This window comes from Triturus cristatus, chromosome 8, assembly GCF_964204655.1.
Source record: "Triturus cristatus chromosome 8, aTriCri1.1, whole genome shotgun sequence".
NCBI classification, from domain to species: domain Eukaryota; kingdom Metazoa; phylum Chordata; class Amphibia; order Caudata; family Salamandridae; genus Triturus; species Triturus cristatus.
In genome coordinates this window covers 742302766-743232542 of record NC_140591.1, presented here as the reverse complement: position 1 = coordinate 743232542, position 929777 = coordinate 742302766, and the positions used below count along the sequence as shown (strand labels likewise).

Sequence of the window (929777 nt, the reverse complement as noted above, 5' to 3'; positions counted from 1 at the left end):
AAAGCAGTTATATCAGGGACAACTGGAAACTGTGGCACAACAATCTTATTAACTTCTCTAAGATCAATCACGAATCTGTAAACAGGTGGCTGTGAAGGGTCCGTTCGTTTTAAGACAGGTAAAACAGGACTATTGCAAACGTTGCCTCTTGTCTCATCAATTACACCCTTTTTAATTAAATCACTGACAATTGCTAGCAACGCTTTCTGACCTTCATTGGAGATCTTGTACTGGGGAATATGTGGCAATCTGACATTGGCTTTTAAAGTGACCACATATGGCGGTATTTCCTGGAGACCCACATCATTGGGACCAGTAGCCCAAAGGGCATCCGGAAGGGATGACAATTCAGGTGGCATTGCATTTTTAGACAAATACATCGGGGAAATCACTTTCTTGCCTAATGTAAGTTGTACTCCTGAAGGAGAACAATATAGCGTGGCATGCAATCTTTTTAGCAAATCTAAGCCTAGCAAATTTTCACCACAACCTGTTGTTAGAATGAGGGGTGCTTTTAGCTCACAAGGTCCAACAGAAAGCGACATAGGACTAGAAATTGGGTTCCTAACTGGGGCGCCAGAAAAACCTACTGAAACATTCATTTCGCCAGACAAAGGCGCGCCAGGGAGTTTTGAATGCATAATTGAACTCTTCGCAGCACCAGTATCCAGCAGAAAAGGCTCCGTTACATTTGCTGTAGTTACTTTAACATAGGGTCCGCTCTGATCCACTGGCACTGAAACAACTCCCTCTCTCTGTCTACGGCGATCCTAGTAATCATCATCTTCTACATTGTCATCTTCTGCATAATAATCATTATTGTAGTACTGAGCTGTATTACCAGTCGCGGTGGCTTGCTGATCAAAGCTATTTATGGTATTTTGAGGCGGAAGAGGACGCGCGTTCCGGAGAACATTTCCACGCCCTCTGCCTCTAGGAGCTTGCTGACCACCTCTACCTCTTGCGCCATACGCATTACTGTTATGCTGCATTCATTTAGGGCAACTATATTTGAAATGACCTTCCTCTTTGCAATATGAACATTGGTTGGGACCTACAGGGATTCGTGGTTGATAATACCCGTTCATTTGCTGATTATTCTGAAACTGTTGGGGCTGCTGATAAATACCTTGTGTTTGCCTATAATTACTCTGACCTCCCCGTGGCGGATAGGCTTGCTGCAAGAGGACCTTTGTCTTTAGTTCTTTCGTTTTCTTATCTGTTCTATCCTTCTCATCTTTGTCTCTATTCTCATAATACTGTGCAGTAGCCAGTATTTGCGCTGAAGAGGAAACAGCCCAAGAGTCTTTTAATTTCTTACACAACTCGGGGAGTAGATTCTGCACAAATTTATCAACAAATAGCCGTTGGCCACCTTCAGTGCTCATGTCTTGACCACTGTGGTCGATAAACGTTTCTTCAAACCTGGTAAAGAAATCGGACACTGTCTCATCTTTCTTCTGCTTACATGCAGATAGTTTATCCCAATTTACGAGCATCGCAGGCATTATAGTTTTCATGTAGGTAATAATTCTACCAGGGAGCGCTGCTATGAGGGGCTCAGGTTTTGCACCACCAACTTGTCTAGTGTCTGCGGCAATGATATTAGCCCATGTGCCCCCTAGTTCTGCAGCGTGATCTACATTACGAATGGATCCCCATAAAGGCTGTGGAACCACATTCCCAAACAGCATATCTATGTCAGACAGATTCATTACACAAGATTCTGCAGTTTGTGACAACTCCTTATAATATCCTGCAGGGTTTTTACGGGGATCAGGCAATGTCTGTTTAAGTGCTAACACCTCAGATCTCTTCCATGGGACATGCACCCAAACACGCTGAAAATATGGCTGAACAGGTGGGTTAGCAGCTAGATCACCAGGTTTCCAAACTGGAGGAACCTCACGCATCGGATATTGGCGCGCTTTTACCTCCTTCCCCATAGGGAAATCCTGGTTAAACAATGATTGCTGGCAATCGCCATTTCTGAGGGACAGTAAAGTCGCAACTGCTTTATCTACCTTGGGGCCCACAACTACACCTGTTTCGAAATCAAATCGCACTCGACACAATTCCTGTGGGTTTGGGTTTGCACCCTTATCCTCCAATTCCTCACAGAGGAATTCACACATTTTATCAAAAACATACCTCTGTTTTGGGGCATCCCATTGATGAAAAACGTTAACAACCGATTCCACATCATAGAGTGAAGGGAAACCAATCCACCTACGCGCCAAATGATCTAACACCTCTTTCTCTTCGGGACCAGGTAGCTGACTGCGCAATTGCTTACGCTGTAATCCAGGAGTCGCACTAGATGACCCAAAGAGAGGCGACATTAGACTAGTAACTACATTAGCTAGTCGTTGTCGTGCTGAAGGAGAAGTTGAGGCGAAAACGGGGGGATAGACAGAGGGAAGAAAAACAGATTCAGATACAGGTACCGGGGTAGTGCAAGAAGGAGCGCCAGAGGAAGCCGCTGGCGTGCTAGGCAAAGTCGCAGAAAGCGCGGGGGTAACAGGTAGCAAAACTGGCAGCCCTTAAGAGGGCTGCACTGCAGGGATAGGAGCCAGCTGAAGAGGAGCTGGCAGCTGCGGGAAGGCTTGCGGCATATTTACTGGAGGCTGCGCATTTACAAGCTGTGGAGGTGCGGTGGCATTTTGCGCATACGGGGGTGGCGAACTTAACAAATGGGACATTAGGGAATCTTTCTCTTTCTCTTTTGTCTCATCTTGCACAAAGGGTGACAAAACAGGGTAACATTTATCAATCCCTAGTTTGCGCTGTCTGTGCAATTGCTCATTCATTTGTTCCTCCTCATTATCTTTAAATTGCACAGCTGCTTGCATCACTGACATACCTCTTTCTCTCGTATTCCTTTTCGCTAGCTTAATTTCCTTCTGTTTGGCTTCCTTTCGCCGTAGGCGGAAAGAATCAAACATCGCCGGCCGGGCTTTCTTTTTAAACAATTTAACTTCCAAATTATCTAAGATATCTGTATCGAAACTACCATTTTGGGGCCATTTTAAAACACCGTCCTTTCTGGTGTATCGGATCCATATTTCATTATATGCAATGGGGCCCACGCCCTGTTTTACATAAAGCTCATAAGTTGGAGTTCCAATTGGAGGAACCGGACACGAATCCTCCAACTGGAAATCCCTTCTACAACTCAAACAAAACCAATTACCAAATACACTAGCACCAGGCATCTTCGCTCACTAGTCTAGTTCCAAACTTCAAAGGATTATCGATTACGATAGTCTCGTGAATACACGAGTCCTCTGGCTTTGGGGTTTGCAAACTCCAAATAAACCAAAGTTATCCCGAAGGATACCAAACAAATTGGGAGACGCTCCACTTATACTTAACTGAATCTCGATGATCAATGGCGTCACCAGAAGACTCTCTATTGTTTTGCTCTACCAAAATCGTCAAGGGTCCAAAACAGGGCGATTAATCAGGGCAGCAGTCCTTCGTAGCCGTCGGGACGCGGAGAACCTCGCAGAAAAGTCCTTCGGACCACGTCGACATGCAGGGGTCGATGAAGTGGCAGCCTTCCTCCAGAATTTCCACACGAAGCTCCTCACGAACCTCTGGCTTGGACCGGTACCGCTGAAATCGCCCCACATTGGGCACCAACTGAAGTACTGGGTATTTTAAGCCCAGCGGTGCAGGGGAACACACCCTATGACTTCGGGGTTCTTCCTGTTTCAGACCCACAGAAACACAGAGTCTTCTGGGTGAAGTCAAAGATCAGTTTATTGGCTGCAGACCAATTACAGGCGTCCTAGAAGTACAACAGCGTGTATGTTCTCAGGAGACTGCTGAAAATCACAGAAACGGGCTTCTTCTTAAATACAGAATATCCTGCCTCAGGCATACATTCCTTAGTTTATGATATGGCTATTACATGTATACATTTCAAACGAAAAGGCAGAGTCATGATGACCATCCCACATTCCAGTTAAGCCAGCCCGTAATTATTTACCCAGCAAGGCTCAGATCCCACATCAGATATCGATAGGCCCCAATAAACATGAGCATCTCCTGTTTTGGGAAACAAGCCATAAAGCAGGAACAGTCAGGTGTGAAAGAGATTAGCTGGAGGCTTGTGTAGGATGAAAAGACTTTATGGTGTGTCAAGCCCTGATGCTAATCGCAGGTGGCCAGAGGACGGGGAACTCGTGAGACCAGTTTGACCTGGCGGTACAAAAGGGGGTGGTGATGGACGGAGCATCAGAACCAATCAAACACTCACACCCAGTCAAAAGATCTGGGTTTGATCCATCACCGTTCTTTAGCCCACTCTGCCACCCCAGTTCAGACATGGCCATATGCAAATCAGTCTGACCCTGTGCCTCATGGGAACAGTCCAGCCCGAACTGCCAAGCCATGCCTTCCCTGGACCGGAAACAAGCTTCCTAGGACCGGTTTCTGGCATTTCAGCCGTCTTCAGCCAGGCTTGCTTGAATCCAGTGGCAAAGTGAGCAAGGGACTCACGTCTGAGCATACCCTGCCAACTTATGGCGGACAAAGCGGTACAAAATGGGGTGGTGATGGACGGAGCATCAGAACCAATCAAACACTCACACCCAGTCAAAAGATCTGGGTTTGATCCATCACCGTTCTTTAGCCCACTCTGCCACCCCAGTTCAGACATGGCCATATGCAAATCAGTCTGACCCTGTGCCTCATGGGAACAGTCCAGCCCGAACTGCCAAGCCATGCCTTCCCTGGACCGGAAACAAGCTTCCTAGGACCGGTTTCTGGCATTTCAGCCGTCTTCAGCCAGGCTTGCTTGAATCCAGTGGCAAAGTGAGCAAGGGACTCACGTCTGAGCATACCCTGCCAACTTATGGCGGACAAAGCTGTACAAAAGGAGGTGGTGATGGACGGAGCATCAGAACCAATCAAACACTCACACCCAGTCAAAAGATCTGGGTTTGATCCATCACCGTTCTTTAGCCCACTCTGCCACCCCAGTTCAGACATGGCCATATGCAAATCAGTCTGACCCTGTGCCTCATGGGAACAGTCCAGCCCGAACTGCCAAGCCATGCCTTCCCTGGACCGGAAACAAGCTTCCTAGGACCGGTTTCTGGCATTTCAGCCGTCTTCAGCCAGGCTTGCTTGAATCCAGTGGCAAAGTGAACAAGGGACTCACGTCTGAGCATACCCTGCCAACTTATGGGGTACAAAAGGGGGTGGTGATGGACGGAGCATCAGAACCAATCAAACACTCACACCCAGTCAAAAGATCTGGGTTTGATCCATCACCGTTCTTTAGCCCACTCTGCCACCCCAGTTCAGACATGGCCATATGCAAATCAGTCTGACCCTGTGCCTCATGGGAACAGTCCAGCCCGAACTGCCAAGCCATGCCTTCCCTGGACCGGAAACAAGCTTCCTAGGACCAGTTTCTGGCATTTCAGCCGTCTTCAGCCAGGCTTGCTTGAATCCAGTGGCAAAGTGAGCAAGGGACTCACGTCTGAGCATACCCTGCCAACTTCTGGCGGACAAAGCGGTACAAAAGGGGGTGGTGATGGACGGAGCATCAGAACCAATCAAGCACTCACACCCAGTCAAAAGATCTGGGTTTGATCCATCACCGTTCTTTAGCCCACTCTGCCACCCCAGTTCAGACATGGCCATATGCAAATCAGTCTGACCCTGTGCCTCATGGGAACAGTCCAGCCCGAACTGCCAAGCCATGCCTTCCCTGGACCGGAAACAAGCTTCCTAGGACCGGTTTCTGGCATTTCAGCCGTCTTCAGCCAGGCTTGCTTGAATCCAGTGGCAAAGTGAGCAAGGGACTCACGTCTGAGCATACCCTGCCAACTTATGGCGGACAAAGCGGTACAAAAGGGGGTGGTGATGGACGGAGCATCAGAACCAATCAAACACTCACACCCAGTCAAAAGATCTGGGTTTGATCCATCACCGTTCTTTAGCCCACTCTGCCACCCCAGTTCAGACATGGCCATATGCAAATCAGTCTGACCCTGTGCCTCATGGGAACAGTCCAGCCCGAACTGCCAAGCCATGCCTTCCCTGGACCGGAAACAAGCTTCCTAGGACCGGTTTCTGGCATTTCAGCCGTCTTCAGCCAGGCTTGCTTGAATCCAGTGGCAAAGTGAGCAAGGGACTCACGTCTGAGCATACCCTGCCAACTTATGGCGGACAAAGCGGTACAAAAGGGGGTGGTGATGGACGGAGCATCAGAACCAATCAAACACTCACACCCAGTCAAAAGATCTGGGTTTGATCCATCACCGTTCTTTAGCCCACTCTGCCACCCCAGTTCAGACATGGCCATATGCAAATCAGTCTGACCCTGTGCCTCAGGGGAACAGTCCAGCCCGAACTGCCAAGCCATGCCTTCCCTGGACCGGAAACAAGCTTCCTAGGACCGGTTTCTGGCATTTCAGCCGTCTTCAGCCAGGCTTGCTTGAATCCAGTGGCAAAGTGAGCAAGGGACTCACGTCTGAGCATACCCTGCCAACTTATGGCGGACAAAGCGGTACAAAAGGGGGTGGTGATGGACGGAGCATCAGAACCAATCAAACACTCACACCCAGTCAAAAGATCTGGGTTTGATCCATCACCGTTCTTTAGCCCACTCTGCCACCCCAGTTCAGACATGGCCATATGCAAATCAGTCTGACCCTGTGCCTCATGGGAACAGTCCAGCCCGAACTGCCAAGCCATGCCTTCCCTGGACCGGAAACAAGCTTCCTAGGACCGGTTTCTGGCATTTCAGCCGTCTTCAGCCAGGCTTGCTTGAATCCAGTGGCAAAGTGAGCAAGGGACTCACGTCTGAGCATACCCTGCCAACTTATGGCGGACAAAGCGGTACAAAAGGGGGTGGTGATGGACGGAGCATCAGAACCAATCAAACACTCTCACCCAGTCAAAAGATCTGGGTTTGATCCATCACCGTTCTTTAGCCCACTCTGCCACCCCAGTTCAGACATGGCCATATGCAAATCAGTCTGACCCTGTGCCTCATGGGAACAGTCCAGCCCGAACTGCCAAGCCATGCCTTCCCTGGACCGGAAACAAGCTTCCTAGGACCGGTTTCTGGCATTTCAGCCGTCTTCAGCCAGGCTTGCTTGAATCCAGTGGCAAAGTGAGCAAGGGACTTACGTCTGAGCATACCCTGCCAACTTATGGCGGACAAAGCGGTACAAAAGGGGGTGGTGATGGACGGATCATCAGAACCAATCAAACACTCACACCCAGTCAAAAGATCTGGGTTTGATCCATCACCGTTCTTTAGCCCACTCTGCCACCCCAGTTCAGACATGGCCATATGAAAATCAGTCTGACCCTGTGCCTCATGGGAACAGTCCAGCCCGAACTGCCAAGCCATGCCTTCCCTGGACCGGAAACAAGCTTCCTAGGACCAGTTTCTGGCATTTCAGCCGTCTTCAGCCAGGCTTGCTTGAATCCAGTGGCAAAGTGAGCAAGGGACTCACGTCTGAGCATACCCTGCCAACTTATGGCGGACAAAGCGGTACAAAAGGGGGTGGTGATGGACGGAGCATCAGAACCAATCAAACACTCACACCCAGTCAAAAGATCTGGGTTTGATCCATCACCGTTCTTTAGCCCACTCTGCCACCCCAGTTCAAACATGGCCATATGCAAATCAGTCTGACCCTGTGCCTCATGGGAACAGTCCAGCCCGAACTGCCAAGCCATGCCTTCCCTGGACCGGAAACAAGCTTCCTAGGACCGGTTTCTGGCATTTCAGCCGTCTTCAGCCAGGCTTGCTTGAATCCAGTGGCAAAGTGAGCAAGGGACTCACGTCTGAGCATACCCTGCCAACTTATGGCGGACAAAGCGGTACAAAAGGGGGTGGTGATGGACGGAGCATCAGAACCAATCAAACACTCACACCCAGTCAAAAGATCTGGGTTTGATCCATCACCGTTCTTTAGCCCACTCTGCCACCCCAGTTCAGACATGGCCATATGCAAATCAGTCTGACCCTGTGCCTCATGGGAACAGTCCAGCCCGAACTGCCAAGCCATGCCTTCCCTGGACCGGAAACAAGCTTCCTAGGACCGGTTTCTGGCATTTCAGCCGTCTTCAGCCAGGCTTGCTTGAATCCAGTGGCAAAGTGAGCAAGGGACTCACGTCTGAGCATACCCTGCCAACTTATGGCGGACAAAGCGGTACAAAAGGGGGTGGTGATGGACGGAGCATCAGAACCAATCAAACACTCTCACCCAGTCAAAAGATCTGGGTTTGATCCATCACCGTTCTTTAGCCCACTCTGCCACCCCAGTTCAGACATGGCCATATGCAAATCAGTCTGACCCTGTGCCTCATGGGAACAGTCCAGCCCGAACTGCCAAGCCATGCCTTCCCTGGACCGGAAACAAGCTTCCTAGGACCGGTTTCTGGCATTTCAGCCGTCTTCAGCCAGGCTTGCTTGAATCCAGTGGCAAAGTGAGCAAGGGACTTACGTCTGAGCATACCCTGCCAACTTATGGCGGACAAAGCGGTACAAAAGGGGGTGGTGATGGACGGATCATCAGAACCAATCAAACACTCACACCCAGTCAAAAGATCTGGGTTTGATCCATCACCGTTCTTTAGCCCACTCTGCCACCCCAGTTCAGACATGGCCATATGAAAATCAGTCTGACCCTGTGCCTCATGGGAACAGTCCAGCCCGAACTGCCAAGCCATGCCTTCCCTGGACCGGAAACAAGCTTCCTAGGACCAGTTTCTGGCATTTCAGCCGTCTTCAGCCAGGCTTGCTTGAATCCAGTGGCAAAGTGAGCAAGGGACTCACGTCTGAGCATACCCTGCCAACTTATGGCGGACAAAGCGGTACAAAAGGGGGTGGTGATGGACGGAGCATCAGAACCAATCAAACACTCACACCCAGTCAAAAGATCTGGGTTTGATCCATCACCGTTCTTTAGCCCACTCTGCCACCCCAGTTCAAACATGGCCATATGCAAATCAGTCTGACCCTGTGCCTCATGGGAACAGTCCAGCCCGAACTGCCAAGCCATGCCTTCCCTGGACCGGAAACAAGCTTCCTAGGACCGGTTTCTGGCATTTCAGCCGTCTTCAGCCAGGCTTGCTTGAATCCAGTGGCAAAGTGAGCAAGGGACTCACGTCTGAGCATACCCTGCCAACTTATGGCGGACAAAGCGGTACAAAAGGGGGTGGTGATGGACGGAGCATCAGAACCAATCAAACACTCACACCCAGTCAAAAGATCTGGGTTTGATCCATCACCGTTCTTTAGCCCACTCTGCCACCCCAGTTCAGACATGGCCATATGCAAATCAGTCTGACCCTGTACCTCATGGGAACAGTCCAGCCCGAACTGCCAAGCCATGCCTTCCCTGGACCGGAAACAAGCTTCCTAGGACCGGTTTCTGGCATTTCAGCCGTCTTCAGCCAGGCTTGCTTGAATCCAGTGGCAAAGTGAGCAAGGGACTCACGTCTGAGCATACCCTGCCAACTTATGGCGGACAAAGCGGTACAAAAGGGGGTGGTGATGGACGGAGCATCAGAACCAATCAAACACTCACACCCAGTCAAAAGATCTGGGTTTGATCCATCACCGTTCTTTAGCCCACTCTGCCACCCCAGTTCAGACATGGCCATATGCAAATCAGTCTGACCCTGTGCCTCATGGGAACAGTCCAGCCCGAACTGCCAAGCCATGCCTTCCCTGGACCGGAAACAAGCTTCTTAGGACCGGTTTCTGGCATTTCAGCCGTCTTCAGCCAGGCTTGCTTGAATCCAGTGGCAAAGTGAGCAAGGGACTCACGTCTGAGCATACCCTGCCAACTTATGGCGGACAAAGCGGTACAAAAGGGGGTGGTGATGGACGGAGCATCAGAACCAATCAAACACTCTCACCCAGTCAAAAGATCTGGGTTTGATCCATCACCGTTCTTTAGCCCACTCTGCCACCCCAGTTCAGACATGGCCATATGCAAATCAGTCTGACCCTGTGCCTCATGGGAACAGTCCAGCCCGAACTGCCAAGCCATGCCTTCCCTGGACCGGAAACAAGCTTCCTAGGACCGGTTTCTGGCATTTCAGCCGTCTTCAGCCAGGCTTGCTTGAATCCAGTGGCAAAGTGAGCAAGGGACTCACGTCTGAGCATACCCTGCCAACTTATGGCGGACAAAGCGGTACAAAAGGGGGTGGTGATGGACGGAGCATCAGAACCAATCAAACACTCACACCCAGTCAAAAGATCTGGGTTTGATCCATCACCGTTCTTTAGCCCACTCTGCCACCCTAGTTCAGACATGGCCATATGCAAATCAGTCTGACCCTGTGCCTCATGGGAACAGTCCAGCCCGAACTGCCAAGCCATGCCTTCCCTGGACCGGAAACAAGCTTCCTAGGACCGGTTTCTGGCATTTCAGCCGTCTTCAGCCAGGCTTGCTTGAATCCAGTGGCAAAGTGAGCAAGGGACTCACGTCTGAGCATACCCTGCCAACTTATGGCGGACAAAGCGGTACAAAAGGGGGTGGTGATGGACGGAGCATCAGAACCAATCAAACACTCACACCCAGTCAAAAGATCTGGGTTTGATCCATCACCGTTCTTTCGCCCACTCTGCCACCCCAGTTCAGACATGGCCATATGCAAATCAGTCTGACCCTGTGCCTCATGGGAACAGTCCAGCCCGAACTGCCAAGCCATGCCTTCCCTGGACCGGAAACAAGCTTCCTAGGACCGGTTTCTGGCATTTCAGCCGTCTTCAGCCAGGCTTGCTTGAATCCAGTGGCAAAGTGAGCAAGGGACTCACGTCTGAGCATACCCTGCCAACTTATGGCGGACAAAGCTGTACAAAAGGGGGTGGTGATGGACGGAGCATCAGAACCAATCAAACACTCACACCCAGTCAAAAGATCTGGGTTTGATCCATCACCGTTCTTTAGCCCACTCTGCCACCCCAGTTCAGACATGGCCATATGCAAATCAGTCTGACCCTGTGCCTCATGGGAACAGTCCAGCCCGAACTGCCAAGCCATGCCTTCCCTGGACCGGAAACAAGCTTCCTAGGACCGGTTTCTGGCATTTCAGCCGTCTTCAGCCAGGCTTGCTTGAATCCAGTGGCAAAGTGAGCAAGGGACTCACGTCTGAGCATACCCTGCCAACTTATGGCGGACAAAGCGGTACAAAAGGGGGTGGTGATGGACGGAGCATCAGAACCAATCAAACATTCACACCCAGTCAAAAGATCTGGGTTTGATCCATCACCGTTCTTTAGCCCACTCTGCCACCCCAGTTCAGACATGGCCATATGCAAATCAGTCTGACCCTGTGCCTCATGGGAACAGTCCAGCCCGAACTGCCAAGCCATGCCTTCCCTGGACCGGAAACAAGCTTCCTAGGATCGGTTTCTGGCATTTCAGCCGTCTTCAGCCAGGCTTGCTTGAATCCAGTGGCAAAGTGAGCAAGGGACTCACGTCTGAGCATACCCTGCCAACTTATGGCGGACAAAGCGGTACAAAAGGGGGTGGTGATGGACGGAGCATCAGAACCAATCAAACACTCACACCCAGTCAAAAGATCTGGGTTTGATCCATCACCGTTCTTTAGCTCACTCTGCCACCCCAGTTCAGACATGGCCATATGCAAATCAGTCTGACCCTGTGCCTCATGGGAACAGTCCAGCCCGAACTGCCAAGCCATGCCTTCCCTGGACCGGAAACAAGCTTCCTAGGACCGGTTTCTGGCATTTCAGCCGTCTTTAGCCAGGCTTGCTTGAATCCAGTGGCAAAGTGAGCAAGGGACTCACGTCTGAGCATACCCTACCAACTTATGGCGGACAAAGCGGTACAAAAGGGGGTGGTGATGGACGGAGCATCAGAACCAATCAAACACTCACACCCAGTCAAAAGATCTGTGTTTGATCCATCACCGTTCTTTAGCCCACTCTGCCACCCCAGTTCAGACATGGCCATATGCAAATCAGTCTGACCCTGTGCCTCATGGGAACAGTCCAGCCCGAACTGCCAAGCCATGCCTTCCCTGGACCGGAAACAAGCTTCCTAGGACCGGTTTCTGGCATTTCAGCCGTCTTCAGCCAGGCTTGCTTAAATCCAGTGGCAAAGTGAGCAAGGGACTCACGTCTGAGCATACCCTGCCAACTTATGGCGGACAAAGCGGTACAAAAGGGGGTGGTGATGGACGGAGCATCAGAACCAATCAAACACTCACACCCAGTCAAAAGATCTGGGTTTGATCCATCCCCGTTCTTTAGCCCACTCTGCCACCCCAGTTCAGACATGGCCATATGCAAATCAGTCTGACCCTGTGCCTCATGGGAACAGTCCAGCCCGAACTGCCAAGCCATGCCTTCCCTGGACCGGAAACAAGCTTCCTAGGACCGGTTTCTGGCATTTCAGCCGTCTTCAGCCAGGCTTGCTTGAATCCAGTAGCAAAGTGAGCAAGAGACTCACGTCTGAGCATACCCTGCCAACTTATGGCGGACAAAGCGGTACAAAAGTGGGTGGTGATGAACGGAGCATCAGAACCAATCAAACACTCACACCCAGTCAAAAGATCTGAGTTTGATCCATCACCGTTCTTTAGCCCACTCTGCCACCCCAGTTCAGACATGGCCATATGCAAATCAGTCTGACCCTGTGCCTCATGGGAACAGTCCAGCCCGAACTGCCAAGCCATGCCTTCCCTGGACCGGAAACAAGCTTCCTAGGACCGGTTTCTGGCATTTCAGCCGTCTTCAGCCAGGCTTGCTTGAATCCAGTGGCAAAGTGAGCAAGGGACTTTGCATTTGTCACCCCGAGTGGGAAGGGTATGCCCAGACGTGGGTCCCTTGCTCTCCATGCTACTGGAATCAAGCTATCCTGGCTGAAGAGGGGTGAAACCCCGAAACCGGTCCTAGGATGCTTGTTTCCAGTCCAGGGAGGGCCTGGCTTGGCAGTTCGGGCTGGACTGTTCCCATGAGGCACAGGGTCAAGACTGATTTGCATATGGCTGGGTTCAAACTGGAATGGCATGGTGAGCAAAAAAACGATGGATTTAGGCCCAGATCTCTGTACTGGGGTGAATGTATGACATTGTTCTGCATTCTGTCCATCAATTGTTGTTTTTGCATTTGTCACCCCGAGTGGGAAGGGTATGCCCAGACGTGGGTCCCTTGCTCTCCATGCTACTGGAATCAAGCTATCCTGGCTGAAGAGGGGTGAAACCCCGAAACCGGTCCTAGGATGCTTGTTTCCAGTCCAGGGAGGGCCTGGCTTGGCAGTTCGGGCTGGACTGTTCCCATGAGGCACAGGGTCAAGACTGATTTGCATATGGCTGGGTTCAAACTGGAATGGCATGGTGAGCAAAAAAACGATGGATTTAGGCCCAGATCTCTGTACTGGGGTGAATGTATGACATTGTTCTGCATTCTGTCCATCAATTGTTGTTTTTGCATTTGTCACCCCGAGTGGTAAGGGTATGCCCAGACGTGGGTCCCTTGCTCTCCATGCTACTGGAATCAAGCTATCCTGGCTGAAGAGGGGTGAAACCCCGAAACCGGTCCTAGGATGCTTGTTTCCAGTCCAGGGAGGGCCTGGCTTGGCAGTTCGGGCTGGACTGTTCCCATGAGGCACAGGGTCAAGACTGATTTGCATATGGCTGGGTTCAAACTGGAATGGCATGGTGAGCAAAAAAACGATGGATTTAGGCCCAGATCTCTGTACTGGGGTGAATGTATGACATTGTTCCGCATTCTGTCCATCAATTGTTGTTTTTGCACCAGTTTGACCTGGGGCAGCGGAGCCAAGCTGCCCAGGTCACAGAAAAGTCAAAGAAAGGCACATGTGCTCTAAAAGGCCCGTTTTCGCTTCATGCTATATAGCCTTTGTGAGGGCAACCATAAGATGGCCACCGCTACAAAATGGAACCCACGTAGTGATGTGAAATAGCGTATACACAGTGCATTCATAGCTAAAACGTTACAGAAAGCACTCGTACATACCGCATTAACCATTCGCGGTTCACTATTACCGGGATAGACAGGGGTAGGGCCCTGCCTCCTACGCGGTCCCAAATTCAAAAGTACGACAAGGCCCACCCTAGTTGGTTGCATTTCAGATAAGGTGGGTGTGGATAAGATACCAGACCCCTCTCCCCCCAAATTCGCATTGGGAACAGGAATTAAGACCCAATTAGAGATTCAGGGGTCTTCAAATCATTGCTGGGGGTATTGATATTTAGCAGCAAAGGACCAGATAAATCTGTTAGTTTCCTACTCCTGATGTTATCTGTTTCTAGGTTTCTCCCTGTAACAAGACGCCATGGCAGTGATCTTTTCCGATCTACTAGCCTGCCTGATTGAACAGGCAGTCAATCAATATCTGTCAGACCCAAGAGAACATCAAAGCAGTTGGGGTGAGTAAATGAAAGGTGATGGAAAGGAAGGTGTCTTTTTGGCCCGTACCCCAGGAAATGTTGCCACCTACTTGACTCCTGTTAGGGGGGTTGAAAAAACCCAGAGGGCAGACCTTTATTGAATCATTTAATGAGTCTCTGGTGTGCTTCAAAGCGAAGGACGCACACCTTGCGTTGTTGAAATTAAGTACAACGCAGTCCCCTTCTAAGCATTTGCTTGTAAGGCCTAACCACCCTACCCTCCTAGCCATAATAATGACATTGAGCCAATTAAAGGGCAAACTTCGTATATGAAGCTGCAGTTCCACTAGTCATTACTAGGTGTCCCTATCGAGTCAGATGCAAAAGCATTGAAATTGTTAAATGAAGCTGCAGTTCCAGTGGTGGTTACTATGTGTCCCTCAAAAATCAAAACGAAAAAAAAAGCATTGGAATTATTTCACAAAGCTGCAGTTCCACTAGTCATTACCTAGGTGCCCTCCAAAAGTCAAAATTAAAAGCATTGACATTCTTACACAAAGCTTCATTTCCATTAGTCATTACTAGGTGTCCCTCACAAGTTAAATGCACAAGCATTGAAATTCTTTAGTTAAGCTGCAGTTCCACAAGTCTTTATTAGGTGCCCCAGTAAAAGTCAAATGCAAAAGCTTAGGCATTCTCACTTGAAGCTGCAGTTCCACTAGTGATTACTAGGAGTCCCTCGAAAGTAAAATGAAAAAGCATTGAAATTCTTACATCAATCCGCAGTTCCACTAGTCGTCACTAGATATCCTAAAGCGAAAGAAGAATATACATTTGCATATACACTTTTGCAATTTTGACCATTTGACCTTGTTTTCTATAGGACTAATTATTTGAGCTGGTTTATAGTCAGGAATGGTCATTGTTTAATTTACAATAAATATCTTGAGAGTTATGGAAATAGTTGAAGTTATCCAACTATATATAGAGACTAGAAGTCATTGGGAGATTCAAGTCTCTAACAACCCATGACATTGCAGTTCAATTAGTTGTTGTTAGAAATGGGATTTCTGGTTGGCTAAGGCTTGCGCCAAAGCCAGGCAGAAACCACCACTCTAGTCAGGACAAGGGAGTTACACGCCAAAGATAACCCCTGCTCACCCCATTGGTAGCTTGGCATGAGCAGTCAGGCTTATCTAGGAGGCAATGTGTAAAGCGTTTGCGCAACACACACCCAGCAACAACATACTAGGTACACCACAAAAGGAACTCCACACAAGGTTATATAAAAAAAAACTTTGTATTATCATAAAACACATTAGAATAGTAATCACACATGATACACTGTGCCAACTGGCACTAGGCAATATTTACAGGGGATTATATACAACTGACAGGGCGAATTGGGCCACTGTCAGAACCATCACAGAGTGAACATAGTAAATGCAGAACATATAAAAACGTAGAACACAAGCAGTAATTACTGGCAAACACTGTACTCAGCATTCTCCTGCAACATAAACCATATTATGCACAGTATCACATCAGGCACAAAATACATTATACGCCAAACTCACAAGCCTAAATATATTAGACCATAACCTCCTAATCATAAATCACATTAGCCATAAATCACAGTGGAGAATAACCTCCCAAGCATAAACCATAAGATGCATACCTCATAACATAAACCACAGTAGAGGCGTAAATAACGGTGTATAAAACACAGTACATGAATCACATTTCCTGCGCACCACATAAATCACATTAGAATCTGGCGCCCTATTAACCTAACAGTCCCCCTGGCCAACTGGCCTCCTCAGAGAGCTCAAATGCCCTATGTCCCAAATGACAGGGCGGCTGCAAATGCAGCAGAATCCACAAGTGCGCAATTGCGCTGGGGCAGAGGAGTGTATCTCACTGCTACCTCTTACAATAAGCCCCCAAAGAACTGATGGCCTAAATGTTGCAGCTGACGCTAATTGCCATGCAGCTGTGATGCAAAGAAGGCCTGGCACTCACTGTGCCCTCTGACTAAATATGTAAAAACGTTGCAGCTCCCTGCGCTGGTGTGGCGCAGCTGAGAACAAGGTAAAGGGTCTGGCAACATTGTGCCTTTCTAGCCCCCACTGGGACTCTATCAAAAAGGCCCCCATCGTTGCAGCTGCCCACTACAGCGGTGCAGCTGTGCAGAAACAAAGAGCACAGGGCTGTGGGGCCCCGCCCTGGGGCTCTCTTAAGGAAATGGACCCCAACGTTGAAGCAACCCCCTATCAGGTGGGGGCCGCTCAGGAAATCCAGCATTGCTGCCCGGGAACCTCGTGAGCACCAATACCAAAAGCAAGAATGGCCCCCATCGTTGGAGCGACCCTCCGTCATGTGGGGCCACTCAGAAAATGGGCATCGACACTGGGCCTTGAACCAGCACCTCTGTGCCTCGGGGGAGCAACTACGGGGGCAGGCACCGATAGCGTGCCTCAACACACACACCCCTCCCCACCAGGCTCCACTCACCGGACTTTCTGCGCTGCTCCCTCACTGGGGAGGCTTCAGCTCTTCACCAGTGTGGCGGGAGCAGGCTAGGCGGTGTCTCGGGAGCCCCCCGCTCCTCAAGAACTCTGCGTCAAGCAGGGCTCCCTCCTGTCATGGGAGCCTTGATCACCACACCACCTTCCTCGCTTTTCACCCGAGTCTCCCACCAGCTCAAGGGAGCCCTGCGAGGCGACTTCCTGTATACACGGCAGGACCCGCCCACGTCCAGGCAAGGTTGCCTGACTTCCTCCTTTGGCGCTCCTCTTCCCTGGGCCGCGGCAGTGATTTTCAGCAGCAGGACGCGGGGTGGGCACCAGCCTAAAAATAAACAATGCGGGGTGGGCACCTACCATGAAACGCACCCTAATGCGGGATGGGCACCCGCCAACATAAAATAAGCAGAAAGCGGGGCTGCAATCGCAGGGTAGGCTCCCGCTGATTAAATTAGCATCAATGCGGCTGCAATTGCGGGGTAGGCTCCCGCTCGATACGGCATCACAGGGGAATCCCTACGATGGGGATTCCCTCTCAAAGGGGCTACAGCTCAGCGCTGCACAGCCCACGCTATCCTCCTTCCTAGGGCAACAAAAAGAAAGCGCTCACGAGGCGCTAGATGCAGCCAAAAGTCCTTTAAGGTCCTGGAGATCAAGGGGGCAATGCAGGGTTCAGGGAGGCAAGCCCTCGTGGTGATTCCTCCTGGGCCCCAGCAGCAGCACGCACCAGCAAGGTCAGGAACAGCACATCAGCACAGAACAGAACAAGAAGACTTCATGGGGACACAGCCCCTATATTTATACCACACAATCTCTTTGTCTGGAGAGCAGGGCATGGGGAACCATATGCAACTGGTTCAGTGGGGAATTGGAGCACTTTGTTTTCCAAGCTCCTCTTCCCATTTGTCAAGTGGGGGCTAGGTGATCAGACACACCACAGGGGGCGGAGACAGCATTGTACAGACTGGGCACAGTCCTATTCAGAGTCAGGGGATTACTCCTCCCACTACTCCCAACGCAGATGTCCCTTTCAGCCTAGTGCTGACTCGCCCTGCCCCTCCTGGGGCCACGCACACCTCCCAGCCCCTGTCACTCACAAGCCAGACATGCAATTCACATCAGGCAGGCAGACATATAGCACACCGAAATACCAACTTCTAAAAGTGGCATTTCCCAAATAGTCACAATAAATCTGCGCACACCATTGCGCAGCATTTATTATTACAATTCCAAATATACTAAACTTGACCATGCTGCTCCTTCCATATCAGGAATTACCACTGACACACTTATCAGGGAATCCCCAATGCATTCCTATGGGAGGGCAGGCCAATCTCACCAATGTACACAGAGAGCGCACGCACTTTACACTGGACCACAGTGCTAAAGTGCCCAGAGGCCTAAAACCACCAATACTATGTCAGAGAAAAAGGCAAAAAGTTTATGGATGAACCTGCGAAAAAAGGGCCAAGTCCAACAGTTTTTAATAGGTATTCCTCACATATTAAGTGCAAAAGCAGTGATAGTCTTTAGGGAAGATACGCTGCAGTTATATTTTTGTTACTAATAGGTGTTTGTCATACTGTAACTCCATTAGCTGTTACTTCAGCTTTGTGAATACTGATTTGTACTAGACTGAAGAGGTGAGGCTTAAAAAATTAATTATTTGAGCTGGTTTATAGTGAGGAATGAGCATTGTAATTTACAATGAACACTTTAAGAGTGACGAAAAAAGTTGATGTAACCTTACTAGACATGGGGACTAAAAGTCAATGGGAAGTGAAAGTGTCTAACAATCCCACAAAGCTGTACTTCCTTTAGTTGTAACTAAGGGGCATATTTATGAGAGGCTTCATTTGACACATTCCTGCCCTTTTCCCCCTGTGCTGGTGCAGTTTCAGCAGCCTAGCACCAATGCAGACACCCAAGGGTGCCTGTGTTGTAGGCAGGATAGTTTTTGTGTAGGAATGGGCGCCTTCCTGCAGAATGCGGCACACATAGAAAGAGGAAAAAACAATGAGAAATAAAGATATTTCTGCTCATCAGGCCTCACCAGAGAGGCGCATTTTTTTGGTGCATTCCAAGTTTTACAATGTTTGGTAAATCTGGAAATGTGTAAAAAACATGGGATTTGCTTAGGAACACCGTAATGCCCATGGAACACCTCCCTTGTGCAGAGTAATGCAACACAGCAATTCGCGCTGTGGTGCATTACTCCAGATTTATGAAGCCGTTCAAAGCCATGCAATGTGGCTTTGCATGGCTTCATAAATATCAGTTAGAGGCTTGTACCGCTTTGCATGGTGCAAACATGATGCAAGACTCTCAGGGTTCGGGCCTAGTTATCTGGGCAACCAGGGTAAGTTCATGTTGCAGAATATCATCACTTGTATCTTGTGAGGTTGAGTATGAGCTACTTATCTACCATAGAGTTAGCCATGTTGCTCAAGAGCATAATGTATCAACTTTTCGTGGTGTTGGTGTCTCCTGAGAATTACTGTAAGATCTGGGTGTTAACAGTTTAAGAGATGATGAAGAGTTCCTGGGTCTTACTGATGCTTGATAGAGGAGTCATGTATCAGTTTAAGAGAGTGGGGCTGAGTGATGAGATTTGTGGGACTCTGCAGATCAGCTCCTTGCATTCTGAGGGAAGGGAGTGACCTTGAGCTGTTGCATAATTCCAATTTATTAAGGAGGCTACCCACTTTAGAGATGGTCCTTAGTTTTTTGTATTGTGGAGTCTGGAATTCACCTGAAAAAATTGAAACATGGCATATACATGCCCTTTTCAATGTGGTTTGCTGTGCAGTGTTGTGTGCATGTTTGTGAAATATGACACAAATTGTATGCAAGACAGTACAGTAAGGCAGCTTAGTGTGTTGTGCTGCATGAAAGGTAGGTCAATCCTTTCATATACACTTTATTTTGCTCACAATTACAGACCAATCAACTCCTTATTCTGGGTCTGGCTTACCCACATTTCTCACTCCTCCACTTGCATGCGGTTCATCACATCGCTTGCAATAAGCTTGCGCCAAGGGTTGTACTACTATTCTCCTGCAGTACCCTACGGGTGCTCATGTATAGATCATTCTTGTCATAGGTACTTTATTCTGATCCCATGGACAGACCAATCACTTCTTTATTCTTGGTCTGGCTTACCCAGTTTTTCTCACCCCTCCATTTGCATGCATTTCATCACGTCCATTGCAATACTTCTATTACAGTGTGATGCACGTTCGGTGGACACTTGACAATGTACAGGCATGTTTTGAGTGTTCATCGCCTTCCACCATAGTTCATATCATCGCTAATCGATTCTTAACTCTTTTTCTTCCCCCCAATTTTTTTCTCTTTCTCTCTCTCTCTCTCTCTCTCTCTCTCTCTCTCTCTATCTCTCTTCCCTTTCCGTTTCTTTCTCCCTCTTTTATATTCTTAATCTTCCTAGAGGCATTTTTTTGTCTCAACCATATTCATTTAAGTCCTGATTTTAATCCTCATATTGTAAAGTGGGATCAATATGTCATCAACAAATAGTACCATGACTACTGCAATGTTTCTTTCAAATTACAATAGCATTGGTACTTTAAATTGACATGTGACATAAACTGTTTATTATTTCTGGCGCGATACACCTTGACTCGTTATTGCTGGTTATCATGCCATACGAGTTACTTCTCCTCATCGCTTAAGTCTTGATTGTCTGAAGTACGGTGGATTGAAGAAGCATGACTTACAGTTGATGCTATTTATCCTATGGACATCACTTGCGCTTCTCTTGGTAAATTTGAATGGAGAGATATTCTTTTTCACTAAATATAAGTGAGTTGTTAAAGCTATACAAAGCATTCGATCGAGACTTTTGATCCTGAGAGAGCTCAGCACATGCTCTACATTTTTTAGGTCCAATTTGTGATTTACTACATAGGAGCCCTGACGAAGTTCCCTCTGGCAAAGAATCGGGAACGAAACGCATTGGCTGCGTGCCAGTTCTGAGTAATCTATTGAATAAAAGGACTTTTTGTATGGAATAACTGAATCACGTTGCTTCACTGACTTTGGAACGAGTGCACCTTCCAAATCTTTTGTTTTGTCTTCCACATAACACCCTTGGACGGCGGGTGTGGGAAGAGCTTGCACCACCATACGAATTGGTAGTATATATGGACTGGAAGTGCTTGGCCTTGGTCTGACGTTTCTTCTTTTCTCTTAGCATTTTTATTATTTCTACAGTCACTAGGAAATGTCTGAGCTTTGAAAGTTTAAAATCTTGTTTTTCCTTTGCTTCCCACATTGATATTTTATTTTTGCTGTGTGTGTTTTCCGACATAGAATTCATTTTTCTTCTATGGCTTCTGCTTTGTGATATTCCACTGTAAGGAACCTCCTTTTCCTTTATAAATGCTTGAAAGATAGAGTGCAGAAATGTGTGAAGCATAATAACATATTACATGTCTTGGCTAGTGGTGTGCAACAAACTGATTGCTAGAGCAAATAAAGGCACCATTGCTACATGGTGCAGTTGTCCCTGCAGTAGTGCTAGGCAGCACTTTTTACATCAGTGCAGGCTGTCAGCAAAAATGCCCCGTAATATGTTAAATGTTGTCCAATCCTGTACTCACTTTTTCAAGAAGGGCAGCAAGCATCCTAGTTGCGTTGTGTGAAATTTACACAAAAAGGCCCACTAGTGAATATTGAGGTTGTGTGATCATACTACATGGATTGCCACGTGAAAAGCAATTTTAGTACATTTATTTGTAGAACCATATGTTTCACTTATCCCTGTGTACTTAAAAGTGAAGAAAAATACTATCTGAATGTAAGAAAAATCACTTATATCATGAAGTTTTCAGGCAGCTGGGAGCCATCAATAAATCCATCCTGTCCCCAAGATTGCCTCCTTCCTAGCATCAACAAGTGCCCTTAAAAAAAGACATTGTTGCTTTGTTGGATAACCAGCAAACCCTTGCCAGGAACTATTAAGCTGCCTTACTGGAACACACAAATGTTATTGGGAACGTGAGATCTACATCTTCTGCTTCTGCCTGAGGCTAGTAACATCACTCAGCTGCCTCCCATTCCAACACTACAACCTCCAAGGAAGGCAGAACACCCAACAGAGGAGGAAGATGTAGAGTTCCCCAGTTTTCAAAGAAGAACTTCCCAATATACATTTGTGACTGCTCCCTGGCCAGTTGTTCTATTTGTTCTGTGTAGGATATCATGCCACCTTCTTTGGAACCCAGTACAGCACTTTTTGTTTGGGCAGTATTTCACCTCATCCACTTGTGCTCCACACTTAAATCAATAAACAGATGTAAATGTGAAGTATCCAAATGTATTTGGAAGCACAATACATTATAATTTGGTATATGTGTTCATTTAAAAAAAAATATATAGCACTGTTGAAAATTGACTTTTCTAGATTGCTTTCCATCAACATTTTGCTTTTCTCCTTCCCAGTTTTACGCTGATCTGGATGCTAGGTTTAGGACTTTGAGTGCGTTTGACACCGCCAGTAGGTGCCAAAGTGCTGTACTCCTCATATACATACTGGTGATTGGTGTATGCATGATTGTCTGATTCAAATTAGCTGCAAATCCCATGTAAAGGATTAAGACATATACCCAGGAATGTATCTTGAATGCTCCTTCGTGTGCCAGCAGCACTGACAGTGCCATTCCCCGGAGGTAGCTCATCCATTGTGCCACAGGTTTGCCCCGGTGGAGCCTGGGAGTGCAGGTTATTGTTACTCAACTTCGCATTTAAAAAGTTAAGTGCCAAGGTTCTCAATGTGTCTTGCTATATCGGTGGACTACCTGATGGCAGGGTTGCGTCTTTGGGAAGATGTAGGGCATGTGCACGTATGCATTGCATGCAAGGCTCATGAATGGCACTGGTTGGTGTGTTCAGTATGACAGGGTCTGCTTCTTGCATTGGATTAGCATGGGGGAATGTAGGCAAAGGTTATTGATCAGTACTTCCAATGGGCAGAATAGTAGCAGTATAGTGTTTGATATCGATGAGTTTGTAATGGCGAAACCACTCCGGAAGTGCAACTGGATCCGACATTACTTGTGTGGAAATGCCACTTTTGGAAAAGTGGACATTTCGATGGTCATGGCTCTGTGTGCATGTCGGCCTGTCTCCAATTAACATGTGGGTTAAGGGGGACAGCTACGTCTGTGCATTTTGATAGAAGGCCATAAACTATGGGCTCAAGGAAAACGGTGTACCTCTGACTCTGAGGTGCCTTTCTAGAATGGTTATGTGGGGTTGGAATTGGCACCAGCATTCCAAGGGGCAGGGTCTTGGCCCCACTAAAGATGGTGAACACATCTCTTGGGGTAGGATGGCAGATAGGACAAAATCTAGAGATGGCCTATCCATTTCAAAGGTGGCTTTTTGGACTGATCGTATCTTCAAAGGCCAATGTGGGTATAACTACTGGGCTTCTGGCCTCCAAAAGTATAGATGCTTTTGGATTTGAAACCATGCTACTCTGATTTAATGCTGAGACATCTACACAAGAAATCATTAGGACAGGAGGGGCTGCAACTTGACTATCCGCAGACTTGTACTGGCCTGGAGCGTGTCATGCTCCAGGAAGGGAACTATCACTTGGTGGATTTTGCCTGGACGTTGCTGGTCTGCAGCTAAGTGCCAACTGTTGTGGCCTGGTCCCTATGTACTCTCCAAGGGCCGGTTGGCTGGCCTCCTGTCCTCAAGATACCAGAGACACAAAGCATCTACCCATTTCCACAAAATCATAAGGACCACACAGGGTGTGGCGGAAATGGGTGCTAGTGATTGTCGGTTGGGACACAAGTAAAGTCTTGACATACACCATCACCATACTGTGCAGAGGAGTGGGCTCATAAAGATCAGCAGCCACCTGAGGTGCCAGGATGTGAGGATTTTGAGAAGTGCAGAGTCCAAAAGACCTGTGTTTGCAACTAAGGGGACCTGTGCTAACTTGCACTCCTGAGCATGTGGTATCCGAGGAGTGTTGTGGCACCTGAACTGGGAGCTGGGACTGTCTTCGACCTCCAGATTGGAAGGATGACAGTGCATGACATTGCGGCCTCCATCTGTGGTTGCTGCTTCCCTCACCCCGGACCCACCCCACAAAGTACTTTGCTGTGGAGAACATTGTAACCTGGTCTGAAGGGTTTCGTCATGCCTTGTGGGCACCTACGGCTGGCTGTTGGCATTTACAGCACCTCACAGCTCCACCTGAGGGAAAACATGTCTCCAGACTTGGAAGCGCACTAGCTTTCTGGGTCATAGCCTTTTAACTGCAGGTACCGCACTCGTGCGGGTGCCGCTGGGTGCCTGGAGGTCTAATCCGGATGCACATAACTAAGTAACTGTTTCTTCCCATTTTAGGTGGTTCTCACTGTCTAGTCAACGGGACGCAAGAAGGGGCAAAGTGCATCATTGGCTGGTGTAGTTCAGTGACTGAGGTGCTGGGTCACATGGATTAGTCAAAGTATAAAGAGCAATGTGCAGTTTCCCTATGCAACATCAGAGTGAATCAACAAGCCGCCTTTTCTTGATGGACAAATAAATGGGATGTGGAAGTTATATCAACCCAAAACACTGTTCCACTGATCTACATAAATGTCTCAAAGTAAATATGACAACATTATTACCTAATGTGAATACCTCGCTTCTCACACAAAGTCAGCAATTCATGACTCTGGATGGTTGTATCAATACTAGTCCGATACTCATGCCCAAATTACTCATGGATTTGCATTGTTCTTGTGCCACACAAGGATGCACAAGGCCATCCCAATACCTTGAATGACAGTAACCAAGACACCTTCCCTGGCCTTGTGTATTCTGATAAATGTGGAGTAATGCAACGTAGGCCAAAATAGCTGACCTATAGTTCTCCGGCCATAGAGGTATCACAGGTGTTGCATCTAAGTACATCCACACATCGAAACATTAAATCATTTGTACATACAATTTGGCATAAGTGGCAGACCAGGGACCCTGTAGCTATGGGACATCTCCCCAGGGGCGCTAAAATTGGGCAATATACGGACAAAAAAACTTGTGATGTACTCTTTCTAAATGAGATGCATGATGTGGCACACTGAGCAAGTAAATGCCAATGACGATTGATATTGTCGGGGCAAGTGTGACTTCCTCCACAAAAATTAACCAGCCAACAAAATAGATCCCCTTGTACTATGGTGCAAGGGTGTCTGCGCCAGTGCTAGGCAGAAGTTTGTGTCCCAGCACAGGCAGGCAGCTGAAATCTGTAGCATCATGTCAAATCCAACACCTGCAATCTCCCTTTCACACAGGGCACTACAGTAAGGAGATGTTGGACTTGGTGTGTTGGACTTGGCCCTTTTTGCAGGGTCATCCCTGAACTTTTTGCCTTCCTCCTATATTTTTTTTTACCTGTTTTTGGCTGTTTTATGACTCTGGGCACTTTACCACTGCTGATCAGTGCTAAAGTGCATATGATCTCCCTATTGTAAATTAATTTTATGATTTGTGATTCCATGATTGGTTGATAAGGTTTACCTGTCAGACCCTAGTACAGTGCACCAGGAGTGCCCAGGGCTTGTAATTCCAAATACTGCTGGTGGGCTTGCAGCACTGGTTGTGCCACCCACAGAAGCAGCTTGTAAAAATGTGTCTAAGGTCTGCCATTGCAGAGCCTGCGTGTGGTCTGGTACTGTCATGCTGACTGGGCAAGTGCACCCACTTGCCAGTCCCTAAACCTTCCCTTTTCTTCATATCAGACACCTCTATGGTAGGCCCAAGGGCAGGGTGCATTGTAAGGATAAGGTAGGACACGCCCTGGTGTGTGTGGCATGTTCTAATAGTGAATTACAGCCATTTTCGTTTTTCACTATTGCAAGGCTACCTGTTCTCCATAAGCCAGAATGGCCAGTTTGGTTATTACATTTTATAATCCTAACTGACTCAGAGAATATGGTAGAAATTCGAATTTAGTATGCCTGAACTCAGGATGATAAAATACATCTTTTAGTGAAGTTGGTTTTAACATTCTGTGTTCGAAAATGCCACTTTTAGAAAGTAGGCATTTTCTTGTCTAACCATTCAAACCTGCCTCTGCTAGGCTGTGGATTCCTTTGTCTGGTTTCTTGAGTGACAGGGCTGGGGAATTCCAGGAGACAGGGTGAGGTGTCCCAGTAATGAATAGAGAGATCTGCATCTAGATGGATAGGAGGAGTTGCACTTGGGACCTGAATAGGGCTGTGCCTGCCTTCCACAATGCTGGCTCTACCTCCTGGGGAGCGGTGATGTCTCTGCCCTGCACAGTGAATGAAGAGAAGGAATCCTGTCAACAAAGTGCTCCAGGGATGTACTTGCCTTCCACAATGCTGGCTCCACCTCCTGTGGGGCGTCTAATGTCTCTGCCCTGCACTGTGAAAGGAAAGGAGAAGTCTGGTAAACAGAGTGCTCAGGAACTGGTTTGGACTGGGCAAAGGCCCCTCTGCCTTCAGAGGACAAAGGATTTCTGGGTATACATATTGGGACCCTGATCCCAAGAATTTAGATCACTTTGGGAAAACAAGAAGAACCTCTGCTGAGGGAGGAACCAGAAGAAGCTGAGGAGGAAACTATCCCTGAACCTGGGGGATTGGCCTGCAGTGGTTGCCTTACTGCCAAAGAGAGAAGAAAGGAACTTTGTGTGTACTTTTGCTCAACTTGTGAAGGATCTCCAAGGGCTTGGAAAAGAGCTTGCCTCCTGCTGAACATGGCGCTGAGGTTTTGTTGTGCCACGCGCGAACTCCTTTCTTTACTTCCTTAAGATGTTCTAAAAGACACGACGCCGGTGAAACGGTGCAATGAAGTCGCTACTCGGCAATTAACTTGCTGCGCGGTACGCTCATCCTGCCTGGTAACAACATGGGCATAATTTGAAGAGGATTTATTCGTTCTTGGCCCCATGAGACTGTTATTATCTTAATCTGCCTTGGTGGCCAGTTGCTGAATTGAATTTAGAGCAACACAGAATCCATTTGATATATATACTGTTCATTTGGGATGCTCAGTTAAATTTTATGTCCTGAAGATGACCGTGGACTAATGCCAAAGGTCGGAACGCCGTCGATGCAATTGTGGCCGCAACTATTGGAGGACACATTGTTTTGTTTGTCGGAGTTTTATGTAAAGCTTTGAAACTCTGCCTTTTATGTCTTTTTTCTCCCTGTCTGCCACCTGTCTGGTTATGTATATGGTTGTAATATGTTATATGTACCAGCTTGCAATACTGAGCCCTGGTGATATTTTTCATTGAATTAATTTTGTACTATTTTTTCATTAGGGTCTTTTACTTCACTTTTTTGTATTTCAATGTGTGCATTGCTATACATATAAGTTTAGCTCATTAATTGCTCTTTCTTATTTACTGTGAATCGTATACTCTGAACCTTTGTTTGGAATAATTACTGAATGCCCCTGGTTCAGGTGGTTTGGGCTGCCCTTGTGGTGGTTAATGAAGTCTCAGGAACAACAGACTTCACCCCCCAGCTCCCCAGAGTTCTTTGGAAGTGCCTGCTGCTGTTGTTGGGCCTACTGAGGGACAGCGTGTCGCAAGGAGCTGGAAGCGCGACTCAAGAAGGAGAAGTGTGCCGCCGTTGGAGCTGTTGTCGTCGCATCTCGTAAAGTGTGTCGCCGCTGCAGCATCGCATCGAGCGGAAGCGTCTCGCAACGTCAGAGAAGAGTGCCGCTGCCAAGGCCGCTGTCGTCGCATCGCGTAAAGGGTGTCGCCGCTGCAGCTGAAGCATCAACTCGAGTCTTCTCGCAACATTGGAGAAGCGTACCACATCTGGAAGATCTTCACGTCTTTATTTCTTTGCACCAAAATCTTCATCGTCGCAACACTTTCGTTGCCCTGCGTGTCGCATCTAAAAGGTACATTGACTTAAAGTGTCGCATTTAAGAACTAAAGAGAACTAAGCAAAATTCTACCATCTAAAGTAACAGTATTGTGTATTTTTGTCGTTTAATGGTCTTGTGGTAAATCTATATAAAGCATACTTATTTTTTATATAAAACCTGTGTGGTGTCCATCTGTAGTGTTGTCACTTGATTACTGTATGTGTTCACAAATGCTTTACACACTGCCTCTGAGATAAGCCTGTCTGCTCGTGCCAAGCTACCAAGGGGGTGAGCAGGGGTTATTTTAGGAGTGTACCCCCTTACCCTGACTAGAGGCGAGGGTCCCTATTTGTCACAAGTGCATACCTGTGCCAACTAGAGACCCCCAAGTCTAACAGGAGATTACCTGTGTTGTGTTGTGTGTAAAATCAAATACTTAGCCCCACTTCCAGTGTCTAAAGTTTGGAAATGGGTCCACACATTACTCTAATATGAGGAAGACCTGCATTGGTCCAGAGGACTTAGACAAATGCAACATATTCCAACAATGGACTTAAGACAAATTGAATATCATGTACTCACCTAACCAAATATTACCAACTCATGACAAATAAATAATATCCAACTAGAGAACAATAATGAATTTATTGAAATCTGAAACTTAATTTCTAAAACACTACCTAACCCCTAGCTAACATACACTAACCAGCATTAACACTAGCCTATACTACCTTATCTAAAACTGAACCCATCTTAGCCACACAAGTTAAACATTAAACCCCCCACCCCACTTAATACATTTTGGTCAGTACAATACAAACATCAACTACATACTAAACATATACTAACTATATATACTAGCCAACACAAAGATATATTTTTGGGGTATTTTTTTCATTATTCTGGTATTTTTTTTTTTAAACACATACCATCCCCCAACTTAAAAACCTGCCATAATAAACACTTACTATGAAACTACTACATAAAAACGCATCACTCATCTAAAACAAACATAAACTATTCTTAAACCTACATTTTACACTGACGATAACTGGTCATTAAAAATAATATAAAATGCACAATAAATGGGGAAGTCGATGTCAAGAGGGAGAGTCTGGGTGGCAATTCTCTCAAGTGCCTCCTAGCACTTCAACAACATATCTTCCTGCTGCTTTTGCTCCTTTTCTGTTCGGGCAATCCTCCGGTCTATCCAATGCATCCTCCTAACAAGCAACACATGGAAATTTTCATGTGCTGCAGCTAAAATTTGTTAGTTGTCCAGTGGTTTACAGCAGCTGTCCTCCTGAAGGTCTAAGGATGGGGTGTGTTGTGCTTGGCTCCTGAGTGGCGCATTGAGATGCTGCAGCTGCGGGGGTCTTCCTTGCAAGTGGCAATATATGTTGTCCCCAAATGCCAGCAGACTTGGCCTTATAATATGTGCGCCCATTCTCCTAAAGCCATGGGCTAACTTTTGGGTATGGCCATACCGTGACCGTGTCAAGGCAAAACGTACTGCCATGTCTGGTGTCATGTGAGCTAAGGAGAAAATTGTACCTCATATTAAGGCAAGTATAATATGTACACCACATATCTAAAAATATTACTCACATTGTTATGCAATCATAAGTGCCTGTCCATACCTACACATATTGTTGGTATATAGAAATGTACAAAATACCTGCATTACAATGACTTCTCCAATTACAATATGTCAAACTAACACAAGTAAGGTCAAAGTATATGTACAAAACATCTATTTAGGCACAATATAGCATGATGCATTTCACTCATACAAGTGATCACCACTCATACTGATGTGTCAAAGTAATTATTACCCATGGACTGGATATGTAGACTTTTGCTGTTGGTCCTGCATCATGCAAGGGTGGGCAAGGTCAAGACAAATCCTAAGTGAGATGTGTAAAGGTATGCAATGACAGATTGTGTGGCTCTGCAAGTCTTAAGTAATCTTGAGTAATGCAAGGCAGCAAGACGGCCTCAACAATTTAGCACCAGTGCTAGATCTGGAAACATGTCATAATGCATTAAGTCCACAGGTGACCCTAAACCAGGAGAAATAATCTAATTTCACATTTCTGTTACCTCATTCTCCTTGTGCTGCATTCTGCACCACACAAAGAAAGAGCAAAAAGCCTCTCACAAGTGTGTTTATGCAGGCAGCTCTCCATATCTGCCCAATAACTATTTTGCCTTCAATGCTGGCCCCTTGCACCATGATGCAAGGGTGCCTGCATTGGTACTATGCAGGCAAATGTACGCCCCAGTAGGAAAGGACAGGAATGTTTTGTAACATGGAATCGCTGTGTATACCAGCCCTTTCTCCTTCATACAGTGCAGCAAGGTGGATTGCTAAGTTGCACAGGATTTTAGCTTGACAGAAACGCCAGATAGGTTAGATACTGCCTATGAGTCTGGAAATGATATTCCAATATATGGTAACTCTAGTGCGTATGTCCTGCTGGCCTAACTTAAGCCAATTACTTTGAATCCATGCAGTGAGTCCTACTGGGACTGCATAGGTTTCACAACAGTGATATTGCCACTGTGTTAAACAGACTCATATAGAACTGAGATACACAGAGTGCAATCCATGGTACAACTGCTAAGCCACGGCACTACTTCACTGACATATGGACATCTACCCCCACAATGTAAAACACAAATATGTGTCTGGCTGTGTGTTTGCGTAGTTCTTGTGCGTGCCCAATATACGTTTTGGCACTTATACATTTGGTGCTATAAAGGAAAATAGTGTAGCTACCACACCCTAATTTCATCAGGAAGTCCTAAGATCAAAATATACACAGATTGTTTGAGTACCCTGAATTCAAATAATGTCATCATACATGGAAAGGTTCATAGAAGTGACCAACACATGTTTCGCCGTTGTGGCAATTAGCCACCAGCTTCCTTAGAGCTACCATATAAAGACAAACACCAATATGTCACACGCCTATAAAGAGTCATGTAACCCCATTATTCCAAACATCATCATCACCCTATTTTAAGTGCCTAAAACTCAAGTCAATTTTAAATTTAGTAATACATACGAGAGCTACGCTCCACATTATAATTTTAACAATATCATTGAATTTCTCATACTGCTCAAAAAGGCCCACAAGAGTGTGGGAGTGACATTTAAATCAATCCAAAACGCAGACTCCAATTCCAAAAGGATATGCATGTGCATTCTCAACCACATGCATCCTGTAGATCCAATGAATCATTCAATCCTAATCAAAATTGATGTACACCCATGGTTCCTGCGTAGTGTTTCCAAGCATATCATCACTCAATAAAAATAAAAGGGATTTAATTTCACTTGTAATGCCCTCACTCAGCGTATTAATGATTATAGTATTCCTCTCAAAATTTATGATGGAAGTTTCTGTAATGTAAAAAAATAATATCTCACATACTATTATAGCACATATACCTCATCCTCCAATTAATGTCCAGTGACTTGTATACCTACCAGAAATATCTATCTGCAAGTGTTCTCAAATATCCAAAGGTAAGTAAATTAAAGGAAGTAAACATGAGGAAAACAAAGACCCCCATATCAGCACATCTCCTACTTAGTAGTGGAACAGTCCTGTGTCAATTACAGTTTAAATATTGCTAATTGTGTTGAGCTCAATCCTTCGTTACTATGAACCACCAGCGTCAAGCTTTTCCATTAACCCCATCACTTCTCACCGATCCCCACGTGGGTTTAACTACAAAACAAAAACCAGAGAAGGGCCTCATGCACAATAGTTCTCCAAGTGCGCATGTATTCCTACCATGATATCCGACCATGCAATGCTCTTTCCATAAGGCGGAATGGAGAGTACACCCACGCCTTTAACCATTGACAGCTACCACGGTTGTGTTCCTGCACAGCGCTATACTGTCTTTGCCAATATCAAAGTATTCCGTCAATCACAGCACAACTACCTGCAGTTGGCTAAAAATCATGTGACCCTCATTTGTCCTATTATAACATGACCCAAATAGAAATCCATGGCGGCCATTACTGCATGTGGGTTTTAATAATAGAAGTAGCATGATAGTCTGTTCCGGATCATCCTATTGACACTCATACTCCTCTCTGTATCTTTGATCAACCATATTTTTAAGGTGTATCTATTGTTGCATGGCCACCTTCTGTCTTTTGAATTAAGCCAACCTCAATTTATCTAAATGTATGATCACATCTTTAAAATCCCATCACATTGCGAACATTATCGATAATCTCTTCGCCGACATCCAAATGTACGTCACCAGTGAAGCATATCCAATATTATTTCAGTCAAAATTGTTATCCCTATGTGTTAAGCAATGACGTGATCCCGACCACACTATTGACGCATGTACTTCTATCAATGTTATGATTATGAGTCAGCTACATGTAACGTTTATCTGAGGAAGTCCAATTAATAACTATTGGCCCAGAATCTAACTTAAAACCGTCCAAATATTAAACCAACGTGCAACAACTCCTCTCTAAGTGATATAAACACCAGTTTCAGGATGAATAATAAAAATCAAACTGCAATAGTCTAATATACAAGTCAGTGGATATCCCCTTCACATGACATATGTCCAAAGTGAAATTATCATCCATCAAGAAGCTCACACATCGCTGCTAATAATCATTCAGTCCAATCTCCCAAGTTCTTATATATTTACTGTTAATGAAATGAATATATGTCTTAAATTAGTCTCCTGTATCCAATAGGTGGCCCCTCTATGGATCCAAAGTTCCCAATCTGGATTCAAATGCATGGCTATCTGGCAACTTCACCCTCATTCCTACATGGATTTAAAATCCTCGTTCTCCGCAATTCCTCTCCACAGGAACAAAAACGAGAGTGGACCCAGATTCAGTGCAATTTTGAGCTTAATCACACCAAAGCATCTTCGCCATGACCCGTTTCGGCAGTTGCCTGCCTTGATCACATGATAGCATTACATGCTGTGGATACCTTTTTAAAGTGACAGTGCCCAATGACCAATGCATAGACATAGTAAAAATCCTTGTATGTCAACTTTCAACGTACAAACCATACTTACATAAATGCACAGTATAAATGGTCCTAATACTTGTCCATACATTAACCATTAGAATGTATATTCAATTTTATGTACAAAATTATAAGTACACAGCGTATCATACTGGATAATCATGGATCCAATGATCATAAAATTCCTTGCAAAAATGCATGATAAGTTAATCCCAAACATGTATAAACTATATTTCCAGGGACATCTATTTATGATTCAATATCTTATTCAAGGATATCCTTGCAACATAAATTAAAGTGCAAGAGAGCATGTGCAAAAGAGGCAAATATATATACTATAAATACACAGTTTAGTGATTCCAATCCGTAAGTAGTTGATTCCCACAATTGCAATAAATATATATAAATATGCATATAAATAAATGAATAGATACATATAAATATTATTCAATACAATTCAATTAACTCAAACTGGGTAAAAACTGTTTAAAATACAAAAAATGTATTATAGAATACTCAATATTTGCTCTAAAACAATGTATATTATTAAAGTGCATTTCAGGTTTAAAAACAGAATATATATGCCTAAAACCTATTATGCACTAAAATTGGTTTGATTGCGTTCAGATTAGCAGATTTAGATCAAGATTTGTCATCAAGGGGGAACGTGGCCAGGCGCCGACGAAGATGGCCGCCTAGGTATCGAGCTCCGCTGAGCTAACTGTGCTGCCCGCGAAGATCCGTTCATTTATCCGGGCTGCGCGCATCAGAGTCACGGCGCTACCTTCCTGAAGGGTGGCGCGGCTGATTGAGGCCGGGGGCGGCGTCCAGAGGCGACGGGGAGATCGGCGGCGACGGCTGTTTGTGTCGCGGTGGAATCGGTGATCGGCTGGAGCCTGAAACGCGGGATGGCCGCCACTTGAGGTCCCGGCGCGCGGCCTCTACTACCTGTGGGGCTGGTGCAGGACAGACTGTTGTGGGCGGAGGCCGAGCTGCTGCCGGTCGGCGGAGGCCCTGAGAAGCACGCCGGAGCGGAGGCTGACGCCGCTGAGGGCCGGTGGGGGCGGCTGACATCTGCGGCGCTGGGCTCCGGGCGTGGAGCTCAGCGCATGGACAAGTCCGGCCTGTGAGGAGAGGCTTATATCCGCTGAGGCACCACTTCGGGCTGGCGGTGGGAGTGAGGAGTGCGACGGCCCTGGGCAGTCAGGTCCAGCGAGTAACCACGGCCCGCGTGGTAGGACTGCAGGAGGGGCTGCGATCGGCGGCGGCAATGCAGATGAGCCGGTGGGGCCTGCCCTGAGGGTGTGGCGTGAACGGACCCACGACCCATCGCCCAGCCTTTGAGGGACCCCGATTGTGGCTACCGCCCGGTGGGCGGCGGAGACAGAGGTGACAAGCGGTCAACGGGAGGAGCAGTGTGACAGCCGGTGATCATATCACGAAGAGGTCGCCGGCCGGAGGGGCGGCGGCAGGACGCTGCCCGGGCAGAGCGGAGGTGAAAACGAGGAGCCGGGGGTGCTTTCCGGCATCCGGGCTGGGACACGGTCCTTGGCAGAGCGGCAGACTACGGTCACCATGCGCCCGAAGATCGGGAGGCCCACGCAAACCAACAAGCTCGATAAATACGCGGTGCCCACCGGCCCAGCGCTTTCTGGGGCAACGGTGGACGCCAATATGGAGAAGGCGGAGCCCTCCCTGACTTGGATCATGGCCGCGATACAGACGCTGGGCACTAACCTCGAGACCAAAATGGACAAGATCTCGATCGAGGTCAATCTGCTGTGCACGGACCTCGGCAAGACCACGGAGAGGTCAAAAGCCAATGAGACGGACATTAAGGTCCTGCAGGCCTCAGAGAAACGGCTTGAGGGGCGCATCAATGAGCTCGTCCTCCAGCACCGCCAAATGGCCCTGCGGCTCGAGGACCAGGAGGGGAGGGCGCGACGGAGCAACATCCGCATCGTAGGTGTGCCGGAGGGGATGGAGGGGTGCAGCGTGGAGCTCTTTCTTGAGGACCTCATTCTCCACCACTTGAAGCCCGGAAGGCTCTCGAAGCTCTTCACCGTCGAGCGCGCTCATCGGGCCCCGATCCCCAAGCCCAGACTGGGGGCCCCGCCTAGGACAATTATCGCCAAGATACTGAACTACCGGGACCGGGACGCCATCCTTCAGGTGGCCAGGCAGCAGGGGGATCTTCAGTACGAAGGGGCCACCATCAGATTCTTCCCTGATTTCATGCTTCGGGTTCAGCAGGAGCGCCGCTCGTTCCTGGGTGTCAAGGCGGCGCTCAGGGACCGCGGTATTAAATACATGATGTTCTTCCCCGCCAAACTGAAAATCATCGCGGAGGGCAAGTCGTACTTCTTCACCTCGCCGGCGGCGGTCCAGGAGTGGCTCGATACGGCGACGACGGAGGCGCGCAGGAGGCGCGATCGTGAACACCCGCTGCAGGTGGGGGCGGCGTCCCCCGGCTCGGGGGACGGTGGAGAGGGGAGAGCAGAGCAGAGCCGGGGGTCGTGGCGGTCCAGATCGAACAGCCCCCGATGGGACTCTCCCCCGGACACGGCGACGCGCTGCACCTTCCGCCCACGGCATCAGGCCGCACCGAACAGTAATGTATATGGCCTGAACTGGGGTCCCGTTAGCCGTGGCTGAGATATGGGGCGGGCGTGGGTGCTCCCTCCCTTAATGACATCGAGATGGTCCCCTGATTGCCTCACACACTTGAGGGAACAATAGTTTGGGGTAGCACAGTGGTGGTGGCGGCTGGAGTTGGAGCCGGCCTCAGTTCTCCCTAACAGAGTTTTTCCGGGGGAGGGTGGTTACTCTCTCCGGGATGGGTTGGGCGACAGGCGCTCTGCTAATTGGGGCAGTGGGTAGTTTAATACCTGCGGAGCAGGGGGCAGGGTGGGGGGTGGGGGGGTTTGTTTGGGGGGATGTTACAGTGGATGTCGTAGGGTTGGTACGAACGACGGGTACGGGTCCACTTGAACTGGTCCTAATTGTGGTGTGCATTGCTGTGGGTTGTTGGGGGGGTGGGTGGGAGGGGGGGACGTTGGACGGTTGGTATGGTCACACACTGATGGTCGGCAAGGGGTGGCGGGCTAGTTGTGGGGAGGACAGCCTTAGGGTCCTCAGCTGGAATGTCAACGGGCTGGGGGATGGGCTCAAACGTACCATTGTCCTGCAGTTTATCAAACACCACCTCCCGGATGTAGTGTTCTTGCAGGAAACGCGCTTGATGGGGAATACATGTCAGGCCCTCAATAGATGGGGATATACTCTAGCAGTGCACTCCGGCTTCACCTCTGGTTCTAGGGGAGTGGGGATCCTGCTTCGCCATTCCCTGCCACTCCACATTGACCACACGGAGACAGACCCACTGGGCCGATTTGCAGGCCTGTCGGGGAGATGGGCGGGTCGCCGGGTTAACTTCATTTCTACATATATCCCCCCCGGCCTTCAGACTCAGGCGTATGTAGACTTGGGTAGACTCTTGCTCTCCCTCCCTGACGGAAAGTTGTTCATCGGGGGTGACTTTAATGCTGTGGTCTCCGGAACCCTTGACAGACATCCACCCAGGGAAACGCCTTTGGGGCAAAGGTGGTTGGCGGATTTCCTCGAAGCTTTCGGGCTCACGGACATCTGGCAGCTGGTGCACCCCACGAGTAGGCACTTCACCTTCCACTCTGGTCCACATTGCTCTTTTTCCCGTCTGGATTACGTCTTAACTTCCATACAGCCGGACATGACCATACGGGAGGCCTCCCTCCTTGCGCGCGGCATTTCTGATAACTCGCCAGTATACATACAGGTCGCGCTGGGGGGTGGCCGGGAGGGATGCGTCTTCCCCATACCCGCTTGGCGTCTCAGGAGTGAGGACATGTGGAAAAAGCTGTCTAGCTCCATTGAGCGCTACTTCAAGCTCAACGTCGGATCGACGAGCTCCTCGGTCGCCCTGTGGGAGGCTTTCAAGGCGGTGCTACGGGGAGAGGCCCTTTCGGACATCTCCGGCAGCCGTAAGGAAAGAGTGGCGCAGGTCGCCTCGGTTGAGGCGGACCTAAGAGCACTTGAAGAGGCCGCTTGTGCGGATACGGAGCCGGGAGTGCAACATCGGCAGCGCCTTAAAACCGCGGAGTATAGAGAGCTGGTCACGCACGCTGCTCAGACTGCCATTCAGCACAAGGTGGGCAGGATATATGACCAGGGAGACAAGGCAGGCAAACTTATCGCCTGGCTGGGGAAAAAACAGAGGGCCACGACAGTGGTGCCGGAGGTCAGGACGGCGTCGGGAGACACGGTAACGGAGCCCAGAGAGATTGTTGTGGAATTCGCAAGGCACTTCCTGCGGGTATACAGCAGGGGGTCGGACCGCCCGGAGGAGGACTCTGACGACTCGGTGGCAGATATTCGCATGCCCTGCTTGTCGGAGGCCGACCGTGACACCCTGGAGGCCCCCCTCGCCGCGACCGAGTTGGAGCGTGCGATCGTGGACCTTCGCCCGGGTAAAGCTCTAGGCCCCAATGGTCTGCCTATCGAGCTCTACAAGTTGAAGCCTGACGTCCTTGGTGTGCATCTCCTCCGTATGTTCGAGGAAAGTGCAGCGGTGGGGAGACTGCCGCGCGATCAGCGCCTGGCCACTATAGTGGCCATACCAAAAGAAGGGAAACCAAGAGATGCCTCCTCCTCGTATAGGCCGATCTCTCTGCTGAACGCAGAGCCGAAAATACTTGCCAAGACTCTTGCTAACAGGCTCCACTCAGTCCTCCCCACGCTGGTCCATCCGGACCAATCCGGCTTCATGCCCCATCGTAACACGGCGCTAACCATCCGCCGCCTGCATGGTGTATTGGGGAGGTGCCACACAATCCAGGAAGACACGGTGGTGGTGTCGCTTGCGCCACCATGGCATTCGACACCCTCGAATGGCCCTACATGATGGCAGTACTCCGCAAAATGGGCTTTGGCCCGTGCTTCATGGCTTGGGTCCGCCTCCTGTATTCGGAGCCCTTGGCCCAGGTGGTGGTCAACGGCAAGGTGTCTGAGGTGTTTGGTCTGGAGAGGGGCACCAGACAGGGATGCCCGCTCTCCCCTCTCCTGTTTGCGCTCTCCCTTGAGCCGCTGGCGTCGTGGATCCGGCAGGACAGCTGCCTCACAGGGCTGTGGTGGACAGACGGTTGGGAGGACAAAATCTCGCTTTATGCCGACGATATCCTCCTTTACCTCTCCCAACCACGGAGATCTATAATGGCGGCGATGGATATTTTTGTAAGTTTTGGGAAGAACTCGGGGTTCTGCATCAACTGGGCTAAATCCGTCCTCTATGTCCTCCATGGCGGCCCTCCCAGGCTTCCCGACAGCTGTCCGCTTGCTGTGGCGGAGGAAGGCTTCAGATACCTCGGAGTGTTTGTCACACTGGATAAGAATCTCCGGTTTGAAAAGAATCTCTTGCCGCCGCTGCAACGGCTCCAGCGTGACTCAACCTCGTGGCAGCGGCTGCCGTTGTCACTGCTGGGCTGTGCGGCCCTCTTTAAAATGATGGCACTCCCTAGATTTCTATATGCTCTCCAAAACTATCCAGATTTGGTGCCTACCTCCTACTTTGCGGCTGTGGAGGCGGCGCAGCGGACCCTCCTGTGGCCGGGCGCACCTAGAACAGCGCTGCGAAAACTCACGCTGGGGTGGTACGACGGGGGGATAGCCCTCCCGGATATCCGCAAGTACTATTGGGCCGCTCACCTCTCGGCGATCAATCAGGGGACGTACTGTGACGGGAATGACCCGGGTTACGGGATGGATAGATGGTTGCTCCCGGGGGGAATTATGAGGTTGCGCTGTACTCCAGACCGGGCAGGCTTCACCTCACAGGGCCGACGAAGCACTCGGTGCAAATATGGCACGCCGCGCACCGTAAATTGGGCTGGTCCAACACATTGACCCTGGTCACACCCCTGTGGGCATCGGAGAGATTGGGTAGCCTGCGACACACAAAAGGGTTCCGTAGCTGGGAACTTATCGGGATCTCCCGGGTGGGGGACCTTTGGGGGCTGGAGGGGGTCAGATCCTTTGCTTACCTCCAGGGAACTTATGACATGGCACTTACGGAATATTTTAGATACCTACAGGTCCGACACTCCCTCCAAGCTAACATACCCCCGGGGACTCGACCCCCGCGGGCCTCCCCGCTTGAGGACAGGTTGCTGGATGGGCACATGCCGGAGCATGCCATTTCGCTCACATACAAAAAACTGATCAACAACCCCCCTGATCCCCTCGACTCCCTGAAAGAGAAGTGGGTGGCAGATGGACTTGAGATTGACGACGAGGAGTGGGTCACCGCTCTGGCGTCTCCAAGGGAGGTGGCGATATCGGCTAGACTCCGACTGGTGCAGCTTAAAATATTGCACAGAGTATATGTTTCTTGCACCAGGCTACAGGCGATGGGGGGGGGAGGGACTGTGCCGGCGGGGGTGTGGGGAGATTGGCTCCTTCTTCCATATCTTGTGGGAATGCCCAGGGGTGCAGCAGTACTGGAGACGAGTTGTGTCCTGCATGAGTGAGGTGTGGGAGACTGACCTTCGCACAGAGGCTAAGAGGTGTCTACTTAACATTTGGGAACCCACGGACTTGTCCCCACGAGGGAGACTTTGGGTCACGCTTGGGCAAATGGTCGCAAAAAGAAATATAGCCCATCTGTGGGGTGCATCGACTCTGCCGAAACTGGTGGACTGGCAAAAATATATGGACTGGTGTATGCTGCAGGAGAAGTCAGTATATACGGCACGAGGGTGCCCCAGAAAGTGGGGGGAGGTGTGGTCGCTCTGGAACACCTACAGAGGTGACATAGTTGAGCCTCAGCAGGCTCGCCTGTCCGGCCTGGAGATCGCGGACGGAACCTAGGCTGCTGTCCGAACTCAAGTATATAAGTCTAGTCTTTCTGCTGTCTCTGTATGTTGCCGGTGCTGTGGCGCCCCTGATGTTTGGGTGAAACGATCTGTCTTGTGTGACCTTGTTATGTTTTCAATAAACAATAAAAAGATTTTAAAAAAAAGATTTGTCATCAATACTCACACAATGGCTTAAACGGAGGTACTGGAATCATAAGGATTTAACTTAAATATTATCTAGTATACCACTATTAATAGTAGAGATTAATTTGTCAAATGAATTACAGATAAGTATACAAATCCTCACTCGTATTGAGGCCTCCTGGATACTTAGTGTCGGGTTCCAGAATATAATGAGTCTCCAGGCGCCTCAATTTTGATTCCCAGTCACCCCCTTTCCTTTGGGGGGGGGCACATCAATGACATAGTATTTTAGATGTTTAAGGCTACTGTCATGTTGCACCTTAAAATGCCTTGCCACAGGTAACTCGGATCATTGTTATTAATTGCCCTTATATGCTGTAAAATTCTTTTGTGGACAGCTAGCTACCTATGTATATTAAAGTACAGCTACATTCTAAAACATAGATAGCATGATCCATTCGGCATGTTAAATGTTGGTTTATTACTTGTACCCTCTCACTATAAGCAGTATAATATGTAGTTCTATTAGAGCCATATTGGCATGCCTTGCAGCTGGAACATTTAAAGAAACCTTTCCTAGCTGCAAGCCAACCTTTTTGATCTTGGACCTCCGGGCTACTCTTCACTAATGCATGGGCCATCGATGCTGTTTTTCTAAATGTTATGGCCGGATGTTTCGGGAGTAAACCCCCATAATCGGGTCATCCAAGACAATGGGCCAATTGCGTCTTATGATGCCAAGCAATTGTTGTTCCTGTCCGGAGTGTGTTATAATGAGTCTAGTTGGTTCTCTGGATGTGTCCACATTATCACTAACTCCACCTTGAAATTTTGTATTATACTGCAAAAGGTCTTCCCTCGCTCGACTTCTAGATTTCATTATGGCGGCATCTATAATTTGTGTTTTGTAGCCCCTCTTCAAGAATCGCTTTTTACTTTCCATATGTTTAGTTTTCAAATGTTTTTCTTCATTGCATATTCTGCGTATACGCAGCATCTCCCCATAGGGAATGCTGTGTATCAGGTGCGGAGGACGCGCACTAGACGCATGTAACATTGTATTACCTGCCGTGTCCTTACGATACAATGATGTGGTCAAAATATAATTTACTACATTGATTTGCACATCTAAGAATGTAATGTTTCTGTCACTAGTACTAGATGTAAAATTCAAGTTAACATTATTGACATTGATTAGTGCAACAAATTCTCTGGCTTCTGCCTCTGTGCACAATAAACGAATTCTCAATAAATCTTAGCCATGAAATAATGTTTTCTTCGAAGATGATGATGCCCCGGCAGATGGCCCCGTGGCAGCCATAGCTTGACAAACAGTCAGGTTTGAGCACACCTTATCATGTCAGTCCACAACTGCAATCGGCCCTTGCGAGGGATGCTTGACCCCATAGCGATTTCACCTGTTTCGATGCACTAAACACTTCTGGCTTTAGCTCTCCGGAGCTGTAGTGGTTGGCCCCTTTTGTGACACGCCTGGGAGGGTGGTGAGGGAGGGGGGTTGATGGGGATAGTTGGATTTGGGGGTAGGGTTAGTTGAGTATAATCAGTGGTGCAGTACCCAAATATGAACCGCGCCATGTCCAAAAGGTCAAGAAGACTGCAGAGCAGTGGGAAGGACTTCATTGCATAGGCGCTCCTGAATAATTGCTAGAGTAAATGGGGAATGTTTCTGAGTCTGATGATGTTGGCTCTTAACTGTGCTGCTCATATGAGTTGGATATAAAACAATAATGAAATAATGTTTTCTTTGTAAATGTGCTTGAACTGTCTCTTGAGGACCAGCTCCTCCCACCAGCCCATGAACAAACAGGCATAGCTGGGGGAGAAGCTGGCCCCCATTGCCACACCCTGTATCTGCTGGTACATTTGATTTTTAAACAGGAAAAGGTTGTTTTCAAGACAGAAGGTCAGCATATCGATCAACATTTTATGTTGTGCAAATTTAAGTAACTTGGGAGTTATATTTAATGAAAAGCTGTGCTTGGAGTCACATGTTAACAAGACTCTGGGGACCTGTTTCTCTCTGGTAAGAATCTTGAGGAAGATTCTCCCCCTGCTACCAGTTCATGTGCGTCCCTTGGTAGTTAGGAGTGTGATCCTGAGCAGATTGGATTACTGTAACTCACTACTGCTGGAATCCCCTCGATTTCTGATCGGGAAATTGCAGCGAGTTGAGAATATGGCAGCTAAGTTGGCACAGATGCGCCCCCGTCACTCTTCCTCCACTCAGGCCCTTGCGGAGCTGCACTGGCTCCCCATAGCACAGAGGATTTATTTTAAGTCCCTCTGTGTTGTGTTTAAGGCACTGCATGGTATGGGTCCCCTTCCATTGCAGACTAAATTTCGCTGGTATATACCCTCTCGTTGCCTTCGATCCTCCACAGCCTGCCGGGTGGGAATACCTCGAATTAGAAGAACTAGGTCGGGGGGACAAGCTTTTAGTGTCGCAGCTGAAAGACTATGGAATGCTTTGCCCCTGGAGTTGCGCCAGGTGAAAGACCCTATGGTCTTTCGTAAACAACTTAAATCCTGGCTTTTTCCAAAAATTTAATAATCCTCTATCTGAGTTCTAAATCCTTTCCCCTGGGGTTGCGTCAGTTGAATGACCTCATGGTCTTTCGTTTACTATTTAAAACTTGGCTTTTTCCAAAAAAACGTAATACTCCTCTACCTGTTTCTAATTCCTTGCTTTTCCCTCTTCAGCGCCAGGATGCTCGTCGAGTTGCAGTGCGCTCTATAAGATACTATTACATTACATTACATTAAGTGGCCTATTAGCCAAGAAATACTCAACAGCTCTTAACCCATCATCGTTTTCTTATGCAAGTATACAATGAGGATACATCAAGAGATATTAAATAATAACGCTTGTGCCAGTGTATATCCTTGATTTTTTGAATAAAATCACTTGCATCCTGCACATAAGATTTAAGATTGTGGGCATGTTCTTGTAAAAAGAAGTCAATATACCTGAACATGTTCTCAAATGGTCCATCACATACAGCAATGAGGGGCCTTCCTGGTGGTCTTTTGATGTCTTTATGTACTTTGGGAATGAAATATATTGAAGGTATTGTAGGGTGCTCCTTCTTCAAATATGCATATTCCTCAAGACTCAAAAGACCTCTGCTTTTCCATGCCAACAGTTTTGTACAAAAGAGATCCGGAGTGGCTTTGAATTTGTGAAAGGAGCTCTTGCTGTAGCAATCAGTATTATTCAGTTGAGAATAAGCTTAATTCAAATATTTCTGTAAGGGCCACAATACAATGTTCCCTCCCTTATCCGAATTTCTCCTTCCTTAAGTTTTGCTATCGGGGGCGCTAGAGGGCGCCTGGCAAGATGGCCGCACTTTAGTGAGGCTCTGCCCGGCTGAGCGCCAATCCGCCTACTATCTGCCTGAAAATACCTGCATCTGAGCCCCTAAAGTAGCCTTCCGGCCTGTGAAGTCACCTGGAATTCCCTGCGCTGCTTTTAGGCTGCTGAAGGAGCTGTTCACCCACCGAACACGGCGCTGATCTTCCCTGGTGGCGCCTCCGCAAAATGGCGGCCGCCGCTTTTCCCTGAGCGCGGAACATCTCAACTGGCATAAGTGTACTAGTGCCTTGGGGGGGGGGCCGCACTGTGAAGGTCGGGAGGAGTGCGACGTCGTTAAGTGCCTGGTGTCCCCTGCCGCAGAACGTGGAGCGGAAAGCTGTGGAGCGCTGCGCTGCCATCTGCGAGGTGTGGTGAGAGCTCCGGTCTGGCTGAGGAGTGCGGATATTGGTGGAGCCTGCGGTGCGGAGGTGAACTGCGGGACGGCCCTGGTGTGTGGAGTGCTGCCTGCTCTGGCTGCGGTGAGTGGGGTGCGGTTCGTCCCCTGCCAGTGACTGTAGAGGCGGGTGCGGGCCCGGGAGTAGGCCGCGGCCCGCGAGCTGTGGCTGGGGCGGGCAGGCGTGCGGTGCTACGGGGGTCCGCCTCGGGTCAGCCGGCTGGCTGGTGAGTGCCGCACCGCTGAGGCTGTCAAATTGCTGCTGGAGGAGGCTGCGTGGTGAGTGCTGACTTGCGGCTGCCCTACTCTACCTACCTCTCTGAGCCCGGGTGCTGTACCCGGCCGGAGTGCTCTGGATCTCCAGGGGGTCCGCCATCTTGACATCGCGGTCCTGTGTAGCGTTAGCGTCGCACTGCGTCCCTTGGTCTGGTAATTGGGGCAAGGGTGTCTATCTTCAGCTGGTGCCTGCCTGACGTGTGCGGCTGGGCTGCCTCAAACAAACTGTGGCTGGATTGCTAGGCTGCTGGCGCCCATCCTGTGCATGCCATCTTTGTTCTGCACCCTGCAGGGCCTGGGGTGTCTGTGGCCTAGCCTCCTCGAGTCCGAGTGGATTCCTCCTGCGTAGTGACCCATTTCAACCTGCTGGGGTACCTTGGCAGCTACTCTTGGAAGAGCTACCCTGCGATACACTTTTATACTGGGTTCCTGACACCTTGCTTCACTGCTTCAATGTGGAGAATATCCTGTAGGGTCTGTTGAGTAGCTTGGAAGCATGCGCCGCTAGGTATCTGTCTGTGTGGTACGCTTCGGAACTCCCCGGAGTAATTGCTGTGCTGTTAGCTCCCTCCACCATTTTACAGCACCTCTGCGGAAGAGGGACTCGGTTGCTGTCAAGATGGGCAGAACTGATAAGACTCAACCCCACCTCACGTTTGAGGAGCGAAAGTCCTCTAAGACCCCACACAAAGCGGCCTCAGACTCTGAAGGGGATGCCCAGGATGCAGGTCCATCCACACTAGAGACAAAGTTATTGGCCATGCAGCGCAGTCTCAGTCTACAGAGGGCACCATGGCTGCTGTAAACCAACGCCTTAATTATATGTGGTCGCAACTCGAAAAACAGGGTGCCCGCGTTGGCGAAGTGGAGCAACGGGTTTTTGCAGCAGAGGAGGGGCTGAGTGAGGTAGCAGGGAAAGCGCTCCAAATGGAAAAAGTCCTCTCCCTCATTCAGGCCAAGAATGAGGATTTGGAGGCCCGCTCTCGCCGTAATAATATTCGAATTACAGGGCTTCCAGAATCAACCATCGTGGGTAGAATGGACACCTTCGTTGAAAACTTGATCAAAGATATCTTTGGTACTGAACTGCTCTCCCCCATGTTCATAATTGAGCGTGCCCACCTCTCCCTTGTGGCTCGGCCGGTCCCAGGGGCTCCCCCGCGCCCTGTTATAGCACGAGTCCTGACTACAGGGACGAGACACTATGCTGCGCATGGCCAGAGATAAAGGCACCATCAGCATCAAGGCAATACTCTCTCCTTCTTTCCTGATTTCACTGTGACTGTACAAGCCGCACGTCGGGAATTTGGAGTGGTAAAAAAGTTCTTGCAATCTGAAGGTGTTCCATACCCCGCTCGTCTAAAGATAGGTCCGGACGGAGACTCCAAGATTTTCACCAACCCCAAGGCCGCAATGGAACATGCAAAACATCTCAAGAGAAGGCGGCGCGAATCCCAGACTCATTCTGATCCTGAAGAACAGTAGAGATGCTGGAATCATACTGTCATTTTGACTCACTGATTGGCTTCTCAGGCAGCGTTGTATTTACATTGTTATATGCTTTGCCTTCATGCATTTCATGTTTCTTATTTTCGTGCAGGTGGACACTATCAGGTTTATTCTTTGTCTTTATGCTACGGTGCTTTCTTGACACTGGACTCTAAGTTATGACTCTACCAGGCACATATGGTGTGTTGCTCAGCCACCCCCTACTAGTTAGGCGGTTAGTGGCACTCTGACGCCCCCATGGGAATACCCCTTCTACAGCCTTCATTGACTTTCTCTGGTTTGAGTTGGGGTGGGGATAGTTGGGATGGCTTTAGTGAGTTGGGGACGCTGAAGTGGGTAGGGGGCTGGAGGTGGGGGGAGCTGGGGGGATTTGGGGCGAGGGGGTGTGGGGTTGGAGGGGGGTCCGGCACTTACAGTTTGTGGTCTGGTGTATTCATCTTTATCCTTGCAGGAGCGGGCATGACACGTTTCATTCATCTACTTGGCAGGCTTCAAAAGGTTCTCCTGATATCACGAGTGGTAAGGTGTGGCTGTTAACCTGGAATATCCTTGGTCTCAACACCCCTAGAAAGATTTGCGCTGTGTTTACTGCTCTGGACAGAATGGATGTCCAGGTAGCCCTGTTACAGGAAACCCATCTCACAAAACTGTCTGAAAGAAATGTTGGGGCCCGGTGGGCGGGGGTGTGCGTAATGTCCTCCTATTCCAGCTATGCAAGGGGGGTAATGATATTGATTAAGCGCGGTGTCCCCTTTTCGGTCATTCGTACAGACACGGATGACTCAGGCCGAGTTGCGCTTGTACATGGGCGACTGGGTGGAGCAAGTGTGTTGTTGGTGAACGTGTACGGCCCGAATATTGATGATCACGCCTTCTTCTCAGATGTGTGGCGCCGCATTGCTAGTTTCCCGGATGCAGAGATACTTTGGGGTTGCAATTTCAATGTGTGCTTGGATATGACTGTGGACCGCAAGGTTAATGAGAATACATGGCCTAAGCAGGCATCTGAGGCAGTGTTAGGACTGATGGATGCTGGCCGGTTGTGGGATGTGTGGCGGCTGAGAGTACTTTTGTTTCCTCCGTACATGGGACCTGGTCCCGCCTGGATTTCTGATTGGTTACTGAAGCTGCGTGTACCTGGGTGGTGGATGTCTGTCACATGGCTTGGACGCTCTCGGACCACTCTCCTGTGCTCCTTGAGCTGCAGGATCCTGCATGCCAGCGTCCTCCATTCACCTGGCGACTGCAGCCATCCTCGCAATCAGACCCTGTTTTTAAGCATGACATTGGGGAGGCTATTCATAATTGTTTTAAGGAGAATGAGGGCACGGTTGACAGTGCAGGCGTCCTCTGGGAAGCATTTAAAGTGACCATTAGGGGGGTGTGCATGGGGGCACAGGCAGGCGTCTTGAGGGATGTGAGGCATAGGATTCATAAATTGGCTGCTGACATTTCCGCTCTAGAATGGTCCTACGATCTGGACCCTTCTCCATCGACACTCGCGGAGATTCGGGACTTGGTTACCGAACATAATGAGACGGTCGATCAAGAGATGGCCCATAGGTCTCAACGTAGCAAGGCTCACTATTATGGCGAGGGGGCAGACCTAGTCGCTCCCTGGCTCAGAAGCTGCCTGATCCTCGGGAGCCAGACTATATCAGAGATGAATCGGGGCAGACACATTACACCACAGCGGATATTAGCGGGACTATAGTGGATTTCTATACCACCTTGTATGCAACTAGAACTGAAGTGCCGCAGGCCGAGATACATGAATATCTCGATGATGTTGCTCTTGGGTTGCTGTCCTCCGGTCATAGGGAATATCTTACCCAGCCCTTTGACGAAGAGGATGTCAAACTTGCTATCATATCCCTTCCCACCTGCAAAGCTGCGGGATTAGATGGGCTTCCTAGCGAATTTTATAAATCGTATGCGGACGAACTGGCCCCTAGACTGCTTGAGGTGTTCGCGAAAGCATATGACACGGGTCGCCTCTCACCCTCTCTGAGGGAGGCTCTCCTGGTTATGCTGCTGAAGCCTGACAAAGCACCTAACCATTGCAATTCCTACAGGCCCCTCTCCATTATTAATATTGACTGAAACATTTTGGCTAAAAGGATTGCTACGCGTGAACAGCCTCTTATTCCCCTATTGGTGCTTCCCGACCAATCGAGGTTTGTGCTCGCCAGGTCTACCATGCACAATTTACGCACACTATTCGCCACACTACACTATTTTGACTCCGATTTTCAGGCTGTGGCTGTGCTGCTTGATGCAGCAAAAGCGTTTGACTCCCTTAAATGGGACTACATGTTTACCGTCCTGCTGAGAATGGGTTTTCCTCCATTCTTCCTTCAGTGGATTAGCGTTTTGTACTCCGAACCTGCTGCCAGGGTTCGCGTCAATGGCTGGGTGCCCCCTATCGCCGATGCTCTTTGCTTTGGCTTTGGAGCCTCTTGCTTGTAAGCTTCGCCAACTGCATGCATCAGCGGCACTGCTGTTTCGGCAGCGCCCGCTTATAGTTTCACTTTACGCGGACGATATGCTTTTATACGTCCGTAAACCCACAACCTTACTATCTGAACTGCTTTGGGAATATGTGAAATTTTAACGCTCCTCCGGATTGGGGATCAACTGGGATAAATCAACTGTTTTCCCTCTCACGGCCGGTACCTGCGAGATCCCATTGGATTTCCCGCTTTCCTGGACCCAGGACCCGATAAAATACTTGGGTATCTGGCTACATAGGGACCCTGAGCAGGTACTATCCCTGAATTATGGTCGCACCATCTCTTCCCTTACGGACAGGGCTGCGGGCTGGGCCCGACTGCCTCTCTCCCTGGCAGACCGTATTGCAGTACTCAAAATGTCTATTTTGCGTAAATTGCTGTACTTGTCCATAAACATTCCTATTTGCTTGAATCTCTCCCTCTTCAAAGCACTGCAGGAAGCCCTGTTGTCGTTCGCCTAGGGGGGGAGCCTCGCTGTAGCTGGAACACCCTCATGCAACCTTTAGACCGTGGTGGCTTTGAAGCACCCAACATGCGTTTGTATTATTTGTGCGCCCAAGCGCAATTCGCACATTACTGGTTCTTTCCACAGTGGTTCCTTCCACACACAGTAATAGAGGCTGATGCTATCCTCCCCCTCCCGCTTGTTGCGGCTGCCCTTTCAGTTGGGACGGGGAACCTCGGACGGAGATTAATCGGGTGCTGTGTACCGCCTGGGCCTGGTGTGCCCTTGCCCAAAGGGCTCAGCTTAGTTACCTTTATGCTCCAAAACTGCCTATTGCGGCTCACCCGGATATCTCTGTGGCACAGGACCGTCTGGCCCTGCGTACACTGCAAGCGGTTGGGGTCGTACAAATGGGTGACCTATACAAGCAGGGCCAATTCCGATCCCTGCAGGATATTCAGGCGGGTCAGACCTCCAGCCCGATGCTGTGTTTCACATATGTCAGGGTGCGGCAGGCGGTCAGGGCAGTCTATACCGCTTACCCAGCTGACCCCTGGCCATTGCGCGCACTGCAGGTCCTGCTAACTGGGGAGGAGCGCAAGGGGTTGATCACCAGATTGTATGCAGCGTCCCAACAGGAGGTTGATTTAGAAGAGCACCCTTCATATCTTAAATGGAACGCAACACTGGGGCATACCTTGCCGCTCGATCATTGGCAATTCTGTTGTAAACTGACGGGGCGCCTCACCGCCAATTGCAATTTGCGTATCATACATTTCAAGTTTCTCCATCAGTGGTATTACACGCCACTGCATTTGCGGAAATATGGACTGCGGGACAATGTGTGTTGCATTAGATGTGGTAATGCTGATGCTGATTTTGTGCATCTATCGTGGCAGTGTGCGGAGGTGGCGGCCTTCTGGGCTGGGGTGGTGGCTGTACTGACTGAGGTGGTGATGGAGCAAGTGCGCTGTGTGCCTGAGGTGTGCCTGCTGGGAGATGTGAAGTCCCTGAAACCATGTAACAGACGGTTGGTTGCCGTGGCGACCTTGCTGGCTAAGCAAGCGGTGGCACAGTGTTGGGGTGGTAGGAATCTCCCTACGATCTGAAAATGGGTTCGGGATCTGACCTACTGCCGGGAACAACTAGAGACCTATGCGGAGGAACTTCCCGAGTCTTCTCGTCCTAAAGACTTCTGGGCCCCACTTACCATGTATAGTATGAATCCCGATTTGTAATATGTCCTATGCCTGGCATCTTTGTTTCCTCGCCATTCCCTTGAATCTGTACAGTACAGTGGAGTATTGTCGTCTTTTCAGGAAACGTGTCATCATGCTTGCCTGTCACTGACATACATGTGCTTTTGTGTATATGATATTGCTTGTCATCAAGTGTCGGGGGAGGGGGTTGGGGGGATGGGGGTAGTTGGCTCTCGGAGCAGCTGTTTTGTTGTATAAGTTTCTCTGCTTCACCTACATCTTAAAATGCTTGCGATATTTTATGCTCTGTGGATATTGGTGGCTCGGAATTGGAGCATGTGTATTCTGCTTGCAAGCTTTAATAAACAAATTTTTTTAAAAAGTTTTGCTATAATTTGGCCATATTTTCTTTCATGAATTGATACTCTTCTTTTATTTTTATTAATGGTAATATTCAACTTCTTCACCTGTGCTACCACTTGTTCATTAAAAACATCCAAAGCTTCTCTTGGCATGATGGGAATACATTTTGATTTTACTTTAAAAGGGGTATCCAGCCTACCACAGACCTCCCATCCCAATAGGCTGCAACTTGAAGTGCTACTTTCGCTTGCTTCCTGAGTTGGAGCTTCATCTGGGGCCCTACCATCCTCATCCAGCTCGAGCAAGTCCTTCAATAGATCATAATCTGCCACTGTAAGATTTGAAGTGCCTAAGGTGTCCTTTGTGGATATACTGTTCCCCACGTGCCTTAGCTGGGTTTGGAGTTGATGGAACTTCTTTAATTTTAGCTTTCTTATAAATTTATAGATATCAGCCCAAGTTTAACTCTGGGCAATATGAAAGTACCAATGAGAGTAATTGTTGTTCTGCCGCAGTTAAATCAACATTTGCCAGATTGATAATAGTATTTTTATTTTTGTCGTTATGTGCCATTGGGATCTGTGTTTGTGATATTCCCTTTACTTGATCTTCCAGGTTTTCCGCCACCCGTCCACGAGCAGGTCGTCTGTTGCTGTTGCTGGTGCTTTCTGGCTGCTTTTCTCCTTTGCCGTCTAGTCTGGGTTCGTCGTTTTTTGCCGGTCGATTCCTAGGTCATTATGTCTCCCTTCTACTGCGTAAATAGTGCAACTCCTCACCCAAAGTGAGTTTAATAGTACTCTGTTTGGCCTGGTATCTTTGCCCCTCTGTTTCGGACTCGCTTTCGGCTGCAGAGCTGAGATCAGATATTGACGGGACCTCTTCATGTGAAGGATTTCTCTCCAATTGATTTTGACCCTGCATTCATTTATTAGCTGTTGCATATCTGTATGTATCATATTTGCGAGCAAAGGTAAAGATTTGCCCATTGGCGTAATCCTCCTTGTCCCTTCTGAATTTGTAAGTCTTCCTATGTTTAATCTTATCTTCCTCCTTTTTCAATTGTGTCATCATCTCCTCATGGAGTATCATTTTTTTGTTGGGAATCGCCTAATATTTAACTTTCTTCATTAAGAGCATCTATCTTAATCTGCAAATCACCCCGATCACTTTCTGCATTCTTGACTAGTATCTGGACTAGCCGCCTTGAGGAATCCAAGTTTACTTCAGCCCACTCAGCCATCATCTGGGGGTTTGGTGTGTCGTAGCTGGGGGCGATCATCATTCTTAAGCCCCTGGGTATTCTACCCACATCAAGGTACCTCTGTAAAGATTTGGATTCCCACCATTTAGATTGCTCTTGGTGCATAAGTTTTTCTAGGATACAGAATTTTTCTTTCAAACTTTGTGCCCCTCCACTTGCTTCTTCGCTGGCGCCTTTACTGTTGTCACGCTGCACCGAAGGAGAGTCAGAAAGCATCTCCTCTGCCGCTGACTCGCGATCCCGCAACGCTGCGGCAGACATTTTGGCGTGAGGAATTCAAACTTATTTTTCGCTGTAAGCCCCTCAAGTTCAATTGATACTTTTAGGTGGACTTCTCGGATGCACACCTCTCGAACAATACTTGCAATATCTCGTACCTTGTTGTTCAGGGGTCTTTGCGATGCAGCCACCTCACGCAGATCCACTCCTCCGAGTTTTCACCACTCTATGAGTTCAGCACCACGCCGTCCGGTTTTCCTCAGGTACGCGTTTTGTTGCAGCATGGGGCCCCGTGTTTCCATTGCCAGAGCATATCCAATCGCTTCAGGGTTCCCAGCTGCCTCGAAGCCTCCAGGACTTGCCAGATCCGCCGGACGCAGTGACTTTACCAACTACGGAGCCAACTTGTATGTATGTGTATATATATATATATATATATATATATATATATATATATATATATATATATACATATATATATATATATATATATATTCACTGAAAAAAACATAGATTTCAGGCACGTTATAGTTAGGAATTAGCATTTGAAAAACCTTAGAAATTCACTGAAAAAAACATGGGTTTCAGCGGCGTTATAGTTAGGTGGACTTTTCACTCATAGAAAACCATTGAAATTCCCCCGTTATAGTTAGTTCAGCTAACTGTAACTCGCGTGCCCGCAATGCACTGCTGATGACGTCACATATTACATCACTCATGACATGGTCAGTGACATCACTCATGACATCACTGATGACATCACTGATGACATCATCCAGTGAATGTGTGTTTTTCTGAAAATTAAATATGTTTTATATATGTATATCTCAAGGTCGATGGAAGAATAAATGGGCATATAAGTGTCTAAATGGATGATTTTTAAAAAAAAATAGAGTGTATAACTGACTGATTAAGTGTACCTTAGTGAATACATGGCTTAGTGAGTAATGTTTAAATATGTCAATATCTGTATCAGTCTCTCACTTTGTGTATAAGTGGCTGCATGGGTTGGTGAGTAGCTACATGAGTGTCTATATAGGTTGTTAGTTGGTTTTTTGAGTATCAGTATGAGTGTCTGAGTGTCTGTATGGTTTGGTGGGGGGTATTACGTAGTGCATAGATGCATGAATGAGTGACTCACTGTTTGTATGTGTTGAAGACAGCATGTGTGCAGGACTGTATGGGTGGATGAGTGTGTGTATGGGTGTGTTAGTGAGTGAATGACTGTCTCAATAGTGTCTTTAAACTAGTATATGTGACTATTGGGGTATATAAGTGAGTATATGTGAGAATGAGAGATTGGAAGAGTTCCTATATGAATAAGTATGTGTTTCTATAAGTGATTATTTAAAAGACTAAGTATGTGTAAGTTTCTGTAGAAGTAAGTGTGGTGGTGTGTGTATAACTGTATATGCAAGTAAATGGATGTTTGATTCTTTATTAGCATAAGTGACTATGTGTGTGTGTGTGTTGTGTAACAGGATGTATAGGTGTATGAGTACATATGATGAGTGGCTACATGTATGAGTGACTGTATAGGACTGTTGGTGAATGAGTGGATGTGTATGTGGATCTTAGAATTACTGAATAGGTTGTTGTAACTGGTATTGGTATGTCCATTGTTTTGAAAATGTTAGTTTCTATTTTTGAATGTGTGTATCAAAGGTTATATTAGGGTGAGAGGAGGTCTGCCACTCTCTCACAAGGATGATGTCATCAGTGATGTCATCAGTGATGTCATTTGAGATGTCATGAGTGATGTCATGAGTGATGTCACTGACCATGTCATGAGTGATGTAATATGTGACGTCATCAGCACTGCATTGCGGGCGTGTGAGTTATAGTTAGCTGAACTAACTATAACGGGGGAAATTCAATGGTTTTGTACGAGTGAAAAGTCCAGCTAACTATAACGCCCCGAAACCTATGGTTTTTTCAATGCTAATTCCTAACTATAACGTGCCTCAAACCTATGATTTTTTCAGTGAATTTCAAAGGTTTTTTAAATGCTAATTTCTAACTATGCCTACACAGATAGGACATGTGAAGAAAGAAGAAAAAACGCACAGATAGAAAAAAAAAAATGCAGAAAGAAGCAACAGAAGTCCTCAAAGATGAAGAAAAGTGCAGGAAGAAGGATAACGTGCAGAAAGAACAAACAGAAAAGCAGAAAGAAGCCTTGTATCAAAATCATCCTGTACCCTCAACTTTTTCAGATGGATACTGGTGGTAACTGAGTCTGACTAACCAGTCCTAGAGCCAGTGCTATGTTAAAAGACACTTAGAATACAGTGAAAACACCTACATACACTAGGGAACACTATGTGTTGGGGTCCCCCTGTTATTAGCATGACCCCCTCTGTAAGCCCCTAGTACATAATAGGGCAGGGGGATTAAACCTACCTCTTAAAACGCGCCACAGGGCGTGTTTGCACAAGTCACCTCAGGCCCCGTCCCTTCCCTTCCCCAATGTGTAAACACACCCTGTGGCCGTTTTAATTTGGGAGATTAAGTCCCCTTGAATCCTGAGGGTCCCTAGGGTCAAAATAGCCCACTAGGTTCGTCCAGTAAGCACCATTGCAGAGAGGTGTAAAAAGGGGCACGGCCTGCACCACCTCTCTGCAACGCAGCGCAGTGGCGCTTACTGGAAGCACCTGGTGGGCTAGTTGGCTCCCACGGTCCCTTAGGATTGAAAGGGAATTATTTCCCCAACTTAAAACGCGCCACAGGGCGTGTTTGCACACGTCACCTCAGGCCCCGTCCCCTCCCTTCACCACTGGGTAAACGCGCCCTGTGGCCATTCTAAGTTGAGAGATTAAGTCCCCTTGAATCCTAAGGGTCCCTAGGGTCAAACTAGCCCACTAGGTACCTCCAGTAAGCGCCACAGAGCTGCGTTGCAGAGAGGTGTCAAAATGGGCGTGGCTTCAGAACACCTGTCTGCAACGCAGCTCCCTGGCGCATACTGGAGATACCTGTTGGGTTAGTTGGCCCTCAGGGACCCTCAGTATTGAAGGGGAATTTATTCCCTGACTTACAACTCGCCAGGGGGCACGTTTGCAGAGTGCTGCAAGGAGGGGGCGTGGCCTCCGGCACGATGCCGGTCTTTTATTTATTTGGGCCCCTTCTTTTTCTAATGTATTGGCCCTTGGGAACCCATCCCCCAGGGCCTGCCCCCTAATTTTTTTTTTAGAAAAAAAAAATTAAGAAGGGGGCCGCGTGGCCCCCCTCCCGAGGCCTTAATCGGCCCCGGGGACTCCAACCCCTGGGGCATGGCCTTTATTTTTTTTAAATTCTTTAGGAGGGGGGCTGCGTTGCCCCCCTCCTCAGGCCACTTATGGCCCGGGGACCCCATCCCCCAGGGCCGGCCTTTGTTTTTTAAATATTTTTTTTTAAATATATATTATAGAAACACCTAGGACATGCTGGACAAACCATACGTAACTATCACCATGACAATTTCCGTGATATTCATTAAAAGGCGACTATGCATACAATGAATCCACGTGGAATGTATTTACACCGCTAGTGAAGCTCTGGCGTGTCTGACGCCCTACCGTGCCTAATTCCGGCACCCCCGCCGGTGGGCACTCTCAAAGTAGACACCCTTGTTGTTTATTTATACAAACATGGGTAGCTATTGACGGGCACATTTAATACACACGCACACCAAGCCATTCAAAGGGGATTTGACAAAAATTTGACCAAAACTATGCAAGAAACCCCCCTCACGGTTAATAAAACACACATCCACCGCCGGATGTGTAATACTTTTTATTTTACTCTCTGGAAAGGAGACAAACCTCACTTGAAAGTCACAGCGCGCTCCTGGCTGAGCTCAATGCTGTGTTACACCCACCAGTGCCCACCGAGTACCACACACCTCTGTGTTGTATTCTACCAGCTAGTGCGTATGCTATGACACTCTCTTGCCCATGTGCACTGTAACACCACCCCGTGAATATGTCATGCCACACTTGCCTTCGCACGGGTTATATTGCCCCATCTAACGTGCCTCCTCGATGCCTATGTTATAACGCACTGCGCTATGCCATACATATTACAATCTTGGATCCATATCTTTCTCACAGTGCATATGCAACTTTACACTCCCCAGCACAAATTTTATATTACAACTTTAGAGACTAGTTAGGTTACACAACACTGCCGTATGCATATTACACTCCAAGGTGCATATCGCATAGCACGCGCTAGTGCCTGTGCTATATCGCGCTCTCCAATGAATCTGTCATTGCGCACAATGCATTACATATTACATTTCACGCCCCGGTTCATCTTATATCACACTTTTTGGTGCATAGTTTATACCAAACACTATATCTAGTTTTCATTTTCAATCGTGCTCTCAGGACTATATTCTATATAACACTGCGTTCACCTACACTTTTCACGGACATTACATTTTCCGATGAGGGGTGGAGGGTCAGGGGGTGTTTCTGCCAAGTGAGCCTGGAGTCACAGTCACAAACGTCCTCTTTTTCCTGAATAAAAGTGAGATTATGCTGCGTACTTGTTCATATTTTAAGTAGTTCGCACAGACACACATTTTAAAAAGAATAAAGTTCCTAATACCCGCCTTCTCTGAACAGTTAGCTTGCTGCCCCATCCACCTCCTCCCTATCCTCTATTGTCTGAATCCATGGACTAGCCTCCTCCCTCCTGCCATGCATGGTCTGATGTGCTGCCACTGCCCTCCATTTAGCATGATGTACCAGTCCACTCCTCCTGCCCTCCATTGCCCAATTCTATGCCCCATCATTGACCTCCTGCTTAGCCTCTGTGCTTAGCTTGCTGACCCTATTCTCCTTCCCCCTGCCCTCCGATGTCTTTGTGCATGCCCCTGCTCCATCCTTTTAGCCCACCATGTTCCATGGACCTGCCACTCCTATCTACTCTGAGTGTTCTGTTGAGCTGCCACTCCCCTCCCACCTGCCTAGCATTGTCAGATGACTGTAAACTGTCCCTGCCACCTCCACCCTGCCTGTCCACATTCCGTGCCCCTATCCCCTTCCTCCTGTCCTCCATGGTCCATTTTACTGCCACACCCTTCTGCCCTCCCTGGCCTGTTGTTCTGCAACTGCTCTTCCTGCCTGCCCCGCGTGGTCTGTTGTGAGGCTCCTTTTCCTGAACTCTGTTGTCTGTGCCCAGTTCCTGATCCTCCCTTCTGTCCTCCATGGTCCTTTGTGCATGCCCCTGCACCCTCCTTCTTGCCCATCATAGCCATTGTGCTGCCACTAACCCTCCCGCTTGCCATGCATGATCTTCTGTGCTGCCACGTCCCCTCCCACCTTCCCTGTGTGGTCAGCTAGCTGCCCCAGACCCCCTCCCACCTTCCCTCCATGGTCTGTGTGTATGCCATCATAGTCTCACTGTTGCTCTTCATGATGTGTCTTGCTTCTAGTGCCCATCCTGCCTGACCTCCATGGTCATCGTGCTGCTCCTGCCCTGCCCACTTGCCCCCAGCCCTCTGTTTCCATGTGCAGACCCCTATTCCCTCCCTCCTGGCTTGTCTGTTCCATTTTAATGCCCCTGATCCGTCCCTCCTGCCCTTTATGGTCTGTTATTCTGCAGCTTTCTCTCCTGTCTATCCATTATGGTCAGCTAGCTACCATTGCCTCTTTCCCCTCTGTTCTCTGATGTCCATGTGCATGGTCCTGTCCCCTCCCTATTGCTTTCTATGGATTGTTGTGCTGCACTCCCGTCCCGCATGCCCTGTGTGGTGTATTGTGCTGCTGCAAACCCTGATGCCTGCCCTGTAGGGTCAGTTTGGTGCACCTCTTCATGTCCCTCCTGTCCTCTGTTATCAGTGTCCATGTCCCTACCCCAATTCCTCCTGCCTTCCACGATCCAATGTACCATACCTGCGAACATTTTGAACTTGGTAAGAGGGAGATTTTGAAAAAAAACGGGGGTATTGAATTTCCCCTTTGAGTTACATTGAAAAAGAGGAGATTGTAGACAGAAGAAAGATCAAATAAAGCCCATTTGAGCTTAAAAACATTGGACGTTTCCTGGCTGAATCTGGTCTGTTTGCATGTATGGTTGTACTACCACTGCCTCTTTCATCTGCCTACAATGGTCTATTATATTGCCACAACCTCTCTTGCCAGTCCTGTATTGTTGGTGTGTTGCCCTTGCCCCCCTTTCCACTGTCCTCCATAGTCTGTTGTGCTGCCACTGCCCTTCCTGCCTGCCCAGTGTGCTCAAATTGTTGCCTCTGCACCCTCCTACCTGCCTTCAATTTTCAGAGTCCGCGATTTAAAAAAAAAATGTTTGGGGGCCGAGAAAAAAGGGGGGTCCCAAAACATGTTTTCCCCATGCAATTTTCCATAGGAACCTTCAATCGCAGCTACAGCCCGAACTTCGCGCACCGAGCACCCACGGTTCGCAGTTAGTGCCGTGCGCGCAGGGTGCGCGCACCTCGCGATTTTAAAAAAATAAAAAATATTGGTTTTTCCTCCCTTGGGGGTCCTTCTGTGACCCCCTGACCAAGGCTAGGGGGTCAGGAACTGTCCACTCTTCCCCCTTTTCACGTTCTCCACCTTTTTTTTTTACCCCCTCATACTGCGAGAGACAAAATGGCGGCCGACACTTCCTGGTTTCGACCGATTCGAATGTTTACCGACATCTAACAACCAATCAGAATTGCGCTCGAGCACGGCAGGGTGCGCGCACAGTGCGCGCACGGTGCGCGCGTATAGATATTGATATGCTTTTAAATGCTATTTTCTCAGGAAATACTGAACAGATATACACCAGACCTGCAAAAGGCACTTCCTTGACCTTATGGCTACCTCTCTGCCAAATTGCACGTAATTCTGTTCAGCCGTTCGGGCTGTAGCTGTGTCTAAAGGTCCTATGGAAAATAACATGGGGAAAACGCGTTTTGGGACCCCCCTTTTTTCTCGGCCCCCGCTTGACGAATCACCCCGAGACTTTCAGGGTAGGAGCTGAGCGGAGCGCCCCATCAGTTTTGAAAATTTCGCGAGGATTCGTCAACCGGCGCCAAAGTTATTCAAAATAGAATTTTGAGATTTCCTATGGAAACTAGGTTGTAACTATAACTATCTACTGGCGACCGCCAGTAGATAATATATATGTATATATATATATATATATACAAATCATCAGACCAAATCTTAATACTGTAATATAAACCGGAAAATGTTCCCTACTCCAATTAGTATGATACATATTATACCTTCACATTTCAACAATTGTAATTTGTCGGAGAAACATGATACCATACTCATCTCCTCCATATTCTTATACAAAAGAGAGTAGTATCTTCACATACATAACTAATATACATATAAATAATAATACATGCAGTAAAAAGCACATCAGGTATATACAAGAATGTTTTTCTCTGAAATTAGTACATGCACTCTTTGGTCTCACCCAGTACCTAAGAAATACTGCAGCTCATGGTCAATATTCAGGCCCTCATTGACAAAATGTAACCACATGATCGATCTCGCTTCACACTGTCGGAGTCTCAGTTCACAATTACCCCCGCCTCCCTTTTGACCAACTCAATTCCATGAAATCTAAAACTAAGGTGTGCATCTTGGGCTTCACAATTTTTTCCATTGTAGAGCTAGCAGATACCTCACATCCAATGTTTGTAACGCTTTAAAATTCTCACTAATCCTTTCCCGTAGTGACCTAATGGTACTCCCCACATATACCTTATTAGATTTGCACATGAGTATATACACAACATACCGTGTGCTGCAATCAATGTGCATACGTATGGTATTGGTGCCTGGATTGCTGTAATTAAAACCTGTAATTCTGTCCATGGCCAATCTACACACATTGCATGCTCACATTTAAAAGAACCAATTGACAATCGTGGTAACCAAGTGCCCTTGTACTCCTCATAGGACAGTTAAGAGAGATGATATTGTGCAAGGTCTTAGCCCTTCGGTATGTAACATTTGGGCGAGACCCAAGAAAGGGCCTGAGATCTTTATCAGATAATAAGAAAGACCAATGTGTGTCCAGAGTGTTTTGAATCTTATTACTCAACTGATGGTAATGTGTCACCACCCTCGCTTCGGTAGTCTCCCTTTTACCCTTTTGTGCCTTTTCTACCAAAGTTTTATGATGGTTCAATTTGCACAATCTTTTCCTTGCTCAAGAGATTACTCGTTCCTCATAACCTCATGCTCTGAATCTGTTCTCAATATCCTGCCATGATTCTTTGTACTCTATTTCCTGACTACAATTTAGCCTTGCTTAAGCTTTTACCCATATGGAACTGAGTTCATCTGACATTTAGGATGCGCACTACACGCGTGAAACAGGGAATTACATGGTGCTTTCTTTCTATGCATTTTTCTTTGTAGTCCATCTCCACATGTGTATAATTCTACATCCAAGAATACAATATATGTTCTACTGATTTCATTATTTTTTTTTTTAAATATATTTTTTATTATACTTTCCGTAGCGCACATTTTTATAACAATCAGTTAATTGATGACTCCACAATACATTTTTTCCAACAAAAATACCATACACATAATTGAGACTTATTCAACCAGTCAAATCATAATTAGCGATCTATAATCCCATCTCCAAGACACAAAATCCCTCTACCCTCTACTCTATCCCGTCCCTCCACCGTGCTAATGGTTTCCAAATTCTTGAACCTCGAACTCTCCCTGCTCTTCCCTTTCTAGCGTATATGGGTTTCTCCAAATTAAATGTGGCAATTAGATTCGCCAACCATGTTTGCATGGACAGGGGGGTCTTATCGAGCCATGCCCTGGCTAAAGTTAATCTGTACACCGCCATAGTCATGAACAAAAACTCTTTATCTAAATTACTGTCATTCTTATCATGTCCAATTCCCAGCAATATCCACAAAGGGGTTAGTGATATCTGTAACCCCAGTGCCCTAGCCAGGAAACTCTCAATGTCCTTAATTAGCGTGTATAATTGACGACAGGTAGCAAACATATGGATTAAATCTGCATCAGTTGAGCTACAGCGAGGGCAGCTAATCCCATTCGTGCCCCCCCATTTAGCAATTCTGGCTGGCGTATGGTACAGTGAGAATAGTGTTTTATAATGCTGGGATTGCAGAGGAGCCGAACATAGTATAGTACAGCCCAAATCCAACGAGTCCTGAAAATCATCAAGTTCTCCTTGAAGTTTCTCAGCCCACTTATGCCTATGCTTGTCCAAGTCATCCACTTTAATTTTAACTAATAACGCATACGCTGATCTAATCGTGTGTGCACCACCAGTAACTAAAGTCTCCAGAAAATCATTAATTTTATAACCTGTTGAACCGCCTTGTTTGTTGCCCAAAAAACTCCTAACCTGTAGGTACTTAAAAAAGTCCCTATTGCTTAGATCAAATGTATTTACAAGTGCACTAAACTGTACTATACCCCTAGAGTCTCTTAAGTCCCCAATTTGCTTAATTCCCTTTTGGTCCCATGCGGCCATAACTGAATCTGAAAAGATTTCAGAAGGGAAAGACTTGTTATTATATAATTTGATGTATCTGTTGAATCTGCCCAACCCCATCTTTTTCAGAAAAGCATTCCATATTTTAATAGCCGCGGCTAAAGTCCTAAACTGTTTCCTTCTGAGGCACCCAAGATCAGTGTAGTATAACAAACAGTTTTCTGTCTCCTGTCCTAACAAAATTGCATAAACATCTGTAGTTGAGGCGGTAATTTTCTGCAGGAACCCTCCTCCTCCAATTAAGCCCTGCATGTATTGAAGGGCGGTTGCCAAATAATATAATCTAAAATCGGGGGCTCCCCATCCTCCTCTTTCTCTAGGTAGAGACATAAATCTATAAGCTCTGCGCGCTTTCCCATGCGCCCATATGAACCTATTTAAAATACCTTCCAATATGTTAAACCATTTATTTTCAAAAAATAATGGTATTGCTCTAAATAGGTAGAGAAACTTTGGCAAGATCGTCATTTTCACCACATTGGTAACGCCTACTAAAGAAAGATGTAAATTGTTAACTCTATATAAATCTATTTTTATTTTGGCTAAAATAGGGGTCATGTTAACCTCAACAATAGCATCAAGGTTAGCTACTATTACTATACCTAAGTACATAGCTGACGTAACCACCCTGGGGTCGGCACAAACGGCATATTTATTCTTAAATATCAGGGTCTTCAATTTATTCAAACTATAACCCGAAAATTGCCCAAATATAGTAGCTTCCCGTTCGACCTCTATTACGGCCAAATCCGGGTCGGGGGTTAATATAGCCACATCGTCGGCATATGCCAGAATTTTTACTGCACGACCATTCAAAACCATTGGAGAAATCCCACAATTTCTCTCCAGTCGTCGTAGTAGGGGCTCAAGAAATAGCGCAAATAGTAGAGGGGATGAAGGACAACCCTGTCTCGTTCCCCTAAGAATTTTTACTGCATCTGAGTGCCCTCTGTTCACTCTAATTTTAGCTGTTGGTCCTTTATATAAGGCTTGAATAGCTGTTATGTAGCCTTCCCCTATACCACTCCATCTCAAGACTGCCCAAAGGTATTCCCAGGCGACCCTATCGAAAGCCTTTTCGGCGTCTAAGAACAGTGCTGCAATAGGGTCACCCAGAGTTCCTGCAGCGTCAAACATTGTAATAACTGTCCTTACATGCTGGGTAGTTCCCTTGCCTGGAATAAAGCCATGTTACAAGCTGCTCTATATACCCTGCAAGCCTAGTCGCAAGGATTTTCGAATAGATTTTAACGTCAGAGTTCATAAGGGTAATAGGTCTGTATGAGCCGGGGAGTGTCGGGGGTTTCCCTTTTTTTGGAATAACAATAATATCTGCCCCCCCCCCAAGACTCCGGGGGAGAACCACCCCGTTGCGTATGTAGCATTATGTCAAACATCTCGACGAGCAAAATATTCTGGAACAGTTTATAAAATTCCACCGGGATTTGGTCTGGCCCAGCAGCTTTCCCCGAGGGGAGACTCTCCAAAGCGTCTCTAAGTTCATCCAACTGAAAGGGGGCATCTAACAACTCTCTATCATCTGGTGATAAGACAGGAGCCACAATATCACTAAGGTACCTACCTACCTCAATTGGGCCCCTCATATCCTCCGAAGAATAAAGCTTAGTATAAAACTTGTGGAAAACTTCCCTAATGAGATCAGAATCAGTGACCAGGTTTCCCTGGGAATCTTGGATCTCCTTGATATCAGCCATGGCTGTACGCTGCCTAGTTCTAACGGCGAGAATATGTCCGACTCTCTCACTTAGCTCGTAGGTGTCCTGTTTATGTGCAAGATACTTCTCAGCGGCCTTCGAGATAATACCCTCCGTAGCATCTCCTTTAAGGGTAACTATCCTAAGTAAAAAAGGGTCGAGTGGGATTCCTTGCGTTATAGCTATGGCGAGATTTTCTTCTGCTGTAAGTAGCTTAAGCCTTATCTCTTCCAGTTCCCTTCTTTCCCTTTTCCGTCTTGACAATACATAGCTCATCGTTTCCCCCCGAACCCCAGCTTTAAAACAATCCCAAACCGCGCCAGGGGACGCCGTACCTCTATTAACTTCCCGAATTTTTTTTAACCAACCTTCCATATGTTTCCGATAGGCGTCATCTTTAAGTAGGATACGCTCAAAGGTCCACTGGGTTTTCCTAACATTTACCTGAGAGGTATTTAGCGTTAAAACAAGAGGACTATGATCAGAGATAATTCTGGGTTGTTTTCCTATTTTTGAGTGCGGTATTAAAGAATTGGAGATTAAAAAATAATCCAACCTGACCAGTACTTTATGTGGGGCGGAAAAAAAGGTACTACCGTCTATAAGAGGATGAGACTTCATCCACGGATCCGCAAGGGAATTGTGTTGGACCATAGCAGCAAGGGCTCTATGTGACTTTTTCTTTCTTCCTAAGTACCTCCCCCCTGGTTCTGCAAAGGCACTTCTTGGGTCATGAATATTAAAATCCCCGCAACAGATAACAGGTTCCGGCCACTGCGGCAATTCCATATCCATAAACTGCCAGACATCAGGATCATCTTCCGTGGATCCATATATAGTAACTAGTGTAAACCGCGTCCCTCTGAAACATAATTCCACAATGACCCACCTACCCCAGTGATCCTCCTTTTTCCTATATACCACTGAATCACTATTTCTCCCTAATATTGCTACACCCCTGGTTCTAGTGCTTTGCATACTTGCTGCTAATACATCAAATCCCAGTTGTTTCAAGAGGTATAACTGTGATACTTCAATATGAGTCTCCTGGAGACATACCAGATCCAACTGTAAAGATCTCAACAATCCTGTTACCTTCGCTCTCTTCCTAGAATCATTAAGGCCACACACATTAATTGAAGCGATCTTGCAAGGCATTAAGGGATATCCAAGACATTCCTACTCATAGTCAACCAGATAGTAGTTAGCATAAAATTACAACAACCTACACTCCCTTGATACTGTCTATACCAATTGAAGTGAATATACCATATCCCACACCGGAGAAAAAATAGACAAAAAATGTGCTTTATCCAACCAAAAAAGTCAAAGAATTTTAACCCAACATGTGGAACCCCCCCCCTAAACCCTCCCAGCACCCCTCCCCGCCCTCCCCCTCCCTCTCTCCCCCCTGTACAGGCAAATAGGTCCACAGGACCTATATGTGACCGGTCTTAGGCTGCGACAGTCGCACCCCTCTCCCATCCCCCATTTAAGACAGGCTGTAGATAGCTTTCCCCTTACGGGCCCTGTTTTTTCAGGTCATCCATAAATTGCTGGGCTTTAATCTCTGAAAAAAACATCATAGCTCTTCCTTTAGTGACCACTTTTAGTTTAGCAGGAAACAATAAATAGGCCTCTGAACCTAGCTCCTGAAATTTTGATATCAGCTGCCTCAGTCTCCACCTTCGTTCGACTGTCACATAGCAGAAATCCGGCCTGGCAAAGAAGGAGGTACCATCGAATGATCTCTTGCTATCAGGTCTAGCTTTCTCGATTATTTCTTGCCTTAAGAGAAAGTTTCCTAAATATACTAAAATAGCTCGTGGAAAAACCGTGTTGCCTCCACGGTCAGCCCCACGCACTCTTTTGAGTGTAAAAGGAAATCTATGCGCTCTCTGGACTTCCCTGTCCCACTGCCACTGAGACTCCGGGAATGCCCCTTTGAGTAAATTGATCACATAGCACCTTATGTCCTGCCCTTCCACTCCCTCAGCCACACCCAGGATTCTGATGTTGTTACGCCTTTGGCGATTTTCAAAATCCTCCATTTTCCATTGGAGGTCCTCTGTCATCTTTTCTTGAGCCGATTTAAAGTTTTGCCAATTGCCAAGATCATCTTCAAGCTTGCTTGTACGTTCTTCCACCTCGGTGACTCTTCCCACTAAATCATCGTACAGTTTATTAGTCTTCCTTAATGAAGATTGTATTTTTTTAGCGTCCAGCCTTGCTTTCCGACTCACGACTCTAGCCTCTGCTTGCATCTGCTTCAACATATTAAACAAGATGTCAAAGGGAGCACACTGTTTCGGCGACCCATTGGTATCCTCAACCTGATATATCTGGGAAGTGCCTGCATAGTCCCAGAGCAGCCCCTTTTCAGTGCCTCCCAATGATCCCGTCTGTCGGACGCTTAGCTTTGACTTTAGCTGCCTCTTCCTCAGGGTCGAGTCTTTACCTGTGCCTGTATCCCCCCCAGAGGAACTGGAACCTGAAATCGAGACCTCCTCTGCTTCGTCATCATCATCTTCATCCTCTGAGAGCTCGTCGCTTGGGTGTACTGAATCCGAGTCTTCATTGAGAGAGAAAAATCTCTCTCCTTCACCTGAACCCACCTCACCCCTTCCAATTACCTCCTCCTCCTCTCTGGAATCAGGTAGTTTCTCTTTATTCGTCTCTTTTACTGTCAGGCTAACAGAGCTTCCCCAAGTAGTCAGGTTTTTTTTTTAGGGGGGTTTTGGAGGCTTTGGAGGCTAGCATCTCTGCTTCCAGCACAATGATGGCGCCCAACATGTCTGTATCCACATTCCCCACATTTCCCCTCTCACCTGGTCTTGCAAACCCTGACTGAGCCTGATCTTGCTCAATGCATACCAGAGGGGAGCCTGTTGTAGAAGCCAAGCCCAACTCATTCTGCAGCGTCTCCCGTTCGTGTTCTCCTGCGGGCCGCTGAACCTGCTGCTGCTGTTGTTGCCTAGCGACAGGAGCGTCCGCAATTGACGTGCCTACAGCGTCCTCGAGGACGCCTCCAAGATCGCTGGATCTAGCTCTGCGGCTGCTTCTGCTTCCTTCGTTTGGCGATCGATCGCCTGGTACTCTAGGGTGAGTGGAAAATGCTTCTGCCAAGGTAGGCTGCCTGAGGGGGGTCTCTCTGATTTTTGTTTTACCTCCGTCGATTCTTTCAACCTTCTCGGCGTATTTCACAAGCGGCTTGCTCCTTGCTTCACCGAAGCTGCCTGACTGGCTACCCGTCTCGGTAGCTCCGACTGTAGCATCTCTTTCCCCCCCTCGCGTCTCCGTTGTCTTCTTGTTTAACTGCGATGCCACTTTCCGTCTCGCCCCTGGATCCCTGGCGTTTAGCGCTACTTCTTCATTTGGACCCTTTGAAGGGTATTTACTGATTTCTGCTTGCTCCTTCGCCTTTTCTCTCCCTTTTGGCTTGTCATTTTTAGCGATGCGAGGTGGCAGGCTGCGCGACTGTAAATAACGAGCCTTTAGACAGTCGATTGTCCTGCTAAATCTTCCCCAGCTTTCCTTAAGCCGGACCAGCTCTGCCAGTATATTGTGTTTAATCTCCGTTATGGATGGATACATCAGTGGATGAATATGCGAATCTGGATACCATATCCGTATTCATATCAAAATCCACAGGGGAACAGAAACCAGCAAACTATCGACTTCATTTCAGATGGGAGAGAGTTCAGTAGCGACCGCTCAGCACAGCCCGTCCGCGGCCATCTTGCCTTCGCTTCAGGCTCTGTCCTGTGGCAGGATGAGGGTAAGCATGCTCAGTTTGAGCTGTTCTACTGATTTCATGGGTAAATTTCATATTTTACAGACATATTATTGAGATATTGAGATATTGAAAAAAAAATTGCAAACGTCCACACTTCCTGTCCAAATCATCACACAGTTGTCTATGTAAAGTCCCCAATAATAAACACTGTTGATTTACTTGGTATCCTTATGGCACCAGATCTGTGCCTGCTCGACTCAGCCCATAAACAAACAGGCAAAAGACGGCGCTAATCTAGAACCCATCACAGTCCCACATAGTTGTTTGTACCATTCAGTGCTGAAAAGGAAACCTTTGTTATCTAAAACTAAGCACAATGTGCATTATACAGGCTGAGCAGACCTTGGTTTGATACATTAGCTATCCTATATCCACGCAGCCTCCATGGCATCAGTATAATGGGACCATTGTCGCTCCATTCTACATAATTCTAACATGGGGGGTCAGTCACCCCGAGACAGAATTACAACAGCTATCCCTCAGGTACGTGGTAATACTGCGGATATATTTAGATGTCATATAAATGACTTAAACCCCAGTGGCAACACCTGTTGAGATGACATTGTACCCTTATATGGGTTGTTTTCAGAATACACCTAAAGTTGGGATGTAACTGGCACTTTCCTGCATCTATCTGTTGTGCAATGATTCCAATGTGATATCTAATCTGGTGACACTGTCAGAATGTTCATGAAAAGTGTCATTCTGGATGAAACACAGGTACTGTCAGAGGTATATCATGCCCATATTTCAAGTGGGGTACAACAGAAACACTTACCCACACCTATATTTACACTACATTCACATTAACATGCCTCCTTGTTTATTGTACAATCTGTTGACACATGTAATGCTGTGTTTGCTCAATGAATCTAAGTGAATTGTTGGCAGGTGATGAATACCTCCCCACATATCACACTGCTACAACTATCATGGGTCACACACACATGTCGTAGAGCTACAACCATGTAGCCATGACACTTACTTTACGCATCACTATCCCTGAAGCAGTCAACTTCGGCTTTTGTGAATGGGCAATGTCCAACTACAAAACAAAAATGGAGAAATTGCAAAACAATAGAGCAACTACACACTCTTCCAAATCTAAACTAAGTTCTATGACATGCCAGTGTCATTTCATATTTAGACACCCTTACACATATATGCATATATTTTCAGACCATGGAACGCAGCTAGTCATCTTGCAGGGTTGATCTGCCTAGAGGGGCAAGGTCAGAAACGTCTTACAGCTTATGCCAACATCAGGCCCTATGATTGATGTCATTAGGCCTGCTGGACAGCTTCATCACATGTCCCTTTTGACGCAAGGGTGCAATCATTGGCACTAGGCAGCCAAAAGTGTGCCAGCACTAGTAAAGGACAGGAATGTACCATAAAAATGTTAAATACAATGCATTCCTGCCCTTTCACTTTCATGCAATGCTGCTGACTTGCTTTGCTGTGCTGCGTGAAGAATTGATAAATGTGTCCCTTGGTAAATACATACTAGTCTTGACACTCAGACATACCTGATACCTTGTGCAGTGTGATCATGATCTGTTTTGTGAATCTAGCCATAGAAGATGATATAGACATATATTGTGCAGTGTTTGCGTCACATTAGTGAGGGAAAACAGAAACAAATGATTCATCCAATTACGTTTACAAGCCCAAACTTTCTTCAGTGCTGGATATTGCTAAATAGTAACCCATATTTGGACAAAGGGCTGCTTTGCATTACTTAGCATCATGAGTGCTAGCTCCCTGTAATGCAAAACAGCATTTATGCCAGGTGTGCAGCTTTGTGTGCCAGTTTGATACATCTGCTACTAAGTGTCACTCTGTTTTGCCATCTGTGTCACAAGGCATCCATACATTAGAAACACCTTTTGATATTGATATGTACTTTAACTAAGTTATCTACGTTACTGCATGCCGATGGTACAATAATAAATACCTACGGTGCCTTTAATCTCCAAACCCAGCAGATCCAGCACATCAGCATCATTGGCAATTATGTCCGCCCAATGATATTTTCAGTTGAGAGATGAAGTGCTCATCATTGGCCACCTTGCCCCTGTACAACCACACCCACTCCTATTGATCCTTACGATCTTTGGGTCGGTAGCCTTTGCTGCCCTTGCTGGCTGCAGGAGAAAGGATCTCCATTCCAACTTCCAACTTCTCTCTCGTTTAAATTCTTCCCTCTCCCCTTCCCAGACATGACCACAGTGGCACAAGCCCTATCTATCCTTAACCCACTAACAAAAAAACACTGCTTATACTGTTAACTATACCTAATTAACTATTACTCCAAATTAGACAAACACCTAAAAATGCAAATACAATTACAAATAAAAAAAACAATACTTAGGCACAAAAACTACACAAAATACTTATTCACAGGGACAGAACAGTCACAGGCTCCAAAGAAAACAGCCAACACGCCACCAATCTCATGCAGCACTCCTCAAACCACCAGCACCAACCAACAGACACTAACAGAAAGTAAAAGTAGCCTTTACATTTCCTGGTATTCAGCCACACCCATTGCATAATTTCCTGGGTGTGACAGGCAGGTTCACAACATTTATGTTGATTTTTCTGATGCATTGCCACACAAATGTACATTGCGTGATGCACTACTCAGTTGCATTTATACATCAATATTAAGGGCCATGCAATGGCGGTGAAGTGTCGGTGCTGATCCATGCAACAAAGGGGACGCTCCAGTTCCAATACTCGTAACAGAGATGATGCATCAGTTCTGACAGAAGATGCATGGCTTCTGCGAGAGCAAACACTTTAGGCCCACTTCCAAGGGTCCAGGACTGGGGTGGCACCACTTGGCAGGGCAGACTGACAGATGGCAGAGTACAGGTGCAGAAACAGGATGGTTAGATGTCTTTAATGTCCCTAAGACTTCAGATCAGAAGGCCAGTCAGCTAGCCCTTGGAGTCACTCTGGGTTCAAGTGATGAAGGTCTAGTCCTTCTCACGAAGGCAGGGGAAAAGCAAGTAGCAGGGCAGCACAGCAAGGCATGACTTCAAAACGGATTATTCTCAGAGCAATATTCATATGAGTTACCAAGGTACACACCTGAATATCAGCCACAGTCATATGTGCATTAAAAGGTTGATCCTGGGACCTCTGCCCCTCTCTTTTTGATTCTCTTTTCAGACCAATCTCACTCTTCCTTAGATGTGTTCAGATCCCTTCCTTGTGATCTATCACTGAATCAAAAACAATTAAGAAAGCACTCAGATAGCCTTGCTCTCCCATTCTCCAGTGTATGTCCCACCCAGCTTGCAGCTTTGCTGGACTATAGAACTCACTCTGGTGGGATTTCTTTACTCCTCATCTTTTCCCCAGGCAGGCATAGCCTTACCCAAACAGGAACCCAAGATCCTCAATGTTATGTAGCAGTCCAGGCACTTCTGCACTCGGTGTACATTCACAGCACATTCAGTGCCCAGTTTTGTAATCCACATGTATTACGCTGCCACCAGCATACTCACTGGCAGCACACACACTCAGGCTGCCAAACTGTTCATTACTAAAGTCCCTTTGTACTGTACTAGAGTGTGTAATGTTGAACATATTTTATTTTTTTATTTATTTACGGGATTTATATAGCGTGCACGGCTACTCAATCGAGTGTCCCGGCGCGAGCCTGAGCATCAAAGGGAATCAAAGCAGAGGAAGCCGTGAACAAGAACATTTTTAGCTTTTTTTTTAACTGAGAGAGATTCTTAAGGTTACGTAGATCCAGGGGGAGGGAATTCCAGTAAGTTACAGCGAGATAGGACAGGGAGCTGCCACCCTTACGTTTCAGACGAAACCTGGGGACAGATGCTAGAAGCATATTTGAGGAGTGCAGACACCTGCCAGGGGTGTAAAACTGAAAGTGTTTCCTGAGATAGGCGGGACCATACTCATAAAGTGCAGCATGAGCAATGGTTACAGCCTTAAAAATTATCCTAGCTTGCAGCCAGTGTAAATTGCGCAAGTGATGCCTGACACTAGAGTGCTTAGGAGGATCCAATAGAAGACGGGCGGCGGCATTCTGAACCACCTGTAGTTTGTCCAGAAGATAACAAGGCAAACCGGCATAGAGTGCATTCGCATATTCTATGTGAGAGGTGACCAGAGCGTGGACAACCGTCTCTTTTGCAGAGAGCGGAAACAGTGGTAAAAATCTATGGAGAAGTTTTAAAATACCAAAGCAAATGCCAGTAAGTTTGCCAATCTGGTTACCAAAACTAAGCTTCTCATCAAACCAAATGCCAAGATTTTTCACAGGATGGCCAGAAGTGGAAGGGCAGGGTGACTCATGAGGCAAGAAGTGATGCCCAAACAGAGGGGGAAAATCCCCAAAGAAAAAAATCTCAGTTTTGTCTGTGTTACATCTTAACTGAGCTGATACAAGCCAGCTAAATACCGCAGACAGGCAAGCCTTGACATGAGATGTACCAGCCTCGTGTTTCTTCCAGGTAAACAAAAGTTGCGTATCATCTGCATAGGCAACCACTTTGGCACCCAGATCCTCAGCCAGCTGAATAAGAGGGGTCATATAAAGATTGAATAACCGGGGACTAAGAATAGACCCCTGAGGAACCCCTGTCAGCAAATCTTGAGATGTTGACACAAAAGGGGGGATCCAAACTTGTTGAGTTCTATTTTCCAGGAAGGATTTTAACCACTCCCAAGCAGTGCCAATGATGCCAAGCTTATGCAGACGGGCAAGGAGAAGTGAATGGGGGACAGTATCAAAAGCGGCCGAGAGGTCCAACAGGACCAAAACGGCCCTGCCCCCAGCATCCAAAGTCTCACAGATAGCCTTTGCCACTTCCACAAGGGCCGACTGTACGTGGCCCTAAAGCCTGATTGTGCAGGGTGGAGAAGGCCATGCTGTTCAACGAAGGAAGTAAGCTGCTTATTAGCCATTTTTTCACAGACCTTAGCAATTGCAGGGAGTAGGGAAATGGGGCAGTAGCTGGAAGGGAGATGGGGATCAAGAGAGGGTTTTTTTATGAGAGGAACAAGTAGCGCCTGTTTCCAGACAATAGGCACGCATGCAAGAGAAAGTGAGGTATTAATCAACTGATTGACAAAGGGATTAATAACAGCCGCAGCAGTAGCCATAAGTTTCGCAGGGCAATGATCATGCGGGGAGCCAGATTTAAGGCAGGATAAGGCAGCTAGGAAATCTGGCAGAGATACAGGTTAAAATGCAGAAAATGTAGCGCAGGGAATAGAGCCAGACAGATAGTCAGGGGACAGCTGAGAGAGCTGGTACACTACAGTTAAGAAAATGCGATTGCAGTGCCCTGACCTTATTAATGAAAAAAGTGGAAAGTTCCTCACACCATTCGAGAGAGGGGGTGTGGGCCACGTTCATTGCATTAGGAGAGGTGAAACTCTTTAACATTATTGCTAGTGAGGGCAATACGGTCAGTCTTATAGGTTCGCTTGGCCAATCTAATGGCCGCATAATAAGCCTTTTGGGCCAGCTTCAATGTGATCTTGGCCCCTGAGTCATAATCTTGTCTCCATTTTCTTTCTAGCCTTTTGCAATGTTGGTTCAAAATTTTAAGCTGGGGTGAGAACCAAGGTTTAGGCAGTGGGGCATTAAGGTGTCTAAGTTTGACTTGTGGAGAGAGATTGCTCACCACCTTCTCAATCCAACTATTAAAATGGGCAAGAGCAAGGCCAAGATCATCAGAAAGTGACAGCTGACATTCTGCTAAAGCTAGACAGAAAGCAGCAGGCTCTATTTTAGGAGGTACCATGCCCCGGCCATTGAAGCGAGGCCTCCGAGAGGGATGGCCTTTAGAAATCTGCCAGGAAAAAGGAATCAGATAATGGTCAGACCAGGTGACAGGTAGAGGGGGAGACAGAACCAGAGGCAAACTAGAGTAAATTACATCAAGTGTGTGACCCCCACGATGAGTTGGGGCAGTCACATATTGTTGGAGTGAAGACGATTGTATCACAGCTAAAAAATTGTGAGTGTCACTCCCGTTGCTGTTATCAATGTGGATGTTACAGTCACCAAGGAGAAGAAAATGCTAATACCAGAAGGCCCTAGGCATAGTCCAGTCAGCAAGCAGTTTGGGGAAAGGACCGACAGGTCCAGGGGGACGATATAACAATATCCAACCCACGCAGTAGTGAGGGGAAATTTTGATGCAAAAGTTGAGTGCCTCAATGTCAGGGGAAACAGTTAGTTCACTGCATTGACAGTCCCACTCTTCCCTCACAATCAATGCTATACTACCAGCACCCACACATTTACCATGTGCACACTGTTCACCCTATGTGTAGTTTATGTCTTGCATAGGCACATGCATTCAGATAAACTGCCATGTGTGACACATATGCTTAGGATCACAAGATTTGTTCAGTTACTGTTATTTTAGTGGGACAACTAATACAAACTTGCTACGCCATTGAACATTTACACATCTCAAACATTTCTATTTAACCTTTCTTCTTATATTGATAATATTGACAGTTAATGTGTTCAACATTGTAGAATTTGTGGTTCTGTCCACTCATACAGTAAGAGATTACACAATACTTCTCAGTATGGTATGTTTCCTACTTCCTTTGCAGAATCAATGAGGGTGTCACACACTGGGACATCATTAGCTACATGTTAGAGTAGGATACTACCAATATGTGTCCATGACACAAGATCCAGACACAAACGCAGAGATGGGTATTATGTCATATCTTACAACTGATTTGTTAGTATACTTGAATAGCTCTGCGTTCCTTACGAATGAGTAGGCCATTCTTATATCTGCCATTCTGAAACCGCTCATTGATGACAGAAGATGTATTCATCAAGTGCATTTCATGGAAATTTTGCAAAGACATTGATGAACATTCCATGATGGTCCACTATTGCCTGGACATTTATGAAGCAATTGTGCTAATGGTTTCTGCACAGTTGCAATGTGGCTGCAGAGGGCACATATTGCACATGTGTGCAATCAACAGCATCAAGCACATGAGAGAATCCAACAATGTTGTTGAAACCGTGCTTGGGGTCCAATTGGTGTTGGGCAGTTTTGGGGAAAAGAAGGAACTGGGGTATGAGTTTTATGATGGCATTCATCACAAATGGGAGAATGGCAGAAAATGCTTCCTGTGAAATGCCTGCCAGGTTGGCCGCTGGGATTTGGAAGGATCCTGAGACCAACATGTGGAGCTCAGACATCTAATTTACATGTGGTGGGATGGCATTAATCCTTGCAGTTGCTGGCTGGAGACTTGGCGCTATATACTCCAGCAATTCCATGATGGGCTCCCTCTTCAGTCTGTAAAACTGTATGACCTCATCCTCGCTGAGGTGAATGAAGAATATGCACAGATGGAAAACATGCTCCTTTCTCCTTCACCATCTACGTGCTTGTCTCCTTGCTACTCCCAGTTTCAGTATTATGACATCCATGGCGTAGTTGATCTTGCTAGAGTGTACTGTGATGGTGAGGAATTTCTACTACAGCCACTGCGTCACTTTTTTCGACTGGGTTGCTGATGCGGAGCAATTCTGAAGCATGTCTATCATTGCGTTACACTACTCTATGATACGGAATGCAGTGATATACTGTTAAATGCCACTGCTTTACTTTTTCGTTGGATTTTCGACTGTAACGCCTACATTGCATATATTAATTCCTGCATGACACAGATGGATTCAGCACAGCTTTTGCAGCATGTAATTTTAAGGAAAAAATGCATTTGGGCAGTTGCGTTGCCTTAAATATGACTTACTGCTTGCGACGGCCTTGCGTCACACTAAATAAAACATGGCTGACACAAGCCCTTGATAAATATGCCCCTTAAATTTCCTGTGCTTGCATTGCTCTAGGGGAGAAAGTACTGCAGAGCCATATTTACTAAAAATGGCCTCCTGCTGCTCTCTTCCGCTGTTCTGGCACACAAACTGGCTGCCTAGGGTCAAGCACACACCTTTACACCATAATGCAATGCAGAGCTTCCTTTTCTGGCTCAGTGATGCTTTAAATTAGCATGCTATCAAACACTTATGTTCATGTTGCTTGTTGACCAACAATGATGATAAGAGCAGGACCATCTGAATATCCACATTAATCTTGAATTGTGAATGTTGCCTTATTTGTCCCACGCCAGTGTATGAGTCACTGAGTTAAAAGAACAGTCCAATGTTGTAGCATATGTGTCCACCTCTTGATGGCTCCTCTTTGGGCTGATATCTTTTCAGTTTTTAAACATCTGAAGCGCTTGATGGTTTTTATTAATCTCTGCGACCTATGTTCTTGGTGGCATACTCCCTTCTAGGGCATCTATCCAAGCCATCTTTTGAAACTGTGATAACATCAGTGATTCATTCAGTACCTCACCTTTCTTCAATCAGTAATGTATGGTCTCATCATTGTTAAAATCATGCAAGTCACAGTTGGTTACTAGTTGATGAAATATGGTTGTGCAGCCATCCATGGAATTGCCTTGGGATTTGCTTGGTGTTGTGTAAAGTATACCTTACATAACTGATGTTGCTTTGTAGATCCCGCAGTGCCTTATGACACGCTGCACCTCTTGCAAGTGTTGATGTCATCCTGTGGAAATGTAAGAAATAGGTCCTCTGTCATTCTCCACAAGATTAACACATACATCTCTAGCATACCGTAACATTGAAAGTGCATGATGCAGTAGCACATATATGGCCCTGATCCTAGTGATTTTAAAATTTCTGGTGGAGCTGGTTTATTGTCCTCTTCTAGACACTCATATCCTGAGTTCCTTGGCAGGTGTTCTACATGATCTTTGTTAGACTGCTCACTAAAAGATTACTTGAGCGGGTAGGAGGTATTGTTTGCATAATAGTTACACTCGTTTAATAGGAGTGACTGCTATTCCCATGTCCACGGGAAATCGAAGAGAGAGATAGTGAACCACTCTCATATCTAAAAACACCAGAATGGGATTAAATACTTGCAGCATACACGCAAGCTACAAACAAATAACTTCATATCAAAGGGCGAACGTACTCAGAACACAGTGCCGAACACTGCAAGCGTGAGGTAAGTCCATAACAACTACCTCCCACAAATGCTGCATGGGCAACTCTTTTAAATATGGTCCAGCTTTCAACAAAAGCCCTACAGTTCCAGTCAAATAAGATGGACATCCAACTCTCAATACATAATACGGTGGCAGTTTTTGTGGCAGGGAATGATGACAAACTAGGTGAGTTAAATTCCCTTATAAGTAGGATATAGGACGGCACCTCCTTTACTCAAACTGATTGTCCTTGTACAAACATTGTTGAAAAGCTGTCAACCCTCCTCAAAATGTTAAAAGACCTATGGGTATATTCGCAAGAACGTGTGATAACTACCGCAAGAGTAGCGTAACGCAACTTTCAATATAGCAGGCTATCGCGGGAAAATAACCCAGTGACAACGTGGGATTCACAACAAGGCGGTAGCATGCGATAGTCACCAGATAACGTGCAAAATAACCGCGTCAAAATCAATGCCACACCGCAGAAATGCGATACGGGATTGCAAAAAAACATGCGATGAGGCCAACCGTGGTACAAAAAGTAGCGAAAACCAGCCACAGGCCTGCAAATCCCATACTTATAGCGGAACAATGCACTAAAAAAACACACAGAAAAATACACCAAAAACAATCCAAAGTACGTAGCAACGTGGATGTACACTGAGATAGCGCAGGGGCCAACTCGAACCCCACAACCCCCACAGATCACCAGCAAGGAACAACGGGGTCGGGGAAGGCCAAAGAGTAGAGGGAGAGGAAGACGGGGTGCAGACCGCAGGAAAACAAGACCTGCGTCACGGAGGCGACAGAACACTACCAGCAACTGACCCACTAGCAGACCACCTGGAATGCAGTCAGAGTGCCGAGGAGGCCAATCCAGGAAGCCAATAGGCGCCGGCATGATGCGACTACCTAAACCAGGCACAAACCCGCTGCCAACAGGAAGGCAGCAACAGCGACAGGAGGTGGCAGTCCAGTGCCACCGGAGGAGCTGAAGGAAACCCAGGCCACAGTCATCAGTGTGGAGACACTGCAAGGAGTAGGGAGTACGAACACAGCTCGAGAGGACCTGACACAACATCGACTGGGGAGACGGGGTGAGTGGGCACAATGGCATACATGCACAACGAGGTGTAGCACACTGCACACCTACAATCACCCAGGTCCATGGGCCCGATCCCCTGGCACACTGCAGCACACACACATAGCAGGAGCAGCACATCCACATTGACGACAACGAGGAACAACGGGCATAGCCGACACTGCAGAACAGAGGTCACAACTGGCTCCGCACATGCACAGAAACATGCCTACTACATCTGATGGACCTGGAAACTGTGAAATGGAAATGTACGCATATGACATCACATCCGTCATGTAGACCAAATGTACACTGTCCTGCAGAAGAATCCAACACCCCCCAAACAGTCACAATGTACATTGCCATACAGTCTGCATGCAAACCTGCACAATGCACCAACATACATGTCAACGTAAAGTCAATACACACCTCCCCTTCACATCGCAGAGGGGCACACCACACCTTCAGCAGAGCACAGACTACAACACATCAGTGATGCCGGAGAGGACCACCACACCGTCTGCACCGATGCCCTACAACAGCACATGGATATCTCATGCAACCCCCCACCAGGACCCGGAAAACCAAGCTACTCAGAGGAGAACACCGAGCCTGCAACAGACCACGCAGCAGGAAGCACCCACAAGCACTGCTGGCTCACGACACTTCACCCACCCACCCACACATCACACCCCAATGCCATGTTCATGCACGCCAAAAGGAGGTGGCCCAACAGGTGTGGGTGGGGGCCAAACCCATGGAATGCAAACCAGGACACATACGTATGTGTCTATCACCCTTCAGGGGCCACCAACACCCCACTAAGGAGACCCACACTGCCATTGAAACACATGCAGTTGCACATTCACAGTTCAGAACCACGGTCAGGGGTGCTCAAATATCAGTCACACACCCATGTTGGCTCTGCGTACGACAGCCCTGGCCACTCCCCTTACGAATTGAGTGGGTGACGACAAAACTACATGTCCAAGCTCCAAACCCGCTGCCTGCGGTGACATGTCTGCGTCTGATGTACACAGCACAATGTAATGGCGTAGGGCCCAGGGCCCTCATGCATACAACAAGACCACAGGGACACATGCAGATATCATGTTGAACTGGCAACTGGCATGTGCGCCCAGCCCCTTTATTGGCAGGGCCACATGTACAGTGACGCCAATGCTTGATGTGTGTGGGGTGAGTGTAAGCCAGCATGCATGGAATGTCTGGTGCTGGCAACCACTTGAACATTAGACACCAGTGGAACGTAAACAGAAAACACATGCAGAAAAGAGTCAACTGCTGAGCAACATGGAGCGAGCCCGAGAAAGTTCAGAGGACAGCCAACATGCAAACAGAAGTGTCCGTGAGTTGCAGTGCACTGGGGATGGGACACCAGAGATGAGCGTGCCCATGTGAAGAAAAAGTCTTGGATTGTGTCCCTCCGAAAGATACCTGATGCAGATGCAGTGGGATGTGTCATACCTGCATCATCTTCCACATCAACATCTCAGGGCCCCCACACTGTTTGAGGTGACATAGCAGCGCAACCACTCCACAGCTCAAAACTCAATCAGTAACGGACAATGGCTTGCAGTGCACTGAGTCACTGGCACCTGGAGTGCTAAGCAGGGCATCAGGCCGGTGATGGCATCCAGGACAGGTCTGAGCAACTCCGTAAGTCTGTCAGGACCACCTTGTCGACTGTGGCAGATGGCTGTTGGAGGTGGTCCTTGCGGTGGTGGTGCGTGCCTCCTGCGGTGATGCCACGTCTGGACCGGTCAGGACTCGATTTGGTGTGTGAGCCCTGGTGGGACGCTGTTGGGCCCGGAGGATGCGTACAGCGCAGGGTCATAAAGAAATGGCATTGATGACCCCAAGGCCAATGCTTCAGGGGCCATCCAATATCTCAGAAGAAGGGGTCCTGGACCGGACCAGCACAGAGTTAGTGGCCCTGGATGCACTGCGGCCTGCACAGGCACCTAGCCACGGGACGGTGACTTGCTGTGCAGTCAGATGGGCTATGCGACCTGAGCGGGTCACCATCAATGTCCGAGGTGTATGTTGCAGAGGGTTTCGGGGGACAGTGGAAGGTGTCCTCCAGGGCATGACGCCGAAAGGTTTGATTTTATCAGAAACCAGCAAATGGAGGAGTGGAATGCGACAGCCTTGTTGCCACCACCAATTCGGTATCAGCTACATGAGGATGAAAATTGCCCCCCAGTCCATAGACTCAGATGCCACCAAACTCCGACCAGAGAGTGTTCATGATTGTCGGGGAACAGACTTAGTGGCACAGGTGCTGAGAGGGGATGCAGTCTGCGATGATACCGGTACACTGATATGAACTCCACCGTTGCTAAATCAAGACTCTGTGACCTACTGGACCGCAGTGTAGGCCGGAGGCAGCGGTTAGCAGTGGGCCACAGCCACGTGTCGTTGGCTCGCAAGCCACAGAGTTAGTGACATAAGACAAGTTGTGGATAGTGTTTGCTCACCTCCGTAATGATGATCCTGTTCCCTCCGGACTGCAACGCGTCATCCTCTTACGCCTCTCCGTGCGTGCGATGAAATGTATTCTGCCTTTGAATAATCGATGTTCAGTTCCAAATCTGTGACCTACTTGACCGTGGAGTAGGCCTGAGGCAGCAGTCAGCACAGGCCCTTCACCTAGTGTCGACGGCATAGGTTGGATGGCCCCACCGGCCTATGTAGTTCAGGTTCAGTGGCGCTACGTTTCGCCAGCTGGCGTTAAACAGGGTTAGTGGCACCATGTGTCACCGGCTGGCATTGAACAGGGTTAGTGGCACCACGTGTCGCCAGCTGGCGTTGAACAGGGTTAGTGGCACCACGTGTCACTGGCTGGCATTGGATGGCCCCACCGGCCTGCGTAGTTCAGGGTCAGTGGCGCCACGTGTCGCAAGATGCCCATATGGAACTATGCCTCACTGATCGGGGGGTCTGGTGCTGTGGCCACTGGCCCTCGGGCTTGGAGCTTGTGCAGGCACGTGGTGGCCCTCCTTGACACATGCCAGTGTCAGAAGGTGATCAGTGTGGCCTGGCTGAGCAGGGGTGGGCCTGACGGGTTTGTGATCCAGCATGCCGTGGCCTGGCAGGTGCACCGCATCGCAGGCAACTCCGCTCACGAGGACGGCATCGGCCTCGTGGCAGGGTGAGAGGCACCGCCCTGGCAGAGACGTTGTGCTTTCCGGAAGAGAACCATACCCAGGGCTACGTGCTTTTTATTCACACCCCTACGCCGGCATGGCGTACGCTGGGCCATCCTACTCCGGTCACGCTTAGGGGGCGTAACAGGCAACATTTTTGCGAGGTCCCCCACTGGCTGGGGTTACATGGTTGCGTCCACTGTCCACTACACTCCATACCCCATAGGTGTATGTCGCCATGGATATGTGTGTGTTCTGCATAGTGCGGTCTGTCCAGCACATCTCCGCCACTCTTGGCATTGTGTACTTTCCCAATCATGGTTCTACTGTATCCTTCACACATGCCTGGTTGCCTCCTCTCCCCACATTCGGCTATTGTGTGGCTGAGGTGCCATGCCGTTGATGGCTCATGTTCAGGGCTTGCCCAGGTTACAATTGTAAGTTGTTCGGTCTTGTCTGGTGGGTGGGCATTTTGTTGTGCATGTTGGTTGTGATTTTGTGACGTGTGCATTGCCAGAGTTGTGAGTTGCATGGTTGTGGATTTGAGGTGAGTGGGGTGTTCATTTGGAACTTGCCAAGGGGCTATGCATTTCCCTTGTTGCCATCCTGGGAACGCTGGTTGATGAGGGACTGTCGGTGTGTGAAGGACTCATGCACACTGGCTGTGTATTTGGATGCGGCATTGTTGGAGGTTCCTCGGTGCCTGCACATTGATGTCATACGTGTGCTTCCTGTTGCGGTGATTGTGTGCTGTGTCACCAGGGGGCACAGGTGGGACATGTGTGCTGTGGATTGCCCCAACAAGTGCGTGCATCCTGCTATGGCGTATGGTCCTTGCTTGGTCTCCAGCGGATCCAGCGCATTGTGTTGGACGTATGGGGACTGGGGTACCAGGGTGATGGTGATGTCCAGGACAGGTGTGGGAGACTTGGATGTGGCTGGCTGTGAGACTCCTCTGAATCTGGCAGGTGTTGTTTGGGGTGTGCCAGGGGCCAACAGGTGCAGCCAAGCCAGCAGCTTTGTGTGGGGTGGGATGTTGGTTGTCTGCTGTGTTGGTACCGTAGGCAAGTTAGGCGATGATGGTCAGGATGCATAGGATGGTTATCCCTTTCAGCTTGTGGTGTACAGTGACATTGTCAGATGTTGGGTCTGTGCGGCTGGCATGCTTCCTGGGGTCCGCTGTCTTTGTCTGCGCTGCGTCTGTGGTGGTCTGGGGGGTGGTTTCAGGTGTGGGTTGGGGTTCTGGGGTGGTGTAGGTGGGTGTTGTGGCTCTCTTGGGTGTCCGGGCCTCATGATGAGTGGCTCCATGGTGTCTGTTGCACTTCCGATGTGGGCCTGGGCTGGTCTCCCTTTTGTGGTGCTGGCTACCATCCGACTTTACACCAGGTCAGAGCAGGTGTAGATTTCCTGGTGCTAACGCGCCTTATCGCCGGTTTTGTGTTTTTATCGCCGATGTGGCTGTTCTTGAGAATGTTGGGGTGTGATGTTGTCGTGGCTTTTGGAACAACCTTGGGTTTTGACTTCAAGGGCAGCAAGGCCAAGTCAATATATGATTACAAAAACAAAACAGTTGCCAATGCTGCACAAAGTATCAACACAATACTTCAATTAATGGACTGAACAAAACAGTACCACTGAAAACCACTTTTTCCGTTTGGTTTTAATCAACAATTTTAGAGGATCAGTGCTTCATTAACTCATTTTTAAGCACGGTTCTATTTACACAGAAAATAGCAAAAAACACTACAATATTAATATATACATTTCCTACATAAATATACACGACACTACTACTGGCATACAAGTGTCACTCATACCATACATTCATACTACTCAATCATACTGTGAGACATTTAAGACAAATAATCAATGACAGTTTTATGACTTTACAAAGAAAAAGGGGGCCACCGTGAGCTTGTTTACAGCCTAATAATGGTAGTTTGAAAATAATTAGGTTGAAATTTGTGCGGGTAGCCCACAGCGAAGAGGTCTACGCGTTTCGAATCCCTCAAGTTGTGGGGATTCTCATCAGGACCAGATGCTCACTATAAAGAGAATGCAGAAAAGCTAAATTAGACCAATGTACCCTTATGCACTAAACTTTCCTCAACGCAAACCTTGTGCCAGTATCTTACCTTGCAGCCAATGCCACCCAGAGGGAGACTAGCGAGTGCGGAGTATAGACCTTTTCAAGAAAGACCTTTAGAAAGACAGAAAAAGGTGGGTTTGAATTAATTAAATAAAATGTCGCATAAAGCGCTGGTGTGTGTAATGGCGATATTAGTCCCAAAATCACGTCTTACTTGTCAGCCTGTCGATGTCGTGTATCTTACTGCTGGCGTGCCTTCGGACTGAATGCCGTCAATTGCCAATGATGATTCAAATATCGGAGAAGCTTCTATTGTCGTCTGCAATAGATGAATCAAAAGCAGAGTGTAGTGGTTGCGATATAGTGGTCCACAAAAGCTCGTAAGTGCCTCGTACAATTATTCTCTTACCTTCCGAGGTAGTTCGAAGCAAGTTTTAACAAAGAACCCGTCGTCCGTGTTTGTAACGCCAATGCAGGTATGGTTCACAGTGCAGCCGGAAGGAATCCTCTTTTAAACTTCCTGTCTTTGGTCGCGGGAGGAATCTGGGAAATGTAGTTTAGTCGCAGCACAGCTAATTAGAGGAGTGGCGGACTGCTTAATCGAGCAGTAATAAGCAGACATTGGATAAGGTACATCGACGATGTGTTTTTAACTTGGACTGGAGAAGAAGACCAACTGCGAGATTTCGTCAATTGGCTGAACAATAGGACACCGGACATCAAGTTCAGCCTGAACTTTTCCAAAGTTAAAATACCGTTTTTGGACGTTGAAGTCTACCCAAGTGAGGGACACCTCGTATCTACATTATATAAGAAAAAAACCGACAGAAATAAAGCGCTACTCTATTCCAGCAATCACCCACGCAGCCTGAGGGACAATTTGCCCTACGGACAATTTTTAAGAATCCGTAGGAATTGCACTTTCAAGGATGAATTTTTCTTTCATGCAGAAAAATTAAAAACTAACCTCTTAGAAAGAGGATATCCCAAAAAACTTCTGAAGAGATCTATGAAACGTGCATGGTGGACCCCACGGGAGGTTCTTTTTGAAAGAAGAGACAAATCGAAAATGGACAGGATTGTCTGTGTCTCCACCTTCACCCCAACGTCTAATTGGCTCAAAAAGATCATTTCCCAAAACTGGCACCTTGTAAAAAATTTGGACCCTTCCCTCAAAGAACCCCCACTGTTTGCCTTTAGAAAAGACAGAAGCATTGCTAATCAGATCGTGAGAGCTGCGCTCCCCAAAACAAAGGTCCCGGACTTGAGAAGCTTTTTCAATCTTCCTCCGATTCAAGGCCACCACAAATGTGGCACATGTGTGTGCTGCGAGTCCACTTTGGAAGGTAATCATTTCATCCATCAGAACATTCATTGGAAACATGATTCCTTCTCAAATTGTAAAACCAAATTTGTAGTATATGGGATACTATGCCCATGTGCTAAACTCTATATTGGTAAAACAAACCAGGAAATAAGGTTTAGAATCCAACAGCACAAATCAAGAATACGAAAAAATGTACAAAACGCTCCTTTGGTTAACCATTGGCGTCTTAACAACCATGTAGAAGCTGATGTCAAATGGACTGTAATTTCGAAAGTTACACCAGATAGCAGAGGAGGTGATTTAGATGCCAAACTGTTGAAAAGGGAAGCGATGTTGATAATTAAATTCAATACATCTGTTGAAGGATTGAATGAAATGTCTGAGATTTTCAACCTTTAAATCTACGCCTGTGATAACATCTCCAGTGTCCTGTTGTCCTGCAAAATAAGGTCAATCATGATTTTCCCTTCTCAGCCTTACCATATCACACTCATGCATCATTCAGCATTGTACTTGTATATTCATTGGCATGATGAGTGGTTGTTGTCAATAAAGCTGTACACAACGCATTGGCAAACTACAAATCCCATGAGCCTTAGTAGCGCAATCACCGCTCGAGCAAATAGTCCTCCACCACTTGAATTAGCTTTGCTGCAAATAAACTACATATCCCAGACTCCGCCTGTGACCAAAGACAGAGCCCTCATATCGTAGCTTTATTACTGCTCGATTAAGCAGTCCGCCACTCCTCTAATTAGCTGTGCTGCGACTAAACTACATTTCCCAGATTCCTCCCGCGACCAAAGACAGGAAGTTTAAAAGAGGATTCCTTCCGGCTGCACTGTGAACCATACCTGCATTGGCGTTACAAACACGGACGACGGGTTCTTTGTTAAAACTTGCTTCGAACTACCTCGGAAGGTAAGAGAATAATTGTACGAGGCACTTACGAGCTTTTGTGGACCACTATATCGCAACCACTACACTCTGCTTTTGATTCATCTATTGCAGACGACAATAGAAGCTTCTCCGATATTTGAATCATCATTGGCAATTGACGGCATTCAGTCCGAAGGCACGCCAGCAGTAAGATACACGACATCGACAGGCTGACAAGTAAGACGTGATTTTGGGACTAATATCGCCATTACACACACCAGCGCTTTATGCGACATTTTATTTAATTAATTCAAACCCACCTTTTTCTGTCTTTCTAAAGGTCTTTCTTGAAAAGGTCTATACTCCACACTCGCTAGTCTCCCTCTGGGTGGCATTGGCTGCAAGGTAAGATACTGGCACAAGGTTTGCGTTGAGGAAAGTTTAGTGCATAAGGGTACATTGGTCTAATTTAGCTTTTCTGCATTCTCTTTATAGTGAGCATCTGGTCCTGATGAGAATCCCCACAACTTGAGGGATTCGAAACGCGTAGACCTCTTCGCTGTGGGCTACCCGCACAAATTTCAACCTAATTATTTTCAAACTACCATTATTAGGCTGTAAACAAGCTCACGGTGGCCCCCTTTTTCTTTGTAAAGTCATAAAACTGTCATTGATTATTTGTCTTAAATGTCTCACAGTATGATTGAGTAGTATGAATGTATGGTATGAGTGACACTTGTATGCCAGTAGTAGTGTTGTGTATATTTATGTAGGAAATGTATATATTAATATTGTAGTGTTTTTTGCTATTTTCTGTGTAAATAGAACCGTGCTTAAAAATGAGTTAATGAAGCACTGATCCTCTAAAATTGTTGATTAAAACCAAACGGAAAAAGTGGTTTTCAGTGGTACTGTTTTGTTCAGTCCATTAATTGAAGTATTGTGTTGATACTTTGTGCAGCATTGGCAACTGTTTTGTTTTTGTAGTCGTGGCTTTTGGCACAGGAACGCCCACTCTGCATCTCCTTAGAGATAGTTGCGGTGATCCTCTGTGGAGATGTTTTTTGTGTCTGCTATTGCGGGTAAACTGGTGCTGTGGGATGTTAGCACCAGCTTGTGAATGGAGAGGTAAATTTATCACGACTTTGGCTGCGATAAAGTGCTGTTAATTCGGGGTTAGCTCCTTTTGAATATGGCCCTCACTATTCGATCTTAAACAAAACACAAGAACACGGGGAGAAAACCAATCTGGGAATAAACCACAACTTCAAAGCCCATCAAAAAGTAATGCTCGCTCATACACTCCCCCAGCCGCTGACGGCACCACGGATGGATCAGAAGACATAAAGAGCAAAAAGTACGCAGGATGTAACATCAAAACCCAACCCAAGAACGTTATGGGAAACTCAATCTTCATCCCAACAGCAAAACACTCAAATTAACGCTAGTTTAAGTGGTCTGAAAAATATAAAGGAAAATGCCAAATATAGACAGGCTCAAAGGAGGAAGGGGAGGAATAAAAAAATCTGTTGCCCAAGCAAAATTTTACACCCTCATCAATATAAAAAAAAGGTCTACCATAAAGACGGCCCCAATTACTCATCTGGTCACACAGGGGGATGAACAAATGGCTGAACTACTCCAGCAGGACCTGTCCCACATCAGGATCGGAAATCTGGGAGATGAACAACTTACTGGATGGCCCCTTCCGGACCTGCCCCACATTGGGTTCAGAAAACAGCAGGCCGAGCCTAGCCAAATTCCCCCACTAGCGAGCTCATTGGGAGGACACCTTTCTCAAACATACCTGTTAAATATTAACAGTAAAAAGTCTGTCTCAACACAAACAGTGGTGGCAGCGGACGCTATTACCCCGGTTACAACTGATTGTCTCATAGACTCTAAGCAATAAACCGATTCATCCCTGAAGAACCCTTGTCACCATTGAGACTCTGAAAGAATGCCATTTCACAGAAAAATTGCACAAGTCAAACTGGCAAAATCTCCAATTTCCTCATTAACTTCAGACTTAGTTCATATAATCCATCAAAGCATTCAGCACAAGACAGCACCCAAAGGCCCAAATAAAACCATCATGCCTGGTGCTATACCATAAGAATGTGCCTTTAACCCTTTAATACAGGACAAAGGGAGCACCGATCCCAGAATCTTTCAGACTACCACTGAAGGCCAGGAGGATAGCACTAACATACTAATCTTCATACCGGAATATGTCTCCAGAGGAAGTCATGATGTTTTAAAAAAGGGTAACATTCTCATATTACTGGTCGCTATCCCACGACTAAGTGATCTATCATGAAAAGACCATGCGGTAATACAGTTTGAAAGCTCAGATGAAGCACCCGGCGGGGAAGCAACCAAGATCACATGGATCACAACTAAGCCCGGGCGGAGCTGGCGTGGTGCCTCTACCAGAGTTCAACAGAGTATGAAAAAAACTCTGTGGGACTCTGCCTCCCCCCCTCCCGAATTAATTACAATTCTTAAAAAAAGGCACTTACCTGCTGTGGCTGCCTCCTCCTCACCATGGCCGCTCACCTTCCTCGTCCTAGCCATCCTTGTCTAATGGAAACCCCAATATTGTACGTCTTGCGCACGCACAAGATGTACAACGTGGGGGCTTCCATGGAAACGGACGGCCAGGACGAGGAAGGAGAGCGGCCATGGCGAGGAGGAGGCAGCCACAGCAGGTAAGTGCCTTTTTTTCTATTTATAAATAATTAGGGAGGGTGGAGGGGCTGGTTAACTCCGCTCAGCCAGGGAGTCTGAGTTTGCCTACACTCTGCATTCGCAACGGAGCGCGGAGAGGCAAAACTCAGCAAAACCCGCTGGTGGAGGGGAGTTACCCGCCCGGGGTTAATCACAACTGACATTACAAAACAAATCCTCTCAGAAGGACCTGCTCTTTAAAAATGGGGTATCATGGTCATCCCTCGTCAAACAATCGTATATCCTATGCCCCTTCTTCCCCAAAGCTACAAAAGGAAGCCAGACAAGCAGCAAAAAGTTACTACATTGGTGCTCAAGGGAGCAAAGGGTCCCGTGGAAAAACACCATCCAAAATATAATAGTCACAAGGGGAGGAAGCAAACTGTCCATGTCAGACCCCAAGGAAATATAGGTGACATAGTCAGAACAATTAGATGTTTCGCCAACGCCTACATGACCAAACATAGTTGAGGAACCTCAAGTCTGACTTAATTCCCGACTACTTTGCATGTGCTCTTAGAACGTTAATGGGCTAAATACAAAATTGAGTGACCCGGATCTATATGACTACCTGAGGTCCTTTGATATCAACCTTCTTTAAGAGACCTCGTCGGCTGATCCCATTTACATCCAAGGCTACATGAGTTACAATACTCCAGATGTGAAACAGGCACAACACGGTCACCTTTCAGGAGGGCTGGCTACCTACATCTTGATAGCCAGCGTGGCCTCGGCAACAACACTGGATATCAATTAGACAGGAATGAATGCAACTAAATGTTCCATCACAATCAAAGTAGTCGCCGTTGAAGTAATCCTCATTAATATCTACATTCATCCCTAAAGCAAACACAAAGACTGCAGAAAGGTAGTGCAAGAACTAACTAGGATAGTGGATGAGGAGGATTCAACTCATTTAGTCATAACCAGGGATTTCAATCTATATCTACTGGGCACATCCATTGGCGACCTAATAGCCTAAACTACACTATAGAAAATACCAGAACAAGGCAGAAATACAACCGTCCGGCAAACAAAACCCGGGAGCCAATTACTGAAAGACCTAGAACATCTAAGCCTCGGGGCTCTGAATGGCAGGTTCCAAAAAGTTAATCTTCTGGCCTTCACATTCGATTCCAACAGATCCAGCTCCTGTCTGGATTACACCTTTGTATCACTATCTGAATTTAAATATGTTCATTCCTTTGAAATTTCAGATAGAACAGGGAGTGACCATCTCCGGCAAGAGGTCACATTTTCCTCAATCTTCAGTACCCCAAAATACATCAGTGAGATAATAGATGAAACTTATACTTCAAATTACAGACTACACCAGTTGCTCTTGCACAACTGCACGTGATCATATGGGATATAATTCAAAACAACACTGGCAAAGTAAATGGTGTTGTAAACAAATGGGAAATCCTCATAGAAGTAGTTCAGGAAATATATGCCAAAAGCAACAAACCTAACCAAGGCAGTAAAGCTCAGAAAGAGACCTTTAGCACAATACAAGAGCTAAGATTCCAGAAGTACGAAGCTGGAATAAATAAAGCGCTTCAAACTCTAAGGAAAAGACCAGGTGACTCGGCAGCCGTCGCGGCCTTAAGATTTCATAAACAACAGACCAAGAAGCTAAGATGGTCAGTAAAAAGAGATCAGGATAATGAACTTTGAGCTAAGTTACACACCGATTTCAAACAAAATAATAGTACTAGATTCTGGGCCACGATGAACCAAGTTCTCAAACCTACCAATAGAGTCATTAACTGGTACATAACAGAAGCCTCATGGGCCCAATACTTAAAAAAACACTATAATCACGAACAAATAGATAACCCGCAGTCAGCCATTTGGGAAGCTACAATTACAGCACAAGATGAAGGTCAGACTGAGGTTGAGGCAGACAGCATAAAAAAAACAAATAAAGAAAGGGCAAAAAGAAGGAGCTGCGGGCCCCAACAACATCCCCCCCCCCCCCACCGGCAGTATTCAAACATGACTCAGATGAGATCTCTGGGCAGAAATGCTGGCGCCGGTATTTACACAGGTCAGGAGTACACATAATATGCCAGCATCATGGAAAGGCTCGATCATTTCACACGCAATTTAAAACAAGGATGTGTCCTGGCCCCAACTTTATTTTACCTCTTTCTGGCTGACCTGACCGAACAACTACAAACGTAACTCCCACGCTCCTAAACTAGGCAGTAAAGCATTCTCTAGTATTTTATATGCTGATGACATGATGCTGGTCAGCAGTAATCGGATGGGGCTTCAACGGCTTTTAAATGTCATGAAGACCTAGTCACTTGCCAATGGTTTGACGATCAACATTTGCAAAACAAAAACCATGGACAGCACAAAGGGAAAACCAAATGTAGGCTTGTTTCTGGGGCAACACTCAGCCGGAAAGTGCAGAGGAGTATAAATATCTTGGAGTCATCATCAACAAGAAAGGCACTTTTATAGCCCAGAAGGAGGCAATATGAAGGAAAGGTGTGGCTCTGGCCATAGCACTCAAAAACCTGAAGAAAAAACTCACCAGCCCTTCATTAAAGCCTCTGCTTGAAGTTGTGAGAGCAAACCTTCTGCTAACAATCTCATATGGAAGTGAATCACTAGGAGGACGAGACACCAGCATCCTAGACACCACAATCACCTGGGTTTACAGAACCAATTTGTTTTTCCCTAACTATACCTCACCAGCGCAGATAAGATTGGAATTTGGTCTGTTAAAACAGTCGTTAGCCAGGCACAGAGCTTACATAACATGTTGGAACAAAGTTCGGAAAGCTGAACCAAACACACTGAACCACATGTTATGGGAAGAACTACAGTATTGTATCACGTCACTAGCAAGCATGAATTTACAAGAGTCTCTCTGCCTCACAGGCTTGACAGAACTTTGGGATTCACCTATCAGCTCCCAGATCTTCACTCGCATAGTTACAAAATCCCTTCAACTACAGTGTGCTATGGAAGACAAGGCTACACTATCCAAATGAGCACATGGATAGATGACGCTTAATATTTTGCTACAGGCTACCCAGCATTGATCAAGCTGCAGTTTTAAAAATACAGGCTGGGGCTACTACCAGATAAAGATCATTTGGCACCCTGGCTGCGCGGAAAACTTCCCGACACTTGCCGCCTTTGTGGGACTGGAAAGAAAGACCTGATGCATTTCATCTGCTCCTGCAACACCTTACACAAAGAAAGGTGCTCCCTACTAACAAGGGTTTCAATCAATGGGGAATTCATACAAGACGGCAGGCAATCCTGGCCTACTTCGACCCTGGGGATCCCCAATTGAACTGTTGCTTTGTTAAATTTTTGGTAAAAGTAGAGCAAAGACTGCAGTGTAAAGGATACGTATTACTTAAGAACAGTTGGATCCTCTATCTGATAACATTGTGGCAGTCACCGGTCATTACAAAACTCTATGTTTTTGCCTCATCAAATTGAAAACTGTAAATCGGCATGTGTGTAAAGACTCACATTTCAAAACTGTTATTCATTCTACATGTACCTTGAATGACATACTAAATTCAACAGGCTAGAGATTGGCAGACCCAGGACATTAACGTATCTTATTTTACATTCCTTTTTTTATAATCTGATAATTTAATATGAATGTTAAGACCTAATATTTATTTTGTTCATTTGTATGTACAATATGGAATTATGTTACCAAATTTAGTTACATTTTATTACAATGGTTTTAAGTAACTTAGCAATCAATTAATAAAATTAAAGAAAGGTATCAGAGTCCCTGCCGAGAATCGAACCTGGTTCCCCAACTTCGAGGTTGACAGCTCTAGCCGTTAGGCCACATCCATGTATATCTAATAATCAGATACGTTAAATAACTCAACCTTCATTAAATGTTGGCAGATCAAACCTTCCAATATTTAACGGGGCAAAAAGCATACTGTGTTTTCCGTATCACGTGTATTTTTGTGTTAAACACCAAAATACGCCTGTTATTTCCCACAAACTCTTAATAGGTGCTATTTATTTCACCCACTAAATAACTTACCTTGTGGTATCGTTATTTATCAGGTGGATAAATAGCACCTATACTTATACTCAGGCCCTGAAAGGAGTGTTCTTTTACATCAGATTCAACAGAGAAACAGCCAGCACATGTTCATACCATTTTTAGAGGGAGCATTAACTTGACTTTTGCTGTGAGGCAGCAAATTCGTTTGCATATACTCCTGAACCATTTGCAACTGGGAGGTCAAAAAGGGATGGGAAGAGTGATGATTAGGCAGTTCAAGGATGCAGTCCATGAATGCTGCTGCTAATAACATTCTTAAAGGAGGAGGGAAGATTAAGGTGGGACGTGTGAAGATAATATCTGGAGACTTTTAACATAGAAAAGGTTCTTCCTTCAGGGACAGTCTACGAAAACAATTTCTAAAGCTGATGGAAGGGAGAACAATTGAGTTGTGCCTTCATTCTGCAGCAGTGTGAGACCTTACAAAAGATAAAGTTGAAGAGTGCTTTAGATTATAATGCACATTATAGAACTCTGTTGGAAATCGTGTTACTGGTTGAGGGTGGGGTGAAACCTGTTGCAGTTAGCGCTCTAGCATCCGACGCTAGAGCGCGCAAGTTAGAGACGTTACGCGTACGCCACGACGGTGGCGTACGTTATGGTATAAATAAAGGGGGCGCGCTTTGCCGGGCATTCATGCCAACACAGCACCAGAGTGTGGTCTCATTTCTTACCGCGCCACCATTGCGCCTGATCAGCTAGGCCTGCGTGCATGTAACACTGGCGACGAGGGCGGCCAGAACCGCCGCGTGCACGATCACCCGTGCTGCTTCCTGCCAGCCACTCGCGGCAGTCCCGCGACCACGCACCTGACGCCTCTCCGGACCTCCTCCGGCCCGCTCCGTTGCTGCCGGCAGCCGGAGACATCACAGGCCTCTGCCACACGGTGAGCACATGTGTGCACCCAACTCACTGCCTACGCTCAGCGGATGAACATCCCCGCTTGCATTGTCCTGCACCTGCCTCACGTCAGCCTCCTCAGACCAGGCCTTCTGTGCTCTCTCTTGCTGAGATCTTTGCCTCCACCCGCGTGTGCCACCACGTGCCCTTCAGAGCCATCTCCCTCACTGGTACCACGCAGCTAGCCGTCCCAGCCGCCCAGCACCACTGCACCCTCACGACGCCATGAGAGACGACGCCTGTCCGGCGCCAGCCACCCCTTTTCACCCGCCGACCGGCATCCTGCCGCCTTTCAGCGAGACAGCTGACCCCGCCACAGCCGCCCCACACTGGCAGACGTGGATTGGCCGGCTCAACAACTACTTTATTGGCTCCAGGGAGACTGATGGTGCGGTGAAGCGGTCTCTACTGCTTCACTACGCGGGAGAGGAGGTCTACCTGCTCTTCAAGCACCTCCCTAATACAGGGAACGCGGACGACTACGACGCGGCCGTAACGGCCCTCAACACGCACTTTGACCCCCAGATGAATCCTGATTTTGAACACTTTAAACTGGGACAAGCGAAGCAGAAGGAGGGGGAGTCAGTGGATGCCTTTCATGCACGACTGAGAGTACTAGCAGACACACATCTTGTCGGAGACAGGGCGAAAGAGGAGATCAGAGCGCAGCTAATCTACGGCATCCGGAGCAAGAAACTGCGGAGCCTCATCCTTCGCCAACCAAACATTCCGATGGCTGACATCCTGGTGCTCGCACGGTCCCATGATCTGTCCGACGCACGTGCAGAAGAGATGGAGCAAGCACTAACACGGAGCACAGGGTCAGGAGTGACAGTCAAGACAGAACGGGCGGACTCAGTGCGGGCGCACGAGAAGGTACACCGACCGGCAGCCAGGAGATCGCCGCAGGCCCAGTGTGGATACTGTGGGTACGACGAGCACCCAGGCAAGACCTGCCCGGCGAAAGGGAAGACGTGCACCAACTACGGCACCCCGAACCATTTTGCCTCCATCTGCCGGAAGCGCACCACACGGAAAGACCAAAGGGGGAAGAGGCCCACAAGAAACATGGTGAGACAGTTGTCCCAGCTGTCCCTGTCCTCCCACACCGACACTGGGCACAGAAAAACGCAAGCCCTGCAAGAAGACGACTCCGAATCCGATGATGAAGGGGAGACATATCTCGTCTCGTTCACCAGAGCCCTCAAAAGCACAAGAAGACCACAACCTCGGTGTGACGTCATGGTCGCAGGGTCAAGAGTGAACGCCGTGATTGATACCGGCGCATCGGTCACCGTCATGGGAGTGCACCAGTACATCCGCCTCCGGCCGAAGCCAGAGCTCAAGGCATCGAAGGCCCGAATCTACGCCTATGGGAGTGATGTGCCCCTACCCCTCCTAGGGAAAATGAAAGTACCAGTTGGAACAGAAGACGCGGAAATAACAATTGACATACACATCATCAATCAAGAAGTGGACACGCTCCTGAGCGGACACGCCGCCGAGGACCTAGGGCTACTAGCATTCCTCCGGAAAGTGCAAGACACCCAAACAGCCAACTTGCTGGACCAATTCCCAGAGCTGTTCACCGGCCTAGGGAACATCAAACGCCCGCCAGTCAAGCTCCACATTGATCACTCCGTCGCACCCACGGCACTGAAGCACAGACGGATTCCGTTCCATTTACGCCCACTGGTGGAAGAGGAGCTTAAGAAGCTTGAAGAACAAGGTGTCATAGAAACCGTCACCGGACCCACCCCCTGGGTGTCCCCAATGATGATCGCGGAAAAGCCCCGTCAACCAGGCAAAATCCGGGTGTGCATTGACATGAGGCTGCCCAACAAAGCCATCAAGAGAGAGAGGCACATCACGCCCACCATGGACGATATCATTGCCGACCTCAACGGGGCTCGCTGGTTCTCCAAGCTGGACTTAAACGCTGGCTACCACCAGCTGACACTAGCCAAGGAAAGTAGATATATCACCACCTTCAGTACACACCTCGGGTTGCGAAGATAGCGACGACTCAATTTTGGAATATCATCTGCGGCGGAGATCTTCCAGAACACTATCCGGGACATCTTACAAGGCCTGCCCGGAGTCATGAATGTAAGTGACGATATACTCATCCACTCCACAACAGTAGACGAGCACTATCGGCGAGTCCGAGCCACGCTGACACGACTCAAGGAGTATGGTGTCACACTCCACGGGGACAAGTGTCAGCTGTTCCAGCAGCGAATCGAATTCTTCGGCTACACGTTCACCAACCACGGCATCCAGGTAGACCCAAGAAAATCCCAGTCTATCAAGGACGCCCCCGGACCGGCCTCCGCCTCCGAGGTACGCAGTTTCCTGGGAATGGCTACATACTGCGGGCGTTTCATCCCGAACCTGGCAACGATTGCCGAACCACTCAGACACCTCACGAAGAGTGACATCCCGTGGCAGTGGGGACCTCGTGAAGACAATGCCTTTCAAGCCATCAAAGCCGCGCTCCTCGACCAGGCCACCCTGGTCTACTTCGACCCAGCAAGAAAGACCGAGCTGCTAGTCGACGCCAGCCCGGTGGGGCTCGGAGCGGTTCTCACCCAGGAACAAGAGCCGGGGCGATGGGCAACACTGGCATACGCGAGCAAGGCGCTCACAGCAACCGAACAAAGGTACTCCCAAATTGAGCGGGAGGCACTGGCCATAAAGTGGAGCTGTCGACACTTCCACCTGTACGTCTGTGGACACCCGTTCACGGTCGTGACGGACCACCAGCCGCTAGTGCCTCTTTTCAAAGGGACGGCACCACACCCCCTGCCGCATGGACATAACCTATCAGCCAGGCGCCAAGAATCCGGCCGACTTCCTGTCTAGACACCCAGACAGATGTGAGCCTACCCCGACGGGGAGAGAAGATGAAGACGACGCCGAAGCACACCTCGACCTCCTAGCTGCCCTGACCTGCCCCCAAGTGTTGACACTCCAGGAGATCCTACGGGCAGCAGAGCGGGACACCGTAATGACCAAGACCCGAGAGGCCCTCCAAAAGGGGTCGTGGACCAACTTCATACAGGCTGCCAACACATGGACGGATGACGAGAGAAAAGACCTACAACTGATCTCGCGGATACGGAACGAGCTCAGTGCAACCAGGGAAGGAATCATCTTGAGAGGGGCCAGGATTGTCATACCAACAGCGCTACGCCGCCAAGCCACCCTCCTCGCCCACAAGGGGCATCAGGGAACGGAGAAGATGAAGGCCCGGATGAGGGAAAAAGTATGGTTCCCGGGAATGGACACTTTAGTGGAAGACGTCGTGAAGAGCTGCCCAGCGTGTCAGATGACTAGCGGACCCGAACCTCCAGCCCCCATCGTAACTGACGAACAAGGGAAACACCCCTGGGACAAAATCAGCGTAGACTTCGGGAGTCTCCCGGATGGGAGAGTGACACTAGTAGTCCTTGACAGCTTCTCCAAGTATCCCCTGGTGGAGGCGCTACCATCCACAGCATTCACGTTTGTAGGACCAGCTTTAGAAAAGATGTTCAATATGTTTGGGCGCCCCTCGGAACTGAAGAGTGACAATGGGCCACCTTTCCAAGGCCATGAATTCCGAGAATTCCTTGAACTCCAAGGCATACGACACAGGCGGATCACCCCTCAATGGCCCCAAGCCAACGGCGAGGTCGAACGCTTTATGCGAACACTAAATAAAGTCTTACGGATAGCGGGCACTGAACATCAAGACCCTGAGCGAGAGATTCAACGGTTCCTAGGGGAATATCGGAGCACACCCCACTGCTCCACTAAACAAGCCCCCTGGGCCCTCATGCTAAAAGGGACTCGCCGTGATGGTCTACCCACAGCCCCAGGGTGGGCCCCTCAACCATTTGAGGAAGAACAAGCACGGCAACGAAGGACGCGCCGAAACCAGCAAGTGAGCCAGTCAAGGGGCAGTCGGGAGCGCGCCCTCGGACCAGGAGACAATGTCCTCATAAGAAACCGAAGACCCGGAGGAAAATTCAAGCCACGGTATGAGCCCGGGAGCTGGACAGTGGAGCGAAGACATGGGACAATGGTAACAGCAAGGAGAGGGACTGAATCGGCCACACGCAACATCTCGTGGTTTAAACGGATCCCTGAGGCCACAGAACATCGACACGGTACCGCAGGAGACGAGGAAGAAGACACCCAGATCCCCGAAATGGAACTCCAGTCACCCCCAGTCAGGCACGAGTCGACACCAGAGCCGGAACACCCTGACCCCGCGGCCGGCGGGGCTGAAGGTGATTGTCCGTCATGCCCCAACACCCGAGCAACTGCCAGGTATGGACTGAGGGGGAATCCCCCGCCGAGCAGCCGCCTCAAAGACTTCGCATGCCAAGTAAGTGAGTGACTGTTGGTATCCAAATCTGGGTTCATCATCCAAGTTGGAGAGGGATGTTGCAGTTAGCGCTCTAGCGTCCGACGCTAGAGCGCGCAAGTTAGAGATGTTACGCGTACGCCACAACGGTGGCGTACGTTATGGTATAAATAAAGGGGGCGCGCCTTGCCGGGCATTCACGCCAACACAGCACCAGAGTGTGGTCTCATTTCTTACCGCACCACCATTGCGCCTGATCAGCTAGGCCTGCGCGCATGTAACAAAACCCGCCTCAAGCAGCAATCACATTCTCTGGCATGGTGAAACACAAGAAAACCCCAAATTAACTTGTTTTTAACCCTCTGATAGCTTGGCACAAAAGCTGTCAGGCTTAACTTAAAGGCAATGTGTAAAGCATTTATGCAGCACATCAAACAGTAATAAAGTGAAAACATAGCACAAGAAAACACACCCACATCAATTTTAGAGAAATAGAGTAAATTTCAATAAAAAATAATTTGACACCATGACAACATAAATCCAATCAGTAGAACCGGAGATATGCAATTTTAAATATTTCAGGTAAGTAAAGTGTCTAAAAGCACAAAGCGCCACTCGCAGCTATCTGGTCATGCAGACCAGGTGAAAGTCACAAGTTCAGGCCAACCGCGATGGAGCGTGGGTCAGATACAGGAATCAGGTTAGTCCTTCTGAAAGCGTTACCTTCAAAAGGCCAGCATGAAGAATCTCTGTTCGGAGTCGAATGGTCTGCAAGGAGTAGGGAAAGCGGCGCAGATGGTTGTCAATGTAGCATGAAGAGCAAGTGGGCGTTTCAGACGGTCGCAGCTTTAGCGCAAACATCCAGTCAGGATCACAAATGCTCATTACTGGAACTTCGTGTTAACGTCTCTGCAGACTGCTGATGTTGTAACATGAAGTGCAGATTGCGTGTGTCGGGCACCGCCGGCGGTCACTGTGGCATGAAGAGTCAGGTTCACCGGAGCTTCGCGTTGGCGGGTATTATAAATTGGGTTTCTGTTTGGCAAAGGTATGCACCCTGTCCAAACAGAAGCTGCAATCCTAGTCAGGTTAGTAAAGTATTTGTGCAACACACACACACACACAGAGTAACACAATGAATACAAAACAAAAAGACTCCACACAGGTTTATTAAAATAGATTATTATATTGTCCAACAGTAAACTTGCGGAACTCTATGAGATCATTATACCATTTATCGAAGAGATGGGGAGAGTTGGCCCTTTGGGCAGCCCAATTGATATTCATGGCCGGTTGGTTGCTGCTCTAAAGGACATCTTGTACCCAGTAAAGAGGGTAGTTCAGCTCCGGAATGTAACAGCTGGGTGGTTTAACACGACTTGTCGTACGGCCAAAAAGGCTCTGTTGCTTGTTTTAAAAACCAACGACAGAGAAGCCATTAGGGTAAATCGCTCTCTGTACAAAGAGGCAATCAGCGATGCGAAGAAGGAAAGCGAGGCCGCAGTGTGGGAGGAGTTGGGTTTTGCCCTTAGTTGCAACGATGCTAAATCATTTTGGTCTATCGTAGCAGCTGGAGTCAGTGGGCAATCCCACGCTCCTGCCCCCAATATTGCCTCCTCAATTTGGGAAAATCACTTTGGTGATTTATACGGCATGTGCGATTATGATGGCCCGTCTGTTGGTACTCCTGAACTTCTGACACTTCCTGCACGCTGTGCTCCATCTGAAATTTTTACCCTGGTTGAGGTACAAACAGTGATAGGAAAAATGCTCCCTAATAAGGCTCCCGGCCTTGATAAATTGCCTGGGGACCTGTTTAGGGCACATCCAAAGATATGGGCTCCCTATCTGGTTGTTCTATTTAATCATATCTTGCAGGGGGATGATGTACCCCCCACCTGGTTAGGAGCAGAAATTGTGCCCATTCTAAAAAAGGGCTGTCCGTTAACTCCCTCTAACTATAGGCCCATTAGTCTTATTGATACCTCGCAAAAACTAATGGGGAGGGTTCTTTTAGATAGGGTCCTGGGGTGGATTGAGGAGAATGGGATTCTGTCTACATTCCAGGCAGGTTTCAGAGCTGGTACCTCCACTCTAGATCAGATTTTTCGCCTGCAGGTCTTGCACTGGAAAACAGCTATGGTGGAGGGTAGCAGCCTCTACCTTGTGTTTGTGGACCTGCGGGCAGCTTTTGATCTAGTTCCACGAGTTAAACTGTGGCAGGTCCTAGCAGATTTGGGTCTTCCGCCCTATTTACTGGCCGTCTTATCTAGGCTCCATGAAAATAACTTTGCCCAGGTAAGGTGTGGCAAATATGGTGACCTTACTGACCGATTTCCTGTCCAAAAAGGTGTCCGCCAAGGGTGTGTGTTGGCTCCCACACTATTCAGCCTTTATATTAATGGTCTTGTGGACCATCTGAATTGTGTGGTAAACAATGATGCTCCGAAACTGGTTACAGGTCGAGTGCCCGCTCTGATGTTTGCAGACGACACTTTGTTGCTGTCTAGAACATCATCGGGCATTCAAAATACACTCAATGGTTTTGTGAAGTTCTGCGAGTTAAGGGGATTGGAAATCGATTTGGGGAAAACAAAATTTATGATTTTCAACCCCCCGAAGCGGGTGCGCCCAAATCCAGTTTTATTTGGTATTCCTCTTGAAAGGGTTAAAACCTTTGTTTATTTGGGCGCTACCTTAACTGAGAATTTTAACTGGAATGCGCAGATCGCTAAGTCGACACTCAAGCTCGCACAGCTGGTGGGGGGTTTAAACAAAGTCTTTAGAAAATCAACCTACAAACCAGTGTCCCCTGCTTTGGAGATTTACTGTCGGCAGGCTAGAGTGGCTGCAACTTATGGGGCTGAACTTTGGGGACATAAGCAGATAGTGACTCTCATAAAGGCTGAGCAGTCCTTTTTAAGAACTCTTGTAGGGCTCCCTTCTAGCACACCTTTGATCCCCCTCAGATTTGATTATGGTTTAGTCCCAATAGAGGAGATCATAAGTGCCAGACCAATCTTGTATTGGAAGAGGTTATGGTCAGTCCCTGAACTGGCCTCATATAGAGCAGAATTTGCTGACATTTGGCCTGCTCTTAAATTTAAAAAGATCCCTTGGCTCCAGCACATCAATGCAGCTAGTATCCGTCTAGGACTGCCGGAATTGTGGGCAACCCAGGAAACTTATTGCCCCAGGCTCTCAAAGAAAGAACTTCTTTTCCTGATATGTACACAGAATTCTTTATTATTTTCGAGTTCTACAGCGGTGGGTAGGTTAACTTCAGAGTTCCTCATAGTTAAACCAGACCCAAAATTTGAGGAATTTATGGACCAAATTGAACCTCCACTTGCTCGAAAACTATACATTCAGTTAAGATATGGCACCCTACCGGTTAGGTCCTTCACAAGTAAGAGGCAGACGCAGAACCAGGAAATCTGTCCTGCATGCAATTATAAAACGGAGACTGTTGTCCATGTGTTGTTCTTCTGTCCTGCCTACTATGTAATCAGAAAACGTTGGTTGATTCCCATTTGCAGGAACTTGGGATTTCGTTATTTTATGCAGGCTTGTAGGTCTCTAATTTATGATACCCATCCCCCTCTTGTCTTCGCAGTATCTCGTTATCTACACAGTATGTGGCACAGGAGACGAACTTTTTTAAACTAACCTTTGTACCTATTTCTCTCTTTCACTGATAACTCGTAGTTTAATTCTTTTTTATTTTTTTTAATCTTTTATGCTTATTTATTGTCTTATTGTAATTGATGATGTACTTTTGTGTACTTTTATGGTCTTATGACCGAAATAAAGTTATCACTAAAAACAAAACAAGACAAATATGACAAAAATCCAATGTACAGATGTTGAGATGTTGAATTTTAAAAGAATACATGAATTAAAGCGCTTAGAAAAAAGTAGTGCTAAAAGGTTACTTCAGGTTGCACTGGACTGGGGCAAAGTCAGAGTGATGGAGCTCTGGCCGCCTACAGGACCCACACACACCCCGGTGAACAAAGTACCTTTCCTGGCCACAAACAACAAGATGCGTTGATCTTCTCCACGCAGTGAAGGCAATATGTCAATTCTGAAGATGGGTGCCGGGATCAGGAGGCGTCGGGCGATGTGCCGGTTTCTGCCACACAGTCAAGGGTATGCATTAATCTCACCAAGAGACACTGTCCGATTCACCCATCTCTGGAGGCAAAGCACTGGTTCCGAGGCGGTACATCGCTTTTACTTCCGCAACCACGCCAATGTGTCAGTTATGCTGCACGCAGACAGGAGATGCATTAAAACCTGTGTTGCACATATTTGGGTCACTTCCAGTGAGCCAGGCGCAGGAGAAGGGATAGAGACTTTGATATCCCCGCGTCTACAGCAACAGGAGGCAAGCCAACAAGCCCTTGGAGATCACTTTGAGGGAAGGCAGAGTCCAGCTCTCCTTCAGCAGAGTCAGAGAGCAACAGGTAGCAGGGCAACAAACTGAAAAGCAGGCCTTCCAGATCAGCAGTTCAGTCCTTAAAGCAGCACGGCAGTCCCTCTGACAGAGGTTCAGTTCAAGATCCAGATGTGCCTGAATTTCGGGGATGAGAGACCCAATACTTATACCCAAAAGTGCCTTTGATGTGGGCGTGACTTTAAAGCAACTCTCTGAAGTGTACAGGTTCCTTTTCAGCTCATTCCTGTCTGCCAGATTATAACTGGGGGGGGGGGTAAATCAGCCCTTTGTGTGGTGACAGGGCACTACCTATTCAAGTGAAGGGTTAGCCACTCCCTTCCATCCTGACTAGGCAAGGCCATCAGAATGCAGATGTATGTAGATTGTCTACCTATCCTTCCTGTGTTGTGGCTGTCTAGAGGGAATGCACAAATTGTAGCTGTCACCCACCCCAGACGTGTATTGGAGACAGGCTGTTAGGCACACACAGCAGTAAGTGCAGAGAAATGTCCACTTTCTAAAAGTGGCAATTCTAAAATAGTAATGTTAAATCTAACTTCACCAGTAAGGAGGATTTATCATTACCACTCCAAAGGCATGAAACACGAAAAATCTACTCCTCAGGAATTACAACTCAAAAGAGTATTAAGTAATTCCCAATGCTAACCTCTGGGTGGAGTAGGCCTCACAGAAGTGAAAAACAAAATAGGCTGTTTGACACTACCGGGAAATACAGTACATGTCCTACCTTTTAGTTAAATAGCACCCTGCCCTTAGGGCTACCTAGGTCCTACCTTAGAGATGACTCATATATAATAAAAGGAGAATGTAAGGATTGGCAAGTAGTTTTAAATGCCAAGTCGAAGTGGCAGTAAACTGCACACACAGGCACTGCAGTAGCAGGCCTGAGACAGGTTTGAAAGACTACTTCTGTTGGTGGCACAATCAGTGCTGCAGCCCACTAGTAGTATTTAACTTACAGGCCCTGCATATATGGCATACCACTGTACAAGGGATTTTTTTTTTATTAATTGTATTTATTCATATTTTAAATATTGTTTTTTAATTGGCATTTTAAAACAATGCCACAAACATTACAAACAACAAGCCAGTTGCTGATCAATACATAGTTGTCTATACATCCACATAGCATGTCAATTACAAATGTTATTCCAAGCGTGTACGTTCCTCTGCTTAGTACATGAAAGGATTGAGATTCATCATACTTCAAAAAACATCTGCTAAAACCCAAATGACAGTTTAAAAAAAAAATTCAAACCATCCCCCTCCCAGCTGTGCATAAAGGGTTAATCTCGGCAGCATAGAAACAATGACCGTTTTACAACAATCAGCCGCCCCCGTTTACAAAGCCACATACACCACCGGCGTATCTCCGTCAGCCTCCTGACACTCCCGGGCCCACGTAGCAAAAGGTTCCCATATGTCCCTGGGCCTGGACGCTGAAGGCATCAGTTCCTAAAAGGTGGTTAATTGTGAATGCCCAAATGTGACATCTCGGATCCAATCATTCTTAGAAGGAGCCCCCTTTTGCCCCCAGTGCATGGTTACCCGGCGTTTAGCAACTAGGAGTACCAATGCGTGGAGTTTTTGGACTTTAACTGGCATATTATTTGATGGATCGTAGTGAATATGTTGGACCAAAATAATGTGAGCCGTGGACAGCTCCAGGCCATATGTAAAAAAGTAGCAGGAGCGAAACCACATCTCTAAAAGCTGTTCTCATCTTTTAGTCCCATGCGATGTAAACTGGAAGGTGTCCTATAAAATCTATGCAGGAACTTAAAGTGTATTAGGTGACAGAGCCGTGAGTTGGTTACAACAGTAATCCCATTGTTCCTCCATGAATGGAATTTGTAGTTCTTCAGTCCATGCCTGGAATGCCTGTGGCTGTGTATGGGGGGCCGAGTTTTGCATGTGATTGTAGATCCGTGTAATGAGTCTGCATGGTGAGTCCGATTTGAGCACGTTCTCCAATGCAAGCAGGGTTGGCGGGGAGTTCGGGAAAGTGTCATGTAAAGACCGACACGCAGCCCGAAGTTTGTAATATAGGAAAAGTTGGGAAAAAGGCACAGTCTGTCCTTCCACTGGGGTGCACCCAGCCCCACCTACACTCTATTTTCACCCACTTTATAGAGACCATTTCCCTCTGTCACCACCTGTGCTTTGACCCAGCGCACACCCGGGTGACACCACCTGTGCCATGGCCCGCACCCTCCGATGCACCCCATCCTGCTGTATACTTCGTCCCCCGCTATCCAGCAGCTCCTGGGACCCTTGACATCCCCAGCTACTCCGACCCCACCCGGGATCCAGCATTCTCCATACCGCTTTCATTACTGTCCTTTTTCTCCCCCCTGCCACACAGTACTTGCGCTTATTCGCATTCTTCTTTCCCACAGATTTAGCACACACAGGCCCTTATCAAGGCGGTCCATGCAGCCCGGACTACCACCCTACACTATCGCTTTCCTCAACCAGGAACGTATACGCATGGTACGTACGTGTACTAGATACCTATGTTACTATCTAGTCTCCATCTAGTACAGCATTTGTGGGAGGGCCAGCTTAGATTACAGAATGGGGTTGTATATTGTAATTACAAGGCATCTCACCTCCTAGACAGATTTACTCCATGCCAACACCATTGGTGGTCTCGGCACAGTGACGCACCCTGCAGCTCCACAATTAATTTTCTTGTGTCGTCTCGGTTTTATTCGCCTGCATTACCACAGGGACTCCATCATTCCCAGCTCCTCACACTTGACACCCTCTCCTCATCAGGCACTGGAGGTCTATAACAACATTTAAAAACGGTATTTATGTTTTTTAAATTGCATAATTTTGATGTTGGGAGTTCAATTGATGTTATTACACTTACTTATATTTTGAGTACTATGGTGCATTTTGTGATTATGTGGCATCATAATGTTTTAATAGCACACTGATTCTACTACCTCTACTCCCCAGTCCCTCCCCCCCTCGCTCTCGCTCACTGACACCTCTACAAGGTATCATTGCTTTTTTATCACGATTCCCCCCTTCCCTCATCCAGCACATCCTCCCCTCCACATCACTGTTCCGTTTCCGTACTCACCTCTGTGTCACGATAACCATGTAGTATACACGTGCACATGCTTATTGGTGCACATTCTCATGTGGTTTTGTTATAACTTACAGCCCTGAAGAAGTTCATTCTCATGAACGAAATGCGTTGGCTGGCAATTTTTTGAAAATAAAGAATTATTCAAGACTTTTAACATCACAAGTCTCATTGACTAATTGACTACCACTTGTCTCAATAACAAGCGGTGCACCACTCCACAAATCTGACTTTCTCATTTATCTGCATAGCAGTTGGCACTCGACGACGGCGAGTGCTGGAGTAGTTTTTGTGCACACTCAACCAGATTGACTACTTTTTCCATACACAACAAGGGAACATCACAGGGAAGTGAGGTCACTGTGCCTGCCGTTGTTTGGAACTACAATTTGCATATAGGTAAAGAATGTAAAACAAGAGAAAAATTTGCACAAGTGAATTAGTACAAACTCTGAGTCATATTCATTATGGCTTTTGCCATCATTGTCAGCATCTGTGAAAAGAACCAAGAGACCATTAAAAACCATTAGCATACTCTCATGAAAGACCACAAGCATAATCAAGCACAGCTGTGTCTCTCAGTATTCCATCGTACCACTGCATATTAAATGTGTAGGTGCCACCACTGATCCTACAAAGGTGAACTATGAATGTCCTGATTGTTATAAAGACACCCAAAAGTGGTGCAGCATACATTAATACTGCTTAACAGCACTCCCCTGGCCTACTGGTATCGTAATTTGAAAGGCAATCAAAATAATGTAAAACATCCACTGCCTTAGAAATGCAAAGAGCTATTAATAATCAGACAAACACACCCAGATGTAGACAACCTCAAAGCAAGGCAATCACTCTATACATAGTGACAAATAAATTAAGACATCAAAAATGCTTAGCAGGCAAAAAAGTGGGCTCACAGAGAGAAACAATTAAACATTGAAAGCCATACCATCAATAACTCATCAAGCCTGCTTCAAATAAGATACACCATACAAGGTAGCAACCAGGTTGAAGTGTTGAGAGTTTTAAAACACAGACAAGGGATAGGTAAACCAACAGCCCTCATCAAATGTTCTAACTTCGTGAGAAACCAGGAAAACGTCCCCACACGTACCTTAACAAAGTCCACTGTCAATAAAGGTGTCCTGTCTGCTTAACTCATGTCCACGTCTACAATGATGGGAATTGCATTCCCAAGTTATAGGTTATCCAATAGAGTATTTCTGACATGCCCCCCCGTCCAGATCACCTGTCTGGGCTGCTACTTCGAAGTCAGCTTGTCAAGAGAGTAACAATAGTGCCATAACCCTTGACAAATCTCCTGTAGTACGTGGTGATGTTCCGAAAGGCCCTCGCTTCTGTCTGGATCTCCGGGTGCTCCCAAGCCAGAATGTTCTGGATTTTGTCCTGGAAGGGCTGCACCTTGCCTCCTCCAACTTGGTGACCCAGGTAGACCACTGATCCCTGCCCAATCTGGCACCTACTGGCCTTATAGTCAAGTCTGCCTTCTGCAGAGCCTGAGGCACTTCTAGGAGGTGGGTCAGGTGGTCCACCCAGCTGGAACAGACGATAGCAATATCATCTAGGTAGGAGGTGCTGACATTCTCCAAGACGGCCAGGACCTGGTTGACCAATATCTAAAAGGTGGCAGGGGAGGGCTTCAATCCGAAGTCATCACCTGAAACTGGAAGTGACCTTCTGGGGTACAGAATGAAACTTGTCTTTGGCCCCCTCAGGTAAGGCGACCTGACACTACCCATACCTATGATCAAAGGTGCTTAGGTACCTGATAGCTTCTAACTGATCAATGAGATCATCAGCTTGGGAGATGGGGTGAGCATCACCCCTGGTAGTCCACTCAGAACCTGAGTTTGTAAGTGGTACAAAGAAGGGCAGCCTTAAGGACCTGCACCACTGAGCTGGACCAAGGGTTGTTAGAGGGCTCAATTACTCTTAGCTCTAGTATTTTATAGGCTTCCTCCTTTATGCTGCCTCTCACCTTGTCAGATAGTCTGTAGATCTAATTCTTCACAGGTATCTCCTTCCCAGTATCAATATCATGGGTAGGCCATGTAGTGAGCCCTGAGATTAGGGAGAAGAGCGAGGCGAGCCACCCACACTTGGAGACAGTGCCTCTGTTATTCTAGGGTCAGGGTAGGGGGGACGTTGACACCTTCCACTGACCCATCCTGTCCCTTGTTGGAAAGGAGTTCGAAGAGAGGTTCACTCTCTTCCTCCACTCCATCAGTCATGACCAGGACCATGGTAACCTCAGACCCCTCAAACTGGGGCTTGATGCCATTGACATACAAGACCCGTAAAAGGTCCAGAGGTTTTGACATCTCCTTTGTGCACTTTTACCTCATAGGGCCCAACCATCGGTCATGCAGGGCCCTGGGCTCCATATGCTTAATCTCCCACACTTCGTGGCCTGCCTGAAAATTAACCAGAATGTCTTTCTGGTAATACCACTGTTTCAAAAACCTCCTGTTTGACTTCCAGATTCTCCTGCGCTGCATCTGGGTATGGATGCTGGCATATAGCTTACCACATACTGATAGGCTTTCTTGGGAGCTTGCTCCCAACACTCCTTCACCAGTCTGAGAGGCCCACTCACAGGGTGCACATGAAGAAGTTCAAAGGGGCTGAATCCAACCTCCTTCTGCAATGGCTCCCTATAAGCAAACAAGAGCCATGGCAAGAGGACTCCCCATTTCCGCTTCAAGGGCTCTGACAGGCCCATGATTATGCTTTTAAGGGTCTTGTTGAATTTCTCAACAAACCTATTATTTTGGGGATGGTATGGTGTTGAGAACCTGTTATGCAACCCCACACTTATCCCCCATGGACTTCATGTACCCCAACATGAAGTTGGTACCACGGTCAGATACTACCTCCTTGAGCAGCCCCAAATAGGTAAATATCTCCATCAGTGCCCTAGCCACTGAGGGTGCAGTCACTTTCCTTAGGGATTTAGCCTTCGGGTATAGGTTGGCATGGTCAACCAAGACCAGGATGAACCTTTTGCAACGGGTTGTCTTGGGTTCAAAGGTCCAACAATATCAATCCTCATCCTTTCAAGAGGGTGCCAACGACTGGAAGGGAAACCAGGGAAGCCTTCTGCTTCCCTCCTTACTTTCAACGAGTCTAGCAAGTGCGACATGGCCTGCAGAAGCTCATCTTCATTCTGGGCCAATAAAAGTGCGTGACAAATCTGCCAAATGCCTTGGATTGCCCCAGATGACTTGCAGGGGAACATCATGAGACATGAGCTAGCTCATCAAGCAATGTACAAAAAATTTCTGAAGCTAACCCTTCTTCTTGGAGAGGTATGGCTCACTAGTTAGAGGTGGCAGACCCGTAAGCAGAGAATCGGCCAGGGACCAGGGTTCAATTCCCGACGCGGCAGGGTCGTGGACCAGGGTCAAAACGGACTCGATAATTCTCGCCTCGGTACCTACTCTAACCAGGAACAGTCTCTGCAACTCTGGGCATTAAGCTTGCCTCATCTCTACAACCGCCCCCCACAGACGCCGGGGATGCCTGGTTTCACCTTGGAGATACCCAGAAAGGGACCATCTCACAGGGATAGCCAGGACGGGTTCCCCAGCGGTCTACAGCGCCGGGACGCCCCGTTGCTGGGGCAGCTGTGCGCTTTACAAGTCTACAACATTAACATTCTTGCACCCTATAATACTTCAAGAATGCTATGCTCCACCAACCAGTAGCTGTTTGCAGCACAGCGTATAAAGAGCTCTAGGATTGGAGGAAGTTAATTTGCCTTGCTGGGTCCCAAGGTCTGGAACGCACTCCCACAGCACTTAAGGAAAACGGAATCCGAACCAAAATTCAGGCAACTGTTAAAAACAGTCCTGTTTGATTGAACTAAATCCTTTGAGAAGTCCCTGAACCTGGTTAGCCTTGGGAGGCCCTTCTAAGTAGCCATGGGCTCTATAAATTCACTTGAATAGAATAGAAATGTTCCTCTAGGAAGGACCTGTAGCACTGGGGGACCACTAACACAAGGGTTGCACCAGGCTCAGGAACCTTAGGCTCACTATATAGGAGACCATTTGCCGAGTAAATCAGGTGATCACTAGAGGTGTCGCCTGCTGCCTGGCTTTGGCCTGCCACCATAGGCCTTCCAGATTAGGACACTCCTTCTGCGCTCTGCACAACTCCTCCCTGGTGGCACCTGCTTCCTTCTGCCAATTTGTCATTTCAGGTAGGTCTCCCAGGGTAGCAATGTTCTCCCCTGTAGGTTATCGGGCATCACCCTCAGGCTCAGCCTCCTCCCGGATAAAGGGAGTTTCGGGAGCAAGCTTCCCATGTCCCTTGCCCTTTCTCTTTTTGGCAGGCACCTCCGCCATCTTTTCTGGCACCAGGTCCTTGTTGACTTCCCTCTCAGGATGCCATGGACCATGTGATTAGGCACACTCACTCAGGCAACCCCAACATCTCCAGGTGGGACCGGAGCTCCACCTCTTTTCAAATGGTGTGCTACAGGTCATTAATGAGCAGACAATCCACAGGCAAGGTTGGACCCACAGCTACCCGAAAAGAACCTGAGACCCCTTTCCCCATTCACAGGGAACCAGTGCCACTGGATAGTGACTCTCATGGTTGTCAGCTACCACAACCTAGTGGACTACATTACGTACTACCTGCTCTGAGGATACCAGATGAACCAGACATTTGTGATACTGGCTCTTATGTCCCTCAGAGCCTCCACCCTTTGCCCATTGCTGGTGATTCACTGCTGGTACTTCTGGTATTAGTAGGCATATGGGCTTTTGGCACCATCTCTCTGACATAAATGGAAACTGGGTTAACCTCTGCACTACCCTATACTAACTGAGCCAACATCCTCCCGAAGCGCTACACTAGCCAGCCCGGTGTCTGCCCACCAGAGGGGGTCTTTGCCTGCTTAGGACACTTGGCATCACCTTTGAAGCGCCCAACCTGATGATACTCATAGCACTTAGGGGTGAACATCTCTGGGGACTTGTGGCCAGGGAATCCAGTCTTCTTCTCACATGGGGATTGGGAATGCTGCCTTGTTGAACTATTTCGGGGACCTTTAGCATACTCCTTGTTTTCATTTTTATCTCCCCCCACTCTTTCCTCTGGTAGGCACCCTGCCCACCCCTGTGGTGATAACCCACAGATACCTTCTTGTGGACACTAGTGTGAAGCCAGAGATCCGCATCCTTGGCAAGCTCTCTGGGGTCATTGTGCTTGCTATCAATCACATATTGGTGCAGGTCTGCAAAACAAAGACTGAACATGTGTTCTCTTGCCACCAAATTGTACTGCCCCAGTAATCTTTTACTTCACGGCCCTTTACCCAACCATCCAGTGCCTTGCAAAAGGAAGCTACACATCCACCCAGGACTGATGGGGCAGCTTTGACTCTCCCTAAAGTTCTGCCTGTGCTTTTCTGGGGTGAGGCCATGTTTTCTGACAAGGATATCTTTCATGGGATGATGCCTCATCCTGTCCCCCCTGCTTTAGGGTCAGTAGGGTATCCCTCCCTTCACTAGATAGGTGCTTCCAGAGACTAGCCCCCAAATCCTCCTTAGGGACCCTGTTCATTCCCAGAGTAACCTCATAGGCTTCAAACCAATTGTTAATGTCATCTCCCACAACAAGGTTAGGCACCAGATCCTTTAGAAAGTGAACTATATTGTCTTCGGAGGGCACTGTGGGTATCCTGCCACTGATATTGCTGGGATCTGCCTGTCTGACTATGATGTTAAGTTCACTGAGGTTCCTTTCATGAGCCAGCCGCTCTAAGGCAAGTTTTTCCTCCATAGCCAGTTTCCTTTTCTCCATTTTGAGTTTGGCCATCTCCAGCCTAAACTCCCTGTCAGCCTTCCTGTCCACCAGCTCCCCTGGGGACAGAGTTTGGGAAGATAGACTGCTCTCTGCTCTGACTGGGAGCTCCATCTCAGGAGATAAGTCTTTTGCATGAGCTGAATGATGCATCTCAGGACTGGTATAAAGATCCCCTTCTTGCCTTTCCACATCATGATCCCCTTCTGTTGCTGTAACCAGTGACTGGTGGACTTCCGCCAAGGCTCTCAGCGCCTTTTGAAGCTCCAGCTTTCTGGTGCTGCTCTTGGCTGGAAGTCCACTCTCCTCGCAGAACTCATTGAGCTCAGCCACAGTGTAAGCATTCATGTTGATAGCTTAAATTTCACCCTTGCAGGTGTGGTTTCAGGCACAACAGTCAAGTAAAATGAGATGGAATTTGGAAAAATCGATAAGGTGAATCAAGGAAAATGTAAAGAAACTTGAGTTGGAATAAAATTATTTATCAATGTATGGCGCTGCACAAACACAAGTTTGTATAACACGGCTGAATACCAATGTTGGTACTTTGGAAACTGGCTTAGGGGGAAGAATCCTACCCAAGCTGCAACCTCAATCTCTGTCAGGGTGAAACACAAGCAAACCCCAATTTAACCTGTACTTAACCCTCTGGTAGGTTGGCACAAAAGCAGACAGGCTTAACTTAGAAGCAATGTGTTGAGAATGTATGTAGCACTCCAAACAGTAATAAAGTGAAAACACAACACAAGAAAAATCTCATACCGTTTAACAAAATAGAGTAAACATTTTATAAATTGACAACAAAATAACAAAAATCCAATCAGTAGAACCAAAGATAAATTGCAATTTTAAAGATTTCAGGTAAGTGAATTGCCTAAAAGCACAAAGCACCACTCTTGAATATAATCGTGCAAGACTGGGTGAAAGTCACAAGTTTAGGCCGACCACGATGGAGGTCGGGCCAGATACAGGGCCCAGGTTAGTCCTACTGAAAGAGATACCTTCAAAAGTCCAGTGTGAAGAGTTCCTTTCGTAGTGGAAGGGGCTTTGAGGAGTGTTGGAAATGGCCCTTTTTACAGGGTTATCCCCAAACTTTTTGCTCTTTCCTCCTTTATTTTTCCTGACCTGTGGTTGTTAGCTATAGGACTCTGGGCACTTTACCACTGCTGATCAGTGCTAAAGTGCATATGCTCTCTCCGTAAATTGTTATTATGATTGGTTATCCATGATTGGCTTATTTGATTTACCAGTAGGTCCCTAGTAAAGTGCACTGAGTGTGCCAGGGCTGGTGATTCAAATGCTACTAGTGGGCCTGAAGCACTGATTGTACCACCCACATGAGTAGCCCTAAAATGGTGCCTCAAGCCTGCCACGGCAGCACCTGAGCGCAGTCTGTGAACTGCCATGTTCTCCTGGCCAATGTTCACACTTGCCAGGCCTGACCCTTCCCTTTTCTTACACATTGGACACCCCTATGGTAGGCCCAAGGTACCCCCCTGGGCAGGGTGCAGTGTTTGTGAAAGGTAGGACATGTACTGGTGTGGGTAACATGTCCTGATAGTGAAATACTGCCAATTTCGTTTTTCACTATTGAAAGGCTATCTTGCCCATAGGGTAACAAGGGGAATGCTGTGTAAAATGTTTACCTGCATATCTTGCCATAGTGGCAAGATAGACAAATGGAATCTGGTATTCCTGAACTCAGAATTTAATAACACATCTTTTAGTGAAGATGGTTTTAAAATTCTGAGTTTGGAAATATCACTTTTAGAAAGTGGCTATTTTCTTGTTCAGCCTTTCTGTGTGCCTCTGCTTGTTTGTGGATTGACTGTCTGGTTTGTGAGTGACAGGGGCTGGGGGTGGCTCCAGGAGACTGGGTGAGTCAGCACTAGGCTGAATAGCCCCATCTGCATGTAGAGTGGTGGGGAGGAGTAGCACCTGGGTCTGAATAGGGCTGTGCTTGCATGCGACAATGCTGGTTCCGCCTCCTGCGGTGCGTCTGATGGCCCTGGCCCACACTCACAAAGGAAGAAGATGTGCCCTGGCAGAGTGCACCCAAAACTGGTTTTGGATTGGGTCCAGGACCCCTCACATAGAAAGAACAAAGACTTTTGGGGTTTAAAAGTAGAACTGAGACCCATGTAAAATCAGATTAGGAAACTTTGTGATCAAGAAGGAATCCCTGCCAAAGAAGAATAGCCAGGAAGACTGAGGAAAAGTGCTGCCCATCTCTTCACAGCTGGAAGGAGAGAGAGAGACGAAACAACCATGCAAGGTAGATCCCACTGTTGGAGGCCAAAAGATATACAGCCCTACACACAGAATCATCTGGATACAAACAGGACCTATCGTGCATGTACCCAGGTGCAACTCTAAAAAGAGCGCAGAACCAAGGCCTTAAACTTTCATCAATATGTACTCATCTTTGCAACCTTTTTCAGGTGAGGCAAATCATCCCTGCCGATTAACTAGAGAGATGGATGCCGTCGCACGTTGTTTGACTTTACGTGTTGTCATGTGGAGGCTGCGTGGTGTGTGCTCAGACCAAACACACCACTGAGATTGACATTGGACTTCCGAAACCGTGGAGACAGCTCCGTCACACTAATTGCAACAGCTGTGAAGAGATGGACATACCATCCACGAAATCCCTCTTCAGCATTAACTATCATTGGCCTAACGGTTTGGCGCATGTTTGTTGGTCTTTGTTCACGACACTATACGCTGCTTTTATCTTCCTCTTTTCACAGTGCGTTGTCTCACGCCCTGAGTTGTTACCAGGAGCGGCAGGCGCAGTCCCGATTTAATTACGGGTAAGACTGATACGTAACACCACGGCTGTTTTAGCTCATGTGGGCCTGTGCCTTGTTTGCATTACACTGCTTAGCCATTAATTGTTTTATATGTCTTTTTGTTTTATTTACACAGGTACTTACCATTTTTGACTGGCAGGATACTTTAAACTATTGAATTTGATCCTGCGGTACAAGGTTGGTGTATCGGCCTGTTTCCACATAGACACTAGTTCACGTCATAGCTTTTTGCACTTCGTTGTAGGTGCAGTAGTTTTTGGTATAATGGTCCTGATGAAAGCCTAGATCCCAAAATTTTTTGATCGGTATAGGCTGAAACATGTAGACCGCCTTTTGGATTTTGTTAGTGCGTTCGGCTATTAGGCCAGTCCGCGCTACTACCTTGTTTTTAACGTTGGCACAGGGATATCCTTTATTAAAGTTTTTTTGTGTTCCTGTAGTCAATTTTAAATCACTTGTTTTACACTGCACTTCTAATTTTCACCTTACTTAGGTCAGCTTCATCGATCTTTAGGAGATCACATTCCATTAGCGTAGAATAAAACATCCGCGAGCTCCTCCCGTAGCTGTACACTGGGAGTAGTAGCTCCTCAGCCAAACTAGGTTTGGTTGAGAGGAGATCCCATATGATGAAGCATGCAACCACGGTGGGTGATGGGATTATGTTCTCTTATTGAGGACTCTGTTAGCTTGGCTTTAGTTTAATCGCATTCAGGCACTTTGAGCTCACTTGTTCTTTGTTTTGTGTTTTTGTAGTTTTCTACCTCTGGACTTCTGTGTTGAGACATTATTAGTAGGGGGACTTGTCCAGGTTGGCTGTGTGATCCCTCAGACCCTTTCTTAAACTGGTTTTTTTGATACAAATACTTTACACCTTGCCTTGGGAATAAGCTTGTTTGCTCGTGCCAAGCTACCAAGGGGGTGAGCAGGGGTTATCAACAGTGCATATCCCCCTTGCCTTGACTAGAGTAGTGGTTTCTGCCTGACTTTGGTGCAGGCCTTAGCCAACCAGAAATCCCATTTCTAACAAGGGGCAAGGAGAGGATCATGGATAGTTGTCGATATAGAGCAGGCGGGGTATTGCAGAAGGTCATTGCTGTAGTGAGAAGATCCTGTTGGGCAATGTGAACAGCCATTGCTAGAGCTTTGCATTGTATATGAAGTGTATATCTTGCGCTTCAGAGAGGTTGCTGTGGCGTGAAGAGTCAGGTTTTCCTGAGCTTTGCATTGGCAGGCAGCGTGGGCGGCAAGATCCTGGCATGAACAGGCCCGTTCACTGTTGTGAAGAGCCCTAAACCTCAGGATTTCTACTTTCTTTGAGTGGGGAGCTCAACTGAGGCCACACCAAGCATTTATATACTGAGATACATTTCTGTAGAGGTAACAGTTCTCGAAGCTAGGGCTCTGGATGTTTGCAGGTGTTGGGGTGTTCCTTCTGAGATTAGTTGGCATCAACTCTGAATGCAGTGCTTAATCAAGGTTAGGTGGTTTAATAGTGGTTTGGCATCAAAAGCAGTGGGTCTTATTTTGGTATCATGTTATTCCTACTGCCATAAATTGGGTGCCATTGAGTAAAATTGTTTTTCCTTGTCAATCTTATGATCATGTACGAAAGAGCCAGCTCATAGCCAGTCTAAGGAACGTCATACGGTTATCAGTAGCATGGAAACAGAGTTTAGAATTCTCTGTGATCGCCTCATGATTGTTATAGGAGAGCCCTGGCATAGCCCGTCAGCGTGAGTGAGTTTTGATAGGACAAGGGATATTGAAGCTTGAACCTAATGCCTGAGACCAAGATGTGGGCAAATGTGTTGCAGTGTTTTTCGGAAGAAGCTGTGTCCTTCCAGATGGATGACACCATCTTGGTTAAAAGTGGATCTGCTTGAATGTGGGCTTAGTTGCAAATTAGAAAGAGAAGACAAAAGAAACCACAGCTCTATTATCCATCTGCGGCCCATACGCAGCCCAAGTGCCAGGATCAAACTAAAGAAGCTTCAACGCTCAAAACGATAGCAAAATCACTGGTGGAGTTTCACCCAAATCAACAACATGGACATTGACTGAGGTGCTGCCAAGCTGTTGAACGCTTGACATATGATGCATTATGAAGTTGGCCTTGTGAAGAGTTCACACACTTCAGAGGGCAATTTCAAGGAGCTACTTAACAATGTCAAAAGCCCGAGTCATTGGGGCATGCATGTGTGAAATGTTATCAGCCCTGCACACATCCATGAATATATACGCATTGATACATGTTTCAGCTTGTCGACCTGAGTAAATATCCCATGATGCAGCCGCAGAGGGCCAAAGCTTGATGACTTCTCGCCACAGCTTGGAACATATTTCCTCACAGAGGTGAATTAGATTTCTTTTCATCTACATACAGTAAAACAACATGATCTTTTCGTAGAGCACTCGGTATATCTTTATTTGATAATTATAATGTATTATTATTTAGGAACGTAACAGAGCTAGTATTTAGTATTGTAATATGACCTCGTGAGTTACAGGTATGAGTCAGAACAATAATCTTGTAGGATACTAAACTCAAAAACAGACAGGGAGAAGAGAGGAGGAAGAGAACAAATAAACTAAATGAAACAATTTCAAACCGGAATCACTGCATAATCCCTGCAATTCCTGATGCAGCTCGTGCTCATTGTTACGAGAGAACATGGCTTTACATCTGGATACGTTTGTCGTGTGTATAATCCGTTCTTTAATCCTGGCAACAGTTGTGCTTTTGCGTCAAATGAAAATATTGTTTTCCCTCCTAGCAAGCCCACAGAGAGCCAGTCTCTGTTTTAAATTTCAAAATCTAAATTGCTTTGAAAAAATGGAACTCAGTCATATGTGTGTAAGGTGAGAAAGTTTACAATTCTATCATAAACATTAGACAACAAAGTAAAATGCGTACACACTGGTATATAATGTGACCCAGATAACCAGTCACAGCTCCATGTGACCTGCAGCTAACTTGATTATCAATGAACAGCACAAAGAAGAGGATTACTGTGTTCGTTTAGATGCGCCCGTAGGCTCGCTCATTTTGTGAGCCATAATCTTTCTTTAATCTAATTAGTGCTAGCAGGACAGCTGCCAAACCAATGTGCCTAATGTTCATCTGATACCAAAATACAGAAGCCAGGTTGTGATCGGACCCTGTGAACAGGGAAAGGGTTTTCAAATTACAAATATTTACAATATATGAATCAATCAACGATTTGTAAAGAACCACCCACTTCTAATTAAACGACTCCAAGACATTGGGATAAGAGGAACGGTAGTGAAATGGCTCAGTTCTTTTTTGGAAGACAGAGTCTTCTCCGTATTCTTGGATGACTGCGTCTCTGATCCAGTACCGCTCTCATGCGGAGTACCTCAAGGCTCTGCATTAAGCCCTACATTGTTCAACGTCTATCTGAGTTCACTGGCAAGTATTGTCACCCCGTTTGGGGTGCATATTGTCACCTATGCTGATGACACTCAGCTAGTCGTTTCTTTGAACAATGATAACAACTCAGGAGGGGCACTTACGGCTTGCTTGGAGAGAGTGACTAACTGGATGGAGGCATCCTACCTCAAGCTCAATGGGGCTAAAACAGAGGTTATGCTTCTTGGAAATGCTACATCCTTATCCGTTGAACCCTGGTGGCCAATCAGCCTTGGACCCTCGCCTATTCCCAAAAAAACCATAAAAAGCTTAGGTATCGTGCTTGACACCAAGCTTGACTTTAAGGAACAAGCTCGTAAGGTTGCAGGTACCTGTTATGGCCTTCTGCAAATGATCAAGAGGATTCTCCCTTTGCTCCCATTTATGGCTAGTAGAATATTGGTGCAGGCACTTATTTTGTCCAGGCTGGACTACTCAAATGCCATCTACTTGGGGGCCCCGTTATCCACCACTAAAGTTCTACAGATCGTGCAAAACTGTGCAGCTCGACTTCTGTTAAACATCCCTAAACGTCTATCTGCTAGGCCGGCACTCTCCTCATTACACTGGCTCCCCATTCATAAGAGGATTCAATTCAAAGTTATGTGTATCATTCAAAAATCTTTGACTGGAAAAGGTCCTACTCTGATAGAGGACATGATACACCTTCATCTCCCTCAAAGAACATTGAGATCGGAGGGTAAACATTTGTTGACAGTTCCTAGAATAAAACGCACCAGATGTGGAGGTCGTAGGTTTTCCTACTGTGGTGCGAAGCTTTGGAACTCTGTCCCCAAACATATCCGTTCACAAAACAATCACTCCATTTTTCGCAAGCAACAAAAAACATTACTTTTTCCCTGAAGATCTTTGAGGAATTGAATGTCCATTAGCGCGGGGATGCCCACGGGTAACCAGGTGCTCTATAAATGTTTTTCAATTCAATTTCAATTTTTCAATTCAAGGTATGTCACCCTTGAGGGTCTCAAGGCACTGGAGATGGTCACTGCCTCGTGATTCGTATATACACATACATACACAAACATACACACACACACATATATATACATATATATATATATATAGAGAGAGAGATAGAGAGATAGAGAGAGATAGATAGATTTATATAGCTACATCATACATCTACAGGCTACACATACAGATCTATTCTAGGTACATTTAGGCAAATTACTTAGGGCACGCATTTTAGGAATATGCAAGTGCTACTGTTATAAGAGACACTGGTCCCTGGAGAGGAGAATAATAAGTAACCAATGAATATAGCCTCAGTCGGTGCTATATTTACTCCAATATCCAGCTGGATAGAGGCACTTTTTTATATATACAATAGTTAACAATGAAGCACAGAATGCAAGTCAAATAACAGTGGGATACAAGCCTGTATCCGAAGACCTACATATCAGAGTGAAAAATGTAAAGATCATAAAACGACATGCTAAGTGCAATAGGAACACAGACTGAAGTGAATTACGCGTGATGTCAAAAGGAGCGATTAGTCCGGATAAGAGGTGGATGCGCTAACGGAAAAGTCAAGACGCAAATTGCCCATACGTTGAAAATAAGAAAATTGCGCAATTTTATGAATAAAGACAAAAGCGGGTGGATCCTAGGAAATTGTGCAACGGCCTTAGCGGTAATTGGTGAGTGAACGCATCTGTCATGCACAGCTGAGTCAAGGGCATATGTGAGGCGATCCTATGGGCAAGTGGTGAAGGTGGAAGGGCGATAGGAAAAATACCTGAGAAGGGGCCCGATGGGCGAGGGCCTGCGAGATAACCGGAAAGGACCAGGGCTTGAATACCTGGGGGTGAAAGAGGAGGGATTCTCAACAAGTGAAGGGGCGTGGGGGTGGATTGAGGTGGATGGACTCTTAGTGCGGCTTACCTTGGAAGGTAGGATACGGTCATGGATACGAGGATGTTTGGGGACGCGAGTTACGAAGAACAGATGTTCGGATTGTGAACCCTGCGGAGAAGAAGCTACAAATTACTCGGGGAGGTGGGCGTGAGTTGGAAATGGTCGTAATCAGTGAGGTTTAAGATCTTACCTCAATTGGGGGGGCACTAGCAGTGTAGTGGTAGTCCAAGGGTCGGGGTGAATAGGGTAAGCCTGTGGAAATAAATAAGGTCTTAGGGACCGTAAAGAATTAGGAAGAGTGACGGAGTCTGCCCTGACACTACGGGGAGTGCTTACCTCAGGTCAATGGTGGATGCGGCGTCCGATGGTCACCGTGTTCCGGGAGAGGGAAGTGGGGATACCACGGGATATTTAAAGGGAGGTCATGTGACCGCGAGTGGGTCACAAGACTGCGGGTATGTTACAGGAGAGGTCACGGGAGAACGTGAGGTTAATAACCGCGGCAGCCATCTTAGAGTGGAGGTGAGCGTGCAGAGGCGGATATATAGACAGGAAAGTAGTCTCTAACAGGCAAATGGCAAACATGTGTATGTACCTTTAAATTGAAGAGGTGATTTTGGAGGGAGTTTTCCCTTTAAAGATGTTGTCTACACACAAAAACTCTATGACCCTGTTGAAGGCTTCGGCCGAAACGCGTTGGTCTCTGTCACGCACTACTGGTTGATGAATTTATGATTAAATAAAAAATCACCAATCTGCTGATAGCTGGCTGTGCTGCTTTTCCCCTTGTTCCTCCGATTGTGGGTAATTCGCTGTGGAAATGTGCTTACATATACCTATATATATATATATATATATATATACATATATATATATATATATATTCACTAACAAAAACTACGTTTCAGGGACGTTATAGTTAGTTGAACATTTGACTCATATAAAACCAGAGAAATTTGCCTGTTATAGTTAGTTGAGCTAACTATAACTCACGCGCCCGCAATGCACTGTTGATGATGTCACATATTACATCACTCATGACATGGTCAGTGACATCACTGATGACATCACTCATGACATCTCAAATGACATCACTCATGACATCACTCATGACATCATCCAGTGAATGTGTGTTTCTATAAAATGTAAATATGTTTTATATATATATGCCATGGTGTATTGAAGAATGAATGCATTTACAAGTGCCTAAAGGAATTATTTTGTATGTGTGTGACTGACACTGTATAAGTGAGTGATTGAACGTGTCTTACTGAATGTGTGGGTTAGTGACTAAACTGTATAAAATCTGTATTAGTCTCTCCATTGGTGTGTAAGCAACTGCATGGGTTGCTGAATACCTACATGAGTGTCTATATAGGTTATTGATTTGTTGTCTGAGTATCTGTGTGGGTCCCTGAGTGTCTGTGTGGGTGGGTGTTTGAGTCTGTGCATAGGTGTCTGAGTGGGTGATTCAGTGGTTGTATGGATTAAAAGGTGCATCTGCAAAGGGCTGTATGGCTGAGTTAGTGTGTCTATGGGTGTTTTGGTGAGTGAATAAATGTCTCAGTGGTATATCTGTGACTAACTACATATGTTTTAAGCCACTATATGTGAGCTTTGGAGTATATAAATGAGTATACGTGAGACTAAGTTATTTTAAGAGTGGGTGTATAAATAAGTGTCTGCTTCTATCAGCGATTGTATAAGACAGTAAATATGTGGTATGTCTAAAAATAATGAAGTTGGTGTGTATAACTGTATACATGATTAAATGGGTATGTGTTTCATTCTTTGCATTACTGACTAGGCGTGTGAGTAACTCTATGGATGAGTGGCAGCATGTGACTGCATGTATAGATGTTTGACTGCATGTTATAGTCCTCTATTGATGAGTAACTACATGTATAAGTGACTGGATGTGTGTGTAGACCTAGGAAATAGTGAGTGCTATATAGTATACGGCATTCTTCTATGTATGGTTTCAAAAATAGTAGTCAGCATTTTAGAATGGGTGTATCAAAGTTTATATGAGAGCATCAGTATGTGCATCAGATTGTCACGTGGATGACGTCATGAATGATGTCATCAGTGATGTCATTTGAGATGTCATCGGTGATGTCATCAGTGATGTCACTGACCATGTCATGAGTGATGTAATATGTGAAATCATCAGCAGTGCATTGCGGGCGCGCGAGTTATAGTTAGCTCAACTAACTATAACAGGCAAATTTCTCTGGTTTTATATGAGTCAAATGTTCAACTAACTATAACGTCCCTGAAACCTATGATTTTTTAGAGAATTTCTGGGTTTTTTTAAATGCTAATTCCTAACTATAACGTCTGTAAAACCTATGTTTTTTTCAGTGAATTTCGAAGATTTATTTTTTTATTTTTATTTTTTAAAATTTTTATTGAAGAGTATCATGACACAGATATCCTTCATCACAATGAAAAAAAATCACAGCAAGAAAAAGAGAAATACAGGCGCTTAACCATAATTTTCATCAAATACATTATCTGTATCATGACTCTTATTTTAGCAATATTAACCCCCACCCCCACCCTGGACCCACCCAACTCACCCTTGAGGGCTGAGGACTAGAGATAAAAGAAAGAAAAAGAAAAGTTGAACGATGGCTGGAAATATTGTTTCACCGTACAGTTTTACTTTCATCTCAGGCAGTGATATTAGGGGTAACTGAAGTGGACATGACGCTCCCTGAGCAAAAGTTATTCTTTGTTTCAATGGCTATACTTAGATTATGTTTAGCATCTGTTTGGTTAGATCCATCCCCTCCATCAGAACATGAGTGGTTTAGTAAATTTATAAATGTTGGGAAGTGGGAGCTTTTGGTTTTTAGAAAGAGAGGCCCAAGGGCCCGTAGAAATGGGGAATTGATTTGGGCACCTTTGATTAACTGGTTGGATTGTGTAAACCATTGATTCTTGAAATTAGTGTAGTATGATATTAATGTATACTTATTATGTTTGTATCGTGTACATTGTCTAAGTAGCTATGAATTTATCGAAGATTTTTTAAATGTTAATTTCATATTTTAATGCTTATAAAACATATATTTTTTCTATTATATTTTAAAATATTTTGGAACTCTATTATACTTCTTCTTTTTACCTTTAAAAATCATGTAATGTTTTATATCTTCCCCCAAAAATATGGTTATATATTTTTTGGGGGGAGAAAACTGCACTCCCATACCGGTAGCGTACCAAGCTCCATCACCACACGAATCCTATCCGCCATATTGCTAAACTCGTAAATGAGGCACATTTTGTATCCGACAAGTTCGTGGCACCGTGTCCCGCATAACATCATATACGCATTAAGTCACCCCAGGTACTACTTTGGTATCCGACGGGTATGCAGTACCAAGCCACGCGTTATGTCATGTACGTATGGGGTCGTGCCTGCTGCGCGTTGCGTATTCGATGAGTACACGCTGCCAGGCCCTGTGTTACGGCCCAGACGTACAGTATCGTGGCGGGTACGCCATTCCTTTTTTCTTTGTCTCAAAAGTATATCTAAATAACTTTAAACAGTATATGAGAGCACACAAAAGTGTGAATTAGTTTAAACATTTATATATTTCTAACTGTAATAAACTTATATAATGATAAATATATTTTCTCAAAATCGCGTCGGGTGCGGCCTCCTTGCGCGCTCGGTGCGCGATTGCCATGTAACCTTAAAAAAAAGCATTTGATTGGTTCATAACATTTCCCATTGTAACAGTTGTACGAGCCCGCCCATTTTACTCATTCTCTCTACAGAGTTTGATGAGAGACACCTCTTCTGCTTAGAAAGCTTTTTTGAAAGTGTTTTCCTGTATACACATATCTTATACTACACACAACATGCAATGATCATCTTGATTAATATTCATCCTCTGTACATTAGCCTTCCACGTGTGATTGCCATGCATCTCAAACGTTCCATCAAAAAACAAATATGTGTTACATGATGCCCCTGGTGTGTGTGTCTCCACATTATTGTGCTGCTTTTCGGCCTGGGTATTGCTGGCTCTAAGGAGCATCATCAGCCATGGGCAGACTGCACATCCTAGATCACATGCCATCACATTAACGATAGTTTCCGTCCTCCCGACATATGCTACACTAATCTAAATTGCACACTCTGCGAGGTCAAAACTACAATAAAAGACACACAAGTACACTTCCTGGCCAGGCAGGAACTGAACAACGCCCAAGTCCCCGGAATAATTATTCACACCCGTACGCTGGCCTGGCGTACGCAAGCCCAGCTCACTTTGCGTACGTATAAATAGGATAACCACGACGCCACACGTCCCTCTTCTTCCACACTACCTCAAATGATTTGCCGCATCCACCACGCATATCACAATGCGCAATAAAAAAAAGAAATGGCTCCATGAGATGTACTCCATCCTGGCAATCAACACAGGCTCTAAATTGTGAGCCCTACTGCCCGTCATCTACGAAAGGGATCCATGAGGTGTACACTCTCCTGCAATCAACACTCCATCTGAATTGTGAGCACTGCTGCCCGTAGTGTTTGCTCACACAACAATGACAGCAGGTAAGCAGAGCGGCCTGGGTGCACAGGGCCTCCAATTGAGCGCGCTGCGTCGAGAAGGGTGGGGTGCTTTAGCCTAGCTACTCAGGTCCGAACAAACAATATTGCCATGTGTTATGAGGTGATCTTTGACCTCATTCAGTCACATCTCTGTCTCATTTTAAAGACCTGCTGGACTGTACTGCAGGCCTGAGCCAGCGGGCAGCGCTGCCCTACAGACACCTCTTCAGCGTGGTGCTGCAGGAGGGATGGGATGCATCAGCCAGACTGCGCACATGCGAATAAGCGATATTGCCATGTGTTATGATGTGATCTTTGACCTCATTCAGTAACATCTCTATCTCATTTTAAAGACCTGCCATACCATAAGGTAGGCCTGAACCTACGGGCAGTGCTGCCCTACAGACACCTGTTGAGGGCGGTTCTGCGGGAGGGGTGGGGTGCATCACCCTGAGTGCGCATGTGCGAAAAAGCAATGTTACCGTGGGTAATGAAGTGATCTCTGACCTCATTCAGTCACATCGATCTAATTTTAAGGACATGCTGGACCGTACTGTAGGCCTGAGCCAGCGGGCAGCGCTGCACTACAGACACGTGGCGTTGTCTTTTAGGACACTGTAGTGAGCTCCTTACTAAGTGTACATGCACACAGGCTCCCACCACTGCATTACACGCGCACATGATGCTTCTAGCATGCGCTCTGTTCCTTTGTATATGAACGTTGGCATAACATATTATTATTTAACCTTGTGTATCCTCGTGCACTCCAACTCCTCTTTGAACCACGATTACCACTAACAGTTGGTAGATCGTACTTCAAAAACGAAGGATGCACTCAACTCCTATTTTCTATCAAGCTTGAAATTAACCTTCATTTACCAGACGTTTCCACCATTAAATTATTTCTCCCTTTTCAGACATTCCATTGATTGCCACAAGAAGGGCGGAGCGGGAGCTGACCCCGCAATGATGCCCTGGCATTCTGACACCTTCCATCGTGGTATCAAGACAAAGTCCCCGACCGGAGAGCTGGTCTATCAGACAAACATACCCCGGACTAGGAGCTTGCACCAACACGTCGTGGGACACACCAGTGGTGGCAGGTGAGCAGTGAAGCCTCGGTGGGCAAGACCTACAATTGAGCACAGTGCGGGGGAAGGGGTTGGGGTGCAGCACCCTGGGTGCACAGGTGCATGCAAGCGATTTTCCCGTAGCTAATAGTGTAGGACTATATTATCAAACAACGGCGATAACATTATCACCACTTTAGCGACAGGAAACTGCCGCTAAAGCGACGATAAGGGGTTGATAATATACCCATAGAAGCCCAGGTTCACACCAGAACCTGGGCTTCTAAGGGAATTCACAAGGGCATATTATCAACCCCTTATCGCCGCTTTAGCGGCAGGAAACTGCCACTAAAGCGGCGATAATGTTATCGCCCTTCCTTCATAATATGGCTCATAATCTCTGGCCTCATGTATTTAATTTTAAGGACTTGCTGAACCGCACTCTTTCTCACAGACCCCAGCGTCCTACACAAACGGGTGACAGAGGGTAAACACTAAGGGCTGGGTGCAATAGGCCGACGCTCTGTCTCCTCCTCCCTCTCTTCTTTCGACTCTCCCTCCCCTTCTCCCTTCCACCCACTCCCCCTCCCTTCCATTCTCACTATGGTCCTTTCATTCGGACTACCTTTCTTTACCTCTTCCACATAGCACACATACTTATGTTTCATTTTTGTCTTGCAGGTTTCCGACGCTGCTTCCACTGGAGTCCAACCCATGTTTTTTTTTATTATACTGTTCTATTAAAGTTACATTTCTATATATTTCTATTTCAATAAAGGTTACTTATTTTTTCAAATAAATAACTGAGTGTATAGGAGTTCTTTTTCTGACGACACTTGTCTATTGTTTATTGTGAAAATCATCTGTTTATAGGAGATTTTAAGTACAACATTATTTAATATTAGAGTGCACCTACCAAACATAATCTCACTGACTATTAGACAAATGAAGCCTAGGTAATTGTACAACTGCAAGAGTTCTATGAGTGCATCATTTTATAACACCATAAGTACTGCCTGTGTGATTACAGAACAAATAAGGCACTGCCTAGGACCACCGGGCTTGACGGACTGCCGAGTCCCACCCTGCATATTTAAATAAAGACCCGGAGTGTTGCGATCCCCGGACTTCAGTTGGCCTCGATCCCCCCGAACAATTAGTAAACAATACCCAGGAAGGTGGTGCTCCCCTAGGCTTCAAAACGTCTCTTTGCCCTTCCGCGCCTAATTTACATGTGACATTAAGATCCCCAGTCCTACAGAGACCCCACAATATAATAATTGGATTGGCCACGGAACATTACCCACCCACCAGGGGCCTCATTTAAAAGAACGGGTGAGACCCCGCTTTTTTTTTTTTGTTCTTTTCTCTCAATTTTTACCATCCGCATCCCCTCTATTACAGCGATATGAGGTTTTCCTCCTCTCGCTTCAAGTAGTCGATCAAGTATTTGCTATCACAGGGTGGAAGCCATGCACCACCCTCAAATAGCAAACACAAATGTCCAGCGAATGCACACCTCGGGACATTGTATGAGCTGCGCCTGAGAGGTCGCCCTCCCTACTACCATGATGCATATGTTAGTATAAACACATACTAACACTACTTACACACGTGTAGAACAGCGACCAGAATGTAGTGAAGAAACAGAGGAAGTGCAAAATATAAAAATATAAATCCTACCTAAAGTCGGATGACAGTTCAATGAGCCGACGACCCTGGCATGAGTAGAAACAGCTACACGAACAAAACGGGTATTCAGCACAACGCAAGCAATTTTGATATATTGCTGAGTGGTGCCTTCTTTTTGCCTTCTCCCTCTCATCGCCAAATTTATGTAGTGAAGAAGCAGACAGCAGTGAATCCAATAAGTAGATTTATTATGAGAAAACAAGACACCTGAAACAACCACCAACAGGAGCAGACAGCAAAGCAACCGTCTAATCCAACACCGTGTACAAACTCCGCAAGGTTCCCCTCATGACAGCCCTACATTCTAACATTACATACCGAGGGCCATATTATCAATGAATGGCGTTAAAATTATCACTGCTTTGGCGGCAGGAAACTGCTGCTAAAACGTCGATAATGGGAATGATAATATGCCGTAGAGAATTCCAATAGAAGCCCATGTTCTGGTGTTAACATGGGCTTCTATTGGAATTCTCTACAGCATATTATCAGGCCCATTATCGCCGTTTTAGCGGCAGTTTCCTGCCGCTAAAGCGGCGATAATTTTAACGCCGTTCCTTGATAATATACCCCTTAGATTCTAGTAGAATTACATACTAACATTCTACTATGACTTACAATGGAATACTACACAGAGCACATGACTTTACAGCAATGAGCTCATAGTTTCATCCACAAGTCTTGACACCAGTAGGGGTAAGGCTTTCGCTTCCCACTCCCTATATTGTATAAACGTAAACTAACACTTCTTCCACAAGTATGCTACAGCGCCCAGAGCACATCACTTTACAGCAATGAGCTCACAATTTAGGCTCACGGTTTAATCCCCGAGTCTTCACACCAGTAGGGGTGAGTAGTTCGCTTTCCACTCCCTATATACTATAAACGCATACTAAAACTACTTACACACTTATACTACAGTGGCTAGTATACTACACTGCCCAGAGCCCATCACTTTACAGCAATCAGCTCGGTTTCATCCCCAAGTCTTCACACCGGTATGCGTAACTACTTCGCTTCCCGCTTCCGGTATACTATCAACACACAGTAGCGGTCAGTAGTTCGCTTCCCACTCCCTGTATGGTATAAACGCCTACTAACACTACTTTCACAAGTATGCTACAAACACCAGACCACATCACTTTACAGCAATGACCTCACGGTTTAGACTTTCGGTTTCATACCCGAGTGTAGCACCATATCATATCACCACCATGGCACTCTGAGCAACACCGCACTTTCAGACCGTTAACAGGGATAACTACCTACTGGCGACTGCCAGTAGGTAATCAAGAACAAATTACAATAGTTCCTTGATTCTTTTAGCTTTCAAAAATTCTCTCTATTACTGTCTTTCTACTTTTCCATATAAATAGTTTTTTTGATAATCAAGTACACATCGAAGTCATAAATGCAACGTATTTTATCAACACACTTTCTAGAACATTCTACAACACGTGGAGGTTAAAAGTTCACATTTTTTTTTAAACCTAACGATATCTTTTTGGCAACATTTTCTCGAACATTTAACGGCACGTGCAGGTTAAAATTTCACGATTGTTTTAAGTTCCAACAGTGCCTTCCAAATGCAGGTAGCAGGTGTGGTTGAGTTGAGCAAATGTTATCCTATAATATGTACTATAATATGTACATGCAAACTGCTTTTTCTTAACCAATCACAAACATACTTTTCCACAAAACGAATGTGCACCCTACTTTTAAAAAACAATGCTTTTCATCTCCCAATCAGGTACCGTTTTGTATGCGAAAAGAAACTTGTTCCCCAACTTTAAACATATCTTTTATTCTACGAAGCAACTGCATGAGCTACAGACATCTTTCCATACCTTACAGTCATACCTTCAAAATGCTAGTGTGGATCTTAGGACATAGATATGTTTTCTGGTGCAAGAGGTATGCAGAACAGAGACGTATTGACTTAGACCTAGGTTTACAAAATGTGGACATTAAATGGTTTGGACAGAGAGGATTGAAGTGGCACCAATTGTTGTCTTTGGTTAAAACCTGTTTGCATCTCCAACACCCTGTGCACTGTGGTGGAAACGACCTAGGCACATTGGCTGGGGTAGATTTGGAAATGCTTATGAAGGACACCTTTGGATAATTGATGTTACTTTTGCCTCAAACTGTCTTTGTATATTCCAATATATGCCAAAGACAGAAGTGGAAATGGTCCAAACAATTTTGTCCTCAGATTGAAAAATCTCGGAAAAAAGTCAACAAAGCTGTCTCTGCATACCTCAGAGACCACAAAATGGGGTCCATATACAACAACAAGATACGTTTTGATATGGCGGATATATACAGAAGTGATGGAGTACACTTCACAGATCAGGGAAACCGAGCTCTCCTGAATAACTGGAAGCTGTGCATCCGCACTTATATGTACCTCCAACTAATGAACACAAGGGCTCTTTTTAGAGCCACCCTATAACTTACAACTTAGGCCCCCTATTTTAGGGCCATATAACGCCAACTCCCGCACCCTCGCCAAAATGTATTCTCCACACAGCTGTGGCGCAGCGGCCAGACCATCTCACTTTGCAGCACAGACCTCTCGCTTTGATCCCCAGCTCTACTCACCCATAGGGGTGAGTAGTTTGCGCTCTACAAATACAATATTGATTTACCTTCACACTCCGTATACAACACCACCTAAGCACCATACACAAGCTACAATTTTCTAAACAAAAGTTCATCCAAGTACCTGTAACTACATGATGACACAACTTGCACAGATGTGGCACAGTGGCCAGAGAACATGACTTCACAGCATATGACACACAGTTTGGGCTCACGCTTTAATCCCCGACTCCGGCAACATATCAGCTTAGCAACATGAGACTCTAGACAATACCTCACATATATTCCGTATCCCAGGACTTTCGTACCAGTGCGGGTCAGTAGTTTGTCCTAGTAGTTATAAACACATCCGGACACTACTTCCACAACTGTAGTGCAGCGGCCACGGCACATGACTTCACAGCATAAGACACACAATTTGGGCTCACGCTTTAATCCCCGAGTCCCGCACCAGCTCGCCTTACCCGCATCAGACTCTACCCAATACCTCACCTAATTTCCGTAGCCAACCACTTACACAGTGGTAGGGGTAAATACTTCGCTTCGCACCCACTCTATAGCACACCCTAAACACCCCACAGAGGTTACAGTGCTCCTACCCTCCTATTTCTCACTGTGTCCCCCATTTACCCCCTTTTTTCACCTTACTCGCTTCAACTGAATCACAAAATGGTGGCCAACACTTCCTAGTTGCATCCGCTCGCACCGCTCGCAGACAATCAGCAGCAAGCTTGTGTTTGTAATGCCTCAGCCAATCAGATGGCAGAATTCCCAGATATCGATATCTGTAAATTTTTATATTTCTCAAAAACTACTGAACGGATTTACACCAAATAAACAAAAGCGTGCTTTCTAGACCAAGACCCTTCTCCCTGCCAAATTTGATGTCATTTGAGATGTCATCAGTGATGTCATGAGTGATGTCACTGACCATGTCATGAGTGATGTAATATGTGACGTCATCAGCATTGCATTGCGGGCGCTCGAGTTATAGTTAGCTGAACTAACTATAACGGGGGAATTTCAATGGTTTTGTATGAGTGAAAAGTCCAGCTAACTATAACGCCCCTGAAACCTATGGTTTTTCCAGTGAATTTCAAAGGTTTTTTAAATGCTAAATTTCTAACTATGCCTACAGAGATAGGACATGTGAAGAAAGAAGAAAAAATGCACAGAAAGAAAAAAAAGAAATGCAGAAAGAAGCAACAGAAGTCCTCAAAGACGAAGAAAAGTGCAGGAAGAAGGATAACGTGCAGAAAGAACAAACAGAAGAGCAGAAAGAAACCTTGTTGCGAAATCGTCCTGCACCCTCAACTTTTTCAGACAGATACTGGTGGTAACTGAGTCTGACTAACCAGTCATAGAGCCAGTACTGTGTTAAAAGACACTCAGAATACTGTGAAAACACCTACATACACTAGGGAACACTATGCGTTGGGGTCCCCCTGTGATTAGCATGACCTCCTCTGTAAGCCCCTAGTATATAATAGGGCAGGGGATTAAAACTACCTCTCAAAACGCGCCACAGGGCGTGTTTTTACACGTCACCTCAGGCCCCGTCCCCTCCCTTCCCCACTGTGTAAACACGCCCTGTGGACGTTTTAAGTTGGGAGATTAGGTCCCCTTGAATCCTGAGGGTCCCTAGGGTCCAACTAGACCACACGATACCTCCAGTAAGCGCCACAGACCTGCGTTGCAGAGAGATGTAAAAAGGTGCCCGGCCTTGACCACCTCTCTGCAACGCAGAGCAGTGGCGCTTACGGGAAGCACCAGGTGGGCTAGTTGGCCCCTAGGGTCCCTCAGGATTGAAGGGGAATTACTTCCCCAACTTAAAATACGCCACAGGGCGTGTTTGCACACGTTAACTCAGGCCCCATCCCCTCCCTTCCCCACTGTGTAAACACGCCCTGTGGCTGTTTTTTAAATTGGGAGATTAAGTCCCCTTGAATCCTGAGGGTCCCTAGGGGCAAAATAGCCCACTAGGTTCGTCCAGTAAGCGCCATTGCAGAGAGGTGTAAAAAGGGGCACGGCCTGCACCACCTTTCTGCAACGCAGAGCAGTGGCGCTTACTGGAAGCACCTGGTGGGCTAGTTGGCCCCCAGGGTGCCTCAGGATTGAAAGGGAATTATTTCCCCAACTTAAAACGCACCACAGGGCGTATTTGCACACGTCACCTCAGGCCCCGTCCCCTTCCTTCACCACTGTGTAAACGCGTCCTGTGGCCGGTCTGAGTTGAGAGATTAAGTCCCCTTGAATCCTAAGGGTCCCTAGGGTCAAACTAGCCCACTAGGGCCACAGAGCTGCGTTGCATAGAGGTGTAAAAAGGGGCGTGGCCTCAGAACACCTGTCTTCAACGCAGCTCCCTGGTGCATACTGGAGATACCTGTTGGGCTAGTTGGCCCTCAGGAACCCTCAGTATTGAAGGGGAATTAATTCCCCAACTTACAACTGGCCAAGTGGGCGCATTTGCAGAGTGCTGGAAGGAGGGGGCGTAGCCTCCGGCGCGATGCCGGTCTTTTATTTGTTTTTATGTTTTTTAAGAAGGAGGGCTGGTGGCCCCCCTTCTTTTTCTAATTTATTGGCCCTGGGGACCCCATTCCACAGGGCCTGCACCCCAATTTTTTTTGTTGAAAAAAATTAATTTGGCCCTCCCAAGGCCTTAATCGGCCCCGGGGACCCCAACCCCCGGGTCATGGCCTTTTTAAAAAAAATCTTTAGGAGGGGGCTGCGTTGCCCCCCTCCTCAGGCCACTTATGGCCCCGGGGACCTTATCCCCCGGGGCCGGCCTTTGTTTTTTTTTTTCTTTAAATATATTTATAGAAACACCTAGGACATGCTGGACAAACCGTATGTACCTATCACCATGACTATTTGCGTGATATTCATTAAAAGGCGACTATGCATACAATGAATCCACGTGGAATGTATTTACACCGCTAGTGAAGCTCTGACGTGTCTGACGCCCTACCGTGCCTAATCCCGGCGCCCCCGCCAGTGGGTACTCTCCAAGTAGACACCCTTGTCGTTTATTTATACAAACATGGGTAGCTATTGACGGGCACATTTAATACACACGCACACCAAGCCATTCAAAGGGGATTCGACAAAAATTCGACCAAACTATGCAAGAAACCCCCCTCACAGTTAATAAAACACACATCCACCGCCGGATGTGTAATACTTTTTATTTTACTCTCTGGAAAGGAGACAAACCTCACTTGAGAGTCACAGCGTGCTCCTGGCTGAGCCCAATGCTTTGTTGCACCCACCAGTGCCCGCCGAGTGCCACACACCTCTGTGTTGTATTCCACCAGCTAGTGCGTATGCTATGACACTCTCTAGCCCATGTGCACTGTAACACCACCCCGTGAATATGTCATGTCACACTTGCCTTCTCACGGGTTATATTGCCCCATCTAACATGCCTTCCCCGATGCCTATGTTATAACGCACAGCGCTATGCCATACATATTACAATCTGGGATCCATATCTTTGTCACAGTGCATATGCAACGTTACACTCCCCAGCACATATTTTATATTGCAACTTTAGAGACTAGTTAGGTTACACAACACTGCCCTGTACATATTACACTCCAAGGCGCATATCGCATAGCACGCGCTAGTGCCTGTGCTATCTCGCGCTCTCCAATGAATCTGTCATTGCGCACAATGTATTGCATATTATATTTCACGCCCCGGTACATTTTATATCACAGTTTTTGGTGCATAGTTTATACCATATACTATATCTATTTTTATTTTCAATCGTGCTCTCAGGACTTTGGTGCCGATTACGATCCTGGAAAAAACGGGTACGAACCGTCGGTCGGAGCGTTTTCTCCGTCCGACTCGTACCCGGTTGTAAAACTTTACAAACATGGAAGTACGATTCGCACGGAAACACCATTTCCGTACGAATCGTAAAAATCACCGACCGACGAAAATATACATACGAATGTGATACGGGAATGCTGCGACGTGACGTCGGGACGCTTTCAGGCAGCGTTTCACGACCCAGGAAGTACGATTCGAACCGACAGCAGTCCGGACGGCAATATTTTCACGGCACCCAAAAAGTGCCGGAAAAGTGAAGTACGGCGCGAAACTACCAGATTAGGGGGCCCGGTACGCGCCGTACCCACCCCCCCAGCCCCCGTATGTACGCGCCGACCCCCCCCAGCCCCCGTATGTACGCGGCGACCCCCCCAGCCCCCGTATGTACGCGGCGAACCCCCCCCGTGTATGTACACCCGTGTACGTGTCGTACCCCCACCCGTGTATGTACACCCTGGGGGTGTCTACTCTGAGTGTTCTGTTGAGCTGCCACTCTCCTCCCACCTGCCTAGCATTGTCAGATGACTTTAACCTGTCCCTGCCACCTCCACCTTACCTGTCCACATGCCATGCCCCTATCCCCTTCCTCCTGTCCTCCATGGTCCATTTTACTGCCACACCCTTCTGCCCTCCCTGGTCTGTTGTGAGGCCCCTTCCCCTGAACTCTATTGTCTGTGCCCAGGTACTGAACCTCCCTTCTATCCTCCATGGTCCTTTGTGCATGCCCCTGCACCCTCCCCATCATAGCCATTGGGCTGCCACTAACCATCCCGCTTGCCATGCATGGTCTTCTGTGCTGCCATGGCCCCTCCCACCTTCCCTGTGTGGTCAGCTAGCTGCCCCTCCCACCTTCCTTCAATGGTCTGTGTGTATGCCATCATAGTCTCACTGTTGCTCTCCATGATGTGTCTTGTTTCCAGTGCCCATCCTGCCTGACCTCCATGGTCATCTTGCTGCTCCTGCCCTGCCCCCTTGCTCCCAGCCCTCTGTTTCCATGTGCAGACCCCTATTCCCTCCCTCCTGGCTTGTCTGTTTCATTGTAATGCCCCTGATCTGTCCCTCCTGCCTTTATGGTCTGTTATGCTGCAGCTTTCTCTCCTGTCTGTCCATTATGGTCAGCTAGCTACCATTGCCTCTTTCCCCTCTGTTCTCTGTTGTCCATGTGCATGGTCCTGTCCCATCCCTCTTGCTTTCTATGGATTGTTGTGCTGCACTCCCGTCCCTCATGCCCTGTGTGGTGTATTGTGCTGCTGCAACCCTGATGCCTGCCCTGTAGGGTCAGTTTGGTGCACCTCTCCATGTCCCTCCTGTCCTCTGTTATCCGAGTCCATGTCCCTACCTCAATTCCTCCTGCCTACCATGATCTAATGTACCATACTTGCGAACATTTTGAACTTGGTAAGAGGGAGATTTTGAAAAAAAACTGGGGTATTGATTTTCCCCTTTGAGTTACATTGAAAAAGAGGAGATTGTAGACAGGAGACGGATCAAATAAAGCCCATAATGGTCTATTATATTGCCACAGCCTCTCTTGCCAGTCCTGTATTGTTGGTTTGTTGCCCCTGCCCCCCTTTCCACTGCCCTCCATAGTCTGTTGTGCTGCCACTGCCCTTCCTGCCTGCCCAGTGTGGTCAAATTGTTGCCTCTGCACTCTCCTATCTGCTTTTAATTTTCAGAGTCCGTGTCCCTGGCCTCTGCCTCTCAACAGTATCCCAATGAAGAACTAGATTGCTAACATTCTATATTTATTACAAAAGTGTGGAACGCCTGACGTCACCTTGATGTAATCAAAACTGTAATACTAGAGCATTTCCTTTAGAAATTACATATATGAGAGGGTCTTATTGCATCAAAATTATGGTTAGTGCTCTAAAAAACTAAAATGAGGACATATTTTCTGAGTTTTCAAATAGCAACAAAGAACTTTTAAATTATTTGTAATCTTTATGTTTTTTTATCCAGTTGACCACTTGATTAAATGTTGCACCTAGGCGAGAGAATGTGGTGTTACTTCCAGAGCTGCAGACTTTGCAACTGGGGAACCAGGTTGGAGTTTCTGCTTCAGCTCAACATTCTGTGATTCTGGTCAAATCACTTGATCTCCCCATGTCTACAACCAAAATGAATTTGATCTTGTGTGATGTAACCAATGCTCATGTAAAGCACTCCAATACCTGACAAGTCTGCACTATATAAAACTGCAAACCCTCAAAAAATAAGTGTTTTGCACACTTCTGTTATTGGGCTACATGTGGGCTACATCTGGGTGATATTTGTGCTGCATTTGGGCTCTTTTGTCTCTGGTGGCCATCTTGGGAGATTTATTTGTTATGAAGTTTCCTAATTTTCTCATGTACTGCAGTCTCCTCAGAAGGAAATACTTTCAGTTTTTTACTTTGGTTTCATCAAGAAGGCATTCAGATGTGTCACACATTTGCCATGAGATTTATCGAGACATAACGACTACTTTAGCAATTGCACCACAAAACTTTTAACGTCAGAACCCTCGGAACCATCTGGTACATTAAGTATACGTATATTGGATCTACTGGCATTATTTTCCAGCAATTCCATCCTATCAAGTAGGGCCTGATCCTCCTTTCGCAGATTAACAATGTCTTCCTTGGCTTTGTCCAAATGGATAGACATCACAGCAACCGTCTCTTCTAGCTCCCCCGTCCTAGAGGTTAACCCATCAATCTTTTTATCTAAAGACTCGCAATAGCTGCGAATGTCCGCCTGATTAGCAGAAGACTCTTCAAACCCATTTTAAATGTCCCGGGATAGGGTTGAGAACATTGCCAGTATAGAAGCCGCAGAGATTTCGCCCCCCGTATCTGGATCCACTGGGGTTACCAGATCAAGAGTAACAGAATCCCCTGCCCCCCGTACTTCTCTTGCATTACCATGACTTCACTCCCCCGGAAGCTGAGGCTCCAGGGTCCTGACCGAATCACTGGTCTCTAAATCTGGCTGAACCGAATCCACCTCAGACAAAACACACTCAGAAGTGAGCTTAGGACCAGAGTCTCCACCAGAAGGGGCACAAGAGGCAGGAACAGAGTCCGCGGCTGGAACTTCCATGACACCTAGGGCACTCGAGACGGGCAAACCATTAACGCCAGTGTCCATTACTGTCAAGGGAGAAGACATGCCCTGAGCCTCCGTCAAACGAAGCACCTGTGGTACAACTTTAAAGTTTGAGCGCAGGGATCTTAGAACTCAAATCAGATGCCACGCTTGAGTCCCTTTTATATTTAGCTTTACCCCTGACCCCGTTTGATCTTGTACACTTCGATTTTACTTCCACAGACAGATAGGATGAGGCTTTCTTACCTTCAGGGGGTGAGGGTCCGCTGTGTACCAAATCGGCCAGATTTACCTGTGGGGTAGGAGCAGGCTTCTTCCACTGTGCCTTTATGGACACCTTGCCTCTTCTACGTAAGCTTCTACTTTTGGATGACTGCTGATGTAGCTGCTGTTGTAACTGTGGACACTTCTTAGCTAACTCCTCCAGGATCCCCTCCTCACCGCTTTCCACGCTCTTCGCGCCCTCAGGGCACTCAACACCTGCTTCACCCTCCACCGCACCTCGAGAATTATACTCGAGCTTCTGAGCCTGGGTGGAAATACTACATGCAGCGAGAGTCAGACAGCGCGCCTTCCTCCCCCGACGCAGCTCCAGGGTGGCTACGGACCACAATCCTAACCTTAGAACAGCCGGTATTACGAGTTGATTAGGGCGAGTGACACCTGCTGCACCCGCTGCACCGCCGCTACCTCCACCGCTAAACTCGCTACCTCCGGTCATAGAGAGGGAAAGCAGCCCGCATACACCGAGCCGAGCCGGAGACCAGGTACAATTGAAGATCGTTAGGGAAACAAACGCTCCGTATTCCTACACGGGTCTTTTCTTAGCAAAGTTTAGCTTAGACAAGAAATCTGTCACTCCGGGTTACGGGAAAACATTTTAAACGCGTATTCAGATAACACAGACGTCTAGGCAGAGTGCATCGGGAGCCTGATCACGGAGCGCTGCAGCGGATCAGCCGACCGCCGCCATGTTCACAGAGGGTCCATAGAGATCCGTTCAGGAGAAATCAACAAAGATCTAAACCTCGCAAAATCTTGGTTAACTTCCATACCTATGCACTCAAAGAACAGATCCTCAACTTAGCCCTGAAACAAAAATCCCTCCTTGGAAAGGGATTTACTTTCCTCATTAGATCTGACCTTTCTAGGGTTACGTTAGAGAAGCAGTGGGAGTTTGGTAGGCGGCTTGAGGCATTTAGAAAATTGGGGGCAACGGCCCAGCTGGTGTTCCCTGCTGCCCTGAAGGTGATGTTCAACAATAAGATGTTTAACATCATGTCAGTGCAAGCCGCTGACGAGCTCCCTTTGGAGTTGGGCAATAAGGCAGCTGGCTGATATGTACCCTTTGTAAATTTTCAGACCAAAAAAAAATGGGCTCCTGAGTGTTAAAATATATCAGTAGATTTGTAGGTATTGAATTTAGTTTTTTGGTATTAGTAGAAGTAGTTTTGGCTACAACACAACTATCATGGGGGAGGAGAGGGATGGGGGAGACAGGGAATAAAAAAAGGAATGAAGATGAGAAAAAAAAAAAATTGGGAAAGGGAAAAAAATATATATATACTTTCGGTGAAGGGTAGAATTTCTAGTCTGTTTTCTCCTTTCCTCTCCTTTTCCCTTTCCTTGTTCTATCCTTGTTGTTGATCCTTGTTGTATCCATAAATTCCCATTCTCATATACCAGCATTTATAGATTTTGTTAGAATATGTGTGCAATTAGATCACTTTTTGAGGGGAACTTGGTTCAGCGTCGGGGAGGGTCACGGGAGCTTGAGATGGGGTGCTATCTACTGGATTTGTTCCGGTTAGATACACCAAGGGTTCTCCATTGGTGGGAGGGGGGTGTGGGGGGATATAGGGGTCACGGGGTAAAATGTTTTATAAAATTCCTCATGTGCCAACCTTGTGCGCTATTGTATTCTGCTGGGTGTAGGATAATTTCAGATATACAACTATCAGACAATAGGTTAGGTCATACGGGTGATGTCCCAAGTCTAAGGTGGGGTTGAGAGGCGTTAATGTCAGATGGCTAATTTAAAGATAATATCTTGGAACGTAAATGGCCTGCGTACTAAACCTAGGGCCAGGAAAATACTTCAATATCTTCGGGATTCAGACGCACAGGTCATTATCCTGCAAGAGACGCATCTGGTTCAAGATGAAATGGATACGTTAGTTAAGGAGAATAAGTGGATCGACTTTTCAATTTCTACTTCTCAGTCTTTGACTTGTAGAGGGGTTTCACTTATCTTTAAAAAACAACTTAGGGCTAAAGTATTAGATTTTAAGGTTGACCCAGCGGGTAGATGGGTTATTGCCTCCCTGTCTATTTTGGGCAGTCAGTTTACTATTGTGGGGTATTATGGTCCTAATCAGGACGATCCGTCATCTTTGGAGGTAATTTTTTCTCACCTTTTGTCCTTCCCAGAGCCTGTAATTTTTGCAGGTGATTTTTTAATATCATCCTAGACCCCACTCTTGATAAATCGCATAATAGTCGATCTCGAATTCCATCAAAATCTAGATCCTTTTGCTTAATGAAATGAAGCAATATGGTTATGTGGATATTTGGAGGTTGAGGGCAGGTGAACAGCTGGGTATCTCTTATAGGAATCAAAAATATCGCCACCAATCCAGAATAGACTTTGTATTAGTCAGCCATACATTAGTAGATTCTGTTAAAGATGTTAAATACCTCCCATTACATCTATCGGACCACTCTGCAGTAACCATGGAGCTTATTTCGATGCTAAGTTTGTCGGCTAGAAGTTGGTCCTTTGATCGCTCCTTACTGTCTCACCCAGACAATGTTCTTTTTTTTAAGTCTGAGGTGAGTCACTTTTTAACAACAAATGTAGGATCGGCAAGCATCGGAGTGGTGTGGGACTCTCTTAAAGCCTTTGTGAGAGGCCTTATTACAAACAAAATGGCTTACAGGAGGAGGCAATACAAGGAGGCAGTGACATCATTGGAAGCAAACATCGCTAAGACTCAGTTAGATCTAGACGCTGATTGCATTACATCAGAGGATCGCTCTCTTTTGTCTGGAAGATTAATTTCTTTAAAAGGCCACCTTGCTTCTATCTTAAATCAGCGGATACAAGAAAGATGGGAGGCCAGTAAGCTCGCACATTTCCAGTATGGAGAAGGAGCAGGGAAGCTATTGGCATGGAAAACCAAAACAGACCAAGTTCGTAATAATATCGAGGTGATTAATGTCAATGGCTCCCCACTCTCCCGGGATGAAGATATTAGATCCGCCTTCAAAGAATTTTTTCAAAATATCTACTGTGAGGATAAGAACATCAGTCCAGTTAGTATTAAAGATTGGCTCAGTAAGATCACACTTCCAGCACTTTCTGATGAGCAAAGTGAGAGGTTGGATAGTGTAATCTCGGAGGAGGAAGTTATCAAGGCTATACATAATGCCAAAAAGGGGAAGGCGTCCGGTACAGACGGCCTACCGGCTGAAATTTATAAAGTCCTGGAGCAGGAACTTGTCTCCTCCTTGGTACTACTGTTTAACGATATTTTACTGGATGGTGGTCGGCCCCCGACATCATGGGACAGTGCGTCTATTACGGTAATCTTAAAACCAGGGAAACCGTCTACTACATGTGGTTCCTATAGGCCAATCTCCATACTAAATGTCGATTATAAAATATTTGCCTCAATTCTGGCCAATAGATTAGCTCTTGTTGCCCCCAATATCTTACACCCGGATCAGAAAGGGTTTGTCAGGGGGCGACAGCTATATGAATTAACTTTTGATTTAATAGGGGCTATCGACTTGGCAGTTCTGGAGTCTCTCCCCCTGACGGTTCTTACCTTGGATGCCACCAAGGCCTTCGACAGAGTTAATTGGTTGTATCTGTCGGAGGCCTTGGCAAAGTTCAATGTGGGAGCAGGGTTTCGCCGGACAATCAGTCTACTATATCAGAACCCAAGTGCCTGTGTACTGATTAATGGCATCTTGTCTGACCCCTTTAAAATCTCGAGGGGTACGCGACAGGGCTGCCCCCTCTCCCCACTTCTTTTCGATCTATACGTTGAACCATTCGCTCAAAATTTAAGGGACAATGTCGACATCAAGGCGTTCGTGTACAGGGGTTGGGAAAGGAAAGTGGCCCTGTACGCTGATGATATCCTCATTTTCACCTCTGATGCCCGTACGGCTCTCCTGGAAATAGTTAAGCTAGCCTCGGAATTTGGGGTAGTGTCCGGGTACGAGATCAACGCTTCAAAAACCGAGATGCTGACCTGGGGTATGGATAAGAGCTTTTGTATCTCGGGTATTCAGCCAGGAAATAAATTGAGATACCTGGGCCTAGATATTGTGGAAAATATAGATCAGATTGTAAATATCAATTTTCCAAGGTAGCCAAGGACTGCCGTAAGTTGCTTCAGTCTTGGTCCCATCTTCCATTGTCTTTATTAGGAAGGGCTAACTTGGTTAAGATGGCTGTCTTGCCAAAGATTTCCTTTCTTTTCAACACTATCCCTCTGCACTTTGATCCAAACCCTATTAAAACTTTTCAGGCCGAGATTAACACTTTTATCTGGAATAAACATCTTCCAAGAATTTCGTGGAAAAGGTTAAGGAGGCGCAGGGAAAAGGGAGGGGCTGGCCGCCCCGGACATCCAGGTCTATGCCTGGGCGTTCCAGTTATCTCATGCTAGGGTGTTGTTAAAAAAACCATTAGAGTATGGGGTGGGAACTCTATACACCACTCTGCTTAGGGGAGAGGGGGTTAGCCAGTCTGGGTTCCTACTGAAATTCGGAGATCCCAAGTTCTTTAAAAAAATTAAATTGAAAATTCTTTTGGGAATGGCAAGGACTTGGGCCCAGGTTTCAAAATCCATTAAAATAGGGTACTATAGCAGTAGAACTCCCTTATGGGATCTCCCCGATAATCCACCCTGGTTGGGAGACTCACTTGCAGTACCTATTAGAGAGGCAGGGGTGGAGGTCTGGGGTGATCTATTTGTTGAGGGGGAACTGCTCTCCTGGGAGTGTTTGAGTAGAAAGATTGGCCCTGGCCTAGCTAGGCTAAAATATCTGCAGATGTCCAGCTGGTCTCGCTCCTATTCTGCACAGCCCTCTCGAAAAAATAAATTCCCAGTAGGTGGTTATAGTACCCTTATTACTTTGTTAATTGATAGACCCCCTGCTAAGAAGGAGATCTCGTCCTGGTACAATCTGATTTTGGATGAGATGGACGGAGTATTTATGCTTCCACATGAACTCTGGGGGGCTGATATAAGTAACACTGAATTGCAAGAGTTATGGAGAACATCTTGCAGTCTGCTGTGGGATGTGGTGAAACCGGCGTGGTTGCGTAGGAACCACATCTTTACTATCCACAGAGCATATTATTCCCCCCTTCGACTTTCTAAATTTACTGAGGGGAATATGGTGGTGTGTGCTAGATGTGGACTCCTAGCAACCTCTGACATTCACATGTTTTATGAATGCCCCCTTCTGTCTCAGTTTTGGGAAGCCATTTGTAAGATCCTGTCGTCTTCAATAGACTCCAAAATAACTGTACATCCCCAGTTGGTGATTTTCGGAATCTTAGAGGGGGTCTCCAGCTCGGCAAAGAAGCTAGTATTTTACGCTATACTGACCCTTTACCTCCTTCTATCAATGATTGGTACGCCTCTGCCCTGCATGTTTCTAAGTTTGATTTGGCTAGAGCTGGGAATCCAGACAAAAGATCATTTTGGCACCTTCTTAAATGGGATCAGTGAGACTCTGTTTTTTTTTTTTTTTTTTTCCCCAGGTCCAATGATTAAGCCATCTATCCCACTGCTTGGTATAAGCGGTGCTCTGATTCCTTTTTCAGCACTTAGGTAGCACCCTGGCTGAACTCCTGAGGTTATGGTATGGCGATCGCTGGTATGTCAAGCCCTATTGCTGTGGGACGAGGCCCCGGTTCCATGACTATCCCTCCCAGTTGGTATGAACTGTGACAGCATATTACTTGTAAGCCGATTGATTGCGCATATAGAACCTTGGTGGCATATGAGGACAAAAAAAAGAAAAAAAAAAAAAGTATATCACACCTGAAGCCATCTTGATTGGAATAAAGTGGTAACACTTAAAACATTTAATTTGCAAAGGAACAAAACGAGGGGGTTCATTTTGCCATAGAAGTTATGATTAGTGCTGCAGAAAGAAAAATTAGGGCACATTTTTACTTCTCAAATCCTGCAGACTGAAACATGCACTTTGAATACCAGCAGCAGACTTCCCTGTTGAGCAGTAGCTTTACTACAGTGATCTAATGAGAAACTAGAGTGCTAACATTCAGAATTTATGGGAAATGTGTGACACATTTGAATGCCTTCTTAATGGAATCAAAGTAAACAAGCATTGAAAATGCAATAGGTCTCGCCCTCGCTTAAGTTAAAGCAATTCTGTTTGTAATTAGGTGGCTTTTTAGCTTTGCTTGTATTAGTGTTTTTCAAACTTTCATGTACATAACATGCATATGTATTAAGCCTGGGTGTAGTTCGCATAGTCGCGCTTCGCGAAGCTACGCGAAGATGTTCTTGCACTACGCGAGCTACGCGTAGTTTCGCGAGTGTGCCTAGTTGTTGCTTGGGGCGCCTGTTCGCGATGCCTTTTTCTTGTTCGGGAGCATGGTGAGCGTGTTCGGGGAGCTGTTTGCATGCTCGGGGGATAATATCTTGTGATCTTACCCATGCGGTCGCCAATGGGCGCGGCCATCTTGTTTTTCAATTGTCCCACCCACTTGCGATGCCTTATTTCCTGTTCCGGGTCGCGGATAGCGTGTTCACGATGTGCATGTCGTGTTCGGGAGCGCATTTTACTTGTTCGTGACTATTATTGCATGTTCGCGAGAAATATCGCACAAACTTACCAACGCGGTCGCGAATGGGTGCGGCCATCTTGTTTTTCTCTATGCTATGGTTCTGGGCCTACTTTTCTATCCTCCCTTAATCTTTGTAATCCTTTGTATTTAAAACATCTTTTCTGACTTTTTTTAGTTATCATCTATCTCTCTCTTTCCCTAAGTTTAAATTTTGCATTTTATTTCTACTTTTACTGTGTTTTTTTTTACTTTTATTACTTCTTTCTTACTTCTTCCCCTAATTTTTTTTCCCCTTCTAACTTTTCTTTTCCGCCTCCCACCCACCCCAGAACCATGGCCAAGGGCACATCTAGCGCAAAGGGCAAGGGACCTGCGGACAAGAGCCCTTGTTTTTTTCATTCAGCGCCACCTCCCCTTGACCTTGGCAGCAGGCGGCAGGCCCGGCTCCGGGTACGCTACCCAGGAGCATCACCGTCGGTGGGCAAAGGTGTGCCGGGCAGTGTTCGGGTGCTCAGGGGTCCGGCGCACCCATAATCAGCTGGCCCACCGGTGGTCTGAGATCCTGGACCGGGAGCAGGACCTGTTGGACCTGCTAGGTGTCGGGGTCATTGGGCTTGGTGAGTAACTTATTGTGTATAAATTACATTTTTGACGAATAACAAGATTACTGCTGCGTGCTACGTGTTGCTGGTAAATTACGTTCCAAAAATCAAAATCTTCTGTGATTGTAGGACCCAGGTGCTCGGTGCTACTCTTACTTGTTTGCAACTTTGCGCTAGCTTGTGCTGATTAATGTAAGAGTTTATTTTAGAGAACTGAAGTTAGGTAATGCGATTTGCTAGAGAGACTCTAGTCCTTCCATTGTCCTACTGTGAAATAGTGGTGGATGGATATTGGATATTAGGTTTCGTTAGTATTAGTTAATAATTGTTTTACGCGGTCTGCGTGATGCCTCCTCTGTCACTGAGTGCTCCGTAGAACCTTTTGAACTTTGTTTAGTGAGTGGTAGACTTAGCATGGTCAGTCAGTAGCAGAACTAGATCAGAATCATGCAACCAACCCACAATTTGTTGTATGTATGCACAAATTTATGCATGTTTCCTCCATCTCATCTATGCATTTGATGGCTAAAAAAAATGGAAATGCAGACTTAGTGAACAATTGGCCCGTCTGGAATAGGTGGTGTAGGTCAGGTGGTACTTACTAGGCTTCGTTAGTATTTGTAATCAGAATTATTATGGAACACTGGAGTGTTCATAAAAAAGTAGACGATCCGTGAATCCAGCAAGCTGCCAGTAGTCGATCCATCTGATTAGATAGGTCAATTTTATTGCAATTGTTGTTTCCAAAAATGTTTTTTGACTTATTTTTCCAAATGATTTATTATTATTTGTTTCACAGCACTCCTTAATGATTGTCTCTTTCTTTATTATATTTTACATGATCATCAGCACCACCCAGGGGCAAGAAGACGGGGTCCGAGTCGGCGGGAGAACCACAGGACCGCTCCTCTACCGAGGCTCCTGCTGCTGGCCCCAGAAAGTCCTCCAGTGGTTATATTAACAGTTATATTTCCCCAACTTTTACTGCATCTTTTTTTTTCCGAACTATAAATTATGGTTCCACTTTCTAATTCTATTTTTTACAAAAGCTTCTTTGACCTTGACAATCTGTTTCCAAATTCTGTTTATCCCTGCCTCTAACTAAGTTCCTTCTAACTGCCTCTGCTATGACTCTCTGTACTACTACTACTACTATTATTCTGTCTGTAGCGAAGCTTGCACAGTTGCCCACTCTTTATTGAAGGTTTTCTTTGGAATAATAAAACTCTGATTGACCAATAGCTCTATCCACTGTGTCCTGTCCTTTGGGTTGTCCTCTTCTAGTCTTCTCAATGTTGAGGCTTTGACAATTCCCACAAACAAAATGCCCAACCAGATATTTGACTAGTATTTTGGATCGGATAGTATGTGATACTACTACTGTTGTAGTGATTCTGCAGAGCCACATACAGAACTATGCACAACAAAATAGGATGTTGGTGATGGGAGGTTGGACCTTACTGATCACAACTCAGTCCGAAGAAACCACGATCCCCTGACCGACTAGCTATAGTGTCTCACATTAGGGTCCCCCTCCCGACCACCCCCACGAAGAAGATACACAATGATGATGACTGAGACAGACAACCCAGAACATAACACCATTTTGCTCACTCACTTGTGTAAGTCCACCCCACCACACCAAATACCACAGAGTCTATGTGTAAGTTCAAAAGGTTTATTTGAAACAAGTAACAAGCTCTGTACTTCGTTATATGAAATGTAATTTACTACAGCCATCGTCAATAAGCCAGCAAAAAGCATAAGATTAAAACAGTAAACATTTACAAGTGCATGACAACAAGAACAAGACAAAAGATCTGTTGAATTCTGGAAGACCCCTCACCGTAGAACCTAGAAATACTGGTTACATCATGCATCATAAGCTCTGTAAATCTCTGGTGTGTAGAAGGGAATCTTCCACCTATTATATGAGAAAAATGCTGTGCGTTACACTTTAGATAGTATACTGCTGAATGCAAGCATTTCGCAGTCATGGCAAAAAGTGTAACATGTATGTGATGGCATAGCAATACGGACTAACCAAACTCAATAACAAAGTGGCTTGTTTTTCGACCTCTTCACTTGTACGCAACCGTCATGTGGCCTCAAAGGCGTCTACTGCACATGTCAATAAGCTGCCAGGTATAATTAAATATGCGCAAAAAGAGTAGTAGTCGACATGATGAATCTAAAAGGGTTACCCATGGCTCAGGCTAACTTTCAAAAGAGTAGAGTAGGACTAGATGACCCTAGGGACCATATCACTACTAATGTCTGTCTGCTGACTGTACTACTCTAGTGCTGATGTATGTTGTATTAACTTTTTTTTCAATGTTCCAAGTGAACACTAATAAAATAGGGGGAGGTTTCCAGGCATCTAAAAATGTGTAATGTTTTTTCTAGGCATACTACCAACCACCAGTGCTGGCGGGGCCAGCGGCGATGGCGATGCGGCCATTCCGGAGGGGGCGGGAGAACTGGCGGCACCTGCAGGAGCGACAGGGGGGTGCCAGCAGCAGTGGCCGGTGGTGGTAAGTTATATTCATTACTTCTTGACATTACTACTAGATGGAAGTGTGTTCACTACTTCACTGTACTGTGCGACTTATTAAGTTGTAGTGAACATTATACAACGGTTGAAGAAGACACCCTTTACTTAGCATTAGCAGCGTGAGTTGAGTAACCAATGGCCTCTTTTATCTGACTCCAAATCAGCTGTGAAGGTTTTATGGAGAAGACAAACTCAGATCAGATGACCTTGATGGATGTGTTGAACAAAGAGGGAAAGAAGGGTGGAAGGACGGGCGAGATAAATAATATGACTGACTAGCAGAGAAGGATATGTTGGAAGAATGCATATAGGTGGCTGATAGTAATCAGATCAGATGCATGGGTTGTTGAAGGATGGGTGGAAGGTGAAAGAGGATGCCTTCCTGGGTGGGCGACACAGTATAGGTGGATAGTACTAGATAGCAAGAATCAGCGGTGTTTGGTTCAATCTCAAAGCCAAGGCAAGCAAGGAAGGAGCGGACGCATGGGTGGTTTTTGGTGAAACCAACTAAGGTTTGTTAAGAGATATATAAAAAAGAAGGATAGACGTTTACTTTAATGGATGTATGCCTGGATGTACTATCATCAATAGACAGCATAGGTGGAGACTGTCACTGGAGAGTCTTACTTTGAAGAAAATGTAAAAGAAACTGCGCCAGAGTAGCAAAGCGGAGGGGAATATAAGTGGTATTTTCAGAATACAGTTGGCTCGCAGTAGTTTGCAAGCACGTCTTATATATATATAGATCTGTGACCAAGGGCGGACGCCCGAAACGCGTCAGATTTGGTGAACTTGCCTTTTTAAATAAACTTGCCGAAAGAAGACTGGGACTTGCGTGGTTTTTCCTCGTTGCTGCCTGCCTGGTGGTTCTGTGGTGAAAGACTTCTGTTTGCGCATATATATATATATATATATATATATATATATATACATATATATATATTATCAAGCCGAAGCGCCTTCCTCCGACTCCGAGGACCACTCCCTACCTATGTTAATGTATTTTCGATTGGGTCAGCCAGCCTGCAAAGGGTGGCCTATCTGATGGTTACACAATCAATGAAAGCAAAGTACCCTATGCAGTAGCGGTCGGTGGTCGGAGTGCTGGCGGGCGGTGACATGGGGAGGGGCAGGGTGGGTGGCAAGTAAACTATGTATTACGGCCAAAACCAGGTAAGTAAACATAAAAATAAATAAAATGATTTTCATTGTGTGCACTGCACCGCCAAATGCAATGCAGTGCGTGCAACGAAATTTATTTTATTTATTTATATGTATTGTTTAATTACCTGTGATTGTCCGTAATCCATAGTTTACTACCCCCACCGTGCACCTTCCCACGTCACCGCCCGGCAGCACTCCCACCACCAACCGCTACTGACCTGATGTCGTATTACCATCTAAAATATAAGCAATGATCATTGGATTCAATAAATAATCAGCCTTTTTGTAGTACCCAGGGCAGGGTGAAAGTGAAATTGATCATTTGCCCTCATGTAACAGACAGAGTATGGCCAGTGCCACCGGCCGTAAAACAAAAATATGAGCTTCCCCACCTGCAGACAGTAGTAGTAAATAAAACTAACGTGAGTCTGCATCATGTGACTCATATCTGTTTCTCTTGGGTGCAAGCTTAGCTGACTGAGCTGGCATGCCGGCTACAACAAGGTTATGTAATTGCGCTAAACTAGAGATAAGAACAACACGACTGGTGTGTACCGGAGTACATAGTACGAGTATGTTGGAAACTCCCACAAATGTTAGAGTCCGAGGAAGTAGGAGTATAAATACTTACCACCAACTCACAAATGTTATGTACTGTGCTTGCTAGTGATACTGTGCCACTATGTGTTGAATGAATTTAGTGTTTCTGTTTCGCTAAGAGTATTGGTTACAACATGTTCTTTTTCTTTCTTGATATAGATACTCCTTCCACACCAAAACCAACGAGGAAGGAGTTGGCAGCCAGGGCCCGGCGCCGTAAACTGGAGGCCATTTGCGATTAATATCGCCTACTGGTGGCTCAGGCGGAGGAGGAGGAGGAGGAGGAGGCGGCTGCAGCTGCAGCCTCCTCCAATGCCCCGGGCCCCAGTCAGGCCCTGCATCCAGTTTTACGGCGCCGTGGTCTGGCAGCCACCCGCCGCCGTGCCTCGATCTCTACCACTGCTGCCCCCCACCCTGCATGTAACTGCAGGGCATTTTGCCGCCAGCTGCTCTGCCGGATGGCCCGCTTGGAGGAGCACCTAGAGGAGCGTGTAAAAATCCTGGTGGATAAACACCTGAAGGCCCGCCGACTATAGGACCTTGTCATTTGCCCCTTTTTTAATTCCTTTTGTTGGTGGGTGGGTTTTGGGCATTGGGGTTTCACTTACGGACATTTGGGACTTTGACTTTCGTTTTGGACATTGGTTGGGGTTAGGGAGGGGGGTGGGTTAGGTCAGAGTGGGATAGTTTATTTTTGTTAGGGTATATTAAATGTTATATTATTTACTTAAACATACGATGTTAACCCCTTCGGTGCCACGCCCTTTCCCCCTCCTGTGCCGGGCGTTTCACACGCGGGTGGGGTTCATGACGAGATAGTCTCGTCATGGGCACAGCGCGACCGTGCCCGTGCTCTTCTGTGCCCATGACGAGATAGTCTCGTCATGGGCACAGAAGAGGTTAATGTTTTGTGGTGGGTTACTGTTTTCCAAATTCAATTTACGTCACATGGTTTGTTACTTTGTTTCCTTGCTGCTGCATGCCCGCAGCCAGTGTTTGATTTAAAAGATCTGCCGATTTTGTAACACACAAACAGATAGATGCGGTACCCCTCACTGAGTTATTTTTAATTATCATACTAGTACTGTCATTCTCTCCTCCTAGTCCATTATACCTCCCACCAAATGTATCTTACCTGTGATTGATGATGATGAAGTTCAGCACACTGATGGCTGCATGGTTGGTCTCCCAAATGAATGGAGAAGATGCCATTATTGTGGTGGTAGTAGTAGACACTGGCAATAGCATTTGAAAAAAGAAAGAGAAAGTCACTTGACTGAGACAGACTGTGAGAGGAGTAGTAGAACAAAGTAAAGTACAGCATGGGTGGGCAAGCAGAAGAAGATCCTTGTCCTGCCTTAGTTGAAATTCAATTAGTGTTGCTTTCACCACATCTGCCCCAGCAAGCATGTGATCAATTGTTGGTGTACATTTAATGTAGTCACATCACACCTCAATATAAATCACACAGCCCGGGGAAGAGGGTTAGGGATTGATAAATGGATGTGAAGGGGGGTTTTGGGAAAGGTTTGACAAAGAAAAACAGACAGTATGCATGGACACAACAAAAGTAAAACACAATCTTGGAAGACGACCATGATCCACTATCAAAGAAATCTATAAAGTGAGAAAAAGGAAATGCATGCATGCTGATGAAGAGAACTTGATGGTTAATGATAATGAGTTGTACTTACTAACTACTACTACACAATTAGACAGTACAGGGCAGAAATTATTAATATGAAATTTGCCTTGCCTGTCTGCCCTCAGACCGATCCAAAGTACATGCTGTACCGGGCTTACTTTTATTTTTCAAGCTAGCAAAAAAAATAGTTGTAGGGATCAATTACCAAACAAACCACAACACACAGTCGTAATGATTGAAGAGAAAAAAGGAATCAAATACATTTAAAGACGAATGATGAATGATACTAAAGTTACTGTATTATCCTGGTCCAAATGTGGAGTTGCATAATTCTCATCATTCCTCTTGGTCCTACCTTCCATGGACACTCCGCACATCAATCTTGGGTACCACTGCCTGCCTGATGCGGATTGGTAAGGTAAGTGTGAGTTGTTTCTCCCACTATAGCACAGGTTAAAGTAAGCCTGTAAGTGTAGATGGAAAAACAAAAGGGGTATTAAAAAATAACTGAATTAAAAAAAAAAACTCAATTACAGTGGAGTGCAAGAAGAGAAGACAAGACTCTTGAGAGAACACTTTCAGACTGAGACGGCTTGGATAGGATACATAGTGTCTACTCTACAGCATTAAGCTACAACAACAACGGAACAGGAGCTAGCACAGCCACAGAACAGGCTAACCACGGCACAGGCAAGGCACCCTACCCCCATTTAGCTTAAATTTTGACAGAGCCAGACAAAAGGCATATGCACTGCATCAACCTAGCATTTTCCAAATGAAGTGACTAAATCAATGTGCCACTGTCCCTCATACCACTACACTCTAGTCCAGTCCACACCACTACACGGACATGTAGCCTAGGTCTGCTGTGGTACTTGTTGAAACTGTTTACCTTTTAAGACAGTCCATGAAACGCAGTTATTCCATCAATTATCTCCGATCCAACTGACTGACAGTGTGCCAAGATAGTATGCTCAGCATCATGACCGTGTGGTATGTGTTCTCCAACACCAACTCAGTCTGTAGTGACTGATTAAGTTTATAATATATTCCAAATTACAAAATTGCAACAGATATTGGCCGGCACCTGCAGTGGTAGGAGTACAATGTGGTTATTAAACAACAAGGAAACATTGACTGTCACCTGAGTCACTTTTACTTTGTAGATAAACTAGTATAGTTCGACTTCATGCACATTCAATCGTAGTCAGCAAGCATCCAATGCAATGCATGCCATCATTCAAAATAATCATTCATTACCTGTCTTGCTGTTCTCTTTGGCTGTCAGATCAGATGCCTGCCTAGCCTTCTGACAGTCAGTGATGAATTTCTTTCGGCTTGGAAACAAAACGGAATAAAGCTGTAGCCACGTTTCACTTCTTATGGAGGGACTGTTAGAGGCAACATGTATTGTACTATTCTCCATCTCCATCCAATGTCTGGCTTGCTTGAAATGTATTTAGGGAGAGTAAGGAAGATGGAGCAGGACTCTGAGGAGTGAAGTGGACAGTTATGCACAGACGTGCAACTCCAATAGGGAAATAAAAAGAGGAGACTGTTGATGGATTTGTTGTGATTAGATTTGAACCAGAAAAACAGATACACACACAAATAAAGGAAGGAAGAACAATTTGAACGCCTAGTTGTCAGGGAAGAGAAGCTCGTCCTCAAACTCTGGTGGTTCGGACAGAAGTACGTCATGTAATAACCCACTACTTACGTCATCGAAGTCGCTCTCCTCTTCCTGCTGTGATTCACATATTTTGTACTCTGGTGGTATAAAGTGCTGATTCATTTTTATCATGGTTAACCTCTCCACACTTTTGGGCGAGAGACTGGTCCTTTTCACAGTAACAAGGCACCAACAGCACTGAAAACACGCTCTGAAGAGACACTTGCAACAGGGCAAGCCACATACTTTATCGCCAGCCTGCTGAGCACTGGCCATTGGCTTCTTTTCCCATACAATACACCAATGGGCTTTGCTCCATGAAGACCTCTGTTGTGTCATCTAGATAGGCCTGAACCATCTGCTCAATGCTCCGATTTGCTTGGCTCTTTTGCATTTGCATCAGTAATGGACGTACAAAACCCTTTCCGTAGAAACCAATCACCTGCCGTTTTTTTAAATGTGGCTGATGATCCTGTTGCTGCTGTTGTTGATGTTATTGCTGGCAGTGTTGTTGACTGCTGGGTGGCAAACGCACTGCTCTCGGCCTCTGAAGTAGAACTTGACTCTGGGTGCCCTGTAGTACTTTTTCTGCCCTGGGGTGGCGGGCCTCTAATTAAGATCCGTTCATTTTCAAAGTCAGTGGCTTCCTCAGCTGTCAAAGTTTTGTACTTGGCAACATCCACTTCTGAAAAAGGAATTACTTCATTACTGCTCAGCAATAATTTGTAACGTGGATCCAAAATTGAGGCAGTAATGTAATGTCGATGTGACACAATGTTATTTTTTTTTTTTTTTTTCTTTTTTGAAACCGTTTATTGCAGTTTATAGAAGTTACAGGTATGGGCCTACAACCACACGGCCGGCCGCTAGAGCATCAAAAGCATATTACATACATACAGCAAAAAACTTTCTCAGCGGTGCACAGTAGGAAGACAGGAGCGATCAATGGTGCAGGCCTCACAGCTCCATGCCCACAGTACGGTTCCATTTTCTTAATGCAAAACAACGTAAACAAACCACAACCGCAAGGCAACCCTCAATCCAAAGTGACAACACGTGCTCCATAAGTGGGGGATCCAAACCAGCAGCAAAATTCTGAAGAGGGGGACGGGAGTAGATCAGGGACTGGGGGACCGCGCGCCCGCGGCCAAGGGAGGGGCGCCATCTAGGGAGACGGAGCCGGCGAGGCCGCCGGTAGCAGCGGCGGCTCACAAATACCCCCGCGGTAGGCGTTCCAGGGGCCCCAGAGTTTCATCCACGCCCCAGGCTTACCCCTCGCCACATACACCACCTTTTCACGAAACATACACCAATCCATATGCTCTTTCCAGGCCGACACCGCAGGGGGCCTCTGGGATCCCCACAATTGGGCAATATCACGCTTGGCTATCATGTATCCCAGAGTCACCCACCGCGCCTGCGGGACCGAGTAGTCATTTGGTTCCCAGACGTTCAGCAAGCATCTCCTCGCTTCAGGCAGCAGCGCGACACGCATAACCATTCGTAGAACCTCATGCACACCACGCCAGAATCGCTCCACCCTCGGGCACTCCCACAGTATATGCATGAAAGTCGCCAACGCACCACAGCCACGCTTACACATTCCATCACCAGCAAAACCCATACGTAAAAGCCTTGGCCCCGTCACGTAGACCCGGTGAAGGATCTTGAGCTGGACGAAACGAAGGCGAGCCGGGATGGCCACCTCTTTCGGAGAGGCCACCGCGGAGATCCAATCCTCGTCGTCCAGCTCCAGCCCGTCGGCAACCCAAGCCTCGCGGAGACTAGTCAGCAGACACGATCTATCGTTAATCAATTTTTTGTATATGAGGGAGATCGTGCTGTCCGGGACATGGCCATCTAGCACTCTGTCCTCCAGGGGGGAAGACTCCGGAATGGATGCAACATCCGGGAAGACGGAGCCCAGCGCATGGCGGACCTGTAGGTACCGAAAGTACTCACTGCCCTGCAGCTGAAACTCCGCCTGCAGCGTCTCAAAAGTTTTGAATCCCCCCCTCGTCCAGAGATCTCCCACCGTGCTGATTCCGATCGTGTCCCACTTCTCGAAGCCCTTCGACGTCCACAGGGAGCCCAACCTCTCAGATGCATACAGCGGAGACGCTCGGGTCAAACGGTCCTTCCACCCCATAGCTGCATTAGCCGCGTGCCAGACACGCACCATGACACGCGTCGGTCCCGTCAAACGGGAGTCGGGCGCGCCAGAGTATAGCGCTCGATTATAATCGCCACCGGGCAGAAGCGTCCTGTCCATCTCAAATGCCGGGTTCAAGGCGGGCCCGTAAAGGCCATGATTAATTGCAGCTAGTTGGGAGGCCCAGTAATACCGTTTGATGTCCGGGAGGGCGACCCCTCCATCGTACCACGGGAGCGTCAATTTAGCCAGAGCAATACGCGGCCTCCCGTCCCAGAACAGACGCCGCTGGAGGCCCTCCACCTCGCGAAAATAGCGTGCCGGGACCAGGTCCATGGTATTCTGGAGGGCGTAGAGGAAGCGCGGCAGGGACATCATTTTAAATAAGGCCGCTCGGCCGAGCGGCGAGAGCGGCAGACGCCGCCAGCGCACCACGTCCTCCCTCAGACGCTGGAGGGGGGGCAACAAGTTCTGCTCATAGCGGGCCTCCGGGTCAAGAGTGATATATATACCCAGGTACCGGAAACCCTGGGAGGCAATCTGGATCGGACAATCCCGTGGCAAGACCGGGACCTCCCCGGAAAGCACATAGACACAGGATTTCGCCCAGTTGATGACCAGGCCTGAGTTGCGACCGAAGGAGCGCAAAACATCAACCAGGACGATCAGTGACTTGCGCGGGGAGGCGAGATACAGAAGGATATCGTCAGCATAGAGGGACACGCGGTCCTCATGCTCGGGGGTCCAGCGGAGACCACGGATAGAAGGGTGCCACCGCAACCACTCCGCCAGGGGCTCCATGGCCAGGGCGAACAGGAGAGGCGACAGGGGACAACCCTGTCGCGTGCCCCGCCCCAGCGCGAATGGGGCAGATACTCGCCCATTCACCACCACCTGCGCCAACGGGCCCGAATATAGCAATTTGACCCAGCTGACGAAACCCGGGCCGAACCCAAACTTCGCCAGCATCGCCCAGATATATGGCCATTCGAGCGTATCAAACGCCATGGTGGCGTCCAAGGACGCCAGGATGGCCGGCTCCCGCACAAATGGGACACGCGCGAGCACCCCGTGTAAGCGCCGCAGATTAAGCGCCGTGTTGCGGTGTGGTATAAAGCCCGATTGGTCTTGGTGGACCAAATCGCCCACCACGCCAACCAACCGGTTGGCCAACACCTTGGCGAGGATTTTGGGCTCCGCGTTCAGAAGCGAAATCGGCCTATAGGATGTGACCCGCTCACGGGGCTTCCCCTCCTTATGGATCACCACAATTGTAGCCAGACGCTGGTCCGGCGGGAGGGAGCCCTGCGAGTGGGCCGCAAGGAACATCGCGCGCAGGTGGGGCGCCAACACATCCGGGCGTAGCTTGTATAGCTCAATGGGAATACCATTGGGGCCCATGGCCTTGCCGGATGCAACCGAGCGAATAGCCGAGGCAATTTCGTCCGAGGTGGGCGGGGCATCCAGCGAATCCCTGTCCTCCACCGTAAGGGAGGGCAGTGCGATGTCCCGAAGCAAGGCATGGGAATCTTCCTCCGAGCAGGGAGAAACCGGGGAGTAGACTTCGCGGAAATAATCCGCGAAGCAGGAGACAATGGCTTCCGGCTCAGTGACGCACACACCATCCACGCTCTCAATCAGAGGCACCACGCGGCTCGCTCTTTCCCTCTTGTCCAACCACGCAATCAATTTGCCAGCCTTGTCACCCACATCATACAATCGCCCCTGCTGCTCTCTACTGAGGCCCCTGGCCGCCTCCGCGACGAGGGCCCGATAGGCCGCCTGCTTTAAGTGCAAAGCATGCAACTTGGCGTCTGTTACCCCGCTCCCCAGGTCACCCTCCAGTTCTGCAATCTCGGCCTCAACCCGGGTCACCTCCTCCCGCTCGCGCCGCCGGGCATTGGAAATAAAGGAGAGGGCCTCCCCTCTAAGAACCACCTTGAAAGCCTCCCACAGGGAGATGGCAGACGGGACCGACCCCACATTCTCATCGAAATAGCGCTGTAAGGATTTGATCAAGTCGGCACGAATGGTGGGGTCGCGCAAATACCATGCATTGATCGGGGCCACCCTGCCACCCCCCCTCGGGAAGACATCGAAATGCAACAACAATGGGGAGTGGTCTGAGATACCCCGTGCCAAATGGCGCACCTCCCCCACCCTCCCTGCCTGGGCCGCCGGGACAAGGATGTAATCAAGCCGCGAGAGGCTACCATGGGCCCCCGAGTGGAAGGTGTACTGTTGCAATACGGGATGCTTTAAGCGCCAGCAATCCACCAGGCCCAGCGTGTCTAAAAGGCCGGGCAGCCACGCCTGTGCCCGGGGGAGGTCCCTAGGGGGATGGCGATCCATAGACCCAGAGGCAACCGCGTTAAAGTCCCCTCCAACCACCAATAGGCCACCCGGAAGGTCCAGAAGGAGGCGCCCCAGGTCCGCAAATGTAGTGGCTTGTAACCCAGGCGGGACGTACACTGATATAAAGATAAACACTCTACCCTCCATTCGCCCCACCAGAACTGTGTAGCGTCCCCTCTCATCATGGCGCACCTCGTCAATCTCCAACGGGAGCGAGTTCTTGACCATAATACCCACCCCCCGCGAGCCCGAAGTGAAGCCGGAGTGGGCCGCCAAACGATATCCCCGCCGATTCATTGCATGAAAGGTGTTACCTATAAGGTGTGTCTCCTGCAGGAAGACAACATCTGGAGAAATACGTTTTAAATACTGCAGGACCACACCACGCTTAATCCTATCCCCCAGGCCGTTAACATTCCATGACAACACAATCAAATCCCTACCCCCCATCATACGTAAAAACAATCGGTCGCCCCCCACCGAGCATCTTAAAAACAACAAAACAGTTGCGGGTTTGCCTTGCGGTGCTAACAAACAACACACCCCCCCCACCCCCCGATCCCAACAGAACTCCCCCCTCCCTGCACCCCTGCATGAGCCCAGATAGCCCCCCCAAAGTGCAGTGTGCCTGTCGCCCCATAGCTAAGTACTAACTAGTCCCCCCGAGGAGGAGGGAAGCCCCCAGCAGACCCCACCCGACCTCCATGGGAGGGGAGCATACGAAAGCAATATATGGTAAAGGAACAATATCCAGAGCAAGGCCTATACAGTCACCCCTCAATTCTGATCCGGCGGGCCCTCCCCGCCAGCCGCGCCCCCCCCACCCCGATCTCCAGGCAAAGTATCTAACCAGTCCCCAGCCACCTCGGGCCGGTCGAAGAAGTGCGTACGGCCATCCACCTCCACCCTCAGCTTAGCCGGAAAGAGCATTGAGTACTTGAGGTTTAGGTCCCTTAGGCGACGTTTAATACCAAGAAAGCTCTGTCGCTGCTTCTGGACCGCCGGAGTAAAGTCTGGGTAGAAGTGTACATCCATGTTATCCAGCCTGACCGGTCCCTGTTGCCTGGAGGTCTGGAGGATGGCGTCTCTGTCCCGGAAATTAAAAATCCGGGCAATAATAGGCCGCGGCGGTGCACCGGTCTTAGGGCGGCCCCCAGGGACCCGGTGGGCACGCTCCACCGCAAAAAGCTTACTCAGCCCCCGGGGCTGGAGATGGGTCAGGATCAGTTCTTCCACAAAGAGATCTGCCACCTCCGCCTCTCGGCCCTCCGGCACACCAATAATGCGAACATTGTTCCTCCGGGCCCGACCCTCGGAATCCTCCAGTCGCCGGTCCATCAGGGCGCTCGCCTGGCCAAGCCGGCGCACCTCCTTCTGGAGGGCCACCACGTCCGTAGTGAGGCTCGTTGTGGTGTGGGCCAGGGAGTCAACTCGGTCGTTCGTTTTTGACAAGTCTGCCCTCACAAGGCCCACATCCACCAGGACCGAGTCAATTTTTTGCGCCAAGGTATCGAAACGCTGGTCCACTGAGGCCTTCATCTCTGCGATGGCGCCCATGACGTCCCGGAGGGTCAGATCCACCGGTTGGGCAGGCGCCTCCGTCGGGCCCACCAGGGATGACCGCGATGTCTCCGGAGAACCCTTCTGGAGCGTGTAGCGATCCATACTATTGGCCTGGTGCGCCGTGCCACGGCGGGTTGTCTTCATCTTCGCCCGGTCGCCATCTTGTTTGGTGGACATGCTGGCCCTTCCACCGTCGTGCCAAGATCTCCGAACGGGCCGCCACACCAAATCACGGGTGTCAGGGGGGGGGGCGGGGGCGACCACCGGGCCGCGGGTCAACCCACCGCCGGCGGGTCAGCCGGGCACCTGGACGAGGCAACACCACCGCACCCCGCTCCGCAGCCCGACCCCGCCTGAGGCAAGGAGGGCGCAAAAGCGAAAGTGAAAGTGCGGGGTACGCGAGTCGCCCAGCCCCGCTCGCCGCTGTTATTCACTTCGTCCCCGGATCGCCCCACTACTCCAATCCGGGGGGCCGGCGAGGAGAAGGCCGCAACCTTCAATCGATGCTCCCACCGGTGTTCGGGGTCCGATTCGAGCCCAGAAAACGGGTGGCGCCTCAGCTCGGGTTCACCGACACAGTCCCCTCAACAAGGACAGGATATCGCCAGGATTAATTCAGGAGGTCGCGGAGGTCCTCGGGAGCCTCGCACCTACGCGGCCATCTTGGTTGCGCGCTAGGCTCCTCCTCCGACACAATGTTATTTTGAATCCTTGTATTGTCAGATAAGTGAACGGCTAAGGTGTCTGCCAAATAATATGCGTCTACTTTGTCATCCACACCTGCGTACATTTCTGACACCTCCTTCAGCTCTTGCTCTAGCATGTACAACAATGTAATAGCTTGGCCCATAGTACAGTCCTCCCTGCTGACTTCATGTGTGAAGACCTCAAAAGGAAGTAGCATCTCTGTCAGGCATTTAACGAGGTCCCATTGGGCCATCTCAACGGTCATGCCTTTCACAGTAGGATGTCCTGACCTTTTCATGACAGAAGCATTGAGTGATATGTACTGCTCAAACAGACTCTCAAGCATGTAATAAGTTCAGTTCCAACGTGTTGGCACCTTCTGGATGAGTGCTTTGACTGGCATTTTATGCTCACGTTGAATGACCCACAGCTGCTTCCGGGCTTTAAAAGAATGGTTGAAATGTGTGCATATTCTTCTGCAGGTGGTCAGTAAGTTGCTGACTTTGCTTTCATTTTTTAGAAAGTCTTGAACAACAATGTTAATGCAGTGTGCCAAACACAGGACCCTGAAATAGCCACCATCTTTCATGGCCCTAACTACATTACTGCCATTGTCCGTGGGAACAAAACCAATGTTAAGCCCTCTTGGTCACAGCCACTCAAACACCTTGCTGTTAAACTCATCCAAAATGTTTGCAGCAGTATGAGATTTCTCCATAGCAAACATGGCTACAGTTGCATGTTTGCGAGTGTCTTTAAAAATCTCAGCGGTGTCAACAACACCTTCAGATATCTTATCTTTAACACCCGAAAAAGAGACCCAGTGTGCAGTGATGCACATGTAATCAGTGGCTTGGCAACTGGGTCACATGTCTGTTGACAGGTGGATACTCTGAACAGCACTCTGTTTTATGGCTTTTCCAAACAATTCCAGCACGTCGTGATGTAGTGCTGGAACAGCAACTCTTGCGAAATAGTAGTGGCTGGGAACCTTCCATTTTGGGCAGATGGTGGTCACAAATTCAAAAAAACCTACCCCTTCAACAAAAGAAAAAGGGAGAAGGTCCAGTGCTAACATTTTAGCCAGCTTCGCATTGTACAAACGTGCTATTGGGTGGTTGCGTTCGTACTGCCCCTCCGGCCTAGTAAACATGCTAAGAATGGTAGGCTGCGTGGTATTCCTTCCTGTGCTCAACGTCGCACTTTTTTTGAAAGCAGTACTCCTTGGTGTCTCAGGCTGACTCTTACTCTTGTGCCACTGAGATGTTGCTGAGGATGTGGGCATTACCACTGCAGTGCTGGGGACAGGGCTACTTTGTGTACCACTACCACAGACAATGTCTCCCTCTTCTTCTTCTTCCTGTTCCACCGTGAGCGGACTTTCTACTCGTTAATCCCCAACAGCAATGGTTCCAGTTTTTATGCGACGAAGGTGCTCCTCCCACTGGATTGTGTGGTGTTTTTTCAGATGGGTCATTTGGCCTCCGGTACCATAGTTTGACCCAAGCTTACCACAACTAACAGAGGTATGACACACGGAGCATATAGCAATGTTCTCCTCCTTTCCGCTAACCGTAAAGAAGTCCCACACTGGGGAGCTTAACTTTTGTCTCCTGCTGGAGGTGCCACTTCCAATGCCCGATGAACTGGAGGGTGTGTGTTGAATTTGACTCTGTGCAGTACCACTACCTACTTCTGCTGAGGTGGTGCTTGTGCTGGATCTGGACGCTGCCGGCCCTTTGCTAATGTAAATATGGAAGCTGGAGGTCGTGTTGGTGTTACCTGTGTTGGAGGTATACGTGCTACATCCCTCCCATCAATTTTGGATAGTGTAAAAATGTTGGTCTCCATCTCCTCAGGCCCGGGAGTGATGTTCGTGATGACTGGCTCATCATCATCATCATCATCCTGCTCTTTTACATCAACCTCCATAAGTGTAAGGCTTTCTGGAACCTTCCTTTTCCCATGCCTGCTCTTGTGATGTGTCTCCCGCTCAGACTCTGTTTGTGGCTTCCAAGTGGCATCTAGATCATCAGAAGGGGGGCTTGGCGAAGAACTTGATGTACTAACCCTCCTTTTCCTTGCTGGGGATTTGGAAGACAATGGAACTTCTGAAGGAGTGGCTTCCTCTTCTTCCTCTGCATGAGGCTCAATTTCCTGAACTGCCCCTACTTCGGGAGGAACTACAGATACTATTGTGGGCGGTGGTTGCGGCTGTTGTTGTTGACCACTTATCTGCTGCATTCCCTCCTGCGTTGATTGTGTACTACTTTGAGATAGCGATAAGTTTAGTTCAGGCTCAGCATCACTGCTTTCCACCATTAGGCTGGCTACCTCTTCCACACTCATCTGCTTGGGCCTGGGTTGGTGAGTTGGGTCCACTGAGGCGGAGGTGCTGCCCCCAGCTTGGCCCCCAGACACCGTTGCTGCAGGCGTCATTTTTAGTGTCGCAAAAAAGGTTTTGGGAGGCACACCAGACTTAAGTGAAAATTCCTTCTTCTTCTGTTCCTTCTTCTCCATGGCAACTTTCTTTGTACCGGAGGACCTGCTACCTGCTTTCTTTGGGGACATCTTCTTCAGATGTCAAAACAGCACTCAGTTGCACAAGTTGCAGAGATGGCTGGTCAGGTCACTCACACGTCACGTCACGTCGTGTACAGCAGCAGGACGTCGGTCTGATACCACAACGGTCAACAATGATGACACACCTACTCCGTATTTTGTGCACCTAAAATCAAAAAAGCTAGAAGAACATCAGTCAAAAGATCAATAATATAATACATAACTTCTTAGTGTGTGGTCACAATTATTAAACTTTATTAAGTCAGTGAACAACAACAGTATAGCCATTTATGGGACTGACAAGGCCAGGGCTCCCGGTGTACTTGTACTGTACTGTACTGTGTACACTCAGGAAGAATAAGAATAGCAAAGAACAAAAACATAAATGTAGTGTAGACTGTTTGCTCTAAATAAAAATGTGTGCATCTTATGGGATGGATGCAGCATCAGGGAGCAACAACAACAAACATATACACATAAAAACTAAAGGCATTCCTTTACAACGCCCAAAAAGTGAAATATACCCCAGAAAAAAAGTGAAGCCCATATTTTACAATTCAATCCAAAGCCATACATGATGTTGAAATTTAACGCGCAACACAAAAACAGTTGTTTAACTTCCATGCACCCGTGATGATTGATGAGTGGTACCCCTGGGCCTACTTTCCGACTAGGCCACAAGCTTGGAGGCCTATGGAAAAAGCACAGTGGCTGGTCCCACAAAATGGCCACCACCACATGGCCAGGCCACTCACATAAACAAGAAAAGGTCAGGAATACAAGACAGACAATGCAGGCCTATTGCAAAAGCACAATGCCTGCCTTCACAAAATGGCCACCACCCACATGCTCAGGCCACCCACCACAATAATGACAAAAAGTGATTACAAAGGAAGTTGTAGTCTCTGTGGAACTTACTTCCTCTCCTAAAAATATTTTAAAAAAAATAAAAGTGACTCCGTGCTCCAAAACTATAGCAGAATGACAACCTGAGGAGTTTTTTTAGAAAAATGCGCAATATCAGCGTTTTCGAGAAGGTTTTATGTTGCTTGTGAGATATTGTTTGCCAGATTGCAAATTCTGCGTGTTCGGCATTGCGAACTGTACAAAAAGTCGTTATCGCATGCACAAACACGCATATTGAGAGTGTGAAAATGACAAAAACTGTAAGTCCGCGTTGTCGCGCTGTGCAGTTACCAAAAGTATGCAATCTGAATCCCTAGGGTTACCTACTGGCTGAAAAGCCCTATTTATTTAACACGCACCCAAAAACTGCAATTCCACCCCAAAAAACACCTTTTGCAATTCAATCCAAAGCCATCCATGGTGTACAAATTCAACAGACAACACAAACTGTTTTTATGCACCCATGATTTGAGGATGACTACCTCTGGGCCTACTGGCAGACTAGGCCACAAGCTTGGAACAGAATGGCAAAAGCAAGCACACTGCTTGGATGAATCCACAAAATGGCCGCTACCCACCCACAACAACAAGAAATGGAAGACAGACAATGTAAGCCTATGGCAAAAGCACAATGCCTGCCTTTACAAAATGGCCGCCACACACATGCTCAGGCCACCCACCACAATAATAACAAAAAGTAATTACAAAGGACAGGAACAGGAAGTTGTAGTCTCTGTGGAACTTACTTCCTCTCCTAAAAATATTTCAAAAAAATAAAAGTGACTCCATGCTCCAAAACTACAGCAGAATGACAACCTGAGGAGTTTTTTTAGCAAAATGCACAAAATCAGCGTTTTCGTGAAGGTTTTATGTTGCTCGCGAGATATTGTTCACCAGATTGCAAATTCTGCGTGTTCGGCATTGCGAACTGTGCAAAAAGTCGTTATCGCGTGCGAGAACACGCATATTGAGAGCGCAAAAATGACTAAAACTGTAAGTTCGCGTTGTCACGCTGTGCAGAGTTACCGAAAGTACGCAAGCTGAATCCATAGTGTTACCTACTGGCTGAAAAGCCCTATTTATTTAACACACACCCAAAAACTGCAATTCCACCCCAAAAAACACCTTTTGCAATTCAATCCAAAGCCATCCATGGTGGTAAAAATTCAACAGACAACACAAACTGTTTTTATGCACCCATGATTTGAGAATGACTACCTCTGGGCCTACTGGCAGACTAGGCCACAAGCTTGGAACAGAATGGCAAAAGCAAGCACACTGCTTGGATGAAACCACAAAATGGCTGCTACCCACCCACAACAACAAGAAATGGAAGACAGACAATGTAAGCCTATGGCAAAAGCACAATGCCTGCCTTTACAAAATGGCCGCAACACACATGCTCAGGCCACCCACCACAATAATAACAAAAAGTGATTACAAAGGACAGGAACAGGAAGTTGTAGTCTCTGTGGAACTTACTTCCTCTCCTAAAAATATTTCAAAAAAATAAAAGTGACTCCATGCTCCAAAACTACGGCAGAATGACAACCTGAGGAGTTTTTTTAGCAAAATGCACAAAATCAGCGTTTTCGTGAAGGTTTTATGTTGCTCGCGAGATATTGTTCGCCAGATTGCAAATTCTGCGTGTTCGGCATTGCGAACTGTGCAAAAAGTCGTTATCGCGTGCGAGAACACGCATATTGAGAGCGCGAAAATGACAAAAACTGTAAGTTCGCGTTGTCACACTGTGCAGAGTTACCGAAAGTACGCAAGCTGAATCCATAGTGTTACCTACTGGCTGAAAAGCCCTATTTATTTAACACACACCCAAAAACTGCAATTCCACCCCAAAAAACACCTTATGCAATTCAATCCAAAGCCATCCATGGTGGTAAAAATTCAACAGACAACACAAACTGTTTTTATGCACCCATGATTTGAGAATGACTACCTCTGGGCCTACTGGCAGACTAGGCCACAAACTTGGAACAGAATGGCAAAAGCAAGCACACTGCTTGGATGAAACCACAAAATGGCTGCTACCCACCCACAACAACAAGAAATGGAAGACAGACAATGTAAGCCTATGGCAAAAGCACAATGCCTGCCTTTACAAAATGGCCGCCACACACATGCTCAGGCCACCCACCACAATAATAACGAAAAGTGATTACAAAGGACAGGAACAGGAAGTTGTAGTCTCTGTGGAACTTACTTCCTCTCCTAAAAATATTTTAAAAAAATAAAAGTGACTCCATGCTCCAAAACTACAGCAGAATGACAACCTGAGGAGTTTTTTTAGCAAAATGCACAAAATCAGCGTTTTCGTGAAGGTTTTATGTTGCTCGCGAGATATTGTTCGCCAGATTGCAAATTCTGCGTGTTCGGCATCGCGAACTGTACAAAAAGTCGTTATCGCGTGCGCGAACACGCATATTGAGAGCACGAAAATGACAAAAACTGTAAGTTCGCGTTGTCACGCTGTGCAGAGTTACCAAAAGTGCGCGAGCTGAATCCCTAGTGTTACCTACTGGCTGAAAAGCCCTATTTATTTAACACACACCCAAAAACTGCAATTCCACCCCAAAAAACACTTTTTGCAATTCAATCCAAAGCCATCCATGGTGGTAAAAATTCCACAGACAACACAAACTGTTTTTATGCACCCATGATTTGAGGATGACTACCTCTGGGCCTACTGGCAGACTAGGCCACAAGCTTGGAACAGAATGGCAAAAGCAAGTACACTGCTTGGATAGCTCCACAAAATGGCCGCTACCCAATCACAACAACAAGAAATGGAAGACAGACAATGTAAGCCTATGACAAAAGCACAATGCCTGCCTTCACAAAATGGCCGCCACACACATGGCCAGGACACAACAACAACAAGCATAAGCCAAGGGGAACAAAGAAAAGAAATGCAGGCCTTTATGGAAAAAGAAGCACACACTACTAAACTACCACCACAAAATCGCCACAAGCCACATGGGCACTCACAGTCAAAACAGGCCATGGAAAACAATGAACTGAAGCAGGCCTATATATGACCGGACAAAGGAGGCCTGCTAAACAACACAGCTTTATTACAAAAATGAAAATCAACACGGCCACGAAAGGATTTGAAAGAAGTTACACATCAAGGACACACATCCAACGAAGGTATTTCACACACATACACACAAAAACAGTGAAATACACCACAGCCACCTTTAGCATTTCAATCCTATGCCATCCATGCCCTACATGATGTTTAAATCCAACAGACACCACAGAAACATGGACCCATGAGTACCCTACTGGCTGAAATTGCAAAGAAAAACAACTAGGCCCCTATTGAAAGTACAGGCCACCCACAACAATAATTTTTAAAAACAATGAAAATCCCAGAAAAATGTAGGTACAAACAAGCCCCAATGAAACAAACACACTAATTCTCCAACTTACTTGTAAATTAAATCTCAAATCAAAAAGTCCTCAAATAAATCCAATCCAATGGTATGATGCAGAAGACAGACACAAAAAGTGATCCTTCCAGCTCCAAATCCAAATGAAAGAGAACAGCACATGGACAAAGCACTGGGAGGAGCCTGCTGGACAGGAACAGGAAGTTGGAGACTCAGGGGTACTTCCTTCCTCTTGAAAAAAAGAGTTAAAAAAATTAAAGGACTCCTTACACAAAAGACTACAGCAAAATCACAATCTGAGGAGTTTTTTTGAGAAAAATGATCATTTTAGAGAAGGTTTTATGAAGCTAGAGAGATATTCTTCGCCAGATTGTAGTTTTTGCATGTTTGGGATCGCGATCTTACCAAGACAGCCGCCGGAAGTCAGCTCGCGCGCCCGAATCACGTGTTCGCGTTCGCACACTCTCGCGGGCTCGGGCGGCCATATTACAAATCTCGTGGCGCAGGCGAACGGACAGAAAAGCGAGTTGGCGAATGCAGAATCACGGTAAGACGTTACCGCGCACGCGAGAATGAATATTGAGCACGCGAGGAAGAAAAACTACTACGCTACGTGGTAGATTGCGTAGCAATCTGCAACTTCGCGCTCTACGCTATTTGCGAAGTTACCTAAACTTCGCAAGCTCCGCGAGCGGAGCGTACTTCAACGCCCAGGCTTAATATGTATGCATATATGTATATGTATATGTATGCACAAGAAATATTTCCCAACCAAATCAGATTAAGGCAAGAGCACTCGTCAGCATGGGGGTTCTCTTGTTTATTGCGTAGGTTACATCAGGCTATGGATAAGTATAGGTATGCATGCATTTATATGGATATGCAGATTATATATGTGTTTATATATGTATGTATATATTACCTACTGGCGGTCGCCAGTAGGTAGTTATAGTTAGGACCGTGTTTCCATAGGAAATCCGCAACATTCTATTTTGAATAACTTTGGCGCCGATTGACGAATCCTGTTGAAATTTTCAAAATAGGTGGGGCGCTCCGCTCCGCTCCTACCCTGAAAGTCTCGGGGGGATTCGTCCAGTGGGAGCTGAGAAAAAGGGGGGGTCCCAAAACGTGTTTTCCCCATGCATTTTTCCATAGGACCTTTAGTCCAAGCTACAGCCCGAACGGCTGAACAGAATTACTTGAAATTTGGCAGAGAGGTAGTCCTCAGGTCAGGGATGTGCCTTTTGTGGGTCTGGTGTAAATGTGTTCAGTATTTGCTGAGAAAATAGCATTTAAATCAATATATATATCTATAGGCGCGCTCCGAGCGCGTACGGTAAGCTTACCGTACGCGCACGCTGCCGTGCGCGAGCTTAATTCTGATTGGTGGTTACATGACTGTAAAAATTCGAATCGGTCGAAATCAGGAAGTGTCGGCGTCCATTTTGTGTGTCTCACACTGATAAACAAAGGAGGAGCACGTGGAAAGGGGGCAACGAAGAGAGTTGCGGACCCCCTAGCGTTTGTCAGGGGGTCCAAGAAGGTCATAAAAGTATGAAAAATAAATTTAAATTTTCTTTTAAAAAATCGTGTGGTGCGCGTACGGTAAGCTTACCGTACGCGTACGGTAGAAAAAAAACACAATAAAAAAAATAGAAGTAAAAACCAAATTTAAGTGTTAAGATATTAGGGGGCTCTAAAAAGAGCCGTTGTGTTTATGAAGTGTTTTTTGGTACCTATAAGTAAGTACCGATGCAGAGTCTAAAGTTCAAGAGGAAGACTCTGTTGCCTTCATCAGTGAAATGTACACCGTCTCCTCTATAAATGCCTTGCATGTTGTAACGCAAATTGTTGTGGTATATAGAACCCATACCATAGTCTCTGAGGAAAGCAGAAATAGATTTGTTGACGTGCTTTCTTGCTTTGTCAATCTGCGGACAAAACTGGTTGGACCAGTTCCACTTTTGCCTTTGGCATATGTTAGAATATACAAAGGCAGATTGAGGAAAAAGGGACATCAATTGTACAAAGGTGTCCTTAATAAGCATTTCCAGACCTACACCAGTTAAAGTGCCTAGGTCATTTCCACCACAGTGCACAATAATAAGGTTAGGCTGTGGGAGATGTTGAAAGGTTTTCACCAAAGGCAATAATTGGTGCCACTTTAACCCTCTCTGACCAATCCATTTAATGTCTACATTTGGCAAAGCAGGGTCTCTCACCATACCTCTGTTTTCTGCATACTTTTCACTCCAGAAGACATAGCTGTGACCTACAATCCACACTGTGAACATCTTTCAAGGAGATCTGGATGCACTCAGAAGGTGTCTTTCAGTAGAATGGCAATATGAAATGAAAGACAGTTGTAAAATGGAGGCATACATATTTTTTTTAAATAAAAAGAACTCATTGGCTGATTCAAATCTTTTTACAGTAAAAAAGTAGGCTGTATGTGTACATTTTTAGAAGCATGTTTTGTATTGGTTCAGAAAATTGTGTTCCCACAGAAGATTAGTTTGGATTTGCTGTTAGGTTGGACAGGTAAAGCACTCTTGGATTTGAAACATTGTGTGCTGAACTTCTGACAGCAGTGTTCCATGAGCTGTTGCTATGGTAGCAGGCAGAAGTCAAGTTGGGGGAAGGGTACATTTGGAAAAGGGTTGAAGTTTTCAACCAATAGAAATGTGTGATTTCATTTGAAAAAAGTGGGAAGCACTGAGATTTGTAATTAACATGTATATGTGTGAAAAAAGAGAGGGAAACATTGCCATTTACTGGTTCTGGAGAGAGGAGAGAGGTGTAGAGCTCTGATATTCTGACTCTGATAGTCTGCTGTTTGAGTGCCACATTTCTTTCTCAACTAACTAATTTTAAAGGTGAGTTATGAGTTTGAGAGGGGATGTATGTGGTGATTTTTGATATAAATATTAGAATTGTGATTCTTCTTTAAAAGTTATGTTTTACATTTTGTTGTTTGGGAGATATTTAACTGTCTTTAACTAGTTAAATATTATGGAGTGTGTTTTTACCATAAGTTAAGGTGTACTGGTATCACTGAGGAATACTGTTTTGTGCCTAGAATCAATCCATGAGTCTGTGTGCACACAGGAAATGTTGTTAGAGATTTTGATAGTGATGGTCCGGTTCTGTAAGAATGGCATTTGTAGGAAAGGGGCAGCTTTCTTTTCGTAAATATGATGGTTTCCATTCAGCATAAATCAGTAAGACACAAATGGGAGGCAAATGCTAACACATTTGAAATTGATATCGCAGATTTTGCTTCTAATCATGCAATTGCTGAGCTTGGTCCTACATATACAATCTGCAATTAAACCTTGCCACACATGTACTTTTACATACATTACTACAATGTTTAAGCTGTTATGGATGCATGCATGAATATGTCTCTTGCAACTGAAAATACACAGTCTGCATAAGCAGACTGTTAGCACACACCCAGCAGTTTATCCTGTAGAATCATGCTGAGTATTCACAAGTGAGTGGTGTTTCAGGTAGCAGTGAGTAACGCTAATACATTCAACATCGCTAAGGCTGATTTCTTTTGCTGGAGTGTAGTTAGTCACCAAGGTCACACATGTTCATGGTCTCAAAAAGCTGTTTGCACATGTGCTCTTTTCTGTTTCTGAAAACTGTAATGAAAATGTATCAGATTGTTAGAGTACTTAACACTTGCAGAAAAAAACAGTAGTAAGTGTGCTTTGAAATTGGCAAGCAAATTTCATTTTCTGCCTAGAATCACAGCATGAGTCTGTGAGCACACAGAAATTGTTGTCAGAGATGTATTTCGTGTCACTCTGGGTCTTTTTGGATGTATCCATGCATATGTCTCTTGTAACTGAAAATACACAGTCTGCATAAGCAGACTCTTAGCACACACCCAGCAGTTTATCCTGTAGAATCATGCTTAGTATTCACAAGTGAATGGTGTTTCAGGCAGTGAGTAACGCTAATACATTCAACATCACTAAGGCTGATTTCTTTTGCTGGAGTGTAGTCAGTCACCAAGGTCACACATGTTAATGGTCTCAAAAAGCTGTTTGCACATGTGCTGTTTTCTGTATCTGAAAACTGTAATGAAAATGTATGCGACTGTTACAGTACTTAACACTTGCAGAAAAAAACAGTAGTAAGTGTGCTTTGAAATTGGCAAGCAAATTTCATTTTCTGCCTAAAATCACAGAAAACAGTAGTAAGTGTGCTTTGAAATTGGCAAGCAAATTTCATTTTCTGCCTAGAATCACAGCATGAGTCTGTGAGCACACAGGAATTGTTGTCAGAGATGTATTTCGTGTCACTCTGTTTTTTTTTTGATGTATCCATGCATATGTCTCTTGTAACTGAAAATACACAGTCTCCATAAGCAGACTCTTAGCACACACCCAGTAGTTTATCCTGTAGAATCATGCTTAGTATTCACAAGTGAGTGGTGTTTCAGGTAGCAGTGAGTAACGCTAATACATTCAACATCACTAAGGCTGATGTCTTTTGCTGGAGTGTAGTCAGTCACCAAGGTCACACATGTTCATGGTCTCAAAAAGCTGTTTGCACATGTGCTGTTATCTGTATCTGAAAACTGTAATGAAAATGTATCAGACTGTTAGAGTACTTAACACTTGCAGAAAAAAACAGTAGTAAGTGTGCTTTGAAATTGGCAAGCAAATTTCATTTTCTGCCTAAAATCACAGCATGAGTCTGTGAGCACAGAGGAATTGTTCTCAGAGATCTATTTCGTGATACTCTGCTTCATTTAGAATTGCATTCGTATGAAAGGGGAAGCTTGTTTTCTGGAAATGTGATGGTTAGCATTCAGCCCAAAACAGTTTCTCAAATAAGAGGCAAATGCTATCATATTTGAAATCAACATGGCAGATTTTTCTTCCACTCTTGCAATGGGTCATGTAGTTGCTACATACAAAAAACTCATATTAACCCTTACCACACATGTAGTCTTACATACATGTTTACAGTGTTTAAGCAGTTATGTAAGGGTCCATTCAAGTCTCTCTTGCACCTGACAGTAGACAGTCTCCAGAACCACACTCTTAGCAGAGAGCTAGCTGTTTTTCCTGTACACTCATGCTTACTAATCAGCACTGTGTGGTGTTTTAGGTAGGAGTGAGGAACGCTAATGCATTGAACATCACCAAGGCTCATTATCTTTGCTGGAGCGTAGTCAGTCAGGTTACACGTGTACATGCTCTGAAAAAGCTGATTGGACATGTGCTCTTTTCTGCCTCTCTAAACTATAAAGAAAATGTGTCAGACTGTTAGAGTAATTAACAGTTGCAAAAAAAAAAAAGTAAGTGTGCTTTTGAATTGCAAATGAAATATCGTGTTCTGCCTAGAATCACACCAAGAGTCTGTGTGCACACAGGAATTGTTCTTAGAGATTAAATTCGTGTTGGTTTTGTTGTGTTTTTCACTTGTAGGAAAGGGGTAGATAGTGTTATAAGATTAGAAAAGATCATAACAAATATAGTAATATATTTAAATTACAAAAAGGTATTTTTTTTTGTTTCTTTCAGGTATTGCTGCAGAGCAGTGAAGGAAATATAAGATGCCTATAAAATCAAGAAAGCGAAAACAACAGAAAAAACATGTATATTTGAAGACAACTGGAGGACCCAAGTTAGTTGAAGATGCTCATGTTGGGAAAAAGAAAAAGTCTTCTGGTAAGCAGACAAAGGAATTCTTTAAAAATATATTCAAAAAAAGGAAAAATTTAAAAAATGTCCCCATTGGAAAAACTGTTTCAAGTAGAAAACAACAGGACAATAGTGAGAATTTACTAAATGCTAATGTAGAAGCACAAGCAATAAAAATTGACTTGAAAAGAAAATCAGCATTTAAAGAGATCCGTAGGAAAATGTTTCAGAGAAGAGTGATGTCCAATTTGCTAAAGGATGTGAAAAAATATAAGAAAAGAGCTAAATTTTACAAGAGAAAAAAAGATATTGAAGCCATTGTAGCTAAGGCTTTAGAATTAAAAAGAAAACTATTCATTTTAATTTTGAACAGGATGCGTACATTAGATAAAATGGTCAATGTAATGAAGTCACAAAGCAAAACGAAAAGAGTAGTGAAAAGAAATAACTTTTGTAAAGTGTTATTAGGAAAATGGATGCATAGTTCAAGTTCTGAACCATTTTTTAATGAAGAGAGTTATTTTCAAAGTAATAGTTTGTTGCATGCAGTTGACACCAGTGGCCCAGCTTATGAAGTGAAAGATGGTTGTATAATGGAAAAGGAGAAAATGGTTCCAAGAAATGAGGAAGAAGTGATGGCGGCTGAGGTTATGGGGAGACGTCCTAAAGCCCCAGTGTACACTTGGAATTGTAGTAGTATTTGTACTGTGCGACAGGAATCTAATGATAAATTACGTGAGTTTCTAAGAGAATATAGTAAAAAAAGTGTTAAACAGAAGATTAAGGTGCTTCAAAGACTAGATCCATGCAGAGTGAGAGAGAATACTGGTTTGCAAGGACATTCTCTGACTTGTCTTTCTAGGAAAGTTTGTCAAAGTGTTTTTCACCATTTTAGGATGCTGGCAGTACATCATACTGAAATAAGAACATTTGTGAGAAGATTGTATTCTGCTAAAAGTCCAGCACTAAAATTAAATGAGTTGAATAGGGCTCTGTTCCGTGGAACTGTATCAGATGTTCAGAAGGTTACTGATGAAATTCAGTTTAGTTACTTTGGTCCGGAACAAGAAAGTGCAGAAAATGACACAGTTATTGAGGAAAATGTGGAAGAGAATGTAGAACCCTCTGTAAGTAAGAAATTTGAAGATCATATGACAAAATTTGCTATCACCTCTAATGAAAGACCAAATATTACTTGTATATGTTGCCGGAGAAGCCATTACAAAAATCAAACAAGGAATGTTGATCTGTATGAAAAAAGTGAAGAAGAAGATAATTATAAGTGGAAGGATTTTGCAACATATATATTTCTTGAAAAATGTTTTGATTTGGGTGAAGATCAGCGTATTTGCAAATATTGTTATAACAAGTTAGAAGAAAATAAAATGCCTGCTAGAGCTGTACATAATAATTTAGAACTGGTTGATATTGCAGTTGAACTTTCTGATTTAAATATGTATGAGTCTATACTCATTCAATGTGTTCATCCGTTCCAGACCATAGTACGTATGGAGCCAAAAACCAGTAAATTACCTCCTTCAGATTTACAGAGAGATTTAAAAGGAAGAGGGGTCTATTTGCCGTTGGATTTGAAAAAAAATACGGAAACTATTGATGCAGATACTTTGGAAACTGAACCATTAGTTATTCTGGTTAATGGTGTACCTACGAAGAATAAGAAAATTTGGCAGGAGCTGGTAGATGTACGGAAAGTACAAAGAGCAAATTTATATTTGAAAAGGAATAATAAATGGTATGAATCAATTTATATAGATGAAGATGAAGAAGATGTACTAGGAGACACAGAAACACCAACTGGGCAAATTGAAAAAGTTGACAAGTCAAAAGAAGAAGAAATTTATGAACATTTCAGCATACATCCTCTTCATTCAAAAGAAGTAATGGCAAACACCATTGATCTGTTTCAAATGAAAAAAGCCAAAGGAACTCCCGTGAGTGTATGGGAGGAGAGCTTGGAAGCTCGTTGTTTTCCCCAGCTGTTTCCTACAGGAGAAGGTGGACGATACGATGAACGCCCAGTACAGATTCCTGCTTCTGAGTATCGGACTACAAGATTATATGCAGAAGATCCAAGATTTCGTCAAAGTATTCCATATTTGTTCCATCTGTTATTTGAAGGTGACTTGTCTGCACTATCTTATGCAGTAAACCACATTTTAAAAAGTGGAACACATCTACATAATGTGTCTGCTAAGGATTTTATGAACAAAGTGCAGCAGCGAGATGATCATTTGGAATCACAATTGATCAATCTGATGGCTTGTCAGCGTGGGTCAAATGAATATTGGTACCGACGCCATGGAGAATTGAAATGTATGTTACGGAATTTAGGAACTCCTACATGGTTCCTAACCCTAAGCTGTGCCGAGTACGCTTGGGATGATTTACTGGATTTTCTACGAGAGGCAAATTCAAACATTAAAAACATCGAATACAAGACAGCAGGAGAACTGTGCTCATTGGATCCGGTTAATGTTTGCAGATATTTCAATCATAGATTTGAGACTATGATGTCCTTCATCTGCAATAAAAAAAATCGACCTCTTGGAGAAGTTGTGGATTTCTTTTGGAGAAAAGAGTACCAAGCAAGAGGTGCTCCTCATATTCATATGCTGTTGTGGATCAAGGATGCTCCAAAATTTGGAACAGATGCTGATGAAGCAGTGTTATCTTTCATTGAAGAATATGCAACATGTGCTATACCTAAAAGCACAGAAGAGAAAAAGTTAAAAGAGCAAGTTTTACGTTTCCAAAGTCATCGGTGTGGAAAATACTGTCGACGGAAGTACAAGACCAAAGATAAATTCTACACAAAATGTCGATTTGGATTTCCTAGACCTGTTCTTTCAAAAGGAAGAGTCAACAGTTTTATGTCAGCTGTGCGACATACTATTACAAGAAAATCTCCCAAAAATACGTACAACCTAAGAAGAAAAGAAGAATCAAAATATATAAATGACTACAACCCAGTCATTTTATCCATGTGGAATGCTAACATGGATATTCAGTATGTGGCAGACAATTCTATTGCTGTTGCTCGGTATGTCACATCTTACATCACTAAATCTGAGAAAACGGAATTGAAGGAAATGTGGGAAGAGATTTCTCACGAGAAGACTGTCAGTAAGAAGCTGTACAGTTTCAGTTTAAAGATGTTATCACATCGAGAAATTGGATCCTATGAATGTTCAGATAGGTTATCATCTGCAAGTCTGTACTCGAAATCAAGAAGAAGAATTTGGGTCAGTTTAGGCCTTGCAGGAATGCGAAATCGGGTACTGAAATCTGTTGGAGAAATTGAATATTTGGCCAAGAACGACCCAGAAAGTACAGATATTTTGAAAACAAACATGTTGGACACATATTACCCAAAAAGAAGTCATCATCTTGAGAACATGTGTCTCTATGAAGTGCTGCAGAATTACATTTTTTCACGGAAAGCCACAGAAGACATCAACAATGGAAAATATAAAGTCATTGGTGAGGAAGGATGTTTGGTGAAGCAAACAAAAGGAAGTTTGATTAATCACAGGAAGCTGAGTTGTGACACTACTGACAAAAAGGAATTTTACTACTTGGCACTTTTACAGCTGTTTAAACCATGGCGTTCAGAGGACGAACTACTTGGAGAATTTCAAAGCTATGAGGATTCATTTAATGCATGTAAAGATACCATTGAATGCAGTATTTTCAGGAATTATGTCCAAATGTTAAACGAAGAAATTGAACAGGAAGCTACAATTGCAGCTGAAGTAGCTAGAGACAGTTCACAAGACAGCCAAAGTTCTGGAACGCTCAGTCAAGATCCACTAGGACAGCCAATCTTAGAAAATGAAGCTGCAATAGCCATGACTGAAGTGGAAACGGCTATGAATCAAGCTCAGGAAGATTTAATAGACTTACCAAATTTGGAACAACAACTGAATGAAGAACAACAACAAATTTATGAAGAAGTCAGAAAAAAAATTGATCACGGATTACTACATGAAAATAAAGAGTGCACATGCACATTATTTGAACCAATTAGGTTGTATGTGAGTGGACAAGCTGGAACTGGGAAAAGTTTCTTAATTAAAGTAATCAGAAGCTACCTACAGAAAAAACTGATTCAACTTTATCTTGTGTTGTTACTGCTCCAACTGGGTTAGCAGCATATAACATTAAAGGAATTACTCTCCATCGCTTGCTAATGTTACCATTGGAGCATGAGAACAAAATAGAATATCACAAGCTAACTGGCGAAGCATGCTTCGAAGTTTCAAGAGTGTTGAAGAAGATGCAAGTTCTCATTATTGATGAGGTAAGCATGGTATCAAACTTCATGCTTGCCTTTGTGCATTTAAGAATGCAGCAAATTCTAAAGAGAGACTATGACGTGTTATTTGGTGGAAAACATGTTATAGTTTTTGGGGATCTTCTACAGCGTACTCCAGTTAAAGGACAACCAGTGTTTAATACTGTGACACATGAGGACACGAAGAAGTCATTAGGAAGCATTGGTAATGCGAATATTTGGTCATTCTTTGAGTACAAAGAACTCACTACCAATATGAGGCAAGCAAACGATGAAGAATATGGAAGTATTCTGAAAGATATCAGAATTGGACTACTCACAGAAGTTGGCAGAAAAGCATTACAGAGTCGGTTGCTACATAATTTATTTCCAAGTGAAGAAATAGTTGCAGAGAAAATATACAAGAACATTGCAGAAAAAAATACTGTAATCTGCTTAATGCCAACACTACGTGAATGCTCAATATTCAATGAGGAACTTTTGAAATTGGAAAAGGAAGAGATTAAGAAAATGGAAGCAGTGGACAAAATCCAACATGAAAGAATTACTATTACATTAACAGGCGAACTGAAAAATAAATTGAATTCTCTAGAGAAGAACATTTTGAAAACAGCTGGATTAGAAAAAAATCTATATCTTTGCATGAACTGTCGAGTATTTTTAAGGAGAAATTTGGATGTTGAAAAAGGTTTAGTAAATGGAGCTATGGGTAAAGTTGTGGGTTTTGTTAACTACCAGAAAAAAGAAGGAATTGAGTTTTTAAAAATAAAATTTGATCAGATTGAAGAGGTAAGAGACATTAGTCGTTGTTCAGTTCGTTTTTTGCTTGTGAAAGACTTATATGTACGTAGGAAGCAGTTTCCATTTTCTCTAGCATATGCTGTAACTATTCACAAGTGTCAAGGATTAACTGTTGATAGTGCATTTGTAAACATTGAATCTACTGTGTTCAAAGAAGGTATGGCATATGTTGCTCTGTCACGAGTAAAAACATTATTTGGTTTATTCATGATAGACTTTGATGACACAAAAGTTAGTGCAGATGCAAATTGTGTAAAGGAGTACAATAGATTAAGGAGAACCTATGCTCCTCATTTAGGTCAGTATCCTGTGTTGGAAAAACGTGTTGTTTGTCGGAAAAGGAGATTTGAGAATATCTGTAATGAGGATGTAGAGAACAGAAAACAAAAAAAGAGTGATGTGACTGCAAGCAAAAAGAAAAAGAACAGTATTGAAGAGGTTGTTGGTTGTCATTTTGAAAATAGCTCTTGTGTCAACTGCTACGCTAATGTAGTGCTGAATGTTGTATTTTATCTTGAAAGTTTGCAAGAGCAGATAATAGAAAATCATGAAAAAAGATTCTGTTCTGTGCTAAGTCTTCTTTATGAGAAGCTGAGTGTTGATAAAGCTAAAATAGAAAGTGTGACTGAAATTAGAAATCTATTAGATGTATGTTCAGGACGAACACAGTTTTCTCAAAATGTCCAGCAAGATGCACAGGAATTCTTGATGTACATCCTTTTGGTACTTGAAGATGAAGGGATAGAAATTGAAAATTTGTTTGGTCTCTGTTATAAATGGGAACATAGTTGTGAAAACTGTTTCTACACATGCAGCTCTAATGTTGATTCAGAAAGGTTTATCTATTTAACATTGCCAGAGACTAAATCAGTGACTTTTAGTAAATTAGTTAAAGATGCCAATCATAGCATGGAATGTTGTGAATGTAAATCTGACATGTTTTCAACCTTACTTTTAAAGAAATATGGACAGTATGTAATTTTAATGATGCAACGTTGTAGAGCTGATGGAACAAAATTGGACACTTTAATAAAGACATTTACAGGACAGCAATTATCAATTTCTGGAAAAACTTTTGTCACAGTTGCAATAATTTTCCATGATGGGCCTATTGTAACTTCTGGTCATTACACAGTTTTTCTTAATTGTGAAAAAGGCTGGACACTGTGTAATGATTCTCAATTGGTTTTCAAGCAACGTTTGCCTTTTGATTTAGCAAATTCCTATTTAATTTTTCTGAAACCAAAATTTTAGACAGAAATTGCAACATCTGTACAAAACATTATTGCAATTTAATTAGATTACCATTGGAAATGTCATAAAAAATATTTTCAAAATTACCATTTGGCCTAAAGGAAAGGTAATAATTTGCATTGTGGACTTCTTTTACACAAATTATTTTGGTGATTATGCTTATGCAACAGAATTTTCAGACGATATTTATTGGAATTAGTTATTGTTCTTAGGAGAGATTTTTATTGCAAATGTTACATTTCTATTACGGTATGTTTTAGTGAGAAGAGATTCTGGGCTTTTTTTAAACAATCTTTCAGATTGTTTTTTTTTTTTTTGCCCACTGTTAAGGGATGAATGCAATTGCTTTTACGATTTACAGTGAAATGCAATATATTCTGAAAACAGCAAAAAAAGGGCAAAAAAATGTTTGTTGAAATATGAAAATATGTGCACTGTATTCTAAAATGTATTGTTAAATATTAATACTTTTTTCTTTTTTTACAGATTGAGAAAGGAAAAATATGAAAAATAAACTTCTTTATGGAAAGTTAAATAAATCACTTATTTTTAATTAAGTTATTTTGATTGGCAGGTAAGTGTGAAATTTCTGGAATTATCACACATTTACTTTAATGCTCACTTTTTTTCACTACTCTTCTCTATGCTTTTCTCATTTCTGTAGTAGTCCCTCAAGGACCTTGTAGGGTGATTAAAAAATTTTTGTTTAAAAAAAAAATGCGCGTACCGTTCACGTACGGTAAAAAAATAAATAAAGTGATTACATTTTTTTTAAAGAGTTAAGAGGTAAGGCTGGCTCTTAAAAGAACCGTTGTGTTCATAAAGGGAAAGAGGAAAGAAAGAATGGGAATACTAACAAGAACCACAGATGTGCTGGTCTATCCTATTGTTTATTAGGGAAACACTGGTCTCCGCATGAACAATTAGGCCATGACATCTTGTGCACCTCACTGAAACCCTCCCAAAACGAGGGTTTATATCCAGAGGAGCAGAAGAGGGTGATGCTCCCACCGCAGAGGAAGGGCTCAGCTGAGCTGCCGAAGATGTACTCGGCTGAGCTTCTGCGGGTGTGCTCGGGTGACTTACTGGAGATGTTTCTCCAGTATGTCGAGCATAAGTCCTGGGATGTTTATCCTTAATGTGTCTAACCATAGAGTGATTACCAAAGGAATACTTCTTCCTTGGATTCCCTCTAGATAAGACACGCTCACAAAGTGAGCAGGTGACTAAAGGAGCATTTACCTTTTTCTGCCCCTCTGGATAGGTAAAATATTCCCATACAAAAGAAGTCTTTTGTTTCCTCCTTCTCTCTCTGATGATGCTGCTACCAGGCTCACTCTCAGAAGAGGACTGCTGTTCTGCCATCGTATCTCAAAGACAATTCAGCTCCTTCTCCTAAGGGGTCACAAGCAGTAATGAGGGGAATGGGTGTGGTGTAGGAAGGTTCTAGAACTGAAAGTAGTTTAAACCAATCAAAAGTGTTGTTTCTTGATCACATGATCAACCGTACGCGCACGTTAAGCTTACCGAGCGCGTACGGTAAAAGTACGCATGCGCGTACGAAAGACATGCGCACACGCGCATGCGCATTACAGGCACACTCAAACACTTCCGCGTAACGTGCGCGCGCGCGTGCGCGTGTAAAGCATGCGCTTACGCATCGCGTAGGAAGTACGGACGCCTACGCAAATTGCGTAACCATACGCAAACAGAGTAGAAATATTACGTACATAAAGCGAACCGTGCGCTTACGGTAAGCTTACTGTACGCGCACGGTAAAAAAAACAATTTTTTTAAAAAAAAAGTTTGTTAAAGAGTTTCACTATGTTATACAACTATATCTTACCTTTTTTTTTAAAAAAGGTGAAACTTTATATATTGCAGAATGCATTAAATTTTAGCATAGTGTTTAAAGGGAAAAAAAGTTTTAAAAAAAGATGTAAAAAACCTTGCAAAGTAAAAAAAAAAGGAAATGTTTCACACACGTTAAATTTAAGAATTACCATTTAAAAAACCATACAAATTCACTGAAAAAACCATGGGTTTCACACACGTTATAGTTAGGAATTAGCATTTAAAAAACCTTGCAAATTCACTGAAAAAAACATAGGTTTAACATACGTTATAGTTAGCTGGACATTTCACTCGTAAAAAACCATTGAAATTCCCCCGTTATAGTTAGTTCAGCTAACTATAACTCGCGCACCCGCAATCCACTGCTGATGACGTCACATATTACATCACTCATGACATGGTCAGTGACATCACTCATGACATATATACATGATAGAGTGGCAGACCTCCTCTCACCCTAATATAACAATTGATACACACATTCAAAAATAGAGACTAACATTTTCAAAATAATGGACATACCAATACCAGTTACAACAATCTCTTCAGTAATTCTAAGATCCACATACACATCCACTCATTCACCAACAGTCCTATACAGTCACTCATACATGTACTCACTCATATGTACTCATACACCTATACATCCTGTTACACAATGCCACTCATCCATAGAGTTACTCACACACATAGTCACTCATGCTAATAAAGAATCAAACATACATTTACTTGCATATACACTACTACACACACCACCACACTTACTTCTACGGAAACTTACACATACTTAGTCTTTTAAACAATCACTTATAGAAACACATACTTATTCATACAGGAACTCTTTCAATCTCTCACTCTCACATATACTCACTTATATACACCAATAGTCAAATATACTAGTTTAAAACATATGAAGTTACTCATAAAGACACTATTGAGAGAGTCATTCACTCACTAACACACCCTTATGCACACTCATCCACCCATACAGTCCTGCACACATGCTGTCTTCAACACATACAAAGAGTGAGTCACACATTCATGCACCTATGCACTACGCAATACCCCCCACCGAACCATACAGACATCAGACACTTATACTGATACTCAAAAAACCAACTAATAACCTATATAGACACTCATGTAGCTACTCACCAACCCATGCAGCCACTTATACACAAAGTGAGAGACTGATACAGATATTTACATATTTAAACATTACTCACTAAGCCATGTATTCACTATGATACACTTAATCAGTCAGTTACACAATACATTTTTCAAAAATAAATCTTCCATTGAGACACTTATATACCCATTTATTCTTCCATCGACCTTGAGATATACATATATAAAACATATTTAATTTTCAGAAAAACACACATTCATTGGATGATGTCATCAGTGATGTCATTTGAGATGTCATCAGTGATGTCATGAGTGATGTCACTGACCATGTCATGAGTGATGTAATATGTGACGTCATCAGCAGTGGATTGCGGGTGCGCGAATTATAGTTAGCTGAACTAACTATAACGGGGGAATTACAATGTTTTTTTTTTTATGAGTGAAATGTCCAGCTAACTATAACGTATGTTAAACCTATGGTTTTTTCAGCGAATATATATATATATATATATATACACATACATATATATAAATGCACATGCATATATATGCATATATATATGTGCATATGTGTGCGTGTAGAGAGAGGTAGAGAGAGGTAGAGAGGTAGAGGTGTAGAGGTAGAGGTAGAGAGGTAGAGGTGTAGAGAGGTAGAGGTGTAGAGAGGTAGAGAGTAGTAGAGAGAGAGGTAGAGAGAGGTAGAGGTGTAGAGAGGTAGGGCCCGATTCACAGAACTAACTTAAGACAAAATCCTAAACTTACTACCATTTTGGTATTCACAGAAGGCACTTACTCATTTTGGTATTCACAGAAGGCACTTACTCATTTCGGTATTCACAGAAGTTAGGAGTCCTAACTTTAGGACTCCTAAATGCCTTCTGTGAATACCGAAAGTCTTAAAATTAGGATTTTTCTCAGTTTAGTAGTAGTATAGTTAGGACTCCTAACTTTAGGACTTGTAAATGCCTTCTGTGAATACCGAAAGTCTTAAAATTAGGATTTTTCTCAATTTAGTAGTCCTAAGTTTAGGACTCCTAACTTTAGGACTCCTAAATGCCTTCTGTGAATACTGAAAGTCTTAAAATTAGGATTTCTCTCAGTATAGTAGTAGTATAGTTAGGACTCCTAACTTTAGGACTCCTAAATGCCTTCTGTGAATACCGAAAGTCTTAAAATTAGGATTTTTCTCAATTTAGTAGTCCTAAATTTAGGACTCCTAACTTTAGGACTCCTAAATGCCTTCTGTGAATACCGAAAGTCTTAAAATTAGGATTTTTCTCAGTTTAGTAGTAGTATAGTTAGGACTCCTAACTTTAGGACTCCTAAATGCCTTCTGTGAATACCGAAAGTCTTAAAATTAGGATTTTTCTCAATTTAGTAGTCCTAAGTTTAGGACTCCTAACTTTAGGACTCCTAAATGCCTTCTGTGAATACCGAAAGCCTTAAAATTAGGATTTTTCTCAGTTTAGTAGTTGTAAAGTTAGGAGTCCTAACCTTAGGACTCCTAAACTGAGAAAAATCCTAATTTTAAGGCTTTCGGTATTCACAGAAGGCATTTAGGAGTCCTAAAGTTAGGAGTCCTAAATTTAGGACTACTGAATTGAGAAAAATCCTAATTATAAGACTTTCGGTATTCACAGAAGGCATTTAGGAGCCCTAAAGTTAGGAGTCCTAACTATACTACTACTAAACTGAGAAAAATCCTAATTTTAAGACTTTCGGTATTCACAGAAGGCATTTAGGAGTCCTAAAGTTAGGACTCCTAACTTCTGTGAATACCGAAATGAGTAAGTGCCTTCTGTGAATACCAAAATGAGTAAGTGCCTTCTGTGAATACCAAAATGGTAGTAAGTTTAGGATTTTGTCTTAAGTTAGTTCTGTGAATCGGGCCCGTAGAGAGTAGTAGAGAGAGAGGTGGAGAGGTAGTGAGTAGACAGTGAGTAGTAGAGAGTAGTAGAGAGAGTAGCAGAGAGTGAGTAGTAGAGAGTAGTAGAGTGAGTAGTAGAGAGTGAGTAGTATAGAGTAGTAGAGAGTGAGTAGTAGAGAGACGCAGAGAGTGAGTGCTAGAGAGTGAGCAGTAGAGAGTGAGTAGTAGAGAGTAGTAGAGAGTGAGTAGTAGAGAGTGAGTAGTAGAGAGATGCAGAGAGTGAGTACTAGAGAGTACTAGAGAGTGAGTAGTAGAGAGTGAGTAGTAGAGAGTTCGTAGCAGAGAGAGAGCAGTAGAGAGTGAGTAGTAGAGTGAGTAGTAGAGACTAGTAGAGAGAGAGTAGTAGAGAGTAGTGGAGAGAGAGTAGTAGAGAGTGAGTAGTAGAGAGAGAGTAGTAGATAGTTGTAGAGGGTGAGTTGTAGAGAGTGAGTAGTAGAGAGTTAATAGCAGAGAGAGAGCAGTAGAGAGTGAGTAGTAGAGTGAGTAGTAGAGACTAGTAGAGAGAGAGTAGTAGAGAGTAGTAGAGAGAGAGTAGTAGAGAGTGAGTAATAGCGAGTGAGTAGTAGAGAGTAGTAGAGAGTGAGTTGTAGAGGGTGAGTAGTAGAGAGTGAGTAGAAGAGAGTAGTAGAGAGTGAGTAGTAGAGAGTAGTAGAGTGAGTAGTAGAGAGTGAGTAGTAGAGAGTAATAGAGTGAGTAGTAGAGAGTGAGTAGTAGAGAGTGAGTAGTAGAGTAGTAGAGAGTGAGTGGTAGAGATAAGTAGAGAGTAGTAGAGTGAGTAGTAGAGAGTGAGTACTAGAGAGAGTAGTAGAAAGTATTAGAATAGTACAGAATGAGAAGTAGAGAGTGAGTAGTAGAGAGTGAATAGTAGAGAGTAGTAGAGTAGAAGAGAGTGAGTAGCAGAAAGTGAGTAGTAGAGTGTAGTAGAGAGCGAGTAGTAGAGAGTGAGTAATAGAGAGTGAGTAGTAGAGAGTGAATAGTAGAGAGTGAGAAGTAGAGGGAGAATAGTAGAGAGCGAGTAGTAGAGAGCAGTAGAGTAATAGAGAGTGAGTAGTAGATAGTGAGTAGTAAAGAGTAGTGGAGTAGTACAGAGAGAGTAGTAGAGAGTAGTAGAGAGTGAGTAGTAGAGAGTAGTAGAGAGCGAGTAGTAGAGAGCAAGTAGTAGAGAGTGTGTAGTACAGAATGAGTAGTAGAGAGTGAGTAGTAGAGAGAGTAGTAGAGAGAGTAGTAGAGAGTGGGAAGTAGAGAGAGTAGTAGAGAGTAGTAGAGTAGTAGAGAGTAGTAGAGTAGTAGAGAGTGAGTGGTAGAGAGTAGTAGAGAGCGAGTAGTAGAGAGTGAGTAGTATAGAGTGAGCAGTAGAGAGTAGTAGAGAGAGAGAGTAGTAGAAAGTAGTAGAGTGAGTAGTAGAGTGTGAGTAGTAGAGAGAAGTAGAGTGAGTAGTAGAGAGTGAGTAGTAGAGAGAGAGTAGTAGAGAGAGAGTAGTAGAGTAGTAGAGAGCGAGTGGTAGAGATAAGTAGAGAGAAGTAGAGTGAGTAGCAGAGAGTGAGTAGTAGAGAGAGTAGTAGAGAGTAGTAGAGTAGTAGAGAGTGAGTAGTAGAGAGTGAGTAGTAGAGAGTGAGTAGTAGAGAGTAGTAGAGTAGTAGAGAGTGAGTAGTAGAGAGTAGTAGAGAGCGAGTAGTAGAGAGTGAGTAGTAGAGAGTGAGTAGTAGAGAGTGAATAGTAGAGAGTGAGAAGTAGAGAGAGAATAGTAGAGAGTGAGTAGTAGAGAGTAGTAGAGTGAGTAGTAGAGAGTAGTAGAGAGTGAGTAGTAGAGTAGTAGAGAGTGAGTGGTAGAGAGTAGTAGAGAGTAGTAGAGTGAGTAGTAGAGAGTAGTAGAGAGCAAGTAGTAGAGAGTGAGTAGTGGAGAGTGAGTGGTAGAGAGCAGTAGAGAGCGAGTAGTAGAGAGTGAGTAGTAGAGAGTGAGTAGTAGAGAGTAATAGAGAGAGAGTAGTAGAGAGTAGTAGAGTGAGTAGTAGAGAGTGAGTAGTAGAGAGTAATAGAGTGAGTAGTAGAGAGTGAGTAGTAGAGAGTGAGTAGTAGAGTAGTAGAGAGTGAGTGGTAGAGATAAGTAGAGAGTAGTAGAGTGAGTAGTAGAGAGTGAGTACTAGAGAGAGTAGTAGAAAGTATTAGAATAGTACAGAATGAGAAGTAGAGAGTGAGTAGTAGAGAGTGAATAGTAGAGAGTAGTAGAGTAGAAGAGAGTGAGTAGCAGAAAGTGAGTAGTAGAGTGTAGTAGAGAGCGAGTAGTAGAGAGTGAGTAATAGAGAGTGAGTAGTAGAGAGTGAATAGTAGAGAGTGAGAAGTAGAGGGAGAATAGTAGAGAGCGAGTAGTAGAGAGCAGTAGAGTGAGTAGTAGAGAGTGAGTAGTAGAGAGAGAGTAGTAGAGAGTAGTAGAGAGTGAGTAGTAGAGTAGTAGAGAGTGAGTGGTAGAGAGTAGTAGAGAGTAGTAGAGTGAGTAGTAGAGAGTAGTAGAGAGTGAGTAGTGATAGTGAGTAGTAGAGAATAGTAGAGAGTAGTAGAGAGTAGTAGTAGAGAGTAATAGAGAGTGAGTAGTAGAGAGTGAGTAGTAGAGAGTAGTAGAGCGTGAATAGTAGAGAGTGAGTAGTAGAGAGTGAGTAGTAGAGAGTGAGTAGTAGAGAGTAGTAGAGAGTAGTAGAGAGTAGTAGAGAGTGAGTAGTAGAGAGTAGTAGAGAGTGAGTAGTAGAGAGTGAGTGGTAGAGAGAGAGTAGTAGAGAGTGAGTAGTAGAGTAGTAGAGAGTAGTCAGTCAGTGTCAGTCAGTGTCAGTCAATCAGTGTCAGTCAGTCAGTGTGAGTCAATCAGTGTCAGTCAGTCAGTGTCAGTCAATCAGTGTCAGTCAATCAGTGTCAGTTAGTGTCAGTGTCAGTCAATCAGTGTCAGTCAGTGTCAGTCAGTCAGTATCAGTCAGTCAGTTTCAGCTAGAGCAGCTCTGCTGACCTGGTTCTCTGGCTTTAAAGCAGCTCTGCTGACCTGGTTCACTCCCTCTAAAGCTGCTCTGCTGACCTGGTTTCTTTGGCTCTACAGCAGGTCTGCTGACCTGGTTCTCTGGCTCTAGAGCTGCTCTGCTGACCTAGTTCTTAGGCTACAGAGCAGCTCTGCTGATGTGGTTCTCTGGCTTACAACAGCTCTGCTGACCTGGTTTTCTGGCTCTAAAGCAGCTTTGCCGACCTGGTTCTATGGCTCTAAAGCAGTTCTGCTGAAATGGTTCTCTGTCTCTAAAGCAGCTCTGCTGACCTGGTTCTCTCCCTCTAGAGCATCTCTGCTGACCTGGTTCTCTCCCTCTAAAGCAGCTCTACTGACCTGGTTTCTCTGGCTCTACAGCAGCTCTGTTGACCTGGTTATCTGGCTCTAGAGCAGCTCTGATGACCTGGTTCTATGGCTCTAGAGCAGCTCTGCTGACCTGGTTTTCTGGCTCTAAAGCAGCTTTGCTGACATGGTTCTATGGCTCTAAAGCAGTTCTGCTGACATGGTTCTCTGTCTCTAGAGCAGCTCTGCTGACCTGGTTCTCTCCCTCTAGAGCATCTCTGCTGACCTGGTTTCTCTGGCTCTAGAGCAGCTCTGCTGACCTGGTTCTCTGGCTCTAAAGCAGAACTGCTGACCTGGTTCTATGGCTCTAGAGTAGCTCTGCTGACCTGGCTCTCTGGCTTTAAAGCCACTCTGCTGACCTGGTTTCTCTGGCTCTACAGCAGGTCTGCTGACCTGGTTCTCTGGCTCTAGAGCTGCTCTGCTGACCTAGTTTTTCAGCTACAGAGCGGCTCTGCTGATCTGGTACTCTGGCTCTACAACAGCTCTGCTGACCTGGTTTTCTGGTTTTAAAGCAGCTCTGCTGACCTGGTTCTATGGCTCTAAAGCAGTTCTGCTGACATGGTTCTCTGTCTCTAGAGCAGCTCTGCTGACCTGGTCACCAGAGATAAAAGAGCAACTAGAGTGCTAACATTCAGAATTTCTGGCAAATGTGTGACACATTTGAATGCCTTCTTGATGAAACCAAAGAAAACAAGCATTGAAAATGCAATAGGTCTCGCCCTCGTTTAAGTTAAAGCAATTCTGTTTGTAATTAGGTGGCTTTTTATCTTTGCTTGTATTAGTGTTTTTCAAACTTTCATGTACATAACATGCATATGTATGCATATATGTATATGTATATGTATGCATGCATTTATATTTATATTTACATAGCTATGCAGAATATCTATATATGTTTATATAGGTATGTATATATATACACATACATACATATAAATGCATATGAATATATATGCATACGTATATGTGCATATGTGTGCATGTAGAGAGAGGTAGAGAGAGGTAGAGAGGTAGAGGTGTAGAGGTAGAGGTAGAGAGGTAGAGGTGTAGAGAGGTAGAGGTGTAGAGAGGTAGAGAGTTGTAGAGAGAGGTAGAGGTGTAGAGAGGTAGAGAGTAGTAGAGAGAGAGGTAGAGTGAGGTGGATAGGTAGTGAGTAGACAGTGGAAGTACAGAGTAGTAGAGAGTAGTTGAGAGTAGTAGAGAGAGTAGCAGAGAGTGAGTAGTAGAAAGTAGTAGAGTGAGTAGTAGAGAGTAAGTAGTAGAGAGTGAGTAGTATAGAGTACTAGAGAGTGAGTAGTAGAGAGTGAGTATTAGAGAGTAGTAGAGAGTGAGTAGTAGAGAGAAGTAGAGAGTGAGTAGTAGACAGTAGTAGAGAGTGAGTAGTAGAGAGTGAGTAGTAGAGAGTGAGTAGCAGAGAGAGAGCAGTAGAGAGTGAGTAGCAGAGAGAGAGCAGTAGAGAGTGAGTAGTATAGACTAGTAGAGAGAGAGTAGTAGAGAGTAGTAGAGAGTGAGTAGTAGAGAGTGAGTAGTAGAGAGTAGTAGAGAGAGAGTAGTGGAGAGAGAGTAGTAGAGAGTGAGTAGAAGAGAGTAGTAGAGAGTGAGTAGTATAGATTAGTAGAGAGTGAGTAGTAGAGAGAGAGTAGTAGAGAGTAGTAGAGTAGTAGTGAGTAGTAGAGAGTGAGTAGTAGAGAGTAGTAGAGAGTGAGTAGTAGAGAGTAGAAGAGAGTGACTAGTAGAGTGAGTAGTAGAGAGCAGTAGAGAGTGAGTAGTAGAGAGCAAGTAGTAGAGAGTGTGCAGTAGAGAGTGAGTAGTATAGAGCAGTAGAGAGAGTAGTAGAGAGTGAGAAGTAGAGAGAGTAGTAGAATAGTAGAGAGTGAGTGGTAGAGTGACTAGTAGAGTGAGTAGTAGAGAGCAGTAGAGAGTGAGTAGTAGAGAGCAAGTAGTAGAGAGTGTGCAGTAGAGAGTGAGTAGTATAGAGCAGTAGAGAGTGAGTAGTAGAGAGAGTAGTAGAGAGTGAGAAGTAGAGATAGTAGTAGAATAGTAGAGAGTGAGTGGTAGAGTGAGTGGTAGAGAGTAGTAGAGAGCAAGTAGTGGAGAGTGAGTGGTAGAGAGTAGTAGAGAGCGAGTAGTAGAGAGTGAGTAGTTGAGAGTGAGTAGTAGAGAGTAGTAGAGAGAGTAGTAGAGAGTAGTAGAGTGAGTAGTAGAGAGTGAATAGTAGAGTGTAGTAGAGTGAGTAGTAGAGAGAGAGTAGTAGAGAGTGAGTAGTAGAGTAGTAGAGAGTGAGTGGTAGAGATAAGTAGAGAGTAGTAGAGTGAGTAGTAGAGAGTGAGTACTAGAGAGAGTATTAGAGAGTATTAGAGTAGTAGAGAGTGAGAATTAAAGAGTGAGTAGTAGAGAGTAATAGAGTAGTAGAGAGTGAGTAGCAGAGAGTGAGTAGTAGAGAGTAGTAGAGAGCGAGTAGTAGAGAGTGAGTAGTAGAGAGTGAGTAGTAGAGAGTGAATAGTAGAGAGTGAGAAGTAGAGAGAGAATAGTAGAGAGTGAGTAGTAGAGAGTAGTAGAGTGAGTAGTAGAGAGTGAGTAGTAGAGAGAGAGAAGTAGAGAGTAGTAGAGAGTGAGTAGTAGAGTAGTAGAGAGTGAGTGGTAGAGAGTAGTAGAGAGTAGTAGAGTGAGTAGTAGAGAGTAGTAGAGAGCAAGTAGTAGAGAGTGAGTAGTGGAGAGTGAGTGGTAGAGAGCAGGAGAGATCGAGTAGTAGAGAGTGAGTAGTAGAGAGTGAGTAGTAGAGAGTAGTAGAGAGAGAAATAGAGAGTAGTAGAGTGAGTAGTAGAGAGTGAGTAGTAGAGTGTAGTAGAGTGAGTAGTAGAGAGTGAGTAGTGGAGAGTGAGTAGTAGAGTAGTAGAGAGTGAGTGGTAGAGATAAGTAGAGAGTAGTAGAGTGAGTAGTAGAGAGTGAGTACTAGAGAGAGTAGTAGAGAGTATTAGAGTAGTACAGAGTGAGAAGTAGAGAGTGAGTAGTAGAGAGTGAATAGTAGAGAGTAGTAGAGTAGTAGAGAGTGAGTAGCAGAGAGTGAGTAGTAGAGAGTAGTAGAGAGCGAGTAGTAGAGAGTGAGTAGTGGAGAGTGAGTAGTAGAGAGTGAATAGTAGAGAGTGAGAAGTAGAGAGAGAATAGTAGAGAGTGAGCAGTAGAGTGAGTAGTAGAGAGTGAGTAGTAGAGAGAGAGTAGTAGAGAGTAGTAGAGAGTGAGTAGTAGAGTAGTAGAGAGTGAGTGGTAGAGAGTAGTAGAGCGTAGTAGAGTGAGTAGTAGAGAGTAGTAGAGAGTGAGTAGTGAGAGTGAGTAGTAGAGAGTGAGTAGTAGAGAGTAGTAGCGAGTGAGTAGTAGAAAGTGAGTTGTAGAGAGTAGTAGAGAGTAGTAGAGAGTGAGTAGTAGAGAGTAGTAGAGCGTGAGTAGTAGAGAGAGAGTAGTAGAGAGTGAGTAGTAGAGTAGTAGAGAGTAGTCAGTCAGTGTCAGTCAGTGTCAGTCAGTCAGTGTCAGTGTCAGTGAGTCAGTGTCAGTCAGTCAATCGGTGTCAGACAGTGTCAGTCAATCAGTGTCAGTCAGTGCAGTCAATCAGTGTCAGTCAGTGTCAGTCAGTCAGTGTCAGGCAATCAGTGTCAGTCAGTCAGTGTCAGTCAGTCAGTGTCAGTTAGTCAGTGTCAGTCAATCAGTGTCAGTCAGTGTCAGTGTCAGTCAATCAGTGTCAGTCAGTGTTAGTCAGTCAGTGTCAGTCAGTCAGTGTCAGCTAGAGCAGCTCTGCTGACCTGGTTCTCTGGCTTTAAAGCAGCTCTGCTGACCTGGTTCTCTCCCTCTAAAGCTGCTCTGCTGACCTGGTTTCTTTGGCTCTACAGCAGGTCTGCTGGCCTGGTTCTCTGGCTCTAGAGCTTCTCTGCTGACCTAGTTCTTAGGCTACAGAGCAGCTCTGCTGATCTGGTTCTCTGGCTCTACAACAGCTCTGCTGACCTGGTTTTCTGGCTCTAAAGCAGCTTTGCTGACCTGGTTCTATGGCTCTAAAGCAGTTCTGCTGACATGGTTCTCTGTCTCTAGAGCAGCTCTGCTGACCTGGTTCTCTCCCTCTAGAGCATCTCTGCTGACCTGGTTCTCTCCCTCTAAAGCAGCTCTACTGACCTGGTTTCTCTGGCTCTACAGCAGCTCTGTTGACCTGGTTCTCTGGCTCTAGAGCAGCTCTGATGACCTGGTTCTATGGCTCTAGAGCAGCTCTGCTGACCTGGTTTTCTGGCTCTAAAGCAGCTTTGCTGACCTGGTTCTATGGCTCTAAAGCAGTTCTGTTGACATGGTTCTCTGTCTCTAGAGCAGCTCTGCTGACCTGGTTCTCTCCCTCTAGAGCAGGGGTACTCACAAACTTTCTGTCGGGGCCAAAATTACAGTGTGGTTAGTGGCCGAGGGCCGCTCTGGTAGGGGTGGAGTCAGTGGGGGCGGGATCAGTGGGGGGCGGAGCTAGAGTAAAAAAAAAAACCTTTCGAAACATCTGTCTCCCTCCCTCTATGTCCCCCTCCCCCTCTCTCCCCCTCTGTCCCTCCCTCTCTCCCTCTCCTTCCCTCTCCGTCTCTCTCCGTCTCCCTCCTTCCTCCGTCTCCCTCCTTCTCCCTCTGTCCTCCTTCTCCCTCTGTCCTCCGTCTCCCTCCCTCCTTCGTCTCCCTCCCTCCTCCGTCTCCCTCCCTCCCTCCTCTGTCTCCCTCCCTTCCTCCCTCTCTCTCTCCCTCTCTCCCTCTCCTTCCCTCTCAGTCTCTCTCCATCTCCCTCCGTCCTCCATCTCCCTCCGTCCTCCGTCTCCCTCCCTCTCCCTCTGTCCTCCGTCTCCCTCCCTCCTCCGTCTCCCTCCCTCCCTCTGTCTCCCTCCCTCCCTGTCTCCCTCCCTCTCTCTCCCCCTCCCTCCCTCCTCCGTCTCCCTCCCTCCTCCGTCTCCCTCCCTCCCTCTCTCCTTCCCTCTCCAAATTAACAATTTTTAAAAATCTGTTAATTCCTCTCTGCATAACTCGTAATGGGGCCCTTTACGTTCCAGAGTTGTGAGGCAGCCCCTTTACAGTTTTATCTTCATCAACATTAGCAATATCGGCAAGGCAGAAGATTCAGGAGGCAGGCTTCGGTCACATTTGGTTTGGGGCAGACTTGTCAAGAGGGGTGATGGTTTTTAAGGTTTTCTCTTTATAGCCTAGGTCGCTGGATCTCTTAAGGACGGTATAATGATCTTCTGATTACATTTTCAATTAGTTTTATTTCGAGGCAGTCTTTGAAGTAGCTTGATCCTCACCTCCAGTCCTGCCATACAATACCATATTTCTTAGCTATTATGAAGGTGACATTCGATTCTTCTAGGACACAGAGTGCAAGCTCCGTCTCCCTCCCTCCCTCTCTCTCTCCCTCCCTCTCTCTCCCTCCCTCTCTGAAAAAAAAATCGGGAGAATGGGACCTTGAATCGGGCGCAGTGGCAGGCAGAGAGAGGGTGATGCAAGTGTTGTGCACTGGCCTGGCAGGTTGCTGGCAGTGCAGACAACCCCCCCCCCGTGGCAGCCCGGCTGGCTGAAACAGATTCCAGGTACACACACAGCCGCCCCGAGTACTTCACAGGCCTTTAAAAGACCATCCGCTTGTTGATGAGGCTTTGTTTTGCTTTCTCACCCTTTCTAGAGCTCCTGCATCGCCTCTCTGATTATTGCTGGAAGAATTAGCGCTCTACACAGTCAGCTGAAACCCCCCGAGGAATCGGGTTTTGGGATGCTTGAATCGGGAGGCGGGAGACTAGCCTTGAAATCGGTAGTCTCCCGCCTGAATGGGGAGGGTTGGCATGTCTGGGCACGATATCTGCAAGGTCCGCGGGCCGCCAAGAAAGGCTTGCCGGGCCGCTGGCGGCCCGCGGGCCATACTATGAGTACCACTGCTCTTGAGCATCTCTGCTGACCTGGTTCTCTCCCTCTAAAGCAGCTCCACTGACCTGGTTTCTCTGGCTCTAGAGCAGCTCTGCTGACCTGGTTCTCTGGTTCTAAAGCAGCACTGCTGACCTGGTTCTATGGCTCTAGAGCAGCTCTGCTGACCTGGCTCTCTGGCTTTAAAGCCACTCTGCTGACCTGGTTCTCTGGCTCTAAAGCAGCTCTGCTGACCTGGTTTCTCTGGCTCTACAGCAGCTCTGCTGACCTGATTCTCTGGCTCTAGAGCAGCTCTGCTGACCTAGTTCTTAGGCTCTACAACAGCTCTGCTGACCGGGTTCTCTGGCTCTAAAGCAGCTCTGCTGACCTGGTCCCTTGGCTCTAAAGCAGCTCTGCTGACCTGGTTCTCTACCTCTAAATCAGCTCTGCTGACCTAGTTCTCTCGCTCTAAAGCAGCTCTAATGACCTGGTTTCTCTGGCTCTACAGCAGCTCTGCTGACCTGGTTCTCTGGCTCTAGAGCAGCTCTGCTGACCTGGGTCTTAGGCTCTAGAGCAGCTCTGCTGACCTGGTTCTCTGGCTCTAAAGCAGCTCTGCGACCTGGTTCTATGGCTCTAAAGCAGCTCTGCTGACCTGGTTCTCTGGCTCTAGTGCAGTTCTGCTGACCTGGTTCTCTGGCTCTAAAGCAGCTCTGCTGACCTGGTTCTCTCCCTCTAAATTAGCTCTGCTGACCTGGTTCTCTGCCTCTGGAGCAGCTCTGCTGACCTGGTTCTATGGCTCTAAAGCAGCTCTGCTGAACTGGTTCTCTACCTCTAAAGCAGCTCTGCTGACCTGGTTTCTCTGGCTCTAGAGCAGCTCTGCTGACCTGGTTCTCTGGATCTAAAGCAGCTCTGCTGACCCGGTTCTCTCCCTCTAAATCACCTCTGCTGGCCTGGTTCTCTGCCTCTAGAGCTGTTCTGCTGACCTGGTTCTCTGGCTCTAAAGCAGCTCTGCTGACATGGTTCTATGGCTCTAAAGCAGCTCTGCTGACCTTATTCTCTGACTCTAGAGCAGCTCTGCTGACCTGGTTCTCTGGCTCTAAAGCAGCTCTACTGACCTGGTTTCTCTGTCTCTACAGCAGCTCTGCTGACCTGGTTCTCTGGCTCTAGAGCAGCTCTGCTGACCTGGTTCTCTGGCTCTAGAGCAGCTCTGCTGACCTGGTTCTTTGGCTCTAAAGCAGCTCTGCTGACCTGGTTCTACGGCTCTACAGCAGCTCTGCTGACCTAGTTCTTAGGCTCTAGAGTAGCTCTGCTGACCTGGTTCTCTGGCACTACAACAGCTCTGCTGACCTGGTTCTCTGGCTCTAAAGCAGCTCTGCTGAACCCGGTTCTATGGCTCTAAAACGGTTCTGCTGACCTGGTTCTCTGGCTCTAAAGTAGCTCTGCTGACCTGGACCCTTGGCTCTAAAGCAGCTCTGCTGACCTGGTTCTCTCACTCTAAAGCAGCTCTAATGACCTGGTTTCTCTGGCTCTACAGCAGCTCTGCTGACCTGGTTCTCTAGCTCTAGAGCAGCTCTGCTGACCTGGTTCTCTGGCTCTAGAGCAGCTCTGCTGACCTAGTTCTTAGGCTCTAGAGCAGCTCTGCTGACCTGGTTCTCTGGCTCTAAAGCAGCTCTGCTGACCCGGTTCTATGGCTCTAAAGCAGTTCTGCTGACCTGGTTCTCTGGCTCTAAAGCAGCTCTGCTGACCTGGTCCCTTGGCTCTAAAGCAGCTCTGGTGACCTGGTTCTCTACCTCTAAAGCAGCTCTGCTGACCTGGTTCTCTCGCTCTAAAGCAGCTCTAATGACCTGGTTTCTCTGGCTCTACAGCAGCTCTGCTGACCTGGTTCTCTGGCTCTAGAGCAGCTCTGCTGACCTGGTTCTCTGGCTCTAAAGCAGCTCTGCTGACCTGGTTCTCTTCCACTAAAGCAGCTCTGCTGACCTGGTTCTCTGCCTCTAGAGCTGCTCTGCTGACCTGGTTCTCTGGCTCTAAAGCAGCTCTGCTGACCTGGTTCTATGGCTCTAAAGCAGCTCTGCTGACCTTGTTCTCTGGCTCTAGAGCAGCTCTTCTGACCTGGTTCTCTGGCTCTAAAGCAGCTATGCTGACCTGGTTCTCTACTTCTAAGGAGCTCTGCTGACATGGTTCTCTGGCTCTAAAGCAGTTCTGCTGACCTGGTTCTCTGCCTTTAGAGCAGCTCTGCTGACCTGGTTCTATTGCTCTAAAGCATATCTGCTGGCCTGGTTCTCTGGTTCTAGAGCAGCTCCGCTGACCTGGTTCTCTGGCTCTAAAGCTGTTCTGCTGACCTGGTTCTCTCCCTCTAAAGCAGCTCTGCTGACCTGGTTTCTCTGGCTCTACAGCAGCTCTGCTGACCTGTTTCTCAGCCTCTAGAGCAGCTCTGCTGACCTGGTTCTTAGGCTCTAGAGCAGCTCTGCTGACCTGCTTCTCTGGCTCTAAAGCAGCTCTGCTGACCTGGTTCTATGGCTCTAGGCCACCTCTGCTGACCTGGTTCCCTGGCTCTAAAGCATCTCTGCTGACCTGGTTCTCTCCCTCTAAAGTAGCTCTACTGACCTGGTTTCTCTGGCTCTACAGCAGCTCTGCTGACCTGGTTCTCTGGCTCTAGAGCAGCTCTGCTGACCTGGTTCTTAGGCTCTAGAGCAGCTCTGCTGACCTGGTTCTCTGGCTCTAAAGCCGCTCTGGTGACCTGGTTCTATGGCTCTAGAGCAGCTCTGCTGACCTGCCTCTCGGGCTCTAAAGCAGCTCTGCTGACCTGGTTCTCTGGCTCTAAAGCAGCTCTGCTGGCCTGGTTCTCTGACTCTAAAGCAGCTCTGCCGACCTGGTTCTCTCCCTCTAAAGAGGCTCTGCTGACCTGGTTTCTCTGGCTCTACAGCAGCTCTGCTGACCTAGTTCTTAGGCTCTAGAGCAGCTCTGCTGACCTGGTTCTCTGGCTCTACAACATTTCTGCTAACCGGATTCGCTGGCTCTAAAGCAGCTCTGCTGACCCGGTTCTATGGCTCTAAAGCAGTTCTGCTGACCCGGTTCTCTGGCTCTAAAGCAGCTCTGCTGACCTGGTCCCTTGGCTCTAAAGCAGCTCTGCTGACCTGGTTCTCTACCTCTAAAGCAGCTCTGCTGACCTGGTTCTCTCGCTCTAAAGCAGCTCTAATGACCTGGTTTCTCAGGCTCTACAGCAGCTCTGCTGACCTGGTTCGCTGGCTCTAGAGCAGCTCTGCTGACCTGGTTCTTAGGCTCTATAGCAGCTCTGCTGACCTGGTTCTCTGGCTCTAAAGCTGCTCTGCTGACCTGGTTCTCTGGCTCTAAAGCAGCTCTGCTGACCAGGTTCTCTCCCTCTAAATCAGCTCTGCTGACCTGGTTCTCTGCCTCTAGAGCAGCTCTGCTGACCTGGTTCTATGGCTCTAGAGCAGCTCTGCTGACCTGGTTCTCTGGCTCAAAAGCAGCTCTGCTGACCTGGTTCTCTCCCTCTAAAGCAGCTCTGCTGACCTGGTTTCTCTGGCTCTAGAGCAGCTCTGCTGACCTGGTTCTCTGGCTCTAAAGCAGCTCTGCTGACCTGGTTCTCTCCCTCTAAAGCAGCTCTGCTGACCTGGTTCTCTGCCTCTAGAGCTGCTCTGCTGACCTGGTTCTCTGGTTCTAGAACAGCTCTGCTGACCTGCTTCTTAGGCTCTAGAGAAGCTCTGCTGACCTGGTTCCCTGGCTCTAAAGCATCTCTGCTGACCTGGTTCTCTCCCTCTAAAACAGCTCTACTGACCTGGTTTCTCTGGCTCTACAGCAGCTCTGCTGACCTGATTCTCTGGCTCTAGAGCAGCTCTGCTGACCTGGTTCTTAGGGTCTAGAGCAGCTCTGCTGACCTGGTTCTCTGGCTCTAAAACAGCTCTGCTGACCTGGTTCTATGGCTCTAGAGCAGCTCTGCTGACCTGCCTCTCGGGCTCTAAGCAGCTCTGCTGACCTGGTTCTCTGGCTCTAAAGCAGCTCTGCTGGCCTGGTTCTCTGGCTCTAAAGCAGCTCTGCCGACCTGGTTCTCTCCCTCTAAAGAGGCTCTGCTGACCTGGTTTCTCTGGCTCTACAGCAGCTCTGCTGACCTGGTTCTCTGGCTCTAGAGCAGCTCTGCTGACCTAGTTCTTAGGCTCTAGAGCAGCCCTGCTGACCTGGTTCTCTGGCTCTACAACATTTCTGCTAACCGGATTCGTTGGCTCTAAAGCAGCTCTGCTGACCCGGTTCTATGGCTCTAAAGCAGTTCTGCTGACCCGGTTCTCTGGCTCTAAAGCAGCTCTGCTGACCTGGTCCCTTGGCTCTAAAGCAGCTCTGCTGACCTGGTTCTCTACCTCTAAAGCAGCTCTGCTGACCTGGTTCTCTCGCTCTAAAGCAGCTCTAATGACCTGGTTTCTCTGGCTCTACAGCAGCTCTGCTGACCTGGTTCTCTCCCTCTAAATCAGCTCTGCTGACCTGGTTCTCTGCCTCTAGAGCAGCTCTGCTGACCTGGTTCTATGGCTCTAAAGCAGCTCTGCTGACCTGATTCTCTGGCTCTAGAGCAGCTCTGCTGACCTGGTTCTCTGGCTCTAAAGCAGCTCTGCTGACCTGGTTCTCTCCCTCTAAAGCAGCTCTGCTGACCTGGTTTCTCTGGCTCTAGAGCAGCTCTCTACTGACCTGGTTCTCTGGCTCTAAAGCAGATCTGCTGACCTGGTTCTCTCCCTCTAAAGCAGCTCTGCTGACCTGGTTCTCTGCCTCTAGAGCTGCTCTGCTGACCTGGTTCTCTGGCTCTAGAGCAGCTCTGCTGACCTGGTTCTATTGCTCTAAAGCAGCTCTGCTGACCTGGTTCTCTGGCTCTAGAGCAGCTCTGCTGACCTGGTTCTCTGGCTCTAAAGCAGATCTGCTGACCTGGTTCTCTCCCTCTAAAGCAGCTCTGCTGACCTGGTTTCTCTGGCTCTACAGCAGCTCTGCTGACCTGGTTCTAGGCCTCTAGAGCAGCTCTGCTGACCTGGGTCTCTGGCTCTAGAGCAGCTCTGCTGACCTGGGTCTCTGGTTCTAGAGCAGCTCTGCTGACCTGCTTCTTAGGTTCTAGAGCAGCTCTGCTGACCTGGTTCTCTGGCTCTACAACGGCTCTGCTGACCTGGTTTCTCTGGCTCTACAGCAGCTCTGCTGACCTGGTTCTCTGCGCTCACGATGCACGCACCTGACTTCGGGAAAATATATTTAAAAATAATATAAGTTTATTATAAGTACAAATATATTATTTTTATGAATATCTTAGATAATCTCTTGCCCTAAAATGTATATTAAAGACACATACATACCATTTTGGAACATAAAATCTTGCATGTATATGATGTCACACGGGACCCGCCACCGCGCAAGTATCTCGTTTAACGTAATGCGCATGTGTCACGAATGCGCGGGAGAAGGAGTCGCAGACTGGTCGCATACCAATCGCGCACATCACGTAATATTAAATGTATATGATGTAACTGAAAAACACGCAGCCATCGCACACCGTACGCGGATCCTTCACAACTTTCCGAAATTGGTGGCTAGAATCCATGCACCCACTGTGATGTGTACGCTTAGAGTGCGCGACTCAAAAAAAAGAAATTGAAAAAACATTTTTTTAAAGAAAATATTATAAGTATACTAAAATAAAAAATGAAAACAAAAAAATTAATCTATATTTCAGTTTGAATGTTTTTTACAAAAAATTGTTTGCAATTTTCAGAAAAATATATAATGTTATTTAATGAATAAAATATTTATACATAAACAGCTAAAAAACTGTAGAAAATCAGTACAAAAAAATAGGTATAACTACTATCACACTTAAAAATTTGCATTTAAAAAAACTTTGAAATTCACTGAAAAAAACCATAGGTTTGAGAGACGTTATAGTTAGAAATTAGCATTTAAAAAAGCTTTGAAATTCACTGAAAAAACCATAGGTTTCAGAGACGTTATAGTTAGAAATTAGCATTTAAAAAACCTTAGAAATTCACAGAAAAAAAACTAGTTTTCAGGGGTGTTATAGTTAGCTGGCCATTTCACTCGTACAAAACCATAGAAATTTCTCTGTTATAGTTAGTTCTGCTAACTATAACTTGCGCGCCCGCAATGCACTGCTGATGATGTCACATATTGCATCAATCATGACATGGTCAGTGACATCACTGATGACATCACTGATGACATCTCAAATTACATCACTGATGACATCATCCATGTGACAATCTGATACACCTCATCTTACACTAGTATAACCTTTCGTCACTCACTGTAAAATACAGAGTACCATATTTGAAACCATTGACACACCAATACCAGTTACTACATACCCACTCACCGATTCCTAAGTCTACACACACAACTACATACCCATTCACTGATTCCTAAGTCCACACACACAACTCCCCATTCAACAACAGAATCAATTATACATGCAGTCACTAATTAATAGAACACTATAAAATGCACTTAGACACATATATAGACATTGACCCATCAGCAGTCATCTTAGTCAGTTATGCAGTCATCCTACTCACTCATGAAAAAAATTAATCACACTTACATTTACTCACTTACACAATTATCCAACAACACCTCATTTATTCAAACACATAGTAACTCATAGTTAATATGTTAAGAAATCACCATTACAATTATACAATCATTCATATAGTTACTCTCCCAATCACTGACTCTTACACATACTTATTTATATACAAAAACTCTCACATACAATGCCTTTTAATTTTTTTACTTTGTTGAAGATGTACAACTAAAACATATATTCGCTCACCAACACACTAATAAATACACTCAGTCACCCAAACAATTGTTTCCACATGCACGCTTAAACCTATACACCAAGTCAATCAACCATTCACACATCTATGCATAGAGTTACACACACCCCATCCAACCACACACAAAATCAGTGTCCCATACAAATACTCACCCAACTAATCAATAACTAATATACATACTCATGTAGTTAGTGACCAACTGATGCAGCATGTTATACAACAACAGAGAAAGTGATGCACACATTCACATAGTTTAGTTACTAATCCATGTATTAAGTGAGACACTTTCAATTACTCACTTAAACAGACAGTCAGACAGCTACTAAATCCTCCATCCAGACAGTTATATATCCACTCAATCTTCAATAAAGATTGGTATATATATAATACATATTTAAATTTCAAACTAAACCACATTCACTGGATGATGTCATCAGTGATGTCATTTGTGATGTCATCAGTGATGTCACTGACCATGTCATGAATGATGCAATATGTGACATCATCAGCAGTGCATTGCGGGCGCGCAAGTTATAGTTAGCAGAACTAACTATAACGGAGGAATTTCTATGGTTTTGTACGAGTGAAATGGCCAGATAACTATAACACCCCTGAAACCTATGTTTTTTTCTGTCAATATATATATATATATTTATATATATATATATACATATATATATATATATATATCTATAGGTATATATACATATATACATATACATTACCTACTGGCGGTCTCCAGTAGGTAGTTATAGTTAGGACCTATTTTCCATAGGGAATCCGCAACATTCTATTTGGAATAACTTTGGCGCCCGTTGACGAATCCTCGTGAAATTTTCAAAACTTTTGGCCATCTTCGGTCTGCTCCTATCCTAAAAGTCTCGGAATGATTGGTGTAGTGGGGGCTGAGAAAAAAGGGGGGTCCCAAAACGTGTTTTCCCAATGCAATTTCCCGTAGGACCTTTAGCCGCAGCTACACCCTGAACTGCTGAACGGAATTACACCAAATTTGGCAGAAAGGTAGACCTTGGTTCAGAGTCGTGCCTTTTGCTTGAACAGTGTAAATCCGTTCAGTAGTTCCTGAGAAAATCAAAATCACACATATATCTGGGCGGAGCCTAACCACATATCTCATCGTGAGATCTGATTGGCTGTCAGTACTTTATCCAAGAAGTGTTGGCAGCCATCCTGGAACCAATATACATGATAGCACCTCATTAAAAAGCATTCTAGTTAAGAGAAGGTTTTAAGACTTTAGTTACATTATAAACCATTTGTTGATGGTACCATACTCATTTTAGGAATTGTGGTGTGTTCTAAGGTGATTTTACCATGTGAAAAAGCCTTCTAATGTGATATCATGAACCATGTTTGAGAGAAAACTATTTTCTCATGCTTTTCCCACAGAGGTTTGGAAGGTGATCTATAAGCTAAACTGAGAGCATATTTTCTGTAAATTCACATTATCTTTCTCAGTCATGTGAGAATAAAGTCTGACATTCTCAGTAAAACATGTACATCCAACAAGGGCAGAGACTGTCAGTTGATTCATTTGTGTTCTACTGCAGCTTCCTAGAGTGTTCTAAAGAACAACTAGAGTGCCAACAGTCCTACTTATGACAAACGTATTGCACAGCTGAAGCCATCTTGTTTAGTATAACGTGGTAACTCTTAAAACATTTAATCTAAAAAGGAACAAAATGAGGGGGTTCATTTTGCCATAGAAAGTATGATTAGTGCTGCAGAAAGAAAAATTAGGGCACATTTTGAGTGACTTCTCAAATCCTCTTCTATTTCATTAAAACATTCTGACATGCAGACTGAAACATGCACTTTCAATACCAGCAGCAGACTTCCCTGGTGAGCAGTAGCTTTACTACAGTGATCTAATGAGCAACTAGAGTGCTAACATTCTGAATTTAGGGCAAATGTGTGACACATCTGAATGCCTTCTTGATGGAATCAAAGTAAAAAACTGAAAGTATTTCCTACTGAGGAGACTGTAGTAAATGAGGAAATTAGGAAACTTCATAACAAATAAGTCTACCGAGATGGCCACCAGAGACAAAAGAGCCCAAATGTAGCACAAATATCACCCAGATGTAGCCCAAAGGCTTAAAAAGTACAAAAACTAAAGTGCAAAGTGCATAGCAGCATAACACAATATTAGTAACGATGTAACATTTCACATGCTAAATGCTAAAATGCAAAGTGCAGGAGCAAAAGGACTGTCCCTAACTTAATGAGGGATAAAGGTTTGTGTTAGAACAGCATACTCTTTCTTTTCTTGATTGCACTTAAAATAAATGTAGCAGTATAAAAACATACATCAGGGTCGTTGAGTGCAAAAAGTAGGGTCATAGCAGCATTGATGGTATTGGTTTCATACTTTTTAAACAAGGGCTTGAGATAGACAATCCTTAAAGGCAGGAAAAGATCACATAAAAACAGAAAGTGCAAAGTGCTTTGTTTTGTGGTCCCGTCACAAGGACAAGGGGTAAATAGGTGCTGGTTCATCACAGGAAACGCAACTAGATGGTGCACGAGGCCGAATCTCAGTCTGATTAATACATAACGATGGGAAGATCTAGTGACTATAGAGAGATAGGATTGGAAACCCAGCGTATCCATATATTGGTGGTAATACTGATACGTGGTTTGTTTCTTAATTAATTGCCTCCTACATGCGTTCTTATGTGACAAAAAGATGTTCTTTAACTCCTGTTTAGATGTAACTGGTGTCTCATTATGCTTTCCCAGAACAGATAGATTAAAAATGTCCCCATAAGTTTGAGTTAAATATTTCAACCATGGTATCTTTAGATAATTATCCAGGCATAGACAGTCGTTTATAATAGACTTAGTAAAAGTTGTCTCGTCTTTAGACCATATCGAACGCCACAGCTGAAGCGGTCTCAATGCTATTAAATCACTCAAAAAGTTAAGACCAACCTCACAATGAATAGGTTCAGAGGGGGCAGAGACGGGGAGACATAAAAGCTTTTTTAATAAAGAGTTATCTTCCACCAGTAAATCATGACAAGGTGCTGATCCCCAAATCCCAGCCCCGAAAAGGGCGACTGATGTACATCTAGCTTTAAAGATCTCAATCATGTCTTTAATGCAACGATCCCCCAGATTAATGGCAAATTTAAAAACACCATATATACTTTTCCTCAATTTGGCCCGAACCTGGGATATTTCATAATTCCATTTCCCATCCGATGAGAAAGAGATACCCAAATAACAGAAATTATCCACATTTTCTATTTTATTACCCTCGATAAAAAACGGTTTCAAGCTTTTATATTTTGGGCCGCATACCATTGTGAAGGTTTTGGTTTTGTTTATTACCAGCTACCTCTGGTTAGTAAAAGCTGCAAACCCATCTATTAACCTCTGGGGGCCAACCGGTGGTCTTGATAAAAGCACGGCATCGTCCGCGTAAAGCAGGACTGGAACTTCTTTGCCTTCCACTAGTGGTGAATCCGCCTGTATCCTCTTAAGTATAGCATCGACTTTGTTAATAAACAGAGTAAAGAGTAGTGGGGCTAGTACACAGCCTTTAGCGAATGCCGCGTTTTACATTAAAATTAGGGGTGCTTTCACCCTTCTGGCCATATCTAACTTTGGTTGAAAGGTTTTCGTACAACCTGGCCAAGAAATAAATAATCGATTTCGGGGCCCCTAGATTGAGTAAAACAGACCATAAAATTCCATGATCAACCAAATCAAAAGCACTACTTAAAACAATAAAACATAGAAAAAGCCGATCCTGCTTGGCTTTAGTATATTTGCCGATTAAAAGCTCCAAATTAATACACTGTTCTAACGTGCCTAACCCTTTTCTAAAACCATATTGTGCCTGTGACATAATTTCGTTATCCATAACCCACTCCTCCAATCTTAACAATAAAACCCTACTCATTATATTTACTGAGGAGTCAAGTAGGGAGATTGGACGGTAGTTCTTCACTTCTGATTTGTTACCTTTTCTATAAATAGGCATAATAACGGATTCCCCCCAAGAGGAAGGGCAACCCTCAGTTAAAAACTCTGGTAAGTATGGGTCCGCACAGTTCTGGTATTGATTTGTACACATCAATGGGGACACCGTCAACACCCGGTGCTTTGTCTCCTTTACTATTTCCTATTCCTATCAGGACTTCGTCCACAGTTATATCAAGCGGGATAATTGGCCAAAGGCATTGGGTATTTAAATTTACTGAGGGGATATCGCTAGGGCTAAAAATACTAGAAAAATGGGCCACCCATTCTTCACAGCTTAGATGATTTAAAAGCTCTGGGACTGATTCGATTTTAAGTAATTTTGAATTCACTGTTTCCCAGAACAGCTTATTATTTGAGGTTTCTGCTGCGAATGCAAGGTTGTCCCATGCCTCTTGTTGGAGCTCTTTCTTCCTTCGTTTTATATTAAGATTATATTCTTCTCTTAGCAAATGGATAACTGAACTATCCCTTGGTTTGTTTGAGAGGGCTATTTTCAAACGGTTCAGGGAAACAGTACAAAAGTGATCAAACCAGCCCCTAGCCTGTGTTGGTTTCCTGGGGAGTAACACAGTCAGTAATTTAGTGATATGAGCGGAGATTTTAAGGAAATTAGACATGATCTGTGGTGGTTCCGTCCCAAAAGATAAACAATCATCTATGTCATTACTACATGTCTGTACAATCTTTTTTTGCATCACACAGGAGCTGGAATCTCTCCATTTCAGTCTTGTACCATTAGGGCGTGTAGGTATGATGTTATTCACAATTGTACATGGTTCAGCTGTCTTACGCCCCCATATATTCAGGTACATAGTAATTGAATTATGGTCACTTATAGACAATTCGACAACCTGCGGGTAGAGCATAAATTTACAATATAGGCTGAAACTATGACATGGTCAATACAACTGTGCGCAGACCTTTCAATAAAGGTTTCGATCTCTTGTCCGCTCCCATCCTTTGCACACTGCAGAATATCCAGGTCAAATTCTGTCATTACTGCATTTAGAGTGTTACCATAGGTAGTATGTGGGGAGTGCAGATAATCATTACTCTCTTCATTTTGACATCCGCATACTTTGGTCATCGACAAAGGACAGGTAACAACATTAAAATCACCTAGCCAAACAATATTCAAATAAAATTCTTCCCTATTGGCCATTTTGTCTAATTCTAGTTTTAATTCTAAAACTACATTATAGCGGGTGGAATTGAAAATATTATTATAGAAGTTAATCAAAAGCACATCCTGGGCCTCCCTATGCTGCAGCCATAATAATTGTGAATGATGCCCTATATTGGTGCCTCTTTTGACTTTCATCGGTAAGTTATTTTTTAATAAAATTAATAAACCTCCCTTTGCTCTTCCACGGGGGAAGGGGTTGCGGGCAGATTATATGCTACATAACCATCAAAATAGACATCTACGGTACTCCAGGTTTCCTGAAAACAAACTATTTCAAATGAACTAACAAATTCCTTGCTATCGGCCCTCCGGCCGCACGGGGAATCACCAGCGCCGAGCCCGCTAACAGACAACAGGCCGCGCTGCAGCTCCCGGGGCCCCGTCCGGCCCTACAACACCGTTCGCAGAGACGGAGACTGGCTGTCTCGCCGAGATCACAGCGGGCCTCTAGGACTTTCTTCCGGCTGGTTCCCCTTCCGTTCCCGACAGCAAAACCTGCCATAGAAATTATGATTAGTGCTGAAGAAAGAAAAATTAGGGCACATTTTGAGTGACTTCTCAAATCCTCTTCTATTTCATTAAAAAATTCTGACATGCAGACTGAAACATGTAATTTTAATACCAGCAGCAGACTTCCGTGGTGAGCAGTAGCTTTACTACAGTGATCTAATGAGCAACTAGAGTGCTAACATTCAGAATTTATGGCAAATGTGTGACATATCGGAATACCTTCTTGATGGAATCAAAGTAAAAAACTGAAAGCATTTCCTACTGAGGAGACTACAGTAAATGAGGAAATTAGGAAACTTCATAACAAATAAATCTCCCAAGATGGCCACCAGAGACAAAAGAGCCCAAATGCAGCAGAAATATCACCCAGATGTAGCCCAATGACGGAAGTGTGCAAAACACTTATTTTTTGTGTTTTTGCAGTTTTATATAGTGCAGATTTGCCAGGTATTGGAGTGCTTTACATGAGCATTGGTTACATCACACAAGATCAAATTCATTTTGGTTGTAGACATGGAGAGATTGAGTGATTTGACCAGAATCACAGAATGTTGAGCTGAAGCAGAAACTCCAATCTGGTTCCCCAGTTGCAAAGTCTGCAGCTCTGGAAGTAACACCACATCCTCTCCCCTAAGTGCAACATTTAATCAAGTGGGCAACTGGATAAAAAATCACAAAGATAACAAATCATTTAAAAGTGCTTTGTCACTATTAGAAAACTCAGAAAATATGTCCTCATTTTAGTTTTTTAGAGCACTAACCATAATTTTGATGCAAATAAGATCCTCTCATATATGTAATTTCTAAAGGAAATGCTCTAGGTATTACAGTTTTGATTACATCAAGATGACGTCAGGCGTTCCACACTTTTGTAATAAATATAGAATGTTAGCAATCTAGTTGTTCATTAGGATGCTGTTGAGAGGCAGAGGCCAGGGGCCCGGACTCTGAAAATTGAAGGCAGGTAGGAGGGTGCAAAGGCAACAATTTAACCACACTGAGCAGGCAGGAAGGGCAGTGGAAGCACAACAGACTATGGAGGGCAGTGGAAAGGGGGGCAGGGGCAACAAACCAACAATACAGGACTGGCAAGAGAGGCTGTGGCAATATAATAGACAATTGTGGGCAGAAGGAAGAGGCAGTGGTAGTACAACCATACATGCCAACAGACCCGATTCAGCCAGGAAACGACCAATGTTTTAAGCTCAAATGGGCTTTATTTGATCTGTCTCCTGTCTATCTCCTCTTTTTCAATGTAACTCAAAGGGAAAAATCAATACCCCATTTTTTTTAAAAATCTCCCTCTTTACCAAGTTCAAAATGTTCGCAAGTATGGTACATTGGATCATGGAAGGCAGGAGGAAATTGGGTAGGGTCATGGACTCGGATAACAGAGGACAGAAGGGACATGGAGAGGTGCACCAAACTGACCCTACAGGGCAGGCATCAGTGTTTGCAGCAGCACAATACACCACACAGGGCATGCGGGACGGGAGTGCAGCACAACAATCCATAGATAGCTGACCATAATGGACAGACAGGAGAGAAAGCTGCAGCATAACAGACCATAAAGGGCAGGAGGGACGGATCAGGGGCATCACAATGGAACAGAAAAGCCAGGAGGGAGGGAATAGGGGTCTGCACATGGAAACAGAGGGCTGGAGGCAAGGGGGCAGGGCAGGAGCAGCAAGATAACCATGCAGGTCAGGCAGGATGGGCACTAGAAACAAGACACACCATGGAGAGCAACAGTGAGACTATGATGGCATACACACAGACCATGGAGGGAAGGTGGAAGGGGGTCAGGGGCAGCTAGCTGACCACACAGGGAAGGTGGGAGGGGCCGTGGCAGCACAGAAGACCATGCATGGTAAGCGGGAGGGGTAGTGGCAGCACAATGGCTATGATGGGCAAGAAGGAGGGTGCAGGAGCATGCACAAAGGACCATGGAGGATAGAAGGATGGGTCAGGACCTGGGCACAGACTAGAGAGTTCAGGGGAAGGGGCCTCACAACAGACCGTGCGGGGCAGGCAGGAGGAGCAGTTGCAGCACGACAGACCTGGGAGGGCAGAAGGGTGTGGCAGTAAAATTGACCATGGAGGACAGGAGGGAGGCGATAGGGGCATGGCATGTGGACAGGCAGGGTGGAGGTGGCAGGGACAGGTTACAGTCATCTGACAATGCTAGGCAGGTGGGAGGCGAGTGGCAGCTCAACAGAACACTCAGAGTAGATAGGAGTGGCAGGTCCATGGAACATGGTGCGCAAAAAGGATGGAGCAGGGGCATGCACAAAGACATCGGAGGACTGGAGGAAGGAGAATAGGGGCAGCAAGCTAAGCACAGAGGCTAAGCAGTAGGTCAATGATGGGGCATAGAATTGGGCAATGGAGGGCAGGAGGAGTGGACTGGTACATCATGCTAAATGGAGGGCAGTGGCAGCACATCAGACCATGAATGGCAGGAGGGAGGAGGCTAGTCCATGGATTCAGACAACAGAGGATAGGGAGGAGGTGGATGGGGCAGCAAGCTAACTGTTCAGAGAAGGTGGGTATTAGGAACCTTATTGTTTTTAAAATGTGTCTGTGCGAACTACTTAAAATATGAACAAGTATGCAGCATAATCTCACTTTTATTCAGGAAGAAGAGGACGTTTGTGACTGTGACTCCAGGCTCACTTAGCAGAAACACCCCCTGACCCTCCAACCCCCATCGCAAAATGTGATGCCCGTGAAAAGGGTAGGTGAACGCAGTGTTATATAGAACATAGTCCTGAGAGCACGATTGAAAATGAAAACTAGATATAGTGTATGGTATAAACTATGCACCAAAAAGTGTGATCTAAGATGAAACGGGTGTGAAATATAATATGCAATACATTGTGCGCAATGACAGATTCAATGGAGAGCGCGAGATAGCACAGGCACTAGCGCATGCTATGCGATATGCGCCTTGGAGTGTAATATGCACAGGGCAGTGTTGTGTAGCCTAACTAGTCTCTAAAGTTGTAATATAAAATATGTGCTGGGGAGTGGAACGTTGCATATGTACTATGACAAAGATATGGATCCCAGATTGTAATATGTATGGCATAGCGCTGTGCGTTACAACATAGGCATCGAGGAAGGCACGTTAGATGGGGCAATATAACCCGTGCAAAGGCAAGTGTGGCATGACATATTCACGGGGTGGTGTTACAGTGCACATGGGCTAGAGAGTGTCATAGCATATGCACTAACTGGTGGAATACAACACAGCGGTGTGTGGCACTCGGTGGGCACTGGTGGTTGTAACACAGCATTGGGCTCAGCCAGGAGCGTGCTGTGACATTCAAGTGAGGTTCGTCTCCTTTCCAGAGAATAAAATAAAAAGTATTACATATCCGGCGGTGGATGTGTGTTTTATTAACCGTGAGGGGGGTTTCTTGCATAGTTTTGGTCTAATTTTTGTCGAATCCCCTTTGAATGGCTTGGTGTACGTGTGTATTAAATATGCCCGTCAATAGCTACCCATGTTTGTATAAATAAACGACAAGGGTGTCTACTTGGAGAGTACCCACCGGCGGGGGCACCGGGATTAGGCACGGTAGGGCGTCAGACACGTCAGAGCTTCACTAGCGGTGTAAATACATTCCATGTGGATTTATTGTATGTATAGTCGCCTTTTAATGAATATCACGCAAATTGTCATGGTGATAGGTACATACGGTTTGTCCAGCATGTCCTAGGTGTTTCTATAAATATATGTTTTTTAAAAATATTAAAAAACAAAGACCGGCTCCGGGGGATGGGGTCCCCGGGGCCATAAGTGGCCTGAGAAGGGGGGCAACGCAGCCCCCCTCCTAAAGATTGTAAAAAAAAAAAGGCCATGCCCCGGGGGTTGGGGTCCCTGGGGCCGATTAAGGCCTTAGGAGAGGGGCCACGTGGCCCCCTTCCAAAAAAATTTTTCCTAAAAATAATTAGGGGGCAGGCCCTGGGGGATGGGGTCCACAGGGCCAATAAATTAGAAAAAGAAGGGGGGCCACACAGCCCTCCTTCTTAAAAAATTAAATAAATAAAAGACAGGCATCGCGCCGGAGGCCACGCCCCCTCCTTGCAGCACTCTGCAGACGCCCCCCTTGCCAATTGTAAGTTGGGGAATTAATTCCCCTTCAATACTGAGGGTCCCTGAAGGCCAACTAGCCCAAGAGGTGTCTCCAGTATGCGCCAGGGAGCTGCGTTGCAGACAGGTGTTCTGAGGCCACGCCCCTTTTTGCACCTCTCTGCAACGCAGCTCTGTGGCGCTCACTGGAGGTACCTAGTGGGCTAGTTTGACCCTAGTGACCCTTAGGATTCAAGGGGACTTAATCTCTCAACCTAGAACGGACACAGGGCGCGTTTACACAGTTGTGATGGGAGGGGACGGGGCCTGAGGTGACGTGTGCAAACACACCCCGTGGCACGTTTTAAGAGGTAGTTTTAATCCCCCTGCCCTATTATATACTAGGGGCTTACAGAGGAGGTCATGCTAATCACAGGGGGACCCCAACGCATAGTGTTCCCTAGTGTATGTAGGTGTTTTCACTGTAGGACATATGAGAAGTAAGCAGCTGGGTATCCGCACATTCGCACTGCCTGAACAAGTCACATATGAGTAATACGTGCGTTGCCCACCTCAAATGGCCAGCCGCTCAGAAGACCATAAGCAATAATAATGAACACAGAATATGAGAGGCAACGCGAGAGTGAAGTGGCTAATACAGTGTAATATTACAGAGTTGTCATAGTATACACAAAACTGAATAGTTTTTCAAATTTCTTCTTTATTGCAATGATGTTGTCATATCCACAGCCAACGCGTTTCGCCCAAACATGGGCTTCTTCAGGGCTGTTAAAATCATACAAAAACTCATATCAGATTTAATCATATATTAAAAACATGTTAGATAAACAGACAAGTGTGTACCTGAATTCAGCGAAGGATAGAAACCTTAAGCCAAGGTACCAGCTTTTGCATCAGGTCCGAAAGCCTACCCGAAGTGAAAAACCAAAGGAAAAGGTCAAAGAAATTAGAGATGTTTGTGAAAATGTGAAGCAAGAAACTAATATCACCGAAAAGAGAGTGTAGGAAACAACAGAAATAGTCCAAAGTGAAATAAGATTGATGAAGAGGTGATGAGTAAGTAACACCTTAGGACCAAGAATATGTATCCTGATGCACAAGTCGCTTACCAACGAAACTAGCCGTTGAACTTAGTGGCGCAGAAATGTTCAAATACAGCAATGCAGAAAGTTCACGATATGCAAGAATCTAGAGAGCGTAAAGAAGAAATAGGGTTTGTATGTCCATATTGATCCAATGCCGAAACTTGCAAAGAAAAAAGGTGGTTTTAACTAGTCAGTCCACAATTACTGACCTTTAGAAAAAAAGAGACTCAAAGTATTGGTGTCAGAGTTTACCGAACTGCGATGGAAATGTATAAAAACTCAAAGCATGACAGAATGTGCACATACAGTCACACAGTCGTTTAGGCAGTCACACAATACCTTTAAAGGCGTACATACAGCCTCAATACTTGATTTCCTTACCAAATTTTAATGATACGGCCAGTTGAAAAACGTAGACGATGGAAATTGATTCAAAACAACAGTATTTCAAAGACGTCCAAGCTGTGTTGTTCCAACAGTAAACAGACCCGAATAAGCACCAAAGTGGAATACCGAAAACAAAGAAAACAAATATGTGATTTGGACGTTGGCATCCAATAATGCACATGTTAGCCATGACAATTACAAAACTCAGCCTCCCAACCCTAATGATAAAGAAGCCGGAAGCGCCCTCAAGCAGAGTACAAGAAACAACCAAAATTTGGTGTGTTAAACAATATTTTCGAACCGTATGTTCATATTGATGGTCACAACGGCTAACCACCCAATCCTGCAAGTTGTGATACTAAACCCGTATGCAGGTGTACGTCCATGCGCCAGCAAATCAACGCTGTAAAATGCAGCGGCGTATTATATTTACAGATCGTAAAGTAGCGATATTACCACACACCGCGGACCTCTCGAACGAGAATCCCTATGTTAAAAGGGCGTTACTCATACATAGCTATTGCGTTAGTGCACATCTAGTGTATAATAATTTCCTAAGTGCCATAATACACATTAATAAAATTTAAAACCACTTTGCACAACAAGTGTGCTCAGGGCACGTAAGCCCTCATGATCTAACGTTAAAACATTGGCGTGAAACTGCCCACTACCAAAACCAAAATGCCCCAAATGACGACCAAAAGTACCTTAGTGCGTAGAGAGCGTGATATCAAATCAGTTAACTGGAGTCGTCAGTGTAGTCGCGAGGCACCGTCGTGTAGGATCGGTAATCAATCAATTGAAAAAAGCCACTCGTATTTATGTGTGTGTAGGAAGGCGTTCTCAGCAGATCCCCGGGAAACGGAAGTGACGTAAAAGCGTCCGAACCTATTCTGGCCCAATCTCCGCCATCTTTGACTAGTTCCGGTTATTACGAGAATGCGGCGCCATTCATGTGACAGCGCTAGCCCATAAATTGCGGACATTACGAACAAACCTTCTGTTATTTAAGTTATGTGTGCAAAAAGATCATCTTAGCTATGAAGATCAACGATAAAAGTGTGTATATAAAATGAGGCTTAACGTCAGTGCAAAATGTACCCCAAACGCCTCCATTTTAGATTGGTTTGAAATCCAGAGACTGTTAACACTTGTAACGACGGCACAGAACGTCCGGAAGAATAATGGTTCGTATAACATGAGCAAAATAAAATTAGCATCCTAATTGATATTTCCCTGTCACTGTTAATAATGATGCCGCATGAGTAAAATAAAATCTATATGCTTGTCCCAGTAATACATTCAATTACAGGTAAGTAATAATACAGAAACGGAAATGGGCACATTAAGCCTAAAGTGGCCACTCACACATATACGACGTCGCAACGGAGCAAATAGTAGTGTGGGCAATGTAAGTGGATAGATTAGAAAAATTTCTTTATTATTTTAAAAAGAGAAGAAAGAACATTTTTTCGGCTAAAAGTTAGCCATAATAGAATGGTTTCAATTAACCAAGCGAGTGTAAGACTTGGTTATTACTACAAGTAAAAATGAGTATTAGAAATACTAACCACCTGTAAGTGTTAACAAGTAAGGTAAGTCAAGTGATCATAGACACATGGAAAAAATCCAGTATCCATGACAACGAGTCGTATATCTTCCAAATAAGGGAAAGGTCCGCATAATTCCTATGGCAAAAAAAAAGGATCATATTAGATCCAGAATTACCAAGATCAAGATAAGCGACTAACAATGATTTTAGGTTTAAGTATACAGAGCTACAAGAGTAGCGTCTCCAAGAGACATTCCCACACACTGTGATAGAATATTAACAAACAGTGCTTGAGCGTTGACAACCTCCGCAAAGATTGATTTACGATGCAGTTAGGAAGCATGTAGGATCAGAAGGAAGTGAGAACATAGTATACAGATTATATTAGTACTATACAGTCAAAAAATTCAGTGCTGAAGAAGCGTAATGCAGTTAGAGGTCAAGTTACAGCCAAAGAGTTTTACATGCAATGCAGCAATAATATGTGTAATCAACCAGTTAGATGAAATAGGTCAGTACAACACTTGACAAACCAAAATGTAAGAACGTAATGTAAGAGCGAGCAGAGGGACCAACATACAGACAATGTACAGTAAGTGTGCCATTACCATTTCATATGATACTAGCACTACCAAATGAACAGTAAGTACAACATTGGGATATGAAATATATTATCTAACCGTACACACTCAGAGTTGATGCAATGACACATATATGTGATTGAGGTGTTGCGCAAAGCAGATTAGAATGATACTCAGGGCAAGTGTCTATCGCTACCTGCTAGGTCTAAATTAAAGAAAATAATGCATCTCGTTGTCACTGTTAAACCCCTGTGTTACCGAACGTAGCGTACAGATCCATCTAGCCTCCAGTTGTCTCAGTATGAGTTCTCTATCCCCACCTCTTGTTGTAGGCAGGGCTACATCTATACCATGGAAGCGGAATTTGGATCTGTCTACCCCAACAGTGCAATTGTGTGTCACCAATGCATATGTGGTATCCCCATGTAGGGCAGCTCTCCGATGTTCTTGTATACGGATTTTTAGGGGTCTGACTGTACTACCAACATATATTTTCCCACATCCACAGATCAATACATATATTACATAACAGGTAAGACAATTGATAAAATGATTGATTTTATGTTCCTTTTTTGAGTTATAGCTAAAAGTTGTGGTTTTGTTACATCCCAAACAACAAATGTTACAGGAACTACAGGTATAGAATCCCAAAGGTTTCTGTAGCCAGCTAGACTTGGATGACTGAGACAACGTATAGCTGGGACAGAGATCATCTCTGATGGTTCTGCTTTTTCTGAATGTCATAGATGGTTTGTCTGTAATGATGTTGTTGACACCTGGTGCTCCCTTAAGAATAGACCAATGCCTATTGAGGATCTTGAATACTTCATGATTCAATGTAGATTGGTTGGTAATGAAAGCAAGTCTCTTTTTTTTCTAAAGGTCAGTAATTGTGGACTGACTAGTTAAAACCACCTTTTTTCTTTGCAAGTTTCGGCATTGGATCAATATGGACATACAAACCCTATTTCTTCTTTACGCTCTCTAGATTCTTGCATATCGTGAACTTTCTGCATTGCTGTATTTGAACATTTCTGCGCCACTAAGTTCAACGGCTAGTTTCGTTGGTAAGCGACTTGTGCATCAGGATACATATTCTTGGTCCTAAGGTGTTACTTACTCATCACCTCTTCATCAATCTTATTTCACTTTGGACTATTTCTGTTGTTTCCTACACTCTCTTTTCGGTGATATTAGTTTCTTGCTTCACATTTTCACAAACATCTCTAATTTCTTTGACCTTTTCCTTTGGTTTTTCACTTCGGGTAGGCTTTCGGACCTGATGCAAAAGCTGGTACCTTGGCTTAAGGTTTCTATCCTTCGCTGAATTCAGGTACACACTTGTCTGTTTATCTAACATGTTTTTAATATATGATTAAATCTGATATGAGTTTTTGTATGATTTTAACAGCCCTGAAGAAGCCCATGTTTGGGCGAAACGCGTTGGCTGTGGATATGACAACATCATTGCAATAAAGAAGAAATTTGAAAAACTATTCAGTTTTGTGTATACTATGACAACTCTGTAATATTACACTGTATTAGCCACTTCACTCTCGCGTTGGCGCTCATATTCTGTGTTCAGTGTTTTCACTGTATTCTGAGTGTCTTTTAACATAGCACTGGCTATAGGACTGGTTAGTCAGACTCAGTTACCACCAGTATCCATCTGAAAAAGTTGAGGGTACAGGATGATTTTGCAACAAGGCTTCTTTCTGCTCTTCTGTTTGTTCTTTCTGCACGTTTTCTTTCTTCCTGCCCTTTTCTTTGTCTTTGAGGACTTCTGTTGCTTCTTTCTGCATTTCTTTTTTTTCTTTCTGTGCGTTTTTCTTCACGTGTCCTATCTCTGTAGGCATAGTTAGAAATTAGCATTTAAAAAACCTTTGAAATTCACTGAAAAAAACAGGTTTCAGGCACATTATTTTTAGGAATTAGCATTTAAAAAACCTTAGAAATTCACTGAAAAAACCATAGGTTTCAGGGGCGTTATAGTTAGCTGGACTTTTCACTCGTACAAAACCATTGAAATTCCCCCATTATAGTTAGTTCAGCTAACTATAACTCGCGTGCCCGCAATGCACTGCTGATGACGTCACATTTTACATCACTCATGACATGGTCAGTGACATCACTCATGACATCACTGATGACATCTCAAATGACATCACTGATGGTTTCCATTAGTAATAAAAGAACTTAAAGTCGGGACAATTGGTGCCAAAAAATTATCAACATAGTAAGCTATGTTTTCGTAAAGGGAGCCACAATTGGAAATTATAGGAGATGTCATCAGTGATGTCATCAGTGATGTCACTGACCATGTCATGAGTGATGTAATATGTGACGTCATCAGCAGTGCATTGCGGGGGCGCAAGTTATAGTTAGCTGAACTAACTATAACAGGAACATTTCTAGGGTTTTGTATGAGGGAAATGTCCAGCTAACTATAACACCCCTGAAACCTATGGTTTTTTCAGTGAATTTCTAAGGTTTTGTAAATGCCAATTCCTAACTATAACGCCCCTGAAACCTTTGGTTTTTTCAGTGAATTTCAAAGGTTTTTTAAATGCCAATTCCTAACTATAACGTGCATGAAACCTATGTTTTTTTCAGTGAATTTCAAAGGTTTTTTAAATGCTAATTCCTATCTTTAACTTATCTCTGAAGATATCATGTTTAATGATTTTGATTGGATTTCTTTATTTTTCAAATTCAGTGTGTCAATTTCATCAATTTTTTTATCACCATTTTTTAAACTTACTTTTTCAATTCTTTTAAAAATTAAAAAATATTATTTGAACTTAATAGGTTTTTCAAACATATTTTTAAAAATATTTTTTAAACTATATGCTCAAAACTTTATTTTATATATTTTTTCCCATGTTTTTGGATCCGCGCACCCTATGCGCACCGTTCTCGATCCCTACGCGTTAGCATCCGCGCACGGTATGCATCGGGTACGTGTTTAGTGCGCGATTGCAATGCGACCGGTGCGCGACTCCCAGCCTATGCGCGACACGTTCGATGTACGTAACGCAACGTTTACGCGCTTCCACGATGCGTCATCTGCGTCTATGACGCGGTAGGTGCTCGAATCCCACCAAATATTTAACATTTAAAAAAACATATATATGTATTTCATGTGAATATTAATTGAAGACAAACTCTAAACTTGTCTTAAAACTGATATATTTTTACATCTAATCCTATAATTTTTTCGAATTCAATTTCGCGGATGCGTGCTGGGTGCGTGCTGCGTATGCGCAGGGTGCGCGGATCCCATGTGATCTGCAAAAAAAGAGATTTGATTGGATCATTACACTTCCTGTTCTAACTATTGAAAAACCCCACCCAATTCAATCCTTCTTCCTTCACCTTCTTTGGAGGAGCATCTCTTTGCAGAGAAGAAGATTTTTTAGACTAAGTGTACACTTAGCTCTAACTTTTTTCAACTAAAAATGGCTTCAGGGCAGCAGGCATCACCTGCATCTCCTCACTCATGTGAGTATGAATTTTTGGTGGAGGCACCACCCAAAGAACGTTTTTCTTCAGTGGTGTGGACATTTTTTACTTTTCCCGAGGGGCAGAATAAGACCAATGCCACCTTTGTCACATGCAAGATTTGAAAAAGAGTGCTGTCGCGAGGGGATCCTAACAAGAAATACTTGTGCAGCACGGCAAGTATGATGAAGCACCTGAGGACCCTTCAGCCAAGCAATCTTGCACGACAAGAGTGCAAACGGATGAGAAACACTCCTGCTCCTGCGCCTTCCACCTCATCGCAGCCGAGCACCTCAAGAGTGCATCCATCAGCCCAAAATTTGGACATCCGTCCTCAATTTCAATATTTAAAAGTGCTCTGCACTAAGTGCAATGCGACTTTGTGCTACGGTGAGCAGTCGATCGATCTGATCTGCCGCCGGCAAGAAAGTCACATTTGCTAGGTTTTTTTTTTTATTATTTTTTGTTCCCTGAAGTTCATTGTTTGGTTCCTCCTGGGTTTTTTTTTTCCCAGAAAAACCCAAAAAATCATAAAATTGTTAGAAAAACCAAAAAAAAAATATAAAAGAAGAAAGAAGAAAAAAAAAAGTTCTTGTGAGAACTAACTTTCCTGGTTTAAAAAAAGAGCTAAATTTCTTTGTTAGTGTGTGAAAGTTTAGATGAATGTATGTGTAGTACATAATTGAGTGAATGAATGCATTAGTAGCATATGGTGAATGTATAAGAGCAGAACTATGAGGATGTGCTGCAGCATCACACAGTAACCTCTTTAACTGCAGTGTGCTGTAGTACTTCCGAAGCACAGGGATGCAACATATGTACATAAATATGTTGCAAATCTATGCTTCTCTCTGCACGGCTGCTTAAACTGCAGCCATGTGGTGACACAGGCGCCCTAGCACCATAGTGCAAGGATATCTCTGTCATGTGCTCTTTGTTTTTCTACAGGAAGACACACCTTCCTGCACAAAAACAATGAGAAAATGCATTTTTCTCCTTCAATGTATGCTGAACATTTCATATAAAAATGTGGAGAAATTAAAACAATTCTCCTTGTTGTGCTTTCCTACCCCAATTTTAGAATGGTGCAGCATTCACACACATATCGAGATTTATGATTTCCATACTCGTACGGCACGGCAAGTATGATGAAACACCGAAGGACCCTTCATCCAAACAATCTTGCACGAGAAGAGTGCAAACAGATGAGAAACACTCCTGTTCTGTATCTGTAAAAAAGAATCACAAATAAATGTATATTAATAACTTTCAAATGTATACTATTCCATTACTGTACAAACACATTTTATATAAAAACTGACTAAGAAACTATAGCCCTGAACCACAAGTGTGACGATCGTTAAAACACTACATGCATAGTGCATACTACTTTGAAGCAGTTCATGCCCTAAAGCCTACCTCACTAAAAGACTACATGCTAACTGGCTAAATGATTACAGTACTATAAGGAGACACACTGGGTGAGTGACAGGGTGTTTGCTAGAAGTGTATGAATACTAACTGGGGAATTGAAGGTGTGAAAGACAACTGTGTAGGTGATTAGAGGACTGCATGCATACTGCATAGGCATTTAAAGCAGTCCATGTGCTAAGGCCTGGCTCACTGCATGAGTACTTGGGTACTGACTGAATGATTAGAGTACAGCAAGGAGAGTGCCTGGGTGAATTTATAAGTGGTAAGCTTTTGGCGCAGGGAATGGATTAGTACTTGGTACTGAATGGGTCACGAGAGGAGTGCAAAGGGAGTGACAGGATGTTTGCTGGACTGTATGGATACTTACTAGGGAATTGAAAATGTGAAAGACAAGTGTACAGTATGTTAGAAGACTGCATGCATACTGCATAGACATTTGAAGCAGTCTATGTGGTAATTTATGGTTTACAACATGAGTACTTGGAAACTGACTAAATCATCAGACTACTGCTAGGTTAGTGCCTGGGTAAAACTTTTAAGTTTTCAGTTCTGGCATAGTGAAGAGAATAGTACATGGTACTGCACTTTAGTGTAAAACCCTGACTCATTTTATCAATGCATAAGCAAAGAATAGCTTCTAAAGCTACTAAAACTTGACAACATGACCGATTTTAAAACAGTTATCTGTCAGCAAATACACCATGTTACCAAATGCTTCTCTCACAATGGTTCCCAAATGCACACAGACTAACAGTGTGATTCTAGACAAGCAACACTATCCCTAGCAGCTTACCAAAACTCATCCACTACTGTGGAAGGGGTAAGGGGACTGCACACAATCTACATATTCCAGTACTGCACTTTAGTGTCAAAGCCTGACTCATTTTATCAATGCATAACCAAAGATTGGCTTCTAATGCTACTAAAACTTGACAACATGACAGGTTTTAAAAGAGTTATCTGTCACTAAATACACAATGTTACCAAATGCTTCTCTGACAGTGGTTCCCAAATGCACACATACTCACTGTGTGATTCTAGACAAACAACACTATCCCTTGCACTATACCAAAACACATTTCTTCATCTAGAAGGACTACTACATTTTAATATAGAAACATAACTCATTTCACAAATTCATAAACAATGACTGGTTTCTAATGTTACCAAAATATAAAAACAGCACAGTTATCTGTCTGCAAACACATGAAAAACACAAATGCTTATCACAGAATGGTTTCTACATGCACACACACTATCAATAAGATTGTAGAGAAAAAAAGTACTCCCTACACTTTAGCAGGAGAAATACATAAGTCTGATTAAAATTAAAATAGTCTACATACATTCCCTCACAATTAAATAACTCACCTTTCAAGTTATTTTGTAGATTAAGAAGTATATCAGTCATACACCAGATTTCCTTTTACAGAATCTCTGCACTGTGCACCTCTCAGCAAAAACAAAGAATGTAAAAGTTTCCCTTTCATTTTCCACACATATACATGTAAACATCAAATCACAATCCTTCACACATAAACTCAAAAGCAAACACACATTTCTATTGGTTAAACATTTCAACCCTTTCCAACTGAAATACATTTCAACCCTTCCCCCAATCTGCCTTCTGCCTGTTACCATAGAAACAGGTCATGGAACACTGCACTGAGCACACAGGTCACAAGTTCAGCACACAATGTTACTAAACAAGACAGCAAGTGTGCTTGACTTTTCAACATATCAGCTTATCACATATAATGTTCCTTACAATCTGTTTTTGTTAACCAATAAGAATCATACCTTTAAAAAACCGAAATATACACCCTATCTTTCAGTGTAGAAGGTAGTCATACAACCAATGATTTCTTCTCTTTTTTCAAGTTTTTTTTTCCGTGGATCCGTGCACCCAACGCAAGAGAATCCGAGCACCCAACGCGATAGGATGCGCGCACCGTGAGCGCATTTCGACGATTTTTTTTTATTTAAAAGGGGGCCCCAGGGGGTCCTTGTGGGACCCCCTAAGCACCTCTAAAGGGTCAGAGTATTTCCACTCTGCCCCCTTTATATATTTAACATACTTATTCCCCTTGCTTCTTCAGCCTCGCTTCTACCGAGGCAGAAAATGGCCGCCAACAGTTCCTGGTTTCGAATGTAGAGAGACACTCGACAGCCAATTAGCATTCAGCGCGCGATCGGGAGGGTGCGCGCTTGGTTCGGGAAGGGTGCGCATACGGTGCGGGTAGGGTCCGCGGATCCTCCCCGGCCATAGATATTTATGTACTTTTAACTCTAATTTTCTCAGGGACTACTGAACAGATTCAGACCATTTATGCAAAAGGCACGAGTCTGAACTGAGGACTACCTCTTTGCCAAATTTGGTGTCATTCCATTCAGCAGTTCGGGCTGTAGCTGCGACAACAGATCCTATGGGAAATTGCATGGAGAAAACACATTTTGGGAACCCCCTTTTTTCTCAGCCCCCGCTTGACGAATCACCACAACACTTTCAGGGTAGGAGCAGAGCAGAGCTGGCCAAAAGTTTGGAAAATTTCGCGAGGATTCATCAACCGGCGCCAGACTTATTGGGAATAGAATGTTGCGGATTTCCTATGGAAAATAGGTCCTAACTATAACTATCTACTGGCGACCGCCAGTAGATAATATATATTAACTGAAAAAACCATAGGTTTCAGGAACGTTATAGTTAGTTGGACATTCATGACATGGTCAGTGACATCACTGATGACATCACTGATGACATCTCAAATGACATCACTGATGACATCACTGATGACATCATCCAGTGACTGTGTGTTTCTGTAAAGTTTAAATTTGTTTTATATATATGCCAAGCTGTATTGAGGAATGAGTGGGTGTATAAGTGTCTGTATGGAGGATTTAGTAGGTACGTGACTGACTGTATAAGTGAGTGATTAAATGTGTCTTACTAAATGCATGAGTTAGTGACTAAACTGTGTGAATGTCTGTAGCAGTCTGTCTATTGCTGTGTAAGGTGCTGCATTGGTTGGTGAGTAGCTACATGAGAGTCTATATGGGTCATTGAATGCTTGCCTGAGTATTTGTATGGCTGCCTGAGTATGTGTGTGGGTGGGAGGTGTGTGACTCTGAGCATAGATGTGTGAGTGGTTGATTCACTGGGTGTATGGGTTCAAGAGTGCATGTGGAAACAGCTGTATGGGTGGGTGGGTGAATGTGTGTATGGGTGTGTTGGTGAGTGAATGGATGTCTCAGTGGTACATGTGCAAGTAACTACATTTGTAAAAGGCAGTATATGTGAGTGTTGGTGTATATAAATAACTATATGTGAGAGTCAATAATTGTGAGAGTGGCTGCATGGATGAGTGTGTATTTGTATCAGTGATTCTATAAGAGAGTAATTATGTGTTAGTATCTGTATGAATAAGTGAGGTGGTGTCTGTATAACTGTATACGTGAGTAAATGGAAGTATGATTGATTCTTTGCATGACTGACTAAGTGTGTGAGTAACTCTAGATATGTGGCAGTGTGTGAGTGTCTGCATAGGTGTATGAGTACTTATGATAGTGTTGTATTGATGAGTGACTGCATGTATGAGTGACTGTATGGGTGAATGAGTGGATGTGTGTGTAGACCTAGGAATCACAGTGTGTATTTAGTAACTGGTATTGATGTGTCTATTTCTTCGAAAATGGTAGTCTGTATTTTAGAGTGGGTGTATCAAAGGTCATATTCAGGTGTGAGGAGGTGCATCAAATTTTCACGTGGATGATTTCATCAGTGATGCCATCAGTGATGTCATTTGAGATGTCATCAGTGATGTCATCAGTGATGTCACTGACAATGTCATAAATGATGTAATATGTGACGTCATCAGCAATGCATTGCGGGGGCGCGAGTTATAGTTAGCTGAACTAACTATAACGCTGGAATTTCTATGGTTTTGTACGAGTGAAATGTCCAACTAACTATACCGTTCCTGAAACCTATGGTTTTTTCAGTTAATTTCTATGTTTTTTTAAATGCTAATTTCTAACTATGACGTGTCTGAAACCTATGGTTTTTTCAGTGAATTTCTATGTTTTTTTAAATGCTAATTTCTAACTATAACATGCCTGAAACCTATGGTTTTTACAGTGAATACATATATATACACACACACACACATATATATATAGTTCCAAAAAGAACATGATGGGCACTCTCAGGGTGAGAATTTGTTGCTTTATTTTATCATTAAGGAACACAAAGGCGTTTCAACTATCTGCCTTTTTCACTGTGTAACACCAGTGATTAAGTTCAGTCCCACTTAAATAAAAAATATTCATGGATATAAAAAGCATAATTGAACAAAATAGATGAAGGGCATATTCTTGTCCAATAAGAACAAACAGCTACAAATGGCAGCCATCTTAGTAGTATATATAAACTCTTGAGACATAACACACACTTAATTAAATAAAGAGTATGGCCACCAAATATTTTCCGTTTGTCACAGCAAATATTTATGTTGCACCATTTTTGTTGAAAATGGTACGCTGTTCCCTCTTTTTTAATTTACAATCATGCCCTGAATGGTCATAGTCTCCAATTAGTTAAGGTTATGGGTGTAGCTGCTGTTCATTGCTTTACAATGCTGCTCATATCCAACAATTATTACTCACCATTTCAAATAAAAAATGGGATGTGCTATTCCTATGTTCATCTAGACTGATTTACAATCATGCCCTGGATGGGCTATTAAATGTGATGTAATATAAAACTTTGTGTGGCTGTGATTTATTCCTGGACCATGCTATGTATTTTATTCACCTAGGTAGCTCACTAATTCTTCATCACTATTTAAGCCTCAAGGCACTTTGGTTTGAAATTTGATCAGATATCTAGATTTCAATCTCCTCAAGGATAAAATTCTATTGCTCCCCCCCCCCCCCACCCCAAAAAAAAGGGTACTCAGTCAAGGCAAAACTATTTCAGAAGCTCTTTTTCACTGTTGTGCTTGATATCAAAATGTCTAGTGACTGAGTAGGTAGGATCCCTATTGGTAATAGCTCACGTATGCTCAGGTATGTGTTATTTAGCTGGATCTGTTGTGCTGCCAATGTGCTTTTTGTAGCACAGGCAGAGCAAATAATAGACAATATACAGTCTGAATTGCAGGTCAACAGGTGTCTTATTTGAACTGGTTTTGTCTGTCCGGGTACTTTAAACTCTTTTACTTTATTGCTAAATTTGCTTGCCTTGCATCTCATGCATGGAAAAAAAAGGTTCCACTTTTTCACAACTTTGTTTGTTACTATGTGTGTGGAACTGACTATGCACTAGGAAGTCCTTTAGTGAACTGCTTCTTCTATATGTTATTAACCGAAGGCCAGATATATCTGATGCTAGAAAGCTGTCCGCTTTAAGGTTATGCCAATTTCTCTTACAGATAGAGAACAATTCAGACACATTCTTTGAAACATCTGTGACCATGATGTAGAGGTAAAAGTAATAAGATAAATTATGGCTTTTAATGTTTCAAATCATAAGATTAAAAATCTTTTAAAGCACAATTGAAAAAATATTAAAATGAAATCTGAACATTACATACAAAAAAACTGTATCACTAGGTGACCTCCTAACAAGGAGTCATATGACCAGAAGGAAACCAAGTATATTGAATTGGCTAACAGTAAAGAAGAAAGTATTCTTGAAATGCATAACATGAAAGGAGTGCTCATATGGTCAAAATAAAACCTGATTTGAACTTCTACATGGGCAAAGAAGAGAAATTAAGGAATGGATAAACTGTGACACCACACATGTTGTGTATTTGTTGGAGTGTGGATGCAGGAAAAGAATATGTAGGTGGTACGGTGAACAAATTAAACTATGTATCCTACAGCATCTATGTCCCATCACAAATAAGGACTATACATATGCGATGGCAAAACACATATGAGAAATTTGCAATGGTAATAAAAAAACTTACAATTTTATGACATACAATATGTGATAAAGAAACCTAGAGGTGGTGATGCTTAACTGTTCCTAAGAAGATCTGGAACATATTGGATTATTTTAATGGGAAGAGAAGCACTGTAGGGACTTAACACAGATGCTGAGTTTCATGTCCATTTGTGAGACAATTTTTTTGGTATGTCCATAATGTTTCTCTTTTTTCTCCCTTTTAACTACAAGAGAGCTTTTCTATTTTTTATTTTTTATTTGTTTAAAAGACCTTATATTGAGGAGTTGTATTATTCCACTTCACTTGGCAGCTATGTGTAGTAAGAATTCTGGGAAGGTCCTAGCATAAGTCTTCCACTGTATTGCCTAACACGATTAGAAAGGAGGAATGTATTACACTAAGCAATAATATTTATTGGTACCATGATCAGATAGGTTTACACCTTTTTAAGACCTGAGAATTTACACTTTCTCCATATATCCTGTATTTAAAACTAATTGTGGAAATGAATGAACTTTATGGATATACGATAGTCTGGTTAGAAGTAAGGAGATTTTCTTTTGCAATTCATGCAACTTGTACACCGTGCACATTGCACTTATATGATTGATGGTACCTGTAAAAAATGAGATGGATGAAATGGTTATATGTACAAATTAGAATGATAAATGTATAGGAATTACTGCATAGGACCGCAGGAAAAGATCGGTCTCGGCCTCAACACATTGCACTTTATAGATGCACCTTGGGGAGGAGTTATTCTCTCTGACTATTGTGTACTTTACATATACTTTTTGAGATATAGTCACTTTATGAGGATTTCACTTTATAGTGGCAAATGAAAGGACCTGAAGGAGGTGATCTACGTATATTAGGTCAGATGAGCATGTTGCACTTTATTGATGTACTTTATGTAGGAGATATTCCTGTGGGTATCATGAAATTGATATGCAGATATGGAAATGAATGCAACTTTATGAAGCTTGCACTTTAATGTGGGTAATTCAATGTGCTTTAAGGAGATAAAATATACGAATATATTCATATTGAAATCCAAGCACTTCATGATTTAAGCACTTTGCTTGTAATATTGTAAATATGCACTGTGTGATCGTATTATATTGTGCAGATAACATGTAAATAATAGATTGAGAACACCGCTGATGGTAAATCCTAGAATATCCAACAGAATTGCCATGTAGGGAATCAAGTGAAGTTAATTTTAAAATATAGAATGGAGACTTACAGATACCATGTTATTTTGTCAAATGAAAATCTCTCTAAATGAAAAAGTGAAGAAATGAAAGTACAGCTGCTAGTGCTAAATTATTTCAAGATATGCAATGTGTTAGTTTGTATAAAAGTGTCACAGATCTATCCTTGATGGTGTCATTACAATGCTCATGCTGATCATTCAGGTTCTTTACCAGATAAAATGTCAAAATGAAATGGAATAAGTACGGAGGGGACATTTGTATCTCCCCGACGGTGGAGCTGCAGAAGGAAAGGCGGGGACAGATCGCCCAGTTGACAGCAGAAGTGATGGCTTCTCCTCCTCAGGATTAGTAACTATGCGACCTCCAGGCCTCCGTCCTCTGTTGTACCATGATCTGTAGCGCTTCAGATAGCAATCTATCTTATGATTGATTGGACATTGTATGTATGCAGTGGTCTGTGACGATCCTCGCTAAATGTATAGGTGGATGTAAAAGTGAAGATATATGTATTGGAGAAAAAACACTTTTATGCTGAAGTTGTATGGTATGTGCCGGTACCCGGTTGTTGTTGACAATAAAATAAAAAGTTTAAAAAAAAAATAATAATCTTGCAACCGTCTTCCTTGGTCTCCCCCTCCTCCCTCGTTGTATTAATTGGAATTAGAGGGTTAAAATGGGGATGTTGGGAGAGACAGAATGAATCCATCAGGCAGCAGTATGGCGTTTTTTTAAGAGGTGATGGGATGAGGGCTTGTCCCTTTTAAACGACACTCTACACTTGTAACTCTATGGCCCAGAGGAAGGCTCCATCCGTAACTTGTCGCCATGACCTCACTATTGCACTTTTTTGATGGATACAAATAAAAGGAGTGTGAAAAACTCACTGTGTTGTGCCCCTACTTCTTTGGCAGAATTTTGGAACAAGGGCAGCTGCCCGTGCAACGTTGGCATTTGAAGAAGTGCTCGATGGAAATATATATATTACCTAATGGCGGTCGCCAGTAGGTAGTTATAGTTAGGACCTATTTTCCATAGGAAATCCACAACATTCTATTTGGAATAACTTTGGCGCGCGTTGACGAATCTTCGCGAAATTTTCAAAACTTTTGGCCAGCTCCGGTCCGTTCCTATCCTGAAAGTCTCGGGATGATTCGTGTAGCGGGGCCTGAACTGCTGAACGGAATTACAACAAATTTGGCATTAAGGTAGACCTTGGTTCAGAGTCGTGCCTTTTGCTTAAAAGGTGTAAATCCGTTCAGTAGTTCCTGAGAAAATCAAAAGTAAAATCACATGCATATCTGGGCGGAGTCTAACCACACATCTCATCGTGAGATCTGATTGGCTGTCAGCACTTCATCCAGGAAGTGTTGGCAGGCATACATGATAGCACCTCATTAAAAAGCATTGCAGTTAATAGAAGGTTTTAAGACCTTAGTTACATTATAAATCATTTGTTGATGGTACCATACTCATTTTAGGAATTGTGGTATGTTCTAAGGTGATTTTACCATGTGAAAAAGCCTTCTGCTGGGATATCATGAATCATGTTTGAGAGAAAACTATTTTCTCATGCTTTTCCCACAGAGGTTTGGAAGATGCTCTATAAGCTAAACTGAGAGCATATTTTCTGTAAATTCACATTATCTTTCTCAGTCATGTGAGAATGAAGTCTGACATTCTCAGTAAAACATGAACATCCAACAAGGGCAGAGACTGTCAGTTGATTCCTTTGTGTTCTACTGCAGCTTCCCAGAGTGTTCCAAAGAACAACAAGAGCGCTAACAGTCCTACTTATGATAAACGTATGGCACACCTGAAGCCATCTTGATTGGAATAAAGTGGTAACTCTTAAAAAAACATTTAATTTAAAAAGGAACAAAATGAGGGGGTTCATTTTGCCATAGAAAGTATGATTAGTGCTGCAGAAAGAAAAATGGGGGCACATTTTGAGTGACTTCTCAAATCCTCTTCTATTTCATTAAAGAATTCTGACATGCAGACTGAAACATGCACTTTCAATACCAGCAGCAGACTTCCCTGGTGAGCAGTAGCTTTTCTACAGTGATCTAATGAGCAACTAGAGTACTAACATTCTGAATTTATGGCAAATGTGTGACACATCTGAATGCCTTGTTGATGGAATCAAAGTAAAAAACTGAAAGTATTCCTACTGAGGAGACTGTAGTAAATGAGGAAATTAGGAAACTTCATAACAAATAGGTCTCCCAAGATGGCTACCAGAGACAAAAGAGCCCAAATGTAGCACAAATATCACCCAGATGTAGCCCAAGTATAGCCCAATGACAGAATGTCCCAGAGTGTTTTAAAGAACAACTAGGGCGCTAACAGTCTTACTTATGACAAACGTATAGCACACCTGAAGCCATCTTGATTGGAATAAAGTGGTAACACTTAAAACATCTAATTTGCAAAGGAACAAAATGAGGGGGTTCATTTTGCCATAGAAATTATGATTAGTGCTGCAGAAAGAAAAATTAGAGCACATTTTGACTTCTCAAATCCTCTTCTATTCCATAAAAAAATTCTGACATGCAGACTGAAACATGCACTTTGAATACCAGCAGCAGACTTCCCTGGTGAGCAGTAGCTTTACTACAGTGATCTAATGAGGAACTAGAGTGCTACCATTCAGAATTTATGGCAAATGTATGACACATCTGAATGCCTTCTTGATGGAACCAAAGTAAATAAGCATTGAAAATGCAATAGGTCTAGCCCTCGTTTAAGTTAAAGCAATTCTGTTTGTAATTAGGTGGCTTTTTAGCTTTGCTTTTATTAGTGTTTTTCAAACTTTCATGTACATAACATGCATATATGTATATGTATATGTATGCATGCATTTATATTTGTATTTATATAGATATGCAGATTATATATATGTTTATATATGTATGTATATATACACAAGCATATATATAAATGCATATGCATATATATATATGTGCATATGTGTGCGTGTAGAGAGAGGTAGAGAGAAGTAGAGAGGTAGAGGTAGAGAGGTAGAGGTAGAGAGGCAGAGGTAAAGAGGTAGAGAGTAGTAGAGAGAGAGGTAGAGAGTAGAGGATGAGTAATAAAGAGTAGAAAGTGAGTAGTAGAGAGTAGAAGAGAGTAGCAGAGAGTGAGTAGTAGAGAGTAGTAGAGTGAGTAGTAGAGAGTGAGTAGTAGAGAGTAGTAGAGAGTGAGAAGTAGAGAGTAGTAGAGAGTGGGTAATAGAGAGTGAGTAGTAGAGAGTAGTAGAGAGTAGTAGAGAGTGAGTAGTAGAGTGAGTAGTAGAGCGTAGTAGAGAGTGAGTAGTAGAGAGTGAGTGTTAGAGAGGGATGTATGACGTTACAACGCACACTTTTACAACGCATGCACTTACAACGCATTTTTTACAACGCATAATCCATTACAACGCACTACACTTACAACGCATGACACTACAACGCATTTTAAAAAACTACCATTACAACGCATACCATTACAACGCATAATATTTAATTGCATTTAAGGTAAGTATTAGATAGTATAGGGGTAAAAATTACTTTTCTAACTCCAGGGGGTGCAACAGTAGGGTAAGTGTTGGATAGTATAGGGGTAAAAATTACTATTCTAACTCCAGGGGGTGCAACAGTAGGGTAAGTGTTGGATAGTATAGGGGTAAAAATTACTATTCTAACTCCAGGGGGTGCAACAGTAGGGTAAGTGTTGGATAGTATAGGGGTAAAAATTGCTATTCTAACTCCAGGGGGTGCAACAGTAGGGTAAGTGTTGGATAGTATAGGGGTAAAAATTACTATTCTAACTCCAGGGGGTGCAACAGTAGGATAAGTGTTGGATAGTATAGGGGTAAAAATTACTATTCTAACTCCAGGGGGTGCAACAGTAGGGTAAGTGTTGGATAGTATAGGGGTAAAAATTACTATTCTAACTCCAGGGGGTGCAACAGTAGGGTAAGTGTTGGATAGTATAGGGGTAAAAATTACTATTCTAACTCCAGGGGGTGCAACAGTAGGGTAAGTGTTGGATAGTATAGGGGTAAAAAATACTATTCTAACTCCAGGGGGTGCAACAGTAGGGTAAGTGTTGGATAGTATAGGGGTAAAAATTACTATTCTAACTCCAGGGGGTGCAACAGTAGGGTAAGTGTTGAATAGTATAGGGGTAAAAATTACTATTCTAACTCCAGGGGGTGCAACAGTAGGGTAAGTGTTGGATAGTATAGGGGTAAAAATTACTATTCTAACTCCAGGGGGTGCAACAGTAGGGTAAGTGTTGGATAGTGTAGTGTAATATTATGCGTTGTAATGGTAGGCGTTGTAATGGTATGCGTTGTAAAGGTAGTTTTTTTAAAATGCGTTGTAGTGTCATACGTTGTAAGTGTAGTGCGTTGTAATGGATTATGCGTTGTAAAAAATGCGTTGTAAGTGTAGTGCGTTGTAACAGTTGCGTTGTAAAGGTTGTTCCCCGTTAGAGAGTAGTAGAGAGTGGGTAGTGGAGAGTGAGCAGCAGAGAGAGAGTAGTAGAGAGCAGTAGAGAATGAGTAGTAGAGTGAGTAGTAGAGAGTAGTAGAGAGAGAGTAGTAGAGAGTGAGTAGTAGACAGTGAGTAGTAGAGTGAGTAGTATAGAGTAGTAGAGAGAGAGTAGTAGAGAGTGAGTAGTAGAGAGTGAGTAGTAGAGAGTGAGTAGTAGAGTGAGTAGTATAGAGTAGTAGAGAGAGAGTAGTAGAGAGTAGTAGAGAGCAAGTAGTAGAGAGTGGTAGAGAGTGACTAGTAGAGAGTGAGTAGTAGAGAGAGAGTAGTAGAGAGTGAGTAGTAGAGAGTAGTAGAGAGTGAGTAGTAGAGAATGAGTAGTAGAGAGAGTAGTAGGGAGTAGTAGAGAGTGAGTAGTAGAGAGTGAGTAGTAGAGAGTGAGTAGTAGAGAGCAATGGAGTAGTATAGTGTGAGTAGTAGAGTGAGTAGTAGAGTGAGTAGTAGAGAGCAAGTAGTAGAGAGTGTGTAGTAGAGAGTGAGTAGTAGAGAGTAGTAGAGAGTGAGTAGTAGAGAGAGTAGTAGAGAGTGAGTAGTAGAGAGAGCAGTAGAGAGGAGTAGAATAGTAGAGTGTAAGTAGTAGAGAGTGTGTAGTAGAGAGTGAATAGTAGAGAGTAGTGGAGAGTGAGTAGTAGAGAGAGTAGTAGAGAGTGAGTAGTAGAGAGTGAGTAGTAAAGTGAGTAGTAGAGAGTGATAGAGAGTGAGTAATAGAGAGTGAGTAGTGGAGAGTGAGTAGTAGAGAGTGAGAAGTAGAGAGAGAGTAGTAGAGAGTTAGTAGAGAGTAGTAGAGTGAGTAGTAGAGAGTGAGTAGTAGAGAGAGAGTAGTAGAGAGTAGTAGAGAGTAGTAGAGAGTGAGTGGTAGAGAGTAGTAGAGTGAGTAGTAGAGAGTAGTTGAGAGAGAGTAGTAGAGAGTAGTAGAGTAGTAGAGAGTGAGTAGTAGAGACTGAGTAGTAGAGAGTGAGTAGTAGAGAGTGAGTAGTAGAGAGAGAGTAGCAGAGAGTGAGTAGTAGAGAGTACTAGAGTGAGTAGTAGAGAGGGAGTAGTAGAAAGAGTAGTAGAGAGTAGTAGAGAGTGAGTAGTAGAGTAGTAGAGAGTGAGTGGTAGAGAGTAGTAGAGAGTAGTAGAGTGAGTAGTAGAGAGTAGTAGAGAGTGAGTAGTAGAGAGTGAGTAGTAGAGAGTGAGTGGTAGAGAGTAGTAGATAGTAGTAGAGAGTGAGTAGTAGAGAGTAGGAGCGAGTGAGTAGTAGAGAGTGAGTAGTTTAATTTAAAAGGAACACAATGAGGGGGTTCATTTTGCCGTAGAAATTATGATTAGTGCGGAAAAAAGAAAAGTTAGGGCACATTTTGAGTGACTTCTCAAATCCTCTTCTATTTCATTAAAAAATTCTGACATGCAGACTGAAACATGCACTTTCAATACCAGCAGCAGACTTCCCTGGTGAGCAGTAGCTTTTCTACAGTGATCTAATAAGCAACTAGAGTGCTAACACTCCGAATTTATGGCAAATGTGTGACATATCTGAATGCCTTCTTGATGGAATCAAAGTAAAACACCTGAAAGTATTTCCTACTGTGGAGACTGTAGTAAATGAGGAAATTAGGAAACTTCATAACAAATAAGTATCCCAAGATGACCACCAGAGACAAAAGAGCCCAAATGTAGCACAAATATCACCCAGATGTAGCCCAAGTATAGCCCAATGACAGAATGTCCCAGAGTGTTCTAAAGAACAACTAGAGCGCTAACAGTCTTACTTATGACAAAAGTATTGCACACGTGAAGCCATCTTGATTGGAATAAAGTGGTAACACTTAAAACATTTAATTTGCAAAGGAACAAAATGAGGTGGTTCATTTTGCCATAGAAATTATGATTAGTGCTGCAGAAAGAAAAATTAGGGCACATTTTGACTTCTCAAATCCTCTTCTATTTCATTAAAAAATTCTGACATGCAGACTGAAACATGCACTTTGAATACCAGCAGCAGACTTCCCTGGTGAGCAGTAGCTTTACTACAGTGATCTAATGAGCAACAAGAGTGCTACCATTCAGAATTTATGGCACATATGTGACACATCTGAATGCCTTCTTGATGGAACCAAAGTAAACAAGTATTGAAAATGCAATAGGCCTCGCCCTCTTTTAAGTTAAAGCAATTCTGTTTGTAATTAGGTGGCTTTTTAGCTTTGCTTGTATTAGTGTTTTTCAAACTTTCATGTACATAACATGCATATGTATGCATATATGTATATGTATATGTATGCATGCATTTATATTTATATAGCTATGCAGATTATATATATATGTTTATTACCTACTGGCGGTCGCCAGTAGGTAGTTATAGTTAGGACCACGTTTCCATAGGAAAACCTCAACATTCTATTTTGAATAACTTTGGCGCCGGTCGACGAATCCTCGCGAATTTCTCAAAATAGGTGGGGCGCTACGCTCCGCTCCTACCCTGAAAGTCTCGGGGGGATCCGTCAAGCGGGGGCTGAGATAAAAGGGGGGTCCCAAAACGCGTTTTTCCCATGCATTTTTCCATAGGACCTTTAGAACGAGCTACAGCCCGAACGGCTGAACAGAATTACTAGAAATTTGGCAGAGAGGTAGTCCCTAGGTCAAGGAAGTGCCTTTTGTAGGTTTGGTGTAAATCTGTTCAGTAGATTCTGAGAAAATAGCCTTTAAATCAATATATATATCTGAGCCAGCTTACGGTACGCTTACCGTACGCTTACGGTAAGCGTACGGTGGCGTGCGCGAGCGCGATTCTGATTGGCTCTTAGATCTTAGTAAACATTCGAATCGGCCGAAACCAGGAAGCGGCGGCCGCCATTTTGTGTATTTCACTCTGAAAAAAAAGAGTGAAAACAAAGAAAGGGGGCAATGAGGAGAGTTACAGACCCCCTAACAATTGTAAGGGGGTCAAAGAAGGACAGAAAAGTACAAAAAAAACATTTATTGATTTTAAAAAAAATCACGGGGTACGCGTACGGTAAGCTCACGGTAAGCGTACGGTAAAAAAAATAAAAATAAATAAATGAAAATCAGATTTAAGAGTTTAGAAATTAGGGAGCTCTAAAAAGAGCTGTTGTGTTTATGGAGTCATTTTTTTAGTGGTACTTACAAGTAAGTACCGATGCAGAGTCTAAGGTTCAAGAGGAAGACTCTGTTCCCTTCATCATTGAAGTGCACACCATCTCCTCTATAAATGTCTTGCATGTCGTAACGCAAGTTGTTGTGGTAAATGGCACCCATACCATAGTCACGGAGGAAAGCAGAAACAGATTTGTTGACGTGCTTTCTTGCTTTGTCAATCTGTGGACAGAAATGATTGGACCAGTTCCATTTTTGCCTTTGGCATATGTTGGAAAACACAAAGGCAGTTTTAGGGAAAAGTGTAAACAGTTGTGCAAAGGTGTCCTTCATAAGCATTTCCAGACCTACCCCAGTCAAAGTGCCTAGGTCATTGCCACCACAGTGCACTATTATGAGGTCAGGGTGTTGGATTTGCATGAAGGATTTCACCAATGGCATCAATTGGTGCCACTTTAACCCTCTCTGACCAATCCATTTAATGTCTACATTTGGCAAAGCAAGGTCTCTCACCATATCTGTTTTCTCTGCAAACTTTTCACTCCAGAAGACATAGCTGTGCCCTACAATCCACACTGTGAACATCTTCAAAGGAGAACTGGATGCACTCAGGAGGTGTCTTTCAGTAGAATGGCAATATGAAAATAAAGACAGTTTGGAAATGGAGGCATACATATTTTTTACAAAACAAAAAGAACTGATTGGCTGTTTCATACCATTCTAGAAAAAAAACTAGGCTGTATGTGAAAATTAATAGAAGCATGTTTTGTATTGGTACAAAAAAATGTGTAACCAAAGAACAGTACCATGGATTTGCAGTTAGGATTGAAAAGTCAAGCACTCTTGCTCTGTGGAATTGAAACATTGTGTGTCGAACTTCTGACCTAACTGCACACAGCAGTGTTCCATGAGCTGTTGCTATGGTAGCAGGCAGAAGTCAAGTTGGGGGAAGGGTACTAGGCAGAAGTCAAGTTGGGGGCAGGGTACTTTTGGAAAAGGGTTGGTTTTCAACCAATAGAAATGTGTCATTACATTTGAAAAAAAGGGGGAAGCACTGAGATTTGAAACTTACATGTATATGTGTGGAAAAATAGAGGGAAAGTTTGCCATTATCTGGTTCTGCTGAGAGGAGAGAGGTGTACAGAACAGAGATCCTGGCTCTGATAATCTGCTGTTTGAGTGACACATTTCTTTCACAACTAACTAAATTTAAAGGTGAGTTTACAGTTTGAGAGGGGATGTATGTGGTAACTTAAGAAATGAATAATAGAAATGGGAATTGTTTTTGTTGTAGTTACACATGGTGGATTCATAATGTGTCAGTCTGTAAAAGAGATTTTCACTTGGCCCGAAAAAAAAAGAGCAGTAAGTGTGCTTTCAAATTGGCAAAGAAATTTCGTTTTGGGACTAATGTGAAAACATGACTCTGTGTCCATAGAAGAATTATAGGCAGAAATGTATTGCGTCTTGCTCTGGTGATTTCACAGTTGCAGTAGATGGAAAAGAGGAGCGAATTTTTGGGGGAAGAAGCAGAGGGTTAGCACACACCCATGTGCTTGCCATGTATAGTCATGCACAGTAATTAGAAGCGAGTGGGGTTTTCAGGTTTAAGTCTGTAATGCAAATACATTCAGCATCACTAAGGCTGGTTGCCCCTGCTGGAGTGTAGGCAGTCACAGAGAATACACACGGTGGTGGTCTGAAAAAAAAACAGCTTGGACATGTGCATTTAAATAAATTTAAAAAAAAGGTTTCAGAATGTGTCAGTCTGTAAAAGTGATTTCAAAGTGTAAAAAGAGATTTTCACTTGGCCCAAAAAAAAAGAGCAGTAAGTGTGCTTTCAAATTGGCAAAGAAATTTCGTTTTGGCACTAATGTGAAAACATGACTCTGTGTGCATAGAAGAATTATAGGCAGAAATTTATTGCGTCTTGCTCTGGTGATTTCACAGTTGCAGTAGATGGAAAAGAGGAGCGAATTTTTGGGGGAAGAAGCAGAGGCTTAGCACACACCCATGTGCTTGCCATGTATAGTCATGCACAGTAATTAGAAGCGAGTGGGGTTTTCAGGTTTAAGTCTGTAATGCAAATATATTCAGCATCACTAAGGCTGGTGGCCCCTGCTGGAGTGTAGGCAGTCACAGAGAATACACACGGTGGTGATCTGAAAAAAAAAAAAAGCTTGGACATGTGCATTTAAATAAATTTTAAAAAAAGAGCAGTTTGTGTGCATTGAAAATGGCAAAGAAATTTCGTTTTGTGACTATTGTGAAAAGAAATGTAGTAATATATTTAAATACAATAAAGGATTTTTTTTTTAGTTTTTTTCAGGTATTGCTGAAGAACAGTGAACAAAATTTAAGATGCCTACAAAATCTCGAGTTCAAAAAACGCTAAAAAAAAAACTATATTTGAGGACAACTGGAGGACCAAAGTTAGTAGAAGATGCTGATGTTGGGAAAAAGAAAAAATCTTCTGGTAAGCAAAAAAGACAATTCCTAAACAAAATATTGAAAACAAACAAAAATGTACAAAATGTCTGTTCTCGGAAAAATGTAACAAAACCTACAGAACAGCAAAAAATTGAGGATTTAGTTAATGCAAATATACCTTCTGCAATTGAAAAGTTTAACATAAACAGAAAAACAGCATTTAAAGAGATACGTAGAAAAATGTTTCAGAGAAGAGTTATGTCCAATTTGATAAAGGATATAAAGAAATATAAGCAAAAGGCTAAATATTATAAGAGAAAAAAAGAAATTGAAGCCATTGCAGCAAAAGCATTAGAATTAAAAAGGAAACTATTCATATTAATTTTGAATAGGATGCGTACATTAGATAAAATGGTTAATGTACTGAAATCACAAAGCAAAAGCAAAAGAGTAGTGAACAGAACAAACTTTTGTAAAGTGTTTTTAGGAAAGTGGATGCATAGTTCAAGTAGTGAACCTTTTTTTAATGAAGAAAGCTATTTTCAAAGTAATAGTTTGCTGCATGCAGTTGACACCAGAGGTCGTTCATACGAAGTAAAAAATGGTTGCATAATGGAGAAGGAGATAATGGTTCCAAGAGATGAGGTACAAGTGATGGCAGATGAGGCAATGGGGAGACGTCCTAAAGCCCCAGTGTACACTTGGAATTGTAGTAGTATTTGCACTGTGCGTCAGGAATCTATTGACAGATTTTGAGAGTTTCTAAGAGAATATAGTAAAAAAAGTGTAAAACAAAAGATTAAGGTGCTTCAAAGTCTGGATCCATGCAGAGTGAGAGAGAATACTGGTTTGCAGGGTCATTCTCTTGCTTGTCTATCTAGAAAAGTGTGCAATAGTGTTTTCCATCATTTTAGGATGCTGGCTGTTCATCATACTGAAATGAGAAAGTTTGTGAGACGGTTGTATTTTGCCAAAAGTCCAGCAATAAAGTTAAATGAATTGAATAGGGCTCTGTTCCGAGGAACGGTATCAGATGTAGAGAAGGTTGTTGATGAAATTCAGTTTTGTTACTTTGGTCCTGAACAAAACAGTGCAGAGAAGGACACAATAAATGAGGCAGAAGTGGAAGAGAATGTAGAACCCTCTGTAAGTAACACATTTAATGATCACATAACAAAATTTGCAATAGTCTCTAATGAAAGACCAAATGTTACTTGTATTTGTTGCCGCAGAACTCATTATAGAAAACAAACTAGGAATGTTGATCTCTACAGAAAGAGTGAAAATGAAGATAATTATAAGTGGATGGATTTTGCCACATATATATTTCTTGAAAATTGTTTTGAATTGGGTGAAGATCAGCGTATTTGCAAATACTGCTACAACAAGTTAGAGGAAAATAGAATGCCGACCAGAGCTGTACATAATAATTTAGAATTGGATGCTATTCCTGCTGAACTTTCTGAATTAAATACATATGAGTCTATACTCATTCAATGTGTTCATCCGTTCCAGACCATAGTACGTATGGAGCCCAAAACTGGTAAATTACCTCCTTCAGATTTACTGAGAGGTTTAAAAGGTAGAGTGGTGTATTTGCCCTTGGATTTGAAAAAAAATATGGAAACTATTGATGCGGATACTTTGGAAACTGAACCATTAATTATTCTGGTTAATGGTGTCCCTACAAAGAATAAGAAGATTTGGCAGGAGCTGGTAGATGTGCGGAAAGTACAAAGAGCAAATTTGTATTTGAAAAAAAATAACAAATGGTATGAATCAATTTATATAGAAGAAGAAGAAGAAGAAGAAGATTTACAAGGAGACACAGAAACACCAACTGGACAAATTGAAAAAGTGGACAAGTCAAAGGAAGAAGAAATTTATGAACATTTTAGCATACATCCTCTCCATTCGAAAGAAGTTATGGGAGACAATATTGATCTCTTTCAGATGAAGAAAGCAAAAGGAAATCCCGTGAGTGTATGGGAGGAGAGCTTGGAAGCTCGATGTTTTCCCCAGCTGTTTCCTAAAGGAAAAGGAGGACGATACGATGAACGTCCGGAACAGATTCCAGCTTCTGAGTATCGGACTACAAGACTATATGCTGAAGATCCCAGATTTCGACAAAGTATCCCTTATTTGTTCCATCTTTTATTTGAAAGCGACTTGTCTGCACTGTCTTATGCAGTAAATCACATTTTAAAAAGTGGAGTACATTTACAAAATGTGTCTGCTAAGGATTTTATGGAGAAAGTGCAGCACCGAGATGATCATTTGGAAACACAACTGATCAATCTGATGGCTTGTCAGCGTGGGACAAATGAATATTGGTACCGACGCCATGGTGAACTAAAATGCATGTTACGCAACTTAGGAACACCAACATGGTTCCTTACCCTAAGCTGCGCCGAGTACGCTTGGGATGATTTACTGGATTTTCTACGAGAGGCCAATTCAAACATTGAAAACATCGAATACAAGACAGCAGGAGAACTGTGCTCATTGGATCCGGTTAATGTTTGCAGATATTTCAATCATAGATTTGAGGCTATGATGTCCTTCATCTGCAATAAAAAAAATCCACCCCTTGGAGAAGTAGTGGATTTCTTTTGGAGAAAAGAGTACCAGGCAAGAGGTGCTCCTCATATTCATATGCTGCTGTGGATCAAGGATGCCCCAAAGTTTGGAACAGATACTGATGAAGCAGTGTTATCTTACATTGAAGAATATGCAACATGTGCTATACCTAAAAACACAGAAGAGAACAAGTTAAAGGAGCAAGTTCTACGTTTCCAAAGTCATCGGTGTGGAAAATACTGTCGACGGAAATACAAGAGCAAAGAAAAATACTACACTAAATGTCGATTTGGATTTCCTAGACCTGTTCTTACAAATGGAAGAGTCAACAGTTTTATGTCAGCTGTGAGACATACTATCACAAGAAAATCACCTAAGAATACCTACAACCTTAAAAGAAAAGAAGAATCAAAAAATATAAATGACTACAACCCAGTCATTTTATCCATGTGGAACGCTAACATGGATATACAGTATGTTGCTGACAATTCCATTGCTGTTGCTCGATATGTAACGTCTTACATTACGAAATCAGAAAAAACAGAATTGAAGGAAATGTGGGAAGAGATTTCTCACGAGAAGACTGTCAGTAAGAAGCTGTACAGTTTTAGTTTGAAGATGTTATCGCATCGAGAAATTGGATCCTACGAATGTTCAGATAGGTTATCTTCTGCAAGTCTCTACTCGAAGTCAAGAAGAATAATTTGGGCAAGTTTAGGCCTTGCAGCAATGAGAAATCGGGTACTGAAATCTGTTGGAGAAATTGAATATTTGGCTGAGAATGACCCAGAAAGTACAGACATATTGAAAACAAACATGTTGGACACATATTATCCCAAGAGAAGTCATCATCTGGAGAACATGTGTCTCTATGAAGTGCTGCAGAACTACATTTATTCACGGAAAGCTGCAGAAGACATCAACAGTGGAAAATATAAAGTTGTTGGTGAAGAAGGATGTTTGGTGAAGCAAACCAAAGGAAGTTTGATAAATCACCGGAAGCTGAGTTGCGACACTACCGACAAGAAAGAATTTTACTACTTGGCTCTTTTACAGTTGTTTAAACCATGGCGTACAGAGGATGAACTACTGGGAGAATTCCAGAGCTATGAAGATTCTTTTAATGCTTGCAAAGACAGCATACAATGCAGTACATTCTCAACTTATCTGCAAATGTTAAATGAAGAAATTGAACAGGAAACTACAATTGCAGCAGAAATAGCTAGAGACAGTTCTCAGGACAGCCAAAGTTCAGGAACATACAGTCAAGATCCCCTAGGACAACCAATCGTTGAAAATGAAGCATCAATAGCCATGAATGAAGTGGAAACGGCTATGAATCAAGCTCAAGAAGAATTTATAGACTTAGAAAATTTGGAAAGACAACTGAATCAAGAGCAGCAACAAATTTATGAAGAGATCAAAAACAAAATTGATCACGGATTTCTACATATCAAAAAAGAGTGCTCATGCACATCATTTCATCCAATCAGGATGTATGTAAGCGGACAAGCTGGCACTGGAAAAAGTTTCCTAATTAAAGTCATCAGAAGCTACCTAAAGCAAAAAACGGATTCTACTTTGTCTTGTGTGGTTACTGCTCCAACTGGGTTAGCAGCATATAACATAAAAGGAATCACCTTACATCGTTTGCTAATGTTACCAGTGGAGCATGAGAACAAAATACAATTCAACAAGCTAACTGGAGAAGCATCCTTAGAAGTGTCAAGAGTATTGAAGAAGATGCAAGTTCTCATTATTGATGAGGTGAGCATGGTATCAAACTTAATGCTTGCCTTTGTGCATTTAAGAATGCAGCAAATTTTGAAGACAGACTATGACGTGTTATTTGGTGGAAAACACGTCATAGTTTTTGGGGATCTTTTGCAACTTACTCCAGTTAAAGGACAACCAGTGTTTAATACTGTGACACATGAAGACACGAAGAAGTCATTGGGAAGCATTGGAAATACAAATATTTGGTCCTTCTTTGAGTACAAGGAACTTACAACTAATATGAGGCAAGCAAACGATGAAGAATATGGAAGTATTCTGAAAGATATCAGAATTGGACTACTCACAGAAGTTGGCAAAAAAGCATTACAGAGTCGGCTGCTACATAACTTATTTCCAAAGGAAGAAATAGTTGCAGAGAAAATATACAAGAATATTGCAGAAAACAAAAGTGTCATCTGCTTAATGCCAACTCTACGTGAATGCTCAATATTTAATGAGGAGCTTTTGAAATTGGAAAATGAAGACATCATGAAATTGGAAGCAGTGGACAAAATTGAGGATGGAAGAATTACTGTCACAGTAACAGGCAAACTGAAAAATAAATTGGACTCACTAGAGAAGAATATCTCCAAAACAGCAGGATTAGAAAAAAATCTATATGTTTGCATGAACTGTAGAGTGTTTTTAAGGAGAAATTTGGATGTTGAAAAAGGCTTAGTGAATGGAGCGATGGGAAGAGTTGTGGGTTTTATTAATTATCAGAAAAAAGATGGAATTGAATGTTTAAAAATAAAATTTGATCAGATAGAGGAAGTTAAAGACATTTGTCGTTGTTCAGTTCGTTTCATGCTTGTGAAAGACTTATATGTACGTAGGAAGCAGTTTCCGTTTTCACTAGCATATGCTGTAACTATCCACAAGTCTCAAGGATTGACTGTAGATTGTGCATTTGTGAACATTGGTTCAACTGTGTTCAAAGAAGGTATGGCATATGTAGCTTTGTCACGAGTCAAAACATTATCAGGTTTATTCATGATTGACTTTGATGATTCAAAAGTTAGTGCTGATACAAACTGTGTAAAGGAGTATAATAGATTAAGAAGAACCTATGCTCCTCATTTAGGTCAGTATCCTGTGTTGGAGAAACGTGTAGTTTCTCGTAAAAGGAGAAATGAGAATATCTGTAATGAAGATGTAGAGAAGAGGAAAAAAAGAGGAGTGATGTAATTGCAAGCAAAAAGAATAAGGAAAATGAAGAACAGGTTGTAGGATGTCATTTTGAAAATAGCTCTGGTGTCAACTGCTACGCTAATGTAGTGCTGAATGTTGCATTTTATCTGAAAAGTTTGCAAGAGCAGATAATAGTAAATCAGGGAAAAAGATTCTGTTCAGAGCTCAGTCTCCTTTTTCAAAAGCTGAGTAAAGATAAAACTCAAATAGAAAGTGCTACTGACATTAGAAAACTTTTAGATGTATGTTCAGGACGAACACAGTTTTCTCAAAATGTACAGCAAGACGCACAGGAATTCTTGTTGTTTTTTCTTCAGGTAGTGGAAGAAGAAGGAGTTCCCATTGACATTTTTTTTGGTCTCTCTTATAAATGGGAACATAGTTGTGAAAATTGTTATAATATATGTGGCTCTATTGTTGATAATGAAAGGTTTATTTATTTGACATTGCCAGAGAGTAAAACAGTCACTTTTGCAAAATTAGTTAAAGATGCTAATCATAGCATGAAATGTGGTGAGTGTAATTCTGACATGTTTTCAACATTAATTTTAAGGGAATACGGACAGTATGTAATTTTAATGATGCAACGATGTAGAGCTGATGGTTCAAAATTGGATACTTTAATAAAGAAGTTTACAGGACAGCAATTATCAATTTCAGGAAAAACTTTTGTAACTGTTGCAATAATTTTCCATGATGGACCTACTGTTACTTCTGGACATTACACAGTTTATCTTAAATGTGAAAAAGGCTGGACACTGTGTAATGATTCCCAATTGATTTTCAAACAACGTTTGCCTTTTGATTTAGCAAATTCCTATCTAATCTTTCTGAAACCTAAATTTTAGAGAGACTTGGCAAGATGTGGACAAAATAATTTTACCATTTTACTGGATTACCATTGCAATTTTGTAGAAAAAATATTTTTTAAAATTATCATTTGGCCTAAAGGAAAGATAACCAATTGTAATGTGGACTTTTTAAATTTTTAATGCAATTTTGAAAAACCAATAATTTAGAGATAATCGGTAACTTCTGCACATTTTAAATTTTGGAATGCTATTGGACTGCCATTGGAAATTTTTACAAAAATGATTTAAAAAATTACTATTTGGCCATGTGGAAAAGTAAGCAATTCTATTGTGGACTAAATAAATTATTCAAAAAATTTTTGTGAACCAAAATGTTACAGAGAATCGGTGAGATCTGGACAGATTAAACTTTAGAATTTTAATGGTTTTCCCTTGGAAATTTATTCCAGGGAAAAAAAAAAATACAATTTGGCCTAAAGGAAATAAAATCAGATGTATTTTGGAGTTATTTGAGATATAATATTGTGATTATACTCCTGAAACAAAAATATCAGACGGTATTTTAAAGAAAAAAGTATTGTTTTTAGATGATATTTTTTTAGAATAATATGCATTTCTGTAATGATAAGTTTAAGTGAGAAGAGATTCTGGGCTTTTTTAATACAATCTTTGAGATTGTTATTTTTTTTTGCCCGCTGTAAAATGATGAATGCAATTGCTTTCACAATTTATAGTGAAATGCAATATATTCTGAAAACAGCAAAAATAAGGCAAAAATATTTTTGGGTAAAAAATGTAAATATGTGTACTGTATTATAAAATGGTTTAAAGATATTAATACTTTTTTCTTTTTTTTCAGATCGATATAGAAAATTTTCGTAAACTACAACCATTTTAAAAACTATTTTTTAAAAAAACAAATGAATAAATATTTTTTTCAGTGAGTATGGTAAGTCAATAGTAATAATTGTAGTCTTTCAAGGACCTTGTAATGTGAAAAATGATTTTTAGTGTTTTTTTTAAAAAATAAAAAAAAAGGTACGCTTACCGTACGCGTACGGTAAAAAAAAAAAAAAAAGTTTTTTAAAAAAAATGTAAAAAAAAGATGAAAGATAAGGTTGGCTCTTAAAAGAACCGTTGTGTTCATGCAGGGACAGAGGAAAGGAACCATGGGAAAATCATTCAAAGCTACAAATGTGCTAATCTATTTTGTTATTCACTAGGGAAACACTGGTCTCCCTATAACAAATTAGAGCTTTACAAAATGTGCAATGAATATCAACCTTCCGAAATCGAGGGTTCATTTCCAGAGGGCCAGCAAAAGGAGATTCTCCCCCCACAGATGAAGGGCTCACCTGAGCTGCAGAAGAAGGAGTAAGCTCTGCAGGTGATGGTCCAGGCTGAGCTGCTGTGGATGTACTGGCTCGTCTTTCTGAAGAGTTACCTCCAAAAAGTTGAGCATGTGTCCTTTTGTGTACATCCTTGAGGTGCCTCATCATGGTGTGATTCCCAAAGGAATACTTCCTGTCAGGATTACCTCTAGAAAGTACACGCTGACACAGCTTGCAAGTAACTAAGGGTGCATTCACCTTTTGCTGGCCTTCTGGAAAAGTAAAATAATCCCAAACATAAGAAGGTTTTACTTTCCTCGCTCTCTGCCTCAAGACAGTGCTGCTGGTGCTAGCCTCACTCTCAGAAGAGCTCTGCTGTTCTGCCATCGTATCCCAAAGACAAACCAGCTCCTTCTCCCAAGGGATCACAAGCAGAAATGAGGGGAATGGGTGTGGTGTAGGAGAGTTCTAGAACTGAAAGTAGTTTCAACCAATCAAAAGTTGTGTTTCAAGATCACATGACCTACCGTACGCTTACGGTACGCTTACGGTACGCTTACGGCAAAAAGTACGCGTGCGCGTAAAAAAGACACGCGCTTGCGCGCATGCGCATAACAGTCATTTCCCGGCACTTCCGCGTAACGTGCGCGTGTTGCGTAAGCGCGCACGCGTCCCACGCGCAGTACGCGCGCTACGCAAAGTACGTAACTATACGCAAGCAGCGTAGATAGATTACGGACGGTGCGTAAACCGTACGCTTACCGTGAGCTTACGGTACGCGTACTATAAAAAAAAAAAAAATCTGGAAATAAATGTCACTTGTTTATTTTAAAAAATTTATATAAAATAAATATTTAATGATTTTAAAAAATTAAGCATAGTCTTTATAAAAGGTAAAAAATTAAATTAAAAATATGTTTGAAAAAAATGAAGAAAAAAAACAAAAAATAGCATTTAAAAAACCTTGCAAATTCACTGAAAAAAACATGGGTTTCACACACGTTATAGTTAGGAATTAGCATTTAAAAAACCTTAGAAATTCACTGAAAAAACCATAGGTTTCACACACGTTATAGTTAGGAATTAGCATTTAAAAAACCTTAGAAATTCAGTGAAAAAACCATAGGTTTCACACACGTTATAGTTAGGAATTAGCATTTAAAAAACCTTAGAAATTCAGTGAAAAAACCATAGGTTTCACACATGTTATAGTTAGCTGGACATTTTACTCGTAAAAAACCAATGAAATTGCCCCGTTATAGTTAGTTCAGCTAACTATAACTCGCGCGCCCGCAATGCACTGCTGATGACGTCACATATTACATCACTCATGACATGGTCAGTGACATCACTCATGACATCACTGATGACATCTCAAATGACATCACTGATGACATCACTGATGACATCATCCTTGTGATAGAGTGGCAGACCTCCTCTCACCTTAATATAAGCTTTGATACACACATTCAAAAATAGAGACTAAAAATTTCAAAACAATGGACATACCAATACCAGTTACAACAACCTCTTCAGTAATTCTAAGATCCACATACTCATCCACTCATTCACCAACAGTCCTATACAGTCACTCATACATGTACTCACTCATCATATGTACTCATACATCTATACATCCTGTTACACAATGCCACTCATCCATAGAGTTACTCACACACATAGTCACTCATGCTAATAAAGAATAAAACATACATTTACTTGCATATACAGTAATACACACACCACCATACTTACTTCTACGGAAACTAACACATACTTAGTCTTTTAAACAATCACTTATAGAAACACATACTTATTCATACAGGAACTCTTTCAATCTCTCCCTCTCATATATACTCACATATATACACCAATACTCACATATACTAGTTTAAAATATATGTAGTTACTCCTGAAGACACTATTGAGACAGTCATTCACTCACTAACACACCCATACACACACTCATCCACCCATACAGTCCTGCACACATGCTGTCTTCAACACATACAAACAGTGAGTCACTCATTCATGCATCTATGCACTACGTAATACCCCCCACCGTACCATACAGACACTCAGACTGATACTCAAAAAAACAACTAATAACCTATATAGACACCCATGTAGCTACTCACCAACCCATGCAGCCACTTATACACAAAGTGAGAGATACACTTAATCAGTCAGTTACACAATCAATTTTTCAAAAACAAATCATCCATTTAGATACTTATATACCCATTTATTCTTCCATCGACCTTGAGATATACATATATAAAACATATGTAATTTTCAGAATAACACACATTCACTGGATGATGTCATCAGTGATGTCATCAGTGATGTCATTTGAGATGTCATCAGTGATGTCATGAGTGATGTCACTGACCATGTCATGAGTGATGTAATATGTGACGTCATCAGCAGTGCATTGCGGGCGCGCGAGTTATAGTTAGCTGAACTAACTATAACGGGGCAATTTCATTGGTTTTTTACGAGTAAAATGTCCAGCTAACTATAACATGTGTGAAACCTATGGTTTTTTCACTGAATTTCTAAGGTTTTTTAAATGCTAATTCCTAACTATAACGTGTGTGAAACCTATGGTTTTTTCACTGAATTTCTAAGGTTTTTTAAATGCTAATTCCTAACTATAACGTGTGTGAAACCCATGTTTTTTTCAGTGATATATGTATATATATATTTATATATGTATATATATATATACATACATATATATAAATGCATACGCATATATATGCATATATATATATGTGCATATGTGTGCGTGTAGAGAGAGGTAGAGAGCTAGAGGTGTAGAGGTAGAGGTGTAGAGGTAGAGCTGTAGAGGTAGAGAGGTAGAGGTAGAGAGTAGTAGAGAGAGAGGTAGAGAGAGGTAGAGAGGTAGAGAGTAGAGAGCGAGTAATAGAAAGTAGAGAGTGAGTAGTAGAGAGTAGCAGAGAGTAGTATAGAGTAGTAGAGATAGTACCAGAGAGTGAGTAGTAGAGAGTAGTAGAGTGAGTAGTAGAGAGTGAGTAGTAGAGAGTGAGTTGTAAAGAGTGAGTAGTAGAGAGTAGGAGTGAGTAGTAGAGAGTAGTAGAGAGTGAGTAGTAGAGAGTGAGTAGTAGAGAGTGAGTAGCAGAGAGAGAGTAGTAGAGAGTGAGTAGTAGAGTGGGTAATAGAGAGTAGTAGAGATAGAGTAGTATAGAGTAGTAGAGAGTGAGTAGTAGAGAGTGAGTAGTAGAGAGTGAGTAGTAGAGTGAGTAGTAGAGTAGTGGAGAGTTAGTAGTAGAGAGTAGTAGAGAGAGAGTAGTAGAGATTAGTAGAGAGTGAGTAGTAGAGAGTGAGTAGTAGAGAGAGAGTAGTAGAGAGTAGTAGAGTAGCAGAGAGTGAGTAGTAGAGAGTGAGTAGTAGAGAGTGAGTAGTAGAGTGAGTAGTAGAGAGTAGTTGAGAGTGAGTAGTAGAGTGAGTACTAGAGAGCGAGTAGTAGAGAGCAAGTAGTAGAGAGTGTGTAGTAGAGTGAGTAGTAGAGAGTAGTAGAGAGTGAGTAGTTGAGAGAGTAGTAGAGAGTGAGAAGTAGAGAGAGTAGTAGAGTAGTAGAGAGTGAGTAGTAGAGAGTAGTTGAGAGCGAGAAGGCAAGAGTGAGTAGTGGAGAGTACGCAGTAGAGAGTAGTACAGAGTGAGTAGTACAGAGTGAGTAGTAGAGAGTGAGTAGTAGAGAGTAGTAAAGTGAGTAATAGAGAGTGAGTAGTAGAGAGAGAGTAGTAGAGAATGAGAAGTAGAGTAGTAGAGAGTGAGTGGTAGAGAGTAGGAGACAGTAGTAGAGTGAGTAGTAGAGAGTGAGTAATAGAGAGAGTAAAGTAGTAAAGTGAGTTGTAGAGTGAGTAGTAGAGAGAGAAGTAGAGAGTGAGTAGTAGAGTAGTAGAGAGTGAGTGGTAGAGAGTAGTACAGAGTAGTAGAGTGAGTAGTAGAGAGTAGTAGAGAGTGAGTAGTAGAGAGTGAATAGTAGAAAATAGTAGATAGAGAGTTGTAGAGAGTGAGTAGTAGAGAGTGAGTAGTAGAGAGTGAGTAGTAGCGAGTAGTAGCTAGTGAGTAGTAGAGAGTGAGTAGTAGAGAGTAGTAGAGAGTGAGTAGTAGAGAGAGAGTAGAAAAGAGTGAGTAGTAGGGTAGTAGAGAGTGAGTGGTAGAGAGTAGTAGAGAGTATTAGAGTGTGTAGTAGAGAGTAGTAGAGAGTGAGTAGTAGAGAGTGAATAGTAGAGAGTGAGTAGAGCGAGAGTAGTAGTAGAGAGTGAGTAGTAGAGAGTAGTAGAGAGTGAGTAGTAGGGAGTGAGTAGTCAGCCAGTGTCAGTCAGTCAGTCAGTGTCAGTCAATCAGTGTCAGACAGTGTCAGTCAATCAGTGTCATTAGTCAGTGTCAGTCAATCAGTGTCAGTCAGTGTCAGTCAGTCAGTCAGTGTCAGTCAGTCAGTGTCAGTCAATCAGTGTCATTCAGTCAGTTTCAGTCAATCAGTGTCAGTTAGTGTCAGTGTCAGTCAATCAGTGCCAGTCAGTGTCAATCAGTCGGTGTCAGTCAGTCAGTCAGTGTCAGCTAGAGCAGCTCTGCTGACCTGGTTCTCTGGCTCTAAAGCAGCTCTGCTGACCTGGTTCTCTCTCTCTAAAGCAGCTCTAATGACCTGGTTTCTCTGGCTCTACAGCAGGTCTGCTGACCTGGTTCTCTGGCTCTAGAGCAGCTCTGCTGACCTAGTTCTTAGGCTACAGAGCAGCTCTGCTGAGCTGGTTCTCTGGCTCTACAACAGCTCTGCTGACCTGGTTCTCTGGCTCTAAAGCAGCTCTGCTGACCCGGTTCTATGGCTCTGAAGCAGTTCTGCTGACATGGTTCTCTGGCTCTAGAGCAGCTCTGCTGACCTGGTTCTCTCCCTCTAGAGCAGCTCTGCTGACCTGGTTCTCTCCCTCTAAAGCAGCTCTACTGACCTGGATTCTCTGGCTGTACAGCAGCTCTGCTGACCTGGTTCTCTGGCTCTAGAGCTGCTCTGCTGACCTGGTTCTTAGGCTCTAAAGCAGCTCTGCTGACCTGGTTCTATGGCTCTAAAGCAGCTCTGCTGACGTGGTTCTCTGGCTCTAGAGCAGCTCTGCTGGCCTGGTTCTCTGTCTCTAAAGCTGCTCTGCTGACCTGGTTCTCTGGCTCTAAAGCAGCTCTGCTGGCCTGGTTCTCTGGCTCTAAAGCAGCTCTGCTGACCTGGTTCTCTCCCTCTAAAGCAGCTCTGCTGACCTGGTTTCTCTGGCTCTACAGCAGCTCTGCTGACCTGGTTCTCTGCCTCTAGAGCAGCTCTGCTGACTTAGTTCTTAGGCTCTAGAGCAGCTCTGCTGACCTGGCTCTCTGGCTCTGCAGCAGCTCTGCTGACCTGGTTTTCTGCACTCACGATGCACGCACCCGACTTCGCGAAAATATATTTATAAATAATATAAGTTTATTATCAGTACAAATATATTATTTTTATGAATATCTTACATAATCTCTTGCCCTAGTATGCATATTAAAGACACATACATATAATTTTGGAACCCCAAATTTTTTTGGTGGGAGTCACGCACCCAGCACGCCCCAGCACGTATATGATGTCACGCGGGACCCGCAACCGCGCAAACATCTTGTACCGTAATGCGCATGTGTCGCGAATGCGCGGGAGCAGGAGTCGCGGACTGGTCCCGTACCAATCGCGCACATCACGTGATATTAAATGTATATGATGTAACTGAAAAACACGCAGCCGTCGCACACCATACGCAGATCCTGCATGACTTTTCTAAAATGGCGGCTAGAATGCGCGCACCCACCGTGATGTGTACGCTTTGAGAAAGTAATATAAATATATTAAAATAAAAAATGAAACCAAGAAAATTAATCAATATTTCAGTTTTAAGTTTTTTTAAAAAATGTTTTTTGCAATTTTCAGAAAAATATATAATATTATTTAATTAATAAAATATTTATAAATAAACAGTTAAAAAACTGTACAAAATCAGTACAAAAAAATAGGTATAACTATTATCACACTTAAAAATTAGCATTTAAAAAAGCTTTGAAATTCACTGAAAAAAACATAGGTTTCAGAGACGTTATAGTTAGAAATTAGCATTTAAAAAAGCTTTGATAAGGCTGGTAAACTGCTCGCATGGTTGGATAAAAAGGAGAGAGCGAGTCGTGTGCTCCCGCTGATTGAGAGGATGGATGGTGTGCGTGTCACCGAGCCAGAAGACATTGTCTCTTGTTTCGCGGATTATTTCCGCGAGGTGTATTCCCCGGTTTCTCCCTGCTCGGAGGAGGATTCCCATGCCCTGCTTAGGGATATCGCGCTGCCTTCCCTTTCGGTGGAAGACAGGGTGTCGTTAGATGCCGCTCCTACCTCCGACGAAATTGCCCTCGCCATACGCTCGGTCGCATCCGGCAAGGCCATGGGCCCGAACGGCATCCCTATCGAGTTGTATAAGCTGCGACCGGATGTACTGGCACCCCACCTCCGTGCGATGTTCCTGGCGGCCCACTCGCTGGGCTCCCTCCCGCCGGACCAACGTCTGGCTACAATCGTGGTGATCCACAAGGAAGGGAGACCTCGAGACCGGGTTACATCCTACCGGCCTATCTCGCTCTTGAATGCGGAGCCCAAAATCCTCGCCAAGGTGCTAGCCAACCGGCTGGTCGGCGTGGTGGGCGATTTGGTCCACCAAGACCAGTCCGGCTTTATTCCCCATCGCAACACGGCCCTTAATCTGCGGCGTTTGCACGGGGTGCTCGCGCGTGTCCCGTTTGTGCGGGAGCCGGCCATATTGGCGTCCTTAGACGCCACCATGGCGTTTGACACGCTCGAGTGGCCATACATCTGGGCTATGCTGGCGAAGTTTGGATTTGGCCCGGGGTTCATTAGCTGGGTCAAATTGTTGTATTCGGGCCCATTGGCGCAGGTGGTGGTGAATGGAAGAGTATCGGTCCCATTCGAGCTGGGACGGGGCACGCGACAGGGCTGTCCCTTGTCGCCGCTCCTGTTCGCGCTGGCCTTGGAACCCCTGGCGGAGTGGCTGCGGTGGCACCCTTCCATCCGTGGTCTCCGTTGGACCCCCGAGTATGAGGACCGCGTGTCCCTATACGCTGACGATATCCTTTTGTACCTAGCCTCCCCGCGTAAATCACTGATTGTCCTGGTTGATGTTTTGCGCTCATTCGGCCGCAACTCAGGCCTTGTCATCAACTGGGCTAAATCATGTGTGTATGTGCTTTCCGGGGAGGCTCCCGTCCTCCCGCGGGGCTGTCCGATCCAGATTGCCTCACAGGGGTTTCGGTACCTGGGGGTTTACATTACTCTGGACCCGGAGGCCCGCTACGAGCGGAATTTGCTTCCCCCCCTCCAGCGCTTGAAGGAGGACGTCGCGCGCTGGCGGCGCCTGCCGCTTTCGCCGCTCGGCCGGGCGGCATTGTTTAAGATGATGTCGTTGCCACGCTTCCTGTACGCTCTCCAGAATACTATGGATTTAGTCCCGGCGCGTTACTTCCGTGAGGTGGAGAGTCTACAGCGCCGCCTGTTCTGGGACGGGAGGCCGCGTATTGCTCTGGCGAAGTTGACGCTCCCATGGTACGACGGGGGGATTGCCCTCCCGGATATTAAACGGTATTACTGGGCCTCCCAGCTAGCTGCAATTAATCATGGCCTTTACGGGCCCGCCTTAAACCCGGCTTTTGAAATGGACAAGATGCTCCTGCCTGGTGGCGACTATAATCGAGCGCTCTACTCTGGCGCGCCCGGACCCCGCCTGACGGGACCTACGCGTGTCATGGTACGAGTATGGCACGCGGCTAACACAGCTATGGGGTGGAAGGACCGTTTGACCCGGGCATCACCGTTGTACGCGTCTGAGAGATTGGGCTCCCTGTGGACCTCGAAGGGGTTCGAGAAGTGGGACACGATCGGCATCAGTAAAGTGGGGGACCTCTGGACGAGGGGGGGATTTAAAACATTCGAGACGCTGCAGACGGAGTTTCAGCTGCAGGGCAGTGAATACTTTCGGTACTTGCAGGTCCGTCACGCGCTGGGCTCAGTCTTCCCAGACGTCGCCTCCATCCCGGAGTCTTCCCCCCTGGAGGATAGAGTGCTGGATGGCCACGTTCCGGACAGCACGATCTCCCTTATTTACAAAAAATTGATTAATGATCGCTCGGGCTTGCTGACTGGCCTCCGCGAGGCTTGGGTTGCCGACGGGCTGGAGTTGGACGACGAAGACTGGATTTCCGCGGTGGCCTCTCCGAAGGAGGTGGCCATACCGGCTCGCCTTCGCTTCGTCCAGCTTAAGATACTCCATCGGGTTTACATGACGGGGCCAAGGCTTCTGCGTATGGGCTATAGTGAGGATGGGTTGTGTAAGCGTGGGTGTGGTGCTTTGGCGACTTTTTTGCATATTTTGTGGGAATGCCCGAAGGTGGAGCGATTCTGGCGTGGTGTGCATGAGGTCCTGCGAGTGGTTACGCATGTCGCGCTGCTGCCTGAAGCGAGGAGATGCCTGCTGAATGTGTGGGAACCAACTGACTACTCGGTTCCGCAGACGCGATGGGTGACTCTGGGATATATGATAGCTAAGCGTGACATTGCTCAACTGTGGGGATCCCAGAGGCCCCCGGCGGTGTCGGCCTGGAAAGAACACATGGATTGGTGCATGTTCCGAGAAAAGGTGGTGTATGTGGCGAGGGGTAAGCCTGGGGCATGGGTGAAAGTATGGGGCCCCTGGAACGCCTACCGCGGGGGTATCTGCGCGCCACCACTGCTGCCTGCGGCCTCGCCAGCCCCGTCCCCTTAGTTGACTCCTTTCCATAGCCCCGAGCACGGAGTTCCCCCAGTCCTCGATCTGTTCCCCTTCCCCTCTTTAGACTCCTGTGGATGGCTGGGGTCCCCCATTCGGGGAGCACGTGCTGTTGCTTTCGATTGCGGGTTGCCTTGCGGGTGTGGTTTTTGTGTTGTTTGTATAAAATGAAACAGTATTGTGGGGTCAGAGTGATGTGGCCCACGACGCTGATACCTCCTGATTTTGCTTCTTTGCAACGCCAAGTGTTTTTGTACGTATGTCATATGCTCCTGTAATTCTAGCGGCCGGCCGGAAGGTTGTAGGCCCATACTTGTATATTCTTGAGATTGCAATACACGGTTTCGGAAAAAAAAAAAAAAAAAAAAAAAAAGCTTTGAAATTCACTGAAAAAACCATAGGTTTCAGAGACATTATAGTTAGAAATTAGCATTTAAAAAACCTTAGAAATTCACAGAAAAGACCATAGGTTTCAGGGGTGTTATACTTAGCTGGCCATTTCACTCGTACAAAACCATAGAAATTCCTCCGTTGTAGTCAGTTCTGCTAACAAGAACTCGCGCGCCCGCAATGCACTGCTGATGATGTCACATATTGCATCATTCATGACATGGTCAGTGACATCACTGATGACATCACTGATTACATCTCAAATGACATCACTGATGACATCATCGATGTGACAATCTGATCCACCTCATCATACACTAGTATAACCTTTCATCACTCACTGTAAAATACAGAGTACCATATTTGAAGCCATTGACACACCAATACCAGTTACTACATACCCACTCACTGATTCCTAAGTCTACACACACAACTACCCATTCAACAACAGAATGATTTATACATGCAGTCACTAATTAATAGAACACTATCAAATGCACTTATACACATATATAGACATTGACACATCAGCAGTCATCTTAGTCAGTTATGCAGTCATCCTACTCACTCATGAAAAAAATTAATCGCACTTACATTTACTCACTTAAACAATTATCCAACAGCACCTCATTTATTCAAACACATAGTAACTCATAGTTAATATGTTAAAAAAGCACCATTACAATTATACATTCATTCATATAGTTACTCTCACAACTCTGTTATATAAACCAACTCTCACATACAATGCCTTTTATTTTTTTACTTTGTTGAAGATGTACAACTAAAACATATATTCGCTCACCAACACACAAATAAATACACTCAGTCACCCAACCAACTGTTTCCACATGCACTCTTAAACCTATACACCTAGTCAATCAACCATTCACTCATCTATGCATAGAGTTACACACACCCCATTCAACCACACACAAAATCAGTGTCCCATACAAATACTCACCCAACTAATCAATAACTAATATACATACTCATGCAGTTAGTGACCAACTGATGCAGCATGTTATACAACAACAGAGACAGTGCTGCACCCATTCACATTGTTTAGTTACTAATCCATGTATTAAGTGAGACACTTTTAATTACTCACTTAAACAGACAGTCAGACAGCTACTAAATCCTCCATCCAGACAGTTATATATCCACTCAATCTTCAATACAGATTGGCATATATATAATACATATTTAAATTTCAAACTAAACCACATTCACTGGATGATGTCATCAGTGATGTTATCAGTGATGTCATTTGAGATGTCATCAGTGATGTCACTGACCATGTCATGAATGATGCAATATGTGACATCATCAGCAGTGCATTGCGGGCGCGCGAGTTATAGTTAGCAGAACTAACTATAACAGAGGAATTTCTATGGTTTTGTACGAGTGAAATGGCCAGCTAACTATAACACCCCTGAAACCTATGTTTTTTTCTGTCAATATATATATATATATATATATATGTTCATTTTTTATGAGCACTGCGCCGACTGCACTCCCTTTCCATGATTACATATTCCACCTTTTTGTATCAGATTAATTACAAATTCTGTACAACAGAGCAAAGTGGCTGTAATTTGATTAATTTCCATTGGCTTGAGTTATTGAATGTATGTCAAGGATTTTGTGTGGTAGTATATGCACAGGATTTGTTGAATTACCTTCGAGTTGCACATTCTGTAATACTCCAACTGAGTCTCACTGGACAAGGGTTTTGTTTAGTATAATTACCCTAGTCCCCGTGGGCATATAGGGTTTGTTTTTGATTAATTTACACCTATTAAAATATATATAGCAGCAATATAAACACAAGTCGTTGAGCGCTAAGAACTGCGACGCAAGGCAAACCAAGATATTGGTACCTATTTTAAGTAACTCATATGGTCTTGCCATAAATCATGGATGCTAGTAGTATTAACTATTACGTTAAACAAGGGAATAAGTATTTGGGTCCAAACACTTAGGGAGTGTTTTAGTACCATTGCTACTGGGGGTGAAGGGTTTGAATTTTTAAATAAAGACCCTAAACGCGGCAATGTGAGAGGAAAATCCATGTCGTGAATTAGTTTAGCAAAACTAGAGATAACTTCAGAATGACTCAAATTAGAGTAAAATTGAACAACATGAGTGTTTTTCATTCCGATTCGAGAATAAATGTATTGGAAGTGCTCTTAGGGTTCTGTTTTGCAATCATACTACCAATATTCCTGCTGTTCCTGGCTTTCACAATTCAGACTGATAATGTTTCTGCTTTGTTTCTTTTATTAAGGAGTCTTATGTTTTGTGAGCAACTCTCAGAGTGTTCTGACGACAGCAGGTATCGGTGGCAATGACAGCCCTCCTCAAGGCCTAAAGTCCCAAAACTCAGCATTTTTTTTGTAGTTTTATAGAGAGCAAACTTGCCAAGAGAGAATTAGAGAGCATTACATGAGCACCAGAATACATTACACGAGTTTGGATTTTTTTTTCTTTTCGCACAGGGAGATTGAGGGGCATATGGTGCAAGAGCGACGCTAATGAAAAATTAGATTTATGAAGCCACGCAAGACCACCTTGCGTGGCCCTGCGTGGCTTCATAAATCTCAAGTAATTAACGCAGCTCAAATCGCTGCGTCACTTTACTCTGCACCAGGTAAGCGTTCCCTTTGGGTTTCTCGTGCAACATCCATGGATTTTGATACATTCCCAGATTTGCAAGAACAAGTAAACTGGGGCCAGTAGTTCTTCGGTTTTGTGGATGGTTTCTTCAGGAGAAGCCTCACTTCAGTATGCTTCCAGTCTTCATGGAGGGAGGCTGAGGTGATGGAGGTGTTCAGGACTTTCTTGAGCTTGTCACCAATCCTCTTGCTCCCAAGGTTGAAGAAGTGGTGGAGGCAGAGGTGCTCCTGAGTGCGTGGTTCATGATGGAGATTGTGGCTTGAGTTGAGAGGGTTCCAATGGGTGAGCAGGTGTTCGAAGATTGTGTTCGTGGGTGTGAGCATGCTAGTGCTGTTGGTGACGGGGGTTGGGTTTTGAAGTATTTGTAGACGACTGAAAGCTTGTCATGGAAGAATTCCGCCGGAGTGTCACACAGTTCTTGGGAAGCAGTGATTTTGTTCTCGGTGGCTGCGAGGCTGAAGAATTCCTTCACGATGCCAAAGAGCTCCTCGCTGTTGCTTGTGCTGGCTTCTAGACAATCTGTGAGGGTTCTTCTTTGATTCTTTCAGAAGACGGTGGTCCTGTTTGACTGCTGTCTTCAGGTGGGATGGTCTCCTGTTCCTTTGCTAGTGCATCACTTCATTTCTAGTTGCCGGCAGCTGCATTTGGCAGATTTCAGCTCCGCCGTGAACCAGCTGGCTCTTTTGGCATGTCCTTTGGATTTAGCTAGTGTTAGGAAATGGGGGTCTCTAGTTGGCAGATGTAGGTACCTTTGTCAAAGTAGAGACCCTTCTTCTTAGTCAAGGTAAGGGAGTTACACTCCTAAATTAACCCCTCCTCACCCCCTTTGGTAGCTTGGCACGAGCAGTCAGGCTTATCTCAGAGGCAGTGTGTAAAGAATTTGCACATAACCAACGGTAATACAGTGAAAACACTACAAATGGACACCACACCAGTTTTTAAAAAATCCAATATTTTTATATATCCAAAACAAGACCACAACAATAAGAATCCAACACACAGTACTTAAAAAATATATACTTTGCAAGATATCCTTAAAATTGCAGAAATATCTAAAAAATACAGTTCTTTCGATAGCTCCGTCTGGGGCTACCACAATACTGAAGACAACAGAATCCAACAGTTCCGTCTGACCGCGTCGGTCGGGGATGTCAGCACACTAAAAAACAGCACCTTTTGTGTTGCGGCCAACACGTTGGTTGCACTGTGAAGTGAAGCAGAGCAGAGGGCGGTGCCCTCAAGGTGTGGTGCAGGCAGCAGCTCGATGATGGTCATCAAGCGGCGTCAGTAAGTCCAGGGCTGCGGTATGGAGTGAAGGCAGTGCTCGATGCAGTGTGGACAGATCGTGGTGCAGGCGACAGGGCCGGTTGCAGGAAAGTGGCGTCAGTCAGTCCAGACTGCGGTGTGGGACGAGGCGGTGCATCATGAAACTTACGAGCGGTGCCCCAGCCACGATGCGGACACTGGTGTCGAAGTCAGCAGGCAGCGACAGTGTCGGTGAGACTAGGGTGGCGAAGTGAGGCAGTGTGGTGTGCAGTACCCACAGGTCATGGTGCACGCACTGGCTCGGTGGCGGTGGTCATCATCGTCGGTGAGACAAGGGTTGCGGTGCAACATGCGGCAGTGCCTTCTGTGGTGCTTCAGGACACGGAACCAGCGGCGAAGTCGGTTGCTTTTCCCTTCTCTGTGGCAGCTGAAACAACGGCAGAAGTAAAGAAAGTTCAGTCCAGTCCTTTCACTGCCCAAGGCAGCAGCATTAACTGCAGGCCACCCCAACAAAACAATAAAAAAACGGGGGGAAGTTGAGGTTAAGGCTAGGTTCACCCTCCTTACTGAATGCAGTTCCACAACATCCGGAATACTGCAATTAGAAACCTAACCATAGGAAGAACAGGTATTCCACTGAACATATGTGAAAAAACCTCTTTCCAGAAGGAAAAATTATTTTCTAGAGTCGCCTCACACACCAGGGTTACCCCTAGATGGCATGCTTCATCATAGGGGTCCTCTCAATCAGCTTCAGATTGAGGTGTGCTGCGACTTGCAAACTACGTAGAAGCACTTCGTTTTGGGAAAATATGTGTGGTGCAGTGATGTGGAGTGGGAAAAAAAGAATAAAAATACCTAGCTAGTGAGCTAATATTTTATTCCTGTTCCTAGTCGGTATGTTTGAAAATCAGTTGTTTATACTAGGGAAAGACCTAACTGTAATGAGTATGAAGTCCCTAGTACTGGGTCGACATGTTTCGAGCTTTCCCCTAAAGCTCTTCTTCAGTACCACATGAGGGCCAGCCCCATGCGTACCACTCCTTAAGAATCCTGTGAATAGGAAACAATGGGGTGAGCACCTAATGTGTGTTCACCTGATACTTAATACATACATTGTACACTGACAAGCTGTATCTGTAGGAAATAAAGCAAAAGAAAAATAAAAAGCCTGCCTGCCAGCTAAGCTGGCAGGCCCTATATATATGCGGCGTCGTATCTCGATCAATGTACTCCTCTCTAGTGGGTGTACTTAACAGCTATTTTGTGCGATCATCTGTGGTGGAAGAAATCAATCACACACAATGTCTTTGTGAAAAAAGTGGTTATGTATAAATTGCAGTTTAAAAGTACTTCTGAGAAAAGACACCTTGTGACAAGCAACATATAACAAAAAAATAGTATTACATATCAATGACACATACATTTGTTTAGGCAGAAATATGCCTCATGATCTGCAGGGGTAGAGGGGCTTATGGGCACATAGAGATTGTCATTAGAGTTTCCTAAAGGTAAATACGATAGGAACCGCGGAGAAAATTCCCAGTGCTTTGCTTATCCTGGAAGGAAAATAGAAACCTTATTATTTCCTTGGAAAATTGAGAAATAAGGTCAAAACGGGCCTGGCTGGACTTACATTGTCAAAGCACTCCTCTCAGAAAATGACCTGATGGCTCCCCTGGAGACCACATCTTACCGCGTCTGTCTCCCAGTGGCCATTAAATAGACCCGGAACAGCTTAGTCATGCTTACTTCAAAAACTAGACCATGTCTCTCACAAAATGGCCGCTGTGACTGGCAATGGAGCAGGGCCATCTTAGGTGAATGACTGAATTGTCGGGTATTCTGGACAAAAAGCTGGAAATGAAACCAAAACTAACATGGGGATAAATTTATAAAGGGTATAAATTTAGACACTCAAGAACGATGTAGAGTAGTGATTATGTTGCAAGCGCATTGGTACAACTGATTGATGTGCAAGACCCTTAGATATAACTGTTCATCTGCTTTTAGAATAGCTTGTATGTACATCATTAAATGACTAAACCTCACGTCGTGTTAGGGGAAGTCATAAAAAATGCCAGATTCATGGATAACGCAGTACATCAGAATGATGCGCAAGACCCTTAGATTTAACAGGTGGACTGCGCTCTTCTCAGAATAGCTTGCATGTACATCATGTAATGACGAAACCTCGTGTCTTGTTAGGTGGAAGTCATAAATAATGCCCGATTACTGGATAGCGTAAGATATCATGAATGGAATAGGAGACTTGTAGTTGTCAATTGGTGTCTGAATGCCACCGTTAGGCAGTCTGTTGTTCACAAAAGAGCCGCAGCTAGTGGAATGGGGCCTTCCTGAGTAATTGGGCATTCTAGGTGAAGTGGTACCCATGTGTTATTAGCGTTATGATTTACGTTAGTGTGAGTATCACGTGCGGTATGACCTTCACTTCTGTTACATTGAGAGTAGAGTGGTATACTCAAAAATTCTACTGGTAGAAGGCGTATTCCAGGTTCATTTAGCAAACTGCCCCCACGGGATATCACCATTCAATCCTTCAGTGTCCGTGTGCAATTTATACACCCACCGCTGCTCTTTCTCTAGCAATCATTTTTCTGGATTGTCAATGTTTTTGAGATGTTCTAACACTACCCAGTGTAGATCGTCAGGGGTGTGTTTCACTTCGTTGTAATGTGACGCCATTTTTGTGGTGACCCGGTGGCACCTGATGTTGCTTCGGTGTCCTCCTATCCTGGTGCTGACCTTTCTGGTGGTCATACCTACATAATGTAGTTTACATGTGCATGTGATCAAGTACACTACCCCTGTGGTATTGCAGTTAGTAAATTTGCGTAACTCCCAACTCATCTTGTTGTTGTTAAAAGTTACTTTTTTTTGTAGTGGAGGTCAAGTGACACACACTGCAGTTCCCGCAAGGATGGTGGCCCATCAGTAGGGTATTCAGTACTTGTTGGGTCTTATTGTTTCTGGTTTGGGGTTTGGGGTGGGTGTGTACCAAGATGTCTCTTAGGTTTTTTCCTTTTCTGTGTGAGAACATGGGTGTGGGGCTGTTCAGTTTCCCACTGTTAAGGGTGCACCAGTGTTTTTTGACTATTTTTGTAACACGGCCGGACGCTATGTTGAAGGTTGTGATGCATATATGTTTTTTTTCTTTCTCAGTGATTTGTTTTTGGTATGACTCCAGAAGCGCTTCTCTGTTGTTTTCAGCTCTCTTTTTGGCTTTGGATAATAGGTTTTTAGGGTATTTCCTTGTCAGAAGTTTCTCAGATAGCCCTTTGGCTTGTGCTTTGAAGTCCTTAGTCTCAGACTAGTTTCTCCTAAGTCTGAGAAACTGTCCGAATGGGAGGGTCTCCTTCAGATGTCTCGGATGGAAGCTGTCATATAGGAGTAAACAGTTTTTACGTGTGGTTGTCCTTAGTAAGCCATCAACACCATAGATGTTAAGGTCCAGAAATACCAGATCTAGTCATGGTATGTGTGAACTTTCGGAAAGGGTCCTGTTGGTTTAGCCACTCGATGAACTCATTGATGTTGAACTCGTCCCCCTCCCAAATCAGTAGAATATCGTCGTTGTATCTCTTCCAAAGTTGAATATGTTGGCGGTGCGGGTTTGTACCGGACAGGATTTTGTGCTTTTCGAGGTGGTGCACGTCTAATCCCTCCACACTCGGGGCAAAAGTACTGCCCATACTGGTCCGTGCTGTCGTTGGTACAGGATATCTTCAAAACTGAAGAAGTTTTCCATCAGGGCCCACTTACAGCACTCTAATACCAGATGTCTTGGTGTATGAGAGGTCAATTCTTCTTCATAGAAGACCTCTCCAATGATGTCCAGGGTCTCCTTGTGGGGTAGGCTGGTATAAAGGCTCTCCACATCCAACCCAATGAGGATGTTGGTGGTTGAGTCAAATTGTAGGTCTTGAAGGAGACAGAGTACTGGCTTGGTGTCTTGTAGGTACGTGCTTGTTCCTTGTATCAAGGGGCCTAAAAAGGCGTACGCGAATTTTGAGAGTGGTTCCAGAATGGCCCCTATGCCATAAACGATGGGTTGTCCAGGCGGGTCATCTAATGACTCGTGTATCTTGGGTATAGTGTAAAAATAGGGGGTAACCGGGTGGGTATTAGCCAAGAAATCCCCCATGTTGGTTTTTATTTCATTTTCAGCTTTTTGCCAACAATACCCGACAATTTGGTCATTCACCTAAAATGGCCCCGCTCTATTTCCAGTCACAGCGGCCATTTTGTGAGAGACATGGTCTAGTTTTCGAAGTAAGCATACCTAGGCTGATCCGGGTCGATTTAATTGGTCCATTATGGCCACGCTCCATTGCCAGTCACAGTGGCCATTTTGTGAGAGACATGGTCTAGTTTTTGTAAGTAAACATGACTAAGCTGTTCTGGGTCTATTTAATGGCCACCGGGAGACAGACGCGGTAAGATGCGGTCTCCAGTGGTGCCATCAGGTAATTTTCCACGGGGAGTGCTTTGACGAAGTAAGTCCAGCCAGACCCGTTTTGACCTTATTTCTCAATTTTCCAAGGAAATAATAAGGTTTCTATTTTCCTTCCAGGATAAGCTAAGGCACCGGGAATGTTCTCCCCAGTTCCTATCTCATTTACCTTTAGGAAACTCTAATGACAATCTCTATGTCCCCATTACCATTTTAGGGTGTGACTACAAGCCCCTCTACACCTTCAGATCATGAGGCATATTTCTGCCTAAACAAAAGTATGTCTCATTGATATGTAATACTATTTTTTTGTTATATGTTGTATGTCACATGGTGTATTTTCTCCCGAGTGCTTTTAAACTGCAATTTGTACATAACCACTTTTCTTCACAAAGACATTGTGTGTGATTGATTTCTTCAACCACAGATGATCGCACAAAATAGCTGCTAAGCACACCCACTATAGAGGAGTACATTGATCGAGATACGACACCGCATATATATAGGGCCTGCCAGCTCTGCTGGTAGGCAGACTTTTTATTTTCCTTTTGCTTTATTTCCTACAGGTACAGCGTGACAGCGTACAACAGTATGTATTAAGTATCAGGTGAACACACAGATGTGCACCCCATTGTTTCCTATTCACAGGATTCTTAAGGAGTGGTACACATGGGGCTGGCCCTCGTGTGGTCCTGAAGAAGAGCTTTAGGGGAAAGCTCGAAACATGTCAACCCAGTACTAGGGACTCCATACTCATTACAGTTAGGTCTTTCCCTAGTATAAACCCCTGATTTTAAAACATACCGACTAGGAGCAGGAATAAAATATTAGCTCGCTAGCTAGGTATTTTTAATCTATTTTTCCCACTCCAAATCACTGCACCACACATATTTTCCCAAAACTAAGTGCTCCTACATAGTTTACAAGTCGCAGCATGCCTCAATCCGTAGCGGATTGAGAGGACCCCAGAGATGAAGCATGCCACCTAGAGGTAACCCTGGTGGGTGAGGCGACTCTAGAATATAATTTTTCTTTCAGGAAAGAGGTTTTTTCACACATGTTCAGTGGAATCCCTGTTCTTCCTATGGTTAGGTTTCTAATTCCGGATGTTGTGGAACCACCCCAACAAAGCAACAAGGCAGCAAAGGGCAGTACTCCTCCTGGCAATTCTTCTAGCTCTTCTTCTTGGCAGGTTCCTTGATTCCATGAATTCTCTGAAGTCTTTTATCCTCCTGAGACTTCCAGAAGGAGGCAAGCTCTACTTCAAGCCCTTGCAGGAAACTCTAACAGCATGATGATGAAAGTACTCTCCAGTCCTTTCCCTGTCCAAGACAGAAGCAGCAAGCAGCAGGCCAACACAGCAGAGCACACAGCAAAGTGGCAGTTCCTCCTGAGAGCTTTTACAGCTCTTCTTCCTAGCAGGTTCCTTAGTTCAGCAGTAATCTAACCTTCTGGGGTCTGGGCCCCAATATTTATACTCGGTTTCTCTTTGTTCATTTGGGCAGAGAGTGTCTGTGCTCAGCCCAAGCCAGTTGTCTCCTCTTTGGTCCAGCTTCCCAGCAGGAGGTGGAGACAGCATTGTCCAAGGCAGACAGGGCCTATTCAGGTGCAAGGGAATTCTCCTCCCACCACACTAAATGCAGACCAGGCCTATTGAGGTGCTAGTGAAAACTCCTCCCCATACTCTGAATGCAGCCCAGGTCTATTCAGCCCAGTCCTGACTCATTCAGGAAAGGCAGGACACACATCAACCGATCCTCAGGGGCCGTCTGAGAGAATGTACATCCCCAGCCCCTGTAACTCCAAAGCCAGACAGTCAATCCACAAACCAGCAGAGAGACACAGGATGGCTAGGCAAGAAAATGCCCACTTTCTAAAAGTGGTATTTTCAAACACACAATATAAAAATCATCTTTACTAAAAGATACATTTTTATTTTCTGAGTTAAGGCTTACTAAACTCCATCTTTTTATCTTGGTCCAATGGGAAGTTATACTTATAAGATGTTATAAATAAACTGCCATTCTATTCTATGGGACAGATAGCCTTTCAATAGTGAAAAACAAAATACACTGTAGTTCACTATCAGGACAGGTCATACACACCAGGACATGTCCTACCTTTCACATACACTGCACCCTGCCCATGGGGCTACCTTGGGCCTACCTTAGGGGTATCTTTCATGTAAGAAAAGGGAAAGTTAGGGCCTGGCAAGTGGGTGCACTTGCCAGTTCAACATGGCAGTACAGAAACTGCACACAGACACTACAGTGGCAGCTCTGAGTTGCATTTACATGCTGCTCATATGGGTGGCACAATCAGTGCTGCAGGCCCACTAGCAGCATTTGATTTACAGGCCCTGGGCATACACAGTGCTCTGTACTAGGGACTTACCAGTAAATCAAATATGCCAATCATGGAATAACCAATTCATAAACACAATTTATATGGAGAGCATGTGCACTTTAGCACTGAATAGCAGTGGTAAAGTGCCCAGAGTCCTAAAAGCAACAGAAACATGGTCAAAAACAGAAGGCCAAAAAGCAAAAAATCTGGGGTTAAACGGGCTGAAAAAGCCAAGTCTAACAGCTGGCTTGAAGGGGTAATTGTGATCGACTGAGAGAAGTTCTTTGCAGACTGTACTGGGGTAGATGTTGTGTCTGGGAGGTGGGAGTTGAGAGCTTTGTACTGCTGGTCTTCTGATATTTTTTTCCAGTTTCTGCACATGGAGCTGGGGGCATGGTGCCAGTGTTGGTAGGTCCTGAGATGTGAATGTGGACACTGCAGTGGTCGGTCCAGGTGAGCTGTGAAACGTGGTTGTACTTAACTCTGTGGCTGGACATGAAATTGGGTCAAGCGTGTGCCCTACGATGTGGGTAGGTTCGGTGACAAATTGCTTGAAGCTGATGTTGTTCATGCTTTCCAGGAGGTCGATTATGTTGGTGTCCTTGGAGTTGCAAGTTGAAAGTTAAGATCCCCTAGAAAGATGTAATGCTCGAAATCGACGGTGATTAGGGTGATGAAGTGTGGGGTGGCATTGCAGAAGCAGGGGCGAGGTCCTGGTGATCTGAAGGCAAGGTGAAGTAAGTACAACCTTCGTCTTTAAGTTTAGTAATATTTATTCAAGTCAAGAAGTTAAATGCATCCTCAGCTTACTGGCATGAACATCAAGTGAAGGCAACCTCGTCAACATTCTAAGGCTGCCTTCATGTCAACATTCTGAATGTTACATTACAACTGTAGGGGATGGGGGTGGCCGGAATGTACCATGAGGTAAATTACAACACATCTCCCTTTTTATGGAAGATCTGAGCTCCCCCTAAACATCCCAGATGAATACAAACCCAAAAACCAAGGCAAAGAGAAGTTTTCTTAACTCATATGAAATTCCTTGTGCCAACTTGGGGGTTTACGATCCCTAAGTTCCCTGCCTCCTTGCACCCTTTCTGCTGGGGAACTCTGGGCCAGAGACCTACCCTCTCCTGCTTGGTCTCTTTCCCTGGGACCCTTGGCCACCCTGTCCATGCTCCATTTTTTCCCATCCTCCATGATGACCACATTTCTTTTGACCTCTCTTATTTTCCCAGGTTCATAGTACTTCTCCTCCTTGCCCCCAATGTTCGTTGGTCTCCTTATCACCACCCTTTGTCCCTCTCTGAAAGATCTTTCCTGCACCCCCACTTTCTGTCGTACCACCCTTTATACTTCTCTTGTCTGGCATCAATTCTCTTGCTTATTTCCTCTCGATCCACCACCACCGGATCCTTGGGGATCATCCAGTTGGGGGATAGTTTAGAACCCGCCTTTCTCCCCCTCAATAGTTCAAAAGGCGTATGACCTGTGGAGAGGCTAGGCGTGGTGTGGTAGGCCCAAAGCATGTCTCTCAAAGCCCCCTCTATGGGATTCCCCACTTTCACAGCTAGTTGTATACACTCTTTCAACATACGGTTAGCCCTCTCCACTTTTCCGTTTGCTTTTGGGCAGTACAAAGGGGTGCGTATGTGTGTTATTGACATGTCCTTCAGGTATTCCTTCATCTCTTCCGATACCAATTGGACCCCATTGTCCGTGACTAAGGTGGAGGGGATGCCCTCCTTTGAAAACACATCGTTCAAGAATTCAATCAACGATCTTGTGTTGATGTTGGTCACGAACTTGTGTGTGACCCAGTTCGAGTAGTAGTCTATAAGTACTAAGATGTACCATTGCTGTGGTCCCTTAGCCCTTATGGGGCCTGTGATGTCAAATCCCAACTTGTCCCATGGAGCGCATGGCACTTCCACGGGACTAAGCGGAGATTTCCGGATACATCTTGTTTTATCGCTTATGCCACATGCATGGCACTCCTTCACCTTGTCTTCCATTTGCGTATCCATTCCAGGGAACCAATATTCCGCTCTCAGTCTTGCCTTGCATAGGCTTCTTCCCAGGTGCCCCTCATGTGCAAGGTCCATGATCTGTCCTCTTAATCCAGTTGGTGGCACTATCCTACCTGACTTGAGGAGGTATCCATCTACAATGGACAGATCATTTCTTACGTTCCAGTATGGTTGCATGTCCTCTGGTAGAGTCTTGCATTTCATGGGCCATCCTTTGATTGTCCAGGCTTTCACCCTATTGATAATGCTATCCTGTTCCAGGTGATAGTCCCACTGACTCCTTGTCATAGCTGGGAGTTTGACCTCTAACACTCCCTCATTGCTCTTGACCTCCTCCTCATGACTTCCTACCGGTGCTCTAGATAGAAAATCCGCCACCTTGTTCTGTTGGCCCGGGACATACATTGTCTTGAAGTTGTAGCCCTGTAAGCCTAGCACCCATTTTGCAATTCGCGGAGTCATGTTTTCCAAGACTTTGTTGCCAAACAAGAATATTAAAGGCTTATGGTCAGTGCATACTTCAAAGGGCAATCCCCACACGTAGAAGCTGAAATGTTTAATTGCCCAATATACCGCCAATGCCTCCTTCTCTATTGTAGAGTAGTTAGCCTCTGCCGCTGACAGTACCCTTGATGCAAATGCTACCACTTTGACTTCACCATCTCCTCTTTGTGTAAGAATAGCACCTATGCCTTTGCCACTAGCATCCGTGGTTATTATGGTGTCTTTTGTAACATCAAAGTTGCCAATATATGGTGCCGCCACTATTGCTTCCTTTATGTCCTCAAAAGCCTGTTCTTGAGTCTTCTCCCACACGAACGGCATGTCCTTCCTTAAGATCTCTCTAAGGGGATTGGCTAGCATTGCAAAGTTCTTAATGAATTTGGCCATGTATTCCGCTAGGCCTAAGAACGATAGTACCTCTTCTTTACTTGATGGTGTAGGTGCTTTACGAACTGCTTCAACGAGATCTATCTTTGGTTTTATCCCTTCTTCTGAGATGGTATGCCCCAGATAGTCTACCGCCGTTACACCTACTTTGCATTTGCTCTCCTTTGTGGTAAACCCTACCTCTTTTAATTTGTTTAGTACTCTTTCCGCATTCATATTGTGTTCCTTCTCATTTGCTCCATAGATTAGAATGTCGTCCTGGAAGCACAATGATTTGGGACAATCCTTCAACACGTGTTGCATCACCCTTTGGAATGCCGATGCTGCTGATGCCAGCCCAAAGGGCATTCTTAAGAATTTGTAGTTGCCAAATGGGGTGGTGAAGGCCGTTAACGGTTGTGATTCCGGATGAAGTTTGATTTGGTGGTAGGCCGATGAGAGGTCGAGAACACTGAAAAACTTAGCCCCTTGCAGTGTGCTCAACATCTCGTGTATCCTTGGTAAGGGGTGTCTGTCCACCACAATGTTGGCATTCAGTGTCCTGAGATCCACACATAGACGGATACTCTTTCCGCCCTCCTTACTTGTAATGACGATGGGCGCCAACCATGCCGCACATTCTACTTCCTGTATGACCCCTTGCTCCACCAATTTTTTCAATTCCTGTCTCAGGGGTTCCCTCATAAGTAAAGGGATCGACCTAGTCTTATGCACCACCGGAATAGCTCCTTCCTTCAACTCAATTTTATGCATGTAATTTTTCAGTACCCCTAGCTTGTCACTGAATACTTCAGGGAATTCTTTCACTAAATTTGACCCCACCTCTGGAGGGTCTATCAACAACACCTGCTCCTGGTTGTTAGGGTCAAGCTTTATTCCCAATTCCTTTTGGTGTTTCCACCCCAATAGACTGGACCCTTCCTTGGTAACATACACTTTTCCTACTGTGTGTCTGTCCTTAAACGAAATCCTCATTCTTATCATCCCCTCCAATGGTATAGGTACCCTATTGTAACCCATGGGGGCAATGTCCGCTGTTTCTAGTAGGAGCTTGTGTTTAGCAAATTTCTCCTCAAACCTGTTTTTGTCCACAAGGTTGAATGGGGAGCATGAGTCAGCATACACTTTAAACTTTTCCCCATTAAGTTCTATCTCGCATGTGGGATACTGTGTCTGCTCTCCCTTATTTTCATCTTCCAGCTGAAAAATGTAACTTTTTTCTTCTTCCTCCTCTCTCTCTCTGTTTTCCACTACATGGACTTTATTTGTACCCACGTTACATACTTTAGAAAAGTGTCCTTTCCTATTACACTTCCTGCAAACTACATTACGGGCAGGGCAGCGCCAATTGTTAGCCAGGTGATTGTGGTTACCACACCTAAAACACTTCAGGACTTCCCCTTTATTTCCTGTGTAATCCCTGTTCTTGTTCTCTACTTTACATACAGCCTCCTCGTTGACATTCTCCTTCCCTGTACTTTTCTCTTTTGCTCCTTCTGAAACTTTCATTTCTCTCATACACAGTGCTGTATGCTCCAACCCCTTAGCAATACTAATGGCTTCCTCCAAGTCTGGGTTTCTAGTCAGTAGTTCTTCTTGAACCTTCTCCTCATTGGTGCATCTCACCAATTGGTCTCTGATAAGAGAGTCCGTAAGTTGCCCAAACTCACACGTGGCTGCCATGCCTCTCAATACTGCTATATATGACGACACCTTTTCTTCCTTCCTTTGAGCCCTCTTAAAGAATTTGTGTCTTTCCAACACCACATTTATCTTAACTTTAAAGTGAGCTTCTAATTTCCTTAATGTGTATTCATACACGTCCACCCCTTCATCTTCTCCACTACCTTCATCCTCCACCTGTCTGCCTGTAATGTCCTCAAAAACCTTCCTTCCATGTACTCCCAGATTGTGCAGAAGAATGTGTTGCTTTCTTAGATTAGAAAAATTCCCGCCTCCTATAGCTATTAAATATGACTTAAAAATTCCTTCCCATCTTTTCCAAGGTATTTCAGGCTCTCCCAGCTCATTAAGGAATGGAGGCGGCTGACTCATCCCTGCCCCTGCCATTTGAAGAAGTGGGGTGACTGAAAAGTTGAAAACCAGGGCAGGCAAAGCGCTAAGCTACTGGGCAGCAGGAATGTACCCTATTTGTTTTAAAATTATATCCACTCCTGATGTCTTTACGCTGCCAGTAAATTCCAAACACTACCCTTCTTTAATCTGCACATAGACCTCGCATATACCGGAAAAACTCCTTTCAGTTTCACTCACTTTCTTCTCTGAAACCCAGTCCTCTTTCTTTGTCTGCTGAATTTCCCAGCGTCCCGCTGTGGAGCAATGACGAATCCCTACTTCGCCAGCCTGACGATGTCGATCTTGTGAGGAGAACTCCGCTTCTGAGGTGAATATGCACTCCTTACGTTTCGTTATTGGGTAGTTTCCTTACATCTCTGTTCACTCATTCTTCACTCCGCGCTCTATATACGGGGATAGTACAGCTTGCTCACAACCGCTTACTTATAAATCTAGATTCCAGCAATATCGAGTCCAGCGCGTGACCGCTACGGTCGGCTGCCTTAGAGCGTCAAAGCTGCTTCGGTGCTCGAAATGAAATGAGGAGGGATGATGAGGGGGAAAGGGGGGGGCCGGGAGGTTTGTTTTTCTCTGAGCCCCAGATGCCACCAGGATATACAGTACACTTGGTGCGGCGTACGCTCAGACTGCAGCGATGTCCGTAAACTTCCTCAGCCGCTCCTGACGTTATCACTACCTCAGGACACACGGCACCAGCGTTCCCGATGCTCCTCTTCAGTACAACACCCCTTGTTTCATCACTGTCATCCTTTTCTCCTAGTTTTTTACTTAATGTCCTCTCACACCGATCCCATGAATCGTGTGTTCGTGAATCACACAGCTTTCCTTATTCATTTTCCATTATCCCTTTCAGTGCTGTTCAGTCGCGGTCATGCCAATTTATATTACTCCGCTCCCCGTGACAGGGGTGTGATGATGGAGGGTAAATCAACCAGTCTCTCCCCCCTCACTTATCTCCTCACCGCTGTAGCAATCCAGTGTACGAGCGCTGTCAATTCGCCTCCTCTCTGCGATGAATTAAGTGCTTTCCGAAAGACCAGTAAGTCGAAGTAATTACAGGGGAAGATGCAACGCTGTCCCTGTCACAGCTCCCGTCATCCTCGTCGCCATCTGAAGTAAGTACAACCTTCGTCTTTAAGTTTAGTAATATTTATTCAAGTCAAGAAGTTAAATGCATCCTCAGCTTACTGGCATGAACATCAAGTGAAGGCAACCTCGTCAACATTCTAAGGCTGCCTTCATGTCAACATTCTGAATGTTACATTACAACTGTAGGGGATGGGGGGGGCCGGAATGTACCATGAGGTAAATTACAACACAAGGGTTTATCTGATGGTGTATTTTCCGTGAAGTTGGAAGTTGAGATGCTCCATTACCAGGGTGTGGTTCATGCAGTGGATGGTGACCTTGTAGATGATGGTAATTCCTCCTCTGTGTTTGTTGGTTCGGTACCGGTGTGTTAGCTTGTAGCCTTTGGGGGTGGCGATGATGATGACAATGTCCTGTGTGGAGGCGGTGTTCAGCCTGGTGTCTGTGAGGAAGATGACATCCGGGGTAAGAGATGAGATCGTGTTCCACATCTCGGTGGCATTTGCTGAGCGATCATGCGTTGAGTAAAATGCACTGGAGTTTTGTCATGGCATTCTCCATCAGCGTCTGTCTGTGGCGTTTTTGATTGCTTCGGTGTTGCAGGTTAAGTGGCAGTGCTGGCAGGACAACGGTCCTCTGGGGGTGCGTGGAGATGTGCGGCAGCAGTTGCTTTTGTCGATGTGCCTGGGATCCTGGACTCGGAGGTCTGTGGCAGTGTGGCTGCGCTGGGTGCAACAACCAGGTTTCCTGGTACAGACCGGCGCAGGAGGGGTTGCCTTTGGTGCGCCTTTGGCGCAGCTGCACTTCAGGCTCCATTAAGTAGGTCCTGGGTGGGGTTTGCAAAGGGGGGAAGCGGGCGGGAGAAGCGGCAGCAGGGCAGGAAAGAATAAGCGGGTAAAGAAATGCCCAGATTATGATAGTACAACAACAAGGATAACAGCAACATTTGGTAAAACGATGGTTAGAGCAAGATTAATGGGGGGAGAAAAACAATGTTTAAGGGAAAAAGGAGGGAGAGAACACATCGATTAATGGTGGGAGAAAAACAATGGTCAAAGGAAAAAGGAGAGCGAGAACACAGACAGATTAATGGTGGGAGAATACATTGGTTAAGGGAAAAATGGAGGGAGCGAACACAGCAAAGTTAATGGTGGTAGAAAACAATGGTTAAGGGAAGAAGGAGGGAGAAAACACAGAGGATGACAAGTGTAGTGCAGCAAAGCTCAAGCTTTGAGCACAAGCTAGGCAGCTGCAGTGGGGAAGTTGGCCAGGGTTATAGTACATTTGAATAATGGGCAGCTTACAGTTGGGAGTGTCTGTGTACAACAAATGCCCAGCCTGCCTGTTCTAGTGTCAAATCAAGTATTGCATTCCGTTTCTCCAGCGCCAGGTCAGGGGCCACAGGTCTGTCTTTTTGTGTTTAAATATATAATTTGGTTATAAGGCCCCTATGAGTGGCGAGTAAACAGCTAGGTTTTCAATGCATGGAGTGCTGTGTGTTCCCCAGGGAATTGAGGATATAACTCTTGCATGGCAGCCCAGAGACAATAGTATGTGAAAGTAAATACCAGGGTATGTTGTTGTGTATGTGAGATGTTTGCGTTTGCGTATGTGAGTGGGGGATGCTTACCCACTAGGGTAAGCCTCCCCCATTGTTTTTAACCCTGCCTTTTCAAGCATGTCTAGAGCTCTTGGCTCCTGTGTTATTGATTTGGCCGGGTGGAACAACAAGGGAAAGGATGGAGCATATAGAGGTTTCTTGATAGCCTGTGTCTCCTGAGAGCACAATAGGCCTTTGTGGTGCAGTGAACATTGTTGAACTTGTGCGTAGCACATCAGTGCACCTGTGTGGCAGGATAGCTTTGAGCAAGATATGGTTGGCATCATCATGCTAACCTGCCAGATTTGGCCAGTATTCGTATGGGAGGTACCAATAATGAGCGAAGTGGGCTTCTGCACATAGGTAATATAGTTTTAAGTTTGGAGCACTGAAGCCACCTTGCATATATGGGAGAGTGTGGGTGTCCCAACGGATCCTGGGTTGTTTTCCCACCGATGCCAATGCTGTCATGTGTGCCTGAAGTATTCTGAAAAAACGCTGCTGCAGGACAATGAGGATGTTAATAAATAGGTAAAGAAATTTGGGTTAACACTACCATCTTCATGACATGTCTTCCCTGGTCCGGAAACAAACATCCTGGGACCCCCAGTCAACTGATCTGTGAGTGCTTGCAATGTTCAACACTCCGTCCATCATCCCCTTTGGTTTTGCTTTGTTCGCCCTAAGTTGGCAGGGTATGCCCAGACGTGGGTCCCTTGCTCATTTTGACACTGGATTCAAGCTAGCCTGGCTGATGACCCCATATTAGCCAGAAACAGGTACCAGGATGCTTGTTTCCGTACCAGGGAAGACATGGCTTGGCAGTTTGAGCTGGACTGTTCCCATGAGGCACAGGGTCAGACTGATTTGCATATGGCCATGTCTGAACCGGGGTGGTGGAGTGAGCTAAAGAATAATGATGGATTAAACCCAGATCAGTTGACTGGGGGTGAGTGCTTTCAATGTTCAACACTCCGTCCATCATCCCCTTTGGGTTTAAATTTGTTAGTATAGCAGGTGTGTCATAATGATCTGTACCCTCAGGGGAGGTGTTTTTCAAAATGTGAGCTTGGTGACCAAACTGCATTCCAGGTGTCCTACCTCTCCATAGCTTCTTGCTACATGGTTTCTGGACCAGTAACGTAATTCTTGTGATGCTGGATCATTAAAATTTGTGATTTGCTTTAGAAATGCAGCAAGTATTCTGGGGCGGGGATGAGTTCATAGTCACTTTCAAGAGTCTGCAGTGTGAATTCTACAGTCTGCAACTGTGTGCGTAGTGCTTTCAAAACACCTGCCTGTGTGCTGATATAGACGCTCAGATAATCACCTTGAATGCTTCACATAATGTATCTACCCCTTCCACAGAATCAACATTATCATTAAAGTATTCATTAATTGCTAAACACAGCCCTTCTCGGAACACATGGTCCAAGAGGGCCACCGCTTGGAATCTTCACATGGACTGTGTGGGAGCGTGATTGGGAATTGATAGCACAAGTTTTACCAGCGCATGGTCAGAGTTGTGGGCAGATGTGACACATCAGCCACCCAAGCACAGATGTCCCAGGTCACCAAACAATAATTCAGACCAGACCATGACCCATGCACAGAGGAGGTGAACGTGCCCTTCTGCCAGTTGGGATTCGGAGTCTCCAAAGGTCAACGATCTAATATTCCCCCATGACATCATTCATGATTTTGGTGGAGCATTTGCCCTGCCAATCAGTCGATGCCGACTGGTCAAGCTCGAGGTCCAGATATGAGGTTTCCTCCCCAAATAAAGGTGGTTAATTTGGGAGTTTGAAGTTGGCACCTGAATGTCATCAGAGGGTCATCTACATTTGGCACATATGTGTTTATCAAGGTAACTGGTGTGCTGCATAGACTTTATTGTGTTATAACATACCTGCCCTGACCATCTGTTGCAGAATGGGTGCTAGAGAAAGGTATTACTTTTTTAACTAGAATCATGACACTGCTTGAATAGGAGGAGTAGGAAGAAGCCATCTTATGTGCCACTCATCGGGTTCTTATGGCGAGCTCAAGCTGCTGTGATAAGTGAGTCTACTGCAAAACCACAACCTGGATATTGTGGAGTTCTAAGTATGAAAGTACCTGCTGAATTCTACTTGAATTATTAAGCCCTGCACATTCCAAGTCAGGAGAGATATACGTCCTCGGGTCGGGACCATCTTGTTGTCATGTTAGAGGTACTTAAGTTGTGGAATGTTGCAAATGTTGTACTATACCCAAATTCAGGACAGCATTTAGCAGCACATTAATGGCAACATAAACAATAAACAACTGACCCCTCCTCCACCCACTATAGCTCCAGGATGAAGCCAAAGGCAGTCCCACAACCTAAAAAAACAGGCATAACTGAATATGTGAAATATACATCCACATTGTATGCAATTTGGCACACATTAAGAAATATGGAGCAGGATAGAGTGTAGGATATTCCAGCCGTTTGAAATCTCTTCTGGAAGGGTAGAAATTATTTGCAGGACATCTGCACCACCGCTATGAGATCCAGGAAGAAAGCTATGCTGTTGCCCTGATAGGTGATATATTTCTTCTCCTGCACCAGCTGGATGACCACATCCCGGTCTCTGTATTTAGTAGTTTTGCTATATTAGGGTGCGGTGCGGTGGCACTTCCATGAGCGATCAGTGTCCTCTCTCCACCACCAGTAAGTGTGAAAGATTTTTAGAGCCGAAGAGAGAGGCTAGCGTTGTCTCTACATATTGCTCCACCCTGCTTCTATTGGTTGATTCAGGGATGCCAGTGATGAGTAGCTTATTGCGGCGCTAGCACTTTTCTAAGTCTTCATTTTTGGCCTTTATAACTGCAAGAACCTTTTCCATATTCAAGCATTTAGTACTCACTGATTGCAAGTCATCTTCTGTGGCGGTGATGTGCTGTTACACTGTGGTGATGCACGCTGTTTGCTTATACAGCTTCATTGACATGTGATCAATGCGCAAATTTAGCGAGTCGATTTTCCCATCAATGAATTGCTGGCTCTGCTGCATGGCCAGCAGCGTTGCCTCAAGTGGGGTCTCACCTTGGGGTATTGGTACCTGCTCTTTGTCCGATAGAGCATCTTGCAGGGGCTTAGCAGCACGTTTGGCTTCAAAGGTGGGACGAGTTTGGTTTTGGTCTGTCTTCCCCATATCTGCTCATAATTCCAAGCCCAGTGCAAGAAAAAACAGGGGCTCCTTGCCTCTTATCACATGCAATGGATTGTAGGGCTCCCACCAGTCCAGAGTACAGGGGTATGGCGGTATGGGCAACCACAGGGACTGAGGCCACATGACACCAGGGGCTGTATTATGTATGTGGTGCATTTTCCTAGTTAGCACTGGGTGCACCTTTCATATTGCATTCACCATATGGTGATTGCGCTGCGCCCCAGGCCAGCGGCAAACTCGTGCTGCCCTCAGGGCAGCGCATTAAGGTGAAAAACGAAGTGACTGCTTTAAAGCCGCTCCGTGTTTTCATGGTGCAGGCAGGAACCCATCTGCACTTTTGATTGGGATTAGAGATCCCCTTGCAGGTAGGCGCCGTAAGTGACTGCACCCACCAGCAAGGGGATGTCTGGGTGGGTCACCGTTTGGCTGCAAAACAGGGGGCGCATTAACAGTGCGCCACCTTTTAGGTGGCGCACTGTCAGTGCGTGGCCTGAGAGCTGCTTTGCAGACGGAAAAGGGATTCCCTCATTTGCGTGTGGCACTCCCCCATGAAAACGAGGGAATGCCCTCTGAAGATAGCGCTGGCGCTTTAAATGCACCAGCGCTATAAGTATTACAGAAGGGGACGCACACGCATCTGTGGCCCCCTTCTGTAATACCAAAGTGCCCCAGGGGCATGGAAAGCGGGCACAAACCCCAGAGCACTTTCACAATATGGGCCCAGGTATTCAAAGCCAGGCCCCCAATTATGGCAGTGGCATTAAAGCATTCTCTGGGGCTAGCGCAGGGCCAATAATCACTCGATGTCCAGCAGCACCCCTCCACCATATTATCTCCAGTGCGCAGGATCGAGCCGCTCTCTTCACCTGCTCGCGCACCTCCAATCTGACCTGAACTTAAGGTTTTATACTTTTAAAATCTGCCTTTTTTTTTTTTTTTTTTTTTTTTTGGTTTTAAAAGTTTTTATTGAACAATAATTCGATTACAAGCACGGGCCTACAACCACCAGGGCCGGCCGCTAAGTACAGAATGAAATATACATTTATCAAAGCTGCAGTCGGTTCCCGGGGCTCGGCCCCGTAGTGACTCCGGATAGTTCTAAAGGAACAGGAGACTTAAATCCAACAAACACAAAAAACTAAAAGAAAAACAAAAGGCGAGGCATAAAGACAAACAGCGCAGGTCAGGCTTCCTCCGGGGAGCTCCAGTTCAGACCATTAAGCAGCACACGAAAGGAAGGAGTACCGGGAGGCTGGGGACGGGGGGGGGGCCAAGGGAAACGAACGTCCATATGTAGTCATTCCAAAAGGTGCCCGGAACCGTCAAGGGTCAGGGGGACATGGCGATATCGGTGTCCACCAGGGGGGGCGTACAGATACACCCGCGATATGCATTCCATTGCCCCCAGATTCTACCCCATGCCCCCGGCTTACCACGGGCAACATACACAGTCTTCTCCCTGAACATACACCAGTCCATATTCTCCTTCCATACTGACACGGTGGGCGGCCGCTGGGCACCCCAAAGCTGCGCTATATCTCTCTTGGCAATCATGTTCCCCAGGGCCGCCCACCGAGTCTGAGCCGCGCTATAATCATTTGGCTCCCACACATTCAGGACACAGCGACGCACCTCCGGCATCAGCACAACCCCAGTGACCTGTCCCATAACCGTATGTACCCGGCGCCAGTAGTCCGCCACATCGCGGCACTCCCACAGGATATGGAGAAAGGTGGCGCTGAGCCCACAACCCCGCCTACAGAGCCCATCGTCGGAATATCCCATCGAGACCAAGCGAGGACCCGTCACATACACCCGGTGAAGAATCTTAAGCTGTACCAACCGGAGACGGGCCGGAATGGCGACCTCCTTGGGGGACGACAGTGCAGACTGCCAGTCCTCGTCGTCCAATTCCACCCCATCCCCCGTCCAAGCCTCCCGAAGGCGCACCAAGAGGTCAGCCCGATGATTAATCAGTTTCTTATAAATTAAAGAGATAGTACTGTCAGGGACATGTCCGTCAAGTATGCGGTCCTCGAGGGGCGAGGAAACCGGGATCTTGGTCCCCTCTCCAAAGACCGAGAGCAGGGCGTGTCGAACCTGGGCATAGCGGAAGAACTCCCTGTCCGTAAGCTCATATTCGGCCTGAAGAGCCGCGAAAGTCTTAACCGCGCCCTTATGCCACAGGTCTCCCACTTTGCTGATACCAATCGTGTCCCACTGGTCAAACCCCTTCGTAGTCCAGAGGCTCCCCAGGCGATCGGAGGCAAACAAAGGAGTAGCACATGTCAGTCGCTCACTCCAGCCCGTGGCCGCAGTGGCAGCCCTCCAGGTCCGCACCGCAATCTTAGTAGGACCCGTAAGGGTCCGGCCAGCCGAGCGTGAGTAAAGCGCCCTGTTATAGTCCCCGCCGGGAAGCAGGAACTTGTCCATCTCATACGCCGGATTCAGGCCAGGCGCATAAGTGGCATGGTTGATGGCCGAAAGCTGCGCGGCCCAATAATACCTGCGAATGTCGGGGAGCGCGATGCCCCCGTCGTACCAGGGGAGAGTAAGCTTAGCAAGAGCAATACGCGCCCGCCCGTCCCACACCAGTCTCCTCTGCAGGCTCTCTACCTCCCGAAAGTAGGCCACTGGGATGACGTCGAAGGAATTCTGGAGTGCATAGAGGAACCTGGGAAGGGACATCATTTTGAACAGCGCGGCCCGACCCAGCGGGGACAGGGGCAGCCTGCACCACCGGGCCGTGTCCTCTCGCAATCGCCGAAGCGGACGCAGGAGATTCTGCTCATAGCGAGCCACCGGGTCCAGCGAAACGTATATCCCCAGGTACTTAAAGCCGCTCAGAGATACCTGGATCGGAAGCCGAGGCGGCAGGAGAGGAGGACCACCGGAGATCGGATAGACGCAGGATTTAGACCAATTGATCGTGAGACCTGAATTATTCCCAAAGGAAGTCAGAACGTCAAAGAGGACGTTGAGCGACTGCCGCGGTGAGGTGAGATATAGGAGAATATCGTCCGCATACAGCGAAACCCGATCTTCAAAGCCCGGGGCCCACCGGATCCCTCTAAGCGAGGGCTCCCAGCGGAGCCAAGCCGCGAGTGGCTCCAGGGCGAGAGCAAAGAGCAAAGGGGACAACGGGCATCCCTGCCTCGTGCCCCTGCCGAGGGCAAAGGGCCGAGAGACCCGCCCATTCACCACCACCTGGGCCATGGGTCCCGTGTAAAGAAGCTTCACCCAGCCAATAAATCCTTCCCCAAAGCCAAATTTAGCCAAGACAGCCCAGAGGAATGGCCACTCGATGGTGTCAAAAGCCATCGTGGCATCCAAAGAAACCAGCACGGCCGGTTCGGAGAGGAGCTCCGCCCTGGCAAGGGCGCCGTGAAGACGCCGCAAGTTAAGAGCGGTGTTACGATGCGGGATGAATCCGCATTGGTCCGGATGAATAAGATCGCACACGACGCTCAACAGACGATTGGCAAGGACTTTCGCCAGGATCTTAGGCTCCGCATTTAGCAGTGAAATAGGCCGGTAAGAAGTACAGCGGTCTCGCGGCTTGTCCTCCTTGGGGATAACGACTATCGTGGCCAAACGCTGGTCGGCCGGGAGGGAACCCGCCGCCAGAGACTCACGGAACATGCGACTGAGGAAGGGCGCAAGCTTGTCAGGGCGCAATTTATATAACTCAATGGGCAGACCGTTGGGACCCATAGCCTTGCCCGAGCGAAGGGAGCGGATCGCGGTCGCTATTTCATCCGCCGACAAGGGGGCGTCCAGCCGCTCACGGTCCTCAACGGACAGGCCGGGCAAGGCGATATCCCTCAGTAGAAGGCGAGAGTCGTCCTCATCCCTGTCAGTCACTGGGGAGTACACAGCCCGGAGGTGGTCGGCAAAACATTCCACAATCTCGTCAGGCTCCGTCACACACACACCATCCGCAGCACGCAACTCCGGGACCACACGATTCACTCTCTCCTTCCTGTCAAGCCACGCGATCAACTTTCCCGCCTTGTCCCCGGCATCGTACAGTCGACCCTGCTGCTCCCTATACATAGTTTTGGCCGCGTCAGTGACCAGGGACCTATATTCAAACTGTTTCAGGCTGAGGGCATGGAGCCCGTCCGGAGTGACATTCGCCTCCAAGGCCGACTCCAGCCCCAAGATGTCAGTCTCCAGCCTCACCACTGCCTCACTCTTGACCCTCTTAGCCACCACTATCTGGGAAAGGGCGTGTCCGCGGATCACGGTTTTAAAGGCTTCCCACAGGGACATTGCAGACGACACCGACCCCTCGTTATCCAGGAAGTATTGGTCCATAGCCTTAACCAGGCTGTCACGAGTCGTAGGGTCTCGCAGGTACCATGGATTAATGGGAGCGATCCGCCCCGCAGACCGAGGCCCGGTGTCAAAAAGAAGCCACAGCGGAGAATGGTCGGAGATACCCCGCGCCAGGTGCCTGACCTCTCGAATCCGGCCAGTCTGCGCCGCGGGCATAAGGAAGTAGTCTAACCTAGAGAGACTCCCATGCGCCCCCGAGTGAAAGGTGAATTGACATTGGGTCGGATGCATTAATCTCCAACTATCCACCAGGCCGAAGGTCTCCAGCATCCCACCCAGCCATGCCTGGGCAGCGGGGAGGGTCCTTGGTGGGTGACGATCCAGTTCACCCGAAACCACAGAATTAAAGTCCCCGCCCATGAGCAGGAGGCTGTCCGGAAGGTCAAGCAACACTCGACCCAAGTCAGTGAAGGTGGAGTTCTGGAGGCCCGGGGGGACGTAAACTGAAACCAGGGCAAGGGGCTGCCCCTCCCATCTCCCAATCAAACACACATAGCGCCCTCTGTCATCCGAGACTATCTTAGTGATCTCCACCGGAAGTGAGGTTCGCAGGAGAATGCCCACCCCCCTGGAACCAGTTGTGAAACCAGAATGGGCCACGAGGCGGTATCCCCCCCTGTTCATTGCATGACAAACATTGCCAACCAGATGAGTCTCCTGGAGAAACACCACATCAGGAGTCAAACGACGCAAATATTGCAGTACTACACGCCGCTTGATACGGTCCCCCAACCCATTGACGTTCCATGACATAAGCCTCAACCCGTCCCCCCCCATCCCCCCAATAGATCAAGGGTCCCCCAGCCTGCAGCACAGTTCCCAAATGTGGACAAAAATCAGTACCTCGCCCTGTAAACAAAAAACACACAGCAAAACAACCCCTCCTCCCCCCCAACCCCACCCCAGGACCAACTCCCCCCACCCTGCACCCCTGCGGGCCAAAAAACCCCCCCAACTTGCAGTGTGCCTGTCGCCCCTCTAACCCCATTCTACGAAAAGACCCCGGAGGAGGTAAGGGACCCGTCCCCGCCCGCCCCCCTCACTGGTCCTGGTAAAACACAATATGCAAATGAAATAAGACCCGACTGTACAGTGCAAAACGGCAAAATCAAGGACCAAAAGTCATTCTAAAGGCGACCCGTCACCCGCGGTGCCCGCAGAGGGTCCGGGACGGCCACCTCCGTCAGGCAGAGAGTCCAGCCAGTCACTTGCAGCCACAGGAGAGTCAAAAAAGGCTGTCCGATCCCCATGTTCCACTCGGAGTTTTGCAGGGTAGAGCATCGAATACTTTAGGCCCAGCTCGCGGAGACGACGCTTCACCCCTTGGAATCCCATCCGTTGTTTCTGGACCAGTTGCGTGAAGTCCGGATAAAAATTGATGGTCGAGTTCTCATGACGAACCGGGCCGTGGGTCCGTGAGGCCTGCAGAATAGCGTCGCGGTCCCTGTAGTAGAACAGTTTAGCCACGATAGGCCTCGGGGGGGCCCCCGGCCGTGGCCGACCGCCCGGAACTCGATGGGCCCGCTCCACGGCAAAGAACTTACTTAGGCCAGCCGGGGACAACTGTTTCAGGATAAGTTCCTCGACCACGAGGTCAACCGGGCGGCCGTCGGAGGACTCCGGTACACCTATGACGCGGATGTTGTTGCGTCGGGCCCGTCCCTCGAAGTCCTCAAGCCGCCGGGCCATATGATCGCTGACCACCCTGATGTCTCCAAGCGCGGCCCGCAGATCCGACACCTCCGCACCGAGGGTGGAGGTCCGTGTGTCGAGAGCCTGGACCCTCTCGTTAGTTTTGGAGAGGTCGGCCCGGATCAGGGTGACATCAATCGCGACAGTGTCAATCTTACGGGCCAGGGCCTCATATTGCGTCGCGATGGTTTCCCTAATGCCATCAATGGCGCCCATAATGTCCTGCAGGGATAGTTCCGTAGAGACGGTCGCGCCTCCCTCCGCAGTATCCGAGGGGAGGCCAGCAGCGCCAGAGGGCCCCCTGCCCTGGGTGTAGCGGTCCATGTTATTGCTCTGGACTGCTCCCCCGCGGAGGGAAGCCTTGGTCTTGCGGCCCTCGGGACCCCCTTTGCCCCCCATGTGAACACGGTCACTCAAGAGGACCTCCAATCAAGAGGTGTAAGGGCACCAGCAAGAAGACCACAAAATGTCGATATAGGGGGTCCGAGGCGATAGGCACTCTAGTGGCAGGTGAAAGAAAACCTCATGCAGAGGCCCAGGAAGCACCTCGCCACCCCGAGCGCACCCCCCTGCCGGTCTCCTGAAGTGCAAAACCGAAACCGAAAGTGGTGGATCGGCAGCTGTCACCGCGCTGGAGCCGCTGTTGTTCAATTGCAGCCCGGCCCCTCGGGTCCCCTTCACCCCGGTCACCTCCGTCGGGTGGGTCCCAAAAGTTCCGACGACGACAACTCAGGATTCCCAGGTCCGATTTGAGTTTTGAAAAGAGATATATGCTCAGCTGGTCGTTATCTCCCAGATTCCATAAGCCACATCAGGATATTCTCAGGATAGATTCCGAGGAGCAGAGAGGGTCCGGGGAGCCCTGCGCTCACGCGACCATCTTGGATGCGCGCTAGGCTCCTCTAAAATCTGCCTTTTTAATTGCGACTTTGCACTCTGGGGGGAATCGCTTAGCAGGGAATTTGTTTCTCGCTTTGGGCTTATCAGGAATTGCCTCTTTTAGAAAACAAATCTTCCTGCTGCTAATCTCTTTTAATGAATGTTGTGTCTGCCTTTTTTGTAAATCGAACCCACCTGGGTGCTAATCATTTTTTGAATGCTGTGTTTGCCTTCTCTAAAAACGAATTACATGGATGCTAATCTTTTTGATGAATGTTGTGTCTGGTCTGCATTAATTTTAATTTAGTGGGAACACTTACGGGGAGTGGGAGTGTTGCCTGCTAGTTCCGGGAGGACTTATGGTTACTGCCGCATTTGGCACCCTGAGTGACGTCACTTCTCTTTTGACGCGCTCTAGGGACCGGGAGCCACATGAATATAAACCTGGGCGCTGCGCAGTTGCGCGCCAAGGGCGCACCTAATGCAAGCCCGTCTGCGCCCGTCTGCGCCCGACCGGGTCCAGGGGCCAGGAATCCTGGTTCGCTGCGGACTTACTCCATGGAAGCCCTCCACAACTTTAAAAATGCATTGCACAAGATGGTTCTCCCAGATTCCTTAAATGAGAAACTCATGCTGGACAACCTGCTGGTAGTTAATGGGGAACCTCAGACGGGTGACACACAGGTGCAAAGGAGCAGAGCGGTTGGCCCGAATGAGCCACCTGGTCTAAAGGTCATTCTATTAAACACTTGGTCCCTCCAAAAACATAATTTAGAAATTTTTACGCTACTCCAAGAGGAAAAACCTGGTATCCTCGCTTTAACGGAAACCTGGTTAGATGATACCTCCGGCCCTGACATAGTGGCTGCTCTCCCCCAGGAGTACGACGTTCTGACTTACAACCGACAGGGGAATATGAGAGGGGGTGGGGTGGCAGTGTTTTTTGGAAGGACAATGACCACTGAGAAGGTGGTGGAAGAGAGCCTTGATGGGGCAGAGGCCCTGGGGATCAAGCTCGGGCTGAATTCATTGTTCCTGATAATAGTGGTGGTATACCGTCCTCCGCAGTCTACCACGCTGTTTAATGACTTGCTCCATGAAGTAGTCAGTGATCTGTGTACAAAATATCAACAGATCCTTGTTTTAGGAGATTTCAATTATCATTGGGACTCTATACCAAGAGACCGCGTGGCTAGTGGGTTTGGGGACAATATGACCATGTTAGGGGTGAAACAAATCATGGACACCCCTACTCACGAGAAAGGCCACACTTTGGACCTCATTTGGACTACCTCCTCGTCTACAATACCAACAGAGTGCAGACCTTGTAGCTGGTCAGATCACCAACTGATCAGCTTTGAACTGCTGCCATGCTGTCGATCAAATCACCCCTCTCCAGTGTGGCAGCTGGTACGGATCTGGCGTAAGATGGAGGATGATAGTCTGAGGCTAGCATTAAATGAGACTTAGTGCACAAAGAATTTACTCATAGGTTGAGGACAGCCATTAATGTGGTGGCCCCCGTTCGACGGGAAAGGATAATGGACAGAACAAAGGGTGCCCCTTGGTATACTGCAGCACTTAGAAGGGAAAAACAGGACCTTCGCCAGTGCGAAAGGCATTAGCGGAAATCATATGCGCCATCAGCTCAGGAAAACTATAAAACAAAATTAGCTTTCTACAAAGCCTCATTGATAGCCACAAAATCTGCTTACTATGATTCTAAGATCAGGGAAGCCACTGACACACAAAAGGAGACATTTAAAGTACTCAGGGAGCTGAGCAAAAAGAAGGAATTGAGGTTGGTTGTTAATCAGGAGGACTGTCACAAGATACAGGACTTCTTTCTTACCAAGGTCAGAGATAGCATTGGAGAAATAGGCACTACTTGTATAAGTCAGTGTCCCTTCCCAGTGCTTGATCCACCAGATTATCAGGGAGGCATACTCTCTGTGTTCCCTGCACTTGATATTAAAGGTCTGGCTTATATCATGGCCAAAGTAAAGTCTGGGTTACCGGAAGACCCCTGCCTTTCAAGAGTGTTTCTAATGGGTCTCCCAGTGGTAGGGCCAGAGATACTATCCCTTCTGAACCTGTCCCTAGCAATAGGGAAAGTTCCACACAAATTAAGGAAGCCATGGTAATCCCACTGCTAAAAAAAAGCAGGGGCGGACCCTAAGAATCTGAAAACCTTTCGACCGATCTCCAGACTTGCATACCAGGCTAAGGTGCTTGAGCAACATGTGCTTAGAGTGCTTTCAACCTTCCTGGAAGAGCATCAGCTGCTACATGCTAAGCAAGCAGGATTTAGAGCCCACAACAGCACTGAGTTGGTGACGCTCTCAGTACTGGATGAGCTAAGGCTAACAGCTGATAAGAAGCACCCCTCAGTGCTGATCCTATTGGACCTCCCTGCCGCATTTGACACGGTGAACCATGCACAATTGGTGGCCCGTGTCTGTCGGTTGGGAGTCACTGGGACAGTCCTCCAATGGATTGTCTCCTTCCTGGAAGATCGGTCCCAAAAAGTCCAAATAGGGGAATGTACATCTAGGTGCGGCGCCCTGCCTTCTAGGGTACCGCAGGGCTCTGCGTTGCCCCCCCTGCTTTTTAATATCTATCTCCAGCCTCTGATAGGAGCATTGGCTAAACTGGACTGTCAGGTTTACAACTATGCCGATGACACCCAGCTAATCATTCGCATTGATAATTCCTCCCAGGCACAGCTTAAGGTACAGAACATCCTTCGGTTTACCATAAACTGGATGACCTTGAATTCACTCAAAGTAAACCCGGACAAGGGTCCTTGCTGTTGCCACAGGGGTTAACCTCTGGTCTAGCCTCTTCTGGCCACAAGAGCTCGGAACCCCTCCGATACCGGTGCCAGCTGTGAAGAGCCTGGGTGTTAGATTCCATCCTAATGATGGATAAGCAGGTAGCTGTAGTGGTGGGAAGTTGCGGGGGATTGATGAGGCAACTATGGAAACAAGGACCCGTGCTGTCTTTAGCGAATATGCGTACTGAGGTGACGGCCTTAATCCTGTCATGCTTGGATTACGGCAATGCAGTATACATAGGACTCCCCGATAAACTTCTGGGGAAACACCAGGTGGTTCTAAATGATGCAGCACGACTGATTCTCAAATTGCCAAGAAGATCTCACGCCACTCCCTTGCTACAGCAGCTACACTGTCTCCCTATTAAGCAGAGGATCAGAATCAAGGGCCTGTGCATTGCACATAAAGCTAAGTATGGAGCGGCGCCCAGCTACATTAAAGACCGTCTGATTTATGTGCATGGTCGCTGTCTCTGCTCTTCAGAAGCACATCTGTTAGCTTGCCCACGCTTTAATAGAACAACCCTAGAGGGACGTGCCTTCTTGGTCGTGATTCCCCAGCTTTGGATAAGCTTCCAGAGAGTCTGCGTGATGAGGTGACTCTCCTTCCATTCAGGAAGAAACTTAAGACTATCTTGTTCACTGAGGCATTTGGATAAGCTTACCCCAAGCTCTGTTCTGTTTGCAAGCATTATGGCTTTCCTGGGTTCATGGTCTGTAGCGCTTAAAGACCGTTGGTGATTTGGCGCTTTACAAATATAAACTAACATTAACATTAACAATCCGGAGCCGAGCAAATCAGAGCATCCAGCCATGGGAGCTCCTTCCTAGACCCCCTGCTGTCATAGGCCCACCTCAGGCAGTCCTCAAATTCTCTCAGTCGGAGCAGGATACAAGCAGCTCCGGGTGATGCATGAACCCCGGCCTGTGGCCGAGGACTCCTGGCCTGGCTCATAGGGTCTGTGCGACAAGGCGCGCTTCTCAGGCCAGGGCTCAGCGATTCAGCAGCCCATCATACAGCACCGATCAGGCCACCCTGACAGGTACCCGTGCCTCCAGCGGGCCGCAGTATCAGGCGCCAGCAGAGAGGCTCGATCGCAGCTCACGGGCACCTGTGAGGCATGCCACATTCTCTGGCCCAGGCTGTGCCTCTAGGGATGGACACACATTGTGGCCCAATGGTGGGCTGCTGACCGCTCCACATCCAGCCCGAGGGTGCACATTTCGGGGCAATATAGTCCACACTACTCCCCTTGTGCAGTGACCCCAACAATTAGAGTCTAGTCAAGCCAGATGAAAGGATTTTAGATGGATTGTGGCTCCTGGCTGGCAGAGCAGCACTAATGTGTGGCCTTTTTGCCGTGGGCTCTCTAGCGCCCCCCAGTCACATAATTAAAGCAGCTGTTTAAAGAACAAAAAGTAAACGTCGCTGTACAGTGCAACGAGAAAGGAAATATTTATGGACACCTGTTTATTTTTTGTAGCCCATAGGGAATTATAGAAAAGTTAGAATCTTTCTACATGTTTCCACACATTCCAAACTACTGTCCCCTTTAAAACATATATATATAATTACTGACTTGTATTAAACTGATTCTAATATCTTCTTGCAAACAATATCTCACAGATCTTTCGATTTTACACAAGAGATTTTGTATTCTTTATATTTGTAAACATTCTTTCTCTTTTATGACAAAGAGCTTCAAACCAAGCATTTAAAAGTTGGTGAGAAAGGTGATGGTGTGACCATGCATTGTAAGGGATTAAGTAAATGCTGCCATAGATGACACGGATATTGCAAGTCCCCTCGGAGTTCCATAAACTTGTAAAATAGTCATGGAACTCCTCTGCAACTTGCAATATCCTTATAACCAGGGCCACTGGAATTATGCGATTGTGTAGCCACAGCCAGGGCCGTACTGGCCATAGCGGGCACCAGGCATTTCCCCAGTAGACTGCTATGGTGTGGGCTGGTTTTGGGCCCCTGGGGGTCTGTTTTTGTTACCGGGGGTCGGCAATATCGGCCCCCTGTAACAAAATCGGACTAAAACGGCCCTCGCAAACTGCTCGGCTGCACTTCCCCTCAACCCAGGGGGAGCAGCTGAGCAGTTTGCCAGGGCCAGTTTCTGTTCCCTGTCCGGCACTGGTCACAGAAATTTTCGTATAGTAACAATTTAGCCACATTTGCCATGTAATCCATCATCTGCTTTATAATATGCATATTTTAACAAAAAAAATGGTTCAAAGTCAAACAGTTCGACAGTCACTTATAATGTAGCAAAGCGTGTTGCAGCACAAAACAAGGCCATTTGAAAAGGTTCGCTGATTGGTTATTGCTATATTTTGGTTTTTAAAAGAGGTGGAACCAATACCCAGACACTGTTAACAAGTGTAAAAGTGACAAAATAATGGATTAATACTATCACAAAATGCCCCCTATTATGCTGCATAATTTGCCTTTTCTTGCCACATCATTTGCTCCACACTGCCACATAATTTGGCCGTTCCCTACTGCATAATTCCAGTGGTCATACTTATAATGTACAGCAGGGGGTACTTTATCCCATATATGATGAGAGGTATATGACAAAGGTAAAACAATTTGAATAACTGAGGAGAGAATTGATTAAAGCAAAAGGATATAGAAATAATTCATCTGTTACATCAGTCAGGATCGTGCCCGTAAGAGCATTTTACAACTAAACAGCATTTAGAAGGGCTTTATTCAGTTCATGAGCTAAACAGTCCCCCTACACCTCTTCCATCCCTACCATTAATCCTTTTAATATCTAGCAACAGTAGTCCACTAAAGTTCAACTCTCCATATGCCAAGGTTCCTAGAGACAGATTAGATCATGACTTAGCACGAATGGCAACAATTGTCCTTGTCCACTCTCCTGCTATACCCAGCAATTTTCCATAAGCCAAGACTAGGGGAATGGCTCCACCCATGTGCTGGGTTCATACTTATGAAGACAGGCTACCAGAGAAGGACCTCTGAGAGACAGAGGGCAAATTTAGTAACTCTCTTACCCATCTCCAGTCAGATAGCTTGTCTACCTCGTGGTCATACACCTCAAACATATTAATAAAGTGATAGTCTTATAACCATTCATGTTGACCTGACCATAAGCATGAGCAGAAGAACGATGGATTTGACCCAGTTCTTTTGACTGGGGGTAAATGTTTGATTAATTCACCATTCCGTCCATCATTTGTTGCCGCAGCACTTTTCGCTCTAAGTAGGATGGGTATGCCTAGACGTGGGTCCCTTGCTCGCTGTGCTTAATGGATTCAAGCTAGCCTGGCTGATGAGGGGTGTTATCCCCTTAAATGTACCCAGGATGCTTGTTTCCGGTCCAGGGAGGACCCGGTTTAGCAGTTCATGCTGGACTCTTCCCATGAGGAGTAGGGTCAAGACTGATTTGCAGATGTCTGGTTCCAATCTGGGATGACATAGTGAGTAAAGAATGATGGATTTAACCCAGATCTCTTGACTGGGGGTGAATATTTGAATTATTCAGCATTCCGTCCATCATTTATTGCCACAGCACTCATTCCAAACAACAGCTTCTTTACTTTTGGACAACCTATGAGTGGGCATGTGTGGTGCTGGACATTATTTGTTGTTTTGGGTCCTTGTTGATGTTATTAACTTTTGAAGTGCTGTTTGTGAATAGCAGTTAGCTTACTCTTTTGTTGGAGGGTATTTCCTCCTCCCTAAACCCCTTCCATTTAGTAGTAAATATTCCCCTTTTTATAGACACTCCCCCGTCCCTCCCAGATTTACCACAAAAATGTACGCATATATGTGCAGAGATCTCTGCTGATAAAAGATAGGAGGAACGGGTCAAGACTGATTTGCATATGGCTGGGTCCAAACTGCGGTGGCATAGTAAGCAAAAGAACGATGGATTAAACCCAGATCTCTGAGTGGTTGTAACGTTTCAGCACTCCGTCCATCATCTTCTTCTGTTTGCTATGTTCACCCTAAGTGGCCAAAGGAATGCCCAGACGTCGGTCCCTTGCTTACTGTGCCACTGGATTCAATTTAGTCTAGCTAATGAGGGTTGAAATCCCAAAACCGGTCCCATGGAGGACCTGGTCTGGCTTGACATATTTTTATCGATTAAATTAATTTTATATTATTTTTGACCTTCATATATTGTTTTGCTTAATCACCATCTTGGTGTAGAAAATATATTTTTTTAAAGTTATAAACATCTATTTAATTTAAAACATTAAATGAATGTATGGGACTTTGAAAAATATGAAAAAACTCTGAGTGAAGTCATGCATGGTAAATATTGTTTACATAGAGATAAATAAGGGGCAAAGGGATGCGTTGGGAAAACCGTGGAGAAAAGACATGCAGTATAAAGGCATGCGGGGTTACGTCTGATATTTATGTAAGCATGATATATTATGTTTAGAAAATAGTTATCATTAAAAAAAAACATAACTTTGTTGCAGGTGATGATGGGTATGCTGACTCCACAAATCCTCAAACTCTACAATGTGCAATCGTACTAGCTCAATAGATGTACAGTAGAGCACACATACATACACAAGCCATTATTAAAAGCATTTTTGAGATCCTTAAGTTGTGATTCAGATGTCTTGACCATACAGGTTGGGGTGCTCCCCAGAAGGTGTGGTGTGCAAGATTGTTGTAGCTTGTTGCACAACATCCTTATGCGGCAGAGCTTACATATAGATCTTGACTCTGATCTAAGTTGATATCCAGGGACCTGGAATGGATAAGAATAGAGGTCGGGGTATTCATGTGCGGGAATGGCTAGTTAACTATAGTTTTTCTTGAGCTGATAGTTTGCTTTTTGCATTTATGTGGTTGGACAGTCTCTTGTCATTCGTGAACTACCTCACTGTACTTATGTAATATCCTGAGACAAATGTTCAAGTTAAATAATGTTACATGCTAAGCTCTAATTAAAATGATTGCCTCTTCATTTGCTGTTGCATTCAAGCACTTTTCAATAACACTCAAGCACAAACTTTCACATAGTACTCTTGTGTTTTAGTTCTAACATAGTAAAAACCTTACTTTCAACACAAAGTACACACACAATCTGCTACTAGTTTTGTGATTCAATAAATTGTTTATTTTCTACATGCAGGGGTATACCTCCTGCATGCAGAGGTATCTCCATGCATGTAGCCGCTTCCCTCCTGTATTCGAAGTCTCTGCCCACTGTATTGAGGGCTGAGATCTATGCCTACCGTAACAAACAGAAAATCACTTACAGGAAGAGAATCAGACATTTTGAGGTTCTTCTGAGCCATCCTCCTATCACCACAACACCATTCATCTACTCTTTTTCTGTTTTCTAACTCTTCAGGGATGAAGAATCCAAAATTATTTGTGAGGGTCCTCTAAAGTTACCCTCAGCTTTACGAAGGTCCTGAAACCAAGCTGAACAATGCTGCGCTGGACAAATGTTGACAGACATCACCACGTGCTGCACTGCAGTGGGTGTCCAGATGTAGCAGGGGAACCTGTGCTGCTAGTTAAAGGCCCAGAACATTCTGGGATTGTCCACCCTGCAGCCTCATTGATGCTCCATGCTCAGCTAGAAGAGTTTCAGCAGTCACTGAACAGCTTTGAACTTTATGTAGCTTCAAGACCTCTTTGATAGCAGGTCTTACATTGAGTCTGCATCCCAAACTCGCCACACCGCCTGCTGTGCGGTCATCCCTGTTCCCCCACTACCTCTGAGTTACTTTCTTGCTGTTTGGTCATGCCACATCCAGCTATTTAAAGTCTGTGTTGGTGAAAGAATACACCATTGTAGTCGTGAAGACAGAGAGCAAAGATGGCCATTGGCTTTTGCCAGGAACATTACGGATTTGGAGGATTGACTGCATTATAGTTTAGGACAGTTTAGGGCTGTTAGTTTTTAACCCTTTATGGTTTTTTTTATTGATCCCCTTTGTATAAGACTGCTTCACCTGATGTTTCCTGATGTTTTTGTTATTTACCGATCCCTCAAAGTTTGCATTTCCTCTTAGCATTAAGTCTCCATTTTATTATTTTTTGCTTGTTCGCCACGGCGGTCTATATTTTTGCCAAAATTTTAATTTGTGAAAACATATTTATTTTGAGTTATTTTTTTTTTTAAGTATCTGTTTATTGATTTTAACAACAAAAACAAAACAATCTGCATTTCACATAAAAATACACAAAAGATTAGTTAATATGGCATTTCATTGGGATTCGTAATCAATAACAATAGTATAGCATTTGGACTCAGAAGGTCGTTAAGGGGACACAGGCTCATCCTCAACTGTAGTCGCTGGTGGAACACAGATATCTCCCCTATATACATTCCATTTGGTCCACACACAGGTCCACTTTTGGGGGCAGCCTCTTGCCACGTAAACTGTTTTTTCCCTAAACATGCACCAATCAAAATTGGTCTTCCACATGGCAAGAGTAGGGGGTGAGGTCCCTCCCCATAGCTGGGCAATATCTCTTTTAGCGACAGCGGCTCCCAGGGTGACCCACAATTTCTCCGCCCCTGTCAAGTCAGTGGGTTCCCACATGTTTAGCAAACATCTCTTAGCTTCCGGGTGGATATTTTTGTGATGGACGTCCCTCATGACTATGTGTATCCCCCTCCAATATCGTTGTATCTGCTCACACTCCCAGAGAATATGCATGAGGGTGGCAACCTGCCCACATTGTCTTCTGCACTCTGCACTCCCTCCCCATCCCATACGAACCAACTGAGGCCCGGTGATGTAGGTTCTATGGAGTATTTTCAATTGCAGCAGTCAAAGACGAGCAGAAATTGCTATCTCTAGAGGGAAGGCCACTGCCTCCCTCCACTCCTCATCGTCAAGCAGCAAGCTGTCTCTCTCCCAAGACTCATGCAATGCAACTAGGGGGTCAGGTATGTTGTCGACCAGTTTTTTGTAAGTAAGCGAGATGGCTCTCTGCTGGAGCAGCCCATCCAATAATCTGTCCTCTAATGGGGATGATTCGGGAAGGGAGGAGCCTCTCTCTAAGGTCGTGGTGAGGGCATGCCGGACCTGCAGATAGCGGAAGTATTCTGTACCTGCAAGCTCATACTGTTGCTGTAGCTGGTCAAAGCTAAGCACATCACCCTTCACCCAGAGATCACCGATTCTAGAGATACCAATAAGGTCCCATTTATCAAAACCCTTGGAGGAATATAAGCTACCAAGTGTCTCTGAGTCCCACAGTAGGGTAGCTAGCTTCAGTTTACGGTCCCAACCCAGACTCTTATTTACGGAATGCCAGACCTGGACCGAATGCATGGTGGGGCCGGTTAAGGGGAGCTCCTTGAGATGTGCATAGAGAGCTCTGTTGTATGTTCCGCTCGGCAGTGGCCACCTATCCATGGCATAGCCCAGATCTCCCGGGGTGCGATATGTGCCCTGGTTAATGGCGGCAATGTGGGCCGCCCAATAGTATTTTTTAATATCTGGGTGGCTAATACCACCGTTGTACCAGTTAAGGACTAGTTTATGAAGCGCTATTCTCGGTCTCCTCTTCCATAACAACTGCCTCTGTAACTCTTCAATGTCTTTGAAGTACCTCGCCAGAACAGGATAGTTTTGTAAGGCGTACAGGAAGTGGGGTAGGGACATCATTTCAAAAAGAACGGCTTGACCCAGCAGCGAGAGAGGGAGCGCTTTCCAGCTGGCAACGTCTCGACGCAGGCTCTGTTGGGGCGGGAGCAGATTCTTTTCATAATGGAGCTTGGGGTCTACTGTGACAAAGATCCCCAAGTATCGAAACCCATCTTTTACCACCTGTATTGGACAGCCACGGGGGAGAGCCGGAGCTTTGCCACTCAGTTTGTAGAGCAGGGATTTATTCCAGTTGATAGAATAGCCTGAAAACCTACCAAAGGATGTGAAGATGTCTAAGACACATATGAGCGATTTCCTTGGGGAGGTCAGGTACAGAAGGATGTCATCTGCATAAAGTGAGATGCGATCTTCCCATTCTGCCGACCACAGCAGTCCTCATATGGCCGAGTCATGCCGGATCCAGGCGGCGAGGGGCTCCAAGGATAGGGCAAACAGCAGTGGTGACAGTGGGTATCCCTGTCTGGTACCTCGACCGAGCGTATAGGGAGCGGACCGCTTGTTATTTACTATCACCTGTGCTAGTGGACTGGAATGAAGGAGTCTGACCCATGATTTAAATTTCGGCCCAGCCCCCAATTTGAGAAGGTCGGCAAAGAGATAGGACCACTCAATAGTGTCAAAAGCCATAGAGGCATCTATTATTTTGAGTTATGTATAAAAGAAGAAAAAATGAAATCAATAATGTTCATCTTGATTTTTACAATATTCGCAGAATAATTAATTGTATGTTAGGGCAGGGAATTGTTTTTATTTATTTAGAAGTTGCTTTCAAACTCATGACAATATTTTTTTATTCAATACATTTTAAGGGCAAACAAAGATCTGAACACAAATAAAACTACTCTATGTTGTAAATTCCACATCACACATTCAAAACAAATGAAAGACACAGGGTATATATAAAAATTATACAGAGTAATTTATTTTGCAAAATTGTTTTCTGTGGGTGTGTTAGGGATACAGTTGACAAATTGTACCAAACAAAACCTATTTATGGGTGTTTATTTTACTATTTTACCTACTAATATTTGGGGTGAGATTGTTTAAGACTGTGCTTGTGGTTAGTTAAGTTGGTGGAGGTGGCGGTAGTGCATGTGAGGGTGGAGGAAGTGTGAGGTAGGCAGGTGGTGTGTCACTCATAGATTGAGCTGTCTCCAGCAGCATCTTGTGCCTGCATTGACCCTGAAGAGTGATATTGGCATTTTTTGCTTATTGCCTATTTCATATTCATAGCCAATGCATGTTGCCTTACACTGTCTTCCCTAAAACCTAAAAGATGTTCTTGGTGCATATTTGCTATTTCTTGGTAGCATGTTGCAATGTTATGCCAGGCACAGGTCTGCCCATCAATTATCTGAGGGAGTCCTCTGAGGGAGACAGCCACTTCATGGAGAGCAACACCATTGCCTTAATCTGCCCATGCACATTAAACTGTTGAAATAAATTATTCTCCCAGAAAGCGACATTAGACTATGCCAATTCCCCGCTCCCTGCATGTGTGACCTCTGACATTGCCAGCACGTTATCTAGCATGGAGAGGAGTATGATCTGGACAGCTGTGGAGAAGAGAAATATGTATGGGGGATACCTGTTCCTAATCAGGGGTGTTCTCTTCCTCAGATGAACGAAAGAAGGCTGGAGATGCACCTTCATGGGAGGAGTGTATAGGAGATTGTTCAAGAGGTACCTGTAAGTTGAGGGCTGTGTAGAGGGGAGTTTTGCATGGGCATAACAAGCATCCATGGTTACTTAGCTAATGGCTGTGTACAGGGAATCCTCAAAAGTTATTTTAGAGGAAGACTGCTACCTGGCTGTGAAGATGCCTGTTTTGAGATTTCTTTAGTTGGGAAACCATGTCCTTCTCCTAGTCCAGATCCTCCTTCTTGCCCAGGTCCTGTTCTTCTCTAGCAGTGTTTGCCACTTATACAGTAGATAGGTAAAGGGTAAGATTGTTTCCTGCAATTGCCTTCTGTCCTCCACTTAGAGAATGTACAGCATCATGGTCTAGCTCAGTGTCCCCAGTACCTGGAAGAAGATGATGTAAATAATTAAAGTACATCAAATCCAGTCTTGTGTATAAAGTTCAACACAGTACTTTTATTGACATTGTTCTGCCAAAAATAAACTTAGTACCATGAGAACTTGAAGAAAAATGAAGTTAAGAGTTGATCCATGCATGGAATTATTACATATTAACAATGTCAACTCACCAGCTCCAGCCACAAATACTCCATTTCTGGATAACTCCATTAGGTTAGCTGCAGAACCTTTGTCCTTGTAGTTGGTATTGCCAAGGTATCTTCTAATCCAGCAGTTACAGAGAGAAGAATTATGCTCAATGTCTATTGTCAAATCTATAAAAGTAATCATGACCACAAATGCTGACACAGATGCATACAAGAAAGTCAAAATTAAAAAATGGTAGAAAAGAAGTTATTGAAAGGTCTAATGATGAGATGCAAAAGTTAAGATGAAAGGTTCTTGGATCTATCTGATCGATGGATGTTAGAGGATCTAAAACCGGCTGCCAGGATGTCCCTGATATCATCAGTGTTGATGCTCGCAACATTGACTCTGTGGGTTGTTGTATGACAGAAGCTGACAAAAGAGAGAAATAATAAGATGAATAAGCCATCCTATGTTATACAAGAAGATGCTATTTAGATGGTTCAAATACTCATTATGAGACACACAGATTCCTCTCTTGCAAGGTAAGTTAATGCCTAACAAATATCTTACAGTGCTTCCCTTACACTGCCAAGTCTAAGGGCAATTTTATGAGACAATATTTAATTTAGTCAACAATTGCATGACTTATTGACCAGTTTGCAAATTGGGCTTTGAGGCGCAAAACATTCACCTACCCTGTCAGCAACAAAAAACAGGTCAGAGCCAAAGTACAAACCAAAAAAGTGGGCATTTCACTTACCAGACCCAAGCATCTGTGCGTTATGTTATCGGTCCAATTTATGATGCAGTGATAGGAGCAGAAGTTTATCATGCAGCAGGTGGTGAACGGAACAACACCACAGTGCCTTAAAAGTGAAAAAGGTGTACAAGTGTATAATAGTCTAACAATGTAAAAGTCAAATTCAGATTTGACTACAAATATGCCCCATTACATAACATTGTAAAATCTAGGGTTAGGGTTTAACAAATTTAAAACAACAAACTTGTGCAACCCACCTACCTTTAATGGATACAAGGCAGGAGATTTTTTTTAGGTAAATAAGCATTTTGTGGTAGCGCACAGTCATTTACAGACAGCACACTTTCCATTGAATTGCCCACTAAATTTGAACAGGCATACATTTGTACTGAAATTCACATATAGCAGACAGTCGTATAAAGGGATACCTTTACTCATTACTTTAAAAGTGACAGGTCCAGGACCAAGAAATGACACAGAAATGACATATAAATGACATAGATGGGTGTGTGTGAGAGCCCTCCCTAGAACTGAGGGTTGTGTGGGATATGTCATGTGTGCTGAGAGAGCATGTGTGCACATATAAAGGTCTGTGCTATCTTCCTAGCACTAAGTGTTTAGGGTCGTGTAAAATTGTGGCCCTAGCTTTGTGTGCGCAAAAGTGTCTGAGCCTTTGAGGGACAGCATGGGCATGTTAAAAAAACAGGTCTGCAGAGATGTGACAGAATGGGGGTCTCAGCAAGAGTCGTTGAGAATGAGCAGACAGTCCAAGTCCCCAGCCCTCAGACTCATGCCTGCCTGACACACAGGGTTGGTGAAATGTTGGTTCTGGAAAAAAAAGGAAATCTTCATGCAGCCCCTGGACAGCGTGGAACAGCTCGGACGTGTCCCGCCTTAGACCAGGGGCTCTAGAAAACTGTCAGTCTTAGAGGTATTGAGAAGGGAAACTTTTGTAAAGGGCAGAGAGGTGTGTCCAGCACACCCAAGGGGGTTTCATGCACAAAATGATCAGAATGGAGCAAGAAGGGTGTATCCCAGTTTAGAGCAAGACATGTAAAAAAAAACAGTCATATAGGGTATGACACAGGAAACCTGTGTAAAGGTCAGATAAGTGTCCAGTACGCTCTAGGCTATTACATGCAACATATGACTAGACTGAAGCAATGAGAGTGTATCCCATCTTAGAGCAGTGCCTCTAAAAAAACTGTAAGGACGAGTATTCTTGATGCAGGAAACACTTTAATGGTCTGATAAGTATGGCCAGAACTCCAAGGCAGTTTCGTGCAGATACGCCATTTCTATTGGAGTTGCTACAAACAGCCCTATTATCTACGCCGGCCTGCCTGTCAATGCACACTTCAAATAATAACCTTTCAAACTTGGTTTTTTTTTGTGCTTCCACAAGAGCAAGCAGGTGCTGCTAAGTTAAACCCAAACCTTCTACACCTATTTCTGTGTCCACCCCTCACCAGAGTATGGCCTATGCACAATTAGCAAACACTCTCCTGTCCTGTGTATAAAAATGCCTCCTAAAGACCAAATCTACACACTAGCATTTGCCGAAACAGCCACAAATCACCTATTTTTACGTTTAAGAACCTTTTTTTAAGTTTAAAGAGGATTTTATTGAAGAATGAAAAAAGTTGCAATACAATAATAATATACATATATGATAACAAATACATTATAAATCAGATCAGAGCAATGGAAGAGGTAGAGAGAGAAAGAGAAAGAAGAAAAGAGGGAAAGAAAAAGGGATATCATCAAAAGCATATTACAACAATATATTAAATAAGTGGTAGTATAAGGAACAAATATGATTTCATAATACAGGAATTATTATGTAACAAGAGATAAAGCAAATTGGCAAAGTTACCTATAATAATACTATCAGAATTATTAATAAGAACAAAAAACATCAAGGAGGTTTAGATACTTCTTCTCTGCAGGGGTTGTGTAAGGGAATGGATTGGGCAGACAAATTTAGAAAAGAGGTAATGGGTAGCCATAATAGGTCTCTTTTAATCGCAAGGGAGATAGGATAGACATATGCTCTATCTAGCCTATGGTTATAACAAACCCCATACCACCATGTTTGATAGGAAATAAGGGAAGTATCTTTCCAAGCTTTCGTAATTTGTTGAAACGCCACAGCAAGAAGGAGGTCAACAATGGAGGTATCAGTGTTGGAGGGGGACCATATTTGTGAGAGACTCCCAAGAAAAATATGAGAAAAAGAAAAGGGGAAATTGGTAGAAAAAATGGAATTAATTTGTCGCCACACTTTGCCCCAAAAAAGATGAACAGCAGGGCAAATAAACAACATGTGGTTAAGATCAGCCACTAAAGCCGAACAGGACCAACAGCTGGACGGGATAGAGGGGTCAATGAGGTGTAGTTTGGATGGAGTAATTAAAAGTCGATTGTATATAAAAAATAGCGTTTGGGTTGTATTCGCCGCTCTAGATGATTTCCTTATTTTGTTCCAAATGTTATCCCAAGTAGTAAGAGGAAAACAATCCCCTAAATCTGATTCCCAGGCACACTCCACAGGAGATTTCATTCGATTAGCAGACGTATCTCGTAATTTTTTATAGATTTGAGAAGCCGATGGAGAAGAGTGCAAAGATGGTAAGGAAATGAGAGAGGAATTGTGTTGAATGGAAGTATCCGTAAGGGCATCCAGAGTAGCCTGAGCCGCCGATTTTAATAGAATATATTTAGGGTGAGAAGAAAGAGGGAGAGAGAAACGATCCTGAAGAACAGAAAAGGAAATAAAAGAACCATCATGAAAGAGTTGATGAGTCCATTTGAGACCTAGGGAGAGCCAATCGTTCCAAAAGATAGATCTATTTTTAATCTTGATAAGGGAGTTATACCAAATAGGGGATTGTAAAAAACGAGCACGGTCATTTAGGTTATGTAAAATAATAGGTTGAAAGGTCTTGCAAACATGTTGGAGAATAGGAAGAGAAAATTTCTTTGGAGCTTGTGACAATGAAACAAATTCTTCAAACGTAAAAGGTTGAAAAAAGGAAGACTCAACCTCTACCCATAGAGGACAAGAAGAGGGGTCAGAAGTATGATCAGAGATGAAAAAAGCAGAGTGAGCAAGGAAAAAGGAAGTATGATACGACGAAAAATCAGGAAAGTTAACACCACCTAAGTGTTTAGGAGATCTGAGTCTAGAGAAAGACATTCTGGCCGTTTTGTTTTGCCATAAGAATTTAGATAAAATGGAGTAGATAGTCTTGTAATAGAACTTAGGAATGTGAACCGGAAGATTCGACAAAAGAAACAAAACTAAAGGAACCAACATCATCTTGATAGAATCTAGTCTACCCCACCAAGATAGGAACAAAGGATGCCATTGATTCGTAGAGGTAGTGAGAGCAGTAAGTAAATTTTTAAAGTTCAAAGCCACTGTGTCCTTAATAGAAGGTGTAAACCAAAGACCAAGATATTTGATTTTGTTCGGACTCCAATTAAAGGAAGAAGTTAAAAAATCGGCATGAAAACAAAATTTATTAAGAGGAAGAATTTCGCACTTGTCTACATTAAGCTTATATCCAGACACTGATGCGTAGTTCGAGACTTCTGATAAAAATGCTGGAAGAGATGTATGGGGATTCGAGAGAAATAATAAAATATCATCTGCGTATGCGGAAATCTTTAACTGTGTAGAACCATAAGGGAAACCAGAAATATCAGCGTTCATACGAATTTTAGTTAAAAAGGGTTCTAATGCTAATATAAATAAGAGTGGGGACAGCGGGCATCCCTGTCGAACCCCACGGAGAAGCGGAAAGGAAGAGGAAACAAGGCCATTAGCTAGAATAAAGGATCTAGGAGAAGAATAAAGCATTGAGACATAAGAAAGAAATTTAGGACCGAAACCAAACCAGGAAAGGGAGGAAAAAATAAATTGCCAATTGACTCTATCAAAAGCTTTCTCAGCGTCCAATGCAATAGCTGCCAATGACGACTTATGAGAGTGCGATTTACTTAAAACATTAAAGAAGAGACGGGTATTATCAGATAAGTGACGTCCTTTGATAAATCCACATTGTTCTTTGGCAATTAATTTTGGGAGAATTTTTTCTAAACGAAGGGCAAGGATCTTGGCAAAAATTTTGTAATCTAAATTAATTAAGGAAATGGGCCTATAATTCTTACAAAAGGTGTGATCTTTACCATCCTTGGGGAGAAGACAAATAAGGGCCTCTTGAAAGGTACCTTCTGATCTTTGGGAAGTTATAAAGGATGAGAATAGTTGGTGAATCCTAGGAAGAAGTAAGGAGGAGAAATGGGAATAAAATTCTATAGTAAACCCATCAGGGCCAGGGGCTTTACCCCTCTTCAGAGTTTGGATAGCCTCCAAAATGTCATTGCGAGTAATGTCAGCCTCTAAAGGGGAAAAATCAACTTCTGAGGAGGAAGGTGGGGCAATGGACGATAAATAACGAGTAATATCGGATACGGTTGGGGAGGATTCCGGAGTATATAGACGCTGATAGAAATCCGTAAATTCGGCCAAAATATCCTCATCTTTATGGACCTTAACATTAGAGGAGGTAACAATAGATTCAATTTTAGTACGTTCCTTCCTGACTTTGAGGTATCTAGCTAAAAGATTACCGGCTTTATTTTGGGCAGTATAATACTTAGCACTAGACTTAAGTAAAAATAGATTGGCAGAATCAGTGGAAATTTTGTTAAAGGAGAGCTTAGCCTTAATAAGATTATCTAAGTCGGATTGTTTCTTAGAAAGGTAAAAGGAGTGTTCTAATTGTTTAATTTGTGTGTTAAGAGATTGGTCTGATTGAGAGGCTTTACGACGTTTACGGGCAACAAATGTAATAATGAAGTCTCTAGAGGCGGCTTTAAAAGTGTCCCAAATAAGGGAAGGAGTTAACTGAGGTGAGTCATTTTCTACAAAAAATGAAGAGGCAAAATCCATAAAAGCTGGTGGAAATTGTGGGTCCAGTAAAAGAGAATTATTAAACCTCCATCTCCTAGTGCCTTTCACGGGGGGGAGTAATTCCAGGCTTAAGGAGACTGGAGCATGATCAGAAATTAGGATAGAACCTATGTCTGAGTGAGTAATTAGCTGAGTGAGGGCTTTGGAAATGAAAATATAATCTAACCGGGACTGGGAAGAGTGAGGGGGTGAGTAAAAGGTATACTCTCTAAGAGTAGGGTGGCAGAGCCTCCACGAATCAACAAGGGCTCTTTGGGAGATAGTGGATGTAAACAAAGAATGCATGTGGGAAGGGGAGAATCTAGAGTCAGATCTTCTATCCAAAAAGGGGTCTACAACCATATTACAGTCTCCACCCAAAATTAGATAATCATCGGTGACTTGCATAAGTAAGGAGAGAATATGGGGCCAAAAGACTTTGTCAGGAACAGTGGGAGCATAAATATTAATAATAGTCAAAGGAACTTTATTAATCAGCAAAGAAACTGCTACCCACCTACCATCTGTATCGTTATCTTGATTGACAAGCTGAACATCTAACTTCTTATGGCATAGAATGGCAACACCATTGCGCTTCCCAGAACCAGGAGAGGCAAACACATGACCAACCCAATTGCGACGCAATTTAGGAATTTCAGTATCTTTAACATGAATTTCTTGTAGTAAAACAATATCCCCTTTTAAATTTGCTACCTGAGATAAAACTCTTTGGCGTTTAATAGGTGACCCAAGACCTTTAACATTCCAGGATAAAATATTCAAAGTCATTCACATAGAAGGAGAAAAATGTAAATAAAAGGAAAACGGAAAAGCATAAATAGGGAAAAATTGGATAGTAACCTTACAATAGTAAAGAAAGGAAAGACAAAGCATTGCAGGGAGAAGAGATAGTATCAAACACAAGAAAGAAAAGTAGATACATAATATAATAAAAACGACCAAGGAACTACCATAAAACACATTATATTGAAAAGGGAAGAAAATCAAAGAATACAGAGATGAAACGAGAATGAAAGAGGTATGAACAAATAAGGAAAAAGATAAAAGATAGATTGAAGAAACTGAACCCCGAGAAAGAGAGAAGAAGAAAGAAAAAAGCAATAGGTAAGAGTAAAAGAAGGAAGAATGAAACAATGATACTGAGAAAAGAAAGAAGGAGTAAGAGAGGAGAATAGAATAAGGAGAAGAAAGCGAGAAAGCATACAAAACCAATTCCATAAACATAAGAACACAATGGCAAAAGACATACCACAGGAGAACAAGAAAGGATGAGGGTGTTGGAACCACATCAGGGAAATGAAACGCCGAACGGGAAACCACAGGGCAACGACGGCAGGGAGGGCGGCATCCAGGAAAATTGAAGAGGATAACAAACAGGGGCCCAAGTATCCAAAACTAAGGGGAAAAAAGACCAAATACAGATGTTAACGAAGTGGAACAATAAACCATATACAGTAAAACAGCTAACATTCTACATGAGGGAAGAAAAATAATTATAATCTGGAGACATCCATAGACTCATGACGACAGTTATTCAAAAATTGTTGGAGAACAGCTGGATCTTCATAAGAGACAGTCTTGTTATTATATGTCACTTTAAAAAGGCATGGATGAAAAAGGCTATATCTCGCATTAAGACTTCGAAGAGCAGGTCTCATTTCCAGGAATTTTTTCCGACGATCTGCAGTCACTTTGGCATAGTCTTGAGTAAAAAATATATTGGAGCCTTGCCAAGAGATCTTTCCTTTTTGTTTGGCAGCTTGGAGTACTTTGAGGAGGTCCGTATATTCCAAAAAATATAGAATAGTACCTCGAGGTCTCGCTGAGGAGGAGGAAGAAGCAGACAACCGGCCCAAACGGTGAGCGCGTTGAATGTTCAAAGGAGGAGATTCAGGAAGACCAAGAAGAGACGGTAAGAATGACTGAAAAAATGAAATTGGATTGGAACCTTCAAGGCCTTCAGCTAAACCATAAATACGTAAGTTGTTGCGCCTGTTGCGGTTTTCCAATTGTTCGACTTGTTGTTTGAGTCGATCAACTTCTGTATGTAATAGGGGTACTTGCTGTAGGGTATCTTCGGACGCGTCAACTCTTTGTTCAAGGACCACAACTCTCTGGACGGTGTGAGACCAGTTGTCTTCAAGGCTTTGTAGGCGCGAATTAGTTTCTTCCATATACGGCTTCAAAGCACGAATTTCCTCAAGGAGAAGCTCCATAGAGACTGAAGAGGATGGATTAGTAGGAGAAGGGGGGTTAATTTTTGCCCGTTTGCCAGAGGGCGGAGCTGTAGGTAATTTGGAGAGTTGTTTGGGGCGAGTATCCGCCGAAGAGGAGGATTTATGATCGGAGGACTCTGGAGAAGCTTCATCCATAGTGTCCCGTAGGACATTAAAAGGATTGTTGTCAGCCAGTGGCGAGGAGATAACTTGGTGAGCCCCAGCGCGGGCGCCACTGCGAGCACCGCGCGGCATTGCCATGTAGAAACAGAAGACAAAGTTTCTTTTGATGACGGAAGAGACGGTCCCAGGTAGAGATGATTCAGACAACAATATCTGTCAAAATTGGAAAAAGTCTGCCACAGAGCGTTGATGAAAGGAGAACGAAAAACTGAAGAAAAAAGATTCTGCGGGAGGTACTCCAATAATTTGTCACAAAGAAAACCCGGAAGCTACACCATACATGAAGAAAAAACCTTTGTGCATATATTATAATATCAGTCTCGTAGTGAATGGTACTGATAAAAAGGGTGACGAACGCATCAGTAAACTATCGTCACAAAAAACAAAATGGCGGCCGTTGTTCTGACTGACTGCATTTCTGGAAATAAAATCACCTTAACGGCATGGAAACTCTCCGTTATTCCTCACACCGATAGCTGAGGTATTCCGACTAAGGACATGTCGATGTTGCGACCCAAAACAGAAGAAAAGAAGCCTGGAAGCTCTCCACTGTCTACGTCGCCGCGGAGCTCCCGAAATCAGCGGCCATCACCAACGGCTCCAAAGCCACGCCCCCCGTTTAAGAACCTTAAGGAGAAAAAGAATGGCTCAGAATAACAAGGCGCAGAATGGTGCTGCATGATGTGTTTTGCGCCACGTAAATAACTAAGGGTAGCACAATGTTATGGTCCTACCGTTTTAAGGGTTTATTAAAAGTATTGGGAGAAATGCATTTAATGTGAATAATGGTACTGCTTTGAGGCTTACGTTTAAAGCATGGAGGGTTGGTATTTAATGTGCTTTATGGTACGGCATTGAGGCTTACGTTTAAAGCATGGAGGGTTTGCATTTAATTTGAATAAAGGTGGTGTTTTTGATGCTACACAGGGCTGAGCATAATAATACCAGTGTGTGCGCAACATAGGATGATGCCAAAGTCATTTATAATATTACCAGCGTGTGGGCTGTACAGAATTATTACTGCCTCAGGTATAATAATACCAGTGTGTGTGTGCAATACAGGATGATACCAGCCACAGGTATAAGAATTCCAGGGTGTTTGCAATTCAGGATGATACGAAACTCAGATTGCAAATTATACCATGGTGTGAACAATACAAGATAGTGTCAGCCTCTGGGCAAGTTGCACACAAGCCACTAGTGAACAGTGCCAGCCTGGGATACAAAATGTCAAGGCTGTTTATGCACAGAACAGCGCCGGCCTTTGAGTCCAATGTAACCTGGTTGTCAGGGGCGTAACACAGGCCCCCGCATCCCCTGTGGTGAGGGCCCTTAATCTTTCATTATGCCACTGATAGTTGTTCATAATACATATGGGTCACAATACCATGAGCCTTATATTTTAAGAAAATTGCAAGCCGATGAGAAGTACTGTGACCTTATAGAGGGAGGTATTTTATTCCTTATAATACGTGGTCACTCTATCACCCAGTTTACAATCTGCTGAATCTTACGTGCAGTGCAAGAGTGGGGGTAGAGGAGGAGGCATCTAGATATTTAGGAGCAAACAATCCATTTTGCCTTTAGGCTGTGCAGGAGGAAGTGCGAGAGGGGGAATGTGCGCTTCCTTCTGGGAAGCTTAGGGACAGTTTGTTAGCAATGCCTGTCAGGGCTCAACACTCTGTTGTAATGACTGTGCAGGTGCGCTTTTTGCTGCAGTGGGGTTAACCAATGCAAAACTGACTTGGGATCAGAGAGGGGGTGGCAGTAGGTATGGCCGTTAATACCTTATTTCTAAACAACCTTTATCCATGCAGGCCTACATCACTCATGGTCAAGTCCTCTGCCACTTCCACATTTAATTAACCAGGCTGCTTGCTCCTCCATACCACAAACCCAGTTTTACCTCCCTGCAAAAGGAATTCCCAACCTGGGTAGAAGGGCCCTTCAGATTTTCATTTAAATAGAGCTGTGGAGACTGCAGTCCCTTCCTTACAGTTAATTACATGTAAGAGTCACACCCTACACATTAAACTGCTGCCACTAACCAAAGGTTTTGATATCCGAGCTGTAAAAGATTACTTCTCAGAGAAAGGAGATGTAATGTATACCACATGTCATCAGAGTCTGAATGAACCTGCTGAGGCTGCACATTTACCCATTGCCAGGGTCACTGAAATTATGAGGCAAAGGAGGACCAAATTATTTGACAATGGGCCATATGTATCAAAAAAGAGTTTTGCGATTCTCAAATTGCGATTTCTAACGAATCGCAATTAGAGAATTGTAAAATGCAATGTATGTAGGATTTGCTAAAAATGTTGCGAATCCTACATATTCCTTATTTGCAAATCGCAAATTGAGATTCACAAATAGGGAATACCTTTCCATTCATTCCTATGGGCTAGGAGGCTCATAGGAATGAATGGGAAGATAGTCTCAATTTGCGAATACCAATTAGAGAATCGCAAATTGAGAATGCAATTTCAAGGTTGCAAGGGTGACAAAAGGATACCCTGTTGCACCCCTGAAATATGCATGTGTGCACATTTTGTGCACATACATGCCCTAAGGGCAAGTATGTGCGACATATGGCACTTTTAAAAAAATCAAAAAAGTGTTTTTTTAAAGAAAATCGCAAATGACCACCAACTTGAAGTTGGTGGTAATTTGCAATTCCTTAAGGCCAAATAGCAAGTGTCTGGTGCTTCCAGAATTGCATTTAAGGAATCGAAATTTGCAATTCCTTAGTTGCATTCGCAAAATAGAGAATCGCAAATTTTGCGATTCTCTATTTTGCAAAGGTCTTTTGGGATGATACATCCCAAAAGGCTTTTTCCCATTCGCAAACGGGCAGATTCTGAGAATCTGCCCGTTTGCAAACGGGAAAAAGGCTTGATACATATGGCCCTATGTTGACTAAATGGTGAGATACGGAAATGCAAATTAGGCAGAATAACGTGCCATACTTCGTAGCAATATTATTTCACTATTTTGTCACTTTAATAAAAATGTATACCGATTAGAACTCTTCCTCACTAGTACCAACAACTCAGAGGCAGCCCTTGAAAGCGCTTTAAGATTCAATGTTTTTGTACCCATTGATTTATTTTAATTCCTTTTTTTATGCAGCTGACGGTTTAAGTAGCAAGTGCAGTGAATCCATAATTATGGTGAAAATGCTGAAGTGCAGAATCAAATAATTCAGTTGGCCTGACCCATAAAAAAATGACAATGCCGATTTGGCAGGGACTGCATTTATTTATTAACTATACCACTAAAAAATACAAAATGTTACAGTCAAACTGCAGTTTGGCAATCCTTTTAATTAGGGTGAGGTTAGTGAATTCTTGCTGTTTAAGTGTTAAAGGGTGTGCAGCATTTATTTATAGGGGTGTATGTACTAGTTGTAGATAGTGTGTGGCGGTAAAGGTGATTCAGAGGTTAGAGGTTTGTTGTGTGCTGAGGGGCACACAGTGTGAATACAAGTCAACTGGATGATTGGACATGTGATGGATGCATACGTAGCTAGTGATAAAGAATAGAACAGATATCTCTGTATGGTAAGCCTGGACCTAAGATGATTGTACAGTCAAAGTGAGAGAAAACATTTGTATTGTCCAGTGCACTTAGGCTGCACTTATGCAGCGGCGTTGAATGTGAGCTTGCAGTGGAAATAGTAGGGTTCATTCTGTATCTTGCAAGCTTCTGAACAGGCTGGAGCAGAGCCCCAAGCTAGGATGATAATTAGGGTGACGAATCCGATTTTGAAAGCCAAAAACACGGACATTTCTCAAAAATAGAAGAACTCAATTCAACATCATCCGAGAGGCACAGAATGACGGCTCTCATCAATGTAGAAGCACAGACAGGGCACTAAGGGAATAAATAAAAAGTCCGTTTCTAAACCCAGTATCATACATCCTATTTAAATAGCATTCTAAAAAGAGCTACTAACTAGTACTGCTTTGTAACACATAAAAATGTCCCTCCACTGTTTGCAGTCCACCGTCACTAAAAACAGGGACCCGACACAAAATTGCCCACATCTGCTGGGACAGCTGGTGAAAAACTGGGACTGTCCAAGCAAATTCAGAGCACCTGGTCATACGTTAGTGACAATTGTTAGCATAGGGACATATCTGTATGCACTTACAATTACTGCTGTCCCAGCTGAAGCAATCGATGTACTTGAAAGAGAGGCTGTATGAAAAGAGTAGAACTAAAAGAAAGACAATCAAAACATCTGCATATTTAAAGGTTGTGTGTTATAGGGTGTTTTTGAAGGTTGTGTATGTGATGTGTTTGCTTTTAGTGAAAGAGTGGTTTAGAATCTTACCTGGAACCACATTAGTGTTGTCGGAAAGCGATAGCGGGTGGGGTTGCACTGTGGTGACGACAGCCTCCTTGAGGTGGGTGAGACAGAGACAGGATCCAGGTGCCCCTACAGCCGGAGCTTGTGCCAGCTGAATCCTGGAGAACTTCTCCTTCACCCTCTTCTTATCTTGCCATTTCGTTTTAATATATTCCCAGTGTGCATCTTCTACCCCAATGCATTGAGATACGCGGTTACCTCCTGCCATCAGGCTGCCTTCTGCCTTCTGCTTGGGGTGAGTGGATGCAGACTATGTAGTTGGTTGCAGTGCTTTATCACAAATTTAAATACAAGGGCTGACTCGATAGAATTCCCCATCAGATGAAAAATAATTTTTATAAGGGCACGTCGAAGGAGCGACGCAGTAATACTAGTCGGCACCTCGACTGTAGATGGGCTTCCAACTGCACGTATCCCCAGTGCTGCCTGTGGGTTTCCATATGGACCTAAATCTGGTCCTGCAGCAAGTCACACTATTACAAATATTTATTTTTATGTGGCTTCCTGATCTTTCATCAGCAGTGCTGCTAATGCCAATTCTGGTGACTGCTGCATTTGTGTCATGATCCATCTGCCTTGTGGTAACTGGTAATACTCTTTTGGCAGTGCCACAGTATGCGTGAAATATATTTTCCTCTTGAGAAGTGGGGTCTGCAACCTTCAGGCTGAATATCGAGACTGCAAGAGCTAAAAGACGAAAAGGAAAAAATCAGATCCAATTGTGTGAGCGATATTCATATTGTTGGAATGGAGTGGGTGTCCAGTGTATATGTTTTGGTTCATGCCTGTATGATTTTCCTATCCACTTCCATGATGAGGTCTCCACCAGTTGTTTGGAACATAAAATACAATGGTAAAGTTAATAGTAGTAAATTAAGTTTCTGCAGTCTTCCCCCTTCCAAAAATGAGGGTGTGGAGACACAGATGTCTGCACTTCATAGTAACTTTACACTCAGAAATGGTGAACAGCGAAAAGTAGCAAATTTACTACAACATGTGCAGATTTACTTATGTGCAAATTTACCTTTGTGATAGGCCCCATAGAGTCTATTAATTCTGTTAAAACATGTAGGTAAATTGCCATGCTTCAGAATAATGTAACCTTGACACACCTAGTGGGGGATGAATAATAAAACTTTACCTATATTACTAAAACTATAATATTCAACAGATTCAGTGTCAAGCCTTCGAAAACAGGACTAACTAGGGCGGGAGCAGCAGCATCCAACTGAGCCACTGTGACCCCTTCAGTTCTTGGCGTTGTAGCTGCTGATCTTTTTAAACCTGTGGAAACAAATGATTATCTATAGGTCATATAAAACCGTTCTTTTTCAGCTTTACTGATCAGTAAGACATGAAGATTGTAAAAAAAAAAAAAAAAGTCTTTCTTCTGATTTCGAGGTTCAGAAGTTAATGTAATGGAAATGGTTACACAATGAAGCAAAAAAAGGCATATTTATGCAGTATGTGGGTTGCCAATTTATTGCGGGTGCATTTTTGTCTAGAGCTGCACAAGGATACAGATTTTCCTTCTCTGTATGAAGCAAGACAGATAATGGTACTGGCCGCTGCTAATGCTGGCACAGGGGATTTAAATGCATCATAAAGTGTTTTTTGGGATGTGGATAGGTTTTTAAATCACCTCTGTAGTCGTTTTTTCTTGAAAATTCTAGTCCATTTCTAAAATAAACATGCCCTCATTACAATCTGCCTGGCCCTCTCTAGTAGTTTGGTTTCTTTCTTTACCTAATGCATTTGTGTTTCCTAAGTCGTTTAGTGGGTGCATCTTCAACACCCATGGCATTTTATCTATATGAAAATATTCCTTGACATTATCTAGCTAGTGTCTTTCATAACATTAAAACCGGACCAATAGCTTCAGCTTACATGGTCAGTTAGGCATGATGTCTGTAACGTCTGGAAGGTATTCCATTTTGTTTGCCAATTAAAAGGTACTTATCACAAAAGAATAGTGTTTAAGAGAGTTTATCTAAAAAAGATAATAGTGAACTTGAATCAGTGTCTACAGCTACATTGCCTATATGTATACTCTTGTCTGACCTGTGTCAATTCACTAGTGGCCTGCAAAGGCTCAACAATAGGGATATTCCACAATGATCAGTCTTTTCCATACCAAGTTGTATAAAAAGTAATACATTTTATTAATCAATTTTTTCATTTTATGCATATTGATGTTTTTGTAATTAAAAAAATCTTTTATGTAAGGTCTCAATTTGAACATTTCATTTTTAACATGTACAAAATGTATTATTTACAGATAAAATACACGAAAAGACATACAAATACATTTTGTTGGTTCATACCTATACCCCCAATGGAAACAAACCTTCCAATCTCACCAAGCACACCAAGGGGCATATTATCAAGAAACAGCGTTTAAAATTATCGCCACTTTAGCGGCAGAATACAGACGCTAAAGCGGCGATAATGGGCTTGATAATATGCCGCAGAGAATTCCCATAGAAGCCCATGTTCTGGTGTCAACATGGGCTTCTATTGGAATTCTCTGCGGCATATTATCAAGCCCATTATCGCCGCTTTAGCTGCAGTTTTCTGCCGATAAAGCGGCGATAATTTTAACTCCGTGCTTGATAATATACCCCCACATTCTCAGAAAAGAAACAATCACACACAAATAGGTGGGGAAAGAAGGGCCTCAGTTCATTTCTATGATATACACCAATGTCGGTCAAGCGGATTAAATAAATCACAGTGTGATCCCCTTTGGTGATATCCTTGAGGAGTTTCCCATAATCTGGTCAACGTACGTTTCAGTGGATGTACATGATTACCACCTTTATCAGGACCAATCTTTTTATATATTTTTCTCAGGTGAGTGGACAGGGGTCCTCTTATTTTTCGTAACTGTGAGATGCTGGTCCCCTCTGTATAAGCCTGTTTATTTGACGGGATGTATGCAGACACATTTCTACCTACTGTTCTAGATATTGTGCATTCTCTGCTGCAGAACTCCTTGTAGGTGTTGATGAGGAGTTTTACTTCTTATATTGCTGTATTTCAACAATAATGTGTGAGAATGTTGAGCTCCTTCAATGGAAGCTTTCCCTTGTATTGGCAAGGATGTCCTCCATTTTATATTAGTTAGATGCCTGAATTTTTGTAGCTTGTGAAAAGCACTACGCGCCCGTCGCCTTTCCTGTACCGTCGTGAGCCAATGGAGGAACATTGTTGCCTATACAAGGAAAAGCTTCCATTGAAGGAGCTCAACATCCTTACACATTATTCCATCTCGGCGCAGGTAAATTGTTGGGGGCTTTCTTTCGACTCCTTCCTGGTCCGTAGGTGTACACGCCAAGGTTGCCCACTTGCAATGGAACCTTTAGCAGCTGGGGCCTGAACTCACGGTGGCGGATAATCATGACCCATTATTGGAGCAAATGTGACTGGACGTTGCGAAGTGGTCCCACCTCAAATTCTCTCTATGGGGACAGTCTCAAGCAGTGAAAATGGTTTTCCTTCCGTTAATCACGTATGTGTTAGGCATGCTACCCCAATTAGTACACCTCCCGACCCTCCGTCTGATAGATAAGACCATTAAGGCCTTCATTTGGGGCTCAGAGAGACCTCGCCTAGCAATTCAGAAGATTGTTACCCACAGATCAGCAGGGGGATTAGGCTGCCCTCTGTGAAACATTACTGTTTAGCCCAACACTTAGAACAAATGGCATACACGCGCCACCGGATCCAAGACCCTCTGTTGTGTGTTACGATCGAACGCAGACACTATAGACATTATTGGGCTTACAGGCCCTCTATCTTCCTTTTTCTGTTTTTTGTTGCTTGGAATACAGTACAAACCATTATGTCAAAACTATGCACACTCACAATTTCATACAATAAATATCAAATTCTTTGCCCCAGAGCTACAACTTATTCTAATCCAAAAATGTTGTCAATTTAGGATTCTCAATATGCAAACTCATTTGCGAGGCACTTATTTCTGCAGATTCCCCACTTTTAGGGTAAGGAGCAATAAAGTGACAGTGCAGAAACAATACCAAAAAATATATAGTCCGGCAAATTACAGCCTATTTAAAAAGACATTTAACTGGCTGATATCAGTGTTAAACACATAACTAACATTCTTAAACCTGGTGCCCTAACTTATCATATTCCCATATTCTCAACTTTTCGGGCTCAATATTTAAATACGCCACAGTAAATAAGATAAATTGAACAATAAAGTTACAGTGCAACACCAATTTCAGCATCTGAGCAACCATTACTAAAGTGACCGGAGCCAGGCGGGACTTGTAATGTCACTCCGTTGGAGTGTATAACCGAGTACAAACAATACCCTAAGAGCCGACATCCCCCAGTTAACTAATACGTACTGTTAGATCTGGGGGTCTCTAGTTGGCAGGGTAGGTACCACTGTCCAAGTAGGGACCCTTGCTTCTAGTCAGGGAATGGGGGATAACCCCTGCTCACCCTCTAGGTAGCTTGGCCTGAGCAGTTTAGGCTATCAAAGGCAATGTGTAAAGTATTTGTACCAACACTCACAGTAACACAGTGAAAACACCACAGATTTACTCCCCACCAGTTTTAGAAAAATAAGGTATCTTTACTAAAAACTTCACAAGACCAAATACTACAGACAAACCAACATACAATTAAAAAGATTACTTCAAAGATAGTTCAAGAGTTTGCAGAAAGTACTCCAGGATGTAAAAGTCAGTGTCCTGCACAATGCGACTCTCAATGCACAAAATGCGACACTCTCGTGCCCAACAGTACCTGTAGTTGCGATAAGGTTCCCAAAAGCTATCACAAGGAAGATGGCAAAGGCGATGCGATACTCCTGAGATCCTGGGGAGGCTTTGCAGCAGCCCTGCTTCACGCAGCAGAGGTGGATGCGCCGGCTCCGATCTGTAGGGGGAGGATGCGATGACTTTGGCTTTCGTTGCGTAGGTTTCTTAGGGTGAAGCTTCACGCACAGGTACGATGCGACGATCTTCGGTGCGGCGCGATGCGCGGCGTTGACTTCCGGCGCCGCAACCCTCGATGCGTCGCGGTGCGCGGCGCAGCGTTGACTTCGGGCGCCGCAACCCTCGATGCGTCACGGGACGGGACTCTGCGTCGACACACGCAGCGACTGGATACTTTCACGCACCGGCAGTGGTGCGGCCCGCAAACTGGTTCTGCGACGACCCTCGCAGTGTCAGGAATCTTCTCGCACCGGGACGATGCTCGACGCACTCGGCGATGCGGGGACTCCGGGTGCTGCGATGACGCCGCGATGAAATTCTCCTCGCACTCTCGTTCTTGCGACACGCAATCGGATGATGCGTTGGGTACCAGTTACTCTTTTTCACGCTTCTGCTTCCCAGCTCCCAAACACAGCAAAACGACCTCCTGAGGCCCCAAGACTGGGCAAGCACTCCAAGGCAGGTCAGAACTCCTTCAGCAGAGTTCCAGGGGAGCTGGCGGTGAAGTCCTTTTGTTCCTGGGACTTCTTAACAGGGAGCCAGCTCTTCTCAGGCCCTTGGAGATCAGAATCAAAAGAAGGGGACACAGCAAAGTCCTTCCCCTCTCCTTGGCAGCAAAGCAAAACAGCAAGCAGGCAGTCTTCTCCTCTTCAGTTCTTTTCAGCTTTCTCCTTGGCAGAGGTTTCTTCTTAGTTCCAAAGTGATCTAAAGTTTAGGTGTCTGGGGTCCTCTTCTTATACCCCTCCAAGTCTTTGTCTCTCTTTGTTCCAGTGGGGGGATTCCCCTGCTCAAACCGGTTCCTGGGTGTGCTCTGCTCTGGAGCACCTGGTTCCTTTCTGAGTGAGGGGCAGGGTCGTTAGACGCTCAACAGGAGGTGGAGCCTTCTTTGTGCCAGCAGAGGCAGAGTCCTCAGCCTGGCCAGCAGGGGGTGGAGCCAGCATTGTGCTGGCAGGGGCAGCCCTATTCAAACCCAGGGACTACTCCTCCCACCCATCTAAAGCAGATCTCCCTATTAACCCTGCTGCTGACTCATCAAGGCTCCTGGAGCCACCTAGCCCATCACATGACACCAGTCAGCCAACCAGCACACAGGCACACAGGAAGGTTAAACAGGAGAATAGCTACTTTCTAAAAAGTGCTATTCTCACACAGTGAATTTAAAAACCATCTTGCTAAAAAGATGTATAATTAAATTCTGAACACAAAGATACCAAACTTGGATTTTCTATCTTGCCCTTATGGGAAGATAGGCATGTAAACAGCCTCCCCCATTCTATCCTATGGGCAAGATAGCCTCTCAGCAGTGAAAAACGAAAATGGCTGTAATTCACTACCAGGGCATGTTACACACCTCAGTACATGCCCTACCTTTCAGATACACTGCACCCAGCCCAGGGGGGTACCTAGGGCCACCATAGGGATGCCTGACATGTACAGAAAGGGAAGGATAAGGCCTGGTCAGTGGGTGCACTGGCCAGGTCGACATGGCAGTCCTGGACTGCACGTAGGCACTGCAAGCAGGCCTAAGACATCATTTTAGCGCTACTCCTGTGGGTGGCACAATCAGTGCTGCAGCCCACTAGTAGCATTTGAATCACCAGCCCTGGCACACCCAGTGCACTTTACTAGGGGCTAACAGGTGAAACAAATATGCCAATCATGGATAACCAATCAATATAACAATTTACCAAGGGAGCACTTGCACTTTGACACGGATCAGCAGTGGCAAAGTGCCCAAAGCATCTAAACCAGCAAAAACGAAATCCAGCATAGCATCAAAATTACAGGAGGTAGAGGCAAAAAGTCAGGGGTAACCACGCCAAAGATGCCAGGTGTAACACGTACGAATGGCAGCATCGAGTAATCCAGCACTCATCCAGCAGATAAAGTGCAAATGCAGAAAACATATATATCTAAAATACAGAAACATGTCAGTAAGTCTATTCAAGGAATCTATGTCAGTTTTCAATCACCCAGTCTTGCGCATCTTCACTGGTAAACAACCCCCAAATTCTTTTATAACAATGTAACCTATTCAAATGGGCAAAATACCACTGTTCTCTTATACTCATTTTCCTCATTTTCTTTAACCATTCCTCAAATGTGTATTTCGATGGGAACTTACAGTGACTGGTTGTAGGAAGCTGGCTCTCAATATACAATACCAAAAAGATGTATAGTGTGCAGAGAGTCCATTGGATCCGCAGAGTCTTTACAGAGACTAAAGTAGATAACACCAATAGTCTCTTTTGTGGTAGTGTGGGCGTGCAGTTAGGCTTATCAGGGGGCAGTGCTAAGCATTTGTTGTACATACAGTGGCAATACATGAGGCACACACTCAATAAATAAATATGATATCAATTTATAAAACTAATACTTGGTTATATTTATTTTGCAGAACCACAGAACTTCATCTTGGGTAAATACGTTCTGCAAAAAAAAAATTTCAATGTAAAAAGTGAACAGTGCAATTTTAAGACTTTGCAATATTAACCTATGGGAGGAAGAACACTTATCATACATATAGGTAACATTGACTTACAAGACTAATCTTCGGAAGTTACGCTCAATATTGAGCAAGGTTCAGTTCAGCACCAACAGTACACCATATGGGCGGCCAGATGCAGGGTGCAAGTTCGAGGTCAGGCGCCCAATACAAATCTATAGTGACTGGGGAATTCAAAGAGGGGCTGCTTACAGGTATGAAGCAGCGGCGTGGGGGACCAGTCTTCGGGGGCTGAATTAAGCCCTGGACAGGGCCAAAAGCAGAACCAACACTATACTACCAGCGGCAAGGGGCAACCGGCTGCAGGGTGCCCATACATCATTGAGTGCCCAATATAAAGCAATGGAGAAAGGACCAATTGGAAAAGGGCTGCAGGCTCAGGCAAGGAGGCCGGTCAGAGGAAACCAACAGCTGGAGAGGCAAATTGCGATGCTTGGGACGTAGGAACACCTTTGGTTCTCTTCACCAAGGCCCAAAGGCAGACAGGTGCAGGGGTGTCATTTGGTGTCGGAAACAGCCTACCAGAGCAGGTCTCCGTGCAGAGGCTGCAGGCGACGTCAGCTCACGGTGGACTCAGGCTCTGGAGTGCTGGGGAACCTTGCTAGGACTGGTGTGCCCTTGGCCTCGGGCAGAAGGAGTCTGGTGCAGAGGTGGAACCGGGGGCAGGCTTCGTGGTTCTGCAGGTCACAGAGTCTTCACTTTGAAGATGGTTTCATTCTGAACAGGTCCGCTGTTCTTGGGAGATTTGGATTTTTGTCGAAGGCAGGCAGTCCTCCCAAGGATACGGATGTCGCTTGGCTGCAGGACGGGTCCTCTTTCGGTGCAGGATCCTTGAGGGCTACAGACAAGCCAGTAGGGCTGGGACCAAGTCAGTAGTTCTTTGTAGTCTTCTCTGCTGGTGCGCATCTGTGGTGCCCGGCTCTTCTTAAGTTGTCAGGACCTGAAGTTCAGGGTCTGGGGATGCCACCTAAATACTAGATTTAGGGGTGTTACAAGGCAGTAACATGTAGTGGCCAGTGGGACCCGTGCCTTGGGTGGCTATACTCTATTATGCCCACCTCCTGTTGGGGGTACATAGACCTAGCCTTGATTGGATAAGTCCCACCATCTTCAAGATGGTGGGCACTGAAAAGTGTACTTCACCACTCCTTCAGCGCCTGAGGAGTCGAGTTGGCAGAGAGGGGCACACCACCTATTCTTTCCAAGTTTTCCAACCTGTCCTCCTGCCAAAAAAAGGGGTGAAGACAGGAAGGGGGCCTGTCCCCTCTAACAGGAGAGGCTGGGGTCGCATTACATAGGCAGCAAGGCCTTTGAAGCACAGATGGCTCTACCTAACCAGGGGGGGGTGAACTCCTCCACCCAGGAAAGGCATTGTTCTCTACCTTTTAGCGGGCAGGCACTCACTCCGTGAGATCAGAACACTGTCTGGTGGTAGCAGGCTGATTTATGCCAGTCAGTAACCACACTATGGACTGGTAGGTATAGATAAAGTGGGTGCCCTGTTCCTCAACCTGTGGGGGAATAATAAGGCCAAGCAGGATGTAACTGGGTGCTGGTTTGACCTCGTAGCGGACCTTGGATAAAATGTATAAAAACTCTTCACCCAAAAATTAGAGAAGGCTTTATAGGTCATAAACATATGCCCCCAATCTCCCACACCTTTACATCTGGGACACCTTCCTGTGGCTATACGAAACATTCCATTGAGTCTTTCTGGGGTGTAGTATAATATGCAGGCATTAAAAAACATCAACCTATGAAAATTTGCCCCCAACAACAGCGTAAATCCATAAAGTACTTTAACCAACTCTCAGCATCGAACTTGATCTGTGTACATTCCAGTCATTGAAACCAGATTTTCTTGGGAGGGTGGTGGTCTAGGCAAAGATGCTTCTACCAGAAGCTCAGTCATAAAATGAAAATATATGCAGTTGTTGTGGCTTTATATTTAAATCCGGATAGATTGAATGTAGTGATAGCCCTGTAAGCAATTCCGAGGTGCACTAGTGGGGGGTGGGGAGGGATGTTAGGCAAAACTATAACTTGCACCCTAAAATATATATGGGGATATTGTAATCTGATTCCGTTTTGAAGAGTTATAGTTTAAACTTTGTACCCTTGTGGACTAGGATCTGTTCCCTGTTCACTCTGCAAATCCCTACCCATCTCTATGATTGGGAGGATATCACTCAAAATAGGACAGGTCTACCTTTTTTATTGTTTCCTTTATTATGTTTTTCCTGCATATTTACAGAAGGCTCCTTTCGTAAATTGGAGAGTAGTTTTCATCATTCATATGGGATAATAAATCCCCCTGGGTTACTCTGAAAACACTGCAGCTGCCTAAGACAGAGAGGGCCTAGCTCTTCCCTGTCTTAGGAACCATTATCTTGCGCCCATTGCCCTAAAGCCACATGGTTTTCTATGCAGGGATCACATTTTGATAACTCTTTGGAAATACATATGTTAGATCGCTGCAAGATTCTAAGCTGCCGAGTGTTAACCATGATCCTAAGATGCCAAAGAAAGTCAAGTATAAGACTTTGCCGATTTTAAGGTCCATGAAATTAAGTTTTTTTTGTAAATTTGAGATGCCTATGGCTCATGCTGCTAGCCCTTTGTCATGCTGCTCCCATCTTTCTCCCTGTTCTCATTCAGCAGTCCTCAATAAGTGGGTAAAGCTTCATATCTATAAGATTGAGGATTTTGAAGTCTTTCAATAAGGATGGACTTTCCTAGGCACCTGAACAGTAATTCTGTATCGTCCGTGTAGGACTATGACTTTATTTCTAGTTAGGATCACAGTCACATATCTGTACAACTGCCATACTTTTTGTGGTTGCTGTGTATCTCAGAAGGACTTACAGTAGTCTTACACCCCCCCCCCCCGTTTTCTACTCTATTCAAGATAGAGGGGTCAGATGAGGGGATGAAACTAGGATAAGAATTGAGGTAGAAAATAGTTACCCAGATAGTCACGGACTGATTCACACCCTGACAGCCCTTTCATCTGTTCCACAGGCAAGAGTAGTAGTAGATTCTTAGAAGGGAGTAAAGTAGTAGGTGCTCATATGAGCTGGCCATTGAGGGCACAGACATATCCTGTCATTTATTTTCTCTTACAGAGATAAAATCAGAAATGAAGATAAACCCAAGGTTTATTTGGCATTCTTATTCAGGTCAGACAAAGGATGCAGACTACAGGGTGCTGCCAACTTATTTCAAATTCATAATAATAAGAAATCTATTAACTACAGACCTTTAAGTCCAACCAAACAAACTCTCCATCACTATTCGTATTTCTAGCTTGATAACCCATTACTCATCCACTTTGACACCATTTCCCTATTATTTTCTTCGACTCAGTCACAATCATTATGCAGCATGCGAGAAATTGAGTTGTTGGTTTAACTGGAGGGATGGTCCCCGTTCAAGCAACAGTCAGCAGCATGTCAGGGTGAACCACAAAAGTCACAAAATTATCCTGTGCTTAACCCTCTGGTAGTTTGGCACAAAAGCAGTCAGGGATAACTTGGAGGCAACTGTGTAAAGTATTTATGCAGCTCACAGACAGTAATAAAGTTAAAACACAACACAAGAAAAGTCCCCCACGTACTTATACAAATAGAGTAAGTTTTAATACATGATCTGCTACCAAAGAGACAAAAATCCAATTGTGAGAACCAGAGTTATGACTTTTAAAGTTTAATGTAAAAACTAGCAACTAACAGATAAAAGCACCAACGGGGGACACCTAGTTGCATAAGACTGGGTCAAAGTCGAAAAGTTTGGCCCAATGAAATTGAGCATGAGTTAGATACAAAAAGTGAATTGTGCCCGGTCGGTGCTTACCTTCGGACTTTGAAGAGACGGTAGACGTTCAGTGGGGCAAGTCTACAGGCATTATCCTCCTGCATACCCTACACAACAATTCTTTACTGCACAAATTTTAAAATAGTGGATGGTAAAGGCAAAACGTTTGGGGGTGGGGGGGGGGTTGGGGGAGAGCACCCTGAGGCTGAGAGGCCTAACACAGCGCTTTCTTTATTTCGGTTTATATATCTTTACCACTAACAGGAGCCCACTTAAAAGTGGCAGTGAGGGAGAAGTGGCATATACATTCTCTCTGTGGCTAGAATACATGCACAATTACGTTAGTCATTCCCTGATGCAGAGATAAAACTTTTTACGTTTTTGCATAGTAGGTACTAGCTGATATATATTGTCGAAAGAAAATGGATCAATCACATATAGCTGGATCCATGTGGGATCCAGGTGATGCAGGGGTATCTACTGTCTAACTGCAGTCAGAGTGCTTTAAGTGTATATGGTACATAGGATTGTGGCACCCAACGAACCCATTTTGATTTCCGCACATTAGTGGTAAATATGATGGAGTGCTTGCCAGATAGCAATGTGAATTGCAGGGGTCCTCTAACACATTCCTCAGGTTTTTGAAGTGGGCCAGATTTTAGGATGAAATGGATAGTCGACAAATTGCATTTTTGTACCGCAGAAGTGTTACCCCCCACCCAAACAGGTTGGGAGACAGGTCAGGGAGGAAGCCTCTCTTTCTTTCTAGTCTGCGAGGAATACACAAAAATCCGTCACTGCCTCAAACCGGACTAGTGGAGTACACTCACTGAAGTTAAACTTGATTTAAATATGGGGCAGAAATCATCAGCCTCTGTGCTAGGAATTCTCAGCAAACAGTGCTGGCTTAAACATGTGGTGGGCAACATGAGCAACATGAAGTATACACTACAGTCGCAGGATATATAAATATTATTGTTGGTTCCAAATTTCCTCCATATACACTCAGGATAAAATATAGTGCAATAACACAGAAATCAACCGTTATCTAACTTTGCTCCTTAGTATCATGTGTAATCCTCTTGGACCGTAGTAACTCAAATATAGGTGATTTAATTTAGTGTTTATCACGTTACTCATTTTCCTATATGATTATTTCTTTTCCTAATTGATCATCAACTGTGTAGTGTTTCTCCAGGGAAATATTCCTGTAGGCAGCCACCTTTTCCATATTTTGGTGCTTTTCTGCAGGCATCCTCGGGCAAGAAAGGCCAGGAGTTCCAATTCCATGTTATAGGCCATACTGTTTTCCCAAAGCCTTATATAGGGTGGGGTATCTGCCTGGCAATGTTGCATTTTGCAAGTGTGAGGCCTAAAAATAATAGGTGTCTTTTATATCTATTGCCCCCTATTCCTTCTGCGCTGCGTAAAATGAAAAGTTTCGGGGATCTAGGCACGTCCCATGCTAGCACCTCAGCCAGGCAATTGAATATGCCACACCAAAAGCGTTCTAGAACAGGACATGACCAGATAGTGTGTACAAAGGTTCTGTCCTCCGAGTGACATCGCATGCAATGCCGGGAAGCAATCAACACTGCCGACAATAACCTATGCCTAGTGAAGTACACCCAATGCAAGTACTTAAATTTTATGAGACTGAGTCAGGTGTCGATTGCGGCTTCCCGTGATGACTGGAGTGCTTAAGCCCAATCGTCATCAAATCTGTCCCACGTCCGTATCCCAGGTCGCTCTTAGGGTATCTATGGCGGTGGGGCTGTTTGTGACAAGGGATTGGTAGATCTTTGATATTTTATGATCCCCTAGGTCGCCCATCAGGAGCTTGCCTTATAAAGGAGTTGAATTCTGGAAGGTGGGTCAGATCTTTAATGTAGGGATGAAAGGCATGCCGTAGCTGTAGGAATTTAGAAAATGAGAATGGGGCATGGAGAAGTCTTTTTGAAGCTCTTGGAAGGTTTTAAGGGTATGTCCCTCCATGACAGCACCCAGGGAAGAACTGGTGATTCAATTCTAGCCATCGAATGCCTGGAGGTCTGCCACTTACGGGAGTAGGCGATTTCGCCATAACAGGGTTGCTTGTGTAACGCGGGCCCACCAACCCATTCGGCGAAGGGTTTGTTGCCAAGTCAGAATCACTACTCTTGTTGCGGGGGAAAGGACTTCAGGTCGGTCCTACTGTAGAGAGATGAATATACGGAGGGTTCGCCCATGATCCATTGTTCAACTTTATATGCTGGGTCGTCTTGTTGTGTGTAGATTTAGGTTCCGTATATAGGTTTCCCGATTTATGCCCTTATATAGGTACAATTCATATTGCCCTTATTTAGACATATAGGGGCATATCAACAACAACCGGCGATAATTATCGCTCAGCGCTCTTAGCGTGAGGATAATTATCGCCGGCTAGCGTGAATTTTTATCGCTGAGATAGCGTGCTATTAGCAACGCTTATCTCAATAGCGATAAAAATCTACACGCTAACAGGCGAACGTGAGATTATCGCTGGAAACCCAGCAATAATCACACGTTACCTTGTTGATAGGGACAGGCAAACTTAGCCATGATATCCTCCTTCCATAGGATATCATGGCTAAGTCTGAAAATTAGCAGACGTAAAAAAGCAGCGTTAACCGCGGTTAGCGCTGCTTTTTTTGTCTCTAACAGGGTTAGCGACATTCTTGATAATAGGAGAAATGTCGCTTAGCGACATTTCTCATATTATTTTACTCTGGAACGCCCCCTTTGCATCTCATTAGAGATGCAAGGGGAAGCGTAGAGTAAAAGGGTGCTAACATGCAAATTTGCGTGTTAGCACCCTGTTGTTGATAGGGCGCTAGTTTAATCTCTGCTTTTTTGGCTTTTAAAGCCAAAAAAGCAGAGATAAAGCCCTTGTTGATATGCCCCAGAATATCCAGCCCTTATTTAGGCATTGTCCATGCTAACCAAATACAGGCATGGTCTCCTACATCCGTCAATCCACGTCATGAGTTCTTAGAAAACCAGACTCTTAAGCCTTAGGAATTTCTCTTGCTTGGATATTGATTTCTCCAAGAACTAATTTATTATGCATAAGCATCTATTCCTTAGGGGTTCATTAATGACGTTCCGATGCCCGACTTTTACATCAATACAGGCATTCCTAAACACCTTCAAGGTATAAATATACCTGTACTTGCCCTGGCAAACCACAGTTCCGGTACGGTCCACTTCGACTGCCTACTTGCAGATCGCCACGGCAAGTTTGGAAGGAGATCGAGTTCTAGCCTGATGCACTGACCAGACGCTGTCATCCTCCTCACAGAGAATCCTGCTCCAGTGTTTCTGACTCCCCTTGCGGGGTGTTAGATATCGAGTCCTGGAAAGAGATTCCAACCTCGCACATTCTAAGGTATGGGGCAGACTAGAACTTAGAGAAACTTTTGGCAAAACTAAATTATAGCTAGCTATACTTAAGAAAACAGCACCTACTTCTTACCTCGTACTACACTTAGGTTAGATACACAGGGGTAGAACAATTTAGAAGCATAAGATGAGTATTCACATTTTAGCCTGTGTTATTTGTGTGTGTATTTTAATTAATATAGGTCAGCTACAAACCATGCTATTGCAGTATTGTTATCTTACTGTCAACACTGTACATATTGTACTTCACAGCCTGTCTTACAATTGTAGCAGTTCATATCTCTTGCACGAGAAACAAGACTGTTCAATAAACCCTTTTTATTGAAACGCCCATCTCTCTATTTCTATGCAACTCTGTAGAAACGAAGCATGCACGATTGACTGAGTGAAATGTTTATCTATTGTTTCCACGGTTCTGAGATTGTTCCGACTCCAAGGGAAACAAAGTTGTCATGTTTATGCAGTTGTCAGAAACTAATCCCTTCTTGTATATTCGAGAAGTGTCTAGTGACCTCTGAGTTAGCTGGCACACACAAGTAATTAAGTTTGATGTACTCGATAGAGACATACTGACCTCAGTCCTAGGTCAAAACTATAGTGTATATTATTCCAGTGCGCAGAGCCTATCAGGGATATAGGAACTACACTACAGTCTCTGGGCCCGTACCACCATTCATTCAGGATTTGCAGATAAGCGGCTGCATGGTAGGCTTGTACATCAGTGGCAGCAAGCCACCGCAGTATGTAGACTGCATACATGTATCTAAGGCGACCCGAGCGGTACTGCCCCCCACAGGAAGTGTCCCAGAATTGCGATGTTTTGTCGGAACCAGGACAGGGGGAATCGGATAGGGGTGAGATTGTAGTTGATATAGTAGTCTGGGCAGGGACCTATCTTAAAGATGGCTGACCTTCCGTAGAGGGATAAAGGGAGTGCAGACCAGTTCGTCACCTCTTTTTGAAACCTTTCTGTCGTTGCTTTTAGGTTGTATTTCCAGAAGATTTCTCGGCTGTCAGACACAAACTCCTAAGTAAGTGAAACCATGTGTCATCAATGTGAGACCTTCCACCCAACTGCTTTTCTCCAGGTCCCCTCTAATGGGCCAGATCAAGGATTTAGTATTACTCATATAAAGGCCTGATGTCTCACCAAAGATACACATCACCTGTAGGATTCTAGGGCCTGTTCGGTGGGGATCAGTAAGGAAAAATAGGATGTCGTCAGCAGACAAGGTCAGAGATTTCCAGAGTCCACTCGAAGCCTCTATAATGTGCGTCCTGCCTCACCCAGGCTGCGAGAGGCTCGATGACGAGGGCAAACAACAGAGGGGAGAGGGGGCAGCCTTGTTTAGTACCCCTCTGGATTGGGATTAAAGCCGATGTAGCAACTGCCACTCGAACAGAGGCCATGAGGGCTGTATATAATAGTCGTACCAGAGCTATGAATCGGGAGCCCATATTTAAATGTTTCAGCAATTTGAACATGTACGTCCAGCTGACAGTCAAATGCCTTGTCCATATCTACTAATAATAGGGCAGCTGGTATATCAGGTTGATCTATCGCAGCAATCACATTGTGCACTCTGCGACTGTTGTGTCGGGTAGCTCTTCGCGACATGAAGCTGGACTGATCTGGGTGAATCAAGTCTGCGAGGTGTGGGACAAGTCTATTTGCCAATATCTTGGCCAGAATTTTGGCTTCTACATTTAAGAGCGAGATTGGCCGGTAGGATGTACATTATTCAGGTGGGCGTCCTGGTTTAAGGAAGACTACTATTTCAGCATGTCGCCAGTCCGAGGGCAAGCATTTGTTCTTGAGGGTGTCTTTGATGGTCGCGAGATATCGTGACCCCAATATTGTTGTGAATGCTTGGAAGAATTCACAGGAGAATCCATTAGCTCCAGGTGCTATACTGGATGTTAATTCTGAAGCGGCTGAGGTTATTTCCTCTATTGAGCTAGGGGTTTTGAGGGAATCTCGCACAGCATTGGAAAGTGTCTTTGGTGGTATATCTCGGAACAAGTCGTTTATCTGGGATCAGATAAGACTTCCTGTTTGGCATAAAAAGCTTGATAAACTTTCGCTAAAGATTTGGCAGCATATGCAGGGTTGGTGAGTAATTCTACTGGGGATTCTATTGTAGGTAGCTGAACCGGTTTTAAGGTCTATTGGCATAGCCTTTGTAAGAGTTTCTCAGACTTATCACCCCACTGATATATTCTACTTTGCGTGGCAAGCCAGGCTTGTTTGGCCTTGTCTAGCGAGATACTTTTATATTTCCGGTCGCAACGTTCCAAGTTGTTGACGTGTGATGGAGTAGGGTTTCGCAAAAATGAAAGCTGCTTGAATCGAGTACCCCCATAATATGTACTAACAATAAGTAGATATAGTAAAATTAATCTACACCCAACATGAACATGAGGAAAACTGCTTTGGGCATGCTTCAACTAACATGTAAATGAATAATAATGTAATAACTTTGTGGTTTAGAAGAAAATGCATGAATAGGCCGCATGTGCTCCAGTATTTTGCCTATTGCAGCATGTTATAAAGTAATGATTAATGCCACTTTTTGCACTAAGCTTTTGCTAGGTAACATTAATGGAAAGTAGTAGATGGTGGGAGGTAAACAGTGATGGTTTCACTATCACATAATTAATAAATGTTCATTTCTATTCACTTTAGTGTGCTGAATGAAGACACCATTTTATTTAACTTGGCTATGGTGGGAGGGGGGAGCTGTAAAGAGCGAGTTCGTTCCGCCATGAGGAGAAAAAGATGTGCTGTGCGCCACAGATGACATGAAGGATTGAATGCCAGTGTGTCAGTCGCCTGCCAACTACTGTACCTGGGCGTGGGACCAGAGCGTCTTCTGCAAAGAACTTAAATTCATAAGAAGAATGTGAATTTGTAACTTATGCAGAGAACATTTTATTTTGTTTTGTATGAAAGGCATAGAGGTAGTTTGCCACAACAAACACAAATATTTAATATATGTTAAGAAATAAAGGTGAATAAAGCTGTAATGAATGCAAACCAATAACGGGCAGGTCACTGAACGACCACATTGTTCCATGGCACAAGTGCTATCTATGTGAAATCTAGAAACTGAGGTTTTTTTAATTGGGGGGGGGGGCGGCTTGTAAATGAAAAAATAACCAGGAAAGGAAACATTAAGGAAATGACTGTATTCAGCAGATTGGCTTTTTTTTATTTTTTTAAACTAGCAATCATAAATAAAGTTGCCAATCACACATGTTAACATACAATAAACAATTCTTTCATTGATGCTTTCATGTAGCCTAATTTGAGGATTAGTGCAACAATAGTAAAGCTCTTTGACCGACAATAGAAAAATGTTCACCTGGTGAATCTTTGCTAAAGTATTGATAATAGGAAATGGCTTGGTGCTTCACACCAAGAGCCTTTTAAGAGAAGAACAACTGTCTGCTTAGTAGCATTTCCGTTATTTTCCATGAGAACGTATCTAATATGTAAAGATTATCATCTATAAACCTAGATTCGATAAACAAGTAAATAACTATTTACTCTTCCACTATGCTACAGCACACTTAGTCCATTTTCATTTGGACGTTTTCTCCCACTCTCATCTTCACGGGGGCGATATATCAAACCGGATTGGATTTGCTGGTGATCTTGACTAGCTTTAGAAAAAAACTTTAATCTCTTTAACTAGTTAATTTAGCCAGAGGGCTCTTGTTCACTACTTATTAAACCGAAGACAGGGTATTAATAAAAAGAATACTTAAGGTGAGGGTCGATTTGTAACAAACAGGAAAAAGGCATGGTTAAGGCCCCTTGCAAAGACACTGAACTATGCGGGATCAGGTCCAGGGCCGGACTGGGAATCAAAACCGGCCCTGGCAAAGTGCTCAGCCGACCCCCCCCCCCCCCCCCCCCCTCCCCCCGGGGCTTGGGGGTGTCGCCGAGCTCTTTGCCAGGGCCGGTTTTCGGCCGATTTTGTTACAGGTCCGATTTTGCTGCAAAGACGGCCCTGTAACAAAATCGCCCCCCCGGGGCCCAATACCGGCCCCCACCCGTGCGGCGCACCGGGGGATTGCCCGGTGCCCGCTAAGGCCAGTCCGGCCCTGATCAGATCTTTCAGAACAATCTTTTACATTGTCAATGTATGGCGTGGTTGATAAAAGAAAGAAAAGTAGGACGAGTAGCCTTTGTAGGATTGTATGGTTATGTATGTTTTTTTGTTTAAATACATTTAGTTATTATTTAAAGACAAAGTCTGGAACTGAAAATAGGAAATCGGAATGTTAGTTTTGATGCATGTAAAATACCAAACATGTACTTTAAAAGAAGTCTGGCATTGTGCAAATGTTGATTATCTGTGCGAAAAGGAACCGCTAAATTTAACAAGTGCACAATTCAATTCTTTATTTTGCTGATGAAAAAGTCACATTTTCCAGGAGTGTATGCAGATTAACTTTACTGGTAATAACGCAAAAGACTTCCTTTTCTCTATTAGGCAGAAATGTTTCAGCACTTTGTGCAAAAAATTCATAAGTTATTTGAGCGGAGTGGGCGCAAACATAAAAACGAACCCATATATTTCTAACTTAACATAAAAGCAGCAAAATATGAAAAGCAATTTGCTTTGGATGTCCAAAAACTACAAGTTTCATTTGATACTCCCCCCAAATAGTTTGCTTGCGACTGAATGAAGGGCACATAAAAACAGTGGTTAACAAAATGTACATGATCTGCATCTTCAAACAACTAGCAGATTGTTTCTACTAAGGTTTCGACCGTAGAGTCGTTATGCCATATTTCCAGATAATGCTATACTTCCAGATAGTCATTTCTGAAGCAGTGGGTGTCAAAAGAGTCTTGGCACAGGCCCATGCCCTCTATCACCTATGAAGAGGACTGATTTCCCTACTTAACGACCGCTTCCGATGACTTCTTTTTCTGTGGTTGTGGCCTCTCTCATGCTTATCCTCTTTCCTTTCACCACTACAAGCTCTCTTGTACAAAGTGGAGGGGGGGCTAAGGCTTCGCTGCAGAGGTCTGCCACCTCTCCTGGAATGTTTTTTATGATGTTTCTTTCCGTTTCTACGACCCTCATCTCCAATGCCAAATTTTCTCTTGTGTTTACTTTGATGCCTTCTGAGTTCATCATCAGAACTTGTCTCTCCTTCAAGCTTTGCTCGTTGAGATGACAACTCCTTGCATGAACTTTGCTCCATGCTCAATGTATTGATACGCCAAATGTCACTATTAAGAATACTGGAATGCACATCAAGAGGTCTTTCTTGAGAATTGTTCTCATTCTTAGAGTCATTTAGTTTAATTATTTTGGTAGAATGATCATCATGAGAGACTCCATTGAAATCTTTGGAATTTTTAATAATATCCTGACTGGACATCACCTTCAACTGACTAGCTGAAGTTTGTGCTGAAGTAGACGTAACATAACTAAATGACTCCGATACTAGAACAGGATCGCCAGACTTCACAGAGCTGCAATTCAGGATGGTGGCCTCATCAATTTGTGAGATTACTTTCCTCTTTTTCTGAAGGTTATTTAGCAGTTTTTCTCTAAGCTCTCTCTCTTTTCTTTGAAGTGCAAGGGTTCGCTGTTTTTCTTCCTCCACACGTCGAAGCTCTGCCTCTTGCTTCCTTCGTCTCTCCTCAAATTCTTGACGACGGATTTGTTCAGCTTCCTTCTGCTCTTGTTCCAAAAGTTTTACGGTCTGCAAATCAGAAAAAAATAATAACTTTAGTAAGAAGTATAAAACAGATACACTAGGACAAGGTGACCAAAACGAGGATTCAATAAAGTGTTCCCATGCAAACAGCAACATTTCACTGGACATTGACAATCAATGCAAAATAATAATAATAATAAAAAGACTTATCAACAGGAAAAAGGCATGACATAATCAAGAGACCTACAGCTATTATATGTATATATATATATATATATATATATATATATATATATATATATATATATATATATATTTAAATTTCAAAGTTATGATATCTTTATAAGGCTGTCACAAAGTGCTAGCTTTACAAAAGGTATCAACCACAACAGCCTTCCTTGCAAGGGTGGATATTGTTTACTTTTCTATGTAATGCATTGTACAGCCAACAGGTTTTGCCCTGCATTTTCTTGAACAGACATTAACATAACAGTAATATTTTGTGCTACAGGACTATAAATTGAGTATTTCTTTTTGAGGTCACAAATTAGAAGAGTGCCAGCTCAAGGAAAAGGGAATAGGATTAAAAAAATTAAATTAAAAAAAGTGACTTCAACTTATCCTGAGGAAGACAACAGATATCCTTTGCATTATGGGCATTGTGCAATAAAACAAGTAATACATATTGTTTGATTTTGGGGGAAGGGAGGTCTGTATTGTGCTCTGGGTTAACTCAGTCATTCTGTTACAAAGAGAGTAGTGCAAGCAGTCACGATCTCATTACAGGGAGAAAGGGTATGGAGGATGAAAGAAAGAAAGGAAACAGAGGTATCCTAGGTCTCGGACTCAGTGGGGAAGAACAAGTCTGGTCTCTTGTAGCGCTCACACACCCCGAAGGATGTCATGCTTCATCATCAAGCAGTTGCTCCTCGTCGGGCTGGCGTTGCAATGCCCGATGGGTCCCCCGAAGGATCATTTTTTCGGAGATCTTTTGAGAACTGCCGTTTGATGCATGTGGGTGTGTGGAGTGAGTCCTATGTGGAGGGTGATAAAAGTGCGTGCGGAGCGATAAAACTGTCCAGAGTAAAAAACCCGTAGGTTGGAAGTTACCCCTGTAGGCGCAATGTGCCCAGTTAACTATGAGGTCGACATGTTTCACGCCTCTGTGGTCAAAATGATCCCTGGCGTTTCATCAGGAGCAGAATAGACTGAATGTTGTGTGGTGCACGTGGAAAATAATAAAGGGGTAGAATTAACCCTCTGGACGATCAGTGTGGGCCATAAACTAAGAGTCCTTTAGTTAAGGCTGCAACTAAATAATCAAGTCCACTTCTGATCGTGACCTAGAAAGAAAGAAAGCAAAACAAGAGAGACATACTTCAGGTAAGTAGGGGTGGCTAAAAGTTATGCCTCTGCGAACATATGTCAAGAAAACGCATCTTGCGTTTGTGAATAAGACACGAGAGAGACAGACCAGGTATGCATAGTACCCTCCACTCCAAGGAACCTGCGCGATGAAACAGCCAGATGCGTTAGACGGAGTGTCAATACAGCTCCGTCTGGTGAGCGGCGGCCATGTCGACTCCCCGCTCGGCACCTTGGAAGCATCAGCATCGGGGATGGTACTTGAGAGACGTGAGGGGCCCATAACTTAGGTCCCGCAAAGCACTGGTCAAGCGTCAAAATGGCCTGCTAAAATTGATGATAACACCAAGCACAGTGTGGAAGAAACGGATGGTGAGGGCTCAAGTTAGCTCCCATGCGCAGTCCAGTTTCAAAAGTTTAGAGAGAAGAGAAGAAACGTGCCAATAGGACAAGGTATGTATAGGTTATGCTGCTGTGACCCTTACCTAGTAGGGGAAGGAGAAGTACTCCATAGGCTGTTGGCGTAGGGTGCCCACACCTTACCGGGCTATAGAGAAGACAACTGGACATGACAGGGAAACAAAGTGAACAAACTTGCATGCCCCACGGTTCTTGTTGCATTCACTTATTTAAACACTGTCCATCGCCATGACCAAGGCTCTTTTACTCACAGTTTAGCTCGGGTGTCGGCTCCTATACACCTGCCCCGTCCTGATGCGTGCCTGAAAGTGAGAGGGAGCAGGCGGGGACTATCTAGAAATACTCTTGTTGATTGAACGAGGGCGGACCCTATTTCCGGTATGCTTCGTAATGGTCTCACCGTGCTGCTCCTGCGTGAGTTACCAAAGTGTATCTATAGCGCCCATGTGCACCTTGAAAGAGCATAAAGTAGACTGCGCATGAATTCAGGGAGGGACGGAGGTTCCTCCGATTGAAGTGCTCTGTTCTCGAGCAAATCGGCACCGTGAAACGGATGCGTGCACGCCGACTGGGGATGTCTGCGCAAGCGTATCACAAAATGCCATAGCACTGGATGTGCTTACTTGATATTAGTAGGTCTATGGAAAAAGGTGTGGAATGACTTGTCTGGCTCTCACCAGGTTCTGTTACCCAGAATCCCTTGCAAAAAAAACCCAAAAATTTTCCTCACATTTATGTGATGGAAAGTTCTGGAATCTGCATGGATCCACAAAATTCCACCCACCCTGAATTCCCCAAAGTCTTCTGAGAACAAGCATTTGCAATAGGTCTCGCAATTACTATACTTTGAGCTACTGGCATTGTAAATGACAATGTCTTTTATCTATGTGTGTTTTTAAAACAGATAAATAAAAGGCATTGACATTTACACAAGTGGGTGCCTAATCAGTTAGATGAATGTGCAGGTGGATAAGTTGGTGAATGTGTGAGTTCAGACCACATTCTTGGTTAGCTGATATTTCTCATCTGCGTCTGAAGAATCCTGCTACTGTCACTTTGCGATCCTCAGTTTCTGGTGAATCTTTGTTCTATTTACTGAGAATTAGCCATCACCTAGTCGGTCATTGTTATTTGAGCAGCCTGGCCATAGTGTAACTATGCCCTAGACGTCCACGAGGGTACAAACCTCTTTGAAAGGGTTTTGAATGCATGTATACCAAGCGTTGTGCAATCCCAGGCTTGAGCTGCACCTGTTCAAAATGTTGAGGGCCACCAATGAGTATACTTTAGGTGAGGTGGGGACAACTAAAGAACGGCATATACAAGGCTTGTGAAAAAGTCGTACCTTTCCTGATAAGGAGAATGTAGATTAGTTTACAGTGCAAGCTGGACAAGAGAAGGTACACTGTGATGAGTGCACCAGGGGTGGAGGATTGTGGGAGCTCACTGAGGACATGCTGCGTCCGATGAGTCCTATGTTGATATCAATGACGCAGGCACTCTAGCTTGAGGGAAACCTGCACAGATATTTCCAGGCCGAAGCTTGAACGAAAACTGAAAGCCAAGCATGTTTATTTTTACAATAAGAAGTGATCAAAAGGTACACGGTGCGAGCATTTACAGTGCGAACATTTAGTAGGTTTCAAAAGCTCGCTATGTGATCTGGAAAATGCTTAAATGCGTTTAATTATTCAGACAACGTGCTCAGCTGGCTACTGCATGCTAATGAAATATGCGTCACTGTTTCCCTTATCAGATCTTACAAATCAGTGGGGCTCTCAAAGTCCAGTGTACACAACACTGAAGTACAGCTAAAGGGTAAAAGTAGGGAACTGCCTGGGATCGGGTGGGGTTGCACAAGAGAATGCGAGGCTCGGTGCTGCATGCTTCCTTTGAAAGGAAACTGCATGCTGTTGCAAGCCCTAGTGGATAGCTCTGGGCTGCAGATCAGCAGAAAGTGATCTATATCTGGAGGTTAACACACTGCCACGAAGCCAAACACCCTGCTACCCGCGGTTACCCCCGTGTCCCCCTCCCCACAACACCTCTCCCACCCCAAAGGGGCTAATTCTGCAGGAAAAACTGGCTTGCACAATCCTGCATGATCCAGATGTTACATGCAACGTGATGCATAAGCAAAGGATATTTCAATTTAATTTTAGTTGGAAGGAGGCTATTTGAGGGCGAAAAAACCTTTATACTAAAATTCCCCAATATACGAGCGCTGAACCAGCATTTATTTCAACGTTAAAAAAAGAACCTAATTTGAACATTCTGCACGTCGAGACAACCCGCACAGCCACGTAGCCCATGACACGGGAACTGAAACACGCAGGTTGCTGTACATTCCTCCTCACACATACCTCCTTCCAGCGCTAGAGCTGGTCTGGGTTTCCAAGTGTCCTCCTGTAGCAGGGCGTTGGGAGTTAAGTGTGCTCCCCACTCAGCGGCAGCCGCGTGTCTGCACCCCGGTTCCCTGCAGCCGAGCACACCTCCCGCAGCGCGCCCCTCCACGGCCTGGACCTGCACGGGGGTAGCCTTCTTAGGAATTCGATTAATTTGAGAGATCCAAGATGTACGCACAGCAGAGCAGTGGAGACAACACTTGTCCTTGTTGACTCCATTTGCATCCTAGGGGAAACTTCATTGTTTGCTTAGGGAAATGCCTGGTGAAGGATGCTTTAGGCATAAAAAAAAAAAATGAATTACACAGGTGTGCTTTTGTTTGTAAATGTACTTGTGGACAAAACGTTGCTGACAGCTCCTAGTTTGTGGTGGTGCCATCTGCACTTATTTTTGAGCTGGGAACTATTTTTCATTGCGACACCTTAATCCAGAGAAAGTGGTAGAACAGCAAAAAAGGGAGAAAGAAAAAGATGGGAAAATTGTGACAAATGGAGAAAGTAGGTAGGGGTGAAACGGTATCTGCAAGGAGGTTAAGAGACAGGAGGGACTGAAGTGAGAGGTGCAATGGCCAGAGTTGCCGGTCTTAGAGCTGGCGATCCAAGTTTGAGTCTTGGCGTCCTCCTGGCATCCTGTGATTCTAGGCACCTGCCAATGTCCCCGTGCCTAGAAATAGCACCCAGAATCCCTCACAAAACCGGCGCTCTACAAATCTGAGTATTCAAGAAAGAGGAATACGCTGTAATTCATGGCTAGGCAACCTTGGAGTTTGGCAGCAGCGACCGAGGGATTCTAACAAAAACACGGAGCAAGCACTCTTTGTTTTACAAGTCAAACACTGTTGACAACTTCTAATGAAACTGTGATCCGTATTACAGAGCTTTGGGTAGTATGAAACTGTCAGTAGCGAAGTACTGAATCCTCTATGGGGCGCGTGCTTTCCTCTGATGGAACAACTTCACTGATCCTCTGGTTTGTGTAAATTACTTCCCACCTGATGTGGGAAGTAATTTACACATCAGGCTTCAGACCTCAGCGCTATTATTCCCACAGAAAGTGCTTGCATTCTTCCGTGACTGTTAGTAACAAGCTGTCGTCGTGAGAGTAAAAGCGTGCCATGCGCGTACTGCTCAAACGCCGCGAGCGCAGACAGATGTGTGTACGCGTGCACAACTCCTGTCCTCTGCACGCGTGCACATGTCCTGTCCCCCTTCCAACAAAAAAACGACAACAATAGATCTCGCCAAGGCGAGCAGCGCATGCACTGCATCGCTAGGCGAGACCTAAAAATGGTACCTCACTTGTGTGGGTAGGCCTAGTGCCCGCGAAAGCAAATGGCCCAAAACGCAACCTGGACACACCACATTTTCACAGTGAAAACGGACCCTTTTTTTGCAAAGTGCCTAGCTGTAGATTTTGAACCCTAGCTCTGCTGGCACATAGGGAAACATAAAAAACCTATACATTTTTTAATACTAAAATAGGCTATGTCCCAGAAAAATGCCAAAACGGTGTACAATTTTTTGGTTTTCTTACAAAAGTCTGCTTGTCCCTGAAAGCTGGGAAGATGGTGATTTCAGCACCACAACCCCTTTTTTGATACCATTTGCAGGGAGAAAAAAAAACATCTGGAGCTCTTCTTTTCCCATTTTTCCCCCCAAAAAACAAAATTTAGCTGTATTTTGGCTACTTTCTGGGTTCCCTCCAGGGGAATCCACAAACCCTGGATACCTTTAGAATCCTCATGATGTTGGAAAAAAAGGACACAAATTTGGCGTGGATACCTTATGTGGTCAAAAGGTTACAGGGGCCTAAGCGCGAACTACCCCAAATAGCCAAAAAAAAGTCTTAGCATGGGGGGGATGGGGGGGGGGTGGGTTCTAGCAGCGAAGGGGTTAAATGCTTTCTTTAAGTTTGCAGTTTTAGTTTACACTGCAAAGGAGAAAAATACCGGATTGCACTGATTTTCCCAATTTCCCAAATAGTCTTGATTTAACAATACTGGTCCGGCTGGTACCAGCAGTGTGACAACCTTATTAATGGGACTTGGAGGGGGTGGGACTCCGGATTGGTCTGGATAGGGACTGGTCTTTGAAATTAGATGTAACGTTTTAATGGAGGTTTGATGGGGGCTTTCAAGCGGGGTCTCGATCTATAGCTTTAAAAAGGGGAATTGACGCGGCTTTCTAAGAGCAGCTTGGAGAGAATCCGAAGAGGCATAATGATCGGAACTTCAGAACGGAATGGGGAATTTTAAAGTTTTACAAGCCTTTAAAGACTGTCACTGAAATAAAATAAAGAGATGCACGGGGCATTCTAAATTGGACTAAGGGGACCTGGATAGAGATTTCACCTAGGGCAAATCTCAATGTGCCAATAATTCTGTAAACCTCCTAATCTTCGACTCCATCTGCCCCTTCGATAATCTTAAAGGGGTGGGGGGGGGGTACTCTCTCGAAAACATAATACTAGCTGTGTGTCTGGCTAAAGTCATCTTGTAAGCTTTCCTGCTTGGAAACAATGTAGAAAGTTCAGGATCCTCACTGCACTGTATTAGTGTTGATGTACCCTTCCTCCAGGCGTGTGTCCAAGCTGGCAGGCTGTAGCACAGCATAACATAAGCTAAAATATAGAAGTCCACGGAAATGAACTAAAGCAGTGACCAGTCTGCTGTCTTGAATAAAGTCAGTCCTTAGAGGGTTCAAGAGAATGGATAGAGTCAGATAGATTACAGTGGATTAGTAGGCGTCCCAGCTGAAGAACTGGGAATTTTTAGACTACCACTATAAGAGGCATTACTTTGAGTAATTACTTTACACAACCAAGTCATTCTCCCTCCAAATGACTGGCAATATTATAAATAAGGCTTCAGTTTTTCAATGTTTACTGATTTTATTTTTACATATACAGACAGAAAAAAATAATGTTTATCCCGTCTGTATTTATTTTTAAAAGCAGAAAAATACTGAAAATGGCACTTCTTGGGGGGAAACTCTCAATGATGTCTTTCGTGAATTCCAGGCAACAGCTCGGCAGATAGACAGCATGGATTTAAAAAGCAAGATGAGATGTCCTTAAATACAGGCATATGTTAACATATATTTGTAGTAGAACGCTAATATGTACCTGCAGGTGTAGTGTTTTGTTATACAGGGCTGTTTAATTTGTGTTAACGTGACAGGCATCCATGTATGAGTGCACTTCCACGAGTTAAATAAACATGAAAATATAAAATTTTACAGCCCTATTTAATCTCAAAACACAAAATAAATATGGATAAATAGTAATAAAATGGCTAAAAAATAAATATGGATAAATACAGACGGAAATGTTACAAAATTAAATACCATAAAACTGGGAGCCCTAATTATAAAGCATCTATAACGGACCAGGAATTGGACTGGCATACCACTCAATATGAAAAGAAGCGGATAACATTGAAGCTTACAGAAATTGCACTGTGCACACTTTTTGAACTGAAAAGAATTCATAATTAAAAACGTATTTACCCGAACGATTTTCTTCCGATGCCTAAAAATATATATGAAGATACTTGCTATTTTTATAAATTGTTGTGGATCTCCATTTTGAGTCGTGTGCGTCATTTATAGACTATGGTGTGTATTTGTAGATGTCTTGTACCCCTCTCGGTTAAGCCCAAGGCTGCATGATCACACTACCCCCCCCTCCCCTAACTGAGCACCTAGGATTTGCTAGAGCAAGCCCCCTGCCCACTCATAAGCAAACCCCAGGATCTTTGCACGGTATATCAGATTATGATATACCATATAAAGAGCCAGCTTTCTCCACCTCCATTGGTGTCTGTTGTTGCCATCATATCCAAGTCCCTGTCCACAGTCAGGTTGAGACCTCCCCAGTGATTAAGAGGGCATTTGGGACTTGTAGAATCAATTTCCCAATCATTACAAAGCCATTGATTGCAGCCCTGAGGGGTGTGTGTGTGTGTGTGTGTGTGTGGGGAGGGGGGGGGGGAAGACATACCATCAAACCACCAATTGTTTCACCACTCCATTTCCCCAACCTCTGGGTCTGTCCATGTGAGGGATCTATGAACCAGGATTCGTACTTCTGTATGACGTAAACACAGAATGGGCCAACATTTTGTATTTACCTAGACCCAGAAATGTGCAATTGTTACCCTCAGGTGCATTTCCTGTAGGAGCAGTAAATCTGGGTTGTGCCTATTAATGAATTGTCAAACCATTCCCCTTTTTTTCTTTTACCGTGGCCATTAACATTCCAGGATAAGTGTTAAGCTAAGAAGCATGGGTCCTAATAGTCTTGTCCCCAATCCCATTTATGCCGCCATGATTGTAGCCTTCCCATCCATCGATCCCCTCCCAGATACAATTGTAAACCCCTATCCCACCCCAGATTTCCCCTCCCTAATGCCTCATGCGATGTGTTGTGAACTACCCACCTCCCCCAATGCTTGAGGTTTGTCGCTCCCTCCACATGAACTTCTTAGCAACTAATAATAAGGACTTAGCTGTACTCCTTCCGTGGGTGTGTGTGTGTGTGTGGGGGGGCGCTGTGTGGCTCTCATGTGAACACCCCTCCAGTGATACCCTTTCTTCAAAGTCTACCGTTCGGGAGATCAGTCTTACATGAGAGCCACTGGGGCAGCAGATCAAGCCTCGTCTCTGCGCACCGTCACCGGTGATGTCTCGGTGTCCGGTGCTCAGTGATGGCTTGGTCCAGGGGACTCCCTTCCAGGCAACTTCACTCCACCCCGGCCTTGGATCACTGGTCTCCAGCCCTCCACCAGTCCCACACCCCATTCGGATTGGTGAAGAACCAGGATTTGCCTTCTTCCAAGACTTTCAATTTTGCAGAGAAAAGCAGCATATATTGTAGGTTCCTTTTCTGCTGTTCCGCTTCGGCCATATCAAATTTTCTGCGTTGGGCTTGCACCTCCCGAGTAAAATTGTGGTTCTCAACTGCAAGTGGTCCCTGGAGCCTTGCAGCTTTTAACACTGCGCCACAGTCTTTGTAGTTCAAGTCTCGCAATTAACGGTCAAAGACGCACTACATGTTTAGGCAGCACCCCGGAGCCCTGTTGGTACTCTCCACCAAAAAATGGACAGAGATGTTTTACAGCTGAAGAATGGATTTCAGCAACCTTTCTACGTATTCTTCCTCATTTGTGCCCTCCACTTTTTCTAAGAGGCCTACCAGTCTCGCATGATTTCTTCAGGATCTCCATTCAGCCTCCTCAGCTCATGCATCCAGGCGATCAGTAGCCTCCATAAGTTGGAGGACTTCTGTTTGCCAATGGTTAATGGACCACAGTGTTTCCAGACCGTGGCCTCCACCGTCCCCAAATGTGCAGAGATCTTTTGCAGTTTTGTGCAGATTAGGGCAACATGCAGCGCAGCAGTATCTATTTTATGTTTCAGTGCGTTTTTCGTTTCTATCATTGCTTGCAAAAGGTCTCTCATGGAAAGCTTCTGTAGTCCTGTTCAGACTATTGCAATAGACCTTCATTCGAAGGGCAGACAGAAATAACATGAGATATATGGCCAGCAACTATGTCAAAAGTATGAGCATTAGTGAGAAGCCACTACAAATCTAAGAGTGACCCCTACAAAAACCACACCGCTAGGCAATTCAATAAAGGGTACCTCTTCAAAAGAACATATATTGTGAAAAGGCAATGTAGACCATTTTAAGCAGGTTTTCTAAAGGTTCCAACACACCCAGTGGAGTACAAATGGAGGAGGCCAACTATAATGACAGGAAATGTGCATCAGTGAGATCACAAAGCAGCCATCCTATGCTGGAGTAAATTATCTAAATGTGGATCAAAGGACAGGTTTGGCAGGCTCCCGAATCTTTAGTCCTTACTTGGTTGTCAAGCAGAAATCAAGACTGACACAACAAAGGAGTAGATTTACTAACATCTGAAGGTGATCTACATGCCATGTCTAGGAAAGTACACAAGAAATATCAGGTGGGCAAGGCACTATGGAGAGAAGCCTCAAACCAGTTCTGCAAGTAATGTGCCCTCAAAGTGGCCACTATCCACCCAGAACAAGCATACAGATGAATGCATCATACAAATATAACAGGCACCACACATCACCTCAAAGCCAAACACATACATGCAGGAGGATGTGGAGGAGACTAGTTATGGGATACTTAGGCTTATCAACCCACTAGTGAAAAGGAGGACTGTTGCCCTGTGGATATGTACGTTGCTACAATCAAATAGATTAGTCTCTTCAGAAAGCAATGAGGGGGTTTTGGTTGCTCTCCAATATGGCTGGGGGTCTAGAAGAGCACTGTGTTTACTGGGTTGAGCAAAAGCAATATATGGAAGAGTAAAAAGGAAGGTGGGAGATACTTTCCCACCATTGCAAGGATTTTGTCTACATTTCATATATACAATCTGATTTTGCACTTCTGGGTGCGTCACTGGGTACCTGAGTGCGAACCTGTTGCAACAGGTCTTCACTCCACACCCATTACATTAAAGGCACTCCTTACAGCTGCATTTGCTGTCAAGCTATCTTCCTGAGCATATTTGTTTGGATCCATCCTACTATTTCAGTAGTGGATGAGCTAACACCACCATACGAGGAGGATGACTCAATGAAATGAACCCTCACCACAGATCTATTGGTTGAGCGTTTTAGTCAAAGCAATGAGTTTACTGAATTTGCCAGATACTTAGCACGTTTAGTTTACTGTTGGTAATTAGATTTACGCAGAACCATGAAGGTGAGGGCCATAAAGTAGTTAATTTTCCAATAAATGTGTTGTACTTTGAAAAATTCACATCATTTGGCAGCCATTTTGAATGTTTACTCTTTTGTAGCTGTAGAAAGTGTTTTATACTAGAAGATGAATAAGGGGTGGTGGGGGGGTGAAAAAAAAAAAGAAAGAAAAAAAAAAAAAAAAGAAGGGGGTGGGGACTCAGCGTGTGCTAAGACCTTTGGAGCTCTTTAATTCATCTGCATAAAACCTGGCTAGCTATTACCAGGAATTGCTCAATTTAGGAACTGCAGGTTTTGTACGAGGGAGGGAGGTTCAGGGTTAAATGGAAGGGAAAAAATAAGGATTTGCTAATAACTAAGAATTCTATTAGGATAAAAACAAAGCTGGCTTCCAATGATAAGAATTTCAATAATAGAAGATCACTAAAGCAAGAGCAAGGCACACTTTTAATATTAAATTGATTTTCATATAGTGCCTGCTACTTGTGTAACACTACTTATTTAATGACTTTCACTGGAATTAAATTTTTAGTCGACCCAATAGCATTCAAACTGGTGACCTGCAGGTTCCAAGTAGTTAAGTGCTTAACTTACAGTCACATGTTATTGGCCACATTAAACAAGATAATTTAATAAAAACAAGTAAAATGTAGAAAGGGAAATTAGTCACCTTAGCTCTACCCAGTAGCTCCGCAATCAATCTGAGTGATTCTAGATTCCTCTGAGCCAGCAGCAACTTTCTTTCCTCCAATATGATTTTCTCTTGCAATTTTCTTTGTTCCTCCGCTTGCAGTTTCTCCAGCCTTTTCTGGTTCCTGCGTGCTTCTCGATCCCTTAGTTTCTTCTCTTTCTTGCGCAATTTTTCTTCCCTTCTTCTTTCTTTTTCAAGCTCTTCCTCTTCTTTTTGTTTCCTAAAACAAAATGTATATTTTTATCCTAAACCAAACCATGTTGAGCTATTGAACGGAAATGCTAATAACATGTTTGAAGCCTTACAAATAAACTATGTATCCTTAGCCAAGCACCTGAACTAAAGGCATGTGCACAGATTGTCCTAGAAGAAGAAAACAGAATTACACAATGAAAGAGTGTTCCCAATTTCACTAAGCAAGACTTCTACCAATTTAGTTGGAAGACACATGGTTTGAGCTAGCACAAATAGCACAATGGAAATATAAGGAGATTAGAATCAACACAATGTATACCAAGACAATGTTCTTCTAAACCGATCATATACTCTAAATTGACACAGGAATTAAAAGCAAAGATTTAGTTTAGGTCACACAAAAAGACCAGGAACGGCAAGGAAATTTATCAGTAATAATAATAAGTCTTTATTGTCCAATTAATAAAAATAATTACCATCATAACGAATAACAAATTTCTTAAGCAGAGTCGTAAATAATAATTTTTGAACAGATGCACTACAAATATTAAGATAATGTAGTGATGACATGCTGTTCTGAATCATTGAACCACATAAAACATCATAAAAGTAATATATCACTAAATTTGATTATGTAACGACTCAATATAAATAATAAAACATTACATATGTTCAATCTTCGCTGCTTTGCCCAGCCCAGTAATTAAAATGCCTTTGTGAAATCCCTCCGAACAAGCTATATTTGATAGTGACACATATAATAATCTTAATGATAACTTACTCTATATAATGCCTCCATAACTCTACTTGGAGATTAACAGCTTTTTATTATCATATGCGAGGGAACCTATATTGCAAAACAATACTATTACAACAAAAAGGTTATTAATATAACCATTTATGATTCCTGTACCATAGGTGGAACTTCAGCCTGGGTCAGTTTTTTCTCAGCTGTAAGGATGAACTTAACAAAAGATTTGTTAAAAAAGTGGTTTGCCCTAAAAGGCACAATAGAATTGCTTGGCGGCAAGTTCTTGCTCCTATTTTCTTAAAAATTGGTTTTAACAGTATTTGCCTGTCTTGTCGCAATCTGAGGCAAATACATACAATATGCAATAGCGTTTCATTGACGCAACCACATAATCTACAATTTTGTGTTTGCCACATTTGTACACATCTCAGAGTCCCATCCTTTGTTGGATAGCGGCCAAATCTTACCTTATGATATCCATCCCTTAAAACCAGTTGTAAATGGAAAGTTAAATAAAGTTGGGGCTTGTTTTTTTTGTATGAATTAACAACTGACCAAGCATAATTCATTTCTGCAATCGCCTCATTATCTAATAAAAACGATAAAACATTGGTTTGATTTAACATCTGCTTAAAAACTATTTTATTTCTATCCAAGTGTTCCAAAGACGGGAGATTAAAAGTGTTTAGGCTTTGCGTTAAATAGGATCTCCAAGCATTAGCATAATCTTGTATGTATTATTTCTTGCCATCATGAAATAACAAGAGAACCAGAATCTGAGAGATAAAATGGAGAAAGATAGTTTAGAAACGTGAATGTCTCACCAGAGTTTGGTTTATTAGGCCAAACACTAGTCTGACATTAGCGTGCCCAGCGTTTCTCAAAAACCCTAAAAACTGATTTAAAGACTTTTATTTGTAGTTCATCAAAGAGTTTACTATCTTTACCCCGAAAGATTACTGAACCATAAGCGAGCGAGGGAATCAGCTTCACCTTCATTACCCTCAATAAATGCTCGTGGCTGGGGCATAGTAGCCTGTCGCGCAGTAATCTAAAAGCAAAGGAAAGTGAAGTGAAGTTGCTTTGGCCTTTAAGTTAATAAAATGTTGTTTAAAAATCACTGTATCATCAAACATGATTCCCAACTATTTATACTGTTTCACTGAATCAATCGATAGCCCATTGATGTACCAGGATTTCTTTTCCGATTTTCTTGAATGTATCATCAGGATTTTAGTTTTTTTAGTATTCATTTGTAGACCATTAGTTAAAACATATTGGTTAAATGACTATCAATCTTTGAAGCCCTATTGGTGAATGGCTTAACGGTATGGTATCATCTGCAAGTATTTTACATTATGGCCTGCAAAATTTGGAGTGAGCATTGACATTTTGCATATGCTGAAATAAATCGGCCATGAAAAGTTTAAAAAGACATGATGCTAGTACGCAGCCTTGTGTTTCCAAGGGATGGGTGGTACAACCTCCACCCCCCAATTTGACCTGCACCCACGTATTTGAATATAACATTTGATCAAATATAACAGCTGTTTCGGTACAACCCATGCCAATAACTTTGCCCAGAGTAAATTATGAGGAACAGAGTCAAATGCAAATTTTAAAATCGACAAAACAGATGTAAAGCTTTCGTTTTTTATATTTTGCTCGCTCTGCCAGCAAAGTGAGCAATAGCTGGTTCCTGATAGTTGACCGACCCCTGCGGAATCCGGTTTGGAAGATTAGAATTTCTCTCCTTATCGTCACCCAGTCTTCCAAATCCTTAAGTAAACATGTTGCAAAACGTTTTGCCTCCACATCTGTAAGAGCAATTAACCTATAGTTAACCGGATTGTCAGGTGGGCCACTTTTCTATGATTAGTTGTAATATACTGCCTGGCCAATTTAGATTTTACGACATCTTTAAACTGTTGCGAAATAATTTTTTAACTTAAACTGTTTTGGCTTTAAATACGGTGCTGGGGATCCCATTTGGACCTTGTGCCAGTTTGATTTTATCATACCTATCAATATTTTTACCATATCCTCATGGGGTGACTCAAAACGCGGATAGTTAGATCATCATCTTAATGTATTAATAAACACTGTATGCTGACTTCTTTCATTTTATATGTGCAAGACTGAAATATACACCACTGTCCTTTATATGCAATTATAATTATGATTTAGGTGTTAGTCATCATTAAAGAAAGAAGTACTTCATTAATGACTATATTCAAGGTGATAACTGAAATATGAATAAAAAATTGGATGGATGCAATACAATGCAGCAAGCTGTCTTTCTAAGCTAAGTAGCATTTATTGTTCAATTTCTCTTTAGGCATTCCTGGAGCAAGTGACCTGTATTTGTGTCAGTGCCAAAGGGACCCCCCGCCCCCACCTCACAAGAAGTCATTATGGTTGGAAATAAAAATGTGGATTGTGATGAAACAGATCACAGGACGTTTTGCTAATTCTTAGTTAAACTCGGGGGCTTATGAAGTCCAAGAGTGGGAAAAAAGTTATCATTTGAATATCAATGCAATCTGCATGTCCTAAGCAAGGGCATCTCATTCACTTGTACTTCGAGCACCATCAAGTGTGCCGACGGTTGAAAGATAAAAGTGTAACCCAAAAATACTCCCTTCACTTTGGGTGCCTCAAGGTTAGCCGCTCATGCAAACAGGCTGAATACTACCCAGGAAGTATGGAGGGCTCCATGATTTACAATTTGGCTATTGGAGGAGAAAAGTGCATGGACTAAAAGCATTCTACTCTTCACAGACTAAAATCCTCTTCAGAGGTCTGAAGATTTAACAAGACTGCTGAGGGAGGTACTGTTGGACAGCAGAGTTGGTCTTCAACTCTCAAATGGATCAGGTGAGGATTTGGAATCAGTGGGGCCACTGTGAAAGAAAAGAACTGTGGAATAGATGCATAGCGTGTGAATCCAGGAAAGGATTCATGCTGCAAAAACCCATTCCTGAATAGAACACACACTGACAAAGTCAACTGTTTTGGCTTTTGTACACTGGAAAGGCTTTTACGAAAGTCCACAACTAAGGCACATCTGGTCGGACTAGATCTTTTTCTCTTTTATATGATGTGGCCACAGGCAAATGTTTATAATTTGGCAAAAGAAAAAAGTGAACAAAAAATGCACATTTATTAAGGACCCCACTTCATGTGAAGAGTGAAATTTCAAACGTTTTTAAAAGGTGAATTTGCTTTAAAGCGCGAAGGCCTCCCAAGCTCAACTGGCATGTCTGATTTCTATATTGTTCAGTAGATGGCCTCTTTGTAGTCTGGCAAGGCTCCTTTGTGGCTCCGGAGTGCCAGACTTGGCAGGGTCATCATGGCAAGGTGCTTGTGAGCCCAGTAGCTCTATAACACCTATCAGGTTGGGTGAGTAGAAGAATATATAACACAAGATAAAGAACTCTTCGGTCTAAGAGTTATTTGCACTGTCCAGGAGAGTGATCCAGCGAACAATGGAGTGTTCCTTTATCAGGACGATATCCCTCATCTACCAAAAGGTGACATGCTTCATCATTGGCATTCTCCTCGTGCTGTGATGCCTAGTCCCAGCAAGGGCTACAACCATCTCACTAAGAGGGAGGAGATCAGGGATGTTTGGTTTCTAAAGGAGGGTATAATAAAAACCACAATGACGAGTTGGGGGTTCGGTGAGGGGCGCAGCGCCGCATAAAGTAAAGAATGCGAGTATGCATGAAGGAGTAAAAACTAGCTCAAGAGTACATAATGTGCCTTTATTCGGACGTCCGTGGCCTAGGATTAAAAACAGGGCACTGGCAGGGTAAACATATATAACTGCAGTTAGTGATGAGGATGGGCAACATGTTTCAGCCATGGGGACCCTCAATACAGGTGTTGTGGCCCACGTCAGGACCAACGTGTGCTGCTGCTCAATAATCTAGGTATTTGTGAAATAAAGTAGTTTTAAGGTGAGACAAATGATGACAAAACATCAAATGATACAATCATACAAATCCAGTGATCCTTATTCCGTCTTGGAATTTGGGGAGGGATTCACTGGTGGTACCCTACAAGTGTACATAATTAGAAAGAAAAACATTCATTAGAATATTCTATTCATATGAGTAAGATCTCATTTAAGGACAGTGTCTCTTTTGAACTATGCACCGACATTAATATAGCATACATTTAGGGCTACATATCAGATAATTCACAATAAGATTAGTGAAGGTCACTTGTTTCTCTACTGAGTTAGTAGAGAAAATTAGAAAGTGTCTAGTCAAAGTACATTACTCGTACATTGTGGGAAACAGACCTCACCTCAACCTGGCTTGCAGCTCAGGAGGCACATCGCTCTTCAAAAGTACATTAGCGGTGGATTAAGGTTCTCATTCTCATGTCTTTATCAACAAATCTGTTAGACATCTCAGAATGTGTGGGGGAGGGTTTAGTTTAACAAAGGGGAGAAATAAATATATATTGAAATAGTAACTTGACCACCAGCAAGATATTCCAGGTTGAGACTCATCTATCGCTCCAACTGGGCTGGTGTAAAAAAACAAAATACACGACAACTCCAGATCGGACAAACCAGAACAAACGACCAAGCTATCCTGGCCGACGAGGGGGAAAACCCTAAAACCGGTCCAAACATGCTTGTTTCCGGTCCAGGGAGGACCTGGCTTGGCATTTTGGGCTGGACTGTTCCCATTGAGCACAGGGCCAAGACTAATTTGCATATGGCTGGGTCCAAATTGTAATGGCATGGTGAGCAAAACAATAGATTTAGGCCCAGATCTCTGTACTGGGGTGAATGTATGACATTGTTCTGCATTCTACCCATCAATTGTTCTTTTTGCATTTGTCACCCCGAGTGGGACGGGTATGCCCAGACGTGGGTCCAATGCTCTCCATGCCACTGGAGTCAACCTACCCTGGCTGATGAGGGGTGAAACCCTGGAACCAGTCCTAGGATGCTTGTCTCCAGTCCAGGGAGGACCTGGCCTGGCATGGCAGTTCGGGCTGGACTGTTCTCATTGGGCGCAGGGTCAAGATTTGCATATGGCTAGGTTCAAACTGGAATGACATGAGGAGCAAAAAAAAGATGGATATAGGCCCAGATATCTGTACTGGGGTGAATGTATGACATTGTTCTGCATTCTGTCCATCAATTGTTCTTTTTGTATTCAGGATATGGGCATTAAGCAACACAAATATTTCTAATTGGCTCATTTTACTGTCCTTTGTAAATGGCTGCTTTTCATTGGTTAATATGGTCACTGGTCCCTCCTTTTTAGGTCTCGCCTGGCGTTAGCAGTGCGCATGCGCTGCTCTCGCCATGCGAGGGCTTCTTGGAATCAATACGACTCCAGAAGTCGTGTTGCTGCTCCGCCTGCAATTTTGATTTGTGAGCGTCGTTTTGCGTCATGGATGATGCAAAACACAGTGTAATGATTGCACCGGAGGCAATCATTATACTGAGGCTTGCCACCCTGTCCGCTTTTGGCCCCACCCACTGGGATTGGATCGTTTACTTGCGGAGGGACACGGCCTCCTTCAATTACTCTGTAAGCACTATATATGTTATTTGGTTTTTTGTAACTAACATGCGCAGTCCGCTTTTATTTTCAGGATTATTTTTTGTTTTTGTAACTTACATGCGCGGTCCGCTTTTATTTTCGGGACCGCGAGCACTATATATTTTTTATTGCTTTTCTGTTAATATGGGAGAACAGTTACTCGATTGCCTTCTCACGTAGCTCACATTATGTCTCGAATCGACTCTAGGCGCATCTGGAATCTATGAGCCGCTCCCACCGCACCGGATTGGTGTTGTTTACGTAGACGTGTGTATCTGACAAACGTAGTAAATGCACCAGCGGGCATTGTAATAGCGGGTTGCTTGTTAATATCACCGAGGGAACGGGGGCTGTGCAGTGAACAGAAAGAATACTGAGGTGCATTCAAGTTGGGGTTAGAGGCTGCGTCTGTCGGAGATCGCGGCGCTACACATGTGTGTTTTAATTAGTCTGTGCACTTCACGGAGGGCAGTATCAGAAGATGGCGAAGAACTACTGCCCCTTTAGAAAACCGAGCATCGACAGATCGTCTAATCTAGCATCTGCCGACGAAAGACCGTCTAATAGGGCATTTGTCTACGACAGTCCATCTAATTGGGCATCTGCTTACTTCCGACACGGACAAATCTCGCAGTCAGTGCGGCAGCTCTACGGGTGGGGGCGTTGTCGGGTAAGAGGCACTTCTACGGAGACGGCATTATCTGGAAGAGACGGCATTATAGGAGACTTTGTTTTTCAGGGAAAAGGGTGGCCACAGGTCCACATGCACCAGTCTGTTCTAACTCTACCCCTGGGGCACAAGCGCCACAAGAGCTTAAAGCCGTCCCGGGCACTGGCACCAGCAGAGCCTAAAGCTGGCCCGGGGGCAGGGACACTGGAAGGATCTTGCACCTGCCCTGGGCCACAGGCCCCGCCCGGCGTCACGGCACTTCACTCTTTGCAAATGGCAGAATGATGTACTACAGAATAGAGGACTGTACATCACGGAGGGACCGTTGGGCACCAGTAACCAGGGGCTTGGCGTAAATGATTACAACAATGTTTAATTAAACGCGAGCCGAAAGCCCTCGAGCTGCATTAATCACGGAGAAGTCGAGTGGCCCCTTTGTGATGGAAATGTTAAGCACATAATAGGTCAGCCCAACAATGCGGAGCCACTTCATTCTGTGAGCCGCTGACCCCTCCGAAAGCCGGGATGCGGGAAAGGTCCTGCTCTTGCGAGGGCTTTCAGCGGAGGGCTGTGGGGTGACCCCAGAGCCTCCCTGCTCACTGAGCGGGCCCCTGGGCCAGAGCAGCGCGAAAGGCAGGCAGGCCCGCTGTGGCCCACACTAACTGCTGCACGTTGCTACTTCTGGACATCGTGCAGCCTTTTTAAATGTTTGTGTTCCGAGACCGAAGTTAAATCTTTTAAGATAAGTTAACCATTACTTTCCCCATTTCTGCTAATACGTACTACCCTTTCCAGTCCCTTCCAATCAAATTAAGTCCAATGTCAATATGAGAGATACGTGTGTTAAAGTTATTGCAGCGTTATAGGAAAACTTTCTTTCCAATGTGATGCAGCGTTCTTTAGCTTTTTTAAATAAACCTTCTCTCCAAGTCTGGCAGCGCTCTTCAATAAACTTTCTCAAATGTCTTGCAGCATTCTAAAAAAAAAAAAAAAACACTACTGCAGTGTTTTTAAATAAACGTTCTCCTAAATGTATTGCAGCTTTCTTCACAAAACGTTCGTTCAAATGTATTGCAGTATTCTTAAACTTTCACAGGTACTGCAGTGTTTTAAATTAAATGTTTTCTCAAATCTATTGCAGAGTTCTTAAATAAACTCTCTCTCAAATGTATTGCAGCGTTTTAAAATAAACTTTCACTTTACCTCTCGTTTCATTCTTCACTCCTTTTTTTCCTCCTTTCATCCTTCCTGTTCTCCACTCCCCTAATTTTCTCCCTCTTCCCTGTATCTTAGTCTCCATCAGTCTCCCCTTCTCTCCTTCTATAATTTTCCTTCCTCGGATCTTTCTCTGGCCCTTCTACATCCCTTCACACATCACAATGTTTCTGCTTTCCTTTCGTTATATAACCCACTCCCTCCTCTTTCTCCTCGCCATAGCTACGTAGCGCACTGTTCATTCACTTTCCTTTCGCAGCTTTCTCGTCACTCCTCGTTTTATTCTCTTTCATAGCTCTCACTCGCCCACCTCTTTTCGTTCTCTCCGTCTCTCCCACCCTTCCATGTTTCATTCTTTCTTCCTGCCCACCTCGTCCCACTCTTCTCTTTCCTCGCATATCTGACTCTTTTACATTTCCCTCTCACACATCGCTTCGTCAGTGGTAGTACACGCTTTGTAAATACAATTACAATCTTCAGCCGCTCTTCCCTTTGTATTAAATCACTTTGCTCGCTTTCTTCACTCCCATTCTTCAACTCCACTGCCATATTTCTTGCAAGCTTCATGTTCGCCCTTCCTCTTTATTATTTGTGTCCCTATTTCTTGTTCTTCCCTTTCTCCACCCTTGAGCTCACATTTTTCCCCTCCACTGTCCCTTCTCTACCCATCTCACTTTCCATCTTTCGCTCTTCCCTATCTTCATTTTTGCTTTTCCATTCTCCTCCTTTTGCTGTACTTTCACTCCTGCCGCTCTCATCTTTTTTTGTTCTCTCTTGTCTTCAGTTCTTGCTTTCATTTCGCCCATATTTTACACACCGTCCCTCCCTTCTTTCTTATCTCTGGTTACTCTTTATCTCTTTTTTCTCCCACTCGTTTTAGCCAGACTTTCCCTCTTATCAATTTTCACTTTCTTCTCCCCATTTTCTGCCTGAAGCTAAGGTTAACGGGACTGTCTGGATTCATGAAAGCCAATGAAACAATAGCAGTAAGGATATGAAGTAACTACAAGGAGTCTACTAGTTGGTCTACAGTCCGTGTCACCCAATGGGCGCTGCGCACGAGCCCTCTTAAACGTCATTGTATCTTGAAAACGTAAGGATGTCAAAGTAATGCACGTTCTTGTGTATGCACTCTTGCTCTTCGTCTTGGCTGGAAATGTACATTTCACAAAAGTCCACATCATATTTGTAGACTGCTCTGTAAATAAACACCCGTATGCTCTGAAGATTTTTGCATCTAGGAATGCAGACTATCGGATGCGCAGGTCCAACTAAAAGCATGAACTACGGAACCCTTTTGCAACTTAAAATTGCTTTTCAGGGATAATATCTAGAACATAGTCTAATTTGATTTCTATACGGTTGGCCCATTTTGGGGAATCACGCCAATGACATGTACACATCCAGTACATATTGTTGTGAGGCTGCCTTTTGTATAGCGCTTACTGCCAGGGCCTCAGCGCTTTCCTAATCTGAGCGCCACATGTCCCGCCCTTTCATGAAGAATCCCCATTTAACAAGCATTGGCATAGCGAAAAGGTCTCACCTTTGGGACCTTATAAGTGTTTAGCCATGCAACAGTTGATGTTGTTGCACCAAGGACATTGTGCTGGATAACTAAACACTAAGAAGGTCCCAAAGGAGAGACCTATAGGCTATGCCAATGCTGATTTACTTTTGTAACCTCTCATGAGGACTGCCCCGCTTACATGTAGTGTTAATCGTCACGTTATTTATTACTGCCAGAGCACTTTTTAGTTTAGGCTTTTTTAGGCTCAGGAACTCGCTCACGCCCAAGCTTGCTCCTTCTCCTAACTATGAACAGCTGCTCTTTATATTTGGCAACGCTCGCTCCCCCTCCTTAGCTACAGCTGCTGTGGATGTCGCACTTAATCTTGAAATATAGTTGCAGCGCTGTTTTTAATTTTACAATTTAAAAACAGAATGTCTTTATTTTTTTTAAGTGCCCCATGCCATGCTTTCACTTGAACAATGGCGGCCGCACGCCTTTGTTTATGCCCGGCTCCCAGTATTCACATTGGAAAACTGGAAGTATTTTTTTTTTGTAAGCGCTCCATGCTGTGATTTCACAAAAAACAATACAGTCTCTTTAACTGCTGTGGTCTCCTCCCATCAAGCTCCTCCCATTGGCTGGTGCCTCCGCATTTACATTTTAACTTTAGCACCCCCGCTGCTTATTGCTAACATCCCCTGCTTCACATGGTGTCCCCCATCACACCGGGTCACTACATCAGGTCAGTCCTTCCCACTTATTAATCCTTTCTCACAAAGGGACCTCTATTAGCCACATAATGTACTGCACCTTTAATGGAATTATAAAGGGTGCAGCACCTTACATGGCTAATAGAGGCCACTTTACAACTCCACATGGACACCTAGTAACAGCCTCTGGTACAGCACCCTTTACTTGCTTTCTGGATTATATTTTTTAACTAAACAAAATCTAACAAACATTAACATTTGCAACGCCAATAGATCAAACTGTCACTAATGCAAGACCAATTGCATTGCAAATGCTTGTTTTTCTTTACAAATGGAGACAGCGGCCTCTCAGAGATGCTCCCAGGGAAGTGAGTGCCATATGGGGGATTTTTATTTTTATTGTCATCACTACCATCAATGCAGCAGGTACTGGGGTAGGGGTATGAGTGGCCACTGCATCCCAATTATGGGTGTCTTACTACTAAAAAGCAGAGTGTGGGTGCATATTCCTTGCTAGCATTAGAGCCCAGGTTACCCTTGCTGCATTTTAATTTAACACAAAAGTCAGAAAGTCTGCTCTGGGCTTCAGGCACAGGATTGATGGCCCTTTGGAATGGACCGAGCAGACCGCCTGCTTCGCATGGCATCAGTGGTGCTGCAGCAGCAGGTGCACCAGGGGCCAGCAGCAAGATTGGCCAGCTAAACTCTACTCAAAGCAGATTTACTAACCTTCACTGTTTTATATTAGGACCTTATCCACACTTTCTGTGCCACTGTTGTTTTGGACCTCACAGCAAGGAAGCGTGGGATGGAAAAATTGAAGCAGAGAGACACCTCATTTTGGGCCTCAGAGAGATGGTAAAGAGGAGGATGTGGCAAGATGGTAGATCATGTTTTTAACATAGGACATAGAAGACAGCCGCTTTGCAAGGCAGGAGCTATCATTAGCGATGCAGGTACGAGTCAACATGTGGGAGCTCTTTTTTCTGAAAGAGATAGGGAGCCGGTTTCAAAATTGGAGTGATGCTTAGCATGATGGGGAAGGGAGGAAAAAGGCAGAGGAGAAAGACTGATACTCAGGGTCGCAGTTATTAGTACAGCAGGTGCAATTGCGTTGGGGTCAAAGAGTGTCAGGTGGTCACAACAGCATAATTATAGGGAGCAGTATTTTTGGGTCAGTTACTGTTTCTGTTTGAATCATTTGCTCTTTTATAAGTCTCACATTTAGCGTGGACTATGAGCTTCAGAAAACGTGTCCTTGAAATCATCTAAGAGATCAGCCTGCTGCGCTCTGCTATGCCCCTTCTGCTCCCCCAGTTCTTGCCATAACGTTCTAGGGGCATTCTAAAAATACTGTATGCCCTTTTGCTCATTTCAGGGATACGGGTTGGTAACTTTTACATATTAGGGAGGGCTGCCCACAGGGCTTGGTTGTGCATGTGTCATCATTAGCTAATATATAGATGTGAAGCAGTTCAGCTAGAATTGTGTCAGATGAGGTATTTAACCCCTTAACTGCTGGGGCTTACTCCCTTACCCGAGTGGTGAACCCTTTTTCAGGTATTTTGGGTAGTTTGCTCTCAAAGCTCCACAACTTTTACCCCACATAAGGTATCCATGCCAAATGTATGTCCTTTTTCCCCCCACAATATCTGTGGGATTCTACAGCTAACTAGGATTTGTGGATTCCCTTGAAGGAGACCGAGAAAATGGCCGAAATATAGCTACATTTCTAGTTTGTTGTTTTTCCTAAAAACTTCATCAACAAAAGATTTGCAGTGCTAAAGGCACCATCTTCTCAGCTTTCAGGTACATGCAGAGCTGAATCCACCCCCCCCAAAAAAATTGCCACAGTTTTAGCATTTTTCTAAGAGATACCACATTGGGCTTTCAACCCACTTCGTTTGAGGTGGAAATTAGTATAAAACCTGTGGGTGATCCTGCAAAGCTAAAGATTTCTGAAAAGCAGACAGTTCTGAATTCAGCAAGGGGTCATATGTGTAGATTGTGATGTGTTCTCATCTGTAACTTTATCATAAAGGCCAATTTACAAAAGCAATATATAATTCAGCCCGCTTGACCCTTCTGCTGGAGGGGATTTATTGGGGTTTTAGTTCTCTAAGAACCCGAGGTGCCCAGAGCCAACAACTGAGCTGTATCCTTTAATTGTTTTTCATGGTGTACCGAGTACAAAACAATTCATAAGGTGAAATACGTAGAGTAAAAAAATGTGTATCAAGGAAACCTATGTATTTCTGAAATTGACCCAAGACATGGAGTTTAGGAGCAGTGGTTATATGGACATCTCTGAATTTGTGGGTACCCATACTAGGATGCTTCTTTCTTACACACTGCCTTATATTTGGAATGCACAAATACAGAGAAATCTAATTGGTAAGAATAAATGTTCTGCCATTCTATGTTCCAACACATATTCCAATAAAAATGGTACCTCGCATGTGTGGGTAGCCTAGTGCTTGCGACAGGAAACAGGCAAAAAAATGCAACACAGACTCATCACGTTTTTGGACTGAAAATTCCTCACTTTTGTGGGTAAGCCTAGTGTCTCTGACAGGAAATGAAACAAAACCCAACATGGACAGTTCACAATTTTCCACTCAAAACAGACTCTTTTTTTGCAAAGATGGTAGCTGTGTGTTTTAGGCCCTAGTTTATCCAGCACCTAGGGAAACCTAGCGAACCGGCACATTTCTGAAAACTAGACAACCAGGGTAGTCCAGGGTGCATGACTTGTGTGGCTCTCACTAGGAGATTTTACCCAGAAGCCCTTGCAAACATCAAACTCTTGTTAAAAAAAAGCACAATTTTTCCTCACAATTCTTTGACAGAAAGTTAGGAGTCTGTAGGGAGCCACAGATTTTCTACCAACCGGAGTGCCCAGAAGCCTCCCAATAAGAACAGTATCCCACTTGTGTGAGTGGGACAAGAGACCACAACATTATGTGGGAAGTGCAGCAATAAGGTGTAGCTGTGAGATTTGGGGCCATGCTCGGCTGTCACCCATGGACACCTACCAACTACAGACATTTTCGAAAACCAGAAAACCATGGCAATCCAGGGTGGTGTACCTTGTGTTGGTTCCACGAGGTCTTCTTACTCACAATGCCCTTCAAACCTCTACCTTTCCATGAAGTCATGCATTTTCCTTGCATTTCTATGATGGAAACTTCTGTAATCCGTAGGAATCCTCAATATTCATATTCAAGTTACCCCACTTATGCCAATAAAAATGCTGTCCCACTTGTGTGGCTGGCAGTAGTGTCTGAGAAAGAAATGGATCAAAACAAGGTCAATGAGAGTCCCCTGGTGGCAGATATGCTTCCCATTGTGTTTGTTTTGCTTGCTGCGTATGTTTTTCGCCCTCTCAAACCCAGTTCAGAGGGCCAAGGGGCAAGCAGGGGTTACTGGGTTCAACTGTGAGAGTGGAGGCCTTTTACACCTGATGTCCTGGGCAGAGCAGTCCAAGGTTCCCTAGGGGACACTGGGGTATGGGGAGGGTTGGGTAGGTACAGGAGGGGTGAACACAGGCTTACAACTCAAAATATGCGCAGCAGCAATATCCTATGGTGCAGCTGAATAAACACTTTTATCAAAAAGAGAAGTATTTTATCCTTACTGCTATTAACATAAAGTATAAAACAACATTCACAAACTACACAGTCTCCCTGAGGTCCAAGCTCTAGTTTTTCGTAGGTAGTTACCTTTGTTCCACTCCCTCCTCGCTCTAGTGATTAGTTATTCCCCATTCACTTTAGGGAACATCCAGGATAAGCCCCACTAGTAGTCAGAGCCCACTCAGACTCTATATTAATGTCATAAGTGTTCCCACGTTGCAGCGCAATCTAGCAATGAAATTTCCCCAGGGCCAACTGGCCCGAAATTAGCCTTACCCACACCTGCAGGATCGGAACGACCAGAGTTACTGAGCACCGCGCCCCCTCTGCAGGCACTGGAGTGGCGGGGGCTGACTCAGGTTAGTTTCCCTGCTCATGGGCGAGACAGGATTCTCTCAGCAGTCCTAGAGTTCCTCACACGTGGTTGTGCAACCACAGGGACCAGAGGTTTTTCACAGCTCCTCCTGGTAGGGTGAGTTTGGTGGGGGAGGGGCAGGGGTTGACATTTTTTGATGTCTCAAACTCCTCTTCTTTTAGTCCATTTCCAGACACCAAATGTGATTGAGAGTCTGAGTCTTTAACGTTTATGTTAGCGGTCTACTTCCTTTTGAAGTGCCCATTCCTCTGCCCTCTTGAAAGCAGTGTAATGTACATTACATTACATTACAAGTGCCCATTCCTCTGCCCTCTTGAAAGCAGTCTGTCACAGCAGGAGCGACTCCATAGCTGAGAGCCCGACAACACAGGCCACTGAAGGCACTAGAGTTCACTGCGGTATGTCAGCCACAGTGATAACTGTATCAAAAGTTTAGTCTAGGGCCTCAGTCCTACTCTTTATGATTTTCTCATCCTCCCTTCATCTTCCTGAGATGTGCTCAGGTCGCTTCCTTGTGATCTCTCTTTGAATCAAAGAGTACCATTTGAAGTGTACAGGAGAAGCCTGTCTCTCACATCTCCAATGTGTCCGATGTAGGTCAAGGACGAGAAGAGCACACAATAGTGGAACTCTGAATGAATGAGCCTGAAGGCCTCACTTCAGTCACACAGGTTAAAAAGGACCTCTTCACTCCTACTGATCCCTATATGGGATGCTGCCACCACCATGCTTGTGCTGCTTACGTTTTGGTAAAGGCAGTAGACTTTAGCCACTATAAGGGTAGCACTTTGGGCACACTCCCAGTCCAACAAGATTGCAATCCGTGAGACAGGCATATGTGATGGCGGGCATATATGATCCCTGTTGGCCTATTGTAAGAAAGTGCCCTTTTTTTTCCATGGTCACCCCAACTTTTTACAACTGGTACGGATGTTTTTCGACTGATGTGCACTGGGTCCCTGCTAACCAGGCCCCAGTGCTATTTCCCTAAAAACAAGGTAAAAGGTTTAATTTTGTTACAATTGGCACACACATTAGTCTACGTTTTGTTGACCTAGGAAGAACAGTATGACCTTGCTTTTGCCCTGTAGTAGCAACCCCCCTTTCAGAGACAGACAATTCTTGCCAAATTCTCCTGAATATGGTATTTCTATAGTCCTAACCCAGCTAAAAGGTAGGGTTTGAATGATTTTTAGGTCTCGCCTAGCGAACGCAATGCATGCGCGGCTTTGCCTTGGCGAGACTATTATTGTCGGTGTGGTGCGCGAAGGGAGACATGCGATGTGCACGCGCATAGTGTCTCTTCTCTGACTCACACGCTCCCACCGCGCGCTCACACGGTACCACCGTGCGCTTGATTCAGCTTCTAGTTTCACTGCTCGCTGCAACTATACAAGGCAGACACGCGCCGGTTTCATATGTAGGCACCGCCGCCTATAGCACCTCAGCCGTCGCTTTGTTTTAACGCCTGTGACTTACACTCACGACTGTTCTCTGGACCCTGGGCCCACCTCGCAGCTCTCGAGGCAGGGTATTACATGCTGCTGCACTACCACCCAGCTCGCGCACAGGGAGGTGGCATTGCAATGTGTGCGAGCTGCATACTGAGCACTTGACAGCACAGATCTGTCGGCAATGACTCCGGGTGTGCGTTCTCCTAGGGAGTGCTTTCACCCCAATGGAACTACTGAGAACCAGTATTGTTTCCAACACAACTTTGCAGGTCCGTAATGTTGTAAGTGACTTAACAAAATGATACCGTCTAAGTCGACCCCTGAAGCATGAAGGGCCGAACTGGCCCTGTCCGTATCTCATCTGCGAATTGAGCAGCGAATGTTTAACTCCTGGAGTCACAGGTATGGTTGCCTAGTCACCTGATATTGTGATCCACCGAAACGATGATGCGGAGCTACATGGATTTTAACGGATTTAGAGGGAACAAAATACAGGGAACTGACTAAACCTAGAACCCGCGCACGAATCGTAGATCGCAGTTTAGGAAATCCAGTTAGTTAGAACCACGGGAGTGTGCAACACGCTCCGTCTGACAGAAAAATGACCACCTGATTACCGGCCTACAGACACCAGTCGATTAGCAGAAAATTATCCAGCCTAGTCACACACCTCAGGAGAGCGGAAGGCGCTATGTCTTTATGCCTTCCCCAAGAACGTGGAATAACCCTCATTGGACACTCCGCATGGAGACAGTCATCTATACTCAAAAACTTCCTGATCTAAAGAGATGCCTGCCTCTTCTTTAAGCTAGCCATCTGTCCCTCACTTCCGCAGAGAGTGACATGATTTACCTGGACATGCAGATAGACAGACAGACAGCAGGCAGACAGTCAGATTGGTACTATTCAAGGGCCATCGGAAAAACACGTTGTCACTAGATTTACACATGGGAAATGCTGCACAGCACTTTTTCTAATTTAGGAAAGAGTATTTTACATAATATACAGATACAATGTTGATTTAAGAAGCAGTTTTTGAAATTCTGTGTACAATGGATCAATCCTCGCATTTTCACATGTGTTGTCTTTAAGCTGCGTAATGGTTTATGTTGCATCTATTGGAATTTCCATTGATTCACTGGATCGGATATTGACCAATCAAAGACTCTTAGTCACGCTTTTATCCAGTGGCATTGGAAGGGATATTTGCCAATCAATGAAAATATCCCCTCTTTGGTCCAGTGATTGTTGATGTGGAAGGAAGGAGGTTAGGGCTGTGATTCGGAGTCAGTCCGTTTTGGGTCAGAGCCCTGCTTTCCCCTTGACTCATCGTATGACACCCCAAACAACGTCTAGTCTGGCACGCCTCTCATACGTCAGGGTAATTGCCTGGTGACCGCTTGCTGCTGTGGCGTAATTCTAAATGATGCAAGCCCACCCCTGCAGAACGTGTTTTTGGGGTTGGGTGTGTGTTTGGGGGGGGGGGGTTGGGGGGGGGGAGATGCGGGTGAGACTACCATATGTCAGTCACAGATATTCATAACCCTGAGACTGAATGCGGACCCCCTGAAGGGTGTCCACCCCCTTGTACCGAGGGGGCATCAGGGGCCTGCGATTCGCCCCTGGTTTGCCGTTGTTGCTGGTGGGAAGCCATACTCCACTTAAGGCTAGGAAAGTTATTCGTCATTTGTGCATTTTGGGTTATGAGGTCTCAAAAAGATAGCTCAGTGTGTCAATGTGCCTGATGCAAACTGTAGTCTGCAGCTGTACGTTTACGCATTGATGGGTCACTCAGCTGTTCAACTTGTGGAACATCTGTAATGAATATCAGAACTGAGTGATAGTAATCCCAGGTGGTTGCAACGCTACGGACCTGAAAGTTTGTGGCACGAGGCACACTATAGAAAATACACAACTTAGTACAGTTCCAGGCTCATTCTGTGGCTAGGTGCATGCATCCCACCTTCCACTCACGATCACACCCCTAGAACGGCTACTAGTGCATGCAGTTGTTGCGACAAGGGCTAGTCTTTCGGGCCTTCTGGCCAGTGGGAGGGTTGTTCTGAGCAGATATCTGCTGCATAGAGCACCACCTACCACACAGCGCCAATGCACGCACACTCCAGGCTGAAGCAAATGTTATTCAATATGGCGCTGTTTGGTCTAAGAGTAGATGGTTGTGCCCGTCTTTGGATGCCACACTCCGTGAACTGGCACGTAGAGACCCCAGAATATGCCCAGGGTGCGTGCACTGTGTTTTGAGAGGCGCAGGCTGACCGCCCATGACACCGTGAGCGTCTCAAAGTTTACTCCATCCAGAGCCCACCAGAGGGCGCCAAACATCCCAGTAAAAATGCACTCGCTGCAGAAATCTGCAATACAATTCATCCTACTGTAGTCAGTCATTACAATAAGTACTAGTGAGTTGGCCATTTTTGTAGTTACCCGTCACAGACTCTGCAGAGGACTGGTCCGACCAGCGTCTCACAGACCATTCCATACATGAGCTATAACCAGGGCCACTGCATGTATGGGACAGGGAAGGAACAAATTATGTGGCAGGATTGACTAAATCATGCGGCAAGATAGGGCAAATTAAGTGGGATAATGCATCACTAGTTGTGTTAGTATTAACGCGCCATTTTCGAATTTTTACACATGTTAACACTATCTGGGCAAATGTTTAACCTCATCACTAACAGTCTGCTCCCAAATAAAGCAAAAAGCAACAGTAATGTGACCATTCAGATTTGGTGAAGGGCCTCCTACTGCACGGCAACACCTCAGCGCGTTTTATTAACTTTTGATCCAGTCGACCTAGGAACATTTTTTATGCATCCCATGATGGATTATGTGGCAAATGTAGCAAATCTATAATAATGTGGAAAAAGCTACAGCTGTAAAAAATGTATAATTACAATGGCTCTGATCAATATATTAGTGTACAGTGTCTACCTAATTGGGAGGTCAGCTGGGCCCAGACAGTTGTGTTGCCTCTATTAGGACCAGTGACACCATTGCTTTGCCACTGCACATTAGGAGGGCTTCAGACAGGCCGCGCTGCCCCAACTAGAGACTACAAAATAGTTGCTCTTGAACTAACTTGACGGGATTACAGGATCAGCATGTTCTTTATTTCCCTGGAATCGTCATTGCACGCCCTCCAATGTGCTTTTCGGTTCTCAGTATATTCTTTTTTTTTTTTTTTTAATAACATATTTTTCAAAAGAACAACGCCATGTTCCACGTGACAGTCATATGAGTCTCCTTTACTTTAGGTGTTCAGTGAGTTTTGCACGAATCAATAACACACACATACCTTTTCAAGGGCAGCATGGATTCAAGCATGTCTGGCCATGTCTCCCATAGATGCCACACGACCTGTGTCACGTGATCACAATCATGCACACAAAGAAGGCTGTCGCAGGCTTTTTCTGCCACAGCACTGGACGCATAGACAGTTATGATATGGTATAAGTATTTATATGGCACTCACACTACCCCCGTTTTAGCACTTTGCGAATGGGTAGCAGGATACCCTGTGGGAGCCCAGCGCTAGTAATTTAGTCATGCATGAGGGTTATAAATTGCCATGCTGTTTTCATGTCATGCATTTTTACCTCATGCGAACTTATTGTGCAATTCCTTGTAAATGGAGGTTGAAGATCTTGTGTGTTTGGAGTTACGGGTGGCACTTCCCTCAATTAGGAACTCTGACATTATATTGACGTTTATATAGCGCCTTCTATACCTTACCATATTCAAATGCTTTGTGGATGGGTATTAAACTATTTCATTCGATATTTACATTTAAAATGTGTGTCATGGGCATTGTAGATGCATTTCATAAACAGAGGCTGAAAGGCCTGAATCAGGAATTGTCAGTCATGTGACTGACAGCAAGTTCCATCTCTGAGCACATGTCCATCATGGGAAAGTGCCGGCCTGTGAGCCCTGGGGAACCTGTGCCAAGGAACGGTGCAGCGAAAAATACCCTCTTTGTAAACATGTGCTCTGCCCCTCCTAATGATGGAGGAGGGAGAACTCAGGACTAGATTAATCTTGGGTGCGTTTTCCTCTTGCCCGGATTGTCGGAGGAACCACCCCTGTGTTGCAATGGGTCTCGCCTTTCATTAAGTTAAAGCCATTTGCTTTGCTATACAATACCATTAGCAAAGCAAACGGCTATAATTTAATTAAAGGCGAGACCTATTGCATTTTCAATGCTTGTTATAACTAACAGTGTTAAGTGACAGAGATCTTCCGTAAAGTAATCCCACCAGCGTTCCAGGCCGGCTTCACTGCTTCTTACAGGAACTCATTTGATTTTATACTCAGTTTGCAAATACGAAAGGACCGAGTTTCGCCTATGCGAGATCTATTGGCTTTTTCAATGTTTTCTTAGACATGTGGCACAGCATGGGCTGCTGTGCAAAATGGCTCAAAGTAAAGACAATAATAGTGCTACTTTTCCTTTATTTTAGCCATGTTGCACTCCCAACATATCTAAAAAAAACATTGACAAAGTCAATAGATCTTGCATAGGCAAAATCTATTGGCTTTGCCAATGCTTGTTTTAACTTGCAGTACCGCAGAAGTCTCGTGGGACTTCCTCAGGACCAACTGCCAGATATAGCTATTTTTTAACCACTTCAAGTACATCAGAGCATATTAATTCTTTAAAAATGGCTGAATAGATTTACACCAAATAACAAAAAGAACACATTCAGAATAAAGTTCTACCCTTCTGCCAAATTTAGTATAGTTCCGTTTTTCTGCATCACTTCCCAAAATTTCCTATAGGAAAAAACGTTTTGGGATCCACCCTTTTTCTTGGCCCCTGCTTGACGAACTACAGAGAAGTACTATAAGAAGGAGTGTACGTGAATATCCTTTTTTCTTTGGAACGTTTTGAGAAGCTCCAGCGTCAAAAAAAGTTCTTCCTACAGAAACTCTGACCCAACCATGACACAGTGGTGACTGTGCAAAATAAATATTATATATAATATAATAATGGAGCACCCTACAACACCACCGACACTCTGAATCTGCTCACCTCACATGTATCTTTCTCTAGCAGAGGTTTTAAACACAGGATTAGCAATTGCCAACTGGGCAGAGCTGAAAAATGACTAAAGCCTTTCACCACTCCAGGCACTACCTAGTTCCCTGCTTCCCTTTTATCAAAATTAAATGCTGCACTCTAAGCCTGAAAGGATAGTCTTGACTTTACTTGGTACTACTTTGTGTCTGGACAAACTATACCTCTCTGATGAGGTCTTAACTAGAGAAAAACACATCAAGGGTTGTTGCTCTTATTCATTCCTGGTTGGCTTGGATGGTATTTTACCAATCAAAAGCTGTAATACTGTCTCTGGTGTAGTAGAAGGCTTTGGTCATTTGTCAACTTAGCTTGGATGGCACTTGTTAATCTATGCTTAAAGACTTTGCGGTAAAAATGTCAAAAGGCTTTGTCGTTCTCTAGCTCGGAATGGATAGCACAGTCCTAATCCTATGTTTAAAAACTCCGCTAGAGAAACAGACTTTTGAGGGGAGCAGACTCAGGGTGTCAATGATGTTGTAGGGTGCTCCATTTAAAGAAGCTGCTAACCACCTAAACATTTAAATTTCCCAGAGTTCACTGCTTCCTTTTTGCATAAATTATGCAGCACTCTAAGCCTGAAAGAGTATTGTCTAGATATCTACAAACTGTTTACTCACATCAGGCTCCTCAGGCCACAACGAGCAGAAGTGCATGCACAGGTGAGTGCCCGTAAACACCCAAAGTAAATCCTCTAAAACAAACCAGCAAAAGGAACGCACGTACAGTCAAGTGGCTTGACAGCCAAGTCTAAGGAATCTTACAGCACTCACCAGCAGAGTGTACGTCCATTCCTTTCCCTGGTTTGTTGAAGATTATTTACTATTATACATGTACTTTAGTTATTCTTTTTCTTTTTTACACAATCTTGACACTAGCGTAACTATTATTTCATCCGCTTCGTTTATCTTTGTCCCGGTACAGCCCCTCTGCTGCCTTTTTGGCTACGTTCCCACATGTGTACATGCAAGTGTCAATTCTTTAAATCATTCATAATCAGTACCTCTCTTCCTCCCGTTTCCTTTCTTCTTCCTCTTTTTCCTTACGTTTCTGCTCTTCTCTCTGCTGCTCAAGCTCCTGAAGCTTCTGCCTCTCCAGCTGACGTTTTTTAATAACAGTATCACTCAGATGCTTTGTGGAATCGAAAGACACCTTTTGAAATGCACAAGAACAGAGAAGGTCAAAAAGAAGTGCAGGTCTAAATATTCAATATGCAAAAGAAAACATTTGTTTTTAAATCAGTTCTGTGTACCACTTCCCTAGATTCAGGTGTGTATAAGAAGCTTTCTACAAAAATAAACCCTCACCACACCACTCCAAAGGCATAGGAACATTCTCAAAAACCCCCACATCACTGAAAGATAATTAACTGACAAAAAGTCAATAGATAGGACAAATCTAGACAAACACATTCAAGGGACCAATTTTGCTTTTTTTTGTTGCCCCCAGCAACATGGCTCAAATTTCACAAACAAAAATGAAAATGTATGTGTATTGAAGCAAATCTATTCAACATATCCGAAACTTACAGAGACATCACTACAGGTAAATTACTTTTCCAACAAGAATTGGCTTGTTCAAAACATGCAGTGTAGAATACCATATGTGCAGTGACACCTGTAGCGCAGGTAGGTAGCCCTGAATGTTTGAGAATAGGCTATATAAGGACTCGCTCTAGAATCATTATCAAACAGTAATGTCTGAAGTAGGAGTTAATAGACTTGCATAGATGAGCTTTGCAGATTTCAACAAGAGAGGGATTACTACAAAGCTGATGTGGCAGTATGTATTCTAGAAGGGACCATTATATAACACGATCAACTGACGTGCTTCATGAAGACATTTATTACAAGTCACAATACATAAACAGCTCCCGCTTTAGAAAAAGATCTTTAAAGCTGGAGAGTTAGATGCTCTGCCTGATCTAATCTGCTTCATCCAAATATAATCTAGAAGGTTTGTAGATAGAGGAAATGCTAAAATACTCTTAGCAGTGTGATATAAAAAATACACAGAGAAGCAATCTAAATGGATTGATCAGAAACAAATGAAGACATAAATGACAGGTAACCTACAAAATATCCGTTACTCTGAGAAACACAGGTAGGTGGAGAGCACCACAACTAGTTAACTGATCTAGTAGAAATTATTCCAAACAGGAATCTTCAGCCATGGGAAGACCCATAACACTTCCCTTGCTCACTCCCAATTTTTTTTCAACAAAAATGCTGAATTTGCAGGGCCGGCTACTGAAACAGTCATAGATAATGGGTCCCTAAAAGAAAGGTATGGTCAAACAACTTATGAAAAAACCCAAATTTGAACACGTAGCCGACTGTTTGTATTCGACAATAGCGGCGAAGAGTAAAATACTTGTGGTCTGGTACAAAGCCAAACTTTATTCTATATTAAATCAATCACAAGAAGGTCACAATAGTCTGGAAAATTCCTGCAAGTAACCAGCAGACGTTTTGTCAATAATGAATTTATAGAATGTGTGTCTTTGGGCTAGTGTATTGAATAATGAAGTCAACCTGGTACATGAAGAAGTATGCTTTACAGGAAAGATTTGGTGTGATTGGTCAGCAGATAGTTAGTGCATATGCATTATATAATGCCAAGTGGTCAGGTAGTCGAGTTGTTTTTGTGTGCCATGTGTGGAGGACAAAAACAATTATCAAATAAGTCATGCTGCTCGCACGAACTGAACAGAATATTGTGACTTTATTTTGATTTAGAATAAAAAGTTGACTCAGTGTGTAGCAAATAGTTTGGATTTTATTCTTCTTTGCGATTGTCTCATACATAGTGTGTTACATTTGTTTATAATTTAGTAGAAATAGCCATAAAATCTAACATTTCTTTTTAAATACCCAGGATTAGGCTTGTGCATCAGTGACTAGTTCATTCCAGTACGTTCTGAAAGAAATCACACTACATTGCAAGTAGATGGACTACCTACTAGGATGAAGGTTGTTTTTTAAAAACAATTTTCTGAAGGTAATTAATCACTGACATTTTTAACATAAGCCTGGCGATTAAACAATATTTTATGCTGGTCCATTTAGCTAACTGGGTGAATTCTGCTAACTACTCTATTTAATAAAATGGAACAAAAAACTAACCTGACAAAGCAAATGATCATAGTCTCAATTTTGATTTGAGTGGTTTCTGAGGGGAAGTGCTCATGCCGGAGGACCACGCACAAGTGGAATTTGCTCTAGCACAGGCATAATCTGTGATAGAGATAGTACAGTGGAAAAAAATTGCAATGAAATACTCTACGCCAGATTTAGCACTTTCACCAGAAATCAGAGAATATTTCACAGCTATCCAGCTTCTTATCAGGCAACACAGAAAGACTGCTCTCGTAGAGGATCCTGAAATAACTACTGTACCTCCTCTACCAATTCCTAAAACACGCCCCCTACATATCAAAACCAGATCAAAAGTTAGAGAATAGGGCCTCTCTTGACTTGCTGGCATTAATGTGAATTGTGAGAAATTCAAAGAATTAAAAAGTACATTCAGTGCTTCTGGCAAATCTAATTTACAATTGCAGAGCATGGGCAAAACAACTGAGGATTTTACCTTTAAACTAGACAAATTCTAATTCTGAAACACCGATTTGGAAGCAGCAGCAACTTTATCAAAAACATTCAAACATGAATATGATTTGTCCAAGTAAAGTATAAGAGTTGGAAATTCAAAATATCCATCATTAGGGGTCTCACAGAGTTGAAGGTAATTTGCTTATAGAAGGTTTTGTAAATGCACTCAATAAAGAAAATGTGATCAGGTTATGGAAGAGCAATCACAAGAAAAAGATGACCATGGAATATTCAGGGGGGGGGGGATTAATTCAGTTGAGGGCTTGACATTCTCAATACTCCCAGTAGTTTGTTTTGAGACTTCTACAAAACCAGGCTACATGAAACTACAATTTCAACTGTTTAGTTAAGGGGGGCGCCCAGGAAATGACGTTCAAACTCTCTAGTTTAAAGACTTTGCGGAAGGGGCGATACAAAATTCTGTTGCGTAAACAGAGACTCTGAATCAGCTCTACAAGGTTCACTTTCTCACCCACGGTAACACGATTTAACTTCGTTCAATGCACCACGCTTAAATGTGAGAGACAGAATTTTGTAGCCACACAGAACTCCACCCAATACAAAGGTGAAGTGGCGTCATTGCTTTTGGATTGCTTTCAGTCCCTAAACCGAGATACAGGGACAGCGTGGTGATCAGAAGCTAACCTTTTTTGTACTCTTCATTAACTCTTTATTAACATACACACAAGATGCGCTAAGAAAAGGACACTTTAGCTCAAGTTTATTTGTAGAGCTGCACCCTGTTGCTCAACACATCTAAAATAACCACAAAATGAGGTTGACTATAATGCATCCTGGGGAATCATGGTGCATCCAGTTAGTGAAAAATGACCCTTGGGGATAAAGCATTCTGTCAGACTGGTGTGGGTGGAAATACAAATGTGGAACTGGGCTGGTGGACAAGGGCTTTTAGAAGAGGTTATGAGGAAAGGGGCAAAAATGGGAGAAAACAATTCTAAGAAATTGTAGGTCTTTAATGAAGCTATGCAAGTCAGATCCACTACCAAAGAACAAGCCACTCAACTACAATACTTGAGGATGTTGCAGTACTGAATAATTGACCTAAATGCTAAAATATGGAGCAGCATACACTAAAAAGAGTATCTATTATTGTGTCTAGCCTTAACTAGCATTGGCACCACCAGGACGTCTGGCTTTAATGTACTGTTCTCCACACTCACAAAGGCACAACCCAATCTATACTTGTACAGACCCCATATGCTTGCACACAGTAAGGTACACCGCTCACCCCACACTGCACTCCTAGTACTACTGTAATTGCCCTCAGACACATTCACCCTGCACTTGCATGGACGCACTGCAAACTGACAAAGCCACATACTCATCCTGCACTCATACAGGAACACCCATCACCTAGTAATCACGCAGGCACACCAATACACATTAATTACAAAAGGCAGAAGACTCAGCCTGTAGTCATCATCAAGAAAAGTTTTTCAGCTTTAAGCATAAAACCATAAAAGTCAAAAAGCCTACAAAGTACCATCATACAAGTTACAAAATCACAGATATACTAAAATCCGAATACACAAGATAAAATACATGATTTGCAATACAAATATTAGTTGCAGATTTTCCTAAGTCTAATGGCATCCCGTAAAAAACTAAGAGTGTGCAAGACAGTATCGCTAGAAAGAAGTTGTAAAAAGATAAAAGCTGGTCTCACCCTCCTAAAACCCAATTTATTTAAAATGGGGACGATAAAAAACTTTCTGGGAGCCACATAAAAAGTGCAAAACATTAAAAAGTACATCATGTCCTGAGGAGACTCTCCGTCGCATCCACAGGGCATGAGGCACTGGTCTCTGAGAACCTTGGGGGTGTGCCAATAAATAGTGAAAGAGGTTGAGCCGGTACTTCGTCAAAAGAAACCGGTCGTAGGTACTTTTTGGCCCTAAAAGGTAAGGCTCAGTTGTAGGCACTGTTTTCACTAAGACATATTTTCGCACACTCGGTTTACACAGCTCTTGTTCCTCTCTCTATCAAGATGACAATTTCTTTAAAACCCCTCCTTGACCCAAACGAGGTCCCTTTTACAAATACCCTCTGGGTTCGTAACAAAATCTACTCTTCCAAGCCTGGCGAGGCCAACTCTTATGTACTGGAGCCATCGGATACGCAAGGCATGTACAAGTGTGAGACAATCCCATTTGATTTCTTTACTAAGTGTATTCTCCTGCTTTGACAAAACTTGGTGCCACAAGGACAAACGGCGGAAAGCTACATCATCAGCAAGGAAAGACATCCCCAATTCCTCGTGAACAACATAAGATGGAGTACACTGCGGAACAGAGAGAACTTTTCGCAAGTATGAGTTCTCGGAGCTCTGCATGGCCCCAAGTTCAATATGACCCCATATCTCACTCCCATACCTAACCTTAAGGATACATTTTTCTTGGTAAATCTTCAGGAGAGTCCTTATTGGCTTCCCTCCCACTATGCTGGCAAAATTAAAAACTGCTTTCACTACGTCCCCTTTCTTGCGGTTAATCAGGGGGCACCAGCTCAGGGAGTCGTCAAATACTACTCCCAGGTAGGAGAAGACATTTATTTTAGGTATTAACGAACATCCTAATTTAAAAATGGGCTGCTTTGCCTTTGCCGTACCAGGATCCACTTGCATAATGTATGACTTCGAATGATTCACTGATAAATCCTGCTCCTCCATAGAAGAGGCAAAAGAGTTGAGAATAGGTTGTAAGCCCCTTGCAGTCCTCGCTGTCCGCGTATAAGAGGACCAGCAGACTGCGCTTGCCTACCTCAGGAGTGTCTGCATTAGTGTCTAAAAGAACCTTCCCTAAAGAATTGATATACAAGTTGAAAAGGAAGGGTGCGAGGATACACCCCCGGCACCCCCCCTCTTTATGTTGAATTGGCGGGCCACTTTCAAGTCCTTTGAATAACGTACAACTGCCCTAGAGTCTCGATGAAGATCCCTCAAAAACCAAATGATGTTATCATTAATGCCGACGGATGCAATCAGCTGCCATAACTTGGACCTGTTCACAGTCGAATGCGGAGGACAGGTCCATGAAGGCTAGGTATACCGGGCAGGCATGAGCCACTGTGTACTTGTTCTAGACAAGATACAAATTAAGACACTGCTCCACAGTGGAATGACGTGGGCAAAACCCATATTGAATCTCAGAAAAGAAGTCGCTTTCATCCGCCCAAGATACCAATGTATAAAGAAACATGCGGCCCACCACCTTCACCACGGAATTCAAGAGGGAGATGGGCCTAGAACATGAGGTGCTGTCCCGATCGCCCCTTTTTAAATATCGGGACTATGGTCGATAAAGCCCAGGAGTCAGGGCAGCCAGCCCAGACAGAAGCATTATTAACAGCAGTAAGGATGGGCGCCCAGGTTTCTATATGGGCGATATAGAGATCGGGTGGAATCCCGTCTGACCCCAGGGCTTTTCTCTTTGTCAGGCCTAATACGCCCGCTCTAACCTCTAGTTCGGAGAAGACGAGATCCGCCTTACCTTCCACCCTATTCTGCCTCTCGATAGGCATAGAGTCTGGCTGAAAGACACCCTCGAAATGATGAACCCAATCATCCTCCGTGATGCGAGCGTTTAATATGTGAGCACTCTCTTCTGAGAAAAATGGGCTGTAAATGATGACCCAGAACTTAGAACTATTTCGCAATGTGCTTGCCTCCACTAGGTCCAACCAGGCCTCGCCCTTCAAGGTGGACTTACGGGTTGCTAACGCAGTCTTATATGCTCTACGAAGACCTTTAACCGCCACCATATAACGGGCTTGTCGCTCAAAGCCTGTCTCAACTTCCTAGAAGCCTGGGAACATACAGAATCAAACCATCTTGGGCCTGCAGACTCCCTGCCCCCATCCGGGGCACGCAATAGCCTCCAAATTGTGGTAGACATAGTGCTAAAAGTGCCCAGGATGTCCAAGGCGCCGGCCTCGCCATCGAGACAAGTGGCAAACTCCATACGACACTTATTTGTGAGAGACTCATGAAATGACTCTGGTGCTATACACCCCCATTTTAAACTCCTACCTGCATCGGCCACTTTAAGAGGGGCTCCTCCCCCGCCCACCTCGGAACATCCATATACTCTGGACCAGTCTGTGGTAATACAAATAGAATTATGGTCACTGAATTCACTTGTCTGAATTAAAAAAATCTGTGACTAAAGAAAAGAAGGGGGTAGATATAAAAGTTAAATCGATAAAAGTCTCACACCCTCAACCAATAAAAGTGGGGGCGATGTCAGTTTTCCCTAGGGGCAACTTATTCATGACGGATGTGAAGTCAAATTCAAGCAGAAAAGAGTTAAGCTCGCTACCTTGAGGGGTATGCTCCATTTGCAGGCCCGATTGTCGTGCGCAACCCATGGCTTCCACTCCTCCTTTTCTAATATCCCCGCACATATGGATATTAAAGTCCCCTGTTAAGAAGATATGATGACAGGTCTGAACATTCAGGATACAAGCCGTAATACCAGCCCCAGCTGTGTTATGTTACCCCCACCCTCGAATATGGCTCCCGCATTGTAAAAGTTTACCAAGAGGAGTCTACTCCTGCCACTAGACAGCAACATCACGTGTACATTGGGCGAGGCACGAAGTACAGATACTGCGATATCAAGGGCGGCTAATGAAACATATGTGATAAGCTCCCCCCTTTGCTCTCCCAGACGAGGACGGAGTTGCTGGGACAAAGAGTTTTATAGCCATCCAGGTGATAATTGCTCTCAATGGCCCAGGTTTCCTAAAGGCAAATCAGATCAAATGTTTTCACAAGGGCCAGCCACCCAGGATTGCTTATCTTACTTGCCAGCCCCGCAATGTTCCAGGAAAGGAACTTACACCCTCCATTCTTAACACAGAGCTTGTTACGGGGAGGAACGTTCCCCTGTGATGCATGGACCATAGAGTCGGACGAGCCTGCACAACATCAATCACAGTCTTCCAGCGTGCTCAATGGGGCAAACCTATTTGCGGTGCTTACCCCGGAGGACCCCTCCATACGGCCCCCGTAACTCCCCTCAGAAATCCGCTCGCGGTCAGTGCCCGGACAAAAATTACTAGGTCTGTTGAAGAAACCCAACTGAAGTGCCAAAATTGCAGAGTTCCAACCCCTATAATCGGACTGCCCTACTGAACTTAAAATGTGGTTTAAAGTAATTGAGTTATTAAAATGAACAAGAATACAGTCCCCTTGCCAAGATTTATTGGTGCCACCAACCCACTCGGTCCTTTGCACCATAAGAATTTGGTTATCCACCCTAGGACCAGGGGCAATGTTAGAATTGAGCCAGTACACCACCTTGTCCTTTAGCTGGCAAAAGTCTTCCTTGTTATTGGGTTAAAGACTCGGTATATTGGCTAACACCACGACAAGAGGGGTGGACTCGGGAGGGAGGTGGACAGAGCCCACACTGCGGGAAGGGGGTGTAACATCAGACCCATCTCGCCTGTCAGCAGAACGATGCAAACCGCCAACATTAACACTCAGGGGTTGGCGGGATGGAAAGGAGACAGGGCTCGAGGTAATATTCCCCCTAGAAGTGATTGGGTGATCAGGTGGCACGGGCTCGGGCCTGATCATAGTTGGTACTGAGGTGACAGCTGCCTCGATGTTTGACTGCTGGGCAGCGGTAGACACCACCACGTATCCTGCCCTCGAGCCACTGCCACTAGAGCTGGGAAGGGCAGTCGCAGTCGGAGGCCTTACAGGGGGATGACCTGTGGTGAAAGACGCACAGTCCCTTTGCAAGGAGGCTGTTAGTGCACAGAGGTTCTTTTCCAAGGCAGCAAGGCAATGTAAAATAGGGTTCAATATGGTGTCCAGAGCTGACAATAGTGCTGCTTGAAGCATACCTAGCAAAATCGCATCCAAATTAGATGTAACCGGGTGAGCTACTGGAGTTGACTGAGGACAAGATTTTTTACTGCGTTTACAGGGTCGCCCCACTGAAGGGCGCTTCCTCTTTGCGCCTTCTGCACTCAGGTCATTGCAAGTGGCTTTCCTGACTCAGAGGCTGGGACTAAAACTGGAGGGAGTGCAGTACGCCGGGTGATAACTATCGAGGAAAGAGGGACAATACCACCCGCCCGAGATGTCGGCAGCTCAACCCGATCTACCGCAGAAGAATGAGACCGAGTTAAAGTGTGGGCCTGTACGGTGGTTGGGGAGATCAATGCAGGACGGTGAACAGGTGAGCGGGATAAATGTCTGGTAGCCAGTTCAATCTCCTTATCCAGGACCCCAGCTGCGAGGCCATGGTGCTACCAATGAGTAAAGGCTCTTTGCTTGTAGGTCCTGCCACCACCCTGCACCTACCCATTATTAATGTCAGTGGGCCTGTTCTAATGAGGGCAGCGTTAAAGACGCTCAGATCGATACCGCACCTGGCACATGTAGATATCAGATTATCAGTTAAGAGGCGGTGAGAGCGCATCAAACCACGAGGAAAATGCTAAAGTCCAGGCTAACTTGACCAAAATGCTTCGGGAGACCAACTGCTTAACCAGTAACCAGCCATGGATCCAGCCAAATAGTTAGTGCATGAATAAGGAGCGACAATTGAGAAGAAATAAGGGATTAGCTCCATACCTGATCGTCCGCAGCTTGCTTGGGGAATGAAACTCGACTTAAGAAAGGTAGACGGAGGGCGATTCTGCTGGGGAGAACGAAGCACAGAGAGTAGGCCCGGCCCGGCCTCGGATGGCCGTGCCCTTGGCCCGGGCGCGTCCCATGCTGCGGAAGCCCTGGCTAGCAATTTAGCGCCTCCTGGCGCGAAAATAGATTCTAGGCGGCGTACATGCCACGAGTCACCCTGGGGGCTGTGGTCTGTGGCTCCTCCGGTCTCGGCGTTGCAGGCAGGCAGAAACGGCAAGTACGCCTGTAGTCACTTCGTATCCTACGCTCATTATACACTCTCACATGCAGAACTCACTACACTCATACAGACATTCACCTCATCCTGCACTCACAATGCACACCACTCACCCTGTACTCGCCCATTTCTGTGAGACATTTGAGCACGCAGGCATCAGAATAACCAGCAGGGGCACAACAAAGGTAGTTTGACGTTTCTCGTTGGCCACCCAGAAATGAAGAATAGCTGCTCGGTGGGGGAACGGGGCAATGGCAGGAGCAACAGGGCAATGGCAGAAGAGGGATAAGAGGACAGCCTCAGTGAGACCCTGCCTTGCAGAGCTCTTCTCCTCATACTCCCACCACATATTGGCTTTGATTTGAGGGACATGAGCACCCAGCTGTCCCTGGTGTCCTTCCTGACCACAGTTACAGTATACCTGCGGGCAGCAGCTCACAGTGCAATGGAGAGAAGCAGAACTGCAGAGAGCAGGGGCACTTAAAAGGAGGAGAGGTAATGGGGGCATCATGAGGAGGCCACTTACGCTAAGCCACGCAGTCCTTGGAGCTGCTCCGCAGAAAGTACCTTACCTGGTTCTTCATTAGCTTCTACCAGAGTCAAGCCTCCGCTACTTCAGCTGGCGCTCTGGGCTTATTCAAGACCAAATGATGATGTGTGGGAAAGTGTGGGCCACACAGATTCTCTTGCCGCTATCGGCTTTTTGTGTGTGGCAATAGTGAATGGCATAGGCCTGCTTGGGTACGTCCTGGCAGATGCTCCTTCAACCTTAAAGAAAAACCTTTCATCACCACTCCTTCCTCTCCCAGAGCTGTGAGGGGTGCACAGAGAGATCAAAAAATTAAGGAAATGATGGAAAGCTCAGCTTATGCAAGACCTAATGAGGGGGGTGGGGGAGGTAGTACAGAGGGCCACACAGCTTTTCTTGCCAATGCTGGTTCTTTGTGTGCAGCAGTGGTGAGAAGCACTGCCTGCTGGGCCACCTGCTGACAGCTCCTCAGATCTCAACAGTTCGCTAAGCTATTCTCTGGCCCAAAGGAAGGGGACAATACGCATGGCCCATCAAGAGCACAACGCTGAATCTGCATGGACTCCCAGCAATGCCCCTGGAGCCTCTGATGTGTTGCCACATTGCCACGTGTTCCATTTGTGCGTGCTACTGCATGCATGTTTAAACACGGTGGTCATCTCAGATGAAGGAAAACCCCTTGGGAGCCGACAGAAGTGCAACACAAGTAGTCGTTTTCTGCAGAGGCACACAAGTTCTGCACATTCCTTGCCGCACTCCAGCAAATCAATGTGTGAACAGCGCCAAATCCCCAACTAGTACTTCTAAAAGCCCTTTTTCTGTTGAGTACATAAGGTCTAGAATGAGCCAGACATAAAAATGAGGGCGGATATTTTTGAATACATATCAACGTTTTTATTACCAAAGACCCATTTGGTGAGCATGGATGAAAAACATATTCAAAAGTAAGTACAAATTCAAGAGTGCTGCTAAGTAAGATCAGGATGGGCTTTCTGAGGTATGGCTATTGGGATGGAAAAGGATGTCGGAATTTCTGTTCTTAATATGATAAATAACTAGGCCGGATGATGGGATGGGTTGTGGTGTAGACAGAATATAAAGGGTTGGACTTTACTATTGCAATCCACTCTGGGAGTATATGTACAAATGGCAAAGCACCCCCCACCTCTCAAGGTGAAATGCTTGTAACATTGCTGCAATAATGTCATTCCTATATTTAGACCGCAAACTACTCAAAGTTTTCAAATGTTTGTCTGTAGAATCGCAATTTTGAACGGCTACTCAAAATTGCAAAAAATGTTACAACTCGTTACACTCCACACTCCCGCAAGTAGCTCCTTAAAGAAAGCAACACAAAATCACATTTAAAACGTGTTGTTCTATATTTGCAGGCATCACACGGGAACTACTGCAGTAATGCACTACAATGTACAAGATGCACTAGAGGAGGGATTGAAAAAATGAAAATAACAGCACTGTGGATACAACTAACTTAGGGTAATGAAAAATAGTAGATTGCCCTCTGCATTTCTGTAGGATCAGCCTAACAGAAAAGAAAGGTCGTGTAAAGAAGCACTATTTAAGGTTGATGTTGAGGTAGGGATAGGTACAAGAATTGCCATGTTACTGCTTGTCTGCTTAACCATATCTGCTATCCTGCCATTAGGGATTCTCAGGTCAGGCAGTCAACTCTCTGAATAAATGAAACCAACACATCAGTATTAGAAGTCCAATACTGATAAGGCAATAGTGGACTGCCTTGGGGTGAGCAAATGTTCATAGGGGTATCACAGGCTACCTGTACTGGACTAAGAAAGTAAGCTCCATGGTCTCACGTATGCAAGTACAATCCCTGTTTGTGTGCTAGGGTCCGGAGACAGAATCGCTTCTGCGGCGTGCTTTCTATGGGGCTTGCAGAGTGACGATCTGCAAGAGTAATCTGTGCAGAGGCATTGTCATTCCCCGTTGCTGTGTGAAGTTCAGAGTCTCACCTGTGTACAAACCTAGTGGTAACCCAAAGTGTTTGTCCTTCACTGGTCTGTTCCCTGGTTGTTCAAGCTAAGATTGCTAGCCTTCTCCAACCTGTTCTTGTGCTTTACTCTGGATCTGTTCTTTCCCGATGTATGCCTTTGTCTGCCCCTCCGCTTCAGTAAACTACATCCATAGGGAGATATTTCTTGACCTGGAGGGGTTCTCCACCCAGAGTTCCTGAAACAAGCTTTGTTGGAGGACTAATCTTAGTGTCAAAAATGATGGGCTGGACTGTACGTAGAGTGAGAGTGACTCTTATATGGATGCGCCATGAGTTTGTTTGGAGCCTCAAGATATTAGCAGTATGATGGCAGACCCTATTCAGTAGTGGAGCATGTTTAAGATGCCAAGAGTGTCCAAAAAGGAGAGGGAGCACTGTGTGTGATCAGCAAATATGTATATTTTTTTTACACTGAATTTCAGTTCATGTTCAAGGCTCTCAGATAAGCTGTGAAAACTGTTTCAGGAGTTTCAGGGTGGATAATTGTTCGTGAGATCAGATTCTAACAATCAGAGCCTTTTACCACTAGTGCCCTGCAGCTTAAGCCTACTATGGATCCCAAAATTGATCTCCAAGTACACCCCTTCTTCAGTTGATCCTAAAGGTAGCACAGTACAAGCTTACTCAGGGAGGAAATGTGGGGCAGAAAAATCAGAATGCAAGTAAACATAAAAGTCTATAAAGCAATGTTCAGCCAGCGTTTTTACTTACAGAAAAAAGTACTTGTCTTTTAGCACATCGGGGGGGGGGGGGGGGGGGGGTGGGCTAGCCTTCATGTGCTTGGCAACTTCCCTGTTTAGGTATTATTTTACAGTAAATAGTCAGTGCAAAAAGTGGATCGTTAATCAGGGAGGAAATATTTCATGATTTGGTGCTCGGGTGCTCTTCCAGATTCCCATCTATCTACTCCCTCCAAAAGGCACTTATGGGTAATGATAGAGTAACACGTCACAGGTTTTCCAAATTCCCAGTTCTTCCCCATGGTGCCAGGTTTGAGCAAAGTACTTTTGTTCGCGTTTATCTGATGTTTGTCGGTCTGCACACCTCCTGGTGGAGTGTGGCATTGCATCACTCCCCTGGAACCCTTGCGCTGCCTTGAACTCTACCAATGTCGCTGGCATCTCTGGCCCGGCGCCAGCATTCTATCTTAAAAGGCAGGCATTGTTAGCACAGGCTGCACTCCAGCAGGGCTGCTTTGTTTCAGATGGTGCTTGGTAGAAGAGTCTCCAACTAGACACTAAGGTTTCAGACAGTTTGTGTTTTTCAAAAGCCATCTCTGAGGCAAGTTACAGGCATTTCTAGAGCCCACACCAAACTCCTTCTTAGGCCCACTTTGTTTCAAGCAACAACAAGCATTGGCATTGCCAATAGGTCTCGCTTTTGGGACCTTATAAGTATTTAGTTATGAAGCACAATATCGTTGGTGCAACAAAATCAACTGTTGCATGGCTAAACACTTATATGGTACAAGGTTTAGCCATGCAACAGCTGATTTTGTTGCACAAAGGATATTGTGCTGCAAAACTAAATACTTATAAGGTCACAAAAGCAAGACCTATTGGCTATGCCAATGCCTGTATCAACTTGCAGGTATGTTTCATAAATTTAAGTATTTCATCAGCCGAGAATTACATCCGGACTCGATACGGTCTATATTAGCCAATTCTATGTCAGGACCAGAGGCTCCGATTATGCTTCTCATTCCTTTAATGTAAGCTCACAGCAGCCAATGAAAAACACAATAGAAAAACCATGTGATGAACCATGGAGTCCCAGGGTATATAAGGTCCCTGCATGAACATAGAGTCATCTTTCTTTGCTGCTCTGCAGCCAGTTAAGTGCCATTATTTTCCTTGTACTTGAAGTGATTCGTTATTGTGACGAGTGAACTTAGATTGTGAACGTTTGCATGCCGATTGCTGTGAATTCTTAGATACCATATTGTTTGGTCGATTATTGCCGGCGCGCCGAACGTTGAATTTGCCTTTTGCTTATAGCTTTGTTGGTCGCTTACAGCGCGCGCCTCTCACCGTGCTGGTGTAGCGCGCCTGTGTCTCCGTTATCTCTCCATCGCGGCGCGGGTGTATTCCAGCCCCGGAGTTCGCGGCTTTGTTGTGGAGCGGGAGGTCCCGGGGAGCAAGGGCGCGCGTCAGAAGACGTGCGACCCTCTTTCTATTTTACTGAGCCTCGGCCAGCGCGCATGCGCGGCAGCCATCTTTGCCCTGTGTCACATTCTCGGGCATTTAGTGAACGCAGAAGCAGCGTTTGGTGCTTCAGACCCGTCAATTAATGATTTTTGCTACATATTGAAGGCTCGTTTGGCTCCCCTGACGCCCTATAGGTTGCACGCACTGGGGCTGCACAATCAAGCATAGGCTTTGCCTAGAGTGGGCAGTCAGCAAGCTCTTCCTCCCTCCACGTCCTAAGTTCGATTGATTATCACCTTTGGTGAATTAACTGGGCTTGCTTGGGGTTACCACTCCCCCTGACCTCTTCTGCATATCATTTATCAGACTGGTTGATCGGGTTACGGGCCACATTTCTCCAGGGTCAGTGACTTCACACTTGGTGTGCTAAAATGGCTGAATATGGAGGACGACTACTACTACTATGAAGAGGACCCCTCGGGGCTTATAGAGCAAGACCTCGTAGAGGCATTAGACGCGGGTGTCCAGCACTCTGTGAATTCCGCGCTGGTAAGGGGGATTGCACCCTTTAAACGTCACCGTTGCTCCTATGCCAAGCAACAAGGCTGGCTTCCCCCTTCGGGGTCTAGAGCTAGATCTGGGGGGGCACGGTAGAGCGAACCCCCATACTGCAGATTTTGCGAGATTGGCTAAATCTCTGGCCGATCAGGAACGCTCTGCCCCTAGCACAGATGCCACGATTACCGAAATACCTCAGGACGACGATGATCAGGATACCTCCTCGAACCCTTCCACTGATCAGGAGGAGGCTCCCCGCCCCTCCAAAAAGGCGCGGAAGGAGAAACATTTACACCCAACCCAGTCTCCTAAAGTCCTCAATTTTGAGCCTGCAGATATTATCCATCCTAATTCTACTGCTTGGCTCCCGTCTCAGGAGGTGGCAGATTATGTACAGTCCCATCTGCGTCAGGCGTTTGATAAAGAAGTGCGGGCAAGACTTCGGTCTGAGTGTCCTAGGCCTGATCTAGCAGATAAAGTGGCGGATACGCCAGAGGTGGACCCCTCGATGCGAACATACCTAAAGAAATATTCTAAGGACCCAAAGAAGGGCCTTGACAGATCGGAGGAGGTCCTGTCAGGACAAGCTGTTAGATATAGCAGGTCCCTTGAACAAAACTCTTGAGCTTGGCTTTAGAGCCAAAGAGTCGTCCCTCGCAATTGATCCCGAGGAGCTGATTGGCTGGGCACAGAGGGCAGTGTGCCAGCTTGGTAATGCCAACTGTGCACTTTCGACAGAGCGACGCAGTTCCATTCTCCTAAAATTGGATCCCAAATTGGCAGAACTGTCCACATCGGAATCGGGACCACTGGCGCAAGGTCTTTTGTTTGGGCAACCCTTCTTAAAGGAATTGACAAAATTTGTGGCCACCTTCAGCGGGCTAGACAAGGCCCAGGGCTCGCTCAAACAGGCGTTCCGCCCGGTTTTTGGCAGGGCCAGACGCTTTCGTGGGCGCTCGTTCGGCCGGGGGTACAGCCAAGGCACCCAACGTGGACAGCAAAGAGGAGGGTACCAAGACAATTCCAGTACTTCCTCCTGTTTCTACCCTACTCGAAGATCCCGGAACAGGTTCCGCAAAGGTGGAAGATTTGGCGGCAACTCCAATAATCTGCAGGATGCCGGAAGCTCAGGTGAGCCTGATCCCTTGTTCCGAGGTGATATTGGGGGGGAGAATAGGTTGTTTTCTCAACAACTGGCGCGAGATCTTTCAAGATGCTTGGGTGTTGGACACGGTTCAGGGATACAAGCTAGAACTGTACGAGTCCCCTTCACAGACAGTTCTTCCTCTCCCCCTGTCTTTTTCCCCAACAAGATCAGACCTTTATTTCAACAGTGCCTACTACGGAAAGGCGCAATAGTGGTTTCCACGCTTCATCCCCATGGGTTTCTAAGCAAGGTCTTCCTAGTAGAGAAGAAAGGGGGTTGGTCCAGACTGGTCTTAAATCTCAGAGATTTCAATTCATGGATTATTTACAGGCACTTCCAAGATGGAGGGTATCCATCTTTTACGCGACCTCCTCCAGGAAGGAGACTGGATGGTCCGGCTGGAGCTGAAAGATGCGTATTTATCCATTCCTATCTTTCCCCCTCATCGCCGGTTTCTTCAGTTTCTGTGGAAAGGGGTTTGTTACGAGTACAAAGTTCTCCCGTTCGGGCTGTCGTCAGCAACGTGGTGCTTCACGAAGCTTCTGCGACCAGTGGTAGAATCGCTCAGAGCCCGGGGAGTCCGTCTCATAATATACTTAGACGAAATCATCATTTTAGCGACTCCCCCCCCCCCCCCCCCCCCCCAACTTGCTCAAATGCATCTCAGTTGGGGTTCATTGTCAATCCAAACAAATCGGTGCTGTCCCCGACTCAATCAATAAAGTTTTTGGTTTTCCTCGTCAACTCGGTGTCTTGCCAGCTCCTGCTCCCAATGCCAAAGATCAGGGCCATCAAACGTGAACTGAAGTCTATACTGTACAAGCAGATGATATCCTTGAGATCATTAGCCCGCATGGTGGGTTAACTGGCCTTGTCCATTCAGGCGATCTTCCCGGGTCCCCTTCACTACCGGGCTATTCAACGGCTCAAGATCCGCCACCTCCGGAAAGGCCTCAGTTATTCAGAACAGATTCCACTCTTAGAGGAGGAGAGGCTGGAGATGGTCTGGTGGTTAAGCCACATGGAGGCCTGGAACGGCCGAGCATTATTCGGATCAGCCCCGGATGTGATAATCGAATCCGATGCCAGCCGGTGGGGTTGGGGAGCCCGCTGCAGCCAATTGTCCACGGGTGGTCGCTGGTCGCCAGAGGAACTACAGTTACATATCAACTGTCTAGAACTGTTAGCTGGTTCCTTTGCAATCCGATGTCTATCTCCCCCGAAGACAGATTGTTGTATCCTTCTTCGGATGGACAACATTTTGGCGGTTCGCTATGTCAACAAACTGGGTGGGACCAAGTCCAGGATGTTAGCGGAGATTGCCAAAGACTTTTGGCATTACTGTTTCCAGAACAGGATCTCGGTGATAGCGGAATACCCCCCGGGTTACAACAACGAGGTGGCAGACTGACACTCCCGCCATCTGCAGGACTTCAGCAATTGGATGCTGTTTACCCAGGTTTTTCGGAATCTGATCCATCTATGGGGTCCCTGTCAGATAGATTTGTTTGCATCCCGGCTCAACAGACAAGTTCCCCAATTTTTCAGTTGGAGGCCGGACCCAGAGGCTCTAGCATCAGATGCATTCCTGCAGGAACGGCCAGCGTCCCTGTGTTAGGCATTTCCCCAGTTTGTGATGATCCCCAGGGTTCTTGCGCGAGCCAGGGCCTTTCGGGCGGAACTCATCTTAATAACTCCGTTATGGAAGGAACAGGCACGGTTCCCAATACTTTTGGAAATGTGTTGTGCGGTCCCAGTTCTTCTCCCCCGGATAGAGAACCTATTGCTGGACCCTCTTCAAAATCCTCACTCTTCAAAATCCTCACCCGTTGGTGAGGTCGGGCCAACTCCCCCTAGTGGCATGGCGGGTTTCAGGGACCGCTGGAAAATCCTGGGCCTTTCACGCGAGGCTGACAGATTTATCAACAAAGCCTGGTCGGCCACTACCCATAAGAGATATGCTTCCTCTTGGAAGAGATGGTGTGATTGGTGCTCTCAACGGGACGTGGATCCCTCTACAGCACATGTCTCTTTAGTTGTCAATTTTTTGGCCTCTATTGCATCCTGGGTTTGGCATACAGAACAGCAAACAACTTTCGGTCCGCCATATCGGCAGGTCATTTACCTTTAGCTGGTAAACCCATAGGCGAACATCCATTAGTTTGCAAACTGCTTCGGGGAGTAAGGATGGTTGAACCTCCATGTCCTAAATATTCTCAGTTGTCCTTAAATTTCTGGAAGCCTGGCCTTCCAACAAGTACCTATCCCGTAAACAACTCTCTGCTAAATTAACGATGCTTCTATGTCTAGTCTCTTGCAAACGAGTATCTGACGTACATGCATTGGACTTAGCGGGGCGTAGGTTTTGCCCAGAAGGAGGCACCTTTATTTTATCTAGGAGAACTAAGTGTAACACTGAATCTGTCACCTACCCAGCTTTTCCAAATAATCCCAAACTGTGCGTGGTTCAGTGCGTTAAGGATTACGAGGTGAGTACTGCAGAATTTCGTAATGACATGCACGGTCAATTGTTGATTGCTCTGCAGAAACCCTGTCACCCGGTGGCTCCGGCTACCTTGTCTCGCTGGATGCGTTGGCTCATGGGCGAAGCAGGAATTGACACTTCTAAATTTGGGGCTCACTCAGCCCGTGGTGCGATGGCTTCCAAAGCATATTCCTCAGGTGTCAGCTTGTCAGAAATTATGAGCGCAGCCGATTGGTCTACTGAGCATACCTTTAAAGCTTTTTATTACAAACCCATTGTGGATGTAGCTTCTGTTGTGGTGGCTAAGCTTTGAACAAGCATAATCAGAGCCTCCAGTCCTGACATAGAATTAAAAATTTGCGAACATTTGTGACAAGAATTTTCAATTCTATTAAGGACAACGGAGGCGAGGATTATCCCACCCAGAGGACATTATGTATTGTATCACATTATCTGCTTGATTATGCTCATTTATTGCTTAAGTTTGTTATGTTTTCCCACCCTTTTGTCTTGTTCTGATTCCGTGCTGTTGACTTTCCAAGTGGTCTGGAATGGCTTTTACGGGTGCTCTTCTTTTATTTCAGGTGCCGATAGCAAATAAAGCTTAAATACGGTTCAGCCGTGGACAGCTGGTATGCAGTTATTTGTTCGTTACAAGAGGGAGTTATCCGGACCGAGATCCAGTCTGACCTTCCAACCCTGTTGCACCTTCAGGTCTTGGTTGAAGAAGTCCTAGTCTGCCGGTGTCCCTTCAGGAGCAGGTCGTGAATGGACTTAACTGTTATGTCTTCCAAAGAAAGAGGACTCTATGTTCATGCAGGAATCTTATATACCCTGGGACTCTATGGTTCATCACATGGTTTTTCTATTGTGTTATTCATTGGCTGCTGTGAGCTTATAGTAAAGGAATGAGAAGCATAACCCTCGCCTCCGTTGTCCTTAATAGAATGGAAAATTCTTGTCACGAATGTTCGCAAATTTTTAATTCCCAATTTAGGCGCTGCCTCGTGTAAGAGTTCAATGTCAGGACACGCCTGCAGAAGAACCGAATAGGGAGGTGAAGGTGAGAGGAAGCTCTTTTGTGCGTGCGAAAGGAGGCACATTGATTTGTAGTCAGTCACTTCGTGATTTGAGGCCAAGCGACGAGCGGCAATTTAGCTTGTGCGTCGGTGCCAGTCATGGGAACCTTGCTCGAGGCAGCAGGAGGTGAAGATATCACGAAGGAACGAATATGTGCAGCTGTGTCACCGCTTCTGTCGCGTAGAGGCAGAAACACTAAACGTTCCTCTTCTACAGAGCACCACTGACCGCCGGAGACCCACTGGAATGTTCTGTTGATAACGGTTGGCACAACTGTTGTGCGGCTTATGTAAATACACCGATAACGTTTAACTACTGCTGCTCCACTGCGGCGATGACTTAATAGAAAACTTGCTGCTCCAGTTTGGGTCTCGAAGGCTGTTTTGTTAATTATTGCACATTGTGTGTAGCAAGAAAGGAAGTGTAGCCGGATGTGAAAGTTAACAATTTAACAAGCCCGGGAGTTATGTGCGTGCGCAAAAATGAAATTAAAAAAAAAACAAAAAAAAAAAAACACGCGAGTGGTGAGTGAGTTGTGTGTGCGCAAAAAGGATTTTTTTTTTAAAAATCACGCGAGTGAAAGTGATCGCGCTCCAAATGGCGCCTCATCAGGCGCTGAAAGCTGGCGGCTGCACGCGCAAGCGCTAGGCTAGCAAAAGCTGTGATAGCACTTTTAAAAGCACGTTACTAAATGTCTCGCAGCGCATGCGCTGGCTCAGGCGAGACCTAAAAGTGGAGCCCTGTGTGCCTACAGCAACAAATAAAAGCACACTCATGCACAGCTTTCACACACAGGAGTTACGCAAAGACGCACCATCCATGCCCCACAAGGATGGAGAAAATGACCCGGTTGCAGAGACCAGTTTAAATATACAGGAGATATCACCAGATGACTCTCTTACAGGTGAGTGTTAAAAAGGTCTGTCATCCAACTATACTCTTTTGCGACAACCATTTTCTGTCCTCAACAGCCCGGTGAGCAGAAAAGGAGGATGCACTTGGAGGGCTCTTCCAGAACACAGAACTCTGGTCTGAGTTGCAGTCCGCATCAACAATCAAAAAACAACATAACTTGCTATAGTAAACTTAAGGCATGCACGCCAGAAACATGCAAGGGATTTTTTCTATCCCAGCAAATGCACTGAAGAGTACGGTGGCGATAGGGGAACACATACAGTTGTGCTGGAAGACCTCATATATTGTCTCTGGGGAAATGCAAATGCATGAACAGCTATTTTTCATGAAGAAATTGTAGACTCCAGTTGTTGACAATAGGTCTATATTTTGTTTTCAAATAGTTTGAAATAAACATGCTTTATTCACTTAACCTTGAAGGATTAGACTACAAGATCACACTATTCCGGTTTTAATACACTCGCTTTGCATTGTACCTGGACACTTGCGACACAATCACGTTTGGTAGTTTATTTACTAAGTAGGCAAGTGCATATAGAAAGTTTCTTTTTGACAGAGACTTCTGGCTGCAGATTCCTCGCCTAAAGACTCCCCAGGTGTTAGATTGGATCCGGAAACTTTTCCCAAAGTACTTCTGCACACCGGAATGTGGAGCTACGTGGCTCCGCATGGAACCATTCCGCAACGGAAATGCCTATATAGCAGCCACTCGCGCATTCTTTCAGTTGCTTTCGAGACTGTCCCTGCCCCCAAACGAGGACTCTAAAAGCAAATTGATCAAACAGTGTGCAGAGAATGGGAGAGTTGGTTATGAATCTGCAGCTAGATAGTCTGTACCAGTGAAAACTTTATTGAACCTAAGTGACTGGTTTGTCTGTTAGAGACTTGTAGCTGTAGATTCCTCACCTTTTTAATATTCCCTAGGCATCAGTCTGGATACAGAAACTTTTCCACAGTACCACAAAGCTCCAGAAGGTGGTGCCATGTGGCTCCGCGCAGACTCCATTCCGCTCCAGAAGTGACATTCAGGGCCATTATAGGAGCCACTAGGCTATGATCCTAATCTTTCAGCCTCTGTCCTGAAGGTTGGCTCTGAGGCTTCTGGGACTGAGGGCCTCCTGCTCATCGAGCACGCCAGGTGGCATATAATAGCTCTGCAGTGGGACCTGAAGTCTCAGTGTACCCAACATCAAGGGAACCTCTCTGACCTAGTCCAGAATACAAAGGAGACTGCGTAAAATCTGCAGTGGTGGTTACTGAACTACAAATGGGTCAGTGGGAGACCCATCCAGAGTAGACAGTGGTGACTGATGCGTTGCTTATGGGCTGGGGCTGCCACCTGGGAGAGGTGGAGATCAGGGGCCTCTGGTCTCCGGGGGAATACGGACTCCACATCAACCTGTTGGAGCTCTGCGCGATCTGATTGGCATTGAAAGCCTTTCTACTCTATATCAAGAGAAGGCTACTGCAGGTGTTCATTGACAACAACACTGCTATGTGATACTGCAACAAACAAGGCAGTGTGGAGTCACATATCCTGTGCTAGGAGGTCTTACACCTCTGGAAATGGCTGCACTGCCAAGGAATCTGTCTGGCAGTAAATCACTTGGCTAGCCTCCCTGTACACCAGGGCAGACTAGCTCAGCCTTTGGCAGATAGCGGATCACGAGTGGCAGTTACACTTGGCGATGGGGCACGGTCTCTCCCGCAAATGGTGAGAACCTTAGCTCAATCTGTTTGCCACCACCGAGAATGCATGTCAGCACTTCTGCATGTTGCAGTTTCCAATGCATGTCTCGCTAGGAGAGGTGTTCTGCCTTGGGACTCCAAATACGTCAAACACCACTCCAGCCTCAAATTCTCAAGAAGAGCAGAACTGACCGAGCCCAAGGCATCTTAGTGGCTCCTGACTGGGCACAGAGAGTACTGTATACAGGACTCCTGAGATTGATCATCTGGCTCACAATCTGGCTGCCCCTCCAGAAGAACTGCTGTTGCAGCAGAAAGGTGTAGTTCTACCCCATGGCCTCCACAATCTACACCTCCAAGCATAAAGACTGAGCAGCACCCGCTGAATGCTTCAATCTCCCTCCAGAAGTATTTGAGGTCATCTTGGCAGCCAGGCGCCCCTTGACAAAGGCTGCATACACCTGTCACTGGGACAAGTTTGGGGTTTGGTGCGGCGAACACCAAATTGACTCTCTGCAGGTCCACTTGTCTGATGTCCGGTTTGCTCTTTCCCATGCCCAGCATGGCCTTGCTGTGGGCACTGTAAAGGTACTTATTTGGCCTTCCCACAATTGCCTGATCAGCCTTCATCATTTAAATCACCAGTTGTGATGAGGTTTTTGAAAGGGCTCCAGCATCAGTTCCTCTTTTCCTTTTGAGATGCCCCAATGTGACCCCAATCTCGTCCTTACTTATTTAATGTGTACTCCATTTGAGCTACTCCACAGCTGCCCCCTATGGCTCCTCTCCATCAAAACTGCATTCCTAGTTGCCATCACCTCAGCACAGCGTGTGAGTGAGGTTCAGGTTCTGTGTCTTCATCCACCATACACCGCCTTCTTCCCAACTAAGCTGGTTCTGCAAACTAGGACATCCTTTCTACCGAAAGTTGGGATACTTATCCATGTCGATCAAGTCATCACCCTGCAGGTGTTCTATGCTCCACCTCACCCCTCTAAGGAGAAGGAGAGACTAACGCTTAGAACCCCCCCCCCCCCAAAATAAAATAGAAAGGAGTTCAGCTTCCACATCAATCGCGCCAAAGATCACCAGCTGGATTATCAGCTCTTTGTGGGGGAACCGCTGGAGTGAAAAAGGGCAAGACAGTGCAGAAGCCGCTGATTCCTCGCCGACCCTCCCATCCTGTGACTGGACTCTACCCATTAACAAAATTCCAAGTCAAAGAATCTGCACACTGGTCTATCAATTTGCTTTTGGGGCTCCACTTCTGGGGGCGTTGACTATGTCGAAAACAACGGGCAGCCTACATGAGTCGCCCCTATATAGGCCCTGCATGTAGCTTTCAGAGCAGAATGGAGTCCGTATAGAGCCACACGGCACCACCTTCTGGTGCACAGAGGTACTATGAAAATGTTTTAGGATCCAGTCTGATGCCTGGGGAATAATCAAAAGGTGTGGAATCTGTGGCTAGATAGAGTCCCTACCAGAAAGAGAATTCCCAAAGGTAAGAAACGTGTTCTTTACTTCCCAACAGAAGATTTCTCTACAAAAGATTAATCTGAGCAGTTCTAACCCGGTTTCGCATCATCGTGGCAAAATCACAGTTGCTGCAGGGTATTTTCACTGAGAGAGAGCCAAAAAGTGATGTTTGCTACAAAAAAAAAAAACCACACAAAAATAGCACCATTGCTCATGAAGTACAATATATTGTTTGAAAAACCTACACTCTCAATTGTGATCTTTCAGTAGTCTCTCTTTGTTAAAGATGCAGTGTGAAAAGAACGTTTCAGAAGCATGAGGCCATTTGCAATATAGCTCACACTGCCTACAGACATTAGTTCCATGCCATTGCTGAAGTTATGGGCTACGGTACAACAGTGGATTATGTTAGGGAGCCCCAACAGCAGGGGTGTGGGATTCCTATAGCCCAACACCCATGACTTCTCGTTTGGGGGCAAGGATAACAAGTTTTCATGTGCATTTTTTCCTTTGCACAAGCAGGCCCAACCCTCTGCAACACAAACCCTTTGGCTGCCAGTTTACAGTACCACATTATGGATCGGGGAAGGGCATTGTCGGCAGTTAAGTTAATTTTTGTATTCATGCGATAATGCCGTTTGAACTTCTATTTATGGTTCTTTAATGCAAAACCTTTATTATTAGGGTGAGCGTTCTAAGAAAATGTAAGATCGGACTGCACTACTGACAGCGGTTCCAGTATAAACATGTATACACACGTTTAAGTTTTGCAGTACAAGGCTATGTATAATATGCGCAGAATGCTCTCTGATTAGATGCAAATATTTTCAAAAGCTTGTAAGCAAGATGGAGGATTCTTTGCTTTTAAAATAAAATGTTCCCAAAAATGCAATTAGGAAACAAAACATTTTTTTTGCTAATCCACTGTAAAATTTTAGGTACTATTTCTTTGCAACATCATTTATAAAAAACGTGTTGATCCATGCTAGTATTTCCCAAAAATATTCCTAATGGTAAACAATTGGTGTAACCAGTTTCTACAATATTATGGGAAACATAATAATGAACAAGCATTGGCAAAGTCAGTAGGTCTAAAATTGGTGGTCATCCTTTTGGATTTGTCAGTGCCTGTCTGGTTTGGGTTTTGGCATGATTTTTATAAAACCTTATTGGTGTGGGAGCTGCCGGGCCCTCGCCTTTATAACAAGCATTGGTAAAAAAACAAAAAAAAGTGTTGGTTTAAAAAAAAAAAAAAAAAAAAACACATTGCCACATTAGATTCCTGGCACTGAACAAAATTACTTTGTGTGTCAATATGCTCCTTGTCAAAGAGTAGAATACTGGCACTCATAGTGCAGCCAGTCAATAGGTGGTAAATGATAAATGGTCTTGGTTAAGCCAGACATAATTAGAGGCCCGTGTATTAATGAAATCTCAATAGTGCACCCTTGGTATATGTCCATGCATTAGTGCAGATTTATGGCTTTTGTGAATTCACAAGAATTTACAGAATTAGGTCAATAAGTCATAGTCCTAGCAAACATTTGTGAACTGCATTTTAACAAGAGCAAACTGCATGGATAGATTTGCTCATGCGAAAATCTGTTGAGCGTCAGAAAGTTCACTTTCCCTCCAACCACTTTTTCCCCAACCCTGGAAGAAGTTTTACATCTGCCATTGTCAGGAGTAAATTTCCAACTTTTCACAGTATGGGAAAAGAGAAGAGAAGAGCTGGTGAAAACCCTTAAAACAGGCAAGTTAGTCGGTTTGCACACACTCAAAAGGGCATTCCAAGCAAAACTATTGCTTACCACTACCTTCAGCCTCAGTATGTAGATCTTCGGAAAGGTAGCAAAAGAAGGGAATTACTAGTATTCAGACCCTCCTATGGTATGAGCCCTGGCAGAATCAGAGAGACTATATCAGAGCACTTATATAATGAGATTGCTGCCATAATTTCTCACCACTATACCTGCCACGAAATGGAAGAGTGGATTTTGTTACAGGGCCAGTAGATTTATAAAGCAACCTACCCTGTTGATTTGTATTTGACGCCTGTACATTCCTGTCAGCTGTAACTTGGCACCCTTTCTAACTGTCTCGTTGATTTGTATTTGACATATGTAAATCCCTGATCACCTTTATTGTGAAGCGCTCCAATATCCCTTGGGATCTTGTTCGCGCTATATAAAACTTTATAAATAAATAAATACATACCCCATGGACAAGTAGACATTTTATTAAATTTCACACCCTTGCAACAGGGTATTAAAACACAAACAGGACTTACTTGGAGATGCTTTTAAGATAGACGATTTGCACTTTAACTAAATACCTTTAAAAACAGTAGATCAACTTAGTGACTGTTTGGGCAACTTAAGAACAAAGATTGCAAGAGGAAAATAACTATTTCAAGAGGCGGATAACCTTACCTTGATGTTGCATGCCACCGCTTTACCATCATCACCTTTATACATCAGCTTCATTCCTCGCAGAGCATTCATGGCTTTCATAAACCCAGCATATTGCTTGTACTGAACATATGCCTCGAAGTTCAAGTGTCCTCCAAAACTGAAGGTGTGGAAATTCCTACCAGTCATTTCTTCCCTGTAAGGATCTAGCATGGGTATATCCACATTACGTATTTCCCCAAAGGTTTGAAATACTTGAATAAGCACTTCTTCGCTTGGCTTTTCAGAAAGTGACTCTTTTGCGGCAAACCATTTACAAGGCAACCCTTCTAAGTGAATAGTGTCTGGCCTCTCTCCTGGAAGACTTTCATTCATGTCCTTTGCATCACGGAAAAAGGAGTCCCAGTCGTGCCGGGTGGGGAAATCAACTTTATATTCAGCAGCGCGTACTTTCAAGATATCAGAGAAACCACTGAGTTTTATTGTTTTGCCATCGAGGGCAGTGAGGAAGGCCTTTACTAGGCTCTTCTTTTCAACTTCCCCTTCAAATCGGATGAAGTCCATGGTGCTTTTCGAAATCCTCAAGGTGGAAAACTGATGGTTCTGCACCATGGCTTTTAGCCTTTCCATGACTTCCCAGTTTGAGATGGACTTTCCTGGCTGCTTCAGTTGGGGAAGCGAGACACTGATTGTCATTTTTGTGATGGGTTTTAGATGTAATCCCATTGGAGGACAGAGCTCAACTGCTTCGGATGTATCGTGGACTATAGTAGCAGCTGCCATTTCAAATTCAACCTACAAAACAAAGAGCAGACTATAGTTTTAGTTGAGCTGCATACAATAGGAATGCTCAAAATACCAACTTGGATACAAACATTAGGAGCACAACCTACCAGTCATCCCTTTACAAGTCAAGCCCTATACTCTCCAGATCAGCACCGAATCAGGGCTAACCAGTTCGACTGAGTACTGCACTAAACTGGTGTCAGCCACAACAAAGAGGCAAGTGAGACTGTTGTGGGATGCATCCAACTTGGTCTCAAACCCAGAAGCTTTGCCAAAGGTAGGGATTATTACTGTGCCGACCTAGAGATTCCTGTCACCACCACCCTCCTGCTACTCACAAAGTTGCTGTACATGGACTGGGTCACCTTTTGCCCATAGACCCATATCTACTCACATTAATCCTTCACCGATATTGCTTCTCCCCACCACCTGTCCTCTATTCACACTACATAGTGTGTGGCGTTGAGTTTCCTCTTCTTACTGCTCCTATTATCTCCTCTCTCCCCTCACCTCACAAAGGCAAAGGTGGGGGAAGTCCTCTGCAATTAGTGGGACATGCGATTGCTTTTCTAATCCTGTCCAGAGACGCTGGAGCATGATCTCATTTTGCGTGCCAGAAGCAAAAAAATATATAGGAAAACATGTGCACCGTTGTTTAATCCTTTGCTAAATTGATTGATTTGCAAAGCAAACCACATGTGGAGTGAATTTCCACAGACCTAGATCTGCTCTGGCAACAATTTATTGAAAATCATCATCACTAGGGAGGGAGCTTGAGGCCCGTGATTCTTTAAGATTCTGATAAGTCATTTACTTTTAACTTTTCCTCAACTGATAGAGGACTGCCTGCAATTGGGTATGTGCTTTGCAAATTAAATGCCTATTGTATAGTCAATCTTTTTTTGCTGCTCGCGACAGCCCTGACACCTTTACTACTCCCACCTCAAATACTGCTCTCAGAGGTACCAAGTTACCAGTTAATTATAATACTTTATTGCAGTTTTTGGTGCAGACCTTATAAACTCTTTGGTTGACTGATTAAATTCCTCAGTGAAAGACTAATTCAACAATGTTTGGTCTTTAATTGTCCAATGGAATATATAGATCGTTAAAGCAATAATCAATCCATTTCACTCGGAACAATACTCTGAAAAGCTTTTTTACGGCTTAAACATGGAAGTCTCTGAACTGTAACAAGACATATGTTGCCCCCTTAAATCAATGTCCCGTTTGCTGAGCTAAATTCAGGCATCATTAATTTTATATTTCACAGTTCAAATGTAACATGACGTTCACATTGTCGTACCAGTGACAGGAGTAGTAATTTGTTCATCAATCGTTATCCATTTATAGTGTTCTATCGCCACATCCAAACGCAAAGCCTGGCCACGATTATAAAACACCATTATATGCCAAAGATCAGACTTCTTCTCCATGTGACAATCGACGTTTACAAATGACTACGTACTTTTCATTGTTTTAATTTTTTGTAACAAGTTATTTGCAGCTCTTTTTAGGTCTTGCCTACTACAAAGCAAGTTGGAAATTGCCCTTTTTGCAGGGTTAGCCCCAATTTGTTTGGTTTCTTCCTCCTATTTTTTCCTGGCCAGTGGTTGTTGGCTATAGGACTCTGGGCACTTTACCACTGCTGATCAGTGCTAAAGTGCATATGCTCTCTGTGTAAATTGTTATTTTGATTGGTTGTCCATGATTGGCATATTTGTTTTACCAGTAGGTCCCTAGTAAAGTGCACTGAGTGTGCCAGGGCTGGTAATTCAAATGCTACTAGTGGGCTTGCAGCACTGAGTGTGCACCCACAGGAGTAGCCATAAAATGGTGTCTCAGGCCTGCAACTGCAGTGCCTGTGATCTGGTTGTTAAACTTCCATGTTTACCTGGTCAGTTTGGTTTGTGAGTGACAGGGGCTGGGGCAGATCCAGGAGAGGGGGTGAGTCAGCACTAGGCTGAATAGACCTATCTGCATTTGGAGTGGTGGGAGGAGTAGCACCTGGGCCTGAATAGGGCTGTGCCTGCCTTCCACAATGCTGGCTCCACCTCCTGCGGTGTGTCTGATGACCCTGACTCACACTCACAAAGGAAGAAGATGTGCACTGGCAGAGTGCACCCAGAACTGGTTTGGACTGGGTCCAGGACCCCTCACACATGGAGAACAAATACTTTTGTGGTATAAATATTAGAGCTGAAACCCCTGAATTTTAGACTAGGAAACTTCGTGATCAAGAAGGAAACCCTGGCAACCAGAACAGCTGAAAAAGACTGAGGAAAAGTGCTGCCATTGCTGTGTGTGTGTGGGGGCTGACCTGCAGTTGCTGTTTCTGCTGAGGAAGAGGACTAAGGGACTTTTTGCTGTGTGCTGTGTCCCCCTACTTGAAGAGGAACTGTGCTGTGTGCTTTGTTCTTCTGAAGACAAGAGTCTCCAAGGGCCTGAGGAGAGCTGGACTCCTGTTGTGGAAACTCAGGGTTATAAATGTTTCCACTTAACACTCTTCCAAGCTGCTGGGTGCGTGTCTTCGCACATAGACTGTGGCCTTCGTGACCTCTACATCATCTGCCCCTGGTGTGTTGACTCGGTGTGCTTGTCGGCACATAGCTGATGCCCATCGTGAGGTCTGCCTTGCCTCAAAGCGTAATTTTACAGAGAGTCGTCTATGCGACCACGTGTGAAAGGCTGCACACTGCCCATGACCTTCAAAGTGCCGAAATCACCGCCGCCGGCCAGATGTGAGGGGAGAGCCCTTTGTGAGGAGGAGTAAGCGTGCTGTACCCCGGCTGTGAGGAGTCGCCTAGCAATCGGAGCCTCCAAAAAACCAGCATCCCCTGCGGAGGAAAAATCGCCCAGCAGGACGTCCAGCGCCGAGATCGGAGCTGCGATCGAGGGACAGCGAGGAGAGAACTGCCCGTCCTGAAGAATCGCCTAGCACGGACTGCAGTCGAGACGTCATACGCCACAGGTAATGGCTTCGATCAGCAATTTGAGCCTGTGCCCAAGACTGTTGCTGTTGATAATGCTGCAGGCGGGTTGTTTTTCGCTCACTGGGGATTGTGTCAGCGGGTCCATGCTCGCGTAACTGTGAGTTCTGGGACTGGTTTAGGGACGCGATTCTTGATAAGCATGTGTCAGGACTTTAAAAACCCTGCAACTTAACATCGGAGATACCTCTTAAGTACTCAGGAATACTGAGTAGCGACATTTGATTAAGCTTTCGCAAAGAGTGCAAAAATTACTGAGTTCACATTTTAACATTGACTTTACCAAGTACCGTATCTCTTTAGAGATTATTTCCGATCACGTTACTTGCCCAATATTCAAAACAGTTTTGAATCTTTCAAAAGGAAATACAGGAGTCAGCAAGGTCATTTTAATAAGAATTTTACCAAGAACATTCAAAGACGAGCATTTATGTATGTGGTCGTTTTGGTCTTGCCCAATTTAGATAAAGATATTTATATTGTTTATAAATAACCTGTGTGGTGTCCCTTTGCGGTGTTTCACTGTTACTATGGGTGTTGGTGCAAATACTTTACACATTGCCTTGGGGATAAGCCTGTCTGCTCGTGCCAAGCTTCTAAGGGGGTGAGAAGGGGTTATCAACAGTGTGTTTCCCCCTTACCCTGACTAGAACCAAGGGTCCCTATTTGGTCAAAGGTGCCTACCTCTGCCAACTAGAGACTCCCATTTCTAACACAGCACATGTGCTTTCTGTTGCAATAAATATTACTAGCTTAAATTGGGCTTAAAGCCCACCGATTGCTTACTAATGGCTAGCTTCATTGCAAAGGATTTGCTTGCTTCTTACTCATTAGCATCTGTGGGCCTGCCTTCATTTTCTTGTGTTTGTCCCCCCAGACTGCTAACGTATTACTGTGTCCTTACAGTGCTTGGTTTTTCAGTTTTTACTTTTTTTCTTTTTGTTTAAGCACTCCTTGAGAGTGTGTGTGTTTTCTAGCTGTCTCTATAATATGCTTCTCCCTTTTCATTTTATTTGCTGATCCACATTGGACCGGCAAATTAATAAAAGAAAAATATTTAGCTGCATCATTTTGGTGTTGCATGGGCCAATACAATGATAAAACTGTTTTTTTCTTTATTTAGCCATGCTGCACAGCCTCTGCAATCCTACACAGCTTGGCTAAAGGGCAATGGCAAGGCCTTCTGGCTTTGCCAATGCGTGTCACATTTTGCAGACTCCATTGGTTTGCACAGCTCTTGATCAATTTTTGAAATCAAAGCCAATATTGAAAGGAATACTTCACATTATGTCATATTTAGAAATATTCCAATAGGCATGCATGTGCGGATGACTGGGTACGTAAACGCTCTGAAAAAAGACAATTATAGAGGATTGCATAGAGAACGCGGGGAAGGCTGGGTTTATTTGATTAAATATCGGAAGAAAATCAAAATGGTATAGATGCTATTCGACGCAGTGTTTTCGGAAATTTGGCTAAGCGATGAAAATAAATGTGTTAGCCATTAAACGGAGGAGAAGCCACAGGGAAAGCGCTTAATAAAACACATTTATCAATGGATATACTCATGTCAATGGATATACTCATGTCATATGACAGGATTAATTTGATTATTTAATGAGGTCTTATTGCAAACCTGTGATGCTCGTGCACGAACATTGTTGAATTTGTTACCATACATTTGTTTATTTTCTCATTTTATTCAAATTGACAATAATTCTCAGGTTTGCCTATTCTATTCCAATTTCTGAAATAATTCTGGTACTTATATGACAGATAGATCCATTATAATTTCAGGACGACAAATAGTAGAATGAAACACTCATACCCGGAATTAACTACTTCCGAGCAGCAGTATATTGCAGCTGCCAGGTGTGCTCGGTTTCAATGTACTTCCCTTTAGAGCACACGCAGAATGGGTCAATACAAATACTTGCAACCCAATATGCCACATAGCCCGTTATCTCAACACTTTTCCATGAGTTTAAACGCATTCATAGTGTGTTCTAGGTGACGCATTAGGTAGATTAACAAATGAAATATATTACCAGACCACAGCTCACTACTTACATGGGTTTCGGTAAAATCAGGCGGTCTGTTGTCCGCAATCCACTGTAGATCTGTAAACGGATGTAAATTTGTGCGTAATTGTATAACTTCCGGGTCGTATAACAACCAATCCCCCAGCAAAACTTATGCCGGGAGGCGTCTGTGAGCTGGAGGTGCTGCTAATGCGCAATGCAACCCAGGGATAAAACCAAACGAGGCACATTATCCAATCCTAGTGCCCCATCCAGAAGTCCGAAGAGCTTATTGGCTGCGGAGCCGGCACGTGCTTTGTCCGAGCAATCCTCCTGTAGTCAGAGATTGCATGATTTAATTGCATCCCAGTTCAGAACAGCTAGACGTGGGTGGAGGTGCGTTGTGTGTGGTGAGTTATTCACGGAAAGAACAGTCTGACAGCTTAAGCTGGGCTCTTACCGTCTACCGGTGGATGGGTTGGGCTGGAGAGCGTGGTCGTTCCATGGGTGCAAACTCGCACATTTGTTTTTATTGATATCTGGCTGCCGAGCATGCTGTTTTTGCTCTTACCGACTTTCCTAGGGCTAGGCTCTGCTCGTGACAGCCTTATGGGGCGTGTCTGGAACCAGGGTGGCTAGTAAACCTCATGTGACATTTGTAGAATTTACTACCATCGGATATTCCGTTAGTAAAGCGACTGTTGCTTCTTTCACACCCTGCGGCTAGACACGGAGTATTACATAACATGTCAAAGGCCTTATCAAACTTCGGAGGCATGAGTTTACCCGGCAGGACCTATTTCTTAGCCACCCTGTCTTTATGACCCCCAGGCGCGCAACGACCATAGGGCTAAAAGAGCTTCAGGCTCCACCGTGGTGCGTCTCAGCCCGTGCTGCTGCAGCTTGAGCAGCTGTAGGCTCGGCTGGGTAGTGTCTGCAGACTTATCACCGCCACGCCCACGATTTTCACAAGTCTTTAAAAAAGGATTTACATCCCTTTCGAACTGGGTCCCCACTCTGCCTATTTGCTATTCCTTACATCTGACACAGTCGGAGAATGCATTTAGTGTAAAGACATCCCACCAGAAGGGATGCCACCTTTCCTAAACAAAAATACCAGCCATTACCTCCTCGTCTGTCTTCCTCGCCACAGTAATAATAATGAGACTTCGGCTCCTAACAGAAACTCCAAGTTAAATTCCGCATACTAGTCTCCCTCTCCCTCCAATATGGCCCCCAGTGACGACAGCCAATCCCATAAAGGGATACAGAACACCACTATCGACCTGTTTTTTTGTTTCTGCACTACTCCGAGTGCTGTGTTCCTGCTTGTCAGGTGAGTGTGGGGCGGCGGTCCTGCTATAGCGGACTCTTGTGCCCTGTATACGTTTGGTGTTGGGGGTGCATTGTGTTACCTTGGACCCTCTGTCCTGCGTGCCTCTCCGGTTCCTGCTCTAGCGGTCCAGGCGTGGCGGAGGTCGGGTTCGTTTTGGGTCCCGCCTCCTCTCTGATTCCGCGCCTAGGTGTCCTGCTACGACGGACTTTACCGGCGAGTTTTCAGGTGATTGCCGACCGCACGTCCTGCTCAGCGGACTTCCTGCGGTCGGCGCTTTATGGTTTGTGATTGCGATTACAGCACGGGGCGTTGGTTTCTGCCGTCTTCCCGTTTGAGGGCTTGGGTCCGGTCTCTTTCTACGGCGGCAGTCCTTTGCAGCGTCTCCTCGACCGGGGTTTTTCCTCGGTTAAGGGGCGCGTGCTTCCGGCTCCTTATCTATGAGTTGGGGGCGTGTCCTGTTATTTTTTCATGGTGCTAGGTGGCCATTTAAAACACAGGTGTCTTCGGTTCTGTACAGTGTGGTTATTCACTTCCTGCCTTTCTGTTTACTGCTGTTATGGAGGTTGCTAATGACGTGGTGGCTTCGGGCCTTGGGGAAGTCGCTTCTGCGTCTCAGGATGCGTTACCTTCCTTGTCTGTGATTCAACAGATGATAGATTCAGCTGTGGCTGCTGCTTTGCATGGCAAGATGGCTGCGCCTCCTTCTAAGAAGATCAGGTCTGATCCTGCCTCCCTGGTTGGTTCTGACGCTGAGGATGAGGTGGAGGTTAAGGGTCGCTTTGTGCAAGGTACTGAACTTAAGGACGTGCTGGGGCACATTCGCACCAGCTTGATGTTTCCTGATTCGGTTGTTCCGATGGAGGAGGATTTTTTTGCGCAATATCAATGTCCAGATCCTGAGAATCTCCCTCTGCATTCTTCTGTTGTGAAAGTGTTAGACTGAATGGAGGGATGTTGACAAGGGTGCTTTCCCATGTTACCTGTCTAAACGTTACCCTTTGCAGGATTTTTCTACCAAGTATCCTTCGTCTGTAAAGGTTGATTCTTTGATGGCGGCGATGTCGTCTCATGGGTCTGTGGTTTCTGAGGATTCCTCTCCAGCGGATCCTGTGGATAGAAAGGTGGATGGGGGGCTGAGGCGCACTTTTTCTGCTGCCAATTTGTCCATCCGGGCTGCCACTTAATTCTTCTTGTGCCATTCAATCCTTGCTGAAGGATTTTCAGTCGTTGGCTGAACTATTGGACCAGGGCGAGGAGATCTCCTCTACGTTGGCCATGATGGAGCAGCAGGTTCGTCTCCTTTCGGACGTCTCTTTTGATGCCTTGGGTGCGGCTGCTTCTGCGGCTGGTTCTTCGGTTGCGGCTAGGCGCCAGTTGTGGCTGCGCTCCTGGAAGGCTGATGCTGCCCAGAAGACTTTACTAATGAAGATTCCTTTTATTGGAGTTAAACTTTTTGGGCCTCCTTTGGAGGATATGGTGAAGAAGACAGTGGAGGATAGGAAACTGCTGGCTCCTGATCGGGCTGGTCGTTTCTGGTCTTTTGGTGCTACCCGTGCCTCTGGTCCTTCTCGTAGAGGCCGTGTTCACCAGCCCTTTCGTGGTAGGGGGTGTGGCCGGGGTGCCCCTTCCACAGATAAGTCCTGGTTCTCCAACGTTCACTCCTCCGCTGCTGCTCCCTCAAAATCATGACTCCGGGGAAGGGTCCAGTTGGGGGTCGGCTGCGATTCTTCCTGACGTCCTGAAGGTTGACTGGGTCAGATCAGTGGGTCCTTCGGGTGGTTTCCGAGGGTTTTCGCCTTGGGTTCAGCCAGGATCCGCCAGACTATTTCAGATCCACTCCTTGCCCCAGGTTAGCCCTCAAGAAGGCGGCGCTTTTGGCCGGTATAGAATCTCTTCTGGCAAAGGGTGCTGTGATTCCGGAGCCTCAGCGGGGGTTGGGAGTGTACTCCATCCTGTTCCTTGTGTCCAAGCGCACGGGGGATCTCAGGCCTGTCATGGACCTGAAGTGGCTGAATGGCTTCATTCCCCCTCAGACTTTCAAGATGGTGTCTCTGACGGTGATTCTACCTCTGATTTCTCGGGGAGACTTTCTAGTGTCAATCGATCTGCAAGACTCCTATCTCCATGTGCCTGTGCACCCCGACAGTCAGCGTTTTCTGCGGTTCTGTGTCCTGGGTCGGCATTACCAGTTTCAGGTATTGCCTTTTGGTCTCTGCTCTGCTCCCAGGGGGTTTACGAAGGTTCTGGCACCTGTCATTGGTCATTTGCATGGGGAGGGCATTCAGGTGTTTCCCTACCTGGACGATTTTATTGATTTCTGCTTCTTCTCTTCCTAAGGCGGTGATCCATGTCCAGAGGGTTTGCCGGGTCCTGGAATTGCATGGATTCCTGGTGAATGTGGGGAAGTCCTCCCTGGTTCCTTCGCAGGATCTGACTTTCATTGGGGCTCGTTTCAGGTCTCTGTCGGGGTCGGTGTTCCTGCCCCCTGCTCGGATGGAAACCCTGCTGTCTGCTGTTCGGTCCCTGCTGTCTGGTCCTTCCCAGCCTGCGAGACTTTGGTTGAGGGTTCAGGGTCTCATGTCCGCTTCCTTGTCAGTGGTTCCTTGGGCTCGCCTGCACATGTATCCCATGGTGTCCCACATTTTGTTGCATTGGGACCCCTGTTCTCAGGATCTCGATCTCTTGATTCCTGTGTCGGTGGGGGTTCAGGAGGCCCTGGGGTGGTGGTTGGATGTGGTTCATCTCTCCCGGGGTTGTCCTTTTCTGGTGGTTCCTTCTCGGGTCCTCACTACCGATGCCAGCCTTTTGGGCTGGGGTGCTACTCTGGGAGTCTCTTCGACTCAGGGTGTTTGGGCTCCGAATGTGATGTCGTGTTCATCAAATTACAGGGAGCTGAAGGCTGTCCATCTGGGTTTGTTGGCGTTCTCGGACCTTCTCTTGGGTCATCATGTCCAGGTCCGGACGGACAATCGGGTGGTCATGGCGTATCTCAATCATCAGGGGGCTGCCGGGTTCCTTCCCTCAGTTACCTGATTTGTTCATGGGCGGAGTTGCACCTGGAGTCTCTGTCGGCTGTTTACCTTCCTGGTCGGGAGAACGTGGTTGCGGACTGCCTGAGCCGGGTCTTTCCGTCCATCAGGTCATTGTCCCTGACGCGCCTGATGTTCCGGGCTTTGCGGAGGAGGTTTGGGTCTCCGATTGTGGACCTGTTTGCTTCCCGGTCCAATGCGAAAACCCGTTGCTTTTGCACGATTATGCCGTGTCCGGAGGCGTGGAAGATAGATGCTCTGTCCTTGCCATGGCCGAAAGGCCTGTTGTATGCATTCCCTCCTGTTCCACTGATCCCCCCGCTGTGTTGCAGAAGGTCAAGAGGGAGGGAGCCCTTGTTCTTCTGATTGTGCCAGGTTGGCGTTGCCGCCCGTGGTTTCCTCTGTTCTTGGAGTTGGCGGTGGGCACGGGGTGGTTGTTGCCCTTCGATCCTTTTCCTCTGGTGGGACCTCCGCTTCCTCTTCCGGTGTTCCGGTCGTTGGGTCTGCGGGCCTGGCTCTTGAGGGACTTCCTGATTCAGGGTGGGTGTTCTGTGGTGGTTGCTGATGATGTTCAGCGGTCCAGGCGTCCATCTACTTTGCGTTCCTATGCGAAACACTGGGACAACTTTGCTGTTTGTTGCGTTCGGCACTGTTTGTCTGTGTCTGACTTGGATCCTGCGCGCATTCTTGATTTATTTATTTATTTATTTATTTATTTTTTTTTTTTTTTGCATGAGGGTTTTGATTTGTGTTTAGCCATCCCTACTCTTCGTGCGCAGTGTGCTGCCATTTGGGCCCCTCATGCGCTTCCTTTGGTCTCTGTGTCGCCCTTGGTGTCCAGGCTTTTGAAGTCTCTGGCTTTTCAGCGTCCCCGTCCTGTTCTGTCTTCCACTCCTTGGGATCTTCCGCTGGTTCTGCGTGCTCTGCAGTCGTTTCCTTTTGAACCTTTGGAGTCGGTTGACCTGAAATTCTTGACTCTTAAGGTCGTCTTTCTTGTGGCTATTGCTTCTGCCAGGCGGATTGGGGAGTTGGGAGCTTTCCTGCGGCCTGCTCCTTTTCTGTGTGTTCTGGATGATCGTGTTGTGCTACACCCTCACCCCACTTTTGTTCCTAAGGTGAATTCATTTTTTCATCGTTCTGCTGAGGTGGTTCTTCCAGTTCTTTGTCCTGGTCCCTCCTCTGCGGAGGAGTCGCTGCTGCATCTTCTGGATGTTCGTCGCGCCTTGTTGATATACCTGGATAGGACTTCTTCCTTTTGCAAGGTGGACAATTTGTTTGTTAATTTTGGTTTGCGCCCTTCCCTGTCCACTCTGTCGTTGGATTAAGGATGTTATTCTGTTGGCTTATGGTTCTTCTTCCTTGGTTCCCTCTCTTCCTGTTCAGGGACGTTCCACTCGTTCGGTTGCTGTCTTCTGGGCCGCTTTCAAGGGGGTGTCCATGGAGGATATTTGCCATGCTGCCACTTGGTCTTCCCCTCATACCTTCATGTCGCACTACCGTCTTCAGGTTGGGGGTGGGGCTTCGATTGCCTTTGCCTCTTCCGTGCTGGGTTCTGGGGTTCCATAGGTTGGAGGTTCTATATGTCTCTTTCCTGTTAATAAAGTTTTGCTGTGATGCTGACTTGACTGGTGGCCTGTGTTGTTACATGAAGCTGATATGCTTTGGTATCGGCTCATTATTATTACTGTGGCGAGGAAGACGGACGAGGAGGTAATGCCCCGGTTACTTACCGGTAATCTTCATTACTCCGAGTCCTTGTCTTCCTCGCCACAGTATAGTTTCCCTTTCCCTCCCGGCCCTCTTGTTGGCTTCATGTCTGCGGCTTGGTTTTTCAGGTAGATAGTGGTGTTCTGTATCCCTTTATGGGATTGGCTGTCGTCACTGGGGCCATATTGGAGGGAGAGGGAGACTAGTATGCTGAATTTAACTTGGAGTTTGTTAGGAGCCGAAGGCTCATTATTATTACTGTGGCGAGGAAGACAAGGACTCGGAGTAATGAAGATTACCGGTAAGTAACCGGGGCATTGGTTGTTGTTTAAAGAGTCTGCAAAGGCCTCGCCTTGAAACTAAATAGGGTTGTAAATAAAATGGTATGTATTCATTTGTAACATGACTTTTTTGTTTTTGTGTCCTTTTGTTCAATTAAACTATAATTGTTAGTCATGGATCATTAATGCAGCTCCAGAACACATATAAAAGAGCTTTTTATTTGTAGTTACTGTTTGAAGTATGCACAGATAATTGCTAAAAATACCGGTTTTAGGTGATTTTGCTTATTTTTGTACAGACTGGGACATCTAAATACTGGTGGTGCCGGTAGAAATCCGATCAGCCGGAAACCCCAATCAGGATACTAAAAGTTTGTTGCAGGATCAGCCCATTATTTATTTTCTCCACCCCTGATTGATGCCATAATAGCAATAGTTGGACATATCTGAAACCCTATGCCAACCGTCCATTCAATACTGAGTTACTCCAGGTGTCTGGGTATACATCCTGAATTCAGATAGCTCTCTTCTCATTCCCATCACTCACACTTCACCTGTACGCTCATCCTGCACTCACAGCAACCACACTGCTCACTCTGCATCACGCCATTCAACCTCCTAACCTCCACTCGCATGAGCACATCACTCACCCTGTACGCACATGACACTCCACTCACTTGTCACTTTCACCACTCACCCTACACTCGCATTGATCACACTACACTCAGGCTGTTACCCTACACTCACACTGTTCATCCTCCTCTTACTCTGCGCTCACACAAACACACTGCTCATTGTGCACTCATGGTGACCACACTGCACTCATGCCCATCGCCGTAAACTCACACCATTTTCCCTTCACTTAACCTGCGGTCACATGAGCACACCCTGCACTCAGTGATCACACTGCACTCAGACCACTCACGCTTTTCACCATCCACTTACACAAGCACACTACTCACCCTGCACTCATGTGACATTTCACTCAGTTGTCACTCTCACTGCTTACTTTGCAGTCTTACTCAAACAAGCACATCACTCTCCATGCATTAATTCCTCCCACTCTGCACATTCACTCGCACCCAAACTCGTATTTCACATCACTCACCCTGCAGTCACTCCTCTCAACCTACTCTCACAGTCACATCGCTCACTGTGCACTAACATAGCACTCCTGTCACTCACACACCTCACCCTTCACTCCCATCTTCACGCAAATGGGCACAGCACTCACATCATGCAAACAATCACAGCACTCACCCCGTTCTCTCCCCTTTCACCCTGCACTCACACAGACATACCTCTCAGACTTCATTCATACAGGCACTCTTCATCCTGCCTGCCCACAGGACTAGTCTGCCGAAACTCATTGGGACTCACGCCTTACTCTGCACTAACTCCTTTTACCATGCACTCACCAGTCACTCTCAGAGATCACCCTTCACTCTCAACGCTCATCTGCAGCACACATAGGCACACTTCTCACACCAACCTGCACTCGCTCCTCTCACTCTGCAAGCACTCTTCACCCAACTCTCACATGAGCCTGACTCTCACATTGCATTCATCCAGCTCACCTGACATTTAAATCTGCACCTTTTTACCCTACACCCGCACCACTCACGCTACACTCACTCACACTACTCACCATCATCCAGCACTTATATGAGCACACTTCTTACTCTGCACATATAAAAATTACACAACTCTCATGAATATAGAGGCGTGGCTTAGAAGCTGTTGATGGCGGACGCGTGAGCTGAGAGCTCCGCGCTAGCCGTGCCATTTATCCTGTTTTTCCGTGGAGTCCGCCTGTGTCTGGGGGCTCAGTTCTGGGGGCTCAGTTCTGGGGGCCTGACCCGCCGGAAGCTGCGGACCCCAATAACGCTCCTTTATGGTTCCGCAGGAGAGACTCTGGGGCAGCACGAGTCCAGCGCTGCCGTGGCAAGATGGCGGCCTTAGGCAGTGCCGGAGCGGCGAGGAAGGAGGCGGACTGCGGCTGGCGCTTGGAACGGGACGCAACTGCCTGGCGGCTGACACCAGAGCTTAGAATACCACCGGTACGCCGAGGCCCAGTGCGGAGCGCGCCTGATTTGGAGAAGGGGAGTAGCGCCTGGCCCAGCGCTCCGTGACAAGCGCACTGCGTGTGCAGCACTGAAGCAACGAGGGGCAGGCCGCGCTGGAGAACTCCAGGCTGCTTCCCGTGATCGTTGAAGACAGCGGAAACTCCCAGAGAGACAGTGACACCGTAGAGATCACTGGGATGGCTCCCCCCTGAGAGAGGCTTCGCCCGAGGTGAGCAGCGGGAGCTCTGCGGGAGGCCTAGAGGCCGGCGGCTGGTGCACTGGTGCTGAGGTCTGGGCCCTTGGTGTAACAGGGATTACTGAAGGCCGGTCTGGGGCCTTAGCCGCCCTACTGAAACGACCCCAGGCTGAGTGTAGACATTGAGAGGAGAGTGGGACGCAGTCCGCTTGACAAGAGTTACTGCGGGGCCAGACGGCAGGGGAGACAACTGGCCATACTTGGAGCCCCGTGCCAGGCTTTGAATTCCCACACTGGCACTGGGCGCCTCTGGACCTGGCTGTGCCGATGGGCACTGTGGTGTGAAATGCTCCCACTGGCTGAGGAGAACAAGTGGTGACACGAGGAGCTGCCGCCACGTCAGGGGGAACTACATCGTCGTGTGGCCTGGGCGGGCCATCTGACCTCGCGCCCGAAGAGCGTGATTCCACTGAGCATGTAGGGATCTACTTGTGAAGCGGTAACAAACTGGTGTGGGGGACCTCTGACGGCGGCAGTGTATGCGAGCTGGGCTCTGGTCCACACGAATCAGAAGAGATCTAGTTGGAAGATGAAAGCTTTAAACAAAGCCTCTCTGCAGCCATGGCTACCTATTTTGAGGAAAACCAAGGAACCACTAGCTCCCTCTTCATAGAGTGGGATGCATTTAAGGTGGTAATCTGGGGACAATGTTTAGGGCTGGTAGTAGGGGCTAGACGGGAGATTGCCCGGGAACTTGAGTCCCTGGGGGCTCAGATTCTGGCAATGGATAGAGTAATAAAGGGAGGGGCTGAAGTGCAGAGTTGACTGGCAGAAGTGAGGAGCCTCTATAACTCCACGTTGGACATGCTACGGACACTAGACTACTGAACATAAAAAGAACTGCAACATGTAGAAGTGAGCAGAGCTGGGAGGCTATTGGCCTGGCTGATCAGACCGGAGAGCAGGGAAGCTCCAATTCCCAGTATCCGTAACCTGGATGGGTTACCACGGGACATCAATGATTAGTTCCGGGAGTACTATGAGAAACTATATGGGACACCAGGGGATCTATGGGGAGGCGAATTACTGGAATATTTAGAAGGGTTAGGATTGCGGGGATTAGACCGGGACTCTCAATAATCACTGGCACTGCCGGTAAAGGCCGGGAAAATTAGAGCAGCTATCCAGATATGGCGCGGGGGAAACCACCGGGGCCTGACGGCCTCTCGGCCAAATTTTACTCCACCTTTGTGGATATACTTAACCCCAAGGTTGGAGCAGGTCTATGCGACTGCACTAAAGGAGAAACGTCTTCCACAATCGATTAGGGAAGCACTAGTGATTCCCTTACCAAAGACGAAGAAGGATGTAGCAGAGGTAACGGAATTTAGGCCCTTGTCAATGTTAAACATGGATTTTAAAACCTTAAGCAAGGCGTTGGCAACTAGTCTTCTGCCACAGATGCAGAGACTGGTCCATGCAGACCAAAGCGGTTTTATCCCCTCTCGTTCCACATCCTACAACCTGAGGAGATTATATCATGTTCTGTTTCATAAAGACCTCAGAGATTACCCTGAAGCTGTGGTGGTAGCGGTGGACCTGGAAAAGGCCTTTGATTCCCTGAGATGGGACTTATTACTAGCGGTCATGGGGAAGATGCAGATGGGTGATGGCTGGTCAAAATGGGTCTGCCTCTTGTACGAAAATCCTAGCGCTCTAGTGCGCACAGGCACTGTGGTTTCTACCCCATATCCCATAAATAAAGGATCCCGCCAGGGGTGTCCCCATCATCATTGCTCTTCGCTCTAGCTGTGGAGCCACTGGCAGAGTGATTCAGGCAGGAAAGTGAGAGACTAGGGGTGGCTCTTGATGGAACTCACAATGTAGTATCATTATACGCAGATGGCGTACTGATCTAACTGCGTCATGGATCTCGCGGGATCCCGATAGTCTTGAGCATATTAGAGGAAATTGCTGAGCTCTCGGGACTACGTATAAACAAAAAGAAAACCTGTGTTCTCATTGAGTCCTGCCCTTGACAGACCACCAAACTTCCCACTAGACCTGGAATGGGTGTCGACCTCTTTCAGGTATCTAGGAATACAGCTCCATCATCGTCAGGTGGACCTACTTGAGGGGAACCTTGTAGGTGCCCCGAGAGCATTGTGGGCAAATGTGTCCTTTTGGCGATCACTCAAATTGCCAGTAATGGCTAGGGTGGGACTGTCCAAGATGGTGGAACTACCATGACTCTTATATTTTTTCATCAATTTGCCTGTAGTGATCCCAAAGAGTTGGTTTAAGGCCTTGGACGCACTATTGAGGGATTTGGTGTGGGAGGGTGGATGTAATAGAGTAACCCTGCAAACATTGCAACTTCCACTCATGGGGGGGCGAATTGGGTGCCCCTGATTTTGAAGCCTACCACTTGGTGGCACAGCTCCAATGGCTGGCCAGGTGGCTTGCTGGGAGAGGGTTTGACACATTATCACTGCCGGCTAGTACCGCACAAGTGGTTTTGCTCCCTAGAATGCTCAACCATCGCCAGAAGATCAAACACATGGGGACATTACTCTCAGTGGCCATAACGTGTTGGGATAGATGCACGGCAAGATCCAAAGATATGCCGCTTTATTCACCAAGTATTCCTCTTACCGGTTTCCCACAGGCTGGGATGGATCCCCCCTTACACTGCTGCAGCTGCAGGGTTGGGAGGAAGCAGGACTGCTGACGGTTGGAGATTGCTACCGAGATGGTGAGCTGCTTCCATTAGATGAACCCCTGGAATATCATGATTTACCACCGGGACAGTTTTTGAATTATCATAAGAGACGGGGGTGCTGACTGAGCTGTGGGGAGGAGACATGATAGAACCTGCCACTCGTGCGGCCCTTCAGGAGACGGTGACTTTGGCTTCGGCAGTACACCTGGTAAAGTGGCTCTACCTGGCAAAACCGGCCTTTCCCTCGAGTACAAGAGAAATGGGAGGGCACCTTTAATAGGCAGCTGACCGAGAAGGAAGAAGGCCCTGAGAAGCCCAAAAAGGGTGTCCAGGAATGCAGCCTTTAAACTCATCCAGTTTAACATTCGCCATAGAACCTACCTCACCCCACACAGGCTGAATGTAGTGCATAGTAGCGATGACCAGACCTGTGCCAGATGCTCACTGAACACCAGTTTTTACCATATGGTATGGTCCTGTCCTGGGCTTACAGATAACTGGACCAGGGTAGTAGACACTGTCAACAGGGTCTTGGCTCGTAATTTGGTGCGCTCCCCAGAGATATGCCTTCTGGGCTTATTCCCGAGACCCAAATCTAAAAAAATGGGTCATAGGTTTATAGACCTGGCTTTCCTGCTGGCAAAGAGGAGAATAGCTCTCAGGTGGAAGACAAAGTTGAATCGTTTAGTAGTAGACTGGGAAAATGATGTATCCTGTTGGGCCAGAGCAGGGGAAGAAGGCGTTGATCAGGGAGGATAAGATTACGAAGAGGCACAAGCCTTTGGCAGAACCATGGGTGGACATACTGAGAGCATGGGACACATGAAACCTACCTGATCTGGAGTCACAAACGAGCACGGCTGACTCTAAGGGACTGGGAGAGACACACACCCCCTAATCGCTGGATGGCTGTTGCAGAACGTGTGTGTGACTCTGAGCCCCTAGGGAAAGGGTAGGATTAGCCCTCCAATACGATGCCACTACTTGGATGTCCCCTTGGGTATGTCTGTTACCTGTCATTTCCCCTGTCTGTTTGTGGCTCTCTTGGCGTCCCCCTCTTCTTTCCCCCTCCCTCTGGCGGTCCCCGACCCAATGGTAGCGCCAGTCAAACTATTTCTGAGGTAGGTACTAACTGAGGACCCCTGGTAGTTTTACATTTGTTTTATTTGTGCATCAATTTTGTGGATGCACTGAGCTAGTTTTTTTTTTTCTTTTTGCTTTTCCCTTCCTCCTTTTCATTTTCTGAGTTGCTGTATGGCAGTCATGTATGCACTTTCAATACATGTATATACTCCCTATCACGCACTTTGCCATAGCAAGGGTTTAATTTATCAGTACTGTATAGCCAGAGGCGATTGCCACACTGGAGACAAATAGTCCTGGATACAGGGATGTTGGGAAATAATGTCTTGAATCAGTGGTATATAAATACTGTAAAAGGGAGAAAGCTGTTAGATAATGTTTTAAGGATGATACCCTTGCTGTGGATATGAAACTGTATTGATTGTAATAAGGTTAATTTTACAAACTCCAATAAAACAGATATTTAAAAAAAAAAAAACTCATGAATATACACATTTCTACAAAAGCACTCGCACAATACCTGCTCTTTTGGTGGTACTAGATGCTTACTTTATTCCATCTTCAATAACAGGGCTGGTGCAAGAGGGAAGAGTGGACTGAGGATATGGAAAGGCAAAGGAGGGAGACTAGGGCTGAGGCTTTGGGGTATGGTGCTGGATTGAGGATTGTGTGACACTTTCAGTCTTTCCTGGCTTTCCATTCACCACAATGCTTTATTCCAGTACACATAACTTTTTTTTTTATACATTGTAAGTTGGGTCTCAAAGTACCAAAATACTAAGTGTTATTGGATTAAATCCATGGTTGCCGAAGAAGTCAAACGTTTCGTAAGCTCAGTCGGAATGCTGTGATAGTACATGTTAGAACGTAGATTAGTTCATTTCCACGTTCTGTAACTGCTTGATCACATGTGAAACCAAATATAAGCCCTGTACAGCTATTTTAGGGAAGTGCGCTTTTCATTCACATCAGACTTGTAACAAACATTGACATGGCAATATATTATTATTGAATATTGTATAGAGAATATTTTATATTAAGCTTCACTAAAAGGCAAGTATAGCAGAAGGCCAAGCTTTTCTAACACGAAAACAAATTGACTAATGGAAGTATGAGTGGCAGTGCGTTAGAGTGCAAAGGTACAAAAGAGTGCAAGAGATATAGTGAGAATGTGAGTGTGCATGTGTGTTATTGTTCTGCTTGGGTTTTCGGATCAGATAGAACCCGCTCATCAGAGCCTCACTAACCCAGCCAGAACGTTACCCCCTCCCTAGAACCTATTTACAATCCTGCAACCACATATATCTATCACCTAAGGACAGGGGATTCCTACTATACATACCAAGACCTCTTACAATCGGCGGCCTCGCGATCCCATACGGATCCAGACCTCTCTGCCCATACGACAGTATCACAAGTGGCGGCCTCGCGGTCCCATACGAACCCAGACCTCTCTACCCAGACGGCAGTCTCCGCACAATCGGCGGCCTCGCGATCCCATACGGATCCAGACCTCTCTGCCCATACGACAGTATCACAAGTGGCGGCCTCGCGGTCCCATACGAACCCAGACCTCTCTACCCAGACGGCAGTCTCAGCACAGTCGGCGGCCTCGCGATCCCACCCGGATCCAGACCTCTCTGCCCATACGACAGTATCACAAGTGGCGGCCTCGCGGTCCCATACGAACCCAGACCTCTCTACCCAGACGGCAGTCTCAGCACAGTCGGCGGCCTCGCGATCCCATACGGATCCAGACCTCTCTGCCCATACAACAGTATCACAAGTGGCGGCCTCGCGATCCCACCCGGATCCAGACCTCTCTGCCCATACGACAGTATCACAAGTGGCGGCCTCGCGGTCCCATACGAACCCAGACCTCTCTACCTAGACGGCAGTCTCATACGACAGTTCATCCTATGGTTACCATAACATACAAAAAGGGAATCAGTCTCACTATTCATCAGATCACACAAGGATTGCCAGTTCGAGCATAGCCTGTTCTCAGGTTCAAGGGGCTCCTCTTTCCCTTATTCAGTTACCACTTACCTGATCAGGGTTAACATCTGTTCATGTAGCCGCAGCTGACTAGAAGAATAGGCTACCCTCTTATACAAGAACACGCAGCACATGTTGGTTCACTACAAACTGGATACTTTATTACTCATTACATACACAATCACATAACATTACGATATAACACATAACCTGCAAAGAAAAGTGAAAGATTAAGTTGTACACTCTAATAAGAAAGGGTCGACATCACCTTAGTAGTATGTAGCCTGCACTCAGTAGTCATCTAGGTTCCCTTCTCGTCTGTGCCTCGGCTCGCCTGGAATCACCCTTCTCCGAGTCACTGGGACCTCTTCCTTATCGGCTACTCTCTCCTCTCTGGCTATTCTGCTAGGAAAGCATCTGTCTCTCGGTTCTTCTCCACCTTCAAGATGGCGTCTGTCTTCCCTGGAATAAGTAGTAGCTTTACTGCTAACGGCTAGATGCCGCCTACGGACTGAACATGTAACTGCCTCAGACTTTCACTAATATAGAGGTGCATTTCCTCATGGAAAATTCCGGCCCGTAACCTGCCGCCCACCAAATTCTTGTACCTCCCCGTACCAAGGACACGTTCCCAGCCGGCCGGCCTGATGTAGTGTCTTCGGCATGAAGAAAAATACAATCCTTCGATAAGGGCCGGCCTGAACCGGTTCTCTCCAAGCGAATAACACCTCATAACTAAAACATTACTTTTGACCTAGAAGCATCCCAAGCTGCCGGAGCAGAAAGAAAGATGGAGTCTCTCCCGTTTGAGGCCTACCAGGCCTGAATTCAGCACAGCTCCATGAAATACCCTCACTACAGGACAGGTTATCCCTAATACTAACGAATCTATCCCCTAGGCTATGTGTGCAAGCCCTGATCTATGGGGAAGAGCACAGAATCATGTCGAAGTGCCTAGTAAATAGGCTCCATTCACTACTCTAACCCTTAGGCTTGAATGGTAAGAGACTGAAGTCACATTCAATCATTGTGCCTCACAAGAAGGCCGGGAAAATCGAGCAGAACAGTTATGCATGCAAGTGTGCTGCTGGTCTGGCATACATGAGGTTATTCTTGCCTTATGGACAAGTTAATAGCATATGGATGAGAGGTGTTACCTATGGCAAACTGCATCCCCGATATACTTCTATGACGATCCCATCATTGGCTGTGGAGACTTGAACTGCTAACTGAGAAAGCCACTAACCCAGTCATACCTGCTGCGGCACCGCGTGGGTAACGTGTTGGAGACTGCAGGAGTACTGATGATTAGCGTGTGCTACTGTTCCTCGACTGTCGCTTTCTGGTTGTTTGTTGCTATAAATCGTGTATATTCTTATTTTGGATATTTTGCTCAGATGTACGATGTGGATAAGCTTTGGCGGCGTGCCGCCACGTCACTATGCTGCCTGCCTCCGGGTTGTTGGCTAAATAGCGGTGTACATTTTGAAGTGACAATAAAGGTTTTTTTAAAAAAAAAAAAAAAACCCAGTCATACCTAGCGACAGGCCCACAGAATACGCGCCCCCAAACCTCGCCGAAGGCTGTGACATGGTGCACGTAATTCTTAGAATATGGCATGGATCCATAGCAAAATGTTGGAACTGATATTTTAGGTAACTGTTGTCATAAGATTTCCTGGACTCATTTTATAGTGGGTGTCAATGGTAAAATGCTTACTCTTGTTTACCAGAGGGAATTTTTAGAGGTATCCATGACTATGGCTAAAGTATCCATGGTACATTTCTGGCACTGTCATATTGAATGTACTCCTTGGCATAAGGGGGTCACCCATGAAACAATTATGACCTTGGTCTAGTGGCAGTAATTTTTTACTTTAAACATTTGAATAAAATGAGATCTACTCCAAGGAAAGACCAGGCTTTCCTGGTGTGCCACGAAAGTACTGGAATATTTCATTAATGCCCTAAAAGGGTCTACGGCGTTTAAGAAATTTGATCCCAAAAATTCTCAGGGGAGAAATCTACTCTCCCTTAAAACATCTACATAAATCTTTAAATTTGTTTTGCTTGCTCGAATTTGGGAAAAGTATCACTCCCCACCACTTACATAGCCATGGGCTATGTGGTTAGCTCTGACCCCATTTCTGGAAATGTTTGTCCTGCCCAATTACTGGGAGTAGGACTGGCTTTAGGGTGGTGTCACCGGTGCAGCTGCACCTGGCCTTGACTTTGGTGGGGGGCGCTGTATTTAAAAACATTTTTGGTTTAAAAGCACGCAAACTTCCTTTTGCATCAGGCAGTTTTCAGGCAAGTCTAGTAATTAATATTCCTACTAGTGAGGGTTCGGAATTTTGTCTAGTGGTAGTTTTGGCTCATCGTTAAGTAGCACGGAGTGTTAATGTGCCTGCTGCAAAGAACATGTACCTTGCGGATCACAGAACTGAGTGTGAGTAAACTATGAATAGCGCTATAAAAAAAGTTATATGTACATCATAGAGAGTCCGCGGTGGGATAAGGTGCACAGTTGGAGAGTGATAATAAGGTAATTCTTTGAGAAGGAGATTGAGGAGGAGAGCACTAAAAAAAGAATGTCATAAAGACCGCTGCCAAAGCTCAAGCTGGCCCTGGCTGGGAGTCTTAGCTCCCCCCCCCCCCCCCCCCTGGTAATGACACCGTTACACATGTTGCATTCTGCATGGCACCCATGCTTTCAAGTTTTTGAGCCACTTTAATATCAGATCAATCTGTTATGATGTTCTTTTTGGGCATTGATTGTCTTATCTGCTAAAAGGAATGCCTTTTCCATGAATGTTGTTTTGGCATTTGAGCACAATAGCCTCCAGTCTTTTCGTTTTGACTTGTGGTAAATCGTGACTTTTAATAAAGAATTGTGAAGGCCACACATCATACGGTAGACAGACAAATTCCTCGTAGAACATATGAACAGGTGTGGGTTGCAGTAAATGGTGTTAACAAAAGATAAATGTGGAGGTGAAAAAACAGACCGAGACTATCATGGGAACAACTTGTTAATATCATGCAACACACAGCATTCCAGTGCTTTGTGGATATAACATATGAATCCATGTCCACAACCCACTGACTTGACAGATATATCATGTGGCTGCTCTGCGATTTCTTGTTGGATAGTACTGCAGCTACAAAATTTCAGTTTCAACTTTCATAGAGTAGATTTAATACAGCTATAGTTGATTTCTCCTAGGTATTAATCGAACTGTTCAATCATATATGGTAGCCAACTTCCCTATTGTTGACCTCAGACTACTAGTGTCCTACTCTGCAGTGAAGAACATCTGCTGCTGTCAGGATATTTTGTATTATGCTACAGATTACCTCCAACAAAGGAATAGGCTTCTACAGTGACCATTATTGTCATCTGCAGGATCTTCGTGGCTGATGATGACAAATGGTTTAACGCCATAATACATTACAAACGAATCGCTCATAAGAAAAACACCATACCATATCAATAAGTGTGCTTTTTGGCACGTTACTCTAATAGCACTTTAATTATAGAGCAAACGTTCGCAGTATATTTACCTCCTGTCACATCACATAAAGTTCTATTGACGTGGATTTCCTGAAGTGTTTTTCATTTTCTCACTTCTCTGTAATTCCTGCATATGCCTGTTGCAATGCTACTATACTTTTTTGGGTTTCTCTTGTAAAATCTCTTCTACATAAAAAAATATGTATCCTAAAAGGTGCTTGCAAATCATCCATTAGTTACCATTCGTAAGCTTTGCGGTCACTCAATTTCTTGTTTCTCAGTGGTTAGCTGCATCAGGGTCACCTCATCAGATTTCACTTCCTCTTTCCTCAGTTGTTCACTGGATCTTGGACCAAGGATAATTTCCTACTGGCCGCTTTCTCCTTTTGTTTCTCTTCCTTTCTCCTTTACTTTCCTTCCCTTTTTAGGTCTCGGCTCGAAGGCTGCGCTTGCGCAGTCTCGCTCCGAGATTTAATGTTAGGAGTGGGGCTTTATCCTGCCCCTTTTTTTTTTTTTCTCACCTCTTCTCCATTGGCTGGCCTCTGAAATACTGGTCAGCCATTGGAGAAGTGCATTGTCTCTCCAAACAAGCCACGTCTTTTTCGGATTCGGGGACGTGTTTTTACTTTCTTTCTCTCCTCTGGAATGTAAACATTCCAGCCAATGGCAAGAGGAGAGAAAGAAAAACACGCCCCCGATTCCGAAAACGCCGCTGCGTTTCTCCGAGGCATTTCTGCTTGACCTCGGAGAAAGGCAGTGGTGTTAATGGCGCCCTCTCCCACTGCTCTCGGCTCCCGTGTTCGGCTGCTGCTCTGGTCTCCTCCCCCCTGTCCTCTCAGGCAGGCGCCGAAGTGTTGTGCATGCCCTACCATTCATTTCGTGCCCGTTCAATGTCTGACCTCTCTGCTAACAGAGCTACCAAGGATAGATGCCTGTCCTAGTCGTGGCTTCACCATTGAATGCAAGGTTGGGGGGGTCTACATTGAAACTCAGAAACAAGTCATTCCACAATGGGACCCTTGCAAATTGAGAGCTGTAAATGTACTTTTACCTGCACTCAGTCTGCACTTTGGTGTGATACTTATGTAGGCTTGCCACAGCTGGCAAAGGCTTGTTTCATCATTCGTGGGAAAGTATGTGGATTTTGGGGGGAAAGTCTACAATGTCATTGAATCGTGAGAGAGGAGATCAAAGAATTACGGACTGAGATGGCAAAATGTCTATAGTCGTCCCCAGAATTTTGGGCAGTCCCTTGAAAATCCTAATAGGTACCAAACCCCTGCTGCTGCGCTGGGCAGGGCCATCCTGTATTAAGCTGATCTCAGAAGCTGCAAGACCTGGGTTGACCAATGAGAATTGTTACAGTGAGGGCACTAATATGCAATAAAAGCCTGCTTTCATGCCTCCGAGGTGTGCGATGTATTAATGCTGTGCCTGTCTCGCAGCTTTTACTGCTGATTGGCTGCTCTCAAGGAGTGCATTATGACGGCACAGGTAAAGCATACTTACAACTAGCGGCGTTTACAGGTACATTAGACAAACGCACGCAGGTCACGTTAGCTTTTTAAAATTAGGCCATCTGAAGGACTTTTCCAAACCACTAATGCTCCGAGAGAGCGTGTTCTTATATAATTGGCCCTTACGTTGTTTACACAGCATCTCCTTCAGATGCATAACTTCATGAGCTGGCAATTACCTTATCATAATGACCGCTACAACGCACACAAATGCTACATTACCTGCCCCCCCAATCGGGTCATACCTGTTACAGACTGGAACGGACTTCCTGAGTGAAAAAGGGGGTGTGGGAACCCCAAAACCACCAGCCTGCAGCTCATGGCTCCCACGTCTTCACTTTCCTCTGAAACCTTCTTGGAATGTGATAGAAGGGTTTGGGGTGAAAAGAAGATGAAAAGGTGCTTCTTTTTTGGCGCGCTTCCTGCGGGCACAGGGTGAGGCGAGGCCGGGCGCCTTGATGCGATGATCCTGGGCAGGCAGCGTGGGGTGACCCAGGCCCAGGGCTGGGAGTGACCTCACGCCGGCGCTCTCACCGTGCCTCGAGTGAGCAGGCGATCACGGAGCGCTAATCCTGTTTCCTTTCACGCTGGCCGCTAATCCCGCCTCTCCCACGTGCAGCCGGGCTGAAGGAGGGCTCGGCAAATGGTTGCCGTACTCCGAAGCCAGGAGAAGGGAGGCAGAAGGCTGGTTTATCGCCCCACCCCCAGCACAGTCTAACAAAACGCAATACAAGCCGCCTCGAATATTCGATTTGGTGAGCTACTGAGGCTGGAGCCAGAAGCCTGGCTCTGGCTCGGCTCGAGGTCGACTTGGAACCTCGAGCCCAAAATGAGCCAAATGTTCATGGGAAGTGATGAGACCTTGTGGGTACATATACCAACCTTGAAACAAGGTGACCCGCAAATTTCCATTTAACAAAAAGAAAAATTGTAGTAGTCTATGTCTGTTCTTGGGCAGGGTTTGCACTAGGTAAAACTGCCAAAAATAAAAGGCGGATTCTGTCTGCCACCCAAGCTCAGTAGTAAGCTTCGGTGTTAGACTAGACTGCCGACTTTGGTGCTGGAAACCAGCGTTTGAGCCTCGGGGTCGCGTCCACATCCTGGGATTCTGGGCAAATCACTAAATCTCCCCGTGTCTGAATATGTCATGTAAATACGGTGCTCGTGTAAAGCGCTCCAATACCTTCGGGTCGAGTTCGCGCTATATAAAAGATGCAAAAATACCTGTCTAGTGGCTGGAAAATGCGGGACCAATCCCAGCTTCCCTGCTCAACCAAGTTGTGTGATCCTGGGCTACTTTTCTTTACTGAGCATCCTGGTTTTAATTATTTTATAAGAGGCCACCTTCAGATATGTGAGTTCAGGGTGTGTGCTGTACTCAGCCTCTTGTGTTAGCCTATCATGTTGCTCCAAGTATAATAAGAAGCTAAACATAAACAAAAATAATGTCATGAGCAATGCCAATAGTTCTAACTTTAACAATGCCGAGACCATTGCATTGTAAATGCTTGTTCCTTTTTCCTTTCCTTTCCTCCTTTCTCCTTTATTTTCTCTTTTACTTTCCTCTCTTCTTTCCTTTCTCCTTTGCTTTGCTTTCCTTTCTCCGTTGCTTTTTTTCCTTTGCTTTCCTCTCTCCTTTCCTTTCCTTTCTCTTTTCTCCTTTCCTTTCTCTTTTCTCCTTTCCTTTTCTCTGTTCTCCTTTCCTTTCTCTGTTCTCATTTACTTTCTCCTTTATTTTCTACTTGCTACTTTCTCCTCTACTTTCTCCTTTCTCCTTTACTTTACATTCTCCTTTACTTTTCTTTCTCCATTCTACTTTACTTTCCTTTCTCCTTTTTCGGCTACTTTCTCCTTTACTTTGTCCTTTCTCCTTTACTTTGTTCTTTCTCCTTTACTTTGTCCTTTCTCCTTTACTTTGTCCTTTCTACTTTGTCCTTTCCTTTCTACTTTCTCCTTTCTTCTTTTACTTTACTTTCTCCTTTACTTAATCCTTTCCTTTGTCCTTTACTTTACTTTCTCTTTCTTTCTTTTCTTCTCCCGCACTCCATACAGGAACATTTTGTAGTGTGTTGGTTAATATTATTTAAACAGATTTTAACTACTTCATATTAATTTAGTCTTGTTTGGCCCCAATGTGTTGCATTTGGAGACACTTCAGTGCCACGTAAATCGTTAATTGGTCTCAGTTAAGACCTGACTGGCCTGCATGAAATATTTACAAGCAGTGGGCCTTAAATGTAACTGATTTTCCAGTGCCAGTTTAAACGTGTTTATTTTACCAGGAGCTTCCCAAAAGTCTACTATATTAAAATTATATTGAATTATTTAAGCGCTTGAGTTCCTGACCTGTCCCCTGGAAGCCCGGCCATGAAAGTTTTGGTTCGACATTTATTTACACTTTGCTGTTAATGTTTGAAATGTATCCACACGTTATGCCCAGGTTACGGTTACACCGGCTGTAAACGGAGAGTGTGCTGTACAAATGTTGTGTTAGTTACATACAGCAGGCAATATTTGCATTTTAGCCTGCTTTTAAGCACGCTCATCCACATGGGCGTACTCAAAGGGGTGCTTGATTGGGCTGAGACCAAGTGTCAGAAAGTCCAGTTCAGTCATGCAATCTTCACTGCAAAGAGAAGCTCCGGAGGCACATAGATCACTGCATCACTCCCAGGTAGACTGCACCAGTGGCCCACGTGCAGAGCTCCCATGTTGTCTAATGGCAGCTGTGAATAGCTGCGCACCTAGCACTAGTATTACTTTTTCTACTGGTACATTCGTTCTTTTTCTCTGTAAAAGTAGGGCTACAAATACCAGAATACTAAGCAAAAACAAGTATTGGCAAAGCCGATAGGTCTAGTCTTGGCCTACTGATGCAATGGATACTTTTTCGTTTATTTTAAGCATGTGGCACGAAAAGAAAACTAAAATATGACACCACCTAAAGTTGGGCTGCCGTATGCTTTTTCATTAAGAATTCTTAATGTAGAAAAAAATCCACAGGTGTGACTATTTTACTAGTGATGTGTGTGTTTTATTCTTTTAAGTAAAGACCCATTCAGTTGTGCTATATATATATATATATATATATATATATATATATGTAATTTTATTTGGGTGAAGAATAAATCGCCACATAACAAAGCACTCAAATGATAGGCAGCTACTCTGTTAAAATGTCACTTAAGCGCTTTATCATGGTGACTTTGAAAAGGAGACAGAAAATAAATCACCATGTATCTGGACACCGTAAGTCCAGACAGAGTAACCAGTCTCGGGTGGGATGGGGGGGAATCTTAAAAGGGGCTTACAGCCGCTCATTACGTTCCATTTGTAGGCTTTGCTGTCGCTCTCATTTTCTTGCTTCTCACTGGTCAGCAACATGAGGGTAACGGCATCAGTTTCATTTCCTCTTTTCTTGGCTGTTGCCTGGACCTTTGACCAAGTACAGTTTCTGGCTGGGGGCCAGTGTCCTTCCGCTGGCCACGCACTCCAGAGGTACTTTTCTTTTTTTGCTTTCTTCCCCGCACTCCATACAAGTGCATGTGTTTGTACTCCGTTGTGTTCCTGCACCACATTGCTATTTACTTTATAGTCACATTTTTGTAGCGCAAAGTCGACACAAAGGGATTGGAGGGCTTTACATGAGCACCACTTACATTAAACAGGGACACTTACCAACCACTCCGTAAGAGTGCATCTGCAGACATCTTATCTCCTCCAAGGCATGTTAACCCACCACTGCCGTTGTTTTGAATGAACCCCCTCCGCTTTTAATCCAACATGTCCTCCAGCCTGCTCTTTGTTGTTTTACCCACCTCCCGTTTCTGTCACCTCCTGTGAACTCCCTTGTGTCCACCATCCTCCTAACTCGCCGTCCACCACCTTCCTTCTTCATGTCCTAATAATCTTCATTAAGGGCCTTTAATTTTTATTTTTTAAAAATGGGGCGCTGGTATGTAGCTCAAACTAAGCTCCATGGTATTGGATTGCTTTAAATGAGCACCACTTACATTGAACAGGGACAGTTTCATTTTTTTATATTTTATTGGGAGATTAAGTGATTTTCCCAGAATCACAGGATGTTGAGCAGACTGTAAGACTTCATCCGGTTCTCCAGTAGAAGGTCGGCAGCTTTGACCTTAGTACCACATCCTCTCACTGTTTTGCTTGAAGCCATGTTGGACAGCACCCTGCGCTACTGTACAACATATCTAAAAAAACATTGACCAAGGCAATAGATCTTGCATAGATTAAACCTATTGGAATTGCCAATGCTTGTTTGTTTCTTATTCAACAGCTTTCCTTCTCGTCTTCTGTTTGTCTCCATAGGAGCCTAACTCCTTTACTATCTTTTTGATTGGATGACCTGTATCCATCCACTGCTAAAATTCAGGGAGCTACTTTTTCTTTCTGTAGCATTTCATGCAAGTGCATGTGTTTTCGTGCTGTCTCGTTTATGTGCTACTTTGCCAGTCCCACATTCTAACTGTTGCTCCTTCACTTTGTCTGTTGATTCTCCGCCTATTAAACCTTCACCTTTGCTCTCCCTCTGCATCTCATGTTTTGTTTCTTTCTTCCATCACTGTTGAATTTCTTGATTTAAGTTAACTTATTTTTTAATTTGCCCCATCCAACACCTATATTCTCTGTTGCCCACCCCATTACCCCAGCTTATTTCACACCAACTCGCTCCACATTTGCTCTCTTGCTGCATCTCAATTTTTTCCCTGGATTACGTTGTTTTTTTTTGCTTGGCAGCACTTTCCTTTCAGACTGTTGCTTTCCAGAAGGAATGCTCTTGGGACTACTTTTTAGGTCGAGCCTGTAACCGCGAATGCGCTGTTCTGGTGAAGACTTTATGTAAGGGCTTTTCAAATCTCACCTCACACTCGCACACGCTTGCGCGTGTGCTTTTTGATTTGTCCCAGGCTATTGGCCTTTGCGTGCGTCTTTTTAGCAAAGACAGCACGCAGTTGGCCAAAGGCGGGCGCATTGTTCCGCCCATGGCCTGTTGGTTGCGGTTACCCGCACGGGCGGCATGTGTATTGAATTATCGTGCACAGATGCGTGCGCGATAATTCAAAACACATGTCTCGGTGTGGCGCGCGCACACCACTCGTGTTTTTTTTTTTTTACTTTCAGTGCGCCACTCACGGGGCGCCTCCGTCCAGGCTGTGTCTGGCCAGGAGAGCCGTGCTTTGTTGGAGTGTAACGCGACTAAACTTTGTTTTGTCTCACCACTGGAGAAACTGAAACTGGAGCTGTGTTCACATTGATTGGAACGGGTTACAATAACAAATAATGTGCCTCAGAGGAAGCCACAACAGCAGTGTCTCCTGTTCCAGTTTACACCATGAACTTCCTTGGCCAAGTCCCTCTGCTCTCCTTACTCAGACTCGAAGGGAGCCGAGCATTTTATCTGTGAGTTAGATATGGGTCAGCTGCCCAGGACAATTGTTCTTGCAAAAACACTCATTTGAGGATTACAGCAGTCTGCGTGCCACCCCCACCGCTACCCGCAAGCTGCATGTGCAACAGGCTCTTCTAGCTGACCTTGCAGGCAGAGCCGGTTATCTCAGTACATCTAGTTCACAAGGTGCCCCCTCACTCCCAGATGAGGGCGAGGCGGCTCACGCTCACTAGGCTTCTTGCTCTTCAACTATGAGGCAGCGCATTATTCAGCAAGCGCAAGTCCCGAGGGGTAGGCGGGTGATGCAAGACTCCCTGGAACCTGAACATGTTGAAACTTAACATTTAAACAAACCCACGTCACCTGACGGCCCAGTTTACACGGCGACAGAAGCCGGGCTATGCCGATAGGGCATGGTTACCTTCACACATCTGCCGTGTGTGCCAACTGTTGGCAAATACAGAGCACAAAATGACCATATAAGGGCATGCACTTGGACGGCACTGGCACAACCCGCACCTGCTTCGCAAAGCAGACTCTGGAACCTGTGAGTCGAACACACGCATGCACGCGCGCACACACACACTACCACAGGTGTTGGTGGTTGGTTGAGTTGTGCTACGCTGTATATTGCGCACGTCAAGCTATGCCGTGTATTCGTTACAGAAGAAAAGCGGATGCATAAAAGACAGCAGAGTGCGAAGGGGCGAAGCCATGACCCACTTCTTCAGAGCAGAACTCAACCACGCGCACAGATCAAGTATTGTCAATAAACCAATTCATAGTGATGTGTGGTAGCCACAAAGCTGCTACTAAGCGAGGAAATTAATGGCGGATCTAATTATCAAAAATAATGTATCTACAACCTAAAGATGACTCCTCTCCGCGTAAATACAAATCAGGTACACCATCATTGAAAATATAGATTTTAATTTTAAACCACGTAGTTTAGATATTGCAGCTGCACCTAGCATAAAGATATCCATTTTTCAACTTAAACACCCTCATGTGTGGTAGCACTAAAGTAAAGCAGCCTTTTGAGACAGGTCACTAATGACGTCACTGACCTGTATGTACAACTAATCTCGCCTTTGGGAACTTGTAAGTTAAAAAAAAAAAAGCAGAAGTATAAGACTACACGTTTACATTTACTTCGTATTTAGGATGCAGTTAATGTAAACATGAAGTCTTACACTTCAGGTTTTTTTTTTACTTACAAGGTCCCAAAGGCGAGACCTATTGGCTATGCCAATGCTTGTTATTTATTTATATTTACTGCTTCAGTAAGGGTGTCTGCCTTCTTGAATCAATAAGTAAAAATAATTAAAAAGGCCTTGATGGATGTGTGATGACACTAGGGCTAAGGTAGCATCATGGCTCATGCGTAATTACGCATAAATGGAATTTGTTTAGGTTTCGCCTACAGCGTGCATGAACTATTAGCAAAAGCTATAGTCAATTTTTTTTAAAAGCTTTAACCCCTTCAGTGCCCATGACGAGATAGTCTCGTCATGGAACGCGGTTGCGCTGTGCCCATGATGAGACTATCTCGTCATGAACCCCGCCCGCTAATGAAACGCCCGGCACAGGGCGTGGAAAGGGCGGGGCACTGAAGAGGTTAAACCGGGCTTAGAGCTTGCCCCCTACTTACTGTTACATACTGTTGTTTGGCTCTCGCGTCACTCTCATTTCCTTGCTTCTCATTGGTCAGGGTCTCCTGCTACTTCCACTTTCTCTACGTTTCTTGCTGTCCTCCAGTCCTCCATGAAGCTTAGAACAAGTATAATTGTTTGTCTCTGCGGGCTGTGTGCTTCCACTGGCTGAGATACTTAAAAAAAAAAGTTTTAATCTACTACTCCTTAAGAGTTCCCCTGTTTGCAGTCCCTTTCTACTCCTCCGCATTGTTGTTTGTTGCCATCATGTTTTTTCCACTTATGTGAAAGTTTCTCTGCTACAGAAAATTGCACTATTGCCCAGCAAATGTGCTGTTTCTAATAGGTTCTGAAACCATTGCTGATTTTGCTGTAACACTGCGCTGTTTTCCCTGGCTGTGTTTATGCTGTGCTTTGAGTCGTTTCTAACTCCGAAGCAACATTCATTTAAAATGGCAAACTTTGCTACTCAATGTATCAAGCATAAGAGACCCTTTTAATTCGAGTAGAAAACATTATATCCCACAGTCTTGCCGGGGGGGGGGCAGTAATGGCGTTTGGCATATCCATTTCTCGATGCATTAAGAATCCTATCCATTTTAGTTTTCTATGTGATCATAACTTTGTTAATAACTAGTAGCTACTTCAGCCTCATCAGGAATTTAACTTTTGGCGTGCTTTGTTTCCTTTCTCAAGGACATGAACTCAGTGTTGGGTATCATGTGCCAAGCATGCACTGAGGGGATTCCTTGAAGCATGCATTGTGACTGGCAAAAGGTGGTGACTCATCGACATCTTGCACTGTTTCCTCAGTGTTGAACAACCAGCAAAAAGGCCCATTGAGGAAATTGGGGAGAAGTCTGGGGAGGGTTTCATAAGCTCAGTTAACAAAGGTCCCATTATACACTAGTAGCTGCTGCTCTTAAGCTCTGCAGCACAGAAAGTTTTACACATGTGTGCCCCTGCAGAAGGAAGAGGAAGGTGACCGGACGGCTGCTGTAAGTTCCTGTTTACTTTTCTACTCTGGCTTTTTTCTCCAGCTTCTACCTTGTGTACTATTTACATGTAATCTTCATGTTTGCTGTCGGATACAGCCGGCGGCTGTTTGCTTTGTGCATTTCACTTTCTTTTTAGGTTTCACCTACTTTGTGCATATGCTGTCAGCGAAAACTTTTGCAAATAAAATCAAGCACAGGCAAAGCCAAGAGCTTTCGACTCTGCAAAATCTAGTGGTTTTGTCGGGGCTTTAAGTGGGGTGAAAAACCTGGGGGGGTCACTCATAGAGGCGTGGCTGATGTAATTAAGGGTGTAGCTTAAAAACACTTGAGCTCAAAATCTGTGCTTAGCATAGTATGCCGCCTGACTGCCATTTTGTTGCTTCTGTCATTGCCTCCAGATATAAAATACAAGTAACATTACACCTACAACAAGCCAAGACTATTAGCTTTGTCAATGGCTGGTAGTTGCATATGATATATAAGCACCAACTACGTCCTCGTTTTATATGACATTGAAAATGCTTCAGTTCGAACATGAGACTATGAAAGAACTATGCATCAAAGACAGTGGAGGGGGGGATGCTGTAGAGTTACCCCTGAGGGTGAGGGCAAAAATGAAGAGCCCGATAGGGACCTGTCATAGCACCTGTTTTTTTTTTTTAGAACTGCTGGTGCTGAACACCGGCAGGACCCGTCCCGCTTAATGCCCTGGGTTTTATCAGTGTATTTTTGACGTGTTGCACAGCAGCACAAGCTGCTGAGCAGCATGGCTTAAAGTTAAAAAGAAACGCGCTATGAAGAGCCAGCTTTGACCACTTCACAGTACTTTTTTTTTCTTGTAAGGCAAACTGCACTGTGTTATTTTTTAACTCGAAGCCATGTTACACAGCAGCTCGTGCTTCTGTGGAACTTGCCAAAAAATGCATTGACAAATAGATTTCGCAGAGGTGTAACTTTTTGCCTTTGCCACTGATTGCTTTTAAATGCTATTCAGCATTGGCAATAACATTTTTTTGTTGTTTTGCCACTGCTGAAACGGTATAAGGAAAAAAAGCATTGGCCAAGGCAAAACCCATTGGCTATGCCAGTACTTGTTGATTCTACTTATTATCCAGATGTGACATTCAAATTGTGCTGCAGCATAAGGCAGCTTGGAGGAATCCAAAAATAATTCTGGGGCATGCTTAGGGACAGCCATACATCAGTGGCAGTCTGAAATCTAGTTCTGAAGACTTGGGTGAATGTACAACCGGGTTGTGATGACGTGCCTGACAGTTTTCATGGCTCACGCCGTACTCCTAGCCACGAGGTGAAGAATCTGTAAGTTTTCCGAGACTGTGAACTGAATAGCCATTAAGTAGGTAGCACCAAAATATAGTTTGTTTTAGTCACTGATTGGCGGAAATATAGGTCGTAGTGTGCATCCATTCCTATGGCATCCAGGACCTGCTACTCCATTCCTTGTACTGTGTGCTCCAAAGTTTCCATGATAATGTCTCATGTTCGTTGGCCTTCCAACCAGGACCTCCAAAAGGTGAAACATGCTATTTAAGTGTATGGGAAGGACTGTATTGGTTAGTCGTAGACTGCACTACCGCCAAAGTCTCTTGTCACTAACGAAACCATTACACAATACTTTGTCCACACAGCTGCACTACAGGGAGAGCCTGGTTTTTAGTTGGTTCCTAAAAAAACTAAAAAAAGCAGCTCTGACTAGCAGCGTAGTTGGAATGGAAGGAAATTTCAGTGTGGCTGCTGCTGTAGAAAAAAGCCTGGTCCCTTGACCTTGCTCCATTTTAAAAATATGTAGGAAAAGTGTTTGGATGATCATATGTTTCATATGTTAGTGCCATTTGTGTCTTGCAGCTAAAAACGAGGGGAAGCTGTGTAGACCACCTTATGCATTACTGTAAATCGCAAACCCAATTCTTGTGCATATAGTCAACTCTGGAGTTGAGAGAGACTCGGGGAAATATGTTTCTACATTTATTAGCCTTTGACTAGGCAGGATGCTGTATTTTAAATAAGTTGAAGATGTGTTAGTATTCTTTCTGTTGCACATAATTAGGCACTATTAGTGTAATCCATTCTCCATTGGATAGTTGCGTTGACCACTGGAATATGATATTTCGGATCAAGAAGTGGTGAGATGCTATGCAGAATCTTCAGATCTACAAACCAGAAGCTCCTAACCGACTACTTGGGGTTCTAAGGAATAAAGTTTGTCCATAACAACACCTATGTTTTGAACTATTTTAGAAAGTATTGGGCAAATTCCTGTGGAGAGAGACAATGGAGCATTTCTCTGGGTTAAGGGCGTGCTGAATGTCAATAGTGCTTCTCTTTGTAGGACCTAGCCCCAGAAAGATTGTTGCCATCCATCATCGAACTGCGGCAAGTATTGAGATCACCTCTGTGCCCTAAACAATAGAGTTCTTCAATCCTCAGCATTTCAAGATGAAAGAGTGGGTGAAGTGAAAGTGTAGGATTATTCAGGGCATTTGCACTTTTCCCTGGGGTGCTCAAAGTGTTTATGACCCCTTTCTCAATTATTGCATTGTTGTGGTTATTTCTGCTAGCAGTTGCATTCAGTAGCTTCTGTAAGAATGGGTTTCGGATGAAAAATGTGTTACTGATATTGCATGCTCCTGGAGTCTTGGCTTTCATTTGCCAGACCTATTATATCACCAAGCTGTGTTGCTTCCCTCTCTCACTTCTCATCTGCATTGCTTCTAACCCTGGGTGTAGTTCGCGAAGTAGCGCTACGCATAGCTACGCAAAGTGCACTTCACACTACGCGAGCTACATGTAGCACTTCGCAAACTGCGTAGTACCCTGTTTGCACTGTGCAAGATGTCGTTTTCAATGATTGCACAGTACGGACAAGCATCCGGCACTGTGCAATCATTGAAAACGGCATCTTGCACAGTGCGAGCTGTAGTGTTCTGCCGCTCGAGTAGATTTTTACTCGAGCGGCAGCTTTCTCAATGCGGACTGGTAGTTTCTCGTCGCGAGCATACGTGACCACTCGCAATGAGAAACCTGACCTCCCCGCGTTGAGAATCTCGCCGGAAGGTTTATTTTCCACGCTTGCGATCGGCAACTTGATGTTGCTGATCGCGAATGAGAAAAAAGTCTCGCCGGGATGTCATTTTGCTTGCTCGTGGTCGCCAACTTGATGTTGAGGACCGAGAGCAAGCAAAAAATGACCGCTGCACTACGCTACGCATGTTTGCACTGTGCTACGTGCAATTCGCGAAGTAGCGCAAACTACGCGAGCGTAGAGTAGTGCTTTTCCCAGGGTTAATTGCTTCCAGTACCTTCACTGCACAGGGTGGCTTAACCCATGATTCGATCCCTGGAGCTCCATGGTTCCCTCCTTAAAGGAGAAAAAGAGCATGCAGTTACTGACACTATCATTGTTTTCACAGGCACTGATAGCACATCCAACCTAGGGCAGGGCGTGATTTTTTAAATCCCTGCTCTAAACTAGAAGCTTGTGAGAGCTGATGTGTGATTTGGTCATTTTTTGCGGCATTCCTCTTTTCCCTGCTTAATTTAGGTTTTATTCTATGTATTGCCCAAACACGTGGTTGGGATTTAATTGTATTTGTGTAATTTGCCTGCCTATATAATCCCCTGTGGCTTGCTCTTTCTATTTGTAATCCCGTGCGAGCATTGGCGGGGTCCTCTGCTGCTTATGTAGGACTTTTTTGTTTACACTTTTATTGGCATTTAGCACAAACAAACAATACATCAAGGTGCTTCAATATGCTGCTCATGTTACCCTCACCCACCCGCTCCCCCCACGTTGCTCTACCTTAGTACTCCGTGGATTAATTGCGGATTCCGTCCAAGGGAGTGTGCGAAAAGGGCAATCCTCCTCAAGCACCTGCACCAGGGACGTCACACGCCTCCACCAATTGATCCATCCCATTCTCATTCTCCCCAGTACCTCCTCCAAATAATCCTATTTCTATCAATTGTGCACCACTCTCATACAGTCCTGGACAGTCTTCAAAGTGGTCGACCATCTGGTAGCTCAAGTAGCTTAGTTAAGATTGCTGCCCACGCCTGCAGATGATCTGCCAGTTTGTTGTCCGTTCGAGTCTATTGCATATGACTTTTCTCTCCAACCACCCATTCTGCCATATCCCTCAGCCATTCATCCAACCACGGAGGGCTTAAAAGAAATCCAATAGATAGCCACTCTTCGCTTGGCTAGCACCAACCCCATCATTACAAATTTTCTGCTAAGGTGTTTCTTCTTTTTAACAGGGACCATTCCCAGCAAGCTTTTCCTAACCTCTTTAAGAGAGGTGCACCCCGAAGCTACACTCTTATCAGTCACCGCCTCCAGAACACTTCTTTATCGGGGCAACCCCACAACATATGCATAAAGTCCACCCCACGCGATGCAGCGCGGGCAGCAGGACGACCGCCCCAATTAGATTGCATGCAAGGTATTCGGTGTGGGGTAAACCTTGTGCACTACATTATATCAATTTAATTCTTGCATTGGTAGAGACCTTCTTAACCCCTTCATGTACATCTATGAGAGGTTCACTCAGTATTTCATGCCATCTGCTTTGAACTTGAAGGACCCCCGCAGGGAGATTATCCCACAACACCCTATAGATGTGGAAAATCAGTCTTTGACCTCCCGCCATATCAAGTAGTGCCACCAGGGTCCGCGATTCTCGGTGCACGTCCGGTAAGGTTGGCCAGATCCCCCTCGCTGTGGCCACCATTTTGGCATAGTGGAGAAATTAACCCGGTCAAAGGCTGCCACAACACCGGTCAGGGTACAGGTCCCGAAGAATATTGCATCCCCCCGGTCCTGCCATCTGTCAGAAGACATTGTCTGTGCTATCTGTGCGAACAGAGGAAGTGACCAAATATTTAAGTTTAGCTCATGGGGGCGTGCTGCAGCACCTGTCGAACCACCCTCCCATGCTCGACACACCTGCCCGACTACATAGGGAACTGTGTCCCGAGCTCTAGCCTCTAGCATCAGGAACTCCGTAAGGGATCCCCACCGCATGTGCCCCCCACAAGTCTCTTCTCCCAGTTACCTTCCGCATCAAGCAAAAATATTGCATGATGTAACTGGGTTGGCAGGTAGTAGAGCTCCAGGTTTGGGAGCTCCAGATCTCCCTGTGTCCAAGTCCGCTTAAGGGTGGCCAGGCTCACTCATTCTCCTCAATGCCCACAACAGTTCCACTATCCTCTTATACAGTTCAGTAAAGTGCTTTCTGGGGATATCAAACATGTCCCCTGAAAAACATACAGGCAGTGAGGAAGGATGATCATATTAACTAATGACAGCTTGCCCATAAAAGACCAGCAGAGGTGCTCCAGAATTTTATAGATGGTTGGAGGCCCTCAAGCACCCTCTCGATCTTGAGGAATTTAAACTGTGCAGCTTCCCTCGCGATCTTAAACCCGAGATATTGCATGTCAGAGGTCTCCCAGGGTAGACCCATGGCCGGAAGTTCCTACGTGGGGACCTCCCCCAGTACACCCAGAGGGAAAGTTTAGATTTGGCTTGGCTTACTTGGATGGAACCTGGATACATCTCCACTCCGCCAAGGTTACCACCATAATGGGAACAGAGTATTCCAGTTGGCGCAAATATACCAGGGCATCTTCTGCATATAGGGAGACGATGTGTGTATGGTTCCAATGATGATGCTCCACCCATGTAGGTCCGATCACAATCTACACACCTGCTGCTCAATGGCCAATCCAAAGAGCAATGGCGATAACGGGCAGTCCTGCCTAGTCCTAGTGTTAGGTTGCACTGTGTGTTACTGCGTGGTATAAAGCCTCATTGATCCTTGTGAATCAGTGACTTCATGTACTCCAGCAGCTGTGCTGCCAAAAGCTTGCTAAGTATTTTGACATCAACATTCAGCATGGATAGGGTAAATAGTGAGGTTGCATCCTTTCACCCCTGTCTGGCTTAGGCAGCATGACTATGAGAGTCTCCCTCTTTGATTCAGGCAACTGACTTCATTCATACACTTCATTATACACCTCTAGCCGGCAGCCTGCAAAGGTACCCACGCTTCGCTGGTACAGTTCAGCTGGGATGCCATCCCCTCCAGGGGTCTTTGCTGTCTTCAAATCCCTAATCACTGCCACAATCTCCACTTAAGCAATGGCCGCTTCTATCCTATCCTATCCTATCTCTTTCCTCGCCCAATAGGCAGGTCATCTCCAGACCGGTTAGATATGTCTCCCCAGCGCCCTGCCCAAAAACCGCAGGCGCTGCATATTTTCTCCTCAGGTGTGCCACAAAGACCTCTGTTATATCCTGCTGTGCATGAACCTCTGGACCCGTGCGTCTCACCCCAACCACCGCGGGCCTCCCCGTGGAGAAGGGGTTGCCAGCATCCTGCTCGCCTTCTCCCCCTCTGCGTGGAGCTGCTGCCTATAGATGGTGTACACAAATTTATCTAGCCTGTTCCAGGTTTCCAGCTCCTTCCACTCTGCTAATACCTGCGGCTGCAGAACCAAACACCCCTCCAGTGCGCCTAAGCTTTTCTCCTGTAAATCTAATGACTGTGTTTGCTGCTGTCTTACACCATACATCACTTTCATACATTACCAGCCAAAGACTACCCTTAATTGCATCCTACACTTTGGCTTTAGCAGTTGTGTTGCCCCAGTGGTCCTCAAAATATTGATCAAGTACTTCCGAAAGCATATGCTCAAAAACGAGGTCTGCCAGGGCCGCTACCCTCTGCTTCCAAAGCAGAACTAGAGGGGCCGGTCTACCAGCATTGTAGGTGACCAACGAGAGGGAGTGATCCGAGAGGTAGCATGCCAAATACAATGCATCCATTGCATTTTGAACCCTTCACAGCTCTCAAAAGAATATGGCATGCCCAGTCAGAAATATGTAATCTGTGCGTAGCTCGACTTCTGTCAAACCTCCCGCCGCAATGATATGCTACTCCCACCACACAAATCTAACTTTCTTGCGGCAAGAAAAATGCTGTAGATTGCTCACCCATGTCGTTTTGCCTCAGCTCTATTAATGGGCATCCATTCATTGGGAGTTTCCATACCCTGTTCACACACAGTACAGGTTTACCTTGAAAAGGCAGCTTCACATTTTATGTGCCCAGCGGCTGCTCTCCAGAACAGCTAAGGTGCTTTTTATAAATGAAATGAGTTGACGATGAGGAGCACTACAGCAGCATTCCAATAAAAAGGAATAAGCGGTGACCCATTTCAAGATGGGGCCTACGCTGCGCGTGATGATGCGTCCATCACTTGACAGAAGATGGCTTCAGACGTCGTTTCTTTCAGAGTCTGGACACCGCCATGGAGGCACAGCAAGAACTGCACGCTCAACTGCACTGACTCAGGCCACACACTTGAGAACCTCCATGCTCAGGCTTCACGCTCCAGGGAATCTCGATAATCGAGCCATTCGCTCAAGCAGCAGTAATAACCATTGCAGGCAACTTAAACTCAGGCAGACCCAGTAAGGGCCTCAAAACATTGGCAAAGGTTGCCTTTTAAAAGTTCCCTGAAATGGAATCATAGAAACACTCTTCAGTAAATCACAATTTTTTCCGCTGGTTATGTGCGGTATGAGCCAACTTCAATATTTTGAACTAATTCCCCCAATTACTTATTACGCCGACTCACTCCAACTTAATGCTGTTGGCAATCACTTTAAATCCACATAGAGATCTTAGAAGCATTCATTGAGGCAGTCTTTCACTCCACATCAGCGTTTCTCATATATGTAAGATAGTTAGCCTTCTGCTTTTGTGCTAGCTTGTGAAGGTGCCCTGGACTGTAGACAGTCTGTTAAAATAGACACCGGTGGGGCTACCGGGCGCAAACCCTCTTCAGTCTTCAATGTCTTTTCTCTGTAATCTTCTTTCTTTCTTTCTGTGATACTTCAAATCTTTTCTGTTCCAGTATTAAACTTCCCTTCACGCGTGGGTCTTTTCCGCTCGGTTGCAAGTGTTAAAACGAAGTATGCCACGTAGACAGGTCTTGTAGGAAAAGGTTATATGTTTATTCTTCAAGTTGTTTCTTCAGTTACAGGTTACAGAAGGATGGTAATTTCCATGTAATGCCCCACCAGGAGCAGCCTCCTTGCTGCTCAGCCCATACACTCCCACTGATCCTTCTTCAAGCACAAACACTCTCAGCATTCCAATGCCCTCACCACTGGCTGAGCAGCAAGGCAGAGAACAACAATGGGGAGGATGCATTATATTGTCATGTAGATTACAACACATAGCCACAACCTCCCCTTTGCAACTTGCAGAGGGCTCAACACCCCACAGAGGATATCGGGCTAAAGGCACTTCAACATCTCCCAGGGGACTGTAGCCATCCTAGGCTACCCCCTAGCATGTACCCACAGTTCCATAGACAAGTATAGGATTCGAAAATATACTCATTTCAATACTTAAATAATTAAGCGACCAGTTAACAATGTATATTTACCCCTCCCCTCCCCCCGCCCCAGAAAGCAATATAATAATGGTAACAAGAGTCAAGCTCTGGTGTCTCCAAAGCTGACTCTTGCCAGCTGTTGTATCATACCTTCTCAAATGCAGACCCAATTGCAGTGTCCAACGGGCCAACTGCTTATCTAGCACCTTGTCCCATCTATGCATAGCAAGTATTTCTTTAAAGGCATGTACACCATTTTTATTATATTAAATTGCTGTAGTTTTCTCTAGATATGTTATTCTTCATGTGTTTTTGGCATCACATCGATGATAGGTTGCTTGTATTTCTGGTTAAGTGAGGACCTAGCCTGGCAGCTCGGGCTGGATTGTTGCTTTTGCTGTAGGTTCTAGACTGATTTGCATGTGGCTGAGTCAAAACTGAGGTGTGTAAAATAATGATGGAATGGGATGTGGCCCGAAAAATTGCCATTGGCTAAGATTAATTCAAGCATTACATCATCACTTTTTGAATGCGTCAGTGCGATGCCCAAAGTGCTACTGGTATACCCAGATCTGGGTCCTGTGCTTACTGTGCCACTGGAACCAAGCCAAACCTGATGCATGAGCCCCAATCAGGGCACAACTGGTCTTGGATTGCTTGTGTTCCAGTTCAGGGAGGACCTGGACTGAAAGTTCTGTCTGACTGTTCTATGATGTGCAAAATAACAATGGACTGGGCTGGGGCCCTAGGTAATTACAAGTGGCTGATAATAATTCATGGATTCCATCCATCACTTTTTTGTATATTTCAGTAGTCGTTTTCTAGATATTGTATTCATCACATGCTTTTTGGCATCACCCTGCTGTTTTCTTGTGCTGCTGTGGAGGTAAAATACTCACCACAGCAGAGGGTTGAGGATGCTGGGATTTTTTTTCTCCAATCCATTTTTAGGTCTCGCCTGACCCAGCGCATGCGCTGGTCTGGCGAGACGTATTGAGAGGGCTCCAAAAAGTGCTACCAGGCCAGCCTAGAGCCACAGTGCATGTGCGCGGGCGCGCGCCGCGCTTTACCGCCATTACTTTCACTTTTGCGGCCGCTTTCATATTTGATCGTGATCGCGATCACTTTCACTTCCGCGGCCGCATGGCCGCTTTGCATAGCCAATAGGTCTCGCTTTTGGGACCTTATAAGTATTTAGTCATGCAACTGTTGCATGGCTAAACACTTATAAGGTCCCAAAGGCGAGACCTATTGGCTATGCCAATGCTTGTTTACATATTATGAGGGTATCACTTTGTTTTACTTCTTGTTTGTAGTAGCTGCTATTTAGTTTTAGCTGCCAAATGCTATTATGACAATTCTGTCTCCATGCTCTTAACTCACGATCTTCCTACATGCTCTACACTTTCTTTTTCCCAGTCTTCAATTTTGCTCACAACATTCACTTTTGAGACACTTGCTAGTCAGATTTGTTTTATGTTCTTTTTGGGTTGATGAACTACTAAAACATATTTTTCCATATACAATGTCTAATGAAGTGCCGTGCTTTGTCTAGAACAGTGTCACATAGAAATAAGAATCATTGTTACATAGTGTATATATTTATATTCCTTTGATGGCCTGAAAATGCTTAAGTAATATCTTCTCTAAGACAGTTGAATGTCCATTTGTTCATCTGTTGTCCTTCCCATTGCGTTGGCTCCTCATTCTTATTTCAGTGGTGTTACCATATCTTGTTTTTATCATTTGATATATTAATAGATGTAGAACGTAAGTCTGTCCAAAATGGTTTTGGAGAAAGGGTGACTAGAAGTTTAAGGTTGTCAGTCCACATTTAACTACGGACATTCTCTTTCAATTTTACAGTAGTTAGTGTGTTTTTAGTTGGAATTTGCCACGATTGTAATACTCCCATCGCTTTTCCAAAATTACATTCTGTAGGTGTTTTATTGTGCAGGCTGTAGCTTGCCTTTGTGTGCAGAAAGGGAGCTGAGCCGTGGGGAGGCACCATTTGAGAGTGAAACTGGTCAACACTGATTTGTTGAAGATATCCGATCATCAACACTGCTCCTGTAGGTAGGGAGTAATGCCATATCATTGCAAGAGAGAACTGATGCACCAGGAGCCCTTTTGTAAACTGTAGCCCATTGACAACTTGAGCTGTTCTCATATGCCTAAGAGCCATAGGAGTCTTCTACCAGTCTTCACTCCTTCCCACTGAGTCACTGTAAGTGATGTTCTACCGCATAGTAAATGTCTGTCTGAATGCCCCCTAGATGCTCTTATACAAGTGAAGGATGGGCTAGCTTGAGAAAGGTGAGTGATTTATTGGTATAAACGGCGCACGCTCTAGATTCTCCAATTCTTTGAGCAACACTTTACACTAATGCAAAGCATATAACTATTTCTAATGCACACATCTACATAGCATGAATAGATTAAAACACATCCCTTTTGTATCAGCACAAGACTATTCTGTACAAGCAACTCATAATAAGCATGGATGGATGGATGTAGTTAGAATAATTAAAAAGTGAACATTTATGAAAATATAGCAACAGGAATAATATAAGTATAAAATTCTTTTCAGCACAAAATCTAATACCCAGAGGGTTTTTTCCACATTAGTCCTTCATTTTTATTTGCTCGTGCCTCACCCTCCTAACTAGGAACAATATCACTATTTAAGACTGAGGCTTCAGGCACTGGACATGATTCAAATTCTCTGTTGTTCATTGCCACCACATTCCTCCTATCTTGCACAATTTTGCTTGTACAAGAGAACTGTACATTCCTTTCCTGCCCAACCAATTTTTCTTAATGCACATCCAATCCCCACACCCACTCATTTTCTAGACATTACCATCATACATTGTTTTATATTTTTGCTTTGTGTTATAATCTTCTCCCGATCTACTTTAAAGCCACCCTATCTTCCCTTTCAACCTTGAAGATGAACATTTTAACTTGGCACTCGTAACAGCATTTGAAGCAGTGCAACGAGCCCAGGGCAATCCTTGCTGAGTAAAGTTCACTTTTCTGGGGGGGGCGTGGCTAGCGCCCGTGAGCAATGGCGGCTCCTCCTTAGCTCTCCCGAGCGGCGCGGAGAACAAGACGCTCAGCGAGACTCCCAGCGGCGTTTCAGCCCTCATAAAGAATGGGTTCCTAGTTCGGAACTGGCGCTGAACTGCTGAAAGCGAATTTGGACGCCCAATTCATCATGTGGGTAATCCTTTCTCTGAAGAGCTGTGGAACGTCGATGTTTCGTAATGCGGCCGCCATTTTGTATCTGCGCTAACGGTGTTTCGCTTTTATCGCTTCATGACCATCTTTGATAACAGCTGACTCAAATACTGTTTCTTCATTTCTCAGCTTACTAGCTAACACGTTGTGCTCAAATGTCCTCTGCAAAGTGTCTGACCTTTCAATAGCGCGTTTTTCGAGCGCTCTGGTTTACTTCTCCTCACAAGTGTTATCAAACCTCCATAGTGTTGCTGCAGCTTAATTGGACATTAATTGATGCGACTTTCACCTTTACATCAACAAGTGTGGGTCACATAACATTTGTATTCATCTGTACCACGCTACAATTACTTCATACTTACTTGTGGTGATGTCTTCTGAAACTGCAACCGCCATCTTTTGAAGTTTCAGACGGAGTCTTACTCCAAGCGGCTATGAGACATTAAGAGGGTTTCTTATTGCATTACATATCGCTTTGTGTCCCAGCGTTAAATTTTATTGCTTGTTCATCTGCTGTGATGTTCTGCCTTTTTGCTATAAATTGATGGCTTTTTTTATTGACTTTTCTAGGTAGTATGTTTTATTTTCTGTGTATGGTCTTTTTTCATTTGTATACAACGCTGCATCCATATTAGGAATCTTTTGTTGTTTGTTTTCATGCCTTCGATATTTTACAGTCGCATATCTCATTTTCTTTATGGGTAGATTATGCAAGGACCTGCGTAAGCCTTCCCCAACTTCTCGCAAACTTCTTCTTCATGCGGGGTCTAGGTATCCGTGTTTAGAGATGGATGACTCTGTTGACACATCTGTTAAAATTCCTTCTTCTGCTTCAGTTTCGATAATGAGTGGTGCAACTAAAGGTTCAACTAAGCGACTTAAAAAAGACCCACCCTCTCCTCCCAAACAAACGTCAGCAGTGACATTGGATATCCTTTTGGAAGAGATTAGGGCCTTGCGCCCTTTTATTGAAGAAACTAAAACTACGCTTGAAGAAACCAAAACTACTCTTCAGTTGTTTTCCGACAAGTGGTCAAACATTGATGGTCGTGTAACCATTCTAGAACAGACTGTTGATACCCTTACATCTTCTGTTGCCAAAGTTGACCCACTGTATTCCCAAGTCTCTACACTTCACAAACAACTCGAAAACTTAGAAAACAGAAATAGGAGGAACAATCTTCGCGTTTACGGCCTGGCGGAAAATTTAGAGGGGTCCGATGCTCTTGCTTTTTTCAAATCCTTCTTGCCAAAAATTCTTCAGTTGCCAGACACCACCAATTTCAACATACAAAGAGCTCATCGTTTTGGTCCTCCTCCTGCTGGGATCTCCACTACCCATGTTCAAAGGCCAAGAGGTGTTATCCTCTACTTTCTAGAATATACAGATTTACTTAAAGTTCTCTCCGCAGCCAAAGCTATTCCTCGACTTACCTGGTCGGGTAATCAACTTTTCTTTTCACAGGATTATGCTAAGTCCACTGCTGACCGGCGCAAGGAATTTCTTTCACTGAGACCACAGCTGCATTCTATGGGAGCGAGATATGGGCTTTTTCATCCCTGCCTTTTTAAGGTGACTTTCAACAATAAGACTACTACCTACGACGACCCGCTGAAATTAAAGAGCTTTCTGTACTCTCATAATGCCAACAGTATGGATTTTGCTGCTTCTTCCAGTTCTTCATAAGCGGTTTCCTCTCATTTATCTCATGTAACTGCTTTTTTGCTATGTTCCTTACTGGTTTTTATGATTGTTATGCCTAGACTGTTTTTGTAGTTGCTTGTTTTTTATCATTCTTCTATATTCTCGTTGTTTAATATATATCCTTCTTTTTTTCTTCCCCCTTCCACAGATTCTTCCTTCACGTCGCCACCCACCTTCTTCTCCTTGGGTTTCGTTGCAGTTGTCTTCCCTCCATGCCCTCTCTTTGGAGCTTTTGGCCCGTCATTGTTCTATGTGGCCTCCTTCCTCCTCCCCTTTTGTTTGTTCTCGACAATATGTAAGTCTTCCATCCCTCTTCCTCTGGTATTATGTTCTTACCTTTCTTTTTCTTTCTTCTTTATGCTCCTTAGCTAATTCCTTCTTTCGTATCTTTGTTTCTTCTCAGCATATGTCCTGTCCACTTTTCTTGATCCAGTTTTTAGGTCGAGGACCGTCCGGTCTGCCGAAGGCAGAACCGGAAGTCGGAGATTTAATGTTTCTGAGAGTGGCTCCTTAGCCCGCCTCTCTTTTTGCCTCTCCTCCATTGGCTGGCTTCCTAAACGGAGGCCAGCCATTGGAGGAGAGAGCCGTCCCTCCAAATAGGCTCCGTCTTTTTCAGATTCGGGGGCGTGTTTCGTGCTGTTCTTTACTCTTTTTAGCCACGCCCTTTTTTTAGGTGTGTTTTTCTCTCCTCCAGCCAATGGCAAGGGGAGAGAAAAAGAAACACGCCCCCGAATCCGAAAACGCCACTGCGTTTCTCCGAGGCATTTCTGCTTTGCCTCGGAGAAAGGCAGTGGTTTTAATGGTGTCCTCTCCCCCTGCTCTCGGCTCCCGTGTTCGGCACATATCCCTTTTCAAAGCCCTGACATTGCATGACACATGTGATCCGCGTTTCGGTGCAACAGAAGCTTTTCTGTGTATAAACAGGTCTGTGCCTATTTTGGCATATGCCTTTGTATATATCATTTCAGTCTACATCTGCCTTACTGCCCAACCACGCCAGTGTTACACTCACTCTCAGGAAGTGTTCGTTGCAGCGGCGCGGCTCAAGAAACCGCAGCACCCAATGCGATAACCGCCCGAGGGTGCTCGGGGAGGGCGCTTCCTCCGCCTCTGTGGGTGCTTGGGGAGTGCTCTCGCCCTGTGGGTGTCCAGAAAGAGCTGGTACCCCACCCGTGGGTGGCCGTAAATCGCCCGTGGGGGATAGGCTCTCTGGGATGGTCTAACCCCCTTCTGTAAGTGGCACTGGACCGGGAGGGGAGGCTCAGAGCCGAGGGGTGCTGCCTGAGGAGTCTCCAGACTGAGAGGTGTGCTCTGTGTCGGGGGGGGGGGGGCTAGCCCCGGTTAGGCTGTAGCTCTGTCACCATATGTCGGGGTACGGGCGTCGTTAGCTGCCCTTGCTTCCATGGGGCGGAGGGCTGCTTGTGGGTGCCCGGGTCCAGCCGCAGCCTGCTCTCGTCCTGCTCTTTGTCCTGGCTCTGCGCTGCCCTCCTCCTTCCCCTCCTCCTCCTGCTGCCGGTGCTGCAGACACACATAATAAAGCCAGGCTTGGCTGGAAGCAGAGTCCCAGCAGGAGGATGTGAGGAGTGGAGTCCCGGCGGGGGAGCGCTCTCATCCCGTAGGGAGCCCCGCACAGCCTGGGCTTCATCATCAGCCACAGAGAGAGCCAACAGCACAGAGCCATGGACAGCCGAGGAAATACAGCCCTGGCCGAGAAGAGGGAGGCGGCAAAAGGCGGAGCCGGCTCCGGGCCTGGGACTGGAGTGCGCGATGCTATAGTACAAGGAGAGAATACACAGCTTTAGCGAAATGCCACAAGCCCCGAGTCGCAAACACAGCACAACACAGTGCTGAAGTTGACGTGTCTGCCGAATACCCTACCTTCTAAGATGCTCTCCCGATCTAAAATGGGTACTTTTGCTATGTAGAGAATTATTCTCTAGCGCTAACTCTGGTCAGAATGGTAATCATTGCTCGGCGCTACATCTCAGAAGTTTCCAACTATCAAGTTATTTTCCCCTTTACTGCTTCCGCCCTGAAACCAAACCTGTCTGGGGCTAACCCTATTTTAAGCCAACGTTGTTCCTATTTTTAACGTTTAAACTGTTGAAAGGCGTATGTTACAATCGTTTAATATATGTATTTGTGTGGGGACGTAAGGCTAGATTCACAGTGGTGGCCATGGAGAGCAGCACAAACGAGGCAGACCTGTGTTTAAATATATTCGCGATGACAGTGGAGTCCTTCAGGGAAGGTCTGAACCGGAGACATGCGTCTCAGCCGGCCCCGGAGAAGCGAGGATGAGGCGGACAACTGCCCGAGCCCCCAGCCATGTGCTCGGCTCCCCGCTTAGTTTCAACTGGAAAGGGAGCTGCTACAACCCCCCTCCCTGCCCTGCTCACATGTCTCTTCCTCATCGCAGTAGAGGGTTTGTGGGGGAGGGAGCGCCGTGCGCCTTAATCCGAATCACCGCGCTGTTTTTATTTTAATCATGCATGTAGGTGTTTTGACGTTGAAGTAGTTGTTTAGTAATCTCATAATCCTGACAGAATTGAACAGTGTAAATCTTGGGAACACGCTTCCCACCTGAGAAGGCCTAAAACATTGTGCTTTGGACGTCACCGTGGCACAAGCACGTATACAGAACTTCCCATGTGGAATCCGGCCGAGGTATATGTCTAACTATTCAACCATTCAGCCTTCCGACTCACCTACCCACCCTTTCATCTAACCGCATGCTTATCCGTGTATGCATCGACCCATTCATCCGTCCGTCTATGCATTCTGCGGTTAATAAATCAATGTGTTTTCCATCCATTCCGCCATCCATCTTTTAATTTTTCCTTCTGTCTTGCCACCTATTCATCAATTTATCAATCCATCCACTCGCTTGTCCAACAAATGATTTGGGAATACATCTATCAGCTAGTCATCCATTCCACCCAATGTTTAATCGCTCTACCTACCTGCCTGTCAATTTATACGCCCATCTAAAAATCATCCACTCACTCACCTATTTATCACTCAGTGCATCATTCATTCATCAGCACCTACCTGTTCATATGTCCATCTGCCCATCAGCTATACCATGAGATCAGCGTGCAAATCCACCCTTCCACCTGACCGCCTGTCCAAGTGTCCACCCACGCATCTTTCACCTATTCACCCTCTATCTAATATCAAACATTCAGCAACCATGCCACGTGCCTCTCTCTGCCTGGCCGTGCAACAAGTCTCCCAGCAAGTGTTAACTCAATTAGGTGGGTTTATGGGGGAGATTTTAGTTACATTACACAGGGACACATTCTGTTTTTAAGGCACAGGGTGATTAAGTGATTTGCCAAGAATCACAGTATGTTGAACAGTCGCTGAGATTCGAACACAGTCCCCCAGTTCCAAAGTCGGCAGATCTGGCCACAATATGAAATACCTCACAACATCCCTCTCCCTCACTACCTCACTCTTTCACTACCTCACTCTCTCACTACCTCACTCTCTCTATCTCACTACCTCACTCTCTATCTACCTCACTCTCTCTTACTACCTCACTCTCTATTTCAATACCTCACTCTCTCTCTCTATCTCACTACCTCACGGTCTCTCTCTGCTAATGCAATAGGTATCACATATGCAAAAAAAAAAGCTAATGCCAATAGAAATGACAATGCCATTTATTTAGGGATACAAAAATGATAAAAAAAATAATAAGCAATACCAATAGCTCTACCTATAATATTGCCGATACCATTGCATTGTAAATGCTTGTTTCTTTTATTATCTTCTTTGCTTATATTTTTACTATATTTCTTCTTTTCTACTCTCCCTTCTTCTTTTCATCATGTAACTGGCTTTTTCTTTGTTGTTTTTTATGAAATTTTCTTCTTTTATTTCAGTTGTATCGTATTAATATGCTTCTATGCTTTACTTGCCTTTTTCTTTCAAGATTATTTCTCAACTGGCTTTTTGATATACATATTTAATGTTGTTTTATGCCTTTAAATATATTCTCTTGGAATGTCAGAGGTTTGCATTCGCCAATTAAAAGACAGAGAGTATTATCCCATTTGACCAAACTTAGTGCAGATATAGCCTGTATACAGGAATCACATTTATCAGCAGTTGAATCTGCTAAACTGAAAAGAGGTTGGGTGGGTGAAGTTTATTTTTCTCCAGGTGATGGAAAACGTAACGGCGTTTTGATTTTGTTTCGCAAATCTCTCCCAGTTAAGTCTGTAGCGCATTTTGCTGATATTTCAGGTAGATGGGTATTAGTCAATTTTATTTTAGATAATGTCCCTATGTCTATTTTAAATGTGTACGCTCCAACAAGTGGGGATGCCTCTTTTTGGACTTCTTTAGTTCCGCTAATCACTCAACATTATGTTGATAATTTTATTTTAGTAGGTGATTGCAATGAAGTTTTTGACCCTTTTTTGGATAGGCATTCTGCTAGCGCATACATAACACATAAGTCACAAAAATCTTTTACTCACCTTATTGCACAATACAAACTCACTGATGCTTGGAGATTATGTAATCCCACTTTGCGAGAATACTCTTTTTTTTTTTTCACCACCTCACCAAACTCAATCTCGACTAGACTATTTTTTTTATTTCACATCACCTTACCCAGTCCCTTATTTCTTCTGACATCGGCTCCATCTTAATTTCAGATCATGCCCCAGTTTCCATTGTTCTGGATGTGGTACAAAGGCCTACCTCTATTAAAAAATGGCGTTTTAATAACGCTCTCCTTCTTGATACACAATTTGTTTCTTCTTTTACCTCCTTTTTCCACGAATATTTCCTACTTAATAATACGGGTGAAGTTCCATTTCCCGTAGTTTGGGATGCCTGCAAAGCATCGGCTAGAGATTTCATCATGAATTATGTCTCTCGTAAGAGGAAGAAAGCCCAACAAGATACTAATGTCCTACTTTCTAAGATTAAACGATTAGAACATTTATATTATACTTCTAAATCAAAAGATTGCTTAAATGATCTCATTTCTGCCAAATTTCAATTTAATAAAGATTCTACGTTTAATGCCTCTAATTTTCTCTTAAAATCTAGCGCCAAGTTCTATGGTGGGCAGAATAAGGCTGGAAAGTTGTTGGCCAATTATTTAAAGGTGAGACAAAATAAACTCACTATTGACTCTATTTACGGCCATGATGGGTTATTAAAACATTAAAGTGAGGACATCCTACAAGAATTTTTACATTTTTATGGAGCATTGTACTCTTCCGAAACATCTTCGTCTGACCAATCTATCTCTCAATTTTTGTCGACCATATCCTCTCCCTTTGTTACTCTTCCGGACCTTTCATCCTTGGAAGCTGATCTTACTCACAGAGATCTCCTCCAAGCTCTTCATACTCTCAAACACGGGAAAGCTCCGGGCCCGGACGGTTTCACTGTTGAGTTCTTTTCTTATTTTTCAAATTTGCTCATTCCCAAGTTACATTTACTTCTCTCTACCTTCCTTCAAACTGGTTCCACTTCTGTATCCTTCTCTGATGCCCTTATTTGTATTATCCCGAAACCAAGTAAGGATCCACAGTATTGTAAAAATTATCGCCCTATTTCCCTAGTAAATATCGATTATAAAATTTTTTCCAAAGCATTAGCGATGCGCTTAGAATCCTTTCTTCCCGAGCTTCTGAGGAAAGAGCAATATGGTTTTGTTAAGGGCAGACTGTTGTCCGATAACACGAGATTATTTTTTGATATTCTTTCCAAGTCCTCTCATTATCCCCATTCCCTCGCAGCCATAGCTTTGGATGCGGAAAAAGCTTTTGATCGGGTTGAATGGTCTTATTTATTTAAAACCCTGAAGTGGTTTGGTTTTGGTCCAAAAATTTCCTCCCTAATTTCCTTCCTTTATTCTCGTCCTAGAGCAGCAATTTCTGCTAATGGGGGCTTATCTCCTTACTTTTCCTTAGGAAGAGAAGTCAGACAGGGTTGCCCGCTTTCACCTTTTTTGTTTAATCTAGCTTTAGAACCTTTCCTTTTGCGCCTTCGTCAGACTGACTATATCCATGGTTTTAATTTTCATAATGCTGACATTAAAATGGCTGCTTATGCTGATGATGTCCTACTATTTATTTCCCAATCAGATACCTCTCTTCCTGCATTTTTAGACGAAGTTCATTCTTTTGCTCAAGTATCGGGATACAAATTGAATAAGGACAAGTGTGAAATCCTACCACTTACTAAAGTGACTTTCAAAGATGATTTCTCTGCTTCAGGTTTTTCTTGGAGTCCTAACTATATTAAATATTTGGGCCTCAATTTCCATTCCTCTCTTTCTGGTACAATCACTAAGTGTATGGAAGGTTGTATACAAAAATTAACCACTCTCACTAACAAATGGCATCCTCTCTAATTGTCATGGTGGGGAAGACTGGACACGATCAAGATGATGCTCTCTCCCATTGTTTTGTTTACAATTTCCAATATACCACTTGCTATCCCCTTGAAATATTTAAAGAAAATAAACTCTATTTTATCTTCCTTTCTATGGGGGCACAAAAAATCTTGTATGTCTTTGTTTAAGTTAATGCGTTCTAAAAAAGAAGGTGGGGTGAACTTCCCAAACTTTTCTTTGTATAATAAATCCTTTCTCTTGCATCAAGTCTCTCATTGGATTGAAGATTCCTCATTATCCTCCCCTCTCTGGTTGACCTTAGAGAAGTCTTTCATTTTTCCCTTTTCCTTCAAAGAATATCTTATGTTCTCTCGCAAACCTCAGTCTGTTTCAACTCCTATTCTTAAATATACCTCCAAAATTCTATCTGATGTACCTGTTCCATCATTTTTTTATCAACCTATCTGGCATAACACGTCCATCTTAATTAAAAATAAGCCAATTTTTTGGAAATCCTGGAGAACGCGTGGCCTTATTTGGGTGCGCCAATTGTTCCATCATACTCAGATCATTTCCTTTGATTCAGCTGCCATTTCTTTCAATCTACCTCTCGCTTGTCGAACTAAGTATTTGTTATTGACACACGCATTACAACAGGCCTATGATGCTCATTTTGGTCTGCATCCTCCATCAACTCATATTCCCTCTGATACTATTTCCCTGAATTCTTTACTTATTAAGCACTCTAAGGCTTCCAAGATATATGCTTTTCTTCACACTTTGTCCTTTCCCCGCATTAAAACCACATTAGAGGAAGATTGGGAAAAAGATTTTGCACTTTCATGGTCTATTGAGTTGTGGGATAAGTTGTGGTTGAAGATACATAAATGTTCCAGAGCTGCGAATACTACTCAAACACTATTTTTTATTTATAATCGTTTATTATTTTCACCACTCACTCTCAGCAAACATTTCCCGGAAGCCTCCGACAAGTGTTGGTCCTGCTCCTCACCACAAGCAAACCTTTTTCACATGCTTTTTAGCTGTCACTTTACTTTTTGCTTCTGGAAACAGGTTTGGTCTCAAATTAATAAGATTTGTTCATCCACTCACTCCTTTTCTTTTTCTCACATCTTTTTGGGGAGTCTCTCTCCCATCTGGGATCATTGCACCCGTAGCACCAGAATAATAGACTTGTTATTAGCGGTAGCATTCCAGCAAATAACTAAAAATTGGAAGGATTATTCCAAATTATCTTATAAGGCTTGGTGGTATGCTGTTTGCTATAATCACAGATTAGATACGACTTTTGTTTATCCCCTAACTTTAGCTGCTAAGCGAAGAGACTTGTGGAGTCCACTTACAGTTTTTTTTTATTTGAGTGATCGTACTTCTCTGTCTTTATCCCCGTTACAGCAAGAAGTCCCTAAACCTCCATGACTTCCTTTTTCTTATGCTTGTAATTTATATTTCATATTCCTTTTTATTGCCTCGTTTCATATCACTTGCCAGTTTTTGCTTATAAGTATATTCAACTATTGGTGTTTCATATTACAACCTATGTTTTTTTTTTTGCCATTACTTACTCTAATATGTACTGTTACTTGTTAATTTTCTTATTTTTCTCTTATTTTGTAACATTTGAGCATATTCTTTCAATAAAAAAATTTCTGAACTAAAAAAAAAAAGTTCACTTTTCTTCCTTGCATTTATGCTGTTTGTATACAAGCCGTGATCATTCAATTGATTTTCTCTACTAGTCCATTGTGTTGTGGTGAATGTTGCACAGCTATGCTCTTTAAAACATTCACGTCTTAAGAAACACATTGTACACCTTTATCAGTGACAATAATCTGAGGAACGCTCTCCCTTGCAAACTCCTCCTTCAGAAAATCAATGACTGTTGCCATATTGACAATCCCAATATTTGTCACCTACATTCACTTAGAATAGTAATCCGACAACAATAAATGATACTGTTAGCTATCTGGAATAAATTCGATGGAGGACCATTGATATTCAGCTCCATTTTACTCTGAGGAATCTCTGACACTTCAACCACTGAAAAAGCTATTAATGTGTTATCTTATATGTGGCACTAGCAGTGCTCTGATGGCAGTATTTCACAAACTCCTCCACCATGGCACTCCTCTTGGGCCACCAATACATTTCTTTAACCTTCATTGTGTTTTGATTCCTCCCTAAATGTCCTTCATTAATACGTTTTCCATACCTTTTTTCTTGGTAAAACCTGTGGATTAATTCTCTCTCCCCTCAGAACAGCAGTCTCCCTCTCACTGTTCCCTGACTCCCCCTCACAATCATTTCTTGTATCACTCTCCAAAATTCCTACCCCACCCATCTTCCAAAGTCTTCCAGGTTGGCTAGCTTACTACCAAACCAAATTCTGTTACCCCCACCGCCCAGTGCACCTGGAAACCCTTGTTATAGCCTGGGTTGAACATTTATTTGAAAACACTTGCATCTTTGGTTTGACTTTACCACAAAAGTTAACCACTAAAATAATTAGACATTTTGAATCACCCAGCTACATTCAGCCAGACCTTTCTCTTTTACTAAATAGTTCATCACTGGTCCTAGCACTGCTCTTGTAGCAAACACAGTACTTCACCTTTCTTATCAACTTGCAATAAAGGCACTCATAACCTTTTCAAAGCTGCATCAGTCATTAGAGAGGGCTCAACATGAGAGGACTGCAGAGACGAGACTGGGTCAGGGCACTGTGCCCAAAACCGGTACATAGAGAACCAACTAGTCCATAAGGCCACCTATAGAAATATTTGAAGTATTGCACAGCATTAATATTGGGGACTAGGATACGTCAAGCCTTGAGAAAGCCACAGGCTTGCAAGCTGTCCAAGGGTGAAAACACCTGTTGGCTGCACTTGAACCAGTGCAAACAACAACAAGTAAAACAACCACATGAAACGACCTTTGGGTGAAAACTTGAAGATTTCTTTGTCAGTTCCCATCAGGTTACCTCATTATCAACCATGGGAAATAAACAAATATAAATAATGAACTGGACATGGAGATGTCATATGTCTAATATCTAAATTACGTGCTTCAATTTCTCCAGTCTATCACTACAGATTATATCTTTTGAGATTATTTTAATGCACATAAAGTTAAGGAAATACATACTTGCAATAGTTAATTGAGAGGAGAAGTTGACCCAACCCTTGAAGGAGCGGAATATTTCCCCTTGACAAATCCACATATATAAAAATATGCACAAATCAAGAGAAAGTGAGTAGGTCAGAGTGTGTTGGGCACATGACATTGTATCGGTCGTTATTACCATCTTTATCGCTTCACCACACCTACTCAATGTCATGAGATTAGCAATCATATTTCTAATATGGTCAAATGCCACCTGATATTCCTCCATCTACTCAAATCAGCTCTTTTCTTCATCAAGCTCAATAGAAGATTAGATACTGTCAAAATCCATCTACCAGGCTCAAAATTGATTGTGCCTGCCCTTCAGTTTAAAATATGAAACACAAAAGAGCAACCCAATATTTTCCTGTGGGCTTGGGTAATTGTAATGAAGTAGGTACCCACGTTCTACATACATCTATAGAATGTTTGTCTTCTGATTATAATTAAAAACTCTTGTAGGTGTTATAAATTGTCTAAATTAAAGATGGGTTGAACATCGGCGTTACGGTCTCAGTGTAAAGTGTCACAGATAGAACATTTTTAAAGTCTTGTATTATATTGTTTTGATGTGCTTTGTCAAATATGAGTTCAGTGGGAAAGGATTGTAGTATATACACACAGTTATAACTACCCTAAAGTTCTAGTCACTTACATTATGTTACTGTGTCCCTAATAGCAGTACTTGATAGGAGTGCTGGGCATGTCTAAAAATGTGAAGGGTTGTCCTCACATACCACCAGGTGTCATGCTTCTTCATAGGCAGCCCTCGCTCTGAAAAAACCCGGTTTGATAGTGTGCGGGCCTACACCTGAAGACAGGGAGGCCCATCTAATCATTTAAGTGGGGGCCCGCGAAAATAGTGAGTTAAAAACCAATGTAGTACCTCAAATTGCATTTAATCGTAGGGTATGTTACTTGGTATTAAAATTCTGGTATGTGGGGATTAGGGGAGTTATCACCACTGTTACCGTCATCGACACGTTTGTGCCTATGGCTCTTATGAGTCTGACATTCTTCAGGACGAAAGGCGGGCTCCTGGTTTTGCAATGACACACTAGATATTACCTCCTTGTTAGGGTGAGCTATGTCTACTCTAACCTAACGTTGTGGTTCTTAGGTACCCCAACGTAGGGTCTTAAATGCCCCATGGGAGGAGGGTTCAGGGACCCCTGTAGTCACACTTGCCTCAAGTTGCAATCCCTCGAGGTACACTTAAGTATGTCTGCTCCTTCTCCACACGATAAAAGGATTGTGGTAGGCAGAGCTATGTAGGACATGAGCAGTGCAGAGTTTAAACTTTGCATTCCTGTCCATGATTGTGCAGGGTTTGAACTGAAAGAGTCATGAGCTGTGCAGGATGCAATTATGTTGGATTAGAGGTGTGCAATGGGAAATAAGCAGGAAATGCTGTGACCTGCATGCTGCTGAACCATGGCCCACAAGGAAGTCTGCCTGTTGACTGGATGTAGGGCTTATACATCCTCTGCACTTACCTTCTGCATCTGCCAGTATGATTTCTCTTCTCTTGAAAATGTACTGTTGGGGAAGCCCCGTCACACATTAGCTGATATATAGCCTATCTTCTAGATTGATTAATTTTCATGTACGGTGACATTTTTCTTTTAAACAACACATTTTGGGATAAGCATACTTTAAACTCTTATAACTGTTTCAATTAACTAATTTATTTATCTGAGTTTATACAGAATTGTTATACATTACCTGCTTTTCAAGTCACTCTGACTATACAGGAGTTGAACATGTTTTTTAAAATATTGTTTGTATGGGCAATTCGATGCAAATAGGTTCCTTAGTATCACATTGTTGTGAATGTCCCAGGCTCCACATGTTCCAGGCTGTGTTCCTGTACCGTTGACCATTTTTATGTGGTATGAACACTGCACATTCTTTACTTGATTTCTGATCGTGACAATGTTCTGTTTGTCTCCATATCTGCATTTGCTACGAGGTGCACACAAATAATTTTGGGCCTTTTGGGTTGACTATAGATTCCCTCTTCCTAACCTCACAAGTAAGGACCCTGCAACCCTTTTTAGGGTAAATCTGTGTGTCCACTGGTATACTATTAAAGTTACTATTAAAGTTTTTTTTTTTAATCTTTATAATCACTGGTAGAAGATACAGATAAAGACGAAAAAATATAATTTCATCTGCATAATTGCATCTTTATGTTAAAAGCTTTTATCATAGATATATTTCATAATATTAAAGCAAACAATTTTCCGTACCAAATTTCTAACTACGATCCTCCTACTCTTCTTCACAACCCCACAGATCATTAGTATGATGCTCTATTACCTTCTCCCCAAACTAACAGTTGTTCATTTTGGTTGTTCGGGCTAATCCTCATTGTCTTTTAGTCACGGGTGGTTTCTATTCTACACCCCAAATATTATGGAATTATTTTGCAGCCCGTCTTTAGGGAATACTGTTTTTCTTAACTTGGCTCATCTTATGATCCCAGTGGCTATAAACTGGTGGTTCGATCATTTTCCATGTTTGTAAAATAAGGAATTTGGCCACTAGAGAAGCAATAAATACAAATCTTTTTTGTCGAATTGTTAAGTTGGAAATTGCAATTCCGAATAGGGCAACCAGTGGATAAGGAACTATACCTGTTGACAGTTTTTTGTTTAACCACTGAAAAATCTGGTTCCAATATTCTGTTAAGATTGGACAAGTAACACAAACATGAATGAAGTCTCCAATCTGATAGTTGCATCTGGTACATTGTCCTGACTTCAATCAAAACATTTTTTGTAGTCTCATTGGAGTATAATATAGTTGCCACTTTCAGAATAACGGCATACCTATAAAATTGGCCCCTCGTATGGCCTTGTATGACCATCGATTGTATGCTTTCCACAGAGGTGCTTCTATTTTGCATCCTGTGGATACCTGTATCTTTTGAAGGGTACCAGGAATTATTTGTTTATAAAGTTGTCGCTGAAGAATTTGGTACCAATTCGCTACCCCAATGTTTCCCTCACATAAAATGCTTTGCGGATTGCTGTTGGAAGCACGCCATCTGGGAGTTGTAAATTCCTTACTAGGTTTCGTAGCTGAATAAAAGAAAAAAATAATGAGGTCGGGGGAGTTCTGGTCTGCCCATTTTTAATTGGTCCCAGGTCTTCAGCATACCCTCGATCAGTAGATCCTTTACTTGGTAAAACCTTATCCTTTCCCAATTCCTTATATTCTGTGCACCCAACAGAAGACCTAACTCCTCACAATGCCATTTCTGGATAGCAGGGTGTAATGGGGTAAATTGATATTCAGCCTCCATTTGCATAAATGTTTGAAGAATCATGTTCGGGACCTTATATCGATCACTTTTATGTAATTTGGGGATTTTTATAAATGGTACTAGCTGGATATATTATTTACTAGTACCATTTGTCGAAGATAAAAATGTCCTCTGTGATCCTAGGGAGCTACTGCCCATCTACACCATTCCATAAATGCAGCTTGGAAATATTTCTTGATGTGGGGTAAACTGAGACCACGATACTCAACTGAAAAGTTTCTAATTTGGTACAAGGCTTCCTGCCTGACCATATGAATTTGCGCAACATCTGATCTATTTCTGAAAAAAGTAGCTTTGAGGAACTTTAACATATTCGAGAAAAGACAAAGAAATAATGGGAGTATCATAATTTTAATTAGTGCAGTTCCCCCAATTATGGAGAGCGGTAGCAACTGGCAGTTATTTAAAATATTCTTAGCTTTGGCTAGTGTAGACACATAATTGAGTATTAAAAGTTGCGAGAAATCATGCAACATAAAAATGTCCAGATATCGACCTGGAAGCCTGCATTCGCAGGTCGATTGGCAAAACCTGATTGAAGCTGTTAAACAATAAGATTTCCGACTTTGCACGATTAATCTTATAGTCCTCTAAATCTGAAAAGCTTCTAATTTCATCGAAAGTTCGGGTGATATTTTAAGTCTGCTGCCAAATACAAAACGAGATCATCTCCAAACAGCTTCAGCTTTGGAGCCCCCTACAAGGGTGCCTTAATTTGTGAATCCTGTCGCATCGGAGAAGCTAATGGTTCGATAAATAATGTGATTATCACTGAGGACATAGGGCACCCTTGACGAGTGCCCCGTAGAATTTTTACTGAATGCGCCGGAGGAGTATTAATTATAGTTTTTCCTTTTGGGTTTGAAATATAATTTCTGCAGCATAATGATGAAGCGCAAAGGAAAATCTAATTTCAATTAAATAGCAAACAAAATATCCCAGTTAACTAAATCAAAAGCTTTTACAGCATCAATCTTAATAAAACTTTTATGTCATTGTTTGAAAAATAATTGGTGGCCAGAATTAAGAATTCTGTATTCTTAGCAGTGGTCCTCCCTAGGAAACCACAATGGTCTCCATTCACCAATTCTTGAACCAGCGGGGTTATTTTAGCTGCCATAATTTTGGTGAATAATTTGTAATCATTATTAAGCAGACTAATTGGACAATATGATCCTGGTTTATCCGACGCTTTTTCCTGTTTTAAAAAATACTAATTATGATTGCTTCAGAAAAGGTTTTAGGGATCCACTAAGATTCATTAAAAAATAATACCAACAGTTTTATTGGCGGCATAAATATTTGATAAAATTCTATTGGTAGTCCATCGCTGCCACAGGCTTTTCTGCTAGGGGTGATTTTTAATAGTGTTTAATAGTGTTCTGGACTTCCTTTTCTGAAACGAATTCCTTTACTTGAATCTGCTGTACAAGGCTTAGTGTGGGCAAATTAGTAGAGCCAAAAAGGTCCTGTCAATTTCTGCCATTCGATCTACTGTTTGTCGTCAAAAAAGACTTAATGGAGCAGCATTATTGCGTCTTATTTATTTATTTATTTATTTATTTATTTTTTCGACCAGGCCAAGAATTTGCCCGCATTGCAGTTGTTGAAGGCAAGTGGTGTGGTTGGCTATTGATTGAGAGTCATAATAGTTTTTGATATCCTGTCTAGCTTTTCTTAGTCTAGATTCAGTTGCCTGCAAATAGTGTTTTAAGTGTAGCTGGCTTGCCCGATGTAGATCCTGTTGGAATTTAGTAAGAAGAGTTTGCATGCTCATGACCCGGCCATCATCCGTTAAAGTTTTATCTAGCGTCCACCGAGGCTCTCACCTGAGTTTGCCTTAATTTTAATTTCAGTCACTGGGACTGAATGATCAGAAAGGGGATTTGGAAGAATCTATGACTTCCCCCTTCTCCCATTGGTAGGAAATCTATTCTTGAAGCAGAATGATATCTTTTCGAAAAGCATGTGTATTCTCTGGATAACGGATGTTGAGTTCTCCAGGGGTCAATTAATGCTAGATCTTGAGTAATTTTTACCAATCGTTTATGGGAATTAGGTTTATTTTGTGCACTGATTTTGCAAGTGGAATCTAGCCTTAAGCTCCGGATAATATTAACATCCCCTCCTATGATTATTAAACCAGGTAGTAGATACAATGCACTTCCTAGTTCATCCAGAGCACCTATCTCGTCCTCTATAGGGCCATTATAACTAAAGATCTGATCACCAGTCTACAGGCTTACAATACCCATCTTGCTCCGGTATCCCTCTTAATTTGGAGGACTTCCCCCTGTAAATGGCCGGTAAGTAAAACCTCAACTCCCCTAACTGCCGCACCCACCAATGCCAGAAAAGCTTGAGAGATGAAACTCGGCCATCTAGGCAGGGTGGAAGTGCTTTAAAATGGGTCTCCTGAAAAAAAATAACATATGTCTGTGTTGCCATGAGCCACAGGAGTGTAGATTTCAGTTTTGTTAGATTATTCCCACCTTTGATATTACACAATGCTATACGCACTATCTGATTGTCTACCATTTATGTTAACTTACTTTTTTCTACTTGCATAGCTTTTTTGTTTTCTCGCCCAATTTTGTCTGCCAGATTCACTTAAAGCGTTTAATTTGGATATGAATTAGCCTATACCTTGAAATTTTAAAATTCTTTCCCTCCCATCTACCTGAGATTCTTACCTCTTCTTATTCCTCCATCTCTCCGTGCCCCTGTGAAATCCCTCCTCCCCACACTCCGAGCTCTACCCGTTTTGTGCTCACGCCTCACCCGTGTGTTGTCCCACCACTCATGCCACCCCCCTTCCCCCTAAGGAAGTACCTTGGAATGGTACTTAAGAGCTCTTCTAGGGAGGTGTTGCAAGCAGGCCATAGACCTCATAGTGCCTCGTTCTCATGATATACATCACAATATTGCTACACATTTTTAAATTAAATCAATTTCATTAACTATCTATAATCCTTACATACCCCATAACATTCAATCATTCAATCAATCAGTCGCATTTCTAGAGCACGCTACTCACCCGTGAGGGTCTCAAGGCGCTGGGGGAGGGGGGGGTGAGCCGCTACTGCTCGAAAAGCCAGGTCTTGAGGTGCTTCCTGAAGGAGAGATGGTCCTGGGTCAGTCGCAGGTGGGTGGGGAGGGAGTTCCACGTCTTGGCCGCCAGGTAGGAGAAAGGTCTTTCTCCGGTGGTGGATCTGCGAATCCGTGGGACGGTGGCGTGGGCGAGGCTGGCGGAGCGGAGCTGGCGGGAGGGTGTGTAGAAGGTGAGGCGGGTTTTGAGGTATTCGGGGCCCATGTCGTGGAGCACCTTGTGTGCGTGGGTGAGGAGTCTAAAGGTGATCCTCTTGCTGACGGAGAGCCAGTGCAGGTCTCTCAGGTGTGCTGAGATGTGGCTGTGTCGAGGGATGTCCAGGATGAGTCGTGCCGATGCGTTCTGTATGCGCTGGAGTCTTTTCTGTAGTTTGGCGGTGGCCCAGCGTAGAGGGTGTTCCCGTAGTCCAGTCGGCTGGTGACGAGGGCCTGGGTGACCGTCTTCCTGGTTTCAGTGGGGATCCATCGGAAGATCTTACGGAGCATGCGGAGGGTGTTGAAGCAGGAAGAAGTAACGACGTTGACTTGCTTGGTCATCGAGAGGGAGGAGTCAAGGATGAAGCCCAGGTTGCGTGCGTGGTCTGTGGGCTTGGGGGTGGCGCCCAGAGCAGGGGGCCACCAGGAGTCGTCCCAGGGGGATGGTCCAAGGATGAGGACTTCCGTCTTGTCTGAGTTCAGCTTCAGACGGCTGAGCTTCATCCATTCCGCGATGTCTTTCATACCCTCCTGGAAGCTGGCTCTGGCGGTGGCGGGGTCGTTGGTGAGGGAGAGGATCAGTTGGGTGTCGTCGGCGTAGGAGATGATGTTGAAGTTGTGTTTGCGTGCGATGGCTGCAAGGGGGCTCATGTAGACATTGAAGAGGGTGGGGCTGAGCGAGGATCCTTGGGGAACGCCACAGATGATCTTGGTGGCCGCTGCGCGGAAGGGCGGGAGGCGAACTCTCTGGGTTCTGTCGGAGAGGAAGGAGGTGAGCCACTCCAGGGCCTCTCCTTGAATCCCGGTGTGGTGGAGGCGGGTTGTCAGGGTGCGGTGGCAGACAGTGTCAAATGCGGCCGACAGGTCGAGGAGGATGAGGGCGGCAGTCTCACCGTTGTCCAGCAGGGACCTGATGTCGTCGGTGGCTGCGATGAAGGCGGTCTCGGTGCTGTGGTTCGCTCGGAATCCGGACTGTGACGGGTCAAGGGAGCCGTTCGTCTTGAGGAAAGCGGTCAGCTGAGTGTTGACGGTCTTCTCGATGACTTTAGCGGGGAAGGGGAGGAGCGAGATGGGGCGGAAGTTCTTGAGGTCTGTGGGGTCCGCGGTGGGTTTCTTCAGGAGGGCGCTGATCTCCGCATGCCTCCAGCTTTCCGGGAAGGTGGCAGCTGCGAAGGAGTTGTTGATGATGTTCCGGAGGTGGGGTGCGATGATGGAGTCGGCTTTGTTGAAGATGTGGTGTGGGCAGGGGTCGGCTGGGGAGCCGGAGTGGATGGTGTCCATTACGTGGGTGGTGTCTTCCGTGCTGACGGGGTTCCAGACGCGGAGGGTGGTGGTGGGGGGCGTTGGTTCAGTGGACGGGTACGTGGTCTGGGCGCTGAAGCTGTCGTGTATGTCGGCGATCTTGCGGTGGAAGAACATGGCGAGTGAGTCGCAGAGGTCTAGTGATGACGTGATGTTGTTGTTGCTGGCGCTGGGGTTGGAGAGCTCTTTAACGATGCTGAAGAGTTCTTTACTGTTGTGGGTGTTGTTGTCCAGTCGTTCTCTGAATGATGTCCTTTTGATGGTGCGGATCAGCTGGTGGTGTTTGCGGATGGCATGCTTGAGGGCAGTCATGTTTCCTGCTGACTGGTCGTGACGCCAAGCTCTTTCGAGGGTACGGCAGGATTTCTTGGAGTCTTTGAGATCGTCGGTGAACCATGAGGCTTTCTTGCTGTCGGGGTTGCTAGGAGGGTTCTTCAGTGGTGCAAGGGCATCGGCGCAGTTGGTGATCCATAGTGTGAGGTCGCGGGCCGCTATGTTGGGGTCCGTAGTGATGGTGGGTGGGTTTTGGCTCAGGGAGGTGGTGAGCTGGTCGGTGGTAATCTTGCTCCAGCATCTTCGGGGGGCTTGTTTCGGGCGGTGGTGAGTCGTGGTTTTCCTGAAGTTGAAATGGACGCAGCTGTGGTCGGTCCAGTGATGTCCGGTGGTGTGGCTGAAGGAGATGTGTTTGCTGGAGGAGAAGACGGGGTCAAGCGTGTGGCCAGCGAGGTGGGTGGGGGAGTTGACTAGTTGCTTGAGTCCGAGGTTGTCTAGCAGGGTGGTGGTGTTGTTGTCCCTGTTGTTCTCCAGGTGGAAATTGAGGTCTCCTAGGAGGATGTAGTCGGAGGAGGCGAGGGCGAGCGGGCTGATGAAGTCTGCGATGGCTTCCCTGAATTGTGTGCGCAGTCTCGGGGGTCTGTAGATGAGAGTGCCTCTGAGGGTGGTCTTGGGGTCGGTGTGTATCTGGAAGTGAAGGTGATCGGCGGTGGTGAGGGTGTCGTCGGTGTTGGTCGTGATGCGGATGGTGTTTCTGTAGACAATGGCGATGCCACCTCCGGCTTGGTTGACGCGGTCCCTGCGGGTGATCTTATAGCCGTCTGGGATGGCTATGGCGATGTCAGGGGCTGAGGAGGCGTTCATCCAGGTTTCCGTGAGGAAGGCGACGTCCGGCACTGTAGTGTCGAGGAGGTCCCAGAGTTCGATGGCGTGTTTGTGGATGGGGCGGGTGTTGAGCAGGATGCACTTGAGGTGGTTGGTGCCTGCTCTGGGGGGTGTGGTGCAGGTCCGGAGGCAGGTGAACTTGCAGGTATGGCAGGTGAAGGCTCCATGGGTGCGTTTCGGGGTGGCTCGGAAGCAGGCTGGCTGCCTGCCGGTGTTGAGTGCGTGGAGGGTGGCGTTGTTGTAACTGCGTCGGGTGGGTTGGCTTCGGTGAGGGCCAGGGGTTCTGGCACTGGGCGCGGTCCAGGCGCGGACGGGCGCAGACGGGCTTGCCTTTGGCGTGCCTTCGGCGCGCCAGCGGCGCGGCCGTGCGTTCTCCGCCATAAATAGCGAAGTGGGAGGGAGGAGCAGCTGGGAGGCGGGAGCGGGGCGGCGAATGGGGAGCGGGAACGGGAACAGAAGGCAAAAATGGGTCGGGCCGCAGGGGATCAGCGGCGGGGAGCGGGAACAATACAGGGAGAGCAGCGAGGAGCGGAGACCCCTGAGAGGCGGGATACCATCAGGGAACAGAAAACAATAACCAAGTCAAAGCAGCAAAGGTACAACAAAATTAGGGCACACAACAGTGGAAAGCACAAAATACTTAGGGAACGAGCGCCAGCAGCGGGGATCGTGCGGTGAGTGGAGCGACCGGCTCTGCGAGCAGGGTCAGGGGTCTCAGCTCACCACCGCGCGTTCTTTGCCCTAAATGGCCAAGTGGGAGGGAGGAGCAGCTGGGAGGCGGGAGCGGGGCGGCGAATGGGGAACGGGAACAGAAGGCTTAAAGGGGGCGGGCCGCAGGGGATCAGCGGCAGGGAGCGGGAACAATACGGGGAGAGCAGCGAGGGGCAGAGACCCCTGAGAGGCGGGATACCTTCAGGGAACAGAAAACAATAACAAAGTCAAAGCAGCAAAGGTACAACAAAATTAGGGCACACAACAGTGGAAAGCACAAAATACTTGGGGAACGAGCGGCAGCAGCGGGGATCGTGCGGTGAGTGGAGCGACCGGCCCTGCGAACATTTTATCTTACATAATCACTATCTCGTGGTCCCCCCCATCCCCCTTGATTGTAAGCTTTTCGTTTGGATTGTTGGATTATACCAGCAGGGGCACCGTTTTGTTTGAGTTGGTCTATCAGTCCAACAAACTCTTGCTTTTTTGTGCTGCTAATATCGACATGTCCAAGTATATTCGAAATGAAAAGTTGTCCAGTGCAGAAAAAGATTTCTTCTTGATCGCCTGGGTCAGAATTCTTTCTTTGGTCAGAAAAACTCCAAAGTTGACCAGAATTGTTCTGGGGTACTTTGCATTCATAGATCAGATCGCCGGTGCTGGTGTGCTCTAGCAATGGTCAAATTGTTGCCTTTGTCTATTTTTTCTGCTTTTCAAATCAGATCTGATATCAATTTTATGGGTGAATGCCCTGCTTTGCTATCCTCTGGTATACCCACGACTCGTTGGTACGCCGAGCTCAATTTTCTACATCATCTAGTATTAGCTGAAGATCTTCCAATTCAGATTGTAGTTTAGTCAAGTTTCTTTCTTGATTATTACTAGTATCCTTAAAAGAGGATACCTTCAGTTCTACCTGAGTCATACGAGTGGCGAGCTGTTGAAGATTTTCATTAATCTGCCCAGCTGCTCGTTGGTTTATAAATATGCGGATTTTTGTGAGAGCTTCATTTCGTGGAGTTTGCTTAATGTCTAATTTAATGTGCTTTTTATCGCAGAGAGCTGTGCTGTTTGCATTGTTGCGAGAACCCGATCTCCCAGTTGGCTTGGGGCATTACCTGCCTGGGGGTCTTTTTCCAAAACAATAGCTGTGATGGAATAAGTTTGGGTGGCTATTCTAACATTGCCTGAGTCAGATATATTTCCCTTTTGGCCTCCCCTTAGAGACCCCCAGCGTGAATAGTGGATATGTCTGCTTCCCATTTTCCTTAGATGTCTCGCCTAGGCGTGTGATCACCTGGCTCGGAGGATCCATTTCTGCTTCTGCTACTGCGAGAGGAGAAACAGTGTTGTTCTCAGGACTTTGAGTGGACTCCATCCTGTCTATTATTTCCTGTGAGAGGTTGTGCCAAAGTCTATCAGGGGATGGAGTTGATTGGTTCAGTGTCTGAGGTCGGCGCTGTCCAGTTATTATTTTTTTGCCTGTGTGTCTTACTTAGTCGTATGCGTTTTCATTGACCAATCTCCTAATATAGCTTTCATTAAGGCTTTTTGATGTTTAGCACCGTATATAGTGAACTATTGTATGCTGTCTGGAATCAGCTGGTAGGCTGGAGGATGCCAGAGTTGCCGTGATTGAGCCGCAAGCCGCATTCGTGCTACACGGACCGCGTCTGCAACTTTCCCACCCTTCCTTTTTAGAGGGAGCCTAGCTCTCTCCCCCAAGCTGCTTTTACACCTCTTATATCCTGTTTGCCGGGCCTGGTGAAGATTAAGTCGGTGTTTGATCTGATCCAAGTGAGTCTACTAAATTTGGATTTGCATGTCTCTTTCAGCTTTGGTTAGTTGCTTGTGTATTGCTTTTTCGAACATGTTCTCCGTTTCATATATTTTAATGATGTCTCACAGTCCAGTGAGGTCCAACACCGCCACCACCATAATAGAGGAACCCCACTCACCTGGAGGTATCAACTGCCGAAGACAGATGACCAATGCAGAGGGCCGTTGTGCTATTATGCATCCGGCATCAAGACCTGAGAGGCAGGGTTGTTACACATGATCTTGTGCACACTGGCTGAGGCACTGACTGTACATCCATAAAGGGTGCACCACCGATCCCTGCACCCTATTGCATCCAAGAGAACATATAACTCAAAGCCTGAATCCAGAAACTGGAAGATTGTATTGGACTTGTAAAGATTAATTCTGCAGGTTGGAGAGATTGATTGCCTTTGGGAACTCTTTTTACTCGGTATACAATACAAAATGAACTAATGGTTACTGAACAGAGTAGGTGCGCTCAAAGTCCAATTGTGAGCTCGTACCTGTGCCTGATTCTTCCCAATGATCATTTTCATTATTTTTAGAATGCTAGAGTCTTGTTGAAGAATCCTATAAAATTTTGTCCCTAGTTATGTTTTATAAATCCCTGTAACTAAACCCCCATTAATGTGTGTAGTATTTCATTTTGCTATGAGATTAAAGTAGTTTTCTTTTTAATAAGACACACTGGAATGGACAGTGAATTGTTGGGTCTGTTGGACTGCTTCAGTCCCAAGTTTATTCCTCTCTGAGAAACCTTTGACTGCTTCTGCAGCTAACCTGAAAGTGCAGAAGGGGTGAACTTGGCCCAGTTTGCAGAGTCATAATAGGACAGACTTCACGGCACAAGAGGCAAATGACCCCAACCATTATAGCTGTCGCCCAGTAGTCCCTGCTTTCCATGTGGCCTTCCAAGCGGGTGTTACAGCGCGGAAAACCTAGGTAACGGGGAAAAGGACGCGACCCGTACCGATATCCTCCTTCCGTTACAGACCAGACATCACACTATCGCTTTTCACACATGCAGTCACTGGTGGGGCCCATTACACCAACATTCATATGTCACTTCACACTGGTCTGCACATACAGGAGAGATGAGCGGTTCAAGCGCTGGACATGAAAGGAATACTTTATAACCTATAAGAAGAAAAATTATATTACATATCTATACAGTAATACCCTTTCTCCTGTAAACCTCAATCTTAAACATCAAGGCACTCCTCCCACGTAATCGATGGATCAAATTAGTTGGGATTGGTTGATGGTGATTTAGAACCAGCTAAAACACATTTTAAGATTTTGATCTAACCGCCTTCAATAAGTCACAAACACTTTACTTTGTTGATTAATAATTGTTTATCTATTTTATCGTAAAAAGGTTAAATTGCATTCAGAAAGATATATCAATTTTCATGTTAATCACGGAACACCATATTTACCTAATCTGGCTATCGGACGTCCTCTAAGTCATTGGTTTGTCAAGATCAAATTGGCTGTCACTCTGTCATTTAGCAGCAAAGTTCTCCGTGCAGCACGCTACAGTCCCAAAGAATAGGCAAGGACCAGAGACTTGCAAGCATCAATCAATGCCCATAGATTTAAGAAAGTTCGCAGTTCATCGGATAATGGGCAGCATTCAGGCCGTCAAAGATTCAGCAGTCACCCTAGATAGTAGCGTCGCGTAGCGTCACCGTCGTCTTCGTCAGCAAAAGGAAAGGGAAAGTATGCGAACAACCAACTTCCTCCCTATTCTACCATGTAATTTATAATGAAATGAAGAAAAGATGTGACAATTTGTAAAATTTGGGCTGTCATGATTGGTCGGTTGAGATCGTCCGGTAGAGTCTTTGGGAACTTGGTACAGTTCAAAGATAACATCACAAAGTCGGTCCATTCTAGTTCTTCGTCAAGAATCCTTTTGTTTTTCCGTTTGGCTACAATCCCACCGTGACCTTGCTCTGGAACCCTAAGGCATGGGTCATGACGAGGCCACAGGGACGTTTTGTCGCTATTGCGCACTCCACTCGAAACCTCGTGCAGCAGCGGCCATCACCTCGTGTCAAATCAGCGGCCATTTTGATTTTAGGCCCAAAGAATAACTTAAGCGAAACAAACACAAAAATGTAATTAATACATGGAAATAATGAATCTAATGTTAACCCCTTACTAATCCCTCTATGTGTATGTATTTATCTAGCGTATAGCGACATTTAAAGCGTTCATATTCACCCATTTGTTGTCATCTTGGGCCACATTATGAAAACGTTACAAAAAGCCACATATATTATGCAATATTCTATTTAATACATATACTACTGTTAGTATGCGTACGAATTTTAGTCATAAAGGTTACTTAGCCATGCAAATCCAGCGTATAATTCATATATTAATAATGTTGATTAATACACATGCAAACTTATTTAATAATATTATAATTAATATGTTATATAATTAGTATATTCATGCAGAATAGGGGGGTATACAAAATGTTGTACTACCCGCTCCATCAAGAAGTAGGACAGACTATTCGCTGTTCTCGGGAAATCTTGAAATTTTAAAGAAAGAGGAAAAGTCTTACAGAAGGGGTGAACTTAGCCCAGTTTGCAGAGCCATAATAGGACAGACTTCACGGCACAAGAGGCAAATGACCCCAACCACTATAGCTGTCGCCCAGTAGTCCCTGCTTTCCATGTGGCCTTCGAAGCGGGTTCTGAAAAGGCAATCTAGGCACCTGCAGACCTATTCTTTTTATGCCCTCCGGGTATCCCTCACATTGACTCTCAAGCACACTTGCAAAATCAAGTCCCCATGTACCTGATTGTAACTGCTCATGTGGTTAATTGTGTTTCTTTGTCTAGAAACACAGTAGGTCATATTAAATATTCTGTAAACAGAAAGGCATATGTATTCTATACCACAAAGATAGTAGTTACTTACCAAGCAAAATTCCTAGATTGCAGACCATCAAGGTGGTTTGATTTTTACTTTTAAAGTTACTGGAGAAGGTGCACGCAAGTCCGTACCGGCCTACTAACTTGCATGTTTTATGGGTTTTTCCAACTTGTCTCTAAAATGTTCCCATATGAAGACAGGTTGGAAATTTTCTCCGGATAAGGGCAGGAGTAAAACTTCTTCCAGGGTTAAAGAAAAAAAGTGGGTGGTGTAAATGTGAACTTGTTACCGCTTAACACATTTTTTGCATGAGCAAATTTACACATACATATTTGCTTGTGCTAAAATGCATTTAACAAATATTTTGGAGTACAGTTTCCTGACCACCTTCTGTGAATTCATGAAAGCCATAAATCTGCACTAATGGAAGGACATATACCATGGGTGCACGTTTGTGACTTTCTTTTAGAATCGGGCCCATGTTTAGGTCTGGCATTAACCAAGACCTTTTGTTTTTATTAAAATTCTATATATCTCTCTCTAACTAAAGGCTTGCTTCTCTGTGAGTGATAGCAGTTTGCTCTTTTACAAGCAGCATATCGGCACCCAAAGTAGTTTTTTTCCAGTGCCAGGAACTACTGTGGTAATGTGTGGTTTTGAGAATATTTTTGCTTTTGCCAAGGTTTGTTATAATGATGGGCCCAGCAGCTCACGAGCTTATTTATTGTCACGTTTCCTATACTTTTGTTGAAAGTGGTTACACTTATTTTCCATCATGAATATGTTTTAGAAATACTAGCATGCATCAACGTATTTTACTAAATGATGATTCAAAGAAATGGTACCTAAAAGTTCACAGTAGTTGAGTGAAAACATTTGTTTACCAGTTGCATTTTTATTTTATTTTTTTAATAAACATTTTATTTTGAAAGCAAAGAATCCTTAATCTTGATTTCATGCTTTTGCATATATTTACATCTAATCGGAGAGCATTCTGGGAGCATTATTCGTAGCCTCATATTGGTAATCTTTGCCAATGTGTGTGCGCATTTCTATACTTGAACCACTGTCAGTAGTTCATTCTGAAAGTATATTTTCTTAGTGCTTACCCTAAGAATAAAAGTGTTCTATTTATGAACCATAAATGCAAGCTCAAACAATATTAGCATATGGACACAAATATTACACTACAGACCATGCCTTTCCATGATCAATGATGTGGTACTGTAATTTGGCAGCCAAAGGGTTTGTGCCACCAGGAGTTGGGCCTTCTTGTCTCAAGAACAAAATAAACATGAAAACTTGTTGTCCTTGACCCCAAACAGTATGTCCTGGATGTCGGATAAAGGAATTCCACACCCCTGCTGCCAGTGTGTGTGTAGTGACCAGCAGCAAGTTGAGACACACACACAGACTTGCACACTCACACATGCTCATAGTTCACACATACTGCCAATGGGGTGCCAGTTCAGACACAGCAATCATACCAGCTGGCAAAATGTGGCTGTGTTTGTGTAGTCACTTGCTGCTGGTCACTACACCCACTGGCAGTTAAATGTCCGCGCACACTGCTAACCACACACATGGCCAGTCAAATGCTACTCGGACATCACCATGAAGCTTTCATTTCTAAAACACTCCCACAATGAATGTATTACAAAGACAAAGCACAGATAAGGAAACAATAAAACATACAACTAAAAAGAGCACGTTTTTTCAAATAGAACCAATCTGTTACAAAACAGGTGTAACTAAGTTCAGCAAACCACTGCCAGCCATCCATCTAATCAGAAAATATATAGCAATACAGACCACAGCCTCTTCCCTTTTACTGTCATTGTTGCTCCCAATAATTGAGTTGTGTATGGCACCATTTGAAACGTGGGAACACATAGGTTCAGATTAGGACACTCTGGGCAGTACATACGACTCTCTTTTCGTACTTCTCTTTGGACACAGACACTAGATCACCAACAAGGAAAGTCTTTTTTGGGTGTTGGGGCAATGTATTCAGAAAAGTAGTGATCTTTCAATATAGCCACATCTTCCACCACTCCGACTCTAGAAACAATTGCCTGCTCAAGTGCAACAAGGCTGCCTATTACAGACTGCTGAAACTGCGCAAAACGTCATCCTGGATTCAGGAGAACGTTTTTTTACAACCATGCAAACATTGAAGGATACTAAATGAAATAGATGAACAGCCAAGTTTTTTTTTAACAACAAATTTTATTTGGCTATTTATTTGAAAGTTGGGCGACAGCCCTACAATGACCTGTAGGAGAGAAAAAACGTACATTGTTGAAGTTCCCACATTTTGATTATTTTTCAATTACTGCAGAACATGCAGGTGGTATAACTTAAGCAAACTGCAGACAGTACTAGATCTCAAGACGTGTATATGATATATTAGCAGAATGATCTATTATCTATTATCATAAAATGCGGGATATTCCGGTCGGTGATCATTGGAATATGGGGTCGTTTATAAAGGGTCTGTGGGTAGCAGGGGGGGGGGGGAGCTCCACGATATGACACCCATTGGGTCCAAATTTTCCTGTTATTGGGGCAGCCCCGAGCTAGAAACACAGCTATTTCCTCCCCCATGCATCTGTCAAGTTCAATTTTCCATTTACCCAGTGTCGGGGGGATGTCCCTTTCCACATTTGGGCGATATCTCATTTGGCGATAGTGAGAGCTAAAAACAATAAATGTTGCTTATATTTATTTCCCCCAATGTCGTCTGTACTGTGTAGAAGGAAAAGTCGTGGATCGAATGGGAGCTCCCATGAAATTACCTCATTCAGGCAGGACCGTATTCTACGCCAAAAGGGCTGCAACAACGTGCAACTCCAAACGGTATGTAAGAACTTTCCATCCTCTCTCTCACACCGCAGACATGCAGGGGACTGAATAACTCCCATCTGCCAATGTCTGGTCCGTGTATTGTACGCTATGTGCAGATATTTAAACTGTATCAGGCGGTACCGTGTAAGTCAAGTTTATTTTGATATGGAAGTCCTACGGAGGTCCACAAAAATACACACTACAGGTTAAACGAGAAATACTTTACATACAATAAATAATTCTTCCTTTGTACATGGCTGCATCCTAAAAAAACTATCTAACATACTGTGTGGCGTGCAAGGGGTAATGATACCGTCGTATGAAACAGCAAAGTGCAAAATGAGCATACAAGAGAAAAAAAGAAAAGTTATTAAATAAGTCAAAACATTCCTATGGAGCAAGAGGAGAAATATTAGAACCCGTATACAATCAAATAACCAACCATCAGATTATTACAACATACGAAACAGAGTTAAAAATTACCTAATAAATAGCCAAAAAGTTTTTAAAGATTGATAAATCCTATAACAGACCATTTCATTTAGTGGGGACAAGACAAATAAACGGGCCTCAATATGAGTATCAATCTTCTAAACCCGTAAGGTAGATTCCAAGTTAAATAGGGCTGTGGTTTATTCCCCAGTGCGCTCCCACAGACCACCTCATTATGAGACTTGGGCTGACTTAAAACAATATCTCTGGCCAGACTAATAGAGGTTACAGACTTCATTATAAACAACTTCAATACAGCTTTTGGCATGGGGGAGTCAGTGTTCCAGCTAAGCCCAAATGAATCGTTTGCTTGCTCAAAGGACCTAAAGAATGTTGACTGTTCTTTCAGCTTGTCAAAGATTTCCCCTCTCAAGGCATCCCTAAGAGTACCCTCTTTCCCCCCCCCCCCGAAGAGGGAATTACCGCACCTCGGAACCACTGCAAGGGATAAGGTATATGAGGAGAGTAAGCCAAGTTCAAGACGTAAAACATGCTGGCGGCCAGAGAGTTTAAGTTACAAATTTGGTGCAGGATTGGACCTTCGGCCTTATCAAAGTAGAGCCAATGGCTCGTATACAGCACCTTAGCAGCATATGACAATGAAGGGGGGATTTTAACCTTGAACACTGACACAACATGACCAAAATGGCATCTTCCACAAGTCTTAAAACATATGTTTAATGCGCTAGCCTGGGAAACAGCCCTACTTACACAAAGTTTGATATGCTCTAGATCTCGCCTGGTTTTTGAAAAAACCTTTCTGAGATATAAATAGGAATCAACCAATTCCAATTTTTCAGACCCCAACATCCACTGGAAATACCTCTTTATTCTGAGCCCTTTTGGTGATGTTGATTTTCAAGAAATAGGCTTCTGCATATTTAGTCAGGGCGTCCATGTGATGTTGCAAACCAATAGGCATTAACTCAAAGATGGCCACATCATCCGCATATTATAGAGAACCAACGGACATTGTACCGATTCAGGGGGCATCCCCGCTCACTGAATTGAAGACGCCGGGAAGATCGGATATATATAGAGAAAACAAAAGAGGGGCCAGCAGGCAAACCATATTGAGCCCATTATATGTTCTAATCTTACGCGATAACCCCAGTAAACCTCCCATCAGAACTTGGCACCAGGTATCTGAATGTAATTCTATAATAAGACCCAGAAGGTGATGTGGTATACCACGATGAAGGAGCTTTCTCCACAGTGTTTGACAGTCCACTTTATCTAACGCCGTGGAGAAATCAATGAATGCAGTATAGACTGGCATGCCTTGCAAAAAACATATTTATCTACGATGGTCTGGAGGACCGCAATGTTGTCCAAGGTACCATGTTTCCTTCTAATACCAGCTTGTTCTGGCGGTATGATATTCTGGTCATGGGCCCATTGTTCCAGATGACATAATATGCTTTTAGCAAATAATTTGCCCGATGCATCCAGCAATGTAATCTGTCTTAAGCTGGATGGCGAAGTTTTTGGGACCCTTTTTATACAAAGGGACTATAACATTCCCCTTCCAAGAAAGGGTAATTTTCCTGGTTCGAAAGCAAAAATTAAACAACGGGGCTAAGAGAGCTCCCCACGCAGCTGACTCCTTTTTAACTAGCACAATTGGTATTCCGTCCGGACCATGTGCACCGGATGTTCTGGGGTTCCTTATAAACCCCACTAATTCATCCCCTGACGGGGGACCAAATAAAAAAAAAAAAATTAAGAGGACTCATCCACACCAATCGTCACAGGAACAACTGGACTGTTCTTATGATATAATAGGGAGATATAATCCACCCAATCCTTTTCTGGGATTCCGCTATTAAGCACCAATACTTTCTAGAATATTTGGCCCTTGCAGCTTCCCTCAACCCAATCCATTTAGTCGTACTCCCTTCTGTTTTCATTGAATTTACGGCGGCTTCTTACTAGTTTGAGGCGATTAATTTCCTGCTGTGGACCTATAGAAAATTGTATATGAGGTTTTCGAACGAGTCGATTAATTTCTTGATTAATGTTTTCAACGAAAATGTACCCTGTGTAGATGAGCGAGGGCTGACCGATTTAGAGCTTAAATTATGTATCTCTTCCATTTGGGCCTCAAAATACTGAATGATATTAGCGTGAGCACAACCCCGCTGTTCTACGTAAGCCCTCTTAAATATCAAATTAACCTCAGATATATTTTTTTATGTCCGAAAGGAACGTCCATTTGCTTTATTGAAACAGCCATACCCGGGCCAGAGTTCCCCGGATCCAGTACAGGTAGTTTGAAAGCCACTGTCATACCCACTACACTAAGGTCACTCCATGCCGACTGGAGGACAAATAGATTTTCACAAACCCCAAACATTTGATAAGAGACAACCACATAATCTAAGAGACTCTGAGTATGGTGAGAATGAAATGTAAATTGTGCTGCTTTGTCGACAGGCACTCCCATTTAAAATAATCAGATCTATACTTCTAATGCTTTCAAGCAGGGAGAACCCTCGTTTATCCGTTTCTATATTTTTCAGCAATAAAATCTCAGGTATATGCCAAATTTCCCCGTTATCGGTGTTGGCATAAATCTCCGAGGCAGAGTTAGAGATTTTGGCATTTAGTTCTCCCACGATTATCACTAGAGGGCATTCTTCGCAAGCAGCTATATCATGAACGAATGAAAAAAGTACACCCAGCAGATGGTCAAAATTTCTCCCAGAAGGTTATGTACAGATTTGCTACGAGGAAGAAAGAAGACCTGCCATAGTCTCCCAAACGTGCCAACTTCAAGCATAAGCAAAGATCTGAGGGATGGCGAAATACCATCTAATTCCAGTTAATCAAAATCTTAAGCAGAATAGAGACCCCCCCCCCCTCTAGGGTGTTCCCTATCGGAGCATTTCACATAACAGGAAAACACAAAATGGCCGTCACAATCAAACTCTTTCCAAGACCAAGTTTCTTGTAAGCACATAATTAAAGGGTTCAAGGTTTTAAAAACATTCTGTTTTATCTCATTATAACCCAAACCGGACATATTCCAAGACAATAGTAAACCCCCCATGCTGCCTCAAAGGATCGCTCCTTTCCGCTACAGGGCAGTTGTTGCTCAAAGCTCTTGCGACCGAGCTCCACTGGGCCGATTCATCTTCCACGTCCAAAGCCTGGGGATCGACTGCCATACCCATCGCCATATTTATTGAACGTCCCCTCTTGCCCAAGGAAACCATGATATTTTTGGGATTAACAGGTAAATACTCAGTATCAGGACCCATCACATCTAGCACCACTGGTTTAATGGCCCTTGGGGCTTTCGGGCACTGAATTATGGGGCGCATGGTTGAAAATTCCTCATATTCTAAAACTGATGTAATGTCAATCCCTTGTTTGAGAAAATGCTCACAATTCTGCATAACCAAATTGGCAACAATCAAGGAGCCAAAAGTAACTGTAGAGTGTGGAAAAGTATCAAATGAGTTAATGTTCACGTTTATAATATCCATACTGGATATCAACTTGAAAGCCTCTATCTCAGAAAAAAAGATGAGAATGAATCCTCTGTTTAACAGGATTCATTGTCAAATAACCAAGTGAAATCCACAATGGAGAATAAAACATTCTGCACCACACTGGTTTTTTTGGTGGCATCCCTCGAGGGGGTCCATAAAGGGACCCTATCACTAAGACTGAAAACTTGTACACCACCATTAGGCTGAGTATTCGGATGCAAGATGGAGGAGGCGGTTGGAGCCTCCATGTTTTTGACAAAGGTGTGGTCACTGTGAAGGTTCTGTTGGGCCCAACCTGAATGACACTTGATATTTGACACCACCCCTCTAGGTTTCCACCCGCCCTAACCCCAGAAACCGCAGACCCTGTCTGGGGCATAGAAACCCCACAACCCATTCCCATTCCCCCTCCTGGGCGTCAACCAGCTCGTTAATCAAGGGGGGTTGAGTTTCTTGGGGGGACTGCGGCATCCGAGTTGGTGAAGATATTACCGTTCCAGAACCCCCCAACCTCCCAGCTTATACCATATGCGCTGTGGGGGACTCCATGGGAACCCCCTCTTCAAATGGGGATTTAAGACCTCCCTCCTCCATTATTGTATGTGTATCACTCTGTCTATCAGAGATCTGTGAAAAATACAACCTTAGCGCTTTCCTTTTGGGAAATTGTCTGGTCTTTTTATGTTTCCTTTTCAGATTTTCCTCCTTATGATTTCTTATGGTGCCTCCCCTCTTCCCTGCCTTTGACCCTCCCTGGCAGATTAGGGTACTGGGCATGAGAGGTAGAGCGAGTTGAAACCTCTCCTCTCCCCCACTCCTCTACCCACCTGAGAGACAAATCCCCTGATTTTCTCAACTTCTCCGATGCCCCCTTTTTTACCATTTTTAAACAAAGAGAAGGTTTTCAATATAGGCTTGCCCAAAGGGAGACCCAATTCAGCCTCTCCAAATAATGTGCTTAAACAAAGCTCTTCCATTTCAAGGTAACACACCGGTTCTATGGGGGAATTCAAATGAAGGGGTATTCCGGCTTGAACTGAGACATCTCTCCGCAATCCCAGAGGAACAGATGATCATGGCCTGTCGTTCACAAGTTCTTCCATATGGGAGTGTGTCGTAGGTATAGGATTGACGGTGCCAGACTTATTGACCTGCTGCACTTCAGACAACATTACAGACATTATTTTCAATATATGATCAGAACTTAATACAGATTTCTCCTATAGAGACAAAATAGAATATTAAATGTTTTCGATACAAAAAAGATATTCTGACGGGACACCATCCCCATCGTTTCCAGACTTCGGTTGTGTACAAGGCAGGAATACATCATCAGAACCAATCAAATGACTTGTGCTACAATATAAGAGGGGCAAAGAGAGACGCCTAAGAGGAGAACTTACAATTGGAATGTTTTTTTCGTTGGATGTACTCATCGAGTGATCATCCTTATGAGTGTGATCGTGAGGGTCTCCCCAACCCCTTATTTGGGCTTCTATGTCAATATCTGGTAGTGTAAAGTCTTCCCCTGACTTTGATTATTTTTTACATATCTTCACCTCTCGACCATAGTAGAATCATCTCCCAGAGGATCATCCAGACCACCATCCTGGCTTAATCCCATACAAATGTCCCCCCGAACAGGTGTAACAACAGTCATTCAGTCTGGCTTAGACCTGTTCAAGGAAATATGTGGCTGGTTCTGTTGGTTGACGAGAGCATCTAGAACTGAACTGGCAGACAAAAAAACATGTCAGAAGGTTGCCCAACTAAGCCATCCTGAGCATCTTCATTTATCTGAGTCCGGTCCCCTTCACATATCTGAACCCGGCCCCCAGCAGGAGTGCAATAGTCTCATTGAGGTTCCACATAAACTTAAGAAGAAGGTGTTGCTGAATGGGAGTTAGAGATCAGTCCTTCTGAGGCCTCTGCTGCCGCCTCAGATACAATCCGGAGCATCTTTCGAAAAAAAACTGTGATGACTGGATGGGATTTATAACAAAGTTGTTGTAGTTGTCTAGTTCCACTGTGGGATCTCCTTAGTTTATGAGATTGTCTTGGTGACAAGGCGATCACACGCACAAGCGTAGTTCTCTAGAGGTCATCTCACTCAGGCTTGTTTACCTGCCTGACTGCTGCCTCCGCTCGCTTGTTTGGGACAAAGCACTTCCGCTTTTCGGTCTCTGCGTAGCAGCTCGTCGCCCCCCCTTCAAAACTCCAGAACGTTTGTGCTGTCTACCTAGATTTCTGCGGACACGGCCATGGCCACTCGGGAGTGCAGAGCTCAACGACTTCAGCCTCCCATGACTTCCGCTGTGACTCGTTACTTTCACGCCTTCCGTGATAGGTAGCGATGATTGATGGGAGGACACCCCAGGGGCTACTGACTGAACCCCCGGGACCTCTGGGGAGGGAGAGGTGATGGGGAGCAGCAGTTGGCTGATAGCAGCACCCTCTAAAGACTAATGATCAATAACTGGACTCAAGAGGGAGATGAGGTAATACAGGGCAGCAATAGGAAATTGGCAATGGGGCAAGCAAAGCAGGTCAGACACGAATAGTACGAGGCAGGCAGATGGATATGAGTTGAGCTAAGAGCTAATCAAGAGCAGGGAACCAAGCGGGACCCCACCAGCCTACCAGATTTCCCCACAAGCCGCACCCAGTCCTGGCTGGTCCGCCTCCGCAGGGGACCTGGGCTTACTCTTGGCTGCTGCGCTTAGTATCATGCTGCGCTACGCTTGCTCACCCCAGCCACTATTGATTCTGTTGTCCGGCGGTACCCTCAATCACCGCCCTCTGCCTGATACTCCTCCACTCCTACACCCAATAGCCTCCGTGTCGGTAACCTCTGCGGTACTCCGCGTCCTTAGTCTTCCACCAACCTGCAGTCCCGCGTCTACTGGTTCCACGGCTTCACACTTGGCCCCGCCCACTGGTAGCATCCTAATCAGCCGAGACTCTCATCTTTCCCCACAAAACACAATATAGGGGAGTGTGACAAAAGCAATAAAGATGCAATGTTGACTTTTTATTTTCTCTTGCTCTTCACCACTCTTTACCGCAATGGCAGGCAGCTGTGAGGGAGCGGGTCGTGCTGCTGCTGAACTATCGATCTGTCGTGAGCCACCCGGTCTGAACGTCGTCCTGTACGTTCAAGCAAAGACCGGGACAAACGGAGAACAACCTGCTGTGTGTTTGTGTGTGAGTTGGAGAAAAAACAGCCAATTTCTTGTACCAGATATAGGACTTAAGGCTCGAACCTTTGATCTACTCTCCCATGTGCTTGTTGTAGTTTAGACTTCACACTGGTTTGCGCACTTCTGCAACCTGACCCCAAACAGTCACAGGCATAGTACTTCCATCATGAATAGTTATCAGAATGTTGACATCTCTTCTGTCTGAAAATTTCACAGCAAGATGTTAATTACTAGCTGTGTCTTTTTATACACAAGCTCTTTAGGGTAACTTTACGTTTAGAGTGGATTGTGGCACATTACCCACTCTGAATAATTCTTTAAATAATTTTAGACCTGTGTAGAAACTATCCACGTATAAATGGTGACCTTTGTGAAAAAGTGCTCTGGCAATTTCCCACACAATTTTCTCACTGACTCCAAAAGTGGAAGGTTAACCAGGGGAGTCAATTGAAGAATCTCTACCACTATAAACCCTGAAATATTACACAAAACCAGTGGAATTTTTTTGCAGCATATACAGCTTAATTCCATAATATGCTCTTTTGCTGGGAATGCATTTTCTGAAAACCAAACGCCCTTGAACAAGACCAGAGACTCATTCACATTTGTTCAGGAAACTGCCAAAATATTTCCCCATAATAGGGGGTGACGCTTGCCCAAGAGGCGACTCGTTCCAACAAACGAACATCCCTACTGCCTAGTGGGTGCATTCCTGCTGCATGATCACAATCCCCCAGCAGGAATGCACTGCAAAAATACTAGGGGGAGAAAGAAAGCTTTCCTTTCTCCCAGTGCCTCTCTGGAGGAAAAAACCTTGCCACATTGCCTCCTTCCTGACGTTCTGGAAGCAAGTGGCTTCCAGCACGTCCCTGGCTTGTTTTGATGAAGTTGGCGCCCGGTGGTTAGGTTCCTGAACTAAATTCTGTTAGTCCCAACTGCTGAACCCGGGAAGGTAATCGCCCATCGGCATTTGATTATTTAGTTCTTTTGCATTCATTTTTTTCCCTGATAATTGGAGACTTTCAGTGCTTAAAATATTAACTTGTATGTTTTCTTTTTAAACTTAGGCCACCACATCATAGGCAAAATGCTGTTAAACATCACATCTGCTACTGCACATATGCCTGTAGGTTCAAGCTATTGATAGTAATGAACCTTTATGTATCAATTGCAAAGAAAGCCTGTGGAAGACATTTTGTCTTACCAGAAACATTTGCTTGCACCTCTTTTCTCGCAGCAAGCAGACAAGAATCTACAACATAGATATTTATCAGTAGTGATGATTCCAGCAAGGGGAACTTTTGTTGAGATGCTTACGTTTTATTTCTAGCATTACCTGTGCTTTGATAGTCGTTTGTAATGATGCTGCAAAGACGTTTTGTGCAATAGAGCACATTAGAATAAAGTTAATGGAACATGGCTTGAAAGTCAGGAATATAGCCTGTGCTGTGGACATCACCATTCTGTTTTTTAGCTGCAGAAAAAAGTCAGTGTAGTTATTCTTCCAGCAAACTGTATGTCCCATATCTTACGTAATTGTGCTAATCTATGGATTCTCGGAAACATTTCACAAGGGCCACAAAACAAGCTCTGTGGTGTGTCCAAGGGCCACATTGATGCCAACTGTGATGGAGTGAGGATTTGCCGTGGAGGTATGTGTGGGGGAGAGGTAAGGTGGATGTTGGGGGAAGCAAAACATATACATAGTCTAGTCAGTGAGTCATGGAGCTATTTTGAGGGTTTCATTCCATCGTACCCTAGTCTCTAGAGGAGTCAGATTTGACAATACTGTGTTATGCTCAACCTGAATCGCTATCCCTCTACCACACCTTAGGGTAAGCCTTTTCTAGTTGCTATCACTACCTTGGAAGAGGCCAGTATGAAAAATAAGTGACTTTATTATTAATTGGAATGAAGTAGAATTGCACAACAACAAACCAGAAAACCTAGAATCAATCCCTTCTTTCCACACCTGTCAAAAATGTGTGATCCTTAACAATTGATTTATTTCACTTTGCTTTCTTTTTCTTCATTATCATATGCAAGAGCGCCTTGAAATACATGCATTCAGGATATGCACTGTACAAAAACTTGTGTTTGATTTAATAAACTTTATTGTTGTCCATGCATGCCAACAACCCAGTCCACCCAAAGGGTTAGGTGTGACAACTGACTGGCCTTTTAGATCACTATTGGCATTGTTGTTGGGGTGAGACATGAATTTTTCTTCATTCATTTAGAAGGCTGTTACTTTTGGAAAATAATTCTCAAATCACTCATATGGTCTGATTTACCAAGGTGAAATACTTCTGAATGTTAATGACAAACTGTTTTGAATTTTGCAGGGATTTTGTCATATTTTTAAATGTGTGTTGCAAGATGTCTTGAAAAATGAATGTGTTTCTAAAGTCATGTATTGCAGAATACCTTACTTGCTTCTTTTCTTTTACTTCAGTTAGCTTGCGAAAAAACACTTGCCAGTCTATTTAACATATTTCTGAATGTTAATGCAGGGCACCAAATGTGAAGGTTAGGAGGGCTGTACTTGTTAAAACATTTTCGTTTGAAAATATATAATCAATTGTCTCAAACACCCAAATGTGACCTTTTTGTATACTTCAGATAACAACCTTTGTTCAGGCTATACCAATTTATTAGCTGATCTTAATTCCAGCACTGAAGGACTACTACAGATGTGTACTCAAGTTACACCTAATTTTCTGACCCTAGTACAACCCAAAACGCCAGCACTTGAATAGGATTTTCTAGGACAGGTGTCTCCAAACTTTTCAGTGCGAGGGCCACATCATATATTTTCTTTTGCAAATGTTCACTGGCCGAAAAAATGACATTTACCAGTTTTGACTTTCTCTCCATTGGTCTTTCCTATTATCTATTTTTCTTTCTTTCCTTTTCCATTTGTGCTTCTTTCTAGCTCTAGCATTATGTCTTTCTTTAGGTTTCTGTTTAATATTCTTCCCTATTTTCCATCTTTACTCCTTCCCATTCTTCTTGTCGTTCTCTTTTGCTCCTCCCTTTCTTCTTACCATCCTCCTGTCATTCCTTTGCCCCTTCTTCCCATCCTTCTTTTAATAATCCTTTCATTCATTAATCTTCCTTTCTCTTCCTTCCCCTGTTCTTCCGTTTTTCGTTTCCTATTTCCATTATTTAATTCTACTTTTCTGCTTTCCATATTTTTTTTCTATTTTTATTCCTTCCTTTTCTTCTTGCTACCCTCCTTTCCGAACTAAATGTTCCTTCCTTCTACCATACTTTTACCCCTTGCATCCTTCTGTCCTATTCTTTTTTTTGTACCTATGTTTTATCCTGCTTCTTTTTAACTTTCCCTTTTTTCGTTCCTTATCTACATTCTTGGTGCTGGCTCACTGCATTTGCCCACTTTAAAAACGTATCTCTGTCACCAAACAGCTTTGGGCCTAGTTTCTATATGCGTCTTCAGAACGAATTTGGGCATGGTAAAGTTTTCCAAAGCAGCCAGACTCAATACAAGATAGGGCAGAGCACTATGTCAGCAGTAGTTTAAAAGGAAATTAACAACCTACTGTGCAGCATCTGGAAATGGGATGCTCCGCTGCTACTGCAGATTCACCAAACAAGGAAGTCGCTAGCACCTCTCAAGTTCTGCAGCTTGACTGGCATTTCACTCTTCCTCTGTCCTTCTGTTTTCCTCCTCCGCTTTCTGCAATTGGAAACAAGCATTGGCATAGCCAATAGGTCTCGCCTTTGGGACATTGTAAGTAAGTGTTTAGCTATGCAACGGTTGGTGTTGCACCAAGGATATTGTGCTGCATAATTAAATACTTGTAAGGTCCCGAAGGCAAGACCTATTGGCTATGCCTCTCTCTCATATATTGAGGCCCGATCATGAAACTGCCCCCCCCCCCCAACAATAGCCTACGGTGGTGCACGTGCTGCACGGCATTCAGACCCTCAGGGAAGTAGACGAACGGTGCACTGCGGTCATGTGGCCGTGGCTTTGAAGCACCATAAAGCTGCAGGCCCCACCTGCAGTGCTTTTGTATAGTGTGATTCACCCTGGGGGCTGTTCACTTTAATGTTCACAAAATGATTCTGGAGGTGGTAGCCTGAAATGGCCAATTACCCGCTGTCAGCCGCTGGGGCACAGACAACGAATCTTTTATTGCGTAAACATGTAAATCTGAGACACTTCAGGAGAACATGGATTTCAAAAGGTGGGCACTCCTTCCGTGATGGCTTCGGGAAAGCACCCACTACCATTACCTCCTCGTCCGTCTTCCTCGCCACCACAGTAAGAATGAGCCTTCGGCTCCCGACAGAAACTCAAAGTGAAAATTAGCATACCAGTCTCCCTCTCCCTCCAATATGGCCCCCAGTGACGACAGCCAATCCCATAAAGGGATACAGAAATCCACAAACGACCTGTTTTTTTGTTTCTGCGCTGTGTTCCTGCTTGTCATGTGAGTGTGGGGCGGCGGTCCTGCTGTAGCCGACTCTTGTGCCCTGTGTTCGTTTGGTGTTGGGGGAACGTTAGTTGTTGTTAAATATGTTATGTTCCTCTGTCCAACGTGCCTCTCCGGTTCCTGCTCTAGCGGCCCCGACGTAGCGGAGGTCAGGTTCGCTTTGGGACCCGCCTCTTCCCTGAATCCGCGCCTCAGTGTCCTGCTGCAGTGGACTCATAGCGGCGCATTTTTCAGTCCTTGCTGACCGCACGTCCTGCACAGCGGACTTCATGCGGTCGGCGCTTTGTTATTGTTATTCGCGCTTCAGGCGCAGGGCGTTCTGTTGCTGCCGTCTTCATGTTTGTGGATTCATTTAGCTCGAAAGTCCTTGGCAGCGACTCCTCGGCCGGGGTTTTTCCTCGGGTAAGGGGCGCGGGCTTCCGGCTCCTTTATTGTGTTTTGGGGGCGTGTCCTGTGGTTTTTTTCTTGATTGCCATAGGGCCAGGTGGCCATTTAAACGCTGATTTCTTGCCGGTTTCTGTGCTGGGTTGTTCTTCCCTTACTGCTTTTGCGTTTGCTGCTATTATGGAGATTTCTAGTAATGATGTGGCTCCTGGCCTTGGGGAAGTCGCTACTGGGTCTCAGGATGCATTGCCTTCCTTGTCTGTGCTTCAACAGATGATTGATTCGGCTGTGGCTGCTGCTTTGCAGGGCAAGATGGCTGCGCCTCCTTCTAAGAAGATCAGGTCTGATCCTGCCTCCCAGGTTGATTCTGACGCTGAGGATGATGTGGAGGTTAAGGGTCGCTTTGTGCAAGGTGCTGACCTTAAGGACGTGCTGGGGCACATTCGCACCAACTTGCTGTTTCCTGATTCGGTTGTTCCGCTGGAGGAGGATTTTTTTGCGCAATATCAACGTCCGGATCCTGAAAATCTTCCTCTGCATTCTTCTTTTGTAAAGGTGTTAGAGACTGAATGGAAGGATGTTGACAAGGGGGCTTTCCCACGATACTTGGCTAAGCGTTACCCTTTGCAGGATTTTTCTACCAAGTATCCTTCATCTGTGAAGGTTGATTCCTTGATGGCGGCGATGTCATCTCATGGGTCTGTGGTTTCTGAGGATTCCTCTCCAGCGGATCCTGTGGATAGGAAAGTGGATAGGGCGGTGAAGCGCACTTTTTCTGCTGCCAATTTTTCCATCCGAGCTGCTACTTACTCTTCTTATGCCATTCAGTCCCTGCTGAAGGATTTTTAGTCGTTGGCTGAACTGTTGGACCAGGGGGAGGATGTCTCCTCTACGTTGGCCATGATGGAGCAGCAGGTTCGTCTCCTTTCGGACGTCTCTTTTGATGCTTTGGGTGCGGCTGCTTCTGCGGCTGGTTCTTCGGTGGTGGCTAGGCACCAGTTGTGGCTGCGCTCCTGGAAGGCTGATGCTACCCAGAAGTCTTTGTTGATGAAGATTCCATTTACTGGGGTTAAGCTTTTTGGGTCTCCTTTGGAGGATATGGTGAAGAAGACTGCGGAGGATAGGAAGCTGCTAGCTCCGGATCGAGCTGGTCGTTTCCGGGCTTTTGGTGCTACCCGTGCCTTTGGTCCTTCTCGTAGGGGCCGTGTTCACCATCCTTTTCGTGGTCGGGGCGTGGCCGGGGTGCCCCTTCCACTGATAAGTCCCGGTTCTCCAACGTTCCCTCCTCCGCTTCTGCTCCCTCCAAATCCTGACTCTGTTTCTCCGGGGAAGGGTCCAGTTGGGGGTCGGCTGCGATTCTTCCTGACGTCCTGGAGGTTGACTGTGTCCGATCGGTGTGTCCTTCGTGTGGTTTCCGAGGGTTTTCGCCTTGGGTTCAGCCAGGATCCGCCAGACTATTTCCGGTCCACTCCTTGCCCCAGGTTTGCCCTCTAGAAAGCAGCACTTTTGGCAGGTATAGACTCTCTTCTGGCAAAAGGTGCTGTGATTCCAGTTCCGGAGGCTCAGCGGGGGTTGGGGGTGTACTCCATCCTGTTCCTTGTGTCCAAACGCACGGGGGATCTCAGGCCTGTCCTGGACCTGAAGTGGCTGAATGGCTTCATTCCCCCTCAGACTTTCAAGATGGTGTCTCTGAGGGTGATTCGACCTCTGATTTCTCGGGGAGACTTTCTGGCGTCAATCGATCTGCAAGACGCCTATCTCCATGTGCCTGTGCACCCCGACAGTCAGCGTTTTCTGCGGTTCTGTGTCCTGGGTCGGCACTACCAGTTTTAGGTATTGCCTTTTGGTCTCTGCTCTGCACGCAGGGTGTTTACGACAGTTCTGGCACCTGTCATTGGTCAATTGCATGAGGAGGGCATTCAGGTGTTTCCCTACCTGGACGATTTATTGATTTCTGCTTCTTCTCTTCCTAAGGCGGTGATCCATGTCCAGAGGGTTTGCCGGGTCCTGGAATTGCACGGCTTCCTGGTGAATTTGAGGAAGTCCTCCCTGGTTCCTTCGCAGGATCTGACTTTCATTGGGGCTCGTTTCAGGACTCTGTTGGGGTCGGTGTTCCTGCCCCCTGCACGGATGGAAACCCTGCTGTCTGCTGTTCAGTCCCTGTCAGGTCCTTCCCAGCCTGCAGGACTTTGGTTGAGGGTTCAGGGTCTCATATCCGCTTCCTTGTCCGTGGTTCCTTGGGCTTGCCTGCACATGTATCCCATGGTGTCCCACATTTTGTTGCATTGGGACCACTGTACTCGGAATCTCGATCTCTTGATTCCTGTGTCGGTGGGGGTTCGGGAGGCCCTGGGGTGGTGGTTGGACGTGGTTCATCTCTCCCGGGGTTGTCCTTTTCTGGTGGTTCCTTCTCGGGTCTTCACTACCGATGCCAGCCTCTTGGGCTGGGGTGCTACTCTGGGAGACTCTTTGACTCAGGGTGTTTGGGCTCCGAATGTGATGTCTTGTTCCTCGAATTACAGGGAGCTGAAGGCTGTCCAGTTGGGTCTGTTGGCCTTCTCTGACATTCTCTTGGGTCACCATGTTCAGGTCAGGACGGACAATCAGGTGGTCATGGCGTATCTCAATCATCAGGGGGGTTGCCGGGTTCCTTCCATCAGTTACCAGATTTGTTCGTGGGCAGAGTTGCACCTGGAGTCACTGTCGGCTGTTTACCTTCCTGGTCGGGAGAACATGGTTGCGGACTGCCTGAGCAGGGTCTTTCCGTCCGTGGGGTCCTTGTCCCTGACGCGCCTGATGTTCTGGGCTTTGTGGAGGATGTTTGGGTCTCCGATTGTGGACCTGTTTGCATCCCGGTCCAATGCGCAAATCCGGTGTTTTTGCACGATTATGCCGTGTCCGGAGGCATGGCGGATAGATGCTCTGTCCTTCCTGTGGCCGAAGGGCCTGTTGTATGCATTCCCTCCTGATCCCCGCTGTGTTGCAGAAGATCAAGAGGGAGGGGGCCCTTGTTCTTCTGATTGTACCGGGTTGGCGTCGCCGCCCGTGGTTTCCTGTTGGAGTTGGCGGTGGGCACGGGATGGTTGTTGCCCTTGGATCCTTTTCCTCTGGTGGGGCCTCCGCTTCCTCTTCCGGTGTTCCGGTCCTTGGGTCTGCGGGCCTGGCTCTTGAGAGGGACTCCCTGATTCGGGGTGGGTGTTCTGTGGTGGTTGCTGATGTTATTCAGCGGTCCAGGCGTCCATCTACTTTGCGTTCCTATGCTAAACACTGGGACAACTTTGCTGCTTGGTGCGTTCTGCACGGTTTGTCTGTGTCTGACTTGGATCCTGCACGCATTCTTGATTTTTTGCATGAGGGTTTTGATTTGGGTTTGGCCATCTCTACTCTTCGTGCACAGTGGGCTGCCATTCGGGCCTTTCATGCGCTTCCTTTGATCTCTGTGACGCCCTTGGTGTCCAGACTTTTGAAATTTCTGGCTTTTCAGCGTCCCCGTCCTGTTCTGTCTTCTCCTCCTTGGGATCTTCTGCTGGTTCTGCGTGCTCTACAGTCGATTCCTTTTGAGCCTTTGGAGTCGGTTGACCTGAAATTCTTGACTCTTAAGGTCGTCTTTCTCGTGGCTATTGCTTCTGCCAGGAGGATTGGGGAGTTGGGGGCTTTCCTGCGGTCTTCTCCTTTTTTGTGTATTCTGGAGGATCGTGTTGTGCTACGCCCTCACCCCACTTTTGTTCTTAAGGTGAATTCATTTTTTCATTGTTCTGCTGAGGTGGTTCTTCCGGTTCTTTGTCCTGGTCCCTCCTCTGGGGAGGAGTCGCTGCTGCATCTTCTGGATGTTCGGCGCGCCTTGTTGATTTACCTGGATCGGACTTCTTCCTTTTGCAAGGTGGAACATTTGTTTGTGAATTTTGGTTTGTCCCGTAGGGGTTTGCGCCCTTCCCAGTCCACTCTCAGTCGTTGGATTAAGGATGTTATTCTGTTGGCTTATGGTTCATCTTCCTTGGTTCCCTCTCTTCCTATTCAGGGGCGTTCCACTCGTTCGGTTGCTGTCTCCTGGGCCGCTTTCAAGGAGGTGTCCATGGAGGATATTTGCGGTGCTGCCACTTGGTCTTCCCCTCATACCTTCATGTCGCACTAACGTCTTCAGGTTGGGGGTGGTACTTCGGTTGCCTTTGCCTCTTCTGTGCTGTGTTCTGCGGTCCCATAGGTTGGAGGTTCTTTGTGTCTCTTTCCTGTTGTTTAATAAAGTTTTGCTATGATGCTGACTTACCTGGTGGCCTGTGTTCTTCCATGAAGCTGATATGCTTTGGTATCGGCTCATTCTTACTACTGTGGCGAGGAAGACTGACAAGGAGGTGATGCCCCGGTTACTTACCGGTAATCTTCATTACTCCGAGTCATTGTTTTCCTTGCCACAGTATAGTTTCCCTTTCCCTCCCGGCCCTCTTATTGGCTTCATGTCTGCGGCTTGGTTTCTCAGGTCGTTTGTGGATTTCTGTATCCCTTTATGGGATTGGCTGTCGTCACTGGGGGCCATATTGGAGGGAGAGGGAGACTGGTATGCTAATTTTCACTTGGAGTTTCTGTCGGGAGCCGAAGGCTCATTCTTACTACTGTGGCGAGGAAGACAAGGACTCCGAGTAATGAAGATTACCGGTAAGTAACCGGGGCATTAGAGAAGCCGTAGAGGCGTGGACTCGTCATTTTAAGAATGTTTTCCATCCCAAAACTTTCCCCACAGTGCCCCGTGCACCACCGAATGTTTAATACCGCTATCTCGACTTGTGAGGTACGTTACACTATCCCTGGATTATAGATAAGTAACTGCCATAATCCTTGTAGCCTCCATAGATAACATCTTCCACTAGGCAGCAACATATTGCATGACTGAGCCAAAACGTTTATCAAAAATGTGAAGCTATAAGCCCCAGAATGCAATTATTGATGGCTAAAAACGCAGGTTTGGCAAAAGAGGTCAAACACTGCAGCAGGGAAGGCAAATGGTGACACGGGCTATTCAGGTGCAAATGAACGAGTCAAGTGAACATTAACTAGCGTTTTGCAGCATTCAAAGTCCCCAAGCTCAGCATTACAGCACCGCTACTTGCAAGAGAAAAAAAAACTAAACAACACAACGAATTCTTATGATGTGTGGCAGTGACTCAAACAGCAATGCGAGAATTTAAATATATCACCGATAAAATATCTTAACAGGTCTGTGCACCAGTCATGGTGGGGGAAAAAAACTGCGATTTGAAACCTTATTAAAGTAGAACATGCCGGCAAGTAACCCAATCACTGACAGCACTTGGCAAGTGCCTCGAGGGCCTGACAAAAACTGACATGAACTATTCTTCTAAATTATAACTCACATAGGGTTCGAATATATTTTCACACTCGCCTATTACATTAAATGTATTAGTATACTCCGCATCTTATATAGGGACATATCAAAACAAGCATTTGCAATGCAATCGGTCTCGCCTTTGGGACCTTAAATGTACTTACCTATGCAGCACATTATTGTGGGTACAGCAGCAATGTGTACGAAGCAGGGAAAGGGTGCAGTACCACAGGCTCCCCATCCTGTGATTCTGGATAAACCACTAAATCTCCCTGTGCCTACAAAAACAAAATAAAGGTGACCTTTTGTAATACAACTGGTGCGCATATCCAGAGCTCCAAAAACCTTGGGGTGAGTTTGTGCTATATTTAAAAATACTGCAAAAAATGATAATGTATGAGGTATTAATACAAATTTCTGCCCACTATCTCTTTTTTACTTCAGTTAACTTATTCAAGTTTATATATTGGGTGTAGAACACATCCCTTTGGCATTTTACAATTGTTTTTTACTGTCCACTGACCAGCTGACGAAATCCATCTAAGCAAGTGGAAGGTTTTTGTGATTGTTAAACGTCTTTGAGAGATGCCTGTCTTAGGCTGACCACAACAGAGTAAATAAAAGACACAATGTTTTTTCGACTGTAACTGTGTCTTTATGATTGGTCAGGTTCTGTTATCGGTAGGCGGATGGGGGACACTTCAAAGTCAATCTAGTGGCACAATGGCTGAGGCAATGTCAGCCGCCGCTATGCCAGGTGCCACCAAATAGGTATCCGATTGCCACATTTCGACTAGCTTTAGAAAGGCACTGGCCTCCTGGGACAGTGGGGTTTACCAAACTTCCTCTGGGTCATTATTGGCAACTGAGTCCCATCCTTTTTTCTGGTTCATGAGCGTTGGAAACGAAGGACTGCCCACGGAATGGCAACACACCTGCAAACAATCTGCTAGCCACCACAAAGCCCTGTTTCTGCATATTCCGTAATTATGTGCCCCCACGTGTGTTAGAACAACATCGCATCTGTGTAGATCCTGTTCACGCTCGCACACACGACCTTTCTTTAACTGGGTTCATGACATGTTCAGCTTCTACATGTCGGAGTTTCTCCTTGTTTGTTTGAAAGTTGTTTGTAGAACCACACCAGAAATGGAGGAGCACTAACATCGAGGAAGGCCTCGTGGTGATACATTAATGCCAGATTGCTGGTTTATTGTACTAAAAAAGCTTGTGAAGAGGAGGTGCCCCACAGTTGCAGAATTCTGACCCCAACTATGGTCTCTTGGGTGTCTCTACTGAGTATGAAGAGCAAACCTGAAATCTCAAGAGTGTGGATAGAGAGGTCACTATGGGTCACTTGCACTGACCCAGCAATGTGTATGCTGTGACATTCCTACCTTCTTTTGTGGCACTCCTGTCCATGTTTGTGTTCTCTACAATTCAAGAACCACTGCACAGTACACCACTAACAGCAGTGACAAATCACTGGCACGTCAAGTTCCAAAGGAGCAGAAATTAGAGACAGGAAGAAGAAATACAATGGAAAGGGACAGCGGGAAATGAAAGAATGAGTGCAGCAATGAATGACAGAAAAATATAATAAAGTATATGAAATTAGTGTAGGAATCGTCCGAGTTTTAAAAAGGCAGCAAATAAAAAGAGAAAGGGCAAAACAGTATGAATTAAAAGACATTTAAAAATAAATAAACCAAGGTTGAGAGATGGAAAACGATGATGGCGAAGGAAAAACAAAGGGAACTGATAAGAGAATAATGGCAAAATGAAAAGAGCAAAAAGAGATAAAATATTACGTACAATAAAAAGACATGAAATTAGAGATTACAGCCATAAGGTAACTACGTATACGAAAGAGGAAAGGGAAACAAATAAACATAGCAAGTGAAAAAGTATTATAAATCAATATTGCAGATTAAAATGTGAGTGGGATACCACACGTAAGTTTGATGAAAATATTCAAGGCTGGACAGATAGTTCACTGGAGGTTATATATAGACTATAGATTTGTACATGTCTTGAGAATCACACATTCTAATATTGACAGAGTGTTCAAGTGGAGTACTTACGACAGGAATTTTTGTGCAACTCTAGGATGCGAGGCCATAGGGCCTGCAAGTCGCAGGTTTTAATACCATCCATACAGACTGCTCAGTGGGGTAATACCCCTATGGAAGCGATGTCTGTGTGACTTTGGACAGCAGGGCTGTAGCCTAGAAATCACCGGTTCTTTTACCAACCGGAGTGTTCCGTGGGGCAACGTACTTAGGAAAGATATTTGTGAATAACTCTGGGCCCAATCACAGTAAAATCACAATGTAAGAGATCAAACTCTGCCCAGCCCACGCCTTGCCTGCCCCTGCTCCATATCCTGCTCACAGAGGGGATGTCCTTTCAATATTGCCGACCATGCCTAACGCCTGAAGTCCGACCTGACTCCACTACAACCCGCGACAGAGAACCGCGAAACCTGTCACTACTCTTCATGCAGGGTTGTGGATTAAACATGCTGACACGTTCAGCATGTACCAGCGCTGCTACTCGTGGCTTTCTGGTCACAAAAAAGGTGCACATCTTAATGCACATTTGTGTTATTCTGCCTAGTCCATAAACATTTGTTTACTGTACCCAAAAAAGTAGCGCTAAAGGCATATTCCGTAATTATGTGCCCCCACGTTTATTACAACAACATCGCATCTGTGTAGATCCTGTTCACGCTCGCACACACGACCTTTCTTTAATTGGGTTCATGACATGTTCAGCTTCTACTGGTCGGAGTTTCTCCTTGTTTGTTTGAAAGCTGTTTGTTGAACCACACCAGAGGAGCACTAACATCGAGCACGGCCTCGCGGTGATAAATTAATAGTGACGCTTGAAAAATGGGATGGTGACACTTGCAGCACTGCACTGCAGACGCGGGATTAGTTAAATTACAATGCACGGCGAGAGTCACTCAGACGCTGCGGGGGATGGGTCGCGGAAATCGATCCTCCGCTTCGGCTTTAAGGGGCTGAACTCAACTTTTACAGACTGCAATGAATGTACTAGAGCGCTAGCTGAGACTACAGGGCGAGGCGCTGCAAAAGTAAATTTAATTAGAAAAGCCAAGATTAGCACAATGATTGACACTTACTCTGTGTCAGAATTGCCATGACGGTACCAGGTGGGGCCAGCCACGACCACCCGGGGCATACACTTCCACTTCTACAAGGCACAGAGCGGAGTCGCATGCAGCTTCCGATAAAACGGCCTCAGAGGGGAACCGAGTCCTGGACGGAGGGCAAGTTGTGGCCGCCTGGGCGAGGCACACGGGAGAAGAACGGTGGCAGCCCCAGAAAGCTCCGTGCGCCGGACCGCATCAGTGGCCAAGCCCGCAGAACTCCCAGAGTTGTGCTCCAAAGCCTAAGCGCACATTAAACATTATTGCCTGAAGATGCATACAACGAAGTTTTCTCCATGTGGTTCAACAAACAGCATTCCTGAAACGTTGCATTTCGAGAAATGTAAAGCTATGGAGGCATACCAAAGAAGAGTAGTCAGGCGGGTGATGTGCGTGTGATGAGTAGGGAGTGGAACCCACCTTGCTTCACTTTGTCCTCTTTCGCTTCGCTGCCTTCCGCCTAAATTAGCCCGTGTATATCCTGTAAAGACGCTGTATGTGCATGTGTTCTGGACAGGATAGGACAGGTCACACAAAATATACTGCGAACTCACGCAGCCAATCCCAGAAGAAAGCAAGCATTTACAAATGCAATAGGACTCCTATTTACGTGAGCCCGATTGCATTGTAAACAAAAATGCTGACGTTCAAGAAAACACGAACGGAAGTGGGTTGGGGGTGGTGGTGGACATTGAACTTTACAGACTGCGGGAGGGAACGGGGAAAGGCAGGGAAACTAAAGACTTTTAAAAGTAAAGGGGCCGATAGCTATGGAAGGAGAAAAAAATGACATGGCCGTCAGGAGGTGGGATTAAGTTGCCGAAAACCAATCAGATTGCAACATTTAGGAATTCAGACAATCAAGAAGATAGGCAGAAAGTGGGCGGAGCTTCCCCTGCTATACTGTATACAGCATCTCTCGACGAGACCGTGCATGCGCTGCCTAGCCGAGACCGAAAAAGACACATCATTGGAATTCGGGGCAGTAAAACACAAACCTCACGAAAACTGTCTTAACCCTTTCGAAGCTTGTGACGGATCGGTTCCGTCATGCGCGTCGGTCGCGCTGTGCGGATGACGGAACCGCTCCGTCACGGCCCCGCCCGCGCACGAACCCTTCAGCACAGCGCGGTAATCCACGCCGCGCTGAGGGGGTTAAGGAATAATACGTAGTTAAAAAGATTTTTCTCTTTGGACTAGTATAGAGAATTACGTGGTGTAATTCTCTATACTAGTCCAAAGAGAAAAATCTTTTTAACTACATAGTTCCTGGTGCTCTCTCCCTTTGGACTTTAATGAGCCCCTCTCCTTGTTTTTTAAGGAATAATACTACTAAACAACGTTACAGTTTTTAAAAACAAACATCTTCCAGATGAACTATCAGGCTGGGTATTGCGCATGCTTTGAACACTTGGTAAAAGATGCGAAGCTGGCGGTATTTCCCCACTCGCCTGAGTGACATACGGTTTGTAGTGTGATATTGGGAACGCTTGCACGCGGACTGCATGGGAGTGGGGCAAGTCAAGATCAATGAACTCTTAACCTTGCTGTACTATGGGGTCTCTCCATACCGCTGGATTACTGACATCGCTAAAGTGCCTGTAGCGTTATGTTGGCTTACTACATCTGATTATCCCTAATTTTCTCAGAAGTGCACATTTAAAATCCTGAGTATTTTTTCGATGGAAACTGTACGTAAAACAGTCATCATTTGCAGAAATGGTTGTAATGCACGAGATTCACCAGGGGCAGAGGAGAAATGGACAGTACCTGCCAGGGCAACAATAACAGCAATGCAATTAATCCGGCTGTGTGCACCCTATTCTCGTGACATGGTGTGGGCTTTAATAGGATGAGAGTGCTAATGCCTCGCTAGAACACTTCCAGAGTTCTAATCTCCCAGGACTGCTGGGACAAACTTGGAAAAACTCCATAATGGAACAAAGGTTTTAATACATCAGCAGGAGCTGCGGGTTGTGCTCTCACATGATTGGCATCAAATTAAAAGAATTAAAATAAAATGCTTGCATGGTTAACTTGGCTGCACAGGGGTGATTTCTGAGATTCCTGTTCTGCCTGGCAGTGCCTGTCGCCTGTTCCCTACCAGTGCCTCCTTGCTGCAATAACCTGCCTGCAGGCGGGATGGCCTCAGTTCGTCAATGCTGCGCATGGCTATGCAGAATGAGCAAAGCCCCGTGCCAAGTGAAAGGAGCTGTCTTGTTTCTTATCATGTTTCCATCAAGATTTTACTTAGTGCTCCCTTATATCGTACTTCAAAAATAAGTTGTCCACACAAGATTGAAAGTTCATGTTCCATCGGTAGCAGCATATGCTGCATGCAAGACTTCCTCTCCCATCCTTTTGTGTATGTTTGTCGCATTAGAGCTTTAGCACCACTAGGATGTGAAGAGAAGTCGCAATCTGGGGTACAGCCCTGTGGGCACCATGGCGAACACCAGGGCGGTCGTAAGTGAAGGCTCGGGTGAGTCACGGGGAGCAATAGGAGGTCATGGTGGGGATAAACAAGTATTATGGGTTGTAGGTTATAGAGGAAATATATTGGGGAGTAAGAGGCAAATTGGTGAGAAGAGGTGAAAATGCCGAGGGGAACGAGGGAATTGGCGGGAGGGAATAAAAAAAGAGCAGCCGGCGTCTTACACGTCATTCATCTGAAGTGCACCTTAGAGAACACTTGGCAGCCCGAGAAACAAGCAGTGGAAAGAAAAACAAGCAGCCTAGGTGAGACCTATCAAGCCCGGGAGTAGTGCGTGGGTGCGCGCTCAGTTTTCACTTTTCAAGCACTGCACTCGTGCTTGTGGCACGCCACTGCTCGCTCCTGCAAGGTGGATGCCGCCACAAGCACGAGTGCAGTGCTTGAAAAGTGAAGACCGAAGGCTAAAGGCCCTCCTAGTGCAGCGCATGCGTGCTGCCTAGGCGAGACCTAAAAAACAGACTCTTTCTTTTACAGCGTAAAAATAAGTCTTTCTTTTTTTTTTCTGTTTCATGGTGTCCTATGGCCATATCTGCTATCTTTCTAAAAATAACAAATTAAACAAGCATTAAAAATGCAATAGGTCTTGCATTTGTTGGAGTTGGACCTATTGGCATTATAAACACCAACGCTTTTTTTTACCTAGCCATGTTGCAGAGTGTCATACCCTATGTATCCAAAAGAGGTCCCATGGGACCTTTTTTGGCCACATATGGTACTGCACCCTGCAAAGTTGGAGTTATTTACATTATACATTATAAATTGCAATGTTTTTTAACCAGCCATGTTGCAGGGTGCACTATCATATGTGGACAAAAGAGATCCTATGGGACCTCTTTTGGCCACATATGTACTGCACCCTGCAACATCGCTAGGTAAAAATATTGGCATTTATAATGCCAATAACTTCAACAAATGCGAGACCTATTGCATTTGCAATACTTGTTAATTCCTGTATTGAAGAACTGGAGTTTAGAGAAATGCAGACCCGCACTTTACTTTCTTCAAATGTTAAAAAACGTAAAAAGTTTGCTAATCTGTGTGATGCTTTTCCAAATCTGCAGTTAGTTTGCACAAATCAACGTTTTTAATAAGATTTATTCTATTTATTTACACACTTTTTATAATTATATTGTGTATGTATTTTTATGCTGCTGTTATGATTATTTGTTTAATACTCAAATAAAGATTGACTTAGCTAATTAAATTGGCTTCCAGGCGTAAACAATAGTTAATATAAAGTTGTTCACACGCTTAGCTGCAAAAAGTTATCGGCAGTTAAGTGAGCCTCCGGCTCTGCATGGGACTACAACGAAACCACCAACAGCATTGAGAGTGCCAGTGTTGTCACCTTACATCAAATAACGATCAAGGATGATGGCAGCCAACGCCAAGTACGTCTACTAGCTGGGTGTGCCAGGAAGGAGAGCATTAATAATATGCAAGCGCTTTGGAACCTTCTTCTTCGCTTGCATCCAGGTGTGTGAAAAGCAGCCAAGTGACTTCAGTAGTCAGCAGTGAACACAAAAGCAACGGCCTGTGCATCGGCTGAAGTGACCGGGACAACAACTTTGTTTGGTTTTCAAATCCGGGCATAAAAATACAACCATACCTAGGGGGTTCTCTCTAGCACTTCATCTCTCATTGCTGCATTCTGGTGCTGGCCAGCTCAGTGTACACCGCAACTATTGGTGCTGCATTATTATTTGCAACACCAATAGCTTACACTTTTGGTAATGCAAGACCTATTGCATTGCAAATGGGCATGGTGGCCACAATAGTTGAGAAGTTGTATGAAAAAATAGTTTGTCAAGCAGCACCCAAGTAAAGAAAGGCACAGCTCGCCAAACTTAATTTCTTCAATATTGTAAGTATTTTGTAAGCAGCGCAGCACGCTGCTTGTACCGCACTGATTACTAAAAGCATATAATATTGAAAAAATAGTTTGGGGATCTGCAACCAAGAAAAGAAAGGCAGGCCCATCATTGTTGAAAACATGAAGGTGTGCCTCCCTGCTTACAAAGCGGGAAATATTATTGTGCCTGCAACAGCAGCTAGTAGAAAGGCATGAAAATAAAAAAATACCCAGTAACAACACAGTAAGAGGGCCAGCCCTCATGGGAGGTTTCAAAAGGAGAAAAGGCGGTACTAAGGAGGGACTTCTAAGCCTATTCACTAATCAAAAGTAACCATTTAGAAAGGACAGTAACAAGAGCCAATTGAAAATATGGGTGGAAATTGGGTAGAGCTTCAAGTCCTACCTGAATACAGCATGTGTTGAAGAGACAGCGCAGCGCTGCCTAGGTGAGACCTAAAAATAGAAAACTGCCTAGAGCAATACATTTTTGTTTGTCCTGACTTTTATACTGAATATAGAATTAAGGCCAAACCAAAAATGTATTATTCTAGGCAGTATTCTATTTTTCCATCTTTATCCTATTCTGACACCTAGCTAAAACTGGAAAAGCATCCATCTATTTCCGCTGTTCTTAAGGTTAGGAATAACGCTTAAAGTAATCAATTAGCATTAAGCGGAGGAGACCTGTGGCATATAGTCTATGAGCCAGATTAAATCTTGCAGCCAGACTTTCTCTGCAGGCCAGATAAAATCTTGCAGTGGGCCGTAGTTTGGATACCCTAGTTGAAAGTGGAGAGGGGGAAGTGTACCTTTTCTTTGTTCACAATATACTAGATCATTTTTAGTGATTCTGTCCTGCAGCTTGAGGAGGAGTTGACTGCCCTGCCGTTAATCCAACCTCAGAATACTGTGGGACGCTATAAAGAACCAAATGGAAAGGCAGTAATTTGGTTTTCTGGTGCAACACTCTATTGAAGATTTCCCCCGCACCCCTGTCTGCTGTAGGCATGGGCATGCATAGTGTACATTTACTTGACCATTGTATAGCCTCCTTGGCTATCATTTATTTGAGACCCATTACTTAACTATGATAAAAACTTTGTTTTATAGATATGTTAGTGTTTGAACAACTGTATGAATCAACTGACTCAGTAAATCTTTCCCATCACCTGCAACTCGAACGTATCTTAAATTAATACAATTTAATCACAGGCACTGATTTATCATGTTAACAGTCCTAATTACTTGATTTTTCAAAGTTGACATCTGAAGTCTCTAATTTAGAAAAAATAAATGCCAGTTGTGCTACTGACCAGGAAGTAATGAAGCAACTGAGAGCTAATCTTCTTAAATTAAACAATAACTAATTATTGTGTTGACTTTACTAAGGATGTTCTTCAGATTCAGGTTTATATGAAACTTATGCTCTGAATTCTCTCTTTTTCCATTGGAAACAAAACATCTGAAATTCGGACCAGGTGGGGGAGTTCTGTCTGTCATCAAATGCCTGCAGTATTGCTCATATCATGGCGGATACAAGCTGAAATCGAGATGTTGCACATTATTCGCGGCTCAGCGTATCATCCTGTCAGAGACACTACTCAAATGTCACAACAGGAGTGCTACTCAGATATTTCAACCTTAGTTTCCAGTGATCATCATGTAGTGCTATATTTTCATTTTTGCCTGTGTTCAAAAAATCACTGCAATGCAAGTTAACGTGTACTTCAATTAACACATTGCCCAAATTAATACAGAGATTGGTTGGCACCAGTGTGGTACAGTGGTACACATGCGTGCATAAAGAGCAGTTATTTGGGGTATAGAAATATTTGGCGTGGCAAAGTGTCTTTGAACAGCACCAACTATGAAACTAGTACTACATGATGATGATCATTCTGGGCAGTGTGTTAACTGAAGCACAAGAGAATTTGGCATGGGAAACAACTATGATTCCATACATTTATTTTTCTTCACCCCAGTCAATCGCTACCTGAAAGAAGCAATCATCACATCTTTTTTTTATTTATTTATCATCCTGTGTCCTGACTCCATGTCAAACAAGACCTGGAGCAGCAGAACCAGAGTATTGTTTAAGAAGGAGGTGTGCTGGGAGCATTGAAAACAAATGAATCTGCAATTCACCAACTTCTCTTACCTGATGGAAGTACTGGGAGCATTGAAGACAAATTAATCTGCAATTCAACTTCTCTTACCTGATGGATGGTTTTCATAGAACAGGCTGCTTTGCTTTTGAATCTGCAATTGGGCCTTTTTGTGTCTTCACTGATTTTGTTTCCTGCAATTACATTAGTTTTCCCCTTCATCAGTAGTCTGTCCAACTGTTTGCAGAAATTGTGTTCATTCTGATGTGTTTTTGCTCAGATCTCAAATTTCTCTATTCAGACATCCTTCCTAACTGGTTCTTCGGTTATTGTCTTACTGACTGCACAAAAACACAACCCACTACCCACATGCCAGCACAGACAAACACGTTTATTTCCTTGCTCAGTCATAGGGGCACACCCTGTACAAACCCCCAGCACAGACACACACACCCCTCCCTCCTACAGACACCCACAATAGTTCTTGCACAGATACACACCTCCTGCACAGATACACTGAACACACCTGCATATACACTCCATGCACAAGCACACATACACCTGCCTGCGTAAAAGCACACAGTTCTCCAGTAGACAAAAACCCAATCCCTCTAGAAAGACAGGGGGAGATTCCCAGCAAATATATACACCCCCTGCACTCCGCAAAGTCACACTGCGTTGACACACACACACACCATTCACATAGGATGACTCTCCTCCCTCCCATATATCATGTAGATATACAACTGCCTCTCAGATACCTCTTTTTCGAGGTGTGAAGTTTTTGGGGGCATCTCAACCTCTCCACTTAAGACATTACAGTCTGCTACTTCCAGTTCCTGAAGGGATTTTAAACAGAAGCAGTCGGAGATCATTCGGCTTCAGAAGTAGCAGGATTTACTGTCAGACTGGAACCCACAAGCTAACAATGGCAAGGTCATTAGTGTACCATGCAGAGCCTAAACTGCTATGACTGTTTACTCTGAAAGGTCTGCAAAACATGTTCCTAATTTGGGAATAACTGGAAAAGATGCAGCAGCCTGCCAAGAAATCAAGAGATTGCCAATAAGGCACGAAAGAAGCCACACGTTTTCCAGTCTAAAAGGCTAATTCCGCAAACCTATGGTAAAACTGCGATCTAATGAGGTTGCAGAAGGATAATGGTTCCAAGGGAGTTATGGCAGGAATGTCCAAGAAGACCAGTCAGGCTACATGGCAGAATTGCAGGATAACCAGAGACTATGCAAATGAGGCGCAATGAGATTGCTTGCATGTACATTTATTAATGTGATGATCACGAAAATCTGGTATGAGTTTGTCCCTTCTGGTCCAAGTTGGACAACCCTACTTGTTGTCCTGTTTAAAGCCCTCTGTTCTTTATAATAGCAATGTTCTATAAATCATGTCTGCCTAGCTCAGTAATCGGAGATGCTTGGCTTAATTAAACCCTTTGATCTGCATTTCCAGGTCTAATATTATAATTTTGTCCTTTAGTGTGGGTGACATTCATCAGTCGCTGCTTTCTTTCCATGGAGTGGAACCTAAATCAGAAAAAGACACAATTCCCTCTGGCATAAAGGCTCAACAGTACTGCACAGCAGATGATATCCTTGGAACATACACAAACCATAGGGCAGGATCAAATATATTTCTGGGTGCAACTAGGAGCACCATAGATAGGTGCCTAGCTTTCTGGTAACATAGCATCAGCTGTGTTTCAATATAGTTTGGACAAATACTAACATGGAAACCAAAACAGTTTCACCTGTCCATGTCTATGCATCTAACCAATGCCCCGCTAGAAACGAATGCCATAGATAATTGCGATAGCCAAAGACAGGGCTTTCTCACAGTTGTGAATGCAAAGAGACACTGCATTCTGGGGTGGGGGGTAGCCCACATCACTCCCCAGAGGGATGAGCTTGGCCATCTTTGGTTCCTGAGAGATAAAAATGGTAAGTCTTTTTGAACCCAGCACCTGTTTATGCATTGCCTCTTTTTCACAGAATGGTTGACGAATGGCAGCTTACACCAGTTTAAGCAGCTCCATAATCAGGACAGAGCAGCAGAAAGCAAAATTTGTGTTAGTTTGACGAACACTTGCAGTATGTTCCTACTCTGCTGTCCAAACGTATTATTAACTTCATCCAAACTCAGCATCATTAAAGGGCTTCGCTTCCTGCTGGTTTATGACCCTCCAGTGAGTGCATTGGTGTTATCAGTTTGCTGAAGAAGACAAAATGTGCTTGCAAAAGAGTTTTGGTGTTAAAATGTTCTGTCTTCTAGTGGTTCCCTCCCAGTCACCTCCTAAACACATTTGGGCTCGTCAGACACCTCAGTACAGTAAATAATCTTAAACAGCCAAGACCTGGTTCATTTAATTTTCCAGTGTGAGAAAATAAAGTGAGGGTAGGTAACTAGGGGGATTAATTAAAGGGCCAGCGAGTTGGGCCAATTGAACAGGCAATAAAGGCTTGTTTGTGGGCAACTTCCTCCTGACAGCATGGAGCAGCATGACAGACGTAAGAACAAAAGCATCCTGGTTGCCAGAGCGCACTAAAAGTCCACAGCTCTGTTTGTTTTCTTAAATGACGTGGCAGACTACATGGCTGAGGATTCCTTAGACATTCCCACCATAGCTGGCAGGAGGGTGCTGATATTATTATATGCGGATGACGCAGTGTTGATGGTGGGAACAGAAATTGGCACTCATAGGTTTCTTAAGTACCTTGAGCAATACAGCGATAAGAAATCACTGATAAAAAACAGAAGTGAAGAATCTGGGTCGACTCTAAATTATCGTTCGACAGCCAGATACGGAAGGTTGCAGGAAAGTGTTATGGAGCAATGAAAACCCCGAGGAAAGTCATTGACCTGCTCCCTGTAAAAGCCAGGAGAACCATAATCCATGCTATAATTACATCTCAACTGGACTATGGTAATGTACTGTATTTGGGTGCTTCCAAGAGAGGACTCATGAAATTACAGAGAGTACAAAATGCGGCTGCCTGCCTAGTCCTCAGCCTCCCTAGGAGAACGAATACTAGAAGGGCCCTAACCACCCTACACTGGCTACCCATAGAAAAGAGAATTCTGTTCAAAGCTATGTGCTATGTTCATCGCATTCTGACAGGAAAAAGCCCCCTCTATCTTCAGGCACTGGTGTCAAGATACACCCCAGGGCGTAATTTACCATCCATGGATATGGCCTTACTGACTATCCCGAAAATACTTGGAGCCAGAATGGGAGCTCGCTCCTTTAGGTACTTGGTGGCCAAACTATGGAATACGCTGCCTCTGTCCATGAGAACTGAGCCTAGCGAATATATTTTTCGCAGACAACTGAAGACATGGCTATTTCTTAAAACAGATCTCTGATCATTGCTCGGCTCTATCTGGTCTACTTTTTTGATGTCTCAGCGCGGGGACACACCGATAGGTGTAACCATGCGCTCTATAAGTGAATAAATAAATAAAACGAAGAGCATGGCATTGAGGCCATTCACCAAGTTTGAGCAGAAGCCCACGATTGATGATGTGCCCTTTGAATCCATCAAGCAGTTCCATTACCTGGGTATTCGATTCTCAGAGAATCTGCAGGAGGGTAGTCACATACTGAAGGCATCCATAGCTGTGAAACAATTGGCAGGGACAGTCCTGAAGTTTAGACTTGAGGCCGCTGCTAGAAACATCGGTGTTATCCTGTAAATATACAAGCAAAGGGCAGTGGCAGCTGCACTCTACGGGGGTAGGTGAATGTATATTACTTAGAATAACTTCCTAAGAGCTCTGCTGAGGCTGTGGTTGGGCACACCCTTATTGGCACTCTATGCTTAGCTCAATTTTACCCCTCAGGCCAGTCCTTTATTGGGTTAGGCTGATTAGAAAGACTAAGGCAGCAATATACTTGAAAACCCTCGAAGAAGTTGCTTTCAGAGGCGAGTGTGGGGGTATTACACAGTAGTCTCATGAACAGAATATCCTGTCCGAGCTGCAGATGGAGTCCTTGTGAGCAGATCCCACCAGTGCGGATTTAAGATCAGTACTTGAACACATGCAGACAAGGAAGTGCCAGGCCTTGAGGCCAGGATCTATTATGTGTGATTATTTTAGCAACAGCTATGGTTTCCCTTGTATTCGGTATTTGGATGTGCTATGTCCTAAACACAAGCGAACACTATGTAATACAGGCTGGGTACCTTGCGGACAAAGGATTACTTAATGCGCATACAGAGGCACACTGCTTTTTCTGACAATTGCGATTGTAGTTTCGGAGGGTTAGACACTTTTACCAAATTCATTTTGTTCTGTAAAAGAAAAAATACTACCCCACGACGACCCCTTCCTCCTTTTAAATTTCATGGGGTTAGATGAGTCAAATTGTTATTGGTGCTTTGTATGAGGCCGGATGACATGTATGTTGTTAATTCTGTGGCAACATTTTTATGGGTTGCATGGCCCCATTTGAGAGAGCTGCCCAATTTGTTAGGTATTAGCTCATGCAGACAACCCTCAGAAGCTTAATCACACTGTATAATGCATTGTGCAGGTACTGCTGTTCAAACTGCATGCCTTCCCAATGGTTTCCTTTATCCCGCACTGATACCTTTGGTGAATTAACTGGTGGTTTTTACTGGAAAGGAACTTAGTGCTCAAATGATATTATGCTACTTGACTGATGGTACTGTATATGCCTTTTAGGAAGTAAGTTTCCGACAACTGTATGTTTGAAAGTCTCCTTGCACTTGAAGTTTTTGCATATCTGATTAATTTGTTGACTGTTTGTACTGAATATGAATATTGTTCCAAATTGTATTGTACTGCCTACCTAATTGTATCATATATGTATGTGTTCTCTGCACTTGCACTTTTATATATTAGAGGAATGGTTTTCATCAGAATGGTATGGAATAAGGTGCCTGGATGGTCGCCAGACGAACTGCGTCTACCAGTTTTTAATTATTGTAAGGCTGATAGATGAAACAATATATGAATAAACTGTCCCTTTTCTGTAATTTAATGTCTAGCTGTCCATCGGACAAAATAGACATCAAATCTTTTTGCCCCAACTTGTCGCTGTTGTCGGGCGATATAAATTGCCCACCTCTGCCAGGAGCACAAACGCAACTCGATCAGCAGTTCCATCACGAACATGAGCTGCATTTTCAAAATAATAGTTATTTAACACGGGGGCTGTATATTTACTTGGTTCCCCCAACGAGTGGATTGTTCGGGTAATTTTTTACACACCAAATACATATTTTGTTTCTTGTTTATTCTTTTTACAGGAGAAAAGTGCCATAGAGCCTGGGAGGCTACTGTACGTACAGTAGCAGCTTCCTTTTACTCTCCTGAGGACTCTCTCCTCTGCTATGTTCAACCCATGGTCATTTGAGATTTTGATTTTGGAGGGAAAATATCACTAATTTTGTCTGCAATCTGCTGTATCCACACTCTTGGAATATTTACTTTTTGGGAAAAATCAAGTTTAATAAAGTTCCATGCAAAATGTTTGTTGTTTGAGGAAGGGCTGGCTCCACTATATTTGTTCTTTTTTTTAGTTGTTTTTCCACTTTGTAACAAGGAGGGAGTAAGGATTTTAAGGAATAATGGGGCATATTATCAAGCCAGGCGATAAAATTATTCCAATTGAAGCCCATGTTAGATGTGAAGGACATCTAACATGGGCTTCAATTGGAATTCCATAAAGCATATTATCAAGCCCATTATTGCCGTTTTCTGCCGCTAAAGTGGCGATAGTTTTATCGCCTGGCTTGATAATATGCCCCAATGTTTGCACATTTTTGGATTGGTGGAGGTGTATAATATACATTTTCTTGCGTTTTTTTGTGAATTTTGTGAGACATATACATTTTTTAACTGTGTGATTTTACTGTTTGGGGACAAATTTCTCCTGAAGTAGGGCTTGGATGTATTTTTTTATTTTTATTTATTGTTCTTATTCTTGTTGCTGTTCTGTACGTTTTTAAAATTCATTTTAGAGGCTTGTGGATGGCCTTGCATACTTGCAAAATGTAGATTTTTTTGTCTTGGTTTGCCTGTATGTGGCTAGGGTCGGAGAGGCACCTGGAAACCACACAAATGCATCTAGACATTTTACTTTATTTTCAGCAGCCTTCCTTCCCATGTGCTTGCCCACCATGTTTTGTGAGGTGTGTATGAGTGACATGATTGATTATTGTGTTTATTTTTCAACTTTAAAATATTTGGAGGTGTAATTTTGATGTTGCCCTTGACTGTTTGTGGTTGGGACGTTTTTAAAGTTGGTGATAGGTAAATGGGAGTCCCATGTGAGGGCCCAGATGCATTTTGAGTAGATATATATATTTGTTTGATCTTTCCCTGGAGTGAAACATTATTTGTTTTGAGGGAAGAAGGTGGTCCAGACAGGATAGGGCAACCATATTCTGTCCGTTTCCTTTGATAGGCACAAGGGCAACCACCATTTTATGCTGCCTGATACGTTTGTGTATCAGTTGTGGCAGGCCATTTTGTCTTTGTTCTACATGCCTCCCCTGCTGGTTATGCAGCAATCACCATTTTGTGGTGCCAGTGATTGTGTGTTGGGGTGATTTTGTCTTTGTTCCCCGGGTTTCCTTCTTTGCTTACCATGTGGTGGTGATGAGTGACCACCATTTTGTGAAGCCAGTGTATTTCAATTTATGGGTGTCTCCCATAGGGTTCCCATCACTGGTTCTGGGGGGGACACCAGGTATAATTTAATGTATTTGATTTTTGTCTGCCTCCTGTAGAGGTCCCAATGGACTCTGTAGGGACACAGTTATTGTTTAATTAATTTATTTGATGTTTGCCTGCCTCTAATAGGAGTGCTATAGGTCCTGGAGGGATACCTTTTATTTAATTAAATTATTCAAAGAAGCTGGACACCTGCAGGGACTTCAAGTCCCAGAACCTTGGCTCTGGGGTGGGCAGAGATGGACTATGCCCCTTTCCTTGCGCTCTAAAGCACCCCAAGATCCCCACAGTGCGTGAAGCAACCAGACACCTGAAGGGACTGCAATTTAATTAAATTGTTCGAAGCAGCTGGACACCTTGAGGGACTACAAGTCCCAGAACCTTGGCTGTGGGGAAAAGCAGAGACATCCAGAACGATAGACGGCAGTTGTGAACATTGATAGTTTCCACTGGTATAATTGGAGCAGATAACAGAGGGCTCAGCTCTGTAAGATTTCTTTAAAAAGAGCAGGTAACGGAGGACTCTGCTCCTTGAAATTCCTTTAAATTAGCAATTGTATCATAAGGTGGTGCTGCTAATCCAAGTAAAGAACTCCTAAGGCACCCGGAGTGGAAGTCTGATGATCCGGTTCGCATACCAAAAATATATTGCTTGAAGTAGCCCACTGGGAGTTATATAAGGACCTGTGATGCTGTAGGAGTGTGATAAGAAGATCCAGCTCCGGAAGTAAATTAAATGAAGAAATTTGCCACAAGTTGAATAATGGTTGTTTTAAATGATATGTCCTGATAAAGGTGTTGTGAACCCTATCTGCTTCCACCGAGAAGCTGTGCCACAGACTTTTAACATTGTCTTAATAGGAAATTAACTATGTATTTGAAAATTATATCAATGTAACGGATGGTTTTATTTGGGGAACAGCCATTACAACGCAGTTTTTACCACGCATTGCTATTACATCGCATGCTTTACAACGCATGCAATGTTACAACGCATGGTAAAAACCACACATACCATTACATCGCATGCGCTTTTACACACATGCGATGTAATGTGTAATGGCGGCGGCGGCTCTCCATGTCGTTGTCAGGAAACTTAGGCTGTTTCTTCACAGCGACGTGCACCAAGCAGGAAGGAGGAAGCAGGAATCGGAAGCAGAGACGGTGACGCTGGAGAGGAGAGAGGGAAGGGGGTTTGAGCTTGGGTGGGGGTTACTTTTGTAGGGTTTAGGGTAGTGTAAAAGTAGTGTTCTAACGTTTGTGTGTTTTTTTTAACGTTTTAGTGCGGGGTTTTTAGTAGTGTGTTGTAGTGTTTGTTTAGTGTAGTGTATTAGGGTTTAGGGTACTGTTGTATTGATTTAGGTTTTAGGGTAGTGTAGTAGTGTTTGTGTAGTGTTTTAGGGTTTAGGGTAGTGTAGTAGTGTTTGTGTAGTGTAGTGTTTTAGGGTTAAGGGTGGTGTAGGGGTGGGAGTAGTGTGGGTAGTGTTGTAGTGTAGTAGTGTTTTAGGGCTTATGGTAGTGTAGGGGTGGGAGTAGTGTGGGTAGTGTTGTAGTGTAGTAGTGTTTTAGGGTTTAGGGTAGTGTAGGGGTGGGAGTAGTGTGGTAGTGTTTTAGGGTTTAGTGTAGTGTTTTAGGGTTTAGGGTAGGTAGTGTAGTAGTGTTTGTGTAGTGTAGTGTAGTGTTTTAGGGTTTAGGGTAGTGTAGTGTTTTAGGGTTTAGGGTAGTGTAGTAGTATTTGTGTAGGGTAGTGTTTTAGGTTTTAGGGTAGTGTAGTAGTGTTTGTGTAGTGTAGTGTTTTAGGGTTTAGGGTAGTGTTGTAGTGTTTGTGTAGTGTTTTAGGGTTTAGGGTAGTGTTGTACTGTTTGTGTTATGTTATGTTATGTTATGTTACGACTATTTATTGTGCGCACAGATACTCCAGCCAAGGAGCGTCCTGGCGCAGAGACAAGGTAGCACGTAACACAACCACAGGCTAAAAACAGATACTAAAAGACAGCTAAAACAAGAAGGTTTTTATAGCCCTCCGAAAGGTCAGAAGGTCCTCCAGCACGCGGATTTCAACAGGCAAGGAGTTCCATGCTGACGCAGCCATTACCCTAAACGAGCGGCCTCCCATGCGGCTAAGCCTAAATCTGGGAACCACCGCGAGGGCCAGACCCTGAGAGCGAAGGCTACGGGCAGGGACATAGAAAGACAGACAACTCGACAGGATTTCCGGGCCTGTACCACGCAAGATTTTAAAAGCAAGGCACAATACCTTGAAGAGGATGCGCTTCCTAACCGGAAGCCAGTGTAGGGAGCGAAGGACACCTGTAACTGAGCAGAATCTGGGCAAGCCAACGATCGCCCTCGCCGCAGCATTCTGAACCCGTTGTAAGCGGGTTAGTTCAGCCTGGTTAGCCCCGGCCAGGAGAGAGCTGGCGTAATCCAGGCGGGAGATGATGGTAGCCTGGATCACCAGCTGCCTGGTCGGGGCGTCAAAGAACTTGAGAACAGGTCTCAAGCCCCTCAGGAGACCAAAACAACAGGCCGCGGTTCTTTTAGTATGGCCTACAAAGGAGAGGCCCGCATCCAGCCATACCCCCAGATTTTTCACTTCCGATACCGGGATCGGAGTAGGTCCCAACTCTGAGGGCCACCAGTGGTCACCCCACAGCTCCACTCCCTTCCCGACGACCATCACCTCTGTTTTAGTGGCGTTTAGCTGAAGGCAGTTGCCTGTCAGCCAACTAGCCACCGCCTTCAGTCCGGACTGAAACCTGGGGGCCTCAATCTCCGCATCCCCACTGAGAGTAACCGCCAGCTGAGTGTCGTCAGCATATGAGACCAAAGTAAGGCCCCACTGCCTAGCGACATCCGCCAGCGGTCTCACGTAAAGATTAAACAACGTGGGACTCAGCGAGGACCCTTGCGGAACCCCCATGGCCAGTGGTTGGTAGTTGGACTTGAAGGGAGGGATGGCAACACAGAAGGAGCGGTCATCTAAAAAGGAGCGGAACCATTGCAACACCTGACCGCCAATGCCAGTCTCCTCGAGCCGACGCAGGAGGATGCTGTGGTCTACCGTATCAAAGGCGGCGCTAAGATCTAACAAAATAAGCGCCGCCGTTTGACCAGCATCCAACCTTGCCCGGAGATGTTCCACCATCACAAGTAACGCAGTTTCCGTACTGTGCCCAGCACGGAATCCGTTTTGTGTGGGGTCGAGGGCATTGGTCCGAGTCAGATGTTCAGACAGGGCCAGGTTGACGTGGGCCTCCGTGATCTTGGCTGGCCAGGGTAACAACGAGATGGGGCGATAGCTCTCAGGCTTGGAAGGGTCCAGGGTGGGCTTTTTAATGATCGGGGACACCACAGCTTGTTTCCACTTAGATGGAACAGTTCCCGTTTCCAAGGAGAGGTTGACAAGGGAGCATACGGCTGTACGCCCCATAAAAGCTTGATCTCGGAAGAGAGCAGGCCTTACTGGATCGGATGGGGACCCAGATTTGACTTGCAACGCAAGTTTGCCAAAACCATCCAAGGTAAGGGGGGGGAAAACAAGCAGTGTAGTCTGATGATGGACCCCATTTATACTTTCCTCAGTGAACCCTATGCTAGGGAATGTCCTATATATAGCTTGGACCTTCCCCAAGAAGTAAGATGCAAGGGATTCACAATGGGAAAGGGAGCTCACGGTCGTAGAGGTAGTCCGCTTCACTGTAAGATCTTTTACGGCCTTAAAAATAGCTTTTGACGGATTCGGACTGTTCCGGAATTCGATGGCATAAAAAGCCGCACGGGCTCGGCAGATAGCTCGATGGTAGAGCTTAACGGACTTGGCGTATGCAGCTTTTAGATCAGCCCCATAGGTTTTCCTCCAAGCCCTCTCTGCTCGTCTACAGGCACCCTTTAGGGCCCGGAGAGTGCCATCGTACCAGGGACTCGACTCTCTGGAATTGATTTTAGTTGAGACGATGGGTATCAGAGAGTCCAAGGCCCTAGTTATCCATGAACAGAAGAGGTCATACCCCCTTTCCACATCCGTCAAAGGGCCCAGCGGCTCCTCTAATAGAAGACGATGAAAGTCCTCTAGCCGAAGCTTTTTCCAAGCCCTCTTCTGAACCCTTCTAGCCGAGGAGATGGAGGGAGTGGCCGAGACCGGGCAGAGGATGGACACCAAAAAGTGGTCTGTCCATTCCACCGGAGAGACAGAGGTAATTTGAATCCCCAACAGATTGGTAAACAGGGGATCCAAAATATGCCCCCCCAGATGGGTAGGCTGGGAAACCATCTGGGGAAGTTGAAAGGCCTCCAGGTCAGAAGAGATGGAACGCACTGTCAGGCCAGAGAGGGTGTCGAAATGTAGGTTTAGGTCACCCATGATAGAGAAGTTGGCACAGTGGCGACCAAAGGGCCAACAGTGTCAGGGAAAGCATTTCTAAACGCCACATCACTGCCGGGTGGGCGATAGACGACCATCCCGGACAGGGTAAACTCAGGGCTGACAGAGACCTTGAACATGGCACTTTCACACCCGGAGATGTTTAGGGCACCCCAGACGCAAGGGTAGATAGATTTTACCACTAACGCGATACCTCCACCCCTAGACAGCCTATTCAGAGTGTACATAGAATAACCGGGTGGGCAGGCTAGATTAGTAATAGCGGTATCAGCGTCCTGTAGCCATGTTTCCGTCATGGCAAATACGTCTGGAGCTTCCTCCTTAATGAGGTCATAGATGTGCTGATAGTGTTTCAGCGCAGACCTGACGTTTAAATTCAAAATCTTCAGAGTAGTGCGAGTGTCTGTAATACGGCGGGTCTCCGAGGAAATAGACCTTGGGAGAGGATGCGGAGAATCGAGAGCCCACCCATTACAAGGGCAATGATATGGGCCACGCAATGGGTGAACCGGTGAAAGGGTGCAACAGCGGCTTACCTGACCGATGGCAAGCAGGCAATCCCGCGAGTACGTCAGCATGGTGGACCCAGGATGGTATGATAGTCCTTACACAGAGTACCGCGACGTCCAGCGCGTCCTTAGCGCGGACGGGCGCAGACGGGCAGGACTCTGGCACGACTCCGGCCACGCGAGGACACGCCCGCTGCGCGATCCCGCTGCGCTAGGGGAGGAGCTTTAAGTAGGTGTTCCCAGGCTGCTCCTGCGCACTGAAGCGCTGGAGGGTAGAGACACCTCTATCCACACACCCCACTCCAAAATGGCTGCCAAAACGAACACCCACCCCAGAGCCAAATCCGCCAAAACGGCAGTGCGGGGGCCAATTAAGGTGCAGGTAAAGGGCGCTATCTAAAAACAGCTAAACAAACAAATAACACACAAAAGTTATTAAAAATCACAAAGGTGAGAGCAAATGCGCGCAGAGCGCTCACGCAGCTACCTTGTCAGGGGCGGTTTCAGGAGGGACTCGCCTTAAGTAGGTGTTCCCAGGCTGCTCCTGCGCACTGAAGCGCTGGAGGGTAGAGACACCTCTATCCACACACCCCACTCCAAAATGGCTGCCAAAACGAACACACACCCCACTCCAAAATGGCTGCCAAAACGAACACCCACCCCACTCCAAAATGGCTGCCAAAACGAACACCCACCCCAGAGCCAAATCCGCCAAAACGGCAGTGCGGGGGCCAATTAAGGTGCAGGTAAAGGGCGCTATCTAAAAACAGCTAAACAAACAAATAACACACAAAAGTTATTAAAAATCACAAAGGTGAGAGCAAATGCGCGCAGAGCGCTCACGCAGCTACCTTGTCAGGGGCGGTTTCAGGAGGGACTCGCCTTAAGTAGGTGTTCCCAGGCTGCTCCTGCGCACTGAAGCGCTGGAGGGTAGAGACACCTCTATCCACACACCCCACTCCAAAATGGCTGCCAAAACGAACACACACCCCACTCCAAAATGGCTGCCAAAACGAACACCCACCCCACTCCAAAATGGCTGCCAAAACGAACACCCACCCCAGAGCCAAATCCGCCAAAACGGCAGTGCGGGGGCCAATTAAGGTGCAGGTAAAGGGCACTATCTAAAAACAGCTAAACAAACAAATAACACACAAAAGTTATTAAAAATCACAAAGGTGAGAGAAAATGCGCGCAGAGCGCTCACGCACTACCTTGTGTAGTGTAGTGTTTTAGGGTTTAGGGTAGTGTAGTAGTGTTTGTGTAGTGTAGCTTTTTAGGGTTTAAGGTAGTGTAGTGTTTTAGAGTTTAGTGTAGGATAGTAGTGTATGTGTAGTGTTTTAGGGTAGAGTAGTGTTTGTGTAGTATTTTAGGGTTTAGGGTAGTGTAGTTTTGTTTGTGTAGTGTAGTGTTTTAGGGTTAAGGGTAGTGTAGTGTTTTAGGTTTTAGTGTAGTATAGAAGTGTTTGTGTAGTGTAGTGTTTTAGTGTTTAGTGTAGTGTTGTAGTGTTTTAGGGTAGTGTAGGGGTGGGAGTAGTGTGGGTAGTGTTGTAGTGTTTTACGGTTTAGGGTAGTGTAGGGGTGGGAGTAGTGTGGGTAGTGTTGTAGTGTAGTAGTGTTTTAGGGTTTAGGGTAGTGTAGGGGTGGGAGTAGTGTTGTAGTGTGGTAGTGTTTTTGGCTTAGGGGTAGTGTAGGGGTGGGAGTAGTGTGTTGTGCAGGTATAGGGGTAGGGATGTCACTTACCTTGCAAACTTTTACTACGAGTATTGCTTTACCACGCATGCCTTTGCGTTGTAATGGCATGTGTGGTAAATGCATACTCATGGTAAAAGTATGTGATGTAATGGCATGCGATGTCATTGACATCGCGTAGTAATACCCGCGTTGTAATGGCACACGTGGTATTACTATGCGATGTAATGACATACATCCGTTTTATTTATTGAATGTGTCTTAACATATGTAAGTGGTGTATTTTTTAATCACAAATAATAATTATTTTCTTTGAACTATAGAGAGACAGAGAACAATTTCATAATGGTGTTGAATGTTTAATATGACTATCAATGTGGGTATGTTTTGAGTCCCTTAAGAATGTTTTATGAGGCAAGTGCACAACAAAAGGGGAATTGATTTTTTCTTGTGTGACAGAGACAGGCCTTTCCTCGCACTCTAGAGGTCCCACAGTGTTGGAAGTAACTGAACACCTGGAGGGACTACAAGTCACATAACCTTGGCTGCGAGGACTGGCAGGGACAGACCAAATGCCTTTCTTCATGCTCTCAGGGTCCTGAAGCGAGGGAAGCAACCGGACACCTGGAGGGCTTGCAATTTCTACAACTTTTGCCATGGGGGCAAGCAGAGACAGAATACGCATGCCCCTTTCCTTAAGCTATGAAGCACTCGAGGAGTCCCGCAGCATGGGAAGCAAGCGTACACATGGAGATAAAGGAGCCGAATGAACATGTTCTAGATTGGCTCTAGAACCTTGAGTCGATGGTACTTTTCTCAGCATGAGAGTGTAGGATGGAGAGAAATCACTAATGTCAGTCAATTCAAATTAAATTATCTAGGGTCATTAAGAATCACAGACTACTGAATAAAGTTAGTTAATTTATTATAAAGCCAAAAACAACAGAATATACAGACACCTCAAGACGAGGGTGTAGAAATATATTGGGACTAATACAAAGCCAAATCTACGAATAAAGTTAAGGCGGTGCAGCATACACAAGACTATTAATTCGAGAATCAGGATACAAAAGATTAAATAACAAGAATCCAGGTTCCCCTGCATCAAAGCTTTATGAAAATGAAGCATTAATCTATCCCTACACTAGCACTAACGTGACATCCCTAATTAAGCATTTTGCGGGGCAGGATCAGTTAAAGTGTCAGTGTGTGGAGTCTCCCTTAGAAGTCTCTCCACTTCTATTGGGTTAAGTAGCATGAAGCCACTGAGACAGAGCTCGTTCTAAGATGCTCTCTCCCCAAAGGGCAGAGAATAAGTGCGCTCTTTCCCTACTTACAATACTCCCAATATCTCAAGTGTCTTCTTAGAATGCATTTCAGCTCAAGCCATCCGATCAGGCCACGTTCTCGAAAGTAGTTTTCCATGACCCGATGATTTGGCATGATGACCTTGATTCCCAGGCCCTCTCCGGGGAGAATGTACAACAGTTTACTTCACTCCCAATGTATCCTCTTCTCTCCTTGCCCAATTCCTAAAACAAAGACATTATTCTAACTAACAATGGCGCTTCTTCCACCTACAACATAAAAGTGAGAAAGAACAGAATCTAACATGCACATTATTTTCTAACGCGAGAGCTTCCAGGGAAAATGCATTTCAGGCCTAGAATATTAAGCTAACATTAGAGAAATGCCCACAACACCCAATTACAAACTAAAATGGTCCCATTCTAAATCAAAGTAGCATGATAAATGAGCCACGACCGGCTTGAAATTGCAACCTGATGGTGCGACAGTGCTCTAGTGTTACAGACAGGCCATGAACCATCCCTGTCCATGCTATGATCCCGAGTGCGCTCACAAGAGAAGCCTAATGAGGACTTCCACCAAAGGGAAGCTTAGAACTGGATGAAGGCCAAGCCTCACTTTGAAAATGAAAGCAATAGTGGAAGGGAGCATGAAGAACGGGGTTCTGAAGGGTAGGAAAAGGGTATTCTAATATATATACAATAAGGAAATCTGGTTAAAGAGGAGGACTTCTTCATCCAGCCCCATGTCTAGGAAGATCACTTCTGAAAACTATATACTGGAGCTAACGGGAAGTCTGACAATGACTGTATCAAGAATGGTATGCCCTCCCCTTTTGAGGCAGTAGTAGGGGATCCAGTTAGTTTCACCATGGAAGAGACTATGACTGCAAAACGTATGATGCCACCCGGTAAAGCCCAAGGTCTAGGTAGAATACCAGGAGATCTCTATTGCTCTGAACAGAATATATGTGGCACTTTATTGCACTCCGTTTTTAATGCCATAGTATGAGGGGGGTATCCCAGGGACATGGAAGGTCGCCAAAATAATCCCCATCTTTAAGAAAGGGGAAAAAGTGGATCCATCGGACTATAGGCCCATTAGCCTCATAGACACTGCACACAATGCTTTTTTAAATTAATGCTGACCCACTTGCAGTCCTGGATAGAGAGAAATAAAATTTTGTCCCACCTGCAGGCATACTTCAGGGCATCCACAAGCACCCTGGATTAGGGCCCTCCTTCCAACAAGTGATCAGCGTGCTAAACTTTGGGCTGCCCTTAGGGACATGGGGCTACTAAGGGGTTTGTTACGACTTATAAAACGATTGCACCAAGACAAATATGCCACAGTTAGATGCAGCACTGTAGGTGATTTAACCAAGAGGGTAAGCGTAATGAAAGGGGTGCGACAAGCCTGTGTACTGGCCCTAACTCTGTTCACTCTATATATGAATGGGTTCCTCAATGAGTTATATAATTGTGGGGGGGATCCTCCCAAACTAGCAGGCAAACAAATCCTGTCCCTTCTCTTTGCAGGCAATATGCTGCTTATCTCAAAAACCCAATGGGCATTCAGAATGTGCTAAACAGGTTCTTGGCAGCATGCAATGATGGGGGTCTTGAAATTAACTACTCCAAAACGAAGTTTATAGTTTTTAACCCACATATATCTTTTAAAGGGAAATTGAGGCTGGCCCAAAACTTTATAGGACAGGTTAATGTTTTTGACTATTTGGGAGTTAGGCAAACTAGTAACCTGACATGGTCACCCCAGATTCAAAAGAGCACTCATCCACTCTAGCATGCAGATAGTGCAATTGCAAAGAAACTTAAGCAATCTGTTTTCCGCACAATTTCTCCTACAATCGAAATCCATAGGGCGAGAGGGTTGGGAGGCATCCTTTATGGGGCCGAACTGTGGGGTATGGAGCATCTGAAACCACTTGAGGTGGCGGAAAACAAATTTATACAATCAATCCTAAACTTAGCAACAAATACACCACTGCTACCGGTACATCTCGATGTAGGGCTAAAACCCATCTCCCTCATTGCAGTTTTGAAGGTTCTAGTGTTCTGGGTAAGACTGTGGACCAGTAACACCCAGATCCCTGTCAGGGAAGCAGTAGACTAACTATTCACCCTAGAAAAACAAGTTGGGCGACTGTGCTGGTTTAAAGAGGTTAAGCAGTGGTTGCATAAATTGGGGTTGGGGGCACTGTAGGAGAACCCTAAATCCATGACCGTCAAAGTGCTCCCTCTTTTAAAAAACAGATCTTGGGACTATACTGATCTTGTGTTTTGCATCAGGCATTTTAACTGACAGATTTAAAAAATTGCTTCCAGTTCGAAACTTTTATGTATGGAACTAAACCTCCTCATGAATGTACACTTTACTTACAATTCAGTGTTGGGGATTTACTACTGAATGACACCATAAGCCAATGGAAACATTTACCTGTAACCCCACGGTGTCCCCTGTGTAGTTTAAGTGCAGAATCAATTGAACATTTTATGTTCATTTGCCCTTTTTACGCATGCATTAGAAAAAGGTGGATAACCCCTGTATGCCGCCTCCTGTCCTTCAAACGATCAGCTGAGGCCCTATGGATACTCCGATCTGACACTACCAAATGGTTAGTGTTTACAATAATGAGATACCTCTTATATTCTTGGCGCTTTAGGATTAAACATGTATCTGTCAATCAGGAACCAACATGCTGATCACTTGTTGGAAGAAGAGGCCTTTTATACTTTCTCTATAAAAAATACTTTTCCACAAAACAGGTGCCTTTCTGTGATGGAACTTCTATGAATATTTTCAAACCGTACATGTTTTTAATAACATTATTCTCTGATACTTTAATACATATGTGTTTATTGTATGATGTGAATTGTTTTGTTTTCTTATGTGAATGATCATCAAATGATCGAAATAAACTACTCTATATACAATAAGGAAGGCCACCTGAGATACAGGAATGAATGCAATAAATGAAAAATACAGAGCTTGGAGAAATCTTATGTATAGTACTCTCTAATCATAATTGGTAAATTCCACTCCACAGAACGCTTGTAAAGGAAGACATTTAGGAATGCTACAATCAACTATATATCTTTGATGGAATAAAAGATACATCCTTATAGACTATTAAATAACAGCAGACAAGCAGCGGTCTTCTATAAAACATGAAACCCCATTCAGTCATTTACAGGGGGACATAAACAAGCCAGAGAAAATCCGATTCACCAGTTCACATTTTCTTATACTTATTCTTATACTTCAGTAAATCAGAAAAGGGGTAGCTATTAGAGTTCTTCAATCTACTTAAGTACTTTACTTGTGGAGTAAGGCAACCAATCCCTTCCATTCGCCTATGGAATTAAGTCCATTAGACATAGAATCTATAGAATGGTATTCTGGCTACATTTTGTACTTGCCATCTGATGTCGTCAGCTGTATGCTGCTTCTTCATATAGTGTGTTGCTAATGAAGCCGTAGTTATTCTGCAGCTGGCCTGCTTCGGTGTTGACCAATGCACATCTTCAACTGTTGGGTCGCTTGCCCATTGTAAATAAGGGAGCAAGGGCACCACACACAATACACAACATTTGTGGTATTACAATTCGAAAAACTCTTAAATTCCAAATTAATCAAATCGTATGAGAAAAATTTAGTGTTCATAATGTAATAACAGGCTATACATCCTCCACATTTATAGTGACCTTTCAGAGGTTGGAAGCCCCATGCCCTGTACAGGCTATTATTTTTGGTGACTCTGGGTCCTCCTGAGTAAACCAAATCATCATGGATGTTCTTTCTGTTTTTTAAAGGAGAATGATGGTAACTCCAAAGAAGGATCTACCGCTTGTAAACTATGCCAATGCTTCCTACTGGATGCTTTTTTAAAAATTACTATGGTGACTAAAAGTGGTAACACAGACCATTCTATTGCATTCTGTCTTGGGTCTATTGGTAAAAAGATCCTCTCTTTGGTTGTACCACGCTCACTTAAGAGATAATTTTACTAACTTTTAAGTGTAACCTCTCTCCAAGACTCTCCTTTGCAAAATAGCGGGCTCTTTAAAATAGTCAATTCCGTCTTACTTTCAGAAACTGACCATAGGGGAGGCCATTTCTGATGGAATGTGGATGAAAACTTCGGTACGAGAGGAAGGGAATTTCTCTCTGTCGGTTTTCTATATACAGATGTTATCAATTTTCCCTCACTTGTGTATTAACAGGTCCGGAAATGTGATCTGTTAATTATCCCAGTTACACGTGAATTGCAATTTCGGCAGCACCTGATTCGGATATAGAACAAATTCTTCTGGTTTGTGGGTGAATCTGCCAAAATGACAAAGACATTGTAGATGTACGTTTCCAGCATTTTATCGAGAACCTATAGGGATTACCATCTGTAAAAACAAATTGCTTTTCAAATGCATCAACAAAAACTATGGCCAGATTTTGTTCTCAAATGACTCCCATCATTGTTGATAATGAGGATCTCCATATTTGGAATAATTAGTAGTAAGGGCAATTCTTAAAAGGTCACTAATGAATTGAGTCAGGACCACCCGTATGTGGTCTAGGGCGGGCTTCAAGAGTACGTTCTATAATGAGTATGCTTTCTTGTTGAGGTATGTTAGTACATCAAGAAATAATTTCAGGCATGACTAACAGTTCATTCTCAGGATCAAAAAGCCAATTCGCTATCAGGTTGAACAGATAAGTGCTGTAGCACACACAAGTATCCAGTTTAGGTACTATGTGTTTAATGAACATGTTTATGTACTGCCCCAGGGGGTCCAAATTCGAACCACATCTTGATAGAAATGGTTTACCTGGTGGTGGTTCAAGACTTTTGTTTGTGTACTTTAGGGAGTGTATATAAGACAGGGACCCTTGGATGCTTGACAATGCAATTGATATCCTGAACAGGACTTGCTGATTCTGTAGATGGACAACACAATTTGGTTCTTAGCAGCCCTCCTCATCCCTGGATAACTTCTTCTGGTACTTTCAGGGGTAAGTACCTTGTACTTTATGCCATGTTTCTGATTTATTCAGCGTGTTAGTACTACATAGTTAATATTAATCAATTGCGCATTTCCACCCACACAGGGACATTTCTTCTGTGTAAATACCTTTTTATTCTTCACCCTAACACCGAGGTGATACTGATGGATCTGAGTTATTTGGTAGTGGGTATCATATTTAGGGCCTCTCGGGTAACTTGTTCCCAGTACTCTAAATACCAGCCACATTTCCCTAATTGTAATGTCCTTGTTTCAGACGTCACCACATCTTTACTGTCCTGATGAGACCCTTGTATCTTGTGAGGGTCGAAAAGTCGTCAACACCAAGGAGTAACAAACTATTCAATTAAGAATTTGTTATTACGTGGATTATTGAAATCATTTTGTGGATCGTTTGTTACTAGTCGATCAGCCCATTGTTTAGATTTAGTGACATATACTTGTTTGACATTGTGGTGTTACGGGCTTTGCACTTGGGTCAGATTGTACTGCTACTTTTTGTAAATACTTGGTAATTTTGTGTTGTATATAAACTGATGTGTCTAATATAAATGCATTTGTTATATTAATTTCATTTATGTGATGATGGTCGTTTTAAGCATCAAATGCATGAAGTTATTTAACCTTGAATTACTTATTTTCAGTTTTAACGACACCAATGAAACCACTGTTGCAGATAACATACTCTTTCTGTCACGCAGCGCAGCAAGTTGATTTCTGTGTTGCAGTGCATGATATTTTGATAAATCTGGCCCTTAGTTTTTAGTGTATTTAAATAAGGCCATCAATATCTTTGCTGATGCATGGTTACTGTGGCACTCAGGTCAGCGTGGGTAGATGCAAACCCCACACGCGCTGCTTTATTTAGGTCTAACCTAATCTGCTCATTAGGAATATGTCTATTTTCCTCTTTAGGTAAGAAAACCATTGAAGTGTTATCTTGATACAGGGTGTTGGAGTATTTGTAGGGATAGCCAACAGGAGGTTTTTGACCCTTTAATGCTGTTTGAATCGCTGCCAATATGCCTGTGTCAATATTGTTTTGCGATCTGGTTACCCCTGATAGTTTAAAAGTATGAACCATTGCCTTTGCAGCTAATTTGGATGCACAGTTGCCTTTGGTGGGAATTCCTTCACTTTTACGGGCCATGGTGTGGACCAAAAAAGCTAAGAAACTTGCCTCATAAGATAGCTAGCTTTCCCCAAAGCTGTTTATTTCTTATCTGTTTTCCGATTGAATCTCTGAATCCATTCAGTGTTCTAGGTCAACTTTGTACCCTTGCACACAGCAAGATGAATCCAACACTTTTAGTTAAGAACTGATGGATCAGCCTTCTGTAGTGCAAGTAACAAATCATGGATTTCTGTGAGTTGCGCAGTGCAATCACCTAAAGGTTTGGTGTGTGTATAAAGCTTAAATTTTAAACTCTTTTTATTAACCTTTTGAATTCCAACCAGTACTGCCATACCATAGCGTTCGTCACAACGTACATTACATCTTTCTCGATTACATCTGTATCTTACGTTAAAGACCCCGTTCAGTTTTCTCATTACATTTACACCCGTCTCTTTAACCGCACCATAACATCCCTCTTCGGAGCTCGTTATACACACCCCTACTAGTCAGAATTGTCTGATTGAGATTCTTCCTGCGGAGGATCGCAGATGTTACCCCGATATAGATTCCACTTCCCCCATATCTTACTCCATTTTTTGGGGCAGCCTCTGTGTATGTAGACTGATTTTTCGGTTACCATTAGTTCGTCCATACCATTACACCATTTTCGGAGTGTCGGGTCTTGCCTGGCTCCTCACTGCTGCGCTATATCTCTTTTTGCTAAGGCCATCCCTAGTGCTACCCATGTTTGTACCGTCTGAGTAATGTCCGCTGCTTCCCAGACATTCAAGATGCATCCCCTCGGTTCAGGAACCAGTGTTATACCTGTCACCTGCGCCACCGTGCGCAATATTGCTTTCCAATAGTTCTGGATGTCGACACATTGCCATATTATGTGCCAGAACGTGCCCTGTTCCCCGCACTGTCTAATGCAAAGCGGCGTATCGGCTCTATGCAATTTATGCAGTAGTGTCCTGGTGTAGTAGGTGCGATGCAGTATCTTCAGTTGTATCAATTTAAATCGAGCCGAAATCGCCACTTCTCTGGGGGATGCCAACGCTTCTTGCCAGTCCGCCTCATCCAGCTCCCAAACGTCAGTCTCCCATCTAGCTTTTAGGGTTTGGGTAGGGTCTGGTTGGCTATTTATGATTTTTTTGTATGTGAGTGATATAGCTTTCTTCGTCATATGGTCAGTAAGGAGCCTGTCCTCGAGGGGTGAGGATTCCGGCAATTTTGTGCCTTGTGGTATGAGTGCTGTTAGTGCATGCCTTATTTGTAAGTATCTGAACCTCTCCGTATCAGCCAATCCATAGCTCTCTTGCAGCTGCGTGAATGTGACGGTCTCCCCCTTTTTCCACAGGTCCCCCACCCTCGAAATACCGATCAGGTCCCATTGTCGGAAACCCTTCGTGTTCTTGAGCTTCCCTAGTATGTTTGTATCCCAGAGTGGTGTCGCCTGCGTGATGACTCCTTCCCACCCCATAGCCCTCTGGAGTTCATGCCAGATCCTGAGTGTATGGGCTGTAGGACCTATGAGATGTTTGTGCTGATTGGTGTTGTACAATATTCCCATAAGATTGTCTGCACCCAGCAGATGCCTATCCATGCGATAGGCCGGGTCCGCCTGATTCGCGTGAAGCCATTGGTTAATTACTGACCGGTGCGAGGCCCAGTAGTATACCCTAATGTTTGGGAGCGCTATTCCTCTGTCATACCATCCCTTCACTAGTTTGTGCATCGCTATACGCGTCGCCTTGCCATCCCATAACAGCTTGTTTAGCTCATTATTGATTTCCCTGAAATATGATGGGGTTATCGGAAATGGTGTGTTTTGCAGGGCGTACAGAAACCTCGGGAGTGCCATCATTTTAAAGAGGGCCGCCCTGCCCAAGAGGGTGAGCGGCAGTGCACGGCAGCACTGCACATCTCTGCGGAACCGCTCCAGAGGTTTCTTGAGATTTTCAGCTATGAAATGGGCATCGTGCGCCGTGACATAGATGCCCAAATACTTGAACCCATCAGACACTATCTTGGCAGCACAGTTTCGCGGGAGTCGAGGCTGACCGCCGGAGAGTACATAAATATGCGATTTCATCTAGTTTATTGTATATCCTGAGACCCGGCCGAACGCCGCGCAAATATCCATGAGGCAATTGAGCGAGCGGGTCGGCGAGGCCAGATAGAGGAGCATGTCGTCCGCGTAGAGCGATACCCGGTCCTCCCAGCCCGGCGCCCACTTGAGCCCACGGATTACTTGGTCTTGGCGTATCCACGCCGCCAAGGGTTCCAGTACAAGTGCGAAGAGAAGCGGTTACAACGGACATCCCTGCCGCGTCCCCTTGGCCAGGGGGAAGGTGCCGGAGATTCTCCCATTGGCCACCACCTGCGCCATAGGTTTCGTATATAGCAGTTCCACCCATTTTATGAATTGGGGCCCAAACCCCAAATGGTGAAGTACCGCGAATAAAAATGGCCATTCCACCATATCGAATGCCATTTGTGCGTCCAAGGAAAGGATTATAGCGTCCTCTTGAATTAGAGATTTGCGTGCCATGACACTATGCACTCGCCTCAAATTTAGCGACGTATTCCGGTGCGGCATGAACCCTGATTGATCCGGGTGAACCACCGCCCCTAAATAAGGCTGAAGCCGCATTGCCAGCACCTTGGCTAGTATCTTTGCTTCTGCGTTGATCAGGGATATGGGCCTGTATGACATGCAACTATTTGTCGGTTTACCCGGTTTGTGTATTGCTACTATCGTAGCCAGGCGCTGGTCCCTGGGAAGCTCCCCCTTCTTTAAACTATCTTTGAACATGCTCAATAAGTGGGGCGTGAGGACCGTAGCCAAGTGCCTAAAGAGTTCCACTGGGATACCACTAGGCCCCAGGGCTTTACCAGTGTGGAGTGCGAGTATCGCCTGTGTCGTTTCTTCCTGTGTAATATCAGCCTCAAGCGCATGCACTGCCGTTTGAGCCAGCGTTGGCATTTGGATATCGTGGAGGAAGGCTCTGTTATCGTCTATGGTGGCCGTGGCTATCGGCGTATAGATACGTTCATAGTGAGCCGCCAGTTCCTCCACTATGGCCTGGGGGTCTGTGATTGCCGCGCCAGTTTGCGTGGCCAGCTCTGCTATCCACCTATTAGCTTTGTCTTTTTTGTCTAACCAGGCCAGTAATTTGCCTGCCTTGTCCCCCTGCTCGTACACTGTGTACTTTGTACACTGAAGTCTAGATTTTGCCTCCTCCCATACAAATGTCCTGTATTCTTGTTGTGCCAGCTGCAGACCATGCGTGGTGGCAGCCGTAACGTCAGCGGCGTGTTCTGCCTCTGCCTTTTGCAAGTTCTCTTCTAACAGATGGAGTTGTTGGCGCTTCTTGTGGTGTGACACAGAGGATATGGCCTGGCCCCGCAGGACCGCTTTATAGGCTTCCCAGAGCACCGCTGGTGACTCCACCGTGTGTTCATTCTTATTGAAGTAACGCTTTGTGGTGGTGACCAATGTTTTCTTAATCTCTTTGATTGTTAAATAATATGGGTAAATCGGGAAGAGCCTACGCCTGTCCGGGATGCCTGATGAGCAGGTGAGCAGTATCGGGGAATGGTCTGATATTCCCCTAGGCAAGTGTGTCACCTCAGCTATCTGTTCCAGCCCCAGCATCTGGGTAAAAATGTGGTCTATTCGTGACTCGCTGTTATGCACTCCTGAGTGGAAGGTGTATTGCCTATCATGTGGGAATTTCGCCCTCCATGTGTCCGTTAGGCCGATCGTATCTACGAAATCTCTAAGTTTGGAACTGGAGCTGCTGGGTCCTCTAGGGGGTCGCCTATCCATGGTCGCGTCAATTACAGCGTTAAAATCCCCCCTTATAATCGTCGCTCCTTGCGGAAGCGAAAGCAGGAATGCGCCGAGGTCTGGGAGCGCAGAACCCTGCAATGCCGGCGGGATATATACTGAAACAAAATTGTATCATCTCCCTTCCCACTGGCCCGCCAATGCTGCGAATCTGCCCTGCGTGTCTGTCCATGTCTGTTGTATTACCAGTGGGCATCGTTTGTTAATCAGTATTCCTACCCCCCTGGATCCGGAGGTGAACTCCGAATGGACTCCCATGGTAAATCCCCATCTGTCTAGGGCTTTACACGTGGAACCTATCAAGTGCGATTCTTGTAATAGACCCACCGCCGTCCCTTTCCGTTTAATGTACTGGAGTACCAGCCCTCGTTTTATCTTGTCCCCCAACCCATTGACATTCCATGACAGGACCGCGAGGTGTTTGCCATGACTAGCGTGGGCATTGACGTGCGGGTTATCGGCCTTCCCTAGGACTGTTCCTTGTCGGGTCCCATAGGCTGTAGTTTCTTGTGTGCGCGCTGTGCAATGAACGTAGTGAGTAGAGTCTGTGCTGATGTAAACTAGGCTCTTGGTATGCAGATGAACTGTGTGAAACAAAAACCCCCTGTAAACACCCTATCCCCCCCACCCTCCTCCCTACTTCCCTGCCCGGCGGATTCTAAACTACCCACCACCCCAACTGAGCAGAGTGCTTTTTCCCCATAACTTTGTACTTGCGTGTCAGGGGGGGAGATGCCGGTCGCACCCTGTCTCATTCTCCCCCTCAGGAATTCTAACATGTCCACGGCTGTGAAGAGCTCCCAGGCCATGCGAGACCCCTTTTACAGCCTTCATCAAGATGGCACCGTCCGTAGCCCTCGAAAGTCCCATGTTCAGTGCCAATGAGAGGCCCCAGAGCAGCAGCCCAGGTCCAACCCCCACCTGCCACCCACCAGGGGCTGCACTGGTCGTCGTGCCATTGCCGCTGTTCTTCTAGTCCCAGCGGCGTATTCGTCATGATGCGATTTCAGATTCCTCCGGTCGCCCCCTTTCGTGATAAGTCCGATTCCTCCGCTCCATCCGTGGAGTGTCCAGGTCTCTGCCCTGCACCAGGACGTCCCGCGGTCTTCCGCCAGCCCTCCAGCCATTCTGTTGCCTCCTCCGGTGACATGAAGAACCATGTCTTGCCCTCTGCCTCCACCCTGAGCCTAGCGGGGAAGAGCATCGCATATTTCAGTTCTCTCCTCCGGAGTTCTTTCTTTACCTCCAGGAAGTCTCTCTGTTGCTTTGTTACAAGCGCGGTGTAGTCCGGGTATATTTCTACTTTACTATTTTCTACTTGGAGCGGGGGAGCGACTCGCGCAGTCTGTAAAATGGCGTCCCGGTCGCGGAAGTTAAATATTCTCGCCAAAATAGGCCGTGGTGGGGCTCCTGGTTTGGGCGAACCTCCCGGCACCCTGTGTGTACGTTCCACTGAGAAAAACCCGACAATCCTCGAGGTTGGAGTTTAGTTTTAACCAGATCTTCAACAAACAAGTCTAGTGCCGGACCGCGTACGGTCTCCGGCACTCCCACTAAGCGGATGGTTTTTCGGCGGGAGCGCCCTTCTTGGTCGTCCAGTTTCGCCTCCAGTTGTTTCTGCACCTTTTCCAAAGTCCTCACTTTGTTTTGCAGCAGCGTCGTCTCCGTGGACAAGGTCGCCGTCGTGTCTTCCACCTCTTTCAGCCTGTCATTCATTTTGGGGACGTCCGCCCGCAGCAGGGTAATATCTGTGGAGATCGTGCCGATCGCCGTTTGCATTTGTGTCAGTGTGCGCATTACATCATGCAGGGTAATCTCCCCAGGCGGGCCGGCTTGCGCTCCGTCCTCTCCCTTCTTGGGAGCCTCCGGGGTCTCCGACCTCTCTCCGCGGTAGGCATATTTGTCTAATCTTCCCGCTTGTGTCCCACGTTGGCCTTTCCCCCCCATGGTGCGTGGTCCGTCTTGCGGCGTTGTGCTCAGGCGTGAGGGAGGTCGGTAGTCGCCGCTGCCAGACTATGCCGGGAAAATCAGCGCTCGACCTTTCGGTTTTCCCTCCCCTCCCTGCCGTCACTGGTGCAGGGGGTCGTTGTCCTGCAAATGCCCGCTCTGTACAATTCGTGGCACAGAGGCGTAATGGGGAGCACCGCCGCAGCCCACTGCCGCTACGGCGCCGTCGTCCGATCTGCGTCCCCTTGCCAATCAGGTAGGACTACGTGGTGAAAATTTGCTGTTGTTGAAAGTTTCCTGCCCTGTAGCACAAGCCGTGGAGTATTTTTGTTTAGCATGATCCGCAGGCTGTGTAGAGCTGTCCGTGTAGAACATGCTCTTGTAGTCCTCAGTGGCTACTCAAATTTTACATCAACTACACTTAAGGACACATTTCACTGCACCCAACGAAGGTGTAGAGTGCAAGCATTAGGAATGCTTACTTTTGTTGCTGCTTGTAGTGTAGGAATTGGAGAGACAATAATTATTAGTTTTCCCTGTGTCTACCGGTGCACTTTCAAAATGGTTGTCTGCACTGCAGGAATAATTTTCTCTATGGGACTGAAAAGTGCTTCGGTGTGGAATAAAAAAAATTATTTATGAGCAGTAAGGACTGTTTGCCCAAGGTATTAAAATTTTATGGGCAGTCTGAGGAACTGGGAACCATTCTAATGACTGTTTTGTTATCCCCAGTTTGTAGTATTTAAAAACGGATGTTGATTCACCAAAATGCCGAGGGTAGGGGAAGTGACAACAAATGCCATTTTACCCCCATTGACATCACAGGAAGTGACATCATATAGTCTCCTAGGCCTTCCCACAAGTGATGCCATGTGACATTTGACTCTGGTGATGTCACAGGAAATACATCACTGAAGGTATACGCTTTACAATTAGTGTGAAATTTATAAAGAATTGATACCGTTTGTACCTTTATCATATCATCACGTCTATTTTATTCACCATCTCTGTCTCTTACACCCCTGCCTCAGGAGCTCTCTCACTTCCATAGCTGCTGTCTTCTTATTGCCTTCCTTCCCCATCTCCCTCCAATCTCTACCTTTTCATGTCATACTCGTCGCTTTAACAGTTTTTCAACATCATACATGATGTGTTTTTCTCTTTCCCAGTTTACCTCTCAACCACATCTCTGTTATATACAACTCACAGTTCTATTGCCTGTTTACTCTCACCACCACCTCTAATTACTATCGCTCTCATATTTCCCTACTGATCTACCTCTCATTCTCTCACCTCCGTATCTGACGGTTTCTCGCTCCTCTTTCTCCTGGGTTTCTCTGCATGCCTTCTGCTTTTATTTGGGTGCAGAATATGCCTCTCACCTCAGTTCTCACTCTGATTTTTCTCTCCCTGCCTCGCCTTCACTTAAATGTTTCCCTGTTTCCCTCCTTACTCTGCCACTGGTGGCCCTTAATGACATCTATAAAACAAATCTTCCTGACCTCATGGTAGTCTACCATTTAGATTTGCAATTTCTGATTTGGACTCTAAATTAAGTGCTAATAATTAAGTAAAATCTTACTAGGCAAAAATAAATCCTGCTCAGGAGTAGCTCATTGGGTATTCCTGGTCACCAGAAGCCCCACCTCTTAGGGTGGAATTTCCAGCTGCAAGGAAACAAGCATTGTTTGCATCAAGAAGCCTTTGGGTGTGTAGGAAGCTGGCTCTTTATATAGTATATTAAAAGAGATATACTGTGCAAAGAGTCCAGGTATCCCCTTATAAGTGGACAGGGGTTTGCTCTAACAATCCCAAGGTTCTCTTCTACGGGGTAGTGTGGTCAAGCAGCCTTAGGCTTATTAGAGAGGAGTGTTAAACATCTGCAAATGCAAGCAATAGTCTATAAATAATGCACAGGACACAATAAGGAGATCCACACCAATTTATATAAATAATACATTTCTTTATATACGTTTAGGCACCAGAATCAATACGATCAAGTGAGTTTGTTTTGCAAGAGAAATACTTTATTTTAAAAAGTCGACACTTTTCAGAAGCTGCGATGTTATCCTACGGGAGGAAAAACAAGTATGGCATCTAGGTACAGTACAGTGACTTATGAGGCCAATCGCTTGGACTTGAGGTGAGTATGGGGCAAGGTGCAGGGCAGCAGCAGCAGGACACCTCCAGCGGCACTAGGGTAGCTTGGGCTGTGGTGCAAATCAGTGTTTGACCCCCAATGTTAGTCAATAGAGATTTTACTGCAGAAAAAGAGGCTGCTGGTTTGGACTGGGAGGCTACCCAGGTTCACGTCTTGCGATGCTAGGGAACACTGGGGCTCCGCTTCCCTCGGGCCGGGGCTGAAAGATGCAGAGGGTCTTAGAGGTGTCGGGTTTCTTCGTCCGGAGCCACCCACGGTAGAGCGGGGCCTGCACATAGAGGCTTCAGGAGACGTCGGAGAGTTCATGATGGGAATAGCTAAGGTGTACGCTGCCTCTTGAGGACTTGGGGACTACGCTAAGGGGTCAGCTTCCTCTCCTGTGGGAGAAGCCAGAATTGCATACCAAAGACGGTGGGCTCTTTGAAGCTCTCCTGCCTTGGAATGTTAATCTGTAGGTCATCCTGTGGGAGGGTGCTTAACCACCCTCTGCCCAAGTAGGCTTTGTTTCTGACTTCCTGAGAGCAAAGGTCCGAACCCTTGGGAAATCAGAAACCTGTCTCTGGTGGCAGGCTGGCGAAAACTAATCAGTCAGCACACCAGTAGCTGTTAGAATTTCATCGGACATCTCTAAGATGCTCTCTGTGTGCATTTATTAATACATCCACCACTGGCATCAGTGTAGGTTTGTTAATGCAAGATGTTTGATACCAAACATCCCTATTTTCAGCGAAGCCATCATGTACTTGAGGAACTCTTTTTCACCAGTCTCCAGCATGTGTATTTAAAATGGATTACCTGTTCACTTATACTGCCAGCAATGTTACTGACCATCACAGGGGCATACCTGCTCATGCAGTTATGCCCTCACATATAGTATAGTGCACCCTACCATAGGGCTGTAAGGCCTGTTGTAGGGGTGACTGACCCATACTGCATGCAGTGCCTGCAAGCATGGCACACAGGGATGTGTGCCATGTTGTGCTTTCACTTTTGTCTGCACCAAGACACGCAGCCAGCAGTGGCAGTCTCTTGATGTTTGGTGATGGCTCCTTTAGAGCTGCACAATTCGTGCTGCTGCCTTTTTTAAAGACTCCTTGCCCTAGGTACCAGAGGTACCACTTACAAGTGACTTATAGGGAGAGCTAAAGGTATTACTATTTGGGGTACAATTCCACAGTTTTGAGAAAGAAATCTGGCACTGGGGACCTGGTTAGCAGGAACCAAGGTCACTTCTTGTCGAAATCACATCAAGTAACAGGCAAAAAGTCTGGATGACGATGTTTAAAAGGGGCACATGCCTACAGGATGCATGATTTTTGCAATATAAATAATTTTACTTGATCATGTGCATGTGGTGGCTGAGGACTGCTGGCTGCCACAGGGGATCAATAATGTCTCCAGCTGTTACAGAGGCTCTGTTTTTCTTCCCCCTTCATACTAAAAAAAAGAAAAAAAAAACTTTACCTGCTTTTCAATTTGTGAAGCTGCTACAGTTTTAAAAACATTCTATGAGGTTATTTGCCTCACACTCACTCAAACGCCTTAATTATCGGTTAAGTGGAGCGGAATTCCTGTATGGAATTTGCTCTACTCAGTCATGAGTAGGCTGTTGTTGCCATACCTGGATTTACCATGTGCTGAAACAACAGACTGTGTTTTACCAAGTGAAAGCCCAGTCAGTAAAATCGCATGAGGAAAGGGCCATCTTTACCACTACCTCTTAATTCACTGTCCCACACTAAAGCCTCTGCAGACATTTACCAGCTGCACAAAGCAGGTACTAAATACGTGTTAAACGTCTCTGAATAGGAAATAATGTCAGAAATTCTGGGTCCATGCAGTCCACTCCACGGGCTCATAATTGCACAGTACCAGTGGGGTGCTATAGCAGGTTACTGGAAATTACGGGTGAAGAGTTTGCATGCTCTCAGTTTTGTGCAACTCAGAGTTGAGGTATTGAAATGTCACACATACACACAGATAAGTAAACAGAACACTTGGCAGGCATGAAAGGCTTCAGGAGCAACATACCTGCATATCGGTTTAAAGGCAAAAAGTAAAATGAAGCCACTCACTAGGGCTGCAATGCTGTGATAGCTGCCATGTTGCAAAAATGCTTAATTTTTAAAAATTACAGGTCATGTACCACAAGAAAGTTTGGGTGCAGTGTCCTGATGGACACGTAACGAGGCTGACCCTCCCTGAAGCTGTACACACACCCACCCCACACCCATCCAACGCCGGTGTCACTGGTCTGGTGACCCTGCTAATATAAAGGTCCGGAATCACAAGCACAAGGCCAGTTATGCACCCCTACTGCTGGTGTTGGTGTCATCATTTATTTATCTATCATGTGGAATGGAATGGAATGGAAAGAGAATTTATAGAGCGCCATGGCTACCCAGAGGTGTCCCAGCGCTGCAGAGGTTATTGGAAGCAGGATACACTAGATTTAGTGGTTCTGGAAGAAGGATTAAACAGATCTTTTATTAAAAAGCCAAGTTTTGAGAAGCTTTCGGAAAATGAGTAGATTGGGCTCTGATCTGATTGAGGGGGGGAGAGAGTTCCAGATTTTGGCTAGGTTGTAGGAGAGCGCCCGACCTCCACATCTGGCTCTTCTGATTCGTGGCACTATGGTAAGATGGGGGGTTGCAGATCTAAGGGGGCGGTTGGGGAGATAGGCATTTACCAGGGTGCGGTTAATGGTAGGGCTTGTTCCCCAATAAGAACGGTGAGCGATACACATGCTCTTGAATTCGATCCTTGCCTTCACAGGGAGCCAGTGGAGATCCTTCAGTCGGGCTTTGACTGAGACTCGACGAGGGATATCGAGGAGAGTTCTCGCCGCGCAGTTTTGAGTGATTTGAAGTCTGTTGAGTGTAGACTGTGGGGCCCCAAGATATAGGGCGTTTCCACAGTCGAGACGGGATAGGAAAAGTCCTTGGATCATAATCCGTCTTGAGTGAAACGGAAGAAGGGGGAGGATTTTGCGGAGTAGTCTTTGAAGCCCAAAACATGTGGCAGCAAGCTTGGTTGCTTGGTAGTTAAATGTAAGAGTACGGTCCAGCCAGATGCCGAGACTCTTGATTTGTTCTTTGGGTTGCGGGGGACTACCTAAGCAGAGGGGCCAGATGGGATCAATGGATTTGATGATGTTATTTCCCAGGAGCATAACCTCTGTTTTCTCCCCGTTTAATTTTAAACAGGAGCCCGACATCCAGGCGGCAACTGCCTCCAAGCATTTATGTAAGCTGTGGTAGGAGTTAAGAGGTGGATCTCGCGCTACCACCAGCTGTGTGTCGTCCGCATAGGTGACCATTTTCACTCCAAAGGGGCGGACGACATCACCCAGGGGGCTGAGGTAGACATTAAAAAGAGTGTGGCTCAGGGAGGAGCCCTGAGGCACTCCGCAGTTGAGGGGTTTACTGGAGGAGATGGAGTCCTCAAACACCTGGAAGGATCTATCTGTGAGAAAGGATCTCAACCAGGTGAGTGCCGTTCCTGAGATTCCTATCCTGCCGAGGCGGTGGAGTAGAGTGTTATGATTTACAGTGTCGAAGGCGGCACTAAGGTCGAGTAGGACGATGGCCACTGACACGCCACCGTCCAGGATCCTTCTTGCCTCCTCCGTCGCTGCTATCAAGGCCGTCTCGGTTCCATGACGGGGCCTAAAGCCCGTCTGGGTGGAGTCAAGTATGTTGTTTGATTCCAGGAAATGTGTCAGGACAAGGTTGACATGTCTCTTAAGAAGTTTGCTGAGCCAAGGTAAAAGGGAAATAGGTCGGTAGTTGGAGGGGTTGTTTTGGTCGAGGCTGGGTTTCTTTAGTAATGCCTTGACCATTGCTTTTTTCCATAGAGGCGGGACGATGCCGGTCTGGAGGGAAGAGTTGAGCAGATCCTGGATGGTGGGTGAGATCTGACTGGTGATCGAGGTGAGAGCCCGCGGGGGAGCCGGATCAGTGGGTGATCCGGATTTAACCTGTCGCATATTTTCTAGATTGGTAAGATCTAGCGGCGGGATACTATTGATAGAGTTAGGTGGAACTATCGTACGGCCTATGTCGGCGATACCATTTGGTGAAGTGGCGGTGTGAGGAAAAGAGGAGTTAATGACTTCTATTTTATGGTAGAAGAACTCCGCTAGCTCCTCACAGTGGGCCTGGGTATTGTTGTGGCCTTTTGGGGCCTCGGGAAGTTGCAAGAGGGATTTAGCTATCCGGTAGATCTCCTTGGGTTTTGAAGCTGCCTTGTCGATCTTTTCTTTGTAGTATTTGGCCTGAGCTAGTTTGATGTTAGATTTATAGCTTTTGATCGCTGTTCTATAGGCTATTTTGTCTGCTGGTAGATAGTCGAGACGCCATTTCCTCTCGATTCGTTTGCAGGCGCGTTTGGCCTCCCGGAGATCAATCGTATACCATGGGGCTGTCGGGTTACCTCGCTTAGGGTGAGTACGTTTTAGTGGAAGTACCAGATCTAAGGAGCTGGTAATCCATTTGTTGTAGTTCTCATTGCCCTGGATGGGATTAGGAGTATTGACGGGTTTAGTGAGCTGTAGCTAGTCCCGCCATTCTGGCTGGGGAATTTTGGACCAGTTACGTGACTGTTGAATAGTCGGGGGTTTAGAAGTGGGGTGGTTGGGGGGGGTTCAAGTGAAAGGAATGAGGAAGTGATCAGTCCATGGGAGGGGGGAAGGGTTTCCAGCGTGGAGGTTAGGACAGTTGCTGAATATGGGGTCCAGAAGGTGACCCTTTAAGTGAGTAGGCCCAAGGACAAGTTGCTGTAATTCGAGGGCGCCTAGGCTGGAGAATAGTTCTCTAGCGTTTGGGTCATTCGGGGAATCCAGATGGATGTTGAAATCGCCCAGGATTGTAAAATTGGCGGAGCTGAGTGCAAGGTTTGCAACTGTTGGGGCGAGGTTATAGAGAAACTGTTCTTGCGTTCCTGGCGGGCGGTATATTAGCATACCAGAAAAGGTATGTGTGGGGCTGAATTTTATAGTGAAGGGAAGACATTCACTATCTGGGAGATGAATTGGGATGCTAGTGACTTTGAATCCTGTTCTATAGATCACCGCTAGCCCACCGCCGATTCCCGTTTTGCGGTCAAGGCGGAGTATTTGGTATCCAGATGGAAGAGTTTGTACCAAATCGGGTTCCGAGTGTTCTTGCAACCACGTCTCTGTGATAAAGAGGATATCTGGGTTTGTTTCCTCCATCAGTAGAGAGATTTCCATGGAGTGCTTGGGGAGTGACCTGCAATTGAGCAGGAGCATGGAGTATTGTATGGGTTCAGTTTTAGGGTAAAGTAAGAAATGAAATCTGCATTGGTTGCAGGCAGGGTGTTTTATGGATGGGTCCCATGCATGTAGGCAGGGAGGCCCTGCTTCCTGCTTTAGTTGGCGGAGAAAGTGGGAGCTGTAGGTGGTAACGTGGCGTGATGATCGGGCAGGGGGGGTAGCCCCTTGCCCCGGTCGGCCGCGGACGGGCGCAGACAGGCTTGCCTTAGGCGCGCCTTTGGCGCGCAAACAGCGCGCCCGCTGCGCTCGTCCGCTGCGCGACCGGAAGATGCACATTTTTTATACGGGAGGCACGGTGGCGGTGGGGGGCGTGGCCTCTCAAAGGGGCGTGGCCTGTGTGCTCGGCTCGGTAATGTCGGCAATAGGGTTGTAGATTGTCCCGCAGTAGCGCTAAAATCCGCTGCGCGGGTTTAGCCAAAGTGAGATGGAGCCCTGAGCAGAGTGCAAGAATAAGGACAGATAAGTTTTAAAATACAAAAGATGTTGTGACACTCAAAGTTTACAAAGTTTTTTAAAAACGTTCGTGCAGTCCTTCTCCCGGCTTCCGCCTCAGGAGGGTTTAAGCTATCTGAGTGACGCTCGTAGTCAGCTGTTGTTGGTGTCATCATTTGTTTATCTATCATGTGAGGCTAGGGCCCACAATATAACTGCTGTGGTCCTGCAACATGCAGGAAAGTCAAGTCGAAAAACTCACCAAAATTCAGAGCCCACATGCCAAGCATACTCGTGCTTGGTGGAGCCTGAGGCCTGAAAGGTGTTACTAAACAACAACTTAGGTCTTCGGACAATTTGAAACATTAAAAAGATTCAACAGTGCTCCGAGCTCAGCAGCTGACAGGACCTGCTACTAAAACAGTGAGGAATAGAACATGCCTATTCCTCTATTTCTGTTGCTTTCTGTTGTAAAGGAAGCTAATTATTTGCTGCCTCTAAGGCCAGGGGGTCGCGAGGGGCAGCATGCAACCCTTGGCCACCCCTTAATGACGCCCATGTTTAAAGAATTGTTTTTAACTATGTGTAGTCAGTATCCTTACTATTCGGTGCACCCTAGACAGGTGTTTTAAATCATTGTTAGTAATGTAAATGTTGTCAATATAAGATAGTGCCTCTGTGAGTTCTCCTTTAAGATCTCCATAATGCACGCTGCAAATAAACCAGGGCTATTCTTATAGCCCATTGGGAAGCATTTAAAACAGAATTGAAATCTGTTAAAGGAAAAAATATTTAAGTACTCACTTTCAGGTGCTATCAATTTTTCCTCACCAGATTCGTCATCAGGGAAAAGTAGGCTACTCGTTGAAGAACTACAATACACTATAATGCCTTGATATTGCAGCTTATCTAAGCTAGCTTTATGTCACTTTTTGCTGATGGCTTCACATGATTTTGACCCAGTATTTGGGGTCTGTAAAGAAATGACGTAGAATAGAATTTCTATCCCACCCCGTATGGTTTCTATATGACGCTGGAGCCTATTTTAAAGTCCACTCACATGCATATTTTCCCCTGAGGTCTTCAGGTACTAAGGAGGAAAATTCAAACATTATAACTTCCTCTCCTCCGGGTGCACCCCAGGTAAAGACTGGAGGCCAGTCATCCTCTGCAAGAAGGATGTCATATGCATCTGATATATATGGCCAGAATATTGCTTTAGTTTTGGCATGGTATTTTCCCTTCAATCTGTATTTTAACACTATAAATGCTGGCGGGTTTACATGTCCATCTGTAGTTTCAATCTGTATAAATTCTTCAGTTGGATTAAGCACCAGAAGCTCTCAGAGAGTCTGGTGCACAAATGTCACTTCTGCTGCACTGATTAGAGAAGCGGTATTTCCCGTGAGAATAACGTCCCCAACCTTGCACTCATGAAGTGAATTTCAATCAAGATTCTGCGTGATACTTTTCAATATATTCTTTTCTTTATTCAAAGTGTTGTCAAAACGATAATTTCATTGTCAATATTTCCGTTGTTTACATGATTTCATACTATTAATATCATAGTATCGGTGTGAGCCCAATGCATTTCGGGCATTGCCCTTCTTCAGGGGTATTTTTCTGAAAGTACAAGGATAAAATAAAAAAATAAAAATAATAAAAATGTCTAAGCACCTTTAACATATGGTCAACTTGTCAAATATTAGCGATAAAACATGACTTAACAATGCGAGAACAGAAATCTCCCTGTGCTACCAACCGATACTATGATACACACCCTTGAGTTCAGAAGGGTTACCAACCCTGCACCACTCACCACGTTAAACCATGATCAAAATCAGTTATTGGGTATAACCTAGGAGTGCTCTATTCCACATTCCAATTGGACTAATTGATCACTTCTGCTGCACTGTCATGCATGGCATGTGAGTGAACCTCAAACTCTGTTTTAACCTGGCAAGCTGGTTTTGCGGACACCAGCATCTTTCTTGCCTAAAGCTGTGGCACCATTCCACATTGGTCAAAATATCACCCTACCTACAAGTGTTCTGTCCTCCTGCTCACCTGTCTAAGGAGGATGAGCAACTGCACTGTTTGCTCCCCAATAGAGCTCTAAGCTTTTTTATTGATCATACCAAAAACACTGAGTGGACGATAAGCTCTTTGTGGGGTTCTCATTAGCTAAAAAAGGCAATGATGTGGCATCAGCTACAAGGGCATCCTTCCATAAGTTCACGAAGCATTATTGTCTGAACAGTCAGGTTCGTCGAATGGGGCATTTTGCCCACCTGGTCCTTCACAACATTCTGGTTTGAGTCCTTCCACAGTTTCTCCTCCCAATAGGTACTACTTTGGGATCTATTCAAAAGGCGAGAGCTCTGCGGCTAGATGTCTCTGTCAGAAGAACAAGTGACTTGCCTTCAGTAATGCTCTTTCTGGTAGAAACTCTATCTACCTGCAGACTTCTCACCAACCCTCCCATCCTTGACTCTCATAAGATCGGAAGTCTAGGAATCCGCACAGTGATTACACCAATTTGATTTTAGGGCTCTGTCTCTGGGGGCACAGACACTCTCAAAAGCAATTGACGCCAGCACATGGGAGTGGTACCTAAGTAGGCTTCGCCATTATTTCTGGAGCAAGCCGGTGTCTGTGCCGAGCTGCACGGCGCCACCTACTGGCAATCAGGCAGAAGTGCTGCTGAAAAGCTTCTGGATCCAGTCTGGTGCCTGTGAAACCATTCAAAAGGTGAGGATCCAGCAGCTAAATTGAGTTTCTACTAGAAAGAGTGTTACAGAAGGTAAGTAATTTGTTCTTCAGACCAACGCTCTGATTTTGTTATCTTGTGTGTTTTCGAATAACATTGAACCTATAAGATATGACAGGTTGTTCATGCATTGGGAGAATTTGTTATGGTGTCTAGTTGTGTTTTTTAAATTTGTTATTGTTTCTCTTTATAGTTAACTTTTCTTATGTATGGTATTTGAAAGGGATCGGACTGAATTAGGGTCTGGTTCACCTTGAAGCAAATTACATGGATTTACTTCTGATTGTAATATATGGAAGTGTTTTCTTAGTATCAAACATGTTTTGTATTGTGAGTTAAGCCATCTGTGTTCAATTGTTGGTAATTACTTTTTAACTTGTTGACACTGTCAGCCAGTCAGAAAGCACAGGGAACTCATGTTTTAATTGAACACACCTGCCCATACGAACTGTAGCTGGTAACCACAGTAAGTCCTTTGGTTTGTTAGAGGAAGCCAGTAATAAGAGGATGTTAACAGGGAACGTATTGTGTGGTATTTAGTAACATACCACCATGGCAAGGTGTTAAGGATGTGGTATGATGTAATGCAAAAAGTGTTGTTGTCGGTGTTGGAAGATTATATGCAGTGGATGGTAAATTTTACGTGTTCAGATGTGTTTATACATACGTTTAAAGGCAAAGCGGCTGAACCATATAACCCTTCCTGCCAAATCGCAAGATTTTATCCATGAACTTTCTATGATGAATAAAGTGGGGCTGTGAAATGTTTGTCCGGGGCTTGACTGATTTGGCTTGTATTTTCTGAACTACGAGGAAGCCCTCAGTAGAAAACCAATGAATAATTCAATGTTATACGCTTGTAACTTTTGCTTGGCATTACGAGGGATAATGTGTTCACTAGTGCTGCTAATTTTTTCATTTTCCAATTTTATGTTTTGTACTTGGTATGGTTGCTTATAAGATTTTAAGATTGTGTTTTTTATTATAATGATTTTATTACAATAAACATTGAGTGATTGTGGTGGGGAGTGTTGCGGCATGCTGGGGATGGGTTTTTGTTCTTTGGTGTATGGTACTGATGAGCATTGTGTTCTTGATATTTTGTGGTAATGTGTGATGTTTGTATGTTGTGTCAGTGTTGAACCATGTTCCGTTTGGTGTTGAGCACATTGTCAGATAGGTAGTCATGTTTGGTGTTGAGTGACGATGCACATGATATAAGATGGTAGGTAGTGAGATGTGTCCTTGATATTTTAGACCAGTGGGGTGCAATGGGTGAGACAGTGTGTCGAGGGGTTATATATTGCCATAAGTTTTATTCAAGGTTATTCAAAACATTTCAATATAACAAGAAAAACAAAGAAATGTTATCGAATAGACAATCTTTTCTTTCTGTTTGATTAATTTTCTGGGTTGAATTATTGTAATACTGGAATGGTTTTGACTAACCATCAGTAAAGATTAGGCGGCTTTATAGTGTATGTGTTGTGTCTGTGATGACTTGGTTGGAAGTGAAATGGTGTTGGCATGCAGCTTAGCATGTAAGTGACGTGGTAGTCATTTTAGCCATTAAATTGAAGTACTCAGTTTTTGTTTTCCAGTCTTTAGGGGACAGGATGTAGCCTAACGGCTTGGGTGGTCGTCCTCAAATCAGGGGAACCGTGGTCGAGTCTCGGCAACGACGCTCAACATCCTGTGATTCTGTGCAAATCACTTATTCTCCCCGAGCCTTACAAAAATGAATGTGTTCTCATGTAACGCAACTGGTTCTCATGTAAAGCGCTCTGATACCTGATTTCGGGTCAAGTTCGCGTTATATAAAACTTCGAAGAAAAAATAAGTTGTGCAGTTTTTTAGTTCTAAAAGTGTACATAAACTGTGTAGTTATAGACTGGTGTGGTTAATCATGCTGTGTCTTTAGGGATGACTCACTACAATTTAAAAGGCCGGATTCGGCCTGTTAAGGGTGATTTTAACAGGTTGAAATGACAGGTATAATACAGCCCATCAAGGCTTCAGTGGCAGGCCTAGACTCACTCCTGTTTTCACTTATCACTGTATTGATTGCACAATAAGTCCTGCAGTCCACATTTAACTCACAGGCCCTGGGTACTCAGGTTACCGTATACGACGGATTTACAGATAAATTAAATAGGCCAATCCGGGATTAACCAACTGCATGCATGTTTTAGGGGTCAGAGCACATTCAATGGGACCTGGATTTCAGAGCCCCAGTTCAGCAAAGTCTAAAAACCAGCAGCGTCACAAAAATTGGGTCATGATCATGCAGAAAGAGACATTTTCTTACAATTCCCAAAGAAATGTAGGCCCTTGTAGTGTCCTAGCAGGGACACGTTCTAGTGTTTCTGTATGTGTGGAATACACTGTACACCCACCCACCACAGACGTCACTGGGTCAGGTGACGCTGTTAATAAAGAGGCCGAGCGCACGTGCTCGTGGCCATTAACCCACTACCCTGACTATGCAACTGGTGTCTATGATTACCCTCTGCATGCGGGCCTAGGGCCCAACATCACACTGGCGACGAGGCGGGTACTTCACCCCGCGTGTGCACCCTCTGCTCGCCACACAGGGACTTAAGGCTAAAAGGAGGGAGAGAGAGCTGCCCGCAGCGAGGGCACCCCCCCTGGGAAGGCGCGACGCGCCGAGAAACCGGCGAGGCATAGCCCGCAACAGGTCCGATGGCGATCGAGAGCTCACCCCGCACCGACGACCAGCTGGCCTGCGTGCCGCCCCGGAGAGACGGCACGGAAGTCGGGTGCCTACCCCGACCCCGTCGAGACTGCCGCCGTGCCCGGTGGTGAGGAGCGGACCGATCGGAGCCCACCCGCATCGGCCGCGACCCGGCAAGTGGCAGAGATCCACGCGGAGCACACCCGTGTGGAAGGAGAGGTCCGCGGCCAAAGGTGAGGAGCCGCGAGAGAAGTGGAAGCCGAGCGGGAGCCCACCCCGCATGTGAGGAAGGTTAGCCCGGAGCGACTGCGAAGGTGCAGCGGAGCGGCAGAGTAGCGACCCAGCCCCCGCAAGGGGCGGAAGTAACCGAAACCGAATGCGGAGCCCACCCGCGCCACAGCGCCCAGCAGTGACCCCTGTCTCCTCCGCCCGCGCAGCATGAGAACTGAGGGACGCTGCTGCGGGCGGGAAGAGAGAGAGAGAACAGCGCCGGCACCCGGTGAACACTCCCGGCCGACTGGAACGCCAGCGCGAGGGAGGCACGGCCGGAACAGTGCTGGGGCATAGAAAGTGAAGCTGAGCCCCTAGAGGTGCCTGCAGGCGTATGCCTCAATCGGTGGCAGGCAGCGGAAGAGAGGCGTGTGATAGCGCTAATGTAAAGCAGCGCGGTGAAGCGCGAGGTGCCCCAGGCGAGAGCCACCGAGCGCTCTGAAAAAGAGAGGGTTGCCGAGCCCATAATTAATTACTGGTACACCGAGGGAAGAAACGCTCACAAGCAGCGCACAAACAGAGCAATGCCTTGAGCTCTGCAGCTGACGGGAAATGCCTGTGCCCCCCCCTTTTCAAAGAAATAAATGCAAAGACTTACCTGCTGCCTGGCCCCTGTCCAGCTCCCAGTGTTCTGCTCCAGCTCCAGCTCCTCCCGGACCGGTGAAGCCTGGAAAGTGGAAAACAACACGAAAGACAGTCTAGCAGCAAAGGAGGCTGCTGCTGAATGGGAGACAAGCATACCCTGCACTGCCATCTAGTGGCCGGAGGGCAGCATTGCACCAGCTGCAGGAAAAGAGTGGAAAGGCTAGAGAAGAGGCAGCAAGGAAGGTACCGCAATGTCTGACGGAGACAAGGTGGTGAGCGCACAGGTATGCGCCAGAAGCGCAGGAATGCGCCAGAGGTACGGGAACGCGACGGAGGCGCACAGGGATGCGCAGGAACGCGACAGAAGCGCAAGGGAGAAGAGATAGTGTGCCGCAGGGATGCAGCGCCATCACACAGCGGCAAGGAGGAGGAAAGGAGAAGGGTCAAGCCACGTCCACCCCAGCTAGGACTGCGCCGTCGCCGCATCAAGTGGAGTGACCCCTCAAGAGAGCCAAAGGACTCAGCGCAGATGTACCCCGGACGCGGGAAGTACACAGCAGCGCCTACAAGAGAGGAACTACACGGAAGAAGATGTGCGCAGCAAATATCCAACGACACGGACGGATAAGGACGCAGAGGCACACCCAGTGGCGCCAAGAAGCCACCACATCAAGAGATCACGGCGCAGGGAGCAATGCTACACTGAAGATGTACCACGACGGTATGAAGAGAAGCACGCACCAGCGCCCGGCAAGTCAGAAGACACAGGGAGTCACACGAAGTGACGCATCTCGTGAAGCTGACCAGCCAAATGGTCGCACCAACAGAAGCCAACCCGCCAGGGGGTGAAAGGAGGTGATCGACGCACGGGTCAGTGAACCCACGGAACAAAAGGTCTGACGAAAGACCGAAGGTATCCTGCCAGAGATCGGCAGAATGGACCGTCAAGTGGTCCGAGAAGTTCAAGAACGAAGAGGACCAAGAGCATGGCCCCACGAACGTCAACAACCAAAGTAACTGGCGAAAAGGAGGAGAACGAAGAGGACCAAGAGCAGGGCCCCACGAACTTCAACAACCAAAGTAGCCGGTGAAAAGGAGAAGACGAAGAGAAGGTCACGACCCTAACTCGGAATGCTGAGGAAGATGGAGAGAGTGTCCTCGGACGAGGACAAGACCAGGGGGTACACGTGCAGAGTGCGCGCGCTGCATGGAGAAGCCTGGCCAGACCAAAAGGAGAACAGAAACGGTCCAGAGTAGGTCGTGAAGCGAAAGGATGAAGAAAGCAGAGTGGCACGTTTGCCACTACAAGAAAGGAAGAAAGAAGAGATCGGAGTGGCACGTTTGCCACTACAAGAAAGGAAGAAAGACGAGATCGGAGTGGCACGGTTGCCACTACAAGAAAAGGAGAAAGAAGAGATCGGAGTGGCACGCAGGCCACTGCAAGAAGAGGTGAAGAAGGGAATAGATCCGTGGCACGTTGGCCACTGTTAAGAGCAGGAGGAGAAGTCAGAGTGACTCGACACCCTCACGGAGATTAGAACCGAGGAAGGAGAGAGGAGTGTGGCAAGACTACTCACACCTCAGAGATAAGGAAGGCGACAAGTGCCAGAACATGGAGAGCAAGTCCTGAAAACACCCGTGGCACGGGTAGAAGTCCATCTGCTGTGGCGGTGCTTTCAGCACATCGGGGATCGGCAGAGGTGAGCCGGCCGGACCATTCGAGACACCCACCTTTGGGGTCACACGGTCACTGGACGTTGCCAGCCGTGGTGACTCAGGGGCAAAGGCCTCAGGGATGCCAGTGAGAGAGCATCCCCGCAACGAGAGATGGTCATCAGCCGCCCTCCAGCACAGGTCCCAGGAGGAGGAAGACATCGCGCGCAAAGACAGGAGCCAACAGCTACCCTCCAGGTCTGACTGCGGAATCTGAGGTGAGACTTGTCGTCTCCGCTGCGCCCACACTGATTGGAGGGCGAGGAACACGATACTGTACACCCAGCCCCGGACAAGTCCTATAGAGAGGGCCTCAGGGATATCCCGTGGCAGGGGAACACCGGTGAGAGGGGCATCATGGTGAGAGGGGTGTCTTGCAAACAATCCGTCTTTTGCCAACACAGAACACACGCCACCGACGAAGAAGAGGACAGGACTGAAAGTCGAACGGCAACATCTAGCGGTGAATCACAGGAATTCTGACTGCGTTTGTCGCCACGGAAGCAAGATAAAGAAAAGACTGTGAGGACAACTTCAAGGCAGAGCCGTCAACAGACTGGATCCATCAAGCACCCATGGCTGGTGTCACAGCGAACTGTTGGTCTCCACGGCAGGAAGAACGTCGTCTGAGTATCCAAGCAGCTGAGGCGTAAGAGACTCTGCCGAAGTTTGGTCACTGTACTGTATAGGTGTATATCTTTATTTTTCCTCCCGCAGGTTGAAATTTGACTTTGGGTTTTCTTTCATTAAAGATTGGGAGGAATGTAGTGTCCTAGCAGGGACACGTTCTAGTGTTTCTGTATGTGTGGAATACACTGTACACCCACCCACCACAGACGTCACTGGGTCAGGTGACGCTGTTAATAAAGAGGCCGAGCGCACGTGCTCGTGGCCATTAACCCACTACCCTGACTATGCAACTGGTGTCTATGATTACCCCCTGCATGCGGGCCTAGGGCCCAACATCACAGCCCTCTATGATGAATTGACACAAACCTTTGAGCTTTCTCTGTACAAAGTCTGCCTTAAGAGAGTTTTATTTGCATTGTTAATGTTTTACAGTGAGAAGGCTTGCGGAAGCTGTACGAATACACCACATTCGGAGGAAAATGCAAGGTTGCACGTAAGTTTTTCATATAGAAGCCTGTTATCGGGGATCTGTTGTAGTTTTATAAATGCCTTGGCTTTCGTATTGTTTTTGTTTCCATAATTACTTTATTTTACAAACTGTAATATGCAAGTGCTTGCAGAGAGAAAGACTAAGGCTCTGATGCGAACCCCGATCACCATCAAACAGGAATCCGAATAGAGATTAAAGCTGTTGCGAAATTCCCCCACCTGACGTTTTTGTCCTGCACAATTTCGAGAGCTAAATTCTGCTTGTTTCCTTGAACGAATTTTGCCAAACATTATTATTTCAAGACCTGCTAATTGTTTCTTTTAATTAGTCTGGGTGACTCTAATCTTTTCTGTTTCTTGAACGGGGGTCTGTTTCTGTGTATAATGTCTAATAGATGTGGCAATTGTGCCAGCAAATAAATAGGGCTGCCACACCACAGACTAGCCTAAGGATCTGGCTTCACTCGAAGAGCCACAGCAGGACCCGAGCGATCAACATACTTGCCATGCAATTGTGTAAAAATGTCCTGTAAAGTATGATAAACAGTCTTCAGTGTTCAAAAATGCGTCCTTCTTTAATACGCGGAAGGGTTTCACTTTAGTACATTAGATCATATCGCTGCATTGAGTTGCATTTGCTAAGCGTTATATTTTCGTATCGCAAAATTAGAAGCGTTCATGAGTCACTCAACCCCTCATCAGTGAACCCAGAGGCAAGTCTTATGCCCACCGTATTTGGTCTATGTTGTTATTATAGATGAAGCTATTGTATACCCAGTTAAACCCAGTGCTTTAAATGGACAGGTACTGTCCAGTACTGACTACCTACATCACTGCAAATCGTTTCATGGGAGAGTGCCCGCAATGCTCGGTAGGTACTATAAACAGTGAGTACCTGTACTTCAATATTTCCATATAAAGTACTGGTTAAACAATATACAGAGGAGGTTTTTGCACAGTTCACATCCGAAGTCTTGTATTTCAAGGTGTCTTCAGAAGTGATGATCAAGGAAAGAGAAAGTGAAGTAGTGTAGTGCCTAGGATCACACAGTTTGGTCGGGTGAGGAAGCTGGGATTGGCTTTGTGTTAATTAACCTTTAGCACGCAATTAGACGAACTGTAGCACTCCGGAACAGTGGGCGCGGACAGACAGCATGCAAAGAAGGAATGCGTTTAAGCAACGAACTGATGAAAATACAGATTAAGTGATAGGCTGTGCACACCAGGTACAGTATTGTTTTATTTGAAGCTGGGATTGAGCCCATGTTTTCCGGCAACCATTGGGCAATAAGTCATTAGACAGGCATCTCATTCTCTCTCCTGCTTTATACCAAAGGTCAATGTATTGTGTTAAATTCTTCGAAGAGCTAAATTAGTGCACTATTAAATTCATGGGGGCAGATTTACAAGCCCCGTGCGGCACTTTTGCGCCGCCGTTGCGTCACTTTTGTGACACAGCGTTGGCGCAAAGCTAGCGCCATGCTGCGACAGATTTACAACGTGACGCATCTAGCGAGATGCGTCACGTTGTAAAGCTTTGCGCCACATTAAACCCGCATCAGGTTTTATGTATGCAGAGTGGGCGTTACATCGGAAAAAGCCTCGGAAAAGTGACGCAGTGAAATCTACAAGATTTCACGCAGTCACTTTTTCGAAGCTGGTGCATCAAATCCTTATGCCTGCTTCAAGCAGGCGTAAGGCGTGACGCACCATGTTAGGGATAGGGCAGGTTGGAACAGTGCTGGAGTTTCGTCGCGCTTGCGACACAACTTCAGCATTGCGCCAACCTTACGCCGGCAGATGCGTCACGCATCTGCTTGTCCTTGCGCCACGATGCACCACATTGTAAATGCGGCGCATCTGCTGTGGCGCCAGGGCAAACTTGCGTGACGCATCTTCCCTGGCGCATCCCTGCTGATTTGCAGGGATGCACCAGGGAACGTAAATCTGCCCCATGGTTTACATGTTGCAGCAATGTCATACGTTGTATCAAGCTGGCACACGAAGTCATTCGACAAAAAAGTACAACGTTAAGAAGAGTCATGGCACTAGTTTTATGTAGCTATTACTAATTTCTCCTGTCTGATGCTCAACATCTCATTAAAGGTAATTACACTTATTGGTAAAACAGTGAAGTCTCAGAAGAGATCCCTACAGTTGCGTCTCTTTCCTTAGACAAAATTGAAGTGTAGAACTTGGTGCAGACATTTTTACACCGAGCTCACAATGTCGTAAATCTGAGTATGCTTTTTTGCTCAGTTCAGATGGGCTGATTGTGCACATGCTGTATGTATGATACTGTGAAAGTGCTCAGCGAGGAACCCACTGCTGGTGATGTTTCAAATTGGACAATCACAACAGAGATGGTTTTAAAACTCACTTTAAATACGTCTCTGAACATATTTACTCTACTCCACACTCCTATCATTCTAAAAAATATCAATCACTCCAAAAATATCTTTCCCACAAATGATGCATCCATTCATCCAAAGATTTATACATCGATTGAACAAGGATTTATGAATATTTTTAAAAAGCTTAATTGACCCCCAACCCGCCAAATGCTTGAATACTATATAAATCCCAAACTGAACTACCTACCGAATTATCCATCAGACGATCCTTCCACAAGCGATCCATCCACCTATAAAATAATCCAAAATCTATAAAATAAGCTAGCCATCAAAGTAATGCTCAATATAGTTTCAATTCATCTGAAAACAATGCATCCGCAAAATTATGTATCCTCTCAATAAAATAAATATCCTTCCTTCCTAGCACACAAAAAACGCACAATACATGCACTGTACATCAAATTGTCTTGCTTTAAGGGTAAATCTAATCCCCAAGAGGAGTGTAGCAAACAATCCCAATCCTACACCTTTTCCAACCAGCTCATCTTTATGTTGGTTAGGAACCCAGGAATAAAATGTGGAAGGGAAAGGAAGCCAGGGATATTGGTTCTAAATGGCTCCCACATCAACCAGGATCATGTCAGAAGCAGAGGTCGGATATCTTGAACAAAAAAAACCCACTGAGTACAATGTGAGACTCATGCAATACAAAACTTCAATCTCCAAAGTATGCAATTCTAATAGCATCATATCACACCTCTTTCTCATTGACAAAAGCACTATAACTAGAATCTGGTCCTACCTGAAATCAGATATACAGCCAAACAGTATAGTAGAGGCTCCTGAACCCTTCATATGGTGGAAGGCCGCTCACCAGAGAAGCAAACCTATATGTGTTGTAGTTGCTGAAAGATGTACCACGCCTATGTAGAGGCTATCAAGATGGTGGGCGGTAGTACCTGTATCAAAGCTGCAAGCTCAAGAAGAGTGTAGCAAGCAAATTATGTATTCAGAGGATAATCATGGAGTATCATGCGGAGAAAGGACAACGAGGGACAAAACAGAAAAGGTGAGGGTAAGGAAAGCCAATTAGCAAATTGCATAGAAATGAAGGAGCTGAAACAACTGAAGATGTTGTCAGGCACTGACCTCATGGGCCCTATTTGCAAACTACACTTTCTTTTAGGTTTACCTGTACTGCAATATGCGGCATGCAAACCTATCAGTGCAGAACTCTGCCTCTTCTCTCTTTTCTATGGGAAGGTCTCCGCCTCAGTTATAGAGGTCCCCACACATGTAGGTCTACATTTTAGTAGTTAATGTGGGACTAACATGTGGAGTGGTAGGAAAATGGAGAATACCTAAAACTAAACAGGGAGGGTATCAGGGAGAGGTAAGGAGGGGCTTAGGAAAGCATAAGAAACAGGTTTAGGAAGGACATAAAGATACAAACACCTACCCGCAAAAGTTAAGCCCATTGCTATTCATAAACTGCACTTTTTAAGTTACTATAGCCAACAAGGTCCCAAAACCGTTGTAAGTGTACTCCAGTCCAGCATTGGAGTAAGTCCAGCACTACACATGGCCACTCATAAGTACTGCAGCACACTTCCATAAGACACAATGAAGGCCTCAAAATAAAATAACATCTCGTAGTAAACAATGTTAAATAAAATAAGTTATCGTGAATTTGAATATTTAATGTTTTTAATTTTAAATCAAATATACTAGTGTGTGTATGTATGTGTGTATATATATAAAACAGGAACTCCTCTCGTAGTGCAATTATCGCGGCGAACAACAGGAGCCCGGACCACAATTTTGTGCACTTCAATGTAGTTTATTGGCAGCTCAACTACAATCTACAGCCAAGACACGGTTCGAGCCCGCAGGCCCTTGATCACATGACGCATTTCACAGGTAATGGCTAGCTTTTAAACCAGTTTTTCACCTTTTTCTTAAAGTGACAGCTGCTAGTATCGTGCATTGTATATGGACATAGAAAAGTTACTAATGCAAAAATGACTGTTTTCAATTAAAACAGAATTTTTCAAGATTGATAGTGTAAAATACCGACTTGGGAGCCCCAATTATTCTAATCACAATTTCAATACATTTTCATTGTGTTTGTACATTGCCAGGTTCACTAATTCTAAAGCAGCCACTATTTAAAATCTTACATCGAGTAGTATAGGCTTTATCACATGATGCAATTAAGTTATTTAAAAAAAAAAACTTTTTCTTTAAAAATTATTAATACATCAAAGCAGCCCACTTAGTACAAAAGACATCCAGATTTAAATAACTGAAATCACCACTATCGGTTTATGTACGTTAAAGCTTCATACATTCAATTAATAGGAACCATAATGGTACCCAACTTTAAAAGCAATATCCATATTTGTTTAATATCACTGTAAGATTTAAACATTTGTTACCCAAAATTATGCTATTGTTTTATCAATGCCCCTAGTACACTATTTTTCCAATACCAATGCCTTGTTTGAAAGAAAGTGCAAGTGCAAATGTATAAAATATATAGTGTGATATGTGCAATTCACCAATGTGAGAGAAAGCTAAAACCTATAAAATTCACTGTGATGGTTATAAGAGGGGGCTATGTGCGGTTTAATTAGTGCCGTGTTATGGCCTGTATTGAATTTACATCAGCTATTGTTGTTATCGGATTGTCAGAGGCAAGTATAGAGATCCTCCGTCCTGTTAAGACCCCCTGGATATTTGCTATCGAGTTCCAAGATGTATCTTGTTTCCAACTGATGTATCTTGTTTCCAACATTCTGAGGGCCTTTTCCTGATTGCTTCCACATTTGTTTAGTGGCACAGAGTCAATTAAAAAGTCTGTACGATCCTTAGGATCCCCATTATGGGAATCCTTAAAATGACGTGCCACTGGGTAGGCTTGGTCATTGTTCTTAATAGCCCTTATGTGCTGGAGTATCCTCTTGTGGCCCTGAAGTATAGTACTTCCAACATATTTTAGGCCAGCACATAGACCACAAATTCTGACTGGCGGGTAAGGTGTCTATGGATGGGATTCTCGTCATCACTAAAGGGTGTTTTATATGGGGATTTATTAACCCCATAATTACATGCCTTACAGACCCGGCACTTAAAAAAGCCCTTTCGTTGGGATAACCATGTGGATTTGGTATGATTCCAAGGATCATTGTGGACTAGCTCGTCCCTCATTGATGGTGCTTTGCTGTAGGTGATTGCTACCCTAGTGCGTAGCAAGTGCCCTATTGTTGGATTGCTCAAAACAAACAAGGGGCCAGTTTTTCTTGATGATGTTGTTGATGTCCCTCACCTGTTTGCTATAGCCAATGATAAATCGGAAAGTTTCAGGATTGTCCAAATTGTCTTATTGTGTTAATGATCTTCTAGGTCTGGTTTCATTTCGCATAGACTTAGATGTTAATAAGGTTTCTCTTTTTATGGCATTGCTTTTATTTATAGCAGTTGAAATTATGCTTTTGGCATAGCCCCTTTCAAGAAACATTTTCTGGCTAGCTAATTGGGCTGTATGTAGGTCATCGTCATTGCTGCAAATGCATCTTAACCGGCGCATCTCACCATATGGTGTACTTCGTATTAGATGTTGTGGGTGAGAGCTCCTGGCATGTAAAACAGCATTCCCAGCTGTCTTTTTACGATGTAGTCTGGTGGCTATTTTGCCTTCCTTAATGTAAATCTGGACATCAAGAAAGTTGACCTCTTGATTACTCATGGTGGCCGTGAACTCTAAATTGAGTTTGTCTGTTTGGCCGGGTCTGAAAACTCTTGATGTTCATTCATATTTGTCAGATTTGTTTTGTTGTATGAAGTATTTCTTGAGTTTTAGTTTTCGTATACTCCTGTAAATATCCATATGAGTAGTGACATAATTAAATGAGCTTTCTGGACAAAATGACAGTCCTAGCAATAATAATTGTTCCTCCGACTTGGTCAAATCTGTTTGCCAAATTGATTACTGTAGGGCCTACTGTTGGTGCTGTCGTCTCCAATTCCAGTGTTTCGATTGTCCTTGTTTTTTGGGTGCGCTTATGTTTTGCTGCTCTCCTCTCTCTGCGTTTGATGGTTGATTTTTTATTTGCGATTTCATTTTGTTTCTGGGGCGCAGCGTTTGCCTGCGCTCCCAACATAAAAAATCGACTTCTTCTACCAGAGAGATTTTTGCTGGTATTTGTTGTGCTCCATGACTTCTAGGATCATGTTCCGTCTCGCTTTCCATTGCGGAACTAAGATCAGAGGTCGAGACTGTATCTGTTTGAGCTCCTCCGCTTGTCATGTTTGATTTAGTTCCCAAAGAAACTCCGTATTTGGAGACTTTAATGGAGTCGAATTTCCTTGCAAAAGTAAAAATGCGACCACACTCATAGTATGTATATGTATATATATATATATTTATATATATATATATTCACTTAATAAACCATAGGTTTCACACATGTTATAGTTAGGTGGACATTTCACTCGTAAAAAACCAATGAAATTCCACCGTTATAGTTAGTTTAGATAACTATAACTCGCGCGCCCGCCATCCATTGCTCATGACGTCACATATTTCATGACTCATGACATGGTCAGTGGCATCACTCATGACATCACTGTTGACATCATCCTAGTGGCGGTCGCGCGAGTTATAGTTATCTGAACTAACTATAACGGTGGAATTTCATTCGTTTTTTACGAGTGAAATGTCCACCTAACTATAACATGTGTGAAACCTATGGTTTTTTTAAGTGAATTTGCAAGGTTTTTTAAATGCTAATTCCTAACTATAACGTGTGTGAAACCTATGGTTTTTTATGTGAATTTGTACGTTTTTTTAAATGCTAAGTTATATATCTATTTTTTTTTTTTTAATTATGTTTTTCACCGTGCGCGCACCGAGCGATTTTTTTGTAAACAAAATAAAATGTTTTTTCACCCTTCGGGGTCCTTTAGGGACCCCCTGACAAAGGCTAGAGGGTCAGGAACTCTCTACCCTGCCCCCTTTTCATGTTCGCCACCTCTCTTTTTCACTCTCGCACCCAAAACAAACAAAATGGCGGCCGACACTTCCTGATTTCGACCGATTCGAACGTTGACTGACCTGTAACCACCAATCAGAATTACGCTCGCGTACGTTCGGGCGCGCGCACGGTGCGCGCACGGTGCGCGGCTATAGATATTTATGTGCTTTAACTGCAATTTTCTCAGGAACTACTGAACAGATTGACACCATATATGCAAAAGGCACTTCCCTAACCTGAGGACTACCTCTCTGCTAAATTTCAAGTAATTCTGTTCAGCCGTTCGGGCTGTACCTTCGACTAAAGGTCCTATGGGAAAATGCATGGGGAAAATGCGTTTTGGGACCCCCCTTTTTTCTCGGCCCCCGCTTGACGAATCACCCCGAGACGTTAAGGGTAGGAGCTGAACGGAGCGCCCCATTAGTTTTGAAAATTTCGCGAGGATTCGTCAACCGACGCCAAAGTTATTCAAAATAGAATTTTCAGATTTCCTATGGAAACACGGTCCTAACTATAACTATCTACTGGCGACCGCCAGTAGATAATATATATATATATCTATATCTATATTCACTTAAAAAACCATAGGTTTCACACATGTTATAGTTAGCTGTACATTTCACTCGTAAAAAACCAATGAAATTCCACGTTATAGTTAGATCAGGTAACTATAACTTGCGCGCCCACAATAAACTGCTGATGACGTCACATATTACATCACTCATGACATGGTCAGTGACATCACTCTTCACATCAATGATGACATCTGAAATGACACATTGTGGATTGCGGTCGCGCAAGTTATAGTTACCTGATCTAACTATAACGTGGAATTTCATTGGTTTTTTACGAGTGAAATGTACAGCTAACTATAACATGTGTGAAACCTATGGTTTTTTAAGTGAATTTGCAAGGTTTTTTAAATGCTAATTCCTAACTATAACGTGTGTGAAACCTATGGTTTTTTCAGTGAATTTGTACGGTTTTTTAAATGCTAAGTTCTGTATTTATTTTTTATTTTTTTTTCTGGTTTTTCACCGTGCGCACACCCTGCGCGCACGGTGCGCTTAGCGCACCGTGCGCGCGCTGTGGGCACTCGGTGCTCTTCGCGCACCGAGCGCCCACATTGCGCAGTCCATACCGTGCGCGCCTCGCCTTTTTTTACACAGTAACAATTTTTTTTTCTCCCTTGCGGGTCCTTCAATTTATTTAATAAATGTGATTGTTATTTTTTTTTTTTTTTTATTATTTATTTTTGCCGTGCGCGTACGGTAAGCTTACCGTACGCGCACTCGGCGATTTTTTTTTAAAATTAATAAATGTATTTTTCGTACTTTTGTGTCCTTCTTTGACCCCCTTTCAAATGTTATGGGGTCTATAACTCTCTTCCTTGCCCCCTTTTCACGTTATCTCCCTTTTTTTTCTGTGTGAAACACACAAAATGACGGCCGACACTTCCTGATTTCGTCCGATTCGAATGTTTACAGTCATGTGACAACCAATCAGATTTGAGCTCGCGCACGGCACCGTACGCGTACGGTAAGCTTACCGTAAGCGCACGGAGCGCGCTTACAGATATATATATTGCTTTAAATGCTTTTTTCTCAGGAACTACTGAACAAATTTACACCAGACCTACAAAAGGCACTTCCTTGACCTTATGGCTACCTCTCTGCCAAATTTCAAGTAATTCTGTTCAGCCGTTCGGGCTGTAGCTGTGTCTAAAGGTCCTATGGAAAAATGCATGGGGAAAACGCGTTTTGGGACCCCCCTTTTTTCTCGGCCCCCGCTTGACGAATCACCCCGAGACTTTCAGGGTAGGAGCTGAACGGAGCGCCCCATTAGTTTTGAAAATTTCGCGAGGATTCGTCAACCGGCGCCAAAGTTATTCAAAATAGAATTTTGAGATTTCCTATGGAAACACGATCCTAACTATAACTATCTACTGGCGACCGCCAGTAGATAATCTATATATATATATATATATATATATATATATATATATATATATATATATATATATATATATATATATATATATATATATATATATATATATATAAACGAACTTCGCCTCGTTTCTCCAAATAGACTAGTAGGATGAACACGGACCCAAGAATCTTCATGCAAGGTATTTTATTTAGTAGAGACTCACAACACTACACTACCACCATAACGCGATATATAAATAGTTAGGACCTATTTTCCATAGGAAATCCACAACATTCTATTTGGAATAACGTTGGTGTCAATTGATGAATCTTCGCAAAATATTCCAAACTTTGGGCCAGCACCGGTCCTCTCCTATCCTAAAAATTTCCCGGTAATTCGTCAAGCGGGGGCCGAGAAAAAAGGGGGGTCCCAAAACGCCTTTTCCCCATGCATTTTCCCATAGGACCTGTTGACGCAGCAACAGCCCGAAGTGCTGAACGTAATTGCACTAAATTTGGCAAAGAGATAGTCCTCAGTTCAGACTCGTGCCTTTTGCTTAAATGGTGTAAATCCGTTCAGTAGTTCCTGAGAAAATCAATAGTAAAATCACATATATATCTGGGTGGAGCCTAACCACACATCTCATCGTGAGATCTGATTGGCTGTCAGCACTTCATCCAAGAAGTGTTGGCAGCCATCTTGGGACCAATATACATGATAGCACCTCATTAAAAAGCATTGCAGTTAATAGAAGGTTTTAAGACTTTAGTTACATTATAAATCATTTGTTGATGGTACCATACTCATTTTAGGAATTGTGGTGTGTTCTAAGGTGATTTCACCATGTGAAAAAGCCTTCTGCTGTGATATCATGAATCATGTTTGAGAGAAAACTATTTTCTCATGTTTTTCCCACAGAGGTTTGGAAGGTGATCTATAAGCTAAAAAGAGAGCATATTTTCTGTAAATTCACATTATCTTTCTCAGTCATGTGAGAATGAAGTCTGACATTCTCAGTAAAACATGTACTTCCAACAAGGGCAGAGACTGTCAGTTGATTCCTTTGTGTTCTACTGCAGCTTCCCAGAGTGTTCTAAAGAACAACTAGAGCGCTAACAGTCCTACTTATGACAAACGTATGGCACACCTGAAGCCATCTTGGTTGGAATAAAGTGGTAACTCTTAAAACATTTAATTTAAAAAGGAACAAAATGAGGGGGTTAATTTCTCCATAGAAAGTATGATTAGTTCTGCAGAAAGAAAAATTAGGGCACATTTTGAGTGACTTCTCAAATCCTCTTCTATTTCATTACAAAATTCTGACATGCAGACTGAAACCTGCACTTTCAATACCAGCAGCAGACTTCCCTGGTGAGCAGTAGCTTTACTACAGTGATCTAATAAGCAACTAGAGTGCTAACATTCTGAATTTATGGCAAATGTGTGACACAATCGAATGCCTTCTTGATGGAATCAAAGTAAAAAACTGAAAGTATTTCCTACTGAGGAGACTGTGGTAAATGAGGAAATTAGGAAACATCATAACAAATAAGTCTCCCAAAATGGCCACCAGAGACAAAAGAGCCCAACTGTAGCCCAAATATCACCCTGATGTAGCCCAAGTATAGCCCAATGACAGAATGTCCCAGAGTGTTCTAACGAACAACTAGAGTGCTAACAGTCTTACTTATGACAAAAGTATGGCACACCTGAAGCCATCTTGATTGGAATAAAGTGGTAACACTTAAAACAGTTAATTTTCAAAGGAACAAAATGAGGGGGTTCATTTTGCCATAGAAATTATGATTAGTGCTGCAGAAAGAAAAATTAGGGCACATTTTGACTTCTCAAATCCTCTTCAATTTCATAAAAAAATTCTGACATGCAGACTGAAACATGCACTTTGAATACCAGCAGCAGACTTCCCTGGTGAGCAGTCGCTTTACTACAGTGATCTAATGAGCAACTAGAGTGCTAACATTCAGAATTTATGGCAAATGTGTGACACATCTGAATGCCTTCTTTATGGAACCAAAGTAAAAAACTGAAAGTATTTCCTACTGAGGAGACTGCAGTAAATGAGGAAATTAGGAAACTTCATAACAAATAAATTTCCCAAGATGGCCACCAGAGACAAAGAGCCCAAATGTAGCCCAAATATCACCCAGATGTAGCCCAAGTATAGCCCAATGACAGAATGTCCCAGAGTGTTCTTAAGAACAACTAGAGCGCTTACTGTCTTACTTATGACAAAAGTATGGCACACCTGAAGCCATCTTGATTGGAATAAACTGGTAACACTTAAAACATTTAATTTAAAAAGGAACACAATGAGGGGGTTCATTTTGCCATAGAAATTATGATTAGTTCTGAAGAAAGAAAAATTAGGGCACATTTTGAGTGACTTCTCAAATCCTCTTCTATTTCATAAAAAAATTCTGATATGCAGACTGAAACATGCACTTTTAATACCAGCAGCAGACTTCTGTGGTGAGCAGTAGCTTTACTACAGTGATCTAATGAGCAACTAGAGTGCTAACATTCAGAATTTATGGCAAATGTGTGACATATCTGAATACCTTCTTGATGGAATCAAAGTAAAAAACTGAAAGCATTTCCTACTGAGGAGACTGCAGTAAATGAGAAAATTAGGAAACTTCATAAAAAATAAATCTCCCAAGATGGCCACCAGAGACAAAAGAGCCCACATGCAGCACAAATATCACCCAGATGTAGCCCACATGTAGCCCAATGACAGAAGTGTGCAAAACACTTATTTTTTGTGTATTTGCAGTTTTATATAGTGCAGACTTGTCAGGTATTGGAGTGCTTTACATGAGCATTGGTTACATCACACAAGATCAAATTCATTTTGGTTGTAGACATGGGGAGATTAAGTGATTTGACCGGAATCACAGAATGTTGAGCTGAAGCAGAAACTCCAACCTGGTTCCCCAGTTGCAAAGTCTGCAGCTTTGGAAGTAACACCACGTCCTCTCCCCTAGGTGCAACATTTAATCAAGTGGTCAACAGAATAAAAAAACATAAAGATTACAAATAATTTAAAAGTTCTTTGTCGCTATTTGAAAACTCAGAAAATATGTCCTCATTTTAGTTTTTTAGAGCACTAACCATAATTTTAATGCAAATAAGACCCTCTCTTATTTGTAATTTCTAAAGGAAATACTCTAGGTATTACAGTTTTGATTACATCAAGATGACGTCAGGCGTTCCACACTTTTGTAATAAATATAGAATGTTAGCAATCTAGTTGTTCATTGGGATACTGTTGAGAGGCAGAGGCCAGGGGCACGGACTCTGAAAATTGAAGGCAGGTAGGAGAGTGCAGATGCAACAATTTGACCACACTGGGCAGGCAGGAAGGGCAGTGGCAGCACAACAGACTATGGAGGGCAGTGGAAAGGGGGGAAGGGGCAACAAACCAACAATACAGGACTGGCAAGAGAGGCTGTGGCAATATAATAGACCATTGTGGGCAGAGGGAAGAGGCAGTGGTAGTACAACCCTACATGCCAACAGACCCGTTTCAGCCAGGAATGTTTTTAAGCTCAAATGGGCTTTATTTGATCTGTCTCCTATCTACAATCTCTTCTTTTTCAATGTAACTCAAAGGGGAAAATCAATACCCCAGTTTTTTTTCAAAATCTCCCTCTTACCAAGTTCAAAATGTTTGCAAGTATGGTACATTGGATCATGGTAGGCCAGAGGAATTGGGGTAGGGACATGGACTCGGATAACAGAGGACAGGAGGGACATGGAGAGGTGCACCAAACTGACCCTACAGGGCAGGCATCAGGGTTTGCAGCAGCACAATACACCACACAGTGCATGCGGGACGGGAGTGCAGCACAACAATCCATAGAAAGCAATAGGGAGGGGACAGGACCATGCACATGGACAACAGAGGGGAAAGAGGCAATGGTAGCTAGCTGACCATAATGGACAGACAGGAGTGAAAGCTGCAGCATAACAGACCATAAAGGGCAGGAGGGACGGATCAGGGGCATTACAATGGAACAGACAAGCCAGGAGGGAGGGAATAGGGATTTGCACATGGAAACAGAGGGCTGGGGGCAAGGGGGCAGGGCAGGAGCAGCAAGATGACCATGGAGGTCAGGCAGGATGGGCACTAGAAACAAGACACACCATGGAGAGCAACAAGAGAGTTCAGGGGAAGGGGCCTCACAACAGACCGCGTGGGGCAGGCAGTAGGAGCAATTGCAGCTCAACAGACCAGGGAGGGCAGAAGGGTGTGGCAGTAAAATGGACCATGGAGGACAGGAGGAAGGGGATAGGGGCATGGCATGTGGACAGGCAGGGTGGAGGTGGCAGGGACAGGTTACAGTCATCTGACAATGCTAAGCAGGTGGGAGGGGAGTGGCAGCTCAACAGAACACTCAGAGTAGATAGGAGTGGCAGGTTCATGGAACATGGTGGGCAAAAAGGATGGAGCAGGGGCATGCACAAAGACATCGGAGGGCAGGGGGAAGGAGAATAGGGGCAGCAAGCTAAGCACAGGGGCTAAGCAGGAGGTCAATGATGGGCCACAGAATTGGGCAATGAAGGGCAGGAGGAGTGGACTGGTACATCATGCTAAATGGAGGGCAGTGGCAGCACATCAGACCATGCATGGCAGGAGGGAGGAGGCTAGTCCATGGATTCAGACAACAAAGGATAGGGAGGAGGTGGATGGGGCAGCAAGCTAACTGTTCAGAGAAGGTGGGTATTAGGAACTTTTAAAATGTGTGTCTGTGCGAACTACTTAAAATATGAACAAGTATGCAGCATAATCTCACTTTTATTCAGGAAGAAGAGGACGTTTGTGACTGTGACTCCGGGCTCACTTGGCAGAAACACCCCCTGACCCTCGACCCCCCATCGCAAAATGTAATGCCCGTGAAAAGGGTAGGTGGATGCAGTGTTATATATAACATAGTCCTGAGAGCACGATTGAAAATAAAAACTAGATATAGTATATGGTATAAACTATGCACCAAAAAGTGTGATATAAGATGAACCGGGCGTGAAATATAATATGCAATATATTGTGCGCAATGACAGATTCATTGGAGAGCGCGAGATAGCACAGGCACTAGCGCGTGCTATGCAATATGCGCCTTTGAGTGTAATATGCACAGTGCAGTGTTGTGTAACCTAACTAGTCTCTAAAGTTGTAATATAAAATATGTGCTGGGGAGTGTAACGTTGCATATGCACTGTGACAAAGATATGGATCCCAGATTGTAATATGTATGGCATTGCGCTGTGTGTTATAACATAGGCATCGAGGAAGGCACGTTAGATGGGGCAATATAACCCGTGCGAAGGCAAGTGTGGCATGACATATTCACGGGGTGGTGTTACAGTGCACATGGGCTAGAGAGTGTCATAGCATGCGCACTAGCTGGTGGAATACAACACAGAGGTGTGGGGCACTCGACGGGCACTGGTGGGTGTAACACAGCATTGGGCTCAGCCAGGAGCACGCTGTGACTCTCAAGTGAGGTTCGTCTCCTTTCCAGAGAGTAAAATAAAAAGTATTACACATCCGGCGGTGGATGTGTGTTTTATTAACCGTGAGGGGGGTTTCTTGCATAGTTTGGTAGAATTTTTGTCGAATCCCCTTTGAATGGCTTGGTGTGCGTGTATATTAAATGTGCCCGTCAATAGCTACCCATGTTTGTATACATAAACGACAAGGGTGTCTACTTGGAGAATACCCACCGGCGGGGGTGCCGGGATTAGGCAAAGTAGGGCGTCAGACACGTCAGAGCTTCAATAGCGGTATAAATACATTCCATGTTGATTCATTCTATGCGTAGTCGCCTTTTAATGAATATCACGTAAATCGTCATGGTGATAGGTACATACGGTTTGTCCAGAATGTCCTAGGTTTCTCTATAAATATATATTTTTTAAAAATAATAAAAAACAAAGGCCGGCCCCAGGGGATGGGGTCCCCGGGGCCATAAGTGGCCTGAGGAGGGGGCAACGCAGCCCCCTCCTAAAGAATAAAAAAAAAAAAAGGCCATGACCCGGGGGTTGGGGTCGCCGGGGCCAAATTAATTTTTTTCAACCAAAAAAATTAGGGCGCAGGCCCTGGGGGATGGGGTCCCCAGGGCCAGTAAATTAGAAAAAGAAGGGGGGCCACACAGCCCTCCTTCTTAAAAAAATTAAATAAATAAAAGACCGGCATCGCGCCGGAGGCCACGCCCCCATCTTGCAGCACTCTGCAAACGCGCTCCCTGGCCAGTTGTAAGTTGGGGAATTAATTCCCCTTCAATACTGAGGGTCACTGAGGGCCAACTAGCCCAACAGGTATCTCCAGTATGCGCCAGGGAGCTGCGTTGCAGACAGGTGTTCTGAAGTCATGCCCCTTTTTACACCTCTATGCAACGCAGCTCTGTGTCACTTACTGGAGGTACCTAGTGGGCTAGTTTGACCCTAGGCACCCTTAGGATTCAAGGGGACTTAATCTCTCAACTTAGAATGGCCACAGGGCGCGTTTACACAGTGGTGAAGGGAGGGGACGGGGCCTGAGGGGACGTGTGCAAACACGCCCTGTGGTGCGTTTTAAGTTGGGGAAATAAATCCCTTTCAATCCTGAGGGACCCTGGGGGCCAACTAGCCCACCAGGTGCTTCCAGTAAGCGCCACTGCTCTGCGTTGCAGAGAGGTGGTGCAGGCCGTGCCCCTTTTTACACCTCTCTGCAATGGCGCTTACTGGACGTACCAAGTGGGCTATTTTGCCCCTAGGGATCCTCAGGATTTAAGGGGACTTAATCTCCCAACTTAAAAAACGGCTACAGGGCGTGTTTACACAGTGGGGAAGGGAGGGGACGGGGCCTGAGGTGACGTGTGCAAACACGCCCTATGGCGCGTTTTAAGTTGGGGAAATAATTCCCCTCCAATCCTGAGGTCCCCTAGGGGCTAACTAGCCCACCAGGTGCTTCCAGTAAGCACCACTGCGCTGCGTTGCAGAGAGGTGGTCTAGGCCGTGCCCCTTTTTACATCTCTCTGCAACGCAGCTCTGTGGCACTTACTGGAGTTACCTAGTGGTCTAGTTGGACCCTAGGGACCCTCAGGATTCAAGGGGACTTAATCTCCCAACTTAAAACGGCCACAGGGCGTGTTTACACAGTGGGGAAGTGAGGGGACGGGGCCTGAGGTGACGTGTGCAAACACTCCCTGTGGCGCGTTTTAAGAGGTAGTTTTAATCCCCTGCCCTATTATATACTAGGGGCTTACAGAGGAGGTCATGCTGATCACAGGGGGACCCCAACGCATAGTGTTCCCTAGTGTATGTAGGTGTTTTCACTGTATTCTGAGTGTCTTTTAACATAGCACTGGCTCTAGGACTGGTTAGTCAGACTCAGTTACCACCAGTATCCGTCTGAAAAAGTTGAGGGTTAGTGAGTGATTGACTGTCTCAATAGTGTCTTTATGAGTAACTACATATGTTTTAAACTAGTATATGTGACTAGTGGTGTATATAAGTGAGTATATGTGAGAGTGAGAGATTGGAAGAGTTCCTGTATGAATAAGTATGTGTTTCTATAAGTGATTGTTTAAAAGACTAAGTATGTGTAAGTTTCTGTAGAAGTAAGTGTTTTGGTGTGTGTATAACTGTATATGCAAGTAAATGGATGTTTGATTCTCTATTAGCATAAGTGACTATGTGTGTGAGTAACTCTATGGATGAGTGGCGCTGTGTAACAGGATGTATAGGTGTACGAGTACATATGATGAGTGAGTACATGTATGAGTGACTGTATAGGACTGTTAGTGAATGAGTGGATGTGTATGTGGATCTTAGAATTACTGAATAGGTTGTTGTAACTGGTATTGGTATGTCCATTGTTTTGAAAATTTTAGTTTCTATTTTTGAATGTGTGTATCAAAGGTTATATTAGGGGGAGAGGAAGTCTACCACTCTATCACAAGGATGATGTCATCAGTGAGGTTATTTGAGATGTCATGATTGATGTCATCAGTGATGTCACTGACCATGTCATGAGTGATGTAATATGTGACGTCATCAGCAGTGCATTGCGGGCGCTCGAGTTATAATTAGCTGAACTAACTATAACGGGGGAATTTTAATGGTTTTGTACAAGTGAAAAGTCCAGCTAACTATAACGCCCCTGAAACCTATGGTTTTTTCAGTGAATTTCTAAGGGTTTTTGAATGCTAATTCCTAACTATAACGTGCCTGAAACCTATGGTTTTTTCATTGAATATTTATATATATATATATCCATCCATCCTACTGGCGGTCGCCAGTAGGTAGTTATAATTAGGACAAAGTTTCCATAGGAAGAGCATTTTTTGTTTTGCTTATAACTGTGGCGTTGTTTGATGAACCTTCATGAAATTTCCCAAAACGAATTCTTTGTTCATATGAGCTCCTATGTTGAAAGATTGGGGGTGATTCGTCACGGGAGGGGCCGAGAAAAAAGGTGGTTCCCAAAACATGTTTTCTCCATGCAATTTCCATAGGAAACTTTAGACAAGGCTACAGGTTGAACGGGTGAATGGAATTACCCCAAATTTGGCAGGGAGAAGGGTCTTGGTGTAGAAAGCACGCTTTTGTTTAATTGGTGTAAATCCGTTCAGTTGTTTTGGAGAATTATATAAATAAGCAGATATCGATATTTGGGAATTCTGCCTTCTGATTGGCTGAGGCGTTACGAGCACGAGCTTGCTGCTTATTGGCTGCGAGCTGTTGCAACGAGGAAGTGTTGGCAGCCATTTTGTGATTCCGTTGAAACGAGTAAGGGGAAAAAAGGGCAAAAAGAGTAGGAAACAGGAGGATAGGAGCACTGTAACCTCTGTGGGGGAGTCCAAAGCAAAGTAGTCACTCCTACCGGTTTGAAAGTGCGGTGTTGCTCAGAGTGACATGGTGCAGAGATGAGATGCTGCTACACTCGGTATGAAACCGAAAGCCTAAACCATGAGCTCATTGCGGTAAAGTGATGTGCTCTGGTCTTTGTAGCATACCAGTGCAAGTAGTGTTAGTAGGCGTTTATACCATACTGGGAGTGGGAAGAGAAGTACTGACCTCTACCGTGCGTTTATACTATAGTGAAAGTGGGAAGCGAAGTACTCACGCCTACCGGTGTGAAGACTCGGGGATCAAACCGAGCTGATTGCTGTAAAGTGATGGGCTCTGGGCGCTGTATCATACTGGCCGCTGTAGTATAACTGTGTAAGTAGTGTTAGTATGTGTTTATACTATACAGGGAGTGGAAAGCGAACTACTCACCCGTAATGGTCTGAAGACTCGGTGGTTAAACCGTGAGCTCATTGCTGTAAAGTGATGTGCTGTGGGTGCTGTAGCATACCTGTGGAAGTAGTGTTAGTTTCCGTTCATACAATACAGGGTGTGGGAAGCAAACTACTCACCCCTACGGGTCTCAAGACTCGTGGATGAAACCATGAGCTCATTGCTGTAAAGTCATGTGCTCTGTGTAGTATTCCAATGAATTCAGAATTCTGCAGAAAAATCAAATTGAAAGCTTTCTTCAAAAACAAACAGAATGATGCACCAACAAGTGACACTAGTCTCAGACCAAAATCGACCTTTTGTCCACCCAACCATCTGGTCCCTATAGAAGTATTAGCCTTCGAACAGGCTATTCTCAAAGAAGTGGACAACATTAAACCCTCATCCCAAAGACCATTTGTGAACATCACCAAACGAGAAAGACTGGCAATAAAAGAACTAAGCAGAAATAAAAACATAATTGTCAAACCTGCTGATAAAGGGGGAGGAATCGTCCTCTTGAACAAATCAGGATATGACACCCAATGTCAAAACCTCCTATCAGACCATAAATTCTATGAAAAAATCACCAATGATCCAACAAAGAGACTGCAAAGCATCCTAAATTCCATGATAGAAGAAGCACAGACTAATCAGTGGATATCAAAACACGAAGCAGACTTCCTAATAACCAAATCACCCAGAACACCATATTTCTATTCTCTGCCAAAAACACATAAGAATAGATCCCCACCACCAGGACGACCAATTGTCTCAGGAAATGGGTCGGTTTTGGAACCTCTATCACAGTTTGCCGATCATTTCCTCAAACCCCTTGTACAACGTACACCTACGTACCTGAAGGACACACGTGACCTCCTCAATCAACTGGACAACCAGATATACAATGAGAACACTATGTATCTGGTGGGACTGGATGTAGAAAGCTTATACACCAGTCTCCCACAACAGAAGACCCTAGACACCCTAGAAAACGTGTTGTTCTCGGAACCTTGGACTCATTCAACACCGAGACATTTTGTACTACAGTGTTGCAAGTTAGCTCTGACCGAGAACTTTTTTGAATACGAGGGTACTCTCTACAGACAACGCCACGGTACATCTATGGGCAGCACCTTTGCTCCCAGTGTGGCGGGTCTGTATGTCAGTGACTTTGAGCAAAAATACATTTACAATCCCGACAATCCTTACCTGACCAAAGTGAAATTCTGGAAGCGTTACATAGATGACGTCATAATGATTTGGGAAGATACTGCTGAGACTTTAGAAAATTTTCTTGGATGGATCAACTTCAGAGATGAGTGCTTAAAATTTACCTGCACTTTCGACAGACACAAACTTGACTTCCTTGACGTCACTATCTATTCAGAGAACAACCTCCTCCAGACGAAGACGTATCACAAACCAACAGCAAAGAACAGCTTGCTGTCTTACAATAGCTTTCACCCACGCCCTCTCAGAGACAATTTACCATTCAGCCAATTTCTTAGACTGAAGAGGAACTGTAGCAATCTCCAAACTTACAAAATTCAGGCCAAAGAATTGGCCGAGAAACTAATCAAAAGAGACTACCCAGTGAAAATCATCAGGAAATGCCAAAAAAGAGCCCTGTACCAACCAAGAGAAAATCTTCTACAGACATCCACACGGGCAGAACCAGAGGATCTTCTAACGTGCGTCACCACATATAACACCGTGTCTAACACAGTGAAAAAGATTGTGAATAAAAATTGGAGAATCCTAACCTCTGATACTTTACAATGGCCTAAACCAAGGTTTGCGAACAAAAGGACGAGGAACATAAAAGATCTTCTAGTACATACTAGACCAGCTCTGCAAACAACTACAGAAACCATAACAGCAGCATGGAACCTTGCACCGATCACAGGACACTACCCTTGTGGGACGTGCTCAGTTTGCAGCCTAACAAAAGTGACCAAAACCATCCAACTCCTTCCCAATCTGATGTGGACACTTCGACAACATACTAATTGCAATACTACCCATGTAATTTACATGATCACCTGCCCCTGTGACCTTAAATATATTGGAATGACTTGCCGAAAAATAAAATTAAGGATCACAGAACATAAAAGCAACGTGAACTGCAAAAGAGCGACAACCAAAATGAGTAGACACTTCATAGAGAATAACCATGCCACAAGTGACCTAAAATGGGTTGTCCTAGAGAGTTTGAGAACTGTCAACTATAATGCTGAGCGTATTTTGTATGAAAAAGAACAACGTTGGATTGACCGTCTGTCCACGGACAAGCAAGGCCTCAACGATAATATCCCATGGTACACTTTGGCCTCATAAGTCTTCCATAACATGAATATTTGAAACAAACAAGGTCGAAGCACCTGATTAACCTTCATCCTTTCTAATTAATCAAGATACGCGAATTACGCATACCAAATATTTATCCCACCATCTGATCTCAGACCCACGAGGGTGTCGCAGCTTCTCCACATCTCGATTAGAGTATCATACTCTAGTCCTGATAGTTTCCCCAGGGAACATCACATATCGTAAATACAACAAAGTATAATTTCACATCCCTAACAGTAATGTCTTCAACAGATTAATGTATTCAAATTCCATTAAATAAAAATTTCTTTTTAGGAGAGATTAAAAACACACGATTGTACCGTGCCAACCACGGCAATTTGCCAATCTTTACCGTACAACGCAGAGTCCTTCTTTAGCTTCTATTACCGTTACACCTCTTAACGGTAAGCCTACACGGACGATTCTGGTTGGGTGTACCGCGAGAAGAGGCAGATGCAGACAACGAACGTGCGAGAATCGGTAAGCTCCGATGGCCGCCGTTGTTTGGAACAACGTCTAAACTGAAGTAAGATCTTTCTAATTTACCTCATTTGTCTTTTTCATTTAATCACAGCAATGAATTCTCGGCCTGCCTCCGGGCATCCTCGTATGAATACTAATAACTCTGTCTAAGGTAAACACGCTTTGACGCATCATTGTAGCATGTTTTTTGAAACACTAACGACTGATTTATTTGAAGATGTGACTAAGCCTATTTCACTTACGTCTTCATAAGCGGCATATCTAGCGACTCGCATTTTACCATATTAATGATGACACATTTAGTCCATCGCAGGATTATCAACAACACCTTGAATGACATTATCCACAGCGCTCTGTATTTTGTATCCACAATGTGTTTACCCTTACCATTACGAACTAGTGAAAATTTTCACAATGATTTCTTAATTTCACCTCGCCAAGATTAGCATCCCTCAACTTCACGTAACCGCCCTTGGCATTCGCCTATTTGCTTTAGCTTATCTTTTCCTTCACTTACCTCCCCCCATACCAGTAGTTGCCCTATATGATCTCATGAAGTAGTATTTCATGGTCTTGAATCAAGAAAATTTGGTGAATGTAACCTTTTCTACCTTTTCTAGGTACAGATACTATTGATCTGACCCCCTTACTCAGAACAAGTGAGAAGTTCTCTCACTTTAGGAGCGACAAAGCGCCTTCCTATAAATATCGGTCCTGAAGAAAGCCTTTAGACCTTTGCAGAAGGCTGAAACATGTTGACCCCTATATCATGAAAAGTACGGCAGACCAGTAACTCCGTCTCACCCGCACTTCTTTCTTTTAATTCTCTGATCAAGCTTTCAAGAATAAAGTCACTATGGAAACAATGACCAAGAGATTTTAACTCACTAGATACGAGCCCTCTCACATTTTTTGTTTTTCATGTCTGGATACTACTGTTGAACCAGAAGGTCTTCCTCCGGGTGGAGGGCAGCGTACATTCAAAAAAGACCCAATGATGATGCTGCACTAATACACATAAGCGGTAACCCAGTTCATGCCGCCTCTGGTACCTGTGTATAGTTATGAGGGTTCTTTTATGAAGGAACTAACTGAGATAAGACCCTGGCTACACAGGACAAGTGGTCCACTCTCTTTTTGATTTTTTGTATTGAACATAGGAAGCCGAATGGACCACAGCTTCTTTTTCCCTCCCCTTTGATCATTTGTATTCCAATGTAAGTCATAGTAGAAGGTTAGTATGTAATGCTACTAGAATGTAAGTATGTAATGTTAGAATGTAGGGCTGTCATGAGGGGAATCTTGGGGAATTTGTACACGGTGCTGGAGAAGACGGTTGCCTTGCTGTCTGCTCCTGTTGGTGGCTGTTTAAGCTGTCCTGCAATAAATCTACTTATCGGATCCACTGCTGACTGCCTCTTCACTACATAAATTTGGTGACGAGCGGGAGAAGGTAAAAAGAAGGGAGAACTCACCAATATTTCTAGCTTCCTTGCGTTCTGCTGAAAACCCGTTTTCTTCGTGAAGCTGTTTCTACTGATCCCAGGGTCGTCGGCTCATCAAACTATGTCATCCGACCTCTGGTAGGATTTATATTTTGGGCTTCCTCTGCCTCTTCACTACACTCTGGTCGCTGTACTACACGTGTGCAAGTAGTGTTAGTATGCGTTTATACTAATTCTGTAGTTATGCAGTAACCAATGCATCATGGCCCTATGGAGCGCCACCTCCCAGGCACAGCTCATACAATGTCCTGGGGTGTGCATCCGCGGGAATTTATGTTTGCTATTAAAGGGCGGGGGCATGGCTTCCACCCTGTGATAGCAAATCCTTGTTTGCCTCGTTGAAGCGAGAGGAGGACAACCTCGTATCGCTTTAATAAAGCGGATCCGGATGGTAAAAATGGAGAAAAACAAATCAAGCAGGGTCTTACCCGTACATTTAAATGAGCCACCTGGTGAGTAATGTTCCGGGGCCAATCCTATTATTATATTGCGGGGTCTCTACAGCACTGGGGACCTTAATCACACATGTAAATTAGGCGCGGGGGCATAGAGACGTTTCGCAGCCTAGGGGATCTCCACCTCCCCTAGTATTGTTTACTAATTGTTCGGGGGGTTCGAGGCCAACTCAAGTCCAGGGATCGCCACCCTCCGGAGCTTTACTTAAATATGTAGGGTGGGCCTCGCCAGTCCCTGAAGCCTCGGTGGCCCTAGGCAGTGCCTTATTGGTTCTGTAATCACACGGGCAGTACTCATGGAGTTATAAATTGATACACTCATAGAACCCTTGCAGTTGTAGAATTACCCATGTTTCATTTATGTAATAGTCTGTTGGTTTATATTTGGTAGGTGCACCGCAAAATTACAAAGGTTTTCCCTCATAACCTCCTATCAACTGCCGATTTTCACAATAAACTACAGACAAGTGTTGTCAGAAAAACAAGACCCATACACTCACTTATTTATTGGTAAAAAACAATAACCTTTATTAAAACAACACAAATAAATGGAAACGTAACTTTATTTGAACAAACAACAGTATAACATGAAATAAGTGGGTGGGACTCCTCCGGAAGCAGCGTACGAAACCTGCAAGACAAAAAAGAAACAAGAATGTGTGCCATGTCCAAGAGAAATAGAAAGGTAGTCAGAATGAAAGGAAGAAAGTGAGAATGGGACAGAGAGCGAGTGGGTGGAAGGGAGAAGGAGAGGTTGAGTCAAAAGAACAGAGGGAGGAGGAGACAGAGCGTCGGCCTACTGCACCCAGCCCTCACTGTTCACCTCCCATCACCCGTGTGTCTGAGACGCTGGGGTCCACAAGAAAGAGTGCGGTCCAGCAAGTCCTTAAAATGAAACAGAGAGATGAATGAGGCCAGAGATTACATTATTATCTATGGCAACATCGCTTGCCTGCACCTGTGCACCCAGGCTGCTGCACCCCAGCCCCTTCCCCCGCACAGTGCTCGATTGCAGCTCCTGCGCACCGAGGCTTCACTGCTCACCGGCCACCACCGGTGTGTCCAACGACGTGCCGGTGCGAGCTCCGACTCCAGGGTGCCTCTCTCAGGGCGGCACAGCAGGTCTCCGGTCTACCACGATGGAAGGCATCAGAATGCCCAGGGCATCATTACGGGCTGAGCACCTGATCCGCCCATTTTGGCGCCACTAACCCAGTGTCTGAAAAGGGAGAAATAATATAATGTTGGAAACGTCTTGAGGTAAATGAAGGTTTATTTCAAGCTTAATAGAGAACACCAGTTGAGTGCATCCTTCCTTCTTGAAGTACGATCTACCAATTGTTAGTGGTAATTGTGGTTCAAAGAGGAGTTGGAGTGCACTAGAATACACAAGGTTAAATAATAATGTTATGCCAATGTTCACATACAAAGGAACAGAGCGCATGCTAGAAGCATAATGTGCGCGTGTAATGCAGTGGCGCAAGCCTGTGTACATGTACACTTAGTAATCAGCTTACTACAGTGCCCCAAAAGCCAATGCCACGTGTCTGTAGGGCAGTGCTGCACGCTGGCTCAGGCCTACAGTACGGTCCAGCAGGTCCTTAAAATGAGACAGAGATGTGACTGAATGAGGTCAGAGATCACATCATTACGCACGGCAAAATCGCTTGTTCGCACCTGCACACCCAGGCTGATGCACCCCACCCCTCCAGCCACACTGTGCTCAATTGCAGCCCCTGTGCACCCAGGCACCACTGCTCACCTGCTGTCATTGTTGGGTGTCCAAACACGACGACCAGCAGGGTTCACAATTCAAATTGAGTTTTGATTGCCAGGATGGTGTACACCTCATGGATCCCAATTTTTTATTGCGCATTGTGATATGCGAGGTGGATGCAGCCATATCACCTGAGGCAGTGTGGAAGAACTGGGACATGGGGCATCGTTGTTATCCTATTTATATGTACGCAAAGTGGGCTAGGCTTGTGTACGCCAGGCCAGTGTGGGGATTTGAATAATTATTCCGGCGACCTGGCCGTTGTTCATTTCCTGCCTGGGCAGGAAGTGTACTTATGTGTGTGTCCCTGTTGCAGTTTTGATGTCGTACAATCCGCAATTTACATTAATGTAGCATGTACAGGGAGGGAGGCAACTATCGCTAATGAGATGCTGCCCAAAAATATTGAATGGCGAACATCACAAGTCGTTGTCAAGCTTGTGGATATGAGCAGACACGCATGTGAATGGTGTGCGGTATTATTGAAAGTGTTGCTATCGCGAAGCGCACACAAGAATGTGCTCGGATGGAGGGAGGATCAGCAGTGAGGCTACGTCATACACAGTGATAACGCTCATTACAGTCAAGCAATGCATGTCAAACATGAATCTGAAAGTCTCACATATGATACACTACTAGCCTGACAACAGAGCATACTGCAACACAAATCTACACATTACTCTTTACTGTTTGTCACATGTGATCTAGGATGTGCACTCTGCCCTTGGCTGATGATACCCCTTCGAGCCACCAATACCCAGGCCGAAAGGCAGCACAATAATGCGCACACACACACACACACCAGGGGCATCGTGTAACACGCATTTGTTTTTTGATGTAACGTTTCAGATGCATGGCCATCACACGTGGAAGGCTATTGTACAGACCATGAATATTGAACAAGATGATCGTTGCATGTTGTGTGTATTATAAGATATGTGTACACAGCAAAAAACTTTTCAAAAACAGCTCTCTAAGCAGAAGTGGTGTCTCTCATCGAACGCTGATGTCATTAGTGATGTCACTGACCATGTAATGAGTGATGTAATATGTGACATCATCAGCAGTGCATTGCGGGCGCGCGAGTTGTAGTTAGCTGAACTAACTATAACGGGGGAATTTCAATGGTTTTGTACGAGTGAAATGTCCAGCTAACTATAACGCCCCTGAAACCTATGGTTTTTTCAGTGAATTTCTAAGGTTTTTTAAATGCTAATTTCTAACTATGCCTACAGAGGTAGGACATGTGAAGAAAGAAGAAAAACCACACAGAAAGAAGAAAAAGAAATGTAGAAGTCCTCAAAGACGAAGAAAAGTGCAGGAAGAAGGAAGACGCGCAGAAAGAACAAACAGAGGAGCAGAAAGAGGCCTTTGTTGCAAAATCATCCTGTACCCTCAACTTTTTCAGATGGGTACTGGTGGTAACTGACTCTGACTAACCAGTCCTAGAGCCAGTGCTAAGCTAAAAGACACTTAGAATACAGTTAAAACACCTACATTCTCTAGGGAACACTATGCGTTTGGGGAACCCCTGTTATTAGCATGACCTCCTCTGTAAGCCGGTAGTATATAATAAGGCAGGGGGATTAAAACTACCTCTTAAAATGCGCCACAGGGCGCATTTGCACACTGGTGAAGGGAGGGGGGAGCTGAGCTGACGTGTGCCAACACGCCCTGTGGCCGTTTTAATTTGGAGGATAAAGTCCCCTTGAATCCTGAGTTTTCCTTTGGGTAAAACTAGCCCATCAGGTATCCTTAGTTAGCACCACAGAGCTGCGTTGCAGAAAAAATGGGCACGGTCTAGACCACCTCTCTGCAACGCAGTGAAGTAGCGCCTACTGGAAGCACCTGGTGGACTAGTTGGCCCTCATGGGCTCTCAGTATTGAATGGGAATTATTTCCCCAACTTAAAACGCGCCATAGGGCGTGTTTGCACACGTAACCTCATGCCCCGTCCCCTCCCTTCCCCACTGTATAAACACGCCCTGTGGCCGTTTTAAGTTGGGAGTTTAACTCCCCTTGAATCCTGAGGATCCCTCGGGGCAAATTAGCCCACTAGGTATGTCCACTAAGCACCATTGCAGAGAGGTGTAAAAAGGGGCACAGCCTGAACCACCTCTTTTCAACGCAGTGCAGTGGCGCTTACTGGAAGCACCTGGTGGGCTAGTTGGCCCCAAGGGTCCCTCAGGATTGAAGCGGAATTATTTCCCCAACCTAAGACGCGCCCCAGGGCGTGTTTGCACATGTCACCTCAGGCCCCGTCCCCTCCCTTCACCATTGTGTAAATGCGCCCTGTGGCCGTTCTAAGTTGAGAGATTAAGTCCCCTTGAATCTTAAGGGTCCCTAGGGTCAAACTAGCCCACTAGGTACCTCCAGTAAGCGCCACAGAGCTGTGCTCCAGAGAGGCGTGGAAAGGGGCATGGCCTCTGAACACCTGTCTGCAACGCAGCTCCCTGGCGCATACTGGAGATACCTGTTGGGCTAGTTGGCCCTCAGGGACCCTCAGTATTGAAAGAGAGTTAATCCCCCAACTTAAAACGCGCCACGGGGCATGTTTGCACAGTGGTCAAGGAAGCGGGCGTGGCCTGAGGTGACATGTGTGCAAACACACCCTGTGGCGCGGTTTAAGTTGGGGAATTAATTCCTCCTCAATCCTAAGTGTCCCTGGAGGCCAACTAGCCCACCAGGTACCTCCAGTATGCGCCAGAGAGCTGTGTTGCAGACAGGTGTTCAGAGGCCACGCCCCTTTTTACAACACGCTGCAACGCAGCTCCGTGGTGCTTACTGGAGGTACCTGGTGGGCTAGTTGGCCCTCAGGGACCCTCAGGATTGAAGAGGAATTAATTCCCCAACTTAAAGTGCGCCACAGGGTGTGTTTGCACACATGTCAACTCAGGCCCCACCCCCTCCCTTCACCACTGTGCAAACGCGCCCCATGGCGCGTTTTAAGTTGGGGAATTAACTCCCCATGAATACTTAGGGTCCCTGGGGTGCAACTAGCCCACCAGCTACCTCCAGTAAGTGCCACAGAGCTGAGTTGCATAGAGGTGTAAAAAGGGGCATGGCCTCAGAACACCTCTCTGCAACTCAGCCCCCTGGCGCATACTGGAGGTTCCTGGTGGGCTAGTTGGCCCCCAGGGACCCCCAGTATTCAAGCGGAATTCTTTCCCCATCTGCAAACGCGCGTTTGCAGAGTGCTCAAAGGAGGGGGCGTGGCCTCCGGTGTGATGCCGGTCATTTTTAAAAAAAAGATTAAGAAGGGGGGCTGTGTGGCTCCCTTCTTTCCCTAATATTCTTGGCCCTGGGGACCCCATCCCCCATCCCCCATGGCCTGCCCCCAATTTTTTAATTTTTTTTATTTTGGGAAGGGGGCCGTGTGGTCCCCCTCCCGAGGCCTTAATCGGCCCTAGGGACCCCATCCCCCAGGGCATGGCCTTTAAAAAAAAAAAAATATTCTTTTGGAGGAGGGCTGCGTTGCCCCCCTCCTCAGGCCACTTAAGGCCCGGGGACCCCATCCCCCGGGGCCGGCCTTTGTTTTTTTTTTTTAATTATTAAAATTTTTGGGAGGGGGCCGCGTGACCCCCCTCCCGGGCCCCTTTTAGCCCCAGGGACCCCATCCCCTGGGGCTGGCCCTCTCCGTTGTGGACTGTGGGGGGTCCCCAATCCCCCCACGGTCCCTGCCAGCTCCCCGTGTCCCTCGGGAGCGGCATTTCTTTTCCACATGGGGAGCTGCTAAGATGCAGCTCCCCGTGTGGAAATGCAATTTGGTTTGAATTTTGAATGAGAGAGCACGGTTCCCAGCTCTCTCTTTCTAAATTCAAACCAAGTTTGCTATGGCAGTGCAGGGGCTGCGAGGCTCCCGCCCTGCCATAGCAAACTACAGTGTCCCGGGGGGGCACCCCGGGACACTGCAGGAGCCGGCCCTGAGGGCTGGCGGTCCCCTGGGCCATCACAGGCTCCAGGAGGGGGGCCACGCGGCCCCCCTCCCACAATCTACAGAGCCCTGGGGGTGGTGGTCCTCGGGGCTGGGGGGTCCATCAACCCCCAATTTAAATATTTAGAGCCCCGGGGAGGTGGCGGTTCCCGGGGCATGTGGGGGGTTTGAGCCCCCCCATACAGGTTATTTTTTAAATAAATAAAGCCCCTGGGAGTGGTGGTCCCCGGGGGCCGCGGGGGAGCCGTAAGCCCCCCACCATTCATTTCTTAAAGCCCCGGGGGTGGTGGTTCTAGGGGCTGGAGGGCCCTGAGTGCCCCCGCCTAATTTAAATAAACCCCGGGGAGTGGCGGTCCCTGGGGCTGGGGGGCCTGAGAGCCCCCACACCTAATTTAAAGAAGCCCCAGGGGGTGGCGGTCCCCAGTGCTGGGGGGTCCTGAGAGCCCCCCCACCTAATTTAAAGAAGCCCCGGGGTGGTGGTCTCCGGGGCTGGGGGAGCCAGAGAGCCCCCCTGCACATAATTAAAAAAAGCCCCAGGGGGTGGCAGTCCCAGGGGCTAGGGGGCCCCTCTGGGCCCCCCTTTACATAAACAAAATCGCCCCCGGGATTTGGCCCCCCGGGGGCTAATTACCAAGGAAGCACGGGAGCCTGCACTTCGATTTTTTTTTTTTTCGGCATGATCCGCGCACCCAGCGCGGATTTTGCTGATTTAAAAAAAAAAGATTTTTTGGGGGGGCCCTGAGGTCCTTGTGGGACCCCCTAAGCAGGCCTATGGGGTCAGGGTATTTCTTCCCATGCCTCCTTTTTGCATTTTGCGCATTTGCTTTACTGTTTTCTTGTGCCTCGGTTCTGCCGGGGCACAAGATGGCTGCCAACACTTTCTGGTTTGGAGTGTTGACAACCAATTAGCGTACAGCTTGTCATCGGGAGGGTGCGCAGATCCACCCCGCCCATAGATATATATGTGATTTTACTTTTGATTTTCTCAGGAACTACTGAACGGATTTACACCATTTAACCAAAAGGCATGACTCTGAACTAAGGGCTACCTTTTTACCAAATTTGGTGTAATTGTGTTCAGCAATTCGGGCTGTAGCTGCGACTAAAGGTTCCTATGGAAAATTGCATGGGGAAAACATGTTTTGGGACCCCCCTTTTTTTCTCGGCCTCCGCTTGACGAATCACCCCGAGACTTTCAGGATAGGAGCAGACCGGACCTGGCCAAAAGTTTTGAAAATTTCGCGAAGATTCGTCAACCGGCACCAAAGTTATTGGGAATAGAATGTTGCGGATTTCCTACGGAAAATAGGTCCTAACTATCTACTGGCGAACGCCAGTAGATGATATATATATATATAGTCACAGAAAAAAACATAGGTTTCATGGGTGTTATAGTTAGCTGGACATTTCACTCGTAAAAAACCATAGAAATTCCTCTGTTATAGTTAGTTCTAACTATAACTCGCGCACCCGCAATGCACTGCTGATGATGTCACATATTACATCATTCATGACATGGTCAGTGACATCTCTGATGACATCTCAAATGACATCACTGATGACATCACTGATGACATCATCCAGTGAATGTGGTTTAGTTTGAAATTTAAATATGTATTATATATATACCAATCTGTATTGAAGATTGACTGGATATATAACTGTCTGGATGGAGGATTTAGTAGCTGTCTGACTGTCTAAGTGAGTAATTAAAAGTGTCTCACTTAATACATGGATTAGTAACTAAACTGTGTTAATGTGGGCATCACTGTCTCTGTTGTATAACATGCTGCATCAGTTGGTCACTAACTACATGAGTGTGTATATTAGTTATTGATTAGTTGGGTGAGTATTTGTATGGGACACTGAGTTTGTGTGTGGTTGGATGGGGTGTGTGTAACTCTATGCATAGATGTGTGAATGGTTGATTGACTAGGTGTATAGGTTTAAGCGTGCATGTGGAAACAATTGTTTGGGTGACTGAGTGTATTTATTTGTGTGTTGGTGAGCGAATATATGTTTTAGTTGTACATCTTCAACAAAGTAAAAAAAATAAAAGGCATTGTATGTGAGAGTTTTTGTATATAAATTAGTATGTGTAAGAGTCAGTGATTGTGAGAGTAACTATATGAATGAGTGCATAATTGTAATGGTGATTTTTTAACATATTAACTATGAGTTACTATGTGTTTGAATAAATGAGGTGTTGTGTGTATAATTGTGTAAGTGAGTAAATCTAAGTGTGATTATTTTTTTTCATGAGTGAGTAGGATGACTGCATACCCGACTAAGATGACTGCTAATGAGTCAATGTCTATATATGTGTATAAGTGCATTCGATAGTGTTCTATTAATTAGTGACTGCATGTATAAGTGATTCTGTTGTTGAATGGGTAGTTGTGTGTGTAGACTTAAGAGTCAGTGAGTAGGTACGTAGTAACTGCTATTGGTGTGTCAATGGTTTCAAATATAGTACTCTGTATTTTACAGTGAGTGATGAAAGGTTATACTAGTGTATGATGAGGTGTATCAGATTGTCACAAGGATGATGTTATCAGTGATGTCATCAGTCATGTCATTTGAGATGTCAACAGTGATGTCATCAGTGATGTCACTGACCATGTCATGAATGATGTAATATGTGACATCATCAGCAGTGCATTGCGGTCGAGCGAGTTATAGTTAGCAGAACTAACTATAACGAAGGAATTTCTATGGTTTTGTACGAGTGAGATGTCCAGCTAACTATAACACCCCTGAAACCTATGTTTTTTTCTGTTAATTTCAAAGCTTTTTTAAAAGCTAATTTTTAACTATATTGTCTCTGAAACCAATGTTTTTTTCAGTGAATTTCAAAGCTTTTTTAAATGCTAATTTCTAACTATAATGTCTCTGAAACCTATGGTTTTTTCAGGGAATTTCAAAGGTTTTTTAAATGCAAATTTTTAAGTGTAATAGTAGTTATACCTATTTTTTGTACCGATTTTCTACAGTTTTTTTACTGTTTATTTATAAATATTGTATTCATTAAATAACATATATTTTTCTGAAAATTGCACACAAAAATTAAAACTGAAATATTGTTTAAATTTTTGTTTTATTCTTTATTTTAAAATATTTATATTATTTTCATTTTTAATTTTTTTCCCCAATTTTTTTCGGAGTTGCGCACCCAAAGCGTACACATCACGGTGGGTGTGCGGATTCTAGCCGCCATTTTAGAAACGTCGTGAAGGATCCGCGTACGGTGTGCGACGGCTGCGTGTTTTTCAGTTGCATCATATACATTTAATATTACGTGATGTGCGCGATTGGTATGCGACCAGTCCGCGACTCCTGCTCCCGCGCATTCACGACACGACATTACGGTACGCGACACTTGCGCGGTGGCGCGTCCCGCATGACATTATATACGTGCTGGGGCGCGTTGGGTGCGCAACTCCTGTGAATTTTTTTTATGTTCTAAAATGATATGTATGTGTGTTTAATATACATTAGGGTAAGAGACTATCTAAGATATTCATAAAAATAATAGATTTGTACTTATAATAAACTTATATTATTTTTAAATATATTTTCACGAAGTCACGTGCTTCGTGAGCACAGAATGCGCGGATCCCAATTGACCTAAAAAAAAAAGATTTAATTGGTTCATAACATTTCCCACTGTAACTATTGAAGGACCCCACCCATTTTAATCATTTTTGTTGGAGCATCTTTAGAGAGACATCTCTTTTCCTACAAGAACCCTTTTTGCTTGTTTTTGGGGTGTTTTTCAAAGAATATCAAACAAAATGGTATCTGGACAGCAGCAGCAGCAGGAGGAAGTATCTTCTGAAGAAGAATTCTTGCAGGAGGCACCACGTCCATAGAGGTCGGATTCTCTCGTGTGGAAATTCTTCACTTTTCCACCTGGAGAGAAGAAAGTAAATGCGAGAATAGGTAACGTGCAAAATTTGTGACCGAGTCCTGTCAAGAGGCAGTGAAAAAAAATACTCTTGTGGCACTGCTTCTATGTACAAGCATCTCCGGACCACACATCCTCTCAATCTTGCTCGGGAGGAAATGAAGCGAGCTGCTTTGAACCCATCACCTGCTGATGCAAGTACATTTGGAGCGTCTTCAGGAACACCTGCAATGGACATTAGGCCAGAATTCACATTTCTCGAGCAACACTGCTTGAAGTGTAAGAAACTTATATGCTTCGGTGAGCAGTCCGTGGATGCAGTTTGTGCTGCGCAACGCAACCATCGTTAATTTTTTTGTTTTTGGAATGATAAGTAATTCCAAATGTTTCCTGTTTTATTCATTCTTTTTTTGTTCATTTTTTGAAAAAAACAAAAAAAATACAAAATTGTTAAAAAAAATACAAAAAATACAAAAGAAAAAAGAAGAAAAAAAGTTCTTATCAGAACTACCTTATCTGGTTAAAGAAAGAACTATAATTGCAAGGTAATGTGTGAGAGTTTGGTTGAATATATGTATACAGCATGATTGACTGAAAGAATACATTAGTAGTGTATGGTGAATTTATAGGTGAAGATTTATGAGGAAGTACTGCAGCGTGACACTGCATGCATGGTCTAACGGGATGTTGAAGTCCCCAGCAACGATAGTGAGATCGTCTTGTGGGAGTTTGTCTAGTGAGTCGGATACCTCTGCCCAGAAAGTGTGGTTATCTATGTTGGGCCCATATATGTTCGCTACGTGCAGTTTTTCTCCCCCTCTGCCTTCTTTGTCCTGTGTTTGTGAGTCTATTGTTAGCCTCGAGTTCTTGGAGATTAGTGTCAGCACTCCCCTCTTCTTACTGTGCGGGTGAGGTTGCTATCTGCGTTATCCATTTGGCTCTGATTAGTTTAGTGTCTTCCTCATCTAGTTTTGTTTCCTGTAGCAGGATTATGTCACTTTTGGTCTTTGCTAGGTAGTCTATTATTTTCTTGCGTTTAATGGGATGGTTTAGGCCCTTAACATTGAGAGATGTTATTTTAAGGTCTGTAGACAGTGTGATATTGTTGCTACCTGCCATTTGTATTCCTAAGTTGCGGCCCTACTGTACGCCCAACCCTCATGGTTCCCCGGGGTTATTTGTATCTTTGGCAAGGGTTCTTTCCTTCTACATTTTTCGAACTAGACAATCGATATTTGGAAGGATATATAAAGTTTGGAGAAAGAATAGCATGGAAAAAGAGTAGCTTGAGTACCTGAGATTTACTACAATTGCCCGCCCCCCCCTCTGTAGAGCTCCCCCACCCTCCCCTCCCCCCTTCTTCATTAGGATACGGAAGGTGCGACGGCAGGATCGCCTTTTCGCCTCTCGGAGCTTATTGTCCCATCGATTCCTGTTGATTTACTCCTTTTTGGTTGCGGTTTATCTTGCCATTAGTCTTTTCCCGGTCTTCATCCAGGGGTTACGGATACAGTTTACCAGTTTTCTGGTATCTTGTTCTTTTGTTCCCCCTACTCTTTGCCTGAGGTAGTTGTCGTGAGGTAGCAGCTCGTGATTATTTGAGGTAGATGTGTTGTGCGTATTCCTTGTTTCCAGGTATCTTCCCTTCTTTCCTCTTCTTTTATACTTTTACCCAGCACCTCCTTCATTGTTGAGCTCTGGTGACGGGCCTCTTTTAGCCGTACAATGGAGCGCGGTGTCCATGGGTTGTGACAGTTGGCCCTCTAGATATTTGTGCAGTTCTCGGGGGTCTGTGAAGAAATGTTTTTTCCCTTTGTCTATTATTTTGAATTTCGTGGGGGCCACAAATGAGAATTGGATGTTCATGTGTTTGAGTATCTGACGCAGAGCGAGGAAACATTTCCTTGTGTCCACGGTGGGTTTCGAATAGTCTTGAGTTAAAATAATTCTGTGGCCCTTCCAGTTGATCTGGTGGTTCTTCCTAGCGTAGTTAAAGATCTCCTCCGTATGTTGCGACCTCAATGGCTGACATATGATGGGTCTTGCAAATTGGGAAGATGGTATTTTGGCAGCTGGTACTCTGAATGCCTTATCTAATTCAAATTGTCTGTTGAATTTTAGATTGGTGAGTTTTGGTATTAAGTCTTCCAGGAATGTGGAACAGAATCCTGCTGTATCTTCTGCCCCTTCAGGGATCCCGAGTATTCATATGTTGCCCCTCCGGTTCTTATCTTCCATCTCCGCCGCTTGCCTTTGTAGGGTGGTCGTGATTTGTGTTAGTGACTTTACTTCTTTCCTCACGCCTTGACCAATGTCCTCTGTATCACTGATCCTCTGTTCTGCCGCTGTTAGCCTGATATTCACAGAGTTCAAATCTGCTCTAACTGCCGCAATCTCTAATTGGATTGTTTCTGTGGTGAGCTTTGTTGATTTTGCCAAATCGTGCACCTCTGCTAGTTTTTTAAGAATCGTTTCAAGTGTACTGTTTATGCCCGGTCTTTGTTTGATAGGCGAGTCAGATGTCAGTGGTTCCCCCTTGCTTTTCTTTTGCTGCTGGTGCAGCCTGCTCTCCCTGTCGGTCATATTTCTTGTTGTTTGGTCTCTATGTTACTCCCTTGTGATGCTTTTGAGTCTCTGACTCGTGTCTTGGCCCCCTACTTTCCTTGGTACTGTCCTTTTCTCTTTTCAGCTCTCTATCTTGTCCGTACTAGGGCTTCTGCCCATGTGCGCCTCCTTTGGTCTTTCTGCTGTTTATCTTGCTCTGTCCCGAGTCTCCCTCTTTCGTGCCCCCCTCTGACGCTGTTCTTGTTGCCCTGCCCTGTTCCCTCAGTTTCTGTAATGGTCTGTTATTGGGCGGTGGACTGTCTTTGTTAGTTTTTTAGCTATGTCGTTGTACCTCCATTTTTCTGCGGGTGTTGGTTGTTGTCCTCAGGGCACCCGTGTTGGCCCCTGTGCTGGGGGTCGGGGTCTCAGGGGACTCCGGGTCGTGCTAGTTATGCCCCCTTCTTGGTGAGCATATAAGCTTGGTATCTGTTTGTTTCTCTTGTTTACTTGTTGGTTGTCTGTCCTCTTCTTTTTCTGTTTCTTAGTGTCCTCCCGCGTTGTGCCTTCACTTTTATTTTGTGCTGATTTATTCTTGTAGGCTAGTATGGTTTTGTTAATTCTGCCCCCACCTTCTTCTTTGTTTTTCGGTCCCTCTTTCGCTTTGTTTACTTGTGTTTCTTTGTATCTGTTTGTACCTCTTACTGTCCGCTCGGTTGTCTCGGATCTCGACTTATAGTGTGTTTGTGTTCAGTTCTGGCTTTCCACTCTCTCCTCCTTTCCTGCCTAGCGCTTTGGTTTTATTTCGCTTTTTTTTCCTCTCGTATTTCCATCTGCCGCCATTTTGTCTCTCATCCACTTCGCCCCTGCGTTTCCCGTATCTTTGCCCCCCCCCTCTTTGTTTCGTTGTACACAGGCCTGCCCTGCCGCCTTGTCGGTTGGCAGTGTACATCCGTGGGGGTGAGGGTGGGGCGGGTTAGCGCACTCTTGAATCGGGGGGGTCTCCCAGCTACCCCTGTCTCGATCTGTTTTATCCGGGTGTTCGCCCCCCCCCTGCTTTGCCCCCGCTCACCGTACACCACCGATTTTGGGCAGACTTGTCTCTGCTCGCTGGAGGTGCCGTCTTCTCCTGTGGGGTTTTCGGTGGGGTTCGTTCCTCCTCGTCCCGTTACGTACGTTGCCTCATCAGTCTCTTTCACTACTTTCTATGGACGCCATCTTGGTCATCTCCACCTTACGCAGGATTTTCGGAGTTAATTGCTCTTCTGAGCCTTTTTGTCCCTCCACTTTAGCGCCAATCTTCGGTGTAGGTGTTCCGACGGCCAGGCTGTATTTTTTCCGCTTGTGTGTCTCGCTATTACCGGAGTATTTTCGTTTCGCTAGCTCCGTTATGGTGCATTGGCAGGATCAGGCAGCCATCAGCTCTGCCGTCCAAGCCACGCCCCCGAAGGCTATACTTTTTAAAACTTTTTTTTATATTCACAAATTCATCGTGAAGTTACGATATGTAAATTATGCTGCCGCCCTTTTCGTGAAAACGCTGTGATTTTTAGAAAGTCTTAAACACATATATTCACATATTGTAATTAATGTTTGTCATCCTTAGTTTATGAAGTGAGATTTTTCCTAAGTAATTATAATGTTGAACACTGTTTTATTTTATTTCCCATAATCATAAATAGGTTGTTGTTTGCGAATATCACAGGACTACAGAAGAAAGGGACTTTATTGGAGAAGACACTTTTGATTATTCTAGAAAGGAAGCACCCACCCAGATTTCTTTTCTTTAGACTTCCAGTGCTGAAATTGGAGGTTTACATTTTCAATTTAAATATTGATTTGGATTATTTTTTGGAATTTTTTTCCAAATAAAATAGCATCTGGTGACAGTGAGGATCAGTAGCCAAACCTTGATGAAGACATTTCTTTTTGTAGGACGAACCTCTGGCAAAGTGGCAATCAATTGCTTGGGAGGTTTTTACCATCCCCTCTGGGGAGACGGAAGTAGTTTCTAAGCATGTGAAGTGCTCAATATGTGAGAAGACCCTCTCCAGGTGTAAATCCAAGAAGTATTCATGTGGCAAAACAAGTATGTTGTATCATCTGAAGACATACCACTCTAAGGCGTTGACCAGAGCACAGAGCCAGTGAAATGCAGGGTATCCATCTACCTCAACTGCAACACCAACTGCTCCTGGAGGACCTCTACCATCTGAGGTCCAGCAACAGTTCCCAAAGAAGTCACCAGAACTCCAAAGAATTTGCACTTTTTGTTTGGTGGGGAAGAAAAATCAAATTGTAGGGGAACAATCAGTTACTGCACTTTTGGATGAAGCAAAACTGCACAAGTGTTATTATTATTTCTTTTTTGAATGACACTTGTTTTGCCAGTTTTCAGTTTTTTCTTTTCAAAGCTTTTCCAGTTGCCATTTTATTTGTAAAAAAACACAAAATGATAAAAAATATAAAAGAAAAGTTCTGAAAAATTACAAAAAAACAAAGGTTCTTGTGAGAAACACATTTCTTGGTTTAAAAAAGATCAATTGTATGTGTGTGTGTGTATTATAAGAAAGATTATGAGTGAGTGAGTTTCTGTGTTAGTCAGCAAGTGTGTACATGAGTGAGTAATTGGATGTGTAAGTGGTTGAGTGAGTGGGTGTGTCAGTGGCTGTAAGGGTTAGTGAATGAGTGTGTGAGTGTTTCTATGGGTAAGTGAGTGGGTGCATGAGTGGCTCTATTGGCTGAGTGGTTGTGTGGGTGGCTGTATGGGTGAGTGATTGGGTGTGTCAGTGGTTACATGAGAGTGTGACTGGGTGTGTTAGTAATTGTATGAGTGAGTGGGTGTGTGAATGCCTGTATGGGTGAGTGAGAGACTGTGTCAGTGACTAGATGAAAGACTGTGTGTGTCACTGGGTATATAGGTGACTGACTGGCTGTGCTAGTAGCTGTATAGGTAACTAAGTGGGTGTGTGAGTGACTGGGTGAGTTTGTAACTGTATGGAAGAGTGATTGGGTGTGTCAGTGGTTTCATGGGAGAGTGACTGGGTTTGTTGGTGATTGTATGGGTGACTGGATAGATGTATGAGTGACTATGTGTGAGTGGGTGCATGCATGTCCATATGGGTGAGTCATTGGGTGTGTGAGTGCCTGTATGGGTGAGTAAGTGACTGTGTCAGTGATGGATAAGAGACCATGTATGTGTCACTAGCTGTTTGGGTGACTGGCTAGCTGTGTTATTAGCAGTATATGTGGCTGGTATATGTGGCTGAGTGGCTCTATGAGTGACTTGGTGAGTAAGTGAATGTGTTTGTAATTGTATGGGTAAGTGATGAGGTGTGTCATTAGTTACATGAGAGAGTGACTGGGTGTGTTAGTGATTGTATAGGTGTGTGTGAGTGTTTCAGTAGTTTTGAGGTTCTTCCTTGGTGTGTACCTTGACAAAGTAAATTTGTTGAACTACAAAGAAAGAAGTAATTTGTAAATTACTTATCTCCAAGAAATAGTGTCATTCAACTGTTTAAAAAGAAAAATAACATAAATATAAGTTAGTATTACGTTTTATGAAATTCCACAATAAACTTTTAGTTTCTGAAATGCATAAGTTTATATTATAAGCAAAACAGTAGATTATTTTATGCAGTAGTAGTATTTCACATTATAGTAAAACATTTCCTTTTCCATTTTTTACTGTTCTTAGCTTTGGTACTTGTACATTATAAATAATGTACTGTATAAAGATTCATCCTTGAACAGTGTGGAAAAACAATCATAAATATTGTAGAAAAAAAACAGTTCTCAACTCAGAAACTGCTATTTTCTTCTCCTAAATTTGGTGTTAAAAAAAAAAAATCATTTGGAAATCGAATGGGATCTAGTGGCAGGGAGGATCAGGAGCCACATCATGAGGAACACAGTTCTTCGGAGTAGCAGCCCTCAGCAAAGTGGCATTCAATTGCATGGGAGTTTTTCACCATCTCCTCCGGGCAAAAGAACGTGGTGGCAAAGCATGTGAAGTGCTGTATGCATTAAGACCCTCTCCAGGGGTACATCTTAGAAATATTTATGTGGCACTATGAGTATGTTGACACATCTAAAGACGTATAACTCCAACCACTGTTCAAAAAGAACATAAATATAAGTTACTACTACATTTACAAAATTCTAGAAACAAAACAGTACACATTGCTTATTTTGTAATAGTATATCACATAATAGTAAAATTTTAATTTTCCCTTTTTTTCCTGTTCTCAGCTTTCATACTTATACTCCATAAATGATTTGCTGTATAAATATTCATCCTTGCACAGTGTGGAAAAACAATCACAAAGATTGTAGAAAAAAACAACCCAAACTGCGCAGTTTATCACTACAAATAAGTGATACTATACATTGCACTCACTGCAATTATTTAATTACTTGTTTTACCTACAGTTACTGAACTAATCTAAACAAACATATGTTAAAAATAACTGTTTTATTATTACTGGTAAAGTACTACTAATAGATATAAAGCACACTTGAATTTTGGAGATGCCTTTGAAAACATCACCCGAATTATGTCTTAAACACTGACGATCCATGTAAAAGAAATACTGTACACCACTGTTTGAAATCAGAAATCCTCCTTAGAACTTTGGTTGAAGAAAAAAGAGGTAAGAATTTGGAAGTTTGAAAGGAAATGTTTCTTTGAATTTAAATTTGGTGTCATTGAATTCCGTCCATGCAGGTTCCCTCTTTAAGTAGACTGTATAGAGTCCAGATGTTACCTTAAGACCTTTGTGAAAGATGATAGCCATAGTAGCATAAGTTCTTGCAGAAATTGATATTTGTCCTGCTTTGAAGTTTGTAATTGCGGTCTCTAATTTAGGTCCATCTGCTCTGCACTGTTGTAGCATTAATATTAGGTATTTTCAACTTCTTCGAGTATGCAAGGTGGACAGAATATCTGAGCTACAATTTGGGCAGGTCATACTTTGATTGGCCATTTTGATCAATCTGTCAAAAGACACCATTTTTGAATCTGGTTGTGTTAAGTACAGAAATCGCTCAGAATGTATTTGAGTGGTAGACAAAAAAGAGCAATCTTCAAACTCATAGTTCCATGTTTAACTCAGTCCAAATAATTTATCAATACTGATTTCTTCTTCTAAAACTCCAAGGATGACCATTGTAAACTCCTGTGCATCTTATTGAGTATTCTGAGTAAATAGTACTGATCCAATACTTATATCTACTAGGTCTTGAATGCCTGAAGTACAATGTATTACATTCCTATCACTATGTAAACGTTGGAGCAAACCACACAGTGCAGATCATAATCTCTTCTGTGGTTTCCAATTCCAAACAAGCTTTATTCGACACATAGTCATAAAAGCACATACAAAATATATAATATTTACAATAAAAATGTCATATGCAATTATATACATAAAGCCTGTTCGACCAATGGGCAATTACACATATTTTATGAGTCAACAATTATTCATGGTTTCCTGAAACATTCTCTACTTTAACAATTAATCAAACCTAGCACGGAAATCTCATTTCCTAAAACAGTGTATATAAAAATTCATAAAAAGCACTATAAATAGGAATTCATACTTTTGGGGAACACTGTTTTGTGGAGATGGATGTGGTTGTCTAAGATCATTAAACCAGAGAAGTGTTTCAACACAATTTTACATACACGTTTTAAATAGAGTTGAATTTCGACCAGATTATCCACATCCACCCTAGATATTTGGCAACTGCTAAAAATATAGGGGATGAGGTATTCGTACGCAGGATTCTTTCAGCTACCAGACTACTTCTTGTCCCCAAGAGTTTACATACGGGCCTCAACCATACCCTGCGAGCGGTTTCATAAGCTGGGCAGGCAAATAGCATGTGCGCAACTGATTTATTGCAGGCCGGGCAACTAGGATACTTACTTTCATGTGCTTTATTCCACCTTTATGTGAAAGACCTCAAGGGCAGCGTGCCCGCTCTCAGCTGAAAGTAGAGCTTTCTGTCTAGAGGTTTGGTGACAGTGTCCCAGTATGGTTCATATCTCAAGGTGAGTTTGAATTCCAAGAATGTTCCTGTTAGTCAGGATGCATCACTGGCACTAAGGGCATTGAGTGTGACCATCTCCCAGTATTTTTCTTTTAAGACCTTCTTTGTTGGAAAACAAACTGTAGTAGGTTCATCCTAGAGCATTGACATTCCAATTTTAGCTAGGATATCTTTAATGCCATGCAGCCAACTGATTTTGTGGAAAATGTCAGCTTTTATGATGTCCATAAAACCCTTGGTATATGGTTCCAGTTCTGGTGTTGTCCACAATCTGCGCCAATACAACACAATGCGTAGCTTGGCAGTGTCAAGAAGGGGTTTCCTCCCAAGGTCATAGAACAAAGGACACAGTGGTGTACTTTGTGGGAAATTGGTAATGCCCCGCAGGAACTTGTTTTCAGACATGATAAGTTTAGACAGGTTCTCTTGCCCCCATAGTTCTACACCGTATAGTGAAGACCTTGCCACTTTTGCGTCATATACTTGGAGCACTGGTCTAATAGGTTTCGTGAGAGATCTGTTATGCTCAAGACGTAAGGCCCCAGACAGTTGCAGATGTTTCAGTGTGGCCATGTCAATCTGATGGTTCCACTTTAGGTCGCTCTGTATGTTCACCCCTAAATATGTGAACTCCCTAACTTGCTCCAGGGGATGATTATTCATTAAAAAGTCACCTTTAAAAACTCTATGTTGGTTAAAAGTCATAAGTTTCATTTTCGGCACATTGACTTCGAGACCACGAGCAGAGTAAAATTCCTCAAATACTGTCAGAACTCGTTGGAGCCCACTCGGAGTCATCGAAATTATCAATGTGTCGTCCGCGAACATTAGGATCAGGATTTTAATCCCTGCTAAAATCGGGGCATCTGTGTTCACACGTGTTATACAATCAACTATCCCATTAATGAACACAGTGAACAAGGTCGGGCCATAACACATCCCTGGCGCACCCCTCGCTCAACGGGAAAAGAATCAGTCACCTGACCCTGGGAGCCCCAACGTATTTTTGCGTAGTTGCCCTCGTGCAATCTCTCTAAAAGCGTCAGAAGTTCAATGGGAGATCGAAAGCCGATTTTAGATCCACAAAGGCAGCGTACATGCTGCCTTTGCCCAGAACCAACACCTTCTAGTGTAGTAAAACAAAACGAAACACCTGATCGATGGTGCTTGTGAATGCACGGAAGCCGGCTTGCAAAGGTGACAGTATGCTATACTCCTCAGCCCAGTCCTTGATTTTATTAAGAATTAGTCTCCCCAGGATTTTTTGTGATGAGTCGATCAGGCTATTGAGATGATAGTTCCCGGCGATGATTTATCACTTTTTTTATACACAGGGATTATTTCGGCTCCTTTCCATTAGCCAATAGCAAAATATACTTTCCCCATCTGGTTTTGTTGTGTAAGAACACATCAACAGGGATGCCGTGTGGGCCGGGTGGTCTCCCTCCAACAACAGCACCAAGGGCTGTCACAACGTCTTTGATATTAAAAGCCTCATCTACATAAAATACATAGCTTACTTCACCCACAGTTGACTCTAGTGGGCTACGTGCATATTGTGGTTCAAAGTGTTTAACCCACTCTTCCTGCGAAACATAATTGATTGGAGATTCAGGAGTACACTATCTGTCCCGCTTAATAATGTTCCAGAAATGTTTACTATCTTTCTTATTACTGGCCTCTTTAAGATCCTGCCACTTTTTTCGTCCCAAGAGCGTTTAGCTGTGGCCATGGAGCTTGTATATGTTTAATAAAATACGTTCTCAAGTGTAAAAAAAGACTGTCGTGGGACTGGGTGACGTTCTCCAAACCTATGCTATTTAAACATATACTATTCAACGTTATTAGGGCATGGTCAACCTCCTTTGCAATTTTATCCAAAGCCCCATGGTTTTCAACTATGCTCGACCACTTGAATCGTCTCATATCATTCGTGGCGTTTACATCATGGGAGTGTAATTCAGCCTCTTTACAGGACGCTTGTTCAGACAGCCACCGTTTTAAAGCTACACACGGAGGATTGTGATCACTTTCAAGTCAATCCCTCACATCCATGTCATCGATGGTATGCCAGAGTTTCAAACTCACAAGTATATAGTCAATCCTGCTTTTACTGGACCCATTATTAAATGTGTTGAACCCTAGCTTATCTTGAGGAGTCCTACCATTTAGTGCCCTGAGCCCCTTCTCTAGGCAAACAGAATTTATCTGTATTACCGGCTCTGTCCATTTCTTTATGGAAACAAGCTCCAGCTTTGGGATTCCCCACTGGGCATCTTCCCCTTAAGTGAGGAGCCATTCCTCACTGGCGAGTGGCTCAAACGTTGTGTTAAAATCACCTGCTATAACTACTTTACTTTCTTAAGTGTGGGAATCGAGGAGATCAGCTAAAGCCACTAAAACCTGAGACCTACCCCCTCTTGTTCCCCTCACATAGATGTTGAAAATATCAACTTTACCTAGTGATCCCAAGTTTAATCTTAGTGCTTGGATGTCGTTGCTATTGGAAGGGAGTTCCTTAATACTGATACCTAATGGATGCCGGACCCATATCGTCAAACCACCCGAGAGCCGAACTTTTCTCCCTTTTACTGCCGGCACATAAAAAGTTTAAAAATCTTACGCGATGTTGTGCAGTTAACAGCCACGTTTCTAGAATGCAACAAATATCAAAAAGGTCAATGAAAGCTAACCAATCTGGAGATAGTAATTTGGAGCCGATTCCTGCAATGTTCCACGATAACAGAGTATCCCTTTTAAAATCTTGGATGCTAGGTGTTAGATCTATGTAATTCTCTATGGGGGGATTGCTAGACCTATTCGGACCCGCGGTGTTCAGGTGACTGTAAGGTTAAGTTTTGGACGGACTTTGTCAGCCTGTTATGAACTCTGCAAGACTGAGTCATCAATGGATCGCTTTCCCTGGTTGTTGACAGGTCTTCACCACTACCAGAGCGGGATATGGTCACACCAGTCAGTCAGTCATTACATTCGAGAGAGGAACTATCTATTCTAGTTGCCAGTTGCTCATGATGGTTGTTAATCTTACTGGCAGGTGGAGACTGCCTAAACTGATAGCTGAGTGGTCAGGGGAACAGGTTCTATATTCAAGTGCCAGTTAATTCAATGCAATCCAGGGGGTTGGTGGGAGAAGTGAGCTTACCTGCTTTCACGATGTCATCCCTTATTACGGAGCGACAGCCCCTTACATGCTGTATCCAGTGTATGACCTTATTGGTCAGTGAATCTGCACTTTCTATTTTGTTTTGCCCCAGTTTCGGCACATTCACCATAAAGATTCTGTGAATTTTATGTGACTTGATGGTTGCATAATCCCCCCTCTCTTCATGATTAGCACGCTGCCTGGTTAAAGGTGTGCCAGTGTTTGTACTCCTACCCTGCTGTAGCTGTAGCTGCTTACTTGATGTGTTATTAGGCAGAGAGCCAGTACTGGTTCTGATGTTGGGCAGTGCATTACTTCCAGTAGGAATCGCTGTAGAGGAAATATTCTGCTTGACCACCTCACTCCATAGGGGGGGGTCGCTTTACTCAATGTCTCTTTGGCTCGAAGGATGGATAATTTTGCCTGGGCTAATGGCAGGTTGCAAGAAATGTTGGCGCTGCAGGTTGGACAATGAGTGCTGGAAGACTTTCCTTGTGTCAGATGCTTAAACATAGTTGTTAAATTCTCCATCATGGCCTTCAAAGACCCTAATTCAGACTGGAGCGAGTGGACTACCCGAATAACCTCTTGTGTGTCTGGAATATGATTCCCAACCTGATTAACAGCCTGCTCTGCACTTTTAGCCAATGGCGCTTCAATACCCTGTATGCTTCCCTGCCCCTGAGAGTTGGACAGTATGGCATATCTATTGGTACAAGTGACTAAAGGATCGATTACTAAGGACTGGGTACCATCAGTTTCCAGGGGGTTTGGGACAATGACAATGGGAGTTGATTCCCTAACGGGACTTATTTAACTCTCAACCTTGCTCTCCTTAAGACCCTTTTTGGGCTTGAGAAACATATTGGGGATCACGGCGCAGTTGTTCGGACTGTTCCTGGTAGAGTGCACTATGCTAATCAGGGACTTGTCCATCACATGCAAATTTGGCTCACTCACTAGTAGATCCTCACATTCCTCTATGAGTTTATCAATACGATCTAAAACACAATTGCTTGCTGATTTTTTAGGTGCCTTCCTAGCCTTTTTCCCTTTGCGAGTTTTGCCCCCCTCCCATCCCCTTCCATAGTTTTTCTTTTCCCCATCACTGCTGGATAGTATTAGTTCTTAGTAGGATCTGCATGGTTAGACTCTAATAGGCAGTGAACAGTTGTCAGGTGCCGGGTGTTACTACAATATGGGTAGGGGATGGCAAATGTCACCAAAACAGTACCTTATTAGGATTGCAGTCTCCCAGGTAGGCCTGCACTGGACAGCGAGCAAAAAACGAGGGGGGGGCCCTGCCCTGCCTCTTTCTGGCAGTGACGGGCAAGGACGGGCCCGCCCTTGGCCCGGGCTTTGCCCGGGCGTGTCCGCGCGCGTCCCGCAAAGCGGGAGCCTCGAGGAAACTTATGCGCCTCCTGGCGCACGGTGATGTCAGCTGCGGCACAGGGAGCAGTCTGGGGGCTGTAGTCCTCCCCCCCGTGGTCCAGACAAGTTGCTGGTGGTGCGGGTGTTGCGCGGGTCCCATGAAGCGGGAGCCGCGGGGAAACTTATGCGCCTCCTGGCACGCGGTGATGTCAGCGGCGGCACAGGGAGCAGTCTGAGGGCTGTAGTCCTCCCCCGTGGTCCAGGCAAGTTGCTCGTGGTGTACTCTCTGACACAACTTGCAGTGACACTAACTTTCCTGTCATAAGAATCAAACTTGATAATGTTCTAACTCGAGACAATTCTACATATGACATACCTTCTTTGAATACATTACTACCAATATTAATAAAAGCAGCGTCTACACTTAAACCTTGAGATTTATGCATAGTTACAGTGTGCGCTAGAGACACTGGGCACTGCTGCCTCCTGACATATAAGTCCTTTACAACAACAAAAAACGTACAACACATCAGCCAATCTGCTTCACACCATCAATCTGATCAAATGTTATGGCTAGGTATTCAACCTGATCCCTATTTGGAAAATAACGAAATCCATAACTTTACCCTTTGCACCATTTACTGACCCTTCCTCAACATTGAAAGTATGCTGAAAAATTATTCCACAGTATTTGAATACTCGTAAAGACTTTTCTAATTCTACAGTTCTGGATACAGATTTTCCCAATTAATCCAATTTTGCTTGTAGTTTTTCACTTTGCAGTACTGTCACCCCTTATGATCCATTTTGCCAATTGCTATAATTTTCAAAATGTATTCTTTCTCCAGTTTTAGTAATTCTTTGTTAAATTGGAGCACTCCAGAAGTGTTAAGACGACTTTCTATCTCTCCATGGGAAAGTATTTTCAAGCTGAAGCTGTGCAATTTCTTTGTTAGAGTTTTTTCTGCTGAAATCTCCTCCCACATTTCCTTCATCTCTGTCTTCTCTAATTTTGTAATATATGCAGTGACATAACGAGCAACAGTGATGGAGATGTCTGCAACAAATTGTATATCTATATTCTCATTCTACATTTTGAGAATCACAGGGTTATAGTCATTCATATACTTGAAGACTTCTTTTCTTCTGCGGTTGTATGTGTTTTTCACACACTCACTACAAAAGACAAACAGTTCGGTTTCTCTGAAGAAACAGTGTTAAACTTTGCATTCTCTTGTGTAAAGTTATCAATACGAATGCCTGTGCCCCGTTCCTCTACACCTCCAGTAGCCAACTCTTCATTTTCCCTAGACTCCTGTGCAGGACCAAAGAAACAAAACTGAAGATCTTCACAAACCTTTTCTATCTCTACCACTGCACCGTTCAATAGAGCTCTGTTCTATTTTTTCCTAAACATAAGGCAGGACTTTTCACATAGTTAAGCCTCCTAACTAAATTTAGAATTTTAGTATGATGAACAGCCTACATTCTGAAGTGATGAAAGGTGCTTTGGCACACTTTCTTTGATAGACATGCTAATGAAGGTTTAAGTAAACTAGTATACATCCTTTCTTTGCATGGATCTAATCCTTGCAAAATCCCAGTTTTCTGTTTCAGACTTTTGCATGGAAACTGACATAGGAAAGCCCAATTGATTCCTGCCGAACACTGCAAATACTGCTACAGTTCCATGTGTATGCAGGGGCCTCTCTACACCCTCCCTGTACCTCTTCAGTTGTCACTTCTTCAACATTCCTAGGAACCATCTCCTCTTTTGGAACGTGAGTGCCATCCTTCACCCCATAACATTAATCAGTTGTTTTAACTGCATACACTAATTTGTTCTGTTGAAAGCGAAAGTAACTTTCTTCATTAAAGAATGGCTCAAAAGTGTGCTACCATTTGCCACTGAAGATTGTACAAAATGTATTTCTACTCCCAAATCTTTTTTTTTTGGCTTCTGTTCATAGACAACACTATTTTATCCAGTGTTCTCATTCTGCGCAGAATAAAAATAAATAGCTTCCTCTTCAGGGCAGATGCCTTATCAACCACAGCCTCAACACGTTCTTTTTGTTTGACTGCTTCTCTTCTCCTTTTACTCTGCTTCGTAGTCCGTACAATAATCTGAATTATCCTACTCCAAAACATTCTCACTCTAATTTCCTTAAACTGCCTCTGTCTTCACGTTAAACTATTGGCTTTCTTATAGGAATTATAATTCTTAATGTCATTTACTTTTTGTTCTTTCTTAGCCGATTTGAAACTTTGCTTTTTATTTACTTGCTTTTGCTCAATTTGCAGTTTTCTACAAACTATTTTATGAAATGTCTTAGTTTCCTAACAGCAGCTCTTTTCTCTTTATTCAAATTGTCCTCATTCTGTCCCTTATGTTTCTCTGTTGTAACTAAATAGTATTATTTCCTCTGTTTCCTACGTCTTTCTGTTTTTTCAGCATGATAACTGTCAGGTTTTGTATACAAGTAGATAGGTGAAATAAAAAAATGAATCAATATATTTAGCTTTTCATTTCATGTTTAAATAAGAGTGAGCCTGCCTGTGTTGCTGTATACATCAACATGTCACTGAGTATATCACTGTATGGATCAGTGTGTGCCTGGGTGTGTCATGTATGCATCAGTTTGTGCCTGGGTGTCTTAGTGTATGGGTCAGTGTGTGACTGGGTGTGTTACTGTGTGCATCAGTGTGTGGCTGAAAATGTCAGTGTGTACATTAGTGTATGTGTATCTGTGTCACTATATACATCAGAGTGTACCTGGGTGTGTTAGTGTGTACATAAGTGTGCCTGAGTGTGTCAGTGTATATGTCAGTGTGTGTCTACATGTGTCAGTGTATTAATAAGCATGTGCCTAGGTGCCTTATTGTATTGTCCAGTGCATGACTGGGTATGTTAATATGTGCATCTGTGTGTGCCTGGATGTGTCAGTGTATGCATTAGTGTATGTGTAGCCGTTTAACTATATGCATCAGTGTTTACCTAGGTATGCTAGTGTATGCATGAGTGTGTGCCTGGGTGTGTCAGTGTATGCCTCAGTGTGTTTGGGTGTGTGACTGTATGCATCAGTGTATGCCTCGGTGTGTTAGTGTATGCATCTGTGTCTTCATGGATCTGTTACTGTATGCATCAGTGTGTCCCTGGATGTGTTTGTGTACATGTGTTTGTGGTTGAATGTTTAGGTGCATAGATCAGTGTGTGCCTGGGTGTGCTACTATATGATTTAGAGTGTTTCTGTGTGTATGACTATGTATCAGTGTGTGTCTACCTATGAAGTACATTAGAGGTGACTTATATGTAGAAAAAAGGGAGCTTAAGACTTGGCAAGGAGTTCTAAATACCTAATCGACCTGCTAATAAAATTGCACACACATTCTATGCAGTAACAAGTCCAACACATGTTTAAAGGGCTACTTGTCTGCATAAGTGACTTAGAGAATATGTACTTGAGAACATATCTAAATAAGTGAATCAGTCCCTGTCTAGATGTGTAGGTAACTATATAGGTGTGTCACTGGCTCGCTTAGTATCTCTATACATCTGTACATATTACTGACTGGGCCTATTACTGAGTGTTGGTGTAGGAAGCTGGCTCTCTATATAGTGTACTAAAATGAAATACACTGTGTGGAGAGTCCAGAGAATTCCCAAATGGTATACAGAGGTCAAAAGAGACAACTCTAATGCTCTTTTTGTGGTTGTGTGGGCGAGCAATAAGGCTTATCAGAGGGTAGTGCTAAGCCTTTGCTGTACTAGACAGAGGTAATAAATGAGACACACACTCAAGAATAAATCTGAGTCCAATCTATAAAGATAATAGAACTTTTTATACAATTTTTAAGGCCAGGAACACAGTTCTAAGGTAAGTACTTTCGGAGTTATGATTTTTCAAATTTCAGAAAATATATCACTTTTGTGCGTAATAACTCACCATAGGAAACAATGGAGAAAAGAGAGAGGAAAATGTATTCAAATTCAGGCAATGCATTCACGAAGTTCACCTTCTCGTTTTAGGTTGATGTTGGGACTAGGTCCAAAGTTCCAGCAGGAGAAGTTCGGGAGCATCCCGGATAGGGCTGGAGGGCTGGCACATCGAAAAAAGATTATCCAGTCAGCTAAAAAGTGTTACCTTTCTACCTTTAACATTAACCATCTATCCAGAAAATGAACTATCCATCCACACTTGTCTGTCATTAAACTACCCTAAAAGCTATATATCTATCTGAACAATATTAACCTATCCATCGAATGATCCATTAATTCATTGTATATCTATATACATTTATAGAAATCAAACCTTTCTAGGAAGTAATGTAGCTAAAACCGAATAAAAAATAAGCCACCCAACAAAACAAAAAAAAAATAATCGATTTATCCATCCCTTTTTAATACATACATCCAAAAAATTAGTGCCCATTTATGCAGAAGTTTTCTATACATGCCAAACATGATCAATGGTAATTCTTCTAATAACAAACTGAGCTATCATTTAATACAAAAATGGATCTACACATTGATCTAAAACAAAAAATGTTTGGTGTTCCATTGTCCGGGATATGGTCAATCTTCAAAGTCTCCATCAATCTCGAATACCCACCCATCATTTTTAATAAGATCTGTCCATTTCCCAAACATGATACACCAAACCTCAGAGTGATCAATACATCTAGCCCAAAAAACATCTTTCAAAATATGAACACTCTTTCCATCAAAACAAAAATACTTTACCCATCTATAAAACTGATTCCTCCATCAAAAAGTTGGCCCAGCCTTCCAAAGAAATTATCCATAAAAAAAAATTGACTCAAAGTTTATCCATCTAAAAAATGATTCATCATCATTTAAATGTTCAACTACTTATCAATAAATGATCACACCATTTAAAAAGTGGTCTGTCATCTATTATTCTAAAAATGATCATTCTGTTATCTAAAAATAATTAAGTTCATCCAAAAAAGAAATCAAATAAAACAGTTATATTTACAAAATAATAATTCAGCTGTACAAACATTGATGGTCCCCTCTTCCAATTTAGGAAGGCCCTTCTGTTTATTCAGACATTAGTATTATTATTATTATTATTGAATTGTTGTTTAGAACATGACTAGCCAGTGGTTTTCCCAGCACTTAAGGCAGGCTAGACAGCATAGAGAGGGAGCTCAAAATAAAAAGGTTTTCAACTTCTTGTGGAAGGTAAGTAAAGAGGTACAGCATCTCAAAGACAGTGGAAGAGTGTTCCACAACTTGGGTCTCAGAAATGCAAAGCAGTGGCCACCCATCAGGGTGCACCTAATTCTAGGAACGATAAAGAGAGATTTTAATGCTAGAATGCAGAGTGTGTGGGTGTAGGGAATGGTGGTAGGTAGAAGCTAGGTTTTGCAAGTACTGAGATCTGGAGCATGAGTAAATTGTATACATATAGCAGAGAGCCTTAAAAGAAATATGTTTCTCCACAGTGAGGCAGTGGAACTGGTGAAGGAAGCTAGACGCAGAAGAATGTTTAGGAAGCCTGAACAGGAGCCTGACAGCACAGTTCTGAATGACCTGGAGGTCGCTGATCACAGACTTGTCTGCTCCAAGATATAAGATGGTACCGTAATCTAACCTGGAAAGAATCAGGGCACGGATAACGGTTCTTTCAGCATACATACAGACATTTCCATACCAAGGAAATATTCTTCCAGCAACACTACAAATTATCCACTCATCCTTCCACCCGAAGCTTTATTACTTCTTGCACTTGAAACCTGATCCATTCAAAAGGGAGCTACCCACCCATCCAGCTGCAAAAATGATCCACCTATCCTACCACTTAGTGATCTGTCCCTGTGGCTGCATCTGACCGTCGACAAAAGGCAGAGAAGGGAGTAAAAAGAAAGCAAAGCATGACTAGGAGAAATATACAGCAAGCTACACAGGAACAGGACACAGTCTCTGGCTGAAGCAAGGCATGAACTGGTCAGGAAAGCAAGCAACAAGATATTTGGTACACAGAGGAACAAACCCCAATGCACAAACAAGGAGCTTCAGGCAGTGGCAGATTATAAGCAGTTCCAGGCAGCAGTAAGCCCAGGGTGGAGTCACAGGGCTGCACAAGACTAGCACAAATATGTGCTATCCCCACCCCTCACATGTCCTGAAAGAAAGAATCAAGTGTAGAGGAACAGCAGGACTACTTCCAGAAAAAGTATTGCACATTGAATGTCTGGACTCTGTGTACTTGTAGCTCATTTTGGGATCAGTAGTCCATGGCAGCATAGATGGATTTTCTAAATATTTCAAGACTGAAATGGGAAGCAGACGGATATCTTACAGGGACTTTGGAGAAGTCTTAGTGGTGATTTCCAGGCTGCAGTTGGTCCATTCACAGTGCCCCCCCGAGACGGAACGATGGAATCGTAAAAGGCAGTGCTGGAAACCCCAGACCTGTGACCTTTCCCTGATTTCCCCTCACCCATCCAAGCACCAAAAGAGGGACAACCGATTGGGCGTCTACATGGAAGGAAAGAAGAGGCGATAGACAGCAGCACCGCTGCCTTCAGATTCCTGTGTACACAGCGGCCTTTATGAATGACTATACTGTACTGAATTGAGTGCATTTAAGATCAGTTAAACTCAAGTGCAAAAAGAGGGTGACTGATGCTTGGGGAAGGATGACTTGAGCAGCAGTGGACTCATAAGGTCATACTCCCTTTCAATTGCTGACTGGAGTTATTGGTATTAAAGCCCACTAATTTGAGGGAAATCTGAATACTGGAATACATGCTGGGCTATGAAAATAGGAAAATCCCACGCACGTGCTGAATTCCTCTTCTGCCTAAATAGCGGGATAGGAATATTGGGTGCATTGAGGGTGCTTCTAATTGAATACCAAAGAGTTCTGAAGTGGATGTTAGACCCACAGGCAATGGGCCATCTACCTGGGACCTGTACAGACATAGCTGATAAATTGTTTTCTCAGTGCACTTACTGGAGTTGAAGACCTTGTGTCAGCATTGGAAATAAATTATGGGCAAGTTCAAGGAGACCAAGATGAATCTGCAACAATCTGATTCTGTTACTTTATTGTGGTCAGAGATCAGAGACGGCTGCTACTGTTACACAGGAAGAAAGGTTAAGCTGGGCTTAGCCAGCAGCTAAGGAAACCCTGGAGGCAATGGAAACAATAATAGACACTTTACCACTCAAATTGAGTCTCCTGACAGCAAATCAGGAAAGCTTGCTGACAGTCCACGCTCACTTCATTGTGTCCTCAGCTACATACAGAGTTGAAACGTCTGCAGAAGTTTCTGATTTTGGAACACTATGTGAAGGATATGGAAGGTCTCTCGAGAAAACACAATGTCCCTGTAGTAGGCTGGCTCTGTTCTACTGTGTGGTGATATGGCTTTTAACCTACTGAAATAGTCATATTTTACTCTAGGAAGGAAGCAGCATATGTCTTTTTAAGGTTGAAAATAGCACATCCTTCTGTTCCCAGATCATACACTGGCTGTGCAATCTAAACGAAACTCCTTCACATAGGCCAGAAGTAATTTGAGAAATCTTGGCCTTACGTTTATGCCATTTCCAGCCAAACTCAGGGTTCTAAATGGGGACAAGTCTCACTTTGTTGTGGATCTGAAAGCGGTATGGAACAGGGGAACAGTAGGCAGCGCAACACAAGCGTACAGGGAGCTGAGATTCTCAAAACAAAAACACCTGAATAGAAACAAACACAGAACCACAAGAGGACAGACTGGTGAGAAGTGAGCAGAAGACAGCGGAGAAGGCAATTGACAATTGTTGAAAAGGATACTGACTGACCAAAGACCCACTGATTGACTGAGACAAATACGTAGGGGCCAGTGACAGATACCGAGGGCTCAAGGGGGACCCTAAGAGCGGCAGAAATGGTGACACTAATGACGGGTCATGGCATTCTGCTAATGAAGATTTGCATTGGAACTGCAATGCATGTTGTGTAAGTTGCCTGCACTCGGGGATACAAGAGTGTGAGGCTGGGATAGGTATGCTCCCTGTTACTCCTTTAATGCGACTCTGTGCTCTTTGACTAAAGAGCTCATGAAGTACAGGGCACCCCCACTAGCCTCCTATGTCACATGCCAGGTCAAGGAGTGTATTTGTTCATTGAATTATTTTATGTGGACTTTGTCGTGTTCTGGCTTTGCCCATGGATGATGGAGTTGGTAGATAGGTTTATGACCCTTGTTTACATTAAGATGGCACTACAATTCCTTGACTGATCAGGGTTGTGATGGTTGTTTCTGGATGGAGCTTGGAAAAGACAGTGTACATTAAGGATGTGCTCATAGTGCGCTCTACCTTCTTGTCTGGTTCTGAAAAGTTAGATAAAATGAACTTATATAGTGGCTTTACCTTTTGAGCTTAAGGTGATAAGTACATATAACCTAAATCCAAGAATCCCGTTAGGGCCTGCAGTTTGAGGTGTATTCGGAGGCCGTGGTGTGCACATTGTTCTAGGATGTCAATCGCTAAGCCTTTTCCTTCACTCTACATTTCTTATTCCTAGAATGTGACACTCGGAAACGCAAGTTTAGTTTTCCTGAAATTTATTTTGTAACTCAATTCTCCACGAGTGGTGATAACATCCATATCTGATGAGTTCTTGTAAAGAATCATCTGTGATGCATATTCAGTAAAGAAATTTTGTTAAAGGGAAGAGGTTTCAAAAAACCTCTGAAATTCCATGAAAGAATACAGTTGAAGTATTTTTATGGTTCTGAAATGAAACCTAAAATGGACTGAAATTGCACAGTTCTGGTTAGTCGCACATATCATAACCTGTGCGCCTGCCTTGAAAACTATTACTTGCCCACCAAATGCACTGCTCATGACCCAGCACGCAATGTGACAGATAACATCGCAAATGCATGAATCTTTGGAAAGATTACCTATCACCTTAATATTAACATTATGGATGATGTTCCTATAGATACAGTTTAATTTAATTAATGGTAGGTTTCACATTTGTTATTTATTGATATAAATGTTATGACGACGCAGACAGTGCATTTGGTAGGCGAGTTATGGTTTGCTAGGCGTGGTTGAAATCATTAAGCTGGTACTGTAACCTCGCTAATGCAGATGTGAGTGATAGTCAATAAAAAAATGTTTAGATGTCGCGTCAAATAATTTTCAATTCTATTAAGGACATGGAGGCAAGGATTATGCTTTTCTAAATTTACTGCAACACACAGCAGCCAATGAAATTACAATAAACATTTCAGTAAACCACAACAAAAGTAATTTCCTATGAACAGCCCCATGACATCACTCCACCATCTACGAATCAGGGCCTGGGATAGTCTGAAAGACCTGCTGTCCCCACTGCCCTTCCCTTTCTTTGTGGGAGCCCAAACAGAAGAGAACCAGAACATTTCTCCTATCCTATTCTTTTGTGCAGTGGGAGCCCCAGCATTTAACTCTGCATGCCATCCGAACATGCAGAAAAAAGGACAGTACGTTATATCCCTCAAATGTTACCCTATAATAAAAACAAGGGTGGGCAGTATCTTACGAATAACATGCGTTTGACCATACGCATAACTCACCTCATAACAATAGTAGAAGTCATGGTACTATTGTTAAAACAATACCATGACTTCTACTATTGTTACTTATATGAGAATTGGTACCGTATGACATATGTAACATAATTATTTTGCTTTCATTGTAGTCACATGAACAGTGTCTGATCCTACAAGTTTGTTACTTCCCCTTTTTTGGTTGTGTTTCCCATTGTATTAATGCTTTATTAGTTTTAATAAATACATTTGATATTGCATTTGGGATTTGACATAGATTTAAATATATTTCTATGTAATTTGGATTATGGCATTTTGGAATAAGTGGCCCTTGATCCTTCAAAATACTCATACCCAGGGTCCCTTTATATTCCCGGGGTTGCCCTCGTCTCTAAAAAACATGATATTTCCAACAACAAAGGGAACCAGGGCTGAGCCCTCCAAAAAGGTATCACTAAGAATTAGTTCCACCATCTGGTGCCGCACCTGTGAAATGACCCTTGGTTTCATGATAAGTGGAGGAAAGGCATAATGGATGTTCCTCTGACAGTTCTAGAGGAAAGCATCTAACTGTACAGCCAGGGGATCTGGCCTCCAACTGAAGATTGGGAGCTGCAAGTTCCAATGGGAGGCAAAAAGATCTGCAACACATGAGACCCCCAGTTGGTTGAGGCACCAAAAGACTTTGGGATGCCATCTCCAATCGCGCCGTATCTGGCTTCCCAGCCCCACCTGCTGGCGTATGATTCCATATCTACATCCGGAACGCTGCTGACTTTGGCCCTGCTGTTCCAAACTTCCATATGATCCAGCCACCAAGTCATCTCCACTTTGGCTTCCTGGGAAAGGGAGATCTGTTCTGAATACCTCAAACCCCTTTGTAGGTGGAAGATCTTGAGTTGTTGAGGGGACTAGGAAAGATTGCCTGAAAAGATAATGCTAAAATTCCTACAATCCTGGTCAGGGTTCTCAAAGAGAACTTAGAAGAAGAGAGAGGCCACCTCAGCTCCTTCTTGATTGACAGAATCTTTTTAGAGGTAACTCATAAATAGGTCTCAATAGAGTCTATCTGGAATCCCAGAAATTCCATCTACTGGGAAGGGATCAGACATGATTTTGGAACATTTACTATGAAACCCAAATCTTGTAGTAACAAAATTATCCAGTTTAAATAGAGCAGGACTTCCTCTTTATTTTGGACCATTATAATTAAATTGTCTAGATAAATGATGAGACATACCCCTCTGAGTCTGAGGTATTCCACCAACGGCCTCATTCATTTGGGAAGCACCAAGGGGCTGAAGACAGCCCAAAGGGAAGGGTGGCAAACTTGTACCATTGTTGACCCCAACAGAGCTGGAGAAAATGCTGTGCAGAGGAAAAATAGGTACCGAGAGATATGCCTCTTTCAGGTCGAGCCTGACCAACCAATCGTTTTCCTGAAGGAGATCTATCAGCAAGTGAATGCCTTCCATCTTGAAGTTGTAATAAACCACCCAAGCATTGAACTGTTTGAGGTTGAGAACTATCCTGCAACCACCCCCTTTCTTCTGTACCAGAAAGATCATGCTCACAAAGCCCATGGGGTGCGGCTCAGTCAGCACGATCCCCTCTTTGCCCAAAACTTACAAGATGTCTGCGTCGTCAAAAGTCATATCTTGCTGGGAAAAGGATAGGGGAGGAGGTCTCTCTTGCTGTCTTGGCATTCCATAGAACCCCTGCACTATCTCGAACACCATGAGTCGGTCGTTATCCGGCACCAGTTTGATAGGAAATGATGTAATCTGCTCCCCAATATGACCTTTAAAGGAGAAATAACTGGTATGAAAAGCCTGCATTCCCAGTTGTTCCAGCTCGATAATTGGCTTTGTTGAAGTGCCCTCGGCCCTGGTGGTGCCTGACAGGGTAGAAGTTTCCTTGATTTGAGGCATTGTTCCAACCCCATCTGCCTCTGGGTTGGCAGCCTCTGTAGGAGGCCAGGCAGAATCCATGGCCTGAAGCTAGTCCTCTATAGTGCCCGGCCCTGGTAAAAAGGGTGTTCTGTCTAGTGTGGAAAAAGTGGCCACAAATTTTCCCAAATCCTTCACAAAGTAATCCCTGAATAATTGCCCGTTTGCCAGGGACCCCGCCTCCTAAGGGGCTAGTTCTGCCAACTTAGGGTCAATGCGCATAATAATGGAGCTGTGATGCTCCAATGAGATTGCGCAATTGGCATTGCCCAACAAGCAAATTGGCCGCTGGCCCTAGCCCATAAGGACATCTGGGACCCCAGGAGAATATTTGTCCTTGGTCTGGATTGCCATCTCCAGGATCTTGGTTATTGGACCAACACTTTGTCCTGACAGCCGCACCAGGCATGGATGATGCCTTTCTTGGGGTCCTTGGAATATTTCTTCATAAATACCCCCATTCTCTGGTCGATCTCAGGAGTATGGTCAAGACTATTCAGTCAGGCTATGGACCGTCAAATTGGGGGTGGTCAAGGGGTTCAGTACATCTTGACCCCTCTCTTCGAGTGCATAGTGCTTTAAAGGACATCTAATAGGTTGCAGAGCAACAGCCAGAGTCTTATCGACAGACTCTTGGACAGAGTTGTCTATAGCCTCCACCAGTTGTTCCTCCAGTTGGTACTCATAGGGGTCATCATTCTCATGGTAGCCCTTACAGTCATTCTGGAAAAAACCTTCTATGACAGGAAACTTGATATTGACCCTGATTCAATCAGGCAATCACTGGGGAAAAGCGGCAAAGGGGTGAGGGAACAACCCCAACTGGCTAAGAGCAGAACCCTTTGTTTGGGGAGGTCTGCCAAAACCAAACTGGTGTTCTATAGATGGAGGGAGCAGCCTGTAATCCCTAGAGCCCAGTTCTATTAGTTTATTTCAGCTCCCAGTGGGCATAGAGGAGTTCACTGCACAAGCGCTGAGCCTGTGCAACTACTTGTCCAACAGGTAGCATTTGGAAAAGATGCGGGCACCTTGTTCATGAACGATCACGTGCCTGCAACAGAAAGAAGACTGCAGGCGCTCGTCAAGAAGCGCTGGCGCTTCCTCTTATTCCTCACTCCCACTCCCTACCGGCCACAGGAAGAGACTGCGGTCTCTTAAATTACCCAAAAAAAGCAAAATACGAAGGGGCTGTAGCGGACACAGAGTTCTATGGGCACACATTGCTATGTTAGCATAATGCGCTTTAGATGTAAAACGCCATCTTGCCACTTTGCTGCTTTTGCACACGGCACTAAGGGTAGCTGTTATTACAAGTAAAACTGCTTGCTTGCTTTTTCTTCACATGAGAACAGTCTGTTGTTCACATCCCTAGACGTGCACCGCGACCTTAGTCTGAACACTGTGTGCAGAAGCCATCAAGGTCAAATAACAATGTATGCTGTTGAATTCAGGTTGATCGGCCCACGCTCTAGACACAACATGCACACAGCTGCAAATATCTGAAACTCGGGTGCCTTTAATATTGCATTTGCATGCATGATTCAGACACTTGGAGAAAACCTTTCCAGACACAGGGAGCAGAGCTGATCCTGTGATGTGATTCACCTAAGCTGATCTTTGAGGTATGGGGTTCCCCATTCAAGCCTAGAGACCTTCGATTAGTTTATAAATCTAGTTTACTAGCGAAGGGAGGGTGGTTCACAAAGTATTATAGGACTTGTTTTCCATTATCATTTGTAATATGATTTCTCCCTTCATTTTGTATGGTATTGTAACAATACTGATGGTTTTATTTTTAATCATTTGCCTGCTTGTATTAGCCAAAGTACTGCACCTTAGAGCACGTAGTTAAAAATAAACATTTAAACTTTTCCGTGTCTCTGATTACTCTTGTTGTGGACTGATAGGAGAATAATAACAAAAAGGTGTTTCTGATTCCCACCATTCCTGAGAGTACTCTAAGTCGCATGTTCTGGATTGTCTAATCATTGGTAGCTTCGAGATGATACGGAGAACGAATGAGACATTGATCCTAGTCAGATAGGGGTTCTGGGTACTGAGGTGAGTTTTTTTGGTACACCACAATTCACTGAGTTCCTGGTTTCCTGTGCCTAGTTCTGTGCATGAGCAGAATCCCTGCAACATGGCACACCTAACGTTTTGGTCTTCTGATTGAGACGCCTTAGTAGTGCTTATATTTGTCCACAACACCCTCACTCTTGTTTCCGGTTGACGGGAGTGATGGTTTAAACCTACCTAAATACTTAATATATAGGTTCTCTCAAGCTTGACAATTAAAAAGGTTTCATTTTAAATTCTACCCTTTTTGTGCTATGGTTTAATATAGATTGTTTTTCTTCACTGTATCTTTATGGCTGAAGTCGCTATTGCAGCGCATAGTCGCGCACCTCTCCGGCGTAATTTGACGCAGTTCGGGGTGCCTGATGACGGGATGTCTCTTATCTCTGTAGTGAGTGCAGATGCATCGCCTCCCTATGAGCTATTTTACTCTTGGGTTACTTTGCCGGAGGTGAATGCGGATGATCATACATTTCGCACATACACTCCTACGGCAGTCCCAGCTAATTACACGACGTATAGGACGCAGGAAATTCCCATTTCTGCTTGGCAGCATCGTATTTGGTTCAATGGCGCCCTCCCCCACACGGTTACACCGGTTTGTTTGGGTGCCGTGTTCATTCCAGGGGCCACTTGGCCAGTCTTGGCCGAGTTTACACCACATCCACGTTATTTGCAAGCCCCGCTGGATGACTTACGTCAACTCCATACCCCCTTGATTACGGTACATAGGGCTTTGGTGCAATACGTTTCTCGCAATGTCCAGGTGGGGGCACCTGGAGTTGCGGCGCAACCAGCTGGCCAGGCCGGGATTACTATTAGTCCCGTCATGGTTAATTCGGTACTGGGCAAGCGCCCCCAGAATAAGCACGATGTGCCTTATTGGCTTGCTGAGAAATTTGACCAGCTAGAAGTATTTCCAAATTCTACTCCTGTGGAAAAACACAGGATCCTTACCATTAGTTTGCAGAAAGACTTGGTCCCAGAGGTAACTGATTGTGAGAACTGGGGTAAAGTATTTGCAGCAGTCTACTCGAAGTGCTTCGGCAGTCCGTCTATGACTGCACTGCCCTCCGTGATCAAGCGTGTTCAAGATCAACACGGTCCGGAGGCGGCGGCCGAGTTAGGAATGAGGCTTGTTGGTGTGTTCGACGTAGTTGCTGATCTCATCCTTGCTAATGTCAAGGGAGATGCGGTTAACTTTCAGGTGTCAAATGAACTATGCCTCGTCGCCGACGTCGATAAACCCCGACTGTTACCGAAGATTATTGCGGGGGCTTATAAGACCATTGGCCGCAATAGTTTGGGGCTTAAGCCTTTTGCTAAAACGATAGCGCAACTGCAAACTCAGACGGTTACGCCTCCTAAAGACGACCGTCCAGCATTTCCTAAACAAAATTGGAAAACTAAGAAACAGGGGAAGCAGCAACAGAAACAGGGGTCTCGGCCCGCGTCACCAGTACAAGTGACTACTGAATGCACATATGAATTGCGCGATCGCACTAGAATTAGGTCTCCTGATAGATTTCAGGTTCCTGAACAACGTTCTCCTCGTTCTTCACAGGAAACATCGGTCTCAAAGTCCGGTGGAGGAGAACGTGGCAAAGGTCGGGGTGCCCAACAAGGACGTGAGCTGCACTGCCCGGCTGATGGTAAAGGCATGTAGGAAGAGATTGCACGTCAGCGACCCCCATTTCAGAAAAAGAAGGTTGCTGCACTAACAGCGAGGTATGCCACAGATAGTGAGAACGCAGCTTCGGAACCTGACATGGGCACTAACGCTGCTAGACAGTGTGGCGAAAGCACTGCCTCCATATCTGAAGGCGACAGCAACTGATACATTCATTACTGTAGAAACTGCTGACACTAGAGTGGCTCCCCCTGACAGACTATATGTCATAGTACTTTTAATTGAAGGTGACATACAACGTACCATAAAAGGAATTTTTGGGGAAAATCTGACCTCTACATATGACATTCTGTTAGCGGAGGCGGACTGGCCCCCAGCTTTTGTTTTAGCTGCTGCCAGGGGGGAGGAGGTAATCCTCTCATCTTTCACGCACACTGTACCGAAGGAGGAAGCTCAGAACTTTGCAGAAGAGTGGGCCCAGGTGCTTGCTCCGGCGTTGTACCGTACTCAGGTTGGGTAGGATAAATTGTCGCCGAGCCATGAGATTCCATTACGGTCTATGCCCCAGGCACAACCTCAATATCCCATGCGCCGCGAAACTAGATCTCACGTCGCAGAAATCCTTGAACAATTAGAATATCAAGGTGTAATAGAAACATGTGTGTCACCCATGAATAATCCTCTTTTCACTGTAACCAAACCTGATGAGTCGTATCGCCTAGTTTTGGATTACCGGCATTTGAACTCTCATTGTTGGACCTGTGCGGTACAGAATACCCACAGTTCTGCCCTCGTGGATAGTCTTGGGAAAAAAAGGTTTAAGACCACACTTGACATCTCCAATGGCTTTTATAGCCATAACCTGTCCACTATTTGCAGTCAATGGACAGCCTTTACTTCCGGCGGCAAACAGAAACAGTTTAAACGATTAGCCATGGGCTACAAAAACAGTCCAGTTGTCTTTGCCGCACGGGTAGTCTCTCTGTTAGAGAGCATAGACCCTGATGTGTACTCGTATGTTGATTATATCTATCTCACAGACGAATTATGGCTGCATCTGTGTCGTGTTGACCACATCATTGTTATGTTTGCGGACTTCGGTCACAAATTCAACTTTGCAAAATCACACATTGCAGAGTATACAGTGTTGTTTTTGGGCTATGAACTCAACAACGAAGGTCGAGGTTTGGCACCTCACTTCCTGGAGAAATGCGCATGTTTGCTCGCACCAACAACTCTGAAAAAACTACAATCTTTGCTGGGTTTTTTGAATTTCAGGTCTACTTACATTACCGATTATGCCCAGCGTATCAAGCCGCTATATGCCTTGGTACAACCTACTTTTTCCAAATCGAGCTGGCTGCCAGAACATACAGCTATCCTGCAATCTTTGCAGGCTGATGTTCTTGCTTCTAAATTCTTACTGACACGTGATAACCACAATAACCTGTTAATAAGAATTGTGCCTGGCGCAGTGGGTTTCACATACTTAACGTTCAATGAGGGCGATACAGTCCCCATTGCCTACAAGTCGCACTTGTACACTTCGACTGAAATGCGCTTTTCCACGGTCGAAAAAGTTTTGACTGCAGTGTAGATGGCGATTCTGAAAAAGAGAGCGCTGTCGCAAGGGAAACGAATGTTGGTTGTCACACCGTATCCTGCCCTAGAGGCGGTAACGAAAGCCAGTGTACCAGATTCTAAAGCTTTCCATCCGCGTTGGATACAATGGGCCACTTCTTTGACATTGCTGGATGTCACTTACATCTTTGATACCTCATTGCAAACTCAGGAGTACCTGCAGTATGAATTTGTTCATCCAGCTCCTCTGTCCTTGCGCCCGCTTGAAGATTACCATTGTGTCATTTACACTGACGGTTCGGCGCAACCGGCGACAGTGTGCTAAGCATGCTTATTCTGCGGCCTGCGCAATTGTGGTTGGTACCTTCGTGAATGGTGAATTCAAGTCTGATGTCGTGCATACGCAGACATTGGGTGATTGTACCGCTCAGTTAGCAGAGCTTCGTGCTCTGGTGCTTGCATTGGAGTTTGCCGATCCTCGAGTGACTACTCTTATAGTGAGTGACTCTTTTTTACTTTGTTCAGTCTTACAACGACAATTTATTCTTTTGGTCTCAAAATGAGTATCGTGATTCCAAAGGTAGCACAATCAAGCATAAAATGCTTTGGGTTCGAGTCGCAGAACTTAAACAACGGCTGCCGCTCGTGAATGTGATTCACACTCTTGGGCACCAGCGCGTAGGTGTTCACGCTGTTGGAAACAGTTTAGCTGACGAAGCAGCGAAAACAGCAGTGGCAACATATCTAGTAGCAGCAGTTACAAGATTCAAAAGTAAGATTGATGATGACATCTTCGCAGCAATTGCTGCAACAGAGAAGGGTGATAATTACCCTCGGGGTTTCCCTTCTAAATACTCTTATCATTTAAGTCCTGATAAAGTTCCCTATGTGAGAATTAACGACGTTGGTGACAGATTGATTCCCAACGTGGACTGCAGACTTTCCTTGATAACAGCCGCTCACGAAGGTATGGCTTCTGCCCATGCCGGCGTTTCTGCGACTGTTACTATCTTACAACAACGTTACTGGTGGTGCAGATTGTATAAACAGACTCATGCTTATGTTCTTAATTGTGACATCTGCCAGCAGATTAAGCCTTCGACTGCTGCGCATCCACCTCAGACACAGTTGTACATATCTAATAAACCACTTGGGTGTGTTTATTTAGATCACTGCGGTCCTTTCTCCTCTGATACTGCGTATAAGTACATCTTAGTCGCAGTGGATTCGTGCACACGTTTTTTATGGGTCTGGCCACAACGGAGTGCTGATGCTCGAACTGTCATCAGGGATTTGCGTGTCTTTGTGGGAATTTTTGCAAGTGGTACCCTTCATTCAGCCCAGGGTCCGACGTTCGCCTCTAAGGTGTGCAAGGATGCCATGAGATCTTTGGGGGTCCAAGTCAAATTTTTGTCTCTATACCGGCCTGAGGGCAATAGCGTTGTGGAGCGAATGAACTGTGACTTAAAGCAATCCCTGACAGCTAGGGTTTTAGGTACTGGCAGGAACTGGTTTGCCCATTTGTATAGCGTTCAACGTGCACTTAATCTCCCTAGAAGGTCTCTGGGTGGGCGGACCCCACACGAAATGCTCTTTGGCATAAAGATGTTTGTCCCGGACCTTGATGGTCTAGACATGGCGGCGTCGGCCGCACCTTTTGACGTAGATGATCATTCGGCTGTATTACAGAATCTACAAGAGACCCGAGACAGTCTTGCAAAGGAACACTTGCCCTCCGCAACTGAAGCTGCACTTCAAATTCCGGTAGTCGGCTGGCTACCTCGAGTTGGTGACCTGGTTTGTGAGAAGGAGTTCGGCCCCTCTTATCGTGCTCCAGTTCCGGTGCTTGGCGTGCAGGGTACAAGAACAGTTAATTTACCTCCACTTCCTGGTCGCAAGGATAACAGGTACATCTCCATTGACAACGTCAAACTACAACGAGTGGCCGATTCTTCTTAGCATGACTCCAGCGGTCTCTTGTCCAGCAATGCTGAGAAATTCTGTTTTGGCTCTGTCAAATACCAGCAGACCTGACGTTGCCTTCGAGATGCATACAGTTACTAATCCTTTATTGACTCCACTGGCTGGTGGTCCAGTTGAAGATACTGAGTATACTTATCCCACAGATGTGTCGTTGCCTGGTTTACAATCTAGTGCAGTTGACCAGTCACGTTTTTATTTGACACTAATTCTATAACTCTGAATGCCCCATCGAAGATTTCTATTTTTGCTGTTTGGTCTAAAAGACATTTTTTAATTCCCCCTTGGACTTACATTAGGCCTGTGTTCATAATTTTTTTTTTGTTTATGTCAATTGGTTTTGTGGTTGTATTTTTTCGTCTACTAAACGGACACTATCTCACCGAAAGATCTGCAATTAGATTAATTGATGGAACTTTGTCTCCCCACTCCTCATCACACATCATGAAGAGGGACCAACCTTTTGTAAATATTACTGCCTGGCCTGTGTTGGATGGGATTGTATGGGATGCTGTCAAATTTCAAATTCATGGTCCCACAGAGGTGATAAATGTCCCAAATGTACTTTGTGTTTCAATGGGAGATGTTGTGAAACAAAACATACGCTCTGATGATTGGGATGTCCAAGCCGTAGAGGCTCTTTTTTCTGATTTGAAATATTATGCTGCTTTTGATGCTGAAGATTTGTATTTAGACACAGCAAATTATGGAGAGTTGTTTTGCTACCAACACTATGGCAATCATTTCCTGCATAAAGCAAATACATTTAGAAATGTTGTCAATTATACACAATGGCAACATTTTCCAGCACCAATTGAAGGCCACTCCAAAACTCTAGTGAAAAAATGTACATATTTTACTGATTTCTGTGTATCTGAACCTGAAGCCTTTGATTTTAAAATGGCTGCTGAGTCAGCATCCAAGGTTAGACTGACCCACACTAAATTATTGTATTCCAAGGCCTTAATGGATGAATTAGCTGTAGGGGGCTATGAGCTGTGGAAAGATACCATTGATCTTAAGTCAGTTTGGGGTTCTAAAACTTGGCAGGTACAAACTACAGAAGCTCTGCATCGTGCGTGCCTTATCCCAAACCACATGTTGTTTTTGAATTCTACCATTTTTCAAACCACCTGCTTTGGCTTGGCTACTTCTAAAAAAATGAATTCACCTACTATTCCTGATCTAGGCGCTTATCAAAAATGGGATAATCACACAGAGTTGTCCCTTGATGAATTACAGTCATTCATTACTAATACATCCTTCAACATTTCCAACTTAGATCATGAAGGATGGTTAATATGGCAGAAAAGTTCAGATTCCTGTCAACATCGTTTTCTGGGTCTGTACCCCGGCTATACACAGGTTAGGGTGGACCCCAAATTTGAATCTTCCCCTTCTATTACTACCTATTCTGTAGGGAAGTTATGTCAGACCTGGCTGCAACATTCCACCTTGGCATCTGTTAAACTTCATCTATCTAAATTGAATGGCAAGGTAGATATGAATGATTTTTTTAAAGGCCCTGTGGGTGGCAGGTCCAAAAGATGGGTGTATGCTGTTTACAACGAAGTTTGGAAATTATCTCAAATTGAAGCAGCTTCTAGATTAAGGGCTATTGATAAAGCCAATTTAGAAAAAGTGCTAGCTGTCATCAATAATAGTGTTAACACCCTTTCTTCTAGAACTTACACGTTAGATAATATTGTTTCATCTGTTGTGGATATTGTTCAGGATGATATGTCTGTTTTATACCATGATCAAAATCAATTACGTTCTATAATGCAGTTTGCATGGACTTTACAAACATTGAAGGCTGGGAAAGTTCCCTGGGACTACATGAACACATTGTCTTTATTGCTGCCGTTTAATCAGACTGCTAAACAACAGTTCATGTCCATGAAAGATGCGATATACTAATTATTGCATATTGAAAAGTTGGAACCTTACCATTCTCTTTGGCCGAATCGAACTCAGCTGTGTGGCTTATCCATGGTTTAGTCACCTTACCATTTCCCTTGTATAAGTTCAGTTCCTGTATGAAACATTATGCCCTAGGCAGATACGAACCATTGGGTACTGCTTTCCTGCATGAAGTTTGGTCACTCCCATTTACATACAGGTGCCTGAGAGAGGGTAAAGAAGTTTATTTGAAAGGAGAGGAATGCACTTCCACACCTGATCACTCAGTAGTCTGTAGGAACATCCAATTGCATGGTGCATGCAACGATCAGGCACCGAATTTAGCTTGCATTCTGAAGGGAAATCCCGTGCCAGCAATTACACCCACTTTTACGTTATAAGCTAACGGTAGTTATTTGCTATTAAACAATGAGGCATGCTGCGGGATGATAGTGGGGATTCCGTACATTGTAACTGTCTCACAACGCGTAGTCTGTTGTAAAAATGTCCTCTTCCCACCCCCTCAGGGGAGACTGGATGTATCCATCTGGCCTTCCATACCAACCTTGAAAGCAGAGTTCAACAAGATGAGCAGAATAAGGGCTCTATTGTCTCAAAAAGAAGTCGCCCTGACTTCCTCCCCTGAAACATTTGTCCTTCACGTAGCAAACACCTGCACCGAGGTGCATGTTCTTTTAAATACTGATCTCCCCCTTCATTTCGGTGCTCTGATTCATACTATATTCAATGCCTCGTTAACAACTGGCTTGGTGCATTTTTTCAAAGTTGTGGGCTCCGGCCTTGTGACTTCCTTCCAAACAATATTTGGTGTGATACCGGCATTTTTTCATTCTATTTTTTCCAGCGTCTTCGGCGGGCTTCCGTTGATTCTCGCCTTGACTGCTGATGTGCTCCTGTTGGTTTGCTTGCTCCGCAATGGCTGCACGATCTGTATCACACGACAGCCTGCCCCGGCTGCTTCAACTGCGCAACCGGATGCTTGATTACTATGGAACATTACCACTGCCCACTTTAAGCGTAGCCTATGGATTATCCTTCCGGTTCTCATATTTTACTTGCATGCAACCTGTTTTCCATTGCCTAGATTATCCATTCGAATGGGCTCTGGATTTGTGTCTGTCGAACACAGCGTCTCCTGCCCCGGATTATGATCGATGAATGAGTCCTTTAGTGGCTCATGAGTTGGACTGTTCTGGTATCGGGATTATGGCCTGTGGAGAGGCGCATGGAGTCCTAGGGAATTGGGATATATATGCGGCAGCATATGACTTCTTGGCGAGAAGTTATCTTGAAGAACACGCAAGTTGTCCTCTGATTGTGCTAGCGGCTCCAGTTATCGAAGAACATCTATGTTCATTTACTTTACTTGACTGGATGGCTGACTCTTTTACTGAACATTATACTGACTTCCTCTTGGAGGCAGTTGCAACTTATTGTGCCTACACGTTGATAGATTGAATTGGCAGTTGTCCATCTTTTTTTAATTTTTCTTTTTTACTCCACATTGGGATGTATGCCACCCCTGAGAGATGTTTTAATTTTTCTTTTTCCCAACAAATTTTTCGAACTTTCACTACCAATTATATGGATTGGCAATATATGAACTTGGTTCTCTCTCACTCGAACTTGAGCTCTACGTTACTACATTGATTCCCTATTTTGTTCATGGTCCGATCAAGGGAGAGTGTAGTGGAGACGGGGTTCTATGGGCACACATTGCTATGTTAGCATGATGCACTTTAGATGTAAAATACCATCTTGCCACTTTTCTGGTTTTGCACACGGCACTAAGGGTAGCTGTTATTACAAGTAAAACTGCTTGCTTGCTTTTTCTTCACATGAGAACAGTCTGTTGTTCACATCCCTAGACGTGCACCGCGACCTTAGTCTGAACACTGTGTGCAGAAGCCATCAAGGTCAAATAACAATGTATGCTGTTGAATTCAGGTTGATCGGCCCACGCTCTAGACACAACATGCACACAGCTGCAAATATCTGAAACTCGGGTGCCTTTAATATTGCATTTGCATGCATGATTCAGACACTTGGAGAAAACCTTTCCAGACACAGGGAGCAGAGCTGATCCTGTGATGTGATTCACCTAAGCTGATCTTTGAGGTATGGGGTTCCCCATTCAAGCCTAGAGACCTTCCATTAGTTTATAAATCTAGTTTACTAGCGAAGGGAGGGTGGTTCACAAAGTATTATAGGACTTGTTTTCCATTATCATTTGTAATATGATTTCTCCCTTCATTTTGTATGGTATTGTAACAATACTGATGGTTTTATTTTTAATCATTTGCCTGCTTGTATTAGCCAAAGTACTGCACCTTAGAGCACGTAGTTAAAAATAAACATTTAAACTTTTCCGTGTCTCTGATTACTCTTGTTGTGGACTGATAGGAGAATAATAACAAAAAGGTGTTTCTGATTCCCACCATTCCTGAGAGTACTCTAAGTCGCATGTTCTGGATTGTCTAATCATTGGTAGCTTCGAGATGATACGGAGAACGAATGAGACATTGATCCTAGTCAGATAGGGGTTCTGGGTACTGAGGTGAGTTTTTTTGGTACACCACAATTCACTGAGTTCCTGGTTTCCTGTGCCTAGTTCTGTGCATGAGCAGAATCCCTGCAACATGGCACACCTAACGTTTTGGTCTTCTGATTGAGACGCCTTAGTAGTGCTTATATTTGTCCACAACACCCTCACTCTTGTTTACGGTTGACGGGAGTGATGGTTTAAACCTACCTAAATACTTAATATATAGGTTCTCTCAAGCTTGACAATTAAAAAGGTTTCATTTTAAATTCTACCCTTTTTGTGCTATGGTTTAATATAGATTGTTTTTCTTCACTGTATCTTTATGGCTGAAGTCGCTATTGCAGCGCATAGTCGCGCACCTCTCCGGCGTAATTTGACGCAGTTCGGGGTGCCTGATGACGGGATGTCTCTTATCTCTGTAGTGAGTGCAGATGCATCGCCTCCCTATGAGCTATTTTACTCTTGGGTTACTTTGCCGGAGGTGAATGCGGATGATCATACATTTCGCACATACACTCCTACGGCAGTCCCAGCTAATTACACGACGTATAGGACGCAGGAAATTCCCATTTCTGCTTGGCAGCATCGTATTTGGTTCAATGGCGCCCTCCCCCACACGGTTACACCGGTTTGTTTGGGTGCCGTGTTCATTCCAGGGGCCACTTGGCCAGTCTTGGCCGAGTTTACACCACATCCACGTTATTTGCAAGCCCCGCTGGATGACTTACGTCAACTCCATACCCCCTTGATTACGGTACATAGGGCTTTGGTGCAATACGTTTCTCGCAATGTCCAGGTGGGGGCACCTGGAGTTGCGGCGCAACCAGCTGGCCAGGCCGGGATTACTATTAGTCCCGTCATGGTTAATTCGGTACTGGGCAAGCGCCCCCAGAATAAGCACGATGTGCCTTATTGGCTTGCTGAGAAATTTGACCAGCTAGAAGTATTTCCAAATTCTACTCCTGTGGAAAAACACAGGATCCTTACCATTAGTTTGCAGAAAGACTTGGTCCCAGAGGTAACTGATTGTGAGAACTGGGGTAAAGTATTTGCAGCAGTCTACTCGAAGTGCTTCGGCAGTCCGTCTATGACTGCACTGCCCTCCGTGATCAAGCGGGTTCAAGATCAACACGGTCCGGAGGCGGCGGCCGAGTTAGGAATGAGGCTTGTTGGTGTGTTCGACGTAGTTGCTGATCTCATCCTTGCTAATGTCAAGGGAGATGCGGTTAACTTTCAGGTGTCAAATGAACTATGCCTCGTCGCCGACGTCGATAAACCCCGACTGTTACCGAAGATTATTGCGGGGGCTTATAAGACCATTGGCCGCAATAGTTTGGGGCTTAAGCCTTTTGCTAAAACGATAGCGCAACTGCAAACTCAGACGGTTACGCCTCCTAAAGACGACCGTCCAGCATTTCCTAAACAAAATTGGAAAACTAAGAAACAGGGGAAGCAGCAACAGAAACAGGGGTCTCGGCCCGCGTCACCAGTACAAGTGACTACTGAATGCACATATGAATTGCGCGATCGCACTAGAATTAGGTCTCCTGATAGATTTCAGGTTCCTGAACAACGTTCTCCTCGTTCTTCACAGGAAACATCGGTCTCAAAGTCCGGTGGAGGAGAACGTGGCAAAGGTCGGGGTGCCCAACAAGGACGTGAGCTGCACTGCCCGGCTGATGGTAAAGGCATGTAGGAAGAGATTGCACGTCAGCGACCCCCATTTCAGAAAAAGAAGGTTGCTGCACTAACAGCGAGGTATGCCACAGATAGTGAGAACGCAGCTTCGGAACCTGACATGGGCACTAACGCTGCTAGACAGTGTGGCGAAAGCACTGCCTCCATATCTGAAGGCGACAGCAACTGATACATTCATTACTGTAGAAACTGCTGACACTAGAGTGGCTCCCCCTGACAGACTATATGTCATAGTACTTTTAATTGAAGGTGACATACAACGTACCATAAAAGGAATTTTTGGGGAAAATCTGACCTCTACATATGACATTCTGTTAGCGGAGGCGGACTGGCCCCCAGCTTTTGTTTTAGCTGCTGCCAGGGGGGAGGAGGTAATCCTCTCATCTTTCACGCACACTGTACCGAAGGAGGAAGCTCAGAACTTTGCAGAAGAGTGGGCCCAGGTGCTTGCTCCGGCGTTGTACCGTACTCAGGTTGGGTAGGATAAATTGTCGCCGAGCCATGAGATTCCATTACGGTCTATGCCCCAGGCACAACCTCAATATCCCATGCGCCGCGAAACTAGATCTCACGTCGCAGAAATCCTTGAACAATTAGAATATCAAGGTGTAATAGAAACATGTGTGTCACCCATGAATAATCCTCTTTTCACTGTAACCAAACCTGATGAGTCGTATCGCCTAGTTTTGGATTACCGGCATTTGAACTCTCATTGTTGGACCTGTGCGGTACAGAACACCCACAGTTCTGCCCTCGTGGATAGTCTTGGGAAAAAAAGGTTTAAGACCACACTTGACATCTCCAATGGCTTTTATAGCCATAACCTGTCCACTATTTGCAGTCAATGGACAGCCTTTACTTCCGGCGGCAAACAGAAACAGTTTAAACGATTAGCCATGGGCTACAAAAACAGTCCAGTTGTCTTTGCCGCACGGGTAGTCTCTCTGTTAGAGAGCATAGACCCTGATGTGTACTCGTATGTTGATTATATCTATCTCACAGACGAATTATGGCTGCATCTGTGTCGTGTTGACCACATCATTGTTATGTTTGCGGACTTCGGTCACAAATTCAACTTTGCAAAATCACACATTGCAGAGTATACAGTGTTGTTTTTGGGCTATGAACTCAACAACGAAGGTCGAGGTTTGGCACCTCACTTCCTGGAGAAATGCGCATGTTTGCTCGCACCAACAACTCTGAAAAAACTACAATCTTTGCTGGGTTTTTTGAATTTCAGGTCTACTTACATTACCGATTATGCCCAGCGTATCAAGCCGCTATATGCCTTGGTACAACCTACTTTTTCCAAATCGAGCTGGCTGCCAGAACATACAGCTATCCTGCAATCTTTGCAGGCTGATGTTCTTGCTTCTAAATTCTTACTGACACGTGATAACCACAATAACCTGTTAATAAGAATTGTGCCTGGCGCAGTGGGTTTCACATACTTAACGTTCAATGAGGGCGATACAGTCCCCATTGCCTACAAGTCGCACTTGTACACTTCGACTGAAATGCGCTTTTCCACGGTCGAAAAAGTTTTGACTGCAGTGTAGATGGCGATTCTGAAAAAGAGAGCGCTGTCGCAAGGGAAACGAATGTTGGTTGTCACACCGTATCCTGCCCTAGAGGCGGTAACGAAAGCCAGTGTACCAGATTCTAAAGCTTTCCATCCGCGTTGGATACAATGGGCCACTTCTTTGACATTGCTGGATGTCACTTACATCTTTGATACCTCATTGCAAACTCAGGAGTACCTGCAGTATGAATTTGTTCATCCAGCTCCTCTGTCCTTGCGCCCGCTTGAAGATTACCATTGTGTCATTTACACTGACGGTTCGGCGCAACCGGCGACAGTGTGCTAAGCATGCTTATTCTGCGGCCTGCGCAATTGTGGTTGGTACCTTCGTGAATGGTGAATTCAAGTCTGATGTCGTGCATACGCAGACATTGGGTGATTGTACCGCTCAGTTAGCAGAGCTTCGTGCTCTGGTGCTTGCATTGGAGTTTGCCGATCCTCGAGTGACTACTCTTATAGTGAGTGACTCTTTTTTACTTTGTTCAGTCTTACAACGACAATTTATTCTTTTGGTCTCAAAATGAGTATCGTGATTCCAAAGGTAGCACAATCAAGCATAAAATGCTTTGGGTTCGAGTCGCAGAACTTAAACAACGGCTGCCGCTCGTGAATGTGATTCACACTCTTGGGCACCAGCGCGTAGGTGTTCACGCTGTTGGAAACAGTTTAGCTGACGAAGCAGCGAAAACAGCAGTGGCAACATATCTAGTAGCAGCAGTTACAAGATTCAAAAGTAAGATTGATGATGACATCTTCGCAGCAATTGCTGCAACAGAGAAGGGTGATAATTACCCTCGGGGTTTCCCTTCTAAATACTCTTATCATTTAAGTCCTGATAAAGTTCCCTATGTGAGAATTAACGACGTTGGTGACAGATTGATTCCCAACGTGGACTGCAGACTTTCCTTGATAACAGCCGCTCACGAAGGTATGGCTTCTGCCCATGCCGGCGTTTCTGCGACTGTTACTATCTTACAACAACGTTACTGGTGGTGCAGATTGTATAAACAGACTCATGCTTATGTTCTTAATTGTGACATCTGCCAGCAGATTAAGCCTTCGACTGCTGCGCATCCACCTCAGACACAGTTGTACATATCTAATAAACCACTTGGGTGTGTTTATTTAGATCACTGCGGTCCTTTCTCCTCTGATACTGCGTATAAGTACATCTTAGTCGCAGTGGATTCGTGCACACGTTTTTTATGGGTCTGGCCACAACGGAGTGCTGATGCTCGAACTGTCATCAGGGATTTGCGTGTCTTTGTGGGAATTTTTGCAAGTGGTACCCTTCATTCAGCCCAGGGTCCGGCGTTCGCCTCTAAGGCGTGCAAGGATGCCATGAGATCTTTGGGGGTCCAAGTCAAATTTTTGTCTCTATACCGGCCTGAGGGCAATAGCGTTGTGGAGCGAATGAACTGTGACTTAAAGCAATCCCTGACAGCTAGGGTTTTAGGTACTGGCAGGAACTGGTTTGCCCATTTGTATAGCGTTCAACGTGCACTTAATCTCCCTAGAAGGTCTCTGGGTGGGCGGACCCCACACGAAATGCTCTTTGGCATAAAGATGTTTGTCCCGGACCTTGATGGTCTAGACATGGCGGCGTCGGCCGCACCTTTTGACGTAGATGATCATTCGGCTGTATTACAGAATCTACAAGAGACCCGAGACAGTCTTGCAAAGGAACACTTGCCCTCCGCAACTGAAGCTGCACTTCAAATTCCGGTAGTCGGCTGGCTACCTCGAGTTGGTGACCTGGTTTGTGAGAAGGAGTTCGGCCCCTCTTATCGTGCTCCAGTTCCGGTGCTTGGCGTGCAGGGTACAAGAACAGTTAATTTACCTCCACTTCCTGGTCGCAAGGATAACAGGTACATCTCCATTGACAACGTCAAACTACAACGAGTGGCCGATTCTTCTTAGCATGACTCCAGCGGTCTCTTGTCCAGCAATGCTGAGAAATTCTGTTTTGGCTCTGTCAAATACCAGCAGACCTGACGTTGCCTTCGAGATGCATACAGTTACTAATCCTTTATTGACTCCACAGGCTGGTGGTCCAGTTGAAGATACTGAGTATACTTATCCCACAGATGTGTCGTTGCCTGGTTTACAATCTAGTGCAGTTGACCAGTCACGTTTTTATTTGACACTAATTCTATAACTCTGAATGCCCCATCGAAGATTTCTATTTTTGCTGTTTGGTCTAAAAGACATTTTTTAATTCCCCCTTGGACTTACATTAGGCCTGTGTTCATAATTTTTTTTTTGTTTATGTCAATTGGTTTTGTGGTTGTATTTTTTCGTCTACTAAACGGACACTATCTCACCGAAAGATCTGCAATTAGATTAATTGATGGAACTTTGTCTCCCCACTCCTCATCACACATCATGAAGAGGGACCAACCTTTTGTAAATATTACTGCCTGGCCTGTGTTGGATGGGATTGTATGGGATGCTGTCAAATTTCAAATTCATGGTCCCACAGAGGTGATAAATGTCCCAAATGTACTTTGTGTTTCAATGGGAGATGTTGTGAAACAAAACATACGCTCTGATGATTGGGATGTCCAAGCCGTAGAGGCTCTTTTTTCTGATTTGAAATATTATGCTGCTTTTGATGCTGAAGATTTGTATTTAGACACAGCAAATTATGGAGAGTTGTTTTGCTACCAACACTATGGCAATCATTTCCTGCATAAAGCAAATACATTTAGAAATGTTGTCAATTATACACAATGGCAACATTTTCCAGCACCAATTGAAGGCCACTCCAAAACTCTAGTGAAAAAATGTACATATTTTACTGATTTCTGTGTATCTGAACCTGAAGCCTTTGATTTTAAAATGGCTGCTGAGTCAGCATCCAAGGTTAGACTGACCCACACTAAATTATTGTATTCCAAGGCCTTAATGGATGAATTAGCTGTAGGGGGCTATGAGCTGTGGAAAGATACCATTGATCTTAAGTCAGTTTGGGGTTCTAAAACTTGGCAGGTACAAACTACAGAAGCTCTGCATCGTGCGTGCCTTATCCCAAACCACATGTTGTTTTTGAATTCTACCATTTTTCAAACCACCTGCTTTGGCTTGGCTACTTCTAAAAAAATGAATTCACCTACTATTCCTGATCTAGGCGCTTATCAAAAATGGGATAATCACACAGAGTTGTCCCTTGATGAATTACAGTCATTCATTACTAATACATCCTTCAACATTTCCAACTTAGATCATGAAGGATGGTTAATATGGCAGAAAAGTTCAGATTCCTGTCAACATCGTTTTCTGGGTCTGTACCCCGGCTATACACAGGTTAGGGTGGACCCCAAATTTGAATCTTCCCCTTCTATTACTACCTATTCTGTAGGGAAGTTATGTCAGACCTGGCTGCAACATTCCACCTTGGCATCTGTTAAACTTCATCTATCTAAATTGAATGGCAAGGTAGATATGAATGATTTTTTTAAAGGCCCTGTGGGTGGCAGGTCCAAAAGATGGGTGTATGCTGTTTACAACGAAGTTTGGAAATTATCTCAAATTGAAGCAGCTTCTAGATTAAGGGCTATTGATAAAGCCAATTTAGAAAAAGTGCTAGCTGTCATCAATAATAGTGTTAACACCCTTTCTTCTAGAACTTACACGTTAGATAATATTGTTTCATCTGTTGTGGATATTGTTCAGGATGATATGTCTGTTTTATACCATGATCAAAATCAATTACGTTCTATAATGCAGTTTGCATGGACTTTACAAACATTGAAGGCTGGGAAAGTTCCCTGGGACTACATGAACACATTGTCTTTATTGCTGCCGTTTAATCAGACTGCTAAACAACAGTTCATGTCCATGAAAGATGCGATATACTAATTATTGCATATTGAAAAGTTGGAACCTTACCATTCTCTTTGGCCGAATCGAACTCAGCTGTGTGGCTTATCCATGGTTTAGTCACCTTACCATTTCCCTTGTATAAGTTCAGTTCCTGTATGAAACATTATGCCCTAGGCAGATACGAACCATTGGGTACTGCTTTCCTGCATGAAGTTTGGTCACTCCCATTTACATACAGGTGCCTGAGAGAGGGTAAAGAAGTTTATTTGAAAGGAGAGGAATGCACTTCCACACCTGATCACTCAGTAGTCTGTAGGAACATCCAATTGCATGGTGCATGCAACGATCAGGCACCGAATTTAGCTTGCATTCTGAAGGGAAATCCCGTGCCAGCAATTACACCCACTTTTACGTTATAAGCTAACGGTAGTTATTTGCTATTAAACAATGAGGCATGCTGCGGGATGATAGTGGGGATTCCGTACATTGTAACTGTCTCACAACGCGTAGTCTGTTGTAAAAATGTCCTCTTCCCACCCCCTCAGGGGAGACTGGATGTATCCATCTGGCCTTCCATACCAACCTTGAAAGCAGAGTTCAACAAGATGAGCAGAATAAGGGCTCTATTGTCTCAAAAAGAAGTCGCCCTGACTTCCTCCCCTGAAACATTTGTCCTTCACGTAGCAAACACCTGCACCGAGGTGCATGTTCTTTTAAATACTGATCTCCCCCTTCATTTCGGTGCTCTGATTCATACTATATTCAATGCCTCGTTAACAACTGGCTTGGTGCATTTTTTCAAAGTTGTGGGCTCCGGCCTTGTGACTTCCTTCCAAACAATATTTGGTGTGATACCGGCATTTTTTCATTCTATTTTTTCCAGCGTCTTCGGCGGGCTTCCGTTGATTCTCGCCTTGACTGCTGATGTGCTCCTGTTGGTTTGCTTGCTCCGCAATGGCTGCACGATCTGTATCACACGACAGCCTGCCCCGGCTGCTTCAACTGCGCAACCGGATGCTTGATTACTATGGAACATTACCACTGCCCACTTTAAGCGTAGCCTATGGATTATCCTTCCGGTTCTCATATTTTACTTGCATGCAACCTGTTTTCCATTGCCTAGATTATCCATTCGAATGGGCTCTGGATTTGTGTCTGTCGAACACAGCGTCTCCTGCCCCGGATTATGATCGATGAATGAGTCCTTTAGTGGCTCATGAGTTGGACTGTTCTGGTATCGGGATTATGGCCTGTGGAGAGGCGCATGGAGTCCTAGGGAATTGGGATATATATGCGGCAGCATATGACTTCTTGGCGAGAAGTTATCTTGAAGAACACGCAAGTTGTCCTCTGATTGTGCTAGCGGCTCCAGTTATCGAAGAACATCTATGTTCATTTACTTTACTTGACTGGATGGCTGACTCTTTTACTGAACATTATACTGACTTCCTCTTGGAGGCAGTTGCAACTTATTGTGCCTACACGTTGATAGATTGAATTGGCAGTTGTCCATCTTTTTTTAATTTTTCTTTTTTACTCCACATTGGGATGTATGCCACCCCTGAGAGATGTTTTAATTTTTCTTTTTCCCAACAAATTTTTCGAACTTTCACTACCAATTATATGGATTGGCAATATATGAACTTGGTTCTCTCTCACTCGAACTTGAGCTCTACGTTACTACATTGATTCCCTATTTTGTTCATGGTCCGATCAAGGGAGAGTGTAGTGGAGACGGGGTTCTATGGGCACACATTGCTATGTTAGCATGATGCACTTTAGATGTAAAATACCATCTTGCCACTTTTCTGGTTTTGCACACGGCACTAAGGGTAGCTGTTATTACAAGTAAAACTGCTTGCTTGCTTTTTCTTCACATGAGTACGGTCTGTTGTTCACATCCCTAGACGTGCACCGTGACCTTAGTCTGAACACTGTGTGCAGAAGCCGTCAAGGTCAAATAACAATGTATGCTGTTGAATTCAGGTTGATTGGCCCACGCTCTAGACACAACAAGCACACAGCTGCAAATATCTGAAACTCGGGTGCCTTTAATATTGCATTTGCATGCATGATTCAGACACTTGGAGAAAACCTTTCCAGACACAGAGAGCAGAGCTGATCCTGTGATGTGATTCACCTAAGCTGATGTTTGAGGTATGGGGTTCCCCATTCAAACCTAGAGACCTTTGATTAGTTTATAAAACTAGTTTACTAGCGAATGGAGGGTGGTTCACAAAGTATTATAGGACATGTTTTCCACTATCATTTGTAATATGATTTCTCCCTTCATTTTTTATGGTATTGTAACAATACTGATGGTTTTATTTTTAATCATTTGCCTGCTTGTATTAGCCAAAGTACTGCACCTTAGAGCACGTAGTTAAAAATAAACATTTAAACTTTTCCGTGTCTCTGATTACTCTTGTTGTGGCTGATATGAGAATAATAACGAAAAGGTGTTTCTGATTCCCACCATTCCTGAGAGTACTCTAAGTCGCATGTTCTGGGTTGTCTAATCATTGGTAGCTTCGAGATGATAAGGAGAACGAATGAGACACTGATGCTAGTCGGATAGGGGTTCTGGGTACTGAGGTGAGTTCTTTTGGTACACCACAATTCACTGAGGATCTGGTTTCCTGTGCATAGTTCTGTGCATGAGCATAATCCCTGCAACAGGGCAGATTTACAAGCCCCTTGCACCACTTTTGCGTAATTTTTAACATGGGAAACGTGACGCCAAAGTGGCGCAAGGGGCTTGTAAATCTGCCCCCAAATTGATTGCAGCGGCGAAAAAGGTAGTGGGCCGGAAATCTGATCTTGCTCACCGATCACGCCAGCAATTGAGGCAATTGACTCTCCTTAAACAGTGGTGCGTGCTTACAGAATCATACTCAATAAAGCATATATAGTTGAGAATTAACAATGGTAAGGTACTGGAAATCACACTTATTTCAAGCCTGCTGGAGAAGCATAGAAAGAGGAAGGACAATGGTGGACATCAGGTCTTATAGGCCATTCCAGACCCCGATTGGCTGATGGTGGATGATGTCATGGGGCTGTTCATGGGAAATGACGTTTTTTGTGATTTACCAAATTGTTTATTGTCATTTCATTGGCTGCTGCGTGTTGTAGTAAAGTGAGAGAAGCATAATCTGCAGCCTCAGGTCCTAATATACCTATATGCTTATGTAATCTGTCCCGTACTCTCTCCTCATTTTCCCATGTAACAGCAAACAAAAAATATTTATTTGTTAAATAAGAATGGGGGCAGTGACAGCAAAGCCGCCTCTCCTCATGTCCAATAAAAAAGTGCCATTGACAGAACAGTCAGCATCCAGTGAACACTCAAGATTTTAAGAAATATTGGTCTTCTGGTATTGCAGAAACCCCTCCATATGGATACTGAAGTGAAATAATGCTGCCAAACCTGTGTGTGCTTAGACAGTGGCCATCTGGGGAAAATCAAGCATTGGCAATGTCAGTAGATGACACAGGCGCTTCAAATGGGCTTTGCACTTCTTGTTTATTATTATGTGCCCTAATTTCAAAATCTAGGTTTGAATTTGTTGTTGTCATTTTTATTGTATTAATAATGAGATTAGTTTTTTGGTTACCATGAACATCTTTTAATTTATAAGGGAAAGCCGTATTGCTTTGTTAGCTTTTTTGCATCAAATTTGATCCTCAGTGTAACCTATTTTCTCTCTTTCACATTTTAGGATTTTTAAGGCTTACTTTATAGTCATATTCCTGCATCTACAGAATGATGGGTCACATGCAGTCTCCTCAATCAAGCCTAATATTGTGCTGATAATGGCAGATGATCTTGGCATTGGTGACGTAGGTTGCTATGGCAATGATACAATAAGGTAAGGAAATACGATGCACGTTATCCCACCTTGTTACGTAAAAATGAGAACTAACCTAAGGCTCGAATCTCAGAAACATCACAATATGTGTTAGTGTTTTAACAAAAAATACTTGCACAGGTATATGAATGGTTAGGCCTCCTAGCTCAATTAGGATAATAAACAAAGAGAAAACTAATTTCCTTTTATTTTTCTAAAGGTTGGAAATGTGATGGTATACTTGATATTTATGATGACTTGCTTCATCTAATAAAAGACAGCAGTCCCATATAATTTGGATGGCGAGAGATCACCATACTAGTGTTTTGCTACGCACCTGGTTAAATGGCAACAAAGGAAGGAATAGCCCTAAAAGCAGAAGCTGTATCTGTTACACTATAGCAGCGCTCAGTTTAAAAAAGCTTGGTACAGCATCAGATGACTTTCTGCATTGGTAAAAGTCATTTGAATTTCCATGCCCATTTACCATCGACAATACATTGAGAGTTTTCAGTAACACTTCGCAGTGGGATTTATATCGAAATCCTCCATTTCTAACAGTAGAATGTGCAAACCAATTTTACTTCCTGACCCAGGCATGTTTCCATGTCAGCTCTTTTGTCAATATTGTGAAAGGTTTTCTTTTTTGTAGCCAAAGTGGGATGTTTGGATGTAAACAATGAAGTAGAGAATCTTGCATATGTAAAAGTTAAGCACTTTGAGTTTTAGACTACGTACTAATTGTAGTCACCAAAAGTTTTGTGTTATCAACTGTGGATAAGCCAGTTTAGTTTTTTGTAGCCTTTCAATCTTATTGAATCAATAGATTGAAACTGTGCATAGTGACACCCTGTTAGACATGCCATCTTTGGCGTGGTTTCCCCTGACTTTTTGCCCCTACATCCTGTATTTCTGATGCTGTCCTGGATTTCGTTTTTGCTGGCTTAGATGCTTTGGGCACTTTGCCACTGCTGATCAGTGTCAAAGTGCAAGTGCTCCCTATGTAAATTGTTATTACAATTGGTTCTCCCTGATTGGCATATTTGTTTTACTGATAAGTCCCTAGTAAAGTGCACTGAGTGTGCCAGGGCCTGTAGATCAAATGCTACTAGAGGGCCTGCAGCACTGATTGTGCCTCCAACATGAATAGCTCTGAAAAAATATCTCAGACCTGCAACTGCAGTCTCTGCACGCAGTTTTAAACTGCCATGTTGACCTGGCAAGCGCACCCACTTGCTGGGCCCTAACCTTCCCTTTTCTTACATGTAAGGCACACCTATGGTAGGCCCAAGGTACCCCCATTTGTAGGGTCAAGTGTATGGGAAGGGTAGGACATGTACTGGTGTGTGTGACATGTCCTGATAGTGAAATACTGACAATTTCGTTTTTCACTATTGAAAGGCTATCTGCCCCTTAGGATAGAATGGGAGATACTTTGTAACATCTTACAAGTATAAGTTCCCATTGAGACAAGATAGAGAAATAAAGTTTAGGCTGTCTGAACTCAGAATTTAATAACACATATTTTAGTAAAGATGGTTTTCAAATTATTTATTTGAAAATGCCACTTTTAGAAAGTGAAAGTATCGAATTAAGAGTGCACTCCTTCCCTTTCTGGTAATCCTTGGTTTATACATATTTTAACTTGCGTGCGCACCGCTAAATGACCCGTCCCAGGTCACTGTTTCAAAATGAGAACAAGAAGGCAGGTAACTCCCGCACTAGACTGGCGCACTGCTTTGGATGGGATCTTTTCCCTTACCAGTACATTAATCATCCATGTTTTGTCAAAAACTTATCTTTTAAACATCGTTTTAATCCATCTTGTGCTTATAAAAATCCAGGAGACAGCGAAATTCCATTGAGGTGTTTATTGGACATTTTCAAATGCAGCTGCTTTCCATTCCAGGCTTCTAAACAACGGCACGTGTAATTAAATAAACACCAACGCAAGCCTTGTTTCTTTAACCCAATGCATTTCGAGCCAGAGGCTCTTCGTCAGGGGTTTCTGCAAAATACAACAAGATCAACTGTACCATTTACACCAACAAATATACTAACGCAATGTGAAAAGACCCTACAGTGCTTACAACACCCTAGTGGTGTTCTACCAAAACATAAAACGCTATAGTCACACTCAGCCCTCCTGTGCTCAACCCACTGTTACCAACCCACAATTATCCCAACCAGCCTACAAAACGTGAACATTACCCTTGTCTCTAACCACTTTTTACCTGTCAAACAAAAGCCTTTCTTCTCAATACGACAAAACTACCGGTGTTCTCCATTCTGACAAACCCACAGAAAATGCACTCACGATCACCCAAACGCACCGTTATATACAATAACACACCCACTCACCTGTCGACAATCATCCTGAACTCTCCAACCACGTGATTCAATCGTTCCACACGTTACGAAATACCACAACTACCATAATGCACTCGCTTAACCCACAAAACAATCCTGCTGGCACCTCAACCACCTGTTGCACGCGTCTCATTCAAAACCGACTCAAACCCTCAATCAGAATCATATGGTGTTAGAGGAGAAGGGAACTTGTGGGTAATTTTTTCCTCATTAGTTCAGTCCGTTATTACATGAGTACCAACACTTGCAGCAGAGAAGTCTTGCTTTGAAGCCTGTTCTTTCTAACCACATTAGTACTTTGAGGGTTGTCACAAGCATAGACGTTTCTAGTGATATCCCTGGCTTAACAAAGTTGTGTGGCATTTAAATATGGCTCTATGTTAGGTAAACCCAAACCATCCTCTCATGGATATTTATACAAGGTATATCAGGAGACTCTAGGGGTAATCCCACAAAGGACAATAGTTTGTCTGTATTTGTTAGACAGATGGTTTGGGGAAACATGATGGAATTTTCTGAGCAATATATAAGAGATGTGCAAGAAGTTAATCTTTATACTAACTATTTTTCCTAGCCAAGAGATTTTGAGCTTACCCCAACTGTATAGGTTTTTGCACAAGACATCTAACAGAGGTGGTATATAATACTTGTATAAGTGAGTTATGGGGGCAGTGTGGTGGATCCCTATATATTGCATGTAATCTTTTGTGCAAACTAGACCATTATTAATTAATGGTGTTTTGCAGTTGCCAGTTTGGCCTGACACCACTGCTTCCTGGGATTTGGAATAGTTAATCTGGAAACCTGAGACGGCTACAGAGGCCTTTAACTCCTCTTAGGATCAGTAACAAGTATTTCAAGTCAGTCAAGAATACATCATCTACAAGTAACACTCATATTTAATAAAAAAAAAATTGATTAGGGGCTCCATTGCTGATTTAGAATTAATGCAATAATGGATTCCCTCATTGAATTTGTGACTGATTTGGAAGTTCGAAAATAGTTGTAAAGTTTAGATAGTGGGCCCATCAATGTGTCTTGATATGCTTTATAAAACAAGGTAGAAAACTCATCTGGCCCAGCCCAGAGGCCGCAATTGTTGTCAAACTCTTAATCTCTTCAAATGTCATGGATTCCTCAAGTATTGTGAAATTTCTGGTCTCTGAACAGGGATTTGAAAAGTCTGCTAAATATGCATCCTACAATTCACTGTCTAGATTTTGGGTTTGATACTGCTGGGTGAGTAAAGATTGTTCCTTTAAATTTTGTGCAGTGTTCTTGTTTCTCTGTTTAATCGCTATAACATTTTCTAATGGTAGGTTTTCTGTATTCAACAATTTCTCTTTTACTTTGTTATCATTGACTTTTTGCACTTACTGATCTCTCAATATCTCATCTTGAAAACGTTTGTAATTGCAAGTTGCCCCTAAGTCTGCTACAAAATTTGCTGTTTTCTCCTGGTAATTGCTTGAATCTTATGAATTAGAATTTTTCAACCACCCTATTCTATTTTGTCTGCAGTTCATATCCAGCTTAGGGATTACCAAAGCATAATTATCTAACTCCTCTTCTTCACCTTCTTCTTCTAGGGGTGGTGTAAGTTGCTTTAATACCTTGCAACCATCCTATTTATCATTATTGTTTTCCAGTGAGCCCTCACTGCAGGCAAACGCTATGATTCTGCTGCTTTTGCTGCGCATTAGTTCCTCTGGCAACTATAGCAGCTGTGGTGGCTTCAATTTATAGCCTATGGCCCTGCACATGAAGAGGCAGGAAGGGAGGGAGACTGATAAGCAACAGCAGCTGTTGCCCCAAATCCTTTCTCTCCTTCCATGGACGCAGAACGTAACTAACCTTTATTGAACCTTCTTGTACTAATTTGTGTTTTCTTGCAGTTTAGTGAATTACCATCAAAACCAATGGTGGACATCTACCAAACCTTTTGTTAAATGTACGGAGATAAGCACTGGGCTGGCGTCAACTCTACATTCATGGATGGTAGTCCATAAGGATGGTGGAGGTAATGCCCTCAGCCACCGTAATGGATATAGTAGTGTCTGTCAAGCAGTAAATCTAGCCATGGAAGTAACTCTTCTCAGGGTGGGACCGGGAGTGCCATTTTAGTTGTGTTTGCATGCTTCCAGTATCACATCATCCATAGTATGCCTACATGGGTCTAGAAAGCAGTGCAGAACCTTGGGTTGTGGCTACAGTTGTTCCATGTAGATGACATGTCAATATCCCCCCTCTGTGTGCTCCACAGTATTCACAGTATAGTATTTTCTGCGACAACCAACCTCTTAACATCCCTCACCCAGTCGGACACCATAAGGGCTCATAATGATCTTCAGTGTGTGTCACTCCCACATTTCGCCAGCCAGGATGCCAGGTCAGTCAATTTCTACTGCTGGTCCTTTTGTTTAGGATGGCCCTTAATGCCCAACAAGCATAGCTTAAGTTTTAACAGGTTTGTCAATCGGTTCCGACAACTTATATGCAATATACAGCCAGAAAGGATGGAGTGTGGGGTACATAACAAACCCTATAGTAGGAGTCTACATTGTCAGTCCTGCATCTTGGGCATCTGTCCAGTTGTGGATCATAAATTCTACTTGGATGTCTTGGGATTACATTTGTGTGACAGGGATAAAGATATCAGATCAGCTTAATTGTAGCATAATGAGAGATCCTAGAATTCAATTCCACAGCCTTGATCCAGTCTCCCTCATTGAGGGCTGTCCCCATATCTGCTTTTCACACAGCTCGGGTCAGCGTAACACATTTTGGCTACATCTACAACATTACCGTATAAAATTGGGATACAGCCCTCATACCAGTCTCCATGTAAAATACCAGTATCAATAACTTATGCCCCTGAGGTTCAGAAATGCAAACTCAACATCTCAGATGCTTGGCCTGCATTAGGCATCCACATGTCAAAAAATGCCCCGCTGAAGACTGTCAAATGTGTGAAGTTCCCTGAGTCGTAAATGCCACCCATTTGACTGGCCCCCACTTATATTCACAACATCCTAAGTACCAAAGGGTTAATACCACAGTATGTAGGGAGAATACAGATCATGATTTTGTGTTCATGCTACAAGTGCATCCGAACATTTAAGACAACACTGCTAGCAATACTGTGCCATCTTCAGAAGTTAGGGGCTAGAGAGAAGTAAATTTTACTTGGTCTCACTAAAAAGACTTCACTCATAGGATCTGGCCATATGCATAGCTCTACGTGTTCAATTTCAATGGATTTGCCTCAGCCAATTACCTGGCCAGCCACTGGAGCTGTGCCGCCAGATAGTATTGCTCAAATTCTGGAGCCTTAACCCTCCTTCCTTCAGTGTAACAGTAACTGATCAACTGCAGCTCTTTTCCCACCTCCATTCCATATCATGACTGTTAATGGGGACCGATGTTCCCCAAAAAATCCCTAGGGAAAATTACCAATATATTTGTGTAGTAGTAAAGAAGACTATGGTGTCATCATCTTGGATAATGCCACTGGTCCAGTAAGGAATAGTGATAGCTGTCTTCAGGAGACCAGCAACCAGCTTAGGACCTTGAGTAAATTGCGTACATTCCCAGATATTATGTTTAAGCCATAGTGCTAAATCTGAATCTTAATATGTCAGAGACATTTGCTTTGGTCACCCCCAAGGTACATTGTGTCAGTCGCCGTTTTTGCCCCAGCCTGTTTTGCTGTTGCTTGAGAATAATATGACTTCTGAGCCCACCCAAGATGTCTCCTGTTCTGGAATGCATGCCTGTGCCTCCCACTTCGCAGTCATCACTGTTCACCATGAAAAGCTAATCAGGTCAGTAAACAAATATGCTTTCCCTTCTGCTTGCAATATCATTGTGGCTTGGACTGCAGCAGGTACTGGAAGTTATGTTCTCACTGCTCCAGTGTAACTTCTCGAAATGAACACAGGCACTGTCAAAGTGACAGAAAAAATAAAGATGTTCACATTTTCATGGTGATGGAATTCTTTTATCCTGACTTGCTATAGAATACGAGTCCACTCTTTGTTTAGTAGCCGGGCAATTGCCAGTTAAGCGACAGGCCCCAGTGGCTGGACCAGAGGCACCAAAAGCCTGTTGAATCATTCAGTCATTAAGAAGTTAGATACATATTTTGCAGGCTTACTGTCATGCACAGCCACTCCTCCAGGAAGAGATCTATGCTGAGTCCTTGAAGTGAAAGTTCTAGAGTGACTCTCCACGTCTCAACTCGGTACTCGATAAATCACACACTGCTTTGGGCATCTTCAACCTGGCGCCATAAGCCTGAGACATCTGGGTGCAAGGCAGACTGAGAACTCTGTTTCCCTGAATCTTTCAGCCATCTTCTGGTGATCTGCCTTGAGATGCTCAACATACAGGCCACAATGTCAATCTTGGGTTCCAGCACAGATTGGCACCCTGACAGACCCAGAGCATATGAACAAATTTGTCAAAGGTCTTTAGCAGGTTCAATAGATCACCAGGGTTCTTCCAAGTGTCCATCTCTGCCATCACTCAGTTCGTTCTACAATCTATGTGATGTTCTGAGAGTGTAGGTTGTTGACGAAGCAATAAAGTAAACAAAAAAGTCAGGGTCTGCTTCAAAGAAGGAAACCCAATGAGTGCTTTCAAAGAAGGTAACCCAATGGGAAACACAGCATTCAAAAATCCAGATATATTTCTCAATTAGTCATGTATCCAACTGTAGGACAAAGGGGAATTAAGGCAACTGCAGCTTTACGGTGTATTATCAGTGTCCCAATCAGATGACCAGTGGAATAGTCCCTTTGTCTAGTAGCAGAAAGCTGCATGTGTGCTCACATCCTTTAAAGATGAGCAGCTCTTCCATTGTGTTCTGAAATTCAAGGGGAATGAGGGTCAATAAATAGCCATAAATTATTCAAGTCTGGCCAATAGGAGGAATTCAAAGGAGCAGCTATTTAGACCGCCTTCAGTGTTTCATCCTGTTGGTAATCCAGTGGGGAGCAATAGATTTCCCTTACAGATCACTCCTTAATAGTAGCACATGCCCTCAGTCTTGAAGATTAAGAAACCATATCATTTGGTTTAGTATTACTGTGATGACTCATGCCATATTTTTTAAGCCAAGGGCCCTCCAACCTTTTCTGTACTGAGAGCCACTTATGTTCAATGAAACACATTGAGAGCTACTAATAATATCAGTGTCGTATAATCTCAATTTTGTCATATGCATTTTAATTTAACCAAGCAAAAGCTTTCTAATTTAATAAGCTGGGTTAGACACAGGTGAGCTACTCAGAGGTAGCTTGAGAGCTACAGTAGCTCACAAGTTACTGGTTGGAGACCCCTATTTTGTCTGCCTATATTAACCATAACTGTTCAGGATTATTCACCTCTGCTACATTTAGCCTCTCTCTCTTTCCAGACAGTTCTACACCCGCATATTTAAAGGCTAGCTCAACATCTGGAAGTTACTTATTGTATCTTTTCTCAAGATCTTTTGCACTATTCCTATGTGTAAGCTGTGCACCAGCAACAATTTCAGAGTTTCGTTTTCTGCTGCTTCTGTTCAATTCAATGCCTGTATGTGAAAGAAAGATCCTACTCATGTTCCTTCACTGGAAACACTCCCAGGATCTAGAACTCACTACCTCCGGAGCTACGGACAAGTTCGTCCACTGTGACTTTTAAGAGGAGCTTCTAATCACTCCTGTTTGAAAGATACTTATTGTCCTAAGTCACTTTATTTTTGTTCTATCAAGGGCAGTGGGAAGCCCCTTCTTGGCGATTAATCTGCTGACTTCCTTCCTGTTCTTTCCTATATTTATGCCCTTATGTAACTTGAAACTGTTGTCACCTGACACCTTAATCACCATTTGTACTTTCTTTGTACAGTACAGCCCTCAGATACCCAGCGGGCATGTACATACTATATATAACGTACAATAAAAAAATAAAAAAAATAAATGTGAAAAACTATAAAAAGTCTAGATAGTGAGCATTGGACGCTCATTGCGACGAGGGAAACCCTTGTTGCTTTGCATTACAATATCATACTTTGCTTATTTTAATAAACATTCTCTGAATTCAAGTAGGCGTGTCAGCAGTCTCTTCTTTGGGAAGGTCGCTGGTAGTTGCTCTCATGACCAATGAAGGTCAACAGAGATTACAGAAAGTCTGCAAGTTGCGGATTGAAGGTTCACTGAGTTCAAGGTGGGTCGGTGACCCCATGGAAGGGATAGAGGACCACCAATAAGCTACTACAACCAACTTTGAGACAAGTCCATTACCCCCTAAGGGCATAGGGGGCCATTAATAATCATCTAAAATATCTCAGCATTTGTTCTTAATCTCTATGTAAATTATTATATATGTGGCATGTGCGGATATCAATTACTTGGTCCCCAATATTCTTCAGTGCATTTAATCAAATGTTGTTTGGTTAAATGGTTTGTTTGAGAAGGAGCCAACAAGGTTTCTATTTTTATAATCCTTTTCAATCTTGATTATGGAAAAGGTCAGCAGATCTGCACAATGTTGACCTAAGGCATTGTAATGATTATTTAGGAACTTGAATGTGTTGTGTTTTGGACGATCTTGAACAACGGTCTCTTTGGGTTAGTTTCCTCAAAGATTATCTTTTTGAAGTGAGGTTTCTTAGTACATTTACCTCTAGTATCTTCTCTTTTGTTGACCTTACAGTGTGTTTTTTCCGTCTCAAACGTACCTCATTCACTATATTACCTATCCCTGTCTTCTCTAGTTAGCCAGTCTTCAGCCCTTCCTCCAGTTCTTTTCAGCTATTATTGCCACTTTGTCTAGTATGGCTAAAATATTATTGTACAAGATGGTCTAAAATGTGTCCTGCAAAACATCCTTCTTCAAGTGAAACGGAATGACATTGACAGTATTTTCACATTCTGTGTGCCAAAACTTCTTTATATCTAAAACATTGTTGATTATGGGTGGCTTAATCATCGTAATAGTGTTAATTGAGCACCATTTAGGAGTACAGGAAGTGACAGACCAGGAAAAGTGTATGGCTTTCAGATTGTGTATGTGCACATTTTTGGTATATCACAAGAATAGAATGTGGTTCACATCTTTTGATAATCTCCAGGTCTTGATAGAAAAATAGTAGGCCCTGGTTTTTAAACTGGTATTGCTGCCTGCTTCCTTTTGTCATCAACCCACAGAGCTGCCATGATGTTGATTTACTTTGCCAACAATTGCATTATGGCAGTCAAGTTTAGGATCTTGTGGAGAAAGATGGCTTGATAATATAAGCTCTATTGGCCGAAGGCTGTGTTGAAAAATTAGTTTAATATAGCATTAAGTGTTCTGTTGTTCAGAATTTACTTTGTTGATCTAGATAAATGAGAGACTTACACTGTGAATTTTAATTGCTGTGCCTCCACTCTTGATTTTCCTGTTTTTAAGGGAGGTTTTGGGCTTAGAGGGACCAGCTCATCAAAGATAGCAATAGAGTTGTCTGAAAACCACAGCTGCATAAGACCTAACAATTCAAACATGTGCTCTTAAATCAGGTCATGAACCAATCTTTATAGTTATGGGTTTTGGGATGTTTATGGTAGCTGATATATGTGATGTACGCTGTGGGTTCATTCATTAGATATGATTTAACAGTGCCTTGTTTTATCCAGGATTCGTAGCATGTGTGACTGTAGATACACATACTGTGCACACTCCTTCAATCTTGTGTTGAGCTTGAATGATTTCAACTTGTTTTTCTTCGAATAAGTCTTTCTAGTCACGGATCCAGTGGCTCCTCCCCTTCACGGCACTCCAAATGTCCATCAGCTTCATCGTCTGTTTTTCTCCACCTTCGAGCTTTGACGTGCGTGCCGTAGCTCGCTATTGACGCCTTTTCTCGAGGCCTACTTGACCCGGGGACGCTGAAGCTGACATCAATCATCCCACGTACAATGCGGCCAAGATTTCTGTGACCAGTCGACGAGGAACTGACTCGATGACCACTCGATGTCTTCCATCTGGACTGGAGAATGTTCCACGTGGAGTGATGGAATGGCCCCAAATTTGACGGTGCCTACAGTGCAACTCAAAGTACCCACACAACAACCAACACCTGGTCTGCAATTTGTGGATCTCTCCAGAACACAACAACCAGGGCTGTGTGGAGTGTCAACAGTTTAAATCTAAAAAGACTTCATGAAACCATCAGGCACATCGCTTTGCCCACAGCATGGAGACCACTGCCAAACAGGAGGTGTTGGAGGGGGTCATTGGCACCAAAGAGGAAGGCGAGTACGAGGTAAATGACTTGGCAGTAGGCCAGCACAATGTAGCATATGGAGACTCTGAGGTTAACACCGGAGCCAGCGATGAAGAGCCGCAACCATCTTCTTCCATTTGAGTGATCCATGACATTGAGCCAGAGATATTCACAGGCCCGAAGATTAAGACCCCAAAATGGTTCATCAGTATAGATACCCCTCTAGCCCGACTCACAAAACATGGCTGAGAGACTTGTCGGTTTCATGCCCTAGAACGGATCGGCCCAGCAACCCATTCAAAGACACAGATCTTGGTGCTTCGTGAACTAGTGGTTCCAGTCGGCACCAAGAGAAGGCTTCAGAGCTGAGATAGGATGAGAGGCCTCTCAATTCTAATCTGGCCCCTAGCCATAAACTCAAACATGGTGCAGAGGAACCGAAGACTCGAATCTCTGGACCACACGCTGTCAGCACCGTTATTCCATGCAAGGACATTTCAGCCCCAAAGTAAAAGCAACCCTGAAAGACTGTGCATTCAAGGAAGGGAAAGACCCTATCCTCGAGAGACTTAACCAGTTCCTTGATTCGTGCCAGTGGACAATAAATCCACAGATTGGCAAACTCACGGCCCAGAAAAATAGGAGGCTAGATTTTGAAAAACGTTTAATGCATTCACAACCAAACTGACCTATGGTCAACAAAGGCACAAGCCAACCACCAATACCACACAGCTCACCTGTATATTCTCTCCACTCACAATCCCCTACAAATTCAGCCACTGGGAATGTAGAACCTTATTCTCCAGGGAATGACTTGAAGGGGCATTCGGACTACCCACAGAGCCTTGACATCCCATGGGAAGATTATAACTTTGACCCACAGGATGATCCAGATCTTGAGCCTGTTTTCAGGGATTCTGCTCAGGAACAGAACTATGCTTGGGACAATAGAACATCAGTAGTTCGGGTCTGAGTCACCCTGCCACCTCAGTACCATGAGCCTGAGTCCAACTAGCTATAGTGTCTCACTTGCCCTCCTACTCATAACCAGAGGGACAAGTGAATTCACACCCCCGAACACAACACTCCCGACCCTCTCGGGGATCGTGGTGACAGGAACTCCCTTTGGCTCACACACTTGTACTCGTCCACAATAAGATATGAAAGAAACACGAAGGAAGTTTTAAATGTTTATTTACACTATCATGCTCTGAAATGCAGTATAAGTGCCACAAACAACAAATAACTGCTTAGTAAAAATACCATCAGCATTGTCAATAAACCGTATATTATGAAAAGCCCTGTCATATTATAAGACAGAATAACCTAACCCCCCTCCCACAGAAGAAAACTGATTATGCAACAAAGATATCTGGGTTTAGCAGTGGACCCCATACCTCAGCATACACAGATGGATATTCTACAACTCAGATACAGCCGTGATCTTCTCTCAGAAAATACCTGCCTCTCTTTCTCTGTGTTAACTTGCTGCGTATACCTATATGACATGATCCACATGTTCATAAACAACAGCTGCATTTCTGTGTTATGTCTAGGTGTGGGTGCCTGACCAGAACAGAATAACAAAAGTGATTGTTTGAAATAGTCTGCTGTTCAAACTAAATCCCAGGAAAGAACAGAACGAGAAAACAACTGCAGGTTCTGTATAAAATTATAATGTAGCACAAAAGCAAACATGTTTATGTAGTAACATGTGCAAAGAGGCCTGTGTTGTGCACAGTTAGGCTAACATAGGGAATGGGCCCTATGTAGATCACATGACAAGCCAATCTCTATTAAACCATTCCTCAGACAATATGACCAGTTATTACACTGTTATACACAGGACTGCAGCATTCTACAAAGTGGACATGCATGTCACAACAGAGGAGGACGAGTTCCTGGTGGAGACTTTATCTAGAGCGTAAAAGTCTGTCCAGTACATACCAATTATAAAATCAATGCTTACCATCTGTAGAGATTTTCAAGGACCCAGTAATAAAAAGTAGGGTACCTTCAACTAGGGTAGAAAGAAAGAATAAGCTTTCCCTTCAGACCCACTCTACCTCAGAGGGCATTCAGTCCTAAATTCTCTAGTAGTGGCTACCTCACAGAAACGTGCAACAGCAGATGCGACTGGAAATGCACCTACTCATGACAAGTAGAGTATATGGATTGAGGCTGTAGGAAAGAGAGTGGATGTAAGTAATGCCAAGCATTGGCGCATTGCCAATTCTATTGGGCGGCTTTCCATACAGATCCAGGCACAATAGGATGAGACAGAAGATCTCTTCCAACACCTCTAAGATCTGCACAGAGTCAGATGTGTACAGGATACACAAGTTAATATCTCCCTGCTTCACAGATTGGCCTTCACCAGAAATGTGACAGTCACATTCGGAACCTCTTCAGATCCAGCCCTACTGGGGGGATAGTCTTAACACTGTCACATCCAAAGCGTATCCCAATCCTCAGAGTGTTCTCAATATCCAGAACCAAGTGGCTCTAATTCAGCCACATCATCACCTGCCAGCCAGGACGATAATGCATCTCCTGGGTATGATGGCTTCTTGCATAGTTATTGTGCCCCATGCAAGACTGCACATGCGCACTTTACGGGAGTGCTTAGCAATGGTCACGACTGGAAGGCAGTCTGGTGGATCTAGTGTTGAATCACTTTATGGTTAATTGTTCCCTGCAATTGGGGGACAGCGACAATCTGCTGCAGAGAAGGGCTTTCAGGGACCCACTTCCACAAGTGACCAAACCACAGATGCCTCACTCATGGGATGGGGGCGCCTATGATATAAATGACAGTACAACGAGTATGGACTGCTGAATAAATAACTAATCTAGAGCTCCTTGCAGTTCAGTTAGTGCTTAAGACCGTCCTATCATACATTCTTCACAAGGTAGTCCTAATAAATACAGACAATATGACAGCGATGTATTACAAACAAAAACAGGGAGGCCGTCATTCTCTACTTCTGTCCAAGTTAGCACAGATTATATGGAGATGGGCATTACACCAGCACATTCAACTCCTGACAGAATATCTCCCAGGAGTAGACAAAGACTTTGTGGACCTCCTAGGCAGGACGCAGCAACAAGTTCACTTGTGGACACTCCATCCACAAGTCCTTCAATGATACTTCCACAAATGGGTTACACCAAATCTCGACATGTTCGCAACAGCTGAAAACGGAAAAGGTCAGCGCTTCTCCTCCAGGTATCTTCTTCCACAGTTAGTAAGTAAAACAGTATGGAAGAACTGGTCATGGATATTTACCTACTCTTTTCTGCCAATCCCACCGCTTCTATATGTGGTGAGGAAGCTCAGGCAAACCTCCCTCACTCTGATTCTAGTAGCTCCCACACCGCGCAGCAACCATGGTATACCACATTACTAGAGTTGTTGAAGACCCCTAACAAGAAGCTCCCCAATTGGCAGGATCTTCTCACACAAAACAATGGGACATTCAGACATCCAGGTGCCAAACAGGTCAATCTAGCCTAATGGCTCCTGAATTTGTAGAGATTGGGCACCTAAGTCTACCATCAAAATGTATGGACATTCTTAAAAAAAGTGAGATCCCCTATCACTAGAACTTGCTATGCAGCTAGGTGGAAAAGATTTGTAAGTTACTGCTCGGTTCAACACATTGACCCTATTAACCCGTTGGCAGATTATGACTAGCCAGCAGACGTCAGCGACTAGACCTACTCGTTCCTGCCACAGAAACACGCCTGTTGACACGGACACAAGTCGCATACAGTGAGAGTGCGTCATGTGTAGTGCTTTTTCTTCTCTCTGAGCTTAACGCTCCCGGGAAGCAACGCTCGGCCTGCTAAGACTTTTCTTGTATAGTCCTTGCAGTGCCAGGAGACATGTGAAGCCCCTTTGTTTGCAGGTGGACGTGCCGTCATATTTGCCACGCTTAGGGATAGAGTGTTTGGCAGGCTACAATGTGCGTGTGTGCTGGGCTAGCAGGACTAGCTACCAGAGGCTGTGGTGGAGTGGTTGTGGTAGCCCGTGCCACCTTGTGTGACTCTACTGGAAATTAGATGTTGGGACGGCAGCTGCAACCAGCAGTTGGTAGTAAGACTCAATAATCCTCTTCAATATATAATATAAGAACCTGATACCTTAGACCTTAAGACAGCTACATCCACTACCGGTGCCATGCTGGACAGGGTTGTATAGGGGACTAGATACCACAACTGTGAATCCCGACATTGGGGAGTTAGAGTGGGTTAGACGGGTGGTGGTGAGGTTATTGGGGTGAGTTTCACCGCAGGGCCGTGGTTTGCAGTGAGTGTGAGGAATCTGGTGCTTAGTAAAAAAAGTGCTGGATGCTGGAAGTCTTGAAAGGGACAACTTTGACTGGGAACGTACTATCATTTTGTGAGACCCAAGTTTTCTGCCTGGCAAAAATAGCTGAGGATTGTCAAGAATTTCCCTGGACCATTACAATTGCAATGTTTTAATGCTTGAGATACCCATGGACTGATATAAATTGAATTAGCTGAGTTCCTTTGGTAAAAGTGGTGGCACTAGAAGAGAGTTTGTTATAATCGAAGACCGTCCTGTGCATTTTGAGAACCACAAAAATTAAGAAGCTAACAAACCTCACTGAATTCTTTTAGGGACTTCACATCACCCTTTAGGAGAATTTGTAAAAAAAAAAACGAATTAAGGTTGTTATGTCCCATGATAAAAGGGCACAACTGGGGCTCAGGTGAAGGTGGTGGTTTGGTTAGGCGGGATAGAGTGAATAGAAAGGTGATAAATACCCCATTGGGTAATCAGCTCTTAAAGGCAAAATGCCTTTGAGTAAGCCTGGAAGGGTGAGAAGGCCATCAACCCAACGAATAAGGAATGGAAAGGGGATGCACATTGATATTGGCCCACTCCCCTCGGAAAATCACTGTGTGGGTAATGCAGATGGTGGAGAGTTTGAGATATCCAACAAGCCCAACCTGGGAGTCCTTGACGAAGTCGGGCCACCCAAGGACTCACCATTGGTAAAATCTATAAAGGACTTGCTGAAAAAGCATTTCACAAACACAGTAGAAAGGAGTGAAAGTTAAAATTTATCAAGCTCGGCCTGACAACAGTTCAGGCCTGTCATAATGACTTAGAAGATGCAATGCAAGATGCAGTGGTCTCGGGTGTCCAAAGATTGGAGCCCAGATTGCCATCTTCACTCTGTATATTTATGGAAAGGTCTTTAGATAACACTTCTAGAGGCAATGCCAACAGGAAAGAAATTAGATACTTTACTGGAGAATTTCAGGTTGGACCTTGGACACGATGATTATCTTCTCTGCAACTGTCTTATGTCTCATAACCTTCCAGACTGCCAAAATTGTAACCTAGGGAGCCCAAGGAATATGACGAATGGGAATAAATTGTGTGCAAGACTTTCCCTTATTCTGGGATATGGATATGCCCCCCACTTCATCTTCCTCCATGCTAGATATAATGGTGCAAAAGTTTTTAAAAGGCATCTTTGAAATCACATACAATCTACCTCCAGATTATAGCCATTGAATTGCAACAAATCAATGACTGCATGGTCTCTCTTGTAAAGCCAGTGGAAGGAGTGGAGGGTGCATTTGGGCATGAAGGAAGGGGGTGCGGAGGTGGTAGTATTGCCAGAATAATCACCCACCTCGGTATATGTTTCAGAACATCCCATGCCAGTAAAAAGTAGAGATACTTCTCACCTTTCCAAAGTACCATCTCACAGAAACTGAGACAGAGAAGGAGAATAAAAGGAATGCAAAGGAAAGAAAAAGGGTAAAAAGGATATGGAAAGTAAGGAAAAGTCTGCATCCCGAAAAACCCAGCGGGAAAATATTAAACCTCAAGGCAAAAGAAGGATTAAAGATGACATTGTAAGAAGCCAGAAAGAGGATAAAACATGTTTAGAGGGTTGTGCACAAACCAACACTAAAGTAATAGAAAATAAATTAGAGTGTGGCTCTTGCAGGAAAAGGACAAGAGAAACCAAAATCGAGTAAGCTGGGATTGGGCCCAACTGTAGTAAAAATAATTGTGATCCCCTGAAAAGTAAGGGTTAGGAATATAGAATTCGGACAAAGGGAAAGCCTTGAAGATCCCCCAATAAAGTTCCAGAAGAGATAGCAGGCTAGCCATCATGACAAAGTTTAATCCAGTGAAGGTAGAACCCCTAGGAGGTGAGCTAAGGAGGAAAGGCGGACTGACTCCGCCACGGAGAGCACGTACCTGGAGTTGCTCCCACGTCCTCAATGCTGCATCTCTACGTGAAGGGACAGGAAAATTCAGGAAAGCTGGCCTAGCATAGCTATGTATGATATCAGAACCGAAGAAGAAAGGGGAAAATAAAGGTTTTTGAGCGTACCTGTTCAGCCTGCGAGTCATCCTGATGTTCGTTTTGGTTGCAGGGACTCCTAGGCGTTTCTGGCTGCTGACCTGGTATGCGCGCTGGCTCATCGGCCCAAGCCTCTCTACCCTCCATTGGCCTTGCCCAGCTTCAGTTCCACCTTCGGCTAGAAACATGGCTCTGTCGAAAGCCAGCGCCCGCATTTCCACGACTGCTGTACCAGTAGCAACCACCATGGCTACAGCAACGGACGACTCCCTGGCCAGTGGGCAGAAGTCTGTCACAGCAAAAGGAGCTCCTTCGTGAGTCGGCAAACTGATCTTGAAACTGCTGGAATCCGGTAAAGCAGTGGACCTCTTGCATACTGGGGGAGCAACGGATCTTCTATCCGAAACTGCAATTATTAATACATTGTTGAGCGCGATTCTCCCGGGTCAGGAAAATACAGCTGAGAACCAAGGTGTGTCCCCATTGGGATGCTTAGAGGTGGTAGATGTGTCAGGCAGCCTGCAACAAGGAAATAAAAACAGTATGTACACCGCACGGCGGTTGAGGCTAATAACATTGTTGCACTCAATGCTGACTGTTCTGGTGTACAGATTCATGCGCATGGTTCGGCTGTGATGCCGATATCCCAGCAGCACAAGGGGCCACTAAGTACACTAAAAGAATGGGATGTCAAGCTCGACCACCCTTCTACGGAAGTCCTATCTATCTTAATCTCACTGGTTTTAATCGATTCAGATGGAAAAGAACGAATGGCAGTTGAAGTTATAACCAGTAACAGTACCAGTACATATCTAACTGTGCAGAAAGAGATACAAGACCATGACCAGACCACCGGAATGGCTCATGAGACAAACAGCAGCTTTATGATAGATACCTCGCTATCTAATGAAGCAAGCTTCCTCCAGGACCCCGCAAAAACTCCAGAGGATACACACTTAACGCCAAGCCCTTTCCCTGGGAAGAAGAAGAGTAAAACAAGATCTATTAAAAGCTTTAAAAAGGCCATTGATTCCCATGGATATAATAGTGCTGCCACACATACAAAGGGTGGCCCTGATGGCAGTCCCCTGCGTAAATGGGTCATATCCAAGAGTGAAGATAAGGTTATGATATCCTGTTTATCAAGCTTGAGATCATGAACAGGATCTGGCTCAGACCCATAACCTACATTCAATGTTGGAGCACATGCTCCTCTATCAATCAGATGAAAGACCCTGAATCTTTGGATAGCTTGCCAACATTGGGTTTTTCTTCCTCAGTATTGATGGAAACTTTTGAGACTACTGCCTTAAAGGTTACTCCTGAAATTAGCAGCCTTCGCTTTCCCTAATTATTCAGATGCTGAATGATCAAAGGTTAGAAGCCCAAGAGCATTATGCGCAGGTAAGGGTGGATAACCTCTTAATTCAGCAGTCTCTAACAGACTTGAGTAACAAAGTGGGATCACTCACATGTGATATATCGGGGCTAAAACAACGGGTCGCGGATACAGAGGAGATTACTACATCGCCAGCCAATTACGATCCCTGCAGGGGAAAGTCGAAGACTTAGAAAACTGGCAACACCGGAACAACCTAAGGCTGGAAGGAAAGGAAGGATCTGACTCTGAGCCTTAATAGTGCAACTATTCCAAAAAGCTTTTCCGGATCTTGCATACTTCGACTGGTTCTGCCAAATAGAGCGGGCTCATAGAATACCACTTTTTTAAAATAATACTAGTTCAAGATATCCCAGATCAATGTTTATTTTATTTGGAAATTTCCTACTGAGGCAGGCTATATGTATTAAGCTCGTCCTGCCACTCCTATATTGGTAGAATCCTTTTCCATCTTCGTCCGATCGGATATGTGTAAAACCACTAAGGACAGATGCTGGAAGCTGTGTCAGCTCATTGATCGACTAAAAGCAGCGGGTGCAGAGGTCATTCTACAAGAGCCTGCGCACCTAAAGGTCGTCAAGGACGGCCACTCTGTGACTTTATTTACAACCTGGAGGCTAAGCAGGTTCTAGTCAATGGCAACAGGCGGCTGCTAAGTATATTAGGTTAAGCTATGATATAATATATTAGCCTAGATAGTGTATTAAAACTCGTTCCTCCTTTTTCTTGCTATGCTACTACTTTTTCTTTTTTCTGATACTTTAATTACACTTCCTTCTCTTTTTCCTCTTTCTCTCTTATTGATATTTTTCTGCATGTGATGCCAGTCAGTCAGTCAACAATAGCTTTATTCGGTTAATAATTAAAACCATCAAAGCATACAGAAAATTTCATTTGCAAATAGTTACAAATAAAGATAATTAACAAAGAAAATTCAAACAGTGCAAAATACACAAATATACATAAAAATAAGTTTAAACAGAAAACTGGCGAAAGTGAACGTTAAAAGATTAAAACAGGCCAAGATTTAAACGACTATTTCATGATTTCAAAAGAAAGAAGATAAAAAGGCCTGGTCTCGGTCTCTCGAACATTATAAAAAGGATAGAGCTAAAATATATTAGGTTACATTCGATTTCTACTTCGAATAGCCCCTGAAAGGTAACTGGCAACTCCAAAACAGACAAAAGGAGAGCCCAGCATTTGCAGAAAGACCAAGGCGGGCCTTACTTGGTCAAAGTGGCAGTTCCTAAAAATTGGGCAAATAAATTTCTTACGTAACAGAGTGTAAAATTTACAGCAAAAAATCATATGCAGCGTATTTTGTTCAGAGGCGTTATCACATGGACAAGGGCCCAAAGTGCCCTCTTTAAAAAAGCCCTTCGGGTGTGCTAGGAGCCAGGGTAACATGTCATGTTTAAACCTAATCAGTAAAAACAAATGAAAAGGGTTATTTATATAAGTCAAGTATGGCTGAATCTCATTGCCCATACTTAACATGACAAATCTTCTAACAGACGGTTTGCACACTTCCACGCCTTCTCTCTGCAACTTTGCCCTGCACATGAACTGAGACTTTAAGTCTTTTATTTTCAATTTGGACAGCTCACATGGTCTCTCAAATAATTCTAGGCATCCAAGGGTCTCCATATGAGATTTAATATATCGTAGCCAGGGAATGCACATGGCTTTATCGAGGACCAGACAATCTTGTATAATGAGCTGGTTTAGGGTTGGTGGGTGCTGCGCCCAAACCCTTAGCCAACCCATTAAAGGGGCAACGGCAATCTGGTCCACTAGATACTCGGCCCCCAAATCTTCATGTATATTAAAAATAGAAGTAGAAACAGGCAATGACAAAAGTTTCCGGAAAAAGGCATTTTCGATTAGTTGAATCTCCACTGCGGATGCATAGCCCCAGACCTCACTGCCATACAGGGCCATAGGCACACACTTAGCGTTGTATATTTTCAGAATCGCGGGCAAAGGCCTGCATCCCAGCCGTTTTGCAAAGCCCAACAACGCTCCAGTTGCCCTGGCGAGGATATTTTGTTTCAGCGCACGTTGCGCGACCCATGATCCTCGATCATCAAAAGTGACCCCCAAGTATGGAAAGGTCTGGACTTTTGTAAGCACCTGCTTATTGCAGAAGAATTTAACCTTTTTTGCAGCTCCATCTCCTATTGTCATAGAATGGGATTTCTTAAAATTTATTACTAAGTCCAAAGAGACCATAAAATCATTAAAACCATTTAAAAGGGCTTGAAGGCCTCTTGCAGTTCTAGCCAATAAGACCGTGTCATCCGCATACAACAACGCGGGAATCAACTTAGTACCTACTCTAGGGATGTCTTTACAAGATGAAGACAAAACATCCCCCAGGTTATTAATATAGAGTGAGAAAAGCAGGGGGGCAAGAATGCACCCTTGTCTCACCCCACGCTTCACCTGCCAGGCATCAGTTAGATTCCCGTCCTTATTATAACGGACCGCCGCAGTAGTATCTTCATGTATAAGTGCCAAAAAGGAAATCAGCACAGGGTCAAGACCCATAGTTGCCAGGGAAGCCCAAAGTTTTTGGCGGTTAACCAAATCAAAAGCAGTCGATAGGTCCATGAATGCTAAATGTAAGACCCCCTGCTTCGCAATCGTATACTTCCCAATGATGAGATGCAAATTAAGGCATTGGCCAACCGTGCTCATTCCCTTTCTGAAACCATACTGTAGGTCCGAAATTATGGAGTTATCCTCCAACCATGATGTTAACCGTGCTAGGACAACTTTACCCATTATTTTTGTTGCGGAGTCAAGAAGAGAAATAGGCCGGTAACATGCCGGATCCTCTCTTGCACCTTTTTTAAAAATTGGTACTATCACGGCCTTACCCCAAGAACGAGGGACACCCTCCTTTGCTGCCGCATTAAAAACTAAGGTTAGAAGTTTCGCCCAGTAAATAGAATCTGCCTTGTACAAATCCGCCGGGACACCATCGGGGCCGGGTGCTTTGCCCTTTGCCATTGATTCAATGGCGTCCTGAACTTCCGTCTCAGTAAAATTAATTTTCGATGACAGATTTGTATCCCCAAAATTTACCGGATTCTGGTCAGGAATCTCAGAATAAAGCCCACTAAAATGAGACACCCATTTATCTGGGGCAATAAGACAATCATTTATAGTATTTTCCATTTCATTAAAAAGTGGGCTGTTAATTACTTTCCAAAATTGGGAACTACTTTTTAAGACACTAGCGTCTGACAATTCTTCCCACGCCAATTTTTTCAGGCAAGATTTCCTTGCCTTTAGTGCTTTCTTGAAGGATCTTCTTGCCTCCGCAATCCTACTGGTATCTTTAGCGCCATCTTTTAAGGCCAGTAAGAGAGTAGAGTGCGCGCTACTACATGCCTGATCAAACCAGTTTTTATGCTTCTTGGGTCTTGGTTTCCCTACGAGAGTTAAATTGTCCATAACCTGGCTGGTTATTCGCTCAAAGGCACCAAGAATATCCCCTGGTTTAGATTCTATCGCTAGGCATATATTAAAATCCTCCAGATTACTGTGATACAATTTCTCAAGAAAATCACTAGGAGTAATAACCTCCCATCTCAAACGAGTTCCCTGTTTAATGGGGACTATGTTTGAGTTAGAAATTGTAGACATATGAATAGGCCTAAAGATATCATTAATGTTTAATTCCAAAGATAGTGGGTTGTGGTCACTAAGAACATTAGCCGTGACACAAAAAGATCCTATCAGTCCCTTCATAGTACAGGAAATTAATATATGATCAATAATACTGTTGTTACCATGACCAGTGAATGTAGGCACAGGAGATACTAAATTCTGCGATGGCATAAATAAATTAAAAGCAGAAACAATACTGTCTAGAAACATCCCACCTTTTGAAAAATCAAAAAGGGCTTCCTCCTGCGGGCAATAAGCCTGCTCAAAGTTTCCAAAACAATTAAATTGTCTTAAATGAATATTAAAATCGCCAAACACTAACAAATAATAAGGGGTAACATTATTTGCATCGAAATCCTCTAAAAAGGTAAATAAAGCCTTTAAATGCTCCAATTCGTCCGTCCTCGTAAATGAGTTATAAAAGTTCACAACTAACATTGATGGGAGGTTGACACCTACAACCTTAACCGCCAATATATTGGGTGAACTAGTCTTAACAAGTTCTGTGCTATACAATAGCTTAAGACTAAATAATAACAAGAGACCACCACTGGGTCTCCCCGAGGAAGAAGGGGCAGCATATTTAATAAAAGACTGGAACCCATCCAGGTAAAAGGGATCTCTGGCTTCCCACGTCTCTTGTAAAGCAATTATATGGTAGGAAGAGAGAAATGACTTCCAAACTGTATCCTCTCTTTTTGTTCTCAACCCCGCTATGTTCCATGACAAGGTAGTAACCCTATTTGTAAATACACTGGCCACACTATTATCCATAGCCAAAGGTTGGTGGGGGGAGTCCGTAACCACCTCCCTGGTCAGAAGCCTTACAGGCGGATAATTAAGTGTGCCAGCGGAAGCGTTAACTTTATTATCTGGAGTAAACTTAATTTTTAGCTGATTTATACCCTTGTCCCGATCAGTCAATCGGGTAACGGAACTAACACCCAAACCATAAAAACCAGTATTATCAATTGCAGGCATCACACTTCCATCATTTTCCAAACACACTCCACTGACTTCAATATCCATAGACTGGCTGTGCGCAACATGAAGTCAGTCATTTGTGTCCAGAGAACTAAGGACCTCATATCTGTTACTCAAGGCCAATGGTCTAATCGCAGGGACAGGTTGGGCATTGTAGCCACTATTCCCGCCCCGTCTCTGTAAGTGAGGTGGATAAAAGAACCCCAATGGAAGGATGTTCACATAATCATCGTGTAATCTAGACGTTCCTGCCTGCCTAAAGATATTAGCTACCAAATCTGGAGAGCTAAAACTCACGACTACACAGTCACCCTTAAGTGTCTTATTTAACTTCCCCACCCAGGGAACCCTTCTTACCATTTTAAAACACTTAAAAAGGTGGCTCCCCAAAACTGTCTTTTCAGCTAAAAAATGTAGGGCCTTGTTCCTCAAAGAAGACCAATTTTCTTCCTTCCCATCAGTAGATGGAGGGACATTTGCCAGAATAACAGTATATGGACAAGCCTCTGGTGGCAAATGCAAAGGATATTCTTTGGATCCCTGTGAGGGGGGCGAACTTACTCTCCTAGGGACATCCCGAGAGCTCACGTTAACACCCCCAGATGGTTCAACAGGTGGAGCAGCAGCCACTGTAGATTGGTTAGTAACACCTACAGTGGTAGATATCATGGAATCAGCTAGGTCGGATACTCTGGAAATAACTCCTACTAGGGTGGGTTTCTCCAGTGGATTACGAGTGTTTAAGATTGTTTCCTGACCAGCTATATGACGCTCAATCGAGGTAAGTCTATTCTCAATATTATCCAGTCTATTCAAAACCGGAGTCAAAGAAACCTTCAATTGCTCATCCATAAGCTTTAAAACATCAATCAGATTAAAACCAGCAGAAACAACAGGAACCTGGGCAGCATTCGCAACTGCCCCAATCGACTTATTCCCCTGTGCCAAAGGGGCCAATGTGGAAACCTGTGGAGCTAACTCAATAGCAGACTTTACAGTCCTAGGTTGTTTAACTTTTGGACGCGTTCCATTTGGACCCTTGGTCGCTTTTCTTTTGCCAGTTTTTAAGTTAGTAGTGGCAGACATTGATACTCGCGATTGACCAGAGCGAGTAGTTCGAGGAGAGAGATGAAGATCGTCAGTACAATCTAGTACAGAAGGAACAACAATGTCTCTCACTTCTAATGCAGTCTCCACAATAGATGGACAGCTAGGCAAGCTCACATCAATGATATTAATAGGGGCATTCAATTGTAATCCATGGTTAGACGATAGTCCTGGTTCCAGGGAAAGCCTCCTCTCAACACTTGCAATTTCTCTGGCAACCACAGTTTCAGCTTTCTTCAAAAAGGCGTCGAAAGTCCCCGTACCCCCCTTGGCCACAGCTTTGTTAAGATTTTTAGCCATAAAGGCAAACTAGGCGAACCAGGGGGCAGGGACAACTAACTTAAGCAGTAGTGCACACAAATACTGCTGATGAAATCGTCACAAACCTTATAAGCAAAAATGCACGTAACAGTGCTCCCAATTACCTTCAGAGTTGCAACCCCAGTTGGTGACAATCTCCACGAAGAGTCTGGTCGCTGGTAATTTCAGGCCCAAAGTTAGGGGGGTGGCCCAGCCCGGCCTCCTTTGGCCCCTGACGGCCACAGACGGCCCGCCCTTTGCCCGGGCTTAGCCCGGCGCGTCCCGCTCGCGTCCCGCGAAGCGGGTCTCCCAGTGATTTATGGCGCCTCCTGGCGTCACTACGTCGCGCCGCCGCTGAGGCAGCCGGGAAATGCAGTCCCGGGGCGGCGACGCGGAAGATGGCGTTTCCTCTGAGGACTCCTTGACTCTTGGCGGTGTCGGCGGTAATGGCGTGGCGTGGCCCAGCAGGTTTCAGGTAAGTTTTGATGGCTCCCCATGTGATGCATTGTGGGTGATGTGGTGGCACTTGGGGTTGGGTGCCTCCTGATAGCTGTCAATTCACCGGCAGCAGAAAAGGGTAGGATTCCTTTTTCAGGGCATGGGGGAGGAGTGAGTTTAAGGGGATAGCGGGGGGACTTGAGGGAGAATATGTCAAAGGAGGTGGTTACTAGGTGATAAATAATGTGGCTGGGGTTGGCAATAGAGAGCGCATAAACATATACAAACTTGTTATTTATTCTAACAAAGGTTTTAGGCTGAGTTAGTATGGGCTGGTAGTCCACGACCACGCTAACGCTACAAATAAGGAGTTCCAATGGAGCTAATTAGATGTTTTGGTTGGAATGTATCGGGTCTAAACATAGGGTTTAAACACCAACTAGTGCAGGAGGAACAGAAACTGTACAGGCCCCATATTGTGTTTCTTAAAGAGACTCACTTGGCTTATAAAGCCAGGGGTCTGCTTAAACATTTAGGCTACCAAATAATTGTCAGCACATCTCAGAGTTTTTCTATACGAGGGGTATCTATCCTAGTGAACAAGTCATTGGAGCATAAAGTTCTTAAGGTTTCTGCCGATCATAGGGGGAGATGGGCAATTGCGCAGCTTGAAATTATGGGTTAAATATGTGTTTTTCACTATATACGGACCAATGTCCATGATCCTGCCACATTGGATTTTTTTAACGCTCGAGCTATTGGATTATCAGGGGGAGCTTCTAATCATGGGGGATTTTAATTGTGTTATGAATTATGGCACTGATTCTACTAACCAAGCTGCTACTTTAAGAATGGTGAAAGTAAGGTCCTCTATCCTTGAACTAGCTCGGCTGCATTGTCTGAGAGATGCATGGTAGCCACCCTGTACTGTCAGGGCATACATATTAATCTGCTCCACACAAACAGTATTCCAGCATTGATATGTCCTGGGTCACTGATAAAATACTGCTATCTGCAGATATGGAAGTTTGCCCCAGGATAACTTCTGACCACAATCCCATCTTGCTTTCCTTTCATTCCCAAGTAGCAGACAAAGCTGAGCATTTTTTTTTGTTCCTGCGCTATTTACTAAAAGACATTGAGTTTGTCTCATTCACTCATAAAAACTTAAGGGAATTCTTTCAACACAATGTGGGTACTGCCTCCCCTTGTATAGTATGGAACTTAATGAAGGCTTATATAAGAGGGATTACCTAGTAATATATCTTACAGCAAAATAAAAATAGGGAGCCCACCACTAGAGATGCTTGTCAGGCACTGATAAAGCTAGAATTCCTTCATGCAGAGGCAATTTGACAAGGGGCTCCAAACCAGGAACAGCTGTATATTGAATTAATAGATAAACGTTCATCCCTGGGAAGGACTCTTAAAGGAGAAAAGATTGCTGCTAGCTATAACAAGCATCGCTCCCTTCAGTATGAATATGGGGAACAGATCAGGAGTGTGCTGGCGCATCAGCTTGCTGACAATAAGGCTAAGAGGCAAATCAGGGCTATTAAAGGGGAGGATGGCACATTACACATGCATCCACATTTTATAGTCGAGCAATTCTCCCAGTTCTATTGAAAACTCCATGCACAAACACATTCACTAGATGAAGAAGGTCCATTTAAATATTTAAAAGGGTGTGACCTCCTGTGTCTGAACGAAGAAGAGACTACTTATCTTAATCAAGAAATCCTACATGGCGATATCTCTGAAGCTCTGACAATGCTACCTTCTGGTAAGGCAGCAGGGGATGACTCTATACATTCGAGTTAATAAGGTCTCTAAGAGAATTATAGGGTCACTATTGGGCAATGTCATACAAGATATAGGGGTCAGTGGAGCAGTGACTGTATAATGGAACATGACAAATATTGTTTTTTTTCTAAAAAAGGATAAGCCTCCTGAGGAATGTAGTTCATATCGTCCCATATCCCTTATAAACATTGATGCAAAAATGTTGGTAAACTTTTGGCCACCTGATTGGCACCTGTGATGCCAGGATTAGTGTCGAGCCAGCAACATGGTTTCATTTTTGGCCTTTCGATATAGCAAGGAAACCTGCGATTAATATGGGGATGGTCTTGCTGGATGCCGAAAATGCATTTGATTGTGTGGTTTGGGGTGCCTATGGGCAGCCCTTTCATCATTTGGCCTTGGTGGGAGATATAGTATGTGCATACATGCTTTATGTAGTAAACCACAGGCCAAACTGCTCAATGCCAGTCTACAATTGACTCCTTTTCCGATATATCGCAGCACTCAACAGGGGTGTCCTCTCTCTCCACTATTATTCGCACTATTTATTGAACCATTTGTGCACGCGTTATACTCCAATACACACATACTACCAATGACATCAGGGCTTTTTGAGCTGAAAGTTACTGCCTACGCTGATGGTATAGCTATTTTTACACCCGACCTGGCAGTTGCAGTAGACTTTATTAGACTTGAAGCCAACATATTTAGCTTCTTTACCGGATATAAGCTAAATGCCAATAAGACACAAGTGCTTCTTAACTTTCACTCTGACAGGCCAATACTGGGAGAATGTTCAACAGTCACTTATTTTGGTGCTCGTATTTCCCTGCAGATTGAGACTAAATTATGAGCTATTGCTGCAATCTGTCATAAAAAATGTGAGAAGCTGGCACAAATTGCCAATCGGCATAATAGGGAGATGTAATATTATAAAAATACAAGTATTACAAGCATTTGTATTTTTATTTCGCTCTATACCCCTGTGCATCCTTAACTCTTTTTTAAGAAATTAGAGGGGGTGATAAGTAGCTTTATTTGGGGCTATAAGCAAGCACAACATGCAATAAGATTTATAAAACTTCCCTACAAACAAGGGGGTCACATCTTTCGGATTTTAAATTGTACTGTTGGGCGGTGTTTGCTGGCCATCATCGCAGCCTTTTGTCCCTTGAGAATCAAGACTTTTGTCACTGTCTTGCTCTTGGCTACGACAGTAGAATGTTTCTTTATAGAATCAATGTTTCTAATTATTTCAAGAGAGTTCATTTTAAGACTATCAGGGATACTGTGCTCATACTCATATGGCACGAAATTTTAACTAAATGGTCTCTATCCTCTACTCATGACAACTTTCCTTTATTTTTTTTTATTTTTTTTTATTTTATTAATGTTCCACAACAACCATACAATTACAGTTGACCAACAAAATAAATATAATAGAAAAAACAAGAGGGAAAAAAAGAGAATAAAACCATAATAGTTACACATACCTGTCATATATAACAGAGCTGAACATAATTATTTACTCATCAAAATAATCTTTTAACGGGCGCCAAATAGTAAGGCCAAATCGTCTCTTGTGTGGTTTTTTCAACATATACATACTAGTTTCAAGGTTATACAAATTAAATAGCTTAGAACGCCATATATCAAAGCTCGGTGCCTGTGGCTGCAGCCACGCTGTTGCTATTGACAAACGTATCACAGCTGCTATAATAAAAAGTAAAAAACGAAACTAAAAAAAGAATATGCCCTTGGGTAGTGCCCTCTCCAATACCCAATAAGATTAAATTCGATGACAATAAGAGAGATTTACCGAGAACATGACACAGAAAGTTTGAGATTTGATAAAAAAAAAGTGTTAAAGAAGGACAGGCATAAAACACATGTACTATATCGGCTTTACAAGCTTTGCAACGAAAGCATTCACCCGAATTAGAATATAGAGAAGAGCTGCCCCATTTCATCATCACCGCCGGAGTGCGGTATAAATTAAAAATAGTTTTGTAAAGTTGGGCTTTTAGTGACGCAGAATAAAGAACCATATGGGCCATTTTAATAGATTCTTGAATGCTAATAGATGTAGATAGAAGCCGACATGACCATTTCTCATTAGTTTTATCAATATCATCTATACGATGTGCTATAAGCTCCTTGTAAATAGTTCCAATACGTGATTGAGATCTAATAGCATCAATAATGCGAATTGAAGACCGCGACGTGGTACGTTTGTAAAGAAAATCACGGATCTGTAAATATTTAAAAAATTGATTATTAGATAAATCAAATTGCTGTCTAAGTGCATCAAAAGAAAGAAAAACACCCTCAGCAGAAACAAAATCACCCGGACATGTGATACCTTTAGAATGCCAGCATCGTACAACTGAATCACAAAAAATAGAAGGTAAAAGATATGGGGGCATATGTATCAACATCACCATTTGCGATTCTCAAATAGCGATTTTTAAAGAATCGCTATTTGAGAATTGCAAAACGGGATGTATTTAAAAAATTGCAAACTTTTTGCGATTTCTTAAACTTCCTTAATTGCGATTAGCAAATTGCGAAATCGCAGTTAAGGAATACCTGCCCATTCATTCCTATGGGCCAGGAGACCCATAGGAATGAATGGGAAGTAATTCTCAAATAGCGAATCGCAATTTGCTAATCGCAATTTGAGAATAATTTCAAAGGTGCAAGGGTGTCATGATGACACCCTGATGCACCCCTGAAATTAGCATGTGTGTGCATATGGCACACATACGTGCCCTAAGGGCATGTATGAGCGCCACGTGGCACTTTGTGAAATTAAAAAAAGTGCTTTTTGAAAGGAAATCGCAAATTACCACCAACTGGAAGTTGGTGGTAATTTGCGATTTCTTAAGGATAATTTGCACAACTTGGGTGCTTTTTACATATCATTTAAGAAATCGCAATTTGCGATTTCTTAAATGCTTACGCAAAATTAAGAAATCGCTAAATTAGCAATTCCTTAATTTTGCGATGGGATTTGCCTCATACATCCCGATTACCGATTTTTTAATCGCAAACGCTGTTATTTTGCGAATCGCAGCGTTTGCGATTAAAAAATCGTTTGATACATATGCCCCATGGTGCCCTAAGCGGAGTGTATATCATAAGTTTGGGTATATTACACATTTTCCTAACAGATTTCCAGACATTGAAAGCAGACATGATAGTTTTAAACCGGGTGTGCTTGTAATAACTACCATCAATATTGGAGATCAAACATTTTTTTGCAATCAAGCCAAGCGTAATTTGATAAATCGAGGGTGTTTCTGCCGCATTGGACATTTCTTCACCGGTCAAGAGAATACGCATCCTTAACAGTAAACATGAAATCTGATAAAGAGCAAAATCCGGAACTCCCCATCCACCGCGGGCAGGTGGCAGCGTCATAAAACGTGAAGCTCTACGGATTTTTCCTGGAGCCCAGAGATATTTTTCACAGACCGATTGTAACTGGCGAATCTGGCATCTAGGAATCAGAAGGGGAACAGCACGAAAAAAGTAAAGTACTCTAGGTAGTATAATCATTTTTAGTAAATTAGCTCTACCAACCAGAGTTAGGTGAAGACTCTGCCATGACTCCAGTGCCTGTTTGGTTTTTTCCAAAATATCCATCCAATTAACACTAACCAAATCCTCCAAATTAGGTCTGATCTTAATACCCAAGTAAACCACTTCTTCCACAATCCTACTGTCAAAAACTAGCGTTTGGTCCGTACACAGACATTGTGTCTTAGCTTTATTGAGTTTATACCCGGAGTATCTGCCAAAACATTCCGCTAGTTGTTCTATAGTGGGTAAAGCAGTATTTAAATCAGACGTAATGACAGCTATATCATCCGCGTAAGCGAGAACGCTGTACTTCGTACCTTGAGCTATAAAGGGGGGGATTTGTGAGTTAAGATCAAGCATTCTAATGAAGGGATTAATATAAAAAGCAAAAAGAATAGGGGAACAAGGACAGCCTTGCCGGGTCCCTCTACTAATCTGAACCTCCTCCGATTTAAGGCCCATAGCACATATCCTTGCAGTAGGGGACCGATAAAAAATCTGAAGGGCCCGAAGAAAACCTGGGTTAAACCCTAAACGTACCATGACCTCCCATAGAAAACTCCATGACACACGGTCAAAGGCCTTCTCGGCGTCGAGCAGGACAAGACCCAGAAATCTGGAATCACCCTGCGCGACGTCGAGAAGTGCAATGACCCTATTAATGTGATCAACCGTCCCCCGCCCGGGCACAAAACCATGCTGCTGTGGAGATACCAAGCCAGCAACAAGCGGGGCCATACGATTTGCTAACAATTTAGCGTATAGTTTACCATCGCAATTAACCAACGATATCGGGCGGTATAAACCTGGTTGATCAGGAGGTTTCCCCTTCTTCGGGAATATAACTACATGGGCAGCATCCCATGACTGGGGTGGAAATCCCAATCTAGCTGCCTGGAAAGTATTCAGCAGATCCTCACGGAGTTCTGGAAAAAAGGTCTTGTAAATTTCTGATGGAAGAGAGTCCGGTCCGGACGCCTTACCCGAGGGCAGTTTAAACAGTGCACACTCGATTTCATCGGCAGAAAATGGCAAATCCAATCTTTCTGCCTCAGCAGGGTCAAGCCTATCCCATTCTAGCACTGGTAGCCCGAAGTCAGGTGGAAGATCACCAACATCCGGCTGGCTATACAAATCAGAGTAAAATTGATAGAAAACGTCCATAATAGCCAGGGGTTCATGAACTAATACCTTTTGGTCATTATAGATAGAGTTAATTTTATATATTTGTTTTTTCGCCCGAATTCTTTGAGCTAAGCATCTCCCTGCAGATTCCCCAAACTCATACAGTTGTTTCCTGTAAAGGTGATATTTAAGCGAAATCTCTTGGGCCCATACAAGATTAATCTTAGCCTTACAACGAGCTAGTCTATCAAGGCTATCCTTAGGATCATCAGCTGCCTGTAGTTGAACTATAAGATCTAATTCAGCATTCCGCAATTGAGTAAATAACTGCATCATATTTTGTTTGTGCAATCTTTGAGCATGTAAGCCAAAACTGAGGACCTCACCTCTAAAACATGCCTTAAAGGAATCCCAGACTACCGCGGGTTCCGCTGAACCACGGTTAAGATGGAAAAAGTCTGGGATCCACTTTTTCATATGATTCACGAAAGGAATATCAAGCAGTAGTTTCCTATCAAAGGTGAAAGTCTTACTGTATCTTATAATAGCCACATTCGAAAAGGAAATAGCCACAGGAGCATGATCGGATAAAAATCTAGGATAGACTTGAATCTGCCTACAGGAGGCCCAGGCAGCAGGAATAATAAAATAATCCAGCCGAAAAAACTTAGTGTGAGGTGAGGAAAAAAAAGTATAGCCAGGTGTTTGTGGGTATAAAAAGTTCCACCCATCAACCAAGCCATGGTCAGCCATCAAATTCTTTAAAGCCTGAAAAACCTTAGGTTTACGACCCCTATATGACCAGGGAGAGAGGCTTGCCCAATCACTATCCAAATGAATATTGAGATCTCCACAGCACACAACTGGTGAAGGCCATAAAGCAAGCTCACCATTTAAGAAATCAAAAACATTTGCTTCATCAAGATTAGATCCGTATATAGTACAGAGGGTGAACCGTATATCTCCCACTGAACAATCGAGAATAGCCCATCGGCCATGTATATCTGCCAAGAAACGCTCAGTTTTAACTAAAGAGGGGCGTGCCAGAATGGCCACCCCCGCGTTGTATCCGATTGTTTAGAGACCACCAAAGTAACATACCCCAAATCGTCTAGCTTCTGCCGTAAGGACCACGAAATATGCGTTTCCTGAATACACACAATATCGGGATTGATAAGTTTCAATTCAATTTGCATCTTCCTTCGTTTCTCATAATTATTAAGGCCACAAACATTATAAGTTACAATTTTTAAATTCAAATTAGCCATTAAATTCAAAGTTTAAGAGCCCTTTAGTAAACATAGTCATAAATGCATGAAACAAAAAATCACATAAAAAAATCAAACAGTTGTGGAACATATTTTTCCTTTTTTTCCCCCTCCCCCCATACCCGCACCCCACCAACCCATTCCTTCCCTCCACCCAACCAGACCCCCCCACCCCACCATCTACCTCCCCCCCTCCCGCCACACCCTCCCAATAATGAGACAATAGGACCGCGGTCCTGGTGATGGGGAGCTGGAAACACTCACCCGCGGTACCCCTTACACAAAAAAAACATAGCTATAGCTATAGCACAATTTGCCACCTTCAGCCACATTATTATCTTCAACTCAACTCACAGGCGCCAACTGTTGCAAATATTCCTTAGCCAGCACTTCTGAAAAAAAAAACCTGTTTTGGCCCTGAACCACAACCTTTAGCTTTGCAGGGTTCATTAAGAACGCCTGCCCACCCTTCGCTTGAAACATAGGTATTAATTGGCAAAGGTGCCATCTGCGAGACACTGTTTCATGAGAAAAATCCGGCCTGACAAAAAAATGAATCCCTTTTGCCAATCTCTTACGGTTTGGCCGCGCCAGATCATAAACAGCTTCTCTCGCTAAAAAATTGTTGATTGAAATCAAGATGGCACGAGAATATACAGGTTCCAGTCCTAAGTCGGTAGCTTGTTGTTTTCTATGGAGAGGGAATCGATGGGCTCTCTGAATCTCTAACCCCCAATCCCACTGGGAAAGCTCCGGAAAAGCCTCTGTAAACAGTTGGATAATAAATTGTCTCGCATCATCCCGCTCTGCCCCCTCCGGAATACCCAACACTCGTAAATTATTCCGTCGCATCTGATTTTCAAGATCAGATAATTTCCAAGTGGCATCATCTTTTTGCTTTTTTAGTGCGGTCACCAAACCTTTCTGAGTTGATAGTTCATTCTCCAGAACTGAGATGCTGTTTTCAGTCTCATTTACTCTAGTGCCAATCTCAGCACTTGTCTTATTTATGCGTCTTATGGCATTTTGTAGTTTGCGACAGGCCCCCTTTGTTCTGGCATTCTCAAGCCTAGTCTTCGCTCTGTGTGACAGCATCGTCTCGTAAATCATTTCCAGCGTAATGGGTTTGGGAGGGTCAGATGAATTAAACGTGGCAGGATTCCCTGGGACGCTTCATGGCCTGAGGCGGGTGGCTTTACGGTGGAGAATGAATAATCCCATGTCAAGTTCTCCCCTAGGGCATTAAGAGTGTTATCAGGTATAGTGCCCCCTAGATCATTCACCTCTCCACTCAAGGTCTTGTTGTTTTTCCGAACTGTACCACCAGGGGCCGTATTCATATATCCACCCGTTATACAATCATCAATTTCTCCCTGCTCATACTCTGCCCAATCCCTGCCGGTCGCATCATCATCAGATGTGGTAGACCCATCTGATAGAGAAAAAAAGTTATCTAATGGGTCATTATCTAGATTAGACCCGGCCTGGTAAGTGCCTAAACCATCTTGTGTTACCGCCGTTTTGAGAAAGTCAGTAGATTTAAGAGGGAGAACTACAGGTCCCAGCATGCATCTTGGTAGACCAGTCAATGCAGTTGAAGTCTCGACATCCAAATCCAAATTCGCAGAAGGATCTGAAGCGCTTCCTATCGCTGATTGATGATTACCGTGACTCACCGGTATTTCACCCGTCGTGTCCGCCGATTCACATCCCTCCAGAGTAGAGCCGAGGACAGCGTCTGAAGTCTGCTGTATCCCGCTATCAGCCGATTTGTTTGATAGCTGTGTCGAGGCTTTGACTGCTTGTTTAACGAACAGAGGAGCCGTGTGTTTAGCAGCGGGCGAAATGACAGCAGAAGAGAAGGTCTTACCCGAAGGGGTCTTAGAGCGGGACAACAAACTAGGATCAGAGCCATCACCCAGCCCAGCATCAGCAGCCGTTACCTTCACCTGTCCCCCGGCTGCGAAGTCCGCGTTCACTGCTGATTTGCCGCTACGGGGCTTTGTATTCTTTGTCAGGACCTTGGGAGCTGCTTTCGGCGGCATTCCGGTAGTGGCTTGAAAGGGCCCGCCAACCGCCAGAGCCAGAGCAATAAGCGAACACCAGTTGCCACAACGCGAAGGGCAAAGACGCCAGACGCCTCCACGCGCCCAGATCACAGCAGATGCCGCAGTGAGTATACTCATCACCGAAAGCTTTTCAGCCGCACACGATTTACAGACGTTTGGGAGCTGATTAATGTAAACTCAAATAAGTTGTTAATTCTGTTAATCTAACTCTTCCTTGAATAATTGGTCCAGGACCATTGTTTCTTTATAATAAAAGATTATCAGCAACATTATAAGTAGGTGGTAACAGAAGAAAAGGGAACCCGTACATTTTGTTTGCTGCTATGAGCAAATAATTAAGCTGGTGGTAGCATGTTTGTGAGATAATCTAACCATGTAAAATAATAAGGGAAAGACAATCATGATTGAAAAAAGGTATTGTAATATGTGGTTTGATGAAGAGTGTGGGGCCCTTAAAAAACAGATAGGAAAAATGGAAAAACAAACAAGGATCCCCTAGAATATTGAGGCCAAAGCCCTAATTACTGACCTTAGAAGAGGAGATAAAGGGTACCTTGGGAATAAGAGAACGATCCACCAAGAAAAACGTTGAAAGGTCATGCTAGAGATGGTCAAAGCTAAAAATACTAAGAGATTAGGGGTTTTGGACAGAGGCAAAGTATAAGTGTATCGTAGGAGAGGATGCTTCAATACAATTTCTGGAGGAATTTTACAACCGCTCGACTTCAAACAGTACATGCCCATGTAGGTTTAATATAGAACATGACACAAGGGAACAGTTCTTGTTGAGGAGAATCAAAGCAACCATATCAGGACAAAAATTGACAAGAGCAGCTAGGCTGGATAATCTACCAGCAATAATTGGACAATTAAATATTGATTGGTCAACCAGCTTGTTTATCTGCTAGTTCAAAGAATTATACAGACATTTTTCCTACTACTTGGAAGGGACTAGTGATTAAAACATCTATATACAAGCATTTGCAATGCAATCGGTCTCACCTTTGGGACCGTATACGTTTTTAGCTATCCAGCACATTATTTTTGGTGCTAAGAAACGTAAGAAAGACATCACAGTACTAGAGTCTGAAAAGACTGCAACAGCAAATTCAGTTCTTCCAGAGCAAAAAACCATACAATTACATAATTTAATTGTTGCTCTGTGACGTTCTGATTTCCTATTTGAAACAAACATGCCTACTGCTAGCAGATGAGTGCAGAAAGACACTTTGAAATGTAACTTTTTGCTGTGCCCCCAGCATGATTCGCTACACACTTGTCTGTTTTTGCCAAATATGCACTCGCAGAGAAGGAAATCTGACGGGAATGTTGTAAATTTCAGAATAATGTAATGTGAATCGTTCGGATCGTTGTCTATGATGATGCCGGATTCTTATCTTATCTTACCATTCATAAGAATCCTCGGTCGACTGGATCTTTTTATCTGCTAGGAGCTGTAAAGGAGAGAACCTAAAGTCCCTATCACCAAAAAAATGCAACAATCAACTTAGACTCCAAAAGGATCACTGACTCCGACTTACCATTTGAGGATTTTATTACAGAGCCAAAAATAACTAAACATACAAACACCTCAAGACGAGGTTAAAAAAAATACATGGGCACTAATACAAAAAGCATTCTATGTACCAGTCTGATTCGGTGTAACATAAAATGGATCAATAATAGACAAATTAAGCAAGCAACGACTGCTCCAATGTCTAAGTTAGTCTTCATTAGTTACATAAAGAAAAAGAAGTGATCAGTTAGTTCTGTCCCTACTCTAGCACTAAGGTGACATCCCTGCTTAGCATTTCCCAACCCAGATCGGGAGAAAAAGGTGTCAGCTTGTGAAGACTTCCTAGGAAGTACACTCACGTTGCATGAGTCAATGGCCAATCTAAGTCTCTCTTCTAAGAATCTATCCCTCTCTTCCCTTCCTAACCGTTCTCTGCTCCTCTCTGCTCTTCTCTGCTGCTGCTCCCTCGGGGCACTGTCCCTAATACAAAATGAACAATCAATAGAACACGCCCCCGAAACACCTCCTTTCGCTGAACACCTCTGGAAGGTAATTTTCCAGAAACTTGCACTCCGTCCAATAAAGGTTTATATGACCGTGGGTCCCAGGCTTCTCCAGTGAGCTTCCAATTATCAGCATTCCACGATACACTGTAGCAGGTCTCCTCCATACCTAACTCCTAAAACAAAGAACATCAGTCTAACTAACTAAGACGATGTCCTTGCACCTGCAACAGAAAGCATGTGAATTGAAATAACCTTGCATGTACATGAAATCTGCTGACTGTCCTCAACTGAGAGCTCTCCCAGGGAAACACATTTCGGGCCTACATAATTCAGCCAACATAAGAAATAATTGGGCCTCTCGTAACTAAACGTGAACATCCATTAAGGCCTGTACACATCAAGGATTACACATTTTAAACGTTGTATTTATGAGCATTGAATTTCTTCACTTTGAGCACAATTAGTCACTTCTATACATGCAGACTCAATAATGCACGTTTAAATGTAATGCATTTTCATTACATGTAAATTAATGCTCTAGGAACTCTGTAATAAGCGATTACATTTATATGTTATTTATCAATTTCAACTAACACAAACTATTTTCCTAACATTACATTCACATTGTTCGTTATCACATTCACCTGTCTAATGATTCTCTGTTAATACAACCCATGAGTATATGTGGGTGCGGACTATCGGTGATTATGATGCACCCCTACAATTTTCAAAACATCTTAGCGCTCTATCATCTATAACAATAAGCTTCTGAAATAAATGCCTGCTGCGCAAATAAAGCCCCTGCGTGTTTGCTACTGGAAAATCATTTATTTAATTCTCTACAGAGTCATCACCAGCGTCGCTTCAACTCAGGTGACCGTTCCTTCTCAGGAGATAGCCATACAATATCAGGAAGGACAACGTAAGAATAACAAGCAGTGATCTCGGAGGAGTGGTGGGGCGGCCAAGCAGTGTTGTGGGAGGGGTAACGGGGTGGGGGAGACAGCATAGGGCGATGCAGAAAGACACACTTTTTTTTTAAAACCAATCTAGACATGCCAGCAAAGACGTGCTATTGGGTGCAAAGAACATCAAAGAATATATTTGCATGTTTGTTTTTTCAAATATATTTTGATGGAGGAAACCTTGTTGTTCCTTGCACCTGCTGCCACGTTTGTGCTTACACTGTTATGTTAACAAACTTTGACTTGAACATGGATCACCAGAGGGAGAGGATGTGGCGCAGCTGTCGGAACTGCCGACTGGGGGTCTTGAGGATCCATGTTCGTGTCTCGGTATCAACTCAGCATGCTGCAATTCTGGGCAAATCACTTAATTTCCCCCTAGCGCTGGATATCTACTAGGGTGACCAACCGTCCGTAAATTTCACGGACCGTCCGTTATTTTAGTATGATGTCACAAGGTGTCCGTAATTTGGGGTCCCCAAATTACGGATGCCTTACAGACATCATACAAAAATCAAAATGGGAAATTTCAGTGAGCACGCGGTTTCCCTGCTGTGGAAATATGGATTTTTCTGATCAGTTATGTCCCCTATCTTGGACCCCAACGGTTTCATGTATGAATCACAAGTACATGTATGCTCCCTCCAGTTCCAGTTATGAAGACGCAAACCCATGTGCGTCCACCGTCAACATGTCCTCTTTCAGATCCGCCATGAATAGGCCGGATATTCCATTCCTAAGTATGAAAGGCCACCGGCTTTATATGGTTCACTTATGCCATTTTACAGTCCAGGCAAGTAGGCCCTGATTCTGTCATCAAGCTTTTCTTGCTTTCTGCCTCTGAAGCTCCAGTCTGAGCCTGCATCTGTGACCATGAACTTTGTCTCATTCCCTGCGCGGCTCACGAAGCCTGACATCAGCCTGTTGCCTGCCAAGAAACTGTATTTCACCTTCGAAATTATCTGCTCCGTTCCCTGCCCGATGCATTCCTGTCTAGTAGTTTAAGTAAACATTCTGCCAGCTACCGAGCAAAGGCCCGGCTTCTCTGTCTTTATACAAGTAATTCATAGCCCTATTACTATGGAAGATTTCCACCCACGCATCTAGTGTAGACACTTAGACGCTTGTACACGCACTAACAGTCAGTATAGTCAGTATAGAATAAGATTCTACTCTAAGAGACCTCTCTTTTGGATAACATGGTTCTTTAAACATAGGATGTTAGATATGATTTGGGGATTAGGTTGACTTGACCCTCCAGACTTCTGTCGCCACATGTAGAGCTAAATGTCAAGTCCCCTTCACCCCCTAGTCGCACGTCAATCATACGTCATGCTGCTGCGCGCGCATCTCTGCCAAGTATTTCTGCTGACATTGCGAAATTATTTCATAGGTCCACCCATATGTGACATCATAACCAATGACGTTTCCTTGTTACTCCCAATTACGCCTCCTTCAGCTACGCATGTGAAATGTTATCTTTGCTATCAATTGTTACGCCTCTTGCATTGGCTTCACTGTAATGCCTATTGTATAAAAGTGAATAATTATCAATAATGTATGTACTTCACTTCCTGAACCTTCGTGGTGAAGGAACTTGGAGCAACCGATTATAATCGACCATTGGAATAAAGCCCATTCCGAACCTCTAATACCACGGATTCTGCCTCTTATTTACTGAGCTATTTTATTATGTTTCTGTATCAAATTAAGTCCCGGTAATTAAATTATTTACCACATAAATGGCGCCCGAACAGGGACACTTTCTCATCTCACGCGCCGGTGGTGCGTTGCAGGCCCGGTCTCCTGCCACAGCTGGACGGACAACAACGCGTACCAGCAGGATTTCCTGTATCTCCCTCCGGTCAAGCGGGGGCGACTGAGGCTGCGATCAACACCCAGACGAGGCGGTGAGAAGTGCGAAGTATCCCGACCAGAGCCTAGCTGAGAGAGCAAGATCCGAGGTATACAGAGGCCCACCAGTTTCCGAAGTCCCGAGTCGAGTCCAGTTCCCGAAGTGTCGAGTCGAGTCCAGTCCGGTCCAGTTCAGTTCAGTTCCGTTCCGAGGCCTTCCGTTCCGAGCTACCCGGTGAGTACCATTACTGGGGAGGCGTTCTGGCGTGCACATAAGTTGTGCCGGTCCAGACGGGTTTGGGTACACAAATCCGGTCTGCACTGTCTTAGCAGTGTATCTGTACTGTTTAGCAGTATATCTAGTTATCTAGTATATCTAGTATATAAATTCAGAATAATTCAGTTAATACCGAGTATTATGTTCAGTAATTAAGTTTCCTTAGATCGTATCATCATTGTGCTCACTTAAATGTTAAATGTTAAATGTTTTAGTACGTTCTGCATATTGTGGTATGAATGACTGTTCATTATTGTGTTTACTGTATTAAGTTTGTTCAAGATCAAGTATCAGATCAGTTCTCAATATGCCGCTCTTTTCGAAATTAAGACAGATCACAACTAGAAAAGGGGTACTCGAAGAAGCTGTTCCTATTCCTCCTAGGGACACTCCAGGGTACTTCATGTATCATAAACACGGCTTAGACGCTATATTATTTCTTGATTTATGGGTAGACTACACTAAGGAATTACCAGAAAGTCAGAGGTGGCCCGCGGCTGGGACCTGGGATGCAGAGTGCATCGTGAAAGTAGAGGAAGAATTATGGAAAAAGAAAGCTAGACAATCACAGAAAGACGCCATTGAATTATGGCGTAAAGAATCGTATAGACGTACAGAAAAAGCACGTAGACAGGAAGAGAAGAGTAAAGAGAATTCAAATGAAGTCCGAGAAAATCTATTAATTGAAGAAGGTGCACGAGTGAAATCAGAACAAGTAGACAGACAAAGACATGCCCTTATGAAGGGTATGTATCCCCTTCTGGCCGAGGGATTACCTAAGGCTACTGCGGGGATACCAAAAGACTTGCCACCCCCATTATTTCCAATAAAGGTACATCCCAAGGGGCATCCTAGAACCGCAGAAGATGTTTTTCTTTCCTCATATTTAGATGACGCAGCTCCCGAGTATGCTAACCCCGCCCCACATAGACCACCTGCCAGGGAGGTTCAACACCGAGATCCAGTATCTGTATCTCTACAGCAACAATTTCCGACACAAGTTCCGGCAAGCACATCTGGTTCTACATCTGTTCCTACAGCTACTTCTATAGCTGTGCCCACACCTATAGTTGCTGTATCGCGTTCAACGAATCCTTTCACGCCCGATACCCCAGATGGGGCTACGGGAGGTGCTACCAACATTTTTTCTACGCCACCCAGAATAAATAAACTTACCTTTCAAGAATCTGCACATTCACGTACCCCCAAACTCATAAATGCCCGTACGCTTAAGGAACTTCTTATAGATTGTAGATATGACCCTGTGCCCGGAAAAGAGGACGAAATGACCCTGGCATCACTACGTATCAGACGAGCCGCGGTGTATTTAGGGAAGTTACCAGGAATGACTGCGCACCTAGATAATATATATCATTTTGTCCAAACAGGGCGAGATTCAGAATGTATTAACAGAGCTATGGAATACCAGAAAGTGGAAATACAGGGGGAACTGTTACGTTTCCTCATAAATTGTGTGATCAGAAATCAAGACCGACCGGGGGTAGACCCGGAAGCAATGCAAATTCTTACCAGATGGAGCCGGAATATATCAGAAGGGAGACATGATAAGCAAAACTGTATAATAGCCATGTGCCGAAAGATCCGTAAAGAAATAGAACGCCTACACGAAGAGAGATTAGCGGTAGACCAGTTTGAACAAAATGAGGAGGAGGAAGGATCAGGACTGCCCACAGGACAGTCAGAAACCATAGCCTATGTAGGTAGAGGAAGATCTTGTAATAGTACTAGATGTCTTACTGACCCGATACGTCCGATATGTCTAGAAAATAACAGGAATTTTCAAACACCTATAATAAATATAAGGTCCCCCGAGCATTCGTTCCAAGCCGCTGACAAATTACTGCGAGAACGAAGGGGTTATCATTTTCTCGATTCTATGGATGAACAAGAATTAGCCAGATCAGCCGTTCATTGGGTTGACAGTCCCGGAAAGTATGATGATGATACAGTAGCACACACATTTTTGAATCTCACCCCAGATGAACAGCGTTTAGCTGGGATTTATATGATTCAACAACTTCTTATACTATATAAAAGCCAACATTCAGATCCTGGTCCCTTACCTGATATATTGACTGAATTACTCGCGAATAGATGGAGAGGTTCAGGTACTAAGCTAATTAAAGAAATACTAGAATCAAGAAAGCAGTACATTCTTTTTATATGCCCAGAACATGTCTCACTGCCCATTAAGGAAAGAACCACGTATTACATGGACAGACAGAATCCCTTACGAGAAGTACACCCAATAAAGGGCGAGGACAATGAGTTTAAACGTGTATTTGTATATACGCCCATATCGAAAATAGAATTGTTAGAAATGAAGAAAGTGGTACCCAGTCATGACAAAGACCCAGCGGGTTTCCACCGAGAAATTAAAGACATGTTACTCATGGGAGAGTATACCTATCCCGACATTATGACCATATTAAAGGTATTGATGCCTGCTGGCATTTATGAAAAACTCAAGGAAAAAGAGTGGGAGGTGGGAGACCAAAAGATAGACTGGACAGCATTAGAAAATGAAGAAAAGGCCCGAGGTCCAGGTTCGGGGCTTGGGGACAAAACTAAAGCACTACCAGGTTTACTAGTACAGGTACTGCCACGTTTATTAACCACAAAAAAGGAAGACTGGGGTGCAATTTCAGCCTGTAAACAAAAACAAGATGAAGACACTAGTGATTTCTATGCACGATTTGAAAAATGTTTTGGTATAAATAGTGGCATAAAAGCAAGTAGCGAATCATACCCACATCTGTTTGTGACAAAATTAGTTGAAAATTCCTTGCCCCAAGTGAAGAATAGAGTATTAAAATTCGAGAGTACCTGGCAAGGTAACACCCCATCACAAATGTTACAAATGTTACAGTATCATCACAATAGAATTAGAGAGGAACAAGATCATGAACAAAGACGCATGAAAGACACGAAAATGAAAATGCTAGTCTCCCAGACAGTTCCAGCTGAAGGACATAAAAAGGGTACGACACATTCCGGTGATTCAGCAGGACCTGTAAAAGGGACATGCAACTATTGTAAACAACCAGGTCATTATGTACACGATTGTCCAGTCCTGAAGCGTAATATCGCCACAGGTATTACAAAAGAAAGACCACGGCCACTTAGACAAGATCAGAATGAACAAGGAGCCTCGCAGCATGCACAGTCCATGCCAGCCCCACAACAGTCTATACAGTTTGTGCCAGCTGCACCTGCGCTGCCTGTTGCTGCCACACAAACCACGACACGACAGCTGTACCAGACCGCACAGTACGACTATCCTGATTATCAACGATATGCATGAAACAGCCTAGAGAGGGAAGTTGACTTACCCCTTATCGAGGTCCCTGTAGACCAAGAAGGACCCTATGTACATAGTGAATTATTAGGCCAAGATAGAAAATTTTTACTTGATACAGGGGCAAGTCGAACAACCATAAAACGTAGTGAAGTTCCAGGGGCACCCCTCTCAGGCTCACAGAATATTTCCCTTGGTTTTTCAGGAAAACCTATTGTTAATGAAGTATCACAGCCTCTTCCACTTACGATAGGACCTTTGACCCGAACTACAGATTTATTGCTCACTAAATCCTGTCCAGAAAACTTGTTAGGTATAAAAACACTGAAAGCTCTAGGAGCTATAATATGTTGTTCTCCGGAAGGAGTAAGATTGTTTTTACGTGATTTTAAAGGTCACTATGTGTCTAGAGACATGGATCCCCGACTACAGACTTTACCTACACATCTATGGGCACAAGGCCCTACTGATGTTGGTTGCATGAATATTACACCATATCGAGTTACACTAAAGGCAGGAGTGGTACTACCACGAATGCGACAATACAAGTTACCACCAGATGCTGTAGTGGCTTTACTACAAATCATTGACGAGCTCATTGCCCAAGGAGTAGTTGTGGAAACAGACTCCAATGTATGTAATTCACCGGTAATTCCGATTCTTAAACGAACAGATCCTAAGGCCCCGCCAGTATATCGATTGGTTATTGATTTGCGCGAATTGAACAAATGCATTGTGCCACAATTCCCTGTGGTCCCAGATATCTCGTCATTACTGACAGCTATTGATTCCGAAGCAACATTCTTTACTGTAATTGATCTAAAAAATGCCTTTTTCAGCGTCCCAATAGATCCGGAAAGCCAATATTTGTTCGGATTTAGTTTAAATGGACGTAGCTTCAAATTCTCACGCGCACCTCAAGGATTTACAGAAAGCCCCAGCATCTATAGCCAAGCACTGAAAAGAGAACTCGATAGTATCCACATGCCAGTTAACACTGCCTTGCTTCAATATGTCGATGATCTGCTGATCACCGCTAGAAGCGAACCCGAATGTGAGAAAGCATCACTGACAGTTTTACAATTTCTAGCCGAAAAGGGGCACAAGGTGTCCCCTTCTAAGCTGCAATTCTGTGTCCAGCGAGTTGTTTATCTTGGACACTCGCTGTCCAAGGAGGGAAGGCAGTTTACACCCGACCGCATTCAGTTAATAGCTAACATGCCAATACCCAAGACACAAAAGGAGGTACGGGCTTTTATAGGCCTCACTTCATATTGTAGACAGTGGATCCCTCAGTATGCATTTCTAGCAAAACAACTCATTCAGTTGACAACACAGGAGGCAGCCACATCGACTGTTCTCCCTTGGACTCAGGAACATACACAAGCTTTTGAAAGCTTAAAGACAGCCTTATGTCAAGCACCTGTTTTAGCAACACCATGTTACAGTAAACAGTTTACACTTTTTGTTACAGAACGCGAAGGTACTGCCTTGTCAGTACTCACACAGGAACAAGCAGGATCACACAAACCGTGTGCTTATTTTTCTAGTACATTAGATCCCGTAGCTCAGGCTCTGCCTGCATGCCTAAAATCAGTGGCAGCAACCGCTTTAGCAATCAGACAAAGCGATGCTATAGTGTTAGGACATCCATTGACAGTTCAAGTACCACATGCAGTAGAGGTTCTTTTGAATCGAACGCAAACACAACATTTAACTATAGCGCGACTTACAGGGTATGAACTAACATTGTTTCAGCCACATATAGAAATCAGACGTTGTAACACATTGAATCCTGCCACACTTTTACCTGTAATCGGAACAGACCCACTAGCCCATGACTGTATTGAAGTTATTACAATCACGACGAAACCCAGACAAGACTTAACCGATGTCCCATTGTCAGACCCAGACCTGACGTTGTATGTAGATGGTTCATGTATGAGAAAAGGTACAGGAGAACTAGTGGCCGCTTACGCAGTCACAACAGACACTGAAATCATTGAAACAAATTGCATAAATACCTTGTCCGCTCAAGCAGCAGAGCTCGTCGCTCTGACACAAGCCTGTATTCAAGCCACAAATAAAAAAGTCAACATATACACTGATTCACGTTATGCATTCGGAGTTGTACATGACTTCGGCGTGCTGTGGCGAGAGAGAGGTTATTTAACTTCTCACGGTGCCCACATTCAGCACGGACCCCTCATTCATGCCTTATTAGATGCAATACATCTACCCACTGCAATATCAATTATGAAATGTAAAGCTCATACGAAAGTGACTGATATCATTTCTCAAGGCAATGATCTAGCCGACAGAACAGCTAAACAGACTGCTCAAACTCAAACATCCGACATGACAAAGACAATAGTCCCGACGCCAACACATTGTATGACGGTTAAAGATCCTACTCTTGACGTAATTGATATACAGACACATGCTACACCAGACGAAATAAAGAAATGGACTGAATTAGGAGGGATCCAAACGGATCAAGGATGGTTGATGAAGGAAAAGTCTGTGTGGTTCCTTCCTGATTCAATGGTCCAGGTTATAATTAACACTGTACATAGTCCAGCGCATCTAGGAGAAAAAGCTATGCTAGACAGCATTCAACACATTTGGTTCAATAAACATTTACGAGCAGCAGCCAAACAAAAAGTTCGTACTTGTATGATCTGTTGTCAGTTCAACCCAGGAAAAAGCGTACCCGTAGAACAGGGTGGATTCCAGCCTCCTGATCACCCTTTTGAAGTCCTCCAGATGGATTATATCCAGATGGAACGATGTCGAGGATTCAAATATGTTCTCGTAGTTGTCTGTGCTCTTTCCCGTTGGACGGAGGCATACCCGGTTTCAGATTACACGGCCCCGACTACTGCCAAACAGTTGGTTCGAGAATTCTTCCCACGATACGGTTTACCACGTGTTGTTCACTCAGATAACGGCCAGCCGTTCTCATCCGAATTAATGAAACACGTTTCACTTTTGTTAGGCTATCAGTGGAAATTCCACTGTGTCCGACACCCCGAAGCAGCAGGTCTCGTAGAAAGACATAATCAGACCCTGAAAATTAGATTGTCCAAAATATGCAGACAGAAAGGTGTCGACTGGGTAGTAGCATTACCAGTTGCACTCTTTTACACAAGAATGGTAGCACACTCTCGAACAGGGCTATCCCCGTATGAAGTGATCTTCGGCAGACCACCAAATATGTGGGGGACGCCTATACCACGCAAAATAACTGATATTGACTGTAATATGCTGACAGATTACTTGGCTTCCTTGATGTCTGCACTACAATCTTGTCGTTCACAGGTAGCTGCAGATTTTCCTGACAACACTGAGGTGAAGCCCCATGACGTAATTCCAGGCGACCTGGTCCTAGTGAGGAACTTTGATCGAAAGACTCAGCTGGATCCTAGGTGGAAGTCGCCGCAGCTGGTCTTGCTCACCACAAGGACGGCCGTGAAGATCGAGGGCAGGAAAGGCTGGATTCATTCAAGTCATATCAAGAAATTTCATGGACTACCAGCGGATGTGAATACCACACCTCGTGTGTCTTCACCCATTGACTCAAAACTTCCTTTTGTTGAAAAGAGTAATTCCGAACTTTATAAACTAAAACTCAGGTCCAATCAGTCAAGCAATTTGATTGTTTAAGTCCTCTCCGAGGTGAAGCGGTTGAATTGTCTCTGACATGTATCCCTTGGACCTGAATAGAGAATGCACCCGAAAAATGTTGAAATGACAGGCGTACTGTAAATCACTGCGTAGTCATTGTACAGTGACGTTATTAATTTTGTTTTCCTTAAGTCTTTTAATAATTACCGCAAGTATATTGTTGCATATATATTATCCTATTTTTAGACACGCTTATAATGTTACTGCTGAACATTCTTTTAGTGAATTACCTCCGCTTGAGTTGTCTTATAGATTTGCGCTGCGCAATAACACGTTTATTAGTATGTTACATCATTCCCATCAGGTTAGTAATGCTACAAATTGTTGGATATGTGGCCGACTCCCTCCCTATCAGAATTATAAAGGAATTCTACCTCTTTTTCCATACCCGTTCACACACAACGGCTCCTGTGGAGCATGGTTTAGTTTAATTAATTCCTTAGATTCAAATTCTGCAGTTTATCAAGACAACTGGGTATGGGGAAATTTGAATTTAGTTTTACTTAAGGTCTGCTATCCTAACAAGGAGGGATTTCCCCAGAGAACAGGAACTGATCTAGAAAATGAAGTGTATGGATTAGGTAATTTTACGCTTAATCTTATGATCCTAAATGTCGAATCCGAAGCTACTCCAATTTTGCCCGCTATGTCAATATTTCCAGTAAAGGGTGAATTATGTGTAAGAAAGAATGGTTCCATACATATGGGCCATAGTAGATGCACCACTGTAGTAGAATTTAGTGATCAAGGCAAGTCTACATTTAGAGCTTCCCGCCATTCCTATTTTATATGTGGTCAGACGGCATATGTACGTTTGCCTCTAGATTGGGATGGTACCTGCTACATTGGATTCCTTTTGCCACCTGTTTTCCTAGCTCCTCCTGATTATCACAGAAATACTCATTTAGTATATACTAGAGTAAGGAGAGATCTCCCGATAGTCGATTACACTGAAACAGCATGGGAAAAATACACAGATTTCAATAAAGGTCTCTTTCCCTATATAGGTACAGTTACTAATAGTAAGCTGATACGTAGATTAACCAGAACCCTTGAAGCAGTAGTGAACGAAACTATTTCCGCCTTAGGCAATTTAACAGAAGAGCAGTCTGCTATGCGGATTGTTGTGCTTCAAAATCGTCTTGTCCTTGACGTCATCCTGGCCGATAGGGGCGGAGCTTGTAGGGTCATCGGATCAAGTTGTTGCATTTTCATACCAGAAAATTCGCCATCTGTATATAAAGCCATAACTCGCCTTCATAAGATTGTAAGCCAGATACACCAGAATACAGGCACCTGGACTTGGTCCGGTTGGTTTTGGAATATATTGTCTACCTTTGGATGGAAGGTCCTATCCTTCCTAGGTATTGGCTTTCTCATACTATTCAGTTGCTGTCTATGCCTACAATGTGGACCAGCGATTTGTGGTCTGTGTGCCACATCGTGTATTCCACCACCAAGATTTCATTCGTCCCAGAAGAAAAAAGAAGAACAAATGATGCTATATGAACAGATCAATGGATTGATGAAGATTGATATCTCTTGACGGGCAAGTAGGGGACAAGGAGGGAATGTGGAAATATGGATTTTTCTGATCAGTTATGTCCCCTATCTTGGACCCCAACGGTTTCATGTATGAATCACAAGTACATGTATGCTCCCTCCAGTTCCAGTTATGAAGACGCAAACCCATGTGCGTCCACCGTCAACATGTCCTCTTTCAGATCCACCATGAATAGGCCGGATATTCCATTCCTAAGTATGAAAGGCCACCGGCTTTATATGGTTCACTTATGCCATTTTACAGTCCAGGCAAGTAGGCCCTGATTCTGTCATCAAGCTTTTCTTGCTTTCTGCCTCTGAAGCTCCAGTCTGAGCCTGCATCTGTGACCATGAACTTTGTCTCATTCCCTGCGCGGCTCACGAAGCCTGACATCAGCCTGTTGCCTGCCAAGAAACTGTATTTCACCTTCGAAATTATCTGCTCCGTTCCCTGCCCGATGCATTCCTGTCTAGTAGTTTAAGTAAACATTCTGCCAGCTACCGAGCAAAGGCCCGGCTTCTCTGTCTTTATACAAGTAATTCATAGCCCTATTACTATGGAAGATTTCCACCCACGCATCTAGTGTAGACACTTAGACGCTTGTACACGCACTAACAGTCAGTATAGTCAGTATAGAATAAGATTCTACTCTAAGAGACCTCTCTTTTGGATAACATGGTTCTTTAAACATAGGATGTTAGATATGATTTGGGGATTAGGTTGACTTGACCCTCCAGACTTCTGTCGCCACATGTAGAGCTAAATGTCAAGTCCCCTTCACCCCCTAGTCGCACGTCAATCATACGTCATGCTGCTGCGCGCGCATCTCTGCCAAGTATTTCTGCTGACATTGCGAAATTATTTCATAGGTCCACCCATATGTGACATCATAACCAATGACGTTTCCTTGTTACTCCCAATTACGCCTCCTTCAGCTACGCATGTGAAATGTTATCTTTGCTATCAATTGTTACGCCTCTTGCATTGGCTTCACTGTAATGCCTATTGTATAAAAGTGAATAATTATCAATAATGTATGTACTTCACTTCCTGAACCTTCGTGGTGAAGGAACTTGGAGCAACCGATTATAATCGACCATTGGAATAAAGCCCATTCCGAACCTCTAATACCACGGATTCTGCCTCTTATTTACTGAGCTATTTTATTATGTTTCTGTATCAAATTAAGTCCCGGTAATTAAATTATTTACCACACTGCGAGAGGCCCCATGAGTTTGAAAGATTTCACTCAGGGCCTCTCGCACCTATCTTTTAAACTGTAGAGGCTGCCTGCAGCGGCCCCTCCCAGACCTCGCGCAGACTGTGGATTGGCTCGTTGTCATTCTGAGACTGCAGCTGATTAGCGCTTATAGAATGACAATGGGCCCAATTGTAGTGACAGCATGCCCCTAACAATTTGCTGGTGAAGGTGGCTGACGACAAGGGTTCTACGCCAAAGCTGAAAGATCTGGCTTTTTGATAGATAAGTTGGAAGGATTGCAGCGTCGGGTGGATGAGAAGGTGCAAGCTGGCGTGACCCAGGAAGGCTCGTTGCTAAGTTCTCAATTTCTGAAAGGCTTCCTCACGGGTATGTAGTGGCCTAGCTCCGAGCCTCAGCTGTCCTAGGTTTTGCTATTGGTGACTGCACCGGGATCTATGCAGCTCAGAACTATGCTCTTCCGAACATCGAGCAAACTATCCATGATTACCTCAGCTCTTTCAAGAAAGGGCGGCTGAACTAGCAAAGCACACCAGATATTGCAGCTCTCATGCTGCTAACCTTAAACAATCTGCACAGTGAAATATGTGGACACCTTCTTAATGAGAGAATTATACGCTGTTTTATTGTTGACTTGGAAAGGTGTTTGACAACTCAGCCGGTCTGCTCACACACTACGAATTAGGAGACTTAGTTTGGGGGTCGATACTGGAACTAAGGAGCCTTTTCATTTCCTTTTCTGACCTGAAGACTCTTAACACATAGTTGTACTGTTTTAATAGTTGATGTATAAAGTAAAAGTTGGCTTTATTTCAGCTGACATCTCTCATAATGGAAAGTGTACATTACTTCAACTGGTTTCCAAAGGTCAAGTTGTTGATGATACTTTTTCTTAAATTCTAAAGTAGCTCTGAATTGCAAAGCAGATGAATGTGGGTCTGCTTCAGCCAGGTTTGGACTCTGCTGCTCAATGCTACGAGGTCTCTGCTGCAGTGTTTTCATTTGGGAACATAACTTCTGTCGCCTAAAGGAAACCCTCCGGCTCTATACTCGGCAAGTGGTTTGGTGCCTTTACTTTATTGTAGCATTGAAGTTTTGGGTCGAATTTCAAGGTCTTCAGTTTGAAGTCTTTAAGGTTTAGGACTAACTGTATTAAGTTTGGCCCAGAATTATCACAACTATCTGCATGCTTACCAAACAAAGCGTATTGTGCCACTGGTCTGAATTTGCTATGAAATGTGCTGTTCCTTTCTTGCTCTGCTTAATAAATTATGTAGAGAACCTGCTAGTGACAGCGTGTGGTGTGCCTTCTCCTGCATCGGGCTAGGGCAAGGCATTCGGCTTTTGTCTTGGCACCATGCTGGAGAAAATAAAATCACTAACAGTGTTGTCACTGTACATTTAAAAGTCAGATTTCAACATACAAATAAAAAAATACTATTTAATGTTTGTTACATTAGCACAAATCTTGATTGCAGAAAGGGCCTGATGTCGCTTTGCAATGCTGCGCACATACTGAAAAACTGTGGAGTGCACAATTGTCTCAACCTTATATAAACTTATTTTGACTTGTATTTATTTTGGTTGTCTAATTACTTACTTATATATTATTGTGCCACCTCCTCCGATATGTCCGTAAAACATATGTTTTGTCCCAAATTTTTGTCCTGAATTTTGACCTTCTGTCCTGAATTTTTGTCCTGAATTTTGACCCTTTGTCCTGAATTTTTACACTGGCTGTCCTGAATTTGCACCCATGACAGTTGGTCACCCTAATATCTACTAATGTAATTTAAATTAAGCAAAAGAAAAAAAAACAAGCTTCTGAAGTCTGTCTTGTGCTTGACACGTTCACAAAGAAATCATCAGTGACGTGGCACCTCATACCGTGAAAGAAAGAGTCATATAAATGAATTGTTGGTTAAATTCTTCATGTGGAGCACTACTAGATTTGAAGCAAAAAATGCTACCCTATAGGTACCCTTAATCGGTAAATAAAATCAATTTTAAGCAAACATTAGCAACGCCAACAAGTCTCTCCAAAGCTAAAGGAAAAGAGTGTTTGGTCTGATACTTTAAGCATACAAATGTAGCCAGATTGACAGTTGTACTTCCGACCAATTTAAATATATCAACGGTAACTTGTCTTTTTATTTAGCACTTCACACACTCCAAATATTAGATGTTATTATTTCATGTGTGCTTATTTATTGCATTTCTAATGTGCTCCATCACTCATAAGCTAGTCACCGGGAACATGTGAACAATTTGTACTTAATTTTTCTAGATGATAACAAAGTCGGCGCTATAGGAATTCGAACCCATGACCTGCTTATTACCACTTAATTGTAAGTGACGAGCATTTAAGTCAGCGAGCCGGTCCTCGTATCTGCCAACAGATAGTTTTACACCATTTAGGAAAATACAGCAGAGAGTCCCTGCGCTTCATGTGCTGTAAATATGTTCTTATGCAGGTACTTTGTTTTTGACGTTCTGGGGAGAATGGCAGAGATGGCGCTGCTTGGATTTGAACTCCTGGTCAGCGACCACCACTTTGATCCAAGTGATGAGCACGTGCATCCCTCCGCTGGCTGACTAATAACTTTTCAGCTCCCAGAACAAGAAAACAATGAAAGTTCATAGCTTCTGCCACAAAAGAGCACTGCAGAATTCTTCTCTTTCCGCTCTGCCCATACATAAAAGGTTTTGCGTGCAGGTCCTTCCAAAACGATAAATAGCACATTAAGTATACGTCCTTAAAAACGATTTAAATAAATCAATAGTTCTCCCTTTCCCACCTCAGCCTCGATGTGAGAGGATGTGGCGTAACAGCCAGAGCTGTCAACTTTGAAGCTGGGGAACCAGGTTCGAGTCATGTAAGGAGCTCCAATACCTTCGGTCGAGTTTGCGCTATATAAGAAAACTGCAATTGTTTCCACGATGCGTTTGAAAAATATGACATTCCCACGTGGGAAAAAAACGAGCAGGAAGGACAGAGAGCATTCACAGTTGTTTAGAACGAACAGATGGCCAACCAGAAGGAACTCCGAGGCCGTGATGCACAGACAGGAGAGGCGGGGAGGGGGGGCATTGCCCACTGTGCCAGGAGAAAGCGTGAAGGCGCTATGATAGTCAACACAAAATTAACTACTTAGTGAAAACGCCTGGAAGGGAACTGAGAACCCAAAGGAGGGACAATTACAACAAATGCACCAATGAAAAGGAAGCTTTTCTGAATGGCACAACAAATAACGAACTGCAATGATCGGTGTTGCAAAAACCCACAGAGGAGATACAACAGTCTTGCAGACAGCACAAGCACTGTAGACTCGACCTAAAAAGGTGATGCAAGGACCCTAAAAATTATAGACAAACAAACCTCTTAGATGTGAGAGGGGAACTCTTCTTGAAAATACTCTTGGGGATGTTGAAAGAATGGGCAGAGACCAAATGTATAATCCCCATGGAACAAGGTGGGCTCAAGGAGGGGAACTTTACTATTGACCACTGCTTCAGCTTATGGGCTATAGTGCACAAAGCCATGGAACAAAGAGGAAGTTTGTACCATTGCTTCAAGGATTATCACTCAGTGTTTGATATGGTTGACCGGTAATTACCATGGGAAGCATTGAGTTATGAAGTATTAAGTTGTTTGCTTTTAATCTTACAAGAAATTCATAGGGATAATTAGTGTCAAGTGGAACTTGATCAAAGCTCATTGTCACAAAAATATATATTAGGAATGGCCTTAGACAAAGCTGTGTGTTTGGGACTATGCTATTTTCATTTTTTTTGGGGCAGATCTACCCAAAGTTCTAGAAATAATAAATAGTTTCAGCCTAAAGATGAACCGTACCCATTTTAACTGTTTTCTTTATGCTGATGATTTGGTCATTATGGACTTAACAGAAATTGGTTTACAGAGAAAACTAGATATGTTCTTCAAATATTGCAAAAAGAAAGAATTGATAATTAACCTGGATAAACCTGAACTGCTCCTGTTCGGAACAAAGAACTGTAAGTACACATGGTTGCTCCATGAAGCAGAAATAGAGGTGGTTAACAAATATAAATATCTGGGAATGTGGTTCACTGATAAACTGACATGGTAAGACCAAATTGAAGTATTACAGGCTAAAGCACTTTTGTTATATATCTCAGGAAAACATAAAAATAAAATACAGTAAGTCATAAAACGAGCAATAGTTATAACAGCAAATCATACATATAAATCCGGGATCAGGAAGGTCCAGCTGGTCTATTGTTCTATGAGTGGACGGCATACTTGTAAGCCTCTTTTCTTCGCCCTGAGGCCGTTGCATTTATACAGCCCCATCTCAAAATTAAATACATAAAATAATTTAGCATACCAGGCTTGATAGGTAGGAGGATCCACATCCTTCCATTTTGTTGCAATTAGTATACGGAGTATTGCAGTTACCATAAAACAAAAACAAACATGAATAGGTTCCAGCTGTAGAGTTTCATCACAGCCTAGTAGCATCAAAGTAGAAGATATTGGGACTGGCCGTGAAATAGTTCTAAGCAGAAAAGATTCTACCCCCTGTTTTAATTTGTTACGTTTAGTGCAGTCAAAGAACATGTGCACAATGTGTGCAGGACCTTTAGCACACCTTGGGCATATATCATTTTCCCGTTTTCCCCAGGCAAATAATTTTGCCGGAGTAAAATATAGACTGAAAACTGTTTTCAAATGTTATGCTTTTAAGTTAGCGGATAAGAACACCGTTTTAGACAACCAAAGTGACCTGCTTAGGTCCACATCCGAGTTCCCCAGTTTATTTGCCCAAACAGTTTTGATTCTCAAAATGTCATCCGCATTAGCCACGAGTATACTGGAATATATATCCTTGATAGACGGCTGTTTAAAAACCAGGTGCTCTAACAATTGTATTTTTCCCTTGTTAATAACCTGTGGTACCAAGGGTCAGATTGTCTCCCTTATTTGGACATATTTAAAGAAAGAATTAGCTTCCACCCCATATCTCTCCAGAAGTTCTGTGAAGGATATAACCCCATTCATATCAAGCATGTCCCCTATACTGTTGATTCCTGCCTGCTCCCATCTTTTTCCCAGTACATCATATAATGGAACAGGAAAATTTGATGAGCGCCACAAGTAAATGTATCTTTGTACCTTTGGGATTACTAAGTCTTTGTACACTCTGTGCCAAATGTTCCAAGCAGCTCTAATTTTTTAAATAACTCCCCTCAAGCTGTCTCAAAAGGATCCCAGGTGCTGCACCACCAATGGCCAATTCGAAGATAGAAGGTGGGGTTTCCTCCTGCCCTCGCGGGGTTGGTTCTACCTTGTTTTTAAACAGTATGCCAGTTTGACGCAACATTATGGCCAAATATTAATATAAAAGATTAGGGACTGCTACCCCCCCCCCATCTTGCGGTAATGTCATTTAAGACATGGATTGCCTAATTTTCCGCATAGAAAAAACGGAACAAAGCTTTAAAAACTCTTGCTAATAAGTCGGACATTATCATAAAAGAGGCTGACATGGGGGGCAATATAGTAATCATGAGAAACACTGACTATATCCAGGAGATTGAGAGGCAACTTTCAGATGGACAGGCATATATTAGATTAACATGTAATCCACTAAGTGATGTCACCACACAGATTCGGCAAAAATTGATCAATTTGAGAGAACAGGGGCTCATTTCAGACATTGAATTTAAATATCTGTTCAATGGTTCTCCTAGAGCACTATGTCTATACATCTTACCAAAAATCCACAAGCCAAGTGCTTTCCCACAAGGCAGACCGATTATCTCTGGTATAGGATCTCCGACTGAGCGTATATCAGAGTTCATTGATGTATACCTGCAACCAATGGTACACAATCTACCTTCATATCTCAAAGACACAGGAGACCTACTGAATAAACTGGAAGACTTTGAATGGTCGAGTGATTATACTTTTGTGACACTTGATGTCCGTTCACTCTATACAAGTATACCATTGGAAAAAGGACTTCAAGCTTTGGGTGAATTCCTGTAGCAGAGAGATGCGACACTCTATGAACATACACAAATGCTTCTGGACTTAACTCATCTTGTATTGGAAAACAATGTCTTTTTACATCTAGGTAATTGGTATAGACAAGCAGTAGGGGTCGCTATGGGTTCGAAATTTTCACCATCATACGCTAATCTGTATATGGGGGACTTCGAACAGAAACATCTGTGGAGAGCGGGCCCCCCAGAAGTGACTGTACATATTATATACTGGTCTAGATACATAGACAATATTTTTATGATTTGGTCTGGCAATGAAAACTGTCTTCTAAAATTGGTGGAACATCTCAATAACAACATGTATAATCTAAGCTTCACGTATAAATCTAACAAAAGGGAAATTGACTTTTTAGATTTGCTACTGTATGTAGAGAATAACAAAATCCTGTCTAAAATTTTCCGGAAAGAGACATCATGTAATTCAGTTTTACATGCTAAAAGTGCACATCCCAGCTCTCAAATTAATGCGATCCCATTGGGAGAAATGACAAGAATCAGGAGAAATTGTTCAGACCCCTCAGTGTTTGCCTTGGAGTTGAACAAACTAGAGGGACGTTTTGTGCAAAGAGTCTATTCACAAACGGTCCTGGATAAAGCTAAAACAAAAATCCTGAGAACCTCCAGGCACTCTCTGTTACATAGAACACACAAGAAAAAGTGTAAACAACGAGATAGTGACGGTAAACTGGTGTTTGTTACCGGCTTCAATACCTATAGCAACACAATTTACAGGATTCTACTTAAACATTGGCACCTACTACATTTGGAAAAATCACTTGCTAAACATATCACCAAAAAACCCATGGTGGCACATAGGAGAGGTACTACCTTACGTAATATCTTATGTCCAAGCTTTCTCCCTTTCACAAGTCAGCCGACAACTTGGCTTCCAACAAGACCAAAGGGTTTTTTCAAATGCACACAGTGCAATGTCTGCCCACATGCCCTCAATAGATTGACAGACTTCCTGGACAATACCAAAGTGAAATACTCTATACGTGAATTCATAAACTGCAATACTAGATATGTGGTTTATTGTTTAATCTGTGTCTGTGGGCTCATTTACGCAGGTAACACATTACGTCCCCTTAAATAGCGAATTTTGGCACATATTAGGGCAGTCAGAAACAACAATAGGGATTACCCTTTTTCAGTGCATTTCAATGATTCACACCCTTTGGCAAGTATAACAGGTATCCGCTTTCATGGTATTACACAAACACAATTACAACAGAGGGGGGGATCAACTTTTTAACTTACGCAGGACAGAAACGCAATGGATCATTAGATTGAGAGCGGTGGAACAGGGATTGAATTTCGATAGGGAACTACATGTTTTTCTATCTGAATAGATTGCTACCTACCTGGACTGTCTCTCAGTGCAATATGCAAGTAATTTTGTATTTTCAAAGAAAACCACAAAGTAAAGTGTCCATATGTTTATAAAAGTCACGCTGTAAATATATATATTTTCTGGGGTCAATATTTCAAGATCACAAACATCTTACGGTATAGGATTTTTTCACTGAGAAACTGTAATTTGAGAAGTGCTCACTCTAACTATGTCTTCTAACTGAAAAATAATGTGGGAAACTTGTGTTATGACGTAATTGGGTCAATGTGTCTTTGCATTGAATACTACCCCTAAATGTTTGAATCCTTCCATTCTCCTTTGGGTTTTTAGCTGGGGCGGAACTGGACTGCTCTAACATTGTGCTCTTTCCTCACTTTCATATACTTGAAATCTTTCCCAGCTTGTAAATGCTAAAAATGTTTTCTGGCTATGCTTGAATGGTGGGCACTGCTGTTTGTGGCTTGTCTCCCTTTTCTCTTCTCTTCTTATTGTTTTTTTTTTATAGTACATGCTTGTCACGCATTGACAGTGTTATGCACGACTTTCCGTCGTCTATACAACTATTTGCATATCAAATCGTCCGATTAGGTGTCGGGTTTAATTTTTTTCTTTTTTTGCTTCTAGAATTTTGATCGCTTTTTCAAACACCCCAAAGAGGTCTACAGACTACTCTAGAGTTATTATAGGTTAGATAAATACATATCCTTAAATTAAGGACCTGTTACTAAGCTTACGGACAATCAACCTACATTTTAACTTGTATAGGCTCTCCCTTTCCAAAATGGCGGATGTTTTTCTAGTAATGACAAGTCCGTCGTCTAATTATTGGTTGACCGGCTAATTACGCGTTAGCGTCTTCCTGTTTCCATGTGTATTTAAATTCAATGGTGAGGGGAAAACAAGAAACGCTTTTGCTGCAACGGACGGTGGAACTTTTTGTAGCAGATACATCGTCCCCCAAGGTAAGCGGGAGCAACATGTCCTTTCAATTGGAAATTAGCGAAGGAGCAAGTGAGCGTAAGCTTGTTTCGAGCAAACTGAGATTAGTAAAGCTAATACTTGTTATTGGATATGCAATCCTCTATCGTAACATGTCCCATCACTATTTGGGACTTTTTAGGCATCTAAATACTACTCGGAATAAACGTTGTAGTCTGTAGAAACGTACAATATGAGCACGGGTTATATATACTGAAATGGCGGCTCCATTTTGAGCCTTAAGATAAAAATTGTTGTTCGTAAGTAATGAATGATCTCTCGTTCGCAAGGTTGGATACCACATCAAGCCTGCTAGATAAGCGGTCAACTAATGGTATTTTGTAAGAAACTCTAAAGATTTTTAGTGTTTTTCGGTCCTTTCTCACGTCTGCTCATTTTGAAATCTTTTTTGCCCCTTAGTATCTTATCGCTCTAGTAGTAATTAGGGATTTGGAATCCCATATATTTTTTATAAACATGACTTTTTAGACATCAACAGACTCGTTCAAGTAACATAAGACGTGTTTTGAACACTTTTTTGTAACCAAAATGCTCTACCTTTTATGCTCGCTTCTTCATGTTTATCCTTCTCTTTGTCGCTGAATGATAGGGCCTTATCATGGTTCCCTAATGTGCGGGTACATAGTGTCTGGACGACAAAGACCATCACGATTACACATTTTCCAAATGTAAGTGTTACTTTATAAATCGGTATCTAACAGAATTAACGTTTATCCACTTTACGTGTTGTGGTTTTTACACTTCTCCTCACTTTCTCCCGTTCTCAGTTAGTTCAAACCTTGGAACTAGATCCTGGGACTCTACAAGTATTCAGAATATCGGAATTCATAGGGGATTAGGTATACGGAAGCCACCCCCATTTTGCGAGCTTCAAAACAGATGGTACTAACTTTGATTCTAATTTTTACAACTGGGAACTTAAAATGTTCTCTTACATTCACTGGAATATAGGGTCTGTTGAATTTGATCTCTTTAAATGTTAGTATTTTCTAGACGTTTATTTAGGTGAGGTCTATGGTTATGCACTTGAAGTTTCCAAATAGAGTTTACCGGTCGTTCTTCAGTTACTCTCCATCTTTTATTCTTGCTTTTTTCTTCCTCTTCCTTTATTTATTTTTCCTTTATTTTTCTTTTACATTCTCAATCTTTCATATCTCTGATTAGGGTGAATTATGATCACGCTACTTTGCGGTGTTTCCTTCACTTACATTGTTTATTTTAAGTTTAAGGAGACTTTGTTTGTTTTAGAATTAAAAAGCAACGTCAAATGTTCAGTTTTTTCTATGCCTTTTATGTATGTATATACCAATTTTGTACATTTATGATTATTTTCACAGCCTTGAGGAAGTCACGGTGGTGACGAAACGCGCGTTGGCTGTTTTTATGTCAAGAACTGGACTGTCAAGAACTTCATAAAACTACTCACTATTACGAGAACCTTTTGATATGAGATGCAATGCTTTTTGACATATGTTTTTGAATACTCCTTCAATGAATAAATCAGTGTTTTAATGATATACATGTGTATTCCTGGATGTTCTCTGTGTCAGGGGCCACTTTCTCACATTATCTCGTCTTTCCGCCTCAAGAGACTTGTATTTGGAATTGTCTATATACACAATCAGAGTGCCGGGGTTCTTGTGTTTGTACTGTCTTCACAAGCCTTTCATGGCCTGTGTGATTGATACCCTTGGTAGTGGGGTATTTTACCCCGAGTGGGCACCTGTTAAACGTTTGACCTTGTAAAATTGGATTTAGTTGACACGAATACCTCTTTATCTGTAAAGTATTTGTTTGGTTGTGCGACGATATATCCACCACTACCTTATGTGATAATTAGTTGGTCTTGTCTGTATTCAAGCCATACCCTGAGTTTCTGCCTAATTCTCGTGCCAGCTCCTCAATCCTTGCTAATGCACCAATTGGGTCAGCGGTGGTGACAGCTAAATCGTCAGGGTACGCTAACTCCTTGGTTTTAAACACCCCTTAACCACAAATGGTCTGATATGTTGGTCTTGTAGGATTGCGTTTATAAGTGGATCGATATATAATGCGAAAAGGATAGGGGAGCAAGGGCAGCCCTGTCTTGTTTACGGGGCTATCATTATCTTTTTTGTTTCCCTACCCATCAATTGAATCCTTGCAGAAGATTGGATGTACATGGCTTTTATGGCTGTTAATATAAGTGGGCCAAAACCCTTTTTACGAAGATTGTCCCAAAGATATGTCCATTCAACCTGATTGAACGCCTTTTGTGCATCGAGTAGTATTAGGGACATCTGCTCCCCTGAAGCTTCTGCTATATCAAACAATGATATTGCCCTGCGAATATGATCTGTAGTCCCTCTCCTTGGTATAAAGCCGTGCTGCCACGGACTTACCAGAGGTGTAGTAATTCTAGCCAATCTACACGCAATGATTTTGGAATATAGCTTTTCATCAGCATTTATCAAGGTTATTGGTCTATATGAGGATGGGTCATCTGCCATTTTCCCTTTCTTTAAAAAAAAGGACAATATTAGTCTCCAGCCAAGATAGAGGCGGGATTCCCCTCAGCTGAATCGCGATAAATAGATCCAAAAGAAGGGGGGGTAAGCTCCATCTGTAAAACCCTATATATTTCCATAGGGATACCTTCCGGACCTGCAGCCTTTCCTGAGGCCATCCCTTGAAGCACTTCTTTAAATTTCCCTATTGTCATATCTTCCTTTAGTTCCTGCCTGATAAGAGGGGGGTTTACCTCAAGTTCTTGCAGTGTCACGGACGAGATATTATGAATAGATTGATACGGAAACCTACAAAACGAATCATCTCTCCCCTTAACCTTGCCTTAAAGGCGTCCCATACCACTTCTCTTGACGAGCTAGATCTATTCATTTCAAAGTACTGATGGTTCCTCCCCCGAATATGTTCGGTGAACCCTTCGGTAACCAACAGTTTCCTATTGAATGTTCATTTGGTGCTTAGCCGATCGATTCCCAGTATTGGTATTTCCAACATTAAAGGATTGTGGTCCGACTTTTGATAATCTCCAGATATTAGTGCCCTCTATAAGACTAACAGAGATTAAAAAAATAGTCCAGTCTAATGTATTTCTTATGGGGGCAGGAATAAGATGTGATACCTGCCTCCCCGGGCTTTCGATGAGACCACATATCGACTAACCCACGGCTTGTCATCTTGTGTGTTTTACCAGAGCCTCTAATGCCTTAAAGACTTGTGGCTTCCTTCCTAAGTATTTATTCAAAAATGGCTTATCTGCATCTAGATTGATATTGAAACCCCCGCAGATGACCTGGGGGGATGGCCAAGACGCTAGTTCTAACTCACGCTCTTTCAATATGTCCGGGTCATCAAAATTGGACCCATAAATCGTACAACGTGTTAGTCTCCTTGCTATTGATGCTATAGCACACTCACCCCATTTATCTGAAAGTGTACGCTCGACTTGTGGCATTCGATTAGAGACGTGGATTGAGACCCCTCTAGTTGTAGTGGTCTGAGATGCGAAGATCACCTGCGTGTACCCTTGAATCGCGTTAAGCCCTCTTTTTTGCCTTGTAATATGTGTTTCCTGTTGGCAAATTATATCCGCTCCCATAGTTCGTAATAACTGATTTGACCTATCTCTCTTCCCCCTATCATTCAAGCCACCGATGTTTATAGAAAAAATAGACAGTCTACCCATCCCAAAAATTCTTGAGATAGCCGACTTGATTGATGAACCATTTCCTCCTAGTCCTTCCTGTCTTGCTTCTTAAATTGCTCTGATTTATTGCCTTCCTGAGTTTTCTCCCCCATCCCTCCCACTCCCCCCCGCACACTCCCCACCCCCACTCGAGGAAGCCCAGCCCCAGCAATTTCCCACCCCCCACCCCACACTGTGTGGCAACAGACCTGTCTCGGTCTGTGTTGGATGAATGGTGGTGCTCCCTGCAGTGGCATAAGCTTCCTTATTAGTGAATATATTATTTCCTTAACTATATTGTCGCACTTCCCTCCATATGTGGCATATTAACCCTCCCCTTTCTTTCTCCCCCTCGCCTCCTTCCCGGCTCCCTTTCCACCCCTTGGGAGTACACAGGCGAAACACCATACATAAGGAAGAACATCGTTCTTCTTCCCTCCAGTAAAATCCAGATCTTTGCACTCCCCTATACATCCCGTCACTCTAGTGGCCCTTATCACAACCAAAAAAATGCCAAGAATACCTCCAAAAATAGTGAGAGCGAAGATATGAAAGTATAAGAAGGAATATAAAATATGAGAAAAGAGGCCAGTAAGAAACACAACAAATAAGAGAAGATGTAAGATAGATAGAAACAAAAGAGAGAGGAGAAAAGAGCTATCCATTCCAGCCCTGGAAGCCTATTATAGTTGAGTCCCCTAACTTCCAAAAAGCTGAAAAGAGTACAAACAGAGTACAAACAGTCAAGCCGAGTCAGGATCTAACTAAAACAAACAACAACAAAAAAACCTTTCCGGCGCCAGGTTATCAATGAGTTGAAGTCAAGATCAGAAATCAAGATCAAGATACTCAAAATCTCGGAATCAGACCCTACCTGCGCTTAAGCACTCTTTGGCTTTGATTTCTGATGTGAAAAATGTATTTCGCTCATTCCATATAACTTTCAGCCGTGCTGGATTTAGGAGGAAGGCTTGAGCCCCTTTCTCCTGAAAGGGTTTGATAATTTTTCAGAGACACCAGCGACACTCGACTGTATAGTGACAAAAATCCGGCCTTGTAAAAAATGAGAAGCCCTCGGCTGCATGTTGGGCTTCTGGTTTTGTTTTACCAAACACCGTTCACTCCTCGCATGTAGTGTCTTGAGGGATCTTGCGTTACCTCCTAGGATGTGGGTGCTAATTTAAGAGGGATTCTTCGCGTGAACCACTAGTCGCAGTTTGTGCTTTACTAGAGGGCTTTTTTTTGGTTCCCGGAATCTTCTCCATCGCAATTATAACAGATTGATCTTGCACTTGCACTTGAGAGCTTTGGGCTGGCTCCAACCTGACTGATTGTTCCTGTCCGGTAGAACCTCCGCCCGCCCCAGTTTCATTCCTGTCCGGTAGAACCTCCGCCCGCCCCGGTTTCATTTTGCACTGCGTTCTGCTCTGAATGTCCACCCTCTACTTGTAGAGACTGTTGTGAAGTTTGAAAATGTCCAGAGGAGGAAGCCTCCTGAGCCCCTTGCTCCCCTTTTATCAAGTCTCCTGACACTATCCTGCCATGTATCTCCGACTCCACAAGGCCCCCTGGTACCTCTAAGCCCAACAAAGACTTACCGGTCTGTGGGCACTGACTGCTACCTTGACCTGGGGTCTGGCTTTGCTGTTCCGTTTCATGTGAAGGAGCGCTGTTCTCTGCTCCTGTAAGCAAATCCAAAACTTGAAGCGCCAGTCCGCTGTGGCTGGGGGACTACACCCCTCCCCTTCCCGTCCGGGGGATTCTCCGTCCGGACCTTTTGCTTTCGCCCGGCTTGCTCCGTCGCTGGAGCCGCCGGAGCCGCTTCTGCATCCGTCACACTCAAGTGAGGGGATGCTTGACTCCTCACTTGCTGGAGAGCGCCTCTCCCTCTCGTGCTTGCCTTTGGCCCCATCTCGGCCCACGAACTATCCGCGTCGCAGCACCCGGGCAGAGCAGCCAGTGCGTGTTCGAGACACCTGCAGCCAGCAATCAATTGCTCCGCCTGTTCCACCAGTATCGTGACCCAAAGTAGGTTATTGGCTGGTACGAGGGGGCCGAAAACTTGTCGATGACTTAGCATTCTTTTGACGGCGTCACCATTACTTCACTTTTGAAAACCGCCAGCGCTGGGAGCCACCTATGGCTGACTCACGCAGCCTCCATCTTGCTTCCTCTCAAGCATTTTCAAAGGTAAGTAGCCTTAAGAACTTTAGTAAAGCAAATATAGGGCCCTCCTTAAGACTGTTCCTAGCTGCCTTTCAAGCTATGATTCAACCCCAACTCTAGTATGGAGTGGAGGTGATTAGCTTGATTGGAAAAACTAATTGGGACCTGGCGAAAGGTAGGTACTTGAAATGTCTTTTGACTCTGCCACCCTCCTTTTGGATTCAGGCCATTTGGACTAGCCTAACAGCTTGGAATTATTTAGTTTACGCGAGTGTGATTAGATTTTGGAACTGAAATGACCCGAGTAATTTCTTAAAATCTCAATTCTGCATCAAATTGAGATTAAAAATAGTGAATTAAAATTGGCGGAGACCCTCATGCAAAGGCTCCACAATATAGTTAAAAGAATGGCAAAAAAACATAATGTACAACAAGAATCCAGTTTTCACCTTGCCTGCAAAGAAGTTTCTCATAGAAGATAACAACATTTGTAAGAGCAGTTTAAAAACTAAATGTGATCTTCTGCACATTCTTTTAGATTGTTTCTGGTTTCTACATCAGAGGAAAATATTGTTGAGACCTAGTCTAAGGAAATATGGTGTGAGGGAGAGGAGACAAGCAATAACTTTCCTGATGTACATGAGGTGCCTGGATATAACATGTGCATCAGTGAGTGTTATCACTTCTATAAAATAAGTGTTAGAGAGGTATACTAGAATTTATTAAATGTTCTAATCCCATTATGAAATAATTACATAATTTTTTTATAGGTTTATAGAATTTTATATTTGTGAGGCACTCATTGCAAATTGTTTTTATGAAATATTCCGGGAGACATGGAATATCTATAAAAGAAGTGTTACTGAGGTTCTATTTATGAACTAGGCTGATACTATAATGAAGGTTTATGAATTTGTCCTATGTTGTTTTATGTCACTTTTAAAATTATGGAGTATTTGTTGTAAGCTTATTGTTTTTATGATGTAATAGTTTAAAGACTACAGTCTGAATAAACTGAGTTTTGAGTGACTGAATCAGACAGTACAAAATGTGTTATGCTGCCTACTACATCTCCTACGGTCTGGTCAGGTCTAGCTTACACATCCATACATATTTACCTTGCAGCTATGGCTCTGTATTTACAAAACAGAGAACTGTGTTCACTGTTTAAAATACCTGTTCTCAAAGCATTCATGGAGGGTCTGAAAAGGGTAATACCTCCAAGAACTACCGGCTCCAACATGGAACCTCAATGTGGTACTAACTAGACCCATGGGGCCCCCTTTTGAGTCCTTAGATTCCTGTCAAAATAAGTATCTTTCTTGCAAAGCGGAATTTGTAGTTGTAATCACCTCTTTAGGAAGATTTAGTGAAATACAAGTTCTCACTTTAGAGGAGCTGTTCTTTCCATTACATAAGAACAGAGTAGTCCTAAGACCTAATGCAACATTTTTGCCTAAAGTTCTGTTGTCCTATTATCTTAACCAAACTATTAAGCTGCCAGGTTTCTTTCCCATTTGGCATTTGGCAGCTGAGAGAATGCTTCACACTTACGATGTTGAAAGAGCACTACCATACTACATTGACAGAACAAAATCATTTAGGATAACACAACAGCTGTTTGTAGCTTTCTCTAGCCCCAGGCAGGATTACACTATATCCAAAGTGGGTATTACTAGATGGATAGTCAAATACATTCAAGCTTATATATCAAGACCAAGAGGAACTTATCTGTCCCCCCACGGGCACATTATACTAGAAGGAAGTGGCTTTCATGGCTTTCCTAGATAACATTCATAAAGCAGCTACTTGGTGAACTCCACACACATTTACCAAACACTACTGTGTGGATGTCCTTGCCTTCCTACAGGCACATGTAGGACAAGCAGTACTGAGAACTTTATTCCAAGCACCTGCAACAACCAGTGGCTAGCCACTGCATGAGGAGAAGTGCTTAACAGTCCATGAGCAGCATGTGCATCTACAGTCACACATGCTGCAAATGGATTATGTTACTTACCTTGCAAGATCTGTTTATCGCATGTAGTGCTGTATATTCACATGCACCCACCCACCTCTCCAGAAGTCATTGATTGTTCCAGATAATGTACACATATTTTAGATATTGTCCTTCACACTTCATGGCCATCACTATGAATGCTATCTAGCTCTACTATACCCACATCTGATATCTATAAACAATCTGAAGATGGAGTCGATGGCCATGCACATTGCCTTGAAGAGGAGTCCCCACTACATCCCATTATTCGAAAGGCTTTGAAGAAAAACAAGTTGTAAAAGTCTGAGCCCCACACTAGATAGCAGGTGTGTGCACAGCATGCAAATCTACAGCAGGGCATGGGATGAATAGATGCTTACAAGGTAAGTAACATTATCCCTATTTCTCGGGTACCTGCTTTCACCAGGGTTTTAGGGTGATAGTGGCCATGTTTTTTAAATCAAATGTTCATTTTTCATTCCAGGACCCCCAACATTGACCGACTAGCAAAAGAAGGAGTGAAACTTACACATCATATAGCCGCTGCACCACTTTGCACCCCGAGCAGAGCAGCCTTTATGACTGGCCGATATCCACTGAGATCAGGTTTGAGACACTACATAGTCCCACTACAGATGTTTTCAAACAATGAAAGATTGACTTTGCATGGAGGGTGATTTAGAAGGAATAGCTTTCTCTATTTCTATATTCTGATGTTCTGAATGTTTAGATTGAATGATGTCTTTTCTGTCTCTATTTCATTTAAATATTAGTATTTTTAAAGCAGGTATTGAGAAAACTCGAGTGGGACTTGTATGTTTTTTGAAATTGTAAGCATGTCCATACAGCCCCATCTTTTCCCATAGCTTCAGCTTGTACATTTCTTTAAGTTATTACCCAGGAATTCAAAATAAAAGAGTGGACAAAGGCACTGCTTGCTGGGCATCTGCAGTCGAGGTTGTACTAATTTTGTTTTTGCAATCATAAAGGAACCTTCAGACAGTGTATCTCTCCTCATCTGTACGCAGTCAGGCATAGGACTTTCAAGTAGGTTCACAGCTGCAAGCAGAGTTCAATATGGGCCACTGGATCCACTGTTATACCACCGCTTAGCAGCAACCCAGGCCATATGGCATCCTCATACTCCAGTATCAAGCAAGGGCACATCAGAAGACATAGTATTCTACTCTCCTTTTAGGAGTTTAAAAAAAAAAAACTGAATTCCTCATTTCTGATAGATATGTTCAGTCTTGCAGGGTCTCTGGGTACAAAGTAGAACTGCTCTTTTCAGCTTCGTCATCCAGGGAGATTGGAAATATTATCATTATTCTAAAAGCCTTCTGCAAAGATTTTGGCCCCAGTTTTCCATTTTACAAGAAAAAGAGCAAACTCTTTTGGAAAAATGTCCAAGTCCCTGAAACATCAATCATAATTTTTCCCCAGCCTGGCTTCTGTTTGCTACCAAGAGTGCTTCCAGTTTCTCCCCACCGCTACAAAGTAAGGGTCATCTCGAGGCACTGGAACTAACTTTCTGTTCTGCTCCCTATAAAAAACAATTGCCCTACAATTTTGGCAATACCCATTCTGATTGATCTTCCTCTGCTGGTACTAGTGTTGATTTCCCACCAAGCAGTCTCATTAGCATATGTATGGAACTTCAGACATTTGTGAATTCAGCTACACCTACTTAACAATTAAATTAGAGGTAACAGTACATTAACTCAATAAAAACATAATTTATAATTACTGCCTTTCCAAACATATACCACATTCATTAGATGCATCATCATTTACATACACTTTTACATTTGGTAACAATAGCTTCTACTGTGAGGGAGACTGGAATGCAGTTACTGGTATATAGTATATGGCTAATAAAACAAACAAAAATCTAACCCAACTTAAAGGTTATTCGTTTTACCATATCACTTAATCTCAAAGCTTTATTTCTGCATCTGGATTCTTTTGCAAAATTCAATGCTTATTCCCCATTGTAGGATTTGCAAAAGTTTAAGGTGGCTTCTTTTCTAGCTCGTTTTAAAAAATGAATTGGCATTAGTTTATTGAACTATAGATCTCTGTATCTGCAGTGCTTTAAATGGGCCGGTACTCACCGGTACTGAGTACCAGCACTTCTTATTTTTATCACCCTGAGTACCGGCACTTCTCTACGGGCGTGGAGAGTACCGGTACTCATAGAGGGTAGGTGCATTGGCCTTTAGTGTTGGTAGCCTGTCTCTTTGTTCAGCCAAATCACTTTTATAGCCCTGAGCTGAGCCCCCGCTGAACTATCAGCGTGGGCTCATTTGCATGATATCCCAGTGTTTGCTGTCATGCTGTGTTTGTTGCAAGGAATGGAGGCAGCCCAGTGACAGCACAACCAGAAAAGCCATGGGAGGTTGAAAGGGCTTTAGTCCCACCTGATTCTTTTGTGTGAGTGTCTGCTTATGTGTGTCTGTTTGACTGCTTGTGTGTGCGTGTTTTTGTGAAATAAATATTACAAAATAAGGAAAGGTTAAAATACTGTTTGACTTATTTTGTATAAGGAATTAACCTGATTTATTTATAGAAACACATTTCTCGTGTGTGCTGCAACTATTAATTAAGCCAATAAACTTCGCATGTTTGCCTTTAGCCCCGCCCACTCACCACATGTAAATGAGTACCTGCACTATTTTTTTCCCATTTAAAGCACTGTGCATCTGGCTCTTCTTCTTCAGACACAGACCCAAGATATGCCCATTCAAGTAAAGTGTACTTTCTTTTTGGAATTCTCTTTCTTGCTAGTCTGTTAGCAACAGGCAATTCACTCTCATTGTTTTCTGAATTGATTTCTGTTTCTTCCTTTATTGGTTCTTTCTTTATTGATTCTAACCTTACATTCTTCCAGTCTTTTCTCTTGCAAGTTCTTTTCACTGTCTTTGGTGTTAGGAATCTTGCTACTTTACTTTTGACTACTGCTGCTGAGCCTTCTTCACTAGCCAATGAACTTGTGCTTGGATCAGCACCAGCAACTCAACTGACTTTGAACTACTTTCTATCTTTGGGGGTTCTTGTGAGACAAAGTTTCAACTGGAACCTTTCACTTGGCAAGTCAGAGACTATTTCTTCTCGCGTTTGCTCATAACTTTACAACAGTTCTTCACTCTGACTTTTGAATTGAAACTGGCTGTTCGTACCTTCACCAGGAAGCAGCTTTCATCAGCAGCAACTTCACCAGTTTCAACATTTTCTTCACACTCTCTGGGGATCCACAGAGTGAACTTGAGCTTGGCTCTGTAAATCAGTGATTATTGTCACCACTTCTTCATTCGCCATCCACATTCTTCCTGTGTGAGCCGCGTGGACCCACTGCGAGAAACTAACACTGCTGTGAAGTGTAACAGTTACAAGCGCAATGTGTTAAGAATCTTCCCAGCCATCTTCAATACACGCTTTGCGGGCATGCTTTTTCACCAGAATCCAGTGACCTTGTTGCAGGGGATGGCTCTGATTTTCTTTTGACAGTGCTGATTCCAAAGAGACAATTTTCCCCACATTAGCCAGATCTTTGCAGTAATCTAATACAGTGTCATCATTTATTGATACATGTGTTGCTGAGGGAATGTAGACAAATCTCATGACTATGCTTATTATCACTTTGGGGGCAAGAGGCCAACATTTTTGTGTGGGTACTTTTAATGCTCATGAGAACAAGAGAAAGAGCATCTGGCGATTTCAGATGAACTGACCCACATACTATAAACAGCTTGTATTTGATGGTGTCATTCATCTTCTCCTGATTGAGGACGATAACTAAAATGGTCAATCTGAAGAGCTATACAAATCAATTCAATTCTAATTTTTAAACTGACTTTCACGATCCGTCTAAATAGAAGTTGGTAAGCCAAACCATTGTATCAATTCTCTTAACAACAAATTGGAAACTGTCATGTTGTCTGAGGTAATGGTAGGGTAGGGTAGGCCTTAACCCATTTAGAAAACAAGCGGGCAATCACAAGAAAATATTTTAAGGCTATTGTAATCAGACATGTCATTGAAGTCTGCTTGGAGTCTTATAAAGGGACCTTCTTGTTTGCAAATGTGACTCCTAACCATCACAGTCCTCTTTCCCTGATTATTCCTCTAACAAACATCTCTGACACAGATCTTCTGCAGCATTTCTGAATTCGGAATTGAACTTATTAAAATCTCTGTCATTGCATCCCTTCCCACATGAGTCTGGTCATGCAAATAGCAGCCAATGTTATGTAGAATTAAATCTGAAAGAACATATTTATATTCAGGTGTGATCCACACAGTTTGGTAACTTTTTAAAACCTAATGTTTTACACCTTCATCACTCATCCTCTGATACTTCCTTCCGGAGATACCTCAATTTACTAAATAAAGTCTACACTGAGTTCAACTAGGCACAATGTACATTTCGTACACTTTCAGCCGAATTTTCACACGATTCATTTTGTTTAGTCTCTTGAACTGTGATTTGCTCATTTAATCATACAGTTGCAAACTCAGGTGTGCAGTATCTTGCTACCTGGTCATCGTATTTGTATCCCAGCATGACCAAATCATCTACAGCCATATGGGCAGCACACACTTGACCACAGCATTTCATTTCATTGTTGTATCACTTCCAACAAATCAAGAATATAGAAGCCATTCCTGATGGGGTACCAGAGGATATAATAAAACCCCTTAGTGACCACAACTGCCTAAAATGATGTACCACTCCAAATCTATACCGGCTGTTTGCATAAATCGTGACATTGAAATTATTTGCAAGGCAACTATCTCTTGTCAATCCAATCAACTCTGCCTCTTGTGCTGAAGTTACATTAGGCAGGTACGGTGCTTCAATAATTTCAGAAATGGAACATATTTCATAGGTGACTTTCAATGATCCCTTATGGTCTCTCTGGCAATAACCATCCACAAACAAAGTCAGATCTGCTGTTTCAAGAGGAATTTCTTCGATGTCTGGTCTTGGTTTGGTACATCATTCTGTGACATTTACACAATCATGTTCTGGTTCTTCATCATAGTATCTGACTTCATTGCTTTCTGAAGCAGGAAGTAGTGTTCCTGGATTCAGAAAGTGTATTTTCTGATAGAGATATGTTTAGTTGCCAGTATGGCTTACGCATACCTATTAAGGTGGCTGATTATCATGTACTGAGTCCTGGTACAGGTTAGCAGAATCTGATCTGAATGAGATACAAAACAATTAGCAAATGTCGCTTTGCAATCCTGCCACTTGTTTAACTGCAGTGCTAACTGCTACAATCACCTTCAGACAACCAGGAAGAGCTACAAGTACTGGATCCAACGAAGCAGAAAGATATGCCTTTGATTTTCATTATCCTTCCTCCAGCTCGCCTACTGTATCTTAGAACTACAATCATCACAGTGCTAGCCCAAACTTATTTTTAAAAATGTTGCTAGGGCACATGCCACTTCTAAATATTCCATATTCACCAAAAGTGCAAGTGCTTTGTTATGATGTTTTATATTATATTTTATAAAAAGCGGTTTTATTATCAGACAATGAGTCCTGTAAAAATGAAGACAGTCTATTAAAAAATGAACATTAAACATTTGGAACCTTAATCCACAAGTGCAGTTATTCACCGCATCCAAAAATGCATCGAAGTTCTCACCGAATATTCATACCAACCCAGAATTTTAATAAAAATGTCATAGCTTAGCATCTGGGAGTGTAGATACAACTTAAATCTCTCAACAGACCACAGTGATTTTCCCTAATCTGTTTATGACCTACACTGCCTATTTGAGCTCACTCCTATAATTTCATTAGCACAGAAGACTGACACCTTCTGAACTTCTGAGGACCAGAGTTTGTCCCAGAACTGCAGAGTTTATTTGTAGGCCAGGAAATTCCAGGCCTGCAAATCCCCTTTAAGTCTTATCGCTGGGCCCATCATACTTTTTGAGAGACCTAAAAACTTTGTCAAGCATTTACCCTTGCTCTTCTCCCAGCTTGTCTTCATACCTTGGGACAATAACTCAGCCCTGTATCGGCATTGTGTGGGAACCATTGTATTATAGGCAGTGAAAAGGGGGCTCGAAGATGGACCTCCAAAGGCCTCCTATAGTTTAAACTGCCCGTGTGTCCACTAATTCTTTGTGTAGGACCCAGTTCAACTTTTCAGAGAACATTATTCCTAGCTATCTGTATGAGGACACCACCTCCACCATCCTAGTACCCAGATGCCATTTAAACGTTTTCAAATTTTTCCCAAAAGCAATTTTTGTTTTTTCCGGATTAACCTTGAGTTCATTTTCCTCACAATAGCTATTAAATTTGTTAAATTTTCTCTGTAGGCCTGCTTGAGTCAGATTTAAAATAGTCAGATCGTCTGTATGGAGGAGGCACAATATGTGCCTACCCCCAATTTTCAGAGAGAAATAATTGGTGGAAAAAGGCACTACAGGGAGATCTGCAAGGAACAAGGGAAACAATATGGGTGCCAGGACGCAGCTTTGCCGTAACCCATTTTCTAAGGGTAATCTTTTCGACAAGTCCTCATTTAAATCAAATTCAACTTGGGGCTAAATCTGTGAGTGTAATTTCTGTAGAACTGCAAGTAAGCTGGAAGGTATTGTCTGTAGACGTAACATTGCCCACAAGGTACTTAGATCCACAAGATCGAAGGTGGCATTCCATTTAGTTACTTTTTCCATCTTACTTGACTTGCGGGCTGGTAATGGTTGCTGCTCATTTCAAACCTTTATTCTGCCGCTTTTTGCTCATTTCTGACCCTTATTTAGATTCATTCTCTTTTCCTCCGGGCCCTTGGGGGGAGCCACAAGGCCCCTGCGTCCCAACCAGCTCCCTGCCTCCTGCAAGAGCCGGCATTGCTGTGACAGACAGGGGGCTGCTGAAAGGCACCCTGTCTTCCAGAGCAATGTTTATAACTGTTTCTCTGCACGCATATTCGTGTGCAGAGAAACAGATAAAATCTCTGCTTTTTGCACGCCGGAGCTGTTTGACAGATCTGGCTTGCAGAAAGCAGAGTTATGTTTGGTTTAGCTTAGTGGGAGCTGGCAGCTCCATCAAGGAAAAGCAAACAGCTACCTCCTGAGGGTGGGCCCCTCAGGAGGTAGCAGCATACGGCCCTGGAGTTGGCGGTCCCCAGGGACATAAAAAGTTCCACACGACACCCCTTCGTCTTGTGAATCTGTACGATAGGGAGGTGGCGGTCCCCGGGGCTAGGGGGCCGCAACAGACTCCCTACAATTATTTTTCATAGTGCCCTGGGGAGGTAGTGGTCCTTGGGGCTGCAGGGGGGCCGTGCAGGCCATTGTGCATTAAATTAACTATAGTGCCCAGGGTGGTTGCGGTCTCTGGGCCAGCGGAGGGGCCACGGGGCCCACCATTAACGTAACACATGCTCCGTGGAGGTGGTAGTACCCTGGGCTGCAGGGGTGCTGCGCGGGCCCCCCTAATAATGTAACAACACTTTCCCCGGGGAGGTGGCGGTCCCCAGGGCTGCGAGGGGGTTGCACAGGCCCCCTCGTATTTAATTAACTATATTGCCCCAGGGAGTTGGTGGTGCCCAGGGCTGCTGAGGGGCCGCACAGGCCCCCCAGCATTAACTTTAAAACATTTGTCTCAGGTAGGTGGCGTTCCCTGCAGCGCGGGTGGGGCGGCCCACCCCACACATTTATGAAAGTGCCCCAGGGAAGTTACTGTTCCAGGAGCTTATGATAAGCCATAGGAGGGGACCCCATGTTCCCCCCCTACTTTACATCAGTACTGATGCCTCGAGGACCTGGCCCACCCTGGGGCCTATTAGAAAGGAAGCGCAGGCGCCTTCGCTTTTTTGAAGAAATAAAAATCTGTGGGGGTCGGGGATCCAATGCGGCTCCTGCCGAAAATATATTTTTTTAAAACATTTTTGGCCCTGCAGGGTCCCTGTGGGATCCCACACCTCCTGAGGGGCCTAGGGAGTCTTTTTATTTTAATGTTGTTCCTGGGACTCTGCTCATGCCAAGTCCCAAGATGACTGCCACCACTTCCTGGTTAGAAGTGTTGGCAGCCAATCAGATCTCAGCACCAGATCGGAAGAGGTCGCTGGTCGTCCGTGACCCTATATATACAATTGGAAATTTCTTTTAATAACTCCCCAACTACTGAACAGACTTAGATCACAAAAGGCACTTCCCTGGACCAACATCTACCTTTCTACCAAATTTAGTGTAACTCTGTTCAGCATTTCGGGCTGTAGCCATGTCTACAGTTCCTATGAAAATTAATTTGGGGAAAATGCATTTTGGGGCCTTGTTTTCTTAACTTACAAGACAGCAGCTGAAGTGATTGGCAAACTAGTTTTGAAAATTTCATGAGGATTCATCAAACTACGCCAAATTTGTTGGCAAATGAAAAAGTTGTCTTTCTATGGAAACTACATCCTAACTATAACTACCTACTGGCGACCACCAATACGATATATATTTATAGCTATAGATAGACAGATATGTATAGATGTGTAATATCTACTCAGAAACGGCTTTTCAAGTCTGCTACATAACTCTTATACCAGTGCTTTCTCTATATGCCATCACCGAAACAAACAATTTTGTAACAATGGAAACACATGGTAGATTTTACTTCTCCTTACCAGGGCATTTAGGGTTCCTCCTTGTGCAATGCGGAACAACATGTGCTGATATAACCTGGAGTGTAGAACAGCAAAAAAAGCTTTCATCTCCACTATTAAGAATACAGGAAAAACTGAAATTTTGAATGCTAGGGACATTTAAAAAAAGACCCAGAAATTAATTTCAAAACAAAAATGGTAATGCATTTAAACTAAGGACGTTAAGGGTTTTTGACAAATTGTTGCCAATGGAGAAAGGTACAATTATTTTAAATCAGAGGGCCTTATACATTTGCACAAATGGGTTACACATTCCATTTTTCTCTGTGGGCAAATGTGGCTGAATTTGTCTGCTCAATCTAACATGAATTCCGTTCTTATTTGCCCTCAATACAAACAAACTGGAATTGGTTTTGGTAGAGAGTGCGAAAGACACCCCTTATGTCGAGGTTTTTCCCCCTCCCAATGCTCTTCTATGCAGACAATGCAGTGCTTTTAGCTAGAACATCAATTGGAACTGCAGCGCTTCATAGAGGTGTGCACACGTTTTATGGTTAGCCTGGATTTACATGTTAATGAATCCAAAACATTTGTGTTAATCTCAGGGCTTGGACTCAAGAAACCCTGAGATTCTCCATATGGAATTGAGCTATAGAAGTGGTGCATAAATATACCTGTTTAGGAGTACTATTTGATTGTAAACTAAATTTGAAGGATATGGTGATTAATAGAGCCAATTTCATGGATAAAAGCATTGCCACAATTTTTAGATTCTCAAAAAACTTGGTTCAAAACCCATCAACGGAAATGTTAAAAATCTAGTTAGCTAAAGCTAAATCCGTAGCCTCATATGGGGCTGAAATCTGGGGAATGGTGGATGTTGTAGCAATACAGTGTGTGGAGGATGCTTTTTGTAAGAGACTTTTAACTGCCCCCAGTCTTGCTCGAATTTTATTTGCCACACCAAATTGGGCTTACTTTTTTTTAGTAGTGATTCAATTAAGCTGGCCCCTTTACTGTTGTGGCACTCAATATGAAAAATGGATTGTGTCAGACTCAACCTATTAGTGCTAAGGGATACCCAAAAAATGGATTATGCACTCAGAATCCCATGGTTGAGTTATGTAAAATCCACTCTGTCATGTCATCACTGGGACTGCACGATCTGTTATGATACCTCTTCGCTCTATGCTAGTTTTCCGAAGGTTAAGCTAAAAGAAATTTTCCTGCCCAAGGCATGAAATGACAGAGCGGGTGCGAATAAAGACAAAAGCTCAGTAATTTTATAACAGACGCTACCTCCTGTGAATTGTGGTGCACTTTCTTATCTGTCCTTCATTCAAAACTCACAGCATCGATTTGACTTAAGTTTTCGTCTAAAGTTGATCCCACTTATGATTGTTTTTCTCTAAAACACTTATGCACTGAATCAGTTGTCTGCCTACTTTGTGATAGAAAGTCTATCCAGTCTAATATGCACTTCTTATTTTTCTGCACTTTATATAGCCAAGAGAGAAAGAAGTACATCATTCCCCTCTTACGTGAACATGCTTTTACACCGTGTTTACCAGCTTTATATTTTATTCAGCAATTGACAGATCCCTATGTATGCAATACTATTGCTTCATTTCTCTGGGCAATTTTAAAACGTCAAGTTTTATAGTCACTGTGACTGTGTTCAGGAGAGAGTTTCTTCTTAATTTCTATTATACCAAGACTTTGAAGTCTGGCTTTTAATGGAAATTTTTAGGAAAGATATGGGGCATAGATTATTTTATTAATTATTAGTCCTGTCTTTCCTCATGTGTTTTTACTTATATATAGATGAACCAGAAGGAGGGAATAAATGTAGTGATGGATTTTGTCTGTATTTTAGTCATTAATATGGTACTATTATGTCTGGTTTTTAGAAACACTCCTGGGTGTCAAACAGTTATGTGTATTTATTGTACTTTTATGCGTTTTAACTGATGTGAAATAAAGTTTTTTGACTGACTGACTGGCATACAAATAGGTATGCCCAAGTTCATTCGGGGCCACACAGTGAATTAACTCAGAAAATTGATATTAACACGGTGTGTGTACTCGCCCCAACCCATTTTCTGCTGTATATTAATGAATGTATAAATTAGCTGTTAGATTGTAAGAATGATTCTCCGTGTCTTACAGGTCTTAAAGTTCCTGCTCTTTTATGCGCAGATGATACTTTATTGTTGTCCAAGACTCCAATGGGACTTAGATGCTAATCGAAAACATTTAGTTTGTTTTGTGTTGACCATGATTGGAAATCAATGTTAACAAATTCAGTTCAATGCTTTTAAGTATTTGAAAGGCAAGATTTAAACTAATTTGATTTCTTGGGATCAGCCTTTCATATTCAAATAATGGGAGTCCTCAATTACAAAAATCCAGCTCATTATAAATCATGGATCATCAGCCCGCTAAAACTTGCTAAAAAGTCACCTCACTATAAGGTGTCCCTGGGAATAGAGACAAAGAGCTAAAGTAGTGAGTGGCACACGGTAGGGGGCTGTATTATGGCGTTATTACAAAGTTGATTTGTTATATTAAAGTGAAAATAAGTGTATCAAGTCATTATTGATTATCCCAAATTCAATTGCCTTAACACCAATTTGCCATGTAGTAAATTTAAAACCTTTAATTTATTGGATCATGTATGTGTTATTATAGCTAATCAATCTTACATTACAAAGCAGCCTTGCAATATATAATCCAAAGACATGGCACTTTAAAACTGTCTTGCATCTCCTATATTAAAATATGGTTTGAAAAGCTAGGTCTAAGCGATTTTGGGGAGAATCCAACAAGAATTCCTTGCAATGTCCATCTTAACAGTAAGATAATGGCAATGTATTACAGGTATTCAACCTTTTAAGAATGGTGGGAGTTTAATAAATTATGTTTTATTATTCAAAATATATTTTAGGCTGGAGGACCTTCTAGATTATGTCACACCGGTCACTACTGGAGCACTTTACATTAAATACAGGCTGGGCATCTTACCCTTGGCTATTTTTACAGAAAGATGGTCTGACACCACATCCAAGTCTGCTAAGTGGCCAGTTTGCAACATTTGGCCAGAAAATGAGAAACATCTGCTATTATTTGTAGTATATCTTGTAAATCAGGGTTCAAGCTTATTGTTCCTTTCTGTAGACTCCTAGGAATGAGAGATCTTAAAAAGCTCTAAGAATCTGTAAAACAGATTCTAGCCCTGTGTTATTTTTCTCTCAGTGATCACATTTCTGGAATCTGTATGGTGAACTAGAAGGAAATTTGTTTCCTAGTTTTTTATTCCTGATGATCTTACGTTTATTCTGTGTTTGATTTTTATATATGGAATGTATTGAACGCTTATTGTATTAAGTTGTATTTATCATATAATATGATGAACAATAAATAAAGAAAAGAATAAAGAATGTATGTTTTACTATTTCTGTTTTAACAATTACTAAGTGCTCTAAGACTGTGAATAACCAATTTTCACAGCTTGGTACATTGAACAATATTGAACATGTGTATTGTAAATGATACTTTAAATTACTACATATATGCTATTCACCAATGACTCTAAAGATGTCCTTTTTCTTTCAAGGTAGATTTGCTTTCACTTTGGAGCGTCTGGCCACTTTTCGTTCTAGACACCTTTGCTTTGATTGGAGCTCAGGACTTCTGCATTCTTTCCCACCTCTCACCCTCGTGCCCAGAGTTCTCAAGAAAATCAAGAAGGACCTACCCGAAGTCATCCTAGCCTAGTAGCCCCGGACTGGGTGAGGAGAGTGTGGTACCTGGAACTACTGGTCATAAGCATCTGTCCTCCGCTCCACCTGGCCCTTTGGGAGGACCTCATGTGGCAGCAGCAGAGCAGGGTCCTGCATCTGAACCTACACAACTTACACCTTTATGCGTGGAGGTGGAGAGGCGACAACTAACTGCCTTTTGACCTTCTTCCTAGATAGTGAATGTAATTTTAGCAGCCTGGTGTTCTCCCACCAAAACAATCTTTGTTGTACACTGGGAGAAGTTCAATGTTTGGTTTTCTTCTAGGCATATTCAATCCTTACAAGACCAATTGTCTGATGTTCTTCTTTCCTCCCTGTCCTTAGCACAGCAACGTCATCTTGTGGCTACTGTTAAAGATTATCTGTCAGCTTTTTTATGATGGCCTGATCAGCTATCTCTATTTAAATTGCCTGTTGTGATGCATTTCATAAAAGGGCTGACCCACATGTTTCCTCCAACTCCTTTTGTAATGCCTCAGTGAGACCTGAATTTCTGATGTGCACACCATTTGAGGTAGTGCATAGCTGCTCTCTAAGTTTATTAATCCTGAAAGCTGTGTTCCTCATAGCAATCACACAGCTCACATGAGTGATCTGCAAGCACTCTCAGTCCAGCAACTTTATACCACCTTTTCCAGGACAAACTAGTGCTAACAACTAAAGCAGGGTTCCTATCAAAAGTGTGATTCATTTTCACATTGAGCAGTCTGTTACCCTGCTGGCATTCTTTGTCCCATCTCATCCATCCAAGGTGTAATAAAGGCTCCATTTCTTGGACGCAAAGAGATCCCAGAGTTACTATATCAATTGTATCGGGGACCATCGGGTGGACGAAGAGCTCTTCGGGGGTTTCTCATGGGACAAAGAAGGGAAAAACAGTGCGAAAACAGACCATCTCTTGATGGCTTATGCTTTGCACAAATATCTGCTATGAATTTGCCAAGCAACAGCCTCCAAAAGGCCTGCAGTCTTGTTCCACTATAGCCAAGTATGCTACCACTGCACTGGCACATGGAGTATCTGTCGTGGACATCTTCCAGGCTACTACGTGGGTGTCCATTCACATGATCATGAAGCACTACTGTCTGGATAGCCAAGTATGGATGGAGGGGCATTATGTCTGTTTGCTCCTGGAGGACTCTTTATTTTGAGCCATTAGACAAACCCACCTCTTTGAGAGCTACTGCTTTGGTAAATATTCACAAGGTGAAGAATCTGTAGTTTGAAGTATTCCATCAGAAGAAGAAGTTACTCTTTCTGGTGGATACACTATCTAACCCCAGTTTCCTCACCAACCCTCCTTCCTCCCTATTCTGTGTAATAGACTCCTTTTCTCAATCTTAAAAAGGTTGCAATTAGAGATCTGCACACTGTCAAATCTGACTAATTAGGGCTTCCAGTCTGACCGTGTGCACAGATATTAGAAAGAGAATGATATTGACGCACGGAGGTGGTGGATTTTATGTATCACTCAACATCACTTCTGCGGCTATATATTTATTACAAAACTGCATAAAATGGGTTAGATTATCCAGACCACCAACGCTACAATCACAGCAATCGTAATGGCCATCGAACATATGTATACTTATAAAAAAAATCCCTGGTTGGGAGGATACCTAGACATAATCGCAAGTACAATGTTCGCTTTAATTCAGGACATAGCATGTCCAGATATTCTGGACATGAAAGGCCATGGGTGCTATTGAAGTAATTGCTCGTAAGAGATCATGGCTCTAGCTCCTAGCATTTTTTTTATCTGCATGTATTTATGATACCGTTCTTTAATCAGAGCTGCAGTATCCTGTCTAACACTACGAGGAGCTTCCCACAAAGATATCAACTGTAGTTCCATTAAATTTTTTGTACATGTGACGACCCTGCATGGCCTCGACAGTAGCAACTGGCTGTGACTTCCTCAAGGGTTTCTAAATAAACTGTGGTATTAGGGTTTCTTACCATTCTTACACATCATCGGTGTATAGTAATATTGATACCCACTTCCCGGTTACAATTGGAATATCTGTAGGGTCTTCCATCAAAAGGTCAGCTGCATCATTTAAAAAATGGCTAAACAGCAAGGGAGCCTTGCCGGACACCTTTTTGACTGAAAAGGGTGCAATGCACTCCCTTCCTGGCCAATACTCTACTTTGGCTGTGTTATTAGTATGCAGAGCATGTATGGCCATTACTAGCAAGGTGTCAACACGCAGGTCCACCAGCGATCTCCACAGCTTCTCTCTGTCTACTAAATCAAAGACTGCATTCAAGTCCACAAATATTAGGTATAGCAATGTCTTCCTCACCACCGTAAACTTATAGGAGATCATATACACCCGGAGAGCCTGGTCAACAGTCCGAATGCATGGCCCAAATCCAACTTGTACTTCAGTCAAAATGTCGTGAGCATTGATCCACCCCTGAAGACGGTTGAGCAGAACTTTTCTTAGTGAATAAGTCAGGAGCCTGTGGAAGAGAGAGTCACCAACCTTGCAGAAGTCTGTGCAAATGTAAGACTCTGTAGCAAAAGTGTGGGAATCTTGAGAAACATTCCAGGGAAGCTAATCTGCAAATAGTTGGTTTTCCAGTTGGGTTAGAGAGTCCCGGGCATGCCTCAAGGTCTAGAACTTGGTTATCATTTGGGTTTTCTTGTCGCAAAACATTAATTTCAAGAGACCCCCTCCCCTTTGTGAATGTTGACCAAAACATTTTTTTTTTACTTTAAAACAATTACACTTACACTTTTCTTTTTAATGCAATCCAAACTGGTTGCATTTAAAAAAAAATGCTTTCTTTAAAAGCAATCACAGACATGGTGGCATGCTGACCCCAGTAGGTCAACATTCCTGTGATGGCAGCCATTCCTAGTGGGTCGCAATTTGTGACCTACCTCATTAATATTCATAAGGTATGTCGATTTGTGACTGACCAGGAATCAGTCACTTACAAACCGACATTTTACTACATAGGTCGGTTCACAAATGACCACACTGGGTGCAGGAATATTGGTCACAAATTGCAACCAGCTCTTAGTACATATGGCCCCTGGTTCTTAATTCCAATAATTAAGGCACTCTGGGGCTTATGTTAGTATACTTAAATGAAAACACATATCCTACTGAGAAGGAAGGATGCACTTAAGTGGGCTCGCTGATTCAGTTGGGTGCAACAAGCTTTACTGACTTGTACCACTGCAGCTCATCGGGGTACCTTCATACTCTTCTGGTGCAACTCCTGCCTACAAAGAATATAACACGAAGGTAGATTGCTTGTCATATATGTGCCCAGATCATAATGTTCACCTTAGTATCATACTATAGCCCTGTGTCTGATGAAGATGAATAACTTGCACAGATGTCAACATTACTATGTCTCCACGATGCTAAGAGTGGCCAGCAACATCCTCACCATACCACCATTCCATAGCTGGTATTGCATCTATCTGTCCTGGTAAAACAGATCACATGCATCCATAGCTGTGTATTTTGGACTATATATAAAATACGCAAGAGTTATCATATAAAGTGCTGCGTTATCCATAAGGGAAAGCATTAGTGTTTGCTAATTCACCATATCTTCTCTGAATTCCTTAAAACATTTAAAGAAATTCTAACCTAGATGTACATCATTGCCCTTAGTTATAAAAAAAAGCCCAAGTATTGAAAGGCAACTACAGTCATTTTATACGGACATGGCCAATCACCTGGAGGGAGGCAACGGCAGATTTGGCCAGAACAGAGGTGTTATTATGTCCAGAAGTCTCCCAATGGAGTTTATAAGATTTCCGAATATAAGAACACATTATCAGCATACAATGAATTAATGTCCTCCTAACCATGTGCTGTGCCCATATCAGACCTCTCACCAATGCATAACAGAGGATTGAAGGGTGAAGAAGTGTGGGGGAGCATTGCATTCTTATCTCATATTTTGGGTCAGCAACAAGGGTTCTGACATCTCTCATTTGACTTTTATTTTTACCATGGGGCATGTATAAAATGGTGATACCCAGGATATAATCGGATTTTGGCACTGTCATTGTTTTCTGGTTCTGGATACCAGTGTCTATACTTTTGAAGTTGAAGATGCCCCTTGGGTGCAAATGTTTGAGGATTAAATCTTTAATGAGCATTCCAACAATGCGAATATCATTGAACCTAATGTATTGCTCTGCATCTTCTGCTTATGACCTCGGATGTGGTGACACCCATTGAAGCTTTGTAACTCCTGCCTTCGGGGCCTTTACATCTTCTCAGAGCCTCATCACTGTTTTTCCATCGTCCCCACTCGACCAGAGAGTTTATGATGTCTACACATAGGAGGTTAAAGTCAGTGGCCAAGATGTTCATTTTGTTCTCCAGCACCATCCTCGATTCCCTCACTACCACCAGTACATCACACATTGTAGTCTGGGAGGTCCCCTTTTCGACATGTTCTGCAAAGTGCTAATCCTCCTTTAATTTTGATCGGTCATTACATAAAAATGCCCATCACTCATCTTTGCTCTGGTGCTATGAGCATGTCATGCGGTTGTGCCTCATCTGCCCTTATCAGGGTCCCGTGCTCTCCATGCCACTGGAATCAAGCTTTCCTGGCTGAAGAGGGGTGAAACCCTGATACCGGTCCTAGGGTGCTTGTTTCCAGTCCAGGGAGGACCTGGCTTGGCAGTTCGGGCTGGACTGTTCCCATGAGGCACAGGGTCAAGACTGATTTGCATATGGCTGGGTTCAAACTGGAACTGCACGGTGAGCAAAAAAACGATGGATTTAGGCCCAGATCTTGTACTGGGGTGAATGTATGACATTGTTCTGCATTCTGTCCATCAACTTGTGTTTGCATTTGTCACCCCGAGTGGGAAGGGTATGCCCAGACGTGGGTCCCGTGCTCTCCATGCCTCTGGAATCAAGCTATCCTGGCTGAAGAGGGGAGAAACCCCGAAACCGGTCCTAGGATGCTTGTTCCAGTCCAGGGAGGACCTGGCTTGGCAGTTCAGGCTGGACTGTTCCCATGAGGCACAGGGTCAAGACTGATTTGCATATGGCAGGGTTCAAGCTGGAACAGCATGTTGATCAAAAAAATGATGGATTTAGGCCCAGATCTCTGTACTGGGGTGAATGTATGATATCGTTCTGCATTCTGTCCATCAACTGTTGTTTTTGCATTTGTCACCCCGAGTGGGAAGGGGATGCCCAGACGTGGGTCCCGTGCTCTCCATGCCACTGGAATCAAGCTATCCTGGCTGAAGAGGGGTGAAACCCCGAAACCGGTCCTAGGATGCTTGTTTCCAGTCCAGAGAGGACCTGGCTTGGCAGTTCGGGCTGGACTGTTCCCATGAGGCACAGGGTCAAGACTAATTTGCATATGGCCAGGTCTAAACTGGGGTGGCACGGTGAGCAAAAGAATGATGGATTTAACCCAGATCTCTTGACTGGGGGTGAATTTTTGATTTGTTCTGCATTCTGTCCATCAATTGTGTGTCTTTTGCTATTCAATAGAACATATAGGGCCTTATTTATTGGGTATTGTCCCGTCTAGTTAATTACAAATGCAGTATAGACAGATGCACTCTACATTCAATGTCTGGGACATCTGCCACGTTTTTTTGAAGGAGTAGTTGGTCTACCAAATTCTAAATAAGGTGCATAGTCTTGTGAACGGGGCAAACATCAATGGCTCACTCTAGTTTACCATGTTTCAACTATACCTTACCTTGGTGAACATTCATTCCTAGTTAACCTAGTTAACCCAAGTCGTTCTCCCATTACCCATGTTCCAAAAGCCAGATTGTCACGTGAGAACATATGTTCATTAGATGGTTGACTTTTGGCTTCAAATATTGTGTGTTAAGCGGCTTTGCAGAAGACACTTGCCAGTGTAAGCCAAACCCACTCTCACTGGAAAGCCACTCACATTTATGTTCACCTAGCCCAGATCTGGTCATCTACTCTTTCTTGGTACCTTTGTTGCCCAGCAGTCCTTTACAAAAAATAAGGCATAGTCCACCCTCGAGAGCTAAATAGAATTCTTAAATGAAAGCTGTTGTGCTATGGGTAAAATGTCCCTATGCTAGAATGAGTCTCTTACAAAATGGACCAGGTCGGGGTAACCCATTTAATTCAGATTGCTGGAGGGTGAAAGCCCAGATCTAGTCATTATGCTTGAACTGTCTGGTTTACTGACCAATGATCTCTGTTATTTGCTCATGAAACTCTTGTGCAAACACACATTAAAGTTATGCATTGTACTGTACATTTTCTTTTCTCAACCCACACTTCACCCTTATGACTTTTATAAGAACAGCTGTCCTTACACACCATTTTGTAACATCAAACTCAATCACCATGAAGTGACATGGCCCATGTCATCCGAGAGCATGAACTGCTATCCTAGACCACCCTCCTGCATATGTATTTGTATCATTGCTACTTAATTTTAATTAATTTGTATTTAATGTTGATGCCAATTGCTACCCATTGACTTAATACAAATATTTAGCTTTTTATTTCACAATCTTGTATAGTGCGCCTGTGCAAATTGGTATTAGGGGACCTTACATATAGCTTAGCTCACATAGCTGCAATCAATGAGAAGCACAACAATTGAACCCTATAACTGTATGTAGAGCTGCATACAATAGTGAATATGCAATAAGGGAGAGACATTTCCATATAAGTCCTTGAAATGTCTATTTGTGAGATATTTGTTGAGTATGATGCGATTAATACAGGAAAAGGAAGCATCAATTTCTGATAAGAGGCTTCCTCAAGGCAAGAAGAATAGGCTTAATTGTGATGATGCGAGGTAGGGAAATCCTACTAATAAACATTCCATGGCCTTCTATAGTTTATTTGTTGTGCTTCATGTTGATTCCAAATCGTCACTTGGGTCTTATACGACAAAGATTTTAGGAAGGATTATGGCCTAGTTTAACAGAAGTAATGTATGAAGGATAAGCGCAAGAAAGTTCCAAGACTCAATTGACCAACCCAACGGAGGTGTGTGTTAATAATGCACAACTAATAAATACATACTCCCCAGCTATATAAACTAGCCTACATGCAGCTAAGATTTTCAGGAACATTACAGAATCACCTCTTATGTTCTCCCCCACAAAGCCTAGCATTTGCCTCATGGGACGCACAACAAACGTACATAACGATTTCAGTGAAGAACATTTGAGTACCCATTTGCCTAGAATATCCACATTTTAAGACAGTTGATAAATTGGGTAGGTCCCACTTTTACCATCAGTATAATGAAATGCACTTTGTGTATTAAATGCCGTAATTCTAGTTGTGTGTTATATGGTGCAATAAAGTACTTTTCTTTTGATAAAACAAAGTATTAGCTGGGCAATAATCTATTAAGCGTTGTTGAGTTCTTAGTCTGTAATGCATACCACTCACTGGATGAACCTTGGACTATTCATTCATGCTCCACTAAGTCAAATGCTAACAGGGTGTCCTTGGCGCTCAGTCATGAGCCCAGTAGTGCAGCTAAGCCTCGGAACTCCAGTGGTAACCAGCCCTAAATCTGATGATTGGAGCCCAGTAACCTCTGACTGGTCTGGGACTCCTGAAAAAGTTCCAACAAATTTGATACCAGGCAGTTTGGGAGTTTATTATGTATATATTGGCTAATTGCTGAAGTCTTTCAAATTCTCATGTGGCCTGATTGGATGTCTGTTTGAGATAATCTAGTGATTCCAACAGTGACAAGTGAGGGTGGCCTTTTCTAGCTGGATAATAGGGCCTGAAATTAGGAGCATTCCTTAATGAGGACACAGTTTAATATTTCACTGACCTGCAAAATTTGGTTAGCCTTAGCGAAGTCGTTCCTTAAATATGTACAATTGAGAAATTGGTTATCTATCAATCAGGGCTCACTGAGAGGCATATTGGGAGCAAGGGGACAGAGGAATGCCTCTTTGAATGGAAGCCAGCCTACAGGAGACTCTTGAAAACCAGGTTAAGCTGCAGGCACATTAACACCCATTATCCAAAGCTATGCTCCAACAAATGAGGCAGAAGAAAAAGTCAAGGACATATTCTATAGACATTTGCAAGCTGAGCTTGAAGCCGTGCCGAACAATGACCTGGAGATTGTGATGAAAGGAATTTTTTTAAAGAGTTTTATATAGCGCAAACTAGACCCGAAGATATCAGAGCACTTTACATTAGCACCAGTTTTGTTAGACAAGGACACATTTATTTAGTTAGGTACGGGGAAATAAAGTGATTTGCCCAGAATCACAGGATGTTGAGGGTCGTTTCCGAGACTCGCACCCCGTTCCCCAGCTTCGAGGTAGAGCGCTCTAGCCATAAGGCTACATCCTCTCCCTTGAATTCCAAAGGGAGACTTAAATACTAAAGTGGGAAATGACAATACGAAACACAACAGAGCCTTGGGAAAGGAATATTGTGGAACAATTAACAACAATGGAGAAAGACTGTTGAAATTTTATACCATAAAGGATCTGGTCATATTGCGATATTCACAAACTAACGTAGTGCTTTCCCATGGCAGAGACAGCTTGACCACCTGAAGTTAAGCGGCATGTGGAGATGCTCACTGCAAGATGCACAGAGTGGAGATAAGAGTATGTCAGCCTTGATCACCTTCTAGTGACCGCTCTTCTGAAGCTGAGGCTCAGAAAAACAGAATTCAAAACTTCAGAACAACAGCATTGTGATGTGGCAAAATTGGGAAACAACCTTTACAACGCAGTCATTACATCGCACTACCTTTACATAGTAGTCATTACATCGCAACATCATTTACATTGCATGTCATTACAACGCAGCCATTACATTGAATGTCACTACAACGCATGTTATTACAACGCATGTCACTACAACACAGGCATTACATCGCAAGTCCTTACAATGCATACCATTACGACGCATGAAACCCTTACACTACCCAACACTTACCCTACTGTTGCACTCACTGGAGTTAGAATAGTAATTTTTACCCCTACACTATCCAACACTTACCCTACTGTTGCACTCACTGGAGTTAGAATAGTAATTTTTACCCCTACACTATCCAACACTTAACCCACTGTTGCACTCACTGAAGTTAGAATAGTAATTATTACCCCTATACTATCCAACACTTACCTTAAATGCGATGTAATGGTATGCATTGTAATGGTATGCGTTGTAAAGGTGTAATGTGATGTATTGGAATGCGTTGTAAAGGTAGTTTCTGAAATGCGATGTAAAAGAATGCATTGTAAAGGATGTTGCGATGTAAAAACTGTGTTGTAAAGGCATGCATTGTAAATGTATGCATTGTAACATCATACATTCGGCAAAATTATAGGAACCCCAAGATCGAGAAGGACTTACAAATCAAAATCCATTTCCAACTTCTGGCAGACACGTACGATCTGTCTGAGCTGGCTGCAAATGCAGTCAACAAGAAATGAGAACAGGTAACTTCAATATATATGATGAGCAGTAAAACATGCCTGGGAACCAAGACAAGGAAGAGGAGAGAATGGATAAGGCAAGACACATGGAAAGCTATTGAAGACAGGAAGGCAACAAAAAACTCATGGAGGATAAATTTGAGAGGTTGCAGAAGAAGTGAAAACAGCAGTACATAGAAGTAAACAGAGCAGTCAAATGAATGACAAAAGCGGACAAGTGGTTGTACATGCATAATTTTGCCAGCCAAGCAGAGGAGACAGGCAGTGTAAGAGAACGGGGAAGGTCTTAAAGATCACGAAGATAGTGGTAAATCTTGTGCAACATATAATTGCCCCCATCATGGACAAGCAATGCAGACTACTCGGAATAGAAAAAGAGCAGGAAGCCCACTGGGCTGAGCACTTCAAATAAGTCCTGAACAGACCAGTACAAGAGGCGGAGACGGATTCAGAAGGGAATACCACCCCATCATAGAAAGAAAATATTGTCACTGTCATCCAATCTTTCAAGAGTGGAAAAGCTCCTGGACAAGAGAACCTGAATCCAGAAATATGAAACATCATCCAGGATCTTCCAATCACTGTTTACATAAGGGAAATAAAGTACCATATGGCTGGAACCAGGCATTATCAACAAGATTCCAAATGGAGCATTAACCATCTGTAACAAATTGTGTGGAATCACCCATCAGTCAATCCCAAGTAAAACCCTGGTGAAAATTATTATACAGCTCATTTCTGATGCCACGGACAAGCAGCTAAGAAAAGAAAAGGCTGGGTTCTGCAAGGGCCAATAGTGTGTTGATCAGAACCTTACTCTACGCAACATCATAGAGCAGTGTACAGAGTGACAAAGACAACAATACATCATTTTTATTGATTTTGAGAAAGCCTTTGACAGTATCCATAGTGACAGTCTCTGGCGTATACTGAGAGCTTATGGCATACCTCAGCAGATAGTTCTCCTCATTAAGAGCTTCTGTGAATATTTTACCTGCAAGGTGGGCAAGTTCAACTGAAATTAAGCCAGAGCTATCAGATGGGCCTTATTCTCTACACTGGAGGATCTTGGCTATGAGGATGACCTAGTCTTGCTCTCTCACACACACCAGCGCATGCAGGAAAAGACATCTTGCCTCGACATCTATGTACAGCAAGTGGGCCTGTAGATCAACAAGAAGAAATCAGAAGTCATGCCACTCAGCATCCCAATCCATTCACCAATCAAGGTGTGTGGAGAGGACCTAGCCACAACTGTAGATTTCACCTACCTCGGCAGTAGTACCAGACATATTGGAGGGGCAGACAGCGACATCAAGAACAGACTGAACAAGGCTAGAAATAACTTCAGGATACTGAAACATTTGTGGAGGTTCCTCAGCACAGCACCAACACCAAGCTGAGGCTTTACCAGAGCTGCATTCTGTCCAACTTCTTGTACAAACCAGTATGCTGGCAGATGACCAAGAGTGACATCACCAAACTGTCAGCCTTCCAAACTAGTAACCTGAGAAGAATCGTGTGCATTTTCTGGCCGCAAACAATCTCCAACCAGGAACTTCTCACCAGATGCAAGCAAGAGAACAGGGACACCATATTAATGAGAAATAGATGTAGATGGATAGGGCACACCTTTAGATGAGGGCAAGACTCCATCACAAGAACAGCTCTCCATTGAACCCCATAAGGCAAATGGAAGAGAGGCAGGCCAAAGAACACCTGGAGGCAAAATGTGGAGACAGAAATGAAGACTCTGAACCACTGCTGGGGCACTGTACAGAAACTTTCCCAGGGCCGACAGAAGTGGAGGTCCTATGTTGCTGCTCTACGTGCCAGTCGGCACAACAGGCAGTAAGTAACATATCTGCAAAATTACTGTACTCTCCATCACCTCTGAAGCACTGCTCAGTTGCTGTGATGCCAAATATTAATTTCTGGAGATTCAGAGTAAATGGCAAAATTCCAGAGTTCAGTTAACAAACTTAAAGGTGGTACAGGTATGTAAAAGAATACATAGGCCTTTGTTCAAATTTTAGAAGGTAGGCTAGGTACTCTGACAAAAACAAAGTAGATATTCCTTCTGCCCCATTTTCCACATTTTCAATTAACTGATGAATGCATAGGTCCCGCTTTCAAGAGTCTTCCAATTGGTATGAAGATTATTTGGTAAGTCATAGATGCCAGTCTGAAGTACCTAAATGATGTGGCCATTTTTCTTCAATTAGTCCCTAGAGCCTTTTCTCATAGGGAGTTACTTATAATTGATTGACTTTCATAGGTGATTGGTCCAAAGATAGTATATAAGTTAGCTGTTCTCAGTATGAGAACTCCAGAGAATTTCTTTACAAACTCCTTAGGCCAGGGGTGTTCAGCTTTGGTCCTAGAAGTCCAGGTCTGTGTCCAATTTTTGGTATATCAAGATTTTCATACGAAGAAAGTAAGTGCAACTAATGTACAAATTAATTGGTTATCCTGAAACACTGGCATGGTCCCAACCCTACTGAACCTTCCATGAACTCCCTTGCTATTTTATTTTTAGTTTGTTTAGTGTCCTGCTATTACTCTGATCTTTACTTTGGCTTACTTGCAAAACAAATACCAATGGAGACAGGGGACAGCCCTTCTGCGTGCCCTGCTATCACTTTGACCTATACCATTACTTCAACTGCCAATATTTTTTGATATCCAAATTATATTGATGTTTAGAGATAACAACACACAGTTAGTCATCATCATAATTATCTTCATCAAAATAACTTTATTCGGTTTCAGAAAGAGAACCATAAAAGTGCATAAAAACAACATTACATATTATGATTCCATTAACCTATTTACAAAGCAGCGTGAAAGGTAGTTCACACAATTCAAATATTAAAAAGAGATTAAAACATTTGCCTTGTGAGGCACTTTGTACGACGTCAGAGCACGTCCCTCCTCCATAAAAATACATCATAGCTTAGAGTATGAGATGAAGAATTGAGCGGTTCAGATTCAACTACAGTCCCTAATACTGTTTTCTAATAGCTATTGCAACTTTAATATAATTTGAAACCTTAATGCATAAATCATATGCTGTCAAAGAGTGCAAGTAATTAAAACCTTCAATATAAGAACATGGCCTAATTTCTTTTAAAATCGGGATTAAAATTCTCTTGGCTCTTTATAAAGAGTGCAAAAAAGCATAAAGTGCAATGTGCTCTGGACTGCCAGATTATCGCAGGGGCAGGTCACCAGGTTGTCTGCCCACCGAGTTTGTTTCGGAAATGCCACTAAGAGATGCAGAGTGAGTAGACATAATCTTGTTAAATAAAATCCTGTCTGTGTGTTTATAGAGAATGTTAAATAAAATTGCTGCTGGGTGGGAAAAAGACAAGGGGGGCCTGCTGCTTCAGGCTGACAGTGGCGTGTGTTTGCCCTTACAGAGTGCGCCTTTTTAATGATATTTTTCGCATTCTCATGAATGCCGGCTGGGCACTCAAAATATTGACCCAAGCCTAGCCTGTCCAAGCCATCCCTCTCAAATCAGAGCCAAGGGATAGTTAGTGCTCCATCCAGATCAAGACACTCTTTTATAATTTCTCTGGAGAACACCAACTCCTCCGATAACCAGATTTTAACCCATAAAAGTAAGGGGGCAATATCTATACAATCCTCTACAAAGCCAAGCCCCAACTCATGATGAAAAAAAATTGTAGGGGCACTATTTGGAGTCATCAGTAGCCTTTTTATGAATTTATTTTCCATAACTTGTATCTGGAGGCTGTTATGATAATCCCATGCTCCTGCTCCATATGTTGCCACAGGCACACATTTGGCTTTATAAAGTGTCACTAGCTCAGTCACTGGTTTGTGACCCAGTTTACAGGCAAAGCGAAAAAGCCCCTCAACAGCCCTGCCCACATGTTGCACCCTTGCGAATCCCAATTCAGCATATTATTTAAAAGATTCCCTAAATAATTAAAATTGTTCATTTTTTCAATTCTCTTAGTTCCCACAGCATATTTCCTAGTTTTCGTCATTTTACTTTTAGATCACGTGCCAGCATACAATCTGTAAATGCATCAAGTAACATTTGGAGTCCGTTTGCTGTCAGGGCCATTAAAACAGTATCATCCGCATAAGAGAGTAACTGGACCCGGGTGCCCCCAAAACGTGGACAGTCAATTTCTTTGTCAGACAAGAAAGTATCTAGACCATTAGTGTAAATTAAAAAAAGAAAAGGAGCTAAAATACAACCCCTGCCAGACACCTTCTGTGAAGGCAATAGGCCTAGTTTTTTCCCCATGTTTCAAAGTTAGTCAATTCCACACTGTTATACAAGATGTACACAATTGTGGTAAATATAATATTAAAATCCCACATCTAGCCCGCGGTATGCCCACTATTTGCCCCAGATCTTCTTGTATTTCCGAGGTGCATCCCGGTGCCTTGTAGATAGTTTTTCCAGTCCACATCTCTCCAGTACACCGTCACTGAGGGGGGCTCAGGTGACTCATAATTGCAGGCAGTGTCACTTTTGGCAACTAAGGTGGTCACTCCTATGAAGGTCCATTCCATCCTCAGCCTCACAACCTCCTCCAACAGGCCCATCAGAGCAACCCTAGGGGTGAGATCAACATGACGTCCTAGAATCATGGAAAGCTCGCATCATACCCCTTCCCAGAATGGGGTCAGTGCCGGACATGTCCAAACCACATGGTAGAAGTCAGCTGCAATCAGGGAGCATCGCACACAGCAGGCCTGATGGGTTCCACCAGTGCAATGCAACTACTGAGGGGTCAAGTAAGCCATGTGCAGGTAGTTAACTTGGATCATGCGGAGCATGAGGAGGTAGCCAGTTCTCTGCGGGCTCGGCGGGCCTCACGCCAGTAGTCATCCTAAAGTGCTCCCACCCATACCTCCCACCTCTGGCGCAGGGTAGAGAAACGGTTTGGAACATTGATGATCAGAGCAGTAAATCCTAGAAATTACTCCCTTGCCCATTCTCCCCATTAGGATCTTTGCTTCGAGGGGATTGAAATCTGAGATCTGGGTTCCTGTGGCAATATGGTCGGATAGGGTGTGGCGCAGTTGAAGATAACGATAGAATGGGAGTTGGTAGTGTTCCTGCATGTCTTGGAACTACATCAAAGCATCTTCACACCCAGACATCCTCCAGGTGAATAATCCCTATTGTATCCCAGGGCATAAATCTTTGTAAGCCAGCCACCTGGTGTTACCTTGTACCTTTCCACAGCGGGTTCAACCCAGTGAGTTTGTGATCCCAGTTAATGAAACCAAGGGCTGCCCTACATGAAAGCATGGCCACTCAGGTGCAGTCAGGGAGAGATTGAGGAATTGGAGACCCATAAAGCAGGCCTTGGATACCGTCTAGGCCCAATACGTGCAATTCTGCCTGGTAGGCAGAGTCATCCCATCGCCAGTTAAACTAATTGTTTATTGTCACAAGTTGTGTGGCTAGGTAGTAGCCATAGATATCTGGCATTCCCATTCCTCCATCATAAGGAGAGTGCCTGCCAATGATAAAGGCTACTCGGTGGCACCCCCCCCACCCAGAAAATGGCAGTGATTTTCGATGTCAACATCTGGAACCACCTTCGAAGATGTGTGTGCAAAACATTTGTGACGACGTACAAGAAACATGTGAGACTCATAATTTTAAACAATACTACTTACCCCAAGGGATTCAAGGGGAGCCAACCTCACTTCCGTAGGTCTCTAGTCAGTCCTGTCATAGGGGGCTGAGCGTTAGGATTCCACGCCAAGCCTGGGTAGCGGCAGAGATAAATACTCAGGCCCTCAAAGGAGAGACGGCATATCGGGATTGTGGGACACCAAAAATGTTCACCGGCATCACTGTCAACCAGTACCAAGAGAGACTTTGTCTTGTTGACCCGTGATCCGGAGGCCTCTCCATAGAGATGAGTGATCTCCAGGCATCGGCGGCCTGAAGTCTGTGGGTTTCCAAGGAACTGCAGGATATCATCCGCATAGAGATCTATGTGCTCCTCAGGGCCCCCCAGGACCATCCCCGTACCTTGGAGTCACACCTGATGAGGCGTGCCAGAGGTTTGATTGCCAAGGCAAAAAACAATGGAGACAGGGGACAGCCCTGTTGTGTGCCTTTGTGGATAGGAAAAGTCAGAGAGAGGATTAACCTATAACTGAGCAGTGGGGTAAGCATAAAAGAGGCTAACGAGTCTGAAAGAAGGGCCCGAATCCTGTGCATCTTAACACAGCTTCTAAAAAGGCCCATGCGATGGTATCAAAGGCCTTCTCAAAAGTAAATTAGGAGCAGAGCCGTAGGGCCGCAAACATGATGCGCTTGAGATAGGGCAAGTTGTACTCTACGGATACAGTGGCGAGTGTTCCTGTTCGGCATGAATCCACATTAGTCTGGGTGGATCAGATGGGGGAGGGCCTGCCTCAGTCGAGATTTCAAAACCTTCGCAACCATCTTGAGGTCTGTGTTTATGAGGGAGATAGGCCTATACGAGGAGCATCAGTCCGTGGTTTGGCCTGTTTTATGTATTAATGCAAGGAACGATCCGTGGTCCATCATTTCAGTGTAGAGTGCTAGGAGATGAGGAAGCAAAAGAGACTGATAGCGCTTGAGAAATTAGACCATGAATCCATCTTACCCTGGGCCAGGTCCGATATGGCTTTGCTAATCTCCTCAGCCTTGAGCGGTTGGTCATGGTCTTGCCTCAGAGTCAGGAGTATAGAAGGCATTGGGGTTTCCTTCATTAATGGAGATTCCAGTTCCCGTGGAGGTGCGGTTGTCTCAGCATATAATGTTTGGTAATAGTCCATGAAAAGTTGGGCAACCTCAGTTGTACACTCTTGGAGGTTACCATGAGCACCCCGGATGGACAGTACAAATCTGGATGACACGTTTTAGTTGGCCACCAGTAAAGGAGTTTCCTATATTTATCTCCATGTTCATAGACCCGCTGGGTCGACCCCCTCCAACATTGTTTGGCCTCCTCCAAGGAAATCTGCTTTAGTGTAGATCTCAATCAAGATCCCCCAAGGGGTGACAATGTATTTGCTCCTCCAAGGGGAAGATGCAGACCTCAAAACCTGTAACCTGTGTCAGCTTGCATGCCTCTTTGCCCCCAATGTATCCCTTGATCAGACCTCTAAGTGTGGGTTTGCTGAATTCCTATAGGGTCCTGGCGGAACCTACAGTGTTACAGCTAAGCTAAAAAAAATGCCCTATTTCGTCCTCCACAAAGTCGGTACAGTCCTGATCCACAACATACCAGGTATTGAGGCACCACATAGGTCACTAGGTCCCATGAAGATGTCTCCCAGCTCCAGGAAGAGGGGGGCATGGTCAGAAATGCCTTGGGGAGGATATGCACTCACCTCAGGAGAAGAACATCTGTGGCTGGAAGCCGTATTTGATCAATCCATGACGTCATTTTATGCTCTGCGGATGTGTGAGTGTATGTCCACCCAGAGGGGTGTCAAACTCTTCACGCATCGCACAGGCCCATCGAGTCAACCCATAGTGAGAGTTTGGAGCAGCCCAGCTGGGAGGTTCAGAAGTATCTAACACAGGGTTAGGGACTGCGTTGAAGTAGAACCCTATGAGTGTAGTCCCTGGGGAAAGGGACAGAAGATCTTGAAGCGTTTGTAGAATGAACTTCCTCTTCCTTGTTTTCAACTGCTTCTTTGGAGTCCTGTATGGCCTTGAAAATGACGTCCAGGTCTTTATGTTGGGTAGGGATGCCTGTGGCGAGAGGAGCCTTTTCTCCCCCTTAGGCACTGGTGGTAGGTCTGGTCTATTGGTCTATTTTTGTTTGTGCCAATGTCAGCTGTGGGGGCTTGCCTCAACCCATCCCCAGGCCTGTATCAAGCTAATGTCCCCAGGAGATACTATTGCACCACCCCTAGCCCACTTGCCCCTTCACAGCAGTACGAGTAGCCAATGTTGCAGAGTAATCACTGAGAGGCTCGTTGGGTTGTAAATTATGAAGTGTCAGGGAGCAAGGAGCTTCCCTCCTCGTTCTCAGGACCCGATGTCCAACTTAGTCGGGCAACACAGGTCAACAGGCAGGCAATGGCCCCTCATAGTAACTGACAAAGCATGGGGGGAAGGAAGGTGATGGCAGGTCACTCCCAGGAATACAGAACTCTCTCACAGTCAATGACACCCCCAAGTTGGGGCTTCCGGTAGGCAAAGAAGGCCCTGGGTGGAAGGGGGGAAGTCAGCTCCAGTAACAAGGTCTCTCTCCATCCATCTTTTAAGACAGTCTGCCAGTGATCAAGTCCCAGTATTCCCCTGGGTGTCCCCCAGGCACACCAGAGTAGGAGGGGAGAAGGATGGCAGTAGAAGGAGCCCCACCAACTCCAAGGCTTGGTAGCAGTAGGTCCCACTCCTCCCAGACTGTCTGGGGCCACCACACGTACCTCCAGGCCGGGCCACAGGAGAACGGGCCACTTGCTTTCATCTCACATATGCTCACTCCCCATGTCCACCAAGCACAGGGGCTCAGAGTCTGATGGTCTTCTCTGGTTTCAGGTGGGCCGAGCCCAGTCCACTGTAGTAGAATGCCCACACAGGCTGAGCCTTGCAGGGTCCTCAGCACATCCGTGTGGTGTCTGCATGTGGCCACTGCTTTCATGGCATGACCCAGTTCTTGTATGCGTGGGGTCGGTTGAATCCAGCTCCAAAGCCTACGTAAGGAGGCTGCCGGCTGCTGGGCAGGCCAGAGAGTTAAGGGGAGGAGAACCTCCTTTATATCGAGAGTAAAGCCAGTGGCGTCACTAGGGTTGGTGTCACCCGGTGCGGGTAACTCATGGTGTCACCCCCTCACGATTTACCGCATGGACCTCCTCCGCCCCGAGTCCGCCAGTGGACACAGTTGGCAAATAACGGGACCATACAGAATCCTTAGTAACGTTTGTAAATGTAGGTCCTATATTTACAAAATGTGCCTGTTAACAACAGTGTGATAATGATTCGTTAATCAGGTTGTACAGTGGGCTACCTGCTAGTCAACAGTTTATTGGAATTTATAATATCATAGGTATGGTACTTTTTACTGGTGTCGTGTTCCCACTATCCATCAACACGATATATCAGTGGTCGAAGTGGGGGAAAAATAGTAGGGGAACTGTGGGCGGAGAATCAGAGGGTGGGAATAACCCAAGGATTGGATCAGTTGGCAGAGGCATGGCCAGAATGCGCAAACATCCCAATTTTTTGTATTTGTTTGGTTTCACTGCCCAGTTTTATCAACCAATGGATACACGTGATTATTTAAGGTTATAATGAGTTATTGACAGTAAAATGTGTTCACAAAGTGGGATATGCTTCTAATCACAGAATGTCCCCAAATACGATAAAATGTGGAAGCACAAGCCATTTGTCTCCGAGCCATGGAGTTTCTGTCATCAGCACTTCTCCCTTTACCAAAACAGCAGTTCAAACATGAATGGCTAAAAATCCTAGTTTGCAAATGTTTTCTAAATAATAATGGCTCTGCCATATTTGCCTCATAATGCAAGATCTGCAGCATGATCTCACCATTTAAACTAATAAATTGTTTGTTGCTCAAACGTATCAAAAGTTAATAAAAAATGTGACTTGTGTTGCTGCGGAGTAGATGACAGTTAATAGCTCACTGTTCTATGTTAGGATTTTAACTTATAAACTGCAAGTAACAAAAGGATCTCTCTGACAAAAGCAGTAGCCCACTGGCCTATTTACATTATGTGCACTTTGTGATATGCATGGTACATGTTCTTTGCAGCAGGTACATTAACCCTCTGAGCTACCTTTCCATGAGTCAAATCTTCCATTAGACAAAATTCCGATCTCTCTCTAGGAAGAACATTAATCACCAGAGTCATCATGACATTTTTATTGTTACCGAAAATTACTGGAGGCCAGGAAGGAGGCAGCAAGCGCTTTTAAAACCATAATATACTTGCAAAAATGATGCCTCCACCGAAAGTGAGCACCTGGTGCGGTCACACCGGTTGCACCGCCCTAGAGCTGGCCCTTCTCAAGGGTCCTGTGATCTCAGTGACAGGGTCACTGTTCTAGGGTGTACTGCTTCATAGGCCTGCCGCAAAACTGGAGGTGAACTTCAGTATGAATAGTGGTGGACAAGCCTTGAAGGTTAACCTACACTTGTCATGCTAGGGTCCACCTGCTGGTGCTACGACACCGGGGCTTCTAATGTCTTGCGAAGCCTTCTAAGGTCTAGCATGAGATAGTGCTCTCTCAGGAGAGTCGTCTGGCGGACTGGTTATTAAGGCTGAACCTGGTTCCCCAGTTCCAAATTTAGCAGCTCTGGCCATAGTGCCACATCCTCTCCCCCACTGAACACCATACTGCCCCACTGAGAAAAACTCAGACTGCCTTCAACTACAACCCAATTGTTGCCAGCTATAAACACCTGGATGCGGCTCAATTTAAATTACGCACTGGGCAAGAGCAATATGTGGCCTACAAAAAAAAAGTGACAGCATCCTGGAAAAAGCAAACAATCATAGGGAATGCAAAATTTTGCAAATCATGTGAAATGTAAGCAGGAACAACATGGTTACCTTAACGCTTTTACACTCACTGTTCAGAAATCAGTGAGTGCTTTTGCCTGAAAAGTTAAGGACATGACAACAGGGCCCTGAATGGACCCATTTCAATGGCTATTGCTTATATCCTTACAAAACGTAAGCAGTATGGTAAAAAAAGACAACATCCCTAGATACAGAGCAGCAGTACAAATTTTGTTTTTCAATCCTCACATTGCAGTACCTCCAGGATTGGTGCACTAGCTCCAAGCCCAGGGAAAACAAAGCCAAGACAACAAAAATAGCGCTTCACTGGCAAACTCTGTAAAAGTGGCGCTAATGTGTTTGGGTGTGAATAAAAATCAATCTGGACAGTTTGCTACCACTCTGTCTTACTTTATTTAGTTATTTATTTTTCATATTTTTAAACTTTTATTCCTGATGCTGCATTTTGGAATTAAATGTCAGAAAAATACGACATTGATTTCCAGCAAAAGTGATTTTCTTTTTTGGATCCATTTCACAGGGAAGCAAATAAAAGAAAGGAGAGGAGACAGTGTGCACTGCGCACAGGCACGTCCTCTTCCTAAAAGGTTAGGTTGCTCTGCGCACACGGGCCCCAGGGCCGACTTTACCGCTGGTGGTGCCCTGTGCGACAATGTTTGTTGACGCCCCCCCAATGACCACCTCCACCATGGATTCTCTCACTAGCACCCTTTAACAGTGACCAAGTCACCATAACCACACTCTCTCAGATGCATTGAATTAGTTATATAGCGCCACTCATACAAGTGTAGGGTGTCCGAGCACTTTGCATCACACACACATTACACAGAGACAATCAATCATAGGTGTGTAAATCCGTGTATAGGAAATGATACATAAACCAAAGGACTGAAAGTGTAGGAGTCACATGTCATCCATACTGGGAGGCAGTATAGTGCTTGGTGTGCAGAAGCACAAACGCAGAGTCGAAAAAGAAACAACATAGTTGGGAGTTTTCTTTAATAATAAGAATCTATTTCTAGCCAAATTAACCCTTTTTGCAATATTAATCAATGTTCTAATAATGTATATTTTGAGGTGTGTATGCAGTTCTATGATGAAAGTTAATAGTTCACTATTCTATATTAGGAGTTATAAATTGCAAGTAACAAAAGGATGTCTCTTTTGAAAGCAGTAACCTGCTGATCTGCACTCTGTAATCTACTTGGCACACGTTCTTTGCAGCAGGCATATTAACCCTCTGCACTAACTTCACCTAAGTCAAAACCTCAACTTTACAAAACACTGATCTCTCTCCAGGAAGATAATTAATCACACCAGTTATCTTGACATTTATGTGAGGCCTGGTAATTGCTGGCGGAAAGAAACGCTGCAACAGGTGCTTCAAAAGCATAATAAACTTTCAAACACGGCGCACTGCCCTAAAGCCGGCCCCTGACGGGCCCTGTTGGTGTCACCCCACTTGAGGGTGTCACCCGGTGCGGTCCGCACCCCCCGCATCCCCATAGTGACGCTGCTGAGTAAAGCCCTCCATTTTTCTCTAGTCCAGACAGGGTCCATTGCCAGGCCCTCGGCAACCCCAGGGCAAACACCCAACCAGAAGTAGGGGAGAAGTGGCCCCCCCACTGCCTGCCAGGGAAGAGAGGGCTGCCACAGACAGCACATCAAGGTCACAGCAGGGGAGGATCTCAGCCGCATGAAACCAGGACTACCTCATGCACCACAGGGCACAGCCGTCCCAAGGCAAGGGGTCTCTGTGCAGGCTCAGGTGGCCGGCAGTACCCCAATACGGCATATGCCTCCATGGACCCACAGCAGCAGACTAAACAATCTCACCAGTCAGGACCCCAAAGCCAGCAGGTTGGTTGGTGGTCGTGCGGGGGTCGCTACAGCACTGGCTCTTCTTGCCCTGCAGTGTCCGGGCAAAGTCACCTCTGTGCGAGCAGCTCCGACAGCAACAGAAGCAGCGGTGCCAACTATCTACCTCCTCCTATGCTCACTCTTGGACATACAGCCGCCATCGTACTCCTCACCCTGCGGCAGGTCCTGCAACATGTGCCCCCAATACACCCACTCTGGCTGCAAAACTGCTCAGGCCGAGCCCCTGACATCTCCCTCAAAGAAGGAGAGCATGGGGAAGTCAGAGTATGCTGCTGTCGGGCAGGATGGCAGTGGATACTCATGGGGCCACTGAGGCAGGCTTAGAATACTTCCACCATATTGGCTACCCAGTCCACTCCCCCTCAACTGCCAGTAGGGAGACATACAATTGCTCTGACAATTAAGGTAGGCAAATAATTAGTTTAAAACTAATTAAAGATTTGATTAATTCAGTTTCACTGAGTTAATCTTAATATAATTGCACATTTAACATATGAGAGAGTTATGGCTTCACATTTGATTGTATTCATTTGTAATATAGTAATCTAACATTTTATGTTATTAGAGTTTACTACTTTTGCAATTTAAAATTAAATATATTAATGTTTGCACCTGTTAGGATTTCCTCTAATTGTTAATAAATTAATTATATTGTAATTATTGTTGCTAAGAAGTGTTAGTTTATCCAATTCCAATTTCCAAGCTTTATTTCAATCATTACAGACCATAAAAGCAGAAGATAAAATAGCATATAATACATAATTTTTTTTAAGCATCACAAGGTATAACCAATAGCAGTTCATTATACAACCTTGATAACAAGTTAAAAAATTATTGAAATTTAAAAAGCATTTAAAACAGTGAATTCATATTTAGTAAGTTCAAAGCTGTGGAAGACGGAAAAGGTACGTTTAGACTGCACTAGTGGAATTTAAAAACTTGCGACGCCTAAGCCACATGGAGTTAAGGAAGCGGGACACAGCAAAAACAATCGGGGTGCGTTCCAGTTCGCATGACTCTAAGATCCTCCTGTGTCTGTCTGAACCTCAAGTTCCTGCATATTGGTAGGAGCCAGTACCTTCTAGTTGCAATATAACCTGGCCAGAAGAAGAAAACATGTGTAAGGGACTCTTCCTGACTCTCACAGGCCGGAAAGTCAGATGGGGAGGCTTTGGTCCATTTGTTTGTGAATGCATGAACTGGGAGGCAACCGGATCTAAACTGGACATAGAGTTTCCTTGGCATAAGTGGATAGACGTCATCGAGAAAAATCTCAAATAAATATTGGTCTTTAAAATTAAAAAAATCTGAAGTTAAACCGCCATTTTTAGCATTCCTATAGAGTTCACCCAATCTAAAAAGCCTGTAAGCTTTAACTAGCTCGAGTCGTGAAATAGACCGGGACGCTTCCTCCGGGTGGGTCCATAAATTTGGCCTGCCCAGTCCAAAGCACAGGTCTTTGATATGTGCCAGCCAAGATATTTTTCCCACCCCTGGAAGCCCCAGGATCGCCTTGAGTTCCGACTGGTAAACTAGTAGTTCGGGTGTCGCCCATAGTCGGCGCCAAAACGTCAAGGGTCGCAACTCAATTTCCTCATTTATGGGTCTAAGGCCAACGTCCATGCGTAAGGGGGTGAGAGGAGTACTTGGCGGTAGGCCCAAGAGTTGTCTCATTAACTTATTCTCAGTTCTGACCATCGCACCTACCGGGCGATGTCCCCAGAGTTCAGCCCCATACAGTTTATCATTTTTTAGTTTAATAATATAATGAAATATGTATTCTTTTACAATATAATAATTACACATTTTTAGTGTAATGTTTGGTGCAAATGTTTATGGATTGAAGTAAAGGATATTCCAGGTTTGTGGTTAAGGACATGTGATTGAAGTGATGATAGTTCAATATATTGATCTTTTTAATGAGAGGTAAAGGGAGACAAATTATTAGTAGGTTAAAGTGATGGCAGAGAACCAATGATGGTTGAAGTAATGACAGACCTCTGTTTCATCACCTTAATTTAATTTATGATGTATTGGTTCCTGAGGTCATACCGAGATTGCAGCTCATCAAAAGCCAGTAATCTGTTTTGGTGAAATAGTAGTTTGATTGTAGATATCCACACATAAAAAGCAACTGGAATATCTATAATGAGTGAATCGATCATTTCATTGAACCTATTGGGTATCCAAAGACTTTTGATTAGACGCCTCACGCACCTAATCATGACATGCTTCATCATCTGTGCCTATCCACAGCCTGGTAGGATAATACCACCAGGGCGGACTCAAACAAAGATGGAATGGGAGTTCTTAGATAAATCAAAACTGGATAAGCAGGGATCCAGGTGAAAAGTATATTACTAAAAATATCAACAGGTATACCAACATGGTTCGGCCCTCGCACAGAGACCATCTGGGTCTCGGGCCTTCACCAGGGCTTGTTATGTGTGTCCCTCCTTACTTATGCATGCACATCATGCACTATAGTGAGGCCTAAAGATCTCACCTGTCTCGGTCTTCAGTTCCTGGGAATTTCCTATTATTTCCCTGTAGGGATTGAAACTTTACATTATCTACATGATCCCTATCAAAAAGACTTTCTCGTGAATTATGATGGTCCATGCCTATATTGCTATTAAAGCAAGGTAAGGAGAAGGGGAAAGGGAAAGGGGGACACCACCCTGGGTATATAAGTGAGATAGTATTTCCAAATATTCCCAGTATAACGAGTGATTCATTCACTGATTCTTCAATGTTAAAATGTATTCTTTCTTTCTAGGAGACATATCTGTTGTATCCTATGATTTTAAAATACTTTTTTTAAACAAAACAACCCTTGTGGATAAGATATTATGTAACAGATGTCAAAATCAAATCAGCTTTATTCGATTTTATGTCATAAAATCATAAAAGCACAATAATAAAAAATAATTTGAAAAATAGGTTTTCCAGCTTCAGGGATGTTATACAGTACAGAAGAAACAATTCATGTAGGCAAACAGTAATACATCATTTTAAATGCCATAATGATGATATCACATGGTGTTACGAAGCCTTATAACAAACTTTAAAAAAGCCGACACGGCCAGAATTGTATATTCATTTTCCAGCATTTGCAATTTTAAAAAGGCTATTTTACATTGTTTTAAATTCCAACTTTTTAGTATGGGCAGCAAAAACTTTTTCCTGGGAGCGACATAGTATTTGCAAAATAAAGTGCAGTGCATCGTGGTTAATCTAGAGCATGGGTACTCACAAACTTTCTCTCGGGGGCCAAATTTACAGTGTGGTTTGTGGCCGAGGGCTGCACCGGTGGGGGCGGGGTCAGAGGGGGAGGGGCGGGACTAAAGCAAAAAAAAATTGTGACCATGAGGTTGAACACAGGTCCCTGCAGCAGACGCCTTCGTCCACTGAGCCACCAGACCCGGCATACACGCATCACTCTCTCTCCCTCTCCCCCCCTTCCCCCTCTCCCTCCCTCTCTCCCCCTCCCCCTCTCTCCCCCTCCCTCCCTCCCCCTCCCCCTCTCTCCCCCTGTCTCTCTCTCCCTATCTCTCTCTCCCTGTCTCTCTCTCCCCCTGTCTCTCTCTCCCCCTGTCTCTCTCCCCGTCGCCCTCCTCCCTCCGTCGCCCTCCTCCCTCCGTCGCCCTCCTCCCTCCGTCGCCCTCCTCCCTCCTCCCTCTGTCGCCCTCCTCCCTCCGTCGCCCTCCTCCCTCCGTCGCCCTCCTCCCTCTGTCGCCCTCCTCCCTCTGTCGCCCTCCTCCCTCTGTCGCCCTCCTCCCTCTGTCGCCCTCCTCCCTCTCTGTCTTCCTCTCTGTCTCTCTGTCGCCCTCCCTCTGTCACCCTCCTCCCTCTGTCGCCCTCCTCCCTCTGTCGCCCTCCTCCCTCTCTCGCCCTCCTCCCTCTCTCTCCCTCCTCCCTCTCTCGCCCTCCTCCCTCTCTGTCTCCCTCTCTGTCTCCCTCCCTCTGTCTCTCTCTCTGTCTCCCTCCCTCTGTCTCCCTCTCTGTCTCCTTCCCTCTGTCTCCCTCCCTCTGTCCTCTGTCTCCCTCTGTCTCCCTCCGTCTCTCTCCCTCCCTCCATCACCCTCCCTGTCTCCGTCTCCCTCCCCCTCCCTGTCTCCCTCTCCCTCCCTCTGTCTCCCTCCCTCCCTCTATCACCCTCCGCCTCCCTCCCTCTCCCTCCCTCTCCCTCTTCCTCCGTCTCCCTCTGTCTCCCTCTGTCTCCCTCTGTCTCCCTCTGTCTCTCTCCGTCTCTCTCCGTCTCCCTCCCTCCCTCTGTCTCCCTCCGTCTCCCCCTCTCCCCCTCCCTCCCTCTGTCTCCCTCCCTCCGTCTCTCTCTCTGTCTCCCTCCCTCTATCTCTCCCTGTCTCCCTCCCTCCCTCTGTCTCCCTCCCTGTCTCCCTCCCTCCCCCTCCCTGTCTCCCTCCCTCCCCCTCCCTCTGTCTCCCTCCCTCCCTCTGTCACCCTCCGCCTCCCTCCCTCTCCCCCTGTCTCCCTCTGTCTCCCTCTGTCTCCCTCTGTCTCCCTCCCTTCCCCTCCCTCCCTCTGTCTCCCTCCCTCCGTCTCTCTCTCTGTCTCCCTCCCTCTATCTCTCCCTGTCTCTCTCCCTCCCTCTGTCTCCCTCCCTGTCTCCCTCCCTCTCTCCCTCTGTCTCTTTCCTTCTGTCTCTCTCCCTCTGTCTCCTTCTCCCTCCCTCTGTCACCCTCCGTCTCCCTCCCTCCGTCTCCCTCCCTCTGTCTCCCTCCCTCTCCCTCCCTCTGTCTCCCTCCCTCTGTCTCCCTCCCTCTGTCTCCCTCCCTGTCTCCCTCTCTCTGTCTCCCTCTCTCTGTCTCCCTTCCTCTCCCTCCCTCTGCCCCCCTCCCTCTCCCTCTGTCTCCCTCCCTCTGTCTCCCCCAGACTGTGCCTCTCTGTCTTCCTCTCTCTGTCACCCTCTGTCTCCGTCCCTCTACCTCTGACTCCCTCCCTCTGTCTCCCTCTCCCTCCCTCCGTCACCCTCTGTCATCTCACCCCGTATGTGTGTCAGTTCTCAGCCTGGGCTGAGACAGCTTCCCAGCGCGCACACACAGCCGCACCCGAGTACTTCACAGGTCTTTAAAAGACCATTTACATGTTAATAAAGCTTTGTTGTATTTCACCTCTTAGGCTCCTGCATCTCCACTTTGACAATCACTGGATTCCCCGGCCCCCACAGAGCAGAGTCTCAGAGTCCGGGATGCTGCAGTGTTTGCTAACACTATTTCATTCATTTTTTTTAAACACAGGTAGGATGTCTGCAAGGTCCGCGGGCCGCCAAGGAAGGCTTGCCGGGCCACTGGCGTCCCGCGGGCCATACTATGAGTAACCGTGATCTAGAAGTTTCATCGCATGGACATAGTGGATGGAGTATTGACCAGTCATTAATGTCGGGAAATGTAACCATCCTGTAAAAGGAGCCATAGCGAAAGCGGGACAAAAGCATACGTGTAAAGCCACTCTCTACACATATTAAATAAGATTGTAAACCTGGACAAGAGGACATCAGCTCGTTTGCCATAACTGATTTTTTCTCTTTCTCGGTTAGCCACCGCTTGTTTTCCAGGTAGTTCATACAATGTAACTTGAGGGATTTTCTAGGGACACTTTCAAGACTGCTAGGATGATAGAAGTAATCTGGGTGACCAATCTCACTTGTCAGATTTTTTATATAATTAATCCAAGGCAGGTTGGACACCCCATCCAGATTAAGGCAATCCTTAATTACGTCCCTATTGAATTCCGTCTCTGATGACACCGATATCTTATGCCATAAAAGCAAGGGAGTGATCTTTATAATGTCAGAAATATAAGTTATGCCAAGTTCCCTATGGCAACAGTAAATTGAAGTCAACAGATGTAAACTAAAACAGTGGAAAAAACAGCTCTTTAAAATTTATCATGCTTACCCTTGATTAAGCGTTTTCATAAACCATGCGGTTTTGGAGAGTGGTGCCGTCTTATTGTCAAACTCTTTGTGAGCGGAAGACATTTATTAGAGAGAAATAAAGCACATCATTTGTTTCATGCAGCCAACCCTTATTTGATGAACAGGTTTTGGATTGTTTATAGAAAGCTTCCGCCAGAGGCGGGTACTTAGTCTCGTATATGTTGAGTGCCATGGACATTATAACATATTAGAACATTGGAATGTTGGCAGCTCCATTGAAAACAATGGAGCGCTACATTCCAATGTGTCTTTGTTCACAGCTCTGGCTTAGCTCTAGCCTTATAGCCCTTCGTAGCAGGGCTATACCGGCTTTTAAAGTCCAGCTGCTGTTGTTAAAGGCCCTCGCCTTCGGCTCGGGCCTTTAACGCTGCAGCGGGCCTTTAACAGCCGGTATAGCCCTCTACGGCGGGCTATAAGGCTATATTAAATCACTGTTGTTGTATACTTAACGGCCCATGAAGGTTGGAGTTTCGTATGCTTGGATTTTTTGTTTGGCCGTATTGCCCTTTCATAATTATAAACATGGTTTTCTATCGTACACCATGCCGACAGAGATATACTAATCGAGTGCTTGTGTAAACACTCCCTTTGTGACAGTATCTCAGGGCTGGCGGGTGGCCGAGTGTTTGTAGTTTATTTGTAATGGTGTTCTAAATCCTTTGCCTTTGAGGAAAAGTTTTCTTTTGGGAAATAAACGTGGTTAATTTATTTCATTTCTTTGTAAAAGGCAAATCACGTAAATACACCTGGGTGGGTAATGCATTCTGATTTCGAGCCCCTAGTGTGTTAGGGGCAGAGTTTCTCATGGCTGTCCTTTCATATGTGCCACTTATTCATTCAAACATGCACTTGCTTCGTCAAAGTACGCGCACCGCATTTGTGCCTAATTGTCTCCTAGTCCGCCGCCGAGTGTCAGACTGAATTTGGAAGGCTATATACATTCGTGCAATAGCTTCCTCTGGGCTCCTGTAATGACATCATGATTGCGACGTCATGGAATTCTGGGAGTGGCAGTCCTTTCTTTTCAGTCTTTTTTCTGTTTCGGTGATGTTACTACTGGGGCAGTTAGTTTATTAAGGAGTGGTCTCCTCTGTGGGACACAATCAATCATGGTGCCTCTTGAAAAAACCCATAATTTGACTTCTTTTAACTGCGACTTTTGGATATGATAGTGTAAAAATATATATATATAAAGTTAGGGGAGGTATCATACCATGTCCTTATCTTTATTTTTATATATTGAGACAATGTTGGCCTATGATCCTTTAGGTCTCATTCAATGTTATTAACTTCGATTCTTGATAAACAGACATTATCATTCTATAACCTTTTGGAACGAGTTAGTGACTCCCGGCTGGTGTCTATTTCTCTAGGCGTACATCACATATATGTTCTGGTTTTCAGAAAAAGGGGGGGAAGAACATGATGGATTGAAAGGGTTGTGGACTGGTTACTTATTTGCATTTTTCGCCTAGTGGGGCCCATGGTTTATCTTGACAGTTGTGTCCAAGGGATCTCTTCATTCAACCCAGATGTCATGCTGGATAGTCTATAGATCCATCTCTGCTCGCTCCTCAATAATTGCTCTTCATTTGCTGTGGATGGTAACTTCTCTATTACAGCTCAAGTGAGTTTGTTCTCTGAATGCCACTCTGATGGGAAGTGGCGCATTATCTTAGTGATTGTTTTCTTGCAGCGAAAGGTGCTTCTGTGTTCGTTTATGCGTAGTTTCACCTTTCTTGTAGTCATGCCAATGTACCTCTGGCCACATTTGCATGTGATTACATATACCACATTCGCACTATTACAGTTTGTGTGTGTGTGTGTGTAAGATCAAAGGAGTATGTAGTCCCAAGTCTAATTCTTTGGCTACTTTAATAAGTGGGCAAACATTACATTGTCCACAAGGATAATGACCTGTTATCTCTGGCAAATTCCACAGCGTTTGTAGTGTGCAAATTAGTTTTTCTTTCCGTTTTTGCTTTATGTGGACAAGTAAGTCCTTCAGGGTTCTCCCTCTTCTGAAGGCGAACATTAGCTTTTCAAGTTCCAGAGCTGTTAATGTTAGAGTTTTCCAATGCCATATGACTGTCTTCTTCACCTTCCATATATGGTGACACACACCAGTCTGTCGGATTATGATTTCTTGAGGGTTTCCAGCAGGGATTCTCTCTAGTTATTCCTGGCTCATTTTCTGGCCTCCTTTATCAGGTGCCTGGGGTACAGCTTATCTTCCAGTTTGCTTGTGAGGAGTGCTGCATGGCTGTCGTAGGTTGATTTTTTGGTGCAGTTTCTCCGGAGCCTGAGAAATTGACCCACTGTTAGATTATCTCTTAGGGCTTTTGGGTGGAAGCTTTCATATCAGAGTACCTTTTTCAAATCTGTGGGTTTACAGAATACCTCAGTTATAAGGTGGTTATTTTCTGCCCAAATTTTGAGGTCCAGGAAGGTTCATCATGTCCTTGCGAAGGTTCATTGTAAACCTCAGGAATGTGTCCCTTGTGGTCAACCACTCCATAAACTCTCGCTCTTCTATCACTGATCCGCTCCAGATTACCAGTATGTCATCTATAAATCGTTTCCACAATTTGATGTTTCAATTGGAGGGATTCGTGTTCTTGTAGATGTTTTTCCATTCAATATCATAAACATACAGGAAGGCTATGCTCAGGGAAAATGTGCTGCCCATTGATGTCCTGGGTGTCTTTAGGTAGAAGTCCTCCTCGAATTGAAAATAGTTCTGTGTTAAGGCCATATGGGCGCAGTCTAAGACGAAGTGTAATTGAGTTCCAATCGGTTTCATTCAGTAGGGTCTCTAGTACTTCAAGGGAGGCCTCCTGGGGTATACTCGTATAGAGGGCCTCTACGTTAAATGTAACAAATAGGTCTGTTGATGAATCAAAAGTGAGGTCCTGTAACATAACCAGGACGTCTTTAGTATCTTTTATGTAAGAGGGCATCGTACTCACCAGGGGTCTCAAGAAATGATCCATAAACTTATTTTAGGGAGTATGTAGAAGTAGGGTATCTTGTTTTTACATCCAGTGAGAAAGTCGGCTACTTTGTTGTAATCCAACCGTTCTCTTCGGCTTCATTCACCATAAAGTGGATGTCACCAGTGTTTTCACTGGTTGGGTCTTTGGTCAACTTTTTATAGTTCCTTTGTTTTCCCCAATAATATAAGACATTCACTGAGGTACATTTCTCTGGGCATGATCACTGTTACTCCACCTTTGTTGGAGGTTTGATTATAATGTGTTCCATGTTGTCAATTTCTTTAATTGCTTCCTGTTCTGCTTTTGCTAGCTTGTTGAACGTATTTATATTCTGGTCTCTTGGTTTGTCAATTTCAAGGGCCACTGCTCTTTCGAAAGCCTGTATGGCTGGAGGCATTGCATGGTTAGGTGGGCTGAATTTGTATCTTTTCTTTAGACCTGTATTGATATCTTCACTGGAGCCGGGTTGGGGTTGGTCTTTGAAGTACACCGATAATTTTATTTGTCGGAAGAATTCTGACAGTTCCACTCTTGGGTTAAATAGATTGTAGATATGCCTTAGGCTGTCTGTGCCCCCAGCATTAATGTTCATTTTCCATGACTTTATTAAGTGATTCCGTACTCTTAATCCCTCTGTGGCATATATTGTTGAGATTTTTTTGCTTTTTTTCAAGGCTTTGGACTGTGGTACAGAAGCGACCATTTTATATGGAGTGGGGAGAGCCATTATGATGAAAGTTCTATATGTTCAGTTGGTAATTTATCCCAAACAATAATGAATCTATTCGTGAGCTCTAAGAGCCACTGTGCTGATGTAACATAAAGGTGTGATAAAATTGAATATTTTGAAAATGTATTGTATCCTTGATTTAATGAGTGTGAAGCTTTTTTAGTTCTGATTCAGTAATCTCTCTGCCACAGAATCTTAGATAATGTTCTATTTATGGTGAATGATCTACTTGAATGCCTTAGAGGTACATTGTAAGTGGGATGGCATGGTTTTCATAACTCACAGTCTTACCCACCAGACAAAGTGAGAGTGTACCAATCTCAATGTTAACTTTGTGTTTGTCATTAATTGTGGTGGTGCAACCAGAATATCAAAGCGTCACAATATTGCGATCTGAATTCAGAGGGACAAAATACTGACGAGGTAAGTGCACGGAGGGAGGTATGAATTTACTATTCTTAACTCCACATCTCCATACCTTGAAGATATATATATCTCCAAGGTACATATATTTTGAGTTGGGCTTAGAAAATCTATACAAATCTACCTTTCATTATTTTGATCCTCAATCTTCTGGTTGCATTATTGTGACCCTTCGATATTCTCAACACACACTGCCGGTAGATTATATTATTTAGGAAGGCTTTTGCAGAGTTCACATGGGTAAAGCTATAGCACTTTTTCTGCAATACTCCACCCTGTGCCAGCTTGGGAAATCTACCACGAATGTATGCACATCCTTGGCTTTTATCTTTGACTGGGTTTGCAGTGGTCGTTTTTTAATGCATTTTGTTATGTTTCAACCTACCACATTCAAAGACGCCACCTTAGATGTGCATGCATCGATAGCAGCAAGCTTTGACTCCTTTTTAGGTCTCGCCTAGCGTTGCAGCGCGAATGCGTTGCCATCGCTTTGCGAGGCATGCAGAATACTCTATAGTGTGGAAGCTTCGAAGAAGCTCCGCCCACTCTCTGGCCCATCTTCTTCATTGACTTAGATTATAAAAGCTGCCTTCCGATTGGTTTTAAGCTTGTTAGATCCTCCCCATGACAACCATGTCAGTCATTTGTATCCTTCCATGGCTACTGGACCCTTCACAGCACGGACTACTTTCTTCCCCCTCCTCCGCTCCCCCTTCCTCACACGCACGCAGTTCCTGACTTCTTGGGCCCCCACACCCCTCTCCCGCGCACTCCCAGTTGTGCTCGTTTCTGGCTTGGCTCTGACCCTGCCTGTGAAACTCCTCGACCTTGCCCCATAGAACTCAGGATCACAGTTCCCATATTTTCATGCGCTTCAACCTCTGAATAATCTGTCATTGAGGCTTCGTCTCCCGCGCAGCCCTGTGCTGATCAGATTAGAAAACTGTGCGACCTGGAAGTGTCAGCAGCACTGGCTTCAAAACACGAAGGGGGTGCTGAGTCTCTTTCAGCGCAGAGCGTTGGACGCCTGTGACAGAAGAATCCATGTTGCTATGACAACTGTGGCTTAACATGTTGCTTGTAAAAGAGGCGATTTCGGCAACAGGTCTTATTTCCCTTGTCTCTGTGCAATTGTTAACGTTACGAACGTACACAGTGATACCCTCACCGCTGTAAAACCACGCCCCTTACTGCCCTCCCTCGTCATGCCCACAATAAGGCAGGCGAATAGACGTCACACAGAGGTGTGCGAATAGGACAGAAGTGTCCACGATAAATCACCCGTGAAGTGCCGCGCTGCTGCTCAGGCTGCAACTTTCCCTCATAGTCGGGCTGCTGGAGCACGCAGCACAGACCCTGCCGGGGAGCTGCTGCAGATGGCACAGAGAACCCCCTTCACTCGTGCACCCTGCCCTCCTCCCGCTTTGCGCCCGCTTCCTCCTTCTCGGAGCTCTGACCTACGCTTCACGTTTGGCAGCAGCGGTAGCTGTCTGTGAAGCCGCAACGTGGTCACCAGGGTGTGAAGCTGTGCTGTTAGAGCCCCAGGCACGGCCAATATCTTTGTAAGCACTGCGTGGCGCTTTTAGGGCTCGCATGAGGGTTCTCATCTCCGGAGACTGGAGAGACAGTCCAGCAATAACACAGTTCTTGGGGACAGCAGCATGGGAGCTGTGCCGCCTCCGCTGTTCGCATCCATGCGATTCTAAAGCAACAGTGCTCGCAGGCAGCTCCCAGGAGCCGTGTGACCAGGCATGGAGCTCGTCACACACATTATGATCATTACTCAGCACCGCCACCTTCAAATAGGTATTTTCTGCAAGAGGGCTTTGCTGCGGCTGCTATTGGGACTCTTGGCGTCTCTGGTTTCTCCAAACTGTTCATCCTTCTGAGTTCAGGAGACACCGGTGTAAGTAAAGCCAGCCAAGGTAAGCAGACTCCCCAGCCTATGTTAGACTACCAGCTGGCTCCTCTCCTGTGATCAACTCTTGCCAATTGCTGTCTCCAGCACAAACTACAATGTCCACCCCGGGATCCGAGTCCCTTTTAGTTATAACTGACTCTCTCGGTCTGTCCTACCCACCTGCACTTATCAAAGTCTCCAAGACGCACCTCACCATCTGTCTTCCTTCCATTGTCACATGCTCATGCCGTAGGTCCCGTTTCCATCACAAGATCAGTGTCCATTCCACCTATTTCCACATCCATCATGTGGCCTGTAGTGGTGAGTGCGTGTGCCAGTTTGTGTATGTTAGTGTTTCTGTATATGATAAGTGTGTGTGAGGCCTGCAGCGGGGTGTGTGTATATGTGTGCACGTGCGTGTATGTGTGTGTGCGAGAGAGTGCACCAGTTGTTTACTGTGTTTATTCATGGTTGTTTATATGTGCGCTCAGGTAGTAACTGGCGTGTGCTTGTGTGTGTATGTGTGCACTCAATTGTTTGTGTGGTTGCTCATGTGTACGTGGGTTGTAAGTCGTGTGTTCGTTTGCAAGGTCCCACTCTGTCTTGGATGTACCACTCAAGCTATTTCACCTTTTCCCGTATTTTGTTTTACCTTGTCCTCTCATCTGTTGTGTATTTTTTCAAAAGCATATTTTCTTAATTTGTATGCACTGTGCGAAACGCATTACCTCTTCAGTTCTCTCATTGTGGGCAAGCCACTGAAAGTTCCATCCGGCTGTGGCTCAACTCGGGGTATTCTTGGGCTCTCAAGCCCAAAACATGATGAGCTTTAATTTGGCTCTATCCTGTGCCCCAAGAATTAAAAACAAAAGATTGATTTTTTATGGAAGACAGAAATAGATAAACCTATATAGTGGCCAAACTGTACATTGTGAAATGACAAAAAACTGTGAAAACAACATGGCTTCCTTATTGACAAATTGTGTGATCCAAGGCAAAAAATGTAATTTAGCCAATCCTTCTTTTTCTTAATTATGACACATGCGAACAGTTTCAGATATTTGAATTCATGATGTGCTCTGCACAAAAGCCCTTTATATTTATAAAAAAATATCACTGCAGTGTGGGAGTAGTAAGTGGTGTTGGTGGTAGGGAAGTGGATTCAGCAGGAGAGACGGTTGGCCTAATGTTTTGTGCGAGGTGGACAATAGTAGCAAAAGTGGGCGATAGGTTGGCCCGGCAACCGGAGTTAGTGCTTCACAAGACAGGGTGTTTGATAGCAATGGGCTTTAACTAAAAAGTGAGTGCATGTGGTCCCATGGATAATATGGTGCATAGCTAAATACTTATAAGGTCCCAAAGGCGAGACCGTTGCATTGCAAATGCTTTGTTCTTATTTTAGCGCATCTCGTTCAAAGATGGTGGTAGTGGATGTGCCCATATCCGCTGCGGCCATCTATGAACAGGATTTGTGAGTATAAAACAAAAGACATCCGCAGATGCCTACCACACATGTATTGCCACAAAGCCATCTTAGAAAATGATCAGCAAAAAATTAGCATGGAGGCAGGGGTCTAAGACGATGCTAGGTGGGGGAATGGAAAAGTGGAGGTTAAGGAGATTTGGATGGCAGAGGAGAGGGAGAGAAAATACACCCTCAAGGCAACTGCAAAATAAGGTCTGACACCAGCAGGGAAAGAATACATCATCCAGTAAAGTCAAGTACAGCTTTATTCGATTGCTATTTCATACAATCATAAAAGCACATATATTAAACATTTATACAATTAAAAAGGACAAACATCATGTATATACATTGCTAAGTACATTGTCTATACACTAAGTAAAAAATCATTAAAAATGGAAATGTGTTAAAAGAAATAGCAAGAAAAACTGAGATCATATAGTGTTTAAATTCATCAGTGCTACAGCGGTACTTTTTTGCTACCATATAACCCCATTAGACTTGAATTACCATCCTTTTCCTGAGGTTAATTACATGCTTTAATAACATTACTATCTTCCAAATATTATGTACATTATCTAAGAATTGTAGAGCAATGAAAGCTGGCCTGCATTGCCTAATCCCCAAACGTTTTATAATGGAAACAATCCACACCTTTCTCTGTACTCTGTAGAATTTACAAAACAATAGCACATGGATGTTGGATTGTTCTGAGCAATTGTCACATGTACATAATTGCAGTTGTCGGGTCCAGTCATTCATTGTTGGTAGACTCACAATTCTGTGGAAGATTCCCAGCCTAGATCTGGTTAATAAAAAACAATCGTAACCACCAGGAACATCTTTGCAAATACGGTTGAATATTAAAAGTGACTAAAATCTGTTGATTCTGCTGGACAGTGGGTTTTAGAATCTCAGACGACAATCTTAGGCCTCATAATTGCTGGAGAGCCTCCTTTTTTAAGTCCTTTCTCCTGACCTTGTGCAAAATACTAGGGTCTGAGAAGTATTCAGAATGTCTGAAATCCTCCATAAAATTGCGGACATATCTTAGCCAGGGAATTTTTAAGGCCCCTTCCAGTTTCAGGCTATCCATCAGTATGTCACTATTTAATTGTGCCTCTGTTTTTGTCCACACGCTCAAGTTTGATAAGATCCCATATGTGAGGCAGGCCCAGTTCCGCATGGCAGACATATGAGGATGTGCTAGATGGGACGGACAAGATGTATCTCAAGAACATATTTTCTACTATTTGAAGCAGGAGGGGATTGGCAAGGCCCAGTATCCCTGCTCCATACATTGCTGTGGAGATACTCTTAGCTTTATATATCTTAATAAGCTCCACAGGGAGTCTCATACCCAATTTCCTTGAAAAATGTACAAGGGCAGTTGTGGTTCTAGCAAAAGCAAGTTTTTTTACTGCTACAGCTTGAGTCCATACATCTTTTCCGTCAAAGAGTATTCCAAGATACGAGAATCTCTTTGTGGGCTCAATCCTCTGTCCGTCAACAAACATGTCCTTGCACCTTTGACTGCCACGCCCACACCTCATAACAAAGGTCTTGGAGATGTTTACCCTAAGACCAAGCTCTTTCATAACATTAGAGAAGTTGTCAAGCACCCTCTGTAGGCCTACTTGCGTTCGAGACATAAAAACCGCGTCATCTGCGTAAAGGAGGGCAGGAATAGGACGTCCCGCTATCTGGGGAAAATCGTGGCTATTCTTGATTAATGCTTGTTCTAGGCCATTAATATAAAAGTTAAAGAGAAAGGGGGCCAGAACGCAGCCTTGTCTGACTCCCCTCTTGATTGGGAATGGGGCAGTAAGTTCCCCTCTGAGACTGAATCTAATTTGGCCTTGGGCATTATTATATAGGCGCCTGAGAGATAATTATTGAAACGTCCACCGCCCTCACCTTCAGGATCTCCCAGAGTTTCTCATGTTGCACCGAATCGAATGCAGCAGTGAGATCTACAAAAGCTAAAAACAACCTGCCCCCTTTTGCCTATGTATACTTCCCGATTAAAATGGCTAGATTTAGGCTCTGCTCAATGGTTCCCAGGCCCTCCTGGAAACCATATTGGATATCAGACAAAAGTTTGTTTTCCTCTTACCAGGTCTGAAGTCTCTTTAGAATAATTTGGCCCACGACTTTGACAAGGGAATCCAAAAGTGAGATGGGCCTTTAACAACCCGGGTCCTGGTGATTGCCTTTTTTTAAAATGGGTACAATCACTGATTCAGTCCAAGAAGCCAACAAAGGAGCAGAGCAGCAGGCATTAATTACTTGGGTAACGATAGGGCCCCATGAAGCCAAATTAGCTTTAAACAAATCAACCAGGACCCCTTCTGGGCCATGTACTTCATCCGGGGAGAACTCAAGGTTACAATGTTGCATGTTACAATCTAATGAAAGCTGCCCAGTATCAGCTTCAGAAATATCACCGGATTCATATACTCAAGTGAAATACTCAATCCAAAGGTCCTCACTAATAGCGATTTCCATGGACGGGCCATCTATTGGGATCAAATAGGGTGCTTTGACAGCTTTCCAAAAAGCTGAACTGTCTCCCAGTGACGAGGCCTCCAGTCAAAACACTAAGACCGAGATGATCCTGGGGGGGGGGGGGGGGGGGGGGGGGGATCAAACACAAGAATAAGGAGGAAAGATTCCTAATGAATTCAGGAAGAGGAAATGAGATAGATTAGAAAGAAATGGAATCTAGAACATGACGCTTCCCTATGCCTACTCTAAGTATAATGTTAAACAGTTCTCTGTCCAAAAATATTAACGATCAACTGTTTTCTTGAAATTTGCCCAAACGTTTTGCTGGTAAATCAGCTGAATACATCCAAGAAATTAATATGAATTCATGTCTTGTCTTTATTTAAACCAGTATGATTAATTATTTCTAGGCATGGATTGCGGCGACGGTTGGCGTGTACTCCTCTGGAGTGGTTCATCCGGAGGACTGCCACCAAATGAAACCACTTTTGCCAAGATTCTACAAAAGGAGGGATACACAACAGGATTAATAGGTATACAAAATGTGTTATTACGGTAATGTCAACCACACGAGAATAACCGTTATGCCTTGAGGAATTGAATTTCACTGCAGATAGTTCAAGGCTGTGTGGAATACATGTGCACATAGAAATGTCTCATATTACATTCGACTAGTATTAAAATGCTCCATTTATTGTATAATTTGTTTGCTAAACCTACATGTGGGGTGCTGTAACGCTTACCCATCAGGATAGCATGCTACACGATATAGGGTTCATTGATTAGGAGGTATGGAAACTTCAGTGGCTAAATTGCAATCAACATATATTGAGGTATGTGTAATCAGAGTTTTCATACAAACAAACAAAAACTTACACTTTTCGACCTCAAGCTGTTTATTTGTCGATTAAAGAGGATATACGCGGATGTTCAACTTGTCATAGGTCACAGTCCATGGAACATGCAGCTAGCAGTTTTTTTTTTTTTTAGGGATGGGTGGATCTCCGCAGATTTACATAAAAACTTGACGAGATTCCGCAGAGTTCTGCGAGCGGGTAGGATTCACCACGTTGCACTGTTCATGCTGATTTTTTGTGCCGGGAGCTTGTTCCACTCTGTATAATCACTGCAAATGGCACCACGCGGGGTGCTAGAGAGCACTGCTTCTTTCTGCCACTAGAGTAGATTTTCTACTGAAGCAGCATTTTTCTTTTGGTAAGGTGACAACCTTAAGTGGATTGGATTTATGTCCGTAATTCTGATGAAAGTGTTCCTCTTTCAATCTTTCCGAAAGTTGGGGAGCCTGTCTGAATGACTTTATCGAAGGCATGCAAAGTTTGTTAAGACCTGGCTATTCGAACAATAACATGAATAGTTTGCAAATTTTCTCCTGACAGGTCCTGCTGTACCTATGCGCCGGGAAACCCTTTTTGGGCAGCTGTTGCGCTTTACAAATCTAATAAATAAATAAATAAAGTTACACAATGCATTTCTGGGTTCCAACCGAGGGGTAAGTGAGGGTTCTAAGAAGCCTGGAGGAGAGTGCATGTTATAGTAGCATATCATCAAAATGATGCAGCTTTTAACCAGCGGCATTGGAAGTAGGGGTGTGGGAGGTTCTGCAGCACTCCCAGATTAACCCTACAGAAATCCACAGAGGAAATGAGTAATAAAGAGACCTTTAAGCTAGTTTTTATCTTGTCCCATTTGTCGTGAGCAATGTCTTTTAACAAACTGCTACTTATTTAACAATAAGATTGGCGTTTACTTTTCCTTTCTTTGACTCCAATGTGAGGGTAACGTGAACCAAGTGACAGTCCTTAAAAAAATTTACTTTACAAATATTGCAAAATATATCAGCAGTAAGAAACCTTCAAATGAAGTATATCGGCTTGTTTGGTAAATCTGAGGAGTGATCGAAACAAAGATTTTCATAACATAAAAACAAACTAATACATTTACTTTTGTAATACACAAGCGATAAATATGCCTAGAAATACAATATCAGCATTTTACTCTTTGTGTGCTACATAGGTTTAGCAGTGTAGCTGTACAACTTATGCACATTTAGTGGCCATTTGAAGAGGCCACTTCAATGGAAAATGTGCTCTATGTAAAAGGCAGTACCCCAGCATACCATGCTTGATTAATTTATTTGGGAAAATGGGATCCAAAATACACCACTGGAAATCCACTTTGCCCAACGGCTACTTTTGCTACTTTTAGCACTATAAAACATCTCTACATTGGCAAGGAAGTGTGGAATGGTGCTCACCTCTCTTCGACGCTGCCTGGCTCCTCCCTGGTCAGCCTGTGTTGAAGCTGCCCACCGCTCCTTCTTCTGCGGTGCTCATGCCACATGGCATGCGATGCTAGGCAGCGCCCCCTACAGTGCCCGCACCACTACCGCCTCCTGTTGAGCAACAAAACAAAAAAAATGAGGGGGGCTGCCCTTTGAGACTCTAGCAGTGACACATGTGGATTTAGGGTGTATTCCCCACTTGAGTGACTGCCCCTTGTTGGCACCTCAACCGTGGGGTATCAGGTCTGCCCTGCAATGTGGCCATCCTGCTTTAGCATCTCAGCAGGTGGTGCTTATGCCACAGGAGCCTAGCTAGCCCATGCCCCCCTCAGGTGTAGTAGAGGTGGTCCGATGCCACTTGCCCAGCAGTGTCGACTTGGGTCACACTGCTTCATCGTTGGATGCCATGGCTCACATGCCCTCACTTAAGCCCTTTGTCATTGAAGGTGCTCTCTCTTCACAGGCACCCAGATGGAGGGGCTGGTTGGAGCGCCTCAAGCTCTACTTCAAGGCCACAAATGTGCCTGATGAAAGATGACAAGACTTGCTGCTCCATCCCACAGACCAGCTGATTGCCCGGTGAAAGGTAGAAGATGTATCACCTGCAACAAATATAATCATTTCGCAAAAGTGTGCCGGTCTTCCACGTCACAGAAGCCCAAAGAGACAGTCAATGCCCTTTCCAGCTGTGAACAGGCAGATGAGGACATGAACGATGATGTTCCTAAGTACTCCGTGCACTCGATGTTTACCATAGGCAACACCGCAATCTCTCACAGACTGCTACCCCAGTGTCAGCTGCTCATTGGCCACCACCTGGTCAGAGCCACTATAGACACTGGAGCATCTATTGACATCACGTCAGTGGACATGTACAAGCACATTACAGAGCCTCCATGACAAGTCAAGGTGAAGGTTAGAGTCTTTGCCATTGGACAATCTCAACCCTTGCCCACGCAAGAGAACTTCGAGTTACAACTCTCACATGGGGACACATGTAACAGCACAACCATATACATGGTCAAAGGAGTTAAGGGCATGCTAATAACCTGCAGTACAGCTGAAACTCTGCGGTTGATTACATTCTCCCTTGGAGGGCAAACTGAGACTCTTTACCACATCCTTGTAGAGTTTGACGACCTATTCAGAGGCATAGGGTGCATGAAATACAAGGTGGTACGGCTGCACATTGATAAGTCGATACAGCCAGTTGCGCTGCAGCACTTAGAAATAGCTTTCCATCTGTAACCCAAGGTTGAGAGGGAACTAGAGAATCTTGTGAAGGTTGGAATAATCGAAAAAGTCACCGACCCAACCCAATGGGTTTCCCTTATTTTGGTGGCTAAGAAGCAGAATAACCCGAAGAAGTCCACATATGTGTAGACATGAGCCTGCTGAACATCGCAGTACAGGGTGAGCGCCACACCTTAGATGACCTCATGGGAGACCTCAACAGATCCAAATCGTTCTCCAAGGCAGGCATGCAAACAGGATACCTTCAACTTCCACCACACTCAGATTCAGGATACATTATGACGTTCTTGACACACGCCGGACTCAGGAAGTACTGTCATCTGAATTTTGGAATATCAAGTACAGCAGAGGCGTTTCAAAACACAATCCAGTAAGCTTAGCAGGACTGCAAACCATTTTCAATGTCAGTGACAACATTCTTATATTTGCAAATTCCATCGTGGAGCATCATACATGACTTCAGAAAGTGCTATTCAGGAAACAGGGCTAACCTTCCACAGCTTCTTTGGGTACACCTTCTCAGTGGCTGGCATAGCCCTGGACCCAGATAAAGTGCGGGACGTCAGTGAAGCACCTGCCCCGAGCAATGTGTCAGAAGTGAGAAGCTTCCTGGGGATGGTGAACTGTTGCGCCAATTTATACCAAACCTGACCACACTCACACAGCCACATTCAGCAACCTTACAGAAGCAATGACTCCATGGTCCTTGGGCGACAAAGAGGCCAAGGTCATCACAGCGACTAAGGATGCCCTTTTGGCTGATGTAACACTGGTGTATTTTGACCCGTCCAGGCCGACCACAATTGCAGTAGACGCCAGGCCCAAAGATTTAGGAGCTGTCCTCAATTAGCAACAGACTCGGGAAGAGTGGGTCCCCATTGCATATGCCATCTCTGACTCCTACAGAACAGCGATATTCACAGATGGAAAGAGAAGCTATTGCCATTAACTGGGACTGTAGGCACTTCCATCTGTATGTCTACGGCATCCTTTCACAGTCACGACGTATCATAAACCACTCATTCCCTTGTTCCAAGGCACCTCATCCAAGCTGCTGTGGTGTATTGAGAAGTGAATGTTGCAATTACATGACTAAAACTGCTGCATAGACAGCAGGCTACTTATCTTGCCACAACACGAAAAGAAGTGGAGGAGGCAGAAGAAACTGAGGAGTATATGAGATGTGTAGTCGTGTGGTATCACCCACTTCCCTTATCCATCCAGATGATCCGAGAAATAATAGCCCAGGATGAGTGCTAGCAGCTCACTCTAGAAGCTATACAATCAGGGAAGTGAAGCTCCCTCAAGGAGCATTGTGCACACTGCACTCTCAAGGCAAAGCAGATTTTAGACTCACTCCATCATGTATGTCATAAATTAGTGACAGATGCGGAAGGGTGCCTCCTGCTTCCCATTCCGGAATAGACCAAAATACCAGAGAAACTCACCATGGCGAATCGACGTCCCGTCATCAAAATTCCGTAAAAGTCCACCATTTTAGATTTTTGACCTCTATTTATATTCACTACCGGTACAGGTATTATTATTACATGCGCACTGCAGTCACGTCCTCGAGTGTCGGACATCTTAAGATCAGGCCCCATTTAAATATACCTCTGTTTATATTCACTGCCAGTGCAAGTATTATTACTGCATGTGCACTGAGGCCACATCCTTGTGTGTCGGACATGTTAAGATCAGACCCCATTTAACTATAACTCTGTTTATATTCACTACCAGTGCAAGTATTATTACCACATGGGCACTACAGTCACGTCCTTGTGTGTCAGACATATTAAGGTCAGGCCCCATTTAAATATATCTCTTCCTCATTCTAATTTTACGGTCGACCTTATATCTATCGAGACTTGGGATATTTGATTACCACTCTAGTCTATATTTCTATTTATCACCTTTTAATTTTAATATCGGGGCTTTCCCCTACCCATATTTTGATTCCATTAAGAGTGATCTGTTTAAAAAGTAATAATAGTAATATTTCTTTCCTCTTATATATATTTCTCAGAGGGAGTTTTTACTCAGTTATACTTAATGGGCCCGATTCACAGAATTAACTTAAGACAAAATCCTAAACTTAGTACCATTTTGGTATTCACAGAATGCACTTACTACTTCTGGTATTCACAGAATGAACTTACTACTTTTGCGATTCACAGAATAAACTTACTACTTTTGGTATTCACAGAATGGATTTACGACTACTAACTTTACGTCCGCACTCGGGCCGGAATTTCCACGAATATGTTGCTCCGATCAAAGAACTGGAAATTAGGTACGAAGGGAGGTACCAGGCATCCAGAGTTACCGGGCAATTTCGATCAATTTACTTCGATGAGTGATCCGTGAGATTGCACTGGAAGGGGGAAAGTGCAAGTAAGTGAAATGGTCAATGATGGATGAACCCGTAAGGGGCAAAGGATTAGAGCGCTTACCGAGATCAAGTGGCGTCCTCAGTTAACGATGAACAAGTGACGAGGAAGGCCAGGGAAGCGTGCTGGTATACATGCAGCGTGAGCGTGTGAGGCACTAGAACGTGAAAACGCGCCGCCATGATGGGAGAAGAGAGTAAAGATGGAAGAAAGACTTACCCGAAGGGGAGTCTTTGAAATCTTAAAACATTACATCAATAAACGAAACATTTTACATGTAGGCAATCCGGAGTAAAATCCACAGAATTAATTATTAAGTGCCAGAGTGTGGGAAATAAAAATAAAAACATCACATAATGCAATTCCTTCATATCAATGAGAGAAAAGAAACGTGTGAGGCACTGCGCCGTATTACCACGCCTCCATGCTGGGGAAAGCAAGGAGATGGAAGAGGCATAGATAGAGATTCAGCAAGGTGAAATCATCAAAATTGCGACGAGTATTGAAAAAATTACATCAGTGAGGCAAACACATTTTCGTTATTCAGGAGTCAAGAGAAGAGTAAGGATTTCTTAATAAGCGCCACAGTATGACAGAGGGAAGGAACTTATGCCATATAAGGACAGGATATTTCATCACAATGAGAGAGTATTTAAGAAGAGTCAATCTCAATCAGACATAAGAAATTTCAATGACAACAAGGTGTGGATTTTAGACAACCTCTAAAGAACTGTGAAAGAAATTGTAATTGGGGGGAAGAAGAAAGGCGGAGCCATTACAGTGAGGATTGAATGAGATTGGTCCACTCCTCATTGCGGTTCAAACCATCTTTGATGCTGTTGGTACGAATGATCATTCTAAGTTCTTCTTTAGTTAGGATTTTTGCGATGTCCCCACCCCTTGGGGGTTGCTTGATGGTCTTGATAATTGTCCACTTGATGTCATCCTCTGTATGCCCCATTTCAGAAAATGTTCGACAAGAGGGGCGTTGAGGGTTTTGCAGCGCACTCTACTTCTGTGCTGACCAATGCGTAGTTTGACTTTTTGTGTAGTTTGGCCAATGTACACTTTGTTACAGGGACAGGAAATCAAATAAATGACATTGCTGGTGTTACAATTGGAAAACGAAGTCAAAGTGATAGAAACATTGTTAAATACAAAACGCTTTCCTTCTATGGTCATGCTGCACACATTACAATTACCACATTTAGCATGACCAATGAGGGGTGCAAGACCCCAGTGAGCGTCCAAGGTCGCCAACGGATACAGGACTGTGTCCCACATATGTTTTGCTGTTGATGATTGTTTGTGTTCCATTGAAGAATTAAACTGGGTGTCCGGCTGGACATTCTTAATATAGTTTCGATTCTGTACTATATTTATTCCCTTTATTCCTTAAACTATTTTGAGGACCACTGTTTGTGTGAAATTATTGTTAATTAAACTGAGGGCATTGCCCACTCAAGAGGCATTGCCCTCTGCAGTGGTTCTTACTGAAAGCAGCTTCTCCTTTGTAGTTGGTATAATAGAGGGAACATAGAGAGAAGTCTGTAAACCTTTCTATTGTAGTTCTGTGTGATGCAAAACAGAGCCTACCTCACCAAACTAGTTCTGCACAGCATAGTCTACTTCACGACCCAGCTCAGGTTAGTTTGGTAGATTATAGGCCAAAGACTTCTGAAGGAATGGGAAAGTGGGTGTTAGACCTGGCATCTTTCGCGTATTTACCGTATTTTTGCTTTCTGGCCTCCTGTTTTCAATGATATGTTGGACCTCATTTTGTTGGTTTAGTGTCTCTGCACACTTTCTCTCTAATTTTCAATGTTAAAGTGCAAGTGCTCCTACGGTAAATTATGGTTATGGATTGGTGTTTCCATGTTTGGCTTATTTGATTTACTGCTAAGTCCCTAGCATAGTGCACTGTGTGTGCCCAGGGCTTGTAAATCAAATGTTGCTAGTGGGCCTGCAGCACTTGTTGTGCCACCCACACAAGCAGCCTTTCAAAGGTGTCTCAGACCTGCCACTGCAGTGACTGCATGCAGTTTTTACTGCCATGTCTACCTGGCAAGTGCACCCACTTGCCAGGCCCTGACCTTCCCTTCTCTTACATACAAGGGACCCCCCTCAGGTAGGCTCAATGTATCCCCATGGGCAGGGTGCAGTGTATGTGAAAGGTAGAACATGTCCTGGTGTGTGTGACATGTCCTGATAGTGAAATACTGCCAATTTAGTTTTCACTATTGACAGGCTATCTTTCCCATAGGCTAACATGGGAGTTGCTTTGTAACATCTTACAAACCTAAGTTTCCATTGTGACAAGATGGAGAAATTGAGTTCAGTATCCCTGAACTCAAGCTTTAAAAAGACATCTTTTAGTAAACATGATTCTTATATTATGTGTTTGAAAATACCACTTTTAGAAAGTGGGTATTTTCTTGTCTAACCATTCTGGCTGCCTCTGTATGGACTGTCTGGTTTTGGAGTGACAGGGGTTGGGGATGTGCATTCACTGTAGACAGCCACAAGGGAGGTTGAAGTATGTCCTGCCTTTCCCGGGTGACTCATAGTGGAGCTGAATAGACCTGGGTTGCATTTAGAGTAGTGGGAGGAATTTTCCTCGCACCTGATCATGCCCTGTCTCCTATGCACAATGCTGTCTCCACCTCCTGCCAGGAAGCTGGACCAGAGAGGACAGAACTGGTTTGGATTAAGCTGAGAGACTTTTGCCACAAAAGAGCAAAGGAGAATGTAGTATAAATATTGAGGCCTTGACTCCAGAACTTTAGAACTCTTTTGGACCAAGGAACCTGCCAAGAAGAAGAGCTGGAGAATCTGTGAGAAGGATCTACCACTTTGATGTGTGCTTTGCTGTTTTGGCCTGTGGTGGCTGCTTCTGTCTCAGGCAGAGAAAGGACTGGACTGATTTCTCTACAACTTCTTTTGTTTGTATTTCTCCAAGGGCTTGAGGTAGAGCTTGCCCCCTGTTCAAGGAGTCTTAGGAACAGCAAAGAATTCAAGTTCATCTGCTACCAGCACTGGGAACTGTGTGTTTTAGGCTGCAACAGAAGAAAAAGCAACCCAACGCCATCAACGATGCTGCTGCCTCTCCGTGTCCTGAAGGCACTGCAGAGGGCACTGCCGCTCCTAGCACTGCAACTCTGGTGTCAACGACACCGAGCCACTGCTTGCACTGCGACCTGTGGTCACCCCACTTCGTACCGCCGTGCTTCACGCTGGTGCCCTTGTATCCCTGAAGCCATTGCTCCACGCCAACATCAATGCCGCTGATTGCACAGTGGTTTGAGGGCACCTGCTCGTAAGTTACATGACTCACCGCCCCATGCTCCACCCCAGCCTTGACCTACTGATGCCAGCGCCATCGACTCCGGTTCGTCAGCTTACAGCAGCGCTTCAACACCGACAATGCCGCTGCTTGTACCGTGAACTGCCAGCACCGTGACGAGCACCACAGCCCTAGTCTCACCGACCCTGCTGGATGCCGTCACCGAGCCTCTGTCTGCACCACGACCTGAGGGCACCGCATGCCGCACCACTGCACTTTGCACCGCAGCCCCGATGCCCATTGACGCCAGCGCTCCTAACTTTACCTGCACAGAGTTCGAGCTGCAACACGTGCGGTGTCAAGCGCCCGACGACTCCTGCATTGACCTCTGTAACAGACGTGTGTCGATGCCGACTCTTCGGAGCTCACAGCGAGGTCCCCGACACCCTACATTTCTACAGGTACTTTTTTGCAGGTCTTCCCGACACTGTAGCTGGCCTGCGACACCGCAGTCAGCCAGAACCGTTTAGATTTGCTGTTCACAATGCTGTAATAGCCCCGGACGGAGCTATCGACTTCAAGGAACTGTATTTTAAGTCCATTTTTCCTTATTGATATTCCTAAGAACTGTATGGTGGATTTTAATAGTTTTGGTCTTGTTTTGCAAAGATAAAATATTGGATATTTTTTTAAAACTGGTGTGGTGTCCTTTTGTAGTGTTTTCACTGTATTACTGCTGGTTATGTGCAAATGCTTTATACACTGCCTCTGAGATAAGTCTGACTGCTCGTGCCAAGCTACCAAGGGGGTGAGCAGGGATTATTTTAGAACTGTATCCCTCTTATCCTGACTAGGAAGAAGGGTCCTGCCAACTAGCGACCCCCTTTTCTAACAGTGGTTGTCAGTGGTGAGGATAGGACTTGTATTTGCACTTGACTTACAGTGTACACTGCAACCATATTGCAGACCATTAAGTACCACATACAGCTTTCTTTTTGGTCTATTTTAGTGTCCCTATCTTTTTTAAATTAAACTTCCTATTGCATCATGCTTGATTCAGCTGCATCATTGGTTGCATCCCTAGAAGTGGTCTTTGAGGAGGAAAGGTTGGAAACCTACAATGTAAAAGAGTTGAAGGCTATTTGTGAAAACCTAAAGGTCCAAATCAGAGCCCTCACGTGGGAAGAGGAACTACAGAGGGGGCTGAGGGCCTGGGTGGCACCAGACAAGCCAGTGGGCTATCTGGAGACCTGAGTGTGGAGGCAGAGGAGCCTATTTGTATGGTGGATGTGTTTCTGGGAGGGGAGGGGCCCTCCAGGCCAGGCAGCAGTGGTTTGTGCCCAGAGGAGCTGCTGGAGGACAGGAAGGAAACTAGGAGGCATCAAATAGAGGTTGAGAGGCTCAATATGGAATCACAGAAGATGGTTTTAGACCATGAGCATGGTCTCAAGGAGCTGCAGTTAAAAAGTAAATCCAGCACAGATGGTGGCTGCATTTCCAAAGTGCACTCAGATAATATATTTCACATTCCCAAGAATGTAAGAAGGGAAATTAAAAGGGGGGATTACATACTAAGGTGTTTTCTGGGCTATGAGTTATCCATCCACATGAATGGAGTTCCTGAAAGGAATTGGGGAGCAGGATTGTGGCCTCAGTTCTCAGAAGAGGGGAGGGACACCTTGTTGGCTTTGGGTAAGGGGTACAACCTCACCTACATTGACATGAAGGAGGCCCTTCTCACACCTGAAAAGTACAAGGATCAGTTTGGGTCCAGTAAGAAAACTGATTCCCAGACATGGTTGGAATGTGAGGATTCTTTCTGCAGGTCACTGAATGGTTGGGTGAAGTACAGCTAGGTGACAGATTTTCAGGGGCTGTACACTTTGATTGTGTGGGAGCACTTGTCTAGTCTATGTTTTGCAGAGCTGTGCCAGCACTTGACTGATAGTAAGCTGACTGACCCCAGGAAGCTTGCTATGAAGGCGGACTGCTGGGTGAGTACCAGGGTCCACAAGAAGGTGTATAGAGGAGATTCCGCCAAAGGTGGGCATGATCCCCAATGGAAGAGTGGGGGGGAGAAGAGTAAAGGAAAAGAGGTCTCTAAAGCGCCCCAAACTAGCACCCAGGGTAAGGATTCCCATCCCCCAGGACATAAGAAGCCATGGGTCTCTTCAGAGAAGTCTGCAGAGACTGGACCCTGCAAGTGAGTGCTTAGCCTATGAGCAGGTGGGTCACTTGAAGGGGGATCCCAAGAGCGCCAAGAGGCCACAGCCACCCACCGGTGGGCAGTCCAAGGTGTTGGATAGTGTAGTGCTTGGGGAGGAGAAATACCCACAGGAGGGTGGGGAACCAACAGAAATTACCCTTGTCTCATTCGGGGAGTGAGCTGGTCCCTGGAAACCAGCTGCCTACAAACACTAAGAAGTACAGCGCCTGGGTGACCATCAATGGGAAAAGGGTAGAGGCTCTCAGAGATACTAGAGCCAGTGTGACCTCATTCTGGTGTCACCTGGTCTCTGAGGAGCAAGTGGTCCCTGGGGCATTCCAACAAGTAGTTGCTGTGGACAACTCAGAACGCCAGTGTAAATGTAAGGTGGCACAGGTTCCCTTTGAATAGGGGGTTCTCAGTTCCCTTGAGGGTGATTGTGAGCCCTACCATGCATGTAGATTGTCAGCTAGATAATGACCTGGAACAGTCTTAATGGAAGGATATGGAGTTCACGTCTCATTTGGAGATGCTTTGGTTACCAGAGTGGGCATGCGTGACCACTCTGTCCACGGCGGCCTTTAAGTGTGATCAGAAGGACCTAGAGCCTGAAACAGTGGACCAGGTGCCTGCCAAGAGAAGGGCAAGGGGAGTGGGAAACCTGTCCCTGAAGTTCCCAGGGTCCGGAAGGATGATGACCTTGAGAGGGATGCCCTAGCACCTACATGGGAACAAGTGGCTGAGCTGACCCATTGGCAGCAAGAAGGGAGTTCCAGCAGGGAAGAATTCTGCAGGGAGCAGAAAGAATGCCCTTCTCTAGAGGGTTTGCGGCAGCAGGCTGCAAACCAGGCAGCTGGTGAACAGTCTGGATCTCACTGGATCTACTGGGATAACGGTCTAATATAAAGCAAGCCTAAGGCCGCTGAGCTTGGGTCAGCCTGTGTGCTGGTAGTACCCCAGCACTTCAGGACCTTCCTACTGGGTCTGGCTCATGAAATGCCTTTGGCAGTACATATGGGGCAGGACAAGACCTTTGGCAGGATTGTTGCCCACTTCTTTTGGCCCTAAATGCAAAGGCAGTCTGATGCTCATTGCAGGTCTTGCCAAACTTGCCAGGCAACTAGTAAGAGTGGGAGGAAGAGTAAGGCTCCTTACCAACCTTTTCCGGTTGTTGGCACTCTTTTTGAGAGAGTGAGGATGGACATAATAGGGCCTCTGGACCCCAAGACAGCCATGGGCAACAGGTACATCCTGGTCTTGGTAGACCATGCCACCCAGTCCCTCTCAGGACAACGACGGTGCCAGTGGTGGGCCGGGTGTTACTGGCGATCTCTTCCCGCATGGGGTTCCTCAGAGAAGTGGCATCTGACCGGGGTACCAGTTTCATATCGAAGTATGTGACATCCCTGTGGGAGGATTGTGATGTAACCTACAAGTTCACCACTCATTACCACCCAGAAGGTAATGATTTGGTGGAGAGATTCAACCAACCTTTAAATGCATGATCGAGGGTCTAACTGAACCTATGAGGCGTAATTGGGACGTCCTCTTACCATGCCTTCTATTTGCTTACAGGGAGGTACCACAGAAGTCCTTAGGGTTCAGTCCCTTTTGAGCTTCTGTATGAACACCCTGTGAGAGGTCCTCTCAGTTTGATGAAGGAAGGCTGGAAGATATCTCTCAGGAAAACTCCCCAGGATGTATTTAGCTACATGCTGGCCTTCAGGAACCAAATTTCGTGCTTCAGGAAATTAATTGAGGCAAACCTAGAAACCAGTCAGGAGGAAATGAAACGCTGGTATGACCAGAATGCGACTCTGGTAGTGTTTAAGCTGGCCCGGAATTGTGGGTCAAGGCCCCGATAAAGCCTTGTGCTGTTCAGGACAAGTGCACTGAGCCTTTTGAGGTGGTGTAGCACTAAAGTGATGTCACCTAAGTGACTCCAGGAACCCTTTGAGGGTCCCCCATGTGAACCGCCTCAAACCTCACTTGGAGAGGTCTGAAGTAAGCATGTTTTTGGTGACAGATGATGGGGTGGAAGAGGCGAGTGTGCCTCTTCCTGACCTCCTGCTACCAAGGAGCATGATGGGTCAGTGAAAGGTGTGAACCTCTCCCCTACACTGACCCCAGAGCAGCAGAGTGACTATCGCCAGTTGTTGGGGCAGTTTGCCACCCTGTTCTTCCTGACCCCAGGTGTCACCCATTGGTGTACCCAGGACATGGACGCTGGGGACAGTCCTCTTGTGAAAAACAAGATTTACAAGCTGACTGACAGGGTCAGAGCCAGCATCAAAGAAGAGCTTTCTAAGATATTGGGCAATAGTCCTTGGGCCAGCCCAGTTGTCTTGGTCCCAAATGTTTCTGCTCCCGGTGCCACTCCTGTTCTGCGTGGACTACCATGGGCTCAATGCAGTTACCAGGACTGATGTGCACCCCATCCCCAGAGCTGTTGAGCTTTTAGATAGTTGGGAGCTGCCAAGTTTCTCAGTACTTTGATTTAACATCTGGGTACTGGCAGATTACCTTCACCGAGGGTGCCAAATAGAGGTCTACATTCTCAACCCCAGAGAGGCACTACCAGTTCCTGGTGATGCCCTTTGGGTTGAAGAATGCCCCTGCCACCTTTCAGAGGTTGGACAACCAGGTGTTGGTTGGACTAGAGGATTTCAGTGCTGCCTACCTGGATGACATCGCAGTGTTCCGTTCAAGCTGGGAGTATCACTTGTACCACCTCTGGGAAGTGTTGAAGGCTCTACAGAGGGCAGGCCTCTGGATCAAGATCACTAAGTGCCAGATCGGACAGGGCTCTGTGGTGTATTTAGGGCACCGGGCAGGAAGCGGCCAGGTGGCGCATCTACAAGCTAAGATTGACACCATTCTGGCTCGCGAGCCCCCAAAACCCAGACAGAGGTGAGGGCCTTCTTATGTCTCACTGGTTATTATAGGAGGTTTTTCATAGGTCTTGGCACCATTGTTGTCCCCTTGGCCGTGCTGACTTCCAGGAAGCAGCCAGAAAGGTGATCTTGACTGATGCCTGCCAGACAGCTTTTGATGCCCTGAAGGCAACCATGTGCAAAGCACCCGTTCTCAAGACACCCTACTTCTCCAAGGAATTCATAGTGCACACTAATGTCTCAGAGCGTGGTGTGAGAGCGGTGCTCTCACAACTGAATGAAGAAGGCCTAGACCAGCCTGTAGTCTTCTTTAGAAGGAGACTACTCCCCAGGGAACAGAGGACGCAAGTGGTGCTATGTAAAGTGCTCTGATACCCGAAACCGGGTTGAGTTTGTGCTGTACAAAACTCTGTAAAAAAAAAAAGAAAAGAGGTGGAGTGCCGTAGAGCGAGAAGCTTTTGCTGTGGTCTGGGCACTGAAGAAGCTACGACCCTACCTGTGTGGGGCTCCCTTCTGAGTTCACACAGACCACAGGCGCCAGGATGGTTAACGCAGATGCGGGGTGAGAACCCAAAACTGTTGAGGTGGTCCATCTCCCTACAGAGAATGGACTTTATGGTGGAACACTGCCCTGTCACAGGACATGCCAACGCTAATCGTCTGTCTAGGTTCTTCTGCTTTAGTGAAGAGAACTCCCAGGTGGTTGGGCAGTTCTCCCTACGTTTAGCTGGAGGGGAAATGTGTTAGACTTGGCATCTTTTGGTGTATTTCCCCTGTCATTTTGCCTTCTGGCCTCCTGTTTTCAATGGTATGTTGGACCTCGTTTTGCTGGTTTAGTGCCTCTGCGCACTTTCTCACTGCTGTTCAGTGTTAAAGAGCAAGTGCTCTTACCGTATGGTTATGAATTGGTGTTTCCATGTTTGGCTTATTTGATTTACTACTAAGTCCCTAGTATAGTGCACTGTGGGTGCCCAGGGCCTGTAAATCAATTGCTGCTAGTGGGCCTGCAGACCTGGTTGTGCCACCCACACAAGCAGCCTTTCAAAGTTGTTTTCAGTCCTGCCACTGCAGTCTGCATGCAGTGTTTACTGCCATGTCGACCTGGTAAGTGTACCCACTTGCCAGGCTCTGACCGTCCCTTTTCTTACCTGTAAGGCACCCCTCAGGTAGGCCCAAGGTACTCCCATGGGCAGGGTGCAGTGTATGTGACAGGTAGGACATGTCCTGCTCTGTGTGTGGCATGTCCTGATAGTGAAATACTGCCAATTTAGTGTTCACTATTGACAGGCTATCTGTCCCATACGCTAACATTGGAGTTGCTTTGGAGCATTCTACAAACCTAACTTTCCATTGGGACAAGATGGAGAAATTGAGTTTAGTATGTTTGAACTCAGGATTTGAAAAGACCTCTTTTAGTAAAGATGATTTTTATTTTATGTGTTTGAAAATGCCACTTTTAGAAATTGGGTATTTTCTTGCCTAATCGTTCTGGGTGCCTCTGCTGGTTTGTGTACTGATTGTGTGGTTTTGGAGTGACAGGGGCAGGGGATGTGCATTCTACTGCAACCAGCTACAAGGCGGATGAAGGTGTGTCCTGCCTTTCCTGGGTGACTTATAGTAGAGCTGAATAGACCATTTAGAGTAATGGGAGGAGTTTTCCTTGCACCTTAATAGGCCCTGCCTCCAGTGCACCATACTCTCTCCACCTCCTGCCAGGAAGCTGGACCAGAGAAGACCAAACTGGTTTGGTCTAAGCTAAGAGACATTTGCCACAAAAGAACAAAGAAAAATGTGGTATAAATATTGGGGCCCAGACCCCAGAACTTTAGAACTCTTTTGGACCAAGGAACCTGCCAAGTAGAATAGCCGGAGAAGCTTTGAGAAGGAACTACCACTTTTCTGTGTGCTTTGCTGTGTTGGCCTGCAGTGTCTGCTTCTGTCTTGGGCAGACAAAGGACAGGACTGAGCTTTCTGCAACTTCTTTTGTTTGAGTTTCTCCAAGGGCTTGAGGTAGAGCTTGTCCCCTGTTCAAGGAGTCCCAGGAACAACAAAGACTTCAAGTTCATCTGCAACCAGCACTAGGAACTTGGTGTTTTGTGCTGCAACAGAAGAAGAAGCTACCGAATGCAGTCTACAACACAGCTGCCAGCTCTGTGTCCTGAAGGCACTGCAAAGGACACTGCCACGCTTTGCGCCGCAACCCTGGTCTTACCGACACCACCGCCTGACGCCACCGAGCATCTGCTTGCACTGCAACCTATGGGCACCGCACTTCGCAATGCCCCGCTTCACGCTGCTGCCCTGGTATCCGTGCCGACATCGACGTGGCTGCTTCCACCTTGGTTTGAGGGCACCCCTCGTTAGTTACACAACTCACTGCCCTGTCCCACACCGCAGCGTTGGCCTACCGATGCCGGCACCATCAACTCCGGTTCTTCTGCCAACGGTAGCGCTTCAGCAATGAGAATGCCGCTGCTTGCACTGTGACCTGCCAGTACGGCAACGAGCAACGCTCCACTTCGTACCTCAGCCCTGGTCTCACCGACGCGCTGGACACCTTTACCGAGCCACTGCCTGCACCATGACCCGAGTGCACCTCACTCTGCACCACTGCACTTCACACTGCCGCCCCAACGCCCGCCGATGCCAGCACTCCTGACTTCAACCACACAGAGTTCGGTCTACAACGCTTGTCACTTCCACGGCCCTACAACTCCTGCACTGACTTCTGGAGCTGACGCCTGCTGACACCAGCTCTTCGAAGCTCATTGCGAGGTCCCCTGCACACTACGTTTCTAAATTTACTGTTTGCGGGTCTTCCCGACACCCTAGCTGGCCTGCGAAGCCGTGGTCAGCCAGAACTGTTTGGATTTGTTGTTCACAACGCTATTGAATTCAAGAAATTGTATTTTAAGTCTATTTTTGCCTATTGATATTCCTAAGAACTGTATAGTGGATTTTAATAATTTTTGGTCTTGTTTTGTACGGATAAAATATTGGATATTTTTCTAAAACAGGTGTGGTGTTGTTTCGTAGTGTTTTCACTGTATTACTGCTGGTTATGTGGAAATGCTTTACACACTGTCTCTGAGATAAGTCTGAGTGCTTGTGCAAAGCTACCAAGGGGGTGAGCAGGAGTTATTTTAGAAGTGTATCCCACTTATCCTAATTAGGAGTAAGGGCCCCTAGTTGGACAGGGTAACAACCTGCCAACTAGAGATCCCCATTTCTAACAGTGGGCTAATGCCTAGGGCCCTGTTCTGCTTGGGTTTTCGGATCAGATAGAACCCGCTCATCAGAGCCTCACTAACCCAGCCAGAACGTTACCCCTTCCCTAGAACCTATTTACAATCCTACAACCACATATATCTATCACCTAAGGACAGGGGATTCCTACTATGCATACCAAGATCTCACAATCGGCGGCCTCGCGATTCCATACGGATCCAGACCTTTCTGTCCATACGACAGTATCACAAGTGGCGGCCTCGCGGTCCCATACGAACCCAGACCTCTCTGCCCATACGACAGTATCACAAGTGGCGGCCTCGCGGTCCCATACGAACCCAGACCTCTCTGCCCATACGACAGTATCAGCACAATCGGCGGCCTCACGATCCCCTACGAATCCAGACCTCTCTGCCCATACGACAGTATCACAAGTGGCGGCCTCGCGGTCCCATACGAACCCAGACCTCTCTGCCCATACGACAGTATCAGCACAATCGGCGGCCTCGCGATCCCCTACGAATCCAGACCTCTCTGCCCATACGACAGTATCACAAGTGGCGGCCTCGCGGTCCCATACGAACCCAGACCTCTCTGCCCATACGACAGTATCACAAGTGGCGGCCTCGCGGTCCCATACGAACCCAGACCTCTCTACCCAGACGGCAGTCTCAGCACAATTGGCGGCCTCGCGATCCCCTACGAATCCAGACCTCTCTACCTAGACGGCAGTCTCATACGACAGTTCATCCTATGATCACCATAACATACAAAAAGGGAATCAGTCTCACTATTCATCAGATCACACAAGGATTGCCAGTTCGAGCATAGCCTGTTCTCAGGTTCGAGGAGCTCCTCTTTCCCTTATTCAGTTACCACTTACCTGATCAGGGTTAACATCTGTTCATGTAGCCGCAGCTGACTAGAAGAATAGGCTACCCTCTTATACAAGAACACACAGCACATGTTGGTTCACTACAAACTGGATACTTTATTACTCATTGCATATACAATCACATAACATTACGATATAACACATAACCTGCAAAGAAAAGTGAAAGATTAAGTTGTACACTCTAATAAGAAAGGGTCGACATCACCTTAGTAGTATGTAGCCTGCACTCAGTGGTCATCTAGGCTCCCTTCTCGTCTGTGCCTCGGCTCGCCTGGAATCACCCTTCTCCGAGTCACTGGGACCTCTTCCTTATCGGCTACTCTCTCCTCTCTGGTTATTCTGTTAGGAAAGCATCTGTCTCTCAGTTCTTCTCCGCCTTCAAGATGGCGTCTGTCTTCCCTGGAATAAGTAGTAGCTTTACTGCTAACGGCTAGATGCCGCCTACGGACTGAACATGTAACTGCCTCAGACTTTCACTAATATAGAGGTGCATTTCCTCATGGAAAATTCCGGCCCGTAACCTGCCGCCCACCAAATTCTTGTACCTCCCCGTACCAAGGACACGTTCCCAGCCGGCCGGCCTGATGTAGTGTCTTCGGCATGAAGAAAAATACAATCCTTCGATAAGGGCCGGCCTGAACCGGTTCTCTCCAAGCGAATAACACCTCATAACTAAAACATTACTCTTGACCTAGAAGAATCCCAAGCTGCCGGAGCAGAAAGAAAGATGGAGTCTCTCCCGTTTGAGGCCTACCAGGCCTGAATTCAGTACGGCTCCATGAAATATCCTCACTACAGGACAGGTTATCCCTAATACTAACGAATCTATCCCCTAGGCTATATGTGCAAGCCCTGATCTATGGGGAAGAGCACAGAATCATGTCGAAGTGCCTAGTAAATAGGCTCCATTCACTACTCTAGCCCTTAGGCTTGAATGGTAAGAGACTGAAGTCACATTCAATCACTTGTTAACACAAGAAGGCCAGGAAAATCGAGCAGAACATTTCACCCTTGACTTCAGTCTATTATACATTCATTAAACAGAACTAACATCTGTGGAAGAATAATATGAAACAAAACTAACTGATCTATGTCTAGTACCAGGTGTACAGAATTGAAGTAGTGAAGGAATACACTGAATAAAGCAACAGATGGAAATCAAAATGGCGATAGTAATCAGAATACCTCCTAATATTTGACGTAAGAAATGCAAATCAGGTAACCAATTAAAGAGCCAGTCAAACCAGCCCTGGTCAATGTGTTTTCTAACTTCTTCTGTCAAGTCATGTAGCTTATTAATGTGAGCTCGAATGGATTGTGTATGATCAGACAAGTTAAAACAACAAAGACCCTCAAAATCAGAACAATCGTGTCCATGTTTAAGCAAAAGATAATCAATGGCCGCTCGATTTTGCAAGATAGCCCTTCGTTCACCCTGGGCGTCTAATAGCATGTCCGACAGGACTGTAGAAGTATTATTAATGGATTTCACCATCCAGCAGGCCATTTTCTCAATAGATTTGGCATTATAGACTGCCAAAGCAGGAACACCAATAATTGAAATAGCCAGGCTAAGGTATTCGGACTTAGAATATAAATGCAAAGATGAGTCACAATCCTCCTGTAACCTCACTGTATCTCGAATCACACGAGAGTTGGCATTCGGATGTGAGGAAAACATCAATAAACTCAACCTAGTAATGGCACAAGGGCCTCCAGAAATATTTGCGGGGACATATGGCCAGGAAGTATTACCACATGAGAAAAGCCATCCGGCAGGTAGTAACATCGTGCGATAATGACTGGGGGCAACTACCATACTCTTGCAAGTCATGTTATTCTGAACAGAAGTACATATTTTCGGTGTCCTTTGAAGGCACAAAGTTCGTTCATGAGTGGTGAATGAGGTGGCACCTTTCAATTTTAAACGCATACATTCCGAAATTGCACTAGGATTACACGTAAGGAAAAAACATAAATCACCTTGTGTGATATTATAAGTAACTATTTGGGACTGGATGGGGGGTATCGGGTCTGACAGTTCAGTACACAAGGGGCAATACTGATGGGTAGCGAAATCGCCCAGAAGAACATTGGGGCGAGCGGTTGATATATTGAAAATATGAGTCAAAGTCTCTAACGAAGCAGGGACAGCAACCAAACAAGTTGCCAATATATCAGTTACCGATCTCATCGGTGTCAAGCAGAAATGAGGGGTCTTCGTCACTTGCTTGGCCAATGTAACCCAAAAGTTTGGCGACGAATCCCACGCAGCGAAGGAACGCGACACTCTGGTTCTCAACTCAGCCCGGGTTGATGGGATCCCTCCTCTCTCGTCGTACCATCCCAAAAGGAGTCCAACACCAACACATCCTGCAGCAACAGTCCAAAGAATGATCTGAAAGAGAATCAAATACAGGCATTATTCATTCTCGTAAGTAACATTTGTCAGCCGGGACTGCTTCCCAGCTATCTTCCCCTGGTCTCATAACTAAAATGGTGTTATCTTGACCGGTTGCAATGACCTCTGCTTGTTCAGGGGGATTCTTAGGCGACTGCACCCAAACTCTGGCCCCAGGATTATCTGTGGAGCCAAAACCTTTCTGGCCTCGTCCAGTTAGCAACGTTGGGGCAGTGCCTTTTACCATCTCACCACTGAAGACAGGCATTATTAGCAATTGAGCCACTCGGTCAGTTTTATGTATCAGTAAGTCAACCTCACTGCTATTCAGCAGGAGCACCTTAATCTCTCCCTGATAATCACTATCAATGATTCCTCCAAGCACCTGAATGCCTTTTACAGCCAGCCCCGATCTAGGGGCAATTAATCCGAAATTTCCAGGTGGTATCTGAACACCAACACCTGTCTCAATGATGACTCGATCTTTACTTTTTATAATGGTGTCATCCATGGCATGCAAGTCTAAACCTGCCGACCCTGGGGTCGCTCTGCATGGAGCCAAAGCTCCGGGAGTAATCTCCCAGTACATCACAGTCTCTCTGATCTCGTTAGGTTTAGCATCAACATTCGGAGGAAACAAACGCATAAGTGGGGATTCAGCATTTAGAAAAGGACGGTTATTCAAAATCAATAGCGCTTGAGGCAAAAAATCTCGCCAATTCTTATACTTGTCATCTGTTAATTTGCGAAGTTGGTCTTTTAGCAGGCCATTCAACCTCTCCACAAGACCCGAGGCCTGTGGATAATATGGTATATGAAATACCCATTCAATATTGTTTTCCACACAGAATTCCTGTACCAATCTTCCACGAAAATGGGATGCATTATCAGATTGAATTTGGAATGGCACACCATAATACATCATAATCAATTCCAATGTTTTAATAGTATTCAATTGGGTAGCTTGCTTACGGGGAAGGGCCACCAACAGGCCACTGTATGTATCAACAATGGTGCAAACATATTGACAATTCCTACTCATAGGAAGTGGACCAATGTAATCAATCTGCCAAATTTGAGCGGGCAATTTCCCGCGATGTAAATGACCTTTAACAATTTGGGGCACTTTGCGCTGCCTGATATGCTGACAAATGGGACAATGTAGAATAACATTTTTAATTAAATCTAGGGGAATATAAATTCCTCGATCAGCAGCCCACCTGCTAGTGGCTTTCTCTCCAAAGTGTCCTGCTTTCTGGTGGGCCCATTTCGCCAATCCCGCAATATCAGAATCTTGCGTGTCCACCACTGCCTCAGCAATTTTAGATTTCTCATCTGCAATGTTATGAAAGAATTTGTCAAGAGAGTCTATCGGGGTATGAGCATCCACATGGAAGATTGTAACAGTACTCTGTGGGAGCATTTCCCAAATCTCCTGCCATAATTCTTTTCCCCACAATTCCTTGGAATGGATTTTCCAACTATGGGAATGCCAAGTCGGTAACCAAACTGCCAGTCCATTGGCAGTAGACCAAGAATCGGTAAAAATATGACATGTGCCTGGTAACTCTTGTTTCAGAACTTGATAAACAGCATAGAGTTCAGCAAATTGACTGCTCTTACCCTCACCAGTTGTACTCAGCAATTTTTGTGTGATCGGATTATAGGACACTGCCTTCCAATGCCGTTTCGTCCCTATGAACCTTGCTGAACCATCCGTAAACCAGACATGGTTTCTGTCCTCTGCGGACAAATCATCAAAAGGTTTACCTCACTTAACAGGAGACTCCTGTACTAAAGGTACGGAACATTCACTCTCAGTTTCAGTTGATGGCGCCCGTGCCACCTGCTCATGCAAAGATGCAACTCCTTTTTGTCCCACACGTGCCCTGTCTTGTATATACCATTTCCATTTAATCACACTCGCCTCTTGAGCGTGTCCAATTCGGTGAGTTTTCGGCGAACTCATAACCCACTGCATGATAGGAATTTCAGGTCGCAAAACTATATCATGTCCCAAAGTCAATTGCTCGGTATCCACCAGAGCCCAATAACATGCAAGTAGCTGTTTCTCAAAAGGTGTATAACGCTCACCAGCATCAGGTAACTTTTTGGTCCAGAAACCTAACGGTACTCTACTCTTACCTTGTTTCTGCCACAAACTCCAATTCGCATAAAGGCCTTGTACAGACACATTCAAATCCACATCACCATCACATACAGGCCATAAATCCAGAGCATGCTGAATTGCTTCTTTTGCCAGACTGAACGCATCTTGCTGTGGTTTACCCCATTCAAATGCATTCTTTTTCCGAGTGACCTGGTACAAAGGGGCCAATATTTGACTCAAATGAGGAATATGCTGGCGCCAAAATCCAAACAAACCAATGAAGCTTTGGGCTTCTTTCCTATTTCTCGGAACTGCAAAATCAAGAATTTTCTGTTTAACCTGAGGGATCACTTCTCGGTGCCCTTCATGCCAATTAATACCCAAAAATTTCACAGCCTGGGACGGACCTTGTAATTTATCCGGGTTGATTTCCCAACCTTTCTCACGCAAGCACTCAATGACTCTATCCAATTGGGTCTGAACTTCCTCTTGTGATTCACCTTGGATCAAAATATCATCAATATAGTGACATATCTGAATTTGTGGATGAACTGGTACCTCAGCCAGATGCTCTGCCACCAGCCGGTGACATATCGTAGGACTATGCACATAGCCCTGAGGAAGACTTCTAAACGTCATCTGACGCCCGTTCCACGTAAAACTGAATTGTTCCTGACACTCAGGGGCAATCGGAATCGAAAAGAAAGCATTAGCAATATCAATGGACGCATACCATGTACCTGGATGTTTCTGGATTCTTTCAATTAGGGTAATAACATCCGGTACTGCAACAGTCAAAGAGGGTGTGTGTCTATTCAATTCTCGATAATCAACAGTCATGCGCCAAGAATTATCACTCTTACGTACAGGCCAAACAGGATTATTCCAAGCAGAAGTAACTGGGGTTATAACTCCTGCATCCACCAACTCCTTAATAGTGGTACTAATCTCTTCATGACCACCTGGAATACGATACTGCTTCTGACGAACCACTTTTGTCGCCTGAGGAACTTTTATGGGGGGCATTCTTAAACGACCAACCCGTACAGGCCTGGACGATATATAATGTTTAGTTCCAAATTGGTAACATCCATCATCTAAGTGCAAAGTCATTCCTTTCAAAATATCAATTCCAATTATGAATTCTAAGAGTGGCACCACTAATACAGAGTATTCTTTTCTAGGAATTCTACCTATTCTCATTTCAAGTAAGGTTTGAACTGCGGGAGTTTCCTTTCCACCTAATCCGGTAATTGTAAAAGGCTGACCTTTAAACTTCTTTGATTTTCCATGAATAAGAGTGGCCTCCGCTCCTGTATCTACCAATGCTCGGGCCCTTTGGATATTACGATGTCTCCAATAAATATCAATATCTACATAGGGTCTATTATCTCTGTGAGCCCATCTGTGTACTGGAGCTTGACCTATTTCCTAGTCCTTTTTATTGTGTTCTGTGTACCAGGATAAATCAGGATAAAGACTCTCACGGTTCCTAGGTATCGATACCTCCTGTTCATATCCATCTCCATTACAAAATGGATTACTGTTCCCTGCATTGTACTGCGGGTTTCGATCGGCCAATATGTGTTGATCCTCTCTCCTTCTCAACTCAGGGGATTGATCCCTATCATCTCTACGTCTGCTGTTAACATAATCCTCTCTCCCCCTCTCTCTTTCCCCCTCTCTCTCCCTGTCTCTCTCACGACGGGGGGACAAATCACGCGCATAACGTCGATCATCACGACGATCAGAGCGCCCACGGCGGTCGTCATCACCGCTACCGTCAGAAAAACCACGATCACACTCAGTTGTCCGAACACGCCGGGCACCCTCCTTTCGATCCAAGCCACGTTTGTGAAACATTTCCCACAAACGAGAAGTAGTCTCACCATCAATGTCCTCCTTTCGCACACCATCAGCCAGAAGAGCAAGAAACATATCACGTCTAGTAAATTTATTTTCACCAGGAGTACGAGTGTCAGGCCGGGACTGCCGTTCAGGTTTAAACCACTCACCCAACTCACCGGGTTGGCGTACCGATTCCAGCACCACAGATAACATGTTACCAGTCTGATTAATCAATAAAGTCATCATGACCTGCTTATAAACAACAGGGGAAGAACGAATAATACGATTCCGCACAGAAGATGTCAAGAAAGCATCAAGCAACCGGTCAGCAGTATTCAGAAAAATTGCCGTTTTCATCACCTCCTCTTTGAGACGTTGCGCAGCATCGCGCAAAGTATACCACGGTTTGTCATTCACAGGCCAGTCAGACTCAGTAGGATATTTTTGATTACAACCCTCAGTCGCCAATTGAAGCAAAGAAATTTGACCACCACCATTAAAGTTACGAAAATGATCCTGTACAGTAGAATCCGAACTCAAGGAACAAAACTTCAAACAATCGCCAGCATCCAACATAATGCCAGCAGCGCCCAGTTCATAAAGGCGCACCATCCATGTGAGCAAGGGCTCACCAACTCGCTGCCGAAATCGCTGCAAAATATCACTAATTTCTTGTTGAGTAAAATCCTCCAAAGAGTCTAAAGCAATACCATTCGGAGCACCGGGAGCCTGCTGCACCTTCCGTCGAAAAACTGGATGCGCCGAGACCGCGGGATGAGCATCACAAGGAGCTCGACCAGTACACGTAGAGGAACAATCAGTGGAAGAAGCATCGACCCCGCTCGAAGGACGAGCGCAATCACGGGGTGCACCATCAGAGGCGCAAGAAGCAGATTTAAAAGCACGGCCGGAGCGAGAGGACTCGCGCTTGGCAGACTCCTCACCCGAGGAAGGAGAATCACTCGAGTTCCAGATATTACCATCCCATTCATCAGGATTCCAATCCATTCCGGCTTTCGCTACGACCAGACGCACCTTCCGTGTCGAAACCCGACCACGCCGATTCTTGTATTTATAACGAGCAATTCGCACAGCCGCTCTCTCGGCAATAGTTTGGTACGTCTCAAGTTTGTCAGCAAGTAACTTATTTTGACACCGCAACAAAGTATGAGCATTCTGAATCTCAACAAAGTTCGCTTCCAAATCCTTATGCAAGTTCTGCAACTTCAACAACCTCTCATGGAGAATCCTGTACGCAGACAGAACAATCCAACCTCTGCGCCCTAAAACGGGAAGCTCATCACCCTTAGATACCGGCGCCTTCTGTAAGCAAGTAATCACCTTAGCCGGCTCCGCCAGCTCCAAAAAAGAATTCCAATTCTCACTCAAACCAGTAGAATCAGCCCACTCACGGGCTAAGGCTTCATAAGGCGTTGAATCCCAGCCGGGAATATCAACGGGCAACTTAAAAGTAGATTTCGACTTTCTAGAAAACATTTTTGAAAAGAAAGAAAAAGAGAAAAAGAAAAAGAAGAAAGAGAAAAGAAAATTACACGCAGGTAGATACAAATAATATACAAACAAAACCACGCACGCGCCAAAGGCAAACACAATACAATCACAACGCACACAGGTTTCGTAAACGGTTCGTGACGCCAAATGTTCTGCTTGGGTTTTCGGATCAGATAGAACCCGCTCATCAGAGCCTCACTAACCCAGCCAGAACGTTACCCCCTCCCTAGAACCTATTTACAATCCTACAACCACATATATCTATCACCTAAGGACAGGGGATTCCTACTATGCATACCAAGATCTCACAATCGGCGGCCTCGCGATCCCATACGGATCCAGACCTTTCTGTCCATACGACAGTATCACAAGTGGCGGCCTCGCGGTCCCATACGAACCCAGACCTCTCTGCCCATACGACAGTATCACAAGTGGCGGCCTCGCGGTCCCATACGAACCCAGACCTCTCTGCCCATACAACAGTATCACAAGTGGCGGCCTCGCGGTCCCATACGAACCCAGACCTCTCTGCCCATACAACAGTATCAGCACAATCGGCGGCCTTGCGATCCCCTACGAATCCAGACCTCTCTGCCCATACGACAGTATCACAAGTGGCGGCCTCGCGGTCCCATACGAACCCAGACCTCTCTGCCCATACGACAGTATCAGCACAATCGGCGGCCTCGCGATCCCCTACGAATCCAGACCTCTCTGCCCATACGACAGTATCACAAGTGGCGGCCTCGCGGTCCCATACGAACCCAGACCTCTCTGCCCATACGACAGTATCACAAGTGGCGGCCTCGCGGTCCCATATGAACCCAGACCTCTCTACCCAGACGGCAGTCTCAGCACAATTGGCGGCCTCGCGATCCCCTACGAATCCAGACCTCTCTACCTAGACGGCAGTCTCATACGACAGTTCATCCTATGATCACCATAACATACAAAAAGGGAATCAGTCTCACTATTCATCAGATCACACAAGGATTGCCAGTTCGAGCATAGCCTGTTCTCAGGTTCGAGGAGCTCCTCTTTCCCTTATTCAGTTACCACTTACCTGATCAGGGTTAACATCTGTTCATGTAGCCGCAGCTGACTAGAAGAATAGGCTACCCTCTTATACAAGAACACACAGCACATGTTGGTTCACTACAAACTGAATACTTTATTACTCATTGCATATACAATCACATAACATTACGATATAACACATAACCTGCAAAGAAAAGTGAAAGATTAAGTTGTACACTCTAATAAGAAAGGGTCGACATCACCTTAGTAGTATGTAGCCTGCACTCAATGGTCATCTAGGCTCCCTTCTCGTCTGTGCCTCGGCTCGCCTGGAATCACCCTTCTCCGAGTCACTGGGACCTCTTCCTTATCGGCTACTCTCTCCTCTCTGGTTATTCTGTTAGGAAAGCATCTGTCTCTCAGTTCTTCTCCGCCTTCAAGATGGCGTCTGTCTTCCCTGGAATAAGTAGTAGCTTTACTGCTAACGGCTAGATGCCGCCTACGGACTGAACATGTAACTGCCTCAGACTTTCACTAATATAGAGGTGCATTTCCTCATGGAAAATTCCGGCCCGTAACCTGCCGCCCACCAAATTCTTGTACCTCCCCGTACCAAGGACACGTTCCCAGCCGGCCGGCCTGATGTAGTGTCTTCGGCATGAAGAAAAATACAATCCTTCGATAAGGGCCGGCCTGAACCGGTTCTCTCCAAGCGAATAACACCTCATAACTAAAACATTACTCTTGACCTAGAAGAATCCCAAGCTGCCGGAGCAGAAAGAAAGATGGAGTCTCTCCCGTTTGAGGCCTACCAGGCCTGAATTCAGCACGGCTCCATGAAATATCCTCACTACAGGACAGGTTATCCCTAATACTAACGAATCTATCCCCTAGGCTATATGTGCAAGCCCTGATCTATGGGGAAGAGCACAGAATCATGTCGAAGTGCCTAGTAAATAGGCTCCATTCACTACTCTAGCCCTTAGGCTTGAATGGTAAGAGACTGAAGTCACATTCAATCACTTGTTAACACAAGAAGGCCAGGAAAATCGAGCAGAACAGGCCCCACCTTCCAATGCCCCCTTAGGAAAGTACACTTTTACTCTCTTTGACCTCTGTGTATTGTATTTCTCTACTTAAACCTCTCTCCCTCTCTGCTTACCTTTACATCTCTGACCAGTGGCTGGGAATCTGTGCAAAGCATTTTTCGACTATCTTGTGTGACCCTGTTAAGGTTTAACCTCTTCTGTGCCCATGACAAGACTATCTCGTCATGAACCCCACCCACTAATGCAATGCCCGGCACAGGAGGGGGAAAGGGCGTGGCACTGAAGGGGTTAACATATAATTTAGTATTGCTTGGCATCATGAAAGTTTGAATGAGCAGAGAAAGGGTAAACAAATTTAAATTTAAATTTGATCTGTTTAGGGGTCCCCATAATATGTCTTGCCCGGGCACCCAAAATCCTTAAGATGAGTTTGATATAGGCGTTTCTGTTAATATTCTTAGGCTAACCTTCTAGTCACTGGGTATGATGTACTTTATCACATCCCTTGCATGAATGTTCTTCGTAGTAGAGAGAGATGTCTACTTTTGTAACCTTCCCATGTTAATTTCCTTTGACATAAGGGAAGTAACACATTTCGATCCTTTCAGTGTTAGGTCTGCTTGAAAGATGGATGAATGTGTTTTAAAATGTCCTTATTAGGTGTTCTTGAACACCTGCAAAGTATTTTCTGAACCTTTAGCCGCTGCAAATGACACAGCAATCTACTTTTCCAGCAAAAATATGCTGCTCAATTCCTCTTGCTACTAGAGCATGTATTCTGTCCCAGCACCATTCTTTTTGTCATATTATTTCTGAAATGGTGCTGTTAATACCACAGCCACCTCATAGCCAGTGCCAAGGTCCTACTCCTCAGAATGACCAAACTTTATTCTACCTATACAATATTTTCCACCACTCCTCCCCTCATTTTCTGTGCAGGCATTTTCCTTTCAGGTCCCTTCCCTTTTCCCTGGCCCAGTCCTGTGATTGTGAATGTTTTTTCCCCTCTGTTATTCTTACCTGAGATTTCCTGGGCTGGTAATGGTGGATGGTTTAAGACTCTTGTCAGTTCTACTAACCCATCACCCTTTTTAATGAGTATATCACAATTCTCCCCAATGGTCTCATAAATTACCTGCAGATGTCAATATGTTGTATAATTCACTGCAAAAATTCAGGATTTAGGCACTTTAGGTTGACTTGACTCAATGTACGCTGTCTTTAAAATTGCCTTGATATACCTGACTTATTATAGGACTCTTTGGCAGTAAAGTTCCTTGATGCAGATAATGTGTTTCATTCTATCGAATTACTTTTTCTGGTTGAGATTCGTTGGATGTTTTGGCCCCTTCTTCTGTGTTGGATTATTTCTTGTTACACTAAGCCTACTGCGGCAATCTGGGTGAATGGAATATTATCTGACGTGTTTAAAGATTACAAGATTAGGGTGGCCCTTTCCCTATTTTGTTTGCTTTAACAAGCAAGAAGGGTTAGCAGGATCAGGCAGGACTATATGTTCCTGTCTAATCCTTTCTATTTTCAATACAGTTGTGAGGCTAGCCCATCTCTGTGTCCTTACAACATACATTTTTTACTGCTGACCAATGATTTACTGTTTTCAGACTCCTCTCTCCATTCAAGGTCTTTGACAAGCACTCCTGGAGTTCTATAAACTGTACCAAATTCACCTCATTCCAGTTGATCACCCGGGTTCCCTGCGATGTATTTATCGTCTTTCTATTGATTACATGAGAATTCTGACACAAAGCTCTGTTAGCCAGAATAATGATTGCTTGCACTATTGTATAACTTTTTGCACGTTTTTGTGTTCCTAGTTATTTTTTCGAATGTTATTAAGGACGTTTATCCTTTCAGCCAATTCTTGTATGGTTTGGTCGAGATTTTAAACTCAAAATGCATCTTTTTATTGTGATATCCCACCCTTAGTTTTGGCTCCATAGGCTCCTTTTATGTAATGCTCAATTTCTCTCAGTGCAATATTGGGTATAGTTTAGGCCGACAGGCTAGACACTGCTCTGTCTGTTAAACACTTGAATCAAATCAAAGTGTGCTAATGATGTGACTGCCATCCTCGACCTGTCCGGCTTTCACCTGACTCAGTATTATAGACCTCAGCTAAGGATGCTCGAAGTAGCAGTTACATGAATTATGGTCTACGCTTTACGAGATAGGTTAGCTACATAAAATAGGTTGGACCCTGGATCTTTACTCAGGCCTGAATTCATTCAGTGATTGGATTTACCCTGTGCTGGCAAGGCAGATCCAATTTAATGGGCTCTTTTAAAGACTGAGAAGTCGAATTTCATTAAATATTCAGCCACAGCTCTCTTTTATCATTATAATCTCCAAAATGTCTTTATAACTGAAACTTGGCAAATCCATTATAGTACCTTGATCTTAGATGAACTGGTTCTGCAGGGCTGCAAAATCATACATGCAGATCAAGTGGGTAAAAGGTACGGAGCAATAGCATGTATACATCAAGATTCCCTATCGCTAATGCAGAGCATTTCTAGGACTATTCGACATGTGACAATCTTGTCCTAAAATTGAACTCTAAATTATTTTAAGTTAGTTTGATCTTAGTTTATCTTCCTGCTCATTCTCCATCCGCCACAGTAGATCTGTTATTTGAAGAAATTAGCAATTTCTGCTAACGAAAAGACAATCTTGTGTTGTTTGGAGATCTTAGTCTAGGATTGGGAACCCCTACTGCTCACACCTTACATTTAAGAAAATCTGGGCATTTTAAAACTTCAACTTTTATCCAGTCACCTAATCCATTCAACTGGTCACGCTCTTGACCTCGTTTTAGCTGCATTTGAGGATCTAATCATTCATAAACCACCCCTTCGATGAGGTCAGATCATTTTGACATTCACTTTATTATCCCTCTTCTTGTGATTAAGAAAATTACCTGTAGAAGGGTAGGAATGAACGGCTTACTTGGAAGTTGTCTTTGGCTAAAGATAGTACGGATACAAGCTCCTATTAACTAGATTTACATTTTCTACTTAATTTATAGACCATCTTACCACCTTATGAAATACATTTAATGAAAGGATACATTTTTTCTATAACAAGACGCTCCCTAATCAATAAAAAGCTATTCCACTTAGAAGGAAAATTAATCCATGTTTTTTCCTGGATCTAACCAAATGTAAATTCAAGTTATGGCAGTTACAATGCCACAAGTGTAAGACTACTTCTTGTATTCAAAGCGCATAAATTCTACCAAGACAAAGAGTATTCCTGAAATATCAAAGGAGCAAATAAAAACCTCACATCTTGTCTATGCTAGTAAACACTCCCAATTTAACAAAATAATTTTTTTCCGTTGTAAAGTAACTGGAAAATTCTAATGTTGCTCAAAACGATATACCATCTTTGGCAGAACTCTGTGATAAATTATCCAGGCTCTTTATCGACAAAATTACCTCCATGAGGTAGCATATTGTTGTATCTTTCCCACTTTGGTTTGTCCCAGTTCCCCCCACCCTCTCCCCACTAGTGGTACCGTCATAGAATGTTGGGAAGAAGGCTCTGATGGAATGTTGGGGAGAGAGCCTGAGGAGGTGAACACCAGCGGCAAGCTGGAGATGTAGCTGTACTGACATTGGAATAAAGAAGAAGTTACTCACGTTTGTGTCAGTCATTACTTCATTTATTGGCGACGAGGACGGGATGCTGTGAAGGGACAGCGCTGCATCTTCCCCTGTGAGTTTCGTCTTGCAAGCTGGCGGTGTAGTTCATCACCTAAGTTGAAACGTATTCACTGTTAAAGAAGAAAGAGTCTGGAAGAAGAGTGCGGGCGAGTCTGCTGCATCTTTATGAGAATATTTTTTGAAGGAAAATGAAGAAGCAGTGAGGTGATTTAAGGAGCACGTATTCAGTGGCTACTCAACATTGAAGTCGTATCTGCTCTGAAAGTCACCTTAGTACGGTGTGGCGGAGAGGTCACTGGGGTGTGGACCGAGGAGGATACGTGCGCATCGCAGCGTCTTCAGTGGCAAAGGAAAGAAAGGCAAAGAAAAGGAGTTCGCACTGGAAAAGCGAAGCAAGGTGGAAGAAAAGACTCTATCCTCGTTATGCTGGCAGACTATGAAAGGAGCCAAGAGGTTTACGTGGTTCGGTGACCGGGACGGGTCAACACAGCTGACGCAGTGAGAGCGGAAAAGAAAAGAAAAGCTACAACGTGGAAGGAAGCGTTGAGGTACGAGCATCGAGGTGAGAAAAGGGTGAGGAGATTCATCTACACGAACGGAGGAAGGAGCTTGGTATGTGCGATCACCTGAGGAGGAGCGCTGAATTTCAGTCATCGCGGTGAGAGAAGTACGTGATGAGAGCTTTCCACACGTAAGAGGACTTCCGGGTAAAGTTGAAGAGCAGGTAAAAGTGACGGTGATTACAAGCAGCAGATTCTACAAATTCAAATAGCGCATTATGCCAGGACTTTGAAAGCTGTGGGAAGGTAATCAGCGTTAGTGTATCTTAAATAGATCTTCGTTCAAAAGAAAAGAATTTACAGATCGGAGGGACTGAGCCTACGGATGGAAAGGAAAAGCCAGTGAATGAGGCCATCAAAGGAGTTTTGGGGACAAAGACAGTGAGACTTGCAGTAGGTTGCGTAGCGAGTGAAAAAAAAAAGGGTAAAGGGGATGCTATTAACCTTTTTATTTTCAGAGGGAAAATGCGAAGTTCTAATGATATGTAGTCGCATATGTTAAGCAGTTAATGTGGTGAATAGCATATTCCTTAGTATAGAGTTAAAAGCTTAGCGTGTACAAGTGGTTGTTACCTTTAGGCCCTCCTCCACATCCTGTTTTTCATCCTAAGTTCCCCTTCGCTACCAGGAAATGGCAGGAGCAGGCATGAGTCAACCGCCCGCGTTTTTGAATGAAGTAGGAGAACCGGAAATACCATGGCACAGATGGGAGGGTATTTTTAAGTCATACCTTATTGCCATTGGGGGTGGTAATTTTTCGAATGTGAGAAAGCAGCACATTTTATTGCACAATCTTGGTGTTCAGGGAAGGAAGGTATTTGAGGACATCACAGGGAGATTAGTCGAGGATGAAACAGATGATGAGGAGGTAGGAGGGGATGTGTATGAATACACATTGAGGAAGTTGGAGGAGCACTTCAGACATAGAACAAATGTAGTACTGGAAAGGCATACATTTTTTAAAAGAAGCCAGAAGAGGGAGGAGAAAGTTTCATCGTATGTAGCAGTCCTAAGGGGTCTATCAGCAACCTGTGAGTTTGGAGTTTTAGCGGATTCACTTATCAGGGACCAGTTGGTGCGGTGTACCAATGATACTAAGGTGCAGGAAGAATTGTTAACAAGGAATCCAGATTTAGAGGAGGCAATAAACATTGCCAAGGGTTTAGAACACACAGCGATATGCATGAAGGAGATAAGAACATCCTCAAGTGAGAGTAGAGACAAAGGAGAAGCCAAAGCGGGAATGACAGAAGAGTCAGTATGTAAAGTGGGTGATAAAATAAAAGAGGCTCCCAGGAAACAGATGGAGAGCTGGTTGTGTTTCAGGTGTGGCAGTCCCAATCACTTGGCAAATAATTGGAGGTGCCCAGCCAGGAACACGGTATGCAGGAAATGCGAAAAGAAGGGTCATTTGGCAAAGGTGTGTAAAGCGTTTATACCCAGAGTACATGAAATTGGGTGTGCTGAGGCAGAGTCGGGGGATGGAAAAACATATATTTTCCAGGTTGGTCATGGAAGCATTGAAGAGAAGGTACAATATCCCTCTTGTGAGGTTATCTTGGATGGTGAAAAATTTCAAATGTATGCAGATTCGTGCTCACCATTTACACTCATTGAGGAGAAGGGATTTAAAGAAAAATTCATTGAAAAGAAAATAGAAATAGAGAATGCAGACATCAATCCTTTGGGTTACAACAAGGAACCCATTCCATTAGTGGGCATGGTGAGGATGAGAATAACTTTTAAGGATAGGCACACTGTAGGTAAAATATACATCACCAAGCAAGGGTCGAATCTCCTAGGGTGGAAGCACCAGAAGGATTTGGGCATTACATTGGACCCAAACAATGTGGAACAGGTCATGTTGGTTGAACCTCAGGGAGTGAGCAATAATTTAATTAAAGAATTTCCAGAAGTGTTTTCAGATAAATTGGGGAAATTGAAGAATTACATGCACAAAATTGTCTTGAAGGAGGGAGCGAAACCGGTGGTGCACAAGACCCGGTCTATTCCATTACTCATGAGGGAACCATTACAGGAGAAACTTAGGAAGTTGGTAGGACAGGGTGTGATAGAGTAAATAGAGAGCTCGGAGTGGTTGGCACCCATTGTCATTACAACCAAGGACAAAGGGGGCAGCATCAGATTATGTGTGGACTTGAGAGGGTTGAATGAGAATATTCTGGTGGATAGACATCCCTTACCAAGGGTAAACGAAAGGATGAGCACTATTCAGGGTGCAAAATTTTTCAGTGTGCTAGACTTATCGTCGGCCTACCACCAGGTGGACCTACACCCTGAGTCACAGCTTTTGACGGCCTTCACCACCCCATTTGGAAATTTTAAATTCGTGAGGATGCCATTTGGATTGGCGTCGGCCGCCGCTGCATTCCAAAGAATAATGCAACATATCCTGAAAGATTGTAGGAAAATCTTGTGTTTTCAAGATGACATTTTGGTGTACGGTTCAAGCGAGCAAGAACATGAGAAAAATTTAAAAATGGCGCTCAACAGATTGAAGGAGGCAGGATTTACTACCAAAGAGAGTAAATGCAAATTGGGTGTGACATCAGTGGACTATTTGGGGCACACCATTTCGGAGGAGGGAATAAAACCTAAAATCGATTTGGTGGAAGCAGTCAGGAAGGCAAGTACTCCCGCGTGTAGGGAGGAGGTCTTGTCATTCCTGGGTTTGGCAGAATTTATGGCAAAGTATATAAGGAACTTCTCAATGATATCTCAGCCCTTAAGGGATCTAATAAAGAAAGACTCAACGTTCACTTGGGGGAAAGAGCAAGAAGAATCTTTCAAGCTGATAAAGGATGCCATAATTTCAGCCCCATTCATAGGAAACTTTGAGGTAACAAGGGATACCTTGATAACAACGGATGCCAGCAGCAAGGGAATTGGGGCTACATTGGCTCAGAGAGTGGAAAATAAAGTGCGTGTGGTAGCATTTGCATCAAGAACATTAACAAGTGCAGAAGCAAACTACTCGACCGTAGAGAAAGAGGCATTAGCGGTGTACTGGGCAATAAGACATTTCAAGTTTTTTGTGTGGGGTACACCATTCGAACTGTGCATGAATCACAAACACCTACTGGCCATTTTCACAAGAAAGGAAATGGAGAATATGACTCCTCGCATTGCAAAATGGGTCCTGGGGCTACAAGGGTACAACTACAAGATGGTGTATGTACCAGGACCACAGAACAAGGTGGCAGATTTCCTATCAAGGTCTCCTATGGATTCTGACGTAGGGGGTCAAAGGGAAAAGGAGGAAGTTCTGGAGATTTCAGTAAAAGCAGTGGACAAAGACCAATGGAACTTCCATATGGGACAAGATGATATCATTAAGTCCGTAAAGAACTATGGGGCACATGCATCAACAATGCCATTTGCGATTCCTTATTAGCGAAAAATAAGGAATCGCTAATAAGGAATAGCAAAAGGCTATGCATGTAGGAATCGCTATTCAATAGCGATTCCTTAACTTTCCTTAATTGCTACTAGCAAATTGCGAGTAGCAATTAAGGAATGCCATCCCAATCATTCCTATGGGCCTCCAGGCCCATAGGAATGAATCGGAGATTGCATGAGCAAATAGCGAGTACCAGTAGGTTCTCGCAAATTGCTCATGCAATTTCAAGGGTGCAAGGGTGTCAAAATGACACCCTATTGCACCCCTGAAATTGATATGTGCACATATGTTGCACACACACATGCTCTATGGGCATGTGTGTGCGCAACATGAAACTTTGAAAAATGCACAAAAGTGCATTTTTCAAACTTTTAGCAAATTACCATGCAGTTCATCTTCATGGTAATTTGCTCCCCCTATTAGCGAATTCGCTAATTTTTTAACTTTCATGCATTACATTTAAGGAATCCCAAATTGAGATTCCTTAAATTAAGGAATCTCAATTTGGGATTCCTTAAATGCTATCGCTATTTAAGGAATCGCAATTTAAGGATTCCTTAAATAGCGATTTTTGCTTTTGGGTTGATGCATTGGGATTGGGTATTTTTAACTCAATACCGGGAGCTATTAGCGAATCGGTATTTTACCGACTGGATTTTGGCTTGATGCATGAGGCTGTATGTAATTAAAGGATGGCCAACCAAGTGCAAGGCACTTCCTGAAGAGATACATCCCTTCTGGAATGTGAGAGATGAGTTGTCGGTAGAAGGGGATTTTCTTCTAAAGTCAAAAAAGATAGTTCCACCGGGGGGTCTCAAGAACCGCATTATAGACCCTTCGCATGAGGGACACCTGGGCAAGAGTCTGTGCAAAGCCAGATTAAGAGCTGACTTTTGGTTTCCATGCATGGATCAATTGATGGAGGAGAAAGTGAATGAATGTGAGGCATGCAGCTTAAGTGACAAAAGCAAGGTGACCAGGCGGATTCCTCTGAGACCAGTAGAGGTACCTGAGGATCCATGGAGCAAGCTGGGGCTGGACATTGCGGGCCCCCTGCATGGGTTAGGTACACAGGATACGTATGTGTTGGTCCTGATTGATTACTATTCAAACTGGATCACACATAAATTTGTGAGTAAAATCAATACAAGGTCTCTAATTGAGTTTTTGACCGAAGTGTTTTCTAAAGAAGGCATCCCAAGCAGTATCATTACAGATAATGGGGTACAATTTGCATCAGAGGAAATGAAGGAATTTCTAGCAGATATGTCTATCACACACATACGTACACCTTTGTATTGTCCAAAGGCCAACGGGAAGGTGGAGAGAGCAAATAGACTGCTAAAGGGTTGCATTCAGTTGGCTGTAACATCACACAAGCCAGTAGAATTGGCGGTAAGAGACATGTTGTGGTCCTACCATACCTCTCCCAATCTAGCCACTGGGTATTCACCGTTTGAGCTTTTGAAGGGGAGAAAGGCGGGCACTAAGTTGTCTCCAAATTGGATGCCTCGAAGAAAAACAGGGGGAGTCAATCCGTGGGAGTTCAAAGAGAAAGTATCGGACAAACAGCGAAAATACAAGCAGTGGTACGACAGGAAATGGGGGGCAAGACACAAGTCACTTGTACCGGGACAAAGAGTGTGGATAAGAAAGCCGTTTGGCTTGGGCAGCAAAGGTGACAAATTCTTTCCTCCAGAGAAGATCAGGGAGGTAAGGAGCAATGTGGTCATACTAGAGAATGGGAAAATGTGGAGTATGGATAGAGTGGCCACGAATCAGGGCGAAACTAGGTCTAAAGGAGTAGACAAGACCCTGGGGCAGGGTGGCAGACGTGAAGAGGAGCAGGAGAGCAGGGGGCAGAGATACAGAAATGCTCCCACATGGCACAAGGACTACATGATGTGTTGAAGGGCTATCTTTCACATGACTTAACAGGTTCCCCACAGGTACCACGTGTTTGGGTTCTCTTTGGGAAGGGAGATGTGTTGTATCTTTCCCACTTTGGTTTGTCCCAGTTCCCCCCACCCTCTCCCCACTAGTGGTACCGTCTTAGAATGTTGGGAAGAAGGCTCTGATGGAATGTTGGGGAGAGAGCCTGAGGAAGTGAACACCAGCAGCAAGCTGGAGATGTAGCTGTACTGACATTGGAATAAAGAAGAAGTTACTCACGTTTGTGTCAGTCATTACTTCACATATGAACTCAAAGACTCTTTCATAAACCACCACAAGTAACTCACTCTGCTCCCCAGATATTTTTGAGGCACCCCTAGAAGAATTCTAACTATTACAGAATCACACTTCATTGAGATGGCCTCTAATGGTAGCCTTTCAGGGTCCCCATTAGCTATGGTTATTCTGAAATACATGCAGGAATTGACAGTTGTTTTGTCCAAAGAGATTGTTTAAATATTGAATTGCTCCCTAAAGTCTAATTCCATTCCTCAGGTTACCGGTATTGTTGTAGGTGTGCTGATGCTACAGATCGCATCAGGGTTATGAGTTATGTTTTTTTATTTTATTTTTATTTCCAAGTTTTACTGCTTCCCCTTATTGATTGCTTCATGTACTGTGTCAATCCTGAGGAAAGCACCTGTCCTGCCCTTGCTGGGAGTTGCACATGTCGGAACATGCACTGCAAGGTAACTGAGAAGGGGGTGGCTTTGGTGTACCTATGCTATAGGTCTCCATTTGTAGGTTCAAATTTGTGTGCAACATGCGATTGCAAACTATAAAATCGATAAAGAGCTATTTAAAAAAAAAAAATGTTAGCATGGTTTGCTGTGTTTTTAAATTCATACTTTTGTACGCAGGAAAATGGCACCTTGGTGTGAACTGTGAATCTGGAAGCGACCACTGTCATCACCCTCTTAACCACGGCTTTGATTATTTTTTTGGCATGCCTTTTACACTTCTGAACGATTGTAAAATCAAGATGCCTTCAGAACTACATGCCGCTTTTCAAGACAAACTCTGGTTTTACACTCATGCAATCAGCCTTGCTGTCATTACCCTGGTAGTTGGAAGACTCACTGGTTTGTTGCCAGTAAGCTGGAAAGCAATCACCGGCTTTGCCTTTTGCGGCGTCCTCTTCTTCTTTTCTTGGTACTCGTCTTATGGATTCATCCGCTATTGGAACTGCCTGCTAATGAGGAACTACGAAATCACCGAACAGCCGATGGATCTAGAAAGGACAGCCTCTCTTGTGGTGAAGGAAGCTCGTGCATTCATTAAAAGGTAAGTAAAATGAGACATGTGCTCAATTCAATTCAATAAGTCTAAATGTGGTAATCAGAGTCACCATAAAAAAATAAAAGTAAAAAAAAAACTATAATATAGAATTCATACATAATAAAAATAGACAATAAAATTACTCATAAAAACAAGAACATTAAGACAATTAATCTGGTCTTGACTTCTTGGACATCCACACAGCTTGTAAAAAAGATAAAACTGTAAAAATCCCCCGGCGAGTGGGAAGCATCTGAAGGTAGATCAGGGCAGGCCTAACTTGTTTAAAATCCAAATATTTCAGCAAAACGCTTCCTTGGCCAGCTGAAGTAAGGGCAAAACATTATAAAAATGGACTATATCCTGCAGAGACAGACTGTCCCAGCGCAGGATGCCCTTTCCTCAGCCCAGACCACCCACATGGGGACCCCAGCATGTGATGCAATTGATTGAGTCTGAACCTGGTCAATAAGAACCTATCATGCTGTGAGGCATGTACTCATAAAACAAGTCTTCAGACCGTGCATTGATGCATCTCCTAATGTTTGGGCCATGCCTTAATTTGTGGAGCAGAAAAGGCAAAATAAACACAGAGCACCAATGTACAAGTTTGATAAATTACAAAGATTTTATAAACATTTCAAAATATATAAAAATCAAGAGATCATAATCCTATTGATAATTAATTTAAATAGCGCTATGCATTCTGGTTTCCTATGCCTACTTTTCAGGTAGAGGACATAACAATTTCTTCCATTTTTATTATCTTTTTGTTGAATATTTGTTTGTTGTACAGGCATAACATTACAATACCTGGTACATTCAGGAAAAACTTCAATTAAATTGAGGCTACCTACCCACTCTGATAGACAAATAAATTGATTAGTGCATAAGACAACTTATGTTTGCAGGACAAAACCTAATTATACAAAAGTAATAGTCCAATGGTTGAGCCCAGTGCTTTAAGTGGGCTGAAAAATATTTGTATTGGGAAGAGGGGAGATTGGTGGCCTCTACCTAGTGTCACACATCTTAGGTTTCACTAACGTAAATTAGTCATTGTCCCTGCCTAATTGCATTGAGACCTTGTTGCCATGCAATTAAGAGCTCCTTCGAGCCCATCTGCAATCTCACCTGCCATGTGTTGGTCCATGTTGGCATGTGTTAAATGATTCACAGTCAGCATTTAGCTGGAAGCAGTATATTCTGTCTCCAGTGTTGAGAAGACTTGGTTATCAGAATAAAGAGCAGTACCTCACCTGCCCATATGTATCATGAATTCGCAACCAAGCACTCAGCCTACCTCTGGCTGTATAATTGGGCCGCTGGTTGCCAGGACATGATGGGAGACTGTCCTCCATCTTGGGACTTGGAGCTAGCACCAGAGAGATCCCTTCACACACTGACAGTGCACCTGTAGTGCACCATGGACAAAAAGTAATTTTCCAGGGCCGCATAGCAAAAGCTAGTACATGAACTTCAGCTTCCCACAGAGAGTCTCAATCCTCGTCACTGGCTCTGCTTCCAGGTGCCTGCCCCCGCAGGCTGAGAATCCCGAAGATCAGTGATGCTGCAGGGTCAGTAAGTCACTCAATCACTGTACCTCCAGGGTTGGGAGTTCAGAGGGTTAAAGAAGAGGATAGGAGTGGGAAATGAAAGGGGAGATGTGTTTCAGGCTAGATCAAGCTAGACTAGGTGTTCTGGGTTTTGTAACATCAGGTGGGCGAAGCGATGTGAGCTGGCCTGAGACTGCCTGCTCTGTTCTGGGCTGTGTTTACATAAAATACCCATAAGGATAAATGTCGATAGGCCGGACAGAGGTGGAACAGAATTGAAGTGCAATGATAGGAAGAGGCTCAGCAAGCCACATTTCTGTATCACTAACAAAAGGCAACATGTATAGCAAAGAGTAGAAAAGACCCTAATGCAGGACAGATGTGGTACACAGGGTCCCCAGATTTCAGATAATCCCAGGATCTACATGGCTCTCCTGGTGATTGTAGACCCTAGGCCCAATTACTGTAGCCATTGCACATGGTCATTGAGAGGAAGTTGGGTTTTTCAACAAAGTTGACAGTTGCAGGTCATTCTGAGTCATTAAAAGTAGTGGTATCTTTGGGTCTCTGTTTTTCAGAAATGCCTAGGTCTGATAGAGCTCCCTAGGTGCAGGAGGACCAATAGCCCAAATACTGCTTCCAACCCCCATGGCAATTGAGAGGAAATTCTGTGTTTTTATCCAGGAATTGACATTTGCAGGGAATTCTGGACCAGAAACCCCTGTGAGAAGTTAAGAAAGCTTAAGAGCGAATCGCACCAATTGTCAAAAAAAGCATAGAGTTCTGGGGGGCAAAAGGCTTAACAGCAAAGTGGTTAATTGTGTTGTTGGCGAACATATCTCTATGCCCATTTCAATGATGACTGTTATTTCTTTTTCAGAAACCAAAAGGGGCCTTTTCTTCTCTTTGTTTCCTTACTGCATGTGCACACACCGCTCGTTACCACTGAAAGGTTTCTTGGCAAGAGCAAACATGGACTGTATGGAGACAATGTGGAGGAGATGGACTGGATGGTTGGTAAGTTTGATTTTATGAGTAGGCTTGCAGGTACAGCTTTCACAGAGACTACTATTGCATTCCTTTTTACAAGTAATTTCTCAGTCTTCACTTTCCTTACAAGTGCTCTCAACCAGATGCAGACAAAGTAAAACTCACCTGCCTCATCATTACATTAATTTATAACTCTAACCCTTGACAGGAGCACCACCTTTTTATCCATGAAACAGGCAGCCGAAATGGAAGTCTCTCATTTAGAGAAACCTTAACCAAATGTATTACTCAAACACGTATTTAAAAATTTACTGGTGGACTCCCCAAGCCATAAAACCAATTTCACTGTCCCCTGCTAGTTTCTTTGACATTGACACACCTCTCCCCACACTGAATGGTACTCTCCACATCTTTGAGGACACATATGCTCCTTGTGGTTTGAAAAGATCAAACCAATATCAAACCAAACCCCTATGCAAAACGGAATGCTGATCTTCGGGAACAACTCCTCCTTGTGGAACGACTCCTGCTGGCCTTCGTAACTAGGACCAGTGTCCTCTCCGACAGACCACACATGCAACCTTGGCATCATCCTGGACAGCAAAATCATCATGAAAAGCCAGATCAACGCTGTCTCTTCCACCTGCTTCTTCACACTTCGCTTGCTCTGTAAGATCTTCAAATGGCTCCCTGTCAACACCAGACGAACCGTCACTCAAGCCCTAGTCACCTATGTAGGAATCACCACGCACCGCCTGAGGAGACTACAGGCCATATAGCACTCGGCAGCCAGACTCATCCTTTACCTCCCCAAACGGACCTACACCGCACCACCTCAAGAAGGTTCACTGGCTCCCCATTCAGAAGAGGTGTCAATTCAAGATGCTGATCCACACCTACAAGGCCATTCACAACCAAAGACCAGCATACATCAACCAACGCCATAACTTCCACCAACCCTCCAGACACCTGAGTTCCACCTCCCTAAAAATTGCACATTCTCCCTGCATCCGCCGAAGCAACAGCAGAGGACACCCCTTCTCCTAGCTAGCGGCAACATTTTGGAATGGCTTCCACCTTCATCTATGGACCTCATCTTCTGGAATTCAGGAAAGGACTCAAGACCTGGCTATTTAACCGAGACTCTTGGTAGCACGTTCTCAGCACCTGAATACCCATGCGGGTGATTAGCCACGCTCTATATAAATCTGATTTGATTTGATATGCACTTCATGCTGAGGAACTGAATACCAACAAAACAAATACCTGCAAACTTGAAAAGACACATTGTATACCCAAATGGCCCTCTTATCTTGCCACCTTCTAAATTGCAGTAATCATATAAAACCTTCATGCAACCAAAGTTCATTACTACCTAGTCCCTTTCTTCAGCACTGCTAACAAAGGGGTCAAACATAGGTCCAACACTCTCCCAACCCAGTCCCAGCCACCATTATGCCATATAGAAGTCCCTCATTGTAAGAAAGTGGTTTAATAGATAGGATGAATTGAAGTCCACCACAAGTAAGAAAGGCACCATACTGTTCGGTTGAGTAAAAGGTTTCAGTAATTTTTACCTGCGCTTAACTCTTGGTAGCTATGACGCAGAGCAGCAATGCTTAACCTAGAGCAAATGTGTAAATCATTGACAAATACCAAAACAATTAAAAAGTCAACAACACGACACAATAAATACCCCAATTCAAATGATAAAAATAGAGAATAATTTAATGAGCAAAATGACAGCAAAACAACAATCTAATCAAGGAAACCAGAAATAGGAATTGTTAAAAATGTAAGTAATAATAGCGCCAAAAAGCGCAAAGCACCAATGATAGTCAATGGTCACAGTAGACCAGAACCTAGACGTGATTTCAGGCCAACTGTGATGGAGAGTGGGTTGCATATACCAACAAGGTTCAACCTAGTCAGAGGTTTTCCTTTGTGACTTAGGGGCTGATGTAGAAGTTTAGCAGACGATTTTTAGTCCATTAGGGCACAGAGTAAATTACTCCATGGCTCCGACGGAGTAACTTCCTGGCAAATTTTGAAATGCCCATCAGACTGCCAGATATTTGAATCCTTGACAGGAACCGCCATTCAGGCTGCACCTGCGTATGCATTGGGACTTTTCAGTTCAACTCCATCAAAAATGAAGGAGCCGTACAACAGTTTCAAAAGTTTATTTTTATTTTCAAAACAAAACCTAAAAGTAGGTTTTTGACTTTGAAAATTAAAAAGAAAACAGTGCACCCCTCACTGTGGAAGTCATCTCCCATGAGGAAGGGGGCATTTTTAGTTTTTCACTGCCCCGTACCGCCTGGGTTTTCCTGGTATTCACTGGCAGTAAAGAACAGCTATATGTCTGCCCATCTCAATTGGATGGGTGGACATGTAGCAATTTCTCTGACAGCCCTTACTACATTGGGCTATTGAAGAAGTTTGGCCATCGAGGAAAAGGAATTGTCTTTGCTGTCGCAAAACTATGAGTTCATTTAATCTAATTTCGGCAGATGGACTATTATGTTGGTGGTAAGCATACTCCGTTGCACCCGTATTCCATCAGTAGGGTAAGGAAATAAAGCCTGTTTCTCTCTCAGGGGATCTTCATTGATAATCATAAGCACTAAATTATCCCACCCATGTGCCGGACACCGGAGCAGTTCTTTCAAAGTCATTTTTTGCAGTATGTTTGCCTTACTTTGGAAAGGCTTGGAGGTGCATGTGGCAAAAGTGTAACATTTGCAGCCTTAAGACAGGCTATATAGCCAATTCTATTAATTAAGAAGAGGCATACAACCTTTAAAAGTTGCTAAAAATAAGTAATAGTGACCTATTAAAACGTCCTTCAGCAACTATTTTTACTTTTTTTAAGTGAATGAAAGGGTAGGATATGGCAATGTAACTGTGCATAGGCTGCTGCATTAAAAACAATGAGAACAGAGTACTATGCCATTAAGGGCTCTCTGACCTCCAATGTCCCATCATGCCGTGCAGGTGGGAGTTTAGTCAGGTCTTTTTTCTTGCTCCTTCTGACAGTGTCCTGGAGCAGAAAACATAATTTTAAGGCTTTTTCATACAGAATTATTAACTAAAACCTTTTACTACTATTTTCATGACAGGAAATGTATCTAAGTTTTTTTTTTTAAATGCCATCTCATTTTTGTGAAATGCTCTGACTGTGGAAGAAAAACGGCAAAAACAGACCTGGGCAAAATCTGTATCCTCTGTTAGCCATATTGCCAAGACCCTAAGACATGTTGTCACTGCAGGACCATCGCCGAAAGTACTTTGAGAGAGAAAGAAAATATTTGCCTGCATAGTCAAGTGGAACACTGGAGAAGGCAAGATTCCCTGGCTGAAGAGACATCTGAGTGGCAAGAAGAGACTGTTCACTCTGCCAGAGCAACATCTCACCCTCTGAAGACTCCCTCAAGGGGAAATCCAGAAGAAGATCTGGTGAGAAATAACATCCCAGTTCAACGTCAAGGACTTCGACATCAAGAGGTACAACACGTACTTGCTCGCTGTCAAGAACTGGTTCAACGTTGAAAAACACATGCGACATCCAGGAGGAAGGCACCATTTTTTTGAGAGGTCCTTCAATTTCAAAAAAGTGGTCGAGGTCAATACATGGTAGTATGTCGAGACATGATGTCCTTTCACAGGGAAAGATGGCAAAATGGTTTTTCACATATAACATCTCGCAGACTCGTCTGAATCAGATTCTTAGTACTCCGGGGCCTATTTTCCATCCAGACCGTCTTCTCCAGTCATCATACCAAATTCTCCCCATCCCATAACTTTTCAAGTTTTGGTGGTATCTTTGCCTCTTCATTCTCCTCCTCCTCCTCCTTCTCCACCTCCACTTCTGGTAATGCCAGTGATTACCCCGCCAGCAAACCCGCCAAACATTCCTCCTTGGCTACCACAGTCGTGTGTACCTGTGGCACCTCCACCTGGATGCTCTAGATGTGGCTAATGCCATATCAGACCTTCCCACCATCATCTTCACCGTTTGAGATCTCCTAGACAATCACACTCAAGACAAAGACAGGATTTTCCATCCCGGTCAAGATCTTCAAGGTCATATCACACTACCTCTTCTTCTGGTCTGTATTCTCCTCCACTATCAGACTCACCACCACGGATAATCTCTCCTGTCGATGATATCAATACTTCCCAGGAAGTTCTAAGTTCTAATCATAGGTAGCAATGAATTAAGTATGGATTTGCCAACTATCGCAACCACTACGTCGGTCATCTTTGGGACGATACATCAAAAGCCTGTTTCAAGACCATTGCTTCCTCTGGCTCCATGTCTGTTGGAACCAGCTATGGATTTATTCACGACCCCGGCTTCTGTTAATGTTACACCATCTTGCCTTCAGAAAAAATACAGACCTTATGATCAAGAACCATTAGTTATTCACAAGGATCATACACCAAACTCTGTTATCTTGTCTGCTGTCTGAAACTACATACTACAGCTCCTTCTTCTAGTGTTCCTCCTGACAAGGAAAGTAAAAATTTCGTTTCTCTGGGCAGAAAGGTTTGCAGCACTTCATGTGTCATTATTAAGGTTGTGAGCATGTCTGCCCTACTTGGAAGATATGACAGGTCATTTTGGGACTCTAGTCAGCAATTCATAGAAGTCTTTTCCAGACACAGACATCAAGACTTTCAAGAAATTGTCAACAAAGCCATGATGGTGTCTAATCACTTAACCAGTGCTGCAGCTGATACCTCCACAGTAGCAGCACATGGATACTGTCATGGTCTAACGCTACGTCGCTCATCCTGGCTCAGATTCACAGCCCAGCACTGGATTTTAAACGTCCCTTTTTCAGGGAACAATTTATTTGTTTTTCATGCTGATGATTCAATGTCTCACATGAAGTCTGAACTCGACACTCAAGGACAGTTGGACTGGAGAAAAAGAAAGAATTAAGGGGACATTTCTATAGGCACTTTAATGGCTAATACATCCATCAGAGGGTTCAAATTCGTCATTGGCTTCAAGGGCATAAAAATTAACAGCCAAAGAGACATCAACAATGCAGACGTCAGTCGTGTGGCAAAGTAAGGCAGCAAACATCTGCCAAAGCCACTAAATGCACAACTGGTGGCAATCAATGAGTGCCTTCTACCCACTCCAGTAGGGGGAAGCATAACATCCTGTCTGGTAGAGTGGAGAAATATGCCCATCAACAAATGGGTCTGAATATTATAGAAAATGGATACTGTCTCAGATTCAAGTATTCTCTACTAGCCATCCCACCAAAGAAATCATCCCTGTTCTTTTGGGAAGAACTACAACAAGACCCGACCGATCAACGCCGTTACCACCAGCTGTTTCAACACGCTCTGCCTCCTCCGAAAGATCTTCAAATGGATCCCCCCTGAATCACGAAAAAACGCCACCCACGCCCTCATAACCAGCAGACTGGATAATGGCAACTCCTTCTATGCTGGAATCAACAAGTCACTGCTCCACAAACTCCAGACCATAAAAAACACCGCAGCCAGACTTGTCCTCTGCATCCCCCAACACGAACACATCACCCAGCACCTACGTAACCTCCACTGGCTCCCCGTCGCGAAGAGAATTACTTTCAAGATACTCACCCACGCCTACAAATGCCTGTACAACACCGGACCCCAATACCTCAACGAAAGAATCTCCTTCCACGTACCCAAGAAAAACCTCCGATCCGCCGACCTCACCCTCACCGAAACCCCACGCATCTGCAAAGCCAGAACAGGTGGAAGGTCCTTCTCCTACATCGCAACCACGACCTGGAACCAACTCCTGATCGACATCAGATGCACCCCCTCCCAGGAACTTTTCAGGAAGACACTCAAGACCTGGCTCTTCGACTGAACAGAGCTACCCACCAGCGCCTTGAGATCCTCACGGGTGAGTAGCGCACTTACAATGCACCTGATTGATTAAAGTCTCCACCCTCTTGCAAAAACATGCTGTGGAATGGAAATGTATTCCCCTTACTTTAGACGTAAAAAAAAAAAAAGCAAACAAGTAGGTTTTTCAAAGAAAAGTTCAGAATGTTGGCTCTCCATCAAATGTACCTTAAACTCCATCAGGGAGACTGGTTTTGCCCAACAGATCTGTAAGATGTCTATTTTAACATCCTGATAGCCAAGAAATATAGGAAATTCCTGAGGTTCAAGGTAGGAAGAGACCATTACCAATACAAAATTCTGCATTTGTCTCAAATCTGCACTGCTGACTGTCTCCATATGCATGGCAGGCATTGCAGCTCACCTCAGGAAAATAAGAATTTTCATCTGCCCATATCTAGAAGACTGGCTCATCAAGGTGTTTTCTAGCCTACAAGCGTACCAACATTATAACATTACTGTTTTGATCCCCAATCGACTGGGACTGTATGTAAATTATGAAATTTCAGTGCCAGTTCAATTCCTTGGCTATCTTGGAGCAGCCCTAGCTATGGTGCACACAAGAGTGTTTCCTTTGGAGAAGAGATGATGATCTATCCTTTATAAATGTTGCAATCTGAAGAGAACAGCCCATCCAACGGCAAGACAAATATCCTCTCTGCTAGGATCAATGTCATCATTTATTTTTCTATTCCAGAAGGCATGTCTGTACATGAGGCCGCTGCGAAAGTATCTGGAGGACCAATGCAATCAATTCTCAGTAAGATGGGAGGACAAAATGAACCTAACTCATGTTAAACAATTACCTTGACTGGTATGTCACTCAGAGAATCTTCTGAAAGGCATGAATTTCAATCAAGGCATCTTAACTCAAACCATAGAGATGGATGTTTCCCTCTTGGGTTGAGATGCTCACATGGACCACATTCAAATTCAAGGCATGTGGTCTCCAGAAGAACTGCCCTACCTACTGGAGTTGAGAGAAGTGTACTTAGCCTTGAAGGCTTTTCTCCCGTCCTTCAGGATGAATTACCTCCTTGTTCAAACAGACAATACAAAGACCATGCATTATCTGAACAAGCATGAAGGAACGAGATTCTGACTGCTGTCTCTGAAAGCACAAACAATGTGGAAATAGTTATTGTTAGAAATGGGATTTCTGGTTGGCTAGGGCTTGCGCCAAAGCCAGGCAGAAACCACCACTCTAGTCAGGGCTGGGGAGTTACACGCCAAAGATAACCCCTGCTCACCCCCTTGGTAGCTTGGCACGAGCAGTCAGGCTTATCCCGGAGGCAATGTGTAAAGCGTTTGCGCGCGCACCCAGCAACAACACCCAAGGCCCACCACAAAAGAAACTCCACACAAGGTATTATATGAAAATAGCCTTTGTATTATACCAAAACACATTAGATAAAAACACACACTCTACAATGTGCCAACAGGCACTGGCAGAATTTACAAGGGATTATATGTACAGGGGACAGGGCCACATGGACCACTGTCAGGAATTAGCACTAATCACCAATTGTACATGTAGAACATAACACAAATTACCACTGTAGAACACAACCAGTAACTACTGGTGCAATAATGACCTCAGCATCATCACACTAGCATCAGGTATAAAACCTATCCTGCATCCATCACAGGGGCATAAACACATTATGCAATTTCTCATTGGTCTAACGCATTAGACCTAACCACCTACGTATACCTACACTAGAGGCGTATATCGCACAGGGAAGTACAATCTCCCTAACACCACCCTAAACCGGTAAAACAACCTCCTAGGCAGAAATGACCACATTTAGAGGTATAAAACACAGGGTGCGCAAAACATGCTATACACAGTACATTTCCTAGCACCCAATCACATTAGCATGAATCACAGGGTGCGCAAAACATACTACACAGTACATTTCCTAGCACCAAAATCACATTAGAGTCCAGGTTGCGCCAGAACCTAAACGTAGCAGCTGCCCACTACTTGCTGGGCAGCTGGAGACAAGGACAGGGCCTAAACGCTGCAGCTGGCACTAAGTGCTGCGCAGCTGGGGAAGGCAAATAGGAGGCATGGGCTCTCACTAGCCCCTGAAACCATATGCCAAGACGTTGGGGCCATCTGGCTCAGAAAATAACATGTCCCCATGGAGCGCACGGGCTCCTGAAATAATTGTGCGCCAATATAGCAAAGGGGCTTGCCCCAAAGTACTGTGGAGCGCACTGGCGCTCTCTGTGCAACCAATGCTGGGCTGGAGCCTCTCTGGCTCTCAAGGAAATGAGGGGGGCCAAACGTTGGAGCCTTCTAGGCTCTTAAACCAAACTTGCCCACGTGTTTGGAGCCACCCGGGGCTCTTAGAATCATTCTGCCAATCGCTAGAGCCACACGGGGCTCTTAGAAGAATAACCATGTCCCCCTCGTTGGAGTGGCCCGCTCTCTTGCGGGACCACTCAGCACCAATGTCAATAATCATGCCCCACGTTGGAGCGGAGGGGCGCTCAACCCAAACATGCCCCCTTTGGAGCGGCCCGCTCTCCTGCGGGGCCGCTCAATCCCAGGCACCGTCTCGGTGCCTCCACCGGCACCATCGCAGTGCACACGGAGACCCACTCACCGGTTTGCAGGATCCCCGGCAGGCTCGGCTTCACTGGAGGCACTCTCCCTCGCTTCAGCGGCCGGTTGCAAAGAAGGCTGCGAAGCAGGGAGAACCCTCTGGACTCCTGGTCGACTCCTCTTCGGTTCGTCCCAGCGCGGACTCTTCTCTCGCGGGGCTTCCTTTCCCGGAAGCCCTGCCCATGGAGTCCCTACCTTCCGGGCCCCGCTGGGCAGCGGCCCGGAAGGAATTCAATGTGCGGCTCGGGCCGCGGCGGTGAACCTCGGCCACAAAATGCGGGGTGGCACCCGCATTAAATAATGGAAGAAGCGGGGTGGGCACCCGTAACGGCCGCCAATGCGGGGTGGGCACCCGTGAGATAAGCATAAGGCAGGGTGGGCTCCCGCCCACCGTAAGTAACAAGAGCGGCAAAGAGGGGTAGGCTCCCTCCATGCAATCAGAGTGACGGGGGACTCCCGCCAAGGCACACAACGCGGGGTGGGCACCCGCATTAAAGGTATTCACATAAGCGGGGTAGGCTCCCGCAATTACGATACAGGTATCACGGGGGAATCCCTAGGTAGGGGATTCCCCCAGCAGGGGCAGCAGCGCCGCGCTGCGCAGCCCCATCCTGCGCAGCCCCACATTCTCCATCAGCTGGGCAGCTCCTCGAAGGTAGCGCTGCCAGGGCGCTGGAACCCAGGAAAAGAAACAGAGCTCTCACCAGGCGCTGGAAGATCAAAGCATGCCTTGGCAAAAGCAAAAATAAAGCAATAAGTCCAAGAAGTCCATCAGGCATCCAGGGGCTGGGCAGGGCCCAGCGAGGCAAGCCTTCCCCTGAGCCCCAGCAGCAGCACGCCCCTGGTAGTTTCTAGTCCAAGAACAAGAACATTTTCATGGGGTCACAGCCCCTCTTTTATACACCAAATCTTTGTTCTCAAGGTGCAGGGAAGGGGCGAACCAGTTACAACTTGTTCCTGAGCACTTTGTTTTGCTCAGCCCCTCTCCCTATTCACAGGGCAGGCCAGGGTCATCAGTCGCACCACAGGGGGCGGAGCCAGCATTGTGTGGGGAAAGCCCAGCCCTATTCAGGACCCAGGTGTACTCCTCCCACCCATCTAGCTGCTGATCTCCCTATTCACCACTGGGTGACTCCTCCTGACTCTGGGGATTCCCTAGCCCGTCACCTGACCTCAGCCAGCCAATCACGCGACAGGCAGTCACTGCACATTTATGCCAGCGTCTAGAAGTGGCACTTCCACACTAGACACAGCCACGCCGCACACATCATCGCGCAGCATTTAATCACACGAGTCCGCACATACCAAACTCGCACCTGCACTCCCCACGCATCAGGAACTACCAGGGACACATACATTCCCCCATGCATTCCTATGGGAGGGCAGGTCGGTCTCACTAAATCCTACACAGAGCGCACGCGCTTTCCACTGGGACACAGTGTGAAAGCGCCTAGAGGCCTAAATCCACTAATACACCATAGGGAAAAAGCTAATATACTCGCAAAAAGTTTAGGGGTGAACCTGCCAGAAGGGCCAAGTCCAACAGTTATAATCCAGAAAACTTAGGATCACAGCTGTCCATCTTCCAGGAATCCAGAATGTTCAAGTGGATCTCAGCAGAACCATTCAGGAGAATCACAAATTTGTAGTAAACAACTTTGTCCTTCAAGACATCTTTTGAGACAGGGCTTTCCCTCAAATATAACTTTCCTCAGTCAAAGAAAAAAAAGCTTTGCCTTGAAGTTTTTTAAGGTAACACGTTGGGGAATGCCCTATGTATCGAGTGGTCATGAAAATCTCTTCACCCCTTTCTCCAATTCCCTTGCTGCCAACCGTGGTCATCAAGCTGTCTCAATGGAAAGTCAGAATGATTCTCATTACTCCGGAGTGGCCATGACTATGGTGGTTCACAGATCTCCTTCACCTCTCAGAACGTCCACACTGGTGGCTATCTTGAATGCTAGACCTTCTTCACTGATTTAGAGGTCGGATTGAACACCCCAAACTTTAATCTTTGAACCTGGCATTTTGGCTTCTGAACCCACACAATATGGTCAACTGAGCATCCAACAGGAGTGCATGGATGTTTTGAGAGATGCCAGAAGACATTCTATTAGAACTTCATGTTCTTTTAAATGCAAAAGATTCTGCATCTGGTGTGCTCAGAACAATTACAATCTTCTCACTTGCCTAGAAGATGTGTATCTTTCATACCTCCTTTATTTGGCAAGGACACAGCTGCCATTTTCTTCTATTAAAGTACATCTTGCAGCAGTCATGATCTATAAAAATATCTTTAACTAATGTCCTTTTTCAAAATGCTTGTGGTCAGGAATTTCCTGGAGGGTATTTAGAAGATCTGTCTGCCTATCAGAAGACGTTCTCCTCTGTGAAACTTAAATATTGTCCTTTCTCGCCTTATGGGTCCTCCCTTCGGGCCTTTATATAAAGCCTCCTTTTAGCACCTATCCTGGAAGGCTTCCTTCTTGATCGCTATATCCTTGGCACATAGAGTTAGTGAGATACAGGCCCTATGTTGCCACAAACCTTGCATAGTATTTCATAGCAATAGTGTAGTGATGAGGATCCATCCTAAATTCCTCCCTAAATTTATGTCAGATTTTCATGTCAATCAGAATATCTCCTTACCTAACGTTTGTTTTTAAAATCCCTCATCTCCTCAATAGATCTCCATACTTACATGTTCAAAGGTTGTTGAAATTTTATCTGAATAAGATTAATCCTTTGAGGAAATCATGGTGCTTGGCCCAGATGCTGACTAGAACAGATGCTTTTGTCTCTGCTCAAGGTCGCTTGATAAAGCCTGCACCATCCAGATAACTGCCACCAGTCCCCCCACACCACACATTCCTGGAGTGACCCCTGTGGAGTGTTCCCAGTAAACTGAAGTTGACGGCGTCCCTGGGTCTCAGCCAATCGATGTGCCAAAAGAAGCGAGATGATGCTAGTCCACGGGAATGTGCCACAGCTAAATGCTACAGGTGGTGGTTGTCTGGGGCACAGTGGCTGTTTGTGCATTAACTGAGAAGCAGAGGAGCAGAGCGCTGAGGACCAAAAAGCTGGCAGTGCTTTAGCCTGGGAGGTACCTTGTGGTCGGAAGGAGCCCCAGCAGCCCGGCCTCAGAAGACTAGAAAATGCATGCGAGTCGCCCACAAGCCTTCATGGAGCTCCTGGAGAAATTTGTTGAAACATCAGGTCTTAAAATCAACTTGACGAAATCCTGCCTGCTCCCTCTGGGATTAGTAACTGACAATTGCAGGGACAGAGCCCTACAGACCAGTCCGGAATGGTTCTTGACATGATTCAGTACCTGGGAGTGTGTATATACCACTCAACTGAGGGCAATCTGTGCAGGGCTCTCACATTGATCTGATGATTATCTGTCATTCTGTACTGCCCTCCCACTCTCCCTAATGGGTCGAGTGGCAATCACTAAAATGCCTATAGTGCTGTTGCCATTATATTATTGTGCAGCCCTGCGGTGTTTCTCCCCTGCTCCTTTCTAAAGGATCTACATAGTTTACTATCGGGCCTAATATGGTGTAAGGGTAGGAAAAGGTTTGCACTAAAAAAGCTACAGCGTCTGTTACTTGATGGGGACTAGGTGCCCCCAATTATGAATTATACTATGCAGTGGCAGAACTGCAATGACCAGCATGCTGGTTGGGGAAATGCACCTGCATGGAGAGATCCAAGGTGACACTAGTATTTGGTAATGTATCCAGACGTACCTGGATCATCAACCCTTCCAGGACGAAGCCCAATGAAATCGACCTGATGATGGTGATGAGAACATGCGAGCATAAATGCATACATAATCGCGCCCCATTACCATACCTCCCATAGTTACCAAAATGAGAGCTGTCTGAGATGCAGGATATCCCACTCGCACATGACGTGCCACCCTAGAGAGTTGCCGGTGTGATACTACTCAGCCATCTCCACACAGAAGGTGGTTTACGCACATTCCAGGAGATGTGAGACATATACTGTTAGAAATGGAGGTCTCTAGTTGGCAGTGGCTTACACCCTGTCCAAGTAGGGATCCTTATTCTAGTCAGGGTAAGGGAGTTACACACCGAAGATAACCCCTGCTCACCCCCTGGGTAGCTTGGCTTATCTCAGAGGCAATGTGTAATGCATTTGTACAAATGCACACAGTAGCACAGTGAAAACACTACAAATGGACACGACAAAAAACCCCCAATAACAAACAAGCATTAGAACAGGCAGGAAGAATTTGCCAGCATTGCAAGAACAAAAAAAACATTTTTTATGTTAATTCGTTCAGTTATGCATAATATCTTCTTGGTTATATATAAAATAACAAAAATGCTGACAACACTTTTTTACTATAACTTTTCAACATGCTGCACTGCAGCCACACTGCTCTACATCATAGCTTAAAGACATTGGCAAAGCCAATATCTCTGGCTAAACACTTATAAGGTGCCAAAGGCGAGAACTATTGGCTATGCCAATGCTTGTTAATGTTGATTTCTCGGATATAACCGCAAACATTGCCTGCAGCAAGCTCAAATCCATGCAGTCTCATTTCCCTTGCAAAGCACATATACAGTATGTTTTTACAAGTTAAAAACTGTCCGATTTGCAAACATGGGTCACTTTTTAGATTTGGCCTACATTATAAACCTGCTCCCCTTATATACACTGCTGGGTTATGACAGGGAGGTTCCAAAGACCCATAGGTGCCTTTTTGCCTTTGGTTTGGTGCTTGAAAGATGCAATATAGTGATGCCAAGGGCCTGTTTCTGACACTACAAAAATGGATATGGCATATTGTAACACTCAGTCTGATGCTTATCATGCACTCATGCCAATTTGCAACCGCCCAAAAGATATTTGGGAACCCTACCAAGCCTTTTTTGCTAGATCAGGTGACGATGGAGTGACTGAGGAAGTGGGGCCTTAGGTAACGGCACGGCCTTGACAACAGATGCTCCTCAAATGAATGGATACATACATATTACGCTGTGTGTGGTAATCCCGAGCACTGTTGGTAGCATTGAGATGTTATAAAGTATTGAAATGACTGTTGTGGGACCAGCTGCAGGGCCATCCCTGGTTTGGAATTTGTGGAAATTCGGTAATCAATGTTGGCACTGTTGTTGTTTTTTATTTTGACAATGTGTAACATTCTGCACTCTTGGACCTTCCCTGACCACTGCCATGCTAACTGGGCACATGTACTGTTTACCCTTGTCAACTGTGTACCATGCCAGAGACTACTGTGTCATCCTATGCTGAATGGTTGTTGAAAATGTAAATATAGTTTTTTTAAAAACATTCCAAACCTGATTTCAATTTACTATGCTCTAATGCTTACGTGAGAGTTCTACTGCCTTCATCAGGAGCCACAAAGATTCCGTCATTATATACTATAACGACACTTCATCTCCCCCTTCGTTAAAAAAAAAATCCCTTTTTTACAAATATATACAATTTGAGCTCTTCAATGAGTCTTCGTAGTACATGGATCACATGTCCCGACCATGTCTTCGGAAACTGGGGGCAGGCAGTAGAAATGTCCATGACAGGTGTTGGTGATGGAGAAACAGCAGCAGTTAGGGGTTCTTCACTTATCCTTTTAGAATCAGTCCCTACAATGACATCAGTGCTTGACGAGAAATGAGCCGTGTTAGACCTGGCACCTTGGCGTGAGTTTCCCTTCCACTTTTTGATGGTGTGCCTCGACTGTTTTGCTGGTGTTGTCCGCTCAGGGCACTGCGCCACGGCTAATCCGTGCCGCAGTGCAAGTGCTCCCTAGGTAAAGTGTACCTGTAATTGATGTCCACGATTGGTTTATTGGATTCACTGTCAGTCCCCAGTAAAGTGCACCAGGGGTGCCAGGGCTCGTGAATGCCAATGCTGCTGGTGGGCTTGCAGCGCTGGTTGCGCCACCCACGGAAGCGGCCTTGTAAAGTGTGTCTAGGGCCTGCCACCGCAGACCCTGTGCGCGGTCCGGGACCGTCGCGCTGACTGCGCAAGTGCCCCCACTTGCCAGTCCCTAAACCTTCCCTTACCTACATATTAGCCACCCCTCTGGTAGGCCCAAGGGCAGGGTGCATTGTAGGCATAAGGTAGGACATGCCCTGATGTGTGTGGCATGTCTTAGTAGTGAATTACAGCCATTTTCGTTCTTCACTATTGAAGGCTACCTGCTCTCCATAGGCCAGAATGGGCTGCTGGGATCACGCCAACGCTGTGACCCCAGTGGACTCAGAGAGCATGGTAGAAGTGTCAAGTTTAGTATGCCTGAACTCAGGATGATAAAATACTTCTTGTAGTCAAGTTTATTTTAATATCCTGGGTTTGTAAATACTACTTTTAGAAAGTTAGTATTTACTGACCTGACCATCTCAGTCCGCCTCTGCTGTATGTGTGTGTGTTCTGCCCAGCAACAGTAAGGAGCAGGGTTGGGGAATCCCCAGAGACAGGTTGGCTGCCAGGTGGTGGGTAGAGAGATTACACCTGGATGGGTGGGAGGAGTACACCTTGACTCTTGAATAGACCTGTGCTCTGCCACCACAAAGCCGGCGCCACCCCCTGTGGGGCGGCTGATGTCTCTGCCCTGCTGCTGAAAGGAAAGAGCAGAGTCACCATAACAAAGTGCTCCAGAACTGGACTGAGCCAGGCCTAGGCCCCCTGGCGCTAAAGAACAAAAGAATCATGGTATAAAAGTAGGAGCCTGGCTCCTAAGAAATCAGAATCCTGTTTACCACAAAGAACCTCTGCCCGACTAGAAGGAGAAGAAGACGCCGGAGGAGCTGGCCTGCTGCTTGCCTTGCTGAGAAAGGAGAGGAAGAGACTTACTGAAAAGACTTTGCTACTTTGTGCTTGAACATTCTCCAAGGGCTTGAACTGAGCTTGCCCCCTGAACTGAACCCCAGGAACAGTGGGTTCTCTGTGCTTCTTGCTCATCCTCCAATTCGAGCCGTGTGGGCATCCCGCTGGAAAAGAGACTGCGCCCCTCATCGCCCCTCCTAGGGCCGTGACACTCAGAAGCTCGCCTGCCTCAAACCCGTGAGAGCCCCGCTCCGTCCCGAGCCGCTCTCTGTCCCCGGGCCAGGCCGCCTGCATCCCTGTCACCGCCTGCTATTGGAGCACGCTGAACGCGCTATCACCCCTCCCGCCGGAAGCCGTCCGACGACTGTGATCTACGCCGGGTCACCCAGCTGCACTGACTGTGCCCTGTGGCCCCGCTTCGCTATCCTCGGACATCTCAGGCCGCGCCGCCCCCGCTGTGGAGACCCTCCTGCACCGCCGTGCTAAAGGGTCGCGGGCCGCGCCTGCCTACTTGCCCACACCTGCTGATTGAGGACCCAAGAACACTTCCCAAGCTGAGAGTCGCACCGACCTGTGCCGTCTCTCCACATCACGAAAGAAGTTCCAGTATCGGGCTCGGGGCCCGCAACGCCTTATTTCCCCGTTCGCAGGAACCGATCTCTGTGAGTACTGGAACTACAAGTAAAGAGACTACGAACTATCCATTTGACGCTACGAACCAGAACATTTGCCTGCTGTATAACCTGGCGGCCTAGCGAAAACGTTATTGGTCTTGTGATAAGTCTGCTGAGATATATATACCTTATTTTTACATAAAGAATCGTATTTTTATATATATCCAAGTCTGGTGTCCGTTTCTGGGGGGATTGATGTATTTACTGTGTGTACGATTGTAAGTGCTTAACCAACAACGCCTGAGGAATCGCCTTGGCTGCTCACGCCACGCACCTAGAGGGTGAGCAAGGGTCATTCGCGAGGGGTTATCCTGCGCCCTGACGTGGAGGAGAGGGTTCCTGCTTGACACAAGGGCAACCTTGCGCCAACCAGAGATCCCCGACTCTAACATTGTTGGCAGCGGTTGGGATTTCGGATTTGCACTTGTAATTTGCATACAGTGAATTATTAATCACCAGATAGTGAGAGCAGACCAAATAACGCAGCCACAGGTTTGTAATTGTTGAACTTTGTTGAGACATCTGCCATTACTGCAACCATGCCTGGCTCACACTCCGCTGGGAGGGCCCTCTCTGTGATTTCTGGAATCGATGAGGTGGATTGGGAGAGACTGGAAGGCTACACGATGGAGCAATTGAAAGGCTACAGTGTACAATTCAGAGTCCCCCATGCTGGATGCAAGAGGAAGCCCCAGTACACCAAGGCGTTGAGAGCCTGGAAGGAGTCACGAGACCTACGGAATGCGGGGGACATCGTTCCACCCGACAACCTTGAGGAGCCCAGCAGAGTCCGGTCGCCAGAGGAGCTGGCAGACAGGGCAGCCGACAGGGCGCATGCAATGGAGATGGCAAAGTTGGCAGGACAAATGGAAATGGAAAAGCAGAAGTTGGCCCTGGAGGCACAACAACGCCAAATGGATCATGATATCAGATTGAAGGAGTTGGAGCTGAAGGCGAAAAGTTTGGACACCGCTCCTTCTGGTGGCAGCACTCCACCAGCGCAGGTAGAGTCCAAGGTGTACATCCCCAAAGATGTAGTAAAGGAGTATTTCAGAAAGGATGACATAGGGCAGTGGTTTAGGGCCTACGAGGTGGCCATGTCCTCACACCGGGTCCCTGAGAAAGACTGGGGAGCGGGGTTGTGGGGAAGGTTCCTTGCTGAAGGGCGTGACACACTGTTAGATTTACACTTAGATCTCCAAACCTCATACCCCCATATGAAGGAAGCTTTAATGACCAGGTATGGGTTAACTCCTGAGCTATATAGACAGAGGTTCAGGGAGACCAAGAAGATCCCTGAGAGTACGTATGTGGAATATGTGACCTTTTTCTGCAGAGCGCTGGATGGTTGGGTGAAGGGTAGCAAAGTGAGTGATTATCAAGGGCTGCTTGATTTAATTGCATGGGAGCACTTGTCCAGTCAATGTTTTCCTGAGCTACGCCAGCACCTGATTGATAGCAAGCTGTCCAACCCGAGGAAGCTTGCTGAGGAGGCGGACCGCTGGCTCAGCACCAGGGTCCACAAGGGTCAAGTGGGAGACTCCGCCAAAGGTGGGCAGGGTCCCCAGCAGAAGAGTGGGGGGGACAAGGGTAAACAGAAGGGGTTCCAAAAAGGCCCCCAAAGTAATTCCCAAGGGAACCAGCAGAAGGGTTCTCAGCCTCCCCCACCCCCGCAGCAGAACGGGGCCCCGACAGGTAGACCTGTTCCAAAGGGGCCCTTCAATTGTTATAAGTGTGGTGACCCGGGTCACATTGCCTCTGATCCTAAGTGTCGCCTGTTTGGTAAGACCGCACCCACTGGTGCTCCACCCCGGCAAGTAGCTAGTGTTAACTTTGGGGAGGAGGTAGCAGTCCAGGAGGGTGGGGGTCCCGGGCAGATGACCCTAGTCTCGCTAGGAGACAGTGAGATGGTCCCTGTAACCTACCTGCCCTCTAACACTAAGAAATATGGGCAGGTGGTGACCATCAATGGAAAGAAGGTTGAGGCTCTTAGAGATACAGGAGCCAGCGTGACCTCGGTGAGGCAACACCTGGTGTCTCAAGAGCAAATTGTACCCAATGCCTACTGTAGGGTTGTCAATGCTGACAACGTAGAGAGTCGTTGTCCAATGGCTCAAGTTCCCTTTGAGTGGGGGGAGGTCTCTGGTACTCTACAAGTCGCTGTGCGAACTGACATGCCTGTAGATTGTCTGCTAGGGAACGACCTGGAGAGCTCCCCTTGGGAAAAGGTGGAGAAGACCACGCATCTGAGGATGGTGGGTCTACCCGACTGGGCGTGCGTGACCACCCGGTCCATGGCAGCCAGTAGGGGTGTTGAGAGGGTCCTGGAGCCTGAGGGAGAGGTCCAGGAACCGGCCTTAGGGAGAAGGCGCAGGAGGCGCGGGAAACCGGCCCCCGAAGTTCCCACGGCCCAGGAGGAAGTAGACCCTGAGGGGGATGCTCTGGAGCCTACCGGGGAACAGATTGCCGAACTGGGAGATCTGCCTGAGCTGACCCATTGGCAGCCAGAAGGAGGTCCCTCCAGGGAGGAATTCTGCAGGGAGCAGAAAGAATGCCCTTCTCTCGTGGGTATGCGGCAGCAGGCTGCAGACCAGGCCAATGGTGTTCAGGCCAAAACACACTACGTGTACTGGGAGAGTGACCTCCTGTATTCCGAGCCTAAGGCTGCTGAACCTGGGTCAGCCCGTGTGCTGGTGGTACCCCAGAAGTTCAGAACCTTCCTACTGGGGCTGGCTCACGATGTGCCGTTAGCAGGACATTTGGGGATGGACAAGACCTATGACAGGCTTGTCACCCACTTTTACTGGCCCCAAATGCACAAGAATTCCGATTCCTACTGCAGAACCTGTCAGACTTGCCAGGCAAGTGGTAAGAGCGGAGGGAAGCACAAGGCTCCTCTGCAACCTTTCCCTGTGGTCGGTACGCCATTCCAACGAGTGGGTATTGATATTGTGGGGCCTCTGGACCCCAAGACAGCCCTGGGCAACAGGTTCATCCTGGTCTTGGTGGACCATGCCACCCGGTACCCTGAAGCCATCCCTCTGAGGACAGTGACGGCCCCCGTGGTGGGACGGGCACTGATGGGAATTTTCTCCCGAGTGGGATTCCCTCTAGAGGTGGTGAGCGACAGGGGGACCAATTTCATATCCACGTATATGAAATCCCTGTGGAAGGAGTGTGGGGTAACTTACAAGTTCACCACTCCTTACCACCCCCAAGGAAATGGGTTGGTTGAGAGATTCAACCGAACCCTCAAAGGCATGATCATGGGCCTGGACGGTCCAATGAGGCGTAAGTGGGACGTCCTCTTGCCATGCCTGCTCTTCGCTTACCGAGAGGTGCCGCAGAAGTCTCTAGGGTTCAGCCCCTTTGAGCTTCTGTATGGTCACCCGGTAAGAGGACCTCTGAGTTTGGTAAAGGAAGGCTGGGAGCAATCTCCCAGGAAACCTCCCCAGAATGTATATAGTTACATGCTGGCCTTCCGAAACCAGACTCGGCGTTTCAGGCAACTTGCTGAGGCAAATCTGGAAGCCAGCCAGGAGGAGATGAAGCGGTGGTACGACCGGAATGCCACTCTGGTAGAGCTTCAACCTGGACAAAAGGTGTGGGTCTTGGCCCCAGTGGAGCCGTGTGCACTTCAGGATAAGTGGACAGGTCCATTTGAGGTTGTGGAGCGCAAAAGTCCTATCACCTACTTGGTGGACATGCAGACTCCCAGGAACCCTTTGAGGGTCCTACATGTTAACCGCCTTAAGCCCCACTTAGAGAGGACCGAAGTGGGCATGCTGCTGGCCACTGATGATGGAATGGAAGAGGAGACCGAGCCTCTTCCTGACCTCTTAGTGGCCTCTGAGAAAGATGGGTCAGTGGATGGAGTTAACCTCTCACCCACCCTGACGCCCGAACAACAGGAAGATTGCCGCCACTTGCTGGGACAGTTTTCCGACCGATTCTCCCTGGTTCCTGGTGTCACAGATTGGTGCGTCCATGATGTGGACACAGGAGACAGCTTACCTGTAAAGCACAAGGCTTACCGGGTAACTGACAGGGTCAGAGCTTGCATTAAGGAGGAGGTCTCCAGAATGCTTGCGCTAGGGGTGGTTGAGTCCTCCAGCAGTCCTTGGTCCAGCCCCGTGGTCTTGGTCCCAAAGGCTGCTGCGCCGGGAGCCACACCTGAACTCCGGTTCTGTGTGGACTACAGAGGACTCAATTCAGTCACGAAGACTGACGCGCACCCCATCCCCAGAGCTGATGAGCTCATTGATCGGCTGGGGGCTGCCCGGTTCCTCAGTACGTTTGATTTAACGTCTGGGTACTGGCAGATCGCCTTGACCGATGGGGCCAAAGAGAGGTCCGCATTCTCTACACCAGATGGGCACTTCCAGTTCCGAGTCATGCCATTTGGGATGAAGAATGCCCCTGCCACCTTTCAGAGGTTGGTCAACCAGGTACTGGTTGGGCTGGATGCGTTCAGTGCCGCCTACCTGGATGACATCGCAGTGTTCAGTGCCACCTGGCCTGAACACCTGCGCCACCTCTGGGAAGTGTTGATGGCGCTGCGCCGAGCAGGCCTCACGATCAAGGCAAGCAAGTGCCAGATCGGGCAGGGTTCCGTGGTGTACTTGGGACACCAAGTGGGGAGTGGCAAGGTGGCACCCTTGCAACCCAAAATTGAGACCATCCTGGCTTGGGAACCCCCCAAGACGCAGACCGCAGTGAGGGCCTTCCTGGGGCTCACTGGGTACTACAGGAGGTTTGTCAAGGGCTATGGAACGATCGTTGCCCCCTTGACAGAGCTGACTTCGAAGAAGCAGCCCAGGAACGTGATTTGGACTGACACCTGTCAGAAAGCTTTCGACACCCTGAAGACTGCCATGTGCACGGCGCCCGTGCTCTTGGCCCCTGACTTCTCCAAGGAATTCCTAGTACAGACAGACGCTTCAGAGCATGGTGTAGGGGCTGTTCTCTCACAGATGACTGAGGAGGGCTGGGACCAACCCGTAGCCTTCATCAGTAGGAGGTTACTTCCACGGGAAAGTAGGTGGAGTGCAATTGAGCGAGAAGCATTTGCTGTGGTCTGGGCGCTGAAGAAGCTAAGACCCTACTTGTTTGGGTCTCACTTCCGGGTTCAGACGGACCACAGGCCCCTCAGATGGTTGATGCAAATGAGGGGTGAAAACCCGAAGCTGTTGAGGTGGTCCATCTCCCTACAGGGTATGGACTTTACGGTGGAACACCGTCCTGGTACAGATCACGCCAACGCTGACGGTCTGTCCAGGTATTTCCGCCTTAGTGACGAGGAACCCCCTGGGCAAGGGTTGTTCTCCCCACATTTCAGCTGGAGGGGACACGTGTTAGACCTGGCACCTTGGCGTGAGTTTCCCTTCCACTTTTTGATGGTGTGCCTCGACTGTTTTGCTGGTGTTGTCCGCTCAGGGCACTGCGCCACGGCTAATCCGTGCCGCAGTGCAAGTGCTCCCTAGGTAAAGTGTACCTGTAATTGATGTCCACGATTGGTTTATTGGATTCACTGTCAGTCCCCAGTAAAGTGCACCAGGGGTGCCAGGGCTCGTGAATGCCAATGCTGCTGGTGGGCTTGCAGCGCTGGTTGCGCCACCCACGGAAGCGGCCTTGTAAAGTGTGTCTAGGGCCTGCCACCGCAGACCCTGTGCGCGGTCCGGGACCGTCGCGCTGACTGCGCAAGTGCCCCCACTTGCCAGTCCCTAAACCTTCCCTTACCTACATATTAGCCACCCCTCTGGTAGGCCCAAGGGCAGGGTGCATTGTAGGCATAAGGTAGGACATGCCCTGATGTGTGTGGCATGTCTTAGTAGTGAATTACAGCCATTTTCGTTCTTCACTATTGAAGGCTACCTGCTCTCCATAGGCCAGAATGGGCTGCTGGGATCACGCCAACGCTGTGACCCCAGTGGACTCAGAGAGCATGGTAGAAGTGTCAAGTTTAGTATGCCTGAACTCAGGATGATAAAATACTTCTTGTAGTCAAGTTTATTTTAATATCCTGGGTTTGTAAATACTACTTTTAGAAAGTTAGTATTTACTGACCTGACCATCTCAGTCCGCCTCTGCTGTATGTGTGTGTGTTCTGCCCAGCAACAGTAAGGAGCAGGGTTGGGGAATCCCCAGAGACAGGTTGGCTGCCAGGTGGTGGGTAGAGAGATTACACCTGGATGGGTGGGAGGAGTACACCTTGACTCTTGAATAGACCTGTGCTCTGCCACCACAAAGCCGGCGCCACCCCCTGTGGGGCGGCTGATGTCTCTGCCCTGCTGCTGAAAGGAAAGAGCAGAGTCACCATAACAAAGTGCTCCAGAACTGGACTGAGCCAGGCCTAGGCCCCCTGGCGCTAAAGAACAAAAGAATCATGGTATAAAAGTAGGAGCCTGGCTCCTAAGAAATCAGAATCCTGTTTACCACAAAGAACCTCTGCCCGACTAGAAGGAGAAGAAGACGCCGGAGGAGCTGGCCTGCTGCTTGCCTTGCTGAGAAAGGAGAGGAAGAGACTTACTGAAAAGACTTTGCTACTTTGTGCTTGAACATTCTCCAAGGGCTTGAACTGAGCTTGCCCCCTGAACTGAACCCCAGGAACAGTGGGTTCTCTGTGCTTCTTGCTCATCCTCCAATTCGAGCCGTGTGGGCATCCCGCTGGAAAAGAGACTGCGCCCCTCATCGCCCCTCCTAGGGCCGTGACACTCAGAAGCTCGCCTGCCTCAAACCCGTGAGAGCCCCGCTCCGTCCCGAGCCGCTCTCTGTCCCCGGGCCAGGCCGCCTGCATCCCTGTCACCGCCTGCTATTGGAGCACGCTGAACGCGCTATCACCCCTCCCGCCGGAAGCCGTCCGACGACTGTGATCTACGCCGGGTCACCCAGCTGCACTGACTGTGCCCTGTGGCCCCGCTTCGCTATCCTCGGACATCTCAGGCCGCGCCGCCCCCGCTGTGGAGACCCTCCTGCACCGCCGCGCTAAAGGGTCGCGGGCCGCGCCTGCCTACTTGCCCACACCTGCTGATTGAGGACCCAAGAACACTTCCCAAGCTGAGAGTCGCACCGACCTGTGCCGTCTCTCCACATCACGAAAGAAGTTCCAGTATCGGGCTCGGGGCCCGCAACGCCTTATTTCCCCGTTCGCAGGAACCGATCTCTGTGAGTACTGGAACTACAAGTAAAGAGACTACGAACTATCCATTTGACGCTACGAACCAGAACATTTGCCTGCTGTATAACCTGGCGGCCTAGCGAAAACGTTATTGGTCTTGTGATAAGTCTGCTGAGATATATATACCTTATTTTTACATAAAGAATCGTATTTTTATATATATCCAAGTCTGGTGTCCGTTTCTGGGGGGATTGATGTATTTACTGTGTGTACGATTGTAAGTGCTTAACCAACAACGCCTGAGGAATCGCCTTGGCTGCTCACGCCACGCACCTAGAGGGTGAGCAAGGGTCATTCGCGAGGGGTTATCCTGCGCCCTGACGTGGAGGAGAGGGTTCCTGCTTGACACAAGGGCAACCTTGCGCCAACCAGAGATCCCCGACTCTAACAAGCCACATGTCATTAATGCGAGGAATCTCGCGTAATTAACTTCCCAGGACGCAAGGCAGTCACCATGTGTTGTTTGCTGGTCACAACATGAAATGGTTCAGCATCGAAAATAGCATCTGCATTAGTTGTCTATGCTAACAAACAAGAACTCGATCTCTTCTAATGAAGGTGACATTTTTTGCATGTCAATGCTTTTCTGCTTAGGCTTTCAGTTTCCTTTTATGATCCAATCTTTCATGCGTGTTTGTTTCTCATTATTTGCTATTCTGTCGGTCCATTAAGGTAGCTTGGTCGTCATGGCTCTCCCTACCATCAAGGTTACAGGGCTTTGACCTGTGGTCAAGTGAGGGGTCAAATGGTAACCTTGAAAGGTGGAATTTAAGACCGCTTTAAGGTTGAACGTTTCTAGTTCAGCACACTGGGCAGCTTTCTTTAAAGTACTCATGGAACGTTTGACAAGGCTATTGGCGTGTGGTTAAAAGGGGTGCTCTTCTGATGATTCACTTTAAGATGACTGAAAAAGTCTTTGAATTCATGAATGTTGAAAGCTGGGCTGTTGTCAGACTTTAAAATCACAGAAACACCCCAGGTCGCAAAGATGCTGTTTAATCTCTCACTGACACATTCCTGAGTGATAGACAAGAGATTTTCTAGATAAATCAGGCTCCTGTGATCTGTGTGGAGATGATATTCAAGATTTGGTACTGGACCGGAAACAAGCATCCTGGGACCAGTTTCTGGCTAATCAGCCATCATCAGCCAGGCTAGCTTGAATCCAGTGACAAAGTGAGCAAGGACCCACGTCTGGGCATACCCTGCCAACTTAGGGCGAACATATCAAAACCAAAGGGGATGATGCCTCTGGATTCAAGCTAACCTTGCTGATGACGGCTGATTAGCCAGAAACCGGCCCCAGGTGCTTGCTTCCGGTCCAGGGAAGACATGGCTTGGCAGTTCGGGCTGGACTGTTCCCATGAGGCACAGGGTCAGACTGATTTGCATTTGGCCATGTCTGAACTGGGGTGGCGGAGTGAGCTAATGAATGATGATGGATTAAACCCAGATCAGTTGACTGGGTGTGAGTGCTTGCAGTGTTCAACACTCCGTACATTATCCCCTTTGGTTTTGCTTTGTTCGCCCTAAGTTGGCAGGGTATGCCCAGACGTGGGTCCCTTGATCACTTTGCCACTGGATTCAAGCTAGCCTGGCTGATGACGGCTGATTAGCCAGAAACTGGTCCCAGGATGCTTGTTTCCGGTCCAGGGAAGACATGGCTTGGCAGTTCGGGCTGGACTGTTCCCATGAGGCATAGGGTCAGACTGATTTGCATATGGCCATGTCTGAACTTGGGTGACGGAGTGAGCTAAAGAATGATGATGGACTAAACCTAGATCAGTTGACTGGGGGTGAGTGCTTGCAATGTTCAACACTCCGTCCATCATCCCCTTTGGTTTTGCTTTGTTCGCCCTAAGTTGGCAGGGTATGCCCAGACGTGGGTCCCTTGCTAGCTTTGACACTGGATTCAAGCTAGCATGGCTGATGACGGCTGATTAGCCAGAAACTGGTCCCAGGATGCTTGTTTCCGGTCCAGGGAAGACATGGCTTGGCAGTTCGGGCTGGACTGTTCCCATGAGGCATAGGGTCAGACTGATTTGCATATGGCCATGTCTGAACTTGGGTGACAGAGTGAGCTAAAGAATGATGATGGACTAAACCTAGATCAGTTGACTGGGGGTAAGTGCTTGCAATGTTCAACACTCCGTCCATCATCCCCTTTGGTTTTGCTTTGTTCGCCCTAAGTTGGCAGGGTATGCCCAGACGTGGGTCCCTTGCTAGCTTTGACACTGGATTCAAGCTAGCCTGGCTGATGACGGCTGATTAGCCAGAAACTGGTCCCAGGATGCTTGTTTCCGGTCCAGGGAAGACATGGCTTGGCAGTTCGGGCTGGACTGTTCCCATGTGGCACAGGGTCAGACTGATTTGCATATGGCCATGTCTGAACTGGGGTGGCGGAGTGAGCTAAAGAATGATGATGGATTAAATCCAGATCAGTTGACTGGGGGTGAGTGCTTGCAATGTTCAACACTCCGTCCATCATCTCCTTTGGTTTTGCATCATTTTGTATAGGGCGGCTTTTCCGAGTAGTGTGAGGGGAAGTGTCTTCCAATGTTGCACGTCTTCTTGGAGTCGATGTAAGAGGGGAGCTAAGTTCCGCTCGGTAAAGACTGCTGGGTCTGTGGTGACATAGATTCCTAAATATCGAAACATTTCATTTACTCTTCGTGCTGCACAGACCCTGGGGAGTTTGGTGAATGGACCGTAGAGAACATATATGAGCGACTTGTCCCAGTTGACAGTTTTTTTTTTTTTAAACTGAGTGTTTTTGGAAAAAGGTGAATATATGCAGTACTCTATGTATGGAGGAGTATGGGTTAGCTAAATAATGTAGAATGTCATCTGCCTACAGGGAGATTCTGTCCCCCCACTCCTCTGTCCATTTGAGACCCCTGATGAGCGGATCACCTCTGACCCATATAGCCAGTGGTTCCAATACCAGTGCGAATAATATTGTTCAAAGTGGGCAGCCTTGTGGCGTCCCCCTCTGCAATTTGAACATCGATGATCTTCCCCCATTCACTGTAACTTGTGCTAGGGGCTCTGAGTAGAGAAGCCGTATCCACGACAAGTATTGCTTCCCAAATCTGAATCTCTCCAAGGCAGCGAATAGAAAGGGCTATTCAATCATATCAAAAGCCATTTTGGCATCTAGTGACATTATTACCGCCTCTTTACTAATATTCCCTGCCCTACCTAGTACTCCATTGAGGCGCCGCAGGTTGAGCGCTGTGTATATACTTGGCATAAAGCCTGATTGGTCGAGGTGGACAAGTTTGCGCAGCAGGGGAGACAATTGTGTAGCAAGGATTTTGGCAAGAATCTTGACCTCTGCGTTCAGCAGGGATATGGGCCAGTATGAACCACTTCTTTCGGGGGATTTTCCACTTTTGTGTGTTACGACAATATTGGCAAGTCTCTGACCTTCAGGTAGGGTACCTCACGTTACACTTTCTTTATACATCTTTACCAAGTATGGAGCTATTGTAGATGCAGTTAGTTTATATAATTCTATCAGTCATCCACTCGGGATCGTTGCTTTCCCTGTCTGTAGTGCCCCAATTGCATGTATCATCTCTTTTTCGGTCAAATCGGACTCCAAGCTTCCCCTGTCTGTCTCATCTAAGGCGGGAAGATTGAGAGTGGCCAGCAACTCTTGAAACCCTGTCTGTGTGGACGTCCCGACGGCGTGTATAGATGACTGAAATATGCTGCGAAGGCCTCCGCTATATCCTGCCTGTCTTTAAGCGGTGTCCCCTCATTTGATGTAATCTCAAACACCCATCTGGTAGCCTTTTCCCATTTACCCAACCATGCTAACAGTTTACCCGCCTTATCTCCTACTTCATATATTTGATGTTGGGTTGCTGAATATTGTGTTCTTGCCGCTTCTTCCGCAATATCTTTATATTCTTTCTGTTTAATCTGCAACCTCTGTTTGGTGTCTGGGGTATCTAGTAATACTAACTCTGATTCTAACTTGCATATCTCTTCTTCTATTGCGAGCAGTTATTTCAGTTTTTCTATTTTATGACCGGCTATGGCAGAGATCCTTTGTCCCCTAATTACTGTCATGTATGCTTTCCACATTGTCTGGGCTGAAACCACCGACCCATCATTTTCTTTAAAGTAATTAATGGTCGCTTCAGCCAGGCCCTCTTTAATGATTGGTACGCTAAAATACAAGGGATTAAGTGCCATCATTTGTCTTTTGGAAGACGGCGTACCCCCATATTGTTCCACCATTGGAGAGTGATCCGAAATACCCTTCACGAGGTGAGCCAACTCTCCGAACATTGAAAGCTGATCTGCTCATGTAATTTATATGGGACAGACTTCCATCGACCCCGGAGTGAAAAGTATATTGGCGAGTTGTGGGATTATGGACCCTCCACACATCTACTAGGCCCATAGCCCCCAGAAAGCCTTCCAGAGCCTTCCCAGAAGCCTCCCTTGGTTTGGCTGGCTTTCTATCCCAATCTCGTTTAATGGCTGCATTACAGTCCCCCCTATAATTAATTCTCTCTCCGGTAGGTTAATTATATGTGACCCTAAATCAGCTAGGGTAGAGGTATGCAATCTGGGTAGTACATAGAGGGACTTGATGTTCAATATCCTGCCTTCCCGGTGTCCAGACAGGGTCACAAACCTTCCTAGTTAATTGTGTTTGACTGTTTGTATTTTAAAGGGGAAAGATTTACGCATGAGAATGCCAACTCCCCAGGACCCTCTGGTGTACCCCGCATGGGCCACCAATTTGTAGCCCCATCTATTTATTGCACAATAATAGGTCCCTTGTACGTGGGTCTTTTGCAACAACACTTCATCCGGTGCTTGCTGCTTCAGGTACTGCAATACTACCCCTCTTTTGATTCTATCCCCCAGCCCCTTTACGTTCCACAAGAGTATTTTCAAGTTGCAAGGGGGGGGGGGGTGCAAATGTCAAATTTCCATGCATTTCATGATCTCGGTAGACACCCTCTGGGGGTCCAGGAAAATACCATGTCTTCTCAGGGCCCCTAGAGGCAATTGGGTGTCCGATACTTTCACAGCTAACTGCTTAACGTTCTGTGATGCCATTCGTCCTGCATATAGTTTTTGTTCTGCACATGCACTGCAAACTTTCTCTTCCATATTCAACTTTAAATACTCAAAAACTCTGTAACTCTCCCTTACGTAACTACCTATCCCTACCCCGCTCCCTGCCTTCCTGCAATGTGGACTTAAAACTGCCCACCCCCCAACCTTGCAGAGTGCCTGTGTACCCTTACCTATAGAACACAACATTGGGAAATGTGACCTTGCTGGTCCCTCACTAATCGCAGTTTCTCCCCTCTAGTCTAAGCCATTTTGATACCGTTTGCGCTAGGGCTATCTGGACCAAACATGCAATAGAAGGGGTTACTGATGACCCACTATATACTGGTAAGACTGAACTGTTTTGTCAAGGGTCCTACTACTGGATCACGCCAATGAATGTTAGCATGTTTAACAGTTACAAAACTTCTCTCTGCACATCCGAGGGAGCCATCAGAGCTCTTTTAGAGTATTCTTACTTCTGCTAGTGTCTTATGAGTCCTGCAGTTACTTGGCGGTACCGTTTTGCCCCTCCTCCGTCTCCAAGCCTTCACCTTGTCCACGACTATCTTGTTGCCTCTCTTGTCCCTTTGTACATCTTTGGGGGTTAGATCTTTGGATTCCGGGTGTACTCCATCCTTCCAGCCACTCCAAGGCGTCCTCCGGTGATACGAAGAACCATGACCTCCCTTCCGCCACCACACAAAGTCTGGCCGGGAAGAGAACTGTCTTTGTCCCAGAGCGCCCGTTTCACCTCAAGGAAGGAGCGCCACATCTTCTGAACCATCATCGCAAAGTCCGGGAAGTAGGTTATAGTTGAGTTTTCGAACTTTATTGGGGGGGCTGAGTGAAACTCTGACATTTTTAATGGGTGTTGAGTGGTTTTCAAAGACAAGAAGCTGCATAAATGACAGGCCTTTAAATTTCTTTCAACTCTCGTCAAGATGTGGAAACCAGACTCTGTCTCAGAGAGCTTGTTTGGTGGCAACAATGCCATGATGTCCTTCATGAGCCACTTCAAATATCTGTTGTTGCAGACTTTCAGGAATGAGAATTCTCGACCCTCTTAGAATAATACCTTCCTGAGTAATAGACAGTTCATCTTTGACATTATTAACCTTTTGATATTCACTGGCAGTGGTAGTAGGTCGAGGGTGCTGGTTCCAAGACTGATGTCTAATAATGTATTTCAGTTTCAGCATGTTACTATCTTGACTTGTAGCAGTAACAATGTGTTCCAACAAAATGGCAGATGGAGTGCTCAATTTCACTATGAAATTTATGTAAGCTTCAGCCATCTTAGAATGGGTGCCAAGGCATTGTAGAAGCAATCGTGAGAAGTAGTCGCCAGGGTTTTGATCTTTCCCTGGACAATGCACAATGGTGTAGATGCACTTTTGTAATCGCAGATCCCAACGTTCAATGTGAGGAGGCATTTTTGCCTTTGAATTTCCAAAGATAGTCAACAATCTAGATGATCGCTCCCAAGCTTGAAGGGCTTCCCATACAAGAATATCTGGAAATGTTCATAAGTCCACACCACTGCTAAGCTTTCTTTCTCAGGTTGTAAATAAGCACGTTCAGTTTGGGACAAACTTCGGCTGGCATATGCCACAATATGTCTTGGAACATTTGCGTGTCCGTTGTGCTGTGTAAGGATGGCACCCAACCTGACAGGGCTAGCGTCAACAACAACCTCAGTATGAAGCTTCAGATCAAAAAGGGCCATTTCTGTAGGGTTCTCAATAGCTTATGTTTTTCTGGAAGCTTTGCTCGCATTCATTTGACCAAAAAAAAGGAAACATTATTTTTTGTCAAGTCTCTTAAGGCGCACTGACAGTGGCAAAGTCTCGTATGTATCTAGAGCAATAGCTGGCCATTCCAAGGATGGAATATAACATGGAAACATCTTGTGGGGGTGCTGGCAGTTGACAGTGCTTGCACTTTAGCAGGATTGGGTGTCATGCCCCCATCAGAAAAGATATGGTCAAAGAATTTTAACTTTGTCTTACGGAACTCACAATTCTCGGCATGCAAAGTCAAACCGGCATCAGTTAGCAACTGACACAGTTGCTTGAGAGCTTTGCCATGTTCCTTCTGTGTAGCTCCGAAAACCAACATGGCATCAGTGTGATTGAAAGCATTTATGACAGGCTGTATGATACATCGACTGACATCTTGGAATAGCTCTGCAGCTGATGACAAACCAAAAGTAGTCTCTTGTAACAGAACAAACCAAGATGTGAAGAAAAGGTTGTAATGTACCTGCAATTCTATTTGAGTTCCAACGGATGATGTCCTTTATTCAGATCCAAGTGAGAGAATACCTTTGCACCATGTAATTTTCTTATCATATGAGCAATGTGAAAACCTAGATGTTGTTCCCTTTCAATTGTCTTGTTTGCTTGATGCATATCCATGCACATGTGTACAGCTCCTTCATTGTCCTTTTTGGGTGCTACCACTATGGGAGCAACCCATGGAGCTGGGCCAGTGGAACGCTCAATGATATCATGTTTCAGTAAATATTTAAGTTCTTTTTCAACAACTTCCTGTAAGTAAAAGACAATTAGTCTTTTGTCTTTGAGCAATAGGACAGACCTCCTCTTTAATGTGTAATTGGACTTTCTTAGTCTTTAGTTTTCCCAACTCATGAAACAACAAAGGGAATCGACTTACTATTTTGTGATGAGCATTCATGTTATAATTGACAGATATATGTCCCATATCAGTGGCTGTGCTGAAGCTGATTAAACATCCATTCCTGTACAACAGTACATGAATGGGTGCTTGTACTTTTGTCTTTCTTATGCTTCATCGTTACTACAAATGAACCTTTACTTTTTAGCAGTGTTGAAGCAGCCCACATAAACAATTTGGTTTTTGATGGCGTAAGTCGGGGCACACAGTGCCGTCTTAACACATGGGCACGCTGGGCAGTTACCCGGGAGCCCCACGAGCATAGGGGCCCCATGCAGACCAGAATTTAACACTAATTGTCTGTTAAACATTTGTATTCCTGTGAGTGGTTGTGTAGGCAGGGCCCAGTGCAATACCTTGTCCAGGGCCCTATAATACTGGTAAGACGGCCTTGGGGGCACTGGAGACAGTTCATTATATTTCTCCTGATGCATAATAGTTATTGATGCACCACTATCAATAATGAAAGGTATTGAAGAACCATTGACTTTCAGTGGGATATTCGGACAGTGTTTGAATGACATTGGTGCTGTGTCATGTCGGTTTCCCTTGGACCAATAATTTTTCTCACTGGCGGCCAGTCCAACTTGTGCATGCTACTCTGATGTAAACATTGACATGGCACAGCATCTTCTTCACTTTCACTTGAAATTGACACAGAAGAACTATTTGATGAAGATTTAGATGGCGACCAACTTTGTTTGGTGTCGATTTGCCTCAGCTGATGTGGTATTGTTGCCTTATGGACGTGCGTCGAACATCGCGTCTGAAATATTCGGGCGGCCATTTTGTTTTCATGCCGCGACACATCTACTTTTTCCTTCACTTTCCACACCATCACAAAATGCTTTGCCTTTTCACAGCCTTTCCAGTTCTGCCCAATGGTGGGACATTTCCATTTGTGTAGAAATTAAAATTCACACCAGAAGCACAACTTCTTTTCCTTTGTAGAATTCACTCTTTGTCCTTCAGCCATGTGCTTTGGCTTATTTCTCACATTCATGACTGACTCACTCTGGGCATCTTCGACCTCCATGTCAGCAGCTTGTCAATCAGCACGCTCTTTAGCTCTGGTAGCCATGAGAACTTGCTCCAGACTAAGAGTTTCTCTCAGCATTCGTCGTCTGAGCAAATCTCACAAGCATCCTTCAATCACTCTGAGGGATATAGCTTCTTCATCATCAAATACACAGAACTTACAGTGTTAGATGAGTGTATCCAGTCTCTCAACTAATTTGTCCATGGTCTCACCAGCTTTCTGTCGTTCTTAACTGAAGATTTACCTTTTGTAGTCTCCATTTGGCACTGGATTGAACTTGAGATTCAAGGCTGCTTCTATTTGACTGTATATAATTTCATCAGCTCACAGCATTTTCTTTATGACTTCTTTTACACCTTCACTAGCAAGACTCTTAAGGTACTTGATAATCTCCTTATTATCTGCTTTTTCAATGCCATCAATGAAATAATCAAATGGTTTTATCCAGGCAGTCGACCTGTCGCCAATATGCAACTTTTTGGTGGTATTGAATAGTGGTGGTAGTTTAAAGAAGGTGGCGGCATTGTAACCATTTACAAGATTGTCTAACACTTAGGGTGGAGTTCATTTTGACTCCGTCTGCTGGTCATTTGGACCTGCTTCATCTATACCATCTCCAAGCCCCTGTGCTGTTCTGGCCTCTGGATCATCTTGGATAGACCATTGAGCCTTGACCTCCCTCTTTGTCTCCATGGGAGTCCTTTCCTTTTAGAAGACATCTGGAATTGTTCTGAGCTGCCACCTAGTTGCTTTGATGATGTGCTGCTTCATGTATTGATAGATCTGTAAACACAACCCATGGCACTTCTTCTGAGGCCACTCCACCTCTCTCTCTTTACTCAGTTCTGGTAAGCTGATTCCCGTTTCCGATATTTGGAGTGCTTTGCTTGTAAGCGAATTTTTTCACTGCCTGACATCATGTTGAACTCTGCCTCACAGCACTTCTGCTAGCAGTGTTATTCTGCACTTTGTTGCTATTTCAAGACCTTTTTGCATCCGCCTATAGCGTTCTCACTCAATAGGAATGTTTGGCTTTGAGTTGCACAGTTCTTCCTTGTTCGGCCTTCCCTGATGTGTAGACTTCTCAGTGAAGCATTCATTAATTTCAAATGCTTTACACAGAACTGGGACTGTGCTTTGATTCCACATATGCCAAATGTCAATTCCTCACTTCGGCAAAGGTACCCATGGCATCTACGAGCAGTTTGCTGGACCGCAGCAAACTCTCTGGGAGAGCACTGCCGACCTTCAGGCAGTTTATCTCCCATCTCGTCACCAGTTGTAGCGTCCTCCCAAGCATAGGTACTCGCCAAAGACTGTGGCACACACAGAGCTTACTATAACAAGTCTTTATTCTTCTGTGTGTAACTATGACCCCAACATTCTAAACCTGCATTCAATTCACTACACTCCAATTCTTACGTCACAGTTCAACATAGTCCATCAGAGCCACAAAGGTTCTGTCATTACATACACAACACTACACCCATCTGTTAGATCTCTCAGCCCTAGAGTGGTCTTCCCACCAACCTTTTTTGTCTTCCTCCTCCATTTTTCCTGATTTATTTTTTGCTGACTTTAGGACTCAGAGCACTTTACCACTGCTAACCAGTGCTAAAATGTATGTGCTTTCTCGTCTAAACATGCTAATATTGGCTTATACCCAATTAGCATATTTAATTTATGTATGAGTCCTTAGTAAAGTGGTACTATATGTACCCAGGACCGGTACATTAAATGCTACTAGTGGGCCTGCAGCACTGATTGTGCCACCCACTTAAGTAGGCCTTTAAACAAGTCTAAGGCCTGCCATTGCAGAGCCTGTGAGTGCAGTTTTATGCTGCCATGTCGACGTGGCAAGATAAACCCTTTGCCAGACTTAAACCTTCCTTTTTAATACATGTAATCCCCCCTTATGGTAGGCCCTGGACAGCCCAGGGGGCAGGGTGCAATGTGTTTAAGTAGTTGGGCCTGTTAGTGAAATACTCTTAAATTCATTTTTCACTACTTATCAGTCTATCTCTCTCATAGGATAACTTTGAAGTTGCCTAATTCCTTTTTGTAAGTGTAATTTCCAAGTGGGTAGAGATAACTGGTTCATGCTTGGTGTCTCTGGAATCCCAATTTAAAATCTTAACTTATGGTGAAATCAGATTTTAAATTGCAATTCTGAAAATACCACTTTTAGAAATTGTGAATTTCTTGCCTTAGCCATTTGGTCCCTGCAGCCTGGCTGTAGTCACATGGCTGAGTGTAGTTGGCAGTTGGGCTTTGTGTATTTCTCCCAGACAGTTAAACTCAATGGGAGCTTAAGTGTGACTGGATGGGACATCACTTGCAGGATGGGAGTGAGGAGCTGAACCCAGCCTCACTCACACCTGAGGAGGCAGTGTTCTGTCTTCACACAAAGGGCTTCATACCCCCTGTAGTTAGTCTGGAGCCAGGGCCAGGAAGGCAGGGCATCTGTACACTTCAAAGGCCTGCCTCTAGAAGCTTTTCCCCACTAAAAAGACACAACTGTGCGTAAAAGAAGGGCCTCAGACATCACCACTTCAGTACACTTCTGGACCTGTGGGTACTCTGCCTGTAAGAAGGACTGTCACTTTGCTGGACTGCTGCTGTAAAGGAACTGCTGCTCTGCTTTGCTGACATGCTGCCCTCTTGCCTGGGGAAGAAAAAACGGAACTGCAACTTCACCTTGTACAGAGGACCCCAGAGTGACTCCAAAGGCTAGCCTGCTGGCCTCCTGATCTGAGCCACTGGGACATAAAAGACTCCCCAAACAGCACCTAAACCCGTCTTCAGCAAGTTCCTGACCCCCGAGTGGTACCTCTCAGGTCCTGAAACCTTGGTGTGGCTCTCGAGCTCATGAAATCAAGCTTTAGCTTCGATTTAAATTTGTAAAGCACAACAAATGCGCACAGGCGCTTTGACGCTGGTGTCTACACTACCGAAATCACAGAAAAGCATAATCGAATAAACAACTTGAACATGGTTCTCCAGCTTTGAGGTCAGCCACTCTAACCGTTAGACCACAGGTTAGATTGTGACCTTAAATGCAATGCATTTGTTTCTAGAGGAGAGCTCTAGCATGCTCAAAGCTTCTGCCACCCCAGGTGGCTTTACAAATCTTATGGACTTCCATGGTCTTAGCAGAAGCATATTGCAGACATATTCTGAGGTGTACTTTGTTGTCCTTTCCCTCAGGTAGGCTGTGCCCATTCCATGCAGGGCTTTGTGTGCTATACAGAGTGATTTAAATGTGACTCTGCTCTCAATCAACAGCCAGTGAAGCTCCTTAAGCCCTTTTGCGGCAATTCATATTTCTTAAGGTTTTTCAAGAGACGAACAGCACTGGTCTCTGAATCTTTATTATCAGACCTTGTTGCATGCCCAGATAGATGCCATTGCAGTAGTCTAACCGTGAAAGCACGAGAGAGACCACTACAGTTGTCTGTAGGGATAAAAGGTAGCTCTTTTTTTAGAATTTTTAGGAGGTAGCAGCAGGAAGAAATCAACTGATTTTTATGATTTTTTAAAAGTTAATTTTGAATTGAAAAGCACTCTCAAATGTTTTACTTTGTTGACTGGGTTGGGTAGAGAGCCAAGTGTGGAACGCCACCAGGAGGGATTCCAAAAAGACCAGTCTGACCCAAAGAGAAGCAACTCCGTCTTGTCGTAGTTCATTTTTAGGCATTAGCTTTCCATTCAGTTGACAATATCTGACATACAGTTCTTGAAATTCATAGCTACCTTGTCTATGTTTAGGTGAATGGAAACAGCAATTTGTGTGTTATCCCCATATGATATTGTGTTGAATCCAAATGATCAAATCAAGGCGGTAAGTGGAGCAACATAGATGTTGAATTAAGTTGGGCTTAGTGAGGACCCCTGCTGGACCCCACCTGGCAGAGAGAAGGCGCTGGAAGTAAAGTCTTTAAAAGAAACAGACTGAGTTTTGTTACTAAGGAAGGAAGTCAAGAAATTAAGGGCATTATTTTCAATTCCGAACTCCATGAGTCGGTGTTTCAAAACTTGATGGTTTACAGTGTTTTTGTGCTCTTGGTGAGCTTGAGCAGGCCCGAACACATCAGAACCACGCCTCTTGCACCGAAAATCTATGTGAGCCACCCCAACCTGTCTCCTTGCACAGCAGCATCACCAGCCTGTGAGTGACCGCCAAGGTGATGCTTCAGTTGGCTCATCCACAACACCCGGCCTGCTCTTTGCACCACGCCAACCACCGGTAGCGATTCTCTCCTGTGACCCTCTCCAATGCGAATGGGACTCATGGCACAAAACTTGAGAAGGTAAAACTGCAGCGGAACTTTTCTGAAACTGTATCCAACCCACGCTCCATTGTGTTCGGCCTGAACTTTTGACCAGATAGCCATGGTTGGTATTTTACAGTTTACTCTTTAAAAATTCATAACTCTGGTTCTACTGATTGGATTTTTGTCATTTTGGTCATGTTTTATTTGTAAAATGTTGCTCTATATTTCTAACTCGGGTGGGATTTTTTTGCGTGGTGTTTTCACTGGTTTAATGTTTGAAGTGTAGCACACATACTGTACACATTGCCTCTAAGTTATGCCTGACTGCTCTGTGCCAAGCTACCTGGGAGTTGAGCACAGGTTAATTTAGGGTTTGCTTGTGCTTTACCCTGACTATGATTGTGGTTGCTGTTTGACCACGGCTCACACCCCAGTCAACCAGTAACACAATTTCTAACATCACCCCTTACTTCCATTTGTTGACTTCATTGTCACCCTTGTTTCCTGGCTTCTTTTTCATGTTTGAGCTCTGGCTTGTTCTGGTTTTACCTTGTTTCCAGTATGTTTCTCATCCCTTGTAGCATGGGCAGAGTATGACTTCCTGTGTTTTTGTGCATTCTTCCACAGTTCTAGCTTTTTACATTGGTCTCCTTTATCCATGTGCTTGCAGCATCTATTAAGACTCTGTATCTTTGCAGCTCTTCTTCGTCTTAGTCCAGTTTTGTGGTTCTGCTTTTATATGCTCTTCCTTTTTTCCCCTTGTTTGCTTTTTACAATGTTAATTTGCTTTGTGCTTGAGGCATTTCTTCATTCTGATTCTGTTTCGTGTTTTTTCTAATTTACCATCTTTTTTCTTTTAGTGTTTTACTTTTTTTTGAAAACATGTGGTACTTAGAAAAAGCAACCATCCACCATAGTAATATAAAGCTTTGAAAGATAATGAGCGTATCCAAGAGAACCTCCCACAACATCTTGCGGCATTTAACAAGACAGTTCTGCTATTCATACGTCCCCCCCTTCCCCGGCCCCCTTCTCAGTTCACCGGTCAGTGATGTAGGGCTAGATTTCTCATTTTTGTGCGGACATCCCCCAGATGTATAGATTCAGATGTCTAGTGACATGCATCTGTCCAACGCTGACTTCCTATTCTCTAGTGATGGAAGTTCCTCTCTCTTCCAGGTGATGTCTCTTTTGCCACTTCTCGACCCGGCCTTATGTTTATCAGTATCTATCACCATCATGATATGGAGGAGTGCAAATTTCATGTCTCCATGTAAGGTCCAGCCCAACATCCAGCCCATGCTTGCAATCACCAATTCCAAGAGTTGATTTTCGAACATGCCCAGACAGTTGTGAAAAAGGTTCCCCTTCTCAGTATTGCCCATTGTCCTGAGTCTCACTTGTGTATAGTACACCCTGTGGAGGTATTTCCATTGTTTGAGCCTGAACAGGGAGGCAATTACGTATTCCCTGGTACTTTCCTGCAGTCATCCTCTGAGAGTTATCCCAGGTCTTCCTCCCAGGCCTCCCATAGGTGACCTAAGGTGTCCGATGTATTAATCACTAGAGATTTGTACACCTGGACGATTTTGTGTGTAGTCATGGTATCTAGAAGGATTTTGGCCCCTACCGGGCTTTAGTCTGATGCCTCATGAAACTCTACTTTATAGGGAATGAGGGTGTGTCAAAGCTGTAAATACTTCAAAAATTGTGTGCGATGTAAGCCATATTCCACTTGAAGATCTAGAAAAGATTTCATGATGTCACCTGTTAGAATATCGCCCACTTTAGAAATGCCTATCATGTCCCAGCATTTGAATCATTGTAGACTGGAGACTTGCAGCATCTTAGTGTTGCACCACAGTGGGATTTCTATTGTTAGACATCTTCCTCCATCTTAGAGCCTTGTGGGTTTCTGTCCATATTTGAAGTGTCACAGACGTAGCTGGGGGGTAGGTAAGAGGGGGCATCCCCTTACAGCATATGTGTTAGAGACATTCCGCATTGCCCATTTTTCATTAATGATTTCTGGGTCAATGCCTGTGTCAAGCTGCCCTGTAGTATGAGTGTTCGACCTGGCCCTCTCTGCAGTCTCACCCCCAAACCTTTTGTCTTTTACCTTCCACTTTTTGTTGAATTTGTTTTTGTTGGGCTTAGGACTATGTGCCCTTTACCACTGCTAACCAGTGTTAAAGTGCTTGTGCTCTCTCCTTTAAACATGGTAGAATTGAAGTATGCGCAACTGGCATATTTAATTTACTTATAAGTCGCTTGTAGAGTAGTATACTATAGACTGAGGGCCTGTAAATTAAATGCTACCAGTGGGCTGTAGCCTGTCATTTGTCACATGACTGGGTGTAACTGACAGGCATTGTGAATTCTTTTCAGACAGTCACACAATAGAGGGATTAAGTGTGCTTTAATGGGCCATCTTCTGGCAGGATGAGGGGTTGGAGTTGAGCACAGCCCCGCTTGCAACTGAATAGGGAGTGCTCTGCCCTCACACAAAGGACCTAACACCTTTACATTGTCACTGCAGCAAGCTTGATGCCAGGGCAGGGGAGTCAGGAAATGTAATGCACCTCAAAGACACTGTCTAGAAGCTTCTCCCATCCTCAGACACCAAATCTTCAGTACACTCTGGACTTGTGTATATTCTGCCAAGAAGGGCAGCTGTGCTGCTGAAAGGACTGCCACTATGCTGGACTGCTGACCTGCTGCTGCCTAGCTGAATTGCTACCTTTTTGCCCTATTGCCCTCTTGCCCGGAGAAGAAGAACTGGACCTGCAACTTCATCTTAAACTCAGGGTTACCAGAGTGACTCCAAGGGCTAGTCTGCTTGCCTCCTGATCAGCCTCAGGGACATAAAATGCTCTCCAACATCCTGCACCAACACGACCAAGCTGAAGTGAGTTTCTGACCCCCAAGTGATGACCCTAAGGTCATGGACCCTTGGTGTGGCCTAACAGAGTTGTATTGATGTTTTTGGGCTGTTCCTGACCTCAAACAGGCCCATCCCCGCCAATACCTTGTCACACACACCGCGATTCAACATGAAGCTCCGGCAGCTGCCTCTTAGTGCTACAGCATCAACCGCTCATGGAGACAGCCAACACGAAGCTCAAGCAATGCCTGTCTGCAACACCTGGCCTGCTCTTCTCGCTACTCAGGCAGCCTCCCATGATGCTTTTTCTGCTGATTTTGCCCCCCCTAACACGAACGGAACTCTTGTCACTGATTGAATAAGGTAAAATTCAGCAGGACTAATCAGGTGACTGTAGCCGACCTGCGCTCCGTCGCTATCGACATGAACTTGCGACTTTATCCAAAGTTCAGTGCTTGCAACAAGCAGAACAGATAATCCCATTTGACTAAGAGTAATTCTCTATGGCCATGTGTAGTCTGTTATTGGTCTCCTGAAGCCACCAGGAATCTAGGTGCCAACCCAGTTGAGGTTGTCTGGGGGCCCAGTTGTATTAACAGTTTTACTGGGGAGTGGTCTGACAAGCCCCTGGCTTGAATGTGGGTGTCAATGAGTCGCCGGGCCTCTGACTTTTTTTAAGAGGAAGTATTTGAGCCGAGAGAGTTTTCTATGTGCCCTGGAATAATATGTATATCCCTTATCTTGAGGATGGAGGGCCCGCCATCAGTATACCAATCCCATTGCTTCTGTGAATCGGCCAAAGTTGGAGTTCCATGGATTTCTCTGTAGATGTGAGTGGAACTATCTAGTCCCCAGTCCCTTACTCTGTTAAAGTCACCCCCGAACACCTAGAGCCCAAGCGGAACCTGTGTTGCTAGCACACTCAGTGTATTGAAGAAGTAAAGTGTAAGTAGTGGGGGGCATATACGCTGGCCACAGCTATTGGACGACTGTAGAGTAGGCCCAACAGTGCCACTTATCACACCAGGGTGTCAAGCTATAGTTTCTGGACTGTCACTGGCAATTGATTATGAATCTAGATGGCCACCCCTCAGGAGCTCCTGACACAGCGGGTACAAAACACCTGTGAATAGCCATAAGAAAAAGGACCAGGCACCTGGTACCGATCAAGTGCATTTCCTGGATAAGAAGTATGTCTGCTTTGTAGCGTATGGCTGCCTTTAGCATTGTTCCCCCTTTAACAGGGTCTAGAATCCCATTACCATTCCAGGTCAGGAGGCAAACTGTGCCTGTAGTGTTACTGTAGATGGGTCGGTCACGAAACAGGTCTACTTCTGAGTAGGGCATCAGTGAGGGAGACACATAACAGGTGCACATAGCCGCATTGGTGTGGAATGGCATTAAGCTTGTTGCAGGGATTCTGCTCATGCACAGAACTATGCGCAGGAAACCAGGACCTCAGTGAATTGTGGTATACCAAAAAACTCGCCTCAGAACCCCTATCCGACCAGCATCAGTGTCCCATTCGTTATCCGTATTCTATCGGAGCTCCAAATGTATAGACAACCCAGAACAAGTGACTTAGAGTACTCTCAGGAATGGTGGGAATCAGAAATACCTGTTTGTTATTATTCTCATATCAGTCCACAACAAGAGTAATCAGAGACACGGTAAAGTTTAAAACGTTTATTTTATAAACTACGTGTCCTAAGATGCAGTACTTTGGCTAACATAAGCAGACAAATGATTAAAATTAAAACCATCAGCATTGTTACAATACCATAGAAAATGAAAGGAGAAATCATATTATAAATGACAGTGGAATACGGCCACCTTCCCTTCACTAGTAAGCTAATATTATTAAACTAATAGAAGGTCTCTAGGTTTGAATGGGGAACCCCATACCGTAAAGATCAGCTTAGGTGAATCACATCACAGGATCAGCTTTGCTCTGCGCCTGGGAAAGTTCTTCTCCAGAATGTGTGTCTAATGCATGCAAACTGCAATATTAAAAGCTCTCGACTTTTAGGTATTTGCAGCTGTGTGCGTGTTATGGCTAAAGTGTGGGCCGATCAACCTGAACTCAAAAACATGCATTGTCTGGCAGCTCAGGCTTTTTCTACACACAATGTTCAGACCAAGGTCGCAGTGCACGTCTAAGGATGTGAACAACAGACAGTTCTTATGTGAAGAAAAGGCGAGCAAGCAGTTGTCAAATAATAACATGTATCTGCAGTGTTGTGTGTAAAAGCAGCAAAAGTGGCTAATGGCTTTCTAACATCTAACGCGCTTATGCTAACATAGCAATGTATGTATCTAAATCGCAGCCTTCACTACAAGCTGGCATATGCATGTGTTACGAGAGAGCAGCTGTTCCAATTGGTAGAAACCCAAAACTCCCCACCTTCTCTTGCCCCCTACCTCAAAAACTTGAAGTATCTGTCATGGAATAAACTATGAACTGTGGTCAGCTGGACAACCAAACCCCAAAAGATTAAATGTTCGGACGGGCTATGGAATGTCTCTCTGCTGCTTTTCCAAGATTAGTGTTTCCGAAGTTAAACCCTTAAGATCTGAAGGGAAATCTAATACTGTCTACCGGGTGCGGATCCAGGGATGGCGAGAGTCTTGGTATGGGACTGGCAGCATAGCATTCTGCAGAGCGACATCTCCGCCATGTGCAGTGCAACCGTGTTGGCAGTTGAATCAATACTCAGTGTTTCGTGGGGATGTCTGGGCACACAGGCGAGCACCTTACTGTTTGTCGATGGTCATGTCTCTCCTTCAGCCACTCCCAGACGACCTCTGGAGTGTCGAAGAAAAGCATATTGCTTTGGTAGAGGACTTTCTATTGTGATGGGAAGAGGAGTATGTATTATATTCGGACGTGTCTCAGTTTTTGTTTAACTTATAAAAAGGTTCTTCTCTGCTGTTGTACCTTTACCAAATAGTATGGGAAGACCATCACTTTAGTTGTGTTACAAAGCAGAATTTCTTGTTTCCGCAAGGTTTACAGTCAGATTGTCACAGACTGTTTCGGAGAAGTCCCTTCCACCCCTTCCAGTACTCCCATGATCTCTGTGAGAGCAATCCTCCCTATCTTCCGCCTGCTTTTTGAGGTGATGGATCTATTTCTGGAGGCCAGTGATCATAGTTTGCAAGGGGTGTAGTGTGTCTTTGGCCTGGAAGATGTGGCTCTCAGCTTCTGTGTTGCGCAGATCTTGGCGCAGGGGGGACATGTCCACCTTCAGCTTGTATATCCTCCCTTCCAGGGAGGTTGGGAACACCTGGATTGCGTGCATGATGGAGTTCGACATGTCTGGGGCCGGTGGGGTTTCTGGCTGCAGGGTGATCCACAGGTGGGTGTCATTGCGGGACTTTTGTATTTGTTGATGCATCTGGCCTGTGCACCAGCTTGCTAATCTTCCCCATTATGTGGAACAAGGGGACACTAAGTAACAAAAGTCAAGCCCCCCACCCAGGCATGGATAGATGGGATGTCAGGCAGGCCCTTAGCCTGCCTCCAGTAGCTAAAGATGCTGGGCTGGGTAGAGAGAGTGAGCTACAGTCATCAAATTCATGCCAGCCTCCGAAGTTCTTCGCTTGTGGGACTTGCGGTCTCCAGTCTGTAGGGCCTGTGTCTTGTATGCGGGCCAATACCTAGTCACCTCGTAGCTGCTCATGGGTCCCCAGCTGCAGTGGCTCAGTTAGATCATGAAGGAGCGATTCATGTGCAGGAGTAAACTGCGAAGAAAACCAATGCCCCACCTGGCTGTGGCCTGTATCAAAGGGGGGCAATCACCGGGGTGGTGGCATCGCACAGAAGCAGCTGCAGACCCTTTATGCTCAGAAGCGGGTTGGTTGCTGTTTGGCCCACTTCGTGCCCGCCAACTGGCCAGAGCTGCAAGTTCAAGTCCTTACTGTGTGTCCAGGCATCAGTGTTTGTTTGCGCTCAGGCCCATCGCTGCGTGGGTGAAAGAAGTTCTGGCGCTCCTGTTGCTGCATATGCCACTCCTCTGGCCTGTCTGTCAGCTGCTTCCTGCATGGCCTCTGATTCTGGCCCTTTCCCCTGTCCCCAGACCTTGAGGGGGAGACCGGCATCCCCCCTATAAGTACTCCAGTTGAAAGGGAGATACGCCAGGCCTAAATATCGAGTATGCCATGCCTTGGCCCACTGATCTCCTCTACCGTGAGGAACATGCCTGGCATGGCGGTGCACGGACACATACACTGTTGCAGGTCAAAACCCGGCCCGAGTGTCTTTCCTCAGGCAGGTGTCCGTGGGACCCAAGGAGCCCTCTGGATGGTTCAGGATGCCAGACTTGGGCAGAGAGTCAGCGGAGCTCAGTAATGAGTGGCTGCATTGCTTGGCATCATAGCCCCCCTCCTATTTTTTGCTTTTTACAATTTAACTTTTTGTTGTGCTTCCAGCATCTATTTAGAGTGTGTGTTTGTAGCTTGTCTTCCGTTTGGTCTTGCTTCATGTTTTTGCTTTAATCCACTCTACTTTGTCAATGTTTGCTTTTCTCAATTTAAATTGTATTTGTGTTTGCAGTATTTATTAACATTGTGTATGTTTCTCCCTTGTCTTCGTTTTGGTTGCGTTTTGTGTTTTTGCTATTACCCGCTTCCCTACCTCGTTGTTTGCTTTGCTGATTTTTTAAAAATACAGCAATGCCTTCATTCTATAGATATTAATTGATCTCTTTTTAGATCTTGTCTAAACAGCATGCATGTGCTGTTGCAGCGAGGGGTATTGTATGCAGTAAAGGGCTTGGAGCCCCGCAATCACTTCCTATTTTCAGGCTTGCTTGTCAGTCATTGTAGCTGGCTTGTGATTGGGCACTATACTCATTACTAATAGAAAAACTCCCTTTTCTTAACACTCATTCACTGACTCATACCATACATTCAATATAACTTCTATTGTAAAGGTAGAATAGTTGGTTTTAATTATCTGTGACTGTGAAGTATTTACTGTTATTGCTGTTCAGAATATTAAGTGATTTAGACTGAAATGGAATTGATGTTTTCTGATATCCAGTACAATCCAATAGTGTATATATCATATTGTAACTCTAAATATAATAAATGTGTAATAAATTAGATGTTTCTACATAATGCAGTGTTTGGTGTTTAATGATAATATATGAATACTAATTGGCAAGAAAGGTCAAACCTTTACAAAATAAGTTATTTTGAGTGGATTGGTTGAGTCAGTGAATGAGTGTTAAGAAAAGCAAGCTTTTCTATGAGTGAATTCACTTTGAGCCCCTGTCCCTTTTTCGATAAACAGGGCACCTCTCCCATTTTTGCGGAGACTTGCATATTACATTACCTCCTTTTAATGTTTTAGAGCATAGACGAAGAACTAATTAATTGTATTTTATTTGTGTCTTTCCGCTACTGTAGCTGTGCTTACAAGAAAGAACTTATTTTTTCTGCAACTTATTTGTTTGGTTTCGTATCAGTATTTTGCATTTTTTTTTTTTTGTTTCTGATCGGCATGTGTTTTTGTTTTGGTATTGCATCGATATTAACAACTTTATTTCCGTTTCATCTCTTGTTTCTGATCGGCAGGTTATTTTGTTTCGGCATTACATTGGCATTTTTGTCTTTTGTTTACGATTGCCATGTATCTTTTAGTTAGCTGTGCATTACATATTAAAACAATAGACCACTCTTATCAAAGCCGCTTTAGATATACAAGAAATAAAGCACAAAGAACACAGGTGTATGTACCCACACCCAATATGGTCGATGAGCAGCTGTCCAACGTTTGGACAATGTCTAGCTCTTAAAAATGTAATTATAGAGGCTTCTGCAGTGTTTCCCCTAACCCAATGACACAAATTCATTTCTGAGATTGATACCTTAGAGGGGATATTTGGAACGGAGCCAGACGGCAGAGAATCCACATGACCCGGTAGAGGTTATATGTAGGCTTTCCATGCATGCCTCATTAATCTCTTTCACTGAACACAGGGTATACCTTCTATTGCCATGTGTTGACATTAAAGGCAAGCACCTTTGCTGCACTGCGCATGGGGGAGCAAGGACCATTGCAAAAGGGGCTTTTGTCCATTATACTCACAAAGACTGGCATCGCGGACTAGCGTGGGCAGAGGCGCTCTCTGAGCTGTGGCCATGTTAGGGCCAGGCCCATTAATTCAAGCAGAAAGTTTGTATCTTCAAGACAATTAGGATCAAGTGTAAGGCACAAGTCAGGGGGGTGGTCCAGGGTGAAGGAGTCCCAAACTCCGCTAATTTTAGAAAGAGGGTGCCGTCACCCTTTGCCTCAGTCCAAAGACGCTCAGCGGAGTTTCCGTTTGTTGTCGAACAGCACTCTCATGTCTTTGGTGCCTTGATTTTCTTTTCTATTTCTTTACTTTTCTAGTGCCTCTTCTGATGGGGCTCCCCCACAGAATGTGACGAGGGCGACATATTGACATTAGAGCCCCATTCGCCATGACAGAACAATTTAACGTGAAGCCAGTTTAAAATTAATAAAGGATTCAATGTCCTGATGAAGTTCTCATTAGGACGAACACCCTGCCACAGATTTTGAAACCCTACGTGTCACAAAAAGAGATGAAAATCATATTTTGAGAAGTTTTTTTCTTGAATCAGGAGATAGTAAAATCTCAAAGAAACACTTCAAATACACATAAAAAAGAAAACGACTCTTCTATAGAGTGATACTTTCCTATATCCACAGGGGGGTTGATTGACTGACAACACATCTGTAAATATTGTGTTATCTAAATATGTTGTCGCTGGAACATCTCAGTAATATTTGCTGTAATCTTATTTGTTTGATATGTCCCCGATATTATACATAATGTAAGGCTGTGTAAATAAGTTGTGTTCTTATGTACGGTTGATGAGTCTTGTGCTGGTAAAACAGAAAGGAAAAGAGTCAGTGATAGAGTAGCTATACACGTGAAGCAAATAAACAAGTGTCAGGGGATTTTTTTATACTGAAACAATTGAGAATCTATGGTTAACCAGGGGAGTTTATTTTCTTTGTGGCCATAGCAGAGGGGCATCTCCCAAGATACCTTCTTTAAGACACAGATGTGTGAACCCCAAATCAAACAAGATCACAGTGTTTGACTGCTCCATCGAGAGGAGGAACTCATCACAACACTAGAGGGTCTTTTTGTCATGGAGGAATATTTTGGAGGGGGAAGGCTAGAGGGTGTGGGCCTGTCCACTTACCCTGCTGCTAATAGCTGTGTAGGGCAGAGAAGCTGCTATATATGCTATCAAGATGGGCCACTAATGCCACCCATTCCCCTAAAAGAGTTGACCGCCTTTTTGGGAGAATGCAGTCTCAGGACTAGGGGGGTATCCCTAGGGTGTAAGGGTGGAGTTCTAGCTTTGTTGGGGGCTGGGGGCTCGCCGGGAGATTCTTATAGAAATATCATGAGATGGGCTGGCGGGTTTAAGAGTTGTGGGCCGGTCACTTAAAGGGACCTGATCCTGAGAGGGCAGTGTCTGGGTTACTGCCCACAGGCATTTCCTTTATTGCCACAGTGAGTCAGAACTGCTTCCAAAGCAGAGGGACTTTCCATTTTCACTCAGACGTGAATGGATGGATGTGTGTATAAGTTAAAAAGAGGCAATGCGTAACATAAATACTTTCGCACACGCCTAAATCATTACGTCCGCTGTAACAGAATGTGAACACCTACCCATACTCAGATCGGCCTATTTGCAAATGTGCTTGAATACAAATGTTAAATATACGCAGTGCATTGAAGATTTTGTGAGCACATCTGAGGCAAGAAACACTTGTACGGCATTCTTTACCAACCTCACCGCATAACACTGGCCGCTGGTGCATGAGGCTGGTGGATCTCAGCCCCTCTCCACAGCACTGCCAATCGCCTCCACAGTACATCACACACATCTCACAGTTTTGCACATGAAGGTCAGTTGCCTTTAGTGCCCCCACTATCACAGCGTGTATGTAAACGGAAGGAGTGAGACTAGCGACCTTTGAGCTGACGGGTGTTTGTCAGTCCTACAGGCACTGAGTCTTGAACTACAGCGCTGCTACTCACAAAGTGCAGATCTGGGTGCAGGATGCCAGATTTTAGTTCGACAGATAATCCGTCCAGTCCTTGTGTGCTGGGAAATGGATCGGGAGGCGAGGATGTGGTTTAACGGCCAGATCTGCCTACTTTAAACGGGGGAACCAGGGGACTTATTTATGAGCCCTTGCGTCACTTTTGTGCCGCCGGTGCAACACTTTTTGTGACGCACCAGCAGCGTAAAAAGTGAGCCTTGTTGCACCATATTTACAAAGTGACGCATCTACCTAGATGCGTCACTTTGTAAACCCCTGCGTCACATTATACCTGCGGGCATTCCGACGCAGGAAAGGGTCGTAGAAGTGACAGTGAAATCTATAAGATTTCACTGCGCCACTTCTAGGACGCAAATGCGTCAATATCTTACGCCTCATGGCAGGCGTAAGACTGACACAGGCACATTTCACATGGGATTTGCCCATGTGTAATGACCCATTGCTGGAGATGCGACACTTTTGTGACACACTTCAGCAATGTGTCAATTTTGCACCTACAGATACGTCAGAAATACTGACTATCTGTAACTCCATGCGACATGATGCGTCATACTGTAAATATGACACATCATTGGTGTCGCAAGGAGGGCGCAATGAAAAGTGACGCATCGCTGTTTTCTCGCAGCGATGCGTCACTTTTCATAAATGAGGCCCTAGGTTTGAGTCTTGGTATCTGCGCAACATCCTGTGATTTTGCTCTTATCACGTAATCTCCCTTCGCCTACAAAAATGAATGTTTTCTGGTGTAATGTAACTATTGCTCATGTAAAGCGCCCCAATACCTTCGGGTCGAGTTGGCGCTGTATAAAAACTGCAACAAAAGCACAGCAGTATTGGATAAAAAAAAAAGTCTAAGCTCCTCTTCAGGTCGTTAAGGGGGCGGGGTGTAGGGAGGCAGCAGCTGCAGCCCATGAGAGGAATAAAGGTGCTAGGGGATGGAGGTGTTCTTCTGGGAATGGTAGGGAGATTAAGTGAACAAGGAGCAGCAGCGAGGAAAACATAGGGCTCATAGTGAAAGGATTCATGTAGCAGGGGCAGTCTCCAAGGCTGAACAAAAGGAGGGACTACTAAGTTTATTCACCAATGATAAGCCAGCATTTTTAAAGGACAGGAAGAGGAACCAGTGAAAAAGATGGGTGTTTTTATGAAGCCCATATCTTAGATACTACATGTCTCTTCGAGATAGCGTATGCGCTGCCTAGGCAAGACCTAAAAGGTGCAATGAAGTGGCTACCGTTGTCCGCGTCATAGTGCTTTTCCCCCTCTCCCTCCCACCATTATCTGTGTTCCTCCTCGCAACCATCTGCCCTCCTTATGTTGACTATGTTGCCCCTCTGCCTTCCATAACAAAAACAAAAGCGCTATGATGGGGACACCACTGCCTGCATCCTAGCCCTTTTGTCTTCCACCCGTCCCACCTCTCTCCCTCACTTTCCACCCTCCAGGGCTGGCCACATCATAGTGCTTTAAAAAAAAAAACTTTCAGCTATACTGCACAGCAAACCGCTGCTGTAAAACATGGCTAAAAACATTGACAAAGCCAGTTCCTCGCGTAGGCGAGACCTTTTGGCTTTGTCAATGCTTGTTCAGTTGGCAATGAAGTTATTTATATGTATTTTGTTATTCTTGGTATGTATTCTCCATTATAGGTATTGTCCATTATTACAATGTTTATATGCAATAAGAAGGTTGTGTCTTTAGGTTTATTATCTTTCTCCAAAAATGGAGCAGACCGAGCACATTTCAGTAATTACTGATCTGTAAACATCTCTCTTTTCTAGATTGTTTTCACGCATTGTCTATTTTTAATAATTAATGCTTGCCCATCTCCTATTTTTCTTAATGAATGGGTACGGTGTATTTATTGGACTAAGGTGGTGAGAGTTATAGAAACACATGCGTTGTAATTTATGACAATCACATTGCATAGTCAGCAAATCTTTTAAGAAATAGCATTAACCTTCCTGTTTCTACACACAGGGAACTTTGCTGTGTGATTACATTTTATTCTTTTTTACTTTAGCTATTGGAACAATGAACTGGGGAGGTAGTCCTGCTGTCCCCTGTTTCTGTGCTTTAATGGGTGCACACTGGCTTGCACAGCAGGCGCTCAACCCATTGAGCCACTGCAGTGCACATACTCTTTGTGCAGCATCTTTTAGTTCCTTGCAGTTAAGTTCATGTTGCATACTGAGCTGCGCAGCAGGTGCTCCATCCAGAGTCACCTCACCATAGGAGACGCACTCTTTGTCAAGCATCTCTTGGATGGTGGGTTGAAATGCAGTGCATTATGTTTGGCTTTTCCACTGCCACTGATATAATAGGATTGATGTATGGACACAATAATTGAATGTCTGTTTCAAATAAATATGCATTTTATTGGTAAGAGTGGACCTTAATTGAAAGCGAGCATGTTTGGTGGCACACTAAATGATACAGTAAAACTAATATAGCTTGAATAATTGATGCTTGCACCAGGGCTTGTATCAGCTGCAGTACATGCTATAAACATGCAGAAGTGCCTATTAGTAAAATGCTGCTAGTGTCATTTTAAAGGTGTGTAAAAGCCAGTTCGCATGTTAGCAGTATGTCCTATCATAGATTTTCCTTTCATTAGAGGATGCTAAAAACTCATTCACTTTTAAGTATGTACAAGGTATGCTCATACATGTTGTGGCCTCCAGGCCAGTACTGACTCCTGTAACAGCAGCTCCGACTTGGGATTCAGTGTGGGGTTGGGTAGCAGAGGCACCAAGTCTTTGGGCATCACCTCAGTGCTAGGCAGCACGGGATACATTTTTGACTTCACGTCTGTATGTTTTTGTTCCACTGCGAAGGATCTGATGGGAAACTGTGACGCACACCCCTCACAACACAGGTCAGCTCCGCCTTTGCTCCCAATGGTATTCACCAATGTCTGGGTGCTCCTCATATCAAGAACACTGCTGCCTGCTGCTCCTTGAAAGTCTCTTCTCCTGCAGAGCCAGGCACTTTTTTCCCCTCTCTGAGCATACAGGCAGGCTTCTCGTGCAAGACAGACCTTCGGATGCTTCAGCATGTTATGCAGAGTTCAGGCATTGTCCCCTAACCTCTGGGAGGCTAGGGGACACCAGCCCTCGTCACACAGCAGTTCTTTGAGTACTCTGCAAAGCATGCTCTTTGTTGGCCAGGAAGGACTTGGAAAGTGAACAAAGTGGGGTTGTTTGGATCTAACTTTAATGCCAATTGGCCAGATGGGTTGTGGATCCACTTTCATGAGTTTTCAGAACTGGTTTGAGAGGATCCTCTTACAAATGTTGTTTTCCAGCTGTTGCCCATAAGCAGCCTCTGTGCAAGGTGGTGGCAAGTAGCAAGGGGCTGCCTTCAAGCAGCAGTATGTAAACCATGAGGAAATTGGATGACAGATCTCTTCACATGGCTATAATCAACCTTCCCAAAGCAGTAATCAGGGACAGACAAAAGGGAAGGCAGTGCCATGCTTAGAAACATCCTCACCATGAACAATAGAAACTGCAGTCTCACCCCTACAACCTACTAAATGGCAGTGCTCATGAATAGCGAATCAGCAATCCTTTGCTAGTCAGGTCCTTGCTGAAGTTTCATGGGAAGCCCTGTCTCCATTCTCCTTCACTTCATTGCCACAGGGTTGCAGGCAATACACTTCCACTATCTAGAAAAAGCTGTCCTCACCCTCCATATTGTGCCATATTAAACTAAGTTCATCTGAAATGGATCTACTGACCCCAGTACTCAGTCTCATACCACACCTACTGTCCTAATACTATACATGTGTTACACACTCACTGCACGCATATGTCAGTGCAAGGCTCTAAGATTCACATAACAGTGGAACCTTATTCGAGAGGAACCAGTAAGATCCCTCTTCTTGACGCAGAGAAAAACCCTTATCATACCAATGATTCACAAAATACAGTACTCTGCCACAACCGCATTATGTGATGCACCCAGGGCGTGGGCAGGAGTCCATTGGCCACCATGCAGACATGCCTGGTACACCTCCCCAGGTCATGGAACAGGCTCTGGACCTCGCATTACAAGGTCACGTCCAAGCCTTTGCACATAAGCTAGAGCAGCCTGTAGCTATGGCCAACATAAAAGTCAGTATACAAGTTTCACAAGTAGTCAGGTTTTCAGGGCAGGATTACTTTCCTCCGTTCCGTCATATGTCCGAGTTTACTACACCCCCACCCTGCCTCTCCCCCGCCCCACAACACGCCCTATGCGAGCCGCCACTGGGCTAGAGCCAGCTGTGCGCCATTACAGGGCATCTGCAATGGTGTGGGTACCATAGGTCTGTGTGCGATATATATTGTAAAACACTCCAGGTATTCACAGGAAAAACTATGTTATGGTTAAGGAGTTGGAAGACTGAAAAACAGTTGGTAAAAAAAAGGTCAAATATGTTCTGATTACAATTTCAATCTAAAAACCACTGAAATTAGGCAGTTCTTTTTAGCAGCACAACCAATTAGTAATCCCAAAAGCACTGCTCATAATGTCCCAAAGGATGTCAATGACAACATCACAAATCGCGATACTGTCATCAGGGTGACATTTTATACCACATCACCATTTACATATTTGATGCCATCTCTATGGGTGGCAATGGCAGTGTAGATCAATACCAACAAAAGAACATTTTGAAACCAAATACAATCTCTAGGCATACCAATTTTATTTGAGTAGGCTCAACCCTAACAGTGAAACAGCTATGACCCTGGAAATCATTGTTCCACCGAAATGAAAAAAAACCTGCAAAGTGTGGCATTCTACCTACTGCTGAACTAGGGGTGAAGTAATGAAGTTGTAAGAGCCTATTCTGGTTTATGGGTCCATGTGGGGGCTCTGCGCAGGTCTAAGCCCTGCACCAAAATCCAAGGACATGGAGCTGTGAGTGAACCATGCACTCAAACCTCAGTGCACCTGGCTAAAACCCATGGGCAATTGGTTATGTCCATATGGAGCTGAGTACATGGCCTGATAACTGGAGGACGAAATCATATTTGGAGTAAGTTTACAGATTTGAGAAAGTTTACTACTTTTTGGTATTCACAAACTGTACCTTTTCTAGTAACTTACAATTTTGAAGTAACTTACACCTCTGTAGTAAGTCCAGCACTACACTGGCAACCACTGGTCATGTAATACCCTCTCATAGAAATAATGGCGATAGGGACTTAAAATAAAAACCCATAGGCAATAATGTTAATTTAAATTATTTAAAATATAACAAAATATAACAAAATATAAATTCTGTTGAAAAAATATAAAATAGTACATGGTTCCTATTTAATTATAAAATATTTATTGTTATTACATATTTTCATTATAAAAAATGTAAAATCTTTACATTCTAAACATTTATAAATATATTCATACTTTGAAATAATGTATTTTTAAAATAGTATATATTTATCATTTAATTACTCAAAAAAGTACCCATTGCGCAAAAGTGTAAGTTACCTTTGTATTCCGGCCCACAGTGTTAAACTGCAGAAGATGTCAGATAATCACTATACAAACAAACTTGCCGATTGTGTCTGAAATGTCACTTTCTTTCAGAAAGAAACAAATATGCAAGTAAACAAATGCGTAGCAACATTGATTTTGTGATGTCAGTGGGGAGGTCATGTGTGTGGTCAGGCAGTAGCTGGCGTACATAAACTGATAAAACCACAGACAGACATCCAAAGGGAGTGATTTTTTAAGGTCTTGGCTTGGGACATATTGGGCTACATGTATCAAAATAACATTTTGCGATTACCAAATAGCGATTTTTACCTAACGCTGTTTGGTAATCACAAAATGCGATGTATGTAAAGAATCCCTAAAGATCTTGTGATTCCTTAATATTGCCAAATAGCGATTAGGTAAATAAGTAATCGCTATTAGGTAATACTACTCCATTTGTTCCTATACGCCAATGGTTTTGTATTTGCTAGTTTGTGATTTCTTAATTAGTTATCATAAATTAAGTAATGCAAAACCAAGGGTGCCTGTGCACCTAAGTCACCCCTGAAGTACGCGAACATGTAAAGCACACACTAGGGGCTTGTGTGCACTACATGGCACTTTGAATAACGCATTTTCTGTGCATTTTTAAAAAAATGCACATGCTTACCATCAACTTGGAGTCGATGGGGATCGTATTTCCTAAATGAAAAATTTGCATTTTGAAAATGCTTGGCCCATGTGCATAGAGAATTGCAAATTACGATTCTCTATTTGTAGTCACAATTGTAGGCAATCGCAAAAAATTGCAATTACCCTAAAATGCACCGCCAAAGCTTTTCATACATCTTGAAAGGCTATTATGCGTACACAAATGGCTGAAGTTAGCGATTCACACCGTTCGCTAATGCCAATTTGCTCGTTCCATTGTTTGTCTCATATTCTTTGTCACCATTTGTCCCTGGCATGCTTGGCCATGTTTTTTCCTGTGTTTAGACCTTCCCCAAGAGCATGGACCAATTACTTGTAAACATCCACTGCTCCCATTTTTACAACCATTTTAGGACCTACTTTTTTCTTTCTTTTTCAGAACTCTACACAGTACTTGTGCTTTTACCAGCTTCATCTTCTCCTACCCACCCTCATACGCCATCCACAGATCACCCCCTTCCTCATCACTGTTTTTCCTATTGTTGCTGCTTTTCATTTCCCGCACCTCCTCCCTTCCATCTCTGCTTGCTCCTTTGCACCTCCCGGTGCTTGCCCTATCCACAATAACCTCCTCCCCATCCCCATCACTGCTTTTTTCTTCGTTGCTGCTTTCCTTCCCCACCACCTCCTCCCGCCAGTCTCTGCTTGCCCTTCACCTCTCTGTGCTTGCCCTGTCCACAAATCACTACCCCATCACTGCTTTAAACCCCATTGTAGTCTGTTTCGTTCTAGTGTATGGTGGTGTTCTGCCTTTTAATGTCCTGTTAGTGTAAAGCTGACATGCTGATTGGAGCTTGTGTGCACCGCTGCTATTACTTGGCACACATGCAGTCTATTTTCCACACACATGGGTATGGGTACTAGGTGTATGCATGTTTACACTATATTTGGTCGTTCAGAAATGGTGTTTATTGCTGGGGAATCCGACCTCAAGTGAATCAGATACACTTTAATACAGGGCTTGCCAAAACTTCTAAAGTGCCTGTGTCTTCTGCTTTAATTCCATAAACATGTTTCTCCTGTGCAAAATGATTGAAGTGTTCGTGTCTCAACTTGTTGCTAATCACTTCAAAAGGTGGGACTCTTTTTCTTCAAATTTCTCCCTTGGGACACTTTCTTAGTTTTTTCCCATTCACCGGTGAAGTGTTTCTGTGCACCATTGTTGCTTAACTTGAATTCTCTTCTAAGGAGCCAGGCTGAGTCTTGATGTCAACAAGGTCTGCCTGCCCCTCAGTGGCCATTGCAAAAATAGTTCTTTTGATGTGGTTCCCGATGCGATGTATGTCCTCATGTTAACTACTGTAAACCAGCCTAACACTGTAATTCTTTTTTGTCTTTTTGTGCAGTTTTATATAGCGTCAACACCACCTGAAGGTATAGGAGCACGTTACATTAGCAACAGTCACTTTTTTTGTGCAGTTTTATATAACGCCAACACCACCTGAAGGTATTGGATCACTTTAAATTAGCACCAGTTCCTTTAGACAAGGACACCTTCATTTTTGTAAGCACTGGGAAATTAAGTGATTTGCCCAGAATCAAGGATGTTTAGCCAAAACCGAAAGTCCAGCTCTATATGCGGAAGCTCTGGCTCTTACACCACACCCTCTCCCAAGAGGACTCCACATCGTCTCCCTAGCCTGGGCCTCGGTTCCACATTTCGTGACTATGGGCAAATCACTTAATCTCCCCATGGCTGCCCGCAATTTCTGTTGATTGAATTCTCGTCAAAGCTTGCCTCCGCTGAACTTTGTTGCATAGATCCCCTCCCTCACCGACACTGTTTTTCACATTTTTTTGGGGCAGTTTTATATAGAGCCAACACCACCCGAAGGTATTGGAGCACCTTACATAAACACTAGTTACTTTTTTATGCAGTTTCATATAGCTGACACACAAAATTAACCCTTGGGTCTGTGAGCCTAGTTGGAGATAACACACCTACCTAGAAGGCATCTGAAGGAGCCAGGTTCCACGTTCTAGATCTGCTCTGGAACCTCTGAGCGCTGTCACTTTTTATAAACGTGAAAGTGTGTAGGGGAGAGAAATCATTAGCAAGTCAATCATTTCAGTTCCAACTTACTATGACTCCTAAGAATCACAGACTCCCAATTAGATTTAGTTAGTTTATTACAAAGCCAAGAACAACTGGACATACAGGCACCTCAGGGTGAGGTTGTAGAAACACATTGGAACTAATACAAAACTAAATCTACAAATGAAGTTAAGGCAGTGCAACATGCAAAACATAATTCGTTCCAGAATGAGGATACAGAAGATTATCACAGAGGCATCTAGATTCCCCTTCATTAGAAGTTTGTGGGTACAGGGCATTAATCTTTCCCTACACTAACACTAGCATGACATCCCTACATAGCATTTCCCAAGGCAAGACAATTAAGGTGTCAGCGTGTGAAGGCTTCCTAAGAAGTCTCTTCACATCAGTTGGGTCGAGTAGCATAAAGCTACAGAGCTCATTCTAAGATGTTCTCTCTCTCAAGGCAAGCAGAAGTACCCGGACACTTTTCCTAGTTACGATACATCAAAACCACAAGTAGTATCCCAAGATGCTTTGCAGATCACGCCATCCAGTCAGACCACATCCTCATAGGTAACTTTCTATTAGGTAGCGATGCTCCCAAGCTTTTGCGAGATGACCTTGATTCCCAGGCTTGCTCCGATGAGAAACTACAACAGTTCTCCATTATCAGTATTATATTATAAATGTATCCTCTTCTCACTAAGCCTAACTCCTAAAACAAAGAAATTATTCTAACTAACAAGGAAGAATCATCCACCTGCAACAGAATGTGAGAAAGAACAAATCCAAATGCACAATTAAATCTAATGCGAGAGCTTCCAGGGAAAATGCACTTCAGGCCTACAGAAATCCGCCAACATAAGGGAATAGCACACAGGCCTTACGAAATTACATATAAATTAACACTTTTACTGAGCACTTCTAAATTAACACGATTCATAAGCATGTCAAATACTTAAATAATTCTCAACAGCATGTCCGAATTCTACACGTTAATGTATTCAGCTAAACACATTTGTATTCAATGTCAATCTTTGTACGTTTACTTTAAAATATACCTAACACACCACAATTCACGTTATTACAGTATACGTTCTAATGTCACATGTTAATACAACAAAGGAATATATGCGGGTGCGGACTATTCGTGATTATGATGCACACCTACAGTTGAAAGAACAACATTTGTGCTACATCACATCCTTTTATAGGACTGTTTCCCTCGCCCACCGGAGGTACGCCACTGGGTTCAAGCTAGCCTGGCTGATACAGGGTGATACTCCGAAACCGGTCACAGGATGCTTGTTTTTCGGTCCAGTGAGGACCTGAACCGGGAGTTCGGGCTGGACTGTTCCCATGGGGAGCAGGGTTAATGATTTGCATATGGTTAGGTCCAAACTGGAATGGCGAGCAGAAAAAGTATAGGTGTAGGTCCAGATCTGTGACTGGGGGTGAATGTTTGACAGTGTTCAGCATTCCTTACATCATCTTTTGTGTTGCAGTTTTATAAAGTACCAACACCACCTTAAGGTATCGGAGCTGTTTAAATTAGCACCAGTTATTGTTTTTGTGCAGTTTTATATAGTGCCAACACCACTCGAAGGTATTGGAGCACTTTACATTTGCACCATTTACTTTACACAAGAACACATTCATTTTTGTAGTCACGGCGAGACTAAGTGATTTGGTCAAAATCAAGGATGTTAAGCCGATGCCTAAACTCAAACCCAATTTACCAGCTCCATAGTCAGCAGCTCTGGCCCTTACACCACATCCTCTCCCGAAAGGACACCATATCATCTCCCTAGGCTCCGCCTCAGTTCCACATTTTGTGATTACGAATAAATCACCTAATCTCCCCCTTTCTAAACAAAAGCATTGGCAAAGGCAGTAGGTTTCACCTGTGCGAAATGTATTGTTTTTAGGTCTTGGCTAGACAGTGCACACGCTGCTTGGCTAGACAGCACATGTAGTGTCTTGGAGAGACCTGTTGTGTTCTATCTGTGGGCTTACAGGCCGCCCATCTCCTACCATTGGTAATCTTCAGCGTCGCTCTCATTTTTGTTGATGCCATTCATCACGGCATGTGGGCATCATGCCCTCTCTTTGTGTTTGGTCCTTCCATAGTGCAGGGACCAAGTACATGTCTCCTCACGCTGCTCCTGGTTTGTGCAGCAATTTTTTCTAGGTTTTCAAGCACTCCATAGGAGTACTTGTGTTTTCAGGCCATCTCCCTTGTGCACATACACACATACCACTAGAATGTATGTGTGTGTACATAAACAAATGCATTTCTTAAAGAGTTTGGTTAAACACAAACAGCACTTTTTTCGCCCGATCTGATGGTATTGTAGTGCTCACTCAGTCCTGCCATAGTGCGAACACGAGCTGATGGTACTGTAGCGCTTTAAGTGCCCACCAGTTACATTCCACAATGACACATTCATTTTTGTCACTGATCCTACTTCAATTGTGGCATTTTTTTACCCCTTCATTGCTGATTCCTCCCACCCTCTCCTGTTGTTTCTTGCCTACCTCCCCATCCCCTCCTGCTTCCCTGCTTTACCCATCACCCCACTGCCTCCATCATCACTGCTGATTTTAATTTTCATTTTTTGTATGGTCCGATGGTATTGGAGCACTCGTTCCGTCTCCGTCTTGCCATAGTCTCCCTTGTACACATAGCACTAAAATGCATGTGCATGTACATAAACAAATGCATTTCTTAAAAAGTCGTTAAAACATGAACAACACTTGTTTTTTTTTTTTTTGCACAATCCAGTGGTATTGTAGCGATTGCTCTGTCCTCCGTCATGCCATAGTACGAATATGAGCCAATGATATTGGATTGCTTTAAAAATGTTATGTTATGTTATGTTAAAATATTTTTATAACACGCAATAGTTACTCCGAAGAGTGTCCCAGCGCGAACCCAAGAGGGGGGAGAGCCAAGGTAGGAGCAAGAAAACACTTATGGAAACAGATGAGTTTTAAGGAGACGCTTAAAACAGCCTGGGTCCTGGGTATTTCGCAGGAGAAATGGCAGAGAATTCCATGCAGCGGCAGCTTTGACAGCAAGTGAGCTGCCCCCAATCCTAGACCGGGAGAAGCGTGGAACCCTTGCAAGTAAAAGAGCTGATGAGCGAAGGGTTCTGGTCGGCACATAAAAGTGCTCCCCAGTTACATTCCACAATGACACGTTCAGTTTTGTCGCTGATCTTGCTTCAATTAAGGTATTTTCCCCCATCCTTGTTGCTTCCTCCCGCCCTCTCCTGTCATTGCTTGCCCATCTCCCCATCCACTCCTGCTTACCTCCTTGACCTGTGCCCCCCACTACCTTCCTTATCGCTGCTGCCTTTATTTTCAACTCAGTCGAACCTGAGATTCGAACCTGGTTCCCTAGTTCCCCTGTGGGCAGCTCGACCGTTGCGCCACATCCTCACTTCACGTCAAAGATCCTGAACTGTTTGTCACTGACACTTCCACATTTGTTCAGGAAGACCCCGTCAACACTGAACAAGCATTGGCAAAGCCAATCGATCTTGGCAATGCCCTAGCTATTGGCCATATCAAGGTAAATGTCTTTTAGTCATGTTGTCTAGCAGCACATCTGCTGTTCCATGGCTGAATGTCACTGAAAAAAGCGCTATGATGCGGCCAGCGCAGGCCACATCATAGTGATTCTTTGTGTTAGGAGGGGCAGGGCAATAAACTCAACTTGGGGGGGAGAGACTCGGTAACAGCTCAACATCCTGGGATTTTGGGCTTTCAGTGTCTATCAGCCATGCTGAGCAGCATATGTGCTGCTAGACAACATAGCTAAAAGACATTCACATTGACAAGACCAATAGCTCAGGCATTGCTGAGACATGTTGGCTGTGCCAATGCTTGTTAACATGCTTATTGCTGACCCTAGGACCTTGCCCTTCTCAGAAGTTAAATTCAGTTTGGACTGTTTATGTTTTAAAACCTTAATACTGATACACTACTACGCCTTGGGAAATATCATTTTTACTTGAGAAAAACAAAATTGGCTAAGCCCTCAAGCTTGTTAATGTTCAAGCAACATGAGCATATATTAAAATCAGAATGAGTAATAAAGCTCTTAGATGCAAAAAAATTTAAGAGCCTACATCTGTTATTAATGTGGAATTTTGGAAACACCATATTGAATACTTATTGCCTGATTATGACTTTGGTGGTGTGGAAGCGGGTGGCCACGACAGCGCCTTGTTCTCAGAACGCCAAAGTTTACCGCTGCTCACCAGATTATGGGTTTCCTCATTGTCTGGCGGACGGGCACTGCGGCGGTCCCTTTGTAGTGCCTATTAAATAAGCACCACAGTGGGGAGCACCTAAGGCCGTTCTTGCACGGCACAAACTGTGCAGTCCATGCCGTGCAGGAAAGGGGATGCATGCAGACAGGAGGGCACAAGTGCACAGGGGAAAAAGGGGACTCTGTAGGATCCCCTTTGTTTCCCCACCGCCAGTCTTTTCATGGCGGGCTCACCTCCATGTAAAGGCTGGGGCTGGGGAAACTCGTAAAATGCTTCGCAGTGCTGCAGCGGCACTGCCAACCATATTGCTTTCCCAAATCTTTGTCACAGCTGCGAGATAAGAACAAAGTAGCTGCTGAATACTATGCATGAATGGATATATTCTCATATCAACATTTGAAGCCCAAAGCCTACTTAACTCAATTCTCACCTATGCTAAAGTATCAAATATGCTGTTTTGTTTTGAGCAGTTAGAAGCGAAAGATCTAATCCCTGTTTGCAAGAGTCGTCAACAATTCTAAGCTGCTGCCTATATGGGTATAAACACGAGTCATTAACTCACATTTTATGCGCACATCCAGCACTTTTAGTACAGAGAAGGAAGCTGTGCAAACCGGCTTTTACACAACGGCAAGTGCGCACTTGCAGGCAAGCTGCAATTGGTTGGCTCAGCGGAGACTACAATGTGGACTAAATTCATGTGGCAGGTGCAAAAATTGCTCGACAATCCCATGCAATCACAACTGCTCAAACGCTATTTCAAGTCGTCAAAACACTTTCTGTTCCTGCAAATAAAGCTCTAGTTGTCTCTCTCTCTCTCTCTCTCTCTCTCTCTCTCTCTCTCTCTCTCTCTCTCTCTCTCTCTCTCTCTCTCTCTCTCTCTCTCTCTCTCTCTCTCTCTCACACACACCAACCGCAGTGAGACAAGCTAGCCATAAGTTGAAGATATTCAAGCCACTTTCTCATCTACATAAAACCACAATTTGACAGACAGTGCTGTCACCACCGCTTTCACAATAGAACATAATTTGCAACAGGGTCCCCATGTTAGGACCTACTCACTGAGCTTGTTTCAGCCCCTGGACCCCCCCAGCTATATTCCCTACTCTCCTCCATTAAGTCGGGCTCACCCCTTGATCCCTGCCCTCCCTCAGTTTTTGGCAAGTTGAATCATCCTCAATGGACCTTCTCGCACAGCTTAATGCCTCACAATTGAGGGTATGGTACCTAGGGCATGGAAGCAATGGTCAGGCCCTCACTCAAAAAAACAAATCTGGACTCCTGAATCTGGGTCAACTACAGACCAATTTTCTTCTTGCCCACCCTGTCTAAAGCCCCAGAAAACATGTGAACAAGCAACTCACGATATACCCAGAACTCAGTGGCTGGCTCCACCCCTTACAATCAGGCTTTAGAGCTGGCCAAAGTACAGAGTCTTTCTTACTGGCCATAACAGAATATCCAAGGCACCGCCACACTGATTCTGCTGAATCTCATTGCGGCGTTCGACACAGTGAACCACAACATTCTTCTCCAAAGGCTAGAGGTTGTAGGGGTGAGGGACATGGCTCTGTCCTGGCTGAGCTTATTCCTTAGGGACTGTGTCTTTCAACTTCACACCCACTAGCATCGCTCTGAGTCACACTATTTACCATCTGGGATCCATCAGGGTTCCACTCTAAGCCCTACCCTCTTCAATTTGTCCGTAAGGCCACTAGCGGACATTGTTGAAACATGCAGCTTCACTCTCCAGTCTTACGCCCATGATACTCAGATCGTTATCTCCCTGTCTGCCCAGGAGAACCACAGTGCAGATGCACTGAATAGCTACCTCAAACAAGTCTGCACCTGGATGAACACAAACTCATTGAAGCTAAACGGCGAAAAAACGGAGGTTCTATTGCTAGACAACCTTCCCCACCTATGGCGTTCACATCTTGCTCCAGTAGTCAAGAATATTGTATTCTGGCTGGACGATAATCTATACATGAGCCTTCAAATCACTAAAGTGTCTGACACCTGCTTTGGAATCTTGAAATGGCTTAGGAAAATTCTAGGATCTCTCCTGTCCTCGGCCCAGCGAACAGTCATCCATGCCCTGGTCATCTCAAGGCTTGAGTACAGAAACTTTATTTACCTAGGGTCTGAAAGTACCTTCTTAAGTGACTCCAGGTAGTGCAGAACACAGCTGCTAGACTCCTACTTTACCTCCCCATCCGAAGTTCCATCCCACTGCCATACTGCTCTGTGAGCTACACTGGCTCAAATTGAGCTCAATTCAAGGCACTGTGCTACGTACACAAATGTCTTTCAAACTCTGGCCCCTTATACCTCAAGATCATTGGTGTTACCCTACACACCCAACCCATCCTTGTGTTTGAGTAACCTGGAGCTAGCTGCAGTTCCCAGAGTTAAGAGATACAGACAAGGAGGCCGAGTCTTCTACTTCCTAGTACCAAAGCTGTGAATCTCTCTTCCCCATGTTCTGAGAGCCTGTAGCTCGCTTTCCATCTTCCGTAAGAGGCTGTTTTAATTATTAACCTCAGGAGCAGCCCACAGGATGTCTCTGGGCACCTATCCCGCGATGTAGCGCTGGGAAACCCTTGGTTGGGTAGCCATGCACTCTACAAATCTGATTAATAATAACAATAATAATAATACTCCAATAAGGGCCACAAGAAAATACTTTCTTGATACCTAAATGCTAAAGTCTTTTAGAGATCGTCTGAGTACTCTTGCACTTTAACTAACATCATCAGGAACTCAGTAGTGCAGGATTTAATGCTCAACAGACATGAGACAACTGCCTGGGCAATTTCAATTTAATATTGGGCCCATTAATTGATAGACTCAATGCCCTTGTACATTGGCTTTCACATTCTTTTAATAGCTGTTGGCTTTTAGTCTTAGAAGCGTTAAACCAATTTGTACAACAATGTTTTTAAATCATGTATTTTTGATGACCTTGAAATTAAAATGATTTTAATTATTCAATCAATAAAGTATTACATTCCTTATACACACAACTGTTCCGTTTCCTAATTTCAGGAGAAATTCTTGATGCGTTGCATGAAGGAGAATTGCAGAACAACACGCTGATTCATTTCACATCTGACCATGGGGGCTATCTGGAGGGCCTTTATGGCAATGTGCAAATGGGAGGATGGAATGGAATATATAAAGGTAAAAAATAGATAGTCCATGTCTGAATAAATGTATGATTCTCCTAGCTTGCGTACCATGTTTAACTGATGTTCAATTGCAGTTCTCAGAAGGTCACCACAAAATGTTTTTAAAATATACAATTAACTTTTTTTTGCAGTTCTAGTACAATTGTGAGCCCTGTTACAGGAGAATTGTCTACATTCCCCAATGAAGAGTGTCGGCAAAATGTCATGGCAGTAGCTGCAAGTTACCACTTCTGCCTCTAGAGCTGTATGTTTTAATTTGGTATGTCAAAAAGCTAAATTATTATTATTATTATTATTATTACATTTATATTGCGCGCGAATCATCCCCCGAGGGATCTCTCGGCGCCTGTGAAGGCAGGCTTTGACGGCCCTGGCAGCTCAGTTAAATAGCCAGGTCTTTAAATGCTTCTTAAAAATGGTTAAGTCTGTGCAGGAACGCAGATCCCAAGGCAGCTGATTCCAATACTTGGGTGCCAAATAGGAGAAAGCACGCCCACCCATTTTCATCTTCCTGATTCTTGGCATTTGGAGAAGTTTTTGGCCACTAGATCTTAGGCAACGGACCGGAGAGTACCAAACCAGCTTATTTGTAAGATATGCCGGCCCCTGTCCGACCCGTGCCTTGAAAGCTAGGCAAAGAAGTTTAAAGAGCGCCCTCTTTCTGATCGGTAGCCAATGTAAGTCTCTCAAAAGCGGGGCAGACGGCGTGAGTGGCGGTTTATTCAGAGCAAAGCGGGCCGCCGTATTTAGTACGACTTGTAGCCTTGACAATGAATCCTCCCTCACTCCCACCAGAAGAGCATTCCCATAGTCCATTCTACTGACTAGCAGTGACTGGATCAAAACCCTTCTAGCAGAGAGAGGAACCCACTGGAAAATCTTCTTTAGAGTGCGCATCAGGCCAAAACATATCCCTGTTAAAGTTTTGACATGTTGTTCCATGGATAAATTGTTATCCAAAATCACACCCAGATTTTTTACCCATTTTTTAGGGAGAGGTGGAGAGCCTAATGCCTCTGGCCACCATTCATCTGTCCATAGTTCCTCTGCCTTCCCAAACAATAAAATCTCCGTCTTGTTGGGGTTAAGTTGGAGATAGTTGTCTTTCATCCAGCTGGAGATTTTGATCATGCAGCTCTTAAATCTCTCTCTAGTCAGCAGGTGGTCCTTTTCTATGGGGAATAACACCTGGGTGTCATCCGCATAGGAGATAGTTTTGGAAACCACAGGATTCTATCATGGCAGCCAATGAGGCCACATAGATGTTAAACAATGTGGGGCTCAAAATAGAACCCTGCGGTACCCCCTTCTCCACCACTGCGGACTGAGAGGCGAAAGAGTCTATCTGCACACACTGGGATCTGTCTGATAAAAACCTCCGCATCCACTCCCAGGCTCCTCCAGTGACACCTATCTCCCGCAGTCTATTCAAAAGAATTCTGAAGGCTGCTGACAGATCAAGTAGGACCAGCACAGCCGGGGTCCCACCATCCAGCAAAAGCCTGATGGTATCTGTTACCTCTACCAGTGCGGCCTCCGTGCTATAACCAGCACGGAAACCTGACTGCGAGGGATCTAACAGGCTGTACTGAAGCAAGTGATCCGACAGTTGGCGGTTTATCAGCGCCTCCATAATTTTGGAGCATCGTGGGAGGAGCGAGATGGGTCTATAATTCTGCAGATCAGCACAGTCTAACGATGGTTTCTTAGGCAGAGGTTTAATAAAGGCCTTCTTCCAGATGGCCGGGAAAGAGGAAGTCGCCAGTGACAAACTTCTGTCATTGGGTTGACAAGCTCTGTGGCTAAATCTGACAGCACATAAGGGGGGTCTATATCCGACGGCGAACCTGACTTCAAGCCTTTCAATAGTGGTAACACCTGTTCCCTGGTAATGGCTGTGAACGCCTCCAATCTCACAGGCGCAGAGCTCACAGTGTTCTGACTTTCCTCCCAGTTTTCTGGTAATGGCTCAAAAGAGTCATAAATACTATCTATTTTATTTTTTAAATGACTCGCTAGCTTGTCGCAGAATTCCTGGGAGGAAGGACACGAAGAGTTGGTTGCACTAGGTGCAGTAAATTCCTTTAAAATCCTAAACAATTCTTTAGAGGAGCCCTTTGCCCCCTCTATGCGGGTGGCCAGAAAAGTTCTTCTTGCCAAATTGCAATTATTTAGGTACCTCCTATGAGTGATGTTATATGCCATTCTATCTGTATCCGTTTTAGTTTTCCTCCACCTTCTTTCTTTTGTCCTGCATGCAGCCTTCTCAGTCTTTAGAGTGTCTGAATACCACGGGGCTGGGCACTTTTTATCGTGAATTATAACTGATTTGATTGGGGCAATCTTGTCAAAGGTCCTACTGACCTCTAGCTCTAATTTATCTAGCACTGAGTTTATGTCCTGACATTCACTGAGCTGGGGGGGAGCAAATAATGTACCAAAACTCTTAGGTGAGACCTTCCTCCATTGTCTACGCAACACCCTCCGTCCTTGCGCTTTTTCCGGACCCTTCGGTGCCAAAAAAGAGAAACACAAGGCCCTATGGTCCGACCAACTCACCACTAAGGGAGGTTCTGTAAACAAGCTAGATATATTAGTAAAAATATTATCTAGCGTGTGGCCTGCCGAATGAGTAGGGCCAGCTACTCTAGGCAATAACTCTAGTGATTCCAAGGCTGTTAGCAAGTCAACAGTGTCAGTGTTAGAGTTCATATCAAAGTGAAAATTAAAATCTCCTAGGAGGAAAAAATCCTTCGCTTGCAGGACATGTGGAGCCAGAATTTCTAATAGCGAGGGACAGAAATCCTTCTTGTTTTCCCCCGGCGGATGGTACACGATCGGTCCTATTACTTTATAATCATATGCCAGTTCAATATACACAACCATCAGCTCCAGCATGGGGGATAAGGTTGTGTCTAACACCTTTACATTTACCCCCGATCGGAACGTGATAGCCAATCCCCCCCCCTCATTTTCCTATTCTGTCCAGCCTTAATACTCTATAATCCGGAGGAAAGGCAATCGCTAGGGACGGGGCCGAGTATGTTTGTAACCACGTCTCAGTGAAAAAACATATCTCCGGTTTGCAATCTTCTAACAAATCCCAAATTTCAGAGGCATGTTTAGAAATAGATGTTTCATTTTAAGAAGCAACAGCTGAACAGTTATAAGAATCTGGCTGTTACTACTGGTCCTTCACTGCTGAGCAGGCAGAATATCAAATCCAGCCGTAGTGTCACTGCTGCATCCCATAAACTGTAACAAGACCACAGAACTCCAGTTACCATTTCACCTGTGGCCAGGCACATCTACTTTAGTGTGAAGGCTGGTGGAAACAGAAAGACTGCCGTGGCTTTAGAGATGGAAGTGTGGCGTAATGCCAGGCCGGCCGGCCTCCATCTATTTTTTTTAAATATCTCTGGCAAAGTGGGGGCAACCCCCCAATCTCCACCCCTGGAGGACAGAGTGGGCCTTAGGATTTAGGAGTGAGGGTTTTCCTTGATGTAGGCTGGCCCCAACCACATACTCAAAAAAATACTAGGGTCTAGTGGGCTTTCTGCCCTCCAAGGGTAGCAGAAAGACTGGGCTTTTGGAGTTGGGGATAGGCCTGATGCCTTGGTTGAACACCACCCCAATATTCTTTTAATCACTTTATCACTGGTGTCTAATAGGCATTCTCCCGCCGTCTCCCCTCTCTCCTGCGGGGTCAGATCGGGGTGAATACTCCCAGTCGGCTTCCAGGGGGCAGAAATATTGTTGGACTGTACTGATCTGAGGGAATGGCCTGATGTCTGGGTGAGCCAACCAACTCCTTCTTTTGCTGACAATATTTCCCTGCTGTCTAGTGGGATGTGTGTACCACCCCCATAAGCCCCTGGAGGGGCAGAAAGACTGCAGGGCCTTTTCTGGTGCAAGATAATGGCCCAATATCTTGGTGGGTCACCCACATCCCTTCTTTGCATTTTTTCAAATGTTTCCCTTGTTGTCTAGTGGACTTTCTGGCCCCTTGAAGGAGCAGATTGATTGTAAACCTCATCCCCCCAGCTGGGACAGAAAGACTGTTGTGCCTGGCTGGGTACCACTTGCTAATGCTCAGTGGTCTGCTCCCTCTTTAATAGTTTTCCTTGGTGTCTAGTGGGGTGGATCCCTGTTTGGGGCTCACCGTCTGAGGGCAATCCTCAAGCAGGTATCTACCAGGCGAAGAGAGAGCGCTTGAAAGGGGATATTGTACATTCTTCTTGTTGAATCAGCCTAATGCATCACGCTTACATTCTAATCTCTTATAAATCTTCTAGAGCTCTCAGGCCTCTCCTGTCTGCTCCTCGGGCTAAACCACAGAATCTTGTCTACTGTGAATGAGTGCATCAGCCACCTTGTTTTCCAAACCTGCAATATGCCTGCCTCTGAAAAATGTTTGCCCTCCTAGCACATGGGAACGAGCTCTCTCAGCAGCCTCAGCACGTATTCATTCTTGCTTGTCATTCTGTTCACCACATACACAACAACTTGGTTATTGATCATAAATGTCAATTTCTTGTTGCACAATTATTGGTCCGCAAGCAACTTCGCAGTACACAGTACACCCCACAGCTGCTGGCTGCTGATTTGTCTGAAAAAATCCCCACCATCCATGTCAGTCGGTCATCATGAAATAACAATGTGATGCCATTGTAGTGATCCAATAACTGCAGCCACATCCTCAGAACCTGCTTTGTTCTCTCTGTCATTCATACTCTATGGTTCAGTTATGCCACCCCTCTCATTATATATGTCATTTTAGTGGTAGGTCATTCAGTCTTTTCATCGGCCAATGGTAAGTCAGATGTCTCTGTAACCCTCTCCCATGTCTATATCTGTTGATGGCATTCACCTGCCACCCCTTCCCTGTCAACCATCAAAAAATCGAATAGTGCTGTATCCGCACAGACTTTGCCAACCTTCATACCACCCAATTCATAAAGGTGCTGAACTTCTCAAACATAATAGAGTCCACCAAGCACCCCATGGGCATGGCCATATCCACATAATTTGCTGCATGGAACTGTATCCGCAGGAGCTAAAAATCCTGTGGTTGTACCTGCAATAACCAAAATGCCAATTTGATGTCTGCCTTTTTCATATCTGCGCCCCTCCACATCGCTTCACCAAATGTATGACCATATTTATTACTGGCATAAGTCACTGTATATTCTGACGAGTCTGTAAAGTCATTCACTGAGGCACCATTGGGCAATGAGAGGTGATGAAGTAAGAATGGAGATTCTGCAAATGGCTCTGCTGTACATCTAATTGCCACTTCCTTGCCCAATATTTTATTAACCACCAAGGGGTGTTCCCAGCATGATCTTAAATTCTCAGTACATCTGCCTGTGCACGGTCCCCTGTAGGGTATTCAGAGGCCCTTTGTAGTCCCACCCACAGACTAGCAACAGCCCCATCCAGGTACTTCAACAGCCAAGGGAGCATGGCTCCTTATTTAACTGGCGTAATTGCTTTTTCCCACAGCCCCTCTTTTGCCACACCTGCCCCTTCCAACTGTCAACTGCCCATCGCCCCCTTTGTATTGCAAGACAGAATGCCCTCCCCCCAATGAAATTTGGAGCAATTATGCCTGAATCAGCAGGGAAACCTATGGCAGACACCTCTGTTAAAGTTCCAGCAGGTGCCTACTAGGCCTTGTTTTGTTGCACCTCCCTTCATTCCCCCTTCCTAGGTGGGATGCCTGTGAAACGGCACTTGATGCAAGGGCAACCCACTTGCTGTATGAGCCATTTGTAAAGGTTTAGCAGAGGTCATGTACTGTAAATACAGTTCATTATCTATTGCCCCCCAAGATTTGGTGGTCAGCACACTTTTCCCACATCTACATTTTTCATCATTACCAAAGCTAGGCCAAAACCCCAGAGCTGATGATGACCTTCCTGATGACATCCATATACTTCCACAGGATCACACTGCACTCTGGAGCCCTGTCCCATATGACGCTGCCGTATGTGTTGAAGGTCGCTTTTCATATAAACAAACAGGACCTAGCTTGCTCCCCTATTCTACTTGACCAGGTAGAGGGCGTGGAGTGTCTAGGTTTTCAATGCATGGTCTCACCTCACCAGTGCATCACAGGAATGCTTATCTACAGACCGCCGTGGGCATTAGGGAATTTTATTAACTCGCTACACGAATGCACCACCTCACTCTCCCTAAGATATAAACACCTACTCATTCTGGGGGTCCTGAACTTGCACTGTGACAAGCCTACTGACCCCCAGGTGAGGGCCTTGTTAGAAATCATGGCAGCCTGTAATCTCATACTCTTTGTCTCAGGTCCCACTCATGAATTTCGACACACATTGGACCAATTCTTTTGTGACTTACAGGTAATGGTGCATCTTCCATTACAGGTAATCTGGTCATATCAATTTCTTGTTAATTTTCGGATTCCAGTCACAGAGAAGCCGAACCCTCCAGTAGAATCTAAGGAAGAGCTCACTAATAGAGTTCTTCACAAAATAGATTTCCGTCCTTTAAGTGTGCACTAGACTCCTCTGCCCCCCTCCTTGATGGGCAACCCTGAAACTGACGCCTACCTGATAGAAGGGTGGCTGAAGACTAATATTGAGGCAGCTGCTCCTTAGGCCAAACGCACGTCTAAGCAAACTGGCCATTTGGCTCAGTGGTTCAATGAACAACTGAGAACCAGCAAAAGTAATTGTAAAAGATTAGAGAGGGATTGACACAGGCAGTATCTTGCTGAGGACAGAAATACCTACAAGGTAGCGCTAAAAGCACACCACAAACTAGTAAGGAGGGCCAAAATGAGTTATTTTGAAGGTAGAATCGCCAATACTAACAACAGTGGCAAGGACATTTTTTAAATTGTTAAAGCTGAGATCAAACTAGCTCCACCATCAGCCGATTGGGCAATGCAGATGGCCTGCTCCCTTCATGATCAAATAAAGGCGATCCAACAGTCATTTTCCTTGGAGATGGAAGATATCACACCCTCCTTCCACGCACAGGTGGAATGTGTCTCTCCCCTCTCTTCCCCAAAGGGCCTCTCACAAAGGCCATCACTGTCACAATTCCCAGTCATCAAACTGGAAGACTCACTCACTCATCTCTTGGGTCTCAAGTCAGGATCACCCACTGATGCATGTCCTGCTAAACTAATACCTACATTAGCAGCCATCTTAAACGCACCAATCAATGAGGTTCTCAACTCCTCACTGGTAACAGGCGTCATGCCTTCAGTCTGGAAGCAGGCGAAGATTTTGCCTCTCCTGAAGAAACCTAACGCAGACCCCAACAATCCAACTAACTCTAGACCAATTTCCCTTCTCCCTGCTTTTGCCAAGGTAATAGAGAAACATGTTAACAACGTAATCATGGAGTACATGGAGGAACATAATCTCCTACACCCCACGCAATCCGGGTTTAGGGCCCACTACAGCACGGAATCTGCCCTGCTAGAAGTGACTGAACACCTCAAAGTTCAGCTGGATGAGGGGGGAGAGTAATTCTGATCCTGTTAGATCTGTCGGCTGCATTCGACATGGCGCCCCATGGGATGCTCTTAAACAGATTAAAGAACATCAGCATAGAAGGGAAGGCATTGGTGGGGATTACATCCTTTTTGGAACATAGGAAGCAGAACATCTGGACTCCACCTTTCCCAGCCACAATGCCAAACATAAAGATGGGAGTCCCGCAGGGCTCCACTTTAAGTCCCACCCTATTCAATTTATACATGTCACCACTAGCACCATTAGCAGAGGCACATGGCGCCAAAATTGTCTCTTATGCTGATGACACGCAGCTAATCTTCTCATGCAAGAAAGGGGATGATTTTGATGGGATGCAATAAGATGCTGCCTCACCAATGTTTTTAAATGGCTGAAGCAGAATCATCTTAAGCACAATCCCGACAAAACCGAGATTATGTTCTTTGGTCAACTGGTGGAGAACAATTGGGTTCAGTGGTGGCCTTCAATTCTCCCCTCTCCCAGCACTGCCCAATCGATAGTGAAAAACCTGGGCATCAACATTGACAACGAGCTCTCAATGCGGACCCGAGTTCAAACCCTAGCAGGAACTTGTTTTGGAGTACTACGGATGCTTAAGAAATTTCTGCCACTTCTCCCCCAGGACTACAGGAAGACAGTGGTTCAGGCTCTGATCACATCCAGACTGGGCTATGTTAATGCCCTCTATCTGGGTTTGCCGGACTACCTGCTACAGCGCCTCCAGGTAGTGCAAAATGCAGCAGCAAGAGCAATTCTTAAACTCAAACGAAGATCACATATGACCCCCCATCTGAAGTCCTTACATTGGCTCCCACTTAGGGAAAGAATAAAATTTAAGGCTCTGGTTATGTTTTTTCAAAGCCTTCCATGGAACAGGCGCCGTCTATCTTCAAAAACGATTCAGCCGATATGTACCCACCAGGACACTTAGATCGTCCATTGCCGACCTGGCTTGCATCCCCAAAGCTCGTCTGGCACGCAGAGGAGGCAGATCTTTTGGGAGGCCACATCTGCAATAAACTACCCAAAGCTCTGAGATCTTTAACAGTGCTCTCCCACTTTAAAAACAGCTGAAGACTTGGCTATTTAAATACTAAGCTGCGTAAGGTATGCACTTGTTAATTTGCCAGCACCGGAACACTCCGGGAGGAGTAGCTGTGCGCTATACAAATATGGGTCATTCATTCATTCATTCATTCATGGAGTCCGGAGGAGCTCAGGATCTACAGACCGGTCGACTTAGTTGCGGTTCCTGCAAATTCAGGGGAGTGACTCCTTCACTCCAAGGGAGATTACTTCAGGTGTCTTTGATGCTTCACAGGCCTTGGAGGTTCCTGTATGATGCACAGGCACGGACGATACAGCAGACTGGAAGGGTGACGGAGTCAGGCCCAAACGGAGACCAGCGAAGTCCAGGGTGCCCAGACGGTAGAAGTGCAGTGGTGTCTGATCTGAATCTTATCCCATAACGCATCTAGGCACCTACACCCAGGTAAGCCCTTAAGTACCATAGGGAAAGCGTTGGGAAGATTCAGGGGACCCTCCCAGGGAAGGGTCTGGACAGGGGGGAGGTTTCTCCCATGTCCTCTGTCCAGTTTTGTGCCAGACCGGGTGCCAACGGCTTCCAGAATGGTTTGAACTGGACTATGCACAGGGACACCAAATGTGCCCCTCCTGCAGACTTTCAGGTGCTGGCAAGTGCACACACTATGTCCCAATACAGTAAATCCTGTCTGGGAGGTGGTCGCACCTCCCTGTGACAGGATGCCTATTGTTCCACCTTCCTCTGCTCAAGCTTGGCTCAGCAGCAGGAGGGCAGAAATGTGTCTCTGGTTGGCTGCAACCATTATGTGCTATCCGGTACTAGAAGGTTGGCACTGGGAACGCTGAAAGTCTAACGGATGGCTCTTCCAGTGCTGGGAATTATACCTCCCACACCATTTATGGTGTGTGGGTATAATTCCAACATGTTTGATACCAAACATGATAGGATTCGTTGCAGCCATTTTCGAGATGGTCATCGTGTAATGACGCGGTGCCCCTCTATATATTATATGGCTGTTTCACTGACAGCCCAGAAGAATGGACTCGGTAGGCTGCAGGGGTGTCCTGCTCATGCAGGGGCACCCTCTCACTTAGAACCACGCACCCTGCCTTCAGGATTGCAAAGGCCTGCTATAGGTTTTAAGTGCAGTGACCCAAGATATAGTAAACCTATATCTTTAGTAAGTCGTGCAGGCACCAACTTACACAGGCTGCAATGGCTGGCCTGTAGTTCCATTTTGAATGGTCTCTCATGGGTGGGATAATACATGCTTCAGCCCTGAGGAAACCACTGGAGTACCTATGCCCTGGGTACATGGGTACCATATACTAGGGACTTATAAGGGTATCCCAGTATATACTGGGGTCCTGATTAACAGGATCCCAGTCAGACTAGTCAAAACACAGCTTGGCACCAGGCAAAAAGTGGGGGTTACCATGCAGAAGGATCATACCTTCCTACACCTCCCAACCCAGCAGTGGTGAAGGCCAAACAGCCTAGCAGCTTGAGCCCCTCAGTGGTCTGACCCAAGTGGATGGGTTGGGTGGTGCTGGTCCTGGATTGTGCCTGGTTCTTCGGCCTCCATGCACCATGTCATTGCCTTTCTCCACCCATCTCATTTCCGCAAAGCTTGGAAGGACCTTCCCAAGTGGAATCACCACCGTAGAAGCCAGGACCCTGCTTCTTAGTCAGACTGCACCTTGACCCGCCTCTCCCTTCTGTCTTCATTGGTATCCTCTATGCTTTTTAAGCTTCAGCACCAGCATGACCATATCCCCAGCGATAAATCCTTGATTGGAATGTTAATTGAACATGGAAGGCTCAATAGGCCCTTACAATTCCATTTAAGGAACCCATTTACTTCAGCTTCAAAAAAGTGCAAGTTATACAAGGTGGAAATGGTAAGTGGGTAGGACTGATGCAGCACAGGGCCTTGTTTGAGACATATGGAGGCCATTGAGCCTGATTTACTATTATTCCATTCACAAAAAAAGGTTGTGAATCGTGTCCCAACTTTTTGCAAATGAGATCTGTTGAGGTTTCTAGTTGGCAGAGTATACACTCTGTCCAAGCAGGAGTTGCAATCCTAATCAGGGCAAGTAAGATACACCCCCTAAATTAACCTGTGCTCACCCTGTGGTAGTTTGGCTACAGAACCCATGTAGTGTCCACTGAAAAAGTACCTTGTATGGAGTAAAGCATTAACGTCGAGAGCACGATGCATCTGTCTTTTCGACACAGTCGTTTCGAAGCATTGCAGTTGGTTAGAAGCGTTGGAGTTGAGCCTTGCAGACGGTGTTGAAGGATCGGGGCTGTAAAGGCGTCAAGCCTTGCAGACTGTGTTGAGGGATCGGTGCTGCGTCATCGCCAAGCCTTGCAGATGGTGTTAAAGGATCAGCGCTGCATTGTCCTTGATCCTCACAGTTGGGACTCCCTTCATCGTCATATCGACACTGCATTGGCGAAGGAGGACGCTGTGTCTGTTCCGATTGGCGCACATGGGCCACTGCAACGATGTTTGAAGAAAACACCCCTGACAAGGGTTGTACTCACATATGGCAGAGTCTAGCATCACCAGCAGAGTTACAAGAAGTCTTTTGTGTCCCTAAGACTTCAGAAACAGGAGGCAAGCAAGCCCTTGGAGAGTGTTAGGTTCAAGAATGTAGAGAGCGGGTCCAGTCCCTCTCACTCCCAAGCAAAAAGAAGCAGGCCAACATAGCAGAGCACGTAGCAAAGTGGCCGTCCCTCCTACAGCATAGCAATCAGCAGGCAGCAGGCCAACATAGTAATGCATTTAGCAAAGGGGCAGTCGCTCCGACAGCACAGCAGCTCTTCGTCTAGACAGAATGTCCTTGGTTCCAGTAGAGTTCTGACCAGGGGGTGTCACTGGTCCAGTACGTATACCCAAATGTGAAGTAGAGTTCTGATCAGGGGGTGTCACTGGTCCAGTACGTATACCCAAATGTGATTTTGAAGACATCAAAGAGGCATTTGAAGATCACAAGGTCCCTTCTTTTCCTGCCGTGGCACCGGACACACTACAGGGGAGTATGAAGCACTTTGTGTGAGGACAGGCACAGCCCTATTCAGATGCAAGAGTCGGCTCCTCCCTCCCAATCTACCTCAGGAAGGCCTTTCAGCCTGGTGATGGGTCATCAAGATGCAAATGTCACACCCCAGCTCCCTTTGTGTGACTGGCGTGAGGAAATGCACAAAGCCTAGCTGTCACCCACCTCAGACGTGTATTCAGAGACAGGCACTGGCACAGAATGGTAAAAGTAAGAAAGTGCCAACTTACTAAAAGTCCTAGCAATAATGGAGACAAATCCCCACTTGAAACCTCGAGCCTGAAGCTTCATTAGCCACGAACTATTTTTAAAGAGAGTGAAGGACCGTCATTTGTTACAACACTTCCTCTGTGGGGCCACGCCTTTGGGCCCCTCTCCCTGAAAGTAAAGATCTGCAATTGCTGTCTACTGTTTATAAATCGTCTTGGCCACGCAATATTGAAAACCAGATTGGCAACCACTGCTTGTTACATATTGCTGATGGTTACATTTAATCGGCATAATGCAGTCTGTTCATGAGAAAGACTAATCCAGCCCTGATGAGAGTGCGGCAATTGATTTAACCGGCACTCGAAACGCGTCGGCAGACAAAGGAACTCAACTCCTTGGTTAAATATTGCAAATATACCCCCTTGTGTCCCTGATATTTCAGAGGATTTGATTTATTCCAAATATAAGGGCGTTAGCTGTCTAATTCATCAATTTGTATGACAACTTTGTATTTCGGATTGTGTATATAATGATTGTTCTTTGTGACATTTCATTTGGTTGTTTCAATGTTTGATTATTATGAGTTTATTTGTAATTGTATGTCAAAACACATTTTTCACGTTGTTCATTTTCATTGTGTAAGTACTAATGTGGTATTTCGTGTAGTTCATTATGTGTTCTTTTTGTGATCAAAGATATTAATAAATAAAATAAAAATAAAATAAAAGGCAGAAATTACTGCTTAGGTAAACGTATTAATTTTCGTTTATCTTACTTCATATGAATAAGTGTTGAAGTCACTAGAGGTATAGGTAATTTTTTTTATTGTTATTTATTTTTATTTTTTTTCTTCTGTAACTTACTAAAAGTGGCATTTTCAGACTTACATTTTAAAATCCAAATTCACCACAAGTTATTATTTTAAATTGTGCGTCCATCGACACCAAACTCCAAATTTCTATCTGCTCCCAATTGTAAATGACACTTAAAAGATGTTTAAGGCATTCCCAATGTTAGCCTATGTGAGAGATAGGCCTTGCAGTAGTAAAAAACAAATTTAGCATTTTTTCTTTACCAGGGCATGTAAAACTCAAAAGTACATATCCTGTTTGTAAATACACTGCGCCATGCCCATAGGGCTGCCCAAGGCCTATTTTAGGGGTGACGTGTCTGTAATAGAAGGGAGGGTTTGGACCTGGCAAGTAGGTTACCTTGCCAGGTCAAAATGGCAGTTTAAAACTGCACACACAGGCTGAGCAATGGCAGGCCAGATACATGTTTAAGGCATACTGAGGTGGGTGGCACAATCAGTGCTGCAGGTCCACTGGCAGCATTTACTTTACAGGCCTTGGGCACATATAGAGCACTCTACTAGGGTCTTATAAGTAATTAAATATGCCACTTATGGATAAGCCAATGTTACCACATTTTAAGTACAGAGCATGTGCACTTCAGCACTGGCTAGTAGTGGTAAAGTGCCCAGAGTCCTAAAGTCAACAAAAGCGAGGTCAGAAAAAAGGGAGGAGGAAGGCAAAAAGTTTGGGGGCAACCCTGCAGAAAGGGCCAGGTCCAACAGGATCGTATTTTGAGAAAACCAACCTACGCATTAATAGGCCAGTTCATAGAATACCGATTTGTAGGGGGATGCAGAACGACCTGCCTAAAAAATAATCATTAGGTAGGTCATAATTTGCAACACTGCGCGATTGGCTGCAATCACATGGATGGTGGCCTGCAAGGGAAAGTAACACCAGCCTTATAATTACATTCCAAATGAATATTTTTTTAAGCAGTCTGTGTTCCTTAAAAGAACTAGTGCTCCTGTAAAAATATAAAAATATATATGTTTTTCGTTTTGGAAATCTTGAGAGGGAAGCAGACAGTGATTTCCTAGCCTGCTGCCTTTTCTCTGCTGAGCCTGCGAACAAGATTCCCAAAGGGCAAATAAGAACTCCTTCCCCTTTGCGAATCAGCTATGTTCCGAACTCGGGTGTCGGTAACTCATCAGTAATGTGGCACCGCAATTACAGTCGTAATCTATTCATGCATTCCATCCTGAATGAGAGTAGGGTGGGGATGCTTCTTTCAAGCTTCCCTCGTATTTGTAATTCAATAATGATTGCAAAGTCCTTTTACGAGTCAGAAATCATTTTCTGGCTCATAAATGTGCTTTTGTACTTGAAGATAAGTCCTTTTGCGTCTGCTAACCCAGTGATTTTGCAAATCTCAGGGTTTGCAATCACAAAAGGGCTTTGTACATAAGGCCCCTGGTTTCTTCAGTGAAGTCACCTAGACATACTGTTGGCATTCTTGGCACAATGGTATTCGCTTAGCCTCTTGGTGTAATAGCTAGACCTATTTGCTTTTCCAGTGCTTGTTTTATACTATATAGCATTGAGAGATTTGAAGGAGGCTGAATTTAAATGCTTGGGCTTGATGTAATGCAAGAAACATTTGATTAGGGAGGTGAAGCCTCTGCCCTAATAGCATGAATGTCATTTAGGGACAGCAAGGGGTAGCAGCCACTTCCTGTAGTTTGCTATTTGATCCCTAGCAGAGCTCTTGCTACAGCCAGTCTTTGGGGATATTGAAAGCTGAAATGTACTTTCTGAAGCAGGGTAAGTGAGGGACTTTGATGTCAACCATGCATTATGTGATTTCAACTACCCCTGGCATCTTTTTAGTGAATTAAAGATGATGCACAATAAGCATGGTGTACCAAACCCAGAATCATGAACTTAATACATTTGACCATTTGGAGTCAATGCAGAGAACATGTAGCCGGTGCTGTAACCCTGGTGCATTTGGCCACATAGGAGCCTTGTAACTACATTCTGCAGACTATGCACAAGATGTTTACTTTATTCTTAGTAAAAGCTATAAGTGAAAAATGTAAATCTGTCTTTATATAGGCAATCCAAAGATCAGCGTAATTTATTTTTTATTTAAATTACAAGCTGCACAGACCTACCTTTAGGTTGTCATTCAGTCATTTTTGTATGTTAAGCTGAAAATCGGTGGTATTTTGGATTAATTTGGGTGACAACAACCTCCGCCATTTCTGCCTTCTCGTAGTTTGGCATTAGCACAAAATTGGGAGCATGATGCTGGGTGTACCTGTCAACGGTGCAGCAGGTGCACTAGCACCCGATCCCGGCGAACTTTGATTATTACTGCATTTTACTAAATGATTACTTGTCAGGGGCCCATTTTTTATTGTACCATGACAGACTTACTGTGCCATTTTGGGTCCCCACCATATGTGGGCAGTGAGAAAAAGAACTGTGAGGAAAGAGTGTAGAATGGCAAGCCAAGATAGTGAAGTGAGGTAAGTGAAAAACCCTGAAAAGACCCACTCGTTGGAGTCTCATGGTAAATGCATGTAAACACAGCCCTGCCCTCTTCGCACCCCAGGTCGTGCGAGTTCCCGACAGTTGTCATTTATTTCTCTGGCACTTTTTACAAGTCTTACCTGCTTGAGGAAGTGTGCACACACTACCAAACTTTATTCAATAGCAGGGCATCGCTAAATTGCACCGTACGGTTGTTCTCGTGCACATGCTGCATGGTTGTTGAGGTGGAAAACAACCTTCCAATGTAATGATGACAGCTGTCAAGGCAGCAGCGCAGGACAGATATGTATGTATGTATGTATGTGTGTTCTTATATAGCGCTCGATAGTGAGTGTAGGCAGGCAGGTTGAGGCAAAACTAGTGCTCAGCCTCCAGCACTATTATTGGAAAGCAGAAAAATAACATTGGCTACAGTGATGCCCCTAAACCGGTCCCAGGATGCTTGTTTCCGGTCCAAGGAGGACTTGGGTTGGCAGTTCCGGCTGGACTGTTCCCATGAGGCACAGGGTCAAGACTGATTTGCACATGGCTGGGTGTAAACTGGGGTGGCATGGGGAGCAAAAGAACCATGGACTTAACCCAGATCTATTGACTGGCGGTGAATGTTTGATTTGCTCTGCTTTCCGCCCATTATCTGTGTGTCTTTTACAGTCACGGCTGCCCATTGTCAGGCATGAGTGTCTTAAATAATATGAAGTAGCAACTGGAGTTTATGGCGCATGTTGATTTACAGGCAAAAAAATGAAAAAAAAGAAAATGACAACTATGTTGCTGGGAACAAAATAGCCTACCCATCCCGAAGCCACTATATATATCTCTGGAATAAAGTGAAGTGCCTTATGTAGCAACTGCATGGTGAGGCCCTTCAGTGCTCATTAGCGTAAATGGCAAATCAATTCAGCTGAAGTTTACAAAACAGTTGCCAACTTGAGCATTAGAGGATTCATGTTGGATCTCTAATTTTCTCCAGGTGATATTCTTAGCTGTGTGTTTAGTTTTCACACCAGATACTCAAGCTGCTTTCAGAATGAGCCTTAGCGCTAAACCGTAACACTGAATTTTGGATATGATTTCATGCAGTTATTCATTATCTTTGGTATCATATGATTGTTTTACTTTAAACGTTCACGGTTTGCTTGTTATCAACCAATGTTTACAGCAGTACTTAATTTGTCAATAAATAAGTGCCAGGGGCCTCATGATGTGGCCATTATAGCATGCACCACCCACTGCCCCTGACAGTACCAACTCGACTACTAACCATTGCACTCTTACAAGCCTGGCAAATCAGAATATTCCAGACCCCCAAAGCTATAAGAATGGTTTGGGTGCAGGTATTAGTCATTTTTAATGTATATTAAAGTTGTTCTGCTCCTCTCCAAATTAGACAAACAGCACCACCATGTGGCAGACCATCATAAGTGCCGGTGTTGACAATTAACTGCTGGTGCCAAGCACCGGAAACAACTGGCTCAAATTAAGCACTGGTGTACAGGCAATGTATCCACTCTAATAGATTTATCTTTTATCGTCTTTAGGTGGCAAAGGCATGGCTGGCTGGGAAGGTGGTATCCGTGTACCAGGAATATTCACATGGCTGGGTGTGTTACCTGCTAACACGGAGATTGATGAACCTACAAGTCTTATGGATATTTATCCTACAGTGGTGCATCTTGCAGGAGGAACATTGCCGCATGACAGGTACACACACTTCTCAGCTTTTTAGCTCCAATGTTGTGTGGGAATTCTGGATGGAATGTGGAAATTCTGGATGGTAAGACTTTTGAAATCGGGTTCATGTTAATGAGTTTTTTTGTCCCATGTGTAGATATTGAATTTTGCACTCCCACACTTTGACAACTTGAATTTGAGTGGTAAAGGAAAATCAGATATGGATTCTGGTAAGTCTTGTGCTAAAAACATTTTCTATGATTTTCCCTTTCAGATGGAACAATTTCAGAACTAACATAGGCAAGTCATAAAACGGCCCATGAAATATATTTATCCATGCACATCCATTTGAAGTTGAATGCTAATTCTTTAACTGACAGTTCAGACTCCATAAAAAAAAAATCAGCCTTGTGTACTGCGAAATGATGGAAGTCAGAATGCACAAGCCTCACTGGGGACAGTAACACAACACCCCAGCCCCCCTCCTTGCAGACTACAAACCCTACATTTTCAATATAGAAAACTTTTCCCTGTTTCAGGAATGCATCCGGCCACGTGTCAACCTTTCTGCCTTGCAACATCCCCCAAAATAGATGGAGTGGAGGCTGGTGCTTCTACAGCAGTGTGACAGATAATAATGGAAAACACAAAGCCAAGGAACGGCATCAGTCTTTAAGTCGTAGACTGACGATAGACACCATATGAATTTACACTTCCAAATGAATGAGGTGGACAGCCAGCTTCTTGTATTAAATGCATGATTTACATCATATGGTTGAAGTAACTGGCCAGTTATATTAGCTCCACCCATGTTTTGGTATAATTAAGCAGATAGTTGGGTGTATGCACTTTCAGATTACCCAAACTATAACAGAAAAGTCCTCTCATCATGAATTGTAATGAGAACCTGTACTTACTGACTCCAATGATTCTCATAGCTAGCAGTACATTGCAACACAATACACTGTACTTTTTATAAACATGTTCCTGCCGGAATCCAATGTGGTTCCTTCAAATTGTCCACCATGCCACAGTACCGGCATTGTATGGTTGGTTGAACAGTTGTGTTCATGTACAGAAATTGTCTGTGTAAAGGTTATAAGCACGATCCCACACAATCTTTTTTTCTGTGTCCTCATATGACAACAGACTCAATGCGCCACAACCTAAGGGGTCAGTTGACCATCCTCCATTATCACTGTGAATCTCCGAAGTGGGCGAGAACAAAGAATGGGAAGGGGGTGCCCTGGTACACCACCTCAAATCTGCAAGTTAGGCTTAATCATAGGACCAGCAGAAAATCAGGGTTGCTCTTTCTCCATAAAATGTATGCCACCCAGATATCTTCCATCTTTCCACTACTCTTATAACCCAGATCAAATTTACAGACTCTGCCCACTGATTTCATTCAGTTCCCAAGAGCAGGCGGAGTGGGTTTCAGCCAGTTTATACAGATCTCCCTAATTGCCAACAAAATGAGATAGAAAAGCAGGCATTTTTTTCTGTGCACTAATCCAGTTGAACATTCATCCCAAACAGGATCAGGAGGGGGGCACACTGTGATCTGTTCCCACTGTCAACACACTGTCCCAAAAGATGCTCAAACTGGGGCAAGGCACAAACATATTAATAGCAATCGCGTTATCCTCCCCGCATTTATTACAATGGAGGGGTGGGGGGGCATCTACAGCCAATTTTGCCCAAGTTAGATATCTTCTGTGCCAGGTAAAAAGATTATTTTTCCTAAGCGGTGCTGATTTGACAGTAGAGTAAAGGAGGCGTAAAGAGGATTGTCGAATGTTGGCATGTTCGTCTACCGGTTGATATCCAACCCAAGGTTGGACAGGTATTTTGCATCTCTCCCTCTCTGCCTTCAGCAGCCCCCAATACCAGACAGAGATCTCCTTTTTTATCAGCTTGGGGTCCTGTAACCTGTCTTCCATTGCCCATCCCTCCCTGGTATCCCATTCATGCCCAAACCTCCATGAAGCCAATTGAAAATATTTATACTATGGCTGTGTGCCATTAATTTCTGTACTTAGGGCCTCCCATAAGATTACCCCGATGCCTTCCCTTAATTACCCCCATTGATTAATACCCACTTTAATCAATGGGATACTTTGCTTCTCCTGCAAAAAAGAAGGTGTACCTGGGAAATTCCAAACTGTGGCAAACTCTGAGTAATATGAAATTCCAAGGATTTTCCTTGTGCGATAACAAACATCGAGAAAGCCCCACAATACTTTTAGCCAAACCTTCATAAAGTCCTTCTGGTGTGCAAACTTATACAGGAAACCATCCTGCCCACTTAGATTCAACAACCCTGTTTAGCTTCTGCCCCAGCTAAAGTAATCTGCGCTCCCCAAGAGCACTCTACAGTTCCTAAATTGAAAGGAAAGTTAATATGGGAAAACATCTGGCAGTGTCACCCCGCCCTCAGCCATTTTTCTCTGTAGTTTCTTCCAACTAAGTCTAGGACTTTTAGAGGCCCATATAAAACTCCCTATCATCCTTGAATCTTATCGAAACTGCTTTTGAAAAAGGAGAGGGGGATATTGTCAAGAGTCAACTTGGGGAGGATTGTCATCTTTACAAAATTTGCTCTACCATAAAGGTCAAATAGAAGATGACCCCACCTAGATAGGAATGCTTCAATTTCCTTCCTCACCTTCCTCAAATTATACTCCGGTACCTCTTCCAATTTATAGAAAACTGAGGTATGCAAATACATTATCAGCCTGGCATTGCGCCCCCCCAGTACTTGCTATATTCCATACCATCACTTCCGTCTTATTTATGGAACAGCCCCAGAAGGCCCCAAATGCTTCTGTTATGAACTCTATATGCTCCATTGTTTCCTGTGGATTGCTCATATACAAAATTATATAATCTGCTTAAAGGTTCAGCTTGAGCTTATACTACTGTGATTCAAAAGGCACAATTTCCGCTTCTGCCCTAAAAGCCTGCACCAACGACTCTATATACAATTCAAAAGTAGTGGAGGCAGTGGGCAACCCTGACGTATCCCCCTCAAGATCTTAACCTTCCTTGTCAGTATCCCAATAACCAAAATCTAAGCTGACAGAGCCTTGTAGAGGGCATTAACAAGTAGTAGTAAGAGGAAACTTTATTGTTTGGTCAATAAAAACTGCAAGAACTGTGTGCAAGAAGCAGATAATTATGCAAATATTAAGAAAAGAGTTATCTTTGTCCCATTTTCCTTTTGTGTGAGACAGAGTCAATTTACTGATCTATGTCCTCACAACTTTGAAGTGAGTTAATGCATTGTTCAACAAAAAGGGATGCTTTGTTTTCTGAAAGGCAGATACATTTATCTTTGCGTGCTCTGGTGAGACTTAATCTCAAAAGCATTAGTAAAATGCAAGGGATCAGTTTAAAATGTTAAAATAGCAGCCTACAACATCATTATCCTTATTGACGGATTAGATCCCTAAGCAGATTTAATATGTGCAACCCACTTTTGATGCCCCAGACCTGGAATAAAAGTACTGTGCACGGTCCCATTCCCTATTTAGATCTCTCTGTCGGCCCCGGGACTGCTGGTCAGTCTGGCACAGGTGAAATAGTGCTTTAACTACAGCAACAAAACCTAAGAGGTGTCCAAATACCTCTACAATCTCCCACAAATAAGCCCAACACACCATATTGAACTCCTTGGTGGCGTCAATGGTAACAATAGCCAATGAGTCTGAATTTGCTGTTGCCCTGGATACTGGAGATTAAATGGTAACATTGAACTTGCAGGATACATACTTCTACATTCCTGTCCTGCCTGCCTTCAGGCATTATCTGCGGTTCATGGTGGACCAAGAGCGCTTTTCAGTTTGCTTTGCTCCCTTTCTGCCTCATCAACGCTCAAGGGTGTTCATGAAAGTGATGGTGGTGGTTGCAGCACATCTGTGAATGTCAGGGGTTTCAGTCTTCCTCTACTGCGATGATAGGCTGTTGAATGCAGACTCAACCCAGGCAGTCGCTCTCACCTCACGGCTATGGTGGAGCCGCTACATAACTGTGCACTGTGGTTGATAACCATAAAAATAGCTTTCCTAGTGGCCAGAACATCGGCCAGGAGGGTCAGCTAACTGCAGGCACTGTGTGTGCACCTTTCTAATACTACCTTTTGGCAGTCCTTCAAACATGTGCCTATTTCCTTCCAAAGTAGTGACACCCTTTCATGTAGGTTAAACCATCTAAAGAAGAGGAGAGATTCCACTGCTTGGACCCAAAAAGAGCATTGACATTCTACCTTGATAGTACCATTGAATTCCCTGTGGACAATCAACTCTTTGTATGATTTGGTTGGCGCTAAGAAGGGGAAGGCCGTGCAGAAATGGACCATCTCATGAAGGATAGTGCACTGTATAAATATCTTTTACATACTTGCCAAAAAGCAACACATTCTCTGGGATGCATGCTCATTCTACTAGAGCCAAAGCTGCAACCACTCTGTTAGCTGGTAGATTCCCTGTCCTGGACATCCACCAGGCAGCTATGTAGGCATCTCTGCATACATTTACTAAACACTACTGCCTTGACAGCCAGTTTTGTAGTGACAGGCACTTTGCCAGTTCGGTCCTGCAGGACTTTTTGGTCTGAATCGGTTTTGCAGACTCATCTGTGGGGAGACATTGCCTGGGTATCCATTCTAAGGTAAGGAATCTGCAGCTACAAGTCTCTATCAGATGAACAAGTTACTTATCTTTGGTAGCACCTTATCTGATATAGACTTGATCTAGGTGCAGATTCTTTACTGACCCTACCATCTTTCCGGCTCTGCAAACTGATTACAATGTGAGGGTCGCTCTTCTAAGGGCCTTCGAAATTCACAACAGTTGTCAGTGTTTTTCGTGGCTCCACGCTCCTGGCGTGAAAATTCATGAAAAGAAGCTTTCGTCAGCTCGCTGGGGTGGTGCCTATATATGCACTACACACGTCATTTGCGGCACGGACACTGCTGCCTACAGGGAGCCAAACAGCACCAGCTACCGGCATGCATGGTTGCTGCTCAAATATTTCTGGAATCAGTCCGTCGTTTGGGGTATTTTCTAAGGTAAGAAATCCGTGGCTAGATGAAGTCTTTACCAGAAAAGGAGTCACCTAAAGTAAGTAACTTGTTCAATTATGTTATAGCATCCTGCCTTTCCGAAAAACAAAAACTAGTAGCTAATTCACTGTGCACTTCAGTGTTTAGCTCCCTCTTTTCCCATCCCCATGTATGAAAGAACAAGATAATTCCCTATTTTGCCTCAGGTTCTCTAATTTACCCAATTCCCTCATAGACTCAGTTTTACCTGATCTTCCCTCCCTATACCGCCCCTGTGATCTTCTCTTTCACTGCAACATATATTCGTGTTTTTAACCTCTGATTCTTACCTTATGGCCATTTTGGAGGCCCCAGTCTCTCATCTATCTGTTAAATGTAAAGTGCACAGTTTTGAGTGGTGCTATATAAGAATCATAATTAGAATCTATAAACTAATATGGAAACATTTGCTTGGTACGAGGAGATACATAATTACTATGGCTATTGTTCCCGGGCATATAGAAGTACTTTAAAAGCCTTCTTAGATTTCTCTAAAGCCGGCTAATCTAGAAGGCATGACCTTGGTTTATGGTACACTGCCTACAGACCTCTTATGGTGTTTGCTCTATGAAAGTGGCTCCAGTACAGGAGCTTTGTAAAAAATAATTACTTTTCTACGATGGCAAATTTTAGACTATCAAGTACAAGGTTACATGATTACATTGCCATGACCCTAGTCCATTTCAGCTTCCTCCTATTCTGCAACTTCTTTTCCTTAGCTGAGAAAAGCACTCACCAATTGGAAATATATTGTCTTCATCCCCTTCAATCTTTGTCCAGTCCAGTCAAGGTGTTGACCTATTACCATCACATCTTTGTCCATTAACACGTTTGACACTTTTGCCTTTGTCATCCAGTATCTCGAAATCATTGAAGTATCTCTCACCACTGGAGTGGCTCCTTTGGCAATAAGGCTTGTTGCACTGGCGGAATGTCACTTTTTGTGATGTTCTGTGGCGCAGGAGCCTGCTCCATATTTATGAGACAGCACTAAGCCACTTTTTTTGGCTTAATGTTGCCTTGTAAATATTGTTCCCTTTAATGCAGTTTTCGGCGTTAAAGGGGCGTGCAATGGGTGTTGCTGTGGGCGTTCCCAGCAACATGCATGGCTTTTTGACACTGCCCCAGATTTACAAGAAATCCTAATTATGAGGCAGCAGCAAAAAACGTATGCCTCCCCCAGTGGAGGCGTAATGGAGGCACAGCGAGAAAAAATATCTTTATTTCTCCTCACTTTTTCTCACATTCTGCAACACACACAGAAAGAGGTAACGCCTCTTGTTATTGCTTTTGAGAAGGAAGATTTCCCTTTTTGCACAAAGATAATCATCGTCACAATGCAGGCAACCTTGCACCATGGTACAAAGCTGCCTGAAATGGAGCACAGCAGCCATTGTGCACCAGCGCCGGGGAAAAAGACACAAATCCCCATATCTGATAGATATGACACATTCCTGCCCTTTTCTTTTGCCTTAGGGCAGCGCAGCGGGAAGGCCTGCTGTGCTGCCCTACGGCAAAACCTCATAACTGAGGCCTGAAGAGTGCAGTGGTCACTCCTTTTCCTTAGAAACACTCTTTCAGTCCAAACAACCCAAATACATGTTGTCACATACTATCCTTTCTGCAGCTTTCCAGATCCAGAAGAGCATGATGATGGCTCAGCACAATGACATCTGGAGGACTCTTAGATTTAGATTTAGATTACAACCCTGTGCAGACCCTACAGAGGGAGTTAAGCAGCGTGGATCTCTGTACCCCACGACTTTATGGATGATAGTTGATGCTGCTGATGCCTCAGCCCTGATATTCACTGAGGTTTAGAAAACCATTAACATAGTTGATCATAAAACTAGCTTGGCTTCCTTCTGGAAGTCGAAGCAGTGGGACTGGCACAGCCTTGGATTAGATCCTCTTTAGCCAAATATCTCAGCCAGCTCACCACACATCTCTGCATTTTGGTCTATTCCTAGTGACGTTCCATGTTCTGCCCTCCTCCCTTGCCTTTGTAAAACTCACCTTTATCTATGTTACACTGTTCGTGCATGTAAACTCAGTGTAGCCAAAGGCATATACATAGATGACTGCTGTCTGAACTAGTAAGGATTCTGTAGTCTGTGCAGTAAGTCTGCTTGCTGGACATGCAGAATGTCTAATCCGAGAGATAGCTATGTTGTCCATGTCTCATATTGTGAAATGGTGTACATTTGTGGTTTCCCACCCTGCAATTTCCAAGTAGATTTTAAGTAATGGGGTCAGAAACGTGTTAGCTTAGACTAGAAGGGGAAATGAATGGAAGTGGTTGGGATAAGTGAAGAAAGACCCTATGAACATTTTCAAAAACGATAGGGTGTGTCAAATGACATATCCCAGTTATTTTGACCGCATGTAAAACATACGACTTTCGAGACATATTTTGAAATTGAGCAGTAAAGTGCAGCATATGGTGTGTAATCCTGAATTGGGACTTACTCTGTGGATTCTGACCGATCTAGAAACAAGAAAAAAACATGCCTACATTTTTCAGCTCCTCAAACTGATCAGGTTGTACAAGGATTTGTGAATCGCAGTTTGTTTACTGTAAATTTACATGGCTCTAAATGAACTTAGTGGTCTTTATGTACGACCATTATCTGTGCTTCTGCAGGAAGCTTTGCCCGTGACGTTTGCTTGTTACTTATGCGTGCATTCCTAAAATCAGCCTATATCTGTTGTTAAGATTAATTTGCATAGGTAGTGCTGTGAAAAATCTGTGCATCAGCTAGGTGTGATGATGTGTTTTCTTTGATTTCTTGTGCAACTTTGTTTCACTTTAACTCGAGCTGCAAATGTTTGCCCCGCCTTAATTTATGTAGATTTGATTCTTGAGTGCTATATGACGTTTAGTATGTCACCTACCCAACAGTTAAAGGCATAACTGGAAATTTATATCACATATCTGATGAAAAATACACTATTTTTATAGAGTAAGGAGGTTTATAGAATGTTCTGGTGTACAGTAGTTGGAACATATACATTGGTTTTCCAACATAAATAAATTCAGTGATGCATATTCTTTCTGTTAACTTAGAGTCATTGATGGACGGAACCTTATGGACTTACTCCAAGGAAACACTAGCCGCTCAGGCCACGAGTTTATGTTTCACTATTGTGGGAAACACCTTCATGCAGTACGCTGGCACCAACGGGAAAGTGAGTATCAAGGTGACATTACCCATATTTAGAAAGATATTGTTTAAAGTACATTTGTTTTATCATTGTGCTCCTGGCCTGTCAATATTTGATTTGTATATCAGTTTAATGTCACTGGGAGGCACACAATCTTTGTTTAACCCTTTATGCCAAATATTTTTTTTGTGAGTGCTGATGCTAATTTACTCCCACTTCAGGCTGCAACAAAACAGTAATAGGAAACACACTTAGGCCAGTGACTGAGCTGTCTAAGATCTGAGTTGATAAACTGTGTGACCGTCAGCTCTATTGGATCAATTGTTCAATTATAGCAAAGGAGATCTTACCCACTATTTAGAATTTGGTAATAAATTATCCTGACTCCAGAAACTGAACTGTCCTTTTGCACACCATAAGAGCAATCAAAGGTCACTCCAAATTTAGAATCCGAATGAAGTCTTGAAAAATAGAGTGACAAACTGAAGTAATTAATGATTTGACTACCCTTCAATAATCGCATTAATCATAGTCCCTCGTCCTCACCTCTGTCTTCCGTCTCATTAGATGAGATTACTTAAATACTATTTCAAGACAGACTATCTCATACATCATTACATGAAATTTCAAGGCTGTCCGAAGCACATCAGTCTTCCAGGAGAGAAAGTGGGCATCGAGTCTTAGATAGGGAACAGGGAATTTGAGAATGTAGTTAATATTATCTAAACGGCATTATTTCTTCATCCTTTTCCTCATCCTTCCTTTTTATGAATATATCACATTACAAGCTGGATGTCCTGGCTTCAACCAAGCATAAAAAAGACTCTCCCAACACTTGTGATCATAAAACAATCATGGCCCCAAAATGATTAGTCAATAAGGGAACATGGGTCAAGCATTTGCTGTGAAGACAAGAAGAAACCCTGATTTCAACATTTAAGTAAGGTCACCAAAAAGAAGACCTAGTTTTGGGGGCACCACATCTCCACATTACTGTCCCAAAGACAGCAGACCCTAGATTGGATAGGCCATTGATCCCTTGCAGATCCACATCAGAGGTGGCAGCAGTAAGACAAATTTGAGTGTAGACCAACTACAGAGACAAAGTGATCCGGTGCCTCCAAAGGAGCATGAGAAACAAGGGTAGGAGCACTACTTAAAATGATATTGAAACATAAAACCTGCAATACTAAAAAGGGTCAATAGAATGGTCCCAATTTAGGTGGAGAGTGTTAAAAACAAAACACCTTAATAATTCGCCATCAGCGTTTTAAAGCACTAGAATATGGTGTGGGGACCCTTCATACTTATATGGAGTGAGTGATGGATTACTATGAGAGTAAAAAAAAATGTTTACCCTGCTGATTGGCAAGGCAGCACCCGTTCTCCTGTTGTGGAGTCAGTCTGAATGTGAAGGTTTGTGTGTGTCACAGAGCAGGTAGCCCAAAAGTAATCCAGGCTTCCTAATACAAGACAAGTGATATAAGTAAGAGATATTTTCAGGTCAAAGAGGATTATCTGCCAACCCTGAGTATTAGCTCCATGAGAGGTTAAATGGCCACAATATTTTAATGAGGGTAGAACCCTGTATGCTAGAACCATACATGGACAACCAACATTTGCAGCTCTCCACTCCGAAACCTGTGCCTGCAGGATGGACACAAACCAAATGCTGAAAAGACACTCAAATCCTCCACCAACAAATAGGGGTAATCGGACCAGGCTTGACATAGCCAGCAACATACATGCATAGCCATGTCCCTCATTCTCCCTCTCAATGTGAAGCAAACCACATAGGGAACAGCAAATATAGGAAAGCAGGCACTGTAGTGTGAAAATGAAAGAGCGCTTAAGCAGCACCTACACAAACTGGGGCGAGTAATAAACTAATGCAAGAAAGGTTAGAAATTCACCAGATTCAATCATAATTTGGTTTCTCCTATCACAATAGATATTGGACTCCCCTCTGTAAGATTATGGGAGCCCAGTGGATCAGCATGTGTTTTAATGTAGGATCATGTCAGGAAACTACTCCCAAGTAAAAGATGTCATGATTCTGAATAACTGTATAAGGTAAAGCGACAGTGATGTGATAGCACCATGCCGCCCTGCTCCTCATTTCCTAAGTTCTGACTCATAAAGTGTGTTTCCTGCACAGGAATCACAGGAATTCTCACCCTAACTTCCCTACGAGCCAGTCCACATAATATTTATGAATTGCTCATCAGCACACTACCTGTCTCTTCTAGAGACGGTAGCCACCCAAATCGGTATTCCTTTTAACATGGGTGACTACCATGTCAGGGCCATGGCATGCCCTAGGTCCATATGCAGTGAGTTCTGTCTGGCCAAAGACCACAGAATCCCAGCAACAAGTACAGGATTGGATAAAGAACGGAGCTAAATCCATATGCTTTGGTGCTTTGATGTAATGCCCGCCTTGGGACTAATCTCTGGACTCATGCATCTGCATTTATGTGTTCACTATTTGTTGTCTCGATATCAGAATAGACCTATCCTAGAGTCAATACTTTCCTTCTCATAATGCCCATGTATTCAGTTTCTCACCTTATATACCCCTCGGTGCACATCTTACAATATCAGAAGTATGAATGTCTGGATTTTCCCTGCCTCTATATTTGATTTGTCCTGTCATAGTGTAAACATCTTGCTGTCCAGGTTTGACTAATTCATGTATTGTTGTCTTCCTATCTCACAGAGACTATCACAAATATCCTGGGTCTTGGAAAGTTTTACAAACGGGGCAGGGACATGCAAGAATTGTACCTAGTTCAGCAAACCTCTGTTTCATTTTCTTTTCTCTGGCTTGGGAATAATCCCAAGCATGTGTTTTGTAACTGTAAGTGTGGGTATTCCTCTCATAATAGCATGCAGTCTGGTCTATACCTCAGTCCAGAATGGTTCAATAATAAGTCATATGAAGGAAGAAGCCCCTCGGACACATTGTGGTTCTTGTTAGATAAATCCAACCTAAATTTAGAAGGGGTAGGTATGTCCTGTACAAGCAATTAAACAACACATATTTTAATCTAGTGTTTGTTCAGATTTTCTCCTAAGGAGGCTATTTCTCAGTCCTTCTCTGTAATGGATTCAGGACAACCCTCATTCCACTGATCCTCCCACCTTTATCCATATGTAAAAAAAATATTTTTATTGCCATTTTGATATTGACATTGGCGTTGAACAGCCTACAAAGCATATTGCTCAATATGAACATTACAGGTGGCATAACACATTACTGTACAATGCAGCAATATGAGCCACTGAGGGTTATAAACAAATGCACCACTAGTACATAAGTGAGTACCCCTAGACATAGGCAATGTTAACATGTGCCAAGCATACAATAAAACAGAACTATCTGCAACTAAGATGAACGTAACATGCCTCCGTCCTACGTGTGACAGTTAACAATGCGACAACTGAGTGCAGTAAAGGATATACCCTGGACTGCTTTATGGAATACGAAGGTCAGACAGGAGCCTGGTCAGTATCAGAGGTTGAAATGTATCTGGGGAACAGCAAGTAAGGTGCTCTAAGGCGGTTGTACCTCAGTTTGCAGACCCTTGCGTTCGCTCTCCAGGAGAGTGTCCCAGCTATCAGAGATGGGGCATTTGCTTGGACCTAGTGTTTCCTTTCTATGTGATGCTTTACTTTCCCCCAGTGCCCAGGCTACCAATCGAGAGTGTCCCAGGCCGAAGTTGTAGGAGGGGTTGCCCATTGCCATTTATGGATGATCAGGCCCTTGGCTAGGATAAGGGCCAGGTCTGTGAAACATGCCACACCTTTATTTGTCTTGGTATGGTGTATTAGATCCAGCAGGCACACTTTCCTGGTGCATAATGTGGAACGGCCCCTCCACCACACTAAGTGTGCCGTAATGTCTAGCCAGTACCAGATAAGAGATGGACAGGTCCAAAACATGTGCAAAAAATCTGCATCTGAGGCAACGCACCCTGGGCAGACAGCACCTGTGTGACGAAAGTGTTGATTGATTTTGTGGTGGGTTAAATAGGCTCTATGCAGTATGTGAAATTGTATTATTTGAAGTGGGCATTGTGGGCTATCAGGGTATGTTAAGCTAACATTTCCTGTCACTCTCTATCAGTGCAAGGATGCCCAAGTCCGTGTCCCAGTTTTGGTGCAGTTCAGTAAGGGGAATAGCAGCGTGATTACGCGTGTCGGGTGACAGTCCCTTCCCATTATGTGTAGGTATTGGATTGTGAGGTGTAGTGGTGGTTCCCTGCTGCATGTCTCCCTATTGCATCCACAGTGACTGTACAAAGGAAGGGTGTAATAGGAACTGCCCTGGTGGGAGATCAGCGTCCGTGACAAGCTTCTCCATAGGTATGAGGGCCCCATCAGGGTATAAATCACCTACACTGTGGAGCCCCGCCACGTGCCAGGGACCCATTACCCTTAGGGAGGTTGCTACATTGCCCCTCTGCATGCCAAGTAGTGGTAGCTTGGGGGGCGGGGCTGGGCAAGATGGCCACATAGGGCCGCATAGATGGCCTTCCCCAGAGCCTCTGCCGGCACTGAGAATATACAACAAAAATCCTGCATTACTACTGGGCGAACTGTCACGTAATGTGGCCGGATTGACCCCCTGGCTTACTCCTACTGACACTGGTGTTTTTTGGAGGCCTCTAAATCCTTTTGCTGCGTGAGCTGGCTGGAGAGGCCTGAACAGGCGTGCCCTGCTGGGCCTTGCGGCCTGCGCTGAGTACAAGGTGGCGATGGAGTAGTGCATGGCGGTCGCGGTGCCTTTGATGTGGTGCCCCACGGCGACCCCCTCCTCGGACCTTAAGGAATCTGCAGCCCCGAAGAGCAGCCTGAGTGCCCCCCAAGTAAAAGACCAAGCAGCGCTCAGCTGTGCCAAATACGGAGTGGTGGATCCCACGTTGGCGAACGACAGTGGCTGCTTTCTCTTATTGCCTCCCCATTGCTGCCTGGCTGGCGGGCCCTGGGGGACTCTGCATGGCCTGGTCAAAGGTGAGGTTGCATTTCATAACTGTGGATAACTGTGTATAACAGCAGAACATCAGAAAATAGCAGCACTTAATCAAATCAACCAATCAATCAAACAGAATTTGTATAGCGCAGCACTGTCACCCGTAGGGGTATCTGGGAGCTGTGGGTGTGACATCTCTGCCGAAGAGCAGGATCTTGAGTTTCTTTCTGAAGTCTGTCAGGGAGGGTGCTGTTCAAAGATGGAGGGGCAGTTCGTTCCAGGTCTTGACAGCAATGTAGGAGAAGGAACGTCTGCGACAGATGTGGGGCTGTGCACAACTGCTAGTGAGGAGGAGTGCAGGTGTCGAGCAGATAGATGGAAGGTTAGTCGGTGGTTGATGTAGGCTGGTCCTTGATCATGTAGAGCTTTGTAGGCATGCATGATCATATTTTCTGGTTGGGGATCTAGTTGAGGTCCCTGAGGTAGAGTAGGGTAGGGGGTGATGTGAGTCTGTTTGCTTGTCTTTTCATGGTCAGTTCACTGTCAAGTATGATGCCTAGTTTGCGCATGTGGTCAGTTGAGTAATGATAAAAATGAAAAATGGAATATGCATAATTATGTTATTGATGAAGTCAATTTTAGGTGATATGCACCATCACCTGAGAAGTCATTGCTGATGCTTGTTATCAAGTCGTCATAAGTGAGGTCATGAGGGGTGCATTGGGGACAAGTTAGTCTTAATCATACCTGGTGAGTTTCAGTGGTATTTAAACTGATATTTAAATCCATATTGTCACTTCAACTGTACAAAACGATATCTATCTATCTATCTATCTATCTATCTATCTATCTATCTATCTATCTATCTATCTATCTATCTATCTATCTATCTATCTATCTATCTATCTATCTATCTATCTATCTATCTATCTATCTATCTATCTATCTATCTATCTATCTATCTATCTATCTATCTATCTATCTATCTATCTATCTATCTATCTATCTATCTATCTATCTATCTATCTATCTATCCATCCATCCATCCATCTATCTATCCATCTATCCATCTATCTATCTATCTATCTATCTATCTATCTATCTATCTATCTATTTCTGTCTATCAGTATATGTTAATATATAGTTATAAATATACATGTATATTTATATTACCTACTGGCAATCGCCAGTAGGTAGTTACAGTTAGGACATAGTTTCCATAGGAACATATTTTGTTGTTTTGCTAATACCTTTGGCGCCATTTGACAAATCTTCATGAAAGTTTCAAAACTAGTTTGCCACTCACTTCAGCTGCTGTTTGAAAAGTTTTGGGGTAATTTATCAAATGGGAGCCGAAAGCTATTTCCCATTTGGATTTTAGATATGACTACAGCCAAAACCGCTAAACAGAATTACACCAAATTTGTCAGAAAGATAGATCTTGGCCCAGAAAAGATCTATTTTTTGTCATTTGGTGTAAATCTGTTCAGTAGTTTTAGAGAGTTTTATTAAAGAAAAAAGATTTATGTATTTATGTATTTGTAGAACTGCAGTGGATCCTCCCGCCAACAGCAATGCAGTGATTGGCTGGCTGCAACTTGAAAGGAAAGTTGCGGTTGTCATTTTGCGAATTGGGACATGATTCTCAGGGGGCTGGTGTGAAAATAAAAATAAAATATAATATAAGGGGTCAGGATAGAGGTATCTGATGGAAGGGTTTATGAGGGATCCCTCATGGGCAAGAAATTGCCCAAAAATCTTTTTGGGGGGCACATAAGGATCAGCAAAACCAGCGCTTCACTCAGCGCAGTCCTCAGTGTGAATCTGTGATGGGTCTGCAGATTCAGAACCCAATAAAAAAACATACACTCACTCAAACACTCACACACCTATACAACCGCTGACACATCCATACACCCACTCACATACCCATTCACACACTTACTCACAGATCCACAAAACCACTAACACTCCCATTCACAGACCCATACAGCCACTCACACACCCATTCACACACTCACACACCCTCTCACATACTCATTCACACAGATAGGTACTCACAGACCCACAAAACCACTATCACACCCACTCACAGACCCACACAACCACTCTTACCCATTCACACACTCACACATCAACTCATACACTTATCCACACTCACTCACAGACTAATAAAACCACTACCACATGCACTTACAGACTCACACAGCCACTCACACACCCATTCACACACACTGTCTCACATACCTATTCACATACTTACACACCCATTCACACACTCAATCATACTCTCCGACCCACAATTCCTGTTACACCACTACCACATCTACTCACAGACCATACAGCCGCTCAGACACTCACTCACACACCCATTCACACACTCGAACACCCACTCTCACACTCATTCAAACACTCAGACAATGACTCACAAACTCACAAAACCACTACTGTACCCACTCACCCACTTACACATCTACACACTCACACACCCACTCACATACTCATTCACACACTCACAGACCCACAAAACTGCTACAACACCTACTCGCACACCCATACAGACACTCACATACCCACACATTCACACTCATCCACACACATACCAACTCACAGACCCATGCAGCCACTCACACACCCAATCACACACTTACATATCCATTCACACACTCATTCACACACCCACTCACAGACCCACAAAACTACTAGCCCATCTACTGACATATCCACAGAGCCACTTATACACTCACACACCCATTCACACATTCACACACTCACACACCCACTAACTCACCCATACAGCTATTTACACAGCCACTCCCACATCCATACAGCCACCCACACAGCCACTCACTCATCCACACAGCTACTTGCACATCCAATTATACACCCATTCATACACTCACACACCCACTCACTCATTCACACACTCACACCCACTCAAAGAGCCACAAAACTACTACTACACCAAATCACACACAGCCACTCACATACCCACCCACACAGCCATTCACACACACATTCACACACGCACGCATTCATGCATACTCACAGATCCACAAAACCAATGCCACACACACTCACACATCCACTCATACACCCACTTAAACTCCCATTCACACACTCATTCAAACCCTCACACATCCATTCACAGAACCTCAAAACCACTACAGCAGCCCCTTACTGACCCATGCAGTGACACACACACACACTCACACACCTATATAGTCACAGATCAATCCCCTCAGAGATTCAGGGATCCACTCACACACCCACTCACAGACCGCACAGGTATTCACACACCCATTCACACAGCCATGTACACACACATACAGGCAGTTACATACCCACTCCCACACCCATACAGCAGAATCACTGACATACCCACTCAGATACTCATACAGACACTAACATACCACTAGGAGATCCAAACAGCCACTTACACACCCATTTATACACCCACCCAGTACACACTTACACACCCACACAGTCACTCATACACCCACTGAGAGACCCAGTAAACCACTGCCACACCTACTCACATACCCATGCAGCCACTCACAGACCCAGTCATACATCCATACAGCCACTCACACACCCATTCAGTCTCTGATACATCCACTCAGAAACCCAGAGAACCAGTCACACACCTACTCACGTAGACACACACACACACATACAACCAGTCACAGATCCATTTAGATGCCCAGAAAACCACTTGATCACCCAGTTCACACACCTATTTAGCCAGTTAGACACCGTTCACAGATCATGAAGACCATTTTCCCACCCATACAGGCACTAGACATCTACTCACATGCCCATATATAGGCAGTGATACAGTTATATAAATTGCAATCAGATATGTTTGCATTAAATGCGTTGTTGTTTTGTATTGAATGTGTGCTTTTGGTTGGGCGAAGGAGTAGCACACAGGAAATGTCTGCTGCAGGATGAGGTAATTTTGAAGATGAAAGGCAGTTAAAATGGAGGACAGCAAGTAAAATATAAAAGAACATATTTAGATGGTGGAGATGTGAAGGGAACTAAAATTAGTTAGTGCTTTTATGAAAAAAGTAACTAACTCTATGATTGGCTTTGGAAAAATAAAAAAAAGTTGTGTTGTTTGGGATATGTTTAGAATTGCAAACAGTCAATCACACCTGCTACAGTTAATCTGAAGCTAGAATGCTGTTGAGAGAACATATTGTGAACTTTTGACCTACTGATAGGCAGAGACTATTGGAAACATGTGGCCTCATTTATGAAAAGTGACGCATCGCTGCAAGAAAACAAAGATGAGTCACTTTTCATTGCGCCCTCCTTGCGACACCAATGATGCGTCATATTTACAGTATGACGCATCATGTCGCAAGGAGTTACAGATACGTCAGTATTTCTGATGTATCTGTAGGCGCAAAAATGACGCATTGCTGGAGTGTGTCACAAAACTGACGCAACTCTAGTAATAGGTCATTGCACATGGGCAAGTCCCATGTGAAATGTGCCTGTGTCAGTCTTGACGCATTTGCGTCCTAGAAGTGGCGCAGTGAAATCTTATAGATTTCACTGCGTCACTTCTATGACCCTTTCTTGCGTCAGAACACCCCCCTGCATACATTATACCTGGCGCAGGTATAATGTGGCAGGGCAGAGGTTTACAAACTGACACATCTATCTAGATGCGTCACTTTGTAAGTATGCTGCAACCAGGCACATTTTTTACGCTGCTGGTGCATCACAAAAGGTGATGCACCGGCGGCGTAAAGTGACGCAAGAGCTCATAAATAAGCCCCATGGTTTCTATGGAAAGTGAGCTAAAAGAGTGTGGTGGAAAGGGAATAAAAGAGACTGCACTGTGAAACTGAAAAGCAGACTGGTGTACAATAATTGCTCAGTAGAGGGTGTATGCCTTGTAACTGACAACATTTTACAAAGTAAAAAATAAATGAAAAATATTTAAGCAGATTGGCGAATGCTTATAAGGGTTGTCGTATGGATCTCCAGGGCCATGCTGAGCCCCGCTGTAGCTCTGCAGATCCGCAAAAAACGTTACCAAATTGGGCTTCTTTAAAGGAAACATGGAAAGGGTTAAAATAGTGACCATTTAGAAGTGGTATTACAAAAATAAAAGTTGAAAGGAAGTCTGTGATTTGCTAAGTAAAGGAGTTTGAGTAAAAGCACAGCGGGAAGGGGAGCCATTATTGGTACTTTTGTACTGAGAGTAGACGAGTATTGCCCTATATCTGACTTGGGATTTTGCAGTGGAACAGATAGTAAGAGATATTAAAGTAAAAGTTGGACAACAGCAAAGAGATTTTTTAGGCATGTTAATTGTATTATAAAAAAGTATATTAAAAAAAGCATATGAGTGTATATAAGCTGAAAGAAATCTGTAGCTTTTGACACTAGAGTAAAAGGCAAAATAGAAGGGAGGTTAGATAAGAACATTAAGAACATTAATCAAAAATATACTAAGCAGCATAGGAAGAGGAATTGCTATACTGAAAATATGTTATGTTATATTAATTAATAATGTGCATGAATCACCCCATCAGGTGTATCCCGGCGCAGCCATAGGTTAAGGCTAAGTGGGCCAAGTAATTAAAACAATATTGTTTTCGGTCTCTTCCTAAAAAGAGAGTAATCCAAACATGTGCAAATGTGCATCAGTAGCTCGTTCCAATAATTAGGGGCTAGGTAAGAGAAGGACCTGCCCCAGAACATGTCTTTTTGACCCGGAGAACAGCTAACAAGGCTTTATTGCTGGATCTGAGAAGTCTAGGAGGGCAATAGTGAGAAAGCCTCAAGGGAACATAACTGGTACCTTTTCCTGTCAGAGCCTTATATGTAAGGCAGCATATTTTAAGAATAACTCTCTTCCAGACAGGTAACCAATGCAAGTAATGAAGAAGGGGAGCCAATGGTATCCCCGTTGGAAGATCACAAATGAGGCAGGCAACTGTATCCTGAATGACCCGTAGTTTTGATAGCAGCACCTCATTAGCCGAGGCCACAAAGGCATTGCCATAGTCCAAACAGCTATTGACAAGGGCCTGCACCAAAGTTCTCCTAGCTGTGACTGGAAGGAGCATGAAAGCTTTCTTCAAAAGTTTTATCATTTGAAAACAGGAGTCCTGAACTGAATATAGTTGCTTTATTAAGCCATTATGAATGAATGTGTTTGAAATTTGATGTTGGTGCTTGTGTATAGTATTTAATTTAATAGTAGGTCATTTGTACCCACTCACACAGTCAGGCAGGCACTTACACAGACAGTTACACTTATACAAAAGCACTTATGTACCCACCACTCATATAGTCAGGCAGTGACTGACACACAGTCACATGCCCATAAAAGCATTCACACATCCATTTAATCACCTATACACCCTCTTACATAGTCAGTTACACACCCATGCAGGCACTGTCACACCCATTCACTATAGAGCTATTTATGTGCCCAGCACTCAGATAGTCAGTTACACACACATGTACACACCCATAGACCCAGTTATACACCCAATCACCCACACATACAGCCACTCACATACCTATTTATAAAACCATAGAGTCGCTCACAGAGCCAGCCAGACAGTTATATCAGTGCGGGCGGTGAACTCCGCGCTCCCCTTTGACACGGAAATCAGGAAAAAACCCGCCCTCAACCGACAGAGTGAAGTTTGCCACCCACTGAGGCACCGCCACACCAACCAATCCAATTAAACTCTGCTCCTCCTGGACTGCTGCCCTCCATCTGTGTGCGTACATATGCACACGCAATACGCATATGGTGTCCTGGACTACATTTCCCATGGCGCCCTCTGAAAATTAACTTCCTTTCCTTTTTCCTGATCAGTGAGCAGGCGATCAACCCAGTGCCTGCGCTTCATTGGTATCTTACTCAGACAGCTGCTGCTCATCACAACTTTAAGGGCTCCAGTACAGCTGGCGGGCTGTTGGACTGGCAGCACCGAGCAGACCTTTCCTGCTGCAACCAGCCATGCAGCTTTTGGTTGAGAGAAGGCAAGCTGGATTGCAGCTGAGCAGGGCTGGTAGCTCTGGAAGCTGTGGTGTGAGCGGACTGGCCTGAAGCCCTCCGAACCCCTACCTCTGTGTGCACTGGACCCACCCACCGACAGCCCCTTTAAGACAGAGAAGGTAAGGGCGCAGTTCATGTACCCTTGGAAAGCAGGAGGCGGGGCAACAAAATGTATATTAATGTTTAAGTTGTGGGGGTGGCAGGGGTGTGTCATGTTTACCTTCCATTGCCACATGCAGAATGCCAAGGCGGTGCTTGGTGTATATCCTGAGGTGCATATACACCACCGTTGCACGCCTCTCACCTCGACTGCTGCTGCACATCGAAAGGCTCACCATGCACCATAAATCTAGCTTCAAGCTACACGTTCAGAAGCAAGTGAGCTGTGCTCAAAACTAGAGCACACTGAGTACAAGCACCAACTCAGAGCCATACTCTACTCTGGAGCAGCGCCTCTCAGAAGTAGACTGCACACGGGAGATGCGAGCACTCATAACGGAGCCCACTCAAGACTGCCCCAGCTGGGAATTGGATCACTAGTAGGGGGGAGCGGAACTCTGTGGAATTCCACTGAGGTTTTATACAACTCTGCTGAATTCCACGTAGTGCAACTCCACCTACCCTAAGATATAGGCACTTACACATCCACTCACACACTCACACAGTACTTATGTATCCACTACTAACAGAGCCACTTGCACACATAGTTATACACTCATATACTCAGGCTCCAACAAGCACGCACACACAGCGCCGCTGAGACTCTCATGGAAACTTTTGTGTGCTTGTGTTTCCGCAACAGGGAGCCAGCTCACCTCAGGCCCTTGGGGATAAGTTATTTCAGGACACAGCAAAGTCCTTTCAAGCAGGGGGACACAGCACACAGCAAAGTCCCTTAAGCTTTTCCTTGGTTAAAACAGCAAACTGCAGGCCAGCCCCAGAACACAAGGCAAGGGTCAGTCCTATCCTTCAGTCTCTTCAGTTGTTTCTTCCTTGGCAAAGCTCCTCTGGACCACAAAGTAGCTCCAGTCTTGTTCACACTTGATGAAGCCATTCTCCAAAGTTCAGGGGCTTCAGCTCTCATAGTTATACCCCTCAATGCCTTTGAAGTCTTTGGAGCATATTTTCAAGGACTTATCGCTGAGTTATCAGCACTTTAGCACAGTAAAAGTGGCAAAAGAATTATCACCCCATTCTCAAGCTGGTGCATACTGCCAATATCGCCAGTTTACCAGCGATAGCTTCCAGAAAAAACATCGCCACGGATGAGAGCGACAACTAACGCTAATGATATGCAGAGTAGGCGTTCCCGTGTAAAAACACAACCAAAACACCGGGGAATAGGTGTGGCGCTGCGGCCAGGGCGACTGACTCCGGAATCTGGGGATCATCGTTCGATCCCCGGCACCGTCGGCAGATTAGCCCAGCACCATGTGACTCTGGGTAATAGCTTGCTTAATCTTCCCGACGGCCCCCAGCGCCTAGAGACCCTTACGGGTGATTGTTCGTGCTTTCCAAATGTGGATTATTATTATTATTGTATTACTTCGCGATATTCTCAACGACCAGCCAGATCTGAGATGTGAACTAAAAACAGGTGAGAATGTGCGTTATCAGCAGGGATTTAACACCTGCCTTTTACTGGTGTAAAGCAGGACGACTACCTGCAGTATGAAAGGGAGCCCAGCCCAGAGCCACATCTGAAGACCAACACATGTCATGGAGACACTGAATATGCAGCTCGGAGACACAAGAGGTTCACAAAACCCACCGCCACCACCCACATGCCCCCCCCCCCAGACCACACCCCCCCAGACTACCACCAAGGCAGCCCAGAGCAGGACAGCGGACGTTTCGCAAACAGCATGGCCCCTCAGCCACACAATAGCATAATGTGGGGAGAGGTGGGAACCAAGTATGTGTGAAGGAGGCAAGTCACCCATGAATAAGAATGCACACAATGCCAAGTGTGGTGGAGATGTGCTGGACAGACCTCAGTATACAGAGCACAAACACTGCAGAGCACAAACACTGCTGGTGTTTGTAGTGTTGTGAACAGTGAACGCAACCATGTTACCTCAGGCAGTGGGGCAGACCTCGGTCATGTAGTTGTGTCGCTCCCCCTGTAAGCGTAAGCGGAGTGGGGTGGTCCGGTGTACGCCAGTCCAGCATAGGAGTGTGAATAAATAGGCCGGGGCTCTGCGCGTGGTTCACTTCCGGGAAGGCCAACCCATCTGATCACTGGCCTCCACGGCACAGGCCTGCAGCGGCACAGCACCGCAGAGTTATGTCTGTGCTGACTACTGCCTTCGACCTACACTGCGGTCAGCAGGGCTCACAATTCAGATCGAGTTGCGTTTGCAGATAACTCAGTCCAGTAGGCAACATTGCTACCAGTGTGGCCCGCCCGGACCACGCATCATCGCAGGCTTCACACACGCTGAGCGCCACAGGTGCCACTAACTCTGTGTACCAATAGTCAACACCACGTGGCCTTATTGAGGCAGAATTCAATAGGCAAAAGACATTGCTCCCAGTGCGGCCCGCCTGGATGACGCATCATCGCTGGCTGCGCATCTCCTGAGCGCTTCAGGTGCCACTAACTCTGTGCACCACAAGTCAACGTCATGTGGCTGTGGGCCCCTGCTGACCTCTGCCTCCGGCCTACACTGCGGTCAGCAGGGCTCACATGCATCAAATCCATTCCTGACCTTCACGGACAATGCATCATCGCAGGCTGCGCACCCGCTGAGCGCCACAGGTGCCACTAACTCTGTGCACCACAACTCATGGACCCTTTATGATTGAGTTACGTGCTGTGGACTGCGGGTGCAACAATGTCACCTCAGGCAGTGTGGAAGACCTGGGACGATGATGATGAAGATGAGGCACGTGTAACACACCCCATTGCAGCTGTAGCAGGAATATCCCGAAGGGATACAATCATTGACAATTTCATCACATGAGCACGCTCAGCTCTGGTGCCCCTACCTCAGTGCATCACTAGTCATGGCCCCTTCTGATTGAATACTGGGTGACCTCTGTACTTGCTCTGGCTACCTCCATGATGCTTCGCAGTTGTTTGTGTTATGTTGGTGTTTTCTGTTTTCGCTTTAATAGTGATCACCACTGTTCAAGTTGTTGCCAGCACCAACCACTCCCTGAGGGCTGGCTCACACTCACCCCACACTGGATATGTGATCCTGGTAATAAACAGGGTCCGGGCGCACTTTCCTGTATAGCCAGTTCCACTATCTATCCAAGTGTGTCTGTGTGGTCATTATGTATGAATGATGGATCTGGGCCCTACCACATTACATTGTGCTATGAACAGCAGATGCAACCATGTCAAATCAGGCAGTGGGTAAGAGCTTGGACATGTAGCTAAGTCCCCCCCCCCGTAAGCAACAATGTTGCAATGTAGCATGCACCCGGAGGGCGGGCTCGCTCGAACGGAGTAATGAAGGAGCGCAAGACCGCTCGGGGTCCAGGATCATACATGCCAAGTGTTGTGTGTATCTGTATTGCCGCAGCATGAGCCAAATGCCTAGCCACATTAGCAGCGCCAGTTCAGCAAGGCATGTACTATACATCTGTGTCTGCCCTATCCTTACCATAGGACTACACTCACGTGGCCCACCACCATCAAAGCCCAACATGACAGTGTCGTTGTCAGGCTTGTGGACATGCGCAGACAGGCATGACAATACTGTGCGGTAGGAGTGCAAGTGATGCAATCGTGCAGCGCATATAAGTAGATGGGTTCGGGGGGAGGGAGGAGTAGCTGTGAGCCAACGTAACACACAGTGATGCCGCTCATAGTCCACACGCAAGACATGTCAAAAATGAATCCCAAAGTCGCACTCATCCCACCCCACCCCCAACAAGCCACTTCACATTTCATGAATGCAAGCAGATTACAAACTTACACTAGGGATGAAAGCTCCTTTGTCTGAACTATCAGGCGGAAACACATCTGCACCTCCGACCTCGGAATTGCATGTGCCCGGTAACCCCCGACAGATACTATAGCAGCTGATGCCGACTCCCACACTATTCGCAGCCCGACGAGAGACCAACTTATACACACACCACACACAGGAGTCCTTGCTCAAAGTTATCTTGCATGGAATGGCCTTCTCACTTACTCCCACAACATCCCAGGCATACAACCGGTACACACTAAAACAACTCATTGATCCGAGATGTGGCATTTCATCCACAGAACTGGCGCAGGTTAGAATAGTGCCGCTTCAACAAGAGCCACTAACGCAATGGGAGAACATCCTGGACATATGCAAAACCCCTGTCACGTGGAACTGTACCGTAAACAAATGCTGCATTTACTGGGGGCAATGCCATTGGCAGTGCTTCGGATCAGTTACCGGCTAAGCTTCCACCTTGTCAACGTCATCTGCGTTCAGCCTGAGTTGCATTGTCGATCGTGCATATTCGAGTGGTCCATTGATGTCTGCCTATCCAACAGGACAGTATCTGAACTGGATTTTGACACGTGTGTGCGCCCCCTGTTGGCCCACGACCAGGAGTGTCACTGTGATACCCGTTTATGGGATGCCTTGATACTTGACATACATGCTGGCAGCTGGAACTGGGAGATTGCAAAAATCCTGGTGTGCAGTGACCACATTGAACCGCTCCTCTATTGGGCTGTATTGTTAATTGATGTAAGGGGTGGACTCAGCACATCTGTCTGGACCTGCTTATGGATCGCCTCGCTGTCCTGTTTGATGAAGTCGACAACGACCTCATGTTGGAAATGTTAGCCTACGAAGCTGCACTCGCGTTCATGGACGAGTAACTACATACCTGCAGCCACAACAGATTGGAACACATTGCACATGTCCCGACACATTGTTGCATCTTGGTGATCTGGTCACATATCTCACGACAACAGTGGGCATGGTTGTATTCGCCTGGACTCCGAATACATGAGCAGACAACAACGCGGCTTAACACACACCTGTGAAAGGTGAGGCACTCCCCCGGAGTGGACAGCGGCGCTTGGCAACGTTCTTCATTCTGACATACTGCTGCATTGGTCTGCACGTTGTGGCACTTATCTTGCCAGTACTGACACGCATATCCTAATAAAGTCTTTGCACCTTCACTTGTATTCAACTGTGATGAGTTGATTTGAATGACAATATGTGTCTCAATGCCTATCTGGGTCACAGCCATACATGCGCATTGATAGCATTACGTAGGGAGTACCTTTTTGTGGAATCACTGTCCCTACATTCATCCATGCTTTCATTCTTGATTGATCATGGCTATGACACATCTGTGTGAATTGGAATGTTTTATTCACATTCAGTGGAGTGTTGAAGCTGGACCAGTACAGGGCCATGCAAACCCCACTTTACATTGTTGGCCCGTGGAGGGCCAGCCAGAGTCCTTTCGGGATTGACAAGTTCATAGGGAGTCGAAGACTACAGTCCGCAGTGTGATTGGTGTGTCATTGGTGACCAAACCAAATATGGCAGTCCATGTGGAGGTCCAAGTTGAGTGTCGCTCAATGTATAGGGGGACAGTGGGAGGTGTTATTCCAGAGCATGATGCAGAGGGCAGAACCAAGCTGAATCCGGCCATATGGCACAGATAATTGCTACCACTTCATTTTAGCCATAATGCCAGATTCATCATCATCTTTGTCCTCTGATGTGTCAGGTACCTCACATGCGGGTGGTGGTGTTTTGTCTACATCACTGTGTTGCAGTGACACATCAGGGGACGGAAGTGGAAAAACTGCCGCACTGTGTGGCACTGACACTTCAGGGCGAGGAGATGTGGATGTAGAAGTAGCACCAGCATCCATCCGTGCAGGCCTTGTGGTGGCAATGCCATGACGAGGATCTGCAGGGCATGGAAGATCACAGCTACATCTCGCTGGTGTGCAGCCATGGCAAACATTCTTTCCACCTGCATCTGCTCCAAGCTCTCCATCATTCTCCTTAAGTGTCTCAAATCATGGATGACATCGCTGGGGACACTCTGACTAGATGGACCTCATGCCACTAGGTGATAGGATGTTAGAAAAAGAGCCGTAAACACAAGTCAAGGTCCAAAGCAAGGAAAAAGAAAAGAGTAAAAAAAGAGCAAAATGTTGGACTGACATATCAATACATGGGTGGGCTGTTCAGGCTTCTTTTTGTTTCAAATGTTTGCATGTTATGTACTTAATGTGCTGGTGATGTCTGTGGGTAGTAGATATCAATAGCAGCTTTGAGCACCCCGACCCAAATTACACAATACTACGGTACACGGCAAAGGACTTTTTTTGTGGATCATATACATTGTTATATTCCGATGTGTGATTTTCCTTTTTAAGGAACACTACTACCTTTGTTTTTGCTTTTGCATCTTATGTGTGTGTGCTGCATTGTGGGTGAGTTGCCCTTTCGTCTCTGATTTGGCTGATCCATAACCCTTTCATGCGGTGTGCCTTTCATTTCTGTGCTTATCCAGTGCTGAGATGTTGCAGACTTGCGTAAATTGGGCTCTTGGTCGGAGTTGTGACTCTTGGGCATGGTTTGTCCGCAGATGTGCTATACTTACTTGTGCATGTGTGCCATTGTGCCCATCTCCCCCATCCCCCCAGTCCCTGGTCGTTACTCACCTTGTTGATGTTGGCTCAGGTCATGTTGTGCAGTGTTCGGTCTCCCAACTCCTGCCACCGTCTCCCCAATGATGGTCCCAGGCTGGTCCTCCGTAGGGCTTGTGGGGTTATGGTTGTCCTCTGTACTTGCTCCGGCTACCTCCATGGTGCTTCGCAGTTGTTTGGGTCTTGTTTGTGTTTTTAGTTGCTGCTTTATTCGTGATTTTGGCCGCCTGACTTGTGGGACTTGAAGGCTGGCGCTGCTTCTCGATGGATTTTTTATTGCAGTTGTGCCCATCTCAAGTTTTTTCACGCTGGGGTTTAGATTTTTCTCGCCGTCCAGGGACTTTTATTGCTGACATTTGATGTTTTGTCTGTAAACTATCGCATGTTACCGCCGTGTTGAGAATACGACGTTGACACAGAGTTATTTTCCCGCGATAGACGGCGATAAAAAAAGATTGCGTTAACCGATTTTGGCGATGATTATTGCACGTTCTTGAGAATATCCCCCTTTGTGTTCAGGGGGCACTGACCCCTGTTCAAACCAGTTCTGGGTGCCTCCTGCCATGACACCTTCTACCTTTGATTAGTGGGGGTCTGGATTCTCAATAACTCAGCAGGAGATGGGACAATTGTTTTATAGCAGCAACCCAGGCCTCTTCACCTCTAGGGCTTCTCCTCCCCCTACACTCCAGATGCAGGTCAGCCTGTTGCTGTCTCACCTCCTCCCCTGGGTCAAGACATTCCCCAGATCCTATTGTTTTCAAATCCAGACAGTCAATCCACAGCCAGGCAGAGACACACAGAAATGTTAGAGCACAAAAACTCAGCCACTTCTAAAAGAGTGGCTTCTAAACACACAATGCAAAAACTACCTTCATAATAAGATGTGTTATTACATTGTGAGTTCAGGCATACTAAACTTCACCTTTCCATCTTAAGTCTTTGGGAAGATAGACTGGAAAACATATTACACAGCCTCCCCAGCCTGTCCTATGGGCAAGATGGCCTTTCCACAGTGAAAAACGAAATGGAGAATATTTCACTGTCAGGACATGGCACACACCTAAGTACATGTCCTACCTTTCACATGCACTGCACCCTGCCCAGGGGATACCCTAGACCTACCATAGGGGTGTTTAATGTGCATAGAAAGGGAAAGGTAAGGTCTGGCAAGTGAGTGCACTTGTCAGAACAGCATGGCAGTTTAACAAACTGTGCGCAGGCACTGCAATGGCAGGCCTGAGTTCTCTTTTTAAGGCTACCTGTGCATTTTCATTAGCAGCCCTGGCACACATAGTGCACTTTACTAGCAAGGCAAACATACCAATAATGGACAACCAATTACCATTACACTTTATACAGGGAGGAATTGCACTTTGACACTGTTTAGCAGTGGCAAAGTGTCCAAAGCATCTAAGTCTGCAACACCATGTCAAAAAAAAGGTCTAGGGGGAAAGCAAAATGTTTAGGGACTTTAGCCAAAAAGGGCCAAGTCCTACACCTTGCAACTGCAATCTACATTTATTATTATTATAATTCTTTTTTTTCTCCCTCATTCTTCTCTCTGCTTCCACTTTGGCACTATTTCCTCCACTTGGGTGTGGTGAAAGTTTATTACCCCAAGTTGCCACAATCATACTTACAGCTCCTTTTCTTTATTGTTTTGCACCCTCTGCAAGCCTCCCGGGATGCCTTCAATAGTACAGGAGCACCTAGGAGAAACAGAGAAGAAGAAAAAGTGAAGGAACTTCTACTTATTTTACGTCTTATTTGGGGAAGAATTCCAACTTATGTACATTCCAATATTGTTCAGGAAGAACTCCCACCTGTATATGTTGAGTCATCATTTGAAATAAAACACCCCAATATTTGACCAATACGGCCACCTCACTTCTGTTTCCGCCTGTCCCTCCCACAAACCCAGAGACCGAGGTCTGGTAGAGCAAAAGTATGGGTGGGCGACAGAGTATGCAGAGCTTTTCCCCCTCTGCGTTCCGCTTGGAGCGCAGAGTTCTGGCAAAACTGGGACAACCACTGCGTGGCTGAGTTTTTCTTGTGCGCTCGCCAACTTAATGTTGGCGAGCGTGAGCGTAAATTTGCATTTTCCTAGAGTGATTTTAGGGCTTAAGGACAACCCCAGCAAGATTTCTCAATACGGGTGGTTGCAGCAGGTCACAACCATTCGCATTGAGAAAGCTGCCGGTCGAGTAGAAAGAAGCAGCACCATCTGGCACGCTGCTTGGTGCCATTTGTGCTGATTTTACTAGGCAGAACAAGCTCCTGGTGCCACAAATCAGTGCAAGCAGCAGATTGTGCCCGAATTCCAACCGCTTGTGGAACTCAGTGGAATCTCATGGAGTTTTTATGTAACTCTGTGATTTCCGCAAAGTGAAACTCCATGAGTTCTGCCCAGGCCTAAACAAAAATAGAGTATTCCAGCAACCAGACAGTGAATACAAAAGGATTTTTTTAGCGTCCTGTTCTCTGCTCTTCAATAAGTTATATGTAAACCCAGTAGACCTGTCTAGCAGGCTTTGATGTGACAATGTCGAAAAGGATGCACACAGGCCCCATTCTGTTTATTCTGGAAGGTTACGGGTAGTCATCTCTGCCCCTTCAAGTCAGTCTTTTGTTTACGCCTGGGAGTCATTTCACACCTATTCAAATGCTAATTCCTGGCTGGGAGAAGTAGGGTGAGCAAATGCAAATTATCCTCTAGGCCCTTCAGGCAGGGAAAAGGTAACTAAAATCACTTTTTCAAAATATTTGTGACAAATCAGACTTCACCATTGAATAGTTGATTAATTATTTTTTTAAATAGTCCTATTCCCAAGATACTGCACTAGGATTTTAACCTCTAATTGGTCTTCTACCTAGCACAGCTAGGCCTGCCACAGTGAAAAATAGTTTTTGGGTGCTCATCATTGTAAGGACATGTTAACATTAAATTCCGACAGGACCTACTTTTTAATACCATTCATCTGCTTTGTGGGCTCCAAAGCCTATATATAAGGGGGGCTTATTAATATATATTTAAAAGGGAAATTTTGACCTGTCAAATTGGTTTATTAACAGGTTGAATTGCAGTCTTTAAATCACCACAGTCAGGCTACAATGGTAGGCTTAAAGCCATGTAATGCCACTATACCAGACAGCACAACAGTCGCTTAGTGACATTTTACTTATAAGCCCTGCTTACATTTTGAGCCATTTACTAGGGACTTACATCTATGTTAAATATACCAATTTAGAATATGCCAATTTGACCATGTCTAAGGGGGAGCTAGGCACTTAACCACTGGTTATCAGGGGTAAATTGCACAGAATTCTAAAACTAGCATAAATATTGGGTCCAGTGAGAGGAGAAGAATCCAGGGAGACCAGGCACAAAAAGGCAGATTTCCTACACACCCCATGAATGAAGAAGAGGATGTAGCTTTACGCCTAGTGCAGTCGACCTCGAAGCTGGGAAACCGGGTTCGAGTCTCAGCAATGACGCTCAACATCCTGTGATTCTGGGCAAACTACTCAATCTCCCCGTGCCTAACAAAAATGAATGTGTCCATCTGTAACGAAACTGGTGCTCATGAAAAAGCGCTCTGATCCCCGATTTCACGGATCTAGTTCGCACTATATAAAACTCTAAAAAAAATTACAACAAAAACAAGAAGAGGAATCAAGGTTGGCAACCTGAGTAGGAAATACACTATCTTTAAAGGGCTCATAATGAACCTATTTCTGCTTGGCCAATGGAGTCCAACATTTTCCGTAGGGGTATATGCCACAAGCCTGTCTGAAGCTCCCGAAGGCAGACTAGCATCCGTCATTCGAGCACTAGTTGGGTTGTGATTCACACCCTAACCACACTGGCAACCTGCACATTTGAGGCTGAGAGACAAAACTTGGGGGCATATCAGCAAGGAGGCGATATAAAATTATCGCCGCTTTTGTGTCCGTTTTCGGACAAAAAGCGGCGATAATTTTATCGCCTTATCAGCAAGGTCACGCTATCGCGTGAATCCTTGCATTAGCTCCCTTTCCCATAACGCCCACCTTTGCATCTCTAATGAGATGCAAAGTGGGCGTTCCGTCCCAAAATAACTGGAGAAATGTCGCTAACCGACATTTCTCCAATTATCAATGGGCACGCTAACAAGCATAGCGATAAGAAAAGTAGCGCTAACCTTGGTTATCGCTATTTTCCTTACGCCTGCTTTTAGTTTGACTTAGCCATCATATCCAATGTAAGGTGGACATCATGGCTAAGTCTGCCCTGCCCTATCAACAAGCTATCGCCAAACTTTGTTAGATTATCGCTGGATTTCCAGTGATAATCTCACATTTGGCAGTTAGCGCTTGGAATTTTATCGCTTTTGAGATGAGCGTTGCTGATAGCACGCTATCTCAACGATAAAATTCCACGTTACCCGGCGATAATTATCCTAGAGCTAAGTGCGCTTAGCGATAATTATCGCTGGTCCTTGATGATATGCCCCTTGGTCGGTTGCTTCACTGACAGTGCAACAGCAGATCAATCTGCCTCACATCACTCCTCTGTCACCTGCCCATCATACAAGCCTAATACTTTTCTTACATCCCAGAGAACCTTCCTGTTCTTGTGTATACAAAGAGGTAATCTCCTCACATTCTTGACTTTCCCACAAGCAAATGACACCTTCATTATTAGTAGGAAAAAGACATTTCAGGCTAAAGAAGAGACAATATGGTGAAAGGAGATTTTCTCTGCTTCCATTGTTTGGGCTAGGACTGCTACATGGCACAGTTTTGGCAGTACTCATTTTCTTCAGTCTTAGCCCAGCTCTTCTCTGAGAAGTGAGTCTTGCAGAAAACAAATTCTATATATGTTTCCATAAGTTAACTTTCCTTCTGTACTCCCTTCTCATTCTCTCCCTCCTCCACTATTAACCCTACTCTCTTCTCTAGCAAAAGGCCTGTCATCTGAGGAAATAGTAGCAATTATCAGCCAGTTCCTGTCCTAGACAACCCTATTTCTACGTCTCTGAATGCTGGCTCCAGCCAGCCGAGAGTGTTGCTTGAATCAAGCTCAGTTCTGCCCCCGGAGAGCAGAGCCTAGCCCGGTTACTCTTTCCTTGCCTGCCGCACCTTGTCACACTGCTACCGCCACAGGAACACAAGTCCCAGGGGGCATAGCGGAATCGCGGCAGGAGCCGTGCATTACCTTCGCGCCAGCCGGCGCATAAAGCCTCGTCAGGGCTCCCACGGCGCGGGACGCCCAGTTACTCTTTCCTTGCCTGCCACACCTTGTCACACTGCTACCACCACAGGACCACAAGCCCCAGGGGGCATAGCGGAATCACGGCAGGAGCCGGCGCATAAAGCCTTGTCGGGGCTCATTCGGCCCATCCTTGCCCGTCATTGCCAGGAAGAGACAGGGCAGGGCCATCCCCCTTGTCTTTGGATTTCTCCCTGACCTTGATCTCCCCTTACAGCTGTATTTATTGCACACCTGGACTCCCTGTACTCCCAACGGATTGAAGGTACTGAAAAACACTGTTTTACCTGGTGGTCCAGGAAATACCCAGACTTGTTCCACAAGGCATTGATTATCCTAAGGCATTGTTAAACTGGCATGTGTGGGAGGTAGCAGGGGTTTTTAGAGCTTTAACTGATGTTATGGGATCTAAAATTATCTGATTTGTCTATACAGCACTCGTCTCTGCATTGGGGTGTGGGGAGAACGCTTGAGATAGATACAGACTGTCTGAGATAGGCAAATTCTTTTACTTTATAAGGTCCCACTACCTCTATCCCACTTCCCCCCTCTATATTCGAGTGTGTTAGTGAGTAATTTAAAAACATTTTTTGTTCATAATCCTGCCTGTCGTTCAGAGCTAGATGGGTAAAAGGAAGGGTCAAGAAAGGGTCCAGGGCCTAGAAAATACTAAAAAGAAGAAGAAATCCCTAGGAGCTGTCTGGCATGAGACACTGGACCGCATTGAGGAAATTCTATCGGACTGCCATGAGATAGCTGACAGTCAACCAAATTCCCCTATCTTGGCAGAAAATTCTGTTAGTCTAATGGCAAATAGAATCACTATAATAGATCCCATTGCCCTAGCCCCTGATTACCCCATCCCCCTAGAAATTCCTGGAAAAGTTGTTCAGGCCAAGAAAATCCCACGTATGTTTAAGCTAAATTCTAAGGGTAAGAAAAAGGGCTTGTCCACAGCTAAGGGATCCGATCTTCAAAAAATCCCATGTGAGTCCTCTACCGTTCCCTATGCCACCCAGGTTGACTGCCGAAATAGGTTTGACTGCTTAATATGTGACGACCCTGGGGCTGGAGAGGTTACTCCTAGCGAACCCAGAAATGTTTATGCAAACGAAATGGCTGTACTGAAATCTGTCATAGAGTCCCTGGGAGAAGAAGTGGTCGCTCTCAGGCGGGAGGTTAGGATTCTGTCACAGAGGGCTATCTGTGGGAATAAAGTACAGCATGATCCTCCTAAAGTACCCATTCCTGTAGTTCAACCCATAGTTTAAGGCAAGGGCCCAAGGCAACAACATAAAGATGGATTGGTTGAGCCATCGTACCGGGCTCTACCGTCAAGCAGCCCATGCCAACTCCAAGATCTTGTGTGTAATTTCTCTGCTAGTAATAGGGATTCAAGAGCAGCAGGACCTACTTTACAAGGAGATAGCTTGGGCGTGTCAGGATTCAGGCACATGGACAGAGGGAAGGTGGTTCTAGATGAGGGGTATAACCCCAGGCTGAGGAATGGGGTGCCACTAGGGATGGGAACAGTCAGGAATGGAGTGTATAGGAAGTTGAACCCTAAAGGTAACTGTGATACAGTTTACCTCACAGACGTCCCTAAATTTCCAAGAGGAAGGCGCGAGGACCCTGACTCCTTAAAGAACAAGGTGACCCATTGGTTTAGCTCAACCTGGCACTGCTATTCCATAATCAGAAATGATATAAAATATGTTGGTAGGCTGAACACTCCGGGGGCAGTAAATGATACTATTGTAGTTAGATTTGTTGTCAATTGATTCTCGTACTTACCCCCCGGCAAACACCTCTATCTCTATCAGGTACACGCATCCATTAGAAGAAGGGGCAGTCCTGCAGAGAACATCTTGGGAGGGTCCACGTAATGGCCCGTGTGGGTCAAATAGTTTCCAGCAGTGACGGAAGAAGGATGATGCATTGTCGTATAGATGCAGACAGGACCACTCCCCTCCCCCACAGTATTCCTCGCCAGTAACTACTACAACGTGTGGCGTGTTTAATGCTACAAATGTAACTTCCGGCATAACCCTGAATGTCTGTTCAGTTGAAGCTGGGTGTTCTACTTCTCTATCATTCAGGATTCTGGTCTGGAATGTGGCTGGGGTTTCTAAACTATTGTCAGACCCCGACTGGTACACATTCATTGATACTTTTGACATCATTTTGCTACAGGAAACCGGGAGTTTGTCCGCTCCTCACAGAAGCGGCTTTTCCACTCTCGATATTCCTGCTATTAAGAAAAAGCAGGGTAGACCCTCGGGAGGCTTACTGGTCTGGGTGAGGAATGCTACAGGGTCCAAAATTAAGCACCTGCATGTAGATTCGCAGGATATTTTGGCGGTGGAGTTGACTCTATCTAGTGGTTGGAAAGGCACATTTTTTACTGTGTATAATAGGGTGGATATTGCTACCGAAGAAACAACTACTTTACGCATACTGGCCTATGCATCGTCCAAGTATTTGGATAACACCCCCATTATAGTGGCTGGCGACTTTAATTGTACGTTTGAACCTCTTGCTTTGACTGCCCCAGATCTGACCGAGGACTGAGATCGCGAGTGGTCAATTCCACCACTTAACTTGCCGAAGGTAAGACGGACGAAGAGAGGTGGCCAGTTGCTTGCCGTTACGCTGCAGCATGATTTAAGATTAACTAATGGAAGAACAAGGTCAGACTTAAATGGGGATCACACCTTTAACAGACCAAACCATTCAAGCAGAATAGATTACTGTTTAATTACCCCCAATTTATGGCCCACAGTAGATGACATGGCCGTGGTGAATAGATTTGAAAGTGATCATAACGCTCTTGCTCTTACTCTTGTTATGCAAGGCAATGTTCAGTCCGACATAAGGGGGTGTTCTGATCCAGGAACCTTGTCCCTTACTAATAATTTGAGGTCAGTAAAATGGAGCTGGGTAGAAAAACATCCGGAAGCGCTAGACAAAGTTAAGAGCAAAACTAGGGACCTAATTAGGCACCTAGGCAAAATCCCTAGTTCTGAAGCGGTAATGAGTTTAGGCCCCTGGCATTAGCAGCTCTATAAGGAAGTTTGAGAACTGCTCAGCCGACAAGCCAAGACACCTGGAAGCGGTTGCAATTCTGCTGGTTTCAAGCAAAACCCCAAAAGTTCCTGGTTTGACTGGGAGTGCAGTAAGTCCAAGGGGGAACTTATTAGTGCTGTAAAGCGAAAGGTCCACTCTGAGATCGTGCTCTGTAGAGCCAAGTACAGGCAGGTTATTGCCAGTGCTAAAAAAGAGTGGGAGGGCTTATTATGGTCAACCTTACGTACATCACTTGTAGATAAAGATCCCAAGACCTTTTGGAGAGAGGCCACTCACTGGCTAACAGGGGAAAGACCAGTGTTAGAATATAATATACAGCCTGAAGAATGGATGACATATTTTGGGGCCCTTTATGTTAATGACAGCTATGTAAGTGGCAAGACTACCGAGGCCGTGGATGAGGGGCTGATTGGGGAATATGAACCCCATGTCTTTTCAATCGAGGAAACCCAACTGGCAATTTTATCATGTGCAATGGCCCGTACCCCAGGCCCTGACAAAATTCCAAACAATTTGTACAAAGAAGATAATTCATTATGGGGGACGTACATTAATATGCTATCCAATCTGGTTCTGACGGGAGCACCTGTACCGCCATCTTGGTTGATTGCAGAAATTGTGCCTAACTTTAAGAAAGGCTATAAAACTAATCCTTCGATTTATAGGCCGATAAGCCTCATTGACTCTGTTCAAAAAATGTTTTGTAAACAGGTCTTAGGGAGGCTACAAGAATGGATGACGGAGTTCCAAATTTTAAGTGACTTTCAAGCTGCTTTTCGTAGTAAAGTTAGCACTTTAGCCCAGGTTTTCCGTTTTATTTGTATTTATTGGAAAGAAGTGGATGTCAAAGGTGGGAAATTATATGTGGCATTTGTTGATCTGCGCACAGCTTTTGATTCAGTGCCTGGTGTAAAGCTGTGGGGTGTACTTAAAGAGATGGGCCTGCAGACAAACATTTTAGACATCTTAATTCAGACTCCACTCCTCTAATACAGCACAGGTTAGGTGGGGTCCAAAAAATGAAGTTACAGATACCTTTCCTGTACAATGTGGTGTGGGTTGTGTGCTCACGCCTACCCTTTTTACTCTTTTTATTAATGGTGTTATCAATTTCTTGGACAGGGACGGCTGTGATGCGCCAAAAATAGGCACTAAAAGAATTCCCACTTTATTATTTGCGGATGATACCCTTCTAATTTCAAAGTCATCCCAAGGTCTCCAGCAGCTTTTAAATGATTTTATACATTTTTGTAATGATAGGGGGTTGTTTTTAAATGAGGGGAAAACTAAGTATATGATTTTTAACAAAATGGGAAGAAAACTATCAAGTAGACCGATATGTGCTGGCAATACTAGACTAGAACAAGTAGATGTATTTGACTACTTGGGTATTCGAGTGTCCCCATCAGTACACTGGGTTGCTCACATGGAGAAGGCAAAATTACACCAAATTGTCCAGTGTAACCACATTAGCAAGATCCATAGAAAAACAGTCTCGCGCCAGATTGCTCCAGCACTCGAAATCTATAACACTAAGGTATTGGGGAGCATAATGTACGGTGTAGAGTTGTGGGGGACAGGAAATATAGCGCAGCTAATTGTTGTTGAAAACCGCTTTTTAAGATCATTAGTGGATTTAGCCCAAAGCTCCCCAATGAAACCTTTGTACATGGATCTGGCACATAGAGAACTTATACCTAAGGTGAATTATAGATTGTTAATGTTCTGGTTTAGACTATGTACTGTGGAGGAGCTTGAACCATACCAAGAGACTCTGCTAGATCTATTGAGATTCCCCAAAGAGTCCAAAATCAACTGGTTTATTGCTATACAGAAAATCTTGGGGAAGTTGAGCATGGATGTTTTTTGGACAAACCCGGGAAGTATGAGACGAATCTCATGAGCAAGAATGAAGGAAGTGTTCTTGGAAACTATCTTAGCAGAGGATGTCATTGTCTCGGAATCTAGCCAGACCAAAGACTTTTTTACATCTAAATGCTTCCTATCCTTCGAACCAAGTATTGATGAAATCGTTCCCTCTTTTGCACGGAAGCTTTTTTTGCAATTCCGTTATAAAACACTTCCTACCAAACTGTTTTGTTCAAAATGGTCGAGCAGTACTACTTTTAATGATCTCTGTCCGACATGCCGAGGAAGTCCTGAATCTGTTGTCCATTTACTTTTTTTTTGCCCGTCCTACTGGCTACTGAGGAAAAAATGGATTCTCCCGTTATGTACTCTAGTAGAACGTGGTCATTACTTAGAGGTGTTAAAAGCTCTGTGCACTGATACTAGACAACCCATTGTGTTTGGTCTTTCTAAATGTTGGCATGCACTTTGGATCAAGCGAAGGAAACTATGTTTTTGAAACTTTCTCTTGCCCATAAGGAATGGCCTGTTCTGAACCTTTTTGTAATTGTTTAAGATCTTGTATCTATTAGCTCTGTAACCCAGCACATTAAGCACTTTAATTCTGATCAATCAGACTTGTTATTAGCTGTCATCGCACATTGCACTTTTTCCTATGGAGTTTTAAAATGTGTAAATTGTGTAATTGTCTTAGTAACTTTTATATTGTTATCTCATTATTGTTGTACATTTTGGTTTCTGTTGTGCTGTATACTTTTCAGGATCCTTGTGATCATAATAAAGTTACTGACTGACTGGCGCAGAGCCTAGCTTGCCTTGTCCATCCACGAACTCTGGGCCCTGTAGACACATTTTAGGGAAAACTGAAACTATCCCTTACTATTTTAAAGCTAGTTGATATGTCTTGGGCTAGCCTTGCTAAATCCGGGACACCTGGTCTCGACCTCTAGACATTTTCTATTGCAAAGAGGCAATCTGCCTTTAGTGGCATCAGATGATTAAAGTACGCAGAACCCTGCCAGACTGGGAAAAACCTGCCAATTACCACTCCAAAGTTGGTTGCAATGTCTTGCTGCATCCTTCTGACCCTCCCTATTACAGAGAAATGATCGCAATCTACCTATATTGGCATCAGAAGATGAATGTAGATCGATCCCTGCCAACCCGGAAAAATCAAACCAATCCTGACCACTTTAAAGCTGGTCACCAGGTATCTGGAAATCATTGCTGATTTGTGGGCACTTTTTCAAAAACTCACTGACCCTCAGCATTCCAGGGAAGTCCACCACTACCTACATTTGAAGAAGAAATACATTGAGTCCTGCCTAGTAGTAACTTTACAAACCCCTAACTTTGACCAGATATGTCTTGGCAACATGAGTGTTACTTGATGCATTTGTGGGAGCTTTGCAGCCCTAATCTGTCCATTAAGAGAGAAGTCGCTCACCTCTAGTATTGTATTGTATTGTAGAATTTCTGTAGTGCTCACTGCTGCAATTTGGGGCCCTGAAGTGCTTACTCAAACAGATAGTATGCTACACCATGTATTTTGTGTGTTTAGAAGGGTGCAGTTTTGAGGAAAATGTGGGAAATGTTTTCATGTTGTTCATGATGACCATCGAGGTGCAGTTGTCATGTTATCGAACGCAGGACCTGGCAGTGTGATAAATGAGGGTATGTAAGAGATAGACAAGCAAATTATAATTCTATGAAGGACTAAATCATATAGGCAACGACACAGAAACTGCCTAACCTTAGGGACAGCAAGATGCTCAGTAGTCTAGAAACATTGTAGACCACATTAGGACTAGGAGCATTATGAACCAAATATTTAGTTTAATAATGCTCGGATTTAGAGGTTTAAGCGGCTCCAGTACATTCAAGTAAGGTGTGTTCCTCCAACCCATTGTACTGCATTCTACATAACAATGCGTTAATATGTTCTTAGATCTACCAAAAGGTTTACTAACACTGATGTGAAGGAAAATAGCAACAGGCAAGAGGAACATATATGGATGGGGATTTAGGAAGTGGCCCAGAAGCAGAGGTCATTGTCAATGTTTTACGTTGGACAGATTACACGGGAAGGCATATGCATGAATAGAAATATAGGCTGTATGCGGTGGGGGCCAAAAATAATGAAATTACCGATATCATCCTCTCTTACTCAGATAGTTGTAGGAATGCATATCATGCCTCACACATATATATGTTTAATGTCTTTCTCCATTTACAATGTACCTTCCAGTTTGTGTAATTCTGAAGATGGCCCAGGGCTCACATCCTTAAATGATTTTATACATTTTTGTAATGATAGGGGGTTGTTTTTAAATGAGGGGAAAACTAAGTATATGATTTTTAACAAAATGGGAAGAAAACTATCAAGTAGACCGATATGTGCTGGCAATACTAGACTAGAACAAGTAGATGTATTTGACTACTTGGGTATTCGAGTGTCCCCATCAGTACACTGGGTTGCTCACATGGAGAAGGCAAAATTACACCAAATTGTCCAGTGTAACCACATTAGCAAGATCCATAGAAAAACAGTCTCGCGCCAGATTGCTCCAGCACTCGAAATCTATAACACTAAGGTATTGGGGAGCATAATGTACGGTGTAGAGTTGTGGGGGACAGGAAATATAGTGCAGCTAATTGTTGTTGAAAACCGCTTTTTAAGATCATTAGTGGATTTAGCCCAAAGCTCCCCAATGAAACCTTTGTACATGGATCTGGCACATAGGGAACTTATACCTAAGGTGAATTATAGATTGTTAATGTTCTGGTTTAGACTATGTACTGTGGAGGAGCTTGAACCATACCAAGAGACTCTTCTAGATCTATTGAGATTCCCCAAAGAGTCCAAAATCAACTGGTTTATTGCTATACAGAAAATCTTGGGGAAGTTGAGCATGGATGTTTTTTGGACAAACCCGGGAAGTATGAGACGAATCTCATGAGCAAGAATGAAGGAAGTGTTCTGGGAAACTATCTTAGCAGAGGATGTCATTGTCTCGGAATCTAGCCTGACCAAAGACTTTTTTACATCTAAATGCTTCCTATCCTTCGAACCAAGTATTGATGAAATCGTTCCCTCTTTTGCACGGAAGCTTTTTTTGCAATTCCGTTATAAAACACTTCCTACCAAACTGTTTTGTTCAAAATGGTCGAGCAGTACTACTTTTAATGATCTCTGTCCGACATGCCGAGGGAGTCCTGAATCTATTGTCCATTTACTTTTTTTTTGCCCGTCCTACTGGCTACTGAGGAAAAAATGGATTCTCCCGTTATGTACTCTAGTAGAACGTGGTCATTACTTAGAGGTGTAAAAAGCTCTGTGCACTGATACTAGACAACCCATTGTGTTTGGTCTTTCTAAATGTTGGCATGCACTTTGGATCAAGCGAAGGAAACTATGTTTTTGAAACTTTCTCTTGCCCATAAGGAATGGCCTGTTCCGAACCTTTTTGTAATTGTTTAAGATCTTGTATCTATTGGCTCTGTAACCCAGCACATTAAGCACTTTAATTCTGATCAATCAGACTTGTTATTAGCTGTCATCGCACATTGCACTTTTTCCTATGGAGTTTTAAAATGTGTAAATTGTGTAATTGTCTTAGTAACTTTTATATTGTTATCTCATTATTGTTGTACATTTTGGTTTCTGTTGTGCTGTATACTTTTCAGGATCCTTGTGATCATAATAAAGTTACTGACTGACTGGCGCAGAGCCTAGCTTGCCTTGTCCATCCACGAACTCTGGGCCCTGTAGACACATTTTAGGGAAAACTGAAACTATCCCTTACTATTTTAAAGCTAGTTGATATGTCTTGGGCTAGCCTTGCTAAATCCGGGACACCTGGTCTCGACCTCTAGACATTTTCCATTGCAAAGAGGCAATCTGCCTTTAGTGGCATCAGATGATTAAAGTACGCAGAACCCTGCCAGACTGGGAAAAACCTGCCAATTACCACTCCAAAGTTGGTTGCAATGTCTTGCTGCATCCTTCTGACCCTCCCTATTACAGAGAAATGATCGCAATCTACCTATATTGGCATCAGAAGATGAATGTAGATCGATCCCTGCCAACCCGGAAAAATCAAACCAATCCTGACCACTTTAATGCTGGTCACCAGGTATCTGGAAAGCATTGCTGATTTGTGGGCACTTTTTCAAAAACTCACTGACCCTCAGCATTCCAGGGAAGTCCACCACTACCTACATTTGAAGAAGAAATACATTGAGTCCTGCCTAGTAGTAACTTTACAAACCCCTAACTTTGACCAGATATGTCTTGGCAACATGAGTGTTACTTGATGCATTTGTGGGAGCTTTGCAGCCCTAATCTGTCCATTAAGAGAGAAATCGCTCACCTCTAGTATTGTATTGTATTGTAGAATTTATGTAGTGCTCACTGCTGCAATTTGGGGCCCTGAAGTGCTTACTCAAACAGATAGTATGCTACACCATGTATTTTGTGTGTTTAGAAGGGTGCAGTTTTGGGGAAAATGTGGGAAATGTTTTCATGTTGTTCATGATGACCATCGAGGTGCAGTTGTCATGTTATCGAACGCAGGACCTGGCAGTGTGATAAATGAGGGTATGTAAGAGATAGACAAGCAAATTATAATTCTATGAAGGACTAAATCATATAGGCAACGACACAGAAACTGCCTAACCTTAGGGACAGCAAGATGCTCAGTAGGCTAGAAACATTGTAGACCACATTAGGACTAGGAGCATTATGAACCATATATTTAGTTTAATAAAGCTCGGATTTAGAGGTTTAAGCGGCTCCAGTACATTCAAGTAAGGTGTGTTCCTCCAACCCATTGTACTGCATTCTACATAACAATGCGTTAATATGTTCTTAGATCTGCCAAAAGGTTTACTAACACTGATGTGAAGGAAAATAGCAACAGGCAATAGGAACATATATGGATGGGGATTTAGGAAGTGGCCCAGAAGCAGAGGTCATTGTCAATGTTTTACGTTGGACAGATTACACGGGAAGGCATATGCATGAATAGAAATATAGGCTGTATGCGGTGGGGGCCAAAAATAATGAAATTACCGATATCATCCTCTCTTACTCAGATAGTTGTAGGAATGCATATCATGCCTCACACATATATATGTTTAATGTCTTTCTCCATTTACAATGTACCTTCCAGTTTGTGTAATTCTGAAGATGGCCCAGGGCTCACATCCTTCCCCGTATCTTTCCTGGAGAACAGTGTTCCCTAATGTAATACTTTAGGTGAACTAGAGCTGAACCACTACAAGGTTTTATTTATGCCGCATCTACTCATTCGATACCTCGCACATTATATGGGGAGTCAGGGACTCAGGTTATGGCCGCCATTGCAGAGTCCTCTTCCAGTAAGAGTGGGAACAAAACTCAACATTATCAACCACGAAGTTGGGAAATATTCTTGCCGGGAGACGGGTTTGGACATGCAAAGCTGCTCTTTATATGACAAGCCACCATGGGCAGGAATGTTGACATTCAGGCAATTGGTCCAATTCACTCACTGTAAAGTATGCTCTGGCCCCTCCCAGATCAGGACATGAGCCTAAACATCTCCACAGTAGAGGAATACTGAGTTTAGGCCCCTCTTAGTAGATTGTTCCTCTGCGTCATCCATAGTGCTGCTGCTGCACGCTTTACCCTTGTGCTGGACAAGACCCATGGTAATGGCCTTAGGTAACGTAGAAAAGTGCTTTTCACATTACCTAAAAGCTTTTCAGATCCTGGTGGCGAGACTCCGCGATATAAAGCGATAATTCTGATAGATACTTGCACCTGCAGATTTCTCACCTTTTGAATATCCCAGGTACCAGTTTGAATCCAGAATCATTTCTCCAATACTTCTCTTACACCCGGAGGACATGGCACTTAATGACTTTGTATGATCATGGCACTTTACTTTTAATTGCAAATGGGTTTTTGTAATAGGAGCCTTTTATGGGTCACTGCATTGCCAACCTTCCAGCCTTGCTACCAGAGGCCAATAAATGGTATGTAATTGTGGAGCTTATATAGTGCCTATTGCTGGGAATGGCATTTTTGATATGTTCCTAATTTTGGCAGATAAGGAAAAGAGACACAGAGAGATAAATTGGGGGAGAGGATATAGCCTTACGGCTAGAGCTATCGACCTCGGAGCTCGGGAACCGGGTTTGAGTCTTGGCAACGACGCTCAACATCCTATGATTCTGGGCAAATCACTTAATCTCCCTGTGCCTAACAAAAAAAAATCATGTGTCCTTATGTAACGAAACTGGTGCTCATGTAAAGCGCTCTGATACCCGATGTATCGGGTCTAGTTCGCACTATATAAAACTCAAAAAAATAAAATAAAAAATAAATAAGTAAATAAATGAATTGGCCCAGTACACCGTTGGGAATATGATAACAACATTACAATTACACCACGTCTCCTTCGTGAGTTCAATCCAGACTGGACTAGTCCAAGAAGACATATTACCAAAGAAGAGGGAGATATCATCAAGGGGAACCAATATACATCACAGCATGTCTCATGCAGATCGCACAAAATTTCTTTGCTGCATCGCTGGTTCAATTGGCAGAAGAAATCAACTGGCTTTACTGAAACTTGAAAGCATGCCGTTAGGACAGTTGTGCTCTTCTTAAGTTGCTGTTCTGCATCCAAAGTGAGACAACCTGACAAGCTTGATTGCTGATTTCAATCACATCTGCCTCAGATAGAATGACAACCCCCTTGCTAGATTTTAGATTCCTTTTATCAAACTAATGGGTAGTCCAGCCCTCCCCGACCCCTACTTAATGGCGGCCGCTGCAGGGAAAGGCAAGCAAGATCACTGACTCATTGCCAGTGAAATTGTTCTCCCACCCTCGCAGCTCCACCATCAACTGAGGCCCCCCTGAGCCCCTGCACTCTCGAGTGTTGATGTTCAAGGTCCTCCTCCACCCGCAGGTTATACCTGCGCCTCATCCCTGGTGGTCCAGTGAACCCCTGACTCCTTCTCTCGCTCTGCTTTTCCTCTCCTTTTCTGCTCTGTTTTTACTCGTTTTTTTACCCTCATTTTTATTTCACCATTTCACTCTCTATCTCTTTCCTTCGCTATTTCCTTTTTCCCACTTTTTGCGCCATCTTTCCCCACCGCTGCTGCTCTCGCGGTCCCCCCAGCACGACCAGCGCCACCGGCCCAAGCCAGTTCCCCTCCCCACCTCCCAGCTGTCCAGCCCTCTCCTACACCTACTTAATGGTGGCCGCTGTGCTGACAAGCCGCTGACGTGCCAAAGGCGGGCCAAAGGCAAGCCCGTCTGAGCCAGTTTGTGACCCGACCGCAATCAGTGCCAGGAACCCTGGCCCTCCGCACTGCCAATGCTACAATCCAGCGGCACTCCATGCACTCAACCCAGGTCGCAACAACAATTGGAAGCTAGCATCACCAACCGACACCCACAGACCCTTCAGCTGTCACCGCTGCCGGAACACGTACAGCACCGCCAGGATCACAGACCCAGCACAACCCGCCCGCAAGAACACAACCGAACCGAAGACCGTGCAATGCATTCTCCTCAAAGTATGATCACTCCACAAACACGCCACCGAAATCTGGGACCACCTCGACAGCACCACCCCGGACGTAGCATTCTTATGGAAATCTGGACCAACACCACCTCCGGACCGGCCATCGCCATTCCCAAGGATACAAGATCTCCCAGAAGGACCACCCCACCCGCCCAGGAGGAGGAATCACCATCGTCCACAAATCCACCCTCCGCCTGAGCACACTCTCCGACGAGCCCACAGACCTGATGGAACACCTTCACTTCAAGATACAAACCAGCCCTACCACCACCCTCCAGGAAAACCCTCATCTACCGACCCCCTGGACCCCGCGGACCATTCACCAACTCCATCACAGACTTGATCTCCCCGCAAGCCATCGCATCCACCAACTACACCCTAGTGGGAGACGTCAACTTCCACCTTGACAACCAACTAGACCCCAACACCTCATCCCTCCTAGACAACCTCCACAACATTGGACTCCGCCAGATTGTGACCAAACCCATGCACTCAGCAGGACACACCCTCGACCCCCTCTTCACTACAGGAAACTCTATCACTTTCAGCCACAACACCGAACTCCCGTGGCCAGACAATCGATGCTTCCACTTCACCTTCAGAACTCCCACCATCCACAGACAACATCACCTGCTGCCACGTAGAAACTGGACCAAAATCCCTGACGACCAGCTCACCTCCTCACTCGGCAACTCTACCCCAACCACCGCGGAATACGACGACCCCAACACTGCAGCCCAAACTCAGCACAGACGGATCACCGTCAGCACCAACACCATATCCCCTCTCAAGAAGAACAACCACATACACACCAAGAAAGCTAGATGGTTTACCACCGAACTTTGAGAGTCCAGGCGCACCTGCCACCGCCTCGAGAAGGCCTGGAGGAGAAGCCACAACAACTTCAAAGCTACCACCAACGCCCACCACCAACTCATCAGAAACTCGAGGAAAACAGAATCTCCACACTCACACACAACCGCAAAGAACTCTTCAACATCATTAAGGAGTTCGTCCAACCCACCAGCTAGTCTACTGACATTACTCCCTCACAAGACCTCTGCACCAAACTCAGCACCTTCTTCCACCACAAAATCAAGAACATCTACGACAACTTCAACAACCTTCTTCCACCACAAAATCAAGAACATCTATGACAACTTCAACGAAGACAACCAACACACTGAACCATCACCAGCCACCCCTGACACCCTGCAACCAACGATTGACAGCTGGACAGCCCTCACCACTGAAGACACACTAAAGACGATGAAGTCAATCCACTCTGGGGCCCCCACGGACCCCTGCTCCCGCCACATCTTTAACAGAGCTGCCGACACCATCGCACCCGTGCTCTGCCACACCATCAACCACTCCTTGACGAACGCCTCCTTCCCCGACTACTGGAAGCACGTCGATATCAACTCCCTCCTGAAGAAGCCCTCGGTAGACCCCACCGACCTCAAAAACTACAGACCCATCTCCCTGAATCCGTTCCCAGCGAAAGTCATCAATAAAGCCATCTACAGCCAACTCGCCACCTTCATCGTAGAGCACAACACCCTCGACCCGTTCCAATCATGCTTCAGAAAAAACCACAGCACAGAAACCGCCCTCCTCGCCGCAACAGACGACATCCACTCCTTACTGGAGATAGGAGAAACAGTAGCCCTCATCCTCCTTGACCTCTCAGCGGCCTTCAACACAGTCTCCCACCGTACCATAACATGCAGACTCATTGACGCAGGGATCTGGGACAAGGCCCTCGACTGAATCAACTCTTTCCTCTCTGGCAGAACGCAACAGGTCAGACTCCCTCCTTTCCTCTCGGACCCTACACCAACCACCTGTGGAGTCCCCCAGGGGTCCTCCCTCAGCCCAACGCTCTTCAACGTCTACATGGCTCTGCTCGCCCCCATCGTCAGAACCTACGGACTCAACATTGTTTCATACGCAGACGACACCCAACTCATTCTCTCCTTATCCAACGAACCCAACGCAGCCAAACACAACATTCAAGAAGGCATGGAAGCTAGCGCCAAGCAGCTACCTACAACTCAACACCAACAAAACAGAAGTACTCATCATGGGCCCACACCCCGATGCCTGGAACGAGACCTGGTGGCCTCCGGCCCTCGGAAGCCCACCCACCCCCACGGACCATGCACACAACCTTGGTATCATACTGGACTCCGAGCTCAAAATGGACCACCAGATCAACTCCGTCACATCCTCCTGCTTCCACACCCTCTGCCTCCTACATAAGACCTTCAAATGGATCTCCCTTGAGCACAGAAAAACCGTCACTCCTGCCCTCGTCACCAGCAGACTCGAATATGGCAACGCACTCTATGCAGGAATAAACAAAAACCTCACCGCAAGCTACAAAACATCCAGAACACCCCCGCAAGACTGGTCCTCAACCTGCCAAGACACTGCCACATCTCCCAGCACCTGCTCACACTCCACTGGCTCCCCATCGAGACTAGAATCACCTTCAAGATCTTCACCCACGCACACAAAGCCCTCCACAACACTGGACCAGCATACCTGAACAGCCAACTCAATTTCCACGCACCCCAAAGATCCGTACAATAAGCCCAGCTCTCCTACGCTGTAGCTCCACGTGGCAGAAAGACCAGATCGGGAGGCCGTCCCTTCTCCTTCCTCGCGGCCAGAGCCTGGAACGCCCTACCGCTCCACCTCAGCCAGACATCACTCCCCATCTTCACGAGAAACCCCAAAACTTGGCTCTTCGACATACCCCCCTCCTTGATGGACTGGAAACTGCACCTCCCCTCTTCCCCAGCGCCTTGAGACCCTTATAGGTGAGTAGTCACGCTTAACAAATTTGGCGGGATTTGATTTGTAGTTTTTCACCGTGGAATCCAGAGCTTTCAGGAGCTATCAACATACAACAACCTAGTTTGGATTTCTTCACCCTAGGATCCATTCCTGATTGGTTCTGTGGTACCTAGCTATATAAACAGGTTAATATTCAACAAAAGACTCTGCAGTTAGACTGCTTGTTTGTCCAAGAAACTTTATACGCAAGACTCAGCACCTTATACTTTTGTGCAATGATTTTCCTTAGTTTCAGCATGTTATGTTGCTGAAATGGACCTTGCAAGTGTGATAGATGTGATTGAATAATGCAGCTCAGTGGTGATTACCTGTTGTGTATTGTTCAAACCAGTTATAAATGATGATTACATCAAAATGGTCGCACACTGCTGACCTACCTGCGTGTTACCCCAAAGAACTGTGGTCCCTGTAGTCAGCGTCGGCGGATACACCTATGCTCGTGTCGTGAGTGCAAGTGTGAATAGCGTTAGCCATCCCTGGACACGTGTTTCGAGGTAGTTGCCTCTCGTCAGCAGGGAGTAGGAAAGAGTGTAGGGTTGCAATGTAAGCTGCTAAAATCATTATCAGGTCTAGTACCTCTCGTAGCAACGCAGGTGCGTAACCTGAGTCCGTCGACTCCCGGGCTCAGAGAGCCACTAAATAGTTACATCAAAATGGTCGCACACTGCTACCTACCTGCGTGTTACCCCAAAGAACTGTGGTCCCTGTAGTCAGCGTCGGCGGATACACCTATGCTCGTGTCGTGAGTGCAAGTGTGAATAGCGTTAGCCATCCCTGGACACGTGTTTCGAGGTAGTTGCCTCTCATCAGCAGGGAGTAGGAAAGAGTGTAGGGTTGCAATGTAAGCTGCTAAAATCATTATCAGGTCTAGTACCTCTCGTAGCAACGCAGGTGCGTAACCTGAGTCCGTCGACTCCCCGGCTCAGAGAGCCACTAAATAGTTACATCAAAATGGTCGCACACTGCTGACCTACCTGCGTGTTACCCCAAAGAACTGTGGTCCCTGTAGTCAGCGTCGGCGGATACACCTATGCTCGTGTCGTGAGTGCAAGTGTGAATAACATTAGCCATCCCTGGACACGTGTTTCGAGGTAGTTGCCTCTCGTCAGCAAGGAGTAGGAAAGAGTGTAGGGTTGCAATGTAAGCTGCTAAAATCATTATCAGGTCTAGTACCTCTCGTAGCAACGCAGGTGCGTAACCTGAGTCCGTCGACTCCCCGGCTTAGAGAGCCACTAAATAGTTACATCAAAATGGTCGCACACTGCTGACCTACCTGCGTGTTACCCCAAAGAACTGTGGTCCCTGTAGTCAGCGTCGGCGGATACACCTATGCTCGTGTCGTGAGTGCAAGTGTGAATAGCGTTAGCCATCCCTGGACACGTGTTTCGAGGTAGTTGCCTCTCGTCAGCAGGGAGTAGGAAAGAGTGTAGGGTTGCAATGTAAGCTGCTAAAATCATTATCAGGTCTAGTACCTCTCGTAGCAACGCAGGTGCGTAACCTGAGTCCGTCGACTCCCCGGCTCAGAGAGCCACTAAATAGTTACATCAAAATGGTCGCACACTGCTGACCTACCTGCGTGTTACCCCAAAGAACTGTGGTCCCTGACGAGAGGCAACAACCTCGAAACACTTGTCCAGGGATGGCACACGCTATTCACACTTGCACTCACGACACGAGCATAGGTGTACTCGCCGACGCTGACTACAGGGACCACAGTTCTTTGGGGTAACACGCAGGTAGGTCAGCAGTGTGCGACCATTTTGGATTAGTTATTTAGTGGCTCTTTGATCCGGGAAGCCGACGGGCTTAGGTTACGCACCTGCGTTGCTACGAGAGGTACATACCTGATAATGATTTTAGCAGCCTACACAGCAACCCTGCACTCTTTCCTACTCCCTGCTGACGAGAGGCAACAACCTCGAAACACGTGTCCAGGGATGGCACACGCTATTCACACTTGCACTCACGACACGGGCATAGGTGTACTCGCCGACGCTGACTACAGGGACCACAGTTCTTTGGGGTAACACGCAGGTAGGTCAGCAGTGTGCGACCATTTTGGATTAGTTATTTAGTGGCTCTTTGAGCCGGGAAGCCGACGGGCTTAGGTTACGCACCTGGGTTGCTACGAGAGGTACATACCTGATAATGATTTTAGCAGCCTACACAGCAACCCTGCACTCTTTCCTACTCCCTGCTGACAAGAGGCAACAACCTCGAAACACGTGTCCAGGGATGGCACACGCTATTCACACTTGCACTCACGACACGAGCATAGGTGTACTCGCCGACGCTGACTACAGGGACCACAGTTCTTTGGGGTAACACGCAGGTAGGTCAGCAGTGTGCGACCATTTTGGATTAGTTATTTAGTGGCTCTTTGAGCCGGGAAGCCGACGGGCTTAGGTTACGCACCTGCGTTGCTACGAGAGGTACATACCTGATAATGATTTTAGCAGCCTACACAGCAACCCTGCACTCTTTCCTACTCCCTGCTGACGAGAGGCAACAACCTCGAAACACGTGTCCAGGGATGGCACACGCTATTCACACTTGCACTCACGACACGAGCATAGGTGTACTCGCCGACGCTGACTACAGGGACCACAGTTCTTTGGGGTAACACGCAGGTAGGTCAGCAGTCTGCGACCATTTTGGATTAGTTATTTAGTGGCTCTTTGAGCCGGGAAGCCGACGGGCTTAGGTTACGCACCTGCGTTGCTACGAGAGGTACATACCTGATAATGATTTTAGCAGCCTACACAGCAACCCTGCACTCTTTCCTACTCCCTGCTGACGAGAGGCAACAACCTCGAAACACGTGTCCAGGGATGGCACACGCTATTCACACTTGCACTCACGACACGAGCATAGGTGTACTCGCCGACGCTGACTACAGGGACCACAGTTCTTTGGGGTAACACGCAGGTAGGTCAGCAGTGTGCGACCATTTTGGATTAGTTATTTAGTGGCTCTTTGAGCCGGGAAGCCGACGGGCTTAGGTTACGCACCTGCGTTGCTACGAGAGGTACATACCTGATAATGATTTTAGCAGCCTACACAGCAACCCTGCACTCTTTCCTACTCCCTGCTGATGAGAGGCAACAACCTCGAAACACGTGTCCAGGGATGGCACACGCTATTCACACTTGCACTCACGACACGAGCATAGGTGTACTCGCCGACGCTGACTACAGGGACCACAGTTCTTTGGGGTAACACGCAGGTAGGTCAGCAGTGTGCGACCATTTTGGATTAGTTATTTAGTGGCTCTTTGAGCCGGGAAGCCGACGGGCTTAGGTTACGCACCTGCGTTGCTACGAGAGGTACATACCTGATAATGATTTTAGCAGCCTACACAGCAACCCTGCACTCTTTCCTACTCCCTGCTGACGAGAGGCAACAACCTCGAAACACGTGTCCAGGGATGGCACACGCTATTCACACTTGCACTCACGACACGAGCATAGGTGTACTCGCCGACGCTGACTACAGGGACCACAGTTCTTTGGGGTAACACGCAGGTAGGTCAGCAGTGTGCGACCATTTTGGATTAGTTATTTAGTGGCTCTTTGAGCCGGGAAGCCGACGGGCTTAGGTTACGCACCTGCGTTGCTACCAGAGGTACATACCTGATAATGATTTTAGCAGCCTACACAGCAACCCTGCACTCTTTCCTACTCCCTGCTGACGAGAGGCAACAACCTTGAAACACGTGTCCAGGGATGGCACACGCTATTCACACTTGCACTCACGACACGAGCATAGGTGTACTCGCCGACGCTGACTACAGGGACCACAGTTCTTTGGGGTAACACGCAGGTAGGTCAGCAGTGTGCGACCATTTTGGATTAGTTATTTAGTGGCTCTTTGAGCCGGGAAGCCGACGGGCTTAGGTTACGCACCTGCGTTGCTACGAGAGGTACATACCTGATAATGATTTTAGCAGCCTACACAGCAACCCTGCACTCTTTCCTACTCCCTGCTGACGAGAGGCAACAACCTCGAAATACGTGTCCAGGGATGGCACACGCTATTCACACTTGCACTCACGACACGAGCATAGGTGTACTCGCCGACGCTGACTACAGGGACCACAGTTCTTTGGGGTAACACGCAGGTAGGTCAGCAGTGTGCGACCATTTTGGATTAGTTATTTAGTGGCTCTTTGAGCCGGGAAGCCGACGGGCTTAGGTTACGCACCTGCGTTGCTACGAGAGGTACATACCTGATAATGATTTTAGCAGCCTACACAGCAACCCTGCAGTCTTTCCTACTCCCTGCTGACGAGAAGCAACAACCTCGAAACACGTGTTCAGGGATGGCACACGCTATTCACACTTGCACTCACGACACGAGCATAGGTGTACTCGCCGACGCTGACTACAGGGACCACAGTTCTTTGGGGTAACACGCAGGTAGGTCAGCAGTGTGCGACCATTTTGGATCAGTTATAAATGATGATCAGTGGACTGTCTACCTTTAATGTCTGCTCCTTGAAGGACAATATGTGATTGAATCACCCCCCGCAGACTTTACTGCTGGTAGCATCCTAACCATCACCTTATGTTCATTAGTATATGGATGAATGTCAAGATTAAATTCTCAAATTTACTCCAGGAAAAAAATCAGAGCATTTAACAGGTAGCACACATCTGACTCTTGAGATACACCACTGTTAATAACCCACATTTTAAGAGATAAATTTGTATTTAAACCTTCTGACTTCTGTTCATCTTGAAGACGTCAACTGTCTTTAAAGTGTCAGAAACTCCTAGGTTACAACAACATGGTCCTGAAAAGTTCCTTCCTTTCCCTGCCAAGGCTCTAAAAAGTTGAACTTTAGGGTGACAAAAGACTAGTGTTAGGTTTCTTTGTATGTGCTAGAGATAACCCCTATTGAAGTTCAAGTGGGGCAAGGAACAGCTCCATCCCCACTCATCTTGCCCACACCTAAGCTCTTTTGCCTCACTGTGTGGGAGGAATACACAAAGCCCTACAGCAGGGTCATGTGTCCCAAGCTACAGGTTGAAGACACCACAGGGATAGGAAAAGAAAATGTCATTTTATTTAATCTAGTATTTTCAGAATTGTGACTTGAAATCTGACTTTACCATTAAAGAGGGTTTTAAATTACAATTCTTTAGAGACCAAACTCGAGATTACTACCTACTCCCAAAGTTATTACTTATTAAGTGTAATAAGGTAACCCAATGTTATCCTATGGGAGAGGAGGTTTTGCAGTAGGGAAAACAAATGTATGGGCTTTCCACTACCAGGACATTTCAAATATAACAGTACATGTCCAACTCTTTAAATACACTGGACCATTCCCAATGGGCTGGTTACGGCCTACACCCGAGGTGACTTATATGTATAAAAAAGGGAGGTTTTGGCCGAGCAAAACGATTATTTAGCCAGGCCGAAATGGCCTTTTAAAACTGCACACACAAGCTGCAATGGCAGGCCTGAGGCATGTTTAAAGGGCTACTTAAGTGGGTGGCACAATGAGTACTGCAGGCTCACTAGTTGCTTTTAATTTACAGGCCATGGGTACATGTAGTACCATCTGAATAGGGACTTACAATTAAATGGGCCTGTATAGTGTAAGCCAATTTTACTATGTTTAAAGAAGAGAGAACAAGTACTTTAGCACTAGTTATCAGTGGTAAAGTGCATAGAGTCCTACAAGCCAACATAAACTGGTTCAGTGAACAAGAAGCAAATCCTTTGGGGATGGCCCTGCAGAGAGGGCCAAGTCCAACACCCTGACAAAGATTGTGGTTGTTACCCAAGTAGGGATTGCACCCTCCGCAACCAATAACCTAATTTATTATCTTCCATATACCCATGAGGCACTGATAATATACTATATTTAAAGCAGGTGGAGGGTCCAATAAAATACCAACCTGCCAATTCATGGATTCATTAGAGTTTTTTTATGTCCTAAACCAGCACTGTTTGAGCACTGTGAAATTTACAGAAACCTAACGGTCTCCTGTCCCACAGCTCACCTACCTCCATAAATGCTTGAAGTTGATTGAGGATCTTCACCTTTAATACATTGTTAATCTGAGTGATTTTACATTTTGGCTCAAAATTAGTTTGGTTTCTACACTGACAAGGTGATCTTTTTGAAGAGCTGTATTATATTCATGCTTTTTAAATTATGCAGGTACCACACATCCTGAACAGAGTGATCAGAAAAAGCTGTCATAGTCCATACAATATTTGAAGTTCTTTGTTCCCTCATGAAAGTTGGACACTTATCAATGGGTGATGAGGATTTCTTTTATTTAGTAAGGCTCTTACATATTTCTTGTATGATGACTTTCTCGAAGGAATTCACATTTAGGGGCCGATTACGATGTTGGTCGGAAAGCATATCGACCAATTCGGTCTTGGAATTGTTTCCGACCGAATCAGATTCGGGGAGTCCGAACGACCGATTACGATGGATCTGAACATCTTTCAGTCAGACTCCTATTGACTTCAATGGGAGCCTGTGTTCCGACGGAATACACAGGCTACCATTGAAGAAAGGGGTGGGTGGGGAAAACCGTGCACCCTGTGGCAGGCACCCCATGGTGCCTGTCACACTGTGCATGGTCTGAGAGAGAGGACCCATGGGTACCCCCACGGGCCCCATTCAGAAGGACCGGGGCGAAGGTGGACATGCTACAGGCCCACAAAGTCAGATTCTGACTTCCAATCAGTGTCGGAACAACCAATTCGGAAAGGCTGTCTGAATCCGGCATCGTAATATGTCGGTCGGAAATGAGATCTGTAGACCTGTACGAGTCTGCTCCAAACAACTCGGTTTCTCAGAATGCTGTTCCAAACGGATCCGAGTTTGGAAGTACGAAAGCTTTCCGACTATCGTAATCGGTCGGTCAGAAGGCTTTCCAAATCGGTCGGAAAGACGGGTTCCAAATCGGATTCGGCCAACCCGAATGCCATTTGGAGCCTTTCTGACCGACATCGTAATCGGCCCCTTAGAGGGAACTTGATGAGCCTCTTTTACAGTGAGATCTCACATCTGGGCTGAGTTAATTTTACCGTCATAAGTCAAGGACGTTGGTGCCATTTTGCAGGAAGGTCTCAAGAAATTCAAAATGTTTAAGCCTCTACACATTCTGCACAAAGAGCTGCAAATTTTATAAACAGAGGAAACCTTGTTTGTGATAAAAAATAGTCCTCATAAATATATGCTTTTTTTTAATACAGCAAGATTTGTCTGCAATAGACTTTCAAAACGACCCAAGTAAGTTGCTCCTTTCTGGATCTCAAGCCAGTGCCTTTCTCCAATTGACACTTTTCATTGCCAAACACGTTTTTAGCTAAGAATTTCTGCTTCACTGACCCAAAATTATGGAACTGGTGTGGGATTCTGATTCTGAGTAAAATATTTGATGATGTCAACTGTTGAAGCCCACTGTGTAGACCCCACAAACTTGTATCAGCTTCTCCAGGTACTTTTACCTGCTTGGAGCTTTTTTACATGGCCAAACCTTTTATGAGTGCTCCTGGCAACCCTCGCTGAGTTGCAGAGCCATTGTCCGACATCAAGCATGAGCAGGTTGGCCTTCACATAAGAGCTTCCTCTTCATTACTTGAGTTCTGCATCAAACTGAAGACCTGGCTCTTCAACTAGACTCGGCCCGGACACAGCACATGTAGCATCTGCTTAATAGCACTATAATATCCCCTGGCCCCAACTCTCTGAGTGTCTAAAAAGTTTCAGCGCTCCGTCCATCATCTCCTTGTGTTTGTCATGCCAATGATAGCCACAGGTGCCAACCCTATCGTCAGGCAATTTAGGTGCACTTGCGCCTCGGCCTGTTTATTAATTCTGATTCCTCCTAAAAAGCACATTAGATGAATTAGAAATGTTTTTAGACATTTGACCACCCTCTGAAAGATATCCAAGAATTTCAATACAAAGCCTATATAACAGTTCCTCATTGACTTTTATCGACATACTGGAGGTTTATCATAGTATCTCCACAAGTATTTTTGTAGCTTTTAACTGATACATTTATATACATTTATTTAACTATTGTTATATGGACAGTAAGGTCTTTTATAGTAGTTCTGTTTATTGATACCTGTGTTCCCCAGAACCTAGCAGAGGTAAGCTTTGAATCTAGCTTGTGATCCTACTGTTGAGCTAGGGATCCTTTGATCTGTCTCTGTTTGCAGAGTACTTAATCTTGATTCGGGCAGTTAAGTGGCTTTGCAAATGTTCAAGTAAACTTAAAGCCACTCACATACCCTACCCCCATGAGCCAATTTCATGTAGGTTTTATCCTTGCTCAGAGTTCTCCATGTTGCTGATGACCTTTTCCCACTATGGTGGTGTTGTTATCTACTAGTCACGTTTGAAATTTGGCATTTATATTTACTTTTATATCTTTTTTCTTTACTAGGTGGCACTGTGTGGAAGATTCACTATATGACTCCAAGATTCTCTCCAGAAGGCAGTAAAGGTTGTTATGCAACTGGCCTGTGCCAGTGCTCTGGACAAGATGTGACCCTTCATGATCCCCCATTGCTATTTGACCTTTCCAGAGATCCGTCTGAGGAAAATCCATTGTTGCCTGATGCTATTTTTCTAAGTGTAATAGACTTAGCAGTGAGCCAACATAGGAGCACACTAGCTCCAGTTCCACAGCAGCTGTATGGTTTCAAGAATATATGGAAACCATGGTTACAGCCATGCTGTGGGGTATTTCCTATGTGTTGGTGCGACAAAGAGGATCATAATTCAAACAACTAAATTAATATTTGTACATCTTATTTTTTTAAACTAAAACTGTACACTTCATGGTATTTCATAAACATACAGTATTCATTGTATTTACCCAGGCACATTATCATGTTTGTGATTAAGGTTACTGTTTTTCCCCCTCGTCGGCCCTTCCTACTCTGGCTGCATTTTTACAAACCATGAAATATGTGTCCATTACTCTTCTTAACATAACTGCATCATCTTATTTCTCTTAATAATCTACATTCCCCATCATTTATCTTGCTATTTCAGACTCTCATGCAACCTTTAAAAATGCTTGTAATATTTAATGTACATTTATCAATCGACTGAAATTATGTTGGCTTTGTCTCTCAAGCATTCATTTTTTTCTACATATCCATGCATAGCCAGATCCACTCAAACCAATTACTTTAATTGAGTTGTTAATGTGTATGACCAGTCACTTCAAGGCAATACAAGTTGTTGGCAAACGTAATTTCAGAATTTCAGTATAATTTTGTTTTTCTACCACTTCCTTTTTTTTATTTTTTGGATATTGTTCAATGCTCTATTAAGGCTTATTTTTACATCTGATTTAGTCGAGTGCCTTAAATTCTTACCGATTTTATGAATTGGCAGAGGGTGGGGGAACATGCCTAACATCGTTCAACGTCTATTCAAGTTTCTGTTACAAGCTAAATATGAATATTATACATTGAAAAAAAGTAAAACAGCTTGGATCATGGACACTGGTTTACAAAAAAGCCCTTAGTAGCATAGCCTTCTGAAGCCCCTGACTCCCAGTTTTGGAGCATCTAGGAATTACACCAATACTCTACAAGTAGTTTAAACTTTCAAACCAAGTAAGTGTTTTTGCCCCTCATTTGACCTTAGACACTTCATGGTTCATAGCCCGGAAAGCTTTCAATAGCGCTCCTTTGCCTCTGTTTGAGAGATTAATTCCAACCTTCTCTCTCATTTTTTCCCTGCACTAATGATAGCTTAATTAAATGGAACCAATTAAGTCACCCTTGGGCCTTCCTAATTTTCAGCTTGTGTATTTCCGACAGCGCTTAACCACGTCTAACTAATTCGCTTTTCTACCTGACTGCTACCTGCTTCAGAATTCACCTAAATAGCACCACCTGTTTACTAATTCCTTTAAAATAAATGCCATGTTTTAGCTGGTTAATTCAGACACCATGCTATCTGCACGTTGCTACCTGCTTCAGAATTCACCTAAATAGCACCACCTGTTTACTAATTCCTTTAAAATAAATGCCATGTTTTAGCTGGTTAATTCAGACACCATGCTATCTGCACGTTGCTGCTTTTTTTAAAAACACCCTCTGTACAATTTTGCCCTCTCCTCTTTTGATTCACTCCTTTATCATTGTTATGCACTCCATAATTTATCCCTTGTTAACTTGTTCTGTAACGCATGATTATAATGCCTGCCAATGTAAGAAATGATTTTCCCTTTTTTTCCTTCTAGGGAGCTTTTTTGTATTTACTAGAATGTATACAGTACTGTGGTTGAATACACATACACAGGGTCTTAAACAATTGTGTTCCCCTTCCCCTCCCCCCTTTTTAATTTCAGCTTGCTCACCATTGTCCTGAAGATGAACCCCAATAATTGGGTTCGAAACGCCGTCGACCACCCCACAACATGAATTCCTTATAACTTGTAAAAAATCAATTATGGAACTCAACTATATTGTTGTCAATGCGATGTCTTTTTAGCCACTATCACTATTTCACTCCACGCTTTTTTATGTGAGCACTCAAAAAATTGAATTTGTTCAAATAAAAACCTGTCATCTTTTTGACCTACATGATCCTTAACGTACTTTGTTTTTTGCTCCCTACGGAATTGACTTCACTTCTTAAAAAACAAGTGCCCCTTCTTGGGTCACCTTTCTTTAGGACCTTTTAGGCCATACCTGAACCATTGTCCTTAATTATTTACTATCACCCCAGGTTCGCATATTGGGGTACCCTTGTCTCCTAAAACCTTAGTAGCATAGGAGCATCATGTGGCTTTTGAGCCAGATCCCACCCCAGTAATTGATCATGTTACGTTAGTCATTGATGACGTTCATTAAAGTGTTTTTGTTGCCTTTTCCCATAGTGGCCTTACAGAATGTGATACAACTGAAGAAAAAATACAATATTTGCGTGATTAATAAAATAGCAAAAGAAAAGCTACTTAAGCACGTAATATCTCGACTTATAAATGTACTAGTGTTCTGACATGATATGGTATGAGTGCTGCAAGACATTGGATTATTGGTTGAGAGGGGCGGAAGCCCCACTGAGGTAACAACCACAATCCTCGTCAGGGTAATCCACAAAAGTCACTAAATTAACATGTGCTTAACCCCCTGGTAGCTTGACAGAAAAGCAGTCCGACCTAACTTGGAGGCAATGTGTAAAGTATTTATGCAGCACACAAACAATCATGGACACTTTAACATTGGTGGCGCCCTGTGCGACAATGACTGTTGGCGCCCCCCAATGACCACCTCTGCCACAGATTCCCTCACTACCACCCTTTAACAGTGCCCCTCAAATCTCCATAACCACTGTCTCTCGGATTAATTTAGTTTTATAACACCACTATTACCAGTGGAAGGTGTCAAAGCACTTTACATCACACACAAATTGCACAGAGACAATCATATGTGTGTAAATCAGTGTATATGAAATGTTACATCAGACAGGACTACAAGGTGTAGTGTAGGAGTAACATGTCATCGATACTGGTAGGCTGTTTAGTTTAAGAGTCCTTATTCTGCAAAAAGAACAACTTTTGAATTTAAAATGTAACACGATTGTTAGGGGTTTTCTTTAATAATAACATTTTTTTTCTTTCCAAATGAACCTTTTTGGCAAGATTAGGATAATGAAAGACTGGGCAAAATACATACAGCTCCAACATATACCTGGCAGTTTACATGCAGCTCTTTGAGGACAGTTAATAGCTCGATGTTTTATAGTAGGACTTTGACTTACAAACAACACATAAGAAAAGGAGCTCTCTTACAGAAGCAGAAACCCACTGGCCTATTTACATTATATGCACTTTGTTATCTTCATGGTACACGTTCTTAGCAGCAGGCACTTTAACCCTCCTCTCTGCCTTTGGATGAGTCAAAATTACCACTAAACAAACCTCCATCTCATTCCAGGACAGACGATTCATCACCTGAGTTATCTTGGCATTTTAATTTATGCCTGAAAATTGCTGGAGGCCAGGAACGCAGCATTTTTCTTTTTAAATGAAAATAGACTTGCAAAAAGGTCGCCCCCACCCCAAGTCAGCGCCCGGTGCAGTGGCACCGATCGCACCGCCCTAGAGCCGGCCCTGCAAACAATGATAAAGTGAAAACAATGTGAGAAAACTAATAAACCAATTCAAAAAAATAGAGTGAATTTTAATGAATAAAATGATACTACAACCTGAAATATTCAGTATTAAGGTTTTCGGAAAATATGATGCCTAAAAGCATAAAGCTGTACACTCAGTCATCTATTAATGCTAGACCAGTGGAGAGTCACAAGTTCAGGCTGACCTCGGTGGCGCACGGGTCGGTTACAATGACCAGCGTAGCCTCATTGAAAAGTTGTCTCCTAAATCCAGCAAGAAGCATTTTATTCACGTTGTAGGAGTCTATGAGGAGCAGGCTTAGTATCACAGGCTGTTATTGCTGTTGCGCAAAGTGCAGATCTGGCATTGCCATTCATCAGTGGTGATTGCAGTTGATACAAACAGCAGGTCTTCGCATTGGTGGTTGTCACATGTGGCAGAGTTTTAGCACGATCAGGCCCATGCACTGTCACAAAGAGCCAAAACCTCATGATTTTCACCTGGTTCAGGCCTGGTTTCAGATTCCTTTCTGTGTTTAGGAGGCAAAGCCCCCTGAAGTGTAAGTAAGGCTTTGCACTTCCACCACCTTAGTCATTGCATCAGGATTGCCCATCTGTCCACACATGTGGACAGATGTGTTACTGTCTGGAAGTAATACACAAACCACAACAGCAGAGCCATTCACAGGCATGTGTCCAGGACACTGGCGGAAGGCACAAATGGTTGAGACTGGAAAATGCCAACTTTCTTTATGTACAAAAACTGGGGGGGATAGGCCCAAAGGACCAGAACCAGGTAGGGCCATACTAAATTGAATACAAAAAGGAGAACCTCACTCCATTTGACGTTATGCTCTTATTATTTTTGAGCAAAAAACAGACCAGTATCTTTTCTGTTTGAATGGATTTTTCATTAAACCATTCCTTTCTTTGCAATTTTTTATATTTACCAAAAAGATTTTAGTTGCATGAGAAGTAAAGAGACAAACATTTTTCAAATTAACATACAAAACATGAAAAATACTTATGACAATTCACAATAGACAGTGCATGAAATACTTATAACATACACATTTATATACAACAACGTTGAACTTTTGCATCATAACATCAGAAACTAGAATACTCTTATCGCTATCTTGTTTTTGGGGCCAAACATGTGCCAAACACGGGAAAATGTTTAGAGTGTGTGCGTGGGGCATACAATTCAATACATATCCCTCATGTCACAACAAGTTTATTCAAATTCCTCGGTGTTGAAAAAAAGTGCAGACGCGTTTCAAGACCCAGTCCTCTGGTACGGGGACATCATGTTAATTGTAAGTGATTTCTAAAAAACATAAATAAATGATGCAAGCTCCGCATCAATGAAAATGAAAACTAAACACTACTCTCCTTGAATATGATTAATTCAATTTTCTGTACCCGATTGCCTGATTCTCTAACAGAGCTGCTGCTCTGACTCCTATTTGCGTTGTAACCAGAACCTCTCAACGGAAATTACTGCAGTGCGCTTCGTAATATATGCCGGGGGGAATTTCTACAAGCTGGTGCCCAACTAACAAAATTAGATTGCTTAAATCCAGACAGGCCTTCCTGTTAAATAATGTCTGAGAAGGAGAAACTATCCTTTTCAGAAGCACATATTCAAAACTTGATATCAACTCCCTCTCTTTTTGCTTCGGTTACATAAAGTACCTCAGCCCAACAATAAAACAAGGCTGAAAAATAGACTCGCTTACACAAAAAACACATCACACTGAACTTAACGGACATTTCCTGTTAGAGCACTTGAGAGCGGGCACCATTCCCTGGGGCCTTCAGGTTAAGAATATACCTGTTATATTTACCAATGATCCAGAGTATAGGAAGGGCTTCAGCTACATAAATACTAAATGCAGCCGTGACCTAATGGTGCATGCTATCGAAACTGCCTGAAGATTGTGTCAGAAAGAAGCCGATAAACTTGAAAAGTTAACTAAGGCAATAAAAGACAACCACACTGTTTCAGAAACCAAAAGTCTATTAGACAAAATAGAAAAAGAGATACTAACCTTTAAAGACAATACGATCAGCTTTAAAACAGCGAAGTTTGAGAGAGACTCAAAGTCCTTTAATATAGATCAAGTATACCCCTTTCTGAAAGACGAATTTTACACAACTGCTGAATCTCGTAGAACCCTGTCGAACTTCCAAGGACGCTCCAGGAATCGCTTTCTTACATTTTCTGAAAGATCGTCTTCAGATACTTACGGTTATGTGGATTCAAGAGGAGGTCCCTCAAGAAAGCAGGTTGCTTTTTTAGACGAAGGCAAACCAAACCAAAGAGGCAGATTCCAACCCCAACCCTGGAAGATAACAACGAGAAGGCAGTTCTACAAGTCCTGAAGCCCTCTACCATTATCAATTTATCTCAGAGGCTCTTAACCCAAGAGGAGGCTTTAGTGCTGGAATTGGGCCTAAAATGTGACCCCAATAGATCAACTGACTTCACAAAACTCAAATTGGAAGCGTTAGAGTTTTGCCGCAAAATTCGTCTAGAGGCATGTTTTTCAGGGAAAGAATATTCCAACACTAAAGAGGTAGCTGGTCTTTTGAATAAATCAAAATGTATTCCTCCAATTCATACTGTTCCCAAAGAAATTATGGCTTATGAACAGGTAGTCCTGTCTGGGATTAGCCAGTTGGAGACGAAGAAATGCTACATGAAACACAACATCACCCGAAAACAACAGATGTCCATCGACAATCTGAAACAAGACACATCTGTAGTGATAAAGCAAGCCGATAAGGGCGGGCCTTAGTTATTTGGCCCAGGGAGATGTATTGATCAGAAGGAAGAGCCAGGTATACAATCAGGAATGGTACCGGAAGGTTAAAGAAGATCCAACTAGGTCCACATAGGAATTCATTTCAGGAATATTGAAGGCAGGACTGGATAGTGGGTTTTTGGGTCCCAAAGAATTTTACTATCTATCAAAAAAATTTACCAGGATCCCGGGAATTTCCTTTTTACCTAAAATACACAAGCGACTTGATGACCCTCCCGGGAGACCTATCGTCTCAGGAAGTGATTCCCTTTTAGAACCAATTTCGAAATAAGTCAATTTTTTCCTCAAGCCATTTTTGGTGGATGTGCCATCCTACTTGCGAGACACCGCTGATTTCATCAACAAGATTGAAGGCCGAGAGTTCGATGATTCTTCACAATAGATGGTTTCCTTTGATGTAACCTCCTTGTATACACAGATACCCCAAGTGAGGCGCTCCAAGTAATAGAGGCATTTTTGGATAAAAGACCACGTCCCCATCAGGTACCAACAGCATTTATTCTACAACATGCGGAGGTGGCTTTAAGGAAGAACTATTTTAAGTTTGAAGATTCATTCTTCATCCAGGTGAAGGGTACTGCCATGGGCTGTCCCTTCGCTCCAGAGATGGCGGTTCTCTTTATGGCAAATTATGAAGATAGATTCATCTTCGATAACAACCCACTCAGAGAAAAAAATCGCGCAATGGCTGCGCTACATAGATGATATTTGGTGTCTATGGAGTGGGTCCAAGGAAGAGTTAGAAAGCTTTTATGGTTGGCTCAACACGTGCCATGAGGACATAAAATTCAGCTTGAACACCAGCAGGACAAGCCTGACATTCCTTGACATGGAGGTGTCCCCCAATGAGAAAAGATTGACAACCACTTTACACAGAGAGTCCACTGATAAAAATACTATTTTACATCACAGAAGTGCTCACCCAAGGAGCCTGAAAGGAAACTTGCCGTACGGGCAATTGTTGCGGATACAGAGAAACTGCTCAAGAAAATCTGATTACGAACAGCATGCAGAAATCTTCAAGGAACAGATGATCTTGCGAGGATATCCTAAGAAACTACTCAAGCATGCAATAAAAAGAGCGTGGTACACGCCTAGAGAAGATATGTTACAAAAGAAAATCAAACCACCATTGAAAAGATTGGTTTGTGTTACAACTTTCAGTACAGATACCAACACATTCAGACAAATTGTGTTAAAAAATTGGCACCGGTTGGAAAACCTGGAGTGCCCATTCCCGAAACCAATCTTTGCCATGAAGAAAAACAGGAGCATTGGCCAGCAGTTTGTGAGAGCTGACATTTTTCCATCGCAGAGCAAACAAAATCTAAGGACACAATGGCAATTAAAACCAGTTGAGGGGCATCACAAATGCGGAACTTGTGCTGCAAGTGACTCCACGATAGAGGGGATTGAGTTCTCACACAAAGACATTAAATGGTGTCATTCTGAATTCATGAACTGCAAATCCAAGAACTTTATGCAATACTTTGCCCCTGTGAGAAATTATATATTGTCAAGACAAATCAGCAGATCAACCAGAGCACCACGCAACATCGCTCCAGGATCAAAAAGAAGGTGGTTACTGCACCAATGGTGCAACACTTCATGGATAACTTGCACAGTGAAAGAGACTTCAAGTGGACAGTCTAGTCAGGTCTGGATACAACCAAAAATCTGATAGACATCAACAACGCGTTGCTACAAAAAGCTTACCTAATTCTAAAGTTTAATAGTGCAGTAACTGGCTTGAATGGGATGACAGAACTCTCAAGAATATAGCTCAGAACTGCATCTCCCAGAAAGCACTAGTCCGGTCTTAACAACAATGGGACCTGAATGTCAATGTGATTGGTCCAAAACATTTTCCCATGATTCACAGGGTAAAAGTACAGGAAGTGTTCACACGGAGAATGCCTAGCTGACAGTGAAGTTGTGGTTCATATCGGATATAGAATATGAATGTGCTCAGACTTAGAAACAGTAAGTGCGCTTCATGCTGGAATTTAGCATGTTTATAAAATCATTGACAAGTTTATGGCTTCAGTAATATGTCCCCCATTTTTTTGTAGGGATGCAATGATTACAGAAATAGATGCCTGCCTCTGTGCAGCCCGGGAACTTTTGAAAGGTACTTTTTAACCTTAGCCCGTCGAGTTGCCCAATGTCCATGTATTTAAATATACTAAAATAGGCACAATCATTTTAATGTCTTGTAGAAATTCCCCCCGGCATATATTATGAAGCGCACTGCAGTAATTTCTGTTGAGAGATTCTGGTTACCACGCAAATAGCAGTCGGAGCAGCAGCTCTTTCCGAGAATCGGGCAATCAGGTACAGAAAATTGAATGAATCATATTTAAGGAGAGTAGTGTTTAGTTTTATTTTCAATGATGCGGAGCTTGCATCATTTAGTTATGTTTTTTAGAAATCGCTGACAATTAACATGAAGCCCTGATGAGAGTCCCCGTACCAGAGGACTAGGTCTTGAAACGCGTCGGCATTTTTTTTCAACACGGAGGAATTTGAATAAACTTGTGACGTGAGGAATTTGTACTGAATTGTATGCCCCACGCACACACTCTAAACATTTTCCCGTGTTTGGCACATGTTTGGCCCCAAAAACAAGATAGCAATAAGAGTATTCTAGTTTCTGACGTTATGATGCAAAAGTTCAATGTTGTTGTATATAAATGTGTTTGTATATAAGTATTTCATGCACTGTCTATTGTGAATTGTCATAAGTATTTTTCATGTTTTGTATGTTAATTTGAAAAATGTGTGTCTTCACTTCTCATGCAACTAAAATCTTTTTGGTAAATATAAACAATTGCAAAGAAAGGAATGGTTTAATAAAAATTCCATTCAAACAGATAAGATAGTGGTCTGTTTGTTGCTCAAAAATAATAAGAGCATAACGTCAAACGGAGCCAAGTTACCCTTTTTGTATTCAACTTTCTTTATGTGGCATTTTCAGAATTATATCTTGAAATCCGACTTCACCATTAAAGAGGTTTAAAAATTACAATTCATTTGGGTGTAAACAGCATATCTCTTTCTGCTTCTGATCTAAAGTCAACACTTACTAAACTTATTACAGTAACGCAGTGTTAGTCAATGGAATAACTAGGCCTTACAACAGTGAAAGACTTTGAGTCGCTCACTGTCAGGACATGTAAAACTTAGAAACCTATGTCACACTTTTCAAATACAATGCACACTGCCATATGAGCCTTTAGGGCCTATCTTAGGGGTAACTTAAAAGTATTAAAAATTAAGGTTTAGGCCTGGCAAAAGGTTTAGTTTGGCATGCAGAAACGGCAGTTTAAAACTGCATTGGCAGGCCTGAGACATGTTTTAAAGGGCTACTTAGTGAGTGGCATAATGAGTGCTGCAGGCCCAATAGTAGCATTTAATTCAAAGGCACTCGATAATGTAATGCCATCTACTAGGGACTTGCAAATAAATTACGTGGCAATTAGGTGTAGGCCAATTTTACCATGTTTAAAGGAGAGAGCACAAACATTTTGGCACTGGTTCAAAGTGGTAAGGTGCACAACGCCAACAAAAATTATTTCAGCAACAGAAGGCGAAAAGCTGAGGGTGACCCTGCAAAAAGGGCCAAGTCCAACAGTTGCATTTAACATGATACAGCTGGGTATGAGCCATCGAATAACCAGATATACCTTCATATGTCCAACTGCTGTCTTAAATGCAAAGTCAGAACATGACATGCTGAAGGGTAACCCTCAAATGGCAATTCTTAACTAACATGTACCCAGACCCATCACTCATGTGACACACAAGCTGAAAATGATTTCCCTTGCCTTGTGCTAACCTGTAATGTTTAAAACTAATTTAGAGCCAGAGGTACAAAGGATCTTTGATTGATCAAATCAGAGGGTTTGAGAACACTGAGGATTTGCAAATGCTAAAACCCACCACAAAGGATGTGGTAACCCATTTGCAACCATATACTGTTTTCCTTTAAGGAGCTGCATTTAAAAAAAGACGGTTGCCTTATTTTAAAGCAACCACAGACTTGGTGGTGTGCTGATGCCATTAGGCCAACGTCCGTGTGAAGGCAACATATTGTAATGGGTCGCAGCTTGTGACCTTCCTCATTATTATTGATAAGGTAGGTCAAACTGCAAATCACTACAATTTGGTATTTTGTAAACCAACCTTTTAGTACATAGTTCAGTTCGGAAAATACCAATGCATCAGTAAAAGCCGTTACACAGCTTATGACCCTTTTTACCAAATGCATTGTATGTACATCTGGACAAAAGTCTTCTGTGTTGACTTGTTTGTAATCAAGTAGTTACAGTCATGTGCCCATAATGGGCACCTAGGTTTTCAGGTGCCCATTGCAACCTCTTTATATGCATGTACAAAATCAAATGTCTGATGTAGTCTCTCTGTGCACATATATACATGCAGAGCATCAAATGGCCACTGCCACCTATCCATGCACATGTAGGGTCTCACATACCTAGAGCATCCACCCCACCTGCTTGCTTGTGTGCGTTATTCGGGGCTTTTGCTCCTTCCCCTCTTACTTGTTATCCATTGTCCCTGAAGATCTCGGGGGCCAGGACAATGGTTCTCTTTACAGTTGGGGTATGCTGTAGCCAAACATCAGCCTCAACCTCTACTTCTTGTGCATCTGCAGGGGCAAACAAGACTTGCAATCTGCAAGTGACACACCTCTGCCTAATATTGCACATATTTAGTCAAACTTTATATTCTTGTGTTTCTTTTTTTGCACATTTTGTCATATGCAGTCATTTGTATTCTTCATACCTCATTAAAAAAGAGGCACTAACTGAAGAGGAGCACTTGTTGACATAGTCAAAAGACAGTTTTATTGAAACAATCAGCCTAATCCTAGTAACTAATCTCATATTGCATTCATACAGAGCATACCTGGATTTCTGCTGCTATAGTTCACTTAAAAACCACTTAAAATAACTGTATCTGTAGACCTGCCTGTTAGCCTGGTTCGTTGGTTAGTTAGAAGAGAATGCGAAATGTGAACATTATGTCCAACAAATTTTACACTTCTTTACTTTGTGATTTCCCCTCAGTAACATGCCAACTGGATACAGAGTCTCATTACTCTTTTTCATTTGAGTGTAGTATACCAAACCTGCATAGATATATTTAGTAGTAAGAGGCTCAGTTAGTGGGGAAACAGACTTAAATATCTTATGCTCCTTTCCTAGTACGATTTAATTGAGCCTAAAGACTGTACGTAGAAATGCAGCATAACTCTAATATGTTGATTTTATATGTCCTTAAGCATCCAGAAGTGGCTGCTGGACTTCCCTGCTCGAGAAAAGCAAGCTAGAAGCCGAAGACAAAAATGGAATTATCTCTGTTTATGTATACTGCTCATGGAGGAATGTGCCCCTTGTTGGCTGTGGGAGAGATCACAGTCTTAATGCAAACAATGACAGAGCTCCCTATTGGCCAAGAGGGGATTCCTCATAGGTAAACTTGTTTTATAAAATGTACCCTTAGTCATCTTTGGTAAGAAATAGAAATTAGAGGTTCAGACCATTCCTAGAGAAAATATGTGTGGTGTTTTTGCAATAAGCCACCATATAATTGTTTAACATACAAACCAAGAAACTTGCAGTGTCCACACCATGTTAAGTTAAGGATCAATATTTAAAAAGAAACATGACACACAAAGAAGGCAACTGGATACAGCAACCAAAATGTATTTTAAAAATTCACATTTAACTGTAAATAAAATATTGGGGTTTAAAATAGCCTTTGTTTACAGTAACACCGTCAAGAATGAGTCTTAATGAGTCCTCTGAAGTTGCAAACTATCAGTCTAAATGCAGGTAGGACGTTCTGGAGTTGTTGTCATGTATTGTAGTTGATTTTCTGCAGAACTGGTTCTTGCACTGTATATGATCTCAATGAGCCAGTTGACAGACTCATGAAGATGCCTACTGGAATCCCTGTGGCAATCTGTGCTTGACTTCTAAGGATCTTCTTGAGTCCCATCGAAATTGGCTCTTCCAAGGATACATTTCTCCCAACAACTGACAACCGTTATCTTCAGACTTGAAGGCTGTATAAGTGCTTGTGAAATCAGTCTGGGATTTTATGCTTCCAATTCTGGACACGTCTTTATATCAGGCAATCATCAGGAGCAGTGTTTTCCAAACTGGGTCAGTCGCAAAGTGTAAGCAATAAATAAAGATGCCTTAAATTCTGTATTTATTTTTTCACATTTGCTGCACTCCAAAGACAATGGCCAAATGTCAGCTATGTCTTCAGACAAATTGTTGAATGTATTTCAACATGAGTATTGGTGTTCACTAAGTCCTCAAACTTTACAGTCCGAGAAAGAAAAGCCAAGTATTTTGTTACAGTCTTGCTGGAGTACAAGGTGTGTGCTAGGAAAGGGTGAAGGATGTTATTTTTTGTACCACACAAAAAAATAAGCTGTACACATTCAGTAGTTAGGAAAGAAAAAATGCTGCCCATTTTGTTGTAATTCTGAATTGTGATGTGAACAAATATTTGTATAAGATCAAAACAAATCAAGACACATTACTTGGTGATGCACAAATGATAATGATTCACTGAAACCCAGTTTCCACACATTATCAGTTGTGTGCATTGTAGTTTTATCAGTAAAACTGCATGTCTGTGGAAATTTAGTGGCCATTTCAACGGAAAATGTGCTGTCTTTAAATGAGTATGCTACCTCACGATGCTTTAGTTACATTAAAAAACTGCCTGTCTCATGTCCATTAAAGTTAGGTGGGCCACAATAGTTGTCATTCTAAAAATTGGGTTGTGGTTCTAATAAGTTTAGGAACCTCAGTGATACACACTCCCTCTGTGCCCCTACCCTTTTCGAGGGTTTACCCAGATAGAAACCCCAAGTCTCCATAGGCGTGGGTGTAGCCATGACATCAGAGAAGGGGAAACTGTACGGACAGTTATGCATCATGGGATCTTTGTTGATGGCCCTGTGTGGGGGGCCTGTCACTAGGCCAATTTACCATATTTCAAGTGTTTTCCGTGCTCCATTTAATTATTTAAAGCCAGGGCCGGATTGGCCGTAGTGGGCACCGGATGTTTTCCCGGTGAGCCACCAGGGTGGGGGCCGGTTTCGGGCCCCGGGGGGGGCGTTTTTGTTACCGGGGGTCAGCAATATCGGCCCCCTGTAACAAAATCAGCCGAAATCGGGCTAAGCAAACAGCTCGGCTGCACGCCCTCTCCCTCCAGGGGGGGCCTGCCGAGCAGTTTGCCAGGACCGGTTTCAGTTCCCAGTCCGGCCCTGTTTAAAGCAATAGAACAAGGAAATAAAACAACTAGAAAAGAAAAGAAAACCTCTTTACCACTTAAAGTCTGCCTGCTGCATTGAAATAGCAATAAAAACATGAAGAAATGCAGTGATACAGGCAGCAGACCATAAGACTTAAGGAAAAAGTAGACAGTCCCTTCAAGAATCTAACAACCTTTCCTATCCAATCTTCTGGTGGGGTTCTAAACATTTTTGTTTCTATTCCTGTGATGTTTTGCTCACTGTCTTTTGAAGTTTTGTGAGCATCCTGGCAGAAATATTCCTTTTCCAGTCCTTTTTTGACAAGAAGATGCCATCTCCTTAGGTCAACATGTCCAAGACAAATGCAGCATATGACAAACATGCCTTGTGTGTGGTCTGTCTCCTGAGTTCCCCTACTGTGGAGGATGGCTCCATCTGCCAGAAAATGTCCATGTGGACCCTGAAAGATCGTAAGATCTTTCACATCAGAGATATGTTGGTGGATGACGTAAGAAGCAGAAGATCAGGGAAGCCAATGACTGCCACAAAGCAGCCAATGAATGGGCTCCTTCTATTGTGTCTGAATTCTCAGTTACTAAGGACTCTCCAAGGGTGAGTCCAGAGAAAGGAATAGGCATAGGAGACCCACAAATCAACATCAAAAGGAATAATCTCTAACAGAATTTACCATTCCCCAGAATCTCCTCAGAGGTATCTGATTGTAGCTATCATTGTTCTGTTCTCTGAAAATCCTAATTCTACTAAAACCTTCCCCTGTACTATACAAGTAAGCCAGTTTGTTTTCTTAAAAAGGTTATTGTACCTCCAGCTGGAGCTATAACACCATCTCTGCCACCGTCATACTTGCCAATGTCACTGCATAAAAGAAATTACTTCTCCAAGATATTCAGAATCTTTTTAGGCTCTTTTTCAGTCACAGACTCTGCATCGTACGCTCTGATATTACCACCTGCCTCCCCATATATAGTCTCTCCAGTGAATGTTGTTTCCAATTTCTAAGAAATATTGTTGAGAGGTGAAGTTGGATATCCCTGTGGAGACACCTCAGATATCAGTCTTAATGATCTTTGATATTCTGAAATGCAGGCCTGTTTTAGGCCTTTACTTCTCTGGTGCCTGGTTTTGCAGAGCTTGCAAATGAAAAGTTCTTGTGTCTGACGGCATCTAAATTGGCACAGTGATTATTAACGAAATGTAATCCTCCAGGACAAGATTAGGTGTTTTTAAGATCAGACTCCAAACCGGTCCCAGTTGCTGTGAGCAACAGTCATGTTTGACCACTAGAAACACCTATGCCTCTGGAGAGGAAGAGCAAAAGGCAAAATGTTTTGGGCAGAAAATGTACACTCCAGTTGGCATGGTCTTAAAATCGGCTAATGCAACTGCCTTACTATACAGCTATGAATGGGCCTTATGTGAGTCCATGAAGGTGTATTTGGATGGCTTGAATGACAAGAGGAAATGTTTCCTGGAAATCCTTCATAACCTGCTGGTGTCAAACCAAGTGATTATAGCATCTTTTGACTCAGCAGTTATTGCTTCTGTGGAATGTTGCCAAGGTATTACATTGAGTAGGTCCTCCTGGCTCTATCTCACCTCATTACAAAATGATGCACAACAAAATATCTTAAACCTTTCATTCTCAGTGTTGGTCCTTTTCAGCCCACACACAGATGAAAAGATGCAGAAGATGAAGGTGGATTCAGAGACCATAAAGGGTTTGGTCTGAAAGATAAGGCGTTTTTCAGATCTCAATACAAACACCATATCCACTTCAGAGGACTAAAACTCCTTTCTGGCAACCACAAGGCAGCAGCAGCACCAACAGCCCCCACAGAGGCAGCAGTACCACAAAAGTAATCTCCCTTTCTCCAGCCAAATGTAACAATTTCTTCCCAGGTGCCGGGGCCATGTTTCCTTGCTGTCAAACAACAGGCGGTGATTTGATACACAATTTATGGGCCTGCTTGTCCCTGTCACAGTACTGGTTATCCTTTACCACCCAGCTGAGCCAGTCCACCGGTTTGGCCGCATTATACTGGGAGTTTTGCTCATTGGGACATGTGTGGCCAAAGACAGAGCAAGGGTATGCTTCCTCGACTTGCAATTTCTACTGGCTAAGCACATAGAGGCATATTTATGAGAGGCTTACATCACGTTTGAACCACGCAAAGTAGTACATGTGTGACGCAAGCCTCTAAGTCAGATTTATTACAACCACGCAAAGTGTGGCTTTGAATGGCTTTAAAAATTTGGAGTAAGGCAACGCAGTACAAATCAGTGCTTTGCCTCACTCTGCGCAAAGGGGTTGTTCCATGGGCGTTGCGGTGAGTGTTCCACGCAACTCTAATGGTTTTTGACACATTTACAAGGACTTGTAAATCTGGGAATGCGCCAAAATCTTACGCCTGCCCAGGTGAGGCATAATGAGGAGAAATATCATTCTTCACAGAAAGAAGAAAAAAGCCTCTCAGGATTGTTTTTATGCAGGAAGGTGCCCCAATCCTGAATGCAATGGAGGCACCTTTGCACCATGGTGCAAGGGTGCCTGCATTGGCCCTGGGCTGCCAAAACGGCACCAGTGCAACAGGAAAGGACAGGAATGTGTCATATCAGATTAATAGGACGCATTCCTGCCCTTTCCCACCGATGCAGGGCACTACAGCAAGGTGACATGCTGTGCTTCCCTGCACCACTAATAAATATGCCCCATAGTTACCTGCCAATGGAAGGACCCTCACCCTCCTCCAGTGAAGGTATGGCGCTGTACACTTATGGTTTGGGATAAGACGGAAAACACTGCTTTGAATGCTGAGGAAATGGAAGACTTATGAGGTTTTTGCAAGTATCCCATCTCCCAGAGCTGAGACAAGCTGTTGTTCACCTTCCAGTTGGTGTCTGTAAATATGTCACACCCTCTCTCACCCAAGGGCTCCTCACGCATTGCGTCAACTGCTACTGAATAACCTCCCCCACCGAGACAGACACACAAAGGATCACTCAAAACCGGCTGTATTCCCTTCCCTGCTTAGCAATGGGAACCACTGATAGACTTAAACCCTGTTCGCCATGTGCAGCTCTGCTGCCCAACACCGTATCCGCACGTCTGCATGCTCCCCCTAGATCAAGACCTGGAGCTCCTAAGCCAACTGATGCATCACACCTCTAATGCTAGGGACAATGGTCATCGCCCCATAACCAGCAGCACTTTATTTCTAACAACGACTGGCTGCTTAATAATTGGGATTTTCAATTGTTCCTTTTCTTCTCCTTTGTTTCTTGATTCCTTGATCGTTTGTATTTCTTCTGATGCAGTGGTGCCTCTCTAAATTGCCTTTACACAAGCAATGAATATTGTTGAATATGACACTGGCAAGAGTGGACTATTCTCTGTGTAATGCTGTGTTTATAACAAAATCAATAAAGACATTAGAAATAAAACAACAACAAAGTAATCATGGAGGCTAGATTCACAGCATTAATTGGAGTCTGGCAGAGAATTACAAAATAGGAGACAATGACTAGCCCACTTCTCTTTTGCTGTACAAAATCACCAAAGAAAGACAGACAGATGCTGAATTCAGTGGTGTAACAGAGGCCTCCACATCCCCCGCGGTGCGCGGGGCCCCCGAGCTACAGAGGGACCCCCACAGCACAGTAGTCGGGCCTGAGTGCTTCGGATTAAATCTGGAGCAGGGCCCCTTCATGTAAATTGCAGGGGGGCCCCCTCAACTTTCGTTATGCCAGTGGCTGAATTTTATGCAACATGGTTATGCTCTTTCTTTCAAGGCACCTCCTTCTTCTATAACACTGAAGAAGCCACCAGTTTTTCAATTACATTTTAAAAAAATGGAACATAAATTCTTCTGCAAAAGAGAGCCATACCACCACTCCCAACAACCCAAAAAACTAAAAAGCATCTACGTGTACTTCCTCTTTCATAATACTGAATAGTTTTGGATCAAAGAAGGCAAAAAAGTGAATTAGTAAATAAAAGTGTTGGATGCTGGCTTTCCTTAAAATTATTCCCCAGCTAAGACTAGGATTAACTTGGTTGGACAATGAAGGAAGGTAGGATCCTTCTGCATGGTTATCCCCAGTTTCTGCCTGGTGCTAAGCTAGTTTTGACTAGTCTGACTAGGATCTTGCTAATCAGGACCCCAGTCTATCTGCTTTCTCCCTAAATAGTTATGCTCAGTACTTGGGTACATCCCCGGTTGGATACTGGATTAGACTTTTAAGTCCCTAGTCTATGGTACTAAGGTACCCAGGGCATAGGTACCCTTGAGGTCCCCCATGGGCTGAAGCATGCATGATGCCACCCATGGGAGGCCATGAACAATGGAGCCTGTATAAGCTGGTGCTAGCACCACTTACTAAAGATACAGGTTTCCTATATCTAGGGTCCCTGCACTTAAAACCTATAAGTCACACCTATAGCAGACCTTTGCAATCCTGAAGGTAGGGTGCTTGGTTCTTAGTGAGAGGGTGCCCCTGCATGAGCAGGACACTTCTGCAGCCTATGGAGTCCATTTTTCTGGGTTGTCAGAGAAGCAACCATATACAGGAGCATCCCGTAATTACGCGATGACCATCTTGAAACTGGCTGCAATGAATCCCATCATGTTTGGTATCAAACATGTTGGAATCATACCCCCACACCATAAATGGTATGGGATATATGATTTCAAGCACTGTAAGAGCCCTCCGTTATGCTCTCCATGTCCCGGGTACCAGTCTTCCAGACCTTGACAGCACAAAATGGTTGCTGCCGACCAGAGACATGATTCTGTCCTCCCATTGCTGAGCCAAGCTTGAGAAGGGGAAGACAGAACAATAGGCATCCTGTGACAGGGAGGTGTGACCACCTCCCAGACAGCATTTAGTGTATTTGGGCAGGGTGGGTGCGCTTGCCAGCACCCCTCAGTCTGCATGAGGGGCACATTTGGTGTCCCCCATGCATAGTCCAGTTCAAACCAGTCCTAGGAGCCGTTGGCTCCCACTCTGGCGCAAAACTGGACAAAGAACATGGGATTAACCTCCCCACTGTCCAGACCCTCCCCTGGGAGGGTCCCCTGAATCATCCCAATCCTTTCCCTAGGGTACTTAAGGGCTTACCTGGGTGTATGTCCCTAGATTCGTCGTGGAATAAGATTCAGATCAGATACCACTTCTTCTTCTACTGTCTGGGCACGCTGGACTTTGTTTGGGCTCGACTTCATCTCCCTTCCAGTCTGCTGCATCATCTGTGCTTGTGCACCATACAATAACCTTCCAAGGCCTGTGGGCATCCAAGACAACTGAAGGAATCTCCCTTGGAGTGAAGGAGTCACTCCCCTGCATTTGATGGCACCACAACGAAGCCGACCGGTCTGCTGACCCGTAGCTCCTCCAGACTCCGAAAAACTCTGCATCACAGGTGGCCTGCCCTGCCCTGCCCTCATACCAAGTTTGAGGCCAGTATCCCTTGTGGGGTTTTCAATAACCGAACCCCTGTGCACCACATCAACTTGCAGTTGCAAAGGCTTTTTGGCTTCCTTCCAAGAAGATCTTCGGGCTCCAAGTAGCCCCAACCTCGAGCTGCTCTGAGAACAGAATCTTCAGCCACACCACATTATGTGCATCATGGCCTGCATCTTTTGGTGAGCTGCTTGAGGTCCTCTCGCGACTCCAGTGCCTCTGGCCTGTGCGTCCATTTGAGGATCACCTTTGCTTCTCTTGGGCTCCCCTGATTGCTCGGGGCCTGCCCTGGCTCCCCTGCTTGAGGTGAGTTCCCTGGACCTTGCTGGTCTCGACATTGCTTCTTTTTTGGTGCTTCCGCCTGACACCAATCCCTCAGCACTTGCTATCCTTCGTGGGACAGCTTGTGCACGGCTCCTGGATGTCCTCAGTGTCGCCTGGTCCTCACAGCTGCAGAGTCCAGGTCCTCATCATCTCTCCTGCAACACCCGACATCAGAGGGCATTCGTCGTCCAAGTCTCCTGGTCACTTCTGAGTGACAATGACTCTGTCCCCTCTGCTTGCAGGTGCCTCTCAACTTGAATTCACCTTTGGATTCCTCTGGACACTTTCTCCTTCTTCAGCAGCGGCACTTTCCTGAAGTCCTCCATTGGGTACTACGGCAGTTTCCGACATGACTTCACATGTATGCACCCGGCTTCCCTGTTGTAGGTAACGTGGGTACCAGGGTATCCACAGGTGGTGTGGCTCTCCAACCTTCTGTCTTCTATGGGGTTTCTTCAGGGTCCACTGGGAAGGGTCTACGTGTAAGTCGCTGTTTGAGTTTTAGAGATTAACTCTAAAACTCAAACAGCGACTTACACGTAGACTTGCACATAGTCGTGTTTCCACACTGCACACGCTCTCCGTGGGGTTCCTAGTCACTCATCTTTGGAGGTTGCTTGGGTCCCCAGCACTTCTAACCCGAGTCGTGGTTCGTATACCACTTTCTTAGTATATGGTTTGGTCCCCCTGGGGTCCAACATGTATTACATGCTATCTACTGTGTTTTTTTGTAAAGTATTGTGTGCATTGTGCATATTTCCGGGTAGGAGATATTTGTATGTGTTAGAGAGTATTATATAATAAATACATATTTTTCAAAATAGCTTGTGTGGTTGTTTTTCACTTAATCAATACTATAAGATTGCATTCTGGTAAAACAAGCTGCTTCACATTTCTTCTGGAATAAACCTGTAGGCTGCTCTCCACAGCTACCAATTAGAGAGCTTTTAAAGGTGGTCTAAGACCTCTTAAATGACCATAAGGGTTGTGTGGACTGGTGCAAGGTGTCCACTTACATAAGTGTACATCATATACCAGGCCAGCTTCTCACAGACAAGCTATATCATATAAGTAAGCTAGAGGTTAGAGCTATCCATCTGAACAAACAGAGGTTCAACATATCAGACAATACCTCGAAGGAGAATATAAAAAGATCTGGAAATGGCTAAATCCTAGTGAATTGTCACTAATTATGGTCCAGTACTCCCTCCGGAGACCAAAACAGCCAAGCAAATGCACTGAGCAGAATCTGTGAAGAAAATCATGAATATGACCTGCACAACACAGTGCTCAGAGATATATTTGAAGAAAAGGGGGTGGGGATTTTCAATTAGATATTTTTGCCAAAGCGGAAAATGTGAATTGGTAAAACTAAGCCTATGGATACCCGGAACAGCACTCTCTGAGGATTGCCTTTTGATCGACTGATAAAAAAAAGCCTGTGTACATTTTTCCATGATGCTGCTCCTGCCGACTTTGATATTCAAACTTAAAGAAATTCAGCTTCATCCTCATTGCCCCAAACTGGCCAGGGCAGTGGTGGTACACTTAGGTGATTCACCTCTCTGAAGTACCTCACAAGAGCCTGCAAAGCAAGCCCAATCTGCTGACCAGATTCCAGGAATGAGTATTCCATCCAAATCTGACACCCATGAACCTGGCTGCCTGGCTCCTGACTTGAAATGTTAACTTGTCAAAATACTGCATGAGCATTCTTAAAGAATCTAAGAGGCCTAATTCAAAGGTGTCACATGCTGGCAAATAGAAAGTTTTCTTCCTAAGGTGTGAATAGAAGAACGTTGGGGCATCTCATCAAGGCCAGGCGATAATTATCGGTCAGCGCTCTTAGCGCGAGGATAATTATCGCTGGCCAACTCTGAATTTTATCGCGGACATAGCGTGCTATCAGCAACGCTTATCTCAAAGCGATAAAATTCAGAGCGCAAGCTGCCAACTGTGCGATTATCACTGAAAATACAACGATAATCGCACAGGGTTTGGCGATAGCTTGCTGATAGGGCAAGGCATACTTAGCCATGATATCCACCTTCCATAGGATATCATGGCTAAGTCAGTTTCAAAGCAGGCGTAAGGAAAATAGCGATAACAGAGGTTATCGCTACTTTTCTTGCCGCTATGCTTCTTAGCGTGAGGATTGATAATAGGAGAAATGTCGCTTAGCGACATTTCTCCCGTTATTCTGGGGAGGAACGCCCACTTTGCATCTCATTAGAGATGCAAAGCTGGGCGTTAAGGGAAAGGGCGAAGAAGCATGGATTCACGCGTTAGCGCGTCCTTGCTAATAGGGCGTTAAAATTATCGCCGTTTTTCGTCCAATAATTTTTTAGCGCCTCGTTGATGATATGCCCAGTAGACTTTATCTCATACGAAGAAAAGGTAATTCTTCCACACCTCCTGTATTTAGCTAAATAGGCCTACAGCATTCATCAGAGTGCGTTTAGCCAACATCAATGCACTATAGAAAGTGCTGTTCTCAGATTTGTTTTTACCATTCCTGTTATTAAGGATTTCTTAGAGTGGTTAAAAAAAACTTTTTCTTTCCATTCGGAAACCACCTTCTCCTTGGGAGCTTAAAGTAGTTTTATCATGATTTCTTGCTCCTCTCTTTGAGGTGATGTGCAAAGCCTGTTTACAACATTTTTGTGGAAAATAGTTTTTCTGATTGCTTTCACTTCAGTTCTTGGGGTTAGTGAAATTCAAGCGCTTCCAATTAAATACATTTACATGGTTTTCCACTCAGAGAGATTTTAAGGACTACTCCATCTTTTCTTCCTACAATGTATTTGAAAGATCATTTAAGTCACTGGTACTGCTTGCTACTATCTGCATGCTCTCTTTTCTTTTTCTTGACACACAACCAATGACATAGACTGCCCCCTTAGTATTGTTTTGTATGCTTCCTGGATTGCTGTACTAGAATCTACTGTGCCGATACTTTCCTTAAACAAGCATTTGCAATGCAATCGGTCTCGACTTTGGGACATTTTATGTATATAGCAATGCAGCACATTAGGGTGCTGAAACATCTACTGTTCTTTAACATTGAGAAAAGTAAGCACCAAACGGCGTGACACGCCAGGTATGGGAACTTATGAATAGAAATATTGCCTTTCAGCAGGAAATTGGACAGTCCAAAGCTGTGTTTTTATGGTAAAATCAGGGCCTTCTGTGGTCATATCATTGAAAATACAAGATTTGAAAAAAATATTATTGTCTACGGGTGCTCGTGGAAGACAGTTTATATGGACTGGAATGTAGAGAATGCTAAAGTGATTCTGGCATTTTACTGACCTCTGCTGGTCGTTTTATATCAAGAAAGATAAATAGAGGCAGTTGCCAAAAAAATAAAAACTAGAAAGTCCCTAAGCAGAAAGCAATTCTGGAATTTTACTGACATCTAATGGTCGTTTTCTAACAAAACAGTTAAATAGAGGCAGTTGAGCAGAATGAAAAGTCCCAAAGTGGAAGCAGACAAGTCCTGGGGCTGATCTCCAGAGCCCACAAACTACATACACATATAAGTATATACTAAAGTATATACAAGAGGTCTCGAATGCTTGACCGAAAAACGGAGCCGTGGTCTTTTGAATCTTAGTCACCAGGTCTTTGGAGATGGACTGAAATCTCTACCAAGTATTCTGGCCCCCCAGAAGTGACCCACATGTGCATGGTGCGTAAGAGAGTGTCTGTATGTGAAAAGTTGTTGTGTGCACCAGAATAAAAGGTGCAATGTCTATCTGATGGGTTTTGCGTTCGCCTTCCATCGGAATCCAGCAAGGAGTCCAGTCACCACACTAATTCTCTGTGGAGTTCTCCTATCCATTTCCTCAAGCAGGAGTAAATTTATAATCCCACCCAGTATAAACACTCCCATCTGTAGTTGCAACAACAAAGAACCCTGGGGCAGATTTAGAAACTAACACAGCGCGGTGCCACAAGTAATTTTGATGCCACACATTGCATTAGTTTCGAAGCAGAGGGATTGCAACATGTTTTCAACAACATGTCACATCTCTGTGCTTCCCTCTGTGCTGGCACACAAAGTGCTGCCATGCGCCGCGCAGATACCCTTGCACTATGGTGCAAGGGTGCCTGTGTCGTGGAGAGATTGTTTTTGTGCAAGAAGGGGCCCCTTCCTGCACAAAATTGAGGTGATTTCCTCCTCCAATGTATGCTGTAGAATGCAGCACACATTGAAAGAGGGAAAAAAAGGAGAAATGAAAACATTTCTCCTTGTTGGACCTCGCTACACCACCCCTAGGGTGGCGTAGCATTCTGACGTATATCCAGATTTATGTTTACTCTGGAAATCCATCAATGGACATGGGTGTTGTGTGGGAACACAGAAAAACCCATGTCCCGCCCATAAGACGCAAAGTGTTGCTTGAAAAGGGGCGATATTGACAAGCACTGGTAAAGCCTCGCAGTGTGGCTTTACGTGTGCTCATTAATATCACGCAGCAGGTTGTGCCGCTGGTGCGCAACACAAAGTGATGCACCGGCAGACCAAGGGGCTTGCCCCCCCAGTGCTTTGGGTCCTGGGGAATGTAATTTAGGAGTGATATACACAGAACAGAGATTGAACCTCATTCCATCCCAGTGTTCTGCCTGTGACATGTATCTTCCATTGGTGTCTATCCATGTCTGCTGTGAAAAATCAGGTGTTATCTTCCTTATCAATAGTCTGACTCATTGTGAATTTGAGGTATAACCTAAGTGGGTCAGTACCTGGTATCCTTCTCTCTCGAGTGCCTTTAAAAATATTTACTCTAAGTCTTCTGGAGCATTATCATATCCAGTCCATGCCTCTTAAGGTATTTTGTGACAATCCCTTTCTATATTTTACTACCCCATCCATTGACATTCCAGCATATCACTTTCAGGTTAGAGCTACCAAATATCTCTGACTGTATTGGGTTATCTGGAGGCTCCAATTATCCTTCTCCCTCCCCAGAGTCCCTCCATTTCTCGTAATGGTCATTTAGGTCTTCAATGTAAGGTTTCAGAGAGGTGATTCCCAGTTGTACCCCTGAATGCCCCTCCCCCCTGCTGCCCTTATTTGCAAATTTAGAACTACCTGTCCCCCCCAAAGTGCTGAGTGCCTATTGCCCCAAGTAAAACACAGAGACCAGTTCTATCTCCTGTGATCTTGCTACCTTTCCAGTGCCTCCCCCACAACAGTGTATGCATAGTATGTGCACTTCCACTTATCAGTTACCAATTATATTGATATATTCTTATGTATCAGTTTTCGGCCATTACCGACAATTGCCCAAGATACTAATTTGCACTCACATTAGGTGTTGACAGCAGAGGTGGCTGTCCACATCCCCCAACCAGAGAGTGAGCCCTTATCGCCAATCTCTCTCTCTCTTTATCCCCCAGATTGCAGGCTCTACTGCCCTCTTGCTGATTCTGTCCATTGTGTTCTCATTATCGTGGGGTTTTTCCCCCTACCCTGACAAGATCAAGGTTTTTCTGGAGCATCATCGGCTTGATCGTGATTGGTCTCCTTGAATCACTTTTTTTTGCCTTGCCATTGCACACCTCCTTCCAGCTGATCTCCATCCATCCATACTTTCCCAGGCTTCTTCTGGCATCAAATGTTCCATGTTTTACCCTTAGCTAAAATCTGCATCTTAGTTGGAAATAGCATTATGTATTTGATGTCCCTTTATCTCAGTATGTGCTTGACTGTATCTTTGTCTCTAAACGTTTAGGGTAAAGTTTGGGAAGATCCTTATTTCTGGATTTTGATATTGTAGATGTCATGCAGTTTGGCTGCATAGAGGATGGCTTTGTTATCTCGATGATTGAACATCCACACTCTTATTTTTTGTGGGCAAGGGCTGGTCTCGCTGGTTGCAACGGGGCTCTGTGGGCCTATGCAATTGCAAAAAAGTTTGAGAGGCCCTTTGGTTTGAGTGTTTGTATGATGAAGTCCTCTAAATATAGTTCAAGGTTGGGCCCTTTAACTTGATTGTATAATTATATTACTTCTTGTGAACACCTTTCAGAGTCCTCCAGTCTTGCCTGAGCAATGTCACTTTCCTTGTGAAGTCAGTTGACCATGACCCAGAGGCCCTTTGCTTCTTTATTAAGGCAAGATGTTTTTCTACCTGTGAGACTGTATCACTCTTCTTTCTGATATCTCCTCTCAGAGGTGGTTAACTTAATAGCCACTGAGTCTATTTTAGGCTGCAAGTATTGCTTAAATATGTGTATTGCTGACTTAATATCCTTTAGGGAGGATTCCATTTCTTCTGTGCCCTCCTCTGCATCTCCTTGAGGCGAGGCCACTGCCATCAATGAGACACTACGACTGGCAGTTCACAGCACAGCAGATCTGTCCATCTTATTTTGTTGGCCATTCTTACCTCCTCTGTGGTAGCCCATTTTGCTTCCGACAACTGCAGGCAGTCTGTACAGCAGTTAAATTAAAACCAAACAACCTCAGTTTTAGTGGAGGTGGAACTAACTCAAGAAAAAGCGGTGCTCACCTTTGCCTACCTTGGATGGGTGGGAGAATGGGTGATGCACTCTCTCTATGTTAAAGTGGTGGTGCTCCTTCTGGGCGCCGCAGTGACCGCCCCAATCACGGCCTCTATTAGAACAGCACAACCAGGCCTGCTGCACTGTGCTCCCTTCAGTAGACAAGTGCCCATAGGTTTTCTGTGCTGCAAAAGGTGGACAGATTGCTATGTGGAAAGATCCATGTGAAAATATGCACAGCAGGTTGGCGGCTACACAGCTAGTAAGTATGCTGTCTTTGACAAAGGATGCTCTTTTCTTCTCCTTTTAGCACCCTTTCTGTTTCTGGACTTAAAGTCCCAGGACCGGCAGCCATCTTGGGTGGGGTCTGGGCTTATAAGAAGTAGCCCCGTCCATGCACACGGGATCACTATTGACTAGATGAACTTGCTGAAAGCCGTTTTCTCTCTCTCTATGGCAGTTTCCTATGCAAAGCAGTGGCATTACAAACTCTGGATGTAGTCCACCACATCTCCTGATTCTGCAGCCTCACAGCCTTAACAAAACCAGTCTCATAAGTAAAAACTAAATTTTGAGCTATTGCGTGAAGAATTTCAATTCTATTAAGGACATGGAGGAGAGGGTTAGGCTTCTCTTTCTTTACTTAAGCATTACAGCGGCCAATGAAAACTTTAAACTACAAAACCCAATCGGCTTTGCCACTCCTTCTCCCCCTCAATCACAGGTCACCCCATAGGGTATATATACAACAGTGTCACCATAGTCCGTGCTCTTTCTTTGCCAACCAACATTTTAAGTCCATGAACATTGACCCCATAGAAACAGAAGTCCGCCAGCCATCGGACATCGTTCACGAACCAGCTCCCATGAACGAAGATGAAACTCCTGCGTCATCAACAGGTACAGCAGCAGCCGCACTTCAAGACCCTTCAGGTCACTTTGGTCTCAGATCCTGAAAAGAGAACAAAAGCCATAATATCTCACTTCCAGGGGCCCCTTCCTGCACAAAAACAATCAATTGAGATGATTTCCTCTTCCAATGCATGCTGTAGAATGCAGCACGCATTGAAAGAGGAAAAAAAGGAGAAATGAAAACATTTCTACTTGTTGGACCTCGCTACACCACCCCTAGGGTGGCGTAGCATTCTGACGTATTTCCAGATTTACGTTTGCTCTGGAAATCCATCAATGGACATGGGTGTTGTGTGGGAACACAGAAACACCCATGTCACGCCCATAAGACGCAAAGTGTTGCTTGAAAAGGAGCGATATTGACAAGCACTGGTAAAGCCTCGCAGGGTGGCTTTACGTGTGCTCGTTAATATCACGCAGCAGGTTGTGCCGCTGGTGCGTAATACAACGTGATGCTCCGGCAGAGCAAGGGGCTTGCCCCCCAGTGCTTCAGGTCCTGGGGAATGTAATTTAGGAGTGATATACACAGAACAGAGATTGAACCTCATTCCATCCCAGTGTTCTGCTTGTGACATGTATCTTCCATTGGTGTCTATCCATGTCTGCTGTGAAAAATCAGGTGTTATCTTCTTTACCAATAGTCTGACTCATTGTGAATCTGAGGTATAACCTGAGTTAGTCAGTACCTGGTATCCTTCCCTCTCGAGTGCCTTTAAAAATATTTACTCTAAGTCTTCTGGAGCATTATCATATCCAGTCCATGCCTCTTAAGGTATTTTGTTACAATCCCTGTCTATATTTTACTACCCCATCCATTGACATTCCAGCATATCACTTTCAGGTTAGAGCTACCAAATATCTCTGACTCTAGTGGGTTATCTGGAGGCTCCAATTATCCTTCTCCCTCAACAGAGTCCCTCCATTTCTCGTAATGGTCATTTAGGTCTTCAATGTAAGGTTTCAGAGAGGTGATTCCCAGTTGTACCCCTGAATGCGCCTCCTCCCTGCTGCCCTTATTTGCAAATTTAGAACTACCTGTCCCCCCCAAAGTGCTGAGTGCCTATTGCCCCAAGTAAAACACAGAAACCAGTTCTATCTCCTGTGATCTTGCTACCTTTCCAGTGCCTCCCCCACAACAGTGTATGCATAGTATGTGCACTTCCCCTTATCAGTTACCAATTATATTGATATATTCTTATTTATCAGTTTTCGGCCATTACCGACAATTGCCCAAGATACTAATTTGCACCCACATTAGGTGTTGACAGCAGAGGTGGCTGACCACATCCCCCAACCAGGGAGTGAGCCTTTATCGCCAATCTCTCTCTCTCTTTATCCCCCAGATTGCAGGCCCTACTGCCCTCTTGCTGATTCTGTCCATTGTGTTCTCATTCTCGTGGGGTTTTCCCCCCTACCCTGACAAGATCAAGGTTTTTCTGGAGCATCATCGGCTTGATCAGTGATTGGCTCCTTGAATCACTCTTTTTTTTTTGCCTTGCCATTGCACACCTCCTTCCAGCTAATCTCGATTCATCCATACTTTCCCAGGCTTCTTCTGGCATCAAAAGTTCCATGTTTTACCCTTAGCTAAAATCTGCAGCTTAGTTGGAAATAGCATTATGTATTTGATGTCCCTTTATCTCAGTATGTGCTTGACTTTATCTTTGTCTCTAAACGTTTAGGGTAAAGTTTGGGAAGATCCTTATTTCTGGATTTGATATTGTAGA

The 929777-nt window shown here is 44.6% G+C and overlaps 2 protein-coding genes and 1 pseudogene across 9 annotated transcripts; 2 read left to right on the top strand and 1 right to left on the bottom strand.

Annotated features, from left to right (window-relative positions):
• Positions 1–321529: 321529 nt before the first annotated feature.
• AKAP17A (A-kinase anchoring protein 17A) lies at positions 321530–390134 on the bottom strand. 2 transcript variants are annotated; one of them, XM_085622158.1, is made up of 5 exons: positions 389819–390134; positions 382628–383401; positions 356634–356782; positions 334417–334657; positions 321530–322863 (listed from the first exon to the last, which is right to left on the bottom strand). In XM_085622158.1, the coding sequence occupies exons 2-5, from the start codon at positions 383387–383389 to the stop codon at positions 322021–322023; spliced, it is 1995 nt and encodes a 664-aa protein (XP_085478284.1). In that variant the 5' UTR covers positions 383390–383401; positions 389819–390134; the 3' UTR covers positions 321530–322020. The 2 variants fall into 2 exon arrangements, with proteins under 2 accessions (XP_085478284.1, XP_085478283.1); XM_085622157.1 differs by lacking the exon at positions 389819–390134 and adding an exon at positions 388453–388589.
• Positions 388621–903153, top strand: LOC146805002 (arylsulfatase D-like). 7 transcript variants are annotated; one of them, XM_085622150.1, is made up of 12 exons: positions 388621–388813; positions 429441–429587; positions 526766–526826; positions 607050–607199; positions 673542–673663; positions 723732–723854; positions 762191–762614; positions 765045–765181; positions 827993–828127; positions 844870–845032; positions 853174–853295; positions 900995–903153. In XM_085622150.1, the coding sequence occupies exons 1-12, from the start codon at positions 388621–388623 to the stop codon at positions 901342–901344; spliced, it is 2127 nt and encodes a 708-aa protein (XP_085478276.1). In that variant the 3' UTR covers positions 901345–903153. The 7 variants fall into 7 exon arrangements, with proteins under 7 accessions (XP_085478276.1, XP_085478277.1, XP_085478278.1 ...); XM_085622152.1 differs by lacking the exon at positions 429441–429587 and adding an exon at positions 456117–456219 and having other exon boundaries at positions 388761–388813; XM_085622155.1 differs by lacking the exons at positions 388621–388813; positions 429441–429587 and adding exons at positions 389718–389739; positions 456117–456219.
• On the top strand, positions 617767–657323 carry LOC146805003 (SLC35A4 upstream open reading frame protein pseudogene; annotated as a pseudogene).
• Positions 903154–929777: the final 26624 nt, after the last annotated feature.

Excerpts from the sequence above, each read along its gene's own strand:
- AKAP17A (XM_085622158.1), bottom strand. The coding sequence starts at position 383,389 with ATGGCAGCTGCTACTATAGTCCACGATACATCCGAAGCAGTTGAGCTC. Across the intron at positions 334,658-356,633 it reads AGGAAACGGGAGGAAGAGAG|GAAACAAAAAGAAGAGGAAG; the intron begins GTACTGATTATG and ends ATTTTGTTTTAG. Across the intron at positions 322,864-334,416 it reads AGCTACTGGGTAGAGCTAAG|ACCGTAAAACTTTTGGAACA; the intron begins GTGACTAATTTC and ends TCTGATTTGCAG.
- LOC146805002 (XM_085622150.1), top strand. The coding sequence starts at position 388,621 with ATGCAACCCAGGGATAAAACCAAACGAGGCACATTATCCAATCCTAGT. Across the intron at positions 673,664-723,731 it reads CCGATATCCACTGAGATCAG|GCATGGATTGCGGCGACGGT; the intron begins GTTTGAGACACT and ends AATTATTTCTAG. Across the intron at positions 723,855-762,190 it reads ATACACAACAGGATTAATAG|GAAAATGGCACCTTGGTGTG; the intron begins GTATACAAAATG and ends TTTTGTACGCAG.